We start from the raw sequence: 1,136,275 nt of genomic DNA, 5'->3' as shown, positions 1-1,136,275 counted from the left end.
GGACAAATGACTAATCTCTCTCAATCTCGTTTTCCCCTTCTTGTAAGTGGGACATAAAAGTGGTGTCTGCCTTCTAAAGTGGCTGTGAGGATTAAATGAGGATGCCTGCACATTACTTGATATGATGATGCCAGGACACAATAAATGTTCAATAGATAATGTTTCGGAGAAGTGAAGTGTGCCTTGCTGGAAGATGCACAGCGGGTGGGTGATAGTGTCACTCTGCTCATTGGAGCGTATGCCCTCCCACAGCATGACATGCCAACCATGCGAATGAATAGGGCGCTCAAGTTTATATCACAAAGCCATCCTTCTTCTCTCACCTATAGACCCTCTGTCCATCTGCCTCCCAGACATCTCTTAGGTGTTTCAAACTAGAGGCCCGGTGCATGACATTCATGCATCAATATGGTCCCTAGGCCTGGCCTGTGATCTTCCTGGCTGCCAGCAGCTAGCCTTGCCCCCTACCGCAAGTCTACTGCTACCCACCCCCTGGTTCCCCATCCCCCATCAGGTGATTGGGGCCTGCAGGCTGGGGGCAGCTCCTGCGTTGAGCGTCTTCCCCCTGGTGGTCAATGCGCATCATATCGACCAGTCAGTTGATTTGCATATTACTCTTTTATTAGGTAGGATTACCCCAAACTTAAAGCACAATCTTAAAACAACACAGATTTGTTTCCTTACAGTTCTGGAGATCAGAAGTCTAAAACCAGTCTCATTAGGCTAAACTCAAGGTGTTATTAGGATTGGTTTCTTCTGAGGCTCTGAGGGGAGAATCTTTTATTTTTCAGCATTTAGAAGTAGGCCGCCTTCCTTGGCCTCTAACTTCTTGCTTTTATTGTCACATCTTTTACCTTTCTGATCCACCCACGCTTCCCTCTTATAAGGACACCTGTGATTGCATCTAGGGCAGTGATTGGCAAACTCATTAGTCAACAGAGCCTCAGTTTACGGACCACTAATCTAGGGGGTCACATTGATAATTCAAGACAATCTCCCCATCTCAAAATTTAAGTTAATCACACCTGCAAAGTTCCTTTTGCCAAATAAGGTGATATTCACAGGTTCCAGGAATTAGGACATAGGTATTTTTGAAGGTCATTATTTAGTTTACTACACATCTCAAACTCAGTATATCCCAAACTGAACTCGTGATCTCTCAATATTATCCACTAAGAGATTGACACCAATATCTCAGTTGTTCACCTCCCCTGCCCCACCTCCACAAGCTCACTGTGAACTTACCAACCCCTCCCAATCTTCTCCCTTTTTCATTTTTTCTAAAGACTCTAGAAATGTTAAATAGCTGGTCTTCCAGCTTCCCTGGCAGCTAGGCAAAGTCTGATGACATAGTTCTGTCTAGTAAGACTTAAACAGAAGTCTGCTGGGAAGTTCCTGGGAAAGGTTTTCTTGAAGACTGTTGCCATGAATTTTGCCCCTTTTTCATGCTTCCTGCCTTTAACCTGATCATGATGCATAGAGCTGGACTCAGCTATGAGGGCAAAGTGCTTTATGTTGGCTCTGACATCACTGAACTGCTAACCAAATTCCTCCTACCTCCAGAATTCTTGTTTTCTTATTACCTAAGGAAACTTCTTATTATCTGGGGAAACACACACACACACACACACACACACACACACAACCACTCTTACTTTATTTAAGCCACTGTTGGTCATGTCTGTTCTTTCCAGATAAAATATTTCTAACTGCTGTTGCTAAGTCCTGTTGCTAATAAATTAGCAACTATTTATTTATTTAATAAGTCCTCAACTGATGGTCATTTAGATTACTCACAATTTTTGCTATTATAAATAATAGAAGGGTATATATTTCTTGTATATTTTTTGTATATATAGCTTTGCATAAAGTACAAGAATATCCGTGAGATAAATTTTTAGAACTTGGAGTGCTGCATTAAAGGGTTTGCATGTTTGAAATGTCGATAAATACTAGTACCAATTTGTTCTTCAAAGAGATTGCATTAGTTTACACTCCACCAATAGTATATGAGGGTGCTTGTTTCCCTGCCCCCTTATCAACACTGCCACTGGGTTTACACCTGTTTTTTTTCCTTTAAAGTACTAAAATGCACTTTAAAGAAACAGGCATCCTAACAATTCTTTCTCTGAGCAAGAGCTTTAGTGTTGTTTGGGTTTTATCTTTCTGAAAGCAGAGCTGGGCCTTCTCTCTCTTGGGTTCTCCATTCCAAAGGGTTGGGCAGTTGACCTGACCACAGAATACCCCTGGATCACCAGGCAGAAGGTTAGCCAGACTCTGGGCCTGTGCCCTGCCTGATGATGGAAATGCAAAAAAGCCCAGTTCTATAATAGAACAGAGAGCCATTGTCGGGAAACCACAAATTGCTGACTTGCTCCTGCAAACAATCGATATTCAGAAGCCGACTACAGGAATTCTAAATCTGCCCCCTGCATAAAGAGCTGAGTGGGGAGAGGACAGTCTTTTAGAAAAGAACTCAGCAACAGAGGCCCTGGCGGTGCTTCCTAGAGTGCCACCTAGAAGGCCCTGTGTGCCCTTCACTACTCGCTTTGATGATCCCAGGCAGACCCTAGGCTGCCAGAGCTGGAGTGGGTCAGGAATTATACCACCCTACAAGACTCCAGGTAAAGAGCCAGGGCAGTTCCAAGAAGTAATAGCTGCCTTTCAATGGGACGGTGCAGAGCTGTGGCTACTAGTAACAGCTGGGCTCAAATCCTAACTCAGTTACTTACCAGTTCTCTCTGACTTTGGGCAAGGTACTTCATCTCTCTCAGCCTCAGTTTCCTCATCTATAGGATGGAGATAATAACATTGAATTTCAGAAGGTCATTGTGAAGATTAAATGGAATTATTATGCTTGTAAATAATAGCATGATGCCTGGCTCTTTGTAAGGACTTAATGAATTACTGTTGTTGTTGTTATTAATAATAACAATAAGAACTGGCTAACTCCAGGAACTGGAGTTACTCAATTGGCCCCAACTCCAGGAAGCTTTCTTTAAGAAAGCTTTCTTTAAAAACTAGGAAAACTTACTACATTGGATTAACTAGAGAGAAATGAATGAAGTACATGTGTAAAGCTCTCTTATAGTTTCCTGGGCCTAATCAGGAGACATGCAGAGAAAAGTGGGAGACAGACAGGAGACAGTTCTTTGGAACATGCCTAGTAATCCTGGTTTGAATGGGATCTGCAGTGGTATTGATATCTGGGATCCAAATTGGAGCATGCAGCTGGTCACAGTTGCAGGAGATTCTGCAGTGGAATGTTTTCCCTCATTAAAAGCCCCTTTTGAGGAGACTTGATCCCTTGGGGATCTTGAGGATAATATGAAGAAGTAATATATTATACTGGACTCATGATGCTTAATAATATAACAGGAGCAAGCTCTGGTCATCACCCACTGAGCTCAGTGTGGTATATTTTGATCAAACTGTCTATGTCACAAATATCCCATCTTCCATTGCAACATGGCACAACTTTCTCCCAATGCCCAATTCCTGCCACTTCATTACCATGAAAACTCACATCTCACGAGGTACATGGAGAATAGAGTTTGATAATGCTACCTGTCCACCAGCTCCTTTGTTACTGTCCTTCTCTCACGAGCCCTTGGCATCTTACGCCCCTTCCCTTGAAGTTCGTGAACACTGAAAGTTCCCACGTGAATCCAGGCTGCAACTGACATCATAGGAAGAGTGGAGGCCTTCTTCTGTCAGGATATGATTACATAAATCCTGAGTGTAAGCCATCGAACAGGTAAGGACCAATTTGAGCTTTCCAGTTATCCACCTATTTAATACATGGGAAAATGCAGTAACAGGCTATAACTGCCTAGTGCCAGATTTGCCTAAGAGCTAGGATTCCTTAGGCACCACTTCAGTGACATATATCAAAGAACTTACCCAATTCCTATTAAAAATGCCTCACTTTAGGTCCTGCATCCTATAGGGTCAGGAAGCATTTTCCCCCTCAGGGAAGTTGTGCTTATGAAGCAGAGCCTCCTCTGCTGGGGAAGTGGGTCTAGGGGCTAGAGTGTGTACAGAGGAGCTAACACTCTGTTCAGTTAGCTGGATAGTTTTCTGGACTCAGGTAAGGAAGCTGGGGTTCAGGACAAAGTTTTGGCCTCTGGCAGGGACATTGAGCTGACCCAGGGGTAAGGGAATGCTGGGTCATCAGAGCTCCTTCTAGGCTCACTGTGGACCCCAGGCTCAGGGCAGCAAGCCAGTTTTAGAAAGGGGCTCTTGTCATAAACCAAATTTTTCCAGGTATAAGATGCCCCCAGGTAGAAAACAACCCCCACTTTTCCAACCCAAAATTAAGAGATCAATATTTTAAACATAAAACAGAACACATTTTTATTTAGTAATTACCACAAGTAATGTTTACATACCAGTACTATGATATTATGCAGCATATCACTTGATTCAGACTCTGTTGCATCATTGCTCTCTTCTTCATCACTATGAGTTACAGACATATCAATTTCTTTAACTTCTTTTTAAAAAAAATATATTTTATTGATTTTTTTACAGAGAGGAAGGGAGAGTGATAGAGAGTTAGAAACACCGATGAGAGAGAATCATCGATCAGCTGTGTCACACACCCCCTACTGGAGATGTGCCCGCAACCAAGGTACATGCCCTTGACCAGAATCGAACCCGGGACCCTTCAGTCCGCAGGCCGACACTCTATCCACTGAGCCAAACCGGTTTCTTTAACTTCTTTAATTTCTTTAACTTCTATTGTATCACTGCTATCTTCTGAATCATTGCCTCTATATGTGGGATCATCCTTATAAACTGGTGGCATTTTCTGAGCTAACTTTGTATTCTCATGGCCAACCCCTCTCTCATGAAATTGAAGCACCATTTTGCCTTTCCTGTAAAATCAACAATGTTCATTTTGCTTGCAAGCATTCTTGCCTGAGATTGAATAAGCTTGGTTGATACACATAAGTCACTCTGTCGCTGCTCCATAATCCAAGTCTTAAGCCTCTGCTCCAAGTTTGCCCATTTTACTGGTTTTCCTTTTAAGGCCTTCTGCTTTTTTGGCATCTTAAAGAGTTGTTCTACCTGTTTTTCCACTGTCTGATCATACACTCAGTGGGAGGAGGTCCAAATATCTCTCTGCAGCTCTATTTCCATGCTCTTTTGCACAGCTGATTACATTCAGTTAGAATTTTGCAGAGTAAGACAATTGCTTACTGGCATTTATCTTTTTATTTTTTGATATCTTTATGGGCTCAGAATGCTCCAGTCTCTGTTGCATCTGCACACTCTCCACCTCCATTTATAGCATCAGCTGACATCAGTAACAATAAGGCTAGTGATTGGAGGAAGCCTGTGTGACAAGGTATGGGCAACTATGCACCTGTGCGGCTCCCTCCTTGTCTGACTTCGTGTGTAAGATGCCCCTTGGATTTTCAGTCTAACGATTTTTGAAAACAATAGCATCTTATACACAGAAAAATACAGTAACTTTCTGTGCTGTAATGAAAGAATCCCCCTGCTCTTATATGAATTTCCATTGCATAGATAAGGTGGAAGTATTTGTTTTGATGAGGTTTGTCTATAAGTGAAAATAAACAGTGGCTTCAATAAGGATGACATTTATTTTCTCTCTCATAGATGTGTAAAGGTAATCAGTCCAGGGCTTGTACAGCACTCCATGATGTCAGTGACCCAGGTTCCCTCTCTATTATGGCTCTACCATCCTTAGCACATGGCCTTTATTTCATGGTCCATGATGGCTGCTCCTGCTACATGTCTGCTATTCCAGCCACCAGAAAGCTGGAAGGGACAAAGAGGGGCACACTCCCTGACTGTAGGGATGTGTCCAGAAGTTATCCATAACACTTCTCACACCTAGTTGGTTAGATTTTAGTGATATGGCTACACTTAGCTACAAGGGAAGCTGGGGAATATGGTCTTCTGTGTCCAAGTGCCTGGCTAAAATTCATGAGGTTTTTTACAGAAGGAAATAGGGAAAATGTATAGTGAGGGACAACCAGTAGCCTCTGTTATAACTAGTTTATCAGTTATTTACCTAAGGGACTGAATATTCTGAGACCAGAGGGTAAGAGCATGTCCTGTGGGAGGACAAGTCTCTCTTTTAAGAGGTGATGATTCTTTGTGGCAATTATGAGAGAATAGTTAAGTACAAGAGAGTAAACCAATGTAAAAGATAAGCCTGACACAGGCAGGTAAAAGATCAGCTGTCTCTCTGGGTCTTTTTCTGGGGGTTGGGACTGGGAACAGTTTATCAGCGGTCGCCAATTGGTGCTCTGTGGGACCACTGGTGGTCCGTGAGGTCTGAAAGCTTGGCGACCGCTGGTTTAAGTAAACCTTTGGAGCAGCGGTGGTCCAGGAGGTCTGAAAGGTTGTCCACTGCTGATCTACATAATCTGATTTGGACCTTTCAGCTGGATTGGAAAACGACCCCTGATCCACAATGTGAGGCCTCCTATGGGGTGTTCCCAAGAAGAGGAGTAGACCTGACCTTCTGAAGATGATCCAGCTCATGTTGTTCTCCATGTTTATTTCTATGTGCCATCCCACAGCCCCAGGAAAAGTCTTGTAAACTTCCTGAGTCTGGTCGCAGCTGTGCCGCGTAGAATTATGAGAAACGTCCACATTTGAGCCCAGACTCTATCAGGGCAGGCCCTTGTTTTGTTATGTAGTTGCTGTGTGATTATGAAAGGCACATACCTGCATGAATTGCTTTCACTACATGAATTGCTTCCACTGCTTCTCTTTCTCAATACCACCTGGCACCCTTCTCTGTGGTGATTCCGAGGGAGGGTGTGTCTCTGATGTAGCATTGTTCCCCCAGTGCCAGATAAACAGGAAATACTTTGTGATTGAATTGAATGAACTTACCACACAAAACCTTTCATAGTTTGGTTCCACGGTACATCTTAGCCTATTGCCTTAAGCCTAAACTCTAGGTCATCTCCAGCCCGGATATCATGTCCTTAACCAAACCTGCCTTTCCATCCAGGGAAGGAGGCTGCCCTTTTCTTCTCTTTGATCCTGGTATTACCGTAGTTGCTCCCAACCCAGGACTGAGAGCTCTCCTGAAACGGAGCTCTTAGTGTTCCCAGACCTCAGCACAGTGCCTACAGGTGGAAGGTCCTTCATTCATGTTTGTTGAATGAGTAATTGGCCCCATTGTTTGACATACATGGAATGAGTTCAGAGAGTCTAAAAGACCTATCAATAGCACAAAGCAAGTGAGAGAGCCAAGGCTAGACCCCAGGAATCCTGACTCTTACCTCTCCTCTCTTAAATACCAACCACCCTGTCTGTGCATGGCAAGTTTGGAAAAATCTTCATGCATCTTCAAACCCTTCTTAATTCTGTCTTATGTCTCACCCCAAAGAGGAATTTATTTGAGAGCATGGGTAGGAGAGTGAGTTTTGGCAAGTCTTATGTGGGAGTCATGAGGCAACGGGAAAAAATAGACAAACAATTCTGGGTTGTATTTTGCTGACTCGGTCCTCAAAAAAAAGCAGAACAAAACACTCTAAACCAAACTGGGCCCTCTGGCCAGCAGGGCACCAAGTCAACTTGGACTGAATTCACTGTGGATCCTCCTTCCTTTCGAGAGGAAATGCTTTCCAGTCTGTCTGGATTTTCTTAAAGGCAAAAAACACTGAAAACTTTATAAGCCCTAGAAGCTTCCTTCCAACTATAAACAAGCTCTAGGCACATCTTCTCTTGCCCTAACTCACTGCCAAACAAGTCCACGGTATCCCAGGACATGATACTGCACTCACCCTCCGGTCAGAAAAGGGTGACGAGTTGATTACCATTAATCACTGTTGGAAAAATCAGAGAAATTGTTAAGGAAACATTAAAACTCTGTAATTGACTTTTAACTCCAAGGCTTCTGAACAACAAAGGTAATATTGTAGTGGTGAGACCACAGGCTTTTGAGATAATAGATCAGGGTTGGAATCTTGGTTCTACCACTTACCAGCTGTGTATTTTTTGAGTGAGTTACTAACCTTTTTCGAGCCTCAGTTTTGTCATCTGTAAAATGGGTTATAGTATCTACCACAGAGAGTTGTGAGAGAGAACTGAATGAGATAATACAGGTACAGTGCCCAGAATCATGTCTGATACATGAGTCCTTAATTGATCTCAGCTGTTATTATTATTTGTACCCGATGTCCTATATGGCTGGAACTCCCCTCCCTCCTTGCCTTGTATGCCTAGAAAGCTTTTACTTATCCTTTAATACCATCATAAGGGTTTTCCTTCTTGGTGAGGATATCTTTGTCCCATTTCCTCTCCAAGTGGTCCATGGTTCTCTCAGCATTCCCCTCATCTCTCTTACCTTTGCCTTTCTAACAGAGAAGGGATCTTTGTGTGGAAGAAATCATTTATTCACTTGCTTGTCTTTCCCAATGGTAATACCAGCCAAAAGGACAGGTTCAGGTCTATGCCCCCATGCCTAACAGTGCCTGTCCCACAAGAGGCTTAGAAAATGGCATTTATATCCTTAGATTAGAAACACTAGGATCTTAGGAAAAGGGGGGCCTTATAAAATTGGGGGCTGCACAACTGCAAGGAGTAGCAGTCAGATTGTATTCAATTTTTTATAATAATAGAGTCCCTTGGAATTGTTCAACGTGGTGGTTCTGGGATTCTGTCCAAACAGATTGGTCTCAAACTTTAGTTCTGACACTTTCTGGCTTTATTCCCTTGGGCCAGTTAATCTATGTGGCCTTAGTGTCTTTACTTGATTGTTAAGTGTTAAGATAGTGACTTCTTGGAGAAACCAAGATGGCGGCATAGGTAAACACCTAAACTGCTGCCTTGCACAACAATTTCAAACTACAACTAGAAAACAAAATGGACATCATCCAGAACCATAGGAAGGCTGGCTGAGTGGAAATTCTACAACTAGAAGGAAAGAGAAAAGCACACTGAGACTCAGAGGAGCTGCAGGAGGCAGAGATATTGAGACGAGCGTGTGCAGGATAGAGACAAAAGCTCTTGAGTGCGCTGAACTCCAGTTCTGGGTGAAACTCTGGGGACCCAGACTTATAGGGTGAAGCTGGACTGTCAGGAAAGAGAAAAGCACACTGAAACTCAGAGGAACTGTGGAAGGCACAGGTACCGAGGTGCACATGGAGAGGGCAGGCAAATAAATACACAGCTGGCTTTCTCAAGTGGGAGGGAGACAAAAGCTCCCAACTGCACTGAACTCCAGTTCTGGGTGAGACTCTGGGGAGAAACTGGACTATCTGGCAGCGGGCGGAACTCGAGGCTGGCTTTGTCTCAAAGGTGCTTGCATCTTAGACTAGAAACACTAGGATCTTAGGAAAAGGGGAGCCTTATATTAGTGTTTCTCTCCCTAGGATGAGGATTTTTTTTTTAAAAAACAGAGAAAGAAAATCAATATGGGTTATGTAGGAGACACTATGGGAGTGGGCAAGTAAGAGCAATGAAAGATAACAGAAAATAATGTGTAACACTTTACTACATTCCAGGCACTGTTCAAAAAACTATAGCTATATTACCTCATTAAACCCTTACAACAACCATACAAGGTGGGTACTGTTATCTCCACTTTCTTTTTTTTACAATATATTTTATTGATTTTTTACAGAGAGGAAGAGAGAGGGACAGAGAGCTAGAAACATCGATGAGAGAGAATCATCGATCAGCTGCCTCCTGCACACCCCCCACCCGGGATGTGCCCTTAACTGGAATCAAACCTGGCCGACACTGTATCCACTGAGCCATACCGGTTTCGGCTGTTATCTTCACTATCGGCTCTATCTTTAAAGAGCTTGAAACTTTGGACTTTATCTTGTACTGCAGGAGAACTTTAAGTAAAAAATTTGAGCAGGAAATAATTTGAGAAGGGAAGAGATCACGGAGGGTAAAAATGTTTTCACAGATCCCTCAAACTTATTGAGTGACTTCTGTGTGGTAGGCACTGGCAATGCAAAGAGCAAGACAGAGCCTTTGCCCTTGCAAGCATGCAGTTCAGTGGGAGGCGCGGAGGTGGCTGGGGCTGGTTCACTCTGGCTCTCTGGAGCCCATTGTTTGCCTCTTCCCAGATGATCAGTGACAGCACACCGGTAGCTTGGAATCGACCATGGTGGGAGTGTTTAGAAATTGGCCTTTCCCTCACAGAATCGGTGGTTAAATATTTAGCAGCACCACATTGTTAATGAACAACTGCATTATGACACATGACCTTCTCAGGTACAGGTTGGCACAAAGGGGATTGGGAGTAACTCTGCTTGGTGAGAGCTAAGGAGGCAAGGCTCATGCAGTGTTGAAAGATGAGTGATACTTGCTATGAAGACAAAGTAGTAAAGGGCAGCTCGCCAGGGGTGTGGAATGGCCTGGCATATTCTATGGTTCCATGAAAGGAAACTGGATGTGAAGGAGGCTGGCAACCTATGAGGTGCCGAGTAAAAGGGTGCTTATTTAACAAATCCAATATTGGATTTATAAAGTGAACTAATTGGGGTTGAGGAGGATGTACCTATCTCACAACACATTAACCTTTGTCTTTAGCTGGCAGGATCCTTTACCCAACACCTCAGTAAAAGGAAACCTAGGCTTTGAGGAGAGACCTGGCATAAAAATAGGTTAGAACACTCCAGGGCTCCCAGCTAACTTGGAAATGTTGACAAAGGCTTTGCAATGCCCTGTATTTTGAGGTGGGAGGGCCAAAGACGTTGGCAGGAACTGGGACCAGGAGACAGGGCATTAAGGCTCAAGTGCACCTGGCTAGGCATAAACTTCCTGCCTAGAAGTTAAAACCAGACAGTAGCACTCAGAGCTTGTTTTGTTATCCTTTGTGTCTAGTGGGGTCCTGGGTGCTATGAGCTGCTCAGGGATCCTCTGGCTTCCATAGACCAACTTTCACCTCAGGGCTTCCTTGGTTCTTGTGGGCAGACTGGGATGAGCATGTCACCAGCTTTGCTTGGTGCCACACTGTCCTGAAGGTTCTGAAGGAGACTGAGGTCACCGGGCCATCTGGGCAGATAGAGCTGCCAGAGCTAGGATACCACGGGGCCTGGAAACAAGCCTGGGCCCCTCCCTTGGGTGGGCCTGTTATCAAGGTTGTTTTGCTCTGCAGATGGTCACGGGGCCTCATTTCCCGGCAGCTGCCCCCATCAGCCCTGAGCCCTTTGGGACACAGGCAGACACGGGAGGTCAGCATTTAGAGAACACAGGTAAGGAAAGAGATGGGCTGGTTCTCTGGACACAAGAGCCAAGAAATTGGCCTAAGGCAGACCTTGGCCAAGCCCACTCACAGTAGCCTGCTTTAGGAGTAATTTGTAAAAGCTGAAAGTTTGGGGTGAACAAAGGGGCAATTACTAAAACAAAGTGTGCTATGTTTTAGGCCATGTAGCCATTTACAAATCAGAGTGACCACATCCTGCCCCTCAGGGGTGTATTGGGCATTGATGTGTGGGCAGAGCCACCTCTGCATAGGGAGCTCTGACTCAAAGGTAGAACAGAGGGTCCAAAGGCTTGCCCTTCATAAAAGGGCAGGGCTTTAATTGACCTGAGGGTGTGAGGTTACAGGGAGCAGTGCCTGAGATGATGGTCAGTGCTGATCTTTGGTGGCAGCCCTCACAAAGTGGTCACAGGAAGGTGCCTTAGGGTTCCCTTGAGCACCCTTTCTGACTATCTTTGCGTGCCTGGGACCACACCCAGGGCAGGAACAGAGAGTTGACAAACTCAAGTGTGCCCAGAATTGCCCTTTACTTGGGACAAAGCTCTTGGCTGTGCAAAAGTGCAAATAAACTGAGTCTGATTGAGATCACTGATTACCACTGGGTCTTGCTCAGGGCAGTGAGGGGCTAACAAGCAGCAGCACATCCCTGCCTCCCAGTCTACACTCACTCTGCCTCACCAGTCCTCTGAGATGGCGCTGCCTGCACGGTTCAGTGTTCTTTCTCACAGTTTTGCTAAGCAGATGGCTACACTCACCTAAGTGAGGTGTGTGCATAGTGGCTGTGCTGTAGCTCTGCATGAAGGCTCGGCCTTCCTGTCACATGAGCTGCCAGCTCCGGGGCCTCTGCCCATGCTATTTCCAGTGTCCACGTGCCCTCTTTAGCTTATTCTGTCACAATCCAACCCATCCTCAAAGGCCCAGCTGCACAGTCCATTAAACCTTCTGAAAGTTAAGCTCTTTCCCCAAATAGCTGCAGCACATTGTGGGAACTTCTAGGCTTTTATTTGTGGTCATTTCCATCTTCAGGGCCCACACACCAAATATTCCCAGTGAGCTTATTAAAGTGGTGTCCCCTGGACAACAGTCCATCATTACCTCCTGAAAGAGCAAATATAGATTGAGTTTCTGTGTGCCCGGCATAGCTAGGAATTTTCAAATGCACCTCATTGAAGTGTAACCCTGGGAGGTGGGTTTATTATCCAATGAGGAACAAATCAGGGAATCCCAGTAACTTGTCCAAAGTTATACAGCTAGTGAAGAAGTCAGAATTCAAACTCAGGTTAGTCTGATCCCAAAGCCAGGGTTTCTTCCCTTATAAACAGATACAAATAACAACCATTTATCATTTACATGGTTTTCTTACATAATTTCATTTGATCCTCACAACAGCCCTGTGAGGTAGGTAGGGTTATGTATTACTAGTATGTGCATTTCACAGATGAAGAAACAGGTGGCTCAGTGAGGTGAGTGACCTGCATAAAGTCACACAGCATATGAGTGGCTTCATAGGTCCTGTACTTTCTCTAAAGTCAAGCTGCTTGAATTAAGAAGCACCGAAAAGATGGAGAAAAGAATTTTTATGGAGATGGAAAAAGGGCAGTGGTCATTTATGAGATTTCTTCCTTAAACTGTTTTGTTGTGGTCATAGCTTCCATTTGAGTACCATTGGCCTGGGGGCCTGGAGCAGCTGTCAGAAACTCTTGGGTCCCACTGTAGAAGGGAAAAGAATGTGGCCTTGCCATGGCCCTGTGTACAAGCTCCCTACTCCGGGAGCATATTATGGGAAGACCTTTCCTTGACCCACCTCTCATGGGCGCCTGTGCCACTAGTCTTTCCTGGCTTTGTCTGGGGACCCTTACCCAGTGGGGAAGATTCTGAGACTCCCAAAGCCATACTCACCCTAGAGATGAATCATGATGTACAGTTTTGAAGCCTGCACTGCTCATCACCCCCTGGAAGTAGTGGCTTGAGGTGTTTGCCCTGGATCTCACCCCAAGGAGGTCCATGGTCTGGCTATAACCAGACACAGTGCTACAGGGGAAGGCCACCTCCTTCAGAGCAGTGTCTCAGGGATGGGCACTTAGTTCAAGGGCAGTGTTATGGTTCAGGCCACCTTTGGGCTCCTTGCTGCACACTGCTTTCCAAAACCCTGCTCTCCTTCCTTTAGCAGTACTTCCTCAGGGGCGGCAAATCTTCATCCTCCAATAAAAGATGGTCAGAGGGTATCTGGAGTTGTGGCTATCGAGGAAGGTGGGTGAAATGGGGGTCACAAAAGAGGCAAAGCCATAACAAAATGTGGTAGATTTGCAGGGGATGGAAGAGGTCTAACCTTGTTCTGAAGACAGATCCCAAAGGGGAATCCTAATAATTTCATGAGTGTCTGGTCTCTCAAGGTGACTATTTTGAAAGAGAAAATACATATTTGGATGAGAAGAACCAGAAAGTAGAACCAATACCAGAAAATGGGAGTAGAAGGGTAGGCAGATTTTGGCTCAATATAAGAACATTCTAATAGCCAGTACTAGCCAACCACAGCGGGGCCTGTCTTAGGGATGATGAGCTTCCTGTCATTGGAGGTATGTAAGCAAAGATAGGTGATTGCTTGGAGGTACTGGGGAGAGGAACTGATCCTCAAATGTCCTGGGGTATGCTTGAGTGAGGGAGGACTAAGTGACTGTTGAATTATTTTCCAACCCTGAGATTCCATAATATATTTGTTTAAAATAACTTGTTCCAATGATACCTTAAATTCTTGGGGAAAGGATTATAAAAGTCAGGTAACAGGCCATAGTATGAAGTGCCTTTCATTGCACTGGCTCCAGATTTTCAAGCCTTCACAGGGACAAAAGCCCATTTCTGAAGCCAAAAATCTCCTAGTGCTTAGAGTTGATCCAGTCAAAAGGGATATCCCCGCCGAGATCGGTTTGGCTCAGTGGTAGAGCGTTGGTCTGTGGACTGAAGAGTCCCGGGTTCGGTTCCAGTCAAGGGCATGTACATTGGTTGCGGGCACATCCCCTGTGGGGGGTGTGCAGGAGGCGCCTGGTCGATGTTTCTCTGTCATCGACATTTCTGTCTCTCTGTCTCTTTCCCTTCCTCTCTGTAAAAAATCAATAAAATATATTAAGAAAAAAAAAAAAAAGGGATATCCCCATCTTCTGACCCTGCATGGATGCTCACTCCTTTAGGCCAGCGTCACCAACCTTTCGGACCTCACGGACCACTGGTTGGTGACCGTTACTCTAGGCAATGCCACAACTCAAATCTCTCCTCCAATGGGCTAATACAACTTTGAGAACATACTACTTTTCCAAGCTAGTTAAACATGGTCACTCTTGGGCAAATAAATCCAAGACCTGGCTGCATTGTCAAGATGGAGGAGCAGGGGTGGTGGGGATCTCTGGGAAGTTTATCCTGGGAACCTGAAGGGAGCATCTCACCTCATTCCCTTATTCAGATGGGTAAGTGAGGCACTGCTTAGTTGTATAGAGAGAGATGGAGTCCATCTCAGAAATGCTGCTTCTTTGTCTAGCCAGAAAGTCCTCCTGTGCTCTCCTTTAGGACACATCAGCAGACTCTTCACCTGTCATAACAGACTGCCCATCTCCAGCTCAAAATGGCAAGAAAACAGGTGGCTCTGTTGAGAGGACACATGGATTCCTACAAGTAGACTGTATCATCGGGGGGATTAAGTCCTGCTATGTGATTAATACAGATTAGTAGAGTGCCTTGGCTCACACCATTGGTGAGACGCTCTGACATGGATCTTCTTGGGAATCGCCCTCCAGTGTGGCCGGTGTCCTTTTACCTGTACCGTATTAAGCGAATAATCTTATTGCTCATAAGATCTAGAGCGTGCGGATGAGAGGAATCGATGCAGAAGCCGTCACTTAGAGCGATTTTCAACACCTCCTCCACAAAGACCTGGAAGCTATTGATCTGCTTGTTGGATGGCACCACCCAGAGCCTCTTGAGGTTCTGCTTGGTGTACTCCTCCTCTGGCAGGCCCTCCACATTGGCCACCCAGTCCAGAGTCAGGTGGTTGGGGTCCTGCAAGTGACTGGTGATGGAGGAGAGATTGCCATTAGAGCAGTAAAAGAGCTTGGAGCCGAGGAGCTTGAGGAAGAGGCAGGAAGTGCTGAAGATATTGGCATTGAAGACCTCCATGCTGGAGGAGGAGAGGCTGTAGATCTGGGGTGCCTCACGCACGGTGAAATGGACCGTCTGCACTCGTTGGTTCAGCGTGATGTTGAGCATAGCATTCTTCTCTGCCTTGGAGAGCTCCACCTCCTTCTCCTGCAGCGCCTCGATCAGGGGCTGCACCTGGTAGAAGTCAGCCTCCCTGCGGAGCAGGCCCATCTCCTGGAAGTCCTCGGGCAGGTCCAGGTGGGAGGTCCGCAGGAAGTTGAGGATGTAGCGGAACACTTTGCCATCACGGTCAATGAAGCAGTTGCCCTGGCTGTCCCTCTTGGTGGGCATCTTCCCACTGAACATGGCACCCAGCATGGAGTCGGGGAAGCTGGTCAAGGTTGCCAGTGAGGTTGTGTAGAGCTTTCCGCCGACATTCAGTGTGATGGGGTCGGACATGGCAGGAGACCAGGGTGCTGGGAAGTAGTCCTAGAGAGGGAGAAAAGTGAGAAATGATCATCAACCAACCATAGCTGGTGTCTTAGTTTGTTGGAGCTGGTTACAGCAGAATACCATGGACTGGATGACAGTTCTGGAGGCTGGAAGTCCAAGATCAAGATGTGGACAGATTTGGTGTCCTCCTGCTGTGTCCTCACGTTACAGAAGGGACAAGAGAGATCTTTTTTATATGGGTACTAATCTTGTTCTGTACTCTCATGACCTCATCGCCTCCCCAAGGTCTAACCTCCTTATGCCATCACATTGGAGGATAGGATTTCAACCTGAATTTTTGGGAATACAAACATTCAGCCCATAACGTCTGGGTAGTCACAGTTTTCAACTCCTTATTATAAATCAAGTCCTTGAGGTAGAAATGAATACTTAATGAACAAATGATTGGGTGATAATTGCCACACTGTCTAAAGCATATTTAAAAAAAAAAGTTAGTTACAAAAAAGAAGAAAAAGAAAAAATGAAGCCTGAGTCCTACCTTTCAGAGATGGTTTTCATTGTTCAGGAAAGTGCCCTCAGTAATTGTAAATGTTCAGTTAGGACAGAGAACCACTTGTCTAAGGAAAGAAAGGAAATGTCCCAGAAATGAATGCCGTGCTGCCTCTCTTACATTTGCTTATATATCTTTTGACACAAACAATACCACCATCCGTCTTGTGCAGATGAGGAAAGCTGCCTGGATTCATTCCTCAGGCTCAGACAGGTGAAGGGCCATGCCAGGATTTAAACCCAGGTCCCTTTATATGAGAGAGAAAATGGTGTAAAGGCTTACTAGTTGAAAGACTGGTATACTCTAATTCTAATACTTAACAAATGCTCTGAGACTTATACTCCTGGTACTCCTTCTGCTGTATTAATGTTGCCTTCTTGTTTAATTTTTTTTTTCTATCTCAAAAAATTTACAACAAATGGCTGTGATCAGTGCCATTGCCATGTATCTACCAGGTCCAAATGGTTCACTCAGCCCTCTGGACTCTAAATGACACCCTTTTCTGGACTCTCTTCCTCCTGTAACAAATGGCCTTGCCATGAAGATGCACTTGGCTCCTGGTGCCTGCCCTTTCCTGTCATGGCGGCACGCCAGCCTCCTCTGAAACTTCCTTGGAGGTCAGTGCAGATGTGGAGTCTGCCAGAGCATCCTTCCCAAAGGCTCTTTGCCTTTTTTAACAGAGCCTCCCTACCCTACTGATCTCACGGCCTCCAGCGTCTTCTTCAACCTGAAGTCTTACATTCTAAACCTTCTCTTTAAGGTTTTAGAAAGTGGGGGTAGGGAGTAGGGTGAGGGGGTGTACTGTCCTCTGCTTCCAACATACTTTCCCAAGAGCCAGTCTATGGGACAGATTCAGCAGTCTTTCCCTGATGTGAGCGGCATAGAGAGGAATTGACTCCAGTACTGACCTTGAGAAGAGCCCAGGCTGGTGGGGGAGACTGAGACAAGAGGCAGTGAGGGTGCAGTGCCAGGGAAGACGTACCAGGCACTATGGGAGCAGATTGTGAATGAGTCCTTGGCATTCCACTCTTACTATCCAGATGGGAAAACAGAAGTCCAAAGAGGGACTTCTCCAACATCATTCAGCAGGGGTGGTGGATAGGCCAGAGTACTTCTCATCACATGTCTGCCTTCTGAGGAGGCTGCACCGAGACCCCCTTATTCTAGGGGATACAGCCCATCACTCTGAGGATGGACAAGATGCTTGGCTGCCGGTGGTGGTGGGGGTACCCTCGTGATTGCATCCCTGTCTAGTGGGGCACTTGGATACAGCAGAAAGGCATTAACCATCTGGAGTGTCTGAAGAGGAACAAGCTGATGATGAAGTTATAAAATCGTCAGCAGCAGCCTGAAGTAGATGGGCCGTGAGACAGTGGAGAGTCCCAACAGAGATGGGTGGGGTGAGGAAGGGACAGCTGCTGTGTGGAGCCCTGCAGTGGGGAAGGTGCCAATTCTCTCCGAGGGCTCAGGCAGGAGCCCTGGAATAGGCTACCCCCTTCCTCGTTCCAGAACCGCTTTTTCTTTCTAGGTAGTAATTTGCATATTACTGAAAACTTTCTAGTTTTCAGTCTCTCTTTAAGGCTCTGTGAAGTGGCTCAGCTGAGAGGCTAGGCTGTCTTTTCTGACAGTTCTGTGGGTCACAGACTACATACCTCTGTGCATTAGTGCCGGGGGTGGAGGAGACAGATAACAGCCACAGACATACCTGGGGACCCTTGGGTGGGCACTCAAACTACTATTTTTCTTTCTTTTTTAAAAAAAAATATATTTTATTGATTTTGTACAGAGAGGAAGGGAGAGAGATAGAAACATCGATGTGAGAGAGTCATCGATCAGCTGCCTCTTGCACACCCCCCACTGGAGATATGCCCGCAACCAAGGTACATGCCCTTGACCAGAATCGAACCCGGGACCCTTCAGTCCCCAAGCCGACGCTCTATCCATTGAGCAAAACCGGTTTTGGCACCAAGCTACTATTTTTCTTGCAAAAGCGACAGCACTTGTCTTCCTGTCCCCTGCTCTCCCCAAGCCTCCGCAGCTGTGTGGCTCCTAGTGATGTGTCTAGCTGCACAGTCAGTAGGGGCAGAGACTGGTTGGAAGGGAGATCTCCTAGGGTGCTCTCTGTGGTATTCTCTTCATACCCATGAGTCATAGAACCCAGTCTTTCAAGCCCCTACTTTCTAGTGGCAGCGCCATGATGTCCACCATCATAAAGCTCAGGCCCCATTGTGAAAGGCACAGTGACACAAGGGGCAGGACTGGTACCTCTGGGGGGTGAGGAGCTTCATGAGTGTGGCAGAGCGTTTGTGGTCCGTGGGGATGAACTAACGTCACTGAGCGACAGCCCAGTGTTTACCCAGCTGCCTGCTGGACGTCTCCACTTGAAAATACTACAGGCACCAGAGGCCCAACAGAATCCCTCTTTCCCCAAATCTGCTGTGAACTTTCTCAGCTACCCAGCTGTCTGATCCTGGGAGGCAGTCCTGACTTCTCATCCCTAGAGCTTTTCTTGACTGTCTCCTTGAACCCATCCCTACAGCTACTTCTAGAGCTCAGGCCTTATCCCCTCTCCCCGTATATCCTCATTTGGCTCTTTCTGCCCACCTTCCATTTTAGTCTGCAGATTGACCTTCCTGAAACACTACTGCCAGCCCAAATGACTTAGTTTTTTTCACTCTCCCCTCTAACCCTGTCCCTCCCCCTACTCTATGCTCTGTCTGCTAGGCACCACAGCACACACCCTCACACCATCACCTGCCTTGCTTTTTGCTCTCCTTACAGCCCCTTTGTCCACGTTCTCTGCTGTCAACCTTTAAGGCCCTGCCTGTAAGTCACTGCCTCTCTGTAAGGCTGTCCCCAAATCTCCAGGAGGCTAGTAGCTCTGTCCTTGAGGCTTCAAGTTTCCTGAAACAGCCCTCTCCAGCAATGCCCATCATTCCATCATGTTATGCTCTGCTTTGCACATGGCCCTCCTTCCTGGCTTTTTCAAGATGCAGACCACTGGACACATCCATACGTGACAAACGGACCTTAACCCATACTTGCACCACACACAAACAATTCAAAATAGATAAGGAACCTAGGTATAAAGTCATCTTAAACTATAAAATTTCTAGGAGAAAATATTTGTGATTTTTGGATTAGGCAAAGATTTCTTGGATAAGGACCCAAAGGTACAAAGCATAAAAAAACTGGCAAATTGGACTTCATCCAAATGAAAACCTCTTCAAAAGACACTGTTAAGAAAGTGAAAATAAGACAGAGGGACAAAAATATTTGCAAAATACTTATCTGATAAAGGATTGTTAACCAGAATTTAAAAAGAACTCTCAAAACTCAATAAGAAAACAGACAACCCAATTTAAAAAATGGGTAAAAAAGGTGAACAAACATTTCAACAAAAAAGGCACATAGATGATAAATATATGAAAAATGGTCAACATCATTGGTCATTAGAGACATGAAGATTAAGTCATGAAGATTAAGATACTACTACATAACTATTAAAATGGCTAAAATAAAAAAATCTGACAGCCGAAACTGGTTTGGCTCAGTGGTAGAGCATCGGTCTGCAGACTGAAAGGTCCCGGGTTCAATTCCGGTCAAGGGCATGTATGTTGGCGGCTGGTCGATGTTTCTCTCTCATCGACGTTTCTGGCTATCACTCTCCCTTCCTCTCTGTAAAAAATCAATAAAATATATTTTTAAAAAATCTGACAATGCCTAATGCTGATGAATATACAGCAACAGAAGCCCTAAGACATTACTGGTGAGAATGCAAAATGGCACAGCTGCTGTGGGAAATAGTTTGGCACAGAGCTTTCACAATCCCACTCCCAGTTATTTATTCCAAAAAAATGAAAACATATGTCCATGTAAAAGCCTGTATATGAATGATTATAGCAACTTTATTCATATTTGTCCCACCTGGGAACAACTAAGATATAAACGGATAAACAAATTGTGAGACATCCATATAATGGAGTATGACTCAGCAATATAAAGGAACTAGCTACAACACTTACCACACATAGAAAAATCTCAAAAGCATTATGCCAAGTGAAAACAGCCAGCCTCAAAAGGTTACACGGTGTGTGATTCTATTTATATAATATCCTAGAAAAGGTAAAACTATAGAGACAGAAGTCAGATGTGTGATCTGTAGGGGCTGGGTTGGGGAGAAGAGTGGCTATGTAAAGGCAGTTACCAAATTCAAGCAAAGGAGATGGGATTCACATCCAAAGCTCTGTCTCCCCAAAAGTGAGCCTAATCATTGCTTATGTACACTATTGGGTTAGTTACATGTTGATTTCTTCCTTGCAGTTAGCTAAACTTATCCTGTTGGGTTAGGGTCAAGCTCCTCTGGTTACAACTGCATCTGCACACTACTGTGCTACATTTTGACATTGAGCAAGAATAGCATTGAGTTAGAACTGCCCAGACCTTCATACCCTTGTCCTATCTAACAACCTGAGGGAATATTTTGGAGTGATGGAAACAGTCTATTGTCTTGATGTGTGGCCAAATGACTGTATGAAGATTTTAAAAATTAATATAACTGTATACTTAAAAAAGGGTAAATTTTACTGAATATAAATTATACCTTAATAAACTTGAAAAAAATCATGATTGTGATTGTGTCATGAAATCCATACAGTGGATTATGACCAGTTGTGTGAGAGAGAGTATATATATATATATATATATATATATATATATATATAGTGAAACTTTTGTTTTAGTTGTGTGTGTGTGTTATGTCACAAACTGGATTGTGACATAAAGTACATCTGCATATTTTGGGTTGTGATAAAAATTGTTTACTGATGGTCCATGAGATCTAAAAGGTTGACAACCGCTGGTCTAGTTTATGATCTCGTTGAGAGCAATGCCATGTCTTATATTCCCTGCCTAGCACACAGTAGGTGCTGTGTAGCATTATGGTGGGGAGGAGGATGCAGCAGGGAGGTCCTAAGGGGAGAAATGAAAATTTACTGAGGATTTTACTACATTCAAGACCTTTACACTTACCTGCCATTTTAAATATATTTTTATTGATTTCAGAGAGAGAGAGAGAGAGGGATAGAAACATCAATGAGAATCATTGGGCAGCTGCCTTCTACACACCCCCTACTAGGGATCGAGCCCGCAACCTGGGCATGTGCATGACTTCCTGGATCATATGTTGACGCTCAGCCACTGAGCAACACCAGCCGGGCTTATAAGCCCTTTTAATTTTCACAGCAGTCCTACAATGTAAGCATCATTCTCCTTGTTGGCAGATAAGAAACCGAGACTCAGAAAGACTGGTGACTTGCCCAGGAACACAATTCTCTTCCCCCTGTACAAGCCACTAAAAGTGGAAATAGCAACAAAAAGTTATCATAGCTTTAACCAGTTTGAGAGTCCCTGAAGCAGCCTTTTAAAATTTTGCTCTGCAGCACTGGCTGGTATGGCTCAGTTAGTTGGTGGGAGTTTTGTCCCATATACCGAAGGGTCATGGGTTCAATTTCCAGTCCGGGTACATGCCTAGGTTGCAGGTTCAATCTCTGACCCTGGTAGGGGTGAGAGTGGGAGGCAACAGATCAGTGTTTCCTCTCTCACATATCTCCCCCCCCCCCTCTCTCTCTCTCGCTCTCGCTCTCTCCCCCTCTCTAAAAATCATCAAAAATCTCCTTGGGTAAGGATTAAAAATAAATAAACAAAAATAAATGCTGCTCTGCAATTTGCTTGGCAAGACAATAGTCACTTGCTGAATACACACCTCCTGCTTTTACAATGTGAGGGGCCTCATATAACACTTGGTAACACTTTACTTTTATTTATTATTATTTTTTAAAAATATATTTTATTGATTTTTCACAGAGAGGAAGGGAGAGGGATAGATAGCTAGAAACATCAATGAGAGAGAATCATCGACCAGCTGCCTCCCTCACACTCCCTACTGGGGATGTGCCCACAACCAATGTACATGCCCTTGACCAGAATCGAACCTGGGACCTTTCAGTCCGCAGACCGACGCTCTATCCACCGAGCCAAACCGGTTTCGGCGGTAACACTTTATTTTTAATAAAAATTATATATAAATGTACAGAGAATGATACTACTGCGCTTAATGCTTTACGTACTTTCCCTCACTTGGTGTCTTCACAAGCATCCTGTGAGACAGATACTATCACTTCTGTTTTACAGATGAGGAAACTGAGACTCAGAAAGGTTCAGTCAATGGAGGAACTGGCATCTAAATCCAGGTCAGTGTGAGTCCAACACCTCTGGTCCGTTCTCCATCCTACCATGGGGTCCCAGTGTGAGTGAGAGTGCATCTTCCCTTATTCTGTCCAGGCCAGACTGGGGAGGGTCCTTTGACAGCTAGTCCACTGCCAACCTGGGGCTCAGCCCACTTGCATCTTGAGGACATGGGGATGGGATCCCAGGATGGCTCAGAGCCCCTCCATAGCTGACATAGGGCAAGTCCACTGAGAGTCTAAACCCTTCTATTGCAAAGGCATCTCATGATGTGTAATGACAAAGGAGCAAAACACAAAAAGCCAGATTAGAAAAGATATCTGGAAATGCAAACTGAACCAGGTAAAGAAAGCCCACCACTGTGTCTGAATGAATAGTTTTCTTAAGCAGGAGACTTTCCAAATCTGCCTCTCAACTTGAAAAGAACTAAGACAAAGATCAGCCCACCCCTTCTCTGAGAAGACCATTGGTATTAAATCAGGAAACCATACCATGCTGATCATCAGACCATCTGACCTGGCAGGAAAGGCCAGGGGACCTGAGAACTTGGAGTTGAGGCTGGAATTTTCGCCTTCTTGAAAGGTTCTGTGGCCCAAATGGGAGAGGGTTTAAGGCCCAGCCTGGTACCACGTGAGGGTAATTCCAGTCTAGGCCTAAAAATCACCTGGTTGCAACCTCTAATTGTGACACAGAAAGAGGGGATGTCCGATGAGAAAGGGCAGCCAAGACATTGCTCTAGAGAAGCCTATCATCAAAGAGAATCAGCATTTCCTGAGCACCTGGGTCCCAGGCTATGTGAGGCATTTCTCTTATTTCATTAAAACTATGTCCCAGGCCCGGGCCCGGGGGCTCAGTAATTAGAGCGTTGACCTGCCAACAGAAGGGTCTTGGGATTCTGGTCAAGGGCACATAACTCGGTTGCAGGCTCCTTCTTCTGGTTGGGGTGCATGTGGGAACCAGTCAATGTGTCTCTCTCATATCGATGTTTCTGCCTGTCTTTCCCCCTTCTTTCCACTCTAAAAATCAACGAGAAAAAAAAATATATCCTCAGGTGAGGATTAACAACAACAAAAAAATTATTAAAACATTAATATCCATGGTCCCCACAGGCCTCATGAGGGACACAGCTTATGCTTGGGGGTACTTATCATATACCACACCTGTATTAGATGCATTGTACGTATGAACTCAAAACCCCAAAGGAGGAGAGTTTTACCTCTGTTTTACAAATGGGAGCCTGAAGCTCAGAGAAGTAACTTGCCCAGAGGGATAGAGCCTTGATTCAAGCCTCTGCAAAGTCTGTGCTCTGAATGACAATACACTCCTCTTTGGGCATTGAGCAGCCAAGGCCCTTGAGGACTGCCACTTGTCCCCTTCCTACCTCTTACCTGGTGGTCTCACCTTGATTCTGACCTACATAAAGACCAGGGCAAAGATAACATTAAAATACCACGCCGATGCTGTGAGGCAGATACTATTGTCATCCAATTTTTTCAGATTATAAAACTGAAGCAGAGTAGTGAAGACAACTGCTTAAGATCACACAGCTAGAGGCAGCAGAGCTAGAATTCTAAGTCTTTAAGCTTGTGCTCCCTCAAGTAATACAGGCTATGACATTTTATTAACAAGCCTACTTGAACAGAAATCTGTAATTCTTCTGAGAATTGTACTTCTAAAATTACTTATAGCTGCTATGTTATCCTAATCCAAATACCATTAGTATTTTTTTTTAAATGTATTTTATTGATTTTTTACAGAGAGGAAGGGAGAGAGATAGAGAGTTAGAAACATCAATGAGAGAGAGTCATCGATCAGCTGCCTTTTGCACACCCCCACTGGGGATAGGCCCACAACCAAGGTACATGCCCTTGACCAGAATCGAATCCGGGACCCTTCAGTCCCCAAGCCGACGCTCTATCCATTGAGCCAAACCGGTTTCAGCACATTAGTATTTAAAAAAAAAAAAAAAGGTTTAAAAAGGATTAAAATTTCAGTTTGGAAAAGTTGGTGAGTGATAACCCGAAAGAATATTTGAAAAAGAGTAGTTGTCTATACTAATAAAAGGGTAAAATGCTAATTAGACCAGACATCTTCTGGACATCTTCTGGAGGTCCTTCTGGACAAAATGACAGTGGCAGGGGCTGAGGCAGAGGTGGATAGGGGCAATCAGGCCAGCAGGGGGGAGCACTTAGGGGGCGATTAGGCCAGCAGGGGAGCAGTTAGGGGGTGATCAGGTTGGCAGGCAGAGGTGGTTAGGGGTGATCAGGCAGGCAGGCGACCAGTTAGGAGTCAGCAGTCCCTGCAGGATCGGGCCTAAACCGGCAGTCGGACATCCCCCGAGGGGTCCTGGATTGAAGAAGGTGAAGGCTAGGCTGAGGGACCCCAGTGAATTTCATGCACTGGGCCTCTAGTGTTAGTATAATATATTAAATTGGATTACAAACCAATGTAAAAGAGAAGGAATTTTGTAGTACGTGTTGACAAGATTGGTTAGCAATTAAAAAAAAAAAAAATCCTTACAACAACTCTGGGACCCTGGCAGGACAGGTCACATTATCTTTATTTCACAAACTCAGAGAGGATGAATTCCTGGCTCAGTGTTATGTGCATTCTTGACCTCTGAGTCATGGAAGGATCTGGGTTTGGACATTGCTCAGAGAACCAGTCCTTTGGAAGCAGCCTGGGGTGTCTTCTCTAATTTGGGTTTTGATCTATGGACTGAACCCAGCCACAGAGTTACTAGCCAATGTCTTATGCACTCATGGAGTCCTGAAAATGGCGTGAACTCTTTTTTGTGCAATTTCCTACAATACTGCTCACTGAGCTTCCATAATGAAATTATTTCCCATGCAATCTACTTAAAAAATTTTTTTTAAATTTATTTCAGAGAGGAAGGAAGAGGGAGAGAGAGGAACATCAGTGATGAGGGAACTAGTGCACACAGTAGGCAGCTTCAGACCACTTTAAAACACCACTACCCAACCACCTATACAAGCAACACACTCAAGGAGCAGTCTCAGTGAGCACAAGAGCTCCACTGAAGTAAGGCCTAATGGATTCTACCTGGTAGTTACAGCCAGTCCTTGCAGCTGATTGGCCTGGGGGTAAATCCTTTGACATGCCAACAGAAATCAAGGCTCAACTACAAGAGAAGGGTGTACACAGATCTCATGGGGAGAAGGGGCGCACCTCGAGTTCCCAGTTGGGTGATTGGGGAGGATGTGCCAATGGAACCTACAGAACACCTGCTACATCAGGCCATTGTATCAAGCCTGGGCGATGTAGCAGCTGTACCTAATACCTAGAAACAAACACGTGGGCTGCTAAAATGAGGAGACAAAGAAACATGTCCTAAATGAAAGAATGGAACAAAATTCCAAAAAAAGAGAACTAAATGAAATGGAGTCAAGCAGCCTACTAGTTGCAGAGTTCAAAACACAGGTTATAAGGATGCTTAATGAACTAAGGAGAAGAGTAGATGAGCTTAGTGAGAATGTCAACAAAGAGAAAGGAAACATAAAAATGGAACTATCTATATATATAAAAGCCTAAGCAACCAAACGACTGGTCTATGATGTGCACTGACTACTAAGGGGAAGATGCTCAACGCAGGAGCTACCCCCTGGTGGTCAGTGCACTCCCAAAGCAGGAGTGTGCTCAGCTGACTGACCTGTTTTGGCGGCCACTCACTCACTCCCTCAGTAGTTCTGCAGGTTTAATCTCTGGAGAATGGGCCAGGCACCAATGGATGGTGCGACTGGCATGATCCTGACAGTGCCACCGACCTCCTGGAAGGCAGCCTCGGGCACCAAAGCCACTTCCTCTTCCTAGATGCTCCACTAGGAAGAAACAACATAAAAGCGGCTGCCAGGTGGCTCTTGACAACTGGCACAAGTGTGAGCGGGATGGATCTGGATCCTGGGCCAACAAGGGTGTCCCATCGCCTACCTGTAAGGCCAATTGTGTCTTGACTCCAACCTAAACCCCCCTCATGCGGGCGCCAGATGCAGGGCTCATAGCTGGCAAGCACTGCTGTGGCGGTGTGAGCCCGTGGCAGGCACAGTGGGGCCAGGATGAGTGGGAGCAGCAGGCAGGAGCAGTAGGCCACCCTGAGGGACCCCACCCGTGCATGAATTTGTGGACTGGGCCTCTAGTAAAACATAAAAAAAGAACCAGTTAGAAATTAAGAATACATTAACTGGAATGAAGAATAAATACAGGGATTCAACAGTGGAGTAGATGAAGCAGAGGATCAAATAAAAAATTGGAAAGATTAGGAAGCAGAAAATGCCCAATCAGAACAGCAAAAAGAGAAAAGAATCCACCCAGGTAGTGTTGCTCAGTGGTTGAGTGTTGACCTATGAACCAGAAGGTTACAATTTGATTCCTGGTCAGGAATGCCCAGGTTGCAGGTTTGATCCCCAGTAGCAGTTAAGCAGGAGATAGCCTATCAATGATTTTCTTTCATTTTGATGTTTCTATCTCTCTGTCCCTCTACCTTTATCTCTGAAATCAATCAAAATATATTTCAAAAAAAGAAAAAAAAAATATTGAGCATAGCTTGGCAGGCATGGCTTAGTGGTTGAGCGTGGACCTATGAACCAGGAGGTCAGGGTTCAATTCCAGGTCAGGGAACATGCCTGGGTTTTGCTCTTGATCCCTAATGGGTGCGTGCAGGGGGCAACCAATCAATGATTGTCTCTCATCCTTGATGTTTCTATCTCTCCCTCTTCCTTCCTCTCTGAAATCAATAAAATATTTTTTAAAAATGAGGATAGTGTAAGGAGTCTCTGGGACAACTTCAAGAGTACCAACATTCGTGGGGGTGCCAAAAGAAGAAGAGAGCACAAAGAATTGAAATTCTTTGTGAAAAAAAATAACAGAAAACTTCCCTAACTCGGTGAAGGAAATAGACATACAAGTCTAAGAATTGTAGAGAATCACAAACAAGATGAACCTAAAGCGGCACACACTAAGAGACATCATAATTAAAATGCAAAATGGTGCTTTGGCCAGTGCTATGAAGTGGTTAGAGCATTGGCATGCACATTGGAGGGTCGCAGATTCGATTCCAGGGCAAGGGCATGTGCTTGGGTTGTGGGTTCACTCCTTGCCCCTGGTCAAGGTGCATGTGGGAGGCAGCTAGTTAATGTGTTTCTCTCACATTAATGTTTCCCTCTCTCTCTCTCCCCCTCCCTCCTTCCTTCCCTCCTACTCTCTCTAAAAAGCAATTGGAAAAATATTCTCAAGTGAGGATAAAAGGAAATAAAAAAGAGAAAGAAAAGTGTAAAATGGTTAAAGACAAAGAGTGAAACTTAAAAGCAGCAAGAGAAAAGCAATTAGTTAGCAACAAGGGAGCACCCATAGATCTGTTAGCAGATTTTTAAACAGAAACTTTGAAGGCCAGAAGGGATTGGTAAGAAATAAAGTTATGTAGAGCAAGGACCTACAACCAAGATTACTCTACCCAGCAAAGCTATCATTTAGAAATGAAGGACAGATGAAAAGCTTCCCTGACAAGAAAAAGCTAAAGGAGTTCATTACTACCATGCCAGTATTACATGAAGCTAGAGGCCCGATGCATGAAATTTTAAAAAGAGCACAGATCTTAAAAGTTCTGATCAAAAGAAAAAAAAATGTAACTATATGTGTTGATGGATGTTAATGAAATGTATTGTGGTAATAATTTCTCAAAATACACATATATCATCATTATGTTGTACACTTAAAATGAATACAGTGTTATGTCAATTATATCTCAAGGTGAAAATTTACACTTATATGGAGAGATCAGGTTGTCATTATGTTAACCTATAATCAAGGTTAGCATTCATGGATAGTAGGACCTTGATATCATCTACTGCCTGATGTGATACAATAAGAGTATTGTATACAATATTACCAGAAAAATACAATCATTGATAAAATAATCAAACAAATATAATTAGGTGGAAAAGTTCTATCTAGATCAAATGGTTTAACTAAATGCAATGGGTAAATCTTTTTTTTTTTTTTTTTTTTAATATATTTTATTGATTTTTAACAGAGAGGAAGGGAGAGAGACAGAGAGCCAGAAAAGTTGATGAGAGAGAAACATCGGCCAGCTGCCTCTTACACACCCCCTACCAGGGATGCGCCCGCAACCAATGTAAATGCCCTTGACCGGAATCGAACCTGGGACCCCCCAGTCCACAGACCGACGCTCCACCACTGAGCCAAACTGGCTTCGGCACAATGGGTAAATCTTGACTATATCATATTTTTATAATGCTACCTAAGATTTTTTGGCAGTTAGAGAAATCTGAATCAGCTGTTTATTATATAATATTGATTTCTTGCTAATTTTCTTAGGTATGATCATGGCATTGTTGCTATTGTAGAATATTGTAATTAGGAGATACATGCTGAATAATTTAGTGTCAAGTGTCAAGATGTCTGTAACTTATAAATAGTTTAGCAAAGAAGAGTGTGTGTATGTGTGTGTGTGTAAAAGCAAAATCAGCAGAGTTAGTTGGTACATCTAGATGAAAAGCTATTTAAACTTTACTGTAGGCTTAAGAATTATAAAAATACATTTATTTTGAAAGAAGGGGGAGAAAAGAACACTTGCTCACAGGACTATAGATGTAAAGTTTAAGTCAGAGTGCTGAACCTCAATGAATAGATTTGTTATTTCTATTACTAAGAAGTACTGAAAATCTCCATGTGTGGCTGTGCTTTGGAGAATGAGGAAGCCAACCAGGGCTAAGGTAAAACAGCACACAATAGCCGAAACCCAGTTGGCTCAGTGGATAGAGTGTCGGCCTGTGGACTGAAAGGTGCCAGGTTCGATTCCGGTCAAGGGCATGTACAATGGTTGCGGACACATCCCAGGTAGGGGGTGTGCAGGAGGCATCTCTCTCATCGATGTTTCTAGGTCTCTGTCCCTCTCCCTTCCTCTCTGTAAAAAATCAATAAAATATATTTAAAACAAAACAAACAAACAAACAAAACAAACAGCACACAATAAGAACAGGTCACCCTACAGCGACCAACAAACTTCCCATAGAAACCACGGCACTAGGCCTGCCTGCCTCTGCTGGGATCATGCTGTTCGGGCCTCGTTTCCCCTGCCTCCTGAACCCAGACTCTGCTACGACAGAAGGAAAGAAACTCCTATCATGGCTCACGGCCAGTGATCACAAACGGGGGCCACTCCTGGGCCTCCTGAATGTTGTGGATAGGCAGAAAGAACTGGAGGGGCTTTGGGTGAGAGCGGGGGAAGAAAGTGCATGGACTTGGACATCACCTGGGCCTGCCCTGGAATCAGGCTCTGCCACTTAACTAGTTGTGTGGGCCTAGGCCAGGGGTCGGCAAACCTTGGCTCTCGAACTGCGGTTTGCTGCTCTGTTGACTAATGAGTTTGCCGACCCCTGGCCTAGGCCAATTCCTGGGTAGATAATGTCACCATTGTCATAAAAATAGCAGCAGTAATAATGATGGCTGACATTTATTGAGCAGTTACTACTGTGCTAAGTAAGCACTTTATGTATGTTGATCTCAGATGAAGATGATACAGGTGCCTCTCATTTTATTGCGCTTCACAGATGTTTGTGTGTTTTACAAATGGAAGGCAAGGCCCTCCAGGTGCAAAAAGATTATATATAGTTGCTTAATTGCAATACTCGCTTTATTGCGGTGATCTGGAACTGAACCTGCAACATCTCCAAGATATGCCTGCATTATTATTATCCCTGCTTTCATGCCAGGCCCTCGGCTACCTCTGCAATTTGGTAGCTGCTGGCTGTGAAGGCAAATCCCATTCATCTGCCAGGCTCCTCAGGAGGAAGTCATTCCTTCCTCCTCTGCATTCCCTTGCCAACGCCCACTTAGATGGGAGCCTGCTACCCTGCAGGACCCCCTCTCTCTGTACCCCCAGAAGCTGGATCCCTCTCTCTGTACAGGGAGGGGAAAAACTTTCTTCCGGTTTAGTCAGATCCATTTTCCTCACCCCAGACTGACTGTCATCTACCAATAGCGAGGTTTATCACCCTCTCTGGAATTTTAAAAACTTTTTATTTTGGAAACGCGCTCTTAAATTTTCAATTTGGAATCTAAAGCCCAGGTGACCACTAGAAGTAAATGCAAGAACTCCCGCTGCGTAGGAGATGGAGAGAACACGGTTGGGTAAATTTCATGGATGAAAATGCTCAGTGAGTCATGTGTCTCCCAGATGAGACTCCCCACCTTACACAGCCCGCCAGGATACAGCCTGGCTCACAGTCCTGGGGGCTGCCACTCACTTTCTCCCTGGCCTCCTACACCCAACAGCTGTCGTTTTAGTTCTCTTTTGCCCAGCTCCTATCTCCAGGAAGCCCCTAGGCTGCTCCATTATCCCCACACTCCACACTGTAGGAAGAGAAGGTATTACCTAAACTCAGGTGACACACATGGACCCAAGGGAGTGAGCTGCCCAGTAGCCCAAGGGGAAAGGTGGGCTACAGGAGGAAGACCACCTGTCCTGGCAACCTGACTTACTCATTTGCACAGCAAAGTATTCTCTCACCTGTTACAAGCTCCCAACAACCACCACCATCCCCCATCCTGTCCCAGAATGTTCCTTCACCCTCTCAGCACACGCTCAGGCTTCATTTTGTGATTTTCTTCAGGCACAAGCATTCCATTTCAACCACTCTCTTCTTTGTGATAGGTTTTCCTGCTCTTAACAATTAGAATTTATAAACAAGGGATTTTAAGCCCGTATCCTCATTTCATCCTCACAATAGCATAGGAGGAGAATTGGCTTACAGGTTGGCATTCAGAAGGATTGAGGAAGCTGGTTCTGTCACACAACCTGCAAAAGGCAGGTCGTGAAACTTTTTTTTCTCTCTTTTCTTCCTCTTCCCTACCACCCGCTCCAGACTAAACCTCTGACGCCCTAGTAGGGGTGTCGAACTCAATCAGAGAAGGGGCCAAAATCTAAAATCCAGCCTAAATCGCGGGCCGAATGGTTTACTGAACAGTCATAAACTGACAATGTCATAAACTGACAGCGGAGTGCAGTGATGACAGCGCGGTGCGGGCCACATTGCAAGGCCTGGCGGGCTGGATTTGGCCCGCGGGCCTTGTGTTTGACACATGTGCCCTAGAGCAGTGCTTCCCAAAGTGTGGTACGCGTACCCCCGGGGGTATGGGAAGAGTTTGGTGGGGGTACGCGTTGCACCGGAGTTTGGTGGGGATATGCACTGCACCGTGCTTAGCTGCGCCTAATTCTACGTTCTCATGAGTACGAGGGGTACTCAGCGTTACGAAAATTATAGGAGTACACATATGTCAAGTTTGGGAAACACTGCCCTAGAGGGTAGGAAAAAAAAGCAGGGTCTTTGGATAAGGTGGTTTTGGGCAAGTCACTTCATTTCTCTGAGTCTCATGTTCCTCCTGTAAATGAATACGGTGACGCCCTTTACAGGGTGTGAGAGTTGAATAACCATGTATGTGACGCACCGAGTTCAAGGGTTGGGCTCTTTATTTCTAGTGACAAGGAAAGGAAGGTGTTCTGCATCCGGGCTCTTTATTTCTAGTGACAAGGAAAGGAAGGTGTTCTGCATCCACAGGTATTTGCTCACTTGGGCACTCACCCCCTTGCCCAAACCTTAGCCGACACTGGGCTTTCCAAGGCTGGGAGGCGTCCTTTTCATCTTTGTCTCCGCCCCTCCTTCCCTAGTGCTTTTCGGCCCATTTCACCCAGTCTAGCACAGGTTTGCTTCATAGACATTCTCAGCACGCACTCTCCAAGCCCTGGATTCCCCCCTTTCGACTTCACGCGTTTTCACGTCTCACCTAGAGACTCCGCCCCTCTTCGCTCCATCCACCAAAGACTCCTCCCAACAGTCTCGAGCCTCAATTACCCCGGCTTTTCCTGCAATCGCCATCCACTCAGGCTCCTTCCATCTGCTCCGCCCCCTCGCCTCGATAAGCGCCCCCTCCCCAGCAGCCATAGGAGTTACCATCCCCATCGCGGGAGAATGGCGAGGCTATGGTAGGCTGGATGATTTCTGATGGTAGGACAGGTGCTCTGCTGGACCCGCGCCCCCTCACCGGCTCTCCCTGAGCCCCGCGCCCCCAGTCGCGCCGCACCCACCTCCTGCCCTCGCTCTGCAGCCTCCCCTCCGCGGGCGGCCGGCGCAGCTTTGCGAGAGGGGCGGAGGCCGGCAGCCCCATACAGGGGCGTGGCAGCCGGGGACCGCGCGCGGCAATCCCGGACTTGTAGTTCTCTCTGGGCTCTTTGTGGTTGGGTGTGCCCAGCGCAAACTACATCTCCCAGGAGGCATTGCAGCGAGCTGTCCAGCTCCCCACCCTGCCCCTGCTTGCGCTCAGGCCGGCTGGCCTTAAAGGGGACGCGGCCTGAGTGGCGGTTCGCGGGGTGACCCCCCCTTCGGGCTCCGCCCTGTCACCCGCCCCTCGCCCCTCCCCCCGCATCGTCTCGCAGCCCCGCAGCCCGGCTGCTGCGCCTCTGAGTCAGGCTTCCTGGATAGAGGCTTGTGCAGAGGGGTGGGGAGGTGGAAGCAGCATCCCGTTATCTGGGACCTGGCGGAGGGCGTCGTCACTTCGGGGGAAGCAGAGGACCCGCCCTGACCTAGCCTGGCTCAGCCGAGTGCTGCCCGCCTGAGCGCCCCCAGGAGCCTGACCTGAGGCAGGTCCACTGGGGTCACAGAGGTAAGGGGGCTGGGGCCAGGTGAGCGGGGTGGGGGGAGGGAGTGTCAGCACCCTGACAGAGTGAGTAGGGCTCCGAGGGGCCGATGTTGACAGGCAGGAGGTCTGGTGCATCTTTGCCTCGCTGTGTGACCTTGGGTGAATACCTTTCCCTCTCTGGGCCTCAGCCTCCTCCATCAATTGTGTGTGAAGGTGATGCAGCCCCTGCCCCATTCAGGGCTGAGGGCACCAGTGCCCAGTACCATGAAGCCTGCCGGCCTTTCGTGGGTCCACAGCTCCAGCCTGGACTGGGAGCAGGTGCACTGGTATAATTAAAGGGAGGGGTTGTGCCGAGCCGGGACAAACGGGGAGAACGGAGGAGGTGTCAAGAGTCCACCTCCCTGCTTCTGCTATTCTCAGCATCCGGCCCGGGGTATCCCCTCTAGAGGGCAGCGAACAGGAGGCCCTGACATGTCAGCCTGGTTCACTCCCTTCCAGAAAACCTGGGGATGGGGACAGGCCATCAGAGTATGTGAGGGGTGGCCCCCAGTGGAGGTGGGTGAGTGTGGTGGGTTCCTGAAAAAGGGATATATGCTCCCACCCTCTTTCCCTTCCCCCCACTCCTCCTCCCCACCCATACCTCTTTAGTAAGAGCTCCCCCCCCCCCCCCGCCCCAGTAAAACCTCTTTTCACCTTTTCCCCCAGGAGATAGTTTGGTGGCCCAGACGAGGGTCTCCTTCCTTGGATAGAAGTTGTTTAAAAATACCGAGAGAGATCCCAGGGAGAAAGGGAGTGGGCAGGGTTGGAGGGATTTTTTTTTGGGGGGGGGGTGCCCACCAGGGAGTCAAAGGAGGTAAAATGGGTATGAGGGTCATAGAGAAAGGAAATGGGCTACTCAGTTCTTAGATGCTGAGCTGGGGTTTGCAGGGGCTACTGTGCTGTTGGGGTAGGGAGAGGGTGAGACCTTCCTGAAGTTCCCTCCCCTGTCTCATGAGATTCCGTGAGCTTTTGACCTGAGGGTTAACCAGGATTATATATATATATATATTTATATATATATATATATATATATATATATATATATATATATATATATATATTTTTTTTTTTTTCCTTTTTCTTTAGCTTGGTTGTTTGAATCATTTCTAGAATGGTTAGAGCCCCACTTAGACCCACCCAGTGCCTTCTGTAGGGGTGTTCTTGGCTGGTATTTAAGATTTCAGAGTTATAGAAATACAAGACCAGACCTGGACAGATGTGGGGGCAGTGACTGGACCAAGGGTTAGGCCAGTCCCTAGAACAGGGGTCTTCAAACTACGGCCCGCGGGCCACATGCAGCCCCCAGGGGAGTCTGATCCTGCCCGCCAGGATTTTTGGGCAGTGAGCGCAGCCAAGGTGTTACAGTAGGAATTAGTAGTTCATATAGTCCGGCCCTCCAGCTCTCTGAGGGACCGTGATCTGGCCCCCACTTTAAAAAGTTTGAGGACCCCTGCAAGGTGCTCTTCTGGTCATATCTTTAGTTTTAGCTCATCTTGCTGTCACATGCCTCTCATTGGTCACTTGGCACTCTTTCCTCTGTGCCCGGTCCTGTGCTGGCACTGTGCATAGACAAGGAGGATTGGATCTATCTCCTACCAAAGGGAATTCCAGCCTGGGTGGGGGAGAGACACTGAATCCAGTGACACTGCTGAGGGATGAGAGAAGTGAAGGGGGCCTTGGGAAGCCAGAGCTCAAAGACTTGAACTGCAGGGGGACTCAGAAAGGCTTCCCAGAGGAGGGGGCATGTGACCTGGGCATGGGAGGACAGTCAAAATTTGCCAGGAGAGAAGAGGGGAAGCCCTTTTTCAGCAGAGAGGGTATGACCCAAAGGTAGCCAGCAGGCAAAGCCCACTGCCCAAATTCCTATAGATCCACTACTGAACAGCCTCTGCCAAGTTAACTTCTACCTGTGTCCCACATCAGCTGAGTGTCACAGAAAGGGCTGAATGTCAAGGCTCAGGAGTTTGGGCCTTGAAAGCACTGGGAGCCTTGAGAGTTCTGGCAGAGGCATGGCAGCTTACCCTGTAATGAGATTAATCTGGCCACGGTAGGTGGATGGAACAGATCAGGGAGGGATGAGGAAACCTGAGCTGGGGCCCAGGGTATGGGGGCGGGGCAGGATATTGTAGACACACACACACACACACACACACACTGCTTTGGGGATGATGGAGATGAGTCAGGCTCCGCCATGTAGGAATAGAGACCAGTCAATACTCAACAGAAATGCATTGGGTTGGATAAGGGGACCTGTGCTTCCAGGGGAGGGGTTGTGATTTTCCCATGTGCTAACCGTGTGGCCCGGAGAGGGTTGGCTCTTGCTGGGACTCTCAGGCTGTCCTGCCTGCAGTGAGAGGGATAAGCCCAGGGCTTGGGTAGGAGCAGCAGCGTTGGCTGGGAAAGGCTAAGGGGCAGGAAGGCGGTCATCTTCCATTTTGGGATTTAGAGGCTGAGAGAAGGTGAAAGAACGCCAACCACAGGGGCCACATGGAGGGCAGTGGCTGGGCTGGATTAGAAGCCTCAGCTCTTCTCCTGCAGGACACATGCCTTTATTGGGGGACAGACTGAGGAGGTTGATGGGGAGCGTATTGCACTAGTCCAGGCAAGAAGTAGAGAGGAGCTCATCTTGAGTTGGGCTGGGGCTCGGGGAGAGACTGCAAACAAAAATTGGCAGTGAGGACTAGTGGATGAAATTCCTTGTAGAATCGGTGAGATCTGGAGTGTCTCCTTGTCTCCTTCCCTGACAGTGTGCCCCAGGAGTAGACTCATGACTCACGCCAAGTAATTCAGGTACAGGCATACCTGTTTTATTGTACTTCATAGATGTTGTGTATCTTACAAATTGAAGACAAAAATGTTGCAACTTGCTTTATTGCAATATTGGCTTTGCTGCAGTGGTCCGGAACAGGTGGCCCAGGAGGAGACTCATGACTCTGCCCCAGCCTTCATCTTTTATACCCTGTCCCCGCCCTGCAGTGGTAGGTGGAATGGTCTCCATTTTCCAGGTGAGAGGGCTGAGGGGCCTGGCCAGGACTCACCCAAGGTCACCTGGTGATTCTGAAGCAGAGAACGTGGGTCTCGTGATTGTAACGCAGGCTCTTGTGAGGGAGGTCACGGCTGCCTTTTGCTGCTGTTTGGCGTGGGGCAGCTGTCTCCTGGGTCAGAGCCAGAGTCCACAGGCCTCTCCCGGTCCAGCGCCTAGAGGAGAAATCCAACCTCCCCGAGGGCGTCAGCTTCTTCCTCCCACAGGGAAGCCGAGTGCAGGTTCTCATCTCACCTGCTGAGGCTGTGCTCCTCTCCCTGGCTGATCCCCGTCTTCCCCGTTCATGCCACAGGGATAGCAAGCCTTGTCCTGCCTCCCTTCTGTGGCCCGGGATGGGGTCAGATAAGGTTCAAGCCCTTAGAACTTTTTGCATGAATGCACTGGAGACATTAGTGAGTGGGTTTGTTGGTGGCCATAGTGACCCCAGACTGCTTGCATGACAGTCAGGGAAGGTAGGGAGGCTTGCCCGGAGCGGCCAGGCCATGGACTATACAGGGCTGGCCTTGGAGCTCAGAGCCCTCACAGAACGGCTACACTGACTGAACGCTCGGCTTCCAGGCACAAACCACCTGAGGCGGGCGGTATCAGGTAGAACAATGTGAAATTGCCAACATCTGATCCTTCACTTTCATGTGGTTCCACCTGATACCATTTACCCCCATTTTACAGAAGAGAGGCTCACGATGGGATTTACTGAAGGTCACACAATGAGTTGCAAGACTAGAATAAGATTTGCTCAAGGTCACACTGAAATGCAGACCTCATCATTCCTAGTCTGACTTTCCACTTCTGGAGCCTTCCCTCCCCCCAGAACTCCATTTCTGCCAGCCCCAGGTCCCCCTCCTCCACAGGTGATGCCACTGTCTGATCGCCCGGGTTTCTCCTTGGCTGCCTGAGGGCAGACGTACCTTGGCGGGATTGCAGGTTCTGTCCTAGACCACCGCCATAAAGCCAGTATCACAACAAAGCGAGTTGTAATATTTTTGCTGGTGGAGGGTCTTGCCTTCAATTTGTAAAATACACAACATCTGTGAAGGGCAATGAAACAAAGTGCAATCAAACGCGTATTCCTGTACCTGAATTACCTGGCATCCTGGGTTGAAAGCACATTACGGTACATCCTAAATTCACTAGTCTGGAGGGCAGAGGTAGGGGCTCCTGGTCTTTAAAGGAGGTTGGTCACAGCCACTGCCTAGGAAATAGAGGCCCAGGGCTGAAGGGAGACCAGTTTTCAAAGATGCCTTCAAAGGCCTTTTGAGATTGTGCCTTGCCTCGGCACTCTTTACCAGCACCTCTGCCTCCACCATCAGACCGGATGCTCCTAGGGCAATAACTTTGCTTCTGAAGTGAAGGAGACTGACGTTTTCTGAGTGCTTCCTTGTGCCTAGCACAGTGCTCGGCAAACATTGTCAACAGAGCCAAATATCAACAGTACCACGATTGAACTTTCTTTTGAGAGCCAATTTTTTTTAAAAAAACTTAAACTATATAGGTAGGTACATTGTTATTAAGTTAATTGGGGCACTCCTAAGCTGTAATGGAGGAAAAGGCCATAGGTGGGATGGAGGGTGAGCGATGAGTTCAAGCCCGGAGGTCCAGGGCTGTTCTCACTGAGGACAGGGTGTTTGCGGTGGGCTGTGAAGGAAAACAGAAACGTGCTTGGCTGTGTGCGTGTGCGGTGGAAGTGGAGATCGTGGGAAATAGGACGTTTGAGGCAAAACGCACAGCAAAACACAGAAGTGGAATCTGTCAAAGGTGCAGATCATTTGAGAAAGAGCAAGAAGTTGATTGGGGACAGAGTCAAGTGCGCAGGGGATCTCGGGAAGCCTTGTTGGCCCTCCCTCCCCCCCTCCCCGGAGGTATAATGTGTGCGCCCGTGCCCCATCTCATCTCTTCCCACAGGACATGACTGGCCAAGATCCTGAACGAGGCTTCTAGATCTACGGTAGCTCCTACTTGTCCCAAATCGTGGATGAGGTTGCTAGGGCGGCCTGGGAGAGAAGGGCAAAGGGGTGGGCAGAAGGGGAGGGCTCAGGTGTTACCTTTGTGAGATAAAAGATGCTCATCAGCAGTGACTACAACTCACTGGGGCTTATTATATGTCAGGATTGTGCTTTACTTCCAGCCCGACAGAGTGTGACCTGCTCCCCGTCCCACCGCAGCGCGGCCGCCATGGACAAGATCCTGGAGGCCGTGGTGCTGTCCTCGTACCCGGCCAGCGTGAAGCAGGGGCTGGTGCGGCGCGTGCTGGAGGCGGCGCGGCGGCCCCTGGAGCGGGAGCAGTGCCTGGCGCTGCTGGCGCTGGGCGCGCGCCTCTACGTGGACGGCGCGGACGAGCTGGCGCGCCGCGCGGGCTGCCAGCTGTTGCACGTCGCCGGCCGCCACCACCCCGAGGCGTTCGCCGAGTTCTTCAGCGCCCGCCGCGTGCTGCGCCTGCTGCAGGGGGGCGCCGGCCCCCCGGGCCCCCGCGCGCTCGCCTGCGTGCAGCTCGGCCTGCAGCTGCTGCCCGCGGGGCCGGCGGCCGAGGAGGTGAGCGCGCTGCTGCGGCGCGAGGTGCTGCGCGCCGTGTGCGAGCGCCCCGGGCCCGCGGCCTGCGCGCAGGTTGCCCGGCTGCTGGCCCGACACCCGCACTGCCTGCCCGAGGGCCCGCACCGCCTGCTCTTCTGCCGGCAGCTGGTGCGCTGCCTCGGCGGCTTCCGCTGCCCGGCCGAGGGCGAGGAGGGCGCCGTGGAGTTCCTGGAGCAGGCCCAGCAGGTGAGCGGGCTCCTGGCGCAGCTGTGGCGCGCGCAGCCCGCCGCCGTCCTGCCCTGCCTCAAGGAGCTGTTCGCCGTCATCTCCGGCTCAGGTGGGTGTGCGCGGAGGCAGGGGTTGGGGCAGGAGGGAGCTCGTGTGTGCCAAGGTCCTGAGTGTGTGCCCGTTCGTGCACATGCTTCTGCTTGGGGTGCCTGGGTGCGGGGCGGTGTGTGTGTGCCACGAGCGGATGCACAGGTGGGAGAGCGAGGTTCCCGTGTTTAGTTAGCGGACCGATGCGGAGCACCTGCTGCGAGGCCTGTCCTGTTATGGGTGCTGGCACGGGGGGAGCAGACTGCCTGGTGTGAGAAAAGATGGAGCCCAGGTTAATCTGGCTAGGAGGAGGACCTAGGGTAAGGTGACCAGAAGTTCCGCTTTTGATAAGTTGTCCCACGTCCCGCGGCATTTTAAAAAAAAGTCCCGATTTTTGGAAAGAATCTTTTAAATCTTTTGGACTTTTAAAAAAATACATATTTTATTGATTTTTTTTTTTACAGAGAGGAAGAGAGAGAGATAGAGAGTTAGAAATATTGAAGAGGGAGAATCATGGATCAGCTGCCTCTTGCACACCCCTTACTGGGGATGTGCCCACAACCAAGGTACATGCCCTTGACTGGAATCCAACCCGGGACCTTTTAGTCCACAGGCCGACGCTCTATCCACTGAGCCAAACCGGTTTTGGCTCTTTTGGACTTTTTTTTTTTTTTTAAAAAAAACGCCTCGGGACCCGGGACAAATTGTTAAAAATCGGGACTGTCCCGCCAAAAGTGGGACGTGTGATCATCTTAATAGGGGCTGAGCGAGGCAATAGGAAGGAGGACGTGATGCCCTCTGGGCCAGGTGGGTTTCCTGGGAGGGGTGACTTTTGAGCCAGATCTGGGAGAGGTGGGCAGCACCGGGCAGCAGGAGCAAGGTGATCTGGCAGGCAGAGGGACGGTCTGGAGATGCAATAGAACCTGTAGGTGTCAACTCTGAAATGCAAAATCTTGGCCGTGCATTGAGAACTGGAACCTGGATGATGGTGTGAATGACTGGAATAAGACCTGTGCCTTCCCTAGCGATAGGGCTGTGTAGGGAAAGGGAAGGTCATCGCCGTGGCAGGAGGAAGACCAAGGCTGGGTGTGTGAGAATCTGGGTCCTTGTACAGCTGGACAGCAAACTTGGATAACGAAACATTCCTCTTACCTCTTGCCTGGCCTGTGTGGTTCCAGACGGAATGTCCTCCCTCTCTCCCCACGTCCGTTTATGCCTCCTACTTGCTCTCGCCAACTTCGGTGTGACCCCTTCTTAAAGGCCTGGCATGTACGCCTGCAAAGAAGGCCAGTGCTTTTCTGTGTGCCTGGCTCAGGGCTGGCCCAGAGCAGTGCCAGGGACGGTGTGAGGAGTGAGTTAAGAGTGAATCGGAGGCTGCGATGCTGAGGAGGCTAGGAGGCGGCTTGGATATCCTCTTTGCAGAGGCCCAGCCTAGGTCCTTGGCAGCACGAGAGCAGAGGGTGATGGGGAGGGGAGGGGCAAGCCCGCGCTGCTAAGCCCGCCCTGCCCCCCGTTCCAGAGGAGGAGCCACCGTCCTGTGCCCTGGCCAGCCTGGTCCAGCACCTCCCCTTGGAGCTCATGGAGGGCGTCGTCCGGAACCTCAGCAATGACGACAGTGTGACCGACTCTCAGATGCTGACTGCCGTCAGCAGGTGGGCTGAGGGCCCAGGGTTGGCCAGATCTCTCTCCCTCCCAGAAGCCCCTTCTCCTGGGTGGGGTTGCTGGGCTGGATTTAGTGCTTCAGGGCCCACACCCTCACGCTTATTCATCCATCCATCTTTTCTCGAGCTCTGCTTTGTGTCTGGCCCAGGGCTGGGTGTGGGAGACACAGAGGGCCCTGCCTCAGTGATGCTCCCAGGCTGGGTACCAGCTGGGAGGCCCTGGTCAGGTCAGTGAACTTTCTGAGCCTCAGTTTCCCCTTCTGTGATAGCAGATGTGGGTGATGGTCTAAGGAATTGTCAGGCTTCCATGGGGTCAGATGAGAAGGTGAAAGTACTTTTACGAAATGTTTTATGAGTTTGGCAAATATGATAAAGGGAGTTTGGGTGCTTTCCAGCTCACAGAGCTCTTGCACGTCCCTCACCTCATTTGAACATCTTCACACCTCGATCTAGTCACACCTGCTCGTCCAGTGGGCCCAGAAAATGCCGCCCGCCCTCCTGCCTGCAGGCCCTTGGCTCTGCAGATCCCGTTCACTGGCATGCGTCCCCCTGCCACTCTTTCCATGCTCGTGCACAGGTCCACTGTCTCCGCTGGGTCTCCCTGGTCTCCTTGTCTTTAGTGGCTAAAAAGGGTGAGTGGTAGAGGTAGGCTGCCCAAGTTCAAATCCTGGCTCTACCCCTTCTTGCCTGTGTGACTGGGGGCAAGTTGCTCAGTTTCTCTGTGCTCCGGCTTCCTCATCTATAAAACAAAGAATAACTGAACCCATCTTATAGGATTGTTTTGAGGATTACATGAGATAAAATCAGTTAATGCATATGAAGTGCCCCAAAACTGTCATTACCGTAGTTACAGTTACTTTGTTTCCACATTGCCCTACCTCTCTGTAGTACGTGCTACTGATTATAAAAATAGTAACGGTGGCATTTAACTGGGAGCCTGCTAGGTGGCAGCGCTATGCTCAGCGTGCACAGATATTGTGTTATGGGAGTCAGGTGGGTTGATACATGTGAGGCAGGTAGAGCAGTGCCTGATGCAGAGTGAATGCTACATAAGTGCTTGCTATTATCTCTTTTAATCCACCCCGCCCTGTTGTTGGTAGGCATTGCCCCCATTTCACAGAGGACGAAACTGAGGCTGAGAGAGTCAGTGACTTGATCCAGTTCACAGGCCATGGTTTGCTGGAGCTAGAGCTTCTGGCCCCGGGGCCAGTGCCCCTCCTTCCATCAGGCTCCAGGGTCCAGGCAGAGACAGCCCATTGTGAATTTGGGGTGCTGAGAGAGTCCAGGCTCCCAGCCCATCGTGTATTTGGGGTGCTGAGAGGACCAGGCTCCCCTCCAGCTGGGCTGGGAGCTCCAGTCTCTGCCAGCTGCCTGTCCTGGGCTTGTTTGCTTGTTCATCCCACATGGCCCAGGGCTGCCCTGTGTAGGGTGAGTGAGTCCTTGTGGGGCCTCAAGACATTATGGCAAGTTCCCGGGCCGCCACCACCCAGGCATGTGGGCCTCCCTGTCCCTGTGTCACCGTCACTCCCCTCGCCAGGATGATCGACTGGGTGTCCTGGCCCCTGGGCAAGAACATTGACAAGTGGATCATTGCACTGCTGAAGGGCCTGGCTGCTGTTAAGAAGTTCAGCCTCTTGATTGAGGTTTCACTCGCCAAAATTGAGAAGGTTGGTGGGCCCCTGCCCTGGCCCCTGCTCACGTCCCTCCCTGCCAGTGTCTTGGCAGGGGCCTTGCCGGTCTGAGAGGCAGAGCCTGGGGCTCCCACCCAAGCCCTCTGTGACCTGGGGCGATTCACTGCCCTCTCTGAGCCTCAGGTTCCCCATCCTTTCCTCTGACTGCTCACTCAAGCATGTACACGTTACTTTTGGTGTGTCTGTCCATCCATCCACCAGATAGCTAGCTATCTTGCTGCCCAGTTCACCGTCTGTCTGTCTGTCCACCCAGTGAGTGCCTTGCTCTGGCATGGGTCTGCTGCTGCAACTTTGGGGTCTCTGATACCCCTCAGGCCTGTGGCTGCACTTGGTCTGGGGTGTCCTAGGCCTGGGAGACTCCTGACAAGGGACTCTCTTCCAGGTTTTCTCCAAGCTTCTGTACCCCATTGTCCGGGGACCCGCCTTATCCGTCCTCAAGTACATGCTCCTGACCTTCCAGCACTCCCACGAGGCCTTCCACCTGGTAAGGGCCATCGCCACTGCGTCCTGCATCGGTCTGGCCAGAGGCCACACAACTGTCTCTGCCGGGGGTCAAGGGGTCAGCGCTGGAAGCCTCAGCCTTTGAAGCCCCGGATATCAGGACTGGAGGGGACTTGAGACCCCAGTTTACCGATAGGGAACTGAGACCGGAGGATTTTTATGGCCTCCCCATGAGCCTCTAGGTGAGGGACAAGCCTAGAATGGTCACAGCTGATGTTCCCTGGGTGACAGCTGTGTGCCAGTCCCAGTGCTAAGGCAGTGCATATGTGCGCTCCCTGACTCCTGGGTCAGCCCCAAGAAAGAGGTTCTGCCATTCTCTCTTCCTCCCTTCAGCTGCGGAAACTGAAGGTTACGGAGGTTCAGTCCCTTCCCAGACACAGCTAGGGAGCAGTGCAGGCCAGATCCTAGCCCAGCGGGGCTGACTCCTGACCCAGTGCCCTTTCTGTACCCTGTTGCCTGCCAGCACCCAGGTGGCCTGGCCTCCAGCCCAGGCCCTTTCTGCTGGCTTCCGGGCCCTTCCTTGGGAAGGACAGCCTGGGGCGGCCTCCCCCTGTGGACCCGCAGCCGGGGCCGCAGATTCGGATGGCCCCCATTTGCTGCAACGGGAGAAGCAGGATCTGGGCTGGGTGTGTGGGGTTGAGTCCCAGCTCTGCTCTTTGCCAGATGTGACCTCGGGTCAGGCACTCACCTCTCGCAGCCTGAACAGAGGTGACCCCAGGGTGGTGGGAGAGGGTTCGATGAGGTGACATTTGTTAAGAGCCTGCCACATTCTAGGGACTTGACAGATGTTGGTTTCTTTCCATCCCTTTCCTGGGCTCCCCTGCTCCCTGTTGGCGGCCTGACTCTGTCCATCTCTGGGACATTCTGGGGTGGCGCCTCCATGGGTTTGGAAGTTCACACTCTGTAGCACAGAGGGGAGAAGTGGGCTTGGGATTCAGACAGACCTGATCCAGACACCAGCTTCTTCCGTAACCCCCGCCGAGGTCCCCGGCGATTGTATAACCTCTCTGACTTCAACCAACTCATCTAGAAAGCGGGGGCAGTAATCACTGCCCATAAAATCACTGCGGGGGCAGTAATCACTGCCCATAAAATCACTGTGTGGCCAGTGTGTTTGGTGAAAGAATGCTGGTGTTGGTCCCGAGGTGGCCGCTCTGTCAGGCTGTCCGCCCCTGTCCACACGGCAGCCCAGCACGACTCCCGGTGGGCAGGGAAGCCATGGTCACTCAGGCCTTCAGGCAGGTCAGTTGGCTGAGGCTTAACAGCCAGGGCTTGGGCTCAGGCTTCCCCTCAACTGTGAGGAGGGGATTATCGATCCCATTTTATGGCTGAAGAGACAGAGGCAAGGTATCCACCGATCTTGTAAGGGGGGTTCACCTGCGTGCAGAGCTCAGAGCCCCATGTGTGGTGAGGGGACAGCGGTCAGGTGGGTGTGATCAGCAGTGAGCAGCATCCTGTCTCAGGTGGGTAAGCTGGTGCTGAGCCTGACCCCCCTCTGCTCTCACAGCTCCTGCCTCACATCCCCCCCGTGGTGGCCTCTCTGCTCAAGGAGGACTCCAACTCGGGGGCCAGCTGCCTGGAGCAGCTGGCAGAGCTGGTCCACTGCATGGTGTTCCGGTTCCCGGGCTTCCCGGACCTATATGAGCCTGTCATGGAGGCCATCAAGGTGAGTGACAACCCCCACTGTTCCCGCACTCCGCTCTGACAGGAGTGTCCCTTTGTGCCTTGCTCAGGGACATACTGCAGGTTGTGACCGCCCCCACCAATTGGTTCCTGGCTGTCTCCTGTGCCCTCCCCTGCTGGCCTGATCTTTCCCCCAGTGGCCCTCCCCTGCCAGCCTGATCTAAGCAGCTTATGAAAACCTCTGAGGGTCAGCCAGGAGCAGGGAGAAGCCAGACGGTGTTCCCTAGGTAACAGCTGTGTGCCAGTCACAGTGCTGAAGGCAGTACATACGTGCACTCACTTATGTGGCAACCCAGCACTGACTGCAGGACTGACTTTTGGTTGTTACTGGTGGTTAGGACCCAGGGTTTTTATATATTAGGGTTTGTTTTGACATAAACATGGGTTTTACTTGAATATTAGAGCATGTAGCTCCAGGAAGATGTGCTACTTTTATATGATGATGGTTTTGAATAGCCCCTGGTACAAGCCAGTTGGTACCAACCAAACCTGCAGGATATTATTGTTTATAAGATTCTTTCACATGTGTTCTATGAGCACACCCTTCTTTCTATCTGGGCTCCTTTATAAATACATTCTGGAAAGTTCTCTGGCACAGACAGTTGTATCAGGTCATGGCAGTTTCTCCGGGAGATGTGGTCCTTGCTAAGGGAGCTGTCATATGTAAATTTCTAGGAACATTAGGAGCTTGAGAGTTACCAGTATTTGGAAGTTCTTGTTTTATTTTCCTCAGAGGACAAAGTTACCATCTTTGGGGAAATGGCATTGGATTTTTTTTTTTTTAAATGTGTGGCTGTTTTTGCATTGTGTGTGCATGTGAGAGCATGCACGGGGTTCTGACTACCTGCTTTTTTGCTCCTATTTATTTGTGCTGTGTGTGGAGTGGGGATTGGGAAGGGGATAGATAATAGGAAGAAAAAAGAATGGACTAAGGGAGACCAAACTGGGCCCATGTCTTCTTATCTCACCTCTAGCAGCTCCTACTTTTTAAAAAATCATCTGTGAGAGGTGACTGACTAATCTGATAAATGACCCGCTAAGTGATCCTGACAGATGACTGAGCAGGAATAGGGAGCCAGTGCTTGAGCCCAGCCTGCTGCCGCGGCCGCAGGACGCACGCTCCAGAGCCACGTGCTCTCGGTGCTGAGCTGGTGTGGAGCTCTGGGGCCCCGGATCTAGGGACTGTGCTCAGGGACTGGAAATAAGAGCAGGGCTAGAGGAACTATAATGAATGTTGCTTCTATCTCCTCAGTAACTCTACATTCTGCTTAGGTGTGTTTTTCTTTAAAACATATCATTATTAGGACCAGTGCTTGGTAGCGTTCTTTAGATGCAGCTGCTTAATATGAACAAGGGTAATGAGTGGGAAAGCTTGCCAATATCTTGCCTGTGACCAAGGACCCATCTCAGACCCCCGGGATCCTCCCGCCATCCTGACTGTAGGATCGAGGTCCGGGGGAGTGACTTAATCCAGAAAAGAGGACTCTGCAAACCTAAAAGTGGACGGTGAGGCAGGCGCATCACTGTGTGTGAGCACTGGGAGAGTCTAGAGCGCCAGACGCACACCAGGTCGGAGTAACCTCACTTTGAAAGCAGGAGGCTGTTCATACATCTCTCTAGAGTCTAGACTAGGGGTGTCGAACTCAATCAGAGAAGGGGCCAAAATCTAAAATCCAGCCTAAATCGCGGGCTGAATGGTTTACTGAACAGTCATAAACTGACAATGTCATAAACTGACAGTGGAGTGCAGTGATGACAGCGCGGTGCGGGCCACATTGCAAGGCCTGGCGGGCTGGATTTGGCCCGAGGGCCTTGTGTTTGACACATGTGGTCTAGACCATACTGTGTGTGGGGCCGTATGTTGGGGAGGGGGTGGGGGAGGCTGTGGCCCAAGGCTTCCCAAAGGAGCCTTCTCCTGCCGCCTGTTCCCTCCTCAGGACCTCCATGTTCCCAACGAGGACCGCATCAAGCAGCTGCTGGGGCAGGACGCCTGGACCTCGCAGAAGAGCGAGCTGGCTGGCTTCTACCCTCGGCTCATGGCCAAGTCAGACACAGGCAAGACTGGCTTAATCAACCTGGGCAACACCTGCTACGTGAACAGCATCCTTCAGGCCTTGTTCATGGCTTCTGAGTAGGTGCTGCTTTTGAATTCTCTCTGTTCCTGCTTCTCTCATTTGTTCTCCTGGGCGTGTGAGGAGGAGGATGAGGATAAGGATGGGGGTTGGAGGAGGTGAGTCCTGTTTTTCATTTTTGTCATAATTGGTTGAGGACTGTGCATACATGGAGGACAGGTGAGGGGCCCAGAGGTCTCCAGGCCACTGCCAAAGCCTTAGGTGGAGACTAGGTGGGAACTGGAGGTGGGGCTCCAGGGATGGGGCTGCAGTGAGGAGGAGTTCTGCTCTGGGTTGGGCACCACTGACTTTCCTCCTAGGTTCCATGGGTAGATTGTGTCTTCCAGAGTAGAGCTCCCCCTACCCTGGTACCTTTTATTATACAAAATCTTTATTACCAGTTGCTACCTACAGAAATAGATCTTTGTCCCCCCTCCAATTTCCTTTTTTGTTGTGTGTGTTAAAATGCACATAACAAAATTTATCATCGTAGACTATTTTAAAAAATATATATTTTATTGATTTTTTTACAGAGAGGAAGGGAGAGAGATAGAGAGCTAGAAACGTTGATGAGAAAGAAACATTGACCAGCTGCCTCTTGCACACCCCGTACAGGGGATGTGCCTGCAACCAAGGTACATGTCCTTGACTGGAATCGAACCCAGGACCTTTCAGTCCACAGACCGACGCTCTACCACTGAGCCAAACCGGTTTCGGCCATCGTAGACTTTTTAAAATTCAGTGGTATAAAGGCATTCACATTGTTGTGCAACCGTTACCACCATTCATCCCCATAACTGTTCATTTTGTAAATCTGAAACTCCATACCTATTAAACAATAACTTTCCCTATTTTCATTTTCCCTTCCCCTGCCACTGATTTTTGTCTCTATTCTAAGTATCTTATAAAAGTGGAATCATACAGTATTTGTCTTTTTGTGATTGGGTTATTTCGCTTAGCAGATGTCTTCAAGGTACTTCCATATTGCAACATATTGCAGAATTTCTTTCCTTTTAAAGTGTGATTAATATTCTATTCTATGTATAAACTACATTTCGATAATCTGATCATGGGTCAATGCACATTAGAGTTGCTTCCATGGCTTAACTGTTGTGCATATGATGCTATGAACCTGGTTATACAAATATTTATTTGAGACCCTGATTTTGATTCATTTGATTATATACCCAGAAGTGGAATTGCTGGGTCATAAAGTAAGCATATTAGCTTTTTGAGGAACCACTATACTGTTTTCCACTGTGGCCACACCATTTTACCTTCCCACCAGCAGTGCACAGGGCTCCAGTTTCTCCACCACATCCTTGCCATCACTTATTTTCTGTTTTTTTTATTTTTTTTATTTTTTATAATAGCCATCATATGGTGAGGTGGTATCATCATAGTTTTGATTTGCATTTCCCTAATGATTAATTCTGTTGAACATCTTTTCATTTATTTACAGGCCATTTGTATATTTTCTTTAGAGAAATGTCTATTCAAATCCATTGCCCATTTTTGAGTTGGGTTTATTTTTTTTGGTTGAGTTTTGGAGTTCTTTGTATATTCTGGATATGTTGCCTTTTTATTCTGTGGAGAGTGTTTTTCTTTTTGCTCTTGAAAGAAGTTGCTCTTACTTATCATTGTTTATTAAGATGCTAGAGGCCCGGTGCATGGCATTCCTACACTGGGGAGGGGGGTCCCCTCAGGTTGGCCTGCGCCCTCTCGCAGTCCGGGACCCCCTTTGGGATGTCTGCCTGCCACTTGCAGTCCAGGGCTCTCACAGTCTGGGGTCCCTACTCCTTACTGCCCGCCTGCAGAGAGGCTCCTGTCACTGCCATTGTGCTCACTAGCCATGAGCCCAGCTTCTGGCTGAGCAGCACTCCCCCTGTGGGAGCAAACTGACCACCAGGGGGCAGGCCCTGCATTGAGCATCTGTCCCTTGGTGGTCAATGCACGTCATAGCAACCAGTCATTTTGCCATTTGGTCAATTTGCATATTAGCCTTTTATTATATAGGATAATTGATATTAATATATTTCAGATGTACAACATGATTGGATATGTATATTTTACTAAATGATCATCAACGCAGGAGCTGCCCCCTGGTGGTCAGTGCGTTTCCCCAGGGGAAGCTGTGCTCAGCCACAGGCCACCACCCCCGCCCCTCCCCCCCCATGCCAGCCACTGAGTGGACAAATTTTGTGCTCTGGGCCTCTAGTCTGCTAATAATGACACTTTTACTTCTTCCTTTCCAATTTAGATGCTTTTATTTCTCTTCCTTGTCTGATTAGTATGACAAGGACTTAAAAGTGGTGAAAGTAGATATCATTTTCTTGTTCCTGATCTTAAAATGAGCAGGCCCTTTAAAAAGTTGCCTGGGATCCAGTCACCCTATCCCTGCTGGTTTTCACAGCCAGAAGTTATGGGGACTTCTCTTCCTGGCACTGGACCCCGGGGCTGGAGTCCCGGTGTGGTTCTAGAACCCCTTGCTCCTCAGGGGGCCCTACACAGCTGGGAGATCTCCCCTGTTCTTAACCCCCACAGGTGGGTGTGGGACCAGCCCATTCTGCATCTCCACCCCTTCCGTCTGTCTGTCTCTACGTAGCTGCTGCTTTATGTCCTTAGTTGTAGGAGTTTGTTAGCTAGATTTTGGGTGGTTCTCAAATAGAATGTTTAATTTTTGAGAAACTGCTGAGCTGACATTCAGAGGGGCTGCAGCATCTTGCATTCCCAGGGGCAGAGAATGGGTGGCTGCTGCCCCGCCTCCCTCCCAGCGCTGGCTGTCAGTGTTCTGGGTTTTGGGCACTCTGATAGGTGTGTCTTGTCCCGTTTGCCTTTCCCTGGTGACATATGATGGTGGAGTAACATGTATCTATTATACTTGCCATCTGTATATCTGCTCTGGTCAGATGTCTGTGAAGATGGTTAGCCCATTTTTAAAAATCAATTTTGTTTTTTCTTCTTACTGTTGAATGTTAGGAGCTCTTTGTATATTTTGGATAACAGTCCTTTATCAGATGTGTCTTTTGCAAGTGTATTCTCCCAGTCTCTGGCTAATCTTCTGATTCTCTCGATACTGCCTTTTATGGAGCAGAAGTTTTAAATTTGAATGAAATCCAGCTTAGCAAGTATTTCTGTTATGTATCATGTCTATTGTATCTAAAAAGGCATTGGCATACCCAAAGTCATCTAGGTTTTCATCAAGGATTTTGGCAATTTTGTTTTATATTTAGCTCTGTGATCCATTCAGAATTTGTTTCTGTGACGGGTGTAAGGTGTTTGTGTCTAGATTCGTTCTTTTGCATGTGCAGGTCCAGGTGCTCCAGTTCCATTTGTTGACAAGACTGACTTTGCTCCATTCTGGTGCCTTTGCTCCTTCGTCAGTGATCAGCGAGTCTGTTTCTGGGCTCTCCCTTCTGTTCCGTTGATTTATTAAAATATTCTTTTGCCAACGCCACACCTGGACCTCGTTAGTAAAACTCACAGTGTGCTAGTAAGTCAGCTGTGCTTCGGGCTCTCTGGTATGACCTCCAGCCGGTTTGTTCTGAATGTTGGGTCCAGTAGGAGGAGGTTGGATCTCTAGGACTTGCTAACAGTTTGCTGCTGTGGTCTCCAACTGCCTGCCCAACTAGTTTTATTATTATTTTTTAAATTCCCAGCCTCTGCAGACCATTACTTTTGCAAAATACAAAAAAATGGCTTATCAGAAAAATGGTCCTTATGGTCACAGCAAAGTAAGTCACAGGTTTCTGAGCGCTCAGCTTCCGAACTGACCTGTGGCAGGTGCTGAGCGGAGCCCACTTCGGCTGCTCTGCTCTCACGGTGGGCTCGGACGGGAGGGATGCCTGGTCTGTCTGCCCTGAGCTGCTTGTGAGGACGGGAGCGAGGCTGAGGCTGGGCCGGAGCCTCCCGCGGGTCTAGGGAGTAGGGTTGTTAGGAGGCTCTCCTTCCCGGCCCCCATAGGATCAGACCTGGAGCCTGTGTGCCCTTGCAGAGTCCTCTTCTCCCAGCATGCTCCTCACGCTGCCCCTGCCCCCTCACTCAACGGCAGGAGTGGTCTGAGGGGCAGTGGCTGAGTGGACTTGTGAGCTGAGACTGGAGCAAGGTCTGCTGCTCTCAGTGGTGTGAACACCATTTCCCAGGCAAACAGGACAGGGTGTGAGCGGCTGGCATGGGCCCTGGAGCATGCCGCAGAGCCTGGGACATAGGCTGGAGGACATTTGAATCTGGGCATCATGGGCTTTCAGAAGGGACATCAGGGGTCACCCGAGTTGTTCACCTGCTCCTCCTCCCCTGCCCCTGGCCCAGACTTGGGCTGCAAGTGTCTCTTCTGCCTTTAAACGGAGTGGGGGGGAGACGGGAGGGGGGGGGCGAGGCGGGGGGGGGTCTGGGTCCCCTGGGGGCTTACCCGGTGCCCCGCTTTGTTTGGAAGCTTCAGACACTGTGTGCTCCGCTTGACTGAGAACAACTCCCAGCCCTTGATGACCAAGCTGCAGTGGCTCTTCGCCTTCCTGGAGCACAGCCAGGTGAGGGCAGGGGGCTGGGCGTGGTGGAGAGGAGGCTGCGTCTGGCATGAGCCCCCACTTCCCGGTGGAGGAGCCCCGGTCCGGCTGGCCTGTGTTCACGGCCAAAGCCCCCGATGCTGATTCAGCGCCCTCACCTGGCAGGAGCGGAGGTGCCTCCTTCAGGCCTGCTCTGTGCTGGCTGCCCATTCTGTCTGCGATTCCGCCCGATGCTCAGGGGCTGTTTGTCCATCTGCTGCCCTGTTTGAACACTCACATTGCCAGGGACCCTGAGGACCCTATTTATTTTGTCCACTGGCTCTTGTTCTCATGGACCAGGCGTTAGGCAAGGCCTAGGGGGTGGGGGGGGGGGTAGGGAGATGAGCAAGCAACAGTCCCTCCCTCTGGGAGCTCATGGTGGGGCTGGGGGAGGGGTGGGGGTGGGCCGGGGATTTGCACCTGCAGAGAGCAGGGGCGGTGCTTGAACGGAGGGCTCATGGAGCAGGTGCCCCTGAGCCTGGGACTCCAGCTGAGCTGAGGCAGGTGTGTGGGGCAGGAGAAATGGCAGAGAAAAGGGGCCTGAGAGGAAGCCTGAGGAGTCCCAGGGAAGAGCAGGTGCCTTGAGGATTGCTCACATCTGTGCAGCTGACGCCCCGCTCCAGGCTGTGTGCACTTAGTGGGAGGGAAAGGGTCGGGGATGGACTAGGAGGGGCGGCCTTCAGTGAGGAGCCTGGGAAGTGGGGGAACAGAGCCCCCAGCATGCTGTGGAGCAGGTTGGAGAGCAGCCTGCTGCTCCTGACCCTGCCTTTCCCTGCCTGGGTCCTAGCGGCCTGCCATTTCCCCGGAGAACTTCCTCTCTGCATCCTGGACACCCTGGTTCAGCCCCGGCGCCCAGCAGGACTGCTCCGAGTACCTGAAGTACCTGCTGGATCGGTAAGGGGGGCTAGGCCTGGGGGAGCCCGCCCCTCCAGGCTGCATTGCACTTTGGAAGGATCCAAGAAGTAGTATGCTTGAGGCCTGGGGCTGTGTGAGGGGAGCTTGGGAGACGCTGACCTGAACCGTGACCTGGGAGTGTTGTGCATGTATATCTCCGTGCCGTGCTCACCTGAGTGTGCACATGTGTGTTTGTCATAGGTCTTGGTGTGTGTGTGTGTGCACACACACATGTAGCAGGTGTGTGTGCCTGTATGCAGTAAATATATAGCGTGTGTGGCTGGCTTGTGAGTGCATGGATGCCATTTGGCACATGTCTGTATATTCCTTGTGCCGACTCCTGCCTGTGGGTATGTCTGAATGTGTGGCCAGCTGAGTAGAGTGGACGGCATGAATGGGGCCAGGGCAGTGGAAATGGACCGGGTGTGTATGGCGGCTCTGCTCCCTGCTCCAGGCTGCACGAGGAAGAGAAGACGGGGACCAGGATCTGCCAGAAGCTCAAGCAATCCAGCTCGCTGTCCCCGCCGGAGGAGGCCCCTGGCCCAAGCGCCACCTCGGTGGAGAGGATGTTCGGGGGCAAGATCGTGACCCGGATATGCTGTCTCCGCTGCCTCAACGTCTCCTCCAGGGAGGAGGCCTTCACCGACCTCTCTCTGGCCTTTCCCCCACCCGAGCGCTGTCACCGCCACCGCCTGGCCTCAGCGGTGCTGCCTGCGGAGGGCGTGGGAGTCCCCGAGTCTCCGCCACCGCCCCCAGCCCAGGTCCAAGGCCGGGCGGGTCCTCAGAGGCAGAGGAAACACTGCATCACAGCGGCCGTCCCCCCAAACATCCTGGACATGGGAGGCCTGGGCTCCCAGAAACCTGGGGAGCAGAGCCAGGAGGAGAAAGTGGAGAAAGAAGAGGAAGCAGAGCAGGAGAAAGGAACAGAGGAAGAAGAAGGAAGGACTAAAGAGAAGGAGGAGGAGGAGGAGGAGGAGGAGAAAGAGGTAGGAGAGGAGAAGGTGGAGAAGCAGGAGAAGGACGGCTCCAGCCCGGGCCCAGGGACCCACAGGGCCGCCCCCGCCAGGGAGGCCTCCCGCTCCGTCCTGGACCTGGTCAACTACTTCCTGTCCCCGGAGAGGCTGCGGGAGGAGAACCGCTACTACTGCGAGCCCTGCGCCTCGCTGCAGGAGGCGGAGAAGGTGGTGGAGCTGAGCCAGGGCCCGCGCTACCTCATCCTGACGCTGCTGCGCTTCTCCTTCGACCCGCGCACCCTGCGGCGCCGCAAGATCCTGGAGGACGTGGCCCTGCCCCTGCTGCTGCGCCTGCCGCTGGCCGGGGGCCGGGCCCGGGCCTACGACCTGTGCAGCGTGGTGGTGCACTCCGGGGTGTCCTCCGAGAGCGGCCACTACTACTGCTACGCCCGCGAGGGCGCCCGGCCGGCCGCGCCCCCGGGAGCCGACGGGCCCGAGCCCGAGCACCAGTGGTATCTGTTCAACGACACCCGCGTGTCCTTCTCCTCCTTCGAGTCTGTCAGCAACGTCACCTCCTTCTTCCCCAAGGACACGGCCTACGTGCTCTTTTACCGGCAGCGGCCGCGGCCCGGGGAGGGCCCCGAGGCGGAGCCCGGCTCCCCCCGAGCCCGGACGGAGCCCGCCCTCCACAAGGACCTGATGGAAGCCATTTCCAGGGACAACATCCTGTTCCTGCAGGTGAGCGGGGCCCCGCCCCGGCTCTGAGCTCCTGGGGGAGGGCTTCCCACCACCCCGGGCCCAGGGTTACTGCTCCTCTGAGCCTCTCCCTTCCTCCATGTGTCCTCCATCCACCCCTTAGTGCTGGGACAGACAGGGGACCAGACACATACCACCCCTCACTTCGGGGGGACAGACCCTGAGCACCGCCAGGCATCTGTTCAGGTTTGGAAGTGCCGATGGAGCAGCGTGGGCTCCGTGCCTCTGGGCACCCGGGGCCTCCCTACCCAGCCAGCCGCCTGTCTACTCTTTGATGTCAAGGCCGGTGTCAAAACACTGGGCAACAGAACACCAGGGCTCTGACCATGAGGGGGGTGGCCGCCTGGGGCCCCCGGACAGCGGCTCCTGGAGTCTGAGTGTCTGTGGGGGCGGGGGCACCCGGGTGGGATCGGAGCCGTGTGTACATTTCCACCAGGCTGCCCCGCGAGGCCGGCTCGCTCAGCCGGAGGCGGAGCTCAGACACAGGAGAGCCCGTGCCCAGCGCCTGAGGCAGTGAGCTGGGCAGTGGTGCCAGGAAGCCCTCGGAGGGGTCCCTGTGTGTGTGACGTGACCCCTGAGGTCCCCGGGCCTCCTGCCTCCTGGTGCCGCCTTAGGCCCTCAGCAGCCGTCAGGCTAGTCAATCTGAACGAGTTCCTTTCCTCCAAGGGCTGGGTTTTGCTGGGAGCAGGAAGGAGTCGGAAGCCTGGGTATAGCCAGGGGTCCTCAAACTTTTTAAAGTGGGGGCCAGATCACGGTCCCTCAGAGAGCTGGAGGGCCGGACTATATGAACTACTAATTCCTACTGTAACACCTCGGCTGCGCTCACTGCCCAAAAAACCTGGCGGGCCGGATCAGACTCCTCTGCGGGCCGCATGTGGCCCGCGGGCCGTAGTTTGAAGACCCCTGTATAGACGGAAGGATGGGTCCCTCCTCCTGGCTGCCCACGGAGCTGGCCGCCTCCAGGGCGGAAGCCTGGCTCCTCTGTGCCTGGGGGGACGTGGGCAGGGAGTGGGGGAGGACTGACTTCTGAGCCTGAATTTTAAGCTTCCTCCCCGCTCTCCTCTGTTCCAGGAGCAGGAGAAGGAGGCCCGGAGCAGGGCGGCCTACATCTCCGCGCTCCCCGGCTCCCCGTGCTGGGGGCGGGGCTTTGACGAAGACAAGGATGAGGACGAAGGCCCCCCCGGGGGCTGCAGCCCTGCAGGTGGCAGCGGCGGTGACTTCCACAGACTGGTCTTCTAACGGGAGCCGCCCCTGTTCCTGCGTGTGGGGGCGCTAGCCTCAGGGGAGGCCTGGACGCCTTTCTTGTGGGGGGCCCCGGGCCGAGGGCCTCTGTCAGGAGGGCCTGAGGGGAGCTGTGGAGGCGGGTCCAGTCCTGAAGGCAGGCCTTCTGAGGGCCAGGAAGGTGGAGAGGGAGCTGCTGGGACACGGGTCCTCAGCCCGAGGGACACGGGGAGTGAGATGGAGAGGAGACCCAAGCCCCTTAGACTGGGCCTCGGGCCCCGGCACTGGGCTCGACCCCGTTAGGATTTTACCGAGTGTCCTGGCCCACGTAAGCACCGTAGACGGACACTCTGGCCTTGTCCCCTGCACACCCCTGACAGGGCCGACCCTCACAGCGCCAGTGTTTGCCTTCAAGTAGCCTTGACCTTCTGGCTCTCTGTAGTCGGGCCTGCTGTTGGACAGTATAGAGAGCAGTGCGGGAGCCAGGCCCTGGCTCCGAGCGGGGCTGTGTGCCACCTCAGACTGCCCGGCTCTCCAAGGCTCACTGGGAACGTGTGGGTGCAGGCGCGGTCTGGCTCCCCGGAGCGAGGGGAGGCGGGCAGCAGCCTGGCTAAGGGCCAGAGACTGCCCGCCCCTGACCACGCAGCCATGTCGCCTGAGGACAGCCCCTACAGTGGAAGCCCCCCCCCCCCCAGCCTGCCTCAGTGCCTGAGATGCCGCTGCGGGCATCCCCTCTGTTTCTCATGGAGCCACTGTGTGCAGGAAAGCTGGCTGGCCCAGCTCCCGATAGAGCCCCGGCCTGGGGGCTGGCGGGAGGGACTGGCGGGGAGGGGATTCCTCATGTGCCCTGACACGCTGTACCCCTTCTCCACGGAGAGCAGAGACCCAGGGTCTCAATCAGGAATAAAGTAGGTTCTCTGAAGCCTTTGAAGATGTCGTCCTTCCCAGCCCGTGGCTGTGATGTGCGCGTGTCTGGGCAGAAAGGAGGGTCCCCTGCTCGCTGGCTTGTCGAGCATCCCACGCGGAGTGGAAGCACCTGCAGGGAAGTGCTCCGGGAACAGGTGAGGCCGGGAGGCAGAGGCGGGCGCTGCGGAGGGAAGGGAGAGCGCCCCGTATCCTGAGGAGCGGGGAGCCCTGAGCCTTTGGAGGGGCGCTGGGGGCACAGGCCAGGGGCTGCCTGACGCGGGGCTGACAGGGGCCTCGGGTGGGGCTGCAGCCCAGTATCGGGGGATTTTCCGACCCCAGGAACCCTGGCCTGTCCATCAGTAGCTTGTGTTGATACCACGTTCCTTCTCCCTTCCCTCCGAGAACCGAGGGGCGGTAGTCTCCCCAGGCTGGACGTGGGCCCCGGCCAGGAAGACAGCTGGGAAGCAGGCCTTCCCAGGGTGCCATGCCACCCGGGGAGGTTGGGGGGGCACACAGAGCCCTCACGGGGAGGCCCTTCGGGAGAACAAACAAGTGGGAACTGGCCAGGGCTGGGCTTCACGGGCCTCGTGATTGTGCTGTAAGTGGAGGAGTTGAGTTTGGGCCCAAGTGTCACAGACCCTCAAATGTCAGCCAGACCCTCAAATGTCAGCCGCAGGGCCCAGCAAAAGTGGGCGGGAGTCTGCTGGCGCCAAGTCACACACATTCGTTTTTCAGCCCCCGGGCAGGGTGCCTTCTAAGAAAGATGAGTTGGCAGAGGTTACCGCAGTTCCCATTTTACACGCCAGGAGGACGGATTCCGAGGTAAGGAGGGTTCATTCTCATTGTTTCTCGCCAAGTAACAGTCACTTTCTGTTAAAATGGAAGTGGAGCCGACCGGCTCTTCTCATGGAGCATGCATTCACGCTGACACACAACACGCAGGCACCAGCGCCCGGCCCCCCCGACAGGCACCACGGCCGCCCACGCTGGCTGCTTCTATCGGACTTTATTGTTGTCCTGCTCCAACACCACAGTAAAAAGCGACCTGCGCGTGTCAGGCCTGTACCATGTGTCACCACAGCAAAAAAACGACCCACACACAAACCCGTGCCCGCCCTCCCCAGACCTACTCACAGGATAAATATGTTACAATTTTTTGTTTAAAAAAAAAAAAAAAAGAAAACAGAATAAATTAATAACTTAAGTGATTAGGCACCAACAGTGATTTGAAAAATTAAATGTCAATTTTAAATGGTAACAGGGAAAGAACCTAAGACGGGGCTTCTCCTAGCCTATCTCTGCTCCTGACAGCAACAACTCTGTGGGAAGGATTCTACATTTTAGGACATGTAACCAACAAACATACACACACACACACACACACACACACACCACCAAACAGCACATGACGGCCCGACTCCAGTGGGACCCCCCTCCCAGGCGGCTGATCTGGCCCCAGAGAGCTCGGGGTCCCAGGATGATGGCCTGTAGGGCGGGCTTTAAGCTCCGTGGTCAGCTCACCCCTTCCCCCCACCCCCCTCTGCAGAGGGAGGCCCAGCGAGAGGAAGGACACGCTGCACTCTGCTTCCAGAGCTCGTCGGAGGGAGCGGGAGGGTGGGGGTGAGGGGCCTGGCCACGTGGGGGCTGAGGCCTGAACCCCGTGGTAGGTAAGGGGGGCAAAGGGCGGACTGGGGTCAACCTGTGCCCCAATCACTGCAGAATGGCCGTGCTTCTGCCCTGTGAACGGGGCGTGTTTGTATGGTCTCAGATACAGAGGCTATCAGACGCAGTCCAGGGAGGAGACTGGGTTCAGACGCAGTCCAGGGAGGAGACTGGGTTAACTGGCTGATGTGTGGGTGTTGCCCATCCCTAGTGATCCAGACTCTCGAGAGAGGTCACAGGAAGGGAGCTCTCCTTTAAAACAGCTGAGCATCAGCCCTGTCAGGGGCCTCAGAGACCTAATCTAACCACCCATTTCACAGACGGGCAAACCAAGGTCCGAAGGAGCGACACTCCCGGGAGCACCCTCTCCCTCTCGTCTCCCGGTTCCCGCTCTGCTTTCTGTAACCTGGCGGGGGTGGAGCTGGAGGCGGGTGAGCGCGCCCCAGGCGGGAGTCCTGTGTTCAAGGTGCTGAGCCAGCAACCCCGGTCCCGCCAGGCCACCAGGAGAGGGAGCTTTGACCCGAGAGGCCAAAGGACCAGTTTTTAAGCTGAGCTGGCAGGTAGGTGCTAACCACCTGGCAGTGTGGGGCGTGTGAGCCAGTGCCCTCTTCTCCTGCCCTTCCTCCCGCCTCTGCCCTAAGACTTTGGGAGTCACGGGAACCAAGAACGGAAGGGAGGGCTCCTTGCAGATTAGATCTGAAGACAGTCTCTGAAGATGCCGGCCAGCCCACGTCGTGGCACAGGCAGAAATACTGACGTGAGGGCACCCACACCTGGGCCTGCCTGCAGCCGGCTGGGCACAGGGGTGGCACCACTAGACGCTCCCTTCCTGGGGACGCAGTCAGGGCCGGACAGAGGGAGCGGCACCCCTGCTCATGGGAGGCCGCTGCCACCATTGCCTCTTCTCCCGCGGGAGCCGTGCTCCCCAAGGCCTTCTGTTCCCAAAGCACAAGGCCCGCCAAGCCTCCTCTCCCCTTAAACATCCGACCCCTCCTCTCCGAGCCCATCTCAGCCACCTCCTCTCCCTGGACGCCACCTCATCTGCTCTCAGCTCCTCCCCTCCCCCCCCCCCCCCAGCAGCCCCACCTCCTCGCTCAGGCTCCAGCCGCTTCGGGATGGTTGTGCTTCTGCCTAGGAAGGGGGCGGCAGCGTTTCCAGTCTCTCGTGGCCATTACCGACGCCTTGTGTCCTTCTCACGTGCAGGGGCAGTCTGGTCAGTTCCCGGGTCCTCAGGGCCCGTCCCAGGGCCCGGGCGCAGCCGCCATTAATGCAGGTGCCGGGTGGGTGACGCTGGGGGGAGGGGGCGGCCGTGGAGAAAACAGTTCCTCCAGAATGGGACTTCCTAGGGCGTGGTCAGGCCCTTGGGCTGGGGAGGCGTGTGCACACGCTCACCCTCACAGAAGCGGAAAGGGAAGCGGTAGCCGCCTGCATTCACTGTAGCGGGAAGTCATTTTCGTTAGGCCGGTCTACTCCCCAGAGGAGAATCGAACATCTCGTCTTCCCAGTTCCCTCTGACACCGGAAAATTTGGCCAGGAACTTATTAACATAAGAATCAGATGCCCCCCCCACCCCCCACCCCCCACCCCCCACCCCCGGCTCAGGAGAAAGTGGCTGCGGTGAGGCCCCCCCCTCCTGCCCCTGCAGCCAGGTTTGGGTCCAACGTGGCCCCTGGGCTGTGAGGGTCCAACACAGTGTGAGACGAGCTGAGAAACACTCAGCGGGCACCAGGCCCGAACCCACGCCAGCCTCCAGGCTCTGCCCTGCTCTCCCCCTCACTCTGCTCCCCCCGTCGTCCATCCTGACACCACGCACACCACACCCCTCACACGACATCCCTCCTCCACTTGCTGCTCCATCCTGCATCCTGCATCCCCACAGCACTGCCTCGGGCATCCCACCGCGCCCTCTGGGCGCATCTGCTCTGCTGTCCCCGCAAGGCCTTCGCTCCCGCCTCTCATCCCTCCGTCACCTGCGCCCCCTGCACTGCTCATCTTGCAGAAACTTGCTGCCTGTCCCCCCTACTGTGTCCATGCACTGCCTTCTGCCCAGCCTCTGCATCACCCCCAGTGCCCCCCAGGCTCCCTCCCTCCCATACCCCCAGCCCCTGCCAAGCCTCTCTCAGCGGCACCTCAGGAGGCAGGAACTGGGAGGTCCTGGGGGAGCTCCCGGGGCCGGCCGAGCACCAGCCTGTGTCCTTGTCTCGTCATCTCCTGGGCTATGAGCCCGTTCCTTGTTGCCCATCCTCCTCAGTTTTCCCCTTCCTTTTGTCCTCATCCTTCTGCCCTCCAGGTGCACTGCCATTTGGCTGAAAGGGGGGGGATCTAAGTCCTTTGTGCCCAGAGACCGCCTCTAACCTTCTTAACTCCGCCTCCTTTTGGTGGCCTTGCCTCTCCCCTGCTGAGACAGAAAGGGATCAAGTCCATGTCCACTCTGGTCTGCTGTCCTTGTCGTCCTGGTCAGCGAGGCGATGGGCTTTTCTGGGGCGGCGGCGGCAAGGGGGCTGGGCGTGAGCGTGAGGTGTGGAGTCCAGCTCAGAGCCTGGCCCTTCCCTCCTCACACCCGGTAGGTGCTCAGGCCTAAAGGGCAGGAAGCGGCTGAAGGATGCTTTTTGGCGAGCGCCCTCGCTAAGGTGAAGAGAGGCGTGGCCATCACTGGTGCAACCAGAGGTGGGCCGGCCCGCCCGAGGCAGTGCCTCCATCAGACCTGGCCCCCGCGGGGAAGGCTCAGGGTCCCTGACGCCAGTGCTTTGGAGTCCAGGCTGGCCAAGGAGAGAGGAGGGTGGGAAGGGCAGGAGGAGGGGGGAGGGGAGAGGGGAGAGGAGAGAGGGCAGGAGCCAGCTTCAGGGCTCGGCAGCCCGGTCACAGCTTGGCGCCCTTGGAAGGCTCCGAGGACTGCCGCACGTCCGTCCACTCCTGCATGGTGCTCTGCAGCGCCTGGGTCTTCTCCTTGTCCACCTGCACGTAGTCCACCTTCTCGTCGGAGGTGACAGACGACGTGGACGGCTGCGGGCGGAGGGAGCAGAGGTGCTGTGAGAACCCATGAGGGGGCCGCTCTGCCTGGCTGTAGGAGTCTGAGTGGCCTTTAGAGCCTCCGCTCCACATGGCATCACCCCTCCAGCCCCAAGGGGGACCCAGGCCCACAGCTCTGTCCCCACCCACCTTGTGGCCGCTCCTCCAGGGGAGGGCACGTGCTGGGTGCCAACCAGCACCAGCCACAGGCCTCTGTGTGTCCCTGCGGGGGACCGGTGCTGAGGCCCGTGCCCGCCCTGCCTCCAGACTGCCTGCGCCCAGGGTCCCCTCGGCCACAGCGTCCAGAGCAGCGCTCCGGAGCCACCGGGCAGCGAGCTCTCCACCGAGAGCTCGGGACCAGGACACAGGGGTCCGGGGCCTGTCGCTCATCCGCTCTGTGACCTCCTGCGGAGTGTCTCAGGGTGCTTTCGTGGGCCCACCTCACAGGAGAGGGCCTGGCTGACCAGGTGCTGAGGGCGGGGCTGGGAGCCCTGGAGGGAGGGCTGAAAGCACAGGGAAGCAGCGGGAGGGGAGTGCCGCTGTTTGGGGCGTAGGCTCCCCCACCAAAGCCCCGGCCCCGCCCCGGCCCGCCCAAGGCACCTTGCGGTGGGGGCTCGGGGAGCTGGGCTGGAAGTCCAGGGCCAGGTAGTCCACACTGCCGGTGCTCTTCTTAGGGGCTGGGCTGCTGGTGCCGCTGAGGATGGGCGAGGCAGACACTGGGTTTTGCTGTCACGAGGAGGAAAGCCCTGTTAGTAAGTTTGGGAACGGGACTAACCCTCCACCGGAAAGCTTGCCCCGGGGTAGGAGATGCTGAGCAGGGGCGGGAACCAGGTCTGTGCTGGCTCCCAAGCCTGTACTCCTCCCGCTGAGCCGTCCTTCCCTTCAGGCCGGCCTCCTCCCTTATCCCCCCACCCACCCCGCAGGCTCCCCCGCAGCCCCAGCCCTCGCCTGCGGACCCTGAGACAGGAGCCCGTTCCCTTTGTGCACTGGACGCTGCAAGGTCTTCTTTTGCAGCCAATCTCCCTCTGAAACCCTCACCATGGCCTGCAGCGGGGCAGCCCCAGGGACACTGTGCTCCCCCAGCTCCTCAGAGATCGGGACAAGGGCCCCGCCCCCTCAGCAGCCCCTCAGTGACGTGCACGAGGGTCCTGTCTCTGTCCAGGCCCCAGGGAACCTGCCCAGGATCTTCGCGAAGCCCCGTTCTAGTGAGGAGGGCGACAGTCCTCTGCCTGTGTGGCTGCCCTCTGGCTGGCTAGTGCATGTGCAGCCACCACCCTGTGCCGGGCAGCCGTCCTCGCCCCCACGCCACCTCAGGCGGCCCCGTGCCCCCTGCCTGTGTCTGCGCCTCCCCTCCGCATACACGGCTCCTGGCCCTGAGCACTGGACGTAAGGAGTGAAGGGCACATCTTTTACTTCTAAAAGGTTTTAACAGGAGGAGGAGGAGGAGCTGACTTTGAAGGGTGCTCCTGCCACCAGTGCTTATTCTGAAACGTCTGTCTAACCACTGGGCCTGCTAACCCTTTCGGGGCTCCCTCGTGCCCGCAGGAGGCACTCGGGGTCCTCCACCCCCGAGCCTTTCCCAGCCTGCCCTGCAGGTGCGCTCTCCACACCACCTGTGCCGCCATCACAACAGAGGCAGCCGCCTCTGCCCCAGGACTGCGGCCTCTCTGAGGGGAGAGACCCTGTCTTAGCGCCTCATGTGGCTCAAGAAAGATTGGCAGCAGCAAACAAAACATCGTGTGACGCGGGGTCCCGGGGCGGAGGGAGGGGAAGGGCCCAGGGCGCTCACCATGGGGACGTAGTTCTCCTCGCTGTCTCCGGAGTCCGTGCTGGTGATGCTCTGGGTGGAGGTGGGGCGGCAGTACTGGGAGGAGCTGGGGTTGAAGGTGTGGCTGTGGAGTGGGGGGAGGCAAAGGGTAAACCGGGACGTTTCCAGTCTCCACAGGGCCCCCAACCCTCACCACCCCCCCCCCCCCCCCCCGCCCACCTCTGCCCTCAGAGCTCCACACGCCACTCCAGGTGAGGAACTGAGTCAGGGCGGATACAGCTGTTCCCCTTCAGAGGAGGACACCGGGCCCCCAGAGACGGAGGCAGGGCTGAGCTACCGACGGCATTATCTATGGTCAGGCTGCGGCCTCCCCGACTCCCACCTGGCCACCGGTCCCCTCACCGGCCCGAACGGCTCTGGGCCATGCTCCCAGGTCCCGAAGGCACTCACATGGCCCTCGACCAGGACTTGGTGACGGGCGACTTGAAGGGGAGCTCGTCGATGACCGTGTTGCTCCGCAGGTCGAGAGGCGTTGGCTTTCCTGGAGCGGGAAGGAGAGTCGTGTTAGCGGCCGTGGATGACGTCACACTTCCATGTGACACACAGTGTGAGTACGAGAGCCTCAGCTCCATCCTGGTCTCTCAGAGGGACAGGGGATGTGCTCTTTGCCCATTGATAGGCCTTGAAGTCTGTCTTCAGATGCCAAAGAACAGGTTCTTTGCATTGTGTCTACAGGAATCCTATTTTCTCTCTCTCTCTCTCTCTCTTTTTATTTTATTTTTTTAAATATATTGATTTTTTGCAAAGAGGAAAGGAGAGGGATAGAGAGCCAGAAACATCGATGAGAGAGAAACATCGACCAGCTGCCTCCTGCACACCCCACACTGGGGATGTGCCTACAACCAAGGTACATGCCCTTAACCGGAATCGAACCTGGGACCTTTCAGTCCGCAGGCCTTTCAGTATTCAGACCGACGCTCTATCCACTGAGCCAAACCGGTTTTGGCAGGAATCCTATTTTCTGACTCTAAGGTGAGGACAGAGGGTCGGACTGCGGGCCGCTCTCCCCGGAGATGTGGCCACGCAGGGAAATGTGGGAGGGTGTTTCCACGGGAGAATGCCGCCACGACCACCTCTGCACCTGCAGTGGAGGGAGATGAAGGCCCCAGCCTTGCAGGCTTCTGTTCAAACGCTAAGACCTGAATTCCCTGGTGATCAGACCGTGGGCTCATCTCCACCAGAGGGGACTCCACCTCTCCCTCCAGTCCCGGCCACGGACCAAGGCGGGGGCCTGAGGTGGGAGCAGCTGGAGCCGGAACTCCAGCCCTCCTCCCGGTCCAGAGGCCGGGACACAGAGCCAACTTCCCGGGCATCTGCCTGGATCAGAGTCAACCTCCCGGAGGCTTCCTTCCGAACAAACCCGGAGGCAGGGATTACTGTTCCCATTTTACAGACAGAGGATTTGCCCAGAGACACACCCAGGAAGTCTTCGAGGAGGATTCCAACCCCCATTTACCAGGTTTGAATGCTCACACCTTCCTATTACGTCAGAGTGGACCCTTTAATGGACTGCCCGTTCCACTCTGTAAACTGACCCCGTTACCCTCACACAGCATTTTATGCATTAGGAGGCACTTTTAGATATAGTACTGTGTTTTCCCGAAAATAAGACCTACTTACAGGTTTCCTTCTGAGTGAAATAGAAGGCATCCCCCCAAAAATAAGCCCCCCCCCCCCCCCTAGGCTAAACATGAGAGATTTGGTCCACTGATTCTGAAAGAAATGGAGTCACAAGAAATTCACCAGGAAATTCAGGAATTGGATTGTTATGATGATGTTCCAGAAGATGATGACATGATTGTCATTGAATAAATGAGTAAATACTTGATACTGTAGGATTCAGTTTGTCTGGTTTGTGTTGACAACTACCGTGCTACTGTACCGTATACAGGTAATAAATTTCCTTTATTTTCATTTAACAATAAATGTGTACCGTATTCTTCTTCATGGAAAAATAAGACATCCCCTGAAAATAAGACCTAGCGCATCTTTGGGAGCAAAAATTAATATAAGACACTGTCTTATTTTCGGGGAAACAGGGTAGCTATGCCCCTCAATTCCTTTGGGAGGTATGTATTACTGTATATTCTCTTCACAAATAAAGAAACAAGGCTCTGCTAACCAGTTTGGCTCAGTGGATAGAGCCTCGGCCTGTGGACTGAAAGGTCCCAGGTTCGATTCCGGTCAAGGGCATGTATCTTGTTTGCGGGCACATCCCAATAGGAGGTGTACCACAGGAGGCAGCTGATCGATGTAATGTTTTGCTCTCATTGATGTTTCTCTCTATCCCTCTCCTTTCCTGTTAAAAATCAATAAAATATATTAAAGAAAAAAAGAAAGAAACAAGGCTCAGACACAAAACGATTTGTCTCTACTTACACGTCAGCAGGTGATGGAGCGGAAACCTAAATGTGGCCTGTTCTGGGTCCTCCCCCACTTCTGGACTCCAGGCTTCTCCCTCAACCAGTCGCTAAGGGGCCAGACCACTGGGACGCATTAGCAGGGTTAGTGTATGTGTGAGACTTTGGGGCGGTGCAGGCTCCAGGGGCGACCCTTTCCTTGCAAGTAAAGTACAGGATCCCCGCTTGATCGCTAAATGAATGGCCACAGCCCCCGGCCATCGTCCAGAGATGGGACCAGGAAGGAGCGGACTTACCTTTGCGGTCGGGTTTGAGGTTGCGGTTGACAGGGGGCGGCTGGATCTCACTCCCCCGGCCGGGGCCTCGATGCAAAGGAAGGGCTGTCGCGGGGTAGCTGAGCGGGTCGAAGAGATGGGGTCCTGGGCTCATGGGGATGTAGACGCCCTGCGAGTTGTCGCCTGCTCGCTCCAAGGCCAGCAGGGTGGAGGAGCCGGGGTTCATGGGCACGTAGTTGTCTTCGGAGTTGGCGCTGTCTGACCGGCCTCTGAGTGTTTTCTCCGGCTAGGAAGGAGAGCGAAGGAAACACAGCATCACTGGGAAGAAACCAGAGGGGTGAGGGCCTATGCACAAGGTGGGGAAAGGAATGACTAGTGAGGTGCGTGGTGAGGCTACAAGGCAGACCCTGGGAAAACAAAGAAGAAAGTGGACAACAGGAAGTTCCCCTGTGGGGGGCCTTCTAGCGCCCAGGCTTCCTTGGGGCTCCCTGTAGTTTTTGATAAATGTTTAGCATGAAATCTCCTTGGTGGCTGGGCCCATGAGGCTTTCCGCCTACCCCGGGCAGAGGGCAGCACAGGCGGTGGCTGCACCGTTAGTTCAGGACCTGCCTCCACCTCAGTGTGGACGCACCATTGGGAAGTCCCTGCGCTGGGCCAGGAGCACATCAGAGGCCTGGGCCCTGGCAGGTGAGGGCTGGGCCGGCCTCGCTACCCAGGCCAGCTCTCAGTGTGAGCACGGTGCAGGCAGAGCTGCCAGGGTGTGCAGTGCAGCAACCCTGACCACAGCCTTCCTTCAGAAAGGGTTAGAGAGAATAAGTCGGGGCAGGGGAAACTCATTGTGCTCAGGAGACCTCTTGTAGAAAGAGCGCAGCCCGGAGCTCCGCACAGCCTAGGCAACCGCTGGACATCAGGCACCCGGAGCAGCCAAGGACGGGACCCGCCAGTCGGCTCTGTGCGCCCACGGAAACTGCTTGCAGACAGCAGAAGCTAAAAATGCCTGCCTCCCACTCAGTCTGCGCTGACTCCTTTCCCCCCCACTCAGCCCGCCTGCACCCAGGAGCTTGGAATAAAAGTTCTTTACGATACAATATGGCCTCATGTCATGTCACTCAGAACCTCCCACCGTCATCTCTTGCCCTGTGCGTCCAGACGCATAATGAAGCTGCCTCTGCTTTGGTTACCTAATTCCCAGTCTTTCCCATGCACCTGAAGCCAGGCCCAGTCTGCTCTGCTGGGGCCTGACGCCTTGCAGAACTGTGGTCAGCCGCTGCAGAGGCCGGCCTGGGATCCTGCCGCTGAGCCTGACTGGGCCACTGCTGCCCGCAGCCTCTCCCAAGCCCCTCCTCCCGGGAGACCTGGCAGGCGAGGACGCAGCCTGAGATCCGCCATCCCAGAGCCTGGGCCCTCTGCATGGAGGCCCTCCTGCTTACCCACAGCCTTGTCGTCCAGTGTACACACATTTCCTTCCCAGCAGCATACCTGTATCTGTCTGAATATCAACCCAGGGTGCCCTGATTGGGTGGTGGCTCAGTTGGTTGGAGCATCGTCTCATACACCAGAAGGTTGCGGGTTCAATACCGGGTCAGAGCATATACCTGGGTTGTGAGTTCCATCCCGGATCAGGGCATGTACGGGAGGCAACCATTGATGTTTCTCTCATATGGATGTTTCTCTTCCTCTCCCTTGTCCTTCCTTTCTCTAAAATGAATAAACATATCCTCAGGTGAGGACAAAAACACACACACAAACTCAAAACTCAACCCAGGGTTCTGAACTGAGACAAGAATTAGGCAGTGTCTTAAGAGGGAGATGCTGTCACTCTTGGGGTGATCTTACCCCATCTGAGCTGCCCGAGGATGCCCGGCTGGGGCCACTCACCAGGAAAGAACTGACTCCGTCACTCATGGACTCTGCAGACCGGCCCGCACTCTCTCCGCCTCGCTGCGGGGGGTCGTAGGACTCACAGGAAGAAGCTGCAGCAGAGGAAGGAAGACCAGATGCACTCCGTTTCCTGTGTGTGGACACTCCCCCAGGCCCTTCCCTGTGGCTGAGACTCCAGAAGCCACTCCTCCCTGCCCTGTGATCAGGCATTATCCTGCCACATCTCCCTGCAGCTCAGAAGTTCCTCCCAGGCTCCCAGCTCCAGTGCCAGTATCTATGTGGGACCCCTCCACCTCCCCTCCACCCTCATTTGTGCACCTTTCCTCTAACCACAGCCCTACCCACCCAGGCTGCTCACCGGCCACCACTGACTCCTGACTGATGTGCACATGTTGATTTTACTTCCCCAACTGTGTGTGTGCTCTCTGAAGGGCAGGAGCATGTTCTTTGTGTCTCTGCCCTCTCTGTCCCGAAGCGGGTGAGTGTGTGTGTGTGTGTGTGTGTGTGTGTGTGTGTGACTGATCAAACGGGATGCACTGCAAGACTGCAGAGTGCTGAGCAGGAGTCAGGGCCCAGGTCCACGGCCCATCTCTACCCCTGAACCAGTGTCTCAACTACCTCACGGGGAATGGAGGTGAGGCTTTGTCTCACCGAATTCTCAGGGCACTACTGGCTTCAACAATAGAGCAGATATAAAACAGGCTTTGCAAGTTACAAAGCAAATGCAAAGGAAATGTTAGACTTTCTCACTGACCAGAGGAGACTGATTATGTGCAGGGCTGGAATACTCTACGTGGAAAACGTAGAAGCTCAGACTTTACCAGGGGTCTTCAAACTACGGCCCGCGGGCCACATGCGGCCCGCAGAGGAGTCTGATCCGGCCCGCCAGGTTTTTTGGGCAGTGAGCGCAGCCGAGGTGTTACAGTAGGAATTAGTAGTTCATATAGTCCGGCCCTCCAGCTCTCTGAGGGACCGTGATCTGGCCCCCACTTTAAAAAGTTTGAGGACCCCTGCTTTACACAGAGATTCAAGAGGGTGCTTAGGAAATGTTCCGAGGATCTAATCTTATTTTAATATTTGCTTGTCCATGTAGGTTTGGCTCCAGTTTGGACAGGACCTCGACGTTGATTTTTGCAATCTCTGGCTTGATCTATAAATGAGTAAAATACTATGGTTTAGATTTCCAAAACCCATAATACGCTGTAATGTGGTTAAACAAGAATGCTCTATCTCCCTTGGTGGAATATCAGTTTGTCTGAGGCAGGGTCTGCTACACTCTCGCCAGTGTGGGTGTCCACTCACTGCCTCCAGTGCTGGAGGGATGATGTCAGTGACTGGGCTGGTCCTCCCGTCTCCTGGGCACGCATGGCCACAGACCACCAAACTGCTGAGAAGCCCCGTGCTACCTCCCCCTCCCCCTGGGCCTCAGCTGGGCTTGCACTGACCTCGGTGAAGCCGGCTGTTGTCCATGGCGGGCAGGGTGTTGCGCCGGGGGATGGTGGCGGCAGAGACCGATCTGCTGTTCTCGCCGATGGGGGGTCTCTGCTGAGCGCTGGCCCAGCGAGGTGTTTCTGCCTGGCTTGGCTTGGGGGGTCGGGGTGGGGGAGCCATGGCCGAGTCCCCAGGAGCGCCCACGGCCATGGCATTGTGGTTCTTGTCCAGCGTGAAGGTCCTAGGGATCTGGTACGCGGAGTGCGGGGTGGCCGGCACCTCCATATTGTCCACCAGGAGGTCCCCGAACTCCCGGCACAGGGCGTTGCTGGGCGTCTTAAAGGCGTACACGTCCTCATTATCCGTCTCGGAGCCCGTGAGGCTGCCCTTGGTGTGGCCGTGGGCGGCCAGGCTCCGGGGCAGGTCGTAGGCACTGTCTCTGAAGTCTGTGTTGTGCCGGCTCGGCTTGGGGAGGCTATAGAAGCCGTGGACTTGGCCGCTGACCCCATTGACGCAGTGTCCGTTGCCCTGGGCCAGCTTCTGTACGGCTGTGTCACTCCTCATGAGGAACGAGGCCCTGGTGCCCTGGGAGAAGCTGGCGCTCCTGGGAGAGAAAGGAGGGCCGGGGCCGGCGGTGAGAGGAGGCCAGGACTGCCCACCCAGGGAGGCCAAGCCCCATGCAGCTCCTTGGTGCGGGGGAAACACAGGCCACGGAGGCCGGCCGGCCCAAGGTTTGCCTCAGTTTACTAGCTGTGTGACCTTGGGCAAGGCACTTTCTCTCTCTCGGAGCGTCAGTTTATGCACCTGAGAAAATGGTGACTAAAAACCTACTTGGAAGGTTATTCAGAAACTAGACTAGTATAGAGATGTTCCATCCATGTCAGCCTTGTTTGTTCCTTTTTTAAAAAAATTTTTTTTAATTTAGGTTTTTGGGCAATAAGGTAAAACCAAGCAGTTTAAAGACATAGGAGTAGAGGGATTTGTGTTAGGCCACTGATACATTCTGTGAGCTTCATTGAGGTCCTCCCCAAGGTGTGACTCCCCAAGGAGTGACCTCCCCACGGTGTGACCTCCACAAGGTCTGACCTTGCGGGTCTCAAAGGGTCCATTTGGCCCTGCAGCAGTGTAGCCTTTGGTTTATAAGCGCGGTTTTCGAGCTGGACTTTGTGTTCTGTGTAGGTAGGTACCTTGGGAAAGTGGAGGGTGAGGTTCTAAGAACGTAGGGATGCAGGTCTGGTTTTCTCTCTCTTACATTATGATCTTTCATTGGATTTCAGTTGGGGGGGAAAAAAGTAATCACTATTCTAGAAAAATCCTTTGTAGTAGTCAATCTGTCTGTTGGACTTGAGCACTGTTGGGGGTTATAAGCTTCTAAGAATCGGATAACAAGCTCCTGGAATTTTTCCCTGGAGTAAGGCAGGCATTGTACATATACGATTTGCAGGCTAAATCTGGGGGACGAGGGTGTCATAACCCTCTGAGGCCCATCCACGGAGCTCCTGCCTTATACCAGCTCTTCCAGCTCATGAGGAGCTTGTTATTTACAAACATGGCCACCAGATGGCGGTAGAGAACAGGGCCCAGAGGCCTAGACTGAGGAAGGGAAACAGGTGTCTAGGCCAGGCTCTCTCATGTAAACTTGCATCCATTTCAGTCACCCAACCTTCAGCAGCCCTCCTCTGCTGGCCTCTGTTCTCTCTCCCTTTCTACTCCAACCACACCACATGGCCAAGCTGCCAGCCCTGGCCTAGTTCACTGGCCACTTAGCCTGGAGGTGATGCAGTGCTTGGAGCGGAGGAGGGCAGGAGGGGTTCACATGATTCTCGTTTGTCTGTGGTGCCTTTCATTTTGATGTCTGGAATGTCCAGCTCCCTGTTGGATGATCCTATCGGCATTACTTCATGTAACAAACACGCACTGACGTCCTGCTTTCCATCTGGGCTGGCCAGGCATAATGGATACAGGGATGCCTCCTGCTCTGGGTGAGGAGGTCAGGGGTGGAGGAGGGGACACACAGGCAAATCATCATGATCACGTGGGTGAGCAGATGCTGTGGACAGATGTATACTAACTGTCCCTGGGGGGCGGGTGGTACCCAATGCCAGGGGACGCTGCTCCAAAGATGCTCCCTTCCAGCGAGTCTGGCAATTGGCCAGGCAAAAGGCAAGGGAAGGGAAAAGGTGTTCCAGTTAGAGGCACAGGAAGTAGAACACAACCTGGCATGTTCAAGGGACTGCAGGCTGCTCTGGCTGGAGCCAGTGTGCCAGGAGGCATGATGGGAATTGGCCCCCAACACCCGGGAGGATTTATTTTATTATTTTATTTTATTGATCTTTCACAAAGAGGAAGGAAGAGGGATAGAGAGTTAGAAACATCGATGAGAGAGAAACATTGATCAGCCGCCTCCTGCACACCTCCTACTGGGGATGTGCCCGCAACCAAGATGCATGCCCTTGACCGGAACCGAACTGGGACCCTTCAGTCCACAGGCCGACGCTCTATCCACCGAGCCAAACCGGTTTCGGCCCCTGGGAGGATTTTAAGGTGGAGGTGGGGCTGTGGAGGGGACAGCATGACAGGTGTCCTGCAGTAGCAGGACATACTCAAGAACGAATTCATCCTTTTCCTCCTGACCCTCCTGTCTTGGAAATGGAACCAGTCATCCAAGCCTGTTACCCATGTTATGAGTTTTCACTCAATAACGCCACCCAATTCAGGCCTCTAGCAAAAGGGCTAGAAAAAGCCTCCCTACCATCTGCCCAGGGCTTCTCATTCCCCTGACACTTACTTTCCTCACTGCCCAGTGTAATCATTTTCAAAACTGTCTCACATTCCGACTCCAAAGCATCTCTCCAATCTCTTCCCACAGGTCCCCCTGCCCACTTATGGCTGAGTAATATTCCATTGTACCTATGTACCACCACATCTTTTTTATTCAGCTATCAAGGTTGCTTCCATACGTTGGCTATTGTAAGTAAAGCTGCAGTGAACATAGGAGTGCAGATATTTTTTGAATTAGTGCTTTATATCAGCGGTCGCCAACGGGGGGTCCGCGGACCACTGGTGGGCCATGAGGTCCATGGCGACCGCTGGTTTAAGGAAACCTTTGGAGCAGTGTTCGCTAACCGCTGGTCTGCGGACTACCGGTGGTCTGTGAGGTCTGAAAGGTTGGCCACCGCTGCTTTAGATTTCTGTGGATAAAAACCCAGAAGTGGGGTTGCTGAGTCATATGGAGCTCTATTTTTAATTTTTTGAGGAACCTCCATACTGTTTTCCACAGTGTCTGCACCAGTCTGCCTGCCACCCACAGCGCACAAGGGTTCCCTTTTCTCCACATCCTGGCCAACACTTGTTGTTTGTTGATCTTTCGATGGCAGCCCTGCTGACAGGTGTGAGATGATATCTCACTGTGGTTTTAACTTGCGTGTCTCCCATGACTGGTGTCACTAGCAATCTTAGGAAGTCATCTGGACCGTCCTCTTGCATCTGACCCCTCCCAAATGGATCCCTCCTGTGAGGTTTAACAGCCTCCTTGAAATAAGAAGACAGAGACTGGCTCCAATCTGGAATGAGGCCCGAAGGCTGGCAAACAAAAATAAATCCAATGGAACGCATGCATCTTCACAGACAAAGGGGCTCTGCTGGTCTTGACGGTTCAGTTAACAAAGTTCCTTCCACAGGCAAGGGTTACTATGCTGAGGAGTTACTTATCTTAGCTCAGTAGAAGAGCTGGGTTTTGAAAACTAAATCATTTTAACCAGGACACATGTTACTCAGTACTCAAAGGGAGAATCGGGGCTGGTGGTGTAGTAAAAGTAATGATGAGTAAGTTGAGGCTTTATCTCTAATGTGCTGCATCGATTGTGACTGTATGGCAGGTTCCCCCATAAATGTAGAAAGGAATAGACAGAAGACTGGTATCATTAGCCTCGTAAATACAAACTGACCGTAGTAATCCAACCAGGCATGTATGTCTGTGCTCGACAGCAATGAACGAGCTGGTTCTGTCTTCCAAGTCCCTACTCAAAAGGAAGCCTGTAAGGTTATTCTGGAGATCAAACGAGGTAACAAGTGGGAATGTGCTTTGTCAACTGTAAAGCATTATTCTTTTTTTGCAGACCGCCCAGTGTGCAGTGTGAATGTCAGAGGCGGTGCGGGGTGAGAGCCCACCCACATTCTCGCCGGCACTTGGCATTGCTAGTCTTTTTTATTTTAGCCCTTCTGGCGGAGATGCAGCAAACCTCACGAAGGTTTTAATTTGCATTTTCTTGGTGATTCAGCACTTTCCCATGTATTTATTGTCCTATTCCTGTATCTTTTGTGTGTGACATATCTGTTCGAATTCTTTGCCCACTTAAAAAAATTGGGTTGTCTTCTATTGAGTTGAAATAGTTTCTTAAAATATATTTTAGAAATAAATCCTTTGTCAGACATATGTGCTTTGAATAGTTTCTCACATTCTATTAGTTGCCATTTTGTTTTCTTATGGGGTTCTTTTGAAGAGCAAACATTTGGATTTTGATTAAAACTACTTTATCGTACAAGGAACAGATTGACAGATGTCAGAGAGGAGGCGGGCAGAAGGGACTGGATGAAAGGTGAAGGGATGAGCCAGAGAACATCTCTGCATAAGCCATATACATTGACAACAGTGAGGTGATAGTCAGAGGGAAGCGGGAACAAGGGCTAGTGGAGGTGGGCAAAGGCGGGAAAACGGGGGTATGTAATAGTGTCAGCAATAAAAAATAAAGAAAAAACTATCTCCTTGACCTGGTGTGGCTCAGTGGCAGAGCGCTGGCCCGCACACCATGGGGTCTCAGGTTCGATTCCTCATCAAGGGTACATACCTGGGTTGCAGGTTTGTTTCTGGCACCGGTTCCCTGGCCAAGGTCAGGGTGTGGGCAGGAGGTGGCCAATACATGTCTGTCTGTCTCTCTCTCCCTCTCTCGCACACATCCTCCTCCCTTCCTCTCGCTAAAAATCAATGGAGGAAAACTATCCTCGGGTGAGGATTAACAACGATTACAATCTCCCCCAAAATACGACTTTATCCAATTTCTCTTTTATGATTCCTGCTTTTTGTATCCTATATAAAATTCTTTGCTTACCCCAAGATCATAGAGATGTTTCTTCTACAAGTTTCATAGTGTTAGACTTCACTTTTAGATCTCTGATACATTTGAGTTAACTTTTGAATAGCGTGATATGAAGTAAGGGTTCTTTTAATTTTTTTGGTAAAAATATATATATTTTTTATTGATTTCAGAGAGGATGGGAAAGGGAGAGAGAGATAGACACATCAATGATGAAAGAGAATCACTGATTGGTTGCCTCCTACATGCTTCCTACTGGGGATCGAGCCGGCAACCCCAGCATGGGCCCTGACGGGGAATCGAACTGTGTTCTCCGGTTCATAGGCGACACAACCACTGAGCCACGCTGGCTGGTGAGACATGTTACATTTTGGTGATTTTCTGTATGCTGAGAAATTCTGGACTAAATCCTGAATGCTGTGATCTTAGGCTGCCTAGGCTCTGGGTTCTGGTATAATCCTCTGGAGAATATCTATGGTCTTGTTTTTGCAGGCTATCAACTTGGTTACTAGGTGCAGACTACAAATTTTGACTCTTCTGTGTGGTAGTGCAAATCTCAGATTTGTTTACAAAGCCTATGCTATATTGGTTTGGGAATGTCCCACACTTAGAACTGGAACTCCTAGGTTCTTTTTCAGAGTTTCTATCTCTCTCCTACGTTTAACAATCTCTTCACTCATTATCAGTCCCACTCCATAAAGTAAAGCAATAAATATCATCATTGGAAGTCTTTGTATTCTAGCTCCAAAATTTGGGTGTACTTTGGTTTGTTTCTATGAACTGAGTTCTCTCAACGATGGGTCAACTTTTACAGTTTCTTCATGTGCCTAACAGTTTCTCATTGCATACTAAATATTTTGGGTGATAGGAATTTCCCTCATAGGAAAAGCCATGAGAGTTGGACCCACTCAGTGTGAGTCCATTTTTTCAAGAGTGCAATCTTTTCCAGTCTCTGCCTGCTTTCTGATTGCTCTTAAGTGCCTTCAAACAGTTTTTGTGTGTTTTATCCAGAGTTTATAATTGTTACAGTATGTTTAGTATCATGCACTACTCCACTCCTACCAGAAACTATATAGTCCTTCTGGACTGAAAAACACTTCCTTTCCACCCCCCATTGGAATTCTGCAAAAAAAGTTTGAACTAATTTTCCCCCAAAAAAATCCCCCTGGGTTTCTGCTCATCACCCTCTTCCTCTAACGCCCACACAGTGAAAACAAAGACACAGAGAACAACACAGTGGTCAGGGCCCCACACAAAGGCGCTTCCCCAGCTGCAGGCACGTTCTGTCACCTTTACTGTGTTTGCTCCGCAACACGGGTTTGTCCAAATACGTCCCATGTACCTACTGGTGCCCTGGATCTTCAAACACAGTAACATATTAATATCCAGAATACGAGGCACAGGGTTCCAAGCACTGTGAGGGATATCATCAAAACCTGCTACGGTAATTCAGAGGAGAGATGAAATTCCAGAGGTTCTGCAGGGAGTGGGCCCCAAGTGCTAATTCAAGCAGAGACATTTATGTGTTTGCTCTCTTGCTGTAGCAGTATCATGGGACTAGAGGGGAGGTCGTGGTAGCTGCTAATATTGTATAAGGTCAAAGAAGGGGTGAGGAATCATTTTTTTTCCTGCCAAGGACCATTTGGATAATTATAACATCATTCGAGGGCCATACAACATTATCAACTTAAAAATAAGCTTGCTATATTTGGTCAAACATTTAATTAACTTACGCCTAGCCTTGGCCAGACCAGACCAAATGATCTCTCAGGATGCTTACGGCCCATGGGATGGGTGTTCCCGCCCATGCCTTAAGGTGTGGACAGCAGACAGTCTAAACAGCATCATATGTCGTTTGACAAAAAGGCAGGACCCACTGCGGGTCTCCTCAGTCAGAACCAGCATTTCTACAAGATCCCTGGGTACTTCATAAGTGAATTAAAGTCTGAGAGGCATTAAAATACAGCTCTTTGTCCTTCCCTGGAACTGGGAAGAACTTAATGATTGTAAGGTGCCTTCAAACAGTTTTTGTGTGTTTTATCCAGAGTTTATAATTGTTACAGTATGTTTAGTATCATGCACTAACAGTGCAGCTCTACAGAGAAAGTGAGATGTGTTTGAAGGCACTTAATGATTGTAAGAACTCTTGCACATTCTCTACTCCCGGGCAATCATCCGTGTAGTAGGAGGGGATGAGGCACAGGAGAACAACAGGTGACATGGGCTGAGCATCCACGACTGTTTTGTCATTTTACGCTCATTAGAAAGCCTTTGCACTGGTTATTTCCATGTAGCAGACAAGGAAATGGAAGGTCAAGAAGGTTAACCAAATGGCTCATGATCACAAGGGCAGTGGCAGAGCCGAAATTTGAAGCCATATCTGTAATCTGCTTTTCATCGCAGCCACTGCCTGCATCTGAGCTGTGGCTCAGGAGGAAATCAACAGCAGTCATGGTTCTGCCACGAACAAATTCAGTGGTCCTGGTTAATTCATCCTGCCTTTTTAGAACACAGCTCTTCAGGGCTAAGTTGATGGAGGCTCAATTCATGAAAATTCACAGACAAACGAATTGAATGGGTACTTGAGACTTCACTAAGCCTGAGTTTTGGGAGCTTCTGTCGGGTGATGGCAAATGACTCAGAAAACCAGAACCCAGGAGAAAATATTACAGGGCCAGTCACGAGAAGACCTGAGTTCTAGTCCCACCTCTGTCATTTACTAGTCGTAAGCCTCCGTGTCTTCATCTATGAAAGGAAGATAAATGGCCATGCTGGCTCTCTCTCAGTGTGTTTTGACTGGTTCGAGTGAGGTTATGCATGAAAATATTCTGTAAAGTAAAATATTACAACAGCCAGCCCTCTAATTGCCTTAATTCTCATAACACAAATTAGATAGCTATAAATAAATTAAGGAACATGATTTATAATCTGCTGGCCATGGTAGTGGTTGGGAAATAGCCCTGACTAAGCTCTGTGCTTTTGTTTGTCCTAACAGTAGAAATAAAAGGTAATAAACATATGTATGCACAGGCTCTGCACCTGTGAGAGCTGGCGGTGGTAGGAAAACAAGACCATTTTTTCTAGAGCAGAGAGTCCTTGCTGTGGAATTGGCTGTGATGATGAAGTTTCATATCCCTACTGCCTAGTACGGTAGCCAATAGCCACATGGGGTGACTGAGCACTTGAAATGTAGCTAGTGCAACAGAGGAACTGAATTTAAAATTTTATTGTTTTAACTGATTCAAATTTAATTAGCCACAGGGGGACAGTGGCAACCATATAGAACAGTGCAGCTCTACAGAGAAAGTGAGATGTGTATTTGTTTAATAATGTGAAGGCTTTGTGGCTATATTCTTAAGGCCAACAAGTAACCTAACTTGTATTTTTCATTTCTGAAACTCTAGCCCTAAAATACTAACCGCCCCCCCCCCCAAATTAAATAAAAAGTTTTTATAGCATAATTTTTAACAATGGGATCCAATTATCACTGTATAGCAACAGAGACGATACCAAGGAAATGTGACCGTTGCCTAAGTGAAAAAAATGTTTTGTCCTATAAGCATGCATTTTATCATCTGGAAAGATACAACACTGTAGTCCCTTGTATTTAAAATGAAAGCGTGGCCAAAACCGGTTTGGCTCAGTGGACAGAGCGTCCACCTGCGGACTGAAAGGTCCCAGGTTCGATTCCGGTAGAGGGCATGTACCTTGGTTGCGGGCACATCCCCAGTAGGGGGTGTGCAAGAGGCAGCTGATCAATGATTCTCTCTCATCGATGTCTCTAACTCTCTATCCCTTTCTCTTCCTCTCTGTAAAAAATTAATATAATAGATCAAAAATAAAAATAAAAAAATAAAATGAAAGCACGGAGATGGGAAAGTGGTGGGCCCGGGGGCCACATCTCCTACCTGGAGTTCTCCACTCTCCGGCTGATGCACTGGTGCAGGTAGAGATACTCCTGGGGTGCGCTGGTGGACAAGGCGGGCTGCATGTGGTTGGACACGGGCGGCTCGAAGGTGAACAGGGTCGGCTGGCTGGAGTGGGACGGGGCTGAGGACTTCCGTTCTCGGAGAAGATGCTGATGGGAGCCGCCGAACTCGCCTGGAGAGGAGCGGGCGCCGTGGCCGGCCGAGGGGATGTTCCTCAGGGAATCTGTGACAAGGAGAAAGGACTCTGTGAGTGAGGGAGGAAAGGTGTCCTTATTCCAGAGTGGGTCGTCAGAGCAAGAACTGTAGAGCGCGGAGGGATGGTCGAGCGCGGAGGGATGGTCCAGGGGCAGCAGCCTCTCCCTCCCAGAGAGGAGGCTGGCCACGTGGTGGAGGAGGAGATGCCCTCATCTGCCCCCCTTCCAGGAGGCGTGGCCCCCATGGCCTGGGGGCGCGACTCTGGAGCAAGGCCAGCCCCTGGGCAGGGGGTACCACTGCAGGCCTTCTCTTTGGTGGCTCTGCTGTCATCACCCCCTCAGAGCTAAGGTGGCTTTGTGAAATGACGCTTTGCTTCCTGAAGACTCATCCGCTGACACCCTGGGCTGTGCCTTACTCTATTAATGACAAAGGCACACGTGTACTCAGAGCTGTCCCTGGGGACGGGCTGGTGCCTCTTGCCTGCCTTCTAAGTCCTCTGAGGAGGGAAGTGTCTCCCGTTCCCACCTCTCGCACCTACCACTCTGTCCACTCGTCTTTTTTCTCTGAACTCTTAAGCTCTCGCCTGCGGTGCTAGAAAGAAAGCGAGGTATTACAGACAGTTACTAGCTCAGAGCTACACCCCAAGCCAAGGGCATGATTTATCTGACTGGCTCTGTGACCTGGTTCAGACTCTTAGCATAACACACAAGGCCGTTCCCAGTCTGACCTATTTCCTGCTTTTCTCCTCCCCTATGCAAGGCAGGTGGAAGCCTCATCGGTCCCTGAACGCCCCCTCCCCTTTCACGCTTCTCTGTTTCCGCTGATGCATCCCTCCCACCTGGATCTCACTCCCACTCCCTGGCACTCCCGTGCCGACGCCAGACCCCGCATGGATATCGCACTCTCCCTGAAACCTTCCCGGACTTGGCCATTGTGCTGGGCGCCGAGAGCACTCGGCCCACGCCTCGCTGTGTCCACTGTCACCGCGCTTCCGTGCCTTGCCCACGGGTTTCTAAGAACAGTGATTGATGTCTTTACAGTCTCCGCATTTACCTAATAAAGGCAGGCACACAGAAAGTTCTGTCTGTGTTTGCAGAAGAGGCAAACATATTCACTCGGCGTATAATAGTTCCCTAACCGTGAAATACCTTGTGCAAAAGAGATGAAGGTTTAACGGTGTAATTTCTGGCGACGTGACAGCTGGTGGGGGAGAGTCGTTTCGGGGTGGTGACAGTGGCCTTCTAGGGCCCATTCACATCATTTCAGAGGGGGCACAGTTCTGCTTCCACTCCCGGCTACCGGACCTACCTCAGTCTGGACCCTCTGCAAGGCCCCAGGCAGGCTCACAAGCTCCTCCAGCTCTGCAGCTAAAACCCTCCCGCGGTCCCTGACAGTCGGCAGGGCAGCCTCTGTTCGTGCACAGGAGAAAAAGCCCTGGGCCCTGGGGAGAAACGGTTCCAGCGACAGCTGAACTGACCTGCAAAGTGAGATCCCATACAGGCCTCGCAGGGAACTGGACATGTGTTCACAGACTCAGTGGCGTCCGTACACCATGCGATTTGCAGGATGAGCTCCCTAATGGCCGAGGAGAGAGGGCTCGGGCCAGGAGACGAGGAGCCATGGCACCAGGATGAACAAACTCCGGTCTAGCTGGAATCTCAGAAAGTGACCTCATTGGAAAATAGGGTCTTCAAGATGTAACTAGTTTAGAAGAGGTCATCCTGGAATAGGGTGGGCCCTGACCCCAATGTCTGGTGTCTTTGCAGGAAGAGAAAACAGAGATACAGAGACACACAGAGTGGAATGCCAAGTAATGACGGAGTCAGAGACTGGACAAACAAAATGCAATATGTCCACACGACGGAACGTGGGTCGGCTGCAGAAATAAGCGGAATACTGATACCTGCTGTCACATGGACGGATCTTCAAAACACACTGCTAAGCCAAAGAAACCAGTGATGAGACTACGGTTGTGGGGTTCCATTTACATGAAATGTCTTGAATTGGCAAATCCATAGAGATAGAGCAGGCTAGTGGTTGCCTGGGGGGTGGGAATGGATAGTGATTGCTGTGAGCATGTGTTTCTCCTTGGGGCGATGAACATTTTCTAAAATTCAATGTAGTGGTGGCTGCACAACCTTGTGAATACTATATTACACCACTGAACTGTGCACTTTAGGTGGGTGAATTTTGTGGGAAACAGATCTCAGTAAATTTATAAACACAGACCCACCGTTTGACAGCTCCTCAAAAGGTTAAACACAGAGTTACCATATGACCCAGCAATTCCACTCATAGGGATATACTCAAGAGAATGAACACGTATGTCCACACAAGAACTTGTACACGAAAGTTCCCAACAGTGTTATTCATAACTAGAAGTCTGGTGCATGAAAATTCGTACACTTTGTGGGGGGTTGGGGGGTGGGGGTAGTTGGGGAAGTAGGTGTCCCTCATCCTGGCCTGCGCCCTCGCATACTCCGGGACCCCTCGGGGGATATCCACCTGCTGGCTTAGGCCCAATCCCCTGGGGAGCAGTTAGACATCTCTCTGGCAGCCCAGGAGCCCTCGGGGGATGTCCCAGTGATGGCTCCTAAGCCTCAGTCGGACATCCTTAGCGCTGCAAGGAGGCAGGACAGTCTCCCGCCACTGCCCCTGTACTCGCAGCCATCAGCCTGGCTTGTGGCTGAGCAGAGCTCCCCCTGTGGAGCGCACTGACCATCAGGGGTCAGCTCCGGCATTGAGCATATGCCCCCCGGTGGTCATTGCACGTCATAGTGACTAGTCGTTCCAGGTTGTTCCACTGTCAGGGTCAGTTTGCATATTACCCTTTTATTATATAGGATAACAGCCAGAAGTAGAAACAACCCAAACGCCTACAGACTGATCAATAAACAAACACAAGGTGGCATATTTGTAAAACGGAACGTTACCTATCAGTAAAAAGAACAAAGTCTGAGTACATGTTATAACATGTATAAACCTTGCAAACACTATGCTAAGTAAAAAGAAGCCAGAGTTCATTTATATAAAATGTCCAGAATTGACAAACGTAGAGTCGGAAGACCAGATGAATGATTGCCTAGGGCTGGGGTAAGGATGGGGAGTGGGAAGTGACTGCTCGTGAGTGTGAGATTTCTTTTGGGGGCGGTAATCATGTTCCAGAATTAGATGGTGGTCGTGGCCACACAACCCTGTGAATGTACTAAAACACACTGACTTGTACCCTTTAAGTGGGTGACACCTGGTGTGTGAATTTAGAAAACATACACGTACAAAGGCAGGAGCCCTCTGCCAAGTATGAAGTGTTAAGTGTATGCAAGAGCTCAACAATAGTCTAATTAAAGACATCCAACCCTTAGTGCTTATTTCCTTTTTGAAGAGGAAACTGAACACTCAATAAACACTAAGTCCTTACTAAAGTGTGGATGAAAGGGCCACACGCTAACCTGACAAGCTCAGGGGCAGCCTGCACGGCCATCTTGCAAACTCAAGAGACCTGAAGCAACCAGAAAGGATGGTCTGCAACGAAAACTTTAACTAAAAGCAGTTATGGTGGGCAGTTACATCCTAGGCCACTGTCTTCACTGACAACGTCAACCTTTACCTTAACGGAGCTTATCTGTCTTATTTGCATCTATGATAATATACCCTTTGAAAAGTCTGGGTAACTTGTAACGTCCCTTTTTCTGGAGCCCTTGGGACCAGCCTAAAGTGCTGGGCGCCAGGACAGAGACCACAGATTCCTTCATTATCGTGTTAATTGTTCCTGCCCCCGCCTAAGTATGTGTCCATCATTTCACTTTTTATCCAATCCCAGGGGCTTCACGCTCCTTACCTGACAACCCTCCACCCCCAATTTGCTTTCTCTCGCCTCTCTAGTCTATCACCAATGGATTTCATGTAACCCACCTACATCCCTTTCCTATGATGGCAAATACAGATGTAACCCACCATTCTCCGGAGCATTATCTCAATTCATTGAGGTTCTGCTTCCTGGCTTACGTCGACAGTTTGGCTCAAATAATCTCACAAAAATTCTTTACAGCTTTCAATTTTTTTTTCTGTTAACAAAAGTATACTAAGTAAGAGCATTCTCTCTTTCCTACCTTCAGTTCCCTATTTCTGCTCAGGGCTTCTCCTCGTAATCATAGCAAGTCAATGGGAAATTCAGCAAAACAGAATAGCGAGTTCGCAAGGTTTGGGATGAAAAGACACAAGCGGTCTGAAATCCCGCTCCCCGGTGACTGGACCTCCTGCAATGGCAGGAGTCAGGAGACCCAGGATCCGGTCCGGCTCTGCCACCAGGCAGCTGGGAGACTGGACGGCCTCTCCCAGCGCGGGTTCCACACTATCAAGTGGGGAGGCCACGCCCTGGCCTGCCTGCCAGTCTCCCCAGGCTGTAGAAGATGAATGAGATAAGGGTGTGCAAACAAATCCGTCCATTTGCATAAACCGCTCAGAGGATGTGTGGGTACCTCCTTCCAAAGGGAAGGGGGGAATGGTAAAGATAGAGGAAAACCTTAAACGGAGCGGTGAGAGGCTGGTTTTGTTACCTGGCTGGAATGACTGAGGTCATTGGGAAGGTCAGTTACAGGGCAAGAAGCAAATGGACGTTTCCAGACTTCTGGCCTGGGCTTCTATCTCCAAGTCTAGACTGAAGATAATGCCAGAAAATGCCTGAGTCAATTTGTTTTCTTTTAAAACCTGGGTTTTGTTTTTCCTCTTCTTCCTGGCTTCTTTTTAGGGCCCTACCAAATCACTCCCCTTCCTTTCCACAATCACCCCTGGGAAGCCTGCCCAGCATACAAACACTCCTCCCATCTTCTTGCAAAACTCTAGAACAGGAAAGCTCTGAAGGATTTCAGCCGAGGAGCCCAGCCTGGCCGGCCAGCCACGGGCTAGTGATAACAGGAGCAGGAAAGGGGCGGGTGGCGGGACTTTCTGGAAAAGATGACTGGCCAAATAATGACTGTTCCCTTATCTCAATGCCCTTTTTATCTTCCTCCTCTCCCTCAACATCCCCGCCCCAAGCCCCGGTGGGCCTCCGAACCCGTTGCATGGTGGATGAAAACACAGGCCGGAGCCAGGATGGATGGACAGCCTGGCTCCGTGGCCTTGGACGGGCTACAGGAACCTCCCTCACTCTCCCTTGTTCAACGGAGAGAGCACGTATTTCGCAGGACTGTCTGCAGACCATTTATGGGAAGCATCGAGCACAGGACCCCACCCTGCTCCCTGCGCCCGTTTCGGGAGTAGTATATCCATGGAACTGGCCGAGACCTTGACATTGGCCAGGAGGAATGGAGTTTCCTTCTAAGCTAGCGCGGATGCTTGGGGAGCAACTGGTGTTGCTGCGTGAGCCACAGCTGTGCTCTGTCGATGTCATACGGAGAACAAGCAAGACCAAAATGGACAGCCCAGACGATAATAATCACAGCTGCCACTTACTAAGCACCCACTCTGTACCTGCAGTCTCCCCCATGCGCTGGATAATACTTCCATTTATTTATTTTTGGGGAATGGCAGAGCCTGGATCGGACGCAGATCTCACTCTCTTCAAAGCCAGTTCCTTTCACGCGTGTGGAGAACGGGCTCCCAGGAGCTCCCTGTGAGGGTGGACCTGGCCTTCTGGGAGGCAGAGCCAGGGGACAGAAGGAGGGTCTGGGCACAGCGCTGTGGCCAGGGGCTGAGCGACCCTGGGTATGCCACGTCACCTCCATGGGCCTCTCCTTTCTCTGTTTATACAAGGAAGAACATGCATCAGGTCATGGACACACCCCAGTGTCCTCTTTGGGAAACTTAAGCAAGGTGCTCCACGTAAGACCTCGTGAGTCATGCTTACACAGGGATTTAGATTAAGGTCCACTGACTGGGAGCTTAACCATCTCTGGTTGAGTTCAAAGCAGAGGTAGAAAGGTTAGGGTCAACTGAAATACCAAGGGCAGAGTGAGCTCCGAAAGCCAAATGAAAGAACAAATTCTCCCAAAAAACCTTTCTCTGTATCATCAAGCATTTAAATGGGAAACCATCCAAGTTCTCGCTGGCCCTTCCTATCCTCCGACCACGGCCAACTGCCAAGGAACGAAGTGTAACAGATAGAGCACTGATGTGGATGCAGGAACCTGGAGGCCCGGGATCTGAAACGCGGACCAGGGGGCCCTGGGAAAACCTTGCCATCTCTGTGCAGCTCCTTCCCAGACCTTCACCTCCCAGGGGTCTTTCGAGGAGCCAATGAGATGAAATAAAGGCGAACGGTCACTATGAGATGCTTACCGTGTTTCCCCAAAAATAAGACATCCTCCGAAAATAAGACCTACTTACAGGTTTCCTTCTGAGTGAAATATAAGGCATCCCCCCAAAAATAAGGACCCCCCCTAGGCTAAACTTGAGAGATTTGGTCCACTGATTCTGAAAGAAATGGAGTCACAAGAAATTCACCAGGAAATTCAGGAATTGGATTGCTATGATGATGTTCCAGAAGATGATGACATGATTGTCATTGAATAAATGAGTAAATTCTTGATACTGTAAGATTCACAGTTTGTCTGGTTTGTGTTGACAACTACCGTACTACTGTACTGTATACAGGTAATAAATTTCCTTTATTTTCATTTAACAATAAATGTGTACCGTATTCTTCTTCATGGAAAAATAAGACATCCCCTGAAAATAAGACCTAGCACATCTTTGGGAGCAAAAATTAATATAAGAACACTGTCTTATTTTCAGGGAAACAGGGTAGTAAATGGCTGTGGGCTTGACCTGCTTTATTTCGGGAAGTGGAATGGATTAAAATGCTAATGGTTCTAATGGGGAGGTGATTGATGAAATTATATTTAAAACAGTAGAGGGAGAGGATTCTGTGGGGTGAGTGGTCCCTGTAGAGAGCTTCATCGGAAAACAAGGACCAGGTGGGTGGAGAATCCTCAAAACAAAGCCTGCTGACGGGTGCTGAAGGGGGAGATTGGATCAACAGCGCCAGGACATTTGAACGCACAGCCACAAGCCTGAAATTATGTAAGGAGGAAAAATGGCCCTGAATCCCCTGGCACACATCAGCATTCACAGGAGTTATTCATACATTTAAGGCCAAACACAAAACGGCTTCACTGTACACAATCGGTCACATGACTTGGCAACTGGAAGAGACCCCAGAGTTCAACTGCTCATTCATCGCTGCTGCCCTCCCCAGTCCCCAAACCTCTGTTCACAGTTGGAGAAAGTAGCCACTGAGGCTGCTTGTCCAAGGCCACAGAGTGCAGCAGGTCAGAGAGGAACCCTGGAACTCGAATGCAGATCTCGTCTGGGGGTCCTTCTACTTTACCAAGAGAAACACGCATTGATGTGGACGCAGATGTATTCTCCATAACGCATGGGGCGTGGGGGTGGTGTGCACTCCCGTCAGGGGACATAACGACTGGCAGGACTGTTATTTCGTGACGAGTTTACCATATTACTCACATCTGCATGGTAAATAAACATTTGCTGGATCAAATTACTAAAGACTGGTATAAATAATTCCCCAGGTTCAAAAATATGGTAAGTCTCTTAGTGTTCACACACACACACACACACACACACACACACACACACACAGACACACACGAACTATAAAGCAGAAGAGGAGGAAAGGGGAGGCGGAGGGAGGCAGGCGGTAACATGAGACCCCAGGAGATCTTGCGGGAACTGGGCTCTCCCTCCCTTCCGAGGACGGGTCTGAGAAAGAACACCATCTCAGGGCTCCGAGCCAGGTCAGAGCATCCTGACCTTGACGCAGACCGTCTCTCAGTATACTTGAGCAGAAGTCGATTCTGTGAAGGGCACAGGGGAGAGAGAGAGCTGTGGCTTAGAGGCACATCACAGTCCCCGGTCACACAGCCTTACATAACCTCTTCTGCACTGGGGCATCTCGTTGTCGAGCCGGGAAACTAAGGCCCCTGAGCCAATGCCACGAGCTCCATAGGGTCTCAAGGTAGAACAGAGTGTGGCTTCCTCTAAACCAGTAATTCTCAACCTTTCTAATGCCGCGACCCTTTAATACAGTTCCTCATGTTGTGGTGACCCCCAACCATAACATTATTTTCGTTGCTACTTCATAAGAACCACTGCTGTAGAGCCCAAGACCATCGGAAAACACAGATATTTGCATTACAATTTGTAACAGTAGCAACATTACAGTCATGAAGTAGAAACGAAAATAATTTTATGGTCGGGGGTCACCACAGCACGAGGAACTGTATTAAAGGGACACAGCATTAGAAAGGTTGAGAACCACTGCCCTAAACCTTTCCTAGCACTTCGCTTTGCTGTTTGTTTTATGCTGGGAATTCACATGTAAAACTGGACTGTGAGCTGTTAGAAGCCAGGATCTCTACCATCTCTGTTACTCAATGCTCTGTGTCCAAGTAAACTTCCAGACTCGAATAAGGTGTTTCATGAACATACCCTGGCAGTAAAGTGTGTCAGAATCTTTCCTCTTCACGATGGAAGAGTGAACGAATAGCTCCAGGATCCAAATGTAAAGGAGCTGTTGTCCCTTGTGAGGTTTTCTGGGCCGTGTGTGTGTGTGTGTGTGTGTGTGTGTGTGTGTGTCTGGTGTTGGAGAGCCACGCAGGGTCCTGCTCATTTTAGAGAGACCGGATGACAAGCTTTGTTTCCACCTCTCCTACGGCACATCTCACCCGCGCACTCTGGTCGTTTTCTAAGGGTCATGAGCACCGATTGTGGGACCTATGAACCAGGAGGTCAGGGTTCGATTCCTGGTCAAGGCACATGCCCAGGTTGTGGGCTCAATCCCCAGTGTGGGTCATGCAGGAGGCAGCCGATCAATGATTCTCTCTCATCATTGATGTTTCGCTCTCTCTCTCCCAATCCCTTCCTCTCTGAAACCAATAAAAATATATATTTTAAATAAAGGGTGGGTCTTGTCCTTGCTCGATAAGCTTACGTTGCAGTTGGAAAGAGCACATTTACATTCAGGGCTGCACTGCTCCCTTCCCCCAAGGAGCCTGGGGACCCATTAGTCTTCCCCTAGGAATCAGCCCATCCAGGCGGCACCATGAGCTCACATGTAAATGATGCATTTGACCCTTGTGACCTTCCCATAAAAATACCACTGTATCTTTAAGCTAGCCAACTTGAATAAGAGTCCTTCTACAGTGACTTCCACTAAGAGGTAACTGACAGTCGGTGTGAGGCACTAGCGTCAGACATGAGCGGGGCGGGAGCTAATCAGGAATCCTGAGCAGCGGCAGTGGCTGCTCTGGGGGGCTGGCGAGGCTGGGATGCGGAGCTCTAGCCGCTTTAACCTGAAGCAGAGCGCTGGCTGCCGGAGAGGCAGTGTGGTGCGGAAAGGAACATCAATCAGGAAATCTGAATCTCTGCTGATTAGCGGTGGAACCTAGGCGTGGCATCTGAATCTAAGAGCTCTGATTTGTGAAATCTGTAGAACAGCGACCTGTAGGGTTGTGCTAGGGCAGTGGTTCTCAAGCTTCCTAATGCCTCGACCCTTTAATACAGTTCCCCGTATTGTGGTGACCCCCGACCATAAAATTATTTTCGTTGTTACTTCATAGCTGTAATGTTGCTACTGTTAATGAATCGAATGTAAATATCTGTGTTTTCCGATGGTCTTAGGCTCTACAGCAGCGGTTCTCAACCTGTGGGTCGCGACTGTAGAGCCTAAGACCATCGCAAAACACAGATATTTACGTTCGATTCATTAACAGTAGCAAAAATTACAGCTATGAAGTAGCAATGAAAATAATTTTATGGTCGGGGTCACCACAACACGAGGAACTGTATTAAAGGATCACGACATTAGAAAGGTTGAGAACCGCTGGGCTAGGGAGTCAAGTGCGTGGGCCCTGCAGGCCAGTGTCCACGCGTGCATGGTCTCCCTCAGCACCCACCGGGGAGGTTGCTGGCCTAAGAGAATATCTTAAAGTCTGTGTTCACAACCCTTCCAGGTTTGACCAGGGCCAGGACCGGTCCCGGGAGGTGCATGTGGACTCAGCGGGCCTTTGTGTCATGATAGGGGACTTTAGGGGCCAGGGGCCTGGCAGGACGCAACTTCCTAATCTTCTTTGGTGTCAATTAATACAAAAATGTCTGCTGGATTCTGATAGAGAATGGACCGAATTTACAGGACCATCAGGGGAGAACTCACATGTTGACAATATTGAATGTTCCACTTCTGAAAGGATATCTCTCTCCCCTTACTGAGTCTTCTTTAATTTCTTCCAGCAATGTTTATTACTTTCTGTAGAGCAACTTTTCATGCTTATCTTTTTGTTAAATTGATTCCAACGTATTTTATTTTTTGATGCCATTGTAAAAGAAAATTTTAAAAATTGTTCTCCAATTATAGATTGCTCTCAACAACGTTGACATTTAGAATAGCCTGGATGTTGTCAAGGCAGTGATCTTTGCAAATTCAAAATAAACGAGCTTACTCAGTGTTGCAAAGCTCTTAGGAAATGCCCAAAGCAGGATTCAAACTCAAGCTTCTTACACACAAAAATCGAGGGCTCATTCTATTGTGTGGCTCTACGTGAGGTAGATGAGAAGCATACATCTCTTAAGTTTCAAGCTAAACACATATCCAGTGGGATTAGAAAAGAAAACCACTTAAGTATGACTGATCCAGAAACCAATACCCAGAGCGGTCTTTCTTGATCACCCCACCTAAGCCGTTTTCTAGTCACTCCCTATCCCATTACCTCCTCTATTTTCATCAAAGCACTATTGCTAGCATGGAAAGATTTTGTTTTTTGATCCATCCCTTCCCACTAAACTATAAGCTCCTTTAAGAGTGTGGACCGTACATGTCCCATTCATCACTGATATCTCAGTGTAGTGGCCATAAAAATAAGCCTTTCAGGTTTCCTGATGCGGTCAGCATGATGGACCGACAGTCTCGGCTGCTGGCCCTCTGCATTCCCTTGACTGCCCATGGCTGTGCTCATGCAGTGACAATGATGGAAGACAGGCCTGTTCCCATGGGACATGGGACTCCTTTACTGGGAGCCCTGGGGCTTGAGAACTTCCCCTGACTTGGCTGAAACGGTCTTAATCCACACTGCAGCTTAGCCCTGTTCCCTTCCTTCTCTTCTCCACAGGCGTCAGACCTGCGTCCAGATGTTTCATGCAATACATTTCTAGCGCATCTCAACTCATCTTGACAGCTGCTTCTCAGACACCCGAACTAATACAGTCCTAAAACAGTACTTGATAAACAAAGGGCTGGCCCAGGTTCACACTGCAGGCAAACCACAGGCCCAGAATCAGAACCCAGATCCCTGCTCCCTCACTCCAAAGCCTTCTCATCATCAATCATGTGAGAAACACGTTCTTGGCACCTTTGGCCAGAGGGCCACTGCTCCGATGAATCAGAGGGGAAAACGCCTTCCCCAGTGGCCACGCCCCACAGCTGCCCTCCCAGCTCTGCACATAAGTATGCGGACTATCGAGGGAGTGAAAACATCTGTTCTAGGTTCAGAGAGAACTGAAGCTATGGCTTATGTCAGCACAGAACGCTGGCTTAGGCTGAAGTGAAAGGCAGCAAGACCTCGGTGTGATGCCCTCTTAGAGGAATGTAGGGAGAGCAGACATACTGGCAAAGCCCGAGAAGGTCTGCAGAGCAGAGCAGAGCAGAGCAGAGCGGGCAGTGAGTCTTTCCCAGGTCCTGGTGTACAAACTGAAGCTCCCGTGCAGGTACTGTGACAGCTTGAGGCGAGGAACCACGTCTAGAATTTCAGGGTGAGGCTTCATAGTTAAAAGCATGGATTCTGGAGCCAGACTGTCTGGGTTTGAGTCCCAGCTCCTTTACTTACTAGTTGTATGAACCAAGGAAAGCTATTGAACCTCTTTGTGCTTTAGTTTTCTCATCTGTAGAATGGGAATAATAATAGCTATCTACTGTGCCCTGGCTGGCTAGCTTAGTTGGTTAGAACATCCTTCCAATACTCCAAGGTTGGGTGTTCCATCCCTGGTGAGGGCACATACAAGAATTAACCAATGAATGCATCAATAAATGGAACAATAAATCTAATTTTCTCTCTCTCTCTTCTTTCCCCTCTCTCTCTAAAGTAAATCATTTTTTTTTAAAAAAAAGATGTAACCAATGAATGATTAAATAAGTGGAACAAATCAATTTCTCTCTCTAAAAATCAATTAATAAAAAAAATTGGTATCTATCTCACAGGATTATTTGAGTTAAGATCTGAGAAACACTTAGAACATTGCCTCATACATGGTTAGCTCTAAAGTATATTAGCTTTTATGATCAGTAACACATTTAAAAGGACATCTTTGTCTTTGAGCACCTCCACAACTTAGGAGTAATGCAACTCAAATCAGTAAAGTCAGACAAGTGTATTTGATAAAATATTAATCACACACAGTAAAAACATTTTTGAGTTTGGGCAGAATAGAGTTGTTTAAGATGTTTCAGTTTTGGGGAGATTAGATTAGCATGGTACACACTTCACCAGACTGCTGTGAAGGTCATAGAGAATGCAGTGACAACTTATCAGCCACACATTCTAAGATACTTAATGTGTTCTTATCACATACCAGACACTATATTTTATACTTTACTATGGGAATTCTTATGTAATCTTCACAACAATGTTGTGAAGAATGTCTTGTTTCTATTTTACTGATGCAGAAATTGAGGCTCAGAAAAGTAAACTAACTTACCTAAGACTCTGTTTAGATTGAACTCATCAATGTTGTGCACTCATGTATTTATGGATTTCCAAGACCCGTGCTTTGTACTAAATTAACCATTTAAACCAGTATATATATAAAGGCACTTCATAAATCCTAAGGACTTTGTATACAATTGCAAGATGATATCACCAGCAATATCACATGGGACATTAGCCAAAAGTAAAAACCCAGGTTTCAATTCTACCCTTGGCAGTTAGCTGTACGATCTTGAGCAAATTGCTCTCCCCTTTCTTGCCTTCGAGGAGCTTGGAACTAAACCCTCTCTAAGGGCCTTTCAAGATCTAACATTCTAGAATTTTCTCATGCCATGAAAGCTACTCTCTTCTCTGTCTTGACTATTTGGCTAATACGTTTTGTCAGCCACAAAGAGTTTTGTTCATAGATTCATCCACAAAGGGGTGAGAAGGTGGGGAACAGTGAACATAGATGACAGATTTGTAAAATAAAGCTTAGGCTATTGTTATACCCTGTCTCTCCTGCCTAGTTAGTACATCATCTGTTTTGAGGTTTTTTTTGTTTTTTTTTCTTCCTTTTTTTTGGCTTGTTTTTCATTGTACTTTATACTATGATTTCAATATACAGAATTTTAGATCCTATGTCCTGTGAATAATATTAGAGTATTTTTAAAGTTTCTTTTCCCCACTACCTCAACAGTGACTATCTGAAACCAACAATATTGGGGTGGGGAGAGGGGAATTGGGAAATTTTTAAGCTGTAATTTTGTATAACTATTTCAAAAGTTACAACCAAATATTGTAGCTACATCATTCATTTGAATATTCACTAGGCAGCTACAATGTGTCTGAGTGGGGGTGACAGAATGGTGAGTGAGTCCTGTTCTTGCCCTGAGTCTCTCACACATGCCTCCCTCCCAACCACGTGCTGCATCCAGTTCCCCAAGCCTCCAGGAACTTGAATAGCAACCATGGAGAAAGCAAGAGAAACCTCAATTTTGAGATGTTGAATGTATTAGTAATCTGCTGGTGGCAATCATTTCACAATGTATAAATCTATCAAACCAGCATGCTGTGCACTTTAAGTATATACAGTTTTGTCAAGTATATACCTTGATAAAGCTGGAGGAAAAATCATTATCTGATATATATATATATATATATATATATATATATATATATATATTCCAATTTATGTAAAGAGAGAGAGAGAGAGAGAGAGAGAGAGAGAGAGAGGGGAACCTGAATTAACTGAGAAAATCCTGTATTGATCAGTTTTATCCCAAGTTGATCAAAACTTCAATGTCCATCACTAGCCAGATGGGGCTTGATATTGAAATTAAATTCAGAAAATTTAAAAAATACATTTTTTTTCTTTTTTTATATGAAAGATATATCTTGGCCCAGACCAGGCGTGGCCAGAAAGGCAGGTAAACCTCGGTGAGAGCGGAGGGCCTGGGCTGAGACTGAGAAGAGCGCCAGGGCAGCCTGGCGGGGGTGTGTGTGTGTGTGTGTGTGTTGGGGGGGGGAACGACGACGACACACGGACATGGCCCGAGAACATGGAGAGACTGGAGTTCGTGGAGAGCTATCTGGTCCATGTCTCACACTCTCCTGGGGTGCCTGTCCCTAGAACTGGCCCTGGCAGACACAGGCACTGGTGTGCTGAAGGAGGGAGCCCAGAAACAGGCTGGCACCACCAGACCTGTGGGCAGGAGAGTCCGTGAGGAGGGGGCGTGCTGAGGGAAAGCAGAAGCAGATGCTCTCCAGACATTCAGGCCGACAGGAGTCTGTCCCTGGGCAGTGGGCTCCGGCCACTTGCTCGAGGGGTTGCGTAAGACTGTGGTCTGAGAAACAGGACCGGCCCAGTCCCACGTGGAATCTGAGACCACAGGTAGGTTAACAGGGACAATAACTCAAGAACAGGCAAAATCCCGGGGCAGATGCTAGCTCACAATCAAGGTTAGGGGCAGACGGAGCAAAAGGGACACATAGTCTCCAAGAGCCTGACTTCACCTGGGGCGCAGGGTGGGCCTTGACCTGAAGGGGGAGGTGGAGGGACTCTGGCCATGAGCACAGAAGCAGCGGCTTAGGACCCGGTGCCCCTGATGGCAACGTCACCAGCAGGTCACGGTCCCCAGACTTCCCAATTTTAGGGATGTGTTAGAACGCTGCCTCTTTGTTTGTGCACTTTAAAAAGATGACACGGGGCTAACACTTTTCATTATGTCCGACTATTTACTGTGACTCCTTCACACCCAGGAACATTTGGACATGTGCAATTTTACAAAGGGAAACAGAATAAAGGGAAGTCTTACAATCTGACTGCATTTGGCTTTATGAAAACTGACTGCTTCTTCCTCGTGTTTTTCCTTTTCCCGGTGGACTGAGGGAGACTTTCGTAGCTCAGCGCTGGTCTGCGAGGGCCTGTTCTGAAATAGCTGCCGCAGAATAGTATTTTCACACCGTGTTCCAGCCTTCCCAGGCTGCCCTGGGAGAGGTGGTGGTGGTGGTGGTGGGAGCGGCGGGTGGCAGGCCCTGGGGGTCCAGCTCACTCCCCTGCAATGTTCACAGCAGCTCCCTCTCACCTGCTGTACACGTTGTGTTTCGTGTGAGACTGGGTTAATGAGCAATGCCAAAAAAAAAAAGTCTGAAAATCACTGTTTTGGTCCCCAAGCCCCTCAGTTACTATTGAAGAAATGGGATCAGGAACAAAGCTGAAATTGAAAATTAGAACTTTGGCTCAAGATTCAAATCCTAGAGAGAGAGAGAGAAAGAGAGAGGACCATGCCTACTGAGTTTTGTAGTGTTCAGAGTCTTATGCAGGGCCCTACGTGATGGGGTGTGTAATGACAGTCAAGATCGTCGGGGGTCACCCACACAGCGTGACTCTGTGATTGAACATCAACCTACAACCAAGAGGTCATAGTTCATTTCCCAGTCAGGGCATATGCCCAGGCTGTAGGCTCGATCCCCAGTGAGGATGGTGCAGGAGGCAGGCGGTCAACGATTCTCTCTCATCACTGATGTTTCTCTCTTTCTCTCCTTTCCTCTCTGAAATCAGTAAAAACATATTATATATATAAAAAAAAATTGTTAGAGGTTCAAAGTGACCTTACCATTGAATTCAAAGTCCTCATTTTGTGTCTAGCCAAAAATAAGCATGTGGGCTTTGGAATCTGGTCTGGGACCAGTGCGACAATGACTTTGACCGCCGCTCACTGTTGCTCATCGGAGTCAGTCAGAAAACAAAAGGGCGGGGGCATCTCAGAGAGGCCGGGAGTGCTCCAGGCTGCTGGTGTTGAGGAGCTGGGAGGAAATCGCCAGCAGTCTGTGGGTTTGGCAGGTGACACCAGGCTCATCTCCGCTGGCCGGCTGGGTGGTGAGGGGGAGGGTTTGGTAGCGAAGGGAGAGCAGAAAGAAGGATCCAGGCTTAGGACAGAGCGAAGAGGGCCAGGTTTCTCCCTGCTCCTTGTCCTCCTCCAGAGGGCCCGGGCCTCCTGCAGGTCAGGGCTGCGCTGGCCCAGGACAAGGCAGGAGTGTCCGTGGGGTCTGGATAAAGTTCATGTCCCAGGAGGAAGGCCTGATATTTCAGGGTTATTTAGAATAACATTTTTTTTTTTTTTTTTTTCTAAAAAGCCATGAGGAGGAGTTCAGATCTGGCTGGAAACTGGTCTGCATGTTTATTTTCCTCATTGTCTCAGTGGAAAAAAGGGTGGGTGATTCAGACAGCAGCCTCCGCCTCTGGGCCGGGGCCCGGGTCTGTCTCCGCTCTGTTCTCTGCTCCTCCGGGGACCTGTGTCAGCCTGGGGAGAAGCTGCATGTTTCCTCCCACATTGGCTCTGAGCTTCCAGCAAGGGACCCCCGAGGAGGTGAGAGATCTGAGGTCAGTTTTAAAGAAGCACATGGTAGGGGAGGAAACAAGAAAGGGAGAGGTCCCCCAGGGATGAGAAGAGAGAAAGGGCAAGTTCTCTAAGGAAGGCCTCCCCCCGCCCCTCCCCCCTGACCTCCTCACACCAAGTCTCTCCCCTGGCTCTCCCACTCACTGCACCGGGGGCCAGGCCAAGGTCACCAGAAGGCATCTGAGGGCACGGCCTGGCTCCATCCCAGCCCTCCCTGCGGTCAAAAGTCCAGCTGGAATAAGGGGTCCTGACCTCTAAGCACCAAGCACCCTCTCTGGAGGGGAAGGAGCTGTGTGAAGACCTCCGATAACATTCTTCCTCGGGAGGTTCAAGACTTCCTCCAAAACATTCCTATGGATATCGCCGATCCCAGATGGGGCACAGGAGCTAACAGAACTCTGCTGTGAGCTACTCAGGAGACTCAGGGGATTCTAGAAGTTTAAATATTTACAAAATATCTAAGGGAGGGGAGGGAGGACAGCCTCACCAAGAACTTTAGGAGGGAAAAGGTGGGGAAGGCATAAAAACAGCCTGTTCAACTCTGAAGAGTCTTTGTGCCACAGAGTTTGACACGTGAATGCTGTGAAACGCCTGCCAGGGAGCTGGAGGAGAAGGGGGGAAAGGCAAATAAGAGACTGGACATGGAGGGGCTCTGGCTGGCCTTCTTTCAAAACCTTCAAGAGCTCCAACCGGGGCTCTGGTGCCTCGCGTCCCCACTCTCTGGTTCCTGTTTGAGGCTGCTCTAAGCTGGGACCTGCTCTCCCGTCCGTGTGGCTCTCAGAGAGGTTAATGCTACTGTACAGACGGCACTCTACTGCTCGGATAGTCAATTCTCAGTGATTTAGAAACGTCCTGCTTCCCCTCGCTGGCTATTCTGTGATGGACAAGCCGCCATGGTAAACAGGGGTGGGCAAAGGGGGTTAGGGCACATGGGGAAGAGTCAGAGCACAGCCCCAGGACGGAGCGAAGGGGCCTGGCTCTAGGCCTGGTGACAATGCATTGTGGCCCCATCACTTTGGGCCTTTCACCCTCGGCTTCATCACTTGTGCAACAGGAACGATGCTAGCAGCTCCGCCTATCCCAACCCGTTACGTGCCATGTCAGTCACCGGTGCCTGAGACTATACTTTCCATTTGGAACTGTCAGTCTCCGGCCGCCAGCATATCCGTGAAATCAGATACCAAGGGCTAAACAGATAGGGAGACAAAACAGGTTTGGCGCTTAACGTGTTAATTTGTTTCTTTATCCTCAGAGGAGACTGCCCAAGTGCTCTGTAGACTGTCACCACAAACACCAGATACTTCAATCACTGTCCTACTCCTTTTGACCTCCTGAAGTAAAACATCATCATCAACACCACCACCACATGGGGAGCAGCGCCACCAGCTGCCACGGCTCCCCTGTGCGCCCCAACACCTTCCCATCTCCCCCCAATGGCGCTGGGAGGGAGATTATCCCCGCTGTGCAGGCGACAAAGCCCCAGACACATAGAGGCCTGGCTTATTTAACACTAGAGGCCCGGTGCACAAAATTAGTGCATGGGTACGGTCCCTAGGCCTGGTCTGCGATCAGGGCCATCTTCCCCAGCTGTCGGAAGCCGGCCCCGCCCCCTGCCACCACCCACTCCTGGTTCCCCATTCGCCATTGGGTGATCCGTGCCTGATGGTCAGGGGAAGGGACTGAGAGGTCGGCTGCTCCCGCCTGCTCGCTGGCCCCGCCCCTGCAGCAGTGGCCATCAGGCGATTGGAGCCTGCCGGCCGGGGAAAGGAACCAAGAGGTGGTCAGTGCACCTCATAGTGACTGGTCCAGCGGTCGTTCTGCCATTAGGGTCAATTTGCATATTACCCTTTTATTACATAGGATTGTGGACAAATAAATGGCAGGGCTGGGACTCCAGGGCAGCCGGCCTGCCTTTCAGGGTCCACGTGAAAGCGGCCGTGCAGGCCCTGGAAGAGGGAGGGGCTGAGAGGGAAGGGCAGATAGGATGCAAAGGGGTGCGGGCTTTCCCAGCAGCGGATGACTCCTGAGCCCATGAATAATTCACCAGAGCGCTGTGCTGAGAGCTGGTTCTTTTTGTGTGTGGTACATCTGGTCAGGGACAGCTGCCCGTGGCCGGGCCACAAATGTGCGGACTGGACCCCCCAGCTCAGAGGCACAGCTCAGAGAAGTTTTCTGCTCCGTTCTCGGGGGCTGAAGGCTATTCTGATTCGCAGAGGAAGGCAGGGTTCTTACATGTGCTTATGAGTGCCCACCTGCACGTAACAAAGAAACAAACAAATCTCCACGCGTGTGATATGAAATCGAGACATTCATCCTTGGACTTGTTTTCCCTCCGTGGGCCTCATCTCTGGTTCCCTTCCCTTAGGAAGGGCTCTCTCCTATCAGGAGGCTGTGTTCTCCACCCTTCTGTCGACTGTCAGACTCAGTGTTACTCCTGGTCTGGTCTTGTTCCTAGACAGGTTTCATTGCAGGCATTTCTGGCTGGAATATGTGAGGAACTGGAGGGCGGCAGCAGACAGCAGAAGCTGAGAGTGGCAAGAAAGATTACAAAAAAAGACTCCATCTGCCACAGAACCTCTTCCAGCTGAACGTGAAAAACAGAAGTTGTTTTCCTTCCTTCTTTTTTTTTTTTAATGGGTCCTATTGCAACTCTTAAAAAAAAAAAAAGAAAAAGGGATATGAGCTGGAAGGAAGGTCCCTACAGGAAGAAGTCTGTTCGGGCCCACGCAGCAGGCAGGGCTATTGCATGGCACAGCTGCTGGGGGGGTATCTCTGCACAGAACCCCAAGGGGTACCTCTGTGGATAGCCCTGTGGGAGATGTGAAACTTGAGGTGCACAGGCAGTGGGGCTATGGTCTGACCTGAACCCACGGAGAAGCGGAAGCTCTGGTAGATGATGATTTATCTCTGTTCTGCAAAAGGAATCCGAGGCTTCAAGTGACTCACATAATCGCAGAGCTGAGATTTAAACTCAGACAGCCTCGCCCCAGCCCACACACTCACCAACGGAGCCCGGTGACTGCAGGAAAGCCTAGAATGACAGAACTCCTGGAATATCCCAGCCCTGCAATGTGAGCAACACAGGCTGGTGAGGAGGGAACCTAAGCCAGCTACACTCCTGGTGGAAGGGGTCAGGGAGTGCTTCCATCGAAGTGTCCAAAGAGGCAAAAATACCCGGGCGTGCTTCTGCCAGGTGGTCGTATTTCAGGAGGTCAGGGAGAAAGAGACAACATCTGTAATAATAAACGTGTAATATGCTAACTGGACCGGACATCATTCCAAACGTCCTTCCAGATGAAGCCGGGGCTGCAAGGGAAGCTGGTGCCGGCAGCCAGGGGAAGGAAGGTCTGCTCTTGCACAGTTTCAGGCACCAGGCTCCTAGTGTTATAACGGAAAGTCAGACCTGGGTCAGGGTAGAATCTTGGCTCAGCCATTTCTAGCTGTGTGGCCTTTATTCAAAACCATTGCTACTTGGAATGAAGTTTTTAAAAAGACAGGAATGCCTCAAAGATTCTTAGTTAGCTGATTTGCCATGGGTTCTCAGCATTAATGACTTTTATATGCTTCTCTATAAATATATGTTTTATTGATTTCAGAGAAGAAGGGAGAGGGAGAGAGAGAGAGAGAGAGAGAGAAACATTAATGATAAGAGAGAGTGATTGACTGGCTGCCTCTTGCATGCCCATCTTCCCCCCACCCCACCCCCACAATTCCCCGGGATCGTGCCCTGACTGGGAATGGAACCATGCCTCCTGGCTCATAGGTCAGTGCTCAACCACTGAACCACACCGGTTGGGCAACATGCTTTTCTTTAATTGATGTGCAACCAGGTTTAAGAACTACTGATTTAGGCTCTCTACCTGCCAAACAAACAAACAAACAAACAAAACACTCATCCCCAGCTCAATCATCCTATAGCTGGGGATGAGTCCAAATAAATGTCAAAGAGAACTGCAATTTAAAACTCATCTAGAAAAGCTGAGCTATTCCTTGTGAAGGTTAACAATACACAAATGTAAATAAGCATTCCCCTTCTCACCTGTCCCCTCCCAAATGCATAGAAATGAACACTGGATTATACATCGATAATAATCCCCCAGCCCCCTTCTTCTCTGCTCCCCCTGCCCCCCCCAAAAAAAATTGGCAAGTGTAACTATGTGGATGGTGTGAAATAGATGGGCTAGACCCATGGCCTGCAAACTGTGGCTCGAGAGTCACACGCGGCTCTTTGGCCCCTTGAGTGTGGCTCTTCCACAAAATGCCACGGCCTGGGTGAGTCTATTTTGAAAAAGTGGCGTTAGAAGTGTAAGTTTTAAAAAATTTGGCTCTCAAAAGAAATTTCAATTGTTACACTGTTGATATTTGGCTCTGTTGATTAATGAGTTTGCCGACCACTGGGCTAGTCAGACAGGTGGACCAGAAAATGGATCAAGGTGAGAGCTGCCCTGTGGGATGGCGGGTAAGTAACAGGGCACAGAGTGCTAGAGAGTGAGGGGAGGGGAGAAAGGCACAGGGCTGAGAAATGGGGTGGCGCCGAAGTACCTGAAGACGTTACCTTTAGCACAAAGCACCTTCAGCTTCATCACAACCCCAACAGATCTCAGTTTCCCATGGGAGGGTCATCAGGGCCAGGGGTCCTTCTAATGTTTGGCAACCCCTTCACACTCTTACCCTCTGCCTATCACTCCTCTGTTGAAGAGGAGCTTTTAGCAGACAGCCTGCTCTCCCTATTCTAGGAGTCTGAAGGCCCCGTCACAGCCCCAACCGCCCAACCCTCCCCCAGGGCGCACCTTGCCCTTTGGAGAAGGTCTGTGCTCTCCTACCTGCGCTCTCCTCCGCCTGGCTGAAGCCGCAGATCTGACAGATGCTCTGGACCCACTTATTCATGTCCTCCTCGGTTTCGGCCACCAGGTAAAAGGTGCGCTCGCTGGTCTTGATGTCGAACACGAAGCTGTCCTGCAGCTCCTTCTTGTTGAAGGTCAGGCCCGCGTCCACCTGCTCGCAGAAGTTGAGGTTGATGATCCGCAGGGGCTTCTTGGAGTGGTCATTCTTGTAGTATTCCAGCACGTCGGGGTCGCCGCTCATCCGGCCGCTCCGCAGGATAAACCAGCGTTTCTTCCAGGCCTGAAGGGGAAGGAGTGAGGCGAGGGGGGAAAGGTCATTGGCTGTCTCAAAGCTTTCCACGGGCCCCCATGTTATTGCGAGGTTAACAGTGAGCACGGGTGCATCTGCAGGCTGAACGTGGGCTCCGTCTCTCTCCCTTTTTGCCCCAGAAGTGGGGGGGGGGGGGGGGTGACCTTGGAATGCATTCCACTTTGTAAACAGTTTTATCACCATGCAGTGAGTTGTGTGGCATTCCCACTTTTTAGATCAGGAAGTTAGATGTGGATGAAAACACTTTACAGCAATTATTCCATTAGGAAAGAATACAGACTCACACTCACAGTACTTTAACTCACAGGGTGGAGCCTGGGAAACCATAACATCTCAGTTGATGGATGGGGACCCCACTAAGACATGGCGAGCCGAAGCAACAACGCCACACCAAGCAAAGGGCAGAAAGCAAGTTTCCTAACTTTCGTACATTGTACATTGTGCTTTTCACCACATCACAATGCATTGAAAGAATCACAGAGAAACCCTTGTAAAACTTCTCTGAAGCGCATAATTTTAGGATTTTCCCGCCTGTCTCCTTCACTGCTATATCCCCAGTACTTACAAACTAGAACATCTCATTTTGTGCGCAGAACCTCCAATGCCTTTTCATCTCACTCAGAGTAAGAGCCACCTCACCGTGGCCAAGGGGGGCCCCTCCTCCCACATCTCTCACCTCATCTCCTGCCATTCTCTGTCCATTCTGCTCTGGCCAGAATGGGCAGAGAATGGAGTATGTGGCCCTTAAGCAGGGGCCATATACTCCAACCTCAGGGCCTTTGCTCTGCTTGCTCCAATTGCCTGTAACAATCCTCCCTCAGATATTCCCATTGCTTATTCTTTCTTTCAAGTCTCTATTATCGAAGAGGCCATTTCTAACCACCCAACCCTCACATTCTCTTTACTCTGCTGTACTGGTCTCCTAGCACTTACACCACCTTGAATACCATATTTATGTTGAGTGTCTCCCAGAATGTAAACCCCATGAGGGCAAGGCTTGGTTCTGTTTTAATCCCATGCCACATCCTCAGGGTTTAGAATAGTGCCTGGCACATAACTGGTTATCGATAAATATGTATTTAATGAATGAATGAATCATGTTATTCCATGAATTTCTCACTGCAGTAGTAGGTCATGGGAACTGAACTGATGCCTAATAAGCCTAAGACAGAAATGAGGGTTAGGGTCAAGCCAGACAGAGCAGAGGTAAGAAAAAAAACATAAATACTAAACTCCATGTGTGCTGTGTGTACACATGCCGCAGGGCACACATACACATGTATACGTTTGGGTCAGGAGCATTTAAAAAGATATTGTTAATAGTTCAGCTTGTGTTTGGTTGATGTGTGCCTTTCAGGGGTAGTCTCTACAGAAAGAGCTGTTTCCGAATCTCTGGGGTGCAGATGTCAGCATAACCACACACAGCTCCCTCGTCAACAATATAAAGGTGTTTGCTCCAGATAGCATCGAGGCTGACAGGTCAGCTCCCAAGGAAGCAGTGCAGGCTGACAAATGGCCGCCTATGAAATGCTGATAAATGTATGACAGAGCAGGCAAGGCTAGTCCAGTCCCACACCCCCATCCCTCTCTGCCACAACACCTCTTCAAGTCCAGGCTGGTTTTTTTTTTTTTTTTTTTTTTTTTTTTTTAAACCAAACAATTCAGAACAAAGCAACTTCAAAACCTCTAGCTCCACTGACAACTTCTCTGATCCCCTGAGGTGAAATGAAGTTTTACTTCCTCTGAACCTTAATAACACTTTAATAAAAGAAAAAGAAAAAATCCTCACCCAAGGCTATATTTTCATTGATTTTTTAGAGAGAGGAAGGGGGGTGGGGAGAGAGGAGAAACACTGATGTGAGAAACATCAATCAGTTGCCTCCTGTATGCACCCAACCAGCAAATCTAACCCACAACCTAGGTATGTTCCCTGACCGGGAATTGAACCCACAACCTTTTGGTGTATGGGATGATGCTCCAACCAACTGAGCCACACGGCCAGGGCAATAACACTTTTCATGTACTTCTCATGGCATGTCGTTTTTTTACAACCTATTACAGGTATCTTCGTATTTGCTGTTTCTTCGCAAGTAGACCATGAACAACATCTCCTATTCCTGAACCTTTCTGATCTCTCTGGCCTCATTTATGTATGTTTCCTTTCTCCCTTTCTCTCTTCCTTCCTCCCTTCCTTCCTCCCTCCTGCCCTTCCTCCCTCCCTTCCTGCTAGCCATCCAACAAATATTTATTTAGTGCTTACCATGCAATAGGCATTATTCCAGATGCTGAGGATATAACATGAATTCCAGGTCTTACAGGAATTCTTATTATATATTATTCTCCAATTGTGCCACATAGAATTAAATATGATATAAAAATAACTATATACCATGACCAAATGGGGTTTATTCCAAGGATGTAAAACGAATTCAGCATTCAAAAATCAATCAGTATAATCCATCATATTAATAAGGTTAAAGGAGAAAAATCATATGGTTATATCAATCAATGACGAAAAACATTTGCCAGAATTCAACACCCATTCATGATTAAAAAAAAATCTCAAAAAAAAAAAAAAAAAATACGGACACAGGAAAAATCCTGAATGAATCTCCAAAGAATTATACTGAGTGAACAAAGTCAATCCCGAAGGGTTACAATTCCACTTATATAACATCCTGTCAAAATTTAGGGATGAACAGCTGGTTAATGGTTGTCAGTGGGCTCGATTCCAGGTAGGGCACATACTCAGGTTTTGGGGCTGTGATCTCTAAAATTGTTTAACCTCCCGAATGTTTTTTTTATTGATTTTAGCGGAAAATAAAGAAAACATATCTTCATGACTTTGGGGTAGACAAAAATTTCCGAAATACATAAAAGGCACTAATACAAGAGAACAAGTAACCAATCATACTCCATTAAATGTAACCTCTGGTTACCAAAAGGCACCATTAAGAGCAGGAAAAACCAAGCAAAGACAGTGAGGAGAGATACTTGCAATGCACATAACTGATGAAGGACTTGGAGGACTCATATTCATAACATATTTAAAAAAAAAAAACCCAAACTCCTACAAATTGGCAAGGAAAAGGCACTCAACAGAAAAAGCAGCAAAAGATTTCATTAGGCACCACACAAAAGAAGACGCACAAGTAGCAATAAGCATATAAAAGATCTTATCTCCATTAGCCATTAGGGAAGTACAAATTAACACTACCACACCACCACAGAATGGTTACAATGAAAAAGACTGACAATAATAAGTATGGGAAAGAGGTGGAGAAACTGAAAAATTCATACTTCGTTAGTAGATAGGTAAGTAGGTATAATCATTTTGAAAAACTAACGTAGTATCTACCAAAGCTGAACATTCATACCAGCCCCCCACAATTCTACTCCTGGGTACATACCCCAAATGACTGTGTATAAACATTCACCAAAATACACGTCCACGTACGTTCGTCACCACACTGGTCATAATAGCCCATATCATGCCTGTCTGTCTACACTCTCTATTTCAAGTGCTTGCTACTTATAGTCTGGACTACTGTCATGGCTTCCTAACCAGTTTCCCTAATTTAATACATCTAAATGCTTCCAGTTTAATCAGAACAAGAAAGCTCTGGTCCTGTTACTCCCCCCAACTATTCAAAAATGTAATGGCTCCCCATCATCCACACAGCAAATTCCAAATTCTGTGGTTTAGTTTTTGTTTTTTTTAAATTAAAAATTATTTCCAATGGGGTAAAACAGAGATAACATAAAATTTACCCTTTTAAGGGTGTAGTTCTGTGGTATTAAGTACATTCACATTCATAGCATTGTACAGCGATCAACACGGTTCTTTTCCAACTGAAATTCTGTATCCATTAAACACTAACTCCCCCCCTCCAACTTGATCACCAGGCCAGCCCCTGAAACCCACCGTTCTACTTCCTGTCTGTCTGATCTTGACTACTCATAGAGGTGAAATAATACAGTATTTGTTCTTCTGTGACTGGCTTATTTCATGAGCATGATGTCTACAATGTTACTCCCTGTGGTGATGTGAGTCAAATTCCATTCCGTTTTGATTATCCTTCTTATCTGCTGATGGGCTCTTGGGTTCCATGGCTCAGTTTTAAGGCTTTCACAATCTATAATAGTTCAAACCCACCCTTCCATCTCATCTCTACTCACACATATATGGTATATATTCAAACCAAGTTGCTGCTATTTAAACCAAGTAGAACATTTTCACTATTTCTAAAACATGCCTGGGCTTTTCCACCTCCACACACTCAATTTCCCTCCCAATCTTCCTTCCTTTCTAAATTCTCTAAAGTTTTGCTTATACTTGAATGCTATCCTGCCATATTGAGACAGGCCAGTGAGCTAGGACAAGTAGAATAGGGAAACTGAGGCAGCTGAACAAACTGGCAGAACAGTTTATAGTAGATACAGAAGTTCACCTCCCTAGAGACAATGTCTAGGCCTCAGCTGTAGATGCAGAAAAGCAGCAAAAGGTGGGTGATACCAGGACCAGCTGCAATGACTGATGACCCCCTGCCCTGGTGCTGACCAATCAGTGGAGACCACCACCCTGAAGGAGCACACCTAGAAAACTGAAGAATATTCTACTGAAACCCTCCCTTGAGACCTTCCCTAAGATTCCTGCAGGCAAGAGGAATACAAGACAAAGGACCCAGCCCTCTGTGCCCCTCTGGGGAGCAGCCCCGGGCCATTAAGTACCTTCACTTTGTTGGACAACCATCTATGTCTTCTTTCCCTACTTCTTCACCCACAGGCATGCTTCTCCTAAACTCTAAAGGGCCCCACAGAGACTTGCATCCAGGGGAGCAATGGGCAGTGGCAGCTCATCACAGGCTAATCCTGTTCCCAAGGCCCCCTTTTCTCCGACTTTCCAGAGAGCTGGGGTAACCCAAGCCTAAGCACTACTGCTGGTTCTTCTATGCTAAGCCCTTTCTTGTTTCACTGTCCCCAGTCTTAATAAACATTTCCTCATACTCACTCCTATGGATTCATGTTGTGAAAATTTTCCTGCATGAAGTCAGGAACCTTACATGCTACCAGTCAGGCCTAGGCAGACCCGCCAAGTGCCAGGTCCCGTTTTTGGGAACAATGTCATAATTTTAAAAAATATATATTTTATTGATTTTTTAAAGAGAGGAAGAGAGAGGGATAGAGAGTTAGAAACATCGATGAGAGAGAATCATCGATAAGCTGCCTCTTGCACACCCCCTACTGGGGATGTGCCCGCAACCAAGGTACATGCCCTTGACCAGAATCAAACCCGGGACCCTTCAGTCCGCAGGCCGATGCTCTATCCACTGAGCCAAACCAGTTTCAGCTGATGTCATAATTTTTTATTAACTTTCACCCAGTGTTCCACCATCTAGTGCTCTCAGAATATAGCTCTTCCTCTTCCCCAGAACCTTACACGTGGCCTTCCTTCTGTGTTGTAAGTACTTTTATTTATTGAACTAAGTAACATAGCCAGATCGCATTAAAATACTAGTATACTTACTCTTAAATATCTCATCTTGAAACTATTTTTTTCTAGTTTCAATAATAAATGGTATCAAGCCATTTTAATAGACAAATATGAAGAAGGAAAAAGGGTACCAGTTTTTGCCTAATTCCTAGCAGAAGAAACACTATTAACTCAGATCAACAAAAATTCAGACCTGGAGGAACAAGTGCAGAGAATTAAGGAGAGAGCAGAATAAGGTAGACAATGCAGAGTGTGGTGAGAAAAGCTTAACACTAGAGTGAAAAGACTGAATGATATTTCTATAAACTTGGACGCATTTCTTAACTTCTCTAATATATAAAATGTATACAAAAGGGGGGGAATGCAAAACTAATAATATTGCTTGGAGAATTAGGTGAAACTAATAAATGTTGAAGCGTCCAGGACCAAACTTTGCGGGGCAGATGCCAAGGACAAAGCTATTGAATCTAAAGCTGCCTGAGGACATTCTGAGGTCATGTAACTGGCAGAAGCATCACTGTTATAAAAGATGCTCAGATTTCCAATCCGGTGTTCTTTCTACTGTATCATCACTGCGGAGGGTTTAGTGTGTCCCTTTTCTTGCCCCGAACCACCTATTAGCACGCCTCTGAGTTCTGCCTCTTTGGTCCAAGGCATCACTATTATTTCAGGCTCCCAGATCAAAATCATCTACTCCCCTTCAGCTCTTCCTGCTACTTCCCTGCCAGTGCCCAATCAATGAGCTCCTTCTATAGTACCCAGGAAAACAAACTCAAATTCTGCTAAATGCTTATAAAGATAAGAGGCAAGACCCAAACACTCCTTTCAAGTAACTTATTAATGATGTTGCTCATATCCCTAAAACAAAAGGCAGCTTTTCAGAAATACCATAAAAAAAGACACAATATGCTATCAGACCATTGACGGGGAATCAGTGGGTAGTGGTGAGGGGAGAGGGAGAGAGAGAAAGAGAAATAGGAATGAATATGAATAATAAAGAAGGTAGGGTTTGCTATATGGTTTTGGGAAAGAAGGAGAAAAGAACCTTTTGTTTATAGCATACAGTATGACCAAGGCCTGGGTATGGAAAAAACATGAGACCCATTCAAAAACCTCACAGGCATAGACAACAGTATGGCAGTTAACAGAGGGAAAGGGGGTGTGGAGGAAGGCAGAAGAGGTAACAGGGGTCAAGAACAGGGTAACAGAAGGAGACTTGACTTTGGGTGGTGAACACACAATGCAATACAGAGATATATTATAGGATTGTACACTTGAAACCTATAAAATTTTGTTTATCTATGTCACTCCAATAAAATTAATTTAAAAAACGAGTTCAGAGAATGTGGAACAGTCTCTTTCAAATGTGGAAAAGAAGAGTCTGGTGTTCCTGGGAAGCCGTGGATGCCATCCTAAGAACTTCCATCTTTCCACTATTGTCAGCGGGGAGCCGCTGAAGAGGACAGATGAGCAGAGAAATGGTGCGGCAGCTGTGCTCTTAACTGACAGAATGAGGAAGACCAACCAGAGAAAGGAAAAATCAGAGGCAGGAAGAAACTATGTAAGAAGCTGTTGCAATAGTCTACCCAACAGTGAGAGAAGATGGCCAGGAGATAGGAGAGACAATGTGAGTCACTTTACTCAACAATGGGGCTTATAGAAGTGAGTACATGATGGCGTGGGGTCCTCCTCTCAAAGTGGAGAGAGGATGCCTCCACCTTCTCTGATGAAACAGAAGTGACTATTTTCCTTTTTGTACCCAAACCTAGTTAAAAAACAAACCATTTCACAAGCACCCAGACCACAGACACGTTCCCTGGGTACATGAGGCCCGGAAGTTGCATTATTCCTAGCTGCTGAACAGAGAGTGATGTCCCACACAAACCTGATTCTGTTATCTGGATTAGATTACAAGGTCTCCAACGTGTAGAGTGAGGCCATGGCTTCTTCCTACAGCTCTTGGCAGCTAGAAAATGCAGGTGCGCCCCAATTTGACTTTACATGGGAGGGCCGATCACACAGGAGTGTGGTGCTCAATCCTGGGCGTGATGAAGCTCTTGGGACCAGGATTCAGTGAGCTTCTGCCTGGGGTCACGTTGTAGTGTTCTGAAGTTTAAGGGGCCGACACAAGGGAGAGCGATGGTCTTTCTCTTGAGTGATTCCACATACTGACATAGAACTGGTGCCCGCAGGGGCATGCTACAGGCAAGCAGGTTTTGACTCAGCGTAAGAAAATGTTTCCAAAAGAGCGGTCTAAAGTTGGTGCCTTGGAAATGGAGGAACTGCTCATCACTGGAGATACTGAAGAGGAGATAGACAGCCTAGGCCAGAGGTTAGCAAAGTTTCTCGGTAAAGGTCAAAGAGGAAATATAGTGTCAGATGCCACAACTGGCCTGTTCTACAGTGGCATGGAGAAGCCACAATTTGAAAGCAAACAAGAGTGGCTGTGTTCCAACGCAAAACTATTCAGAGAAAGAGGTGGCCCCTGGTGGGGGGACTCCAACAGTGGATCAGGACAAGGGGCTATGGTCTCTCCCAATCCTGATAGCCTTACATATTTTTAATCAAGAAAATCGGATATGGTAATACTTCATCTAATCTGTTATCTCAGATTATTGGGACAGGGGATGTGTTTTACTGAATAACCAAGTATTAACTAGAAACTCTTCTAGCTTCAGCCTTGTCCGTTGAAAACAATTCTAAAACTCCAGAATCTTCTGCCCTGCCTTATGTATTAGACCAAAGATAACAGAACTTTGATGACTAAGGGTTCTCAGAGCCTCAAATAATCTCTTCAGATACCAAATCTCACATGCCTTGTGGCTAAAGTGGTGGAAGGGTCAAGACATTTCTTGGAAGAGGGTTTTGTGTAATTCCTAAAAATGGGCGTGTCCTTTTAACTTCCCTCTTTCTGATGAGGGTAAAGCTAAAAACTGCCAACAAACCCAGGAGGATTCTGTCAAGTGAGGATTGTAGTTAGTTAATCAGACTCTAAGGGAGCTCCCTTGGTGATACCAATAAACTGAACTGATTAGTCAGAGATATTAAAAACATAACACCTGCATCTTCAAAAGCTGTTTGCTTTACAGAAAAAGAATTCACCAATAAAACACACATACTCAATTATACATCTTTTGCTTAGTGAAACTCCCCAGTAGTGGTGAGGTTTGAGTTCCAGCTCAAGCAAATCACAAAGACACAGAATTTGATCTGACTTGTGAGTGAAGATGGCACAACTTTACCCCTATACACGATGTACACAACTTTACCCCTATACACGCAGCATGAAGTGCTCTAGGCCAGTCTTCTGTTCCATAACAGTTAAGAGCGACCAATCAGAGAGTCCCAGAGGGTTAGGTAACAGGCACACATTTCTGGAGGAACACTTCCCGAGTGAGTGATTTGCTGGCTGACCCCTGGCCTAGGCTCGGGGTGGGGATCAGACGGAAGAGGGGGCTCAAGCAGTGCATCTGTAGACAGACAAAGGGCTACAGTCTCTCCCAACCCTGACAACCTTATGTGTTTTTAACTAAGAAAATAGGATACCGTAATACTTATTTTTTTTTAAATCGGAACTTTTTAAAAAATATATATATTTTATTGATTTTTCACAGAGAGGAAGAGAGAGGGCTAGAGAGTTAGAAACATCGATGAGAGAGAATCATCGATCAGCTGCCTCCTGCACACCCCCTACTGGGGATGTGCCCGCAACCCAGATACATGCCCTTGACGGGAATCGAATCCAGGACCTTTCAGTCTGCAGGCTGACGCTCTATCCACTGAGCCAAACCGGTTTCGGCCCTAATACTTCATTTAATCAGATTAGTGGAACAGAAGGACGGTTTTACCGAATAACCAAGTATGAAATAGAATCTCCCTTGCTGCCTTTCCTCTGGGAATCCTTCAGCTATTCTGGACCCCAGGGACTTTATACTTGGAGGGAGGCAAGAAAATGGCACGTGCTGAGCTCCCATCCACTAACATATTTAATTAAGCCACGTGTCATGTGCTTCCTATCCACTAACACATTTAATCCTCAAACCAATGCTGCAAGGCAAACATGATCCCCTTTTTACAGATGGGGAAAATGAAGTTCATCGAGGTTACACAATTTGCAGAGATCACGGCCCCAGAACTTCTGGTCCAGTGGGTCAGGGCTAGGGTTCAGAGAGAGCCTGAGGAGAAGCTAATGCAGATTAACTACTGACTACACTTGGAGAAACACTGCTCACAGAGTTTATAAAAGGTCAAGTTTACCATTAGTTGGTGATGGCAGTAGAGGGATTAGAATCTAGGCCTCAGTTCCTAGTCCAAAATTATTTCCACTTCTCAAATCCAAATCCCCCTAAGAGAGGGAAGAATAACTATTAGCTCATCTGAGTAATAAAGTTTCTCTGTGATTCTGGAGAACCACATTTGTTCCTAGGGCACAGAATGAACTTTATTTTACCACAAAGATTGCTACATCTGGTCAGGGGCTTTTTTATTTCCAGCTTTTAGCACAGTGCTTGGCACCACGTTATATACTATGTAAGTCAATGAAAGGTATACCAAAGGAACAAGAGGAAAGAATATCTATTTGCTCTTCTTTTGGTAAAAACAAACAAGACCTCACAGATGACCTGCTAACGTAACACATCCAGGATTCGGCCCCATCTCCGTCCTGAGTGAGATGGTACACAGACACCTTTTATGAGACACTGAATCAACTCTAGGCTTTGGGGAAGAGGGGTCATAGGAGCCTAGATTAAGCCAATCAATGCAGTTCATCCAGTGACTGGTTGCCAGCGCAGTCCTTAAAAATTCAACTCAAAGTGGACCCTTTCTCTCACTGGACAGGAGACCGTGGTGATGGGAGCCAGAACTTGCAGAGTCCACCCTTTGGAGTCTGGAACAGCCAATCCAGAGAGGGCAGAATTAAACAAGATGAAATATGAGTCCTAAAACAAGCTGACCTGGAAGCCAGGTTTCCCCCTTGTTGGCTTAAAACAGTGGTCACGGACCTCGGTGATGGACTGAACAGGGGGATATGGGGGGAGGAAGAAGAAAGACCCCCAAGGTTTCCCGCTCGAGCAAGCAGGCGGGCTGTGTTACGACTTACGGCGGGAAGGGAACCACAGCCACATTTCTCTGACAAGCTTATCACGGTGCCCTCTACCCATTCTTTGCCTTGACTGCATCAAAAACAAAGAGGCAAAATAAATGTGACATGTGTGAGGAGGAGAGGGTCACCTCTGGGAGACCCTCTGATGACACTGACTGTGTTCTATGAGATGGATCCGCAAAGAGCAGGCCAATCTTCCTGCAGAGGACTCAGGGAATCAATTAGTGGAATTACGTCTGCCATTGACAAAAATAAAACAAAAATCAGCTGTTGCCAACCCTTGGCATGAAACAAAGGTCATTCCATTGAGCGACCTCTCTTTCATGTCCTGGAATGATCTGAACTCAGTTGTACTTAAAACACTGAATTAAGCAAAAGTTACCAGAGAAAAACCAGGGCAAGGTTGGGGGAAGGGTACAGAAATAATGCCTATGAAAATAGTGAAACCGTTTCCTCTAACACAGGGATGGTCAACCTTTCTCACTTCATGGCACACATAAACTAACTGCTAACATTATGCAGCACATAACTTGGTTACCTGGTCACTTAGAAATGGCCAATCAGGGTGTTTCCAGTTTGGAGCTATTATGAACAAAGCAGCCATGAATATTCTGTACGTGTCTTTTTGTGAAAATGTTTTCATTTGTCCTAGGTATATACCTTAGAAGTGGAATGGTCACATGGTAAATGTATGCTTAATTTTATAAAACGTTGTCAAACTGTTTTCCAAAGTGGTTGGCCATGTTTGCTTCCCCTGCAGCAATGCACAAGAACGCCAGTGTCCAAAAACATTTAGCCACCACAGCCAATCTGATGGGCGTGTAGTGGCATCCTTACCAAACACAAAGGCTTGAGGAGTTCCATTCAAGAACAAGAGGTGTCCTGGCTGCCATGGGTAGTTGGTTGGAGCCCTGTCCTGTGCACCAAAGGGTCATGGATTTGGTTCCCAGTCAGGGCACATACCCAGGTGGCGGGTTCCATCCCTGGTTGGGGCGCATAGCGGAGGAAACTGATCGATGTTTCCCACATTGATTTTTATCTCCCTTCCTCTCCATCTCCCTTGCTCTCTCTGGAATCAATGAAAAAAAAAGAACAAGATGTGTTTGTCATGAAGTAGTGTTGTTTACCCACATCAAGATCAAGTAAAGGAAGCAGGACTCTCCTCCACAGCTGTCTCCTGGCAGGGAGGCCTAGCCATTACTTACATAGGGTGTCCCTCTAACCGTATCCACACACTGAATCATAAAGGCAGTGTTTATTAAAATACACTTCACTTTCAAAATTGAACTATCAGCTTTTAAAGTGCTTATACATTTTTTTAGGGGACACCCTGTATACATTATTTGCCTAATTATATTAATTTCTTCTTTGCAGTTGACTCCGCTTATCCAGTTTTTTTTTGTTGTTTTTTTTTTATATCTTGCCTGGGAGGAATACTGTGCTACATTTAAACATTCAGCAAGAATAGCATTTAGTCAGAACCACCCAGACCTTGTGTATTTAACAGTATCTCACTGTATTTTAAAATTGCATTTCCCTGATGACTAACAATGTTGAGCAACTTTCCACGTGCTTACCGGTCATTTTTTTTTTTTTTTTTTTTTTCCTTTTGTGATGTGTCTATTCAACTCTTTTGACCATTTTTGACTGAGGGTGTTTTGTTTTGTTTTTGTCTTTTTCATTATTGAGTAGTAAGAGTTCTTTACATATATTCTGGATACAAGTCCTTTGTCAGATTTAAGTATCGAGAATGTTTTCTGCCAGTCTGTGGCATGTTCTTTCATTTTTACAAGGATGTCTTTTAAGGACCAAATGTCTTTAAATTTGATGAAGTCCAATTTATAATTTTTAAAAATAGCCCAGGCTTTTTGTGCGTCTTATATTTCTTTTCTAAGAAATTTCTGTCTATTCTAATGTCAAAACAATTTTCTGTTTTGTTTTCTTCTACAAGTTTTACAAGTGGAGTTTTTATGTTTAGGTCTGTGATCCATTTTGGTGCAGAGTGTGAGGTAAGGATCATGGTCCATGTTTTCCATATACGGCTGTTCCAGCAATGTTTGTTGAAAAGAAATATTCTTCCCTTTTCAAATTACCTTGGGTGTTTATTGAAAATCAATGATCAAATATATGTAGGTCTATTTCTGGACTTTCTGTTATGTTCAATTGATCTCCTTATATATACGTAGGCCAATATCATATTGTCTTCATTACTGCAGTTTTACAATAAATCTTGAAATCAGATATTGTGAGTCCTTCAACTTTTTTTTTTTCAAAATTGTTTTAGCTATTCTAGTTCCTTTGCATTTTCATTAAAATTTTAGAATTGGCTTGTCAATTTCTACCAAAAAGAAAGTGCTGGGATTTTGACTGGGATTGCACTGAATCTATATATCAATTTGGAGACAAATGACATAGTATAATTTCTTCTCTAAATGTTTGCTAGTGTTCACCAGAGAAGCCTTCTGGCCTGGAGTTTTCTTTGTGGGGGGTTTTAAATGAGAATTTAGTTTACATACTGAATACAGGACTATTTGGATTTTTACTTCCTTCTGTGTCAGATTTCATAATATGTCTTTCACAGGATTTGTCCAGTGCATATAAGTTATCAAATTTATTCAGGTAATGCTGATCTCCTATTACTCTTTTAATAAAATTGAGATATAAATTACATCATAATATCCACCTTTTAATAGTTTTTAGTATATTCACAAGGTTGTGGAACCATCACTAATATCTAATTCCTGAACAATTTCATCACCCCAAAAGGAAATCCTGTACCCATTACCAGTCACTATCCGCTCCTCCTTCTTTCCAGTCCCTGGCAACTACTACTCTATTATCTTCCAATGTCTGTAGGATCTGTAGTGATGGGCTGATCTATTTTCGGTAGGCTCTGTTTCTAATTCAGGAACCAGAGTTGCAGTCACATTACAATCTGGGCTTCTGGAGAGATGGAAGAAGACAGAATTTTCCTGAAGTTTGAAAAATCATCATTGCCTAGTAGCACTTTTCAAACAGTGGACATGTGCCTACTTATTGAAAGTTTTTGATTATTTCAGCCTGAAGGAAAATTTGAGTTCTTAGGCCAGTCATCTGGGATCATAAGCTACTTATAGCCTGATATTTAGAAAACTTAAAAAAAAAGTGATATGATATGACAACATTTGGGAGGCACTAGCCTAGATTACCAAGTCCAAACTAATCAGGATTGCATTCAAGGACTTTCCCTCATTTTCCCCCAAACTGTTTCCTGTAATTGTCTTCTACAGCCTTCCTTCTCTCCAGTCTTATTCTTACTTCCATAAATATGCTAGATTTTAGGCAGTATAAAGTGCTTTCACTCAAGAACCCCTGGAATTGTCTACCTTTGCGATATCCCCTGTCAAACACCACTAACCCTTCTAGATACTACTCAAATGCATTTGGGGAACACTCTGGAAAGACAGAGCTGGGCTAATCCTCCCCTTCACTAAGCAATAGCTGAACTGAATGCTGGCTAAGGACCCAGAACTGATAGGCTCACAGAATAGAGATTTTTTTTTTTTTTTTTTTTTTTTTTGTATTTTTGAAATTGTTTTATGAGGAGGGCAAAAAAAGGATTATCATCATTTTGTAGATCAAGGAACATTCATGCAGCAAACAGTAATGACCTACTAAATTCACACATGGAAGTTGCATACAGAGCTAGAACAAGACCCCAAGTCTTTTTAGCATGCTATGTGTTACCCTAGTGTTTTAAAAGAAGACAGGACCCAAAGCTTTTACTCTAAACTAAGCCTAAATTTTTATTTTTTATTTTGGAAAACATTTTTTTCAGCCCTACTGAGGTACATAGGTCATATAAAAGTGTAAAATGTTTAAAGTGAATATTGTGGTGATTTGATATATGTATACAGTGTATCCCATCTCTTAAACTGCAAAAATTTCCTAGCAGTAAGTCTATAGCAACTTGCATTAACTTTAGGATGTAAGACTGATACCAGGCTGGAGGTCAGGGGTGAAGACATGAGTGAATCCTGAAAGTCTAGTCTAGAAAATGCATTCCACAGAGAAGGGGAGGTAGCCCACTGGGGCTCTGGATGCCTGGCAGCCTTCTTTGTAGCTTTATAATCTAGTGTCAGCCCCATAGCTGAGTCAGCATTGTCTCTGTGTGTGGAGGTAGGTACTGACCACTTCAGGGAACCAAAGCACCAGGACCTTTTCATCTTAGAAGTAAAAGCCACCTAATTCTTTTATTTCTAGGCACCCTGCCTACCTGTGTCTGCATGAACAGAGCAGCTGAATAAATAGAGGTTGAAACTCAGTATTTAGATGATTTTTCTATCTTGAGGCACCCTGACTCTGTGACACAGGGCCCTCTGGGGCCTTAGATACTTCCCCAAGGTCTCCATTTCTTTCAAGACTTCAGAAAAAAAGGTGTAGTTGAGGAGCTATGCCTTCCTTGAGGAGAAGTCAAGTATCTCCCAGGTTCAACACAGCGACTTTCTAAATAAAGCTCCATGATTAAAGCAACCATTTCTGACCTTAACTCTTCTCTGAGCAAAAAATATTACATTGCACCACTTAAAAAAACAACAACAACAATCAAGTTCAACAGTTTAACATCTAGAATGCATAGCCTTCCATGAAAGCCCCTGTACCCATCTACTATACTTAGAAATGTGGCATTTTACTTTGTTAGAATCTTCCACTTCACTATACTTCAAACTGGAACGAACTTTTCATAAACAAGAATGTAACATGATCTTTTAATCTGAATAAATGAATTCCAACCAAATCCAAATCTATGTGCTTTCTAAAACTATCAATGTAGAGTCAAATTAGAACTTTCTCTGAAAGGAGTATAAATAGAGATTTCATCCGTAAATAGTCTTGGTTTATTGCTCCAAGTTCCATCATGAATGTTATCTATGTTACTTCAGATGACCCATGTGTTGTAAGCTTCCTGAGGGCAGAGACAGAAAAGATTCATGGTGCTTTGAAAAATAAGCAGGATTTCAAATCTGAAGACGTGGGGTCAAACTCCAAGAATCACTTAAGCTGCGTGACCCTAATGAATCACCTAACTTCTGTGAGTCTGAATTTCTTCATCTGTAAAATGGAACAAATTCCACCTACCTAACATGATTATAGACAGGAACAAAGAAGGCTATATATACATTCCCCCCACCCCCCACACAAACTTTGGAATTATAAAGGCAGTGCTTATTAAAATATATTTCATTTTCAAAATTGAGCTATCAGCTATGACAGCAGTTATACATATTTTGGGACAACCCTTCCACATCCCTCTCCCTCTCCACATCCCCCTCCCACTCCTCCACAGGCCAGCCTGGCTCAGAGCATGCAGTGTACACTAGGGGGCATTCATTTGGGTCAGTCAGGGCATCTTATATAATGATGTGCCTTGTGACATAGACATGGAAAAAGAATTGGTTCCAAGCCTAGAATTCAGAGGGAGGTTGGTATTCTTAGTTATTTGCAGCAGGGCATGAAGCTTGTGCTCTGGGGGGAGGATTGGGGGTGTCCCTCAGCCCTGCCTGCGTCCTCCACCTGCCTGCTTAGGCCTGCTCCCCTAAGCCAGCAGGTGTACATTCCCTGAGGGGTCCTTAGCACTGCTGTGGAGGCCAGAGAGGCTCCTGCCACCACCGCTGCACTTGCCAGCCGGGAGCTCAGCTTCTGGTTGAGTAGTGCTCCCCCAGGGGGAGTGCATTGCCACCAGGGGGGCAGCTCCTGCATTCAGCGTTTGCCCCCTGGTGGTCAGTGCGCATCATAGCGACCATTCATTCCACTGTTCGGTTGATTTGCATATTACCCTTTTATTATATCGGATGCCCAGAACCAAATGAATGCCCCCTAGTGTTCACTGCATGCTCTGAGCCAGGCTGGTTTGTGGAGAGGAAGAGGGATGTGGAAAGGAAGAAGGATGTAGAAGGGGAGGGAGATGGAGAGGAGGAGGAAGAGGAGGAGGAGGAGCAGGAAACACCATAGATTATTTCCCTGTAAATTTTCAAAAAGAAAGTATGAGGAAAGCAAGCGGGAGATAATTTTGACGTTTCTCCATGCTGCATGGTGTTTACTATAAGAATAACTAAATACATTTACTCCCTGCCAGGCATTGAACTAATAAGCATTCGGCATATATTAACTCTTCCCACCCTATGAGTCGTTACTATCACTATCCCGTTTTAAAGATGAAGAAACTGGGGCACGAAGCAGCTAAGTAACATCACTGTGGGTATAAAGCTATGAAGTGGCAAAGCAAGGACTTCTGACTGTCTCCTGGGTGGCTTCTGGATAACCAAGGCTTCCTCTCTTAAACCCCTGCCTGCCTTACACCTCTCAGCCAGGAGCTTCTGCAGCGTTCCCAGTCTGTGGTATTGAGACACTCAATGAGGATGATAAAAGCAGAAATTGAAAATAAGTCATTGTACAATAAATAATTTTTTGTTGAATCTTAGAATTAGAGAATCTCTGAGTGGTGATCTGCCAGAAAACCTGGGCTCTGGGCTCAGCCTGCTATTGATGATGTGATCCCGGGAGAGTTCATGACCTGGCTAAGACTCATGACGAGAGTACCACCTGCTTTCTCCCTCATAAAGCTGGCGTGTGAGGCTCAGAGGAGAATAAGCTTGAGTGTTTTGGCTTCAGGACGAGCTTTATCCACAAATACAAATTTCTTTCTTAGTTCTTCAAATGGTTTGGATCAACGCGGCTGCAGACGAAGTGTTACCATGAAGCAGATAGTCAAGGACTCTGGACGAGAGTCCTAGATGGCTGGGAATATTAATAGCTCGACACTCCTGCTTTACATGTGAGTCCCATTAGAGCGCCTCATGTGATTCCTGTCTGACTCAGGCTCGGTGGATGCTTCCTGTACTTCCCTTCCCTGGCTTTGTTGCTTCTACGGGTGAGTTAGGGCACCTGAGACTCACCGGCTAATGGGTAATCCCCTTAGGAACAGGACAAGAACTCTCTGGTATTCCCCCACCCCGGGATCATTGTGTCTCCCGCGCGAGGCTCACACCTCCCTATGATTCAGGCTCCCCACCACCCAAAGGGGCTGATTCATTTGTTCAGGGCACACCGTGGACTCCTGCCAAATGCAAATAGATGGTCTGCAGGGCACCGTGCCAAGGATGCTGGGAGCAGGCTCATTACTGCCACAGCCACCGGGACAAATAACAACAAAAGCCCCGAGGTGCAAATTACCACACATAATAAACTTAATTCAAGAAAAAAAACCGAAGAGACCCTTAGTTGCATTTTAATTTACACAGCGCTGTTTATCACACAAGAGCCCTGGGGCCCTCAGCAAACTAAGACATCAGTACAGATTAGTTTCTACTATGCCTCAGTGATCTGGCCAACTGAAATCCACCTACCACGTACAGTGTGAAGAGAACACAGGGAAGACTGCAGAGAGGGTGACTGAAAAGGACTCACGGTCCAGAGAACAGGCGAGCATCCTGTGTTTTATCCCTAACGGGACTTATGCCTTGGCCTCTGGACTTAGAAGCATCAAGTCCCATGTGAAAGCACAAAGCCAGAAGCAGAAGTACAGGAAGCGTTTGTGGAGGGCCTGAGTCAGACAGGAATCACGTGTGGTGCTTTACATAGGACTTATATATGTAAAGCAGAAGTGGCTATTAATACTCCCAACCACCGAGGAGAAGCCGCTGGGACTTGCAAGCCTCTTCTCCAAAGTGATCTGCAGCGTTACAACAAGGACAAAACTCCAGATGTAGAGACAGGTAATAGCCCAGCGTGCCAGGACTGTGCTGAATTATTTACTCAGTTATACCGTCTGCTTTTCAAGACTCACAATGACCTAGGACAGTGGTCGGCAAACTCATTAGTCATCAGAGCCAAATATCAACAGTACAATGACTGAAATTTCTTTTGAGAGCCAAATTTCTTTTTAAACTTAAACTTCTTCTAATGCCACTTCTTCAAAATAGACTCGCCAAGGCCGTGGTATTTTTGTGGAAGAGCCACACTCAAGGGACTAAAGAGCTGCTTGTGGCTCTTGAGCTGCAGTTTGCTGACCAAAGACCTAGGAAGTAGATACTATTATCTTAACTTTGTATATGAACAGACTGTGTGGCTTAAAGTGGCTGAGCATCTTGCCGGAAGTCAGTTACCTCCATCTTCTACCTATGTGAGACCTGAGTCAAATCCCCCAACTTAGAGGGTTCTAGAATCCTAAAAGTGGAGTTAAAACTAGTCCTCCCTGCCATTCATGAATGTTACACTACATGTATTACAGAATAATGTGTAAAGTACATGTAAAAGTATCCTGTCTTCTCCCAGCTCCACTGCAATCCTGGTGGGCAGAGACCATGTCACATGACCCTTTTCAATCCCTACAAGACTTTATTGCATATGCTGAATGATTGTGCTTTCATAATCATTATATATATATATATATATATATATATATATATATATATATATATATATATATATATTAACCCTTTGCACTCCGCTGTCCCCTCTCAGGGGACATCGGAATTCTAGCATATCACTCGGATGTCTCCTCTCAGGGGACACTGCAGTTTATTAGTGATTACGGGGAATTGAGTTATTTCAACGCACGTTTCCGCCGCAAAGTAGCGTTGAGTAGCTGGTAGCCAATGTCCAGAATGGTTCGGAGTGCAAAGGGTTAATCTGAATATAATAATGACTAGGTGTTCATCATTATAGGCGAAGGGAAATGTTTAGTCATTTTTTCAGCATAGTTACCGAGCACCCATATATGTGACCCTCTTCCTTTCCCTTCCTCTCTCAAATAAAAACATTTTTTTTAAACATTTTTTTTAAAAAAAGGTCAAGATGGTAAACTTTGTTATGTGTATTTTACTACAATTTTAAAAAAGAAATGTTCCCCAAAATAAAAATAAGGTAAAATATATAAAGCATCTAGCAAGAAAAAAACGTGGCAATGAACCTAGTTCTTTTCCTTCACCCCTACAATCCTTATTTCAAGGTTCTTTTCAAGTGACCTAAGGAGTTCAGCCCCAGCTGTGCATCCCAAGGTGAATTCCTTCCCTCACTGGGCTTAGATTTTGTTAACCATTTTTTAAAAGGATTAAACTATATTCCATTCCCTTTCAGCTCTAAAAACAAGACCACATTTATGGTTAAATGGGCTAGCAGAAAGCAAACATTTCTGAGCATTTATTATGTGTAAAACATTGTGGCAGGGGCTGGGGGTTCACAAATATAAATATACAAGGGGAAGGTGATCATTCCTGATTTGAGGGAAATAAAAAGAAATCACAACTTGTGTGTAGATAACCATTACAGGAGAGTGATTAACTGCTCGGGGCAATCCAGGAAAAAAATCTGCCAAAGAGATGATAATTGAGGGGGTCCTGCTTTTTGAGGGGGGATGTGAGGGATTAGGAGTCAATCAGAAAGAAGAGAGGCAGAAGGATCGACAGGTGCTGAGCACCCTGTGGGGGATGAACACCTGGGCAGGCCCCGGTCAGGGGAGAGGCCGTGGCCTGTCTGGAAAAGCAGTTCCGGAATTCAGTGCTGAATGCCCAAAGAGCTGGAGGAAGGAGCTTGGGTTTTATCTGTGACAGCTGACACAGGAGAGAGAGAGAGAGAGAGAGAGAGAGAGAGAGAGAGAGAGAGAGAGAGAGAGAGAGAGAGAGAGAGAGAGAGAGAGAGAGGATCCAACGTGCATGGCGGCAGAAACATCACTTTGGCAACCGTGCAGGAGAGGCCAGATGAAGGGGGACAGGAAGCTATTGCCAGGGCCCAGACAAAACAGGATGAGGCCTGAAGAAGGCAGTGGCCGTGGGGAAGGAGAGGAAAGGAGGCTCTGTTTGCCTCGTGTAGCTCTGTAGATAAAGCAGGAATGGTGCGCTCACTCTAGAGGCTGGCTCTTACACACTGGGACCGCTAGACAATTTCTGACTAATTCAGACTGTCCCCAGGTCCAGGGCAATCCCTCAAAGGGAGGAAACTGGCATAAAGGTTAATTTGTTTCAGCTGCGAGGCTCCCCCCACCTCTTCTCGCCAGAAATAATGGCAGGAGCGCTGGAAAAAGGAGCATCTGGGTGCAGCGAAGACCCATCCCTTCCCAGGCTGGGGCTGTTGGCTCATCCTTGGGAGTCACAACAATGGAGAATGGAGAATCGTTCTTTTCATCCTTCTCACAGCATTATCCCCGCAACCTCATCCCCTAACAATGGCGTGGTTATGTTTTCCCTCCAGCGAGGCCCCTCCCCACCCAGCACAAGGCAGATACTGTGCCCAGAGGTCATAGAGGTGGACAACCCCACTGCCCCCACCAAGTCTTCGAGGAGCAGGATGCTCCTGCAGGAGGGGCGTGAAAAAAACACAAATGTTAAGTAACAGGAACACCGTTTCCCGCCTATATTAATCTAGAAAAAAAAATTTTTTTCATTGACATTTCCCAGGGGTGCTAAGAGTGTGATTACACAGGCACCCTTGTCCATGGCTCAAAGGTATTTGTTGGAATGATGCCTTGGAAAACAACCTGGCAGCATTCGAGAGCCTGAAAAGTGTTCACCTTTTTTTATCCAACAATTCTCATTTCTAGCAACAGTCTAAAGGAATGATTCGGAGGAAAGAAAACAATACATGCATGAAGATCCCTATTGTAGCACCAGAAGGAAAAGGAAGCGTGACGTTCCAATGCCTCAGGTTTTTTTCTTCCTGTCTTGCCCTCCAGGCCTTGGGAAGTTGATCTCCGTGGCTCTGGATTGCTCCAGGTGAAATGACAGACCCTGGACCCTCACCTGTGTACACAGGTCTGCTAGAAGAAAATATACTGTATGACCAACTACACGTACCAATGAGTGACACTGGAGGTCTTCTATCCATTTTACAGGATAGCAGATTACTATTTTTAAAAATTAAAATAATGAACTCACATACTCATTCATTATTCTACAATGTATCAGGCACTATGCTAGGGGCGTAAGCAACACAGACAAGGCCTTAATATCCAAGATGTCAACAAGGAATAAACAATTATAACACAGCATGATCAATATTAGCATTCAGGAAAATATGGTGTGTTAGGGGAATGAATTATCCTTTTCGAAAGGGTCAGGAAAAGCCAGTGGAAAGAAGTTAAGGAATTTGGACTGCCTCCTAAGGACAACAGAACACACTAGAATTTTTTTTAAAGGGGAGTGGTATGCCTGGACTGTGTTCTGGAAAGATCACTCTGGCGGCCATGTGAAAAGCTGGAGACGAGCAAGTGTAGGACCAGGCATGTCCCAGTGAGAAAGGATTGTGGCTTAGACTGCAGTGAGGCAATGGAAAGAAAAGGTAATGCAAAAGGAATATTTAATAGCTAGAACAAACTTCTTAGTGATTGCTCAGTGACAGAGAAGAATGACTTCTAAGCATCTGGCTTGAGCAAACTGTGACATCTACTGGTTTCCTGGAGCAGATGATTCTGAGCTCAATTTTTTTTTTTTTTTTTAAACCTCACCTGAGGATATTTTTTCCATTTATTTATTTGTTTTTAGAGAGAATGGAAGGGAGGGACAGGAAGAGGGAGGAAGGGGAAAAAGAGAGAGGGAGAAATATCAATGACCAAAGGGTGATCTCTATCCACAGGTGTGCCTCTCATCTCTGACAGCACAGACCACCACCAGAGAATTGGACAGATGATAAGTATACAGATAAAACATTAGGAATGGGTAGGAATAAATGTTTATATCCCATTCAGACAACTATAGTAGAGCAAAGGAGAGACAGAGGAAAGGGAATGTACAATGGTTAGAAAAACAGAGGACTGGAGGGAAAGCAATGACTAGCCTTTGTGAAGCGAGGGGAGGGGCACATTCCAGAGGTCGGTGATGTGGCAGGCACTGCCCTACATGATTTAACTGTAGTCTCGTTTTACTGACTATAATCCTATGAGGTAGGAATCCTTAGTCCCAGTTTACAGATAGTGTAGCTGAGACTCAGGGAAGTAGAATACGTGTGACAAAGTCTTATGATGCTCAGGTATTTCCTAAGAATTATGCCTCTTGATAAACTTCCCTGGAAGGGCGGTCACTTTCATTTATGGCTGTGGCCAGTTAACTCATCAATTTCACAGTGATGCGTTGGAATCAGTTTCTATCAGCTCATAAAAGAAGATTATTACATTTTCAGGAATTTTGCAATCCAGATGACCTCATCCTAGTGGTTTGAAATCACCTATGATTGCAGAATTTACGTCATGGAAACTGGCAAAGGCTGCAAATCAGGGCATCATCTTTCTTTTCCTCCTCCTTCTTCTTCCTCTCCCCCATCTCTTTTTTTCTTCTGAGAAGCTGTTAAACGTTTACCAGCACACTGCTGCTTGAGAACCTTAGAGCTATGAAAGGGAGTGACTTTAATTTCATCCCCAAGTGCCACCCAAGTCCCACCTATCAGTTCTAATTGCTTGGAAGACTGCACTTAGAAGGATTCTGAAGCCTCATTTATCATTATTTATCATAAAAACCTACTCAAAAATGTGAAGTGATGTCTGTCCTGGGAAGGGAGAGAGAATGGCTGCAGTCACGCCATGTACCTGCTATTCCTGGCCCAGTCTAATGCTCTGATTTTAGAGATGAAGAAAGAAACCCAGAGAGAATAGGCGATTTGCCTGAAGCCACATAGTGAATCAGTGGCAGAGCTGAGGCTAAAAGTTAAATAATCTGACTTCCGGTCCAATGACCCTCCCAAGACAATACCAAGACCAGGAACTGAGAGCCTCTTGACTTCTTAGCCAGCATATTTATTTATAACTAGAGGCCTGGTTCACAAAATTTGTGCACGGGGGACACACACACACACACACCCTCAGCCCAGCCTGCACCCTCTCCAATCTGGTAACCCTTGGGGGATGTCTGACTGCCAGTTTAGGCCCGATCAGTCAGACATCCCTCTCACAATCCTGAACCGCTGGCTCCTAATCACTCACCTGTCTGTCTGCCCTCCCCAACTGGCCCTCATGCTGGCCTGGACACCCCACACAGCCTGCTTTTTCAGTCATTTGGTCATCCCTCACTAACCCCCCTGCCAGCCTAGTCGGAGGCAGCCATCTTGTGAGGGCGTAAGTGTCAATTTACATATTACCTCTTTATTATATAGGCTATCGAACAACAAACATTGCAGTAGTGACAATGATCACTGGGCAGGAATGATCACAGAGCGCACACAGACATACAGTGAAGCAGGCACTGGACTGACCTGGTTCTTTCCTCCCTGAAAATGTATGATGCGAGGTTTCCAAGAACTCTATCTGTGCTCGTATGTGCCTTCTTCCTGACCACAGAAACTACTCCCAACCCATAGAGTGCGATTTCTAAGAACCTTAGGTGACTTAGCAATACCCTGATAACCACCACACTGTCAGTAGTCAAGAGATACAGAGATTATCTTGCAAGGTGATTTGACCAGAAAGCTTGACATGAATGATACCATGAAATAAAATTCACAATAGCCGATTCCTATGAACATTAGTGGTAATTATCCCCAATTTTTTTGTTCCTTTTTTTTTTTCTGTATTTTTGAACAAGTAATGTGGCTCAAGAATTAAGATCTATAAAATGGCAAACAATGAAAAGTCTCCTTCCGCCGAAACTGGTTTGGCTCAGTGGTAGAGCGTCTGTCTGCAGACTGAAAGGTCCCAGGTCCGGTCAGGGGCATGTACATTGGTTGCGGGCACATCCCCAGCAGGGGGTGTGCAGGAGGCAGCTGGTCGATGTTTCTCTCTCATTGACGTTTCTAACTCTCTATCCCTCTTCCTTCCTTTCTGTGGAAAATCAATAAAAATATATTTAAAAAAAAAAGAAAAGTCTCCTTCCGCCCTAATCCCAGCCATCCTTTTCTGCTGTGTAGAGAAAATCATTGCTATGAGTTTCTTGTGTTTCAATTGAGAGATATTTTATGTGTACAGAAGTAAATATATATACTATTTTCCTCTTTTTTTTATACAGATAGTCTATGATCTAGTATCATTACAGATAGTGTAACTGAGGCTCACTTTTTTCCCCTTAAATTATACCTTCGAGCTTATTCCGTATCAGTATCTAAGGAACTGCTTCATTACTTTTTTACAGCAGATGCTTCCAACCTTGTGAGATAGTCAGAACAGGTGTTATGTTCAGATAAATGTCTTATTTTAAATCATCACAAGTTGTGCCAGGGGAGAGCTTAGCAAACACAAACACTATTCAAGTGAGAAAATTACTTGGGCTCACGCTGATAAACGTTAGGGGATTTTGTTTTTGTATGCATTTGGTTTTCCTTATAAAATGAAATGAGATACAGTGGCTACAGGTCAATAAGATATGAGTAGTAAGCTCTATTGAGTCAAATTAGTGCTAATTTTTTTTCCTGTGGGTTCAAAAAGAGGTTATATGGAAAGCAAATAACAAATCATGGTCATGAAAGTATGTTTTTCCCCCAATCCTCACCCAAGAACATGCTTAGAGAGAAGAATGGAAAGAGAGAGGGTGGTAGGGAGGGAGGAAATGAAGGAAAAGGGGAGGGAGGAAAAGAGAGAGGGAGGCCAACTGAGTCACTCCGGCCAGGTGGTCATGAAAGCATTTTGAAGGGTTTTTCTATAGGTAAAGAAATTGTTACTTTAAATTAACTTCTCTCTTATCTTATTCCAAAAAAGATTCCAGTTATGTATTTATTGTTATTTGTCTATGAAGGTGCTTACATCCTGCTATGAGCTTCTTGACACTAACAATGTGCTTGTCTTTGTATTCTCGGTCATAGATAAAGATACAGACAGAGATTAAAATATCAGTGACCTTTGCAGGATATATGAAATGATATTATAGAGAATGTTTAAATCACCTGAGAACTCAGTTTTAAGTTTGCTACCCTCAACATCTCCAAAGAATATACAGTTCTGACCCAGTGGGACGAAGACGAAGAAGAGTTGGATAGAGATGTATGTGGACAGAGACCACTTCTCTCTCTTTAACCACAGCAGGTAAGCCTCATTTGTGCCTATGCTAAAGACCATTGCTGCTGAGCCCAGATATATCATGTCTATTATATTATTCAATACAATTCTACAAATATGTACTGTGCATCTGTGCTGGATACACAGTGGAAACTCAATAAATCTATATCTGGGTCAATTTTTAATCTCCATGTTATGTTATCATCACTTCTGAACATGTCTAGTTCTCCTAATAGCCTGTAAACAACTTACCTAAGGACCCTTGTATCTCATTGTGGGACTCACTGGGGAAGGGAGGTGGTGAGGGAAGGGGAATGATGGAGGAGGTAAGTGATCAAGGGATGCTTCATATGAAAGTGATAATATATGAGATGAATCTTAAAGGATGAAAAATGGGAAATGAAAGAAATGAAAGATGATGAAAGAAATGAAAGAAATGAAAGATGGGAGAAAGAGAAAGTATTGAAAAGATGGGAGAAAGAGAAAGAAATGAAAGAAATGAAAGAAATGAAAGATGGGAGAAAGAGAAAGTATTCTGAATGCAAAGGGGAAGACATCATCATCAAAATGCACAGAGAGAGCAATCTTTGTGAAGTGTTCAGGAAACAATATGCAACTGAATGTTTCTAGAGTCTACAGGACCCCAGGAAAAGACAAGGAAAAAGTACAGTTTGAGCTTTGCCTTGAAAAAGAATCCTGAGGCCCAAAATTTGAGTAGAAAGAATATGATATAAAGAAAACAACAGGACTTAAGAACAAGAGAGAGTGGGCATACTAGTATATCCTAAACGCATCATCACCAGTAGTGTGACTTTTCAAGCTTCAGTATTTCCTTTGTAAGTATACAGACACCTCACTAGATTGAAATTAAGAAGAAATGGATGTTAGAGAGCTTTATAGACTGGCAAGTGCAACATAAATATTAATTATTGTTATAATCATAAGCTGCACTTCAGGAGAAAGTTTTACAGTCTTATTGAGGATTTGCTGGGGTGGGGGGGAAACAGGAAAAACAGGAAGTGAAGAAGACAGAAGTGGGGATGGTGGAGTGATCATTTGCTAGTACAATGATGACATAAGCCCTATCAACCCTCACCTACAGACCCAGGACCTGACCCCGAATCCTTCCTTAGGTAAGACTTCCAGAAATGGATTCAGGCCAACACTTAGGCATTCATGACTCCAACTTATTTGACAAAATAAATCCTTGGTCAATAATCGCAAAGGGACAACAAAAATGATTTCCCGTTATGGGTATTTACTGGTAGCACTGTATTTGCAGTCTTCCCCAACAGTAATCCATTAGGCCAAAGGGAGCTTTAAAAAAGATATTGAGTGTAAGATGTTAATAAGAGGGGAAACTGGATGTTGGGTATATGGGAAATCTCGGCACTAGCTTTTCATTTCCTCTGTAAATCTAAAGCTGTGTGAAGAAACACAAGTTTTATTTATTTTCTTTTTTAAAGTACATTACAGGTCCAAAGTGGATTTGTTCATAATAGTCCCAAACTGGAAACAATCCAGGTATCCATCCATAGGAGAATGGATAAGCCACCTGTGCATTCAGGCAATGTCATACTGCTCAGCAGTAAAAAGGAATGGGATCTAAACACAATCAACAACATGGGTGGGTCCCAAAGGTATGGCGCTGGATGAAAGAAACCTTACACAAAAGAGCAAATAGTACCAGATTTCATTTGTATGAAACTCTAAAACAGACCAGGATAACCTTTGGTGGGGAAGAACCAGAATGGCGGCTGCTTCCTGAGGGTGGGGTAGGAACTGCCTAGGAAGGGCATGAGGAAACTTTGTGAGATGCTGGTAATTAACTTATACCTACAGATGCTTGAGGTACAGAGGTATCTCAGAGAAAGCCCACTTAAGATTTGGGTGTTTCATTCCACGTACACTGTACATTTTACATGTTCCTTGCCGAGGCCTTTTCCAGCTTCCTGAGTGCCACGGGGCAGGGGCAGCAGAACCTTCTCAGGTCTGACCTCCCCATCACGATATCACAGCTACAGAGTGCAGTGGGGTGTGGACGGATCATCGCAGCAGTATTCTGAGGGCGTAGGAAGTGTCACTGGTGAACATCTAGCTTTAGTGCTTCCTAGATGCATTTGATAAGCATCTAATTCCTTATATTAAATTCCTTTCTGCTGAAAGCCTATGGCATGGCTTCCATTTCTAACACCTGGGTATAAAAATAAAAAAAATAAGTGCCCTGGCCTGTGTTTCTAAGTGGTTAGAGCACCAGCCAGTGCACTAAAGGGTCATGGGTTTGATTTCTGGAATATGTCTCTCTCATATCAATGTTCTCTCTCTCTCTCTCTCTCTCTCTCTCTCTCTCTCTCTCCCCCCTTTCCCTCCTCCCTCTCTTTCTCCCTCTCCCTCTCCCTCTCCCTCTCCCTCCCTTCCTTTTACTCTCTCTAAAAATCAATAAAACAATATCCTCTGGAGAGGATTAACAACAACAAATCAAGAAATAAGCTTGCCTGACTAGGGACAGGCCTCTGTGGATGGGAAAGGGGTCGTGTTTTGGAGTTTCTCACAACGAGTACCTCTTCATTTAATTGTTGAACCCTACTTTGCACTAAGCACTGGGCTAGGAGCGGGCAGTTTGCTCTCAGCAGAACCACACTGACATGCGAGAGAAGAGCTGACAGTGATGGAAAGCTGAGATAAGGAAGGAGTGGTTAAGGTGAGAGTCCAGGTGAGAGGACAGTTTTAGAGGTGAGAGAAGATGCTTAGTTTCCGATCTCAGGCCAAACAGCAACTAAAACGTTTAGCATTTCATGCATTGCATACTCACCTAAAATATCCCACTTAATACCCCTTCTTTTTGTCTCTCCTTTTATTGGGGTTAATATTGGACTGCTTCTTATGTGGCAGGCACTTTATATATTTTTCCTCATTTAAGCTTTGGAACGCGCTCCGAAGCAGAAACTGTCATTAGCTCCGTGACTTGCCCGAGGTCTCCCAGTTACTAAAGAGCAGGGCCAGCGCTCAAAGTCCTATCTTTTGATACAAACCCTACATTCAAAGCCAGAATTTCAGTTCTTCGAAAGATACGTTTAAAAACGAACACTGTGCAAACGTGAGAAACTGTTATCCTTATCATGGAAAGCCTCTCTCTCTCTCTCTCTCTCTCCACGTTTGACGTCTTCAAGGTTAGGACACAGTGCCCGTGCTGCTCGGCCCTCGGAAGGGGCGACAGAGGTCCCAGCTGGCCCGCACCAGCCCATGGGCACAGCGGACGGACGCGGTGGATGGGAGCAGAGGCAGAGAAGGAGACCAAGTTGCTGCCACCACAGCTTCCTCACTGAGGTGGCTCTTTATCTCCCAAACACCATTGTTTACAGCTCGGAGCGCACCATCCGGCCCTCATAAATGGAAGTGTCCGCTGGGACGGGCAACACACACACACATGCCCCCCTCCACACACAAAAGGACATTTGTGCCAGGCTGCCTGAGCGGCTGACACACACCAAGGACGTGCCCCTCCTCCCTTCACCCCGAGAAACAGACAAGAAAGGCAGCTTTCTGGTATTCCACAAAGCGGCAGCCGAGCAGGGCAGAGAACACACTCTCTCTCTAAATCTGCTGACTTGATTCATCCCCTAACGGACACACAATGCGGAGAGGAAGACTTCAGGAAATGGGCAGATTATGTCCAAGAAAAGACTTCCTGCAAGCAGTTAACGGGAAACCTACATGAAAAGCGAGGACTAAAAATACCCAGGCGATTGGAAGCCGGTGGGGAGGCCCCTGGTGCTTCAAGAACCGTCTGAGGAAGCCGGGCCCCTGGGCTTCCAACCCTCCCCACCCACCAGCCCAATGCGCTCAACTCAGCACCGGCTTTATCCCCCAGAAAGATCCAGCTCATCAGGCACCTGGTGTGATATAAATTCCAATCTAACCTCAATCAAGTCCTCACTGTGTTCCAGGCTGTTTGTGCAAGTCATTACGGCACAGAAGGTAGGAGTCTCGTGTCATACACATGGCTTGCTTCGAACGATGGGAGAAGTGGATAGGGGGTACAAGTTATATCCCCTATTTAAGTGAATTCTGATTATCAGGCAATAAACCTCACGATTTAATAGTCAGGAATATTTAAAGGGTTGGGAAACCTGCATAGAGGTGGCAATGAAATGCAGGAAATTTATTTGCACTTGGAAGCATGTGGAGTGACAAATCAAAGCGTGGCTTGAACATCAGGGACATTAAAATGCAACAGTATCTGTTAGACGGCGTTATTTGTTTTTGATTTTAGGAAATAATCTTTCTGTAGGTGCTTAGGGGCAGAAGCTGGCCACACGCTGTTCCCTTCACACCCTAGGCCCTGAGCAGAAATTTGTAGAACATGGGAGTATGTTTTCAGAGCCTTCTCCTTTCCTTTCTCTTATATTGATACTTCCAGAAACCCAATTTTGCCAACATTTAATGAGGCCCAACATCAGCGTTCCTCCTCCTCTGGCACAGAACAATGGATCAGGAGCCCTCACACAGCAGAGACCTATCCTACAAATTACAGGAGGAGGCAGTGCTGGGCAGCCTGGGACCCTGGGGCCTTCCCCATCAGTACCTCCTCCTAGTCCACAGTTTACAGTCCTCACACTCAGAAATGTTGGGCCCTGATTACAAAGGAAAATCTTATCACCAATCATCCTTCACACACACAGACACAGGTCATAAGTCATTGCTCAAGGTTTAGAATGAACAATTTGAGGCCAAAGATCTTTCCATGTAATATTTTTATACGCAATGGGAGCTGGATGTTAAGGTACACTGGAACAACAAAAATATAGATGGTCCGCCGAAACCGGTTTGGCTCAATGAATAGAGCGTCGGACTGTGGACTGAAAGGTCCCGGGTTCGATTCCGGTCAAGGGCATGTACCTTGGTTGTGGGCACATCCGCAGTAGGGGGTGTGCAAGAGGCAGCTGATCAATGATTCTCTCTCATAGATGTTTCTAGCTCTCTATCCCTCTCTCTTCCTCTCTGTAAAAAATCAATAAAATATATTTTAAAAAAAATATATATATAGATGGTCCTATGTGATTAGACTCTAGGGAGGCTGGGATGAGAGAACAGCAAGTTTTGTGGGTGTTTTTTAAGACTTCTTTTGCTGTAAAATCCCATTGATGCGTTTGTGGTTGCTGCTCACACCTTCACTGATTTCTTGGCAGCATTTGAGGCAGGCGGGCACTCCTTCTTTTCCTAAATGCTGCTCCCAAATACCTTTGGATTTTCTGACACCCTAACTTCCTGCAGCTCTGTGCTCCTTGTCAGTCTTCACGAGGATCCTTTTAAAAGCTACAATCCTCAGGATTTCATCCTTAGCTTCCTCTCAGTGCATGGAGCACTCCTAGACTGACATCTCCGGACTGTTCTTCAGGAACCGCTGGGCAGCCATGAGCAGCGCTGATACCCTCATCTCCGTTTGGCTCTTCTTCCTACTCTTCAGGTCAGAAGGAAGGGGGAGGGGAGGTAATTAACTGGCCTCCAGATCTCCCAAGCCACGGTGGACTGCTTTATAATGTCAATAGTTAAGAATTGAGATTTTGTGTTTTGTTTTGTCTATGAATGTTTACACATAGAGTCTATTTTAGAACTAGGAAATACAGGTACCATATTTGCTGTATCTAAACAACAGCCATCATCAAACAGTGAAAACTGGAATTAAAAAGTGTAGGAAAACTAAGTGGCCAAAGGGCACGAGAAACGCGATGTTAGGAAATTCTTGGGTCTTGTGCAGTTAGAAACAAAACAAACAAACTGGGTTAGTCATTTTAAAAGGGATATAAATTATACTAAAATATGTTCGCAAAATTACTCTCATCTCTATTTCTAAAGTCGCAGAGACATGGTAAAGAGAAGAGACCTACTGGATTCAACCGCTCAGAAATCTGGCTGTTTTCTCTGACATGTACATTCTACAATGGACTTCTGAGGACTCTAGCAGAGAATGATGTTGAAAGAACCTTGGACTGAGAAATAGGATTCTCCAACTGGCTTTGCTACTAAAGACTCCTTGGTAAATGGTCATCTACTACATAATATATTCAAGTTCCAAAATCCCTAGCATTTGGTCTCAGCAAAATATCAGATACTTGTTTACACCTCATTGTAAATACCAATGGGGTTGATGTCCTTACTCAATACTATTGGCCTCTTAAGTCAATCTTCCAAAAAGACATGAGAATGGCAGAGTGTCCAAAAGGCACCAATGATGCTACAATGCAAGGGTTTCCTTTTCACTGAAGTATTAATGGATGTCAGTGAGGGGGCAGGAGTTTTTGCTCTACTAGAAATGACGGCAAAATTCCTCATAGCTAAGTCCGAGTTAAGCTTGTTTAAAAAGAGGCTGGGGAGTAATAAAAAAGGAATGATATACTTCACCCCTTGACATCCTACTCTCTTAGGAGGAAAAGAGCCTAAGGGGAAAGTTTGAAAAAAAAAATGAAGCTTTAAGCAAAAGAAAACAAAATTCTTTCCTTATAAAAAAAGCATCATTATAATCACTCCCCAGCCCTAAACTACCTCAAATTCAGCTAATGATGAGAAACAGAAAATGTTCTGTCAATAAATGAGTAACACTGAGTTCTCTACATTCCAGAGGGCATTTCTATGGAGACCCTGAGATTAAGGAGCTCCAAACTTAGCTAAGAAGCCATGAGTATTTTTAAAACATAAAGTAGCAAGTAAATATTGTAAGTCATAAGTGATATTAGTTTAGAGCAGTGAGCTTTGGTTCTGGGTGGTCTAGGAAGATTTTGTAAGCAATAGACCTGAGTTGGGCCAGGTCAATGAGAAGGCTTAAACTATGCTCTCCTTCCTGGTTGGCCTTTCTTTGTTGGATCAATCATCAGAGAACTTCTAAACATGCAACAACAACCACCACCAACAATCTCCTTTTGTACGTAAGTAAAAGTACCTCATACAGTATAAAATGTTAGCTATCATATCACTTGAATTTTCAAGAAAGCTCAAAGTGCTTTGTCACCATCATCATCATTAACTGAATGTTGTGCCAATTTGCCTCATTGTAGAGTCTAGAAAACCATAGCATTTACTTTCCTAGCCTTCCTTCAAACTAGAAGTATCCAACTGTGTGTCACAGTTCTGGACAATAAGACATAACCAGAAATCTGCTGGGGATTCTTGGGAAAGCATCTGATTTTCTTTTACTGTGAGGTTGAAAGCTAATATGTGATGGATGCCTGAATGGGAAGACATAAAGATTAAGCATCCTTGATTGTAACACTGAGTCTCTAAACCAAAGGCAGCAAGTGCTTATCATAGACTTCTTGTAATGTAATGTATTTAAACCAGTGTCAGTCAGCTTAATAAATGAAAATATTCCTGATATAGATACTTAGCATGTGCTTAGCCAGGGTTATATAGCAGGTAGATAACAGAAACAATTCAAGCCACGTCCAATGCCTTCTTAATCACTCAGTGCTACGAAAACTTGTCTCTCCATCAGCCCTGTGGTTGTTCTGGCTGCAGGGACTAGACATCCGATGATGACCACAGCCATTTTCATCATAAAACTTTATAGTTTGAGTACATCTTAATAATATGTCCCATAAAACAATGACACCAATTTCACGGGCTCTCAGTCTAGGGGCAAAGAGATTCAACATATCGATATATCAGTTATCTTTTCTTGATTCACTTCTTGACAAGTCTATGACCCTTTTCTTTCATTTTAAATTTCTTTCACATTTGAAATACAGAGGAAAAAAATAACATTTGACTACAGAAACATCCCCACCCCTTTTTGTGTACACCCACATTTGAACTTACAAGATGTTGCTTTGAATGAGTTATGCTCTTGTTTTCTATACAACAGACAAGTATAATTTCAATGAACTAAGCAGCTGATAACACTTAAAAATAAGCAGTACACTGTTTCTGGAGGGTCACTTATCCTCTATTTTAAAGAGCAAATTGGAAGATCATTCAGAAATATTTCAAAGCCTAAAACAACACTGAGCTAATGGTGACAGTGACCGGCTGTTGGCAGCTGCTGGGGTTTGCATAGCTTTTCTCTCCAGTGAAATATACTCCTTCTCTGTGGTTATGACTGGCCATTACATAGGAGGATTAATGGGGCTCCTTTTGGCTGTCAGGGAAAGCTTAAGATATATTCTTTATGTGGATCCCTAAGAGCACACATCCTCTCTGCAGAGCTGGTAGGTCACCTCCCTCAACCAATTAGCTAATTGTCTGAAATCACTCCTCGTAGATCAAGAAACACTGTCTTGTGAATGAACTCTGTTCATGCAGAAAGCAAGAGCCTTTTGTTTCTTTTTGAAGACCCTATTCAACTTTAAGGCCCTTCCATTTAAAAATTCTAAATTCTACAAATATGAACAATCAGCTCCCATGAATGAATCTTTCCGGTTTCACAGCGATTCAGTGCTTTTTTTTTTGACTATGGGATTTTTTTTTTTTAAGTGAGAATTGTTTTTAAATGTAACTTCCTGACTGCACCAGGTGTGAAATGGTAAATAAAAGAACAGCAGTTGTGTTAGCTATCTTGGGTTGTTTTCTTTAAAGCTTGCCAGACTGATGTCATTCTGGATACGTCCTATTCTGCTGACCAAGCTAGGTCTTCCTAGAAAAATCCATAGACTGAATGCCCAATTCTGATTAAAAAAAAAAAAAATAGCATGGAATTTTAAAAGTACAGAACTATCTAGAAGATTGGCTACCCGGCTCTCACTGAATACAGAGTAGCGAGTGGCCCCTTTTTATAGTTAATACTAGGAACTAGAGTCAACCTTCAGATTTGGCCTACTGGAATGAGGTAGGCTAAGAATCAATCATCTTGCATTGAATAGCAAAACACCCTTACTTATGCCATTTGCATGCTGTCTCTCACTGACCCTGATGTTCCTGCTTCCTAATATAGTGCTACTGTATTTTGTTCAGATTTCTATACTTTCCTGTGCCATTCCCCCTGCTACTTAGGTAGGGTGACCAGACGTCCTGTTTTTGGCGGGACAGTCCTGATTTTTAACAATTTGTCCCGAGTCCTGCGGCATTTTAAAACAGTCCCGATTTTTGGAAAGAATTTTCGTTTACCAACATTATCCCCTTTCCTATGACTCTATTCACAAGCTCTAAAATAAGGCCTAGAACATAGCAGTTGCTTAATAAAAGTTCACCGGAGAAGTAACATATAACAGGCATTCAATAAGTGCTTGAGTAAATAAAACAGATGAACAAGATGCTGGTATTGGAAGAAGTGTATGAGAGATGTTAAGCCACAGAATCAAGGTTAGGGACTGGGGTACAATGTAAAGTAAGGTGTTACGTATATAAGCCACAGTGGCCAGAGTGACTGAGAGTGCCCTGAACGCCAAGCATAGGAATTTGGCTCCATTTTTAAAAAAATATGTTTTATTGATTTTTTACAGAGAGGAAGGGAGAGAGAGAGCTAGAAACGTCAATGAGAGAGAAACATCGACCAGCTGCCTCGTGCACACCCCCCACCGGGGATGTGCCCGCAACCAACGTACATGTCCCTGACCGGAATCGAACCTGGGACTCTTCAGTCCGCAGACCGATGCTCTACCACTGAGCCAAACTGGTTTCGGCTTGGCTCCATTTTATAGGCAACAAAAAAGAGAATCCTGAATGTTGCTGAGGATGAAAAAAATCTTGGGTGCTGTAATTGGGAGGGAGGGAGGTGGGTGACCAGAATGGTTCTAGATTGTCAGAGAACAGAGAGCAGTGAACTCCCGGAAGGAAAGGCCAGAAAGATGGATCAAAAGCAGAATCCTTATCTTGTTTCACAAAATTCCTCACCTTTTCATGATGACACCAGAGGTCTAAGCCCCTCCCTTTCCTCTCTCTATTGGCAGCCTATCCTTTGTCTAAGTTATTCTTCTCTTTGGGAATCTCCTTTCTCTGGCCACGTCTCAATATTTCTGATGCAAATTATCATTTGGTGGGATAAGGGTAATGTGTCACAGGCTCAGAACTGTTTAAAAAATGCCTCAGAATTTCCGACCTCTGTGGGAGAGAAGGGCCAGTGTAAATATATTATGTTCTTGTCCCTATGGACAAGCTTCGCCTACTCAGTTCTGGCTAGAGCCCAAACGGAGTGAAATGCTTTCTCCCCGCCTTCCCTTTTGAAGCACAGCAGAAATAAATACAGAAAGTACCTTATTCGGTGGCACAAGAAACAAAAATGTTTGTTTTCTTTACTTTTTGCCGATACCTTAGTGAAAATTATCAACTTTCTGTCTAGAACTCTCTCCTGTGCCTTTGCTCAAGGTCATCCTCACACCTCGTATACTTCCCTACTATGTTGAAGTTATACTCCTCCTTCAAGGCCTACCTTAAATGCCACCTTTTAAGTGGAATGCAAAATCTTTTCCATGTAAACTCCTTTAATGTCGAGCTTCTACTTCATTACAAGTCACAAAGAGACAGTTTCTTATGAGTGTGCGTCTTATTTCCCACTCTAGTCTCTTCATTAGAAATCTGTTTTGAGGCCAGGGTCTATATCATTTGGACACGCCTCATAGTTCCTTCTGTAGCACATGTACTCAGCATAAGTAGGAGGCTCTCAAACACTTGCCAAAATGAATTAATGGAAATATTGCCTTCAGCATGTTATTATGCACATTACTTTAGGACATGATTATCACTACTTTACAACTAAGAATGAAGGTGCATTCAAGTTAAGTGATTCAGAAAAGAGGACATGCTTCCCACAGAAGCGGAGAAAAAGACCCACACAAGAGGATTCAGACTGAATCTGGCTCCTTTCGGGTAACTGCTCCCATTTTTTATCAAACCACCCACAGAGAACATAAATTGGCATCTTTTTTTTGAAATACATTTGTCAATATGTATTTCAAGAGCCATAAAAGTAAGTCATATAATCTGAACCAGAAATCCAACTTAAGAAAACATCTAGAGATACAGACATCTCTATACATCTTTATTATACATAAAGATGACCATTGTACTATTATTCAAAATAGTGATAACAATCAGTCAATTCTTCTGTTTCCCAATTGACAGAGTAAAAATGCCATTATTTCTCCTCTCTCCTAAATCCCAAAGATGTGACAAAGTAGGACAGAGTGCTTAGGGTGGGGAGAGGGGGGGGAAAGGGGAAAAAGGAACAGACAGAAATTTAAACACTTTTCAAAAGATAGAAAGTAGATGAGATTATACTGGTCAATGTACTATATTATAGTTGTACTACAACATAGATTCATCTTCAGACAAGCCAAATGAAGGGAGACAGGTGAAAGAGCCTGGGACCAGCTGCAGGCAGGAGCTAAAGCTGCTCCTTGAGAAGGCCGGTGAAGGGGCCATGTTGGGGACGAGAAAAGACTGTCCAATAGAAATGTGAGTCACATATATAATTTAAAATTCTCTCTTTAAATTTAAAAAGTAAAAGGAAACAGGTGAAATTAATTTTAATAATATATCCAAAATATCATTTCAACATAAAACCAATATAAAAATACTGTCTTTCTCTTTGAAAATCTGGTGTGTATTTCACATTTACTGCACCTCGAAATTCAGATGAGACAGATTTCACGCGCTTGACAGCTCACATGTGGCTAGTGGCTACTGTGATTGACAGCACAGAATTAGAGGATAAGTAGAGCAAGGTCAGGGAGAGGAGCAGAAATCGAGGTGATTAATTGAAAGACTGTCTAAAGAAACAGCGGGGCTAAATACACCTTTTAGAGACGCAAGGACCTGGTTTAACTTCTATGTGTTCTTTTTTAAAAAGTTACCACATATTCTTTAAGGCAAAATTAAAAAAGCATTTTAAGAAAGAGGACAACATGGGGTACAAGAAAGGAAGTTTAACTCAGGATTTCAATGAAAGGGTAGCAGGACTATAAATGAGAGCAGGAACTCTTTGGACTTAAGAATGTGTCATGATGAAAGTCATTTCCCTACAATGAACATTATGACTAAGAAGCTAAATGAAGTCAGTCATAAGGTAAAAGCAGATGCAATTACAAACTCCAAGGGAAACAAAAAGCAAAGACAAGGTATAATAAATATGAAGCAATGAAAATGTGGCAAATGATAGAATATAGAAACAATTTCCTATTTGATCCTGATGTTTAAAATATTCTCCTTAAATGTCACAGGCTTAGTATCATAGATCTTTATTTTCTTCACCAACTCTGCTATGCATATTTACACAATAAAGAACAATGATTATTTATCCTTAGAATCAATCCATAGGTAAAACTTAAGACTTACTTATTTTACAGATCTGAATGTAAATGTTCTTCAGCCATACAACACATACCTTACGATAGACGAAACTATATTTATCTTATTTGTTGGCGAGTCAAAATAGCCTGTATTCAGTTGGAGAGGGGAAAACAGAATTTTAGGCCTAAGTGGTAACCTGCATAAAACCAGCCTGACACAGGGGTTTTAATGATTCATGGAAGCCCATTTCCTTACCTAGCAAAATGAAGGCTCCAATGTTCTGGTGGTATAAAGTGTTTCAATGAGTGAGTCATATTTGAAGACATTAAATTAACCTCAAAGTGTATAATAAGCATTTCTAAATGTGTAATGTTAAGTAAAATAAACTGCATCCAAAACTGTAGAGACAGTATGAAGCCTGGGAAACCGAAATAAAATTTGAACTACATTTATGTATGATCAGAGGTTCAGGTTAGAGTGAGGAATCACTAAACTGCCGGGGCTATCCTGAGGACCTCTGGGAACCTGGCTGAGGAGAGAAAAGTGGAGCAAGGAATAGTCACGTGTAAGTGCTAGGCACCAGTCCCACCTCTCATCTGTTTCTGTAATCAATCCCCTTTCTCCAACACACAGTTTGTACTCATTAAATATTCACAGATTTAGATTCTCAAGGCTCCTTGAATGAGTTAGGGTGGCCAGGGAACCATCAAACCTGGCAGAGTAGTCAAGGGAGGCGTCTTGGAAGAGCTAAGCCCTGAACTGTATCTCAAAGGGTAATCAGGTTTGAACATGGCTGACTGGGGAGACCACACAATCCTTAGTGGCCAAAGGGGAAGCAGAGGGCATCCTCCTCCCCAACTGAAATGCAACGGAGGCTCTTATGCAAAGAGGACACTGAGGCCAGCTGTGAGGCATGGCAACCAGAAGGTACTCAGAGACACTGATGTGGCCTCATCCCACCCAGACAGAGATGGCCTTTTTTCAGGGCTGTACTTCAGAAGATGGAGGTACAACCCGCTTAAATGTGAAAACTGGGTTTCCCTCTCCTTCCCATCAACCTACACTTGGCCTTCTCCTTATTAGACAGATAGGTTGTCTTTTTTCCCTTCAACCTTTTCCCAACTCACACTTCTGCCTATAAGATACGCTTCTCACTAGCAAACTCACATCACAGAAGAGTTTGCTTCTAGAGACCTAAGATAATCTACTTGGCAGCAGCAAGGAAAACTACAGGCAGAATGACTCCGATGTTCACCCTCCATGGCAGGACTCTGAGTTAGACTGCCCAGCTCAGCCAAAGAGAACGCAGCATTTCTCTTTTTCAAGGGTACCTTAAATAGGGCTCTGAACTGAAAAACAACACCTTTAATAAAATTCAAACTCCCCCTCCTCAGACTTTTTATGAGTATCCCATGTCCTAGCTCCTCAGAAAGAGAACAAAAGATAACAGGAAGAGATAACAAAAGCACACATATATGCCAGGCCCTGAATGGTATAGACATTCTATGACAAACCCTTAGGTACATGTCATTCCCATTTTACAAAAAGGAAAAGGAAGTTGAACCTCATGGAGAGTGAATGATTTGCTGGTTATGTAAATATTGGATTTGGGATTTAAACCTACAAACTTCTTATTCCAAAGCCTTATGCTTTCCCCCCTACACCACACTGACTCGCAAAAAGAAAGGAAGAAAGGGAGTGAATTTACAAAAGCTACACTGTTGAAAAGCAAGAACAGAGAGGTATAGCTGCTATCTTCACATTCCCTCCCTCCTTTTTTTTTTTTTTTTTTTTTTTTTTTTTTTTTTTTTTTTTTTTTTAGAAATAAAATAGTCCTGGCTCTTCAAAAACGGCAAAAGGGAATGGCCTTAAATAGATCTTTCTTTTAAAGTAAGGGAGGCACACTGAGGAGCAGAGGGCAAGGGACTTCTCTCCCCTTGTTCTGTCATGGTTCAAAGGGCGTTTTAGGGAAAAGACTATTTAACTAGTGTGACCACAGTCGAAGAGAACCCCAGAAGGGGTAGTGAGGAAGAGAGAGGGAGAGAAGGGAGGCTGACTCACTATTTGTGTTCCAAAAATAAAAACTCAAACCAAACACAGTGGAACTCAGCCATCCAGCGGGTGCTCTAAGGATTAACTGTCTATATGGACAGGCACTTAACTTCATATTCCTGATGGACCAGCTGTAAAATGGGAAAGAATTCAGAATTAGGCTCCTCGTCAAGAGAGCACCAAAAGAGTTGTATTTATAGCTTCTGAGATACAGACCTAAGCAAGCGGGCCGATGTGCAAATCCTGCTCCGGTTCTCAACACAATGCACAAACCATAAAAATAAAAAAAAATTAGACTAGCCGAAACCGGTTTGGCTCAGTGGATAGAGTGTCGGCCTGCAGACTGAAAGGTCCCAGGTTCAATTCCGGTCAAGGGCATGTACCTTGGTTGCAGGCACATCCCCGGTGAGGGGTATGTAGGAGGCAGCTGATCGATGATTCTCTCTCATCGATGTTTCTAACTCTCTATCCCTCTCTCTTTCTCTCTGTAAAAAATCAATAAAATATATATATTTTTTTAAAAATTAGACTAGCTCTGGTAGGTGTGGCCTGGTGGTTAGAGCCTCGGCCCACGCAATGAAAGGTCTGGGGTTCAATTCCTGGTCAAGGGCATGTACCTGGGCTCAGGTTTGATCCCCACCAGTCAGGCCGTGTACAGGAGGCAATCAATCATATGTCTCTCACATTGATGTTTCTCTCTCTCTCCCTACCTCCCTCCTTTCCAGTTTCTCTAAAATAATCAAAGGAAAAAATATCCGTAGGTGACGATTAACAACAACAAAAAAAGAAAGAAAATGTAGACTTCATAGAAATTCAAAGTTTTTACTCCTCAAATGGTCCCATGAAGAAAATAAAAACACAAGCCAGACTGAGAGAAAGTATTCACATGTTTTCACAAACTGAAAGAAAAATTTCACATATTTCTATCTTACAAAGACATGGTACCCAGACCTTGTAAAGAATTGTTACAATTCAATAACAGGAAGATAAACTAGATACTTTCTAAGATGCACAAAACATTTGAACAGAGACTACAAAAAGATATACAAAAAGCCATGAAAAGATGTTCAACATCATTAGACATCAAGGAAACACAAATTAAAACCACAATGAAATACTATTACCTGTAAATCCATTAGAATGACTAAAGCAGAAAAGACTGATTATGATTATATGAACTTAGTGCTGGTGAGGATGTGCAGCAAGTGAAAACTGCATACACTATTGGTGGGAACAGAAAAGGGATAAAGGTGCAGCCAGTTTGGAAAACAGTCTAGCAGTTTCTTAAAAAGTTTAACAAACAACTACCATATGGTTCAGCCATTCAACTGGGAGAAATGAAAACATATGCCAAATAAAGACGTGCAAATCAACGTTCAAATCAGCTTATTGAAAATAGCCAGAAAAGGAAAACAACTCAAATGTCCATCAGTAGCTGGTATATCCATACAATGGACTACTACTCCATGATAAAAAGAACATATGCAACATGGACACATTTAAAAATCAGTATGTTCTGGGGGAAGGTTAATAAGGGGGGGGTGGGAGGAGACATATGTACTACTATTTGTAATACTTTAAACAATAAAATACAAATAAAAATCAGTGTGTTGAGTGAAAAAATATATAAAAATATACATACTGTAGGATTCTATTCATATGAAATGCAAATTAATTTATAGTGACCACAGATGAGTGGTTGCCTGGGGCTAAGGGCAGAGGAGAAGGGACAGACTGAAAAGGGACCAGAGGGATCTTTTGGGGCTGATGGAAATGTTCTGTAGATTCCAAACTCACTGAATTGGAAAAGATGCAGCTTAGAGTGTGTAAAATTTTTTTCCTTGTCAATTTTAAGGAAAATGAATTCACTCTGTTATTCCTACTTCAACTAGAATCAAAGTAGAATGAAAAGCTACTATTCCTCGTCTCAGGGGAAAGAGAAAGCTGTATTGAAGTTGCTCAGGAAAAGGGAGGCATTGCAAAAACCTTTTAATTTACTGAGTATCTGTCAGGTGTTTGGCACTGTGCCTGGTCCTTTATACACGTTATCTTAGTGAATTCTAACGAACTTGATGAGGTAGGCGCTATTATCTCTATCCGGGATGAGAAAACAGCCTTGGAAGGTTTGAGGAACTCACCCAAAGCCAACCAGATGGGAAATGGTTGACTTGGATTCTATGATGGATCTGGAATCAAATCTGGTGAGCTTGACTTCACAGACAATGCTATGACTTCCTACAGGGCCGGGGACATTCTCAGAAAGGCAAAGCCCAAAGAGCCTGCAGACAGGAAGTGTTCCTAGAGGTCGCCTCTCTCAGGACTGGGAAGCCCTCTCATGCTGAAGAATTTTAGCCTTTCCCCAGGGAGCCTGGAGGGTGGGAGGTGGGTGGGCCTCTGCCTGGGAGGTGGGAGAACCCTCTCCCTCAGCTCCAGCATCTGCTGGTATTTTGTTAACTCTTGGCTCCTCTACACGCACCCACCCACTGCTTTCCCAGAGAAAAAAACGCCAAAATATCTTGGCTGCACAGGCGAATGGGTCACAGATGACAGAGGTAAAAAAAGAAAACAAAACAAAACAAAACCAAGAAGCTCTGTAATAAGCTTCTTTTTAAAAGCAAAAACAAATCGCACATTTCCCTGTTCTGGATTTCCCTTGTTCTCTTTTGAGCTGTCCGTCTTGTGAAACAGTCTGCTGTCTACATTTCCATTCACCGCAGTGGAAAAATAAGGCGAGTGGGTCACTCTGAAAGTCTGCACAAATTTATGGTCTTTCTGTTGCAGACCAGCTGTAGCCCATCTCCCCCAGAGCCAGGCCACCAGATCAAGGAGAAGGTGGCTGGGCTGCAGAACGTGGGCCGCAGGGAGGAACCCGGGGAGCCTCAGATCTGGAGGGGTAGCCAGGATCAGGCCTGCTCTGTGGACAGAGCGAAGCCACCTGGTATAATGGTCTGTGCGACCTTGGCAAGTCAACTCTCCCTCTCCCAGCCTCAGAAGACTAGACTATGTTTTTCAACTTTCAAAGAAAAATTTCTTTGTTTTTCAACGTTTAACAAAGGCCTTCCATTTATAACCAAAAATAATCTCCCCCCCCAAGCCCTCAAGGAGCTCGTGCATGTCCTCTGAGAACAGCTCTGCTCATTCCCCAGGAGCCAAGCTTTATGTTCTGAAATCTGTTGGCTAACAACAGGCAGCTTCCCATTGCTTCAGTATACATTCTAATACCAGACACACACTTTTAGAAAGCACACCCAGACACCCCGGGATTCTGTCAGGGATTAGGCGCTCTGATGGGGTTGTTCCTCATTTCCACTCCGGATTCAGCTGGAACCTCGGTTTTCACTCTGCTGCGTCCCTCTAAGACTCGCCACAGGGACATGTGCTTTTGTGATCATTTAACGAGAGCCTCCGCCCCAAAACTATGCTCTTTCTGCCAAGTTGTTTCTGGTAAGCATCTTTGGAAAACAGAAATTCCCTACACAAGAGTTTCTGGACAAGGGTGTGAGGGGAAGACACACAAGCCCCCAGGGGAACGGAAACATGCATTCCCCCTGGTGTCCCCCTCTGTCCTGGGAGGATGGGGGAGGGAGGCTGCGGAAGAGGCCTTTGGAGGAAACAGACTTGCAGCAGGACTTTGGCTGCAAACAATTGGGTACTGTATCCAGCTGTTAACGGAGGCAACTGTGAGCTCAAAACCACAGAACAAGAGGGTCAGAGTCCTAGCTCCTAAACCGGAAAGGACTGTGCTTCTGTTTCCTATGTGGCAGCCTTCGAACCTGTGTTCTGGCTTCCAGCTCGGGAGCTCAATGCCAGTGTGAGAAGGCACCTTCGACATCCTTTAGCCAGGGCTCCCACCCGTTACAATGAGAGGTGGAACCCTCTGTTTCTGCATATAAAATGTTGTCCATCACATACAAAAACACATCAAAGCAGAACTGCTCTGTGGGCAGGGGATACAGGCGGAGAGCTCCGCCTGCTCCGTGGCCACCGTTCCTTCATGGGGCACCTCTGGATTCCCAGGGCTGCGAGAACACTGTTAGGTCTACTGATTCGTGGTGCCTTGTGTGGGATTTATAGGTCTATTGATTGGTGGCTTTTACAGATAAAAACAGATGACTAGGCCCTTAATTCCATTGGGTGGGCGGGGGGGTGGGTGTGCTCAGCTTTTTTTCTGACATCATCTCCTTCAATGATCTCATTACTCTCAGGGCTTCACTTAGACACAAACGCACATTTTTAGACATGATCTCTCTACTTAGCGAAGCAGAGGCTCTGAAGCATACTGATGGGAGGAGATAAGCAGGGATCCAGGCAGGGAGATAGGAAGTCTGGCAGCAGAATCTAAGTATTTGGGCTCAAAATTCAGGACCGGGGTTCTAGTTCCAAGAGGACTAGTGAGAGAAAAGGAATAATGTGAATCCATAAAGAAAGCACAGCACAGGGACTTGGCCAAAGGAACCAGGCAAGAGCCTTTTTTAAAAACTGGGGCCAAAGTCAGAAGGGACTAGCTTTCAGGGTAGTGAGATGCTGACTTCAGAAACACAATTCCAAGTCCTAAATCTCACCCTTCCTCAACCCCATTACGGGCAGAACTGCTTCACAGACCTGCCATAGGCATGAGAGGACAAATCCAAGTACATCTTCATAGCTCAGCTTGTCCAGGCCCTCCTTGTCCAGCAAATTGAAAGCATGTGGTGATCTAAAAAGATGCAGGCCAGATGTTCCTAACATTTTTTAGGTTACTTAATTAGATAGACAAAGATCCTTACAACCTAGTGGCCATTTCTCCCCTAACCCCTATTAGGGAACTAATATTTGGTTCAGAGAACTGACAGAGACCCCTTGGTTCCAGGAAAGGCTTACCCACTCTGACCCCTCTCCAGCCCCAGGGTTGAATCACAATTAGTCTAAAGCAATTAATTATGCAAATCCCATCCCCCTTGGTCAGGACTGGTTTAGGGGTGGGCAGGTGAGGATTCTGACCAGAAACCCAGAAGGGGCTTCCTGGGGAATCCAAGTGCCTGGTTTTCTCAGAGAGGCGCCTGAGCCACTGGAAGAACCCTGAAACGCCCTGCCTCTTCCGTTGCCCAATGAAATCACTGTCCTTGTGACTGAAGTCACTCGTAGTCAGATTTTCCTTCAACGGCAGCTAAGCGGTCTCTTGACTGGTCTGCTGACCCACTTGAGACGATGAAAACTGCAGACCCTATATCCTGGGGCCTTTACTATATGGGTATGTACAGCATTTCACCTTCAATTTTAGGAGGGTCACAGGTTTCAGGTCAAGGATCCTTACGCTGGACTGGTGGTTCGTTCTCAAGGTACGCTCCTGGACCGGCAGCAGCAGCAGCATTGCCAGGAACTTGCAATGAGCGTAATTTCTCCAGTGCGTCCCAAACCTACTGAGTCAGAAACTCCTACGATGGAGTTTCGTAGTTTACGTTTTGCCAAGTGCTCTGGGCGATCCGATGCATGCTGAAGTGTGAGGACCAGCACTCTTGAGTCCAGCATCATTCCATCCCTGCGACAGCAGAAATGTTCCTATCTGCACTATCCAGTATGGTAGCCACTAGCCACACGTACCCTCTGAGCATTTGTAATGTGGCTGGTGCAACTGAGAAACTGAATTTTTAATTGTATTTCGTTTTATTAAGTTTAAATAGCCACCCATGATTAGTGGCTACTGTACTGGACATTGAGGCTCTAGATAAACAAAAATTTTTATATTATCAAATGGCTCTTAGTTTCAAGTAAAAAAATAAGCCATTGGTTTCCAAACTTCAATATGCACCAAAACTACTAGAAAGAAAAGGGGGAAAAAAAAAAAAAAGTAAGAAAGGAAAGGAAGGAAGGAGAATGGCCAGAGGGTTTGGTGAAACAGACTGTAGCCCCTATCTTTAGGATTTTTGACTCAGTAGGTCTGGCTTGGGGCCTGAGAATCTGCACTTCTAATAGGTTCCTATGTGGTGCTGATGCTATTGATCCAGGGGGAGCACTCAGAACCACGGAAGAAGGCAAAACTTGTCTGTGTGCCTTCCTACAACCTGTGTCAAAGTCACTTTTCTACAATCCTGACCAATGCTTTCCTTTGTGTTCAGCAAATTAACAAACGTGTCAAGTCCCCTGACCGCAGGAGCTGACATCTAACTCCACAGTACACCCTTGGATCCAGCAGGCGACATTGCCAAAAGAATAATGGCTATCCCCATAAAGAAGAACACCTTCGGAAGGGTCTACCCCGTTCCAGAGACCATATTGCCTCCTCATAACCATTAGGTGGCAGGCTGTATGTTGTGGAAGAGGTTACTAAGTGATTTGCCCAAGGCACTAGGTCCTATTCCTATTTTTCTGTATTTAAAGTATATCTCATAAATTATTTAGGTTTAAGTATATTTGTAGAACACACACACACACACACACACACACACACAGAAATGTTAAAAACTAAAATTTTCCAGAGTAAAAAAAGACTTTGGCCCTATAATGGTGGTATGAAAGGCAATAGAACTTTGCCTTCTCAAATAATACACATAGGAAGCCACCTATGCTAAAGACCTTGCATGGCCAGCAATACAGCTTTGAAGCATTAATGGGAAGGCAAAAATCAAGGACAAACACACAGGGGACTTTTCTGAAGGTCAAAAAAGCAACAATAAATACCATACCCAGAAAAGCTTTTAAATCTGACCTTTTCCTCGGCCGAAGCCATTCGCCTTCCAGCATCTTCAATCTAACAGACTGAAGTGGGCTGAAATGGCTCTTAGGAGAGAGCCGGGCCTGGTCTTTTCCTTAATGCTCCTCTCCACCACTACTCAGGCGGCTGCAGCATTACTGGTAATTACATCATTACACCATAATGATGTACACCTGCGGTGCAAGTGAGGCAGCCCAGGCCCCCCAGTTCCCCCAGTTGAGGAGAGGAGAAAAGGGCTCCCACTTCATTGTTCAGTTCCCATTAACCCTTCAGGTTCTGGCTTATTCTCAAAGGCAAACCACGCTTAGGACATTTCACTATCTTTTTTTTTTTTTTTAAATAATTTTTAAAAATATATTTTATTGATTTTGTACAGAGAGGAAGGGAGAGAGATGGAGAGTTAGAAATATCGATGAGAGTCATCGATCAGCTGCCTCTTGCACACCCCCTACTGGGGATGTGCCCGCAACCAACGTACATGCCCTTGACCAGAATCGAACCTGGGACCTTTCAGTCCCCAGGCCTACGCTCTATCCGTTGAGCCAAACGGGTTTCGGCTTCACTATCTTAAAACACAGAACATGGAGGCGGAGCTTAGTTGAAGACCAGGAGCAAAGTTAATGCATTAGTACAATGGAAGTCCTCCACTACAATAAGAATTAGGAGACCTGGGAATAGCTCTGGTTTGCTATGAACACCTTATATGACCTTGGAGAAATCATCTGCATCTTTTAGGTTTCAGTTTTCTCATCTCTAAAAAACAGCAAAGCTTGCAGGTGGCGGTTCCCAAAATGGCTCTGTAGAAAATTTGAGACTGGATGAAGGATCACAATTTTCCCAATCTCTAACATATCTAAAAGATTCCATGAATAGGGGAGACAGGAATGGAGTAAAATATGGAAGGACAATTCTGTTTGGTCTTCCAAGGATTTTTGCCTAGACCCTGATCCATGTATCAGTGTCCAATCATCAACATCCATAGCAATTTTTCAAAAGACCAAGCTCAGAAATCATTACTGGATCACAGAAAGTCACCCCAAAGAGAGAAGGAACACTGAAGTACACTGGGACAGAAGTGAGGCAACTTAAGTTCTGATTGTCAGACTCCTTCTGTGACCCTGAGCTAGTCACTTGACCTTGGTCAACTCATTTTTAAGACATGTGGTGGAGGGGAGAGGAGTTAGAATTAAATCCTTTCAGCTTAAGCAGTCTACAATTTTGATATCTCCGTACAAGTTTCAAATGCTACTACTGAATACTGGGGCATGCGGGGGGTGGGTGGAGGTTGGCACAAGAAAACATGCCAAGAGTGCCAAATCCTGCAAGGCAGAGATGAATTTTCTTAGAGTGTCTAAAGGTTTTCTCATAGGGCCTATGACAGAGGTAAAGAAACAAATGTCTAACAGACCTCAAGGAAAGAATTAAAACATACAAAACTGTATATTAATTATGGCATAACTCAGAATCTCCCCTTTCCAGTGTTCCAAAGGAAAAATGTAAACATGTGTTCTCTGCACTTGTCTTCTGGTCTTCATACAGGAGGAAGGTGTAAGACTTTGATTTCCTGCAGTAGGGTGGTTTAGATACTCTGAATGACCATCCCAAAGAAAACAATTAAAAATCAAAATACATTATTCCTAAAAATTAATTTTTACAATTAATGCTTAACTGTCAAGAAAGTAAGAAATATGCAAAGAATAAAAGTTAAATAAAACAAAAATCAGATGGAAACAAACCAAATGTCCATCAACAATGAAAGGATAAACAAAATGTGATTTACACATACAATGAAATGTTACTCAGCCTTAAAAAGGAAGTTCTGACACATGCTACAACATGGATGAACTTTGAAGATATTCTACTAAGTGATAAGCCAGGCATAAACAGTAATTCTCTATGATTCCACTTATATGAGGTACCTGGAGTTGTCAAAATCGTAGAGACCAAAAGTAGAATGTTGGTTGCCAGGGTCTGGAATAGGGGGCAATGGGAGTTATTAATAGGTACAGAGTCTCAGTTTTGGAAGATGAAAAAGTTCTGCAGGTGGATGGTGGTGATGGTTACACAACAATGTGAACAAACATTAGTGACCACTGCAATGATGATTGGGGTCTGGGCAACAGAAGATAAAGCCTAGGGCCTATCCTAGATGACCAGTGTTACATGAAACACTTTTATGAACTTGGATTATCAATGGACTATACCCTCAGTGAAATGATGAATTATAAATAAATCTTCAATGGTTAAAGAGGCCACAAAGAAAATGTCTTGTCTTACCTGAAACTAGTACAAAGTAATACTGAATATAAATTGTACTTGAAAAAGAAAAAAGAAAAAGAAAACAAGAAAATGTCCTATCTTAATCAGTTGAAAAGAAGAAATGTCTAGCCTAAGAATCTATAATCAAAAGCTGGCTCTAATGCAGGTTTTTGACCAAATCTGTGCATCCTCAAGAGAAGATCTGACAGTTGTCTGGTTAGTAATGTTTTTAGGCTATTGGCACAAGCAACTCTTCATCTTTTCTGTGGAATAAAATTTTAACCCAGGACTCAAATAACTTCTACAGATAAAAGTTCTAAGGAGCATCTGATCTTAAAGCATAAACAAAACAAAACACACCCAGAAATAAGCCACACAAGTGACAAACAGAAAAAAACAGACAAAAAAATCAGATCTGCTAAGATGTCAGAAAGTAGAATTAGAGACAAACTATAAAATTCTCATTTTTTAAGATTTAAAAGCAAGGTTTTGAAAAAATTAACAAGGAACAAGAGAGTATAAAAAAAACAACCAAGTGTATTTGAAAACAAACAAAACAGAACTTTCAGAAGTGAAAATTTTAATTGAAATTGAAAAGTCAAGAGTCAGGCTAAACAGCATATTAGATACAGTTAAAGACATAATCTGTGAACTAGAAGAGTGATCCAAAGAAATTCTGTAGAATGTAGCCAAAAAATTCACATATGAAAAGAATTTAAGAAAAGTGGTTGACAAATTAAGAGAGTCTAACACATATCTAATCTTTTAACTGAAAAGTTTAAAAATGAGGTTAGCCCAGCCACTGTGGCTCAGTGGTTGAGCATCGACCTATGAACCAAGAGGTCAAAGTTGGATTCCTGATTAGGGCACATGCCCAGGTTGTGGGCTCAATCCCCAGTTAGGTGTGTGCAGGAGTCAGCCAATCAGTGATTCTCTCATTGATGATTCTCTCCCTCTTCCTCTCCCTTTCTCTCTGAAATCAATAAAAAAATATATTTTTAAAAAGAGTGGTTTCTCTTTATAAAAAGAGAGAGAGAGAGAGAGAGAGAGAGAGAGAGAGAGAGAGAGAGAGAGAGAGACAGAGAGAGAGAGAGAGAGAGAGAGAGAGACACAGAGAGAGAGAGAGACAGAGAGAGAGAGATTGAGATTAAGAGTCCTGGCTGGTTTGGCTCAGTTGGATGAGCATCATCCCAGGCATCAAAAGGTGACTAGTTCAATTCCTGGTCAGGACACATGCCCAGGTTTCAGGATGATCCCTGGTAGAGTGTGTGTGGGAGGCAACCAATCAATGTTCCTCCCTCACATATATATTTCTCTTTTTCCTCCCTTCTCTAAAATAAATTAAAACATTATATATATTAATATTTTATTGACTTTTTTTACAGAGAGGAAAGGAGAGGGATTGAGAGTTAGAAACATTGATGAGAGAGAAACATCGATCAGCTGCCTCCTGTACACCTCCCACTGGGGATGTGCCCACAGCCAAGGAACATGCCCTTGACTGGAATCGAACCTGGGACCTTTTAGTCTGCAGGCTGATTTTCTTTCCACTGAGCCAAACTTGTTAGGGCTAAAAACATATTTTTAAAGAAGAATGAAATTAGAGAGTTTGGAGAAAGTCATTATTCAAACAATTAATGGTTGAGAATGTTTTCACTGCCTGTTTGCACACCATACTTCAGCTCCTAGAAGCTCAACAAATGTCAAGTAAGGTAAGCAGAAATAACATGAAACATTTGAATAAAGCTTAAGAACACTAAAGATGGCCCTAGGCAGTTTAGCTCAGTGGGTAGAGATGAGTTGGCCTGTAGGCTGAAGGGTCCTAGGTTCAATTCCAGTCAAGGGCATGTACCTCAAATGCAGGTTCTATCCTTGGCCCCAGTTGGGGGCACGGCATCAATGTTTCTCTCTCTCTCTCTCTCTCTCTCTCTCTCTCTGTCCTCCCACTCACTCTAAAAATCAATGGAAAAATATCCTCAGGTTAGGATTAACCAAAAAACAAACAAACAAAAAGCCCACCAAAGGAAAAAAATATATATTAAAAGAGAAGCAGAAAGATCACCTACAAAAAATAGCAATTAGACTATCATGCAATGTAGACTTTTCAACAGCAATAATAAAATCTAGAAGACCACAGAATAATATTTTCAATGTGCCAAAAAAACAAAACAACTGTCAAAACTATGAGAAGACAAGCCACAGACTGGAAGAAAATATTTCCAAAACACACATATGATGAAGGACTGTTATCCAAAATATACAAAGAACTCTTCAAGCGCAACAATAAGAAAATAAACAACCTGACTAAAAAACGGGCCAAACCTTAACAGATACCTCACTAAAAAAATTATACAGATGGCAAATAAGCATATGAAACGATGACCCACATCATATGTTCTCAGGGAAATGAAAATTATAACAAGATACCATTACATACCCACGACCGTGGCCAAAATCCAGACACTGACAACACCAAATGCTAGTGAGGAGGTAACGCCAACAGGAATGCTCACTCATTGTTGGTGGTAATGTAAAATGGTACAGCTATTTTGAGAACAGTTTGGTGGTTCCTTACAAACTAAACACACCCTTTGTATAGGATTCAGCAATTGCACCCCTTGGTATTTACCTAAAGGAGCTGAAAACGTAAAATCCCACAGAAACTTACACACAGATATTTATAGGAGCTTATTTATTACTGGTATAATGGCTCAAACTTGAAAGTAACCAAGATATCCTTCAGTAGGAGAATAAACTGTGGTACATTCAGACAATGAAATATAAATCAATATTAAAAAGATATGAGCTATTCTCAACATTAAAATAAACAATTTTAGCCTGAACTGGTTTGGCTCAGTGGATAGAGCGTCGGCCTGCAGATTGAAGGGTCCCGGGTTTGATTCCAGTCAAGGGCATGTACTTTGGTTGCGGGCACATCCCCAGTACAGGGTGTGCAAGAGGCAGCTGATCGATGATTCTCTCTCATCGATGTTTCTAACTCTCTATCCCTCGCTCTTTCTCTCTGTAAAAAAAATCAATTAAAAAAAAACAAAACAATTTTGTGATGCAATAAATGTGTTAGTTAATGCTACTATGACAAGCACATAGCAAATTAGTATATAAATCAGTATGTACATACTTTAAACTTACACAGTATGATATATCAAATATAACTCAATTAAAAAATGCACTACCAAGCCACAAAAAGATATGGAGACATATTAAATGCATATAGGTAAATGAAAGAAGCCAATGTGAAAAGGCTACATACTGTATAATTCCAACTATATGACATCTTGGAAAAGTCAAAACTATGAAGATAGTAAAAAGATCAATGGTTGCAGAAACTGGTTTGGCTCAATGGATAGAGCATCGGCATGCAGACTGAAAGGTCCCAGGTTCGATTCTGGTCATGGGCATGTACCTTGGTTACGGCACAACCCCAGTGGGGGGGGTGCAAGAGGCAGCTGATTGATGACTCTCTCTCATTGTTGTTTCTAACTCTCTATTCCTTTCTCTTCCTCTTTGTAAAAACTCAATAAAATATATTTAAAAAAAAAAAAAAAAAGATCAATGGTTGCCACAGGTTGGGGAGTGGGGAAGAGGTATGAATTGGCAGAGCACAGAGAACTTTTAGGTCAGTGAAAATACTCTGTATGATACCATAATGATAGATACATGTTATTGTACATTATTCAAACCCATAGAAAGTAAAAACACCAAGAATAAACTATAATATACACTGTAGACTTTGGGTGACTCTGACACCTCAATGTAGGTTCACTGGTATTAAAAAATGTACCACTCTGGTGGGATGTTAGTACAGGGGGAGGCAATGTGTGTGTGGGGGCAGGAATTATATGAGAAATCTCTGTGCTTTCCCTCAGTTTTGCTGTGAACCTAAAACTGTTCTAAAATAAAAAGAATCTTAAACATATTAACTTTCAATGCAGAAGGTTATAGCTAATGAAAGGCTTTCAATAATAAACGCAAAATATGACTTTTTAGACAACAACAGACATTGCCCCAGCCAGACCCTCACTAAAGGCAATGCTAAAGGGTGAACTTTAGGAAGAAGATAAATGATCCCAGGTGGAAGGTCTAACATACACTGAAACAATGATAAGCAGCGATATTGGTAAATAGTGGGAAATCTGAGACCTGACAGATGGAATTCAAGAATACCACTTAATTTGTGTGGTTAAAAATAAATAAGATAAAATGAAAATGCTAGATAACAAAAAGCATCAGTTGGGAGGAATAATCAGAGTTAAAGCATTCTGCGATCCTTACACAGTAATTGGGAAGGAAGATGAATGTGCTGAATGGCGGCTCCCCCCAAAAATATAGGTCCACATTCTAATCCCTGGAACTGGTGAATATTATCATTTATGCAAAAGATGTGATTAAGTTAAGTATCTTGAGAGCAGGTACATATCTTGGAAAACCCAGGTGGGACTGAAATTCAATCACATGTATCCTTTTGAAGGACAGAGGGAGAACAGACGCTGGAGAGAAGGAGATAGGGTGGCCGTGAGGCAGAGACGGGAATAGCCCAGCGACAGGCCATGGAACAACATGGAGCCAACAGAAGCCAAGAGAGGAAAGGACAAGGTTTTCCCCTACAGTCTTCAGAGGGAGCATGGCCCCATGACACCTTGACACTGGACTTCTGGCCTCCAAAACTGTGAGAGAATAGTAAATTTCTGTTGTTTTTAAGCCAACAAACTTGTATTAATTTTATACGTAACCACAGGAAACTAATACAGTAGGTAAAGGTATTACTTTAGAACAAGTAAAAATATATGTGCTAATAAAGAGCTCGATTCTCCCTAAGTGGATTTTAAAAGTTAACATGAACTCGGTAAAAAGCAGAATCTTTTTTTTTAAATAAAAAAAGGTAATTGTAAGGTTCATACAGAAAAATGAGAATAGCAATAAGTGGAGACTTAGGTAACCATCTATACTAATAAAAGGGTAATATGCTAATTAGACCGGACATCTTCTGGATATCCATCCGGACGTCCTTCTGAACAAAGTGAACAAAGCTACGGTGGCAGGGCCTGAGGCAGAGGTGGTTAGGGGCGATCAGGCCAGCAGGGGAGGGCAATTAGGGACAACCAGGTCAGCAGGGGAGGCCAGTTAGGGGCAATCGGGCCGACAGGGGAGCAGTTAGGGGTGATCAGGCAGGCAGGCAGAGATGGTTAGGAGCCAGTGGTCCCAGATTGTGAGAGGGTGTTAAACTGGCAGTCGGATATCCTCCAAGGAGTCCTGGATTGGAGAGGGTGCAGGCCGGGCTGAGGGACCCCCTCCCCCCATGCACGAATTTTGTGCACTGGGCCTCTAGTATAATATAAACATACTATAAAGCTTCATTAATGAAAATAGTGTGTGTTGCCAAATATATAGACAGACCAATCATCAAAATTTAATATATTAAGTCCACAAATGGGTATTCATGCATAAAATGTTTAGGTTATAATAGCGGTGGCTTCTCAAATCATGGAGAAAAGATTTGAGATGGCATTTGACATTTAAATGACATTGTCTTAAAGTTGAATCTGTCTCTCTAAGCATATATTAGGACCAATCTAAAGGAATTAGATATTTACATATAATATAAAATGAAACTGTAAAAGAAATAGAATAAAATTATACATTTCTTTTATGATTTCTGAGTGGGAATGTCTCTCTATTACATGATGTTTAAGAACCATAGAAAGAAAAGAACATTATAGTAACTACACAAAAAATTACAAAATCTGCATGGTAACACACAAAAAAGCACATAAACATGAAAACATGCAAACACACACACACACACACACACACACACACACTCGCACACACATCCTACCTCCCTACCAGCAAAGTAAGACTGGGTTAGAGTCATAAATATTGTGTTCAAGTTTGCAATTCCTATTATAAAAGGCTAATCTCTTACGCAAAGAGCTCCTACAAATCAATAAAACCAACAAACCTGCAATAAACAAAACATGTGAACAGATAGTTCACAGAAAAATACAAATGATTTTAATCCTGTGAAAAGATGATCAATGCTGACTTATAAAAGAAATGCAAATGAAAACTATGCTGAGATACTATTTTTCACCCTTTAAGACTGGAAAATCCAGATGTTTGATAACTATGTCGGCAAGAGTATGGAAAAACAGGTGCTCTCATACATACTGGTGGAAGTAAATAGTTATAAACTCTGTGGAAGGTAATGTGGCAAAGTTACATATACTAAAACTATAATCGTATATGTACTTTAACCCAACAATCCCTTTCTAGAAAGTTATCCTAGAGAGAAACGAATACATGTGCACAATGACATATGTACATTTTGCAGGTCTATTTAAAAGAGTAAGATTGAAAACAGTGTAAATGTCCATCAATCCAGACATTTAGCTATGTTTCCATCTCTTGATAGAATACCATATGTTATTGTTAAAAAAAAAAAAAAAAAGGACTGGGAAATGAAAGTCTTCATGTATCAACATGGAAAGCATATCAAGATATACTATTAAGTGAAAAAGCTAAATATAATGTGTTTTATGCTACCATTTGTATGAAATAAACAGACTATCTATACATTTGCATCTATATTTATAATCTATATTTAAATTTAGACATAAATGTATTTGGAATTGAAATTGAACAGATGAGGGCAGAAGACAGAAAGGAGACTCTTCACAGTATATTTTTTCAACTATTTGATATTGAAATCAAGTGAATACCTTATCTATTACATTATTTATAATAAATATATATAATATAATGTCATGGATAACTTATAACAAAGTAAGCAAAGTATAACTTCCAAATGTTTTAAAAAATGAGACAATAAAAGTAAAATACTCAGTCCAAAAGTCAAAAACAGAAGGAACAATACTAGAGAGTTGAAATAAATCTAAATTTCCATAATCATCACAATAAATATGACTCAATTAAACTCACTAATCAAAAGACATACTTTCTTAGTGTATTAAGCACAATAAATGTGGATTATCTAGCCAAAACTGGTTTGGCTCAGTGGATAGAGTGTTGGTCTATGGACTGAAAGGTCCCAGATTCGATTCCGGTCAAGGGCATGTACCTTGGCCTCGGGCACGTCCCCAGTAGGGGGTGTGCAAGAGGCAGCTGATCGATGATTCTCTCTCATCGACGTTTCTAACTCTCTATCCCTCTCTCTTTCTCTCTGTAAAAAATCAATAAAATATATTTAAAAAAACAAAAACAAAAATGTGGATTGTTTAAACTCCTCAGTTAAAAGACAAAAACTGTCAGACTTAGCTCAGTAGTTGAGCATCAACCTATGAACAAAGAATCATGGGTGGGTTTCCGGTCATGGCACATACCTGGGTTGTGAACTCCATTCCTAGTAGGATGCGTGCAGGAGGCAGCCAATCAATGATTCTCTCTCATCACTGATGTTTCTATCCCTCCCTCTCCTTTCCGCTCTGAAGGCAATAAAAATATATTAAAAAAAAAAAAAGACTACTAAACAGAAACACAATCCAGCTGCAGACTGTTATTAAAAGATACATCTAAAATATAATAGCACAGGTAGTTTTAAAAAATGATACAAGGCACATATATGACCCAAAAGAAAGCTGCTGTAGTTATATCAATATCAAGCAAAGAGCTATTAAGGCAAAAAAGAGTCACTTTACAAAAAGACATGAGATTCAAAGGTGCAGGGAGATCTATCATTCTAAAATATAGTCTCAAAGTATATGAAACAAGAACTGTGATCACTGCCGGTAGAAACTGACAACCCATTGTCATAATGGAGATTTTAAACCACCTCTTAGTAACTGATATAAAGGGTAAGACTCCTCCTCAAATTAACCTGCTTTGGAACTGCTAAATCACCAAATCAGAAAGAAGGCTCTTCACTTATGTCCTGAGAAAATAAGTCAGGAGGGAGAGCCATGCTTCCTGTGGTCTGGGTTTGGTGACCAATATTCAAACACAGAAATGGGAATTTACACATTGACCACAGAGCAACGATAGAGCTAGACACAACACTAATGGCTTTGTCGGGAACTCTATGTGCTTATGCTTCAATTTCTTAATCCATAAGCTCCTCAAGAAAAAATATTGCTCTTTTACACTTATCTGTACTATTCCAGCACTTACTGTATATAACATATGCTCAGTGTTTTATTGAATCATCTATTATACACTCCTTTTAAAAAAATACTTATTCATTACAACATGTATGAAACATCTTCCATGTACTAGGCACTATGTTAAGTACTGGGGATACACAGATGACCAAAGTAGTGACTGTTTTCCAGAAGAAGAGAAAGAAATACGTATATTTAAAAAAGCTATAATCAGATATTTGAGTGAGAGGAAGGTATAAGAGCTCAGAGAAGGTACTTGGAGATCTGAGAGAAAGTTCTCAACCATTTAGCATGTATTTATAAGTACCCACTGTATTCCAGAATCAGGGCCATTTAAGTTAGTCTTACCAAGAAGATATGAGGGTCAAGACAGGCAAGGCATATCCAGGTCAATGAGAAAGAAGAAGAATATGAAGTTCAGGAGAAAATGTGATTTGCTCAAAGACAAACAGCTTAGGTAAAGACTAGCATGGACATTCCTAGTGTCTCTTCCACATTGCTTCTTGACATTCCTTCCCTCCAGAACCCCAATTTATTTCAGTATAGATCCCTGTCTCAATCAATAGCTTTTGACCACAATCCAGCAAGAAATTCTTTTAAAATTGCAGCACGGTACCCATAAATTTAAAAGTTTCATGAGATATCCTAACTGGATACAGTGCATGCTATTCTATTCTATTTCATTTTTAAAGATGCTTCTTGCAATTCACTACCATTGACTTCATCGCTCACTAATAGCTTTCAACTCCATTTGTAAAATGCTTTTTGCTTGTAATGGTTTATAATGCGCTTCTCTCTGTGAAAATAAACAGAAATCTTATTTAAAATGGAGTTGGGAGGCTAGAAGAGAACTCTCATGCCTGGTCACTCAACATACTCTACTGACCCCAACAGAAAGTAAAGTATCTTGCATCTGACAGGAAGTGATACTTCATCATCTCAGTTGGAGAAAGAAGAGATTCCTTCTATCCAGTAACATCTCAGCCTATGAGAGACTGCCATAACTCAACCAATGAAAAGCCCCTATACTCCAAACTTTCAGTTTCCTCCAATAGAATCTTTGTTTACAACAGCCACAAAAGAGTGGCCCTCTCCTTTGTTTCTCTGGATTTGCATGTGGTTCACTTGCCCTGAATTAAAGCACTTGCCCTGAATTGTAATTCTTTGTTATTCTAGAATAAACCCATTTTGCTGGGGAAATATCTGGCTATTTGTTTAAAGTCAACATTATTTACTGCCTCATATGGGGACCAAGAGAATTCCACACACACACACACACACACACACACACACCCACAACCCAGAGGCTGGTTAGGAAATAGGTGCAGTATCCTCAGAGCCCACTGAACTCGCTGCTCCTCGCCCACCCTAGAGTTTGCGAGTGAGTTTTTCTCCTGGATCTGAGCTTCCACTGCCTTTGCATTTTGAAGCTCTCGGGGCTCTATTCAGGATCTAGTTATAAGCTTTGTCCTTTTCTGGTTAAGGTCTTGTTTTGCTCACGAGTACTTGATTGGCACTTCAGCCAGACCCTTTTCAAAACAGGCTCTTCCAGCGGAACTGTGCCGGCCTTAGGACTGACTCTGGAACGGAAACTATGCCCCTTCGGGCTCTCACCAATTTTATGCTTAGAAATCATCTTTCCTCCTAATGCCCATTTCTAATTACATGAAGTGATGTGACCAAAAGTAACTTAGAATACCAAAGGTCATTATGTGTAACTTTTGAACTCCCCAAACTTACGTGTCTTAAAACCAAACTGGATAACCACAGCTCTGAAACGGTCAAAAGTGAATGGAATGCCTTTTTAGATGAGTATTTTAAGGCTTCCAAACATTACCAGGAGTCTAAAATTGCCTCTCCGAAGAATAAAAAGTTAAGATTAACTGAGGCAAGTAAACAAATATTTAACGACAAAAAGGCTCTTGGTGCCTCACGCTCTTTCCCCAGAAAAGTGTGAGGCACCTTTGTCTCTTTCTCTGGCACCACTTTCCCCTTCTTCTGAACCTTTCCCCACTTCCTACTCTGAACCTATCAGACTTTTCCCTTTAAAACTAAGCCTTCTGAGGATCAAAAGGCTAAACTCATTTCTTATAGTTTCTGGACTATAACTGAACTGTAAACCATTGTCAACGTTTTTCCCAAAGCAACTGAGGATCCCTACAGATTTGCTGAGGAACTGAATATAGTCATTCAAACTCACCAACCTGGTTTCTCTGACTTGTATCAGCTAGTTCATGTACTTGTTGGTGAAGACCAGGCTGACTGGATGAAAGCTGCTGACTGGGAAAATCTAAAAGGTCTTTAAAATTACAAGTGGGAGACTTACTGCTGACCTGTTACATGATCAGCTTGTGCAGTCACTAAGCAATTTCAAGGGTCAATTCCTAGTGCTTTCCCAAAGCCTATTGATTGGAACAAAATTCAGGCTTTCTCATAGATGCATGATGAACCTGTTTATGACTATCATAATCAACTTCAGATTGTTTCAAAGGAAACTCTGGTCTTCCTTCCAATGTTCATTCCTCTGGGGAAGCTCTTAGCTTACAGTTATTAAAGGGCTGAACCATGACCTTTCTCTTTTAGTTAAAAAGAACAGGATGGAATGGGAGACCATGTCCACTCCTGATTTTGTCAATGTGGCAAATTAGCTTGTTCATACTCTAGATCAGTGGGTTGCAAACCGCAGCTCGAGAGCCACATGCGGCTCTTTGGCCCCTTGAGTGTGGCTCTTCCAGGAAATACCACATGCTGGCATGCACGTACAGTGTGACTGAAACTTCATGGCCCCTGCGCAGAAGTCGGTTTTCGGCCTGGGCAAGACTATTTTGAAGAAGTGGTTCTAACACCGCCGAGCCACACTTAAGGGGCCAAAGAGCCACATATGGCTTGTGAGCCATGGTTTTCCGACCACTGCCCTAGGTGATTTACCTGAAAGAAAAACCACAAAAATTCTATTTTTTAAAATCTGGCCAATGAGGTCCCTATTTTACCATAGACCCAGCCAAGTTAAAGGGGGCTTGGCTTGCCCTTCCTCGGCTCCTATCACACTCGTGAGAAAGAATTCAGTAAGTGACAGAAAGCAGTGTTGAAGCAAAAATAAGAGAATTTATTAAGAAAGCAAAGAAAGTGAATTTATTAAGAATACACTTGGCCTAAAGCACAAGAGGGCAACCCAGCTAGCATGAGTGCACTGCCTGGTGGGGGTTTAAGGGTTTTATACCTTTTTTCTCCTATAAGTTTCAAGGTTCCCCTTTTACACTGTTTTGGCTTTTCCCAGAATTAGAACATCTGGCAATTTTATCTTGGCCAGTCCTGAGACTGCTGATGTCTCTGTTCAGTGGGTGAGATAAACTTTCCTTTGTTCCCCCTTTCCCTCCTCCTGAGTTAGAAGCTATTTATCCTGCCACATTCCCCCCCTCAAGTGATACCATCCATATGCTTTCAGGGTTTTGGCTTTTTGTCCTCCAGACTTCATCTGTCCTTGGGTTTAACTGGCACAAGTGGCATTAATTGGGTCTTTGTTCTCTATTTTCCCAGGCCAGAGTGATTTAAACTATGTATTCTCTGGTTAGGGAGGAGAGGTATAAACCATTTGCTCTCAAGTGTCCTTGGTTGGGGAAGATAAGGTCTAGCAATTCAAACGCTGGCTGCAAGCTTCCCAAAACGTTGGGCCTAGTTAAATTTTCTTGTCTCAGGTCCTCATTCCACTTGCCCAGGAATTTCCTAGCTTCTTACCATCTTGCCACGTATGTAAAATAAAAAACCTCCAAGTTTCTGTGATTATTGCAAAGAACCAGGATATTGGAAAAGAAATGGTCACAAGCTTATGCATGTTAGGTGCTTTCAGCCTTCTAACCAGCCCTTCCAATGTCCCCCTAATTCTAATGACGGGCTTTGAGGAACTACTGGTGCTCTTCCCAATTCTCCCTCTCCATCGCCTTAGAGAAACCCCTCTGAAGACTGGGAATGACTATCTCTCTGTCCTCATGGATACTGGAGCCGCACGTTCAGTGCTCAACCCCACTGCAGAGCTCTCTTTCCTCGGAGAACTAAAACAGTTCAAATAGTGGGGATCTCTAATAAACCTCAGCAGGTTCCTGTCTCTGAACCCATCCGTTTTTGTTTAGGCCCTTTGAGAGAGGAGAGAGTCATCCCTTGCTCCACCCCTACTCACTTATTAGTCCGAGATTTCTTAGACAAGGTTCATGCTGGAATTTCTTTCTCCCAAAAGAGGAAATAATTCTAGAATTTGACAGGAGCCATCAAAATAGCCATTCAGGTGAACTGAATGACCCATCGTCACTTGCTCCATTTCTGATGGCACTGTGGCTAAATCTGGGAGCCCCGACCATTTGTTCTTATTGGATAAGCTACCATCCTGTTTATGGGCAAAATCTTCAACTGATATTGGCAGACTCCACAGTGCAGAAGCCATCGTATTCAAATGGATCCCTCCAAACCTCTTTCCCAGAATCAATCAATACCACATAAGTAAAGACATCCTTCAAAATATAAGGCCTGTAATAGAATATTACAAGACTCAGACTCATTGTCCCTTGCACTAATTCCTTCTTATACTCCTGTTTTACTATAAGAAAACCCACAAGTTAAGGGTGAAGGTTGGTTTGTACAGGGCCTCCAAGCAATACACCAGTACTGCTATCCCTTGATACCTAGTTGTTCCTAACCCTCACACCCAACTTCATCATCCACCTCAGATGAAAGCAAATTCTTTACTATAATTGAATTGTGTCGAGCATTCCCCAGCATCCCAGTTGATGGAACCAGGCAGTACACTTTTGCCTTCACTTGGGAAGGAGAACAATCCACTGGAAGGTGATGCCTCCGGGTTTTACTGACAGTCTTTATTTGAAAGCTGAAGGCCGATATGGGGGATACAAAGTTCACTAGGGCTCCTACTTTGTTGCAATATGTGGATGACTGGCTTCTTTGCTTTTCCTCCCAAGTCTCCTCACAGGAAGACAGCATCCACTGGCTGGAGCTTTTAGCCTTTAAGGGACATAAGGTCGCATGGAAAAATTGCAGCTTGCCCAAACCCAAGTTCTTTATTTAGGGCATTTCATATCAGAACAAGGGCTGCACCTGGATCCAGACAGACTTTATGGTTTCCTAAGTTTCCCAAACCCAAAACTGCGAGGTTTTCCCCTACTAGTTGGTTACTGCTGAAACTGGATCCTCAATCTCTCCCTTAGGACAAACTTCTGTATGTTTCACTAAAGAATAATCATCCCCCCCACCTTCCCCCCCCCCCCACCCCAGCCAATTTTATGGGAACAACAGGATGATATAGCCATTAAAAGTCTTAAAAGAGTTCAATGAACCTACCTGCACTTGGACATCCCAATCACCAGATTCCCCTTCCCTTTTTGTATATGAAAGGGAAGAGAATGTTCTTGGGGTACACACCCAAAAAACAGGGCCACCATTGACCAAAGGGCATTATAGCCAGCCACGGACCCCATACACAGTGATATCTTGTCTTAGAGCCATTACTGCCACTGTCTTTTGGTGAAGGCCACTGAGGAGAATGTTGTGAGGTCCCTTTAATTATCTTTGTACCCCAAGCAGAAGCCCTCCTCAATTCTCATCACATTTAACATTTTTCAGTCAGCTTTTTTTTAATGGAAATTGAATATATTGCTTAACCGATGCACATGTAGGGCTCACCAAAAACAGCAGATCTCTGCTTTTATGTTATGTCTCTTTTTTTATATTTGTATTGAATTTATTGAGGTGATATTGGTTAATAATATTGTATAGATTTCAGGTGTACAATTCTACACTCCATCATCTGTATATATTGTATTGTGTGTTCACCACCCCAACTCAAATCTCCTCCCATCACCATTTACATCCCCTTTACCGTCTTCTATTTCCACACCCCTCCCGCCCACTTCCCATCTGGAAATCACCACATTGTTGTCTGTATCTAGGAGTTTTGTGTATGTTTAGGGAGGGGGGGGTTGCTTAATCCTATCACCTTTCTCACTCCGCCCCCAACCTTCCTCCTGTCTGACAACTGTCAGTCTGTTCTCTGTATCCACGAGTCTGTCTCTACTTTGTTAAGGTTATTCATTGTACATATAAATGAAATCATTGGTACCTGTCTTAGATCTCTGACTGGCTTATTTTACTTAGCATAATACTCTCAGGTCCATCAATGCTGTCACAAAAGTTAAGACTTCTTTTTTTTTTTTTTTTTTTTTTTTTTTTCCCCTCTCAAGTAGTATTCCATTGTGTACATTATACCACAACTTTTTTAAAAAATAGATTTTTATTTTTTATTTTTTATTGATTTCAGGGAGGAAGAGACAGGGGGAAAGAGAAACATCAATGATGATGAGAATCATTGAGCAACTGCCTCCTGCATGCCCCCTACTGGGAATCAAGCCTGCCACCTGGGCATTTGCTCTTGACCAGAATCGAACCTGGGACCCTTCAGTCCACAGGCTGATACTCTTATCTATTGAGCCAAACCAGCTAGGGCTACAAAAACTTTTTTTTTTTTTTTTTTTTAATCAATTCATCTACGTAAAGCACTTGGGCTGCTTTCAAGTCTTGGCTATCTATACTAATAAAAGGGTAATATTCAAATTAGTCAGGACGCCCTCACAGTAATGACTGAACACCAGGCTGTATGGGGCAACAAGGCAAGGGGGATTACTGAGGGACGACTGAATGACTGAACAGCAGGCTGCATGGGGCGACCAGGCTGGTGGGTTGGGGGCAGGGGGGACTCTGAGGGGCAACCAGGCAGGCAGAGGGGGGCAGTGAGGCAGTTGGTGGCAACCAGGCTGGTAGGGGGAGAAGTGAGGGGCAACCAAGCTGGCAGAGGAGGCAGTGGGGAGGGGGGGCAACCAGGCCAGTAAGTGGGGGAGGGCAGGGGCGACCAGGCCGTCAGTGGGAACAGTTGGGGGCGATCAGGTCGGCAGGCAGAGGTGGTTAGGGGTGATCAGGCAGGCAAACAGGTAAGCAGCTAGGATCCAGCAGTCCCAGATTGTGAGAGGGTGCAGGCTGGGCTGAGGAGACCCTCCCCTGTGCACGAATTTCATGCACTGGGCTTCTAGTTTAAATAATGCTGCAATGAACATAAGGTGCATATATTCTTTTGAATTAATATTTCAGTGGAATCTCTGGCTCATAAGGCAGTTCCATATTTAATTTTTTGAGGAATCTCCATATTGCTTTCACAGTGGCTGCACCACCTTATATTCCCACCAACAGTGTACAAGCATTCCCTTTTCTGCACCTCACCAATATTTGTCATTTGTGGATTTATTGATGACAGCCATTCTGACAGGTGTGAGGTGGTAGCTCATTGTGGTTTTAATTTGTATTTCTTTGATGATTAATGATCTTGAGCATCTTTTCATGTTTTTATTGGCCATATATATGTTCTCTTTGAAATCCTTTCGTTAACTGCTCCTCACATAACTCTTTCACGTTGGAATAACTTTAACCCTGTTACTCTTCTCCATTCAGTTACAGAGGAAACCCCTTATGCCTCACGACTGCTTAACACTGAAGGGTCGCCTTCTGACCTTCATCATCTTCTGCAGGAAACTCCTTTGAGGGTTGCAGACTTCCAATGGTTTGCTGATAGTACTTAGTTGAAAGGTGCTGATGCCGAAACCAGTTTGGTCCAGTGGATAGAGCGATGGTCTGAGGACTGAGAGGTCCCAGGTTTGATTCCAGTCAAGGGCATGTATATTGGTTGTGGGCACATCCCCGGTAGGGGGTGTGCAGGAGGCAGCTGGTCGATGTTTCTAGCTCTCTATCCCTCTCCCTTCCTCTCTGTAAAAAAATCAATAAAATATATTTTTAAAAAAGAACCGGCTAAAGCACACTGACATCGGTGTTTAGGTGTGTCGTTAAAAAAATAAAATAAAATAAAATAAAAGGTGATGATAATGGCAAATATTGTGCAGGATGTGTACTATTAATACCCTTTGGTGTAACTGAAGCGGTAAGCCAAGTGATAAGCGCTCACTCAGGCCTGCACCCTGGCCAAGGGCAAAACTGCCAACATTTCTACTGATAGTAGACATGCCTTCTGAATAGCTCATGATTTTGGAATGTTGTGTAAGCAAAGTGAATTCCTTACTTCCAGCAGAAATAAAATGTAAAGTGGCCAGTATGCTAAGGACTTACTAGATGGCTTTTCCGTGCTGCTTTAGCTTTTGTTAAGATCCCAGGGCGTTCTAAAATTGACTCTCTGAAAGCTAAAGGAACCACTTTGCTGACTTTCTTCCAGGGAATGGTACCTTTAAAGGAACCAACCCTCTACCCTGATCCAAAGAGATATTTCCCCCAAATAATAACTTAGAAAAACTGGCCAGAGAAGCCAAACAATTGGCTTCAGAAAAGGAAAAACAGGATTGGAAATCCAACAGTTATTGGTCTGACAAAAAGAGAAAGCTCTGGTTTGGGCCAAATAACAACCCAGTCCTACATCCCTAAAATTTCTATTCCTAACTATTACACGTGCATTAAAGTAGGGGTCCACTGAAAACTGACAGCACTCATGAATCATAAGGCTGACAAAGCACCTCCCTCACTTGTCCCACTTGTCCAAAGTAAAGCCAGGGAAGCCACTGCTCCCAGACATTTCAAATTCCCTGACCGACTACTAGAGGTCTGGCAGGTGGATCTCACACATCCTCATGGACGTAATACATTTTAGTCAGGGTCTGTCTGTTTTCTCATTGGAGCCAAGTTACTGCCTCCAACGGCTAACGGTCCCTTTAAAAAAAGAACATCCCTACTAAGGGAAAACCCTGTCAAACTCCACAGCGATGGGAGAACCCATTTTACGGGTCAGGTACTTTGACAAGTGCTGTCTGGCTGGTTTTACAACACTTCCGCTGCACTAGCCACCCTTACCCTTCAGGGTTAGGTGGACACACTAATGGCATTTGTAAGATGCAATTGGCAACATTTGCAGAGACCCTTCAACTACCCTTCTAAATCTCAGGTCCACCCCTTTTGAGACTCATAAACTCTCATCCTTTGAAACAGTCTGAACCTGGACCCTGCATCTAAAGATTTGCAGGTTATACAAGGAGTTATATTTTAATATTGTAAAAGTCTAACTCTTTCTATCAGAATCAGCCAGTTCTGGCAGAGCAATCTTTTCCATGTATTCCATGGAGATGACGACCTTAAACAACACATTTTTGCAAACTGTAATTTCTGTCCAGGGGGAAGGACATTTCCAGAAAGACATTCTTCAACCTCATTGGTAAGGCTCCAGTCAGGACTGCTAACAAACACTGGGACTGCCAAACTCCAGGGAACAGGCTTCTGAGACATGAAATGCATCTGAAGAATGCACCTAACACTAACTGGGCCTGCATAGCTGAGGTGACATGCAGGTGAAGATTTCCTGAAACTGAAGCAGACACTTGATGAGACAACCTTCCCAGATGTGTAGACCAGGCCACTTAGAAGGTTTCTAATTCACACACAGGTCTCTTTCATCTAGACCAGTGGTAGGCAAACTGCGCCTCTTTGGCTCCTTGAGTGTGGCTCTTCCACAAAATACCACGGCCTGGGAGAGTCTGTTTTGAAGAAGTGACATTAGAAGAAGTTTAAGTTTAAATAATTTGGCTCTCAAAAGAAATTTCAGCCGAAACCGGTTTGGCTCAATGGATAGAGCGTCGGCTTGGGGACTGAAGGGCCCCGGGTTCGATTCCGGTCAAGGGCATGTACCTTGGTTGTGGGCATATACCCTGTAGGGGGTGTGCAAGAGGCAGCTGATCGATGACTCTCTCTCATCGATGTTTCTAACTCTCTATCTCTCTCCCTTCCTCTCTGTACAAAATCAATAAAATATATTAAAAAAATAATAAATTGAGTTTTATATAAAAAAATAAAATTTAAAAAAAAGAAATTTCAGTCATTGTACTGTTGATATTTGGCTCTGTTGACTAATGAGTTTGTCTAGACCACTGATCTAGAATATTAACTGATCCTGGATTTTTATTCCTATTCAATCTCTGCCCTTTTCAACTTACAGACATTGTGTACCAGTTTTTGTTTTTTTTAAAATAATACTATTTAAGTGCTTTACACACATTTCTGCATTGCGTCTTTCCAAAAACACTTACGTCTTTCAGTTCTGAGTGCATCTTTGCCATATCACTCTTTTAAGATACAGACAGGCAATGCCCCAGAGACCTCTCTCCTACTCCTCTTTGTTATTCAGATGTGAACACAAAAAGTTTCCCATCTGGGCACTTTCCCTCCAATATGGGATGTGACACCTGGAAAGGTCCTTCCTAGTGGTAGGATGTTAGACATGAGCAGAGCAAGGGCGATGGGTCAGGTACAGAAGGTCACCAGGGCGGAAAGTCCCAGGTGCCTAGCAAAGGTAATTGCAGGGTGAGACCTCGCCCGTAGGGTGACCTTTCCTCCCCTAGCATATCACTGGTCATGGGTTTGGATCTCCTCACCTTTCCTCCTTAGAGATAACATTTAGGCCTCAGTCGTATTTTAGCTCCGGGCCCAGAAGAGCAGGAAACCAGACCAGCGACCCCGTAGCTGACCTCAGGACCAGCTGCATTGGATAATGACCCCATGCCCTTGTGCTGGCCAATCAATCAGCGGGGACCTGACACTGAAAGGACACACTTGGAGAGCTGCTGAATATTCTATTGAGATCTTTCCCTAGGACCTCCCCTAAAACCTCCACCCTTAAAATTCTTAAGACAGAGGACCACTGAAGCCAGAAAACCTGACTGTTGATCAGCAATGCTTTCAGAGAAAGACCTTGATCAAAAGGGGTAAAAGGAGGAAATACACCCTGATCCACAAACAGAAAGGTTGTGCACATACCTGGGTTACGGGTTCACATGTGGGAGGCAACCAATCGATGTGTCTCATTTCGATGTTTCCCTCTCTCCATCCTTCTACCCTTCCTTCCACTCTCTTTGAAAAGCAATGGAAAACATATCCTTATGTGAGGATAAAAAAAAAGGAGGGGGGGCGGTGTGTAAAAATTAGTAAACAGAAACCTCATTTAAAATGGAGCAGGGAGGCTAGAAGAGAGAGCTCTCATACACACAGGCACACTGCTGGCCCCAACAGGAAGTGATACCACCTCAGCAGGAAGAAGAGATTCCTCCTTGTCCAGTAACAGCTCAACCAATGGGAGTGCCACAACTCAGACAAAAGTCAGGCACTTCCAACTTTCAGTTTCCTCCAACGGACTCCTCATTTACAACAGCCCCTCCCAGGTCCATAAAAAAGCCTTCCTCTCCCGTGTTTCTCCGGAATTCCATATGGCTCACCATAAGACCACATGTTCCAGATTGCAATTTTTTGTTCTTCCCAAATAAACCCTTTTTTTTTTTTTTTTTTTTTTTTTTTTTCTGGAGAAATATCTGGCTGTTTATTTATTCAAGGTCAAAATCTCAGTTGCTTCTCCCAACTGGAATTCCACTTCCAGCTCCTAACCTGGCAGTCCAGGAGAACTCCCCATTCAGACCTATCACTGAGCAAACTACTGTGTGTGGAGGACACATAGTGTGGCCCTCAAGTTGGCAGATGTGGCTAGCTTTTCAAAAAAAAAAAAACAAACAAAAAAAACCCCACAAGGCTATTATCAAAATTTGGGGGGAAACTTTCCCCAAACTATATATATTGACTACATATCTACTGAATCTACTGAGACAGATACAGAGTGAGGTTTGGATATTGCGAATGTTGGGAGAAAGCTTCCCAGGTGACACTGAATTGATGACCCGAGGTCCCTTCCATTCTGACAAAACAAGCATTTGTTCAGGAAAGGAAGCATAGTAAAGGAGTGGACACAGACAAGAGAAACGAAATCTCAGATAAGTAAAGGGACTTACCAGGGGCCAACTAGCCACTGGTAGTGCAAGGATTAGACTCCAACTAATTTAAAACAATATTTCTACTAATTTCAGAAAGGAAGGGAGATGGAGAGAGAGACAGAAACATCAATGATGAGAATCACTGATTGCTACCTCTTGCATACCCAGGTATTGAGCTCATGTCCCAGGCATGTGCCCTGACCAGCAATTCAACTGTGACCTCCCAGTTCATAGGTCCACAATGCTCTAATACTGAGCCATGGCAGCCCAGCCCCAACTCATTTGATTCCCAATCCATTTTAGAAAGCTGCCACCAGGAAAATAAAGTCTATCAGTGTTCCTTCTCCTTTTGCATTGACCTTTTCCTTATCAGAAATTCCCCAAGGGGCCTTGGCTTACTAAGTGCTAATTAGATTTCCTCCACCTGCTCTGGGATTTAGAGGGCAGTGCTAATGCAGTGCCCTCCTCAGCTAACAAAGCCACTGGCATTTCTGGTATGCAGGGGCTGGCCTCCTGTGCTTCAGTCAACAGCAATTAAAAGGGCTTCCATCCAAAGCCCTAAGGAGGGAGATAGAGAAGGGAGGGGTACTCCTGGATCCAAGAAGTAAAAGTATAGCCACTGACTGGGATTGGTTGTTACTGAAGAGCTGGGTGGAAACTGGGGAAAATCTGGGAGGTAGGAATGGAATCTGGGTGAGGCCAGCAAACTAGTGACGACGACTCATCATCCTTCTCACTCCCTTAAGGAATGCCATTGTCACCCAGAGTGAGGGGATAGGCCAGCCTGGGATGGCAAAGAGCCCTCATCCAAAAATAAATGATCAAGAAGCATTTCCCTTTCTCTTCTTGCTTCACGTCTGAATTCTCAGCCAACAATGGCAAGTCCTCCAGGGTTTCACCCCTCCTTATCTAGGCATCATAATTTAGAACATGAATATACAGCCTCGAACTGGCAAAATGCAGTCATTAACTGCTGTGAAACTCTACACTAGCCGACGTTTCTCTGGCTTTGATTGTCTCATTTGCAGCTCTTGGCATTGATTTCAAGATAAAAGGAGATAATGAGTATAAAAATGTTTTATAAACTATAAAGTGGGTGTAAAAGCTATAATACACCTGGTAATACAAACTCAAGTTCAAGCATTTGCTGAGTTCCCAGAACAGTGCTCATACAGAGTTGGCGTATGAACGTTATAACATAAATACTAGTGGTTAGATACACAAAAACAAACCAAACAGAATTCTTAACTATGTGGAAATCACAGACTGGTGTGGAAGATAAGGTCTCAAATATATATGAGTATTAAATAAGAGTATGCACAATATGAGGAATGGGGAGTAATTCATCCTGCTACTAAATAATAGGGGTGATGATTGTCAAAACCTCCTGTGGTCTTGATGGTAAATGGGATATAATTGGGTATGAGGGTCTTCAGGAAAAAAGGTGCACAAGAAACTCAAGTGTGCGATTTCACGATTCCCCACTAAACATATTCATTAACATCTCCCTTTATTCACAAAGTTCTTTTTTTTTTTTCATGAGAAATTAAAAATTCTGCCCATCATCCAAGGAATATTTAAGCATCCCTTTCTCTGTGCAAGGGGTTATTAAAGATACGAAACACTGCAAAGCAAATCTCTCGCCCAGGGAGTTTACCGTCCATCAAGGGAGGAAAGTCATAAAGGACATAATAATGCGAGGCCCTACATACGGCCTCAGTGGCGAAGGGGCACATCATCCCACTTTCTGGAAGAGTTCGAAGTTGAAAAACTCTGATTCATTTCTCTCCATGAAGTTAAAGCAAAAGTCACAAATTCATCCTTTCCATCAACAATATTCTTTAATCTACTATGTGCCTGACAACACTCTGGTTATGAGAAAGGAAACAACACAATAAACAGAACAGAAGAACCCTGCTTTCAAAGGGCATATGTCCTACAGGTGTAAAGGGTCAAGCAGGTCCGTGTAGGTGTGATTCCTGGACAGGGAGGGGAGGGAGTACGGAGGACTGGAAAGCACACACGCTGGCGGAAGGGGGCGGCTGCCACGCTGTTCCAACTAATGGCTAGTCTACAGAGATCTGGGCCTCGTGTCTTCAGAACTGGAAGCTGGAAATTTTATGTAAAACGTCTCAGTTTTTAAAAATCTACAACGAAGACAAAAGGTTGTTTCAGCCAAAACCGGTTTGGCTCAGTGCATAGAGCGTCGGCCTGTGGACTGAAGGGTCCCAGGTTCGATTCCTGTCAAGGGCATGTACCTTGGTTGCAGGCACATCCCCAGTAGAAGGTGTGCAGGAGGCAGCTGATCAATGTTTCTCTGTCATCTATGTTTCTAGCTCTCTATCCCTCTCTCTTCCTCTCTGTAAAAACTCAATAATAAAAAAAAGCATATATATATATATATATATATATATATATATATATATATATATATATATATAAAGTTGTTTCATAGTATGCAGGCAAAGCAAAACACTCTGTGGATGGAATTCAGGCTAAAGATACCGGTTTATGACCTGTCCTAGAACATGTATCATGATTTTTTACTGAGAGAGACAGTTGCTACACATTAAGTGTTACAAATGAAGTGCCACTGGCTTGGGAAGGAGAAACCACTTCCAGCTAAGCAGGTCTGGATAAGCATCAAGGAGGTGGAGGCATTTAGCTTGAATTCCGAAGTTTCACCTCTTTCAGAAAATATCCCAGGAAGCTTACAGTTCTTAATTCTCTCATTAGTTTTCCATTTCTCACAGCGCTTACTGGCTACATTGATGGGCTTAGGTACTTCCTTGCTAAGAATGGCAAGACCTTTCTCCAACCAGAAAGTCCATAAATAATAACACAATGAAAACAGCTGCCTTGCTGGTTTGTCCAGTCAGTCAACATATTAACACTGCTCATCAATATGATTAATTCCAATCTACTCTGTAATTGGCTCGCTAAGCTAGATATTCGGAAAAGTTCTGTCACCTCCAATTCTCAGGGTCTTTATCCATATTATTTGAGGCCAAATAAATTACGTTAAAAATATATGGGGGGGAAATGAACCCAATCGGTCCTTTATTTCTTATCACTTCTTTCAAAGGCAATTCGACAATATCAAAATTCCAAATGCACGTATGCTTTGATCTAGAAATTGTTCTAGCAAATGATCTTAAAGCTAAATCATGTGTGTCCAGAAGTCATCTATGTAATATATATAAAAGCCAAGTAACCAGAACGACTGAACGACAGGAATAACCAATCACTATGAAGAGCATGGCAGTGGTCAACCGGCCTGATAGGGGCCTGATCAGCTCCCCCTACAACCTCCTGCAGTCCCTTCCCCGAGCTGGCTTGTCCCTGATCGGCCCCTATTGGGGTGGGCCAGCCAGACCCCATCCATGCATGAATTTGTGCACTGGGCTTCTAGTTAAAATATGATACTGGTGCCCGGCTGGTGTGGCTCAGGGATTGAACATTGACCTTTGAAATAGGAGGTCAGAGTTTGACTCGCAGTCAGGGCACATGCCCAGGTTGTAGGCTCCACCCCAGGAGGGAGTGTGCAGGAAGCAGCCAACCAATGATTCACTGTCATCATTGATGTTCCCATCGTTCTCTCTTTTTTCCTTCCTCTCTGAAATCAATAAAAAAATTTTAAAAATATCATACTGTTGATTGAAAAGCACACTACAATGTAAAATAAATGTACACAAATTGCTCTACAAGGTCATCACAGTACAAGCACATGCTTCAATAAAAACCTGGAATAAGCATACTATAAAAAGCAAGAATTTTGCCCTGGCCTGTGTGCTAAGTTGGTTGGGCATTGTCCCATGCACCAAAAAATTGCTCAGTTGATTCCAGGTCAGGGCACATGCCTGGAGTTGCAGACTCCATCCTGGGTAGGGGGTGAGGCAGCCGATTAATGTTCAGCTTTCACATCGATGTCTCTCCCTCTCCCTTCCTCTCTCTCTAAAAAATCAATTTTTTTAAAGCAAGAATTTCTATTTGTATAAAGTTAAGAGAAGAAATAATGTTGATATTTCAATGAATCCAATTATCTACCTACGTAAGTAACTATACAGCATGATAACAAATAGAAATAAAGAAAAGAAGAAAAAATAAATTGTTAAGTTTTAATCTTCAACATCAGACCCAGGAAAATCATCTTCAAAGTTAGGTCAAACATCCCCAACACCAGAAAATTCACCATCCCTGCAGGTATCCAACCCACTCTCTTAATCACTGGCACTCACAGCAATAGAAACTTTGGTCACCCCTGATTTTAAAATAGGGTTCTGTTGCTCATTAACTGGGTTGCTTTGAGGTATAAAGTTGACCCTTGAACAATGCAGGGGTTTGACTATAGAGTAAAAAAATCCACATGTAACTGTTGACTCTATAGGCAGCCCTTCACATCCTCAGATTCAGCCAACAATCAAAATACTATTTTTTGATTGTTGGGAATACAAAAATACTATCTTTTATCCACAGTTAGTCGAAGCCTTGGATTCAAAACCCATGAATACAAAGGGCTGACTGTATTGAAAAAAACAGGCATATAAATGGACTTGCGTAGTTCAAACCCGTGTTGTTCAAGGGTCAATGTATATGAATGCAATGATTAAAAAAAACACACACACACAAAAACGCATTGATAAATTAGTGCCTCTATCACTTCTGAGCCATGACACAGTGTAGCAAAATTTAAATCTAAAATGGAATGGAATGATCCAAAATTTCCCTCTGGCAGGCCGTGTGGCCCATGGCTTCTTGGAGTTGCTAAACCTCTGGGACAGAGGTCCTCAAACTTTTTAAAGTGGGGGCCAGATCACGGTACCTCAGAGAGCTGGAGGGCCGGACTATATGAACTACTAATTCCTACTGTAACACCTCGGCTGCGCTCACTGCCCAAAAAACCTGGCGGGCCGGATCAGACTCCTCTGCGGGCCGCATGTGGCCCGCGGGCCGTAGTTTGAAGACCCCTGCTCTGGGATGTGAGACTTGCTCGGCTGTCACGTTTGTGTCCCCATTCTCCTCCACTAGAGGAGAAACTTCAGGGCAGACCGCCTGCTGTGACATACCTTCTCTCCTGCCCAGACTTTCATCTGCCTAATAGATGCATTTTATCTGGAGAAAAGGTGGGGTGAGGGGGAGGAGAAACATGTCTTTTACGTCAGCAACTTATGTAAATAACAAAGGCAATTATTCTCACACAACATGACAGAGTTGTGAAAACTTGAGGTTTGTGGGAGCTGCATGGATGTTATTTGCTAATGATTATTCTCAGATAAGGAATTTGGGAATGGATTTTTGCCTTCATTGAGTTTTTCAGCATTTTAAAATGTATAACAAACATGGTGCCTTTTAAGAAAAGTGAGGACCATTTCTTTAAAAAAAAAAAAAATGGAATTGCTCTGTGTATATGCTAACATGGAACTATCTCCCTGATTGACTTTATCCCACAGGGTGTGGCACACATTAATCTTAAGGATTTAGAACAGTGGCTGGCAGAGAGCATTCGGGTATTACCCTTGTTACATCATAAAGTGAGATAGAACAAGGTACAAGACAAGGTAAACTGGACAAGGGTAAGGGTGGGAAAGATATTTATCTTTCACTGACTACTATTATCCTGCCCAGGTTCCCTAAATAACAAAGCCAAGGGCAAAACGTATCTGCTTTTTATCAGGTGTTAAAGTCTCATAAAGTCTCAGAGCAGGGCGGGAGCAGGTGTGTGTGTGTGTGTGTGTGTGTGTGTGTGTGTGTGTGGTGGTGGTGGTGGTGGTTAGTGAGGCAGGGTGGGAAGGAAAGCAAACACAAGGTTGTGCATTAACAGATGGACTACAGCTTAACATGAAAGCACAGCCACTGGCCCCATCATTCAGAATGCTTCACACAGACAGTGCCTGAGAACAGTGCATGTGAGGGATGGTGGGGGAGGGTGGTGGGGGGCGGGAGGGGGGACAACGAGTAATTTATCCACTCGCTCCTCCTCTCCCCATACCCCCTCCTCCAACCCTTTCCCCACACCCAGGCTGTAACCCAGCCCCTCCCGGACAGTCACTGAGGAATAGCACACCAAGCATTTCATCTGGAAGTGGTAGGAGGAGCCAGAGCCTTCTTGGCTCTGTTCCCATGGAGCTCCAGCATCGACCTGCTGCTCTCCATGGTGGGCACAACTGAGACGAAACAGAATCCAGTCCAGCAGGAGGCTGAGGTGGACAGGCAGAGCTAGGAAGTAAGGCAAAAGCAGCAGCAGCTGGGTCTTGCCATTGAGCAAGCTGGTGAGGGCCTGGGGGCAGGTAGAACCAAGGGAACCTGAGTAGACATATTAATTGAGTCCCATATACTAGGTGTAACCAGTTAATAATGCAGATTTTTTCAATAGATGGAATTACACATATGTTGATATATATGCGATTTGATATGTATGTTATTTTGTTGTATTGATAGCAAGCTTCAACATTGCATATGTCAAAATTTGCTGGTGTTAACATCATAGATATTTTTACCCTTAAAAATGTCGAATTTCGTGCCAAAAAAAGAGCATTTGCAGGAAGTTTTAATTCATTACTTTACTTTGAAGAAAAGTGCTGCTAAAAGTTATTGTATACTTTGGGAAGATTATGGTGAACATGCTCCATCTCAAGATACTTGTGAACACTGGTTTAAATGCTTTAAAAGTGATGACTTCGATGTGAAAGACAAAGAACGTCCAGGTCAACCGAAAAAGTTTGAAGACCAACAATTACAAGCATTATTGGATGAAGATGCGTGTCAAACTCAACAACAACTTAAAGAAAGATTAAACATTGCTCAGCAAACAATTTCTGATGGTTATAAGCAGTAGGAAAGATTTTAAAAAATATATATTTTATTGATTTTTTACAGAGAGGAAGGGAGATAGAGAGTTAGAAACGTCGATGAGAGAGAAACATCGACCAGCTGCCTCATGCACATCCCCTACCGGGGTCGATGTTTCTCTCTCATCGACGTTTCTAACCTACCGGGGATGTGCCCACAACCAATGTACATGCCCCTGACCGGAATCGAACCTGGGACCTTTCAGTCCGCGGACCGACGCTCTACCACTGAGCCAAACGGGTTTCGGCGCAATGGGAAAGATTTTAAAGGAAGGAAAATGGGTGCCACATCAATTGAATAAAAGACAAATGGAAAACTGAAAACTCATCAGTAAAATGTTGCTTCAATGGCAGGAAAGAAAGTCTTTTTTGCATGGAATTGTGACTGGTGATGAAAAGTGGATTTATTTTGAGAATCCCAAATGCACAAAATCATGGGCTGATCCAGGTCAACCATCAACATCGACTGCAAGGCCAAATCTATTTGGAAAGAAGACAATGCTCTGCTTTGTGGGATAAGGAAGGTGTGGTGTATTATGAGCTTCTAAAACCGTTAATACTGATTGCTACTGACAACAATCAATTTGAACCACGCTTTGATCATGAAACAACCATTCTGGGCCAGGAGACACAGCAAAGTAATTTTGCTTCATGATGACATACCATCACACACTTCAAAACCAGTTAAAGACACGTTAAAAGATCTTGCCTGGGAAGTATTAACACACCCACCATATTCACCAAACCATGCTCCTTCAGATGACCACTTGTTCTAATCTATGGCACATGCACTTTCAGAGCAGCATCTCAAAACGTAAGAAGAAGTGGAAAATTGGGTCTCTGAATGGTTTGCCTCAAAACAAGAAAAGTTTTATTGGGACGGTATCCACAAATTACCTGAAAGATGGGGGAAATGTGTAGCTAGCGATGGACATTACTTTGAATAAAGCATTTCTGATGTGTCTCTTGAAATTATTGTGTTTTCTTTGATTACAAAATCTGCATTATTAACCGGTACACCTAGCAGCACATTATGTATATAGTATTTTTTAAAACAGGAGAAACTGCATTTAGGCTACACCCAGGTTGCTCAGTTGATTAACGGTTAATGGTCTAATGCTGTGGTTGGCAAACTGTGGCTAGAGAGCCACATGTGGCTCTTTGGCCCATTGAGTGTGGCTCTTTCACAAAATACCACGGCCTGGGTGAGTCTATTTTAAAGAAGTGGTATTAGAAGAAGTGTAAGTTAAAAAAAATTAGCTCTCAAAAGAAATTTCAATCATTATACTGTTGACTTTGGCTCTGTTGACTAATGAGTTTGCCGACCACTGGCCTAATGGAAAGGGCGCGACCTTGCAGCCAGCCAGTTCTGAGTTCGAGAATTCTGTTCTCCTGGAATTTGTTGGGAAACTTTGGGTGGGTTTCTCTCATTGACATGGACGGAGATGACGTGGACATGGCATGGTCACTGTGAAGATTAAGTGAGCTCCGTGGGCTAAGAGAGGTGCTGGGCTCTGGCAGACATGGCCTTGCCTCACATAAGAAAGGCTGATTCTTTCCCTTCCCTCATTCAATCCCTCCCTGGAACCCCTGCAGGAGACCTCAGATTACACTACCAAGAGCATTCTGCTTAGCATGACTTGTACTTCTGATCACCTGCTACTCTGAAGCTCCTTGAGGAAAGGGTTATTGTTTGATTCTCTGGGGTTCCCTTTTTGGTGTCCTGTTCATGTTTGAAGCTGAGCACATGTTTGCTGAATGAAACAGAACTCCAAACACCAACGCTAATGGGAGATAGCTTTTCATATGACTATTAGTAAAGTCACTTGAAGGACCTATGAGATTTCCTAAACACCGCTTGACCTTGGCTCTGGCTAGAAAGGTAGGGAAAAAATACCAAAGGCTTTGGAGGTGGACAGATTTGCATTCCAATCTCAGTTCCATAGCTCACTACAAGAGTGACATGTGGGCAAGTGACACACAAACCCTCTAAAATGTTAGTTCCCTTAAACATAAAATGGGGATCGTAGCCCAGTTAGAGTGGCTCAGTGGTTGAGCATCGACCTATGAACCAGGAGGTCATTGTTTGGTTCCCGGTCAGGGCACATACCTGGGATTGCAGACTCGATCCCCAGAGGGGGGTGTGCAGGACGCAGCTGATCAATGATTCTCTCTCATTATTGATGTTTCTATCTCTCTCTCTCCCTTCCTCTCTGTATAAAAAATAAAAATAAAAAAATAAACAAAAATGGGGATCCTACTATATTTCATAGGGTTATTGCAGGGACTGAAGTTACATAATACAAACTATGATTGGCATGGTGCTTCCCTAAGCTGCAGGGCACTCTTGTGCCCCCTATGCTCTGATCCTGGTCAAGGCTGCTCAGTCCCTCCGCTCCTGAGAGTGGAAAGGTCTCATCCTTTCCCTAGCCTCTACGGGTACTTTTCTGCAAGAGGGAGACCCTGTGGATCCAGGTGACGGAGGGGTTTGCAGAGCCACATGACTGACAGTTTCTTTCTACCGGCACAGATAAACAGATATTTCTCTTCCTCCTTTGCTGGACACAAACCGCCAGGGCTGATCCCAGGGGAGGACACTCAAGCCCTGCGACCAGTGACCTTTGACTGTTTTCTTCTTTTCTGAAAACTTACAGCCGGAGGGAAAGAACTGTCTGTGTTTCTTTCCAGGAGAAAGAAACTTCTTTGAAACACTACTGGATCTTCCAGATTTCCCTCATTGCTGGCATTGTTGTTGAAGGTCATGAAGACAGGAGAGATGGAGATGATAGCAACGGCTCACTCCGTATTTGGGGCCTTTCGGCACAAGCTGACCGCTGGAGCACCGCTGTTGTGTCTACATCCCAGGTAGCAGCAGAGCCAGAGGAGCGCTTTTCCAGCTCATCCAGGATGAAAGTCAGCAGCAGCAAAGACCAAGCAGCTGAGGCCAGTGGTCGGCAAACTCATTAGTCAACAGAGCCAAATATCAATGGTACAACCACTGAAATTTCTTTTGAGAGCCAAATTTTTTAAACTTAAACTATAATATATAGGTAGGTACATTGTTATTAACTTTAATTAGGGTACTTCATAAGCTGGCCTTTGCTAAAAACCCAAGGGGCCAAAGAGCTGCATGTGGCTTGCAAGCCGCAGTTTGCCGACCACTGGCCTAGGCCCCTGACTCCACAGATCCAAATCTCTGAACTCCTTTTATATTAGAAAACAACCCTGGCATATTTAAGCCACTAGAGCTAGTTTCTATTACTAGCCACCAGACACAATTCCTAACTTACTGAATGGTGGACCAACATATGTGCATAGGAAAATCACTAGTTATGGGTGATTTGGGCAACTCTTTAGCAAATTCTCAAGTTGTAAAAGAATGGCTGTGTGTGTGTGTGTGTGTGTGTGTCTGATGGTGGTAGGATCAAAAAAAGAAGAGAGATTTCTGGTAGGAGTGAAAGGTATCTGCTTTTTTCTCCCTTTTCTTTTCATTCAACACACTTGAATGTCAGCTCGGTGCCAGCCTTTGTACAAAATACCATCCTTTGTGGGTTTACAAAGTGCTTTCACCCGAGCCTCTCTTTCAGCTCCATCCTTCTGCCTTTGCTCTGGACCTGCAGGGAGCCCCCGGGAGGTGCTGAGAGACAGAGCTTCCAGGATCCCCGGGACAGATGAGGACTGTAGCTGCAGCCACAAAGGCATTAAGTAAGAAAGACAAGTCCCAGTTGGCAATATGGTTAAAGAGAACAGCATTTCAAGTAAATCTGACGGGCCCCATGCGGTTCAATGGTGAGTACTTCAAGCTTGGGTTATTCCCTAGGCCCACTCTACCTCTCACAAAGTTTTCTTTCAGGAAAAACTTAAAAAACGTAAGGACTTCTCATTCATCTATTCTTGCCTTAAAAAAAAACAAAAAACTATTGCCTGACTCGTGTGGCTCAGTTGGTTAAGCATCGTCCCCTGAACCAGGAGGTCATGGTTCGATTCCCACTCAGGGCACATGCCTGGGTTGTAGGCTCAAACCCCAGTAAGAGGGCATGGAGGGGGCAGCCGGTTGATGTTTTTCTCTCATTGATGTTTCTCTCTCTCTCCCTCTCCCTTCCTCTCTCTGAAAGTAATAAAAACATTTTTTTAAAAACTATTAAGCACGGAAAGGTTAAAAAAAAAAAAAAAAAAAAAAAAAAAAAAAAAAAGGCCAGCTCAAGTGGAAGACATGATGTGTGTAACCTGACTAAAGCCCACAATTTAGGGCCTTAGTTCTGGGTAGAATGGCACTTACAGACATTCCAGCAGTCAAAGGTTAAAAAAAAAAAGGGTAATTCTAGCCTTTACTTAAATTTCTCAAGGGTTATCAAAAGGAATCAAAGTTATAACCCACATTTTTTATCTTCTCCTCACCAATTACTACAGTTGTTCAAGGGTCTCTCACCAACCAACCTACCCAGCCCCTGACCTTCAAAGTCCACTTTTAGACTGCACTCTCCTCTTCCCCAGTTATCTTTCAGTTCTTTCGTATGGAACTTCCTGATTTTACACCCTCACTCCGTTCAGCCTGTTAAAGTAGATGCTGGCAGAAGACCTAGAAAGCAAGAAGGCCAGGAAGAGCACCCAGAGGAAACAATAAATGCTGATGTCAGTGATTTTTCTGTTACGCAAACTTCATATAAAGAGCCAGATCCAAAGCTGCTGGGTGTGGTCACGACTCCCTCGAATCAAATAAGGGAGCTCAAGTCATGAAACAAAGCAGGTCAAAGGTTTAAATGTAGAATTGAAAAGCCTTTTAATATATGGAAGAGGCCCAAGAAGTGAAAACTTCCAAAAACATAAACAGATCCCTAGATCATAAAGTAGTTTATTAATACATGCAAATTGCTTAGAATAGGATTGATAATTCATGTAGCTATTATTATTTTTCCTGACTATCTCAGCTCTTTGGTGTTAGGTTATCTGTACACACTCCCAGAGCAGAACTTATAGACCAGCAAGCACTGAAGAGCTTAATAACATGAAAATGTAGCTGGCTCCCAATGTGGTCCTCGATGCAGAGGTAAAATCTTGAGATTTATCAATTACAAATGAATCTCAGATCCAATCCTGGAATCAAATACTAATCTGAACTGAGCCAGAGAGAGGCAGAGGAAGGGCCCCAGAATGGGGCCACCCCCAAACCTGTCAGGTGCGTAGTCATTGTGAGTGACGTGTCCCTCCATTTCCCTTTCTGACTCGGTGACTGATGGGTCACAGACAGTGCTCTCTGGGTTCTCTCTGGGGACCCAGCACCCCTGAATTCTGCTATGTTGTCCTAGCTCTTCCCTGTGGAAACTGTATTTCTTTTCCTTCAGAAGCCGCACACGCAGACTCTGTGGGGTTCTGGTCCCAGCCACTCCTGTGTTGCCCTTCAGCCACATCATCTTCACGACACTAGTAACCCTGCACTCCAGACTCATCTGTTCCCCACAGTGTGACAGAGCCCAGGGAGAGAGTTCATTTAAACTCGTGTGTTTTAAAAGATCAGTGCAGAGGTACGGTAAGGAGACCTGTGGGGGAAATGTTAATTGTAGGTGTGTGAACAGAGCCAGATGGGCCGGGAGACCGTTTCCCCTTAGAACTGTGCTCCCTGGATCATTAGTAGTTTATTTCTGCCTTAGATTACAGAGTAAGATGGGTTTACTCCTTTGATAGCTAAGGGCAGAGATCTCACACATGAACCCAAGTAGCAAAACAGAATCCTTAAGCAAGAGTCCTGCTGTTTTAGCATTAACCAGAAGAGTCTATTCATGATGAGTAATGAATTATAATAAAGAGAGTTAACACTGATATAGTACTTGCTGTGTACTAACCGTTCTAAGCACTTTCTGTATCAGTGGTCGGCAAACTGCAGCTCGAGAGCCACATGCAGTTCTTTGGCCCCTGGAGTGTGGCTCTGTCCTTGTTTATATTTAATATATTTATTGATAGAGTTGGGTTTAAGTAGACTTTATTTCTGTTTGTTTCTCCTTTTAATTAATCAAAATACCACATGCAGGCGCACACATGGAGTGCGACTGAAACTTCGTGGCGAATGCACAGAAGTCGGTTTTTAACTCTCAAAAGAAATTTCAATCGTTGTACTGTTGATATTTGGCTCTGTTGACTAATGAGTTTGCCGACCACTGTTCTACCCTGTTTCCCCGAAAATAAGACAGTGTCTTATATTAATTTTTTCTCCCAAAGTTGCGCTAGGTCTTATTTTCAAGGGATGTCTTATCTTTCCATGCGCTAGGTCTTATTTTCGGAGGATGTCTTATTTTCGGGGAAACACGGTATATTAACTCATTTACTCCTCACAGAGGTCTTACTAGAAACTAAGGCACTGCTAGGAGGGGGAAAGGGGGAAATTAATTAATGGGGAAGCAATCAACAAGTGCTTACTACATACTCCAAAGGAAAACTAGCATGAACAGTTTTTAAGATTACCTAGATTTCTGAACCACCTGATCAGCAATTCCTTGTGTAGATATCACTTTCTATGGTGCGTTCGCACTTCTTCAGTCTGATTGAAGGCAGTGCTCCAGCACTTCTGTGATTTTCCAGAGGGAAGCCAGTCAGTTTATCACCGACTCTCAGCCTTAGGAGCACCAGACTGAAATGCTGATTTGCAAAATTAAGAAGAGGTCTCAAGGCTCTCTCCAGAAGCTGAGCACGAAAGCCCTGATTAAAAGCATGTCCCACTTGACTCAATTACAATGTCCTTGGCTGTGTCCTTGTCTTGGCTTCCTCCTTACTAAACTCAAAATAATGAGAAATTAAGAAAGGTTGGGCTTTTTTTTAGAAAAGCGTTTTATCACCTAGTTAACAACAAAAAACAAACAAACAGATTTCCCACCTTAGCCCGTTTGGCTCAATGGATAGAGCCTCAGACTGTGGAGTGAAGGGTCCCGGTTCATTCTGGACAAGGGCATGTACCTTGGTTAAAAGTTTGATGCCCACCCTCGGGCAGGGCGCAAGTAGGAGACAACCAGTTGATGTGCCTCTCTCACATATATATTTCTCTCTCCCTCTCTTTCACTTTCCCTAAAAATCAATGGAAAAATATCCTTGGATAAGGATTAGCAAACGCAAATGCAAACACACACACACACACACACACACACACACACACAACACATTAAAAAAAACACACAGATTTCCCACCAGTTGGACTGACAATGAGCAAATAGATGCTTATTTGTTTTTACAGAAATTTCTGTTAGAATGTAATGAGAAAATGATACAGGTCTTTCTCCCACTGGACTACAAACTCCATGAACCCCAAGGAAGGGGTTTCTGTTTTCATTCTCTGGTATCATCTTAGGTCCAGAGTAGTAACTCATACTTGGTGAGAGATCAGTAACAGAGTTTGAATGAACCTTGTTCATTGCTTGTGCTTCTGCCTGCCCTCGACCCTGTCCCTGCCTTCACTGCACCCCTCCTACAACCCTGACGATGACTGCATCCTGTCAGGCACCTTGTCTCTCATGTAGTTTCACATTCAGTGTCTAAGGTGTGGCTTCCTATACAGTGGGTGTTTTTTCAACAAATAAGTATTTTTATTTTTTTAAACATATTTTATTGATTTTTTACAGAGAGGAAGGGAGAGGGATAGACAGTTAGAAACATCGATGAGAGAGGAACATTGATCAGCTGCCTCATGCATATCCCCCCACTGGGGATGTGCCCGCAACCAAGGTACATGGCCTTGACCGGAATCGAACCCAGGACCCTTGAGTCTACAGGCCGACGCTCTATCCATTGAGCCAAACTGGTTTCAGCTTAACAAGTAAGTAAATAAGGCACAGGCTTCTTCAAAGGCAGGGACCTTCTTTTACCCTGATGCATCACCGGTATACTCATCAAGGCTGCAAGCACAGTGCAGCAAAACCGTCTGCTGAATTAATGTAATGTGATCAGAGGGAAGACAGCACTTAACGACCAAGCGACAACCAGATATGTTTTATGATAGTTCAGTCTTCATTAGCGGCATTTATTATAGATGTTTTGCTAAGATAGACTTCATTCCCGGTTTATATATGTCCTACAGCAAAAGAAACTGGTGAATGTGGGTATTTACAGCATTGACAATGTAAAGCAATGATGGTAGCTAATTTGGGGAGTGGAAAAATAAGTTGGAATCAAAAGACTAGACAACAATGAAGATGAAAGTGAAGGGAGTGACCAGAATTAAAGCACAGATGCCAAAAGATCTTGAATTTGAAGGAGAGGAGAGATATTTTACTTTAGACTTCAAGTAAGGAATTTGTATTAAAGAGTTCAAGGAAAAATCATTAAAAATAATAGAAATAAGATGTGTAAATAAATTCCAAATCATGGGAGGAAGAAAAGGAGAAATAAAGGAAACCAGATGAAACCAACGGAAGGGCGGGGAACAGAGGCTTGACATAAGATGCAGAAATAAGAAATACACCCACATATGCCAGTAATCACAATAGGGTAACTATAGTGGTTTGGGGAAAACTCTAGATAAACTGGTCAAGGAAGGTCTCGCTGAGGTAACGACATCTTATTATAACAGCAATCACTTCATCAGAGCTAGTACATACCAAGCCCTAGCCCAAGTGCTTTATATATAGTTGCAATTGAATCCTCACAATCACTTCATAAAAAATACATTATTACCCTGTTTTACAGTTGAGAAAATTGGGATGCAGAGAAGTAACCTGCCCAAGATCACAGAGCCAGTAAGTGAATTTGAATCCAGAGTCCATGGCCTTGACTACCTTGCTGTGCTCCTTGAAGATACTAGTTAATGCTGGGGGGAGGGGGGAGGGAGGGCAGAGGGTGGTATGGGAAGAGGGGAAGAGATATTCCAGGCAAAGGGAAAAGCAGGAGCGAAGGCCCTGAAGTTGGGAAGGACTCTTTTGAAGAAGAGAAAAGAGGCCACGGTGACTGAACAGTAAAGACAATGGGGCAGTGTAGCATGAGATTGGACGTGAGAGGCCATACAAGCCTTATCAAGTAGCTTCTTTATTTACTACATGTTAGAAGCTGGGCTAAATGCCTTATATTTAGCCTTACATTATATCATTTCTTAACACAACATCATTCCTAGTCTCTGATCATTCCTAGTCAATTAGCGGTACCTCCTCTGTGCCCTCAGGGCACTTTGCTTATTTCTATATTGCAGCACTGTTCTCAGTGGATCTCAGCTAGCTATTGATTGATTGGTCGATTTCCTTAATGCTGAGGACGGTATCATTTACATCCTCAGTGAAAGGCATCCAATAGGCACTTGGTGAATGCCTCCACTTTCTTAGTTTCTGCTGCTGGGGCCACCATATTGCAAAGCAAAGCTTTGGAACTACAAATGGGAAGATTCAAGTGAAGTTTTTTTTTTTTTTTATTTCCCCCTAACACAATTAATAACAAGGATACTTATATTTTTATAACTAATGGACCTTCCAAGAACAGCATCTATGCAAGTTTATATATATTACCCCGTCCCCTACACAAAGCAAACTCACTATGCATGGGGATCAACTCACTCCTATCTTTCCACAGTCTTTTCAGACTTAGCCAGGATAACGCCCATTTTTCTAACAGTTCAAAGCACTGGAAAATACCGTACCTGCAATTTTAAAAAGTCCCTGTAGATTTGGGAGCAGAACAAATTTATGTGTGTCTACTAATAACAAGGAATTCTAATACGATCAATGTTTTGAGATCAAAACTAGTGGCTGTGACTATTCTATTCATCGTGAAAGTTTCACGCCTCTCAGATTCTCTCGACTAATGTTTCTCAAAATGTACATTTAATATACTAGTAACTGTAGTCTGACTTTAGCGATAGCCACCCAGAAAAGGCAAGAAATCATGGAGAGAATACCATCATTTCCACGGGAAGTAGGAATATGACACAGAATTCATTCAAAGACTGAAGCACAATATCACAGACAGAAGAAAACAAATTTATTTTCCTCTCACCAGAAGGGCTCTGAGGCTCCTACTACTTTTTTCTGACATGGTTCCTACCTGATCCCTTAGTCATCTTTTCTAGATGTGCTAGCACTGGTCAAGATTTTGATATACATTTTCTGAAATATGTATTCCTAAAGTCTGAGGTCCAGCTTTCTTCTCTCTTTTACTGACAGCAAACCAAAGTGACACCACATTCTCAGGCTCTCGTTAAGTTCATGTTACCAAGGTATTTCCCACTGGGTCAGAGACCAGTTACAATGGTCTCTCAGCGAATTGAGAAAGCAAAGTTGTCAACATGGCCAGGAAAGGATGTGTTAAATAGGCTTACTTGCTACACAACCAAACTCCAAAAATGTTCAGCTGAAATCTGCCATCATACCCTGTCACTGTCAGGTTGTGTAATGTTGGCAGAGATACAGCCACAAAGAAGTGGCAGAGGGAATTAAAATGGAATGAGGAACTTTACATATAGTCTGCCAGCTGCCCCATGTAGAAAGGAGGCTCGGTGAGCATAGATAACTCGTCCAAAGTTGCATTTTTACTAAAGAGTTTGAAACCCTGATTCAAATTCAGATTTGTCTGACAAAAACATGTTTATTCTATAAAGAGAGGCCAGCCGGAACTTGGGTTCAAAATCTATTTATGTTTTTATGATAATAGGGAAGTCTTAATAATTTCCTAAAGTCCCTGATCTTCTCAGTTCCTTATTGAAGAAATAGAGAAAATAAAAGTACCTATTTTTTAGGGCTGTGGTGGAGATTGAGATAATATATAAGAAGTGCTCAGAACAGTTTCCCATATACATGAATAGACAAATCAATTTATCTATTATTAGGCAAATATATATATTAAAGGCCTGGTGCATGAAATAGTGCATGGAGGAGGGGGGGGTCCCTCAGCCCAGCCTGCACCCTCTCACAATAAGGGACCACACTGGGGATGTCTGACTGCCAGTGTAGGCCCGATCCCGCCTAAACTGGCAGTTGGACATCCCTCTCACAATCCAGGACTGCTGGCTTCTAACCACTTGTCTGCCTACCTGTCTGATTGCCTCTAACCATTCTCCCTTCCTGTCTGATTGCCCCTCATCACTCTGCCTGCCTGTCTGATCATCCCTAACCACTCTGCTTGCCTGCCTGATCGCCCCTAACCACCTCTGCTCAGCCCCCGCCCAGACAGCTTTGTCCGAAATGTCATTTGGCTGTCTGGTCTAATTAGCATATTATATATATATATATTTTCAATATACAGGGATACCTCAGAGAGATTGCAGGTTTGGCTCCAGACCACTGCAATAAAGCAAATATCGAAATAAAATCACACACACAAAAATTCACACCAGTTTTTTTTTTTGTTTCCCTATGCATATAGAAGTTGTGCTTATGCTATAATTAGTCTATCAAGTGTGCGATAGCTTTGCCCAAATAAACAATGTCAATGCCTTAATTAAAAATACTTTATTACTAAAAACTATCATCTGAGTGTCTTAGAAAACTGGTACCAATAGACTTGTTCAACATGAGGTTACCAAAAGGCTTGAATTTGTAAAAAAACACAATATATGTGAAGAGAAATGAAGTGAAGCACAATAAAATGGAGTATGGCTATATACGATAGATAGATAGATAGATAGATAGATAGATAGACAGACAGATATGTATGTATGCAAGTATGTGTATATATACACAATATATTCTCAGAAAAGAATTAAAAATATATATATATATATTTTCAGTGACTTCAGAGCTGAAGGGAGAGGGAGAGAGAGAGAGAAACATTAGAGATAAGAGAGAAACATTGATCAGCTGCCTCCTGCACACCTCCCACTGGGGATTGAGCCTGCAACCGAGGCATGTGGGAATGTGACCATGACCTCCTGGTTCATAGGTCATCACTCAACCACTGAACCACGCTGGCTGGGCAAGAATTTTTCTTATCTTCATTCAAGTGCTCTCTACCAACCTCTGCCCTCAGAGCTATGGATATCCTTAGAAACAGAGCTACATAGTAAGTAACACAATGATCCTACTCCCACAAGTAGTTCTGTTTACTTTTGTTTTGTTAAAAAAAAAAATTATAAGGAAAGAAGAGCAGAGAAGAGAAGAGAAGGAAAAAGTAAAGTTAACTCTTCCCTTGCCTTAAACTAGCGATTTTCACCTTTTTCATCTCATGGCACACATAAACTAATTACCACGATTAGCAGTTTAGCATGATTCCTTTTTATAATACCCTTATCCCTCACAATGCCTCGCAGGGGTTCTTGCACACAGCGGGCATTTTAGGCCTTTGTTGCACAATAGCTTTGTATAAGGATAAAGTCATACTGTTTTGTTCTCTTCAGGATGATGTAGATCCTTCCGTAGCCACCAGCAAGGTCACTGGATCAGGGTCAGGCAGCCTGAGAGGTCCCATTTACATCGTCACAGCGGGCACACTAAGTGCAAGAGAGTACAGCACAGCTGGGGGCTCAGAACTCACCAACCACAAATCCAATTCCTAGGAAACTCGGATATTGACGTTCATGCAAATGAGGAGGTACTTTGCACCTGTCCCCTGGTTTATAGAGTTTGAAATAAATGAACATTGGGCTTGGCAAGGCCATTACCTCAGCAGCAAACTGTAAGTAAGTGACTTCTAATTTGGTCAAGTCCAGCTTAAACAGAAGTCTTGACTTGCTCCAAGACAATACAATACATAACAATTAGTTTAGGTCATTTTACTTCAGCCTCCATGTAATGAAGAATAACTGTTACAGTATTTTTAAAATGCTTCCTAACGGGTATTCTCTTGCTGACAGAGCAGCTTCTCTTCAGATACTCTGTACAGAAAGTGCCTCTTTATTTGAAACTAAGCTGCAAGGGGGATGTGCCGTAGGAGAAGCCCTGGCTGTGGGAGGGGACGTCAGAGAGAAGCCTGCACCTTCCAGCTCTATGGGGAAGAAAAAGCGTAGAAGAGATGAACAAAGACACGGTCCTCATTCAAGTGCACTCCCTCTTTGTCATCAAGCTGGTTCAACTCAGTGAACAATGGACCTTCACAAACACCGTGTCTCACTTCCCCAGACACAAGAGGAGGGTGGTGTAGGAGTAGGTGCTGGGATGCAGTAGCAGGACGTGGCCAGAAAAGATGAATGTGGGGTAGCGCTGCTCACTCCGTAAAACCTGAGCATGGACAAGCAGGGTATCTAGAAGTTGCTAAGAGACTGGTAACTAGCAGAGGTCTGTGGTTGGAGCAAAGATTCTCAGTGCGCAGAGATTTTAGGACAAATGTCTGGCATCAGAACCTCCATAGTGGGTTCCACATGTCACTCCCAAAGGGCAGAAATAATGATTTACAATCAACAGACAAAGCCAGGACACATTCCAACTAGACCCCGAAGCGGAGGACACCACACAGAGGTCCTCTTCTCTAACTCACACAGACTTTAGCAAGCATTCTCCTTAAGCGGGCAGCAACAGAGCTTACGCACCAACTACTTGCCAGACACTCTTCTAGGTTGAGGAGGGGGTGGAGATATATGAGGCTGACAGAATCCCAGACCAAACAAGATTTGAGGGTGGAAAAAGGGATGTGGGAGTAACTATGAAAGATAAGTATTTACTCAAGGATCTCTGATTAGGAAGTTGAACTTTGAACAGATTCAAAGGAGACTGTTTATACTGAAAAAAATATTATTATGGCAGTTTTTTTTAAAAATAGCCAAAAATTCTTTGATGCTCCATCTACGAAGAGGCTGTGTGCCCTTTCCTTGAACCGGAGTGGGTCTGTCATTCCTTCGACCACTGGGGTACAGCAAAAGTCACAGGGTTTGGTGTCTAAGGCAGTGTTTTTCAACCTTTTTTGGGCAAAGGCACACTTGTTTCATGAAAAAAATCACGAGGCACACCACCATTAGAAAATGTTAAAAAATTTAACTCTGTGCCTACATTGACTATATATAAAGTAATTCTCTTGAATAGGAATCAAATAAACACAAAGAAAGTATTTTATAATTACTTTATTATGAAATATTAAGTAGACAAAATAGTGAAAAATTATAAAATTCTTGTCTTGTCTGCACCTACGGCACACCAGGCAACATCTCTAGTGTGCCGCGGAACAGCGGTTGAAAAACGCTGGTCTAAGGCAAGACCATTAAAAAGCGTCCGTGAAGTTTCCACCCTGACCACTAAGACATTCACTCTTGGGGCCTCGGGACCACCGCACAAGAAGCCCGATTAGTGAAGAGGCTTCCAGGCTGGGAGGATGCCCAGGCTGCATGCCACGGCCACGTGCTGGTGTCCCCTTCTCTCCGCCCCGCCAGTGGAGCCTTTGAGTCATCCCTGCCTGATGAGGCTGTGAGTGAAGACACTTTCAGATGCGTCCTGGTGGCTGAGGCACCGCTTGCCATGTAAGCCTTCCCAGCCGAGGCCCCGGACATTGGGGAACAGAAACAAGTCCCTGCCATGCCCACTGAACCCGTGAGCAAAACGAAATGGTTGTCTTTCGCCACTTAGTTTGGGGAATGCTTTATCATGTGTGTATTTTATCTGCAGCCGCTATAATAGAAAATGCCTCCGTTAACCTGGAAGAATCTGGGCGGTCCATAAAGAATCTGAGCAAGACACCCTCTCGCCTAGATTTTCGGTCCAGGGACTAGCATCCCCATGATGCCATCCAGAGTCGTCCACAAATCCATTTCTGTCTCTTTCCCTTGGTGCAGAGTACACAGAAGGTATTCAGTAACTTTGCAGAATGACTGACAGGCTCAGAGGGTTCAGGGGAGAGAGATGTATTCCAGACAAAGCAAAGGGACAGGGGTGAGTAAGGTAATAAAGATGGGTCCCCAGGGAGAACAAAGGGGCCATGTGAACTTCATCCTTCATCCTTTCCCTCAACGTTTATGTGCCCATATCTTTAGGCCTTTAGTTGTTTTCGTTATTTGAAATATTCTTTCCCATCTGCTTAATTTCCCATCCTACTTATTCAAGGCCTACACCCCTGTCATTTTCTCCAGGGCTTTCTCTGACACTGCCCCACTACAAGTGGAAGTAATGACTCCATTCCACTGCTGTAACTCTTTCCACAACCTCTCGTATAGCAGGATACTCTGCATTCTATTTAACTAGAGGCCCGGTGCGCAAATTCATGCACAGATGGGGTCCCTCGGCGTGGCCTGCAGGGTTTGGCCCCAGCTCATATCCCCAGGCTCACAGCCCCACCTGGCACCCTGCTGTGGCCTGGTGCTGCTTTCTCACCTGCTCCACCATCCTGCCTGTGGGGGCGATTGGGTCAGGGCTGGGCTTCCCACCTGGCTGCCTCAGTGCCTGGGAGCTGAATGGCGCGTGCCCTCCCCCCGCCACTGATTGCTATCTTTGGGGTGATGGGCAGGGCGATCAGGCCCTGCTCACACCTGCCTTGGCCTGGCACCATCTGCTAACCTGCTCCACCATCCCGCCACGGTCCTGCTTTCGTCAGGGCCCACTGGGGCCAGCAGCATCTCCAATGCGGCCAGCACCATGTAGCTGACGCCCGCCATATTCCACGCTGCCCCCTAGTGGTCAGCGCATGTCATAGTGAGTGGTTGAACTCCTGGTCAAACAATTTGCATATCAGGCATTTATTATATAGGATTAGTAAGTTCAATTGTCTGTTTTCCTTGATAAACTGTGAGCTACCAAAGAGCAAGATGATTTTTATTCATCACCTCATGTCCTGCTTGAGTATCTTTGTGCGAAACACTAGGTCAAAACAGAAAACTGCTGGCTCTGAGGAGCCCACATAAATAAGGGGAGAGATCTAAGAACACAGTCACATTGCGGTGTCATGAGAGCGGCACAGAGATTATGGCAGGATGACGTGGGAAGACGAATCTTCAGAAGGAAATCAGGAAGCGGCACGAAGAAGCTGACATTTGAGGTGGGCCTTGAAACCGAGTTAAAATCAAAAGGCTGCCTGGGGGGAATCTCTGGAATCCGAGCTGAAAGGTCTCAGAAGAGAACGCTAAACAAGAGGAACATCTGGTTAGGGCTGGCCCATCTTTTCTCTCCCCACTGTTGGAGATTTCCCTGCTCAAGTTATTCCAAGTTCTCTTTTTATGTTGCCCAAAGCCACACAATCTTCCCAATGGCATCAGCCATTTATATAAAAAAGCACCTGTCATTTGAACAAGGAACTCCTTTAAAAACAGGAGTCAATATTACATGAAAATGTATTCAAATCAGTAGCAATCATTGAAATCCAAGTTCAGCCAAAACCGGTTTGGCTCAGTGGATAGAGCGTCAGCCTGCAGACTGAAAGGTCCTGGGTTCGAATCCGGTCAAGGCCATGTACTTGGGTTGTGGGCACATCTCCAGTAGGAGGTGTGCAAGAGGCAGCTGATCGATGATTCTCTCTCATCAATGTTTCTAACTCTCTATCCCTCTCATTTCTTCTCTATAAAAAATCAATAAAATATATTAAAAAAAAAAAAAAAAAAAGAGCCGAGACCGGTTTGGCTCAATGGATAGAGCGTCGGCTTGGGGACTGAAGGGACCCGGGTTCGATTCCGGTCAAGGGCATGTACCTTAGTTACGGGCATATCCCTAGTAGGGGGTGTGCAAGAGGCAGCTGATCGATGACTCTCTCTCATCGATGTTTCTAACTATCTCTCTCCCTACCTTTCTGTACAAAATCAATAAAATATATTAAAAAAAAAAAAGAAATCCAAGTTCAAACAAGGAACTACTTTGGACCTGTTAAATTGTCAGGTATTTTTAAAAATATATATTTTATTGATTTTTTTTACAGAGAGGAAGGGAGAGAGATATAGTTAGAAACATCAATCAGCTGCCTCTTGCACACCCCCTACTAGGGATATGCCTGCAACCAAGGTACATGCCCTTGACCAGAATCGAATCTGGGACCTTTCAGTCTGCAGGCTGACACTATCCACTGAGCCAAACCGGTTTCGGCAAATTGTCAGGTATTTAAAAAAATTTAAAGTACCTGGCCCTGGCTGGTTTGGCCAGCGGATAGAGTGTCAGCCTACGGACTAGGGTGGGGGAGGGGAGGGAGGGGGGCGGAGAGGGTGCCCAGGTTTGATTCCTGTGTTGCGGGCTCGATCCCCAGTGTGGGGTGTGCAGGAGGCAGCCGATCAATGGCTCTCTCTCACCACTGATGTTTATCTCTCTCTCTCTCCTTCTCCCTTCCTCTCTGAAATCAATAAAAAATATATATTAAAAAAAAATCATAGTACCTGGTATCAAAGAAGAATCAGGGAAACCCTAACTAGCCTTTCTGAGAAGACAATTTGGTGTGATGTATCAAAAGCCTTGCAAATAACGACATCCTTTGAGAATTAAAAGTTCTATTTATAGGAATTTGTCCTAAGGATAAAAAGTCTTTGCTATAAAGATCACAGCGTTACCTAAAATAGTGGAAAATAGTAAACCACATAAATGTCCGAAAGCATAAGAGTCAAATAAATTTGGCGCTATAATTGTAACAGTTGCCATTTATAGAGTGCTTACAACGTTTCTGATGTCATCGTCTTTAATACCACAGCCGTTTACAAAGTGGTAGTTGTAAAGGACTGGTAGCTGAGTAGAACTTCTCCAGCTGCACCAGGATGGAGAGTAGGTAAGGTCTCCCCATAAGGTAGAGAGAGCAGTCAACAACTGGGGCTTGGCTAGTTCAAGAATCTATTAACAAGATGTACTTGTGAGAGCCTCTAACCCAGCCGCCCCTGGTGGCCCTGCACTGCCCCTCCCCCTTCACAGCCCACAAAAGGAGAGCAGAGGTGGGGAGGGGAAACCGTGTATCCTCGGGACGTAAGGGCCAGTGCTGTTCTCCCTACCCCAACAGTGGGTTCCTCTGAGAGATGAGAGGTGCCACAAATCAAGGATGGGGACAAGAATTTTTAAGCATCATCATGCCTGGTGGAAATCTGCTCAGGCAGGTGACGCACTAGATCTGCCCTGTACCACCGTGGACATCAGGAATGGACATGGAGGGAGAAGGGACAGCCATGTTGCTACCCAACTGCTTGGCATGGATACGAGTCCCTTGTGTCAAGCAGTTTCATGGAATTGTTGGCCGTAAGCCCTCTTCTCAGGTCCCCTCCCATGAGGGCTGCCCCCTGGGAAAGAGGACCCCCGCCGTGCAGGACCCAGAGAGGGAGGGGCTTGCCTGAAGAGAGGGCAAGAACCTCACACAGTTTCCTCTCCGGGTCTGGAGACTGTGTGGCGGGGAAGCCCGTGCTCCCAAGAATTCACACGCGTGGGGTCCAACTGCCGGTAAATGTCACCCAGGAACCCCACAGCCGCCGTGGAAGAGGCACGCATCCCTGGTGCTCTCCACCTGGACCCCAGAACGCCGGGAGCCTGGAAGAGAGCAGGGAGGCGGTCCAGGGGGACTGTCTGTCCTCCCACCTCCACACGCTCCGAATACAGCAAATCTCCCTCTCTCCACCTCACGCTCCCAGAGCCATACGTCTGGCCAGCAGTGGGAGTAGGGGAAGCTTTCCGTGAGGTAGGTTGAAATTTTAAAATGGTGGACTCTGAATAACCCAGAGTGACCAGAGGTTTTGGACTCTGCCTCTAGAGGAGGAAGGAGACTTTGACAAAGCACACTGGGACGTTCTGACCCGAGAAAGAGAAGAGCACTCGTGCTTGCACCCCTCTGCGTTAGAACTGTTCAGGTACCTGGTTAGGGACCATTAGCTCCATTTCACAGGATGGAATTAAACTTGCTCATCGTGTGAATCCCTCCCAGAGCTAACCTCAGAGCCCATGCCGTTTACAGTGGAACCAGAATTTCTCAGTATAGGGTCCCAAAGACATATCCCTAGGGATCTCCAGACCTATTTCAAAAAACCTTTCCAACACTGACTTTTCATCTGATCTCAAAACACACAAGCCTCGTCTCAATGATCTGAATGATCATCTTACAAATGAGAAGTGCTCCTTGTTTATCAGCATTTGCATTTATCATCTCACTGATACCAAGTATGAAGCTCTTCAATGTCCTACACCATTTTTTCATGAGAAAGGACTGAGGGACAGCATAAATAAATAATATACATAGTCATACCCAACAGCCAAGTGGCTTGCTACACAAACCAAAGTTTTACTGTACTTCAGACATAGACAAGAATGGGACCCAGGACAGGCCCCATAGAAAAAAGGCGACATTCACATTTGAAGCAGCAATTTAGTTTCATCGAAATATCCACTGTTGTTAATGTGAGTTAGGTATATTGGTTCCAAAGTTGTATATGCAATTTGAAAATCTGTTTTAATTCTATAATTGTAGAAGAGCTGTCAGTATACATTTGTACCTCATAGTTTTTGTTTATAAATATTTTGGTTACATAATAATAAAGATAACTCAACATCAAAAACTTGTACAAATGTTTGTTTAAAGTGTCCTTACATGACATATGCTTGAGAAACTCTGTCTTATGTCATTCTGCTTACAGTAAGTAGCCACTGAAAGTCATGTCTTCGAAGGCTACTTGTGACTCAAGGAAATTTTTTCAATACATCAGCATAAAGCATACAAATGGTGGTAACATTACTTTGATTTTGTAAAATATACAAAGCACATATAAACAATAGAAAAAAGAGACTAAGAGCCCATGTTCCGAGTCCCTATGAAAGAGTTAACACACATCAATAAACATCACCCTCTCCTGCCACATCACCCAATATTAAACACCTACTCTGGGCTAAACACAGTGCTAAGGTCTTTTTCACTTGTTATATCCTAGTAAATTCTCAAACTCAGTGAGGTAAGAGCTACTGCTCCAATTGTACAGACCAGGAAGTACATGGGCTCAAAGAATCAAGTCACTTGCTTAAGGACTCCAAGGTCCTTGAAGCACTAAGACTTCTGAAGATTAAAAAAGAAAAAAAAAAAAAAGAAAAAAGAAGTCTGCACACCACTGACATTTCACATTAAAGGAGTGGCTATCTCAGAGGCAAAGACATATGAGTCAGAGCTCTTCATTAATAAATGTCATCCTATCACTGAAGGCCTTTTATGGACTCTCCTCCTCAGCTCTAGATTTACTTTCCCAACCTTGTTTGATTTCTACCAAAGACTCCTCCACTCTGGATGGATTTTCACTCCCCCCCCCCCCCCCGCCCCCAAATCCCACATGTACTACCCTTTCCCACTTGAATTGCCTTGTTCCTTTCTAGGCCCTAATCTTTTGGGTCCAACTCTCAACCCCAACTCCTCCTCCACTGTTCCCATGCTCAGAGCCCTCGCCTTCATGAAGTTTGCTGCCTGGATCATACTGCTCCATATAAGGGCATTGCTACTTCACATGTACACTTCTGTCTCCCTAGCTTGCAAATTCCTCGTAGGCAGGATTGAGTATTGATGCATTCCCTTGGGAAGGGAAAAGGGTGCAAAAGAAATGCTTGTCCACATGAACGTGGATACAGGCAATAACCTCCTCAGGAACCTATATTCTCAGTGTATCTCATAAACTGGAGGTTACCTCATTCCATTATTCCCTTTTAGCTGGAGACAGAAAGCCATGTCGGTCATTTCATTAGGCAAAGCAGCAGGCATGAGCTCCTGCTTTGTACGATTTCACTGCCTCTGGTCCTCAGATATCCCTGAGAGAACATTCCATTATCATTAAGGCTGTGAACATTCCATCCCCTTTTCCCTCGGATTATACAAGTATTAGCAAAGTCAAGTACTAACCCTTAGCAAATAAGGAGCTTGACATTTAAAAAATTGCACTAAAATACAAATAACACAAAATTTACCACCTCAACCATTTTTTAAGTGTACAGTTCAGTAGTGTTAAGTGCAGTATTCACATTTTTGTGCTACCGTCACTAACATCTGTCTCAAGTACGCTTTTCACCTTGTATCCATTAAATAATAACTCCCCATTCTCCCCTTCCCCCTATCTCCCCGCCATCAAGCCCTGGAGACCACCATTCTACTTTCTGTTTATGAATTTGACTCCTCTCGGTACCTCATATAAGTGGAATCCTTTTGTTGGCTTATTTACCTAGCTAAATGTGATTAAGACTCATCCATGTTGTAGCATGTCCATGCATCAAAATGTCCTTTTAAAGGTTGATTAATGTTCCATTGTATGTATATACCACATTTGGTTTATTAATTCATCTGTTGAGAAATCCTGATCCAAGGCTTGTGACAAGAAGCTCAGGAGACTGGCCCTGGGTCAGAGCAGTTTCTCTGATGTTGTGAACATGTTCAAAGAACCAATCCATGATTAGGACCACTGAACAGAAAGCTGCCGAAAGGAATTTCCACCTGGTTATCTGACCCAGGAACTGGAACCAGATAGAACATTTATTTAAATACTCAAATAGTTGGTTAGAATAAAGCCCTGGCTGCCTAGGATGGTCTGGAAACAAATCTTGAATTCACTGTAGTTTCTAAAGACCTCCCTCTCCCCTGTCCTTTCTCTCCATCAGCTTTATTGAGAGTTAATGAAATATGGCATTGTGTAAGGTTAAGGTGTACATGTTGATTTGACACATTTATATATTGCAGTGTGATTACCACCATACAGCTCCCTCACATCAGATAAATACCATTTCTTTTTATGTGGTCAGAACATTTAAGAGTGACTCTTTTAGCAATTTTCAAGCATACAATATATTACTGTTAACTATTTCACAATGCTGTGTACTGGATCTCTGAACTTATTCGTCTTCTAACTGGAAACTTGTACCCTTTGACCAACAATTGCTTAATTCCCCCACCCCAGCCTCTGGTAACCACCATTTTACTCTCTATTTCCATAAGTTTGGCTCTTTTTAGAATCAGTCTACAAGTGAAATCATACAATATTTCTCTATCTGATTTTCTTTCACTTATTATAATGCCCTCAAGGTCCTTCCATGTGTTGCAAATGGCAGGATCTCCTTTGTTCTCGCGGCTGAATAATATTCCATTGTGCGTTACATATATTAATATATATATATATTTTAATACACACATACATCTTCTTTCTCCATTCATCCAGTGTATCTCAATGGACAATATAATCCATTGTATGCCAATACAGCCCACCAATATAATCTTGGCTATTGTGAATAATGTTACAATGAACACTGGGGTGCACATATCTCTTGGATATCCTGTTTTCGTTTCTTTTGGATATATACCCAGAAGGGGAATTGCTGGATCATATAATTCTACTTTTAATTTTTTTTTTTTTTGAGGAACCTCTATACTGTTAAGTGAATTAAAAGACAAACTACAGACTGAAAGAAAATATTTACAAACCACATATTTGATAAGGACTGACATTTTGTGCATATAAAGAGCTCGCAAAACTCAACAGCAAAGAAACATAAACAATCTATATAAAATGGACAAAAGACTTATAAATATTTGAAAGAGGATGTACCAAAATCATATGAAAAGATGTTCAATATCATTATCCATAAGGAAAATGTAAGTTATAACCAATGGGTGAACAGTTAAACAAATGAGTTGTGGTACATCCGTACCCTGGGATACCACTCAGCAATAAAAAAATACAACTTGGATGAGTGTCCAGATTATGCTCAATGAAAAAGAGCCAATCCCTAAAGGTTACATACTGTATGAATCCATTTAGGTGACACTCTTGAAGTGACAAAATGACAAAGGTGGAGAACAGATTAGTGGTTGGCCTGGGTTAAGGACGCAGTGGGAGTGGGATGGTGGCTACAAATGGCAGCAAGAGGGATCATGAAGATATCGAAATGTCTTGTACCTTGACTGTATCACTGTCAATATCTACTGTGAAATTACTATACTAAAAACCAGGTCACTGGTTTTTCAAGATATTACCACAAGAAAAACTAGAAAAGAGTACACAGGAACTCTCTTTACTATTTTTAAAAACTAGATAGGCATCTACAATGATCTCAAAATAAAAAGTTTAATTTTTTTAAAAACTCAGGCTTTGAAACACAGCGAGAAGAAGTTGGGAAAGTCATTTCCCTTTTCTCAGGGTTAAAGAATTAAATTAAGAGTTCAATGGTCTCAGCATGGTGCCTGGCACAGGGCAAGTACTAAGCAGATGACTATTAAAATGGTAATCTTTTTAAAAAAAATATATTATATTGATTTTTTACAGAGAGGAAGGAAGAGAGATAGAGAGCTAGAAACGTCGATGAAAAAGAAACATCAACCAGCTGCCTCTTGCACACCCCCTACCGGGGATGTGCCCGCAACCAACGTACATGCCCCTGACCGGAATCGAACCTGGGACCTTTCAGTCCGCAGACAGACGCCCTACCACTGAGCCAAAACGGTTTCAGCCTAAAATGGTAATCTTGAGGGATGGCAGTGGGGGTGGAGAAGGATGTAGAACAAGATCTTGAATAATATTACTGATGGGTTTTGGTGAAAAATTATGGATGTGGAACAGTGGGTGACCAGAGTCAAGGATGGTTCCCAAGTTTCCCACTTGACAGTGGCACCATTTTCTGAGCAGCCACGGGGTGAAGAAGAGAGGAACAGAGAACAGTATAGTTTTGGTGTGGGGAGTCTGTTGACTGGGAGGCATGCATGCAAAGATGTCCAATGAACAACTGCATATACCAATCTGGCATTCAGAACACAGCTCTAAGATGGAACTTCAACTTGATACTGACCAGCATTAAAATGATAACTGAAGCCAGCAGAATGGATGACTGAGGAGGAGAAAAGAGCCTAGACCAGAGCCACTGTGCCTATAGAGTAGCTTCACCCTGTAAGTGCTGGGTAAAGAGGGCCAATCCAACAAAGGAGACTGAAAATGGCCAGAGAGGAGAAAAACCTGGCATATATGGTATTGCTGAAGATCAGAGGAAAGTGTTTCAAGAAAGAGTGGTCCACTGTGACCAAGTAGTGAAGAGATAACCTAAAATGAGGAGTGAAAAATAAACCTCTGACTTAGTGACCTGCTGAGAATCACTTTGGTGAAATGACAAAGTAGGTTTCAGACTGGAGCTAACTGAGAAGAAGGTGGGAGACATAATATAAATAGCCATTAGCAAGTTTAGCTCTAAAGAAAAAAAAAAAAAAAAAAAGCACAGTGAGAAGGAAGGGGTGTGATGTTGAGGGAGAATTTTGTTAAAAGCAAGTTATGTGTTGCCTTGGACTCAGTGGTTGAGCATCCACTCATGAACCAAGAGGTCACTGGTTTGATTCCCAGTCAGGGCCCATGCCCAGGTTTCGGGCTCAACCTTCCAGTAGGGGGTGTGTAGCAGGCAGCTGGATCCATGTTTCTACCTTTCTATCCCTCTCCCTTATTCTCTCTCTCTCTAAAAAAATAAATAAAAAGAAAAAAGGCAAGCGTGTGCAAATATTAATAAAAAGGAATAGGTAGAGGGGAAGAAGTTGAAGATTCATGACAGAAAGGGTATAAATTATCTGAATAGGTAGGAGAGGATCTGACCCAGAGCACATGTGGCAGGATACCTCAGTCAGAAGGGGCACCTCATCTACTCTAAGAAGATGAAGGAAGGAAAGGAACCATGAAGATATACATGCATTTGGAAAGTTGGTCACAGTATGTGCAGACAGCTGCTCTCTGGTAGCTTCAACCTTCTTTGTGAAAGAGAAAGCAAGGTCATCTGATAAGACTGAATGGCTGGCTTAATTTTTATTCCCAACATGAAATCCAGTGCCTTGGACATAGATACTTAATAAATACATGTATTTAATAAATAAAAGCAAACCATTTCCTCAATTCAGGTGCTCATTAGAATCAATACTCAACTTTCTCCAAACTAGCCACTAGGGGGCATTACTGCTGCCAATCTGAAGCTATATCTTTTAACACCATGAAATAGAAAATTACAGAGCCGTGTGTGTCATAATATGTATTTTTTTTTTTTACAGTGTAAAACAGTTATATTTATAGTTGGCCAGCTGGGCTCAGTTTAGATGATCCCAATTATGTTGGCAACACCCACAGCATCACAGGAACCAGCGGAGCATCAGGCCTGATGAGGGTGTTGACCTTGGCCACGTCAATGTCATAGGACTTCTCCACAGCCTGTTTGATCTGATGCTTGTTGGGCTTGGCATGCACAGTGAACACAAGTGTATTGTTGTCTTCTGTCTTCTTCATGGCTGGCTCAGTAGTGGGGGGGGGGGGGGGTGATGGTGGTGGGGGGAACCTGATGATGGCGTAGTGGTCGAGCTTGTTTCTCCCTGGGGCGATCTTCCAAGAATATCCGGGCTGCCTTCAGAGAGAGCCCCAGTGTGCTGGGCACAGGAAGGTGGGTGAAGTGCGGATCTTCTTTGTGTGTGTGTGTGGGGGGGGGGGGGGGGGGGGCTGTGGACGCTTTTCAGCACCGCTTTGTCTTCAAAGCCTTTGGATTGGCTTTGGGAAGGGCACACACACACTGCAGCAGAATGGAAGGGCTAGTCTTCCTACTACTGCAATCAAATCATGATGCCCAGAGGTAATACTCACCATTTTGCAGAGGTCACTTTTAGTAATTGCTCCAGGGCACATAGAAATAATGAACAGACCTTTTGTACTTTCCTATGGTTAATAAGCTATAAAAGGTGGATGAAGAAAATCCCTAAAGCTAATCCTTGGTAACAAGGATTTGTTGGATTAAATTTAAATAGCTGTGATCTATTTTATAAGCTGCTTTTCCCATTATTTGAGATGCTTGATAACAATTCGTACAATGTAGAGCTATCAATCTACAACTATTGATAACTATGACTATTATGTATACACTAGAATAATATTTTGGTGTATGTGGTTAGCAATGGGGCTGGAACATACTTCTTTCCTCGTTCGGTTCTAACAAATGTGGGCCTCTAAACAAACAGAGGGAACTGGCAGAATTTAAATTTAAAACAGGGTGCAAAATGTTCGATACCCCAGAAGAAAAGATGTAAAAGCAGACAGTTTGTTCCTCGAGAGTTCAGGATTACACAGATCAGTTCAGTTTTAATGCAGGGATCTGGACTTCCCACAGTAGGGGAGACTTCCAGTCATACCAATGGAACACGTCACTCCGTAGCCTAAGGAAAGTTGTTGGTTTCATTAGATGCCTATAGGCTGCAGCTGTGGGGAAGATGGGACCGAGGCTCAAGGCATTGTATGAATGCAGATAGTCAAGTATGCAGAGGCATGCTTCAGAGATAATGTAGGTTTTGGTTGCAGATCACCACAATAAAGCAAGTACCTCAATAAAGTGAGTTTCACAATAAAGTCAGATATAATCTTTTTGCTGGTGTGGGATCTTGCCATTTGTAAAAAACGGAATACCTGTGTGGTGCAACAAAGCGAAGCGCAATAAAACGAGGGATGCCTGTACATCAAATGAGTGGGAAAGGTGCTTAACCCCAAAGTCTCCAACTTGGTTTTTTGAACTAAAGTTCTTTTCTCGGGGGGGAACAAGCAGACTCTATAAGTGGGTCATAAGTAGAGTCTGGGTGACAGAGTTGAAGCAGTCACAATCAAATATAGATACAGTATCAAATTGTTTGCAAACTTTCAAAAACAAAGTTTCAAGGTTCTGGAGGTTAGTGTTCTATCTGACAACCACTGGATACTCTATTCCATTAGCTGGTTTGTTATTCCACTTACATCGCTAGTTTTCAGAAGCTCTATGGGGCCAGACTTTTTTTTTTTTTAAACTTTTTAAAAAATATATTTTTATTGATTTTTTACAGAGAGGAAAGGAGAAAGATAGAGAGCTAGAAACGTCGATGAGAGAGAAACATCGACCAGCTGCCTCTTGCACACAACCTACCGGGGATGTGCCCACAACCAAGGTAAATGCCCTTGACCGGAATCGAACCCGGGACCTTTCAGTCCACAGACCACTGAGCCAAACCGGTTTCGGCCAGACTTTTGTTTTTTTATATTTATGAAAACATTAACAGCCACGTGCTCTTCCTTAACCTAATATAAAAACCTGGTCTAATGAACTGATACCACTTTGAAGAACAGAAGAGTTTCTTTCTCAGTAATTATAGTTCTTTGGCTACATGGACATCCCTGAAAATGAGCTTTAAAACGGAGATGAACACCTCCTTGCCACATCCCTACTGTATTTTTACTATAATAGTATGTCCTCTTTCAAAAGTCCTGTGCTAAATCTTTAGAATTTTCCCCCCAGCAAATGATCTACATAAGGGCCTGATTTCATTTGCATACACACACAGTTGCACTCACCACCAACAACACTTCCTTAAAAACACACACACAAAAGGTCACTTCCTCAATCCAGAGGCCAGAAGTCCTCTGGTTCTGATCTGGGGAGCCAAGACAGGAAACTCTGGCGAGCTTCTGCCTCCTGCCCCCCCACCCTCCCACCCCAGCACTGGTGCAGCTGACAGGGGGCAGGGTCTATTCAGAGCTCACTTGATGCACTGCTGCTGGAAGGCAGCACTCCCTTCGCCGCCGCTGCGGGAATGATCCCAGAGTCCCGCCCGGGGAGTCCATGTAACAAGGGCATTTCACAGGGGACGGATGAAGACCTTGACACCTTTGAGCAACCTTACTTCTAATTCCAAACTCCTGCGCATAGCCCAGGGCTGATTTCTGCCAAAATCTCAGTAATTGGCACCAGCTTCTACTTTGACCCCCACCAGGCAAGTCATCTTCTAGTTTGGGGGTGGGGTGAGAAGCCAGACCTTCTCACCACTCAACCCCAGACTGGACCAGGTTCCCCCTGAGGTTAGAAAGGGAGAAGTCCCAACAATTGTCTGTAAACACTCGGTCAGCAGCACCACCTGGCAACGGAGAAGCACGATCTCTCTCTCCCCGGATCCCGGGACCGCACGACAGAAAACCCGGGTCCTTGGAGCAAACCAAACTGCAGTGTCACCGCCGAGGGCCGGGCTGGGGGGATGTATGTGAGGGGCACACAGAGTAAAGGGACAGAGGGGGACAAATGAGCCCCTTCCATACACGGGCTACACATGCCGCTGACGCTGCCCGTGAGGGAGAGAGAGGCTTTGGGCTGGAAGGAGCTGGCGGCCCTCGGAGGGGCGGGCAGAGAAAGGGAAGGGGAAAGGGGTGTGCGGGGCCTCGCCCTTGGTGGGGCCGCCAGCCCGGCCCCGGAGCCTAGGCACCCCTTCCCCCGCCACTCCCCCACCCCGCACCCCAATCCTGCAGGCGGAAGCCGCTCGGGGCTTCTAGCGTCCCCCAGCCCTGGGAGCCAACTCCGTCGCTGTCCGAAAACCACCGACACAAACTTCCATTCTGTGTGTAGTTGACGGGAAGGCTGGCTGCCCAGGAGGCGCCGCCGCCGCGCCCGCCAGGAGCGCACCGCAGCCTCAGCCTCCACCTGCCGGCGCGCCCGCCCGGCCACCCCGCCCCGCGCTCGCGGCGCACCTGTGACAGGTGTGCGGGCACCCCCCCTACCCCCGCCACACCCGAGTCGCGGGGCCCGCCGGCCGCCCCTAGTCCCCAGGAGGCCGGAAGCCCATCCTCCCCGACCGCGCGGTCCCTCCCGGACCCCCGGCCCCTCGGCAGGCCCCGCGCCGCGCCCCCGGTCCGCGCCCTCCGGGCCGCACCCGCTCCCGCCCGCACTCACATAGCGCCTCAACTTCTTCTCGGGGGGCGACTTCCGCAGCCAGCCGGTGCACACCACGTCGCCGCCGCCGCTCATGCTGCCGGCGCCGGGAGCCCGCCGCGGGGTCGGAGGGACGAGGGCGCGGGCGCGAGTCCCCGGGGCGGGCGGCGGGCGGCGGGCGGTGCGCAGCGCGCGGGGCGGGGAGGGGCCGGGGCGGCGGCGGCGGCGGCGGCGGCGGGGCGAGGACAAGGCGGCGGAGCGGCGGCGGCGCGCGCGCGCGCACTGGCTCCTCGCGCGCACCCGCGCCCGGCCCGGGAGGGGGCGCCGCGGCGGGAAGGCGGCGCGCGCTCGCCACGCCCACAGCCCGCCGCGCCCCCCGCCGCCGCCTCGGGAGGCACAAACAGCGCCGCGCGCCGCCGGACCCCGGAGGCTGGGGTTCGCCAGGGCGCGGAAGCCTGCCGCCGGCCGCGCCCCCCGCCCCGTTTTGCTTTATTCCCGAAACCTCCGACCCCATGGGGTGGGGGGTGGGGGTGGCGGCCGCGCCCCGGGGGTGGGGTTAAGGGAAGGGGCTGCGCGCCTTGGTCGCCAATCGGTGTTGCACCGAGGGTCGTCAGGAAGGGACCCCAGGGCTGCTCGAGTTTCCCATCCCCAGAGTGTCAGGGTTCGTGGGTCAGGTTCTGCTGAAATTCGTGATCCGCTTCCCAGCAAGAGTTGATTGAACTCGCACCCCTCGAAAGGAGAAAACAGGCTACTAGGTGCAGGGCGCCTTTGTAGTCGGCGTTTACGCAATTGTCTTGACGGGTCTGCAGATTGGGCGGGCAGTGTTATTCCCATTTTGCAAACATCTTAAAGTCCCAAAGACAGGGCAATGCGGGGCCAGGTTTCTAATTATGGGGGTGGAGGTAGGGGTGGACCTGCCCATCTCTTTTTAAAGTGGGGGGAGTGCTTTAACTTGGGGCCCTCTTACTACCAGGAAATAAAGTCCAGCTGGCTCCTTCACTGCCTCTGGGAAATACAATGCAGTAAAAGGAAATGCATATGATTTGCATTTGTCACGGTAAATGGGGAGGCAAGGTGTTGTAGGATAAGACGGTGGGGGTCCCAGCTCATCCACACACCAGGAGACCTCTCTGGGGTTCATAGGCAAAGTGCGGCAGGACAGTCCCTCTGACTGCTGAGGTGGGTTTACCTGAGATGAACTGTGTGGAGGCACACGCTTAGACTAGACAACCCCAATTTCAGACAGAGGGTGGAGGGGAAAAAGTCCTGTGGTGGGGGCACTTTTGCACTCACGGAGCACCTTTAGAAACTATAGTAAAAGGTAGGTCCTCCCCTCACCTTTGAGAAGGGGGCAGTAACCCACTGCATCAGTAAGGAACTGGGCTGCCAGCAGGTGAGAGGAGAAACAGCGTCTTGCACTCCCCAGACAACTTTGGACTGAGGCGATTTTGCTCATTTTTTGCAGCAAAGCTCGTTGTTTCAGTCCATGGGACACCCTTCTGGTTGTACAGATCTTGGTTGGGTTGGGACAAGCTCACTTTCAATCAGCTTGTAAAAGCGAATCATTTACTATGTATGCAGCCTTTGTACACACTCTTAGGAGGTTTAGATCAGCTCCCCCGGATCCAGCATTTCACTCACTTTCTTCACTCTTCCGTGTCCGGCTGGGCTGGATGGAAGCCAGCGCTATGAGGCGGTGGCTGGTACCAGAGCTCCCTAACCCTTCCAACTGAGGCGTCTGTAAGCCACATACAAGGGCCACCACCAAAATTATGGCCGTTTTAACCTCTGGCTTGAAGCACTTTAAAAATCTGTGCGACAGATATTAAAATACTCGCCTGCCAAATCCATCAGGAGGCGGTGACTCTCAAACAAACTAAAGCAACTTCTGACTTCATTCACATCTGAGTCATGGTGCCAGGTCCCAAGGGCTGCAGACAGAGGAGAAATCCTCACGGTTTGTCTGCAGCCACCCCAACTTTCTTAGGAAGAGGCTGCCAGCACCCAGCTCACAGGCTGCGGGAGGAGGCAGGGCTGCTGCTGGGGCCTCAGGCTGCACGCTGGGGTGGCTCCAGTCTTAGGAGGCTGAGGTGCGTGCCAGGTCGGAAAACAGCGCTGGACAGAACGTTCCTGTCTGGGCCTTTACTAAGTCCTCTCCAGTCCCTGCTGTTTTTTTTTTTTGTTTTTTTTTTTTGTTTTTTTTTTTTGTGTGTGTGTGTGTGTGTGTGTGTGTTTCCCAATGCTCCCTGCTTTTGGCCCAGGGAAAATGGAAAACAAATTGAGTGATTTATGAAGCTAAGCGCCAGCTATCGGAATCGGTTGGGATAACTCCCCCACCCCCCACCTGCGAGGACATGCACCACTAGTCTATAATTTGGGCAATTTTGATTAAAGACCACAGTTATTTCCTGGAGGAATTAATGACCGGTTGCAAGGAGGGCTTTGGGTCATTAATTCTATACTCATTAAATTCCAGGAAATGGCCATCTTATGGGGAGGGTTTCTCTGGAGGGGGCACTGCAGGCATTAGAAAATGAGCACCTGGGAGGGCAGCATGGGCACCGCGTTTGGCACTCCCCTTCCTCCCTCCCCCCTCACAAGCCCGGGTTGTAAAGGGTGCCCTGTGGCTTTGGGTTTCATCAGCGCCAGCCTGCATCCGTGCCTGTCTGGGGGTTGAGAGTTTGTGGCCAGCGGCAGGTGCATGGCTGGTGGAACGCTCCCAGGAACGGGTTGGAAGGGCTGGAAGGAGAGCTGTGCTCAACGGCACACCAGGCTGGTGTGATTAATGCCACCCACGCCAGGCCTGACGTCAGGGGCTGGGCTGGGGGTGGGGGTGGATGTTTGTGTCCTTCTGCCTTTTCTCCCCTTCAATCTAGTTGACAGGTTAGATTCAGCGCCGGGTGCTGCTTGCCAAGGTCAGCGTGGCCAGCTGAGCCGCCTCGGCGTGGTGGCTTCAACATGTCTCCCAGGCACATTGAGGCCTGGGCTTCTTTAATGCCTTTCTGCTTTGAGCCCACTGGGTCCCCTCCACCAAATTACTCTGATCCACTCACCAGCGCTTGGCCTCTGGATGGACGCAGATCTGGAAGTGGGCTTGGGGAGTGGCTGAAGACCTCACTGGGTTCTCTGCCCCCACCCCCTGTCTGTGGCCGCTAAGAGTTTGTTACTTGACATTACACCCAGTGGGAAACGTTTTGGAAATAAACTTTCTTAAAGAGGAAAGGGTGAGCAAGTCCAGCTTCCCAATTTTCCTTTGCAAAGAGCCAGAACCCGTGCTCATTGCTTTGGGGCTAGTTAGGCTCTGGGAACGTTTCTCCTGACACCGGTGGGGTGATGACATCGATGTGCACAGACAGATCGTGCTGCAGACTTAACTGTCATGGTCTTCAAGAACAGACTGCCAAGGACCCTGGGAAAGTGCTTTAAGTTCTTTAAACCATGCTCTGCATGATGACCACTTCCTCCAGAGAGAAGTCCTATCTCCACTTAGATCGTGAACCTGTCCCCTAAATCTCCCCACCCCCACTTCCTAGCATAGCTGTTCACGCTTTTCGTAGACTCACATCACACCCTTACAGACTGGGCCGTCACACTGTACGGCGAATGTTTGTTTCCCTGGAGCCTCCCAGCACACTGCCAGACACACACACATGTCCATCCAATGTTTGTTGGGAGAAGGAACCAATCCTTAAAGGATAACCAGTGGAAGCTGTGGACCCTGGAGCATCCAGAACTTTCTGACCCATTCTCTCTCTTCCTTCTCTCCCTCTCCCCTCCCAGACCCAACAGTATCTGTAAAGGTCCTTATGAACAGCTGGAGTGTTGAGACCCCAGGGACTAGCCTGGTGGGGAGGGCAGAAGTAGGTGGGGGTAATCCTATGAAGTTTCACTTTAAATACAGGTCAAAACTCTTGGATAGTTTAAAAAACAATAACTCTGTAGACCTTTGACTTCTACCCCCAGGCTCTACAGAGCTACTGGTAACTATGTTAACCCCTGGTCTCCAAACCCTGACACTGTTGTCCGGACGTCGCTGGGACTAAGATTTAAACTGGTTACGGTTTATCTGATGCATGGTTTCACTGTGATGGTCCCAGAGGAGCTCCAGCAGGGAACCCTCTGAACCCACACACATACTGGCAAAGCTAGAGAAATCTGGTCCCCATCAAAGTGCGTTTCGTCCATCGGCTGACCGACAGCGATAGTTTCTGCCCCAAATGCAAGCATAGTGGCTGTGCACACACACCAGTCTCTGTTGCTGGGCACCCAAGGGCCACAGGGGATCATCTCATCTAACTCCCTGGTTCTACCAGAATTACCCAAAATGCCTGTCTGACTCACACAGCTGGTGATGTGCGGGCACATGTTTAAAGGTGGGCTCTCTCGTGGTGGTAGCCTTGACTTGTAGTATGTGACAATTTTTTGTGATGGAAATACCATCCTCTCTCCACCCCTTGCCTGACTGAAGTCAGGCTATCAACTTCATGTCTTTGAATGTAGTTAAGAGACACACAGTTATTTAGTATTTCCAACATAAAGACATAACACCAAGAGCAGAGGTAAGAGCAACATGTACTAAAATAATTAGTAACTGATGAGTTTTGGTTTATTTCCCCTTGTTTTTAATATCACTTAAAGTCAGCATGTTATAGTGCACAATTCAGTGTTTTTGTTCTTCTTAGTATATTTACCAAATTGTGCAACCAGGATGGCTATCTAATTTTAGAACGTCATTACCTCAAAAAGAAACTCCTCATCCCCCTAACCCTAATCTTTGACAACCACTAATCTACCATCTCTGAATTTGCCAATTTTGCACATTTCATAGAATTATACAATATGTGGCCTCTTGTGTTTGCCTTCTTTCACTTTGTATAATGTATTCAAAGTTCATTCATGTAGCATAGTATGTAAGTTTTATTTTTTTAAATTGATTTGAGAGAGAGGGTGAAAGAGAAACATCAATAATGAAAATCATTGATTAGCTGCCTCCTACACACCTCACACTGGGGACGGAGCCTGCAACCCAAGGATGTGTCCTGACTGGGTATCTAACCTTGACCTCCTGGTTTATAGGTCGACACTCAACCACGGAACCACACTGGCTGGGCCATGTGTCAGTTTTTCATTATGTTCTATGGCTGAATAATATTTCAATGTATGGATGAAAATTATCCATTCATCAGATGGATATTTCAGTTGTTTCCACTTTGTGGGTATTAGGAAGAGCATTCATGTACACATTTTCGTGTGAATCTACATTTTCAATACTCTTGGTTCATACTGTGACTCCGTGAACTGTTCCCCACACTGGTTACTACATCATTTACATTCCTACCAGCAATGCACAAGGGCTCCAAACTGTCCACATCTTCTCCAATACTTGTTATTTTCATTTTTAATGTTTTTTTTTTTTTTTTAAACAAGCAGCTTGCAAAAATTTTTCACAACTGACCAATCTTCTCTCTCAGGCTGGTCTAAGCCAGCCCCAGCACCCCCCTGCGTAATCGCCTACCCCGGAAAACTCATCATCTTCCCTGTAGTCAGTTCCACTTCTTTCTGCTGACAAGACTACTACTCAACAGATTCAAGCTTCCTCCTTCTTCCATCCCTCCTACTGAAACCAACACACGAAAGGTCTCTGGTTTTCGTCTCTTTGGGGATTAAGAGGATTTTTGATTCTTTCAGCTCCCACCAAGCACTCTCGGCAGAACACAATGGTTCCCTCCTACATTTGTGTTGAGAAACAAAAGTTGAAACTAAAATGTATTTTCCTGACACCCAGATGTACCTTCTGGATGAGCTCTCAAGCAGTTGCTTCAACAGGGCAAACATCTGTGGTCTGTTTCAACATAATTTGATGTAATCAGGGTTAATTTTGATGATGCAGTAACTCTGAAGACTGTTTTTTAACTGGATTACTGTTGGGTCAACAATCATGTGGCATTACGTCTAGTGGCTGAAACAAAAGCCAGAATTAAAACAGATTCCCCATACCCCTCTTCTAAATGACAGCCCCACTGGGATTAGAAGTTATGAGGCACATATAACACAATTAACTAAAAAAGGAAAGTAGCTGCAGTCAAATTACACGCAACCTTCTTCAAGATTCAGGGCACCACTCAGAAAAGAGCAGGAAACTTATTTGTTGTTTTCTTTTCCTAGAGTGGTTCGAAATAGGTTGGCAGCAATCATTATAACTTAATATTTTCCTAACAGTCTAAGAAGCAGCCCTATAATTCTCCTCTGAATTTTTCCTGAACCAAACAATGATTTTAGCAGTTCACAGTTCCCTCTACTTTCCATGTATGTTTCTGAAATGCTTAGGTTAAGTGAGGACTAAATTCAGGGTGTGTCATGAATGAATGTGTTATACATATTTGCAACTGTTTCTGTTGAGCAAAGCCTTTTACTTTACTTTGATGGTTCTGGCCATCATTGTTTATGGCCAGCCCAACAGCAGGGCCTGGGCTGTGCCAGAACACACTCTTTAGTCTCATCCAGTTCTCTGTTTTGACTCATGTGAAACACAGTGAAGGCCCATGACAAAAGCCATTCTTCTACAGTTCTGGAAAGCAGAATCTTCAAAAATAGATGTCTTGGGAAGCTGCCAAATGTATTGGTTTTTCAAAACCTCTCTAATTCAGTTTTATAGTTCCAAAAAGGTCTGATATATGTCCAATCCCCTCTGTAAGTAAGCCTCCATTCATATGTTTGTGTGAGTGTACTAGAATGTGTGTGTGTGTCTTAGGGGCCAAAAGACTTGAAGAGCAAAAAAGTCACCTAACCTTTTGCATCATACTTATCAGAATTCCTCACACAATTTCCTGATTAACATATTATGGGATAATATGTGGATGCAACTAAAAGGTAATATGACTTAAAAAAAACTTAAGAGTTCCATACTTCGGATAGTGTATTAATATTTTTTAATTGCAAAAGCAGACATTTATTTAAAAATTGCTTAAGTCCAAACTGGGAACTTATTGCTAAGAAAATGAGGTATATCTGATAGAACCCCAAGAAAAAGCTGAATAATCTGGCCTCAGGAAGGTTATCAACCAAGGAATAAATATGGCAAAACTAGGTAGCTAGTTTGTGTCTGTCTGTCTGTCTGTCACTCTCACAGGCCATATGGTTTTTCATGTCTGAACATTTTGCCTTCCTTTCTCTCTGCAGACTGCTTTCTCTCGTCTCTTCAGGTACATAGTTGCCCTGCAGTTACTATGTTTACATGTTCCAAGTAGTCTCTAGTGTTCCTAATCCCAGTTTTCCAAGAGAAAATGAGACTGGTCCAATTTGGGTTGGTGTCCATCAGCAAGAGAAGCCCACGTCTCTATGTGTCTGCTGAGGATGAACTGTAGGAGGCGGGTGGGGGATTCTTGGAGGAGGGGTGGTTCTTATTACTAAGCAGACACATTGGAAGGTGTTTAACAGAGACATGAAAACCAGCCTTGTTTTTTTTCAGGGCATACCTAGCAGCTATCACTTGAAAACACGTAGAAAGGCATATATTTATTGTCCAACTACAAAACACACTTCTATTCACATGTCACTTAGGAAAGATTATTTATGTACTTTTTATTCAATTGTCAATAAGGAATGTCTAAGAACCTACTCTCCTAAATTCAGCATAGAAATAGAAATAAACCCAGGGTTTAAAAAAGCTCAGAGCCTTTCTAGGGAGAGGAATAGGTAGGCACATGTGTCGGTAGTGTGTGACAACGAAAGATCCAATAGAGGTATTTCAAAGAATTGTGGGAGCAGAGAGAAATTAGCAACCAACTGTGTGGGGACTGAAACTGAGTGGGCTTAGGCTTCACTTGTTTTGGGGAGGCACAGAGTAGGCATCAATTAAAATGTGCTGAGTTAAGATGATGTAAGCAGTAGCTACTTCAATTTGGAAGCAAGAAACTTGTTTAGAGAGTAATGGAGAAGATCACTAAGTGAAAATCTGAGCAACTCTAAGTTAATCTGGGACTTGCTTCTGAATTTGTCAAATACATTCACTCAACAAATACTTACTGAGCACCTGCTGTGCAAGACCCATGTCCAGGTGCTGGTTATATAGTGATGAGCAGTAAGGCGAGGCTCTGGAGCAGGCTATGAGGTCATTGTTCTTAAGAAGCAATGCTGGGAGAGAGGCCCTGGAAACGGATCTTCCACCACACACCAGGAACACAAATTATTACTAGCTCAGCTCACAATTACTCCTGATACCTGGCTTTTTGTTCTAGGCTAGGCAATGGCTTCAGTCTTGGATTCATGCTGAAAGCTAGTTTAAAAATTTCAGACACATAAAGAAGGAAAAGCCAGTTTGGGAATTACTTTTAAGAAATATTTCATTTTGTCTGATGGACATGTCCCCCCAACCCCCTTTCTGATACCTCAGTGATACCTAATTCTTTCCAGAGCTATTTAATAAGTACCTACTATGTGCCATACTCTCCAAGGCATGCTCCTCTCTGTTCTCAGGAAGCTCATGTCTGGCAGAGAAGACAGATGTTGGTAGCCGAGGATCAGAATTTGCATGTGGTTTTGAGGGAGCAGAATGAAAGGAGGGAGTCTGAAAGTCACCGTTCAACCCTCAGTATTTTGAAACACAAGCAATATAAAACACTCACATGTACACATGTGAACACGGGTGATGTACACACGTGCACATGGAGAAATCCTCGCTGAGTTCTAGAGTGTCACCGCTCTTAGTATGAAGCCTCCTAACCTCAGACAGTGTGATTAGCTGTAATATTTTGATGCTGGGTAACTAAGAAGTGACAGGTGTGTAGCCCGAGCAAGCCACTGAGCCCATTCACAGGCATGTGGAAGCAAGCAGTGCTGAGTCAGGGTACAGGGGATACTCTGACTTGATGGGCAGGATAGGAATCAGATGGGCAGGACAGGAATCGTGGAGAGCTGCTAACCCACTGGGGAAAAGTTGACTAAGAGCTAAATGATAGCGAAACATCAAGACACAAGAGGCTCCACGTGATATTTTTGTGGTTGTTGATCAATGAGAGGCCTCCTCCTCCGAATGAGAAAGAGTAACCATTTCAAAGAGCCTTCCCCAGCAGGTCAGTCAACTTGATATAAGTTGGTTGGCTTGTTTTTGTTTCAATAAAATTGACTTATCTGTTGGGGGCTGGGGTGGAGAAAGGAAGGGGAAGCACCTGGATGTGGACATATTATTAGGCATAGGAGGAATCCCAGTGGGAGAGGAACCCTTCTCAGAGGAAAAACCAAGGGGCAGGTGGGGGGAGAGAAAGGGCACGAGGGAAGGAGATACAGATCAGAGGTGTGGAGGGGCTGCGCTACACCTCCCAGGCACTAGCTCTGCAGACTGGCTTTCCCACCCGAATGAGGCATCACACCCGCTCTAAGGTGCAGGGAGAACAATCAAAACAGAGTGTCTTCTTCAATGAGCAGATCGGTGTAATTATCGCTTATCTTTAACTTCAAAATATTCAAACCTCACTGAACGTTTCTCAGTGTGGATTAAACCGCCTACAATGGAATCATTAGAATCAGTCAGGGTAACTGTTTAAGAAACACAGATTGGGCTGTTCCATCCCAGACCTACTGAGTCAGACTTTCTAGGGTGGGATCAGGGTAATCTGAATTCATCCGGTGATTCTTATACACAATATACTTTGCAAAGGCTGTATGAAATGGGAGTCCCTGAGACAAGAGGCATGTCCTATTTCTCTCTGCATCCAGATACCAGACACAGCTTAGTTATATATTTTAAATTGATTTCAGAGAGAAAGAAAGAGGGAGGGAGGGAGGAAGGAGGGTGACTAAGAGAGGTGAAGGGAGGGAGGGGGAGAAAAAGGGGGAGAGAGAGAGAGAGAGTTGTCAATGATGAAAGATAATCACTGATCAGCTGTCTCCCACATGCCCAACACTGGGACCAAGCCCGAAAACCCAGGCATGTGCCCTGACAGGGAATCAAACCGTGACCTCCCAGTTCATAGGTCGACACTCAACCATGAGCCATGTAGGCTAGCAACCAAAGAGATTTTTAAAGAAAAAGTGACTCAGTTATACTGCCTGTAAACAGCTGGTTTCACGTGTCCCCACATTCTCCTGGCCCACAGCTTTTATACTGCACTAATTTAAACTACAAGTTAAAAATTTCAACACAATTTCTCTTATAATTTTTAATGGCTGTAAAATATTTCATTCATGTGTTCATAATTTTTTTTTTTTTAGTTTTGAAAAGGTTTCCCTTAGACCTTACATTTGTGTAGTGCTTTCCAGTGTATGAAACCCTTTCGCACAGACCTCACTGTTTCTCACAATGCTTTACACGTTATTACCCTTGCTTTGCAGACACATATACAAACTCAGAGATAAAGTAACTCGCTCAGGGTCCCACAGCTCAGAAGCAGTGTGTCAGATAGACCAGAGTTCTCCCTCTCTGCCCAATACCCTTTCCAGGACACCAAAGATCCGGCACATTTTTCTGGCAGGAATCTGACCCAACAGTTTCCTGATGCAAAAAACTGTAGGGCAGAATGTGGAAGATGGAAATTACATTTAGAGAGATCATTGTCCTGCTGTCCAGGAACCAGTTTCGCCGTTGGGGGCACTGCAATGGAAACGTAGCTATTAGTGGAAATCCTCAGTGAAAGAACTCGTGTGTCCCAACTGGGGCTGGGGACTGAGCCTTCAACTGAGGTACATGTCCTTGACCAGAATGGAACCCAGGAACCTTCCGTCCACAGGCTGCCACTCTAACCACAGAGCCAAACTGGCCAGGGCCATATTCCTTCACATTCTTAAGTTGCCTTTCTGTACAGAATAAGGAAACCAGAGGCCAGAGTGTATGCTTTGCAAAATGTCCAGTAAACTCCAGGCTTATTAAGCAAGGTCCCTGGATTACTGTAAAAAGTTCTGTGCTTTCAGGTTCTCTGGAGGCTGAGAACAGTGAATTTTATTTGTAGTCTTTATTCTCCCTCAATGTGAGGAATTCCAAATAACTAATCTTCATAATAAACAATCTAATCTTGCATTAAACCAGATCAATTTGAGACACAGTAAGCTACAAAGAAACTAGGTCCACCATATATTGTGAATACATTAAAACATTTTGTAAACTGTAAAGCAATTTCCAATGACAGTCACATTATTAATAGCAAGTATTAACAGCAAAGATGTAGCAGAAAGTGGTTGAAGAGTCATGAGCTATGTTAACATAATAGCTGCCTGATTAACAGTTTAAGAACCACCTAAACTCCTGAGTTCTTTATAAAGGTCCCCTAAAACTCCCACACATAATGGCTGCAAGTTCACTGGACAAGAACTAGCTGGAGACTTCACTGACCAGAGGGCAATTTAGGGCTACTTGGCAAGAGAAGTAGAATATCTAGGTTTCTAGAGGGGTAGATCATGACCTAATAAAATCTGTCTTATGGAAGTCCTATTAATCATTTTGGTGTAGGGTGATTAAGATTGCTGTTTGTGCCTCATGGCTCAGTTGGTTAGAGCATTGTCCCGATACACTAAGATTACAGGTTCAATTCCCCGGTCAGGGCACTTACAAGAATCAACCCAGGAATGCACAAATAAGTGGAACAACAAATCAATCAATCAATCAATCAACCAATCTCTCTCTCTCAAATCAATAAAAACAAAAAGACATGGGTACTAAACATGTACCTTGCCAGCATCATTCATTTCTTCCAGAGTAAAAAAAAAAAAAGATTGTAGCTCTTTTCTCAATGCCTTTTCTATCTTTTAATTTGGAATATAAACTGGGAAGAAACGACAATCAGATATTACTTCCACCTGTTTTCTTTTTATTATACATACTTTAGATTGCACACTGAATACAAATATTGATCAGAAGCCAAAAAGCCCCACACATTTCTTATCAACTCAATCCAAGGCCAATCTGTCTTTCAACTCTGCATTTTTATCTTCTTGCCTCACCACTTACTAAAATAAATATGTGAATAAATAGCAATCTGATCCAAATAAGAATCTTTCATCTATAATTATCTGAAACAGATTTAAAGAGTGTAGAGTCAATGCCTCTCACCAATTGCATCCTCAATGCCTGTCCAGCCATGCTTGAATGTCTAGATTCGATTTACAGAGAATATGAATGTGCAACATTGTGGAGTGACGCTTCTGGCAGATCCTGTCTGAGGGACAGAAGGTCAAACAGCGCCTTTGCTGCTCCATGACGGCGTCTCTGGGCTGGGTCAGAGGGTGGGAGAGCTCTGTCTGGATCTGGAATGGATCACTCACACAATTACCTTCTTGTCAGAACAACAAAGAAAGACAGCACAGCTTTCCCAGGCAAGAGGACAGCCAGATGGAAAGGAACGATTTTTCTCCACCGACTTCAAAATTTAAAATGAGAATGAAAATTAATGATGGAAAAACACATTTCTAAGTTTTAGAACACACTCCTTCTTGGATGGCTAGGGTTACTATTTTGAGGTGATGTTGGGAAATCTTGGGAAAACAGAATCTTATTTTTCATCATCGGAAACTGGTTACTCGAGTAAAATAAAAATAACTTTCAAATCACTTTTGGTTCACAAATTAAGCCTATGAGAATATGATTTTAGTATAGGAGGTCCTCAACTAACACATCCATATGTTTATTTATTATACAGAGTTGATACCATGCTATCTGCATGTAGAATTTGGGTATTCATGCAGCAGCTGACAAAGTGGACATTTTAAAGTTTCTTCCCATTGATGCTGTCCACAAGCAACACTTTGCTTTGGCATTTTCTTCATCTTTGTCTGATATCAATGTTTGCTTTTGTTCAATTATTGGTAAAGAAAGAAGTGTGGAGCCAAAGGTGGCAATGATTAGGCTTATCCTAAGTGGCAAATCTTAGGCTTTAAGCAAAAACTCATGCGATCAATTGTGAAGGAAGAGAATAAACAAGTGTGAAAAGTTTAAAAAATCTACATCTGAAGACTATCAAAAAGGTAAGGAACTGATCCAAGATGGCTGCTCGGGTAGACACCTAGCCGCAGCCGCACGCAACAATTTCAATAAAATACAACTAAAATATAAAATGGACATTACCCAGAACTACAGGAAAGTCAACTGACTGGAAATTCTACAACGAGAAGCAAGGAGAAAACCAGAAGGAAGCGCGGAGGAGCTGTAAAAGCCCAAGGTACGGAGACACGCAGCGCGCGCGGAGAGGACGGAGCCGGAGAGGAGGGAGGCCGAGTGCCTGGCTGGCGTTCCCTAGCGGGAAGGAGATAAACACTCGGACTGTGCTGGGCCCCCAACTGCTCTGAACCCCCGTTCTAGGCCAGATCCTGGGGACCCAGGCTCACCCATAGGGAGCTGGGCTGTAAGGCGGTACTCGGGGAAGCAGCGAAAGGAGGTCCCAGAGGCACGCACACAGCGCGCAGAGAAGGGCCGGCCGGCTGTGCCGTAGGACTGCCCTGGCGGGAAGGAGACAGGCTCCAGACTGCTCTGAACGCCACCTCCAACTCCACTTCCAACTGAACTGAACCCCAGTTTCGGGCCCATTGCGGGAGAGCTTACACTGTTTGGTAGCAGGCGAAAATCGAGGGCACCTTTCTCTCAGAGGCGCTTGCAACAAGTACTGAAGGACCCTGAGTCTCAGGAGACGCATAGGGCGGGGCTGACGGAAGCCTAGGCTGTAGGCTCCACCCTGAAACCCCGCCCCATCAGGAAAGCTGCCTGCGAAAATGCCTAAACCAAATAGATCACAAACGAAAGAAATGGAGGACAAAAAGCGACTGGATATAGAGTTCAAAACCACACTTATAGGGTTTTTCAAGAGACTCCTAGAAAAGGCCGATAAAATAAATGAGACCTATGAGGATATGAAAAGGGATCAACAAGAAATGCTAAGGGATCAACAAGAAATAAAGAATACATTGTCTGAAATAAAAAATATTCTACAGAGTCCTAAAAACAGAATAGAAGATCGCAAGAATCAAGTCAAAGATTTGGAACATAAAGAGCCAGAAGACACTCCTCTGCAGAAGCTAGAAGGCAAGAGAATCCAGAAAATTGAAGATAATGTAAGAAACCTCTGGGACAACTTCAAACGATCCAACATCAGAATCATGGGGGTCCCAGAAGATGAGAGAGAGCAAGATATCGAAAACATACTGAAAGAAATAGTGATAGAAAACTTTCCCCACCTGGGGAAAGAATTGGACTTACAAGTCCAGGAAGCACACAGAACTCCAAATAAGAGGAATCCAAAGAGGACCACACCAAGACAAATCATAATTAAGATTCCAAGAGCAAAGGACAAAGAGAGAATATTAAAAGCAGCAAGAGCTAAGCAGGTGGTTACCTATAAAGGAGCACCTATACGATTGTCAGCTGATTTCTCAACAGAAACCATGCAGGCCAGACGGGAATGGCAAGAAATATTCAAGGTGATGAATAGCAAGAACCTACAGCCAAAAATACTCTACCCAGCAAAGCTATCACTCAGAATCGAAGGTCAGATAAAGAGCTTTACTAATAAAAAAAAGCTAAAGGAGTTCATCACCTCCAAACCAGAATTATATGAATTGCTGAAGGGGGTTCTTTCAGAAGAGAAAGTAAATAAAGATAAAAATTATGAACAACAAATACGTAACTATCAACAAGTGAATCTAAAAACCAAGGAAATTAAAAAAAAAAATCTGATGAACAATATTAACTGTTGAATATAATATTGTAGAATCAGAGGTATGGAAGGGGAGTGAACTGATGATTCTTGGGGAAAAGGGGAGAGGGGAATGTGGGAAGAGACTGAACATATAAACTGTGCACCTATGGATGAGGACAATGGGGAGTGGGGAAAGGGCAGAGGGTGGGGTGGGAAGGGGGGGGAAAGGAACACTTGTAATAATATGAACAATAAAAATTTATTAAAAAAAATAAAAATCAAAAAAAAATCAAAAAAAAAAAAATCAATAAACTATATTTAAAAAAAAAAAAAAAAAAAAAAAAAAAAAAAAAAAAAGGTAAGGAACTATGTGCATTTGACTCCCTGAGCAGGACCTACTCTCAGCTCATGGACCACACCCCTCTCCATGTACATCTACTATCACAATTTCAGTAATTTTGACTTCACCATACATTTTAGTGAAGGTGTCCTGGAAGGTCTCCCAGTCTAATTAGCATTTTACCCTTTTATTAGTATAGCTAGAGGCCTGGTGCACCAGTGGTGGCCGGCTGGTTTGCCCAGAAGTGTTCCAGATCAGAGTGAGGGTCCCACAGGGGTGCCTGGCCAGCCTGGCTGAGGGCCATTTTTGTGCTAGCCACAACCCCTTCTGGGTATGGGGTCCCTGCTGGGATGCCTGGCCAGCCTGGGTGATGGGTTGATGGCTGTTTGCAGGCTAGTCAAGCCCCCCAGTAGGGACCCTCACCCCATGGGGGTGTGGCCAGCCTGGGTGAGGGGCTGAGGGCTGTTTTCAGGCCGGCCATACTCCCTGATGACCCAAGCTCCCAGGCCCTCCTTTTTTTCAGCACCTCCTTGAATGGAGGCCAGGGCTGGCTGGAAGCAGGTATCTGGGACTTATTTATCTATCTTTTATAATTGAAACTTTGTAGCCTTGAGCAGAGGCCAGGGCTGGCCAGGGTGGGTAGAAAGCTTGGCTTCCTCCATCACTGGGGGCAACCCAAACTTCCTGTTTGCTCCAGCTACATGTTTGCTGCCATTTTAGTTGGGTTAATTTGCATACTTGCTCCTGATTGGCAGGTGGGTATAGTGGAGTGATGGTTAATTTACATGGTTCTATTTTATTAGTGTAGATAAAACTGAGATAATATGGTTCTTGTACATTTCCATCTGACTTATTTCACTTAGCATGATATTCTCAAGATCCATCCATGCTGTCGTAAATGGCAATAATTCATCTTTTCTTATGGCTGAGTAGTATTCCATTGTATATATGTGCCACTTCTTTTTTATCCAATCATCCATCAATGAATAGGTTGTTCCCATTCTTGGCTACCACAAATAATGCTGCAATGAACACAGAGTTACATATATTTTTATGAATAAATGTTTTCAACTTTTTCAGTTAGATGCCCAGTAGAGAGATTGCTGGTTATATGGTAGCCCTTTTCTTAATTTTTGTTTTGGAAACCTCGTACTGCTTTCCATAGAGGCTACACCAATTTACATTCCCATCAGCAGTGAATGAGGATTCCCTTTTCGCCACATCCTCTCCAACATTTGTTATTTTCTATCTTATTGATATTAGGCACTTTAACAGGTGTGAGGTGGTGATTTATTATGGTTTTGATTTTCATTTCCCTTATAGGTAGCGAAGTTGGACATCTTTTCATATATCTGTTGGCCATCTGTGTGTCCTTCTTGGGAAAAGGTCCTTTGCTCATCTTTATTGGAGTTTTTGTTGTTGAATTATGTTTTAAAAAATATATATTTTGGATATTAGCCTGTTATTAGAAATAGTATTTGTAAATTTCTTCTCCCATTGAGTTGACTGCCTCTTTGTTTTGTTGATGGTTTCTTTTGCTGTGCAGAAAGAAGTATTTTAGTTGCTATAGTCCCATTCGTTTCTTTTACTTCTCTTGCCTTTGGGGTCAAGTTCATAATAGTTTTGCATCTATGTATTCTTCTTTGTATTTTATTGTTTTAGGTATTCAAGTCTTTTAATATATATGTAAATATATTAAATGTACACATTTATATGTATATATGTACACACACACATATATATACATTTATATAAAATATATTGATTTCATAGAGGGAGGGATAGAAACATCAATGATGAGAATCACTGATCAGCTGCCTCCTGCACGCCCCACAACAAGGATCAAGCACACAACCTGGGATGTGCCCTGACTGGGAATCGAGCTGTGACTTCCTGGTTAATAGGTCAATGCTCAACCATTGATCCATGCTGGCTGGGCTATATTCAAGTCTTTAATTCATTTTGAATTAATGTTTGTATATGGTGTCATAAAGCAATCTAGTTTATTCCTTTGCATGTGGTTTTTTCATTTTCTTAACATCATTTATTGAAGAGGTGTTCCTTTCTCTACTGTGTTTTGAGTTCCTCTGTTGAAAATTAGTTGCTCATATATGTGTAGGTTTATTTTTGGGCTCTCAATTCTGGTCCATTGGTCTGTGTGTTTATCTTTCTGCCAGTCTCACACTGTTTTATTTTAGTTTTGTAGTATAATTTAAAGTCATAGGGTGTGTATGGTACCTCTGGCTTTACTTTTCTTAGGACTGTGTGGGCTACTTGGATCTTTTGTGGTTACAAATTTGAGATTTTTTTGGTTCTATTTCTTTGAAAAATGCCATTGGGATTTTGACGGGGATTGCATTAATTGTGTATATTGCTTTAGATACTATGGCCACTTGAACTATGTTAATTCTTTCAAGCCATTAACACAGACTATCACTCCATTTCTTTGTGGCTTCCTCAATTTCTTTTAACAATGTCTTACAGTTTACAATGTATAGGTCCTTTACTTACTTAGTTAAATTTATTCCTAAGTATTTTATCCTCTTTGTTGCAAATGTTAATGTGATAGTTTTCATTATCTATTTTACTGGTATTTCACAGTTAGTATAAGGAAAGCAATGAATTTTTGTACACTGATTTTGCATCCTGCAACTTTGCTGTATTTGTTTATTATTTCTAAGTCTTTAGGATTTTCGATATATAGAACCATATGATTTGCAAATAGAGTATTACTTCATTTGCTTTTTGGATACTTTTAAAATTTCTTTCTCTTGCCTGAATGCAGTGGCTAGGACTTCCAGCACTATGTTGAATAACAGTGGTGAGAGGGGGAATTCTTGTCTTGTCCCTGATCTTTGAGGGAAAGCTTTCAATTTTTCACTAATGAGTAGGATATTGGCTGAGGGTTTGTCATAAATGGCCTTTATGGTACTTTCCTTCTATATCCATTTTATTGAGGCTCAATAGTTACTAAATGTCATTTTTTTCATCCAGTCTGATAAAAGATTTCAATTCAGAATAGCAGTTTATTAACTTAAGACCCAAAGAAGGAATATTTTCTTCTATAATGCTTAGTAAAACACAGAGAATAACATGGGCATTTGTCATAGGTTAAATGGTAAGAAAGAAAAGGTCCAACAACATTTTATTTTTAGTTGCTAGTTGTTTCTCAAAGGTCACACAAAGCAGTGAGCTAATCATTAAAGACAAAGTACACTATCTCATCCTCTTTTTAGAGTCTGAAAGGACCTTTGGAACCATCTAGTTCAATTTCTTCATTTCTTCTTAATTGACATAATTGATTAGAGATTCTATAGGTTATAAGTACCTCTTCTTGGGAGAGCTCATCTTTCCATGAAATGCCTCAATTCTGTAAGAAAATCATGATCACTTATTTTTCATGTTATATGCTATGGTATGACAAGCACATTTTGAAAACTTCTGCCCTTCTAAAATCCAAACATGTTTTCTTGTAGGCACATGCATGTGGAGCACCTCTGGCTTGCATGATTTCCCTTAACCAGTTTTCCAGTTACAAAATACATGAATGAGTAAATCTTGGAAAAGGGATGACATCTTTGATATTGTCAATTCCCAAGATGCATTGCAGGTAGCGTTCAAATCCCATCCCAAAACCTCCATGTGGCACAGATCCAAATCGACGGAGGTCCAGATACCTGATTTTAAGAAACAGAGAATCATAATCTATAATGCTGTATAGGGTCAGATTTTATAATGTAATTTATGTTTCAAAGTATTTTGTAATCATTTATCTTTCAAGTCTTTGTGGTAGACCAGACTAAAGTACACAAAGAAATTAAAAATTATCTGTCCAGTGTTACCCAAATAGCAGCAAATCCTGTCATTCATTCATTCATGGGCTTTAGTTACTTGATCCTTTACTTTTAAGTTACTTATTTAATTATATATAGAAACTTACCTCATGAGGCCACAGGAAATTTTCTAATAACTTTACTAATTTTCTTCAAAATATATTCCTTTCCTATTTCTTAGTATGTTAATAGTGCTCTTTTTTTTTCTTACCAAAATCATTGTTCATACACAGAAGAAAGTGAAGAATTTTGCCTGATAAATTACAAGAAGGTATGTCCTATTAGATTAGACTGTCAGCTACATCAAGGGCAGGACCTGCATTTTATTCACTCTTCCATCTCCAGTGCCTGCTCTGGAGTAGACACTTACTTTATAAAGATTCATAGTTTGAAGGTACAAAAATATACTCGTGAGCACTGGAGTGAGGAGAAACTTCCAGTTCTCTGCTTTACGCCTAGTGGAAGGTGTCCGGAGTAATTTTTCTGGAAGGCTGGGCAGCCTCTGAAGCCCATTCATAAACATTCTGTTCCCACTTAAGATGGCTAAAAAATGCCAATATGGCAACCTGGGATACAGGTATTTTAGGAAAGAAGAGGAGGAGAAAGATTCTATAAATCTTATGTCATTTGGTGGGAGAATTCTTGAGTTACATAATATTAAGATAAATTTAGAGCTTCTTGAATGATTTGTAAAAATCAGTTCCCGAATAGAACTTCAACACCATAGCTGGCAGTCATTTGGCTCCTCCAGGATAAAGACTGTCACCTATTTTCCCACTGTTAACAATCATGGCTACATGTACAGGTATTTTTTGTGGTAAAGATTAAGTAATTATCTTTCTAAAATAAAATATGAACTGCAATTAGGTGAGTTAGAACCAAGTGAGAGATCTACACACAGGAACATCTAGCATAAAACTTCAGATCAGTAAGAGCTGTCAGGAATAATGGATGGAACACAGTCATCAACAATTAAAATGCTTGGTAGCTGAATTAACTTTAAGTTTATAAGACACAGGGGCAGGGTATACTTTGGTTTAGTGAGAAAGAAAGATGAAGGGCATATTGAACCACTGCCACAAACACCTGCAGGATCTGAGCTGGCATCTAGAAGTCCAGCTAAAGCTTTAGGTGGTTCTAAATTTCTCATACCTTGATGTAAAAACACTGATATAAATGTCTGGAAAATGAACTCAGCATTTTTCTTGCCTTTGCTTTAATAGATGGAAAAAGCCAGTTCTTAGAAACAAGTTTTCTAAAGAATATGTATTTGATGAATTGTTTATTCTAGGGTAGCCAGATTATAAAAGAGATGGTACAGAATTTGTGGAACTAGTTACAGGTTTTACTTGCATTTGGCATGTAGAAATAGGAAGTGGGTAAATTCTTAGACACCTGGTGTGGCCACTCAGAGTGGGTAGAACACTAGCAGAGGTCACAGACTTAAAGATTTTGGAAACCCCTTCTACCTTTTCAAATAATATGGTAACCATTTAAAAGGAAGGACCTGCAAATAATAAATCTTTATATTCGAAGAGCTTAACAGTTTGACAAAACTTTAGTTGGAAAAAAAGTAGTATTGAAATGATCAATAAAGACCAGAAAAGGCCTAAATTTATTTAACCAATAATTAAAATTTGCATTTAGCTAGTTTTCATATACTTGTAGACAGAAACTGAGGTAAAATGCATACGCTTGATCAGTCAGGCTCATCTACCTAATAGCAGAAGTCAAGACAAAGGAAGGTGGGGGTAGGGGAGGCACTAGCATTTACTGAGCTTCTGTTCTATGTAGATACTTAACCTATATTGTCTCATTTCATCCTTACAACACCCTGTGAAATAATATTATCATTCCATCTTTTAGCCAAGAAAACCAAGACTTGGAGAGATTAACCATGCCTAAGGTCATTTCTGATAAAAAAACAAAAACAAAGGCATTCAAGGCCTATTATCTAAACCCAATTTTAGGCTTTTTGCATTTCTGAAATTTTAATTCCTTCATTTCCAAAAGACAAGTATGTAATCAGTTCCTTTCTTCTTCTGAGAACAGGTGAAGAATTAATAATATTGTCGATAATATTATACCAATATCCTGAAAGAGTCTATTACAGAAATATAAATAAAAATTCTGCATATATGAAAAAGTATCTGAAGAAAGAGTGTGAGAAAAGAAAACCAGAAAACTTTGGAGAAGTAAATGTATGAGTGCAGACAGGTGGTCTTCCCTAAGCAGCTTAGATTTCTAAGGTAGGTGAAGATCACTTAGGGGTCACTTAGTTCAAGCCCCTAATTTCACAGAGAGAGAAACTGAAGCATAATGGTTAGGAACAAAGTCCCAGATCTATGCTTTCAACTGCTGTGCTCTTAGTGAAATTAGTTAACATCTCTAGGTCTCAGGTCTGGAGGCACAGTTAAAAAGGAGCAAGAACAGTACCTAACTCACAGGGTGTTATGCTGCTTACATGAGGTAATATACACCAAAACTGTAACACAGTTGTCCAGCACACAATAAGTAATAAACAAATGGCAGCCATTATTACTATTTTTCTTTTTCTTTTTTCATTATTGCTATTTTTCAAGGACTCAAAAAAAAAAAAATCTTCTGTGAATTTGTTCATTGTTTTTAACACTCTTTCATAGAGCCTTGGAAATACAAGTAAAAACTATGTAATGCTCAAACCAACAGCTAGAAGAATCATTAGGGGTTTCCTTCTTACCATTGGTAGGCTTCTGTCAGTCCTGATCTGTAAAAGGAATACAACAGAATTATTTCAGAGAATGTCAGTAAGGTAAACATACTAACCACTAAATATCTGTTCTGGGTTGTGTGCTCTTTACAAAGAAGTGCACACCAAAACTCATGCTCTCAAATAACATGCAACCTGGTTGAGGGGCTGAACCTTTACTGTATGGTCAGAAAGGCAAGTTCAATAGTCCCAGGTGTTATCAAATAGTCAATAAATGCTTTAGAAGTATGACCCAGGGGTTCAGTTGGATGAGTGTATTGTCCTGTCACACAAGAAAGGACTATTACTGCTACTGAAGGTTGTTGGAAGGCACACACAAACAAAGGACACACAGACACACCTTTCACTGTAACATTAAAATAATATTGATTCTGAGGCTACCTTCATAATATGATTGCTAATTGGCTTTTGCCAATTAAGTGTTTAAAGTTTGTAGCTTTTAGTACTCATTTTAACTAATTCCAGTCTTTTAAAAAAGTGTTTGGGACAAATATATCTGAAGTGATCAGGACAATGAAAAATGCAAACATACAAAAATATAGAACACATAAACAGAAGTCACAGACGGATCAGAGAGAGATGGAAATGCATATCCATTTCACTAGAAAAGATAAATTTGGATATTATCAGATATTAGGCAAACATTTAATGTTATGAGGAAAGGTTTCCTGAAGGAAGGAAGCAAGCAAAGAAAACAGAGCAATTAATCTTTCAACAGACGAGGTTTCTTGCCATGTGTGATTTTTATTGTGCTTTAAAAAAAAACCAAAAAAAAAACACACCCAGTGAATATTTAAATTCTTTCCATCTAAGGAGTTTGACCTTTACTTCAATTCTATGATTTTTCCCAGGACTTTCTAACATGTTGGCTGTGGTAAGGAGTCAGTACTCTAATAAAAAAGAGTCCTCCCAAAACATACTTACCCCCTTCTTCTGGACCCTAACCAAATAGAGCAGTTCAAGTAAATAGGATTACAAAACCAAGTTGCCGAACAGATTTATAGGTTAAAACCTTGGAAAACATCAACCTTTTAAGCATTTTTCCATTAGGTAACGAAGGCCTTACAAATTGCAATGTAGCAGGATATTTTGAAACGATTATGGCTTTTCCAGGTTACTTTCCAGGTTGCTCTAAAAAATAACAGTATTATCTGGAGAGAAGGATTATACCTTCAACATGGGGAAGCCTTTAAAAAAAAAATGGTTGGCAGAGCAAAAGTGGAAAACAGAGGTTTATAACCCTTGTGAGTTTAGGAAGTCATTGTGGTGTGTTGGCAGACCATGCATCTATGGAAGTGGAAGTCCAATTAGAAACACGATTCCCTATTTCTCTTCTCCAAAACATTTTCTGTGTGTTCACCAACTCACTTCCCAGGCATTGGACAGATAGTTAAGTACGTTATTTAAATAGTTAAATCAAGACTCTTACACAATGTAGAAAATCTGAGGAAGAGAAAACTGCTTTTCCTAAATAGCTTAGCACGTATTTTTAGAATCTTTCTATTTCCATCTTTATCCTTTCTCTGGTTCAGAGTCTGTTTCTTTATGGCCCTACAGGACTCATAATTTAGAGTATATAAAAAGAACATAGAGAAGAGAAAAATAAAAATGAAGGGCAAGCTTTAATGGGGAAATCTTCCTCCTTCCATTATTAACTTTCAGTTTTTATTGTGGCCTTGTTTCATGTAACAGTTCCATTTGTTAAGAAAGGGAAGCTGAGAAAGATCCAGTAAGAACTTGCGCAAGGTCACTAGAATCTGAATTTCAGGTCTGCCAGTGGCTGTGGCCTGTGAACTGTCCTCTGTTACTTTGTCATGACTGCCTCTGAGTTTCCTGTCCCCGATTTCTGAATTTTGTTTCTTTTAGGTCTGACCAATACCTGGCCAGCCGCTGCTCTAAGAAATGATACCGCTCCTCTCGGAGGCTTCCTCCAAAAAGCTCTCCAACTCCAGGAACCAGAAGGTCAACAGCAGCAACCTAAGAAGGACACAAACAGAACATAGTCATTATTTTCAGGGGATTCAACAATTATCATGTTCTCAAGCATACAAAACTTTTAACATTTGGGCAATTAACTGCTCACCAGAATCTTATTTATGTTATTTGTCCATGTTCCCTGTTTCAGTGTCAAATGTTTAATATCATCTTTAGAACGCACGCTACACAAATTGCAGGTGGATAGTTTCCTCTCCCCTCGTGCACCCTTTTATGCAGTGTATGTAACAAAATGTGTTTTCTTCACAAATGTCATACAAATGTTAATTATAAAAAATGTGGAAAATATTAAAAATTATGAAATATTAAAAATCACCTATCACTACACATTCTGGCATATTTCCTTTCAGGTTTTCTTCTTATACATTTAAAGAGTATGTACAATTCATTGTTTTTATTGAACTGCTTTCCTTTTGTTGAACATGTACGGGGTATATGTATGTTTGTTTTCTCTTATAAATAATGTGACAATGAAGATTTTTCTTTACTTTGTAGTATTTTGTTAAGATATCCACCTGCAATTTTTATAGCATGTATTGTAAAATATGGTCTCATTATTACAAAGAACTATGAATTAAATCAACAAGATAAAATTTTGGAGTTATCAAAGCAGTGAAGATAAGAAAACAGCATAAATGAGCTGGACTAGAGAATGCATCAACCAGTGCTCTTGTACATTTGATACAGCTTTTCTGTCAGCAATTTGGCAAAAGATAATCAAAAGCCTTAAAAATGCAATATGCTTTGACTCAGCAATAATGGTTCTAGGAACCAGTCCCAAAAAATAATTCGAGATACAAAAATAAGATTGATAGGATGTTTATTGCAGCATTACTTATAATGACAAGAAATTTACGTGCACATCAATGAGACTTAGATACATTATAGCCATGAGTAAGAAAAAGAATGACTCTGTATCATGAAATGTTAATTGCATTGCCAGTGACATCTTTTATCTGTATTTCCTTATTTTCTACAATGAAGATATATTTTTGTAATAAAAAACAACAAAAATATTTCTTTTCATTTTATGTAAATAGTTTTAGAATTGAAGGCATAGAGAAGTATCACATTACTTTGTAGTTTATAAATAAATATTAAGAAAAAGTTCAAAAGAAAAACCAACAAAACATTTTTCACAGGAAAAAACAGTAACTTGATATTTTAATTTGTGTTTCTTTGATTATTCTTTGCTTGATTAAAGACTGTTTATTTGCTATCTCTATTATCTTGTGACTTGACAATTCTTTGGGGAGGCAGGTAGACATTTGTAAGGTTAAGAATATGAAGGCACAAAAACAATGACTTATTGCAATAAACAAAAAATTAGGAATTGGTAAAACACATTTTTATTTTTAAATGCCATATTATATTATATGCTCTTCTTAAACTTTGCCTCACGTTACTTTTAAGCCATCCCCTTGTTTTGATTTCAGAACTTAAAAAAATCCTCACCTGATATGTTTATTGATTTTAAAGAGGAAGAGAGCGATAGAGATAGAGAGACAGGGGGAGAGAGAGAAAAACATCAACATGTTACCTCCTGTGTACACCCTGACTGAGGATCCAACTCGAAACTTTTTGGTGACAAGATGGTGCCCCAACTAACTGAGCCACCTCGCCATGGCTGACTTCAGAACTTTTGATTGCGATAAACTTTACAAATAATGGAGAATAATAAAGAATATTATAATTCAAGAATATGCTTTAAATACTATATACCTCATCCTTATCCTATATAATAAAGAATATGCAAATTGACCATCACTCCAACACACAAGATGGCTGCCCCTATGTGGTCAAAGATGGTTGTGCCCATGTGGACACAAGATGGTCACCACAAGATAGCCAGCAGGGGAGGGCAGTTGTGGGTGACCAGGCCAGCAGGGGAGGGCAGTTGTGGGTATCAGGCCAGCAGGGGAGGACAGTTGGGGGCAACTAGGCTGGCAAGGGAGGGCAGTTAGGGGTGACCAGGCCTGCAGAGGAGGATAGTTAGGGGTGAGCAGGCCTGCAGAGGAGGGTAGTTAGGGGTGAACAGACCTGCAGGGGAGGGCAGTTGGAGGCTACCAGGCCGGCAGGGGTGGGTAGTAAGGGATGACCAGGTTGGCAGGGGAGGACAGTTAGGAGTGATCAGGCTGGCAGGCATAAGTGGTTAGAGGCAATCAGGCAGGCAGGCAGGCAGGCAAGCAGTTGGGAGCCAGCAGTCCTGGATTATGAGAGGGATGTCCGATTGGAGAGGGTGTAGGCTGGGCTGAGGGACAGCCCCCCTGCCCTCCCCCACTTCGTAGCACCCCCCTCTCCTCTAGTTATAATCATAAAAGAGAAAACATTAGGCAGGATTTTTATCACTCAGCGGAAATAGAGTGAGAGAGAAGAGAAACGGTTCCTCTTACTAAAGTCTCCTATAGTCAATAAACTGGTGAGGACAAAGTGTACAACAGGCTTGTTGTCATGCTAACACAGCTTGTTGACCACATCCTAGTAATTCTTCTATGAACTTGTTTGGCCTACAATGAACAGGCAGGTATTTTAGAAGATGGATTTGGTGATTAAGGCATGACAGTAGGCAATGAAACAAACAGCATTGGATAGGTGGACAAGAGAGGCTTACTAATGTGATGAGGAAATTCTCATGGATTCCAATCAGGACCCTGCAGTTACCCCATCTACCCTCAGAGAAAGGAGAAGGTTCAAGGGAGTTTTTATGGCTACAGAAAGACTGGTTAATTTATTTCCTAGGATCCTGAATTTAGACATGGCTAAACTATGCTAGGAATTGAGACAAATGATGAAATTTGTTCTGGACTTCAAGTTTTAAATTTAGAATTATAGGCAATCAGGGTTGGAAGAAGACAGACAACCAAGTAGCTCTCTGGCCTTTGCTTGAAAATACTTAAAATTCTGGGAACCACTGCCTCTGAAACATAGCATCCCATCATAGTGTAGGTCTGACTGTTAAGAAGGAATAGGTGTATTTTAAACTGTCATTTAGCCCTAGCCAGTTTGGTTCAGTAGATAAGAGTGTTGGCCTGTGGACTGAAGGGTGCGGGATTTAATTCCAGTCAAGAGCATGTACCATGGTTGCAGGTTCTTCCCCGGACCCAGCCCTGGTTGAGGCCCATGCAGGAGGCAATCAGTCAATGTGTTTCTCTCACATTGATATTTCTGTCTTTCCCTCTCTAAAAATCAATGGGTGCTTTAGCTGGTTTGGCTTAGTGGATAGAGCCTTGGCCTGCAGAATGAAGGGTCCCGGGTTCAATTCCGGTCAAGGGCAGATGTCTGGGTTGCAGGCTCATCCCCAGTAGGGGGGAGATGCAGGAGTCAACTGATCAATGATTCTCATCATTGATGTTTCTATCTTTCCCTCCCTCTCCCTTCCTCTCTGAAATCAATAAAAAATATATTAAAAAAATAAAACAAAAATATCAATGGAAAAATACCTTCAGGTGAGGCTTAAAAAAAAAAAAAAAAAGAAATCATTTCTAAAATTAACAATAAATAAAATATATCATTTATTTCTAAAGTTTCAAAGTTGGGGCGATTCCAAGCCACAAAGGAAGGCAGTAATTGCTTGTGATAATAATTCAAGAATGCAAGTACACGCAAAGCTTTAAGAGGTAGAGCTAAAAAGGCCTACTGCCTCAAAAAGGCTGCTGGAGAATCAGCTATGGTGGCAGAACAGGAGGTAGGTAGTCCTGCTGAGGCTGGTGGCAAATGAGGAGTAAACGAGGCTACTCTGGATGAGTTGTTCTGCTTTCTGTTAGTTCATAAGCATCAAACAAGAGCTCCATTTCTTGCTTGGTCTTGCTTCTGATATAACTAAAACAAGCAAAAAACCCTCTTTGGATCTTAGCACTTTTTGCAGGCCTAAATTTTATTAACTTTGGGACGTAGCTTTTTATTGCTATTTTTAGAGGAATGTAAAAGACTCATATTTATCTCTGATTACAAAACTCCCTTATTTTACTATCTGAGTTCACTGGAGAACTCAACCTGAAACTATACAAGTTTTTGACCTTTCTGCCTGGTTTTTGTTAATCTTGAATATTTGCATCTGCCTAGTAACAGTGGTGAAACTGGAAGCTTCTGAACCTTCTGAGTCACCTTCAAACTCTTATGCCATAGTATGATATCTACATTTTTATTTCCTGAATTTCTTTCAAACCTGTCTTCCTAATAACCAATATATATAATTGATTAAACCCTACTATTTCTATATTGGCTATCATAAAAGTGTGGTAGTTGCTATATTAGCCAGGATAGGTTAGATTATGCTGTATTAATAATAATCCCAGAAGTTTACAACAGGGTTTCTCAATCTTAGCATTAGTGACCTTTTGGGCCAGATAATTGTTGTAAGGGCCTGTCCTGTGCATTGTGAGACATTTAGCAGCATACCTGACCTCTACCCACCAGATGTCAGGTGCACTCCCCTCATTGTGCCAACCCAAACTGTCTCCTGAGTGGGGACAGAATAACCCCTGATTGGGAACAACTGCTTTGTAACAATGAACTGCCTTTCAGAAACTCATGCAGGATTCCAAGATGGCTGCAGAGTAGCTGAAAGCTCAGTCCATTTGCTCCCAATAGCAAACCAGATGTGTGGCTACACTGCAGAGCAATCGCCTTGAAAAACCAGTAAAAGTGTAGCTGATCTGAAACACGGAGAGCAGGGAGCATGGAGGAGAGAAAGGAGGAGACATGAGAGGACGAGCCAAGTTGCTCCACGCGTGTGGCTAGAAAGCTGAGATGATATTGTGGCAGTAGGGCCCCACACCATGAGAGTGTGTGGCCTCAGCTCCACCCAGTGATCCCCAATCCAGAGCAACAGAGAGGGAAGGGGAGCCCACATAACATTGGGTGGAGGGAATCAATGGGGACCTGGTCCACTTGGGAAATTCAGACCAGGTAATCCCAGGCAAAAAGCAATTTCTCTTTGTTACAAAACCACTCTGGGAAGTTTGCTCTGCTCATTTCCTAGGGCAAAAAAACAACAATAAATGAAAAATAAACAAATGAGACTACATCAAACTAAAAAACTTCTGCATGGCAAAAGAAACCACCAACAAAATGAAAAGAAAACCAACTGTATGGAAGAACATGGTCACCAATGATACATCTGATAAGGGGTTAATTTCTAAAATATACAAAGAACTCATAATTCAACATGAAGAAGACAAACAATCCAATTTAAAAATGGGCAAAGGACTGAACAGACACTTCTTCAAAGAGGACATACAGATAGCCAATACATATGAAAAAATGCTTAGACACTAATCATCAGAAATGCAAATTAAAACAGCAATGAGGTATCACCTCACACCTATCAGAATGACTACCATCAATAAATCAAGTGTTGGCAAGGATATGGAGAAAAGGGAACCTTAGTACTCTGATAGTGGGAATGCAGAATGTGCAGCCACTGTAGAATACAGTACAGTTTCCTCAAAATCTTAAAAGTTTGACCCAGCTATCCCACTTCTGGGAATATATCTTAAGAATCCTAAAATACCAACTGGAAAGAATATATGTACTCTTATGCCTAGCAATGTTAATTATAATAGCTAACAGCCCAAAAGCCCATCAGTAGATGAAATGATAAGAAGATGTGGCACATTTATACAATGGAATTCTATGTAGCTGTAATAAAGAAGGAACTTTTACCCTTTGAGACAGCATGGAAGGACCTGGAGACTATTATGCTAAGGAAAGTGAGTCAAAGAGAAATATCACATGATCTCACTTACATGTGGAAACTAATGAACAAAATAAACTGATGAACAAAATAAGACCAGAATCATGGAAACATGGAACAGATCTTAGGGGGGAGGAGAGTGGAATGGAAGAGATTAGCCAAAGAACATATATGCATATGTGAATAGCCCATGGACACAAATAATAATGTGGTGAAGGCCTGGAGTGGGGTGGGGACGGGGTGGAGGGGGGAAGAAGAAGAGAAAATGGGGGACATCTTTAATAGTCAACAATTAAAAACAAACAATGACTTATACTACATGACATGGTTTGAAGCTATTAAAAAGCTGCTTTCTGAGGTATTGCTGATCTTGTGTCAGATGGGGAAAAAAAGGGCATGGATGACGATGTACTAAAAGCATTTGTCCACATGAACATAGAGACCAAAATCCTCAACAAAATTCTAGCAAATCGGCTCCAGCAGAACATCACAAAGATCATAAACCATGACCAAGTACGATTTATTCCAGGAATGCAAGGATGGTACAATATCCGCAAATCAATAAACGTGATACATCACATAAACAAATTGAAAGATAAAAATCATATAGTCATATCAATTGATGCAGAAAAAGCATTTGATAAAATTCAACACCCTTTCCTGATAAAAACTCTCAACAAGGTGGGAGTTCAAGGATCATACCTCAACATAATAAAAGCTATATATGATAAACCCACAGCCAACATCATCCTCAATGGGCAAAAACTAAAACCATTCCCTCTAAGAACAGGATGCCCACAAGACAGGGATGCCCACTATCGCCACTCCTCTTTGACATAGTACTGGAAGTAATAGCCATTGCAATTAGACAAGAAGAGGAAATAAAAGGCATCAAAATTGGAGAAGAAGTAAAGTTATCCTTATTTGCAGATGACATGATATTGTACATAAAAAACCCAAAAGACTCCATTAAAAAACAAATTGACTTAATAAATGAATTTGGCAATGTAGCAGGATACAAAATTAACACCAAGAAATCTATGCCATTTCTATACACCAACAGTGAACTTACAGAAACAGAGACTAAAAAAGCAATTCCATTTACCATTGCACCAATAAAATTAAGATACCTAGGAATAAACTTAACTAAGGAAATAAAGGACCTATATGCGGAAAACTACATGACACTGAAAAAAGAGATAGAGGAAGATGTGAACAGATGGAAGAACATACCATGTTCATGGATTGGTAGAATCAACGTCATCAAAATGTCCATACTTCCTAAAGCAATCTGCAGGTTCAATGCACTCCCCATTAAAATACCAACGGCATATTTCACTGACCTAGAAAGAACTCTCCAAAAGTTCATTTGGAACAATAAAGACCCTGAATAGCCACAGCAATCCTGAGAAAGAAGAGTAAAGTAGGAGGGATCTCAATACCAGACTTCAAGCTGTATTACAAAGCCACTGTTTTCAAAACAGCCTGGTACTGGCACAAGAACAGACATACAGATCAATGGAATGGAATCGAGAACCCAGATATCAACCCAAATCACTATGCTCAATTAATATTTGACAAAGGAGGCACGAATATACAATGGAGTCAAGACAGTTTCTTCAATAAAAGGTGTTGGGAAAATTGGACAGACACATGCAAAAGAATGAAACTAGATCACCAACTTACACCATACACAAAAATAAACTCAAAATTGATACAGAACTTAAACATAAGACGGGAAACCATAAAAATACTAGAGGCATCCACAGGCAGAAAAATCTCAGACATATGCCAAAAGAACTTCATCACTGATACTGCTCCTAGGGCAATGGAAGCTAAAGAGAAAATAAACAAATGGGACTACATCAAAATAAAAAGCTTTTTTACAGCAAAAGAATCAATCAACAAAACAACAAGAAAGCCCACTGTATGAGAGAACATATTTGCAAATGTTATCACTGATAAAGGTTTAATCTCCAACATCTATAGACAGCTTATACAACTAAATAAAAGGAAAATGAGTGATCCAATTAAAAAATGGGCAATGGGCCTAAATAGAATATATTCAAAAGAAGACAGAAGGAAGGCCAAGAGGCACATGAAAACATGCTCAAAGTCACTAATTATCCGAGAGATGCAAATCAAAACAACAATGCGGTACCATCTCACACCTGTCAGAATGGCCAACATCAACAAATCAACAAATGACAAGTGTTGTCAAGGTTGCGGAGAAAAAGGAACCCTCGTGCACTGCTGGTGGGAATGCAGACTGGTGCAACCACTGTGGAGAACAGTATGGAGTTCTCTCAAAAAACGGAAAATGGAACTCCCATTTGACCCAGTAATCCCACTCCTAGGAATATATCCCAAGAAACTAGAAACACCCATCAGAAAAGATATATGCACCCCTATGTTCATAGCAGCACAATCTACAATAGCTAGAATTTGGAAACAGCCTAGGTGCCCGTCAGCAGATGATTGGATCCAAAAACTATGGTACATCTACACAATGGAATACTATGCTGCCATAAAAAAGAAGGAATTCTCATCATTTGCAGCAACCTGAATATTAATTGGAGAACATCATGCTGAGTGAAATAAGCCAGTCAATGAAAGAGAAATACCACATGACCTCACTCATTTATGGATATTAAAGAACACTATAAACTGATGAACCAAAAGACAGATATAAAGACAGTAAAGCAACAAGCAAACTGTCAAATTACAGCGGGGAGGGTAGGAATATCTGGGGGAGATAAGAGATCAACCGAAGGACTTGTATACATGTATATAAGTACAACCAATGGGCACAAAACTCTGGGGAGGAAGGGTATGTATGGGGGGGGGGGGCAATGTTAAAATATGTACACAGATAAAAATTTAATAAAAAAAAAAAATACTATAAACAATTAAAAAAAAAAAAGGCATTTGTCCAGAAGCAAGGTATGTAGGTCATGTTTGCTTTAAAGGCTTTGGCCAATGCAAGTCACATGCAAGTTGCTCAGCTCCTATCAATGGGGTAGGGCAGTATAATTCCCTGAGGGAAGAGCAAGTGGCAACCATTTCTGCATCACAGTAATTTTCAAATGGTGTGCCAGAAGAATTTTCAAAACATGCAATACCTGACTATTTGGTGAGGTAGACTGTCAAATTAAAAAATGACAACAGCAGCCAAAACCGGTTTGGCTCAGTGGTAGAGCGTCGGTCTGCGGACTGAAAGGTCCCAGGTTCGATTCCGGTCAAGGGCATGTACGTTGGTTGCGGGCAGGCAGCTGGTCGATGTTTCTCTCTCATCGATGTTTCTAGCTCTCTATTTCTCTCCCTTCCTCTCTGTAAAAAATCAATAAAATATATATTAAAAAAATGACAACAGCAAATACAATATTAGCTGTTCAGTGTGAATGAATCAAAATTATACCTTTTACTTTTTTTAGATTGGTAAAAAATAGAATGTACTTTTGGGGGTGTTGCAAAATTTTAGTAATTAGTTCAAGTGTGCCATGAGATGAAAAAGATTGAAAATCGCTGCTGCATCATAAAACAGTTTACGATGTTGCTTCCCCCCAGCTATCTGGACTCTTCCACTTCCACGTGCCCACCGATTCCTCATTGTTAATTAGAATAGGGCCAGACTAGTAATCCCCCTATTTTCTTCCTCAGTACTCTGGGAGAGGAGCTATCAGTAGGAAATAACTTCTTACCAAGAGTCTATTATGGTAGAATAAAAATTTTAGAAGACATCGACCTAGTACTAGTACTACATCACTATTAGTTTTGTAACATGAAGAAAGAACATATATACGTCATCTATGCCCTTTCTTGGTCTACATGGCTTGAAAATTCACATTCTCAGGCAGCTGAGTTTCCTGTATGTTTTCTGGACCTAGAGAATAAAGTTGCTCCCCCCTTAAGAGACATTTCTTTTGAGTAAGGCATTCCTTCACAATGCTTCATCACTGACCCATGGCCAAAGGAAGGACAGATTGATCTCTTGTGAAGCAAGGCCCACCAAAGCTTTATTTTCTTCTCTCCCCCCTCGTAACCTTCTTCTCCTTTACTTTAGGGTTAGTTTCCTTTCCACCATGCCAGATACTTCCTGCTTTTCCTCATAATGATATCCTTCTCTCTCTAGAGATTATGCACACTTTCTGAGAAGCTAGAATATAATAAAGTATTCCTCAACTATAAATAAAGACATCTATGTTTGGTATACACAGACCTACACTTTCTTCTGATATGATATAAAAAGTACTGCACTCCCTAAGTATCACAATTTCCATTCCAGGTAAGATTCTCCTATATGGTGTCTTCTCCTGGTAACCACTGAACTAATTACTACAGAAATTACCTGTTTCCCCCTGGGTCTAGTGAAGGTAAAAGGAACATCCAAATATAATACAAACCATGACATAAAGGAACACAAAATGTAGAGGGACTCACAATTTTGTTAAGAATGAAAAAAACCTGTTTGGGTGTTTGCCAAGTAATGAACGGTGAGGGGCTTAGAATGCAAACACAATGGAAACAAGCAAGTTGTCTAGAACAGCGGTCATCAACCTTTCAGACCTCACGGACCACCGGCTGGTGACTGCTGGTCTAGAACGTTAGTTGTTGATTACAATTTTCCCTCATGTGTGAGCAGGTTTATGGGAGTCTGAGGCTGGCTTACAGAGCCGGGGACTGAGCAATCCTGCCCTTGACTAGGGAAAGTGAGAATTCACTGGCTGCATAGTGAAAAGTCCTCTTAGACACATTTTGAGCATTCCTGGAACTAAAATCCAGGTTGTGTTCCAATGCAGCTTTGAGACTTGAAATAGATGGATGTGAAACCAAGGGTCCTTAAGACTTTGATCAAATTTAGTTTTAAATCCTAGCTCTAGGGACCCCTCTTTCCTTTTCCTTTTCCTCTTCCTTCATTCAATCTCTCCTTCTTCCCTTAAAACCTGTTAACCGGGGAGTTCCCTTTTTAATGATGCAACCTGTAACGGGCGCGTACTCTTTCACTAGGACGTGTCAGTACATCACGCCCGGAGGACATAATTTCATATCATATATTTTTATTTATACTTAATGAAAATAAATGAAATATATATATATTTTCGTTTATCTCTATATATAAAGCACAAAGGAAAATACAAAATTACAAAAAAATAGAAAAGAATACCGACAAAAAAAAATGGACACGTCAAATTAAAAAATTATAAATTTTACAAACAATGATAAAGATTGCAAAAAATAGCCGAAACCGGTTTGGCTCAGTGGATAGAGCATTGGCTTTCAGACCTAAAGGTCCCGGGTTCGATTCCGGTCAAGGGCATGTACCTTGGTTGCCGGCACATCCCCAGTGGGGGGTGTGCAAGAGGCAGCTGATTGATGTTTCTCTCTCATCTCATCGATATTTCTAACTCTCTATCCCTCCCCTTTCCTTCCTCTCTGTAAAAAATCAATAAAATATTAAAAAAAAAAAAAGATTACAAAAATATATATACCGTCCCTCTCGGGGTGCAATATATATTTCAAGGAGTATTCATACGTCCTACCCGTTCCTGATATTGTTTACGTTTGACGTATTTATAGGTCCCGCTCGGTTAAGAGGTTAAAGACCTAACCTAACTACCTCCCACCCCCACCACTGACTAATGGTCACATGGTCTGGACCTCTAAGAGACTAAAGATAACATTTCTGACCTACGTTATCTTTCAGCTCCTGAGCCCTAAAGTGGTACAGGCACATGAGACAGGACAGAGGGACTTCAGAAAAGACCCCAGAGCTATCCTCAAGTCCTGAAGAAATGATTCATTGCCCTCACATCATCTCTGACCAATCAGTTCCCAACTCAACCATAAACCCCTAACCCACTGTTTTGTGATTTTGCCCTATACAGGGGTGGGCAAAAGTAGGTTTGCAGTTGCTCATATGGAAAGTAATGCAATAATAAATAAAAAAATAATATAAGAATAAACTGTATTTTGCATACTCACAACTGTTAACCTACTTTTGCTCCACCCTGTCAAATTTTTAACCTAAATACCATCAGGATGATTGGGCTTTTGAGCATTAACTTCTATTCTTTTGAATGAAGCCACTTATAATAAAATACCCATTTCTCCCCTGCAATTCTTGGTATCTAGTGTTAGGCTCTGCTCATGCCGGGCAGACAAATCTTTCTGTTCCGTAACAGAAGGACTTCAGTTCTGCTGTCTGTTCAGTTTTTTACACAGACAACAGTGAAGGCTAAAAATAATTCTACCACACTCTCGGCTACCTTCCCTAGTCTTACACACAGCTTTTAGGCTGGAATGCTGCCTGGCACATCCTCCCAACTGTGTGAGGATCTTGATTTTGTTTCAGTCACACAGCTGCAGTGGCATGCTGTCTAGAAATAGTCTGTGTTGGTATTCAAGCTGAACAAGCTCTGGTCTTTATTTATGACACTCCCTTTTGACTCTTTCTCTCTGATTCCAATCAATGCACTGAAAATAAAACTCAGACCTTGAATTAAAAAACAGACCTTGAATTAAAAACAAGCAGGCTAGATAGGAACAAGGCCTTTCTTACATTACCTTTTTTTCCATGCTAAGTTCAAAGAGAGGGGAAAAGAAGTTTAATGTCCCTTCCTCCGCTACCTCTCTTCCTACCTATATTACTATTTTTAAATACACAAATTGTATGGGCTGCTCACAGACTGGTAGCAACAATGGGGCAATATTACATACTATTACAAAAGAAGAATGTTCCACAAGCCAAGGGAAACATGTCTGTGGTTTCAGCCTCAATGAGCTTTTTCTCTAACTGCTGACACAGACTGTGTTTTGCCCCTAAAAACGAGGAAGCACAGCTAAGAAAGAGAATCCTCCGTGACAGGGCAATGATGCAGATGGCTGCAGGTAGCAATGACTGAAGACAGAATCAGGCCAGTAAAATGGCTAGCCTGAGAGCAGGCTTGGAGGACTGAAATGCATACTTTTAACTTGGTCATAATATCTCAGGATAGTCATTAGTCCTAGATATGGGAAAATTGGGCAATACCCTTCATCACTTTTCTGTTGATTTGAGGTTCAAGCTATTTTGATGCACATCAATTAATTAGCTCCAGCCCAGATAATTTATTAGAACCTTTCATCCAGTATTCTTTCCAACCTGACTTTACAATAGGTACTTTACTGAATGCCCACTAATGCTTAAATGTTCATGCTTTGCTAAGTAATATTGATACAATGTAAAAATGAGAACATTATCTGGTGATCTTGGAATCTTATCACAAATGTTGAGCAGTCACATTTTCCTAATCACATGGTTGGAATTCTTCTCTGTGAAGCCATTTCCCTAGCTAAATAGTATTTGTGACCTGCTTGTGGGGAACTTATTCAGGGACCAAGACTCAGGGGCACAGAGCATTTTGCATGTTTGCTCAGACTTATTTTATTTAGGCCCATGATCTGTTTCCTTCAAATTATCAAATGTGTTTGGGAATTTACAAATTGTTCTTATATCCAAATGAGAAAAAGTTTGGCTATCTGAAATCAGAGAATCTTAGATCTGGTTAGTATCTTGGAGGTCATCTAATCCAATTATCTGGTTTTATGGAGAGAGAAATTGATGCTCAGAGATTGAACAGACTTGCCTAAGGTCATACAGCTAACTAGTAAGAGGGCTGAATTTCAAACCTAGCACTACTAATTCTTAGTCCAGTGTACTTTTCATTATAACAAAGTGCATACCTTCTACGTGTGTGCGTGTGTGTGTGTTGGGGAGGGTGGGAGAGAAATAAAGAAAAAGAGACTATAACTGTAAAAAGATACCATTTTACTATTTATTAGCCTGGCCAAATATTATAAGTGTAGGTTAAACATTTCCCTATCTTCCTTGTCTGATTTCCTAGAGAAGGCACCTGTAAAATACACCTGTTATAATTTTTTTTAGATTGCATCACACCCACTGGAGAAACTTTTGCAACCCTACCCACAATCTGTTATTACAGCCCTACAAAAGAAACACATAATCTAGTTATCTGGCCCAAAGCCTGTTCATTCACAACTAAAATAAATAAATAAATAAATAAACTAGAATAGAAACAGACACATTATATAAGTGGCTTGAAATATAAATCTAGGTAGCTAATGAACCAATGTTATCATCTATGTTTAATGTATATAGTTTAAATAAATTATATTTTAATAATTTAGCTCCGAGAAGCTATGTGCTATAGTACTACATAAATTATAAAGTCTACTAAAGTCCCATTATAATGTCTTCAGGTTTCAAGCTGGAAGACACCACTAGAGACTGGTCACAAGGAAAACCTCCTGTGCTTCTAAGGTAAGAAATGCTGGTGGCCACTGTCTATGAGAGAAATGCCTATTAAGGAATCTTAACAGCATGTTAAGAGCAGGTTATAATATGGCAACACATACAAATATTTTAATATTATTGTGCTTTATCACAGTAAAGATTTTGTAAAAATTTAGGAGGAAAAGAGAGAGGGCTTCATATTTATTGACTACATACCATCCCAAACACTTTGCTCTGCATTTTTCATATATTACCTAATGGAATCCTCACAACTCCAGAAAATGTTATTGCCTTGTTTTTTCCCCTTCAGATTATAAAACTAAGATTCAAAGAAACTAGATGGTTTACCTGAGGTCACACAGTTTATGACTTGGGACTTGAACCCAAGAGTATCTCATTCTAAAACCACTGGACTTCCTTTTAGAACATGCTGCTATCGCTCAAAAAATTTAGAGTAAAAGTTGCTCTTTAGCTTCCCGGAAATTTCCTTAGCTAGCCAAATCACTCACTCACTACTTGTCCACTGTGTGTCTACAACTGGGTTGGGCTCCATTCACCCATCCATCCAATCATCTATCATCAAATAGACGGGAGGTGCCTGCTATGTCCCAGGCGCTGCAGGCACTACAGATACATTAGTGAGCGAGAAAGAGGTCCTTAGTCCTTTGGCAAAGAGGAAAGTGTCAGTAATTAAAGAGTCATACAAATAAGTGTAAATTAAAACTGAGTTAAGGATTATGACAGAGTAAGAGTTAGTAGTTCTGGGACTGAAATTTGATATGGTACTACTGTAGTGTCTAACAGGAGTGTCTGACTCAAGCTGGAAGGCTTCTCTGGGAAATGAAGGCTGCAGGGAGATCTGGAGAGTAAGTAAAATTACTTAGGTGAAGAAGATGGTTATAGATTGAGGGAGCACAAAGATCCTGTAGTGAGAGAAACGCTACAAGTCTGAAGATATGGAAGGGTGGTGTGGATGCAGCAGAGAGAGCAAAGGGGAGCACACAGTGCATCAGGCAAGAGAGAGGAGCAGCCAGGCTGCACTGAGGCTTGTAGGCCATGTGAAGGATTTTGATTTTTATCCTAAGAGCCTGGTCTGGTAGTTCAGTTGGTTAGGGCATCGTCCCAATACACCAAGGTTGTGGGTTGGTGAGGGCACATACTAGAATTAACTAATGAATGCATCAATAAGTGGAATAATAAATAGATATTTCTCTCTCTCTCTCTCATCAATAAAAAAAAAAAAAAAAAAAAGGAAAAAAGAGGGGGGGAAAAAAAAGAGAGAGAGAGCAGTGGAAGGCCACAAATGGTTTTAAGAAGGGAGATAAGAAGGAAGGTAACGTGATCAGACTTACATTTTCTAAAAGCTCATGTGCAACATGGAGAGCTGACGCTGAGGAGGAAGAGTAGATACAGAAGACCAGTCAGGAGGCTAGAGTAGATACTGAAGTAAACCAGGCAAGATATGATGCCATCTTAATCTAAAAAGGTAAAAGTGGAAATGAAGAGCAGTGGATGGATTTGAGATACATTTTGGAGCATAAAAATGACAGAATTTAGAGATAACCTGAATATGGAAAGCAAGAGATATTTTGAAAATGACTCAGTTACCTGGCTTGTATTAGAATGAACAGAGGATATAAAAAGAAGATCAAATTTGGTGGGAGGATAGGAGAAGATCAGCAATCATGGGGTCCGTTTGCGTATGTTAATTTTGGGAGACTTTTGAGATATGTAGATGGCAGTTTGAGTTCAGAGCCCAGACAAGTCTGGGTTAGAGGAATACATTTCTGAGTTAACGGAAAAGAAATAGTAAATTTGGTAATTTTGGAAATTACCTGTGGGGAGAAAAGACCTAGGATGGAGCCTTGAGGAATTCCGACATTTAATGGATTAGTAGATGAGGAAGAACCTGCATAGGTGACTGAGAAAGAAGGACCCCCTGAGAAGGGAGGAAAACTGGGAGAATGCGATGCCACAGAATCCAAGAGAGGAGAAAGTTTTAAGAAGAGGAAAGTCAACAATACTGCTGGATAACACTGGGGGTGAAGTCAGATAAAGACTGTTAAAAGTGTGTTGGATTTAATAACATGGCATTACTGACTCTAGAAAGTGCTGCTTCACTGACAGGGGTGGCAGGGGGAAGGAGGATTGAACTGTAGGTCCATGGCGGGTATCAGAAACTCACTTACTATCCCAAAAAAGTTAAGAATTTTGTTTAAGAAAGCAAAACTTACACAGAATCTACCAAAAAATAAATATAATGCTACCAGCTTGACTAATAATTTAAATGCTATAAAAATCCAACCCTAACTGGTTTGGCTCAGTGGATAGAGCGTCAGCCTGCAGACTGAAAAGTCCCAGGTTTAATTCCGGTCAAGGGCATGTACCTTGGTTGCAGGCACATCCCCAGTAGGGGGTGTGCAGGAGGCAGCTGATCGATGTGTCTCATTGATGTTTCTAACTCTCTATCCCTCTCCCTTCCTCTCTGTAAAAAACCAATAAAATATTTAAAAAAAATAATAAATGCTATAAAAATTCAGAAAAAGAAGGCTCAAGGTGACTGGGCTTTAGAGAAAGAAAATCTTCAGCAGATTATAAATGGAATCAATGAAAAGGGCTCAATCTAGGGAAATTGCACAAGAAGAATAAAGGGTGTGTGTGTGTGGTGGAGGGTGGGAGTGGGATGTGATGGAGTGATAAAAAAGCCAAGAGATGTAGACTTAATATCAAGTTATTTAGAATTGAAAAATCTTTGCCCTATGTTTATGTTTTGTTGCCAACCTGTTGGCCAATTCATTTCTCAAAATCAATTATATCAGAGGATTGATAGGGAAAAGAAAAATAATAATCATAAATCAATTGGGCTGCTCACTGAATCTGGATAATGCATCATGAAAGGTGGGGATAAATAAAATCACTGGCTAACATGTAACTCGATGCTTGTGATTCTGAGGCAGTGAGACAGAGTAGAGAAGAACATTGACCTCAGAGTGAGACAATCAAGTCTGAATGCCAACTCTATCACTTACTGTCTTAGTAGTTTTGGGAAATGCAATCAATGCCTTTGCACCCCAGTTTTTATCTCTAAAATGGGAGAAAAAACTCTCAGTTTAGAGATAAATGGGAGGATTGTTTCATTACTTAGAGATGAGATGGTCCTGCTTGCTTCAGAGGAATCTCCTAATTGGTGGCTACTTATTGTTTTACTAGTAGAAATACTGTAAGAGAAAACAGAAAATACATTCAAATAGACAACCTTGTACACCCCAAGATGGGGACATTTTATTTACTGGTGGGCCCTAATCTACATTTTTTCTAAAGACAAGTGAAAAGCACCAAGTTTTTGGACCCTTTTTGAGATAAACATAATATATTTGCATCATAGACTTTTACAGTTAATGATATTGAATATGTAACTATTCAATAAATATATTCCTATTTTATATATTAACTAGAGACCCACTGCACGAAGATTCATGCAATAGGCCTTCCTTCCCCTGGCGGCCGGCACCGGTTTTCCTTTGGCACCCGGGACCCAGGCCTTCGCTCTGGCTGCAGCAGAGAAGCTAAACCTCAAGACGAGGCTTCTCTGCTCTGGCCACAGTGGAGAAGCCAAGCCTCTTCAGTCTTCGCTCTGTGCCTGTGTATGCAAATTAACCCATCATATTCACTCCTGACTGGCTGGTGGGTGTCACGGAGGTATAGTCAACTTGCATATTTCTCTTTCATTACTGTAGATAATTTTGTAAAGGAGCAAAGAAGAGACCCTTCCCCAAAGTAAACCAGAAGAATAAAAAACACAACTAAAGTTAAGGATGAAAAAAGAAGACAGGATGAGAAAGGCTACAGAAAACAGAGAAACAGACGAGACAGAAGAGTCACCCAGACCTCCTGGGTCCCCCAGAGCCCCCTCACTGTTTCTATCAGGCAGCCTCCTGCTCTGCCAGCTGCCTCTTCCTTTGCCACTGCAATGGCCTTTCGCCCAGCATACTCCCCACCTCTATAATCTCCTATCCAGCACTTAACCTGACAGTAGACCTGGCATTGCTATGCAGTGCTCTAGGCTATTTCCTCTTAGTTATTTAAAAAACAAAACACACCTACATGTGCATCTGCCATGTAAGGACACCTTTGTCATAGAAATGAGGGAGTACATTTATAGAAAATTGGGATCTTCTCTGTGAATACTTTTTTAGAGATGCCTTTGAGAAACTTAATTAAAGAAAATATGCCAAAGGATAAATAAAATTAAGCCAAGGGGAAAACCCAGGCTCTGAGATGACTAATCCAATTTGTTTGGTCATTCCTTACTGTGTGCTGAGGCCCATCTTCATTGTCTCTCATGTAGAAAGGCTTCAGTGATAATGGATAATTAATGACAAAGACTGGTATGTTGCCACAGTGCTCCACCAGGTATTTTTCATGTTCAGTATACAGATCAACACCCCACTGCAATGAAAAAAAAAAAAAAAAATTACCAAAGGAGAGGACAGAGCTGAAATATACAATGCAGGACCCTGTAAATAACCTGTATCAGTTCTCTCCCTGAGGATCAGCGATGTGTGGAGCTGTCTGCTGAGGTTACACAGATAACTAAACTAGAGAGGTATGTGCTAGCAAGAACATCCACAGGCCTGGAAAGATGAAAGCTGAAACGAGTAGATAAATACCATGCTCTCTGCCCCAGTCTGAGGGAGCAGCATTTAGCAGATGAATAGCATCTGCAAGGGAAAAAAAGTGCGCTTTCCACAGTGTATAAAAACTGACCCAGGATCACAGTTTTATTAATATTGCCTAGAATGCCTTCTACAGTTATGTTCCTAATCTCAGGAAATTAAATGATGAGAGATAAATATTTCTAATATTGAGTCTATCTTTGGCTAGATGGCTTCACTCAGTGAAATTTTTTAAACTAAGAGAGTCAACTGATATATCAGATGCTACTTGATGAATATTTAATAACACGGTTCTTCTATTTATTCAGCAGATACTAATGTGCCTGTTAAATCTCAGGTCCCATGCTAGGTATTGGCTATAGTAAGAAAAATAAGACCCTTAATTTCATGAAGCTTGCAGAGTAGGAGACAAACACTAAATACAAAATTATGCAAAGAAATTAATTGATTATAAATATAACTATTATAGCTTATAAGAGGATCTGACTTAACTGGGGTTGGGACTGGTATAAGGAATAGTTGAAGACAAAGGTATTACTGTACATTCTGAACATTATCTTATTACTCCCACATGTCTGGCAATACCTTAATTATAGGGAAGAAGTACGGGCATAGGAGTGAGAAGACTTGCCTCTAACATTACGTGCATGCTCACCGATGAATCATGTAGCCTCTCTGTACTTATATCTTTGCCAATAAAATAAAGGCATTCTTAAAAAAAAAACTCAAAACAATTCAGTGTTTCCCAAAGTGGATCACAAATGGGAAAACTCTATAAAGTCCAAAAGGAAAAGAAACCTGTTTTATTTGTTGCTTAAACTTACTTGATCATTTAACCTCTTTTGTTTGATACCTGTTAATATCATTTAGAATTTACTTTGGGAAACACTGAACTAGTTGATTTCTATATTAATAGTCTGTAGTTGCCATTCTTTTAAAGGATTTTTATCTTCTTAAACTTGGGAAACTTCTGTATAACCCTTTAGTTACTGCTATTACAAATGATACAATTCTACTTCAAAATTATCGTTCATTATAAATATTTAAACAAGGCTGAGCAAATATAAAAAAAAAGCTAATGTATAGAGGAGCAAATCTTGCACCCTGCCAATAAGAGAAATAAGACTATTTTAAATAATCTATATAATTAAAGCATAATTGCTAATTAGACTGGACAGCCGAACAACCTTTTGGACATCATTTCGGATGTCCTTCCAGACAAAGCTGCACTGGTGGGGGCTGAACAGGCAGGCAGGCAAGCGATTAGGGGCAATCAGGCAGGCAAAGAGATTAGGGGCGATCAGGCAGGCAGGCAAGTGGTTAGGAGCCAGCAGTCCCAGATTGTGAGAGTGATGTCCGACTGCCAGTTTACATCCTCTGAGGGGTCCTGAATTGGGAGAGGATGCAGGCCAGACTGAGAGACACCCTAGTCCCCTCCCCCCCACTTCTCTCACTTCCTCACCCCTCCGCTGCCTATGCACAAATTTTGTGTACCGGGCCTCTAAGTAATAAGGTAAGGATGAGGAAAAACATTTTGATATACACACACACTCAAACATAAATACTACCTCTGGGGTGAAGGTGAAGTTCTGGGGTGCCTGTTTTAAGATCTCCACGGCTTCCGTATAAGAAATGCTGGAGAGAAACGAAAAAGCAGAGGCTATTGTTAACTAATCCACCTAAAAACAATTGGCTATTATTAACTAGTCCACCTGAAAACAAGAAAAGGTCTATTTTCGTAGTCTTTGAGATTATATGAGTATTAAATTATTACAAAGTAATCAGGAAGTAAGGTTTACCTAATCCTATGGGTCTCCTATAAGCATGAAGAGAATGACCATTCAATAACCCCAGTCCTGACCTACTTTCAGTGCACACAGAGTAGATAGTCACTAAGCAAGTAAAGATTTTCTCTGAATTCATGCTATGCCAATGCCGTAATGAACGGTATGAAATATAGAGGCTGAATGAGCAAAAATATTTTCCTAGAACCATCATTCATTCATTCACCCAACAAACATATTGAGCACCTATTCTGTGCAAAGGGTTACTCTAGGCACTGGATATACAATAACTAAAAATGAAGCTCCTGCCTTTATGGAGATATTCATGTATGGTGTGTGTGTGTGTGAGAAAGAGCGAGAGCGAGAGCGAGAGCGAGAGAGAGAGTGAGGGAGAGGGAGAGAGGGAGAGATATTGGGGGTATAGGTGGGAAGTGGGGAGAAAGATAAACAAATAAACAGAGATAATATGATGCTAGGGATCTATTGGTGCTATGAAGAAAAATAAAGCTAGGAAAGTAGACAGAGGATGCTTGAGGATGCTATTTTAGAAAAGATGGTGAAGAAAGACTTCTCTGAGTTGGCGACATCGTAACAGAAACCTGCACAAAGAAGAGAACCATATAAACATCTAGGGGAAGTATTCCAGGCAAAAGGAACAGTGGGTACACAGGCCAGAGTGAGGCCTGAATCTGGCTCATTCAAAGAAGGAGAAGGTCACTGTGACCTAGTATGGAACAAGGGGAAGAATGCCAGGAAATTAGATAGGAGAGGTAGTCACAGGTCAGGTCCTATGAACTTTTTCAGGCCATGGTGAGACCTCTTTAATATATTCTAAGCATTGTGTAAGACTGGTTTAAGAAAAGTATCAGTAAGAAACCTCATGCCTAAAGCAAGCAAAGCCAAAAATTTATTTGAATGATTTGAACAGGTAATATATGCATATAGTGTGTTTTTATTTTATTTTTTTTAAGAAATCATTATGTTTCTCTGACTGGCTTATTCATTTAGCATAATGTTCTCCAGTTCTATCCATGCTGTTGCAAATGGTAAGAATTCGTTCTTTTTTTTACTGCAGTGTAGTATTCCATTGTGTAGATTTACCACAGTTTTTTAATCTACTCATTTGCTGATGGGCACTGAGGCTGTTTCCAAATCTTAGCTATGGTGAATTGTACTGCTATGAACATAGGGGTGCATATATCCAATGGGATAATAAGGACATATATATAATACCTTAATCAGTAAAGAAATTATAAAATAAAGAAATCATTATGTATGAAAGAGTATACATCTTTCTATTCTGCCCCATAGCAACCTAATTTGTTCCTCTCCTTACACAATCACTGTTAAAGGTTTTGGGTAACCTTTCAGCAGGGTTTTTCCCCCAGAGGATTTTATACATCTGTAAGCAAATATCCTATATAACAAAAGCCTAATATGCTAAGTGTCCGGTCATCCAGTCAGCTGTCCAATCAAAGTATAATATGCTAATGACATGCTAAGGCCCCTCAACCGCTTGCTATGATGTGCACTGATCACCAGGAGGCAGATGCTCCGACCAGTAGGTTAGCTTGCTGCTAAGGTCTGGCCGATTGGGATTAAGAAAGATGGGCCAGACATGCCATGGAGCCTTGCCATGGTCCCTCACTGGCTGACCAATCTCCTGTGTCCCTCCCAAGCCCCGATCGTGTACTGATGGGGGTCTCTCGGCCTGGCCTTTGCCTCTCACAATCCAGGACTCCTCAGGGGATGTCGGAGATCCGGTTTTGGCTTGATTCTGCAGGCCAGGCTGAGGCACCCCACTGGTGCATGAATTCATGCACCAGGCCTCTAGTTAATATATAATCCCCCTATAAAAAATATATGGCAGCCATCACATACATACCATACACTCTTACATCGTTATTTATGCAAAAATATATACCATACAGATCTTTCCATATCAGCGTATGAAAAGCGTCTTCATTTTTTGAGCTATTATGTAATATTCTATTTTGTGGATGTATCCTAATTAGTTTTAGCCAGTCATCTATTGGTGGGTATATATTTCAGCTATTTCCAATTTTGCTACTATGAATAATTACTACATATATCTATTTTATGCTACAAATGACTCTCATATACTAATTTTGCAAATGAAAAAAATGAAATTGTTGGTTTAAAGTGTGTTGGCATTTGCAGTTTTGCATATTTTGAGAGATATTGCCAAAGATATTGTTGCCCTTTTACAGGGTTACAATTATGTTCACTAATATATAAAAATGTCAGTTTCCCTAGGTCTTCTGAAACAGCATTTTGGATGATTAAAAACAAAAATCTATAAAGTTCCTCAAGAACTTCAAGCTCAAAAAATAACTTACCCAACACAAACTTATTCTCTAAAGCAGAAATGAAATTCATACTATCATAACTCATCAGAAAGTTGTGTCTTACAGTGTAAATAAAGCCCCCAAAGCTATGTTTTGAGAGATAGCTTTTTTCAAAGATGAAAATTCTATTCAAATTAAAAACTTAGTATTGAATAACAGGTAATTTCTAAGTAAGAATGATGTTGGTGTTGGCAGTAGGAATAATTTTTAAACAAGCATCCTCTAGAGGGGAAACTGAAGCTTAGAAAGGATCAGTAAGTTGCTAAAAATGACTCATGTGACTACCCTGTTTCCCCGAAAATAAGACAGTGTCTTATATTAATTTTTGCTCCAAAGATGCACTAGGTCTTATTTTCCCATGAAGAAGAATACGGTACACATTTATTGTTAAATGAAAATAAAGGAAATTTGTTACCTGTATACGGTACGGTAGCACGGTAGTTGTCAACACAAACCAGACAAACTGTGAATCCTACAGTATCAAGAATTTACTCATTTATTCAATGACAATATGCCATCATCTTCTGGAACATCATCATAACAATCCAATTCCTGAATTTCCTGGCGAATTTCTTGTGACTCCATTTCTTTCAGAACCAGTGGACCAAATCTCTCATGCTTAGCCTAGGGGGGCCCTTATTTTTTGGGGGATGCCTTATATTTCACTCAGAAGGAAACCTGTAAGTAGGTCTTATTTTCGGAAGATGTCTTATTTTTGGGGAAACACGGTAGTAAACTCTGGTTTGCTGAATAGAGTCTAAGCTTCTAACTGCTAAGATAATGTCAAAATCACTCGGAGTCTCATATGTTCAATAAAAACAAGAGATGTGGGTTTTCCCTCTGACTCTACTATCACCCACTAGTTATGTAAATCACCCCACCTTAATGGAAGCGTTTTATACATTTTTTGTAATGTGGTATACAAACATTAAACATTTTAGTGTTTTTACTTGTAAGCAAGGAGACTGGATTATATTACCTAAAGTTCTTTCCTGCCCAGACATCCTGTTGTTCTATTCTATCATTATCATGCTGAGAAATGCAAGAGCAATCAAAAAGAATGTTGTACCATTGATGTTACTGCTCCATTTTTAAGAAAAATGATTCTCATGTCCAAATGTCTCTTGCTTTTTCTGGACATGCTCCTTCCACACCTCAAGTTGAGGCAGAACTTTCAAGTTCAAATTACAGTTCTGATACTGAATATCCTTAATGACCCTCTTAAATTTCTCTACTAATTTTTCTTGATATGTACACAGGTTATTTCCTCTCCTTTCCAGGAACTTTCCAAAGTGCTTAGAGGAGAGGAAGAGAAGACATTGTGGAATTGCATGGTATAGTATCCAAACATCTTCTTTGAGTTGGTTCTTTATCTATCGAACGGCAATAAGAACTACTCACAGAGTTGTTGTGAAGATAAAATGAACCATTAATATCTGTAAAATTATCACAGGCCCATACTCAATGAATGGTGGATATATTTTTCCTTTATCTAAGAACTAGTGCATTAAATAGGAGCTACATTACTTCTCTTAATATCTTCTCCCTGGTTTTCCGTCACCAGCACTAATTTCTTCAGATGTCCAAATTACCTGTTTCCTTATCTATTTAATTACTACTTCTATCAATACGCTTATGTCCAGAACACTTCTCTAAACTCTACATCTATGCACTCAAACTGCCTACCCAGCAGCTATAACTGGATATCTGAAAAGATTCTCAGTCTTAAAATGATCCCTAATGATAAGGATTTCGATATCATCCCCTTTCTCCCCCTAACCCTTGCTAATCTTAAGGCTTTCCCAATCTCAGTTAATGCCAGCTTCAATTTTACAGCGGTATGGGACAAAAGCATTGAAGTCACCCTTGACTCTTCTATCTCCTTCTCCCTCTCAGCAAATCCTGTTTTCTCTATCTTTAAAATATATCTAGAATAGGAAAATCTCTCTCTACCTCCATTGCCACTATCCTGATCTGTGAATGTTGATTTTATATGTCAATTTGGCTGGGCTACGGTACCCAGATATTTAATCAAACATTATTCAGGAAGTTTCTATAAATGTGTCTTTTGTATGAGATTAACATTTAAATCTGTGGTCTCTGAGTAAAGCAGTTTACCTCCATAATGTGGGTAGGTCATATCTAGTCAGTCAGAGGCCTTAATAGACTACATGTTTAACTTCCTTATCTTGTTTTTTATTTTTATTTTTATTTTTTTTTTCCCTTTCCCCAATAGTTTTATTTATTTATTTATTTTTAATGTTTTTATTTTTCATATTATTACAAATGTTCCTTCCCCCCCCCCCCCACCATTGCTCTCCTCCACCAGGTTCCCACCCCACCCTCTGCCCTTTCCCTCTCCCCATTGTCCTCATCCATAGGTGCACAGTTTATGTTCAGTCTCTTCCCACGCCCCCCTCTCCCCTTTTCCCCAAGAATCGTCAGTTCACTCCCCTTCCATACCTCTGATTCTATTATATTCAACAGTTAATATTGTTCATCAGATTTTTTTAATTTCCTTGGTTTTTAGATTCACTTGTTGATAATTACGTATTTGTTGTTCATAATTTTTATCTTTGTTTACTTTCTCTTCTGAAAGAACCCCCTTCAGCAATTCATATAATTCTGGTTTGGTGGTGATGAACTCCTTTAGCTTTTTTTTATTAGTGAAGCTCTTTATCTGGCCTTCGATTCTGAATGATAGCTTTGCTGGGTAGCTTATTTTTGGCTGTAGGTTCTTGCTATTCATCACCTTGAATGTTTCTTGCCATTCCCTTCTGGCCTGCATGGTTTCTGTTGAGAAGTCAGCTGACAATCGTATAGGTGCTCCTTTATAAGTTACTACCTTCTTTGCTCTTGCTTCTTTTAATATTCTCTCTTTATCTTTTGCTCTTGGAATTTTAATAATGATGTGTCTCGGTGTGGTCCTCTTTGGATTCCTTTTGTTTGGAGTTCTGTGCGCTTCCTGGACTTGTAAGTCAAATTCTTTCACCAGGTGGGGGAAGTTTTCTGTCACTATTTCTTTCAGTATGTTTTCGATATCTTGCTCTCTCTCATCTTCTGGAACCCCCATAATTCTGATGTTGGTTCGCTTGAAGTTGTCCCAGAGGTTTCTTACATTATCTTCAATTTTCTGGATTCTCTTGCCTTCTAGCTTCTGTGGAGGAGTGTCTTCTGGCTCTTTATGTTCCAAATCTTTGACTTGATTCTTGCGATCTTCCCTTCTGTTTTTAGGACTCTGTAGAATATTTTTTATTTTAGACAATGTATTCTTTATTTCTTGTTGATCCCTTATCATTTCTTGTTGACTCCTTATTAATTCTAGTTGATCTCTTTTCATATCCTCATAGGCCTTATCCATCTTTTCTAGGAAATTCTTGAAAAACCTTATAAGCGTAGATTTGAACTCTATATCCAGACGCTTTTTGTCCTCCATTTCTTTCGTTTGTGATCTATTTTGTTGTCGCATTTCGCAGTTACAGATGGGACGGGGTTTCAGGGTGGAGCCTGCAGCTTTGGCTTCCGTCAGCCCCGCCCTATGCGGGTCCTTCAGTGCTCGCTGCCAGCGCCTCTGAGAGAAAGGTGCCCTCGATTTTCGCCTGCTGCCAAACAGTCTATGCTCTCCCACAATGAGCCTGGTATTGGGGTTCAGTTCAGTTGGAAGTGGAGTTGGAGGTGGCGTTCAGAGCAGTCTGGAGCCCCAGTCTCCTTCCCACCAGGGCAATCCCACGGCACAGCCGACCGTCCCTTCTCTGGGGGCAGTGTGCGCACCTCCGGGACCTCCTTTCTCCGCTACCCCGGGGTTCCGACTTACAGCCCGGCTCCCTATGGCTGAGCCTGGGTCCCCGGGGTCTGGCCCAGAACTGGGGTTCAGAGCAGTCAGGGGCCCAGCACAGTCGGAGTGTTTATCTCCTTCCCGCTAGGGAACGCCCGCCAGGCACTCGGCCTCCCTCCTCTCCGGCTCCGTCCTCTTCGCGTGCGCCGCGTGTCTCCGTACCTTAGGCTTTTACAGCTCCTCCGTGCTTCCTTCTGGTTTTCTCCTTGCTTCTTGTTGTAGGATTTCCAGTCAGTCGACTTTCCTGTAGTTCTGGGTAATGTCCATTTTATATTTTAGTTGTATTTTATTAAAATTGTTGTGTGCGGCTGCGGCTAGTTGCCTACCCGAGCAGCCATCTTGGATTCTCCCTTATCTTGTTTTTTAGCTATTATCACCTCCACCAGAAATGTAAGCTCAATGAAGGCAGGGAGTTTTATCTGCCTTTTCACTGCTTTAATACAGTGTTTATGGTCCTGGCACTGCTCTCCAGCGAGAAGGATGTGGCGTCAGCAGGTTCCAAGAGATTCAAACTCCATAAGGGATGATAGAAGTTGTTCACAAAGATGGACCATGTGGGAAAGAAAGAGCTTGTGCAAGTGCAACGTTGATGACACGATTGGGGACCTTAAGAAGCTGGCTGTAGCCCAAACTGGTACCCTTTAGAACAAGATCATACTAAAAAGTGATACACGATTTTTAAGGACCACATTTTTCTGGGATGAACCTGGAGCTTTATTACCCTTTATTACCAACAGAGCATAATCCTCCCCTCCAACCTGCGCCTACTGTCCCCTTTCCTCCTATCCTTACTTCCCACATTGGTATAGATGATTGTTTTTAAAAAGTCATGTTAATAAAAACTTAGAAGCAGGAAAAAAAAAAAAAAAGACAGTTTATAGATTCTAGAACAATGCCTGGTACATAGTAAGTATTCAATATAAACTTAAGTGAAAGAAAAAAACCTAAAAAGTCCTCACTTATACTTCATTGACTTTCCATTCTCTATCGCACAATGGCTGACTATTTTTCTTCTTTTCTGAGCCCACTTCTGTTGCCTCACTAATCATCAGGATCAGGGTCTCATCAACACTTTTACCTTGTAGCCTAAGGGTCTGCCAAGCATGTCAAACTCAAAGGCTAACAGAGGCCAAATAAACAAGGCATGCAGCCCATACATGCTTGGACTGATACCTAAAATTCTCAACTCAGTCAATCTGCCAAATTATTATATTCCCTTCCTCAAGGACGGGATGAAGTCTTTATTAAAACAAAAACTTCCCTAACCTAAAGATTGCAGGTGAAGAATGATATTAATTTATTTTTCAGAAGCAATTTTATTCTCTTCTAATGTCCAACTTCCTGCACATACTGTAAATACACTGAATACTGTCTTATATGCCTCTTTGATTAATATGGTTGGTGAAATAAGTATAAGTAATACTTAAATAGAATTATAGTGGAAATAAGGCAATAATATATGTTACGCTTTTAAAAAGTGGCAAAAAAGTTTAGAATACATTATCAGGTTTTAGCAAGTGATGGTAAAGAAAAGGGAAGACTGAGAGACAGACATTACATGTATGAATTTTAAGGTTTTTTTTTCTTTTTAATCCTTGCCCCGGGATATTTTTCCACTGATTTTTAGAGAGAGGGAAAGACAGAGAAACACACATATGAGAGAAACATATTGATTGGTTGTCTCCTGCATGAGCCCAGACCAGGTGCTGGGCCTGAGAGGAGCCTGCAACCAAGGTACATGACCTTGACTGGAATCGAACCCGGGATCTTTGGGTCCACAGAACGACATTCTATCCACTGAGCCAAATCAACTAGGGCTTAAGTTTGTTTTTAATGAGCCAATTTTGATTTCTAAAGTTAGTATTAGTTTGAATTGCATTAATACAGTTAATAATTACTATGTTCATTTATATTGCTATAATTTATTCATTCATTTATTAATGAAACATTGATTACTGACTATGAACCAGAAACAAGAGCTATAAAAATAATTAAAATATAGATCTTTCATGAGTTTAGGGAGTGTGATAAGCAGTTATATAAGCAAAAAAATTAATACAGTGTGATAAATGATGCTAAAGTATGAAAACAGTTCAGAGAAAGTGTAAATATCTACTTACGTTAAAAAGTTGTTTTTTAACATATGTTCTAATCTGTCCTTGGTAAGAAAAGAGAAAAAAGAAAATTTATTGTTAACTGTAATTGTATTCATTAGATATTAACATATTTAAAAAGTGGATGTGCTGGGCTTTATTTACCAAATGAATTACCTTTTGGCCAGGAGCAATGAATCTGTGGCAGAGCGCAACATCCTCGGGACAGCTGGCGAGAACCATCGCTGTGACGGACTTGAAGAGCCCCTCCATGACCTGAGAGCAATGACAGAAAGGCCTGACTTGGGAGCCACTTTATGCGTAGGACCTGTTGAGGGTATTGGAAGCATTGGTTCCAGGTTTAGCAACTATCAATTGGTCAGGCCACCTCGTCCTGAATGCACTACAGCAAGTTCAGTTTCCCAGATTGATTAGAGGAGGAATTGCAACTTTTCAGAGGGGGAAAAATGAGACAGAATAAGTTTACATCTTTTGTCAACAGCTTCATTACAGATATTGAAATTGGATGTCAAATAAACGGCTAAAACTGATTGATGCCTCTCTAAATTTCAATATACTCACTTATAGAATCATAGCAACAACAGTACTTAGCTTGCAGGATTGTTGTAAGAGCTAAATGAAATAATACATGTAGAAGATTTAGCTTAGTACCCAGCCCACAGAAGCACAACAAATATTAGTTATGAAGAGTGAGATACTTTTAAAAGTGTTTCATTCAGTCACTGGTAAAGGAAAGTAAACTTTAAAAGCAGAGAGGCAATAGCTATATCTAAATATATATACATTTTTGCTTTTCTAAAGCATAAAGCAAAAAATAACAAATCATTATATAACAGAAATCAGCATACACAACTGTAAACCTACTTTTGCCTCCCTGTGATAAGAATTCATTCTATCAGAAGTGCCAATAGAAACCTCATGGGGAAAACTTGTTCGTAGAAGAAGAAAGTGACTGAAATGGAAAATATTTCTAAAATATTTTTAACGCAAACTAAAATTATTTGCTTAGCCGAAACCGGTTTGGCTCAGTGGATAGAGCGTCAGTCTGTGGACTGAGGGGTCCCAGGTTCGATTCCGGTCAGGGGCATGTGCAGGGGTTGCGGGCATGACCTAGGTGGGGGGTGTGCAGGAGGCGGCTGGTCAATGTTTCTCTCTCATCGATGTTTCTGGCTCTCTATCCCTCTCCCTTCCTCTCTGTGAAAAATCAATAAAATATATTTTAAAAAATAAAAATAAAATTATTTGCTTAAAGTCAATGAAATCATAATAGGCCTTTCAAATGTCATACTCGTAAAGATACATGCATTTATTAAGCATAGGCTGCCTCTCTGGCATCACTGGTGAATCCTATCAAGGCTGCAAATGCAGGGAGTGTGTGTTTGTATGTGTGTGGGGAGTGAGGATGAGGGGTTGGGGGGCATAAGCGTTTAACTGAAGTAATATAATATGACTGGATGTAACGAAGTATTTAATTACCAAGTGATAACCTGATATATTTATTCATACATAATACTTTTATATTTATATATACTTTACATTTTTATATTTGGAAATATATATGGATACATAATAATAGAAGTAAGGAATAATTGGACAAAAGAAGAGCAAAAGGAGGCCAAAGATCTTTTACCTTGAGGCTGTATCTCCTTCACTCTAGCAACGAGATAAAGAAATCACTAAGTAACTAAATGATTTATGAAGAGTCATATCTTCAATTACTAAAAAAAGCCGATGCATATTGGGAGGAAAAAAAGAACAGGTAGGTTGGACAGTGAGCCTGCACCGTTGAGGGACACAGTATACCTATCAGTAAATCAGTAAGATGAAGACTTTGACCACTGGAGCAGTTAAATCGGTGTCTTTCATGAGCAGTAAATTTCCATTTGAAGAAGTAAATCATTGGCTTCTCTAACCTTGACTTTCAGACTATGCTCTATAAATATATTTGAAGGAAAAAGAAACATAACTGAAGGATCAGCATAACCCTCAGATGTTTTTAAAGGTATATTACTCAATGGCTCTAAAATAGTGACATGTAATTGCTATACCTCATGAGGAGAAAAATCCATTGTTACAATATTTTAATTTAATATTTAAGAGACTGCTTTTCATCAGGATAATAATTCCCACAGAATGTAATTTATAAAAGGAAGAAAAGTTAAGAACAGCAGGAGATCACTTTTGAGGGAGCATATTTTTTTGACTTATATTTATGAGAAAAGTTTATATTTTAATTAATCCAATCATTCAACAGTATATGTGCTAAGTCCCACTCAGTGTAGTACCAAATATGTTAATTATAGAATATATAATTATGAAGCAAATATTATAAAGTTTAATAAATTCTAACATAATTTATGTATTGTTTTTGTAACTGTTCCCTCTGGACTCTACTTTGGGGCAGCGGAGACAGGGTCAAGGCAGAATAGGGAGGTAAAAAGTATGGTTCTGTTCCTTAATACTCTCATTGCCCAAGTGAAAGAGTAAGAGAGAATTGTGTTGTGGGCTCAAACTGAAAGCAGCTTGAGGAATTTACTGACTCCATGTGAGGCTCAGACCTGAATCGCTACAATCTAGAAAGGGGTTACTCAACAGTTTTAATATTGATATTTTTTGCCAGAGAATTATTTGTTGGGGGGAGAGGGCTGTGTGCTGTGGGATGCTGAACAGCATTCCTAGTCTACTCACTAGATGTCATTAGCAACCACTCCCAACCTACTCTCTAGTGATCTAGAATAGGGGTGTCGAACTCAATCAGAGAAGGGGCCAAAATCTAAAATCCAGCCTAAATCGCGGGCCGAATGGTTTACTGAACAGTCATAAACTGACAATGTCATAAACTGACAGCGGAGTGCAGTGATGACAGCGCGGTGCGGGCCACATTGCAAGGCCTGGCGGGCTGGATTTGGCCCGCGGGCCTTGTGTTTGACACATGTGATCTAGAACAATAGTGGGAGATATAAAAGGGGTAGGAAATGGATACTATGGCATGTGGCCAGAACAGCCCTTCAGAACCAAGAGTTTTCTCTGCTGGGAATATTAACTGCTGTTGGTTCATGGTCGAGTCCCTCTTCAGGAATGGTCCAGGCCAAGAGTGCTCTCTTACCGTGGTACCTCTTCCCAATGACTGGTTGATGGGGGGAAGCACAAAAGCCCACCTCTTGCCTTCATATGGGACAATATTCCAGCTCCAAAGCTTCTCACAGAGCTGGCTAAGGCCTCTGTTTGTAAATGCATCACAGTTCCACTTCTGCCCAGCACTTCTCCCTCTGCCCAGTGCTGCTTTCTTCCTTCCCCTACAGGTGTTCTCTAGAGCATTCCTCAACCCCCCAGTGCTAATCTCTGATTTAGAGCTTGCTTATTAGAAAATACAACCTAAGACAGGATGATCAAATAGTGAGTCCATTCTGTTTGGTGGTATATTTAGTATTTATGTTTCAAGTGGAATTGGGTCATTTACTGGGTGAATAATAATAGAAGAGATATAAATGAATGAAAGTGATAGCTGATAAAATTGCTAAAATAAACATCTTGTAATTACAAATCCAAACTAAGATGTTAACCAAAATGGTACTGAGTAGAGAATTCATAATAACAATAGTAAATAATTTCTGGGTCCTTGCTAAGTGCCATGAACTATGCTAAGTACCTTATATATATATATATATCTGTCTAATCCTCTAACCAGTGGTTGCCAACCTTTCGAACCTCATGGACTTCTGGTTGGTGACTGCTGTTCTGAACTATCCTATGAAGTAAGCATTATTTCCCATTTTATAGATGAGGAAACTGAGGCTCAGAGAAATTAAGCCCCTTGCTTCAAGTCACATAGCAAGGAACTGATGAACAAATCCTGGTCCATTCCACTCCAGAACTTGTGTTTTCCATCTGGATTATGGCCACAACCTCCTAAAAGGACTACCATCCCTATTTCTATCTCACTCTAAATCATTTTTCATATTGCTGCTAGAGAGATTTTTCTAAATTATAACTCTGACCATGGCCTTTCCCAGAGAGAACTCCTTCTCCTTTACCTTTTGGATTAAATTCAAACTCCTAAGCATGGCATTTCTCCATTCTCATCCCTTGCCTCCTGTGGATGCTTTCTAATATAGTTATATAGAAATTCCCCTAACCATAAAGATGTTTTATTTGTTTGCCTACGAAATGACAAGGGCTACTATTCACTGGGCCTGCAATGTGTCAGATCTTGTGCTTTACACTGTATACAATGTTTCTTTTACTCCTCACAACAACCTTATGAAATAGGTACTATTAGTCTCATTTTACAATTGAGGAAGTTAAAGATCACCAAGGTTGGGTAACATCATAACCAAGGTAAGGGCAAACCTGTAATATGAACTTAAATGTCTAGCTCTTGTACTAAAGGCATTCTATAGATGTTTATTAAATTAATTAGTTTTCTATCTTCTTCATCCTATGAACACCTTGCAATGCACAGATGTAAAAAATGTATACAGAAGCATTTTAATGTTACAGGTGCCTGACATTTAGAATCTATTTAAAATTTGTGTACCTACCTGCATGATATCTTGAAGGCTCTCAACAAAAGAGATCTCGGCTTCTACCATATAAAACTCTGACAGGTGTCTCCGGCTCTGAGAATTCTCAGCTCGAAATGTTGGGCCAAAGGTAAACACTTGAGTAAAAGCTCTGCAATTCAAGATTAAGAGTATAAAAATAGGATCACATGATTAATTTTAAGTATTTAAAATACTCAGTGATGCCGAAACTGGTTTGGCTCAGTGGATAGAGCGTCAGCCTGCAGACTCAAGGGTCCCGGGTTCGATTCCGGTCAAGGGCATGTACCTTGGTTGCGGGCACACCTCCAGTAGAGGGTGTGCAAGAGGCAGCCTGTTGATGACTCTCTCTTATTGATGTTTCTAACTCTCTATCCCTCTCTCTTCCTCTCTGTAAAAAAATCAATAAACTATATTTAAAAATAAATAAATAAAAAGTAAAATACTCAGTGAGCTCTTGAAAGAAAAAAAAAAGTTTTTGGCCTCTGTCTTGTCCACAAATGCATACATATTAGCTGCTGTATTTCCTTAATGGTTGATAATAATAGTTTCATTAAAAGGGTTACATTTATAGAAACTATTTTATCCTGAAGGAATTTGCAAATGCTTTACAAACCCTATGGCTCACTAAATATAGAATGATAACCACCTCTGGGTGCACTCCACTGCAGCTGCCTTAAACAGCAGGCAACTACATGTCACAGCAATCAAAAACAAAGTAAACGAAAAACACCACAGCCCAAGAAGCTACACAGAGAATCTAGATAGTAACAGTTAAAATTAGAATTTCATGTCAATAAAGTGGGCTTATTATTTTTTTAATATATGAAAAAATAATATCAGATATGTATGGTGATTTGCCTTGTTCAAAGCCTACCCAATCACCCCAGTTTCAATTAATGCTGAGTGAGCACTAAAATTTGGAGGTAAGGATGGATTTTGAAAAACTGTCTACTTTATCCACTGGTTTTAAAAAGAAGTATAGCTCAATAATCCCAATATAAAAAAAGGTATTTTTAAATTCCTACAGAAGTGGACCTTACATCTGAATTCATTCTTTAACACGTATAGTCTCCTCAGAAACAGAGCAATAACTGAGATTAGGTCAAACATATAGGACGTAATGATTATTTATTGAGGACTATATAATCTTTGAATTTTAAGGTTTTGCTATGGAAAAAGAAGAGGTGTGGGGTTCTTCAGCTTTTTTTACTTGTCTGTCATCAGTCAAATAACATCAGAAAATAGGGCAGAAAATAAATGCATTGTGAATATACATACAAGTTTTAAATTTATCTATTTGGAGATAGACTAAGAAGCAAAACAGTAAAACAATTATAGTGGAAATAAAAAGATTTATGCTTTCTTTCACAAAAGGCCATTTGAGTTAACACTGTTAAGCGCCCAGCCTGTTTTGTCTTCTGGATGGAAGTATAGTGGCAGTCACCAGTGACTGACAGGGCGCTTAATGTATTAAGGCTTAGTTGGTAAGAAGCTTAGGAATTTATGTTTTGGTTCTACAGTCATCTTACTGAGACCATGATCAGTTGACCTCTAAGAACTTTGGTTTCTTATGGAAAAATAAACAGTAAGAACTCAAAAATATTCCTATGGCAACCTCTTTCCCAAGATTTAGACCCGCCTATTAGAATGTCCTTGAAAACACTAAACCTACCTTGTCCCCATAAACAAACAAAAGACAAACAAAAATGGACGATCCTGATTCTAGCCAGTTTGGCTCAATGGATAGAGCCTCGGCCTGCAGACTGAAGGGTCCCGGGTCAAGGTTACATCCCGCAATTGCAAGCTCCTCACCAGCCTGGGTCCTGGTCAGGGCGTGTGCAGGACGCAACCAATCGATGTGTTTCTCTCACATCAATGTTTCTCCTCTCTGTCTTTCCCTCTCTCTTCCACTTTCAATAGAAAAAAATATCATTGGGTGAGGATTTAAAAAAAGGACAATCCTGCTTTTCCTTTTACATTCCCCCCAATTCTGCTAATTTCAGTTAGTCCACCTAGTCACTCCAATCATACCCCCCACTTCTTCCCCACTGCCCACATTTCCTGTATCATTTTGATTGAGTATAACATTATATTGTTCACACTTCGGAAAGCTCTCTGAAATCTAGAGACTTCGCTTTATCTCTACAGATACTGTCTTGTGTGTAAATAAACTCTTGTGTGTTTTACTTAGAAACCTAAGAAAGATTTTAACTGGTATCTGCCACTTTATCATTCTTCCTCCAGCCCCAAACTACTACAAGTTTTCAAACTCAAATCTGATTATCTCAGCCCTAATTTTAAAATCCTTCAAAGGACAATATTCAAACTCCTAACTCTGACTCAACTGCCTTTCACAAAGCCTTTTCTCCAATGAAGGCATTCTCCTTACCCGGCATACCCTGCACGTTAGGCCTCTGCACAGGCTGTTCCCTGCTCTCTGATGCCCATCCTTTCTCCTCTCTCTCCAAAAGGCAAATTCCCATCTATCCTTCAAGACTTGGTTCAAATGTCACTTTCTCTTTGTAACCTTGCTACAGAGCCCAGAATTGAGCATTCCCTCCTTTTTATGACTATGAAAATTGTTTAATATATTTATTATACAGAACATATCACTCTGAAATGCAATTATATACACTGAATGGCCAGATTATGATGATCTCTTAACAGGTAATATTCTGGCCACTCAGTATATATATAGTAGAGGCCAGGTGCATGAATTCGTGCATGGGTGGGGTCCGGCCAGCCTGGCCAAGGGAAGGGAACATGGGCGTTTGGCCAACCTGCCTACTGGTCTAATTCCTGGTCAAGGGGACAGTTTGCATATTAGCCTTTTATTATATAGGATATACACTGAGAGACCAGATTATTATGTGTTCAGAGATCATAATAATCTGGCCACTCAGTGTATATCGGTATCTTTCTCCTCCAGATATGAAATTTTCCAGAGCAGGAGTAAAGCTTTATTCATATTTGCATCTCCAGTGCCCAAGATAAAACAGGTGCTGAAGTTGAATGAATGAGGACTAATGATGATGATGTCAGGCTTGCTCAGTTGTAAAAAAAGAAAAACATCCTCGTAAACAGCAACATTACAACCATGTACAGAAAAATATGCAGATATACAGGGAGGGTTTAAAAAGTAGGTTTACAGTTGTGAGTATGTGAATTATCTAACAGTGTTTCCCAAACTTTTGACATATGTACTCCTTCTATAATTTTCCTAACACCGAGTACCTCTCGTACTCATGAGAACGTAGAATTAGGCGCAGCTAAGCACGGTGCAGTGCATATCCCCACCAACTCCGGTGCAACGCATACCCCCACCAAACTCTTCCCATACCCCTGGGGGTATGCGTACCACACTTTGGAAAACACTGATCTATAAGGTAAGTATATTATCTATAAGATCAACTGTAAACCTAATATTGACCCACCTTGCATTTTACTGTGTCTTCATGTAAATAGTGAGAATGATACATTTACATCAATAATTTATAACCTTTAGCAAGTCATTTAGCCCTTCCATTCTTCAAATTCTTCCATGAGTAAAAAATGGTATGGTGGTGGAGCTTGGCATTAATTTCTAGTATCTTTGAAATGACTTCTATTTCTATGTTCCTGTGAAATTTCTCTTATTTAATTTATGCTGATTTTAAAATTTCTCTGTCTTCCACAGAAAGCCATTTGAAGCAAGGCTTGGACCAACCAACATTTAAAATAAAATCTGAGAACAGGGCCATTTCTAAAATAAGATACAAAACCAGGTGAAAGGCCAGTGCGGCTGTGAGAAGAAACAAGTAGAAAAAGAAAACACTCAGCACTACAAAGCATTCTTGTGCCAAATTATGGAGCGAGGAGAGCTATATTAGGAAAGTCCACAAGCTTGGAATTGATGTTTAAGATAACAAAAGGACACTCAAAACACACCAACCAAGACAGCTACTGAAAGCGGCATTTTAAAAATAAAGAGTGGTTACCAAACAAGGTTCTTCAAAGGCCCTTTTCTCCCTTGAGGGGCGTTTTAGGAGGTCCTAAATTGGCAAGTGGAATTCTATAAAATGGGCACTGGTTGTCTGGCCATTTATTCTTTTCGGCCCTGCAATTTAAGAGCTGATCTTTATATTTTGAAAGAACAGAGGAATTATTTTTCTTTAGCTGGGGAAGAACTTAAGCAGCATTTGGCGCATCAGCAACTTTCCCTCAGGCCCTCGCTCCCAAGCTCCTATCACTTCTCTACTGTCAGTTCAGTAACGTTCACTGAACTGAAGTGAACTGCAGACAGCTTGAAACTGGCTTTTAAACAGCCTTTGTCTACTTTTATTTAGAAAAAAGCTTCATCATCCAGAAAGTAATCATTGACTTTATGACTGCTTTGAATCTACTGGATTATCAATAACGTGACGTATTTGTCATTCATTATTTCTGCATGCTTAACAGAGTGGACTGAGCACCTTTTCAGCTTTCCCTATTCCTCCATCGTGCAACCCATTTGGTCGAAGGGTGTAAGAGAGACGTAGCTCTCACCGTTCATCAATTCACATCAAGATGCTTTAGGGGGAATATACTCTAAAATTTAAAAATTTTTCTTTAGCATTACTGCTAAACGTTTCTGCAAAATTAAATTTCTTTAGCATGTCCTAAAGAGTTGATTTGATTTGCTTGAGGCCCAAGAAAAATTTAATCTAAGTTATATAATGAAATCCAAAGTTTGATAGAGACTGACAAGAATCTTGCAAAAGGGACTGTAGGGTTGGCTACTCTCTCTGAGATGACATCTGCACTGGGGAACGACATCCCAGCGAAGGCACACCAAGTGCACGGGTCCTGAGGCAGGAGAGAGCCTGGCTTGTTAAAGCATAAAAGCAGTCCAGCAGTAAGATGATGAGAGATGAGGTCAAAGACACGGGAAGGTAGCAGAACACATAGGGTCTTCCTTACAAGCCACGATAAAGAGTCTGTATTTTATTTGATATGCCCTAAAATATTATCTCCTCTTGAAATAGTTAACATTGTATTCGACTAGTTTGCCTCCTATATATCTGACGTCCATCCATCTCCGCATCCTTCCGCATTCTACTCTAGCTGTTCATTAAATACTAGCATTTCTTAAAATGTGTCCTAGACCCTCTTCTTTTCACAGTGTATATATCAATACAATCCCTAATCATTCAATTAACTACCTATTGTCACATAATTCACCAATTTATATCTCTGCCCAGACTTCTTCTCTCAGCTCCAGAGCATACATCCACCTGCTCAGCAGATCCTTTCACACAATCACAAGCACGATCCATGCCTCCCCATCTCCCCACTTTGGCTTCATCTTCCTCCAACCTTCCTAGGTCTTTAATAGCACCATATACTACAGTTCATAACACCTTTCAAAATGAAAAAAAATTGACATCTATAAATGTGATTAGACTGTAAATTTCATAAGCAGCCTTACCTGGTTTTTGGTTCATTATAGTGATGTCCTCAGTCTCAACCCAAACCCAGTGCCTAACACACACTAGATACGTATTTAAGATTTGTCAAATAAGCAAATAAGTCATTTTTCTATAAAATATGCTGATCCCCAAAATGAATATCTGAAATAGTGTTGGGATAGGAGTGAAGACAGAGGAGTAAGAAGAGGAAGATGGTAAAAGGAATATCAATTACTAAGCAAAAAATTCTGCTATCCTCTGAAATAATATTTCACAGAAGGCACTAGAAGATAACAGAATCAGTTTTTGGAAAAGTGACTATCCACACATCAGTTTTTAGTGTGTGGGCAACAAAGGATCTTTGAAAAAGACTAGATCAGGTGAACTTCTCTAATTAGCAAATACTTTATTTTGCTACCCTGAAAAAAATTACCCTGTCTCATTCTATGCACACAGCAGCACCTGATTTCTTTGGCTTTTCCATAGTGGACACTAGCAAATTAGAACAATCATGGGCATTGTTATCATTCCTGCAATGATGGGCCCTTCAGAGGACTACTAATTGGTATGAGGTCTTAGAAAATAATATTTTTTTAAGGGTCACAATTTGTTATTCTTTCTGAGTATTTATCTTCATGTTTCATTACCACAAGAAAATCATCTTTACAAAAAATATATACATTGTGTCAACTGCATCTACTCATGCCCAGGTCATCCCTCTTATATTTCTCACATTTAGCAGTCCTTGTACTGAGGACCACTGAGGAGAACAACACACAGTAATTTCATTTAATTAAGTACACTACATGGTATTTATATGGTATGTAAGTCTACAAAGTTTTCAAAGGTTACCTTTTCAGAAGCCTGATACTATAGAAGTAGTTGAGTCATGATAGCTTTGAACCATCAACAATTTCGTAGACTCAAGTTCTGTATATATCTGTACATAACCTCACTTTTAAAAGGTTATAGCAGTGATTAAACACTCTATATAGACCTAAATTGAAATCCTGGCTCCTCTACCTATAAACTAGCCAAGTTAAATTATTTGAGACTAAATTTCCCCCTGTGAAAATTGGGTTAAGTACACACATATCATAAAGTTATTATAAAGATGAAATAAAATATGTAAAAAGTTTAACCTAATACTAACTATAATTAAGTGTTAAACAAATGGGCAATAGTTGTTTGTTTTTGTCTCCTTCCTTTCCAAAGGTCTACAGTTCTCACTTGGTTTGTCTCAAGACTGTTTTATACTTTTAATTGCAAATCTCAAAGAGATTTGTTTATGTAGGTTATATCTACCAATATTTACCATTAAAACATATACATTTTAAAATGTTGTTTATTTTAAAACAATGTTTTCATTTAAAAACAGTAACAAACTCATCTACGAAAGCAGAAGGGAACCATGGCATACTAAAAACAAACAGAAGCACGATGCTTTTAAAGGAGCATTTAGCCTATAAAAACAATGCAGAAAAATCTCTATTTCTCTACACTCATTTTCCTTGAATTCTAGAAGAGGAGGAAGAGGAGGGGGATGTAGGAGGTAGAAGGAGGAAGGGGACATAGGGAAGAGGAAGTTAAAAGAAGAGGACAGACACACACAGAATACAAAAAAGGCCTGGGCTCAGTAGCAAGCGTTTCATATGTATCCAGTTATACATACAGGAATTTCACAGATGCTCTGTATACAACAGCAAAACGTGTGTGTGTGTGTGTGTGTGTGTGTGGGGGGGGGGGGATTATCCATCAGTAATAAAAAGGGATACTTGTGGTATACTCATACAAAGGGATATCATAGAGTAGTAAAAATGAACAGACTATATACCACATGGATATAATTTAGGAATACAATGAATAAAGTAAATCATAAGTCATATATACATATATACAGATGATGCCACTTATATAAAATTCAGAAGACTGTAAAACTGAACAATGTATTGTTTCTAAATACATACATATGCGATGAAACTATAAAAAGGAATGATAAACACAAGCTAATGGCTAGATCTCATGGGTAGGGAAGGGGATGTGATTAGAAAAGTACACTGGAGACGAAAGAAATGAACCATTTTGGGGGGACCTAGGTGTTAATCTTCATACTTTAACTATATATTTATTTAAAAAGTTAATTATTTTTTATCTATGCAATATTTAGAAAGTAATAATAATAATAATAATAATAATAATAAAAAAAGAGTCAAGATGGGAAAGGTAAAGGAACACAATAAAAAAGTTAAGTGATAAAATTATTCTAAAAGCTAAGGGCAGGAATTGGCACCAGAAGAATTCTTCAAGCTTCCTATGTTTTCCCTCTCTCTGACATCCACTGATATAATTCAGCAAAGATTAGCCCATAATGAGCACCTGCATAGGCCCAGAAACCTCCAAATAGCATTTGACATGGGGACTGCAGTGCTTTACAATCTGGGCAGAGGCCACCTAAATCTGCACTGTCCAGTAAGGTAGCTACCAGCCACATGGGGCTATTTAAACGCATACCAATTGAAGTTAAATACAATTAGTAAAAATTCAGTTCCTCAGTCACACTAGTCCCATTGCAAGTGCTCAATAGCCACTTGCAGCTACTGGCTACCATAGTGAACAGCATGGACACAGAACACTGCCATCACTGCAGAAAGTTCTACTGCACAGCACCGAAGTATATGGTAGAAATCTCAGTAAGTACAGAAGACATCAACTGAAAATAATGTGTGTTCAGACAACGGGACATAAAGGACATGAAGTTCAGATCAATGGAGGACAGAGCTGATGGGTACAGCTTCTGAATTTTTCCAGTGCCTCGTCATACACATTGCATTTCCCCCACAGCTATTGCTCTGCCACGCGGGGCCTCTGTGGCTCTCCTTCCCTCTTACATCTGCTGCTTTATCAAACAAATGCTCCACTTCTTCATGCTTGCAGGCATAAGACACAGCTCTCTTTCTGAAAGGCATTGACGCACAACCCAACAATTTAAAAGTAAAACATGTTTCCAGCTTTTGTTAACTTTCCAACAATATGTATGCATGACTCTCAGAATCAGGCTTTTCTGGGCTCTTAACTCATCCCTGGGCAAACTATAAGCCATCTTATTCATCATGTTCTATGAGGATGAACCAACTGTTCCCCAATGATCCTGGTTCCCTGAGAAGGAACATGCAAAACAGATACATGATTAAGTGCCTCCATCATTTGAAACGCCTTCACTTATAAATATGCCTCTACAGGCCACAAAGAAACAGAGTTATACAGACACTAAAACAAATATTCTTCAAGACATGGATCATGGAATGATTTACACAACAGGTAGAAAAATTCTGGATTGAACTATTTGAGCAGTTATCCTCAAATTGCCAAGTTACACAAAAGCCTCAACAGCTATATATGAAATACTACTATTCACAAATCGAACATATATTTTGGCTATAAGGGGCACGCATGAAAAATTTCGAGATAACCCTTTATACAGTAGTCCCTAAAGTGCTGTCTGATTAGAGTTCAAATGTTCTCATTGAACCTCATGCTATACTGCCCTGAAGCAGAATTAGGAAGAAGCACAGAATAACGACCCAGGTGAAGAAACCAAGTAAAAGTCACTAAATTATGTTCCAGATACAAAATCCTTTAGGTTTTAATATTTATCTCACAATCTCTATCATAATTTATATACTAAATCTGCCTCTTAAATGTGAAATAAGGCTGGCCCATGTTTTGCATATTCTCTAAATTATAGAGATTTATGTGACACACATCTATTTATCTGTCTTATGTATCTGTTTTAAATGGCAAAACACTGGTTTCAGTTTTTCAGTGTAGGGGTATAAAATATATCAAAAGAAATAAAAATAATGCAAATATCAACCAATATATGTGACTAAGCTTATTTGTTACCAATTCCTACTGGTGAAAAAAATAAAAATAAAAACCGTGGCTGAATTTCTTTATTAGCAATTTCTTTGAGAGAGGAAATATGAAATTTCCTTTTATTTTATGTAAAAGAAAACAAAAATTTATTTTAGTAAAGTAAAATACACAGCAGTGCTTCAGTGATTTCTATAATGCATGCACACAGATTACAGGTGAATTTATTAAATTCTGATTTTTGTTTAAAGAAACTAAATTTTTTAAATTCATGCAAAGAGAGGAATTCATAGCAACAAAATGGAATGTAAAATTAAATTTTACTTTCATATATAAGGGTACTTTAAAATATCTAAATAGACCTAATATAATATTACTCCAAGTTTGTTAATGCCATTTTCTATGGAGATTTTTCTCTTAACTGGAATAGATAGATGAAATAAGTCAACAGCACAGAAGTGATTCAACCCTGTAGATCATAGCAGTCAAGAAGAAATAGAGAGAGCAGCTATCTGTCCTTATCTTACAACTAGAAGCCCGGTGCACGAAAGTAGTGCACAGGTGTGTGTGTGTGTGTGTGTGTGTGTGTGTGTGTACGTGTGTGTGTGTGTGTCCCTCAGACCAGCCTGCACCATCTCCAATCTGGGATCCCTCTCACAATCCATGACTGCTGGCTCCCAATCACTTGCCTGCCTGCCTGATTGCCCCTAACTGCCCTACCCTACTGGCCATCTTCTGGCAGCCATCTTCTGTCCACATGGGGGCGGCTATCTTTGATCACATGGGGGCAGTCATCTTGTGTGTTGGAGTGATGGTCAATTTGCATGTTACCTCTTTATTAAGTAGGATTGTCACTATCAACCATGAAGGCATATTTTATTTCTTCATTCACCAAATATTTATTAAAACCACAACCACTATGGAAAATATAGACAGAAATAAATCAGGCATAGTTTTAACTTTAAGGAGCTTATTGACTAGTAGGGGAGATAATAGGCCTAAATGTACAAGCTACAAATATAACACTGTTAGGAAAAATTAGAAGAATAATTTTGCAATCTTTTGAATAGGACACAAAGATCACAAAATCACATAAGAAAACAATGGATAAAGTATATGCTAACAAAGTTAAAAACTCTAGTCTTCAAAAGAGCACTGAAGAGATGGAAAAGAAAGTCAGCACTGGGAGAAAATATTTATAACACATATATCTGATAAAGGGTTAGTATCCAGAAAATAGAAAGAGCTCTTAAAACTCAGTAATAGTAAGATAAATAGCCTATAGGTAAACAAATTGAAAAGATAGTTCATAAAAAATCTAAGAATGGCCAATATGCACAAGAAAAAAAGTTTAACAACATTAGTCTTCACAGAAATGCAAATTAAAACCATAATGAGCTATCATGTACTTACCAGAATAACTAAAAAAATACCTGATAACACTAATTTTTGTCAAATATGTGGAGCAAATGGAACTCTCATCTATTGTTGGTGGGTATATAAAATAGCATAGATACCTCATTGTCAACATAATTAACCACAGCTCTGAGCAGATTAATGTCTAATCTGCTCTCATCGTTTATTTCTGATTTAATCTTTACATTCTGACAGGTATTTTATTTCTGTATCCCAATCCCTTCCTTTGTTCCAGGTTTAATTTTAAGTTCTCACCTATTTTGTGAGTCCTGAATCCTAGCAGACTCACTATTTGTCCCAATTCTCTGCTTTGGGTAAACCATAGGTCTGCTATTGCTGTAAAACAACTTGATTACTGTCAGCTGTTCTTCCTGGGTATACCACCTTGCCTTCTTTCTTTAGCTAGTCCTTTATAGTCACCTTGGGCTCTCCAGGTCCCAGTTGTAATCGATACCATCACCATAGGGCTTACTATTTCATGTGAAACTGTGATAAACACTGGGCTTTACATAGTTTCTAATGTTTACAACAGCTCTGCAAGTGGCCATTATAATTTAAAAGCATAATTTATAGTTAGGAAGTGGAGGCTCAGACATTATGCTTTTAAAACTAGTGTAGAATTCCAATTTATGTCTCTCTGACTATATTTCCTTCAATTTAACAGAACCATTCACTTGGACAAATTCAGTACTTCTGGCAGGGATAACTTTATCCTAGTAGCTACTTAACTCTGTAACAGCACTGGTGAACTTTTATATATCAATAGATGGGGCTTTCCATATTTTAACATCCTCCTTGGTGTCCAACACAGTCACATACCATACAGATGAACACTAAAATTGTTGCTGAATTAATAAGCACCATACCTATTTTTAGGAAGAAGAAGAAAACAAGCTAGGGGAAAACAACAACAGCCAAAATGACATAAATTCTCTTTGTTCCGAACACAACCAAAATTCTGAAAACATGTAACAAATTCAGACTCCCCATTTAAAAAAAAAGTAATTAAAACCACCAGACTAAAATAGATTTGGATAAGGTTAGACAGTAACTGAAATAAAAAAAAACACATCAGTTTTGCTTATTGTAGCTTCAATTACTATCCATATTGGTCAAATTACTAAGGATTAATTTGATGTCTCACTATAGTAACCTGCATTTGCTTTTAGACAATGCCAACAGGCATTGCATTTCATGCAAAATGAATTCTATTTGTATCACTACTCAAAGGATTAATTGGGAATTTAAAAAAACTTTAAGTCAAACTTGCTTATTCCAAAGACAGTCAATCCTTCAGATATTGTTTGCTTAGCCAGAACTCAGCAACTTACTATATAGATAATAGAAGGGTAAGGCTATTTTCCCACACACTTAAAGTGGGGGGGTGGGGGTGGGGGAGTCATCTCCCTCACCAAGGAATGCAATGCTAGAAATGGGTAGAGAACCCCATGTTTAAATTTCTAAGGTAGAATGCATATACTGTAGAGTTAGAAACATTAGACATTAAATTAGACAAAGACACTAAATCACCATGCAAACAATGTATAACCTAACTAGCAATTAAAGTAAATTAATATCACTCAAGTTAGTTAAAATAGTAAATTAAGCACAGATATTTATATTCATTCCTTCTTGAAATAATCCTATATAATAAAAGCCCAGAAACCTAATAGTGAATGACTGGTCAACCAGTTGCTATGATGCACAGTGACCACCAGGGGGCAGATATTCAACACAGGAGATACTCCCTGGTGGTCAGTGTGCACCCACAGTGCAGACACTAAGATGGCGGGTCCACAGGCGCTTGGCTGACCAGGATGAGTGGTGCGCCCACAGAGGGCTGATCCCCCCATAGGCCACGCCCCCCACCAGTGCATGAATCCTGTGCACCAGGCCTCTAGTCTTAAAATAATAATAAAATTAAAAGAAATAGGAAAGAGGCTTTCAGTGGACAAGAGATCTCGAGAAATCTTTGGAGATGACTGAGAAAACAGATGGCTGAGTAATGACCAATGTGTCAAAGCCTGGAAGCCACTATTTGAATTACAAAGTATGCTGTAGCAGAATCTTGGTAAGGCTGGGGATGGGGGAAATGGAGATTCATGGGGAGTTTGCTTACCTAACTGACAATGCTCCCCTAGCTCCTGCCAGAATGGCTGGAAGTCAGATGTCCCCACCAACCAGAGAATAGGAGGTATTTCTCTTAAGCAGTGGTCTGCAGCAGCATCCCTGGTAGGTTTGCTATGACACACTGCTGGACCCCACTCCCACTGTTTCTGGGGAGGGAGGGGGATGGGAAGTGACTGCTAATGGGTAGGAATTTCTTTTTGAATTAGATAGTGGTGATGGTTGCACAACTTTTTGTCTATAGTAAATATTACTGAATTGTACATTTTTAAAGGGTGAATTTTATGGTATGTGAGTTAGAGCTCAATAAAGTTATTCTTAAAAAATCATTTACCCATTTTCACACAGGGCTCTCACAGAAGCCCACCACAAAGATTTGAACCATCAAATCATGTCTCCCCTTTGTCTTCTCTATGCTAAACATATTCAGTTTCTTTACCTATTTATTTTAGCCATGACATCCAGATCCCTCTTATCCTGGCTGTTTTCAGACAGAATATAAACTGACAACTGTTTCATATAACATCCAATAAAATATTCTAAGTATTTAGAAGTGGACAAAGGAACAGGACAGAGAAACTAGAGAGGTTTCTGACTTATGATAATTTGGCTAGATATAATTCATTCAAGGATAACATATCAAACACAACATGAAAGTACCAAAAGACATCTCATAGCCAAATAAATAAAGATAACATACTGGGATAACTAAAAGATTATACACTACAAAATGATCTATAACAAACATGCCAAACTCAAAGGCTAACAGAGGCCAAATAACCAAGGCATGTGGCCCACGTTTGACATGCTTGCTCTATAACAATGGAGAGAAAAAAATTACTAACTTGGTTTCTATTATTCCAAGAATAGAACCAAATATTAACAGCCAGTGGTCATTAAATATGAATGACATTTTAAAATGCACTCTCATGTAACCATTCTACTGATAAAGTTACCTCTAAATTCAATTCAACCTAGACAAGGTGAAATCCCCTTGCCATTGCTCTTCTTTCCCTCAGGAGAGCCGTTTTCTTTCTTTTTTCTTTTTCTTTTTTTCTTTTCTTTCTTTCTTTCTTTCTTTCTTTCTTTCTTTCTTTCTTTCTTTCTTTCTTTTTTTTTTTTTTTATAATAACTAATACATACTTCTAATTTCTTATTTACTGCTTACTTTGCTCATTAGAGTCATGAAGTTTGGAATCTTATCTGTCTTGTTTATCTCTATATGCCAGCACCTAATCTAGTGTTTGGTACATGGTTGGGTCTCAACAAATAATTAAGATTGATTTCTGAGTTCTGAATCAGCCATGTGGTAGTAGTTGAAACTAGGACAAAGAGGAACAAAATACAGTTTGAGGAATTTATAGGCTAATGGAAAGATAAGCAAAAAACCAAAACCAAAAAAATTCCACTCCAAAACCCTCAGATAATGTCAATATTTTTTATAAATTGATAGAAACCCATTTCTAGGTGTTTAAGTATTTATTCTGTATTAAGTAACAGATTTACAAAATTAAATAAAATTCCTTAAATTCAAAAGCTGAGAATCTACGCTATGGAAAGAAAAAAAAATCAGTGATTCCAAAATAGATATAAAATAGCTACAAAATAGATAAAGCAACCTGGACATATAGAACAAGGGCATTTAACAAGAAAGATTTGCTGCTGGAGTGGATTCTGGGTGGGGTCATTTTTAAGGTGAGTTAAGATTGATGGGCAGAGGTTAGCCAGACAAAGGTACGGGAAAGGTGTTCTAGTAAAAAACAACAACACATGCAAAAGACCACAAAAACGTGAAACAGGATGATGTGATTAGGATATTTTAAGCAGTTTTGGAGAACTGAAGCAAAGGGGAGAGGAAGCAAATGACTGAAGAAATGCCAAGGGTGTGTAAAAAGAATTTGGAATGATATCCACATAGCTGCTTTGACAAAAGGATGGTAGTGCATTTCCTAGTTAGGGAATTCAGAAGGAATATAAACAGATTTAGAGACCATGATGATGAATTTAGTTTTGAACATGGTGAGGTGTTTATACAATAGCCAATTAGAAAAGACAGGTGGGAGCTGAGCAGAGATTCCATGTTAGCCACATGATCTTCACAACAGTATTCTTTACCATCACCTTCTATTCGTCTAGGTTTTTAGAGCTTTCATGCCAACAATCTCATTCCTCATTAAGACCTCTAATTCTTTAACTTCACCACTTTTTTCATCATCACTCTTTACTACTACTTCCTCACTTTGCTCCTGACCAAAGCATAGATTCCTTGATCTATCCTTATAACCTTCTGTACCTATCTGTTTCCAGCAGATTCACTTGGCAATACCCAACGCTTGTTTAATCAAAACATTCACATTCTCTGTATTGTATACCAAGTAACCTAAATATTCTTACTAAAAAGTCTCTGCACTTGCTATTCAATTTGCCTGCCTATATCATATAATTAATGAAGTTGGTAATGTGATAATGAATAAAGTTCCTGAGTCATACCAGCAGTCTATTAATTCATATTTCTATCTAAAAAGGGTTAAATTTTAACATAAACAATACACTAAAAGAAATCTCTGTGTTTTCAAGGTCTCATCTTCAAGAAAACAGCATAAAGAACCATCTGCATTCACCCACATTCAGGAAACATGAAGATAATTAAAGATCTCAAAATTTCCTGGTGATATCATTTCTAAAAAATAGAGCAAAAGGAGTTATTCCTGTTGTTGGCTCAACGTTAGAGTAGAAAAGGAAAAGCAAAATTTTGAATAATAATAATTTGTGCTTTACAAATCAATTTAATGACTTTACTGAATATCTATTCTTAACAGATATAGCTATTTAGAATATTTTTAATCTGTGACAGACATATATGAAAAGAACTACAAACTGGTTAACTGTTAAAAACAAGAGGAACTCTTTTTCCTTTAGGACAGGAAGTAGGTAAGTACTTTAAGAGAACAGAAAAAGAGAAAAATAATTTCTATTGAGAGGGAAAAAAAGGAAGAAGTCAAGAAGCAGGTAGTATTTCAGCTGAGCCTTGAGGAATGAGTTAGGGAAAAATGTGTCTAATGTTATAGGGAGTAACATTGGAAACACAAACATGAAAATGCATGGCATGGGTAAAATAGCCACAGTCAAAAAGATTTTGAAAATTAATAAGTATAAATTAACAAAGTTCAGATAAACATATAAATATCAAGTGGGTGAAGGATGAAAAAGTCAGATGGGACAGGAAGACAGTTTCACACCCAGTTACAAGGGTACCTCAGTTTGACTCAGGTTCCTATGCTGACTTTCTGACCACAGCATGGAAAGGATGGGCATTCTGAGTATGAGTATTGTTTGGCTTCTGAGCTTACATCTGGGTTATCAGATGAGATAACCCAAGGGGATGAGTTAAGAATTGCTCACATCAAGCACAAAGCAAGCAGTTAATCAACCTGGAATGAAAGAAACTCAATGTCTGAACTGATTCCACACCTCCTGCCCCAAATGGAAGTACTTTTTTCTCATTATAAAAGTAATAAACACTAGTTTTTCATATCTGAAAGACAAGTTTAAGAAAGAAAATAAAAATTAGTAGAGTTAGCCATTGCTTACAAGTTGAAATATGCTGATTTTTCTAGACTTTTTTCTACTTATACACACATATTGTAAAAAACTGAAATTACATTCTACTTTCTTTTTCTTAACCACTTTTTTTTGTGTGCTTCTTTGAACAACATGATGTAGTTTTATCATCAGTTTTAATGGCTGTGCAATAGATCGTTATTTGATTGAACCATTATTAACCCTTAGTTTACTGCGAGGATTCATATATCCAGTTTTAATTTTGAGTTTCTTTGTTGAGCAAGTCGTGAAAAACAAGAAAAGACTTAGAAGCTGTTTCAAACTAGGAGGGGGAAAACATGACAACTAAATGTAATGTGGGACCCTGAATTGGATCCTGGAAATGAAAAAAGACATTGATGGGAAACTGGTGAATTACAGATTAGTTAATAGTAATGTACTAACACTGGTTCTCAGTTTGTCAAAGCACCATTGTAATTTAAGATGTTACCAATGGGGGAAACTGGGCGAGAAGTATAAAAAAAGTCTGCACTATCTTTGCAACTTTCCTATATTTAAAAATTGCTCAAAAATAGAAATTGTTATTTAAAAACAAAATTAACCTTTAAAATGGAGCCATAAACCCACCAAACTCACATAGATATCCTTTTGGAAAATGTTAACCTTCTAAATTTAACAATAATTTATTCCATTTTAAAAGTCTGTTAAATAAAATTTAAAAACAAAGTTGAGGGAAAGAAAACTAACAATTTCTTATTGGAGACTAAATCATGGATTAATCTGAGACATGATGTACTGTATATTAATAGTCCTAGAACTATGCATATTAAACTAGGAACATTTGACTGACATTATTAGAAATACTTCGTAATACATTAAAAAACCTCATTCTGCCAATTTAATATTCCGTCAAGTTTCACTGTACACTGTGTTCTGTGGTTCACTACACTTTACTGGGAAAGAGGGGACATATTTAATCCACTAGTGATATCATAATAGAGAAACCAATGTTTATAAATGTACACCTTCCATGTATATGACACTTTTGAGGGGAAGTTACTTTGCCTCTAACTTGATAGATAAAACAAATGAATACTGAAAGGCTGTTAAGAAAGGTTATCCAAAACTTGGGCATAGGGCAAAAAGGTGCACAGAATGTCCTCTCAACGGGACACAGATGCACTCAGAGATCATTTAATTACTTAGGGGAAGGTACTTTGCTCAATTATTTTATTTACTACTAGAGGCCTGGTGCACAAATTCGTGCACAGATGGGGTCCCTCAGCCTGGCCGGCGATTGGGGCCTATTAGGGCCCAGCTGGCAGGGAGGAGGGACTGTGGGGGGAGAAATGGGGCCGCAAGAGGTTGGCTCTGGGAGCACACTGACAACCAGGGGGCAGCTCCTGCATTGAGCGTCTGCCCCCTGGTGGTCAGTGTGCATCATAGTGATTGGTCAACCGGTCATTCCAGTCATTATGCCATAACAGTAGCAGATTGAATTAAATATCCAGATTAACTAAAGTTATGCTAACTTATAGATTTTGTCCAGTAAAATTGTATATAATTTCTGTCAGGTATAAGACAAACTTCCAAAGGTCAGGGCTTATTGGTCTGTGAAATATTAGCCAATTTGTAACTAACCAGGCAATCTTATTTTTAAAATTCTTTTATTAAATTATTTATGAATACACAACTCTTCAAATGCTCTTTGAACTAGCTTTAATATTTTACTTTTTCCCTCAGTAATTAATTAATTGAATAAAATATTTGATACATTGTAACTTTGTATTTATACTAGAGGCCCGATGCACGAAATTCATGCAAGAGTAGGCCTTCTTTCTCCCGGCTGCCAGCACCGCTTCCCTCTGGCACCCGGGACCCGGGCTTGCCTCACAACCTCAGCTTCGTCTGGAAGGATGTCTGGTTTAATTAGCTTATTATGCTTTTATTATTATAGATAAGTCCTATTTTATATTTTAAAACTATACTTTGGCAGGAATAAGAAAATGGTTAATTATTGGAGGCAAGGATAAATATGAAGTAAAGACAGTATTTTCTTTCTTTTTTTTTTTTTAAATTTTAAATACATTTTATTGATTTTACACAGAGAGGAATTGAGAGGAACAGAGAGTTAGAAATGTCGATGAGAGAGAGGATCCAAGATGGCTGCTCGGGTATACACCTAGCCGCAGCAGCTCACAACAATTTCAAGGGAATACAACTAAAATGTAGAGTGGACATTGCCCAGAGCTACAGGTAGTCGACTGACTGAAAACTCTACAATAGGAAGGAGGGAGAAAACCAGAAAGAAAATCAGAGGAGCTGAAAAAAAGCCTAAGGTACGGAGACATGCTGTGCGCTCGCACGCACGCGCGCGCGGAGAGGTCGCAGCCGGAGAGGAGGAGAGGGCTGGGTGCTGCCTGGCGTTCCCTAGCAGGAAGGAAATAGAACCCCCAGCCTGGGCTGAACCCCCGAACCGGCAGCGCTGAGCCCCAAGTTATGTGCCAGACCCTGGGGACCCAGGCTCCGGCAGGGGGAGACAATCCCGGGGGACAGCGAAATGCGGGGCCCCCGGAGTCGCGCGCACATGGCGCGCAGAGGACTGAATGTTGACTCTGATGCTGGATTACCCTAGCCGGAAGAAACAAAGCCTCCGGCGGCAGCTCTGAGCCTCAGTCCAGACCGCCCAGAACTCCAGGTCTGGGCCAGTCCCTGGGGACCCAGGCTCGGGCAGGGGGAGACGGAGCTGTGAGGTGGAGTCCTGGGAGCGCGGCGAAAGGCCGAGCCCCCGGAGTCGCGCACACTGTGCGCAGAGGACAGTCTGTTGACTCTGATCCTGGACTCCCCTAGTGGGAGGGAGAAAGAAAGCTCCAGACTGGAGGAACGCCACGAGGAGCAGGAGCCACTGCCGGACACCGGCCAGCCGGGCGCCAGCAAGGAGCCGGGTGACGGGGCCCCCAGTGGGGGGGGTGCCCCTGAGCCTTCGACTGCTGAGCGCTGGCAACGGAGCCAAGGACGGGGGCTGCTTCCTGGGCGGCGCCGACCCCGGCAACAGGCTGGAGCAGCGTGGGAGCCCGCGGAGAACAAAGGGGTGCCACAGGCCAACCTGCTGAGCTCCCAGGACAAGGAGGAAGAAACCAAAGAAGTTCTCAATGTGAAGAAATCAAGTGAGAGCAAATGATAGTAAAATTACTTAAGAAAGAATACAAAGAAAATCTTGAAAAATCAAAGACTAAGTCAGAACTCAACGCACCAGCCAACATTGCAACATAAATGCGTTTTGGTTTTTTTTTAAAAAAAAAAGAGAAAAAAGGGACAGAATGTTGGAACAGCGGCGACCAGGCCTAGAGTGGCCAGGCACAAGGCAGTGGCAGCTGGGCCCGGAGCAGCAGTGGCCAGGCCCCAGAGCAGCAGCAGCCAGAACAAGAGCATCAACGGCCAGCACTGGAGCAGCCAGACCTGGGGCAGTGGCAGCCAGGCCTGAGGCAGAGGCGGCCAAGCCCAGGGTGGCCAGTCCAGGAACACCCAGACACGGAGTGGCTGGGCCCGGAGAAGCCCGGTCCAGAGCAGCCGGGTTGGGAGCAGCGAGGCCCAGAACAGCAGTAGCCAAGCACGGAGCATCCAGGCTGGGAGCGGCCAGGCTCGGAGCAGCCGGGTCGGGTGCGGCCAGGCCCGGAGCAGCGGCGGCCAGGCTGGGAGCGGCCAGGCCCGGAGCAGCTGGGTCTGGTGTGGCCAGGCCTAGAGCAGCGGCTGCCAGGCTAGGAGCGGCCAGGCCCGGAGCAGCAGCTGCCAGGCTGGGAGCAGCCAGGTCCGGAGCAGCCGGGTCTGGTGTGGCCAGGCCCGGAGCAGCGGCTGCCAGGCTGGGAGCGGCCAGGCCCAGAGCAACAGCTGCCAGGCTGGGAGCGGCCAGGCCCGGAGCAGCCGGGTCTGGTGCGGCCAGGCCCGGAGCAGCGACTGCCAGGCTGGGAGCGGCCAGGCCCGGAGCAGCCGGGTCTGGTGCGGCCAGGCCCGGAGCAGCGACTGCCAGGCTGGGAGCGGCCAGGCCCGGAGCAGCCGGGTCTGGTGCGGCCAGGCCCGGAGCAGCGACTGCCAGGCTGGGAGCGGCCAGGCCCGGAGCAGCCGGGTCTGGTGCGGCCAGGCCCGGAGCAGCGACTGCCAGGCTGGGAGCGGCCAGGCCCGGAGCAGCCGGGTCTGGTGCGGCCAGGCCCGGAGCAGCGACTGCCAGGCTGGGAGCGGCCAGGCCCGGAGCAGCCGGGTCTTGTGCGGCCAGGCCCGGAGCAGCAGCTGCCAGGCTGGGAGCGGCCAGGCCCGGAGCAGCCGGGTCTGGTGCGGCCAGGCCCGGAGCAACGACTGCCAGGCTGGGAGCGGCCAGGCCCGGAGCAGCAGCTGCCAGGCTGGGAGCGGCCAGGCCCGGAGCAGCCGGGTCTGGTGCGGCCAGGTCCGGAGCAGCGGCTGCCAGGCTGGGAGCGGCCAGGCCCAGAGCAACAGCTGCCAGGCTGGGAGCGGCCAGGCCCGGAGCAGCCGGGTCTGGTGCGGCCAGGCCCGGAGCAGCGACTGCCAGGCTGGGAGCGGCCAGGCCCGGAGCAGCCGGGTCTGGTGCGGCCAGGCCAGGAGCAGCGGCTGCCAGGCTGGGAGCGGCCAGGCCCAGAGCAACAGCTGCCAGGCTGGGAGCGGCCAGGCCCGGAGCAGCCGGGTCTGGTGCGGCCAGGCCCGGAGCAGTGACTGCCAGGCTGGGAGCGGCCAGGCCTGGAGCAGCCGGGTCTGGTGCGGCCAGGCCAGGAGTAGCGGCTGCCAGGCTGGGAGCGGCCAGGCCCGGAGCAGCAGCTGCCAGACTGGGAGCGGCCAGGCCCGGAGCAGCCGGGTCTGGTGCGGCCAGGCCAGGAGCAGTGGCTGCCAGGCTGGGAGCGGCCAGGCCCAGAGCAGCGGCTGCCAGGCTGGGAGCGGCCAGGCCCGGAGCAGCCGGGTCTGGTGCGGCCAGGCCCGGAGCAGCGGCTGCCAGGCTGGGAGTGGCCAGGCCTGGAGAAGCAGCTGCCAGGCTGGGAGCGGCCAGGCCCGGAGCAGCCGGGACTGGTGTGGCCAGGCCCGGAGCAGCGGCTGCCAGGCTGGGAGCGGCCAGGCCCGGAGCAGCCGGGTCTGATGCGGCCAGGCCCGGAGCAGCAGCTGCCAGGCTGGGAGCGGCCAGGCCTGGAGCAGCCGGGTCTGGTGCGGCCAGGCCAGGAGCAGCGGCTGCCAGGCTGGGAGCGGCCAGGCCCGGAGCAGCAGCTTCCAGGCTGGGAGCGGCCAGGCCCGGAGCAGCGGCTGACAGGCTGGGAGCGGCCAGGCCCGGAGTGGCCGGGACCGGAGCAACCGGTCCCAGAGCAGCCGGGTCGGGTGCGGCCAGGCCTGTAGCAGCAACAGCCAAGTCTAGAGCAACTAGGTCGGGAGCGGCAGTGACCAGACCCGGAGCAGCTGGTTGTGGAACGAACCAGAGCAACAGAGGCCAGGCCCGGAGCATCCAGGCCCGAAACAGCTCGCTCCTCGCCTGTACCTGCCCACGGCTGCCTCTCAGACATGGCTGGAAACTTTTGCAGGAACTTGAGGGTCTGCTGAATCAAGTGATGAAGGCTTAGATCTGGATGTGTTGAGTTAGTATAGCGCTGGGGTGTTGATCTGTGAGTGCCTTGGGTGGGGCCTGGATGAGGCTGGTTGACCTATTTGAAAATGTCTTTTGTGTGGAGTGTATCATTGGGCATGTGGAGGTTTTATTGATATGAGAAAATGCTAAGCAACAGATTTACTATCTGAAAAGGGATTTACTATCGGGGAAAGGGAGGGAGGAAGAGACTGAACATAAACTGTGCACCTATGGATGAGGACAATGGGGGATGGGGAGGGGGCAGAGGGTGGGGTGGGAACCTGGTGGAGGGGGGAAGAAATGAGGAACCTTTGTAATAATATGAACAATAAAGATTGATTAAAAAAAAAAAAAAAAAAAAAAGAAATGTCGATGAGAGAGAAACATCGACCAGCTGCCTCTTGCACACCCCCTACCGGAGATGTGCCCGCAACCAAGGTACATGCCCTTGACCGGAATCGACCCGGGACCTTTCAGTCCGCAGGCCGACGCTCTATCCAATGAGCCAAACTGGTCCCGGCGTAAAGACAGTATTTTCTATAAGTGATGCTGGGAAAACTGGACAGATACATGAAAAAAATGAAATTGGACCAGTTTCTTAGACATACAAAAATAAACTCAAAATGAAAACTTAAATGTGAGATCTGAAACCACAAAAACTCTTAAAAGAAAACATAGGCAGAAAACCCTCTAACATCACTCTTAGCAATAACTTTTTGGATATGTCTTCTTTTTTCTTTTAATTTTTTTTTTAATTAAGGTATTATGTGTTCATACTTTACCAATCCCCCCCACCCCCCACTCTTATACATGCCCTCCCTCCCCAGAGTTTCCCCAACTGTACATTTTAAGAACAATGGGAAACACATAAAGATTCCCTGGTTTTCACTGGAGCCATTTCTTCAGTCTGCAGGCCTATGCTCTATCCACTGAACCAAACCAGCTAGGGCTTCAAGAGATTTAAAAAAAAAAAAAATGTTTTTATTGTTTTCAGAGAGGAAAGAGGGATAGAAACATCAATAAGAGAGAATCATTGACCAGATGCCTCATGCACGCTCCCTACTGGAGATTGTGCCTAAAACCAGGCATGTGCTCTGACCTGGCATCGAACCGTGACCTCCTGGTTCAATGGTTGATGTTCAACCACTGACCCATAATGGTCAGGCTCTTCAAGATATTTTTGAGCCTCAATCTCTATAAAAGAAACCCAGTACTTATTAAATCAGCATTAAGAAATTAGGCACAGAATCACAGAATATAATCTAAGACTTAGACAGGACTTTAAAAATCTTTCTGTCCAATCCTGTTTTAAGGAAAAGGAAAGAGTATAGTGATTTTCCAGAGATTTGAGAATCGCTAAAATTAATATGACCTGCCCTTCCAAGACTTTCTAATTTGTCACATGTCTCTCATAATGGTTTTGTGGGTTAATTTCTTTATTAAGCCTGATTATTATTAAAACTAATTATTAAAAATATTTTTTTCTATTTGCTTCAAGTACCTCTGTTTTTTTTTTTTGTTTTTTTTTAACGAAATGGGTTATTTCCTGGTTGAGGTGGGAATTATAACTTTATTTTCATAATATGATTAATTACATTTAAATTTTCACAATTTTTTTTTTTTTTTTTTTTAAAGATTGGTAAGTCGAAACCAGTGTGGCTCAGTGGATAGAGTGTCGGTCAGCAGACTGAAGGGTCCCGGGTTCGATTCTGGTCAAGGGCATGACCTTGGTTGCGGGTGTGAAGGAGGCAGCTGATCGATGATTCTCTCTCATCGATGTTTCTAACTCTCTATCCCTCTCTCTTCCTCTCTTTAAAAACTCAATAAAATAAAAAATAAAAAGATTGGTAAAATCTTAAAAAATCAACTTCATATTTCTAGTGGTACATTTTTCACTAAAAACGAAAGTCTAGACTAACATGATTTTTTTTCTTTTCTTTTTTTTTTTTTTTTTAGTAAGAAACTTGGGTATTGTCATGTCATTCCAAATGTACTTTTGGTGAATCCAAGTGGAGTAATTTCAATTTTTAGGTTTTAACATTGGGAAAGAAAGCATTATTTCACTCCCACCCAACCCATAATCAGTAGTCCATTAAAACAAAAGAGAAAAGAAAATTCTGTACCCTGACATCACTTCTAGGTGAAGTTGTCCCGAGACAGTTAAGAAAGCAGGAACATCAAAAAAGTTCTCTTCAGGTACCTTTATTTTGCTTGAAGGCTGCAAATGAAAACATAAGCCACAAAAAGCTATTACATGCTTTGCTCTGATTTTCACACTTACACATGTGCCACAACTAAAAATAATAACACAATTAAACAATGTGAGGCCAGTTCATGCTCATAAAAATAAAGACCATTCTCAGTACACACCTAACAGAAAAAATGTCTGCTTGACAAATGCTTAAGTCAATGAAGTTTACTCCATATTTTCAAAACACAATAACCAAAGGACAAAGTACTTTTGTCACGAAATAGACTTCTCTCTAATAAATGTTTCTAATTGAGGGTCAAACCAAGGCAAGATTTTCTGAATTAAAATTTTAAAATGTGAATAATTATAGAATCTCTTAAAATTTTGATGCATGATTAAGATTTAAATTTTTAAAGGGATGTAGGGCCATTATTCCATTTGAAATGAGTGGCAAACAAGCTTTTATAACAATCAAGGTAAAAAAATTAAAGTTCAAACACAATTTAAACAGTATAACCAACAAAGCTTCTGGATCAAGTTATGACTATTACACATAATTTTTTTTTGAAAGAAGCTAATTTACCAACCTTTGTGTTTCAAATTGTGCATTTATTTGAAAATGTTATATTGCAATGGTACAGTTACTATAAACATATAACAAAGTCAATTTTAAATATACAATAGAGGATGGAAGACTCCTTTTAAGAGAATTATAGAAACACATGGAATGAAGGTATCTTATTCCATCCCACTGGTTGTTCTAAAAAGACTTCATGTCATGTATAGGTATGAATGTGCATTAATGAGAAATCTAGTTTAAAAATTACCAATTGAAATCATTCCCTTATTCTGTAGTTGCCTATTATTTTTCAATCCTACTTTGATATTGGTTTTAAATGTCCTATCATTGCTTTTTAAATAATAATAATATAATGATATTACATGTATCAAATTTTATATACCTTTTCTAATACTTATCAGTTATTTTTTATTACATTTATTGGGGTGACTGGTTAATAAAATTATATAGGTTTCAAGTATACTATTTTTGTTGTTAATCCTCAATTGAGAATATTTTCCCATTGATTTTTTTTCTTTAAGAGAGAGTGGAAGAGAGGGTGGGAGAGACAGAGAAACATCGATGTGAGAGAGACACATCAACTGGTTGCCTCCCACACGCACCCTGGCCTGAGCCTGCAACCAAGGTATGTGTCCTTACCAGAATCAAACCTGAGCCACACTAGCCAAGGCTAACTTATATTTAAATAGATACAAACACATCAGTACTTCATTATGCCTTCCTATGTCATGCATACTATTTTACATACTGAAATTCATACTTTTTAATGAATTACTTCCTTTAGTTCTCATTTATATTACAATGAATGCATTACATTAATTTTTTTAAAAAAACTGTGTGTATTAAGTTATATTACAAATACATTTTATTTCAGGATATTAAAAGGAAATTATAAAACATTTGTTTTACGAAGTAATTGCTCTATGGTAACTGAAATAAGATAGTCGGAGAAAGATCAATATCACATGATCTCACTCATTTGTGGGATATAATGATCAACATAATTTGATGAACAAGAATAGATTGATCTAGAGACAAACAGTAGGGGAGGGGGGATTAGAGAGCAACTAAAGGACTTGTATACATGCATATCAGCATAACCATTGGACATAGACACTGGGGCGGTAGGGGCTTTCTGGAGTGGGAATGCTGGGGAGGGGACCCAATTTGGAAAAAAGGACACATGTGCAAAACTTTAAAGTTTAGACAATAAAAAAAATGCATTTCATATAAATAGTAAAAAAAAAAGTAGTAATTTCTGAGAGTTGTGCCAGCAAAAATGGTGGGATAGGTGGTTCTGAAGATCTGTTCCTCCATAGAAAAAAACTGAAATAATGAGTTGAAACCATCAGAATCAACTATAGGAACTCAAATAGTCAAAGGTTTATAGTAACCAAACAAATGCTGACTGGAGAGGAAACTTTAAAATGGTAGACTCCACCCAACAACAGCAGGATGCACACTCAGTGTACAGGGAACACTGTCCAGGGTACACCACATGCTAGGACAGAGTACAAGCCTCAATAAGTTTGAAAGATTGAAATCATGCATATTATATTTTTTGACTAGAATAGAATGAAACTAGAAATGTAAAATGGTGCATTACTTGGTATAACAATTTTGGTGGTTCCTTATAAAATAAAGAATAACTAATAACATACTAATTATACTCCTAAGTAGATGCCTAAAAGAATTAAACCTAGGAACTCAAATAAATAGTTGAACATTAATGCTTACAACAGCACTACTCACAGCTGCCAATAGTCAAAGGTAGAAAAAACTCATATGTCCATCAACAGATAAATAGAAAAACAAAATGTAATATATCTAAACAATGGAATATTCAGCCATCAGATAAAAATCTTATGCTAAAACATGGATAAATCTTAAAAACATTATATTGTACTAAGTAAAAGAGAGCCACAAAGAGCCACATGTTGTATGATACTATTTATATGAAATATTTAGGACAGATATATCCATAGAGACTGATTAGTGAGAAATGGCAAGTGATTACTTATCGGGCATAGGGTTTTCTTTTGAGGTAATGAAAATGTTTTGGAACTTGATAGAGGTGGTAGTCACATAACACTGTAAATGTACTAAATGCCATGGAAATTTACCCTGTAAAATAGATAATTTTATGTTATAGGAATTTTACCTCAATTTTTAAGAAACATACAATATATAAACAAGTAATTATAGGATCTGACAGGGTAAAAAACTACTAACATAGGATTATAAATTTAAGATTCGAAATCTTAGATACTTCTGTTAGTAATGAAGAAAGAATAAAATATATGAATTTAGCATCCAACTTTGTGACCTTGCCAATTGTGATAAATTGAAAAGTTGACAAATTTGACTACATTAAAATTTAATAATGGCAGATACAGACAAAGTTAGCAGAAGAATGACAGATTTACAAATAAAACATTTCAACACCTAAAACTGACAAGTACTCAATGGACAGAATATATAAGTACCTCCTGCCAAGGAAATAAGAATGAGAAAATAAGTTGCTCCCCAACTGGTCAAGGAATATGATTTCCAGAAAAAGCACATTTACAGAAAGGGATATTCAAATGGCTAAGATGTATAAGGAAACACTCAAATTCACTATGAATAGAGACATGCAAATTAAAGCAAGCATTTTGCCTGGCTGGTGTTGCTCAGTACTTAGAGCACTGACCCATGCACTGAGGGTCTCGGGTTTGATTCCCTATCAAGGGCATGTACCTGGGTTGTAGCTTGCTTCTGGTCAGGGAACGTGTGGGAGGCAACCACCTGGTACTAGACTGTAGTTCCTAGAGAGGTCTGCGTTAGCTTAATGGCATTAATGGCTCCAATTTTCCACATCTCTCCACATCTGCACCCCTTGGCATATCACGCACTAACTCTGAGCTTGGCCAGGTGACTTCTTTGGCCAAGGATAAGGTAACAAAATGGACAAAAATTGTAGCTTGAAAAGTGCTTGTGCATTTTCACATTCTTTCCTAAACGATTCCACCACAGAGATCATGCCCTGATTAGGATAAAGGAATTTGAGGAATGTTTGGTGAAGGGTCATCTCATGAGGCCATCCTAGACCAGCCAGTTTCTAACCAACCCATCAAATGACCAAGCCCCACCCAGATCAGGACCACCCAAATGAGCTGTAGAAAGAATAAATGGTTTTGCTACAGAGTGATATGATACAAGGGTCTTGCAAAGACCAGTAACAACAATGTGCTATGAACGAAAATATATTTATCTCAACTCTACATTCCTAAGGTTAAAAAAATATGCATTCTAAAAAGATGTGGTACATTTACAACATGGAATACTAAGTAGCAGTAAAAAGAAGGATTTCTTACACTTTGAGACAACATGGAGGGACCTGAAATATTATGCTAAGCAAAATAAGCCTGTCAGAGAAAAGTATCAAGTATCACATTATCTCACTCATATGTGGAATCTAATGAACAAAATATACTGGTGAACAAAACAGATCCAGAGACACAGAAGCATGGAACAGACTGACAAGTTTCAGAGAGAAGGCGGGGATAGATAAGGTGGGTGGGGAGAGATTAATCAAAGAACGTGTATGCATACATACATAACCCATAGACATAGACAATAGTGTGGCGAAAACCTGGGAGAGGTTGGGGAGGGGTGGCGGGAGTCAATGGGAGAAAAAAGAGGGACATCTAAAATACTTTCAACAATAAAGATAAATTAAAAAAAAATATATATATATATTTTTTAAATTTATCTTTATTGTTGAAAGTATTTATATATATATATATATATATATATATATATATATATATATATATATATTTTTTTTTTTTTTTTCCCCAGATACACATATTTCCACAAAAACCACCACAGCCAATATACACTAAACACTATGTGCATGCACTGTGCTTAAGGAGTTTACAAGCAACACAATGAGGTATTAGTAGCCCCACTTATAGAGGAAGAAGCTGAGACACAGAGGTTAAAAACTGAACTTGCTTAATGTGAGACAGAACATGAACAAAGTGGTCTGGCTCTGGAAACTCTATCCTTAGCTTCAACGTGATACTGCCACACAGTATTTTCAGGAGCCACAAGAAGAGTTAACAATGGTTGATTCTAGGGAGGAAAACTAGATCACTGGGGAACAAAATTAGGATTGAATCCTTCTGTACTGTTAAAAGCTTTCTTTTTAACTATGAACTACATTAGCTATTAAAAAATAAACTTAAAACGGCATCTTTTAAAAAGTTGGATTCTGCCCTGGCCAGTGTTGCTCAGTTGGTTGGAGCATTGTCCCATATGCCAAAAGGTGTGGGTTCAATTCCCAATCAGGGCACATACCCAAGTTGCGGGTTCGATCCCTCTTTGGGGTGCATACTGGAGGCAACAGATCAGAGCTTCTCTCTTACACTGATATCTGTCTATCTCTCTTTTCCCCTCTCTAAAATCAATAATAATTAAAAAAAAAAAAAAGCTGGATTCTAAGGTACTGTCAGCAATTACTCAAAGTAAACAGTATACTGGTTTTATTTCCTGTATATTCTTTAACATATAAACCGTAAGGATTTTATCTTTTGTCCTATAGTAACATGGATTTCTTTGATCAGATCAGCCCCAACAGAAAAATAAAAAAGTCAAGAACAAAGTATGAAACAAAGTTAAATATCAAGAAGATCTTAGATGGTTAAAAAAGTCTATCAACTATTAAAATGAAAATAGTTGGGGCAGGCCAACAGAAGAGAAGGCCAAAGGATACTGAGTTCTTTGAGATCAAGTTTACTAGTACACATCTCAGTATGCTAAGCAACTATAATAGCCCAGTGCTAGAGACAAGTAGTAATTGTTCTACAAGTGCTTGCTGACTAGAAGAGTGAGGTGAAGTGTGAGGAGAGGGTCAGCAATCGGGATCAGAGGAGACAAAGTCTGATGAGCACTCAAGGATGGCACCGAAAGCTCCTGTGGCACATTCAGCCATGAACACCGCTGGCAGAGAGTCCTGGTGGAGCTGGTCTACACATGCACCCTTAGTGTTATGTTTGTTTTCAAACACAGGTGCTGACAAGTATAGGTAGTACAACAGGAAGAAGTTATTTCTCACGTTAACTTTCATAACTATAGTGCCTAGAAGTAGTTTCTATTAGTTTTCCAGGAAAGCTGTAAATGGATATTTACTATGGTTTTTCTTTAATATCACCAAAAATCTTAACACCTATAAGAATTTTTAAAAATACAAAATGTAGTACGTAATATATTTTGAATATATGGTTGTTAAGTTTAAAGTAGCTTAGAGAAAAATTTTCATTTTCGTCAAAGAAGTAAATGGAGTGACTATTATGAGTCTATCTCCCTCCTACCCATTCCAAGAAACACCTAATTTATAGATGTCCTGCATAATTAATTACAGTTTTGGGCTAAATATAAAAGACATCTTTTTTCCTCTGTCCAGTATCCCAACACCATCTACCTATTTCTGATACCCACCAAACAGGAAGATTGAGAAAATATGATAAGACAGTATTGTCAATATAATCTGACCACTACATCTTTTTCTTTCTCAAGGAAGTTACTCACTCAGTTTCAAAGAAGGCTTATATCGATGTACTCTCTTACAACCTCTGCTCTCACCCAGTTACCTCTGGGACAGTTTTATTTCCTTCTCTCTTGCTGCTTGCAAGTCTCAAAATGACCCAAATCTACATCAAGCACAATGAGAGTTATGAGTTTTAAAGTAAAAATCAAACATAATCCTAAAAATGCCACATTTAGTTTATTTTTAAAAGTTTCTGAAGCAAAATATTGAGCTGTGTGATGACATTTGGTTGTTTACTGTATTGTTCTCTGTAATTTTCTCTATGTTCAAATTTATAAAAAACAAAACCACAGGTCAATATTTATAAGTCTTAAAAATGTTATCTCAAATGTCAATACTTTTTATTTTCTTCAAGCATAAAATAAGGTGTTTCTTATTCAGTTTCACTGTTTTTGTTTTGTTTAATTACTAGTGTTCCATAACTTTTCATTAATAGTTGCCATATTTTATCTATCTAATGCACTAAATAGTCTTCTGGCTGTCCTGTGAATATAATTATTATATTTTTCTGAAAGGGCAAATGAATTATAAGATCTATTGTAAAATAAACCACTTAAAATTGAACTTTCCAAATTTCTAACCTTTCCAAATGAATAGATTCCTAGGTATCTGAAAGAAAACAAGACAATTAAACATAATAAATAAAACAAAAATCGAAGTATTTTACATACTATCAAAGCATCATAATGACAAAAATCAGTAAGTATGATACAACTAATGAGATAACAAGCATTCTCTTCTTAAAATTTAATTTAATTTAATTTTTCCATCACCATTTAACCCCTTTATACCCGTAATCACCATATTGATGTCCATGTCCATAAGTTTTTTCTTTTTTGATCAATTCCTCTACTATCACCCCCACCACCCCTGAGCTGTCTGCCTGCTCTCTACCTATGAATCTATCTCTATTTTGTTTGATAGTTCAGTTTTAACAAGCATTCTTGATGGTTTATATTCAGAAATATTTTTTCACAATGAACAAAAGCTCTGATTCCAAGTATTTATTTCAGTGTACAGTACTTTATATTCTTTTATATTATATTTCTCCCAAATAAGAGAAATTATCAAAGACAAATGTTGAAGATGGGATAAGAGTCAATGAATTATGAATCATAATTGTAAGAATCACAGAAATTACTATGGATATTCTAGAAACACCAGAAATTTACCATATTATCATTATCCTGAAGTTCCTCAGGAAAAAACACACACACTTATATTCACATCTCTTTATCTGCCACAATGTAAATAAAAAATTCTTCAACTTATTCCTGGTCGATACAATTATATAACCACCAAGCTGACCTAGCAACCTCTTACCTCAGTGATCTGAGATACTATCTTTATATATTTCCATACAAACTTGGATCTATTTCTGAGCTTTTAGTTCTATCCCATTGGTTTATTTGTGCACCAATACTACACTAATTTAATTTAGAGACTTTACAGTATATTTTAGTTCTGATAACTAAAGCATTTTGACTGTATTCATTAGCATTAACAAGAATGGAGACTTTTCCAAGCCCGCTTCATTGAATAATAAATTTGTGCTTTCTCTCAAATGCAGATATCTCCCATAGTTCCAAGCTCTGCTTCAATTCATTTTTTTCAGTTGAACAAATATTTACAGTGATTATTATGTGCCAGGTACTAGGCTTAATGCAGGGTTTCAGTAATGAATAAGAGATATCATCCCAGAGGAACTATAATGTTTTTTATTTTCATGGGTTACTACTGTGAAACAAAAAATATTTAATATGAATCTCTCATCTTGAGTTTTTGAAACTTGTGAACATGTCTGGAGAAGGTTACACAGACAAAATCCCAATTTATTCACTCATGAATCAATTTGGTTTGTTAACAGCCTGAAGAAACTAACAGAACTTTCTCCAAGTTTCTTACTCCTTAGAAGTACTAGCTTTTCAAAAAACTAGCTCACGGATTGATGAAAGAACTACCTGCTGATCATTTTAATGGCTGAGGATGGGTGAATGGGTGGGTGAGTATACCAACCATGTGCTCACAGAAAATAACTCACAAGCAGTATCCTGGACACCTACACTGAAAAGCCACTCAATACCACTACATACCTATTAGAACACTGAATGCTGTTGAGGATGTGGAGCAATAGAAACTCTCATTCATTTTTGGTAGGAATGTAAAAGATACAGCCACACTTTGGAAGATAGTTTGGCAGTTCCTTATGAAACTAAAAATACTCTTGCCATTACCCAAAGAGCTGAAAACTTATATCCAAATGAAAACCTGCACACAGATGTTTATGGCAACTTAATTCACAATTGCCAAAACAGAGTGACCAAGATGTCCTTCAGTAGGGCAATGGATAAATAAACTATGGTACATCCATATAATAAAATATTCAATACTAAAAAGAAATAAGCTATCAAGCCATGAAAAGACATGGATGAAACAAATGCATATTACTAAGTGAAAGAAGCCATTCTGAAAAGGCTACATACCACATGAGTACAACTACAACTGACCCTTGATCTGCACAGATCCACTTATATATAAAATCCTATCTGTTTTTGTTCAAGGACTGACTGTATTTTCATCCATGATTGGGAATCCACCTAGGTATGTGGAGGGTAAACTTAAGTTATTATGAAGATGTTCAACTGTGTGCTGGGTCAGTACCCTTAACCCTCATATTGTTCAAAGGTCAACTGTGTATCACATTCTGGAAAAGATAAAACTATGGAGATAATAAAAAGATCAGTTCTTACCAGGGGCTTGGAGGAGAGGGATGAATAGGCAGAACATGGAAGGTTTTTAGAGCCATGAAACTATTCCATATGACACTATAATAATAAATATTGATACATGCCATTATACATTTATCCAAACATGGAGAATATACAACACCAAGTGAACCCTAATGTAAGCTATGAATTTTGGGTGACAATGTTGCATTAATGTAGAGGAAGCATGTCAAACTGCAGCTGATAAACGATGTAGGGTAATCCTAATATACATAAAAACCCAGGTGGGTGTCACGAACAGAGGGATGACCGAACACCAGGCTAGGGAGCTGAGGGAGCGGGAGCTGAATAATTGGTGGCACAGCGGTGAATGGCGAGCAATAACTGGCAAGCAGCTGGAAGGCAGACCTTTTGGTCCCTCCTACTGGCCCTCAGACTCCAATCAATCGATGGCAGAGGTGGGGCAGAACTGGGAACTGGCTCCCTTAGTAGTTCTGTAGGTTCTATCTCAAGAGGACAGGCCAGGCACCAGTGGACCAGTGCTGTTGGTCTCTTAGAACTTGGCCTCGGGCACTGCGGCTGCTTCCCCTCCCTAGAAGCTCCACAGGAAGAAAGGATTTTGCCAGCAGCGCCAGGGGCCACAAGTGGTGACTGCTCTCCCCATGCTTCCTCCAGGCCATTCGAGTCAGCCCCGCTCCAGATGAAGTGTGATCACTGCACATGGAAGGAATGTAGTAAAAAAACCAAGAACTGATGACTAAGGGCCTGCCTCCATGAGCTCTCAGGAGTTTAAGGAGTTTAGCAGTGGTAAGGAGCAGGGAGCAGGTGGGCAGTAAGGAGCGAGGGGTTCCAGACTGTGAGAGGGATTTCCAACTGTCAGCTTAGGCCCATTCCCCTATGGAACGGGCCTAAGCTGGCAGGCGGACATCCCCTGAGATGTCCCGAACTATGAAAGGGTGCAGGCCAGGCTGAGGGGCCCTCCCAGTGCATGAATTTCGTACACTGGGCCTCTAGTCCTATATAATAAAAGGCTAATATGCAAATTGACTGAATGGTAGAATGACAGGTCGCTTTGACTCACACTGACCACTGGGGACAGATGTTCAATGCAGAATTCACACCCTGGCGAACAGGGGGAGTGCTGTTCAGCCAGAAGCCCTGAGCCAGGTTCATGGCTGGTGAGCACAGAACCTCTTCTGCATCTGCAGCAGCACTAAGCCATCAGTCGGACATCCCCCAAGGGCTCCCAGACTGCCAGAGGGCACAGGCTGGGCTGAGGGACTGCCCCAACCCGAGTGTATGAATTTCGTGTATCGGGCCTCTAGTCAACTATAACTTCTGTACCACTCAGATATGGGATGTTGATAATGGGGAAAGCTATGTATGTGTGGAGCAGGGGTATATGGGAAATATTTATGTCTTTGCTTTATTTTGCTGTCATCCTAAAATTGTTCTGAAAAGTAAAGTCTGTTTTAAAAAGCCAGCTAATACATGGATCTCTATGATCTCTATGCTACATCATTCATTTGCCAAGAGAAATTAGCTCATTTCTATCAGTCTCAGCAAATGTAAACAAATAAAAAATTCAGACAATGCTGGTAGCACCAGCAAGCTGAGGGGGTCGTTGTATTCACAGAGGGTACAACTTGATCTTCACTCTGCCTTCTTTACTGCAAAGATGAAACTCAGTCAGGAATGTAGATTGTTTTTACATATTTTACACTTTATAATTGTGCCCAGAGCCTTCAGAATTAGATGATAAAACCAATAAACAGACACTGAGGAAAAGGACTTAATTATCACCACATTATCTAAAACATTCCTTATTAGGAACTTTGAGGCATATTATACTAGCAATAAGGAATATAACCTCACAGGATATAAACAAAAAATTCAATTTCTACACATGTTAAAACTCTTAAAAAGGCAGATTTTGATGCAGGGGTTAGCAAGGTTTAAGGCACTGTAAAAATTGATAATTTACTTATGATACCCAAAAGGTATTACGTTTCTACTAAAAGTGTTTGCAAAAATACTACTAAAAGCCTGCTAATGTTATCTTTTGTTCTCTAGTTTTTCTATTGCAATATGCAGCACACATGAAGAAAAGTACAGAAATGTACAGTTTGACAATTTATCACAAAATAAATGCCTATGTGACTACTTCCCACATCACAAGATAGAACATAACAACCACTGGGAAGGCTGGTGTCACATCCCTCAATAATTCCTCCCCAAAGGTAGTTACTCTGATTATCAAAACACTATATTACTTTTCTAAGAAGAACAAACTAAGCCCAAAATTAGTTGAAAAAAGGAAATAAATATCTGAGTGAAAAATAAATAAAATAAAATCTAAAAATACCAAAGCCAGACAAGGAAAATACAAGAAAAGAAAATTATACACCAATATTCCTGATGAACACAGATGTAAAAAGCCTTAACAAATATTAGAAAACCAAATTAAATAATACATTCAGAGTCATACACCTCGGTCAAGTGGGATTTACTTCAGCGACCAAAAGATGGTTCAACATCTGCAAATCAATCAATGTGACACAGCATATTAACAAAATGAAGGCTGAAAATCATATGATCATCTCAATAGGCTCAGGAAAAGAATTTCTCAAAACTCAACATCTTTTCATAACAAAAAGTCTCAAAAAATTGGGTTTAAGAGGGAAATGTACCTCAACACAACAAAGGCCATATATGACAAGCCTTTATGTTATAACAGCTAACATCATACTTAATGGTGAAATACTAAAAGCCTTTCCTCTAAACTCAGGAATAAGATGATGATGCTCACCTCACTAATTTTATTCATCATAGTATAGGAAATTCTAGCCAGAACATTTAGACAAGAAAAAAAAAAGAAAAGGCATCCAAATCAGAAGGGAAGTAAAACTGTCACTATTTGCAGATGACATATTACATAGAGAGAGCTCTAAAGACTCCAACCAAAAACTACTGGAACTAATAAATACATTCAGTAAAACTACAGGATACAAAATCATCATATAAAAAGTCAATCCTAGCTGATTTGGCTCAGTGGATAGAGCGTTGGCCTGCAGACTGAAGGGGGCTCAGGTTTGATTCCAATCAAGGGCACTCATCTCAGTTGCAGGTTTAATCCCTGGACCCATTTGGGGTGGTGCGAAAGGCAACAAATAGAAGTGTCTCTTTCACATCAATGTTTCTCTCTCTTGCTGTCTCTATCCCTTCTTTCTCCTCTCTCTAAAAATCAATGAAAAAATATCCTCAGATGAGGATCAACAAAAAAATGAAAATAAATATATAAACGTGTTTCTATACACCACCAACAAACTAGCAGAAAGAGAAATAACGATGATTTTTTTTAACATCCAGTGTGACAAACGGAAGCACACATACAGCACTTGTGCTGCACACTTAAGTGTAGTTGCTGTCCCAAGGAAAAGCACTGATCTGATTGTGTGAGCTGAGAGTTGGGAAAGCTGCTTTATTTCATGGAACACCAATTTTACTTGAAAGAGTGGCTGACATGATTATTCAGTCTGGATATTTGGCTAATCTTTTCTCAAAACTGAATGAAGGGAGCTTATCATAGCAGGGAAAACAACTGACGGCATTTTTAAACAATGATAAAATGTGAGCTTTTTAAACAAAAATTGGGATTTTGGAAAATATGAATCTATCTACCCTTGTGAACTTGATAGCTTCCAAATCTTTAAAGACTTTTTAAAACGAGTTTGAGAGTGTTATTAATGAATGTGATTTTTGATACTGTATAAAATAAAATGGGGGCAGCCATCTTATGTGATGGTCAATCTGCATATTACTCTTTTTATTACATAGGATAGAGGCCTGGTGCATGGGTTGGGGGCTGGCTGGTTAACAATTAAAAGGTCTGTGCAACTCAGATTACCAATATTACCCAAGTAAGTGTATGGTGCTACAAAATCATGCATGGTTAAAGATCCACTCAAACTGTAAGCTACACAAAGATTTCAACGTAATGGAGTATGAAAGGATGAAAATATATTTGTTATAGTAAGAACTGGGAAGACTATTCCAGGCACAAGCAAGAGCCAGCAGAGAGATCAGTATATTATGATGCTAGTACAGATTCTAAATTGCAACTAATCTTTTTAAAAAAATATATTTTATTGATTTTTTTACAGAGAGAAAGAGAGAGGGATAGAGAGTTAGAATCACTGATGAGAATCATCGATCAGCTGCCTCTTGCACACCCCCCACTGGGGATGTGCCCGCAACCAAGGTACATGACCTAGACCGGAATCAAACCCGGGACCTTTCAGTCTACAGGCCGACACTTTATCCACTGAGCCAAACCGGTTTCGGCGCAACTAATCTTTAAGAAACAAACATTTGTTAAGTTGTGGTATCTTATCAAAGAATAGGCACAATAACCTGAAAGAGCTATTAAAATACTCATTTTTTCAACTACATAGCTATATGAGGCTAGATTTTCTTAACATACGTCATCCAAAACAAAAGACTGTAACAGATTGAATGCAGACAGAAGAGAATCCAGATGTCTTATATTAGTGCAAATATATAAAACTAGAGGCCTAGTACACAAAATTTGTGCAGGGGTAGGGGTGGTGGGGAGGGGGCGGTGTCCCTCAGTCCAGCCTACATTTTCTCCAATCTGGGACCCCTCAAGGGATATCTGACTGCCTGATTAGGCCTGATCCCCATGCACATCCCTTTCACAATCCAGGACTGCTGACTCCCAACTGCTCACCTGCCTGCTTTCCTGATTGCCCTTAACTGCTTCTGACTGCCAGCCTGATCACCCTCTAACCACTCTGCTGCCAGCCCGATTGATGCCTAACTGCTCCTCTGCCAGCCTGTTTGCCCCTAACTGCCCTCCCCTGCTAGCCTGGTCCCACCCCAACTGCTCTCCCCTGCAGGCCTGGGTCCCTCACAACTGCCCTTTTCTGCAGGCCTGGTCGCCCCCAACTTCCCTCCTCTGTCAGCTTGATCACCCCTAACTGCCCTCCCCTGAAGGCCTGATCACCTACAACTACCCTCCCAGGCAATCCTGGTCCCTCCCAACTGCCCTACCCTGCTGGCCATCTTGTGGTGGCCATCTTTTGTCCACATGGGGCCAGGATCTTTGACCACATGGGGTCAGCCATCTTACGTGTTGGAGTGATGGTCAATCTGCACATTACTCTTTTTATTAGATAGGATAGAGGCTTGGTGCATGGGTGGGGGCCAGCTGGTTTGCCCTGAAGGTGTCCTGGATCCAGGTGGGGGTTCCCTTGGGGTGTGGGGCTGCCTGGGTAAGGGGCCTGTGGTGGTTTGCAGGTTGGCCACTCCCCCTGGTGACCCAAGTAGAGGCCCTGGTATCTGGGATTAATTTATCTTCCACAATTGAAATTTGTAGCCTGGAGCAGAGCCAAGCCTTCTGCTTGCTCTGTGGTGGCAGCCATTTCTGTTGGGACTTATGTATCTTCTATAATTGAAACTTTATAGCCTTAAGCAGAGGCCTGGGCTGGCCAGGGTGTGCAGAAAGCTTAGCCTCCTGCTCTTTCTAGCTCTGAAGCTGCCGTTATTTATGTTTGGATTTATTTATCTTCTATAACTGAAACTTTGTAGCCTTGAGTGGAGGCCTAGGCTGGCAAGGGCAGGTGAAAAGGTTGGCTTCCTCTGTAGCCTGGGAGACCCAAGCCTCCCTCCTGCTCTCTGTGGCTGTGGCCATCTTGGTTGGGTTTATTTGCATACTCATTCTGATTGGCTGTTGGGCATGGCTTGTGGGTGTAGTGGAGTGATGGTTAATTTGCATATTACTCTTTTATTAGATAGGATACCATTTTTCTCACTAATTCTTTTTATTTTAGAAAAAATATATTCATATTTCGTAAAAATATTTATGCTAAATATAATGAGTTTATTACAATTAACTTTAAATAAAGTAATAAATATTTAAAATTTTATCTCAGGTTTGATTTCTAATATGCAAATATCAAGAATAAAATTCATATAAACAAAAACTCTTCAGGGTCCTTTTTAGTGTAAAGAAGTAGAGAACTGCTGTACCAAAACACTCCCCTAACAGGAAACAAAATGAGTTTCTTAACATAATCAAGGACTAAACAAAGCCTTAATAAATAGAAGGTGGACAAATGGAAGACTGAAGTCTCACGGTCTTCAGTATTTCTGAAAACCTCCAATCAAACCTCAAGCCTCCTGCCAGAGTGATCTATATAAAACTGAAATTTTGATTACTTTAAAAACAGTGCAAAAATTCTTTGATGGTTCCCCATGGCCTACCTTGAACTAGTATAAAAGAAACTTCATCTTCTGGCATTTATCTCTCTAAAGCTTTCTCACTCTAATTCATACTCACATTGTACACTCTAAGTCTTTTTAACTGTAAAATGTTCTCATTGCCCAGCTGGTGTTGATTAATGGTTTACTGACCTATGAACCAGGATGCTACGGTTCGATTCCTGGTCAGGGAACAATCCCAAGTTTCCAACTCAGTCCCGAGTAGGGGGGGGGGTGTGCAGGAGGCAGCCAATCAATGATTCTCTCTCATCACTGATGTTTCTATTCCTCTCTCCCTCTCCCTTTCTCTCTGATACACACACACACACACACACACACACAGTGGCCAGATTATTATGATCTCTGAACACATAATAATCTGGCTACTCAGTGTGTGTGTGTGTGTGTGTGTGTGTGTGTGTGTGTAGCCCGGTGCATGAATTCGTGCATAGGTGGGTCCAGTCAGCCTAGCCAGAGAGGGGACATGGGCAGTTGGCCAGTTTGCCTGCTGGTCAAAGTCCTGGCCAAGGGGACAATTTGCATATTAGCCTTTTATTATATAGGATATATACTGAGTGGCCAGATTATTATGATCTCTGAACACATAATAATCTGGCCACTCAGCATGTGCGTGTGCGTGTGCGTGTGTGTGTGTGTGTGTGTGTGTAATAATTTAACATATATTAAAGTTCTCATTAACCTCTCGCTTTTCATACAGTATATGCTCCCTCTCCCCAGAGGTCCACCCACTCTGTGCCTAGGCTAGGAAAGATGACCTTCCTATGTACTTCCATACTAACCTGCATATACCTGTCATTCACCCATCCAGGCATTGTACTAGACTATGGAGACAGAGTAATGAATAAGACAATTCTCTTTAAGAGCTTCCATTGTCTAATGGGGAACAAAGAAGATGAACATGCAAAGAAACAAGATGTTGGGATAAGTGAGTCAGGGATGGGTGGAGTGGGGAGGGGCAGTTCTTTGAAACATGCAAGCAGAAACCTGAAGGATGAGAATGCATTTGGGATACTCTGTCCCGAGAAGAATATTCCAGGAACAACCTTAAGAACAGGAGGTGGGAAGGGGGCTTCACATATTTGAGGAGTAGAAGGTAGGTTACTATAGCATTGAGAAGATCAAGCATTAGTGTGTTAAAAGGCTCTGTTGGAGAGGTAAACAGAAGTGAGATCACTGTAGTGCCTTTATAAATCATGATAAGGAGTTTCAATTTTAAGAACACAGAGTAACCACGGAAATGTTTTAAGCAGAGTTGTGGAATATGTATTAAGATTACACTAGTGTCTGAGAAGAGACTAGGTAACAGGAGAAAAGACAGTGACTTGAATTAGACAGGTAATGTTGGAAATAAAATGGAGGGGTTGAAGACGTATGATTAGCTAAGTCAATAGAATGTACTGATAAATTAGATGTGGCAGCAGGGGAAGCATGAATTAAGTTTCACTTCTAGGTTCTTAACGTAAGCAATTGAGGAGGTAGCAGTGACTTTTATTGTGAAAGATGAGAAGCCAAAGAGCCTTTGGAGGGAAGAAATCGAGCTATATTTAAGACATATTATGTTTGAATGTATACTGGACATAACAGGAAAAATGTCAAATATGCAATTGCTTCAACAAATCTGCAGCTCAGAAAAAGGCTGGAGCTAGAGGTAAAAATTTGTAGTTATCACCTAACCAATGTGTCTCAGTGGTTGAACGTCAACTCATGAACCAGGAGGTCACGGTTTGATTCCTGGTCAGGGCACATACCCGAGTTGTGGGCTTGATTCCCAGTAGGAGGCATGCAGGAGGCGGCCACACATCATCATTGATGTTTCTCTCTCTCCCTCTCCCTTCTTCTGATTAAAATCAATAAAAACATATTTTTAAAAAAATTTAGTTCTCAGTATTTAGGTGGTACACAAAGCCTTGGAAATGGGTAAGATTACTGGGGTAAAGATGACAGATTAGTGCTTTTCAATGGTGAAGATAATATTCCCTAATAAATATACTGGAATTTATAGGGGCATTGAGTGGGCAGGAGTCAAGATTGTCTGTAATGTGTACAAAGTCCTACATAACTAAGACTTTTCCTGCAATTTCCCAACATTCTAATGTTCTGCTAGAGATTCATATAAATAATGGGTATAAAATTATCAGCCAAACAAATACAGTTTAGAACTACCTGATTATAAACAGAGTCATTACTTCTATCTAATTTATATACTGGATCTTGGTATAAGATTTCATTTGGGAAATACTTTTGAGCAAAAACATTTGAGAATTACAACGAGTTATTTTAAAATCCCTCCTACTCTTTATATTCTGATTCAACTAAACTTTCCAAGATTATATACAGTTTATTAGTGCAACACAATTTAATGTAGCTTTTCTCCATTTTGTATTGAAATAGGATGAATTCCAATTCTAAGCAAGGTTACAGGCAGAACTTCCTTTTTTTATTAGGGAGCCAGCCCTATGTACACTTAGTGGTTGTCTAGATGCTGGCCTTGAGAACAATACAGTTCTATCCAATTAAAAAAAGAAAATGCACCTGGCATGGTATTGAGATTGTGGGCATATCTGGTCTCTGGCCTACAAGGTCAGACAGCTAAGCTTATCTTCATCATTCTTCAAACAGGCTAAAGCAAACTAGAAAGCAACATTTTATCTAGGAAGAACAGCAGAAAATTCCAAACAATAGTTTGTTGCAAAATAGGGGTTTTTCTTCTCAGAACCTTTAAAAATAACTACCTGCCCCTAAAGCCTCGGAGTCGTGTAGGGTCCGCCTGCGTGTGGTACTCTTGTGGCTGTCCTGGCCAGATATTTCAATAAATCTTTGCCTGCTTTTTAAAATAAATCATCAGCCTCCGGTGGTCTTATTTTGAACCCAGGGTTCGACCCCACAACAGTATAAGAAAAAAAATTTTTTTGCCAGCTTTTTCTGCCACTCGACAACAGAAGATGCAGAGCCAAGAAAAGGGAAACCAAGAACTACCAAAAATGTTTACATGTGTGTATCCCAGTGATTTTCATTATCATGGAGGTCTAAAATCCTCCTGTTTCTTTGAGGATTTCCAAGGAAAGATTAAGTAAATATTTTGAATTGCCCTCCAGTTATCTGTTCTCATAGCAGAATATAGCTGAGTAATTTTAAAATTTCAAGGGAATGAAATAGAAAAACCCACACAAGTCTGACTCCGCCTTGTGTAAAATTGCTGTGGGGAGAGAGTAAACAGCAGTTAACTGAAGAGCGGAAAGGAATATAATCAACAATGGAAAATTCATTTGATTGCCATAGGTACTGATGCACCCACATCTATTTTATTTCCTTTTACTCTTTTTCCATCTTCTACTTTACCCTCCCACAGTACATTTTTCTCTATTCTATTTACTCATAATTCCTTAAAGGAAAAGTTGAGAGCAGAATGCATAAAAATGAAGCACAGCCCAGAAACCTATAAAAAGGTCTAAAATCAAAACTGCATGCCCTAATCTGCAATTTCCTTTAAAGAACTCGAGGGAAGCCCTGGCTGGTTTGGCTCAGTGGATAGAGCATCAGCCTGGGGACTGAAGAGTCCCAGGTTCAATTTTGGTCAAGGGCATGTGCCTTGATTGCAGGCACATCCCCAGTGTGTGTGTGGTGTGTGTGTGTGTGTGTGTGTGTGTGTAGATGTGCAGGAGGTAGCTGATGGATGCTTCTCTCTGTCATCGATGTTTCTAACTCTCTCTCTCTCTCTCTCTCTCTCTCTCTCTCCCTCCCTCCCTCCCTCCCTCCCTCCCTCCCTCCCTCCCTCCCTCCCTCCCTCCCTCTTTCTCTCAGTAAAAAAATCAATAAAAGAAAGAAAAAAAAGAACATGAGGGAAAAGAGCGAACTCACCACCTGTAAGCTCCACATAACCAGTGAATATATCCTCATTTCTCCCTTTATTCCACCTGAGGTGGTTTTATAGAAGCTTTGCCTTTTATGATACACATGATAAAGAATCAAAGAAACTTTGAGGTAGATGAGAACTTAATACACTTTTCCTTTTACCTATATTTAAGAAGGACCCTGAAGATTTAAAATGTCGTGTTAAACATTAAGCCAAATGGCATACAACACCAGTTTTTGGCAAGACCAGTCAGAGAATCCAGATTCTTCAGCTTCTAGAACAATCATCTTCCTAATATACCAGGCTGTTTCCTATTTTTTTCCTTGTGGGAAAGGAATAATGCTACAGTATTCAAAATGCTTTTATAAAAAAGTATATCAGTCTTTCCTAAGTATGGAATTTTGATCATGTAAAACAAAACATGTGCTCCAAAGATTCGTGGTTTGGTGATTTTATGTTCCCCACTGAGTTGTGTTTCAAAGGGGGTTGCTATATCACGCTACAGAAATTGCCCTGGCATGCCGTCAGACTGTTATCTCGCTTATAACTAACGCCTAGGGAAACAGGCTCCATAAACTGCATTTTACATTGTTATGTTATGTTATGTTATGTTATGTTATGTTATGTTATGTTATGTTGTTATGTTTTGAGACTTTATTATTAACGAGTTATCTAAGTAGGCCTTTTGCTGGTTTAATAATTTCTAATGTTTTCGTACTTTGTAACAGTTACAAAGTGTGTGTGTATGTGTGTGTGTGTACACTGAACTTCTAGTATAAAAATAAATCTTTCTTAAAATAAGCATTCATTTACATTCCAGAACACCCACTAACCAGAACACCCACTCTCAGCCCTGAGAAAGGTTTCATTTGGGCAACTCTTTGGCCAGCAGGAAAGGAGCTGTTAGTTCAGACTGTTTGTAAACAGTCTGCTTTCCTGCTGAGAAAGTGAGAATGAACAAGGCAAGGGAAGAACCAAGAAAAGAACCAAGGGCCCAGTGAGGCTGGAACAAAACAAAAGGTGTTTTTTTTGTTTGTTTGTTTTTTTCTTTCAGAAGAGAAACAATGCAAATTGCCAAAAGTCAGATTTGCTGCCAAAGGGGTATGGAAAAATGTACCAAACATTTTCCTCACTATCATTCACAAAATATTGATTTTGGCTTATTAGTTGTCAGAATGGGTTAAAGATAGATCTGAGGTGTCCCAGACCATTATCTATCTTATCACCCCATTTTCTAGAACAGAAAAACATTGATAACACCCTTCAAATTCAACTGCTCTTGTTCCCCTCATTTTGCCTTACTCATTCTTACTTTGCTTATGCTGTATTCCCCTCCCCCCCAGAATGCACCTGCCCCTCTCCCCAAGAAATAATACCTTACCAATCTTTTATCACTTAATCATATACTGCTTTATATTATTATTCAACTATGTATGTATCCGTCTCCTCACTGGAATATAAGCTCCCTCTTGGCAGCTCTCAAAGTCAGTGACTTATATAAAGGCTACTTGTATTCTAAACTTGTCATACTATAGCATTTACTACATAATGAAATGATATTACTTTTGTCTTTATATTATGTTCAAAACATTGTATTATTTTCTTTTTTAAATTGAGTGCATATAAAGCTTATATTATCTATATTTCAATAGATTGGCTATCAAACGAGTGTTGCACCTTATAAAGCTGAAGGTTGTGGCCCCATATAATCTACATCTACTTCCACCTCCTTACACCGTGTGTCCTTAACTCCCACAATTCTTCCCCTCCTTCACTGTGCTCCATCCACACTGGCCTTTTGGTGATTTCTTGAAAACTTCAGGCACAGCGCCTCCCAGATCAGGGTGGGAGTTCCCTTGGGGAATGGGGTGGCCTGGGAGAGGGGCCTCCGGTGGTTTGCAGGCAGGCCACGCCCCTATGGAGTGAGGGTCCCCTCTGGGGGGATGTGGCCAGCCCGGGTGAGGGGCTGAGGGCCGGTTTCGGGCTGGCCACACCCCCTCGGGGTGGGAGTCTTTGCTGGAGTGCCTGGCCATCCTGGGTGAGGGGCTGATGTCTGTTTGCAGGCTGGCCAAGCCCCCCAGCAGGGACCTTCATCCCATAAGTGTGTGGCTAGCCTGGGTAAGGGGCCGAGGGCCATATTCAGGCTGGCCATGTCCCCCAGCAACCCAGGCCCCCAGCCCCTCCTTGAGCAGAGGCCAGGGTGGGTGGAAAGCTTGGCTTCCTCCATTGCCAGGGGCAACCCAAGCATCCTGCTTGCTCCAGCTCCATAGCCGCCTCCATCTTTGTTGGGGTAATTTGCATACTCACTCCTGATTGGCTGGTGGGCATAGTAAAGGGACGGTCAATTTGCATGTTTCTCTTTTATTAGTGTAGACAGCTAAATGGTCCTTGATACTGAAGTCTGTCTGCAGACTCAACTGAGCTAGACAACCAAGATGACTTCTTTAATCACATGTCTGGTGCCTTAGCTGGGATGGCAGAAATAGCTGGGTGCTAGCCAGGAATCTTTGTCTCACTACTTAACTTTCCCATATGACTTGTTTGGGCTAGCTCAAAGCACAGTGGTCTCCTGGTGGTCAGACTTCCTACATGACACAGGCTTCCTCCAGAACTCACATTCCAAAAGACAAAAGTCAGAGTTTGTGAGGTTTACGACCTTGCCAAGGAAGCTTCATTTCTACCTTGCTCTGTTGGTTACACAGAATCCACTTGAATGAAGTGTGAGAGGGGACCATAGAAGGGCATAAATACTGGAAAGCAGAGTACACTAGTGAGCTATCTTCAGATTGTTACCACAATATGTAAAATGCTACAGCTTTTACTTTTTTTACTGTAAATATTTCATTTATTGTACCTCCCTTTCCACAAAGATATAGATTCTCAAGGAAAAAGACGTCTGTGTACTTTTTCACGACTATATTCCTATCACGTGTTATGTACTTAATATTAATTGGAAAAAAGAATTTTTGCATTAGGTAAATGATATGCATAAATAATTTACCCTATATGCTTACTTCTCACCCTGGGTTTTTCCCTTATTCAAACTCCTATCAACTTAACTTTCTGGAAAGGAACTTGGGTAATTTTAGAAGAAGAAAGTGAAAGACAAAGTTGGAGGCAAAAATCAAAGACAGAAATATAAAAAAAGGGTCACAAATGGCTTACTTTGCCCATACAGACATCTCTGGTCACTGCAGCACCTGAAAATTCTCCTAGCACACTGATAAAATAGTAGAGGCCTGGTACACAAAATTCATGCCTGATTGTTCCCTAATAGCTCCCCTGCCGGCCTGATTGATGCTTAACTGCTCCCTTGCCAGTCTGATGGCCCACAACTGTTCTCCCCTGCTGGCCATCTTGTGATGACCATATTGTGGTGGTCATCTTGTGGCGGCCATTTTGTGATGATGTCACGGTGGCCATCTTGTGATGATGTCACCTAGGCTTTTATTACATAGAATGAACCAGATTTTATATTTAATAATACTATATAAGCAATTCTGTATAATTACCCTTATAAAAACCAATGAAATAGTTATGCTGTCTATAATTTCATGTGTCGGCTTTGTCTGTTGGATACGAAATAATTTCTTGAGAACCAGCTCATTTTAATTTTTAAAAACAAATTTTAACGGGAGGATCCAAGATGGCTGCTCGGGTAGACACCTAGCCGCAGCAGCTCACAACAATTTCTATGGAATACAACTAAATGTAGAGTGGACATTGCCCAGAGCTACAGGTAGTCGACTGACTGAAAACTCTACAATAGGAAGGAGGGAGAAAACCAGAAGGAAAATCAGAGGAGCTGAAAAAAAGCCTAAGGTATGGAGACATCGCAGCCGGAGAGGAGGAGAGGGCTGGGTGCTGCCTGGCGTTCCCTAGCAGGAAGGAAATAGAACCCCCCAGCCTGGGCTGAACCCCCGAACCGGCAGCACTGAGCCCCAAGTTATGGGCCAGACCCTGGGGACCCAGGCTCCGGCAGGGGGAGACGGGGCTGTGAGGCGGAATCCCGGGGGACGGCGAAAGGCGGGGCCCCCGGAGTCCCATGCACATTGTGCGCAGAGGACTGAATGTTGACTCTGATGCTGGATTACCCTAGCCGGAAGGAACAGGGCCTCCGGTGGCGCTGAGCCTCAGTCCGGATCGCCCCGAACTCCAGGTCTGGGCCAGTCCCTGGGGACCCAGGCTCGGGCAGGGGGAGACGGGGCTGTGAGGTGGAGTCCTGGGAGCGCGGCGAAAGGCCGAGCCCCCGGAGTCACGCACACTGCGCGCAGAGGACAGTCTGTTGACTCTGATCCTGGACTCCCCTAGTGGGAGGGAGAAAGAAAGCTCCAGACTGGAGGAACGCGACGAGGAGCAGGAGCCCCTGCCGGACACCGGCCAGCCGGGCGCCAGCAAGGAGCCGGGCGACGGGGGCCCCCCGGGGGGGGGGGGGTGCCCCTGAGCCTTTGACTGCTGAGCGCGGGCAACGGAGCCAAGGACGGGGGCTGCTTCCTGGGCGGCGCTGACCCCGGTAACAGGCTGAAGCAGCGCAGGAGCCTGCAGAGAACAAAGGGGAGCCACAGGCCAACCTGCTGAGCTCCCAGGACAAGGAGGAAGAAACCAAATAAGTTCTCAATGTGAAGAAATCAAGTGAGAGCAAATGATAGTAAAATTACTTAAGAAAGAATACAAAGAAGATCTTGAAAAATCAAAGACTAAGTCAGAACTCAACTCACAAGCCAACATTGCAACATAAATGCGTGTTTTTTTTTTTAAAAAGAAAAAAAAAGAAAAAAGGGACAGAATGTTGGAACAGTGGCGACCAGGCCTAGAGTGGCCAGGCACAAGGCAGTGGCAGCTGGGCCCGGAGCAGCAGTGGCCAGGCCCCAGAGCAGTGGCAGCCAGACCTGAGGCAGAGGCGGCCAAACCCAGGGTGGCCAGTCCAGGAACACCCAGACACGGAGTGGCCGGGCCCAGAGAAGCCGGGCCCAGAACAGCCGGGTTGGGAGCAGCCAGGTCCAGAACAGCAGTAGCCAAGCACGGAGCATCCAGGCTGGGAGCGGCCAGGCCCGGAGCAGCGGCTGCCAGGCTAGGAGCGGCCAGGCCCGGAGCAGCAGCTGCCAGGCTGGGAGCAGCCAGGCCCGGAGCAGCCGGGTCTGGTGTGGCCAGGCCCGGAGCAGCGGCTGCCAGGCTGGGAGCAGCCAGGCCCAGAGCAGCAGCTGCCAGGCTGGGAGCGGCCAGGCCCAGAGCAGCCGGGTTTGGTGCGGCCAGGCCAGGAGCAGCGGCTGCCAGGCTGGGAGCGGCCAGGCCCGGAGCAGCAGCTGCCAGGCAGGGAGTGGCCAGGCCCGGAGCAGCCGGGTCTGGTGCGGCCAGGCCTGGAGCAGTGGCTGCCAGGCTGGGAGCGGCCAGGCTCGGAGCAGTGGCTGCCAGGCTGGGAGCGGCCAGGCCCGGAGCAGCCGGGTCTGGTGCAGCCAGGCCCAGAGCAGCAGCTGCCAGGCTGGGAGTGGCCAGGCCCGGAGCAGCCGGGTCTGGTGCGGCCAGGCCTGGAGCAGTGGCTGCCAGGCTGGGAGCGGCCAGGCTTGGAGCAGTGGCTGCCAGGCTGGGAGCGGCCAGGCCCGGAGCAGCCGGGTCTGGTGCAGCCAGGCCCAGAGCAGCAGCTGCCAGGCTGGGAGCGGCCAGGCCCAGAGCAGCGGGGTCGGGTGCAGCCAGGCCAGGAGCAGCAGCTGCCAGGCTGGGAGTGGCCAGGCTCGGAGCAGCAGCTGCCGGGCTGGGAGCGGCCAGGCCTGGAGCAGCCGGGTCTTGTGCGGCCAGGCCCGGAGCAGCGGCTGACAGGCTGGGAGCGGCCAGGCTGGGAGCGGCCAGGCCTGGAGCGGCCGGGACCGGAGCAACCGGGCCCAGAGCAGCCGGGTCGGGTGCGGCCAAGCCTGTAGCAGCAACAGCCAAGTCCAGAGCAACTAGGTCGGGAGCGGCAGTGACCAGACCCGAAGCAGCTGGTTGTGGAACGAACCAGAGCAACAGAGGCCAGGCCCGGAGCAGCCAGGTCCGAAACAGCTCCCTCCTCGCCTGTCCCTGCCCACGGCTGCCTCTCAGACATGGCTGGAAACTTTTGCAGGAACTTGAGGGTCTGCTGAATCAAGTGATGAAGGCTTAGATCTGGATGTGTTGAGTTAGTATAGCGCTGGGGTGTTGATTTGTGAGTGCCTTGGGTGGGGCCTGGATGAGGCTGGTTGACCTATTTGGAAATGTCTTTTGTGTGAAGTGTATCATTGGGCATGTGGAGGTATTATTGATATGAGAAAATGCTAAGTAACAGATTTACTATCTGAAAAGGGATTTACTATCGGGGAAAGGGAGGGAGGAAGAGACTGAACATAAACTGTGCACCTATGGATGAGGACAATGGGGGATGGGGAGGGGGCAGAGGGTGGGGTGGGAACCTGGTGGAGGGGGGAAGAAATGAGGAACCTTTGTAATAATATGAACAATAAAGATTGATTTAAAATAAATAAATAAATAAATAAAAACCATATATCTCTATTGCAAAATAAAAAAAACAAAAAAAAACCAAAAAAACAAAAAACAAATTTTAATTTAGAATTTTCAACAATACAAATCTACACATACTAGTATAACAGAATAAACTGAACTAGTTAGTGAATTCTCCTAGTTGATAGAGACAAAACAGCTGTGATATGGGGATAAAAGGGTGTTGGTCATGATCGCTCACTTTTTAAGCCTATGTCTACATTTGATGTCATACATTTAGCAGGTTCTCCAGGGGCCATAGCTTTCAATACTGACTGTATATTAGAAGCACCTGGAAAGCTTTAAAAATCCCCCATGCCAGACTGCATCCCAGACTAATTAATCTGAATTTCAGAGCCCAAGCATTCATACTTTTTAATGTTCCTTGGTGAATTCAATATACAGTTGAGACTCAGAATCATTGTCTTAGACTCTCTCTTCTCCTTTACTCCATCAGTCTTTTCTAAACTAGTCATGGGGGAAGTTGGGGGAGGGGGGGAAGAAGAGGAATAAAATGAGAAAAAAATTAATTTATTTTAAAAAGGCAAAAAAGAGGGAATATTTTAAAAGAAACAAAAGAACAAAAGGCACAAAATAAGATGGTTAAAAATCAAAATGCCTAAGCAATTACAATGAAGATTAGTGGACTAGGTTAAATAGTAAAAAGGGAAAGGACTAAGGGCTACAGCAATTAATTTTTTAAAAATCTGAGCTATATGCTATTTCCAAGATACACATTTAAAACATAAGACAAAAAAAAAAAAAAAAAGGCTGAACAAAAGGATGAGTGACAGTAAAAAAAAAAAAAGTCTAACAAATACTGATCAAAACCAACTATGGCTAAATTAATATAAAAAAAAAAACAGATCATAAAAGAAAAAGCTGTACTTGGGGAAAAAAAGATGACTATAAAGTTAAAGGTTTATTTGATCAAAAAGTGATTCTAAAATTGTATATATCCAATAATATAGTCTGAAAAATATATAAAGCAAAAACTATGAGAAAAAAATTGAAAAATATACCAGAGAATTTTAATACATGAGTAAATGGCAGATAAAGAAGACTAAATATGAGTAAACATACTATAGATTTTTATATAAAATTAATAATCTTGTTCTAATACATGTATATTGAAGACTATACCCAACAAATGAAAAACATACACTTTCTAAAGGTACATTTATAACATCAGAAAAACATATCTAGGAATAAATGTAACAAAGGTATTCATGACCTTTATGAAGGAAATTATTAAACACTATTGAAAAACATTAAAGAACTCTTTAATATATGGAATTCTATACCATGTCCAGAGATAGGAACACTTAAGACCATAAAGATACCAGTTTTTCTAAACTGATCTACAGAATCAATGATATTTCAATTAAAGACCAAATAGGTTTTTTTTTAAGCTTGCCAAGATATAATTAATAAGTTTACATGGAAGAGAAAAGGATCAAGAATAGCCACAAAACTCTTAAAATTAGGTCAAAAGATTTAACTTATTACATACTAAGGCTTACTGAAGAGCTCCAGCAATTGAGAATGAGGTGCTGGCACAGGGATATTCTGATAAACCAATAGACCAGAGTAGAGTGCACAGAAATAGAAACACATATATGTAAACTTAATTTATGACAGAGATGACAATAGTAATTACAGGAAGAGAAATGAACTATTCAATAAATTGTACTGAAATAGTTATCTATTTTTTTTTTTTTAAAAACTGGACTCTTACATCATACTCAAAAGTCAATTCCCAGTAGATAAAGGATATATAAGTGTAATGCATAAACTATAGAACTTTTAGGAGATAATACAGGATTTCTTAAACAAGATAGAAAAGTACACACCATAAAGAAAAAGACTGAAACATGCCTACATTAAAATTAAGAACTGTTTATCAAAAGGGAGTATAGCGAAAAAGAAAAGGCAAGCCACAAACTGGGAGAAAAGATCAGCAACAATATACTCAACAAAGGATAAATGTTATCCAGAATATATAAACACTGATATGTAAAGACAACACAATAGAAAATACTATTGAAGAGAAAAGGAGTGGCCAACAGCCTTAAGAAAATATTATCAATCTCAACAGTTACTAGAACAAAGCAAATTGAAAAAAAATCACATCAAGATTTCATTTTACATCCATGACACTGGCAAAAATTTAAGACTGAAAATATCAGGTGTTGACAAAGATGCAGAACAGCGCACCCTACTGGTAGGAGTTAAATTCTTTCTTTACTTCCTGTAAAAATTGGGATTTATTTAGCAAAGCTGAGTCTATGAACATGGGACTTCTACTATTCTGTATATACCCCTGAAGACACATTCGAATCACCTGGAGACTCTTTTTTATTTAATTGATATTTAGAGAGAGGAAGGGAAAGACAGAGAGAAGAGAGAGAGAGAGAGAGAGAGAGAGAGAGAGAGAGAGAGAGAGAGAGAGAGAGAGAGACACACAGACAGACATCGGCTGCTTCTCGAAAGGGCCCCAACCAAGTATCCAATCCACAATCTGGGTATGTGGCCTGACTGGGAACTGAACCAGCAACCTCTCTATCTTGGTTGTTTGGTCAACATTCAACCACTGAGCAACACCACCTGGGCTTAATTTCAGTTTTATATCCCATATATGAGTGAAATCATATGGTTCATAGCTTTTTCTGACAGATTTCACTTAGTGTAATATTCTCAAGGACCATCCATGTTGCCGCAGATGGCACTATTTCATCTTTTTAATATTACATAGTATATATGTACCACATCTTCTTTATCTAATCCTCTATCAAAGGACACTTTGATTACCCCCAGGTCTTGGCCACTGTGAAGACCTGAACAGACACCTCTCCCAAAAAGACATACAAATGGTCAACTGATATATGGAAAGATATTCAATTTCACTAGCTATTTTGGAAATACAAATCAAATTCACATTATTTTGGTGGCATTTATTATTGCAGAATTTTGTTTTTCCTATTTAAAAATATCTTGCAAATTCATGTTTCTGCGAGACAAAACGGAAATAACTTTGTAAGTCAAATAGCACTAGCACAGAACTTTTAAGAAAAAAAACACAAGGCTTAACAAATATTTACAGGATGAATCAAATAGTGCAATTTTAGTCCAGTGTGTCTAATGGGGATTAGATCATTTTAAGAATGTACTCTATTTGGTGGATACTCGATCATGGAAGAAATAGCGCAGTCTTCCCAATAGGAAGCAGCAGCAGTAGGCTGTGTCAATTCAGAATCTAAGGGAATATATTTTTACCATGGTGTTAATTCACAAGATCCTCACTTCACAGTGGAAGTGGCAAAAACACGAGATGAGTGAGAGCACACCAGCCAGTTCTCTTCTCAGTGCCCTTGAAAACAAGGTTTGCTTTTCTTAGTTCTATTATGGCACTTTCTCTTTTCATTGAAAAAGCAACACATCAAATTAAAAAGTTTTAAATGTCGGCAACACACACTGACAGCTAATTCATAAGTAACAGCATCACACATATTGCTGACAGAGTTTGGTACAAACTCTCTAGAGAGGAACAGGTAACAGTGACGTCTATGGGAAAGAATAAGAGGGTAGCTGCAAGTCAGGGGTGGAAGAGAAACTGGCTTTTGTAACTTCTGAATTGTGCACTACCTTTTTGTTGTTTTTAAGTAACACAAACCTAAAATAAAAAAATTCAAAGAATCTAGAACAGTAGGCCCTATGCCCAGGGGCAAACATTACTGTAAGTCTCTTATCTATCTTCCCGGATAGGACTATGCATTTTTCACCTGTACAGGCAGAAACAGGGCCTTAGCTTGAGCTACAAACATCCTCACAGAAAAGAAAATGGCAAATCTTAAGGTTGAAAGTTCTGCAAATGAAAAGAGCCTACAGAAAATAATAATAAACAGGTACCCAAATGTTCTATCTGTGTCCTGTGGCACAGAGGACACAGTTCTTCCCCAAAAGGAGCTTATAATCTAGATGAGAAACAAAATTGATGTCAAGAAGCGATTAAAGAACTGGATATTAAAACAGGCTACAGCAACTGAACACAAGTAGAACAGGAGCTGGAAGAAAGGAAAGATTAACATTAGCTGAAAAAGAACTGTTTTGAAAAGAAGTTTGACCTGGGTTAGCCCTCATACCATCTAAAAATTTAAAAAAAAAACAGATAAGAGCATTAAAAAGTGAAAACATCAAGCATAACCAAAATGACGTGTGCCATAAATAACCTAGCCAAAAAAATTTGCAAGCATCAAAATTCTGTCCAATAACTTCTAGAATGCACAACAGCTTGGAAAAGGGAAACTTTGGTTTTCTCCTGCTTATTAAGTTTTCCTTATTTTTGAATAGCAATTTTAAGTTTTCATAAATGTTATTTCCATTAATTTATACAACCTATAAGCATAGTGTTAGTCAGGTGGTAGGCAGTTAGACACACATGAGCAGAGCAAGGATGATGGGCCAGAAGGTCACCAAGGTGCCTAGCCAGGGACAGTAGTGTGGGGCCTTGGCCCCACAGTACTGTTTCTCACCCAGCATGAGGTTTGAACCTCCTAACCTTACCTCCCTAAAGATAACATCTAGGCCTCGGCTGTATTTTAGTTCCAGGCCCAGAAAAGCAGCAAAACCAGACCAGCAGACAAGGCTGACCTCAGGATCAGCTGCACTGAATAATGACCCCACCCTGGTGCTGGCCAATCATTCAGTGGAGACCTAGACCCTGAAAGGACACACCTGGAAATCTGCTGAATATTCTATTGAGATCTTCCCCTGGGAGCGCCCCTAAAATCTCCACCCTTAAAATCCTTAGGATGGCCAAAGCGGGTTTGGCTCAGTGGATAGAGAACCGGCCAGCGGACTGAAAGGCCCCAGGTCCAATTCCAGTCAAGGGCATGTATCTTGGTTGCGGGCACATCCCCAGTAGGGGGTGTGCAGGAGGCAGCTGATGGATGTTTCTCTCTCATTGATGTTTCTAACTATATCTCTCCCTTCCTCTCTGTAAAAAAATCAATAAAATATATATTTTTAAAAAAATCCTTAGGATGAAGACACTAGTGAATTGTACACTTACAAATGTGTAAAATGGTAAATTTTATTACACACACACACACACACACACACACACACAATTTATATGTTACCAAAATAATAAAAAATGCAAACCAACCTAGGGCCAAACTTCAGAACACAGTATGAGATTCATATAAAACTCTAGGTATGAGATTTTCCACATATAAGATTCAGATATAAAATTGCACACGTCTCCTTGCATTCCATTTAATAGCTTTACACTTTCAGTTCCTTCTTCACTTTATAAAGTACTTCAGTGTATAAATTCTAGACTTGAGCAGTGTTCCCATTTTATGAAGTACTTCTTTTAGATTTTTCTCAGTCTAATTGAATTTCATAATGTATAACCATTTACTCATCACACACTGGCAAAGAAGAATTGTAATTAAAAGTTTAAATGTGAATAACACATTTACATATAAACTGTAAATATTCAAAAGCAAAAAGCAAAAAGAAAACCCACAGTTGGCTCAGTTGGTTGGAGAGGCATCCAATACACCAAAAGGTGGCAAGTTTGATTCCTGGTCAAGGCACATACTCAAGTTTTGGGTTGGATTCCTGGTTGAGGCATGTGCAGGAGGCAACTGATCAATGCAATTTTCTTTCTTTTTCTCTCTTTCTCACCCCCTTTCCTCTTTTCTAAAATCAGTTAAGAAAGAAAAAAAGAAAACCCACAAGATACCACTTCACACACTCTGGTATGGTTATAATAAAAAAAAGGGCAATAAAAAGTGGCAATGATGTAGAGGAACATGGCTGATGGGAATGTAGAATGGTGAAGCCACTTTGAAAAATGCTTTGGCAGTTTCTCAAACCAGGGTTACCATATGACCCAGCAATTCCACCCAAGAGAAATGAAATCATCCAAATGTTTTCACAAATGCTCATAGTAGCATTACTCATTATAGCTCAAAGGTGGAAACAATCCAAATATCCATCATCTGCTAAACGGATAAACAAATGTTGTATATCTATACAATAGAATACCAATTGAATATGAAAAGTTATTAAGTACTGATATATGCTACAATATGGATAAACCTCAAAAACTTTATGCTAAGTGAAAGAATTCAGACACAAAAGACCATATGTTGTATGATCCCATTTATATAAAATGGTCCAGAAAAGGAAAATCTATGAAGTAGTTTTAGGTGACCTACAGCTGGGGGTGCATATGGGAAGGAACTTCTAATGGATACCAGGTTTCATTTGGGGGTGGTGAAAAAGCTCCTTACTTAGATGATGATAATGACTGTACAACCTATGAATATATTAAAATCCAGGAAAATGTATACCTACACGAGTGAATTTTATGGTATAAACTTGTTTTTTGAAAAACCTGCTCCATTTCCTCATTCTTATAGCTACCCACCAATATGAACCTTCCAGTCTGTCCATCCAGATTCCAATAAAAATCCTGCTACTTCACACTCAAGACTCTGCTCACATTGATTCCCACCTGGAATACTCTCCCTAGGGTATAGCCAAGTCACATAATGGCTTTGAAGATTTTTCTAACCAAGTCAATCCTTACTATCATAATTTTCCTCTAGATTCCATATCACAACTGGCAACACTATATCCTCAAATATAAACATAAGGCAGTTTCACCTATTTCCCATCAATCTCTAATTCTTCCTTTAGTCTCTTTTATCTTCTCAGAGACAAACTAGTTACTCTAGTATCATAAAGACCAACCATAACTGTGGAGACTCGGGGCCTTAAACAAAGAGGAAAACGTGTACATCAAGGAATACTGTAAGATACTAAGTAAGAGTGAAGGAAAAGCATGCTCCTGCCTCCATTGACCCTGCCAACTCTCTACCTCTACAGGACAGAACCTCAGTCACATCTTCATATCCCTCATAACACTGAGCACAGCATCTTGAACACAGATGATACAAAATGTCTGCTGAATAACGAATGTCCTGAATGGAACTTTCTACATATGCATTCAGCAGTCCCCAACCCTTAACAAATATCCACCGTCTTAAAGCAGGAAAAAGACTTGAGGAAAAAGAAAACTAAAATAATGAGTCAAGCATTCACTTCTCAGCAGCGTTTAGAAGTGCATGTTCTTACTGTGCATTTCAAAGTGGCTTGTTACTGTTGTCATCAAACCTGACACCTCAGTGTTGTCAGAGCAAAAAAAGAGCACTATTAAGAGAAGCTAAACTTTAAATATGAAACTGTTCCTTCCTAATAGTGGGGTACCAAAATTCAAACTCCTTTGATGCCACATGCAGTGAGCAGAAAATTAACATAATGAAGGTTGGAAGGACACAGGTCTGTGGGGTGGAAATGAGAAGCAATGCTTTCAAAGGATAGGGGGGCAGAAGACAAGTCTTAGAGATGAACTTCTGAAAACAACAAAGACAGAAGGTCATAGCCAAAAGCTACAAATCCCTGAAACCTGATTTAGATCCTGACTGTAGAAGTCTAGAATCAATGAATTTAGGAGCATCTTCAGGTACTCTGAATAGGCAAGTCTAATTCCATCACAAAATTACTTAACCAGGACCTGAAATACTATGAATATAGAACAGTTGTTTAGCTTCAGAAATCCTATCTAATAAAAGAGTAATATATAAATTAACCATCTCTCTATCACACCCACAAGCCACGCCCATCAGCCAGTCAGGAGTATGCAAATTAACACAACCCAGATGGTTGCGGCCACAGAACAAGCAGGAGGCTTGCGTTTTCCCAGCAATGGAGGAAGCCAACCTTCCGCAGCCCTGGACAGCCTTGGCCTCTGCTGTTCAAGGCTACAAAGTTTCAATTATAGAAAATAAATAAATCCCAACAAAAATGGCTGTGGCCACAGAGCAAGCAGAAGGCTTGGCTCTGCTCAAGGCTACAAAGTTTCAATTATAGAAGATAAATAAATCCCAGATAGCAGGTCCTCCACCTGGGTTGCCAGGGGGCATGGCTGGCCTGCAAACCACGACAGGCCCATAGCTCAGGCTGCCCCACACCCCAAGGAAACCCCCACGTTGATCAGGGACACCCTTCAGGGCAAACCAGCTGGCACCCGCCCATGCACCAGGCCTCTATCCTATCTAATAAAAGAGTAGTACGCAAATTGACCATCACTCTAACACACAAGATGGCTGCCCCCATGTGGACACAAGATGGCCAGCAGGGGAGGGAAGTTGGAAGGGATCAGGCTTGCAAGGGAGGGCAGTTGGGGGTGATCAAGACTGCAGGGGAGGGCAATTAGGGATGACCAGACTGGCAGAGAAGGGAAGTTGGGGGGACCGGGCCTGCAGGGAAGGGCATTTAGGGGGAATCCAGGCCTGCAGGGAAGAGCAGTTGAGGGGGACCAGTCCTGCAGGGGAGAACAGTTAGGGGTGACCAGGCCTGCAGGGGAGGGAAGATAGGGGTGACCAGGCCTGCAGGGGAGGGGCAATCAGGCTGGCAGGGGAGCAGTTAGGCATCAATCAGGCAGCAGAGTGGTTAGGGGGTGATCAGGCTGGCAGGCAGAAGCAGTTGGGGCAATCAGGAAGGCAGGCAGGCGAGTAGTTGGGAGCCAGCAGTCCTGGATTGTGTGAGAGAAATGTCCGACTGCCCTTGAGGGGTCCCAGATTGGAGAGGGTGCAGGCTGGGCTGAGGGGACACCCCTCCCCGCCCCATGCACGAATTTCATGCACCAGGCCTCTAGTATTATATAAATGTTTAAGTACTAAGTTGTACACCTGAAACTTAATAGTTAATTTTATATGGCAATTGTGGTTAAAATCCTAAAGAAGAATGAAAACATACTGAATGAGAGAGAGAAGTTATATATGTCTTGTATGAAAAGAATCTTGACTTCTCAGAGATAAAGAAATCAGTGAGTAAATGAAAGAAATATAAAAAGCACTACTCATCCATATACATTTATTTTTGTCCCATTATACTACTGGCCAATGATTTTAATCAGGATGGCAGACTGGCAAATGAAAGGGCTTTCAACTGCCCACAAGTCAAAACACTAGTAAATTTTAAATGACCTTCACAGGCAGGCTGACAATGCCTGGAACGTATTAGGAGCTCAAAAAACGATTGCTAAATAAAGAATTAAAATAAGAGCCTTTGTAAAGTGTACAGATCATATATGATTTCTTATGAAAAACGTATTTTTTATAGACCTTGAAAAATAATATAGTCACATGTAAATTTTTCTATTTTAATGTATCTTTTAAAATATGACATATAAAAAATATTAACTGGGGGCTGCATTTGCACAAAGGATATCTTAGAATCTTTATTAATCTCTTCAAGTTTCTTTAGTTCACCAATTCATAGATATATAAGAAAAGCAAATGGAGTACTAGACTAAAAATCTACTTATTTTAGTTACAATGTAAGTAATGAAGGTGGTAGGACAGGAATTAGAGAAGTTTGAATTTTTACATACTTTTTAAAGTATTATTATTGACAAATTTTCAGGTTCCGGTCATGATCTCTCCACATAGCTCTTATTAAATGTAAAACAAATCTTCAGATGAAAAATATCAGAGAGCAATATATCCTCCAAATGGGAAGAACAACTTACTTCAACTTGAAAGAGTTCTCCAGCCCCCTCACAGTCATTGGATGTGATTATTGGAGTATGAATATGCACAAAACCATTGTCCTGCAAGAAAGAGAAAAGCCACTTTTTTCAGTATATTTGTATATGAAAACATTCCAGGAACACAGATCATTATACTCTTAAAATAGCATTAAGAGAATGCCATATCAAATCCTTTCCTAACTCCCCAAATAAACCTAGTAAATATCAAGCTGAGTTTTACTATTAATTGAAGCAAAATAATTTTAAATTAAAAAATGAGTTAGACATTATCTAGTCCAATTTCCTAATTTTCAAAGATAAAGAAATTGAGGTCCAGAAAGGTTTAATGAATTCCCAAGTCACACAGCTAGCCAGTGACAACCCAGGAGTGGAACCTAGGTCTTCAAGGTCTCCCTCTGGTACTGTTTCTTCCACTTTTTGAACCTACTGGTGGCGCGCGCGCACGCACACACACACACACACACACACACACACACACACACTAACCCACTCAGGGTTAATGTATAATAATGTTGCCCACATTGCTAAAGGAATACAAAGTGACCAATGTAAAGTTCAGTTATTTTGAAATGAGATCCTAAATTGTAACAAACCACCGAAAAGGAGAAAAATTAAGGTTGACAAATAGGGACTAAAGAAATGAACAGCAAACAAGGCAGAAATGATTTTTAGGAAGCCTGTCATTATATTGACAGCACAGAGCGCTGCACACAGCACAGGCAGTGCACTTCCTTTGCCTCAAGGAAGATTCTGAGCAGCAAATTACTGAGGTACCCAATTGAAAATTTTCCGCTCCAAAGTCTGAGACTGTTTCCATTAGTGAACCACAAAAGCTATTGCTAGTTGGTCTGAAATAACCCAACAACTTCAAGGTTAAGCTTCTTTCATTTTTTACTATGGATATAGGCAAAAAGTTACATTCAGCATAAATGGTACAGGGTGGAGATGGAGGTAACTAAAGGGGACTTAGGCTGCAAAGGCAGAATAGTATGTGTTTAATGGAAAAGTTGTGGTCTTGAAATCAACACAATAAATTCATATAATACACTTCTAACCTCTGCTAAATTTTGCCTATCACTTGTGGAATATAAAGTGTCTCAGGGTGTTACCAGGGACCTCCCAGTTTGCCCCCTTCATAAAAACGTTCAAGTATTCTGGCTAAGATACAAAGTATGCAGTTAACAACTTGCCTTAGGATGCAGACAGATTAAATATTCAAACTCTAAATTAGGAGTTTTAGAAAGTATTCAAACATGTACTTAATCTGGGAGCAACATGCCTAGAGGTGCTGCAGGGCACATTATAGAGAACAAATAAAAAATAATCAATAACAACATTACTGCATAAAATTTTTATCTCTCAGGAGCCAAGAATTATGGACATGAATCATTTATTCCACACAAGTGCAGGCAACTATGAGCATGAGCGCAGTAAACAAAGAAAGGAAATGAAAAATCCAAAGGAAACGAGGGTGGGGAAGAGGGAGGAGAAAATTTAACGGTTAAATATAATCCCCTAAGTTAGAACTGGTCAACTGCCACAAGAAACAACACTGTAAATCTTATAAAAATAACTGTATGAGATTTTTTTTAAAAAATCACTTGAGTAATGGGAGTTATTCTTAATGCTCCATTAATGCTAAACCTTTTAAAAGGTGTCACCTAACCTTTTAAGGCTTAATGCCGTTGCAAGGCTTATCATATCAAAGTCTAGAACATTACCGCCAAAAGCTATAAAAGATACAAAGGAAGAATAATAAAGCAATGAGAATAAAGTCAAAAAGTGAAAAAGCAGATAGGGAAGCAGAAAGATAAAATGGAAAATAAGCAGCAAGGAGTGAAGAAGCCCTGTCAGGAGATGCTCCAACGAGTGTGAGATACTTACTCTCTCCCACAGAAAAGGTATGAAGGCCAGACAAGGAACCAAAAATAAAAGCACACATTTTCATCAAATTTTTCAGATTGCACCCACTACCTGTAAATACCTAAATATTTTGAAAGATACACATTCTACAACCAACTATTTTATAAGGCACTGAGCATTTGAAAATTACAGGTAATGATTTCACACACATTGGTGTACTAAGGCCCACAGACACCACTCAATGACTCATGGACTATATCCCCCCCCCACCCCCCAAAAAAATAAGTATCCTTATTTATCAGAATGAACAATAACAACAACAAAATATGGCAACCAATGCTAGTTATAGGCACACCCCTGGCAACAAAAAGTAAAAGCAAAAGGAGAGAAAAAATCCACAGAAAGCAATCACAGGAATTCAAAGAGACAGCAGTCGGGTCATTCAACACAGGGGCAAGGAATACTCCACACCGTGGCAGGCTTTGAAAGCAATGCCATTCAGAAGAGCGAAAATCTGATACTCAAAGGAAGACCCTTGACTCAGCAAGAAAGGGCGGGCAAGCGTTTTCTGGCTCAATTTAGGAAGCCAGGGACGTATGCAACCCATTGGAGGATAATTTCCGCTGGTATTTAGAAAAATTCGTGCCTCAAGAGATAATTCTGTTTTTGAGAAACTCAGTTCTAAATAACTTTTTCCTTGAGGATTCTAGATAGCCAAGTTTTAGTACATAGCAAACGTGTCAATTTTATGAGAAAACCAAGTTATACAAAAAAACTTTTGATAATCAACCCAAAATAAATAACTCTAGATGCTTAAAATATCCTAATTAAAAGGTACTGCTCAAGTTTATTTTTTCTTATATTTTTAGATTTGAAATTTATGAAGATTTTACATTTTAAGCTTTAACATCTTTTTTGGAAGTCTAACCTAACAACTCCCAGAAATAGTACCAAATACTAGAAAACATATAACGATTATGTAATATGACCTATCGCTCTCCTGTGAGTTCTTTAAACAATTCAATCCTCATTATCTTACAAACAATGGGTAACATTATAGGAGTTGGTATCAAGATTATATTTTCCAGTTCTTTACAATAAGTACCTTCTTTATAATTATCACCAACAGTGCTAAAATTTCTTTTAAACTACTTAAAGTATCTTTAAAAATTTTTATTTTTATTTTTACTTCATATTTTTTCTAGCTTCTTTCCTTATTTTTAAATTGTTTACATTTTTACAAAAGCTTCAATAAAGCAATATGTAAAGTAGGTAAAGCCCACTTGTCAATGGACTGCCAATACCACCATCTAGTGGCCAAAATCTATAAAACTTTCAGAATTAAAACTGGTCCAATTTCACGAGCTGTTAAAGCCATAGAGGGGAAAACTTTTAAAATCGGAACCAATTTTCTGTTCGGTGGTTCAAGCGCTACTGAAAAATCATATGGGAGTTGTATAAGAAAGTTTATGAGAATACATGTAAATGCCTTCTTTCGAACTAAAATGGGATGATATTGTATAATGTGATTTATTTTCCTTTATTTATTCAAAAATACAGTGTATGATTTAAAGTCATGATGTTCTTCAGCTGTTTTTTGTTTGTTTGTTTTGTTTTGTTTTTACCAGAAGTCAACTCTGCAGGAACTTTTTAAAGTGCAAGAACTCTCCTGGCATGCTACAATACCTCAAGGCCTGCATAAATTTGGATACAAGGAAGGGTATGTTATTAAACAATCTCTGCAAATTAGCTGGATCTGAACAAGTGGCATAAGAAGAGTTCCAAAGCGCATGGAATAACTTAACTTTATTTTCGGGATCACTCCTTGCCTTTTGTCCCTCCCCTCCTCCCCATTCACAGGGGAAGGGTCCCTTTGTAGGGAGCGGCTATAGGGTTAAGGCTGGGACTGACCTGTTGGCAAAGCCACAAACAAGTCCCAGTTTAGAGGGCACAGCCCTCTTAGCATAATTAAGCTTGACCTTATGACACCCCCTATATCCAATGGGGTAGCTAATGGGCTGTGGGAGGTGCAGCAAGTGCTGCCAAAACAAGTGAAACTCACAAGAACATTGTAACTATTGTGACCACTACCTTGTTTACCTCTGTCTATAAAACAAAGGCTCAGCTTGCCATCTGGATCTCTCTCTGTGGCCTCAACCAGGCACAGGAGACCCACTGAGGCACAGGAGATCCACGGAGAACCAGCTATATTATCTTGTCTGTCTTTTCTTCAATCCTTCACCACCCTCCCTCAGGCTCACTGAACCCTTGGCTGAGCTGGCCCAGCACATCCCTTTACCTCATCAACTTACCAACAACACTTCACTATGGCTTTCCCCAGTGGAGGAAATGGCAAAAAGGCAAAACCAAACTAGGCAAAATGTCTTTAAGTCATTAGATCAATCTAACTGATTTACTTCAGTAACTCAAAATCTGCGCTAACAACATATATAAAATATGTCTATGATCAAGATGGAGAAACGGGCCAGATTTACCCTCCAACCCGAAAAACCAAAAACACAAAAGCAAAACAAAAAAACCTACAAGAAAACCACATTAAAGAAAGGTTTTTGAGATACTGAATATCAGACATCAAAGGACAGTGATTTCTGAGAGATGGAAAGAAAACACACCAGCAGCCCAGCTTACTATCTTGAGGTTTTCCAGGCCATGGCAGGGAGAGGGAGTAATAGAGTGGAGCCCAGCAGACTCCCTGAGAGTCTCAGAAGACAAAAGTGGCTAAAGTACCAGAGAGGAGAGAGCTGGGCAGAGAACTCCAGACATGGAGTATCAGGTACAGGAATGATCAAGCAAATGCTCATGAGGAAACTATCCAAGGCCAGAGAAAGAACCACCCAAAAAGATGAGTGAAAACAGTGTCTAGTATTCACATGTGGCTGAAAACTGTGTCTGAACAAGCCAGATTGGAAAAGCTAGTAATCCCCATGGCATTTGGCAGAGACCCAGAAAGGCTTTGCCTCCATAGTGGGAAGTAATTAGTCCTAGATTGAGAACTTCTCCAGACCCACTTAAAACCAATGTCCAAAGGATCAAAGTTTTCAAATAACTGCATACCAGAATAAAGCTTAAGAAGCTTAAAATTTACAGATAACCAAAGATTTGCAGGTATGTAAAGAGGTAGGGACACATAATCCATAATGAGGAGATTAATAAGTCAAAATTGACTCATAATTGACAAGTGTGTTAAAACCAGAAGAATCCTATCTAATAAAGAGGGAATATGCTAATTGACCCTCATACCATCACAAAGATGGCAGTGACCATAGCCAATAAGAAGGGAATATGCTAATTGGCTTCCCACCCTCAAATATGGCAGCACCCACAGCCAATAAGGAGGAAATATGCTAATAGACTGCCTTGCCCTCCAACACAGTGGCACCCACAGCCACAAGATGGAAGTGCCCAGTCCCCTCAGCCCTGCCAGAGTGACTGCCTCTGGAGTCCCCCAGTCCTCTCAGACCTCCAACCACCCAGTGCCAGCCTGAGGCACAAGCAAGCCTCAGATGGCAGCTGCCTAGCCACCCAGGGCCACCTGAGACTCAGGTAACAAGAGCCAGCCGAGGTTTGTGCTGCTGGCAGTGGCAGGAGCAGAGTTGTGATGGGGGCATCGCCTTCACCTCATTGCCGGGTCACCTCCTGCCCCTGACGGCTCCCAGACTGTGAGAGGGGGCAGGCTGGGCTGAGGAACCTCCCCTCCAGTGCATGAATTTTCATGCACCAGGCCTCTTGTAGGACATAAAAACAGTCCTTTTGCTGCATTGTATATGTTCAAAACTATATTGTATATGTTCAAAAGTTAAGTAGAGAAAAGGAAGACATATTTATTTAAATGGTCTAAATCAAACATCTAGATATGAAACCTATAATGTGTAAGATAAAAACACTCTGGATAGAAATAACAAATTAGGTATTGTAGAAGGAAAGATAAATTAACTTGAAGGCAAAGCAATACAAATCATCCAAAAGAAACACACAAAGAAAAAAATAATTTTAAAAAAGGAAAGAAAAGAACATCAGTGAGTTCTGGATATATCACTGAAGGGGTCAAATATTTGGGCAGTTGAAGTCCTGAAAGGAGTAAAGAAACATGAAAGATTTTGAAAATATAATAGTTGAAAATAAAAAATTGAGCCAAGATACTCACCAAACACCAAACATGAGAAACATAAAGAAAACTGTGCCAAGGCACATCATAATCAAATTGCTCAGAACCAGTGATAAAGAGAAAATTTCATATCAACCCCCCAAAATAGTACCATGTGAGAAAAGGGTATTTTCAGGATAATATTCCAGTGTTACCATTATTCAATTTTGTTACAAGACAGACCACTTGAGAAACAAAACAGCTTACCTTAAAGAAAGAATGAATAGCAGCTGTGGCCTCACTGCGAACTCTCAGTATGGAACCCAGGGCATTAGTTCTACACCGAAGATGAGGAAATTGTCTCAGATACTCCAGAGGAGGTCTGTCTTTATATTTTAAAGGGAAATCCTGCCAATAAGTGGGGGGGAAATTAGAAGCTGAAAAAATAGTTTCCAGGGCATTTTCAAAATAGTAGTGCTTTAGAACAAAACTATTTATTTATTTCTTCGAAATTTGTGCACGGTGGTAGGGGAGGTGTTCCCTCAGCCCAGCCTGCACCCTCTCCAATGAGGGACTCCTTGGGAGATGTTCGACTGCTGGTTTAGGCCCCACCCCACAGGGGGCTGGGGCCTAAATCAGCAGTAAGATATCCCTCTCACAATGTGGGACCGCTGGCTCTTAGCCGCTCACCTGCCTGCCTGCCCCTAATTGCCTCTTCCTGCCTGCCTGATCACCCCTAACCCCTTTTCCTGCTTGCCTGATGGCCCCCAACTGCCTCTGTCTGCCTGATTCCCCTAACTGCCCTCCCCTGCTGGCCTGATCTCACCTCCAACTGACCTCTCCTGCCAGCCTGATCTCGCCCCCAACTGCCTTAAAACCTCTCCTCACTCCCACCTTAGGTTCTGCCTTCGCAGTTCACCCAGATTAGGTTCTGATTGGTGTGTTTCCATGCCAGTCAGTGTCAAAAACTCCACCTCCTAGGCAGCCATTGGCTCCTTGCAATTCACCCAGATTTGGTTCTTATTGGTCAGTTTCTATGCCAGTCAGCATCAAAAGCTCTGTCTTCTAGGCAGCCACTGGCTCCTCACAGTTCACCCAGATTTGGTTCTGATTGGTCGGTTTCTATGCCAATCAGTGTCTCCGGGCCTGATCAGAGAGGCGGGGCTGATTAGCAGCCCCTGCAGATACCTGGAGAGAAAGAGAGGCATGGCTGCTGATGAAGCCCAGAGAAAAAGAGAGAGGCAAGGGCTGACAACAGCTTCCATGGAGGCTACGGATCAGATCCTGCTTCTCTCTCCGGGACTGATCAACAGCCCCCTCAGCAGTCAGTGCTGGGTCACCACAGCAACACAGCACTGACTGCAGGCCTGACTTGTGGTGTTTGGTCAAGCCTGCGTTCATTACAGTCACTGCCTTTTTATATGTATAGATATAACTGAATATAGTCCACATTAATTCCAAGTAGAATGGTGGTGGGGTGGAATCAGGGAGATGAGGGTTTGAATTCTGCTCAACTACTTATTAGCTGTGGAACCATGAACAAATACACTTAATATCACCAATACTAAGCTGTTATTTACAAAATTTCTATCTGTTAGCTTATCAAACACTACTTACAAATAGAGAGATTAGGATATAAATATGCAAAAGAATCTATTTTGGCACACAGGAGTTCATAATTGTAGATATAAATATATTAAATATACACTGCTGGTATTTAATTTTAAAATCACCCAAATGTCTTGAAAGTCCACAATCATCCATAATCAATTGACACAGTTTAAGCACTGTTTACCAACATGCGCTGCTATCTAAGTATGAGGAAGGGTCAACAGCTTTCTGTCATCTGGCAGAGTAGTGTATACAAACTTCTAGAGAAAATTATGATTTACCTAGAAGTATTTCCAATCCTACTCATACTCATAAGATTAAGACAGAAACAAATGTTCAGACCAAAACCAATTTCAACAAAGAAGCTGCATAAGAGAGCTACACTGGTAGCCTTTTAGACTTTATTCCTTTCGGCCTTGTGCACATAGTAATTTACATTGTATAGAAAGAAGCACCAGACTTACTACATTAACTACATTTACAACCACATTAACAGAAATCTGGGGGCTGCTAGGGGTTCAAAATTCCTTAATATATGAACACTTAAAAATGACCAAAAAATGAAGGGAAGGAAGAGGTGAAGGAATCAACACCTACAGAATTCAAGGGAGAACAATTTAAGAATAGTAAAACACATGGTGAAATTTTATAGCCATATGTCCCCCTAAAAAAGGAAAAACAAATTATTTTCAGAGTTTCTTTGTTTAGCCCAAGCATTACAATACTCTGTCCAGTAGAATTTTCTGTGACAAATAGTAATGTTCTCTATCTGTGCTACCCAGTATGGTATCCACTAGTTGCATGTGACTACTGAGCACTTGAAATGTGATAATGACCCTGAGGAATGAAATTTTTTATTTAATTTTAATTTATTTAATATTAATAAATAGTCACAGGTAGCTAATGGCTACTATATTAGATATAACAATTCTAGATAATGCAAGTCAATTTCTTAACAATGTGGTCTGCCCTTGTCATTAGGGATGCTTGTAAAAGTGGCAAGTTTCAACTGTGACAAACACCACAGAAATGCATAGACTAATATTTAGCTCTCACTCAGTCATTTTCATATATACTTTTTGCTACTCTCTCTACATTCCTTAGGCTCTATTGCCTGTTTCAATTACCTAGAAAGTCATAAACACATTCTAAGTACCATCTTCCCAATAATCATACCTAAAACAAATTGCTAATGTTTTTGATTAAGCCTAAATAGCCTCCATAAAAGTGTCAGAAAACATACCTTGGGATCACAAGTTCCAACAACTTCAATTTTTTCTGCCTTCAGTTCCACATTTTGCCTTTTGTATGGACTCTTTACCAGCTGCCCTTGAATTTCCACTGAACAACCAAAATCTAGTTCTCTATAAAAACAAAACACAGCATAAACAAGATTATCATTATACCCAACCCTTATTATGATATAAACCTTGCTATCAAAACATTAAAATACTTAATGACATAAGGGTAAATATTTAATTTTACCCTTAATCAGATTAAAAGCTGCAGGTAGTTAAGAGAGACTGAAGTAAAGAATAGGTGGAGAGATATTGTCCCATGAAGATGGTAAAGGAGGAAAGGCCCGAGCTTGAAGGATCTTGATTCTGAGTATTTGAACTTGAGCCTCAAAGCTATGTGAAGCAGATTTGTTTACAAAGATCACACAGGGTGCACTGTGAACACTAGATTAGGGGAATGAGAACAGATGAGATAGGAAAAAAAAAAAAAAAAAATCAAAGTACTCACTTTAAAAATAAACTCACCTACTTTCTAAGTTTGAATCTACTACAATCTGAAGGCTTTCCAAAGATGAACCATCATTTACATGCAGGAACAAGACTTCCTTCTGGGATCGGACTGAACGAACCCATCCCTAATAAAGAGAAATATTTCTAAATGTGAGTTTAAAACATGTAAACATTTTACATTTTCATTACATATACCCATAGAAAACTAAATGAAAATGGGAAAATGTCCTCATAATTTTACCTTAACAAATCAGTTCATTTTAGTTCACTCCTATCTATCTATCTCTATATATAAAAGCCTAAGCAACCTGTACAACCAGTCAACTGAATGACTGGTCACTATGACAATGCACTGACCACCTGGTGGTCAGTGTACTCCCACAGCCAACCTCCCGCATTCCTCCCCACCCCCACCCCAGCTGGCTGGCCCCGATCGGCCCCAAATAGCTCAGTCAGTGGCCAGGCAGAGGGAGCCCACCAGTGCATGAATTTGTGCACCGGGCCTCTGGTGCATATATAAAATTAACATGGTTCTTATCACAGTAAGATATAGTTTTGGCATGCCACCTTTTGTTTCGTTTTGTTAATAAAGCTCATCATTCTGAATACATGCCAGACATTCCATTAGGTTGATGAGTCTAATTCACATAACCAATCCCCCTAATATTTGCTATTTCACATATTTTCTCCTATCCCTACGCTTCCTTAATTGAGTTATGAATAATAGGGCACTTATTTTGGTCTCTTTCTCTTTTTATATCTAATTTTAAGAAGGGAGATTATGTAGTGATAGACTAGAAGCATCTTTATGGGATTTTTCCCCCTTTACAAAATACCATACACAAAGGGTTCTCAAGAAACTTCTTCGTATGAACACATTAAATATTACACAAAATTTCAAAGACACTCTGAATTTAAATGACAGGTAGGTTTGAGTACAAATAAAATGTCTTTAGGTAGGCCAATCGAAAACAGCTCTCTTACCAATCACACTTAAATTTAACTAGCAGAAAAGTTAAGGGAGAATATATTGAGTAATTGTGAAACAATTGATGGTGTTTTATTAACTATCAAACAAGTCTGGGAAAAGCAAGATGATCCTATTTAGAAAAACTGTGCAATCATGTACCACTTAACGACAGAGATATATTCTGAGAACTGCATTGTTAGGCAACTTCTTCACTGAGGAAACATCATAGACTGCACTTAAATCTAGACAATATTGCTGCTAAACACCTACACATTACTGCACAAAACAACAGGAGATTAATTCAAGCACAAGAGAAAATAATGCAATCTAAACATTTGGTAGATGCAAGATGTATGAGGCTGCTGCAGGTGTTAACATAACATACTATTCTATAGCAAACTTTTTATAAATAGAAGAAGTATACTCTAAAATAACGATACAAGTATAGCATAGCAAATACACAAACCAGTAACATATTCATTTATCATCGTTATAAGTATTATGCACATAGCTATATGTGTTATACTTTTAAACAACTGGCAGCCCAGGTTTGTTTACACCAGCATCACCACAGACACAGGAGCAATGGGTTACCTTATGACTGTTTCAGATTACCAAGTCATTAGATGATAGGAATTTTTCAACTACATTATAATCTTACTAGAGGCCCAGTGCACAGATTCATGCACTGGTGGAGCCCCTCAGCCTGGCCTACAGAGATTAGGTTGAAACCAGCTCTCCAACATCCCCCAAGGGGTCCCGGATTGCGAGGGCACAGGCCAGACTGAGGGACCCCATCGGTGCACGATCAGGGACAGGGAGGGATCACAGGAGGACTCCAGGGCGTGTCCGGCCCATCTTCCCCAGTCCCGATCAGCCAGACCCCAGCAGCAAGCTAACCTACCCCCTGGTGGTCAGTGTGCATCATAGCAACTGGTTGAACTAGAAGCTTGGTGCACGGATTAATGCACCAGTGGGGTCCCTCAGCATGGCCTGTGGGGATTGGACCAAAACCAGCAGTCCAATGCTACCTGCTCATCCCAGCCCTGTTGCACCCTCCGCCGCCACAACTTGGTAGGCTCACTGCCGCTCTGCTGCGGTCTCCGTGCGCCTGTCCTAGGGTGATACTGGTGTGCCTATGGCCTATGACCAAAAGCAGCTGCAGGCTCGTGCCCAGTCAGTCCTGATCCTGGTTCTGGTCCCAATGGAGGAGGGGTACACAGAGGGCGTGTTGAGAGAGGCTCATGCCGCCATGACTGAGCCTGTCAGCCGTGAGCCCTGCACCTGGTGCTAATCAGCTGAGAGGCACTCCTGCTATGGGAATGCACTGATCACCAGGGGGCAGCTTCTGTATTTCCCCTGATGGTAGGTGCGCATCATAGTGATGAGGTCACTGGTCAACATGTCACACAGGCTTTTATATATATAGATGGGGCCATGTCTTTTATGTTATTTGTCATTGACAGAAACATTATTATGTGGGGAATGACTGTACTGACCTTTATTTTCTCTGTGTCCCCACCATACCCTAGAGACAAGAAGCCTTCCTTGACCCACTCATACAGTTAAGGACTTCCCTTGCTATTTTCTCTAAGTTCATTATTTATGCCACTAATACCTATCATATTGTTGTAATTACTTGTTTTGGCCATCATACCAGGACTGTCCAACAAAAATATGGGAGCCACATAAGTAATTTTACATTTTTTCAGTGGTGACATTAAAAGTAAAAAAGAAACAGCCCAGCCAGTGTGGCTCAGTAGTTGAGTGTCCACCTATGAACAGGAGGTCACTTTCGATTCCGGGACAGGGCACATGCCCAGGCTTCAGGTTTGATCCCCAGTGGGGGGCATAGAGGAGGCAACGACTGACGAGTCTCATCATTGATGCTTCTCTCTCTCTCTTCCTCCCCCTTCCTCTCTGAAATCAACAAAAATGTATTTAAAACAAAACAAAGTAAAAATAGGTGACATTAATTTATTTCCCTCCCCCCCCCCCACCTTTCTTTACTGCCTCCTCTGCAAACTCAGTTATTCTACTGACTTAGGCTTTTAGAAACAAAAGTTAGGAAGGAAGCCTTATATCCGCTTTCTGATATGCTCTTTAGCTCCCTTAAAAAAAACAACAAAAAAAAAACATACCCATCCACCTACTTAAATGGGGGAGGAAGGGAGATGGAGGAAAAGAATAAATCTACCACAGGTATGTATTGCCAGATGTTTTCTAATCAAACATATACAGTATTCTTCTTCTTTTACTTGCTTCATCCTCAACCCAAACAAATTAGATTAGATTGCCCCCTCCCCATTATTTCAGTCATTGTAACTATGAGCCAGGCTCAGGAAGAGAAAGCAAAAGCTTAGAGTTTAAGAGTCTGAGCTCATCAGGCAAACCATGTTCAAACCTCAGGTTTGTGCCTGAAATTAATTTTAATGCTTTATTTAAACCATTATGCCCACAATATTAACAATATGTAATCAATACAAAAATATTTTTTTTGTTCTTCAAAATTGGTGTGTATTTTATTTACAGCACCTCTCACTTCAGGCTACTAAGTGCTCAGTAGTATGGTAGTACAAGTGTTAGGCTGCTACTATACTATTATAGATTGCACAGCACTAAAATGAAAGCCTCTTATCTAGGCACCAAGTTCTCTTCATCCTCGAGACCTTTTTAGATTAGCACATAAAAGGTATCATTAATGTATGTGAAATTAATAGGTGAATTCAAGAAAAGATTCTGATTTGGATCCTGGAAAGAATATGAAACCCAAAGAAATGCAGAGGTGTAGATTAGTCATATTGCTAAAAATAAATAAATAAATAAATAAATAAATAAATAAATAAATAAATAAATAAAATTCAAGCCTATGCAAGGACAAGAAAAGTAATTGTATCACTGTATTTCAGCAACCAAATACGCAAACCACCTTGCTTGGCCTGCTCCTATAAGAGGAAATCAAGGTGGAGCGGCTGCAAATATTATTAGCAAGAGAAATAATAGCTAACATTTATTGACTAGATCCCTGTTCTTATACCTAGTATCTCACTCAAGGGCTATTACTACCTTCATTTTTATAAGCGGAAACTGAGGTGTAGGCCACCTAAGTGATATGCCCATATAATTAGATTTAATCCTAGGCAGCTTGACTCCAGAGCTCTTTCCAGCTGCTACACTCCACTCTTTTTCCTAATTGATTAAACGTTATATATAAAGCCTCCTTTTAGATACTGGGATGGCTACACGTAGAATTAAAGGTAATGGTCGTTGGACAAATATTTACAGTCAGCCGTGCTTTCTAGTCTCAAGGAGCTAGTTCAACACAACCACCATACACCTGTGGGTGCTCATTGTAAGGGCAAAAGGAGATGGGGCTCCTTCGTTTTACTTCTCTGTATGATGCACAAGTTTACAGGCAATGCCCTGGTACCGTGAGAGCAAAGTTCCCGCGCTTTATAGGAATCGCAACAGTTTTTTGGGAAAAGTAATGTTAGCCAACGAAAGGAGGAAAGTGTGAACGCACAGGACTGCCTGTCTACATTTTCTAACTTCCCCTGCGGGTTGTTCTGACCCGACAGCACAAGGCAAACCTAGATGTGGATGTGCCATGTAAGTCACTAAAAAAACAACAAACAAAAAAACCAAAAAACACCCCCCCACACACACATCATCCCCTTCCCATACACCAACCTGAACCGTAACGCGCTCCCCACTGGGGCTCTGGACCCTGAGAGCGTCCCGCACGCTCAGTCTGGCCGGAGGCTTGGGTCTCGGGCAGGGAGCAGAGGAGCAGGAGCGCAGGGCTCGCAGCAGACACCGGGCCCCGAGCATCGCGGGTGGCCAGGCCCTGCCTCCTTGGCACCAGCCGGGATCCTAGCGGGTTCACTCAGACCCTGCCAGCGGGGACCCTCCCGGCTCCGCCGCTCCCCAGGTCCGGGCCGCAGCCCGGCTCTCTCAGGGGCTCCCTTCCCTTTCTGGGGCTGCAGCTCGGTCCCCAAAGAACCTGTCCACTTTCCCTCTCCCCGAAGGGGCGGGGCGGGGACAACACGGCGGCGCGAGCCCAAAGGAAACCACGTGCCGCCGGCGGCCGGGATGCCCCACGGTCCCGCGGGGTTCCTAAACTGCGCTCCGACCCCCAGCCAAACGCGAGCAACCGCCGCCTCACGTCACTACGCCAACGCCTGCGTCATCACGCTACGAGGAGGCTGGAGAGAGCGTGCGTACGCACGATTCCACTTTACAGAGGAGGCGGAGCAAAGGAAGGGGCGGGGCCAGGAGATGAGATGGGGCGGGGCTAAGGCCTTAAAGCCATAGGGGTTAATACAATAGCTGAAGGAGGGGCGGGGTCTGAGAGTCTTCATTTCTGAAGTTTGCTGGCGATGATGAGGAACAGTGAGAGGCCAGTAGGGACTGATGAAGGGGGAAAGCGTTCAGGAGACTTAGTTGGTGAGGACATTAGCCTGCGGTTATCAGTCGTTCCTAAATTCTGAGCACAGATATAGTCAAGACATAAAATAATATTTTCTGTGTAAGCTTTTAAAATTAGTTTTGAAGATCATAGCTTGTTTTATTTTGTGCTATAAAATTAACAGTATTAAATTACATATATTCTTAGAAGAAAAAAAAAAAAGACATAACCGCAGCTCAATCCCAGTTGTGTGGGATGGGACATCTAAACAGAGAGGTGCCCTGACAGAGCCTAAGTGTGGGATGCCAGGCATGGCTGAAGAGGGTAGCCTTCTCACAAGTAAGAGAAACTGAAGAGACCTTGAATATCACTGGAATGAGAAGGCACACAGTGTGAAGATGCTGCAGAAAGACTGCTGGGATGTTCGGCATTGCCTGCCAGACTCTTCAAGTCTCTCTTTCCCCCCCAACAGTTATCTGCATTTGTTTAACTTGGAAATAGTGACCCTTTTATGTAGTATTAGGCTGCCTTTAAAATGTATCCCAAAATATTTTTCCCCTATAACTTAGTGAAAAGGTTTCTAATTAAAAGAAGTAAAGGCTAGTTACTTAAGTTTGCCACTACTATTTGGCCCATTTTACAGATAAGGGAACTTAGGCACAGAAAAGTTAAATGACTTGCTCAAAGGTATACATCCTGTAAGTGTGAGATTTAAAACTCCCAAATCCTGGCTTCATGCATTAAACTAGCATGCTATCCAGTGTCTCAAAGTGGAAAATAAAATCACAGTCCCTTCTATCAAGGAGCTCATGGTATAGAGATGGAGACTGGCAAGGTACAATTGCAACATAAAATTAGTACACATAAATGGACCCAAGTGCCGTGGTGATCTAGAGGAAGAAATAAATAAGCTGAGTTTTTGAGGAAGGTCAGAATTTAGCCAGTTTGGGAGTAAGAAAGAGTATTTCATGCCAGAAGGTGAACAGAAAAGGGTGCCAGGAGGATAAACAGCCTGAAAGAACTGTGAAATTGTTCTCAAAGTAGATTGGAAAATATTTCCCATAAAAATGCTACAGTTCTTGGGCACTTTTTGAACCTTGAGAAAAGAAATATGGAACTTCCAGTTAAATGCCTTCAGAATTACATAGCTATGGGCTTTAAAAAATAATATGCCTTCAATCTATTGGTTACAAAATCTGGGGAATGGGACAATCTGAGGTGCACAGCAATGATGTATTTCCCAGTTCAAATCCCTTTGAATACACCTACCTTGTTCAAGGGATCAAAAGTAGTGATCAGTTGGCTTACTTCCTACCAGAGCATTTGTCTATGTCAAATCATATGATCTTATTTTCATTTTCAATGCTGGAATGACTCTTCCCTTTTAGATTCATCACCTTTCAGACAATAGCTAGGGTGATCTTTCCAAAATTAATATATCAGCATGCCCATAATAATAATGGCTAGTGCTATAAACTGCTATATGCCAAGAGTTCTTCACATGTTAAACTTTACAATAACCCTCTGAAGCAGAGTTAGCATCCACACCCCCAGTTTCCAAAGGAGAAACTGAAGCTCAGAGAGGTTTCAATAGCTTGTACTGTTGTACTGGAAGCCTGGCACCAGAGTATTTTCTTATCCACTGTTACTGTGGTGGTTAAACCACCTCCCATTGCTCCCTCTACCACACAAAGAGAACTTGCCTTCATTAGCATGCTCATCAGGCTCTCTAAGATCCAGGAAGTTCCTTGAGGTGTCCTTGTTGCGAGGTACAGATGTGAAACATCCTTATTGTCTAAAATACATATTAGCCGAAACCGGTTTGGCTCAGTGGATAGAGCGTCAGCCTGCGGACTGAAGGGTCCCGGGTTCGATTCCTGTCAAGGGCATGTACCTTGGTTGCGGGCCCATCCCCAGTGGGGGGTGTGCAAGAGACAGCTGATCGATGACTCTCTCTCATTGATGTTTCTGACTCTCTGTCCCTCTCTCTTCCTCTCTGTAAAAAAATCAATAAAATATATAAAAAAAAGAATTCTTAAAAAAATACATATTAAAAATACATATTTATATATACATATATATGGATTTCAGAGAGAGAAACATCAATGATGAGAGAGAATTATTGATTGGCTGCCTCCTGCACACCCCCCCACTGGGGATTGAGCCCAAAACCTGGGCATATGACCTGACCGGGAATTGAACCGCAACCTCCTGGTTCTTAGGTAGACACTCAACCACTACACCATACAGGCAGGGCTTGATCATTACCTTTTGATACTGCAGGTCTGTGGAATGAACACTTTCAGCATTACTGGCCAGCTTTGGGGGAAGGTTTTAATCTGGCTGGGCATAACAGGTTTCAGCTTAACTTGCAAAAACTCAGTGCTTCAAAAAGGTAGGTATCCTTTTACTCTGATATCCCATGTGGTCATGTATTTTCATTACACTTGAATTTACTCAATTTATTAGTGTTGGATAAGAAAGAGTATCTCAGTGTTTTTAGAGATTCTGTATTTTTTAATGCCCCCCCCCTCAAAATTCCATCTCATCCATAACCCCCATCATTTATGGAATATAATGAACAACATAAACTGATGAACAAAAACAGACCCAGAGACAGAGAAACATTTATCAGACCATCAAACCTCAGAGGGAAGGCAGGGGAGGGTGGGGGTAAGGGGGAGAGATCAACCAAAGGATTTGTATGCATATACAGTAAACTTAACCAATGGACACAGACAACAGGGGGGTAAGGGCATGAGTGGAGGGGATTAGGGGGTAATGAGGGAATAAGGACACATATGTAACACCTTAATCAATCAATAAATAAAAAGATGATGCTCTAACCAACTGAGCTACCCAGTCAGGGCTCCTGAGCATCTTTCAGTATTTGTTTTCATTGGGTTTTCTTCTTTGGTAAGTTGATTAAATCTTTTGCCCATTTTTCTACTGAGTAGTCATTTTCTAATTGATTTTCTTTTTAATCAATTAATGTTTTTAATACAAGTTCTTATGTTTATATTTTAGATAGGAGCTCTTCTCAGTTATAAGCATTGCAGATATCTTGACCTACTCTGTTGGTTGCCTTTACATTGGTCTATGGTGAGAAAATGGCTGAATGGTAGCAAACCTTGATATTATTTTGTCCTTTGCTTTAGAAATGATGTTCCATTCTTGAAGAAAATTAAGACACTAAAATTTACCCTTTTGATTTTTTTTTTCCAGCAATGTAAGACCAGCATTTTTGTCATTTCTCCAGTCACTCTTCTTTACAAATGGAATTTTCCCCATTTAAATATTTATTTTCTTACTTTTTTTTTTTTTTTTTTTTTTTTTTGAGTTGCAGCATTAATGGCCTCCTGTACAATGTCTGCTGATCTCCAGGAAGAAATCCCACAGCTTAGAACTTCACTGCGCTAGTATGCTGTTTGAGGCTGATTCTGGCTGCTTACAAATATTTCTTGTGTATAATTAATCTCTTTAATTTCACACCAGAACACAAGATAACTTATATATTATTTATTTTTTCTTTGGGATCGCATAGTGCTTCAAAGATTGAGGTTAGCTTTTCAAAATTCCTTTAATGGACACGCTGCTTCATAAGAGCACTCCGTCCAATCTGAGAAAGCCTTTTTACAGCCTGCACCTATATTTCCACCTACATTTTGCAACATTTTCCATTGATGAGGTGAGACTGAAAAGAATACACAATTTTCCCTCCAAAGTTCCCGAAATGTTACACATAAAGAAGAAACACTTCCAAAATAGTAAAACTCCACAAATGTTCAGCTATATTTTCCAGGGTGGAGTGATTTATCACAGAGTTTTAGTTTACAACTGAAAATAAAAAGCAGACTGGCTTTTGGTAAGAGTTATTATTGTTTGAAAATTCTCAACAGCTGTGTCCCCTTGTTGCCTGCACCTTGGGCCGACCAACCCAATGGCCTCCCTTGATATTCCACTGCTTTTAAACATGGCGTTGTCTATAGACGTTTCGCAGATACTTTTAAGAAAGTTCCCTGCAATTCCATGTATTTTGGTTGTGGGCACATCCCCAGTGCGGGGTGTGCAGGAGGCAGCTGATTGATGTTTCTCTCTCATCGATGTTTCTAACTCTCTATCTCTCTTCCTTCCACTCTGCAAAAAAATCAATAAAATATATACATATATATATTTTAAAAAAGAAGTGCTCCAATTCTGGATGTATTTTAAAATAGAGCCAACAGGATTTCCTGAAGTATTTATATGTGGGGTATGAAAAATATGTCAAGGATGACACCATAATATTGAGCTGAGCAACGGAATCATGAAGTTGTCATTTACCAAGATGAAGACTGGGGGAGAGGTAGGTTTTTATTGGGGGCGGACATTGGCAAGATTAGAGCTTGCTTTTAGATATGTTAAGTCTGATATATCTTTAGTTATTCAAGTGGAAAATGTTAGCAGTCCATTGGACATATGAGTCTGGAATTCAGGGAGTCAGTTTAGGTTGGAGATAACTTTAGGAGTAATTGGCATATAGGTGGTATCTAAAGTCATTATAAAAGATGACATCTCAAATGCAGCCAGTGTAGGTAAAAAAATAAAAAAATAAAGAAGGTTCAGGCACTGAGCACTGGGCAGCCAATATTGGGAGGTTGGGAGGATGACAAAGAACCGGCAAAGGAGGTGAGGAGAGGCCCACAAAGGAGGAGGAAAGTCAGGGGAGGGTGGCATCCCTGAAGCCAAGTAAAGAGCATTTTCAGGAGGCGGCAGTGAGTAGCCACATAGAAAGCCACAGACAGGTGAGTCAGATGAGAAGTGGTAACGATCGTCGGATTTAGAAATAAAGTGTTCAGTGACACTGACAGGCTGTTTTAGTGGACTGGAGGTGGCAAAAGCGTGATTGGAGCTATCCACGCAGCTAGGGCTCCTTGGAGAAACGATCAATTCCAGGTCTGAGGCAGGAAACGTGCAAAGTAAAACAGCTTGTTGTGCCAAAAAGTGAGGAAGCTATCAAATACTCTCGAGGTCTTGTCTAAAGAATTCAGAAAACAACTTTAAGGGGGTCCCAATGTTGGGAATCTTTGTGCACCAAAAACAATACCTGCAATTTTGGGAAACACATTAAATCTATAAACCTCCCAGAAGACATCAGTGCTGTATACTAAAAAACAAATCCCCCAAATCTCCAAAAAGCCCTATTGCCCACCTCTGGTGACTTTGAGAACACCAATTCATTATTCCGAAAAGTGGTAAATCATAAGAAACAAATACTTGTCCTGCCTTTCCTGACTGTGTTTTAAGGTAACATGGGAAAAGTTATAGTATACTGAAGAATTCCAACTGAACAATGCAAAGGGAATTATAGAATTAGAAATAAAAATCGCCATTTTATAACCTCTAATAAAACATCTAGGCAATAACCATCAATGGATGATAAAACAATTAGGAGAAATATTGACAGGAAACTTTATAGTGGATCAGGCCCTGCCTGTGTGGCTCAGTGGTTGAGTGATGACCTCTGAATCAGGAAGTCATAGTTGATTCCTGGTCAGGGCATATGCCTGGGTTGTGGGCTCCATCCCCAGTGGGGGGCATGCAGGCAGCTCTCATCATTGATGTTTCTATTCTGTCTCTTCCTCTCCCTTCCTCTCTGAAACTGATAAATATATAAATGGGTTAGGCTGACACCTCTGAAATTACTGATTAATTCTAACATCGCTGAGTGTGACAATGAGACATTAATTATGTGCCTCCTGATATGATACAGTAGGAAATGCTTAGCACACTGAAAATGTGAAGAATTATTGCAAATATAAACAAACAAATAAGTAAAACTTACATTTGATTGTCTTTAGGTCAGGGTTTCTGTAAAAGGCCACACAGCAAATATTGTAGAATTTATGGACCACATATGGTCTCTATCACATATTCTTTTACTTGTTTGTTTGTTTTTACAACCTTTTAAACATATAAATAACCACTCTTAGCTTTTAGGAATTACATAAATGGCCTGTTTGTCATAGTTTGCCAAACCTAGCACTAGATCAAATGCTAGTTTACAGAAAATATGGGCATGAGAGGAAAAACTAAATAATACCATGAGGAAGAAATAAATCTAATCCAGAACTTAGGAAATTTTATAGGACAAATGAACCAGTTTCTTCAATATTAAAAGCATTTAAAAGGGAGAGGAGACATTATAGATGATAGTTATTTTGATTAAAGTTATTTTGAAAGTATTATAGATTGACAAGAACAGTTCAAAAAACTCCCATAACCTTTACTTGGATTCACTAATTGTTACTATTTTACCATATTTAATTTATTTTTTTAAATCTCTCTTTCCATATGTATGTGGATTATACATATGTATTATATACATTTTACATATGTACATATTGTATTTGTGTAATTTTTTCCTGAGCCATTTGAGAATTTTAGACATCATGCTCCTTTCCTCCCAAATACTACATTGTATATTTCTTAAAAATAAGGATATTCTTTTATTTTATTGTTATTTAAAAAAACATATATTTTATTGATTTTTTTACAGAGAGGAAGGGAGAGAGATAGAGAGCTAGAAACGTCGATGAGAGAGAAACATTGACCAGCTGCCTCTTGCACAACCCCCACCGGGGATGTGCCCGCACCAAGGTACATGCCCTTGACCGGAATCGAACCCAGGACCCTTCAGTCCTCAGACCAACGCTCTACCACTGAGCCAAACCAGTTTCAGCAGGATATTCTTTTACATAACCACTAGAGGCACTTGAGGGGGGGTCCCTCAGCCTGGCCTGAACCCTCTCACAGTCCAGGAGCCCTCAGAGGATGTCCAACTGATGGCTTAGGTGTGGGCCTAAGCAGGCAGTCAGACATCCTTAGCACTGCTGCGGAGGCTTCTGGACTTCTGGCTGAGCAGTGCTTCCCCTGGGGGAGCGCACTCTATCAGGGGGCAGCTCCAGTGTTGAGTGTCTGCCCCCTGGTGGTCAGGGCATGTCATAGTGACTGGTTCTGCCATTTGGTCGATTTGCATATTAGCCTTTTATTATATAGGATAACATAATGATAAAATTCAGAAACTTTAAGATGAACTAATACTACTTTATAAGACACAGTCCATTTTTTGGGTTACACAATTTTTCCCAATAATGTCATTTATATCAATTTTCCCCTCGACCCTGGATCCAAGCCCAGATTACACATTGTATCTAGTTGTCATGTTCTTTTTCCCCCTCAAATTAGCCAGAGTTTCTCTGTTGCTTATAACCAAAAAAATCTTAATGATTCAGTTTCTTCATATTGTTTTTAACCCAAGAACCTTTATAGTATAGTAAGTTACATCGTTTCACTCTAATTAATTCTTCTAGGTATTAAAATTCTTGTTTTACAGATGAGTATTAGAGGGTTCAGAGAAGTTAAGAAACTTACTCATGATGTCACAGTAAGTTCTAATGCCAGGGTTTAAATTCAAATATTTTTTTACTCCCAAGCTTCTGCTTTTTTCCATTTCAGGCCTGGTAGGAAGTGGTAACCACAATCCCTGAATTCAAGAATCTTATAGGCTAGTGTGGGTAAGAGATAGATAGCAAATAACAACAATAAATATAATTTATGGCAGTAAATTCCACCATAGAAGTATGTACAACGTATGGATAGAACATAGTCAATGACCTTATTTCAAATATGGCAAGAAATATGGAAAAAGTTTCAGTAGCAATAGAAGAAAATAAAATCAATTTTCTAGCTTGATACCAACTGGGTGGTTATAGATTGTCTATCTATTGTCCAAAGCATGATTAACATCAATGCTGATCAGCTCACCTCCAACATATGCTCAGGAAGTTCCCTGTTTAGTTGGCTAACATAGTAAACTTTGACATCTGCTAGTACACTATTACCTTCTGAATGTTAGGGACCCGAGTAGTTCCTACATCATTTCAATTCTCACCTGGCCATTTTGATTAATGTTGACATTATCCAGTTCTGACATTTAGCTGTGACATACTGCAAAGATCCTAATCTGTAAGCTTGCTTAAAAATCTGCTCTGTTGAGATAGTTTTAAAATATTGACATTATAAAAGGAGTTCCGAAGGTAAAAGCGTCTGATCCCTCCAAGAAATCTAGAGCCCTTTCCCTTCTCTTTTTGCAAAAAGTCAAATGAAAAGTAAGCATCAGGTGGGAAGAAAACCAGAGCTTCGAAGTCAGAGCAAATAGCACCTCCCATTTCATGGTTTCAGTTCAGAACCTGGTGACACAGAGAAAACATGCAGAAGTCCGGAGCTCAGATGGCTTCCAGGGAACTGAGGCTTGGAACAATGATGAGTATTTTCCAAGTAACAGGAAGGTATTAGCAAATCAATGGACCCTTATACTGGGTCAGGAGGCTGAGCATTTGCTGGGGACTCCCAGAAGGACCTGGGCAGTTCATGAAGGTGAGGAAGAACTAGATAAGCATGCATTGATAAGATTATTTAATTTACATCTAGTAGATATGTTTTCTTTTACTACTCAACTCTCAATGTTAAGTTGTGCAAAAGTAACTTGCATAGGTTGGTACTCAAGTAATGTTCAATTGGCAAGCTGAAAGTGGGTAACAAGATTATTATTGTACACAGAAAGATGCATGTTATTGGTGGTTTGTGGGATGTATTCTCACTTCTCTCAGCCTAAACTATCCTAAATAGGGACACCTGGTGACCTGCCACCAGCAGACTAAAGCCCTGGCATAAGGTTGATGATTTATTAAATGCTTACTGAAGAGTTGTTGTAGACTAGATCTTGTCTAAGGTACCTAATTTTGGCAGGATCCCTCCAAATTCAATGCAAAAAAAATTTGGCACATCTTCCTTTTTTAAAGTAACAATGAATTAACTGTGGGGTGATCTAATACAGTGCCTGACAACTTACTGTATGAAATACCTTGCACAGAATAATGATATTGGTGCAATGATAACAGCAAACACCATTTATTGTGCATGTGGTAGGTGACAGTTCCTGTGTAAGATAGCCCACACATTTTATATCACTTAAAACTCACTCAGGAAACAAGACTAGGGTGCCCATTATGACCAATTTCATTCAGCATAGTATTAGAAGTCCTAGCCACAGCAATCAAACAAGACTATATATATGGTATCTAAAAGGAAAGGAAGAAATAACACTCCCATTATTTGCAGATGCCATGATACTGTATATAGAAAATCCTAAAGACTCCACCAATTATTTATTAGAATAAATAGTTTCAGTAAAGTTGCAGGATACAGAATCAATATACAGAAATCTGTTGCATTTATATCCTAGCTAATAAGAGAGTAATATGCAAATTCACTATCACTCCAACACACAAGATGGCTGCCCCATGTGGACACAAATGGCCATGACAAGATGGCCAGCAGTGGAGGGCAGTTGGGAGGGACCAGGTCACATAGGTGACCAGAAATGCAAGGGAGGGAAGATGGAGGAAAACAGGCTCTCAGGGGAGTAGTTCGACATCAATTAGGTTGCGATGGGAGTGGTGATCAGGCTGGTGGGCAGAAGCAGTTGGGGGCAATCAGGAAGGCAGGCAGGTGATCGGTTGGGACCCAGCAGTCCTGGATTGTGAGAGGGACATCCCTCGAGGGGTCCCATATTGGAGAGGGTGCAGGCTGGGTTGAGGGACACCAACCCCACCCCCTGTGCACTGGGCTTCTAGAACATCAATAATGAATGATCAGGAGAAGAAATTAAGAAAACAACCCCACTTACAATTATATAACAAAGTATAAAATAGCCAGGCAGGAATAAATTTCACCAAAAAAGGTGAAAAACCTGTACTCTGAAACATTGAAAAAAGAAATTGAATAAGATACAAAAGATGGAAGAAAATACTTTGCTCATGGATTGGAAGGATCAGTCTTGTTAAAATGTGCTTACTACCTAAAGCTATATATAGAATGCATGTGATCCTAATATAAATACCAATGGCATTCTTCTCAGAATTAGAACAACTAATCTTAACATTCCTATGAAACTGTCATTCATCCCCAGGTGTTTGACTCTAGAATTCATGTTTCCACCTCGCAACAGGGCACATTCTTCCTCATTACCTGTGTCAGGTGTGCTTTCTGATTACAGCATCAAGACTGTGTGAACAGGAGCTCTGAAGGGGATACCAAGTGCTGGGCAGTGTGGGTGGGCATGGCCTAGGGAGGCTCTAAGGGAAAAGCCCAATTTCAGATCCCAAAGACTCACATGTGATACACACATAGTGTCCCTATCACACCCCCATTCCACATGCACAGATGAAAGCTGGTCTCTGAGACACTGAGACAGCTCTGGCCTTGCCTAGAAATTTCCTCTCCAAATTGTGTGAAGGTGTGCCTGTCCTCTAGTTTTACTTCCCCCGAAGCCAGCACTCACTGAGCGCCCCCTCTGGGCCAGCTCCACAGCTGGCAATGGAGACACCTGCCTCACTTAATTCTCTCCGGCAAAGTGGTTGAAAGCATGGATGTTAGAGTCCAATTAACTTCAAATCCTGACACAGCTACTTACTAGCCGTGTGATCCTGGACAAGTTACTGAAATTCTCCTGTTCTCCAAATTCTTTAACTGTGAAAAAAAAAAAAAGAAAATGACTGAGTCAGAGCAGGATAATGATGGCATACATTTTCAAAAATATTTTAAACAGTGTTACTGAGTTGTAATTGACAGACTGCACATATTTAAAGTGTACAATTTGACAAGTTTTGACATAGCTATACGCCCATGAAACCTTCACCACAGTCAAGAGAGTGAACCTGTCCATCATCCCTGAAAGTTTCCTTGTGACCTTTTATAATCAGTTCCTCTTTTGTATCCTTCGTCCTCACCCCCCAAACCCCATCATCCTGTTCACAACCAAATAGCCACTGATTTGAAAAGCGAAGATGTCTTGATAATTGATCCCCTTATCACTTTGTGATACCCCTTTTGGTCCCTGGTAATTTTCCTTGCTTTGAAATCTGTTTTGTCTGAAGGTATTGTAGCTACCCCAGCATTCTGTTGATGAATATCAACATGGTAAGTCTTTTTCCATACCTTCATTTTCAATGTGTCTTTATATTTAAAATGAGAGGCCCTAAGAATGAAATTCATGCACGAAGAGGGTCTGTGTCCCTCAGCCCAGCCTGCACTTTCTCCAATCTGGGACCCCTCTCACAATCCAGGACTGCTTGGCTCCTGACTGCTCGCCTGCCTGCCAGCCTGATCACCCTCTAACTGCTCCCCTGCCAGCCTGATTGCCCCTAACTGCCCTTCCCTGCTGGCCCAGTGACCCCTAACTTCCCTCCCTGCCAGCTTGGTTACCCCTACCTGCCCTCCCCTGCCAGCCTGATTGCCCCTCACTGCCCTCCCCTGCTGCCTGGTCCCCCCAACTACCCTCCCCTGCAGGTCTGATCCCTCACAACAGCTCTCCCTTACAGGCCTGGTTCCCCCCAACTGCCCTCCCCTGCATGCCTGGTTACTCCTAACTGTCCTCCCCTGCAGGCCTGGTCACCACTAACTTCCTTCTCCTGCAGGCCTGATTGTTCTCAACTGCCCTCCCTTGCAGGCCCGGTCACCCCTAACTGCCCTTCTTTTCAGGCCTAGTCCTTGCCAATTGCCCTCCCCAGCTGGGTTGGCCTGATTGCCCACAACTGCCCTCCCATGCTGGCCATCTGTGGCACCCATCTTGTGTGTTGGAGTGGTGGTCAATTTGCATATTATTCTTTTATTAGATAGGATGAGTTTCTTGAAGACATATATGTGGGACTTGTGTTTGTTTTTTTTTAAACATACCTTCTGACAGTTTGTCTTTTATTTGATGCATTTGGAACATTAAAATTTAAAGTGATTATTGTTATAGCTTTACTATCCATTATTGTTATAGGTCTACTATCCATTTTATTTGTAACTATTTTCTACTTGTTTCCCTTGTTCTTTGTCTTCCACTCTTATACCATAGCAGTCAATCATTTCACTTTAAGCTATAATCACTGAATACATTGGTATTACTGTTTTGAATAAATTGCTATCTGTTAGATCAATTGAGTATAAGAAATATTTAAAAAATGTTTTATCTTTATTTATTCCTTCCATAATGCTCTTCCTTTATGTTGATCTGAGTTTCTAACCTGTACCATTTCCTTCTCTCTGTAGAACTTTTAACATTCCTGCACAAAGATCTACCAGTAACAATATTTTGAATATTATGAATATTTTGAATATTATGTTATGAGCCTTGTATCCTAGAATCTCCAATTCTAGGGAGAGGAAAAAAAAATCAAAAGCAAGCATTTGACCAGGTTGGGTTCAGGCCACCCGTTCTGGCCAACCTCTTGTGGCCTGTGGTTTCAGTGCTCACTTTTCAAGGACTTTCTCAGGCTTAGCACAATTCTGTTCTGCATGTGCGCTGCCCAATGGCCAGTCTGGGCCATGGTTTATTTCTCAATTTAGTTCTCAAGTCCCCGTAGACTGCCTAGAGCCAGCTCTGTGTGTTTGCAGCTTGGAGTGGATTCAGGGCTTCTCAGATACTTATGGGTCCACTGTCCTAAGCTCCTCCCATTCCACAGTCCCCCTGGTATTTCCTGGTTCCCCGAGGCTCCCTGTTTGGGGTTCACCCAGAAACCTGAGGCTTTATTTACCCCTTTCTGACATGCACTTTTTCTAACTACTGTAACTGTATTTGGGGCCGTCTGGTGGGAGGACAGAAAAAAAAGTAGCAAACAATTCATTCACTCACATGAGACCATCACTCCTCTGATTAGAGAGGCTATCCCTCCTCCTTTCGAGTCCTGGGTGTCTCAGGGCAGAGCTGCCACTCTCTAGACACCCCTTTCTTACTCCTCGTGCCTGAAATAGAGGCTTTCTCCTAGAGTTCTGTCTGTGCTGAAGCCCACATCGGGGTTTTTGCCTGGCTTGGGTCAAGGCTGGGGGATCCGGTAGTGGTAGGTTGATGGGAGGGGGAGGAAAGGTAAGCTCCTTGCTAATTCAGAGCCACTCAGTGTTCTGGCCTCCCCCTGCCCTGCCCCAAACCTGCCTGCTGCTGTTTCCACCTTAGCTGGAGCCAGAACCTGAATGTTCTTCTTTAAAGAAGAATTCCACTTAAAGGCATAATAGACTTAGCATGTTTATACTGTTTTCACATCACCAGAAAGAGGACAACCACACATGATGTGCATCCTGAGGAGATGCAATGGAGAGTACACATGAATTAGTCTCGCTTGAGACAATGGAGCCTGCATTTCACTAAGCCTTTAGAGCTACATGCGGGCTAAGAGTGAATGACACTGCAATGAGCCATCGTCCCAATCCAGGTCATGAGACCTTCTATAGTACAAACGGCTTGGCATCACCAACAAATAAATGGCACAAAGGAGAAGGTGAAACTATTACAGATGAAGGGGCTTCAGAGACATAAGTAAAAGGGCATGAATCTTATGGGATTCTGGAGAAGATTCAAGGAGATTATAATGAATGTAGAGTGCTAAGCACAGTGCCTGGAAAATGGTAAATGAATGCTATTACTGCCTCTTGTCAGGGGAGATGACAGCCTCTCTCTCAGGGCTGTTCGAGGATCAAAGGATTCATCTACCTTGCCCTTTCCTCCTGCACCTGGGCAGGAAGGCGGGACGCTGGCAATATCCAGTGCAGTGTGTATGGCTGGCCAGTAGGTGGCAGCTCAGGCCAGTCTGTCTTAGACCCTGGCACCAAGAGAAACCTAGTGTTGTTTCGCTGGGAGAAACAGGGTCCTGTCTCAACACTAATGTTCCCTTTCTCTTCCTAAATATAATTAGGGTTTTAGTGTCAGTTTTCTCAGGATTTATTATTTTCTGGGTATTCAGTAGACCCAGTTAGACCACAGTCTAGACTCTGCTTCTTGTCCCAGTGCCTCCTGTTCCATCCTGAATCACGTGTGTGCAGGTTCACCCTGGTTCACGCTGGGGTAATTTACACATACACACCACCCACACCTGAGATGGCCTTCAGGAAAAGTTTGTCGAGTGAGCAAAGAAGTAAATGCATTCTGGACATTCAAGTACATATTGTTTTTTCCCAGCAGACTCTAGGACAGGCTATGTGCATTTTCTTTCTGTCTCTCAAACAGGTGACCCGGGAAATGATTAACGGCACTTGCCCTGGAACTGGATTGCTTAGGTTCAGACCTGTTTTGCTACTTCTTAGTTGCATGCCCTTGGACAAGTGCCTCCGTCTCTGCAACTCCAGAATGAGGATAACAAAGGCACCTCCCCTGTTCTAGAGTGAAGACTAAAGGAGCAGATGCATTTACACTGCTAAGAAGAGCGCCTGGCACATAGTGCCTATCAGTTGTCATTGGGACCCTGCCTGGCTCGGAGGCAGAGTTAATGCCCTTGCAGAAATGCATTCAAGGAAGATCTCTAAAGAGCCTAGTGTGTCTGTCTGGCACAGGGGATGGCTCTCAAGAAACAACAGCCTCCCCTCCGGCTCCTTCCCTTTGCCTCCTGCTTCTGGTTATTGAGGTCATCGTTATTGATTGGAGAGGCCTAAGGTAAGTCTCCAAGCCATGAATCATGAGTACTGCTTTGCCCACCTTATTCCAACCCCAGGCTCAGCAGTGGCCTCTAAGTCATCATGTGCTGCTAGGGACAGTGCATTCAGGATCGAGGGACCCTCCCTCCTCGAGTGGCACAAGACTCAGAAGGCACTGAGGCAGGGAGAAAAGGATCTCTAGAACACTGTCCCCTTTCTGATGTGTATGTGGTACTTTGGGGAGCATCTTCCAAGAGTCATTGCTTAACTTTGGGGCCGTTGTTCAGGTCAAAAGGATTCCACTGAGAAGCACACAAGTGCAGGGGCAGGGACAGGGGATTATTATGATCTTACATGATCTCACCATGTTTTTCTGCACATTGGTCTGGAGAGGGGAATGTGTGACAGACTACCACTAGGTGGTGCCATCGAAGTGAAAAAACCTTTAGGGAAAGCTCATCACCTGCCCTGTACAATAGAGTGGAGGAGCAGATGAACACGTATCTGGAGAAAATCAAACCCCTCATCTCAAAAAATTCCAGCCAAATGGTAAGATTTTGGGTAGAAATGGGGACTGAGCCAGGAGAATGTACATGGGGCAGGAGCACAAAAACTTAGGGCTGACGGCAGAGAGTTAAGCCAGGCTGTTCTGTCCTTGCCTACAGGCCTGGGACTGATTCCTGAGAGGGCCCCATCTGCATTGCCCAGGAGACCTGCCAGGATGCCCACAAGAGGTCTCGTGTCTTTCCCTCACTTTGCCCTCAGCTGCCATGCCCTTCTTCATTCCTTTCTCCTAAGCCGAGGTGTCATCTCCCTCTGGAAGTCCCCTCATCCAGGTGGAACTGCCTGTTCCCTTCTTTGTGCTCCACTGTCCTCACACCTCCTTTCCCAGGTGCCTGCCACCTTAGTGGACTGAGATGTTTACCACCGAGTGGCGATTTCCTGGTTTGGTGTTGGCAGGGTGGGACGAAGTCAGGCTGGTTCTGTTCAGTACCACCAATCCCCAAAGATATGTAAGGGATTTATCACCCACAGCACCCTTGGGCTCCCAGGGATCACCCTCTGCCTCAGCACCCTGAGAATGTCCTATAAATGCTGAGGGTTTCCCACTCTGGATAAGCAGTGTGGGGAGCACTGTCTACATAACTTGCCTAGTCCAGGGCACAATGAAAATACAGGACCCCTGGTTCAGAAACAGCTAAGTTTCAAGATGGAGACAGCAGAGCACTGAACCAAGAGTGGGACCCTTCTGACTCCAGGGCACAGGCTGCATGCCCACCAGGCAGCCCTGAGTGTGGAGTTGAGCAAAGTCTCAGATGGGCCTTGTGCCTTTGGAATAGTCATCAGGTGACCCACTGGCCACTTGACAGGTGACTGGCCATCATCAGGCTTTTCGGTGTATGCAGCCCTTCACATCAGAAATGCCCTTCCTCCCCAATTGCAAGGTATGAGAGCAACAGTCCAGAATTTGGAGTTAGGCACACCTGGATTCAAACTTTGATTCTATTACTTAGCACAAAATCAAGAACATCTCCAGGCCTCACCTACAAAATGGGAGGTAACAACACCCACCATGAATACTGCTGTAAGTTCAAATGAGATTTATGTAGAAAACACTGGGTCTGGAGCCCATGCCTACTGTGTCTCCCTGCGCTCCCCCCATTGAGCCACATTGCTTATCTTCAGAAGCATCTGATCAGCAGAGAGCAGCCAGATGTTAGGCCTCATGGCTGGGCAGTGCTTGCTCAGTGAGGAGAGTCACCATGTGCTGAGGCCCCAGGGTGCTCCATGGTCCCTGTGAGCATCAACCAAGACAGGTAAGCAATGAAAGACAAACTAGGGAGGCCCCGGAGAAGCTCTTAGGTCACAGAATATCCATGGGGGGGGAAATGCATTCATTCGTTATCCAACAAATGCATGTGAACGCTTCCTGTGCCAGGTGCCAGGGATACAGGGGTAAGCAAAACAGGTGGAGTTCTGCCCTCTGTTCACATAATATGTGGAATTATGGTGTTCTGTTCTCCTGGATGCTTCTGTCACTAGCCAACAGCCAGCTACAGTTTACTAGGTGCCCACCAGGAGGCAGGAAATGAGACCACAACAGGTGCTGTGAGACTCCACCACCCTCCTCGAACTGAAATGAATGAGAGCTGTGTGCTTTCATGCCCAACAGCCAGCACCTGCGGCTCTTTGTAGGTGGGCTGTCCTCAGCCTGCTGGACCTCCCTTTGGCAAGACACAGAGAGCCAGAAGTCACTGGGAAATGACATCCCGACATCGCCAGGGGCAGCCCTTGCCCCAAGACTGACAGGTGCAGAGGTGTAAATACTTCAGTCCAGCTGGGGACGACTCTCTGGTGTGCCTCAGCTCCCCTACTGGACTGAGCCAAGTTTGCTCTCCTAGGACGTTGTTTCATCTCCAGCTCTTGATGGCCCCCTTTCCTTTCTTGTCCCTCACCTTCCTTTGCCTGATTTTCTGGGGGCCACTTCCTACTAACTTACTTTCAGACAAAGCCTTTCTTATTCAGGATCTCCTTATGAGGAACTACCCCACTCAAGATAGAAAGAGAAGAAAAAAGGAGGGAGCGGCGATTCTCCATTTTCATGTTATTTACTACACACAGTGATGCAATGTGTCAGAAGAGAAGTCATTATGAATAATAAAGTACAGCTTTGCAAAAATAGCTCATTTTGTATAAATCAGAGTGCGTTCCAAATTACCCCCGTAATAGGTTCACTCTCCTTTACTTGCATGCCAAGATGCTTTTCAGGGGGAAAGAGAGGAGGCATTTCTGCTAGCTCGGGTTTGCACATACCTACCCCTTGATTATACCAAACCTAGATATACCCTTGGGGGTGGCTCCTGCATGTAAATATCAACAATTGTGTGTTTTGCTGTGCTCCAAAAGTTGAGCCACGCTGGATTGGATCCCTGGGAATTTGGGGCTTTAAGCCTTCCCAGACTAGGTTCACTCAAAACAGCACACCTTCTTCCCGCCAGGAATGTCTTTCACTCTCATCTAATCCCTTCCCGCCAAACCCACCTCTTCCAGGAAATGTTCTCAGATTCCTTCCTTTCCCCACCCAGTCCACCCCAAGGCCCCTTTTCTGGCATTGTGGGAAAGTGATGTTTGTTGGAACCACTGGAACCACTTTCTTAGCACATGGCCACTCCCCCCCCCCCCCCCCCCCCCCGCAAAAAAAAAAAAAAAAAAAAAAAAAAAAAGCTAGCTGGAGTTCCTGAATCTCTAGCTGCAATCAGGTGGACCAGGCAGGAGCACATTAGGAGCCTGAGCCACGCTGGATGGGAGCTAGGGCTGGCTTGCTGTTGCAGAATCATGGAAGCAGGGGTGGGCAATGTCTGGCAGGTGGGTTGTAAAAGGCCTAGAAAATCATTTGGTAGGCCCTGCCAAGGCATTAGGGGTGAGTTAATTAAATGTTTGACCAAATATAGCAGGCTAAATTTTTAAGTTGGTAATTTTGTATGGCCTGAGAATGATGTTATAAATATCCAAATGGCCCTTAGAGAAAAAAAGTTCCTCACCCCAAAGTCAAGTATGGACGTGGGGTACCTGCCCAGCCCAGCTGCTGGACCCAGACACCTCCTCTCAGGGTCTGGACCTGACCCTAGGGCACCTGGCAGGTGTGCTTCTGCTATGAAACTGGCAACTCCCTATTCCCTAGATTGAGCTCAGACTTCTGGTGCCTCTTAACTCCAGGGACTGGGCTGGCTGCTGGCCACTTCTCCCAGGGCAAACCCTGGAAAGTTCCTGCTCCTTCACCAGGCTTCCGAGTTCTAGCAAGCTTGTGGCCGAGGCCTTTGGAGCAGTGACACACAGTGCATGCTCTCGGTATCAGTGTTTTCTGAATCCCTCTAAACTCCACAGATTGTACCCTGTGTACAAGCAAAGGGTCCTGTTTTACATCCATGGGTCCTTGAAGGCTGGGTTGGTTACACGCACGAAGTGCTCATTATTTGTTTGATTAATTGCAATTCCTCCTCTACACCTCCTGTAGGGCTTGGCCCTGCTATTCATTGGTTTAATTACTATCCATTCTCTTTCCATCCACTTATCCACCTGTCCATACAGTCCAATAAGTGACTGTATCTGAAATAATGACCCCATTTCTTCTGTTCCCATCTCACAGACTGGGGAAGAGATTTTCACCCTAAGAACCTAGTCCCGGGAGAGTGGGGTATGCATATTTTGAAGGCTGCGGAGAGGATGACCCACATGCCTGGCCTAGTACGTCAGTTGCTTACTTCCCGGTGGGCCGGAGAGGGCTTGCAGATGACAGGGGAGGTAGGACACGCTTCTATTGCGCCCGATGTGCTGAGGACTGTACTGCTCCTGAGAACTGACATTTGACCTGGCGAGGTGTGTGTGTCCACAAGTAAGCTTTGGATTATTGAAAGATAAGGATGTCTTTGCGAGTCCTATTGCCCCTGAGTTCTTGAAAGGAGACTGGCCTGGGGGTGGTGGCTGAAGCTGTTCCAGGCTGATGAATTCAGGCCTGAGAAATAAACGCTGGTTGCCCACCCACCCGCCGGTCCGGATGGAGTTCACCACACGGTGAGATTTCCAGGGTGAGGTTGGAAGGAGAGACACCCACAGAGAGGCCAGCGTGAGGACTGGGGCCAGGCCAGGGTGGGATGAGCCCAAGGGGAAGCCTGAAAGGTTTAACTCGTAGATACTCCTCCCCTGGAGAGACACCTCCACTCTGGTCTAGATGCTCCTGATTGGAACAGGCATACCAGTACTCACTTTTATTTATTTATTTATTATTTTTTTTAATCTTTTTTTTTTTTAATGGAAAACCCTATAGTATTTTTAAAAATATATATATATTTTATTGATTTTTTACAGAGAGGAAGGGAGAGAGATAGAGAGCTAGAAACGTTGATGAGAGAGAAACATCTACCAGCTGCCTCTTGCACACCCCCTACCAGGGATGTGCCCGCAACCAATGCACATGCCCTTGACTGGAATTGAACCCAGGACCCTTCAGTCCACGGACTGACGCTCTACCACTGAGCCAAACCGGTTTCAGCCCAGTACTCACTTTTAAAGTTGCTTTCCTCCATGCTGTAGTTTTCTCCAAGGCTACCAGTAGGTCAGGAGAGCAAAAGTCACCCGTGCAACCTGGAGGCCAGACTGCAGAGAGCAGGGAGAGCCAGGGCACTCTGGGGAAGAGGTGCCTCTGTTCTCCCCTCTTCTTCCCTTCTCAAGGCCGGTGGCAGCTGCAACAGATTTGCCAGGGATGGAGGGGAAGGAGGCGCAACCCCCAGTTCAGAAGAAATGTGGCTTCATTCAGAGACAGGAGATAACCTTTCTCAAATGCACTAGAGAGAGGGACCCCAAGACAAAGGGAAGACTGACCTCAGGTGACCCACAGCGGAGCGCCTGCTTTGTGCTGTGGGTTAGTCAGTCACCGCCTCTAGGAGCTCACGCCCCAAATAACCCAGCCTTGCAAAGGGCAGGCACGCGGCAGGTGCTCGGTGAGCGCTTCTGAGAGAATTGCCTCCGCTGGGCTGAGGCACGTGTGCAATGACGCACACGTGTGGACGTCAGTGGATACGGTGGGGCGGGGCGTGCCCAGGCAGCTGACTGTAGGGTAGTGGGGAAGGGCGGGGGCGTGGCCGAGGAGGACCCAATGCACTGGCTCTGGCTCTACTTGCCAGAAGTGGGAGGTTCCATTGACTAAGGGCAAGGCATCTGAGGTGCCACCCTAAGTAGCTTACTCCGTATGCAGTGTCACCTGGAAACACATTGGAGATGCAAATTATGGGGCTCCACTGCAGACCCACTAATTCGCAAACTGTCTGGATCAGCCTGCAGGTGATCCTGATGCAGCCCAATTTGGAAACCACCGGTGTGTGGAAAGAGCACCAGGCTTTGGCAGGAAGGTGGCGGGCTGGGGAGGGAGGTGTGAGGTAGGACATTTACGTGGGTGAAGACCTGTTGTGCTCTGAGCAATGTGTGCCATTTCTTACCCGCTTCTTCAAGGTGATCTGAGCAGCAACCGGAAGTTGTGTACCATCACACTCTCATTGTAGATGGAGGACCCAGCCTTGGGGAGTTAAATGACTTGCTTAAGATCACAGAGTGAGGGGGGTGGGACTGGTAAGATATATACACATATAATATCTTAATAAATAAAAAAAGATTAAAAAAAATCACACAGTGAGTGCCAGAGCCAAGTTCTGCTCCCAATTTGGCTCCATAAGCAGGTTTTTCCTACCATGGCAGGTGCCTCCTGGCACCATCCAGAGTGCCAGTCTGAGCGGCAGTGCCCCGAGAGCTCCAGGCTGCCTGGCACAGAGCTCCGGGTGGTGGAGAGCTCACAGCTGCCCAGCAGAGAGCTCATGGCTGCCCGATAGAGAGCCCCCGATTGCCTGGTGGAGAGCTCATGGCGCCTACACAGAGGCCTGGTGGCGGGCCAGTGCCGAGGCCAAGGGGAGAGCAATGAGCCTTCTGCTCTCGCTCCTGTCCTCAATTATTGCATTCTCATAAGGTTTGCCATTCACACCAGGGAGCTGAGCTTAGCACATGTACTTTCCTAAGTGACCAGCTGTCATCTGGGAATTCCCGAGCTGAAAGGTTAGATGTGAGGTTAAGTGAGAAAAGCAGAGTGAAAAACGACCTGTATGCTGTGATTACTTTAGATATATACTTTCAGAAAAAGATACATTAAGAACACAGAGGGAAAATAAATAAAAACAATTGTAAAGGAATTTTCTTCCTTTCTTTTTCCCCCCTAAGTTGTGTTATGTGGCTATAATTTATATGAGGAATATGCATTTATTTATTCTTAAAAGTGCAATGGTGACACCCCGTGTGGACAGCTGTGGGACAGCTCTGTGCCCACTGGCAGATACAGGCTCTCTCTTCAGGGCGGTGTCTGGGGTCCCTCCCCCCTCTTGGAGTCTGTTCCTGAGGCCAGTAAGGACAGTACAGGGATGTGGCCTGGGGGAGCGGTGGGACAGAGCTGACGTCATTTTGACATCCATGATCATCCATGATATCTAGGGTGTTGTTTCCCCTGGAAGTGCCTCTCCATGTCAGCTGTCACCTGGAGGGATTAAAAGGGACTTTGGGGCCGAGGACCAGCGTCCTGCAGGCAACCCTGGGAAGAGCAGCATCTAGAAAGGCCGACTCAGTCTGGGCAGTGGTGCCCTGAGAACAGGCAGCCCCTACTCCCTAAACAAAGGCCACCCGACACCTTGAAACACAAAATAGTCTTTTATTTGTCAACGAAGGCTACACGGGGTCACTTCTGGTTTTGTCTTTTATGTTTTTTTTTTTTCTTTTTCCTTTTCTAGAAGGTATCTACATCTGCATTTATGTACAGCCTTGTTGGTATTTACACAGTCAGGAATACAGTGTTAGAAACACAAATGTGTTGAGAAAAAAATTTCTCAAAAATGAGTTCCAGACTTCAGGAAAACTAGTTCCACATGGTAAGGCCAGAGTCTCCAGTGTTGGTCATCAGAGGCAGCTCGGAGAGTCCTTCTGCCCAGGCTGTGGGGTCAGGAGTCTTTGAGGACAGGCAGGTGCAGAAACGGGGGATTCTGGGGCCGGGTGAATCCTGGGCTGCTGGGCGCCGCCTGGCCTCTGGGACCCAGCTTCCCGCAGGCTAGCCGGGCTGCCCGGGGGTTGGTTCTCTGTTGGCAGTTTGCCCTCAGAATCAATCACATTTTCTTGGGGACCCAGGGGTGGCCCAGTATCATGCTTTTGGCATTCCAGAGGGGGTAAGAAACCCAATGTTGGCCCCACAAAGGCCTCCCCCCCACTCTGATCTTCCACATTCATGATGAAACCTAAGAGCTCACCGCTGTCTGGGGCGGTCAAGTACACAAGGCTGGTTTTTGAGAATGTAAAAAAGGGTAGAGAGGATAAAGTTTCGATCACCTGAGCAATGAGTCTTTAAAATTAGAGTTTGCTGTTTTTTGAAGGTTCAACGAAAGGGCCTTGATCTCCAGAGTTCTTCCTTTGAATCCCCTCCTCTCCCATAAAATAGAGACGAGTGTATAAACCTAGCGGGGATTTATGGGCGTTCAATGGAGTCCTGGCGAGGACCCCAAGGAGAGACTGGGCTCTTTCTGAGATCCCTCAGGAGGTGGGCTCCCACCTGGGGAACAGAGGTGGCAGCTGCTGTGAGAAATGAAGAAGAGAATGGACTTTGAATATTAGGAGCTCAAACCCCAAACCTGGGGACCCCACTGAGGCCTGGCAAGCTTCTTTCTCCTGGGCCCAAGCTCAGCATCGCTGCCCTCACCACGTGGCAACCCCCAACGCAGGCTGCAGGTGTGAAGCTGGTTCTAAGATTTCACACTGACAGCCTCGCCTTCGCATAATGGAAACTCCTGCCAACTACACAGGTGGCACTTAAAAGTCAGAGCTGAAAAGGTCCTTTCTTTTTAAAAACGAATCTGACTCCTTGTTATGTGCCTATAAAACCACGGCCCGGTTTTCCTCACCTTTGGCTCCCAGCCCCGCCCCATCCTGATGATTGACAAGCACACCTCCTGGCCATTCTCAGCCTCTGGTCGGTTTCTCAGGGATTGTTTCAAATCCAGAACTATGTCTGGAGCGTGGGTAAAGTGGAAATCTTATCCAATAAAAACAAAGTTGGGGTATCACAAAAGTCCTATTCCAGGTAATGGCAGAGGGCTGAGGGTGAGGAGCTGGAGGCAGCTGCAAAGGGTAAGGGAGAACTCTTCCAAAATAAATTTTATTCTGACATCCTGCAAAGTCATAAACCTGGGCCCAGTGAAGGATGGCTGCTGGCTCCAGGGGATGGACGCATTTTGGTTGAGTGGTACCCAAAAGGCACGTGCCATCAAGGTTGGGATTTGATGCCTGGAGGCCACTAAACAGGCACAGGGACCTCTGGCTTATGCCTTCAGATTCCCTCTTGCTGTGAGGGTGGGATGCTGGTCTCAGCAGGAGGACAGACTGAGAGCGGAGGCACAGAGTCACATGCCAGCCCAAAAGGAAACCAACTCCGAACCAGCCAACAAGACCAGGGCCAGAAGCACGTCTCCAATAGCAACAGCACCGAAGTGGACCAGGTGCATGATGCTGCCTACTCCACACCTGAGATCTTTCCCTACAGCCTGGGGATGCTTCAGCTGCTCCCTGCACAGAAGCTGGGCCGCCTGGGTGGTAGGTAGCCCAGGAAAAACCACACCAATCATTTAAAGGAAAGGAATGATTCTGTGTTTTTGATCTTTCAAAGTCCACTCTATGACGTTGGTGGGGGTGGAGGTGAGGTCAGCGGTTTGGGAGATGCAGGGAGATGGCTCCCTTGGCCCTCATGCTGCCTCTGGCCTCCAAGTGGACATCCCCAGCAGGTCTTGACTGATGTCCGGCAGCTAGGATGGGACAGATCAACTGGGCCTACTGAAGGAGCGTTGCCCACGGGCCCCCATGGCAAGAGTACGTTTGGAGAGGCAGAAGTCTATTTGGCATAAAAAGCCATGTTCTGCAGGCCACGTTGTTTTCCATCCCCTCCGAGAAGGCTCCTGTGGGATGGAGCCCACCCCCAGCTCCTGCCGAGTACGGTGGCCCCGAGGAGCTCTGCCACCAGTGGACCATCAGGCCACGGCACCCTGTTGCAGCGGCATGACATGTTTTTTTTTTTTTTTTTTTTTTTTTTTTTTTTTTTAAACAGGAAGAGCACTTAGCAAAACACATCCTTTGATCCCAGTGGGATGACATAAGGAGAAACCTCCTATCCCGAGAAGCTGTGGGTGCCGCCCTCTACCAGGCAGAGCCAGGGCTCCACGCTGCTCTGATTCTCATGCAGTCAGAGACCTTCTTGGTTTCATTAACTTGTGTAATATTCTGAAGACTCTGTGAGTAAGGCCATAAAGGTGCCATGAGCTTATCAGTCCAACAAGGTTGCCACGGAGAATAGCTCAGACTCAGAATTCATTTTCCACACTTAATGTAAATGTAACCCACAACAGTCCCGTTTGCTAAGAAGCCCAGCTTCCCCTCCTGGTCTCCCAGAGCCTCCTGTGCATGGTGATGATGATGGCCAATGGGCAGATGAATCAGGACCCAGAAGCTCCCAGCTCTTGCTGCCTCTCTCTCCCCTCCATGCTTCCTCTGGCCTGGCTGGCTGCTGCCTCTCCCTGGCTGTGCCCTCCAGGCATGGGTTACACCCACTCCTGAGCAGGCTGGAGCCTCCTCCCAATGACCTCAGGCATCGGTGGGTCTGCACAGGGACAACCTCCAGGATCCATGGGCACCAGCCTCAGGAACGGCCCCCAAACCTGGCGGGGTTGGTGACATCCCCAGGCCGCTTCAAGGCAGCTCTTTCTCTTCTTTCCCTCTCTCTTTGAAGCCATCATTGGGCTCCTCCAGGCGGGGAGCTGTTTCAGAGTAACTTCACAGGAGAAGTTTCCCCGAATGCCTCTCCTGCTGCATTCCGTTCTGCAAGGAACCCATATGGGGAAGCTGGTTAGAGGGAGGCTTGGCTCGTGCCTTCCTCTCTTTGGCTGACTTTTTCTTAAACATCATTCCAGAATCAAAGGCCACCAGGCACCTCTCTCCACACTCCAATGTCTCAGTGGTGGCAGCTGAGCAGTGTCGGGAAGGCGCCCGGCATTGTGGGGAGAGGGCTTCACCTTGGAAGGCATGCTGGTACCTATCCATCATTGCCATCTTTTGCCCCGGGTGGCCTTCCCCTCCCTGGACATGGTGCCCACACTGAGGGCTTGCTTTGCAGTGCTGGTTCTCACGTCTGACTTTGGGAGAGAAGAGGAGATGAATAAGGAACATCGTGGGAGGACCGGGCAAACACAGTCATCCTGGAGGATGAGGCTCTTCGTCCCAGGACGTTATGTCACCAGACTGGGGGAAAGGACCTGGCAGACACTTTCTCCATCCCAAGAGAAACAACTACACAGGATTTGCAAAAAGGGGCAGGGGTGTTCGTTGAGCATCAAAATATAAAGCTTGGGCAGGAGTTTGGGGCAGCTTGAAAGAGGAGCTGAATGACATCATGAAACCCCCCGGAGAAAGACGAAGCCCTCTGCGGTCCTCCGGAGGCACAGAACACAGTGAATAAAAAGCCACCCCTCATCTGCGGGAGCTTCGCCAGGGATCCTCAGGTCCGGCAGACCCTCCTTCCAGGCCCCCTTAGAAGTTTGGTGCTGGTCTGCTGCCTGCACCCCTCACCCCTGCCCGACCCCACTGAGGAAAGGGTTGCACATGAGACAAGTTAGCACAGACATTCGTGTCTCACATCACACCGGGTACCGAGGGACAGACAAGGACACACCCTAGGAGATGTGCCTCAGAGAAGAAATGTACCCCCAAACAACAAGGAAAAATCCTCAAGGGAAAGGGAACAAAAGACAATAAAGTTTTCATTGTGATCACACTACAGAAAAAAAATACCTTCTGTTCTTTGCAAAAAATGTGTGAAGGCCAATTTGTGTTTTTCTTTTCTTAAAAAAATGAATGTTGCATGAGTTACAATGCAACCAGTGTCTCTTTCTCTCTCTCTCTCTCTTTTTTTTTTTTGTTTGTTTCTTTTCTGCACTTGTTAAAAAAGGAATTTTTTTCTTTTAAAAGTACAACACAGTCAAGGTGTGCGGCCACAAAAGAGTAGCTGTCTTTGGCAAGAAGTCCGGGCCGTGGTCCTCTCTGTCACCTGCGGCCCATCTCGCTCTGTCTCATGAAGTGGATGTTGTTGGCGCTGTCTGACAGTTCTGGGTACTGCTCCACGGAGATCACGAAGAAGCCATCGTAGCCTTGAACCCGCCCTGTGTCCAGCACCTGCTGCCTCTCCCCCTCTGTCCAGGCCCGCAGGCCCTCCTCCCCGTCCCGCAGTCGCTGCTGCTCGCGGGCCCACGCCCGGCGCACGGCTCTCTGCCGGGCCAGCTCCAGCACCCGCGCTTTCTCCTCGTCCAAGGTCGTCCCATAGCGGGTGTTCAAGCACAGGGCCCCGTACTGGAGCTGAATGTCTGTGTAGCGTCTAGTCCTGCCATTGAGCATCGTGTTGATCTGGGACACGGTGACATTGACCCCGTTCTCCAGGGTCCTCCGACCCCCGCTGAGGCCCAGGATGGCCAGGTCGCCTTCCGAAGGCCCTGGCTTCACAAAGTAGTGGGTGTCCACCCCGCCGATGGTGAAATGCAGGTCCTCCAGGTAGTGGGCATTGTTCAGGATGGCGGCAACCCTCCTCCCGTCCTCGTTGGCCACACTGATGATGTCTGTGGTCACGCGGCCATCCTTCAACGCAAACTTGACCCCCTTGCCAAAGACGGAGCCACTGGATGCAAACTTCTTTGTCTTTGGGGCCTGTTGGCAGCTGGTGATGGTGGAGCCATAGAGCTGGTCAAAACGTTCGAGGGTGACGAAGGCCTTGAGCTGCTTTTGCACTTCACACTGTACACCCAGGATAGACTGATGAGGGGAGAGAGAGAGAGGAGAGAGAGAGATGGGTAGAGAAAAAGAGAGTGAGACAAAGGAAACAAACAAACAAACCAAGGCCTAGAGAATCATTTTACATAACTAAGTCAAATCTATATTTATTTAAGATCTAGCATGTGGCTCTACTGATGTTCGATTGATCACTGGAACATCCAGCCATCCTCTCTCCATCCTTCACCCATTCAGAAACTGTTCAGGGAGTACCTTCTCTGTGCCGGGTCCTTTCCTGGGCACTGGAGATATGACAACGAATCCGAGGCTACCCTGCCCTTGAGAAACTCATCGTTTAATGGGAAAGACAGATACGCCAACAAACAATTGCAGTCAAACGTGATATCTGGTGGCCTCAGAGCAGTAATAGCTGTCGCTAACACTTCCTGATCTTTGAGCGAAATAACTCACATTTATTGTCTCATTTCATCTCCACAATAACTTTATACTGTAGATTGGTACTGTTAGTATCCTGAATTTTTCATCTAAGAAAACTAAGGCTCAACGAGGTTGTGACTGGCCCACCAAGTATTCGATTTAACATTCAAACCCAGGTCTGTCTGACTGTAGAGGCTCAGTTTCAAGGAAGGGCTTAAGTGAGGAGCAAACAAGGATCAGACTATCTCAGCCTGAAGGGGGAGGAGTGAGGTGGAGAAGGTGGGGTTCAAGGACAAGCTCATGTGTGAGCTGGGACTGGAAGGATGAGGGGGTGATGCTAGATGGAGGAATGGCAAGAAATGCATTCTTGGCAAGAAAGCTTAGTAAGATGCCAAGCAGTGATTTATGTAAACCCTCTTACTCTGCTTTATTGCTCTCTGCTGGGTTTATAAGTGATTTTCAAGGAGGGCTTCCATCCCACAGTGCTTCCTGGGAGATCCTCAGGTGTTCCTGCTCTTGGCTGCTTTGGGGGATACTTTGGGCCCTATCTTGGCATTTTACCTACCTCCTCGCCGCGCCACCCCCCCCCCCCCCCCAACACACACACACTCCCTCCGTGGTGCGGGGAGCTCAGCAGAGCAGCAGGCCCCGAGGCCTTATCAGCAACTCAGGGAAATGGCTTTAGAAATAGGCCCATCGGCTTCTCACTGAAATTAAGTCCTCTTTATAATTAATAGAACCCTGTCTGTGAACAATTATTTCCTAGAGTTTCACGAAAGCTGGAGTGCTCAACAACAAAGATCTCCGATGCCTGCCAAGGGCGGAAATCAATAATTCATTGACAGGCGAGGCTGGCAGACAGGCTGCTGAACCGGGACTCTGTGCAGTGGAGGAGGCTGCCTGGTGGTGGCGGAAGAGCCCAGCTGTGGGAGTCAGCCCTGGGAACAGGCTGTGCTGCGGGCATCTGGGCAGCCCGGAGGCATAGTGGGGACTAGAGAGGGACAGGGGCAAGCCTAGGGCAGCAGGGGCCAGGTCTAGGGCAGCAGGGGGCAGCAGAGAGCAGATGGCTTGGTGGCCAGACAGACTTGGGCTCTCATGACCATTTGCCACTCTCCAGCTGAGTGACCTTGGGCACATTCTCTTTGAACCCTGGCCTCCTCGCTGTAAAATGGGTTTGGGGGAGGGTGGAGAGGCCCAATTCATGGGGTTGTTTACTTTTTTCAATCATTTGCTCATTCAATGGCAGTTCTATGCAATGTACCTACTGTATGGGTTAGGCTCTTTGCTGAGTACCAAATAAGACCCAGTACTGGCCCTTGGGGAGGGGGAGGGGGGGGGGCTCACAGTCAAGTAGAGGTACAGGGAAGAAAACAGAAAGTAAAATCCAGCGTGGTGAGTGCTGGGAAAGAGGAAGCTGTGGGCGTCACCAGAACAGAGAGGGGCAGAGGCTAGGGGAGGAGACCTAACCTGAGACCTAACGGAGTCCAGAGGGAATAAGGAACATGGGTGTGCAAGTTTCCGCCCAGGAGCAGTACGCCGTCTGGCAACCCTGCTTTCCTCCTCAGTGAGGCCTGGGCTCCCCTTGCAGGCCTGCTGTCTGCCTGATGCACTCCCGCTCTCACTGGCTGCAGCATGCTGCCTGGAAGAGCCAGCGCCTAGTGCAGACACCATGAACGGGGATGGGGATGAACAATGGATGCCTGAAGGGAGGGGCTGGGGTAAGACTGTTTTGAAGGACCTGAACAGCTGTATAACTCTATGAGTCTTTGACATTGAGTCATAAAGGAAGACACGAGAAAGTAACATTTTGAGTATCTACAATCAGTCTTTGGTTGGAACCTCAGCTCCACCCCTTCTTTGCTGGGTGTCAAAGAACAGCCTCAGACATAAAATCAGTAGAAGGAGAACAATGAGACCAGGAGATAATTGTGAATTAACTTACAGAGAGTACCTCATGCAAGGCCAGGTGCAGCACGTGCTCAGAACATGCCACATGTGTTTTAGAATACACCGTCTCCCTCCTTGCATATTTGTTCTGGGGAGTGACAGAGCTCATTGTTTCTGTGGAACTGCAAACTCAGTGAGAGGCTGTGTGCTGGGACAGCGGGGCCCACCGTGGCCCACCAGCGGTAGGGTTACCAAGTGTTTGCTCAACAGTTTCTGGCAGGCACTGTGGATGCACCACATCTATTTCTATCAATGGACCAAACCTTCCTGAAAAGCTGGTGTGACCCGCTCCTGGGATGTCTGAATGGCCCCCGGGGTGGATAGCCGTGGGCATGAATTACCTTGCTGTTGTCCCACTCCTGAGTTTTCATCTGTGTGTGGACGAGCTCGTAGGATGGTTCCATGGCGTCCATGTCTGGCTTGGGATAACCTGGAATCACATTGTGAAGCTGGAATCCAAAGGTGAGCAGCCAGCTGTTGACATCTGGGAGGGAGAGAAACAGAAGTATCCCCGAGGAGTAAGTGGACCTCAGATGTGACATACACCAACAGAGCAGCCTAGAGTTGGGTGGCAGGTGGGGGCGAGGATGAGGAGTGCTGCTGGTGGGAGGGTCAGCAGGTATAAGCACTTTGAAAACCAGGTCATAATATTCATGCTAAACACACCCTTGGGATCTAGCACCTCCATCCTAGCTCTAAGTCTAGAAGAGCAGTAGCTCAAGTGAACCTAGGTTTCCAGACTCCCCTCTCCACTGTCACTCCACCCCCCGGGGCCTTCAGCTTTATACACCCAGTAGCAGCTATTGATGGGTGAAGACTCCTCCACAACCACCCCAAATGTAGAAGGTTGGTTAAAAAGGAAAGTTGGGAAACTTCTAGAAAGATCCTATCAGGGAAAGAACATGGTGAAGCAAGGCAAAACCCAGGTCTACACTCTGGCCCCTAACCTGCCCACTGTGTGGACGTGGACCTTTCTGAGGCTGAGTTTCCTTACCTATAAGTTGATGGCAGAGGTGGTTTTCTTTAAGTCATGGAGAGGAGTACTAACAGTGTTACCCTCTGGGGCAGCTATCTGACAACAGGGCCTGTTGTGAGTTTGCTACATGAATGTATTTTAAAGTGTGCAGCTCCTCCTGGTTCACAGAAGGTTTTCTGTGTTTCCTTGAACTCATGCCTCCACCTCCCCGGACCTCCATTTCCTCATTTGTAACATGAGTGCTTGGACCAGCTTTTCTCCAAATTCCCTTTCCTCATTGGGTTTCTAAGAATCCCTGATTCTATGAATGTTGGCACAGGGTTCTTTGGGAAATTAAAACAAACAGAACCAAGTGGAGGTGGGTGGTGGGAACCCTACTAAGGTTTTTTTTTTTTTTTTGCCTGAGGACGAGAACATGTATCTGAATGTGTAAATGCAAAGACAATCTTCTTTCAGGAATACTGCAAAGTCCCAGGAAACCAGGGCTGGGCCTTAATTATAAATGATGGAAGGTGGGAAACTTTCTCATTTCACCTTTAGGAAAAATGCTGAAAATGTGTGTGTGTGTGTGTGTGTGTGTTTCCAATTGGCTTTTCTGAAGAGTTGAGAATTTTACTTTTCCTTCTTATGGCATCGGATGTAGACACATCCCTCAAGTTAAAAAGCTTTTCTCTACTCATCTATCTGACTGCACTATGTGGCCACCTGGCGTGGTGATGAATGATAAGAATCCCTTTGTTGCACTTTACAAAGTGAATCTGAATCCAAGATGAGGACTTTGGAGTCAGATGGAGCAGTGATCTAATTCCTTCCTGCCACTTCCTAGTGGGCCAGTGACTACCTTTCTGAAAATGAGGTCAGAAATCCCCATCTCCAGGCTCAAGTGAGGGTTAAATGCAATAATGTACATGATGTATCCATGGTGTACATTTTTTTGGTCATCTTCCTTGCACCCATTCTTCCCGCTCACTCCTTCCTTTTGGGGTCCTCATATAGTTTTAGGGACACAGTCTCCACCTAAGAGTTCAATAAGGGAGCATGTGACCTGGCTAAGCCAAGCAATGCATTATGTGCCCCCAGCCACAGTGATTGATTGGTTCCTGTGACCTAAGCCTATCCGATGATTAGAGTATATCTCAGAAGCCCTGAAGAAATTTTTGGAAAAAAGATGCTCTTTTTATTATTGTTGCTGGATGTGAATGAGGTTGCACGTAGCCCCAGGTAGAAGCTAAAAGGTAAGATTTAATGAGAATTGTAGTATTTTGAATTTTAGTAATAAAATTGTTTTTGCACCATTTTTTTTTTCCAGCTATAGTAACCTGCCAAGACATCTCACAGGACTCCCGGGAGGGTGAGGCTGAGGTGTAATTAATGCAGACAGATGTAATAAGGGAGCATGTGACCTGGCTATTGGTGAGGCTTTCCCCGGCCTGGCAGCAGGGGAGTGTGGGCCTGGTGGGGAGTCTCCTGGGCTTCCGCAGGCCTCCAGGGTGTTTCCGTCACACCTGCTTCACTTCTGAGTTCTCTTCTTCCCAGCTCTTGGGACTCTCAATAGGACCACTTGAATTCTCTCAGCATGACCACCTGGAATTCTTCCCTGAAATTCCTCCAATGGCTGTCAGCAGAAACAGGGTCCAGACTAGGCTACTGAGTTCAGGGGCCAACGAAGCCATGTCCCTAAGGGGCCCTCATGTGAGATGTACTCGCTGCCCTCTCTATGGTCTTTTAAAAATTATTATAATATATTTTATTGATTTTAGAGAGGGAGAGAGAGAGAGAGAGAGAGAGAGAGAGAGAGAGAGAGAGAGAGAGAGAGGGAGAAACGTCAACGAGAGAGAGATACATCAATCAGTTGCCTCCTATACATGCCTGACTGGGGAATCGAACCCCAACTTAGGTATGTGCCCTGATTGGAAATTGAAACCTTGACCTTCTAATGCACGGGATGATCTCCAACCAAGTGAGTCATAGTCCAGGGCTATTATTTAAAAAAAAAATGATTTTGGAGAGAGAGAGAGAAAGAGAGAGAGAGAGAGAGAGAGAGAGAGAGAGAGAGAGAGAGAGAGAGAGAGAGAGAGAGAGAATTTGTTGTTCTACTTATTTATACATTCATTGGTTGACTCTTGTATATACCCCAACTGGGGATCAAACCTGCAACCTTGGCATATCAGGATGAAGTTCTAACCAACTGAGCTATCTAGCCAGGGCTCTCTTACACTTTTGTATGTGCAGTTCCCTCTCTAGTAACTGATGGATGTCTACTCATTAGTGGACCTCCAATATCAGGTGCTCTCTGGGCAGAGCCAGCTATGCCTCCTGTGTCTCAATGGCCATCAGTGCAACCCTTCACCATGGGGCCCTCACACTGGACAGAAGTGGGCTGTCTCCCCTCCTGCAGTGTGCATTCCTGGAAGGCAGGGATTATCTTTCTATCCCTAGTGCCTAAAACAGTGGCTGCACAGAGAAGGCACTTGTTGAATAAATGAAACTGCCTTAAAATAGGGAGCAAGAGGATTGTGTCACAGGACAAAGGGGGTGGTGACTACTAGGTTTACAAGTTGCGATATGCCACAAGCTCTCTCTTATAAAAAGTGTTGGCTATCTCCAGACCTGAATCCCCATAGCCGCTCAGACATTGAGGTCTTCTGTTGCTGGGAGTGGCTGCTTGCTGGGAGGACCATGACTGCTGGAGACATGTCTGGCATGTCTGACCTATGGGATACTTTATACTCTAGGTGGTTCCACAGTAGTGGAAAGCAAAGCCCACTTTTTAAATCAGAAGGTGGAGGAAAGGGAACCAACGAGAGCTAGGCACTGAGCTGGGCAGGTTCTAAAATGTATCTCATTTTAGCCTTGCAACCATCCTACCATGAAAGTTTTTCTCTCTCTCCTATTTGTCTGTCTGTTCTTTGCTCCTTTTGTCCCTCTTGCCTACCTTCTTTGGATTGAAAGTATTTTAGTCTTCATTTTTCTCCCCTATTGACTGATTTGCTATGCCTTTGTATTTATTTATTTATTTATTTATTTATTTATTTACTTATTTATTGTAGTTGCTCTAAGATTTACTATGTGCATATTTAACTTATCCAAGTCATGGTATGTACTCTAACTTAAGTTTACAAATCAGGAATTGAGGAAGTTAAGTAATTTTTATGAATGTAATGGCTTAGCCATGGTGGACCCCTTTACCTAGTTCTGTCTGTCTCCAAAGTCAAAATTTTCCATTACTCCATCCCAAATTAAAGACTTTTTTTTTTTTTTTAAAGCCATACCTTCAGAGACTCATAGCCAGCTTGATTTTTGGGTCAGAAACTTCCAAAGTGCATTTTAAGGAATGCATCCAGGGAGATATTAAGGTTTCAAAGTGAAAAACAGGGTTTTATTGTAAAAAAAAAAAAAAGTTAAAAAAATAATGGCTAAATATGTTAAACGATTCTCTTTACTGCAGGACTTCTCAGAGCCTTTCATAAGCTGAAATGTATTATGAAAATTTAAAAGAATGGTGGCCTCCCTGTCAAATTGGTTTGATGCCAGCAACAGCTTTCCCAGAGCATTTTTCTGAACTAGTGTTTCTTCAAATAGACTTTGGAAAATGCTGCTCTAAGAAAAAGTCAATGTTTCCCATCACCCCCTGGCAGCTTTCTCACGGATGACTGTCCTGTCAATGACCAGACAAGGGGAAGAGATGACCGGCCTCTGCCCTCTGAACGAGCCCCGATCCTCACCTGTCATGAAGCACTTGATGTCCTGAGCGTTGCTGATGGGGTTGTTGTTTTTAAACATATAGAGGTTAAAAGGCATGATGTTGCTGCTGCTCAGGTGCTTCCACAGCTCATGGTCTGGGCTAGTCCAGCGACCAGCCAGCACATCATAGTCCCGTCGGCCCATGTGGACGAGCTTGGTCAGTGGATCGTAGAGGCCACCGTGGTAGCCAATGATGATCTGGAAGTTGGGGTTGGTGTCCATGTAGATCTCCCCATAGGCTGTGTACAGGACCTGCTTGATCATCAAGCCTGTTCCGCTGAAGACGGCAAGCGGGGTCCCGATGTTGTCACAAGCTATGTAAAACTCGTCGCCACTGCTCAGCTCCATGGCAAAGAGGTGCCCTTGCAGGTCGTAGTAGAGGGACGTGATCTCAGAGCTGGAGTGGTTGTAGAGGTGGGTGACCTTGGTGGGGTTGGTCAGGTCTGCATAGAAGAACTGCAGGTGGTGGCCCTGGCTGCTCTTGCTGGACACCCGCCGCCCCAGGCCGTCGTAGCGGTACCTGACACTCCAGCCCCCGGCCCGATTGTAGGCCTTGGTGAGCAGGCCGGCTGAGTTGTACTCGAAGACGTCAGCACCTCGCTGCCTCAGGAAGCCATCCTCATCCATCTTGTACTGCACGTCACCTAGCCTAGTGATGCGGTCGCGGTGGTCGTACCTTAGTGGGGTGAGCCGCGCGCTGTTCCCTGGGCTCAGTAGGTGCAGGTTCCCATTGAGGTCGTAGCTGTATCTCCAGAGCGGCTTGTCGTTGATGGAGACAGTCTGTAGCTGGCCGTCAGCATCGTATTCATAGGAATAGCGGGTAGTGTTGGCATAGGGCCCCACCTTCAGCTCCTTCTTCACTACTCGCCCCATGTTATCATACTGGACGGTCATCCAGTACATGAGGGAGCGGAAGATCTCGTACTGCACCTCCTTCATCCGCCCGTATGCATCAAAGTGCTTGGTGTGGGTCATGACCGCTGTGGTGATGATTTGGTTAATGTCATAGTAGATGACACCAAACTTCCCGAACTGCTCTGTCTTGCCTGACACATCGTCATAGCGATAAAGATCGATGGGCAACGGGGTCTCGTTGATCACAGCCTGCATGCTGGTCACCCGGAAACTGTTGTCATAGTTGTAGTCAAAACGAGCGTTGACCATGCCTTCCTCGGTGAAGCGAAAGATCTGGCGGTCGATCAGGGGCCCGATTTGACGATAGCGGATGGTGCAGGTGAAGCCCTCGTTCTGTAGGTTGATGGTCTTCAGCATGCCGGCCGTCTCGTCGTAGGTGAAGCTCACCTTGGTGGTGTCGTACAGCATCTCGGCTAGCTTAGACAGCTTGCCATACTTGTATATCACCCTGCGGCCAGTGCCCAAGTAGAAGGTGTGGAGGAGGTGCCCGTCCTCAGTGAAGTCCTGGATGACAAAGGCATTGCTCTCGGGGGGCTGGTAGATGTTCCTGTAGTAGCCCACTGAGCGAATGGTCTCTAACGTCTGCCTGGCCACATTGGGCATGGTCACAGAGGAGAGGCGGTCATTCTTGTCGAACTCAAAGATATACTGCCGCTGGCTGTGGAGGAGCAGCACCATGGACTGGAGGGGAAAGGAGAACCAAGAGATGAGAGCAGGGTGGTGGGGAGGAAGGGGAGGTCTGTGTGCCCAAGGCTTAAGGAAAGCAATGAAAAGCCAAGGAAACTGGTGGATCTCCTAAATTATGCCCAGACCAGATATTTCCATAAGACACTGCAGTGGGGTACAGATAAGATCAGATACACGTTGTTCTCATCCCTTGGCTTGGCAGGGCCTGGGGCCCTGTGAGAAGCCTTGTCAATTTGGTATAAAAATGATGATTTTAGTAGGTGATGGGTTGTGACAAAGGTGGGAGCACTGGCCTAAAGTACTGACAGCATCTTCTCTCCTGGCTTCCTTCTGAAATCAATCTTCCTCCTTAAACAAGAATTATTTCCCTAAAATATAGTCTGACAATGTCTACTGACTGCTAAACAACTTCTGTTGACTCTCTGTGGCCTACAGGATAAAGGCCATGTCTAAAAAAGGCATTTAAGGCCTTGTACAATTATTTATATAGTAACAGGCCATATGGGAATAGGGAAACCTGGCTCCTAGCAACATTCATTGTGTGGCCCTAGACTTTTTAGTATGCTGGATGACATTCAAGGTCTCTCTTAGCACTACCACAGAACATCGCTCTCAGAGATGCTCACTCAGCACAGAGCAGGGGAGGCTGACCACAGAGCAAGCTGAGCCTGGGATCTGCAGGGATGACCAGGAGTAGGAAACAGTAAGACTCTGGTACCAAGACTGGGCCATGAAGTACAGACTCTGTTTTGGGCATAAGTCAGCAGCTTACTGGAAATGAGGTACCAAAGCTAACATTTTCTCCTCTTTGGAATCAACTTCTGATTTCAGGCCCTTTCTGACTCCTCACCCTTGGGATGAAATGAATCCTGAGCCGAAGCAGAAGGGATTTACCAAGGCCACACATACCACTTGAAGCTCAGAGTTAAGTATTTCCTGCTTAGGTATTGATCCTTAGGCTTCTGCTTTGTCCTCCGTGATCAGATCACCCCATGTGCCCTAGATCTGGGAGCAGATCTCTGCCTGTTCTGGGACCCTGAATCTTGCTCTGTAAGTTGAGGTAGTGTTTGATCCTATTCCCAACTCTAGTCTATCACATGCAACTTTCACATTCTCCTGCCCAGGATGACTACCCCTCTCCCCCTCCTTCCACCCCCCGCCTGCCACACCATCACCATGATCCATCCTAAAGAAAGCCTCACAGGACCCCCTAGCTACAGATTTTCCTGAACATTTCCCTTTGGAGACCACAGGAGTCAGACCTAACCTATCAAGGTCAGCAGATGGGGCTTGGCTGTCTACTCGGCAAGGTCAGTGGTGGAGGGCAACAGACACCTGCCTTTTCTAAGTATGTGTAGCTCCATGTCTTCCCATCAGCAAAGATCCTGGACGTGATGCGGCCCGTCTGGTCATATTCCATCCTCTCAGACATGATGCCCCTCTGGATGCCGGCAATGTGGCCCCTCGGGGAGTAGGTCACATTGACGCCATTGAGCCTGCTGCTGGGGGACCAGAGGGTGGGCCGCCCTGCCTGGTCGTACAGGATCCGGAGGGTGAATTTGCGGTGGTCATCATAGATCTTCTCCGTGCGTGTCACCCGGTCGAAGTCCAGGGATAGCAGGTTCCGATTGTGAACCTGGAGAAGGGGGTAGGAGGAAGGAGAAGATTAATCTGGATGCTGAGAACTTGAGTCTGAGAAGCTCCTGAATAGAGGAGTGTCCACAACGGTTGGGGTCCTCACTCTGTCACTTGTGAGCTCTGTGAAGTTTTCTCATCTGTGAAACGGGAATAATGAAGCCAGTTCCATAGGACTGTTGTGAGGACAAGGATGGTGCAGGTGCTGAGCAAACAGTAGCTGTCACTGAAGATGACTCACATCATTTCCTAATGTGATTCTTCTAATAAGGATGGTAGGCAAATCCTCAACTCCCTCCTAAAAAGGGAGAGGCCCCGTGGGCCCAGCAAATCAATGCCAGACATCATCCATGATGTGCCAGGCATTGTGCTGGCACTTGACCTGAGAAAACAAAAGCTCGGGGCCATAAAGGACATGATCCAGGTCCCGTGGCTGGTATGACTGGGTCCGGGTTTGACTGTCTCCACTGCATTGAGCCCACACATGCTCAGTGGTCCTCTAAGAGTCCTACTCATCCTGGGGCTTTGGACTCCCTTCCCTGCTGGGATCTCTCCTGCCCTCTCTCACCACAATTAGGGCTTCTCGCTCACCCTGGCCAGCTCCCCAGGTTTCTTTATCTTCTTCTTTCTGGATGCCCTGGGGGGCTGTGTGGGTGTGAATCTGGGCTGGCTTTGCTGGCTGTGGGCCACTTGAAGATACAGTCCTAGCTTTGGAACGCCTGCTCTTGCCCCGAGCATCAGAGCCCCTTGTGTGATCTCCACTTGGGACACTAGGTCAGCACACGATTAGATTTCCTTTCTAAATCAGAAATATGGGGCTCCCACAGGGGTAGTGGGATGTCAGGGTTTTTCATATTTTAATGAAGAAATATGCCTCGGAGTCCTCTTTCTATATTTGGTACCTGTTACCCCTGAAACACTGCTAGGTATTCTGAAGCTAAAATGAGGATTTCCTCTAATTGGCATCTGGGTACATTTGGGTACAGTGTTTGACTCTTCCATTAGTCACTGGTTAAATCTGACAGCAGTAAGGAAGCCCCAAGAAGCAAGCACACACGGTTGGTCTCCTGATGCAAAACAGCACCCGTGTCTGAGGTAAGGAAGGGCCCTCGGGGCCCCAGGTGGTAAAACAGGGCTCAGGTCTAGGGATGAAGGCCACGATTCTGGCCTCATCTGTGACCAGCTCTTCTGGATGACCCTGGAAAAGTGTCTTTTCCCTCTCTGAGTCTCCATTTCTCCCTCTGCAAAACAAAGGACTGTTGGGAGGATTGAAGAAAACTAAGTAAATTACCTAGCGGAGTGCTGGGCACACAGAAGGTACTGAATTAATGATTGCGATTATTTCCACTAAATGACAACGAATGATCATGGTCAGTCTCAGAGGAAGTAGAGACATGTGTGTCTCTCCCTCCTCCCCAAACCAATTCTAAAGCTTAGGAAATAAGGATTTATAATGATGATGCTGAGACGACTTCAGCTGCGAATGGCCTGGTTATAATAAGGTTGCCTTCCCAGGGGTAATCAGATACAATTGAAGAAGCAAAAACAGTGTGGCAGACAATTCCCATGAAAAATATGAGGCATTGGAGACGGAAGCTGTGTGCTTTGCCGAGAGCATCAAGGAACATGCCAGGTCTGCACCACCAGCAATGATGGAGTCCTTTTACGGCATCACGTGGAAGGTCCCCTGTGACTCCCCAAGATGCTGCCACCTAGCCAGCTGCCCCCTCACCCCCTGGAGGACCCCTGGCGAAGGGGAGCTATACCTCCGTGGCAAAATTAATAAAATTGAATTAAGCAGCTCACTGGGGAACTGCCTAATGCTTCCTGTGCTTGGCAGTGGCGGCAATGAGATTATTTTACATCTTTCTTTATTAAAAAAAAGTTCCCAGTCGTATAAAAAATGAGCTCCATTATGGAGAGGCGCACCGGGCTAACGTTCTAATTCCACGTGCCGCCGCTGTGGGTGGCCATTTATATTGGGAGGACGGGGAGATACGGCCACCTCACCGGAGCGCCATTCATCTCAGGCTGGGAGAAGGACCGACTCCAGCCTGGGAAACGTTGGGTCCAGTTCACCTGAGAAAGGAAATCCTAGGAGCACTAATTGCTGCTGCTTATGGAGCACCTGGGGTCTCCCAGCGCCTGGTGAGGTCTCTATCAAATCTATTATCTGGCTTCTGCAGAAGAATCTCAGGCTCAGAGGAACTGCTCAAGGCTACCCATGGCCCAGGTCAACCTTCCCATTTAGCACACTGCCTCAGCCTCAAATGTTCATGAGGAGCCTCAGCCTCAAATGTTCATGAGGAGCTGCAGGGGAATTTAGACGGGGCTCCGTGAGGCCACAGAGAACAAAGACAGAGAGGCCTTTCTTAGGGAAGGGGTAGAAGGCTGTTTCCTACATCAGACTGTTGCTAGATTCTTGGCTGTTGAGAGAAGACAGGACGCCTGGCTTTCTGGCTCTAGTGGTGTGATATTGGATAATTCCCTTAATGTTTCTATATCTGCTGTGAGAATTTAGCTTATGAGACAGGGTACCTGCTCTCTAGCCCTTACCGCCCCCTAGCTATGCGAGTCTGGGATAAAATCCCTTTTCTCTCTGGAACTCAGGTGCCCTGTGTTTGAAACAGGTGCTTAAATGAACTTTCTTTGCTGAAGGGCAGCTGCTTTGCATGAGGATCCTTGTGAGGTTTTGAGGAGTTGGGAATTTGTGGCTCAGCTCAGCAAGTCTCTACAGAGCACCTGTGGTCTCTGAGGTGAGGTGCTGAGAGCCAGGACTAGTGACGGGAGTTAACTTCCCTTCTAAACCAGGAGGGGCTGGGCAATTGGGTGCTGGGGCCAGTAGCCACACTACGGGCACATGGTGGTGAGGATGAGGAAGGGCTGGTTCAGGGGAACCCACTCTGCAAAGCACTCTGAGATGCCAGACCACAGATGCCAGCCTGTTGGCGGTGACCTCTACGGTGGGGGTCATTTTGTTTATTTAGAAAGAATAGCTGCTTGAAAAAAGGGGGAGGATATGGCTCAGGTTCCAAACAGCTAAATGGAATTTTCAGACATATCAGCAACATAATAACTACACCAGTAATAAGAATAGCACTAAGAGAAACAACATGAGCAGTGTGACTGAACACTTATGACCGGGCTCTGTATGAGGCACTTCATATGTTTTTTTCTGATCTTTGTAGCAACGTATAAATTTGGTTTTATCTTCTTCATGTTATAGATCGTGAAATCAAGGCTTTAGGAGATAATGGATTTGCCCCGATTCATTCAAGGAATAACAGAAGCTGGAAATCCAGCTCAGGCCTGACTAACACCAAAGCCAGTAATCTTGCCACAGGTAACAATTGAAAAGATGGACAAGATCTATTTTTGGTCATCAAGTTCTGTTGTTCATTATATTCCACATATGAGTGAGATCATGTGATATTTATCTTTCTCCAACTGGCTTATTTCGCTTAGCACAATGCTCTCCAGTTAAAACCATGCTGCTGCAAATGGTAAAAGTTCCTTCTTTTTTTTTTTTTTTTTTTTTATAGCGGCATAGTATTCCATTGTGTAGATGTACCACAGTTTTTTAATCCACTCATCTGGCAATGGCAGGGAAGGGTGGTGGTGATGGTGTGTGTGTGTGTGTGTGTGTGTGGGGGGGGGGGTTAGAGAGCAAAGGACTTGCATGCATGCATTTTAGTATACTCAATGGACACAGACACTGGGGCTGGGGGCTTGCCTGGGGTGGGAATGGCTGGGGGGGGGGTGTCAATCAGGAAAAAGGAGACATATATAAAACTTTAGACAATAAATTAAAAAAGAAATAAGAAAAGATGGACAAGATGCTTAATACGTGAGCTGCCTGCCTTACTTTCCCCGTTTTGTAGATGAGGAAACTGAGGGCCAAGGAAAACGTTCTACCCCAGCGACAGTTTTAAGAACAGAACACAGTTCTCCAGATTCCTTCTCATTCTCCACCTCCCCCCACCCCCAACCCCTCACCCCCCCATCTCCACCCCTCACCTCCCATCCCCACCTCCCTCCCAACCCCTCACCCCCCATCCCCACCTCCAGGACTCGGCCTTCGGAGGCGGAGACCTGCCTCGAGGTCCTGCTCACCCGCAGCCGGCGCCCGAAGACGGTGACCTGGCCCCGCGCCTGCTCCTTGCGCTGCCGCCACTCCACCAGGTTGAGGCCGTTGTCGATGGGCAGCGTGACGTTCCTCTTGCCCACGGTGGGGTTGACGGTGCCCGCCAGCAGGTGCGGCTCGGTCTGCAGCGCCACCTCCATGCCGTTGGCCAGCAGCAGTCGCAGGGAGCCATCTGCCCCGATGTAGTAGCTGTTCCGGACCTGGTCTGCGGGACAGGAGAGGGACAGGCTGCTCAGGAGGGAGGAGGACGGAGGGAGGCAGGGAGTGGTTTTAAAATGTGTTTATTTTCCTGACTACAGAAACAAAACATTGTTATTGAAGAAAACGAGGAAAATATATGGGCATCAGGCACAATCTCAATACCTCCCCCTCTTCTCCACCCCTCCCCCCCCCCCCCCCCAAAAAAAAAAGGCCATTGTAAATATGATGGTATTGCCCTAGATTGTTAGGGTATTTCCTTAGTCAGAGTATAAAATGTGGCTTATAGGTTTTCACTGATGATTGTATTATACTGTTGGATGTTTTTCATGAAAGATTTTACTAATGAATGAGCAGTATTCTGTTGTATGAAAGTAATTTATTTAACCATGCTTCAAATAGATTTCTAATTACCTGCAGTTTTCTTAATTACATGTAACACTGCAAATAAATATATTTTAAACATTAAGCTAAGTGAAAGAAGTCAGACACTATGTGAAATTCATAAAGAGAGAAAGTAGATTAGTGAGGGGAAGGGGGAATGGACAGTGACTGCTAATAGGTAAGGTTTTCTTTTTGGGAGGGATAAAATTTTTCTAGAATTAGATAACAGTAATAGTTGCATAATTTTGTATATATACTAAAAACCACTGAACTAACTGCACACTTTCAAAGGGTGAATTTTATGGTATTTGAATTTTATCTCAGTCAAAGAAATATATTTTTTGATAATTATGTATTCATTTTGCGTTATTTAATCAAAAAAGATTCTCGTGTCCTAAAATATTAGTAGAGTGAAGGGTGAACATTTTTTAAGGCTCTTGATATACCATTAGGGTAACAGTGTTCTTTATAACAAGGTGAAAAATAACTCCAAAACTTAAATCACTGACAGAATGCCAAATATATTTGTGATTTAAAACATATATTTCTCTATATAAAAGCCAAGTGACTGGAATGGCAGAATGGCCAGAACGACCAGTTGCTAAGACATGCACTATGGCAGCTAGCCAGCCCGATGGGGGCCTTGTTCAGCCCCCCCACAACCCCCTGCCACCCCTCTCCCCTGGCTGGCCCAGCCCCAATTGCTCCCCCTCCCCCCCAATCAGGGGCAGGGCCAGCTGGCCAACCTCAAGCATTCCCCCCCTGCCGCCCAGCCCCTATTGGCCTTCACTGGGGTGCTGCCCAGCTGGGGGTGCACCAGGCCTCTAGTGTTTAAGTAAAAACATATATATGTGTATATATGTGTCATATATATATATATATATATATATATATATATATATATATATATACACACATACTGGAGGCCTGGTGCACGAAATTCATGCTCAGGGGTGTGTGTCCCTCAGTCCAGTCTGCACCCTCTCCAATCTGGGACATCACTCTCACAATCAAGGAATGCTAGCTCCCAACTGGTCTCCTGTCTGCCTTCCTGATTGCCCCTAACTGCTTCTGCCTGCCAGCCTGATTGATGCTTAACTGCTTCCCTGACAACCTGTTTGTCCCTAACTGCCCTCCCCTGCAGGCCTGGTCACCCCTACCTGCCCTCCCCTATAGGCCTGGTCCTCGTCAACTGCTCTCCCCTGTAGACTTGGGTCCCCCTAAAATTGCCCTTCTCTGGAGGCCCTGTCACCTCCAACTTCCCTCCTCTGCCAGCCTGGTCACCTCTAACTGCCCTCCCCTGCAGGCTTGATTGCCCCCAACTGCCCTCTCTTGCCCTGGTCCCTCCCAACTGCCCTCCCCTGCTGGCCATTTTGTGGTGGCCATCTTGAGTCCACATGGGGGCAGCCATCTTGTGTGTTGGAATGATGGTCAATTTGCATATTACTCTTTTATTAGATAGTGTTACAAATGGTCCCTGACTTGCAATGGTTCTACTTATGATTTTTTAGCTTTATGATGGCGTGAAAGCAATATTTATAACAAACTATATGAGATATTCAATACTTTATAATAAAATAAGGCATTGTATTTGATAATTTTGCCCAACTGTAGGCTAATGTAAATGTTCTGAGTACATTTAAACTAGGCCAGACTAAGCCTTGGTGTTTGGTAGATTAGGTGTATTAAATGAATATTCAACCTAGGATATGACAATTTCAACTTACAATGTGTTTATTGTTTATTTGGTCGCAACCCCATCATAAGTCATGAAGCATATATATATAACTTCAAGATATATATATATAACTTCAAAATATATATATATAACTTTAAAATCATATTAAAAATAGATATGATTTTGAAGTTTTATATTTGGTTAAAACATTTTAATTCGGATCTCTAGCTAAAAGGTGCTTCTGGGGGAAAAAAAAAGTCAATTTCAGTTGTGAAATGCACATGGAATTCTCGTCTAAAAATGGAAATCATCTCTCTCACCTTACACTGCACTCTCCTGCCTTTTATCCCTCCTCTGCCTTTGCCTCTGTCTGCACTGCCCTCTCTCCAATAAATGGCAGCCCAAGTCCTTCCTTAGAGGCTCTGCTGCACTGTGCTCTCTTCTCAGAAGCTTCCCCTGCATCTCTGGTTAGAATGAATGCCTCCCCCCATTGCCGCTCTTGGTGGCTGAGGGATGTAGGGTTCGCCCACCTGTTAATCACCCAATCCTCAAATACCTCAGTGCCTACGGTGAGAGGTACTGCTGCACTGAGATTAAGAGCAAGGGTTTTGGAGTCAGGCTACCTGAGTTCAAGTCCCAGCTCTGCCACTCTCCTGCTGTAAGACCAGGGGCTAATTCCGTAGCCTCTCATGCCCTTGTTTCTTCGTACACTGGGGCAATAACTGTACTCTTACCTCACAGGATCAAGTGAGGTGAGTACTTGGCATATAGTAAATATTATATAAACTGTGGCTATTACTCATTTTATGTGCCTGGCACTGTGCTGGTCACTGCCATACAGCTAGTCATCTCTATCTCCACTCCCCCATTTCTCACACACGTCAGAGTGAACTTCTCCAGTATGACCATGGTCCTTTATTTGGAAAAAGGGAGATTTTAGTTATACCTGCTTCATCTGATTGTTGTGAGGATTAAATAGGATTATGAATATAAAAAACTAAAAAATATAGTTCATATCAATAAGTGCTCCAAAATGTTAGTTTATCACTATTATTTTTATTGCACGTGCTTAGTAAATGTTTGCTGGACTAAACTAGATATATCCCAGGCTCTGACAAGCAAGAAGGATGTTGTTTTTGTAGGAAACCCTCACTGCATCTTCCAGGCTAGTATCCAACCAGTCCCTCTCCCTCCCCGGTTTCCTCCCCTCTCCATTTGCTCTCTCACGCACAGAATTCTAAAATCTGCTTCAAACTCGCTATGCATTATTCACCGACAATGTGTTTTACTTCCTTTGAACAGTGAGAAAGCCTGTGTCAATTTATCTTTTAAAACGGCTTCCTCCTGAATCCACATGTATCCATTAAGGGTGACTTGGGGTGGAACAGCATCTGCAGAGCCCCATCTCAGTGATCCCCATTTAACGTGAGCAGTGACTTCCCAAGGCTGCTGCTCATTAGCAGCTCCTTCCCGCTTCTGCCCAGTGTTCAGACATGAGATGAAACCCAAAGCGCTTTTTACAAAGGCTACGAGGCTGCTGCAGAACTGAGCATCTGGGCCTGGTATGAAAGAAGGAAGGGGAGCTTGGCAGAGGATCCAAAGAGGGAAAACAGGCACCACGTATCCTGGGGTCCAATATGTACTTTTCCTTTTCACACTGCACTGTTTCTGAAACGGCAATGTGTCTTAAGTCCTTGTGGGTCTCCCTCCAGTCCCATCCTCCAACCTGAAAAGTTATCATTAAACTGATGGTGCCTTTTAAAACCTTTTTGATGGCACTTTTGAATTAAAAAAAAAACACTTTCCAAATATAAGAAAGACTGCATTAACATTTAAGAAAATTGCTCAAAGTCAGCTTAGAGGTATGGAGCGGGTGAGACAAGTCGTAACCACAGGGAAGAAAGGACAGGTGGTCTGAGTAATGAATGAGTGGCCTTGCTGTCCCCCGTCAGGCAGAAGCCCGGCTGGCTTGGAATTGGTACCTTCGCTGGGTAATAACCCAGTGAGAACACAACACCTGGGGCATGGCCCAAACCAGGGCTACAGGTGCTTGGTGGGGAAGAAACTTCAGGGTTTGGTTCCTCTTCCTTTGAGAACAGCTATTGTTCTTTGGATTTTTAAAAAATTGAATTTACTGGGATGAGATTGGTCCACAAAAACATACAGGTTTCAAGTGCACAAGTCAACTAAACATCTGCACAATGTATCATGCACCCATCGCCCCAAACTAAGTCACTTTTTGTCCCTGTTTCCCCTGCCACCACACTTTGCCTGCCTCTACCTACCCCCCACCTCCCTTTCCCTCTGGTTATCACCACACTGTTGTCTGTGGTGTGTGTGTGTGTGTGTGTGTATGCACACACATATATTATTTGCTTATTCCTTATATCTTCTTTCATCCAGCCCCCAACCCACTTCCCCTGTGACAACTGTCAGTCTGTTCCATGTATCCATGCCTCTGTGTCTATTTTGTTCATTAGATTCCACATATAAGTGATATCATATGGTATTTGTCTTTCTCTGAGGGGTTTATTTCACTTAGCCTAAAAATCTCCAAATCCATCCAGGCTGTTGCAAAAGATAAGATTTCCTTTTTTCTTTCTTTCTTTTTTTTTATGGCCTAGTAGAATTCCATTGTATAAATGTACCACAGCTTTTTTATTCACTCATCTACTGATGGGCACTTGGGCTGCTTCCAAACCTTGGCTATTGTGAATAATGCTGCAATGAACACAGGGGCACATATCATCCTTTGAATTAGTGTTTCTGGTTTCTTTGGATATATTCCCAGAAGTGGGATCACTAGGTCATGGGCAGTTTCATTTTTAATTTTTTGAGGAAACTCCAGACTGTTTTCCACAGTGGCTGTACCAGTCTGTATTTCCACCAACAGTATTTCCATGAGGGTTCCTAACCATCCTCACCAGAATTTGTCATTTGTTGATTTATTGATGTAGCCATTCTGATAGGTGTGAGGAGATATCTCATTGTAGTTTTAATCTGCATCTCTCTGATGATTAGTTACACCGAGCATTTTTTTCATGTCTCTTAGCCACCTATATGTCCCCTTGGAGAAGTATCTTTTAGGTCCTTTGTCCATTTTTTAATTTGGTTGTTTGTCTTCCTAGTGTTGAGTTGTACGAGTTCTTTATATATTTTGGAAATTAACCCCTTATCAGCTGTATCATCGCCAAATGTGTTCTCCCATTCAGTGGGTTCCATTTTTATTTTGTTGATGATTTCTTTGGCTGTGCAAAAGCTTTTTAGTTTGGTATAATCCCATCTGTTTATTTTTTCCCTTTGTTTCTATTGCCTGAGGAGATACATCAGCAAAAACATTGCTATGAAAAATGTCTGACATTGTACTGCCTATGTTTTCTTCTAGGATTTTTAAGGTTTTGTGACTTATGTAAGTCTTTAATCCATTTTGAGTTTTTTCTTGTGTATGGTCTAAGTTGGTGGCCTAGTTTCATTTCTTAGCATATTCTTTGACTTTTTTTGTTTAAAGGCATAGGGACTTCATTTGGGAGTAAATATCTTTGTGAAAATATACAATTATTTTCTAATGGCAAATCAAATCCAACTACTTCTTAATTAATTAGTTAATTAACTGAACAAATACTTACTGAGTAATACTATGTGCTTGACCCATGCTGGTCACTTTATGGACATTGTCTAAAGAGAGAAGCTGAGCAACCCTGAGTCAGGCATTGTAAGTCAGTTCCATTTGCAGACGCAGAAACTGAGGCCCAGAGAAGATTGACTCCATCCAGTTCACACAGGTAGGAACTGGCTCAGCAAGCATAGGGGTCCCAGTCTGTCTACCCGAGAACTGCTCAGTGTGCTGCTCCATGTCGTTTGACATGGCTTTAACATACTTTTTTTTTCCCAGAGAAGAAAGTTGAGGGCCATGGTGATGTGGCAGCATGAGAACTATTGTAGAATTTGGATGTCTGACGCCCAGCCCAAGGTCTTTTTCAATACTTTGTGTCAAAACTTTTGGAAGTATAAAAAGCCATGTGGTTTACTGGCTGGTGTGGCTCTGTGATTGAGTGTCAACCCATGAACCAGGAGGTCACGATTTAATTCCTGGTCAGGGCACATGCCTAGGTTGCAAGTTCGACCTCATGTAGGTGGCAGCCAATTGATGTTTCTCTCTCATCATTGATGTTTCTATCTCTCCCTCCCTCTCTCTGAAATCAATAAAAATATATTTAAAAAACAACAACACACAAACTGCCCCCCCCCCCAAAGCCCTGTGGGATTGAGGGGGGTGGTACAGACCAAGCAAGTTTTTTCCTGTGCCGCCCTTTCTTTGTTTTGTTTTGTTAATGCTTACTAAGTCCAGCAAAGCTGCAAGCTCCACTCTAAGTCACCACATCCCCTGAGAACAATTGTGGCAGACAATTCACAGCAATGTTTCACCGACATGGGTTAGCTGAAGCTGAAAGATCAACTCATATCAGGGATTACGTAGTGGATGCCGAGAGGAAGGGTCTCTTCTCCATGGACTCCCAGCAGAAGCACAAACCATTCTCACCTGAGCTTCAGGAAGGGCTTCTCCACGCCCAAATCCCTTTCATAATTGGGTGTAATTATTCTGTCCTTTGTCCTTGCCTGCACCCGAGTGAGAGTATTTAATCTGAGAGCCATTAGAATGGCAGAACAGTGAGGTCACCTCAATTAGGAGCTAATGGATTCTCTACCCTTTGTTCTGATGATAATGGGATGAGGCAATGAAATATTACTCAGAGGCTTCGGGAGAGACTTTATAGGACTTGGGCTTGTGTGTTCTGCAGATTAGGTGGCAATACAGAGGGAGACCAGTTGTAAAGCTTTTTAGCAGCTGGTTTCCTGCATTATCCTTTTCCAAATAGGTCTCCTTACCCCTCTGCCTCAAAGACCCCAGCCCCCACCTGGCTTACCTTGCAGGAGTGTATAGAAGGCACCTGAGGCAGACAGGTTGGTGGTTATGGTGACATCATCTTTGCTGGAGGTCTCTACCTGGACATGCACAGAGCTGTCTGTATCACTTCGGAAACTGCTCACCTGGCCAGTAGGGAAGGTCACATTTGTCAGGCGGCCAAAGCTGTCATACCTGAAAACCAAGGGGGTAGTTCTGAGTAACAGGAATATAATGGTGTTAGAGCTGGAACTTGGCGTGTTCTACCTCATGCCGCAGTTTTTGCATGTTCTGCTTTTCTTTCTGTTTAGGTGCATTTCCATGTCTCCTTTGTCTCCTTGCACACTGTTTTCAGGATAGACTCCACTTGCTGATACTGACTACAGGCAAATGACTTACCTCTCTGAGTCTTAGTTTCTTAACTAGAAGCTCAGTGCATGAAATTTGTGCACTCAGTGGTGGGAGAGGGGTCCCTCAGCCCGGACTGCACCCTCTTGCAGTCTGGGAGCCATCAGTTGGACATCATTAGCACTGCCACGGAGGTGGGAGAGGCTCCCAACACCGCTGCTGGGCTAGCCAGCCATGAGCCCAGCTTTTGGCTGAGCATCACTTCCCCAGTGGGAGCACACTGACCACCAGGGGGCAGCTTCTGCATTGAACATCTGCCCCCTGGTGGTCAGTGTGTGTCATAGCGACCAGTTGTTCTGCTGTTCGGCCAATTTGCATATTAGCCTTTTATTATATAGGATTCCATAAAGTGGAGAGGATAAGCCCTCTCCTGCCTACCTCCCAGGATTACAATGGGGGATGTGTGGATATGCCCTGTAGTTATAAACGAATATTCACCCACGAAGGTAGAGATGATGTAACCATATGTTAACCCAGATTCTTAAAGCTGGGGACTCTCATAGATGATGTGGGCAAACCTGATGCTTGAATACACTGTCTAACCACCCAAGAACTGGTATACAGATTTTATAAGAACAATACTTAGATGGGTCTTCACAGGAAGCTATAGATCCTGGGAAAAGGGGACTTGGAATCCAAACCAAGACTCCGCTGCCACATAAGCAGGCCAAACAGATAGGCTCTTGCAACCTCTTCCCATCTAGATTCTGTATCTGGCACCAAGCAGCTGTGAATCTGCAGCTCCCACAACCCACAGCTTTGCTCTGGCGTGGTCCATCTGAAGCATTATAATAGCACCTTACTTTGTTTCCCCATTCTCCTGATAATAAGAAAAGAAATACCTACCATCATTGAGCACCTCCAACATACCAGGTACGGTGCTAGTTCATTTTCACATATTCTTTCACTTAAACCTCACAACTAGTCTAAAAAGGTATATAATATCTTCCTTTTGGAGGAGGCTCATGAACTGAGGCTCAGAAAAGTGAAGTCACTTGCTCAAGGTCACACAGGTAAGTGGGTGGAGTCAAAATTCAAACTTTGATCTATCTGCTTCCAAGCCACCACTTGCTTCTCTGTCTCCAACGAGCATGTCTGTTATATTTGCAAGTATCCATTTTGTGCTCACCTACCTGCTGCAGAGTGGCTGGAAGATGGCAGGGAGTAGGCTATTAACATGTGAGTGATAATTATTTTTAATTAGGGGAGGCTGAAGTGTAAAAAGGTAGGTGTTAAATAGCCTTTTTGCATTTGTGTGTGAATGGGGGGAAAACGTCTTCATCCAGATGTCTAAGCAATTAAATTTGCTTCATGGGTCTGCATGCCATCGTTCTGCAGGGGCCATGTTAATCTTCTATCTATCGTTCCAATTTCGGTAAACATGCTGCCAATATTGGCGAGCGCTAGATGCCAATATTTCTGAATTCCACTCCTGCCCATTTGCAGCATGGGCTCATCCACATGCGTCTTCCCCATGTACTCTGGTCTCCCACTGGACATTGTTGCATGCTTTGCCTTTACACCTGGAGTAAAGGTTGCCCCTGGGTTCCCCAGGGTTTTAACAATGGTAAAGTGAAAGGCCAAATGTTCAGCCATGCTGGTTGTTCTGTGATTCCTTTAGTTGGGCCTAGCTTCCTGCCCGGATCCCTGGATCCTACAGCTCATGTCGTTTCAGAGGAGGCGTGGGGAATGAGACTAGGCAGACGTTCTCTGAGCCACTTTCTGCCCAAGGTCAGATGTGAGTGCTGCATGGATTCTGCCACCTGCTATCTCTTTCTGTCCCTGTGCCTGGTACTGACCACCACATTCTTGACACTGAATGGTGACAGTCCCTGGCACAGTCTGCCACAGAGGAGGTGTTGGTAAATTGAAGGACTCATCAATCCTTGACCCAAGACTAAATCAGAGGGAAGGTCCGAGGGGCTTTGGGAAAGCTGAATCTCTGTTGCCGAGGATGAGGAAGGGGAATGGAAGCCCTTTCCAAGATGGGGAGCAACACAATGGTTTCTACCATCTGCCTCATGCCCAGGCTTGGAGGGGCAAGGCTGTAGGACTGTTACCAGTCCTTTCAGCTCTCATACAGGTGGTTAAGGGCCTTTGGAAACCTGTTTCCTGCCCTGATTTCTCATTTTTCTTCCTAAGTACTGAGTTAGATTACCGTGAGAAATGGTCAGTCAGGCTTAGGGCTGGGTGGAGTAGCCTGAGACCTGGGCTGTGTCAGAAGTGCCCCTCGGATCTGGGGAAGGGAGAGGTTCTGAGACTGCTGCTAGGAAGGAGGGCAAGTCTGGGGCAAAGATCCAGATGTTTGCCCTAAGGCCCTTCTCACCTGGAGACTCCCTGGGACTCTGCTCCCCTCCCTCTAGGAGAGGCTGGTGTTCTTTCTGACACTTTACGGCTGCTGGGAACTTGAGTGGGAAGGAATGTCACACCAATGTCTGCGTGGTTATCTCGTGGAAGTAAAACTGCAGGTGATTTTAATTGCTTATTTGTATGTTTCATGTTCCCAACACTTTCTATAATTTACATGATTATTTTCATGATCAGAAGTGTTGTGGCAGCATACAGGGAACATGTAGCCACAGCCACCTTGGGGAAGAGGACCTTGTAAATTACTGGCATTTAAAGAAGAGTCTCATTACCAGACCTCTGCCAATACCCATCTCCAGGCCTTGTCAGTAAAATACTTCTAGGGCACCCCACATTTCTGAGCCCCAAAATGGAACTCCCGAAGACTGGCTCAGCCCTGGTCATCCTGACTGTACCTGTGTCTTATGAGTAAGCACAGCCCTCATCTTTTAAATCACCCGGAAAGTCCATCACAGTCCAAGAAGTTCATGGGATGGATACTGATCCATTCTGGTTCTTTGAACATCTGTTATCCATGTATATACTCTTTATTAATGAGACTACTTACTCAGCCTCTCTACTTTTCTTGACCTAACTGGCTAATTTTTTTTTTTTTATTATACAATGCAGGACATTTAAAAAGGAGGTTTATAGTCTTATAAAGAATTCATGGAGAGACCACTGATTAGGCGTCAGATGTCACTTTAATACTACTTCTAACAAGGCCTTCCTTGTTCAAATGCCACCTCATAAAGCCCTCCCTGGTCTTTCCGAGGAGACTGGCACAGCTCTGTCATAGAATGTATCCCCTGCAATGATGCAGCAGATGTGCACGTTGCCTCCTGCTTAGGCCTGGGAGTGCTCAAGTCAGGGCAGGGGCTGCGGCATCAGCCAGCCAGGCTGGGGATCTAGATTCCAGCTCCTGCCAGCAAAGGGACCCTGCAGGATTGGCTCTCAGTTCATCTCTGCTTCCCCAGCACTGGGACCAGCACGGAGAAGACAGGCAGGGAATGTTGGCTGCACAAATAAATCCATGCATAATTGGGAGCACAGGGCCTCTTTCCTGCTCTTTTGGAGAAGGGGGACCATGATTCATGCACACGCTACGTCCTGCAGGACCTGACAGAGGCTTGACACACAGTAGGCGCATCATAAACATCTGCTGAATGCACAAACATGGAGACAACTGCTTATACTAAATGGTACTTGAGCAAGCTCTGTGGGCATCTTGCTAGAGTTTTCATCCCTAGGACAAAAAGAAACTTTGCATAAAGGCAGACAATTGTAATTATTATTGAAAGTAGCCTGTAATACATAATTAAATCGAGCCTGAAGAAGATGCAACGAGAAGGCCCCATGCCTTCAAGACCTGGTTTTTATTTTGTATGAGATGGCTAAAAAACAGTAATTTCCACTCCTCACATTTTCCATTAGAAGGACTGAATGTCTTAATTAAATGAACATCAAATGGAACAGCCAATTTATAGAATATTCTTGTCTCTTATTCATTCATTGTGGTGCCTTTCAGAGCTTGAGAAATGCCACTGGATCTCTCTGCTGCCTGATCAATACCTGCTTCTGCCTCTGCGGGGAAGAGCTGGAGCTGCCCATCCTTGAGACCTTGGACACCTTTGCCCTGTGGCCCCCTCTATGGAGCCATTTCTCTTCCTGCCACACAGCTGCTAAGGGATAAGGGTGGGGGGTGGAGGGGGAAGGGGAGCAGCACTGCTCAACAAGGGACAGGCGGACAGTTCTCTGCACTCTCTGGATTCCAAGAGGCTGCTCCTGACCTTGGTCCTGTGATTGAGTGACTTCTGGACAGTGGTTTAGTTACTTAAAGTTCTGGCAAATATTCTTTCCTTCTAGCCAAGAGGAATGAAGGAGCGTGTGGATGTGGGAATAGAAGGTCCTTGGAGCCAGATGGTCTAGGCTTTGAATCCAGGCTCTCCACCTGCCAGCAATGCGACTCTAGAAGACAAGCCTTCCTGGCTCATTCATCTTCATTTCTTATAGAGCATGTGTTCCTGCTCATCATTGATGTTTCTCCTGCTAACAATCAACCCTTACCATACTGACATTATGCAACCTAACCTCTGGAAGCCTCTATTTTCTCCTCTGTAAAATGAGGGTAGGGATACCTATCTTAGATAGAGATTGTGGAGATCAAAAGGTAACATATCTAAAAGGAAATGCCAGTGCTTACCAAGGCCCACAGGACCCAACAAGACTTCTTTCACTAGTCTGTCAACCTCCTGAGGGAAGGGACTTTGTGTGGTCACGGATGTGTCCCCAGAACTAAGAAGAGTGCTTGGCAGATGCTTAATAATGTGAGTGACTGTTGGTTGAGAGACCCACTCCTTTCTGCCTCTCTTTATAACTTCACTTTGAACCCTATTCCTCCAATACTTCACATCTGTGTTCTGCAAACATACCAAGCTCTAACCAGGCTTGGGGTGCTCTCACTTACTGTTCCCCTGGCCGGGAATGCTCTTCTCTCCCATCTTGGTATGGCTAGTTCCTTTCATTTTTCATGCTTTAGTTTAAATGTTATCACTTCATGCTTTTCCAGATCACCCTTTGTGAAACAGATAAGCCCTCCCATCTCTATCGCATTATCTTATTTTATTGCCTTCAATCTACTTACTATATTGTTTATGTGTTTACTTATTTGTTATCTGTCTCTTCCCTCTAGAATATAAGCTCCATGAGGAAAGAGACCTTGTATGCATCCTCAGTGCCTAGAACACCACCCAGCATATAAAATGTGCTCAATACATATTTCTTGTGTGAATAAATGAGTGAGTGGTAGATGTCCCCCCCTCAACCCCCCCAGAGAATAAGAACTCCACCCCTTTATCTCCCCACTTCCCTATGAGGAAGGGAAAGTTCACTAATATTCATCAAGCATCATTTAGGTACCAAGCACCATGCTTATAACCATCTTTTGAGGTAGGTATTATTATCCTTATTTCACAATTGGTGAAGCTGAGGCTCAGAGAGGAGAAGCCACTTGCCTAAAATCACACAGCTAGCAGAGGAATATAGATTCAAAATCAGGCTGTGTTCCTTCATCAAGCTTCCCATAAAAATGATGCTATTTCAAATCAAAACCTTTGTGTTCACCACTATGTTAACAAAAATATTGTGTTTGGAAATCTAAGTCAAGAAGACTGACAGCTTCCTCTTCAAGATGCTTTGCTTTGATACCACTGTTGCCAGTACTGACCCTTCAGTGATGCCGGCCCCCACTCAGGGGGTATGATGGGGATGACCAGATGACTGGCTTTTCATAATTTCTTTCTACTGACTTTTCTTCACTCCATTTCCCCAAAGCATCTTTGAAGCACAGGGAAAGAAAACACATAAAAGATTCATAGAGTTGCTGTGAACTTGGCTCTTAGAAGAGGACCACTGAAGAGTATCTTCACACACACTGCGGGGCTTTCTTCTTCACACTCAATACTTCACATCTCAAACCTCTGAACTCTGTGCAGCTGTGGAGGAAAATGCCAAATTGCCTCTCTGATACTAACTTTTGTTGGTTGGGACTTTTTGGTTGGGAAATAAAAGATTTGATTTTTATACTTTTCATCTATGACCACCATCATCAACAAGAACAGCCCATGCATATAAAGAGTTCCCTTGGTTTTAGGTCATTATAATAGATGGTGTCACTATATTATTAGTCCCTCTAATCAGATACTTTTTGGCTTCTGTAATAAAAACTAATACTTGTCGCCCATTTCCCATAGAATTAAGTCCTAACAATGAAATCTAGCCTTCAGGTTTTCTAAGATCTGGTTCACCCCACAATATAGGTCTTATCTCTTACTATTGATGTACTTGAGGCAGTGCGTCTGGCAGAAAGGATTCAGGTAGATATGGGATTGAATCTTGGCTCTGACAGGTATACAGTGTTATAGAGCCAGTAAGTGTCTGCATTGGTTATTCTCTTTTCACCCCTCAGATCCTTTCTGTGCCCTTCCCTGTGCCCAAAGAGTTGAACCTCGCAGATACCTCTCTGGGCCCCCTTGCTGGCTTGCTTCTGGTTGGATTCAGTCAATGGTAGGCACTGGCTCAAGAAATTGGGGATCTAGAGTTTTTCTTTTTCCCATCTCCTTCAGTACTATGTTTCTTTTGTTTTTCAAATATGTTTTTATTGGATCAGAGAGGAAGGTAGAGTGTGAGAGAGAAACATCAATGATGAGAGAGAATCATCGATTGACTGCCTCCTGCAAGTCCCCTATTGGGGATCGAGCCTGCAACCTGAGCATGAACCCTGACTGGGAATCCAACTATGACTTCCTGGTTCAGATGTCAATGCTCAACCACTGAGCCACACCAGCCAGGCATTACTGTATTTCTAATAGTGTCTTCATCTATCTGCAATTACTGTTTCTACCAGATGGCTCTTCTTCCATGTTTACAGCTTCCACTGAATTCAGTAACAATATCCTATTCCTTTCCTGTTTTGCCCTTCAGCCTGATGGTTGGTCATGGTTGTTCACTATTATTACTGCCTTGGATGCCTTACCATCCTTTCTTGGTTCCCTTATCCCTTTCCTGTATCTCTATAACATTTCTTTATTTGAAATATATTTTTGTTGGGTATAGAATTTTAGGTTGACAGTTTCCCCCCTTTATTTTCAGCACTTTTGTCTTCAAGCTTGCATGGTTTCTGATGAGAAGTCTGCATAATTATCTTTGTTCTTCTGTATGAAATGCATTCTACCTACTCCCCTGCCACTGCCAAATCAACCCCCCCCAGCTGCTCAAGATTTTCTCACTTTCTTGTGTATTTAGCAATTTGAATATATGCCTCTGTGTGTGTGTGTGTGTGTGTGTGTGTGTGTATTCTACTTGCTCTCTCTGAGCTTTTCGGTGTATGGCTTGGTGTTTGTCATTACTTAGGCGTAATTCTCGACCATCAAATCCTCAAATATTTATTTTGCCTATTCTTTCTCTCTTCCTGGAATTCCAATTCCATGAATAATAAACCAGCTGATATACCCCCTGGCTCTTGGATATACAGCTCTGTATTTTTTTCACTGTTTTTCTCTTTGTATTTCAGTCCGGTAATTTCTTTCTATTTGTTTTAATTTTGAAGACTTGAACTTTTATTTTCATAATTTGGTCTCTGTTTCACAACTTCCTTTCAATTTGGTAGTGTGTGTTTCTTCTTTAGTATTAGACAAAAGATATGTCTCAAGGCTTTTTGTAGGATGTTTAGTGATTTGTCATTTTGCCTGTACAATAGTAGCTATAATTTCAGTTTATTTTGAAAATAGGCCCAAATTTACTTGAACTATAATTATAATTTTGAATACTATTTAAAAATAGATGCTATATTATTAAAAATAGATGCTTTATATCTCAATAAAGCTGTTACAAAAAAAAATAGGTGCTGTATGTAGATGGTCTTGACCAGTTGGAGCTTATATCACTGCAAGCATATATGCAAACAAGAAGCCATCATTTAAATGATTTACATTATATATAATATAAATATGAACTAAAATATTTATGTTAAATCTAAAGTAGATCTAAAGTAGTCTTTTGATAGTCAGGGCAATTTGTTCAGTCTTGTTGATCAACATCAGGATTATTCTTTGAGAAACTGGGTAATTTCTCTAGACCTATCTTCTTTCCTTAGCTGTGTCAAGTCGACTGATAAGCTCATTCTAGGAGTTCTTCATCTCTGTAACTGTTTTTTTTTGTTTGTTTTTTTTTGTTTCTAGTATTTCCATTTTATTCTCTCTCATAGTTTCCATTTCTCTGCTCAAAGTATCCATCTGATCTTGTTCACCTTTTCCATTAGGGACTTTAACATAATCATATTTTAAAAATCCCTGTCATATCTGAGTGTGGTTCTGATGATTACTTTGTCTCTTGGAAGTGTGTTGTGCTTTTATTTATTTTTATTTTTTTGCCCTTTTGAATGTTCAGTTGAACATGCCACATCTTGTGTAGCACAGTAGAGATAGAGGTAACAGGTTTTATGCCTTAATGTGGGTATGAGTTTCCTTCTGCTAGCATTTTAGTGTGGGTGCATGAGTTACCTAGGATTTGAACTGGCTTTGAAGTCTGTTGTTTCTATGGCTAACCTTAGTGCATCCAAGGTTTTAAATTCTGCTAACCACATTGTGTTTAGGGTGCTAAGCTTTCCCCCTCCCCTCAGTGTTAACTCCATCCTCAGCTTTAGGTTCCCTCTTTGTGCTGCTTCTCAGAGAGGGTCTCCTTCCATGCTCTTGTCCCTTTGTCCCTTTCTTATCTTTTCCCCAATACTACTGTTCTTTTCACTGTTGGGGTTAGCTTTTTAGCTAGTGGTAGGGGCTGGTGAGCTCCACCTATACTCTTTGCTCTCACCATTGTTGTTTCTCTCTCTATTGCTCTGATTAAACCTCATGTCATATACACCCATGTGTCCCTGAGTCTCAGCAGTGCGACCTTTTCAGTGCTCCTGCCCCTTTTCAGGCTGTAATTCTGGGCCCACTATAATTCTGGGCCCATTACCCTCCCAGAAGAAGTTCAAAAGATGTTTTCCTCCCTCATTCAGCTGTAATGGGTTTCCATCAGTGCCTAAGTAGGACAGAGTTAGTTGCCCTCCCTTCTTGCCACAGCTTAAGGCTTCTGTTCCATGTGGGAGTAAGGTGCGAAGAGAATGGGTAAAGCAGGCAGATATTTGAGTCCCTCCCTCAGCAACTGCTGTACCTCTCCCTGAGGTACACTTGTATACGAGGCCCACTTTTAAAAAATCTTTCTCTATTTCTGGAGAGTACCTGGTGGGGTTTGAGGAGAAAATTCTGAAGAGAATGTGGACTCTTCCAATTTCTGCAGCCCCCAAGGGTTTCATACACTTGGCATGTGTATATTTACCAGCTAGTTTTGCTGGACTCTTCCTGGTATCTGGTTGCACTTACCCAGGGAAACTAGGGCTCACATCTTGTCTTTCTCTTCAGGAGTCTGTTGCCCCTTGAATTTACTCAGTTTATTGCCCTCTGACCTCAGAGAAGGAGTTCAAGAAAAACTCATGAATTGACCATTTATCTGGCTTACTTTTTTTTTTTTTTTTTTTTTTTTTTGTAAGACTAGGAACAATGCTCTTTCTAGCTCTTACATCCTCAGCAAAACCCAGAAGCCAAAGCTCTTCATTTGAACCTTTTGAGTTGAATCCTAGATCCTGCTGGGAGCAATGACAGTGCTGACGCTGGGATTCGAATCTAGTATCCTTTGAACTACAGCATATTTTCTCTTCCTTTCTTGATCCCCTTTCCTTATGAATTTATATTTCATTCATCAAATATTTACTGTACACTATTACATGGCAAGTCCTAAGGTTGATATAGAGAGAAATTAGGGTCTCACGGGAGTTAGTGTGAGAATAATTATGACAGGGGCTGTCACAGGACACCAGAGCCATTCCCCCCTATGAAACTTGGGGAAACTGATTGCTCCTGCCTACTCAGAAAGCCAGTCTTGGAACCTCATGCTCATCAGGCCATTTTCTTAGCCATCAAATGCCATTGACCCAGGAGCCAAGTCTGAAATTACTGATGCCACACATTGGAGATGAAGGTTGCATTATAGATTCCTTTGACGTTTTCTACCAGCAGATCTGTGGGCTGAGGGAAGGAAACTAATCTTGATTCCTCGGAATTGTGAAGTCTTTAAGTCAAGTTTCTCTGAAGTGTGTGATGTTTATATTACATGTATTATTTAATCTGTTGAGAGGATCGATTAAGACAACTTAAAACTGGTTTCAGTAATAGCCCATGAAACAGGCAAGCCTGGGCTGATTTTTTTTTTTTTTTTTTTAATATTAGAGCATTTGGATTGGAATTAACTAAGCTGCCTCATGTAGCCAAAAGTAGAAAATTCACTAGAGCAATGGTGCCTTGGAAAAATCTGTCCAAATCTGCCCAGCTGGTGTGGCTCAGAGGTTGAGCATCAACCTATGAATCAGGAGGTCACGGTTTGATTTCTGGTCAGGGTGTGTGCCTGGGTTGTGGGCTCAATCATCAGTGGGGGATGTGCTGGAGGCAGCTGATGAATGATTCCCATCACTGATGTTTCCATCTCTCTCTCTCCCTCTTTGAAATAAAAAAATATATATATTAAAAAAAGGAAAAATCTGTCCAAATTTATGTTAAGAAACACCATAATGATAATAATATTACAACTTTACTTCTTGGAAGCTTCATAATTTGTGAAGTATTTTTGCTTCCAGGGTTTATTTAGTTTTTCTGATTCTCACAATGGCCCTGAAATAGGGTAAAGCAGGCATTATTTCTGGTTGAGACTTGTGTCTGGAAGCCAGCCAGCCTGCCCGAGTCACACAGCCATCACCCAGGAGAACAGCTATCTGGTACCCTCACCTGTGCTCACAATCTGAGCTGAACTCGTTTTCCTTGACGCACTCTGCATGCCTATTTTGGATATTCTCAGGGACCTGACCCTTTCCTAGTTCTGATCCCTGAGATGTGACATTTGATCCTGCTTTTCTGGTCTGACCTCTAATTCCCTACCAACTGCAGTTACATCCTTTGTGTGCTCCTTTGATTCATTTACCTGAAGCTGCTCCCGGTACATCTTTTATGCCCTAACAACATTTCTGCAATTACGGGTGTTGTCACTAATATGGCTTATAATAATAATAATAATAATAATAATTAATAATAATAATAATAAATTAATAATGACAACAGCCACAGAGGATATCATTTGAGTACTTATGATGAGTAAGACTTTGAAATTTCCATAATGTATCTCTGAAATTTTGAACCTCAGACTATCCCTATAAATAGACTCTATTTCTATCTGAGTCACGAAGAACTTAAGGTGAACCCATTCAGTGTAGTTAAAAGAATACAGATTTGTTTTCTGGCTCTGCCATGTTCTCATGGTGATTTCTGACAGACGAGTTACCAAATCTCACTGTCCCTCAGTCTGTTCATCTGTAAAAAATGTGGGTGATAATTTCTACCAGAAATTGTGTCTCAGCTGTCCCACTGAGGTTGCTATGAAAATTAAATGGGAAAGAGCCTGACACAAAAAATAAGTTTCTATTTTTATTTTAGGGCTTTTATCTTCCATTCCTGGGTAATGCTATTTAGTGGATACTTGGGAATTCCAAATGCGATTTTGTACAAAGCGACTGTACTAACTTCTCCTTCTTAATAAAACATCGACTCTGGCTGTATATTTTATCAGGGAAGCCAGAGAGGGAGAAATGGGGTCCTTTCTGGGAGAGTTGTAGGAAATGGTTTTAGATTTCAGGGTTGGTAGAGAGTAACGGGTGCAGTGATGTGTAAGAATTCAGTTTGGGATTAGAGAGTGACCTTGGGAACTAATTGAGTGTACCGACTTGCTCTGACAAAGAAACCCCTGTATTGGCTAAATAATATATAAGAGGTTTCTGTCAAGCAATGGGGGAAAATGGAATTATTTAGCGTATTTCCATTTCAATGAGTTAATCAAGGTAATTGCTGTTTTCCTGGATCTTTGTCTTTTCTTTATAATTAACAAGGAATTTAGCCAGTGAACTTTGAACAAATTGCTGTGACATTTTTTTCAGTACACATTGTATTTAAAAATCTATTACAGATCCTTTTCCTTCCAATTCTAGGACTGTGAGAAACTGATGCTTGATCAAGCTTAAGAAAAATTTACGGCTCAAAGATTCAAGTTCATTTGGGATTAATAAACAGCAGCGGGAAGCAAGGCAGAGCTCGAGGAGCATGTGCTCCGGCGTCAGACAGACATATTATGCTATGTTCTCACATATAACAGTGGATGAATGAGCCTCTCTGAACCTCAGTTTCAATTTCTGTAAAACGGATAATATCACTCATTTCCCAGAGCTGTTTCGAGAATTAAATGCAATGATGTGGTTCCCAACCCATGTCTGGTGTGCAGCAAGGCTAGTTCCCTCCCTATCTCCTGAATACTTATTTAATGGCCATGTGCTCAGCAGTCTCGGTTGTCTGGAATGTGGGTAAGACCTTAAAAAGAAGCTAAAATCTAAGTAGAAAGAGAGATATTGTGAAGTCCACTGATTAAATAGCTTATAGAGAAACATCTCAGATATACACTGAGTGGCCAGATTTTTATGATTTCTGAATGCTTAATAATCTGGGCACTCAGTGTATATCCTATATAATAAAAGGCTAATATGCAAATTATCCCAGGAGTTCGACCAGTAGGCAGGCTGGCCAACTGCCCATGTCCCCTCCCCCTGGCCAGGCTGGCCGGACCCCACTCATGCACAAATTCATGCACCGGGCCTCTAATATATATTGAATGGCCAGATAGTTATGTATTCAGAGATCATAATATCTGGCCACTCAGTGTATTTGATTTTTAATAGGATTGGAATGAACTGATCTCTGGTTCTCTGACCACACCACTGAGGAAGCCCTATCCAGGGTGAAGAGAAGGGAAGTGAGCTACTTGAGGGGGCTCTATGGCAGAAACAACTAGTGACTCAATAGTGCCACATTGATGGAGGAAGCAGTATAACTACGATATATCTATTAGACACAGGACCCAATAAAAGAAAGTGTAGAATCATTTGGGGCAGGAGAAAAGGGTCCTATAGCCTTATCATCACACTTACTTGAAACTCTCTTCATATTACAGCATACTATGCAATTGTGGGTGTCCCTTATGAATGACCTTGACTCATAAAAATAAAGGTTTTGTTATGTTTGTATAATGTGTTTGAGAAGGGAGGCATGTAAAGCACTTCTTAAGTTCCATCCAAAATGGTTAAAGTGAAAAATTTTTTTTTTAATTTAAGATGTGAGTTTTGATAATTGGACAATTCATCTACCTGGAAATGTTCCTTTCCCCATTGCCATATTTCTGGACAGTGGTCATATGAAGATGCTAGCACTCTATCAAGTACTTTTCCTCTACACCACCTCCCTTTGGTATGTTGAAAAGGTAGTCATTGTTTCAATTTCACAGATATGGAAACTGAGGCCTCCTGAGATTACATTCAGCTCAGTTCCTCTGACTCCAAAGCTTATGCCTTTTCCACTACAACATGTTCCTTCCCAGGTGCAAGCATCTCAGATGTGAACATGCAGAATATATTATAGGTAAGGGTTTGCAATCTAAATCCTGAAATAAAATGACATAACAAAAATTAACACTCCATCAGTTCACCTCTAATCCTATAGTATATCTCAGGAAACAAAACCATTACATGGCCTTGCCCGATACTTACTCATAAAATGTGGTCCATCCATTTTCATTGCTTTTAGTTGCCAGAAGGCCGGAGTTGCCATGGTATGTCATCATGGCCAGCTCGTGTCCTTGTGTGGTCACACTCCTGAGGGCACTGTTGGTGCCCATCGTCATCCAGTACACCTGGCCATCTGGGCCCACCAGCCAGAGGGGCATCCCGGTAGAGTCTCGGCTGATGTCCACCCTGTTGCCATTGTTGTCTGTGATGAATGTGATGTCGTCATCTCCAGTGTAGGTGAAGTTGTAGAGGTAATCTCCTGTGGGCAGGCTTTGGGTGTACAGATGCTTGCCACTGGTATCAAACAGGTAGAGCTCCTGGTCGATGGGTGAAGACAGCTCATACATGTTCTGGGTGTTGAGGAAAGGCTTGTTCTTCCTGATAAATCGAATTCGGATATTCCCAAGGTCAGCCACGTAGAGCTCCCCGTCAGCACACACAGCTAAGGAAGATGGGGTATTCAGCTTTGCATCCTTGGCATAACCATCGTCTCCAGAGAAACAGTCGCAGTTGGCATCATTTTTACAGTCACAGCCACTGGGGGCCCCAGCCACGAGCGAGATCTCTCCGCTAGTGGTGACCTGCCTGATTCGGTTGATCTTTTTCTCATCGGTCTCAGCGATATACAGGACGCCGTTGTGAGAGACAGCCAAGGCGGTGGCTGACTCCAGGGTTGCGTGGATGGCCACCTTGCTCAGCAGAAAGTGGTCGATGCCGGGGACCTGGCAGTGCATGGGCCTCCCGGCAACAATGCGCACCTGGTGGTTTTCAGAGATCTGCAGAACCACGTTGTTGTCAAGGACATAGAGGGAGTTGTCCATTGGGTTGATGGCTAAGTCTGTGGGCCACTCCAAGCGAACCTGACAATGGAGACACCAACACTCAAATGCCTGGCAAAGTGCCCACCACTAATCACCCCATCCTCCATATGGTCCATAACAGTGTCCCAAGTGCCTTCACATGCCCCTGGTCCTCACAGCAGCCTGTCATCCACAATGCATGTCAGGCCCCTATCAGAATGAAATCATGCAAGACATATGATGGCTTCTATTAGACTGACAAAACATGAAGAACAAATTAAAAAAAAAAAAAAAAAAGCAAAGAAACAAAAAAGTAGGCAAGAGACAGACTTTGGAGTCAGACAGGCCTGGGTTCATATCCAAGCCCAACCACTTATAACCTTGAGCAGATCCTTTGCCTCCCTGATTCTCAATATTCACATCTGTAAAATGGGAATGACCACAGGGCGGAGAGCCTGACCCATAGTAAGTGCTCAGAGGATGGAGCTAATGCTATGGAGGTGGGGGTGGGAGGAAACTGATAGAGTCTGAAGTAGGTGTGGCCCAGAGGCTTAAGAGAAACTCTTCATGAACTGTTGATATAATTTTTTTTGTATGAAAGATGACTTCTCAATTCTTGGATTAACATGTGGCTAGATGCTGGGGATATAAATACAGAATAACCATGGACTCTCTCTGACATAGTTTCAGACCAGTGATTTTCAAATTTGGCCACCCATTCAAATGACCTGCAGTGATTTTAGAAAGTATTGGTGTTCAAATCCCACCCTTGGTCAATGAAGTCAGATCCCTGGTCGTAGGGCTCGGGCCCTGGCATGATTTCCAAAGCTTCCAGGGTGATTCTAACATGGGGCTGGAAATGACCACCGGCACTGGCCTCACCTGGGAGCTAGTCAGAAAGGCAGAATGGCAGGCCTCACCCAAACCTATGACGTCAGAAGCTGTATTTAAACAACATCCCTGGGAGACTCCCATGCACTCTGAAGTTTGTGCAGCCCTGCTCTAGTTTGTGCCATGAAGAACAGGTGCTCCCGGCAGTGGGAAGGAGGGGTCAGAGGTGCTGGGCCCCATGTCGGAGCCTCTTCTGAGCCAGGCTGGGAAGCTGACAGGGACCACGCTGAGTCTGCAGGTGGACATGTGGGGAAGGCCACTGGCAGGTGTGGGTGAGGTGAGGAACGCTTTGTTGAGTGGATGGAGGCTGCATGGTTGGATATATCGCATGGGCGGGAGTTGGCATGAAGCTGTGTCCCCAAGGGGTCCAGCCACACTGCACAGGGGCTGGAGGTGCTGACAGGTGCTGCCTTCAGCTGACTTGCTTATCCGATCCCTAGGGACTCATCACCTTAGTTTCCCAAGTGAGTCCCCTACAAAATGTTGGCATTCAGTCTAATTTGGGCTCATTTAAACAAGCATAAACCTTTAGGTAGGAAATTTCTCTTCCAGAAATATATTCGTGTACACCATTGTCTATAAGGGTAATTATCACAGCCATTTTAAATAATGGTGAAAAACTGGAACCACTTCAAATGCCCAACTACAGAGGATGGGCTAAATAAGTTATGGTACATTTAGTTCACCCATAAATTGAAATAGTCTGTGTAGCCGTTATAACGGATGCTACAGCTGGATATTTAATGACATCAGAAACCGTTCGCCATGTATTATGTGGAAAGAACAGCTTATAGAACTATAAGTACAGTGTGATCCCAACTGGGGGAAAATACAGTAAATTAGATGGATAATGGATAGAGAGGAGATGAAAAGCTTGAGGGATATTCCCCAAGATGGTAACCATATTGGGATCAGAGGCAATTTTAACTCTCTCCTTTGCCATTACTAACTTTGTATATTTCCTACAATGTCTATGTGACAGTTTACAGTTGTGAAGAGAAACCCCTTGTAAATTACTTGCACAGGAGACGTGGCCATCTTCATCTGACCCACTAGCTGAGGGCCCTTCTCAGGTGGGGGCAGGCCCTTTCTCCTTTCTTCCAGGCCCCGCTTCCTAAGGTCTTCCTGCTCCCTCGCTCCCAGCCCGGGTCCCTCTGTCCTCCCAGGACAGGGAGCCTGAGGCAGGCAGCGCGGATGTCAGGCAGCTGCCTTTGCGCCTCCCAGTGCTCTCCCGAGCACAGAGGCCCACAGCCTTCAGCTGCATCAAGAACACAGTTTACTCTAAAGTGACAGGGGAATTTTCAATTTCCTAAAACCCATTTCTTGTCAACACTCGCTGCTAAATATTTTATGCCCTCTGGTCCTGTGGCACCTCAGGGACCTGCTAGCCCAGACCTTTCTGCCTGTCATTATGATGAAAAGATGGCTCCCTGATGAGTGGGTGGGAGGGGGAAGAGAGGGCAGGGGGAGGGGGAGGAGAGAAGGGGATGAAGGAAGGGTGAGCACTTCCAGCTCTCTCCTTTACAGCCCTGTGTGCAGAGGACCTGGGGGGGAAGATGCGCTCTGGGAGCCAGTCCTGGCTGTCCCAGGGCCTGTGTGATGTCCTGGACCAGACCAAGTGCCCACACTTCTCTGACCTCGCCTCCCTGTTAGGGACGATTACACTGAGCCTTCATTTCCCATTGCCCACATGGAGGGAGGAGCCTTCATACGGTGGCCCCTCCAGCTCCCATGTTCTGTGGTCCCGAGGGGGCATGGGCCCCCTCTCCTGTCCTCCCCAGCTGCGGTGCCCTTACAGAAGCACTGTGAGGTGACTGCCTTGTTGCAGAGTGATTTGCTTCAAAAGCTGGATTGTCAAATGAATGAACAAACAAACGAATGCGAAGGGCCTAGACAGAGTGAGGGATTTGGGGCCAGGACACCTCGCGTCCTCTCTCGGCTCCACAATTCCTGCAGGTGTGATCTTACTCGAGTTACTTAAATACTTTGAACTGCTTCCCTCCTAAGTAAATGCAGGTAATAAATATTACACAAACAAGACAACGCACAAGGCAGCCCTTGGCAAATGATAAAGGGAATGAATAGTTACAGCCTGTTGCTAGCTGGCCGGCAGGCATTGTGCTAGGCAATTGATGTACATGATTTGATTAAAAACAATTAATCTTCACATCCCTGGTGGAGCCTAGCCCGGGGCTCTCCATTTATAACTGCATTTCCTGTCACCAAGCCTCAGTGTCCTGATCTGTAAAATGGACTTGATAAGAGCTAGCTCTTGGGATTATTTTGACAGCTAAACAGGAAACGTGGAGCAGTACTCATCTCTGTGTCCCCGTCTCTAAATGTGTGTGGGACGGAATAGGTTCTCAGGAAATCATTTTGGACCCCAAGCCCAGAGTTAGCCTCTGTGTCCGTGGTGGCTGCAGTCAGCTGAGCCGAGAACCTATTGTTCCTGTTGTTCCTTCTTCACTCTCTGCCTACCTCGAGGTTCTCCTGGGGTCTGGTCTTCGTCTCCTTTCGGAGCAGCTGGTCCGAATTTCCTGGTTCTGCTCTTTGCTCTCTTGCCCCTGAGCTGTGTTCTTAGCTCTCTGGCTTCCCTCCCTCGTCTCCATGGACGGTAAGGTAGCTGGGTGTTTATAACAGAGGAGGCTCTGCGAATGGAAGCCATGTGCCCCCTGTCCATATGTGCATGTAAAAATACATGCCTGTGTCTGGAGAGTTAGGCCAAAAGAATCCCACGTGTGGGTTCCATGCTCAGGATAGGGAGGACTGAGGACATAAAGATTTCTTGTTCAGGATTTCTGAAACACAGAAATCCTGCTCTATGGCAGTTGTCCTCCAAGCCTTTGCTCTGGCTGCTTGGCAGTGCCTCTATCGAAAGTGAAATTATTTCCCTATGTGTGGATTGAACATTTTTGGCATCCGGTATTGGCTGTTGGAGGGTCCGTTCTAAGAACTGAAAATACTTGCGCACACATCCTCAGGCTGTGGCAGCTTCCCGACTGGGTAATCGGGACGGGCTAACAGAAGGGAGAGGGAAACTGCAGCCAGCAAGGGAAGCTCGCCAAACTGGGAAGACAAACAGCAGAGAACAGACTCCATTGGGGAGTGTGGCAATCACAGCAGCTGGCACAGAGGGACATCATATCTGCACCTGATATGATGTGGGCGTGGGGACCCATGCAGCAGCTCTGGGGCTCCGTGACACACATCTGTAACTGAGGTAGGCATGAGCCGTGAGGCCTCCCAGCCTCTGCTGCCTGCTGGGCACCAGGGAGCAGGTCCCCGGGCAGTGGGATAGGGCCTGTGTGCAGGCTCCCCTAGCAGTGAGGGGGTTTAACAAGCTAAGAGTGGCTATTGCTGACACCAATTTGCAATTAAAGGTAACTCCAGCCTCCTGTTTCCTTGGTTTTGCTCAAGCTGGCAAGATGAGTGCTCACCTATAGAGCACTGGACAGGCTCTGACAAAGGACCTAGCAATAAAGTACACATCCCTCACCAAGTCATTGCGGGACAAATTACAGACATGCTGAGTAGCTGTCACTTGTGTTTTCCTCTGGTCTATGCTAGGTTCCTGGAGCCACTTGCAAAGGGCCACACTCTTTTGTGTGAATATTCACCATCTGACCCTTACAACTCCTGCTACTATTTCCTTACAAGAACCCTATGCTCAGGCATTCAATTTCCCGATGCTCATTGAATATTTGGGCCCATGAACATGTTTGTATCTTCACACATGCTGTGCCCTTTGTATGAAATGTCTCCATTCTCCCTTGACACCCAGCAAACCCCTATCCAACCTTCAACGCCTGGCACAAATGTCCCCTCCTTTGAGAAAGTGGGCACTAAGACTTCTGTTGATTGATCACCTCTGAAGTGCCAAGCAGTGCTAGGAACCTCACAGGCATTGCTTTCTGTGTTCTTAAAGCAGTCCTGCCTGGCTGGTGTCCGTTTTACAGATGTGAAAAATGAGGCTCAAAGGATCTCAGAAACTTGTTTAAAGTTACTCAGCTGGTGAGTGGCAAAGCCAGGATTCAACCAGTTGATCAATCAATTAATAAATCACCAAACGCAGGTTGTGTTTCTACTGTGTATCAGGCAATCCCGGTTAGGTAGAGGAAAAGATGGATGGAATTCCTGTCCTCCTGTTTAGAAGGAGAACAGCCGATGTGTAAGTAGTCGTGTTTCCAAAGAGGGAAGTCATGTGGCCACGGATTTAAATTCACAGTGTGACTCTCTGCTGCCTTTGAGGCTTCCTGGGACAGCTGCCCTCTGTCACCATGTGTTTACCCCGGATGGTGAACTCCCAGGGCAAGAAGCTGTGCCCTACTCACCTTGGTGTCCTGAGTGTTATGCACAGACCCAGCTCCAACAGTGTGCTCTTAAAAGGCTTGTGTGGTGTAAAGACCAACGGCCAGCGGGCTGCCTGGGTGCCAGGTGAGAGGCCGAGTGTACAGACCCAGGGCCCTGGCACACACAGCTTTCTCCTTACCTGAGAAATATCCATGACAGAATCACAGCTGAGGGGCCGGGCCGAGGTCAGGTCATTGGAGCCCAGGAGGGTGGAGATGACTCCATTCTGGTCGATGCGTCTGATCATGGTGCCATCCACGAAGTAAATGAGCCCCGACTTGTCCACCGTGATGCCTGGGGCAGAGAACACTCAGGGTTAGAGGTGGTCACAACCCACCTACTCATGGAGCTTGCAGGATGACAGAGAACCTCCCCTCCATGATTTGATAGGCTCTTCTGCACATCAGTCATTCCCTTCTAAAGATGAGGTGACAGGCCAGAGGTGAGAAGTGGCATGTTCAGAGTAGGGATGAGAACCCAAGTCTTGAGATTCCCCTCCATCTTGTTGCCTCTGGGGATTTTTACTTACCACCTGACCCATCTGCAAACACTGGACTCATCCCTTCTGGGGGCCTGTTAAACACCAGACGTAGCAGTAAGGAGGATCTTTTTTCAATATCAAAACTGTGAATTATTTAAATTAACCTACATCTGAAGACCTGTAATTAAATTATACTAATCACATCTCCTTTTCGGTAATAATCTTTCTTTCCTTCCAAGATAATCATCTTTCACCTTTTTCTAATACTATTCTAGTTTCATCGGTTATCACAGAAGTAGAGAGCCCCCCAAAAGAATCCTTTGGGTTTGTGTAGAGAATATTGGTGAAGTTAATTTCTAAAAAAGGCACATTGAAGAGAAGAATCAAAATTATGATAAAAAATCATCTGCTCCATTTGCTAGACTGTTCCACCCTGTTGACTTCCTCCCTGACCAGCGGTGTGACCTTGGGCTGGTCACTGGAGAGCTCTAGATTCATGTCTCAGCTGTTCAGTGAAGGGATTGTTCTAAATCTGTATTTCCCATTCCTGGATGTGTGTGCAAACCCCCTGGGAGGTTGCTAAGATGCACCCCCAGGCAGCTGTTCAGAAAATGTCAGTGGAGCCTGAACAGGTATCTGTGTTTTTGACAAGCACCATGGGTAGTAATGATACAAATAAGAGTTTGAAAACCTCTCTAGTCAGTCAGTACTTCTTAACCAGTGATGTGCAGCAGGATTACCTGAAGAGTTTTTTTGACATATACCTGCTTGGCCTCACTCCGGGAAATACAGAGGATAACGAGGACAAGGACCAAGGCCTGTTTAGAAAACACTCATGGTTGATATTGACTTCCATCTCAGGTACAGAATCCCTGGCGTTAGACACACCCCTCCTAAATGGAGGATGGCTCAGGGTGCTGGGGCTGAGCCACGGGCGAGACATGCCCTCATGACAGAATGACAGAAGCCTGAGAGGGTTCATGATGAAGTAAAAGAGATTCTATGTTAAGTTTTGTTCTGCTTTGTTTTCTCTTGGGAACGAACTGGAAGAAGAGGTCTGAAGAAGCTTCACAGAGGTGGAGACACTCGAAGTATCAAGCTTTCCAGTGGTATAGCCTTGGGTGAGTCAGTCCCCTTCCAAGTCTCAGTTTCCTCATCCATAAAATGGGGATAATACACCTGGCTTGTAATCGTTAGCTCTCCATAATTATTAGTGACTTATAATTATGAGAAGCTGACCAGCACGTTGTGGGTTTTAAGGCTCTTGCTCTCAGGATCCAATGTGTCTTTGACAGGTCAGATATATATATTTTTTAAATAATATATTTTATTGATTTTTTACAGAGAGGAAGGGAGAAGGATAGAGAGTTAGAAACACCGATGAGAGAGAAATATTAATCAGCTGCCTCTTGCATACTCCCCATTGGGGATATGCCCGCAACCAAGGTACATGTCCTTGACCAGAATAGAACCTGGGACCCTTGAGTCCTCAGGCCCACGCTCTATGCACTGAGCCAAACCGGTTAGGGTCAGAGGGTGGTTTTTAGATACCAAGGGGTTCCGAGAGAGCCAAGCCCACAGGAGCAATAGTTCCTTCCTCCCCCTCCTGGGCTGCTCAGGGCTGGAGAGTGATTTCACACGGAGGAGAAGCAGGCAGCCTCAAGGCAGGATGCCTGTCTTTGGTCCCTGCCTAGAATGTGAATGAATTACATTCTTTAAGTACCGAGAGAGGAGTTTTCTTATCTGCCTGGCTATGCTGTCTCTCCTTCCATCTGCTAGGACTGATGAGTGCTCCATGAACAATTGGGTTTCTTGTTTACAAAGTTGGCTGCACAGGCTAATAGAAGTAATCTGTCCTCTAATTAATTACTTCATTTTGTCTTCTTTTGTTGTGCTAAACAGATGAGCAGCTTTTCTACTCCCTGTTACAGAGTGTCTGCATATTGTGGCATCCTTGTCATTTCTATCTGGGTTAATCACAGGCTTTTGGGCAATTTCACTGTCACTATATCTGTGTGTAGTGTGTGTGTGTGTGTTTAGGGTGGAGAATACATGTATGTAGAGCAGGGATTTTCAACAGGTGTGCTGCAAGAATTTTTAAAACATGCAATACCTGACTATTTAGTCAGGGGCACTGACCTCTCTTCCCTCAGATTGTCAAATGAAAAAATGACCACAGTCACCTGTCTGGTATAAATGATTAAAAATTATGCCTATTTTTTTTGTCAGATCTGCAAAAAAATATAATACATTTTTGGTATGCCACAGAATTTTAGTAATTAGTTTATGTGTGCCATGAGATGAAAAGGTTGAAAATCACTGCTGTAGAGCAACTGAGAAAGAACCAGAGAGAGTAAAAAAATCTCAGAAAAACAATGGACACAGACACTGGGGTGGTGGGGACTTGCCTGGGGTGGGAATGGCTGTGGGGAGGGTGTCAATTGGGGAAAAAGGAGACATATGTTAAACTTTAGACCATAAAAATTTTAATTAAAATATCTCAGAAAAAAAATCCCTGGTTTTAATTCATAGAGTAAAATGTTGCAAATGAAAAGGGGCCTCATGGATCATTTAGCCCAATCTTCTCATTTGCCAGTGGGCATACTGAGGTACAGAGGAGTGGCAGAGCAAAACCACAATGCAGGGTCCCTACAGGTAAGCGCTTTCCACCCTATGCTACACTTTTAGTATTAGGAAATAATATTTAGGAGGAAGATTAATCACAGGTATTTATCTCACAGCATTCCCACCTGACCAGTGCAGGCATGTGTTAGATATATAAGATATCATATAATCTGATATATGATAAGAGGGGATGTCATATAACAAATACAATATAGTATAATAATTATAATAGGAATCCCCATTTATGGGATGTTTATTATGTGACTAATACCACTGTACTAAGATTAACATCCTCAGCAAATACTAGATGAATAAGTGAATGAAGAATTGTGATTGTGGGTATGAAGAGGCCCAACTTTTTGTGGGACTCAAGTGGAAACTTAGTTAACTCATTCTATAGCAGATGAATAGAGATGATACACTGCAATGATTTTATAAAATAATAGTGTGAGAGACAGCACACGTGTCCAACTAAATGATGGGCCATTCACTTGCTGGAACACCATACAGCCATTAAAAATCAGTACAAAGACCAATGGCCTGGAGAATGTTCACTTTTTTACCAGTTAGGACAAAAGGTAGGTCACTAAACGTTTGTTTAATGTGATCTCATTTTATTTTTGGTGAGTATTACATGTACCCACACACTTAGAAAAAAAGGCTAAAAGGAAAGATAAGGAAATGTTAACTGAGAACTTTTCTGGGAGATAGAATTATGATAATGTCAACTTTTCTCCACAGAGTTCATGGTATTTTCCAAAATTTTCCCAATAATAAACATCTATTTCTCTGGGTAAAGGAATTCTCCCCAATACATGTTAACTGAAAGTGATGGAAAAACAAAGCCTTACCCCTGGGATTGGTAAGTGTGGCTTCCGTGGCCTTCCCACCATCCCCGCAGCGGGTGTCATCAAAGGGGAGGCACTGGTCACCTGTCCCTGCGACGACCTCGGAGTTCTTGACGAGGTCCTTCACCACCGTGGTGGACTTGATCTTGAAGACCCGCCGGCTGTTGGTGTCGGAGAGGAAGACAGCCCCGCTCATGGGGTCTGTCGTCAGGTAGTATTTGTGCGCTGGACTGTGACTGGAAGACAAGGACATGCCAGTTGGTGAGCACCTTCTTCTTTCCTACTTAAATCCAAGCAGCAATATCACATGTGGATGATGTACCCATTTTGGGGAAGAGTTCCCCCATTTGTCTGGCTCCAGATATGGTGGGTTTAACTCTCTCTTCCACCCAACTGTTAATGCCAATAATTGCCAGGCCCAGCCTCACCCCTGTGCCATCCCCATATCAGGTGCTCAATACATGTTTTCTTAAAAGGACTGTCTATGAGACTTACCGTAAGTGGCCAATAAATCCAAGCTAGAAACACAAAAGAGCTTGACTTTAAAATCACTTAAAGGGTTGGACAGCCGGAGGGAAGAGGTCAACCAAAGAACTTGTATGGACACAGACAATAGGGTGGTAGAGGCCTGGGGCAGAGGGAGGGGTGGGCTAGAAAGGGTCAATGGGGAAAAAAGGGGACATATGTGATACTTTTAACAATAAAGATTTAATAATAATAATAAAAAAGAGTTGAACATATGAACTCTTCTTCCACAGAATTTTCACAACAGCCATAACCCTTCCTGGGATTGATTGACAAGACCTTGCCAGATCTGACTCTCAGTCAGCATCCACATGGTCTTCACTTGACACACATGTAATACTTATCAGGAGCCCAGAAGTCTCCCTCTTGCAGGCAAATATAAATGAGTTGTAGGACTAGTTGTAATTGGCAGTAACATCCAATGGAAAATAAACAAAACACAGGAGCGGTGCTCATGATGGTTCTACTCCTGGAGACCAGCCGTGAAGACCAGGCTGTGCTAACAGGAAAGTGAGATCTGACCTTGGCGGCACCCAGGCATTGCAGAGACAAGGCACTGCCTCTGGGCACAGGGTAGGAAAATGTACCGCTTGGAGTCTCCTCAGCCAGGGTTCGAGGTCTAGCTCTGTTAGTTCCAGGTTCTCAAACTTGAGCAAATTAGCTGGCCTTTTGAGCCTCAAGTTTTCTTCATCTACAGAATGGGGATGTTAACAGCTACCTGGCCAGTATATTGTGAAAATTATATAAAATCATACGTGACAGATCTTTAGCATCATGGTACCTCACGGTACCTCATAGTACCTCATGGTACTCCATATCAGAATTGTTGTTTGATGACTAGTCATCATGTCTGTTTTTGCACTTGGAGAGGACTAGAGCAGCGGTCACCAACCTTTCGGACCTCATGGACCACCAGTTGGCGATCACTGGACTAGAGCATAGGTATTTCTTATTAAGCTTGACTTGGTACTGCTTTACAATTTCATCAAAGTCTAGGCTACATTGGAGTTGGACTTGTAACTCCTGGGAAACTGTTTCAGTTCCTGTACACGGCCTGATAATCCTCAGGCCCTCAAACTGCATCTCAGTATTGATAGCATCCTCTAAATCTCTGGAAATTCTTTTAAGTCAAAGGCATCTGTCTGTTCAGGCGCATGTGGGAGGCAACTCATTGATGCGTCTCTCACACATTGATATTTTTCCCTCTCTCTCTGTCTCTCCCCTCCTGTCTCCAAAAATCAATGGAAAAATATCCTTGGATGAGAATTAACAATAAATAAACAAATAAATGAATGAATGAATGAATGAATGAATGAATAAATAAATAAATAAATAATAAATCCCAATAAATGGCAGCTGGTCTTCATGTGAAACCTCCAGAATATTTATGTTATTGCATAATGGAAAAGCCAAGAATGGCAGACTTACTAATATTGTCCTGTCTCTTCTATTTTCTGGGCAGTTAAGGACTCTGTTAGAATTAACAGAATATGTATAGCTCAGATTAATGGAGGTGAGGTGAGTTCAAATGTACTTCTAAACAACAGGCTTCAAACATTCCTCCATGACCCTAGGGAAGAGATCTAAAGGCAATCAGGATCCGTGTTTCCTGATGGGGTCCAGGGAGGAAGATGCCCAGAGGATTGGGGTTCCTGGACAGCGCATGCCCAGTGTGGTAGGCTGGCGGCATACTGAGGCTGAAAAGGCCGAAGGCAGAGAAGAGACTGCTTTGGGGAGCACCCCACGCAGGCTAAGAGCACTAGCCTGAGCCAAAGGCTATTCCTGGGAACAGTGGAGACAGTATGGATAAAGAGGACAAGATTTTAGAATTTCTTTAATCCACTTCTGACATTTACTGATGGGGACATGAAGGCCCAGAGAGAGGAAGAGGTTTGTCAATACCCAGATGCCAGTGAGAATCAGAGTTAGAACTCAGGTCTTCTCACTCTGTTTTGACTTTAGAAAACCAAAAGGCAGAAGGAAAATCCTTTATTCCCTCCCAAACTGGTTCACTTTAGAAATAGTTCTTAGCACCTGAGAAAAAACAATGAATTGCAAGAGGCCAGGAAACTGGCTTTGAAATCATACCGTGGATCAAAAGATAACTAAACATTAGAAACAAAAGACACTCAAACCACAACTCTCTCAATTAAAGATGCTGAGATTAAAGCAGAGAAAGCCAGGCGCCCAGCCCACGGTCACATAACAAATGCATGGAAAAGCTGGACAAGCACCGTGGCCTCTTGCCTCTTCCCAGCTAGGCCCCCACTACACTCCAGCTGTGCCCCAGGAGGTCACCGCCATTGAGTGAAGGTCTTAATGTTAAATGCTAGGTTTTCAATGAAAATCTTCATATGAAATGTACTTCTGTGTTTACTATAAATCTGAACTTGAGGGCACATTTCCATACATAGTTCAGTATTATCCATACAAAGCTCACTGAAAATCTGGTTTAGATTTCAGTGTCAGGAAAAAATATTCCTCCTCTGAGAACTGAACAGATTTTCCCATTTCTGATAATGCAAACCATGAAAATTATTATGTTTCCCTGTTTATTCTGGCTGGCAGGAGGTTCAGAGTCTAATTTGATATATGACCACATATATGTGTTTCCTCCATTTTATTTTGTTCCCAAGTTCTATTTAATTTACTTTACTGCCTGTGAGTTTGGTTGTTAAAAGGGTTGAATTCCTTTTTGGGAAAGATGGAGATATCATCATCATCATCATCATCATCATCATATAATTGTTATGATGATGTTAAAAATAAATTATTATTATTATTATTACTATCTAATAATAATATATTATTATTACCATCCTGGAACTTTCTGTGCTTGGCACAATGCTAGATACTTTACAAAGGTCCTCTGTAACTCTTACAATAATCTCCATGGGAGATTTTATTAACCTTAAGTTAGAAGCTAAAGCCCAAAGAAATGAAGTAATTTTTTCAAGGTCACACAAGGTCACTCTCAAGTTTTGTCATCTGTAAATTAGATATACCATGAGTACTTAATTCAAAGGATGATTTAGGGATGAACTGCTTAACTCCATGTAAATCATTTAACCCTTCTCTGCTATACACTAAGAAGCTCTACATACATTTAACATTTATGATTATTACATTCAAACTATAATCTCACTATTTAGGTATGCATATCATCATTATTGGATTTGGGATTGGTCTGCCTCTATCTGCCATCCTAAGACTTACTTTCATTCCACCTTAACATCCCCCCATCCCCATGTGCCACTGTGGTCTGAGCTAAGTGTGGGTGTCTGAGAGCCCCTCTGCAGAGATGCCAGCCACAGCCCATCTGCCCATGGCGACTTTCATGTCACCCACACGTGTGTGAAGCTGGGGGACTCCAAGGTCACTGTCACCTGGGAGTCAGATGAATGCTGTAGTGACCGGAGCTGATGGCAGGCAGACATTTCTCTCTGGGTCTGATGAGGCCCAATTCTGCCTGCTGCAGTGTCACTGTGAGCCTATATGACAAGTCTACTCTGTGACAAAGTTCCTGTTTGGGGATTGCTCTCTTTGGGTGGTCTGTCCGGTCTGGAAATCCTCCCCTGCTCTGACCTTGCTATCAAGCGTTCCAGGGGGCTACCTGGCACCCCAGCCATCAAGCCGAGGCACCTGGAATGCCCACAGAAGCACAAAGTTGTCTTCTTCCAGGGCCTTTGTCCGATCCAGATGTTATCAGGACTTCCCTCTGTGACCATCCAAGTCACCCAACATGGTGAAGATGATGTCCTCCTTTATTCTAAGAATAGGCAGACTGTGGTGTTCAAATTACTATGCCCAGGTTAACATTTTCCCGATCGCTGCAGTCTGACTACCAAAGGAGCCGCTGAACTTCGCAGGGATCAGAGGAGCGCAGGCTCTCACCGCCTGTCCCCTCCGTTATTAACAACTCCCTCTCATTGTAACCGATTACCCGCAATCAGTTCCGACCACACAGGGTTCATTCGCCATCGAGCCATCTGAAATTGACACATGCATCTTACCACACAACATGCAACAAGGCAGAGGAGAGACAGGGAAATTCTCCACTGGTTGGCTTACCTATGTCTGAAATCTTTATTTCTGACAGAAGACAGCAGAGCAGGGAATAGAAGAAAGAATGAGGTGTTAGCAGCAGGGTTAGAAGCATTATTAGCAGCCTGAAAACTTGACAGCAATGGTTCAGTACAATACTATAATAAATAAAGACTTAGCAGCCATGACACTGATATATTTCATATGGGATATTACTTGTCAGTGAGCTCACTTACAAGCAGCTACATATCACGGAAGAGTCACAGTTCCACCTGCACTGCCATGGCTGACTTGGGGGAAGCAGATGAGGTTGACACATGCTGCAGCTTCCACCAGGGCTGAGCAGCCCACCCCCACCCCCCAGACAGACACCCATTCCTGGAGATCTAGGTGCTCCCTGCTGTGTCTCTGCCCGTGGGCCTTACCGAGAGTTATTAAAACCTGCAGAACCTGCTACAATGATCTTCATAATAGAATACGGAATGGGAGATATGCTATCATTAGAAGGGAGACAGTAACACAGAGAAACAGACCGGGGCAAAAAGACTTAAAAACTAAATCAAGGTAACAATATATTGATCCATTTATCTTTCTTTCCAAATTTCATTGACACCTCCCTTCCTTACCCACTGTCTTCCATGATCTCTCTGAAACAGTGGAAGGGAGGCAGGGAAAATGGGATCTCTTATTTGAAAGGTTGAAAATGGAGGCCTAGTGCTGGTCAGTGTTGCTCAATGGTTAGAGCCTCGGCCTGAGCACTGAATGGTCACTGGTTTGATTCTGTCAAGGGCATGTATCTGGATTGCGGTTTGATCCCTGCCCCAGTAGTAGCATGCGCAGGAGGCAAATGATGGATGTGTCTCTCTCACATTGATGTTTCTCTCTCTCTTCACCTCCCTCCCTTCCACACTCTCTAAAAAATCAATGGAAAAAATATCCTTGGATGAGGATTAAGAAAAAGAAAAGAAAAGAAAATGAAGGCACAGAGAGGGTAAGTGTCTTCCCCAAAGTTGTAGAGCTTGTCTGCCAAGATGGACCGACCCCCTGTCCACGGCTCTTTCCATCACAGGACAGGAGGTGAAAAGACAATATTAGCAGTTGACTGAAGCAATTATACTCAAGGGTTCCCTCTTCCTTGGCAGATGCCTCTGCCAATCACACTCATAAAAGAGAGAAGAAAGGCAGAAAATACTCCATCGGTGGCCTGGTTCTCATTCAGCCTATTACCTGATTTCCTATGAGCCCACAGAATATGAGCTTCTAATCCTTTTCATGCAAAGACTCTCTCCTTCCTGTCCCTGTGTGAGTGGGTAAATACCAACGCTCTGCTCTCAGGGCTGCCACGGTCAGCCACATGCACTGCAGAATGAGATTCTCAGCAGGCACGGACCTCCAGAGAGGACCTGAGCAAGACATTAAGCCAAAGTGGCCTTCATGGGCCCAGAGGGCCAATCCTTGGTGCGGCAGAGCTGCCCGATGGCCTTCGGGGTTCGCATCCAACAGGATGAATAGTAGGGGCCTCACAAAAGCAAGATTGCTTTCCCCCTGGCCGCTCTAGAGGAAGGCTTTCCTGCCCAAGTGCTGTGCTGTTCACCGGGATCCCAACCTGGGTGAGACCGGCCATGAAGAACTTGAAAGTGTCTCCTGAAAGGGAGCGTGGGGTACTCCTATCTGTAACCTCAGCTTCTGGAAACCCAAGAACCCACCCTAAGAAGTGGCTGTGGTTGTAAGGAGATTTGGCTGAGGGAGGCACGGGGAAAAGCCACACCAGGCCCTTCCCCGCTCCGTAAGAATGGCTATGCTCCGTCACATCTGGTCAGTCAGGATGGGGAAACAGGATGGGGAAATAGACAAAGCTGACTCGGCTGGCTCTGTGGCACCACAGAAGCAGACAGACCATGCCTGGTGTTAGTCTGAGGGCTTTAACTCAGTACTGGGCAGCTGAAAAAACTGCTCCTAACTCTAAATGAATGTTAAGTAACGGGGTAAAACTTGGTAACACCGGCAGGGGGCCTTGGCCAGGATGCCATCCCTTGCCCTCGTTAAAAGACTCATGTGATCGATTCCAATCAGCTTGGTGCTAGGAAGCAGAAAGAAGATCCAGGGGCTTCCAAGGAGTTTAATTCTTGGTTGCCAGCAGCCTTCTAACATCAGCTGGACACCACGGCTATCTCCCTGTCCCCAGAGAGGTTTGACCTTGCAGTGCCCTGTGAGTATCAGGTGCTGTTTCCTCAGGGCCCTTGGCTCAGTGTAGCCTCTGAGCTGGGCAGTGAGAGGTCCTGGATTCAGACAGGTGAGGCGTGGCCCTGCTCCTTCTCGGGCCCTGTTGGGTAAGGCCAGCTGGGCCCATGGGATGACAAAGGGACGTTATTAGGAACTGTGAGGAAGGCAGCAAGCACGTCACATACCTCAGCTCCAGGATGTTGGTGACGTTCCCGGAGGGGAAGATCCTTCGGATGTAGTTGAAGTCTCCCACATAGAGGCTGCCGTCGGAGCCGCACGTCAGGGCCACGGGGGCCAGGAGCTTGTTGCCGTCAGCAAGGCCGTTGCAGCTGGGGCAGGAGATGCTTCTCCGGCGCCCATTGCCCATGATGCTCCCGATGACGGGGGGCTGCTGGGACACAAACTGGTTCTCCCCGTTCCCTTTGTGCAGGATGCCTGCGACGAGACGGAGAACAGAATCACCCTCGGAGCAGGGAGAGGCTCTCTTCTGAGTCTGACCACAGAGCTCACGTGGCGGTGTAAGGAATGCAAGATCTCTGCCTGTCATTCCGGACATCTCCCACGGCTGCCTGACACCAGAATGAAACCCTGGACAGGCCATGCTGCTCTACTGATGAGATCCTCACCACGACTCTGTAAGCTAACGAGCGGAAGGCCAAGTGGCGTACCTGAGGCCACACAGGTGATGGGAGGAGCTGGACCGGGCTCTCAGTCCCTCAGCCCCATGGCCTCTCACATAGACTGAATTCATCTCCTACCCCTCCCTCTGGTCTCTCTTACAGCACAAACTCTCTATCGCACGTGCCTGGCTTCCTCTCTTTAGGCTGATACCATTTCAAGTACAGGGACTGTGCTTGTCTTTCCCCTTTTTGTGTCCCTCAGAGAATTTGACACAGAGCAGGCACCAATAAATGTTTATAGAAATGCATGAGGGAGGCGGACTCACAGTCTCTTCTCACCAAGGCAGAGTCAAGAGAACTGGGTGTTTACCTCATTTTGCAACTAACAGGCCGATCCCAGCTCTTGTCAGTCTCTTCACTGCTCTGACTGCCCCTGGGCCTCAGTTTCCCCAGCAAAGAGAAGAGATTGCCCTCGATGACTTGTAAGCGCCATCCCATCTCCCCATGGTTTCCCCTCAGCTCCACATCACCCTCTTGCTCCTGGATTATTGCCACAGTCACCAAGCTGGACTCTGCCTCCTGCCTCCCCTCTTCTGCACTGCAGCCTGAGAGTTTTGTTTGCTATGGTCAGAGGAATCTTTGCCCAGACTGTCACCTGTTAGCCTTGTCCTTTGTTGAAGAGATACCTTTCATTTTTATGTAGTCTGAGCAATTATTTTTCTACTGAAATGTTTGTGCTTTTTTAGATTTTAGGGCAGGGGTCCTCAAACTTTTTAAAGTGGGGGCCAGATCACGGTCCCTCAGAGAGCTGGAGGGCCGGACTATATGAACTACTAATTCCTACTGTAACACCTCGGCTGCGCTCACTGCCCAAAAAACCTGGCGGGCCGGATCAGACTCCTCTGCGGGCCGCATGTGGCCCGCGGGCCGTAGTTTGAAGACCGCTGTTTTAGGGAATCTTTCTGAGATCATAAAGATATTCTATTAAAGTTAATGTGTTATGTTTCTAATTTAGATCTCTAATCAAGCTTTATTTTGTTTACTTTGTTTTTCTCCATAGATTGAGCCAATTTCCCAAATACCAATTTCAAAAACCCTCCACTGATAGGTGATGCTCCCTCTATCATATACCAAGTTCCCATGTGCACATGGTGTGTGGCAGAAACCTGCAGTTATCCACGGTACCCATCCTATCCTCCTTCCTTATTTCTGAACCTGGTGCTTGGCAGGGCCCAGACTCTCTGGGACTGCCTACAATCCCAGCCTGGTGTGCGGCTACACTTGGCAGGTGACGGCATTCTGGGCAATGTTTGGAAGTGGAAGTGGCATGGCAGCTGCTGGGATGTGTCCTTACAGGGGAAAGAGGTTGCTCTTAGTCCTTTCCTCCTTCTTGCTGGCTGGAAAGTGGATGTGAAGTTTGGAGGGGAAGCAATCACCTTGGATCATGACCTTGGGTGGGAAAGGAGCCTGCCAAGTGCTAAACCAGCCGTGGCGCCTCTAGCTCCAGACTTTCAGGTTCAGGAGAAACACACTTGTAACCTATTTGCAATTCTGTTATTTTGGCTTTTTGTCACTCTTGGCCAAACCTTGTTCTACTGACTACTCACAGGTCAGGGTCTGGACTCCTTGCTTTGTCCCCTGGGAACTATTTATCTGTTCTTGTGCCAGCCCCACACAGTTTTAGATACAATGGTTCTCCTAGGATAGCTTAATATATGCTGTGTGTCTCTTTCTGGTTTTTAATTTGAAGACTGTCTTAGCTATTTACACATTTTTATTCTACCATAAATTTTAGAATGAATTTGTCAATTTACCCCCAAAACATGTGGTAGCTTTGATAGGCATTCATGGTATCTACAGATTAGGACCATGGTCGGCAAACTGCCGCTCTCGAGCCACATGAGGCTCTTTGGCCTCTGAGTGTGGCTCTTCCACAAAATACCATGGCTTGGGTGAGTCTATTTTGAAGAAATGGCATTAGAAGAAGTTTAAGTTTTAAAACTTTGGCTCTCAAAAGAAATTTCAATCGTTGTGCTGTTGATATTTGGCTCTGTTGACTAAGGAGTTTGCCGACTACTGGATTAGGACATCATTACTCAGTGAGTGGTCTCATCCTAGAACACAGAGTGAGCTACTGGAATTCAGATCTGACTGTGGCACCTGATGCTTCACACCTTTCAGAGGCTTGACATTTGCCTCTGGATGAACTTCAGCTGCCCAAGCCCCCAGCTTTGGCTTTTGCTCTTTCATTCATTTCACCCTTTGCTCAAACCACAGTGACTCTCCTCTCCAATTACTCTTCTTTCATGCTTCAGTGCTTTGGCACATCCTGTGCCCTCTCCTTGCTTGAGACAGGGCTAATCCTGCTGACCCTCTGAGACTCGGTTCAGAAGTTTTCTCCGAACCATGAAGCTGAGTAACGTGTCCCTCTTCTATGCCCCAGTGTCCTTGCTCCCTCTGTGACGGCACTGTTCATGGCACGGCATGGAAATTGCCTGGAAAGTGTTGGCCTTTGACCGGAGTAAATTCTTGAGGCCTTTCTATTCTGCTTCCCCTGAGCCCAGCAGTGACAAGCACAGAGCAGGGGCCCAGGAATACTCATAGACTAATCCTTCACACAGATGGGTCCCACAGGAGCCCGTGGAATCTGAAGTGTGTGCTTTTTGTCTCTCAGGGCACAAAGGACATCACACCAAGACTGGGCTCTGGGGATTTTATCCACCCACTCACCACTTTGGATGTTGAGGGCATGATGTTTGTCCAGGCTCCATCCTCCCAGCCTGGAAGCATCGATTTCATAGCCCTGCAGCACTGCTGTTCTTTTCTCCCACAGGATCAGATCAGGGCAGGATTCATACTCATAACCCACGGAGACTGCAGACAACAAAAGGCACAGAATGCACAGTGAGCAAGGCCTCTTCTTTGGCTTTAGATTTGCACGCAAGGCCCCTGGCTGTCTTTTGTAGAAAAGGATAAAGGATCACATTTCTAAGTGGAACCACATCTAGATGCAGAACTAACACAGGGATGCTGGGCCTTAATATCCCTTTTTTGAAGAGTGATTGTATATTATTAGGAAAAATTAAACAAATATATTAACTAATTTTTAAAAGGACCCAGGTAAATAGATTCTTGTCTTCTTGAGGTTGGTGTTGCGTCCTGTGGCTGGGAGACTTACCGAAGGCTTCTGAGAGCCCAAACACCTTCTGGTTGTAGACATCCGTCTTGTCCCAGATGAAATAGTAGGACAAGTCTGGGGCCGCAGCAAACCACTTCCTGAAGAGGCGGCCCTCCACCGCCACCATGAGGTGCACCTTCATGAGGTTGAAGGGGATGGTTGGATGGGTGAGGCTGACCCTCAGGACAGACTTGTAGCCTGGTGTACGGCTGCTCAAATAACTCAGCCTCATCTTGCCGCCAGAGATGGCGATTTCCTCTTGCAGGGCCTAGAGAGACAGATCACAGTGAGTGACAGTCATGAGGTCACTGGTGCAGGGGAGATGGCCATGCCTCTTGAACTCTTGTTCAAGAAGTAGAGGGGAGAGCAAAGAGGAAGGAGGGGAAGAGCAGAGAGGAGGAGCAGGAACTAGAAGGGAGGGAAGAAAGAAGAGTGGGAAGAAGAATATGAAGATAGGCAGGAGGAAGAAGGGAAAAGGGAAGAGAAGGATAAGGTGGAGAGGGGAAAGAAGACTCTAGTTTGCAGGATGGGCTCTCACAGGGCACAGCTCTGCCTCACTGAATTCCAGCTTCCTCCTCTATTCAACAAGGATGACAATGCTCAGCTCATTGCATGTGAGGAACTCATAAGGTCAGTGGTTCTCAGTCTTTCTAATGCCGAGACCCTTTAATACAGTTCCTCATGTTGTGGTGACCCCCAACCATAAATTTATTTTCGTTGCTACTTCATAACTATAATTTTGCTACTGTTAATGAATTGTAACATAAATATCTGTGTTTTCCGATAGTCTTAGGTGACCCTGCTAGCGGTTCTCAACCTGTGGGTTGCGGTCCACAGGTTGAGAACCGCTGCTGTAGAGCCTAAGACCATTGATGTCCCCGCTCATCCACAGAAAGAGGTAGAAATGGCTGTATGGTGCTTCCTGCTCCAGCGCTGTGCTGGATGAATAGAGTGGCTCAACAGGTGTGATAGACTCAGATCCACAGTGCAAAGTTGAAATGAATGCTAGGATTTTCAGGAGCATGGCAAAAGCAGAGCACTTTTATCTGCTTGATGCTCTGGGCTCTGTCTTAGGAAGGGGACATTAAATCAATCAAGGTTAACATAGCCATTAAAAGGACAATGAATATTCCACTCCTGTGTTCAACTGGGCCTTCACAAAGAAACTCTGTCCATTTCATAAAGGGGTGTGAACTCCCACCCGCACCCCATTCCCTCGACTACTCAAAATCTTAGGGATTGGGCCTAAACCAAAAGCACTCTTCCTACATTTCAGCTTACAAGTTCTAATCAAAGTGGGCTCCATACCCCAGGGGATCACAGACAGGGTTCAAGGGCCATCCTGATGTTCTCACAAATATTTACATTCTGTGACATACCGTTTAAAATTTACATCTTCCAGTCCTTGCGAAGGCTCTCAGTGATGGGCTGGGAAAACCCAAGAGCTTGTTTTTATGTATGTCATAACAACCTGATAATAAGCAAGGTGTAAGGTTTGTGACCCAGCAGGACTCCTAGAGACCCAGCGCAGGGAGCGTTGTAAGAAGGGTGGAACCTTTCACCTCATTTGTTCCAAAGCCCCTCCTCCTGGGAAAATGTCTAGCTGGAGCGGAACTGGGGCTGAGCAACAAATTACTCCTCTCCAGCAAGCCTTGTCTCCACTGACAGCCATTTCCTAAGAAAGGTCAGCTGGTTGTTGAGACAGGAGACAAGAGCTGAATCTCTGAAAAGGATTGGGGCTTCAACCTCGGGGTATAATGAGAATTTCCAAACGGCTGTATTTTCTTCTTGTGGGCAGCATCTGAAGCCACTCAACAGGGCACGCATACAGAGATGTGTTTGCCCGGCAAGGCATGAAATATACATACAAAAAAAATGTAACAACCTTCCGCTCCATCAGCACTGGCAACCCACGAACGTAGCCAGAGCTCTCATTAGGCAGGCAGTAACGTGGGGCTTCTCCCACACCCCCAAATCTCTAGGCCTTGTTTCTCTCATAAGGAACTGGGCAGGGATGGTGGAAAAAATTTCTTTGTTGGGCAGAGAATCTATCTTGATTTCTATTAGATTAAAATGCATCTTTCCAAATTACTTCATGTTAATGATAATTAAGGAAAGCACTTGCACATACAGTTTTGAGCCAAAGCAATCCTTAATTGGCAAGAAGGCAGAGCATGTAAAATAATCTTAATAATAATAATGGTTAAAATTTATTGAGCACTTAGTAGGTGCCAGACATTGTGCTAGGCACCTCATTCATATTTTCTCATTTTATCTTTATCATTATGCTCACTATTGGGGATCCCTCTGTCTCATTTCACTTGGTAGAACCTATCACCATAGATATTTTTTAATAGTAATGGCGAAAAGGGGGGCGGATTCTGGAGCTTGGGGGAAAGGAAAGTGGAAGCAAACTGGATGGCAGAGTGGAAGAGGAGTAGGGGCTTTTTATAGGATGGAGCGTGCCAGGCAGTTGGATTCTGCACGGTGGGCTGATGGGGTCTCTCTTTCTCTTTCCTCTTCCACTCCCCAAATAAAATGAAGGCTTGGAGAAATGCAGTTAGGAAAGCTGGGTACCTGAATTTCCGGAACGATGGGGCCTTTCTCTGCACAGGAGCTGGCAAAGGATGTCAGTGGGGACGGAGACACAATAGGGTTGGGGCGGGCGAAGTTGCTCAGGTCGCAGCTGGGAATCTCATTCTCTTCATGGCGCATGATGATGGTCTCCATGACAAAGAAGCGGTCCCAGGGCAGCCAGAGGGTATGCTCCTGAGTGATGAAAGGTGCCCGTTCGAACCGCAGGATGATGGAGATGCCGCCATTTGTGACCAAGTCAAAGCTGTTTGGGAAGTGGGAGGGTTGAGAAAAAGAGAAGAGGGGGGAGCGGGAAAAGGAAGAAACAGGAGATGATGATGAGGAGGAGGAAGATGAGCAGGAGGAGGAAAAAAAATGGAGAAAGGAGAAAAAAATTACACCAAAGTGTCTGAGCACTTGTTGAGGAGACTTTAAAACCTAAAAGGCTTCATTGCAGACACAAACAGAAACAGATATTCCACAAAGTATTTAAAAAGAGAGAGAGAGAGAATTTGCCAAAGCCAAATTAAACACTACTTCAATGGAGGGTGATTTGCCAAGACACAGGGCAGTGGCTGAGCCTGTGCTGTGGTGCTCTTAGTACATAGGGCTCTTGAGCTGATGCTCAGTGAAAAGTCAGAAGAATAAAGTGGAACAAGCCCTGCCCTGCTGTGAGGAACCCTAAGCCTAGTTCTGCCTCTGCCATAAACTACTGTGTGGTCTTGGGTAGGTCACTTAGCCTCTCTGATCCTCAATTCTCTCATCTATTGAATGTAAAGGTTCAAATGGACTCTTCTTAGGTCACTACGGTTCTATGACTCTACATCAGCTTTAGTTCTGATTATGGTACATTACTCAGCACAGGCCTTTGGGATCACAAAAGAGCTAAGCAATCTTGAGACGCACAGTTAGAATCACAGTACACCAGAAGTGAATGGGGATCCAGAAGACTGAGTTCCAGCCTCCCAGGGGAGATGAGATCTCCATGACAGCATCCCTGAGAGCCTTCAATCATTGTCCTCTCCCAATCTGATGACAGTTAGTTTCTTCTACAAATACACCATTGGGGAGGCATTAAGTTCCTACTTGCACAGTTCCAGTGATAAGGAGCTTGCTATAGTCTGATCTCTAGCTAATTCTGGTTGTCATGATTTCTTTCTTTAATTGAGTCTGGGTCCTTCTCCTTATAATTCCTTATTTTCTGGTCCTTATTCTACCTGCTGAGGTGACTTAAAGATAGTCTGTCCTTTCTTCCTTTGACCATCCTTTAGGAGTTGGAAACAGTGGTTCTGTCTACCTGTCACCTCCAGGCTGGGGTGTCTTTTTTGCTTTTACTTTTAAGATGCACTTTCAAGGCTTGCCCTCATCTTATTATTATTATTATTATTTTTAGGAGAACTCCTGCTTACTCCTTACCCACTCAGCATTCTCGCTCCCTGTCCTGGGTTGCTATTGCATCAGGTGCACTCCTCTTTACAGGCTGCATCATGCTGTCCTGGTTCACAATTTGAACTCTCTGGCCCAGGGCACTGATTCATCTCAGTCTTTCTGGAACCTAGCCCAGTGCTTGGTAATTGCAGTTTAGAGAATGAATGCATGAGTGATACTGTCAACGTCTTCTGAACTGACTGTCCACCAAACACCCTAAGTTCTTCCTTACTTTAGCTGTTAATGTCACTCAACCCAATGTTGACCTGTGCAGTGGGTTTTACAGACCATAATGAAGGACCTCTCCTTTATCCCTGGTAAATGTACCTTGTGGGATTGGCTTCATTGTTCTAGCTTGCTCTTCCCTCCTCTAGAAGCAGGGGTTGATTTTTCATGGAATTGAGTCTGGGTCCTTCTTGGTAGGTGACACCCCCTGGATTCGGGTCCCCCCAAAAAGCTTCTCACCCACTTTGCCTGTTTCCCACTCAGTCATCCTAGACCCACACTTAGGTAAAGACAGTTGGGTACCAACCTGCTTTGATAAGTCACAAGAGAGAAAGACCAGAAAAGGGGCTTATTTGAACTAAGGCTCAGGGTTTGGCTCTACAGCAGAATGTCAATGGTTGGGGGAGCATATGGATTGAACAGCATCTGTACTTTGACAGAAAAGTTTTTAACCATCAAGCAGAATTTTGGCCTGACTTACAAGCTCCCTTCATGAGAGGATGCTCGTGGGGAGGGAGTGAAGACAAACATGAAAAGACATTCTCATGGCTGTGAGCAAGCTGGGGGCAACTGGCCTTGCCAAGAACTTGGTGGAATTAGCTCTTGACAAGAGCCAGGTCTCCGAAGAAAACCTTCTAGTGAACACAGATTTGAACCTGACACCAAAGGGGAGGCCCAGTTTTCAGGAGAAGCCCAAGCAGCTTTGGGCCAGTCCAAGCTCTGTTGCTCACTCCATAGGTGAGTTATGTCACCTGTCTGAGCTTCAATCTCTTCATGTAAAATGAAGTTAATGATCATAATCACTTGGCAGAGTTTTTAATTAGATAGATGGGATAATGGATGGGAAACGCACTGGCCCCATTCCCTGGGCCTCATGCTCTGTATAAATCCCATTTTTCAATTCAACGAGCTTGAACTGCTTCTCTTGTCTGCTACTCTTTTGAAATTTTTCTTCATGACTGGTATTTTCCATCTTTTTAATGATCTTTTTGGCTAACTTCTCTGGTACTGTTTTCTGTTTATGAGTTCTTGTTAAGACTGGAGGTCTCCCATTTCAGTGTGGAGTGTGTGTATAGAGTGTATGTATATGTGTGCATTTGTGCATATGTGGGCTGGACGAGGGCTTGCCTGGAGTATGAAGGTTACAAAGATGAGTTAGGCTTGGTCTCTGGAACTTCATATGTACACTGTCATCTCCAACTATATCTCTAGCCTTAGAGTTTCTCCTGTGGTTTGAGAGGTAAGAAAGAAAGGGGGGCAGGGAAGAGGGGGAGGGACATGGGCAAATATTACCCATTCACATACAACAAACAGAGATTTTCAGACACTTAGAGAATAGGCAGTGACTTTCCCATACATTCTGAGGGTCTAAGTTGGGAAGAAAATTTAAGGCCCATAATGCACTGGTAAACACTCCTCTGAACCCCAAGCTATCAGTGTTGCAACTCGGGCTACTGTGATGTCATTTAGCAGGCTGATACGAGAAAAATGGCTGATGCTTACCTCTTAGGACCCCCTGCTCTCAAGGGGCAGTAGAGATTGCAGGGGGGAGCACAAACAGGAGGGATCACAGCCTGGAGGCACTAGAGTGAGCTTTTCCCAAAGGCTACCAAACATATGTTTTATGGACCCACTCTTACCAAGCACAGGGCAAAGGACTGACCCTTTGCCATCTCATATGAATGATGGTCAAATTTCCAGATAAAAAATAGCAGTCCCTATGGCTCATTTTTGATGACTGCTTCTTAGGAGGTAATAATGTAGTCAGTAGTCAGAATAACTGTTGCCTACGATGTTGGCAACTGTTGTTTTAATAAAGCAGGCAGCCCTGAGCTAGAAGGCAGTACAGACAGAGCATGAGGAGGCATATTCCTCCATGCTATAGGGGAAGTCTGTGCTGAGGCCATTGCTGAGATGGAACGTGTGCAGGGCGGGGAGCCAAGGCCTGGCCTGGCCAGGTTACCAGTGGTGACTGGCCACCAACCTCTTCCAGCTGGGCCTCTTCCCATTCCCAGGGAGTGAGAGGAAAGGGGAGGGCTCCCTGTGTCAAGCTTGCCAACCCGTTAAGAGGCACACATGTCTACAAACAGATGAGCCTCTGCTTCATTATCACCTCGGCCGGGACATGTTCACATCTGATATTGGATTAAAGAGGTGCTAAAATCAATCAGGCTGCCACATCATTTCCAACCCAGAGTGAAAATCAACCTTATGGGCCCACACTTAGCCAGATGGACTGCCACCACCTGATTTTATTAAAAATAGAGGACTTGTCACCACCGACAGCCTAAATATTCCACTTTCCTCCTTCCCCTCCCCTTTTCTCTAAAACGTTCTCATTGTTTGTAACTGTAACCATTACATTCTCATCATTTAATAACTTGTAAATTTAATAAACAGCTAATACTTATTGCCTACTTACCATGTGCCAGACCCTGGAAATACAGCAATGAACCAGAGTGGGGCAAGGAGCTAAGATTGATCAGACACCTGCTATGTTCCAGGTGCTTCCCCATCCATCATAGAATCTAATCCTTACAACCAATTTACGAGCTAAATAGTGGTGGGGCCATTTAACAGACAAAGAGGTTGAGGCCCAGAATGGTGAGGTGATTTGTCTAAGAACACATAGTTAGCAAATGGGAGTGAAAAATGATTAAAAAACAACAACTTTATTCTGCTGATGGTTCTCCCAGGGACCCAAGGTCAGACCTAGGTGGTTGCAGATGGAAAACACAGCAGAAATGGTAAGGGTTCTGGAGCTGTCTGGTCTGTAGACAGTGGTCCATGAGGTAGTGGTTTATATCCTAAGTCACAAAGCAGGAGATGATATTTAAGGTACCCTAGGTTGACTGTGAGAACCAAATGAGAAGAAACTGCTTAATTTTTAGCCAAAGGGACTTAGGCCAGAGGGAGATACAAGGTCACATAGGTAGTGAGTTGCAGAACTTGGCATCTGAATTCAGGTCCTCTGAACCCAAATTCCATTGTCTCTCTATGTTGCCATTCCAACAGCAGTTCTGTGGCAAGACCATGAGAGCAGGGCCTTCACTAACCCTGGTCAACAAAAGGCCTCTTACCTGCCATCTTGCCTGCTGATCGTGTATCCAAAGAGAGGGTTATTGACGAAACTGATGTTCACACCAACCAGCGGGGTCCCATCTGATGTCATCACTTGACCACGAATGACACATGCATGCCTGTGGGTAGAGAAGAGTAACTAACATGATTACTCATGCACAGAACCCTGGCTGTCAGGGAGCCCTAGGAGGTCAGAATACAGAAGGCAGGTCACTCAGAGAGTCTTGGTACTCTGGGGCTCATAGTGTTTACTCCAGATGAATAATAGCATTTTTTTTTTTATACTGCCTCACTGTAAGGCATCAAAGTATCCCCTAAAGAATTATTATTGGACCCTGGCCAGGCAGCTCGGAACATCATCCTGATGAGTCACGGTTGTAGGTTCAATCCCTGGTCAGGGCATATGTAGGAGGCAAGCAATAGGTGCATGGATAAGTGGAACCACAAATTGATGTTTCTCTCTCACTCTCCCCCTGCCCCCTCTCTAAACTCAATAAATAAGTACATTCATTTAAAAGAAGAATTATTATTGGGAAATGCTTTCAAATATCTCACTCAGAGGTCCTTTTCTAAGGATACTACCTTATACTGTAAGGAGCTAAAGGTGATCTGAGAGGGCTATACAGTGTAGTTATGCCTGTGAATCTGGAGTCCTGTGACTTGGGTTCAACCCTAGCTTTTGCCACTTTCCAACTCTCTAAACATGCACAATATGTGACAGCTCTTTGGATCCATTTTTTCAACCTGGTGCAGAGTAAGCTCCACCAGTGGCAGTGGTTATGATTGTCTCTAATAGTCTCACTTGGAAGTGGATGTATGAGAAAGTGAACAGAATAGAGGGCACTTCTCATCTGGCATTGCAGACAGGAGAAGGGCAGATGCTGGCATTGTCTCCCTGGAGTGGGTTCTGAAACCTGTGACCTCTCCCAACATCTCCCGCCCCACTTTCCCTCTATATTCCAGACAACTAACCATCTGCTTCCCTCAAACTCGCCAGGCAAATTTGGTTAAAGCCTGTGTTTGTGTGATGTTCTTCCATCTGCCTCAAATGTAATTCCTGCACCCTCTATCACTGTTCCTTCTCCTTTAAGACCCAGATTCCAATGACACCTCTTCCCTTGAAGCCTTTCTTGATGGTCCTAATTAGAACTAGTCACTCTTTTCTAAAACCTGACTCAACACCTTGAGACTGTATCCCCACCAACCATGTTTCTCTTCTCTACTAGGTCATGAGCTCCTTGAGGGTAGGATCAGGGTCTATTTCTCTCTCTATGTAAGGCCTGGATATGCCTAACAAGTACTAGGCCATTGTTGTTTTTTAAAAAAGGTGGTTTGAGTAAATTGGTGGGACAATGATCAAGAATGATGGTGTTTTTCCTACTGTTTCAGAAACAAAGCCTTTTTAAGCAGATGCCATTTTAAAAGGACCCCAAAGTGAAAAACAAATACAAGCAAGATCTGCTAGATGGGGGCCCCCTTTTCTCTTGGGTTGATTCTGAAGGCAACTCTGTGGAGTCTTCGTCCTTGCAGAAGCCAGAGAAAAGCCAATTGGAAAATCACTGAATGAGAGGAAACTGGGGTCCATGAGGTTATGTTATTTGCCCCAAGCCACATAGAGGAGGTGGCAGAGGTAGGCCTTGAATCCAGGCCTCACAACTCTGGGCCCAACTCTAGAACAGTCTGTTTACTATGAGCAATGGGTAGAAATGAAGGTGAGCACTAGGGTCAATGTAATAAGGGATCAGGGCACTGGGGGAAATGGGGGCAGCCCTCATTGACAATTCAGAGGCAAGTGCTTATTGTACACTCAACTTTCTCCATTCGCCTCGGTCCAGAGGCTTTGTTTCTGGCCTAGGGAAGAGCCACAAATGAGGTCTGGGGGCATTTATAAAAAAACTCTCAAACTAAGCCTCTGCTTTATTAGGTGCTTACATCTCTACCTTCTAGAGTGATAAACTTTTCTCTGTTGGATGAGAAAAGCAATTAACACCAGGCTTGTAAGCAGCTGGTCTCACTGGTGTCAGCTTGTCCTTTCTGAAGGCAAGAACAGCAAGAACAACTACCCACAATGCATCCCACTCCCTGCCCCCACCCATCCCACCCCACCTCACCTCCCGACACACAATCTGGTTAATGCTAATTCAGTCAGTGGTTTCCTTCCGAGGCCCTTGGTCTAAATGCAATTACATGGCAAACAAGTTAAGCGGGCAAGGCTCAGCAAAGACTCTCAGTCCTGCTCTGAAGGTCTCCTGATATGTTTACTCAAAATTATCTCTCCGCTAATGGGAGACTTATTCCATTAATTGTATTCAGCTGGTGCTGAGAGATGCTTTCTTTAATGGGGGGAAATTGAATTTCTTACTGCTGGAACTTGGTCCTCTTAGATAGAGGATTGCTAACAGATCCCACCTCCTGGTGCTGGCCCCTATGCAGCCTTCTCCTGACATGTGTGTCTTCAGGTTCTGCCTGGACAATAACCAGCCCTCTGGAAATGGTCTCCTTTGGGGGCTGCCCTGATTGCTGCCCCTTGGACACATGTGGCCGGCCTCCTCCGATTTATCTTTCTTTGGGGATCCCCTGATAATTGGGAAACATGAAATGAGTACCATTTGGCTATCCTGTGACCTCCACTTCAGCAAGCCAGAGCAGATGTCATTTTAGCCCAGGCTTCTGTGGATTGCTTTAGATTCTGGACAAGATTAAGTTGACTCCCTGTGCCCCTGTAGGCCACAGAGACCTCTTGCTAAAACAGGCATTTGGCTCAGGAATGAAGTCCTGGAGAAAAACACTTCCATCCACCTTCTGTTTGACCATGATTTGCAGTTGCCGAAGAAAATCCAGGGTAACATAAAGCCTGCCTTGGAACAAAGGGGATGGGGAAGTCTGCTCTGTGGAGGCCTCTGAAATGTGTCTCCTGCCACATGTTTTTGTTCAGGGAGGTTTGAAAAGGCATGGGTATTGGGCTTCCAAATGCTTTTTTTTTTCTTCGTCCATTTACTTAATGGATACCACCAGTGGTGTACTGTCAAACATTTAACAATTGACTTTTGAAAGAAAAATACCTTTAATTTATAGCATTTGCCTATATCTGTGGTGTAAATACTTCCATGATGGCCGATTTCAACTACGCATGAAATGTCACTGAACCCAGAGCTGGGAAGAGATGCACAGTAATATACCGTCATATAGTATTTCCACCACAGAGATACAATACTAGTCAACCTAATAAACTCCAGTGCAAAAACACAATAAAATAACTAGGAAGTGATAAGTTTTGATTATTACCTTTTAAAAACATAATTTCTTCAATTTTAATTTTATATAATTTAGTTTTTAATAATATTTGTGTCTAAAAATTAGCCTATAGCCCTGACCAGTGTGGTTCAGTTGGTTGGGCATTGTCCTGTGCACTGAGAGGTTGTTGGCTTGATTCCTGGTCAGGGCATATGCCTGGGTTTTGGGCTTGATCCCTGATAGGGGGTTGTGAAGGAGGTACCTGATTGATGTTTCACTTTCATATTGATGTTTCTCTCTCCCTCTCCTGATCCCTCTCCTTCTCTCTCTTCCTCTCTCTCTTAAAAAAAAAAAATCAATACAAAAAATATATAGCTTTCAGAATTCCTCACAGGTCAGTTCTCCTGAGCTTGAATGAGCTGGCTTCTGTACTCCACTAGAACACCAACCCTATACAAAGGGACAATGTGGCTAAGAAATAGTTGCTGCTTTGACCATGACATTCCACAATGGAAGACGACCTTGGCGAGAAATCACTAACACAGGGTACAAATCATAGTCACCAACTTGGCTTCCTAGCTGGCTCATATGATCTTCTTATTATCTGGCCTATATTTGATGTGTTTTGCTTTCCCTTGGTCACTGTCTTGGCATAATGGAGTTTGGGGTATTATTTTCTATTCATCCTCAGAGTCCCCACTAAGCTGTCATCACCTCAGTGAGGCTATTACCATTTTTTTTTTTTTCTCTGACACAATTTATCACACCTCCTCTAAACCTTCCAGGTCCTCTAAATCTTCCAGGTATTTCTCCATGATTGTGACTGTCATATTATTATATTACTAGAGGCCCGGTGCACAAAATTTGTGCACTTGGGGGGCGTCCCCTCAGCCTGGATTGTGAGAGGCGCAGGCCAGGCTGAGTGACCCCACTGGTGCACCATTGGGCCAGGGAGGAACACGGGAGGTTGGCCAGCCAGGAGGAACTGTGGGAGGGCTCCAGGGCATGTCCAGCCGTCTTGCTCAGTCCTGATTGGCCAGACCCCAGCTAACCTACTGGTAGGAGTGTCTGCCCCCTGGTGGTCAGTACACATCATAGCGACTGGTCAACTGGTTGACTATCAGCCCCTTGGTGGTTAGTGCATGTCATAGTGAGTGGTTGAACAGCCTTAGCATATCATTAGCACATTACGCTTTGATTGGTTGAATGACTGACCTGACGAATGGACACTGAGCATATCAGCTTTTGTTATATAGTATTCACATTTACATAGCTCTTTTACATATTTACCTATGAGATAGAGGAGGGTGGGACTGCATCTCCGGTGGCTACAGTAAGAATGGGATATTGCTCCCTGAGACTTTGTTAGGTAAAAATGAGCAAGTCACTGAAACTCAGAGAGAAAAGACTTGCTCCAAGGTCAGACAGCAAAGAACTCAATTGGCTGAGCTGACACTCAAAGCTAGGACTTCTTACTTCTAGGTCCTTTTTCTTACTACTGTTATATATCTGTAGTCACTAAAATTCACTTTAACATCATAAAAAAAAAACCCTGGGTACCTACTAAACACTAGGCACTGTGTTAGGTGCTGGTGGTTTCAGAAATGCATGCAGTGCAGTCCCCAGTTGCTTGCTGGAGCTCACCAAAGCCAATGTGAAATCCTGAGTGTAGTTGTCTCTGACACCAGTGAGTCAACACATAAGCTTGGCATATGTCAGGCAGCTGGGATACAAAACAGGCAATTAGGCTGGGCGAACTCTGCCAGGAAGTAGTGCTTGTGCCAGGCCAAGAGGGGCATCAAGCATGCTGGCATTAGTCCAGTCATGCACTCAGAGCCTGACTGAGGTCCATGCTGACACCAAGGAGGGGGAAGGTCAGCCTGGTTGCTTCCTGAGGGCAGTGGCCAGGTTTGGGATCAAGACAGGACAATGCTGGAGAGACAAAACCCCTGCGAAACAGAATCAAGCAAATATCCTAACCTCAGCTGTCAGTCAGGGAGAAGCGGTAGGGGTGTGGTGAAAAGGGACCTGGGCAGGGTGGCTGTTCTAAGTGCATGATCTTGGAGAGTCTTCTGACTTCTCTGGGCCTTCATTCTCTCCTCAATGCAGGCTGCAGTTTTCTGCAACTGGATATAAAATAGAATCTAACGCCTATTTAAGAATGGATAGCGGCTTTAATCTGGTACCACTCAACCTAACTCAAGTAGTTCTGCTACATGCTTTAGAATGTTGATGGAGCACATACACTGCTTATACTTATCTCTAGGTTGTTCCCTCTCTCTGGAACCTTCTACCTGCCCTGTTCACAGCTGACAACTACCTAGGCTCACCCTCAGCACCCACCTGGAGCATTCACCAAATGGTACTCGGCACTCCTGGCCCTCGGGGCTCCTCTGCAGAAACGATGAGTGCTGTCACCTATCAGACAATCTTTCTCCCAGCAGAACCCTGAGCTCCCTGAAGTCAGGACCACGTCTCCCTCACGGCTATGATCCTAGCATTGAGGGTGGCTGATGCCCATTTCTGAATGGGCAAAAGAAAGCCTCCACCCAAACAAGGGTTTGCCCTGGAATTTAAAAACAGGGTACATAGTAAACTCTTAAGCTATTTACTGAAGGAATTAAGATGTGTTTCTGTAACGGAAGGTGATGCCAGAGAACTTGGAGTTACTTGACCTGGGCAGGGTTCTGGCTAAAAAGGGAACTGAGGGCTGAGGGGCTGGGCCTTCCTAACTGCTCTGCCCAAGCTGCCTTGCAAAGCGTGGCTCCTGCCCTCGGAGGCCCGCCGGACTTAGCTCGTAGACCTCCTGCTTTGTTCTGTAGCCCCTCATCTGTACCCCTTTTTTTAAAAAATTAAAAACAAAACAAACCAACTGTCAGAAATTACGTTACATTTGTTATTCAAGTGTATATTACACTAACAGATAAAGGAAGGTGAAGGGAGAAAAACGGCAGCTTTAACTTGTTTCATTAAATGAACACTGCTAAAGAAACTCGTATTCGGGAGATTAGAATAATCATTTGGGATGTAGGCGGTGAAAAAGATCTTCAGTCCTTTTCTGTTTTAAAATATTTGCTACTCTCTGCCACTCCTGGCTATGCAAATCACTCCTTCACATTACCCATTTAAAGCAGATTTATATGCCTGACCTGCACCATCCCTTAACCTGTTTTCTGCTAACTCATGCTGTTTGACGGGATCTTTCCAGCCTCTACCATACTTTACCCGACATCTTGTGGGAACCTCATCTGGGCCCAAATAAGAAGTCCCACCTCTTGGTCTGTCAAACCACCCCCATCCAGAAGGTTCCTAGCAGAAGCGGAACCCGGTCCACTCTGCAGCCTCCAAGACCTTCTTTCCAGCCCGGCCACACAAGCTGCTCTGTAGCTCTCTCTCTAGCCTTCCATTCCAGAGCTCTGCCTCCGTTTCCTTAACCAGCTTTTTTCCATATTCACACTCTTGGGAACCCACTAGTCATGCCATGTAAGAAGAGACCTTCCTGATCGTCTCTTTCAAACTTCTCACTGTAGAAGCGGGAAAACAACATCCACACAGGGAATGAACTTGCCCATCTCGCAGGAGTTACTGAGGAGCCAGATTCAAATGAAGGATGCATCATTTAGTATCTGTGAGAACCCGGGAAAATCACCTCACCTCTCAAACTACTCACCGCCTGACACAGCACACGCCTAAACAGCTCTGATCACCCACGCCTGTGGGCAACCTCTCGCGCATGCTGATGCTCTGGGCTGAGTCCTCTCCTCCAGGAACCCTCTGACATGCTTCCTGCTGGCTGACACAGGCGCACACAGGAGCAGAGCCCTTGACTGTTTATAACACTGGGGCCTGCAGGCTGGATTCACAGGGTCGAGTCTCATGGACCCACAGTGGAGGCAGAGCAGGGGAGGCAGACTTCTCCCCTCTGCCATAATACTGCCCAGAGGTAGCATCTCCCAACATCACAGCCCCTCACTGTGGAATTCACTTAGTCAACTCTTAATGCCTCCAGGCTCGGACTGGAGGGCCCTTTGGACTCACTGCAGAGGTGTTTGGTAAGTCCTCACCCAATACTCTCCAGAGACGACAGTGTTTGTAATGCGATGTGTGGCTCTCCAACATCTTAACTTCTTATTGCTAGACATTTATCAGTGTTGGGTGGATGTGCAGGGAGTCCCTGACCTATGAACACTGCCATCACTGCTTGAGTGAGCCCTCATGGAGGACTCCAGGATCTCCAGGACTCGGGCTCTGTTACCACCTTGCTGAGTCAGGAGCTTACTCTGGGTTAAAGCTTCTTCTACCACAAAGGGTTGATGACCTGAAAGGTCCATTCGCCTCTGCCCACCATGGTGTGGGACATTGCGTCAATTATATAACTATGCTAATGTTTCAGGTTAAGATTCTCACTTTCATCCCAGTTCCCTTGGTGACACTAAAACTATACAAATATTGTTGCCATTGCTAATGTTAACATTGAGTCTTGCTGTTAGCGGTAACAGCTACTAAGAATTATTAAATGCTTATTTCGCTGACATGTGTTTTACATATTGTTCAATCCTTAGACATTCCTATGAGATATGGATTATTATCCTCATATGACAGATGAGGAAAGTGAGGCACAGAGTGATTAAGACACTTGTCCTAGGTCACACAGCTAGCAAAGGATGGGTCTAAGATTCAAGCCGAGGCTGCCTGCCTTTGAGGCAGTGCTCTGAAGGTAGCACTAATACCTACTGCACATTAGCTTTTGTGTGTGTGTGTGTGTGTGTGTGTGTGTGTGTGTGTGTGCATGCAGTATTAGAGAGAAAGTCAGGGCCATCTGGGGTTGAGTGTTGTAGCATCACCATGCTGTTGAGATTTCTGAATCGATGATGCTGAGATGGGAATATAAAGGGACTAGAAGAGAAGACCTGAGGCCCAGCACATGGGATCCAAAGCCAACTGGTGTGGCTCTGTATTCTGGCTCTGCCACTTATAAGCCCTATGTCCTTGGCCAGGTTATCCCACTTCACTGTGCCTCAGTTTCATAGCTGCAAAATGAGGATGGCGAAGTCCCTATGTCATCTGGTTTGGGGGGAGATGTAGAGGTGTTAGTCCTTATGAAACTTACAAAGCATTTGGAACAATGCTTTACACATGGGCCATCCTTGGGAAATGCTGGCTGTTATTACTGAATGTGTGCTATGTGCCAGCCACTGGGATTTGGGGTAATTTATCTCATCTAATCTTCCCAACCAACTACAGGGTGGGAATTAGTAAATCCACATTTCAGATGAAGAAATTGAGCAAGCTCTCACACCTAAGGCCACTTGCTCTAACTTGCCCCTGGATTGGATTTGAATGCAGGCTCTCTCCTCTAAGCCCCGAGTGGTTCCAGCTTCAGCATAGCATCCTCTGTCAACGCTTCCTGTGATGGACAGCTACGAACAAGCTTAAGCTACAGCGCAAACAGAGATTATAATTCGTCTTTGAAATCAATAAAAGGATGATCAAGTGGCAGAGGAGGAGTTGTTAGCTGCTCATCGAGATGATGTGAAAAGTTGCTGCCTGCATCCTGAATTAAATTCACCTCGTTGCTTTATCATCATAAACATTCGTTTCAATGTGGGGAGGGATTTCTAAAAAACCAACATGAATAATATATGATGGTTGGCATTTTGGAGGAAGCAAGATCCATACTTTCTTCCATCTTCCATCAGGGTAATTTATCATTGTCTTTCTCTTAGCCTCCCCCCACCTCCTTTTAAACTGGTGGGGTAGCCTGTCAGCTCAGCTTGTACTGAAAATGCAGGAGTATAATTCAATAATAAATTCGCTCAGAGGCCAGCTGTCAGGAAGCTGGTGTTTATTTGAACTCCATTAGATGCTCTCTCCCGCTCAGCCTCTCTCAGGGCTATCTGAGGGCTGCCTAAGGCCGGGGATGGGAAGAGAGGAGTGGAGTGGCAAGCAAATGCTTTTCTGTAACTGCTCTGCCATCGACACATATGTGGCTTCAGATCTGCAGGGGACTAATAAAAATTATATTGCATTCATAATCTTTTCTCTCTCCTTTCCATTATTTTGTTCCTCTTGTAAACTCTTGTTTTAAATTTTCCTGAAAATTATGTGCCTTCACAAAGGGTCTGAAAGAAACTCTGAAGACTTATGAGACATCAGGTGACTCTGCTTACAGCCAGTGTGAAGTCCTAGAGGAGATGAAATGCTCTGATCTGGTGAGTGAACAGTGAGGAGCATAGCTCTTCTCAGTTCCTGCTCCAAACCACCTTTTTGGCCTCATAGTTTCTTATGCTCTTCCTTCGTCCACATGTTTTACCCTGCACACTGGGGATCATATATTCCAGATTCCTAAGACCATCTTGATTTCAAATGTTAGGGCATGCCTGTTGACTTCTGATTGGTAAAATAAATCACCATAATTATGTTCTAACCACAAAAATTCTCTCCATTCTCTGAGTATCCTGGAAAGCTATGGTGGTTCCTCAGTCTAGAATGCATTTTTAAAGTACTATTCAACTGAAACCCATATACAGCCTATGCACTATTATGTACATACACATAGACACACACACACACATACACACACACACACACACACACACAAACACATGCACACAGTTTTTATGAAGTACATATCCTTTTTACAATTTTATACTAATATTTTCCATCTCATTTCCAATTCCATTTAAATTTACTTCTATTAAAAACAGAATTTCTACACATTAAATTGATTTTATGATGTACTCATGGGATATTGTGATCTGTAGTTGGATAAATTCCTCACCCGAGGATATGTTTCTATTGATCCCACAAAAAGAGGAAGGGAGAGAGAAAGTAACATCCATGTAAGAAAAACAAAAAACAAAAAACATTGATCGATTGCCTCCCATATGCACCATGAAAGGGGATTGAACCTTGAACCCATAACCTAGAGTGTGTGCTTAGACCGGGAATCGAACCTGCAACCTTCTGGTACATGGATGATGCTCCAACCAACTGGGGTAGGATGAATAATATTTTAGTGGCCAACCCTCCTCATTGAAATTTCTGTCTCAGGCCAAAGGCCATCTCCTACCAGAAGTTTTCATTCATCAGTTCATTTGCTTATTTGTTTATTCATTTACAAAAGCAAACATTTACTGTTGCCTACTCTGAGCCAGGCCTTGTGCTTGGCTCCAAAGACACAAGGAGGCACCAGATGCAGTGCCTGTAGAGTGTGGAGCTCAGGGACATGGATCTGCAGTGGGAGTGATGGCCTGCCTTGAACTCTCAGAACACTGTCTTCTCTTCTCTTCAGACACTCAGCAGGGGCTGACCGGCTGACTCACTGACTCATTCTACCATTCACTGTGGCTTTAGTCTGTACCAACCACCATGCTAGGCACTAGGGGTTCAATGCCTTAACAAGGCTCGGCACACACAAAGAGCCTGTCATGTAATGGGGTACAGATGCTTACCTTCTTCTTGCAGGCCCAGAGCAGAGTAGGTGCTGACCAGTATTTCCCAAACAGAGCCTGTGTTCTGTGAGCACCTTGTCCCTCTCTGAGCTTGCTCATGGGATCTGACCCTCTGTACAGTACATGATCCTCAGCCTCCTTGGGGATGAATGCTCTGGTCACCCATTCCTCCTTTTTCTAAAGTCCCCCTGACTCATTGAGTCTTTTCTCTTTGGGTTTAGTGTGTCATGTCAGCTGACTTTCATGTGAGCAGTTCACACCCAACTACTAGCCTGAGTGAGCTGATAACCTATGAGGAGTAAGGGAGCCCAGAAAGACTTGACAACATCACATCACTGCTCTCACAATAGTGTCCTCAAACATATCCTGAACTGATGTTCAATAATTTTTGTCAGGACCTCTTCCCATAATTGGCTAACCTGCCCCTCACTGATAAGCCACAACTGTTCATTAAAGTGACGTGGGTGTCCCCTGTTCAGCCCCTTCACCCAGTCAGTCCTTTCTAAAAGAAGAGATATTACCAAACTGTGTAACGAGAAAGAGCTCCCTTGCGTGCTCTTTGAGGGGGAAATGCCCTATGCTGCCCTCTTCTAGCTGCCTGATCTCACACTCCACAGTCTGGATCCTGTTATCTGTCCTCCATTTATGGACAACCTATTTGGAGATCCTTCCCATCCCACTCAAGTTTCAAGAGAGGGCACTCTGCATGCACTCTCCCCAGGCCTCCAGGTGAGGGACAGGTGGCAGGGGGTATGGGGGAGGGGGGGGGATACAGGCATCCAGGCCAGGAAGGAAAGATGATAATCCAACCACCTAATTGGTGATAGTGGTTCCTATGCCTACGATGTTCTCTTTTACTTTAGACCTACTATAGATCACCTGAAGTCTTTCACATCTCCATCACTTTATGTGGAGTTGAGGACAGCCACACAGAATGTCAGATAGACCTACTGTATTCATTAAACTTGTACTGAACATCTGCTTTGGGCCAGGCATAGTCCTGGGACACAGATGACCCAGACAGCGTTTCTGAGGGATGCCTTCCTCACTCTGAGTCCATCTGGCAGCCCTTTTGCTTCAGTTCTGAGTCAAGCTCCATGCTTTCCTCTACGGGGTGCAGCCCAGCCCAGAGCCCATTCTGCATGGCTGGGGCACTTACATCCTGGGGAGCTGCTCACATCTTTCCCTGAGGGCCACCCCTGCTCCTGTACCTCTGACACCAGCAGGGGTGCTGTGCAGAAACATAGGGAGCCCCCTACCTGAGTCAGACACATAGCTGTGTGTCTGCAGAGTGAATGAGCTGTACTTCTGGGCCTACCTTGCCTTGTTGAGCTCAGGCATGCTGCTGGGTTTCTGGGTAACAGACCGCTTCTTAGAGCCTGTTAAACTGACTCCCATTCAGACTAGACAAATTGCGGCACAGCATAGGAGGTGCAGAGGATATGGGGTTTTCTGTCAGTCACAGGCCTTGTTAGTGTTATACACAGGCACCAAGTCAAGTCTGTGTCCCTCAGAAATCCCACTTCCTGCGAAAGTGCCACTGGGTTCCTCCCTAATGAGGATCGCCTGACAGCCGGCTTGCATGGTGCTGCCTTTCCCCTTCTCCAAACAAGGCCTGGACAGTCGGAACTGGTTCCTCTCAGGGAGGTGCTGGACTTTCCTGGAGCCCAGGTTACTTCCAAGTTTCACTTCCAATTAAGGAAGTGGAGGTGGAAACTCTCTGCAACATCACACCATCACCTTCCTCCTCATCACCACCATCATCATATAACTAGCTAGCATTCTGTGGTTGGCCAGTACTAGATTGAGATGTTATGTACATTTCCCCCCCATTTAATTCTCATGGTGACCATGCAAAATAGACATTAACACCTCACTCTTACTGATGAAGAAAGTAGAGCTCAGAGAAGTTAGGGAATTTTCCCAAGGTAACATAGCCAGAAAGTTGATGCAACTGATTTTAAATTCTGCTCTGTCTCATTTCAAAGCCTGTGCTATTTTCACTAGGCCAGGCTGCTGCCATAAAAGCCACCATTTACTGATCACCCGTGTACCTAGCCCTGTGCCAGGTGCTTTATTTCGGTTAATGCTTTCAATGGCTCTTATAAAGAGTTGCTATTCTTGCCAATTTATCACTGGAGGCAGGTGCACAAAGGTTAATTCATTTCCCTGATGCCACTCAGAGCTAGTGGGAGGTAGAGCCAAGATTCAAACTCTGGGCACTTTCTGTTACTCCACATTCTTTCACCTTCGAGGAAAGAAAGCAATAATCCAAACTTGGTAACTGACTTCACTGTGTCCCAACTATGCAGATAAGCACTGCATTTCTGGCCCAAATTGATACCTAGGAGGTCATCCATGGAGAAAAGCATCTGCTGTCTCTTGGGCTTGTTTTCCAAGAAAGTCTGTTTGGGGATACTCAGTAGTGATGGGCAGCTACTAGTTTCATTTGAATCTAGATCAGTGAGGAGCAGGGATATAATGACTCAGGAAAATGTTAGGTAAAAGGAATTTTTACAGTGACATTTGGAAGCTTCCATTATCCATTCATTTGCAGAGCAAATACTAGAGTCCAGTATTATAGGTTTGAGGAGTTGCATGGTCTCTTCTTTGAAAGCATCTGTAATTTAACTGAAGGTGACAGATATAGAAACAATGATATGAGAGCTGCCTTCTACTGCTGCTTCTGCTACAAATCTGTAATGTGATTTTCAGTAGATGATTTAACCTCTCCACAGTATTCTCTGGAACCACAGTATAAAATTAAGTAAACTAGATAATGTATCCATCCATCCTCATTCCTATTATCCCTCTCCTGATCTCTCACTCCCTCTCTCCTTCCTTCCTTCCTTCCTTCCTTCCTTCCTTCCTTCCTTCCTTCCTTCCTTCCTTCCTTCCATTTCTTCATTGTTCAAGGCAATATCTATGCATAATTGTCCTGAGCAACTAAGTGCCAAAATTAATAATATGATGTAGTCCTTTCCTGGAGGACTCAGTAGAGAGGGAGACAGAAACGCACATATTCGGTATATGAAGCCCTTTGCCTAGAGCCGTGCACCCAGGAGAGGCAGAGCCAGGATCTGAGGCACAAGTTGGCGGGACTCTGAGGCCTATGCTGCCCTCCTGCTGAGAGGTTGGTTTCTCTCAGTACAGGTTTCCCACATTCCCCACTGGACAAGCTCCTTAAGGCATGTGAGACCTGCTGGAGCCACACTACTGAGGTCCCTGTGCAGATCCCACAGTGATTCTCAGCAGACATGGCCAGTGACCAGAGGACATACAGGGGTGCATGGTCCCTGCTGGCACTGGCCAGGTAGGCATGGTGAGGGCATCCGTAAGCAGAACAGCCACTGGAAGCCAACCAGTCCTAAACAGATTCCATAACGGGCCCAGGAATGAAAGGCTGAGTAAGTAATATTCCCCTTGGCTGGAATAATATCTACATCTCCAGTTGACGAAAAGGACTCATGCCATGGGAAGGCCCACAGCATACTTTCAAAATCACACAACTGGGTAAGAGCGGGAAGCTTCCCATCCAGAGATAAAGGCAGCGTTTCTGGCCAAAATAAAGGAGGAGGTGTTTCCTCGCTCTAGTTCTGCTCCTGACTTTGCTGCTTAACTAATAAATTTGGGAAGGTCACTGAACCCCTCAGGGTAGGTTGAAGGGTTTGGACTAGGAAGTGCCTTCATCTCTAAAAAAGTTCCTTTGAAAGCTTTCACACACTTGCATCATGCCCCTGTTTGGGCTCAGGTCACTTGCCCACTTCTCTTCCTGGTCTTGTTATTGTTCCTGTGAGAAAGGGTGGGGCCAGAGAAATCCTGGGCCCCCGAGTCTGCTAGGCCCTGGTGCAAATCTGGCTCCATCGTGGCTCAGTAGCAAGGCCTTCTTCTTGGAGTACCAGTTACACTCTGGGGATGATAATATCACTTACTGGGGTGGCTCCCCTGATTCCTTCTTAGGTTCCAGCTCTTTTTTCCTCACTCATTCTCCTTGAGCAAACTTTTGTGTGCTTGTGGTCAACTCCTGCTTGTTTGTTGATGGCTCTCAAATCAAGATCTGCAGCCCTAACTACTGCATGAGCTGCAGAATTGCTTATGAACTATGGATATGTCCTCTTGTGTGCCCTAAGGAGGTGTGTCCCTTCCTTGCCCTTATGGTGCTCAGATGGAGGTCATCACCTCGCTCCCAATCCTGCTCAGCTCTCAGGTCCCTGGTGAGGGTACCACCATCTACCTGGGCATCTGAGTAAGAGACTCCTGGCTCTAGCATCTCTCAGATCCAACCCATGGCTAAGCCCTCCCGATTTCCCCTTTCAAACAAAACTTGAGATGTCCTTCACCATTCCCACCCCTCATAACCACCGCATTATCCCCTCAGGGCAGGAACTCTCAGCACAGAAGTCATGAACATAGAAGGTACACAGTCTATGAGTATTCAGTTGAACTGAGCTAACTTTAGAGAAACCTCTGCATCTATGAGGCATTACTACATTGGAAGACATTAAAAATAAATTACTACAAATCCCTCCTTTTTTGGATATCTTTTCCTAGTTCACAGACCCTGATTTGTGAGTGAAGAATAGCGAGCAATCTTTTGCTGGCTCTTGTGCCCTTTCATGCTCCTGGGTTGTTGCACAATCTGTTCTCTCTTCCTGGTCACCCTCTCCCTGCTTTGCCAAGCTAGTTCCCATCTTTAAGATGCAGTTCTTAAGTAATGGCCTTCCCCCTACCCAGGAACACCTCCTTAATGGTCCCAGAGTCACCTGGGGGCATATTTCTGGCTTCTCACACTGGTTTCTTTTTTATGGCCCTAGTAAGTAGACTTGGAATGACCAACAAACAAACAGGGCTGTATTTTATTCATCTCTCTGATTCTAGCACAGGGCCTGCAGAGAGGATATCTGAGGGAAAAACTGCCCAATGGATGACACAATTAAAACTTGTGAAAGAATGCCCAGGCACATGGCCTGGGACCCGAACAGGTGGACCCGCTGGAGCCTGACAAGCCCCTGGACACCAGTTCTGACGGTGAGCAGTGTTAGAGCCTTTCAGCTCATCTGGGACTGCAGACTCAGGAATGGCTGCCTGCAGAATGGGTATTGATCCTAGATTCCCCCTGGACCACTGATTTCTCATTCTCCCCATCCATCACCCAGTAGGAACAACAAAACTTTGTTCATCAAAAATGCCAAATGCCTTGGATAGCATATCTTTTAAATGCGGGCATCTGGGGCCGCTATTCCACCTTTCTCCCCTGACATTCCACCTAGGGCCTTTGATGCCCACCATCCTGGCCCCCTCCCATGCCCACCTCCCCAAATGTTTTCCTGGAGGTGCTCAGCTCTCCCTCAGAGAGCCATGGCTGGAGCCGGGGCCCAATGGACTCACCCTCCATCGAAGGGATTCTCCCCGGGGATGATGTGTGTGCTGTCCCTGCCCACGAGGAACTTGATGCGGTCATAGAAGGAGTGCAGGTTCTGCTGGGACACAGGGGGTGGAAGCTGGGGGCTCCATGCGGGGTGGATGATGTCCAGTGGGTCAGGGGAGCCCAGGCACAGTGGGTTGACATGACAGAAGGGCTGGAGGCAGCAGTCAGGGTCCATGCAGTCGACCAGGCCATCTGCAGGGATGACAGAGCATGAGGTTTATGTCACTATGTTCCATTAGCCATGTGTGTCCACAATACCATCATTCACTTCTATATTTCCCACTCCCTGAAAAGCTTTATTAAATGCCTGGTATAAACGAACAACTTTGCTGGGCATCAGAGAGATCCAGGTGCTTCAGATCTGGTCCCAGCCTACTAATCTCACAGGAAAGACAGACAAGTAAGCGGACAGTGGACATGTGCTATTCTTCCCACCCAAGATAGATAAGGGGTAAGAGAACACATTGAACAGTAAAGCTGCTAAATTCAAAAGTTGGGCTCTGAAGGTGGGGACAGAGGATTAAAAATATGGTGGGACTGCAGAGGTTGGCAGAAGCACACTGTTGGGCCTGGGGGTGGGGGTGGGGGGACAGGTTACAGAGTTTGCATTTTATTCTAGGGACATTGGGAGCTACTAAAAGGTCTTAAGCAGGGAGTATGAGGTGGGGGGCACATAGGAGGTGGTAGCTGAGGTGGCACAGGGAAAAACAACCGTAGCTGAGACTAGAGTGCTAACAGCTGGGCTGAAAGACGTGGATGGTTTTGAGAGACATTTCAGAGGTAAAAACATTAAGACCTGGCAGCCAACCGACTGGCTTTTGGGGGCGATGAAGAGACAGTGCCTGGAAGGCACTATAACCCTCAGCCTCTCTCCTGGCTTGGAGGTAGGTGTGTGCAGACCTGGCTCCGCCTTCTATGGGCGGGGCTTTCTGAGTTTACTGGGAGGTTTCTAGTCTCTGACCCAGTGGCCATTAGCAGGGGATTCTCTTTACCACATGGATGGATTTCTTTAGGCCTGGAAATTATAACTTCCAGCTTCCCAAAGTTCAAAGAAAGAAATTCCACCAGGCCACAGGATTTTTTGCTCGCATTATCCCAAAGACTTTTTGCAGGCACGCCACAGACTAACTTAACATGGACAACAAACCCAGGGATTAGAGGAAGCTGCCCAAAGTGAGGGGCAAAGAAGCCCAGGATTGTAGTCTGTGTGTTGTTGGCAGAGAACAGCCTAAGGACCTGTGTTCCTGTTGGGGGGTGGGGAAGGAGGGCGTGGGTCACACTCTGCCTCTCCTGCTTATTAGCTGTGGCTTTGGGAAAGCTTCCCCACACCATGGGGCCTGGCCCTGTTCTGGTTATCTCTGCTGCGTCCTCAGCACTTAGTGCAGGTGTTTAAAATATGACTGTTTAACAAAAATAAAAAAATGAATGAAAACTGAATAAATTAACCAATGAATCAGGAAATGAAACCAAATGACAGTCCATGAAAGCCAGAGCACCATTATCTTCATTCTAGTTAATATACAGTGTTACATGGTGGGGGGATGAATGAGGCTCTGAGACGGAAGTTCAAGTTCTAGATTGAGTTTCTGTACTTACTCTGAGCCCCCAGTCTCCTCATAGGCATGCCTCCCTCTCTTCTGTCTCTGTGGGTTTGCTAGATAGAGGCTGCCCACAAGAATACCCTCTGGGTTCACTTTCTCAATAGGAGTGAGTGTCACGTAAGTATTCGTTATATAAAGAAATACACCCTCAGATCCAGCGGAGTACCTGGCACACAGTAAGTACTGAATAAGGGGTAGTTCGCCTTCCTGACCCTGAACCTGGATCAGCCTCACTAAAATGAAGGGCCATTTGCCTTTTGTCTGCTCACCTGCCAGATTCATCCTGCAATGCAGACAGGCCTCCCATCACCCAGCCCTGTCCTGCATGCTAACCTGCGGCTCCTATCCCAGGTCCCAGATACACCAACTAACTTCCTAGCCAAGCACCTGTCTTCTCCTGCAGTCGATGGGCACAGCCACACTCTCTCGCGCTGCCCTGTCAGACATTGCTTAAACACGTAAGCACAGCCAGCCCGCGCTGAGGGTGATTTGCATTCTGCTATTGACATTAGCATGACAGATTCAGTTGCCGCATCCATAACTTGGCAGAAATGCCCCATTATTCAATCCCCGAGAGCGGGGACGCTGACCATTAAATCGGCTAGCACAGTTGAAGGGCCGTGAAAAGTCATGGCTAATTTGAAATTTTATTAGCTCTCGCCTGCTCTTGTTTACCACCGAAGCAGGCCCTGGAAACCAGTCTTCTGCCTCCTTACAAACACGCTGCTCTGTGGCACCTGGATGAAGGTTAGCCAGGAATTATTATTATTGTCATTAATGCTTTTAATGTGTTTGATGATGGTGATGATGAAGATACCCACAGCTGCCAAGTACTGAGTGACAGGTGCTGTGCTAAATGCTTCACAAGGAATGTTTTCAAGGGAAGTGTCCTGGAGTCTTCCCAGCTCTGGGAAGTAGCCACCATCACCCTCATCACCCTCATTTTGGAGGGAAGGAACCAGGGATCACGGTGCTAAAGTAACTGGGTCGAGGTCTTACAGTCAGTCAGTGAAGAAGCTGACTCAGAAATCTGAACTCAGGTCTTTGAGGGGTAGAAAAGGTTTCTGAGTCTTGAAGAGATATTTAAGAACTAGTTCTTAAGTGGAAAGCATGGATTTCTGAGTCCTGCTGAAATACCACTGCTCTGTGCACTTCCAGCCACTGGGTGACCTCCATCACAGCCCTGGTTTCCCCAGCACTGTGACTGCTTTTCTCTGTCTCCCTCCCAGACAATGAGCTCCTGGAGATAGGGCTGTGGGACTCATTCTAGGATCCCAGAGTCCACTGCTCTGGCTTTCACCTTCCTCCTTGCTTCTGGCATATGGGCTCTCCCACATTTTTTTTCAAAAAAATTTTCAGCAGTGAGTTTTAAAAACATGTTGTTTCTTGTGGTCTGAGGGCTTTTGTGATGGTCTAGTTGGCCACCCCACGGGAAATGAAAGCCCCAGGAAGGGCCTGGAGCTTCCGTTTGCCCCTCTGTAAAGTGAATGATCAGACTGAACTGGCAGAGATGCTGGATTAGGTGAGACCAGCATGATGGCCAGCACATAAGTGCCTGATAATAACGTTACTATTAGCCTTTTGCCAGTTGCTTCTAGAGAATAGGCCTCCTGACACCAGGCCTGCCCTTCCCTATGCACACATTCCAGGCAGCCCTTTCTGGGTGTGGTCTGGCCTTGGAGAACGGAATTAGATAAACATGGCCAAGGCAACACACCTGTAAGTTCGGACAGTAGAGAACTCAGGGGACTTGAAAACTGGGGTTCTCTGACATGGAGACAGCACACAAACGGTGCTCTTATGAGAGGTCCTGGGACAGGGGACTTGTTCACCGTATGCTTTGCAGCTTAGTGATTAATGCCAGGGCAAGAGTTCTGCCTGCCTACACCTCCCTATATTGACACTCCTTGATCCTTCATTCTGCAAATATTTACTAGGCAGTAAACGTAGGCTAAACCTCTGCTAATTGAGACAATCCTACTTAAATGAGATATGTACATATTTTACAATGAGAAGGGCCCATAAAATTCTTATCAAAGGTTCAGTTTACAAGACCAACTTTTAGGCAAACCTCTTTTGATATTTTCAAATGTAGCATATGGCAGCCTGAACCAGGGCATATGGCTGCTCTACAGCCATAGGGGATCTTCCACAGTTTCATTTTCTTAGGCACAGATGACAATTTTAGAAGAGTCATCTTGAGAGGAAAAATATGCTTTGGGGATAGAAAAATAAGTTTTGGGGTAAACTAGAAATACATAAATACATACTTTTTGAGATTCTCCAGTTTGGGCCAGTCTAGGAACATTTACATTTCCCAAGTACTTCGCATTTCACTTAATTGTAAATTACACACAAGTTGGTTGACTTATAAAACATCCATGTTTCATGTTCTTGCTATTCCCATGTGAGACCCTCATTATCACAGCAGAAAAACATAAAACAAAAAACAAAATGAAACACCAACAGGAAAAGAGAGAAGACATTCCTCTATTTCCTTCAAGTTTTTAATAAAAACCTTCCTGAACTCTAAACCCTGACTTTTGGAAAAGAACAATTTTTGCCCCCAGCAACTTGCTCTTTCCTCAGAGTTCTGAAGGCCCCTTCTGAATGTCCTTGCTGGTGACCGTGACGGGGAACAGAAAAAAGTGCCAGAGGCTGTTCAAGTCCCCCAAGGCTGGGAGGGGGACAGTGCCACATCCAGCTTTGGGCTCTGGTGGGAGTGGATAGCAAAGGGAAGTGGGGAGGAAGTGGCCATAGAAAGGCAGGATATTAAAAGGAAAGGTGGGAGAAGAGAGAGAGAGAGAGAGAGAGAGAGAGAGAGAGAGAGAGAGAGAGAGAGAGAGAGAGAGAAATACATGTCTACAGGTCTCTGGGCACTAAATGAACATTTCAAAAGTAGTTCATGTACTTGTGACCCTTGAACTTGAAGCTTCCCCCCCACCCCCCCAGCCTCCGCCCCCAACTTGCTGAAATACTGCATTGTGCTTTGGTCTTTGCTAATATTTCCATCTATGTGCTTTCAACTTGAGGATGAAGACCATGCCATTTCCTCTTGCATCTCTCCTCAGTGTCTACTTGCTGGTGGTGTCAAATGGCCTTGAGAACTAGGGGCAGGAATATGTGGGAGAGAGAAAACCCAGGCTAGAAGCTTGAAGACCCAGTCCTCCCATGGGCCTGCCCCTCTTTAGCGCTGAGATCTTGGGCATGTCCCTTCATATGTCTGAGATGTAAGATATTCATGGAAAACTGATAATAAGCTCTGCACACCTCTCAGGGTTGCTGCAAGGAACCTCAATGGTAAAGAGCAAGTGAGTAATTTGATATGAGAGATTTGGTGCCCTTTGCATGCCTGTGGCTGCTCCCGGAGCCCCTCTGTAGACAGGCGCAGGGGCCCAGGGCTCCTCGAAGTCCTCTGCCACCACTTGCAGTGCTGACTGGATGTGGCTTTCTATTTATTTTGGGAACTTAATCACAGCCCATGAACTCATGGGTGACTCACCTCCCTCTCTGATATCATGCCCTCATCCTTAACGTGGAGGTCAACAGGACAGCCTCCGGGGCTAGCCTGCCTGACAGCCACCTTCTGGCCTTTATGTGCCACCGACCCATCTCCTTTGGGGGCTGTGGCTGTGGCTTTCGCAGACAGTGAGAGGTGCGCATGGGAATTCTACAGAAGGTGGTCAGCTAGCCTTCCCACCTTTACAAACGAGGACACTGGAGCTCAATTTAAGTGATTCATCCATTGCCACACTGCTAGGAAAGTGGCAGAGTTGGGAATTTGGTCCCTTATCTTTCTCCAAATCTAGCTGTTAGTTGCTTGTTCACAGTCTACGTCTACTTCTCTGTCCTGACCTCCTCCATGGAGGATAGGAACTGACCTGTTTATTTCTGTATCTCAAATGCATACAGAGCTTTGTACTTGCTGAGTGCAAAAATACATGATTATGTGAGGATCCCAAGTTGGTCTGTCTGGCAGGGCCCATGGAGTGCCATGTGATATAACGAAGCCCCCCACACCCCAAGAACTTGTCCCTCTCCTTAGAAAGGAGGCCCAGGGGCAGGCAGGCTCTGTGTTAGCACTGGACAGACAAGAATAAAATAGTCATGCCTCCAAAGGATTCGGTTTGGTGGGTCAGATGGAGATAATAGAGTGCCAGGAAAGAAGGGCAGCAGTGGGGAGGGGGTGGTGTGGTGGTGGCTGTGGAAGTCCAAAGGTGGGAACCGAACTCAGGCAGGGGCTGGACTATATCAAGGATGAGAGAATGCTTCAACAGAGACTAACTAGAAGGATGGACAAGAATAAGCCAAAAGGAGAATAGAGCTGGGTGCAGGTGGGGGAAATGTGTGGGCTTTTCACTCTGCACCATAGTTGTTTGCATGGTTCCCTAAATCGATAGTCCTGCGGACAGTGCATAACAAGTCGATGGGTCTCTCTGCAGGCTGAGCTCCTTCCCTGCTCCTCAGCGCATCGGCCAACCCCGCCCGCTCCTGCCTGCGGTCTGGCCTCAGAGCTGGTTTTCTGCAGGCTGTGAGCAGCACGGGAGGCCCTGGGGGTGCAGGGTGGAATGAGCCTCTTCTGTACACATCTGGGAGAAGTTTTTGTCATTTGCTATAATACATTCTGTGCCTTCTTTGAAAAAGCTTGCAAAATCTTTATCTGTCCCTTAGAACACAGGATTTTTAAAGGTCAATTTCTCTCGTCTCTTATCACAAGAAACATGGTTTAGAGATAGTGTGAAGGGTGAACAAATTCTATGGTTTGATGTGAACTCTCCATTCCAGCAACGGGAGATGGGCAGTGGGGAGGACAGAGAGCTTTGTTCTGTCTCCCTGAAATTTCTCCTCCCAGGATGCATCTATCAATGATCTGTATTGCAATCTGGGATTATTTTTCATGGGACCAACACTGCGTCAAGAGATTGCCACACCTTGAAGGTTATGAAAGGTTCTTTATCATAAGGGGTCTGGCTAAATTCCAATGGATCTTTTATTCTGGCTTATTTTTAAACACCAGTTCCATTCGCATCCTAGCTCTCTCACTGCATGATTATGGGCAAAGCACTTCAGCTCGCCGAGCCTCAGTTTCCCTACCTGTAAATGTCTGCCTTGGCAGTGGGGGTGAGGGCTGGTGATCATATGCACGGTATCCAGCAGAGTGCTTGGCACCTAGGGGTGCCCCCTAAAGGATGGCTACTATTTTCCTTTTCATACATTTGATTTTTCCCTCCTCTAGCAACGAGTATATAACAATTTGAAATATAAATTTTAATCCAGAGATAAAAAAGGTTAAAATACATTATATGGAGGAAAACAATATAAACATAAGTGAAAAAGTAGATTGTAGAATTTTGAAGAGAGCATAATTTCAATGTTTAAGAATGATTATTTATATATGAACTAGAGGCCTGGTGCACAAAATTCATGCATGAGAGGTGGGTCCCTCAGCCTGGCTTGTACCCTCTCCAATCTGGGACCCCTTGGGGGATGTCTGACTGCCAGTTTAGGCCCAATCCTGCAGGACAGGACATCCCTTTCACAGTCCAGGACTGCTAGCTCCTAGCTGCTCGCCTGCCTGCCTGCCTGCCTGCCTGATTGCTCCTAACCGCCTCTGCCTGCTGGCCTGATGCCCCTAACTGTTCCCTTGCTGGCCTGATCACTCCCTAGCTGCTCCTGTGCCAGCCTGATTGTCCCTAACTGTCCTCCTTTGCCAGCCTAATCGCCCCCTAACTACCCTTCCCTACCAGCCTAACCACCCCCTATCTGCCCTCCCTTGCCAGCCTGATTGCCCCTAATTGCCCTCTCCTGCTGGCCTGATTGCCCCTAACTGCCTCTGTCTCAGCTCCTGCCACCATGGCTTTGTCTGGAAGGACACCTGGGAGATGTCTGGTCTAATTAGCATATTATCCTTTTATTGGTATAGATATTTATTTAGTAATAAACATCATGCTTCTGTGATTATGGGTGGCAAGGAGCAGGAGAAAGAGAAGTGACATTTGCAGGTAATGAAGTTGAGTAACTCAGTCAAGATCATGCAGCCAGTGAGAGAGACAGGGATCCAACCGGGGTATAGATCCTCCACTTTCAATCACTGTTATCTTACTGTCAGGCCCTTTAAATACATCACCTTACTCCTCACAGCAACCCTGCAAGGCAGGCCTTAGTACCCTTATTTTATAGACAGCATGTTTGGGCACAGTTTCACCGACTCTGTAATGGGCATGGGAGGAGCATCCTTATCAGAAGGGCCATGTGTAACAGATGAGAAGATTCATGTGGCAGCCCTCCACAAAGTCTTGATAAAAGGGTGCAATAGGAATGGGACACATCTTCTTCAAGTGGGGCACACCGAGGGGTTCATGGTGGTGAGCCAGGACCTTGGTGCCTGCCTGCCCTGCTGCTCCCTCTCCCAACCTGTGCCCGGGGTAACATCTAGAGGCATTCAAGATTGACTGGGTGGCCCTGACAGTGAATCAGAAGGCTGGGAGCCAGTGAGTCCCATTTAGGATCTGTTTCTTGTTTTTAAATCTAGACAACAATCATAAACAAAAACAAACCAATACAGCTAAACCCAACTCAGCCACATTGTGTAACTTTATTTTTTTTCCTCTTAGAGTTTAAAAACACAGCAACTGCATTCTTAATGAAGCCTGAAATTCAAGTTTAATTTGGAAAGAATTGCTTTAAACCTAGCAAATTGGGAAAGAAGAGAAACGGGGAGCTCTCAGATAGCTCAAAGGATCACAGTTGGGTTTCTGAAGTCTGGGCACATGAAAAAGCTCTAATGTGGCCAGGCCTCAGACTGCAGCAGTGTCTGCCCCCTGCAGGCTGTGTGAGACCTGGGCAAAACAATGCAGCTCGCTAAGCCCCAGGTCCTCATCACTAGAGAATAGGAAGCGGGTAATAATACCACATGCCTCCTGGTGATGTTGTTGGATGCACAATTGCTTAGCAAACTGCGAAATGACATACAAGTTATCATTCTCATTCTGCTTGGCTTTGTGATACTGTCATAGCCTATTTAAATTCAAGTAAATACTCACTACATTTTTAGGTGGAGGGTAAATCAATCATTAGGAGGTGGGAATGCTCTAGGTTCACAGGGCCATGTGGGATGGTGTGGGTCTCAGTCCGGCCATGTTAATGACTTTCTGTGTGACTTGGGCATGTATGATGGACATTCCCTCTCTGGGCTCCCGCTTCCCATGCAGGGGTGTAGAAGGAGGGAGCTGAAGTTGGTGTTCTCCATATCTTCCAGTCCTGTCACTCAACATTAAACTTCGAATTCCTTCTCCAGGCCCCCGAGTCAGATCAGCCAAGAACAATCATTCAGCGAGACCCTAACACTTCTTCCTCCACCCTGAGTTATTTAGTTGGGATTTGCACCCCCACATCATGGCTGAAATGAAGGCACTTGCTTCATTCCGCCTCCATTAGATGTGGTGGTTTGGATAACATTTCTTCCAAATGACTGTGAGTTTCCTGAGGGAGAAAGACGAGGCCATGTTCATTGGTTTTTATAGCCCGTCAGAAAGGAGCACAGTGACTTGCAGACAGCAGGAGGCCAGCAAATGTGTGCTTGACTGCACTGAAAACAGTCCACAGCTAAACACGGCTCAATCTTGTGCTGCCTTGCACGGCTTGCCCTGTTTCTCCCTCCACTAAAACCGCCCCCATCTGGCCAAGACCCATAATGATAGAGAGGCCAGGGAGGGTGGGGCCATCTCCACCTATATGGTTGTTTCATCTGTGCCATCATGCCAACCAGAGACCCCCTTGGTTCCCCCAAAGGGTGGAGAGCCCACCAAGCAGGGAGGGCTCTGAGGTGACATGTTTCCTTATTTCACAGTTGAGAATCCAAGGCCAAGCTCCCTCAATAATCTGGTCTCCCTAGCCCGTTGTTTTCCCAATCACGATGACACATGGGTTATCCTCCTGGCTAGACTGGAAGGCTCAGAGGAACGGGACCATAGCAAGTTCCCAGTGGGGCAACCATGCATGCATCTGATAGTAGCAGCTAAATGAGTGGATGCCTCCTCATCACAGCAACGATCCCCCTGCATTGCTACTGGGTACCACTCCTCTCTTTCTCCAGGCTGTGAATTTCACAAGGGCAGGGACTATCTCTGAAGCCCCAGGACAGGACCAGCTGTGGAGTAGACATTCAGTTAACATTTGTCGAATGAGTGAATGATCTCAGGTGACCATGCTTTTGGTGATATGGCTTTTCTACAAAGTAAAGGCACCTTTCAGCCCATCACATGCTTCATAAATGTAAGAGGTATATTCACCTTAATAAAAAAAAAGTGGGGATTTTCTGATTGTTCTTTTCTAGCTCCTGCCATTCATTTCTCAGAGCAGCTGGAGGAGGCCCTGTTCCCCTGGGGTCTGGAACATCCCCATTTCCCATGACAAGAAGCTCTTTCTCCCTCCCAAGCTGTGGGGCTTGGAGCTCCCCCATGCAGACAGTCCACAGCTACACACGCTCACTCTTGTGCTGGGGTGAGTTCTAGTGCTGGGAAGGCTGGCTTCGAAGGATAGTAAACAGAGGATATACTGGGATTGCGTTTCATGTGAGAGACTAAGAAAACCTTATCTAATAACCTGTTTTTGTATGTGTGCTGTTGGGGAGATGCACCCTCTCTCCACATTTCTCAAAGACATTCACTTCGGCTGCTACCCAGATGTTCAATAGCGGTTTGAAGGCTTTGGCCAAAATCCTGGACTCTTGAGAAGAGAGTGACTTCCTGGGGCTGCCCCTTTGCCCTTCTATTATATGAGGTTCCTGTTGGGCACTGGAATTGTGTCTATACAGGTGAAATGAAAGGAATTGCTGGACAAATTATGCAGACAATTTAGGTTAACATGTCTTTCCCGTGAAGAACAAATGTTATTGCACTTTATCTTGCCATAAGACCACCAATATCATCACGGAACACTTGGTGCCCTTCCCTTCCTTGCCTGCCTTTGCCATCATGATCTCTCTGAATGGAAAACCCTTTCCTTTCTGGAAACTGACCTGCCCAAGTGTCACCTTCCTGATGAACGCCTGCCTACTCCCACAATGACCAATATCTGACTCTACAACCTCGCTTATGACCGCCCATTAGCACTTAACTTTGGGTCCTTCTTCCTCATTTGAGTTCCTGAAGTGCAGGGACAAGACTTCTTCATCTTTGTGCCAAGGGCCTGGCCCCACAGTAGGATCTCTGGGTATTTACAGAGCACACAACTAATGAACTCAAGTTTCTGATGGATTACAGGATACTTCAATCCTGGAAGATGTCAAGAAGAGGACATGGACCCCCTGTCTCTCCTGGCAACCAAGGCCAAGTCCCATGAGCTACTACAGGTGACAATTACTCCATGGGCCAAGGCCTGGGTGGACAGGCCCAATCACTTCCTGGATGCAGGCAGCAGATAGAAGGAATAAAAGCTGGCTCAGGTAAGACCAGCAGTCTCAAACAGCCCTTTCCAGCTTGCTACAGCCAACTCAAGGCAAATGAACCAGAGTAATCACAATAATACACAATTGGCCTTTTAATCTTTATGGTGCATTGAGATTATAGAATCACTTTAAGTAGAACATTCCCAAAGGGTGGCATACAAAGTTTCTGGCCTGTTGATTTCCTATTCTGCTGTATACCAGAAAGTCCCTTGGCATAAATATGAGGGAGCTGCATAAACACATCTGGACCAGGCCAACTAGGTCATCATTAGAAAAGAAGGCTTAACTGTTTCATTCACCCCCCCCCCCCATATTTCCATTTTTTTATTCTCCTTATAACCTCAAAGATAGGTAGAATCAGGGAGAATCAGTTCATATTCCTGGGAAAGTAAACCACATCATGGTTGTCTTTATCCAAGTTTACATAACAGAGAGATGAAGGCTAATTCTAGCACCAAGGTAAGGACTAGAATGGTCCTCATGATCCAATAGCTTCATTCTATTGTATAAATGGGAAGCATGAGGCCCTGAGACATCAAGCAGCTTGCTTACAGATATATAGGCAGTCAAAGATTTGGGGTCAGAGCTTCACTCTCAGGTAATAAATGTTCCACAAGACTAGGCTTCCCTTCCTTAGGTTTTGACTATCCAGCACTTAGAAAAAATCCAACAATAAAGAGATTCTATTATAAACCCACAGGGGCAGAAGGTGGCCCCCAGTGTGCTTGGTGAGGAACAGAAGAAAAAAGGTAACTCAACCTTGGAGAAGCATCCTTTCTGCCACCTCCTGTGACACAGGATTGGATGGCCTCTTCCTGTGCACTTCCAGTGAGGGGGTTCTCATAGCTTTATTGGGCAACTCATTCACCATTGAATTGAAAAATTCTTTCCTCCATATGCTTTCTCCTATGCACTTGCTGTCGGATGGCAAATAATTTCATTTACTTATTTTTAATTAATTCAAACGGAACAACTAGTGATATGTGCTCATCCTGACCACATGTACAATTTTATGCCAGCCCTGCAGGCCTCCTTGACTAGCCAGATGGTGTATTGGTGACCTGTAAACTCAGTAATAATGCCCACACTCCACTGTAAGTCTCCCCCCCTCCCCCACCCCAAAGCTGCATAGGGTTCATGGGTGTCACAGCCTTACCTCCATCATTGTCTTTGCTGTCACCACAGGCGGTCTCCATGGATGTGTCACAGCCAGCTCCTCTCCAGCCCAGCTGGCAGACGCAGTGCCACCCATTCAGGTCCAAGGTGCATCTGCCATTGCCATTGCACAACCCAGGGCAACCCTCTGCAAAGCAAAGCACACAGAATTGAGGTCGGATCGTCCGTGGCCCATTGCAGTCACACACATTCACACTCTGCCTGCCAACTTACAAAATGCTTTCACATCCCATCAGCACATCGGTGCCCTCAGCACCCAGGGAGGCTGATAGCATTAGGAGCTGTCACTTTCCTGAGAGGCAACTCAGATTCAGAGGTGGAGAACTTGCTAAGGCTGCATAGCCAGGAGGTGGCACAGCCAGGAGGTGGCACAGTTAGGAAGTGACAGGGATAGGTCTGAAACCCACACCTTCTGCATCTAAAATCTCCTCTTTCAAAAGCGATCAGGATTCTAAAGTGAGAGTCAGTATACGTAGGCCTGTTGAAATCTGACTAATGGAACTTTCTGCCTGATTCTTGCTCTTCCAGTCTCTTGTTTTTCCAGTCTCTAGCAGCTGTTTGGGGCAAATAAATCATCTGTTTACTCCTCATACCCCTCGGAACCTCTGGGTCTCATTCTAGAAGCTGCACCTTTTCCAGCTCTTGTTACTGGGTCAGCTGTATTGGATCTCAGGCTTTTCAATTATTTTTGTCCTGTTTTTCTCATAAACAACTGTCTTTGCTCTGAGGCGTCGTCCTTGGGTCTTTTTCTTCCCATCTTATCTGCAGCCACTAAGCAGGGCTATACACCCATAGGAGCCCTCGTGACTGACACAAGAGAGACTGAGCAGGGCTGTCTGCAACTGAACATGCAGAAACGGGCAGCATGCCCTCCCCTGACTTTGTTCATCTGGACATCTGTTTGCCTGTCTGTCACTTATTAAGCACCTTCCCTGGGCTAGCACTGGAAGAACAGAGATGAATAAGACCTAGTTTTTATTCTTGAGGAGCATGTAGCTTATCAAAGGAGACAGATTTGTATAAGCAAAATATTTCACTGCTAAGTGCCCTCGGGGAGATGTACAGAGTATGGTGGGAACCTAACACAGGAGGGCCATCTGTCTGAGAGGGCTGCGGGTGATTTCAACAAGAAGGGCCAGACCATATTTAGACTCTGCCTTGAATATATCATAAGGTGGGGAGTTTTTATTACTATTCAAATAGATTTACAGGTGTTTGATGACCCTCTCTCTGAGTGTGTGGGCTCAGAAATCTATGTCTGAGAATCTGCCAAGTTACTTGGTTCACTTCAGTTACTTGTTTTTCATTCAAGTCCCCATTTTAACAATCCTGCTGATGCCTTTCTCAGAGGAGCTATTTAAAAAAAACACACACAAAAAACCACCTTTCACTGGCACGTCTTCCCTGCCTTCTCTCTGCCTCTGCTCAGTCTCAGGGAAAGAAAGGTATGATGGGAAAATACTCTGTCATCTATAACACTTAATTTAATATTATGAGCAGCACACAGCTACAAGTCTGGCTACAAACTGAATTCTCTGCCATGAAATAACTGAGAATCGACCTGTTTTTTCTTAAATGGGACAAATGTGAATGTAGCTACAAGACCGAGGCTAAGGTAGACACTCACTAAATGGCCAATCAATTAGGATCTAAAACTTTAGTGTTTCAAGGACTTTTGGTAGTTGACTGTTATTGCAACATAAAAGAAAAGAACATCTCACTTATATGAGATGTTCAACACAGCAACCAATCCATCAACCTGGCCACTGTGTTTTCCATTCAGAGGAAGAACCATTTATTGAGTGTGCACTCTGAGCCTAGGAGAGATTCCTCCAGAAGTTTAGGAGCAAGTGTAGGCTGTGTGGTCTTTGCATAGCAGAAGCCTGTTGGGAAAGGTGAGAAGCACCAGCATTGCCACCCAAAACTGGTGGAGAAAGCAGCAGTAAAAGCGCAGGCACAGTGCTGTGACGCACAGATGACCACCCAGGCATTCTAACTCCTGAGCCAAAATCAGCCACCCCTCCTGGTCTAAACAATTACAGGCTCCTTCATTCTCCAATGAGTCCCATTCAAATTCGTGTCCAGCTGGCTAGGACTTCCTGTCAATTAGGCCTCATTGGTATTTGAAATCAGTCTTGGAGGAAACAAGGTCCAAATTTTAAGAATGGTGGTATATTGCTTTCTCTTGCCCCTTGTAAGAGGCAAAGAACATCTCTTGTGCAGGAGCACAAACTTGGAAACCATATCACAGGCTGGCTCTACCATTCAGTGGCTGTAGGACCTAGGCATTATTTAATTCTTTGAGCCTCAGACAACTTTTAAAATGGGGTAGTTGGGAGAATTAAATAAGATTTATGCCTGATAAACACAGCCTGACTTATAGCTCAAACATAATATTTGAATCTTCTATTTACCTTTAACTCCTATTTTTAGTAAAATCATACGTTGTACCTACAACCTCAGGTTAGGCTCACAGGAAGGCAAAATAGTAAACTGAGGCATTTATCTAGATCAGAATCAGCAAACTTTTTCAATAAAGTTCCAAATAATAAATATTTTAGGCGAGTAAGCCATAATGTCTCTGTTATAATTACTCAACTCTGCCATTATAGCTTGAAAGCAACCACACACAATTTATGAATGAATGAGCATGGCTGTGTTCCAACAAAACTTTATTTACAAAAGTAGGTGATAAGCCAAATTTTGTCTATGGGCTGCAGTTTGCCAATCCATGGTTTAGATTAGGGGTGTCGAACTCAATCAGAGAAGGGGCCAAAATCTAAAATCCAGCCTAAATCGCGGGCCGAATGGTTTACTGAACAGTCATAAACTGACAATGTCATAAACTGACAGCGGAGTGCAGTGATGACAGCGCGGTGTGGGCCACATTGCAAGGCCTGGCGGACTGGATTTGGCCTGCGGGCCATGTGTTTGACACATGTGGTTTAGATGCTTCAGGACAGTAATGACAATGACAGTTGCTATACACTCAAGGTCTATGCCACTGTGCTACACACCTTACATTTGTTATTTCTAAACTAAATAACTTTTTGTTATATATTTTAAATCATAAATTTCTAGAGCATTTCTAATTCACAATATTTAATCCTACATTTTTTTTAAAAACCATGTGCTGTAATAGTGTGTGGACACTGGAGCTGAACAGACCTCAGTTCAAATCCTAGCATCACCATTTTACTTACTACATGTGGGATGATTGGCAAATTATTTAACTCTCTAGTCCTCAATTTTCTGATCTGTAAAATGGAGGTAATAACTAATTCAGAGAGTTGTTGAGGAGATTAATGAAATAATGGATGTCAACTATTTAGCACAGTGGGTAACATAAGTAGGTATTAAATAAAAGATAGCTGCTATTATTATTATTATTATTATTATTATTATTATTGAGTTTATTTATTTTAATGTTGTATAACTGCACTAAGAAATCCACAAACCAGAAAATAACCTTTTGTCAGTTCAAACCATGTCAACATTTGGGTAAAAAACGATGGTCCTCACAAATACAAACCTTGCCAAAGAGACCTCAGACAAGCCCAGTGTCATGAGGATCCACATGCAGCTGCGTGGGAAGCAGTGAGATGGGTTTGGGGCCTCTTGTCTTAGCCTCAGGCCACCATTTCATGCTCTCCCAGCACCTTGTCCTTCTCTTGAGAGCAACTGTCCCAAGGGTATGTAAGTTGCAATTTTGCAATTAATTTAATGTTTTACTCCCTTCATTAGAATGGAAACTCCTTTAAAGCAACTTTGGGCCTAATTCATGCTGTGCAGACCCTCAATACATATTTGTTGCAATGAATCAATGAGTGGAAGAGGAGACCTCGGTTCTGATACTTCCTGCCTGACTAACTTATAGGACCTTACTTTTCCTCTCTGGCCTCAATTTCTTCATCCATAAAATGAGAGTTTGAATGAGATGTTTGTTAGTTTCTTCCAGTGTAACCAACCCAAGAAGAAGGTCAAAGCAACATCAACTTTGTTCTTAATTTCAACAAACCTGACTGGATGTCAGGCTTGTGTTCATTCTGGGGTGTACAGAGATGCCATATATCCCCTTATCTGAAGAATTTTATATTCTACCTACCCTACTTTGTTCCAGAAAGGATTTAAAGTGGGTCTTCTATCTCAAAAAGTATGTTTCAGTGTGAATTTTACTAGTTCTCTGAGGTCATAAGAAAACAAGCTTCTGAGATCAAGTAAGTTTGGGAAACATTGCATCCTACTGTCTTATCCTAGAAAGTCACACTCAATATTAATATAGTAAAGTCTCTGAAAGTCTTACAATAAAGAAACCTGATTAGATTCTGAGGACATTTTCCATTTGACCTCAGAACTTTCCTCCGTAACAGAAAAAGTGGAGTCCTCCATTCCACCGTGGTTAGCCCTGCTCTAGTGAGCGCATCTTTGCCCTCAGTGCCTTGAGCACACATCCTGAGCTGCTCTGAAACTGCCTGGAGAAGCAGGTGTTCTCCAGGAAGGAAATCCCTCCATGGGAAATCGCGGGGAACTTTATCCATCATCAGTTTCTTTAAATGGAACACTTATGCCCTGAGGATCTGCACTGGCCTATCAGTTTCTGAAAGAGTTTCACAGGGACCCTGAGTACCTGTGGGTTGACTGAGGTTTGCTCTCACCTAGCAATTTGCTTCTGGGATAATCACACCCTCATTAGCCAGTATGAGGAAGGCTCCTCTGGGGTGACTTGCTGACTTTCTTAAAGCAATATGTCCATCCCTACCCACTACTGAAGCTCATTAATTCCACACACCCTGAAGCTCATCAATAATTCAGAGAGCCCAAGTGACATTAACAGTTCCCTCTGGAAGGACTCACACCAGGCATTTGCTAGAGCCAAAATAAGGTAATTTTAAGGGTTAGAGAAGGGCTAAGCTTTTCAAAAGAAATGATGCCCTTTAAATGACAAGGGACCGCTTTATCTTCCACCTTCTGCTAAGCCTATGAGGAAGCCCCCCCTTGAAGCTAGCAGCAGGTATGACTAGAAGACTTTCAAAATCCTTGATGTTATTTATTTTTCAGTCAAGGGGCTAAAAACACACCCACCTAACATATCAAAATCTCCTGTTTCTTTCTGGCTTTATTTCTTGTTCTCTGGTACTTTTTCATCCCCATCATCACTTCCCTAGAAGTGTTAATCTAGGTCACCATCATTTCCTACCTAGATAACAGCAATAGTCTAATTGGCCTCCTTTCCCCTAATGCTCCCTCAGCCCTTTTCCAACACATGGCCAGATCGAGCCTTCCAAATCACAAATGTTTTTTCTCCTGGGGAGTCATCATCCTGCTTTTAAAAACCAAACCTTCAGTGGCTTTCTTATTTGTTTATGTAAAAGTTCATAATCTAGGTCTTCAAAACCCTTCTGAATTTAGAGATCTCTTTGCTAAGTGGCCCCTGGATTTACCCTATCTTAATTCTCATCTTGTTGGAATTGTTTTATTAGTGTCTTCTCTGCTAGACTGTGGGCTACCCTAGAGAAGCGACTGTTTCTGTTGTGTGGCCTCTACATTTCCTGGCCTCTATATTTGTTGAGTGAATGCTATTTCTTTAGTCTCTACCAATACAATTGGAAAGCACAGAATAGAAATTGGCTTGTCTTTGAACTGCAAAGCACTCTATTTTGACAAGTCCTGAGCATGCATTATATAGGTCTCTGAATTCTTATTTTAGGATTAGTACCCACTGTACCAGAAAGTTAGCCAGATAGGTACTTGGTACAGACATAGATTTTGCCAAGAAACATTTGTCTTTTGAAGCAACTTATGATTTCCTGACTCATGAATATGAAATACTTTACCTAGTGGGAAAAAATCACCAACTAGATGGTAACACTTAAATTTAATCTAGTTTAATTATTCCTCCAGTGATTATTTGTGAAATTCCCAGAGAGACTCACAGGTACTACTCTCTCTAACTGGAAAGATTTTATTCTCAATTGAAGAGCAACATGTGAAATAACAGGAACTTTACTTCTCAACACTAGGCATCCACTGATGGGTTTAATAACACCTCTGCAGTCTTTGGCAAAGATGTCCTAGTTGAAAAGCATTTAGTAATTTATGTTTCCTCTAAGCCTTCTCCATAAGTTTTTAAACAGAAGTTGCTATCTCTTATTAAAAGCCAATTTCACCTTTTCTTTCTAATTTCACAAATTAGTCTCACCAGCAAAGTCCTTCTCCACATTAAAGGTGAGAAGGAGCACATGATGCTAGAACAGCATAACTAATGTTTGCTGAGCATCATTCCTGCCCTTTACATTCATTATTTTACTTAATCCTTACGCCAACCCTAGGAGGTGGGTCCTGTTATCATCCTCTTTTATAAAGACTCTGAAGCGAAGGGAGGTTATGTAACTTTTCCAAAGTCAGCCACTTTATTAAGTGTCGGACTTGGGATTCAACTCAGGCAGCCTGCCTGCAGGGCACAAGCCTTTAACCAGGTGCTGTGCCAGGGCTTAAGGATAAAAAGATAGGGTGTGGTTTTTCTCCTGGGGAGTTGGCATCCTTTAGGAGGTCACATATCTGATCATCTTGAGACTTAGAGCAATGAGGCCTATTTGGAAAACTAGGCACCACCTAATTAATGTAAATGTTTTTAAAATAGAAGGAATAACTTTGCCTGTAGGGAATATTCTTCAAAGAGAAGACTTACCAAAGCCAGGCATCTAAAAAGAAAAACAAAAGACCACCCACTCCCTGAGGTCGGGGGTCTGTTTTGCCCTTTGTCCAGAGCCTGGCACAATCTCTGGTACGGTGGTGCTCCGTATGTGGTTGCTGGGTGAGTGAACACGGCAGTGAGAATGCAGCTCTTCAGGTTTCTTAGCTTGCTCTGGGGTCTCTTCTTCTCTCTGGCCACCCACTCTGGTTCCCACCGTCTTAATTCTAATGGACCAGGGGCCGTAAGGGATGGGCAGGGTGACATGAGATAGGGTAGAAAGCATGAGGAGTGTATGTGTGTATGGGGAGGGAAGGACAGTAGCACAATGGTGATGTCACAAACAGATTGAGCACTTTTGGGGGAAGAATGACACTCTGGGTATTATCAACCACCTTGTGATGAAACACCCACCCACTGGGCAGGAGATGCTGTGACAAAGCTGGGGATGTGGCAGTATCTGGACACCATGCTTATGGGTGTATGTATACTTTTTTTTAATATACGCATTTCTTCTTTATGCTTATACACAAACACACACACAAAGACAATAGAAAAAAATAGAGGAAGGAAGACCATACCTTTAACTACCCTATCCAGATAGTGCGCTTGGGAAATAAAAGACAGGACATTTAAGGTAGGATCAAGTAAATGCAACACTGCCTGCCACATAACCATGCCAGGTGCTGAGGAGACAAAGGGGAGGCACCCCACGTTTGGGGAAGATCTGCCTTGGTGGGGAAAATAAAATCAAAGACAGGATAACATATGAGAGGAGGAGGGAGAGCAAGCACATTCCTCAGGAAGGGTCAAAAGGTACTTCACCCAAATGTGATCATACAAACAAGATGACAAATGGGTAAGGAAAAGGGGAGGAAAAGGAGGGTGGGAAGCTCCTGTTCTGCCAGGTGTGTTCAGTTCTGTGGAAAACGAGAACTTGCCCTTTGTCTACCCAGAGCAGCATCCAACTTCCCTTCTGGGGCAGTAGTGGTTTCAGAACAGCTGCGCCTTGTTTGGGCAGAGGGGTCCCCAGGCAACTGGCATTTAGAACTATGTGATATTGAAGTCATCTTTGATATGCTCTAGGGAAATGGGTTGAGTGTTTGGACAAATATAACACTAGGTTATCTGTTTGCATTCCTGAATGTTCTGTGGACACATGTGCCCACCTAGACTCGGGTGCAGCATGCCTGGTGTTCTAAGTAAGAGGCATCTCTCCTCGGCGCATCTTACAAAGACTGTGAGGTGCCGGTCAATGGATATCATTGTGAAAAAGAAAAAAAGAAAAGAAAACCTGACCCCTTCTCATGCTTATTAACTCAAAAGACAGATGGATGTGTGCTTTGTTTTCCCATGGAGGGGTTCCATCCAAGCACTGAATCATTTGGCAATCTTACTTTATGGGTGGGGGTCAAACGTTGCTCTGAAAGAAACCCCACTGGGCATACATGGGTGTTTGAAACAGGGCAGGCCTGTTCATTCTCAGAATAAACCAGGAACCCCATTTCACCTTCCCCACCTAGGCTGCAGCCCTAATCATTTGAGCAGCTTCCCTTTCACCCCTTCTCTAGGACTCCTCCATGTGTGCTCCCACAAAAGCCAGACAGATGGCCGTCTCCTGAAGTGCCTGATGCTTTCTGCCAGGCTGGCCCCCATCCTCAGCTCGATTTCATACATGAATCAAAAGTCTGTAAGTAGGACTGGACTGCAATGGTGGGGCCATATCTGGAAGCCCTGGGGTTCTCTAAACTGAAGGGATATTCTTACTCTCTTCATAAAAAACCATAAATTTTATTTTTTCAATCCTCTGGATAGATACTATTGTTATTTATCAGAATATCTTTGCCTCAAAAGACTGGTGGAAAAGAGGCTCTGTTCTTAGCCTGAGTATCCATGTGGTGGTCTCTGTTTCGTGATGAAATATGCGCCTGAAGACTGCACAGCCAAGTGGAAATTTGGGAAGGGGAGACTGTAACTGGGCCTGCATCTCCCCCTTCATTCTGGTAGATGCTATGGCATCCACAACATAATAAGCTCTACCAGGGAAAATGAAGGCGAGTGGCTTATTAAGCAGGAGCCAATAAACAAAGCTGTAGAATGCCAAACAATGAAGACCAGGGCCAGCCTACAGGCAACACTGCACAGGAAGCACCTCTGGCTAAGGCGAAGGCTTTCTTGATTCTTGCTTCATCTGTCACTTTTGACTTAGTTAAGTTCATTCATCTAATTTTGCAAAAGGATCTAAAATTTCTCAGACATAACCTCCCAGGATGTGCTGTCAGCACTCACACACAGGATCTCCTGGCTCAGTAGTTGCTCTTAGCTTTCAGATCTGCAGGATTTGTTGAGGATCATAATCACACGTTCTTGTAAAAACTCTGACCTCCAGCTACAGAAGCGATGGAGTGAGTCTACATGTCTTTCACAGAGCTGGGAAGGATGATTAAGCTGAATGAGATGCCAACATTGTGATTCAAATGGACACACCACCATGCAGCATCCATTCAGAGAGAGTTCTCCGGCAAGAAACACTTTGATACCATGGCTCCAAACTTAATGATATCATGGCTCCTGCGATGAGTACAGAGTATATCCACTCTATAAGACAATCTCCCCACACCCAGGTGCTGACTTCAGAGCTCTCTCTCTTCTAGTGCCATTCTACTTTTGAGAATGTTTTAGTAATATAGATCTGTACTGTATGTAAATATGCTTTTAATACTTTAAAAAAATGCTAATTTCTCTAGCCTGCAGGCAGCTATAGCAGCCAGAGGTGACAGAGGTAGACTCATGTTGCAATCAGTGTTGTGGGTTTCAGGGGACAGAAGTGGACTTTCAAAGCTTCAAATTCTCACTCCACAAATCAAGAGGCCACTTTGCACAGTGACTTCAAGACACACTGTGAATACAAAAGCTGATAACAGCCAGTCCATACTAAGTCCAACAGTTTCCAGGGAATTAGATAGAGCTTCTTTGTCTCTGCCTCTTGAAAATGAAAGTGATAACCGTGTCTTTTGAAGTTCAATATCATTTATTTATAAAAGGCACATGCAGAAGTCCACACTATTATTGCTTTCATTGCTTGATAATCTTGGCACACATATCCATGAGTAAGGTCACTTAAAAATTCATCATGATTTTAAGGTCCTAAGTAAAGATGGCAAAACTTCCATAAGTTTGCATTATGAATGGTGGATTCAGACTTCACAAAATTTGTTCATCTTTCTCCCCAGAACTTCAGGATGAAGATGATGGCAGTAGAGTCATTTTCCCTCTTGGGCCATGCTTATTTTTTTTCTACACTGCACAAATGTTTCTTGTGCTCTTACATTCCTATCATTATGCAAGAAGCTGAGGACAGTGGAGGCACACAGCTGTTTATGACAGACTCTGAGCTTTCGCGTGAGGTTGATCTGGACTTTTTCTAAGCATCTCTATGACCTTCCAACATGAAAACTTCTTGACTTGCCTGTACCAACAGAAGTTTCTCTGAGGATAATCCCAAGAAGCTTCAGGGTCCCCCAATCCGAGGTTATGGAGAACGTGGCCAGAGGCTTTTTACTCTTCTTCCTCAGGAGCCTCAATGGCTTGAATAGTTGTATCATAGGAACACATTAGGCCAGATTAAACAAGGCTCATTACAGCAGGGCATGCCTGGGGTGGCTATAATCACCTAAATTTCTTTCAGATGAATGGCAAACCATCAAAGTCATGTTCCTGTTAAGGTGTTGGACACATTAATACTCTTCCTTGTTTGGGTGGTCAATGAGTAAGTGGCCAAAGGCATCATCCTGACAGGAACTCACAAGGCCCACTAACTTTCCTCGCTTCCCAACCCTACCACGTGTGTGCTAACATCTCCCAGAACCATCAACTGCTCCCATAACGTGGTATAGATCCCTGTCCATTTTCTCTTCCTCTTTGTCAGCGAATCTGTCCTGTCAGGTCACAGGCCATGTCGTGAGAGAATGCTTTGAGGAGAGATATGCATAGGGCCATCACACAGGCCCCCATGCCTCGTGAGCAACTTGAGACTTCTTAGTGAGGACTGTCTATTTACACAATGAAGAAAAAAAACAAAACCCCACTCTGAGAGCTACCATTTGAAAGTGGACAAAGAACTCCAGACGTTTTTATGGCCTTACTTTATAATTTCTCTTCATCTGGCTTTGCTCACTGTAGCAATTGCATCATCAGAGTATTATTTTGATCTTTACTCCCAGAGGAGAATTTGTTTAAGAATCAAGACGTATGTGATTGGACAGCTCTCCTGAAGCCCAGTAAATAATTCTGTATATCTGGCATCTTGAATAATCACAGCTTTGGGGTCAAGGTTGGAATTTCACCAATGTAATCAGAAGCTGGCATTTCCCACATGTGTTTTGAGACTTTATAGACAGGGGCACTGAAGTGAATAAAATAGTTATCAGAGAAGTGATCCAAAATGTGAACAGTGCTTTCAAAGAAAGAAAGAAAAAAACAAAAACAAAAAACTGAACACCTTCTTAAATTTTAACTGTGATTTGCAGCTTTCGCTAAAAAATTGGAGGTCAAGCCCTAGACTTAAGAGAACCATAAAATTTCTGGAAAATATCTCCAAAAACATGCTTCTGGTGACTCTGTGTTGACCACATACTTGAAAAAATAGATAGAAATCAATCCATCTTACCTTAACTTCTGAGCTAGGAAAACTGGGTTCCATTTACGCCAGCGATTTTCAACCAGTGGCCACAAGAATTTTTAAAACAAGCAATTTTTGACTATTTTAGTTAGGAGCACTGACTTCCCTTAGATTGTCAAATTAAAAAAACGACAACAGCCAACACAACAATAGCTGCCCAATGTGAATAGAACAGAATTATACCTTTTTTTTTTTTTTTTTTTTTTTTGTCAGATCAGCAAAAAAATGTTTTTTGGTGTGCTGCAGAATTTTAGTGATTTGTTTATGTGTGCCATGAGATGAAAAAGGTTGAAAACCCCTGATATATATACAAGTGGGAGCATTAGTAATGAGTAAGAGCAAAAATAGGAAATTCCTTTTTATTTGTTGGATATTTTCAGGAGCAGGTAGTTCAGATCCAGGCTGACTGATGGGTGTGCTGTGCTGAGGGCACCAGGAGGCCTTTGATTCACAGAGGGAGACACAGAAGCCCCCACTGACCATGTGGTCTGTCTGACCTTTCTTGAAGATGCAGAGACAGATAATTCTTAAGGAATTAGAATCCAATGTGACATATTCTTGCTTTTTAACCAAAAAAACCCCCACAACTGCCTGTTAAAGAGTATGTCACTGTCAAATTCCCTTTTATTCTAAAAACCAACCTCTATGCTAAAAGATGGAGCAAAACCACCAAAGGAACTATTCAATTCCAAGGTTAGTAATCTGCTCTGGGAAATATCACTGGGGTAAAAGGTCCTGATGCTGGGGACTTGGCCATGAGAAGCTCAGACCGGCTTATTTGTCTGCACTGCCAGCTGTTGAAAGCAATCAAGTCCCGCTTCCTTTCCTGTTTAGAGAGGGCGGCGGTGCAGATAAACAGGCCCTCCTCGCCTCTGCCTTCCCTGCGTGGAAATCTCCCAGTCAGTGTTGTGAATCCTGGCTCTCTCCCTGGCGTGGGACATAAATATACTCCGGCATCAGAGCTAGAGAGAGTAGAATGACCTTCTGTTTAAGAATCTGGTAACAAGAGAAAATGTAACACTTGAATTTCTGACTTTTCACATCAGTATTTTTTTTTAATTTTCTTTTCCTAAATGATCCTCACAGGGAGCTGAAGTTCCCTGGAAATACAAGAAAGGGCTTCTTGTTACTGTCCAAGTTTAAAAAGGGCTTTCTCCTTCTTGTTTCCACTTAAAAAAAGGGGGGTGGGGTGGGTGGGGGACTCCGCTATTGTTTCCCTCCTTCCCATGGCCTGGCCCTGCCCTTCTGTCCCTAAGGCTACGAAGCCTTCCTTCAGCACTGAGGTGCTCCTCTGCTCAGCAGGGATGCAGCTGGCCACAGGCAGAGACCCAAGGGAGCGAGTTGCCATGCGGGAGACGAGACAGGGATGGACAATGCTCACCACACAATGAGAGGTAATGGAATTCCCAGCCAGCGTCCTTTCATCTGAGCCACTATGACTAGCCCATTACTTCTTCAATGTCCTGTGACATTTTTCTGGTATTTATGACTGTCAACCTCCCTCTTGAATCATGCACATTCACCTTGACAGATGTCTTATCTGGAGGGGAAGTCGCATTCGAGATCCCGAGGAGGGATCTGCTCTTAAAGACTGACCACAGGGTGGGCCGGGGAGGTAGAAGGGGGTGGTTTGACTTCTTGGCAGCAAAACAAAGGGGACATTCTTCAGGTCCGGTTGATGAACAGCCATGAGACGAGACGCTAGACGTAGCCCAGCCTGCCCACAAGCGGGTCATGCGTCATCCGTGACTGCACCTGGGGAGAACGTCCCCGAGTCCCTTGTCGTCTGACTCAAATGTGAGGCTTTTATCTTATAAAAGTCGGACATCCATAACTGTTTTGGAACTTGGGAAGGCGAGTGGAGGGCTCCATGAGCAAGCTGGGAAAACAGAAATGTCCTCCCTCTGGGCTCTGATTTTGGTTTTAATGGGGCTGGGCCCCTGGTGGGCTGGGGAGGCTGGAAGGTCAGCTGTCCTTAGTTACGCAGGAAAGGGGAAGCAGACCTGAAGGAAGAGGGCCCGCCAGGAACTTGAGCCCCTTCTCTTTACGGGGGTTCAGGTCCATCACAAGGTAAGATGACACGGACACAAGAAGCCACCCAGAAGCCTCAGCAAGATACGGTGGCATTGTCTGCCATGGAAAAGCAGGGAGGGCAGCCATGGGCTCTGAGTGGCTGATGAGAGTGCAGGCTGGTGGATTAGGTGTGGAACTCTGAGCTAACCCTCATAGGGAGACATGGCCTCTGGGGCGGATATGGGCCTGATGCCTCTGCAGAGAACCGGGCTTTGTCCTGACTGCCGAGCAAGCAGCTGGTGAGCAGCCCCTGCACCGGGGCCCAGAAAACCGAGCCTCCAATTCCTGTTTCACTTCTTAAAAGTGAAGTGACCTTCGGCCTCAGGCCCCGGGAAAATGTGTGCCTTGACGGGGTGAGTGCTAGGAATATGAAATGATGCAGTGAAAGCCTTTAGCACAGCACTTGGCACATTGGAAATATTCAGAATTAGAAGCCATTATTATCAGTAGTATGAATTAGAAGGTATCCTACAGCCGCTTATAAAGAGTGATACTGTGAGGGCAGGGATAGTGAATTTGCATGAATTTCAGGCTATAAAACAAAAGGAATGGAGCCTAAAAGAAACCCCCAAAAACACCATGAGATAAGAGGCAGCTCCATTTGCTCAGAATTCCTTTGTGTCCCCCTCCCCCCCCCCCCCAAAAAAAAAAAAAAAAAGCTTTGGAGCTTGTCTCCCAGTTGCTATAAGACTCAAGAGGTGACTCTCAGAGCAGGAGGGGCACCCAGAGTCCTGCCTCTGGAAGCATGTGCGCACCATCTGACCCAACCCTGCCTTTAAAAAAAACGCAAGAAGTTAAAACACACATCCACAGACCAGTTGATTCAATAAAGAGCTTTTGGTGAGTGTTCATTCCAGATAATAAACCAAGCAAAATGTCTGGCTGTGTTTAAAATCAACAAAACCAGCGGGAAAGGCAGAAAGAAGGGAAGGGAGTGATGGGCTTGTTTTGAAAGCTGCCAGCAGAGCTGCTTTAGCAGGGGCCCTGGTGCCGAGGAGCCCCCCGGGGAGGAGAATGGAGACAAACGCAGACAGGACGGAAGCCCAGGACAGGGGAGGAGGGGTCCCGGGCTAATGGGATGCAGATGTGGCCTGTGGGAAGCTTTCCCCAGGAATCCGGGAATCTTTGGGAGCTCAGGGCTCGGAGGCCAGTGGGTATGAGGGACTCAGAGCTAAGCCCTGTGCCTCTCAACCAGAAGAGTGAATTTGATAATAATGGCAGTATTTATTGCGTGTTTTACAGTGTGCCAGGCTGTTCTAAGCTCTTTCCATTCATTATGACTCCCATTTTTTATAGGTGAGGAAACTGAGGCTCTCAGAGAGTCACTGGGACTTGCCCACAGCTGCTCAGGAGACTCCTCTACCTCCTTCTTGAACCCAGGCTCCTTAACTCAGAGCTACCCTGCATCTGGCCTGGGAAGGGCTCACTAGCAAGGCATGCTGACCAGCTGGGACCTGGGAATGCAGATTGGGGAGGGAGGGAGGTTAGTGTCCAATCGATGTCTAGGAAATGCCAACCATAATGTCACCAGATGAAAGGACGTTTTGCCCAGTTCCCACATGCAGTGGGGTCAGCCCTGGCCCCGAAGTACCCGACAGAGGCACCGTGCAGGCCCGAAAAGAGAAGACACCCCGGCGCCCGGCCCGCCATACCGATGGTGCAGTGCTCGCCGTTCCAGCCAGGGCTGCATTCACACTTGCCGTCCCGGCAGGTCCCGTGCTCGGCGCAGCGAGGGTGGCAGGCCCGCTGGTCGCAGGCCGCCCCCATCCAGCCTTCCTCGCAGCGGCAGGTGCCTCCCACACACACGCCGTGGCCCCCGCAGTCGGCAGCACAGATCTCTGTGGGGAGGAAGAAGAGGGGGCCAGGAGAGGCAGGAGAGGGAGGAGAGAGAGAGAGAGAAAAAAAAAAAGTACTGAGCAAGGTGTTGGCTGGGAACAAGAGTCACACTTGGCTTCTGGGAGCAGTTGGGATTCTGGGGTCTGGGGAAGCTGATCTCTGTGGACAATGACCCTTGGACAAAAACGTTCTCCGGGCTGAAGCCTGCCCGAAACACAGTCTTTGAAAATAGGATGGATGAAAGGGCTCTGCTCTGTTTGCTCCCCCTACTGCCAGCCTGTCCCCACGTCTGTGCTTGCCACTTCAAAGGAGACTGCCCCGCTGAACAGATGGGAGGAAAAGTCAAATTTAATTAAAAACCAGTTGTGTGTGAAAACAGTGAGGATGAGTCTGTGATCGCCAGAGAAGGGTTTGTGGGCGTGTTCTGAGGCCTGTGTTTTGGTCCAGCCTTGACTCTGATAGATGAGGGTAAAAGGAAGGCTGGGACCTGGGCCTCACGTATCGTACTCTAGGCTGGTTTGTGCTTTTGCTGGGTGTATGTTCAGTGCTTTGCCACTGCAATTCCAACCACTGTCTAAATGGCCTTCCAGATACAAAGCAATCAGATAGGGGGCAGTGGGCACTCCACAGTGGGAGTTGTCTGGCCCTTCACCAACACACACATGACCTGATTCACAAGCCCCTGCGGTGTGAGGTCAGCGCAGATTCATGGTCAGCCAGGCAGAGGCTATGGAGGCTCCCAGACACAACTGCTTTTTAAGGACCGGGTTGAGCAACCGGAACCACAATGCCCTCTGCCAGGGCTCTGGTGGAGGGAGACCCTGACTTGATCCTGTGCCTCGTGGCCCAACCATCTTCCAATAAAAAGCCTAGCACCTTTAGGTTCAAATTAAGTTGAGTGACACCTATGTCAAATTGCATTTGCCCATTACCATTCCCTTCTAAGCTACTAATTGTCTAGCTATTTTTAGAAAAGAAAGAAAAGAAAATTATATCATAGAGGCTCAGTTCTTTCTTATAAGTCTACAAGGCAATGGCTAATACGTTCAAGAATTAAAAACAACACGATGAGTTACCATTTATAGTGAGTTCCTGTGCCAGATACCTTGCCAAGCACACTGCCTGAGAAGGGAGATGCTACAGGCAGTGACATACTGGCTTCTCAGATGCCCAGAGGAGAGAAGCCGCTCTGTAAAATGGGTGCAAGAGCCCTGACCTAGAGCCAGACTCAGGAGCTTCTGAGCTGCGTGACCTTCGCCAGGTTCCTTGACTTCTCAAATGTGCTGAGTGTGGGCAGTATTGATGCTGCCTCCTGGGCCTGTGCTGACCCTCAGGGCAGTGATGAGCATGCAGTGACATGGATGACAGAAAGGGCCTGGCAAATGACAAAGGCCACTAACTCAAGAAATGTTTCCCGGGACAGTGAGTTTTTAGACTAGGAGTCCAAGGATCAGGTTTGCAAGTTCTGTGCCTGATCAGCCACTAATCTGCTATGTGACCTTGGGAAGGTTACTTCCCCTCCCTGGGTGTCAGTTTCCTCATCTACTGCTGGGGGACCTGATGGCATTATTCCTTCCGGCTCTAAGGGAACTTTATGTCTACGTTGTAAGTACTCTCCCTGTTATACAGCATCATCTACCCGAGGCTCAGCTCAAGTGTCCCTCCTGCTGTGAGGAGTCCCTGCGATTCATCCTGTCATTGTTCTATTGCTCCTGGCCTTCCCACACTACATGGTAGAGGGGTTTGCTGTTTCTGTGTCTGTCTCAGGGACACCCGAGTCTGGACTGAATTCTTCTAATCAGGTCTAGGCCTGATACCCAACACAAATCTTGGCACAGAACTGACCCTTAATTAAGGTTGTTGGCTAATGGATTAATCTGTGTTTGCCTGGGGCTATAGGTGCCTGAGACTGTAAAACAGATCACAAACACCCTACTCAGCCTGGTGGAAATCAGTCCAGGACTATTTATCTGCTTATCTCTAGTGAGTTGCCCTGAGGGAAACTTTCCAAGTGAAGCAGGGGAGAGGGGGAGCAGTGTCACTCCGTAAAGCAGTCCTCCTGGAACGGGCCTTTCTCAGGATGCCCTTCAAGCTTCTTTCCCTTCTTCGCACACAGACCACAACAACACTCTGCAGGCCCCAGGCCTCCCCAAGTCCTCTTTCGTAGTTCCCATCCCTTCTGTACCTCCCTCCAAGGGCCCTGGCCCCTGGTGACTCTAGAGGCGGAGCCTGCACTCAGGGCTAGAACTTCCTGGGAAGCCAAGAGGGAAGATTGGCTTGGCATCTGTTTGGGTGTACTCAGCACTATTTCACGTGGCAGTTTATGGTGGCAGTAAGGTGGGCCCATAGCCTGGGTGCTTCAGGCAGCAGGGCTTGCGGAATTGATGGGGGTGGAGAGCCGAGGAGGCAGGCTCTCTCCACAACTTGACTTCAGGTCTTAGCCAATAGGTAGTCCAATCCCTTATTAAGCAGGCTGGAAGCAGTGGGGATGAAAGGGTAGTGACTTGTATGCAGATATGGCTCCAAATATTAATTCTGCTAGTGATTCGACTACAAGCAGCCTATCCGATTGCCCGAAGTTTCACTGTCTTCCTCTATAAAATGGGGATGATGATAGCATCCAATTCAGAGGGTACAGAGAACCTATTATATTGATAAATTCATACTGATTTGTTATTCCTCCAATAATATTCCATGCATGCCCACTATGTTCCAGAGACTTGTCTGATGCCAGGAATCCACAAGTCAATAAGTTATGATCCCCTCCCTCCAGAAATCATAGTCCAGGCAAAGCACAGACTGATACTGGCATTCCAAGACTAACCACATAATTTGCAGCCATTACTCACTTTCACACCTTTTTGCTATGTGCAGTGAAGGAAAAGTAGGAATCTTAGGATCAGACAGATTTGGGGTCTACCCATAGCTTTGCCACTTATTGGCTGGGTAACCTGCAAGTTGAAAGTTATGAAATTTGCCTTGCTTTCCATTTCTGTAAAACGGGAATAATAATTCCCACTTCACTCATCTCACAGGGCTGGTGTTAGATCAAACGAGGCAATGTGTGGGAAAGCTGTTTTTTTTTTAATTTTTTTTTTATTTTATTTTATTAATAATGAACACTTATTCAGGTTTTATAGTTTGCAAAGCTGTCCTTCATGGACATGTCTTATTGAATTGTTAAGCAACATTGTGAGAACACCTGGCTGCTATGATGCTACTGAGACCCAGATAGTGCAAGGGAATTCTACAGTCATCTGGTGCTTCTTCCTCATTGGACAATCCTCAGAGCAATGCTGCAAGACAGGCATTTTCCACATAAGGGAACAGAGAGGCAAAGGGACAGCCTTTCCTTTGAGGGAAACTTGGTTCTCAGTACATTTCCCCCATTTTCTGGCCCTGTTGCTTATCCTTTGTGACATCCACATCAGACCCTGGATAGATATGAAATGAAACGAAGTCCTCCACACAGAGTTTCCCAGATGCTAGATCTCACAGTTCTCATCCATAGACCACATGCTCCATTTCCTCGCCAGTTCCTCTAGATGAGCTCTCCTGGCCTGGAACGCCAGTTGCCTGGTGGCCAGGCACCACTCCATCAGCCCTTTACAAGCTGGGTTGTGAGCTCTTTTACATGTTTAAATGGAAGGGGCCTGACCAGGGTGACCCTGATGTTTATGGGATGCTGACAGGCACACAACCTGTCAGTGTCCAGGTTCTCCTCTGCCTAGCGGATGGACCCACTGACATCTCAGAAGCCTGAGATGCTACTTTATCATTTGTCCTCAAGCCATAGGCACTGTTGTTACTATATATAGTCCTTGAAATAAGAAGAATTTACTTTTCCTTCTAGATTCTGCTTTGACATTAAAGCAAACAGAACTTCCCAGAGGGGTGGTGAAAACCTAATAGTATGATGCTAAAGAATGGGCTTTGACAGCTCATAAGCCCTTTACATGACGTATGCGGTACTTTGTGAAATTTGGGTCACCGCTGGTCTCTAGGTCTCCAGTCTCTTCAAATGTAAAGAGGGGATGACACCCATTCTGCAGAGAGCTAGTATAGGAATTACGCTCATTTGTTTAATTTCTTAAATTCTCACTCTAGTGGGCGCTGGAGAGCCAGTGGTGACTATGACAGACAGGGTTCTTTCCTGACCTCAAGGAGCTGGCATCTAGCATGGCAGGCAGACATACGCTCAACCAATTAAACGTGAACATGAATGGAAGGGAAGCTGCTAGCCTAGTGCCATGTGTGATCAATTGTGCCCACACGGTCTTGTAAGAAAGGAAATGAGGTGGAGTGGCAAGTATACCGGACTGAAGTCAGAAGATCAGATGTGAATTCTTGTTTATGCAACACACAGAGTATAGCTGAGCATTTGATAAATGCTGGCTGACTTTCAGCTGATTAACATCAGGGCTTTCTTATTAAATGCTGGAGGGTCAGGGCCAGAGGACTTTTCTGAAGTTCTATGCAGTACACAATCCATAGGGTAGACTTTGGTTCAGATTCTGACCCCCCAATTTCCTTGGGTCCCTGTGGAGCCCTTGAGAGAATGACTTAATCTCTCTGAGCCAATACTTCTTCTACAGGTGGAGGAGGGATAATTGAAGGAAGTACATATTTGTGAAAAGCTCTATGTAAACTATGTTATGTACATGACTGACTGATGGGGACCTAAGACATCCTGTATCAGCACAACTCCTAGTCACCTGGCAGAACAGCATCTTCATGAAGAGCAAAATATTTGCTTTCCTAATAATAGCCTCAAAATTTGGATATTAAGCCATTTCTCTGGTTTCCTAGCATGGATGGAACATCAGCCAAGACCTTCAAAACCCAGTTAGAAGCTATTTGTATTGGTAGCCTAGGCCATCCTCTGGAAAACAGGTGAAAATGCCGCACTGTTCTAAATTCCACATCTATCAAGTTTTTGATTGCACTGTATCAGTCCTTGGAGGTGAACCAGGTTAGGCTCAAAGACTCCTTAGGTTTTTTCCTAGACACTCCCCTTCTCACCCCACTTCTGCCCTGCCTCACCTGTGCACGTCTGTCTCTCTAGACTGGAAGCCCACCTGATGGCAGGCTCTAGCTTTTATTCATTGTGATTCCCTGGCAGCAGGCAGCAGGCCTGGCACAGTATGAGCTTTCAACAAATATTTGTTGAAAGAACAGATGAATTTTAGAAGCTCCATGGAAGAGGTGTTATGTCAGTTGGCTCAATTCTAGCTCATTGACATACTGTGTAAAATTTATTTGGTTAAACATATTCACACAGGCTCAGTCTCCTTTGTGCCTAACCTTCTTAGAAACTCATCTTCTCTGTCCTAGCTGGATTGCTCAGTGGGTAGAGCATTGGCCGGAGGACTGAAGGATCCCAATTCAATTCTGGTCAAGGTATGTACCTGGGTTTCAGGCTCCATCCCTGGCCCTGGTCAGAGGGTGTGCAGGAGGCATACAATCAATCTGTCTTTCTCATATCAATGTTTCTCTCTCTCACCTATCACTCTCTCTAAAAAATCAATGGGAAAAATATCCTCAGGTGAGGATTAAAAAAGAAAGAAAGAAAAGAAACTCATCTTATCCAGTCTTCAACTGAAATCACTGTAAGTTTCAAGTGTCTCAGTCCTTACACCCACATACACATCACCCTTCATGCCAATGTCTGTGTCACTCCTATTCTTTTTCTGTAACGCAGGTGGATACAAGAGGAAGAGGTGAAAAGGGTAGGGGAAGATAGAAGGTTAGCTATTGGTTAATGGTGCCCCAGGCTCCTCTCATTAAATGTTGATTTCATAAGAGCCTGGATGAAGGCCCTATCTTGGGGCAATGGTTTAATTTGTCCTGACTTACTTTACAATCCTGTTCATTAAAATAGCTGGTAAGGGAAGCTGTGCCTTTCCCCTAAAGGGAGAGACTTATATTTTTCTTCTCTGAAAAGATGCTCAAAATTGACATGAGTGGGGGATGGGGGACCTCACCCAAGGATCTGTGCACTTTCCCGCTGAGCAAGGAACAGATCCAGGTGCAGCTATTTTTAAAATTCCAGGGATGTATAAATAGAGGCTTGGTCCAGGGAGACCTCCTGGGAAGCCCTTTAATAAGCCTGTACTTCACACGAATATGGATGGCAGCGAAAAATGTTCTATTTTTCTTAGGATCTGAGGTGCTTAGAGTGACCTTAAGACATTTTAAAAGAGGGTTAAATAATATAAAATGATTTCCACTAAGATGTTTGTTTCATCACTCACTCATCTGAGTTAGTGCACAGCTTGGGGAATTTCTCTGAAATCCTGGTACATTTTAAGTCCAAGCCACACTGCTCAGCATTGGAGGCAAAAAAGGGAGGAAACGTAGAACCATTGTTGGTGGCACACAAGTGTTATCTCATTCAATCTTCGCAACAGTCCTGCAATGGTATTTTCACTGCGTATTGTAGTTGAAGAAAAACAGCTTGAAGAGATTAAGGGTACTTGCTCAAAGATACTTAGAATGAAAGGTCACTAAGATTAACACAGCTATTTGGTCTGTAAATTATGGGACCAGGTTTAAGCAAAATCTCAGATGTAAAATAACGTATCTCCTTGACTGTTAATTATGTATTAGGTCATCATCCTAGCTAACTATAGGATCTCTGAAATGAAAGTCTGAGTCTCCTTCCTCACCCTAACCCAATGTTCTCCATATTAAGTACTTTTCCTTTTGTTTATATGTCTGTTCATCCTCCATCCATCCATTAACCCGGCCATCCATCATGTCATTCAATCACCTCACTAACTGCATGATTTGGGCAAGTGACTTCATCTTTCTGTGCCTCCACTTTCTCTTCTGCAAAGATACAGACACCAACATCTCAGGTTCATGTGAGGTTTAATCTAACACCATGTAATATGCCTGGTATCATGCACTCTTCTACAGAACAAACGCTCACTGTGTGGCAACCATATCACATTTATGTGCTGAAAGGTCCAGGGGAGGGAGGGATTGAAGATACTGGATAGAACAAGGGGATGATGTGAACAACTGAGGTTCCTCTGAATAGCTGGAGGACTGTATCTGGAGCACAAAGAGGGGCAGGCGTGGTGGGTACCTCATCCTCTGGGGAGAGGTATTTAGGCAGAGACCCATGTAAGGGACGGGCTGGGATAAAGGAAAAGCACATAACGAATGCTTCGATGTTCTCAGGGAGGTAGAACTCACTGCTAAGCAGGTTGCAGATAAACAGATGTGGATGTTTGAAAGAACCCCTTGGGAATGAGAGAAATAACTCACAAAACGCAAGAGAACTGCAGCTGGAAGGGCCCAGGAGACCCTAAAGATCATGAGCAGGATGTGACTAGGATCCGGTGCTCAGAAGCCCAGCTCTAATATCAAAGATGGTGAGTGGTTGAGGTGATCCTCGGTTTGCAAGGTGGATGTGGGAGAAAGGCACAGAGATGAAGGAGCTGAAAGAAATGAGCTGGAGGTGAAGGACCCTGGGAACAGGGGAGAAGGAAGGAGAAAGAGGGGAAGCCAGGAGCCAGCTGATGTTGGGCAGGAAGTGGCCTGGTCCTGGCAAGGGGATCTCCTTTAGGCAGGTTTAGGGGTAAGAGACAAAAAGAGGAGAAAAATTTAGAACCATTTTTGTGGTCAGAGCAAAAGAAGGCACCTCAGAGATGCTCTGCATTCTACAGACAGGAACACGAGGGCCCAAGAGAGGAATGCCTTGTCCTTTGCTGCACAGTGACACGCATATCAGTACCTGAGCAAGAAACTGATGGCTATTTTAGGAGATGGGCGTGTATTAGTAAGGGCCCCGCTAGACAAATGGCTAAAAGGGGGTGGGGTGCTCATCACACTCTTTGGTCCCTCCTCTGTGCCTCCAAGGTCTGGGTTATCCTCTACCCCAGTGTTTCCCAAAGTGTGGTACGCATACCCCCAGGGGTACGGGAAGAGTTTGGTGGGGGTATGCATTGCACTGGAGTTTGGTGGGGATATGCACTGCACCGTGCTTAGCTGCTCCTAATACATCCTTTTTTTTTTTTTTTTTTTTTGACGAGGGGTACTCAGCGTTACGAAAATTATAGAAGGGGTACACATATGTCAAAAATTTGGGAAACACTGCTCTACCCCATGCTCAACTCTAAATGTGCTTTGAGTTCTGACTCCAATGCCACCTCCTCCTTGAGGCCTCTTTTTGGTGCCCCTGCTGAGGGGTTTCGCTCCCTGCGCTCCCAGGCTCTCTATGTGGACTTTCCTTTATCAGGGCTGTTAGTGTTACCGCCAAGCCCTGCCATCGTCAGGTTAAGCTCCGCATTCCGCAGTGTCTTGCCGGGAAAATGGATCTGCCGCATTCCCGTAGTGCCAGGTTCCAGTGGTATGAGGCAGGTGCCCGATGGAACTGGTCCAGGCTCTATGATTTTGCCCAGGACAGAGGCCTGGCTTTAAGCTGGCTGGATATTAGAGCCTGCTCTGCTACCTCCCAGCTATGGGAAACAATACTGCACATCTCAGACTCTCATTTGTGTCATTTATGAAATGGTGATAATGACACCTATCTACCAGAACCTTAAAGATGATTTTAAAAATTAACAGGGTGGGCAAAAATAGGTTTATAGTTGTGAGTATGCAAAACACAGAGTTCATAACATTCTTGCAATAATCATAACCTGCGTGTCCTTTTCCACACGAACAATTATAAACCCACTTTTTGCCCACCCTCGTATCGCACACCCATGTGTTAGATGCCCCTAGACTGGGGATTCAGAAACTATATCAAATTATTCCTATCCTCAAGCAACTCAAGTCTTCCAATGCACACATGAGAGCAAATGCCCGGCATACCGTCAATTAATTACAAGTTAACTTTCTCTGCCACAGGCCAGCTATCCCTATGTTTTGAACAAATTGGTTTGCAGAGAGCACCTGCTCTCCTTCCCTCCCTCCCTCCCTCCCAAAAGGGGCAGATGGCTTTTTAGTCTCGGGGCAGGTTTTAGGAAGAAGCCAGAAGGGGAGGAAGGTACAGGCAAGGAGCCTCCGACTTCCTCCCAGTAATTAGTCTCCTTTTGACACTGAGGCCAAACCCAAGCCACTCTCCTAAGCTTTTCAACTTCCCTCCCTGCCTCTGCTCCACGGCTCTGACCCACGGATCGGATCAGATCGAGATGGCAGCCAGCTAATGAGCCTTGGAAACTGTGTGGCCTTTCACCTCACTTAAGGAGCTAGGGAGGCTTTCAACCTAAGCAGAAGAGTGGATTCGGTGTGTCAGTGCCTAGTGGTCTCCTCACCTTCCCCCAGGACCAGCGTTTTGAAGCACCCCACTCAGAAGCAGTAACAGCCACTGCTGTTCATCTTAATTGGAGGGCATTGGGCTTCCTGCCTAGAGGTGTTCAGGCGTGGCTTGGAGGAGGCCTTCAAATAGGGTCTGACTTTACTGAAGGATAACAAGCTAGCCAAGGGCCGGTGAGCAGAGAAACCGAAGAATGTAACTGAGATGTGTACGTTCAGCCAGGGCTGGACCACTATCCAAACCCCAGGAAAGGACCCAAATGGGTGAAGTGAAAGATAGGCTGACATTCAATGTTCTTCCCAAAGACCTCCAACCATGATATCCTTTGTGAAAGGCCATCATGTGCTCATCTATAACTCTCTCCTGGACACCTCCACCTGGATGTCCCCCAGGTGCCTCCAACTGCATGCCAGTATCACAGTAATCATCCTAAAACCGAACTTGACTGTGCTGCATCTCCGCTTAAAGCTTTCCAGGGGCTCCCACTGACAGATAAAACCTAAACTCTTTCAAGACCATTCATGATCGGATGCCTGCCAACTTCCTCACCTCTTCCCCTCTCATTGCTGCCACAAAGTTCCTAGAAAATGCCAGGATCTGGCTCATCTTTGTTGCAGACCTTTGACTTCCCCGAGGGCTGCTGCAAGGGGCCTGCCTCCTCCTTCCACCTCTGCCAACTCAAATCCAACATCCACGACCCACCTTCAATCCCCCTTTCTCCAAGAAGCCACCTGATCACCCCAGAAAGCAACTGCTCTTTCCCTTGTACCTTGGTAGTAGTGTCTGGTACACTGTTGGTCGTGATCTGATTCACCCGGTTCCTGGAAGTGGTACCAAATTTACAAAGTGGTCCTTTGTAAATCTGACAGTGGATTCACGGACAGTATCAGCACAAACCTTGGCAAGAGCTAAGGGCAGAGTTAAACAGGGGATGAGCTTGGGCTCTGAAGCCCAAGAAGGCTGGGTTGGAATCTTGTTTCCCCAGAGTGGTTTTGGGGCAAGTCCCCCAAGCTCTCTGAACCCTGGTTTTCTGAGAGTAACACCATCTGCAATGTCAGAGACTTATGGATTTGTTGCTTGAATCGATCACGAAGCACATTCATAAAGGAGCTTTATAAAATTTCCATTCCAAGAACAGTTATTATTTTTAAATTACAAGTTATCATACCAGCAGTTTGACTCAGGAAGACAACCGGAGATTTCATGTAAGATATCAGCTTGGGCATCCAAATAGAAACCTGATTCAGAAACCCAATTTCAGGAGGGCTTAAATTTGCATACTGAAGAGCTCCGGTTCTGATAGAAAAGGTTCCAGGGCTGTCTGGAGGGAATTCTACTAAATTACAAAGCTGCCAGCTTCTGGCTTGTCAACCTTTAACTCTGGCAGTATTTAGTAGTACTCCTGTCTGGACCCAATTTCCCAGCCTTTGATTAAATGTTAGGAACTGACCATCCCATTGTGTTTAAACCTCGGCATGACTTCCCAGACAACGGATGGGCTCGTCTCCGCCTGCTCCCAGCACCTCCTCTTCTTCCTCTGCCTCGGTGGCAATCTCTCAGATATTTATTATTCTGAACTTTGATTTTAGGCTAGCACTTGCTGCTGGGAAGGGGTACAGGAAATGTCAAGTCTCAGTGGATGTTATTCCTCGGGTGAAATTCTAACCCCGAGCTTCCCCTCCCATAACATACCTATACAGCAATAGTCCAGTCTGATCATTTCCTTTTGATGTTTAATTGGATGTCGGTACTGTGCTTTCAGGGCTGAGAAGCTAAAGCTGCCTCAGAGAAGGGAACAATTCTGGCTACACAAATGAGACTTGTAACAGGGGAGAATGCTCAACGCTGGATCTAATTTTCTCTCCCATCTTTGAACGTAAGACAATTTCTCTGGCGATAAAGCATCTCACTCAGTCTTTCTGTCATTAATAAGAATTAAATTGTGTTCCCTCAAATTTAAATGTAATTATATTTTGCCTCGTAAATAAAATTGAATTACCATTTCCAAAATCTAGCACTAATGCAACTGCTATATTTAGAGCTTTAATTTTTTTTTAACCCTGTTGCTACTTACAGGTTATTATTATTATTATTATTATTATTTTAAATCATCGAGCTTCTTCTGCGGTCAATTGTGACTTAATTTGGTAAGAGTTTTTCTGTTCCCTATCCATCTAGTCATTATTGTTATTAAATGTGTGTTGCAAGTTGCTTTTTCCTTTTGGTAAGGGATGAGAGTAATAGAGAAGAAACAGGAAGCTCAGAAGATATGGGCTTGGATTCTAGAAGACCCTGCTAAGTAAAGGTAGAACCTACACCAAGTTGAGCTGAGAGAGCTAAAGAAAGGGCCCTATTGGGGAGTCTGAAAGGAAAATCTACAACATGCATTTAAACATCTTTATGATTTGTTAATCCACATCCAGGGATATTTCTTCCATCGATTTTAGAGAGAATGGAAGGGAGAGAGAGAAACATTGATGTGAGAGGGACACATCAATTGATTACCACTCACATGTGCTCTGACCAGGCTGGGATTGAACCTGCAACCCAGGTACATGCCCTTGACCAGGAATTGAACCCATGACCCCTCGGTTTGAGGGTCAACATTCTAACCACTGAGCAATACTGGCCAGGGTCATTGAAACATTTTTTTAACCCAAGATTTCCAGTGAGGCATTCAGTGAACTCTGTGATTTGGACCCTGCTTACCTTTCTGACCTAACTTCCTGCCCACACTCCTGTGACTCCTGTTCTCCAGTCAGTCTGAGGTGGGCTTTCCAAACAGATGATGCTCCTGCATAGCTCATGCTTCTGTGCGTGCTCTTCCTTCTGCCTGGACTCCTCCCTTGTTTATCACCAGGGAGTCCCCTCTCAAGGTCTGGCTTACAAGTCTCCTCCCTGGGGAAGACTTTCCCAGGTTCCTCTCCCCACCCCCTCTTGGCTGAGCTCACTGTTCCTGGCTTTGTGCTTGCAAACCATATTGTACACACATCAGTCAGAGCTCTAGTTATGTCTTATAACTAGGTGATGCTTCCTTCATGGACTGTGGATGTATGATTATCAGTGCCTAGACCCTTGCCCATACACACGGAAGCCAGAAAAGTTCATGAGTAAATGAAATAGACAATGTGCATGTTAGGGGTGGGTGCAGGTGTGCAGGTGTGCAGTTGTACAGGTATGGAGCTGTGCTGGGTGCTCTCTCTGTGGAGGCTGTGTTCTGCTCTTGAATGGAGCTCACAGGAAGCTTGCTTAGACTGATGCTAATGCTCTGTGGCCCTCACACTATTGCCTGGAGATAAGGGTGCCAGCACATTAATGACATTTCATCTAGACTTGGTGACCAGTATTGTGGTGGAGAATCTCAAGAACCACAAAGAAACTGAGCTTCTGAGAGAGAAACCAAGGTGTTCAAGGTCACATAGACTCAAATCCAGGTCAGAGTATGGATTTGAGGACAGAGGCTACTTCACTACATCAACTGCCCTCAAACATAAAATGTTTTAGAGTTAAGGACTGTTGGCTAACTTAGATTTAATCATATATTCTAAAAATATATACTAATAATTTTATTGAGTGCTTATTGAATGCCAGCCACCGTGCTGGGCACTTCACTGACACATATTAAAGCTAATTTGGAAAACAACAATGCAAGGCAGGTGTCATTAGCCCTATTCTCTGGATAAGGTGAGTCTGAAAAAGAAAGAGTCTGGCTTGGTCTCTCTCCAAATACCACGTATGTACTGCCTCCAACCTTGTACCACTGAATCTCTCAAACATCTCCACCTGCTATTCCATGAAACTCAGTTGCAATGAAATGATAAGAATCATAACCCATCAGTGTGAGCATTTTAGAGGCAGATTCTTTGCCATGTACTGCTTCTATGAGCCAGACCAAAAGGAATAAAATGTAGTGAGAGGGCCTCTCAAATAAAAGTCATTTATGGAAGTCAAGATTGCAGAGGGCTAGCCAAGTAGTGGAAATGAGGAATGAATTCATGAGGCTGAGGACAGGGGCTACTGAGGAGAGAGAGCCAATGGAGGGCAGATGACAAGTCTAAGGGATCACGTTTGAAATGCTATCCTGGAAAATGCCACCGAGCATGAAGTCTTCTTTGGAAGTCATTAGGGTGTGACAAAAAGGTAGGCTTTTCCAATTTTAAAGACCATCTCGAAGAGGTTTAAATTCCTTTCCTTTTCTAAGTAACTGCAAGCCAAGAGGATGAAAAGCCAACGAAAGCACTCAGGGAAGGGAGGGGGTGTCAGTGCTGTTGCGCATGCCCACCCTATGCAAAAGCTACGAAGCATCCAGGTACAGTTACAATAATTGTTCCATTTCCCACAGAGCTGACGAGGGTCTTTGGAACCAGATCGGCCAATTACTAATGGGTGCAGGGGGATGCTGGCCAATGAATTTAACTCTAAGCTTCAAGTTCCTCAGCTAGAAAATGGAACACTTCCCTCACAGAGTTCTGATGAACCTTAATAAGATGATGGTTGCCAAGCACTTAGTTCAGTACCTGGGAAATGGCAAGCACTAAGAAACCGGTGGCCCTTTAGTCAATGCTCCATCCTATGGCTTGTCAGGGAGAAAGACAAGATGGCTGACAAGGAAACCTCTTTGGATGGGAAGGGGGCATAAGGCAAGATCTGAGAACTTGGAAACAATGGGTCTGGATTTAATGAAAACTCTGACACTGATTAGCTTTTAAGTCATTTCCCTCCCCAACTGTTTCCCATTGGTAAAACAACAGCAGTGGTATGGCCTCCATCATCATCATCATAACTATGATCACTTCCACAATCATCACCACCATCACCATCATCACTACCATCACCATCATCATCATCACCACTACCATCATCACCCTCAGAGGATTAAGGAAGCGAAGTCCCTTGGGCCCAGAGGTGAGGACAGAGGTGTGTTGAGGGTAGGGAATGGGCCGTGTAACCTATGCCCTTTCGGGACAGGGATCTGCTCAAACAGTTATCTTGTGTGTTTGTCAGGAAGGAAGACACACAATGAAGCTAGATTTAAGAAAGGATTTCTGACATGAGACTGGAAGCCACCTTGCTGGCAATCCAGGGGTCTGAGTAAACACTTGTATAAAACCTGACTTCACTGTTTCCACAGACCTAACCAAAGTGCCAGGGACTTTAGCTCACATTTCATTACAGGCTGGTCGCTGAGTCCAGGGCATGTTGACTTAAGCTGCTTCCATGAAATCCTGTTCTCCATGCCAAACAGCAAGACATTCCTCTCAGGGAAGAGCTAGCCTCCCTTCCTCGGAGGGCCAAATGGGGGGGGGGGCATTCCTGCCAAACTCATAACCCATAGTCAGTGCCGAGGGTGCAAGAAGCACTTTGGCTGTGTCTGCTGGGCTGCAGCCCCTGGTGGGAAGGCCCTGTACCAGCCCTGCTGTGCCAGGAACAGATAACACAAATAACACGACTAAAGTGGCCGCTTGCAGGACACTGTGCTAACCACTTTGCCTGTACTTTCTCAACGAATTCTCACAGAAGCCCATGGTGGTTTACCTAGGAGGAAACTGAGGCTCCGGAGGTGGAGCAACTTGCTGAGCCATTCACAGAGTGGGGAGCAGGTCTTTTGAAGCAAAGCCTGGTGTCCAACTCCCTGAATGTGAGGAGTCTCTTGGCTGTGGTCCCTGAAACTCAATGATGTGCTTCACTTCCATGGAGTAAGAGTGTCCTTGGGAGGGAGGTGGGGGAAGATAGGAAGTGCTCACTTTGGGTAGGCAGTGTTCCACGTGTGGACATCCCTGATATAATTCAATGGTCATATAGCCCTCTGGTGTAGGCAATATTATTAACTCTATTTTTCAGGGAAGGAAACTGAAGCCAAGAGAAGTCTAGTGCCTTGCCAAGGTCACACAGGTAGCACGTGGCAGAACCAGGCAGGAGCCCAGGCAGGTACTGACTACACAGCAGGGGACCCGGAGAGACAGCCACCATCCAAGTGCTTTCACTGGCCTTTGGACTGGATTCAGGAGGGGCAGTGACAGCTGAGGAGAAACAGTCCTGTGGGGAGGCAGCAGAGAGTGCTGGGCAGCAGGCCAGCTGAGGCCGCAAGCTGGACTTGGGCTCCCAGCACTGCATGGCATGCTGCGTACCAGGACCAGCGTTGCTTAGGCACATTGCTGCAACCCCAGAGCCTCAGTGTGATGCTGCCTCACGGGGCTGGTGCTGCTGGGGGGAAGAGGGAAGTGGTGGGATAGCTATGTGTGTGTGTGTATGTGTGTGTGTGTGTGTGTAAACGTGTGAAATATCTGTTAAAAATTTTTTAATAAATTATGTTTTTAATGATTTCTGAGAGGTAGGAGAGGGAAAAAGGGAAAGAAATATCAACGATGAGAAAGAATCACTCGTCAGCTGCCCTCCTGTATACCCCCTACTGAGGATCGAGCCCGCAACCCCCAGGCATGTGCTCTGACCAGGAATCGAACCATAGGTCAACACTCAAGCACTGAGCCACACTGTCTGGGCTGGAAAATCTTTATATGCTGTGAGGCACTTCACAACACAAATTGGTATTACTATTTCAAGGGGAGACTAATTCTGAAGCCACCTTTCAAATTCGTGGCCTTGTGACAGTCGTGACCGTTTCAGTCAGTTATAGGTTAGAGGCTTAAAAACTACAATCAATATTCCTGAGAGGCATATCTCATCTTGCTTCTATCAAATGTCATCATTAATATCCAGGGCTCTCAGCAATGGGTATTTCAATCATAATAATAACAATAGCTAACATTTAATGAGCCCATATCATGGGCTAAGTAGCACACTAAGTGCTTTTTTAACATTATCTTAAATAATTCTTTAAATAATAATTCTCCAAAAAATAATTCTAGAAGTTAAGCACTATTATTATCTCCATTTTTACAGCTTAGAGAGGTGAAGTGATGTGCCCAAAGTTATAACTAGTAAGTTGCAGGGTCAGTGTTTGAGCCCAAGTCTGATAGACTCAGGGGTTCCTTTGCAACACATGGCGCTCCTTTGCCTTCACACATGAAGCCACACGTTTGCTTGGTACCAGTTGTGGGGAGTGGGGTGCACAGAATTTAGAAAGATGAGCTCTCACAGTTCTATTCAAAGCCCCTTCCAACGGTTCTGCTGTCTCCTTTTACAGAAGCAACTAAAGGATGCTTAGGATCTCACCCAAAATTATACCTGCCTCCGTGGGAGGGTGTGGAGGCCCATCAGGGATTAACAATGCATGGATAGTTAAATATGCATCATAAACTAGCTTAGAGAACAATACAACCCCGTGTAGCTTTAAGAGAACCATTTGTAATATTGCTATAAACAGAATTATTCCTAAGGCCCTGCACATCTGTCTTTGCAATCATGTCTTTACATAAGCCTTGCAAACGAGGATAAAAATCTTATTTAGACTGTGTATGGAGCATCAATCCTCCTGTCAGCAGGAAAGGTTAGTCAAAGTATCCCAAAGGCACAAGTGCTGCATGGATCTCAATGCTGCCAAAGGTCTTACCTTCCTGACCACAATCAGGACTGTTAATATACAACATAATGAGCTGGCTTGAGCTTCACTTAGTTTAAATAGTGTGGTGCGGTATGGAAAGTGATTCAAGATAAACACACTTAAGCTAGAGATGCTATCACTTTTTAGCTGTGTGTCACTGCGTAAGATTACTTAAAAATTTTCTGGGCCTTATCAGTTGATTTCTCTTCATTTGTTTGTTTGTTTTCTCTGCTCCCCTCTTGTTAGCATGTAAGCTCACAAAGATAGAAATGTTCTTACCTTTTTATTCCTTCTGATAAGAGTGCCTAGCACACAATAGGTGCTCAATGAGTATGAAAAGAGTACAGTATTATGTAAATTGGTAAAAGAGGGATGATGATTCCATTCTCACAGGTTGTTTGTGTGTGTGTATTTAAGTAGCAAACACTACTTAAGGTTCACTAGAGGTGAACAAACCTATTATCTATTTATATAAAAGCCTAAGTGACCAGCCTACTGGCCATAGCTATGACACATACTGACCACCAGGGGGCAGATGCTCAATGCAGGAGCAGAAACCACAGACATGGAAACATGAAAAAAACTGATGAATCTTAGTGGGAAGCCGGGAGGGAGGAGGGTGGGGATTGGACCAACTGGCTCTCCAAAATCCCCCAAGGGGTCTTGGATTGCGAGAGGGCACAGGCCAGGCCAAGGGACCCCACCAGTGCACAAATCCTGTACTAAGTTAGAGGATCCACATCTATTCTCATTTAATCCTTACCTTGAGAGGGTCTATAAAACCAACAAATGCTTACAAGCAGAGGGTGCCAATATAATAATTCTTTGAACTCTATGTATAAATCCTATGGTGAACCAAATACCACAATCAAGAACACATTCCATCATGTGTTCATTTGTTTGTTCATTCATTCATGCATTCATTCATTCATCAATCAGTGTTTACTGAGCAGCTGCTGTGGGCCAGGCCTATGCTAAGTCCTAAGGAAGGAGAGGTGAATAAGACATGTTTTTTATCCTCATGGAACTTGTAGTCTTGCAGAGGATCTGGCCAGAAAGGCAGGTGGGAGTCAGGTCACAGAGAACCCTAAAGATTACACTGAGCTTGGACTTCCCTCTGAGGAATGAGTGAAACCAAAGCTCCATCCTGGCAGATCTCACCTAGACACACTGTTCTCTTGGCCTGGCCTCCAGGGACGTCCACCATAAAGTGAGAGCTGAGATTTCTCTGAAACATCTGTTATTATAATTAACTGGTTAGGTACGACATTTTGATTGTCAAGGCCACCACTATGAAAGGAATAATGTGAAAGATGCGGTTTTCAGTCCTCTGCCCATCTAAGAGTAGAGAGTGAAGACTGAAGGTCAGGAAAAGAAGAAAAGTATCAGAGACTTGGGCACGCACTGCTACGTGTCTGAGAGCAGCGTCAGGGGCAGATCAGGACGAAACGGTGACCACAGCACAGTGGACACATCTTCCCTCTGTCCACGCCCTGCCCTTCTCCTCCCACTCCTCACATTTACCGATAGAACAGTCGTGTCCAGTCCAGCTTGGGTCACAGCTGCAAAGCCCGGTGTCTGGGAGGAAGGTTCCGTGGCCCGAACACTGGTCCAAGCACGTGGCCCGGGGCATCTCGCAGTTGGTGCCTCCCCATCCCACAGAGCAGTGGCACTCGCCTCTCACGCAGACACCCCGGCCAGAACATGTGGGGTCCATGCAGTCCACTGTGACACGAAGGAAAGAGAACACAGGTAAGTGTCTGACCAGCAAAGGTGAGAAGCTCCTCCAAGCAAAGTACCATACCTCGTAGTGAAGTAAAGGGGCTTCCGATACTCTAGTACACATGTGTCAAACACACGGCCCGCGGGCCAAATCCAGCCCGCCAGGCCTTGCAATGTGGCCCGCACCACGCTGTCATCACTGCACTCTGCTGTCAGTTTATGACATTGTCAGTTTATGACTGTTCAGTAAACCATTCGGCCCGCGATTTAGGCTGGATTTTAGATTTTGGCCCCTTCTCTGATTGAGTTCGACACCCCTACTCTAGTAGAAGGACACAGGTTTCCTGTGCAGAGGCCACGTGGTATGGAGGAGAGCAATAATTAGCAAATGGTAAACCTGGCTTCCCAACTCTACCTGCTGATTGACTGTTTACCTCTCTGAGTGTGGGTTCGCATACCTGTAAAATGTGGATACAAATTCTGACCTCGTGGCCTCCTTATGGGAGCTCATGAGGAAGCCCTATGCTGCAGAGGAAAGATTTTAACATTTGACCTCTGAGGTCCTAAGTTCAAGGGTCACAGGACAAGATGTACTGGTTCTATGACCACAGTCAAGACAAATACCTGCTCTGAGCTTCCATCTATAAAGCAGGTCTGATAGAATTACCTTTCTCTCAGGTTGTTATGAGGACCAAACGACCCCAAGGATTTGAAAGGACTGTATAAACTGTAAAAATTGTAAATCGTTGGAAATCGGTAGCTGTTTTTCAGTTCTATCAGGACATGCAGTAGCAAACTGCGGTCAGAACTCATTTATAATTCAGACATGCTTTTACTTTAGTTATCAATTAAATTTTATAACCCAGTATATTTGACTTTTGCACAAAAGACTGGGAAGCCCCACGTGGGTATATTAGCGTCTCAGACACTAACGAGCAGACTTTACAGATGGCAACACTCTGGGAACAGGCTGTTTATTCTGAGGGCCAGCTTGTTAAAAAAAAGCTCTTTTACTATTTAGGTTTTTAAAGGAGTTCAGCTTCATGACTTAAATGATGACTAAGAAGACCAGAGGTCAGGATCAGCAACTGCTAAAAATATAATAATGATAACACAACAGCAATAATAACAATTAATTTTAACTTAGTTCCTCTCCTGTGCTATATTTTTCATATATATATATATATATATATATATATATATATATATATATAAAACCTCATTTAACCCTAGCAACAACTCTTTGAAGTAAATACCATTATTAGCCTCATTTTACAGATGAGGAAACTGAAGCACAGAGAGGTTAAATAAGTTGCCTAAGATCACACAGTGGTTACTCAAATTTGAATCACTCCTGGCTGGTATAGATGCCTTGCTGTTTCCTTTATCCTCTGACTGGTTCAAAAATACATTCATCACGTACACAGACATAAACACATAAAATGGTTAAAACATAGGAAAAGGAGACAAGGAAAGAAATAGGGCAAAGTGGAGAAATAATAAAGCCAAATGAAGGCAAAGCATCTCCTCTCCGGCAGTCTCAGGACACCATTTAATAACGGTTCGGGCATGACCTGCTGGAGTGCCTGGTAATTAAAAGGAATAAAAGTAATAATAGCGATACATTTTCATGACTGGCCCCAGGATCTCGGGATCTCAGAAGGATTATTCCAGCCCATTAGGCTACTCTGATAATTCCCTAGATCCAGAGAGTGTTCCAATCTGACAGGAAATGAGTCAGCGATTTCTGGCCCAGGACCTATAAAGGTATTTCCGGCTCCCTGAACACCTGACCCCAGCTTTGGGCTCGAGCTGTCTCTGAGGGGCCCTCGAGGCTGGATCTATAAATCTGCACTGTTAGCCAGCGAGCGGAGAGGGCGCCAAGTGTAGCGAGAGGCCCTTGGGGGCACAGTTCTGCTCTGCCGCAGACCCAGTACGTCTGTGAGGGACCCAGGGACCAGCGGAGCGAATTGCACACTCTCCAAAGATGGTTCAGGCCGGGACAGATCAGGAAGGACTGGTGAGAGGCTACCTCCAGGCCATTCACCGTCAATTAATCCTGGCTTCTGAAGGTCAACTTGGCAGAGTGAGTGTGGAACTCCAGGGAAGGTCTAAAGAGGGAAGGTGGCTCCAGGAAACCTGAGCTGAACTGGCTGAGATCCCTGCCTGGAGAACGCTGTCCTTGTTCATCTGAAACTCAGGGCTGTCATGACCCTCTGCCACGGAGATCTTACCTAGACTGTGGGCCTGGCCTCCCTTTCTGGGGCCGTTGGGGTGACAGAGACCTTAGGACAGGATTCAAGCCATCTCTTCCCATCACACTGGGGTGGTTTATTTTGCAGGAAACTGCGTAACATGGGAAGATGGGCTGCTGGAGGGCCCGGGAGAACTTGGCAGGGAGGCGGCTGAACTTCGTGTAGACAGTCTCACTTAGTTTCTCCTTAGAAGAGGTGCCAAACAGTTATATTTTTCCTCTGCAGAGCTTGCCGTTTAAGCCAGCATTTCTGGGAGAAGCTCAGCCCGTTGATGAAATGATGCGGCCTGCGTGGCCAGGCTGGAAGCACAACTGTTGCCCCAAATGTGCCATGCCTCAGTGACCACACAAGCTATTAGTCGCTCTTCAGGACCCGAAATACAGTCTCACTTTTCACTGCAAAAGGCCCAAATTATTCTCTTCTGCCCCTCCCCACACCCCTCCCAGTGCCCTGCTGGCGTGGTTCAGGCTTTAAAAAAATATAGGCCAATAAACTTCAGAAGAAGGAAGCCGGAGAGAGGGGGGAAAAGTAAGCTTGTTAGCTGATGTTTTATAAACACAGTGAAACCCCTTAAAACAGAGTTAAGGGAGGAGGGGAGGCATGAGGGGGAGGGCAGAGGCCCCCAGAAACTCCATTATAAACACAGGACTATTCAATGATGTTTTACCAGAGAAATAGAAATAATAAAAGGAATCAGTCCCAGATGGCCCTCCTCGGGAAAGAAAGCGGGAGTAAAAACATTTCTTTTCAGATAGATAATGTAAATCAAAGAGCTACACAGCTTCCTTTCTTCTCTTTGTAAGTACCCTTCGCTGGGGCACTGTCCAGGGGGCGGTGGAGCTTGACCGCCCCACCCTCTCCTCAGCCCACACAACGTGGTGGGGTGGGGGTGGACAGCCCCAGAGTTCCAAAAGAAATCTCCTTTTTGTTTCTCTTTCCTTCTCAGGGTCTTCACCTCAAGTGACTAAACCGAAAAGGGACAGCAGCTGAAGGTCACCATTGTCAGGAAGGGAAAGCCAAGTTCCTTTGTGTGAGGGGCTGGCGGGCCTCCTCTCTCAGACAGCCCACAGCGATCTGGTCAACGCTAACAGACCTGAATCAGGACCTGCAGGCACACTTGGGGTCCACAGACAGCCTGTCTCAGAGAGGCGATGCTTTCCAGACACTAGTTCCTTCCTGTTCCCCACTCTTTAAAAATGGGCCTATTATAGTCTCCTTCTCCCTCTCCCTCTCCCCCTTTTTTTTAAGAGACAAAATGATGCCTTAAGAGAGGACTACCTATAAATCCCAAATTTAGCTCTCCTTAGAGCTCCTTCCACCCCATGGAGAAGGTGCTGGGGCCCTAGATGGTGGACAGTGGGAGGTGATGACTATTAGCGTCATCCATCAGTTTCCAAGGCAAAGTCCATCCATTTCAAAACACTTTGGATGGAAGGAGTGGAGGAGAACAGGAAATGTGCTTCGGTTGTCCCCAGAATAAACTAATAACATAAGAGCTAACCTTTATAGAGCATTTACTATGTGTCGGACACTGAGCTTTACATGGATCATTTAATTCACTCCTCCCAACAGCCCTCTGCGGAAGGCATTCCCATTTTATAGACGAGGGAACCGAGGCTAGTTAATGGCAGAGCTGGGACTCAAGCCTACATCTGATTCTCAAGTATGGGCCCGTAAAGCTACTCTAGACAGCTTGTGAAGAGTACTCCTCCTTTCGTCTGGAATTTCCATGCAGCCGAGAGGAAAGAGCACTGATGGGAAGTGCAGAGGCCTGGGTTGAATCCTGACCCAGCCATCAGTTAGTTAGCTATACCACCATGATGATGCCAATGCCCTTCCCTGGGCCTCAGTCTCTTCATTTGTGAAATACATATATTTACTTATCTCACCCTGTCAGATTTCCTGGGAAAGAACTGATGCCATGGTTACATCAGCAGTTCACTTTCTAGCTTTGATTTATACAGGCATATAAGGGTATCCCATACAAATGTATACAAATTTTGAATGATTATAAAGTCAGTGTTTGTCAACATACCATTCATCTTCAAAATTAAGTGAGTTATCAGCTGTTAAAGTGTGTTCACATTTTTTGAGGACACCCTATATTTACTTTATGAAGGAGAGGGACATGCCTTTGAGCACTTGAGAGCTACATGCATGAACACACACACCCACACACACAAACACACGAGTGTTATAGTGGAAGGCAGAGTTTAAGGTCTAAATATACTTATCATACTTCAGAAATGGGGAGTGAACGAGCTTAATGGGGAGTGGAAAGAACTTGGGCTATGGAGACAGAGTGATTGGCCTCAAACCCAGTCCTGCCACTGGCTAGCTGTGTGACCTTGGGCAAGCCATTTGACTCTCAGAGTCTCCATGTTCTCAACTATAAAATAAGATGATGTCCCCTCCCTACTGGGGTTTGCGGTTAAATAATGTGGTTAAATACTATATCCAGCACAGAGCCTTGGATACAGTAAGTACTCAGTACAAGACTTCTGTGCCCTTCACTGAGTAGGACTGCATTTGTCTGTCCTCTTCTTTAGGTTCATTACGGTTGCTGATGGGCTACTAGCTCAGGGTGGGGGTCCCCAGGAAGCTCAGGTAGCTTCCTCTGCTGCCCGGATGCCCTCTGCTGACCTCTGACTGCCTGCACGCATCTTACCTTCCTCGCAGTTCTCGCCTTTATAGCCGGGGTTGCAGATGCAGGTGCCCATGATGCAGGTGCCATGGTTGCTGCAGGCCACATCGATACACTGGTTGGTGGGCACGTCGCACTCGGCGCCCTTCCAGCCGCTGTGGCACAGACACCGGCCCTTCATGTACTGGCCATTCCCACTACAGAGCACGGGGCAGGAGGCTGGGGAGACAGCACGGGAAGCCTGGTGTGAACCAAAGCCCAGCATCCACCACCAGCCTTTGTCCCTTTCTCCCCTCAGCCTGCTGGCTTGACCAAGAACCTCCAGTGCTTTGCCACAATTCTCTCATGTGCCCACCTGCCTGCTTCTCTTGTTTTATTTAATTCCTGATTAAACACATCTGTAGCTGCAGGTGAAGGTGTGCGGTGCATGGCTCAGTGGAGCTGGTGCCCAGTGAACTCTGCTCCCTCTCCCCCACCCCAATATCATCGGGGCAGCGTGGTGGTTGCCAGGACCCCCGTGAGTTCCTGGGGCTCCCTGAGAAAGACAGCTGAGCCTCCTGCCTGCCCGCATCCCTCCTGCAATGCTCTCCTGATAGCGCTCCATTTTGCTTCCCCACCCTCATCTGCAGCACACTCATTGTTGTCTTTAACCCAGCTGTCACTCCATTTTCCTTGCCTTTCAGGCCTCCACTCAAACCCATAAACCACAGCCCTATAAGAGAGTAGCTGAGCCCAACTTAGCTCTTGAAAGTATTATCTTTCCATTCTGCCTCTTAGCGTAGGGTTTTGTGAACATCTGTATGAAGAACACTATATAAAAATAAATTATGTTTCCGTGTGCTGTAAGTACCCACCAGCCTTAGTGAGATTCACTAAGAGGCTGTTTTCTACAGGGCTCTTCACTCTAAGTGCAGACGGGATGAGACGGTAATTCTCAATAGAAGGGATGACTCATCTCTTCTCTCTTGCACCACCTTCCCAGTCCCCACCTGGCAGCTTTTCTTTAGAAAGCGCCTGGCAGGGAACCAGGCACTGTGGGGGCTGCAGACTTTGCTGCCTCAAACGGAGTCTATTCCACCTTAGCAGGAATAAGTAGAATCCCCAAAGCAGTGCCACCTCACCATGTTTTCGGCCTGGGGAGCATCTCTGGCTTCCACCAATGAGCAGCGACTCAGGCATTAGGTCTCAGTTCCAGGAGCACCTCACCTGGGAGCTCTGCCTGGTCCTCACCCATCCAAGCTGAGGCAGCTGCTCCCTCTCCCTCTGACAGGCACTCCCTGCACGTGACCTCCCTATGGTGTTTCTCACCTATTAGCCACTTTGCCATAGTCGATTTTGTCTGTCTCCCAGGTGGAGAACTCCTGGGCTTGCTCAGTGTCTAGCACAGGACCAAGCCCGGAAGGACACAAAGCAAATGACTGATGAGGGAGAAAAACCAAAGGGGGTTTCCCGAAAGGCAGTGCCAAAACCTCAGGACTACAGATGTCCTTTGGTGTTTTCCTTGTTGATTCTTGCAGGACAATAATGAAGGCCAAAGGCAAAGGGGCGATCATGGCAGCCTTGAAACTATCGCCGGGTAGTTATTATTAGCTCCCTATGTGCCAAAATCTGAAGCAATTCTGGGGTCCTGTGTGGAGGAGAGCAGTCTCGCCCACCTCCCAAGACCTTGGTGGCCTCAGCCATGATTCTGCCTGTGCTGTTAGACGGCAATAACTGAGCAAGAAACCAGGCCTCACTTCTCTGGTCCAGGAGGAAATCACACTAGCTGAAGGTGAACTTTGAAGACGCTTGGCAAAGGCTGATCACTAAGGGGAAATCAGCTTTTCAAAGGACCCCATGCCACTCCTTCTGCCCCCACAAAGGGACATGAGGTTAACTGTGGCTGCCCTTTCCTTCCTGATCTCCCAGTTATGCACTTAAGCGTGGGTCAAGGGGGCCCGAAGACCTCCCTCGCAGGGTTTCTGAAGGATGGCCCTTGGGAGCCCTTTTCCAGAGAGTCAAGAATGGCCTCGAGCCACTCTATCAGTGGACAGAGTGTTGGCCTGAGGACTGAAAGGGTCCCCGGTTTGATTCCAATCTAGCGCACATGCTTGGGTTGCAGGCTCTACCCATAGTGGGGGGTGTGAGGAGGCAGCCAATCAATGATTCTCTCTCTCCCTTTTCTTTCCCCTCTGAAATATATATAGTGGCCTGGAGTCCTGCACCAGCCCCGAGGAGTGGAACCGGAGCTACCCACAGGGCATGGGGAATGGAAATCATAGGTCCACTCCAGGGCTCTCACCTCTGCCGCAGTCGGGGCCCAGGAAGCCCAGGAAGCAGTGGCAGGTCCCAGAGATGCAGTCCCCATTGCCGTAGCAGTTGCTGGGGCAGTTATCCACCGATTCTGGGGGAGAAAAGAGAAGAGCTGAAAACAGAAGCTTCTTTCCCCAAACAGAAGGCCCAGGAATCAAGCCTCAGGTTAACGCATTCGAGCTCTTCTTGCCCAGTCACTGAAAGCAAGCAATCAAGTTAAAAATTATATGTTACTAGAGGCCCGATGCATGAAATTCATGGAAAAGTAGGCCTTCCTTCCCCCCGCTGCCGGCACCAGCTTCCCTCTGGCCACCGGCTTTGTCTGAAAGGTCTTCTGGAAGGACATCCGGTCTAATTAACATATTACGCTTTTATTATTATAGATATAGTCTTGGCCAGTATACTCAGTGGTCAGTGGTTAGAGCACTGGCCAAAGCACCAACAGGTCTCAGGCTTAATTCTTGGTCAAGTGCACATACCTGGGTTGCAGGTTAAATCCTGGATCCTGATCAGGGTGTGTGCGGAAAGCAACCAATTGATATGTCTTTCTCTCTCACACTGATGTTTCTGTCCCACCCCTCCATTCCACTCTCTTAAAAATCAATGGAGAAGTATCTTTGGGTGAGGATTAACAAACAAACAACCTTAATTTATTTTTACTCTTACTGAGATATAACTCAACTGACATTAAGGAATGTGTGCTGGAAAATGTCTGCCTGAACTAATTTTTTTTAATAAATCAAGTTTGTATCTACAAATACATTAGAAATTTTTTCCCTCCTAAAAACATTAGTGAAAAAAATAGTTCAACCTACTATCAGGGCTATCTTTGGATGCTAGGTTATTGGGTGATTCTTGTGGTCTTTACACTTTCCTGTGTTTTTACTTATTTATTTTTCACAATAAGCTGATATTCCAGGAACATATTTTTTTAAAGCTACTAAGCATTTGTAAACCTGTCTTTTCACACTTCTGATTTTTCAAGCCTCAGTCCGGTCCCCTCCCCACCTGCTAACAAAACAGCTGCACGGCCAGCCTCTCAGCTTCCTCTTTTGCTCCCTTTCCTCCCCTCCTCCTCCCCATCCCCCCTCTTCTCTTCATCCTCCCCATTCCCCAATTCTTTCACCACCCAGCAGCTTGAGTAATGATGTATCTGAAATGTTCTCCTACTTAAAACCTTTCAATAGGGGAGAAATGAAAATATCCAAGCTCCTTTAAAAGACATAGATCTGAAAATGGCCTAAGTGCCCATCAGTAGATGTGTGCATAAAAAAGCTGTGGTACATTCCCACCATGGAATAGTACACAGCTATAAAAAAGAAGGCTCTCTCACCCTTTGAGACAACACAGAGGACCTGGAGAGTATTATGCTAAGCAAAATAAGCCAGTCAGAGAAAGACAAGTATCACATGAGCTCACTCATATATGGAATTTAATGAACATAATAAACTGACTAACAAAAAATAAGGCCCAGAAACATGGAAACATGGAAAAGACTGACAAATCCCAGAGGGAAGGGGGGAGGGTGGGATAGGAAGAGATTAACCAAAGAACTTATATGCATATGTGCTTTGCCCATGGACCAGTGTGGTGGAGGCTGGGGGTAGGGGTGGGGTGGAGAGGAAGAAGTTGGGAGAAAATAGGGGACACCCATAATAATGTCAACAATACAAAATACACTTAAAAAAGGCATAAGAGTTTACTTTTATATTCCTTTGGCCCTACTTGCATTCCTTATGCCATTGGTCCATTATTTTGTTCATTAGATTCCACATATAAGTGAGATCCTGTGATAATTGTCTCTTTCTGATTGGCCTATTTCTCTTAACATCTGCTATGATGCCCCTCTTGAAAGACATTCCTTTCTCTAATTTTCCCTCATACTTTGGGACTGTTGGCATGACATGTCAGGAAATACCAAATTCACTTCAGAAATGTTTTAGTAAAAAAGTAATCAATGTTTTACAGCTCCAATTAGGAAAGCCATTCGCTAGAAAAGCTATGCATATGGAACAAAGGAGCGAAGTCACTATATGTGAAAATTCTCTTTGTGCCATCTATTTCCACAAAATTTGTCTCATTTCACTGTTACCAAATTCAAAAGGATGTATCATTATTCCTTTATTTACTTATTTACTTATTTATTTATTTAGGGTGGCTGGGAGATGAAGTGACTTGCTGAAGGCCACACAGATACAATTGCATAGAGGCAAGATTCAAACCAAAGCCTTAGGACTTCGAGCCTGGTTTTCTTCAATGACATTATACTCTCTGGGCCTTAAAGAAATTCACTCCATAGCAAGCCAGGAGAATGAGCAAGGTGGCGGATCTGTGGGACCGAGAGGCCAATCCTGAAGACAGCAAAGGACTCAGTTAAAAGGTACAGAATTCTAGAACTTTTAGAACTTAAAGGGATCCAAGATACCACCTAGCCCTAAGTATTCATTTAATAGAAAAGGAAACTGGGCAGAGGAAGGGCAATGACTCACCAAGGCCTCAGAGTGAGTCTGTACTCAAAAGTTGAAAGTAGAGGAAAGGGTTAGTAAGGTAAACAAAATTAAGGATTTAATCATGTCTCAGCTCACAAATAAGTCTTGAAGCCAATGTGAAGGCCTCTGGTAAATAAGATGTTACCATAGAAGACGAGTCTTGCCCACAGGACATTTGCAGCCTCAGTGGGAGCATGAGATGACACTGCCACCCGGGCAGCAGCACAGGACGTGAAGCAGCTCCGAGTGGAGTGAGGAAACCTGGCCTGGAGTGGATTCTTCTGGCACCATGCTGGGTGGCCTAAAGCAAATTCTGGCCCATTTCTAGGTCTCACCTTCCTCATATGTGAAATCAAGGTAATGGCAGAGATAACCTAGGACTGCTTCCTGTTCTAAAATTCTGTGAGTCTGAAATTGAGAGCAACTGTGCAGACAAGGCATCCATACAAGGGCATACAGCCTTAACTGCAGCAAAGCACTAAGGCCCATGGACATAGACGATTATAGGGCCAACTTACGGGGACAGCTGATATGGGGCAAAACAAGCAGAGGGGAAGGCTACTCGGAGGAGATGGGTGTGAAGAATGGCGTGAATATGGATTGGGAAGGAACAGATAGGGAGATGGGGAGGAACTCATAGCATGGTGCACTTCCCAGAAAGTTCTTTCCCAATTGTCTGCTATTATCAACTTGGAAGCTACTTCAAAAGTTCAGAAATAGGATTCAAAAGTGTGGTTCCTCTCATGAGTGGGTGGGAAATTCCACTTACTACATGTTGTTCCTCTGCTAACATGAGCAATTTTACACTAACAGGTGAGAACAAAAGGGTCTAACCCAGCATATGTTCTCATTTCAGAGCAAAGTGGTTGGGTCCTCTCAGAGCAAGGCTCACAAGCCATGGCCCCAAGGAATTCTGCTCTCACTGGCTTTGCCTGGAAGAATCCATCTTCCTAACTAATACCTTTACTTTACAAGTGGATTTCTAAACAATGAGAAGGGGGGGGTGGGCAGGGTGAAGAGAAAGAGAGAGAATGGCTTAGAAAGTATCATTTTGAATATTCTTTTAAAAATAAGAATTCTGAGTAAAGTTTAAGGCAAGATTAGTTTCACTTTTAGCTAATGGCTAAGGTAGGACTGGAGGGTGGGCTCTACCTGTGGTATCACAGGAGTACAGGACAGAGGTAGGAGGCATGGCCTCAGGTCTTGTTCTGCTTCTAAATGGCTGTGTCTTTAACCATGTCACTTCATCTTTCTGCACCTGTTTCCTCATCCCTGCCTGCTTGGCAACTCCTATTCCTCCTTTCAAATGCAGCTCCAATGTCACCTCCTCTGACAAGCCATCCTGATTTCTTTTTTTATTTTAAATATATTTTTATTGATTTCAGAAAGGAAGGGAGAGGGAGAGAGAGATAGAAACATCAATGATGAGAGAGAATCATTGATTGGCTGCCTCCAACACGCCCCCTACTGTGGACTGAGCCTGCAACCTGGGCATGTGCCCTTGACCGAATTGAATCCAAGACCCTTTAGTCCAAGGGCCAATGCTCTACCCACTGAGCCAAACCAGCTAAGGCCTTCCTAAGTTACTCCAGGATTCTTTCTTTCCCTCCTACTTAAACCCCAAACAGACTGTGAACTCCCTGAGGGCAGACACTGAGTTTATTCATTTCTCACGAGAAATGAATAAACTCAGTGTCTGCCTTGATATCCATCTCACAGAGCAGGTCTCAATGTTTGTTGCTGCCACTGAGAGAATTCAACTGGATAATCTCAGAGAGAGGTCTCTCCCAGATTCAAAGTCCTTCGGTACAGTCCTTCTCAAAACCATGGTATAAAAGTCTCCTGATAAAATTACTAGAATTATCAGTTGCATTTATAACAGGATCAATTGCAGATCAGTGTCACACACACACTTTCTAGATTTTGAATCATCTGCCACAAAGCTTTTGTGGTGAAAAAGTGAGGAAAGTATGTTTTCTGTGAGGGAGTCTGGTGTCGGTTGCTAAATCTGACAGCACAGAATGCTGTTTGCTACAAAACTTGCCCCAGGCTGTTGGTTTCAGAGAAGGCAGAAGTTTTAGGAAACATGGAATAATTTTATGATAGTAACAAGGAAGTGGGAGGGAGACGTTTTTCTTCCGTTTGGAAAGATTTCAACTACTTGGGGTCCACCTGGGATCCCACAAATGATGAGTCCCCTCTGATGAGATAGCTCTATGCTAAATGCTAGTGCAGGAGTGACATTCACTAGCTTGGGAGGAGTGTGAACTTTATGGACTAAACCTGCTGTTATGTTTCCAATTAGTGTTTGGTGAATGTCTTCCGTCTGTAGTTCCTTCCTGCTTTGCTCATGTCCAAGCTGCAGCTGTCTTCATTCTGCAGAAGGTGTTCCTTCAGATCTGCTCAAATCTAAATGGAAAATGCAGCTGCCTACGAATAACTGATTTTCCTAATTGGGTATGTGGCATATGGGAAGATAGCCCCCCCCCCCCCACCCCCCAACTCCCTTTGCTTTTGTTTTTCCATCACCACAGTGGGTCCTGCTAGAAAAATTGATTCTCAGGAACGTGTTTTTCCTTCCATCAGTGTTGGAATGCAGAGTTTAAATGTTTCCTGAGCTCCTTCTTTCTCTGGGCATGTGTTGTGAGTGGGCGTGTTCTCAGGATGCTGAACAAACTATTGCTCGAAATACAAAGGGGCATCAGCAGAAGGAAGAAAGACAACAGTGTTCTTCTCTGGAGGAGACATGGAGACAGGAAACCACAGGGCCCCGGTGAAGCCACTGCAGCACTTCATCTTGTCTGTAGACTACACTTTTCCAGAACAAACCACTTGCACCACCGTGTCCAGGTGAAAGAATAACAGTTGATAAATAAAGCCTTCCGAGTCCAGGGTTGATTGACAGAAAAGCCTGCCTTCATTTGCCACCTTCTGCTTTTCTGTTTTGGAATCTCAAAGCCTTGTTTTGAAGGAGAGACCACAGAGAAAAATCCTGCCTGGAGAAGGACTAGCAGGCAGCCTAACTGTGGACTCCCATTTCACAGGAGCAGTCAGCCTAGAGAGGAAAGGAGGCTCCCTCCTCCATCAGCTCCCCAGGCCTGGACACACCTGCTTCATTCCCTGGTCTGAGCAGGCACACCTCTGTGGTCACAGGAGCCGGATCTTGGATTCCAGCACCAAAGATAGAAGGAGCAGCTGTGAGGTGGAGCTTACCAATCATCCTTGGCTTCTCTCTCTGCTTACCTCACTCCTACCCTCCCTTCCAGCCTCTTCGACCCCCGGATTGTTCTCCTGTGATGTGTCCCAGAGGACAGAAGCTTGTGTTTTCTACCTACAATTCCTTCCTCTGTTTCCCTTATGTCTCCTTCAATTGTAAAAGTAGGGAGAGCTGAGTTGGGGAACCAAAGTCTACCCAGTGCCTGACAGAGACCCACTCTCTGATGCCTCCTTTGGCTTCTCTGTAGGATGGATGCTAATGCTTTAGGTAAGAAAGGAAGGATCTGGACTTTGGGACAGCCAACTGGATGTGTTACCTTGACTGCAGCTAGTAACATTATACATCCGGAAAGGGGATTGGGTTGATTTTTGGCAACCAAAAGAAGAGAGGGAAACAAACTAGACAACATAGCTGGGATTTAACTCTACAGCAGCTCCAGGTTGAGGGAAGACTCTAACACAGATCTTCTCATTCCCTCAAATGAAGTGTGAAAGATATGCCACTATTCATTCCTAATAATGAGAAATAGGTACATTTTCCCATTTTATAGTTTCAGATAAAGATTGAGAGCTGTTGTCATTTTCTCATGGTCACAGCTGTCATGGCAAATCTGGCAGGTGAACCAAGTTCTATCTGAAGTAGAAATGTGTGGTGTATGGCCTGGACCAGAGCGGGGACTCTGGAGCCAGCCTGCCTCTTACTAGCAATGTGCGCTTTGGGCAAGTCATCTCTAAACACCAGTTTCCTCATCTGTGAAATGGGGTTAATAATAGCACCCACCTCAGAGGGTTATTTTGAAGAGCAAATAGTATAACGCTATGCATATAAGGAGGTTTGCCCAGGGCTTGGCAGAGTCGGTATTTTGGTTTGAAGTAAGGGTCAGACATGCATTTCATTTGGAACTAAAATAACTAAAACTAACTTGATCTAATGAATCCAAAGCAGGCAATGTGGGATATTGGGGATAAACATGAGCACATATGCATATAAAACACAGAGCAACTCCCCATGGTTAAACCTGGAAAACAAACAAGCACTGCGCTGAATGTGAAGAAGGCAGGGTGTTTGGGTAAATTCCCTCCCGGGGAAAAGCACTGTCAAAGCAAATTAAACCTGTTGTCTCCCAGAAGCCCAAACACAGGCAGACTCATGCCAACAACGGAGAGAACTTTCCTCCCTCTGCACACTAGATTGGCACTGGGCAGGTGCCAGGTGCTGGAAAGCTGTTCCATGGCCCGCGAGGTGTCAGTCCCTATAGGTGCCCCAGCTTCCTCTACAGATGATGGAATTCAAAGGCTTTTCATCTGCAACAGTCTAGGTCAAGGCAATGACAAAAACTTGACAAAGCCCCTGACAGCCTGGGCTTGAAGCCAGGTCTGCACTGGCATATGAACGGGGAGATCTGTTTTCAATCATACCCAGAAGTCTACCAACCACTACTAAGCACAGCTCTAAGGAGAAGGTCTCAGAAAAAGACCGTTCCCTGGGTGATACTCGGTCTTGGTTCTTTGTTAATTATTTGGGGGCAAAACAAATTTCATCAATAAGACTATGAGCTCCTTGAAGATCAGCAGCAAGTCTGGTTCTTCAAAGAGTCTGGTGAGTGCTATACACACGCAAATCCTCAGTGACATTTGCTCTTGAGGAACTCAGCAAGAATACAAGGGAGAAATGAAACGCAGGGCAGCATGCCTGGTACAAGTCAGACTCAAGAGAACAGTTGGTGGTCAGCAGGCTATTGTTTCCTTGTACACTGCCTAGAACTAAGGGCGAGACAGGAAGTTCAATTTTGTATTGTACTCTCAGACCATATTTGGAGTTCAGTAGTTCACATCTGGGGGCCACATTTAAGCGCCCGATAAGACTAACTGGAGCGTGTTCATCAAAGAACAACCAGAAGGATAGAAAACTTGAAACCACATTTCAAAGAAAAAATTTTTGGAGGAATTGGGAATTTAGCCTATAAGGGTAGGAGCTCTGTTTGAAAACATCTGAAGCGCTGATATGAAAAATAAGGATCAGACTTTTGTTCTGTGGCCCTGTAGGTTGGCGTAGGTCCAATGAGTAAGAACTCCAGTCTTTGGGAAGTGGAATTGGTTCAAAAGAAGAAATAATTTTGTAAGCGTGAGAGTGGAATATCACTTCCTATGTTGGGTTATAGTCTGTGGATGAATACTGTAAATTTGAGGGCAGGAAATATGTTCTTCATCTCTGAATAATTAATAAGTATCTCCCTGGACTCAAAGCAGGTGGTAAAGGACTGTTTATTGGGTGGATAACAACATGAATGGATGAGGTAACCTATCAGGTCATACATGGGCGGTCACTCTATATACTGAAAAAGAGGGCAAATGGATGACTGGTGGCAGATTAAAGGTAAGCTGTATGACATCTTCCAAACCTGAAATCTTATGATTCTCTGAGTCATGGTGGAAGGGAACATGCCTGGACTTTATCAACAAACTTGGGTTCTAGTCCTACACCTGCCACCAGCTTGTTAGGTGACCATGGCCCTCTTTTCTCTTAGGGACTATTTTTTCACATCCAGAATTCATTAAATTTATTTACTGAGTATTTACTGAGCATCTATTCTGGCTCAAGAAGTGTTCCAAGGGAAGCGGATGTCTTGGGTGATCTTCCAGATCTAATATCCTGTGATCTAGTGAATTAAACCAAATTGTCAGTATTTAGAAAATGACACAAACAGATGAAGAAAAAGAAATCTTAGATCACCATCATATTTAGGGCCTGAGGGAGAAAAAGTAAGTTTGTTGCTTAAGGGTAGACTCCATCTTTTCTAACCTCTCCTCCGATAACTAGCATCATATCACCATCTACCCTATGAGAAGGGTCTCAGCGAGTCACCCAGGCTGAGAAAACAGGGACGGGACTGGGGAGCAGGTGGCTGGCTGGCTGCCTCTAGCTAAGAGCTCCCACATCTTTTCCCGGGGCTGTCGGCAGCAGCTTTGGCAGCTGTCAGAGTCCCTGTAGTTGGCTCAGGTTCTGCTGCCTTTTCCAGGGAACGCTGTGTGCGCCTGCATCACCTCCTCCCAAGCCTGTGAGCATATGCCAGCGGGGCCACCGAGACACACACATCACATGGTGATGAGGCGGACAGGTGCTATGCTGCTCAAGAGCATAAGGGCCTTCAAAGGAGAGGTGCTGCTCACATGTTTGTAAACACTTTTCCTTCCCTTATATATTTGTCAATCCTTCACCCACAACTCCTTCTGAGGGGCCCTGCTCTGCCCACAGTGCCTGGCTGGGTAGCTGGCACAGGTAGACCAGATGATGCCACCTCCCCTCTGGCCTTAGGTGATTGGACCGGGATGAGCTCCTGACTAAAGGATATTAGATTCACATGCTGACTAACCAACACTCTATGACAGGGCCAGAGTCCCAGCCTCTAGTATTTGAACTGAACTGTGCCCAGGGAATGTGGCAGTAGGCCACACAGCCCGTGAGAGGAAGAGAATGAATGGGATTCCAGAGGCTTTTCGGTGTCTATTTTAGTCCCAAACCATGTCAGTCTTTCAGAAACTAAGTCACCGCCACAGCTGCTTTTCTTTGAGGCTGCTTGAGTGTGGTTTTGTTTCTTACAACTGAAAGAATCTTGACATGTCCATTCACCTGGACCTTATCAGGCTCTGCCTGGTAGTTTGCAGGTTTTGATGATAACTGGTAAGTGCAGGACTTAATGTTTCATTTTTATTGATTTGAGAGAGAGGAAGGGAGGATGAGAGAGATAGAAACATCAGCGATGAGAGAGAATCACTGATTGGGTGCTTTCTGTTTGTCGCCTACTGGGAATCAAGCCCACAACCTGGGCGTGTGCCCTGACTGAAAATCAAACTGTCACCTCCTGGTTCATAGGTCAATGCTCAACCACTGAGCCACACCAGCCAGGCAGGACTTAATGTTTTTAAACCATTTCTACATGCAGTTTTATTTGATCCTTACAACAGCTCTGTATGGAGGAAGGGGAGGTGCTATGTACGATTCTCTGTTCTGTAGATGAGGACACGAAGGCACAGAGAAGTGGCTGAGGTTCATGCAGCTAATCAGTGACAGGACTACCCTTTCCTACCTAACCTCGGGGTTCCTCCATTGCACTCACTGCCGGTCCGATAAGAACACATGCTGGTCCCACTCCTTCACCCTTCAGTCTGTTTTGGTATGGAGTGAGGACTACATAAAGGATGCTGCCAAGACCAGGAACTTCCAAATAGCATTGATTTGGGTTTTGTTCACTGAAATTCTTGTTTTGAAAACATGCCTGTTAGCAATCAAAATGCTGTTCTGGCCACTCACAACCGTATCACGCTGGGCAATAATATTGATCCATTTACTCATTACCATTCCTCCCTTCAAACAAGTATCTATGGGCACTGCTGTGCTGATGCCATCAGGGGGACCCAAAGTGTGGCCCCCATTTGAAAGGAGCAGTGGGAGGCTTTGGGCTGTGGAATAGGAACAGAGCTGAGTCTACATGTCATCTCTTCTGAGGGTGAGACCTAGAGTAAGTCACTGTATCAGAGATCTCAGTTGCGTTAACTGCAAAATGAGAAAACCACTGTCCTATACCCTGGTTGTGAAGATTACATAAAACCACTATATACATGCATAGGTATGTGTATATGTTTAGACATATACCTGGTACATAGTAGGTGCTCTGAAACTGTTGCTTCACTCCTATCTCTAGCATACTTTTCAGTGGTCATCAAATTTTAGCCTATGTCCATCCCCTGAAGGCTTGCCAAAGCATGGATGGCTAGGCCTGACCCCTGGAGTTTCTGATTTAACAGGTCTGGGTAGGGTCCCAGGTGTTGCTGATGCCCTTGGTCTGGAAGAAGCTTCGGGAAGCACTGCTCTGGCCAGGGTTATATCTTCAGGTCACCGCCTGACCCCGAGGCACCTGATGATATGACCCTGGCCAGAACAGTGCGTCCCAGCGCTTATTCCAGTACCGTGCTTTAAGAAGCACTGGTCTGGAAGGAAGGCTGAGACTTTAACACAGGTCCATCCAAACAAGCCAGAGAGGCCTGGCTGGCGTGGCTCAGTGGTTGAGCATCGACCCATGAAGCAGGAGGTCACGTTTCGATTTTCGATCGAGGCACATGCCTGGGTTGTTAGTTCAATCCCCAGTGTGGGGTGTGCAGGAGGCAGTCGATCAATCATTCTCTCTAATCATTGATGTTGCTATCCCTTCTCTCTCTCCCTCTCCCTTTCTCTCTGAAATCAACAAAAATATTAAATTAAAAAAACACACACAAATAAGATGGAAAGATCCTAACTCTGCAAGAATGCAAACTGTTGAGGACCATGTCCAAACGGGAGGGCTCGGTCCTCCTTGAGGTGGTATTTGAGTGGCTCTTACAGAGTAGGTAGCCTTTTGAAATGCAAAGCAGTTCTGGGCAAGCCAGGGGTCCAGTAAACCAGATCCAGAACAATCATCTCTGCTGCTCCCACGCAGTGACCTGCTGATCAGCATGCCAACTTCATGTCAAGTCTGTCTTCAGAACAAATTATTTAAGAAATCAGTTTTTTAAAAGCTCAACTCAGCTGCTGGCTAGAGAGTTCCATCTAATGAGCATCACTTTGTGCTGAATTATTCTGTGCTGACAGACAACGGGGGAACAGACACAGGCTCTGAGGAGGTGGGGGTGGGGGAACTGCTAATTATTCTCCAATCATTTATCAGGGCTTGTTATCAAGCTCGAGACGGCTTGCAAACCAGGAGGAAACCAAGTCTCCCTTCCCCCTGTACATCAGCACAGCCAGGACCGAAAACACCCAGAACTGTGTAAAGATGACCTGAGGACTAGAACTCATGTGTTGGCCTGCACTCCACTCCGACAATGGACGTGTCTGGCTGGTGCTACCCCAGCCTGGCCCACTGTGCCAGCGTCCTAAGTGGACTTCGGCCTCCAGCCTTGTCCCTTTCAGCCCAGCCCTGTCAACCACAGCTGTCATTCTGGAATTGTGTCTCTCCAGGTCACCGCTCCATAGCATCTAGCATAGATATTGCAAACCCGAGGCCTGTGGACACTTTTGTTTGCAAAGTGTTTTAAAATTTTTGAATTCTTTGCCAGATTTTTAAAAATTATTATTATTTATTTTTTAGGAGAGTCCATAAAAAAATTGCACTGGATTTTCTTGAAAAATTGGGAAATCCAGCATGGCAGCAACCTTCTCTCATTGAGAAGCCCGGACCCTGGGGTTGACACACTCCCGTTCCAGCAGCTTCTTACGCTGTGGTCACCGTGTGACCCCGAGGCACCTGAAGATAGGACCCTGGCCAGAGCAGTGCTTCCTGACGCTTATTCCAGTACCATCCTCAGGCTGTTGCCATAGTCACACACCATCTGTCCTATTATTCACTTGCTTTTTATTTTACTCATTTATTTTCTTAAAACAGAAATTCAATATCATTATGAAATAATGGTTTGACATACCTAGTTATACTTTTTTTTTTCCAGCTTACTAAAATAAATTCATAATTGTTGAAATAGAATCTGTCCATATGATCTAAAATCATCTCAAAAACTATACTTTGGGGAACACAGGAAAGGAGGAAGCCCACATTTCTGAACCAGAAGTTTAAAGCTCTGATTTCCCTTCCTGGACTAGTTCCTTTGCCACAGGGGTTCTCATGTCCACTTTTTGCTGCTGCCAAATTGCTCCCAACCACCTCCTGAACTCACATAACCTTTCCAGCATCCCCGATGTGCCAATGCTGGGAGGGCCTGCAAGGCCCATTCCCCACCCCCTTACATCTGAGTGACTCCTAACCATCCTGCCTGGCCCAATTTAAATATCACCTCTCCCATGAAGCCTCCTCAGATTCCTTTTAGCAAGAGAGGTTTCTCTCTCTCTCGCTCTCTCTCTCTCTCTTTCTCTCTCTCTCTCATCTGAATCCTAATGGCAATTTAATTCGATCCTTGTATCACCCACTGTTTTTTACCTGGAAGTATAGTTATTGATGAATATGACCCATTTCCCCTAGCAGACCACAAATTCCTTGAAAGGAAGGGATTCATTTCCAATCCGCCTTCTTGTCTGTATCTCCCTGGTGACTGGTGTACGCCTTGTCTAGAGCAGCTACTCACTAAACACTTGTCAAATATCAAATGACGAAGAGTGACTTGTTGATTTCTGTCCCCAGTCCTGATGCTGAACTCCTTCTGTGGAGTCTAGGTGGCTTACTTCCTTGCTTTTTAAATTCTTTTCTTTCTTTTTTCATATTTTACTTCTATACATTTTTTTCCCAGGCCTGTGGGTTCACTGTCATTTCTCTTCCTCTAGCCCTATTCCATCAGTTAGACACAGTATTGGGGTCTCTTCTCACAAAGTAGCGCTAACTGTGTGCTTGGGAAACCTGTTCTCTAGCAAGAACTGTCATGATGGCTTCTGTGAATTATATAGTTGAATTACTTCTTCTAGGACATAACACAATAATGTGTTTAATAGAATGGACAAATTGTCAGACTCTGGTGGATCTTTCTTTACAATAATGATAATGTGGGTTGGCCTGTCTGACAATGATTTGAACAGTATTTCTTCCTTATTTATCTAGTAGGTAACACTCAACATAATAACTTGGGTCTATATCTTGGGGCCAGAGGCCAAGTTAGACTTCTGTTGGACACCAAATCCTATTATGGATCATGGTAATGTAATTATATGTTCACGTTAAATATTTTATAGCTGCTCTAGCCACGGAGGCAGATCACTCCCTCAGCCTCTAGGCAGAAACTGTCCAACGACAAAAGCAAAGTCTATGTATCTTGCAAGGGACTGAGAAATGGTTGCTGTGTTGAAAATTTTATGAAACCTTCTGCCCCCTCTGACTCTAAGGCATTGCATGAGCTTATAATACCAATGTGAGCCCCTGCCTGGCCCTGGCTGGAAAGAATGTGTCCTCAGACCTCTGACCAAGGAAAGGCTGGCCTGCCCATGTGCCAGGGCTGTCTGCTGTCTACCAAATAGGAGGTTTGGAAGCAGTCTACAGTCCTACTCTTGGCTTTCTGCATGCCTGAATGTCAAGGGCCGGGGGTTCCCTGTGGCTGGCCAGCCTTCCTCCTCGCTCCCTGGTTCCTTGTACTTATCCACTGGGCTGGAGTGTGAGCATAAACCCAGGTGTGCTCAGTTCCTCGGGGCTGGATCCTGCCTTTGGCATCCTGTGACTTCAGTTGGCTGGAACTCTGTGACCCATGACTGATCATGGACTATGCAATCAGACGGATCTGGATTTGACTTCCAGCTCTGACTCACACTAGCTGGACAGCCCTGGACAAATCATTTAGCATCTCTGAACCTTAAATGAACCCTGGTTCCCTTACCTATCTCACAGCGGGGCTGGGGAGTAACTGAGATAATGCATGTAACGTACATGGCAGTTCTTGCAATCAGTGTCTCATCAGAGGCAGGTAAAATGAAACCAAGTTAAAGCAAAGCGATTTTGAACAGGCCAGGTCAGAGGCTGTCGGCATAACAGGAAGAGCACAGGCTTGAGGGAGACCCTGGGTATTCTCATCCCACTCTGCTACTTCCTGTGTGACCTTGAACAAGTCATTTCACCTATGTGTGTCCTACTTTCCTTGTCTGTAAAGGGGGAGTGACTATAACGGTGTGTACCACCCAGTAGGCATTATAGTATTAGCAGCTGAGAGACTAAGGGAGCTGTGGACCCTTCCAAGTGGGTTAGTAGTTCCTGGCTGTCCTCTGGCTGACCTCAGCTCCCTTCTCCTCCACCAGGGGCCCTGGCATGCTGTGCATCAGCGAATGTGTGCAGGACAAGAGGGAGCCAGCCCTCAGCCTGGGGCAGCAGCAGCTAATGCTCTAACTCCATCTCCACACAGTCCTGGCTTATATTACTAAGACACAACTAAGCCTATGTCAGAGTATGTTGCTTCACCCACATGGCACACTTCAACATCCTGGGATGTGCCTGCACGGAAGTATGAGGACACTGAATTCTCTCTTCCGTTCAGTTCACACCTTCAAGGATCAGGTGGACATTGTATAGACATCAGCCCCTCTTTCTGGGACAGACGAGTTGTAAGGGTCCAGCCTCTCCTGAGACCTCAGGGTCATTTCTCACGCTGCCCTTCACACCTCAAACCCCTGGCTTCTTCCCTCTGTGATGGCTTACCCTGAGCACTCTGGCTGCACCTGCAACACGGAAGGCTGGTTCTGCTGACTGGGCCTGACCCATCGCTGCAGCTAGGGGGTGGGCCCAGAAGAGCACGTGTGTGCATGCACACACATGCGTATGCACACACACATGCATGTGCACACACACACTGGCCTGTGTGAGAAGAGAAGCTGCACCTGCTCACTGTTAAGCTGAGGGTGATGGGGGCTAATGTAGGCTTTCTGGGACCAGAGGCTTTCTAAGAAGGTGGTAGAAAGCAGGAAAAACAGATCATCACCTTCCCAGGGAACAGACCCTCCAGCTGAGCCTGCTGCCTCCTCCTGGAATGGGGTAAAAGGGCCCTGACCCGAGCTCTGCACCTGTGGAGACAGTATCTCTGTCTTAGCCTGAGCGACTGCAGAGCCTGTCACCCGCTTCCATTCTGGCAGCTGGCCAGCGTTCAGAGGACACAGGTGCACGACCTTCCTAAGCAGTGGGTTTGAGGGGCTCCTGTGCTTAATGGTCACCTGATGGTGTGGAGGGCTTGGGAGAGCAGCTTTGTTCATTGGCGGCTGAGGGTAGCTCATTTACAGTCCTGGCAGTTGAGCAGGAAGGTTGGGGTACAGCTGATTTTATTGCTCCCGCCCCTGCCTACCCGTCTCGATCTCCACACCTGCTTCTTCCAGTGTGATTAGGGCTTTGGAGGGCCACAGTGGGGTCTAGGCCCCTCTGTAACCCCAGCTCCCAGCTCATGGCCAGGCGAAGAGCAAATGCTGGGGAAGACATAATGAAGGCACAGCCTGTGCCCTCTCCTCACAGTCTGAGGGGGTGACCAGAAGATGGTTCACAAGGTGGCAAGTGCCTGCAGGGAGTACATGGGTAAAGCTGAGGAGGAAAACACCCCAGGGACACCCCAGGGAAGCAGTGCAGCTCAGCACTTGGGCTGGGAGCGTCTCCAGGCAGAGATGGGCCCTGGAGTATTTAGAAAGCAGAGCACATGCAAACACAGGTGTTCTCGGAATCAGGTAGAGCGGCAGGGCTGGCATGCAGCGGGAGCAGAATTCAGGCTGTGAAAGGCACTCAGCTAATGGATGCAGCAACGAGGGACCAGGGACCTCCCTCGGCTTGAGCTGGATTTGCCCAAGGAGCTTCACTGTGGGCAAATCCAAGTGTAAAACTCTCTTTCCTGTACAGCCTTATGAGATGAACAGGTTGGCTGGGACTACAGGGCTGAACCTACGGCTCTGAAAACATCTTCGTTCAGATCCTCCTCAGCCAGTCAACACATCTGCTTTGGGATTCCGATTCCAAGTATAAATGAAAGAAAACAAGATAAGAGCCCACGGAGTGTCAGGCACATTCTGCTGTGTTATCTCATTAAAGCCTTCCGAGCTCAGGGAGGATAACCACCTTTCTCAGGATCTCACAGCTGGGTGGCTCAGAGCTGGAATGGGAACCTGCTCGTCTCCCTCCCGGAGACACAGCCTCACGCTGCACTCCAAGCAGCCCTCACCCTGGATTCTGTTCTGTGGCTCCTCCCGTCCTTTCTTCCTACCCAAACCTTCCTATGCCTTCTTGGTCACCGTAGGCTGTAGGGATCCTCCTGGAAGGTCTTCTCAAAATTCCCTTGACCATTCACTCTGCACTATGCGGTCCCCCACCTGCTGTCTCAGTGCTATCAGTGTCACGCTTTCTCTGGCTGTGAGACCCTCTGACAGGACAAGGACCTGAGATCTACATGCATCTGTCTCCCCCAAGGGGGCAGCTTAGTGCTTTGCTAAAAATAAATAAATAATTGTATAATCAAGCCATATGTTTTTAAATTGACTTGCTTTCTATCGGAATTAGTTGGGCATACAAAGGTCTCACTGCATTTGGACAATTGTGTGACTTTTGTGAGAACGCTAAGTATGAACGCGTGGAAGTGGAGGTGGGAATAACGATAATGCTAGCATCCTTGGTCCACCTGCTCGGCCCCACTGTGGTCTGCTCTGTTTCCCAGGCCTGCTCCACCCCCACTGCTCTGGGACTTCTCTTCACCCCTCTCGCTTATAGAACCCCTTGTTTCCTGGACCCCCTTCTGGGCTCACTGTAAAATTTTGGTGGAGTGCATTTCCCAGAAGCTTCCTGAGAAAAGTGAATAGGAGGCATGACTTGAGGACTGTGCATGGATGCAAATACCTTTATCCTACCCTAGACATGACTGATAATTTGATTGTCTGTGTGAGATGAAGAGGGAACCCTCAGGGTCCAGGTGCTGCTGCTCACATATCACTTACACCTGAACTCATCCACGTGTCACTCCAGGCCCGCCCTGGCCCTAGGCATCCACCAGAGCCTCCTGCATTCATACTTGCAAGGATAAGTGAATAAGTGGGTCAACCCATCAAACAGACTTGGATTTCAACCCAGGCTTGTCCATAGATTTGCTGTGTGACCTTGGACCCATAAAAAAGCCTTTCTTTCTGAAGCTCAGCTGCTGCTTTTCCTAAAAAGCAACAATAATCGGAGTACCACCCTATCTCACTGGGTTGTAAAGAACAAAATTATCATGAAAATCTGTGTGCCATTGTGCTGAGTAAGCTGAAGGTCCTGTACAACATAGCCGGTTATTACTGCCGAGGCCAACTCTGCTACACAGAAAATTCATGTCTGTTCTGGCCAAGGAGGATGTGGGGCACAGAACTGCAGGCTCAGGTTTCAAACCCCAGGATCCTTTCAAATACGCTCTCTTTCTTAAGGTGAATTCCACTGAGCCTTCTCCGGTGTCCTCTAACACCAGGCATTCGAGATGGAGGGACCACCTGGGCTCCTGTCTTTTACCTCAAGCCAAGCGATTTAGAAAGCATGGCGTTAAGTCTTTGTGGTTAATGGGTTTAATTTAATGCATTCTTTAAAAAAGTAAAAAAACAACAAACAATGAAATATTTATATGCACAGAGAGATGAAGGAACACATGTGTGTCCGTTCACCGGCAGCAGACTTTGGTTCAACTTGCATCCTTGGCCGGTCCTCTAGATTGGCCATTCTTTCACTTGCACCAACCGTGGAGCACGGGAAACGTTTAGAGAAGCCCAGCTCTTAGGCTGACAAAAGCCTCCTCTTTCAAAACCCCCATCAGCTAGTGCAGTGAAGAGCTGCATGAGGTTCAGCTTGGAAGAGCTTCAGACTCCCATGGCCACCCGACCAACACCCTTGAAATGTCACTTTGGTTTCAACAGCAGGAAGCGAGCAGGTGGGAACAGCAGCGGTCTCAGAGTAGAAAGGCTTGAAATGAAGTTCAAATCCTGCTTTTAAACTACTGAATTAGTCACATTACATTGTTATTAATAGTGTGTTCATATTGTAAACATAACTTTTGTCCTATTTCTGGAGCATAAAATGATAAGTATTTTCCCATGTTTCATATTATTTCAAATATATTTTTAAAAAATCTATGCTCCAGCAGTGAAGATATTTGATTGCTTCCATTGAGTCTAGAAAGAATGGAAGAGGGGAGGGGAGAGGATGAGGGAGGGAGGGAGAGAAAGAGAGAGAGACATTGATGTGACAGAGACACATTGATTACCTCATACATAGGCCATGACTGGGAGCTGGGATCAGACCTGCAACTCAGGTCTGGGTTTGACTGGGAATAAAACTTGAGACCCTCTAATCAATGCTCTAAACACCTAACTATGCTGGTAAGGTGTAAAATTATATATATATATATATATATTTTAGAGGCCTGGTGCATGAAAATTGGCTCTTGGGGGGTTGTCCCTTAGTCCCGTCTGTGCCCTCTCACAGTCCGGGAGCCCTTGGGGGATGTCTGACTGATGGCTTCCAGGGGTCTTCAAACTACGGCCCGCGGGCCACATGCGGCCCGCAGAGGAGTCTGATCCTGCCCGCCAGGTTTTTTGGGCAGTGAGCGCAGCCGAGGTGTTACAGTAGGAATTAGTAGTTCATATAGTCCGGCCCTCCAGCTCTCTGAGGGACCGTGATCTGGCCCCCACTTTAAAAAGTTTGAGGACCCCTGGCTTAGGCTCACTCCCCATCAGTTGGACATCCTTAGCACTGCTATGGAGGTGGGAAAGGCTTCCGCTACCACTGCTGCTCTGGCCAGCTGTGAACCTGGCTTCTGGCTAAGCAGTGCTCCTCCTGTGAGAATGCACTGACCACCAGGGGGCAGCTCCTGAATTGAGCATCTGCCCCTTGATGGTCAGTGTGCATCATAGGTACTGGTTGTTCCACCGTTAGATTGATTTGCATATTAGCCTTTTATTATATAGGATATATATATATTTGGTTAATCCTCACCCAAAGATATTTTCCCATTGATTTTTAAAGTGAATGGAAGGGAGAGGGAGTGACAGAGAGAAACATCAATGTGAGAGAGACAAATTGATTGGTTGCCTCCTGTATGCACCCTGACCAGGTCTGGGGAACCTGCAACTGAGGTACGTGCCCTTGACTAGAATCAAACCTGGGACCCTTCAGTCCAAGGGCCAATGCTCTATTCACTGAGCCAAACTGCTAGGGCTAAAAATTGTAATTTTTAATGGCTGAATAATATGCATTAAGTGAATATTCCATACTTGCTTATATGCTTTTTTCTTATTAGAAATTGTATTGTTTCCAATTTTTCACAACCATATGCAATGCTGAGATAAGCAAGCAGCTTTCCCAACATATTCATTTATTTAAGAAAGAGTCAGAAGTTGAAAATATGAACATTTTTATGATTTAATACAAAATGCCAATTTGCTTTCCCAAAGGGTGTATTGATTTACAATGCAACCAGTAATATATATGGGTACAGTTGCACTGTACCCCTTCAGGATTGGATATTAACCTGGAGGGTATTTATAATTTATTAAGTAAAAATAAAGATACACAATTATTTTAATTTGCACTTCTTAGACGACTAGTGAAGTTAAACATATTTCAGGTATGTTTATAGCATACTAAATATTTTTGAAAGCTTTTTACACTTTAGCCACTTATCTATGAGCTTTATCTATTTATCTGTAAAATCAATAAATTTTCCCACAGGATATACACTTTAATATAGATAGTAACTTTTCCTTGATCTCTCATAATTATTGCCAGTATTTTCCTGGCTTACCACTTTTTTTATTTTTATAAGTCTTCTAAGACATATGGAAGTTTTACATTTTTAGTCTTTTGCTTTGTGAGTTTTTCAATGACTTTCAAAGTTAAAAGTCCTCTCTAAATCAGAGATATGTGCATATTGGGTTTTACCCTTTTTTGGTTTGACTTTTAAGCATTTACCTCTTTAATCCATCTGGAATTTATTTGTGCATATGGTGTGAGGTGAAGTCAGAATCAGAGGGTAAAAACTCAAATTCCTCCCGGGGCCAGGCAGGTAAGTTAAAGGAGTGGGGCAGGTCAAGTATAAGAAAAGCGAGGAGGTGGAGACCGTGTTAAATTACAGAATATTTAATGGGGCAGAGGCTTGTTCCTGCAGGGATTTTGGTCTTCTAATTTGTAAAGGTAAAACATAATCCTATAGTTTTATGGGAAATTGTCCAATTTTTAAATATCGGGCCTACACTGCAGACTACAAAAACTTCTCCATGTCTCTCAACCACATCTGTCCCTCAGAATGCCACTCTGTGGACTCTGGGTTAACCCGAGGTGTCCCAAGTTATTCCAGCAACGTTTACTGATTAAACCTTTTCTCCTCCAATCATTTGCAATTCTTCCCTTTTCAAATATTAAATTTTTACACAGAACTGGCAATGCTTCCAGGCCATTTTCTTTCATTAGCCTGCTTGACTCCTATTCTCTTGTATTATAGATTTATACCATGTTAATATGTTTAAAGATGAGTACCATTTCATTATTCTTTTTGCATTTTTTTCTATACTTTCATCTGTTTATTATTCCAGTTGAGGTCTTAAACTATTCAACCAGATCGCCTAAATTCCCTTTAGGATTCTGTCTGGCATTCCATTAACCTATAAACTGACATATTTAGAGTATTTCACCTTCTCATCGAGGAGCATGTTATATTTCCTAATTATTCATGTCTTGTTTTATAGTTCGCAATAAAATTTCACAGTTTTTGTCACTCAGGTCACATATAGTTCTCATTAAGATGATATTTTAATTTTTATTGATTTATTTGACTGAGACACTTTTCATTATATTTCATAGCTGGTTATTGTACATATATGGGAAATCTATTGATTTTGTGAAGCTACCTTGTACCTCAGTTACAAGCTCTGAATTCTTATGAAATAAAATAGTTTTCCAATTAACGTGTGTGTGTTCTCTAGGAATACAAACACATCCTTCACAAATACGTAGGGATGGCATTGTCTGACACTCTTGTCTCTGTAGAATGTCTCATATTGGTCAAAACTTCTAAAACAATGCCATCAAAAATATATCCTTATTTCTTAGTGATTTACTTTTAAAATACATATCTTTATTGATTTTAGAGAGAGGAAAAGAGAGAGAGATAGAGAGACAGAAACATCAATGATGAGAATTATTGATCAGCTGCCTCCTGCATGCTCTACACTGAGGAATTGAGCCTGCAACCCAGGCATGTTTCCTAACCAGAAATTGGGAATCGAATCATGACTTTCTGTTTTATAGGTCGATACTCAACCATTGAGGCACACTGTCTGGGCTTCAAAGTGATTTTAAAGGGAACCCATCTACCATTTAATCAGGAAGCATTGGATTTTGACTAGAAATCTGTATTATGCAAATAATTTTTTTTTTTTCGTTTTCAGTATTGTTATGACCTGGTATTGTCTTCAAAGGTTTATTTACTTATTTGTTTATTTATTTATTCCATGTATGGAACACCTAACACCTATCTCAGCCAGTACAATAAAAAAATGTTGGGAACTTGCACAATAAGTGTAAGCCAGACACAACTGGACTTGAAGCCTGGCTCTGATTCTGTGTGACGTGGAAGGCAGTCGCCGCCTCATCTGGAAAATGGGAGTGATAACTTTGACGGGCAAAGGCTGGCTGTGAGAATGAAAACGCGTTAATGTAAATAGATCGTGCTTAGGGTAGTGTTAGCACCTGGGAGAAGCTCCTCAGACTTCACCTTCCTCCACTAGCATTTAAAAGAAAGAGACAAGGGTGGTACAACTTCCCCAGTAAAAGCTTCCCCAAGAATAGCTTGCATTTATAGGCTTAAGAAACTCAGGCAGTATTTGTGAAAAATACCACCCCAGCCTTCCTGCCTTGGATACAGGACTTTTTCCTCACTTTCCTAAAATATACAGTCCATCCCTTGCACTCTTGCATGGATTCCTTGGCCTTTGACACAAATGAAAATAAAAAAAATCAGGCTGATATGTAATATGAACCAGGAATGAAACAAACTGTGCTTCTATTAGCCCCGAACATGAGCGCTGCTCAGATAAAGGCATGAACAAGCAGCTACTCAAACTGAAACCAGATGTTCCGAGGTTTCTGGCTTATGGCTTTTTATAACCCTTCATATAACACTCACAGTCCTGTCATTTCAACAGAGGGTCCACTGCTCCCTTCAACCAGCAAGAAACCTGCCCCAAACCTCTGCTAGGGTTGCAACCACTAAACCTTTGCTTGATTGTAAAGATAAAGGCCCTCTTTCCACATGTGGAGAGATCCTTTGGTCCAAACTCTTTGGCCCAGAGAAGTGCTGAGGAATGACAAAGGGTCCTCGGAGCAGAGCTGAGGTGTAGCATGGATTCCGGAGTCAGCCCATCTCAGATGCAAATCCTGGCCCTGTGCTATTCCTTGTGGGACCGTGGGCAAGTTTGTTCATTTCTCTGCACTTCATTTCTTCATCTACATAAAGGACGTAACTGCTCCTGCCTCCCTGAGACTGTTACAATATTTAAGTTAGGCAAAGCATGTACAACACGTAATACACTCCTCACACCCTGTAAACACTTGTATCTTTATTTTTACTTAATAAATTAGAAATACCAACTAATATTGCTAATATTAGTTGTATAGCACCTATCATGTGCCCGGCATTGTTCTCAGCATTTAACACATATTAAATTCATTCTGCCCTCCTAATGACACCCATGAAGTGGGTACTAATTTTTCAGATAAGGGAATTGAGGCAATGATGGGTTATCTATCATAGTCAATAAGTGGTAAAGACTGGATGTAAACCAGGCCACCTGGCTTCCAATCCACTCTTTAACCACTAAGCCACGTTACTGCTCTCTCCACTGCTGTATTACACCAGAGAATTGATTTGATTCAGTGCTGCCTAGTGGCTCCCTTTTCGTGGAAAGGAACACACAATACAGGTCATAAAGGACTTAGTCGGTAAGGCAGTCCATTTCTAGAAAGCACTGCATCCTGAGATCAATGTGGACCCTATCCTGTATTCCACTCTCCTCCACCTTCACACTTCATCCTTTCTCATCTTCACCGCTCACTCCTGTCCCACAGGAGGTGTCTCTCCTCCTTCCCTAGGTCTGGCCCTTCTGCATCTGCCCTTTGTTCTGTCTCCCACCTCCTTTCATTAATCATCTCCCCTCTCTCCTGGGCCTCCCATCTTCTCCCCTGGCTCCTCTCCCACAGCTGACAACACGTTCAAGACTCCCCCCACCTTAAATAAACCTTCCCTTGAACCTGCCTCCTCCTCAGATCTGTCTCCTTCCCTGCTCTGTCTAGAAGGAATTGTTTCCACTCCACACCTCTCACTCACTCTTGAACTTGTGGTGACCCCACTTCCACCTGCGACAGGAGGCGGACACTGCTCCCACTGAGGCTGCCGATGGCCTCCTACTGACCAATTCCAGCAGCTTCTTTGTAACCAGCTACCTAGCTTTTCTCTAAAGCTAATCTCTATATATCTCTCTCTCCCTGTGCCCACCCTCTGAATGATGGGGTTCTATCCTTGAGTCCCTGCTTTTCACTCCTCTACCCTCTCACCTGCCCCCTCTGGCATCCACACTGATGACACCCACTGGGTTTCCGTCTCCAGGTCACAGCTGTTCCTCAAGTCAACACCTGCTTATCCATCTGCCTATTGGTAACTGCCAACAACTAACATCCAACTTGGAAATCTCTTAGCAGCTTACATTTAATGTGAACTTGCTGTCTCCCTACTTCCTTTCCCCAACAAAGCCACGTCTTCTCCTATTTCTTAATTTAATTAATGATATCACAAAGCATCTATTCTCCAAGGTCAAAACCAGTCTGTAACATCCTGGAATGCATTCCCTCCTTTATACAAGAGCAGTAGCATTTGCCCCAATTCAGGCCCTCGTCTCTCATCTAACCCTGCTGGTTACTGAGGAGTCTTCCAATTGGTTTCCCTGTGTTAGTCTGAGAAACCAACCCAGTAGTATATGCCACTGCCAAAGACATCTGTCTAAGACCTGAGTCACACTCCACGTTTGCTTAAAAACGACCCTGTGCTCCCCTCTGCCTTGAAAACCAGACTTCTGAGCTGGACCACAAAGACCTTCACCTTCACCTCATTTTCGAGGCTCTTCTCTGGGCACCACACCCTCATGCTCTCTACTCACTCCCAGTGGACACAGCAGGCACTCTCACCAAGGCATAGGCGAGGAAGAAGATGAGTCAGACAGACCTGGGTTCAAATTCCAGCTCCTTTACCAGCTGGTGTGAAACCTCTGCTTAGTCATTCACACACTCTGAGCTACTCCCTGGTGGTCAGTGTGCTCCCATAGCGGGACACTGCTCAGCCAGAAGCTGGGCTCAAGGCTGGTGAGTGCAGCAGCAATGGCAGAAGCCTCTCCTGCCTCCATGGTAGTGCTAAGGATGTATGCAGGGAGTGGAGCAGGCCTAAGCCATCAGTTGGACATCCCCGAAGGCTTCCAAACTGTGAGAGGGCACAGGAGGAGCTGAGGACTCCCCTTCTCATCCTCCAAGTACACGAATCTCATGCACCGTGCCTCTAGTATGTATATATATATATGATGATTGTATTTAAACTTAAGAATCCTTCTCCAGCTTTCTCAAGAGTGTCTAAAAACTTCTCCAGGAAGCCTAGCTCTTTTATATACCAGAGATATCAATGCCTGCTTAGGACATGGCATATGAAAGCAGTTAGTAATCACCAGTTGAATGAGAAAGTGAACAAACACAGTGTCTAGGTCTGCCTCCAACCTCTCTGGACCTGCTCCTTCTGTCCACCCCCCTTAACACATCCTTCAGGGCTCTGAGGCCTAATAAGAAAAGCCTTGCTCCCCAGGTACTATAAAGAGACTGAGCCAAGCCTTTGCCCTCTTCCTCAGTTACATGGATCAGCTTTGCCGTTTTCTCAGCCTCACTGACTAGTCCGTGAGAACCTCCCCCGCCAGAACTGTGTCTGCCTCATGACTGCACGTAAGTGCCCTGGCCAGGACCTGGCTCTCAGTGAGGAGCCCTCAGTGGGCACCTCTGGAACCAGACAGACTCAGTGACGCCGGGACAGACGCTGATGACCCACGTTCACTTCCCTCTTCCTGAGAGAATGAGAATTTTGTTTGAGTGCCAACGTGGCAAGCTAAAAATACCCATGTTCTCAGATTTCCGTGCAGCTCTGAGGGTCCAAGTGGCACAGCTCTACTAGAGAAATGTGTGGGCTGTGTGCTTTAGGGAAAAGCTGTCTCCTTCCCCTTTCTTCTTCTTCCTGTCTGATAGGCAGACACAAGTTCTGAAGGTAGATCAGTGTCTCAGAGCCATGAGCATGAAAACAGCAGCTGGCGCACAAGGGAGAACAAAAGAGCTTGCCTGATACCACCGCTGGGCTGCGGTGTGGCCCTGGGGACACACCCTACACTGAGGATGTGCACGCACATGAAAACCCCACCGGCAGGAATCTTATTTGCACACGAAACACATTTCTAACTCTTCTCAGAGACCAGCTAACTCTTCTGAGACCTACTACACCCTTGAGGTACCTTTTCTCCTCTCCTGCCCTTGTCCCAGGTCCCAAGGAATTCAGGAGGTTCAGCAGTGGAGACAGATCCCAGGGTGCCGAGGGGTGGGTTGTAGGCAGTAGGGATGCTCAGTGGCAGGCCAGCTGCTGGCAGGGCGGGCCTCCTATCTGCAGACGCAGCTGGGATGTTCTGAGCTCTCCTCCACTGAACAGGCTTTTGGCCACGGTTTATATCTGATGTGCTGACTTGAGCTCTCCCTCAGCCTATAGTTTCATCCCGCTTTTACCAGACTGCTCCAAATAAGTCCTGCTTTCTGGGACAGGTGAATCCACTGGGCACTTTTCCAAAAGCAGTGTTTCCTGGAGAAAATTCACAAAGTGCTGCCAATGTCATTTACAAGAAGGTTAACTGATTACCGAGAGACCTTCATTGCTCGTCGCTGCATGATATCTTATCATTTGGAGGAAGGGGGTATGAAGAGAGGTGAAGGCAGAGCGTATTCAAAACTGGAAATCATTCCTAATCACTTTTCTTAGTTTCTTCTTGGAAGTAGTGCGGGTTTTCACACAAATTACAGTTTAGAATGTCCTGGATTCTTCTCTCCATATCCTTGCCAAAGCACTCAGAGGCTAATGAACAGTAAGTGATTTTACCCCGTCAAAGCCAGGGGCATATAGAAGTAGCACAGTCCAGTGGGCTTTGGGAAATCATAAAGGGCCCAATTTTGATGACCTTGGAAGATAGAAGGTTATGTGAAAGTATCTATTCCCAGCAAGGAAAAGGAGGACTGGATTGCAGGAACAGCAGATAAAGACACCACTAATGCCACTGAATCAGTCCCTCTGTCCTTCCTTTCTGGCTTCCCCTTTCCCGCCTCCACCCCCCCCTCCCCCGCCCCCCATGAAATCACAAAGCTCAATCCCAGTAACCTCTTTTGGTTACATACATTAATGAGCTCTTGTAAACCCTCTGGCTCTAATCAATTTAGTCCTTGCTCCAAAGCCCGCAGAACGAACCTTTTCCTTAGGGTGGCATTCAAGGCTCTCCCTGATGGCTCACCTCGCCCCTTCAGGGCCTGCTGTGCTCTAGTCAAACAGAACTGCTGGCTCCTTACAGCCAGCAATTAATTTCTGCCTACCTGCCTTTTGCTCCCACTGTTCCTGTTACCTAGAATGAACTCTTCCACAACTTCCCCTCCCGTTTTCCTTCCTTAAATGTGAAGATTCTACCCACCCTGTAATGTCCCATAAAATTCCACTTCCTGGCGAGCCCTCCCTGACCTATCCACCCAGACACGCCCCTGCCTTCCTCCCATCCTCATGGCGCTCTCACCAGAGGCTCCAGGAGTGACCTTTCTTTGTCCTGTCCTTGGATTAGAGGCACTTACTGTGTAAATGTTTCTTCTCCTTACTCTAGTATAGACTATGAGCTACTTTTCCAGAAACCATGCCATACCTTATCTGTATCTCCAACTAGAGAAGAAGCAGGAATGCCATATTTTTCTAGTCCCGGACATACTATAGATCCATTTACAGCGACTGTCTGGGCATGAGCAAAAGAATCTTTCTCTTTAATTAGCACGCATGTCTTCAGACCAGAGCACATTCCTCATAAAAATTACCAGGGTCTATGTTTTCTAACAATGATTCTCATTTCTTTTCTCTGGGTTTCCAAATCCACTTTAGGGCACCTCTGTTATTTGACGACCTTGGAAGATAGAAGGTTATGTGAAAGTTATCAACGTCAGGTTGATCTATTCTTTTATGTTTCAGCATCAACCAAAATTAAAAGATAAGATGCTATCTGGAGACCCAAACTGCTGCAATGCTGACTTGTCAGGTCTTAGGGTTGCAAGCAATGCATATGAGGATATTTTTATTTGAAAAGTTTTGGATGCTGTGATATTTTTTTCATGGTCTTTTTAATAGCTTCTCAAGAAAATTTCTTGGGTTGATGCAAGATGCTTGCAAGTTAATAAGGGGAAAATTATATTCCGCTTAATATAAATGGCAATAAAATATTTAATAGTATCATTGCAAACAGTAAGACACGGTAGCATAGTGTAGAGAGCAAGGGATTTGGAGACCAGGTTTCCACCCTAGCTCTGCCTTGACTAATTGAGACTTTGGGAAAGTCAATTAAATTCTCTGAGCCTCAATTTCTTCATCTGTAAAGTTGACATAAAAATGCATACCAGCTAAGGTCTTGTGAGGATTAAATTATATACAGAAAAGAGTCTAGTATGGTCCCCAACACACAATAGAAGCGCCCTAAATGTTTGCTACATGACAGGAACCCTCATGCACTGTTGATGGGAATGCAAATTCGTGCAGCCACTATGGAAAACAGTATGAGCGTTCCTCAAAAAATTAAAAGGAACTGCCGTATTACTTAGTGATCCCACTTTTGGATAAGTATCCCAAACTCTAGTTTGAAAGAATATACTATGTGTATATATTTGGCTTTATTTACAATAGCCAAGATATGAAAGCAACCCAACTGCCCATCAATAGATGACGGGATAAAAAAGTGGTGGTACATATATACAATGGGATATCACTCAGCATTAAGAAATGAAATCTTACCATTTGCAACAGCATGGAGGGACCTAGAGGGTATTATGCTAAGTGAAATAGGTCAGACAGAAAAAGACAAATACCACATGATTTCACTTATATGTGGAATCTAAAGAGCAAACAAAACAGAAAAAAACTTATAGATACCAAAACAGAATGATGGCTGCCAGTGGGAAGGGAGTTGGGGGACTGGATGAAAAAGGCGAAGGGATTAAGAAGTACAATAGTCACAGGGATATAAAGTACAACACAGGGAATAGAGCCAATGCTATTATAATCATATATGGTGTTAGACAGGTACTAGAAATATAGGTTGGGGGGAACACTTTGTAAACTATATGACTGTCTAACAACTATGCTGTACACCTGAAACTAAAACCAAATAATATGGAATGTAAACTGTAATTTAAAAATAAAATAAAAAAATAATAAAAATGAATACTTGCTGCATGAGAGAATAGGTGGAAAGCAGAAATAAATGTAATACAGAAAAAAGGGGGGATTGATCCTGGGAAGGAGGCAGATTGCTAAAGAAGGAAGATCACAAACTTTGGAGTCAGACAGATGCAAATTCAAGCCCTGGCTTTTTTCTTAGCATCTCTGGGCTTCATCCCTCATCTGTAATAAGAGGGTGGTAATAAAAATAAGAATAATCACCTCATGGAGTCACTTCAAGGCTTAAAGAATGTATGTAAGGCCCTTTGTGAACTGTGGTGGTAAATATATTTTGGCTACTGGTCTATACCCTCTTACTTCTTTCAATACTGAGGATCAGCAAGGCTACCCACTCTGATGGTGCCATGACCAGAAACAATGTTACCTTAAAATTCTGGATCTCCACATAGAGGGAGAAGACTGTTCTTTCTGAATAAAGTTGCCATGTTTCATTCTAAAACTTGGTTTCAGTGGAGTGTGTGTGTGTGTGTGTGTGTGTGTACATCTAGTTCACAGGGAGCTCTGGCAACATCAGGTCTCTGTGTGTATATAGTTGTGTATACAGTTTGTAAAGTGCTTTTAGAATTTCTTCCCCAAGGCAAAAGATAAACTCATTTACTTTAAAATCATCAGCTGGATTGCATTAAATGGAGGGAAAAGCAAAAATGTACACCATCTAGCCATTTGTTAAATTAAACACACTTATTTCTCCTCTTACCTAATTACAAACAGACATAAATACCCTGGATTCTGACATCTCAGATCTTCTTAAATTCTGGTCTGCATTTCGACATGTAACGAAGGGAGGGTCATATTCCAGTATGTGTGTTAAGCAAACCTGAGAGTTACAATTGTAGAGCAGGACCATAATGACTTCACTAAAACAAGACCTAAACTTTTAATTAACCTGCCAAGACAAATTACAAGTCATAACTCACCGGCAACCACCACAGACAGCTGAGACTCAATGCCAGGGCCTCTGGGGGAGAGAGGGATTAATAGCAACATCACCACTGGTCTGTTTTTGCGTTAAAAGAAAAAAGGTATTCATTAAACAACCCCCGTCGTGTGAAGGAAGACAGACAAGTCAGAAAGGCAGCAAGAGAAAGGAGGATGGAGGAGGGGATGGGAGAGAGTATTAACAACTTCCACGTAATTGAGTGCTCACCGCACCCAAAGCCTGCGCTAGGCTCTTGATGACTGCTCTCTATAATCTTTCCAGTGGAGAATGCGAAGTAATTTCCAAAAAAGAAAAATGGAGCACCTTAGCGAGGGAGGCGACTGCCCATGCTCATAGGACAGACATAGGACAGGAAGGACGGGAAGACCACTCATAAGGCATCTGCTTTCAGGGCTCAGTTGACAGTACCATCAGCATCACCTGGGCTCTACCTCTGCCCTACTGGGCCATCATCATTCACGCAGAAAAGGCTCAGGAACCTGAAATTTGACCTAGCTTCCCAGGTTATTCCTAAGTACAGCAATGTCTGAGACAGCACATGAGATACTAGAACCCCTTGCCACTCAAAATGTGGTCCACCGACGAGCGGCTCGGTGTCACCAGGCCCTGGTTAGAAATGCAGAGTCTGGGGACCCACCCAGATCTGCTGAAGCAGAATCGGCATTTGAACAAGATGCCAGGTGGTCCCTAACACTCTGAGGAGCACAGGAGGGCCCATGTGCACTAAAAGACAGCAGAGAGTTAAGGGAGGTGAAGACAGATTTCATCATTTAGGTGAGAAGAGGAGTGCCAGAGGGAAAGGCAACTCCGTGTCCTTAGGTATGCCAAAGCCGGTTAGCAAGCTCCGACATGCCAGGAGCTGGCAAGGGCACTTGGCTGGACCTTCCTTATATTTCTTTAAGAGGCACATCCTAATTGAAAGTCACTTTCTTTGGGGCTTTGTATTAATATTCTTTCATATTTATGCTGTTATTACCAATGCAGAATTCTGATTGTATGAGGCCTTAGCTCTGAGCGAGCACGGAACTCGATGCTGGCTGGTGAACTATGCCGACGAGGAATCAGACCATGGAAGCCATGAAGCTGGACCTCAGGCTCCACTCATGACTTGAGAATCTCACCCCTCAGTTGAGGCTGCTGTGTCCAGAGAGAAACAGGAACAAGGTCTGGAGCATGGCAAACCCTAGGGTGAGGACCAGCCCGGGCTCTCCAGAAACAGAGCACATGCTCGTGTTAGCATCTGGTCACAGTAACCACTGAGCACAGAATCGCATCCCAGGGTCTTGGGAAACCAAGGGCTGGAAACATAAGTAACATGTGCAGGATCGGATCACAGGTGAATGGTAGAGATTCAGAACTTGCCCTCTCCCTCAAAAGGCTACACGCAGGGAGAAAACCACAGCACTGCACCCACCAGGCCTGGCCTGCGGCTGCGGTCTGTCCTGCCAACATCTGGCAGAACAGAGGAGAGGCCGAGCTCACGCTCACCCTGAGGAACTGAGTGAGTAACGCTTGGTGTCTGGGTCTGGCTGGGTGTTTGGGGGGGGCGGGGGGGGGGGCGGTGGTAAAGAGAAGATGATGTCAGAGTCCCTGTCCTGAAGACACTCGGAGACCAGCAGTTGGGACAGACCCTTCCAACAAAGACAGCCAAGTGGTATTTTTCACATCAGAGCTGAGGCGACCAATGGCCCCACGCCAGGCACTTAGCCAGGACTGGTCTGTTGGGACCGCAGCTACTGCAAAGGCTGATAAATCAAGCCTGCGATTAACAGACAGGCATTCTAGGCCTCAACTCTAAGGGTAAGACTGCGAATGAGAGAGAGGTGACTGGGAAATGACCACTGCTGTTCAGAAGAAAGAACCAGGGTCTTGCAAGAGTGTTAGGAACTAAGGACCAGATTCAAAGGTTTTTATTCAACTCCATTTTCCCCGTCAGGGACTCCCCACCGAGGACTGAGACAGTTCTGAGGTGGACCCCATGTCACACAGACTCTGCATTAAGCATAGGCCTCCCTCCCAAGGGTTCTGGTTTAGTGAGGTTTTGCCTTTCCTGAAGTTTTATTTTCTCGTAGGAAATGTTTATCTCCAGCCAATGGCACAGCCCTTCCTATATAGACTCAGAAAAAAATGATTTCTGCCTGAACCACTGACCACTGGGTCCTGCAGCACTTTGTGGCAAAGGAAGGAGGAGACACATTCTCTGGAATGTGAGGGTAAAGAGGAGACATTCCTTACAAAGATGCCAGGCTTCCAGATGGCCACAGGCCTGGGAGGGGCTCGGCTCACTGGGATCTGGGAGCTGTGCTCCCTCCCACTGTGAGGGATGGACTGCAGCGAAGGTGTTAGAACTTATTTAAAACCTCAGGGCTCACTCTCATGGACAACAGAACATCTCTGTTCCCAACAAAACCCCAACCTGACTGATGATATTGGTCACCCAGCCCTTTGCACTGACCTTCTCTCTCTGTCTGTCTCTCTGCTTTTGCCTTGTTTTCTATTCTGCTGGGGATTGATGGGTCCCAAAGCAAAACAGACCAAACAAAAAACAAAACAAAACAAAAAAACGCACCATAAAAACCCAAATAACAAATCAGTGAGTTGAACAAAGGGAGAAAAAAAAAAAAAAAAAAAAAAAAAGAGGGTGTTGGAGAAATTTCAAGAAGAGAAATGTTGCCTCCATGTGGAAGGTCATCCAGGGTTCCTGTGTCACTGTCAGTCCCCTCCCACCCAGGAGTTTAAAAGTAGCTGCTGGTCCACACATCATGCCACCGGCCACACAAGGAAGACAGTGGGCAACAGCCTGGGCTCAGGGCCCAGTCCAGAATGGCCTTCCACCTCTCCTGTTATCCCCTTTCTCATCTCCCTACCGCTTACTGTCCAATGATCAGATGGCCTGGTGTCAGAGGGCAGGTAGCATAATGCAGCTCTGGGCAGGACACATTCCCCCATCAGCCTTAGTTCCCAGCATCCCCGAGCATCTTCTCATGCAGAGACAACATCCCACAGACCCCAGAGGGTGGCGGTTCCTTACCAATGGCAGTGGTGAGAAATGAAACCACTTCCGACTCCTTCCCGTCGTTGTAAAAAGCCAGGTGCCAGATGCCTGAATCCAAGTACTGGATGAAGCCAGTCTCATGGCTGGCTGGAGGGATGGCTCCCCGGGACTGGCGCTGAGCCCCCTCCAGGCTCCGTGCCTCCTGGGTCAGGAGCCTCCTTCCATCCAGCAGCTCCACAAAGTCAAACTGAAGCACAAAGAGAGCATGGTTAGAAGCGGGTCTGCTTTGCCACAGTGCTGGCTTCTTTCTTCAGGCTTCTCCTGTGGAGAACCCAGGGAACAGGCCTGAGATGGGCAAGAGAGGCTAATGCCACTGGAAGCTTGATGGACACCTCCAAGTCCTCTCCAGAACCCATGTTCTCAGGGCAATCATCTGCTTATTCTCCGTGGGTGCAGAGCAATTAGTGGATTCTTTTCTGGCCTCATCCTGCTTTAACTTTGGTGTATGTGTGGTAAGTCTTCATCTGGCTGAGTCTGGCCCAGGACAACCAAGCTTTTCCAATGGTGGGCAGGTGATCAGACCCAGCCACGTAACCAGTGAGCTCCAACTCTGTGGAACCCCAGGGGCCCAGGGGCCCAGAGTTAGGACTGGAGCCTTGGATGTGCCTTAAATGTCAGTCAAGTGCAAATGAAAAGATCATTTATATCTATCTTCTTTTTGTCAATGATTCTGTCTAAGCGCTCCAGTTTCAGGGAGCAGTTTTAACTGAATTAGCTCAAAACTCTATTAATAATTACATGCTCTGTCAAACACAATTGCCAATTGATCTGAGCTTGCTAGTATGAGACTCGGGAGAAGTCAGATGCATGGTGTTAACAACAGGAAGATGGTTAAGTCTTACTGGCTTACTAGCAAGCAAATTGAGCTTTCTTTCCTTCTTTCTTTCTCTATATAACTACTTTTCTTTTTTTAAAAAAAATTCTTTATTGTTTAAAATACTATATATGTCTCCTTTTCCCCTCATTGACCTCTCCTGGGCTGTTCCCATCCCCCAGTACATGCCTTCTATGTCTGTAGTCATGGGTTATACTTATATGCATGCATACAAGTCCTTTGGTTGATCTCTTACTCTCCCCTCTCCCCTGCCTTCCATCTGATGTTGGTCAGTCTGTTCGATGCTTTTATATCTCTGGATCTATTTTGTTCATCCGTTTATGTTGTTCATTATATTCCACAAATGAGAGAGATCATGTGATATTTATCTTTCTCTGACTGGCTTATTTCACTTAGTATAATGCTCTCCAGGTACATATTAAAAAACAAAAACAAAACAAAAAACCAAACCCAAGATATTTATTATATCTCATAAAAAATGTCTGAAGGCATGAATTTAGGGCTAGCATCCCAGCTCTACAAAGAAATCAGGGGCCATGCTTTCTCTATTTTTCTGTGACTCCATCCTTAGCAAATGAATCTATCTGGCTGTTACCTAAAAACCTTAATGACTGGTGCTAGGAGACTGCATTTGGCCTGGGGATGTCTGCTGGATGCCTACAGATTTATGTTACTCCAATCCCAAAGCTGGGAGGGCCTTACAAGTCTGTTCTTTACCCATCATGACTGGTAATATGTCAATCATCTGGACTGAGTTTATGAAGTGTTTCAGGCACGCATATGTCTGAGTAAATGTGAAACTACGAAGGAGAGAAAGAATGCCCAAAACTAGGAAAATAGCATGTACTCTGAGCCAGACCCTGCACTAGCTGCCTTATAAATGCTATTCTTTATTCTTCATAACAGCCCTGCAGTGTAGGTCTTGTTCTCACTGTTTGACAGATTAGGAAATTGCTCTGAGAGGATAACAGGCTGCAGGTTTCACAGCTGATAATGAGAGGTCTGTTGGATTCAAACTCAGGTCTGCCTGACTCCAAAGAGCACACATTTTTTCCTCTAGATTATATTTCCCAGAATTTAACTTAGGAGACTGGGTGGTAGTAGAACGGCAATGAGACATTTCCTAGAATTCCCTTCCCTTAAAAAACCCCAGGGATGTAACCCTGCATACCTGAAAGGCAGGGTCTGAGAGAAGGTAAATGGATAAATGAATTATCCTATATAATAAAAGCCTAATATGCTAAGTGTCCAACCATTCTACTGTTCAACCAGTCCCTATGATGTGTACTGACCACCAGGGGGCAGACATTCCAATAGGTAGGTTAGCTTGCTGCTGGGATCCAACCAATCAGGACTGGGTGAGACAGGCCCAACATGCCTTGGAGCCCTCCCATGGTCCTTCCCCAGCTGGATCATGCACCGGTGGTGTATCTTGGCCTGGCCTGTGCCCTCTCCCAATCCGGGATCCCTCAGGGAATGTCAGAGAGCCAGTTTTGGCTTGATCTCCACAGGCCAGACTGAGGGACCCCACCACTAGTAAATATATAATATTCCCTTCAAGCTGAAGGATGCAGGCTTAAGCATTAGGCTTCATGTCTATGGGTTAAGAGTTGAGGTAGGCACCCTGGAGATCAGCAGGGCGGGTGGGATTGCGGTTACCTGTGTGTGTGAAGGAGGCAGGCCTTTTCTGCCATAAATGCCGACCAGCGCCGCCTTTCCCAGAGACACATTGAATTTCAGATGCACAGGATGGTCTATGAACACCTGAGATCTCCAGAATGTGCCAGGAGGAATCTTCTGGGAAGCCCGTCTCCCCACGTCGATTTCTCCTGAGTCTATAAAACTGTCCTCTGGAAAGAAACTACTGGGCTTTCCTACCAAGACACAGGAAAGGGAAGACAAAACACCACGATTAGACACAGTGAGTCAAGCCATTAGTGCATTCAAATGAGCAGGGCGCCCCTCTGCCTCGCACTCCTCTCTACAACAGTCTGCTGCCAGCCACACCCTCACCCCCCAACTCCCCTACTGAGAGTTAGCAGTGCCCAGACATTTTCCCAGTGATACTCAAATGGTTTTGGTAAAAATATTCATTCCTCCACAAAAGTGTGGGTCCTCCCCAAGGGCCATCTGTTTACTGCATCATTCCACAGCTTGTTAAGATATATTTTGATCCTAAAAATAATCCTTTGCTGTCACACACAAGAATAAGTGTGTGTGTGTGTGTGTGTGTGTGTGTGTGTGTGTGTGTGAAATCGTACATGCTAAAATAGAAAGAATAGAAAGGCTGGAGGAAACAAGATGCTATTATTCAATTTCCAACTAAGAATGGTCCTGCTGGTTGTAGGAAGCAGGATCCAAGCGGAGTAAGGCATTTTACAAGTTCACCAGTTTATATATAACTGGAATTCAAATTCTGAGGCTGAGATATGTGGATAGGGTTTCTGTTGGGAACAGGGGTAGGGCTGGAGAAGACGAGGAAGAGAGAGGGAAAATGCTTTTTTGTCTAGGATGGGAGGTCTTTGAATATCATTTCTGTGCTAGAGAGGGTAAAGTTGAAGGAATTTCGCAAGTTCAGGCACAAAGACTATGACATGCTTAGAAACTTGACGCAGGGCCCCAACCATAGAAACTGCATGGAAGTCAGGGTTGGTGTGGTTAGGAGTATGGTCTCTTGATTATTTCTGTCACCAATCAGGGGAGTCACAGCTTTCTGGGGGCACCCCAAGTGCCAGGAAGGAAGATTACTTATCAAACTTCCTCTATGTAGTAATTAAACACATTCACATGTGAAAAATATAAACCCTCATTTCCTGCCAGACCTTGGCCTTCTGAGGCGTTGGGAGGGAGCAGGAGACTCTAGGGATGTAAGAAGACCACCCTTAGGATGATGACAAGCCAAAACCAAGTCAACATATTATTTGTCATTAGAAAGCACCCCCTGGCCATCCTAGTTCCAAGCCCATTGTGTTGTTAGAGCTGTTGGAAGAGACACTTTAGAGAACAAGAATCCATTTGTAAAGAAAACACGTTTCTGGGGACTTTTTATGAAAAACATTTGGGGAATAAGAAATTAAAACGTCTTTTCCCCCTAGCTTTGTAAGAGTCCTTACAAAGCACATTTTATGCTGAAATGGAGCTTGGCAGGGCACTGTTGTAGTCATAAAATATTGTACTGTTTTAAATAATACAATTCAATTTAAATGTTAAACTTCTCCATATGTTATCATTCCCTTATAAACTCCCAGGCAGAAACATCAGGTTTTTAGCTTCGAACCATTAAATGTTATTTTAATTAAATATATGCCAACAAAAAAAAGTTAAAATGCATGCTCTCAATAAAAGTACCACTAGTATTCTGTCATTAGTATGGGAAAGAGCTTGCATTTAATTCCTTTGTGGAAGCAATGTGCCCCAGACTTTTACCTTGAAAGTGGAGACAGGCACCAACCGCCACGCAGTGGTTCAAAGTTCAAAGTCAGAAGCCAAATTCGAAAAGCATTAAGATGGAAGAGAATTACTTTCCCATTCTTCCTTATCTGATTTCTGGTTTCCCAATACCACAATCCTTTTATAGTCCAGGTAGAAAATAGTATACCCTTGAGCTTCTAATTCTGCCAGGGAAGCAGAAGTCTGAGGGAGTACGAAACAAAAATGGGATGAGTTCTGGGCTTTTTACTCCTAGAAACTGCAGAGGGAGAAAACACGAGATTGCTAATTCTAAGGACTCGTTTCCTTTGTGAGTGGGTGGGAGTCAGAGCTGGTGAGAGTGGAGAAGGGCCTGCCTCCCACTAATCTGTATGTCTGAGAATAAATAACAAGAACGTCTCCCGCATTTCAGCACGCTGTTGGGAAACCAGGCACAGTTCATTTTCCTTTCAGTGAACATGTCTGCAGGAGACAGCCATTGTAGTAGCTTCTTCTTTAGCCTCACAGGTCAGGGGCCAAGCCCAGAGATTCTCAGGAGGTCTGCGGCCCAGGGGCATGAATAAGTTGGCTCTTACTCCAGAAGAGGGAGATGCAGAGGGAGGGGGATATTTTTTTTCTAACACTCTAGTATTTCACCAAAGACGCCAAAATAGGGGGAAAATTGTCTTTGGTGTATATACAATGAAATAAAAATACCGTAGTAAATTCTGGTCTAGGCATGTCCCACCCTCTGGCCCAGGACTTTGCCTTTTTTTGGCTAGAATATAAGGGCCACTCTGGAGCTTTGGTTCAAAGTGACCTTGGACCAGAAGGCACCCTGTCTAGACTCTTTGGAAAGGGGCCACAACCCGGCCTAAAGGCCATGTTTGAGAGGGGGAATTTAACCTCTATTATTCTTCTTCCTCTCTGGTCCTCAGAGGTCCCCTAGGCTAACCACCTGGATGAGATGGGGGCTTTTCAGGGGAGAGAGCTGCAGCTTGCTGGGTCCTGGGCCTGATGGGAAAGAGGTGTGAGACTGACTGGACTGAGGGCTGTTCCGAGTAAAACCACCCCATCCTTTCCTGCCTTTAAAAAATCCATCTAGCTGTCTTCTTTTCAGATGCCATAACCCAGGATTCTTTGCTCTTAATTCTGAGCACCAAGCTGTGAGCACTAGGACAGAAAACATCCTACTACACAGAAAAACCCAGCAGTGATGGAGAAATGAGATGGGTAAGAGGCAACTGGAGGAGAAAAGGCCTGTGTATAAAATTTATTTCACCCCTACAGACATTCTGGAAAATAATAATAATAATAATAATAATAATAATAATAATAATAATAATAAAATAGTGGTGATAGTAATGAAGGTAGAGGTAGTAGTTTTAACTAATATGCATTGAACTCTAACTACTTGAGGGGCAATCTCATGTATCTTAGGTCAGTTAATTCTCACACGATTAAATGTATTAATATATCCCGAGGCTCAGAATGCTTAAGAAACACTGGGAGATGAATCCATTCGGAGTTCACTTTTACTATTAGAATATGGCTTCTTAGAGCATGACATTGCTGAATGGTTAATCACAACCCTTCAAAGACATTCTCGATGGGGGCAGAGTACCCTGGCCCTCTTTAAGGGCAAAAGTCCAATTTAATGCCCAGTCCCTACGGGCTAACTAGCAAGGCTGGAGCAGGCAGATCCAAGACCCTCTGACAAACTTCCGGGCATCCTGGGGTCCCAGAAGTCGATAATTATTATGAAGTCGGAACCTGCAAACAGGCCTAAAAGGTGACCGTCAGCATCTCGGACATTATTCATAAGAAGAATCCAATCAGTGGGTGCCCCCAGAGGCTTAACAAACTGCTCAAAGTACTTAACTCAGGATTAGGGACCACCAACAGCACGATTAGGTTTCACAAGGCAGATTCGACTGATAATGGCCCTTTTCTTTGTAAATATATACAAATTCAGGCTTCCTGTAGCAATGCTGTGCAAATACACAATCATGTTTATAAAATAAATTTCTCAACAAATTTCTGAAATGATCAGGTAGCTCATTCAGTAAAATGTGCAAGACTTGGAAGAACTAAAATTTCATGCCACTGCCCAGTTACTTTCCCAAACTCAGTCCTAAATTGCTAATCAACTAATGTCTTCCCCCTCTCCTACCCTTTTTTTGTTCTTTTCAATGCAATAACTTGCACAAAGGATTCTTTAGTTTCCTTAGCAACTGTTTGAAATTTATTTGGTTATCAAAATAAGCTGTTTCATTTTGGAGAGCCCAGCTGAGCCTGCATGCAGCAATTTGCATGGTTCAAACTGATGGGCAATTCTGATTTCATTGCAGAAAGAAGAAAATGCTATCCCTAGTCCGCCAATTCAACCATCAGAAATGCTTGTTTATTCATGGCTTTTTTCCCCTTCTCCATTAATGCATAACATAAGTTCTTGCTGCTTTACTTGCAAAAGCTGCTGTATTTGGTTTCTTCCCTATGACAACCCTGAAAGGGTTATAGCCACGTTGAAAATATAATATATACTGCAGTTTGATGTTATTCTCAAAGACATGGTGAACGTTTAAAATACCGTTTCATCATATGTTTTATTTGCATTACTAAATAGTATTCAAAAAATGCCCTGATCCTCTGCAGGATCTTTGAGGATAAAATGTTAATCAGTCTGGATTTCTGAGATTCTAATAACTGATATGGAATGACTTTGAATTTGAATAGACAAGAAGAAAGAAACAAGGATTTGTTGAGTGCCTCTTCATCCTTAGCATTTGAAAAAATAGGTATCATCCTTGTTCTACAAATGAGGAAACTAAGACCAAAGGAGATGAAATAACTGGCAAGAATATTAGAGCTGATAAATGGCAGGGCCAGGAGTCAAACCCTGGACTGCCTACTGCAAGGCCCATTTATCCCTTTTTTCATCATACCCCACCGTTTCCCCCACCATTGTGGGACAGAGTCTCTGAACCTAATTCTGGTATCAGCTCTCCTCTTTAATACCCTCACCAGGGGCAGGAAATATGCACTCACATCAGGGATAGAAACTTTCCCTCTTGAGATGTGTCTAAGGAATTCGAGTTTTGAATGTCATGATTAAAAGCATTAACTGAGTAGACATTGGTTTGACCAAGGCAAAAGAAGTTAAGAACCACGTGGTCTCATGTAAACTATAGGAAGCTTTGTCCACTGTTTTTTTGTTTTGTTTTGTTTTTGGTGTGTTTTCTTGTCACAGTAATTGCTTTTGATGCTGACCACTTTCCAGCACTGCACTGCATTTCAGGGGTTGGTAAATAGGATTTCTATTTGCATTAGTAATGACAGATAATACCTTTAAGCAAAACTACTCCAATTAAAGTAAACCAATAAGCTGGTGCAATTATATTTTGTCTCTTATCTGCGCCTCCTGCTCCTTGCCTAAACAACCCACAAACTAATTTCATTAGAGTGAGAGACTTCAGATACATCCAACTCCTGTTTAAAGAATGCTTGATAGAGATCATGGGGGTGGAGGGGAGAGGAAATACATTTTGCTAAATGAGACCCTTTGCCAATAGATTTAGGGTTAAACATATCTTCAGTCTGCATTTGTGCATGCTGATCTAAAGACCGTCTTCATTTCCTGTGTATTCATCTGCAGCATCTGACACTGTAACCGGCTTGGGCATCACGAGCCAACAAGCAGGACCATGGACAGGACCAACTTGAAAATATTCTGAAGAGCCATCTGGCTAGTCCTCTGATGATTCTGTGACTAATTTCATATGTAGAACTTGCTAATTAGAATGGGCCTTAGAGATCATCTAAGAGATCATCCACAACCTCCCTGTAAAGAGAAGGAAAATGAAGCCCAAAAGGTCTTTTCAAGGGATTTGCTTAAGGTGACATCATAGGCAGCTGGACTTGAATTCAGGGCTCCTGATTCCTAAGCCAGAGCTCTTCCCGTGGTTCTATGCACCTGCCCCCCCTATCCTAATACAGGGCAAAGGAAGTGTGAATTATTCAAGGTTTGAAGTCTCCTTTGGAAAGGAGAAGATAGGCTTTGTTCTGTGAAAATACCCCCAGTTCACATCCCTTAAAGATGACTACAGGTAAAAAGTTGTTATTGGCCTTGGAGATCATCATTTCAGAAGTCATGAGTAGATACCCCAATAAGCATATGCTATCCTATTAACCAAACTGTTGCTTGGAAGGCAAATCCTGAAAGGCCAGAAAAGCTCAGAAACCATGACCTAAAAGTTAAATGAAAGGAAAGGTAAGATGTAAGCAGTAAGAATAGGAGGCAGCTATGGCCACTTTGCTGACTGAGTTAACACCAGAGAAAGAGAGAGAGAGACAGCAGGTCACAGCAGAGGCAGGAGAACAGATGGCCACCCTGCCCAGAATGACCTTCTGACTGGCTCATAAGCTCAGACATCTTTCCTGGTACCATTTTCTGTGAGTTTGCATCACTCGTGGTTGACAGTGAAAGAATTTGTATTGATGGCATGCTAGAAAGACTCCTAATAAATTCAGAACATGGGTCTAATGGTGTTCCATTTAAGAAAGCCAAACTCCAAATGTCACCACCATTTTCATCAACGATAGAAAAATAAATTCATGCCTTAGTGTACAATGGATTTCTCATCCATGTCTCCTTCAGGGGCTTGTAACCATAGGGTTAGTCGGGAAGGACAAGTTGTGGGAGAATAAGAGCCACAGAGACCTGGGCTCAGATTCCAAATCCATTATTTACTGGTGGGTGACTCTGGCTAAGTCACTTCATTCATGTGACCTCTAGTTCTTGGATCTAAAATGGTTATAAACAAATCTACTTACCTCACAGAATCCCCGTGAGGATTAAATGAAATGCTCTTTACAAAAATCTTTAAAATGAGCACACTGTACAAACACTAATGATTATTGGTATTGCATACGAGGAAACCAGAGCTCAGAAAAAATGAGGCGAATTCCTCAAGGTCACATGGCTGGAAGGTGCTAGAACACCACCTGAACTGGTGTTTCCATCAAACCACAAGGGTCCAAGGATATTTCAATGACAACACAGCATCTACCCACATCACCAGGCCCTGCTCCCGGAAATGCCCCTTCACCCCATGAGGTTGCCCCCCAAGAGCTTGTCTGGATCCCACATAATCAGAGGCAGCCATCCCAGCAGTGAGCAAGCCCAGAATGCTTCCCTGGAGGCATGAGATGGGATACCGCCGAGCACCAGGAGCCCCACCCAAGCCCTGCCATGAGCTCACAGTGACAGTGGCTGTGATGAGGACACATGTGGACTGGCAGCCGGTGTGGCGTGCAGAGGGATGGAGGAAGCGCAGAGCATGGAGCTGTGAGTCAGGCACATGGCGCGCATAATGGAGGTCTCCTCAGTTCAAAGGCAGACACAGAGGACTCACGACACGGACAACATAGCAACCCTACCTTCTGTGGCTCCTTTGCCTTTCCTGTCAGGGATCTCTAACCCAGTGCCCCCTGAGGGATACAGGGAGACGTCGGTTGGCACAGGCCAACTGCTGGCTGTGTCCTCCGTGATCTCATACATCTGCCCCTCCATCGGCTGCAGGTGCCAGTTTAGGCCAAACAGGTGCATGGCTGTGGTGAGCAATGAAAAAAGTCATCTTTTTCTGCTGGAGGTGGAAATGAAACTTCCAAGCCATGGGGGGTGGGGGGACAGGTGGGATGGGGATCACAGGGATTCAGGTCAGTTCAGTTCAGCAAGTAGCCCCCGAGGAGAGCTCGTGCAGTGCTAAGCCCTTCAGAGGGGATGGGAGCCGCAGAGATGACCGAGGTATGGACCCTGCCCCAGAGGACTCACAATCTAGTGGACCTGGGAGGGGGAAAGGGAAGGGAGTTTCAGGTCTGGGATTTGTGTTTTACTTCAGGGGGAAAGTTGCCATTTTTTATCACAAAGGGTTAACTTTCTTAATACAAAAATAACTTTTGCAAATAATAGGCAAAGTCCAACAACTCGGTCAGAAAACAGGCATAGGAACAGACACTTTACAGAATTAGAAATACAATCGGCTCTCAATTATATCAAAAGAGACTCTTAACATCACTCATAGGAGGAGAAATGCCAGTTAAACGTTGAAACCCTATTTTTCACATATGGTTTGGCAAAGATGAAAGGAGGTTGAAAATACACAGTGCTGGCAGAGAGCAGGAAACAGGCACTCTCATACTTGGCTTGTGCGAGCAAAAGCTGGTATACATCCCACGGAGGGCAATTTGACAAAAGCTGTCAAGTTTAAAATACACATACCCTTTACCCTGGAATCAGTTTCACATTCTAGAAACTTCTCCTCCAGACCCACTCTCCAGATACTCACACACACACTAAGTGATGGAAGTACACTCATTGATAAGGCTATTCACTGCAGCACTGTCTGTAATAGCAAAATATTGGAAACCAGTCCCTCAATAAAGGGCTAGATACATATACTGTGCAACCATACAAAAGGGAGTGAGGAAGTTTTTTGCATGTATTTTTCTGGAGGAAAAATTATAACATGCACAACAGTATATTTGATATACTACCACCTTCGGGCAAAAAAAAGAAAAATTCCTATACTAGTATATGTACAGAATATTTCTGGTAGGCTATGAAAGACATTGGTGGCTGTGGGTGTGTCCTGTGAAGGAAGGAGATGCTAAGTGAAAGGGACAGAGGAGAGATTTACTTTTCACTGTATATCTGTTGTACATTTCTGAGACAAGTCGCAGAACCCAAAACTGTTCAAATCCCGAAATCATACACCTTCCATCTTTCTGGCTTGAAGGCCCAGGCTCTCCCCAGTTCCCCAGGCTGCCTCTCACTAGCTCTATCTAGCAAGGTGTGTGAGCCTGTTAAGGATATTCCCCTGTAACATGTCAAGCAGACTCTGAGGTTTTTTGTGCCTTTCTAGGTAGCAACATAGGATTCTGTGAGGCTGACAGAAGGTGGTATTAGTTGGCCCCAGCCTATGGCCAGGTCCACTGATGGTGGTGTTGAGGCGCCATGTGACTGCCTTCAAGACACACACACACACACACACACACACAAAAACCACAAAAAAACAACAACAGAAAAAACACACACACACAAAAAAAAACCATGGAGGCTGAACACAGCACATCCTCTTGACACAAGCCAACCCGAGAATACACACGTTTAATTTTAACCAGCAGGCGTACCCTGATAGCAGGAACTGAATCTGACCCTGTGTTTTCTCTTCGGTGACTGTGGTGCAGGGGAAGTGTGAAGGACCAAAGGTAAGAAAACTGGGTTTGAAAACTAACTGCTACTTTTTGGCTGCAGTGTTCTCACCTGAGACACACGGATAAAAATGTTTCAAAGGGTTGTTGCATCCATCAGAGGAGATGAAATGTGGCTAGGGGCTTTGTAAATTGTCGGTATATGGGATTAACTATGTTTTATAACCATTATAATTGTACCATTGATGATCATGATAAAATAGTAGCTAACATTTATTGAGCACTTTTTAAGTCTCAGGCACTAAAATGCTGTACACTGCTTTTGACTATCTCTGTGTAGTTGTCAATAGTAATAAAAGTTAACTTGCCTGGAAGAAATGAACATTCGGCTATTTCCAAGGCTGGATTAGCTTACATTTCTGCTTACCTTCTTACTGTTTTAATCTATATATTGGCAACTCCAAGGTGATGGAGAAATTGTTTGAATTATGGACAACTCAGATCTATGGAGTTCAATGTGTAGGGCCTCCTTCCCCATCAGAAGCAATGATTGCATCTCAGTGTGCAAAAGTGCTATCTTGTTCAAATGTCAGAGCATTAACTCATCCCAGGATGAAGAGAACTCTCAGAGTGTTGTGAAGAGAAACATTTTTATTGTCGAAGCTTTCTCTTATTTTTCACAAGATGCAAAAGCAAGTCCTTGCTTCAGTCATTACGCTAAGGGGGAAGAAAAGCCAGTGGAAGAAGTGTTACAGGTGAAAATGATCACAAGATCTGGTGTCCCAGGGAAGGGAAGGAGGGCAGGCCGGTCCCAGCAATGAGGCAGGCTGTGGACCTAAAGCTAGGTGAGCGTTGGCACTCCTTCCTCTTAGCTGTGGTTTCTCCTCCCCCCATCCCCAATCATAAACAGAGGCTCCACACAGCTGCGACCCAGAGAAGATGAGCTCCTGAAAACCATCTGGGAAAGCAGAGGTCTGGGTTCAACTCAAACTTGGACCCTCCTCGAAGATGCGGTCATTCAGAAAACACTTAGGAGGCTGGTGGGCAGGGAAGTGAGCCCACAGTCACCCAAACTTGGCTGAGCAGAGTGAGCTTGCAGAGTAGGATGATGTTGGGTCAGAGATGTGAAGCTTGAATAGTGTTGCTTTTAAGCCGAAAATAAAAAGAAGGAAAAAAAAAGGGACCCTTTGTATGTGACCCAGAGTCTTAAACATAAGTCACTCCGTTGTTTCACTGAATTGGCAGGTGGGTGGTTAATTTCACAGTTCTGGGTTCTGGGGGAGGAGAAGAGAGAAGGAAGAGAAATAGTTTGCCCTGTTTTCTTCCCAAAGGACACACAACCCACGGTCAGCCGGACTGTCCAAGAATACAGATCTCAAGCAACCACTCCTCTATCATGGGTGATCATCAAAATAATAATAGCAACACAAAACCAAATACCCAATGCTTTATCTACATTATCCAATTGAATCCTCACATAAAAAATCATTCTCGATCATTGGAGAATGTATACAATGCAGCTGGAATACAAATGGAGCTATAGGAATACACCATGATTTACTCAGAGAAGTAAAGTAAGTCAGCTAACACCGCACAGCTGGTGGAAGATCGAGGCAGGTTTCAGAGTCAGGGGCCAGTGTTCCAAAGGACCTGGAAGTTAACAGCCATGGATCCAAGAAAGCAAAGAAATGGAAATGCCCCTCTCCAGCCTGCTCTGACGATGGACCGGACCATGGAAAAGTATACATGTATCATCATAGTCCTGGTTTCCTGAGGAATCAATCCTAACCACCACCACCAGCACCACCAGCACCACCACCACCACTGCCACCACCACCATGAATGCCCACTACAGAATTATCTAAATCACACCCTGTGGTGGTCTGTATTTACAACTGTGCAAAACTCTCCAGTACACAAAAAGGGACATACATAAGAAACTTGATGCTGGTTTTGCCTTTCAACTACTTTGCAATTCAATGAAAAGGTGAAAAGATACTAGAGTTCAGACAAAGGCTGTGGAAAGGCAGCAGGTTCAAAGATCACCACTTTGAAATGTTAATGATTTCTGAGAGCCAGGAGCTAGGCTGAGGGAAGTTTCTTATTCCCTCCGCTCTGGTCAATCTGATGGGAGGCCTGACATTTCCCAGTTGCCTTTTCCTGCCCAACAAGACAAGAGAGATGGCTGAGAAAGTGCAAGCTCCATCTTGACATTTTTAAGAAAAATGCTCAATAGATGTGCAGACGTTGAAGGCTCCAGGCAGCACCTGGCCAGAAGGAGGCAATTAACAAAGTCATTATGCAGGAGTCACCAATACAAGTACAGGAGACTTCTCCCTGCACAATGCAAGCCTCCTTCCAAAAACCCAATGCACCTGTCACTCAGCAGCTCCAGGTAGTGAGTGCAGATGGTTATAACCACAACTGCTGATTCCAGTGGCATTTTTGGTTTCAGAGACAGTGGGAACCAACTTAGCTACACAGGTACCCACTTTTCTTATATTAGTGCTCAGGTTGTTTTTTTTTGTTGTTGTTGTTGTTTTTAAATAGCATCATTTGTGTAAAATGATGTGTAAATTTTGTGTAAAAAAAATTTGTGTAAAAAAATGTGTAAGTCCCTGAATTCTTTGACTTATGGTTCTCTGATGGGGAAAACAAAAACCAAACCACGACACTTTCATTCCCCAGGTTCTTTTCCTGATTTTGCTACAAAGCCACGGCATTCAAAAGTCTCAAACCAATAAGTTACATACACAGAGATGTACACTGCAGTGTAATAGCAAAAACATTGGAAGCCACGGAGATGTCTAAAAATAGGGAATGACTTAGCTAAAATATAAGACAGGTACTGGACGGAATACAAGGTAATCATTGTAATAAATAACCATGACAACTAGCAAGGAGGGCAAATGCTTACAACATAATGTTAAGAGGGAAAAAGCGGGACACAAAATTGCAGGTTTCTGCTGACTGCATAGCTATAAAACCAGATATGCTTATGAAAAAAATAATCTGGAAAGACATACCTAAAACTGACATCAGGCTTTGAGTTATACTGATAGGGTTATGGATACATTTTCTTTGCTAGTTTCCAAGCTCATGTCAGTGCTGTTTTACATTAAAAAGGAAGTTCTACCACTGGGCCTCCAAAGCAACAAGTAGAAAGGAAGGACCAGAGAGCAGAGGGGTGAGACCCTGACTTGGAGTGAGTAGGTCAGTCACTTAGGCAAGGGGAATTATGTACTTTTTTTTCATTCAGTCCTAATGTACACCTTAAGGAAATTATGATTCTCAATTTACAGGTGAAAAAAATATGAGCCTCAGAGAAGCTGCATGACTTTCTCAAAGACACTGTCCAGATGGGAAATGAGAAAGTCACCTGGGAACCCAGATCTGACTGGTTCTCAAGTCTAGGACCTCCTCCTGGTATATCATACTGCTGGTGGGTTACATGCCTGAAATTAAGTTAAAATTAAAAAATAATTAAGGCAAAGCCTCTGCTGACAGCATAGCCAAATTTGCTCTTTTGAGATGGTTTGTCAAGGGGCTTTCTCCTCAAGGACAAAGCATGGGGCTCTATCCTTCCTCTTAGGCATGGCTGATCCCCACAATCAAACCACATAAATCCCCCAATGTTGTGTGGCTCAGTGGTTAAGTGTTGACCTTTAAATCAGGAGGTCAGGGTTCAATCCCCTGTCAGGGCGCATGCCAGGTTGCAGGCTCAATCCCCAGTGAGGGGCATGCAGCAGACAGCCAATCAATGATTCTCTCTCATCACTGATGTTTTTCTCTCTTTCCCTTTCTTTCTGAAATCAATAAGAAAATATTTTTTTAAAACATAAATGAAAATAAGTGACTTGTCCATTGGCAGAGTTAGTCCTCGAGTTCAGCTCTCCCCAGAGCACTCAGAGTTAGGCCAGTTATTAGTTTTATGACTTTGGGCAAATTACTTAGGCTCTCTGAGTCTCAGTTTCCGCGTGTGCAAAATGAAGATAGCAATAGCTACCTCAAAGGATTAAATGAAATTATGTACGTAATTTGCTCAAATCTGTGCCTAGCACGTATGCAGTAGAAGCTCAATAAATGGCAGCTGCCATCCTGTTATCTTGCTATGTTAGTTTTCCTAATTCCTGAAGCCACTGCAAGACTTGTTAAAGTGGCTCTGTTACGTCACCTTTCCCTTCTTTTTATATATTCTCCCAAACTCCCCTTTTTGCCAACTGTGAATTTCTTCCAGCTCAGGGCCCTCTGCTCTCCTGCTTCCCCTAGCTGACAGCCTCAGGAACTCGAGCCATTTACCCAATGGCTACACGAGTTTTTAAAAGTGGGATCGCTATAGAGTAGCCTGACAGGATCCCACTGGTGACTACGTGTGGCTAATTTTAAATCAAGTAAATATATTGCTGTTCTTCCTGTCTCCAGATACACCTGACTGCCACAATCATGGTTACTGTCTCTCAGCCCCAAATTAAGTGTTTTCTGTAGAATGGACTCTGGCACAGTTAATCATTTTTCTGTGCTGTGCCATGCTGGGGTGGGGTGGGAGGGGGGTGAGGAGGGAAGCCTTTTAGCAAGGATTCCTTGGTGGCTACTCGATATTTCCGTAAATCAAGGTGGGGTTGGGCATGAGTGAGAGGCTCAGGCGCAGTGAACCTCTGAAGTGGGAAACAGGCACGTCCACCTCGATGCGAAGGCAAAATATCAATTTCGCCAGTGGGCTCTGAAAACTGGTGACAAGGCAAGTTGCAGGAGAAGCACGGCCGGAATCTAATTTGTACCGAATAGAGCAAACGGCTATTATTGCAGTAATAGAATAAGAAAGCTGTCATTTCTGGGCACCTTTCACCTGACAGGCTCTGCGAAGACCTCTTCGGTACGTAACTAATGCAGAGGTTGCCCACCTCCGCCAACCCCTGGAGTGACCTCCGCCCAGGCCCCGCACCAATCCCAATATCCTGCTGGTCCCAGAGCCAGGAAATGAAAGGCACTGAGGCTCATGGCTTAGGGGCAGCACAGCCTTTGCTGCCGGGCAGCCCTGACCCCTTCTCTGGTCCTCACGTTCATGGTGATGCGACTTGGCTCATGTGATTTAACTCTTTTGAGCCTCAGTTTCCTCTTCTATAAAATGGTGACAAGAATACCTAAATCTAAGAGTTGTGAAAAGAAAAGAGTGTATTTTATAAGCGTGATATGGTTGGTGCTTGGCATCTACTCAGATATACAGCCAGCGGGGCTCTCTGTGCTGGTACCATATCATCATTTTTTTTTTTTTTTTACCATAATTAGGGTTTTCACTGAGAATGTGAAGGAAGGAGGTTTCTGGAGTTGATGACCCTGAGTTTTGCTCTGGTGTTGGAGGCTGTTGCTAGGACTGACAGTACAGCCACAGGGTGGAGACTCAGACCTGACCGGTGCCTCCTGGCAGAGCCGCTGCTCTGAGCTCCCTCTCTAACCTCCTAGTTCGGAGCTCTCTCTGGAAAATGACCCTGTCATTAAGTCACAGCAGGAAATCCTGTAAGAGCTGTATAGCCATCTTCCTGCTTGTTCCTCCATCAGCACGGCCCTCCCAGATTAAAGGAGAGAGAGAGTAAAGGGAATGAGCTCACAGACCTGCTGGGTCAGGCCACCCTGAAGCCCTCTCTTCAGGGCAGGGAGTATTTCTTTCACTTCCATCTCCCAGCACCTGGTCCACAGGAGTGAAGAAGAAAGGGGGGAGAGGAAGGAGACAGGCATAATTAGGATTATTATTGACATAACAGCTGCCATGTATTCTAAGTGTACCGTGTGTGTGATGTAATGCTGGAGGATTCGCATTCGCCATTTCATCTCAGAATCCTTTAGAGCAGTTACTATTAGGAACCCCACTTTATAGATGAGGCATCTCAAAACAGCAACAAGGTAGATATCGTTAACCTAATGCATCTCCAGGAAACCGAGGCTCGGGAACTGCCTGTCATTGCACCATTCACCATGGTGGCACCAAGTCCAACACCAGGTCCGGGACACTTGAGACACCGAGCTTTCCTCCACCTGAGGACAGGTTTCCACTCAGTCCCCATCAGAACAAACATACAACTTCTGATCCAACTGCTGCCAACAGAGCACACGGTCCAGAAAGGGGACTCCACACAGAGGAAGTGCTCAAACCTGGTACAAGGCCCACGGCCCTTTCTTCATATTCAAGGCTTAACTAATGGCCCAGGCATCAAAGACACTGGGATGGCCAGCCCGTTCCAGCTGCTCTGTAGGGGGCAGCAGCCAGCACAGCCCTGGCAAAACCATCCTGGGCCTGGTAAAGTGCCCGTCACTACCCGGAGAGGAGGGGCAATGCTGGCACGAAGCTCTGCAGTTTCTGACTTCCTTCTCCTACAATTTGCCTTGTCACCAGTTTTCGGCATTTGTGGCACCTGCATCCACGTGCCAACAATATTCACAATGCCATCTAGGTGCCTGGACTTAGCAAAGGACCAGCCTCTCACACGTGGCACATAGTCCTCTCCTCCAGTTGTAGCAACCTTCAAGGGGGCAGGGAAAAGCCATGGGTTTGGTGAACACTGGGGAGCTACAGGAGAATGCCTGTTGCTAGGTAGCGTTTCCATAACTACTACTAGAAACACGCGGTGATAGGGCTCCAGAGAGCAGCACGCCCACTTCCTGATTTCCTTTGGCACGCCAACCCTGTAACTAATTTTTTTCAATGATCAAAGTCAATTAGGAGGTGGTCCCCACTGTACCTCTAAATGGAGTTTTAATTTGTGTATATATTATTAGGATAGGCCTTCTCCCTCTAGAACATTCACTTTGGTGAGAGGAAGGAGGGCGGACAGCTTAACGTGGAGCCTGCCACCCGGGTTTGTGACTTGGGATAATATTTCTTCGTAATGAGAAGCATTTTGAAAAAGCAGTTTAAAATCTCCTAGAACAGAGTGTTTCCTGCCCCCCTGGACATTTTCTGGCTCTTTGGGATCATACCACATTTTCTTAAGATTTTAAAATTGGTTTTTAGAGAGAGAGGATGACGTGAGAGAGAAACATCAATTGGGTGCCTCCAGCATGCCTCTGACTAAGGATGGAGCTACAACCCAGGCATACGCCCTGACCATGAATTAAACCAGTAACCTTATGGTGCACAGGATGGTGTCCAACCAACTGAGCCACACTGGCCAGGGCCACACACATTTTCATGTTTCCCTTCCTTGACAAGCACAGAGCAAGGCTCTCAATAAATGTGGGTCCCCTTCTCTGATACACACAGACACCTGGCTTGGTTTAGTCCTTCCGTTAGAAATTTAAGGCGGCGCAGATTTCCAGGCACCGTGATGATGCTGATGATCAGGTTAATAATAGCCACTGTCTTTGATTGAAAGCTATATGGTGCCAAGCAAGCACTGTGCTTTGTACTTTATAAACACCTATCCTTTAATCCTCACAGAGCCCTATGAGGTAGGTACTATTATTACCCCCTTTTGCAAATAAGGGAAATGGAGGCTTGTCAAAGAGGTTCAACAACTTGCCCAAGATCACACATTTAATAAGAGGTCTGAGTTGAATCCAGGTTGCACTGAACCTGTCCCTAACCACTATAGAAGCCGACTTTCTGCTTAGATGTAAAAGTGTAGAAATGACAAGAATGGGGGGAAATGCAAATCGTTCTTATATGGACCTGCCTTCCTGCTCAAATTCTGTAGGCAATGTATTTTCCTGAGGATAATCTCTTCATAACAGAAACAATTTTCAGAGTATTTAAGTGCTTGTTGAGCACAGTATCTGACATTCCTCATTACTTCCCCCTGCTCAGGAGTCTCAGACTGTGTGCATTTCCATCCCTTGGACACACCTGTCTGTGCAGCCTCCAGGCTTTTGCTAATGCAGAGATTCTTTGTGAAATAGCCACTGCCTTTCTGATTTTTTTTTTTTTTTTTTAAATCACAACAATGACAAAAAACCATTCTGCAATCCTTCAAGGCCAACTTCAAGTATCACCTCTTCCATGAGGATTTCCATTATTATACCAGCCAAAAATGCCCTCTGCTCTCCCCTCCCACCGGGGCCCTTCCCATTACTGCAGCACCTCTCCATGCACCACCCTGTCCTGACACCTGTCTCCTGTTCCTTGCTGGCTCTGTGTCCATCTCTGTACCCAGTGGAACAGATCTTAGAGAGACCCAGCCACTGGCCCTTACCAGCTGTGCATCAACAGATAAGTCACTTCACCACTCTGGTCCTCAGTGTTTTCATCTGTAGAAATGTAACCACAATACAAAGGCATCTCCCAGGCTCTTGTAAAGATTACACTTAATGCAAGTTCTTTATAAAAGAAAAACACCCCAAGTTTAAAACACAGACCAATGCGAAGATTTATATATGAAACATCCAACACAGCCCCAGGCCTACACAGTTGGGTGTATGAGCTTAATACACTACGAAACTTATTTAACTGACTTAATACACTACGAAAAAGTTAGGATCCGACAACCAGTTGTGAAAAAAGAGTTTTTAGGTAAAGAAAAAAGAAAGATGCCACTTCTTCTAAGATTCTCACTTCATCTTTGCTCCCCTCCACTCCATCTCCTCTCAGATCCACTTTTGTATGCGTAGTGGCAGCTCACACAGACACACACAGGAGCCCAATGAGCATGTCTTGCTATAGAATTCCACAGAGGCTCTGAGTGGTGAAGTTCAGGACAACGTGATGAAATGGATGCCACAGTACAATCAATGACACTGGCATTTTTTCTCTTTCCCCACCGGAGGCTTAACAAAATCTAACTCCAGGCTCCAAGGCAGGATGAATCTAGCTGCCTGCCATAGGCCTGCAGGAAGGACTTTCTCCAGAATGAAATGTTAGGCCAGTGACAGTAGTCGAGCCCCATGAGGCCGGGAGCTGGGAAGAATCAGATAACAGGAGCTGGTGCTCAGTGAGCCATGTGCATCAAGGCTGTCACTTCCTCCTCAGTCCTGAATCACTATGGGTGTAGACCCCAGCCCCACTCAATGCCATAGCTAGCTAGCAATCCAAGCACAGAGAATGGCAAGGGCAGCTGGACGTTAATTTTTTATTTCATAAAAAACACACTCGTTTCTCTCTTTAGTGGGAAGCTCCCTGCACCCTCTTGGCAGTTCAGCTCAGGTAACCAACCCCGCCCCACCCCAGCTATGGGAACCACAGAGTCCAGTGGGGAAAGGGCCAGGCTGGGAGCACATCCTGGTTCTTTCACTCATTTGCAATGTGGCTTTGGACAAATGACTTAACGTCCTCGGGCCTCAGTTTCTCATCCATGAGGTAGAAATAAAAATAGGCTAGTACTTAGCACACAGTTGGCACCTGACAAATATTTACTGGATAGTGAGACTGTTGAGAAAATGAAATGAGAAACTGTTGAGAAAATTACCCATGTAATACTCAGAACATGCCTGGCACATGGGAAGCTCTCCACCCATGTGAGCTGTCATTTCTGTCACATGAGGTTAGGTCCTGGGAGAAGAGCTGGGAGAAGATGGAGTAAAGACCCAGACAAGATGGCAAAGCCCCCTTGGTGGCTCTGAGCCTCACGTATGGAGCACAGCTGAAGGCATGGGATGACAGCTCCGAGAGGCAGCATGGTCTACAAAGGGAAGCCCAAGACTTGAAATCAGAGCTGGTTTGCAGGTCCAGCTGGACAAGTCACCTAACTGCAGTGGGCCTCAGCTTCCATAGCTGGGGGTTCAGGACAAGGACATGCTGGGGAGGACCAATGGTTTGAAGGCAAGGTATTTACTAGCATTATGCAGAGGCCTGGGAGAACCTGTCTCCTCAGCGGGGAGGCAGCAGTGGCCCCTGCAGTCACTGTGGTTTCTGTAGTTCTACATTTAAGAGCCTTCAGTAAAACAGAGATTGGGGTCTGCTGACAGGCCAAAGGCACAGATGGACATTTTAAAGCACAGTCTCCCAAACCAGGTGCCAAAATCAGCCCACTTCTATCTACTGCCCTCTGCCTCTGATTAGGCTGCTCTATCTTCCAGAAAGTCATCCTCTATCTTACTTGAGGTATAAGGCTTAGTGCCTTGGGGAAATTCTGTCTCATCTTCCTGGTTAGAATGAATTGGTTTCTCCTTCCGGCCCCACCCACCCCAAATAACCCCTCAAAAAAACAAACAAAACAGGAACAAGATTCACACTCCAGTAACATGCTTTCATCAACTGCCATCAGCAACTCACATGGACCTATGGATAACTCCAAGCAGCGATGCTAGCTTATCGGCTTTGCTGGGGAGACAAGGGGGCACACAGCTTAGTGAATGCTCCCAGCCATTTCAAGCCAGAGAGTGGGGGAGCTCCCTCTACTTAATCCCAGCTTACCTGAAATCCCGGTGCCTGGGGATGGCCTTTGGCCACTGCATCTGAAAGGGTTTAAGCTCTCTAGGTGATCCTGCTGCCCGCAGGGTGAGAGCCGCATTTACTGAGCACCCACAGTGGACCACCCACGGACTGGGCCCCGGGCAGACATTCTCCCACAGAATGCTCAAAACACCTCTAGGCCATGAATGGACATCCCCGCAATGAGGAAACGAGACTCAGAGGGATGCCGACAACTTTGTGAGCCGGGCTCCTGTTACCAGACTGCATTGCTGTCTTTAAAGGGTGTTTAGTTCTGGTTTTGTTGTTTTATTGTCAGGCATAGAAAAAAATACCATTTTTACAGCCCTCTCTCCTCCTCTCACACCTCCTTCTCCTACCTCTCCCTCTTTTTACTTTTTTTTAAATTTTTATTTTATTGATTTCAGAGAGGAAAGGAGAGAGATGGAAACATCGATGATGGGAGGGAATTGTTGATCAGCTGCCTCCTTATGCCGCCCCCCCCCCCCCCCACTCCACTGGGGATCAAGTTTACAACCTTGACATGTGCCCCAACCTGGAATCAGGAATAGAGTTGTGTCCTGTTTCATAAGTCGATGCTCAACCACTGAAGCACACTGTCCAGGTCCTCCTCTCCCTCTTTTCTGTGTGCTAGGGGGCAGCTGGCCTTGTTCCCTCACCTCTGTCCCAGGCCTGCAGCCTCAGCAGCCCTGACTATACCGCCCTCCTCCCCACTAGCCAGGCATTCACAACAGCCACTGGGGAGTACAGGCTCGCTCCGTTTCTGCAATTAAATAATTTAATTCCATGCAATTAAATTATTTTATTTCCCAGTAATTAGTCTAGACTGAAAACAAGGACTTGGGGACAAATATTTTCCAAGGATGATGAAAACCTGTAAAATCGATTCCTCTGCCACACTCCCGGGTGCAGTGAGGAAGGAGCACCTGGGGCCCAGAGCTGGGCTGCTTCCTGACCCACCGCAGCTCTGCTGCCTCTCCGGGGCTGGGAGCCTGCCCACCAGCCAGGGGCCTCTGAGACCTGGGAGAGTGTATTGTTGCTGCAGCCGTTGCTGCTGTTATAAAAATTGAATATACTAGTAAACTAGGGTGCTTTCTTTTTGGAGCCCTTTCCAAACTCAGGGACTGCTTGGCCCTCAAATTCAACACACCTTGTTTGCCGGGGGGAGGGGAAGACAGCCTTCCTTTATCAGCGGTTCTTAGTCATGAGAGCCAGGAGCCTGACTGTGACTGCACTCCCACCGCAGCCTGTCATCTCCCTCACAGAGGAGGCAGCGGAGGCCCAGGGAGTGAAGTCTCTTGCTGACAGCCATACAGCCATAAAGAACGACAGGCCCGAGTCCCATCTGCGTGACACTCTGACTGCATGTCAGCAGCCACCTCTGGTTTCCCCTCGTCTTAGTTTCCGGTCATCATATTCCCTCTCTCACTATCCCACGGGCTCTAGACTTTGGATCTCTGCTCCCTGGAAGAGCTTGAGCCTCCATGTCATCCTCCCCTCCTCTCCCTCCTTCAACAAACGTTGGCTGAACACGTGCTCCATCCATGACAGACCCTGGCACAAGAGGCTGTTGCTGCAACACTGAGCAAGATGGAAATGGTTTCCACCCTTATGGAGCCTTCGATCTAACAGTGGAGACAGATGGGAACCAATCCAGGATGTAGTTTGGTTAACTGGTGAGTACGATGGGTACTCTCAGAGCTGTAACTGGGCTCCCAGCTGAGAGTGAGGCGGACAGAGGAGTTTCACTGAAGAAGTGACATGTGAAGTAAGCTCTTGGGAAAGGAACTGTCTAGGAAAAGGCAGGCGGGGGATGGGGGGAGGCTTGAAGGAGAGAGGGGGCAGTTCCCTAGTTCCTTCCAGGAAGGAAGATCTTTAGCTTCTCTGGGTCTCAAGGCCATTTGTAAAGTCCTCTGTCCCCTACCCTTCACCCCCTCCATCAAACCAACCAAGCCAAGGTGAGTGAATCCACAAAGCTGGGAAAGTGGGCACATGGCTGGGGTCCCTGGAATTCAGCCCCATCCCTCAGAGGAGCTCCGAGCGGTGAGCAGCACAGGCTGTTGCCTGTCCACACTTTCTGGCCCAGGAGCACTGCTCCGGGGAACACCCTCCCCAAAGTCACTGAAAGAAGAAAACAGGGCAGGAGGCACAAAGCTGCTCACAGAGTGCTATTTGTAATAGCAAACAGCTGGAAACAGCAGGAACACAATGGAAATAATGGCACAAATATGGGAGAGCTATTCATCTTGTCAAGAATGAGAATTGTGTCAATTATTGAAACTGTTTGCATGAAGAAACAGTCCATGAGAAAGACAGAGGAATGTGAACATGTGAGTTCATGCCGACCACATGGAGGCTTTTGGCTGTTATCCTTCAGGAGGTCAAGCACAGCACACACAAAAGCCCAGAATGCCTCCACTGTTTGTCCTGATAGCTTGAATTCTGAATTATATCATAAAATTTCCTCAACACCACTTTGCTATCTTAAGAGTTTGAAGGTTATGGTAGGTAACACCTGAGATTGAATCCAGCAAATAAATCACATCTTTACTACACCTCTCAAAAACAGCGCCTAAAACTACCGAGACAGGGATCAGGTAAGTGGGTACCAGAGGCTGAGAATGAGAAGAGAGGACAGACCACAAAGCGGTGATGGATATGTGCTATGTTTTGATTGTGGTGATAGTCATGCAACTCTGTTAGGGCTCATAGAATGGTACACCAACAAAGTATTGATTTTCTGCATGTATAGTAAATTCTAGCTCAATAACTCTGATTTTTAAATACAAGTGGTCAGGGCTGAGTGTGGCTTGGGTCTCAGAGCTCCAGCATTGCCATGGGAAGGAATTTTGAAGAGTAGGGATCCTCTTGTCCTCCAGATCCACTCTCTCCTTCTCGGCGCTGCTCCGTGACCTGGGAAGCCGGCCCATGGGGCCTACATCCACCCATGGGTTCCCTTGGGCTCTGGCTTCTGGTTAGATTCTACCAATGGGAGGAGAAGGAAGGGTGGGGAGAGAGTGAGGTCTGCAAGCTGGAATTTTTCTTTTCCTGCTGAGCTGAAACGTGTTGAATGGCTTACTAATTTCGGCTAGTCTTTTGTTTATTCCTATTTTACAGGAAACGCATCGTAAGGAGATTAAGTCCTTGCCCAGGTGGCAACTGTTAGTAATGGCAGAAGGACACCAGACCCACAGGTCTATAGAGTCTGGGCACATAGTCCTCACTTCTCTTCTTCCAGACACAAGAAGCTCACTCCATGCAGGCGGCTCCCTTATTAGAGTGGTCTTTGCCCCTGGACACAAATTCTGCCTTCCTATCATTTCGCCCTGCAAGCCTGACTCTGCCCGCCTCCCCCCGTAGTATTTCAAAGAGTTTCAGAAAGCCCTGCTGGTCTCCTCAGGTCTTCCTTTTGGGGGTTGGAGGATATCTGTCCGGGGTCTGTTAAGAAGAGAACAATCTATATATATCTTGCTATTAGCAATTCCCACCGAGCAGCATGAGGGAATCAATCTTAGAGAGAAGGCTTTAAAACAGGATCCTGTATCTTTATCACTTTTTCCTCCTCCTAAAAGATCAAGTTCAATCATCTCCATTTCCCATTCTTTGGGCTATAAAGCTAAATCTATGGCTTCTCTCATGATGTGAAGTCCAACAGAAAGGAGAGAAAATGAGCTTATTGCTCACTAATAACAGCCAGGCCCGAAGCGCAACAGGCGTGTGCTTATGAGGCAGACGGCATCTGGGATCCTGATATTGCAAGAACTGAACCAGATGGGGATAATGGGGAGAGCGTGGGGGGGACGGGGGACGGTACAACCACCCTTGCCTCTATTTCCAACCCTTTCTCTAGTCTTCTCGTATCCATTTCACAGGCACCTGAGCCCCAGGACATAAAATGCACATTTCTGCCACCACGCTTTTGCTCATACTGTTCTTCTGTCTGAAAAAGCCTTGGCAGGTTTAACCATCTTGTAAAGTCTCTATTCCACCAAGTCTTACTGAGCACAGCCAGCTTGTGCCAGGCTTTGTGCAAGGAACTGAATATGCAGACGAATAAGACACGAGGAGCTGGGAGAGTACGCAACGCTGCCCCTAAAGAGAAGGGAAGCCTCATACCCCTTCTCACTGGATTGTGGCTGTGCTGAAGTCCAGTCTGCATGGTGAAATGTCAGGGGTCCCGAGAGCCCGCACAGGTCTACGCAAGCCAGCCTGATGGCCAAGTCCACTGCAATCCAATTCCACACCCGCAAGGCAGCAATATTCAAACAAGCAATGCTCTCGAATAACTGTCTTTTGAAAAGCAGCCATTAAGCTGAGCAACATTCTCAGTTATAAATTAAATGATCACCACTTCAAGCAAGGGTTCTGATTTTTACTTTCTCAATCCACTGTCAGCTGCTGGTGGAGGTGAAAAATACGACCGGACAAGAAAAGAGAATCTCTCATTGCTGAGCATGTAGGAACGTGCCACTGTAGTTAGTTACCCAGAGGCTGCTGCGCCCACATTCACCAATGTCCAGGTTCAACGTCCTAGAGTCAGAGCAGCGTAGACCAGGAAGGACCAAGCAGGGTTGTCCACTCTCACCACACCCTGGGTTGAGATAACTAAGCTCCAAGAAAGAGTGACAGTCTCCCCAGGACACCAGCAAGGGACACCTTTTTGTCAAGTGACCTGTGCTTTTTCAATATCATCTCATTTCATCTTTTCATAAGGCACAATCGCCTCCTGAAAGTACTACTGTTCTTCCTACTTTGCAGATGTGGAAACCAAGGCTCAGAAGGGTGACCCAGCTGGAGAGTGCGGGGCTGGGGTTTCCCCCACTTGGGTCAGGCCCTGCATCCTGTCTTTCTTCTGATCAGGACGCTGTGCTGCCTCAGACACATCACGGTGAGTGACACCCTTGCCCTGCAGGGTAGACCTGGACCTATGACAGAAGAAATAGCCTCCTAGGGTAATCTCATGTCTCTATTTAAATGTAAAGCCATTCCTGGGTTTTGTATTATTAACAGGTCTTTTCCACCTCCTATTTCGAAGGCCTACCTGGCAGGACAGGCACTTGAAGATATTAATCCATACACACTTGGCATCTGCTTTTCACACAGACGTTCAGAACACGAGGGGAGCTGTCATTGTTATCGGAGTAGAGGCAACTGTCAGTGAAGTAAAGATCAACCTTCGTCCTTGAAAAGAAATGACATGAGGTGCTTCTTCGGTAATGATGCTTCTTGTGGCTGCTTCCCGGGAACAGCAAGGCATCCCTACAAATGTCTTCTGACGGGTGCCCCTGGTTGTTCTGTCAGCTGCCCTTGTGACTACCACAGGCTGGGAAGCCCACAGGTGCTGCAGGGAGACGAGGCTGATCCGAGTCCTTGCTCAAGACTTACTAATACTCTATGGCCAGTGGTCGGCATGTGGCTTGCGAGCTGCAGTTTGCCGCTCTGTTGACTAATGAGTTTGCTGACCACTGCTCTACGGGATGCTAGCAGCACTAACACTGCTTTGAATAAAAATGATATCTAACGTTCAATGAATGCTAACACCTCGCCAGGAAGTACACTAGGTACTTGATGCAAATCATCTTACTGGAATGTCTCAACAACCCTGGGAAGTAGCCACTCATTATCCTCATTTTACAGAAGTGTTAACTGAGGCCGAGAGAGGTTAGATAAACTTGCCTAAAGCCACAAAGCTTGTAACAGAAGCACCTAATTTCAGAACCCAGGCTCTCAACCCTGAGGCTACTCTGTTTCCTCTCCTGTAAAACGGGCCTAAAACGTTCCAGCCACACTCGTTATAAGAACCACAAGAAAAGTAGAAACTGAGGTTCAGAGAAGATAAGTAACTTGCTCAAATTTACACAGTCACCAAGTGACAGGGCCAGGGCCCAAAGTGGGGTCTACTGACTGTACACCGCCTCTTCAAGCCCAGAATCTATAGCGCAGTGGCTGAAAGTGCAGCCTTTGAAATCCTCTATTGTTTATTGGGATCTTGACCTGGCAAGCTGTTCACTTCTCTGAGCTTTAGTTACCTCCTCTCGAAAATACAGAAAAGAATGCCTAGCTCACGGAGCTCCTGCGAGTGTTCAGAGAGAAGATACTTGGAATGGGTTTGAAAGATACATGGAATTCAAAACACGAAATTAAGATGGAAAAGTTATCGCATTTTCAAGACTGTGAGCTCAAAAGAGAAAGTATTTTAAAAGTGTCCACTCAAAGCCTTGGTGCCGAGGGGTGGCTGGGTCACAGTCCTGCCATTTACCAGGTGACAGTGGGGCAGTTACTCAAGCTCACAGGGCCTCCATGACCTCATCCATTCGTGGGGGGTAATAACTCATTGTGTTGTTGGGAAATTTCAATGAGGAAACACAAGCCAAGTGCTTAGAGCAGAGAAGGGCATGTGAGTAGCACACAATCAACGCTAACTGATCTTATGAATAATAAAAAGTGACCCCTGTTATTTTTACTACTCTAGACCACACTGCCTTTTGTTTTTTAAAAAATTAAATTATGACGAAAAAAAAAAAGCATTATTGTGGTGACTGTGTAAGCTTCATGATTGACTTGTAACTAATCCTCCCTGGATAGCATCCTCTCTCCATCTTGTTCTGAACACAGATTTCCTGTTTTCTTCAGAAAAGAAAAGGTAGTGTATTGAAATGGAGACTGAAAAGTACATGAACATTCCTTGAGAGAGTGGGTGAATAAAACAAGGCACTCAAAAACAAAGAAGCAAAAACAAACAAACAAAAAAACAAGGCACTCCTCCTCAATGGCTGCATCTCTGAAAGGGCATCCTTTGGAGGCAGAAAGACACATCTTCTCTCTGAAGAGGTCCCCCGGCTGGAGGAGTCCTCCCTAGATTCTCATCCCAGGCCAGACAGCCCAAGGGGGAAGGGAAGGATGGCGCGCGTCGGCCCAGAGGCCAGGCCCAGGTTCTGCAGTCATTGCAGTCATTGTGGCCCTAACTGTGGACTCCAATCCCTCCATCTTCCTATGAAAATAACTGCAAATGCCTCTGTAAATAAAAGGTCACTGTTTTCTTGTTTCCCAAGAAACTTTCCAACTAAGAAGCTGAATGTCAAATGGATCTGTGGGGTTTCCATCCTGATATGACAGTGGGGAGCAGACACCAGAGAAAGAACAATTCTTTCCCACCCTCTGTTCCCTCCTCCCCGAGTGCTGGTGAGGTGACGCAATTCTTATCTAGAACTTGATAGGATGTAGAAAATAATTACAAATGAAAAGGTTATTCATAATTTTTAAATGAGTTAATTAGTAAACCTAGTCAGACTAACTCATTATGGTAATTAATAATTGATTATACTTGAAATTAAACACAATTTTTCATCAAAAATCTAATTAAATATCTGTGCTTTAGCCTGTTGATTAGATTGGTCGGCCTGCTGGAAAAAGAGTCTTTGTTAAGGATATTTATGCTCGGCTGAGACAATTAATTTGATTTTTAATAATTGATCGTTCCTTACAAGTTAGTCATCACAGCCTCTGATTATGGCCCAGCAACAAGCCTCTCATGGCTCCCTCCCGCAGCTGGAGGAGATCAAGCACTGAGATGGCCGCCCCCAGCCCTGGAGGAAAGCGAGGGATGGCCTCGCACCTGCAGTGCATCCATCTGCATTAACTTACCCAGCCTCAGACGGCTTCTGAGGGAAGGGGTCCTGCCTATTTCCTAGATGATGAAGTCTGGGCTCAGAAAGAGAAGCCGCCCAGGACAAGCTGGCCAGGTAGCCGAGCTGGGAGCGGAATCAGACTGCTGGGCTGCCTGTGAGCTGAGGCTCCACGTGACAAGGGGAATGCCCCAGACTTGCCTCTCTGACCTGGTTCTTGGATATGGAATCTAGGGTCCAGCCTGAACATTTCAACACAGAGAGATTATCTCTCAGAAAGATGTGTTCATCATGTCAGGGAGACATGACCAATGGCCTGACCATTCCCAAGTTGAGACACAGATTCTAGTCCATCAGCCACAGAAGTCCCCTCCTTCCGTCCATGTTGCCACGGTCTTGAAGCTCTCAGCTTCTCCTTACTCATTTATTGCAATAGGATCTCTTCCTTCCTTGACCATTATCTGACTGTCCTGTCTCTGCTTAAATCCCACCAATGGCCCCAGGCTGCCTGCCCATTAGGTCCTTCACCTGGCCTCCAACGTGAGCTTCATAATCTACCAAACTCTCTTGTAGTAACTCCAACACCCCTCAAGTGCTCCAAACACAGGAAACGCCTTTGCCACCACCTTGTTCTCTTTTGAGTCTGAAACTCCCCTCAGGTTAGAATACCCTCCCTGCCTGTCTGTCTATGGTTAACTCTGACTTAAAGATTCAGCTAAAACATTACCTTTCCCAGGGAACGTCCCTGAGTCCTCCTGATGGGGGCTGGGTGTTCTCACAGCCCTGAGCTGCCTCAATCACTGCCAACACAGCTGTCTCCTTTGCTGAACTACAAACACCTCAACGTCAGCCCTAACACTTAGACTATGCCTGGCTCCAAGCAGGTATCCCTTAGGGTTTATTGAACAAAAATAAAAATCTTAGAATCACAGATTCAAACACTATCAAAGTTGGAAGGAAAAGTAACGATAACCCAGGAAAAACCCCCAATCAGGGCTTGAATCTTATTCTTACTATGTGGTCATCAAGGTCTAGTTGTACCCTTCCCATGACAGGGTAGTTCCTATCTTTTTAGGTAGCTGATAACTGACAATATAAATGGGGTGACTGGCTGTATTAAATGGGAAAGGAAGAAGCCCATGGGGTGGAAGCAGAAGAGAGCTTATTTAATCATATGAAGATTTATTCTTTCTCCCTGAACGAGGCTGTTCAGTATAAACCTCAAGACTTCAGTGTTAAACAGGTCTATACATAGCAAACCACTTGACTCTTGACGAACAGTGACACTGCTTGTTCAAAAGCTACCCGTTGAGCAAATGGAAAATGTCAGTCAAAAAAGCAAGAACTGTGGTTTGCTGGGACACGGCATTGGTGGTGCTAGGAAGACACTGTCATGCTGGGGGATGGTGCTTGGAACCCCACAACCCTCACCTGTCACCCATGGAAGTCTATCTATGATGCATGCCTTTCCCAGAGTCTGGTGGTTGCTTTCACCCTCAGCAGAGAGGGCAAACACCTGGTATGTCATCAATATTCCCCCCTCCTGTGACCATGACAGATACATTATTAATCAATCACAGAGGTTCTTTCCCATGGAGTCTGAATATAGCCTCGGGATCCTTCTCAACGCAGCTTTCTAGGCAGCAATAATTAATCCACCTTATAACAGAGATGAAACATGGATGCCAGCCTAGCCTTGGAGCCATGAAATTCCCCAAGTCAATCTCCACAAGGGGAAAGGAGCCCTGGCATACAAAGGAGGCTTTTTATAGCTTGAGATTAAGGAGACTGCCCTGTTTATAGGACTATCATCTTCCTGATTATCTGTTATGGAATTCAAGAATCTTGAGAGGGAAGTGACTTTACAGCTCAGATCACCCAAACCCCTGTCCATGCTCGAGTCCCTTCACCATGCTTGGAACAAGTTGGGGCCCGTGCTCTGTGGATCATTCCTAGTGACAGCTCTGTGTTCATCCAAAACACTTTCACAGGGTCCTTCCACAATGGGCAGCACTCTGTCTTCCTCTGGCCACTTAGTTCATTTCCACTTATCCCCTTTGCTGACGAAATCATCTCAGAATTCCTTAGCGTGGCCTCAAGGCCTTCTCAAGCTGGCCTGCCTTACCTTAAATCTTGGAATTATAGATGTGAAGGTTGGAAAGGATGGAGGGTGAAGCCAACCCTGCCGGATGCCCTTACCAACAGGCTGATTTATGTAGAGGCAGCAGTCTCTACACAGTACCCGGGGGTCTCTTCCGATTAACATCCTATCTGGGAGCAGACCAAAGAGAAGGGTCTGGAGCAGGAAACCAGACTGTGTGGGGAATAGCAAAGGAGCAGGCAGTGGGAGGCATGCTGTGGGAGCAAGGCGGTGGCCAAGAGTGTTTTACATCACAGAGATGCCACAGGTCCAGCAGGAAGGCCAGTCAGTGCTGCCCGGGGTCTCTGTGCATCCTGAAGCTACTCTAACTGTTCCCTGTTAATCCTGTGTCTGGGAGGTCTCTTCTCTGGGTTCCCACCCATGGTGCAATTCTGAATCTTGGTGCCCACAGTACCTCGGACCACATTGCCAGACCCACACACTGAGACACACTTTCATGGCTTGAAGTCAGCACAGTCCAAACTGTGGCAGTTTCCCTGCAATGCAGGGCACCCCACCTTCTTCCTGCTTCTTGTTGTCTTGTTATAGCTGCATGGCACCCACAGGAGAAGCCTGCCTGCATTTGACCTCTCCAACTTGTTGCACTTGTAGTGACTCCAATTTATGACGTTCACATCACAGATCACCACCTCAAACACCAGTTGCAGGGAGTGCCTGTGCCTAATGCTGGGCATCCAAGACATGAAAGAGAAAATGCCAATCTCACTTCCTGGCATATGTTTAGAGAGGAGGAGAAGAGGGCCCTGGGGTGCGGACCTTAATAGTTTTGGGGTACAGGCCAGTCCAGAGCACCAGGGCTGCCTGGCTCTCCCTGTGGCGGGTGCTTTCAGTGCCCACAGGTGTCCTGGCCACTGCCCTCTGGGCCAATGGGAGTGAAGGGAAGCTGGGGCGAGGGCTGTGCTTACCCACAAAGTACGCCAGCAGGATGACTAGTGCGGCTGAGATGACGATGGCGCTCAGGGCTGCGCACTTCCAGTTACAGTACTTGGAGGGTTTCTTGAGGTTGAAGGCTGGCCGGGCGAAGGTGCTGCGGGGCAGCGGCCGGGGTGGAGGTGAGTACACTGTGCTGGAAGTCAGAGGATACCCTGGTGATGTGGTGCAGAAGAGTGGAGAGGTGCCTCCCGGCTTGAAGAGGAAGTGCCTGTGGATGGAGAGAAGCCAGAGGGCATCAGGGTCGGCCGGCTCGCCAGGGACCCAGGTCAACCTGGAGGACAGAGACAGGAGTAGAAGAAGCATGCACAGGAGCCTAGAGAGAGAGAGAGTCACCACAGAGAAGATAGAACAGGAAAAAGGAGAATCACGTACCAGATCACAAAACAGGGCTCACGAGGACACGTTTCCATGGATCATGATAGGACAGCCCTGCCCAAGGGGAAAGCCACCCTCACCAAGGCAGAAGGTGCTACCTACTCGACAGAAGGTTGGGTGCTGAGATCCTTTTCCTGGGAAGGGATGGGGCTGGAGGAATGTACTTGGGGAATGAATGTTTCTTGGGGAATGAACTATCTGTACTCCAAAATTACTGCAGTAACTTGGAAAGTATATAAAATCCTGTTCTGTCCCCTGGAGATAATGAAACCCCAAATTTTCCTTCACCTTCCAATACCTACTTTGCCAGTGCATCTTGGTGAAGGAATGGAATACCATTCTTTTGAAAGGGGGCGATGGAAGTTTGAGAACCAAGAAACCACCAATAAGTTCTGCCGTGATCAAGAGTGCTCTAGTGGCTGTTACATAGCCAGTGGCAGCAAATGCCTTTGATACGCTCTGCTCAGAAGCCACACCACTGCCTTCCAAGCCCCTGGTACAAGCTCAGTGGAAGGATAGACGGGCAACTGCAACCTGTGGCCTAGCTACAGTCTCAAGGGCAGCATGGCGTGGCCCAAGCACATGGTTGTGGCCAGACGAGGAAACAGGAAATCCTCCAGAACTTGGCTTTAACCATGGCCATGGGAGGACTGGTACACAGCCTAGAAAATAGGGTGCTTGGTTGCACTGCATGCTCCCAAATATTTGGGGCAAGGGTAAATCTTAGGGGTAATCTCACACTCTGCTATGGTGCAAAATGCCTCAGGGCCAGAATACATAATACAGCACAGGGCCTGTGCTGCATACAATTTGCTGCATGAGATGGCTTTCAAAATAGCAGAGGCAGCCAATGAGATGCCAGGAGCTGCATATTAACAAGACTGCTGTTAATATGCTGGGGGACAGGGTATTCAAGGATAAACTCTTGCAATTTGAATGTGGACTTGGGAATGGTCATGCAACATGGCATCATCACCTCCCCCGGGAGATCCCAGGGAAAGGTCTCAGGGTCTGCATGCAAGGGCGGGAGCTGCAGGGAGAGGACACACGGAGAGGAAGAGCATGGGGATGTCACCTACCCGTCACCGTAAGCCCCATCATGGCGGGAGGCGCTGAGAATGTCCATCTCAATGAGGTTGTCCTGCAATGTCCCTAGGAATGGCTGCTTGCCTAGGTTTCTACGTACACATGGAGACATGAATGAAGCAATGAGTCATGCATCGATGAAGGGGGAGAGTAGAGAAACACACAAAGTGGCTGGCTGGTGCAGCTGCACCGGAGACCAGCGGGGCAGTTTCCAGGCGATGGGTCTGTGTGCAAGCCACATGTGCAGGGGTCTGCCTGGTGCAGAGCATCCAGAGGCGGCATTCTCCATACAAACCAGAAGGGCTGGCCGTTGTGTGCATCAAGTCACAGCTCTCCTTGATGAAGCCTGATTACGTCTCAGGCACCGAGCTAGGCATGTTACAGCCATTTATCTCAATTCTTCAAAACAGGCTATGCAAGGAAGGCAGTGTTATTCCCATTCTACAGATGAGGAGACTGGGAGGTGGGGAGGTAACAGGACTGGCCAAGCTGACCAGCCTTACCAGCTAGCAAGGTTCAAGGCAAGAATTTGGGCTCAGGTTTTTCTGGTTCCCAAGCCCTGCTTTCCCCTCTACCTGAGACTGCCTACATCTGTGTAAACAATAGCTACAGACACTCATGTTGCCAATCCAGAGAAAAAAAGAAAGACAAGCATTGGGGACTGCTTTCTTCTAAAGCAGTGGCTTTCAAACTTGGGTGAACACCAGAAGCCCCTGGAGAGCTGTGCTATACTGAGGGCCACCCCACAGGGTTGGCGTCAGCAGGTGGGTGCAGGGCCTGAGCTCCCGCATTGCTTGCAAGCCTCAGAGCTGATGCTGACCTATTTGGAGTGTCATGTCCTTTCGCAGTGCAGACACCTGGGTGATGACTGAATAGTGAAGATGGCACCCTAGTGAAGACAGAGGAAGGCCCTTGGGTACCCCTAAGTGCACGGAGGGCCGCACAGCATTTGTTACTTTACCTATTTCAAACCCGGGAGGAAGGCAGACACACTAGCCGCTTTGGTCTCAGTCACGCCTGCTAAGTGGCATCATTCACACCTGCCCTGGAACCTGTTTCTAACATTTTCAGGACGGCTGCCACCTCACCTGAAAACCCCAGTGACTCGTTCCGAACAAGCCGGTGCTGGCATCAGCCTGTTGTGTGCACGCCAGGGAGGGACTGATTACAGAAAGCTGACTTTGGGTCCAGCCCTGCCAGGTGCCTTGTTTCTGACTTTGACTAGGTGTTGAGAACCAGAAATCCCCAAATCAAGTCCCTTTTCTGCCACTTTCTTGCTGTGTGACTTTCTGTAATAACTATATACATATTTTTAATTCTCACCTGAGGATATTTTTTATTGATTTTAGAGAGAGAGGAAAGAAGAGTGAGAAGGTGAGAGAAACATTAATGTTCGAGAGAAACATTGACCAGTTGTGTCTCATACCTATCCCAAGTAGGGATTGAGACAACAACCTAGGTATGTGCCCTGACTGGGAATTGAACCCAGTGTGTGTGTGTGTGTGTGTGTGTGTGTGTGTGTGTGTGTGTGTGTATGTGTGATGATGCTCAACCAAGTGAGTCACCTGGCCGGGCACTATAAAAACTTAAATTTAATTATTATTACTCTTCAAATTATGTACCTCCTTCATCTGTAAGATGGGGATAATAATAATGTTAAACTTACAAAGTTGCTATAGGACCAACTGTGTAACTCTGACAGAATATTTAAGGGCTAAACAAATACTGTAGTAATGCTAACGCTAAATATAAGCTGCTCTCTGCCCTACCTTCACCAGGTGCTAGTCACTGTTCTGGAGCTCTGCAACTATTATCTAACATGAATCAGATTCCTCACAACCCCACAGTCAGTGCCACCATCTTTGTTTTGTAGGCTAGCAAAGCTAGGTCCCATCACAGAGTAAGCGAGCAGCAGGGCCAGAGCGGAACCTCGCTGTGCCAGGCCCCAGAGCTCGGGCCTCTCCACTCTTAACCCTCTGTCACTGCCCAGCCTGTGACTCTGCCCCAGCAGGCCTCACAGACCTCAGTGAGGAGGGCTATAGGTACTCTCAAAGCACCACTGCACCAGCATTCCCTGGGATAGCAAGAGCACAAGGCAATACAGCTTTGCAGCTGAGCACACTGGTACTGCCATGATGGTAGTGGGGACCTCCACTTCCAGGAAGCCCTCAGTCTGTCTGACAAGCTGTTCTGTGGTGTTCAGGAACCCAGGGCTGACTGGGAGAAACTGAGGGGCGTGAAAGTCCCTCAGAGCAGCCTCTTTTCTGCCCTGGCCTCAGGGCACATTGAGAGACACACAGACCCTGGGGTCAGACAGGTGTCAGCTCCATCATTCACTGGCCCTCCAGTGGGAGAGCTTGTGTCAAATCTCAAGGAACATGACTAAACTGGGATGATAGAAGCTGAAGCGTAATTTGGATCATGCCACTTCTCTGCCCTCAACCCTCCAATGGCTCCAAGAGAATAAAACTATGATCCTTACCCACAACATCTTGTGCAATCTGACCTCCTGCTACCTCTCCAACTTCATTTTCTGTGCTACACATACCCCAGCCTCCTCACTGTCACGGCAGCAAGCTGAGCCTTTGGTGTCATTTGCCTGATCACCTTCTACCAGATATTGGCCTGGATCATTCCCTCCCTTCCAGCCCTAAGAATAATCTAGGGGACTTCCAGCTTAAGGCTCTCTGCTAAATTTCCCATCCACCCCACCCTCCTCTTCCCCAGTACCCCTTGGCCACTTGCACTGCTTTAGTTTTCCTCACAGGACCAGATTCACACCACACATGCTTATTGTGGTTTTTCACCTAATGCAATTTAAGTTCCATGAGGATAGAAATCTTATCTGCCTCATTCTCTGCCAGTATGCCCAGAGCCTGGAAGGATGCCTGGAACATGGCAGTAGGCAATCAATATTCGCTGAAAACTGCGAATGGTGGGGTGGGAAAAGGGCAGCGCTCCTGGCATATTGCAGGCACGCAGCTGGTATTTAATCCAGCGTGGCACAGGTGATGTATTATTACTTCATCCAATCCCGCATTTCAGGAGGGAATTTCTAGTCTTTCTATAGTCCATATGTGAAGTGTCAGCAGGCCCTCACTCCCCTGCCCAGGCAGTGAGGGCCCAGGGCCGGGCTCCGGCTGCCTCCCTGCAGCTGAGGCAGGCTGCGTGACATGTCCCAGCAAACATCTTGAGTCCAACTTGTATCCTTCTCCTAGGACTATGTTCTCAGTGAGTATAAGCTATCCCGTAAAACTCATCAGAAACAAACAAATACATTCAGAGAAAGGAAGATCAAAATGTTAACAGTAAAAATTTTGTAGTGTCTGGATTAAGTGATTTTTTATTTTACTTTTATATTTCAAAAATAAACCATTATTTTAAAAAGAGAGAGAACAACTATTTTTAAAAGTACAGGTCTGTCAGGACAAGCGAAGAGGCAGTGCAACAGAACGAGGGGTTCTAGATTGCGGGAGTGTCAGGTTTCCTGAAAGAGCTCCCGCACTCACTTACTAAACCGCTGCCAATTCAGAATGCTGCTCCTGCCTTAAAAGAACCTTACCCTGTACTTTCCAAACTTAGTTCTGGGTCAAGTTTCATCATTTGGTTGATGATGAAAACGAGGCCCAGAGAGACACTGCCATGTGTCCTGCTGCCATACACAAAGCCAATCAGTGGCAGAGCTGAAACTAAAACCCCAGTGTCCTGACTCCCAGATTAAGGCTCCCCATTAATTTTCTATCTCCATCTCTCAGGTGGGGATGACTGCCTACCTGTGCAGAAAAGAGTCAAGCTGGTGGTCCTGACTGCTCTCTTTTCAAAGGCTTGCTTCTAAGGTTGGCCCTTGGCTGGTGTCTAGAAACTTAGGCTCCAGGAATGTTCAACACCATTAACTGATAAGAGTGGCTGACTCACTGTGCCTGAACAATTTGTGAAAAAAATATGGTTTATGCTGTGCTGAACACATGCTCTCCTTCTGGGAGTCTGGAATTTGGGTACTTGCCAGGCAGAAGTGCCGATGGGACCAGCCCCAGTGGAAATCCTGGGCACTGAGTCTCTAATGAGCTTCCTTGTTTGGAAGCTCATTAGAGCACCCAGAAGGGCCCTATGAGTGAATGTTGTGATTGTTATATGATGGCCATGCAGAGGGAGCCACACCCTCCTGTTAGTCCCCAGCACTCCCCGAGTCAGAGCATTATTCTGAGTGCCATCTTCATTCACTCACTATGGGTCTTCCTCCCTCACTGACCTATGAGCTTCTTATATGGCCTCTGTGTCTTATGCATGTTCGTGACTGAATCACCACATGACAGGGATGACTATCCATCCCAACTCCTTGTGATGATCGGGGGTTGGCCTGGTCCACCAGAAGTTCCTTTGTGCCATTCTGGGAACCATACCAGGGCTGTGTTGGAGACCACGAGGATGGCCTTCTATCCCTGAAGGTGGGCAGGGCTGCTCCTCAAACTGAGTATGACCCCGGAATTGGCCCCAGGCTCCCAAATCAGGCCCAAGATCAGATGAGCTAGAGCCGAAGTCTGGCAGCTCTCTGCTCTGGCTTCCCCTTCATCCAACAAGAGCCTGAAGGTTATTAATAAGATAGTCCCTGGGAAATCAATTAAGTGTCTGCTGCTGCAGAGTGTGAAGGAAGTGGGTCAGGGTTTCCGGGACCCTGAACACATGGCTTCCACCAGGATGGACTACAGATGCTCCTGCAGGCCTTAAAGAAACATCTGACCCAGCTATACAGAACACTGCTTAGCCTGGTTTCCTCCCTCGGGGACTCAGTTACCCTTGGGAAGTGCCATAGTCACAGAAGGAGAGGAGAAAGGAATGGGTCAACCAAGTCCTTGTGCTCTCCTTTGTCCCTCTGCTAGCCTTTCTTTTCCTTTTTTCAGCATAAAATCTAAATCCCTTCCGGTCATCCTACCAGCTGTGGCGGTATTTTCTTAGCTATTTATTTTAGTCTCTCAACACAGAGACTCCATTTGACAATTGGGGAAAGGCCTGTGACTGTTTCTCTGGCATTGGGAGGCTCCCTGTTCTGGTGGGGCTTGGCAAAGCTCCTTAGGACAGCTCTCTCAGACAGGCCCTGCTCAATGGGCGCCTCGGCCTCTGTTCAGGCTGTGCCTCCCCACCTCCCCAGCTGCACCTGGGGGCACCTGCTTGCTCTTCAACTCTCGGTCACACAACATCAGGGCGACTGGGAAGTCTTCCCTTTGTTCCACTCAGGTCTCAGGTGAATACATTTATTCATTCTGTTCCATCATTCTCTTATTTCACCTGTGAGTTTATATTTATCAAGCACCCATCCAGATGCAATCCCTGTGTTCTTGCTGGGGATCCCAAGGCAATTACTAATAAAACACATGTCCTCTGTGCTTACCCCTGTCATAGCATGTATCCTACCACGAGTGTCTATTCTATGACACGTCTTACCTGTTATGCACACAGTGAGCATTTGGTGAATATTTACTGAATAAGAAAGTACTGCATAATAAATAGTTGAGCACATATTGTGTGCTAAGACATTTTCAGACATTACCTTGTATATCTGCTACTACAGCCTTGTGAGGCATGATGGTAAATTGGATTAAAAGTATCTAAAAATTCCTGGGCATGTCTCTCTTTTGAGAAGGGAGACCTGTTGACCCTCCCCTTGAAGCTGGCTGGCCTATGACTGTTTTGACCATCAGAATATGGCCAAGCCTTAGAAGGATCAATGGTTTCTGTCTTAGCACCATGGAGCCCTGAGCCACTGAGTATGAAGTACAATTCCCTGCTGGGAAGACTGTGTGGAGAGGCCCTGAGACCACAATAGAAGGAGAGGGGTCCCACTGATGCAGCGTTCTAGCTGTCTCACCTAAGGTGTTGTGTCAGGCATGTGAGTGAAGCCTTTTTGGAGCCTTCAGACTAGCCCAGCTGATTGACCTCAGTTGATGCCACATGCAGCAGAAAAATAACCCAGCTGCACCCTTCCTGAAATCCTGACTCTCACTGTGAAGTATAATAAACTGGCGGTTTTTTAAGCCACAGTTTTAGCGTCATTTTTTATGCAGCAACAATCAGAACAGGAAGCTACTCATAATTCCTTCTTTTTTAAGGGAACAATTTAAGGTCTAAGTTCCTATCTAGTGAGCACTGGGGTAGGAGTTTCAGCATAGGTTGTGTCTGACCCTAACGTAAAACGCGAGCTTTGGACAACTTCTACATCAGGACCAAACTTACTTCTCTGAAGTTGAGAAGAGGTACAACCTATTTCCTCTCAACTCCTCAGGTAAGTAGAAGCTCAATAAATATTATAAATATTTTTCCAGTGACTTTTTCTTCAGTGTTGAAATGGGATGCAGATGCATATGGAGGAAAAGGGGGAAATGACTTTTAGAGTATGTCTTTAATGCTAGACACTGTGTTATGTGCTTCTCGCATTTATTTCCTCCCAACCTGAGAGGCATGCATTTTATTCCAATTTGCAGATAGAGAAATCAGGTTTGGGGGGTGATAAGGAACTGACCCAGCTAGTAAGTGGTAAAGCCAAGATAAGAGTCCAGGTCCATCTGACTCTAAAGCCCACATTCTTCCTACCTCACCATGATGGTCAAAATTACTTGTGATTCTATCTGCGAGACTCGACACTGAGCCTTTTTAAACTGTCTCTGTTGGTTTTGTGCGATCAACCAGTGAAGGTTAGTATTGAGATCCAGAATTCTGATTGTGTTATCCATTATATTAGGTGCCTCTCCCCATTTTAGGCCATCTTTAGAGGCACGGAGGGGCATGGAGGAAGTCTATCTCAAACATTTCATCTGGGTTTCAAGAATAAGTAGGACTTGGCCGGTCCAAGCAGTGAAGAGGAGGGCAACTCTGGCAGAGGGTTGTGCAAGAGCATATGCAAAGGCACTGAGGCATGAAGAGGATGAGATATTGGGGGAAGGTGATAAATACAGATGTATGTACACCTATTAGTATATACACATCATGCCATATAGTGAATATTATATGCTTAAGTATGGATATATGTAAAGTGGTGTACATTAGTATATGACACCATGTTAACAAACGTTATCATTTGGTGATAGATTTGACTGATTTTCTTTTCTTGCTTATTTTCATTTCCTAACTATTCTCCAGTACATTTATTACTTGAATAATAAAATATAAGGGAAAAAGAAATCAAGGTTCCCTGTAGTTTGAGCAATGGATGTGGGAGGATGGAAGGTCAGAAGGGCAGGTGAGGACTGGCTGGTGAGGCAAGAGAAGTAAACTAGGGCCACCTTCGCATCTCAAACCAACTTTGTGCATCAGGAAAACATCCCTGCTGCTTGTCTTCTACCTTCCGTTCCCTTGAAAAACCCAGAGAACCACCTGCTTTGATCCTAAGTGATAAAAATGAGCATCCAAGCCAAGGGAGTGGCTGCCATGTTTCGTGCAGAGAATCAGAACCATTGATTATTTGCTGGCCTCTTTCAGCCACGCACAGTCATTCAATAAGCACAATGTAAATAATAGAGATCTGATTAAGCTACTTTGGATGGGATGACATATAATTATCTTCCATCCCTCCCCCACCCCCAGTCACTGATGATAGCAAAGGAGGCATAGAGAGATACATCACACATGATTTTAAAGGTTGTCAGCAAAAGCAATGGTAATTAAGAGATTGGAGATGGGGCAGGTGGGGCTGTCTCTCTGAAAAATTTGCTTTTGGGGAAATGATTCCATAGGAGTAAAGTGGAGTAAAAGGACATTGATTTTCTCTCACTGAACCCCACAGGCTCAACATGCAAATATCACAATCATGTTCCAGGCAGTCAGATGGGTATACTTTCCAGTATAGATTAATTTCCCTTCATTAAATGCAGAATGATTTTGTCCTCTCCACTGACATGGGGCAGGAGTATAAGATAATAGGATGTATGTTCCCCACTACTTTGAGAAATAGGGTAGAGGGTTAAGAGGTGCCAGACTGGAACACTTTATCTCCAGTCCACACTGCTTGTCTTGTAGGGGTAGGAGGATGGGTAAATCTCATTTTGCTTCTGATATCTCTCTCTTTTCTCCAGGGAGTTTTGTTGTTTTCATAATCATAAGAAAATTTTAATTTTGGAAACAGAGTGGCTAATCAGAGGGAAGGAGGCCAGCTACTGAGTTCCTGAGCTGAAGAAAGCATTGCATAGGGCTGGAGAGGTGGCAGGCCCAGACCAGGAGACACCTGAAGATGGTGGCCAGGGTCTAAGCAGATAGCACTGCACACAGAGTCAGGCAACTGAGTTCAAATCTTAACTGTGCATCAACTGCTTCTGTGGCCTGAACTAGTCACTGACCCCCCTGAGTATATAGGGGGTGGGCCAGCAGGAAAGCAAGTCGGGGGAGGGGAGCAGAAGAGCGGGCAGAGCATTTACTGAGCACCACAGGCCAGGCAGGCTCCATACGAGGCATAGGGACACCACATCATAGTAGGGAAGGGAGGAGGTATGGACCCAATCATGGACTGAAAGCCTGATCCTATCACATACCTGTGCTGGACACCTTCACACATCTCTTACAATGGCCTGCTCCAGCCAGTAAGTCCCCATTGTGTAGCCAAGGAAAATAAGGCCCAGAGGGTGTAGCAACTTGACCAAGATCATACCTTTAGCAAGTGGCAGCTAGCCCTGGACCCAGGGACTCTTTGATTCTCAAGTCCACGCTCATTATGCCTTACTTCCATCTCTGGCAGTCCGAGAGCCACATCCCTAGGCTGCACACCTGACCCCAGCTTTCTGAGTCCCTGGGGTCTCAGCCAGGCTGCTCTCTGGCCACCTGCCATCCCTGCACCCCAGCCCCAGCCCGCCCACCACCATACCTGGTCTCCAGGGGGATGTTGCTGTTGAGCAGCCAGTTGTCCTGGGCATGGGCTGGCTCCTGTGCACCGCTGGCAGGGGGCTCTCCGGAGAGCGAGTGGTCCGTAGGGGCCGGGCTGGGGTTGCTCCTTGGAGTGAAGTTGCCCCGGTTCAGGGAGTTGATGGAGGCCGCGTGGTGCTGGTTGGGAGTGTGGGCGTGCGAGAGTGGAGGTGGTGGCGTCCGGAGCCGCGAGTGGTTCTGCAGACCGCCTGGGTGATCTAGGGCACAAGCATGCGTGGTCAGCGGACAGCTGCTTGTGTCCCCCCCTTGTATTCATAGGTTGAAATCCCAAGTCCAAATGTGATGCCATTTGGCAGTGGGGTCTTTGGAAGGTAATGAGGTTTAGAAGAGGCTAGAGAGTTGGCTCCCTCTACCCCCACCATGTGAGGATATAATAAGAAGGCGACTGTCTACAAACTAGGAAGAGGGCTCCATCAGACACGGAATCTACCAGCATCCTGATCTTCGACTTCCCAGCCTTCAGAACTGTGAGAGAGAAGTATCTGTTGCTTAAACCACCCAGTCTAAGGCACTGTGTCATAGCTGCCCATGCTAAAACAGAAATTGGTACTGAGAGGAGGAGTGATACTCTGACAAGTACCCGGAAGTGTGAAAGCCGTTTGGGACTGGGTAATGGGTAATGTGTGGGAGAGTTTTGAGGTGCCTGCTAGGAAAACTTAACCTATATAATAAAAAAGTAATATGCAAATTGACCGTCACTCCAACAGACAAGATGGCTGCCCTCATGTGGACACAAGCTGGCTTAAACAAGATGGCCAGCAGGGAGGGCAGTTGAGAGGGACCAGGTCTGCAAGGGAGGGGAGAGGGGGTGATCAAGTCTGCAGGGGAGGGCAGTTAGGGGTGACCAGGCCAGTAGAGGAGGGAAGTTGGGAGCAACTGGGCCTGCAGGAAAGGGCAGTTATGGGGCAAGCTGGCAGGGAAGTGGTTAGGAGGTGATCAGGCTGGCAAGCAGAAGTGGTTAGGGGCAATCAGGAAGGCAGGCAGGCAAAGCAGTTGGAAGCCAGCAGTCCTGGATTATGAGAGGGATGTCTGACTGCCCATTTAGGGTCCCTAGTATTGCCAAAAAGGGACTGTTAAGGAGATTCTGGTGAGAGCTCAGATAAAGAAGAGAGCAGTAGAAAAAACTCCCATCTTTTTGGAGAACAGATAAAAATTTATGTACAGAATGTTGGTAGAAATATAGACATGAAGGGCAATTCTAATGAAGTCTCAGGCAGAAATGAGGGTCATGTTATCAGACAATGGAGATAAGGTGATCCTTTTTATGAAGTGGCAAAGAACCTGGATGAACTGTGTTTATGTTCTAGTGTTTTGTGGAAGTAGAAGTCCTGAGCAATGAAATGGGATATTTAGCTGAGGAGACTTTTAAGCCAAGTGTTGGCATGGCTTGGTCCCTTCTGACTGCTTAAAGTAAAATACAAGGAGAGAGAAATGAGTAAAAGAATTGATAAGCAAAGCAAAACAAAATAAAACATAATTAAAGACTTGAAAACTTTTCAGCCTGTCTATATTAGGAAAAAAAAAAATGAGAAAGCATAAAGGGAAGAGAAATCCAAGGAGGTGGCTGATTGAACATTTGATTAGGAGATGAATGTAGGTTAAAATCATGGGCCTTAACAGCTGTCCCAGAAGGAGCACAGTCATTGTGAACTGAGGGGAAGGAGAGGGATGAAAGGTAGCTGCTGGACTTCTTAGATTCTACAGGACAAGACTATAGAGCTCTTAGGTTGCAAACTGGCACTATTCTTAAAAAAAGAAAAAAGGAAAAAGAAAAAAAGAAAAAAAAGAAAGGGAAGACTAGCCTGAAGCTGATTCAGAGATCATCAGGGCCACCGTTCAGTTTCAACAGCCTAAGACTAAGATAATTTGTGTCACTTAACCTCCTTGAGCTTCAGTTTTTTCACCTGTCAAAGGGGGATGAGCTTACTAAGGAAATCAGAGCTACAGTGATAGCAAATGAGGCAACCGATAGGAAGGAAATATTTCTGAAGTTCACAGTGTATAAAGCTTTCCTCGTCATTAGTTCCCCCACGAGAATCCTGCGTTTCATAGAGGAGACAGGATCAGGAAGCACAGAACCCAGACCAGGCTCTGTGGTATCCCAAAGGCTGGCCCAGGAGACTACTTTCTGGAAACTGTCAAGCTCAGTTAAATGTGAGGTTATCACTGTTATGGCTATTTTTAGTGGAAGATGTATCACTCTCGGCTTTTTAGGTAATTCAATCTTTTATGCTAATGCTAACTCAATCTTTTAAGCATTATGTTAATGCAAACCCAATCTTTTAAGCAAGACTGGTGAGAGTAGAGGAGAGGGCAGGTACAGAAAAAAGGAAATAGAGACCCATCTGAGCGATCACTTCTTTCATACAAACTGTTACCTTCAGGATAAGGCCCACTTGAGGACTACTAAGTCCTTCAGAGTTTGATCTACACCTGTCATTCCAGTCTCATCTCTCATCAGCTCTCTCCCTGTGCCCTCCACTCCAGCCACACTTTTCCAGAGAGGACAAGGGATTTGCTGAGTGGCCGAAACCTCAACACCAATGAGGAAGTTACCCAGGTATCCTTCGAGGATATGCCAGGCTGTGGTCCTGGACCAGGAGGGTGCCCACAGGCGGCCCCTTGATGGGAGGGGAGAGAACCTGGGAGCCAGAAGAACAGGCAGAGGGGCCCAGGCAGAGAGCAGACAGCTTTAGACCAGGCAGAAGGCAGGAATGTGCAGGGTCATTTGTTTCTGTCTAGCTGTCCTCAGGCAACACTTTAATGGAGGCGTTTGGAGCCTGGGACAGAAGCCAGCAGCAAGAAGTGGCCTCCTGGGATGACTGAGTGTCCCCCTACCCATATCCCTTCAGGCTGTTGGCTGCAGTCCAGCTTGCCAAGCAGTTAGAGGGTCTGTACCACTACTGTCCAGTGGTCATCAGAGACCGGCAGACAAGAGTGATCTAGTCCTTCCTAGTAGCCTCAATTTAGGAGCCAACCTCCTCATGACATTTCACCTAATTGATATTCATAGTCACTGCCATGTGAGCACCTACTATGTGCACTTTCATAGCTTTAACTTTTCTAATGGTCACAACAACCCCTAGGGGGCAATGTTATTGTCATTCCCATTTTATAGATGAGGAAGCTGAGGTTTATAAAACTAGTGAGTGGTCCTTACTAATTCAAAGCTTGAATCCTGCTACCAAACCATGGTGACTTTGCAGGAAACAGACATTTTTTTGACCATCTTGGCCAAATGTAGGAAAAGACCCTCAGTATAGACAGTAAGTGTGGAAGGACTGGTTCAGGTCAGGGCTGCCTGCAAGCCTACAGACTTCTGTTTTGTGACTAAGTGGAAAAGCTCTGGCTTGATAACTATTTGTAAGCACTGCCAACAGGCCTTCAATGATGAGATTCTAACTGTAAGACCAGTGGTCACAGATATGAAAATCAAAATTCTAAAAGTAAATTCTCCTATGGGAATAGGAAACATCTTGCTCCAAATTCTCCTCCATTGTTTTAAAGCTCATCTCAATTGCCACTGCCTTTGGAAAGCCTTCCTTGGTTTATCCTCCCTAAAATTCTTTTTTCTTCCATTGAATGCTGATAGCAGATGGCCTGCTTCGCTCACCTTTTCCTTCTCCTCCTGAGCTTGTGGTTGTAAAATGTCCTGTCCATTCTGTGCTCACAGATCCTAGATCTGGGCAGATGCTCCAGACGGGTTTACTGAGTGAATGGCTCATGTAAATGGCCTGGGCCATCCATCCAGGAGGATAAGGCTAGTGTAGAGGATAATTGTTTGTAAAAGATGATAGAACACCATGGGCTCTCTAGGGGGTAGATCCATGCAGGCCTTTACTTACTTGCCTAGAGCCAGAGTTCCAGATGCTTCGGCTGAGCTCTGTTTCCCTTCCCTCACCCCTTTCCACTGTGAGAATGCTTGGAGAGGGAACCTTGATGCTTTCCAGCTTCCCAAGGGAAAGGCTGTGTTTTGGGCCTCAGCTCAGCAATGGAAGCTCACTCAACTTCATCCTCTCCCCACAAAAGACATGACTTTCTCAAGGAGCAAATCTTTCCTCTGGTCTCACTGGAGTGTCCTTTCTGCTCCTATGACCAGGAGGGCAGGCTCGTGAGGGGCCTTCTTTTCTCCCTCCCAAGTTTACACTTCCATCTCCGGAGGGACACTCAGAACCAGTCCCCTCATTCAGCACGTGCCATGTGCCTGTCCTGTGCCAGGTCCTGTAAACCAGGTGTTGGGAATACAACAGTGAAAGAATGAGACAGAGATGGCCTGAAATAGGAGCTCTCTTCTGCTTTCTATTCACTAGCTGGGTGGCCCCCACTAACTCACTCAGCTCCCTGGTCTCGGTCTGTGTGCCTGTGACAGGGTGCACACATTCCCATGTCACCACTTTCTAGATGATGGAAAGCGATATCCTTTGCTCCAGTGCCAAGTACACAGTGGACTGCCATGCCCTGAGGGGGAGGACCCATGTGCCACTCATCTCTATATTCTCAGCAAATATTTTCAGACTATGGGGGACAGAACTGCCAGTGAGGTAGGTGGACTTCTTGCATGGACAAGCAATGGCTTCTTTCCTGCTCCCTGGGAGTAAGCGTCTTACATGGCAAAGCTGTGCTTTAAATTCCAATTTATATCCTCTTCTCGCAGATCTAGCCACCAAATGTATCTCTGAATCAAGCCCCAATACGAGTCGTTTCACTGTTACACTGCACATCTGTCAGTAAAGGCCACTTGCTTATCTGAGTTTTACATGCCTGGTTTTCCAGGAGAGTGTTTTTTTATTCCTCTACAAGTTGTTGAATATATTTATTTCCTTGTTCCCTCCAACACTGCAGACATTTTTCATTTTGGATTCACAAAAATCCCAAAGACCGAATCCTCCAGCCTGTGTTTCCCTGAGGCAAGATCATAGTGAGGTTTCTTCAGAGCACCGGGCAGAGCAGCAGGTAATAGAAAGGGATGGCGTGGAGGCCTGGGCACCTGGTGGCAGACAAGCTCTGTTCAGGTTCTGATTCTGACACGTATGAGCTCTGTTACGTTGATCAAGTTACTTAACTTTTCTGGAGCTTCGGTTTTCCTATCACTACATGGAGATAACAGCCACCTTGTAGGATTATTATGAGAATGCATGTAAAGTACTTAGCACAGTGCCTGCTTGCCAGTACAACAATTTTTTTTTTTTTAAATGGTAACTATGAATTCCACGGTTAGGATAAAGTCATGATGATTGATTGAATAAGTTGCAAAGTGCTTAAGTCATCACCCTGCTGGCCACTCTACGGCCTTTACGAAAGGGGTTCCAAAGCAAGAAACCTTGAAAGGGAAACAGCAGGGAACAGAAACATGGTCCTCTCTTGTGACAGCTGAATCCACTCTGGGCAGCCGCTGGCTTCCAGGAGCCCTGGTCCAGGAAGGTGCCTGTAGTGCAACACGCAGGCCAGAAGCCAAGAGAACGCCTGCAGCCTGACACTCAGGACTGAACACAGAGGGCTTCATGTCCTCAAAGATGGGGACCCCTTTCTGCATTAGATAAGCACATCAGAGCACGTGGGGGGGGTGGCTCTGTCCTGGGTTCAAGGCATACCCCAGAGAGAGGGCCCAGGAGGCAGTTCAGTCAACCAGAAAATTTAAACAGCTCTCCACTGTGTGCAGGGACTGGATGAGTCTTAAGGCGACGATGAGTCCTGACCTTGACAAATCGCCAGTGTTTGCAGAGCACACGTTCAGCCTTGCTCTGTGTCTGACAAGCTGCATGGTTTGGGGAAAGTCGCTGAAGTTTTCAGAGTCTCTAGTTCCTTACCTGTACACTAGAACACATCCTAGTAACCTAATAAAAGGAAGGGGAGGAAGAGGGCTGCCACAGACTCAGTACACAGAGACTCAGAGATGAAACAGAGAAGTTTCCTGACTGTGAGCTGCTCCCAGTCTAGTAAAGATACCAATGCAAAACAGTAATTATAATGGCATTACAATAGTTCACACTTATTGAGTACTCACTATGTGACTGGCTCTACCTGCTTTGCTTATGTAACCCTTTAATACCTCTATAAAGAAGGTGCTATTGTATTCCCCACGTTGTAGGTGAGGAAACTAAGCCACAGAAAGGCTAAGCATTTTGCCCTAGGTTCCAAAACTGTTAAGTGATGTCAGTCTGGTTCCAGAGTCCACTCTTCTTGACCCATGAAGTGCTTGTGTCAATGCCTGTCACAAGCATCAGATACTATAGCCCTGTCAGCCTACAGGACCAGCCCACTGGAGCCTCACGGAACAGAGGTGCTTCCCGACTGGTTGGTGGGGTCAGGAAAGGTTGCATGAGAAGTGACATGTGACCTGCATTAAAGGGCCTTCTAGGCTGGGAAAGATGCACCTGTGAGGGTCCAGAGTCTGAGAGGGAGAGGAGAGGGAGGGAGGGAAGGAGGAAGAGACACCTCTGAGGCATTCCTGTAAAAAGTGTGATGGCTGTAAGGGGCAGTGACAGGAGGGGAGGTGAACACACTGGCGACAGGCCTGGGTGTTGGTACCAAGAGAAAGGACTTAGCCTTTATCAGGAGGGTGAGAGGGCCTCCTTGATGGGCTTGGAGCAAGGGAGTGCTTGAGGAATATTCCTGGTGGCCACATGAGCATGACCCAGCCAGGGGCAGACTACAAGCAGGGCCCAGACCCACTGTAGACGCCTGGCTGCTAGAATGCTAGCGGAGTACGTTGTTATTCTTTTATGAGCATGTTCATGAGAGAAAGACATAAACTTCCAGAACTTTGGCTCAGGCAAAGAATTCGAATGTGTCGATAGCCCTGGGATCTAAGGCCAGCACTGGCTCCAAGAAAGGGTGCCAGGTCCTGTGCCCCTCATCCAAGCCTGTAAAACAGCTCACAGGCGCCCGAAGTTCTCCTTGCTTCGGAGTTAACGGTGACCCCAGCGTGCACTGTAGTCATTAATCGGGCCCTAAAGATTGTCAGATATGAAAGATGCTGGTATTTAATTATCATCGAACACAAAACTCCAGCTGCCTGAGAATGCCAAGAGAAAAGAGTTATTTGGCTTCCATTAAAATGCCATCGACTACCACTGACGCGGGATGGTGATGGAGCAGTGCTGAGAGCTTAGCTAATGAACCTTGGCCTGCACGACCAATTTGGAGAGGCCAGAAAGCTCTTTGTCACCGCAGTCGGCAGCCAGAATCTGATGGCCTGCCTTCCAGTCTCAGTTCTGCCTCCTCCAAGCTGTACAGTTGCAGACAACTGATTTAACCTGAGTTTCAGCTTCATCACTTGTCGAATGTATTTGGAAGCACCTTGCACACTGCACAGTCCTGTCAAAGGGTGACAGATAATGACCACCGTTGTTGTTATTGCTTCCACCCAGAATGAATAAAAACAGTGAGGTCCAAACTGGAACCACCAGTCTGAGCATGAGGTGAGGGGCTGAATTTTTTGTGGTGTTTTCTCTGCCCACTGATTCCCTTCCCTGAACAAATGCTTTCTGTTCTCTTTTATGGCTGCTCTGTTCATTCGATGTCATGGCCAGTGTGCAGGGACTCCACATGGCATTTAGCCTGAAGCCCTGATGGACTCACAGAGGGGGAGGGGCAGCAGACTGTGGGGCTTCCTGAGGCTGCCCTTTTAGTTCTTTCTTTCTTTCTTTCTTTCTTTCTTTCTTTCTTTCTTTTTCAAATTTTCTAAAATTGCTTTTTAGAGAGAGGGGAGAGGGAGAGGGAGGGAGACACATCGATGTGAGAGTGTAACATCCATCGGCTGTCTACTGCACGCCCCTCCTGGGGATTGAGCCCACAACCTGGGCCTGTGCCCTGACTGGGAATTGAACCCACAACTCCAGGTTCATGGAACAACAGACCAACCAACTGACTCACACCAGCCAGGCTGCCCTTTTAGTCTTGATAGGTAGTGAAATAGAGAACCCTGAAGTCACAATATGGCAGGCCTTTGGGAGAACACTCAAACTGCTGAAGTGCTTTGTATTGAGGAATAATAACGAGGGAACATTGTACAGCACAGTGGTTTTCAAAGAGGGAGCCTGGAATCAGGGAAGGGGTGTTTTCTGGTTGTTACAGTGACGGGGAAGCACAACTGGCATTTGGCAGGAGGGACCCAGAAAGCCAGCCACATGCCTGCACGGGACCCAGCGACCCTCAGGGGCATGCAGTCCAGTCAGCAGATCTTAGTCAGTTTGTCTCTCCCATCCAATCCCCAGTTTCAAATTGCTCTCTGCCCTTCTCTGTCACAGGAGGCTGATCTCTAAGGGGTCACCCAGGCTTCCTTGCTGCTAACCTTCCAGACAGGTTGGCTAGTTGTTAACACCGCAGGACACTGAGAAGTGGGAGGAGAGAGAGGCAGAGGTGCCCCCTGCGCCATCCTCTGCAGCCTGCTTCAGGCAGTAGCCGCAACCCTGAAGGCTACTCCAGTTTATGGATGGGCAGCTGGACAGGTGGCCGGCTGGAGTGGTGTGAGGAAGCTGCCAAGAAGAGCAAGAACTTTGAACTGGGCACTGAAGTACAGACAGGATGGAAGTGGATAGGGGAGGGGAGGGCATTCTAGGCATTGGGAAAAGCAAAGGCCCCCAGGCTGGGAGACAAAGGCCCCTTAAGGAGCAGAGGTTGACCAGGGTGGAGCCTCTCATAGAGCCAGAGGGGGCAGGCACCTTCGGGGCTATTCAGAGGGCTTTTAAAGCCAAGTGCTAGAGTACTCACCCACAAGAGTGAACCAGAATCCCCGGGCTTCATGGAAATGCACATGGGATTCCTCATCCAGCCACAAAGGCTCTCCTAGGGTGGGAATGGGGGTGATGCACCCTGATATCTTGGACTGGACAGTGGAGGGAAGTGGATTGTGGGTCATCACACTATTGTAGAGGCTGATCTCCTCTTTAGGTCTCTGGAGCAAGTTAAAGTTGACCCTGGGTTTCTTAGAAACTGTTCCTATGGGGGTAGGCAGAAGAGCAAGGCTGTTAGCTTGGAATGAAGAGTTAGAGAAGGGCTTTAAAAAATGTGTGTGTCTAGGAATCCAGGTGCAGTACCACAAATGTTTTGTTAGTTCTCCAAGTCTTGTCTCTTGCGCCACACAAGCTATAGCTGGGAAATTAAACATCCAATGACATGCTATAGTAGTAGCCTAACACTGCAGAACTGTTCCCAGCTTTACTGTTAACTCACTCTGTGTCTTTGGGAAGGTCCCCGTCCCCTCTTTTTGCCTCAATTTGTCTATCTGAAAAATAAGGTTCTTTGATTTTATAGATGCTCTGCCGAGGTTCCTTGTGGCAGCCTGAATCCCCAAGCCTTCCCTCATTCCTCTTGGGGAATTTCCTAAAAGGAAGACAATAGGCAGAACACCACTGTGCCTTCAAACAGCTAGAAGGGGAGAGAAGAGGCTCTAGGAGAAAGAATCAGGACCAAGGCCAGGAAGTTACCTGGAGCAAAAACCAGTTCAATTTAAGGAATCCTTCCTGCCAAGCTCTACGAGGGATTGCCTCCCCAAATAGTGGGCTCCCTGTCAATCAAGTAGAGGCTGAAATGGCTAGCTTCAAACTCTTCCCTGAACTTCCAGCCTCTGACAGTCTAACGTAATACATAATACCAAAGCCTCCCTGCTCCCCAGCCCTCAGTTCTGCTCCCTCTCCTATGCTACTGCAACAACATCATCAGCTGCTGCCAGAACCGCGCACCCAATCAATCAAACCAGACCTCTGGGAGTCGCCATTGTCTCCTCCCTCTTTTGCAGGTTCAACAACTTGATGATTACCAAGAACTCTAGCTTTCACCTTCTAAATCTCTGTGGGATCCTCACCACTCCCGCTGTCACTACCTTAGCTCAGGCCCTCATCTGTGGACACCTAAGCCAGGGTCATAGACGACATAAGTGGCTCAGCCCGCAGGCTCACCCGCCTCCCAGTTCATTCGCTATCCATCAGCTGGAGTGAGCTTCCTTAAAGAAAATGATCATGGCCACTCCCCAGCTATAAAGTTTTCAGTAGCTCCCCACTGCCTCAGCACAAGACTCCTCAACATCTGGCCTGGGCCCACCACTTTAGGGCAGCACCCACAGCTCTCCACTCCTCTCTTTAAAAAGGCACCAAGGTTAACAGGCTAATTATAAGCCACTTGTGACACTCCTCACTGCTTGTCTCAAATCTATGGCTGAGCACAAGCTGGTTTTCTTCTGTATAGATGGCTTTCTTCACTCTTTTACCTGGTTAACTCAGATTAGAGTTACCTTCTCCAGGAAGCCTCTCTAACCACCACCCCCAGTTTTGGTTAGAGGCCCCTCTTCTGAGCTTTCCTGGCCCTCTTGGCTCACTCTGAGTTATCATTTGCTTGCATATCTGTGTCTTCTGTAAGCTCCAAGGAAGACAACTTATCTTAATATTAGAGGCCTGTTACCACCAAATTCGTGCCCTGGTGGGGTTTCTAGGCCTGGTAAGCAATCAGGGACATCAGGTTTCCCGACTCCCTCCCCCCCTCCTTCTTTCCTTGCTGTCCCACAGCTGCCACCACCCTGTTCTCTGTCCCAGCCTGGGGGGAGGGACTGGGAGGTTGGCCTGCAGGCCCCATCGGTGATCTGGGCCTGCATGCTGGGGGCAACTTCCGAATTGAGTGTCTGCCCCCTCAGATGGTCAGTGTGCATCATAGCAACCAGTTATTCCGGTCATTTCAGTTGTTCTGTTGTAATAGTCACTTAGGCTTTTATATAGATAGATAGATATAGATATAGATATAGATATAGATATAGATATAGATATAGATATAGATATAGATATAGATATAGATATAGATATAGATATAGATATAGATATAGATATATAGATATAGATATAGTTATAGATATAGATATATATCACAGGTAGTGAAGCTAGAGGCAGACAACTTCTCTCTTTGGGGTACATGACAATCTCTTTTACCCAGGGGCTGTCACGGAGTCTTGAGGGGCATGGTATAATTTGAACACTCTGGGCACTCCAATCTTTCTCTTTAAACTTGAGCTGACATTTTCCAAACTGTACAGGGTAGACAGCTGATCACTGAGGTGGGCATAATGGTATTTTTATCAACAGCTGAGGATGCCATGAAAAGGAAATCAAGACAATGAATCTCAAGGCTCCCACAGGGAGCAGTCTACTTTGTTGAAACAGATGCCAGCACTGAAGGTCAGGGCAGTTTATCAGATTGTTTTTCCTTACTCTACCCATCCCCCACCATGGCATAGACCCTGCAGGAGGCTAACTATCAGCACACAGAAAGGTGACTTCTTATCCATCATGTTCATGTGCCTCCCCTGCATTTTATATTCATCAGTAATTTTCAAGAAACTGCTTCCTCTTGGAAAAGACACTGACATCTCTGGATGAAAGCAGCAGGTGGCCAGAACCCACAGACACTCCTGCATGGTGGTTAAGTACCAGGGCTCAGGCTCAGGCTGCTTTGAGTTCAAATCCCATCTCTTCTACTTACATACCGGCCATGCTACAAATCTTTTCTGGACTCCATTTTCATGCCATGAATCTCATTCCAAAAGCACAGTGCTGAGTGAGTGCTGAGTCAGATGGAAGTGTGTTTGGAACCAGGGTCCATCATTGAGTAGCTTAGTGGCTTTGGATGAGTCTACACACTGAAACCCTTGACTTTTTCATCTGTAAAATGGGGTAATAGTGCCATCTACTTCTTGGGGTTGTTTCAGGAAAGGAGTGAGACAGTGCAGGTAGAGTCCTTAGTACAGTGACTGGCCAATAGATAAGATTCAGATGATGTTAAGTATTAATTCACTCTCATAGCTCCTTAGGACTACCTCTAATTACATTCCCCTGGAACTGTAGGGTCTCCAAGAGCAGATATCCTATCTGTCTTTTCACTAGTGCTTGGTCTTCCCTGTACCTTCAGCTATCTTTCCTCAGGCTATTAAGTTCTCTGTAAATGCTGTTGAATGAAACTAAATGGAGCTCTTATCCATGCAGAATTTGTCGGGGGACAGAGAATTAATATTTACTGACACATGACTATAAGCAGAGGTCTTATAAAAGTCTCCTTCCATATTCAGAGCAACACTGTGAAATAAGTCTTAATTCCCCTATTTTACAGAAAGGAAAACTGAGTCTCATAAACCTGTTCATGTCTTTGTTTATGACTTTTTTTTTTTCTTTCAACAATGGGATATCTCAGGTCCTAGCATTGGGTGCAACTTTATTAAATGTAAACATTTATTAATTTTTAAAAAATTTATTTGAAAACAGAAATATATAATCAGAAACCTGCTCATATCTACACCACTAGGAAATGGCAAAGGCAAGACCCCTATCTCTCTGTTCTTTCTACTCCTAATGCCTAGAAGCAAAAGAAGAAGAAAAAAATCTGAAGTACTTAGGCTGAGTGGGTATATTCAGCAAATTAATGCAAAAATGTCTGTATTTTTATGGCAAAACAGCAATCCTATCAATAGTTTGGAACACTACAAAAAGTTTTAGTGTTTGATAATATACCATAACAACCACCCTTGGAAGTAGGTGTAAGTATCCTCCTTTTACATATGAGAAAACTGAGGCTCTGCAAGTCTGAGTAGCTTGCCCAAGCAGCAGAGCCCTTAAGCAGAGACTCCAAGCTCAGTGCCCTCCCCAGCCTCTATAGGAGGATTTCCATGCAAATGCCTTCTTTCTGACCAACAAGCACCCACCCAACAAGGCAGCCTAAAGGCTTCTGCTCCAGTGTTCTCTCCTGTCTTCCTCAGGCCATAAAACGCCCACTTAGGGGAAGAGGCAGAAAACATCTAACTCATTATTCAGATCAGAGAGATGCTTTTCATCATTCATGACATGACCACATGTGGCTTTTCCTTTTGATATAAGCTCAGGAGATCTTAGGCAGGTCTTCCATCCATCAATGTCGATAAATCAAGTCATATGAGAAACAGACAAAAGGCGTTTGTCCTCCTGAAGTCCTCTGCAGAGTGTCCAGCTCAATCCCCAGGCCATAGAACTCTAATAATAGTACTAATAACGGCCTCAAAGTATTGAAGGCTTACTGGGCTGCTAGGTACTCTGTTAAGCATCTTAATGCACATTTTTTGCCATTTCATCTACTCATGAGTCCCCAGAGGCAATGTAAGAGGAGCACAATACAGCATATTAGGAGTGGACTCTAGAGCCAGACAGCATGGGTTTGAATACTGGCTCTACCACTGCCTAGCTGGGTGGCCTGGCACAAGTTACTTAATCCTTCTTGTACTGCACTTCCCTGACTTTAAATATGGAAATAATAGTCATGGGTTGGGTAGGAGGGTTCATGTGAAGTGTTAAAACATGCATGGCACATAGCAACTACTCACCAAATGCTATTATTATCTCTATTTTACAGAAGAGGAAACTGAGGTTCAAAGCCCAATGAGCATCCATCCAACCCCAACAAGGCAGCCTAGATGCCTCTGTTTAAGTATTCTTTATAGAGATGCCAGAGGCCCAGCTCACAAAATCGTGTGCAGGTAGAATCCCAAGGCCTAGCCTGTGATCAGGGCCATCTTCTGCCCACTCACCAGTCCCCAGTCCTTTCCTGCTGCCACTCACCCTGGTTCCCAGTTCACCATCCAGTGATCAGAGCCTGTGGGCTAGGGGGAGGGACTGAGAAGTGGTCAATGCACCTCATAGTGATTGGTTGATCAGTCGTTCCAGTCATTATGCCATTATGGTCGCTGGCCTTTTATTATATAGAATAATTTTCTCATGCTCCATTGCTACTCAGTGTCTGACTTCAACTCCCATGCTCTTAATGCTGATGGCACATTTTTCACCTTCCACTTAGCACATAGTAGGTGCTCCATAAATGATATTATTATTATTGCTTGACAATGCCTCCTGAATCAATGCTCTCCTAAGATAACTGCTTCCCAGCTCCTGCCTCTTTTCTTGCCTACAGAGCAAGTCCTCACAACAAGGGCACAGGCAGCACCGCCTTTAATTCAATGCAAAATGTACAGTGTGTGGGCGCCACCTGGGCTCATTCCCCAAGTGAATTCTTTCCTCTCAGCTGTGGAATATTTTATTTTTTACCAATTTCTGAATCTACTTATGTTAAAAAAAGAGAGAGAGAGAAATCCAATCAGCCCAGCTCAGGTTTGTGAGACAAATAATGCGGCTGGCATAGAACCTTAATCAAACAGTTATATTCATAACCACAGTGATCACTGCTCTGCTTAATTTATACAGCCCAGGGCCGCAGAAAGAAAGTGTCTCTTGATGATGCAGGATGCAGTGCGCAGGCTCAGTGACATCCTGAAGGGGCATCTTGATGTATCTGAAGCAAATCTGCATTTCGAGGCACATCTCCTAAGAATTCTACCCACACACAAATGTCATCCTACATTTTCTTTTCTTTTTTTTTAAATAAGGAAATAAAATAAGTAAACTTTTGCCTGGTTGCTTCCTCTGTTTCCTGGAAGAAATACAGTAGAAAGGCCAAGCTTCCTCAGTGTCCTGGAGAGGACAAGTACTTCAGAGTCTGGTGGACATGGGTTACTCAACTTCTCTGAGAACATCTATAAAATGGATTTCTGATAGGACCAAGAGAGTTCAGGGAAGGAATCCCTAGCACTTGGCCCACTGCTGGCATGAAGTAGGCCCTGTGCTTACAGAATGTATAAGTAAATGAACTAACAAATGCTTTATATTAAGCAGAAGAACACTAAATGGTGGGAAGATATGGAATCAGAAAGACTTAGATCTAAATGCCAACTCTACCATTTACAAGCTATTTGATCTTAGATAGGTCACATAACTCTCTAAGGCTCAACGTTCCCATCTATGAAAGGAAAAACAATTAGTCACATCTTGCAGGGCTTCTATAAAGTTGAATAATAGTGAGATTAATGATATAAAAAAAAATAAGAGTAGCTAGCACACATATAGTACATACTCTGTGCCAGGCACCATCTAAATGCTTCACACATACTAACCCATCTTCATAATACCTTTATGGGGTAGTTATTATTGTTACTCCTGCTTTATAGGTGGGGAAACTGAGATATGAAAAAGATGTTATGTAACTTGGCCCAGGACCAAACTGCACAATGGAGACAGAATCTAAACCAGGCAGTCTGGCTCCAGAGTTTGTTTTTCTAACCTTCCCGCTCTATTGCCTGGGCAGTTCATGCAAAGTGCCCAGCGAGGCAAGCAGAAGCCCCAACGCTGGCAGTGCAGCCTTACTGCAGGACGATGGCACAGTTTTCGGCTGTGCTTTTCACAATAATGGCAACTACTCACAGCAACCCTCTACTTAGGATCTCTAATGGCCCTGAAGCCACAGTTCGGACTAAGTCTGAGGTGTTGTCAGAGTCTGGCTCTGCTGGTGACTTTATCTAGAGACCTGAATGATGGAGGTAAAATGAGGCAGATGCTCTCCACTTAGTCTATGTTTCTGGAAGACACTCAGGGTTCCTCTTGCTCAGGGCTGTTTCCTTCCCCATTGCCCTTGCTTCCTCTTTAGTGTACCTATGTGCCTTGTGTTTGCTTCACATTTCTTCTGATAATAAAAAATATCTCTTGTTTTGGGGATCCCTACTCTCAGCCAATGTATATGGAAGGAACTGGCTGCAGGGTGGCCAATGCGAGCATCCAGTTCTCTGGCCAGTGTGTTATATTTAGACTGGGACATGTGACCCTGGTTAAGTCCATCCGGGTCAAACCCAGGATTTCGCTGGTGCTATGGGAAAGAGGCCTTCTTTTCCCTGGTGGCATAGAATATCGGTGTGAGAATGAGTCCAAAGCAAAGAGAAACAACATCTCGAGACAAAAAAGAGATTTATGAAGACTATTTCAATGCCAGAATCTACTACAGTTATGGGAAATGTCCTCCTGGATTTTTCAGTTATATCACCCAATACATTTTTTTTTCCTTAAAAAAAACACCACCACCACCACCAAAAACCCGTGAGAGGTGGTTTCCATCCTTTAGAGTTGGGAGCTCAGTCTAACCCACTCCCACATTGACTTAGGTTTAAGTCCCTGTCACAGTCCCCTCCTCAACCCACGAGATTGAAACTCAATTCAGAGACTGCTACACCACAACAAAGCCCTTCCATACAAATAGGCCTGGCCATGCAACCTTTTGATCCATGAACGTGAACTCACAAATACACTAATGTGTGCATCCCTGAGGAGACTTCATCCCTCCATGTTCCTTGCACACAGCCCCATGCTTACACACGGTAGGTGCCTGTGCCCTGACATTACCAATGTTTAAGCCAATGCCCACTAACATCCTCACTAATGAAAAAGAATGTCCACTACTCTAAAGAATGAACACTTCTACCTCATAAGAAAATGTCCTGTGATGCGCTGTGGATATTAAGTCATAAGAAAACGTCCCATTCCAGGGGGCAAACCATGAACAACCTGGAAACAGGAGCAGCAGCAGCAGCAGCAGCAGCACTGAATCTGAGGTGGGGGCATGTCCATGGGTTGCAGCACCAAAGGTAGGCGCCACCCATTCAAATTCCCATCCTCTAGCCGCACTATACAGGGACGCTGTTACTAATTACACATTGATTTCTTTCTTCTCCCTGAGGACCAACTATCTCATCCCTCCCTAATCTAATGAAATGAGGCGAAAACAGCCATCTGATACATGCTAGGCATCCTCCCAGAAAGGAAGTCATCAAACAAGATGTTACAAAAAACCTTTCAATGTCTCCATTCCCTTAACTGCCCATGCAAATCAGGCAGAATCATTCCAAAGGGGAAAAATGATGCCCAGGCTGTGGCTGTTCCTCATGACCCTTCCTGTGTTGAGTCGACCAGAGAGGTGTCTTTGTGATGGTCTCTTCCCCAACCAGCGCACACTAGGCCTCTTGTGTGCCAGGCACTGTGCTCGGTACGGTAGATGTATGCTGTCTGGTGCGTGGTGCAGACAGCACTGTGACGTTCTGCCACTATCATCCTCACAAATGAGGAAACCGAGGCTCGGAGAAGGGAAGGGATTGGCCTGGGGTTACCCAGTAAGTGGTGGATTCAAACCCAGCACTAGCTTGACTCTTCAGGCCCAGGCTCTTGCTATCCCTCTCCTTGATCTTCACCCTTCTTGCCCCCTCCCCCCCTCCCGGCATTGGCTTTTATGTTAAATGGACTGAGCAAAGCGAGGAACAGCCAGCCTGTAAATACCGGCGTGTGTACAATGTATTGGGTCCCTTTATAGCTTGGCATTACGTAAGCCTGGAGAAAGTGGGTGAGATGCCTGGGTTTGTCCTGCCCAGATACCCCAGACACTGTGACCCTACAGAGAGCTCAGCTCCCTAAAGTAGAGGTCCGCCTGGGGATTGCCCTGTCACAGTGACCACGTCCAGTGACCAGAGGGCTTTTCCCAAAGGAACTTTAAATACACATCTCTGTCTCCTCCTCACTAGAACTCAAATGTAGCATTTAGGAATGCTTCTAAATGCCTAATGCCTTCATGAAGATAGAGTCCGACCACCCTTCTCAGACACACTGGAGCTCTGAGCTATAATTATGGACACTCTCTCTCTCTCTCTGACCCTCATGTTTGCCTTATCTGAGCCCATATGTGCAGTATAGCAGGCAGTCACTGTAGGCAGGCTCCTGGGGAATCCTATTCTCCCAAGGGACAATGGGAGGCCTGGAAATGAAAGGCATGGGGCCACGGCAAAGAGGACTGTCAGTCCTGGCAAGCCTCGTGTCTGGTTGACAGCTCAAGGCGAGTTTCATTCTGGGCCCATCACTAGGCTGAGATCTCACACTGCCTACTCTACGCGTGAATTCAACATCCTCTGAGGACCAGGAGAACACCCTCAGGGCCTCAAACCCACAGACCTTTCCTTCCCTGACCTCAGAATATGGATTCAAATCAACCAAATTTCACTGGCACCTCCTGTGTAGAAGGCCTTGTGATGGGCACAGAGAGAGGGAGTGAGGTACATGAATATCAGCCCTGCCTTCAAGGCACCAAGTCTCCTGGAGGAGGTAGGCTTGGAGACAATGAATTTAACCAGATGCAGTAGGAACTGTTGGCATGTAGGGTGTATATGGAGTGTAATGGAGCTGGCAGGGATTTCCTCTTGCAAATTTGAGAGAGAGCCTAGGAGAAGACAATCAATGCTACCAGATGAGAACATGTAGCACGCACCCTGCCAAACATGTCTACCTGGTCTCAGGGGCTACTCTGGAGGCCTTGCAGATGGATTCCATGATAGGGAAAATGAACAAAATACACAGGGAATATGCGCTGTACCATTCAAAAGACAATTCATTAAGTCCTTCCCTCATGATATCTCTATGATGACAGTTCTTGTTACTTAACTCTTCCTGGGTTTTTGCCCAGTATCTCCCAGTAGGTCCACGTGTCTATAGGCTTCCTCAAGTCTCTGTTTCTCCACAGAGTCCACACGGTGCTCTGCATGGAACAAAAGCTGACTCAACTATTCCTGACAAAATGAGGACTGTGTTTCTTCATGATACAAGAACACTGATTAGACCGACTCAAGAGAAAATACCATTTCTGAATAGTCTATCTAAAGGCAGGTTTTCATGTCAAAGAAAATGCTTTGCATGGTAGCATGAAGACCAGAAGTAAATTATTGTAGCAGTGCAGGAATCTTGGTTTGATGTGTCGAATGTGTGATTATAGTCCAGCAGGTATCATAACTACAGGGGTCTAGGGCTTTATATCAGAAAGTTAAACAAAAATGTTCCTCAAGTACAAAATACAAAGAGCAGCACTAGGGAGGTTCAGTAAGGAGGTAGGAAAATCTCAGGATGGATGTGAGGATGAAGCGAGAAACGGGAGTCCACAGCGAACTCCTGGCATACAGCCGATGGTCAGCCATCCTCAGCACCATCACCTTCTTGCTGTCTCCTCAGACCAGAGGCATCAGCTCAGCTAAGAGTTTATTTCAATGCCTGGCATATAATTGATGCTTGAGGAAGAAAAAAGTTAAAGAAAGAAATTCTCTGGGGGAAAAAATGCTTAAGAAAGGAATGGTTGGTTTCTGCTCTCAACTGGAAGACAGAGCAGCAAACAATAAAAACCTAAGGGCAGCAGGCAGGCTGGTGTGGTGAGGGCTGGCTTCATGGGTGCATGGCCACTGTGTCACACAGGCTCCACATGCAGAGGGCCCTGCACTCCGTTTGCTGTGCTGTCGCCATCTTGAAATTCTTAAAAATGTTTGCACTGGATCCTACCAATTATGTAGCCTGTCCTGGATACGGGAAAGAACTTTGCCATCCAACTCCATTCTGCCCTTTCCCCACTGAGTGATCTAAGGGACAGACCATCCCTTGGGTGAACAAACAGTTTAGGAATGAGCGTATGACCAAGTTATGGCTAGGGAAGTTTGCTGGAAGTTTCTTGAAAAATTCTCCTTTGTTTTAATACTTAGCAATGGGAAGCCAGTCTCTCTTGCCAATGAAATGAAAGAAAGTAGCATGTTACGCTATCTTGCTACTAGCAGCCATCCTACAACTACAAGGGGGAACGAGCTTGAGGACGATAGAGCAGAACTGTGGAAAGAACCTGGGTCCAGGATGATACTGCTGGTCACTGGGGCAGCCAAGCCTAAAGCGTACCCTACCTTTGAGCTCCCTTCTGTGTGACACAATATATGTCCTAATACCTGGTATTTTCTGTTCATTGCAGCCTAAAGCATCTTAATTGACACTGAATTGACCAACTTCGTTTTAAATCCTGATACTGCCACTTACCAACAACATGCCTTTGAGCAAGTCCCACTTTCTCTCCTCCACTGGAAAATGAGGGCTAATAATCACATTTTATAAGACTGTAGTGAAGATCAAAGGAGGTAATGCTTGTGAACATGCTCAGAGGGTGCCTGGCACGTAGCAGGGGCTCAGTCAATGGCAGGTATATGATGATGATAATGTCTGGACCTAACAGATCGCCATCTACCACTGCATTTCCTGGTGCTGAGTCGATGATAAGCAGAATTTTCCAAGCGTAAAAAGCAGCAGAAATCTTTAAAAATATTTTGACATAAATTGCAACGTACAACTGTATCAATAAACATAAATAACTTGATGAGCAAATTCAATCGCTTTGCACATCATCAAGGCAGTTGGTGAGTTCCTTTCTGAAATCTAGACATTCCCCCCCCGCCCCCCCCCACCACCTATCACAGTGGGGTTTCTTCTTTACAAATGCTAATCACAGGATTCACCTACGCAGGTTATGATGGCAAAGCTGTGATGTTGCAAAATAATCTCATACCCATTGCCACGGATATAAAGCATAATTCCTATTTTGATGTGAGTAGACTTCCAAATCCTAATCCTCACTCTGTATTCTTTGTCCTTTTGAAAATTTCCAGCCTCTCTTTCTTCCCTAACAAAACAAAACAAAAAGTACCAATTGAGATGTGTGTGATGTCAGTTTCAGGGCTACATTTTGGGCGTAGAATAAATTCTAATTCTTTGGTGATGGATGATGCACAAATTCTATCCATCAGCATTTTAGCTGTTTTAAAAGAGCAGGTGTCCTGGACCACTTTGCAACTGGATAGTTCCAAGTGGACCTTGGGATATTCCAACTGGGAGCAGCCAGAGAGATGCTTTTTATCCTTCCTTGAAATGTATTGATATTTGTGGGGAAGGAAAATGCAGGAGATCTGGGGTCTGTTAGCAACTTGACAAACACCTATCCAAGTAGGGGAGTTGCCTAAAGATGGCACCAGTTATGCTGGAGACATGGTGAGAATATGGATCTGTTCACACACTTCTGTGCCAGTTTGAAAACTGTTTCCATGAGGTTCTCTCACACAACTTGAAGTGGAAAATTCAGAGGTCATTTCCCCACTTGTAGGCCTATGCTGGCTCCTTGATACCATCAAGATAAATTCCAAGTTTCTTAGCCTGACAGGCAAGTTTCTTTAAGATCCAATCTCTTTTCAGACTCACCCGTCACCATCTATATATATATAAAACCCTAATATGCAAATACACTGAATGGCAGAACAACTGAACCAAACAACCGGTCGCTATGATGTGTGCTGACCACCAGGAGGCACGCACGAAACATGGCAGGCATTGGCAGCAGGTGGCAGAACCTGAAACATGACAGGTGTTGGCTGGTGAAACAGGTGAGCAGGGGCACCTGACCAAGGTGGGGTGCCGGTTGCTGTCATCGGGGTGAGCCTCTGGTGGTTACTGTAAACTCTTTGCTCCCGTGTGCCACAGTCCTGCCAGGCACTCACATCTGCTGCCAGAGCTGGCCCTGCTCACACCTGCTGCCAGTTGCTGGAGCTACTGCTCACACCCCTTGCCGGCACCCGGCCGGTCCTGATCACTCAGCACCGTCAGCGGGTGCAAATGGCAGCTGCGGCCCTGATGGCCCCTGAGGGCTTCTCCACCTCCCCTTGCTCCTGAGTGGCAAATACCACTCACACCTGCTGATGGCACCAGTCCCACTTGCACCCCCTGCTGGTGCCAGCCCCAGTTGCTCTACATCATCAGTGGGTATGAGCGGGGTCAGTGCCTTCATTGCATGGGAGCAGTGGTGGTGGGAATGGAGCTGCCAGAAGAAAGGGGACTGGGGGCCATGGCAGGAGGGCATGGGCAGGGGCATGGAGGATGGGCAGAGACCCGCCCCTGTGCCCATCACAGCCTCACAAGTTCCTTTCAAGGTGCACAAATTCGTGCACTAAGCCCCTGGTATCCCTTCTATTAAGGAACCTGTCCTAGCCACACTGAACCATTTGTAATTTTTCAAACAAGAAAGTAAAAGAAGGGTGATCGACAACTCTAAGAAGAAAGAAGGAGTGTTTAAGAAAGGAGGCATGCTGCGACTGACGGGTCCCAGGTTCGATTCCAGTCAAGGGCATGTACCTTGGTTGCGAGCACATCCCCAGTGGGGTGCGTGTAGGAGGCAGCTCATCGATGTTTCTCTCTCATCGATGTTTCTAACTCTCTTACCTCTCTGTAAAAAAAAAAAAAAAAAATCAATAAAATATATTTTTTAAAAAGGAAAGGAGGCATGGTGATAGTGTGCTACTTAGCTCAGGAGCCCAAAAACAAAACCAACCTCCAAAGTTCATATTTTACATAATCATCTATATATATATAAAAGGCTAATATGCAAGGTGTCCCTTTGGGAGTTTGACTGGGAGACCGGGAGTTCAATGGCTCACTATGACGTGAGCTGACCACCAGGGGATGGTGCCGAACAAAGGAAGGCCTCAGCTGGCAGCCAGCAACTGGGAAAGGAACACCCTGGCCAGCAGCCAGAGGCCCCAATAGGCATTGATACCGGCCAGGCCTAAGGATCCTACCCATGCACAAATGTTATACACTAGGCTTCTAGTCTATATATATAAAAGGCTAAGAGATCAGCTGTCTGGCCGACTGGCCAGTAGGAATGATGTGCATTGACCACCAGGGGGCAGATGCTTAACAAGGAGCTGCCAAGCGACAGCAACTTTGCAGAGTGCCCTCTAGCACTCAGGAACCCCTTGGGGCATGTCAGACTGCCAGTTTTGACCCGATCCCTGCAGGCCAGACCGAGGGGTCCCACCTGCTGGAGGGATCCCACTCACTCTGCAGATGCCCTTTGAACCCTGGTGGTGCCTCAGGTGCAGCTGGCTGGGGAAGGACCACAGGAGGTTGGCACCAGGGCATGCCCATCTCGCCCAGTCCCGCCCCACCGGCCACCTTTTAATTAATTTCCTTTCAATGTGCATGAATTCATGTGTCAGGCCTCTGGTAATTATATAATGACTATGCATTTAACCTAAAATGATTATAACAATTATAGTAGGATTGTGGAAAGAGAACACAGCAGAGTAGCAGAGTGGGTTTTTTTTTTTTTTTTCCATTGAAGGAAGTCAAAAGATAATACTTAAAATTGATAAGTGAAGACATACTAATATATGCACATTATTTAGGAATGGGATGGGGGGGGAATATCAGGGGAAACAGGCAAAAGAGTCAGAGGTGTCTGCTGGAGTGGGACCTGGGAGTGGGGAGGGCTGGGCAAGGGACAGCCATCTTTTTCTTACAGACATTGTTCTAAAATGTAACTTAAACAATTTTATGTACGTACTTTCATTTAAGAAAAATGACATATGCATTTTTTTAATTTGCCACAGAGCCATACGTTTGACACTAGGCTTGATGCCAATGTTACACGTTGAGAAAGGACAGAGCACAAAGCCACAGGGGGTATTGTACAGATCAAGATGGCTCGCTCTGTAATGTGGCGACACCCGTGATTAGGAGGGTCATCTGGAACCCATCAATGACAGGGGCTGCTGAAGGGGTTGGAGGTGCTGATCTACCTGGCTTTGCAGAAGATGACTTTCAAGGTTTGGGGGAGAAAGGTGAAACTCATTATGATAATGTCCATGTTTACTAGGACTGCTTGTTACAAAGCATTGTTATTCACCCAAATACGTTTTTTTTTCTCCTTTTTTTGTTTGTTTGTTTACAGTGCACGAACGCTCAGGGAAGCGTGGGCTTTTAGTCCGCGTGTGAGCATGATGCTGGGATTCTCTCACATGGATTACTTTGCTGCATGCTCGGAGCTTGCTTGTTTCTGATGAATTATAGGCTTGTGTGCATTGTGGCTACTAGCATAGGAATTGATTTAAAATCCAAGTAGTTTGCTAGCTGCCGTGTGCCTTTTTATTGATACATTCACTTGGTCTACAGGGATTGCCTAGGAATTTAGTCCAGTTTATTCTCAAGGAAAAGAAGCAATGATGGAAAAAAGCAGACACAATTTGTAAGGGAAGTAGCTGGCTCTACACCACGTCCTCTCCTCACTCTTCTATGAACGATAATTAAGCAGGTGTCAAGAAACATTAGAACATCGTCAGGTAAAGGATGTAAATGGAGGAAATGTCCCTACAAATAAACAATGAGAGAGATGACTTGGGGGAAGGAATGAAATTCGAACGGGAGCTAATATGGCTCCCAGAGGCTTTTCCTATGGAAGCGTTTACCTCACTGTGAAAGATATCACTGTCTCCCCACGTGCTCACTAGACGAGACCCATGTGACCAATGCTCACACACTCCTGTGTTGAGGCAAAGGGCTCTACATTTTTAAGGCTCAGAAGATGTGTGTAAAGTTTTTGCCATGTCTGTTGTCAATGTCTTTCAGGCCAGGGACCATGTCTGAGCACAGACCCTGCCGGGCAGTTGGCACTCTGTCAGGCCCCGCTCTCTCCCTTCCATTCCAGGAGGAAAGAAAAGTCCTTTTCTCTCTCTTTTCATCACCCTTAACTCAGAGCAACCCTCAGTGACTGCCCGAACTTTCATGTCCAACTTCCCGACACCCTGAGGATGTGTCCTGTCCTCCTCAGTCCGTCTGCCTGGGACCCCTGAGGCCTCTCTCGGGGGAGACTGAACCTCCATCTCCTGCCTACTGGCTGCTGCCATCCACAACAGGGCCTGTGGTGGGGGCACTGCCTTCTCTGAAGCTGTCACCACCTTCCCCACTACCCAGCTGGCCCTACCAGCAGGGGGCTGGGCTCCTGGACCACCACCCTCCTCAGCAGCCCTCCAGACAGCAAAGCCCCCTCGCATGCTGGCTTTGTCCAGACCCAGCTTCCCTGCTGCTGAGCTGCGTGCTGGCATCTCCTGGCAGGAGACAGGCGGCCCAGGAAGAACTGTCCTCTGCAGCAGAGGTGTCCCTCCCGTCTAGCTGGGAAGTATTTATTTATTTGATACATTTTTATTGATTTCAGAGAGAGAGGAAGGGAGACAGAGAGAGAGGGAGCTAGAAACATCCATGATGAGAGAGAATCATCCATCAGCTGCCTGTCGCACGCCCCCCACAGGGATGGAGCTCACAACCTAGGCATGTGCCTGACGGGGAATTGAATAGTGATCCCTTGGTTCATAGGTCCACACTCAACCACTGAGGAAGACTGGCCGGGCATACTGAGAAGCTTTGAGAACGCAACATTATGCTTTAAGAAGCAAAAAGGATTTTTTCCCTACCCTGGGAGGATATGTAAATGTATGAGAAATCTAAAACAAACTGGTATGCAAAGTTTGATATTCAAAATAGTTAAAAAATCTGCAAGGGTTTGATAGAATAGATTCCATCATATTGAAAGAGATCTCAGAACACACGGGCACTCACTCTAAAATGAGAACGGGAGTGAAGCGTGGTGGTAACGTGTGGGCTTTGGCATCATAGCCACTCAGGCTCAAGTCCCAGCTCTCCCGTTTGCCACCGTGTGACTGAGGACAAGCTGCATAATGGAATCCCACTTTCCCCATCCCTCCTGGAAATAATTAACCCTAGCTATACTCATGGGCTAGATTATTGGTGTAAGGATTAACCAAGAAAACATGAGAGGTACTGAGTACCATGACAGGCACCCAGTGTGAGCACTGGCTGCATGGAATGGGGCTTTGGTGTGAGACCATCTGGATTTGAATCCAGGTTCCACCACTTGCAAGTGTGACAGTCTCAGTCTCAGCTCAACTGCAAAATGGAGAGAACGGCTACCTTTATGGACGCAAAGGTCCCAACACAGTGGCATGAGACAGCTCCTACACTTATGTATTGGCAACGTAAAGGATGGAAAGTTCACCTGGCTTTTGACTGCTAGCAGAGTGAACTGTGAAGCTGATGGCAGAAGCCTGGAGCACGGAGCCCACCCTGGTGGGTGCACCTGCAGGAGCCTGCCTACACCTGCCGTCTGGAAGGTCACCAGCAGCGCAGACCCTCACCCTTCCAGTGCTCATTACCCACATCATTTGCCCATAAATTTGGCCCACTGAAGGGCTGCCCGTAAATGCGGATCACTCCTCCTGCTTTCCAGGAGACACTAGACATTCTCCGGGTGTAACCTGGGCCATCACTGGAGGTTGAAAGGGGCAGGACAAAGAAACAGCAATCAAACCACTTCCTCGTGCAGTGCAGCAGGTAATTACAGAATCTGCTAAATTACAGTGATTAGGCCTTGCTGAGGAGAAGTCAAAAGAAGTCTCTGGCAACTTTATAGGTGGGAGGGGGAAAGTGTAATTAAACAGCTCCTTGCAACTGACTTAATCTCTCCCTTGGGGGGAAAAAAAAGCAGGCTCAGGAGGGAGGAGAGGGAGAGAGGAACAGGGAAGGGGATGGGGCAGAGGGAAATCCTCCCACAATGGGGGCTGCCTGGGCCTTTAGCTGGTTCTTTGGAAGTAAGAGTTGAAATGGAAGGCGGTGGCCTTTATTATGGAAATGGCAGACCTCAGATGAGGATCAGGGCCTTTGGGGGAGGAGGTAGAGAGGGTACTGCGTTAGAATAGTTGATAATATCCTGCTGGAGCTGATTTGCATAAATACAGCCAAGCCAAACTTTAGGTGGCTCTAGATTTTCTCTTGAAGGAATTATTCTCCTTGTGTCAAAAGTTCACCACCCTCAGACTCTGTCATTTTGGTATGAAATGTACCATTTTTAGCCACCAAACATTGAAAACAAAGGCTGCTTTGCTAGGAGCCCGTTTAACCAGCCAAGGTTTATTTGGAAACTAATTAAATTTAGATTTGGTACTGGACAGAATCCACTGCAGTTGTGGGATGGGGTGGAGTCAAAGGAGAAAGGCTGAAGGACTTAGACTGAGGCAGCTGGGCCTCGGCTCAGGGCTGATTTTCATTTTTACCAGGAGAGCTCTGCAGACAAGAGAAGAGCTTGCAGAAGTGGAGTTTCCCAGGGGAAAACAGCTCTAGACGGACTGATATTATTAAATGTGATGGATGTAAAAAAGAAGAAAAGCTAACAGATCGATATCTCCCCAAAGCTCCCATCCTGCCGTGGTCTCACTCAGACACGTTTGTGGTTCCCCATTGCCCGCTGAATACAGCCCCATTTCCTTCTCATTAGAGAGCTAGCTGTAGTGTTGTAAGAATATGGGACTTGGAGTTAAGTCTTTGCATACACAGAGACAGACCCTCTGACCAAAACACCTTTTCCCACTCCTCCATAGGGCTGTGTTACTCATCCATTAGCTGTGTGTGATGTTGATAATGACTGAACCTCTCTGAGCCTCAGTTTGCTCATCTGAGCAAAAAAGAGGCAGTCTTCAGGAATATTAAATTCACCCACCTATGTGAAATGGCTTGAGATACAGCGGGTTCTCAATGAATACTGTTGAATGTGACAAAGTTCCTACTCCTAAGATGACCAGGAAAAGGGCAGGAACCTTACCAAAAAAAGTCTTGATTTTCAGACTCAAAAAACATCTTGGAAATTCAAAAGCGTGAACAGTGGGGATAGGAGCCCTTTCTTCTGACTGTGGCAATGATTAAAACCAGGCCTTCAGCAAAGGAAAATTGGACACATTCTAACCCTTCAGAGGCAGGAAGCTATCGTTAAAAGGTCACCTTCTTCGCCCAGACTTCATAGGGTCCAGGGGAAGGGTATCAAATGCTTATGCTTTCATTTTGCAGTGTTGCCAAGAGGATTTGAGGATCCACAGGGCCTCATCTGTTGTTCCTTAAGTAAACATCTAATGTAATTTGAAATTTCACCTCATCATTTTGATGGCGGCCAGCAACTCTTCTCCCAACCTGCTAATGCTCCCTTTTAGGGCACTTTTGGAGCAACCCAAAAGATGCCCGCTGTACCTGGGTCTTCTCTGCCCACCTGTCATGAAGAAAATGACAGAACAAGTTGCATGGAAGTGCCATGCCCATGATTCCTGATGTGCTTGCAAGGTTTCTTCTTTCCTCTCTTCCTTCTCTCAGAAGCCAGTATGTGTTCAAGGTAAGCTACCGCTGAGTCCTAACAGAAGCGGCAGTACATATTAAAAGGAGTATCCACAGTCCTGGAAGGAGGTATGGGAAGGAGGGAGTCAGCTATAGTGGGGAGTTGTCTGACTCCAAAACACACAGCCTAAAACACTGGTTTTCCTAGTTGTTAAATATAAAAGATGAGCAGTAGGAAACGGGTAGTGGGTATTACATTTGCAGCAAGACATCTGAAAAAATAAAGAAGGAAATATTTACTGGCCATTGGTCCCACATAGAAGGAAGGAACAAAAAGGCATTTGTCAACATCCACTGGCTTTTGGCAAATGGTCATCTTAGTTAATCTTGACATACCCAGTGAAGCAGGTGTTCTTGTTCCCATGCAGAGCATCTGACAGAGTGATTGGCCAGGGTCACTATGCGACGAAGAGGTTAAGACACGATGTGACATGGTAAAAGACAGGGGTTCTGAAATCAGATCCCAGTCAAGTCTAGCTAGGCTGGATGTGATTTCCACTCCTTCCTAGTGTATGACCTCAGGCAGCTTAACAGATCCTCTGGCCTTAGTATCTTTATTTACAAATGACAATGATAATAGCAATACCTATCTCCCTATAGCTACAGGTTTTTATTTATTTTATTTTATTTTATTTTATTTTATTATTTATTTATTTATTTATTTATTTATTTATTTATTTATTTATTTTACAGAGAGGAATGGAGAGGGATAGCTAGAAACATTGATGAGAAACCTTGATCAACTGCCTCCTACATGCCCTCTACTGGGGATGTGCCCGCAACCAAGTTACATGACCTTGACCAGAATTGAACCTGGGACCCTTGAGTCCATAGGTCAATGCTCTATCCATTGAGCCAAACCAGGAAGGACTACAGGGGGGAAGGGGAGGGGAATTAATAGAATCATTTTTATAAAGCACTTAGTAGGTTGCCTGGCACACAGAAAGAATTTAATGAAAGCCAGTCATTGTCACAGGAAGCAGCACCTGCAAAGTCAAAGCTAGTGTTGACCTTGGACTAGGCCTCCTGCCTGCATCTGGGGCAAAGGGCTGCCCAGTGACGCTCCTCTGGACAAGGGTGATTCGGCGTCTTCATTTGTAAGAAGGGGCCAGACTCCCCTTAAGGGGAGAGGAGAAAAATAAAGGAGTACATAGAAAGAACTCCACACAGCTGGGGCTTAGTAAATGGCAGTGATTATTATTATTATTATTATTATAACGTATGTGAACGACTTTAGGAAATTAAAATGCTGCATAGAGTCAACATATGATTATTCATCTTACTATGTCTCTTTCGTAGGTCCTCAATGAAGGCCTAATTAAAGATTAGCTAAGGTTACAAGGTTGGCTTTCCACATTTTCTTTTTGGTTTGGTCTTCAGTGCTGCTTGTAACTTTTATTCGGGCCCCAGGCAAGACATAAAAATACTCTCAAACACCCAACCGCATTAAATGCCAATGAGATTTTGCAACATCTACACCTAGAGAGCACTGCTGCTGATTTGTTAAGTTGAAATCTCAGAAGCATTAAGAGGCCAAGGAAGTTTGCTCTGGGACAGTGGTACAGGTAGCTTGGCGGGCAGGCAGACCCGAGGTGGAATCCACAGTGTAAGTGCAGGGTCTCACAGCCCACCCACCCCCCAGGAGAATGAGGTAAGAACACCTGCATCTGAAGAGAGAGAGCTATCTGCTCCTGGCAGGTGCTCAATAAATGGGAGCTCCTCTCTCTCATTTGCTTTGCAAAAAGCTTAGGGTCTTTAATTGGGCTATTTTTATATATTTACCAACTGCAGACACAGATTCAAAATACCTTCTTGGGGAAAAGGGACAAGACTGGCTCACTGGTTTCCTACTGTAAGGATGCACTGGGACTTAAAAACCTTCCATCCATGTGAATTACGCTCGGTGATTTAAAAAATACCCATCACTTAGGCAGGAACTCAGGGCAGCATGTTAGCCAGGGAGGGCAGTCCCAGCACAAAGTCCTTGGGACAAGTCCACCTGATGCAAATAAAGACCAAGGGGTAGATTGATGGGGAGATGCTGCAAAAAGACAAATCAGGGCTATACTCCCTGTCTCCACATGGGGGCTTTAATCCTGGCTACATTCTTTCACATACTCATTTTTTAAAAAGTATTTTTATTGATCCAGAGAAAGGGAGAGGGAGATAGAGTTATAAATATCAATGATGACAGAGAATCACTGATCAGCTGCCTCCTGCATGCCCCTATTGGGAATCGAGCCCACAACCAGGGCATGTGTCCTGATCTGGAATCAAACCATGACCTCCTGGTTCATAGGTCGATGCTCAACCACTAAGCCACACCAGCCAGGCCACATATTCATTTTTTCATCTCCCACAAACCCATGGAATCTTTGAGTCTGGAGTGAACTATTTTCCCTCCTTGTTTCTGTATGTGATGAGCGGAGGGTTCCCCTGGGATCTGTCCCAGACTGTGTTTGGGGACTTTTCGGCCCTTCTCCAGGCCTCAGCTCACCTGATCTGCTTTTATATGAGTTCATAAAGTAGGCGGTGGGAGATGTGTTAATAGTTTTCATGAGGTGCTATGGCCCAAGATCTGGAGATGATATGAATTATGCTTTGTGCTAAAGCCTTCTTTATTGTCCTGGGAGGAAGAAAGTAGACATATTATATGTGTTTTTTTGGAGTAGAGGAACTTTTGATTTACTACCCAGGAGGGGGTTGTTTTTCATGGCCAACACTTATTTTCGTTCTATTTCATGATTGCTGTGCACTCTATGAGTGAGGAAGTGTGCAACTTTTAAGAGTTTCTTGAGCACTTGGAAGAAAGGAAAGGGAAGATGGGAGCTAAGCACCTATTAAGTTCCAGGCACCTTTTATTCCTTGGATGGCAAGCCTATGATATCAGTTACTGTGCCATTCCCATTTTATAGGAAAGGAAATAGGCCCAGAGAAATAAAATACTTGGACTAAAATTAATCAGCTAAATAAAATTCTGTTTACCTATAAAGTCCCCATGGTTTGTTCAACTCATGTATGTGTGCATAAAAAGAAAACCAGAAAAATGCTACTAAGGGTTGGGAAGACCTAATGAGTTTGAGTAAAGGGAATGCTTCGGGGCCACAGCATAAGGAGCCAACTATGCCATACATTCGTGTCTCTGAAGGTTCGAAGAAATAGCTGTATTCTAGAACAGCTGATTAGAAAGATGACCCCAAACATGCAGAAAAGTATAAGATGGGGACCATCTATTTGATACAGATTCCAAAGAAATACATGTTCCCTTTTAAGAAAATGGTTAACATTTTTAATGCCCTAGGCCGGAGTCAAGAGGTTTTACAATAGTTCTACAGAGCCATCTTGATCGAGGAGGTCACCCAGTATCTTCGAGCATTTGTTCCCCTTAAAATAACAGGGTACAATGAGATCTCTAAGGCTAACTCGCAGTTAAAGCTCTGTGATTCCATCTGTAAAATTCACTTAGTACAACAGCTCATTCCCCAGTGAGGGATAAATGAGGTGTTACCCGCTGCCTTGTAAGTTTCATGCACATGTTTCATCTCCTTCAGCTAGAAGGTGAGTTCTGAGAGGGCTGGAGTGTGTCTCTTGTCTGGCACCCAGCACATGTCAATAACTGTTGAGTTGACTGCAAGAATGAAAGAGAGAATGCATCTTATCTTTCCTGGTGCAATAAAAAAAAAAGAAAAAAAAAAAAAAAAGACATGGGCTGAAGAATCAGAAAGACTTGAACTTTTAATACAGCTTCACTCTGAGCCTCATTTTTCAAATATATAAAATGGGATCCCATAGCGTTGTTTTAGCTTATTATCATCACCAAGTTAAGTGTTTTTATTGAAAGGTAGGAAAAAGAGAGAACAATGACCTTAAAGGGTAAAGGTAGCTCTTTAATTCATATCTTGAGTAGGCTAGTGGGAGCTGTGTGTATGTACCTGTGTTCACTCAACAAACATTTTAAAGGAATTGATAATCACTGGAAAGACACCATCAGAGAAAATATTCACTAAGTACCCAAATATACTACATGCACAGCACTGTTCTACACGAGCTTTAGGATATAAGAATTGTTCTTCTCATATTGACAATAAGAAAGTGATGTTCTAAGAAGTTAAATAACTTGCTGAAGGTCAAACATCTGGTAGACTAGCAGATGTGAGAAGATAGGAGAGTTGAACAAACTATAGCAAAAATGCCCAATGTCTTGAGTATTTCAGTGATCACTCCATGCTGTTGCCAACCACAAGATAGAATGAGAAAGTGAGGGGGACAGAGTAGAGGCCACCTTAACTAACAACAAAAGACAGGATAAAAGCAAGGTGGAGTTCATTTATAAGGGGGAAGACAGATGTAAAACTACTATATTTGCATATTCAAATGCAAAAAAAGGGGGTCAATTAAAGGACTTACTCAATTAGAAAATGACATTTAAAGACTCGTTAAAAAATGATTCTCTTCTTACAAAAACATCGAATTATTTCTCATTGTTGCAATGAAAAGGATTCGGTTGGAAATGCGCCTAGGCATCTGTGATGCTATTGTTGTCCTGCTGTTAGTGAGCCCACACAAGAGCCTCTGTGCAATGAGAAAGGCGGTGACTCCAGGCATATGGGGGAGCTAGGGTGAGTTGGGGCACCTGCTGCTCTAGTGCAAAGGGATCCCAGAATGTTTAGGCCATGGTTATGTTTGTTTGTTTCTTTGTTAATCCTCACCCAAAAATATTTTTTTCATTTATTTATTTTTATTTTTTTTAGAGAGAGTGGAAGGGACAGAGGGATAGCAGGAAAGGAAGGAGGGAGGGAATGAGGGAGGGAGAAACTTGACCTGACTGAAAAGAAGTAAGAAAAGGTGGAACTTGAAAATGATTTCAGGTTTTCTCACTGCGTAGAATAGGGGTGTCGAACTCAATCAGAGAAGGGGCCAAAATCTAAAATCCAGCCTAAATCGCGGGCCGAATGGTTTACTGAACAGTCATAAACTGACAATGTCATAAACTGACAGCGGAGTGCAGTGATGACAGTGCGGTGCGGGCCACATTGCAAGGCCTGGCGGGCTGGATTTGGCCCGCGGGCCTTGTGTTTGACACATGTGGCGTAGAATATAGTCAAACACTGCTACAATGAAATATTTCACCCTTTGTTCTCCCTGTGTGATCTACATTATTAATATGCTTCATGTTGATATTTACTGCTGTGTTGCTGACAATTACCTGAAAGAGAAGTTGAGGTGCTTCACTGGGCTGGAAAAAGTTTAGCTAAATCAGAAAGCAGGTCTAATTAAGCAAGTTTATCTATATATAAAACTCTTGCTGGTGCCAATTGCACATGTGTGTTTCCATCTGTCATTGTTGATTGTGAATTTGGTTGACACTTCTATTACAGAGAAAGGGTGAACAGGGATATTAAAATATTTCTCCTCATTAATTTCATTTCAATGTGCATGAATTTGTGCACTGGGCCTCTAGTGTTAGAATAAGAGAAGATCCTGATGAAGAACCCCCTAGATCAGTGTTCGGCAAACTCATTAGTCAACAGAGTCAAATAGCAACAGTACAACAATTGAAATTTCCTTTGAGAGCCACATTTTTTAAACTTAAACTTCTTCTAATACCACTTATTCAAAATAGACTCACCCAGGCCGGGATATTTTGTGGAAGAGCCACACTCAAGGGGCCAAAGAGCGCATGTGGCTCACAAACCGTGGTTTGCCGATCACTGCCCTAAATCATCTGATTATCTCTTTTGTTGCTAGCAGAACCCCCATGGACAAGCACAGCAGACCATCATCTGGTAACCACTGTGTTAGCTTAAGACATGGCAGAGGAAACCAAGGGGGGACTCCACTCTCCAGCACTCTGTCAGAGGGACTTGGGGAGGTCTGTAATAAAGGCGGCTCCAACCAAGCTTGGAATATAATCACCTATAGCATTGCCACACAAGGCTTTCCCTTGTTTTTATGGCAAAAACAGACTTGCTAATTAAGCACAGAAATTGCATTCAAACTCAAAAGCCCATTTGGAATTCCCAAGTTTCTCTTCCGGCAGTAACACCTTTTCCCAGTCTAGGTGGTAAACACATTTCCCTGCACCAACGGCTCTCATTCTGGGGCCGGATTCCATGGGGCTGCAGTGACGTCCTAGGAGCAGATGAGGGTACGGGAAACCTCATACTGCCACGACCTGCACCCCCCCACTCCCCACCGGTTCCTTCCTCCGGCACTGCTACTTCAACTGGAACAGAGATGGATTTTCCTGCAACCCTCAGTCCCCAGAGAATCACATCTCCCTCCACACACAGCTGAGCTTTTCACGGGGATTGAGAAGCCAGAAGGATGAGGAATCTCTCTCCAATGTGGAGCGGACCAGGCCAGGGCTCCTCAGGGGCTCTCCACTGCCTAATGGAATTAGGCTTAAACTTTTCAGCCTGCTCTTCTATGTCCTTCACAAAGTGGCCCCGAAGGCCTTCCTAGGTTCTCACTGGGGAGGAAGGAGTGTGGGGTTGGTCATTTCATAGCCACGTCTCGCTCTTTTGACCCTGGTGTTCTTTGGTCTGTGTGAGAACTCCCATTCATGCAGAAAGAATCAGCCAGAGCTCCAACTCCTTACTGCAGCCTCCCTGATCCCCAAGACAGAATCTATCTCTCTTTTCCTACAGCAGCCCGTATTAAGTATTAGTAAAATGGTTTCATAACTCCCTACCTCATGGAGTTGTAGGATTTAAATGTAAATATACATGAAGCATTTAGAGCATTCCCTAGCACTTGGAACAAACACATCAGTATAATTGTTGCTGCTGCTATTGTTAAAAACAACATTTTAAGAAATCTGCTTGTATATTTTTATGGCCTCCTAGGCTGTGAGCTCACAGAGGGCAGACGCCAGCTTCTTCTAAATCTCTTACCCTCAGCACCTAGCACAATGCCTGGCATGTGCAGGAGTGAAATAAATGAATTTTTAAGGAATAATTGCTTTTTTACACTCAAGTAATGTTTTAATTAGAAAATGTAAAACGGAGAAAAGTACAAAGAAAAAACACCTACCAAAAACCTATCGCAGCCACAACACCCAGTCATAACTACCGTTAACATTCCCTGTCCATTTCCTTCCGGTATTATACATAGGTACAGGTACACTTATCAAATTAGTTCATACTTTATAGACAGTTTTCTATCCAACTTCCCCCCAACTTAACATGATCCTGTAAAAGTTTTTTTTTTTTTTTTTTTTTTTTTTTTAATATCTTTAAATGTTATTTGAAAACATGATTTTACTGGCTATCTAAACTTCATCCTAGGGACAGAGGTGTTATTTTTACCAACTTTCTATTATTGGGCATTCAAGTCATTTTCAGTTTTTCTGCTTTGGAAAATATTTCTTGAGGTGAATTGCAAGCTCTGCCAGGGGACAGACTAAGTCCCAGATTAAACAGAGGGAGTGGTGGTGCGTCCAAGAAGAGCGGAGGGCAAATCTCTGTTTCCTGGAGCTGGTTTAAGTGTCTGTTGGAAGGACTAGGGACACGCACGGATGAGTTCACTCAAGGGGGGACCTGAGAGTGGGCTCAGGCTGAAGTCAGCCTCTTCCCTGCCCATCCCCCTCCACTCTTGGTCCCATTAACATTCCTCCTGGGAGATGGCAGATCCTGAGGACAAACAGGCATTGTTGGGACTCAAGGGCCCTGAGAATGGGCCCTGTAACCTAAGCCCCACCAGCTTGGACGTGGTTGGGCAGGTCACCCTGGGGACACCCTGGTGACAGATGAAAGTGCATCTCAGAGGCCTGGATTGTGTTTCCAGGGCACAGGTGTGGGGGGATTATCTTTCTGACAAGCCAAGCACTTACCCCAATCTCTACAGCTGCTTTCTCTGCACTCTGGTCCGAGGCCTACCAGAAATAGCACCCTCAAGCCATTCTCTGTGAAAGCCAAGAGCTGTCTTCACCTGAGCCCCTTGCCTAAGAATAATCAAAGGCCCTAACAAATTGCCTCACTTTGTCCAGTGAAAGAGGCAGCAAACCTTCTGCACGTTGGGTGCCTGGGCAGGCGTGTCCCTCAAGCCAGTGGAGCCATGGCGCTCTCCTTCCTGGGGCCCTGGGAGAGACCCACCTGCCTGCTACCTGACCTTAGGCAAATTGCTCCATCTCTCTGAGTCTCAGTAGCCTCTCCTGTGAAAAGGGAATAAATGCTGGCGTCCCAGAATTGCTGTGCTAATTAAATGAGACGAGAGACACAGGAGCACTTAGGACTACGGGTGCCTAGCAGAGGTGCTCCTGCTGAGGAGTGCGGGACTGTGAAGGGGGCCGGGCATGTCCGAGTACACAGACAGAGGCACATAAATGGCTGGTAGGTGGGCCCCCAGGCGAAGGCCTAGGGATCTGCATGAAGCACTTGGCCAGGTCGCCAGAGGCGGACGGGGGTAGGAGTGTCCAACAGGGAAAGGCTGTTCTGTTCAGGCCTTTGGCATGACCTACCCATTTGGATGTGACTTGGAAGCGGCCCGGCCTCAGCGCTGGGAGGCGGGCAGGCAAGCCCTGGCAGGGTGCCAGCTGGGATCCCCCTAGAAGCAGGTGCTGGGGCAGGGCAGACACGGAGCATGGGCCACTTGGCTCTTGGCGCCCACCCTGATGTGTCGTGCAATCCAGAGCAGGCTCTCCCCGCAGCCCCAGGCTGCCCTGACTCATTCTCACCTCGCAAAGCTATCCCTGGAGCCGGCAGGGAGCTGGCTGTGACAGAACACAGGCTGCATTCTTGGCCATCTATACCCAGATTTCTTTTTTTTCATAAGCGTCAACATTTTCTGAGCATCTACTATGTGCCAGGCACTGAGCTTGACACGTTTGTGCACATGAGCTCACTGGATCCCCAAGACAATCCTGTGAAGGGGTTCCTCACATTCCTGAGCATGTACACGTGGAGAGTGTGGTGTTGCCAGGACAGCCCGGGAGTGCCTTGTGGGCTGAGTGGCCAGTGCTCATCCACCTTCCACTTCTCAGACCCCTTATTTGCTCTGTGGGCAGTCAGGGGCTGCATCCTCCCAGAGTCTATGGGCGAAAGGATGGGTTCTTCTTGTGTATAACACACAGCAGGCTCCCTGCTCATCTTTTCACAGATAACTAACTACCAGAGTCCTATAAACTCCTCCCCGCCCCCTGAGGCACAAATGATTATCCCTACTTAGCAAAAGACAAAAATAAGACTCAGAGAGGGAGATGGATGGTCTAATGATACAAAGCTAGAAACTGGACAAGCAGTGCTCTGAGGTGGTCTGGCTGACTCCACAGCCGGGCCTCTCCTCAAACATGAGTGTTTCCAAGAGAAGGACTGTGAGGCTGAGTGCTCTGGGCTTCCAAATGCAGTGACGGTTCTGACCACATTTTCTGATTCCATGAAACTCTTCTCGAAAGCTGGCACATGTTCCTCTAAAGGCCTTTAGGGCAGACTCTTTCTTCCCACCCCAGAAATGTGCATCTGCTGCTGGTCCCCATGAAGGGAACCTCAGCTACAGATCCTTAGTGAGTGTGGACCTTTCAGACAAGCAGCTGTTCCCAGTCTGCAGGGAGCAGCTTTCCAGCTGGGGCAGGGCCCCTCCAAGGAAAGGGGCAATATCACACACCCCTCCACACACACTTTTGGACAATTTTCAGTCCTGGAGGGGGCATTGTATTGAAGGATCAGTTTACATACACTAAAAGGCTAGATTATTATGATCTCTGAAATGCATAATAATCTGGCCACTTTGTGTGTGTGTGTGTGTGTGTGTGTGTGTGTGTGTGTATGTGTGTGTATTAGAGGCCCAGTGCATGAATTCATGCATGTGTGGGGGAAGGCCAACATGGTGGTTGGTCGGCCTGCCTACTGATCGAACTCCAGGTCGAGGGAACAATTTGCATATTAGCCTTTTATTATATAGGATATACACTGAGTGGCCAGATCATTATGCATTCAGAGATCATAATAATCTGGCCACTCAGTATATATTCATTTTTTTATATTTTATTGATTTTTTATAGAGAGAAAGGAAGAGGGAGAGAGAGTTAGAAACATCGATGAGAGAGAAACATCAATCAGCTGCCTCCTGTACACCCCCACACTGGGATGTGCCTGCAACCAGGGCACATGCCCTTGACCAGAATTGAACCTAGGACCTCTGAGTCCACAGGCAGATGCTCTATCCACTGAGCCAAACTGGTTAGGGCTCAGTGTATATTCTTATATAACTTTCAGGGGCATGCCCCAGTGATCAGATATGACATAACTTACTAAATGATCATCCCGATAAATCTTGCACCCATTTTACACCATATACAGTTATTAGAATATTATTGACTATAGTCCTTATGCTGTACTTTACATCCCTATGACTATTTTGTAACAACCAATCTGTACTTAATTCCTTCACTTTTCTCACCTTTCCTTTTCCCCAAACCTCTTCTCATCAGCAACTGGCAAAATGTTTTCTGTGCCTATGAGTTTGTTTCTGTTCTGTTTGTTCATTTACTTTGTGTGTGTGTGTGTGTGTGTGTTTTTTAGATTCAGTTGTTGATAGATATGACTTAAAAAATATTCCAGCCATTTTCTTGTTCATATTTTTGTTCTTTCTTCCTCCTCCTTCTTCTCCTTCTCTTTCTTTTTCTCCTTCTTCTCTGGAAGGCTCTTGATTCTTGAAACCAGTGGGACAGAAAAAGAAAGGAACCCTGGTGTGGGGGGTGAGGGGCTGGGAGTGGGTATGCCCAGAAGTCTTATCTGCACAAACGCATGCTCAGCCCAACCTGCAGATGAGCAGGAAGCAAGTCCAGCTCCTTTCTATCTGCATCTGCCCCTTTTTATATATTACTTACGCTGCTTCAAGCAGGAGAGATACATGCTCAGCAAATACACATCATTTCGCTGCCTGTCATAACTTCTCACCTGTTTAGCAGGATAGTGATTTTTAAGTCACATTTGAAAATCTTATTTTTTTTCTACTGAAGAACTATACCTAGATCTCTAGTGATGGCATATTCAACCTGCTTGAAAGCCTTGACAATCTAGGTGTGCTCCTTTAATGTTGAAAAACACGCAGTTGAGGATCTCGATACTAAGGTTAACAGAGGGTAAGGAACTATTAAGGTTAACAGAGGGTAAGGAACTATTAGCATTCTCTGCTACCCTGTACTTACAATGTTCCCATTTACTAAATATTCTATTCACTGAGTATTTCAGTAATAACATCCTCTGTTTGCATATAGCTTTTCGGGGAAGTACCTAGAGCCCTTGGGCATGCTCCTGGGACTGCCGTCCTCGGCCACCCTCTGAGTAGCTCTTATACCTTCACAAACCATCTCTCACAGCAGCCCCGGGGCAGGCTGGGAGGCCAGCAGAACAGGTGGTCTTATTCGTCCTTCTGAGACAAGGAAAGTGAGGGCCAAGGAGGGAGAGTGACTTCCCAGTGTCACACGGTTATTGGGGGGCAGAGCTGGGATTGGAAGTGACCTATGGTGACTCAAATTAAAATGCTGAACTTTCAGTGATGAGCAACTTGGGGTTGCTTAATCCTGACTCAAGTAGAAAAAAAAGGAAGGACCCCCATTCTGGTCCACAGCTTCCCACCCATCTCTAGCTGTTTTTGCCAAAAGAACCAGGGCAGAGGAAGTTGTCTCCTTTGCCTGACACACAGATGTCTGGACTCTGGGCTCTGAGCAAACCAGCTTGCCTTATCTGAAGGAGCAACCTGTAGCCTTGCTTACAACTGAGCAAATTCCAGTTGCTTCTCATCGTCAGTGTCCTCCCAGCCCATCAAACCCCTCGTAGCTTAAAGGGCTAGGCTGAGAGACAGCCTCACAGGGCGGGAATCACAGGGCATTTTTTATCATCCATCTGTAGGTCTGCAGGGCAGGGCTGATGATGTCAGCTGGCTGCCCTTGGTCTGTCATTCCTTGTGCCCAAGAACAACATTTGAGAGACAGGCCTGGCTCTCAGGAGTATTCCTTGTCTTAGATTCAGTACGAGTTACAGCTCTGTTCATCGAATGCTTTATTTGCTAGGTGCTGGGCTCAGAGCTTTTCATAAAGGATGCTGATTCCTCACTCACCTGCTGCATTGGGTCACTGCACCCTATTATACAGACCGAGCTACTGAAGCTCAGAATGGACAACTAACCTGCCTGGGTCATTGCCAGGAACTGGCATAGCTAGGATTTGAACATAGGTCTATGTGACTTCAAATTCTATCCACACGCCCCCCCCCCCTTTCATTGAGAACTGCACTTTAGAGATTATATATATATATATATATAGCAACCATCCAACCAGTACTATGACATGCAATGACATGCACTGACCACCAGGGGGCAGATGCTCAAAGCAGGAGCTGCTGAGCTGGGGTTTTTGGGTGACAAACCTGGAACCAGAAAGGAAGGAGACTGATTCCGGGGTGTGCCACCTGGGAACCGCCCTCTCACAATCCGGGACCACTCGGGGGATGTCAGAGAGCTGGTTTTGGCCCGTTCCCCGAAGGCCAGGCCAAGGGACCCCACCTGTGCATGAATTTGTGCACCAGGTCTCTAGTCTTTTAGATAAAAGCAAGTAATCTTTGAAAAACTTTTCTAATGATCAAATAAGACAACTATTCTTTATAGATCTCTCTCACTTTGTGTACAGGCCCCATGCACTCAATGCCCACACATCCACACAGGACAACCCTGATATAAATATGGCATATCCATAACCAAGGGACTGAAGCTCAGAGAGGGGAACCAACGTGCCCAAGGCCACACAACTGCAGGGTTCAGACTCCCCAGCAGCAATAGAACCCTCCCAACCACAAAATGCCAGGGCTTCTGTGTTTGATTGGATTGTGGTCTGGTTGGAGGTGGGGCGTAGGATTGGGGTTGGGGTGGAGCTCGGGGCGCCTGGCAACAGGCTGGAAAAGCAAGGAGACTGAAAAGGTTTTATTCCCAAACACCGCCTCCCTAGAAAACTTGAAACAGAGAAGGCCTGCCTTTACAGTCGGGAGGAGTTTTTCATGTTTCAGCTCATGCTGAATTGTTTTATGCGTTAGCTATAAACCTCAGCAGAGGGGGTGCAGGGGGCCAGGCTGGCCCAGCTTTAACTATGGCCGCCGCTGTAAAGCTCGGGTTACGAGGATCACTTCTGGTGCCAAGGCAGTTTAACAAGTATGAGTGCACATAATTCGTTCCAGTTGTCCTGTCTCAGCACCGAAGGGCTGTTTCTGGGGTGGGGCTCCGCACACTCCCGCCAATGTGGTTCCCATTACCGGGGCCTCGCTGGAGCCCGCTCCACGCCCAGGAAGGGCCTGTTTTATCACAACTGCTGACCTGTCAGTTCTCTGCGGAGGTTCAGAGGGTTCCTACAGTCCCAGCTCTCCAAGAGGGGGAGGGGGAGGATCTTGCTTAAAAAAATAATAATAATAAATAAAAAAATAGGACCACATCTCCTCCATGCCAGGAAACCTTTCCAAAACTAAGTTGCTCTTGTCCAATCGCTCTCCAACTTAAGAAAAAATTCCCCCTACGTTATATTCTGAAAGCTTTCAACCCCACGAAAGAGGAGTACAGAAACACACCCACGCACTCCTCACCTAAATCTGTCCATTGTTAATATGCTGGCGCATTGCTTTCTCTATATATATAATTTTTTTTTTCTGACCATCTGAAACTCCAAGCCACTTTGTTTACATCAGTGGACATTTCCTAAGAGTAAGAACAGGCTGCCATTAAAACCCCAATATCATGACCACAACTAAGAAAAGGAACAATTCTTCCATAATACCGCCTAACATGCACCATGTTTAAAAACTCAATTTTCCCCAAAATGTATCTTTTTCATAGTCTTTTAAAAAACACACACACACACACCTTAGAATCTAATAAAAATTCAAGTGTTACATTTGGCCATTATTTATTTATTTGTCTCTTTTAATCTAGAAAAGCCTCCCAGCCACACCAAGACTTCCAATTTCTCCCCCCCCCTCTCTTTCTCTCTCTCTCTCTCTCTCTCTCTCTCTCTCTCTCTCTCTCTCTCTCTCTCTCTTTCATACCTGAAGTCCAGTTGCCCATAGATTGTCTTATATTCTGGATGTGTCTGATTGTTCTTTCATGATTAGATTCAGGTAAAATATTCTTGACAAGCACATCTTGTGTGTGACGGAATGTACTTCTCATGTGACTACTGTTTGATTACTTGCTAAGGTGATGATTGAGTCCTGACCTCCTCACCGTAAAGGGACCTTTGTCCCACTGCAACTAGCAAACAATCCGTGGCACAAAAGCCAACCACTTAGACTCAGTTATCTAACCTGTGTCTCTCCTCTCTCATCTTCCCTCCATCCTCCTCTGGTTTCTGCCTCCAGACCCTGAAAATGTCCTTGCCAAGGTCACCAATGGCCACCTAGATACCAGCGTCAGTGGCCCCTTTCCACATATGCATTCCCGAGTCCCCAGACCCCCCTCCTGGAGGGCAGGATCTTTGTCGTACTCCTGTCAGTAATCCATGTCTCAGTGTTTGGCACACAGTAGGTGCCCAAGAAATCTTGGTAGAATGAATGAATGCATACACACACCAAGAGAACATCGGAATTGGGAATCCAGCCCTGCCACTCCTCATACAATGCAAAGCTTGATGTAAATTGGCAGTTTTCAAACTTTGAAAAAAAAAAAGTTTAATATTCAGAGTGTTCTTTAAACAGGTTATTACTCAGAAGCAAATGCAGAAAACCAAGCGAAGGAAGCTGCTTCAGCTGAAGCAGGTGGTGAAGGCCACACTGTGTGCCTCACGTAGAGAGGGGGCCTGGGGAGATCAGAGAGGTTGGAGGAGGAGGGACCAGGGTAAATGCTGATGGGTCCTGCCCGCCCCGATAGTGAAAGGTGAGGGTGGGAAATCAGCCTGGTCACTGGGGCCCAGTGCATTTGGGGAGGGCAGAAAGCAAGCTAGGAAAGCAGCACATTGCAAGGTGGGGTGCAGGGTCACCCGGGAAGTCAGGATTCAGCCCTTGTCCCTCTCCATCTCGGTTTCCGCCTCTGAAGTCCTTTGTCATTCTAATCCTCTTTGAGTCCCTCTCCCCCATTAATCCAAGTGTTTCTTCTTGCTGGGCGGGAGCCACGCATGACTAGACGAAGAGCAGGGTTACTGCTGAGTGGAAGGGGCAGGGGCCTCCGGGGCTCTGAGGGGCTCCGGCCATTTGCTGAGTGATTCGGTGACCTGAGAAGCCTGCCCATTGTCCGGGCTTTAAAGGGCCACTGCCCCTTACTATTAACCCGCCTCAGGACAAAGGCCATCACCAGCTCAGACAAATAAGCTGCTTAGCCAGGCCTCATGCATCATCTTGTCACCCACACAGGGACCCAACAAGGAGCATCTTAAAAGAGCTAGGAGCCAGAGTGCAACTCAGCAGTTTCCATTCAGGGGGATTCTGGCCGAGGGCCGGGGACTGCGGCAGGAGGGTGGGGGGGCCGGTGAAAGAAATCTCTGATCTGCTGGGGAGGCTCCCTGAGACCTTCGGCTTCCTGGGGGCTGTCAAGAAAGGGGGAATGATGGCTGTGAGAGGAGAGAAGTGGGGCTGGTGGGGTGAGAGGAGGAGAGGCCAAGCACATCTCGGATGCAAAATGCCACTTATATTTCATGATGTTCGTTATATACCTTTCTGAGACTCAGTTTGGTAAAACAATAAACAAACGAACAAAAAAAACCCAATGATAACAATAACAGCCGTTGCCACTTAAAACTTTATACCAACCAGATCCTTGCTAAGCACATCATTTCACATTGAACTCAAACAACATCTCTGAGGTCGGTATTATTATTACCTCTATTTTTTACACATGAGGAGAAATGGAAACTCGGAGGTTAAATCATTTGCTAAGGAACTCAGCCAGTTGCGAGGGAGCCAAAATTCATGTCTGCCCGCTTAGAACCCACCAGCATACAGTTCAGTGGGAAAGGTGTGGCACCTGGCCCAGCACCTGGCACCCTGTAGGTGCCCAGTGATGGAATCTGCTCGTCTGGTGCGCAATCCAAGGTGTGCCAGGCTCTCATAAGTTCCTGGGGCTCTCCCCGCCACCGCGACCTTTCTCGATAAGCTCTGAAATGAGAGGGACACTGAGCAGCAAGCCTGTCCATGGGAACCAATGCTCCCTCCGTCTCCCATCTTGAACCACAGGAAAAGTGAGAATTTTGAACAGGCTGCCCCCTGAGAGCAGGAGGAGGCAGAGTGGAGCAGCGCCTGTTTCATATTAGCTGTTTCTGTCCTTCTTTTTAAATATATTTTTATTTATAACAGAGAGGAAGGGAGAGGGAGAAAGAGAGAGAACCATCAATGATGAGAGAGAATCATTGATTGGATTGCCCTGGGGACTGAACCTGCAACCTGGGCCTATACCCTGGCCCGGAATTGAACCGTGACCTCCTGAATTATAGGTCGACTCAACCACTGAGCCATGCCAGCCAGGCACTAGCTGTTTCTTCATAGAGAGGAAGACAGTCTTGCCTTCCACCATGCCCCTGGGGTTCCAACAGCTCCTGGGGTTCCCTTCGCTTGCCCCCTGTGCACATGGCCACACATGGAGGGCACCGCTGATTGCGGATCAGAACACTACAGCAAAGAACCCTACACAAAGCACACACTATAAAAACAACTGCTGAACGAATGTTTTGGAAATAAACGTTGCAAAGCCCCCCCGTTAGGCTGAGAAAACCTGGTTGCACACAAATACATGACATGAAGAGTATGAACATCTAGGCTTCTCCTTATACCAGAGATGCTGCCTTCACCTGCTCAGGCTGCCGTCAAGAAGTACCATAGACTGGGTGGTTCAAGCAACAGGCATTCATTCCCCATCGCTCTGGAGTCTGGGAGGACAAGTTCAAGGTCCCAGCAGGGTTTGGTTGCTGGTGAGAGCTCTCTTCCTGGCTGGGCTTGTGGATGACCACCTTCCTGCTGTGTCCCATGGCAGACAGCAAGTGAGCTCTGGAGTCCCTTCCTCCCTTATAAGGACACCGGTTTCTTCAGACCAGGGTTCCCCCGTGATCTCCACGATCTTAATCACCTCTTGAAAGGATCTATCTCCAATACAGTCACATGGGGGTTAGTGCTTTGACATGGGACTTTGGGAGGCCACGGTTCGGTCCCTAGCAGCCCTACCGACCCATACAACTACAGTCCTCTCCGGACAGAGCCTGACAGTGCAACCATCCTGTGCTCCTCGGGGAGTTACCTCTTTCTCCGGAAGGGTCCCCACAACCCCCCATTTTGCAGTAGCCTCGGCAGCCCCCACACCCTGGTGGGCACTCGCCTGCCTTGTTTCCCTCCTGGATTACCTCGTTCGGTTAGAGCTGTTTAAGTGTCTGTCTCCACAACAGTGAAGACAGGTGAGAGAAGGGCCTTCTATTCTCCATGGGCCCTGGCACACAGTAGGTCTTTAATAAAAATGTGCTTAATTCTAAAGGATAAACAAGCGTCATCTCTTTCCATATCACTTGGATCAGAAAGACCTTTCCCTGTCCTCACTCTAAATCGTTACGATTCCGTTGTGTCCACAAGCCTTTGCTCCTAGTTAGCTCCAGATATTCCCGGCTGGCCCTGCCTTGGGCACGGGGAATGACCTCTGTCCCCTCATAAATGGTGTCAGTTTGCTGTGGCCACAGCTCCTAGCGGGGGCACAACAGTAAGCAGCAGCAAGAGAGGGTGGGAGGGCCTCCGTGCAGAAGGGCTTTGGCAGACCTGCTGAGGACATAGGGCCTGAGCCAGCCAGCAGTGGGAATCCTGCAGGGTGGGCATCTGGGCTTCGGAAGGATCACCCTGGGACCGGGTAAGGACGGGGTCAAGGGAGAGGTGGGAGGCAGGGAGGCCAGCAAGAAGAGAAGCCTCGTAGGAAACGCTTTGGTCAAGGGGAGCAGGATTGTATAAAACCAGCTAATAGGTAAGTATCAGTTCAATGTCCATTTTACCAATAGGTGAGGATCAGCTCATTCTCAGGATGACAGCAGCAAGAGATCATAGCCTTTGTTGGGATCAGGTAACCTCCTCGACAACTAAAAACACACCCTATTCTCTGCCAAAGATTAGAGGTGAGACCAGTAAACACTGAGCCCCCCATTCTAGTTTCAGTGTCTTAGAAGTTAGGCCATCACACCTTTGAAACAACCCAACTGCTGTTCTTATCCCCCATATTACAGAGGGCAACGCTGGCGAGAGGTGAGCTCAGGTGAGGTCATCCAGCTAGTGAAGGGGAACCTGGTTCACATGGGGTGCATGTTCTCCCACCCCCAGCCCCCATGGCAGCGAAAGAGGGGTTTCTGGAAGTGCAAATATACCTATTATTGTTCTTAGCCTGGCAGCAGCTTCCTGGAGTTATTTATAGAAATACGATCCCTCCAGGAGAGCGGGAGTGAAGCCTAAATGAATTACCAGCCATTTTCCTCTCCTTTCAACTCTGGGGGGGAGGCCAGCTGACCAGAAGGAAAAGGCATCAGGGGTCTCCTCTCTTGGAACTGTGAGGAATGGCAGCCAGGCAGAGCCCCAGGCAGAAGGCCCAGGCCCAGTTTCCAGGCCCCCTGCCGTGTTTGTTTAGCTGCTGCCTTGGCTGGAGCCCTGATCCTAAATCTCTGGGAATCACTAGGGAGGGGGAGGGGGTTAAAGCTCGGGACTCCAATGCAAAGCTGTTAACTGTTGTACTTTCTCCAAGCCTGGACGGTTGGAGGCGTCTGCCTTCCTCCCAGAAATACCTGTCCCAAACCTTTTGGTTTCCAGAAGAGGAATAAGGAAACTAACACTCCTAGTGCACCTATTTTGCCACAATCGCTGTTACAGGTCTTACCCACTTTTTCTCATTTACGCAACTATTTTGTGAAACACTATTAAAACCAAAACCCATTTTGCAGAGGGGGAAACTGAGACCCTGAGAGGTAAGTACCTTGCTCCTGGCCACACAGCACAGCAAAGACCTACAGATCTCCGTAATCTAGTTTCCCCCATGGGTCCACACTACACTGGCTCTGTGTTCCTCCTGATTTCAGTCCTTTTAGGCCTTTTAAAGCAGAGGGCGTGGTTTGTGGGTTTTTTTTTTGTTTGTTTGTTTTTTTTTTAGTTTAATCTCAAACACCTACATAAATAATGCAGTTCAGAGGGAGAAGGAGGGGAGACAGGAGAGGAAGGGGAGGGAAGAAGAGAAAGCCACATGGTTTCCTGGTCTACACTGGGAGCCATTAAGCAGTAATGGGGGATCCAGCTGAGCTCAAAGCACCCAGCTCAGCCCTGATGACAGGGGCAGAGGGCAGGGGGCTGCAAAGGGGAGGGTGGGAACAGATACTCAGAAAAGACTACACTAAGAAAAGGAGAGAAGGGTAGGTTCTGGGAGCGGCAAGAGATATTTATTCTCAAGGTGAGCAGCCTGGGGATGGGGGACGGGGGGTCATTAAAAGGCTAGAAAGAACATTAGCAAAAGCCACGGAGCTGTGCATTCTATGCATGTGGTTTGGGGTGGCATACGTGTGAACAGACATGAAATCGCACTGAGTCACGTGCAGGACAGCTACCATTTCTCCCGCTCTTTTGTTGATGTGGAGGAGGAGCAAGTCTCAGTTGGGTGCCAGTGTGTTTTTAACACCTACCACTCCCGACAGCCCCTGTTTTACAAAGAGAAGCAAGCCTCTGCTCAGTGTCCTTGAGCGGCCATTATCTCACCAGAATGTGACAACCAGCGTTGGCTTTCGGTTGTATTTATTTTTACAGCTACTATTTACGGCAAGTGAATTGCAGCAGCAATACACAATTTCCTTGAAAAATAAATTCATTTAGGTGAAGAAAAGAAAAAAAAAGAAGTCTGAGAAAGGAGGCCGTTTCAAGGGAAGTCAAGTAAATAGCCCCGTGGATGGACAGGCTGACGGTGACACCCCAAGGAATAAGCCTGGGGAAATGCTGATCTGATTCTGTTCTCTCAGTGTCCAGAGGGGAAAGCTAGGGGACCAGAGGGCAAGGCTCTGGCAAGGTCACAGGGCCTGTGAGAGGCAGCCCTGGCCTGGCCCGGGAGCCAGGTCTGCTGCTCCAAGGCTGGCAGGTTTCCAGGCCAGCTCAGGCCTGGGTTAGGGTGAGGTCTTCCCAGGCCAGGTGTGTAACCCCAGCACTGCGCTGATGTGGATGGTGGCCACCTTTCTGGTTGGGACTGACCTGCTTCTAGGCTGTGTGGCCAAAGGGGCAGCTCTGTGCCAAGCTGCTCGCCTCTCTCACTCTGCCCGTTCTCTCCACACAGCAGTCTCACAATACTCCACACTCGGCCAACCCCATGGCGCTGCATTGGGGATCCACAGAGAGGCGGAACGTGCCCTGGGAATGCAAGGGCTGCGCGGATGTTAGCTACACTGACCTCCCAAACTCCCTTTGGCCCCCTTCCAGGCGCCTCTTCAACAGTCTGGGCCCTGACGTGTCAGGTGATGCTTTAAGATGTCGTCTGGTGTCACAGGGCACCGTGGAGCAGGCCACTGACATTTCAGAGGGATACAAACCAGGCTCGGTTTCCAGATGGAAAAAACCCGGACACAGAGCTAATGTGCCTTCCTCTGGGGGTGGTCTAGGAATTCCTAGATCCAATCAAGCCATACACCAAAAAGGTTATTTTTGTGTCTTTTAATGCCATGGTATTTGGGGGAAATTAGTGGAAAAGGAGTTGCAAAGAGTCTACCATTGTGTCACATGAGTGACTAATTAGAAGGCCCAGTTTCTCCCAGGCCATTTGATTACATTAATTCAAAATGCGACCTGTTTACTTTGCAAGGTCAGGAAGAAGCCTTCCCTCCTAGAAAGCCAACGTGGCAATTAAACCGGAGTCACCAGAGTTTGCCTGAGGTAATGTATGAAAAAGCCCGTGTAAACTACCAAAATAGAAGTGATCCCTGTGTGGTTGCCCCCAATTATGGGGACATCATCTCCTGTCCTGGTGGGAGGCCACAGGTAAGAGAGGTACCCGGTAAGAGAGACAGGGCACTGGAGTCTGGGGCCCTGCTTTGCATCTTGGCTCTGCACTTGGGTAAAGGGCACCATCTCTGGGAGTCCCCACAGTTCTCTCATGTGTGTGGCTCACTGCACTCTTCGTGGGGGTGTGGTTATGTGGGAGGGGCTGATGGAAAGGAAGAAGAGAAGAAATCAACTTTGTTTTTAGGAGAAACAAAGCTTTTGATTTTAGCACCCACAGGTGCTCAGCACTGAAGATACAGCTGTGGACAAAGCTGACCTCAAGGAATTTGGCAGTTGAACGAGGAAACCAGACTTGGGAATAATCAGGTCTCCAGACTCGTAGGAGAGAGACTGTTCAGAAGACAGCAGGGTGTCAAAGGAAGAGGGTCTATACACCCTCAGGGGCTGTGGGAAAGGTTCCTTAGGAGCTCAGAGCTGCTGAGTTCTAAACGTTGGAGAGTTAAGGACTTGGCCTTTACTCTACTGAATTCCCAGGCCTGTGACCAGCCAGCCTGCTGCCACCAGCCCCCGACCTCCCAGGTCTACAGCTGAGGGCACTCGGCCTTTCTAAACAGTCTTAATGGATAAACAGCAAGTGTTTCTATACAGATTCCTAGTTAGTGACGTGCACCTGTATCATGCTCTCTAGTTGTCAAGTTACCTAGTTATCTCTATAAGGTGGGGGTGGGGAGGGGGCAAGTTAGGTACTACACTGTTCTGTGTTGTGACATTCCCCATTTTTAAAAAGCACAATTCATGATCACCATCCATGAGCCAGCATTCCAAACCTCTAAGACTGGAAGTTTTATCAAAACTCTTTTGGTCTTTTGGTGGCAAAACCTGACTTTTACTGACATGAGGCTCAGAGCCCTATGCTTCAATGCAGAAATATTAAAGTTTGACTCTTATGGTTCATCCCAGCACCTTAGGGACATCAGGAAGAGTATAGTATATGGACTCTATTTTCTTTCTTATATCAGAACACTTCTGATTTCTGACAAGTTTCACTGAAGAGATTCCTATCCCATAAATTATTATAGGTATTCATTTTATAGAGTCTCTTTGCTTAGAATACCCTTCATCCCTCATCTGTCTAGAAAACACCCACAAATACTTCAAATGCCACCATGAATGAATGAATAAAAGGAAAGAAATCAGGTGTTTTTATTGGTTTGTTTGCCATTGCTACTAGGAGTGAGGTGTTTCCCTACCTAGCTGGTATAAGAATTTATTGATTACCGGGAATCTTTTGATATAAGAGAGTTGAGAGAAGTGAATGCAATTGCCCAAAAACTTCACACACCCTCCTTAGGTCCTTTACTCTTGGAACTCAGAAGACACTCAGACCCAAGTCCCTGCAGCTGGCATGCAACACGGAAACAGGGTCCATGAAACAGTGAAAGAAGACAAAAACCTCGCGGCACCTCAACAGTAAGAAAAAGGCACAGCTTTGCCTTCTGACTTCACAAACTGACTTAAAAGAACCCTAGCCGACAGCCCCAGGGGAATCTCAATTGGTTCTAAATTAAGTTGAATTTTCTGTTTTAAGAGCTCACTTTTTGGAGGCAGCTTGCGTGCGTAGCAGTGTTTCCCATCTAGAAAGAAAAATAAACACTCCTCCATTGGATTGGAAGTCAAAACAGTAAGCCCAGCAGCTCAAGACCTGAGAAAGTCAATGGAACTGCCAACAACAGTGGTGAACAGTATGACCAGCCTGAGAAATCCAATCCCTAACGCAAGGCAGGAAGAGCCAGTGCTGGGAGGAAAAAGGTGTGGACAGCTCAGCATGCAGGCCAGGGCTCTCACGGAGTAGCATCAAAAATCTGGTCTGATTGGAAACTCCTACCGTACACACACACACACACACACACACACACACACGATTCCACTCTATGGTATCAGGCTGATCTGGGGTTCAAATCTGGCTCTGGCACTCAGAAGCTGTGTGGTGTAGGGGAAGTCCCTTACCCTCTCTGGTCCTCTATTGCTTTAATGAGACCAAAAGTGGCCACGTTACAAGGTAAATGGAAAGTTTAATTAGGTTCAGTGAGCTAAAACACCTCTGACATAGTTTGTCATAATGGTTTGTGAGGGGAGTAATAGGAATCCAACAACCTGGAATCTTTTTTAAATCAACTTTTTGCATTTTGGTGGGATTCCTTTTATAATATCTTCTCCAGCCTCCTACTAAGGAGAAGGCATAGAAATAATAGGATCTGGCACTAGAAACAAAACAAAACAAATTTTAAAAAAGGAAAATTTTTTTTCAAAAAACAGGAGTTCTGTACTCAAACAGGCTTGAGTTTGAATCTTTGCCATATCCCTTAAGTTAAGACAACGAAGATAGGAACAAGAGAAGTGAAGATAAATGGAAACTCAAATAAGATAATGTATACAAAGAAAAGTCACACACAGAGGTGCTGATTACACATAAATTCTCTACCCACCCTCCTTCAGCTGGGCTTTGGGACAGCTTTCTCTGAAGGACTTATTCCCCGACCCTCTTCAATATGAACCCCCAAGCTTTTAAAGCTCCTTTCTTTTAGAGTTTGGATTAGAACAATTCACGGAACATTTAATATTCTGAAAAGTTTCTAGGAGGTAGGGACAAATACCTCCTTAATCCGAATCACTTCCTTAGCTTTTCAACTGTGACGGGTTGATATTTTAGGGAAATCTTTCTTTGTATATATCAGTGATTTGGAGATTGTTACCGTTGGGGGTGGATTAGGATTTTGATGACAGAGAGAGCTGCTTCCTCTGTTTTCTTTTCCTCAGGGACAATGAGGGGCTCTGTGATGCCCCACGTGTTCTCCTTGCACTTTACACGGGGATTTTCGCGGGCGGCTCTGAGGCCTCCTGGACCAGGGGTTTCAGCCTTGGGCTGGAGTTGACACAGCTGTAGGCAGAGGGCCTCTGGGGAGCCACTGGAGAGCACAGCCTTAGCTTCTGGAAGCCTGGCTCCCAGAGGTCAGCCTTGCGTGCAGGGCGCTGAGTCAGCTCCCACCACAGGAAGCCCATCATTTTCACCTTTCAGGGCCGCCTTTGTCATGGAAAGTACATTCTGAATTAAGTCTCCTGGGGAGCAGGCCCCTCAAGGAACTAGAGCAATTGATCCCTTCAGTGTGGTCTCTAAAGCCTGGAATTAGTGGGAAAGGGTGGGGATGGGAATATAGGGAAGGGAGATAAGGACCCTTATCACCTTCATTTTAAAACTCCACAGCAACCTTGAAAGGTTTTCCCATTTCACTTATGGAGCAACCGGTGACCTGAGAAGTTAGGTTTTTTTGCCCAGGGTCACCTGTCTGGAACCTGGTTTCAGAAAGTTTGAATCTATGGCTTTTGCTCTCTTGACTACAATGTGGTCCTCCATAGTCCGTACTACTTGCTCACTCATTCATTCGTTTAGTTAACACTACATAAAAAGCATCTGTAAAGCCATGCTCCAAACTGTTAAAACTGGTTATTTCTGAGAGGAAGAATTACAAGGGAATTTAACTTTTTACCTTTCTCTATTATTTGAATGTTAAAAAGCATTGTTACTTTTATAATTGATAAAAATAAAGACAATCCCTTTAAAAATAATTCTACATTTTTTTTCATAAACAAATTAAACGCTGCCCTATAAACCTTTATTGGATCCACTATGTAACAGGGCCCACTCGTCTTCCCTTGCTAGCACTGGGTACATGCCTGTCCCAGCAGATACTTTAGCTTATAGAAGGTTTGGGTTCAGAGCCGGGAAGGTGGCAGGTAGGGTCCCGATGCGGGGTGAGACTCACTGGCACTCTTATGATCCACCATTAAAGATCCAGACTCCCTTCAGGCATGGGACACATTCATTCCCAGGCTTTCGAGTGGCACATTCACAGCAAGGCCCCAGGGAAGAAATGCAACCTGTCTCAGGGTCCTCTGGGGAGCGGGCGCACGGAGGAGCATAATTGAGCAGAAATCTGTGAGCCAAAGTCCTCCCATCTTCCCTGAACTTCAATAATGCTATCATGTCATCAATTTGCTGCAGGACTTGCAACAAAGTGATTGGTCTTGTTCAGTTAATTAGCAGAGAGATTAAGGACTTTAATCTCCTGCCTTTTACCTGCAAGGTCTATGTACTCAAAGATGAATAAAGAATATTCGTTTTATATATATATGTATATATTCCTCCCCCTGCCCCAAGATTAAAAGGACAACTGGCAGGTGCACCTCAGTCAGCACCACACAACACTCATAAAATCAGAATACCTTAGAGATTCCTCCATCATTGGCAACTGAGGAAACTGAGACCAGAGAGAGGGACAGTGATTTGCCAAGGAAATGGCCAGTGAGCCACAGAGCTGGGACTGGGACACAGGGTTCCTCTCTCCCAGGCCACGGTTCCTGTTTCTGTGCATAATTTAAAACATAAGCAGATAAAAGGTGCAGAGGAGCAGTGACACCCAACCACCAGAAGGACAACACCTTCAGGGAGCACAGGGAAAAGGCTGTGAAGGATAGTCTGCCTTTTGGTCAAAGAGAATGCTGGGCCTAATAATTTGTCAGAAGAGAACCATCAAGGCCAAGGACCGCTCTGGTTTTCAAAGAGAGCAGAGGCTGCCCACCACCCCCCTCTTGGAGGCTTGAGTCCCTTACAGAACATGCTTGTAAAGAAGTTGACTGGTCTCTGCTGGACACAGAGAGGGCAAGCACCTGGGCCAGGTCACACAGCACCTGATCAGCATCTGCTGGCTCCTGGTCAGCCTGGAGCTCTTTCACTGCCACCCCACTCCCCACCCCTGCCCGCACCTCCCTCACTGATTCTCCCTGAGAGAGCCACAGCAGTGCTTACAAGAAGAGTGCTTATAATGGGCACAGGGATGCTTACGCCCTGTGGCTCTCTCTGCAGCCAGCAGCCAGCCCCGCAGCTGCTTGGACCGCCAGGGCCCTCTCTCTCTGGGCAGTGGGAAACTCGAAAACTTTCAAAGCCAGCGCTAGACTCCAGGTACGGCCCCCTCTCTCACTTTCCCATGGTTAACCAGAACACTCCAGCACTGGTGTCTTAGGCAGGGTTGCGAGGAGGAGGGTTCCATGCAGCAACAAGTGGCTGGGCTGGCACAGTCCCTGGCACACAGCAGGTAGCCAGCGGGTGCTGTTTTAGTTTTAACCTTTCCTTCTTTTTCCGTGTCCATCTTTTTTTCCCCCTCCTCTCGACCTGATGTGTCTGTCTCCTTGTGTATATCTCCATGCATATCTGTCCATGCAGCTCTGTCTCCCCGACAGAGCTGTCATGAGGGTGGGCACAGCAGCCTCCCAACCCGTGCGCACCAGGCAGAACGCAGAGGGGCAGGAGCAGGGCTGCCTGAGCCTCAGAGCCGCCCCCGGCCCCCCAGCAACCCCGAGCGCCCCATGCACCAGGCCCCTCCGCCCCTGCAGTTCATTACTCATCCAAAGCAGGCACATTAATCAGCATCACCAACGAAAGGGGGAAAAAACAAAACAACCCACAGAAGTTAGGAAGAAAGAGGGACTTACCGTTCGCGGCGACCCCCAGGCTGGCAGAGCCACTTTTAACTAAGAATGAATTAGGGACAAACTCTTCCTCAGAGTCTGAGTCCGGGGTTGGCTGGGCCACACCGTTGCCTAGCAACCGCCTCTGGCTCTCATTGGCCGGAGGGGAGGGGGGCGGGGAGGGGGACTGCTCAATAGGGGTTGATGAAGCTGATGAACAATGCAGGGGAGCACCTGCGAACCACAAAAGACAAACACAGACAGAAAAAAAAATAATGAAAGTTGGTTTTGAGGCACACGGGAAGGGGGAGCAAAAATAAAACACGCATCAAGGGGGAGAGGGGGCTCCCAACAGTGGACGATCTACTGCACACGTGGCCCCCGGGGCGGGGCCGATATCCCTGGGAAACAAAGTTGGTGCAAACAAACTCCTTCTGAAGAGCAGGGGACTCCATGCAGAGAAGTCTGGAAAGAGGGCGCCTTCCAGAAAACAGGGGAGGCCCTTCCTGCTTTGCCTGTTCTCTAAGACAGGCCTGAAAACCTGGGGTCTAGTCCTGCTGGCCTTGTTATCTCTCTAACAGCTGCCCCCCTTCCCTGCTCTTCCTCCCCCTCCTACCCCCCCCCCCCCCCCCCCCTCTGCTTCAGTGGCCTCACTGCAAGCTGTCCATTTTGTCACATCACGGAACTGAAATGATGTTCTTATTAGTGGGATTTCCATCCGACATGCCTAAAACAGGTTCTGAGCTTCCTGAAAGGTAGACAGAGCTGGAGAGGATGATCCAGCAACCCTCCCTCCCCGCTGGCATTCTAGGACTTCAACACCCCATTGTTTTACTTTCCTAAGAATCTAACATCTTCAGATTCTTAAACCCTGGCGCTTTCTGCAAACGCCTTGAGCGCCATAACCTGAGCAGTCCTTTTCACTTCTGTACACCCCCCCCCCCCCCCCCCCCCGAGTCTAGCCTAGTGCCTGGCACACACTGGGCTCTGGAGGTTTGCGGGATAGATGAATTCCGGGTGTCTAATGTACTAGGATCCTTATTTTCTAACAGTCTCAGCTAACACAAGCCTATAGTTTCAGGACAGTAATATTCAGTAAGTCCCAGGATGCTCCCAGTCCCTGTGTTTGACTCCAAGTTTCTAACATGCCAGGAGTCTATGCTTCTAAAACCCCAGCTTTCTATGGTTCTGGAAGCTTATGCCCAGCTCTTCAGAAGGAGAAGGTGAAGGCCCCAGGCCAGACCTTTGAGATCAGACAATTCACAGTCCTATCAGGGGCTGGCCTTTACACGTGTGCAGGATATCGTCCACGCGGGAGGGACTAGAATAAGCACAGACACAGAAAAGTTTACAGTACAAGACATTGCATCCACGTGACACAGCAAGGGCTGCTCCTTGTCTCCCATCTTGACTGAGATGTTTTAAAACATAATCAGATCCATCCAGTTTTTTTTTTTTTTTTTTTTTTTTTAAGAGACCAAGTCTTAGAAAACTTATTGCAGCCCAGATATGTGATCATAAGAGTTGGCAGGGCTCTTCTGGGGAGGAAGCACAGAGCTGATTGTTGAAATAAAACAACAACAACAATAACAACAACACCAACACCAACAACAAAACGCTTTTTATGGTCTGTTTACCAAGAGAAGCTCACCCAGTCACAGTTACCAAATCCTGCAGGACTTTGCAGGCTCTGTGACTCTTATGTTAACCCCTGAGCCTAATCACATGTGCCATTTTATGGAATTGCTGTGTATGCAGTTGGCTTGTTCATGTCAGAAATCCAGTAAGAGCAATTGAGGCAGCAGTGATCAGTGACCACGGTACAACCTCTGCGTGACTCTCCTCTCTGTCTTGGCTTCTTCACCTAAAAATCTGAGCAGTGATTCACCTCAAAATCACCCCAACCAGCGTTTCCAATTCATGGTGAGAACGCCTTTCTGGTGTGTTACTGTGAGGTCATCATTCCTTCGTCAGCGTGTCTTTAGTTCTGACATCATGTTTGCCCCATTATATTTGTACTTACCTGTAGCTGTCTTGCACATAATGGCATATGGCACATTTTTGGGATGCAGTACATTATTGGAGTGGACTTTGGAGTTCAACAGAATTAGGGCTTGCATCATGACCTAGCCTCCTTTTGACTCTATATTCTTGGGAAAGTGACTTCCAGTTCTTCATCTGTAAATTGGGCGCCCACCCCCCTTTATACAGGTGGCGTGAGGACTACAGATACTCAATCTGAGCACACGGTATGCACGAGAAAACAAGAACCCAGGGCGAGTCTTCACCAAATGTTTAATAAGTTGAATGAAACCATCCTATGGAGAAACCCATTCATGATTGGTCCCAGTTTTGGGAAGAATTTTTTTCGACCAGGCTGTATATATTAAGTAAATATACTTTCATTTCTTCGTCTTGTATTAACCAGAGACATCTTACAGTCTCAATCAGAGCTTCTGATGAGCCTGAGATAATCAGCACCACGCCACGTGGAGTTGTCGGAATTCAGACACAAGTTAAGAAATGTGATATGTTGTTCTAGGGTATTTGTTACAGCCTCTTCCTGAGGAAATCTGTCAAACTTTATGAGATAAATAGTTCCAGAACTGAGTAAATTGTTCCATTACAAACTTCAGAGACCCTGGGCCACGGGCAGCACGGTGCCCTCCCAGCCCCATGCCTGTTTCTTCTCCCTTCCACCCAATCACCTCAAAGTTGTCTAAGCCAGTGCTCCCCAATCCCCTCAGGCCTCTGGGGTTGCTCTGATTATTCCTAACCTAACACCCAAAGCACCTAACCAGTGCCAGGCCCCTCGCAGGCACACGATAACTCATGCGGTTTCTGTGAAGTACAGTGTTATTAGAAACACGTTGATTCCCTCCCTCTTATTCATAAGCAGCTTGTAATTTAAGTGGCCCCAAGGGAGGGTGCACAGACCCTTGCTCCTGGGGTGCGAGAATATACTAGAAACATTTATTGTTTTATCTCATCCTTTTCTAATATTTAATTCTATGCTTTATAATATATACTAGAGGCCCCATGCACAAAATTTGTACATTGGGGGAGGGGGGGAGAGAAGGGATCCCCTCAGCTCAGCCTGCACCCTCTAGCAGTCCGGGAGTCCTGAGAGGATGTCCAACTGTCATTCTGACATCCTTGGTGCTGTCACGAAGGTGGGAGAGTCTCCCGCCACCACCACTGTGCTTGCCAGCCATGAGCCTGGCTTCTGGCTGAGCTGCGCTCCCCCTGTGGGAGTGCACTAACCACCAGGGGGCAGCTCCTGCATTGAGCATCTGTCCCTTGGTGGTCAGTGTGCATCATAGGTACTGGTTGTTCCACCGTTAGATTGATTTGCATATTTGCCTTTTATTATATAGGATTATATACTAGTGCTCAAAATACATGTAGTAAAACACATTGTTGTACCATTTCGGCATCTACAGAAGCAGGGCAGGGTTGTATTAAGAATATGGTCATGCCCAGCCAGTGTGGCTCAGTGGTTGAGCGTCGTTGACCTATGAATTAGGAGATCATGGTTCAATTCCCGGGTCAGGCACATGCCCAGGTTGCAGGCTCAATCTCCAGTAGAGGTTGTGCAGGAGGCAGCCAATCAATGATTCCCATCATCATTGATGTTTCTATCTCTCTCTCCCTTCCTTTCTGACATCAATGAAAAGATATATTTAAAGAAAGAATATGGTCGTATTAAGAGAGACTACATTTTAGTTTTGTTTAACTCACCAAGTTTTATTTTTATATGTGCTAGATCTTAGGAACTGTGGACATTTGAGTTTTAATTGTATCACTTGCTAGCTCAGTACATGTGAGCTTGGGCAAGTTACTTCACCCCTGTGCCTCAATTTCCTCATCTAAATATGGAGACAAGAGAAAAAAAAAAAAAAGAACACCTACTTCATAGGGTTGCACTGAAGATGAATGGAGTTAAAACAGGTAACATGTCGTGGACAGTGTGGCAGCCAGTAAATGCCTAATAAAGGTTAGATGTCATGATGCATAAATATGTGCACATAAAGCAAGGGGCGCTGGCTCTCTTCCTCTTTCCTTTTATGTAAGAGCAGAGCATGATTGCAGAAGTATCTGCTTCATTCCCCACATATTTCCTAAACACCCACTGATTTGGCTAGACAATGAGAGTGATGCAAACTGTGAGAGACTCAGCCCCAAAGGAGCTGGTGGGTGAGGAGGGGTGTCAATCAGACCTCGGAACTTGGAGCAAGGCAGTGGTGTGACCTTTCAGAAGAGAAGATGACCAGTGCAATGGGAGGGTGGGAGGCAAGAGGCTCATTTCAACAGAAGGAACTAGATGGGACTTCTGGAGCCATAGAAGATTCCAATGGGAAGAGATGAAAAGGTGGGGGCATAAGCATCCATGGCGGAGGGAAGAATACCCAGCATAAGATTCTCAGCCTTCACCTGGCATCCCCATCCTTACCTCTCAACTATCATGTGTTAATTACAAGTCACTTGTCACCAAGTCTACTGAGATGCTAGTATTCCAGCCTGCTCTCACTTCCAGGAACTCACTGCTTCCTCTCTGTCCATGTTTGCCCAGTTGCCCGACTTCAGGGCACCATGTACATTGAATGGCACCCTCTGGAGCACAACTACAAAGTTTTGCCCGAGTTTTTACACATGCTGTTCTTTCTCCCCCAGCATTTCCTATCTGTGTCCCTTTTCTTCATTATTACCACCACGTGTGTCTCATTAGCTCTCACTCATCCTGTGAGCTTAACCTCATAGTCACCTTCCCCAGGAAGGCTTCCCTGATGCCTTTCTGGGTGCTCCTACACCTTCCTGGACTTTCCCTGTTGCAACACCTCCCACACTGCCATGTTGACTTGTCTGTGTCTGCCCACTAGCCTGCCTCACTCATGCACTACCATATTCCCCAGTGCCTAGCACAGTGACTGTTCATAGAAAGGACTAGCACACAGGTGCATAGAAAGCACTAGTAAAGTGAAGAAAGGGAGGTAGGAAAGAAGAAGAGTACTTGGTTTATGGAACAATGAGAACAGTGAGAAATGAATCTCTGAATAGTAGGTTTAGGCCTTGACCACAAGGAGAAGGAAATCAGACCTTAACTGGGGAGTCATGGAAATTTTTAGGCAGGAAGATGACAAGACCCAGGGCTGTGCTTCAGAGGGATCTGTTCAGCCATCCGGGTATCCTTTCTTATAGGCTCAGCTCAGCCAAGAAGTTAAAAGTCCACATGATCTGGGCTTGCTTTCTGGGTGGGGCCCAGATGCATGTTCCTATAGGCAAGTAAGAATGCCAGATGCCATGAGACTGTGGACCTGGGATCAGGGTCACCTTCCCGTGCATCCTGGTATTATAGAATTTTCCACTGTGTCATGGTAAAAAGAGAAGATGATAGAAACGAACCTCCTTATACTTCACCTCAACAAGTGAAGGGGCAGTGAAGGGTGCCGGGGGCCATCCAAATCTCTTGAGAGGTGGTTTCTGTGAGCCTGGCTCTAGCTTATAGTAGATAAGATGGGAAAGAAAGCAACAAAGTGACAAGTGCAGACTCTCATATGGTAAGGGTGGGGCTGAAGTAGGTTTGTGGACAAACCTTTGCAGAGCTCCTGTTGGAGGCCAGGAGCTGGCCAGGTGATTTACAAGATCTTTTCCTCACAACACACCTCTGGTGAGTAAAATTCATCCCCATTTTCAAGGTTAAAAAAGAAGAAGAAGGAAAAAAAAGGAGGCTTAGCACAGTCAAGTAAGCTGTCCCAGGACCTGGGTAAGAACCCATGATGGCAATGCTGTTTCTACCGTGTGATGTGAATTAAATTGATCAACCCTGGTTTGGAGTGGAATAAAGGAGATTCCTGTCCATCCACTGAAACACATCTAAAGGGGAAAGAACACATACCCAGGGACCAAAGCCCAGTGTCACTCTGGGAATGTGACCTTGGCTAAGTCACTTTGCGTCTCAGCTATCTCCTTTGGAAAACGGAGTGCTGATACCCACTGCAGAGAGCTGCTGATGAATAGAGGATGTTATGCGTATGAGAACCCCAGCAGTCTCCTGGGGAGAGCTCAGCCAACAGTGGTTTCGCCCGCCGTCCCTCCGTGGTGGGTCTTCCACATGAAGAACAGGGTGGTTTGGGGACTAAGCGAGTACAGATCTATAAGCCTGCCAGGGACACTGGGTTGAGGTCAAAAAAAGAGGAGAAGTGTTAGGGTGGCAGCCGTGACATAGGAAAAGGACATATTAGGGGATCCTGAGATCTACCTTTGTCTGAACGGGTAGTTGCTTTCCTTAGCGCCTGAAATGTAACCTCTAACCAAGCTAGTTCTCTGGGAAGAGCCTCCGGCATGCTGGATCTGGGTATGTCTTTGGAATATGCCATTAGATTCAGGTGTGAAGGGCTAACGGATGAACAAGTTCATTACTCTGCCAAAGAAAGAAAGCCCTTATCAAAACACACTTTTTAAAAAACACTTTTTCTCAGCAGTCCTGAGAAATCCATCTAAACACTCAAAAGGAATGTTCTTGCCCGATAGTCAACTCCACCTAGGCTACAGGACTTAAGATGCTGGCCTGCGTACCCAGTGGGAGAGGCCGAGTCCCTGAGGGTACAACCAGAGCATAGCTGCGTGCTGCAGGGAGGGCACTTTCTTCCCCCGCAGCTCCCTGGGTCGTCAGGAGGGCCTTCTCATACCTTTATACCCGCAGCCCTGCATTTTAGAAGCCAGGATGTAAAATGCTGCCCACAATGCTCAGTGCACGGCAACTACTCAATAAATGACGCCTAGAAAAACAAAAAAGCAACAGAACCCTCAGACCCACATCTCCACGGAACCCGGAGCGGAAGGGCTCATCCTGCCTGTGAAAGCTGGCTGCGTTTCATCTCCTCAGTCTCTGTCCTAGAGACACTCCAGGCCCCTCACTGAGAGCCAAGTGCATTCCTCTTCTTCTCAGGCGCCAACTTCATGTCTATTTCCTCTTAACAGGGCAGACCCTTGCATCATTGAATGAGTAAAAACTTAGTTCTGAGCAGAGGATGGGGCTTTGAGAACAATGGGGTCTCCTCCTGATAGGGAGACTGGGGGCTGCCAGGAAGCCAGGGCCTCCGCTGCTGGGGTGCCTTCCTTCCTTCCTTCCTTCCTTCCTTCCTTCCTTCCTTCCTTCCTTCCTTCCTTCCTTCCTTCCTTCCTTCCTTCTTTCCTTCTATCTTTCTTTCTTTCTTTTTAATATTTTTTATTGATTTCAGAGCAGAAGGGAGAGGGAGAGAGAGATAGAAATATCAGTGATGATGGAGAATCAATGATTGCCTGCCTCCTGCACGCCCCACACTGGGGATTGAGCCTGCAAACCAGGCATGTGTCCTTGACCGGAATCGAACCCTGGACTCTTCAGTCCACAGACTCCACAGAGCCAAAACTGGCTAGGGCTGCTGGGGTGCTTTTGACGCCTGTGAGTGATGATGGTCACTACTGCTTCAACAGCCTCGCCTGCCCAACGGGACCACAGGCTGCTCACTCTGTGCCCTCGCTTGGCTCCGAGTCTCAGCTCAGCAAAGGTCTGCAGAACTGATTCCTATTGGTGTCTGGAATGAATGGAAATCTACTGCTGCAAAACATTTCCAAGTGCTAGAAATCTGGCTTGTCACTGGCAAGCCTCAGTTTACAAGTTAAGGATAACATGTAATTTATCCTGCATTACTGAGTCATAGTGCCCCACCTTTACTCTAAAAAGGTCCTGATTTAGATAACTAATTACATGGTCACATGGACAGTATAGATTCAGCTCCACATCAGAGGCTGTGTGGTCTGCTGCAAAGGCCAGGCCCGGGTGCAAGTCTGCAACATGCCATGGGATCACGGGCAAGTCCTCTGACCTTTCTGTGCCTTGACTGCCCATCAGGGAGTTAAGACTAGAACATTCTAAGGCTCTTTTGTGTGGCCCAACCTTCTACAAGACAGGAGTAACAGTAGTCCACATCTCAAGGGGCTGTTCTGAGGGAGACTATCGATTTCAGTTACAATAGAAAGTCAGGCTCCTTCAGCATAGTAAATGCTCATAAAACATTTATTGAATGAATGGATTTGTATAAATGTATTGGAGAAAAGATCAGCTGAATAAAATCTTAACAATGGTTATCACTGATATGGGCAACTTTCATTTTTTTAAAATATGCTCATCTGGCTTCTAATTTTTCTGCAATAACACATACAATTCTTTTTATACTCAAATTGTTTTTTAAAACTTCAGGGAAAATGAAATAATAAATGTGAAATTATTTAGTAGTACTAAAATAGATGTTGGTTTTAAATACAATCTATTTTCTTCCTTTTTTTTAGATAGAGAGAGAGGAATGCAAAGAAAAATCGATTTGACTTGTTATTCCACTTATTTATGTATCCATTGGTTCTTAGGTTCTTATATGTGTCCTAACAAAGGACTGAACCCATAACCTTGGCCTATCTTGATGTTGCTCTAACCAACTAAGCTGGCTGGGACCCAAATAAGATTTTATGTACTGATATTGGTAATATAATTTGGTTTAAACTGATTTTTAAAATGTGAAAACCTTTTAACTAAACAATTCCACCTTTAAGAATTTACCCAAGAACATAATCATGACTTCTCAAAGATTTACTTATAAGGATATTCATTACACTATTATTTGTATTAGTTAAAAGCAAAAAATAAAATTAAATGTTAAAAAGAAAAAAGACCCTTATGTTAAAAAGTGCCTAGTTATGTAAATTAATGCACATCAGTACATGCCTTAAACTGTTAATATGCAGACATTCTAAGCCATGCTTGTAAAGAATTTTTAGGGACATGGAAAAATAGGATATAAAAAAAGCATGAGGCAAACTGTATAAAAGTAATTCTGACGCTGTTTAAATATGTGTGTGTGTGCGCAAACTGTATAAAAATGTTAATAAATGTTACCTCAGAGCAAAAGAATTATGAATGCATTTTATTTTTTCTTAATGCTTCTCTATATGTACTATTTTTTTTTCAAGGAACAAGTATAATAATGAGATTAAAAGAAAACAATCTAAGTTATTAGAAGGAGAAGAAAACATACACACACACACACACAGGAAGGCAGCAAAGACGACAGTGTCTGCTTTGGGTTGCTAATGGGGTGAGTCGGCAGAGCTGAAGCCTCCCGGGTCCTAATTTTCCAGCCTATTAAGTCCTGTGGCTCTGACTCCGCAGGCTGGGCAGCTCCCACCACGCCGGCCTCCTCTCTCCAGCAGTAGTTATTTCAGGAGCAGGTCTGGGGCCATCTGTCTCTGTGACTTACGCTGGGAAAATGGCCTCTGGAATACTGGCCGCCATAAATTTCTCAGGCTCAGCTCGTTTGATCTCCAGCCCTCCGCCTCGCAGGGATCCCAGGGCCCTGTTTGTTCTTGTTAAGCATCGACCAGGAGAGAAGCTCTGCTCTCACCTGCCGGCCCAGGAGGATGCGGCTCCTGGTGCACCCTCCCCCACCTCCCGCCCCCAAGATGGAGAAGAGAGCACCTTGGTCCCTCTGATCTTCAAACAGGGGTGGCCTACCCGCCAGTCTACCGCTTGGCACAGGGATATGAAATGAGGACATTCATGGATTTTTTGGTTTTTGTAGGAACAGCTTTATTAAGACATAATTCACATGCCATATATGTCACCTATTTAGAGCATACTATTGGATGGTTTTTAGTATACCCATTTAGAGCATACTATTGGATGGTTTTTAGTATTCACATACCATATATGTCACCCATTTAGAGCATACTATCGGATGGTTTTAGAGCAAAAAGTAGGTTTACGGTTGCTCGTATGAAAAATAAGGAATTCATAAATAATACAAGAATAAACTGTTTCTGGTATCACAACTGTAAACCTACTATTGCCCATCCTTGTATTCTCAGCAGAGCGCAGCCATCATCACCACAATCAATTTTAAAATATTCTCATCACCCCTACCCAGAACCCCAAACTCATTAGCAGTCCCTCTCCATTTCCTTCTAACTCCCTTGTAGCCCAGGACAATCACTCATCTGCTTCCTGTCTCTATGGATGTGCCTGTTCTGAACATTTCCTATGAATGGAATCATATGTGATTTTGTGACCGGCTTCTTTCACTTTACATGATGTTTTCAAGGTTCATCCAAGTTGTAACATGGGTTGGGACTTCATTTAATTACCCAACAACATTGCATCTGAATAAGCTGCGACAAGCATGTGTGTGCAAGGTTTGCTAGGTGAACTGTTTTCATTTATCTTTGAAATATACTTAGGAGTGCAATTGCAAGATCAGATGGTGACTCTGTTCAGCCTTTGGAGGAACTGCCAGGCTATATTCCAGTGGCGGCACCAGTTTTCCCTCCCGCCAGTAGTGTGTGAGAGTTTTAATTTCTCCAGATCTTTGCAACACTTTTTGCTGTCTGACTTTCGATTACAGTCATTGTAATGGATATAAAATGGTTTCACATTTTGGTTTTAAATGGCACTGCCTGATGGCTGAGAGTACTGAGCATCTTCTCATGTGCTTATTGGCCATTTGTATATCTTCTTCAAGAAATGTCTAGTTGAGACTCTTATTTTAAAATGAGTTGTCTTTTTGATTACTGAGTGTCAGGCACTGATTCATTCATCAATTGTGTGACTACCCTGTCCCAGGCACTGTTCTAAGCATCACTGATAGATGAGCTAGACTTCAGTGCTTGGGTTATTGGATATTTAGAACTAAACCTGAAGGGGGGCACAGTGTTAGGGGTGAAGGAGACGGAAATGCTTTATATGCTGTGAGAGAGGCAGCAATGTTGGAAGTGAAATGTGTGGTGAGGCAGGTGTTGGGGGGTGAGGGAAAGGGAAATGACAGATCCACAGAGATCAATTGTCAGCTGCAATTTAAGGTTTCTCAAAGGTTCTTATAAACTTTTCCAGGAGATGCCACGAAAGGGATTTAAGATGGTCCATTGGGGCCACCAGAGGCTCTAAGTGGGCCATGGGATGTGGGGGAGAAGGAAGACACAAGGCAAGCTGGATTACCTCTGCCAGCAGTGTGACCAAGGAGGGACAGACATTTATGGCAGGCCTAGCACAGCCTGCCGTCACAGAGCATTCTGTCCAGCAGGAAGTTCACATAAGAAATTGCTTCCAAAGAGCTGATTTCAGAGTCATTTATTACTTCCTGGCTTTAAATATGTATATATATTTCCCTCCTCCGGCTCAATTTATGGAGCTGTAAAATTCCAGGCCCCAGGACAAAGAAAGACCACAACCTGATGGTCAAGTCCTATTTCTACTCAAGTCCTGGGACATAATGGAGTACTAGACACAGAGGCAAGAGATTGGGAGTTGTGGAGGACACAGGGCCAAGTTGCTGGAGGAGGCAAGGGAACTGAGATGAACTGGGTCCCTATTATGCATCCACCTTGTGGAGGGACTTTATATACATCACTTCAATCAAGCCTCATCCCCTGCAAAAGCATTGGGATCTCTCCAACTGGCAGATGCAGCATGCGAGGCTCACAGAGAGCCTGGTCAAGGGCACCGGGCTGGTGCTAGGCTGGGCCTTGTCCTGTTGGACCCTAAGCACCCCTCGTCTCAAGTAAATAATCTGAATGAATAATAGTAATAAACGCAAGGATGTGCCTTTGTAAATTCCAGGGTTTGCTTCCCTAGAATTGAACCACGGGAGGGGGACAATACTGTTCAAACAGTGAGTCAACTTGCTCAAAGCCGAAGAGCTAGTGATGGTGACCTGGGATGCCAACCTAGGCCACCGGAGCTCAGGGCTAGAGCACTTTGTAGAAACTCAATCGGTATTTCATAGAGTCTTAAAGGGGAATGAAGGATTAGTGTAATCAATAAACAGGGGTAAAAACAAACCAGAAAAAAAACACACACATAAAAATAAAACCCGAGCTGTAGAAATCTCGTTTGTGCAGTTTTCTGGAAATCTGTTTTATTTCAACAAGAAGGTTTTTGAAATAACAGAGAGCCTTGTGGTGTGAATGTAAGCACACACTGAGAGGTATTTCTTTACATTGTTTCTCCCCATAAACGCCCTGATTCTAGACAGCTTTCCCTCAACTCCCTCCCTGTGCCAAAGCCTCTGTTTCCATTAGATTTCTACAAAGCTTTCAGAAACTTTTTTTTTGGAAAAGCACAAAAGTAGTAAGGGCTATGCTTTCTAGAAATTCCTGTGCTCTCACTCCAAGAAATTTTGAAAAACCAAGGAAAGCAATCTTAAAAAACCAATGAGGCACAGGGGACAGTGGGCAAGTGGAGAAAAGGTTGCTCAAATCTGCTGCCACGTGACAGCGTCCCCACAGCCTGGATTTCCCCGGAGGAGGTGCCCAAAGTCTGGGGCCAGTTAGGAGAGTTTAGGGGAAAATTAGAAGCAGGCTTGTTTGTACCCCAACTACTCTTGGTACAGAAAGGAGCCTTTTGAGATCATCAGAGAAGGGAAAGGAATACACATTTGCCAAATATCTGCTGTGTGTCCAGCACTGTGCTCATGAGCTTTCCAACATGACCTTCTCAGCAAGGTCATTCCCTCACTCAACAAAGAACTGAGGGGGCCACCTCAGAATGTTGTCAGCCTCTCTGCTGGGTGCTAGGGCACAGTGGGAAGTGGGATCATGTCAAGTTTCTGTCTGTGTTAGTTGAGTTCCCTTGGGTTGCAGTAACCAAGAACCCTACACGGAGTATCTTAAACAATAGAAAGGTTTATTGTCTCATAGTTCTAGAAGCTAGAAGTTCAAAATCATGGTGTTGGCAGGGCCCTTCTCCCTCTGAAACCTGTAGAGAAATAATTCCTTGCCCCTCCTAACTTCCAGTGGTTCGCTGGCAATCTTTGGTGTCCTTTGGATTGCAGCTGCTTACCTCCAATCTCTGCCTTCATTGTCATATGGCTATCTCCTTTCACGGGATCTGTCTTTACCTGGCTATCTTCTTACAAGGACACTGCTCTACTCCAGCAGGAACTTACATTTCCAATGACCTAATTTCCAAATAAGATCTCATTCTGAGGGACTTGGGGCTATAACTTGAAAATCTCGTGTGTGTGTGTGTGTGTGTGTGGAGGGTCCACAATTCAACCCATAATACTTGCCTTATAGAGATTATAATAGAGAAGCCCCTCCCCCTTAAAAATATTTTTTAAATTGATTTCAGAGGGGAATAGAGAGGGAGGGAGAGATAGAAACATCAATTATGAGAGAAAATAATTGATTGGCTATCTGCACACCCCCTACTGGGGATTAAGCCCACAACCTGGGCATGTGCCTGACTGGGAACTAAATCATGACCTCCTGGTTCTTAAGTCAACACTCAGACATTGAGTCATGCCGGCTGGGCTATAAAAGCTCCCTTTTACAGATGAATAAGTTGAGGCATGGGGAGGCCAAGTGACTTACTCTGGATCTACAAGTAGGAAATTGAACATCCAGGACTGACTCCAACCACATATTCTGTCTACCATATCAGACTGTCCTGCAGGTGTGGGGTTTCCTCAGCTGGTGGTCACATATATAAAAGGAGCTTTGGCATATGTCATCACAGTTAGGACTTGTGACACCTCTGTCACATTTAGTCTTGTGATACAATTGTTCCCAACTATATCTATATACACTGAGTGGCCAGATTACTATGATCTCTGAACTCATAATAATCTGGCCACTCAGTGTATATCCTATATAATAAAAGGCTAATATGCAAATTGTCCCCTTGACCAGGATTTCGACCAGCAGGGGGCTGGCCAACCACCCATGTCCCCTCCCCCTCACCAGGCTGGTTGGACCCCACCCATGCACGAATTCATGCCCCGGCCTCATATATATATATATATATATATATATATATATATATATATATATATATAATAATAATAATAATCTGGCCACTTAGTGTATATATAAGGCTAATATGCAAAGTGTCCCCTCAGGAATTCAACTGGGAGACAGGGAGTTTGCTCGCTCGCTTTGATGTGCACTGACCACCAGGGGGTGGCAAGGAACATGGCAGCAACAAACAACAGTGGCAGGGCACTGAGGGAGTGAGGGAAGGAGGAGGCAGGGAGGTGGGGTGGTGGGGAAGCTGATGGGTCCTGATTGTTGGCCAGGCCTAAGGACCCTACCCATGCACAAATTTCATGCACTGGGCCTCTATTTTACTCATCCTTTGCTCTAGAACCACTGAGGTGATTCAGTCCTCCAGAGGAGGATTAGGTTTGGACCCAAGTGAGCAGATGCTATACCCATACTTGTTCAGCAGCCACGCTCAGATCCAGGGGATCAGGCACCAGAAATGAAGCCAGACACAATACAAGTAGCTGATGTAAAGGTCTAGGCTGCCCAGGAAGGCTGGTCATCCTGACTGAGGGCACTGGATTGGAAAAGAAATAAAGGTGTTGGCTGGCTTTGTTTCTTTTAACCAAAAAGTTTCATTTGGAGAGGAAAGAGTTTGCATTTTAAAGGCTAGAGCCATTCAACATCCCAAGCCCAAGAACTCATACCTAGCCTTGGCTAGCAGACTGTGATCCCCACTATCAGATGAAATTTCTTGCTTTCTAGAGGGGAGGGTACTGGGGAAAGCTCCCTAGGCATTTCTTGTGCAGAGCCTGAGAAGCAGCACCCATGATTTCAGTGCTGGCATACATGAACTGCCTTGGCCTCAGATTTCACGTGGTTGGGGAAGTGAGGCAAGAGAGAGGTGCCTTCAGGGTAGGAAACACTTTGGGGATGTTCCCACATGCTGAGTTCTGAAGGCCAAGCACCCTTCTGGAGCATCTGGTCCATCAGATTGTGCCTGCTCAGTTCTCAGCGATCCCACAGGGGTCTCCCCCCAGCATCCCAATGGAGTTATGGAGGGAAATGAGACTGGGTCCTGCCTCCCTTTGAAAAGTCCCAGTTTAGTGGCCCAACAAAAGGGACAGTGCTATGAGAGTGGGGAGCTCGGAGGACAGGCCCTGAGTTAAGAAAGCCCTAGGGCACAGGAAGAGCAACTCTCTGCAGGAAGTGATGGTTAAGCAGAAGCCTGAAGGCGAACCAGGAGTTGGCCGGATGAAGGAGGCATTGTGGGTGTGTGTATGTGTGGTACGTGCATGTGTGTGTATGTACAGAGGTGGGCTGGTTTCCTGTTCCTGGTGGTGTGAACTGCATGTGCAGAGGTCAAAGGTGGGGAGCAATGAGAATGAACAGCTGGGTATATCTGGAATAGAGTGGGAGAGAGGTTCAGATGCTGGGAAGGCCGCTGGTAGAATCTGTGGCTTTCCCTCCTTCCAGGACTCTAAGCCCCAGCATCAGGTAGCAAGTAGGCTGTGCCACCTAAACCAAGTCCCTGAGCCTCTCTGGGTCTCTTTAACTGAAAAATAGTATAGTTACACAGGCTGCCTTCTAGACTCTCTTAGAGTTTCAATAATGAAAACAAGCAAGACTGATTTATGCTATTCCTCTTCATCTTTATACCAACACTCTGAATTTCTCTTTATTATCCCCATTCGGCAGATGAGAGGAGGAAAGTTCAAAGAAGGTTAAATGAGTACATCCTGCAAGTCTATGATTTTCTGAAAGAAACTTCCCTCAGGCTTTCTGCCTGAATAGTGGAGTATTTTGCTCTGAGAGGACTTTCATGCAAGAGAGAGAACAATGATTATGATAGCTACCACTGATGGGGAACTTTCTCTTTGCAAGATATTGTAATAAATGGTACATAGACATACGTCCATTTTTATTCTCACAATGATGTTATGTGGCACTAACTCTTATTAACCACACTAGAGACGAGGACACCAAAATTGACAGTGGCCAATCAACTTGGTCAAAGTCACATAGTTGGCTGGGATGGGAGTGGCCCCAGGGAGCTGACTCTGGTCAGAGATTAAGCTCCCAGTCGCTCTTCCGTGAAGCTTAAAAAGAGCAAATCCCCTCTAACCCTATCTGTAGGTTTACACATGGGAAAACTGAGGCCTGGGAAGATGACAGAGTGAGCCTAAAGTTCTATAATAATGCAGCAATAAATGGTTTTGTACAATTAATGTCAATAACAGTAACAGTAATGAGGGCAGCCTAGCACAGTGGTCAAAACATGAATCCTTTTTAAAGGTTGGCATTTTTTTTAAGGTTGGCACATTTAAATAATATGGTTTTTTATTGATTTTTAGAGAGAGAAGAAGGAAGAGGAATAGGGAGAAAGAAACATTTGACGAGCCCCGCCATTGTTGCTCAGTGGTTGATCACTCACCAATGAACCAAGTCAGGGCACATACCCAGGTTGTGGGCTTGACACCCAGCAGGAGGCTTGCAGGAAGCAGTTGATCAATGTTTTTCTCTCATCGATATTTTACCTCTCTCTCCCTCTCCCTTCCTCTTTCTCTAAAGTATATATACATGGGATTGTTTTTCCTGGGATGGTAGGTTGGTTCAACATCTGCAAATCAATTATTTGATACATCACATAAACCAAATAGAGGATAAAAATGATATGATCATATTGATAAACGCAGAAATACCATTTGATAAAATTCATCTTCCACCATTGACAAAAACTCAGCAAAGTGAAGACAGAGGGAATATACCTCAAAAAATAAAGGGCACATATGACAAACCCATAGCTATCTTCATATTTAATGGTGAAAAGCTGAAATCATTTTCTTTAAGATGTTCATTTCACTACTTTTATTAAATATATCACTGCAAGTCTTAGCCACAGCAATCAGAGAAGAAAAAGAAATATAAGACATCTAAATTGAAAAGAAAGAATATGGCTATTATCAATAAATCAGAAAGCAAGTGTTGGCAAGAATGTAGAGAAAAGGGAACACTTGTGCACTATTGGTGGGATGTAAACTGGTGCAGCCACTGTGGTAAACAGTATGGAGGTTCCTCAAGAATTTCAAAGCAAAGCAGACCCAGCAATTCCACTTCAGGGTATTTATCTGAATAAATCTAAAACACCAATTTGAAAAGATATATGCATTCCACTGTTCACTGCAGCATTATTTTCAATAGCCAAGATATAGAAACAACCTAAGTTTTTATCAATAGACAGATGGATAAAGAAAATGTGGTATATATGAAATGTCACTCAGCCAGAAAAACGATGATATTTTGCTATCTGAGACAACATAAGGGATTATATTATACTAAGAGGGTATTATACTAAGTGAAGTAAGTCAGACAGAAAAAAGACAAATACAATCTGACTTCACTTATATGAGGAATCTAAAAAACAACAACAAAATAAGTGAACAAACAAAAAAGAAACAAATTCATAGATACAGAGAACAAATTGATGATCTCCAGATGGGAGGGTAAATAGGTAAAAGGGATTAAGAAGTACAAATTTCCAGTTATAAAAATTGTCATGGAGATGTAAAGTACATTACAGGGAATTCTATGTATTGCAAATTGTCCCCTTGTCTGGGAGTTCTACCAGGGGGCTGGGGGATGGGAGGGAGGTCTCCGCTGATGGTGGCAGGGAGAAGTGAGGGAGAACCCTACAGGTGGCTGGCAGCCATTAGGGACCCTATCAGTGCATGCATTTCATGCACTGGGCCTCCAGTATAGTCAATAACATCACAACTTTGTTTGATGTCAGATGGGTATTAGGCTTATTGGGCTGATTATTTCATAAGTTATATAATTGTTTAATCGCTATGCTGGACACTTAAAACCAATAATGTATGTCAACTTTAATTAAAGAATAAAAACTTAAAAAAATCCTTGCTTATCTGCTAGATGTAAAATATCTTAAAGTCATTTCAACATTTATTATTTTATTGGTGTTTTTCTATGTATCAGATATTCTATTTCTACATCTGTGAATTACTATACATCTTTGCACATTTTTTTCTTATTGGGTTATTTTTTCCGATTTTTGGTTATAAGGCTTTGTGCATGTTAAACAAATTAATAATTTTACATGATGCAAATATCTTTCCAGTTTCCTTGGACATTATTTATGTTGCTGCTGTTGTTTTGTTCTCATCATGCAAAATTGTTTAACTGGTATTTCTCCGTCTTCTCATGGCTTCTGAGTTCAGGGACGAGCAGCTAACTTCCTGAATTGTTTTCCTGTTATCAGGCCTTTCCAGATTCCCTCTGGGTCTGAGGGCCAGCATGGAGGCGCATATAGACAAATTAGGGGCACCAACTCTGGGCTCCTCCCGCCTGCACTCAGAAGACACTCTGCATGTGACAGAGCCTTTCCTTTCTTCCCTGGTCCCTGGTCTCCCTCCAGGGATTATGAGGAGGGTAACAACCATTCAGAAAAATAGATTTTCAGTTTGGATACACTAGGAGCAGTTCCCTCTTTTCTTCTGGGCTCTTGTCCTCCTGGAATGTAGGCAGAGAAATATTGGGGAAGACAAATGTGATGAAAATTTGGAGTTTCTCAGGAAATTCTGATTTGGCTGTTTGTTGAAGGAATGAAGTAAGATTTTTGAAAGTTCTTTAAAACTCAAAGAAACATCTCTAACAGTTAAGATTTTTAATTTTTCAGAAGAAAGAAAACTGATATTAATCAAACCCTGTATGCCTTTTATTCTCATAAAAGTTTTATCCCTTTATGGTTGTAAGTAGGGCCATCCTGGCTTTCAGACGAGAGGGCTGTAGCTTAGGGAGATGACGTGGGAAAAGGCCAAGCTGTAAGTGGATGAGGGGACTTGAGTGCAGGTCCCCTGACTCCTGGCTTATGGTTACGTGCTCTGGAGTCAATGGGCAGAGTTCATCTTGGCTCTTTGGGTCACTGTCAGTTTGATCTAAGCAAATAACTTAACCTCTCTGAGTTCAGTTTCATCAATTGTCAAATGAAGATAATTATGTTTGCTCATATGAGTTCTGGTAGGGTTAAATATGAAAAAGAACACACAGTATAATGTTTGCCCCATAGAAAAGGCTTTAATAAAATTTAGGAATAATAATAATAACAACAATAACAACAATAATAAATGGTTTCTTGGCCATCATGTCATATCTTTCTAGGTACTTTCATATTCTTAGTCTAGTCTCTTGTGATGATAATAATTGCTGTTTATAGTAGCTTCACTCATAAGACTCTGGAAACAATCCAAATACTCATCAATAGATAAAATGATAAATTGTAGTATATTAGTACATGAAAAGTTCCACAGCAGCTAAAACAAGCAATAGGTAAATGCAACAATATGGATGACTCTCACTGACTTTTTATTCATTTGTGTTAAGGAAAGGAAGCTAAATATAAAACTATATCAAATTAACAAAGGTTTTGCAGAGTGAAGAAAACCATCAACAAAGCAAAAAGACAGGTTACTGAATGGAAGAAGATATTTGGCAATGGTACATCGTATAAAGGGTTAACGTACAAAATATATAAGAAACTCATACAACATAACATAAAAAACCCAAACAATCCAATTTAAAAATGGGCAGAGGACCTGACTAGACATTTCTCTTAAGAAGCTATACACATGGCCTAGACATATGAAAAAATATTCAACATTAGTAACCATCAGGGAAATGCAAATTAAAACTACAATGAGATAAGACCTCACATCTGTCAGAATGGCTATCATCAGTACATCAAAAAACAGCAAGTATTAGCAAGGATAGGGAGAAAGGGGAACCCTTATGCATTGTTGGTAGAAATACAGATTGGAGCAGCCACTATGGAAAACAAAATGGAGCTTCCTCAAAATATTAAAAATAGAACTACCATATGTCCCAGGAATTTCACTTCTGGGTATTTATCTGAAGAAATCCAAAATACCAATTTGAAAAGATCTATATGCATCCCTATGTTCATTGCAGCATTATTTACAACTAGTAGCCCTGTGCACAAATCCATGCACCAGTAGCTCTCTGTGGGGCCTGGCTGCCCTATGCCCACTGCCCAGAAGCTCTCTGCGGACCAGAGGCCCATCTGCAGCCAGGTGTGGAACGCTTGCCACCTCGCTGGAGTGCTGCTTAGTGCCTGATGCCCAGAGGCCTTCGGCAGTTGGGATGGAATGCTTGTCTGGTTGCCATGGTGATGAAGCAAACATTCTGCCAGGATGCTCACATTGCCCACTCTCAGCGGCCACCCTCCTCTCCCCCCGCAAGGACTGGGGACTCTGGCAGGGCTGAGAGTACTGGGTGCTGCCATCTTGTGGCTATGGGCAGCACTATCTTTGTGATGGAGTGACAGTTATTTTGCATATTACCCTTTTATAGGATAGCCAAGATATGGAAGCACAACCCAAGTGCCCATCAAAGAGAAATGATAAAAGAAAATGTGGTACATATATAGAAAAAATATTACTCATCCATAAAAGGAATGAAATCTTACCATGTGTGACACCATGGATGGACCCAAAAAGTATGCTAACTGAAATAATTGAGATAGAGGATAACAAATACCATGATTGCACTTATATGTGGAATCTAAAAAAACAAGTAAATAAACAATCAAAACAGAAACAGACTCATGAATACATAGTACAAAATGATGGTGGCCAGATGTGCGGGGGCTTGGAGCAATGGGTAAAAAAGGTAAAAAGATTAAGAAGTACATATTGTCTATTATAAAAATAGTCATGGACCTACAAAATATACCATAGGGAATATAGTCAGTAATATTGTATTAAGTATGGATGGTGTCAGGTGTGTACTAGACTTATCAGGGTGATCACTTCATCTACACTAATAAAAGAGAAACATGCAAAATAACCATCACTCTGCTACACCCACAGGCCACGCCCACAATCCAATCAGGAGTGAGTATTCAAATTAACCCAACCAAGATGGTGGCTGGCCATGGAGCGAGCAGGAGGCTTGGGTTTCCCCGGCAATGGAGGAAGCCAAACTTCCTGGCCTGCCCTGGCCTCCTCTCAAGGCTACAAAGTTTCAATTATAGAAGATAAATACCAGATACCAGGGCCTCCACTTGGGTCGCCAGGGGGTGTGGCTGGCCTGCAAACCACCACAGGCCCCTCACCCAGGCCACCCCATGCCCCAAGGGAACCCCCACCCTGATCCAGGACACCCTTCAGGGCAAACCAGCTGGCTCCCATTCATACACCAGACCTCTATTCTATCTAATAAAAGAGTAATATGCACATTGACCATCACTCCAGCACACAAGATTGCTGTCCACATGTGGTCAAAGATCCTGCCCCCATGTGAACACAAGATGGTCACCACAAGATGGCCAGCATGGGAGGGCAGTTGGGGGAAATCAAGCCTGAAAAGGAGGGCAGTTGGGGGGAAGGGACCAGTCCAACAGGGGAGGGCAGTTAGGGGCAATCAGGCTGGCAGGGGAGCAGCTAGGCATCGATCAGGCTGGCAGGCAGAAATGGTTAGGGGCAATCAGGAAGGCAGTTAGGCAAGCAGTTAGGAGCCCGAATCCTACAGGGATCGGGCATAAATGGGCAGTCAGACATCCCTGAAGCTGTCCCAGATTGGAGAAGATGCAGGCTGGGCTGAGGGACACACACTTTCATGCACAAATTTTGTGCACCAGGCCTCTAGTAGGTTATATAAAATTCCAATCACTATGTCATACACCTGAAACTACAATATAAAACTGTATGTCAGCTTCAATTGAAAAATAAATTAATAAAAGATATTATGTACTATATATTGCTATAGCATTCAAAAATGGACAAAACTAAACAATATGCACAGAAGTTGCAATAGTGGTTGTCTCAGGGTGAGAAGGTACATGAAAGTTTGCTGAAAACATTTTATATCTTGATCTGGATTATTGCTACAGGGATAGCTACATTATAATCTGTCACTTAAGTATACTTGAACACTTTAGTATATGCATGTGATTCCTAAAAAAAATTCTCAAGGAGCTCAAATAAAAATGCATAGCTGACAATATGGTAAATGCAAAAGTACTTGAAATAATAAAAATAGTCGTTATGATCACAGGCTAATTCCTTTAATGTGGGCACTGTGTGAGCACTTCATTTACTTTATCTCATTGACCTAATACCCTTAGATGTAGGTACTATCAGCTATTTGATAGATGAGAGAACTGATGGTAAGACAGCTTGCAATCTTGGAAACAGACCCTCCCACCCCAGTTAGGTCTTCAGATGACTGTCACCCTGGCCGAGATACCCAGTCAAACCATTCAGGGAAGCTGCTTGTGAATCCCTGACTCACAGAAACTGTATGAAATAATGTTAAGTGGTTACATTTTGGGGTAATTTGTTACATAGCAATTGAAAACTAGTAGTAAGAGAAGGGTCATTTGGGTTAAATGACTGGCCTCACAAGCTTAAAGCTTAAAGGAATCGCAAAGCCAATAATTTTGCCTGAAGACTACAATTGTGGTGGCTGTTTCTCAACACAAACCTGGTGTTTATTTGTTCACTGGCCTGTACGATTGCCTTTAACATTTTATTTTGTGCTTGTGTTGCACACAGTAAAGGCCCAGACCTCAGTCATTGCATACTTTAGTTGTATTCTACTGACCTTAATTCTCTTAACCTGAATAATGTCAAATTTTGCAAAAAAGAAATAAAAACATGTAACTTATTAATAAATTAGCCCTATGGGACCCCAGAGCAAATCAATAATTCAATTGTGTTTAATACCAACTCTCTTTATTAGCATGCTAATCATTACTGTCAAAATTTGCCCAATTCTGTTCACATTAACCAGGGGTTACATTTTGATCAGAACTTAGCATTTAAAGAATCACAGGGTGTGGGGAAAGATCTAGAGATATATTTGGCCCAGTCATCCCGTCTCCAGACAGGGGTTTGAGCTGTGTTCCAATGTAACCAGAGGTAGAGATGCACACATTCTTCTTTGCTAGCACTGCGCTTTCTACTTTTTGTTTCATCCTAATCATCAAATGAATATTTTCCCACCCCATGCAAACTTCTGCTGCTTCCAATTCAGCTCCTTCTCTTTTGTTTTATCTTCTGAGAACATGAAGAACAGGTGTTAAGATCCCTCTTTAGAGAAGCCCTGCCATGCATTCGGAGTAATTAACTTGCAGCTCCATCTTCTCATCTGCAGCTTACACAAGCCCAGCTCTTCGCTCACCTCAGAGGGCTTTCCCAGTCCTCCTGTCTGTCCCGTGAAGACCCTCTCTGAATGCTCTCTCTCTTCTAAGTGGCAGTGCCTGATGAATGCAGTAGTGGCCCAGCATAAGGATGAAAATGATGGTATTTCCACCCCATTTATTGGGCCCACGTATCATTTTAGAACTCAAGTTCACCGTGTTAGACTCACAGGTATGTTGGAGGTGTAAAAGTCATTTTGTCCCACCTCCCAACTTTATAGCTGAGGAAACTATGGCCCAAAGAGACCCACTCAAGGGCCCCGAGTGACAGAGCTGCCGAGCTGAGTCTGGAACCCGGGTATTCTCCCTTCCCGCCAGGCGCCTCTCCAGTCTCTCCTGCTCAGCCAGGGGTCACCTGGGTACGATCTCCCAAATCTGTTGAATCTCCATCCTCTTGTTGCCGTGGACCACAGAGGACCTTGCACCTGGCACAGTAGTCCCCTCTTCTCAGTGGTTTTGCTTTCTGCTATTTCAGTGACACTGGTTCAAGGGACTGAAAACGTTAAGTGGAAAGTTCCAGGAATAAACAATTCATCAGCTTCAAATAGTGTGCTGGTCTGAGTCGCGTGATGAAATCTGTGCCATCCAGTTCCATCCCACCTGGAATGTGAATCAAACCTTTGTCCGGAACCTTCCATGTTGTAGAGGCTTCCTGGACATTTGTCACTTAGCGGCTGTATAGGTTATAAGATTGACTGTCTGTTGAGGTATCATTGTGCTTGTATTCAAGTAACCCTTACCATGGCATAACGCTACCTCACAATGCCTACGCCACAATGCTCACTTCACCTCATCAAGTGGGCACTGTATCATCTCACATCATCACAAGAAGATGAGGGGTAAGTACAGTACAACAAGTTATTTTGAGACAGACCACATTCACCTAAGTTTTATTAGGTATTGTTGTTAATTTCTTCCTGAGACTAATTTACAAATTAAACTTTATCCTAGGTATGTTTGCATAGGAAGAAAGTATGTGTAGGAATCAGCACTCTATGGTTTCAAGCATGCACTGGGGATGGAGGGGATCCCCTGGGGATGGAGGAGACCACCTACTACACTGACAGCAGTCTACACTGCAGCCCTGTTTGCAACAGTAAAGACACAGACAACAGGGGCCTACATGCCACAAATCTCATGAAGTTGTTAAAAAGAATGAGAAGAGCCCTGGTGGGGTAGCTCAGTTGGTTAGAGTGTCTTCCCAATACATAAAGGTTGTGGGTTAGATCCCTGGTCAGGGCACATGCAAGAATCAACCAACAAATGTGTAAATAAATGGAACAACTTGATGTCTCTCTCTCTCTCTCTCTCTCTCTCTCTCTCTCTCTCTCTCTCTCTCTCTCTCTCTCTTGTTCCTTTCCTTCCCTCTCTCTAAAGTAAACATTTTTTTTTAAAAGAAGAAGATCTAAAACTGCTGCTGAGGAGTGATCTTCAACATGCAACATTCAGTAAAAATCAACCAACAACAACTAGAAGGGCAACAAATAGAGTATATAATTCTATGAGGTTTCAAAAGGTATTTGCACATTTGATTCTGTGTAGAAATGTCTTGAAAGATACATATAAAATTGTTAATGACAGGATGGGATTGATGCCAAAGACTTACTTTTCACTGTATACCCTTTAGCACTGCTTGAATTTTTAACCATGTGGTTTTATTACTTTTATAATAAAACATAGTATAAATGTTTAAAATGTTAATTCTGAGGATGTTCATTTATTTACTTGTCACACTTCTCTATTGATTTACTTTTCCAAGTACCATGTATTATGTGTATAATTAAAAAAGATATTAAAAATAATTACACATTTAAAATAATGCTTCCCGTATGAACAATGGCTCCATAGGAATGCTTTTAAGACACAGGACACAGAGAGGACACACTGTGACCAGTGAGGTCAGTTTGTCACACAGGACAGTGGTTTCTCGAGTGAAGTGTGATGTGTGTTTATGAGTGCGTGTGAGCATGCATGTGTGTGTGCGTGTGTGTGTGTACACATTGGTTGTAGCTGGAGTTATATGGAGGTGGTTTTTGGTTTTTACAATGACTAAGAAGGCTATCGCTCATACCCAAAACCCTGGAAGCAGGATGCTAACAATGTCTATCCAAAATGTCAATGAAGCTAGAATATTTCACTGCAGAGATTTAAAATGTCTTCATCTATTCTCTCATTTAAACTTCACATCTCCTGAGATTAAAAAAAGTATTCATCACATTCTTACCTACTATTGACAGAGAGGAAACACGTGGAAGGCAGGTTACCTGAACATCTCAGGGAGAGTTCCAGGAGGAAGAGAGGTGGTGTCAGGATTGTCCCCAGCAACCAAGAAACAGGGGCATTTGCTGAATGCCTGTTCCCCTAGCATTAAGCTGTCTATTATATCTCTTACCAGGGTTAAAAGGGTGGCATATTCCTATTTTACAGATGAGCAAACTAAAGCCTTGAGATGAGACCCTCAGCCCCAGGGCACTTGGCTAGGAAGCGGCTCGGCTCGAACCCTGGTCTGTGAACCTCTGAAGCCCTTGCTCTTTGCGCTTCCTGACGTGGCCTCCCTCACAGCCCTGCAAGGAGACCAGGTGGCACCTGGAAGCAATTTCTCCTCTGGTTTCCCCCAGGACTCCCGCTACTTTGGTAGGGAATTCACAGTGGGAAATTAACCTCTGTCTGCAAGAACCAATTATACAGTCTAGAATAAAAAGAGCAATGTGGGCCTGGACTCGGGCAAAGCACTGGCTCCCCCTCCCTCTGCCCCTGCCTGTGGAGGCAGCTGGGAAGGGAAAAGGGGAGGGGGAGGGGGAGGACAGAGGAAATCCTGTTCTATTTTGAGAAAATAGTTGTGTTTGATTATCCAATAATACCAAGCTATAAAGCTGGGACAACTATGGATTTTCCCTAAATTTGAAAAATTGTGAGCCATTAACTTCTCACTCTTAAAGTAGATCCATTTAAAAGGAATTTAATTCCCTGTGTTATGTGTTGAGCAGGAGTCAGAGTTACTGCAGACTTTTCTTAGAGAAAGAATAGGAATAAAACCTGCTGGTAAGAGAAAATGGGGAAAATGAACAGCTTTTAAGAGATTCTGGCTTCTTTGCCATTGTGTCCTTACATGTAGGCACAGTGGATTTTTTCTTGTCACAGTATTTTATACTTTGGCCAGTCCTCATATCCTTGAAACTCATCTCAGTTATCACCTCTTCCAGGAAGCCTTCCCTGATCACTCCAGGCTGGTTTAGGGCCGCCAAAGTCCCCAGAATTCCTTCTCTCCAGTACTGATCTTACTTGTCATAGGATTCTCTCTCTGATTGGACTGTGCATTTATTTAGGACAGAAAATATGCCTCATTCATCTTACGATTCCTTTGGCCAAAAACACTGTGGACATTCGGTAAGGGCTCTTCCTTCTGGGGTGTGAAATAATTTTTTTTCTGCCAAAATCAGTGTCCCATGTGACCTTGAGCAAGAAACTGAACTTTACCATGTGAATAAGAGGCATTACAGACAGAATGAATAACATGAGCAAAAGTGTAAAAATATAAAAACCTATTATTAAGAAATGTGTGTGTTGCCCAAACCGGTTTGGCTCAGTGGATAGAGCTTCGGCCTGCAGACTGAAAGGTCCCATGTTTGATTCCGGTCAAGGGCATGTAACTTGGTTGCAGGCATATCCCTAGTAGGGGGTGTGCAGGAGGCAGCTGATTGATGTTTCTCTCTCATCGATGTTTCTAGCTCTCTGTCCCTCTCCCTTTTTCTCTGTAAAAAATCAATAAAAAGAAATGTGTTGTGAGTATGGGGTAAAACAAAGTAGTGAAAACTCAGCATTTGAAATCAACATTGAGAGAAAATCCCAGCAACATCAGTCACTATCTATGTGACTTGAGGTGATTTATATAACTGTTAACCCCTTGGTTTTCTAACGATAAGACTTTAATTAGGTGTGTGTAAAGGAATTTAGAACAGTGCCACCCACTCAGTGAATACTTAATAAATTATAATTTTAAATACTATTATTATAAAAGTCATTCTCTATGGAATGACTTAGACCCAACTCCTTCTTAGAAATTGTTTGGTTAGAGGTACAAGATTTGATAACCAACATGTGTAACTTTTTATCCACTCATGTACTGCATACATTCATTCTACAAACATTTATTGAGCAACAACTATTGGCAAGACAGCCTCAGAGCAAGATGGATTCCTACCCATCAAAAAGCTCAAAATCCTGTGGGGAAGATGAGGCATAGCCACAAAGTTATGGTCAAAGCAGAGTAAAAGGAGAGCTGAAGAAAAGGTGTTAGGGAAGCCGGAGGAAGAGAAAGCATTAGAAATGGAGAAAAGAAATCATGGAAAAGGGGGGGACTTGTGTCTTTCTCTATTTGTTTTTAAGATTTTCTCTTTATAATTGACTTCAAGAACTTTTATTATGGTTTTCTTTGTGTACATTCTCCTTTGGTTTGTTGAACTTCTCAAATCTGTGGGTTTTGAGTTTATATCACATTTGGAAAGAATTCAGTCATTATTACATCAATTATAATATTTTTACTGTCCTCATCTCCCTCTTATCTCACCTTCATTGATCCTAAAAACTTCTAATTGCAGGTGAAATGGACTCTGAACTCCATGCTAAATCCCTTGATATTGTCCCACAGGTCACTGAGGTTCTTTTATTGTTTTGAAACCCCCCCCCCTTTTTTTTTCTTGTCTCCCTCTGCTTCAGCTTGAATAATTTTTATTACTGCACATTCAGGTTCATGATCTTTTCTTCTGCAGTGTCTAATCTGCTATTAAATCCATCAATGATATTTTTATTGCAGATGTTATTTCTTTTTCATTTTAAGAATATCCATCTGGTTCCATTTTTTAATTGAAATTCTTTATTTGCTCACTCCTTATGTTCATATTTTTCTTTAACTCTTAAACACATGCATAGTAGCTTTTTTAAAGTTCTTGTCTGCTAATTCCATCATCTCTGTTATGTGTTTCTGTTGACTTATTTTCCCCTTATTAATGGGCCCAATAAATACCTTCTTTGCATATATGGTGATTTTTTATTGTACATTGCATATTACAAATGATAGAATGTTTATAGTCTGGATTTTTATTTCTTTCTTTTAAAAATGTTGAGCTTTTGTTGAGGTAGGCAGTTAATTTACTTGCAGGTTAGCTGATCCTTTCAAGGCTTATTTTGGCTTTATTAAAATAGGCTTTAAATACCTCGTACTCTATTGTTAGAGTAACCCTATTCCATTTTGGGGGTCTCTATTAGAAGCTGATGCTTTCATTCTGGATGGTTGAAACTTAACCATCCATCTCTCACCCTTGTGTGAGCAGTGGCAGGCAGTTGTCTTATTTCCTGGCAGAGGTAGCTGTTCTCTCCTCAGTAGATGTTCTTTGTCCAGCTTCATGACATGTATGTGAAGCTTAGTATTTGTCCAGAGACTCAGAGAATCTCCATGTAGATTTCTGGGCCCTTTCTCAGTACTACCCTGTCCCACCAATTTTAGATTTGTCAGTTGCCCTAAACTCAGTAAGTAGGGTGTGCTTTGTCAGACCTCTCCTTCCATGCAGTTTTAAAAAAATTCCTCTAGACTAAGAGCTGGGGCAACCATCAACCTTCTAGACAACTGAGGCCATCTAGACAACTCTCTTGCACCAAGAATTTGAAGGCCTTGTCACAAGGGCCATTTGGATTTTCATATTGTGTATTTTCTTTCTCTCAGAGACCATAGTTTTGTGTTGCCTTTTGTCCAATATTGAACACAGTAAATTTAAATATTTTGTTCATTTTTACAACTGTTTATGATAGGATGGTTGGTTCACTTCCATTTACTCCATCATGGCCAATGTGGAACTGTGGGAAATAGAGAACTGAAATTGTTTCTTGAAGAATGGGTATGATTTGGACATAATGCAATGAATGAGGAGGCTCATTTCAGGCAGAAGGAACAGCACGAATAGCAAATATTTATTGAGCTCCTGCTGTGTGTTATGCACTGGGGATTTTGTGATGAATAAGACAAATGGAGGCTTGCCCTAATGGAGTTTACATCTTGTTCTGATCTGTGTTCATTTCAACCACTCTCTGGATGCCTGCTCTGTGTAAGACGCTGAGCTGGTACAGGAAGTTGGTGTTATAAAGAGGAATAAAACACAATTTCTGTCTTCAGGGAATTCATAGTATTAGGGGGAGAGAGATAAATAACGAGTTACTTTCAACATAAAGTATGAAGCAAGATGACAATGTTATGCCTGGAGCGCTCTGGGAGGAGAGAGGCAGTCTTTTAGGCCCAGCTTTCCTTATGATATATAGACACTGTGACTTCAAGAATGAGTAAGAGTTAACTGGGAGTAGAAGGGGTGGAGGGAGGCCTTCTAGACAATGGCAAAAAGGCCCAGACACGTTATCTACAGGAAACTGTAAGTATCTCAGGGCAGCAATACGAGACTAGAGAAGCAGATCAGACCTAGAGGGGCCTTGTGTGCCAGGTTAAGAGTTTAGATTTTATCCTGTTGGCAATGGAGGAGTCATGAAAAGCTTTTAAGCAAGGGAGTGATAATCTGAAAACTCCTATCCTCGATATCTCCAGGCTCTCAGGAGTATTCAAGGGAGAGGGAGGGAGGTAATAAGACTAGGAGGGCTGTTAAAAGTTAACTCTCTTCCACCAGGAATTTGAAGGACCTTGTCATGAGGGCCATTTGGATTTTCAAAAAAAAATAGTATCAGATACTTATAAACAAATCTTGTGGTATCAAGTCTTGTCAACAGAGCTACAGAAAAGCAGCAGGTAGAGACACATGCCTTCAAGAAGGTGGTAGGAAGAGGAGGATTAGAAACTTTCAGAGTTGTCATGGTTCTTACAAATCGTTCTGTTCCTCACTTCACTTTTTAATTACATTGGAGGTGACTGAGACCCAGAGAGATGAGAAGCAGAGTGGGGGTAGCAAAAAGAGCTTCTGGCTTTTGGAATTGGGAGGCCCTGAGTTTGAATCCTGATTTGGCCATCACTCCAAATCACTTAAGCTCTCTGACTTTTAGTTCCTTCATTTACAAATTGGAGCATAACACAACCTAACATGTTGGATTGAAGGAAGACACAAAAGCGATCAGTGGAGTGGTTCCCACTGACCTAACCTGAGCTTGTGTATGCAGGGTCACTAATGCTGCAGACGTTCATGTGCTCAGCTGATTAACTGGGAGAGACAAGAGCTCACAAAGACAAATGTTCCCTTGGGAACAGCCTCAAGGACTGGGGGATGATACTGCCTTGAGGATGGCTGTAAATTTTTACACTAACCCTATCAGAAGGTGGGGTTTGTTTTTTTCTCCCCTTGACTCTTGGCTGGCCCTGTGACTACTTTAGCCAATTGAATTAATCATCCTGCCATCACGAAAAGAAGTCCAAGCTAACCAGGCAGAAAGACCACTCAGAGAGACAGAGGTGCCAGACTTCCAAGTGACACCTTTACGGCATCAGCCATAAGTGTACCGCTGTCTTGTATGTTCTAGCTCCAGCCACCCTAGGACTGTAGCCTCATGAGAGACCCTGATCAGGACACCCAGTGTGCCCTGTCAAACCACAGAACTGTGAGAAATTACACATGGCTGTTACTGTAAGTGACTGAATTTGGGATAGTGTGTTGTACAGCAAAGAACACCCAGGGGAGCGCTGAGCCTTATGGAGAAGCTGAAGGAGCTATTATATTCTGGACCCAGGCAGTGCTGCTTTGGAACTTAGGGTCCAAGGTTTAGTCTAGAGTCCCCCCTCTTTCTCCAGAGAACAATGTCTACGGTGCACTGTAGACAGTGTGACAGGTTGAGGTTTGCAGCTTTGGAAGTTTTCAGGGCCAGTCCCTTGAACAGAAGGATGGTGGTCTGTGGACTGCAGCTCTAAGGGCAGAGGCATGGTGCTACCTTTCCAGTGGCCTATAGCCACAGAGAATATTAACAAGGAGCATGATGTACAGAACCCAGAGCTGACTTCTTAAGGTCAGGGGAGGTCCTTAGAGTCTACCAGAAAGCACTGTTGCACAAGTCACCGAGGAAGACATCCAGGGAAATCTGGAGCATTACCATCAGTGAGACCATAGCTAATGAAATAGCTGGTTTTGTATGTAAGGCTCCTTACATAATGTTTGGTGTATTGTAAGTGCTCAATATGGAACAGCCTGTATCATTAGGGACTTGGCCCTAATACCCAGGGTCATACAGCACATTAAGAGAGCAGTTCAGCACTTTCTCCTCACGAGACCCTGCCCCCTGCTGACTGCTCTGCTATTATTTCCAAGGCAGCATCTGTCACTCCAAGAATGGGAAGCTCAGACTGCTCTCCCCGGAGACTTAGGCAAACCCTGCGGGCTCCAAAGTTTGCATACTGGTATATTAGTTCTTCCTTTGGCACAAAAGATAATACTCTGGTATGGGGGTAGTTATAAATCCCTGGATCTTACAGCAAATGTAATCCTTCTCTGCTGGACAAGTTAACAGAAGTAGCTGGGGAAAAAACAAAATGACTGTTATAATTTTAATACAGATCAAAATACGTGCAAAGTTATAATTTAGGGCTACCCACAGATGGAGTGCAGCGCACCTCAGGAGGGCGGCTGTAAGGAAGGAAGTTTACTCTCAACTCAGATTTTAATGGCGAGAAGAAGAAAGGCCCAGGGCCTAGCAGCCACAGCTGGAGCGTATTCTTTGTTTCTTTCCCTTTGAAGTTTGGCTCTTGTTTTAAAAAAGTATGTTTTTATTGAATTTTTTAGAGAAATGGAAAGGGAATAGAGAGATAGGAACATTGATGAGAGAGAGACATTGATCAGCTGCCTCCTGCACACCCCCTACTGGGGATCGAGCCTGCAACCGGGGCATGTGCCCTGACTGGGAATTGAACAGTGACCTCTTGGTGCATGGGATGATACTTAACCACTGAGCCACACCAGCTGGGCTGAATGAATAGTGGAGATCAGAGAGGGCCCAACATATTAACACACTGCTGGTCAATTCTGAAGTTGTGAGCAGGCATATAGGAGATGCAAAGGACCCAGGAGAAAGCAAAAGCCAGAACAGACAAACAATGACCTGAAATTTGAATGTGCTCACCTTCCCACACACAACTCAATTGACAAAACACTTGGCTTGATGTGTTTGCACTTAATCTTTGTCCAATTATTGGTTGGATACTGCAGATAGAAACTTAAAAATAATAAAAAAATAACTAAGACACATGAGTGTCATGTTGTGAGAGAGAAAGATTTCACAGATTTACCCCATAGATGTACTAAACAACGAGAAAAAGAGCAGTGACAACAATCTTCATGGAGAAAAAGCAGAACCCGGAGTTGCTACAATATAGTAATGAAAATGTCCAGTTTTCCAATAATAGCAACAACAAAATTACAATGCATAATAAGAAAAGAAAGTATGACCCATAATCAGGAACAAAAATAGTAAATAGAAACTGAGATTGTTAATTGTTTTAATTAGAAGATAAATATTGCAAAGCAACTACTAAAAATGTTCAATGAACCAAAGGAAATCACATCTAAGAAATTAAAAGAAAAAACAGCAAAAATTAATCTACTAATATAAAATCTTAATAAAGGAGATGGATACTCTAAAAAAAAAAAGAAAATTCTAGAGTTAAAATATAATAACTAAAACAAAAATTCAAGAATGAACTTATACCCTATATACACCTCAGCTCAGGACCTTTGCCTGGTCTGTATGGTGAATGGGGAGACATTAACAGGTAAAAATAACAACAAAAAAGAATGAACTTAAAAGCAGACTCAAGATGTTTAAAAACAATAACTTAGTAAACTTGAAGATAGATAAAAATAAAATATCCAATCTGAGGGAGGGGATATAAAGTTGAAGGAAAATGAACAGAGACTCAGAGACATGTTGGTGACAAACATACCAACAAACATATAATTAGGGACCCAGAAAGAGTGGGGAGAGAAAGGAAAGTCAGAAAAAATTATTTGGAGAAATAATAGCTAACACTTTCCCAATTTAGATGAAAACTCAATGAATATCTAATAAGATAAATGCAAAGAAACATCATAGTCAACCCATTAAAGCCAAAGAGCAAGTCTTGTAAATAATAAGAGAAAAATTACTCATTGTTTACAGGAGAGCATCAATACAATTAATGGCTGATTTCTCATCTTAAATAACAGAGACCAGAAAAGCTAAAAGGAAAATATCAACCAAGAATTTTACATCCAGCAAAACTATACTTAAAAGTGAAGGCATCATAAAGACTTTTCACACAAGCAAAGATGAAGACAATACTAGGTGTACCAGTTAATTATGCGGGTTTTGTAATAAAAGAAAACACAATAATTTTAAGAGAAATGTCAAAAGTGCTTTATTTCAAGTAATCCATCTCTAGCTTCACATTTCCCCCATCTTTCAGGTAATTTGTGGATACCATCCCAATAGAACTTTTCTTATTTTGAGGCAAACCATTCAGAGCCAATTTTCCACTTCTTCGTATGTTTTGAAGTGCTGCTCAGAAAGTGCGCGTGTCATCGATTGGAACAAGCAGTAATTTGATGAGCAAGGTCTGGTGAATACAGCGGGTGGGTTAATACTTCCCAGGCAAGATCTTTTAACCTGTCTTTAACTGATTTTGAAGTGTGTGATGGTGCGTTATCATGAAGCAAAATTACTTTGCCGTGCCTTCTGGTCCATTCTGGTCATTTTATGATCAAAGTGTGGTTCAAGTGATTATTTGCTGTCAGTAGCGATCAGCCTTAAAGGCTTCACCTGGTTTTAGAAGCTCATAATACACCACACCTTCCTGATCCTACCAAACGCAGATCATTGTCTTCTTTCCAAAACGATTTGGCCTTGCAATTGATGTTGATGGTTGACCTGGATCAACCCATGATTTTGTGCACTTGGGATTCTCAAAGTAAACCCACTTTGCATTGCCAGTCACAATTCCATATAAAAAAAAAAAAGACTTTCTTTCTTGCTGTTGAAGCAACATTTTACTGATGACTTTTCGGTTTTCCATTTGTCTTTTGTTCAATTGATGTGGCACACATTTTCCTTCCTTTAAATCTTTCCCATTGCTTGTAAATGATTGGAAATTGTTCACTGAGCAATGTTTGATTTTTCTGCAAGTTGTTTTTGAGTTTGATACTCATCTTCATCCAATAATGCTTGTAATTGTTGGCCTTCAAACTTTACTGGTTGACCTGAATGTTCTTAGTATTTCACATCGAAGTTATCACTTTTAAAGCATTTAAACAGTGTTCACAAGTATCTTCAGATGGAGTATGTTCACCATAAGCTTCCTGAAGTATACAAAACCTTTTTCTTAAATAAAGTAATGAATTAAAATTTCTTGAAAATGCCCCCCCCCTTTTTGGCACAAAATTTGACATTTTTAAGCAGAAAATTATCTATAATGCTAGTACCTTCAGCAAATTTGACATATGAAGTTTTAAAGCTTGATAATATGACAAAATAGCATACATATCAAATCGCATATATTTGTGGTAATTTGTGGATACCTTTCCAATAGATAGAGTTACAACATACGTGTAACTCTATCTATTGAAAAAAAATCTGTATTATTAACTGATACACCTAGTATGTTCTTAAGAGACCTGCCTTATGAAGTCTTTCAAGCTGAGAGGAAATGATACCAGAATGTACTAAATCCACAGGAAGAAATGAAGAACATCAAAATGGAAAATATGCAGATTACTATAAAAATTGATAAATCTACTTCTACTTTTTTCATTTCATCTCTTAACATCTTTTGAAAACATAAGCTTATATACAGCAATAATTATAACAATTTACATACAAAAAACAGCATAAGGGAGGGAAAAAATGGAGTCAAAGCGAAGTTCTTAGATTTTTCTGGAATCAAGTTATTAATCTCGAGTGGATTATGATCATTTAAAAAATGCATATCATAATATCTAGACCAACCACTAAAACATCCTTAGGTTAAAAATCAACAAGGGAATTAAAATGCTACACTACAAATATTTATTTAACATGAAAAATGGTAGTTGAATAGGAATAATGGAATAAAAAAGACAAGGAACATATAGAAAACAAGCAGCAAAGTGGAAAAAAATGAATATAATATAAAAATTATATTAACTATAAATGGTCTAAATGATCAAGTGAAAAGGCTGATATTGTTAGACTAGATAAACAAGATACAAATATATGCTGTCTCCAGGAAGCATACTTTACATTGCAAGACACAAACAAAATGAAAGCAAAAAAATGAGAAAGACATACTATAACAACAGAAAACATAAAAGAGCTGAAATGGCTACTGTAACATCAGATAAAATGGATCTAGGACAAGAAATATTTCTAGAAACAAAAAAGATATTTTATAATAACAGAGTCAATATGTCAAAAAAAAATAAGAGGATTATAAATCAATTTATGCCTAGCAACAAAGCCTCAAAATTCAGGAATCAAAAACTGTCAGAACCAAAAGAAAAATAGATAATTCAACAACAATTAGAGCTTTCATCATTCCACTCTCAATAATTAATAGAAAACTAGACAGAAAATCAGCAAGAACGTAGAACAACACAGTAAGTGCATTAGATCTAACAGACAGCTACAGATCACTCTGCCCAAGGAATGTTCATTCTTTTCAAGTGAACATGGAACATTTTCCAGGACAGACCATGTGCTAGGCATAAGACAAATATCTGAAAACAAAAAAAATTAAAATAATACAAGTTGTATCTATTTTCTGCATTTTAGAAATCAACAACAAAAATACACATGAGGTCTCTTAATCCCTTTCCTGGTTTATCTAAGCATGGCTTGCAGTAACCATGGGGTAGCTGGCCCTCTCCTGGGAAAGGAATAATTTTTAAAATATATATATATATATATTATTGATTTCAGAGAGGAAGGGAGAGGGAGAGAAATTTCGATGATGAGAGAGAATCATTGATTGGTGTCCTTGAACATCCCCTACTGGGGATCGAGTCTGCAACCTGGGCATGTGCCTTTGATTGGAATTGAATGCAGGGCCCTTCAGTCTACAGGCTGATGCTCTAGCCACTGAGCAAAACCAGGTAGGGCAGGAATACTTTTTGAGGAAGTCAGAAGGCTATTCTCAGTGATTCTATTCCCTACTCCCTAATCAATTACCCCCCCCCCCCCTCTCTCCTTTCAATTAGAGTTGCAACCCCAAGTCAATGGGTTGTACCATTCCTCCTGGGAGACCTTTAAGTGGGCGGGCATTCAGTGTCAGAAACCATAAGTAGGGAGTATTCACTTACATCACCCTAAATATATAAATTAGACTTCTACAAAAGACAGCTACAATAGACACAGATCTAAAAGCACTGTTCTGAGCAATACTCAGAAGTCTAATTTATAGTCAAGGATGTACAGGGCAGGGATATTTTCTGAATTCCTAACCTGGGTCAAGTATTATATAAGTGTTTTAATATATTATCCCCTTGTATCTTTTCAAAAACTCTATGAGGCAGGCATGAGTCTCATTTTATGGTTGAGAGGCTCAGAGAGGTCAAGCAAGTTACCAAAGCCACACAGGATATGTAAGGATTGGGATATGAATTCACCAAATTTAGCTGTATAACATAGGCCTGAGAGAGAAATGTTGCTGTTACAAAGAACAAAGTTGCAGAGAACTCAATACAAAGAAGCATATGAAACACTGACTTTTTTTTTTTTTTTTTTAGAAATTTAATGTTGATCTGTTAAGTGATAGTTCAAGATTTTACTTGATTGGAACATTGAATATTTTTATAGTGCCTTTTTAATACAATGGGTACAAAGGATGTGTGTGAGAAGTGAGAGGAAAGATAGACATTTATTATCCTCTTTCTACCAATGAGAAAATCAGAGCTGAGAGATGGACCATGTAAGTGACTTGCCCAGAGTGGCAAAGCACATTGGGAGCAAGGTAAGGTCTTGAACCCAGGCCTCTTGGACCCCAGTGCATGTCATAAGCAGCAGCTATTCTAGACATCAGGGCCCAATAACTGAAGAAATGCAACAGGCTCCTGACCCTAACTGAGGTCATCTGGCTGCTGCTGGAGAGGTGCTAAATGCTACCCACATGGAGGAGAGTAAGGCCTGTCCTCCCAAAGGCAAAAGGGTGTGATTTATATATATCTTTAAAATATGTTTTTATTGATTTGAGAGAGGGGAATGGAGAGGGAGATAGGAATAGAAACATCAATGATGAGAGAGTATCTTTGATTGTCTGCCTCCTGCACACCCCGTACTGGGGATCGAGCCAGTAACCCAGGCATGTGCCCTGACCAGGAATCAAACTGTGACCTCCACGTGGCCCAGGCTAGAAGGGTCTTGAGAAGCCTGTGCATCTCCCCTCCCATCTATGGGTGGATAGGAAGGGGGCAGGATGCCTCTACCACTCACTCTTCCACCTGTACACCTTACACTTTCTTTCTCTCTTAAAGGATGGCCATCACCCCTAAATCATCTTCTTGCTTTGCCAAATCCACTTACCTACCTAAAGAAGCAGCGAGGAGGTGGCTTTGGTGGTGACTGTGCACTGAACACTCCGCACAGGCCCGTTTTGTCCTGTTTTCACTAGTTCTGCCCCAGATCCAGTCCTGACTTGCTGTGTGGAGTTCTACCAGGCATCACTTAGCAATGCGCCGTGCCACTGGGTTTAAAACAGCGGGGGACTGGGGAGTTTTAGACCTGCAGCTCTTGCTCGGTGAATGGGGTTTTTATGAGGCCGACACAATCAGTCTTGCATACAGGGTGCTAACAATTTTTATGGCTGGCTGGGATTTGTTGGAAGCGCCAAGCTGGAACGTGATGGAGTTCCCCATTAGAGAATGTCCCCAGGAAAGAGGGCTTGCATGGTTCCTTGGTACTCAGAGGTGTCAGAGAGCTGGTTTTATGGAAAGCAATTTCCTCAGTAAGGAAAAAATATGCTCCTGAGACTGAGCGATTTGAGCACAGGGGCTCTGCCACCCTGGGTTTAACGGGCTTCCTTAGCAGGCGGTCCGGTGATTGCAAAGACAAATGGGCCCTGCTGGTTCTTGGCTGCCATCGAACTCTCCTTCCCTTCCGTTCTTTGCAAATATGCATTTTAAAAGTAAAATAAAAAGTTTGAAATAAAGAAAATGAGCTGTGAGGGCATCTTCCACTCAATACTTTTGTCAACATTTTGTTATATGTACACATTATTTTTGACATAGTTTGGACGTAGCTATGATAGATTTTGTAATGTTTGTTTAAACGTTTTATGAGACACATTTTGAAATCATGAACATTGCTCTGTAGACCCCATTTTAAGGAACTTCATAAAATTCCATTAGGTAGAGGTACCATAAAGTGGTAGCATTATTTTTCATATTGTTGAATATGGAAGGGGATTCAGATTTTGTAAAAAAAAAAAAAAAAAAAAAAAAAAAAAATTATAATAATGACACCATAAACTTCTGGGAAATTGGAGCTTTGTTCATACTTCCAATGAATTCCTTGGAATAGGTCTCCAGAAGAAGAATTACTAGGTCGAGAGGTATCTACTTTCAAGTGTCCTGATCAACCTGCTTTCCACAAAGGCATTATCCATCTACACTTGCATAGGCCCTACATGGGAATGTCTGTGTTACCACACTCCTGACAACATCTGGGCTGAAAGTGGCTGCTCAGTCAAGGACTACATTTCCCAGCTCCACCTGCATCGAGGTGGGACCATGGCCCTGGATGTCACTTATAGAATTGAACATCTTCTCAGCCCAGATAGTTAGGAAGCAAATTTGCCTTCTGCACCTTTTTCCTCCTTTTGCAGATGACTCTAAAGCTCCAGAGAATGGGAGAGCCACAAGATAGAAGGAATTGGAATCATTACCGGCACAAAAGAATGTTGCCTGCCAACTAGGAACACTGCCTCAGACTCTCATGGACAAGATGTATTTACTTCAACTTCTGCAATTGTGGCGTTTCCTACCATAACTGGCATTATCCTACCTAATATACTTGATGTGGTGTATTTTTTGTGCCTTTCAAAGTGGGCATCTGGGGCATGGCAGACATTCAGGGGACATAGCTCTGATGAAGTACTTCTGGGATTCATTCTTTTTAAAAAAATATATATTTTATTGATTCTTTACAGAGAGAAAGAGAGAGGGATAGAGAGTTAGAAACATCGATGAGAAAGAGACATCGATCACCTGCCTCCTGCACACCCCCTACTGGGGATGTGCCCGCAACCAAAGTACATGCCCTTGACCGGAATCGAACCCGGGACCTTTCAGTCCGCAGGCCAACGCTCTATCCACTGAGCCAAACCAGTTTCAGCTGGGATTCATTCTTTAATGCCTTCTCCAAGAGCAGCCACAGCAGGCTGTCCCCTCCCCTTTCCGGTCTCCTGTCTCTTCATAATGTCTCCTCAGGCCCCCTGTGCTCTTCCACCCTGACAACATCTTACCCTTCGTTCATGTCACCCTCAAATGTCACCCCTCGGGGAAGCTCTCCCCAGGCAGAATTTATTACTCCATGTCACTGCAGTTTTTATTAGACTTGTCCTGTTTTTATTTTTTTCTTGATGACTCCCTCCTGTCCCTCCTTTCCTGAGCTCCCTGGGACAAGTGCCAGGCCCAATGCAGTGCAGGCCTGGTGCAGACACACTGGGGAAGTGATTGGAATCTAGTGCTTCCTCTGCAGCACCAGCTTGGAGGAACTACTAGAGCTCTGGATGGCTTGATGAGCAAGACCTCATGGCCAAAGCAGGCCCCTGTAAAAGGGCTGTGATCAGTTACTGTTATCAGCCTAGGTGTGGGAGGAGGGAGCTGCTAGATGCATGCCCTGTGTCTGCCATTTCTGATTAAATGCACCCCGGTCAATTACAGAGGAGGACATACTCTAAGTTGGGATTCAGGAATCTGTGTTTTAACAACTCCACCACGTGATTCTCATCATGAGAGAAGGTTGGGAAACACTGCTCTAAAGGCTCCTCACCTCAATCAATCCCAGTCAAAGCCCAAGCCTTGACTGTGACCCTAAGCACCACGTGATGCAACTGCTGCATGACTACTACCCCTCTAGCCTCCTCACCTTTGCTCTCCTTGATCTCACTAAGACCACCCATCAGGCCTCCTTACTCCCACACAGACTCACCAGGCACTCTCTTGGGGTCTCTGGATTGGCAAGTCCTCTGCTGGGAAAATTCTTCTCCCACTTGACTCACCCCTTGCCACTTGTAATTCTTTTCTCAAATATCACCTCTCCTGTTACTTTTCTAACTACTCTATTTAAAATTGCAGTCTCCCACCCTGTGTTCAGTGGTTAGAGCATCATCAGCCCAAGCATCGGGTCATGGGTTTGATTCCTGGTAAAGGGCACATACCTGGGTTGCAGGTTCCCAACCAATCCATGTGTCTCTCTTACATTGATGCTTCACTTTCTCTCCCCCTCTCTCTCCCCCTCCTTCCCTTCCTTCCATCCTCTCTAAAAAACAAACAAACAAGCAAACAAAAATGGGGAAAAAATATCCAAGTGAATATTAACATAAATAAATAAATAAATAAATAATAAACAAATAAATAAAATTGCAACCTTCCTCCCCACTAACCTCCCTCCAGTTTTCTCCCCTTCCTACTTTACTTTTCTCTACAGTCTTATTTACTACCTGACATACTCTATGGCAATCCTACTTATCTGTCCATGAGGACAGTTTTGCTATTTGATCCCCAATGCCTAGCACAGTCCCCGGCATGCAGCAGACCATCCCTAAATATTTGTTGAAAGAATGGATAGCAAAGAAGTTAGTGAGTTTGGGCTCACGCTGTAGGCCATTTCCACTGTAATGAAGAGCTGCCCTTTGCCTCAGCATCTAACATAAATGTTATGTCCAGGATGCCCCAGCCTAGAGGACCTTAGGAGTCATCGCCCGGCCACTGTCACTCTGTCCTCTGTTCCCCATAGCTCACGGTAAAGTAAGAGTGAGCCTCTCTCTCTCTCTCTCTCACTGTGCTGGCCTTAGCTGGGAAGGGGGCGGGGCGGCCACTGGAACTTTGGAATCCATTTATCTATTAATTTATTATCTAATTAAGGCCCACAATGACAGTGCTATTTATTCCCAAATGCCCTCAAACTAAGCCAATACAGCATAATGCACATTCTAATCAATTACCATGGTTCTCCTTAATGCCTGCCGTCAGCAGCCAGTAACTGCTGCATTCGAGTCCAGGGCAGGGAATTGCCTTTTCACTTCATTAGGCCCCAAACGGTCTAATTGAACAGTGGCCACCAGGGCTCTTAGAGTGAGAAGCAGCCTGGTCCAGGCGCCAGTGAAGAGTGAACAAGGCTCTTTTTGAGGGAAGAATTGCTTTTCGCTTGTCTTTTATAAACTGAGTTATAACCACAGAGAAAGTGGCCTGTGGGAGCCAACGTGGACAAAAATGGGCAAGAGAGCCTTAATGCAGCCTTGGCCAAGTGTTGCAAGTTCTCCATCCGGGAAGGTGAGGGCAGGGCAGTGGATGTGCAGACAGCTCCACAGGGTCAGTGACCCTTCACGGGGCTTGAATCACACTTCGGTAGATGGACATACTTACATACTCACAGATACTGACATATGGACATACTGACCTATTCACATATACAGATCTCCTGACACATACTCTGACATATAGACATACTGACATATTCGCCATGCTCTGACACATGGACATACTGATATACTTGCACATGCTCTGACACATGAGCATATTGACATATTCACACTGACATAATGATATACTCACACACACTCTGACATATGGACATACTGACATACATATTCGCACATACCCTGATTTATTCAGTCACACTCTGACATTGTACTTGTTTCACTACTTCTCTCTACAATAGCGTGGCAGGCACACCCAAAATTTGGGAGCCCCTTTAGGATTGAGTTGTTCTTGTATTTCCAGGTCTTGGCAGAAGAACACAAGGAGATGTTTGTTGAACGGAACTAAAATAGAATACCTCATTAGGCTGTTGGGAGCAAATATATGTAGGATGCTCAGCACACGGTAATGATGCTAATGATCACTAACACTTAAACACTGCTGCCTGCGGGCGCCGTCTAAGCACTTTACATGCATTGGCATGTGGCATCCTCACAGCCACCACAGGAGGGAGATACTGTTTTTATCTATGACCTTACTGTAAAGATGGAGAATTGAAGCGGATCTGGGATTTGAACCCAGGAAGCCTGGCCCCGAGTTTGTGGTCTAAGCCACCACAACTGCAACTATTTTTGCTGCACTTTTGGTGCCAGGAACCATTGTGATCAAATGATGCTCCACTGCCCCGGTAGGTGCCAGGAATGCTAGTGGCTACCTCCTTCCGTTTCACATTCAGAAAATCACAGATGAACAAAAGTGGTGCAGACCTCCCATCCTGTGAGGAAAGGCTGAAGGAACAGTCTGATAAAAGAAGTGAGGCTGGAAGAGGTGAAGTGGGTGGAGAATGGGTCTCTGTTTTCATGTGTCTAAAGGGCTTGACCAAAGACAAAGAATTGGTCTTGTTTTGTGTGGTTCTAAAAGGGGGGCACCTTCTGTGAGACAAACCACTACTAGATCCCAGGAAAAATATTTGATACAAGATGCAGTGATCTGTTTAACAGAAAAACTTTGGATATGAAGAAAGGGAGAAAGATACAATTATTTATACTAATAAAATATTAATATGCAAATTGGTCAGGACTCCCTCACAGTAACCACCAAACAGTAGGCTGCAGGGGGAGCAGTTGGGAGTCACCAGGCTGGCAGGGGGGGGGGCATGAGGGGTGACCAGGCTGGTAGGGGGCAATTGGGGGTGACCAGCCAGCAAGGGGGATCCTTCTCCAGTGCCAGGAGTTTGGAGGTAACGCACCAGGAAACAAATCAAACCCTACTGTTGCTGTCTTCAAATTCTTAATCTTTGTACATGGAGACCCACATTTTCTTTTTGCACTGGCTTCTAAAAATTACATTGCAAGTCCTGTTATAGGGGGTAGGGGGTGATGGTGGGCCTTACCCTCAGGGACTGTAAGCTGGGAGCAGGAAATTGTTCTCGTGCTGAATTCTAGGGGCAGCATCAAGCACGAGGGGAGAATGCACTGGGTAAACTTGACATAAAATCTTGCCTGGAACTATCTAGAACCAGGTGTTTTTTACACCAACGCTCTATAGCAAAGATGCCCACATGCTTCAGTCGGCCTGGGCTGGTTCTGGTTTGTGCCTGCTGTGCCAGTGTAATTGTTATCAGTGATCCCATTCACTCTGAGGAATCACCCAGTGTGGACAACACATTGTCTGGCCACCCTGACCTAAGGCCAGGAGACACCTCATTCACTTGGGTTGCTTAAGGGTGGAGGCAGCTGCCTGGACCTCATCAGCAACCCCCACATACACCCAGCACTGGTGTCTGCACACACATGCCTGGCCTCGCTCACTGGGCAGCTGCTTATTTATAACGTGGCAGAAGAGAGTTTTAAGATAAGGAAATGGAACACAGGCCGATGGAAACAATGTGCTTATCTCTGTCTCCAGAGGAAAAAGTGGCCAGAGGGAGATTACTGGGAACATGTTTCCCTGCTTCCAGGAGACCTTCCCCCTCCCCTCATTTTCAGAATGGGTTTAATATGTGAAATATGACTTGAGCAGGGCAGGGAGTGAGGAGTGGAGGCCATCCAACTGAACCAAGCTAAACCACATGTTTTTTGTTGACTTTGTTTAGCCAGACTTTCTTAGAATTTAGAGATGAGATAGTAGGACAACCTCCTCATTTCACAAAGGGGAAAGCTGAGGCCCATAGAGGGCAGGGGCTTGCTTGGAACCCTAACTCCCAATCCCTGCCCCTTTTACTTGGATATCTTCTGGGGACTCCCTGTCCAGCAGCAGAAGTTTGGAGGTAACTCATGGGAAAACAAAGTGGTTACTCTACAAAAATGACCCAGAGGCATTTTCGGGATCACCTACTTTCCCTGCAGATGTCCATGTCTCCACAAGCTACTGCCGCCACCTTCAATGCCATTGCCTGTTTGTACTGAAGCAAGAAAATGCCTCCAAGGAAGGACAATATCCTTCGCTAAGACCCAGGGCCTGGACCCAGTTGCTGGGAGAGGAAGGCAGCTGGCAGGAAGCAGGGATGGAAATTAGTGCAGGGTTATGGCCACCAAGTCCGAGCTTCATCCTGCACTTCATCTCCCACCTCTGTTCTCTCACTTCTTTGGGGGTGGGGGAAAGAAAAAGGCTATCAGTGGACGTCAGAGTAGAATAACACCCCCCCACCCCCCAAACCCAATGTTTGTATATCCCAAACTACCCAGAATGCCATATCCCCATCAACTTGCCATAATACTGACTCTGGGAAAACCGAGTGTCACCTTCCCTATTTATCAAGTTTCTGTTAGAATGTCACCTACTCAAGAAAACCCTTTTTGCTTTGATCTCTCTTTACTTTGTTCAGAAAGCACTTTATCCAGTCTCATTTCTTTAGATTCCAGTGAATATTTATTGATCAACCACTATGTACTGTGTTCTGTACTATGTACAGGTTCTGTGCTAGGACCAATTTGATACTGTCACAATGCGCATGTTCCCCATCTTGGGAAAGGGGGGTTGAGGGAGGTGAAAACACAGGCAATGCATCATTTAAAAAGATGGGTCAAACCAGCTGCAATGCCCAAATGAAAATTCGGAGAAGTTGAATCCTGAGCTGTATCTTCAAAAGTGAGCCCGAAGGGTGGGGAGGGGAATGAAGGTGCAAGGTAAAGACATGTGGAGGCCACCTGAGCACCTGGCACTCTATTGCTGTATATCCTATCACCCTGCCAGCATTTTAGTTTTGTGGGAACTGCATGACTCACTCATCTGTTCGCAGCCCTGTAACCCCTACCCTCTGCTCTGCACTCATCATGTCCTGGTTAAACAGAATAGATCAACAATGGCCCGCACTTAGGATAAAACAAAGCATCTTGTCTTCCAGGCACAGACCATATCAGGTTATCTTACGGACTGAAGATTCAAAGAGAACCCTTGCTTGGGAGCGGGACATCTGGAACAGGCCCCTCACTGAGCCTCCATCATCAATGAATGCCACAGTCAGACTGACACTGAACACTAATTCTGCAGGCATAAAAAGCACTACTAGAAATTTCTTTCCAAATGTTGAACTCATGTTGTCAATTCTGTTTTAATATTGACTATCACATTTGGCAATTATATTTCAATAATGAAGAGGTTATTTCTACTGTGCAATAAATAATGAGGAAAACTCACTGGCTTCAGCTTAATCGGTGGAATTTATGTGTCATTGGAGCTGTATTCTCAATTACAACCCAACCAACTGATTAAGTATCAGCCAAGCATGAACAATAGCTTTCAGTTCTGATTCCTCCTTCCCACACCACCTCTGAATGCTTTTAAACCTTAGAATATAAATGTGAAAATTTCCTGGTATAAAATGACAAAACAAAACAAAACAAAAAACCACACACAAAAAACAAACAAACAAACAAACAAACAAACAAAAAACTCCCCATAAAACAAACTCTAATATTTTTGATCCATTTGTCTACTATGACTGACAATGTTCAAATCTCTTGGGCCTCAAGCTCAATGATCTAAGGAGAAAGGTGTTTCTCAGTTGGGCAAAAGAATCAGATAGTCAGAGGCCTCTTCCTCTCATAATGAAATGATCAGTTCAATTCAGCCAATATGCACTGAGCACCTACTCAACGCCAAGCCCTGAGCTAGATCTAAGTTCCAAATGGTAATTCCAAAGGGAAAGAAAAACAACTATTGCTGATCACACATCTTGCTCTTCTGAGATCCCACGGTATCCCCTGCAGCTGAACACTGCCACCAGTTACAGATTGCACAATGCTGAAATGACCTTTTCTGTTTCTATCCCCTAAGGGACAGAGGATGTATCTTACTCATCTTTGCATCTCTGCTGGGCCAGCCCATGGCCTAGCACCCAACAGGCACTTCAAGGCTTGCTGAATATTAATGACTCACTTTGGAATTTTACACACATTACTGACACCTCACAGTAACCTAGAACAAAGTCCTTTCTACTACGTGGTCCTCATCACACTGAACTTGAGTGTTCCCAAGTTTCTTCCCTAGAATGTAAACATCTGAAGGTAGGGGCCACTGTGATTCATGCATGGGTCTTCCCAGAAACCTTTGTTGAGTGAATGACCATGTCTCCTCCAATGCTTCTTCTTATATTAAGATTAGTGTCCAAGTCTTTAAGTTTCCCCAAGAGCAACCCCTGAAAAGTAGGGGCTGTGAAATAGGGAAGGGAAGGCCATCAATAACAGGTGCATTCTCTGAATTATTATGCCCATCAATCATTGGTTTGCTTCATAGGTTAGGAAACCCTCTGGGAAAATTTTTCTTTAAAAAGTACAATTGGGAGTTAGAGTGACTGCACTGCAATTAACAGACGGTAGGAAGCGGGGACCCACTGAAGCAGCTGCAGATGAGGAATTATGATTATAGGATGATAGGGTACCCCCCCGCTCCCCAAACATCCAGAGGGCAAGTGTGGGGTTTTGGGACATTCATCATGCATCTGGAGGTTAGGATTAGAGGGCATCTGTTCATTCTAGAATGTCATGATTCCATGTGTCCATTTGGCTTGTAAACTATCTTTAGAAGAAAATCTTTTTGTCTTTGGTTTGAGCAAGTAAAATAGGCACTTCTGTGACAGGAGGATGTACGGGATACCTAGTTGGTTTGGTTAAGTTATTCTTACATGAAAGTGCATCTATGGAGAAACCAGGGGCACTGATGGTGGGATAATGTGATAACCCACGATGCTGGAGAGGTGCTGGGCTGGAGTCCTGACATGAAACGTTAGGGAGCTCCAGTCACCTTTTGGGCCTCCACCAAATCATCTGACATTGTACCAACCACCTATTTTACGTTGGGCATTGTGTTATACTCTGCACACACTTTGATTTCTATCATTTAATCTTCACAGCAACCCTGAAAGATGTTATAAAAATACCATTTTGCAGATGAAGAAACTGAGGCTCAGAGAGGCCCAATAGTAAATGCAAACCCCAGGTGGAAATGTGAGTCTGCTTCTCATTCCATGACCACAGGGTAGCATTCTCCACAGCTGTTCATCCACAGACCTTCAGAGGAGGTGCCACCGGGCTCACTATGCAGTAAATAGCCCCAGAAAAGGATCTCCATGCTGATTTGTGATTAAAGGCAAACAAGATCATCAGTCCCAGGACCAGGGGAAAAGCTGTCCTCACTCTCACACATTTCCCCATTCACATGACCCTGGGAACCTTTCAATGTAGTAGTGGCTACAGCCATTATTCTGCAGACTGTGGAATAAAGGATCCTGTCTAGAAATGCAATTATTTCAAAATAAAAGGTTTAAGAAAACCTTTGCATTCTATTTTTCTGAAACTGATATTCCCAATAAGGGCAAAGTTTAACTTTGATCAAGGTCCATAAGTTTTGTGAAAAATGATGAAGATGATGAAGATGACAGTGATGATGATGACAGATGAAAATAATGGTAATAATGATGATGAATATATTGCATGGTGATTATAATGAAGATAATGGTGAGGAAGATGATATAGTGATAGCAGTAACTACCATTTCCTGAGCACCTACACGGGTCAATGACTGTGCTGGGAATCTTATGTACATTGTTGTTGATTATCACAATAAGCCTGTAAGATGAGCATTAACCTCCTCATGTAACACATGAGCAACTGAAGCTCAAAAGTCCACTGCTGGGGTGAGAATGCCAGGCATGGAAAGGGATAGCTAGGGGTGGCAGTGCAATCTATAGATCAGAATTGAGAGAGAAAGAGATAGAAAGGAAGGGAGGGAAAGGTAAAGGAACAGAAGAGAAGGGCTGAGGGTGAAAGTGAGATCTGTAAATCATAATTATGAGTGTCCTGGTTGGATATTTCATCGGGAGGCCTCCTTTCTACTACTTTTTAAACTGTAAGAAAAATGAAGACGAGGAATAAAGCTCTGTTCTTAAAGGTGCTCAAAGATAAACACTCCTGGTGTAGTTCAAAAGGGTAAGTGTTGAGTGAGAAGGCAGAGAATGGGTGAATGTGGGCTAAACATAGGTGTGAACTTAGAATTATCTTATATAATAAAAGCCTAATATGTTAAGTGTCCAGTTGTCTGGTCAGCTGTTCAACCAATCAAAGTGTAATATGCTAATGATATGCTAAGGCCGCTCAACCACTTGCTATGATGTGCACTGACCATCAGAGGACAGACACTCCAACCGGTAGGTTAGCTGGCTGCTGAGGTCTGGCTAATAGGGACTAAGCAAGAGGGGCCAGTTGTGCCATGGAGCCCTTCTATGGTCCCTCCCCATCTGGCCAACCTCCCACTCCCTCCCTGGCCACGATTGTGCACAGGTGTGTTGTCCCTCGGCCTGGCCTGCTTCCTCTTGCAATCAGGACTGAGGGGACCCCTCCCTAACCCTCCACTCCAAATGCACAAATTTCGTGCACTGAGCCTCTAGTTCAAACATAAAAGTTCTAAAAGGAAATCTTGGGCAGTTTAAGGAAAGAGGTTAGGGTAGAAAATGCTTTTAATAGTAGGATTGTGGTTTCCTTCTGCAAACTACTGAGGACTAACAATTCTCCCCAAACTAAGGTAAGGACCAGAGATTCATGCAGTCACCAAATTTCTGAACTGGTAGCAGCTTGGAGATCATGGATCTCCACCTTTATTTCCAAATGAGGCCGACATCAGGTAATATTGATTTTTCCTGGATTACACAGGTATTTTGTAACAGAACCAGGATCAGATGCTCTTGGAAAATCCAAAATAGCATAGAGTAGTGGAAATTACACTAGCCTCCTTCAGGTCCAAACTGGAATTACAGCTACATTATAGAACTGTCAATCTGAATAACCAAGTGAAGACTAGCTGAATAAAGAAGTCATATAACCAAAGATTTATAGGAGAAACCTCATTGAGACTGGTAGGAAGAGTGGAGATGTGAGAAAGGCTGGTCCCAACTATGTGTAGAGGCTAAGGATCCAAAGAGATATCTCAACTGCAAAGGTCCCTCTGAGGAGCATGGGGGTCTCAACTCCACTCTGGGGTCCTCAGCTCAGAGCACCAGAAGTAGAAAGAGGGGCCCACATAACATCTGGCAGTGAAACTCAGTGCAGATTTTGTCTGTTGGGGAGGATTTTGCTAGAAACCCAATATCCTCTTAAAGGGCCAGCACACTTAATCTCATTCACACCCTAACAAAATAAAGGATGAAAAACATATGATCATGTCCATAGATGCAGAAAAAGCATTTTGACAAAACCCAGCACCCAATTATGATAAAACTTCTCAGTAAAGTGGGAATGGAGGGAACATACCTCAACATAATAAAAGCCATATATGACAAGCCTACAGTCAACATCATTGCCAATGATCTAAAGCATGACATAAAGAACAGTGTCAATAATATTGTAATAACTATATTACAATATGGTGTCAGGTGGGTACTAGAAATATTGGGAGGAATACTTTATAACCACTATGCACACTCCTGAAACTATTTGAAAATAATACTGAATATAAACTGCAATTGAAAAATCAAATTTAAAGTTCTGAAAAAACTAATAAATTAACTGAGAAAAAGAAAAATTCTTCCAGTTGAAAGCCTCGTAGTTTTTGGCTGAGGGTTTCATCATTTGTTGGCCACAGGGCCTGGGTCCTACCAGAACATCTGGAGTCTTCCATGTCACTGTTCCTACAAAGACCTACAAACAAGAATTCTCAGTCATATCTTCAGCTTCCTGAGCTGACATTCCCACCTTCTCAACAGGTACAGATGTGTGCATTGCTGCAACTTATTCCTCCCTTTCCCCAGTCTTATTCCACATACTCATCTCCTCTTAATCCCATGTCTCCCAGTTCCTTGACTATTTCTTTTCTGACAACTTTTGAACCTTCATCACCTCAGAGCTTCTCAGAGGAGAGCCCACATCCTTCATGTATCCACTGAAAAGTACTTTCCCAGCGCCTGTCCAGGCTACACTAGACCTACCTGTGCACCTGGTACCTGCGGGACCCCAGGCACATGTTTAGGTACTTCACACAGAGTGAGCCTCGTTCAGCCCCATTATGGCCCTGCAATGTGGGTTCTACAGATCCTATTTCACAGAGCAGGAAACTGGAGCTCAGCCGGTTCCCTTACATGAAGAATAGAATAAAGTTAACTGCTGGTAAACAGCTAGCACATGGAAAAGTGTGGAGGTGAAGAGCCTCATGGTATGGATTTGAACCCCAGCTCTGCCTCTGAGTAGTTATGTGACCCTGACAAGATGCTTAACTTTTCTCTGCTTCACTTGTGAAATAAAAATAATAATAGGGTTGTTGTAAAGATTTAGGGGGAAAAGTAAATGTTAAGCACTCAGAACAGAGGAACATACTATTTTTGCTGTTGATATTATTATTATTATTATTATTATTATTATTATTATTATTTTAGATGATCAGATTCTCCAGACTATGCACTTTGCACTATCTAATGTTTCTCAGCTTGCCTGTCTTGGTCAGGTTCCCTGGAAACTCTCTGAGATGGAGACGTGCTGGCACAGGTTTCTGGCTCTCAAGAGCACCTCCTCTCAGGGAGTGCAGGAAGCAGGGTTGGGCAGCAGGAGAACTGGACTGCAATGCAGTTGCTATGGCGGCGGCGGCCTCAGCCAATCTCACCGAGAGCTCCAGAACCGAGCTGGCCTTGCCGAGTTGTCTCAGACTGGACCAAGGAGTCTGGGCCTTTCTGTAATCCTCACTCTCAACCCCCTCCTAGGGAGGAGTCACTGGATACAGGCAGCCTCCAGGGTTAACATGGGCTGGGTAAGGCAGCTTCCTCAGAGGAAAAGAACTCCCTGAGAAAGAAACAGCAGCGAGCAGCGAGCAGCCAACATGCCCTGATACCTGGGAAAATGAGCACCTTGTCCTGGGGGCATCTGGGTGAGCACCCACTGCCACCCGGAGGAGCCGAAGGGTAAGTGACCCCCTCCCCGACACTGGCCTGCATGGTCCACTGCTTGTTTACTATGTCATTCGATTCTCATCTTTCATCTTAAGAATTCACTCTGATTTTGCATCTATTTTCATGATACATTCATATTTGTTTTAATACAGAATATCTATCCATCATATCCTCAGACGTACAGGTCATTATTATATTTTTTGGTAATCTCCGCCCAAGGACATCTGCACCCCAGTTAGAGAAGACTGGCTGCCTCGCTTTACATCTTCACTACCCACTGGGGATATAAATATAGAGGCCCAGCCTCTTCCCTCAAGGAGCTCAGAGTCTAGGAGGGAGGTAACACACAGGCATCTTCGAGAGCCGCAATCTTTCCCCTGGCCTCCTCTCTGCCTGCTGCCAAACGTGTTTTCTTTGGGGACCCATCACCAATGCTCTTCTGAAGATGGCAAACTTGTTTTGCCTGGGATGGCGGTCTCCCCCCAACCTCAATCAATCCCCTCTGACTGTGGGTAGCGAGTGAATAACTGGTCTCCTTTCTCCCCTGTCCATGTTCTCTACCTTCTGGATCATTGCACTGCTCTTATCCTAATGCAGCAATCTATTTCATCTCAGAGGCCTGGCTGTCTTGGAAATGCAAGCGCTCCCCTGGGAACGGAAGGTCCGGAGAACTGAGTGATTTAGAACTCCGTGAACCAGGCCTCAGCATTTCTCAGTCCCACTCCCCGAGGGGCCTTCGCGGTTGGAATCTTAATTCAGAAAGTGCTTCCCAAGTCCAAGGGCAGAGGAAAGAGGGGGACGCATAAAGTGGGACGAGAGTGATTTGGTATTTGTGGCGAGTAGCTTTCTTTAGCCAGGTGGGCTCTTTTCCAGGAAGCCCTATTAATAACATGATTCTCCTTGGGAACAGCTTTCATTTTGAGAACTCCCCACACATCCTTTATGGGGAGAAATTATATCACCGACAATGAACTTGATCTCCTGGACAGAGTAAAGTTAACAGCTGGTAAACAGCTGCATTCCTCTAGCGAGAGAAAGGGAGGTGAAAGGCTTTGAAAAATGTGGGGAGGGGAAACAGGCAGAGCCCCACTTCCTTTAGGGGAGGTGATCAGAACGAATCCTGGGTTCAGAGCAAGATTCCTGGCCCTTCCCTTGCACTCACCAGTAAAGCCTGTAACGAGAGGAAGAAACTGGGAAGCCCAGAGAGCAACAAGGGGCCAGAGGTGGCTTTACTGAGTGAGCACTCAGGCACCAGCTACTGTGCTAAGCCATTCACAAGCTCTAAGTAATAGACTTCCTCCTTCTACCGGCTCACGTGGCATCTAACATTACTGCCATTTACATACACCTCAAAGGGGTGAAGGGCCCTGTGTAGGCTTAACCAACAAATATGTGGGGCCCAGGTTGGGTTCTCAAGTCCCTCAAAATCATTCATCTTAAATCATAAAGTCTCTAAAACCAGGGCCTATGAATAGCAGGGTTGTGACTCTTTCAAAAACCTAAAGAACCATTTCAGCTGGACCTGCCACGAAGCAGGCCTGGGCGGTACTTCCCTTCAGGCAGGCATGGGGAGAGGGTCCCACACTGGGGACCACCAGCCTGTCCCCAGGCTCCTGGTCCTCTATCCCTTTCCATGTCTAGGACCTTCCTTTGGGGGCTCTCTGAGCAGAGCAGAGCCATATGCTGCTGGGGCCCAGCTCTCAGAGGATGACTGATGGGCTTCATATCCCCCTACTATCCCCAGGAAGGAGTGATTCTTCTTACTTAGAGGATGAGCTAGCTGACTCCTGTCACACAGCCTCAGCAGATTCCTTTAAATGACAGGAATCCATCCACTAGGAGAGAGCTGGCAGGCAGGCACCCCCAAGGCCCTTACTGAGGGCCCTGGTGGATATGGATGAAGGACAGAGACAGCTGAGACAGAGGTTACAAGAAGAGTTGTAGAGAGAAACTGAGAGGTCATGGAAAGGAGATACCGAGATGAATAAGAGACAGGTACGAGGGCGATTACTTAGGTGATGAAAAGCTGCTCCTCCCACCACACTGTAGAAACTGAATCTGCTTTTGCTCACTCTTGTATCCTCAGCACCCAGCAGTGCCCGACACACAGGACATGCTCCTAAGTTCTTAGTGAAGAAAATGAAAAATAAAGAGATGTAAGAGTACAGAGAACACAAGTCCTGGCACATCAGAGTTGCTCAAGATAGAGTGACTGACCACTATACACATACGTACAGATAGACAGCATTTTGGAGGGGGAGGCAGGGGACCCAGTTTCTAGGACAAGTGCCCAGTAGATCAACCAAGGGAAAGAAGTGTTGAGGGTTGAGGGCTAAGGACCAAGGGCTGTGCCCAACCAGATGGGCCCAGGCGAAGGCCTGGGACTTGCTAGCCAGGGTGGAGAAACATCAAGGAAAGAAGGCTTCTGCTAGGCAGCAGGAAGCCAGAGCAGGCATGATCTCTGGAACAGAGTGGGAATGCGGAGTCAGTGGTTGCGCTCATCGCTGCTTTCTCTGAGTCTAGCAGGGATCCGGGCTCTTAGTAGAATGCAATAGGCACTTAGTAGAATGAACAAGGACATAATTTTGAGATAAGAAGTCAAGGTGAGAGGTTTAGGATTTCGCCTGTGAAAACAGTGTGATTTGGGAGGTGGAGAAGTAGGCTTTGGAAAGGGCTGTTCTGGGCTGGACAGGCCTTGTCTTAAGCAATGGCACTTCTGGGCAAAAATGTAAGTGAATGTTGCTTCTAATTTCACCCTAGAGCAATGGTTTTCACCAGGGGCCATTTTGACCCCCAGGGAGCATTTGGCAATGTCTGGAGAGAGTTTGGGGTGCTATGATTGAGGAGGCCTGCTACTGGTATCTGGTGGGGAGAACCGAGGATCTGGTAGATATCTGCAATGCCTAGGACAGAGCCACAGTGAAGAATGTGGCCCACAACTGATGGTGACAAACTGCACTGCAGCTCTATGGGACACAACTGCTCTCCCTGGATCCTGATCAAAGGTCTCATTTTGGGGCAGCTGAATCACCATCATTAACATCACAAACATCAGTAAAGATTTCCTGAGCCCTGAGATATGAAAACAGGTACCTGTCACCTTGGTTCCCCTCACCCCCCCTTAAAACAGGCAACAGTAGTGTGGGACTCAGAGAAATCCAGTGTGAACATAATTCATTGTATAGACCAGCTAGAGGCCCAGAGGTCATACAGGTCTCCACTATAGCACCCACAGTGGAGCTCTATGCTGGTAGCTTCCCTTGATCCTTCTGGAATTTATAAACTTGCAGTTTAGGACAAGAAGGGGATCACAGGAACAACTGGCCTCCCTACCCTTTTTTTTTTTTTTTTTTAAATAAATGAAAATGCTGAAGTTCCAAGAGGGAAATGACAAATGACTTGTCCAGGGTCACATGGCAAGTGAGTGGCAGAACCAGGCCTGGATCCCAGATGTTTTGGTTCCCAGCCTAGGGCTCTTTCCATGAGAAAGGACCTCTGTGACTTAAGCCTCTAAAAACTGTCTCCTGCAGTACTGACAGGTATGTGACACATGTAAGTGACATTCTGAAAGCCTTTCAAATGTTCAGGTAATCAGGTACAGCTCACCTGAGGCTAAAGGGGCAGGAGCCTAAGAGAAGGTTGTAATAGGAGCCCGTGGCTTTGATGAGTAATTTGCCTTCCACAGAAAGGTAATTGCTTGAAGGTGTCCTTAAGCATTCATGTGGGGCCCCAAACACCCAAAGAGCAAGATGACCTTATAAATAATTAGGATATTTCTACCCTATTGTCTAAAAAATGGTGGTATTAGGAAATAAAAAAGATTAGCACCAAAAATAGGCATTGATATTTCTTCCCACATACAAGGCATTTGAGACTTATTTTGATGACAAAAAGCTGCTGTTCATTTGTCCAGGGAGAACATGCCCGTGACTAGCTCATTTGGAGTGAAAATGAAGGTTCATGCAGAGAGATGGGGTAATTTAACAAGTCACGGAGCAGTAAAGTTCCCTCTGCCCCATCTTCCATATATCTCCTCATCTCTGGAGACTCTGTCCCTGTATCACTCACCCTCTAGGGCATTTCTAACCCTCTCTTCAAGGAAAAACTAAATCTGCACCACTTGACCCTTACATCCCACAACCTTGATATGTTAATGAATTCATCTATCTCTTCCACTAGACCAGTGGTTCCCAACCTTTTTTTGGCCATGCCCCACCTAAGCATCTCTTAAAATCCTGATGTCCTCCCTGTGACATATAATTCTTATTATTCAAAAACTGAACTTCTATTCACCTGGAGGAAGCCTAAAAGGCCATTGATATGTTCTAAACAAACTTCCAAAGAACATGGCATCCATGAAAGAAAAAAATAAAAGAACAGTAGGACAGCTGAAGTACTGAGAAAGAAATCACTAAAAAAAGTGTTAAAATAATAATCTTATATGAGAAAGATGTAATATGCAAATGGTCTTTACTCTGTAAAGAGTAACGACTGACAGCAGGAGGATGGGGCAGCGAGCTACAAACGGGTGGATGGTGGAGAGCTACAGGAGAGGGCAGGACAACAAACTATGAGGGATGGGGGGTGTGTGGAAGGAGCTATAGGAGAGCAGGGAAGTGGGAGGAGAGGTGCAGGAGGGCGACAGTGAGCTACTGGTGAGCTACTGGTGCAGAGATTCGTGCACAGGGCTACTAGTAATAATATAAAGTGATATGAAAAAATAACAAATACAGTTTCAAAACATATAATAGAGAAATGTATAAATATGTCATAATATATATTTAGATACTATATATGAGGCCCCTGGAACCATAAGAAATGCAAAAAAAAAAATAACTGTTAATAACTCATTCTTGAATTGTGCCCTTAAAAATCAAATTGCCCCCATGTGGGGTTGGTGCCCCACATTGGAAACTAGTACACTAGACTGAGATCTGTCCCAAATACCTGGCCTAAGGGTAGGCATATAATAAGTTCTCAATAAATACTTGTTGATATGTTAAAGTAAAACAGAAGTAGTACTCCAGGGCAGAAGGTGCATACCAGAGGAGGAATGAGGTGTGTGTGTATGTATTGGGGGATGGAGGACTAAATATTGTTTTGATGTCCAGATTCTATCAGAGAAGGAAGGATGCTACAATTTCCTGATCTACTATGCACAGGCATTTATGGCCACAGGTTTAGTACCCGTGACAAGCTTGTAAACAAGAGATTATTGTCCCCAGCTCACTGTTAAGGAAATGAATACTCAGAGAGCCAGGACGATACAGCAGCAAAGCACACATTTTCCCGTCTGTCCATCAGATTGTCTCTTGCTACATAAATAATCTACTTCCTGTGTTTCAATAAAACCCTGATGATGGCTACTTGGATTGGCAGCAATTTGTCAGATCGTAGCATCGGCTCCTGATGTGCTCGTATCTAACACAGACATTTAATAAAAAGCAACTCTTTTTTGCTCTCAGTGCACTAGAGGCTTTTTCCTAAGTCTAAATAAATAAACAAGTAAATAAAATAAATAAGCCAATTTGATTTGTGGGCTTAAGATTTATGAGGTTATTTATTGGAAAAGTCGTACGGAGGTACAAATAAACTACTTTCTGTTTAAGCACTTAATGAATCAACTTTGCTTTTTAAATTCCCTGATGTCAGGTCTACCCCTAGGAAATCTAGTGTTTTGCTGTAACCATAAACAGTGGGAGGGAAATTGGTAGAATGGAAATGACATAGAGTGAGAAGAGCAGGTAAAGTCACGTGCTGCCCTTTCCTAGGGAATTTTCAGTTTTCCTGTCTGTAAAATGGGGATAATGATACCCAGTTCTATCAGGCCTGTTTTAATGACACAGACTTAAAACCAGTCTTATACACTGCAAATCAGAGGCATTAGCTATTGTAGTTGTTGGGGAAATTTTGGCACTTTATGCTCATGTGAGAACACTGGATTTCAAAGGAGCTTTAATTATGCACATGGAAAAAACTAAAAACATAAGCCGCCCCCAAGGAGAGGACCATGGTAGAGATGTCAGTTTCTGAGTTCAGCATCTTGCCTTACCCACTTCCTGGTAGGGCTGAGCTGACCTCGGGATTTGCAGCAGAATCAGTGTTACCCCAGATGCTATTTTGTGCCTCCTGGAGGCTTAATTCTTGTTAACCTCCTGCCCTCCGAGGCATACGCTGCAGATCTTGCTCTCATTGTGGGTATAATTGGAGACATTTTTAGCTCTCTAGATAAAGTTCTTCAAAGAACAAAATGTTCTCAAAATATCCTAAATTGCCATGTAGAAAATACTGTGGAAGTTTAGTTTTTACAAATAAAAAAAAAAAAATTCTTTATGGGACCTAAAAAAAGCATTTCAGAAACAGTATTTGGAACACTATTTCTGTGGGATGTTAATGGACATTCCATAAAACATCTGTGGTCATGCACGGAGGCACGGAGGGCAAGGTTACCACATGGCCGTAGGATGTGTCTGGGTGTGGGCTGCACTGGCATGGTCCCCACAACTTTAAGAGCAGATCCCACAGGCAGAGATTCCCCAAAGTATCTTGAAACCTTACTCCTCAGGGCATCTGGAGGTCCAGTTATTCACAGAACAAACTTCCAGAACCTCTGCTCCAAGCTTGGTTTTCCCATTGTGCTCAGCAGAATCCAAAGGCCCTCCAGAGGAGGTCCCAGGAGCTACCTACTGAGGGCTGGAGCTAAGCCCCTTCTATGGGCTCAATGTCGGTGTCCCCTCAAATTGTTATGTTGAAACCCTATGGCCCAATGAGATGACATGAGGAGGTGGGGCCTTTGGGACATGCTTAGGTCCTGAGGGTGGAGCTCTCATGAATGGAATTGGTGTTTTTGTGAAAGAGACCCCACAGAGCTCCCTGGCCCCTTCCACCATGTGACGACACAAAGCGAACCTGGCTATGAACCATAAAGAGAGTTCTCACCAGAAAGCAACCACGTTGGTGCCTTGGTCTTAGATTTCCAGCCTCCGGAATTGCAAACAGTTCATTTCTGTTGTTTATAAGTCTCCCAGTCTGTGGTACTTTGCTACCACAACCCCATGGACTATGACAGTCCTCTTGTTCCTTGCAGAGCAGCCCTGTTAACGCTTGGAAAATCATGAAGACGTGAGGCCTTTTGGACCACCTCCTCCTCATGTTCATCTTCAGCCTCAACATTGCCTTCACTGTTCTGAACCAAGGGTCCTGAGCACAGTGATTGGATGAGGTCTGAATGCCAGTTTGCTCCTGTCCTGACTTAGACAAGGTACTTGACCCCTCCCAGCCTCCTCCTGGGCTGTTCATGGCCATGGTGCTCACCCTGCAGACCACATGCTGGCACACAGCTGGCACACAGCAGAGGCTCAAGAAACAACATCTGGGACATCTAAAACGTTCTTGTATTGCTTTTGCTTTTTTACACTAAAAATATTTCTCAGCTCATCGCCAGTTATAACACTTATATTCCACATCTGTGTCACCCTACTGTAGTCCTGTTAGCTTTGTGTCTCTTTACCTTGCTTTTATAAATCTTCCTTAAAACGCCTTTGGTCAACCTTCCTTATTCTATTGTGATACACATTCAAATGCTAAAGATTTAAAAATTCAGGAAAACACACACACACAAACAAAAGCAAAACAAACTAACAAAAAATCACCCACAATCCCACCACTTGGAGCAACGCTGTTAATGTGTTCTTTTTTCATTCGAGCTCATCTGAGAAATGCCTGAGCAGATTCCTGGGGTTATTCTCTGCTGTGTTATCAAACTTAAATTTACCAACATCTCACATCCTTCTTCCTTTAGTTGTATTAGTTAATTTGCATATGTTTTTATCTCCAAAAGAATACCAACACGTATTCACATATCTGAATTCAAGCAATAGGGGAGCAAGCAGAACACAAATGCAAGTATTCCTTCTCTCCTTCCCTCCCCTTCCCACTAGTCTCTTGAGAAAACCACTGTTCAACGTTGCATTTACAGATGTTTCCCTATTTATTTCCATATTATGTTGATGTTTAAAAACATAAAAGGTGATCTTATCCCTACATTTCCCTTCTAAACTCTTTTGAATCGTTTTTATCAAAGTGTTTGGCCTTAAAACTAACCCTAGTGTTTTCTCTGAAGTTTCTGAAATGGACTTTTGTGAAAGTCTAGGGCAGAGCTCCTCAGCGTCAGCACATGTGTTAGAAAGCAGATTCTGACTCAGGAGGTTCACAGTGAGGCTAAGATTCTGAATTTCTAACCAGCTTATGCTGTAGGTCCACTTGGAAGAGCAAGGCTCCAGGGCACACATCTGCCAAGCCCCTCATTCTTCTCCTTGGCTTGTAGAAACTCTAACCTGCCCCCTCTCCCTGCCTCCCCCCCCCCCCCCCCCCTGCAAGGAACCCCACACCCTGCATCACCAGCTTTCAGTGATGGTCCAGAATGAAGTCCAATGCATGAGTCTCCCTCAAGATTTGGAGGAACTGAGGATCTAGGTCCTATAATAACAGACAACTAAGTATTCAGGGGATACTTAGAAAAACAGAAGGACATTATCATAATGCCAAACTCCCAATAGGAGTGTCATGAATGCTTGATCAAGAGACATCCAAGGCAAGAATGAGAGGAGGTCTTAGCCCTAGTGGGGGAGAGAACCCCAAAGAGGTACAGGAAGACTTAGAAACCCCATTTTAGCTGAAGTGGTCACGTGCTTTCCAGTGGCCAAGGAGAAGAGATGGATGGAGACTAAAATGGAGAGTAAGAGAAAGCATGCCGTCCCTGCTCTTCTCTCACCTGTTATTCCAGCCTCAGGTCTTCCCTTTAGGAGACTCTCCTGCAAGCAGCTGCTGCTCATATAAGGGAGCCCTCAACAACACCCCTAATTCCACCCAGCCTGGTTCTTAAATGACAGCCCCCTGGCACTCACCCAGCACTGGGCTGTGGGGGAAGGGCAGTGCCTCAAGAGGCCATCAGTCTGGATTATCTACTGAGAATTATCCTCCAACCACTGTACTCTTAAAATCAGAGAGCTGGGGCTTCTGCTCAGTTAGGGACAGTATAGCAAGAACCTGGAAGACACATTCCTTACAGTGTCTACAGTTAAGCACACCATCTTTCATTTTGCTTCATTCTTTAGCTATAGGTCTTAGAGAACAGCTTAATCCAAACCTTTTAGGAGAAACCCTTCCTTGGCTGACAAACATGTCTCAAATGTTCTTTGCTGATGCAACTTTACCCCATGATTTGTATATAAAATGTACAGGTATACTGGCAAAAGTAGGCTTACAGTTGTGAGTACATGAAAGTTTATTCTTATGTTATTATTTATTAATTATTATATCACAACTGCAAACCTACTTTTGCCAACTTATGTCTATTTCTACTTCACCTTCCATGAATTTGACCTGCATGAGAATCATTAGAAGGATTTTGTTCTTTCCCTAATAAAATCAGAATCATCATACTAGAAAATGACTCTTATGGTGGAACAAAGCAGAAGAACCAGTGTTTGGGATCAAACTCAACTCAAAGATGCCTTCCTCAGAGGGGCATCTCCAAAGAAAATATAACAGGGACATAGGCCAGACCATGCCAACCGGAGGTCCCACAAGGCCCAAAGCTAGGAAAAGAAAGTCAGGGACCACATCCCTGGGACCCGTGTCTGGCTCATCATTGTACTTCCAGCATCCACCACAGGGCCTGCCAAGAGCATGGGTTGCATGCATTTCCCTGGATGAGTGAGTGCACGAATATGGGAGTGAGAGAATGAATGATCACTTCTGAATCATTATCTCTAGGACCCCTCATCAACTCCAGGTGTTTAGTCGTTATTGCTACTTCACTGTCTCACAGGTGCTTCAAATTCATCATATCTCAGATTCCTATTCCTCACGCACCACCTCATCCCTGCAAACTGCCCCCTCGGGACTCTGGAATTCTCTGACGCATCCCTGACTGTCTGAACTATTCTTTCTCACCTTCTTCATCTCCAGAACTCCAAGTGCTAATGTTACTCCTCTCGGATGCTTCCCCAGACACGCACTGCTCACCTGCCTTTCCTCACTAGCTTTTCTTATTTAAACATCGATTAGATTCTGAGGTCAAAGGCTTTTTGTAAACTGAGAGGAAGATACTGAGCCAAACCTACAGGCAGCTGCGTTCTCTCTCTCTCTCAGCTGTGGGGAAGGGGGGTGGGGGGGGACCCAAAACCGCTTTTTGCTCTTTTATCTTATTTCCCTCTGTTGCTTTTCTTTTCTAGCTGCAATAAAATGGAACCATGTTCAGGGAAGCAGAGATGGCCAAGAGCTCTGGCCGCTAACTACAGATACCAGAAGTTCAAATCCTGGCTTGTGAAGGAGTTTCACTGAGCAGTCAGGCATAGGAAGCCCAGTCTCCCGCTGAGAGAAAGAGCCAGGAAAGGAAGGAGCTCTTTGTGATGATTCTGCTTTCAAGCATCACCATGGGAAAGTAAGGGTTGGCACTCTGATGAAGTGCACCAGGATGACCTCTGTAGTCATAACACAGGGGTATTTACCTTGCTGAAAAGCGGGGGGGGGGGGGGGGGGGGGGAGTAGGGGAGTTCGCATCCTGAGGTCACCTCAGGGGGGCCACTGATAGGGGCTGGGCTCATGTTGGATGATTTTCTAAAAGAGGTGGGAGAAGCGGATGATTGAATACTATTAAGAAGTAAGAACAATGAGTTGTGCACCTGAAACTATACTGCACCTCAACTCTAATAAAAAACAAAACAAAACAAAAACTCTTACCATTCACAACAGCATGGATAGACCTGGAGAGCATTCTGCTAAGTGAAATAAGCCAGTCGGAGAAGGATAAGTATCACATGATCTCACTCATGTATGGAATATAATGAACAACATAAACTGGTGAAGAAAAATAGATCCAGAGACATAGAAGCATCAAATAGACTGTCAAACCTCAGAGGGAAGGCAGGGGAGAATGGAAATGGGGTGGGGTCAGAGATCAACTAAAGAATTTGTATGCTTGCCTATACTAGTAAGCATAACCAATGGACAAGGACAGTAGGGGAGTGAGACCATGTGCTGAGGGGTGGGAGCAGCTGGGGAGAGGTCAATGGGAGGAAAAGATACATATTTAATACTTTCAACAATAAAGAATTTAAATTAAAAAAAAAGTAGGGAGAAGGAAAAGAATGAACACTTTTATTTAGATTTGGGAGGACAGAAGCAGGGCTAGCACTGCCCATGGGTAAATGAGCAGCACTCACTCTGAGAAAGGCAATGGCAGGCAGAGGAGCTGGGTGTGTGGGTACTTTTGTGGTCACATCCTAGCCTGTTTACATCCTAAGCCTAAACAGGAGAGGCTGTGCCTAACTCCTGTGCAGAGTGTTGTTCCTGTCTGTTGGGAGTATCACAGCTTGGCTATTAGCAGGGCTATTTTCCCCTTTCTCTGTCTTTTCTATAAAGCTACTACTTTTTTAATGCTAGGCACTGCACCAATCACTCTGTATACATCACCTCATTTATTCTTCATAACGTAACTTCAGGAGAGGGGCATTGTAACCACTTCACAGATGAGATGAGAAAGGCTTAAGGAGATCAGTAACATTCCCATAGTCCAGGGGTGGGGAACCTTTTTTTCTGCCAAGGGCCATTTGGATATTTATAACATCACTCACTTAATACAATTAACTTAATATAAATTTATGTTGCTCTGAAAAAGCTCTTCAATTTATTGAATTTCGAGTCCTGCCTGCAGTTCCCTTGGCAGGGCCTGACCAAATGATGTCACAGGCTTTATGTGGCCCACAGGCTGGATGTTCCCTGCTCCTGCCATCGTCACAGAGATAAGTAAATGTCACAGCCAGAATTTAATTCAGGTCTGAACAGCTCTAAATCCTATGCTCTATCTTCTACATTATACTGTCTGCACTTCATCACCACCAGTGTCTACTCCATTCATTCTCTTGAATACTACTGAGCCTGATGGTAGCCACTGTGCCACGTCAGTATTGGGGATATGGGAACAAGACATGTTCCTTGTCCTCATGGGGCTGAAAAAAGACTGTTGATTCTAGAGCTGTGCTGTCTAATATGGTAGCCACTAACCACTCATGGTTATTTAAATTTAGATTTAAAGTTAAATCAATGAAATACAATTAAAAATTCATTTATTCGACTGTACTAGCTCCATTTCACATGCTGGGTAAGCACATGCAGCGAATGGGTACTGCCCAGGCCCCTGCAGATACTGAGCATTTGCATCTGCAGGAAGCTCTCTCTCCCAGAGTGCAGCTCCACAGGAAATGGTGCCCTATCCTTTCCTGAGTCTAGCTTACAAAGTTGCACCAGCTTTTTCAGTCCTGTCCTCTTTGCTCTATTTTCTAGCTAGGCAAAGAAACAACCATCAAACCTAGCAAGAGCCAAAGTGTTCTTCTGATTCCCAGTATCTGTTCCTGGTGTTTTGCTGAGTCATTCCCACTTGCCTCACAGCCCCCACAGGGTTTTGAAGCTGTGAAGAAGGCAGAGTGAATGCCACCGAACAGAGGGCGAACCCTAGCCCTCCGTTTCCATACACTGACTGAGCTGTTGCCTGGCTCAGATTTCAGAATCATTACTCAGGAAGCTGTGAGAAGCAAAAAGAAGCCAGCTTGATTTTTAGGCTCCAGAGGCAAGACTTTTAGGCTTACAAAAGAAACACATTCGGAGGTGGACGTCACAGGGATGAGTATGTTAGGTCCCTGGCAGAGCTCCTTCACAGAAAAGAACTCTATTTACCAGCAGAGGGCAGGACCCCCTCATCGGTGGCACGCATATTTCCAGTGGAGCCATTTCTGTAAAGAGCCCACAGCCAGGTAGAGCCAGTAGAACCTCAATTCATCTTTACTCCCCCTGTTCTCTCTGTTAACCTGTAAGCCTTTCCTGAGGACTGAACACAGGGCTAGCACTGCCCAGTGTTAGAGGACAGAAGGACGAAGAAGACAAAATCTTTCTTCTTCTGGAATGAAAAATTTAGGCAAGGCCACTAGGGGTAAAGAGATGATCTTGCGCCTGCTCGCCCATGGCCTCTTCAGAGGCAGGCAGCATGCCCACCACTTCTGCAGATGGGTGGCTTCTGCAGCTAAGCTGTACATCACATGACTCTGTCCTGCCTGACTCCACCCACTTATCTTTGGCCTATGGTTTGATATATGAAGATGGGCTCAGCCAATCAGATTCTTTCTCCTAGGAACTGAAACCAGAGGCAGGAAATGCCCCAACAGGAATCAAGAAGCCAAAACACACAGAGCCCCTTAGAAGGCAAGGAAGTCAGGTAAAGACTTATGAGGTCCATCCGAAACCGGTTTGGCTCAGTGGATAGAGTGTCGGTCTGCGGACTGAAGGGTCCCAGGTTCGATCCTGGCCAAGGGCATGTACGTTGGTTGCAAGCACATCCCCGGTAGGGGGTGTGCAGGAGGCAGCTGGTCGATGTTTCTCTCTCATCGACATTTCTAGCTTTCTATCCCTCTCCCTTCCGCTCTGTGGAAAATCAATAAAATATATTTTAAAAAAAAAGACTTATGAGGTCCAGTCTTGACCTCAAGACCCCCAACTAGCTCTGGCCCATCCAAAGTCCAGTCCAAACCAGGCTGGTTTGGCACCTGCTCTTTATTTCCCTGCCAGCTGCTCTATCATTCCATGTCTAACCCTCCCATAAACTCTATTCCCTGAGCTAGCAGGAATGCCTCCCTGTTCCTGGTGTAACCAGTGATGTTTCCCCTTTGAAAGAAGCATCATCCATTCCATGACAGAAAATGGTTTATGGGAGTCATATGGGAGTCAAGGTAACAGGGGAATAATTTCAAGTGCCTACTTATGTGGCAGATAGTGTCTGGAGTGATCCCACATAAGATATTAGAATCAGGCCCTGGCTGGTATTGTCAAATGGCTAGAGCATCAGCCTGTGTACCAAAGGGCCATGGGTTTGATATCAGGTCAAGGGGAGGTACCTGGCTTGCAGGGCATGTGTGGGAGGCAACCAATCCATGTGTCTCTCTCACATCAATGTTTCTCTGTCTCTCTCTCTCCTTCCTACCCTCCTTTCCACTATCTCTAAAAATCAATGGAAAAAATATCCTTGGGTGAGGATTAACAAAAACAACAAAAGAGATCAACTTCAGTACTCACAGTAGCCCTGACACCTAGGTAACAGTAACCACCCCATTTCTGAGATGAAGAGTCAGATTCCTCCAGATCATTTCTCATTGGTCCTCCAATTGTCCTTAGGTTGTCTGCTTGCAAGAAGTCCTTCCTACTCTAGAGAGCATAGCAAATGAGGAGGAAGTAAGGCTTCAGGGAGAAGCTGCAAGTTGGGAAGTGACTTTGTCTTCCTGAGTCTTCAGAATCTTTTCCTGTAAAATGGGAACAATAGTACTAACCAAAAAGAGTTGTATGGAATTGGTGATATAAAGGATGTAAAGCACTGAGCATTATGCTAAACATATATAGAAGGTGCTCAATCTCAACCAGTAGTCTTCTCTCCTTCATTGATTATCTTTGTCCGGTGTCCAGGAGCTGCCAGCCTCTGGCCTCTTGCCTCCTCCCTGCACCAGCCCAGCAACCTCAGCCACACTCTGGATGCAGGCCCAGTCAGCTTGGCTGAGGCCGGGTATTCACTGCACTTATTATTCCAGGCGCCCTCTGATTTACTTTTCTAGTGAGTTAATTGCAAAATCCATATGGAGTGGAGAGAAAACATCGCCCAAGCTTGCCATGAAAAGCAGGGGAATAGAGGAAGCTTTCCGTCTCTGCCAGCACAGTCTGGACAGGCAGGGAGGGGGGAAGATGCTGCCGTATTTAGTGTACAGAAGGTCGAATCTGCCCAGTTCCGGGGAAGGCACACAATGTTCAAGGCCTAGTTATTCCTCCTTTATTTTTATTCTCAGCCCTTTAGACAGAACTCTCTCTGTTTCAGGAACCAACTAAGGATATAAAGTGTAGGTTATCAAATCTCAGTGTGCATAAGAAGCACCTGGGAAGTTTATTTATAATGCAGATGCTTCCTGGCCAGTGTTGCTCAGTGGATTGAGTGTTGCCCCATGCACCAAGAGGTCATTGGTTTGATTCCCAGTCAGAACACATGCCCTGGCTGCAGGCTTGATCCCCTGTAGGGGGCGTGCAGGAGGCAAATGATCGATGTTTCACTCTCATGGATGTTTCTATTTCTCTCTTCCTTCCTCTCTCTCTCTCTCTCTCTCTCTCTCTCTCTCTCTCTCTCTCTCTCATATATATATATATATATATATATATATATATATATATATATATATATACACATATTTAAAAAAATAAAATGGCCAAACATCTCTCTGAAGTTTCATCTGGTATGTCTGGGATGGAGCCCCAGAATTTAGATCCGTGTGTGCCGAATAGAGCTAATATGCAAGCAGAAGTTGAGAAACAATGATGATGAAGGAAAGGTCAGTGGTTCTGGCGTTTGAAGAACCTAAAAGATGGTTCTTGGTTTGCCCTCTTACCGGCTCTGTGTCTTTGGGCAATCAATTTATCTATTGGGTCAGTTTTCTTATCTCTAAAGTCAAAATGAGAGTACCTACCTCACAGGAACATTGAGAAAAAAAAAGGTAACAGAAGTGAAAGCCCTTAACACAACACTTGGCACATTGGCGGCACTCAAAAAAAGAAAGAAAAATCAAAGAAGCAGTTTGCTTTTCCTAGAGAAGCTTCTCTTCAAACCTGGCCTGAGGCGTCTTCGCTTCTGAATGTTAATACAGTTCTATATCTATTTACAGTGCACAGCTTCCAAAGAGGGGCCTTGGGGGGAAGCCAGTGCTTGTTTTGAAGCACTTTGAAGATGAAAAGGTGTCAAATCCTCCAGAGATTTGCTTAGTGGAAGTTAAAACAAACGTTTATTTTAATTTGGTGAGTTATAATTTATTAAAAGCATTTGGAAAATGGAAGTACTGTTCTGTTCTGACAAGAGACCCAACCATTTTGAATAGTTTGCAGTTAATTCATTCACTTGGTTAAGAAACATTTGCTAAGCACTCGGGTGCCTGGACAGATGAAAGAGTACCAGCCCTCTGGGGGTACTTGTCTCACACTCTGCTCTATTATCTTTTCCCTCAGATATGCTGCAACATTTCCTCACTGCATCTGCACAGTTACCCCGATAACACATGAAGCATGTTAAGTGCATAGCATGAGAAACTCTGATGAGCCACTGAGATATTAGGGTTGTTTGTTAGTGCAAAGTAAGTTATCCTATACTGACTACTATAATTCTTATTTCTGTCTATAATCACTAAAATATCAGATTCTCTGTACACATTTTATGAATGAATGAGTGACTGTAGGAAAGCAGGAATGAATGAATGAACAGAGAAACTTAGAAAAAAAGAACATAAGATCTGGAGCCCAAAGAAAGAGCCTATAATAAGCACCCTACACCTCTCTTTCCCCTACACTAGTGGGGTGCTCTTCCTGTCGCCATTGGCCCCAGAGGCAGGATTGAACCTTTTGATTCCTCTCTCTGAAGTATCTTTGTGCTGATACCAACCAAAACAGCATGCAGGTCCTGGCTTATGCCTCAGTGTTTGGAGGAAGGACACTGGTGATATATTTTTGCCAGTTTTATACCAATCCATAATCTGTCTTTGAACTTGATGCTTGCAGGGTTACATCTGGACTTGACCCCAAAGATGGGGATTGATAAATTCCCTGAACCAGAGGCTTCTCATTCTAACACTCCAGGCCACCAGGTTAAAGAATGGCCTCGTTAGATTAAATACCTTTTTTTACACAAGGGGAAAATACTCAGTAATCATCCTTAAATATTTCAACACATTTCAGTTATGCACAAAAAGCAGAGGCTGAGAGATTTGGATTGATTTTATAGACTTTCAAAAATAAACACCAGCATAAAGAATGTCATTCCAAAGTCACAGGTTCCTGAAATTACTGCTTAGCAAGAAGGTCAGGGCGCTTCTACAAGCATCCAGCAGAGAGCAGCTAGCTAATCAGATTAGGGGGCTCAGCGTGCTGGCAGTGCTGAGGATGGAGTAGGATGGGGGCTGGAAGGCTGGCGCCCAGGGGAGGAGAGAAGGGAGGGCCCTCCACCAAAGGAGGCAGGGGAGGCATTGTCCTTGGTGATGTCTCCTTGGCCATCCACAGGGTTCTACAGACTCTAGCTAGGCTATCCTTAAGGTAGCTGGTGAGCAGCACCAGGCCTGAAGCTCAGAGGAAGCATGCAGAAGCAGGATGGTCTTGCAGGAGATGGACTCGGATCCACATCCTCGTCCACCACTTAGTCTTGTGACTCCTGGCAAATCCCCTGCCTCTGATTCTTAGTTTGCTCCAATATAGAGTAGGAGCAAAAAATAGCAACCTGCCAGTGTTTTGAGGATTACACAGATTACTGTGTTCAAACAGGAAGCATCTTTCTGCATCATGTCTGTCTGCAACCCCTAATCCCAGACACATCTGTATCCCGGGGGCCTGATTCTACAGATCCATTCCATAACTGTGTTGAAGGAATGGAGGGAGGGATAAGGGGCTCTAGGTTGGATTTTATTTCTTTAAGTACTTTTTTATTATGGAAAAATATACATAGCATAAATTTGCCATGTTAACCCTTTTAAAGTGTACTACTCAGTAGTATTTTGTACATTCCCAATGTTGTAAAAACATTATCTATTCTAGAACATGTTTATAAACCGCCCCCCCCCCCAAAAAAAAAAAACAAAAAACCAAAAAACACACAAGACACTCCACCAAGCATTCATTAGGCAGTTACTCCCTTTCTAACCTCCTTTGGGAAAGTCTATGGTGGCTTTAGCTAAATTCAATACTTTAAAACATTGCTGGTGGGTATTGCTTTGCTGAGAAAGTTGGCTGCTCAAGCAAGAATTTATTTCCTGCTGCTGCTCACCTCTACATGAAACACAAGTAGATGCACGGTAACGCTCTCTCAGGCATGCACTGGGCTGTGATAGAGGCTATGATTAGGAAATACTTTATTTAAAACCTGAAATCAATGAAGAATGGTGAGAGGTGAGGTCAGCGAGGTCTGAGGGGTGGGGTGGGAGGTGGTCTTGATGCACAGAAACTTGAATCGGTGAGTAGGGGCTCAGTATCCGTCCTGCCTAGTGCATCCTGGGGATGCCCTTAGGAGGAGGGGTCTAGAGAGAAGCAGCCCCGCAGATGGATGCATGTACAGTGGGTCGGCCCTGGCCTGGCTGCCAATGGAGCTCCAGCTGCAGAGAAGCCAGACAAGGAGGCAGGCAGCCATGGACAGTTAGTGAGTGATTTATTGGTGCTGCCGCAGAAGCCGCTTCCCTGGGACCTGTTCCTAATTAACAACCACTAACTGGATGATGCCTCTTTCTTTCCTTTCTTTTTTTTTAAAGTTAAAAAAAGGCCCCCAAAGCCTTCCTTCCTCATCTTAATGGAAGGAAAGATTTCACCTTTGCCTGCTGCCTGAGTCTAAAACACAACAGGCAGCCAAGCTGGTGTGGTTCAGTGGATAGTGTTGGCCTGTGAACTGAAGGGTCCTGGGTTCGATTCTGGTCAACAGCACCTGCCTGGGTTGCAGGCTCCATCCCCAGTAGGGGTTGTGCAGAGGCAGCAGATCAGTGATTCTCTCTCATCTGATGTTTTTATCTCTCTCTCTGTCTCCCTTCCTCTCTGAAATCAATAAAAATACATTTAAAACACAACAGGTATTTGGCAGAAATCCCTGTCCACTCCTCACTCATGCACAGATGCACACAAACACACTCATGTGCAGTCAAACACATGCACTTATTTGTGTGCTCCCTGCACCCCATCACATGTATACTCCTCCTCTAGCATAATGACACTGGGTAGTCTTATAGTCAAGCGCATATACTGCCAATTATATTTTACACTTCTATTGTATATGCATAGGCTTCTGAAACTCCAACACACTCCATTCAGCACCTAACCCTGCACCTGCACACCCACACCCTCACACCCTCACACCCCTGCTGTTATAGGCAAGGCCACAGGTTCGCCCACACGATCTCAGGCAGGGATCTTCTCTGTGAATCCACATTTCCCAGGAAGGGGCTCACTCACTTAGGGGAGGCCTCATGTTGGGTGTCCTGAGCCAGCCTGTTGGGCTGTGAGGTAGGAGAGGAAGGGGAGGCCGCAGTCAGGACTCAGGGCCCTGTAGTCCAGCATGGAGAGGCGCAACTGCCCTGTTATTCAGACTAAAAAGGGTACTCCTGTTTGTAGTTCCTAGGGTGCTAAGTAGCTGCAAACTCACTTACACAGATGCGGGGCAAGTGCCTGGGACGGTGGCTGGAGATGAAGAGGCATCTGTTGCAGATTGAATTGACTCAAACCAAAAAACCGGTTGTTGGAGTCTGCTACCAACTGAATGTGTGGCCCCCAAATTCATATGTCGAAACCCTCACTCCCATGACAATGGTATTAGGAGGTGATTAGGTCATGAGTGTGGCGCCTTCATGAATGAGGTTACTGCCCTCAGAAAAGAGACCCGGAGAGCTCTGCCACCCACTGCCACTGAGGACAAAGTGAGAAAAAAGCAGGGGGCGGCCCTTACCCGGCACCAACTCTACCAGCACCTTGATCTTGGACATCCAGCCTCCAGAACTGTGAGAGAAAAAATGTTGTTTACAGCACTGGCCTGTAAGGTTTTTATTATAAAAGCCCAAACAGACAAAGACAAGTCCTCACCCCTAGCATCTCAGAATGTGACCTTAATTGGAAATAGGGTCATTATAGATATTATTAGTCAAGATGAGGTCAAACTGGAATAGGATGGTCCCCAAAATCAGTATGACTGGTATCCTTACAAGAAAACAGCCACGTGCAGAGAGGGACGTAGAGGGACAACACCATGTGACAATGAGGGCAGAGATTGGAATGATGCAGCGATAAGCCAAGGAGTGCCAATGACTGCCAGCAACTCACCAGACACTAGGAAGAGGCAAGGAAGGGTTCCCCCACAGGTTTCAGAGGGAACGTGGCCCCAGCGATATTTTGATTTTGGATGGGTAGCCTCTAGAACTGGGAAACAAATTGCTGTTGTTTTTAAGGCAGCCACTTTATGAAAAGCACTTTGTTACAGCAGCCTTAGGAGCCGCGCATAGCATCCAGTAAGTAGTAAAGAGTATTAGTTCCATTCTCCTGCTCACTCCCCCTGAGCCTCATGAATGAGCACGAACGGGCATGTTCATTCATCAGGACGCAGTGAACACCCACCTACTCTCAGCGAAACATATTTGCAGAATTTCATGTGCCGGGTCCTGATTATACTGAGACAGATAAATAAACAAACCACAGCCTTGCCTAGAGCTACATAGATCTCTGAAAACCTTTCTAGATAAGTACAAATTGGACCATGGAAAGAAAAATAATGGCTCTAGCCAAGGGACCAATTTAAACAGGTCTTCAAATCCATGCTCCTCCCTCCCCCCTTCCCCGCCACCCAACCCATTAAACTTACTGAATCTTGGAAGGGAATGGCAAGATTAACCATCACTGCTGCCTAAGAGACTCACCCTAGTTGGAGTTAAAGATATTGAGTTTCACTAAGAGGTCCTCCTGGTGGAAGGCCGAGTTAATCGATAGTGGGCAGCTCTTTTTCGCATTAATTAGCCAATCGTGCAGGAACATAAACAGACCCAGCTCACCCTCCCTCCGGGGGATGCCAGGGTGGGCTCCCGGTGCTGGAGCTAGGTCAGCAGCTCCCAGGAACCACACACCCTGCCAGGGCCTGGGCTTTGGGGGCCCAGGATATTTTGGAGGACCCCCAAAACATGCTTTGAATTCGTCTCAGCTGCCATACTCTTTGGATTAATATTAGTCTCAACCACAGCTCGACCAGCCCTCTCTTTAGTGACCATATGTACCTACATGTCCAAGAGGCCAGAGAGGTGGTGGGAAGAGCACAGGTTGCGGAGTCAGGCAGGTCGTGTGTGAATTTAGCCCTCTACCCCTTAATAGGTAACTGGCTGTAGGGAGGTCACTAAACCTGTCTGAGTTTTTATTTCCTTATCTGGGAAAAAAAAATTCAAAATACTAATCTTGAAGAGATATTAAGAGGATGAGATGATATTATGCACCGAAAGAGGCTCATAGGGTATCTGGCCTATAATAAATAGTCAATAACTTTTATTATTTATTAAGCATATGTTATTTAAAAAGTTAACTACTTAATAGTACTTAATTATCAGCTACTAATCATTATTAACTAAATCATTTTCACTGTTGTTTTCTCAAGACAGCTTGCGGAGGCCCTGGAGCCAGCTGTCACTAGGTCCACGGGTCTGTTCCTTTGTCCTTGGCTTGGGGACGGGCCAGGCGCTCACAGCCAGGCAGGGGTTTCTCCTGTGGAATACAAGCCATTTCCCATACCGGCACCTTTGCGGCCATAACCCATGAAGACAAAGGTAAGGCCACGTGGCAATCATGTCCAAACTTAGAAAATATCGAGAATGCTGTCCAAACCACAAAGTGACCAGCCATCCCCCTATCCTGGCTAATAGGAGTGGTTGCTGCTGCTTGTTCATTTACGACTTTCACCTCACTTCATTCTCCCTTCCTTCTTCATAAGATGTATTAAGACACCCAGACACAGAATAACCCCCGGTTCTCGACGGTGTCCAATCCAGGACAAGGCTCCACTTCCCTGAACCTGTCTCCAAATCATTGAAAGAGGCTCATAGGGTATCTGAACTATAATAAAATAGTCAATAACTTTTATTATTTTTGTTAACACAGGCTGCATCCTGAGTATCTTTCCTAACCTCCTTTGCTGAGACACGGTGTGTATTCCCCAGCCTCAGTGGAAACAGCCAATGGACCCACCATTGTTCAGCTCCAGGTGAGCTCCTGGTGGTCTTTGGCTGGAGGGCATTAAGATCCTGCTGTTACCCTGCCTAGCAGAGAGGCTGAATAGGGTGCTGGGGGTCCGGGACTTTTACTCTTTTTCCCATGTTACTTTCTGTATCAATGGGCATACTGGTCCCACTATCTCCTCTTTTGCCATTGGGACCCCTGAACATTGTGTTCCAGGATCGGTAGAAGTGAGAGGCCTTGGTGACAGACACTCTTCTTTCTGTGGTCCATCCAGCACTCCCTGGATGGGAATCATGGCCACCCAGGGTCATTCTCAGCACTCACCTACCACTGTAGGCTGTGTCTGCCTACTTTTCACTGTGAGTCTGGGGGCCAGAGCCCATGCCTGCCTCAGCTGCCATTCTTGCAGCCTAGTGTTGCTGAATGTCCGCAGCACCTGCTCAGTCACTTAGCTGCCTGCCCCTGTTCCCAATTCACCAACACCACCGCAGACCAGAAGCATGGCACCACTGTGAGGTCACTGAACATGCCTTTCCTTTTCCATCCTGAGAGTCATGGGTTCATCTTCTCTCCTTTATTAGCAGCACTAATTGGTGAGCTTTCTTTATCAAGCCATTTCTTAAAGGTGAAGTTTATCATCATTTTACTAGAGGCCCGGTGCATGAAAATCCCTGCACTTGGGGGTGGGGGAGGCCTTCAGCCCAACCTGTGCCCTCTTATAGTCCAGGAGCCCTCAGGGGATGTCTGACTGACAACTTAGGTCCACTTCCCATGAGAAGCAAGCCTAAGCCGCAGTCTGGCCTCTCTCTGCAGGAGATGACAGGGTGGGCTGATCAGGGGACAGCATCAGCCAGCAAGTGCCCCTCTGCCACTGGTCACTGCCACCCCCCCCACACATCGCAGTCTCCTCCCTCTGCCCGCTGGCATGTGCCTTGGCTGGGCTGGCACCACCTGCTCCCTGGCCTGGCCTGGCCCCACTCCCCCATCGATCCTTCTCCTGTTCAGCCAATTTGCATACTAAGCTTTTATTATATAGGATAAAGGTTTCCACATGAAACACAAAGAGAGAAGAAAGAACTATGTCGCTGAGAGGTGAGAATCACTGGGCACGGGGGTCTCCCGTGAGCTTCTCTGGTGGACAGTACTTTGCATTATGACTCAGTTGGAGGAATCGGGGCAACCCATGTGACTGCAGGAGAGGACTCTGGGAGCTGGTGCCTGGTTTCCTCCAAACTCCACCTTCTGCATCCTCCCCTCTGTTGGTTAGCTCTGCATCCTTTTGCACTAATGATAAATCTTACCCCTGAGTCCCACTATATGCTGAGCCCTGAGCTTCAAACACCCCAACACAGTCTCCAGTGCGAAGATCCATTCAAAGTCAGGGTGTGGGCTCAGATGCCCTGGCTCAGGGGAGGTGATGTGATAATGTATGAAAAGTTGTGAGCTATTACATAGTCAGTTATTCACTCTAACACTGTTATAATATATCCCTAAGTGTGAATAATAGTGGCCCCATCCAAGAGTAGACTCTTGAAGGGCTTTATAAATTTAGCTGGGGTGGGGGGGAATGGCATATTTCCCCCAATAAAATGCATCTCCGAGCACTACTAACTCCAGGGTTGAGCTAGATTATTGAAAGTTGTGAATGCAGTTGGCAAGAAGGGTAAATCCTTTGGGATTTCAGCAGTTTCTCCCTTTTGGCCTGGGAGTGGGGCAGCGGGCAGGAGAGAGGCCCAGGTGTCTCACTTTGAATGTGCTAACTCCGGCTGAGCCCGTTTGCTTCCCTTCTCTGCATGTTCACAGCCCACATCACACCCACACCCAGGATGGCTCCTCTCTCTGCCCATCCTTCGAAGAAGCTGGAACAACAAGAATTTCCCTTGATTTACACTGCACTTTGAACCCTCTTTGTTCCATCTAATTGTTCCCTTCTCAGAGACACATTCAGGGAAGCCATTTGTTTTGTGGTTAAGGTCCTACAGAGCAGAGTGCAGCAAACTCTGTTAGGAGCCAGGCTGCTGAGCAGTCCTGGGAAGAAGAGTCCTCTCCAGTGTTCGGACCACAAAAAGTTTGACTCTTTATTTGAAGGGAAGTTTCCTCCTGAACACACAGCCGAGGCTGAGATCCTTCTCCCAGACAGACTAAGGCAGAGCAGGCCCGATGGTATTCTCACCCTCAGCCCTGCTAGCTGGGGAGTCCTCTCTGGCAGAAAGAGCCAGGCTCCCGGCTGCCAGAGGGAAGAGGGACAGCTGTGCATGGGGCGGGGTCAGAGGAACCTGGGCTTGCATCCTGCCTCTCTGGCTGCCAGCTGTGTGATCTCAGAGCACCTCTAAACAAGGACGACTGGTGTCTACCCCAAAGTTTGTTGCAAATGTTAAACGAGATGTGAAAGCGCCTTGTACTAGTAAATCACAAGGCACTGTACCCTGGATAACAGCAGCAGCAGCAGCAGCATATGCTTGAATAATAGGCTCCTATGTGCCAGGCACCATTCTAAGTGCTTTAACTTCTGACCTCACTTAATTCTTATAACTACCCTATGAGATAGACTGATTAGCCCCCATCTTACAGGTTAGGGAACAGAGGCCTGGGCATTAAAAAACATGCTGTGTGAAACACAAGGCAACACAGCTAATAAGTGGAAAAGGTGGGGTTTGAGCCCAGGTAGTCTGGCACCAGAATCTGTGCTTATAAATGCGAGTTACTATTTTTTCCCCCCCAGAGGGGAAAGTCTGGCATATTGGCACCTTTGTAAACCATGAAAACATAGTTGGTCATTCACTCTAACACTGTTACATTCCTGTCTCCGTGAGACAATATGGCTTCAGGAAAGAGCTTTGGACTGCAATGGCCCTGTTAGGTATGTGTTGACTTCCTGGCTGGAAGGTTCCCTATCTTAGTCAGCGTGGGCTGCCATAACAAAATGCACAGGCTGGGTGATGTAGGCAAAAGAAAATCATCTTTGCACAGCTCTTGAGGGTGCCAGCATGGCGGTCCCGAGGGCTCTCCTCCTATCGGCCAGAGAGAGATTGCTTTCTCCCTTCCTCTTCCTATAAAGGCACCAATCCCATCCTGAGGCCCACCCTAACCACCTCCCGAAGGCCCAATTCCCAATCACCTCCATGACATGAAGGGCTGGGGCTTCAACATAGGAATTTAAGGAGGGACACATAGTGGGTGGGGGCCATTTCATCCTCCATACAAAGGGAAAAGTAAACTCTTAGAGACGGATGTCCTCAGCTGAATCAGGGAGGGAATTGTCCCCCTCTCACTTACCCTGCTTAAACCTTTTCTGTGGATCCTTATGACCCTCAGGGAAAGGCCGAACTCTTGAATCAGCAGGTCAGAACTGCCCTCAGCCAAGGCAGAGCCCAGCTTTCCTCTCTGGCCTCTTCTCCTCTTCATCCCCACAGGCTCAGACATAACAAACCTCTGGTGTCTCCTACTCAGTCCACACTGCTGGGAGTCAGGTCCGAGGCTTTCTGACCACTAGTTTAATGCTCTTCTCCACCATCTCTGCTTCCCACCATCAGAGGGAGCTGGATCTGTCACTTTGGGGAGAGTTTGGGAAGGTTCTGGTCTTTTCTGAGACCTCTTTTGGAGAGAGGTCCTTTGTGGGGTTTGCACTGATTCCAGAGAGCCTGTGAATGACCGCTGGCACCCTTCCCACACTATGCTTCCTGTGTCACACCCATATGAGCTTCCGGCATCCCTTCATCACACTGAGCTGTGCGTGATTTTCCTGGAGGAGCCCAAAATCAGAGGAAAGAGAGTCATTTCCATATCGTGGTCAATCTGTTTGGGTTGATGAGTGTGAAGTTAAATTTGTGATAAGGACCCACAGGTTGGGGAACATCCTAGTTGCAGGTGGGGCTCAGGTACATTTGCCCTGGATTCCTCTCTGATTACCTTGCGCTAAGTGGAGAGATTCAGGTTATGTGAGCTGAGATGATAAGTCTTCCAGCCTCTGTATCCTCTCAGGTCAGCTCCTCCTGTTTGGGGGTGATTTTCCTTACTGTCCGCACAGATCATAACTAACCTAAGGCTTATCAGTCACAATGGCCATTTATATAGGAGGAACTAGGTGGTAAGAGAGAGAGAGATGGCCAGAAATTCCAGTCTGTCATTATATAAGCCCTGTTACCTTGGCCAAGTTCATCAGATCCAGAGCCCAGCTTCTCTCAACTGAATCATAAGGCCCTGCTCAGAAACACACTCATTCTCAGGAAAGGGGTCCTAAAAATACTATGTCAATAGTTTTGGACAAGACGGTGACATTATGAATCAAAGAATGCTTAAGCTAATGGGCTCTTGAAGGAAAGGCATTAACATCCACAAGGTCCTGCTATATGCCAGGTACCATCTTTTAAACATTTTTTTAAAAAATTGAACTACATAATAAGAAATACATTGAACCTGACTGGTGTGGTTCAGCAGTTGAGTGTCAGCCTATGAACCAGGAGGTCAGAGTTTGGTCCCTGGATAGGGCACATGTCCAGATTGCAGGCTCAGTTCCCAGTAAGGGGTGTGCAGGAGGCTACCAATTGATGATTCTCTCTCATCATTGATGTTTCTATATCCCCTTTCCTCTTCCTTCCTCTCTTAATTCAATAAAAAAATATAATCCTATATTATAAAAGGCTAATATGCAAATCAACCAAACAGTGGAACTACGGGTCAATGCAGGAGCTGCCCCCTGGTGGTCAGTGCACTCCCACAGAGGCAGCGCTGCTCAGCCAGAAGCTGGGCTCATGGTTGGAAAGCACTGTGGCAGCGCTAGGGATGTCCGACTGATAGCTTAGGCCCCCTCCCTGGAATGGTCCTAATCCGTCAGTTGGACATCCCCTAAGGCAGGGGTCCTCAAACTTTTTAAAGTGGGGGCCAGATCACGGTCCCTCAGAGAGCTGGAGGGCCGGACTATATGAACTACTAATTCCTACTGTAACACCTCGGCTGCGCTCACTGCCCAAAAAACCTGGCGGGCAGGATCAGACTCCTCTGCGGGCCGCATGTGGCCCGCAGGCCGTAGTTTGAAGACCCCTGCCCTAAGGGCTCCTGGACTGTGAGAGGGTGCAGGTTGGGCTGAAGGATCCCCTACTCCTGAGTGAATGAGTTTCATGCGCTGGGCCTCTAGTTATTATTTAAAAGAAATACATTGTATATGATGACCTAGTATAGGTGTTGTGTGTACTAAAATAAAAATTCTCAAAATACTACAATGGATATATACTCAATTCTGTTCCTTTTTATTCCATTTACTATTTCAAATGATGGCACTGAGCCACAGCACTGATGTCAGGATCAGTTATGACCCACCATTTGAATAACGTAGTCTTGATCTTTCCTGTGGGCAATTGCCTTTCATGCCCGTTACCAGTTCAGGAGGCAGGCATGCATCCAAACCCATGCTGCAGAGGGAGAAAGCAAGGCTCAAAACCACCCAATTCCTAGATGACTGGGTTGGAATTCTAAATTAGACCCCAAAGTCCCTCCTCCTTCAGAATTATCTTGCTGCCTGAGAATCCTAATGATCCAATTAGGCTGATGGGGAAACACATGCCCAGAGAGAAAGTGACTTGCTCCAGGTCACACTGGAACTAGTAACAGAGCCCCAAATTGAATCAGATTCATCCCTAGACTCCACCCACCCAGCACTGGAATTAGGCTCTTGAGGGCAGACAGCAATTTTTCCATCATCAGTTATTCTGTTCTTCCCCGAAGTCATCCTGGGTTAGATGAAGTTGAAAGAGGCCCAGGAGTCACTCACTCTCCCTGGATAAAGCTGAGCTCACTGATGGGAAAAAAAGTGCTTTGCAAATGTCTTCTGGTAGGAAGTTTGACATTGTGCACATCATTGCTTCCACTGGAATTGAAAGTCATGTTGGCTCAAATTAAAAGCAAAACGGGTTTGCTGCACCTCTGTGCACACACAGCAGGTCCTAACCTAGTTTCAAGAATGCAATCTATCCTTATTTGGTGTAGCTTTGAATTGCCCTGTCTCTCTTTTCCTCCTCCCAGTACAGAAGCAGGATGCTCTTGTACTAGTATGTACTTATCCACCAGGGGGAGCAACAGAGCTCACCAGTGGCTAGTGGATTTGGAATACATTTAAACCAGGACAGGCCTTCTTCAAGTCCTCTTACAAGGAATGACAAGGACAACAATGCTAGTGGCTGTCACATACTGGCTCCCCAGTCACACAACTCCAGCAGAGGTGGTGCTTTGAAGTCCCAGGTCAAACTTCACCAAGGCAGTTTGAAGGAGGACTGGAATTATGGCCAAGAGAGAAGGGAGGACTGGAATTATGGCCAAGAGAAACCAAGATTATAGAAAACAAAGATGACGGTGCCAAGTATCTCATGTGGGATGTACTACAAGGCTGGGCAGCAAGGTAAGAAACCAAGGTGATCAGCAGCAGGATGGAGCATGGTATGAGGAACGGGCGAGGGGTGCGGGTCATGACCAAAGCCATGAACTACGAGAGAGTGTGGACTGTGGCGTGAGACAGACTAGTGCTAAAGAACTCTGCAAGTGGGCCCAAGAAGAATGTGGATGTGACCCCTCCCCTGGGAGCCCATTTTGATCACAGAACCTAAGAGCATTGAGGTCTTTTCACTGCTAACAGGGATGAGGCAGCCCATTCCCTTTAGCAGGTACTGATCCCCTCCTCACTGCTTCCCTGGCCTGCGCCCCGTCCTGTCTCATGGATTTACTGCAGTGACTCCCTTACTTCAACATAGCCCATGAGAGCTCAGTACTGCTTCCAGGCTGATCCTGTCCACATGTTAATCAGACCCTATCACCCCTCAGCTCACAACCCTCCCCTGGCTCCCTGGTCAATGAATGGCCTGCACATAGTCCACATTGCCTCTTTGACCCTGACCCCTACTCCAGCCACACTGGCCTCCTTGCTGCTTTCAAACAAGCCAGACATGCTCCTGCCTCAAGTGTCCTGAACCTGCCCTTCCTTCTGCCACCTCCGTACTCTCCCCTCACTTGCCTCAAATGCCATCTCATCGGTGAAGCCTTCGCCGGCCACCATATTTAGAATTGCAACCCCTCTCCCATCTGGCATCCCCTCACCCCTTCCCATAATACTTATCATCTTGAAACATTCTATATAATTAAGTTGTCAAATTTGTTTATCATCAGACTCCGCACTGATGAGTGGGCAGGTTTGTCTGTGTTGATCATGCTGGAACCCCAATACTGAAAACAGTACCTGGCACATGGTAGGTGCTCAACAAATTGTTGTGAAAGACAGACAATCCACCAAACTCTCCAACTTTCCCTCCCAGCACACCCTTCCCCCATAGCCCCACTCACACTCTGATGTTCCAACCTAACGGGATACAACTTGAAGTTTGTTAATCTCCCTGGCCTCCTCCTTCCTGTGAATTCTTCCTAGCCCTTAAAGCCCAGGGCCAGCACCTCTTCCATGAAACCTTCTCAGATACCCTCTGGCTGGAATTTTACTCTTAAATCTCTATGATCACTTCTCTAAACATGTTTTCTCCAGCACATCACAATTTGAGAGTGGCCTGGTATGATCTTTAGTTCCTGATCAGCTCTCACACATTATGGATTCAGTTTGTTTTCTGGAACTTTCTAACACTGAAAACAGTGTATGTTCTGGAAACAGCTGGAATCACCTCTTAGATCATATAAATTGTATGAGTTCCACTGGTCGGCAAACTCATTCATTGGTCAACAGAGCCAAATATCAATAGTACAACAATTGAAATTTCTTTTGAGAGCCAAATTTTTTAAACTTAAACTTCTTCTAACGCCACTTCTTCAAATAGACTCGCCCAGGCCATGGTATTTTGTGGAAGAGCCACACTCAAGGGGCCAAAGAGTCGCATGCGACTCTCGAGCCGCAGTTTGCTGACCACTGTGTTAAGCTAATAAACATCAGAAATCAGTTTCTACAGAAAACTGTAGCAAGCAGTGGGCACTGGAGTGAGGCAGATCTGGCTTCAACCCTGGCTCGGCCATTTACTAGCTGTGCAATCATCAGCACATCACCTAATTTCTCTAGATTTGTTTCCTTGGCTAGAAAATGGGAAAAGGCTAAGAGTCAGTGTCTAGAAACAGTGTCTAGAGCCAGGCTCCCAAATTCTCAAGTGCTCTGACTCTAGTAGACCTTCCCAGGCCTGGTTGGAACTTGGGGCCTTACTGCCCTTATTACATAAATAACACTGTCCAGTGGGAGGCTCTGACTGTCTGAAATGCTGGCACCTATGTGTTCCCAGAAGGGAGTATGGGCCATCTCACAAAGCTGCCAGGTAGTCAAGCATGGGGGTCCAATCCCCGCCCCAGTGGAGGGAGCCCGGCTTCTGATCTCAGATGAAGGACAGTGGCTGGGTAGCTACAGCACTCCAGCCACTTAGGGAATTCAATGATAGATCTTCTCACAGACTTTTAAGACCAAGTCTCTTGAGCATGGAGCCAGGGAGGGCAGAGAAATGAGTTAACTTGGTAATGAGCTTCTCTCTCTCTGTGCTTTAGAGATGCTCACCTAATCTCCTGACTCTGAATAAGCAATGTGGCTGCCTAATTAGGTTAACCAATAATTTCCCTTTTGACACCCAGGCTGCTTGATAATTTGGGGGTAACTGTGATTCTGTTTCATTGTTTCTTTTCTAAGTGAATTTCTCAATTTGCCTCCGGGATTGGAATACAGAGTGAATTCTCACTATTCCCCGGACCCACATGCCTCTTCATGCCTCCAGGCGTTGGCTTGTGCAATCTCCTCTTCTGGGAATGCCTCTCTTATGCTCAGGGAAGTCCTACTTTGCCTTCGAGCCCAGGTGCATACCAACCATGAAGGAATGAGCCTATGCACCCTCAGGGCAAAATTAAAATTAATATTAATAGCTAGCATGAATTAAGAACCAGACCAGACATCTCACAAATGGAGTACAAGCTCATGGTAACACTTCAAGTAAGAAAGATGACATGCTGATCTATTTGTTGTTGTTATTGGTGGTAAAACATACATAAATTTTTAACCATTTTTGTTGTTGTTGTTATTAATCCTCACTCGAGGATCTTTTTCCCATTGATTTTTAAAAAGGGGGGGGGGGAGAGAGAGAGAGAGAGAGAGAGAGAGAGAGAGAGAGAGAATGAGAGAATGAGAGTTATCAATTGGTTGCCTGCCGCATGTGCCCCAACAGGACTGGGGATCAAACCTGTAACTCAGATACATGCCCTTGACTGGGAATCAAACATATGACCCTTAGGTGCACAGGGCCAACACTAACCACTGAGTACACCTGCCAGGGCCTTTTAACCATTTTTAAGTGAACAATTCAGTGGCATTAAGCACATTCACATGTTGTGTAACCATCACCACTAGCTCATCTCCAGAACGTTTTCATTATCCCAAACAGAAACTCTGCACCCATTGAACACTCCCATTCCTCCCTCTCCCGGCCCTTGGAACCTCTGGCATGTTGTTTTAGGAAACTGTGACTCAGGGAGGTTTCAGAGCTGGGACACGGAATGGCCAGGATTTAAGGCCAGGTGTCCTCACTAATTCTGGTATCACTGTTCTGTCCACCCTGTGATACTGCCTGCTACCCCTCTCTTATAGACTGGGACAAATGGCTGTCATATCACCACCTCCCCCGATATTCATCTAGGTGCTGTATTCTAGAACAATATCTGGCTCACTCAAGAAGCTTGGTATATAGACAAAATTACGGAATGACTCTACAACAGAGACACTGTGTCTACCTGACCCTGTGGGTGGAAATAGAGCTCACATTGCAACCTTTGCTTTCTAGAAACATTTACTGAATGCCAACTGTGTGCCTGGCCTGGTGCCAGCTCCTCCTCATTGCCCCCCAGCCTGCTGGCTCCAATCAGCCGGAGAAGCCGGGTGAGGGGGCGGGGGGCGGCTCTGCGTGGTGGCCCTGAAGAGGAAGATTTGTGTTTACATTACCCAGTCAATTCTGTATTTATTTTGGATATTAAGCAGTGACATAAAAGCTGCTGACATTAACCTTCAAGGGCAGAAATTGGCTTTAATGGACCCCATAAAAAGTTATTATTGATGGCAGCTGCACGCAGCATCACTGTGACCTCAGCAAAAGCCTCCACCGCTATCAATACTGTTGACAATTACTATTGACTAATGCAAGGCTGTAGCGGGTGGAGGCGGAGGCGGGTTCCTGTGGCTGGAAGTTGCTGGGGATGTGGATGCTTTGCATTTGCATCTGGTAAGGAGCTCAGAGAACTTGGTCACACATGTTTGATGACCTCAGTTGAGAGTCCCACCCTCTCCCTGATTCCAATGGAGCTGGGCAGAGGGCTCAGACTACAGGATCAGAGAAATCTGAGTTCGAGCTTTGCCAACTTGATGATTCACTGGCTATGCAATCTCAGGCGGGTCAGAATGACTTTTTTGGAGCCTGGGTTCTCCCATCTGGGAGATGGAAATACCATAGTGTTGTCATGAGGATTTGAGGCAATCAGTCACACATGTGCAGCAGTTTGACACACAGTAGGCCCTTGATATGACTTCCCTCCACTCCTGAAAAGTGGCCACACTGTGATGTGTTGCTTTACATGTCCGATGGCATTGAGTCCTGTTTGATCGTAAGATCTGAGTTTTCATCATGGGAAAGGGGAACTGCAGCCAGTCGGAAGAATATAAGAGAACGAGAGGAGGAGGAAGGGGAGGAAGTCTGAAGGTGGGGGGATAGAGAGAAAAGAGGAAGAGAAAGAACCAGAACAGGAGGAGAGCCTGGTAATAGCTTATAAACCCTTCACCTCTCTGAGCCCATCTTTAGCTGTCAATTGAGGAGACACCCGTGTGAGCACAACTACTGTCAACCTCATCAGTGGATAAAAAAGAGCCATTCCCATGGCTCATTTACTGTAAGTATGAGTCACTGTCAACTCTTATACCCGAGTATAACAAAGCTGATAATCTATCTTCCCAACTGGGAGAAAGTGGACAAGCACATGGGTATCTGTGGGGTGTCTGGGTTTGGGGAGTCCAGGTGTGGAAGGGATGCAGAGGCCAGGGCTCTCTATTAGAGTCTCATGCCCACCCCCTTTGCCTGTCCATCCTCCCTGAGTACAGTGGAGCTTGGAGCGTGGGGCCAGGGCAGAAATGGATAATCAGGAGAGGGTGCAGGCCAGGCGAAGCAGGCAGCCATTTCCCTGACCCCATTATCAAAGGCCCGGGCTCTTCAGGCTCATTGACTATGTTATTATCACCCAACAGAGGCTTAATTCAGCAGTAATTCAGCTCTCAGGGAATGTACAATAGTGTGGGTGGTGTGCACCTCACTCTGTCATGACTTTACGGAAAAGGGATCATTTGTCACCATGGCAAGAAGCCTTCAAAAACAACCAACAACCCAAGTATCTTGCTTCCCAGAAACTGGTGGGTCCCAAAGCACCAGAGAAAGGAGGCCCCTGCTCCCGCTCCCCACAAATGGCAGGGCAGGCCAAATTCAAGCCCCCTCAGGTCTGATGGTAAGGAGGAGCATTTTGAACCCAGACTCCCTTTCCTGCACCAGAGGAAGGAGGCCTTGGAAGAAAGGGCTGAAGAAATGAGAGTAGATTACGGAGTCACGCCGAGTCACACTTCCCCAATCTTGCAGGTATGGGAAAGCTAGAGCAAAACCTCAAGTTTTGAGTTACCCCAATGTGAGAATTTTTGTTTGGAAGCCATCTCTGATCAACACAAAATGCCGGGGTGGGGCAGCACCCATGGCGATGGCCCAGGACTGCTGAGAACCTGGAGGCTGGAGTCTGCAGGGGCAGGGCTCAGGCAGGATCCTGCAACCAGGCCATAGCAGACAACCTGTGGTGGATGGGTTAGCCACGTCCCTGACCTCTCTGATTCCCCATCTCTGAGGCACCTGGCCATTCAGGAAAGAAAGAGTGGAGATCCACTCCCTGTCATGGCACCACTTGGTGGGTATGTCACGTGTCTGTGCAGGAGGCTTTGACTTTTGACCACTAAGTGCAAAGCAATTGTCACCAACATCACTAGAGCCTTAAGCAATGGTGTAATTCAAACCTTGGTCCTGCAGCCCAGGTACTTGGCTCAGGCCAGGCGGCCACTCACCGGTCTCGGTGTTCTCGTGCTCCGTGTCGGTGAGCGTGAGGTTGGAGTTGGCCCGGCTGGACAGGCAGGAGCTGCGGCCCGACCGTGTGCTCCGGCCCCACAGTCGCACGGGGTGCTCGGGGGACAGCACAGTGTCGGCCTCCATGTCGGCATCAGAGCTGGCGCCCATGGAGTAGCCGCAGTGGGGGAGGCCGATGTCTGTGCGGTACAGGGTCCCATGAGGCGGTGTCACTTCGCCCAGACCCAGTTCACGAAGGGAGAAGTTGGCTCCTGGGAGGAAACAGGTGAGCTTGGTTAGGAGGGATCTTCCCTTAGGAGCCTGGCCCCTAACCCAGGACTCCCTCTGTCCTTTCAGCTCGCTGTGCCTTTTCTCTGACTGAATGGCTCCTTCTGCCCCTTTCCCATCTGCCCCAACCTTCTACACCCTTTAAGGAAGGGCCTACTCAGATGATACCTCCTCCCTTAACCCTACATCCCGTGACTTCTGCACTTCCTCTGAGCTCCTCAGAGTCCGTGTCCTTGGTCACAGAGATAAGGGTTTGACCCCTCCACCGATGATGACCTTATGGCACAGGGCCATGCCTTGCTCATTCCTAAAACCCTGTGTCTAGAACAAAATCTGGTGCTTAGAGGGGCCAATGAAGGTCTGCCACACTGAATGGGGGGCCTTGGGTCTCCTCTTCCAGTCAGGGTGGGGGTGTAGTGCTTGTCAGCAAGGAGGTTAAAGTCATGAAACAGTCCCATACTGCCTGGTAAATAGCTGATGCCCAAGCCTCCTCATACCCAGTGGCCCAACTTCTGCTCTGCCCACTCCAGTCCCTTCCCTACACGGCCCCCACCCCCGAGGAGATCATCTCCCATTCTCTCCATGATGCAGCTGCTGAAAGGTTAATGTCAGTGGGCTTGGCACAGCAGGGGCTTGGGCTGTTCAGTGCCAGTAAGACATTCTTAGTGGCCAGAATCTGGGCCAGACCAGATGTTAAATGTTTTGAATATACCATAGGCCAGTCTGCCTCCCACCTCCACTGCACGCCACACTTCCTGTGTGCCTGGATTGCTCCCTCTGATCTGTCTACACCCCTGCCTATGCATCTCCCAGCTTCACAATCCCCTCCTCCCCCACCTCCAATATTCCTGCTCTGCTAGGCCAGCTCTCCCAAGGGACACCAGTCACACATTATGAAGAATGACTGCTACATTAAGTGAAATATCAAATTTATTTGCAGTAAACAGCCCTGGATGCATTGATTTCCATATGGCTTGTCCTGCATACCCTTTTAAGCAGCAAGACTCAGTGTCAATATGAGTGAGCTGAGACATCCCAGGGCTGGAGAAACGCAAGGAGAGGGCTGCCTCTAAGGGGTCGGCCATCCCATTGAGCCAGCCTGGCCCCTTTGATGTGTGAGCTTAGATGACTTATTTCACCAAACACGAGATGTGCTTCTATTCGCTTTAAGTGTCTTTGGCCTCTTTCCCAAGGAACCCATCCCACCTTGCTCAACATCTAGCTGTGCAAGCTCAGGCTGGTGACATTACCTGGGCCTATGTTTTTGTTTGTAAAATGGGGTGATAACCTATGACCTGCTACCCTTAGGATTTTTAAGGATCCAGAGAGGTAAGGGGAGAAAGAGTACTTCATAAACTGCTGTGCTCACAACTGCCTTTGAGATGAGAATGCTTCTTGTTTGTTATTTACAAAGGCACCTTCTGCAGCCTCGTGCACCCAGGGTGGCATCCAGGCCACGCTGGACTGGCAGGGCTCCCTGAGCTCTATCAACCAGGGGTAGGGCAGAGCTGGAGAGGAGCTTGGGTATCACCTTGTCTCTGCCTCTCACTGAGACTCAGCAATGACAACTAGAAGTAGGCAGCATTTAGGAAGCAGCTACTCCGTGCCAGGTACTGTGTCAAGGGCTTTATTTCCAGTCCTTGTAAATCCTGAGCAGCCTCCTATTAGGAAGGGTTACAGTTAACCCACTGTTCAGGGGAAGGAGTTGAGGGTAGTAAGAGCAGCAGAGCCAGAATTCAAATGCAGGTTTTCTGATGCTTGAGTTTGAGCTCTTGACCACAAGATGGGAGAGAGAGCAGACCCCTCATCTTTCAAAGCTGAGAGGCAGTTTTTCCAACAACTCAGCCTTAGTGTGGATCCAGCCCTGCGGAGGAGGCCACTATAGCTGTCATGCTGTGTGTATACGTGTTTGTGTGTGTGTGTGTGTGTGTGTGTGTGTGCGTGCGCGCGCGCGCACGCGCGTGCTCACGTGTGCGTGCACCCATGTCCAGCTCTTCTTACCTCTGTGATCTTGGGCAAATGAGCCAACTTGGTATTGTTGTAAGGATTAAATAACAAAGGCAAAATGTATATAAGTTACACAGCACCGTGCCTGGCTAACCCTGGCTGTAGAAGGTGCATGAGCAGGGTAGAACCAGGGAGGGCTGCAGCAACATTCAGGGATTGATAGGGCCCACGAGTCATCAAAGCAGGCTAAAGGCTCTGTAGGAAGAAAAGCAGGACTCACAGAGGCTCCAGGCTGGCGAGCACATATCATGGCAGCTCTGGAAGCAGTGAGCAGACCAGTGGGTCTGGAGCATGGGTGGTGAGTTGGAGAGGCAGGGGATAAAATAGTCCAAAAGACAAATGAATGTGGGGAAAGCCCTACTAAGCCAGCTTAAGGAGCTCAGGCTAAGGGCAACAGGGAGTCATTTCCAAGGTCACCTCAGCTATAGTGCAGAGAATAGTCCACGGGGGGCAGCACTGGCTGGGCGAAGGGGGCTGTGGCTGATCCTCTCACAGAGAAGACAGTGGCCTGAACTGGACAGTGAAGGAGGGGATGGAGAAGAGCAAGGGATTAGAAAGTACTCTGGAGCAGGATGGACAGGCTTTAGTGACCACTGTGTGTAGAAGATGAAAGAGTCATAATCAGGTGCCAGGATAGTCCCTAAATTAGGAAGTTTTTAGGTCCATATCAGAAACAGCTTTCTCTCAAGGAGAGGGCAGTACTTGACACCAAAAGGTGCTAAGCTATATTTATTGAAATATATGAACAAATAACAAAGCTAATAGCCAAGACTTACTCAGCATTTCCATGGTGTTATCACACTTACCATTTAAACACGTCATCTCAATGGTCCTCATAGCAATTCGGCCCAGTAGAGAGGCCACTCCTACCCATCTAACAGGTGAGCAGTGAGGCTTGGAGGAGAGCCTGTAGCTCTGAACTCAGCCCCAAGAAGGGACCCTGACTCATAACCACCTCTTTATGTCAGGAAGTGGTGAGCATGAGAATCAATGAACTAAGAATGAATGGCAGAGCAGGCTTTGACAAGATACCATGCCAAAATAGCAGATTTGGTGTTGACACATTGTGCTTGCTTGCCCTGCTGATCTACTGCACCCATGCCCGGAGCCACACCTGTGAGCACACCTGCCCCAGGCTTGCCCCAGGCTCTGCCCTAGGCTGCCCTCACCTGTGCGGCAGAACTCCTCGGCCTCCTGCGGCACCATGTCCTTGATGCGGCTGCCATAAGCGAGGCGGGCATCCTGGTCATAGGCCTTCAGGGTCTCGCTGGAGCTGTAGGACTTCTGTGGGGCCTTGCCTTCCTCGCTGTCCGCAGACGAGCTGGTGTAGCGGCGCTCAGTGTCCCGGCGCCGGGTCAGCGAGCGGTATGGCTTCCTCTCCTTCACGTCCATGACCTCTGGCCCGGACTCCTCCACATCCACGAACAGGGTCCTGGCCTCACTCAGGGCTGAGCGGTCTGGAGCCAAGAAAGCAAAGAAAAGGGCGTGAGCTTGGGCCCCAGGAGGCAAAGACAACAGCCAGCTCCATCTGGACCTCGGACCTTGATTCATCCTGCAGTGCTGCCGGGACTGGCCGCTGGCCAGAGGGGGCCTTGCACCCAGAGCCTCTAAGGATGAATCCTGTCTCTGCTCCTCCACCTTGCCGCTTTGAAGATGCCTCAGTCTGCCCCTCCAGTGATCCCTGCCAGGAAAGCTAAGGAAGGCCAGAGGGTTCTGGTTTTTCTAATCCCCCGGGACAAGAACAAGGGCTTGTTCCCATCACGGGCCCAGCTGCCACAGGGTCTGACACAGAAGAAGAATCTGTAGAATGAATGACTGTACTCAGACACTGCAGTAAGCATTTTGCACAGATGATCACATTTAACCTAATGAGCCAAGGTATCAACAACCAATCCACACTGTCACCACCAAATAACTAATTACTTGCTTATGGTTTGTTTTCTTCCACTAATACGCAAGCTCCGTGCAAGCCTAGGCTTTACCTGTTTTGCTCACTCCTGAGCTCTAGCACCTCCAGCAAATGCTGGCACACCTGATACACATTGGTTTCACTAACTAGCCAACCAATCCCCATCTGACAGCTGAGAACACGGAGGTGCAGAACCTCCTTCAAGGTCACGAGGTGGTAACAAAGGCAGAACCTGAACCAGGGTCTGCTCGGCTCTAAAACCTGAGCTTCTTTCTCCTATTCCTTCCTTCCTTCCACTCTCGCTACACAGAAGTGTCCTTCCAGCGGGGCTAGCTCTGACGGCCACGCAGAGGACTCCGTCACTTGCAGACTTGCCATCTCATAAGTGGCACGATCCGCACCTCGGGAGCTACGGTGCCTGCCCCATACATCTGGGTGTTGCCAGGGTGTCTGATGGGGAGGGGGGGAGGGAGGGAGAGAGGAGAGGTGCTGCTTTGTCCTCTGCCTTTTTCCTCTTTACCCCATCTTGACCTTTTTACCCTACACAGACACCCCAGGATTTTTTTAAAGCTGTCATAACACCCCTTTCTTTTTCCAAACGTGTTCCTTTGGCCTGGGGGCGGCAAACATAGCCCCTACAAGAGCCAGGGACCAGCACAGAAGGAAAGCAGAAGGTCCTGCATAAAGTGTGATGAGAGCTCCTCTGTTCTTGACACACAGCCTCTCAGTTCTTTCATTCATTGTTCCGCTATCAAGAGAAACATGGGTGCACAGACATCCTGCTGGGTAGCTGTCATATGGAGGAGCCACAGAGTGAGAGTGTGGTATAGGGGGCCACCTGCAGTCTCCGTGTGGGGCCTAGACCCCTGACAGACAGGAAGGGGGCCTGCCCATGAGGACAGTGCCACCCAGTGCCTGCCAATGCTGCCAATGCTTCACATGCAGGGTGTCATGTGAATTTTTAAGACAAGTTGGAAAATTGAACTTACTATTATTATTTAATTTCAAAATACAGGCCAAAAAAACACAAGGACAGGTAATTTTGGTCAGGGAACTAGTGATTTCCAAGTTCTGCCTTTAATCATGGACACCTGAGACTTCCATTTGGCCTGAAGATGCTCTCTTCCCCCTAGGACGCCAAAGGCCTGCTCCTTAATGTGGCAACATCTGAATCCTCACCTCAATCCTGTGACACAGGCACTATGATTGTCTGCAATTTTGAGATGAGAGGCTGTGAGGTGAAGGACTTGCCCTCGGTTGCACAGCTCCTGAGTGGTGGAGCCACAGTTCTGACCGAGGTGGTTGAATTTGCCACCTAACAGCTAGAAAGCATGGCCTTTACACGCTGTGCCTGATGCATTTTCTAAGCCCCAGATCATGCCAGAGCCCTTCTTATGCCCCTCCATCAGCCCTGCAGAGCCTTCAGGGTGAATGCCAGTTCTCAGTCCAAATGCTGTTGTGTCTGGCCCGTCTCACTTCCACTCACTGAGCCGCTTTCTGGATATGAATTCTGTGATCTCTGCACCTCTGTACATGTGGTTCCATCATAGACTATCCACCTAACTAGATGCCTGCCTCTCCCCCAGACAGCAGTTCCTGGAGGGCAGGCCTGGCCTCCACAGAGTTCATGAAATGCCAGCTGAGTAAATAAATGAATAAACGTCATTTTTTCTTACCCATCTTAATATAAAATATGGGTAATTCAACTTAGGTAAATATATATTAGATACATCTAAGATGGAATTTAAATGCATTGCTCAGATGCATTCTTTTTAAAGGAAGCCTGGGTTTGAAGTTTATGCCCCCCACCCAGCAGCTGTGTGATGTAGGGCAAGTTATTGAACCACTCTGTGCTTCAGATCCCTCATTTGTAAAATAGCACCAACCTCCTGGGGTTGTTCTGAGGGTTAAATGAATTAATACACGTCCCTGCAACATATGGCCCCTGATACATAATGGGTGCTGAATAGATGTTAGCCGAATTATCATCAGGAAAACTCCACATTTTATTTTTAAAAGGCACACTTTAGAAGTATCCAGCTCCGTGTCAGTTATAACAGGATTAGAACCCCCTTCTCCCCCCTCCCTCCCCCCCCGAAATGTGTAGGCTGAGACACATTCTGGCTGTTAAATTGGTGGGTGCCTGTTGACCGAAGACACCGGCTTCAAGGCAAAGACTCAGTAACTACAAACAATGGAGAACTAAGCCCCAAAACTCATGGCTTCCCTGCTGCAAAGCAGAGGCATGGAGGCCAATTGCCTTGCTCATGTTTCCTTTGAAACCCTTCCCCAACACCATTTTAGCCTTAATATAGTAATTCAGTAAATATTTATGTTTTGAACAGGTGGGAGGTTGGTCATGGTCCATACTCAGCTTGGCCTTTATTAGTGAGAGAAGGAAGGGGCCATGCCTTGGCTGGTTTGGCTCAGTGGTTAGAGTTATTGTCCTTGGACTGAAGGATGTTGGGGTCAATTCTGGTCAAGGGCAGGAATCTCAGTTGCAGGCTTGATCTCTGGCCCTAGCCGGGGTTTGTTCGGGAGGCAACCAATTGATGTGTCTCTCTCACATGGGTGTTTCTTTCTTTCTGTTCCTCCCCCTCCCTTCCACTCTCTCTAAAAATCAATGGAAAAAACCTTAGGTGAGGATTAGAAATAAAAGAAGGGAATGGGTCCAGATGTAAGACATGACTAGAGAAGAGCTCCTGGAGCAAGGGCCTGCAGTGCAGTGATGCTGAGACCCTGGCAGGAGGAGTGGGGTGGGGTGGGGGGACTGGAAAGGGTGCCCAGCACAGACCCTGGAACCCCATACATGGGCTGGGGGCAGAAGCACCAGCACATGTGTTTAAACTTGTTAGACACTCCTTACCTGCTGACCAAGTGGTTCCCACTGTGCCTAAACCCATTACCTAACCCTTCCTAACTCTCCCTCTGTTTCCTCTCACAGCCCACAGAACAACCTGCCACCCCAACTGACCTCTCTCCCAAATGCACTCTCCATTTCTGTCCCACGAGCTGCCTGCCATGTCTCAGACATCCTCAATCTGAGCCCCGCCCGTGCTGTGCACTGGGTTCACCCAAGGGAGGCTCCTGAAGGTGGTGGGGCAGTAGCGGTGGGGGTGGAGGGGGTGTGAAGCCGCGGGGAGGAGAAAGCACACCTTTGTCCACTCCCTCTCCCACCAGCCGGGCCCCTCTTCCAGGCCTTCAGCTCTCCCTGGCTCTGCAAACATCCTTCCCTGCCCTCACCTGTCTGGGCCCAGGGGTGCCCCAGTTTCCTGCTGCACAGAGACCCTGGGTGTCTCAGCAACCTGGTTGGCTGTCTTCACCTGACCCACCTGTGTCTCTTTGTGAACGTCTGTTCATTTAAACCAGTGTTTCCCAAACTTCTCTCATGATGAGAATCACCTGGTGGAGTTGTTAAAACACAGATTCCTGAATCCCAACTAAGAAGTGCTAAACTAGGATTTTTGGGAACATATAGGTAAAATTGTATACTTAACTAGTGCTCTAAGACAGATTTTATATACAGAGCACTAAGTTAGGTATGCAATTTTACCTATATGTTCTCAAAAATTCTAGTTTAGCACTTCTTAGTTGGGATTCAGGAATCTGTGTTTTAACAACTCCACCAGGTGATTCTCATCATGAGAGAAGTTTGGGAAACACTGATTTAAACCATCTGGGATGAATTCTGTTTCCTGGGGGGATCCTGACCTGTGATGCAGCTTCACCTCTTACTCTCTGCTTCAGTCAGTAATTATGATTATCATCACCTTCATCACTGTCCTCAAACTAATGACACCAACAGCGGTCACTTACTCAGAGTTTACCACAGGCTAGGCCCTGGGCACAGTGTTCTGGGTAGATGATCTCATTTAGCTGTCACCACTCCTAGTCTGTGTATTGGTCCCATTTTAATGATGAAGAACCTGAAGCTTAGAGAAGTTAAATAACTGGTTTAAAACCATGCAGGCAGAACTAAATCAAGAGCTGGATCCACCCATCGCCAAATCTCCCCTCCCACAACCTTCTGCCATGCACAATGCATCCCAGATGAGGAGCTGGTCTGCCCCAGCCACGTCCTAGCTACGTGGCCCTGGGCCAGCCCCTCACCCCAGGATGCTGGGTTCGTCAGATGCTTTGTAAACTATAACATACACTCTACCTCTAGGCACACGGGATTGGAGAATTATTACTACCAATGCCACCATCATCATCTTTATTGCTTTGTTATTTCTAACCATCAAATTTTATAACTGCTTTAATCATAGAGTAAATCAAGCAGCTGAGTATGTTCTGGGAAGCTAAGTTGCCAACACACCCTTGAAGGACATGCCTAGCAGCTCAGTCACTGCAGGCCTTGGGCTAAGCAGGAGGGTCCGACTGCAGCTCCCGCTGAGGTTGACAACCAAGACAAAGGGCATGTGGCCTCCACAAGGGATGGGGGACAGGGGGGTGGAGGGGGGGATGATGGCACAGACCACTCATGTGAGATGGGTAAGACTCTGGCCTGCTCTCAAGGGGTGGCTTCAGAGAGGAGTTCATTTCCAACATCTGTTACAGTCCAGTTTGTGCTGGGCCCTGGGCACTGGGCCCAGAGATGAGCAGACACAGTGCTATAGGAGCAGCTCACTGTATGTTCAGGTGTCAGCCACATGGAACAAGGCTGGGAGTTTGATAAAGCATGAACTGCAGTGTCACAGGTTTCTCCACCTGCTGACACGGGGTCATGCTTGGTCTGTCTATGGGGAGAGGACCTGGGATAAGAGAAGGGAAGAAAGGTGTGCACTGAGCACTGTGCCCTGTGCTTTCACACAGCCCCGCGAGAACACTTACTGGTTACTGGCACTTCTCGATTTAGAGCGCAGGCTGAATGACCCAGCTGACTGACCAAGATCACACAGCCAGTGAGTGACAGCACTGGGACCTGACCCCGTCATTCTAAAATCCACATTTTGGCCCTAGCTGGTTTGGCTCAGTGGATAGAACATTGGTCTGCGGACTGAAGGGTCCCCGGTTCAATTCTGTACCTCAGTTGTAGGCATAAGGGAGGCAACAAATTGATGTGTCTCTCTCATATTGATGTTTCACTCTGTCTCTCCCCCTCCCTTCCATTCTCTCTAAAAATCAATGGGAAAAATATTCTCGGGTGGTATTTGTTTTTCTTCTTCTTCTTCTTTTTCTTCTTTCTTTCTTTACATGGAGCTGGACTCCAGTGGCTCTGGAAGGGTTGAATAGGAGTGTGAATGTGGGGAGGCCTGGGAGATGAGGGCTGATGGTGGTCAAGGTGTCATTTCCGATGGGGAAAGAGGCAATAACAATAAAACAATTACTGCTAATGGAATGCCTACTCATGTGCCGGGAACTCTGTACAGATTACTTCTAATCCCTATCACAACTAGGCAGTCAGATATCACCCTCTTATTTTATATTTTACTTTACAAATAAGATAGATAACGAGTTCAAAGAAATGGGGACTTGCTCTAGATCACATGACAGGTTCTGGATCTGAACCAGAAGAAAACATTTAAATATTTAAACCTAGAGAAAGGCATTCCCCACCTAGTACCTTAGCTTAACTCCGTGGTTGGCAAACAGCGGCTTGCGAGCCACATGCAGCTCTTTGGCCCCTTGAGTGTGGCTCTTCTACAAAATACCACGGACTGGGAAGTCTATTTTGAAGAAGTGGCATTAGAAGAAGTTTAAGTTTAGAAAATTTGGCTCTCAAAAGAAATTTTAATTGTTGTACTGTTGATACTTGGCTCTGTTGACTAATGAGTTTGCCCACCAGTGGCTTAACTCATTGGGTAAATAATGGCCAAGGGCCTGTTCTGTCCTAAGTGCTGCGGAAGGTGTGCAGAGGTAACACACTGAGGCCCCCTCGCCCTCCCCTCCCTGCCCGCTCTCCCCAACACACCTCAGCCTGCCCTGCTGTTCCAGGTCTTGTGTGAGGCCTCTGTGGGTGAGACCAATAGCTGGCTACTCCTTGGAGCTTCAGAAAGACAGTGGGCAAGTCCCACAAGGGAGAGAAGCAGGAGAAGGTCCCACAGGCCCTAAGCCAGGCCCGGTGGGTGGGCCAGAGGCCAGGGGCCAAACAGGGTTCACTGCCCAGAGAAAGTGACACCCACACCATGACCGGAGGATGCCAGGTAACAGAGGGCCAGGCAGGCAGTTCTGGGGAAGGAGGGAAAAGAAACCAAGACCGGTGGCCTTCCGATTTCTCTGACCTACAGCGAGAAGACATTGCTTTCACAATCCAGTATGTCTACACATTTCCAACTAAAACAAACATTTCAGAAACGAGCTAACTTTTCCTCAAGAGTGAAATCCGAGATTTTCTACTGGATTCTATTCTACTAAAACAGAATGATGGATGGGTTGCCAACCTATCCTGTGAGAACACTTCTCCAGGTAACGGCATGGAGGGAAGCCGAGGTGTGAGAGAATGTGGGGACAGACGGGCCCTGCTATTTCTCAAGCCCAGGCTCCAGGGAGGGGAGAGGTTCAAGACAGAGCCTGAGAGGTGAGGAGTGAGCCGCCCGGGAGAAAGAAGAGGACTCTCCAAGAAGGATTAGAACCTGAGTGGACAATAACATGCAGATGCGCACGTGGCAGACAGCCTTGATCTTGAGGCTCCTGGGGAGCCTGTGGTCCAGCCGTTGCTCAGGGCTGTGATGGGGGCGGCAGGATCTAGCCTGGAAGAATGTGTGGGGCTGAGGAGAGGAGGGCAGATGGGGACCAAAGCCTGTGGTGTGCGGGGAGAAACTCAAGAAGCACATTTGGGCCCTTCCTTGGGCTCCAGCAATATTTATGAGAAGCCAAGGCCTGGGACTTGCTTGGGGAGACTTCATCAGATGTACAGCACTGCTGAGGCACCCCTGCCCCTGCCAAAGCCCCTGGGGGAAATGGAGGCTGTTACCACCATGGGGTTTCCTGGAAATCTCAGAAACGGCTGGGGACGAACCAGGAAATGAACTGAATTTCTATTGCACTAAGGTTTGTAAGTTTTCCTTAGCATAAGCACACGGTGATATTTTTAGTTCTTTGTGTGTCAAAAAGGGCCCATAAATATTTCAGAGATAAAAATGTGTTCTGTAAAATATAAGTATCTTTCTCTTTTCTCTCTCTCTTCCCCCCCCCCCCGCCCCCCAAATCATTATACATTTTTGTTGTCTTAGTCCCTCAAAGTTTGAGCTTGCAAATCCTTTGTTTTAAATTCCACTGCGATATGAAGGTGAATGCCAGGGGTGGCAGGAGCACCTGTTCTGTCCCAGGTACTGTGTTGGGCTGTGTACAAACCAGAGATGTAGGTGTTGTTATCCCACTTTACAGACTTGGAACCTGAGGTTTAGCATACCACTAAGTGATGCTCAAGTTCGCAAAATATGTCAAGACTGTACTCCATGCTGTACATTTTTGTGGCCCTGTTACATTAGGGAAACCCTCGCCTTTTTAAACAGTGAGACAGTAGTTATAGTAATGGTGGATAACGGCAAGGTCTTTACATGCATTACCTCATTTAATCCTCACCACACCCTTAAACTATCCTCGTTTTCTAGATGAAAAAGCCCAGGATTTAGCGAGGCTAATACCTTGTCCAGAAGACTGTAGCAAGGAAGTGCAGAGCCTGGTCCATATGACCCAAGGCTCAAGCTGTTAACCAGACCCAGGTTATCCCTTATTCTGATTTGCTTCAATGTTCTATGTGTCCTTTCCTTTCACTCCTCATCAGTATTAACTCCTCTGGTGCACCGAGTCAGACCCAGCTTAGGGAGGAATGCTTTACAATGGCTTCTCAGAGTGTTCCCTGCACAGGAAGAGGCACTGCAAGACAGGGAAAGGCCTTCTTGGGCTCGTGGTGGAGTGTGGCCTTGTGCCCAGCCGGGCTTTGGGACTTCCTTCACCAGCGGCTGGCAGACAGGTGACAGATGGTGCCTACAGGAGCCATCACGCCCTTCTGTGGAGGACTTGGCACAGGCCAGGCTTGGAAGGGCAGGCGGTTGCTGTACGGGTGCTGCCCACTGATCCTGAGCTGGGAGAGCGCTCCCCGGAGCTGCCCTGGCTCCTCAAAGGGCAGAGCACACACAGGACTGGGGACAACCGGCCCTCAGCCAACAGGAAGCAGTATACAAGGGCTATGTTTTCCAGATTCTCCCATCTATCTCCATTCTTCCCCTTCCAAAGCCATGTACCAGCCAATGACCCCCTTTACCAATGGTGGCATCTTGGTGCGGGGAAATGTGCTATTTACTGTGTGACTGAAAGCACCACCAAAGGCCAGCTGGTTCATGCACCATCGATGTTTGAACCCCCTTGGTCCCATCCTTACCAACTCGTCAACCATATCTAAAGCTGGGGACTTCCCTACCAGGGACAGTTCTGACTATGCTTCCTGACGTGGGAAGCAGCCTCTCTTTTGTTTCCTTCTGCAGGCTGCAGCTCTGCTCCAGGGGCTCTCAGTCCAATGCCTGGTCCCTGCCAATGGCCCTTCAAGACTAATGGCAGACCAGTCTATGTGTCCTTCAGTCTTCTTGTCAGACTGAACCTCACTCCTATAATTTTCAAGTGGCCTTTCCATGAATTCGCCCACCCTTGCTCCCTCCTTCCCATCTAAGAAGGCTTTGAAAGAGCCAGTGCGAGATCTGAGGACAAGAAGTTGGGCCAACAGCAGTCAGAGAGACAGACACATCTACAGGTGGTTCCAGCACAGGGAACACAAATGGGCAACTGATACAGATGGTCTAGTGCTAAACTAGAATTTTTGGGAACATATAGGTAAAATTGTATACTTAACTCAGTGCTCTTTACCTATATGTTCCCAAAAATTCTAGTTTAGCACTTCTTAGTTGGGATTCAGGAATCTGTATTTTAACAACTCGACCAGGTGATTCTCATTATGAGAGAAGTTTGGGAAACACTGGTCTAGGCCAATGGTTGGTGAACTGTGGCTCACGAGCCACATGAGGCTCTTTGGCCCCTTGAGTGTGGCTCTTCCACAAAATACCACGGCCTGGGCAAGTCTATTTTGAAGAAGTGGCATTAGAAGAAGTTTAAGTTTAAAAAATTTGGCTCTCAAAAGAAATTTCAATCATTGTCTTGTTGATATTTGGCTCTGGTGACTAATGAGTTTGCTGACCACTGGTCTAGGTGTAGAGAGGGAGCATCAGCAAAGGCCACCTGAAGGAGGTGACAGCTGAGCTGAGGCTGGGCAGGAGTTAGCCAGGCTACAGGGAAGGGAAGGTTAACTAGAATCACTGGGAACCTCTGGGTGCATTAAGAAACATCCTCCATGCACCTCTCCTCTCTGCACCCAACACACGGGGGGCCTCCGGCTGAACAGGCTGTCTGCTGGAACTGAGTGTCTTCATGAACTGCACCTTGAGCCATGGTCTTCCTCAGTTCAGCCCCCACCGACAGGGTTCCCTTTCCTTCTCCCTAGAAAACCCATTTCAGGGTCAAGCCTGAAGCCCGGGCTATTAGAGCACCAATTCTACATGGGCCCCGCTCAACTTACAATTTTCTATGGGCTTATTCTGGGATCATGTTATGAGATCATCAGAAGGAGGGACAAGATAGTTGAGCTGTTTAATTGCATATCTCCTACTATGGCCAGGGCTTAATCTGCCATTACCAGGGGCTCCCGCATTACATGTCCACTCTATGAGGGGTGAAGGGTGAAGGGTGATGAGGAAGAGCCAGAGGGGACCCCCGGCACCACAGGAAGCAGACATTCCTTTAAGCCTTCTGTGAATGGTGAGTCTTAGTTGTGTAACACTAACTCCCTCAATTCATTCAAGCCGCCGCCCAGATTTGTGAAGGTAGCAACTGCTTGTGCTCTTGCAGAATGGCTCAGGGTTCTGTGTTTGTAGAGAGGAGAGGCTTGGAGGTTATGACTTGCTGACAACCACATTCAGCAAGTGCAGATCAAGATCACCATTTTCTTGCTGTTTCCATTCACAAACTCAGTTTTCTCTCCTGCAACATGGGGTAACATGAGGGCGGGGCTCATATGTAACCCATGCCTTTATATCCTCAAACATACATACACACACGTACACATGCACACATGTATACACACACCCACACACACCCACAAGTACTCTGTCAAGAACCAGGAGTTCTGAGAGGTGCAATGATTACAGGCATCTTGGGGAGGTGCCAAGAGGGGTCCTGGTAGCAGTCAGAGCCTGTTAGCCAAGGTGTCCCAGAAAGGGAAGTCCAGGGAGAGAGCCAGGGAGGGCACTGGCAAACTCTCATTTCCACCTCTGTGTACTCCAGCCTCAAAGAAGTCGAGAAAAGGCTCATAATGATGGGAAAACCCTAATTGCCTGAAACTACCGCCATTTCCAATAATTAAAGGCAGACTTAATAGATATTAGGGTCCTCCTTCCAGCAGTTGGGTGGTCAGGCGATTTTTATTTCAATAATTAGCTGCTGCAAGTCACGCAGAACTGGAGACAGATAAAGGCAGGGCCAGCCTCTCACAGAGCTAATTGTGCCCAGGGTTCTACATGCCTAATCAAGCCCTGCACTGCTCCCATCTCTTTCATCCGAGGCCTCAAAGGACTTTGCCATCAGTAATTAAGTCTCCTAAGTGCTGTAAAGGAAGTGCTTCTCCTTGGCTATCTGAGAAAAGAAGAGGCTGCTGGGGTGGAGGTGGGACAGGCAGCCATGTGGCTGGCCCCCGAGATGGGGAGAGGGAGCGAAGAGCTGGCCCAGCCCCTGAGACTGGGCCTTCTCAAGCCTTTTGCCTCTGCGCTTTGTATCTCTAGGACAACCACAGACCTGGGGCTCTGCTGGCCACCTCCTGTGGAGTCTAGTTCAACCTGCCCCATACTGGAAGCAGTTTGATAGCTACTCAAAGACTGTCTACATTTCTCACCAAAACATTTCAGAGGGATCTGTATGTTAGACATGCCAATTCTCTTGGGCTATTCAAATACCACTGTCTAGATTCTTAGAGTTAGACGGGAACGTAAAGGACACAGTTGTGCAAGCCCCATCAGACAATTGGGCTCCCTTTATGAGTCTGCACAGACACCAGCCAGCCTCTGCTTTGCCTCCATTGGCAATGAGCTTACTCCTAACACATTTTGTCCTCTAAGCTTGGCCTTAGACCACCTAACTCCTCCTCCCCAGGACAAAATATTTCCTTCCCTGACTCTGCAAAATAGTGAAGCACAGTGGTGAACAAATAAACAAAAAACAAGCTTCACATCAAAGACATAACCCCAAACGGAGAAATCAATAAGCTGGACCTCACCCGAATTCAAACGTGTGCTCTGTGAAAGAGTCGGTGGAGAAGATGAAAAGACAAGCTATAGAGTGGGAGGAAATATTTGCAAACCCATAGACCCATGGTCGGCAAACTGCAGCTCTCGTGCCACATGCAGCTCTTTGGCCCCTTGAGTGTGGCTCTTCCACAAAATACCACAGCCTGGGTGAATCTATTTTGAAGAAATGGCATTAGAAGAAGTTTAAGTTTAAAAAACTTGGCTCTCAAAAGAAATTTCAATCATTGTACTGTTGATATTTGGCTCTGGTGACTAATGAGTTTGCAGACCACTGCTATAGACAACCAAGGTCTAGCATCTTCTAGACTATATAAAGAGCTCTCAAAACTCAACAGTAAAGAAGCCCAAACAATCCAATTAGAAAATGGCCAAAAGATATAAATGGGTATTTCACCGCTGGGGATGTACAGATGGCAAATAAGCACGTGAAACGCATCACAGATCATCAGGGAAATGAAGCTGAAAGCCACAATATCACCACACACCCACCACAAAAGCTGAAATAAAGAACAGGGGTGGCTCGAAATGCTTGCAAGGACCAGGGAAACCGGATCACCCATGCACTTCTGGTGGGAATATAAAATAGTTTGGCCTCACTGGAAAACAGTTTGGCAGTTTCCTATAAATTTAAACATGCAATTACTGTGCAACCCAGCCATTGCACTCCTGGCATTTATCCCTCAGAAATGAAAATTTATGTTCATACAAAAACCTGAACAATGTTCATAGCAAGTCTTACTTGTAATAGCTAAAAACTGGAATCCGTCCAGATGTCCTTCAACAGGTGAATGGTTGAATAAATGGTGGAATACCATGGAATACTACTCAGTGATAAAAAGAAATGAATTAACAATACAAATGAATCTCTGGGGAACTGCACGGAGTGGGAAAAAAAGCCAATTGCAAAAGGTTACAGACTATATGATTCCACAGAACATTTTCAAAATGACAAGGTTTTAGAAATGGAGAACAGACTAGTCATTGCTAATGGGGCCCAGGTGGGAAGGTGGTGGGGTAACAATACAAGGACAGTATGAGGGGTACTTGTGAGGAAAATGGTTACTATCTTGACTGGATACATTAAGCTACAGGCAATAAAATACTATAAAAGTAAACACACACATAGGTACAAGTAAAAAAGGGAAATCAGAATAAGATGATTGGTGTTTATCAATGTTCATATTCTGGTTGTAATCTGCTCTTTTACTATAATTTTTCAAAGTGTCAGTAATGGGAAAAGTGGATAACATACCAGGATATCTCTGTGATATTTTTTTTTTACAACTGCTTGTGAACTACAATGATCTCAATAAAAGTTTCAATAAAAAAAATAGTTTTTTGGAGTCTGGCATATTTTGGTTTGAATCTTGAACATATTATGACTTCCAGTGCAACCTTGAACAAATGAACTCTTTGAAAGTCAGATTCCTCATTTTTAAAATGGGGGTCATAACTACCCAATTTTTCAGCACTGTCTTAAGGTTTAAATGAGGCAGTCAATGGAAATGTTTAACTCTATGCTTGACACATAAATAAAAACTTAATATACAACAGAGGCAAATGTTATATTATTATTCAGGATATATTTATCCTGAAGACACTGAATAATTTCAGTGTCTTCCCCTGATTCCATCCCTACATGCTTAGCTTCCACCCAGTCCTCATTCTCTGAAAAAGTTTCCTTTGGTCAAGGTCACTCTTTAAAACACCAAGGTTGGAAACTGGAGTTTGATAACAGTCTCATAATCAGATACCGCTGTGGCAGCTTATAATTTCTAGCTATGATGCCATACCATGCTGTTTTTGGACAATTGCTTGTCACTATTTCCTATGCAATGTCTTTTTTTAAAAAAAGAATAAAAAATGTTTTTATTTATTTTAGAGAAAGAATTGGGGGGGAGAGGGAGGGAAGGAGGGAGGAAAGGGGAGGGAGGGGGGGTAGGGAGAGAGGGAGGGAGAGAGAGAGAGAGAGAGAGAGAGAGAGAGAGAGAGAGAGAGAGAGAAAGAGAGAGACTGCCTCCTGAATGTCTCCTGCTAGGGATCAAGCCCAAAACCCAGGCATGTGCCCGAACCAGGAAACAAACTAGCCACCTCCAGGTGCACAGGTCAATGCTCAACCACTGAGCATATCAGATGAAATAAAGACATTAAGGTAGCAAGCTGCTGAGATTTACATTCACCTACCAATTCTTAAGCTACGTCAGGCGCTAATAGTGAGACACATCACCAGGGGAACATCCTGTTTCTTTTACAGAATCCTCAGGACAACCCTGGAAGTTAGGGATGGTGGTGGGTTGCTGCAGCAATATCACCTTCCTGTACCCACACTGTTGTGCAGTCTCCCACACTGACTCCAGGGTTGGCCACGTGCCCTGCATTGGCCAAGGGGCAAAGGGAACGTCAGCAAACACGAATCAGAGACATGAACAACTCTGGGATATTTGGGCTTGCCTGCTCTTGCTATTTTTGGAAAATACCCATCATATATAGAGAACCAGGGTGGCCAGCTTGTTGCTGCAGGCACAGGGCTGAGCCAACCAGGCCCTCATAGAGTGTTGCTATATGAGTCCAGTGGACACTGTAAAAGCCAATAAGTGGCAGTTTTAAGCCATTATGTTCTACAGAGAAAGGCTAACTGATACAGGTATTATTATAATTTCTATGTCATAGATGAGGAAACTGAGGCTCAGATCATGATAGCACCTTAAAAAATAAGAGGGAATGTTATGAGGACAATAAGGGTAGTGCCTCAGAGTTTATACATTTCTCCCATATTATTGTGCAATTTAATCCACCAACTTGTGCCTCTCTTTTGGAGAACTTATCAACATCATGTTCATGTCATATTTATGTTTAAGTAGTTGCTCACTTTTATGCTCTAAGCCCTGGAAGACGTGGGTCATATTTATCTTGTTTCAGCATCAAGTCTCAAACTTCCAGCCTTGCAAATAGTAGGCAGTTAATGAATAATGACCAACAGACTGAATAAATGACCTAATATCTCTGAGGAGCTGTGTCGTGATCCTATATTAGATAGAGACTGATGTCCAGAGAGGGAGAGTGCCACATTTCAAAGCCACACAGCTAGCAAGAGGCCGGGCGTAGATGCAGTCCAGGTCTTTGGACTCTAAGTGCAAAGATCTGCCTTAAATTCTCTGTGCATCCCGAGGGGAGACAGATGAGGAAATGAGTAACTACCCCTCAGAAGGGACTGTTGCTGGATGAATTCCACGTGTGTAAGGAATGCCAATCCTCATGCTCAGAGGACTCCAATCAAACCAAGCTCCCCACTGGAGCAGAAATGGGCTGCATGGGAGCCTCGGTGCCTGGATGAGAGGTGCCTGTTACTGCAAACTGCACGAGGATGTGTACCACCCAGCTCCACATCCCCCTGGGAACACCCCTCATCTAGCACAAAACCACCAAGCAAACACAGGACCAGTGAACAGCCCTGCCCTAGGCCCAGGGCCAGGTCTCAGGTTCCTCAGCGCATGCCCCTTCCATGCACCCGGTCTTTCCCCGCTGCTCACTACACAGGGGTGACATTCTCAGAATGCCCCTAGAACTCCAGACTCTGGCTTTGCCTTCCCAGCAGCCACCAGTAGAGGACAGACGTCATGCTCCCCCAAGCTGCCGAAGCGCCCGGCTGGGCTCATGGGGGGCTTGGCGGCCGCAGCTGCCTCTCATATTTAGAGAGGCCCTGAGCCTGTCTTCTCGGTGGGGAAGCCCTGGCCCTTGGCCCTCTGCTGGCTAATGTTACACCTGGGTCACCGCGGTCTGACTTCCCAGCCAGACATCACTTTGTTCTCTTCATTGTAGTCTCCAATATGTTTTCATTAAAAACTCTGCCTGTCACTCCATTAATCCTGCCTTTTTGGGTTGTTAACTGTACCGGTCTTTGAAGCTACTCCAGCCAGGAGAGGAAACGGAGTGGGGCTGCCTGCTCCTCTTCAGGCCTGGACCCTGAGGGTTACGGTATGCAGGACCCACCTGCCTCTGCTAGCCAGCAACAACACAACCCAGATTTGTCAGGTGCAACGACTCTAATGTCACATTTCCAAAGTCACCGAGACACAGTGATGCTGTGAGGCAGGCAGATGGCAGGTCATCGCACCTCTAGCTGACAGGTGAGGACATCCTGGTGGGGAGAAAGCAGTGCACAGCAGCCAAGATTGTCACCTCTGCAGCTGGGTAGCTAGGGTTCCAATCCCAGCTCTGTCACTTCCAGATGTGTGTCCTGCCTGCCTGATCACCCTTAAACACTCAACTGCCTGCCTGAGTGCTCCTAACCACTTACCTGCCTGTCCAATCGCCCCTAACTGCTCACCTACCTGCCTAATTACCCCTAACCACCCTGCCTATGTGCCTGATCATCCCTAACTGCTCGCCTGCCTACCTGATAGCCCCTAACTGTCTCTGCCTCAGCCCCCACAGCTTCGTCCAGAATGACATCCAGAAGGTCATTTGGGTGTCCAGTCTAATTAGCATATTATGCTTTTGTTATTATAGATATTTTATTCTGGCCCAGATACAATTCTGGGTTTCCACACCTCACTCAGACCATTGCATTAAGACTTGAATGTCCCTGCTTAGCATTATTTATTAATTTACTTAGCCACTGAGTGAATATTTACTAGGAGCCTACTATATGCCCAGATCTGGGCTGGGATGCAAAGTAAGAATTTGGTTCTTGTCCCAGAAAAACAGAAAAGACACTAGCTCTGAACAGGTTTGTTCCACTTTGACTCTCAGCCCTGCATTTACTATGTGTGAGCCATGGGCAAGGCATTCCGGGCCTCACTTTCCTCGGCTGTAAGATGGGGTGTTATTTGTGTCCCTGCCATTCTGCCTCTCCGAGGACCCACGTGGTGGGCTGGGGGCCTTGAGGGGGAACCTCTGACTGAGACTGCCCAGACCAGCGTCCTGGCCAGTGGGGCAGGAGAGGCGAGCAGTCCTCGGAATGGGGGAGGGATGACCTATGCAATGGCCAGTCACTGTGCAGGCCCCTGCCTTCTGGGAAACCTAAACCCTCTTCAAAGAGCGGGTTTTAATTAACTTGGGCTCTGTGCCTGCTCCAAGGGAGCATCACAAAGCAGGGATTAGCCCCAGGAGGGCTGGGCCCCACAGATCGGCCAGAAGGCTGGAGCCCCCACATCTGCCTGACCTTCCAGAATGTGTGCCCCTCAGCCCGATGAGGGTGAGGGTCGGGGGGAGGAGCCTGCTGCCTTTTCCTCCATTCCTACCCCATGAGTGAAAGAGAAGGGTTTTTAAAATCTGAGCCTTCAGCTAAGAAGCAAATGGAAAGGGCCCGCAGAATAATTTGTGGCACCATCTAGAAAATGTCCAGGCTTAAAATTCCCAGTCTGAGTCAAGCAATTGAATTTACCTTCCTATGGGAAGAGGCCTGGGGCTGCACTGAGAAAATATAATGCTAGTGCCTTCCCTGGACCTGGCATCACAGTGTACACAGCACTGCCAATCCAGCTGCCCCTGCTCCCCCTCACCTGCCCTGAGAAGTAGGTCTTAGAGCCTCATTACTCCAGGGAGGTGAGCAGGCAGGCAGGAGTCGGGGTTCCAGCTCAGGAGAGCTGGTTTTGAGATCTGGCTTTGTGGACCCCGGCCCCCCCCCCCCCCCCCCCCCCCCGCAGGCAAACGTCAATGATATACAAATGACGAATACAAATGGCGGCTATTGTTTCACCAGGCACCTGGTATGTGCCCGATGATACTTGTCGGCCAGATTGTTGCCATTTTATATGAACTGAGGCTCAGAAGGGGCAAGGATATGCCCTATGTCACACAGCTTATTAAGGGCACAGGGACTCTGAGCCCATACACGGAGAGTCTCGATTTCTCGAGGATATCACAAAGGTGAGGAAGGTCAGTTATACTCAGAGACTGGATTGCCACAGAAGCAAGTGGATGTGGCTTTGAAACCATGATGCACTGTGCAAATATTTCTTATTCTCATTGGAGGACATGAAGGCTCCAACAAGTGAAGCGATGAGTCCAAGGTCACCCAGCTGGCAAAGGTCAGAGCTGGAACTGGATCCCAATGTTCAGATGCCTAACATCCCTTCAGTTGGCCCCAGCTGCCGCCTGGAACACCTGCTGGTGCAGGACTCGGGCTACAACCTGCAGGAGCACTCAGGCTGATGATATTTAAATATTGAAAAACACAACAACAAGCAGTTGAGAATAAATGCCAAACCTCTAACTGGTTAGGAACACTGCCTAGGGCCACGGAGATTTGTCAGCGTGACTGATGCTTCCTGCTTAAATACAGCGTGCAGACACTGGTGCAGAAGGAAGGCGGGTGTGAGCTGGCAACGGCGGCACTGAAGACGGATGCGCAGGTTAGAAAGCTACGCTTGCATCCAGTGACACCTGGGCTCTATATTGCATCCCTCCACAGGGAGGACTGGTAATTATTCCTAGTTTATTGCTGAGAAGCCATGGCCCAGAGAAGCTCAGGGCTTGCCTAAGTTTCACAGACAATCATTGCCTGAGTAGGGATCTGAACCCAGGATTGCCTGACTCCACAGTCTCAGCTCCATCCTCTGCATGTCTCTGCTGCCCACCTGCCTGCCTGTGTTGCTTGGGAGGGTCAGGATCATGTGTCATGGGTTCTGGGAACTCAAGCCTTTCCCTTGGGAATTGCTGGCTCACCCACCCACTTCTGCCCACTATCCTTCCCCAAGCCCCTCATTTGACCAGGGCCTTGGGCTGGGCGTGAGGATTCCGAGATGGTCTTGTTTCATGACCCTATCCTGAAGGACCACCCTGTCTCATGGGGGAAACTGAGCCAGAAACAAATAATGCCCATCTAAGATCCTGTGGAATTGCAGGCTGCCTAGCATCAGGGAGGAGTTGGGCTGGCTTCCCCAGGGCTCTCTTGGGGAAGCCTGGGAGAGGCAGTGGGGGTCTGCCAGGCATGGGGGGGGGGGAAGGGAAAGGGGCAGAGTATCAGGTGACAGGCACCCAACCCCTGGGTCACCCGGGCATGGAATTGTCCTTATCTGATTCACAAGTTGGATCTCCATTCAAGATTTCATTTAAGGAATCAGATCCTAGGCCAAAAACATGTCAGGAAATCAGTGTTAAGACATAGTCTCAATTTCTTGGCCTGAAGGAGTGTTTTATGTAATACTAGAGGCCTGGTTCCCAGATTCATGCATCGTTGGGGTCCCTCGACATGGCCTGCAGGGATCAAGCTGAAACCAGCTGTCCAATACCATCTGCTGCTCCTGCCTGCTGCTCCCACTCATCCCAGAACCACTGAGCCTATGGAGGGCTCGCACCCAGACAGTACTGATCGGGAGAGTCTCCCACTGCCGCAGAGACGCTCACCAGCCCTGAGCCCTGTGTCTGGTGCCCATTGGTCAGCTGAGTGGTGCTCCCACTGTGGGAGCACACTGACCACCAGTGGGTAGCTCCTGCATTGAACGTCTGCTCCCAGGTGGTCAGTGCGTGTTATAGTAACTGGTTGATGGGTCGTTTGGTCACTTAGGCTTTTATATAGATAGATAGATTGGCTTAGCTTGGATGACTTGACTCATTCATTTCTCTCTTTTTTTTAACTTATAAAAGTTATCATAAATGGCTAAATTATTCTATACATGTATCACTTGATTACATCTATCAATTGATTACCTGTTATGCGCCACATATCTATATCTCCACATCCTAGGTGCCAGAGATGCAGATACATAAATCTCTCTTCCTGCTTGCACTCCTCTACCCTGCTGAAGCGTCACAGTTTTCAGGTGATTTTTCCAAGAAGCAAATTAGACTGCAATCATGTCCCTGCTCAAAACATGTCAATTGGCTCCATATTGCCTAAAGCTTTGCTACTCAAAGTATGGCTCTGAACCACAGAGCTGCTGGCATCAGCATTCTCTGGAGCATATTAGACATCAGCCCTTCAGGCTCCTCCTCAGCCCTATTCAGCAGGAATCTGCAAGGAAACCCCCCGGGGGTCCCTATAATACTGGATCTGAGATGCACAGAATCCCAGGATATCAAATGGCCCTGCACCTCCTCACATGTGTTGTTACCTGTCCTGTCTCAGCTCCACCCTCTTTTCTCAATCCTATTATACTCAATGCCAGTCTGCCCTGCCCACCTGTCTCCAAGCCTTTGTACACATGGGCCCTCGGCCTAGAATATCCTTCCTGCTGGCTGCCAGCTACAATTCCTTTCCCTCTTGGAAGCCAGACTCAACCCTCCAGGAGCTTCCTCAGATCCCTTCTCCCTTCCTATCTGCCGCCTAGCTCCATTGTCCCATCATCCCATCACTTCTTCAGCCAGCCCAGGACTGCACATCTGTTAGAGCTCAGTGCTTGGGAATTTGTGTCTGTCTTTTAGGTCATGAAGGTGTCTGTCTCCTTAAAAAGATGGTGAGCCCAGGAGGCAAGGGACAGGCCTTTTCCTTCTTTATATACATTCCTCCGCCCCAACCCCTGTGCTGCCAGTCACTGGGGTTGCAGACAGAATTCAGGGTCTGCCTTGAGGAGCATCCAGGCTGGTGGGACAGACTGGCTTTCAAAGTAATGAGAGCAAGTACCTACTCTGGATAGAGGTTCGTGACAGCAAATGGGATGCTTATGGAGCTGAATTTTCTGAGGCCGATGGCATCAGGAGACTTTGCTCTTTGGGAAAATGGTCACTGACTCTCTCTCCTTCATCCCCTGTGCCCGCAGACCACAGTGCCTCCTGAGGGAGCCTTCTGGCTTATGGACTGAGTTCTCCGCAGGCTGAGTCATGGCTGTGAACCCAGCTTGACTCACATTTCCTGGGCCGGGGGGCTCCTTTCTGCTTGGCCTCTGTCTTCTCACATGGCAGTGTGACGGCTAGGACATGACATGCTTACAGTGGTCAAGCCTGGAGGAGTGATGCTTCCTCATTTTGAAGGAAAAGTAGTAGGTGGCCAACTCCAATTACTCCCATCCTGTGCCCCAGAAGTCAAGTTAATACATTAATTACAGTTCTCAGTGACAGGAATGAGGAGTAATTAATTAATTAAAGTAATGCATTAATTAATATGCCCTGTAACATTTCCTGATCACCTACTTTGTGCCAGGCTGTTAATTTAGATATTTGGGATATAAAGATAAATGACTTATGTATTTTCCCAACTCACAGGAGGTAGTTTGAGAGTTCTAGGAACTGGGGTCTAGTGCTTACTAACCAACTAAGTGTCTTCACCCCTTAGAGCCCAACTTTACACATCTGCAGTATGGGGATTACATTCCCTGCACTGTCTCACTAACATGAGAGGCTCAGACAAAATTATAAATCAAAAGTGCTTTGTACATTGTATAGCACTTTACTAACAGTGCAGTGGTTACTGAGACAAGACTATTTGTCTTGATTTCAGAGAGGAAGGGAGAAGGAGAGAGAGATAAACACATCCACGATGGGAGGGAATCATCATTGATCAGCAGCCCCTGCATGCCCCCTACTGGGGATCAAGCAAGCAACCTAAGCATGTACCCTTGACTGGGAATCGAACCCAGGACCCTTCTGTCTGCAGGCCGACGCTCTGTCTACTGAGTCAAACTGGCCAGGGCAAGACAAGCACTATTAATGGTAAACCCAGAGACATATTCTGTTCCTTTTCCAGGTTAGCAAAAGTCCAATTTTGTTTGGAAAATCAACATGGTCAGCCCCAGGCAATGAATCTTGATTTGGCTAAGGCACCAAGACAAGCTTGTCTTCTCTTTGCCAGACACTCCATTTCCCAGCTTTCCTTGCAGCTGGTGACCATGTGACCCAGTTTGGGTTAATAAGATGAAAAGAGGAAGTCCACTAACAGAGGGAACTATTGGGAAGACTGTAGGTAATCTCTCTCATTTTCTTTTGCTCTTCTTAAATGAGGTGGTAACTGAGTTCCAGTGGCTGTCTTGGGACCATTAAGTGACAGGCATAAATACTAAAATTACCACCCTGACTGGTTTTGCTCAGTAGATAGAGCAACAGCCTGTGGACTGAAGGGTCCCAGGTTCTTCCAGTCAAGGGCATGTACCTTGGTTGCAGGCACATCCCCAGTAGCGGGTATTGCAGGAGGCAGCTGACCAATGTTTTTCTCTCATTGACGTTTCTAACTCTATCCCTCTTCCTTCCACTCAGTAAAAATCAATTTTTTATAGATATAGATATAGATATAGATATAGATATAGATATAGATATAGATATAGATATATTTTTTTTAAAGACTAAAATTACCTTGTAAAAATGGTGGAGTAAGTTCACTTTTCCTTCCACGTCCCCCATTCCTGAGGCACCTGCCCCACTCAGGGCCACATCCTCTCTCCTGCTTGGTATCTACCAGCTTCTAACCAGATGATGTTTAGTAATAAACTTGGAGGGTTAAGTTGCTAAGATGGAAAAGTCAAACAGTGAGCTGTGGCTCTACGTAAAAGTCTTCAGAGCAAGGCCATAGTGGGGAGGCCCCAGCCATAGTGGGAATCACTTAGAGGGGAGGAAAAGCTAGGGGAGGGGTTGGAACTGAATCCCCCTCTCTGTGGTGCAAATCGCATCTGCAAACTGTACCCGAGACAGGGGTCATGCTTTTTCCTCTCAGTGTCTCCACTCATTAAACACTAAATAATCACATTAAATATGTGTGTGTCTACCGAATGAGGTGCATTTCTTACCTTATTTAGTTCTACTCATCACCCTCTTTGTACAGATGAAGAAACTGAAAGTGCAGAGTGGTGACGGGACTCGCCCAAGGTCACATAGGTGAGTCAATGCCAAGCCAAGTCAGGCCTACACTGTCCCACACAGTAGCCACATGTCTCTGGTTAAAATTAAATTTACAATTAAAATGAAATAAAATTCAGTTCCTCGGCCACACTAGCCACATTCAAAAAGTATTGAATATAAAAGCCACATGCGAATGGTGGCTACTGTACTAGACACACAGACAGAACATGTGCATCACCTCAGAACATTCTAATGGATGGTGGTGGGCCAGAGCAAGAGGAGACCTGAGAAGAAGTCACGGGTCCCTGTCTGGAGAGCACAGGTCCACACGATGGCCTGAGAATGGGGTCTGGAACCAGCTGACCCTGATTGAACTGAGAGAGGAGAAAAGAGGGGAGAGGACATTCACTCAGTGCCTACATGTGGCCACGGTGCCTTACATGGGCTAGCTCATTTATTCCTCACACCAACTCTATACCAGTGCCATTTCATTAAGAACATGGGCCACATGAAGAAACTGAAGCTCAGGAATGTGCAAAGGATTCTCCAAGGCCATACACCTAGAAAATGGTTGGGATATGGACTGAGGCCTGATTCCAATCCCAGACCCATCTATCATGTCTCTCTCCTCCATGGTGCCAGTTTTGGGGCATATCACCCCCTGATTCTTTTCTGAAGGGAAGAAATGAATCTTTTCAGTGAGGAGGTTCAAATTCTAGTAGGTTTGGGTGTGTGTGTGGGGGGGGGCGGGTTGGGGGGAGCGGGGAGAGGCTGGGCGGGGGGGAGCAAAAAAAAAAAGGGTGCTACCTGCACAGGCTCAAAGAGAATGGCCCTCTCTCTAGGGTGGCTCTGACTGTCTCCTCAGCCTGGGAGCCAGTTCATGTGGCATATTCGTCTTCTCTGAGCCTCCCCATGCAGGCTGGGCTGTTGCTGTTACAGACCTCCCTAAATCAAGCCTCCTGGAGTCTCCACAGCAGGGGGAGAGCTCCTGCTACAGGAAGATCAAGCAGCTCAGGTTCTCCCAGGGAGCTCACAGAAACCTCAAAGGCCAGGACCTGATTTACAAGGCTTCCAGGGGCTCCAGACTGTTCCAGGTCAGTGCCTGCACCAGCCCCAAGCTCTGCTTGATGACTCAAAGGATCTGAGGCCAGACCCAGCTTGGGGCAAGACTTGTTCCTTCTCCCCTGCAAGACAGTTTGGAGTCAGTCATGGCTGGCAGGAGACGTATCCACCTCTAAGCTCTTGGATCAGCCTGGGCCAGTGGTCAGCAAACTGAGGCTCGCGAGCCACGGTTTGCCTCTCTGTTGACTAATGAGTTTGCCGACCACTGGCCTAGGCATTTCTGTGATAGGAGATGGGATGAAGAATCAGGGCCAGGCCCCTCTGGAAAATGGGCCCTGTCTACAGTCAGAAAGCTCTGTCTGCTGAAACAGCCCCATAGTCAGTCCTCAGTCCTCCTGGCAGCCCTCCCAGGGAGCGAGAACCCTCCCCTTTTCACAGGAGGTGGTGGAAGCTCAGAGAGGGCAATGATGTGCCCAGGGCAGAGCAGCAGGACAGGATCAGCCGAGGTCTGGCCTGGAACTGCCTCCTGGGCTGCACTTCCTTGGGCAGAATCACTTGGCAAGTCTTCCTTGACCAACCAAGACAAAACTTCCAACTTCTATCTTCACTAGGAAGCCGACATTCCTTTACACCACATGTGTCAAACACAAGGCCCGCGGGCCAAATCCAGCCCGCCAGGCCTTGCAATGTGGCCCGCACTGCGCTGTCATCACTGCACTCCGCTGTCAGTTTATGTCATTGTCAGTTTATGACTGTTCAGTAAACCATTCGGCCCACGATTTAGGCTGGATTTTAGATTTTGGCCCCTTCTCTGATTGAGTTCGACACCCCTACTTTACACCCTCCCAAGCTCTCCCATAAGCTCAAATAAGTGAGACTTATTTCTCATTCCTTGGAGGTTTGTAAACCGGGCTTGCTGACTGCAAGGACAGCCATGGGCCTGGTGACTGTCTCTTCTAGCCAGAGGCCTCCACAGAGCCTCGCCTGGATTTCCTCATGGGAGGGAAGAGACACACTGGTGCCCACTGAAGCTCTCCCTCCCTCCTTACCAGCAATCATAACACTAGTTGCCCTTGAAAGAGACTTCCCTAGCAGGTACCAGAAGCGGGATGACGTCCTGTCAAAGTGCTGGGCAAGACTGCCAGTGCTGCTGTTACAGGTGGGAGAGTTGCAGACGGAGTGCATCAATGGGACAGTGAGTCCAAGAGCTCAGTCCCCTAGGGGGTCACCCCCACCCACTGCAGTTTCGGGTTCCCTTGCCTTCAAGGCCCACCCACATCAGGAAAGTGCCAAGTCTCCCCTCCCCCTGGCATGTCTCAGACCTCCCCTGTGCTGTTTCTTTGGGACAGCACGGCAGCTGTCTGGAAGGTACCCAGGGCAGCCCTTCCAAGGCCGGGATGCCAGAAGGACAAACCCTGCCAAACATATGGACACGCAGCTCAGTGAAGCCAACAGCTGGCCCACTGACGGACTCCCCCTCTGCTCCCTGGATAACTCTAGCGACCAGGAGACAGTCTCAGCAACTCATAGACATTTTCCCAGGATATCCCAGTCTCTACGGGACCGACTCGCCCCTTTCTCACACACTCAAATCCCTCTTCTTGGAAGACCAATTGTTGCGTGGGTGCATGCGAGCACGCAGGCAAACACACATTTAAAATTTGTCCCATGTATGATTAAATACAGTTTCAGCAACAAATCTAATAATAGCAAGAACTAATATTTCATTCGTATGTGCCAAGTAAGAAGTAGCCATTCTGCCCAACATCTCATCCACCCTCACAACAACCCTTGAGAGAGGGGCTCAGCTGTCCCATTTTACAGATAAGGTAACAGAGGTGGGCTGACTGGTGAAGGTCAGGCTGCCAGTCAGCAGGGCAGATCTAAAGACCCTGGTGTCCAGGAGCCCGAGTTCCTGTCTGCGGTGCCTCCTTGGGTAACTCCAGTGATAAGAAGACAGACCCTGACCCGGTCATTTCTCCTCCCGTGGGCACTTGCTCTGCCAGTGTCGAGGGAGTGAGCCAGCTGGAGGGTTTCCCTGAGTTGGCTATGCCCTCTTTTCTCGGGATGTGTACTGACCAGGAGAGGCTGTTTTCTGCTGCTGGCATCCATGAGCCTGGAGGCTCAGGAAGGAAGCTGAAGTTACTCTGGAACTTTCTAAATGACTCGCTGACTTCCCAGGGCGGCTCAGCCCCAGGCAGGCATCCCATCCTCTGGGCCCAGAGCCCAGGAACCGAGCCTCCAAGTTCAGCTTGCTTCCTCCAGCGCAGATATTCAGAACTTGAAATTTCCCACATTCCCACCACACAAAAGCGAGGTTTTGTTTTTGTCCTCTCCCAGAGATGCCAAAGGAATCTTTCCTCCCCCCGGCCAAATGTTCACCAAAAATAAACAGAAAAGTGAAAACCATTTTGCCCTATAAGCTGAGAATAGAAAAGCCAACACTCAGGGTGGCGTTTCCAAACGTTACAGCACAGTGAATGTGTGTGTCTGTCTGTCGCAACACCCTTTGGCAACCTCGGGGGAACAGTACAGTAGGTGATATTTCTCAGCCAGACTCCTAATTGAGCTTACATTCCCATGTTTCTTTTTCTGTAAAGCCAGAAGCTGGAATAGGTTGGAGGCCTTGATAAATGAACACATGGGTTAGAATTCTGAATGAACAAACCACCCAAGCAAACAAAGCATTCAAGTATACAGACAGTTTCGTGGAACAGAGTTGACAGGGGCCCAAGATCTACTAAAATGATCACATAACAGTTGACCTAAGGAGAGGAAGGGGAGGGTTTGCCCTGTAACTGGTGAAGTCTATGAAGAACTAAGCACAATTGTTGAGGTGCAGGGAATAGTCTCAACTCATAGCATTGTCTGTGCCCAGGATTATTCACTGCCCTGGTTTCAGCTGCCCAGACCTCTGTGTCTGTACCTTCTGAAGCCTCCATTTGCATGGCTAACAAGTCCTTCTCACAGCCACCGACAACATCATGAACACCTTCCTCATCCTGTCTGGACAGTCCCAGTGCGAAAAGAACACAGCAGTGTAGCTAGAAACACCTCATTCAAAGCCCGGCTCCAGAATGTGGGGAAGTAAGTGAACTCTGACCTTCATTTTCATCATCTGTAATATGGGGATAAAAACTCTCCTTGAGAGATTGGTTTGAATGAGATGACAGACATATAAAGGGCTTTATAAATTGCTAATTGGTCCAAATATTAGTACTTTGCTGAGCTAAAACCTACTGCTTGTAACTCACCATGTGGCCACCAGTACCCAAACATCACACAGAGATCTTCTAATCTTGCCTCAGGACTTCTTAGCCCTCTCTCCTCCTATATAAGTATCTCCATCACTCAGATATTCTGGGGGTTTGGCAGGGAGTCTCAGGTTTGCTTCTAGTATCACCTGGGTTCCCCTCTTGGGAGGGGCTGTGTTTGAGAGAGTAATGCTTGGATTTTCTTCAGTTGGGAATGAGCCCCAGTGCCTTTGTATGAGCCCTTTTCTTTTTTTGCAAGGCAGGCTTTTGTAAGCATCTCATCACACAGTCCTAGCCCGTGCCTCATCATGCTCCACAGCATGAACTCAAGGCCTGTGAACACTAAGGTTAGAGAGGTGGTGTCCTCTTTGTCTGTGTGACCCTCACCCAATCAATTCCCCTCTCATGGGCACTTGCTCCCCCAGGAGTGAAAGGTGAATGATGTCATCATCGGACCTATCCATTGGAACTATTACGTACAGATTTTCACCAATTGAATTTGACTGTGAACCCTTCCCAACTTCCTCTTTAATTTCTCAGCACAGATTTTTCAGGGATTATTTGAATAGGACCTGGACTAGAGCCCTGAGAGCTGACATCCTGTGCATCTACGTGCTCCTCAAGGCCCAGAGACCTTTTTGTAATCCTTGCGTCAGCCCAAGTTGGCAATAGTCCTTGTTGTATCCACGTGCTTGATAGAGCACTGCCAGTCCTCCGACTGCCATTTGGCTGAGCCTCTTTACCTGCTTAATGAACACCATGCTGCAACCTCAGGGCGCCCCAGGGTCTTAAAGACGGCAGGGCTCTCTGGCTTCCGTGCATTTGTGCAGCCCTTTGCAGCCCCCAAAGGGGAGGGGCTATTCATAGCAGTTTAGTAGCAGTAAAGGGCCTTCTGGTTGAACACTCTTTCCTCCCAGGGCTGTTTTAATCTCCTTAGCAACCTTTGTCCAGGGCGCTCAGTGCGGTCCCTCCCCTTGCTGAGCACCATTTCCTCACCTGTGAAATGGGGATGAGAGTTTTGTGTGCAATACTTTAAATCACGGGGTTTCTGTGAGTGTCCAAGAACGTAACACACAAATTTAGAATGACATCTAACATGCAGAAAGCAGTTATTTTGCACTTTTCAGAACTTTGTCAAAAAACTCACACCCTTAGCTCCTGGCCCCCCTCCTACACATCACTGGCACCTAATGGCAGGTTGGAGTCACTACAGGTGTGAGTACCCAAAGCTCCAAAACCATGTGCTTAGCTGACCTCGGTTCAGGGATTATACTGTGTTTTCCAAGCAAGGTCAGCCAGGATCTGCCTTAGCTTTTCCAAGCACTTCCATATTACTTTCTAATTTTCTCCCCACGCCAACCTTTGAAGGTGAATAGGTTAGCAATAATGAGGAAGGGCAGATCAGAGCCAGTGGTGAAGCAGGGATAAGACTTCCCCAGGACAGTACATCCCTTGAGGTCAGAAAATTTCTTGAAAATGACACCCCCTGTACCTATGACACAGCTTGGAACAGAGTAGGTGCTCAGTAAATATCTGCAGAATAAATGACAATTTTAGGAAGCCCCAGTCTTAGGCAGGTCCCTCTCCAGTTTAGAAGTCCACATGGTGAAGCTCCAGATGACACAGTGACAACACTGCTCCAGAAATAAGCTGAAAAGGAGGCTCTCCCCATTTCCTCCCAATCTGTGTACATGAGTGTCCTGGCCTTCCACTCCCCTTCCTGGAAAAGGGTTCCTCCTGGGTCCTCAATCCTTCTTCTCCAGCCCTTCCTACTCCCCAGAAATGGTCACACCAGAGGGCAAAGAGCAAGGACTGAACCACAGGAAGAGTGTGGGCTGAATATTTTGCTGTGAGAGAATTGAAAAGTGGCCCAGGACTAGGACATGGACTGAATGTTAATGTCCCTCAATACCACTACTTCCCATGTGGTGGTATTATGGAGGTGGGGGCTTTGTAAAGTGATTAGGCCATGAAGGTTGAGCCTTCATGAATGGGAATTACGCCCTTACTAGGTGTACTGGTTAATAATGCAGAATTTTTCCAACAGATATGTTGATATATATGTGATCTGATATGTATGCTACTTTGTTGTATTGACAACAAGCTTCAAAAATTCATGTCAAATTTTCTGAATGTGCTAACATCATAGATATTTTTATGCTTAAAAATGTCAAATTTCTTGCCAAAAATAAAAGAGCATTTGTGGGAAGTTTTAATTCATTACTTTTATTTTGAAGAAAAATGCTGCTTAAAGTTATTGTGTACTTTCGGAAGCTTATGAAGCACATGCTCCATCTCAAAACACTGGTTTAAACACTTCAAAAGTGATGATTTCGATGTGAAAGACATAGAATGTCAGGTCAACCAAAAAAGTTTGAAGACCAACAATTACAAGCATTATTGGATGAAGATTTGTGTCAAACCCAAAAACAACTTTCAGAAAGATTAAATGTTGCTTAGCAAACAATTGCCGATCTTTTACAAGCAATGGGAAAGGTTTTAAAGGGAGAAAAATGGGTGAAATGTGTAGCTATCGATGGACATTACTTTGAATAAAGCACTTTTGATGCTTCTCTTGAAATTATGTTTTCTTTCATTACAAAATCCGAATTTTTAATCGGTTAATGGTGAATCTGCATTACTAACTGGTTAACAAGTAATCCACACTAACCAGTTAATAATGCAGATTAATTGATAACCGGTTAAGTAGAGATCTCAAGTTATTGTGAGAGAACTTGTGTTTTATTGGGCTGTGTCTTGACCTTGACACACTCCATGCCTGGCAAACAGGGTCATGATTTTATAACCCCTAATGCGAATTAATTGGTAACCAGTTAATGACCAGTTAATATATGTGTAACTCCATCTATTGAATAAAATCCTCATTATTAACTGGTACCCCTAGTATAAGAGACCCTTAGAGAGCTCCTAGCCCCTTCCGCCATGCGAGGGTCTAGTAAGAAGAAGGCCATCTATGGACCAGGAAGCTGGCTCTCACCAGACACTGGGTCTGCCAGTGCCTTATCTTGGACTTCCAGCCTCCAGAACCATGATAAATCTATTTCTCTATTTTGTAAACCGCCTAGTCTATGGTACTCTGCTGTGGTAGCCTCAGCTGAAGGAGTCAGCGTATAAAGAAAAGCAAGAGAGCCAGGCTAGTGTAGCTCAGCTGTTGAGCCTCGACCCAGGAGCCAAGAGGTTGCTGGTTTAATTCTGGTTAGTACACATGCCCAGGTTGTGGGTTCAATCCCCAGTGGGGGCCATGTAGAGGCAGCCATCCATGATGTCCTCTCTCATTGATGTTTCTATCTCTCTATCTCTCTTCCTTCCTCTAAAAAGCAATAACAATATATTGAAAAAAGCAAGAGAATAATTACAGGAGAGCAGTTACCGGGGCTGAGGGGTGGGGATGGGGCTTCAAAGGCAGTATCCTGTTCTGTTTCTTAAGCTAGGCTGTAGGGACATCAATATTTAAACTGCACACATTTGTTATAAATACTCTTCACTATGAAAGAGTATTATTATGGAAACCTTTTCATGATAAATATTTTAAAAGAAATATATAGGAGAAGCCGATTCTGTATGTGCAGCGGAGGGAACACAGGCAAAGCAGGTTTTGGGAGGTTGTGCTGTGGATTTGGTGTCTCTTGTATCATCTGAGAAATGTTAAGTGGAAGCCCCAACTTATTGTGAGATGATTTGTGTGTATTGGGCTGTGTCTTGACCTTGACACACCTTTGGCACACAGGGTCACGGCTTTATAATCCCTACATTGCCTTGACTTTGCAACCCACAGACATGGCTGAGAGGCTTTTGATCAATGGAAGCAGAATTCAAGAAACTGCTGCATCCCAGAGGGGCTGGGTAACCCTGACCAGGTGCCTCCCTTTCTCTGGGCTCCTTGTCTGATGGGAATAAAATATGCTCTTTGCCTCACCTTCCTCTCAGGGCCCATGTAAGGATGAAATGAGAACATGTAAATGAAAGTGCTTCGTAAACCAGAAAACACAGTGTCACTGTAGGATGACTATTACCATAATGACTCCTGGCAGCAAAGTACTCTGAAAATGATATAAAGTGTCCTCAAAATGGGAGGCATTTGTGTTATGACTGGGCATAACTCTCAGCCAAGGTTTTCTGGAATGGAATCAAGTTCTCATACCACTCCAGCCAAAACGGGTGGAAAGTACACTTAACAGCTGTCTTGTAGTTCCACAAGATTTATGATGAGAAGCTATAGGGCACCACGGTTAGGAACTGGACTTAGGGCCAAACAGTGTGTGTTCAAATCCCAGCACCACTGCTTACAAGTTTGGACCAAATATGACCTTGGTGCAAGTTGGCTCATCTCTCCAAGAGACAGACAATCCTCTTATGGGAAAAAGAATGGCCATGCCATAGAGCACTTATGAGCATTACGCGTGTTAGTATGTAAAGTGCCTGCATAGTACCCAGGTTGGAGTAGGCCTTATATTAGTAGGACAGAGTCTCCATTTCCTGAGGCGAAAAGTTAAACATGAAGCACAACTGCAGTCATCAATTGGGAAGCTGGATCAGACACCTGGAAACACTTCCTTGCAAGGTTGCACAGTGTTCACCATGGAGCTTGGAGGATTCCTCCATTATTGCCTTACTGGACAATGGTGGGCAAAGCTGAAGCTCAAACACTTTCTAGGTCCCCCTTTCAAAAATACCTAGCAAAAGATCCCCAGTTCCAGGAGAAGCCAGAAGCTGAGCTAGATAAAGGCTTGGGAAATACTGACCAATGGCCCACGGTCTTGTCATTGTTCATGAATCTGTGGATGTCATAAAGGTTCAAGCAATGACATGTGTGAAGTCCTCTGGTGATAGCAGTTACCGGGGATGAGGGGTGGGGATGGGGCTTCAAAGGCAGTATCCAGTTCTGTTTCTGACAGACAATGAGCTCTGTAGTCATTGTTGTTCTTCTTTGTGTCCACCTGCCCACCCTCCAGTGATCACTGTCAGCAACACTGTCCAAAGTAACTTTCCATCATGACACACGTGTTCCAGACCTGCACTGTCCCTGTGTCCAACTGGCTGTGTGAGGCTGTTGAGCACTGGAAATGTGACTAGTATGATTCTGGTAATTTACTTTCCTTATTTAAAACTATTTTCCTTATTTAAAATTTTTTTCAATACAATTGACACTAAATATTATATTAATTTTGGGTGTACAGCATAGCAGATAGGTTAGACATCTGTATAACTGACAAAGTGATCTCCCCAAGTGATTACAACTATTCAATTGCTTTTAAAAAAGTGATTTGATGTTAATTAATTTAAATAGCTGCCTGTGACTCGTAGCTACCATATTGAACCACACAGCATAAGTAGGCACATCACTTCTTGGTTCACCATCATTCCAGGTTTCCAATCCTTCTGACGTGTGTCCAAGCCAAGCCCCGTCTCCAGGTAAGGGTGCTCTCTGTGCACACGCTGCCTGGCAGTCACCGTGCTGCACCACTGACCTGTGTACACTGGCTTGTGCCTCTGTCCCTCTGTTTCAAATGCCCCCTTTGCCTTGTCTGCCTGGCAATCTCTTCAGGAAGCTTTCTCAGGCTTCTTCCCATCCAAGCAGGGGGAAAGGAGACCACCTCTGTCTCCCTGGCCTCCAGAGCTTTTCCTCACCCTTGTATTTACCCAGCAAGTTGTCCTTGACTGATTGCTGGCCTGGCTCACTTTCTAGTTGCTCCCTGAGAGCTGATCGGGGCCATGTGGCAAGCATTTCTGTACCTTGTACAGGGCTTGGCCATGGCTGGTGTACAGTGCTCTGTCTGACACAGCCCCTCCTTGTGACCCCACACTGCTCTCTTTGAGGGGGAAGCACTGACACCCACTATGGCTCTTCCCCTTTCCAGGCTGGTCCCCCTAGCATTGCTGGCGTACACATCAGCCAGCAATTGCAGGATGCATCATTGATCCGGTAATAGCTTTTTTGAGAAAGGGAAACAAACAAGCACAACGTATAAATGACACATTGATTGTAAGACACTTTCTGCTTTCAGAAATGTCAAAATGTAAAGGGGAAAAAAATTGCTTAACATAGTGAGCTGGGCTCTGGGGAGTTATCCCTCTGGAGAATCATTCAGTGGTGGCTCATGAAGGGCACCTCCAGGCTCCTCTCTCTTACTCTCCTCTGTCTTATTCCAGGGCCTCTCTCACTGGGCCCCCAGCCCAGGAGGATTCAGCTGTGTCCTATGGCTTTTTTGAATAAATCAAATGGATAAAACATTTTGAATAAAACGTTTTTCTGGTTATAACAATAATACATAGTTATTGTACAAAATCTCATGTCATTGCAGGATCTTTGCATTGGCTGCTCCTTCCTTCTAGAGCAAGCTTATCCCAGAATTCATCTGGGAGCCATCCCGGCTAAAGTTGGTCCCACCCTCCCCCCATCAGTTTCTCTCCAATTAACTATCTCATTTTCTTCCCAGCACTTATCAGCATTTGGAATTAATTGTGTATTTGTTTATTCTCTGTCTCTCCCCAACCAGACTATAAGCTTCGCCAAAGCAAGGATTTTTCTCTAGTAGGTACTCAAGAAATGTTTGTAACTCAAAATACAGGGAAGCATAAAGAAAGCACGACAGACTCCCCATGGCCCCACCACTCAGAGAATCGCAGTTAACATTTTAGTGCACAGCAATCCTTCCAGTCATTTTCTGCATGTGTGTGCTCACGCATAATTTTTTTTAAAGATGCAACTTGTCTATTTATATTACTTTGTAATCTGTTTTTTTTTTCCCATCTACTTACTATATCATCAATATCTTTCACATCCACATACATCGCTGGCCAGCTGTGTGTTAAAGGGGACATGCTATTGATATTTCCTTGGATGGGGTAACACTAATTGACTTAACCAGCCCCAGAAGGTGGCACTTAGGTTGTTCCAGTCCTCAGTGATGACACACAATGCTGCAAAGGAGCATCTTTGTATAAATACTTTGCATGATTGTGTACCTAAGGCTATCAAAGAACTTAGTTCTGGAATTTGGATAAATAGTAAGAACTCCTACTATGCACTAGAACAGTGGTCAGCAAACTCATTAGTCAACGAAGTGGCAAACTGTGGCTCATGAGCCACATGTGGCTCTTGAGCTGCAGTTTGCTGACCACTGCACTAGAACTCTTTTGCAAGGCCCAGAGGGGGCTGAGGAAAAGATAGGAGGCAGGCCCATCCTTATCCCTTGGGCAACGGGTATCTGTTGGAGAGCTTTACAACACCTCCCAGGGGCCCAGCACTCAGGGCCAGCACCCCTTTGCGGTTCTCAGTCCTACCTGAATAGCCATCTGGAGCTAGTGGCTAGGTTATTAGAGGCTTAGTGATACAGCAGTATGGAAGACATCATTTTAAAAAAATGAATTATCTTGAAAGGTTGTATTTTGAAATATATAGATGCACGCATGCACAGCTAGCAGCATGCAATTTATCATAAAATTCTGTAATTTATGTGACTCAAAGCACAAGTAGGAGCCACCAAATCACTCCAATTTCAGTTCAAAAGGGTGAGATCACTATTCCCCCCCCCCCCCAACCATGTAATAGCTCATGTAAATCCAATGGATAAAATTCAGCTTCATTTGGAACTCTCTTTTCTGTCAATGCTTTCTGATGATGCATGTTGCCTGTGAGCCCAAACAAATCCAGTATGACATGGGAAAATTCTCCATTATGGAAACCTGGGAACAAACAATGTGTGAAAATATGGCCTTCACCATTCTCTAAGAGTCTAAGGGTTCACACCATCAAAATCTGATTCTCTCTGTCCCTCCCAGTTCTGGTATCAACTTCTTTCACCGGAGTCATATTCAGAGTGGTAATGATCCTTCATGTGTAAATGTCACAGGCTATCATGCACCTTCCCTCCTTTACCTGATCCTCACAATAGCCTTGAGAGGTTGACTGGGCAGGATCATTGGGCTTATTTTATAGATTAATCAATTGAGGCTCAGGATAAGAAAGCAACTTGTCCAAAGTCACCCAGCAAATAGGAGATAGAGTTGAGGCCAAGAATGTATCTCTGACTCCTACGTAGTTCAGAGCCTTTTCCATTGTATCAGGGTAGAGCTAGAGGGGCCTGCTAAGTAGGTTTGGCTGGTCATTGCTTACCTCCATTCATCTTCCCCTGGCCAATTCCAGCCCCATAGAGCTGACCTAACAGAGTATTATCTTACCCAGAAAAGTAAAGGGCTGACTGGCTAGCAGTCCATGAGAGTGAAGTAATTATATAGCTGGGTGGTTGAGAGAATCAGCTTAGTGCTGGCAGCTTCTGGTCACTATTATGAATGAATGGCAGCTAGGAGACAGTAATTGTGTACTTTAATAGGTTCACTTAGCAAAATACACAGTTGGCAACTAACTTTGATTTAGAAATTTTGCTTTTCCATGAAATCTCAAAATCTGAAAACCACTGACTTCGATAACCACAATAAGAAGTTTTATTATTGTTGTTTTAATCACCTAGATTCTAGTTCCTATGCTAAATCACCTGCGCCCTTTCTTCAAGCCTCAAGATGTGTGTATGAAGTAAGAATTATCTCTCTTTTATACATCAGGAAGCTGAGGCCCAGAGAGGTTAAGTAATTTGCCGCTAGTCACACAGCTAACAAGTGCCAAAGGATTCTCACCCAAGTCTGTCTAGCTCCAAAGCATAGCCACTTGGAGGAGGAGAAATTGCCTCAGCATAACTAAGCAAGAATGTGTTTGTTCACTCACTCACTCACTCACTCACTCACTCACTCACTCTTTCATTAAATCTTTGCTGGAAAGAATGTACTTGGGGATGGGCAGTCTGGAGTCTTGGCTGTGACCTTTTATCTTCTGAGTGACCAGCTGGCCTCCTAACCTCTCAGAACCTTGACATTTCCACTGTAATGTGAGAAGATAACATTTTTCTAAAGGGCCTGCTGTGAAGACTAGCTGAATTAGCATGTGTGGAGAGGGCCCAGCAGTGCCTGGCACATAGTAGGTGCTTGATGGACACCAGTCCCCTGCCCGTGCAGGTCACCACCCCTCAGATTTGGGGTTGGAAAAGCCTATTGATATCATCTCCCTCTTTACAGACAAGCAAATCAAGGCTCAGAGATGGGACCTGAAATCATATTTTGCTTTTTCTATGGCAGCAGGTTAGTGACTACTTCTTCAAAGTGCCAACCAAGTAAATTGTAATGCAAATAAAATGGAGATAAACAAGAACATTAATAATATGCAATAATTTTTTGACCAAAAAGATATTGTCTAAAATATACTTTCCTATTTATCAAGCCAGTGTCCATACGTACTCTGTGCCTGCCAGGTAATAAAGAAGGACTTAAGAAACATAAACTCATTTACTCATCACTACAATCCTACGATAGTCACTACTGCTATCATCCTCACTTTACAGAGGAAGAAGCTGAGGTAGGGAAAGGTTAATTAACTTGCTCAGGGCCCTATAACTAGAAAATTGGCAGGGCTTGGATTTGAATCCAAGCAGTCTGGCTCTAGAGTCTATATCATAATCACTGTGCCATGCCACATCTCATTCAGAATTGCTTTCTACAATGTAATAAGAGTGTTCCTACACATTACTTGAGAACATTTATGATCCTCATAGTCATAATGGAAATAAAAACAATACAAACAGACAGTTCCCTCTGTGATTCTTCTGTGAAACTTCATAGTACCTACCCAAGTTTCCAAAAAAGCCATTCTCCTTCTTCCTCTTCTCCGTTACCCATGTCACCCCCTTCACCTGGAATACTTTCCCTCTCTTTAAGCCTTGTCCTTCAGGACCCAGCCTGAGTGTCGCCAGCTCTGGGGACAGTTTTCAGATGACATCTCCTTGCAGTGCCCCGGGTCAGTTTTAGGGTTAGAGTTAAGTTAAGAGTTACTGCATCCTATAATGAGCAATATCAGGAAGATGATGATTTTGTTGAAGGAACTTTCTCAGTGGCCTCAGATCACCCTGTTAATCCATGATGCCCGGGAATAAGATCAGCCATTCCTCCACTGAGGTGTGGATATGTCTTTAACACCCTTAAAACCTCAGACATTTATGGAGTGTCTTCTTGTTACCTTCCACTGCATTAACTAAGCACCCCAAGCCTTGGGGGAAACACTGCCACCCTGTTTGAGCAAGGAGGACCCTGTGTGGGAAAGTTGGGTAACTGGTGTGAGACCACATGACCTGCTGAGGCAGAGCTGAGGCCTGAAACCAGGATCCCAAACCCCTTGTCTGAGGGAAAGCTCCCCATGCAACTGTCAGAGTAAAAACTGATTCCAGCAAGAATCAGTAATAGATGCTAACCCATCTGATTTGATGAGGAACAGGATGTTTACATAGTCTTGAAGGAACTCCCTATAAAAAACTTATTACAGAGGGGAAAAGAGGTCCCTGGAAGGAGCTGGAAATCATCTGTGATGGTTAGTTTTGTGTGTGAATCTGGTTGGGCCATAACACCCAGTTACTTATGCAGACTCCTAGAAGATGGTGCTGTGGAAGAGTTTTGTGGATATGGTTGACATCTCTGTATAATCAGTTGATTTTAAATAGAGCAGATTATCCTCAGTAATGTGGTGAGCCTTGTTCCAATCCATTGAAAGATCTTCAGAACACAAATAGGTTCCCCAGATAAAGGAATTCTACCTCAAGACTGAGGCACCAGTCCCGGCCCGAGGTCCAACCCCCTGCCCGTCAGGCTGCCCTACAGATTCAGACTTGCCAGCTCCACAATTGTTGGAGCCAATTCCTTAAAGAAAATCTGTATCTCCGTCTACATTTTCATATGCTATTTGCCCTGGTTGATGCACCATCTTAACCAACTGATCACAATGAACATCATCAGGAAGGGGGGCCCCTCAAAATTATCCCCTCAGAAGCACAAGAATCATTTAGATGGGATTACTTTTGCAAGTGGAACAAGGTACAAATATTAAGTGGGCAATAAAAGATCTGTCCTCTTTCCTTGGGAGCTCCCAGGCTGACAGTGGCACTGCCCACTGAGCTGGGTAACCATCATGCACCGGACCAGATAAGGACTCGCCTGGGGTGAATGCGTTCAGAGGAGGATCTGTTCTTCATCTGTCCCCTCCTTCTCTCTGCATCCCTCCCGCTCTTCTTCCTCTTCTCCCCAACAAGCACACACTGACTTGCAAACACCCATAGTTGGCAATTTCCTCCCCAGCACCATAGGCCCAGGATAGCTGCATGGTCTCAGTGTGATGATGCCAGCGCAGCCGTGAGTCACCGTGCACATCTGTGGATTCTGTCGGAGCTGCTTATCCAGCTAAGGACAGATGTGGACATTGAAGGCAGTGAGCAAGGATGGGTGACGGTCCAAGACACCAAGGTGCCAGCTACCTTGCTGAGCTGCAGGTGGTTTTAATGGAAGCAGAATACTGCCACTTATTATTTATTTCACTTTCCATTTTTAAAATTGGATTAACACAGCTCGCCAAGACATTCGGCCAACCATGCGTTATTTATGAAGCCGCCTTGGCAGGCTTGGTGCGATGGCCTAATTGCTGTGAGGGCAGAGCAGCCCTGTGAAGTGAGCTTCCTCCGCCTGAGTGTGGACCAGCTCACTGTATGGGCTATGCAGGCAGTGGTTCTCGCTGGAGATGCCCAGGGCATGAGCCCAGGAGGCCTTCTCCAGGAAGCAAGGGGTGCAGAGAACTGTGGAGTCAGGCAGGCAGGCCGAGGGTCAAAGCCCTGCCCACTCAGGCAAACTGGACAAGCTGGGCAACCCCACCCAGCCTCTATTTCCCCATTCGTAAAATGGGCACGAAGGGCTTCAAGGGTCAATGAGAGGGTTTCATAAAGTTCACATTTGGAAAATGCTGCCTGGTGCCTTCCAATAATAGGCACTCAGATACCTGCAATCTAATGTTTACAAGAGGTTGGCCTCCTGGTGGAACAAAGCTTGGTGTGTTTTAAAAAATATTTTTTATTGATTTCAGAGAGGAAGGGAAAGGGAGAGAGGGATAGAAACATCAGTGAGGAAAGAGGATTCTATTGGCTGCCTCCTGCATGACCCCTAGTGGAGATCGAGCCCGCAACCCAAGTATGTGCCTGTGACCTCCTGGTTCAAAGGTTGATGTTCAACCACTGAGCCATGCCGGCTGCACCAAAGTTTGGTTTTGAATGTTGTCTTTGCTATTTATTCCACAGGGAACTCTGGGCAATTATTGAGCCTCTCTGTGCCAAAGTTCCCTCCTCTGTAAAATGGGTATACTCACAGGATTGCAGTAAGGATTAAATGAGATAATCCATACCTGGAATTCCATCAGTGGTAAATATAGCTGCTATTATTGTTGTTGTAATTTCTTCCCTTATATTCTGGCCAATTCCTTCCATAGCCTGGACCCAAAAGCCATTCCCTGCTGGCAAAGTCCTAATATCACATCTTCTGCAGAGTTTCCTTAATCCCTTGAGTAGAAATAATAACACCCCCTCTCTGCAGCTGAGGTGCTCTGTACAACTCCATCATGGCAGAGTAAGTCAAAGATCAGATCTGCTTCCACCGAGCACCAGCTTGTCTTAGGAGGAAGAGGCCCGGAAATGGGAATCTCACACTATCGCTGGATTCAGCAGTTTTCAGGCCACTGTTCAAACCAAATGACCCTCTCAGATGGGAGTGTAAGCTCACTAAAGGTAAATGACACACACTAATGGCAGCACAAAAGCAAAGATGAAAATCCATTCTTTGTTTTATTGTCTCTGGAATGACACAGCAGCCAGGCCTAGGGGTCAGAGTTGGCTGGGGGTCAGGGACATAGCTGAACTTCACTCAGGAAAGGGAGGAGCAGGAGGAAGGGGAGGGCTGTCTTGGAGTTGATCCAAGACTCAAAGAGGAAAAACGTGAAGAAGAAAATTCATGTCTTTTATATCCTGGTTTTCTGAACTTCTTGTGGGGCTTTATTAGAGTTACTACCCCACTACTTGACTGGTGGTGGTGGTGGTGGTGGTGTGTAAGAGATGGAGAAGGGGCAGGAGGGGGAGCTTCAGATATCATGAAATCCATTTTAATCACTCCCTGCAATCCACAACACTCTGTAATTACAAGGCTCTTAGGCTCAAGTACAGAAAAACTCACCAAGAAAGCAACATTAAGCTTGCAAGCGGAAACATAAAAATTTATGAAACGCATAATTAAGGATGCAATGACAATGTTAACTCTCCCCATTGCCAGCCTAGGCACTGGAGAGCATCAACAAAATGGGCAAATCTAAACCCTGAGGCATCTGCTGTTGACACCAAGACCCCTGACGCCTCCACCCGGGCTGGCTCTCTCCCTGGATTCCCACTTGCTATTGCCAAAGGCTGTCTATCCAGGGCCAGCTTCCACAGGTTGAACCCTAGGGGGAGGAGGGGCAACTGGTGTACTTTAGGGAGCAGGAACCAAAGAGCTGTGCTTGAGAAATGATCCCTGTGCTTGGAGTCACCTTCAGAATCCCTGAATGACATGGCCAGACTTTGACATCCTTTCCAACTAGTGGAGGGAACAGCCCTCCCATCAGTGTCTTGGGCTCCTCAAATGTCCCTCCATCCTTCTTTAAAAAAAAAAAAATTACTGAATTTTTACAGAGAGGAAGGGAGAGTGATAGAGAGCTAGAAACATCGATGAGAGAGAAACATCAACCAGCTGCCTACTGGGGATGTGTCCGCAACCCAGGTACATGGCCTTGACTGGTATTGAATTTGGGACCTTTCAGTCCACAGACCGACATTCTATCCACTGAGCCAAACTGGTTTCGGCTATCCCTCCATTCTTAATCCTTAGCCCAGCACCTCAACAGTTCTCTCTTCCAAGACCTGCAGTCTGCCTCCATCTCAATCCTTGTTTCCAACCCTATTCCCCAAATCCACTCTAAACAAGCTTCCTAGGCCAATCTCCCTAAACATGCATTTAAAAATAAGTCCCCTGCCTCCTCTTTCAATGTCAGGAAAAATAAAGCATGACTCAAAGTTGTGGATAAAGTGTAATCTTAACTATGTTACATAGAAAAAAATAAAAAAATAAAAAACTCAGAAAGCGAGAAGGAAATTAACCATATGGCCACTGGTTACTTTTGGATTTGGTACCCGCAGGGCAGGAGGTAAGAGGTGGAGGAAGAGATTAACAGGGCTTCATACCTTTCTTACTGGTACAAATGTTCACAATGAATAAAACTTACAGTCTGGAAAAAAATGAAATAAACTTTAAATGTCAATTCTGTTCAAAATTTGTCTGTGGGTCCTTACTTTCTACATGACAAAATAGAAACCCGGATCCTGGTGTTTACAATGTTCTATCCGGTTCCTATTAAAGGCCCGCCTGCTTGGGTGTGTGGCCTTGCAGTGATACACGGCCTGCCACACAGAGGGCCATGCTTAGTTGAATGCTCTGCAATGGCCATCTTGAAATTCTTTGTCATTTTTTTACAAGGGGCCCCATCTTTTAATTTCGCACTGGCCCCCCACAATTATGTCACTGGGCCTGTTCATCAGACTTTCTTTATCAAGAGAAGTAACAGTTTAATGATTCAGAAGAGAACAATGCGGACAGCAACAATTTGGATTGCTGTGCCAGGTGAGGGTCTCCGAGGCAGGGGTTAGATGGTTAGGAAACCACACCATGAGAATTAGAAATGGTTAGCCTGGGGATGTGGAGAGCCAGGGGACACTTAGCCAATGTTCACTGAGTACCTTTAGCACTCTTCTAGGCTCCAGGAATAGAGCTGTGAACAAAGCAGGCCAAGTCCCTTCTCTTCTGAGCTTTAGTGCCATTCAGGGCAGACCCACAACAAACCAGCAATGACTGGTGTTAGGTAGGGCTCTGAAGAAAAGTAAAGCAAAGTAAGGGAGCCAGAAAAGGCTAGAGGAGGGGCCATACTACTTGATTTAGGACCCAATGGAAATGTGCAAGATGTAAACACATACACAGACAATTACACTACACAGTGAACTTTGCCATGGAGAGGCTCTGTGGGAGCTTAAATGAAGAGTAACCTGCCCAGCCTGGAGTAGACAGAGGAAGGGCTTGGGAGGGGCTGGCATCTAGTTAATTTTGAATCACTTCTTTATCTCTCCCCACAACCCCTGCACCAGCAGAAACCACATCCTATTGATTTTCCTTTCCACTCCCACTACAGTGGACTAGCTTGGGTCTTCATTTCCCCTGAATAATTTCAATAAACTTGATCTAGTCTTTTCTTTTCATGCTATACCCTCTACCTTGGGCTTTAGCCTAAATCTTTTTCACTAACTTTAACCCCTTCCTTGAACTTCCAATCTGAATATCCAACTGCCTTTGTTCCTGAGGACTTGTAGCATCTGACGGAGGGTAAGGTTTGCCAATTTTCCAGCTGGCCCCAGATGCTGTTCCTATCATTCCAAGGTGCCTGTGATCAAGGTGAGGACACTGAGGCACAGATGGATGGAGAGGACAAGACAATGACAATACACAATGAACTTTGGTATGAAGAGGCAAATAAGAGCTTAACATTCCTAATATACACTGAGTGGCCAGAGTATTATGATCTTTGAATGTAAAATAATCTGTCCACTCAGTGTATATCTATATAATAAAATGCTAATATGCAAATTGTCCACTAGACCAGGAGTTTGACCAGCAGGCAGGCTGGCCAACTGCCCATGTTCCCCTCCTGGCCAGACCCCACCCATACACAAATTCATGTACCAGGCCTCTAATATATATATATATATATATATATATATATATATATATATATATATATATATATATATATATATATATTATATAGTGTGTATATATAAATATATATATATATATATATATATATAGTATAATATATATAGTATAATATATATATTATACTGAGTGGCCAGATTATTCAGAGATTATAATAATCTGGCCATTCAGTGTATAAACCCCCAATTATTATGCCTCAGAAAGATGAGTAGCTTGTCCTCACTCACACAGCTATTAAGTGGTAGAGCTGGGATTCAGCACCAAAACCTTTTGGTGGTACCTAATGGATGATATTGCCATAGAGAAAAGAGTGATATCCTTATGTCTAAGTCAAGTTGGTGCTTAACACAACACCTGAGACAGTGCGCTGAACTAGTAGTATAGCCACACAGATGGGAAGAAGTATTTTTAAAAATGTCTCCCCCACATGAATCTTTATAAGAGTTTTATGTTAAACACGCCATGTGAGAGTTGCTTTTTAAAGGACTCTTCCTATAAAGCAAGTAAATGATTTTGTTTCTGAACATGAACAATGTACCCTTATTTATCTACATTTGCTGGAGTAAAAAATACATTGTCTGAGGCCTCACAGGGTAGAAAGTAAGGATCAGATACCAATGGGGCCCAAAGTCCCCTCATTCTACAGAACAGTGGTTCCCAAAATGTGGGCTCAGCCAGGAACTTCAGAAAATTGAGCCTACTTGTTAAGCATACAGATTCCTGGGCTCCCAAGTCTAGAGAAATAAAATTACTAGAGTCTGGAAGGGGAGTCAAAGGGAGGGGGTGTCTGTAATTTTAAACCAACAACAACAACAACAATAAAATAAAACAAAACAAAACAAAAAACAAAGAAACCCAGAGTGTGTCTGGTGGGCAGCCAGGTATGATAACTTGTTTATTTTTGTGAAAATTGTCATTATTGTCCTTGTCTGTAAGCAAAATCATCCTCAGTAGCATTCTTTACCCAGATCAGCTTACTGATTTGTAAACATTTGGGAACAGTGGGAATGTAAAGTATTACCAGGAAATCTCAACCCTGGGTTTGCTCTTCAGCAATTGCTGGCTTTTAAAGGGCGACACATTTAGCATCCTAATCAACAAGGCATCCATCAGGCACCTACCCAGACCTTTCCTAGGTTCCTAACACTCATTAAGCAGCTCAAGCCATGTGTTCTTAAGTAAGTGTGTTCAGAGGCAGGCCTTTGACATTTTAATCTCATTAGTACATGGAAGCCCTAAGAAGCAGCAGCCTCGGCAGCCCTTTGCTTCTATGGGGTGAAATCCTCCAGAGCCTGAGACTGGGCCCCCCATTCCTCTGCCATTGCCCACCCATCCTCTCCATCTCTGCAACCTCTCATGGGCCCCAGGGAGTGAGTCTGAGAGATCAGAGCTTGAGGACTTCCAGGGAGCTGGCTGCAGATAACCGGATAAACCAGCCCAGGTAATCAGGCTGCCTGCAGCCCAGAACTGATATTGAATTATCTACCCTCACTTGACTTGTTGAGCTGGCATTGGCCATAGGCACTGCTCCCCGAATGTAACTGTCTGGGTCCCCTCCCCCATCAGTACTCTTGATAGAAGCCAGACAGGCTGTGGGGCCTTGGGAAGGGAGCATCCACAGGCAACCTTCCCAGCACAAAGCCCTCATTGTGGGAGGAAGAAGGCATGGGGAGGCAGAGGGAATGCTTATCTTTTGTCAAGACCAGCCAGCTGAAGGGACTCCAGCAAAAATAACTTTAAACACTAAAATATGGGGGAATATGCAAACTATGTGACTATGACCACCTTCTTCCCTTGGGCAGAAAGAGTTGGGCTTTCTTTGCAAATGTCTATAGACACACACACACACACACACACACACACACACATTAACACATATGCACATTTATGATTCTGCTCAAATAATGAGGCAAATGTAAAACAGACTCCTCCATCCATCCAGTTGTTAGAAGTAAGGCAAGCCCCCAAAGTCAGGGGTTCTGTAAAACATACTCGGGAGCCAGGCAGCAAGGCAAACATCTTGACTTCTACATAGAAGGGTGCATATACATGGTCTGAAAATGTGCACACTGAGCAGGTGGGCTGCTCAGGTTTATAACCCCTGACACACATGATGTGTCCTTTGCTCTTGATTGGAGCTCAGGTACACAGTCTTTTGAGATTGGCTAATTCAAAGGGAGAGGTTGGCCTTTGCTGTTTCAAGATGGCGGCCCCCCAGGGGAGCTGCAAGCCATGCGGCCAACGTGGTGGCTGTATAAATTGTTCTTTCACAGAAAAGATGACTTGTTTATTCTCGCAATTCTCCCTTTTTCTTTATTTAAACTCTTTTCTTCAAACTCGGCTGACATCCATTGACTTTCCTGCGCTACAGTGTCTAGGAGGAGACTAATTTGCTATTTGGTCAATGTGGTTTCAATTAACCCTTGGATAAGACATGGGGTGATGTGAATCCCATCACGGTAGCTCCTAATCAAAGGGGTCAAGTGTACTCCATTGCTCTAGTGCATCAGAGAAAGGATCCTCCATCCCAGGCTCCAGCTCACTTGTCACTAAAGCTGTCAGTGCCTTAGGCCTCAGTGACAGTCCATCTGCTGTGTTGTCAGGGATGAATGTGTACCACTGGCTCCAACATTACACATGTTCCTTCTTTTTCCACCAGAATCATATCCAAGGCCAACCTACTCTCCCAGGTCATCCTGCTGTTGCCATCTAGCTGTTCACTATCCCTTTAACTGTGTCTTGAGTGTAGTTAACGGATCTTTGCTGGTTCTAGAAAATATAACTAATCCACCACATTCTTGTTCACAGTGGGCCACCAACACAGGACAGACTCAAACTCTGCAGCAATCTGATTTCTAGCCTTAAACTCCTTGGCACTCCTCCTGGAACCCTAATGGGATCTGTGTGTATATGGGGATCAAAGGAGCCCCCTAGACTCTCTCTCTTCTTCCTAGTCTGTCTGTCCATTGAAAAAGGTTTACGATATGCCAAAGTGAAAGGGATAGCCAATTATATCAGAACACAAGTTCCATTCCATTTGCTGGGAAAGGCCACAAGTTAGGGTCCTCCATGACACCATCAGACATTAGCACAGGGTACTGACAGTGCAGCATGATGGGCTTCTGAGGATACTCAGCCATTTACGCATCCAGATACATTTCTCATAAACGCAGACACTGTTCCCCAACCTCCTCCCCCTTTAGAGGCAGGAAGATGTTGGAGGATGGGCCAGATCGGTTTTTTTTTTTGTTTTGTTTTGTGTTTTTTTTTTTTTTGTTTTGTTTTGTTTTTTGTGCGTGTGTGTGTGTGTGTGTGTGTGTGTGTGTGTTTGGGGGGGGGTGTGTGTTGGAGGGGGACCTTGCTCTTTACCTCTGTTGGAAGGAAACAACAGGGCCAGAGTCTTACAGGAAGTGTTACTCCAGGAGGTTTCCTCCTATACAAGTCAAGCACACATTCCATCCCATTACTGTCTGAGATCCATCCAAATGGGAATAGGATCACTTGGGCCTCTAGCCTTCCTGCCACACAAGCGTAACAGTCACTTTTATTCAGGGCATGTACAGAATATTTAATCCATTCCAACCAGGCATTTGTTCCCTTATATCCTACTTCTATTTGCATGGTGGTGGCAGTGGCCTAGGGGATCTTGTCCTGTCATATCTACTCATAAATCTAGTCCTAGCCAACCTTTTGACCTACAGGCTGAAATATCCAAGTCATTCAAGTTATCTATAACCAATAATTTAACTGGGTAAGCATGATCCAGATTGTATACATTTCTCCAGCCCACATTGTAAGCCCCTGCAGTTTGCCAGATTCCTTAAGCAAACAGAGCCAAGTACTTGATGGTTATTAAGATATCTCAGTTTTCAGTATCAGTTTCAAGGGATATGTCCTCATATGGCTGTCCAAGTTGAGGTGCGTCTGCCCTTAACCCGTGTGTGATGAGTATATATAAACTGCTACATTCTTCCTTAGAGATACATCACCTAAAGTTAGTGTTACTGTTTCTGTTACTGGCCCTTCGGGCCAGCCCTTCCCTAAGCCACTTTCCTGAGATGTCAGGCCAGCTATTGGTGATAAAATGTAATTTATAATATTTCTTGGCCCAACAGGTCCTCAGGTTTGGCCCAGAGTACTTTCTCATTTGATCTCTTAGTCTTGGTAAATTCAAAAGACCCTTCTTTGCCTTATTGGATATTAAAGGCTTTATTTAGGTTCTGAGACCAGGGAACTGCTTCCCTAATTCCTTTAATGATTAACTTCCTAAGGTTTCTTATGTACCCTCTATGGTCCATGCTGTTATGGTCCCACTGGGGCTCCTGATTTGGAAATTTTACCTCTGCTGGAAGTGCCCCAGGGCCAGTCGGGTGCTCTTGTTCCCAAACCACCATAGCTGACCTTCGAATCATTGCTATCTCTTCTCCCAAGAATAGGATTCCTAAAATGGACATTAATTTGGTCCACATATTTACTTGTGGGCCTAGAAACTGATCTAATTGGCTAGCTATACTCTGTGGGTCCTCTCTCTCTCTCTCTCTCTCTCTCTCTCTCTCTCTCTCTCTCTCTCTCTTCCTCTCTCCCTCTTTTTACTGCTCCAACTTCTTTTATAGCCTAGAAAAGCTGGTTTCTGGTGGCGTGGTGGCCAAAGGACCTTTTGGAGCCCGAGGGGAGGCTGGGATTATAAATCACCATCTTTGCTGTTCCCTCACATCATCCCTGGGTCAAATAGGGAGGGGAAGGCAGAATAAGGGTCTCATTCCTGTCTGCCCTTGTTCTCTTTAAGATTTTTACTGAAAAGCTTTATATCTTAACAACTTTGATATTTTTTAAAGCCAATTATTACCTAAAGCATTTTATTGACTAAATTTGTAATAGGGATTTGAATTATGCTGTTAACTATGATTTCCCTTTCTGTTCAAAGAAAGGACATGCTAATCTGGCTTGGATTCCTATGCCTCCAGAAACACCTTTGGAATGTGGTCCATCCTCTTTCAAGAACTGCCCATTCTCTTGCTGCATGCCCCAAGGTCAGCCTTAGACTACCTCCTCTGGCCTGTGTGGGTTTGTGACATCACAAGCAGACTCGGGCCACCCACTTTCATCCAGGTCCCATTCTGGTCCCCATTCCACTCCCATTCTGGTCCCATTCCAGTCCCATTCTGGTCCCACCCAAATTAATACCAATGCTGACAACTGGATATTTAATGGACATGATGCTGGGCAGGATTTGGCAAATTTCTTTGCCTTGCCCAGTTTGATAAGTACTTGCCTCCCTTTCTACCACTTGGAAACCTCAGGCTTTTTTTCTTTCCCCTCCTGATTTTTGGGGAAGGAAATGTTTTGCTAACTATAAGCAGTCTTAGAACTGGCTGGCCTTTGTTTTAAACTCCCCTGGATTGCAACCTTTACAGATTTTATACTTTTAAATTAATCTTAGAATCTTAACATTTTAACCCAGCACAGCAAAATCATAAATCAGGGAAGAGCAAATTAAAGTTCCTAAAAGTTAGCCAAAATTGTATCACAGACATACAGAAATTTCACTAGCTAAGTTAACAAATTAAACCAAAAAAACAGACAAAACATCAACATACACTCTCATACATGCACGTGCAATACTAAAAGTTTATACCAAGAGCAATGTCTCTGTCCCTGGTTCAGGAACTTGCCTCCCCAGAACCTCAGCATTCTCCCAATGGACTATTTCAGGAGAATGTATTCCCTAAGCCTAAAATTTTTGCTTCCCATCCTCATAAGGTCTATTGTGACTATGTACTCAATCTACCATGTTGGAGGTTTTTCATACTCCCGAGATCTGCTTCATTCCTCTCTGGCTTCTTCCCTTGTAGGAGAACGGAACTACAGATCAGAATTCCACACTCACTTTATGTGCAAGATAATCCCAGTCACATATACCCAACCTTTGAGGACACCCAGTCACCAAAGTAGTACTTAGTCCATTTCCTACCTTGGCTCATGCATGAGGTTACCGGATTGCCACAGATCCTTGCTTGGGCCCTTCCTGCATTTCTGGCTGACTCTAGATTCTGAGCTTGTATTCAGCCTAGGGGTAATGGCTGTCCCTCCTCACTGAGGTTGCTGCAACGTGGCAGCGGGGTGCACCACCTCAGGAAAAGGGTCCATTTTTCCCTGTGGTGACAGATGGTATCCCGGATGAGCCCCCAAACTGTTAGAAATAAGGTGAGGCCCCCAAGTCAGGGGTCCTGGTAGAATATAAAACTCAGGAGCCAGACAGCAAGGCAAACATCTTGACTCCTACATGGAAGGTCGAGCACACATTGTCTGGAAACATGTGCACACTGAGCAGGCAGGCTTCTTCGGTTTATAACCCCCGATGCATGTGACCTGTCCTTTGCTCCTGATTGGAGCTCAGGTGCACAATCTTTCGCAATTGGCTAATTCAAAGGGAGAGATTGGCCTTTGCTATTTCAAGATGGTGGTACCCAGGTGAGCTGCAAGCCATGTGGCCAACATGGCATCTATTAAGTCATGCAGTCCAAAATGGTGGTTATCTAAATTGTTTTTTGATAGGAAAGATGACTTGTTTATACTCACACAGTAACTTCATTCAAATGTTAACTTAGTGTCTACCATGGGCCACACATATGCTGGAGGAAGCAGCAATCATCTAGATCAGAGGGCTTTAACTGGAGGGACATATTGCTGCTCAAAAAACCCAGAACCTGTATGTTGGCTTACCAAACACTGTCTATAACTGAATCAATGTCAGACACATCATATCTAGTGGCTGTTAGGATGAATACACATTGAATTCAAACATCACCGAACCCATAGCAAGTTCCTGTCATTATATATTTCCTCAACCAATGAAAGCTGAGAGTATACTAGTAAGTACTAATCACTGGGAGATTTGGACATGCTCTCAACAACAAGAAGTGCAGACTCATCATATGTGGTTTCATGAGTGGAGATGAAGGCAACCACAACCACAGTAAGTAGCTAAGTCACTTACTGGATGTCAGAGATTATTCTAAGTGCTTTATTTGTAACCCCCACAACAAATCATGAGCTGGACTTTGCCATTCTTCCATTTTGCAGATGATAAGACTGACCACAGTTTGATCAAGATCACATGCAGTAGGGGAAAAGCTGGGATTCACTCAGAAAATGCAGCTGCTGAGTCAGTGTTTTAATTACTCTTGTCATGGTAGGAAGGCTCATTCCCTCCAAACACTCTCATTTTAAAGACGAGGAGACTGAGACATAGAGAGGCCCTGGATTGTGCTCAGAGTCACATGGCAAGTGCTTAAGGGAGCTGGGTATTCTAGTCTGGGTGAGGTTTAAATAAACCAGACTTCACCCCAAAGTTAAAATCAAAATAATATGGGCTTGGGACAAAGGAAAGGCATAGACAGTCTAAAGCTCCAAGTAAAACAGATGCTGATTTCTTCTACAATCTAGAAAAGAGTTTCCTTTTCCTGGGTTATTACTTTGTCTAGGATTCCTTGGGAGAAATTCTTGACACCTGGGAAGGGAAGCACAGGTACTGGGACTCACAGCTCCTAGATACATTATTTTAGGCATAAAGCAGTCCAGCTCTTTCCTACCTTAAACAGACATAATTTCTCTCTGATTAGCATCTCAAAGCCAGGAAACCCTAGGATTAAGGACCCTGCCCCTCTGAGCAAGTGGCATCCAATTACCTCCCAATGACTTGTCCCTGGTTGCTGCGCCAGATTGAGAGTTTGGCTCAGGAAGTCACTGTTTGTTGGACGACAGGTTCTGTGGAGGCAGCAGGAGGCAGTGGAAAGATTTTGGAGTCTGCCAGTCTTGGATGGGCATTCTGGACACACTGGCTGTGTGACCATGGACAAGTTTCCTAGCTACTCTGGGCACCAGTTTCTGAATCTATAAATTGAGGGTTATGCCTTCCTTGTTTATGAGTCAAGATATGAAAACTACATGGCACAGTTTTGTTCTGAAAATTGATACTCTATGAATAGATAAGTGTTTCCAAAACCTTTTATTGTAGAAGAACCACTTCTTTTTTTCCTAAAGAACATTTAAAGTAAAACTCTAATGTCTCAGAGATAAGATAGCCTCTGGGTCAGTGGGGATTTAGGATCCTTCTATTTTGCCTCCTTTCCTCCCACAGTGACCTTGAGTTCTTCTAGGGAACACAATTTAACTAGGTAACTACCAGTCTCCTTTCAACTGCAATTAAGGAAAAAAAAAAAAAAAAGAAAAGAAAAGAAAGAAAGAAAGAAAGAAAGAAAGAAAGAAAGAAAGGAGAAAAGGAAGTGAGGGAGGGAGGAGGAGAGAAAAGGATACTCTTGTCTGTCTTAACCAGGAGAAGAACTGACTGGTCAAGTGCCTTTACCAAGACGAACTTGGTTTCTACCCTCATGGGCATACACATAGAGAACGCAGGCCAGAAACAGGTAACTTAAAGATTAAAATGCGATTAAAAAAAAAAAAAAAGGTAGGGTGGGTTCCCTGGCCACTTTGCCTCAGTAGTTAAAGCACTGTCCCCAAGACCAAAGGGTCAAGGGTTTGATTCCCAGTCAAGGGCATATACCTCGGGTGCAGGCTCCATCCCTAGCCCAGTCGGGTCATGTGTGGGAGTCAACCAATCAGTGTTTCTCTCACATTGATGTTTCTCTCTCTCTCTCTTCACCCTCTCCTTCCCTCTCTCTCTCTCTCAAAAAATAAATAAATAAATAAATAAATGGGAAAAATATTCTTAAGTGAGGATTAAAATAAAAGGGGTGGGGTCTGTGGGAACACAAAGCCGGGGATCAGGGGAGTTGGGGCCTGGAAGATGAGAGAAGATGGCTGCTGGGACCAGCTGAATAGGGATAGTACAGAGAGAAGATTTTGGATTTGGGAAGTTTGGACTTGGTGACCAATTGGACACAGGGCCATGATAGTGTGGACGAAAGGTGCCACATGCTGACCTGACAAGTTCAGGGAAGGCCTGCATGACAATCGTGCAAACTCTGTGACCTAAAGTAACCAGAAAGGATGGTCTGAAATTAAACTTTAACTAAAAACAGTTATGGTGGGCAGTTATATCCTAGACCAGTATCTTCACTCCCAAGGTCCACCTTTACCTTAACTGAGTCTATCTGTCTTTTTGCATCTATGATAACATATCTATGAGATATCTGATTAACTTGTAACTTCCCTTTTTCTGGAGCCCCTGGGGCACAACCAAATGTGGTGGGCACCAGGACAGATGCCACAAATTCCTTCATTATCATGTTCATTGTTCTTGCACCCACCTAAGTATGTGTCCATCATTTTACTTTTTATCCAATCCCAGCAGTTTCCTCTGCTTTGCTTTATCCCACCTCCTTGATCTATCACCAATGAATGTCATGTAACCTGCCTATGTCCCTCCTTTGATGGCAATGTATAAATACAAATGTAACCCACCATTTTCCAGAGCATTATCTCAATTCATTGAGGTTCTCCTTCCCGGCATATGTCGACAGTTTTGGCTCAAATAAACTCACAAAAATTCTTTACTGGTTTCAATGTTTTTTTTTTTTTTTTTTTACATTAACAATAGAGAAGGAGCTCTTAAGGATGGCACCCAGGTTGCTGGTCTAAAAGCCAGGTGTGAAGCTGAGAGAAGCAGATGCAAAGAACATGATTCAGCTCACTCCATTGTCAGCAATTGCACTGGATCCAATGCGCACCCCTGGCCCACAGCTCACCCAGCTGCCCGTCCTCCCCAGGGAGATAGAGGCAGGAGGATCTGACTGCTGCCACCCCCCACGACAAGCACTAAGGTCGGGAGAACTCTCTGTGGCCTACAAAGACCTCTGCAGGCAGAAGCAATGCTGTAAAGCACAGCGGCTGTTTGCAGTACATCAATAATAGATGTGCTGGGCTCCCTGGGAAATATTCACCCAGCCAGAGCGGTGGAGCTCCAATACCCGGGAACGGATCCTGAGCCTTACCTCAAACAGCCCTGACTGCTGAAAAGGAAGCAGCAGCAGCCCCGCCCTTCCTGATGCAGCTGGGAAAACAGGTGCAGGTAGCCTTGCTCAGGAGCATAAGGATCGCGGTCAGCTGGGAAACACTGGGAACAGGAACTCGGATAAAGGCCTCGGGAGGTAACTGCTTGAAGCTGCCAACAAATGCTGGTGCTTACCACCTGCAACCCCTCTGAGGCCCACTGCCTGTATTAACACTGAATCCCGGTGCTATGAAGCCGGGCACATGTTACAGATAATGGTGCTGAGACACAGACATACTAAGGCAACTTGTCCAAGGAACGAGCTAGATGTGATAGAGCTGGGATTCAAACCCAGGCACTCTGGCTCCATTGTGTGTGATCTCAAACAAGTTGCCTTTGCTGCCTCCCACTGCCTTTTCCAAAAACAGTCAAGGGAGGGGGCAAATAGCAGAAAAGAGCCTACACTTAACTGCCAGAGCCACACTTGCATAGCGCCAATGCTGTGTGTACTCTCTGTCTCCAGCCTCTGCTGAACATTCTGGATTCTTCTCATCAAGTACAGTAGCCATTCCTTCATTATTAACTATCTACTGAGCACACACTGGGGCCAGCCCCTGAGCATGCATTTGGGCCTCACAGAATGCACATAAAACCTCCCTCCCTCGGGAACAGGGCTTCAGAGCTACCAACCAGTCTCAGGCAATTCTCTAGGATGGAATTGTCACAAAAAAAAAAAAACACAAACCAAACAAAACAAACACACATACACACACACATACACACACACACACACACACACACACACAAAACAAAAAAACGTTCTGAGAAGCAAAGGGATTAATAGACAAGCAAATAAGTTTGGGAAAAACCTTAGGCTAGAGCCCTCACTGCAGGACTTCTCGGAGCCTTTAGACTTCTAGTGGCAATGGTATCCACCAATACTTCTCAGATCACTCAAAAGGAAACCCTGCTCCTTAAAACAAGTTTTCGTAGGCGGATTTGTCCCAGAACAAGGTTTGGGACATTTTATCCTAGGATAACAACTGCTAGGTCAAATAGAATTGGATTTCATTTTTTTTTTTTTTAATTTAAAAGTACACCTTAACTTGTCACTTCATCTTTAAAGTTTAGAAGTCATAGAAGCAGTAAAAATCCACTATGTCAAATTTGGGCCTGACTGTGACCCCTCTAGCCACTGGCAGGACAGGGAGGCTGGGAGCTCTGATCTTACTCATCACTCCAGCTCCACCCTCAGCCAGGCCTGGATCAGAGAGGATCTCTCTCTGAGAGTTGTTTTTAAGGACAGCACAGTGAGTGCGGTAAACAAAACCCTGGCACCGCGTGGGCATGCAGAGCTGTGTCTGCCTCTCTTATCTGTCTCCATGGTTACAGACACTCCCTGCCCAAAGGGATCTCTGGCAATGTCCCCCATCCCCTGTGCTGCACACTGCGTGTCTGGGTGCACAGCAGGCCATTCCCCACCTGTCTCAGTCCACCTCTCTGGATCCTCTCCTGCTCTCCCATCTACTTTCCCTCACCTTGAACCTGCAGAACCACAGACAGCTTTCAGAGGCAACAGGGCTTCTTTCAAAGGAGGGTCCTGCCTGCTGAGTCCTCAGCAATCTGACCTGCTGGGTTCCCTTTCTCTCTTCTTAAAATATTCATTTTTATTAATTTCAGAGAGGAAGGGAGAGGGAGAGAGAGAGATAGAAACATTAGTGATGAGAAAGAATCATTGATCAGCTGCTTCCTGCACACTCCCTACTGGGGTTCGAGCCCACCACCTGGGCATGTGCCCTAACCAGGAATCCAACCATGATTTCCTGGTTCATAGGTCAATGCTCAACCACTGAGCCATGCTGGCTGGGCTGGTCTCCCTTTCTTTAATTCTTAGCACAAACCTCTAGGCCCCTATAAAACTGTCTCCGAGGCTGCCCTAGCTCCCCACCCCCAAGGTTGGGCTAGAAGCCCCTCCTGGGGGCCTGGGCTATTACATCCTGAGCCATAGGGTCTCCCTGTGAGGTGGACATATGTCCTGAGTGAAGACGCCTCTTGTATTTTGTGCTGCGGGCTAACGTCGAAAGAGATGCCACTGCTGTTATGTAACCCGCCTATTTAAGATAGTGCCAGGCCCTGTGTGAGCCCTTAAACCCCACAGGACAGTCGCCTGCGCTGTGAAGCTCTGCCTGGCAGGAATGAGCGGCTGCCTGCTGTCCTTGTGCCTCAGAGGCTGGCAGCCCTGGCTCCCGTGGGAGAGTTCGGCTGAAGGGACTCACATTTTTGTAACAAGATAAAAGCACAAGGCCAGAACCAAAGCATGCCTTGTTGGATCTTCCACTCCCAGTGTGCTTTCTTCACAGTTTCCTAACTTCTACAACCATAAAATGGCTTTGGCACGAAAGTTGTTTCGCACAAACGAAAACACGATTGAGTGTGAGGTGCTTCCGGAGCTCTGGGGGGATATGGATCAAGCAGAAGAGGCAGGAAGGAGGAGGGAGGGGTCCGGGGAGCTGGAGCCAGGCCCCTGCAGAAGTGTCTGGGCCTCCCACTGAACCCGTCTGTGGGTGGAAAAACAATCGCTCTCCTTGGACCAAAAGCACAGGGCTGTCTCCCAGAGATTAAGGTGCCAGATGAAGCCTACTCAACCGAATGCACCATCCAGCTCGAGTTTGGCAACAGGAAGACACAGAATCGGCAGGCGACCTAGAGGCTTCTTCCCAGCTCTGCTCCTAACCCCCTTCTCTGGGCCTCAGATTCCTCATCTTCAAATGGGAGGCTTAGATTAAATCAGTGGCTCTTAAGTTTTTGAACTCTGAGTCATATATAGCACAGATGTAACTCAAGTTTCACTTCACAGTGCTTACCCTTGCTATTCTTTTTATTAATTTTTAAATATATTTTTATATATTGATTGATTTTAGAGAGAAAGGGAGGAGAGAGAGATAGAAGCATCAATGATGAGAGAGAATCATTGATCTACTGTCTTCTGCATGCTCCACACTGGGGATCGAGCCCACAACTGGGCATGTGCCCTGACTGGGAATGGAACTGTGACTGTATGGTTCATAGGTCAATGCTCAACCACTGAGCCATGCCAGTTGGGCTCTTTTCATTCACTTTATGAACTTTTATTGAAACACCACATTAGTAGAGTGTACATGTCATAAATGAAGAGTTTAATAAATCTTGATAAATTGAAAACCAGCTCTCAGATCCAAGGACAGAGCCCTACCAGTACCTTGACGACCCCTTCCATTCTCTCCCAGGTACCCACTCACCCCCAAAGGCAATCGTTACCCTGACTTCTAACAGCTTAGGTTAGTTTTGTCTGTTTTTGTACTTTACATAAATAGTTGTAAAGTTTCTTCATGCCTGGCCTTTCTTTCAGCAGTCTGTTTGTGAGGGTCACTGATATTGCAGTGTGCAGGATTTTAATGGGTGGGTGTACCACAACTTGTCTATTCTACTGCTGATGCCATGTTTTGGAAGACATGTGTGTGCCTGTATCATGGGTGTCTATCTGGGAATGGAATTGCTGGTAGGCATATGCTGAGCTTTAGTTGATGCTGCCAGAAATTTTCCTATGTCATGATACCAAATTACACTTCAACCTATAATGTATGAGAGTCCCAGCTGCATTACATCTTTGCCAACACTAGGTACTGTCCATCTTTTTCATTTTAGCCATTCTCATGGGTATGTAGTGGCATTTAAATGTGGGTTTAATTAGCAATTCTCTGATAACTAATGTTTTCATGTGTTTATTGGCTATTTGGATATCACATTTGTGAAGTAACTGTTTGAGCTTTTCACCCATTTTTCTATTAGATTAGCTTTTCCTTACTGATTTGTAGGAGCTTATTCAACAAATTATATATATTTTTGATATATATTTCAAATATGACCTTTGTTGAATATATATAATGTAATATATATATATATATATATATATATATATATATAATATATGTGTGTGTGTGTGTGTGTGTATAGTTATTGATTTCAGAGAGGAAGGGAGAGGAATAAAGAAATAGAAACATCAATGATGAGAAAGATAGAATCATTGATTGGCTGCCTCCTACAACCCCCGCCCCGCCCAGGGATGGAGACCACAACCTGAGCATGTGCCCTGACTAGGAAAATAACCATGACCTCCTGTTTCATGGGTTGACAATCACTGAGCCTCACTGGATGGGCTGATGATGCCTCTTTGAAGGAGACATGGAGACATGTACAATATTAGAAAGAAGGTGCATAGGGCAGGGACTGCTCTTGAAACCAAACTATGAAAAGGTATTGGAGAAACAAAGAATAAGAAAAAAAATCTCAAAAAGAGACTTGGTCTCTGTCTTCAACCATGTTTTGGGCTATCTAATGAAGAAGAAAGAGGCTTGGCAAGATGTGAGAAGTGGATTTCAAATCCTGAATATAGGAGATCTTTAAAAAAGAATCTTTAATGTGGGGAGAGACCAAGATTCTCATCAACCCCTGGATATTTCCAAGCACAAACCAAGTATCTATAATCTACATCTATCTATCCATCCATCCATCCATCCATCCATCCATCTATGGAATGGTCCATGCCAATAAGACCCTGAAAGATCCTGAAAGACTCTAAAAGATTCTAAGATTCCACAAGCTTTAAAATGTACTAAAATCTTATAGGGTAGACAAGCAGTAATCTTGTACTCCCTGCTCATTATTCTTAGGGGGGAGATGCATTATAAAATAAGTAGAGATAAAGCCTACCTATTAATGCATGTTTTAGAAGGAGGCAGAGAAAAAAGCACCCAGACCATTAACTTAAATCAGGAATACTTTCTGAGGTGTAAAAAAAATCAACTCACTTTTCTTTAAATCTTCTTAAAAGGGTCTAAGAATAGTCCTTCAAATAATCCTTGAAGTATGCAATTTTAATTTGGACACATGGTAATTTCAGTCTACCTGTTGAAAGAGACAAGAGAGAAATCAGTCACTTTTGATGAGATGCTGTTCTGACAAGATTCAGAGAAGATTCAGGCAGCAGGAGGCTAGAGGAGGGGCTGGCAGTAGCAGCAGCAGTCGCTTTGTCCCCAGGCCAAAGACTGGACTGGGAACCCTCAGAGAAAAGGCAGTTAAGGGAGTGATCACAGTATCTGGCACCTAACAAATGCTCAATAAGCACTGAATGAGTGAATAAGAAAGGATGGATTAATAATTGAGGGAGACTTCTCATCAACCTTGGATACAGGGAGCTACCCTATAGCTCTTCTATTTGACTCTTACAGAGAAACAGAATTTCCAGGCCCTGGGCATATTATGAAAAGCAGCAAAGAGAAATGTTCTGGATGCGGAGGAGAGAAGGAGGGCTTTGGAGCCAGCTACATCTATGTTCAAACCCTAGATCTACCAGTGACACCTGCAGACCCTGTGCTAGCTTATTGACTTATGGTTGCTGTTCTTCTTCAGTTGAACACGCAGCCCACTCATTAATTAGTTGCCCTTTTTCTTTTCAAATACAAGCATTTAAGGTCATCAATTTCCCCTAAGTGCTATCTTGGCTACATTCCACCACTTTACTATTTGCTATTTTTATTATTAAATTTTAAGTGTTTTATAATTTCTATTATCACTTCTTTTTAATTTGATCCATGAGTTAGAAATGTTTTTGTAAGTCTCCCCTCTTCCCCCTCTCTTCCTCTCCCTCCCTTCCTCCCTCCCTCCCTCCCTCCCCCTCTTCCTCTCTCCCTCCCTCAACTTGTCTATTCTACAAGGCCTAGTGCATGACATTCATGCACTGGGGGTGAGGGGGTCCCTCAGCCTAGCCTGCGCCCTCTCACAATCTGGGATCCTTCTGGGGATGTCTGTCTGCCAGCAGAGAGCTAGCCTAATCCAGCAGGCAGACATCCCCCGAGGTCCTTAGCACTGCCCAGGAGGCAGGAGAGGCTCCAGCCACCTCTGCTGCACTCACCAGCCATGGCTTCTGACTGAGAGGCACTCCCATGATGGGAGCGCACTGACCACTAGGAAGCAGCTCCTATGTTGAGTGTCTGCCTCTGGTGGCCATTCCACAGTTTAGTTGATTTGCATATTAGCCTTTTATTATATAGAGATATATGTAATATATATATATATCTTTCTCATACTGATTTCTACCTTAACTGTACTGTGATGTGAGACTGTGGTCTATTGGATACTGATCCCTTGAAATTCATTGACATTATTTTATAGTCTAGGATGCAGTCCATTGTTGTGATTGCTTCACTATTCCTGGAAAGAATGTGCATTGTCCAGTTGTTGGGTGTAATCCTGGCCTAGTGTTTTTAACCCTACCCCCACCCCACACCTCCACTTCCCTATCTGTTAAAAGATATGTAATACATGCGAGTTCCCTCTGCCATTTAGAATGACATTTACTGATGCAGAGGCTGTGCACACAAAAACAGAGAGAGGTATACAAGAAAGAGAGCTGGGTGTGCTATTTCTTGTATATAACAATATTAATAATAATGCCCTAAATTTGTAGAGCATTCAAAAGTTTCCAAAGGATGACCACATGTGCCATTTGGTTTCTTGCACTCAATGAACCCCTGAGGATCACCCAGACAGGCAGAGGTGAGGACTCACCAGGAGAAGGGATATGTAACCGTTGGTGTGATTACTACCTCAGTTCTCTGAGCCAGAGCCCCAAGTTCCTCCTCAACTTTTCCCCCCTCACCTCTCACATCGCTCAGTTCAGTCTACTGACTGTCTTACAAATCCATCCTCTTTACCACCCTCACTCACCCTTCATCATTTCTTCCCTGCTTTATTCCAACAGATTATTAAATGCCTACTCTTTTAAAAATGCAACTAGAAGGGATAAATCCAGACAAGAATTTTTTGGCAGTCCTGATTGCCAAAATTGAGCTGAGGATATATAAATAGGTGCCAAAATATCAGAATCTTGAAGGAAGAGTGATGTTTATGTCTATCAAATGGAGGCATGGGCTTAGAAAGTTAGAGACACGCTTCGCTGAGTTCAGATAATCTTCATCTAACCATGCTCTTCCCATAACCTGTCCTCAAGGCTCCTTCATGAAGTCTTTTCCTTCTCAGAGAGAATTCCTGAGTCATCTAAACCTCCACCTCCTCCAATCCCAAGCCCCCCTGCCAATCACTGAGGTGTGGCTCCCAAATGTTCTTTTGAAGATCATGATGACATTGTTATTGGAAATCCCAGCGCTTCCCAGCCTGGGCCACAGGGTCACAGCCTCCTTTGGAAGCTCTCCTAGGCAGCTGTAAAGTTCCCCTTTATTCCCTCCAAGAACTTTCTCTGTCTCTTTTGCTGGTTCCTTTTTCTCAGCCTCATCCTTAAATATGAAAGCATAAAGGGCTCCCTTTTCTCTCCCTCCTTAAGTTCTATGATTTAAACTGGCATTTTCATAATTTAATTAGAACTGTTTCAGTGAAGTACCATGTTTCCCTGAAAATAAGACATACTCTGAAAATAAGACCTAGCGCATGGAAAGATAAGACATCCCCTGAAAATAAGACCTAGTGCAACTTGGGGAGAAAAAATTAATATAAGACACTGTCTTATTTTCGGGGAAACAGGGTAGGCATCATCAACCACCATTTATTAAGTGTACATTAATTGCTGTGCTAAACTTTATTTCACTACACCCACATGAGGTGGGTATTCTTAATAGTCCTATTTTGCAGATGAGAAAGGAGAAACTAAGAAAAGGAATGCCACTTGGCCAAGATCACTCAGCTACTCCATGGTAGAGCTTGGACTCCAGCCACAATCTGTCTGGTTCAAAGCCTGTGCTCTCAACCACTTCATCTACTTATCTCACCCCCTAAACCCTAACCTTTGAGACTCACCATTCTCCCACAAGGTCATGGATTTCATGCTCCCATCTTTTCTTTTGGTTAATCCTCACTGGAGAATATTTTCTCCACTGCTTTTTAGAGAGAGTGGAAGGGAGAGGGAGAGACATAAAGTAAGAAACATCAGTGTGAGAGAGACACATTGATTGCTTGCCTTTTGCACACATCCATACTGAGCCAGATTTTGAGTCTGCAACAAAGGTATGTGTCCTTGATTAAGAATCGAATCTGAGACCCTTCAGTCTTCTGGCCGACGTTCCAACCTTTGAGTGAAACCGGCTAGGGCCATTTTGTTTCCCTCTTAATGAAAGGTCTTTATCTGGACTGTGTGCTGAGGAAATTATATTCATTGTTCCAGGCCCAGCTCCAATGTCCATCTTCCATATAGCTACCTACAAGCCCAGCCAGGTGAACCGTTCCCATCTCCTTGCAGGTACAAAGATATCAGATCATTCATTCATCCATCTACCAGAGAATTACATATCAAAAAACTGTTGATCCAGAAATCTACACATTAGAAATATCCAAACAAAGAAATTGTTTCCAGGATCTTTTTATGCTCCCCCTTTGAAAAAATACATCATCCTTTTGTTCAGAATTGGAAAAAAAAAATTGCCAGAGGCTGTGATGTGTGGAAAGAATGTGGTCTGCTAGGCATTTGTGAAAGCTGACTGGTCAGGGACAGCCACCCTGGGATCTGGCCAGGGAGGTTTCCAAGGTTACCAGACCAGGTCTGTCTGATTTCCCTTCCCCAAACCCCACATTTGTACATCCTAGTTACACATCTAGTGGGCTCAAAGAACTCTCTAACCTGAAAGCTTTATTGATTTTCCACCCCAACAGGCATAAAGGAACCTTGACCCCCTACTCCCACCTCCCGGAGTGTATCTGTGATATATCTCTGATGGAGCTCAGCATTTTCATCTCCCATGTGTAATCCTACATTTCAAAAAGCACCTTACATATCCATTTCATGCTCTACCTCCCCTTCTGGCCTCCTGGGTGCTGGAAGTTGTATCTACTTCCACCTTTGTGGTGTTTTCAGAACCAAGCCTGGTGTCTGGCACACAGAAGTCTGTGACAATGGCCTTGAATGAGGAAAGTTGTCTCAAAAGCACTGAAATGCAAATGCCTAGCAGTGTGTGATGCACACTGCAGCTGCTCAATAAATATGACATCCTTCTACAATACTTCTTTGCACCCACCAAAAAAAAAATATGTATCAGAAAAGAGGAAGCATGAAGCCCTGTGGCAGAGGTTGCCACAGGCCTGTATTTCATGGTTCAGAAGCATGTTGAGATGGCTTACCCGACTGATTTCAGAGAGGAAGAGAGAGATAGAAATATCAATGATGAGAAAGACTCATTGATTGGCTGCCTCCTAAAGCCCCAGAATGGGGATTGAGCACACAACCAGGACATGTGCCCTGACTGGGAATCAAACCAGGACCTTCCAGTTCATAGGTTGACACTCAACCACTGAGCCATGTAGAGATGGCTTTTGACATTCTGCAGGATGAACTAGGCAGTGGGGAAAGACTGATTAGACTCATTCTGGTGTCCATAGTCAGGAAATGAGAGCTAGAGCTTTGAAGATAGCCAGGGCTTCAAATCTACCACACAACCACCTGCTTTACAGAGGAGGGCCAGAGGCTTAACCACTTTGTCTCAGTCACAGGACAAGGGCTGTGCAGATGCACTTTTCCTGTCTCCATGCCCTGCCCCTCCTAGACTTGCAAATGAAGCCTCTAGCCTCTAGGAAACACAGTGCTCTTTGAAAGGCTAAAAATAAACTCCCAGAAACTTCATGTAGATGTAGCCCAGCTGCAATTTACAGCATCTAGAACTTCAGCATGGTATAATTAGCCAATAGATTACAATAATTTATTTTTGGTTTAAACGCTCAAATGAACACGACCTTCCAGTGGAATTGGAAAATAAGAAGCTGGGAGCCAGCCACATTTCTCTGGTCCCTGTTGATGCCACCATTTTAAGGTTGGCTGGCATCCCTCTGCTGTCTCATGGACATGCCCAGAGAAGGGACTGCGACTCTGAGCTCTGGGCATTCTGAGAAGTATATTATCTCTGGGAATCATGACTCCGAAAGGGGGAATGTGAAAAACTCTGGGAACTGTGCCAAACATGGAAGACCATGTCACTCTTTAAACACACACACACACACACACACACACACACACACACACACACACTCTAGAGGCCCAATGCATGGAATTTGTACAAGAGAAGGCCTTCCTTCCCCTGCTGCCAGCACTGGCTTCCCACTGGCACCCGGGACCGCAGATTCACTTCGGCCGCTGGCAGGCACCTGAGACCTGGGCTTCGCTCTGGCCTGGCTTCATCTGGAATGATGTATGGTCTAATTAGCATATTACCCATTTATTATTATAGATATATAGATTTCATAGAGGAAAAGAGAAGGAAAGAGAGATAGAAACATCAATAATGAGAGAGAATCATTGATTGGCTGCCTCCTGCATGCCCCCCACCCTCCCAGGATAGAGCCAGCAATTCAGGCATGTGCCTTGACCAGGAATCAAACCATGACTTCCTGGTTCATAGGTCGACACTCAACCACTGAGCCACACCAACGTAGCCCATGCTACTCTTGCTCAAGCCCCTCAAGAGCTTCCTTCACTAAACATGAGATTTCTACTTTGCTCCCAGCCCACCTCACAAGCTGTATTTTCTGGCCTGTCTCCCTTGTTCCTGAGCTCCCTGCAAACCAGTTCTCTTTCAGGCCATTACACTCAGGGAGCAAGTGTTGTAGGTCTCAGAATAGATGTGGAGTCACTACCTAGGGAGGGCTTCCTCAGCCCCTCAGGCCAGGGCAGCTTCTTGCCATTACCTACTTCTTTGGAGGACTCTTTGATTCATCTCTGCCTCCCCAACTAGACTGAGGCAGAGCCCACATTTCTCTTGTTCACTGGGATGGCTTTGGGCAATGTCTTCAGGGACTTGACATACAGTGGTCACTCAATTAATCCTAATTTGCTTTGCTCACAGATGTATTCCCCCCCCTCCCCCCCTCTCCCCCCCCAGGAACGGAAGGCACAGAGTAAGTGCTCAATAAATGCCTGTGGGATGAAATCCCATGTAGAGATTTGCTAGGAGTGGTATATATCAGAGGATTACAGTCACAGACGCTGGAGCCAGAACACCCAGTCAGAGCCTGGTCGCTCCACTCAGTGCTGCATTATTCTGGGCAAGAGACTTCACTCCTCTGTGCCTTAGTTTCTTCATTGATACAAAAAGGGAAAATAATTGTGCCTATCTCCTCGAGGTGTTGTGAGGACTAAATAATATATTTCATTCTTAGAATGAGGCCAGGCAGGTGGTGGGTGCTGTGTAAATGTAGCTATTCTTCCTATAAGGATCACTCCTTATCCTGGACCCCAACCCAGTTCATATCTCTCCTCTTTTCTGAAGCCAGTCCGCGTGGTCCTCCTCCTCTGGTCTCCTGGCTCTCGCTGATTCTTCCTTGCATTGGAGGCAACACTTGCCACTGTGACCAAACTGTTAATCAAGGGAAGAACTCATCTCTCCCAAGGGACCACAACAGCCCAGAGGAAAGCCTGAGTCTTGCAAATGGGAGAGGAGTGATGGGTAAATGGAGGGGACATGCAGTGGGGGCTCCTCCTTGGGGACCCACTTGAAGCCCATTGGAGCTTCTGAAGCCTTCAAACCTGTTCCTAGGGGCAAAGCTTTGGCCTTGGGTACCTGCATCATGGGCTAGGAAATGCCCTTTGGGGCAGTGTGTGAATGAGTGGTGAGTCATTATGATGTAAATTGCAGCTGTCACAGTCCACAGAGCAACATTCAGGTTAATAAGGGTACTTAAGAATGCTATTTCCTCATATTAGCCCCAGAGCAAAGGCAACCTACCCAGATGGACTCCAGGGTGCTCCAGAAGCCACCAGTTTTTTCTTTCATGATATTTGATATTAAAATAATAGATGATGTTTGTTTCCAAGTAGAGTTCACTAACTTGCCTCCTTCTTTAATTACCTTCCTCCTTCCTCTTTCCTACGCTAAGAACATCTTGGCCTTAACTATCTTCTTGAAATCTTGGATATGAGCATGCAGGGGTGCAGGAGGCACACCCGTGTTTCTGAACGTGCCCCCTGACTGGGTGCCCGGACTCTCCTCGCTCCTTTCCATCTGCCACCTCCCCACACCTCTCAGCCAACCTACCACCGAGGAGTAATGTAACTTCACAAATGCTTACATTTTTAAAGTGGTTCTAAGTTCTTCCAAACAAGAGGAGAGGTTCAGTTGCATGAAGAGGGTAGGCAACTGTGACAGAAGAAACAAGGGCTGCCTCAAGGCACCCACCTGCCCAGCAACAGGGCCAGATGGTATGCGGTGCACCGAGGGAAGGGCCTGGACCTGAGCTCCAGCTCCACTCCGCTGGCGCTGGCAGAAGTGACTTTAGTCTGCCCTGCAGGCCTGGAATGTCAGAGCTGTGACCTAGCATGGCTGGCCCTCATCTTGAGCCTTCAGTCCAGTCTGGCCCTCCAATTCTAGTCTTGCTGCCAATCCTACCTATCCAGAAGAGTAATTAAGCTGCTGGCTTTCTCATTCATTCACTCCACCACTTATTCTATTACTTATTCATCTCTTTGATCATTTATGATCACTCACTCATTCACTCATTCACATTCATTTCCTCAAATTTCAACTTACTCATTTGCTCAAAATCATACTTATTCAATCATTCATTCATTCACCGATTAAGTTCTTCATTTAATTTATTCACTTATTCATTTACTCATTTGTTGTTTGTTTATTTCATTGATTCATCATTAACTCATTCCTTCATTTACTCTTTCACTCACTCTTTCCTTCATTTACTCACTTATCCATTCACTCACTTATCCATTCACTCACTCCCTGCATGCACTGGCTCACTCAGTCCCACAGCCCCACCTATTCATGCTCCTCCCTGTCCCCAGCACAGCACCCTACCAGGAAGATGAGCCTGCATCGTGGCGGGTCCATTAGTCCTCGCTCCCAGAACATTCTCTTCCATTTTAACTTCCAGCCTGCTGAACTGTGCAGCCTGCATCCTGGTGTGTGGAGGATATGCTCTCTGCTCAGGAGCAGATGTTCTTGTAATTACTGTTTTGTCTTTCACCCTCTAATGCCAGAAAATTCTTTCCTCCAGCATGCGGCGAGGCAAAGACTCAGCCTGAGCAGAGCACATAGTGCCTGGGACTTCGGATTCCAAGATGGGGCAGATTCCTGGCAGCCAGAGCTGGAGGGTTCTTGGACAGCCTCCCTCTTAAGGGGCTTTGTAACCCAGAGTCTGGGAATGAGCTGGAGAGAGAGAGGCAGATCTGGAGAGCCATAGAATTGGTGAGCCAGGTTAGAAAGTATGAAAGGAGTGGCCCATCTCAGGGTTATAGAGTCAGGATCCATCTAGACTTTTGGTGACTGTGATGACAGGTGACAGAGTCAAAGGAAAACACAGAGATCTACTGGAAGTTGTGAGCAATGTCATGGTAGAAGATCAAAATCACAATTTTCTGACCATCTACCATGTGCCAGGTACTTCCCATACTTTATGGTACTTGTTCTTTAATGATCCATCTCTTGTTCTTTCAGAAACAGAATCCCCTGCTTTTTAGCTGGTCACATGGCCTCTCAGCAAAAGATTGGTTTTCCCAGATTCCCTTGCAGCAAGATGTGACTGATAAGTTCTAACCAATGGGTATGAGCAGAGCTGGTACATGCAACTTCTTGGTTGTTCCTTTAGAAGGAAGCTGGATGAATACTGGAGCTATGAGCTAGCATGCTGACCCTGGCCTTAGGCCTCCAGCTAAATCAGGCTCCAGCAAACTCTACAATTCCAGTCCTGCTGCCAATCCTATATGCCCAGGAGAGTGATTCAGCTGCTGGCTTGCTCATCCATTAATTCATCCATTGTTCCATTACTTATTCATCTCTTTACTCATTTATAGTATTACTCCTTCATCCACATCCATTTCCTCAAATTTCCACTTATTAATTTACTCAGAATCACATACATTCATTCATTCATTCATTCACTCACTGCTTAACTTCTTCATTACTCACTTACTCACCACATCCTCTTCCACCACCCACAGGCCACAGCTAGGCCCCCTCTGGTGAGCCATCTATGTCTTACACAGCAGCGCAAGGGTACAGAAGAAGCCTCTGTTCCTGCTGAGACTTGGGAAGCAAAACCTCTCCATCCGCCCAGCTGAGATTTTATGTGCAAGAGAAACAAGCATCTGCTGTGCTTTGTTCACTGCTGTTTTGATCTCTGTGAAGTCAACCAAGCCCATATCTGCTAATACCGGAGGCATCTTCAGATTCATGCTTCCTTACAGACACACTTCCTTCAGGAGCACGCTTGGCATCTCTTGCTCCCTCCTTTAATCTTCTCTGTTGCGGTTGAATAGTGTCCCCTCAAATTCATGTCTGCCGGGACCCTCAGAATGTGACCTCATTTGGAACTGGAATCTTTGCAGAAGTAATTAAGGTAAAGGTCTAGATGGGATCACTTGGGAGAACAGACTCTAAATCCAAAGAGAATACCCTAATAAAGACAGAAAAGAACAAACTGAGGCACAGAGGAGAGCCTTGTGAAGACAGAGGTGGAGACTGGGCTGAAGCATGTACTAGTCAAGGAACATTGGGGAAGCCAGGGAAGAGGCACCACCAATTCTCCCCTCCGAGCTCCCAAAAGAAACCAGCCCTTCTGACAATTATATTTTGCACTTCTCATCCTTAGAACTGTGGAAGAATACATTCATGTTGTTTTAGGTTGATAACTTCCTGGTGACTTGTCGCACCAGATCTGGGAAACTAACGCATGCTCTGAAAGAGTGGCAGCTTTGGACATCTGGGTTTGGAAGATGGACCTGGACCTGCCTCACCCTGAGCCCTCCCCTAAATCCCCATACCTCTCAGGTGGCCTACAGAACACAAATATTTCTTCTCTTCCATGGAGTGGATCAGGCTAATTCTCGGTGGAGTGTTAATAAGTCTTTTTGGCAGTAGATTTAAAACTGCACTGTGTGCTTTCCAGAGTAATAGGTACCATGTAGTGGTCAAAGTCATGGCTTCTGAAGCCAGGAAACTGTTATTAAATCCTGGCCTGTGACATCCTAGTTGTATTATTTGAGGCAAATTAAACATTTAGGCCTTGGTGTCTTCCTCTGTACAATGGGGTTACGAATATCACCTGCCTTATAAAATTGTGCCAGTTTAACATTAGTTATATTGTGAAGTGCTCAGAACAGTTATATTGTGAAGTGCTCAGGAAGTGCTAAATAAGTGCTGGGTCCTCGAATAACATTGTTTTTTTTCAAGGCCATCTTGTAATGATGATGAGATGCTGTATGAACTTCACTCTTGCTTATATCAATTGCTCTTTGGTAAAACTGGTTTTATTATACATTGGTTCATTTAAAGTTGCAACCTACCCACCTTGTGAGAACTTAACTCTGTATTTGCTATTATTACCTGTCTGACTCCACTATGTCTGAATTCATTTTTAACTTAGGCCAGGAATATGGGTATTACTCTAGCTTCCCTGAAACCTCAACACTTCTTTCACTTAATCTGTTCATTAGCTGAGTTTTGCAGATGAGCAAAAGAAGCCTCAGAGAGATGAAATGGGGAGCCCGTGGTTGCCCCTGAGTCTTTCTCCTCCACCTGGCCTGCCTCCTCAGTCAGGCATGTGGTCTGGTTTGGGGGGCCCTTCTCTCTGGCTCATAGACTCTGGGAAGTCTACCTCCCATTTCAAGGCAATGGCTGGGAGTGGCAGCAACTGGGTGGTCTGGCTCTTGAGTCTTGCTCTTAACCTCCTGAATTTTAGAAAGAGCATTCTGACCAAAAGGTCAATGTGTGACTTGAAGGCAGGGAGTCCAGTTCAGAGGATGCTTGAACCCTGAAGGTGAAGGGGAAGAGGCTCAGGTAAGGGTGGAGGCCATGGGTGGGTGGGAGAAGTGGTCAGAGCCTTAGTGGGGTCCAGGCGGAGGGTGAGATGTGAGTGGAAGAGAACCAGGACACTCCCCCTCCCTAAACCAAGCTCCTTTGTCCACAAAGCCTATAGGACTGTGGCTGAGGTACTTAATGCTGGGCACCTGCAGGAATTCTGTGAAAAGAGTCTCACTACTGTGCAGCCAGAGCCTGGCACAGATCTGACGTCCACACTGACACATCATTATTGTTGCTACCTGTGCAGACTCTTGCCCTACACAAGGCCAAGGTCCAAAAAAGCATGAAATAGTTTGCAGCGCTGGGGCCATGGTTTGATCAGTCTTCTGCCTGGCAGATGGGAACCAGGTGATGCTGACATCTGCTGCTGACAGGGGCTAAGTGTAGGGGGCAGAAGGATGACTTTGGGACTCAGAAAGACCTGGGCTGCCATTCCAGCTGGACCTTTACTAAGCAGTGACCTTAAGCTACCTCTTCAGGAAACATCTCCTGAGCAACCACTATGTGCTGTACCCTCAGTAGGGTGTGAGGAAGCAGAGATGAATACCACTACCCCAACATCAGGAGCTCCCAATCTCCAAAATGTTGGTGCCAGTGAGCAGTGCTGTGCTAAAGGAGGCACAGAGGATTGTGGGAACGTGGAATGGTGGTCCTTGAGGGTGAAGTGATGCTAAGCCAGCCCAGGAGGTGAGGGCAAGCTTCCTGGAGGAAGTGACTACTGACCTGCATTCCAAAAGAGAAGAGTTGGCCAGGCAAAGAGGAAGGTAAGGTATTTCACCTGGGCAGAAGGGAGAGGGGAGACAAAGAGGACAGTCTTTGGGAGGACCCAAGCCTGCTCGGTTTCATGATCACATTCCAGCACCAGTTGTCCTGGGGGCTGGTAGCCATGGCATCTGACTACCACACAAAGCAGAGCTCTTAGAGCTTGCAGTAGACTGATGAGAAAATTGACATAATTCTTTCCCTCCTTGTATCCACATTCCTTTGCAAAGTGACTGAGATTCCAGCAATCAAGAGTTGACAATGATGTCTGTTAAGTCTGGGGTGACCTTGTGACTTAGTTTAACCAGCAGAATGAAGCGAAATGATGATGTATAAGTTCTGAGTTTAGGACCCTTTGCTCAAGCTTTCCTGCTCTATTGAAGTTTTGCTCAGTAGCTGGGGGATCAAGCCCAGGCTAGTCTACTGGATGACAAAAGGCATGTCATGCACCCCTCCCCTGCACCTTCATTGCCCAGCATGACAACCAGTACTCAGCCCATTCACCAGCTGACCTAGAGTGACCAACTCATCCCCCTTAGCATGGGACATTCTTTGTTTTAAAACTGAACACCCCAGGAAGCCTTTCAGCCTTAGGCAAATGGGGATAGCAGACCCCCAAGCAGACCTCAGGTGTATGAATGAGCTCAGCCGAGCTTCATGAAGGTCAGCAGAACTGCCTGGATGTCCCACAGATCAGGGAGCAGGAATAGTAAGTTGTTTTTAAGTGCCAAGTTTTGGGGGTAGTTTGTAATGCAGCAATAGGTAACAGATACACAGGTACCTTTGAGAATGAAACCTAGGCTCTTGGCCTCAGTAACAGTTGGGAATCAACTAGGTGCCTCTCCTTGAGCATGGCATTGAGTGGGTTAAGAGAGAGAAGGCACTGATGCTCAGAGAGGGTAAGTAACCTGCTCAGCATCACAGGACCAGTGCTTATTAGCAATACAATACAGACCCAGGCTTCTTCCCCCTCCCCCTCCCACCAAGCTGCAGCTTTAATCAGCACATTTGTGCTGCAGTAATTAAAACTCCCCCAGAGACTGTTAATTTAACAAATTGCTGGTCATGCTATGCTCTCTGAGATGGCTTTCTTTATAAGATCCCGTGTCAGACCATGTGATATGTCCCTCCCACCTGAGGATAATGAAACCAACCCTTAACCACAAGCCACAGCCAGCCCCACCATGGCCAGAGACCAGGGCAAAGGCAGTAATTGTCAGGCAAGACTTGTGTGTTCAGAACGTCCTGATACCAGGTTGAAAGCCACACAGACTTTGAGCAGGAAGAAGATGCTAATAGATCTCGGCCTTAGTTTTAATTTTGACATTTACCAGCTGCATGACCTTGGGCAACTCACTGACCTTTTCTGGAAGATTGGGGGTCAATTGACAAATTGAGGCCCTATGGAAATAGGGTATCCAACTTTGAATCCAATGACTACAGTGCATTGTAGCTGCTCAATCTGCATTATTATGGCAGGATGTCTCATGGGGAACTGAACTTGTTCCTATTTGTTGATAGAACAAGAAAGCCATCTCAAGTAGGGCAGGGAACCCTTATGCTAATTTGAAAGACATGTGAGTTTTTCCCCCATTCCAAAAAAGAATGGTGCAGGACCTTGTTTCTGATATCTGAACATCCTTGCCCCTAAAGAAAGTTGGCTGGCTTTATTTCATTGCCATGTGCCCTTCCTGCCTAACTGTTCTGAACACTTCTGAGATGGTAGTTAAGGGAGCAGAATGGTGCTAAGGAGCCTAGTGGAGTCCAGTGAAATATTTAGTGCCAAGAAGATCCCTCTCCTTCCAATGGTCATGCAGACTTGGGTAGGAAGCTAGGCAAGGGAGACATTGCTGCACTGAGAGACCAGCAGTAAATAGATGGCCAAGGATCAGTGGTTGTCCATGAGCAAAATAATGGTACCTACAGAGGTGGGTTGAAGAAAACAGTTTCTAATACTCGGGAGGTATTATAGGTTGAATTATATCCCCCCATATTCATATGTTGAAGTCGTACCCTCCCTGTCCCCCTATACCTCAGAATGTGACCTATGGAAATAGGGGCATTGAAACTGCAGCTAGTTGTTAAGGTGAGGTCCTACTGGAGGAGCTGGGTCCCTAATCCAAGATGACTGGTGTCCTTATTGAAAGGGAAAATTTGGACACACACACACACACATGGATGTGCGAGGACGAAGGCAGAGACTAGAGTGATACTTCTATATGCCAAGGCATGGCAAAGATTGCCAACCTACCATTAGCAGAAGCTCAGGGAAAGACACAGAACAGACTCTCCCCCTCAGCCTTCAGAAGGAATCAGCCCTGTTCACACCTGATTTTGGACTTTTTTCCTCCAGACAATAACTTCCTGTTATTTAAGTACCAGTTTGTGGTAATTTATTACAGCAGCCCTAGAACACTAATACAGGGGGTGGGGGTGGGGTGGGGTCTGAGAGACCTTTTTATGGGAATGGTGGATTGTGCAAATGTCCTGGGTTTTTGGATAGGCCATGGAAGGGGAATGGGACAAGGAAACTGTTGAGAACAACCAGAATTTGCAGCAGCCTGTGTGTGAAGATTCAAGTCAATTTCCAGTTGATCTGAGAAGTAAGGACTATGATATGATCCTCCCTGGCTCCACCAGCATCAGGATTCATGCACTTTTTTTCTTAGTACATAGTGAAAATAAGTGATGAGAGAGATGCTTTCACGTATTTTACAGATGAGGAGGGGAAACAGTTTTGTCTCATGTCTTACAAAGAGGTGGAGCTGGAACTCAAACCTGGGCATCCACCATCTTTCTCCAAATCTCTACATGTCTCACCCAGCAAACTCACAGAGCTGTGGCATTTGGGTGAAATGCAAGACTGTGAGCACAGCTGTACACTTAGACATTCTCAGGAAAGGAAGGCACTGGAGAGTGGCTATTTTCACTTTCACAAGGTACCCCCAGGTGCTGGGTTGTCTGAGAATAGTTTTTCAAGACAAAGTCTTCCTTGAGGCAAATCCATCAAAGACCAAGCTGAAGAGTAGAGAGCCATAGTCCAGCACCTAACAAAGCCTTTGGTCTACAAAAACATTTACCACCATGGTCCTTAAGTAGAGAGTCCCTGTAGGGCATAGAAGTATGGTGTTTTAGAAATAATTAAGAATCAGGGGAAGGCTGGAAGGAGGAGCAGTCTGAGATGGGAACAGAATCCCATTCTAGGTTTGGGAGCCACATTGCCTGGAAGGCAAAAGTATCTACACTATAGAAGAGAAACATGCAAATTGACCATCACTCCACTATGCCCACCAGCCAATCAGGAGAGAATATGCAAATTAGAAAAAACAAAAATGGCAGCAATCCTGCTGCTCCAGGTGCAGAATGGATTGGCAGGGCAGGACACCAGCTATAAGGGGAGGAGGGTGTGAAGGGATCTAAGGGAGTGGCACTCAGGGGCAGTGAAGATGAAGACTGCAGATTCGGGCCAGAGTCTGCAGCAAAGCAGCAAAGACAAAGGCAAACTCCAGTAGAAGCAAAGGCCTGGGTCCTGGATGCCAAAGGAAAACTGGTGTTGGAAGCCAAGGGAAGGAAGGCCTATTGCATGAATCTCTTTGTGCAATGGGCCTCTAATCATAAAATTATCATGTAAGTTAATGGACAAAAATTCAGCTTTTGGACCAATCTACATGAACAAAGCTAATGCTGCTCCATGCTTTTTACATTTATATTGTGCTTTCACATACCAAAGAACTTCCTAACAATTGTCTACTAGCTAAAAATCCTCTCTAACAGTAAAGCAACAAGCAGACTGTCAAATTACAGCAGGGAGGTTGGGGAGATCTGGGGGAGATAAGAGATCAACCGAAGGACTTGTATACATGCATATAAGTACAACCAATGGACACAAAACTCTGGGGAGGGAGGGTATGTACGGGAGGGGGGGCATTGGTATATGTACAAAAATAATAATTTAATAAAAAATATATTATAAAAAAATTTAAAAAAATGAAAATTTTTTACTCTCTAAGCTAGGGTAACCAGGTGCTTGATCATTTGAAGCAGGGCACTTTGAGGGTGAAAGGAAGCATTTTAATAATTGTGCTGGGGCAGCTGGTGTGAAGCACCATCGCCCTAGGCAAACAGGGATGCTCCATCAGCCAACTACAAGCCTCCGAAAGAGGCTCCATGCATTCATTGACACAAACCTGCCCCTCCCTGTCTACTTCATCTCTACCCATTCAGTTGCTCAAATAAAAACACAGATTACTCTCAATTCTCTTTCCTTTACTGACACCCCCCCCCCCCACTCCAATTTCTCTGCAAACCCTACCAACTCTATATGCATTGTTTTATCCCCACCTGCCCATTTGGGGTCCTCCTCTCCTTTCACCCCAGTCTTAGGCATTATCACATCTCACCTAGACACCAGCAAGAGCCTTCTAATCCATCTCCCCACTTCCACACTTTCCTTATAACCCACGATCCAAAAGGCAACCGGAGTAATTTTTCAAAAAATGTAAATGAGATCACGTTTCTCCCTTGCTCAGAATCTTCTAGCAACTCTCTACACTGAGAATAAAAAAGCCAAACTCCTTACCTTGGCACTATGTCTTCGTATAATAAATATTTGTTAAAAAAGAATGAACACACAAAGTCAGCAAGTATTTGCTGAGTATATTTTATGTACAAGGCTCATGCGAGTCATGTCTTCTACCTTCTGTGACCCACTTCACTGCTGGGAGTCATCCTAATTCCTGATATTTATTTCCAGGTGAAAGGAACCCCATTAGTGTCCCTCCTGGTCTCTCTTTGCCTCTTTATTCACAGGCGGTGGAATGAGTTACACGGGTGGTAAAATGAGGAAGAATAAACCAGGCATGCTCAGTTGAGCCCTGTTCTTTTTACTCTCCGTAGCTGGCAACATTGGTTGCTACCTTCTCCAAGGGCTGTCTCTTCTACCCATGACCAAGTGGTTCAGTCTGCCTAATCCTGGATCCAATTATCGTTGATTTGGCTCTCATGCCATGCCAAGTTATTCATTATCAGTAATAAGCACAATGTTTTGGCTTCCATCTGCCACCCTCTATCTGTTCAAACTCAGGTGGAAACAGTAGGCTATTTATTGGGTTCCCTCAAAGACCCCAAACATCCCTTGAAGAATAAGATAAATTAGAGGCATAAAGCCTGGTATGGAGCCACCAGCAACCCAAGGGTCTAACAATCTGGGATGTGAGAAATGAAAGCTGCAACAGTGCAGGTGCTGTCTGAGCGAGAATCACGTGGGGCTCAGTGAAACCGAAGTACAAATTTAGCAGCAGCATTTAGCCCAGAAGAATGACTTCGGGAATGAATCATGAAGGGAATGTTGTCACTTGTGCAAAGAGACAGAGGGTTATGAGGGAAAAGGTGGCTAGAGATTCTCGTTTCTGTTTATGAAAACAGATGGCCTTTTAGAAAAAACAGACAGTCAAAACAAAAGCATCATTTATTCCAGGAGCTAAGAGATTGACATCTCATTAAAAAACAAAACAAAACAAAAACAAACAACCTCTTTTACACTCTTTAACCCCCTGGAGAACTCATAAGTAGCACTTCTTAAAATAAAAGCAAAATGAATTTTCATAAGGATGGAAGTTACATAAGATTATTCGTGGCTCCTCCCCTCTGCCCAGCCCAGCCTCCTTTTGTCTGCTCTTTGCCTAGGTGCTGCTGGAAACCTTCACAACTGCTGGCTGTGGCTGCTGGGTGAAAGCTAGTTCATGATGCTCTCGGGAGAGATTTCCTGACTCATACCTCTCTATGTCTTGGATACTCCACCAGCAGGCAAAAGACCGGGTTGGAATTTCAAGTTGGTTTCCTCACCACCTTTAGTTTCTTTGACTTTAATGCATCCTTCCTCAGTCTTCAGACACTGATTTAAAAAGAAAAGATTGACACCCATACTTATGTCTGGGCTGTGTCAGTTGGATGCTTCATTGTGCCAGTCAGTTGGGTGCCCTTGGAGGCCACTCATCAACTGGGATCAGTGGGCTCCTCCTGCTTGCCTGCTGGGTTCAGCCAATGAGAGCTCTGGCAGGAGGTCAAGATTGGAAGGAGAATGAGGTTGGGTGTGCATTCTCCTGGCAGTCTTCCTCCTGATTGGCTGGGGTTTGGCAGTGCTCTGTTCCTGTGTGGGGAGGGCACAGCTCTTTTTGGGCATCCTTTTGCCAAAGCTATAATATAGTGAAAGGTTTCTCCAGACTCCTGTGCCTGCTCCTTCCCTCTGCCCCATCAGATCTATGGTGGTAAAAGTGCTCAGCTGTTAGTGACCCCAGGGTGCTTCAACAACCTTTGTCCTGGCCCCTAATCCTGCCACACATTAAGAATAGGTCCTTCTGAGCCACTGGCATGGCTCAGAGGTTGATTACTGACTTATGAATCAGGAAGTCTCAGTTCAATTCTTGGTCAGGAACATGCCAGGGTGGTGGGCTCAATCCCCAGTGGGGAGTGTGCAGGAGGCAACCAATCAAAGATTCTCTCTCACCATTGATGTTTCTATCTCTCTTCCCCTCTACCTTTCTCTCTGAAAAAAATAAAAAATGTATTACAAGAAAGAAAGGGAGAGGAAGAGGGAGAGGAAGAGGGGGAGAGAGAGAGAGAGAAAAAAAAAATAGGTCCTTTACCACACTCTCTTTAATTTCTCCACCTGAAATGCAATTGTTTCTTTCCAGGACCTGATTAATACACTGTAGCCCTATGTCAATATCTTTGTCTGTCTTTACTTGACTCCAAATTGTGCTCCATTTCCTTTCCTCAGGAAACTTCCTGAACAAATGCCCCCAGGAAGTTTGAGTTCAGAAGGGCTTCCCAGACTGTCTAACCTGGTACTTACTAGTATTTTCTGGAGGTCTGTTTGTCAAAATAATAGCAAAAATGTATGCAAATCTATAAAAATATTGAATTCTAATAAATTAGAAATTCCAAAAGTTCCAAAAAGTATCTCAAAAAATACATGGAGTTATAAAGAAGTTTCCTAGGGTAATATTAAAAATATTTAAAGACTGTCACAGGCACCCACTGGTTAAAACAGGGCAGGCTGTGTCAGTACCAACCGGCTGGTTATCAGCACTGGGTACTTACAGAAATATTGAGTAGAAGAGTGAAGAAAAAGTAAGAAACAGCCTAAATATCTAGGAGCAGGAGAAATGTGAATAAACTCTGGCATTTCATGTGATGAAATACTATGCAGCCTTACAAAATGATTCCTTCTACAAATGAACATTTAATGGCATAGAAAGTTGTATATTATAAATTGTTAACTGAAAAAAGCAGATCATAAAATGCAATATGTAGTGTGGGCCGGGTCTTAAAAATTTTTTAAAAATGGTGTTTGTGCATATATGTGCATGTGTATGTGTGTTTACAGATCAGAGAAAGAAATAGCATTTATTTTAATACTGTTTAATACTGATCAGGTCTAAACTAGCAGTCAGACATCCCCCAAGCGGTCCCAGATTGTGAGAGGGTGCAAGTTGGGCTGAGGGACTGCCCCCAGCCCCCATGCATGAATTTTGTGTACCAGGCCTCTAGTTATGTATAACAGCATATTGCAAAAATTAAGTAATGACATTATTATTAAAATGTTTCTTACATACCGTTATATTGGCTGGGCCACAAAAATATTTGTTGTGGGCTGCATGCAGCCTGTGGGCTGCGAGTCTGACATGCTTAATGTAACTGATGATTTCTGGTCTCCATCAATGTGGCTGATCTTTCCACAGAGTGATGCAGAACCATAGGAGGGGATCTTACGCTCCACACCACCACCTTAGCTGCGCTGTGGCCACTGACACTCCACAAAGAAAGAAGATGTGGCCCAAACTGAGACAGTTGCCCGAGACCTTGGCAGCCACCTCTCTCCTGAACACTTAATATATTCCTAGCAGATTGACTACATGTTATTAATAACTATATAGCCTGTCAATCAACACCATCTTCTGAGAATAACTTTCCAAGTCAGTCATCTTAAAAACCCAATTAAAAATATTTAAAAGGCATTCCTTCTCAACAGCACTTTTAATTATTTGCCACCTAAGTATTTACTCCTTCATTTTTCTCTGCCTTCTTCTCTAAAGGGCTCAGAGAAACTAACTAGCCAATGTGAAGCCTCATGTACATTCATGTGTGTACAGACAAGTTCCTGAACCTGCATGAGGCACAGTGTTTAGTATATAGTAACACATATTCTGTGGTATATACTTAGTCATAATCATACAGTGACTGCATGGAAATCTAACCACATTCATTTTTATCTGCCCAGGCAGAGAAGACTTGGGCTTAAGTGTGCTGCTAGCACCAGTCTTTTAGACCAGAGGGAAAAGTGGGGATCTGCTGAGGTTCCTTTGGGTTCCTGTCATCCCCATTAGCCTTGACCCTGCTATGGCTTCTGCTGCTGTATGCTCTGCTCTGGTTCTCACTCCTCTATGCCTGTACCCCTGTCAGACTTACCATCATCATACACAGACACAATCAAGCCACTCACCTGCTTAGATGGTTGCCCACTAGCTAGAATAGTTGTTCTTAAATAAGTTGTTCTTAATAAGTTGTTATTAAACCTATATATAAGTGGGTAAAAGAAGAATCGCTCTCATTAAAGCAAGAGAGTGGGGTGGCTGCCCACTTGAGCTTCCATGGTTTCCAGATCTAGTGCACCCATCATTTTACACATAATGAAGTCAGTGCTGAGCTCCTCCACCAGACCATGTCTCTCTCATGCCCACCCCTCCCATCCCCTCTCTTTCCTTCAAAGGTTCACTAAACACCTATTAAATATTGCTCTAGACTCAGGGCATTGGGTAGACAAAAACTCTGCTTCAAAGTGTTAGAATCTAATCTGGAAGTCAGGCAACAAACACACAATACATTAGGTGATGATAAGCGTAATGGGAAAAATAGAAGGGAATAAGGAGGAAAGAGAGTGATGGGCATGGTCTTTTATACAGTTCAGTCACAGAAAGGCTCTCTGATAAAGTGATATAGGACAGGGACCTGAAGGAAGAAGGCAACGAACCCTACGGATATCTGGGAAGATTAAAGTTGCAGCCAGGGCAATGAGGCTGTGGTGGAAGAATGCCAGGCAGGTATGCAGGGCAGCAAGAAGGCTGATGTGACTGAACTGGGACAAGCATATCAGATGTGCCGAGCCCCATGGGACATTAGGGGACATTATAAACACCTTGACTTCTCTGTCGTGGGGAATCTTTGGAAGGTTTTGAGAAGAGGAGTGACATGAACAGATTGGAAGGGACCAAAGAGGAAGCAGAAAGATCAGTATGAAACTGGTGTCATAATCCAGGTAAAAAATGACCAGGGAGAGAGTATGAAGGTGATGGGAAGTTGTCTGATTCTTCACACACTTTTCAAGGTAGAACCCACAATATTTGCTGATGAATTAGATATGGGATGTAAGATGTGGGAGAAAGAGAGTAAACAAAGAAACTCTCAGGTATTTAGCCTGAACAAACAAGGAATGGGGCTGCCACCAGAACAGTAGATGGGTGAGAGGGATGGAGAAAATCAGGGAATGGACTTGGACAAGTTAGGCTTGAGAAACCTAACATATTGCCTGATTGGGTGGGTATATAAGTTTGAAGTTTAAGACAAAGGTCTGATCTGGATATATAAATATAGGAGTTACCTACATATTAGCGGATTTAAACCATGAGATTGGATGAGATCTCCCAGGGTGTGTACAGCCGAAAGAAGAGGTCCTTGGACTGAACCCCTGGAGCACCCCAGCATTTACAAGTTAGATGGGGATGGCGGAGGGGAGGAGTAAAAGAGATAAAAGCAGTGAGGCAGATAGAAATAGAAGAGCATAGAGTTCAGAGCATGTGTGAAGGAGTGTGTAATCAACCAAGTTAAAATGGTGCAGTCTTATAAGGCTTGAGCAATGACCATTGGATTTAGCAACATGGGGATTGTTGGGGACTTGGCAAGAGCCATGTTGGAAGGGTGGTGGGGCAGAAAGTGTGATGGGAGTTCCTCAAGGGCAGAGACCACCTCTAATTCATTTCTGCATCCCTCATGCCACCCCCAGTGTCTGGCACAGTGTCTGGCATCCAGCAGGCAATAATATCTGTTCATGGATGAGCCTACTCACCATTAGTCCTGGCATACACCATTTGATTTTCACATGTTTGGGCCAAGGGAAAGTAAAGGATAATATATTGTTGACCCAGTTTGGAGAGCATCTCTACATGCCCATCACCCATTTCTTTATTCTGATGGAATTGTAAACCTTAGAAGTCATTAGAAAAAAAAATGCATGGGCTTAGGGAAAAACAAAACAGAACAAAACAAACCACTAACACTACAGAGAACCTTTCCTTTTTCAAAATTGCTCCAGATAGAGTTTCACAGAGTCTCCAGAAACAGCTGCCAAAGGAGATAATATTCCTAACAATGAAGATGACGGTGATAGCAGTGCAGTTACCAGGTTTGAGTGGCTTTTCTGGGCCAGCGACTGAAGGTGGTACTCTCCATATGTAGACAATTTAATTTCCTTGTCCCAATAACTTCTCCGAGCAAATAGTTTTGTTTTACTTTTAAAGATAAGAAACCGAGCCTCAGAGAAATGAGGTAAAGTGCCCAAGGTAAAGTGGTAAAGCTAGGATTTGAATCAGATCTATTTAACTGAGAAAACTATATATATATAATTTCTTTTTTTCTATACTACATTGCCTTTACCAATACTTCCATGTCTTGGATGGGTATTATCATCTCACTAAGCCTCTTGCTGGTTATTGGCTAAGCTAGTGATAGCCTTGGTGTGACAGATGTGGCTTGGAGTGGAAGTGCCCTGGGTCACAGCAAGGAAATAGGAAAACAGGGTACTGCCTGCCTTGAGCACCCACTCTACCTCTCAAAGCCACCTATGGAGCCTTATATTAATAATTGCCTCTATTTCTCGAGCAACTGGTATACCAGCAACCATTGAGAAGGCTTCCCATGCTTTGTCTCTAATCCTTATAGCAATTCCTTAAAGCATGTATGTTATCCTCATTTTACATTGAGCTCAGAAAGGTAATGACATGCCAAAGCAAATCAACAGCACATCAGTGGCTCACTCTCCTCTTCACATTATAGTATCTCATGGTGGGAACCAGAGCCAGTCCACATAACAGAGCAAAGCAGAGGGTGGAGAGATTATAAGTGAGGTTACTATCCATGAAGCAGGCAATCTGGCCAAATTAAAATGGATTTTCCAGAGGGTGGGAAAGGACAATGAGGGAAGATAGACCCTTACTATCTCAAACTTTCTTTAAAAATTGCCTACGGTCATAGAACGATGCAAATAAATAGCACGGTTATTGTCCCTGATATAAACACTTTGGGTCTATACTTGAATGCACGGAGATTATAGATTCATCCATATCCAATGTATGTTATTAAACACACAGTCTAATTTATTGCATCTGGAATAGCCCTTTGGAGCCTGACTCTCCAGCTACTGGCCTTGGTGAAAGATTTTCTTGGACCATGTATTTTTATTGCAGGTGATGCTATAACAAGGCTTTTGTTAACTAAGCCCTCACAGGAGAGTGGCTTATTGATATGAAATGTAAACATGTTTCTTAGAGCCATTGCCCCACCCCCTTTCCAGCCTTCCCTCCACTCCTTCTGAAGTTAAACTTTTACACACACAGCTCTAATGATCTGGTAATACATTTCAGTTAAGATCCCTTGGCTCTTGAACTCCAGGGCAATGACCTGAACCCCATCTATTAATTGGACCATGGAGGAGAGGGGGGGCTCAAGATAGAGTAGTTACAATAATCCCTTCCACTGGGGATCAAGAGAAGAGTACGAGACTAAGAATAGTTGTACGTATAAATAAAGCACAGCTCCTGCCGATCTGTCAGGAAGAGGCCACCACATGGGTCTGCTGCTTGCTCAGGTGGTGTCCACAGCTCCCACCCAGCCTGGGAATGGGTCCTTAATAATTGATGTCGGACCTGCTCAGCCAGAAAGTGCTTTCTAAATAACCTTCTGTCAATAGTGGCTTGAATTAAGACCAAGTTCTAAAATGCAATTGTTTCCCATTGATTGGCTTTGAGCACATCTCCCCTCCCTGGGCCTGCCTCCTTAGGCAGGGCTCTGGTTAGGGAAGAGATTCCACACAATTTGTTTGGGGCCAATTTGTAATTCCTCCACCTCCCAAATTCACATGTTGAATTCTCAACTCCAAGTACCTCAGAATGTGACTTTATTTGGAGACAGGTTCTTTCAAGAGGTAAAATGAAATCACATGAGTGGGCCCTAGCACAATATGACTGGTGTCCTTTTAAGAAGAGGTGGGACACAGACACACACAGAAGGAGGACAAAGGAAGATGACAGCCATCTGCAAGCCAATGAAAGGGGTGCTCAGAAGAAACTAACCCTGTTGATACCTGGATCTCAGACTTCCAGCCTCCAGAACAAGAAGAAAATGATATTCTATTGTTTAAACCACCCAATCTGTGGTACTTGTTATGTGAGCTCCATCAAACTATAAACAATTTTACTCAACTGCAAAGAAGAGTGTTTTGATCTAGATGGGGAGAGATGGAGATTGTTATTTAGTACTAGAGGCCCAATGCATGAAATTTGTGCAAGGGGCTCAGCCCTCGCAGCCCTGGTTGTCTTGGCCGGCCTGGCTGCCCCTGCTTCATCTGGAAGGTCATCCAGAAAGATGTCTGGAAGATTGTTCAGCTATTTGGTCTAATTGTCATGTTAGCTTTTTATTATATAGGATTGCCCTCATGCCAAATACTTACCCATGAGTTCTCATTTCATCCACACCAGTGCTGGGGACACCCCTACTTCCCCAATGGGGAGCTCTTTTTACAGAGGTTTCCTGGGCACTTGCTTTTTCAATAGTTGCATATTTTTAAATCAATTCTAAGTAAACTGTGTGTCTCACTTGCTGTGGGAAATTAGGGAAACAATGAACTGGATATTACAAATTGAAAATAGAAGCACTGAGCTCAAATCCAGGAATCTGAGAATCTCATCAGCTGTGCAAGCCCCCAGGAAAAGCCATCCTTGCCCATAAACCTAGAATGCAGAGTTCTTTTTGCAGAGCTAATAAATACTTTGCAATTCACACAGAGATCCTGTAAGGAGTCATGGCCCCAGCTTATAAAACCCTAGAGTAGAAAGCTTCAGCGATGTTTGGGTAGAGAGGAGATGACAGAGGAGCAGAAAGAAGAGAAACCAGAGGAGGGAAGAGGGATGAAGATGAGAGGAGATGGGAGGAGAGAAGAATGTGAGAGACAAAGATAGAGGAGGAAAAGAAGGAGGATGGGAGAGTAAGGAGAGGAGAGTGGAGGGGAATAAGGAGGGGAAAATATAGGAGAAGAAGGGAAAAGAGCAGAATGGAGTAAGGATAAAAAGAAGGGGGAAAAGAGGAGAAAGGAAGGGAGGACACAAGAGGAGAGAAGGAAGATGAGGAGCATTAGAGGAAGGAAGTGAGAGAAGACAAAAGGGTTGGGCTCTGCCTATGGCTGAGCCAGGCCAGGCTGGGCTACAGCATAAGGATATGGCGGGTGCGAAACCCAAGTGCTGACTCTAGAAAGGCAGTCAGTACTTGGAGGCCCAGCTGTGGGAAAGTTTTAGCACGTGTATTACCTGCAAGCATGCAGCATAAACATTTAAACATCTCATGGAAATTGTGAAAGAGGGAATATCCCAACGAGTCCCTTGTGCTCGTGGAAATTATTAGTATGAAGTCCACAGGCATTAAAATAGATGTAATTGGCCTCGCTCCTTGGGTGGGATTTCTTTCTTGTTGAATTTTAGGGAATATAAAAATACATTTAAGGGCTTTTGTTTATTTCCTCCTGATCTTGTTCTCTTGAACGCTCTTGCTTCTTTCTCAAACTGAGCGCCTACCAGGGGAGAGAAGAGTGGGCAGTGGATACATATGGTGAAACTCAATGGAGTATAAATTTTACTGATTAACAAGTCATTTAAAAATTGTTTTATATGAATGCAAATATGAATACACTGTGGAGTGGGATGCAAAATTTTATATATTCATAATTTGTTATCTTGAGCAAGTTCCTTTAACTCTATGAGTCTCAATTCCCAAATCTGTGAAAAAAAAATCCGTTAAGAACACAGAGAAGTGATGTGACGCCTGTAAACCTCCAGCATTAGCAGTTGCCGGACAAATACGAGCTTCCCCCATTCTTCCTCTGGCAGCTAGCCCTCTTCTGAGTTCCCACAGTGTCCTCTTCTCCGCCTTCTCACAAACACTTCCTCAAAATTATATGTCTATTCTACTGTCTTTTAGGAAGTGGAGTGAGTACTTTCTAGGCATAGGGACTGCCTTCTTTTCCTTTGTGACTCCCAGGCCCTAGCGCCACGCTGGGACAGAATACGTGCTCATTGAACAGTGGCAAACGAGTCCACCAAACATTTCTTTTTCAGACACCCTTTCAAACACATGGAGACAGCCCTCACAACAGTGTAATGAGTTCTCTTCTCTCTCCTAGGATGAGAGTCCCTTGAAGTCCAAAGTTGAGTCTGGCCCATGCTTTTAAACCCTGGGTAAGTGCTGCTTGTATAAAAAGTTGGAGGGCCTCAATAAATATTTGCCAAATGGATTTTACGTTGATTTGAAATAGAACCAAAGCTAATATTGACTGGGTTCTATAGCTGGCATGAATAATAGAAGAGAAAGGCCTGAGAGCATAACGTTAGAAATTGCCAGCCCTCGCGGCTTGGCCAAGCCCAGGCCTCTCTAGGCAGATGCGATGGATGGGCCTGCTGCTGCTCTCAGACCCTGGAGGACGGTGGGATGTGCAGGAGTGAGCACCAGAGGACAGGCTTCGGGAACGGCTGGCCAGTTACGGTAACAGAGGCCGCTTCCCCGCCCCGAGCAGGGTTAGATGGGGATCATTTCCAGTCCATTGAAATGGCATCCCCTCTGGGCAGCCTTCTGGAACCTTCAGTCCAGCCAACACTGACCTCTCCCTTCTCTGTGCTCCCACTACCGCTGGAGAGAGAAAATCCTGTAGCTCTACCCCATTACAGGACAGTTCACTGTTAGCATGCTCATCTTGCTGGGTAGACACCACCGGGGCATTGACAAAGATGAGTGTGGCCCTCACTGGTTTGGATCAGTGGATAGAGAGTCGGCCTGAGAACCCAAGGGTCCCGGGTTCAATTCCGGTCAAGAGCACAAACTTCAGTTGCAGGCTCGATCCTCAGCCCTCGGTAGGGCTCGTGTGGGAGGCAACCAAATAATGTGTCTCTCTCACATCTATGTTTCTCTCCCTTTGTTACTCCCACTCCCTTCCACTCTCTCTAAAAACCAATGGAAAAATATCCTCAGGTAAGGATTAACAACAACAACAAAGATGATCATGTTTTCCAGCTAAACAGGCACCAGCTCCCATTCCTGGCCCTCTCCAGCTCCCAGTTAAAATGCCCAAGGCACTGGCCCGCCCTTCCTGGTCTTGGCTTCCTCGTGGAAATGGGCATAAGAATGCCCTGCCACAGTAGGAGGGGGCTTACAGGGAATAAAGTCCATAAAGTGGATAGCACAAGGCCTTGGCGTAGTAGGTACCCACAAATGGCACCCCCTCCTTTTTCCTTTTCTTGCCCTGTTTGGAAGCAGAGCTAAGGCTTTCTTCTCTTTAAGACACCTGAGGACCTTGGCCAGTGCCTGGCAAAAGGTAACTCCCCAGTCTTTATTTTTAGAATGGATGAATGAATGAATGGATGAATGAATGAATGTCAGACTTCCTGCAGAGTTACCCCAATCCTTCCACCAAGCATCCTGAAGACCCAGATACAGACAGCCCCTCCAAACAGAAACCCAGTTTGTGGCACAAGAAATGTGGAGGAGTCACATAGAAATGTAAATAAATTTGAACAGGTGGTGCGATTCCAGGAGCATATTTGTTTCGTGTTGCAAAGCAGGTTTAATGATAATTACAGTTTAAAAAAAGATTTCAGTGCAGAGTCCGCATCAGGGTCTCAGGCATAAAGGAAAGAGTTTTGGAGAAGAATCCAGAGGAGGTGGTTAGTTCCTTTTAGAGGGATGCAGTGGCGACAACCTTTCTCAGACATCAGTTCGAAGCTCCTAGCTTGGGACTCTGTCCAGGTAAGGTCAGGGATATGGCAGGTGGTACCAGGAGTCACACAAGCCCTCACCATGCTCCCCTTCCCCCCAGCTCCCTGGACGCTGCCCAAGCAGTGAGAGAGCTGGACACCGGGAATGGCGAGATGTCCAACCTACTTCCAATCACAAACCCAAGTGCCACCATTTCATTCTGGGATGTGAGGAGTGAAAAAAGGACCTCAGAATGATGGGTAGCATTTCTTGAGCAGCCCTCTCCCACCCTTATTGTACAGACTGGAAACCTGGCCCAAGGGCCAGTGCCCTGTGACAAGCAAGGCGGGCTGGTGCCCAGGGGTGGCACAGGGTCATACATGGAGGCTCCTTCCCACTGAAGCACTGCTGCCTTTGGGACAGTTTAGATTTCAGAGGTTTCAAGTGGTGGGATTTTGTGGGATTCAGTCACCTCTGTCCTCCTCTCCCCTAGGTTCTAGGGTGTGGCCCACAGAACAGGATTGAGAATCAGGAAGCAAGGGTGGGACCTGGCTGGCCCTGCCCCATCTTGCTGTGTGATCCTGTTCAAGTCACTGTCTCCACTCATCCTCAGTTCCTTCCCCTGGGAGTGAAAGGTGGAGCTGGGTGACTTCTGTGTGAATTCCCCCCATGGGTGATGCACCCGGCAGGCACCCCTGTCCGAGATGGGGCCGGGACACTTAACTCAATTGTTCTCAGGTAGTCCTGGGAGACGGGCTCTCCTCCCGCTACCTTGCAGGAAAATGCAACCTCAAAGAGGTCAGGGCATAATCAACCTGCCCAAGGTCACTGATAGAAAATACCAGCTGGGTGGGTTTCGGGAGGGTTGTGAAGGATGGGAGCGCTGGGGGTGGGGGGCAGCCTGTCAGGTGCAGCGTGCAGAAGGGGACGTGATTGGTGGACAGCAGGCAGCATGCCACAGGCCCAGCTGGTGGGGGGGGGGGAGGGGCACTGGCCTCAGTCTAGGCCCTGTTGCTCCTTAGCTGTGTGACACTTGCAGAAATCACTGTGTCTCTGAGCCCCCATCTTCTCTATACTTAAAATGGAGGAAATGGCCTCCCCCCGGCCCATCTCCCAGGGCCCTTGAAAAGATCAAATGAGAAAACAGGGCTGAAAGTTGCAGCTTAAATTTCTCAAAAGCCTTAGCCTCACCGGTTACTGGTTCTGTGTGCCCTGGAGACTCAGTTTCTCTGCCTGTGAAATCAGAATCCTCACCCCTGCCTCTCTGGATGTGTGTGTGTTTCCCTCTCTCTCTCTCTCTCTCTCTCTCTCTCTCTCTCTCTCTCTCTCTCTGTGTGTGTGTGTGTGTGTGTGTGTGTGCTGGGGGTGGGGGAGGGGCTGGGATGGTGCATAGTGGTGACAAGGTCTGAGGAGCCAGTCACTGGCTGACAGCCGCGCCATTGCTCTCATGAGCACACACAGAAGCCTGTGCACAGGGTAGAGGTGAGGTGTTGCTCGCCATGCTTCCTCAAAGGGCCTCAGTCACACACCTGTTCTCAGGCTTCTCACCTCCCATGCTGCTCAGCAAATAGAAAGCTCTAGAGGCTGGAAAACTTATTTTTCTTGTCTCCTCCGACCTGGGAATTTACTGCTCTGCTGTGACAGGTCTTGCTGACAGTCTACCTTTCTCTTCCAGAACTTTCCAACCAGCCTGACAGAGACAGCCTTGGGTCAGAGGTCTCAGTCCTGGGAATGGATACACCGCCTCCCCCAGGGCCAGGTTACGTACCTGGCACTTGATCAACAGATGCCACACACAGCAATGAGGGGTTTCAGCAGAAAGCAGCCAGGCTCTGAGCCCTCAGTGCCCCATGCCAACCTCAGGCCCGTTCCCAGTGCTTCTCCCTGTGCCAGCTAGAAACCCAGCGGGCACTGGTTCCTCACCTGCAAAGGTGTGACAGAAAATGAGTCTGTTCCCAACAACTCACCCAGTTACTGACAGCACGTTTGCGTCACCCCAAGGTGTGGCAATTGTTCCCTTGAAAAGCATCACAGCCACCGGAGAGTGGAGACACCGGACTCTACAGGGGAGAGGGTGGTTCCAGGGAGGGGAAGGTGGAGTTGGGCGGGGGTTCTCAGGCCTGGGGTTCACCAGAACCAGGGAGCTGTATTGACCACCTCTGCCTGGTCCAGCTCCAGCATTTCCCAAAATGCCACACAGAACCTTCTGCCTAAAAGGCACATCACCATGGGAGCCATCGTCCCAGGCTGGGGTTTGAAGCAGGTCCCTCTGACCCCAGAGCCCAGGTTCCAGACCACCATGTCCCCGACCCTCCCAGGGACCCATGCAGAATCCAGGCCCAACCCTCTCGCTACACCTCCAACAGCAATCTCTACCCCTGTAATCCCCGTCACTCCCCGCAACCTCCAGTGATTGCATTTCCCCACTTGGCATTTTGTTTTGATGTTCAGGGCATAAAGGGCCAATAGCTTCCCCCAAGCTATTTCTCCTCCGAAGCAGGGAAATAGCTCAGCAATTTGGGAGCCATTTAAAATGCATTGTTTTGCTGGGGGACACTGCCGGGGAAAGCGCGTGTCTCTCTTCTGTATCCTAGCGCGCGATGTGGCAGGCTGCTCCCAATCAGGACTTTTTTCCAATCTTGTTAGTCATTAGGCCAGAAGCCCTAGTACCCGCAATTCGCTCCGCGTGCAGGACGGGAGACTGACAGGCCCTGGATTGTGCCAGCCCCCAACACAGGCGCGGGGCTCACGGAGGCCCCCATGCAAACCTGGGCTCCACACATCCCTGCCGCGTGACTTGGCCAGGCACTGAGCCCGGCCCTCCTCTGGAAAACAGACCGCCCCCAACCTCCCCGGGTTACAGGCACGTGAGGATTAGGTAAGAGGAAGTCTGCAAAAGCCCCCCACACAACCTGTTTACTGAAAGGAAAAAAAAAATAGCAGCTGTTCTTACTGAAGGCTGCAAGTGATTATTACTCAACTGCTGCCCTCATCTTGGGCTTCTGCACGGCCAGGCCCTTCAATTAGGCTGCAACGTGCGGAGGCACCACTGAGCAGGGAGGTGTGGACAGGGTGCTCTAAGGCAGTGTTTCCCAACCTTCTCTCATGATGAGAATCACCTGGTGGAGTTGTTAAAACACAGATTCCTGAATCCCAACTAAGAAGTGCTAAACTAGGATTTTTGGGAACATATAGGTAAAATTGTATACTTAACTAGTGCTCTAACACAGATGTTATATACAGAGCACTAAGTTAGGTATGCAATTTTACCTATATGTTCTCAAAAATCCTAGTTTAGCACTTCTTAGTTGGGATTCAGGAATCTGTGTTTTAACAACTCCACCAGGTGATTCTCATCATGAGAGAAGGTTGGGAAACACTGCTCTAAGGAACCTTTCTCTCCAGATGGCGTGGCCTCCAAAACAATCTCTGAGGAGCAGGCACCGGGAACAGGACATGTAAATAGTGCTGATGCCCAGGCCTCACCATCACTGGCCCAGGTCAGCCCAGGTGGGGTGGTTACTAAAGCGCCCAGGTATTCCAGCGGGCAGCCAGGGCTGAGGCTCTCTGCTTAACTCTTCCCTTTACGCTTCCCTCCTCAAGAGTCTCGAACCCTCCCCTCAAGTGGGTAATGTTATGTGAGGGGATAATGCCCAGACTGTCAGAGGCACACACTTGCTCTCAGGGTGGGCTGATGGGAACAGACCCAGCGTGCTGTCAGTCACACCCGTGTCCCTAGGGAGCTGGTGCCAGCCCCCATGTCTAGCTTCCATGCACTTCATGGACAAGTATTTAAACGGCACCTACTCTGTGTCCGGCACAGAGCAGGCTGCTAGGGTAGTGGTCGGCAAACTGCAGCTTGTGAGCCACATGCAGCTCTTTGGTCCCTTGAGTGTGGCTATCCCACAATATACCACTGCCTGGGTGAGTCTATTTTGAAGAAGTGGCATTAGAAGAAGTTTAAGTTGAAAAAAATTGGCCCTCAAAAGAAATTTCAACAATTGTACTGTTGATATTTGGCTCTGTTGACTAATGAGTTTGCCGACCACTGTGCTAAGGAAACTATGGGCTGAGAATGGCATTGCCCTGCCCTCAAGGAGTGCCATCCTGAGTGGGTGGGGTGTGGGGTAGGACTTGAAGTGACAATAAAATTGTTACCTGAAGGATGATGTCCAGGAGGAGGTAGTGGGCAGAGGAGGGGACCAAGTCTGAAGGAGTCCCTGACACCAGAGAGGGTTTGGAGGTTAGAAAATCAAAGATGGCTGATGTGTGTGGAACAGAGACAAAGGGAGAAGAATGGATCAGGATGAGAATAAAGAGACAGGCAGCGGTCAGAAATGCATGACACAAGTATTCATGGAGCGGCAGAATATATGTGGCCTTGGCATGGCCACTGGAACTGGAATGCTAGGGTTCAAAGCCTCAGGCACTTATAAGCTGTGTGACTTTAGGCTGCATACTTAATCTCTCTGTGCTTCAGGCCCCATCTCCAGATTGGAGTTGAGGATAAGATTACCCACCTCCAAGAGCTTTGGTGGAAATGAAGTTAGTTAACTCATGAACACATCTTGGAAGCATGCCTGGGACACATGAAGTGCCATAAAATCATTCTTTATCATTATTATGTGCTGGGCATTGGCTCAGCCTCCTCATGTGCAAAATAGGAGTAATGATGTCTCTAACTCAGAATGCTATTGTGAAGATCGGATGAGAATAGAGAGGTGGACTCCTCACATCATCTGATGATGTGGTGAGCAGGCAGGGCAAGTTCACCATCCCCTGTTATTGATCTTTACTCACTCTGTGTGCCTGGCAGAGGAGATGACATTTCTAGGAACAAATTTGCAAACAAACAACTGCCCAGAAGTGGGAAGGGCCCTCTCAGGGGAATTCCCCCTTCATGTAGGCACATGCATGCGTGTCAGCACAGGGCTGGACAGGGCAGCTGGGTGAGGTGCCCTTGCACTCTAAGAAGCCACTATGTTACCTGTCTCGAATCTCCAGCGATATCTGTCCATCTCTAAAAATTCCCACAAATACATCCTGGAACCTTTGCTCTCACGCAACCCTCCCCTGCCTGCTTTCCTGCCATGGCAAAGAGGCATCAAGTCCAGGCACCTCCTGTGCCCCGGGAGTTGATGACACTTGCAAAGAGCACACCGTTCAAGGGTGTGAAGTGGTCACCTCGGGCTGGCGCCCAGCCATCTCTGCCCTCACTAGCAGCCCGTGGCACAAACCTAGGACACAGGAGGCTGATGAGCAACTTCCCAGGGAGGCACCTTTGAAGAAAAGGACCGAGATCCAGCTTAGGGCCTGCAGGGTTTCTGAACATTCTGGGCATCTGGTTTCTCCTCTCCCCCTCTCTCCCCTGGTACAGTTCACCAGTGCCCTCTAAAAAGAGCAGAGTTTATTCATGGAAATACACTGTGCTCTGTCTCTGGGATGCAGTGCAGGCCTCCTTCAAAAATAGAACCCAAGTCAGGTGCGTTTCCTCACTCCTTGTTTCTCCCCACCCGTCCCAAGAGGACCCAGAGATAGGCAGCATCTCCAGGTGCTGGGAGAGTAGCCGGGGTTTGCACCCAGGTTTGAATCCTTCCAAATCTTTTGCTCTGTTCCCACTTTAAAAATCCATTTTTGCCCAGGTGGTGTGGTTCAGTGGTAGAGTGTTGACTCAGGGCACACGCCCAGGTTGTAGGCTTGATCCCCAGTAGAAGGGGTGCAGGAGGCAGCCAATAAATGATTCTCTTTAATCATTGAGTTTCTCTCTCTCTCTCTCTCTCTCTCTCTCTCTCTCTCTCTCCCTCCCTCCCTCCCTCCCTCCCTCCCTCCCTCCCTCTCTCCCTCCCTCCCTCATTCCCTCCCTCCCTCCCTCTCTTTGAAATTAATAAAAATATATCTTAAACAATAATTTTTCCTTAACTTTAAAAGAAACATATTTATTCTAACTATTATAGAAGACATCAAAAGGTAATCTCACCATTCAGAAATAACCACTGCTTTTAGTCTATTATTCTCTTCCTCTCCCCCCTCCCTCTTTATATGATACATACATACACATACATCTTATTTATAGAATTGAGATAGTGAATTTTATAGCTTTTCTTCATGAGTATCATATGGAAGGTATTTTCTCACGTCACTCAATATTCTGCTACAACACAATGTTTTAATGAGAATATCACGCAGAGGTTAAGCACATAAGTTTCTCTTCACAAAGGTCTGGGTTCGAGTCCTGGCTCTGTCACTTACAGGTTTTGTGGCCAAGGGCAGCCACTTAGACATTGTGGGCCCCAGTTTTCACGTTTATGAAACAGGGTCAATAATAGTACCCATCCCATGATTATATGTGGTGCTTTTCTAATAGCTACTCTGGACAGACCTGTAATAATAATTAGTAAACTTTACTGAACCATAACTGAGTTAATGATTCCCTTATTGATGGATATTTAGCTTATTTCTAATACCCATGTTCTCCCACCACCCGCTCTGGGAAGTCCTGGGGTTCACAGACAGATTCTGATAGCAGCACCCTGGCTGGGGCCTTGCAGAGTAGTAGCAGGTGTTCTGGTGAATAGAGAGTGTGGGGGGTGCAAGCCAAGCCTCACACCTGTGCCTCCTCCACACAGCTCACTAAGCTCTGGAGCAATGCCACAATGCCAGGCTCCCTCTGCAGATGGAAGTGTGACTCAGGACCCCACACCTCCGTCTACAGTGGTGCCTGGACAAGCTCCCACTGCCACTCCCCCAGCTCTGATTCTCAGCCAGATACCATCCAAATCCAATTCCCTAGGAAGTTTGAACATCTTTTTTTTTTTTTTTTTTTTTTTTTTTTCACACTTGGATCCTTTCACTGGGCTCAGAGGTAGTACAAGCCAGGCCTGATGAAGAGAACAAGGCTCAGAAAGATCAGGTGACTTCTCTGTAGTCACTCACATGGTCTCAGTCAGGCTCAATCAGAAGCTTGTGAGAGCTGAACTGTGCCCTCCTCTCCCCATTTACATGGTAAAGCTCCACACCCCATATTCACCCCCATACTTCAGCATGTAACTGTATTTGAAGATAGGGCCTTTAAAGAGATGATTATGGTCAAGCGAGGATGTCAGTGGGCCCTAATATAAAATGAGATGAGGATGAAACAAACACAGGGATGACTGATGAGGACTTAGTGAGAAGGCAGCTGAAGAGGGAGAGACCTCAGAAGAAGAAACCCACCCCACTGGCACCCCAATCTTGGACTTCCAGCATCCAGAATTCTGAAAAAAACAAAATCTTTGTTTAAGCCACGCAGTCTGTGGAGTTTTGTTAGAGCAGCCCAAACTAGTATAAAGCTAAAAAACAAACAAACCACACACACACACACCACCACCACCACCACCACATTCTGAACCATTTATATAGTTACAAAGTAATTTCATGGTTTTGTTTTTGTTTGTTTTTTTGTTCTTTTGATTTCTACATGTGACTTTTTGAGGTAGGAAAAATACCTATGTTTATTCTGATATGGCTGAGGGAATCAATGAAATGCTGTATATAATTTATACAACTACCTGCCGTGGATTCTAAGGGGAAGACTTATGAAGAGTGGGGGAAGCCCCAGGAGAGACAGGTTTTGGACTCCATCTGAGGAGGATCTGCCCCAGGGTGGAAGCGCTGCCTCAGGAAGGGGAGCTCCTATCTCAGGACACAAGAGAGCAGAGGTGGGGTGTCTGCTGGGTCCCCTGCTGCAGAGCAATGGTTCTCACTGCCATGCTAGGCAGCAGCATTAGCAAACCCTGGGATCTTGTTGGAAGTGAAAATTCTGGTTCTTTCCCCAGACCTACCCAATCAGAACATGCACCCTGTGTTTACCAAGCCCTCCGGGGACCCTGGTGTACAGAGACGTCTGAGGGCCTGTGGGCTTGAGGAGACAGAAACGGACAGGCAGGGCATTTGGGAAGGACAAAGTGACCTTTACCAGTCCTTCAGCACCCGGGACACTGAGATTCAGGAGGACTCATCATCGCTGGAAGGGGCCTTGGGGATTTAGCATCAGAGCACATCTGGTCCAGTGAGGTCACACATCAGAGTGATAAGGTCAAGCCTTCCATGCTTACCCCTCATCGCTGTGTGGGCCAGGCATGGTACCCTTGAGGGACACCAGCCTCTAACAGAATCAGAATCACAGGGACAACTTCTATTTTCCTTCTACCTCTTTCTGGCTCAGCTGGCACATGCATGCCTTTCAATTCCAGGCTGATCATTTTTGACAGAATGTTTCAAAGTCAAGGCAGGGGCAGAATAGGACAAAGCTGTTGCTCCAGGCACAAGCACTGCCTCTGAAATTAGTGTCTGTCAATAGTAGTTTCTGTCCTCACTGGGAAATTACCCTGCCCTGGAAATACTTCTACCGGAGGCATTACAAGGGACTACTATTCTGGTTGCCTCAACACCCAGACTTGCCCAAGACACATGCTTGTCAGACCTCATTTAATCAGCTCTGGCAGGAAGTACGCTTGAAGGATGGACATTATTATGCCCCACAAAGCTTTCTGACCTTATGGAGAAAGGCCATGCTGAGGAAGGAGAGCTTTCATTCTAACTGGTGCAGCACAGCCCATTGCTAGGGCTCAGAGACATGAGTGACTTTAGAAGCAGAGCATTGGGTAACACAAATAACATAATCTTTGCTGGAAGATAGCGGGAAACTTTGGGTGTGGTCACTTGCTCTTCTGTCATCCTGTGGGTAGTGTCCAAATTTTGTATTTCTAACAGCAATATTGATGCTGGTCGTCCAGGGACCACCATTTGAGAACCTCAGGCTAGATCAAGCTGCCTAGCCTTCCTCATGGGGTTCTCGTGATGGCTCCTGTCCAGTTGGTTCTGCCATTTCCCCTGCTGTGTAGGAGCCTTGAACCATAACTTATAATCAGGGTCTTAGGTTTCCTGTCTGTAAAATGGGAATAACAACTACAGTTTTTACCTCGGAGTGGTGAGGGTGAAAGAGAGACTGTATTAAAGCAAAGAGTTGTAGGAATTGTAAAGATTATTCAAATGTAAGGGGAAGCAAACATTTATCGGGCACCTAGGTTGAGTCAGAAGCTCTGAGATCAAGATACTGACATGGAGAAAACAGAGAACCTTGGGATAAATGGAGCAGACAGACAAATGGACTGCTGATATAGTCGATGCAGGGGTCACAGTCAATTGTAGAAGAATGGAGAAGAGGAGGGGCAAGTGGACTTTATCCTAAGGACAAGAGAAGCCACTGTACAGTTTTAAGGTGGAAAGTGATCAGGTCTTACTTTGTCTTATGGGAAAATCAATGTGGGCTAAAGAATGGCTCGTCAAGATGGGCAAGGCTAGAGGCAGAGAGGCGGGGAGATGGTGAGAGGCTGCTGCCATGACCCAGCAGTGAGGCCACGGAGACAGAGAGACGTGGACGCCTGTGAGAGATGAGATGTACAGGACCAAGGAGGTGACAGGTCAAGATGGAAACCAGTTTCTGGTTCACCGGCTAAGGAGGGGGCACAGAGGAAGGGGTTGGAGTGAAGAGGATGAGGCTGTGCCTCCTGTACACACCGACTGTGATACTGCCATGAACAGATGCTGCGCAGGTCCCCCTGGCTGTGAGGGACCGCCCCTGTCCGCCCTCCCCGTGCCCTGGCATGACGGAGCTCTAGCTGTTCCCCACTCCTCCGACATGTAACTGTGTCTTTCCCACCCATGGAGTTGTCTCCAAAATGAACAACAGCAATCAGCAGGCAATCATCATTTCATTCCTCCTGTACAATGCCCAAGTGTGCAGAGAATGTCTGTGATTGTTGCAAAAATGATGGCATGAAAATTGGGGCTCCTGCTAGAAAAAAGGAGGGGAGAAACCTATTTAAACAAACTCAAATGGTTTGTTTGAGACTGCTAAACTGGAGCCTGAGAAGGTCTCTGCCCTGCAGACCTCCACATGGTGGGGAGGTGCCTGGTAAGACCCTGCCTGGGTGGGGCAGTCAACAGGATGGTTTCCGGAGGCTTGGGGAATAGCCCTGGCAGCGGGATTATCCTGGCATCTAACATGAGTTCTGGGCACTAATGAAGGGCAACTCTCTGGGCTTCTCACTCTAATCTCAGCTCCCGGACAGCTGGGTGGAAGGGCTCACAGAAGTTCTAAGTGAGGGTAAGAGCACCCGGTGGAAAGGCATGGACTCAAGGAGGCTCATAATGATCAGCGATCACTGTTACTTTGTTCCAAGGAGAAGTGACTGCATCCCTCACTGTGCCAAAGGCTTAATGAAGCCAACTGTTTTATTTACTCTGTCCTCACAACTGTCCTCAGGAGGGGGTATTATTAATCTCATTTTACAGAGGAAGAAAATGGAGAGGGAAGTTATAGTCCCACAGCTAGTACACAGAAAGACCAGGATTCTAGCCCACTTTGCTTAATTCAAAACCCCATGATTGGATTTTTAAAATCCCAGATGACAATAAGTGTTGACAAGGATGTGGAGAAACTGGAATTCTCATATATGGCTGGTGGGAATGTAAAATGCTAGAGCCTCTTTGGAAAAGAGTGGGGCAGTTCTTCAAAAGTTAAACACAGTTTACCATAGATGCAACAATTCCTGCATACACCTTTCCTAGGTGTAGGTCCAAGAGAAAGAAAACACAGGCACACAGAAATCTGAATGTTCATGGTAGCATTGTTCATAATAGCAAAAAAGTGAAAACAACTCAAATGATCATCAGCTGGTGAATGGATAAATAGAATGTAGTCTATCCATACAATGGAATATTCTTTGGAGGGGGGGGGGGAGTAGTAAAGTACTCATCCATGCTGCAACATGGATGAAGCTTGAAAACAGTAGGTTAAGTGAAAGAAGCCCCTTACAAAAGGCCACATGTTGCACGATTCCATGTACAGGACGTGTGCAGAGTAGGAAAATTCATAGAGACAGAAAATAATTCAGTGGTTGCCGAGGGCTGGAGGTTAGGGAGACATATGGACTGACTCTAATGAGTAAGAGTGTTTGGGGAAAATGATACACATATTCTAAAACTGATTGTGGTGATGGTTGCATAATCCTGTAAATATACGAAAAATCAGCAAATTATAAACTTGGAAGGTGTGAATTTTCTGATACATGAATTACATCTCAAAAACCGTTGTTTTTTAAAAGGCCATGGTTGGATATTAAAAAAAGAAAGAAGAAAACAACCATGACCCTCCCAAGTAAAAGCTCCTAGAACTATTATGACTTTCATTCCTTCAATACATCTTGTGTCCCTAGTACATATGAGGCACATACCTCTGGGAGTCTATGACTAGGAGCCCCTAGCCTGGATGGAAGAGATAGGATGTGGCCACAGATAATGATGATGCATGGGCGAGGAGACCCAGGGAATTTGAACAGGAGGATACTATTTCACACCTGGGTTGGCAAACATTTTAAAGTTTGACATTATCACACTGGCAAAGATGCACAGTCCCCGATATCCTGATGCACTGCTTGAGGGAGAATAAGGATGTAAGTATACTTTGAAAAGAACTTGGGCGGTGTTTAGTAGTACTAAAGATAGCCATGCCCTATGACCCAGCCACTCCATGTGCCCCAGGTATTTTTTTGATCAACTCCTGCACACGGCACAAAGGTACATGAGACAGGAGGTCCATGGCAACACAGCTCACACCAGAAGACTGGAAATAACCAAGTTCATCAACTAGAGAAAGACGAAATAAACTCCGCTGAAGTACTACTCCTGGTCCAGCCTTGGGCAGCCACTGTGCTTGGAGAGAGCCAGCCCCGAGGGCAGAGTTCAGGGTGACAATGAGGCCAAGGCTCTGGGCCTCTGGCAGGTCTGGTGCTTAGGACATGGGGCCTGGGCACCTACTTGTTTGGAGCTCCCCAACCTCCCGTGGGCACAAGGAAGCCTGTTCCAGTCCTTCGGCCTGTGGGTAAGTGTTCAGGCAAATCCTCATTTGGTTGCAGAGCACTTTGGGAAGTCTTGAGGTGGGGTGAACTGCCCCTCTCCTCCCCAGTTAAAATCACAAAGAAAGCAGAAGAAAGGGGAATAGGGCTTGAAGTAGAGAGAATGAAGTTCAAAATCGCAGCAAAGTGGCTGCCTGAACCGCTGGGTTGGAGAATGCCAGGGAAGGCCAGAGGAAAGGCCTGGCGCACTCTGCTTCCTGGGGTAAAGCTGGGTGGGGATGCTGTTGCGGTGGGTGGATAATGAGGCCCCGATACCATCTGTGGCTGCCAGGTGCAGGACAGGCAGGTGTTGCCTTGGCTTCCTGTGTGCCGCCCACAGCCCTGCCCATGGAGCTTAACCTTCTTTACCTAAAACCCTGTAAACACCAATTATGAATTTCTTAGTTCTGGGCAGAGTGTGGGGCAGTGACAGATTTGTGCTATAAACATCCACTGGGGGCCACCTGTCCCTCAGACACCCTACCCTCAGTGGCTCTTGGCCGGGACAGTTGGAAATGCGCCCATGTGCCCAGAGTTGCCAGTGGTGGGGGCTCTATGACTGCTTGCTGTGGGAGAGAGATGGAAGCAAGGCCATGGCTGGGGGGTGGGAGCAGGCTGCTGCCGAGCTCACCTCCCAGAAGGGCCTGGGAGAATGAGAAAGATTCTGACAAGTTCAAAGTATCCTAAGGGCTCCCACCCTGAGGGTGGAGCAAGTGTGCAAGGACAGGGGTCAGAAGAACCATGAATACAGCTACCACCAGCGCTGCTGCTCATAACACTATCACAAATCTGGAGAGCAATAACTCCAGGCCAAGCATCACACCAAGAGCTTTACCTGTACCATCTCACAATGTCTTAACAGCAGCAGGTTGTCATGTCACTTTACACACGAAGTCACATGGCATTAGGGGGTTACGACACTTGCTGCAGAAGACACTGTTCAGAAAGGAGGAGAGGCAGGATTCGAACCCACAACCTGAGCTCCTTGCTGATAAGCTCTTCTGAGAAAAGGATAATGCAAGGCCTTCGATGATACAAGGAGACGTTTGGGCTGCCTCTACAGGGCAAGGGGAAGCTGCAAGAAATCACTAAGAAGACTGGGTCACAAGCCGACTTCTGTTTTAGGGACACTGTCCTGGAGGGCACCCCAAGCACCCTCCTCAGCATCTCTGACGTGCCAGCTCCTTGGCTGCACTGTTTCTTCTGCGCCTCTCCCTAACTTTGGAAGTTACTATTCTGGGAGCTAACATTAAGGTTGTTTTGGAGAACTAGGCGGTGCCTCTTTCCATAATGCCAGGCACCTGGTGAGCTTTCTAAACCAGCACTCAGGAAACATTCTCTCTCCAGGGTGTCCCAGCCCCACTGAACCCCACAGAGTCCACTCCTGCTCTGCCTCACCACGCCAAGTCTCCTCTGGGCAACCACCCCATGGCCTCCAAGACCCAGTGCAAGTACATGGAAGCCCAATGGCTGGTATTTCTCTAGACAAAAGTTCTGTCTTCCTTGTGGCTCCCAGATTCTACCCACGGCTTTGGGCCCAGGACCTATGCAGGGCTCCTCTCCCTTTCTCAGATGTCCCCATACATGGAGAAGATGAACTTGGCCACATAGTCAGTGGTTCTGGTATAAGCCCTGCCACTTGCCACCTGTGTGAGCTGCAGAAAGCTCTGTGCCTCCTTGGGTCTAGGTTGGGAGAAGGCTGGATGAGAGGGATGAGGCTGGATGAGAAGATAGCAAGGGTCCCTCTAGCCCTATGAAAACCCAGAGAGAGGGGCAGAGCACACCCTCATCTCTCCAGCTGGGATGGCTACAACCACCCCATGCTTGCATGTTGAGAGAACACACAGAAAAATACTGGCCAAGACAACGTGCTTTACAAAGTGAGAAATTATCATATTCTTTTATAACCTAGTTTTTCTCCAGTGGCTCCCGACTACCTTATTAGAGTGTGTGTGTGTGTGTGTGTGTGTGTGTGTGTGTGTATATGTATATATATATATATATATATATATATATATATATATATATATATATATGTGTGTGTGTGTGTGTGTGTGTGTGTGTGTGTGTGTGTGTGTGTGTCTCCCCCTTGGTAGAGGGGAGGAGGGGGGTGGGTGTGAGTCTGAGGCTGGGGGAGGTAAGGGAGCCACAGAGCATATCTCTAGACCACGTTTGTATTTGCTTGGCCTGTGCCCTGACATGCTCGGAGAAGATAATGAACCCACTCAGATACGGCTCCTCTCAGCACAAGACAGGCCTTGTGGGGAGAGAGCAGGTGTCAGAGACAAGGCCCCCTGCCCGGCTCTGCAGATCACAGCAGGCTCCCTGGTTCACTGGGCTGGGAGCTGCCATCTGTGTGTCGGCGATATGGAGGTGGTGACACGCTAGTCACACCTGACTTGAATAGGACCAGACAAGAGCTGGGGCAGCGGAGGTGCTGGGAGGACGGGAGGAGGAGGGAGACAGCCATGCCTGATGCTAGAAAACAGGGCTCTTCCCTCCCTTCCTTGGGCCAGGCACTGGGATTCAGAATTGAACCAGTCTCTGACCTTGGCCTCAGGTTGATCCAGTAATGGCAGAGGGGCCAGGAGCCCTGGGCTGGAAGTCAAGCAGGGTGAGCTGCCACTTGCCCTACAATTCAGTCATCTGGGGAAACACCCTAATGTCTCCCAGCCTCAGTTTCCTCATCTATAAAACAGGGATGGAAAAAATAGTTAAGTTGTGATAATGCAGTAAAACACCTAACACATTATTTAATAATGATGCTAGCTATGGTCGTTGGGGAGGGGTAAATTAATCATTGCACACATATGTAATGAGGGTCTGTCATGTGTTCTGACCTATGCAGGCCCTCACCAGGACATGGGAGAGGACATTGGCAAAGGGGAATATGGAGGCCAACAAAGAGCCATCCAACCCTCCTTCCCCGGCTCTCCTGGTACTCCTCCACCGCCTCCTTTCACAGGTCACTCCCTTCCACACCTGGCTCGTCCCAGGCCAATGACTTCTTCCCTAAAGGGTAGTGCACAGTCTCAGAGGTCAGGACTTGACTGGAGGCCCCCAAATGAACTTGCAACCCATGGGAAAACCCCACTCTGTCCTCTTAGGAGACAATCACTCATGAGATTTAACACCATCTGGCTGTCTCAGCTTCCCTGACACTAACTGCTTCCCTGACATGAACAGGTTGAATATTAATTGTCTCTGAAGGAAGAACCAGAAAATGCAGTCTTTGATTTGTCAGATGGATCCAGTACCCATTCTTGCTCTGAGAGAATTCCAAGAGCTGCTGGGACATCACCCGCTCACGTGGTCCTAGAGAGAAGGATGCTCCGATGCATGCTGTTCAGGGACTGCCTGAAAGCAACTCCTTGCGTGAGTGTCATCAGCGCCGGACCCTCTCCCCAACAGGTGTGTGTTGGCTGGGTGAGGGCAGGGAACTCACACTTAACAGCATCGGTTGAGTACCTACCAAGGACTAAATCAAAGAACTAAAATGCTGTGTGATTGGTGCCAGTCACAGCCTGTCTCTGGGCCTCGGTTTCCTTGTCTGCAAATGGGAGGGTGGAATTAGATCACCTCATAAGTCCAACTCTATAAACCAATATTCAATAATACAACAGATCACATCTACTGGGTGCCTGTTTTCTGGTGCTAAGCCTGCTTATAAGCATTTCACATGATTTTTTAATCCTTGCACTAGCCCACTGAGGTATGGCCTCTAATTATATCCATTTTATATATTGGGAAACTGAAGCACAGAGAGATGAGCCACAACTTGCCCAGAGATCAGAGCTGATAAGTGAGACTTGGACTCCATTGGTGTGATTCTGGAGCCTGCTCTGTTCCAATGCAGCATATATCCTCGAACTTGCTTGACTCCTAACATCTGGGATTCCTGCTCCAGGATACGCTGATCTCAGAAGCCTCCCATGGCAAGGGCTGCTCAATGGCTAGCACAGACTGTTAACAGCAACCAGAATACCCATTCCAGCGGGGTGATAAGAAGGCCATGAAATTAACTACTGATCGCAAATACTATGAAGTACCTCCTATGAACAAGGCCTGTGCTTATTTTATACAAGAGCTCTTCATGCCAGAATAGCACACAGTGCTCTTAGCTGGTTTGGCTCAGTGGATAGAGCGTCAGCCTGCAGACTGAAGGGTCCTGGGTGTGCAGGAGGCAGCCCATCACTGATTCTCTCTCATCATATTGATGTTTCTATCTCCCTTTCCCTTCCTCTCTAAAATCAATACTTTTTTTTTTTTTTTGAAAGAAGAAGAGCACACAGTGACAGATTTCAAGGCTTACTTTCTGAACACCCGTGTTTGGAAAACTTTTCATTCTGAGAGCACTTCTCTGAGCCTTGGTTTCCTCATGTGCAAAGTGGGGATAACAACACCTAACAGCATTGGGTTGTTGTCAAGATTAAATGAGAGAATACAAGTCAGGCGTGTAGTAAGCACACCATAAATGGGAGCTCTTGCTGCTGTTGTTCCTGTTATTATTTTCAACACAGTGGGGAGAAGTTGAATTTTGTAGCAGATGACCCTGATTCAGTTCCAGGTCCCCCCACTTCCTGGCTATGTGACTTAAAGTCATTGACCCTCTCTGAGGCTCCATGGCCCCATCTGTGAATCAGAAATAACAATACTTACCTTACTGGTGGTTGTGAGGGTTCAATGGACTGTGAAATGCCTAGCACAATGGCTGACATATAATAGATACTCAACAAATGTCTGTCCTCACCCGCGGAGTGTTTTCTGCACACTCGGCTCTTCCACTCGGTTAGAATCCAAAGAAGCACAGGGTTCCGTGCTTATTGATGTTGACTCACTGATTTTTGTTGTTTTTTCCCACCAAGGGAACTTTCACAAAATCAGTTTGGGGGGGGGGTGTGGAAGATATCTAAATGCATCCCTTTCACAGCAGGTAAGTCAAGGCAACACAGGGACAGAGATCCATAGTCTCAGAAAAGAACCTTAAGGCCATGACATTGATTGCTTTGGCAAAACTGGCCACTGAGATGTGCAGCTGAAGATGCAATTAGTGATAGGAAGCAAACCCTAACATGGTGAGGACTTGGTCATTGACTCTACGAAGGGTGATGACACTGACCCTCCCATCTGGAAATTAACCAGGCATTCGGCTTGTAAATGGCTCTGAGATAATGTTGTGAACCCAGGACTGCATAGCAGCACCACCTGAGGATGGGGGCAGGTAAATTAGGGTCAGAAGGGAAGTGGCATCCACAGTCGTGGCCATGTCATTCTGCCAATACCAGCCCTGAGGCCCTGGGAACGGGCACCAAGCTTAACCTTTGACACTTCGGGACTTCATCTTGGGACACCTGCTCTTTCTTCTTCCTCCCTAAGACCATGCATGTGTTCCCTGAGCCCAGGAACACTGCTTAAGCAGATACTGGAAGAGGACGGTGGTCTGGTAAGGTGGTGGGCATTCTGGGTGTTCAGAGTAAAGCCTGAGGGTGCAAACCCCGGGAAGGAAAAGGAACCTTGGAGGATGGATAAACGGTTTGGGAAGAAGAGAGCCTTCCATAGCCAGGAAGTGGGGGGACCTGAAACCAGCCAAGGATGTCTGTGGCCAGGTCTCTGCACTTCCTCAGTCAGAGCATGGCACTCCCACTGGGCCCCACTCAACATGTTCTCTCTTAGTGAAGTATAGCATTGTGTCTGCAAGCAGAACTGGCTCCAAACCCCAGCTCCACCATCTACCAGGGCATGCATGTCCCTGAGCAAGACCCATGTCTAGTTGATCACTGGAAAGTGGGGATCCTATCTCCAGCAAAAACTTACAGGTTTTCAAATATGACTAAAGCATGCAAGATACCTATCTTAGATATGAACCCACAGTGCGAGTTTAAAAATGTCCATGTATCCTTTGTTTAACTGACATGATTGGCACATAAGCCTTGTGTTCCTTACTCAATCTATAATAATAAAAGCATAATATGCTAATTAAACTGGCCATTCTTCCAGACATCTTTCCAGTGGAAGCTGGGGCAGGCTGGCTGGGGAAGGGGGAGGGAGCAAGGCAGAGGTGGCAGAGGCCCCCAGGCCATCGTGGCGGTGGGGGCTGAGCCCCTTGCACAAATTTCATGCATCAGACCTATAGTATTTATAGAAGAATGAGGGTGTCCCATTTAAGATGATTTCCCTGACCTGACCCAGAGAAAAGCAATAGATATATCCCAACCCTTCATCCTCCCAGGTTCCCATCACCAAAGAGGATGGACAGTCATGACCAGGTCTGCACACTCAGTAACCTCCGAGTCAATAATAAGTCCAGTTAACAGTAACTCGGGGTGAATATTTTAATTGTGGCCGTGTCTTCAATGAAAAACAAGCAACACAAAGTGGACCTTGTCATTTGTCCTCTGCGTGCAGATGTTGCCATGGGAGACTCCAGAAGGGAGAACAAGCAAGCACAGTTGATGTCCCTGTTCAAGTTTTCAAGAGCTAAAAAGGGTATTTGGAAAGATATAATAGAAACACATTTTAAAAAGAATGTGTAGCCTTAAACACTCTAAATCAAACAAATGGTGCTGAACTCATTCTTCTATAAATACTATAGGTCTGATGCATATAAGACATATGAGAAAAGGCTTCATGGGCTTTAGAAACAAAAACAATGGTTTGATTTTGAACCAGCTCGGACACTTAGTAGTAAGGTATCCTTGGTTGGGGCTGAGGGTGGGAGGGTGGATGCCTCAGTTTATTCATCTGTAAAATGGGAGAAATACTACTTAACTGCTGTGATGATTAGATAGTATGGTGAATGCATGGGCCATAGTTGATGCTCAATTAGCTGTTAGTTTCTCTTTTCCTTCTTTTCCTTATTTTACTCACTTTCCAGATAACTGATATGACTTCATTTGAATTAGAATTAGCAGTGGATGACTTTTATTTAACCCTTTGCACTCCGAACCATTCTGGACATTGGCTACCAGCTACTCGACGCTACTTTGCGGCGGAAATGTGCGTTGAAATAACTCAATTCCCTGTAATCACTAATAAACTGCAATGTCCCCTGAGAGGGGACATCCGAGTGATATGCTAGAATTCCAATGTCCCCTGAGAGGGGACAGCGGAGTGCAAAGGGTTAAAATATATTTTATTGATTTCAGAGAGGAAGGGAGAGGGATAGAGAACTAGAAACACCAATGATAAGAGAGAATCATTGATCTACTATCTCCTGCATGCTCCCTACTGGGGATCGAACCTGCAACTCGGGGCACATGCCCTTGACTGAAATTGAATCTGGGACCCTTCAGTTTGCAGGCTGACACTCTATCCACTGAACCAAACCAGCCAGAACAGCAGCAGATGACTTTTACTGCATGTTGGTGGCATAGTCCTCTGTACATCCAAATGTGCATACCATCAAGGAAGTGCTTGTGTAAAAGCCTTCAATGTATTTCTTCTTAACAGAAATGGATGGGGTGACACTGTTTCCCATTTTGGCAAATCTCTTTAATATTTGGCTTAATAGAAGCTCTAACTGCTTCTGCCTTCAATCTGAGGAGTGAGGGTTTTTTTCCATTAATAGAAAGTGGAAGGGAGGGGGAGAAGGGGAGCAGAAAGAGAGAGAGACATCTAATGGTTGCCTTCCACATGAGCCCTGACTGGGGGTAGGGATCAAACTTGCAGCCCAGGTATGTGCCCTTGCCTTGACCGGGGAATTAAACCCTCTGGTACACACACTAACTGCTGAGCCACACACACCAGCCAGGGCTGAAGCACAAATTTTTAAAATGTTGATGATGTCCAATTTATGAGTTTTATCCTCCCCTGCTTTGGCAGGTGTCAAACCATTGCCTAATCTGAGATCATTACATTTAGGCCCCTGTTTTCTTTTAAAGGTTTAGCGTTTTAGCTCTTAAATTTAGGCCGATGATCATGTTGAGGTCATTTTTTGTATGGAATGGGTCCAACTTCATGCTTTCACAGGTGCATATCCAGCTGCTCCGGCACCATGTGCTGAGGAAACAGCTCAGTGTCTCTGAGCCTCAGTCACTTCATCTCTAAAATGAGCCTTAAAAGACCACCTTGCAGGAGCTATGAACATTCAATGAGATAGAAGAAAGTACCCTTTGGGAAGGGGGATCCCTAGCACATAGCACATGGTCAATGCCTATAACTGAAGGAATAGACAAGGATTTGAAAGTTCTCTGAAACTCTGATCATCACTGCTACCCCATCACAGCTTTTCCTCCCCTGACGATCTTAAACAATCACAGCCCGATCTGTTTGTCACCAGATTCCCGAGCTGCTTCTCAAGAACCCCGCTTCTGGGTGGCTCTGATAATCTTTTTCTTCTCCTCCTCCCCTCCTTTTTCTCTCCCTTACTGTCTACCTTAATTGTGCATTGAACAGTCTTAGTCTTAGCTATTAATCAATTTATAATTGTTAACCCACTCAAATCTGTTTTGGCAAGGTAGGTGGGAGGGCATCAATGAATGGATGAGTCAGTCGACGAAAAGGTCCCTGACTTAAAGTGAGATGAGAGAAGCCCCTACAATGATCCCACGGGCCACCCCACGTGTGGGTGCCAGAGGAAGCCATGGGACGCCACTTCCAGCTCTCTCTGCACTCTCCCACTCCCCTGCCCACTCTGGAAAGAGCCTTTCACATCGCATCTCCCTCCTCCATGGTGTTTGCAACACCTCCCAATTTAGTTCTCTCTCTGAATGTCATTAGTGTCCCATTTGCCTCATCTTCCTGATCTCCAAGGAAGCAGGAGGAGCCTGACTTGGCAACAAGGACTCCTGCTTCCTGATTTAGGGTGAGGGGGACAGGCAGATTTGGGGCCCCTGGGCTGCAGCTCCAGACAGTCCGCTGGTCCATGAGACTCAGGCCAGCACCCCACAGCTGGACCCATTGATGTGAGAGGGACACATTGATTAGCTGCCTCCTGACTCACCCTGCCAAGAATCAAGGCATATGCCCTGACCAGGAATGAAACCAGAACCTTCATTGCACACCTAACCAATTGAGCCACATGGGGCAGGACTACCTTCGGTTTTATTCCCTGTTATATCCCCAGAGCCTATCACAGTGTTGGGACTGTCATTTTTATTCAATATGTTTTTGCTGAATAAGCTAAATAAATAATTGAGTCAGTTATGTAAAGTCTAGACTCCAGAACTTTTTAGCTGGGAGACCTCAGATAAGATGGTTCCTTTCTCTGAGCCTCAGTTTCCTTACCTAAAAAATGGAAATTATACCTACTGGCGTGAAGGTGGTTACTGCTCTCCAACTAGCCATGTCTTCCCCACATTTCCCAGAGCCCTAAAAATCAGGCAGGGCATGGGACTAGTTCCGGCCCGTGGGCTGTGCGTCACTTCGGGACTGAAGCATTTAAGAGCCAGCGCAGCCTTCCAGCTGTTTTGCCTCTGCTGCAGGGACCACGGTGGCCTCATGCTCCAGGTGGTACACCTACAATATGGCCAAGCCTTCCTCAGCCTGCTCCTGAGGCGTGAGGTAGAGCAGAGCCCTTGCCCGCCTCAGTTAGACATGCAGCACCAGCAAGAAACAAACATTGTTGTGTTAAGCTACTGGGATTCTCGTGTGAATCTATTACTGCAGCATAACTGGGCCTAGCAAGATACACACACCTCCCTTGAAGATGGATTAGAGGAAAAGGAAAAGGGAGAGGGCTGGCTTCACAGTAGGTTTTCAGTAATGAGCTTGCACCCTGGGCCCTGGCTCCTTTGCTTCCTCAGCCTTCTCCCCATGGCCCAGCCTCTAGTTATGATCCTACCTTTCTCTGTGCCACGTTCCTCCTCTAGCTTGAAACATCCTTCCACTTTACCACCCAACCCAGGAGCTTCCTATTGTTTTTTGCCATTGCTCTTCTGCATGGCAATATAAAGAAAGGTCTCCAGAGAGCTGTTCTGGCCACTGGACTCCTCTAGGCAGCCTCCCACTCAGCTCCCCCAACCCCTATTTTCAACTACGCTTCTCACTCAACTCCAGCTTGGAATGCAACCATCAAACTCTGGACCCCAGAATGATTGATTGCCACCAATGCCTATGTGGTCCTGAGCTTGCCAGGTACCTCCTGGCTGCCAGCTCCCCCATCTCATTCCAGCTGGATGCCAGGTCCTTGCCTGCTCTGTCCTCCAATCATGCTGGTTGCCAGCAAGCTTGTTGGGTTCCAGCACCCACGAGTCCACCTACTGCTTTCTGCTCCCTGAGGAGGCCACCTCCACTCTGGCCTGACCTCCTCCACTTCCCATGCTTCTTAGTGGCAAAAGCCTTCACCCAAAAAGCAATCACAAATTCACATTCCAAGAGGGACCTTCTCATCAAGACCACAGGTTTGCAGCTGATGATGCAGAAAATCAGAGCAGACGAGAAGACTGACCTGGCTCCATGTCCGCATGTTCTGAAGAGTCAGCAGTGTCCGTGGGCCATCAGATCCTGGAGGATGGGGTGTGATCCTTTCTGTTGAAGCAGAGAACACAGGCCCAACTGAGTGAGGTGGCAAGATGGTCCTGACCTTCCTCACTGATCTCTCCCCAGCAGTCACTACAAACACTTCCAGCAAAAGGGAGCTGGGCTTGTTCCTGGTTCCCCAGCCACACAGAGAAATGGGCTCCCAATTCCCTGAGAACCCCACACAGACTTCCTTTCTGCAGCCTTCCTGGGAGGCTCTGGTGAGTCTTCCTCAGGGTGGGAGTGAGGGTGCTGTCTGATAGCTACTGTTCACAGGTGATTCCTCAGACTGCCCAAACCTCTCAAGGCATGGACTGCAAGTCAGTCCTCTTGACAACCCAGGTGCCCAGCCAGGGCTTGGAGCAGCATAGAAACAGTGTTTTGCAAAGGACCTACTGTGATGTGGTGAGTGTTGGGACAAAGGTGAGGGGATGGAGCTTAAGGCTGATGCTCTGGCCCCTGTGACAGTTCTGTCATTGATTCTGAATGTCTTGGAGCCTTCCTCCCATGCCCAATAAAATGGGCTGAGCATCCCTGGGGTACTCCATGAGCAAAATTCCTTACGCAGAAGAGTTTTGGTTCTGGCCCTCTTATCGCATTACAATCTCTAGCAAATCGATTCCCTCTTTGAGCCTTTGTTTCCTCATCTGAAAGAAGAAATTTTTGAACCGGTGACCTTTCTGGCCCTATAATTTTATGACATTGAATTTGACTCATTTCTGATCTCCAATGCCAAAGGAGATAGCTGTACTTGATAACAGCTTATGAAATGAATACAAAAAATCTATCTCATTCAAAGAAGCGTGAGAGGAGGCTCAAAAGCTTTAAGTCATTTGCTTTGGTCATCGCAGTATGAGGTAGGAGGAACTGGGATGTGAACACCAGTCCTCACAGATTCACAATCTGGGTACCACACTCACTCACTGAAAACACCACCAAATGTCATCTTATATCAAAGACCCACGAGGCGAAAGAACAAGGCATGACAGGTGCCTTCAGTTATCTGAGGCAAAAAGCCATTACTTGAGAAATTCCTTAAATACGTATTTGCCAAATATACCAAGGTTCCTAGCTAAGAGACGCTGTTATGTATTGTAAGGTGAGGCATTACTGGTAATTTCCATTGAAAGTGAATTTCTAGCTTGAAAATTTTTCTAGCTTCATTTGCACTTCATATATTTCTTTATTGTGAATTCTCGTTATCCTCAACAAAGAATAACTGCATTAAGCAGGAATGGTCAGCAGGCTCTGCTCAAGGGCAGAGCATCCTTCTCCATCTCAGGTCCTGCATACCCCAGGGTAGAAGACCTGACAACCAAAACGCTAGCAAAGTCCTTCAGAGTCATACCACATTCGCTAAAATAAAAAGCAGACAGCACACCACATACGGTAGGACTACCACGTTGTGCATGTAGAATGGGCAATAATGCTCTTCATCTCTATTTATGGCATGTTTTTCATTCCAAGTTGACCCTCGGAAGTTGCAGAGATCAGCAGGAACTTGCTTTGCCGGAACTATGGGCACTTTCTTCTGGGCCTGGGCCTCCCCCCAGGTGGACTTCAGCACTCAGGGCTGTTGGCTTTGTCCCCAGGGATCCTGCTGGGGTCCTAGTCCCCTCCAGGGACTTGGATGAAACACTTTGGGTCTTTCTCAAGCCCTCTCCCTTGTCCAGGGATAACAGTGCACTGTGCCTCCACAGCTCAGGCTGTAGATCCCCGTGCCTGCTGATCTCCCCCCACCTCCCTGAAGAAGTTGCAGAACTGCAGTTTTAGTTGTCTTACACCCTCATCTTTCCCAAGGCTTCAGGGGAAAACCTCAACTCTCCTCTTTTTGCTGATTTCCTTTTCAATCCATACCCCTGAATTCCCTCTTTTTCACATGTCCTCCAATAAGCATCAAAGTGACTATTCATAAACCTAAATGCTCATGGGTCCACCAAAGGTTTTCGAAATATTTACATACTAGCATTTTTTGTTGTTCTTTTTATTTTGTTTTGACAACACTCCACCCAACTGAACCATTCTGGCCAGGGCCATACTAGAGTTTTTGTGGAGGGGAAATCCAGTTAGGAGAGGAGCACAGCATTCATTCATTTATTCACTTTCTCATTCATTCATTCATATAGTACATGTTAGGTGCTATATAGGATACACTGGTGACTCAAGCAAATCCTGCCCTCCGGAAGCTCACAGGCTGACAAGAAAGAAAGAAGACACGCCCACAAGTAATCATAATGCTTGGCAGTTTTATAAGAGAGATACAGATGAAATCCGGAGAGCCGAATGAGAGCCGAAACCGGTTTGGCTCAGTGGTAGAGTGTCGGTCTGCAGACTGAAAGGTCCCAAGTTCGATTCCAGTCAAGGGCATGTACATTGGTTGCGGGCACATCCCCATTGGGGGGTGTGCAAGAGGCAGCTGGTCAATGTTTCTCTCTCATCGACGTTTCTAGCTCTCTATCTCTCTCTCTTCCTCTCTGTAAAAAGCAATAAAACATATTAAAAAAAAAAAAAAAAGAAATCCCATGAGAAAACGAGAGCAGAGAGATCCACCCTGGCTGACCAAAGAGAACTCAGCCCAGCACAGTGTTAGACAGGTGGCCTGGGGACAGGGCAGCATGCTCCTCATGAGGGAGTGTAGGCACAGGAGGGGAAAATGGAAAACATAGCACCTGGCAGGTGGGGTGGGCCTCCACAGACACAGCTCTGGATGCCAATTTAGAGACGGTGGCCATTATTCTGTCAGTCACAGGGAGCCATTGAGGGTTTGTGAGCAGAGATATGAAGTGTTGGAGATCTGCAGTAGGAAGATGAATTTGGCAAGCCCTGCACAGTATGACCAGAAAGGGGCGGTGCCTGGGATAGGAAGCTCCTGATAGTGTGCCAAGCTCTCTCCTTTCCGGGAGAGCCACAGTAAAGCATGCTGTAACACTGTGCGCGACCCCTGTACACCTGACACTCCCAGAACACCTTCCATTCCCGTGCACCTCTATGCCTACCCTTGGTGGATGGAAGTGTGGTCATTTTCTGGACTGCATTTTGAGACGTCCAGCTTGAGGGGGATGCAGGGTGCTTCCGCTTCTGCTAATTTCCCCAAAGTGACCACACACCAAGGAGATAAGAGACAGCGTGTTGAGTTGGGCACCAAACATCACAGACTTGGGTCTTTAGCAGAGAATTCAAAGGTGGCAGGAGGCCACCCTCCCTCCCTGCTGGGCTAGCTTCCGTCTGTCCTTCCCTTCTCAGCAAAGGCGTGGTGACAGGAGCATGCAACTCGAGAACCCCAGGGAACACCCTTTGGATGCCAGGAATCTGTTTTTTTCACTGACATCCTAGCATTTCTATGCTCTGGACTGACTTCATGCTTTGGGAGGATTGCCTGGAGTACTTGGTGAACTTAAACTTGACCTTCACGCCTGTAGCCAGAGATGATAATCATGAGTTACTCCTGCCAAGACGCCAGATTTAAAACTTGGATTGTTCAAGGAGAAGAACATTCCTCATTCTAAACATGGACGATCCTTGTGCTAGCCGCCTCACAGCAGGGTGCAGGCTTTCTCAGAGGTGCCCTGGCAGGAGCAAGGACTGTGCAGCAGGTAGGATGGAACCGAGTCCCTGTCCGGTCACTGCCTGTGGGCTTTCGGCAAACCCCCTTAGCTCCTTACATGTCTTCATTATTAAGGGGGAACGGTAACAAGGGATTAGAGAGCGTAAGCACCAGACTTGCACACGTACATCCGAATGTATACTAGTTTCTTTGCATCGTTTTATATTCCCATTCTGGGCATCACACTCACAGTGAGGTTCCTCTCCTCACAAGTTATCAATGGAAAGAAAGAGAGTTTTGGGGGAAAAAAAACTTGCTGAAATGATAGCAAGCTGTTCATGTCCATGACCTAATGCTTCTTGCCCGTGTCATATAGTTCTTTACTGGCATGTCGTTCTCTTGCCCAGACTGGGAGCTCCTGGAGACAGTACCACAGTATCTTCAACGCCCGGCACGCACTCGCCCCTTTCTACCTCCGTCACCGTATTCTGAGGTCCACACAAGACGGCAGTCTGCCGTTCTTTAGGGGTTTTCTTTCCCCAGCCTGGTTGAAAGAGTGACTTTTAAGCAACACCTTCAAGAGCAGGTCCAATTCCCTGAAAACCATCTCATTACCATGTAATCATTAGGGCGGAACACTTAACCTTGTTATTCTGCAAAAAAAAAGCTTTGGTTTCTAATCCAAGCCAATTATAGGTGCCAACATATCCCCTCACATTTCAATAAAGCCAAACCTCCGGGTGTCCGGACAGTCAGACAAGTGGAGAGATCAGTGGCTTACAAGACACGGAACTGCACATGGCAGAGGAGAAAATGAAGCATCCCAGCCAGATTCCAGTCCTGGCTTGTGCAGATGGGATGACCTTGCCTAGTGCTGGGCCGGACCAACGCTCCTCAAGGTGAATTCCCTTCTCTTCCCCTGACTCCTGAGGAAAACAAAGCCATCAAACTTGTTGCAAGTGAAGAGGGAGAGGAGAGAAGGCAGATTCACCACATTCCAAAGTCCATTTAGAATATGGATTTTTTTTTTTTTTAAGCTTTTCTCCCTACAGACTGAAGGAAGCAGGTTATTTCATTTTAATTATGGCAGCTGCAGCTGCTGCTGGTGAACTCATAGACCAATTTTCTGATTCAAAAGAAAATACACACACACACACACACACACACACACAGACACTGAAAGAATCAAAGACACACACAGAACCACGCCCACATGAGAGCGCACATGGACAGGGTAGAAAATCTGCATGTCCGGCTAGAGACACTGGGGAGCAGGGGTAACTCCTGAGTGTGCTCACCCACTTTTCCACACTCCACACCTCCTATCTGCTCCCCAACATTCAAGGCCAATCCGTGAGCCCATGGTGTCATGGAACATTTCCTGTTGAACAGCTGCACACTTTTAATGCACTCTGGGGGAAATAAAGGCAGCAGATGGGCTTTAGGTAGTCTCCTTACAAACGTTTAAGGGGGCATCCTCATTCCTGAAGGCCTCAGGAGCTTTTTCACAGGTCCCCGTGGGGCGGTGAGCCAGCCCCAGCCAGCCCTGTCCTGGTGAGGAAGGTCTGCTGCACAGGGAAGCTGGGCGGAGCTCCTTTGCCAGTTGCTTGCCCCTGGGCTGCATTCAGGTTTCCGCTCAGTGTTCTCTCTTGTGGGTCTGCCTGTGTGTGCTCACAAGTGGCTCTTCCATGTGAGCGTGAGCTGCCCAAAGCCATGCCAGGTGTCCAGCTGTCTTGGAAAGGATGGAGGCTCTATGCTACTGTAGGGATGTCTGACAGAGAGAGGGTGAGTGGCGCAGGTGGGAGCACCATCCTACAAGGACTGAGAGTAAGACGAAGATACTGGGCTCCCGCCAGGCAAAGATCACATGTTTGTGAAGGTGTGCCAAGAACTCTGCCCATAAGACAAGGCGTGGAAGGAAGCACGGGCAGGGAGTGAATGGTTCGCAGATAACTGCACGTGTTGAAAAGCACCCTGATGAGGTTTGTGGTATCAGGCGTGAGGTGGTTCTCAATTTCCTGCAACTTGCTTTTCCTTAACCAACGTTCCCCTTTAAGCCCTTCAAATACACCATCAAAAGTTTTGGCATTTGGCCTGGCCTGCATGGCTCAATGGTTGAGCGGTAACCTATGAACCAGGAGGTCAGTTTCATTCTCGGTAAGGGCACATGCCCAGCATGCAGGAGGCAGCCAATCAATGACTCTCTATCATCATTGATGTTTTTTTTCTTTCTCTCTCTCCCTTTCTCTCTGAAATCAATGTGTGTGTGTGTGTGTGTGTGTGTGTGTGTGTGTGTGTGTGTATAAATTCTGGGATTTGAATGTGCAGCACAAACATAAATTCGAGTGCTCCAAGACCTCTAGGTCTTTCCTTGGCGTCACAGTCAGCTTGCAAAGCATCCCCCTCCTTCCATGTCTGCCAGCTGTTCCTCTTTCTTCAGGAGACAGTACAGATGCCAGCACTCCCACAGAGCCACCTCTGCTGTATGGACCACAGCTGCACTCCCACACCAGAGTGGGGTTTCTACCACTAGCTCCTAGGGGTGAATGATCTCCTCACAGGTCCCTGCTTTTCAGCTCCTTCCTTCAAATGATCAGGCTGCCTGTGGTATTCCTAAATGCAAACCTGCCCTGCTCCTCCTGGCTCAGATCCCTTGCTCATTCCCACTGTCTTTGGGGCAAAATCCAAACCCCTCCTTAGAACGAGCAGTTCTCTACTCCAGCCTGGCTGCCTTCCCAGCCCAGTCCCCCACCACTCACCCCTCAGCCCCTCCAGGCTGCAGCCAGACCCAGGGGTTTCCAACATCTCACTGTTTCCCTGCTGCCCTTTCCCTTGGCCTGGCAGGCTCCTGGAGTGCTCAGCTCCTAGTCTACCAGGCAACAGCCCATTCTGGGAACCAAGCTTTCCACAGCTCCCATCACCTGGGGTGTGAAAGTCATCGGTGCTGTTTGGCAACTCTTTCTGGCTTTCTGCCTTCCAGGCTCAGGTGGGATGGCACACCCTGACAAGGGCCATGCCGCTAATGAGAGCCTGTGGGTTGTGTGCAGAAATGTACTTCTTCCAGGTAGGAGATTTAATTACTGAGGCAGGGCTCTCATTAACACTGGCAGGGTGTGTGTGGGAGAGGGGGCTGGCAGGTGGGACAGTTTGCCAGCCTGGATTCTGGGGGACTATGAGAAACCCTTTTCCCACCCCCAATGCCCAGAGTGGGCTTGGACCATGGGGAGAACAAACCATTGCTGTCATAAGCCACCATGATCTGGGATTTGTACCCAATGTTAATTGGCTGATCTGACAGATACCAGGTATGTGGGTCTTATGAGAACTGTCACGCCAAGAACCCTGCCTACCTGGCCATCATTGATTGGCTCTGGGCTGACACCCTAATGAAGCCAGGTCAAACACAGTTCGGGGGCCCCCTGGCTACCCATGGGGAGAGCAGAACCTGGTCAAACTGAACAGTCATAACCCTCCCCTGGGCTTTCTGAAAACAAAATGAAGTAGAGTGTACTCTCTAGCAATGCAGATTGTCAGATGAAAAACGTCAGAGCTATTAGTGGCCACGTAGGTGTTATGGATTGGAGTGTATGCTCCAAAAATGACATGTTGAAGTCCTAACCCCCAGCACCTCAGAATGGAGCCTTAATTGGAGACAGGGTCTCCATAGAGGTAATCAATTAAAATGAGGTCACCGGGGCAATCCCTAATCCAATGAAAATCCTTGGGAAAATGGGAACATGTGGACCTGGAGACAGGCATGCACACGGAGAGAACATCACGTGAGATCAGTGGTGCTGCCAGGAGCCCAGGACCCTCTGAGCTAGAAGGGAGGCCTGGGAGTTCCTGCCTTCAGAGGGAGCAGGGCACTGCCCACACCTGGACTGGACTCCCAACTTCCAGCACTGAGTCAATTCACTCTGCTGTTTTAGGCTCTCCATGTGGTACTTTGCTATAGCCGTCCATCTCAGTAGTGTAAGAGAAGCAGCCCTCAGCCACCAAGAGACAGAACGAATTTAAACAGAACAGCAACCCTGATCCCAATCCCATTGTATCTCTGCATTTTCTCTGCCTGGCAAGTTCAAGAGTTTAGATTTTATGAGGCAGTTGTAAAACTCCCTCTGTTCTGAGTTAGTGAATTCTGAGGTCTCTGTCACTTTGAACCAGCAGTCCTAACTAACACTGTTAGAAAAGGAAAGCAGCCCAGCCGGCATGCCTCAGTGGTTGAGAGTTGACCTGTGAACCAAGAGATTATGGTTTGATTCCCAGTCAGGGCACATGCTGGGGTTGCAGGCTCGATCCCTAGTGTGGGGCATACAGAAAGCAGCTCTCTCATTACCAATGTTTCTCTGTCTCTCATACCTTCTCCCTTCCTCTCTGACATCAATAAAAATATTTTTAAAAAAAGGAAAGCAAAGCCCTGGCTGGGTATCTCAGTAGGTTGGAACATCATTCTGATACACCAAGGTTGAGGGTTCAATCCCTGGTTAGGGCACATATAAGAAGCAACCAAAAAATGCATACATAAGTGAAACAACAAATTGATGTTTCTCTCAAATCAATAAATCATCCTATCTAATAAAGAGGAAATATGCAAATTGACCACCATGACATAACAAGATGGCTATGCCCACAGTGGAGGCAAGTTTTCGAAACAAGCCTTAAGGAGCAATCAGCAGGGACCTGAGGCTGCTTGGTACTGGGAGGGGAAGAGGACTTGAGGCTGCACCCCCCACTTGCTGGGGCTTGACAGGGAACCTCAAGCTGTGCCCCCTACCCTGGTGCCAGGCTGGGGGACCTCAGGCCATGTCCCCCACCCCCACATTGGGTTGGGGGCCTCAGGCTGCACCCTCCACTTTGGCACTGGGATAGGGGACCTGATGCCACCCCCCCCCCATGTGGCCGGGCTTGATGGGGATCTCAAGGCATGCCCCCTACCCAGGCTTGGGCCAGGGGGCCTCAGGCTGCACACTCAGTGCCGAACTGTGGGACCTGTGGCCACACTCCCCACCTGGCAGGGCTTGACAGGGGTGGGGCCAGCCAGGTCTGGATCTAGCCCAATGGGGGTGGGGCCAGTTGGGACTGGGTCTTGCAGGATTTTGAGGTGCACATGGGTGAGCAGGGACTTGACTCTGGTTCTCAGGGCAAGCCACAGAATGACAGAAGAAAGATTTTAATATATATTTTACTAATTTTTTTTATCCCCGACATTTCTATTATCGATAAAGGGTAAATAGCAATATTAAAATATTTCCTCTAATTAATTCCCTTTTAATGTGCATGAATTTTGTGCACTAGTATATAATAAAATTATAATATGCAAATTAACCGAACAGTGGAATGACTAATCGCTGTGATGCACACTGATCACCAGGATGCAGACTTTCAACACAGTCTGAATTTTGTGCACTGGGCCTCTAGTAAAAATGAAAAAAAAAAACACAAAACAAAACAAAAAGGAAAGCAAGGTGAGTGGCTTGAACTTATGCTGAATTAACCAGATGGATGATTGATGGACAAACAAGCCCATTGCTTCCAAATGCTGTCCTAACACATCCTAGAAAGAGACAGGGTCCCCTCCTGTTTGACTGCAACATTTACACAGTCTAATGCTCCTGGTGTTTCCTTTAATCTGGGAACAGCCCAAATAAATTCAGCAAAGAATTCTCTCCTGCTCAGTTATGCCTTTCTTCCCAATCCAAACACAATTGCATGCCTGGCCCCTTGAAAGGCTCCAAAACAAAACACATCCAACCCAAATCCCTCATTTTGGTTCACGTTATTTTCTTGGCTGAACAAACGTAGGGGCCTTTGTTTCTTCGGCTGCGCTCTTGGACTCTCCCTATCCACATTCCCCTGTGTCTGAGCTCCCACGCCACAAACAAGCTATGAGGAAAGGGGGTGGAGAACGACCCGAGGGAAGCCAGGCTGGAAAGGATTCACTGTCTCAGACAAGAGCTGGAGCTACCCTGAAGCCCTTTGGAATAACCACAGAACACAGGCCCTCAGGGGCAGAATGTGGCTGGATAGCAGGGTGTGGGTTATGGGTTTGGTCTTATAGAGTAGGAGATGATGTTCAAGGTATAGTGGAGTCTCTGGGGCTAGCATGGTTGCAAGAATGAGCAGAACCATAGACCTTGAAGCTCCTCCTAAAGAATGGAGATGCTGCTCCCCTCCAAAGGACAAGGGGCAGCAATTATCCATGAGCAGGACTGGGTGACTAACCATATTACAGAGCTCACCACCCCTGCCTGGGAGGAGTTTGGGAAGAGCCGGATTTCCCCCTCGTTTGTTCTATCTGCGAGATCATATAAAAATATGATGCCTCTGTCAAGCTGCCAGCTCTCTTGATTAGAGACATTATAAAAGAGTAGGAGTTTTCTGGAATGAATGGGCACCAACTCAGCCTGAGCAAAAAGGGTGGTGGGGGTGAGAGGGCCGAATGGATGCCATTACCCACACTTGCTGCTTTTCTCCATCTCCCAGGGAACTGTAATGCCCAGGCTCCCTTGCACCAGCTTTTGGGCAGGCAGGTTTGGCCAATAGAAGACCCTGGTAGAAGACTGGAGGTGAGAAGAAGAGAGAAGTTAGGTGTTCTCTCTCTCTCTCTCTCTCTCTCTCTCTCTCTCCCTATCTATGGCCACATCAGCTCTGTTGCTCCAAGTCCTGACAGGCACCTACATATCAATTCTAGCCTCTGTGGGCTTCCCTAGCTTCTAGGGTCTAGAAAGCACCTTCTCCCAATTCCCCCTCCAGTTTGGGAGTGCTTCCCTGTTGTTGGTGATATCATGGCTGCCTCAGAGACTGTAGCTATTTCCTCAGTGGTGTGACCAATTCCTACACTCAGTTCCCTCTGTTGAAAGACATAGAGTGGTTTCTATTTTCCTTCCTAGACTCTGACGGATAGAGATGCTGAGAAAGAATATGTAGGTGGAAATGCCACTCTGCAGAACCTGGCACAATGGCTGCAGAAAGACTGGCAATATGTGGAATCTGCTGAACAAAATAAACTGGTGAACAACATAGATCCAGAGACACAGAAGCATAGAACAGACTGTGGACTCTCAGAGGGAAAGCAGTTGAGGGTGGGCAGTAACCAAATAACTATGCATAAATAGATGCAGACGATAGGGTGTTGAAGGTCTGGGGTGAGGAGGCTGGGGGATGGGAGGTGGCTAGAAGGCATCAATGGGGGTGGGGAGGGGACATATATAATACTTTCAATAAAGATTAAAAAAAAAAAAAAAAAGACTTGCCGAAACTGGTTTGGCTCAGTGGTAGAGCGTCGGTCTGTGGACTGAAGGGTCCCAGGTTCGATTCCGGTCAGGGGCATGTACCTTGGTTGCGGGCACATCCCCAGTGGGGTGTTTTCAGGAGGCAGCTGATCGATGACTCTCTCTCATTGATGTTTCTAACTCTCTATTCCTCTCTCTTCCTCTCTGTAAAAAATCAATAAAATATATTAAAAAAAAAAAAAAAAAAAGACTGGCAGTGCTTGGGCTGGCCAACTATAGAACTGACCACTGTAGTCAAGCCCAAGAGAAAATAAGAAATAGGAGCCACCTGTGAGATACTGGTAAGATTGGGGGTTGGGGGTGGGGGGCAGCCTCAGAAGGAGAAGAGTAGGGACACAAAAGTTCTCTGCTTTCATATATATATATATATATATATATATATATATATACACACACACACACCCAGTTTGAATGTGACTTCTTGTGTCAGTTGGTAAACGCATGATTGGGAAAAGACAATCATAATGCAGAAAATGCCAAGGTATTCTGTTTAAAACTTCAAAATCCTTTGCAGTATAGGATGTCTTAAGTCCCTGTAGGGAAGCCAGGAGTGTAGTGAGACAGAGACGGGCCAAAGAAGGCATCTCTCAGTAGATTTAGTGAAGCATTTAATTCTTAACGTGATGTGGCTTGCTTGGGTCTTGTCTGTGTGGACACCTACAATGGTAAAGGGTTAGCATCGATCCTTCCAAACTCAGAGGGTGGGGAAAGCCATCCTTTATTGAGAGAGATTGGGGCAGGGAAAAATAGGGCTGTTGAGAGACAGAAGCTCCTTAGTTACTAAGGAAGAATGTGGACGTGAATAAAGTTTAAACAGACAGACACAGGCTGGGACTGAGAGGGAGCTAGACAAAGGAGAAAAGAACCCACAGAAATGAAGGGATAATGGCTTTCAAGCTCTCCCTGATAGCCAGCCCCTTGTGTGGTGGGTGAGTTTCTTAGCAGAGGTCATCTTTCCACAGTCAGGACAGGGGACGCTGGGATCCAGGATGCATTTGCTTTCTGCTTTGCTCGGGCCCTGTCACAGATGGCCTCTTATGGACTGGCTCTTGTGTCCCAGACCAATGGCCCCCACAGGTACATAAAGGACCACCAGGTGCTGAGCAGCAGGGCTTACTTTCCTGGAAACCTCTATTGGTCACAGAGAGGAAACCAGTGCTGAGACGTCTGCACAGACATGGCTCCAACCTCAGAGTCCCCACCTTCTTTTCTGACCTTATGTGTCTACCCACACAGACACGCCACCTGGGTGAAGCTGAAAGGTGTGTGGGTGGAGAAACCAAGTTGGAAAAGAGTCCTTCCCAGAGATGGGGAAATCCAGGAAAGTATTAGCCACCATTCCTTCTTTCAGGACATCACCCACACTGTCCAAAGTAATAGCATCGCCAGTAGCTGAAAGGGACAGAGATATGTATTATGCAAAATCTTCTCCAGAAATTTAGACTCCGAGCTTCTAGGCAAGGTGAGGCCCTCTCTTTTGAGAGCTGGATTCCTGACCCTGAACCCTGCTCCTGCTCCTGCTCCAGGATTGAAAGGTCAGGACCAGCTCCAGGAGCTGACTGGACGAAGTGGAAGCAGCCATAGCTCTGACATCCAAGGAGAGGGCCCGACCTCTGCCAGCGGCTGGCGTGGCGACATGGGCAGCCTCTGAGCCTCAGTTCCCTCCGCAGATGATGGAGGTTATTACCCACACCACTCCTGGAGGCTGTTGGGAGGACCAACTGCAAAATGGATGGAAACCCCTTTATGATCTGTAAAGCCTAAGATATAGCACTTTTGCTGTCATCACCAACACTAATCCAGGCCCCATGATCTCCAAGCCCTATGACCCTGCTGCAGGAGCCACAAATAGGAGAAATGCCCAGAGCCAGAGCATCCTTCTGTTGCCAAGGAAGAATTTGCATGTAAAAATGGTATAAGTAGACAGACACCAGCTGGGACTGAGAAAGAGACAAAGGAGAAAGGAGCCCATCAGAAATGGAGGGGAAACGGCCTAAGAGCTCTCCATGCAAACCAGCACCTTATCTTGCTCACCTTCACAGGACAGGCAGCAGGGAGGGGCATAGGCGCTACCAGGTAAAACTCTAAAAACAAGTTGCTGGGTTCTGGACTGCCATCAAAAGGAAGTGTTTACAGTAAAACATATGTTTATGCTACAAACGCTTTGCCCTCTGGCTGCCTGGCAAGGCCCTGGGCTTAGGCTGCACTTCTGCAGCTGCTCTACCTGCCAGGCCACCTTTGATGCTTGTTTCAACCCCCCAGGGCTCACAGGGACTGGGAAGAGGTATGTGTTGCCTGGGGAAACCGGCTTCCAAACCTTGGCTGGGGTTTCAGCATGTTGATTATACAACTTCACATGAGTGGAAATTAATTTTACTTTGCAATTCTGCACAAAAAGAAAGAAAAGCAAGAAAGAAAGACATCAAGCTGGAAATACTTGTAGCATTGAAGATAGAAGAGGGTTAATGACCACTCAATGAAGATGTGGGGAAAAATTTAGGACGCCAACAAATAAATTGGGAACAGACACGGGCACGTTATAGAAGTATATTAAGTGAATACACACATGGAAATAATGTTCAGTTGCTCTAGTAATCAAAGAAGTACAAATTAGAAAAAAAAGAGGATTACACCTAAATCACTATTTTCCACACAATGCTTTGCAGGCAGTCATTTAAAAGTTCTCAGTGAGCACCTACTATATAGGTGCTAAGATGCCAGGCAAACTGGTGAACCAAATGGACAGGATCCCTAGTGTAGAAATCTTACTTCAGAGAATCCACTTTCCTGCTGTGTGATCCTAGGCAAGTCATTTAATGCCTCTGAGCTTTGTGGCCACCATTAGAAAAGTCTCTTCAGATAAGGTAACACTTTTGATTCACCTAGCTCCATGTCTTAAGCAAAGCAGGGAGCATTCAAAGTGAGCTTTAGGTGTTGAAAACAAAATCAAAAGAGATAGAGTTGCCAAAACCAATTTGGCTCAGTGGATAGAGCATCGGCCTGCAGACTGAAAGATCCCAGGTTCTTTTCCAGTCAAGGGTATGTACCTTGGTTGCAGGCACATCCCCAGTAGGGGGTGTGCAGAAAGCAGCTGGTTGATGTTTCTCTCTCATTGATGTTTCTAACTCTCTATCCCACTCCCTTCCTATCTGTAAAGAATCAATAAAATGTATTTAAAAGAGAGAGAGAGCTAGAGTTCCTTGCCCAAGGTCACAGAGCCAAGGGCTCCCGCCCAGTTTTTCATGGTTTTACATCATGCTTTCTGCAGAAGCATGCGTGTATCAAGGGGCCCTGAAGAGAGGCTGGTGAGGGGACCACCTCAGGTGGCACAAATGCTGGTGGGAGGTAAGAAGAGAGGGCCCGGTGGGGCCAAGACTGCAAGCAGGGTAGGTTCTCCAGGCAAGGACGCCCCGTGCAGGGAGGCCCATACCCTGACCCCTTCCTCTTACTTGTTCCTAAACCAAAGATGTGCTTGCAGACTCCATCTGCATTCAGCAGTGACAGAAAATGGCTTTCCCATTTCTTGGGTTGATAAGAAAAGCAGGAGGTGGCAGCTGGCCTGTTCACTACCTAATCCTCCCAATCCCTCCAAGGGATGGGCAGATGCAGCGAGACCTGGGGTGCTGTGTGCATCCCAACGCAGCGCACTTCTCCACACACGTGGCAGCCACGGGCCCAGCGAACTGTGCTAACAATCAAGACACATGGCATCCGGAACACAGCGAGAATAAAAAGGCATTTATTTGTGCGTGACTCAGAACTCTTATGGGAGAGGAGTGTCTGGGAGAATGAAACTGTTGCTCAGGCAGAAGCACAGCCAGCCAGGAAAGAAGCCTAATCAGTGATGTGGTTGGAGGAACCTGGACCAAAGCTCACCCGAAGGCCCAAGAGGGCGGAGGGGGCCCGAGTAGAGCTCTTTGCCCACATTGCTCTCTATTTAAAACCATCCACTGCCAACAGGGTGAAGTTCCAGACCCACAGGACAGGGCACTTCACAACTTGGTTCCTGCCTTCCCAGCAGTCACCCCATCTTCAGCTCTGCCAGGTATTTGTGTTTCTCCAAATGTGCGATGGGATATCAGGCCCCTGTATGTGCATAGTCACTTTGTCTGGATTATCTCCCCTTCCCCAGCCCTCACCTTAAAAATCCTGACCCCCAATCCTCTCTCCCTGAACCTCCCCTGAGACTTGTGACTGAGTGGGGCATGGTTCTTTGGCTTCCCTTCACCTGCACAGTTATTTAATCTCTCTCCACCACTAGGGACTGGACTACTCCTGATCTAATTCTGCATCCCGAGTCTAGCAGGAAGCCTGGCATATGACCAATACTTACAAGCCCCACAGACAATGTTTGGATGGATGGAAGCTGGGATGGGTAAAATAAGTGTGTTACAAAGCTCACGTGTAACTACATGGAAGACAGGGAGAGATGTGAAGAAGACCCCTGGAGAGGCAGGTGCAGTGGTATAGATGGTGGCAGAGGCAGGAAGAGGGAAGGGTACGGAGGAACCTGGTGAGCTTGCGGAGAGGAAGGTTGAGAGAAACGGTCCAGGGAAACTGACTCACACTTTCCAGATGGAGCAGAGTGTGATCTTCTATGGGGCGGGCGGTGAGTGGGGAAAATGGATGGTGAGTCTTCTCATCAGCAAGGATGCAGGCCTGGGAAGGGCAGAGTGCCGGCACAGGCACACCTCATTTTACTGGGCTTTGCTTTATTGGGCTTTGCCTGTGTTGTGTTTTTTACACATTGAAGACAAGACCCTCCACCAGCACAGAGATTACGACTCACTTTATCGGGGTGGTCTGCAACCAAACCCCCCTTACCCCGAGGTGTGCCTGTACCTGCCTCCAAGTAGCCCTTTATGAGGCTCCAGGGGGGCAGGCCCTGGTTAAGGAGGCCCCCAAGACAGGACTTGCATGATGAGAGCAAACAGACTGATTCAGCACAGAGTCTGGGGCGCTTCCCCTGAGGATGGGGCGTTTCCAGTACCGCAGCACCAAATCTGACAGCCCTGAGCTCACCACCCACAGGGCTCTGGCCCAGGGGAGCCTGCAGCTACCTCTGTGACCTGAGGGGCCGCACAGGAGGCACTCAATGTGGTGCAAGGTGTGCAGACTTGGCGTCAGGCGGATCTGGGTTTGCATCGGAGGCTTGCTCCTCATTAGGCAGACGGCCTTGGCCTCTGAGCCTCCGATTCCTCATCTGAAAAATGAGGACGCTACTTCCCATGTCCAGCTGTCAATGTTTGTTTAGAGAAGCTTGCACCTACCTGAAACTTTCTTCCCTCTGGTCTTCTTTCCCTCTGGATGCCTCCTTCCTCCTGAGCAACGGTAGGACTCCTGCCATAACCAAGCCTGTCAGGCACACCCATTGGGCAGCTGCTTTCTGCTGGGCTCTGTGAGAGCTAGGAAAACCCACGAAAGGGTTTGGCCCTCTATGGACTTAAGTAAAACACGGAATGCGCTGAGGTGCCATTCCCCTCAGGAGCGTGCACGCCTGTCAGTTCCTCCTCACTGGCTGAGGGGCCTCAGCAATTCGCTGCAGGGCTCCCGGCTCAGTTTCTTCACTGGTTCAAATAGGAGCCTGTTAACCTCTTCCCTAAGGGCAGTCCTCAGGTCGGGAGGAGCTTGCTTGTGGGGGGCAATCAGTCATGTTCAGGATAGCAAATGTTCAGGATACCTCCAGTGTCCAGCGTCCAGCCTTCCTGTTTGTGTCTCTCGCCCCTGCAGAGAGCGGCTCTCCCTGCGTTCTCCCAGGCTCCTTTCTGCATTCTCATTTGAACGCTTAATGAGTTTCACCCTCGTAAGTGACACCTGCTGGAAATGTAATTGTGCACATAATTGCTAACTGGGGATGGAGGCAGCTTTACTTCCTCATGCCAGTGCCTCCCCTAGGAAAGGAGTGGGGTTCACGTGAAGCCCTCCCTGCGTCCTTGCTGAGGGAGCTCCTGAGGCTTCCCCCATCAGGGCTCCTGGAGCAGGTGGGCTGGTGAGGTAAGAGGGAATGCCTGGTGCGGCATTCAGACTTCCAGAACCACCTGTCTGGCTCTGAGTTCAGGGAAGCCATGCAGCCTTATCATGATACAGACTAGAGAAGACTAAAAACCCCAAAACCCCAGCAAAGTTTCCCTGACAAACATTCTCATTCAATTCCAAAAGGCAGGGGCCCTGCTGTGGAGCAGGAAGTGAGGGGTGGGGCCAATGTCTGAGAGAGGCCCCTGCTCTCCTCTCTTGGAAGGGGAGAGGGGGGGAAAACTGTCCTCAAAACAGGGAGGCAGTAACACCATGATAAGACTTAGCATTATAGCTAATGATCTTGGTAATGAAGGGCTGAGTTAAGAGTTAGCAAGATTACTGCTAATAATCACCTCGTTATGGTTGTTAATACTGGACCTAGTGGAACTCAGGCAGGAATGTTTGGAAAGACAGTCTTCGGAACAAGGAATGGGGAAAACAAGCCTTAGGGCCTAGAGTCAAATACATAAATAGATAAAGATAGATAAGTATATAAATGTACACATATAGAGCCATCTTGTCAGGTTCCAACATTGGTCCCTGGCCAGTGGCCCTGTGCAAACTACAGGCATCCCCTGGAGATGCTGCGGGCTTGTTCCTGACCCCACAAAGCAGCTATAACCAGGGTGTGCCTGGGGGGGGGGGGTCCTGCCTTCTATTTGTGAAAAGGGCAACACCTGTGAGCGCAGGGCAGCGGCGCGCAATAAGACGAGGCAGTCGTGCCTGCACTTTTACTAACACCCCACTCTCTCTTCCAGCTGCCAGAAGTTTATCTGCCACATCTGGAAGAGAATTAGGACATTCATCGTATTTTTTGTTGTTGTTTTTTTAGCTAAACTTGACTGCCTGTGTAGACCAATTCCTTGGACTCCTCACGCCTGAGGCTGAAAGTCTCCCCTCTCTACATGCATGCCAGCTGCAGGAGGAAGCTGTTGCCGTCCTGTTAGCCATGGGCTAGTCCCGTGGTCGGCAAACTCTTTAGTCAACAGAGCCAAATATCAACAGTACAACGATTGAAATTTCTTTTGAGAGCCATGTTTTCTAAACTTAAACTTCTTCTAACACCACTTCTTCAAAATAGACTTGCCCAGGCCGTGGTATTTTGTGGAAGAGCCACACTCAAGGGGCCAAAGAGTCGCATGTGGCTCGCGAGCCACAGTTTGTCAATCACTGAGCTAGTCTTCAGAAAGTACCTGAGCTTCTGTTTTGGGGTGACTTGCCTCCTGTAAGGACACTTGAGGTTCATGGTCCTGCCTCACACAGCATTCACTCTGGGGACCCACATGAGAGCACTGATGCTGCCAGTGCCTGCATTACCTGCCATGTGGAACTAGGGCTGTGTGATAGATAGGAACAGACACCACAATGCTCCAAGCCTCTCCGTCTCAGGCCTGTAGCCCAGACACTAAGGGGAGGACGCACACCGTCACCTGCGGAAATCTTTCAGAAGCCCTCCTGTTCTCTGTTCAGAGCGTCCTGATTACAATCTGCACGTTCCTCCAGGCTAGGGGTGTCGAACTCAATCAGAGAAGGGGCCAAAATCTAAAATCCAGCCTAAATCGCGGGCCGAATGGTTTACTGAACAGTCATAAACTGACAATGTCATAAACTGACAGCGGAGTGCAGTGATGACAGCGCGGTGCGGGCCACATTGCAAGGCCTGGCGGGCTGGATTTGGCCCGCGGGCCTTGTGTTTGACACATGTGCTCCAGGCCATGGATCAGGCACAGCTATTCCTTTACTCCACTCCCTGACATGGATGGGTGTCAGGACTGCCACCTCTGTAGGCGTATTTGCTCCTAAATGAAATGGCCCTGGCGTTTTGTGCCTTTGGAGTTTCTATGCTCAGTGTTCCCTCTCTCTCATGCTGCCACGTCCTCCCTGTCAGCACTCCCGTCTCACTTTGTGCTCACCTTGGCATTCCCCTCGCGGGACAGTGAGTTAGTCCTTGGAACACAGCTCTGCAATGGGGCAGGGCTGGCTGGACCGTGACCACCTGGATTCATCTCCGCAGACACCACCCACTGGCCCTCTCTACACCCACTGACCACTTTCAGGGTGTTTAAAAAAAAAAAAAAATATATATATATATATATATATATATATATATATATATATATATATATATATATTGATTTCAGAGAGGAAGGGAGAAAGAGAGATAGAGAAACATTAATGGTGAGAGAGAATCATTGATCAGCTGCCTCCTGCTCGCCCCCTACTAGGGATTGAGGCCACAACCCAGGCATGTGCCCTTGATTGGAATCGAACCCAGGACCCTTCAGTCCACAGGCCAATGCTCTACCCACTGAGCCTAACCAGCTAGGGCCAGGGTGCCTTTCTGTGCAAAGAGGCTGAGCAGCCGGAAACAAGGCATTGCTCCCTAGAGGCAAGACCAAGCTCTCCTGAGCACAGGCTCCACAGGACCTCTGAGGGCAGTGCTGGGGGCCAGGAGTGGAGGTGGGGGTGACGGGTGGTGGTGTCTGAGCCCAGGTGAGTCAGGGCTTCCTTCCCAGATATGGAGGCTGGGCGGCCAAGTGTTTGTTTATCTGGATGGCTGCAGTGTGGGCTCCACTGTCGAGTCCTACAGGTGTGAGCCCCAGGTGGAGCGATAGTAGGGACTCCATTACAAGCCTGTGCAGGGATGGGGCTGCTCTGGTTCTGTGCCATCAGAGCTTAGGTCCTGGCATTCCTGGGACGTTTGGGAACACTACAGTCTCTTCTGTGTGAGCTAGCCAGGGCAGCGGCTGCTGTCTGAAACTAAGATGCTGGAACGAGACAACATCTATCCACCCAGAAACTTTAAAGCTCCTTAAAAGCAGGGATTCTCACATGTCTTACTCTCTCCTTGGAGCATCTTAATCATGCTCCGTGTCTTTAAGACGCCCTCTGACTGCAGGACTGAGGTGAGGGGGTGGGCAGACAGGCACCCCCGGGGCCCCGCCCACCGCTGCCAGGCTGTCTTGCTGCTGGTTTGCGCATGCTTGGGAAGTCAGATCACCCAGCTCCCAAACAGGGAGCATGCAGCTGGTGATTTGGGTTCAGAGGACTTCATAAAAGCGAAAAGACGGCGGCGTGCAGACACGTTAAGATGTGTTTTGTCGCCACAGAGGCTTTTTCCCGTTTCCTGCCGGGCTGGCTCGCTGCCCACTGCCGGGTTCCAAATGGTGGAGGGACTTCCAGATCATCCAAGTTCTCTCACATACGCCATGCATGCTGTCAGTAACTCCTTTCAGACCCCCTTCCTGTCCAGATGTACAAAGAAAATGGCAAAGGGAAATAAACCCAACACTTCCTGGCTACGCCCAGGGAACCGCTAAAGCTCAGTAGTTCTAAATCATCAAACCTTGCATTTCTCATTCTCTGCCTCAGATGCAGCGTTGTTTCAATTAAGCTGGGAGCACTGTTATGCTAATTATGCTTTGACATTAGTCCCTGCAGATTAATAGGCAGCTAACAGTTTGGGAGTGCTGTCTGGTGTGTATCCTACTAGCTACTTGAAAGTAAACAGTTCCTTGAAAGTTCTTTGAAGTGGGGATGCAAAGAAATGGGACCCCAAAATTAGGTGCTCTCCAGTGAGGCCTCTGCAGAGACAGCCCTGGTTATACCAGGATCTAAGTCCATGGGGGCCCAGAGCAAAACAGGACCCTCTAGGTGGGGGGCACACTTTATATTTCCTCTTTATCCACAAAGCCCAGTGCTCATAGTAGGTGCTCAATTAACAGTTTCTCATCAGACCAGCCTTAAAATGTCCTATTAAAAAAAAATACAACATAAACTCTGCAATATGACTGCTTTATGTAAAAAAAAAAAACATGGCTCTGTTCCATGAAAAATACAGTCCACAAAGGGAAAGGAAGTTATATTTGCTGCTGCACATTATGAGCCAGACACCATTAACCCCCCCAAGTACCCTGTGGGGAAGATGCTATCATCCTCATCGTACAGATGAGAAAACTGAGTGAGGTTCAGGGAGGTCAAGCACAGAGAGTGGGACCAACATAGGAGGGGGCAGAGGTCTAGGCACAATGAATGTGGGACCCAGTGTAGATGGCATTCACTGACTCTGATATGACAATGCACCGATAAGGACTGGGCATCACAGAATAGAACAGGACACATGTCTCCGCGCTCAAGAAGAGAAACGGGAGTAACGGTCATGTAATAAACACATTCACAATAACTGCACTGGTCATCGGCATTCCCTCGGCATTGACTACATCCGGGGCACTCTGCTGAGTGCTTTGCCTATTTCATCCTCACCCTGTCCTGTGGGCTGGGCATCAGTATCCCCATCCCAGGAACGAGGAAAGTGAGGCATGGGGCTCAGGTATACAGACAGGAAGGGGGAGCCCAGAGATAAGGCACTGTCCCACATATTCTGACTCCGAGGTGGTGTTGCCGTCCCTATCCCAAGATGACTCTTCATCTCATTGCCAGAAGATGGCAATACGTACTTGACCTGAATGAATGGCAAAGCAGGTTAGGGCATGATATACAGATGGAAATACCCAAGGGGTGCTATAAGGAGCATCAGGGCTTCGGGACATCTGAAAAGCAAGTGGTGGGACCGTGGGATGCGGTGGTTGGGAAGGCTTCGGCCCGGTGGTGGGCGTGATGGGTGCAGACAGGGAACCTGGACAGTCCTTCTGGGGACAAGTGGTGGTGCAATCGCTGCCATGTCAGCTTTGCCCACAGGCTGTGTTCCTTAAGCAGACTGTGGGACAGAGATGCATCTGTGTTCCATGGTGTGGCCTTGGGTAAGGCAGGCGCTGTGACTGTCTTTGTCTTGGTTCCCTATCTTTAACATGGGGGTCACAACAGAATCTACCTCACAGGGTTTGCTTTTAGGATGAAGCGGGCACCTGCCTGTAGAAGTTAGCAGTCTTCCTTAGCAGTGTTGGCAGCACTGCTTCACATACCCAAGAAGTAATCATAGGATCGGTGGAGATCCAGCACTTCCATAACATGGACTGGCCAGGCCACTTAGAAGACCATCTTGTCATTGTAAACGTATTGAACAAGAATGTGAAAGGCTCTTGGTTACCACGCCGGGTAAATCACATCCATCACAGGCCAGCTTCTCCAGGAAGCCCACCTAGACCACCCTGTTTTACCAGGGCCACTTCCTCTACTGAATTCCTACCAAAACCGACATGCAGAGAGTAGAAGTCCCTCATCCATGGCCATGTAGAGAGTAAGTGGTAAGCCAAGATCTAAACACACCCATCTGGTCCCACAGCTTGTCTGCTATGAAAACGTGGGAATCATCTGGGCTTTGATCCTTGGGGAATTCCAGCAATAAATCATCTTACCCTATGTAGGGTCTTTTCAAAGTAAATCATTCCATTAAAATCTTTCTCAGTGTTCCCTTGGCCTATCACCTTCTTAAAGTTTTCCTATTTTTTTCTTGAGTCCCTTTGGGTAATTTGCATGTTCCCAGAGAGCGGCCTCGCCTACGGAGATTTTCAAACATGTTAGAGTACAATTATTGTGCATTGTATTGTTACCAGTTAAAGTGACACCCACTGCTTTATTTCCTTTCTCCGGGATTAGCTCTCCTCCTTTTCACATTAGATGCTTTCCAGTGCTAGATCTATATTGCAGCAACAAGTTCTCTTAAAAAGCTGGCCTCAGTCCAACCTTCCGGGCTGGAAAAGTAGTCAGAATGTATCTCTGAGAGCAAACTCTTTCAGGGAAGAAAAGTGCCACAGTGGGCCGGTTTGGATCTGAAATGGGAGGCCTCCTGGGTTTAGACAAAGAAAAGTACGGTTGTTGTATGTAAGTGACCACAGACTCCTGGGAAAGGGGTCTCAGAGGCAGCCAAATAGAAGGATGGGGAGAGAGGGCCAGGCACCCAGGTGGAAAGCAGGGAACAGCTGACAAAGGACAGTCTGGCATCCTGCAACCTGTGGGTGAGGTCCTGGATTGTTTGCTTTAACACGAGAGAACTGGCCACTCCAAGCCAGAGGAAATCCGGTGAGAAGATGAGCCCCTGAAATCATAGGAGCTTCACAAAAGGAAGAGTGTTTGAGTGTTTTACACTCTAAAATGAGGCTTGATAGCCCAGTCTGTGTGGCTCAGTGGTTGAGGGTCAACCTATGAAGTTGGAGGTCACAGTTTGCTTCCCAGTCACATGCCTGAGTTGTTGAGTTGTTGGATCCATCCCCAGCTAGGGGTGTGCAGGAGGCGGCCAGTCAATGATTCTCTCTCATCCTTGGTGTTTCTATCTCTCTCTCCCTCTCCCTTCCTCTCTGAAATCAATAAAAATGTATTAAAAAACATAAAACGAGGCTTGGTTAATAATTCGCAGGGTCATTGTGGGAGTTACACAGGTGATGCTTGTTACAGGCCCAGCATGGTGCCTGCTAACTCAGACCGGCGCTAAGTGCTCTATGCACTGACATGGAGAGGCAGAGCCACGGGTGTCTGTGCCTGAGAGTGAGTGTGTGCAGTTGGCAGGGAAATGTTGGTACAGCTGAGGGTGAGATGTTCAACTATGAGCCTTCTAAACACCCTCACAGGCCCGAGGAGTCTAAAATCACCGCCACTGGGCCCTGAGCTAGCAGGAAATAAAACAGCTAAAGGGTGCCTGGACCCTGGAGTCACTGGTGAAAGGCAGTGAGTGGAACCTCACACTGTGGAACCACCCCACGCGCACTCCTCTGTGACCTGGGATGTGCAGGCCCTGGCCACGGCCCAGCACATGGACGGCCCTCCCAAATGTCATTTCTGCTCCTCGCATTTGGGCCCCATCTCAATTAAGATCAGTTAGAAGTCAATTTCACAGTGGTTGGTTTTATAAGATCCCCGACAAATGATAAGCTGGAAACAGGCAATCACATCTTGTGGGGAGCAGAGGCCTTCCTCAACAGGGCTTCCGATGGTATATTTATTTATTTGGATTTGATTTTAATTTGGTAAATAATGTCTATTTACTTTCTCCCCCCCTCTGCTTCCAGTATATGTGCAGGAGGAATAAGCAGCTGTGCGTGCCCCCGCCGGACCTCAAACTGATGGAGACTTTCCCCTTCATTGGCTGTGAGGTTCAAATACTCACATTTCCCACAGCTGGCCAGCCATCATTTCCAAATGTAGGAAAAACCCAGAAAGGTGGAAAGAAAAGGAGAAAAACCATCCACGGTCCCAGCACCCAGAGACAACCATCGTTCACAGCGGTTTCTTCTGCAAGTTTCCTCCGATTGTTTTTCCTTGGCAGAGATCACACTGTGTGTCTGATTTTATCTCCCGCCTTTTGCCTGTAATGGGATGCCATAAGCATTTCCGCATGTCGTTAAAAGCCTGGCAGACATCGTTTTTTAATGACTCCAGAATATTCCATTTTATGAATGAACCCTAATTTACCTAACCAGTTGCTTCAAGTGGGGCATTCCATGGTTTCCAATTTTTCATTCTTACAAATAAAACTGCAGGGAGCAACCATGTGCATACATTTTTGTTTGCATTTAGAACTGTTTTCTTAGGATAGGTTCCCAGAGGTAGCATTACTGGGTCAAAGGGCACAGAATCTTTTGAGGTTCTTGAATCTAATTATTAAACTGCTATTCTGGGGCAGTCCCAATGTCCCCCCTCCGGCAGGGGGAGGGCCTCAGTGTGTGCAGGCACCCTCTGAGGCCTGGGGTCCAGGAGGGCTTGGATTCCTCTGCCTCCCCGGGGGTGGCCCCAGGATGGGTCAGTGGACTTCCATTGCCCCCTTGTCCCCTCTCCTTGTGTCTGGCTTCCCTGCCTTTCATCTGGGGACACTGAGAGGGCTCTGTGTGCTCCTTGTTCTGATCAAGGATCCATGACACAGTAGGAGGCAGGGGTGGGGGAGGTGTCTGTGAATCTGAGGTCACTTTTAGAACTTCTTGGCAATCTATCAGACTCAGGGTGTTTGCCTGCTTCACCTTGTTTAAAGGACCACCTGTGCGCGAGAAGGCTTCGCTGCACATGTCTGTCTGCCGTGCTCAAGTGCATCCTCACACGGTGGCTCTGGGTCCATTTCGGGCAGCACTGGAGAAGCTGTCTGATCTGTGCTGTAGAGGTCACTGGACATGCCCCGATCAGAGGGCAGTGCTGAATTTAAAGGGAAAACAAAGCACTTCAAAGGGGAAGCCGTGTGAATCTTTGCACAGCAGAGTTGGAGAGTTCTAACGGAACGGAACACTGTGGGGATGTTTAATCACCAGGAAAACAGAAAACAAGAAAAGGGAGGGCTGCGAGGACAGAGCTGACTGCGTGCATGGAGAGTGAGTGTCTGCAGGGCAGGGGGTTATGTACGCACCGGGAGAGGCGGGAAGAAGGCTCTGAGCCCCTCAGGGGAGCCGGGCCTGTGGGAGGCCTCTCATAAACGTGGAACAACCAGGAGTGCAACGGCTCGGAGACGTGGAGTGGCCAGCCATGATCACACAGCTAGTCAGAGGCAGGGTGAGAATTCGACGCTGGACCAGCTTAGGCTGGGTCCAATGGTGTCCTACAGCAGTGTTTCTCAGACTTTACTGTGGTTGAGAACCGCTGCTGTAGTCTCTAAAACACAGATATTTACATTACGATTCATTAACAGTAGCAAACTTACAGTTATGAAGTAGCAACAAAAATAATTTTATGGTTGGGGGCCACCACACCATGAGGAACTGTATTAAAGGGTTGTGGCAGCCCTAACTGGTTTGGCTCAGGGGATAGAGCATAGGTCTGCGGACTTAAGGGTCCCAGGTTTGATTCCGGTCAAGGGCATGTACCTTGGTTGTGGGCACATACCCAATGGGGATTGTGCAAGAGGCAGCTGATCAATGTTTCTCTCTCATCAATGTTTCTAGTTCTCTATCCCTCTCCCTTCCTCCCTGTAAAAAAATCAATAAAATATATTTAAAAAAAAAAAAAAAAAAGGGTCGTGGCATTAGAAAGGTTGAGAACCACTGACCTAGAGAGTCCCTTAGAATACAAATTGCTGGGCCCCACCTCCAGAGCTTGTGACTCCGTAGGTGTGGATGGGTCTGAGAATTTTGCATTTTGTAAAAGTTCCAGGTGCTGCTGCTGATCTGGGTACCACTCTGAGCCTCTAGTCCCCGGGGTGGGTGGGTGCACTTCTCAGCCTGCTGACATGTTGCTCTGGGGCCTTCCTGTATTCTAGAGAACACAGTAGGCCTTTGTTCTCAGGAAGGTCTGGAGATAGGACTGCAAAGAGGTGCTGCTTTTGTCCTGAGACCTCAGCTTTTGGCTACAGCATTAGGAAGGGCGTGTGTGCGTGCGTGCGTGTGTGTGTGTGTGTGTGTGTGTGTGTGTGTGTGTTGGGAGTCATGTGACAAGTCTCCAAAGCCCTTGTAGTTTTCCTCCAGAACAAGGCAGTGTTAAGAGAGGCCAAAGGGTTTCTGGGACAGCGTGAGGACTCCACCATAAAAAAAAAAACAAGTTATATTATGTTGTCGAATGGAGCTTCCTGCTTGTTGGGTCTTGGAGTTTAATAAAAAAAAATACATTATGACTCAGTCCAAACTTGACAAAAGTCCTTGGGGAATTTGAAGTGAATCATGTTAAGCTCATGTTATAAAACAAACAGTCTTCTCTTTCACAAGCCCGTATCAGCAGCAGCCTAGCGCTGGGGGTGAGGGAAAGCAGGGACAGGAAAGGAGGCTCAGCAAGGGGTAGAATCTTTGCCCAGAACCTTTCTTATATAACTAGAGACTTTCTGAGCAGAAGGATGGCAGCTCCCAGAGAGCCTGGGGAAAAGGGCTTTTTTAGAGGTGTCCTAAGTAGCTAAGATCAGAAGGTAGTTTGAAGAAGCAAGCCCTTGGAGGTCACCTCCTCTAGGAAGCCCTCCTTGATTTCTCCAGGCAGAGGTACTCTTAAATGTATGGCCCTTTACCTTTGCCTCTGAGCACAGAAAACCATCTTCTTGTATGTCAGCCCTTTATGGCCATGACTGCTCTCCTGAGGCAATGAACCCTTTAGGCTGGCAGAACACAGGCACACCTCATTTCCAGAGCCTCCACTCTGTGTGTTGATGTTTCTGCAGTATAGCAAGAGCTCCACAACTACTGAATGCTTGGCTGACTGACTTCTGCAGTTTCTCAGTCTCCGTGTCTAACTTCATACACTGAAGGAGGAAATGTTATACATTGTAAGAGCCCAGGATGAATGAACAAAACCCAAACTAAGAAGCTGGTCAGTAGAAAAATGCCATAAGGGCATTACCTAGTACCATATATATTCCTTCATGCTGAGTCCTGGCTGTGGGCCCTTCCTGGAGGCTGGCATATGAACCTGGCTCCACCACTCACTACTGGAGGACCTTGGGCGAGTCACTTTACTTTTCTGTATCCCTTTCTTCATATGGAAACCAGAGATAATTCTAGAACTGACATCATGGCATGATTGAGAAGGTTGTCAGATGGCACATGAAAAGCACACAGCATAGCCCCAAAAGAAGGAATGATTAAAAGGAAGGAAGAAAGAAAGGAAGAAAGAAAAAGGGTTAAGTCAGTAGAGTAGGAGACCCAAAATGAGAGAGAGAGAGAGAGAGAGAGAGAGAGAGAGAGAGAGATCCTTATATAGTTTCAGCCTCAAATCCACAGATAAATGCATGGAAAGAATAAGCGAGGGGCCAGATAAATGGACTACATTTACAGATGGCTTAATACATGTTAGCTGTAATTAAGCTAAGCACATAAATATTAGTTCATTCCATCTTCATAACCACTTTCTGAGATGCTTCTTATTTCTCAGATTTTACCTGTGAGGATTTGGGGCCCTGGCAGAGCTGGACTGGCAGAGCTGTCTCCCTATAGTTCAAGTTAATGAAAAGACAAGTGAGGAAACTTTGGAAAATAATTTGGCATCCCCATCTCATAAAATTGAAGATATGAGTGAAGCTTATGACCCAGCAATTCCAGGACCAACAGGCAGGTGCACTCAAACGAAGTATACAAAAATGTTCCTAGTGGCATTGTCAAATATGAGAGACATCCCAAACCCCCCTCTACAGGCCAACGGATACTTTCTGGATGGTTGCCACCATGGAGTATCATACATCAATGGAGAGGAACAACCTTGAACTACACACAGTTTAAATAAATCACCAGAACATAGCATTGAATAGAGGGCCAGACGTAAAAGAGTGCTTCTTACATGATCTCATTGATAAGAAATACAAGCAAAACTAAGTAATATGGTCAAAAAAAAAAAAAAGGAAGTTTGAGATTCTCACCAAGGTGGTGTAGGGGTTGCCATCGAGGTGGGGTGAGGGGCTGTGACCGGGAGGGGCCTGCAAAGGCTTGGGGAGTAGTATTCCTGTTGTAGCTTCGCTTCCGGTGGCAGCAACATGGGTGCTCACCTTGGAATTATTTGTTGGGCGGTACACATAGGTATTATATTTTGCAATAAAATATTTGAAAACTACAAAAAAAATAATAAGGCTTATCTTATAGGAGGACTCCAGAAAATTATCTCCCAGTCTACAGGTGAGACATTTAAGGATGGGACAGAATGAAACTCAGCAGAACAATGTGCCAATTCTAGGCCTTGAGCAGTGACCAGAGGCTGGGTCTTCCCTCTCCAGGGCAGAAAGCATTGTCTACACAGAACTCAGTGGTCCCAGATCCTGGGCTCAGTGTTTATGTTTACTTTATTTTATTTTTTTAATATATTTTTTATTGATTTCAGAGAGGAAGGGAGAGGGAGAGAATGATAGAAACATCAAAGATGAGAGGGAATCACTGATCAGCTACTTTCTGCACACCCCACCCTGGGGATTGAGCCCGCAACCCCTTCCTCTGTGGCCAGGTACCACCGTGTTCCAGGGGAAAGCATGCTGCTGGCTGCTCCCGGAAATGTATGGAGATTCTTTCACATTTCAGGAAGAGCCTATTTTGGGTGTCTCAATTGAATCTATAATTCTACCCCTAAAGTCATTTTATACATCTTTCCAAGGATTCAAAAATAAAACTCTTGCCTGATGGAGGCAGTAAAAAAGATTTTCAGAGGAAAAAAAATCTTCAAATACTATTTTTGAAAAACGGCACACACCTTTCTTCCTTTCCTTTCTCCATCTTCGCTAGAGACCTTTGAGTTATGAAGTGCACTTAACACCATTAATTGCCATGGAAACTATAGAATCTTCTGCAGAATATGGTCAACTTTTTCTGCACAGGTTTCTTCCCTCCTTTCAACAAAGACTTTGAATAATGGGCTGTTTTTGTTCCTTTTGTGAAAAGACAAAGTTTCTCCTCCTCCTCCCCCTGCCTTTTGAATTGTTACTTCCCATGGCCGGGGCTCTGATAGTGGGAGCCTGTAACCAGGTTTCTGGGAAGCTGGGAAAGAGAAAGAGTGTCATTTGAATTGCAGCTCTGCTGATGCTACCTGTGGGGTCCAGGTGTCCTCACCTGTGCTTCAGCAATGATCTGCTCTTCACCAATTTTATTCAGCATCATTAATAACAACCCTAGTAGCAAGCAGTAAAGGTTGTTAATAACAATTCCTATTTACTTAGGAGCTTACATCAGTAACAACTGTATTGACTATCTGCAGGGAGTATTGTGAGTGCACTGTATGTGTTAACTGATTTCATCCCCACAGGAACCATGTAAATGTTAAATTATCCCCATTTTACAGATGAGGAAACTGAGGCACAGAGAGATTACTTCACCTGTTCATAGGCACAGAGCGAATAAACAGGTGAGCCAAGATCTGAACATGGGTCTCTCTAATTTCATACCTAGTCCATGCATTTTCTACCATGGGTCTAGTGTGCCTTTTGAAAGAAATGACAGTGCAACCCTCAGCCAGTAACTAAATGATTAATGAAGTGATTGAATCCTTAAATATTTATTAAGCCCTACTATGTACCAGACACAGTACTGGATCTTGTTTAGAATTTATCTACCCAGCAAACTCAGCTATCTGAAACTCTTCTGAGAAATAAGAATTATGTAGGGGAGCCCGGCTGGCGTGGTTTCAGTGGTTGAGCTTCAACCAAAGCACCAAAAGGTGACAGGTTCAATGCCTGGGTTGTCAGCTTGATCCCAGAATGGGTTGTGCAGGAGGTAGCTGATGGGTGTTTCTCCCTCATCAATGCTTCTATCTCTTTTTCCCACTCTCTTTCTCTCTCTAAAGTCAATAAAAATACATTTTTAAAAAGCTTATGAGCCACCCAGATATAACATTCACCCATCTTATTTATTTGAAAAATATTCCCCCACCTTCTTTACTTTCTCTACACACCATGTTAATAAGTTACTGTATTTTTCGGACCATAAGACGCACCGGACCATAAAACGCACCAGTTTTTAGAGAAGGGAAATGAAGAAAAAAAGATTCTGAAACAAATAGTGTCCTAAAATATTTTATGTGCATTAAAACCCAACATCACAGTCCTAAACACATGTAATCAACCCTGTAAAGTAAACAGCAGCATTTAGAACCATTTAGAACCATTATTAACAAATACAGTCAGCAAAAGACAAAATGTACTGTAAAACACAATAACGAGAGACTTCAGTAATAAATTAGAATAAAGTTGAAGATTTATGGTAAAGGTTCTGCTGAGATCTACAGTACGCCTACCCAGTAGTCAAGCACGGCAACAGAGGGCGGAGAGGAATGATTGGGGGAATAGACGCCGCATTCTTCCGGGCACGGAGTACGGGCCAGCAAGGGGAACAGGCGATGATTACGGTTTGGATTACGCAGTTACCGTACACCGCACCTGGGCTGACATGGAGATATGGCTGCAGCGAGGGCATGGAGGCTGACTACCATACATGGGAACTCCTCTACCACTCGGGGTTTACAGAGCGGGGCAGACACTCTGGGCACGGAGGAATGGACAGTGGCTGCAGCAAGCACACAGAGACCACACAGAGCCGGGCAAGTAAAAAAACTTTTTTTTAAAAGTATATGTGTAGGCTATATTTGGACCATAAGACACAGGGACTTTTTCCCCCCACTTCTGGGGGGAAAAAGTGCGTCTTATGGTCCGAAAAATACGGTAGTTATATAAAAATCAGAGATTTGGGTTTGAATCCCAGACCTTTCACTCCCCAGCTGTGGGGTGGTTTACCTAACTTCTCCAAAAACGGATTTCCATATTTAAAACAGAAGTTATCTCCGGAGGTGGTTTTGAATATTAAACCAGAAAATGTATGCAAAGTGATTATTTCAGTAACTGACACCTAATAGGAGCTGAATATCCAGGTACTAGCAGTAGCTGTGGCTGTATTCCTTCATTACATAAACATTTACTATGCACCCATGATTCCCAGTGCATTCTCTGGTGGCTGAGATGATGCCTGGAAAGTCAGCTATGAGACCAGTGAGACAATCCAAGGACAGAATTAGCAGGGTGCCAGGCATGGGACAGCCACACCATTGGGGTTGCCTACCAAGAATACAGTGGTAGAGCTGAATTTGAACACACATTTGGTGACTTCCAACCCTGCACCTGGGAATCATTAGATTGGAGGCATTTGCCCCAAATGCGGAATAGAGAGCCACACATTCCCAAGTCACTGAGGGCCAACCCCACATCACACACACCTTCTGGTATCTTTCAAAAGTTCTCCGATAACTAACCCTCTTTTCACTGAGGCTGTCTGGCTTCCAGGCATTAAAGAAAGGAGTGGTCCCAGGAAATATTGTCCAACATTAGACACAATTCAATTTCTTAATGACATTTGTGATCATTAGGTCCTGCTTCTAATTGAAAATGAATAATTGAAATTCTAATTATTACAGGCATCAATAGAAGGCAACTCTAGACAGCAACTTGCTAGGCAAAAGCTTTAATTCTAATTGCTTTTTAACTCCAATAAGTTTCTGGTTATTCAAGTATTTCTTTTATTTTTTAAAACTTATTTTTTAATGACAGTTGACATAAATAGTATATTAGTTTCAAGTATATAACATAAGAAGTTGACATTTGTATAGCCTACCAAAATGATCACCTGGGTAAGCCTACTACACATCTGGTACCATATATAGTTATTACAATATCATTATTATTTTTAAAATTGGATGTATTGGGGTGACATTGGTTTGCAAAACCATATAGGTTTCAAGTGTACAACTCTAATAAAAATGCATCTCTTTAGGCTAAACTTTTGGGAGGAAGTTTACAATAAAAGGATCCATTAGTGGGTTATCATTGTTTATTTATTTTTTAAGAAGTTACATATTGGTGTGCTGGTTATGGCAATATGATAGGCTGAGTTTTTGGGCTTCCTTTCCCACATAAAAGCATATAGCTTTGTGGGACAAAATAAAATGGGAAAGATAAGGAACATATGACAATGAGTGAAAGAACTGGAGTGGTAGTGGCACAGAAGCCCATGAAACACAAACATAGACCTCAACAGCTAAGGGTTGGCATGCTGACACCTATGTGAGGGAAGAAGACACAGCCCCAACCATGTGAGTCAGGGACAGAGCATGAAGCCCCTGTGACCCTCACACAAGGTCTGGGCCTCAGAAGGGTCTTTTCCCTTCATGAATGAGACCTCTTGCCTACTGAGCTATGGAGGAGGCCAAGAAGCTTATTTTTGCTCAGGAGTTTGGGTTGGAAAAAAAATATTATCATGCAAGTACAAAGACAAAATTTATACCACCTTTGTGCTTCAGGAACCCTAAACCAAGAAATTAATGTAAAAGGGTGCCCAGGGCCAGTGAAATCTCTGTTCTACTTAGACAAATAAGGTACAAAATAACTCTAGAGATTCTATAAGGGCTCCTCCATAACCTGGAATACACAGAAATCCCACTGGAAAAATACAACAACAAAAACCATGTTACCTAAAGATGAGCTTTAAAAAAATGTACAAATCACCCAAGAAAACTTTTCACCTATTGGCAACAAGCAGCAGGCATAATACCCTTGAAATACTACTGATGGATTATAATGTATTTAAATGACCAAAAAGATAAACAGATAAAATCACATTAAAAGAAAAAAACACTATGGAAAAAAATATATAGGCAGGTTCAAAAGAGAACCAAATAAAACCCGAGAATTAAAAAAACAACAACAGCCATTAAAATTCAGAGGCTGAATGAAACAGCAGGTTAAGTATAGCTGAAGAGAGATTTAGTGAACTCAATAATAGGTTTGAGGAAATTTCTCATAGTATAAGCATAGGGAGACAAAAAGAAAATATTATAGATCTGTTCAGAGGAGGATAGTTATCAGAAGATGCAACATATTTCTGATAGGAATTTCAAAAGGAGAGAATTCTGAAACTGATGAATAGTTAAGACAAAAAAAAAATAGCTGTTAAAGTTCTGAGTATTGTTTTCCTTTAGTTTTCTCAAGGAGATCAATCTTAGGGAAGCTGAAGAATTAAGAAAGAAGATGAGTCAATGGATTAAAAGAAGCAGAAAACCTGGCATCATTCACAGGAGAACAGCGCTAAGCAATCCTACTCTCCTCCATCCTAGCGTGTCAGCCAGAAAACCAGGGCAACGTCTGTGTACTATGAACTCTGTAGAGTGGGAGATTGCATTATTGTTCCTGATTCATCACCCCTTCCCTCATGTCCTTCTTTTTGAACTTTTCAGTGCTTCCCAATAAAGACCAGGTGAGCTTCCTACTGATCCAAGGGGAATGAGAGACTCATGGAGCCAACCTGCAAAGGGCAGCCAAATCCAGGTGAGTACAGTTTATTTTTTATTTATTTTAAAATCAGTTTTAATTTTTATTGATTTCAGAGAGAGAAAGAGAGAGAGAAATATCAATGATGAGAAAGAATCATTGATCATCTGCATCTTGCAAGCCCCCCCACAGGGGATCAAGCTCCCAACCCAGGCATGTGCCCTGACCTGGAATCTAACCGTGACCTCCTGGTTCATAGGTCAATATTCAACCACTGAGTCGAACTGGCCGGGTTGGCTAAGACCAATTCACATCAACTGACACCTAGCTGATGCCCCAGTACATGAGCCAGAATAGATTATTGTTTTAAGCTACTGAATTTGCAAGTAGCATATCAATGCAGTACGACTGTGGCAAAAGTCACCATGCTATGTCTGCACAACTCTAAGGTAGGCACTGTGGCCTCCCCACCTCTCTCCACCACGCCCCCCCCCCCCCCCCCCCCCGCCAAGGAAACTCAGAGGCTCCAAGAAGCAAGAGGTAATGCAACTTGCCCAGTGTCCCACAAGAGTAGGCTCAACCCCTGAGGCTTATTCTGTCGGTCAAGTCCAAACTTTTACCTTCTACACCAAACTGCTTTCAACAAAAGTTTGTTGGGTGAATAACAACCCACCTATGGGGGGTCAAAGACAACAGTTGCACTTGCCCAAACTCTCACATAGGGCCTGACCACCTTAAGGCCAGGACAAACTCATCAATGTATCCCAAAAGGCTAATTTTCCTTTTATAAGATGCCTGCTACACAAAGAGCTTGCCCCCAAAATGAATCTGCTTCATGCTGCGGTGGGGGATGGGTATAGGGGAGAGAAAAAACTTGGAGTGGAAATAATCACAGTTTGTCAGGGTCCTTGGTAGCCTGATGTTCTTCATGGTCCAGCAGGCAGTGTCAAGGATGCAACCTCCGGAGGTTCACAATGGGCGGTCCGTTAAGCCCTCATCTAAATGGATGGCACAGAGTCCCACAGCTGGTCCGTGTCTTGGAGCTTGGGGCTGAGCAGCTGCTGGAGCAGGGCTGACAGGGACAGCTCCCCCTCCAAACCACTGGGATGCTAAATAAGAAATTGCCTTGTTCTACTTGGGCTGGGAATGAGCAGACCCTTCTGAGAGGCTGCAGGGGAGATAAAATCCAAGTAGCAGTGGATGAAGATGCTCAGATCCTTATTCCTCCCTGAGATGTACCGTCTCAAAATAAACAGAAATAAAATGGATGATAAAGTTAAAACCCTGGAGATTTGGACCCTGCTTTTGATTCCACAAAACATTATAAAATTTATTTCTAGTCCAGGAGAAAAAAATATAGACAAAGGATGTGAACAGTCTATTCAGAGAAGATCAAATAAAAACAGCTAATAAACATGAAAAGATGTTTGTCCACACTGATAATTAAAGAATTGTAGATAAAAATAACTATGAAACACCACTTTTTTTTTTCTCCCATCAGGCTGACAAAAATGGAAAAGCTTGATAATTTCCAGTGTCTACTGCTACGAAAGGGGTACACTTATAATACTGTGGATAGGAGCACAGGAGCAATCTATGCTGGACAATTTGGCAGTACCAACCAAAATTTAAGTATACACATATTTTGGAATTGGTCCTATTTTTAGGGATTTACTCTCTACTTATACCCATCCCAAAATATGCTAAGATAGGCATATCACAGATTCACTAAAGAGTTATCAGTAGTAGCAAAAAACTAGAAATCACTCAGTGTCTACCGACAGAAGATAAGGTTAATGATCGATGGCACATGCAAACAATGGAAGAATATGCAGCAGTTAACAAGAGTGAGTTAATTCTGCAGAGACTGAGAGAGAAACGTCTCAATATGTTATCCAGGAAAAAATGCAAGGTGCAGGCAGTGGGCACAAAAAAACTTTTTCTCCCTGCAAGAATCAAAGGGAAATCTTTTACTGTAGTTGCCTTTGGGGAAAGGCAGCTAGGAAACTAAGATGACTTACTTGTTTTGCTTTCTTCCTGTACTTCTCACCATGCACATCTATTTTTTTTATTTTTAGTTTATTTATTTATTTATTTTAAAATATATTTTATTGATTTTTCACAGAGAGGAAGGGAGAGAGATAGAGAGCTAGAAACATCTATGAGGGAGAAACATCGACCAGCTGCCTCTTGCATACCCCCTACTGGGGATGTGCCTGCAACCCAGGTATATGCCCTTGACCGGAATCAAACCTGGAACCATTCAGTCCACAGACCGATGCTCTACCACTGAGCCAAACCGTTTTCAGCCACATCTATTTTTTTGTTTTGTTTTAATTAACATTAGTTATCTGGGTAGTGACATCAGAGGCCATTTCTGTTTTTTTTATACACATTCAAAATCTAATGAATGTTACAATATATGTATTATATTAGGTGTTAATTCCAATGTATTCAAGTGCCAGGCAGGTGAAGTGAGAATGATCCAGCTGAAATGGGAGAGTCACCCATATGAGGGAAGCAGCGCTGTGCACAGGAAGGGACATGGCAGGGGAGATGAAATCTCTGGCATGTTTTTTTTGTTTGTTTGTTTTTGTTTTATTTTGTTTTTTTTTTTTTGTTTTTTTTTTTTTGAAGTGGGAGTTGTTCTCTCCTAGGGACAATCAAAAAAGAAGAAACTGGGGCTTGGGAAGTGGAAAGAAAACAATGGTTGTTAGGGTAGATAGATTAAAAAATACATGATTTTTATTAGAAGAATTATTTTTTAGAGAAGGTAGAGGGAGGGATGGAGAGGAAGGGAAGACCGAGAGAGAGAGAGAGAGAGAGAGAGAGAGAGAGAGAGAGAGAGAGAGAGAGAGAGAGAGACATAGTTAAGAAAAGCATTGATCAGCTGCTTTCTGCACACCCCCTACTGGGAATCAACCCAGGCATGTGTCCCAACTGGAATGAAACTGGTGACCTCTCCATGCATGTAATGACAACTCAACCAAGTGAGCCACACCAGCCAGGGCCAGATTTTTTTATGAGAAGCCTTGAAAGCTATGAAGGAGACAGAAGGAAAGTCTCATAGTCCAGAGAGGGCATAGTGTGTTTCCTAGACAACTGGGATACAGTGGCAGGGATGCAAGGAAAGCTGTGGGAAGAGCCTACAAGAGGGTTCCCCTGAGATGAAGAGCATGGGCAGCAGCCCCATGGGTGCCAGGAAAGCTTTAGCCATTGAAGAGGGGCTGGCAATCAGGCACATTCAGGGAGAAAACTAAAGATGCCTGCAATTTTTTCATCTCAAGTGTCCAAGTTCCTCTTTTCCTAGACTCTAAGCTGAGAAGCACAGGCAACTGCTCTGTCTCCTTTACCATCAGCACCCAGCAATGTGCCCAGCACACAGTTGGACCTGTTTATGGAATAAACTGGATGCTCAGTCTGGCCTCTCATTGTCCTGACACCTTGTTAGTGTCTCACAGAGATCCCTGCAAGATTGCAGCCAGGTATGCAGGTGGGGTTACACGGAGAAGTTCAAAGAAGTCCTCCTGGAAAGGCTGACCTATTTCACAAGTCAGACGACAGCTGACCAACCAAGATTCATGTGACTCTATTAGGTCACATTTAAAAATAAAATTAGAATTAATTAAAAACTCCAGTGTCCAGTTTTTTACAAACACAGCTTTGATGTACATTCAGCACCTTGAACAGCAGCAATGAGCAAAGAGCAATGTGGTTTCATTGATCCCAACTGCTGGTGGAAGGAGATAAGGTAGATAAAAGAAATCCACAGATAATCAAAATTTTTTTTTAAAAGTCCTTTTTTCTTTCTTTCCATTTCAACTTTGTCCCTGACACACTCTTGTTAGGACCCATAAGAAATGCTCAGACTTGTTTAATTTCTGTCCTTTTACTATAGAAGTCGAGGTGGTAGAAAGCGAAGGGAAGGAAGTGGCCTTCACTGAGAGCCTACTGTGTGCCAGGCCAAGGCTGGACAGGATATTCTGTTTACTTCTCCTTTCCCTACACTATTTTGTGCCTCAGGAGGCTGACCTTTCTGGGGTATTACTAATAATATTCATTTCTCTCTGACTCCTGGTTGGATTTAGCCAGTGGGAGGTGTACATCTCAGAGGCAGGAGAGAAGAGAGGCTGGGATTTCTTCCCCCACCCCTCCTGCTGGGCTCTGAGTTGGTGGTGATTTCTTTCTTCTTCCTAAAGCCATGGCCCCCTGTCCAGCACACTCTCCTGCAGATACAGCTCCCTCCCATGCCCTTTTAGGCCAGAGATGCTAACAGTTCCTTGTTTTTGTTCATTCTGAGCTGCAACAATATCTTTTATTGGTTTCCTGAAACCATGATTTCATTCAACTTTCCTCAATGATCACGTTTCCCGTGCCATCAGTTCTTTGCACTTCCCACTTACTGCCCCATTTACTGTGCTTATTTTTCAGAGGAATAGGGATCCTCGGAGAGCTGGACACATGACAAAGGTCACTGATTTGCCTATGGTCACAACTCTAAGAATTGGAACAACATGAATCTCATGCCAGGACTGTCCAACCCTAAAGTTTTTAAATCTGACAATGTGATTATATCACTGAGAAACTAATCAGTGAGTATTTGCAAAACAGCGGCAACTGCAAAAGAATCATTTATAAGTTTTTACTGAGAGTTGAAAGGATGAGAAGGCTGGGTTTTTGACCCTGTCTATGATAGATGTGTCTGGAACTGGTAGGAATCTTGCCCTTTACCCATTACTTTGCCTAATGGATTCCAACTTCTAAAAGTCTTATTCCTAGACTTGGAGCCTCACACTGGCTCCCTTTAGATTTCATGATGTCAATTGGGCTATCAGACTTTCTGAGGATGGGGCTTGGGAGTGAGAAGGAAGCTCAGTTAGGTAACTAATCAACCTTCTCTGCCTTCAATCATTCATCTATGTCACCATAGGGGACTGTTTCAGGCCCTGTGGGGTTGCCCTGATGCCTGAGACATGGTAAGATATCTAGACACACCAACACCTATTGTCACATGCTGTGGAATGGGATCTGTACACGATTAGGGGAGCCAAGATTAGTGGCAAAGTATTTCTTAGGAAAGCAATCCCCAAGATGTATTTTAAAGGATGAGTAGGAATTAGTGTAATGGGGCATGGGAGGTAGGACAGGGAGGCAGGCAGGAATGCCAGGAGTTCAGCATTGCAGAGCACAGGACATACCCATGTGGGAGGAGCTGGGCTGGAAAGGTACCCAAAGACAGTACCGGTGGACGTTGTTCAGTGAACTAAGGAATGAGGTCTACCTTATAAGACTGGGGCCTAGTGTCTAGGCCAGCCCAGAAGCAAGCCTCCAGAACTTGATGCTATACCCCAAAAAGCATTGTGCCTCCCTAAAGAACATATTTAAAATGTTTCCAAACCTATTCAGAAGTAACAAGAACATTTTGATGAATCCCTATAAACCTATGGCTCAGGATGCTGCTCCTTAATCTTCTCTGGTTTCTAGTCAGGATGGGACCGAGGTCCTGAGCTCACCACATCTGCAGGTGTCAAGGTCCTCAGTTGGAAGTTGGGAGGATCCAAAGGACAGGAGGCAGAACACCAGCCAGGGGTGCTCCCTACAGCCTGACAGCAACCAGGACCCGCAAACACTGGGCTACATGTTTCTGTCACCTGCACCTCATAAGGGTAGCAGGTAAGGAGCACACACACAACTCATGCAATAGAAGTAATGCATGAGGAAAGGTGGCACATGAATTTGGAAAAAGAGCTGCCAGACCATCTGCCAAGCAAGCAGAGCCTCCCCATAGAGACTTCTGGAATAAAAGAGAATATACAGGCTCCCGGAGCAGGTCATGCAGAGTCTCCACCTGACCATTACACTGCATGCTCTGTGCAGGAGGGAAAACTTCAAACTCAACTTGAGACCAAAGAGTATCCCGACTCCACAAATGCTGTCATTAAGAATCATCAGAGATAATGTGCTTTTAATTAGAAGGGTTAGCATTATTGGCAACTGTTCAAAAGGCCTGCCATCTGAGACTCCGCCAGCACCGTGGGTGCAGGCAGCATGCATAATGAGAGCCCGCTCAGGTGGAAGACTGCGAGCCTTCTCCTGGAAAACACCTGGGAGGTGCCAGGTATCTCCACTCATGGCACAGACTGAGTGGGATGGAAAATTTGGTATCATCCCCTTTGAATTAATGAGGAGGAGGAGAGAGGTTTGGTGGTTTGTTATGTGCTGAGATGGAAACGGTTTTAGAGTCAGACATATAGGTCTCTCTATCATGTGGCGATGGCGAGACCATGGTCATAACATTCCTTGATTTCCTCATGTGTCAAACGCAGACAACGGTACACCGACCCCACCCCCCAGGGCTATGGGAAGGATGAAATGACCCGATGCACCTCCACACCAGTAAGAGTGGCCTAATACAAATGGGGTGCTGGGAAAAGCATTCACTTCCTGCCTCCCCAGGCTAGTGGGCAGCAGGGCCTACATTCAAACCCAAGTCTTTACACAACCTCTAATCTTGGGCTGGTGACAACGAAGACAGAGCTTTATTCCACAAGGGTCAAGTTTGCAGTAAACACAAGTGGCCTGGGCTTGTCAAACACCAGGTTTCCTGCCTGTATCTCTAAATCCTATCAGCCTCCTGCACCACAGAATCTTTGCTGGCAGTGACTCCAAGAAATACCAATAGATGGCCGGACTGTGGCGCACATGGCATATCCTCATCGGCTAACAGAGCCAGGGGCTTAGGCAGATGCAGTTATTTCAAACATACAGATCCAGGGAAAGCTGCTTGCCATTTTCATGCAAGTGTCCCCCATCGGCTCCCCAGCTGCTAGAATGACAGGTCTGTCACTTATTCGTATGAGCTGCCTACTGCTCACATGAATCATCTTCCCGTTCATCTCATCTGAAACATGCCCAAGATGAGCAATCTGAAGCTGAGTTTCAGTTCTGGCTCTACCACCCATGAGATGTGTGGCCAGTGATAGTTCCATTACTTCTCTGTCCCATTGCAAATGGCTACGGTCAAACTTATTTGGTTTCCAAATATAGACTATGTAGTGCAGCTTTGAGCTCAGTCCTGGCAAAATGAGTACTATTCATTTCCTGGTTTGAGTGAGCTCATAGTTCTTAAATGAATTGGAGGGTGTTCCTAGGGTAGACATAGGATTGTGAGGGCACTACTTAGCCCAAAGGAGGGTTTGGTCAGTTATGTACTTGCACAGGTTGACTGAAGATGGAGTAAGATAAAGGACATAAAGTGTAGAGTACTATTCAAAGATAAACTCATATTAATTAATTAATTAATTAATTAACTGATTCATCTATTTATCCATCTACCCATTCATATGCTCTTTCAACCATCTATTCACCCAATTTGACAACAAATATTTAGTGTCTACTATGCACCAAGCAATAGGAATTGCACATACATCAGTGAACAGAATAGATGTTCTGTTCTGCATTCCTATAATTTACATTCTCATGAAATCTACCTATTTACCCATCCATCCATCCCATCCATCCATCCATCCATCCATTCATCACTATTCCTATATCCATTATTTCAATCAATAGGTTTCCATCAAACACCGACTATGTACTCAGCATGGCACTGGCCACTGGGAAGAAACTGAAAACAAATAAGAACTGTCCTCAGTTGTCATCCACTGTAGTTACCCAGGTAAGATCCATAGCTCTGTGCCAAATCTATGGCCACTTCCTGGGTACACCAGTGACACGCCCCTGTGATACAGGAAATGGTTAAGTATCAGATTAATGAGACAGGCTGAGTGCTACCAATTGGAGGACAGTGGGTGACTAGAAGGCAGGGGCTTTATATGGAGGGTTGTGAATTTTGGGTAGACTGAACAAACATTGTGTCTCCTATAGTACAACTGTTTCTTGAGAGAGTAGATATTGTGACAAATAAAAATATAATTTCATTAAGAACATCACTGAATGGGTAGTAACTTTCAGTCATCATATAACATCAAGGTAGGGGCGTGGGTAAGGTGAATGAGGCACCAAGGATGAGAAATTTAAGGAGCTACTCACTCTCAAGTGCCTACTCTATACTTGCACAACCCTGATAGCAAGTGCCTCCTTAAATGTTGCTCCTGGTGCCTCACTTACATCTCAACATCATATATAGGCAAAATAATAGGAGCAGCCCTTTAATGAACACATTCGTTGCACCCGGCAATGTGCTTAGCTTTTACAATACCTGGCAATGATCTTAGTTAGCTCTTACAATAACCTTACAAAATTTAGATATGATGAGCCCCATTTTACAGAAGAGTAAAGTGAGGCTACTGAAAGTATATGATTTATGTAAGAGCGTAGAATCATGAAACCCATGGAATACAGACCTGCCTGCTTTTGACCAGAGAGCCCCTCAAGGTGGGCCCTGTGACTTGTCCTCCTTGTGACCTGAATACAGCCAGTGCCTCCTGTAGCTGACACGTGATGGTGGAATCAGTGAATCACCATTTGCTTTAATTTAGCTCCTTTCTTCCTCCCTAGATAAATCATCTCCTGGTGCTGGCTCAAGGCTCTCCCAGGCTGCCCTTCCCATTATCACCAGAGGGTCCCTACCTCCCCCCACCCCTTCCTCTCCCCCCTTCCCCTCCCCCACCCCCAGGCCCCTGCGTCTCTACACAGAGGGGCCTGAGGCTCTTCTCCAGACCCAAACCCAGATAATGCCCAGTCCTCCCCTGAGTCATTTCATTCCTTTCTCAGCTCCTTGATCCAAGGGACCACTGGGCTATAAAAATGATGTCTTTTGAGGCTGGCATTTCTACTTCTTCCAAGAGAAAAAGAAAAGGGAGAAAATGAAGCTACTTTTAGAGCGCAGCTAAGTAGTCTGTAATCACCTGGGCTCTCAGCTGGTTGTACTGAAGGACAGTTTGCCTGAGGCACAGGGGCCAGTGTTCTTATTTGGCTTGACCTGCCAGGTGTCCATAGGGAGGCTGTCTAATGGGTAATTACTGACATGAGCCATGCAGACTGAACCTGCGAGTGGGAAATTCCATGGTCAATAATACCTCTCCCTCTGCTGAACCCTATGCCCAACACCTCCCTGCCTTGAGTCTGAGCGTAATGCCACACTCGGCAATGGGCCTCTCTGCAAGGGAGTGGGGCTTCCTGGAGCTGCTGGCAGAGGCCCTGGAATAACTGTCTTCATGTTTTGGAAGAAGCTGTGGAATTCCACCCCACAAACCTGCACCAAGATCTGTGTCCAGGCCTGTGGAACGGACATTAATTAGGCACCAAGTGTGTTCCTGGCCTTGGACTGAGGCCTATTCACATGTATTTCTTCATTTAATGATCATCCCACAATCCCATGAAGTACTAGGGCAAATGGGTCAGGCTTTCTTCTTGGGGTGATGAAAATGTCCTAAAATTCATTGTGGTGATGGCTTTACAATATTGTGAATCGTTTAAAAGCCACTGGATTGTACATGATATGGTTTGTGAATTATATTTCAACAAAGGAGAGATGGAGAGTGAGAGCAAGAGTAGGGCAAGGGAGAAAGAGAGAGAGAGAGAGAGAGAGAGAGAGAGAGAGAGAGAGAGAGAGAGAATTTTGTATCACTAAGAGGAAATTATTTGAATCCATATTTTCTAATTCAAGGTCTGAGTTATTTACTAAATAAAATGTACTTTTCTCTCATTTATTTTCTAATAGGGGAGACAAGCAAAATACTAAAATTATTGAAAATGTGAGAAGGAACAGGGTGAGTGCTCTATGGGAGATTTCAGCAGGAGCACTGAGTTAGTCAGAAACAGTGCATGCAGACCATGGATTCAAGATTTGCTATGTTGCTCTGTGAATGCAAACCTCTTGCCTCAGTGTCCCCGTAGTGCACACATCAGATTTACAGGCCCAGCTGTGGACAGGGGGCAAATCATACTCATCTAGGCCTGACACAGTCATAGGGCTTGTACTGTGCCAGATGTTCTTCTACAGACTCAGGATATCACAACTTATTTATTCCTCCCATTTAGGCTTGCAGGTCAGAGAAATGAAGTTGTCACCCAAGGTCACAGAGTAAGTGAGTGGCAGAGTTGGAATCCCAGCCCTGTTTGCCGAGCTTGAGTTAACACTCACAGACTCCACACTCTGTGTCTAACGAGTTCCCATGGGTCCTGTCTCACTACCTCTGATTCTGCCCTATGCCATCCTTCCTGGAGACCTACGCTCTGTAAGAATGCTGGGGCTGGAGTTAGCCTCGTGCTGAGTGGCCAGGTTATACAGTTGGAAGGAATGTGGACTAAGTACGAAACACAGGGGAGGAAAGGCCCTGGCCTGGGAGCTGGTAGTCTGGGACTGGAGGGCCACCGAGTCCCAGTGTGTCTCGCTTCTCTTTGGGCCTCGGGTTCACCATCTACAAAATGAAAGGGTTGAAGAGGTGACCTTGAAGCTGCCTTTTCCCTAAAGCCTTATGATTTTCAGCCTAAGGGCGAGTCCACCATCCTGCTCACTGTTTCAAAGCTGCACTGTGGCCTTGAACATTGAGTGCATGCGGGTCCTCCCTGTGATCTTCATGATTCTCAGGCCCCTGACCACACAGCATTGGGACTGTGTTCCCGAGTAACCTTGTTCATGCTCGACTCCATCTCCACTTTCTCCCTGTCGACCCAGGAATTGGCCACTCCCCTTAATATCACTCTGTTCGTATCCACAGTTCCTGGCTCACAGTAGGTTTCCAAATCATTAATGAATGAATAAATGCATGCCTCTAATAAACATTATCAGAAAACCACACTGACTGTTTACTTGTCTGTCTTCTTCAAAGAGCTATGATTTCACCAACGCCTCTGATGTTTGTGCTAGGCTCTGTTCTGGATACATTCATAATAAGATAATTGAGATTAAGGGTTTTAAAAGGCACAGGAGAATGAAATATGACTTTGGAGCTGACTCAGAAAATCAGGGATCCCCAATCAGGGGGAAACAGCAGGACATACGGCCGATACTAACAAGCCCGGACAGAGAGACTAAAAGAGATGGACACATGACCAAGGTCACAGGAGTCTGCACTCCAGAGCTACCACAGCACCCGGAAGAGGGGTCTGCTCACACCCCTCTCATCAGGCCTCGGCTGGGTTCAGACTGAGGTGATTTAAACCACTCACTATCCTGTTTGGCTGGATCTGAAACTCTCTAGACCAGTGCTGTCCGATAAAAACTTCTGAGGTGACAGAATGATCTATGAGCCTAAGCTGTCCGACATGGAACTAGTCACATGTAAAATTGAACACTTGAACTGCGGCGCATGTCAAATTTTAAATTTTATTTTACTTGAACTCATTGAAGTTTAAGTAGCCAATGTGGTTACCGTATTGGGCAGCACTGGCCTCTACCTATAATACACGCAGCATATCTGAATAAGCCCAACCTTACTTCAACACCATGCGGCTCTGATTCCCCAGCACACAGCAGTGGGACATGTGGTGGCTGCTGGTGGTGATGTCAGCTGTGTGGCTCACTCCACACCCCATCTCCAGCTCTGACATAGGAAACCTGACTGTGCTCTCAGTTCTGCCTCAAACAAGCTATGGACCCGGGACACGTAGTGGGGACTGGGAGCCTCCACATCTTCATCTTGCAACTTCATAGGGTTATCAGAGGAATACATAAAGGGAGCCATGTAGGAAATTTACTTACCTCGTATTTTCCAGCGTATAAGACGACTTTTGAAACAGAAAATAAGTCAACTGAAAATCGGGGCAAAAGACCAAAATTGCACAAAAATTACCTGCAGATCTTGACAGCAAAGTAAGTCTTTTCTTTGAAGTGGGGGGTAGTCTTATACGGCGAATATAGGCTTAAACCTATGTTTTACCTGTAAAATTAGGGGGTCGTCTTATACGCCGGAAAATACGGTAACATGTAATGGGCACTCAACAGACACTGGTGCCCTCCTAGGATCCCTCCCTCCACCCAGCTCCTCACCCCTCTTTGTTACTCAGATGAACCCCATCACCTATTGGAATTCACATACTCTCAACCATCTGAGGGTCCCTCCCTATTCCCAACTGCCTTTCCCTCATGGCCTGGCTTGTGTCAGAACCCCTAGCCCAGCCCATCCTCAGCTCCACTTGAGCTCCATCCCAGTGACCCAGAACAGCTCTTTCTGCTCTCCTCTGGGCCTGGGGAAAGGTGGGAAATACACAGCTTGAGAGCTGTGGGCACCATGGGTCATGGTGGCTCACACATTGCTATTTTAGGAGGAAGGATGCTATGGGTTTTGTGATGAAACTTTTTGAAAACACAGATCTTGACAAAACAAAGGCCAATGCCTTCTTCCTCTATAGTCTCTCCAATTTCTTCCCTGGCCCCCAGAAGTAAACACTGGGGCAGGCCCCTGAGCCCCTCCAGAGAAGGATGTCATGCTGACAACATTCTGTTTCTTATAACCTCTGGATGGATGTGCACAAGTCATGTGCCTCATCCGTGGAGACTCCAAAAGGGCCTGAATAGGAACATGAGGTCACAGCCCAGCAAAGCTGTCTTATCGTGTGAGAAATAGCCTTTAGGATACATTGCCTTTTCTCAAGGCAGAGATGGTGTGAAGGGAGAAAAGAGCCTCTCAGCCAGGAACCAGAAGTAGTGATGATTTATGCATGAGTGCCCACCTGGGCCAGGCACCAGGCTTGCATCTTTGTAGACAGAATGGGGCCCAGCTCTGAACTGGGCAAGGTAAAGTCCTGGGGGCTCAGTGTTCTCACCCATACAATGGAGGCCTGCCTCATGGCACTGCTAAGATAGACCACGGAGAGGCTGTGGAGTGGGAAAGTGTTGTGTGGCACAGTCTACGGGTGGTTTCCCATGTCCTTCCATGAGCTTTATTTGCGGAGACCAGCCGTGGGTCTGACACTCCAATCTGGACCTTCCTTTGAAAATTACCAGATTCCACAAAAAACATCTGGCTTGGGGCAGGAAGCCCCCAAGGAAGTGGACACCAGTCCTGCCTATTAAATGATGACTACCCCTGGCTAGAACTGAAAACAAAATTTTATAAGTGTAAACTGCTCCTTTCCTCCATTTCCTCCATGCTTTGAAGATCCCTTTCCCGGCCACATTTCCTCACTACAGCAAAAAGAGAAGCTTCGGACTTAAGACCTCAAGATGGAACTCTGAAAACAATTTGAAAAGGAATGTGTAACACAGCAAGTGGTAGATCTTCATGGAAAAACAGCGGGGTGTATTAGATAGAAAGAGAGAGAGACTTAGATTCAAATCCCAGCTAAGTCCTACGCTGGCTGTGTGATCTGGACCAAGTTACTTAACATCTCTGCTTCTTTTAAGTAGCTTAGTCATAAAATAAGAAAAATGATAACTACAGTGAATAGTATTTTAAAATATATATTTTCATTGATTTCAGGGAGTGAGAGAGAGAGAGAAACATCAATGATGAGAGAAAATCATTGATCAACTGTCTTTTGCATGCTACACACTGGGAATCAAGCCTGCAACCCAGGCATATGCCCTGACCGGGAATTGAATCATTCTGGTTCATAGGTCGATGCTCAACCATAGAGCCATGCTGGCCAGGCAAGGGAAGGGTATTTTTGAAGAAAACCTGGGGTGATACATCAAGTGGCTAATATAGAAGCTGCTTAATAAATACTCATTGAATTGAGTTGAAGTGCATACTAATCCTCACTCCTCCCTCCCCAGCATCTTTGTTGAAAGCTCAGTTTATCTAGCTCCCCCTGCCCTGCCTGCCCACCACCGCATTCCTTTCCAATGGGCTCAGTGATGAGAGGAAGACAGAAAGCATTTGGCCAGAAGGCCGACCTCATTAACTCCCATGTCTCTCCATCTGCTATCTATCAGGAGCCTCTTGCAGGAAGGCAGGTGACCAATAAAAGTTCTCCCATTTCCCTGCGTCTCTGGGCCAGTGAGTGACAGTGCGAAGCCGTCTACTACTGTGGGCCCCATCAGGGCTCGGCTCCAGCCTTGTGATTCGTAGCTACAGCAGGATTTTTTTTCCGGGCTCAGGAAAAGCAAGCTGAAGTTCACAGCCAACTTGGAGGCAGCAGCGAGGTCTAGCTGGCCCCCCTCCATAGATCAAGAGAGAGTCTGGGAATCAACAAAGGACATGACAAACCCGGTGGAGTAAGGTCATTATTCACAGCACAGGGAACTCAGATGTAAAGGAGTTGCCTTATTGCCCAAGGGCATTGATTTAGAAACCCGAGCTCTGCAGCAGAGTTTTTCAGGAACACGCAGTTTGCAGAAAGTATGGAACAAGGAGCCCATGTGGATGGTAAATGCTCGACAAATGTGAAATGTTGTTATTGCTCTGGTCGTATACTTGCTTTGGTAGGACACATGCTTGGCTCTGAGTTTCCCAGCAGCAAACACGATCAGTTCCAGCATTCCCAGTGTCTGCAGGTGTATACACAGCACTAGCCCCCATGGGACAATTACTGATATTGAAACCCCTGAGAAACATCTCTCACAGGTCCCCAAAGGATGGGCACTGCGGAGTCTGAATTAAAAAAGCTGTTTGGAATATCCCTCCAGGAAAACGCAGGGCCAGCTTCCTCCAGCTAATTGTCGCCTTTTCGTGTCAGTATCTGACTGCAGAATACCTATGCTGCCCTTCTCCCTGAGGTACCAGGACCACACTAAACCATGACTGGGATGGCTACCTCCCACCCCAAGCCACTGGCACCCAGCACCCAGCATTTGGCTTTTCTGTTTTGTCAGTAAAGGAATGAGAGCATGCTATTGAACCAACAAATCAGTCACATAAGCCTCATTACCATTAAAGAGGAGAAAGTAAGCTTTATTTATGCAATTATAAGGCATTTATAAAACAAAGGCATTATTACTAATACTTGAGCCTGGCAATTTTCCCAGAGTGGTGAACTGACAAGGGCTTTGTTCTTGAAGAGGCAACACAGTGCTTCCAGACTCTTGCCCCTGCTCTAAGCAGGACGCCTCTTGAATATTCAGGAAACTTCTGAGGGCCCCTCTGCCCCCAGTGCTGTTTGGGGAAAACAGCAGTGGAGTGGGAGTTAGGAGGCTGCAGACTTTGTGACCCTCGCCAAAACAAACAGCCTAGGATATTAGAAGCAACCAAAATCGCCAGTAGAGCTTTAAAACAATACTTGGTCTCCTGCCCATGTCAGACCGACTGAATCAAAGTTGCTGATGGTGGGGCCCAGGAAATGGTGTGTTTAAAAAGTGCTCCTGCTCTGGCCAGTATTTCTAAGTGGTTAGAGCATCGACCTGCAAACTGAAGGGTCTAGGGTTTGATTCCTGGTCAAGGGCACGTGGTTTGATCCTAGTACCATTCGTCAATGGAAGAAATATCCTTGGGTGAAGATTAACAACAACAAAAATGTGCTCCAGATTCTAGAACACAAGCAGGAATTGCCAACCATAACACAGTTGCTCTCTAGGTCCTTTCTACCTTTGGTCTTACCAACACATGGGGTTTCTTGGAGATTTCTGATCCAGCGTTCTCAAACTCACCTCTGCAGCGGGCCCAAAGGTAACCAAAGGTAACCTAAGGAGTGAAGTGGATCAGATATTGGGCAGAGTTACTAAACTGTCTTGAGGTTAAGCATAGCACCTGCCAGGTTATATTGTTTTTAAGGGACTGAGGAAAATATAAATGGCCAGAACCAGAGCTTCTGCCAGCCACACACCAGCGGCAGGCCCCAGCTTGAGACCCCTGATGAACAGCAGATTCCAGGCCCCCACAGATGGCTAGCTCACTGGCCTGTAACGCATGACACTTGCCCATGACACACACCATTTCTCTTTTGATTCCTCTTCAGAAGACACAGGCACAGGGTGGGCATTCACTAAAGGCTGTATGGAGGAATGAATAGGGGGGCAGATAAGCATGAATGGGGAATGGGTTAACCCCAAACATCCCAATTTTACACCGTGTAATGAAGAGTTCGGGAATCTACCTGACTGTCCAAAACAGTAGCCACTGCCCACATGTGGCTATTCAGCCCTTGGAATGCGGCTGGTCCAAATTGATGTGTGCTGTGAGAGTGAAATACACACCACATTTCAAGGAAGGATCGAGAAAACAATTTAAAATTTTCATGAATACATTTTATATGAATTAAATGTTATAAGTTTATATTTTGAATATATTGTGTTAAATAGAATATGTTACTAAAATTAATTTCACCTGTATCATTTCATTTTCTAACGTGACTACTTGAAAATTTTAAATATTATATTTCCTATTGGAAAGTGAGCGCTGAGCTATTATACTTTCTTTTTCCTTTCATGTATGTAGCTGTGTCTTTCTTGTTTGTGATTTTTTTAAAAGATCTTTCTCCAATAAAAGCTATCTTCCTCTCTTTTCCCTCTCCTCTTCATCTTCTAGTATAATGATATCATGAGACATGAAGAGGGAGTAGGGATTGAGATTTAAAAAAATTACTTTTCCTTCAGGCCTTGAAAGATATACTGTCTATTCCCATCTCTGACCCTCTGCTCAGGGTGTTCCTTGTAAATGACCAGAGCAACTATCTCAGCTCCCTCTCCCCAAATTTCCCCTGTCTGGGTGCCCTTTTCATTAGCCACTCAGGAAACTCTTACTCATCCTTCAAGTCACAGGTCAAATGCTGCCTCCTCTGAGAAGCCCTCCCTGATCCACCTACTCTTTGCCTCTCCCAGTGCTCAGATCATACTGTGATTGCAACACTTCTCCAGGGTTTGCCTGTGATCTTTTGACCAGTTGGTCTCTTCAGGAGTCTCCTTGAGCACAGGGCTGGTCAACTCTTCTCTGTGCTGCCAAGACCTAACTGAGGATCTGACAAGCTCAGTAAATGCTGGATGAATGGATGGACAGATTTCTCCACCATAAAGAAGTGTCTTTATTCACTCCTTCCTCTCCTCAACAAACACTTCCTGAGCACCTACAATGTATCAAGCATACCAAGCACAGTCTAGGCAGTGAGCAAAGCAGACAAAAAGGTTGCTCTCAGGGGCTTCTATGCTAGTGCTGGAAAGTGCCCTGCATGGTCCTGATGCCCGGATGGTTAATAAATATTCACAAACGTTGTCGCTGGAGAAGAGGAATAGTGGGAGCATGGAAGGGTGAGAGGTAAGCTCCTGAGCCCCAGGAGCCCATCCTTCTGGAAGGCACAGGCCTTCTCTTTGCTGCTGACAGAATCATTACAACCCTTGGTACACATTGCGTGCTAAAGGCTTTAGGAGGTGCAATAACAGTGTGACAGCAGTTATTTATTGGTTCTGATAGAGACAGAGGAGGCTCTGAATTGACCAAAGCTTGACTTTCACTTTTCTTACAGGCAGAGCAGAAGTGACCAAGGAGATTGGTAAGACTTGCAGTATCACCTAGAAAGAATAACCATATAAAAAAAAAAAGAAGTTGACACCATTGCATTCGTTTAACAAGGGCTCTCTGTCCCTCAATAGCACTGAGTTTTGTGGGAAAGACATAGATTATGAGATAAAAACCAGGTGGGACAAAGGCCACCATCACATCTTGTGGGAGTGACAAGCTCAGCCCACGCAGAACCAGTTCTGCTCTCCAATCTCAGAGAATGACTCCATCATCCACATAGGCACCATAGCCAGAAACCAGGATGAAACCTTGCTGCCTTTTCACCATCCACATGTGGTCAGACACAGAATCTTGTCAGTTATTGAACCTTGTCAGTTATTGACTCTTGTCAGCTCTTCTTCCTACACATGTCTCTCCATCCACACTGCCAGCGCTAGCGTCCAGCCCTCCTCCATCACGCACCTGGGCTATTAGGGAGCCTCTCTGAACTCCATGGGACATGGTTCCTTCCTCACCCTACTCTAATGTTCTGCAGAGGCCAACCACCCTGTTCATATCTGAAGATGAATGTCTTCATGTGAGAAGAATGTCAGAAAGCCCTCACTGTGCAGCCCACATTTCTAATTCTGAGGGTTGTTAGGAGGAAGGCTGATGCTGGGTAAGCTATCTAGAAGGATGGAGTATCAGGGAATAAGTCTTGGAGTCAGGATACCCTCTCATTTGCCACTGGCTTCAAATCTCTAATCTGTCATTCCCTTGCTTTGTGATCAAAGACAAATTGGTCAGGATCTTTGGTTCCAATTAGGTCACATCATCTGTATAAAGAGATAATCATACTTAGCTCCACAGTATAGACTCTCCTTGCCTATGTACTCTATACTACTGAGAATACAGAATATAAGCCATGTACGGCACTCAGTCTAGTGTCTAGCACAAGTTCTCAGGTGGGAGTTAACCAGAAAGATTACCTGCAGATAGTCTTTGTCTCCTTAGGGAAGACATATAGAATCCCCGACTCCAGCCTACCTCTTTGAGGCAATCGATGATCGAGGAACCCTGAATGGGTGGGTGGGGCCTACCTCTTTGGGGCAATGGATCACAGGGCTCCTACACTGTGACAGGGCACAGGCCAGGCTGGGGGACACCCTGCCCGAGTGCATGAACTTTGTGCTCCAGGCCAATAGTATGTGTGTGTATATCTATATCTATATCTATATCTATATCTATATCTATATCTATATCTATATCTATATCTATATCTATATCTATATCTATATCTATATCTATATCTATATCTATATCTATATCTATATCTATCTATCTCTATCTCTATCTCTATCTCTATCTATATCTATATATAGATATATAATATCTGTTGGTTACTTAATTCTGCCATTGCAGCTCAAAAGCAGCTATATAGCTAATATATAAACAAATGAGTCTGACTGTGTTTTAATCAGGTAACTGGGCCATGGGCTGTAGTTATCTGACCCCTGGTGTCCTATAATGAACCACTTTCCAGCGGTATGACTTTGAACAGTCACTTTACCTCTTTGACACTTAGTTTTCCACACCAAAAGATGGGAGTCACTGGCTTGAGTGAAAGAAGGTATAGCCAATGCCCATTTGGGGAATATACATTTTCAAATTTGCCTACTCACTGAAACTTTTTTGGTAACCCCCAAATCAATACTCATTGTACTACTATGGCCTCTCATGGACACACACAGGACTAGGAAATGTGAGTTTCAGAAGCATGCATTGCCCACTGAGGTCAGACAAGGCAACCTTCTTGGTTCTTTTCCCAGCTCTCATGCTGCAAACACTATTCTTTTCGTGGTCTATCTAGTATCGCATTACACATTTTTTGTTGGCGATTTTGCTGTTTAAAATGACCCCAAGCAGTGCTGAAGTGTGGTCTAGTGTTCCTAAGCACGAAGGCTGGGATGGGCCTTATGAAAAAATATGTGCATTAGGTAAGCTTTGCTCAGCACGAGTTATACCACGGCTGGCTGTGAGCTCCATGTTAATGTATCACACTACGTATTTAACAGGCTGCTCTTAAACTTAAATACACCTGAGAAAAGATTACGTATTGATCAGCCGATGAAAATATGACACATTTATTTTTCTAGGAGCAATATTCACTCACTCAGTGTTCATGGTGGTTTTACACAACCCAACTCCCAGGAATGCTGAGACTCGTCTGGATAGAGACATGTGGTCCAGAGTTGCTGCTAACAGTATTACTGTTATCAAACTCTCGGTTGATAACATGCTGTGACGTGCTACTATTATTAATGAATCACAATAGTCTTAGCTCTTGTGCAATAATGCCACTGCTAATTAGCCATGTTTGTGTAATTCTATTTGTATTATTTAACAAGAATGCTATATTGCTGTTATGAAGTGGTTGTACCCAGAGTCTGCCAGAGAACGAGTCCTTATCTTTCCCCTTCGCTTCCCAAGGGCAAAATACCAAAAATAAAGCCTTTCTACTGCCTGTCTCCCTGGGGGCTTCTGCAGACAAAAGCAGAAATAAGCCCTGGCTGGGGCAGTGACTAAGGGGAGATGAGAGCAGCTCCTCTCTGGAGGGGAGCAGGAAGCTGCACCTGCTGAGGCCTTGCAGCTGAGCCCCTCCTGGTCACTGGCCTCCTCAGGAGCCTCACTGGTCCTGGTGGCTCAGGGGACTCAGCAGCAGCGCCCCCACTCCTTGTTGTCCTTCTTAAAATACAGCCTGGTAGTTGTTTTCTCCCAGACAGATGCCAATGATGGGAGGCTGGGAAAGAGACGACAGCCAGAGCTGATTGACAAGGGCTGCTGAACAAGGGGCCTCTGTGGCATGTTTAATGAAAAGGCCACTAGATTTTTATCGCATCTATTTGGTTTTAGAGTGTTGTGTATAAAAACAATTTAACCAGCGGGTTTAACTGCTTCTGGGCCTTCTCTTCTCCCGGAGGCTCCCTGGGTGTCCTCTCGTCCCACTTTCCTCCCTCCCTCTCTCCCCAGCAGGTTCCGCTCCAGACTTTCTTGGGCCTCACACAGAAGCAAAGGCCCGCGCAGTCCTGCCAGCTCCCTCTCTACATCTCCCTCTTCCCAGCACCCAGCATTGCCACCCTAGGTAACTGCACACCTTTCTGGCCAACGAGGGTCTGGAGTCTGGGGGTAGAGAAGGCTGGAAGAGCAGCATTCAAACTGAAGACAGTCATGTGGCCTGCCTGACCAAGCTCCTTCCAGAGGAGATGCCTGGGGAGAGGCCACAGGATGCCAACCAGGAGGGCAGGTCTATACTTCCAGAGCTGCCTTCTCCTCTTTCTGAGGCACGTTAGGCTAGGAAAGCCACTTGCTCCTCTGGGTTCTTGTACCTGTGCATTTGTTTACACATTCACACCATTCCAGAATGTTCTATTTACGGCCCATTCTGTTTACATGGCCTCCCTATGGGAAAGAGGGGGAGAACTGCGTTCACATTTGTACCCCAGTGGCATTGTGGGTAGAAGCCTATGTTTGTCCAGAGCACGTCCTCATTTTACGAAGGGAAGCCAGGTCCAGCCTGCCCGGGGGCTGCCCAAGGCACACAGCTGCTTCCTGGTAAAACCTGTCTTCAGATGTGCTGACCCACAGCCCTGACTACCCCAGAGTGGCACCAACGCGGGCTCCACAGCACAGAATCAGCCTGCGTTCCTTCCCACCCGGGCTGGGAGCAGTGCTAGGGGGAGCCTTGGCATTACCTCATGGGGGAGACCACCTTGTAATGATCCTTCTAGTTCTTTAAGTACGTAACCCAAACCCCAAAAGAGGGAGAAGGGGGAGTGTGTATATGTTTACTGTGTACTGAGCACCCACCTTGTCAGCCACTCACATGTTGTCAAGATAACAGGTTATCTCGTTTGATTCCCATAATCACCTCCGGCGGTAATAGTGTCTGTCCCCACTTCTCAGATTACAAAATCAAGGCCAAAGGGTAAATGGCAAAATAGGGATTTCAGACTTGAGACTCAAAAGCTGGGGTGCTTTTCCCACCACTCACTAGTCCATCCCCTGGTCTCCTGAACTGACTCACTCCATTCTGATTCCACTTATAAGAAGACCCAGCCAATGCAAATTCTGTCACATTCAATAGTCTTACCCTGAGAGACAACATTATGTGACCCCCAGGTCCATGGGGTTAGAAATAATTAAGGCCTGGTCTCAAGCTCCCAGTCACAGGTTCGGGAGATGGGTGGAAGCTGTCATTTCAGCAGGAAGTGGTGCACACTAGGGAAGGAAGACAATGGTTTTTAAAATATATACCTATACTCTGATTGATTTCAGAGAAGAAGGGAAAGGGAGAAAGATAGAAACATCGATGAGAGAGAATCATTGATCAACTGTCTCCTGAAAGCCCCACCCTGGGGAGCAAGCCTGCAACCTGAGCATGTGTTCTGACCAGGACCTACTGCTTCATAGGTCAACACTCAACAGCTGAGTCACAATTGGCCAGGCGGCCAAGATTTTTTAAAAGAAACTAGCATCCACTGAGTGCTTACTGTATGCCAGACATGTTCTAAAGGCTTTCTATGTAATACTCAGAGCAATGTTGTAAGTATATCCTATTGCTGTTATTTCCCATATTTCAGACAGAGGGATTTGTGACTCAAAGTGACTTTGTCATCTGTCCATGATCATCCTGCTGTTGGGCCAGGTCAGCCTGAAGGCAAAGCCTTTGACAGACACATTCTTGCATTATCCCTGAGGTTCAGGGAAGAATTCCTGGGACCGGGTGGTTCCTGGGCCCCAAATAGCATTCCGCTCTCTCCCAGGACTCCTTAAAAAAAAAACAAAGGTGATTCTCTGGAGAGTTTTTAAGTCTGCCTTTGATGATTTGGGTCCTAAGAATAACTATGGTTACTTCTCTGGGTGCCACAGGCATTGTCTTGCCAAACCCTGGCTTCAGCTCCTTCCCACTCCTTGGATTCTTCCTTCTCTCTCTCACTTTGCAAGGTCTCATTCAAATACAGCCCCCCTGGAAGCCTCCTGCCTTGAGCATAGACCCCCTTTTCCTCTAAACTTCTCTACCAGGTTTGAGGTCCAGCGGTAGGCACACTCTACTCTCTATGAGGCCTTGAACTGGGGGTTTTACAAAACTATATCTTCTAATCTCACATGGACCTTACACTACTTACTGCATGAAGTTGTTACCTTCACACAGAAGAGAACATGAGTTACACAGACATGATGTGATCGCTCAAGGTCACCCAGAGTGAGCATCAGAGTGAGAATGTGTCTCACTCTCAAGTCCTCATTGTGCCTGGTCTGCTTATCTGTCTCCTTCTGTGGGCGGGTGCTCAGCCCCAAACAGGGATGCACTCCTTGGAGGCAGGGATACAGGTAGTGCTATATCCGCTGGGCCCTCACTGCACTTGCGTGTAGAAACTGCTTACTCAAACTGTGTCAAATACACGGATATCTTAAACCTTCCTGTGCCCTCAATAATCAGCAGAGTGTCCTGCACTGGAAATATATAATATAGAATTTTCTATTTTCTAAAAATTAAGACAAATATTTTATTAACACTCAAGGCTAGGATTAACGATTTTGCTAGGATTAACGATACATGAAGAAAAAGATAGCACTGTTCTTGCTAACATTTGGTTGCTATGTTAATGAAATTATTATAATCCTGGGTAACTTCAGGCCAGGCCTAGGTAGATTTTAACTTCTATCGACCTCTTAGCCCCTGTGTGGCATGTAGATGGCTCTGGAGTTCAGGGTTGGGAGCAGAGTATTTGGTGGAAATGGTGTACTTCTCCATCACATTTGGAAGCCATGGGTTTGTAGGCCCCACTCTTTCTCTCAGTGGCTTATTACCTTGATCCTATCTAGTTTACCTCTCTCAGCCTTAGCTCTTTAAAAGGTGCTGATGCTCTGTGACTCAGATCAGGGGACCTCTAAGGTTCTGGGGAGGATTTGTGTGTGTGTGTGTGTGTGTGTGTGTGTGTGTGTGTGTGTGTGTTTAAATGAGAGAGATGGGGAAGCTTTTGTAACCAGACCTGGCGCGATGTGACCCAGTGCCATCAAACCGCCTAGCAGGAAGCCCGATCCGGACAGGATCAGGAGCGAGGTCCCTGTGGAAAGGCAGATACACCAGTTTTGATTCCCCCATCACTACCTCCACTATAAAGTGTGATGAAGAATTAAGCCACCTGACCATATTCAGAATGCACACCTTCCAGGTGCTAACAATGCTTCCTACAAAGGGGCCTTCCTGCAGTGAGCTGTTTCATGGCAGGAAGAGAAGATTTAGAGAGCTGCGTCCAGAAAAAGGAAGACCCCAGCCCTCAAGGCCATTTTCATTTAAGTGCATTACTTAGAGTAACAAAGGTGGCAGCGAGGAACTGCAAACATGATCTGTACTGACTCCTAATTGCAAGTGCACAGGGCAGAGGCTGGAGAGGCAGGTGTCAGGGAGCTAAGCCTTCACTTACCCCAGCAGGAAGGCGATAGATACTGTGCAAAGCTGATCCATCACTTTGAAACAGTTTGAGCAAACACTGTTTAATGATATGGAAGCAACCACCAGAGGAACTGAAACCAAAAGCAGTTAAATGCAATTGCCGTAGGGGATGGGATTGGAGTAAGGAGAAGGGCTTTGCTTTTCAAGAGGACCTGCTGCATTATTTCGTTTTGTCATTGTTGGTGAGGATATCTTTGATTTTAGAAAATTGAAAAAATATCTGCTCTCCAGGACACTGTCCTTCTTGGAGCTTGGAACTGTCCCCAAGTTCCTGCTCTGCTTCCTGTCAATCCCGTGGGCTTGGTGAACAGGATTTGGTGATAATGTAGAATGGCTGCGTTCTATGTTCATGCTAAGGGAGTGGTAGGTGTGCTCAGACTAACCTTTCTAGAAGGGGTGATGGATGTTTGGGAGGGCTCCAAATTCTTTCAAAAGAGAAAGTACATTTTCTGAAAAACAGTTATGACCTAAATAGCCCATAATGAAGCTGGGAAATAGCCAGGCATCATATTGTTCATTTACTACAGGGGGAGTCACTGCCAGAGATCCTGTCTTGGCTAAATGCTTGGAGTAAGGGATCCGGGAAAGAAAGGAAACCAAATCCCAGGGATGGTGTGGAAAAGCTTAGATCCAGATCATTCAGGTGTCTGTGTCCTACGCTGCAGGTCACCCTCAGGTGGACAGGCAGAGATGGGTAGTGAGGGGGGAAAGGGTACCCGGCTGGACTCAGAAGACATGAATGTCATCATGTCCCGGGCACTGCTGGGCTGTGGGTTCCGAGGGCTTACAGGCGGCCGTGTGCAGGGCACGGCCATGCGGGGAAACCCTGGTGAAGTCCTTCTCCTCTCTCAGCTTCAATCCCCTTAGCTGAACACCACATTTGAAAATCTCTCTCTCTAGGGTCATTTTGAGGATAAAGTGAGTTCATAGAGCAAAGGGGCTGGAATTCTGCAACTTTCTATTAGTCTCCTAGAGTCCCCCTCCGAGTGGCTTCCCATTTCCTGATGTGCTATGTCCCAATATAAGGGGAGCCACATAGGTGACTTTAAATTTTCTAGTAGCCACACTTTTTAGAAAGTATTAAGAAACAAGTGACATTAGCTGTAACAATATATCGCACTTACTCCATTTTTAAGTATATTTGTTTATCTGAGGAATAATTTTAATATGATGAAATTAGATGTGAAGGATGCATCACGTGCTGTTCTAGACTGCCTCATACCCATTGTTTAATCTGTGCAACAACTGTGTGAGGTAGGGAATTATAGCCCCATTTTACAGATGGTGAAATGAGTCAATAAGAGAAATCTACTAATACGCTATTTTACATTCGTTGTGTGTTCACAGGAAGTCTCTGGGACCCAGTGTGACCACACATATCCATTCAGGGCAGCTACCTTTCCATTGTCCAGTGGTCACAGGGGCCTGTTGGCTACCACAGTGGGTTGTGTAGATTCAGATCTTTCAGTTCCTCCAGCTGGCTTCACGCTCTCTAGCCTCTGCTCACACGCTCTTCCCTTCCACCTGGAGCATGCCCTCCACCACCTGCAACCCACTTTGTTGTGCTAACTTTCAAATCAGGTCACTTTCTCCAGGAAGTTCACCCTGGCCCCTTTAGCCAGGGAAAGGGCCCCTCCTACATGTTCCCACAGCACTCTGTAGGGTCCCGTTAAAACCCTATTACATGGGTTGTAGCTGCTAGGGTTCCCTGCACGTCGCGCTCCATATATACCTAGTTAATCACTAAACCTCCCCTGCCTAGGATGTGCCCAGTGTGTGACAGATGATCTGTAAGTGCATGCACATTTGCTTGCTAAAATGAAGCCTCCTCAGGCTCAGGACATGGGTCCTCTCAAGGGTGGTTCTAAAGAGCAAAGGAACCAGCTTTCTCTCTCTGCACACCTACCCAAAAGATACAGCCCTGGGAGCCAAGCAGACCTCAGTTCCAATCCTGATTCCACCACTTCATAAATGCATGTCCTGGTCAGGTCCCTTCATCACTCAGAGCCTCAGTTTCACCATCTGTAAAATGGGGATATTAATCCCTACCTTGCATAGTTGTTGCACAGATTAAACAATTGCTGTGAAGTGGTCTAGAACAGCATGTGTTGCATCCTAATTTCATCATATTGAAGATGCCATCAATTACAACTGCATCAGGCACAAGCTACATAATAAGTTTATGAGCCACTGAATAAAAAGGGGGAAAGCCCCAACAACAATGCAGTTAAACTGTGACATCTCTATGACATGTAAGATGCAGCCCAAATTCAGAGATGCTTAAATGTCGAGTTATGTACAATGGCACGTGGTAAAAGCTCTACCTGGTGCCTGGAAAGTAACTGACCAGCAATCATAGGTAGGAGATGCTGAACTCTGGGTTGTGTTGAATACCTGGCCTCCCAGGACTTGGCCTTCCCTGGAAGGTGAGGAATGACTATTTACTGAGTTCCCACTATGGGCTAGCCACTTTCTTACATTATTTTATTTATTTTATTTTATTTTATTTTATTTTATTTTATTTTATTTTATTTTATTTTATTTTATTTTATTTTATTTTATTTTATTTTATTTTATTTTATTTTATTTTATTATTTCTATAGGCCTGGTGCATAAAATTTGTGCATGGGTAGGATTCCTAAACCTGGCCGGCAATCAGGGCTGATCGAGGCCTTCGGCTGTTCGCCAGGGCCTCACTTTGTTCTGCACCGCCCCCTGGTGGTCAGCACACATCATGGTGAGTGACTGGTCTCCTGGTCAAACTCCCACAGGGACAATTTGTGTATTAGGCTTTTATATATATAGATAGATTTTATCTTAAAAATTTTAATTGATTTTAGAGAGGAAGGAGAGAGAAAGAGAGGAAGAGAGAGAGAGAGAGAGAGAGAGAGAGAGAGAGACCAATGTGAGAGAGAAACATTGATCATTGCCTCTTGTATGTGCCTTGACCACTCAAAACCTAGATATGTGCCCTGACAGGGAATCAGACCTACAACCTTTTGGTGTATGGGACAATGCTCCCATACACCAACTGATCCACCAAGCCAGGGCTCCTTATATAATTTTAATCACTTCTCAAAACAATCCTCTTTGGTATGCACCTCATTTTTAAGAGAAGGAAATGGCAGTTCAAGTGGTTAGCTTGCCCCACTAGCACAGGGCAGAGCCTAGACTGTCCTAGGACCTGTGCCATGTGAAGCCCCTGCTGCCTTCAAGCCAAGCCAAGCCATTTCTAAAGGCCTGGGCCCCTGGGGCTGTGGGAAGCCCACAGCCATGTCAGCAGCATCTCCTTAATACTCTGTAAAGGCCCTGAGCTCCTGAGAGAAGCTCAGGATCAAACCACCAGGCAGGAGCTTATTAGACTTAATGCCAGGAACAAACCTCGCAAACAACAGGTTAAGAAGACCCCTGCCAAGATCTGAAGGAAGAGCAGAGCCTCCCTCCCCAGGGCGCTGGCGGGCAGAGCCTGAGTTTGCACAGCTCTGCTCTCTGCAGTATCCAGCCTGGGAAGAAAGCAGGGCCTTCTCTCTCCTCAGCATCAGCAAGCTCCCCACTCCCATTCCCCACCCCTTTCCTCAAGAACACCCAGCTGTGGGAGGAGGCAGGCCAGGGACTGAAATGGCCAGTGGGTGGTGAGTGGGGTGAGGGGTCTTAGAGAGGAGGCTCTGAGTGTGGGGAAGCCTCCTGAGGTCATAAGTGCCTGAGATTTCCAGCTCAAATGTCAATACTTGCCCGACTCAAATGTTAACTTTTGTCCTTGCCCCTGTTACCGAGCTGGTAACAGGGGCAAGGACAAAAGGCTAAAAGGAGGAAGGCCTCCCTTAAACATGGGGACCCCATTTGCTCCCTAATTAGTGTGAGGCTCTCCTGTGGGAGGTGTCCACGTTTGCTCTGTCAGGCTTGCTGAGGCCCAGGTGGAAAATGCTGGTCTTGCAGATTTAACTAACGTAGTGGTCTGCTCCTTCCATCCTGTTTTCTTAGAAAGTGCAGCCTCTGTCTATGGAGCCAGTGAAACCGGGTCAACCTGAACCTAATGAGAGTTCCTTGGGACTTCCATTGGTTTCAAGGAGCTCTCTCCATCCTTTCTATTTTCCAGCTGAAATATTTGGAAAACAGATAAGAGAGGAGCTAGTCAGGTGATGTGGAGGGCGGGGCTAACTAGACTACCCATTGCACCAGACCCCTCCCTCCCATCTTCTGGTGAAAGCCCAGACCAGGGCAGAAGAGAAATGGAAAACCACTGAGCAGCTGCAGCAGTTGATGATTCTGCTACATATTAGGGCAGGGGCGGGGTTGGGGGGGCGAGGGGAGAGGAATAAAGAACATGGAACAGTGGCAGCCTGGTATAGTAGAGAGATGGCTGCTTTGGATCACCGAGGAAAGCAAGTATTTTCGTCCCCACTTGGCTGTGAAATGACCCCTGCCATGGTTTGGCTTGGGTTCCATTCCAGGTGCTACCATTCACTTGCCATGTGGCCTTGGCCAGGATACTTCTCTCTGGGCCTCAGTTTTCTTGAGGGAGTCGGGAGGGCTCCATGGCTTTCCCACTGTGTTCACAGGAATCCTCAGCTCTCCCCTCCCCTTCTTCCTCTCCTCTGCTTAGACCTGTTGGGCCCCTGTAAAAAAAAATCTCCTTCAAAGACAGGCTTATGTGGCCAATAAAAGTTTGAAATCCGCCAGACTAAATAATCTCATACGTTCCTTCCAGCCCCGACATTCTCTGATTCTAAAAATCGCCAAGTTGCAATCTAGTTGCAGGAACAAATACTACTGAAGGAAGCCTGGAGGTACGGAGTTTGTGTGAGCCGGGTGCTTGTGTGTGTGTGTGTGTCTATCTGTGCGTATGTGTGTGTGTGTGTGTTTAATCCTTCCACATTTTTTATGCTGCTGTTTCGCAGACACAAACCACATGCAAACATTTTACCTGGAAACTTGGCTGCTCTCGAGTTATTTATGAGCACAAAGAGCCTGCAGGCAGAGTAGGGCACGTGTGCATTTGTGCCCGGAGCCTGCAACGGGTTTTGCACTTTGCAGGCGGGGAGACAGACCCTGCTGTCCCCGTGGCTTGCAAACAAGAAAACCAATGGAGAAAAACATAGCTTCCACAGGCAGGAGCCCACAGCCTGGGTTTTCTAATTCTCCTGCTGGCCCTCCACCCCCCAGGCCTTCCTGCTTCTTGCCTGTCTCTACAAGGTGGAAAAAGAAAGATTAAAAAAAAAAAAAAACAGCCCAGTAACCATTTCAAGACGGTGATGGGATGCTAGAAAGTCTGCGTGGAAGGCGCTGCTGACTTGTACCATTTCTGGGGGTGAAACTTCCAGATGGAGGCCCATCCGAGGCCACGGCTGCAGACCCAGCCTGAGGACGAATCAGATTTGAGGCTGGTCTCCCTGGGTGACGAGTAATCCTTAGCATTCTGCACACACAGGCCTTCTGGTCCAGCCTCAGACTCCAGCAGAGGGGAGCAAATGAGAGGAAAGGCAGGCCATGAAGAAATACAAAATAATTTTGACTTCGCTTTGGATTATGTGGGTTTTATTGGGGGCGGGAGGGGGGGGGGCAGAGTTCACATGCTTTTCTAATGATTGCTTCACTATGCCACCAAAAACTGAGCAGATAAGTAGACTGCACAGCTGAAAGTGGTCCTAGAGAGCATCTAGTTCATCTAACCCATTTTGAGGATGGGAAGACTGAGACCCCGTGTGGAAAAGCTCCTTGCTGGGAATCATCCCCTATAGCAGTGGTCAGCAAACTGCGGCTCGCAAGCCTCAGTTTGCTGCTCTGTTGAATAATGAGTTTGCCGACCACTGACCTAGACTCTCGATTCCAATAATCACAGGCTGTTGTTGTTCCTTGTGATTAAGCCCCTATAGGAAAATAGCTCAAGCCACTGGCCATTTCATTCAGCTTCCCGGGCTCTAGTCTCCTACCTGGAGGTCACAGAGCACTGGGCTGAGAGAGGACTTGTGGGGACACAGCACCTGGGCATAGGGAGCGTATCAGGGCTGCCAGGCGTGATTGTTCCGGTTGTGTGCTGCACAGGGGCAGTCTCCACCAGGTGAATGAGACCTCTAACCTGGCTCTCACTCTGCTCACCCAGCTGTGTGCCCCATCACAGGGCTGCTGTCTGCCTGGAGGAGGGGCGACTTACTCTAAATCTGACAGAGGTGCTGCAAGGCCGGCAGGCCTCAGGGAGCAGGACATGTTCACAGGAGATGGACTGGAGCCAGGCCCCAGGATGAGTTTATTGGGCAGAGAGAGGGAGAGCAGGCACTCTGCGAAGGGAGGACATGCAAAGGGCCGCTGTTGGGGGTGGATCTGAATCAGAGTCTATACACCTCTCTGCTGGCCTGGGCCCAGCACCTCTGGCACCTTTGCCTCAATCCCAGGCATCTCTTGGAGGGCCAGGCCAGGAAAACCCTTATGTGAAAACCATCTCCTGCTGGGTTATACACCCTGACCCCCTGGGCCACCCTACCGCCCTGTTCCCTCCACTCTGATGTGATGAGAACCCATAGGGGCCTGTTACTCTCATACTCCTTCCTGCTCCCTGACTTCCTGAGAATGGAGCAAGCCAACCAACACGAGGAAGGAGAACCAGCCCAGCTGCTCTGCCTGCCTGGCATTGGGGGTGGGGGAGTCAGCTGGCAGCAACCATGCCTCCCCTCCATCCCCCCAACTTCTGCTGCTTCAGGAAAGGGCTGAAGACACAGATTCTAAATATAGGCACGTCCCCCATCCTCCTGCCCGGCTAATATTAGCCCTTCTGTGGGATCCACTGACAGCATTATTCCCTTTTTCTGGCTGTGCTGGTGGGAATTCTTCTGCTTACAGTAAGGCCGGCTGAGCCAGCAAAAGACTGGGGACCACACCGAGCCAAGTACAGTGAGAGCTCTGCTAACTGGGGGCTGAGCCGGATGATTAATGGGGCTCCTTTCCAACACAAGATTTATGGTTCTGTGAATGGGGAGGCTTGGGAAATGGGGGTGGGGCTGGTTCTGGTTAATTGAATTTGTCAGCTTCCAGATGGAGGGGGCACTAACATTTGTTGATAATTTACTCTGCTGAGCCAGGGACCCTACTAAGGATTTCAAATATGTGATTTCATGGGATTGTTACAACAGCCCTTGAGGAGAGGAGGACTGTTGTTTTTGTTTTACGGATGAGGGCATGAAGGGTCCCAGAAGCAAAGGGAAGGCCCTCCACACACACAGCTCGCAATGGGAAGATGAGGCTTGGACCCAGGTTTCGGTGACTCCACACTTCTCACCGTGGATCACGTTGTCGGGTCTATTTGCTTTAATAATGGCTGCAAATCTTTTGAAAGTGGGATAGTTGTGCTCCTTCTGTATGGCCTGTAATTAGGGTCAGAGAAGCAAAGCATTGGATTGGAGGGAGAGGCCTTGAACGCCGAGCCTGCTCCTGCCATGGGAATCTGGGTAACGAACGGGTCACACCTCTTTGAGCCTCAGTTTTCCCATCTGAAAAAGAGGTACCGATGAGGGGGCTCAATGGCGCTTTCACCTTAGAGTCTGGGTTGCATTTCTTGGGTGGGTCCCAGTTCCCACCAGCCCAGCCCAGAAATGCACCCTGAAAAGAGCATGGCGGGGCTTTCGGCGGGGGCCGAGGGAAAACCGAATGCGTAACTGACCAGGAGGCCCCCAGGCCTTCCAGCAAAGGTTTCGGCTCCTTGTCTTGCAACTCCTCTCTATAAACTAAAAAGGACAGGAAAAGCCACTTCCACCTGAAACAGCATAGAGCAGAGAAGATCCTCTTTGGTTTCCCAAATGCACCCAGAGGAGAAAAAAGGAGAAAGCAGATCGGAGAGGCAGCGTGAGTGATCCACAGGTGATAAATAACATGGCATAAACAGTAGGTATTGACGTCCTTCAATTGCTCATTTCCCTATTTTGTTCCAATGAGGATGTAAGGCAGGGGATTGAGGATCTGGTGATGCTTAAGAGGATGGCAGCCCAGTCAGTGTATGGTCAGTGCAGATATTGATAGTTGACCATGTCTAGAAACACGAAGTTACACGCACTTGTCTCCATCTGGAGAATGAGGCTGACCAGACACAGGGACCCATGACCGCTCCCTGCACTCTTCCCTGGCACCTGCAGAGGTTCCCCCTTAATACCTGAGGGTATTAGCTTTGTTGTTAGCTTTCTCACTAAGAGCTCAGCAACGCTGACTGGGGCTGCCTTCAAGACCCTGAGAGCCTCATGGGAGGTATCTACAGACTTCAGACACTGGAGGAGCCCTCCCACTAATAGGGGAAGTCACCTCCCACCAACAGGCATCAGGGGAAGTCCCCGCGTCCTCGCCACTTCATCTCTATTGTATTTTACTGAAGCTAAACCAATCCTGAAATTTCATTTCCGAGATGTTTCCTGGACCATGGCGCTCTCTCGGGAATTCTCAGAGCCGCTGTTCCCGAGTGGTGCTGGGTATGTGTGTGTGTGCGTGTCCCAGTGACAGGCGGGCACAGTGACACTGTCACCACGGGGAAAATACAAACAGCAGGACTGTTTTCGAGGTGGCAGAGGGGCTCTGCACCCACACAGAAACAAACGGAGCCTAACGGGACATTGCACAGGCGTGCCAACATGTGCAGACCCAGACTAGCGCATGGGGCCCAGAAACAGATGTGCCCAAGGCGGACATACGGGACACAGATGCACGTGCCTCAGAGTCCCCACACGCACAGGCACAACCTGTGGCTCAGCCCTCTGAGTGCCCGTAGGTGCTGGCATTAGGGCCAGAGAGCACGGACCCTCCAAGCTGAGAGTTCCCCATGGTAGGGGCCCCCTCGCTAGGCACCGCTTTGGGGGATTTCCATTCTGATGATCTCAGGAAACTCCCCAAACTACCAGAAGGTCCATTTTCACAGCTGCTTCTTAGTCATCTTCTGCCCCAAAGATCTTGGATTGAGCAATCCAGACAGAAGATGAATAACGTGGATCTCAGGGACTGTACATCACAGAGGGGCAGCAGAAGACATGGTGCTGAGGAGAGGGGGCAGGCAGGGAGACGAAGGGTAAGCTTCCTCGGGGGTCCAATCTGCTTCTGAATCACTGTGTCCCCAGAGTCCAGCCATGTGGGAGCGCTGGGCCGTGCCCCAGAGATGATCACTGCGTGAATTAATGCAGGGCTAGTTCAGGGCAACCTTACTTGGTCTCTACCTTGCCTCCCCACTGCCAAGAATATCAAGTCCATGTTCCTTAGATCCCAGCCTACAGGGCCCTTCCTAACAAAGGACCCAATTCCCCTCCTCTCATCCCTCTGACCTCCCTCTGTCTGCCCCTCACTCACTGTTCCTGTGCCCTTGAACTCCTCCTCATTTCTCCAGGACGCTAGGCTCGTCCAGACCTCAGAGGCTGTGTGCCAACTTTCCCTCTGCCAGGAACACCCATTGCTTCCTTCTCTGTCCCTTGAACTCTTCCAAGATGTACATCAAACACACCCTCCCTTCCTGTAGCTTCTGTCAATCTTCCTCTCCCCCTCCCGCGCATCCCAGTCAGAGTCACTGCAGCCTCCAAAGGGTCCCCAAAGACTTCCTGTCTCCCCAGGGTGAGAAGCTCCAGCAGGGAGCCCTGTTTCACTTGTCCTGGAGCCTGGCACCCAGTAAGTGACACAAGCAGGAGACTCAGCAATGTGGCTACCATAGCTCCAGGGCCTGCTCTGGGATTTATTGAGTCCCTGAGCTCGGCCCTTCCCCCTTTGGGTAGGAACAGAAGAAGCAGTGGATGCCAAGTATGGAAACCAGACTGGAGAAGAAAAAGTCTGGGGTACAGATTGTACTAAACCTGCCTCAGGGACGGCCGCAATCACACATGCCCTCCTTCCCCAAGGCCACATTTGAGGGTATAATTCCCATCTCTCCATGCCCTTGCCCCCTCCCTCCCCGCATGTGGCTCCTGCAGCCTCTGTCCCACTTAACCTTCCCCAAGCTCTTTCTAGGAGGCCCCCAGATATAAAACAGCATTAAAGATGCATCTCTCCCAGGTTAAACTCCAAGTCCCCAATGCACAGGAGATGCTGCTCTGTCTTTGAGCTGGAGAAACTGGGGCAGCCAGGCTGGGTCAGTGGAAGCAGGAGCTGTGGGCCCTGCCTGCTTCCTTGGGGAAGTTCCAAATTTGCGAATACCTGCTTGTCCTATTCAGCAAAATACACATATAAAATGAGGTGATTTAAAATCGTGTTTTCTTTATTGATTTATTTATATTTCTAAAAGGTCAGAATCAATTCTTTTTTTTTTTTTTTTTTTTAACGGGCAGAAACCTGGAAGGAGTAAAGGACTTGAGAGGTGGAAGTGAATTCAACTGCAGAAACACTGGAGCATCTGCACAGGCTGAGCATGGTGTTAGGATCTGTGTGCCCAGCCCTCCAGGAGCCCCCAGGTCAGTGGAGAAGCAGAGCTTCCTGGTTCACATTCAGACCTAAAAGGCCATTTTCCAGCCCCTTTCATGTGCCTGGGGATGTCACAGAGATCATTCTCCTTCACAGCAAACCCCAATGGCAGATAATTCATTTTTTTTTTTTTTTCACAGACAAAGAAGCTGAGATTCAGAGAGTTCAGTGATTTGCCCAGGGTTAAGCAGCCAAGGGGTGAATTGGGAATTGAACTGAGGTCTATGTAGCTCAGAACATTGATGGTATTATCTCCATAACAGACTGGGCACATCTTTGGTCCAGGTTTTAGGGAGCCTTTTAGGAGACTCTGGAAAACCTTTGAAAATTTCATCTCATTGTCACAACAACCCTAGGAAGTAGGCATCCATGCCCCTGTTTTTACCAAAGAGCTGCTGAGCCTCTGTGTTATCCTCTAGCTTGGAAAAGAGAATCAGATACCACAAGTCCCTATGTCTGAGCCTGACCTTTTAGTAAACTGGGAGGACCCTTCCAGGGACAAGGGAAGACAAGGTCTATGAGGTAGGGGATGCTCAAATGCCAAGGTCCTAGGAAATCTGCATCCCATTCAGGGAAGATTCTCCAAGGTCTAGACCTGACCTTTGTTACCAAATCTTGTTTCAATGCTGCTTCCCTGGTACCCTTGCGCTGCTGTTTAGGAAAACGTCTTGAGTCACTAAAACCTTTATTGTCCTAGGAAAAAGTTCAGACTCCTTCCAAAAGCATGTAAGACCTTTAAAATCAGCCTCCTGGGATCTTTCCGTTCTGTTCCTTTGAGCCCCTGTGAATGACTCTGAATGTGCCGATACTCTGCTCTCACTGACCGCCTGATTCTGCCTGAGCACGGAGAACCCATCCCACAGGCCCATTGGATGCATGCTTATGCATCTTACAAGCTTCCATATGGACCACATGTCCTCTGACACTGTTCCTCCCTGAAATTTCTTTCTCCACATTTCTGTGGCCTTTTATGCCCATGGTATGGCCATGATCATGATTGGAAGTAACTGTTTGTTTAGAGTCCGATGTTCCCCACCAGATTGGGTCCTCCCAGGGGACAAGGACTGAGATGGACTCCTATCTGTGTGACCTGACATTTTAGTACAGGACCCAGCTTAAAGAAGGGGATTAATGTGTAATTGCTGAATGGATTAATGAAGTGACTGAGGGATGAGTGAATAATCATAGGTCAAAGCCTCTGTCCTTTGGGGATGTTCAGGGACAGAGCACCATCTTTATCTGGACTGTGATGTTGCCACATTGCTACCTTTCAGGCTGCCATCTCAGATCTTGGTTCTTGGTCTAAGTTTTTTCAGTCCAGCACAGCCTTTCCTCATTTTTATCCTATATAATAAAAGGCTAATATGCAAATTGACCAGACAGCAAAACAACTGGTTGCTATGATGTGCACTGACAACCAGGGGGGCAAATATGCAATGCAGGAGTTACCCCCTAATGGTCAGTGTGCTCCCACAGGGGGAGCACTGCTCAGCCAGAAGCTGGGCTCATGGCTGGCTGGCTGGCGAGCACAGAGGCAGTGGCAGGAGCCTCTTCTGACTCTGTGGCAGTGCTAAGGATGTCTGGCTGCGGGAAGTGGGCCTAAGCTGCAGTTGGACATCTCCCGAGGGCTCCCAGAGTACAAGAGGGTGCAGGCCAGGCTGAGGGACACCCCCTCCTCCAAGTACACAAATCTTGTGCACCAGGCCTCTAGTATGAAATAAAAGAAACAAAAACAAACACTCAGCTCTTTTGTTAACCCAGATGCCAAGCTATTAATACTTGTGGATATTATGAGGACAGGATGAGTTCCAGGGGATGATGTGCAGTAAGCACTGGTCTTTTCCACTTGTGTTCAAGAGGTCAATCTGTTATCTGTTTTGGAGAAGAAAGTTTTGCTCAGTAGAGTATTGATACAAATATTTGTGCTAAAATGTTTAAAATGGGGGAAAAAAAGGCAGGACCATGTCTATCTACTCCTGGTTCTTGGTATTAAGTGTGGCATAATGGCAGGAGTACCCCTATCCTACTCATAGGTAAAATTTCAGGCTTCAATCAAACGTCAAGATTTTCATAAATTCATCCCATATAAGCACATGATAAGGGACAACTGTGAGCTGTCATAAGCTTAGTCCTCATCACAACTTTCAAATTCTCAACAACAAAAAAGGCAAGATTAACACAAACCTTTCACAAACTTGCAAAACATAATAAAGGAGGGAACCCTTCCCAACTCACTTTATGAGCCAGCATTGCCTGACACTAAAACAGTTAAAGATACCACAAGGAAAAACAACAACAATATAGCTCAATATCCCCTATGAGTATGGACAGAAAAAGCCTCAATCAAATATCATTGAACTTGCCCTAGTCCATGTTTCCCAAAGATTAGAGCATCGGCACACACACTGAAGGGTCATGGGTTCAATTCCCCACCAAGAACATGTATCTGGGTTGCAGGTTTGATTCCTGGCCCTGGTCAGTGCATGGGAGAGAGTCAACCAAGCAATGTGTACCTTACATGGATGTTTCTCTCTCTCTCCTCCTCCTCTCTCCCTTTCACTCTCTCTAAAAAAAAATCAATGGAAAAAGTATTCTTGGACAAGGGTAAAAAATAAATAAACAAATAAAAAATTATTAAAATACTATTGAACGGAATCCAACAAATATAAAAAGGATTATACACCATGATGAAGTAGGGCTTTGACCAGGAAAACAAGTTGGCTTAGCACACTAAGACCAATCAATATAATACACCATATTAAGAGAACAAAGGATAAAAACATCATGATTCTGTCCATAGACACAGAAAAGCATTTGATAAAACTCAACACCTTTTCATGACAAAAACACACAACAAACTATTAACACAGAGAATCTCACCCTCATAAGGCCATCTTTGAAAAGCCCACAGTAACTGTAGTTTGTGGGGAAAGACTGAAAGCTTGGAAACCAGATCTGTCCTTACCACTTCTATTCAACATTGTACTGGAGGTTCAAACCAGGAAAATTAGACAAGAGAAAAGGGGACAGGGAAGCATCCATATTACAAAAAGGAAGAACTAGAACTATCTCTACTCATAGATGACAAGATCTTGTCTAAAGAAACCAGTTCAGCAAGGTTGCAGGATATAAGATCAATGTACACACACACACACACACAAATATTTTTTTTCTATATACTAGCAATGAGTCATCAAAAAATGAAATGAAAAAAAAAACAATTATAGTTACAACAGCATCCAAAAGAATACAATAGTTAGGAATAAATTTTAAAAGGAGTATAAAACTTCTTTACAAGAGCAAGACTTCATTGTATGCTATATGTATAATATTGAATACAGTAGAACACTATATAAAAGGATCTACATCTACAGATTAGAAGATTGTTTAGATGGCTATTCCCAAATTGATTTATAGATTCAATCCATTCTCTATCAAAATCCTGCTGGGTTTTAAAAAGAAATTAATAAGTAGATCCAAAATTCATATACAAATACAATAGACACAACATACACAAAACAATCTTGGGGGGAAAAAAGTACAAAGCTGGATGACCCACACTTCCCAATTTCAAAACATACTCTGAAGCTACAGTACTCAAGACAGTGTGAGTCTGTCATCAGGACAGACATATAGATCAATGGAATGGAAATGAGAGCCCATAAATAAACATTCACATTTAGATCAACTGTTTTTTGAAGAGTGCCAAGACAATTTGACGGGAAAAGATACTATAAAACTCTTAGAAGAAAACACAGGAGTAAGTATTTATGATCTGTAATTAAGCGATGGTTTCTTAGATGTGATACCCAAAGCACAAGTAACAAAAGCAAAAACAAAAACAAAAACATCAATTGGACATCATCAAAATGAAATGCTTTTATGCTTCAAAGAACATTATCAAGACAGTGAAAAGGCAATTCATAGATTGGTAGAAAATAGTTGCAAATCATATAATAAACCAGTAATGTTTCATATATATATATATATATATATATATATATATATATATTGATTTTATTTTTAATATATATATATAAGATGTATATTATATATAACATATATACTATATTTATATAGAGAGAACTCTATAACTCAACAATAATTATATATATATATATATATATATATATATATATATATGTTATAATATAAATAGCCCAAATATCCATCAACTGATAAATGTATAAACAAAATGTGTGTGTGTGTATTATTCAGCCATAAAAAGGAATGAAGAATTGATATGTACTACAACATGGGTAAATCTTGGTAATATTATACTAAATGCAAGAAATCAGACACAAAGGCAACATAGTATATGATTCCATTTATAGAAAAGTTCTAGAATAGGCAAATCCATAGAGAGAGAGTAGATAAGTGGCTGCCAGGGGCTGGGGAGAGTAGGAAATGGATTGGGGGTGGGGGTGATTGCTAATGAGAATGGAGTTTCTTTCTGGGGTAATGAAATGCTCTAAAATTAGATAGTGGTGATGGTTGCACAGCTCTGCACATACTAAAAAACACTGAATTGTACAATTTTAAAAAGGGTCCATTTTATGGCACGTGAGCTGCTGTTATAAAAACATGCAAGGAGTCTAAGGAATGTGGAAGAATGGAAACAGCTGACTTGCTAGAAGTGGTGAGATGGAAGTTGATTGTATTTTTCCTCTTATTGTTGTTTGTGCAATAAAATGTGAAAAAAAGAGAAGGAGATACAGTAGATTAGCAGTAGCTATGGAGTCTAATGCCCTGAGGTGTCCCTTCCTCTGCTAGTGATTCACTGTGTGCCCTCGAGTAGGTGGCTTTACCTCTCTGGGCCTTGATGAACTATTTTTGGGAGTGGGAATACTACTGACCTCTTGGGACTGTGGGGGGGATACCATGAGGACCCACATTCCCAGAGCAGATAAAAGCAGGTGCCTGTGGTGTTCTTGTCCTTGTGTCCTCCTTTATTTATTCAAACAATGATGGAGCACCTGTGACACATTGAAGATACAGAGGAATGAAGAGGGGTGGGACTTTGTTCTTAAAAATCTTGGAGTTCAGTGAAGAAGACAAAAACATCAATTTCTAAAACAAGTTCATGGGGAAAGCTCATGCAGAGACATCCACAGGCTACTTCACAAACCAAATATATTTGGAATTCATGTTGAGAGCTGTTGGTGAAGGAGCCAGTCCAGGAAATGAAAACTCACAGAAGAAAGAATCCATCACCACAAATCACGTTTGTTCTATAGCATGCTCTCATGTGTGCAACCACAGGCAATCTGAGTGCCAGCAAGAAGAGTATTACTACTCTGCTTTATAAGGGAGATCACTGAGGCTTGGGGGTCAAGAGAGTGTTGTTTTCATGAAGCCAGTTCATAGGGTGGGACCCTTTTCACATTGCCCTAGCCACCTCTTCTTCAGAGCAATCAGAGGAGGCATCCTACTAGGAAGGAAAATGGAGTGGAAGTTAAAGAATTAGAAAACAAGCAGGGGTCTTCTCCAAGTTGGGGCTGGTAGGAGGTCCTGAGTATGTAACCTCCCTGCCTGCCACCTCCCGTGGGGTGCAGTGAGGAGGCATGTGGATGGAGAGCCTGGAACCTACTCAGCCCTGGATGATTCCACAAAAGATTTACTGGATTTCTTGGGGACATATCCATGTTCGGTAGGCCACCAATATCTAGTAAATACATCTCAACTGGTCTCACTAAGTAATGAGTTGGGGGTGGGGATGCAAAACATGGTATCATTTACAGAGTGCCTGCTGTGTGCAAGTCATTATACAAGTTGCTTTCCCGGTCGCAGGCGCATGGGGCATTACAGTGGCCATCCTCTATATCGACACTGAGGACCAGAGAGGCTCAGTGCTCTGACAGGGTCACACAGAGAATCTGTGTTAGAGAGAGGAGTGAGGACTCAATCAGCCTCTCTTTTCACTCACCATGAGGATTCTAAGTTACTCTCTGTGCAAAGAAATCACAGTCTCAAGGCCACAGGACAGAGTCAACCAGTTGTAAGAGCTCAGAAGCCTCCCGCCTTCTGTAGACTGCAGAACCCTGTCTTCCATTAACACAACAATAAGCAACCACCAGCTCATATCTGTGGGGCAAGTGGGACCCTGGTTTTATTGCTCTATTCCTTTGGGCTTAGCTTCTTATCCTGCTTAGCTTCCTAACCAGCACAGAATAGGTGCCTCCATAGGAGTCTTTAACAATAGCCTATCAGACTCTTGATGTGTTTTTTGTTTGTTTGTTGTTAATCATCACTCAAAAATATTTTCTATTGGTTTTTGTTTGTTTGTTTGTTTGTTTGTTTTTTAGAGAGAGACAGTGGGAGGGAGGGAGAGGGGGGGTGGAGAGAGAGACATAGAAACATCGATGTGAGAGAGACATTTATTGGTTGTCTCTCACATGCACCCTGACCAGGGCAGGGGATCAAAACTGCAACCCAGGTATGTGCTCTTGACCCACAATGGAACTCAGGGCCCATTGGTACACAGGCCAATGCTCTGACCACTGAGCAAAATCAGCCAGGGCTGACCCTTGGTTTTGATGGAACTGACTCCCCGCTAAAAGCAGAAGACCTCCCTTTACCAAATGCATCTTCCTTAAAGAAAAAGGTTGACAGAAGAGAGCACAAGCATTTGGCATAAAGGACCAGGTGGTTGTGATGTTGCCAGACTTTTGGCAGCTGGCCAGGTAGTCTGACTGAGTCTCATTCATCATGAGCCACAAGTCCATTAGTTGGCTTCAGTGTCAGCCTTATCCCATCAACTCTGAGAGTGAGTTTGTGATCCCATTGGAGCATCTCTGGCATGAAATGAATGGATAACTCATAGGCCCCAGGGCCAGGCTGCACCCAGCACTCTGCAATTACCCTATGAAAGGAAAAAGGAAGGGGGCAGGGTGGCTTCTAACACTTGGTAGTCATTCATAATGACCTGTGGGATTAACAACTGAAGTCTGTAGAGTTCTCAGCCAGAGAAGATGGAAGTAGAATGTAGAGTCATCAAGAAATCACCACAAGTATTTCAAAGGTCTGGAAGAAGGAATGCAGACTTTGGGAGCTAAGAGATCTGAGATAAACCTGGACCTGTCTCTTGTTAGATGTCTCATTTTCAGAAAGCATCATCAGCTCTCTGAGCTCCCATTTCTTCACTGGCTGAACATGGATGCCATTTATTATTGTTATGAAAGCCAGGAGCTAATGGGATGGACAGGTTTGGAAGGTGATAGGTGCCATGAAACTGGGTGAGGGAGGGATGTCTGAGGGGGGAGGGGTGGATGGTTAAAATTACTGGGTGAAATGATGGGCAAGTTTGTGACTTGGAAGGCAGAGAGAGGGGTGGAATTAGTCATGGGGGAAACTGATTTTGTAGGTAAAAAGAAAAACAATTCAGAGTCCAAATGGAATGGGGCAGAGGGAATAATAAGGAAAAAAATATAAGAAAATCCCTTTTTCCACTGGACATGTCAGGGAAATTGTTTAAGACCTGCCAGCTACTCAGTCCTGAAAGAGCAATCGTAACATTGGATACTTAACGCTCACTCCACCAGTAACGTCTCCTGCAGATGCACAGGCCAAAAGGAGCCAGTGGACTCCTTCTCACATGTCCATTCCCACACACTGATCATGCTTATCTGGGGCACTGCGTTTGAAAACATTCTGAACCTCACCCGAACACAGTGCCCAGGAGAGGTGCTTAGTGGCGTCTGTAGTGGGATGTAAGGAAGGAATGGCAGCCTGCTTTCCATGTGTCCAGATCAGCCGTCTGGCACCCCGGCCCCCCTTCTCCAGTGGTGGGGACTATTGCCATTGGCTGCTGACAGTTCTTAATTGAGTCTTTCTCCAGGAATGGCCCTCACCCAAGAAGGCTGCCTCGCGTGGGGCAATCCACAGCTGCTGCTGCAGAGGGCAGAGAACTCAGCTGCCCTGAACTCAGGGCAGGATCTCTGAAGGCACATGCCAGCTATAAACCTCCCTTTGGGATCAGTTGATGTGTCTTTCGGTGCTGCATTGTAACCCAGCTCCTCCTTCCATACAATTTTACTTCCCTTACTCCTCGATAGGTGTTGATCCTGAGAGCAAATCCAATAAACTTCCTGCACGCAGATCCCTGTCCTAGAGTCTGGTCTCCGTGATGTATTACACAACCTGTAATACATCACGTATTTGCCAGTCAGTCCTTCACAAGCTATACTGCTCGATGCCTAGTGTACAGCTTGTCATCTGTGTTCAGTTATTCTTTAACAAAGACTTGACATTAACCAATAAGAACAACATGTGATCATCAGCTTTCCCCTTTCCCCTTGTTTGCTAGGAAACTCAAATATAAGTTCTTCATTCTTTCTATTTTTGCCTGTGTAGAGATCAATTTCTGCTTTAGGCTTGGAGGCTCTCTAATATAAAAACGATAGGTTGACTCTATTCCTCCCATTTTCAGCATTTCCTCCTCCACCCATCTAATCTGGAAAGATAGAGCATTTGTTCCTGACTCATTTTTGAAATTATTAGAGATTGAAGGTGTCACCATGAGGAAGAACAATAATGCTAATGATGCTCATGGCAGAATGCTTTCAACTTAGATGTATTAGTTTATAGACACAGCAGCTCTTTAAAGTTATTATTTCTTCTGAACAAAAGGTACAAGAGGCTAAATGGTTTTCCAACTAGTTATAGAATCTAGACTAAAACTTTCTTTCCTTCTCTCCTCCTTTCCTTCTCTCCTTCCTTCCTTCCTTCCTTCCTTCCTTCCTTCCTTCCTTCCTTCCTTCCTTCCTTCCTTCTTTCCTTTATAACCTGGGTTTCTTGACTCCCAATTGTATAGATTCCAGCCACAGGCAGAATATATTTAGTTGCTCTCTGAATACTTTCTAGAGGACCTTGAAACACTGGAATTAGCTCAGGAGACCCTTTCCACTTCCACAAAATCATGGGAACTGCTCATATCCCAAACTAAGCACTGAAGAGCATCATGGGATCGAACAGATGATGTCACAGTCCAATGCCAGAATCCCCACTACAGCCCTGACAAGTGGCCCTCTTGCTCCTGTGTGAATCGCTCCCTTGATGGGGAGCGCACTACCTCACCAGGGCTACTCATTCTGTTGTCCCCTCATTTGTACAACAGGAACAGTATTAAAAAGGGAAACCTGAGATATCTGAACTTGATAATGAATGCGAAGCACATAGTGTAGTACCCAGTGTATAGAAGTACTCAGTGTATGAAAAGATTTGTTCTTGTTCTGTCAGACGCAGAACAAGAGGAAGAGAGAATTTGCTTGTAGGAAGAGCACCCTCTGCTCCAGATTCGTTGCTTGGAAATTAGTCCTGACATGGTCTTGAGGCATAGCAAGGGAACGCATAGCAAGGTCACTGAGGCCTAGAAAGCAGGCTCTGCAGCCAGACGGCCTGTAGTTCAGTGCAGCTTTGCCATTTAGCTGTGTGACCTTGGAAAAGTCACTCTGTCCTCCATTTCTACATCTGTAGGATGAGGAGAGAATAATATCATCTACCTCGTGGTTGTCACATAAATGCTTAAAATTCTGGCAGGCACGTGGAAGACATTAGTTGTCATGTTTGTCATCATTCTCATCTTTCAAACGAGGAAACTGAGGCCAGAAGCCATTTCCCCAAGGTCAAACAGCGAACAGGAATCAGAGCCTGTGTGTAAACCCTGGTCTGCATGAGTACAAAGGGCATGCACTTTCCTTTATATGATTTTTACCATTGCTATTTTATTTTATTTTATTTTATTTTATTTTATTTTATTTTATTTTATTTTATTTTTTTAAGAAAGGGGGAAGAAAAAACACACAAATGCCCATAAGGAATCCTCCCAGAGAGGCTGACTCCCCTGCTCATTTGGAGCGCAGCTTGCTCTTAAAGGCACAGCTGAGAGAACCTGGGAGTCATGTTCACAGGCAGGCAATAAAGCACACCCTCAGCTTGCTAAGGAGACATGCCAGGGGATGCAGCAGAGAACACCAACCCTGCTCCCGGGTCTGCTACCTCAGCACAACCTGGACCTCCACTCTGGTGGTGGTCGGAAGGACAGACACAGCACCAAGGCCCATGTGGCCACATGGGTTGGTGACATTCGGGTGACTCTGCAGCCCTGGGAGAGATGAAGAAGCACAGCCAGCACTTTTCAAACACAGCAGGACCATTTTAGGTCAGTACAGCAGTGGTGTGCAGGCTGTGGGCGGAGTGTGCCTGTGTTTAGATGCAGGTGGCATGGGGCAGTGGCTTTAGGCTCTGTGCAAAAGAAGGCTTGCAAGCAGGAGTTGAATTCAAAACATCTAACACTCCCTATGGCACAGATAGCAACCAATCAGAACAGACACAATAGCCAATGAGAACAGATGTTGGCTTTATTTATTTTTTTTCCTATTTCTTTTAGTGTGTGAATCCTCACCCAAGATTATTTTTCCATTGATTTTTAGTGCTGGGTGGGGGAAGAGACACAGAGAGAGAAACATGGGTATGAGAGAGACACATCGATTGGTTGCCTCCTGCATCGCCCCAACCAGGGCCAGGAATCAAGCCTGCAACCCAGGTACATGCCCTGGACTGTCATCAAATCCGAGACCCTTCAGTCCACAGGCTAATACTCTATCCACTGAGCCAAACTGGCTGGGTCCAGATGTTGGCTTTAAACCATCAGTATGACCATGGGAGCATTTCCCAGGCAAACATCAGGCTCTAAACAAGGAGAGAAGAGGATCAGTGAGGTGGGGGCCGGAGAGGAATAGAGGACTGTCTGCCTGTCTCCAAAGGAAGCCCGAGAGAATTCCAATAAACTGCCAGGGCTCCACGGAGCAGTTTAAAACCATTGCTGTGAGGGAAAGTGCAAGTGCCTTCAAGGTCCAGCCTCAAGGCCCAGGACTGCTACTCCCATTGAGTTGCAAGGGCCAGTCTTTAAAAGAGCACCTCCCACCCCTTTCCCCACCCAACCCCAAGACATACCCAGGAACATTCTAACTGACATGTCTCTGTGTCGTTTTCCCTTGAAGGAGAGTTCATTTCTGGTCCTTGAAAGAGAGTCGTTTCTGTCCTGGTGTTTAGATGAGGGCACCGGTGCTCCTCACTGGAGTCCCCGGGACTTAGAATGCAGCCTGCACCCACAGGAAGTAAGCCCCAGCCCCAGTCCCAGCCCCAGCAGGAGTCAACGTTGGGAATCCTAGCTCTGCCCAGGCAGCCCACAGCCTCTCCAAGCCCCTCTCTCTCCCAGTTCACACCTGCCTCCATGTTGCTTAACATTCACTAGAAGCACATGCTCCTGCTACCCTTTGGATAAAGTCACCAGGAGTCAGTTATCCTGTGGCGATGAGGCTGGGCGGGGCACCGTTTCTTTGTCTTGCATAAGGTGAAGCGCCACATGATGAAACCCGTCGCTGGTCCAGGAGGTCCTGTGGGAGGTACTAGAAGGAAAGGCCCTTCCTTGAGACTTTCCCATGGCCTCACCTGCCACTCAGCCAGTGGTAGCATACTTGCCAAGCCTGAGAAATACCCCCAGAAAACACCATGGAATCACTTCACCACTGCCATCCACTGAGCTCAAAAGATTGCCCTGCTTGATCTTGACTTTGCCCTGCTTGTGTCTTATGAATTGGGTCTCCTCTCCAGAAAAGTAGAAACAGATGAGAGAGAAACATCACTAATCGGCTGCCTCCTGCATGCCCCCTACTGGGGATGGAGAGCATGTGCCCTGAAGAGAATCAAACGGGTGACCTCCTGGTTCATAGATCAATGCTCAACCACTAACCACACTGGCTGGGACCCTTTTCTTGTTAATTCCATTAGTGACTCTTCCAATGCTTTTCATGCATGACTATGGCCTCCCAGCCTTCTCCAGCTCCATTCCTTCTGGATGGAAACCTTACACAGCCCTGGGTAAGCAGGAGCTGGATTTGAGTGACAGGAGTTCACCGGAGGATGTTGGTATCACTGAGGCTATGGCCGTGGGGGAGGCCAGTGCCTCTGGGTGGGGCAGGACATCATTGCAGTTGAATACCAAACTTTCCTATCAGTCACCCAGATTCTATTCCTGGTTCTGTCACTTACCAGCAAGGTACCCTGGCAAGTTACCCAAAACTCTTCAAACCTCTATTTTCTTTGGTGTAAATCACATGTGTCAAACACAAGGCCCGAGGGCCAAATCCAGCCCGCCAGGCCTTGCAATGTGGCCCGCACCGCGCTGTCATCACTGCACTCCGCTGTCAGTTTATGACATTGTCAGTTTATGACTATTCAGTAAACCATTCGGCCAGCGATTTAGGCTGGATTTTAGATTTTGGCCTCTTCTCTGATTGAGTTCGAAACCCCTAGTGTAAATGAATCTTATAGGGTTAAAGAGTTCAAATAATACCTACAGGGCTGAGCAGAAGTAGGTTTATAATTGTGAGTACACAAAATACAGAGATTAGTCTTATATTATTATTTATTCACTAGAGGGCCAGTGCACAAATTTGTGCACTGGTGGGGTCCTCAAGGTGGCCTGTGTGGATCGGGCAGCAGCTCACACCCCCAGGCTCACAGTCCCACAGCCCTGCCTGGCACCTCACCATGGCCTGGTACTGCCCCATCACCTGTTCCACCATCCTGCCTATGGGGAAATTGATCAGGGCTAAGGCCCTCCAACTGGCTCCATCAGTGCCTGGGATCCAGGCAGCAGCCCCAACCCTGCCGTAGCCACTGGTTGCCATCTGTGGGGCTATCAGTGGGGTGATCGGGGCCCCCACTTGCACCTGCCTTGGCCTGGAGCCGCCCCTCACCTGCCCCACCATCCCGCCATGGTCCCACTCTTTTCAGGGTAAATCAGGGCTGGCAGTGCCTTCACTGCCACCCATCGCCATGTCACTGATGCCCACCATATTCTGTGCTGCCCCCTGGTGGTCAGTGCACTTCATAGTGAGCGGTCAAACTCCCAATAGAACAATTTACATATTAGATTTTTATTATATACGACTGTTGGATTATCTTCCATATAAACAACTATAAACCTACTTTGCCCGCTCCTGTATTATTAATCATTCAGACATTTATTGACCAGTTGCCATAAACCCTGATCCTGCAAAGGATTGGGGCTTTCAGTTTCTGCCTCAAGAACCTCACTATCCAGTGGGAGAGGATCACAGAAGAACCAATGATTAGGATGCCATATAGTAAGTGCTTTATTAATGACTAGAGGCTTGATGCACAAAATTCGTGCAAGGGGCTTGGCCCTCACAGCTGTGGCGGCTTGCCTCAGCCCTCACAGCCTTGGCTTTGTCCAGAAGGTTGTCCAGAAGGATGTCTGGACTAATTAACATATTATGCTTTTATTATTATAGATTATCTTTAAAAGAACTATTGCTGTTAAGTGACAACCATTTTTATTAAGTTTTTATTATTTTATTTTTGCCAACCCTGTGAGGTACATGCTTCATTGAGGTGGAGAGCATAAGCTATAAGCTTCTAGTCCAGATGCCGGATTCAAATCCAGGAATTTTCATGAACTATTTATGTATTCTGGGGCATGATTACTTCTCTAAAATTTAGCTATATCATCTGGAAAATGCCTATGAAAATTAGAAAAATATGTCTAAGAAGTTACCACAGTGCTTTGCACATAGTAGGGCTTAATATATGTCTTTTAAAGCTGTGAATGAGGGTTTTTGGAGAACTGATGCTGATGGCTGTTGTCCCCAGTCCTGAATAGTGTGTCTGGATAGGTCTCAAAGTCAAGGCAGCATGTCCACTGGGGATGTGTGGCAGGACTGTGATGTTTAGTGGCTTCTCTGGTTTGTCCCCAGGTCTGAGCCAATGACTGGAGCCTCGGGGAATGGCCAGCCACTGCCCTGGAGTTGATGGCAAGATCTAGGCAGAGTGTTCCAAATAGGGAAGGCCCTCTAGGGCCACGGTGCAGAGAAACTGAGTTGTTTGGTGCACTAAGAGGCCAGGCTAGGATTTAACTGCAGACCTGTTGTATGATACATGGCACAGGTACCCCACCTGGGCAACCTGCTGCCTGGAGCCAGCAGCTTCTGTATAGACTACTAACACTGGCTGCCCCTCCTGCACATTCAGCCCTGTGCCCCATGTGTGCCCCAGTTCCCCGTGCTGGGGTGCCAGAGGCGAGGCAGGCAGAACTCCCCTCCTCAGGAATGCAGGACCTCTGAGAAGGAGCCATGCAAATCAGAACATACCAGCCCAGAACTGAGCCAGTGCACAGAGAAGAACCGAACTGCACAAACCCACGCCTGCTTACACGAAGAAACATTCTTGTAGCACCGTGTGCGGAGCCTGTTGCTAGTCCCGCCTAGCTTCCTTTCACCGCGCTCCGGGCTTAGGAAAGATAATCGCTCTGGGAACAGGCTTCCTTAGGAGACCTGAAGGGATGCTTTCAGTACAGAGTGAAACCTGCCTTTCAGCGGGGCCTGGCCTCCTCCCTTGTTGGACAAGGGGAAACCCAATCCATAAAGGAAAGGGTTTGCACACACCCAGCCCTGCGGGGTGGCGGCGGTGGTAAGTGACCCTCGGGGAAAGGAAGGAGCCCCGGATCTCTCAGCTCAGAGCACCTCCCGAACAAAGACCCTAAAGTTTCCTGCTGGGACAACAGGAGACACAGGGCGCTCAGACTCCAGGCACGCCCGCAGCTATCATCTGTCAGTGGTGACACCAGCCCTGTCTGTGGGCAGGTCCGAGCGGCAAGATCAGACAAGCCCCGTGTGGGGGCCGGGGCTGGGGAGGGCAGGAAAGGGGGAGAAAGGGCTTGGGAGAGACCAATATGAATAGTAGGAGTTTTTATCTGACCCCACAGAACAGGGCAAGGGAGAACTGTGTGATCCAAGCCGGGATGAAAGAATGGCTGGCTTCCCCTTGTAATCAAAGAGCTTAATGATGCTTATTAAAAGCCCATTTCTGGGTTCTGTTGAAAAATTACACCGTGTTTTTATAAGAATTGAATTTTTTATAAGAATTGCTTCCTAGAGATTAAATACACACATGCACACATACATGCATACCTTTCCCACACACACCACACATGCACACACACATTCCCCACAAATCTTACACATCACACACATGGGGGTACATCATCACGGATGGCCACAATACACGCCATACAGACATACTGGGAGGGAAAAGCAGGCCTAGTCCCTGGCGTTGTTCAGCACCCTTTGAAGTCCCAGGCTCTGGGGGAGCCCCAGAGCTTCCGGCTCAAGCAGTTGTCATCCCCACAAACAAACAGTGCAGCCTCTGATCCAGATCATTCTCTGAGTCTTGCCTGAGGCCAGGCAACTCCGCCCCAGCAGAAGCTCTGGGATCATTCAGCTTTGGTGGGACACAGCAGAGCAGTAGGGTCATTGCAGAAGGGGTGTGCATCCAGGCCCAGGGCAGATTCTCTCTGATATGCTGCATCCCACATCAGAGGTAGTGGTCCTGGCCCCGGGCCCCCTGCATGTTTTCCTCCGGTTATCAGCTTACCCAGGATCCAAAGCTGCCTTCACTCTCAGGCAGAGAAGGTATTGCTTTCTGGACTAACCCACCACACACCAGAGAGTACCCCTCACAGAAAAGAATTCCTCCACAGCCATGGGGGCCTTCTTGGTGCTGCTCACCCCAACACTGACCAGCTGCTGAGGGGCAGAGTTACTAAAATGCCTGCTCAGGTGCTCAAGCCATCAGGTGAAGCAATGGGCTTTTGGCAGAAACAAATGCTCTGGATGTCAAGGTCAATGCTAACCCTTATTCACTATGTGGCCTTGGCCAACTCTCTAAGCCATAATTTTCTCCTCTGCAAAATAGCAATAACGTGTGTTTTGTTGTTGTTGTTGTTGTTTTTTTCATCTTACAGAGTTTTGGGGAAGATGGCAAAATGTTCTACTGATTGTAAACACCAAAGCAGATGCTAGCAATTCTCACAATGAGACAGTAATGAAGAAATGGAAGATCTCATCAATTGGGCAATGCATGCCTCAAGGGCAAAGCCTGTGTTATCTTGTTATCCCCCATGCCAGGTACAGAGTCTGCCACCAGATAGTCTGAGGGGGGAGTTTAAAAGAAAGAATGAAAAGCAAGGGACACCACGAGGTAAGTGGCCTGTTCAAGGTCACAGAGCAGCTTATGGTGGGACTGGAACCCAGGTCCCCTGACCCCCTAGTCCAGGGCTCTCTGTTCTAGACATACCAGTTGGGTCAATTGAAGGTTCAATGATGTCACACTAGGCACATGGTCCAGGTTTGAATGAGCTCTTCCATTCTCAGGGACAGATCCCATCTGATCCAGGCAATGCCTGAGAGGCCTTCACAGACTTACCTGGTAACCATTCCAACTCGACGGTGGGAACAAACAGAAAACCGCAAGCGCAAATAATACCCAAACGCCTCAAAACAACTCATCTTACTTCCTGACTTGAATTGCACAAATTAGAAAAGTCACAAGATTGAGACAACGGGCCGCAGAGATTGGAGACGAGACCTATATCGTGTGTCAGGCTCACTTTCAGCATTATCACTTACCTGCTGACCGAGTGTCGCAGAGATCACCAGCCCTCTCTGAGTCTCAGTGTTTCCATCTGCAAAACAAGAAGACAATGACAATGAATCCCTGCAGACCGCTGGACTTGGATGCATCATCAGTTTATACCTAATATTGGTTACCAACTGCTTATGATCCCAGGGAAATGGGAAAATTGCTAATGGTCAAGGACAAAGAGGGAGTTATTTCAAAACTGAAGTGAGATAATCAGAGATGAAGTATGATAATGGATAGTTATATGACAAACAGGGCACTGATGGTGCCCAACTCTTGATACAGAAAACCCAGCCTTCCAATCATTCTGTTTTTCACAGATGTCAAAATGCAAAACATCATTAAATACCAGGAGAAATAGAGCAGAGGAAAATGCCACTACCTCTACCTACTCATGTCTAATGTTTTGGGATATTTTTCTATTTTTTTTTATTCTCTACATACATATAGTTTCCCATTTTGCAGAGAGGGGGTATAACAGTGCACTATACTGAAAACTAATTCCCCCTCCCTGCCCCAGGGCTCTCCCATCACTGTGGCCTGCATCATTGGCCCATTTGTATTCCCATGCCTTTGTCAGGCTCCCTAAGACTTGTCAGGTCCCTGGCAGGCACTGTGCACACCTGAGCCCAGTGAGGAGCACGTGACCTCAGGAGCCCTCAGTTGGTCTTTCCCGCACTGGAGTTCAGGTGGCTCATCTGGAAAATGAGGAAACCACACTGGGCAATCTGAGAGGTCACTTTTAACTTAAAAAGAAAAGGAAATTCACCTATTTGAGTCCTACTCTGTGACAGCCAGTGAGCCACCAGTATCTACAGACATTATCTCACGATCCTCATAACCACCCTGGGAGATCCTACCGATTAGAAAACTGCCACTCTGATTTGGTACCACTTTCCCAATTTTTGCTATATTGCTATCTTACCTCTGCTGTCATTTAATTTTTCCAAATCAATTCACTTTTTTTTTTTTGCTTAATTTTATTGTTAATGGATTTTTTTTTAAAGTTCTAGAAGCTCTTTACTCCTCCCCCCCTACTCTCTATGGTGCAGTGAAAGGCAGCCTAACCTCTCCGCAAAGAAAGGTTCCGATATTGCAAAATGGCTGCTAACACATTTAAAGGAACTCTTAATCACGACAATGCTATATAAACTGTCTATGAAGTCATGGGCTTAGGGGCTGTGAATACATATATATTTTTAGTGCTCATTAGAGTAAGTAACTTCTGAAATGTAAAGGCTCAGCCCTGCACCACCCTGCTCCCGTGGTGCCTACTTTCTCTTGGAAGGGATCGTCTCAGCCCCCTCACGATGCTGCAGCCAGACCTTAGAATCAAAGTCACCTCTCAGAGCTGAAACAGCAATGTCACTAACACTATAAGTCCAGCAAGTTGCCTGAGGTTACACCGCTAATAACTGAAGGCACTGGGACGTGGGCCCCTACCCCACGCCTGACCCTGTGCTCTGAGAGTGTATTCAGTTTCCCTTCAGGTCCTCATCAAACCCCAAATTTGCAATTCCGTGGCATCAGGCCACCAATTAAGCTTCTTTTCCCAATTCAGGCAGGTCATTCTGTTCTGTAGGGTCACTGGGTTTCCCACACAGTAAGTACGTAGATCGTATCAATGCATATTTAAGTTCCCGAAAGGGCACTTTGCTAAGAAGCTGCATAATTGCGAAAACCAAGTTTAGAAAATGTGAAGTGAAAGTGATTCTCTAGTCAAAGATCCAAGATAGTAACCAAGGAAATCGAAAGGGCTGATAGCAGAGTGTCCAGGAATGCCACTGCCACTGCCAATGAGGATAAAAGCCCAAATGGGTCAGGGGCCCAGAGGGAAGTGGCAAAGTGACTGCAGGGCACACTGGCCTAAGCTGCTGATGTATTTCTAGAGCTCTAAGCTTCCACTTCCTATCATCTGGTTTAAAATAAATTGGCAGGCATTTTTATGACCCGAGAGCAAACACAGGGAAAGGCCTGCAAAATTGACTTAGGCTTTGCCTTTGTCAAGTTCCCTGGGTCTCCTTGATGTGCAGAAGCAGAAAAGCCAAACAAACATAACTCTGATTATTCATACTACATCCAATGACACCTCTTCCAGGAAGCTTTCTCAAGCCACCCAAGATAGCATTTGTCACTCCTGCCCCTGCATTCTGTTCAGTAACTCTTTAATTTATATATATATATATATATATATATATATATATATATATATATATATATAATTTTTTTTAAAGAGAGAGAGAGGAAGGAAGAGAGAGAGAGAGAGAGAGAGAGAGAGAGAGAGAGAGAGAGAGAGAAACATCAATGAGAGAAACATTGGTTGGCTGCCTCATGCACACCCCATACTGGGGATTGAGCTTGGAATCTGACCCTGTGCCCTGACTGGGGATTGAACTGGTGACCTCTTGGTGCATGAGAGGATGCCCAATTCACTGAGCAACACCAGCCTGGCCCTTTGATAACACTTTAATCACAGTTTCTGTTATATTGCAGTTATTGTCTTCTCTTCTTTTAAAATATTATCTTTTCATCTTACCCAAATATGTTAAATAAAATAAATGTATTTCATCACTCACAGTATGATTTTAGATATATTTCCTTCTAAACCCACACACATTCACAACAACACATCCAGATACTTTACCAAATGGGATCATACTATACACACTAATTTTAATCTGTTTTTAAGTAGTTACATAGATACACAATTAATTTCCTACTGATAGACATACAGGTCGTTTCCAATTTTTCTCTAGCAGTAAAGAAACCCTAATATTTGTGCATATATAATACAGCTAAACATTTAAAAAATTATTAACTGCCTCCCACAAAATACTGCCTCACTTTATATTTCCACAAGCAATATATCGACATGCCAATTCCTCGTGCTCTAATCAATATGAGCTGTTAGCAGACTGGCTGCTGCTGCTTCTTCTTCTTCTTCTTCTTCTTCTTCTTCTTCTTCTTCTTCTTCTTCTTATTCTCTTTGCCAATGTAATGGATAAATGGAGTCTAGATATTTTAATCTACATGTTTTTTATATCAGTTGAATATCTTTTTCTATTTCATGGCTATTTGCATTACTTCTTTTAGGAACTTGAAGGTCACTGTCCTTTCCCCACTTCTTGGTCAGAAGTTAGTCTCTTTCTTGTTTGGTACATAGGGTTTGCATTTGTCTTTTGCCTTGATCCTTGCTTCCACTTTCTTCCGCATGTTTAATCACTGTGAGTGGCACCAGCGTCTAGTAGAGGCCCCACCAGAAGCCTTCTACCTTGACATCTCGCTGCATGTCACTACCCACAGCCAATGAGCCACCAAGTATTCTCCATCCCACTTCCTAAGCAGACCTTACTCCTGCTCCTGTTCACCCCTCTCCACTGCCACCACCACCACCACCATCTCTCACCCGGACCACAGCACATCCTAATTCTTCTCCCCACATCCTCCTCTCCAATTTTCTCACCACTCAGAAACTAAAGGACTTTTAAAGTGCAAATGGGATCACCTGGCCTTTAATAGTTGCCTATTCCATGGAAGATCATGTTCAAAGTCCCTCATGTGCCCCTGTGCCTGATAGGCCACACCTAGCACCCAGTTTTTGGCACTACTTGGGTTTCTGAATACATTTATCTTCTTTCAGTCTCTGCACCTAGCCACATGGCTTCCTTGCAGGTTTTCAGATAAGTCACATGTCTTCCCAACCCAAGGTCCTTGATGTGCTGTGCCCTCTCCATGGGGAGTTATTTGCTCTCCTTCTACTGGCTAATCCAGACTCACCCCCCTTCCCTGTCCAGTCCTCTCAGCTTCATTGCCATCTCCTCAGAGAAGCCCAAACATCCTTCTCCCCACCCCTTGACTAAGTGAGCTTCTCTGGCTATTTACTAGGACTGAAGTGGATAACAGGATGTCCCTAGTCAGCTCTAGTTACTCTGGAACTGGAAAAAGGTACCTGAACTTTCAGGCTCCACCTAGTAGGAAGACTGAGGTTCTGCTGGGTTTCATACTCTCTCTGGATAGACACTAGGCCTGAGTGGGTCAGGATCTGCAGGGGAAGGGCACCAGTGATTCCCAGAGCAGGGCTGGAGGAGGGAGGGCACAAGCACATGTCTCCCTTCAGGAAGTCCCTCCTGCCCCTGCCCACTATGTCTCAGAAACCCTGGGCTCGGAGATGCTTCTTGAATTCTAAGTACCTCCTCTTCAGATGCAAACACTGATCTCAGGAAACTATTGATCCTACTGACTGTCTATTACTACCACGTGTCTGAATGAGGAGGAGCTCTCCCAGGGGGTGTGGTATCGTAATTTCCTGCTTGGTCATTGTCAGTGAGTAGATATTGGTTTCATGGACTTCAGCTTCTTGGTCCTCGAAACCTGCTCACTTTGGCTTTCTTCTGGGTATTTCAGAGTCCAAGATTTTTCTTTTCTCACGCCCTCTGGGTCATATTTCTTTTGTGTGAAAACAGGATGACATGAAGCAATTTAGGATGAGGAAACTGCCCTCTGGCCACAGGGCCTTGGCCCAAACAACCTAACAACCCACCACAGCTTGGCAGAGGAAGAATGAAATCCCAGTGCATTTGAGAGGCAGAAGGTAGGACAAGGGAATTCCAAGCTGAGAGAGCGGTGTGGAGGAAGTGGTGTTGCCTTCCTGGCTTGGCCACAAGGGTGGACAGGGGATAGCAGGAGAAGGCAGAAGTGAGGCTGAGGTCCCACTGGGAAGGGCCTGATGCCACTTCCCACTTCCCTAAGGCACAATAAGTAGGGTCACATTAGAGGCAGCGAAGCAGTAACTTTTAAGCACAACCATGCATCTGGCAATGGGCATTACATTAACTCTACACAAAGCCAGTTAGTTTGAATTCTATAATCATCCTGGGAGGTAATATCATCACCACCCTCACTTCACACCCAGAGAAACTAAGGCTCAGAAAGATTCCATGACATGCCCAAAGCTGCAGAGGCAGAAATAGAGTGCAATTAGTTGAATCTGAGCCCAATGATCCTTCCCCTGCACAACACCAGCTCCTCAAATGATGGAGGCAGATGCTTAATATGCTTCAAATAGCCAAGGAAACAGAATCATCATTGCCACCATCATCTTCATCATCATTCTTATCACCACCACTGTCATGGACTTGGAATTTTATTTTGGAAAGGAGGAAATATACCATATGTGCCTCATTATAACAGGGCCTTGTAAGATTCCTGAGCAAATATGTTTAATTAAAATCTACCACTGCCAGTGGCTGCCAGTGGTCACTGCCTGCTTATGATGGGTGAGGTGCTTCCCATTTGTGTTCATAACAACCTTAACAACAACCCTATAAAGCAGGTGTTACTTCCCCAGTTTTATAGTTGAAGACAAGGAGACTCAGATGGGCGAAGTGACTTGCCCTAATTACTTAGAGCAGGAACTAGAAGATGGTGTCTAGGCACTGAGACCGACCTGTCAGCCTCAAACTCTCCATGAACTCTAATCTTGACCTCCAAAGGGTCCTCTTCTGGTCTCCATCTCAGTGAGTGATGCCACTTGCAGCATAAACTAGAAACCTAGACCATTCCCTGACACCCCAGCCCTTCACTCATCATCAAATTCTGCTGATTCTAACTCTCCCAATCCTGGCCACTTCTCACCATCTCTGCCTGCACTACCTTAGTCCAAGCCACAGTCATCTCTCACCTGAGCCTCTGCAGTGGCCTCCCAGATGGCCTCCCTGCATCCTGCAAATGTGATCCCACCCCCATCTCCAGAGCCCAGGGAGCCTGGCTCCTGCTGGTAGCTCTGTCTCCTCTCACCATATGCCCCTCCCCTTTCATTTCATCAAACATCTCACTTTCTGTCCTGTTTCAGAGCATTTACACAAGCTGATTCTGCTACCACTACTCCCAGCTGAGCAGGCCCTTGCTTCATATCTCAGCTCAAATGTCACTTCCTCTGGGAAGCCTTCCCAGACTCCCAGTCTAGATCAGCAGGTACACACTGGACAGTTGTGGCATGGCTAAAATATGGAAATACTTCCACACCAGTTGCTATGTAGTCACTGCTCAAGCTCCTGGATGCCTCCACCAGTACCTGAGCTTCTCTCAGGATCCTGTCCCCTGCCCCCACAGTTCAGCGGCTAAGGTGTGACACATGGAAGGCCCTCGGCTCCTCCTGAGGCATTATGACAGAGGCCTGTGACCTGCCATCCAGGTTGTTAAATATTTTGCATGTCACCTCTGCTTGTGATCCTAGACTTCTCACATTTCATTGTCACATACTGACTTAGGAAACTCTATCATGAATTCTTGGATGGCAGGGAGCACAGAAGTTAAATTTACCATGTCAATTCTCAATAAAGAAGACCTGAGTGACATAGAGAATGGAATGATGGAGCAGTGTTGCTTTCTACACCCTTCTGTCTGTATCTGCTCAGATTTCCCCACAACTTCAGGCACCAAGCAATGAAGACATAGGGCTGATGCCACAGAGCATCAAGGATTCATGACAACCACAGAGGGTCTGCCTGCCCTGCCGGGTGAAGTCATGGTCTCACCTATCTATAGACACTCGGGAGACAGGAAGAAGGCAGAGTCTTTCTGGATTTGACTTTTTCCTGCTCATTGTTCAATTTGTCCACCTTATAAAGAGCTCTCAAATCCATCCCCAGGTCCATATCAATCAAATAACACCTTACTTAGCCCAAAAGATCATCTTCTCTCATGACAAGACTCTCTTAGCAAATTTCCCTACCTCACTTCACATCCCCCTGAGCCTTCTCCTGCACCACGCCTGGTCTTAAAAGGGCACTATCTGATCATGTCTTTCTTCTGTTAAAAGTTTGGTGGATTTCCACTGTCCTCAAGATGCATTCAAACCCTCCTTCTGTTTATACAGTCTTCCTCTTTGGGCCATCTCTGTCCCTCTAACCTCCCTGTCTGCTTTTCTCCTTATTCTCTTCTATTTTCTGTATTGACACAGATGCTGCCCTGATGTCTAGAACTTTCCTAACTCATTACCTTCTGGGTTTCAGCTTAAAGAGCATATACTTTGAACGACTTTTGCTGATGAACCCTAGGCAGCCAGCTCCTCATAGGGTCCACTGCTCTTTCGTTACAATTTGCACCCCTGAGCTACCTGTTCACTGTCTGTCTTGAAAAGAAGCCCCAGGTGGCCAGGGACTGTGTCATCTTGTTTTCCCCATTTCTTGGCCTGGTTGCTGACTCAAAGTCTCAACCAATATTTGATGAAAGAATAAATCAATATGATGAGACTGCAAGCTTGGACCTTTCCCCTGTCTCCAGGGTCAAAGCTGAATTTAGATTAATTCCAATGGTTACTAAGGAGATTTCAGGAAATAGCCAATTAATTTGCATTTTTTTTATGATATGTAGAAGGGGTCTGAAAACTCAGCAGTGAAGTTCCCTAAGGGATGAGTCTGAACTCTTAGGAGAAAATCTGAACTGTTAAAACAAACAAACAAAAATACTTTTGAGAAAAAGGAAGGAGAGGTAAACTCTCCAAAGAAAACTGCTGAGTAGGAATGTGCAAGAAAAGACGACGTAAAGATTCACCTTCACAGAGAAAGACTGCCTCCAGGTAAGCTGAAAAGGGGTCACATGTTCCAGGAAATGGACATCAGCCTAGATGGGCTCTGGTCCCTCCTCTGACCCTGACGAGACCTGTGATCCTCAGCCAGGCCTTTGCCCTCTCTACAGCTTGGCTTCCTTCCCAGCAAAACGATAAGAAATGCCCAGCCCCCCAAGCAGGGTTCCTGCACAAGGATCTGCAGGGAAGAACCTAAGTGGGTGGGTGGATACTGCATACCTGTAGTCCTAGCAGAGCACCCAGCGCTCCCCAGAGCAGGGGCCTCAGGGGATGGCAAGGCTTATCTGGCCCTGTCCAGCCTTCTTGGACATCTTCAGCCACTAAAATATTGGGAGAGGTTGGCCAACTAGGCAGACAGGGCCCAGAGAATGGCCCCTGAAGCTGCCACAGGTGTGGACACAGTGTGGGCTGGGCTGCTAAATGAGTGCCCCTGGGCCTGAAACTCATGGATCCTGGAGTCCCAGGTATTCAAGTAACTGGAAAACATCTGGGACAATGGGGTTCACCATTTTTGTTTCATGGAACCCTGAAACAGTGGCTGGTTCTTGAAACATACTTTCCCAGAAAAATGTTTCTAAATGCATAAAATAAAATCCCTAGGATGACAGTGGAAACCAATTATATTGAAATGGTTATCAAAATGTTAAACTCATAACTCTGTGATACACTAATATTTTTATTTTTTTATAAGTCAATATTTATAACAAGATCTAAAGGCAGGTCTAATAACCCTTCCAGCCTTGAAGGAGTGATGAGTGCAAATGGTATTCTGAGGTATCTCCAGCAACAATATCTGATTCCTCCTGGCAACAAAGTCCAGGAGACTTCTAATGCTATTGTGGTTTATTGCCTACATCCACAATGGAAGAAAATGCTAACTTTCCCCACCCACGCGCTCACATTAAGAACCTCTGATTTAGGGCAGTGACCTGACTTACAGAGGAGGAAACTGGAGTCCCCAAAGGAACAGACCATGATCTGCCCACTCTTCAGAACTGCCTCCCAAGTGCTTAAGTCTCCAAACCATTATGCAGAACACTGTTTTTCTTTCCTGAGTCTTGGTGTCCTCTGTTGTAAAATGAGGATGGACACACCCACTTCTATAGTTCTGCTGTAGGAATATAGGAAGGGGAAAGGCCACTATCAGTTCAATGATATTGGGGACTGAGTACTAGAGGGAACCGAGGTATTGGCCGGGGTGGGGGGAGGGGACCAATACAGTGGATGTGCTGTTTAGTACCTTGGGTTTGGCCTCCATTGTATCTTTTTAATCCTACCTTGTCCACTGAGGTTAATATTTTATAAGCCCACAATATATAGTTTTTTTATGAGCCCATAATAATCTTCAGAGTGAAATCAGTTATCTGCCACTGTCTTTCTTAAAGACTAAAGCTCAACACTTGAGCCTAACCTCCCAGGCTCTCTGTAATCACACTGGCCAAGCTCCCCTCCCAGCATGCGCTCCTGGCCTCCTCTCAGGTCTGCTGACCCTTCTCTAGATGTGCTCTGCCCACTCCTGCCTCTGAACTTCTGCTCATGCTGTTCCTCTTCTGGAACAACCCAAACCCTTCCAGTGTCTGCTCCCCCACCAATGTGAGAAGCATTTGCTTGCAATTCAAGCCCCCCTGCTTCCTCTTCCTCCTCAGAATCTCATGATACTCAGAGTACAACCCATTTGTGGTCTGTCTTCTTCCCGGGAACTGTTTCACTGGCTGCAGGGCCCTGAGTGAGTCTCTGAACCTTGAAGGTCTCCATGTACTCTCACAAAAAGGAGAGCTCTTCCCAAGCTGGGACAATGCAGACTCTCACCTTGCTGACTCCACATGAATAATTCCTCCCTGTCCTTCAACAGCCACGATGAGGGTTCCCTCCTCCAGGTAGAAATCCTTGGTCCACAGGCTGATTTCATCTCTCCCACCAACTCCCCACAGCACTCCATCTGAGTATTCCTCAGAGGACACAGCAGCTCCTTCCATGCAGTCATTTGTGTGGCTGGCTCCTCAGCACCGTGGGTGCATGAGGGTAGGGGCCTTGTCCTTTGCACTGCCTCCTCCTTTGCACAGAGTTTGGCATAAAGTGTAATTCAGTAAGCATATGTCAAATAATAACAATCTCAGCAGAAAACCCGACATACACCTTTACTATTGCTATGCATTATTTTAGGAGATGTTCGAATATTAGTTTACTGAACACCCACAGCCTCCTGTAAGCTCTCCCATTTTTCCGATGAAGAACCCGAGTTACAGAGAGGCCAGGTAATATGCCTAAGGTCGAGCAGGTGGCAGAGCTTCTGCTCAAATCCAGGCTATGTGACTCTAGCAAAAATGATCTTAACCACTGAGCAATACTACCTTGACTTCATTCATCTTCATATCCTCAGGACCCATCAAGGACTCAGTTAATAAGTGCTCCCAATGCCCCCTTGTTGAAGGGTTGCTACTAGGCATGGTGAGATACGAGATGGGAAGAGCACCTGGAGAGTGGATCCTGCCCCTGCCAGGCCTGCCACAAGCACACCCTGACATGGGTTGCTCTTCTTCTCTTAAGGAGATGCACCAGCCCCTACCCCATTCAGCCTTCTCTGCCAGGGCCAGCAAATTCATTTTCAGAAGTGAGCCTAGACTTAGGCTGTGTATGTTGTTACCATCGGGATGGGCTGCCCATTTATTTCTACATTCATTAAGGCTTCTACACACTCCATTTGTCTTCCAGCAGACCCCATCCGTAGGCACTGTCGGAAACCGCCCATTTGCATGGCTGATGATGCTCCCTGACCCAAAACCAGAAGGCGAGGAAGCAGCCCTTCCATCATTCTCTCCTGACCTCAGTTGTTTTTGTAACTGCAAGCTGCCTTTCATACATGCAACGTTAACTTTTCTAGGTTACAAAGTGGAGGGCGGGGCCCTACTATGTTAGAATATGATTCCAAAGCCAAGTGAAATGAATCATTCAACTTATTTATTCCCAGACCTATGCAAAGGGACCAGGAATCAGGACAAGGAAAGCGCCAGTTGATGACACTGAAGCTATGGGTCCAGGTTCCCCCCCCCCCCACTTCAGTGCTTCCCCAGAAAGCCCAGCAAATTACATGCACCAGACCCTTCCTCCCTATCCAAATATACCCAATGCAATCTTTCTAAAAGGATAATCCTCTGCTAAGTCCTACACAATCACGTCCAATGTTTGCTGCAAACGGACACCAGGAAGCCAGTGAACTTGCCCCCGCTCTGAATACATTTGCTAATAACTCTTGCACAGAAAAAGAGCTTCGTTCCTGCCAATGTCAAGGCTCTGGAAATCAGACTCCTAACAAATTTCCTTTGGCTTTGTTTCACATAATCCTGCTTCTGTCTGCTTCATGCTCTTCCCCAAATGTGTTGGGTCCCAGTGGGCCATTGTCCTCCATGAATGATGGCTTCTCGCTCGACAAATGGCCCTCCATCTATCATTGCGGAGCTCCAGCAGCAACAACAGAGGGTCCTCTGTTCCCCTCGCAAGCAGGCAGAGTGATGGCCCTGCCTTGCACTTGCCTCCCCCGAGCTCTCGGGAGGGATACCAAGAATGCTGGGAGCTCTTGGGAAGCGAGTAAAGGCTGAGCCACTTCCACGTTCAATGTGAAGCCCTCCTGGTCTGTGGAGACCGCACTTATGTTCTCTTCTCCCAGGTGGGCAATCCCTGTGATCCCTCACCCTCCTTTCCTCAGTCCCAGCCTTTCTTCCAATCATGCCACCCATCTCTCTGCTGAGCTCTGATAATCTAATGAGATAATCACACCAAAGTTGTTTTAAAAATACAGAATGGCCAGAGCCATGAAGAGGGACTGCCTTTATGGTCAGGAAAACCTGGGTTCATATCTGACTCAATAATTTCAGATTGGGTGACCTTTCAAGAGCCACTTGACCTCTCTAAGCCTCAGTGTTCCCCTCTGAAAAGTGGAAATCATCATGCCTGCCTCACAGTGTTGCCAGGAAGTTCAAGTAGATAATGAAGGTGATGGATGGTTAATCGCTAAGTACAGTGCCAGGCAAACAGAAGGTATTAATAAGGGGTCTTACTATTTCAAAATACTTTCCCTACAACTCTAGAAAATCTGATGATGGGGAGAAATGAATTCCATTTACTTGTGGTTTTGTGTCCCTCTTGATAAAAGGTGCTAGGGCTGCAGTACCCTGGGGTGCCAATTCCAAATAGCCAGCACATCCCGGATCAAGTTCAGACTCTGGATGTGCCTTTTGCTGTGTGACCTTGGTTAAGGAATTTAATCTTTCTAAGCCTCAGTTCCTCTGCAAACTATGAAAAATAAGATCCATTTTATAGGTCCATTGTGAGTCCTAGTCAGGTAATGCAGGAAAATGCTAGCCTTTAGTTCATGGTATATAGTAGGTGCTAAGAAAATTTTAGCTAGTTATGTTACTTGCTTATTCATTATGAGCAGAGCTTCTTGGGGGTCCCCAGCCATAAACTCTGGCCCCCAGTCCCTGGCCAGGACACTACTGCAAGGAGAGGGAATGAGGTGAAGAAGGAGGGAGGGAAGTGGGAGTGAACGAGGGAGGGAGGGAGAGAGGGAGAGAGAGGAAGAGAGAGTTTCACATGATCAGGAAGTCTGTGTGAAGTTCTCCCCAATGGCAGTTATTCCCCAATGCTGGCACATGCTTGCAGAGAGGCCAAACACTTAGGGTGTCACAAAGGTTGCAAAGGTTGGTTGGTGGGTAGGCATCTGTCCTTGGTGCTGAACAGTCCTGAGCTGGAGAATCAGTCTGTTCAAAGTGCTCTGTATATCTGTCAAAGTCACCTGGGAGCTGGTTAGAAATGCAGGATTGTGGCCCCACACCAGAACTACAGAATAAGAACCTGCCCCTAATCCAATCCTCAGGGTATCTGGGTGAAACTGAAGTCTCAGGTGCACTGCACTAGGCCAGTATTTTCAAGCTGAAGATTATATCCCATTGAGGAGTTAAAATTTTAAGTTAGCTCATTAGAAACAGAATTTTTAAAAATCCTCACCCAAGTATATTTTTCCCATTTATTTCCAGAGAGAGTAGAAGGGAGGGAGGAGGGGCGCGAGAGAGAAAGATTGAGGTGAGAAAGACAGATTGATTGCTTGCCTCCCACCTTTCCCCCACCAGGGCTAGGGAACCTGCAACCCAGTTATGTGCCCTTGACCAGAAATCAAACCCATGACCCTTTGGTGTGCAGGTTGACATCCTAACCACAGAGCAAAACCAAACTGGCTGGGGCAGAATTTTTAAATAAAAGAATGGAATGGAACATAAAACAACTAAAAATGTCAGAATTCTACTTTGGCCAGGTGGCTTACATGGATGGAGTGTTGTTTCGAACACAAAAAGGTGGCTGGTTTGAGTCCTTGTCAGAGAACATACCTAGATTCAATCCCTGGTCACGGCACATATTCAAGGCACCCCATTGATGTTTCTTTATCACATCGATGTTTCACTCTCTCCCCCTTCCTTTCTCTCTAAAATCAATAAACACATATAATTGGGTGAGAATTTTTTTAAAAAGTCAAAGTTCTTCTCACCTAAGAGCAAGCTCTATTATTACATATAGAGTATACTGAGCAAGATCTAAAAAGTAGTTATTGCTATGAGTTGCATTTAAACAAAGTATGAAAGCCAATGCTTATTTCTCCTAATCCTGGAACATGGGTGACTCTTATCCATCATCTTCCAGGATTCTGAGCTAGGTGAGGAAACAGACTGTTGGAGAAAAGAGGGTTGTAGATCAATAGAAAAAGAGAATGAGAGACTGGGCTGGGGTCTGCTGAAGAGGTATATGCTGAGAGATCACTGGGGAAGGCAAATAAAGTAAGTAAGTAATTAAGTAAGTAAATAAATAGGTGTATACATACATGCATACATACATACATACATACATACATACATATATACATAGCAGAGGGGACTATGTTTGAATGTTATTATCTGTAGACTTACTTTAAAGTGCTCTTGGCTTTCCTTTTTATTTAAATAAAAAATAGTTTGTTGAAATTTAGAGAGAGAGGGAGAAGAGAGAAGCATTGATATGAGAGCAAAACATCCATCAGCTGCCCCTTGCATGCCCGCTACCATGGATTGAGCCCACAACCTGAGAAATGTGCCCTGATCAGGAATTGAACCAGTAACCACCCAGTGCATGGGATGACACTCAACTAACTGGGCCACATCAACCAGGGCTTCCAAATTTCTCAGAATGTACAGCTCATTTTTTGGGGGGGGGGGACTTGAGGACCCCCTCACCTTTCTGGTGGCTTGCTACCACCATTTCCAGGAAAGCTGGTGGTGGACAAAGAGAGGGGAGGCCCCATGACTTAGTATCAATGGCTCCTCACCAAGGCCAAGTTTCTATAAACCAAATCATTTTGAGGCACAATTTCAAAGAACTTTGAAAACAAAGAAAAGAGGCCTTTTAAAAATGCACAGACACTTTGTTTGCTTCAAGAGGGGACACATAACAAAATGTCAACAGTGGAAGTTACACCGCAGTTTTCCTTCCTTTCAGGAATCGGCAATGGGAGTTATTAACCTTTCACCACACACCTATTATTTCATTTGCTCAATAGTGTCCTACATTCTGTTCTGCCTGGAAAATTGGTGTGTAATGGAAGATGACAAAAAATGACTCTTATGATAATGTTCTCCCAGGTTAGTGGGGTTTATAAAATACTAAGCTTAGTATTCCTATTTTGGGAAATTCTGCATGAAGGTCATGGTTGGGGACAAAAATTATGTTAACACCCACACATGGTGTCAGCTTCTTGGAAGACACAGTCTAAATTTCCAAACTTTTGTATTTGTTCTGCAAAATGAGAGAATCAAGATGACCGTCTCCTCTGCCAGGAGCTATGATAAGGACAATTTGAACAGTTTTATTTTATTGTTTTTCTAAATAAGCAAATGACAAAGTAATGCATAGTTGCAATTTATAAAGACAAATTATTTTTGATGCAGACAAGGCACCTGATTTTTGAGGGGCAATTAAGTCCCTCAAACCCTAAGATACCTGCCATGACCCTGAATATGAAAAGTGGAGAGCTAGTAGTCCTATGTTCCTGGGCCTTCAGGTCTTTATCTTATTTAATCCACTTGACAAACAACAGGATGAGTATTACAATCCCTCTATTCAGAGATGGCAGAAGGATAGCTCAGAGATGGTGAGTGACCTTCCCAAGGTTGCAGAGCCACCTCATCAGAGCAACACAACTGGAGTCTGAACTCTAGACAAGTCTGACTTTAAAGGTCCGGTCAAGTGGACCAAGTGTGGATTTTTCAGCTGCTTTTCTGCCTCAGCTTCAGAAGCCCCAGTGCTTCACAATAACCTTCTTTCCCACACGCTTCGGGTTATTTTCTCCAATTGATGCTTTCATCTCTCTGGGTCTTGGGTCTGAGTTGGCAGACATTATTACCCTCAGGCCCCATCAGACACTGAAGGAATTGTCCTGTGTGGGTCACTTACACAGAGGGATCTCAGCAAAGGGCCTGGCTTTTCACAGTGGCCCCAAAATAAAACCTGTTTCCCTTCCATTCAGTCAGCATTAAAAAACAAACAAAGAAACAAACAAAACAAAAAACATACAATCAAACAGCATATCCCCAAAGTGGGGCCATTTACATCCATCTGAACTTTGAGACTGGATTTCCTCAAGATCATAACTTAAGCATTTCTGAAACTGGGTAATGCTTGGGGGAGGGGGGAGAGGGAGCCCCATCTGAAAAATAACTTTAAAAAAATCCCTGATCTGCATTCAGTCAATTCAATGTCATTTCTCCAGGGCTTGCCAAGTTTCGCACACTGTGAAGAGGGCCAGTGGGGTGGACACAAGGCACCCAGACATGGACTTGGGCCAGGGTATTTATGTGCGGTCCTTCTTACCGGTTAACAAACACTGGAAATTCTAACTAGCATTCAAGCTCGAAGGAACACATTTCATTGTAATAAAAACATGCCTGACCATCAGCACTCCTCTAACAATGCAACAGCCAACCTTATTAGCAAGTTCCACCCAAAGGAGTACTGGTAAATATTTAACAACTGGCTCTCCAGGAAAACAAACAAGACAAAACAAAACCCAACAAAGGCCCTGATTTGTAGCATTTTCTGGTTTCCATGCTATAAATTCCGCTACCATGGCCCATTTCCAGCTTGCAAAGTGGAGCCACCGAAAGAGGAGCTGGGACGACTCCACCACACAGATCAAGGTATGTAACCTCAGGAGCAGCAGATCGTGAGGTAAAATAATCAGGAAGTGGTGAATGCCGAGTATCCCTTCCTTCCTCTTTAATATACAGGGTGAGGCAAAATGCAGCTTACTGTGGTGAGTACGTGAAACACGGTGTTTATCCTTGTATTATCGAATATTAATTACTGTATTATCTTCCATATAAACAACTGCAAACATACTTTTGCCCCACCCTGCAATTTATTTAAGCCTGAGTTTATATAATTTCATTTTTGGTAATAGCGTGCTTATTAAATGTCTCACAAAGTCCCTGACAAATGAGCAGTCAGTTCTTTCTTGTAAGCCAGTACAAGGGGTTCCTCAACTGCACAGGACCTTCACTACAAGGGAGGGTGGGCGATCAGAGGTGGGGTAGCCATGTTCATGGATAGGCTTACCTATGTCTTTACGTTCTCCAACTCAGGCAGGAGGGGCCTCGGCCTCCGCTACAGTGTCATTGCTGGTGGCACTTCATCACCTGCTGTATACCAGGGACTGTGCCAAAAGGTTTGTGTGCAGTGTCTCATTTATCTTGACTAACACCGCATAGGGTAGATGGGGACTACTATGGTACCCATTTTAAAGAACAGGCAACTGAGGCTTAGAATACTCACATGTTTGGAGTCAAACATGGAAGTGGCAGTGTTGAAATGTTTGACTCTAAATCTCTTCTTAAGTAGGACATTACACTGATGTTGAGAGATGTGCTATCTCACTGGCTCATGCACCTCCATCATCCCTCAGGGCAAAATGATTTATTTGTGAAGCATGAGAAAGAAGAGATGGGCTGTTCCCAGTTGCAGATCTCAGCAGGCTTGGCTCATCATTCTGAATCCAGAGACCAACAGTCAACCAAGAGCCCACAGGAAGTACTGAAATGAACAGCACCCCCCTTTCCTTTGTAACCATAAACCAATAACTTACGTCTGAAATGAATTACTTCTACACAAAAATCACCATCTTCATAAGTAAATATCTACTACTTAGTTTTTCCCCCCCACTGAACAGACAATTAATTTAGATATGCTGAAGGCACTGCTAGCAACAGGCAGCCTGGTCTGAAGTTTGGTGTCTCAGTTCTGACAAACGACAAACTCTTTTTCCTTTAACCAGTGGAGGGGGAGCAATACGGTCAGACTGGACCTAACGTGAGCAGGACACCATATCTCTGTATCAGAAGAGGCAGGAGAGTGCAGCATCTTGCCCAGTACTGACCACCACATTCTCCGCTGTTCAGTAAAACAGTAGCCGATCCCACGCTAAGCCAACAGCCCTCTAACCGGTCCCATCCTGAAGCTCATCCCGGAGGAGCCCACACCAGGCAAGCACCCCAACAGGCTGATAAGATATTCCTACAGGATAGAGGAGGCGCCCCCAGGGATAAAAGGGCTGACGGTTAGCTCCCTCCCTCTATGCACTGTCCACCTACCTCCCACTATGATGGAAGATCCTCGCAGGGCAGGACGAATGTGGCCCTCCTTTGGTGGGGCAGGTAAGACTCAGAGCCCACTGGCAGAGGCCCGGGCCCTGGCTCCCCTCCTCTCCTCTCCGCAGTCTTCTACCTCTGGTGATATCCAAGGATTGCAACTGAATGCAAGAGTTTGCACTCAGTGTTTACCTGCGGAGGTTTTGGTCACCTGCTTAGTCAAGATCCCTGGGCTGTGCATCTCAGCTGCTTTTTCATCATGCTCCGTGGCACGGAATACAGAGGTGCCGCTGCATGATGCAAACTACCTAAACCGTGGGCAACAGCTCCGATAGCAGCAGATGGCAATGTGGGGAGGGCTGCCTGGCTCTTGGCCTGGAGGAATTTTACTTTGAAATCAATCAAAATTGCAGTTGAGAAAGAAATAATAAGCACTATAAATTATTTAATGCAACCGATGCGACAGGTGAGTTATTCCCAGGCCTCACAAGCAGCTCTTCAAGGCGACTACTGCTCTCCCACTTCTCGGATGACAAAACGAAAGATTGGAAAACTAGAGAAGCACGTTCAAGGTCACATTGCCAGGAAGTGGCAGAACCAGGTTTTAAACTCACATTTGTCTATCTCCAGAGCCCTTATTCTAGATACATTGCAACTCTGTCTACCCAAACGGGGCAAAAGTAATTGCTAAGGGCTTGCTTACTCCATCCTGATAATGAGGATAATAAAAATAACTATCATGTAAATAGTGCTTACAAGCCTCCAGGCACTGTTGAAATTCAGGTTTTTAAGTCTTTCCAATAACTTTCATTTGAAAGATGAGGAAGCTGAGGCTCCCAGAGGTTGTACACTATGTCCAAGGTCACACAGCTAAGGACTAAGTCAGCTGCCCCTTAGTATTCTCTTCTCAATCTTGAAAAAAAAAAAAAAAAATGTGGTCGCATCCCTGATTCGTAGAACAGGAAAGTGAGGCTCAGAAATGTTAAGAGATTGGCTCAGGGACACACAGTTAAGAGGTTGAAAGAATTTTTTTCTCAGCCAAAGTTACATCTCAGGAGAAGGAGAGCTGGCATGGAGATCAGCTTGCCACTTGCTAGCTATACATCCTTAGACAAGTCCATTGGCCTCTCTGGACCTCAGTTTACCCATGAGGACAGGAAGGGGCTTTAACCAGCGGCCTCCTTCCCATCCCTCCAGCTTGGATGTCCCAGGACCCCTGGTGCTTGAATGTGACAGTCTCTCAGCTGAGAAGAGCAAAGTGCTTTTCAATCTCAACACATTTCCCCCCACACCACCACCACCCCGGCTGTTCCATTTTCAGGCAAATAAACAGCTTCAAAATCATTGCTAATGCTTCTTCTCAGAGCGTGATCTCCTTTATGGATCCGTAGAAAGGGTTTACGGCAAGGCTGTTGATAGCGTGGTGTCCCTAATGATTTATCTATCAGAGAAGGTGATGTAAAAGAGCAGCAAGACATGGCGGGGAAAGAAGAGGAGGGTTAACTGACTGCTCCTGCTGGGAGGCGAAGGCAGATACCTCCAAGAGGGAGCAGGCAGTCAGTCTGAGCTCAAACAACTTGTCCTGGGATTGCCTCAGATAACTTTGGCTTTCTGCACAAGCCCAGAAAAGCACAACATGGACAGTCTCGGAGATGCTGAATGGACTCATGGAAAGACACAGGGGTTCAAAGTCACATACAGACTGCGACAAAGTGAAAAATGTGTCTCAGCACTTTCCTGGTCTTAGCTATTTTGAGGCAACCAGAAGCTTAAGGTATTAAGAAGTTTGTGTAGGGATTTCATATTAACAAGGACCATTTGGCTTGTCCCAGTGCATGGTGGGAATATCAGGCTGCTTGCAGGAAAGGGCAAAGGACAGAGAAGGATTGGTCCTTGCCAATATGTGACTAGGCAGAGCCAAGAAACCAATGGGAAATCGGTTTCATGGAGACCTTCTGGGGTTGGGATTGATATAAATTACAGGTAGCCAAGCATGGCTCCTGATTTATAAAACCCTGCTGCTCTCACCTATTTTTACCTTCGCTGCATCTCCTCCAGCTACATCTCCTCTCACGACTTAACTCCCACATCTCTGCATTGTAGCACCAGCTGCTCCCTCTGTCTGGATGGTCCCCTTTCCTGTGCTTTGCCAGCAAAGTCCTACCCTTACCTGTAGCCTTTCCAAGTGGCACCTAATTTGGGCAGCCTCCTGTCCTAAACCAGGGTTGGAAACATGGACTTGCAAGCCATGCCAAAGCACAGTGCCTGTGGCTAGGAGAGCCCGATGCTTGGTTTTGTGGTCTGCTGCTTTAAATTCTCAATCATTTTTTAAAGGGGCTCTGCGTTTTCCACCTGCAATGGGTCCCACAAATCATGAGGCCAGACCTGCTCCCACCCCCACAGGCTGAGCCAGATACTCTCCCCACTGTGGTCTCACAGCACCTTAGTTGCTCGCTCCTCCTGATAGTAGGACCCATCATAGTTCTCAGTTGTTTGTATCTTTCCACCTGCCTTGTTGCTCAAAAATAGGGTATTTAAACAGTTAAAAGGGATGCAAAAAGAAAGATAAAAAATAAGCACAAGACAGCCATCACAAATAGCAATTTGGCATAAACTGGGAGTAGATGAGAAAAGAAAGACAGGTAAACAAAACTGAGCCAGGAATGAGATTAATTTTCTTAGCAGGACCTCCTCAGATTTGGCCCTATTCTCCCTTGCACTCTGTAGAGAAAATGAGACATTATTGTTCACACACTCCCGTGTTAATGAGATAAAGCATTTCTTCTTAACAATGCGAAGAGACAGAATTTCTCTGAGGGGCTTTAGCCTGGTATCTGCACTTCCTAAAACAGTTATGACATTTGAGATAAGTGCTGTTTTGGAGAGAAGGTTCCATGGCCTGTGCTGGACTTTCAAATGGTCCCACAACTCACAAAAGATTAAGATACAACTGAGTTCAACAATTCAGTACTGAGGACTTACTATAATAGAATTATTTGTGTATGGGTCCATCTCCTTAAGGCAGTGGCCTTTACCTTCTTGCCTCTGGCCCAGAGGGCCTAACCCTAGGCTCACCATATAATCAGCATCTAGTAATGTGGCCACGTAGTTGGCTAGACAGCTGGATGGCTGCATGAATGAATAAATAAGAGAGCCAAACTTCTAACAATCCCCCTAGAGCTCTTTCTACTCCAGCCCTGAATTCTTTTTTTTTTTTTAAAAAAAATAAATTTTATTGATTTTTTTTATAGAGAGGAAGAGAGAGGGATAGAGTGTTAGAAATATCGATGTGAGAGAAACATTGATCAGTTGCCTCCTGCACACCCCCCACTGGGGATGTGCCTGCAACCAAGTTACCTGCCCTTGACTGGAGTCAAACCTTTCAGTCCATAGGCCAACATTCTATCCACTGAGCCAAACCAGTTAGGGCAAGCCCTGAATTCTTGCCCAGAAACATGGACCCATCCTCTGGATGCACATCTGGTGATAGTTCCCTGGGTCTGGGAAGTCAGCAGCAAAGTGAACCATTCATCAGGCCCTTAAGATTCCTTAAAAGAAATTCTCTCTCTCTCTCTCTCTCTCTCTCTCTCTCTCTCTCTCTCTCTCTCTCTCTCTTTCATGCACACACACATATGCACACATGCATGCACACACAAACACATATGTAGACATATATAGAGATATAGAAAGTGCCTTACTCCCTAGGGCAAGGCTTCTCAGGGACTGCAAGGATTAATTTTCAGTGTCAGCCTGGCTAGGCTATGGTGCCCAGTTGTTTGGTCAAACACTACTCTAGGTGTTGTTGTGAAGATATTTTTTAAAGATATGATTAAAGATACAATCAGTTAATGTAAGTATAGCAGATTACCCTCCATAATGTGGTGGGCCTTATTCAATCAACTGAAGACCTTAAAAGCAAAGACTGAAGTTTCCTAAGGAAGAAGCAATTCTGCCTCAAGATTCAACCTAGAAATCCTTCTTGAGTTTTACGTCTGCCCTGCAGACTTTAGACTCAAGACTGCAGTTCAACTCTTACTCTAACACCCAGCCTGCTGGCCTGGCTTACAGAATTCAGACTTTCTCTCTCTCTCTCTCTCTCTCTCTCTCTCTCTCTCTATATATATATATATATATATATATATATATATATATATATATCCATATACATATATATATATGCACATACATGTATATGTAGAAATGTAGACATATATACATGCATTTATAGATAAAGATATACAGATGTGAATATAGATCAATACACTTATTGGTTCTATCCCTGTGGAGAACCCTGTACAAGGACTAAGGACTCTGCTGTCCCCAGGGCCATCTCCATGAGGCTTTTGCAGAAGGAAAACAGAGAATATGGAAAGGGAGTTTTCGAAACCATGAGTGTGGAGTGTGATGAGTCAACGGTTGGGCCTTGGGGATCAAGTCAGAAGGGCCACTCTTGGGAGACAAGCCTCACCTCTCTGTATCCTCAGCCACGCTCAGGAATGCCCTGGGAAAGGTAGATTGCCACATGGCCAGTGACAGGTTTTCTGAGGAGAAGGACACTGATTTTCTGTAACTCCCTTCCCCCATCTATCAGCGTCTGAGTAAGTTATTGAGATGTTCCAGAGTCAGCATGTCAGGGAGGCTAAGGGGGGTGGGGGGGATCACAGAAGGCAGGTAGGGACACCTTCAAGCTGGCTCTGCCCTGTTCTTGAGAATTGAGTGTTGCCATAGGCCAGGGGAGTGGGGTCCATGCCTCCCAATGTATAATGTCTACCCAAGGACAACTAACATTTATGGATCCTTGATGTGGTCTAGACACAGGCCGACTTAATCTTGTCAAAAAACACTAGGAAGGAGAGATGACCACACCCATTTTCTAGACAAGGAAACTTGGAGAAGTAAAGTGGCCAAGATGGAACACCAGCTTAACTGAGAGACCACGAACATTTACCTCTGCTTTATCCTTTGTGCTCATGTTATGCTCTAAATAGAAGTCTGGTTGGTGTAATTCTGGCTCCACTGTTACCAGCCATGTGAGCATGGACAGGTAACATTCTATCTCCAAATCACAGTGGCCCCTGTCCACTGGGAGAATCCATTAAGAGAATGCTGCCTAGTATTTGGCAGGCACTCAGTCATCAGAGGCTATTGTCATTAACTTATAATTCACTGGGTCACAGATATGGATGCTTCGGTGAATTGCTGACAGGTCTCTATGAGAACACACCCCATGGGCTAGACAACCCCAGCAGCAGAAGTGTCCCCACCACACCCTGCAGCTCCCCACCATCCTCAAGGGAGCAAGAGATACCAGCTTCATCAGGAAATTTTCTCCCCGAAGTGGAAGTGGGGGTGGGGGAGTTGAGGGGGTGGATGTGAAAATTAGGAAACAAAATCACTTCGTGAACTCATGAAACATGTGCCTGCTTGTGTCTCTGCGTGCCTCTCCTATTCCCGCTTTGGGTCGTGCGCCTATTATTAACCACCACCCTCAGGGAGGAAACGTGCGCCTAATCCCAGGAACATATTGTGGGGGGAAGAAACTTCCTAATATAGTGTAACCAAGAAGTTTTTAAAAAGTCCCACCTCTCTGAAGTAGAACCTGGCTCAAAACCCATCTGGGGCTCCCCACAGCCTGAAAATGTGGTGCATGCTCCCAGACAGATATGAAAGTCTTCATGACTAAGGCCCCAGTCACCTTTCCATTTGGCTTCCAATTCTCCTGTCACAGGAAACCCAGCCCAAAACGGGCAGCCAAGGTGAACCCCTCAACCCTTACCACATCGTGCCTGTGCTGTGGGTGCCGCGGTCTGAATGCCTTCCCCAACCTATCCTTGCCCATCAGCATCTATCCAGTCCTCAGAAGCTTCCTTTCCTGCAAGCCACTCTGGAGTCCCCAGTCCATAGGAACCTCTCTCTACTCAACTGAAGTCCCAGAGCTCTTAGCTCATTTGTCACTCATCGTATTATATGTCAAACTGTCACTTTCTTGTATGTTTCTCATCACTTCTTCCAGTCCTGTTCACCACCACTTTCAGGTCAGATTCTCCAATAGCAACCATGGGCCATGCATGGGATTTATAAGCAACCCCTCTCCTATCAGAACCCCAGCATTCTGACTGGCAGCCCCTGAGGCTGGCTCTTCCAAACTCAGTTCCCTTAACCTCCCGTTCTTTTTCTCCCAGCCCCTGAAGTTTTTTTTAAATATGTTTTTTGTTAATTTTTTTTAGAGAGAGAGGAAGGTAGAGGGAGATAAAAACATTGATGAAAGAGACACATCAATCGACTGTCTCCTACATGACACCTACTGGGGATTGAGCCTGCGACCTGGGCATGTGCCCTGAACTGGTAACCTCGTGGTGCATGGGACACTTAACCACTGAGCAATATGGGCTGGGCTCAAACCTTGAAGCTTTTTCATGCTCCTGGATGTCTCCTTAACCAGGCAAATACCTTCTTTTAGGCAGTGGTCAGGTTTTATTCGTCTCTGCATCACCCAGTGCTATATAGATAGTAGGTTTTGGGAAATAAATATTAACCATGGAAGAAATTAGGAAAAAAAAACAAAAAACACTAACAAATTAGTAAAAAAAAAAGGAAAAGAAAAAATTGGATCATCAGCTTATAAAGGCAGGAGCTCCATCTTACTCAGTTTTCTCTCTTCCCTTTAATGCTCTGGCTACAGCAGATGCTCAATAAAAGATATAGGGGTTGCCCCAAACTGATCTCTGCTCAGATCTGGATGCTTAAAACAGAACATTAATCTTTGCAAGCACTCACACATACCCATCTTCACCCTCCCCCAGCCTTAGCAAAACAGGATTATATAAGTCAGCCAGAAGGTGAAGTCAAAAAGACTATGTTGACAATGTTAAGTGCCACAGAAATGGATAATTTTAGTGGATATAGTATTTCTACAGAATTAACATACTCTCCTTGAGGTGGAGGCCAAGGGTTTCACCAGTGAATGAGAGTAAAGTTTAATTTGCCTCAGTAAGAAAGGTCCACAAGTCAATTCCCTTTCATTTCCCTCCCATGAAGTAAATGAAACTTTAGGGCCAATAGCAAAAATACCTTGAAAAGGAGCATTTTATAACATCAATTTATACAACATCACTACAACAATAAACATTCTAGATAAAACACTCTCATATAGATTAGCTCACTGAGTAAAGTCAATTTCAAAGTTCACCATGAGTTAAGCAAACCATTATCATTCCCATTTACAGCTGAGGAAACAGAATCTTGGTCAGTTTTGTTCATCTTGCCCAAAGTCACTCATATATCTGGCAAAGGCAGAGTCAGAATTGGAAATGAGGTCTTTTTTTTTGCCATTTCCCCTCCCCCATGGCCTTTGAGCAAAACAAGACTTACTTAAGGAACCAAGGGAAGAAGGAATGGTGGTAAATGCTTGCTTGGGGAAGGAATATAAATCTGCATCAGGTACCTCAGAGGCCTCTGTGTATCTCCAAAGAGGCAATCCCACAGTGTCTTTTAAATGCCACTAAAACAGGAAAGTGCCTGAGAACTAAAGTGTTCAGGCTCTGCCCCTGAACTGTGAAGGATAGTGCTTCTAGGGCTCAGTGTAGCAAGTGGATGCTTCTGTGGACTTAATGGCAGCCACACAGCCCCATCAAGGCCCCTTTCACTCTGAGGAACTCCAGGGTATCTAAGCCTGGGGAGATTATGTTAAAAGCTTCCTTTGCAAAACCTTCCTTTCTCTTGTTTTCTGGAAACCAAACATTCCTCTTTCAGACCCATCCCAACATAGAGCCAGAACTTCTGTTGCAGTGCCCAGCTCAGCGGTGATGGGAGATACCTTGTGTGGAGTGCCTTCTCTTGGAAGACTGAGATTTTTATTCTTTGATCAAATATTTGCTAATATCTGATATATTGACCTCCATAACAGCCAATGTAAAGCTTTTGTGTTGGTAGAGAGATAGCAAATTAAGTAGTAAACAAAAGACTCAGGGAGCTGCCATTGAAAGTGACTTTGGTCAAAGTCAGGGATAGGGAGACTGGAGGATTTTTCTATGTTTGGGGGTGAGGGGTGGTCAAGGAGAATTTTTGGAAGAGATGGCTCTTGAATGAAGACTTGGATCACTAAAAGATCCCAACCATGCAAAGACATGGAGGCAGAGCACTTGCAACAGCAAGAGAGCAAAGCCTTAAGGCAGGGAGAGGTTGGCTTTTTCCAGTTACAGTCAGAAGGCCAGTGTGTCTGAGGTGGGCTTAGCAGGGGAGGCAGGGAGATGAGATCATGAGTTGGCAGGGCAGCTAAAGTAGGCTGTGTGGGCCTCAGCAAAAGGTTTGGTTTTCATCCTGAGTGTTCTGGGAAGCCATGGAAAGGTGTGACAGGAGCTGATTTATAGTTTTTAGAGATCTCTCTAGCTGCCTTGCAGGAAATAAATGGAAAAAGGGCAAGCAAGGGGGCTGAATAGACGTGGTTTAGGCTACATTGGTAAAAATGGAAATAAAGGAAGGTGGAGAGATTTGGATAATGTGCGTTGGTAAATGTTTAATGAGAGGCTTTCACTGGGAAAGACAACAACAAAACAAAACAAAACAAAACAAAAAAACCTGTTTGCCAATTTCCCTGTTGTAAATACTCCCACCCTGGCTGATTTCAGTGTGATACCAACAAAGGCAGAAGTAGGAAGAGCTGTGCACAGTCAATTCTCATGATTTGGAAAGGCAACGCTCTGACTCCAGCTCACACTAGGTCCAGAGGTAAATTTAACAGGACTGGCGAATGGGCTGAGAGAACTGGAGGAATGGAGGGTGACTTTTAGAATTTGGACTCCAGTGACTGGAATAATGAAGAAGGTACTACCTGAATCACTGGCCCCTGTCGACCTGAGTTCTTGAAAATGAGGAGGCTATGGGGGAAGGGTCACCCACCAGACCCTGGGCTCCCTGAGAGCTGGCCCTGGCACAGATGGCACTTAATAAAGGACAAATGCAAGAATGAGTGACTTCAGCTTCCTAACCTACAAAATTAAATGGCAGAACTCCCAATGGTAACTGTGCGAATAAAATGGGAAGTAATATCACAGCTACCACAATTGAGCACTAAGGGTTGCACAGGCACATCATGACCCTCACATCAACCCTTTGACATTTGACTACCCCACTTAACAGATGAGAAAATGAAGCTCAGAGCCAGTAAGCCATGCGTACAAACCCACTGAGCTAATGTGTGGCAGAGCTGGGGTTCAAACAGCCAGAGGCAGTCTGACTGGCATTCCTAGCGGCTGAGGCCATCCAGCCAAGGACTGGTCAGCTTCATTTTCTCGCCAGGAGCAGCAGAAGCCACACAGGGTGACAAGAACACGTCATCCACCTTAGCTTTGCCAAGTGTTGTATGCAAAACATGAATAAAGTAAAACTCAAGCAAGAGTTGGGAACCAGATCTCTGCCTCTCCTGACCAGGAAGGAGGAGCAAAGCGGCTGGCCCAGAGCAAGAAGAGCATTGGCTTGAACTGCTTAGGATGCATGATTCAGAGTGGGAGAAAGAGTAGGGACAGAGGCCTGGCTGCCTCGTTGGAAAAAAGCCCTAATTGTGCTCAGCACAATGGCCAATGTGTTCCCCTGGTGGAGACGACTGACCTGTCCCTGACTGATAAGTGGTGCTTTTTTTTTTTGTTGTTTTTTTTTTTTTTTTTTTTTTTTTTTCCCCCATTGCATGGCCAACATTTTTTCCCAGGCTGATAGAGATCTAGGAACCCAGGCCTTGGGGTCCTGAGCAGCTAGACATTACTCTTAGTACTAATGGACTGTGAGCAAGTAACTCATGTAAGCTCCCTGAACCTCCACTTTCCCGTCTGTAAAATGGGGGCACACCAGAGTCTCTCACCACAGGAAGGGGTAGGAGGAGAACCTGGGCACAAACTGCATCAAAAGGCATTCCTGGTGCACCCACTCTCTAGGACCCATGGAGCAAATAGCCTGCAAAGGAGGAAAAGAATCCCATAGATTCTCTTCTAAGTGTTATCCAAATGTAAGTAACATGTCAGTTCTCTCTCACCCAGAAAGGCTGTAAATGCCAAAGGAAGCTGATGGCCCTGAGAAATCACAGTGCTTCCTACCACTGGGCCTGGAAGCCTCACAGCCAGCCCTCCCCCCATTCAACCAATTGCAGGTGGCTCGTCCTGTTTGGGTGCTCACTGCACCACAGCAAAATCCAATCAGCCTGAGGAGAGATGATTTGCATTATAATAGGATGATTCCCTTTAACAATAATAGTTGCCATCTGCTAGGGGCTTACTCAGTGTCAGGCACAAATTGGATCCTCACACATGCCTATTTTATAATCGAAGAAATGAAATCGGATCAGAGAGGTTAAGCAACTCACCAGAATCAACACAGCAAACACCATATTTTTCTGTGTATAAAATGCTATTTTTTTTTTAAATCCTTAGACTGAAAATCAAGGGGTGTCTTATACATGGAAGTCAGCCTAGGAGGGAGCCATGGGAACATAGCTGCCCATACCTTATCACACAGGCTTCCTCCAGTCATTATTACTGACGTCAACTGATGCCCTAATTGGAGGTGAAGGTGGAGAGTGTACAGATGCAACAGGGACCTGAGCGTATGAGCCCATAAAGTTATCAAAATATAAAAAGATAAACACCAGTAAGCGATTATCTTACTCTGCAAAATTCAAACTGAATGTAATCAGCTATGCAAAAGAACATGGAAATAAAGCTGCAGAGAGACAATTTGGACCTCCTCCAACTGAGTGTATGATCAGACAGTGGAGAAAACAGGAAGAACAACTCATTTAGATACTAAAAAAGAAGAAGGCCTTAAGAGGAATACCAGCAAAATGTTTAAAATATTGAATTCTTAATTTTGGTTTGGAAAAGTGGGGGTGTCTTATACATGGGGGCATTTTATATATGGAAAATATGGTAAACAGCAGAACTGGGATATGACCTAAGCGCACCCCCCTACCCCACCATCACAACAGGCTGGCTCTTCCGGTGCTTCAGTGGTTTATTCACAGGTTACCGGCTAGACTACAAGGCTAGGAGCCCAGAATTTGGCATACATGGCTGAGGGCACAAGCCAAATGTCTTCAGAGGTCAAAAAAGCAGGTTTGGCTTCAGCTTCAAAGAGGCAGTGTGAAGTGGTAGGACATGTGGCAATCTGTAGAAAAATTATCTATCTTGGCTCTATGTGGCCAGGTGGAAATGAGACCCAGGCAACATATCTTCATTTTTTTTTTTTTTTTTCAAAATAAGTTGAACAACCTGGACTTTCATGTGAAATATGTAAAACAAAAAACAAACAAACAAAAAACACCTGAAAACAAACAAACAAAAACAGGTCAACATTATTCAGGCTCACTAAAATCCACCTGGTGACCCATGGCGGCCATGGGGTAGCAGCCTGCAACCTGTTGTTGCTGTACAGTTTATAAGCACTATCCACTCCTATTGCCTCATTTTGCTTAGATATCCAATGTTGCTGTTCCTCCATTTCACAGATGGATACATTGAGACTAATAGCTTAGAAATTGTTGAATATTAGAGACCTTGAAGATGTGGTCTGTCTCTTGATGTCATCTCCTTTAGTATCCTACAACCTCAGCTTGTACACCTTCTCCAGGGCCAGGGACAGCAACCTCAGTCACTAAAACACTCCTAACCATGAAAGAGTCTCTGGAGGTATGCTCAAGTCCCCTTCCACATGACAGGCTTTGCCAACCACCAACAGTGAGTATAGACAAGGAATAAAGCAACATTTTCACTGAACACTTCCAGGGAAGTAAGGTCAGTGTTTAGTACTTAGCACATATGTTTCGATGGCACCCTTATAAGAACACAGCACAGTAGGCTCCCTATCACCATGCGTCACTAAGGTGCAAGGAGGCTGAATACCATCCACACAGTCACAGTTTGAATATAAAGCAGAGGGGATTCAAAAATGAAGTCTGCCTAATTCCATGGACACATTTCTTCTACATATCCATATATCCTCTATCCATTCATGCATCAATACATCCATAAATCTAACATCCATCCACACCTTCCATTTATACAACCATGTATCCATCCATCTATCCATCCATATATACATATATCCACCTATCCATCCATACATCCATATACCCATCCATCCATCTATCTATTCTTCCATCCAACCACCCACCCAGCCAGACACCCATCCATTCATCTATCCATCCAATCATCCATTCACCCTTCCTTCTATCCATCCTTCCATCCATCCATACATACACCCATCCATCCAACAAATATCTTTTGAGAACTTACTATGTATCAGGAATTGCTCTGGATGCAGAAGAATACAACTTTCCACTCTACCACACCATTTCCTGTCACTATTCTTTTTATTTGTTTTTAGGGTAAGGCAACCTAAACATTTTCATCTGATATTTATGTGGTCATTTTTAAGGACCTGTTCCTTCCCTGACTTGCTGAGATGAATAGATGTCAATACCCTTATTATAATTATTATATTTCCCAAACTGGAAGGCGATCTTTGAACAGAGCCTGGTCAGGCATGTGGCTGGGAGTGTCCCCTCCCTGACTTGGGCTCTTTCCTTTTATTGAGGGAGCCTTTTCTCATATCAACATTTCTGGTAGCTCTTCTACAAGTGAGGTTTCAACCAAAACCATGAGAATTGTTTTCACAGCTACTGCCACTAAAACCACATCTGGTCTTGGGATATTGAGTTTAAAGACCCAAGAAAATTGGAAATTGGAATTACACCTAATAGCCCTTGAACCAGTTCAATGTGCTCAGCATCTTATAAACACTCTAAAATTCATATTACTATATCCATTTTCCAGATCCATTTTCCAGCAAGAAAGTGAGGCCCAGCTTGGTTAAGTGATGTGCCTATGATTATTCAGTAAATGACGGAGCTGGGATATGTGCCCATGGCTGTCTGACTCTGGGGTTTATATTTCCTTCTATGAGTTTCACATTTATACCTGTTAAATTTTCTCTCCTTTGAGCAGAGCTATTGCTTTGGACTATTGTGTTTGATCCAATATCCTGATGATACTTTCTGCCTTTCTTGGCACAAAAAATGATCTAAGTCAGCTATAGATTCTGAGTATATCAATGTTGAGCACGGTAAACACCATTGACTACCTAAGTGGGCTTGTGGCAGAAAGTAAACCGAATGACAGCCCTAACAAAAACAAGCACCAGAACCAAAGAGCAGATCCAGCCGCCTTCTAAGAAACGAACTGCTGCTAACCGGGAGAATGCCTTGCAGTGTCACATACAGTTCAGTAGGACTCAGCTGGACCTCAGTGTGGTCCTACCTGGAGGTCATCAACAGTGTCTCTGAACGTGATTGTCCTGGGTTGGGGCTGACTCCCCTGTCTTAGGCCAGGTGCCAGGGGATGCCTACACATCCACAGTGTGAGACACAGAAGGGTAACTATCATGACGGCCTCCAACCTGGAATCCCAGTGTCCAGGCTCCCTTTCCTAGCCCTCTGTGCCCTTGGTACTTTCTAACACAGGGCCCTGCTGTAAATCTTTCCCTGGCTGCCCACCCTTCAGGGTAAAATTCCACCCTCACTTTATGCTTATCTGAGGCCCCTGAGGAGGTGGCTATGCATGTCTTCAAACATCCCTAGGAAACTACTCTACCCTGTAGCTTAGTATTTTCCAAGGTAGGTTCCAAAAAGGTCTACTCTTAAAAGATGATCTAGCCAAGCCAATATTGCTCAGTTGGTTGAGCATCGACCTATAAACCAGGAGGTCACAGTTCGATTCCCAGTAGGGGGCATGTAGGAGGCAGCCAATCAATGATTCTTTCTCATTGATGTGTCTGTCTCTCTTCCTCTCTGAAATCAATAAAAAATATATTAAAAACAAACAAACAAAAAGTGATATTACTGTTCTGAGAAGTCAGTATATCTAGAAAATACTGCAAAGGATTTTATGATTTTGAAGAATCACAACAAACAGGCTAAAAAGTCCTGTTATGAAAAAAAAATCTACTAGGAAACTTGAAGCCTGAATTTCTTATTTGGTGACAGAGCCCCTTATCTGAATGACACTCATTAAAGTCCCCAGGGAAAGATTTTTTTGATTAGTTAGTGATGTCACTAACTTTCCACTGTGTCTTTTATGCCATTAGGGGACAGCATTATGCTGTAGCCTCTGACAAATACCTTATTCTTTCACCACCTACAAAGCTCTTGTTCATACTTCAAAGCCTGGCTCAACTTACAACTCCTCTAAAAAATATCCCTGTAAACTCCAGCCTTGATGTTGTTCTTGCCTTGATAATAGCACTGATCTTAGAACTTGTCACAAGTCTGTCCCTCCCCAAGGACAGAAACCAGGCCTGATTCTTCTCTAGAAACACCATTGTCTGGCACAGGCCCTGAGCAGTGGTCTGCACTCTTTTTGTGATGGGACACAAGTCCACCAATGAATAAGAAAGTGAATGAATCCATATTCACAATGGGGATGTGGTTTGGCCTGGCCATCTCCTTAGCAAGACAACATGATCTCAAAGCAATGGCCGCCACTGTCAAAGACAGTCAACAGGTCACTTCAGGAAGATTTCAAATAGAAGCCATCTTGCTTCATCACTGGTGTTGCTAGGAAACAGCTAGTTTGCTATAAGCCTGGTTGATTAGCATGGCGATGAACACACACACTAAGAAATGGCTGTGTCTTCTCATTCCGTCCAAACCAGCCATCAGCACATTTGCATCAATTTTTTATTCAGCTTAGGTGGAAAGGCAAAGTTTAGAAGATTGAAGACCCACAAATGCTTCTCAAAGGACCCAGAGCAGAGCCTCTGAAACATGTCAGTGACTCTACAAGCACCGAGGCTACATAGGGTCATACTTAATTCCACTGTTGTCTTTCACTTCGGGCCTGTGCATCTTGGCCTGAGGATAGCCTAGAGGTGACACAGTCTGGGAAAGATGGTGCTCAAGAGAAGAAGCTCTAGATGCCTGCAACCCCCTCCCCTGACTGTCAATGATAAAAACCCAGGCATAGGAGTGACTCATTCTACCTGGAAGAGTGGGAGGAGCTTTCTAAACCTTTCAAAGAGTAAGCAGGAATCACTAGACTATTATGAGATCAGGTCTTACAGACAGCAGACTGTGGGCTCCCTTTCCAGTGTTTTAGGAGCCACTTCCTCCAAGAAGCCCTCTTTGCTGACTCCCTGTGTAAACTCCCAGAGCAGTGTGTTAGGCTCCATCATGGGGATTATCACCAGTTTATAGATGGGGAACCTGCATCTCCGAGTGGTCACACTGAAAGTAAATAACAGGCGAGAACCTGGAAGCAAGTCTGAGTAATATATGTTTTATGATATTAGCTAAATCTCAATGAAATAGGAAACAAACCCATGAAACTTGTAATTTTTGGAGATTTTCCCCTCCAATATGGAATTGTTTTGAGAGGTGGGAGGGAAGCATGGTTTGGTCCACAAAGCCCCACAATGTAGTCATGGAATCTGGTTCCAGACTCTGCTCTGCCACTAACTAGCTATGTTGTTTTGACCAAATCTCTGCCCTCCTCTGGGCCTCTAGCTTCTGACCTGTTAAATAGGGATAATGAGAGCCATCCCGTACTTTTACTTCCCTGGGGATTGGATGACATATGGGAAGAGAACTTAAAAAAGCATAATGCAATATGCAATACTCAGCACACACTACGAAGTCAGGAAGAATTGGCTGTTTGAAAGCTTGTTAGCTATTATTGCAATGCACTGAAGACCCTAGAGAGCCAGGATTGGGTTCCCACTTGGTTTCTACCACTTTGAGCAAATTACTTAATCTCTCTAAGCCTCATTATTGCCATCTGTAAAATGGGGATTATAATGGCCCTTGATAATATTGCTATAAAGATGCAGTAGGTTAAGGTATGTGAAGATCCAGGTCCAATAGGCATGCAATATGTTTGCATTTTTCTGCACCCTTCTGCCCTTTCTCTCAAACCATTGGACAGCAGAAGCAGCCTACCAGCTGCCTGTCACTCCTGCTGGCCAGCCGCCCAGGAGGCCCCCAGCTGCTGGAATTGGCCAGTACGCATGGTGGCACTTACTCAATCATGCCCAGCAGGATGAGACAAACTGTAATTTCCAAAGCTGAGGCCTAGCCCCACTCAGGGACACAGCATGGAGCCACTTTGAAAAATCCACATTTAAGGCATAGTCTCTCTGGGCCCCAGGGAAACACAATAGCTAAGGGAACAAGGAGGTTACCCAGCTAATCGTTCCCCGATTAAAGCAACTGGCCTAAAGCCAGCCAGAGCTTTAGTTCTTTCAATAGTCTACAGCGATTCTCACACCTCACATCTGCATAGCACCTTACGAATTACCGAAGGCCTCTCTGCAAACAGTATCCGTTCAATAAGTCCTTGCAGTGCACAGAGAATCAACATGCATTTTCTTTAAAAAAATCTCATTTGATTGGCCAGGGCAGCCTGAGGGGACCGGATGTGTACCAGATGTATTATGGTGACTGTACACCACTACCACCATACACAGCCAGCTGCGGTGTGTACCATGTGACCTGCCATGTGTTATGTCCTGTGATCATGTCCTGTTATCATCACAGCCAAAGGGACAGGGTGGGCACCTGTCCCAGGGAGAGTCCAACCCTTCGCTGTTCAGTCACCTAGAGTTTGCCTTCCTTTGAGAACTGGGAACTGGATTTGGGGAACAGAGATTATGTAGTAAGCAGAAAAAAGAAAAATCAAAAGAAGTTACTAAGAATTGTCAGGTTATGGATAAGGGCGGGATGGCCAATATGGGCCTTGGCAAGTCAACGTTTTGTGGGACTACAAAAAAGGCAAAGGAAATGGGTGAACAGAGAGGAAAACAGAGCACAGATGCAGGGAGAAATAGGGCCACTAAGAGACCACACGGACTCCTTAGCATCTGCCAGCTTCCCATTTTGGGGGCCTTGCTGCATAGAGATTCTTGCTTTTGAATTCCCCAAAAGGTCCCTGCCACCCTTTTCCTGAGTTAGCTCGAGTGGGTTTCTCTTTCTTAGAATTAATGACCCTGAGCAGGACAGTACAAAGTAGACACTGTTATCCTCATTCTGAAGACCATGAACCTGGGACACAGAGAGGTCCTGACACTTGTTGGCTTCTCAAGGCTAGATCAGCATCTATCCCAAGTCAAGGCCAGCCAGGTTCTCAGAACTCAAGTTCTATCCTCTCTCTGTTGGTCGAGTGCTTTTCAGACTGTAAGAAGCCATGTGACAATGCACTGAGCCTCAGAGGAAAGAAGATACTAGACAGACAGATATTGTGACGATCTGTTTATCGTCTGTCCCTTCCACTAGAATGTTAAGTGCTGAGAGGGTGAGATGGAGTCATCTTATTTATTGCTGTCTCCCCTCAGCCCAGAAGAGGGCTTGATGCAGAAGAGATGCTTTAAATTGTCAAAGGAATGGCTCAACCAATTAATCAGTCCCAGGACTTTCCGGCCACAATGAGAAGTAGGGGGTTTGCATATCCTCATCCAAAGACAGCAATGAGTGCTGTTCATTTTGGATTCCAGATTCTGCTGGAGAAATTTTTTACTTCCTTCTCCCTTGGGAATTGTTTGTGAAAAGCAGCTGCTCGCCAGTTTGGGTTCAACTGCAGGGCAGGTCTTGAAGTAAGGGATAGCGAACGGCCTTTGGACCCTTGGGATAGACTGGGCCCTGATAGCTATCCAGGCAGCAGAGGCAAGAATTCCCACCATAGCATCTCCAACGAGTGACCTATGCCCCTGCCCAAGTTGCCATGGCCGGGAGCGAAGGATCAAGGTCATCCCTAACACCATAAGGCCACTCTGGCCAGTGAGATGTCCACTTTAAAGTAACTGTAACTTCTTTCCCCTTGGCCCTGGCGCCAGGCCTCAGGGTCTCATACAAGCACTCTAAGCTATCCTAAGTCCAGTATGGAATGAGAGTTGTTCTGGAATGGGTCTAGGGAAGCATGAATTCCAAAGCTGCTGGGTGACCTGGAACCAGTCGCTTGCTGTCCCTGAACCAAAAGTTCTGAAGTCTCTGGTCAGACCTGGGCTCTCCTCTCAGCTGAACCTGGGGCAAGTAGCTTTAGCAGAACTACAATTTCCTCAAATCTGAGAGAAGAAGAATGCCATGCAGCAGAGAGTAACCTGCTCAGAGCATTCCAATAAGCTGTTGCTTTAAGGCTAGCCCAGAAGTCAGGATGACTCTGCTGAGAGACTCCGTTTGCTCTGTGGCCCCAGGCTCTGGGCTGAACATTGAGGGGGGAGATAAAGGCGCCTGCCTTGTAACCCTTTTCCAACCTCAGACACAACACAGTTGCAAAGCTCAGCTTGTGGTGCTGAGAGGATCTACAGCAGCCTGGTTGTCCCCAGACTCCAACTCTAGGGTCAGGAGGAAGGCAGAGGGCCAAGCAGGAGGGAGTTGAATGGGGCCATCCCATTCCACCACCCAGCCCAGTGGAGAAAAGCCTCAATGGGCACGTGATGATCCAAGTGCCACTCACCAGCTGGGTAACCCGGGACATATCAACTTGCCTTCTCTGAACTTCAGTTTCCTTCTCTACAGACCAGGCTAGGACACTTGCTGGGACATTCCCCATCACCATAAAGGTCAACATGGCAACAGCCAGAAGAGTCTTGGTCAACTGAAACGTCTTCTCCCTTTAGAAGTATCTTGTCACAGTGTGGAAGCAGCTCTGCAGACTCCTCACCTGGTGCCAAGTTCAAGGGCTCCTGCGTACAGTTCCCCTTTGCATATGCCTCTCTCCCTGGGGTCTACTGTACAACTAACTATGGGATCCTTCTCACCACCCTGAGGAATGGACATTATTATTCCCATTTTACAGATGAAGAAGCTGAGATCTAGGGAGACTGAGCAAACTGCTGGGTCACATGGTTGCTGAGTGACGATATAACCCCTGGAACAGAGTGGTGGGGGTTGGGGAGAGAAGTGAAAGCGTAGGAGAAAAACAAAAAAAATTAAGGAAAGCCAACATTTAAAAAGGGAGCAGAAGAAGGAAGGAGAGAGGGAGGAAGAGGATGGGGAAGAAAAAGCAAAGAAGAATAAATCGCCCTCCATACTCGAGGCCTGAGTGACATAAAGGGGAAGCTGGCAAGCTGCTCCCATGGTTGAGTGTGGCATTTGAGGCGACCCCCATGCCTAACTCTTACCACCCGCGCCCCCCCCCCCCGCCCCCCGGGCCTGAGGAAGTGACAGGTCAGCAGAGCCGCTGAGCTGAGCTACAAAAGCCTCTGCCAGGGTGGTGAAAAAACGTTTAGGGAGATTTCCTCTGGCTTTAGAAATTGCTGAAATACAGAGGCCGCAATGGAAGATGAAGTGTCCTACAAAGCCAGGTCGGAATGGAATCAATTTCCCTGGGCCGGCTTTTATGTCCTATTAGAAGAAATTGAAAAATTATTTCTGTGGAAATGTCGCCTTGCCGGGCCACCTCTCCAGAAGCCATGGAGAAGGAAACTGGCTTGCAATGAAGGGCACTGGGTCTTGTCCTCCATCCCGGGTGCTGGGCCTCAGCTCTATGGCTGGGGAGTGGGGGACGTGGGGCCAGGAGGCGCTATTCTGTTAGGGTTTGAGGGGCTGAAGGGGATGCCAATGAAAGGGAGACAAATGCGGCAGCCCCTGGGACCATCAGTTCCTGATGGCCAGACACAAACGGCCCCCCGGCTGGAACATGATACCCTTGAGGCCGGCTAGACTGGGCCAGAGTGGAATGTCAGGGCTCCCTGGACAGGACGTCCCAGTGCAGAGAGGACGCCAGCAGCTGCTGCCTTACCACATATGTTTGCTTCTAGGATCACAGCATGAAAGGCCTGCCCACCCATTGTTCCTTTCCTCCCACCCTGCCTCCATGGCCATGAACTTCTCACCTCTTCCTAATCGTGGCGGGCTTTCCTTCCACGCCTGGTGCCTTTGCTGCCCTACGTTCCTTTGTCTGGATGTCCTCTCCTGCATGTCAGTCTGCAAACTCCCACTCATTCTTCAAGAACCAGCCAAAATGCACCTCCTGCCCTCCCTACCCTGGGCAGGGTTGTCTCTGAATAATGCCCCACCCTTACAAAAAACACTGTCCATGGGTAATCTCCAGAACCTGTGAATATGTTATCATACCTGGCAAAAGAGACTTACAAATGGGAGGAGGATCTTGAGTTTACCCTGGGTTATGCAGGCCGGCGCTATGTAAGGGTCCTTATCAGAGCGAGGTAGGAAGATCAGTCAGTAGTAGGAGATGTGAAGTAAGAGGCCGGAGGGACACAAGGAAGAGACCAAGGAATGCAGCAGCCCCTGGAAGATGGCAAAGGCAAGGAGACGGATTCCCTTTTTAGGGGTTGGGGGATGAGGGGACTGGCCCTGCCAATCCCTTGACCTTAGCCCCCGTGAGACCCATTTGGGGTTCCTGGCCTCCAGAACTGTCAGGGAGTACATTTGTGCTGTTTTACGCCAGCAACTGGAAACGAATACACCTGGGCAGGGTTCAGTCTCCTCCCCAGAGGTCCCCCAGACCTCCACACTCTGCTCAGATAACACATATGGAGTGCTTTCCATGCGCCGAGCCTATTGTAAGAGCCACACATATTAGCTCACTTAATCTACCACCCCCTGCTGGAAGGCACTGCCACCAACATTTCAGAGATGTGGGAACTAAAGCATAGAGAGACTGAGCAATGTGCCGGAAGAATCTTAGAGGGAGTATGCAACAACACCCCAAAAGTGTGAGGAGCTCCCATCCCTGGCTGCACAGAAGAATTACCTGGGGAGTTTTCAAAATCCCAGTGCTCACCACGCTCCAGTCAATTAGGTCAAACTCTACAGAGATGGGACCCATGTATTTGTCAAAGCCCCCAAAGGCAAGGGCAAGGCTCAGAAGCTCTGCTCCCGACCTCGGGGCCAGGACCCAGATGCAACCTGCAGTCACTTGGGTCCCCATGTGGCTACCCACCTTCCCTCACCAGTGCCGTTCAGAAGCTGCCCTTCCCCCTCCTGAGCCCTCCAGCCCTGAACCTGATACATCACTTCCTGTCCTTGGCCTGAATTAGGCCTGTGAGGGGGTGGGGGGTGTCTGCAGTTGTTTGAGGATAAGGTTCCAACAGCTCCTTCCTTCCTGCGCAGGCTACACAAAGTCTCAATGGGGTGGCCCTGTCCTGGGACACTCCAGCACTTGTCAGGGGGCTGGGGAGGGGTGGGCTCCCAAGGCCTCAGCATCCAGCTCACCTTCCACTTCACTGAGGCCTCTCTGTGCCTGGCCCCCAGCATGAGTGGCCTGGGAACAAGGGGTTAGGAATGGGGAACTTTTCCTACTGGCCCTAGAGAAAGAAATGGTATTTATTTATCACTTGGTTTGTGCTAAGCATGCAAGTTAATTAATCCTTATTACGCTTTATGTAGCAGATGTTTAAAATCATCCTTCTCTACAAATGAGAACGCAGGGGCTCAGGGAGCTGAAGTGACAGCCTAAGGTTTAACAAATGGGAAATTTTAGAGCCGGGCCCCATTCCCAGGTCTACTGACTCCAGATCCCACCTGTACAATGGGGACAGCATCATCTCCTTCTTCGTAGAATTATTTTGAGCATTAAAAAAGTAGCATATCTTAATACCTTAATCAATAAAGAAATCAGAAAAAAATAGAATGTCAATTTGCATATAACATAACAAATAGAGTGTTCACCATTCAGCAGATGCTTGATAAAAATGGTCCCAATTTGCTTTTTAAAAAATGACTCCAAGTTAATGTGTAGGTGGTGTGAAGAGACAGTATAGCCAAGTTTGAAAGGAAAAAAAATGGATTGAGACCAGGGTATTCTTTCCTCCCCAACTCCACTTTGATTCTTTCTTCCCTGAGCTCTTTGACAAAACCAATGGGCTTGTTACCAACTCTAATTAGCTTTTGTCCTGGCATCCAATCAATAACAAGATGTCTCAGGCTGGCCATCTGGGGTGCTTGGGGGAAAGCGGAAGGCAGGGCTGCTTCCTAGTCAGACGCCTGGGTCTGTGATGGCCTGCCTCCCTTCAGATGGCACAGAGAACACATGTGAGGCCTTGGGCACCCCAGACATTGCACCTCAGACATTGCCCGGCTGTATTCAGAGATGATGCTATTACTGTCTCTCATTTCTGATGTTCAGTGTGTTTTTTTTGTTTTGTTTTTTTCTTTTTGTCCCCCCCCCCCCCCCTATTTTCAGCTTGTTCCCATCAGTAGGGCATCCCGGATCCCATTGTAAAAAATGTGTCACAAATGTCCTCTAGTATAAGTGCCTGGCATGGGGTAAATATTTGTTGAATGAACATGTTAATACTACTTATAGCCCAGCTGGTGTGGCTCCATTGTTGAGTGTTGACATGTAAACCAGGAGTTGACAGTTCCATTTCCAGTAAGGGTTGTGCAGAAGGCAGCTAACCAATGATTTTTTTCTCATCATTGATGTTTCTCTCTCTCTCTAATTATATTTCATAATATAAACAATTATGAAAAAATACTATGAACAACTCTATTCCAACAAAATGGGCAATCTACATGAAATGGGACATATCCCTAGAAAAATACAAGCTCCCAAAACTCAACCAAGAAGAATAAAAAAAGATGAATAGGCTGATAACTACTGAAGAAATTGAAACAGCGATCAAAAATCTTCCAGCAAACAAAAAACCTGGTCTGGATGGCTTTACAGGAGAGTTTTACCAAGCATTCAAAGAAGAATTAAACCTATTCTCCTCAGACTATTCCAAAAAAATTCAAGAGGAAGGCATACTTCCAAGCTCTTTCTATGAAGCAAGCATTACCCTAATCCCAAAACTAGATAAAGAAACCACCAAAAAAAGAGAACTACACGCCAATATTTTTGATGAACATAAATGCTAAAATCCTCAACAAAATTCTAGCAAATCGGATTCAGCAATATATTAGAAAGGTCATACATATGACCACGTAGGATTTATCCTAGGAATGTAAGGATGGTACAATATCCACAAATCACTAAATGTGATACATCACATAAACAAACTGAGAGACAAAAACCACAAAATCATATCGATTAATGCAGAAAAAGATTTTGACAACATTCAACACCCTTTCTTGATAAAAATGCTCAGCAAAGTGGGAATAGAGGAATCATACCTCAACATAATAAAAGCCCTATATGACAAACCTACAGCCAATGTCATAGTCAATGGGCAAAAACTAAACTCATTTCCCCTAAGAACAGGAACAAGATAAGGATGCCCACTTTCAACATTCCTATTCAATATAGTACTGGAAGTGCTAGCCATAGCGATCAGACAAGAAGAAGAAATAAAAGGCATCCACATTGGAAAAGAAGTAAAATTGTTCTTATTCACAGATGACATGACATAGAAAATCCCAAAAACTCCATAAAAAAACTACTAATAAATGAATTTGGTAATGTGGTAGGATACAAAATAATGCCCAGAAATCTATGACCTTTTTACACCAATAATGAACTCACAGAAAGAGAAATGGGGGAAAAAATCCCATTTACCATTTCACCAAAAAAAATTAAGATACCTAGGAATAAACTTAATGAGGACATAAAAGACCTGTACTCTGAGAACTACAGGACATTGAAAAGAGATAGAGGAAGACATAAACAAATGGAGGTGTACCATGTTCATGGATTGGTAGAATCCACATCATTAAAATGTCCATAGTACCTAAACCAATCTGTAGATTCAGTGTAATACCTATTAAAATACAAATGCATATTTCAAAGATCTAGAACAGACTCTACAAAAATTCATCTAGAATTAAAAAAATACCCCGAATAGCCACAGCTATCCTAGAAAGAAGAACAAAGTTAGAAAGATCATAATACCAGATATCAAACTATATTACCAAGCCATGGTTCTCAAAACTGCCTGGTAATGGCACAAGAACAGAAATATAAACCAATGGAACAGAATAGAGGATCCAGAAATGGACCCAAGCCATTATATTCAATTAATATTTGACAAAGAAGGCAAGAGCATACAATGGGGTCAAAACAGCCTCTTTAATAAATGGTGCTGAGAAATTTGGTCAGATAGATGCAAATAAAGAACCAACTTACACCATACACAAAAACAAACTCAAAATGGCTAAAGGACTTGAACATAAGACAGGAAACCATAAAAATTCTACAAGACTCTATAGGCAGAAATATTGCAGACATATGTAATAGCAATATCTTTACAGACACAGATCCTAGGGCAAGAGAAACTAAGGAGAAAATAAACAAATGGGACTACATCAAAATAAAAAGCTTCTGCACAGCAAGAGAAATCATCAACAAAACAACAAAAAAAACCCACTGTATGGGAGAACATATTTGTCAATATTATCTCCGATTAGGGTTTAATCTCCAAAATTTACAGGGAACTCATACAACTTAACAAAAGGAAGATAAACTGCCAAAACAGGTTTGGCTCAATGGATAGAGTGTCGGCCTGTGGACCGAAAGGTCCCAGGTTCGATTCTGGTCAAGGGCATGTACCTTAGTTGCGGGCACATCCCCAGTAGGGGGTGTGCAAGAGTCAGCTGATTGATGATTCTCTCTCATTGATGTTTCTAACTCTCCATCCCTCTCTCTTCCTCTCTGTAAAAAATCAATAAAAATAAAAAAAAGCAACTCCTTAAAAACATATAATTATAAATAAATTAAAAAAAGGAAGATAAACAACTCAAGTAAAAAATGGGCAAAGGACCTAAATAGACACTTTTCAAAAGAGGACATTTAGAAAGCCAAGAGAAACATGAAAACATGCTCAAAGTCACTAATTATCCAACAGAAGCAAATCAAAATAACAAGAGGTACCGCCTCACACCTGTCAGAATTGCTATCATTAACAAATCAACAAATGATAAGTACTGGAAAGGATTTGGAGAAAAAGGAACCCTTATTCACTGCTGCTGGGAATGCAGACTGGTGCAGCCATTATGGAAAACAGTATGGTGTTTCCTCAAAAATTTAAAAATGGAACTGCCATTTGACTTAGTATTACCACGTCTAAGAATATATCCCAAGAAAACAAACACCAATCAGAAAAGATATATGCACCCCTATGTTCATAGCAGCTCAATTTACAATAGCTAAGATTTGGGAACAGCCTAAATGCCCATCAGCAGATGAGTGGATTAAAAAACTATGATACATCTACACAATGGAATACTATGCTGTTATAAAAAAGAAGGCATTCTTACCATTTGCAGCAGCATGGGTGGAACTGGAGAGCATTTTGCTAAGTTAAATAAGCCAGGCAGTGAAAGAAACATACCACATGATCTCACTCATTTTTGGATAATAAATAACATTATAACCTGATCAAGAAAAAGATAGATTCAGAGGCAGAGAAGCATCAAACAGACTGTCAAATTACAACGGGAAGTCTGGGGAGTGTTGGGGCGGGGGGGTGGGGGGGGAGGGGAGGTGTTAAAAGATCAACTGAATGACTTGTATGCATGCATATAAGCATAACCAATGGACACAAGACACTGGGGGGTGGGATAGCACCAGGAAACAGATTCATCTCTCAATAGCTCCAACTTGTGACAAAGCAATTGCAGTCAGTTTGTAGAGGGTGCCAACCTGTGCGGGTGGCTGACATGTCAGTTCAAATGGGAAGGTTGGACAGAGAGTGGGTGAAGGCATGTTATGTGCCAGGGGATAGGGGAGACTGGGAGAAGGTCAATGGGAGAAAAAAAGGAGACATGTGTACTACTATTTGTAATACTTAAAAAAATAAAAAAAGCAAAAATCTCATAATTTAAAAAACAATATAATTTAAAAAACCTCACTCATAATGCCTAAGACCCCACAATTTACAGACTTAGTACCCATGAGTTTTTCAGTCATTACTCACATGGGAACTGTTCAGAGCATGAGGCTTCTGTGAACCTGAATCCCAGGAAGATACATCCCTTCCCCAAGGGCTGGGAAAGGTCAGGGGAGGAAGTTAGGGGACAAGGTCTGACCTAGGCTTGCACTTGGCACCCAGGCCGAGGGGGAGGGGCTGAGAATATATACAGGAAATGAAAAATGGGGACTTTGAGAAGGTCTCATACCCCTGCTGCCACAGCTGAGTGCTGGAACTAGTGAGCTCTCAGGAACACATCAGGGAGGAGGGCTGTCTGTAGACACCCATGGAGGGACCTGCAAGGGCCTGGCCACATTGACCGGCACTGAAGTCTTTGAAAAGGAACCTTCTCTCTGATTAACGTTCTAGTGTGCAGACCACTTTGAGAGTCTCAGCATCCTTCCCCACCTCCTCCCATTCCACCATTCCCCTTGACCCCTCCACAAGGTCAATATTTCATTTTTCTCAGAAAAACCATCAGGCCATGCCAGGAAGCAGGACAGACAGGCCATCTTCCCAATTCTTCCTAAATGGTCTACCTAAGTTACCAAGACAAATATTTTGGGAAACTGCACTTGGCTGGACCTGTTGGGTAATTCATTTTATTTACCATCTAAACACTCTTGAGAGCTGAGATAGAATCATTCAAGTTGCTGCTGCTTAGTTGGATGCAGTTCACAGTAGACATCACTGCCATCTGAGGCTTCCATAACTTCCAAAGGGTAATGGGTTCTTTCCAGCCCATCTTTCTTCCCTGCTCATATTTGCTGGAGGATTCCAAATGGATTCTATTTACTGTAATTACTGTTCTAACTGCAGCTCGCTAGCAATGCATCAGGTTAATGTTACCAAGATACCCAGCTGATGCTGGTAATGTGTATTCATTGTTCGAGCTCTTCCCCAACCCCCTTTGTTGTCTCAATTTTATTTTCTGAGCCCAAAGGGCAGAGGGAGCAAAACCAACAACCCAGGTTTTTTGTTTTGTTTTTGCTCAGCTTCATTCTTCTCTAATGTCTTGGGCTTTTTTCTCAATGGATACTCATTGTTCCTCCATTTGCTACTCCTGTATTCACATGGTATTGTTACAGATGTTATATTTTGTTTAAATGCTAATTTACATGCTTACCCTCTCTCAAAATGTTTTTATGTTATTGGTATCATTAAATTTCATGTTATTGTTATTTGATTGTTAATGATAAGAATTAACAGCAACAAAGGTCCTGACAATTTATAAGATATTTCTCCTATGTAGCTTTCTCATAATGAGAAATAATGGCCCAGTGTTTCAAGAGCCTTCACTTCCCCATGATTGGGGAGTTTATGTTCATAATTTGGATGTATGGGGGAAAAGCACACACTTCAGAGTGGAGAAAATAGGCTTCCGGTTCTGTGCTTCTCAGTTACTAACAACATGAGTTGAGGTGCATTTATCTATCAGAGCAGTTCCTCCTCTGTAAATGGAAAAACTAATATAAAGCAAATCACATGTTGTTGGGAAGTCACTTAAGAATGACCTGTTATTATACCTTATCAATAATTCCAACCATACCTCCAGATCCTGGACCACAGCACACACAGGTGTGAATGAATTTTAGTGTGGTCTATTCAGGACTTCCAAATGGACACATGGAGCTAGAAGATGAAATCCTACTATTCAAAGTATCAGTCATAAACCAGCAACATCTTCATCATCATCTGGGAACTCACTGAAATGCAAACTCTTAGGTCCTTTCCCCAAGGGGGGTAAATTAATTATAACAATTCCATAGACTTAATAGAAAAAGAGATTGCCCTCCAAAGTGTCCTGACTACTTGGTTTCAACCAGAAGGACATATGAGGAGCCAAGAGGAGACATTCCTCAATAAAACCTCAAAGTCCTTTCTGGCTCATTCCATTATGCAAGCATCTGCAATCCTGCAGAGAGCACCTTGTCCTCCTCCCATAGTGATGATCATCGCATGATGAAAACAATGCCACTTGTTGACTCAGGGAATAGGCCTCTGAGCCACACCACTTTGATGCAAGTAAGGCATCACCCTCAAATGCTGGGTGAGTCTCTTCTCCTTTAGACCTCACTTGTAAGGGGATAGCACCACCTCCCCCCAGGGCTGTCTGAGAGTTAATGAAGACAGAGGACAAGTGCTGAGTGTGATGCCTGACACACTGTGGGCAGTCCATCCCAGCTGTGGCAGCAGCAGCCCTAAGAATAGTAACAATGCCTGTGTATGGAGTGAGAGGTGGGGCTGGAGCTGCTCCTACCTTTGCAAAAGGAGCTACCAATCCCGGTTCCCAAGCCAAATTCTTAGAGGCAGTCACCTCCTGTCAATACGGAGGAGACAAAGGAGAACTGCAGTTGGGATAAACTATTCAAATTCTGCCCTGGCTGGTTGCTCAGTAGTTAGAGCACCAGCCTGGGAACTCAAGGGTTGAGGGTTCAACTCTCCATCAGAGGCACCTGCCTTGGTTGCAGGTTGCCTACCTCTGGTGGGGGAGGGGATGGGAGGCAACCAGTCAATGTCTTTCTCTCATGTCAATGTTTCTCACTTTCTCTACTCTCCCTCCTTTCCACTCTCTAGAAATCAATGGGGGAAAAAATATCCTTGGGTGAGGATTAAAATACATATATTCAAATTCTCTTCCTGTCTCCTAGTAACTTTCTTGGGAAAGCCACTTACCCACTGACAATATCACTTTCCTTATCTATAAAATGGACATAATACCTTTTCCTATAAGTGCCTTGGGGCTGGAGTGAAGAGCTCATGAAATAAAGCATCTGAAAGTGATTTGCAGCCACAGGGCTACACAATGCCAGTTGAACAAATGTTAAAGATTCCTGTGATCCATGCTTCCTCCTAGGCCCCAAGCCCTGATCTCATGATTGTTCTCATCTGTTTTCTCTCATTCTGCTCTCTTTCTCCTTTTCCCACCAAACCACCTGCTTTGGCAGAGGTCTCCATAACCGCACAGATCCCCTGCAAACTCCACCCTGGGTTTTACTCTCTTCCATTTCACACCAATTTGTCCATTACTGAGGATGAACCTTTCTTAGAAACTGCTCTTTCTCTTCCAAAATATGAAGTGGCATTATCATGGGATGGTGGGGGGATGCTTTTACCTCTAGAAAACCCAGCAGTCCCTACTCCAGCCTGCTATGCAAATGAAGCTTCCAGGCAGTTCCTCTATTCCTCTCTCCCACTCTATCCCACCCCAGCCCACCACAATGGTGCCTTTCCACTGGTCCTACAGAGAGATCCTAGAGCCACCTTGTATGAAATCCCCATGGCTTACTCTCCATCTTCTAAACAACCATTTAAAGAACCCTAAGAGGCCAAGAACTGATGGCAAGGACATAAGCTAGACTTTCGCTCATCATTTCATTATGATAAACTCAAAGATGATGAAAGAGACTCAAGTGATTGACAGACTTCAAGTTCTTGTCCCCACTAAACGAGGTGCAGGGGGTTGGGAGCTGCCCGTCCCCCTATAAGAAGGACCTCATTTTCATCACATTTCAGGAGGAGCCTTGCAGACAGCCATACTCTCCAGCTATCTGTGCGACTTTGGCAAGTTGCTTCTCTGTTCCTCAGCTCCTGGGGCCCTGTATTTCTCTCAGCTCTATTTCCCTGTCTATAAAAAGAGGAATTTATCTCACGGTTGGTGTGAGAATTAATGAGATAAAATATGTGAGAAGCTGCTGGAAGAATGTAGCATTTATCAAATGTTTAAGTATTACTATTCTCTCCACTTCCCTTGAGGAGACTTCAAGAGGCCTGTCTTCCCAGGATATCTGAACAAAACCATTGTTTGAGCTTTTTGTACTCAACCATAGTCATCAGTCTTTAACAGAGTCATTGATTTATGTACTAAATCAATTTATGGTATTTCTTGACTATCTCTCATGCTTTGGTATGAGGCTACATGCTAAGGATATAGTGATGAGTAATATTACCATAATCTCCAATCTCATGGAGCTCTAACAGCAAGCACTCATTGTCTCCCGAAGGATCCTTCCAACCCTGCAAAGTCCTTAATTGGCATCTGGTATCAAAGCAGAGGCATCATGCAAGGTGCCTTAGAATCAGAATGAGGGGCCAGCAAATGACTGCAGTTAAATTCCGGTCCTATCACTTGTTAGGTATGTGAACATTATGAACTCAATGTGTATAGTCCCCAACACCAAATTCACATGTTGAAGCCCTAAACTCAATGTAGTGATATTTGAAGAGATAATTAGGCTTAGATTGGGTCCTGAGGGTGAGGCCTTCTAAAGGGATTAAATCTACACTAATAAAAGAGAAATATGCAAATTGACCATACCTCCGAGATACCCACCAGCCAATCAGGAGTGGGCATGCAAATTAACCCAACAAAATTGGTGGGTTAATTTGCATACACAGGTGTGGAGTGGCCAGGCAGGGCAGGATGCCTTCTATGAAGGGGAGGTTGGGGGCAGAGGGAGCTATAGGAGTGATGCTCCAGCCAGAGTGAAGTAGACTGAAGGCTCTGGCCAGAACAAACACTGAAAGCTCTGGGCAAAGTGAAGACTCTGGCTGGAGTGAAGAGAGAAGGTGGTGGCATCAGCAAAGGCCTGGGTCCCAGGTGCCAGAGGGAAACAAAACCAGTGCTGGCAGGCAGGGGAAGGAAGGCCTCTTACATGAATCTTTGTGTAAAGGGCCTCTAGTGTCTTACAACAAGAGAGAGAGAGCAATATTATTTATCTTTATCCACATGCACAGAAGAAATGCCATGTGAGGACACAGTGATGAGGTGGCCATCTACAAGACAGGAAGAGAGCCCTAACCAGAAACCAAACTTGATCTTGGACTTCCTAGCCTCCAGTACTTCGAGAAATAGATTTCTATTGTTTAGGCCATGTATATGGTATTTTGTTATGGCAGCCCTCGTGGCTTATCTTCTATATGCCTCAGTTTCCTCATCTGGAAAATGGACACAAAATCCTATCACACAGAGTTCAAGTGAAAATACATTAAAACAATAATTTGAAATGCTTAGTCTATGGACTTGCTCAATAAATGGTAGGTATTTTCCTCAATGTGCCCATTTGGAAATGTAAATCATAGAATGTTAGCACTGGAAGAATCTTGCCTACCTCCATTGTATGGAGGAGATGAGGCTCAGAGGGGAATTAACTGCATCTAACTGGGATCTCTTATTCCTGTTCCAGGTTTATTCTCCTCCACTGCCCAGGGAAAGTTTTGTCCTCCTTCTTCATCCCCATTTTAGCACCATGCTCATCTCAGACACTTAGCGTACCCAATTGAAACTGTCACCTTTCTCACGCAGCGAGTGGCTTCTGTGTGAGGTTGCTAGGAGATGAGGATCCATCACTGAATTCTACACCTGGAAATTCTCTTAAATTAGGTTGTTGGCATTCTTCTCTTTGAAGAAAATCCAAATAGAAGAAAAAAAAATTTCTTGCCCATATTTGCCTTGAAAAATGTTATGGGAGGAGTCAGAGCTCTGCTGGAGAATAAAGCACATTTAAAATAACAGCCAAACACCTTTCATTGGCTTTGCCCTTTATGGTTTGCAAAGCATGTTTCCATAGACTACTGAGCTGAGGAACTTCATTAATTAATTAATTAATTCATTCATTCATTCATTCATAAATACAGGTGTAGCACCTTCCATGTACTGGACCCTATTCCAGACACAGTGAGTGTAGCAGTGAAAAGGGAACATCAAAACCTCTGCTTTCTGGTTTATTCTCTAGTTTGGAAAACAGCAACATATAAATAAATAAGTAACATTTCACATGCTGGCAAGTGTTATGAAAAAAATAAAGAAGGGGAGAGAGTGTTGGGGAATTGTTTTTAAGTGGCCAGGAAAGCTTCTTGAGAGGTACAGTCTGGGCAAGGATTATTGCTGTTGCTGAAGGAATGACTGGACCCTCATTTTACAGATGTGAAAGCATGGCTCAGAATCACATAGCAGTGAATGGTGGATCAAGAGCAGAATTCATAGTCTGCCCATTCCAACCCATTGCAATGCCAAGTCTCACATCTGGATCCAGGAAGCCAAACCCAAGGACAAGGTGAACTCAGTCTGCATTGAGGATTAATCTCCTGTGTCCCCTCCAATAACACTGCCTGATTGCAATGTGTGCTGGGCCTTGGTCTGAGCCCTGGAGCTAAAGAGAGGACACAGATGTGATCCGTACCCTCAGGGAGCTTCCAGGCTTGTGAGGAATGTAAGGCAAGTTCACATATAACTGGTCCTCTTGTTACAGAGCACCTGCCTACCCCGGGCACTCCAAAATGGGGCTGCCTCTGCAGCACACACTAAGGAAAAGCTCCCCAATCTCCTGATCTTCCTCTCTTTATAATCAACAAACATGTATCAGATGCTAACTCCAGGTTGAGGACTGCTAGGGAGATCCCTCAGACATCCCTACTGCTATCACTCAACTCCATGCCATCACCTCTTGCCTGGAGTATGGTAGCAGCCTCCAAACTTAAGCTTATGCTTTTGCCCCCAGCCATCACATCTCTTTTGTATGTTCTCAACTCAGCAGCCAGAGTGGCCATCCTGACACAGCTAATCTGGCATTCCTCTGCTTAGGACCCTCCAATGGTCCCCAACTTATTCTGAGTAAAAAAAAGCTAAATCCTTACATTGGCCTACAAGACTCTACATGACCTGCCCCCATTTTACATCTGGGACTTTCTTCCTATTTACCTCCTCACTGCTTCTTCTCATTAGCACACTCACCTCCCTGCTTTTCTTCTCACACACCAGGCATGGGCTTAACTCAGCCCTGGCACTTGCTCTTCTCTCTGCCTGGAATATTCTTCCCAGAGGGGTACACAAGACTTGTTCTGAACTCCTTTAAATCTTTGTTCAATTCTCACTCAGTTTTATTATTATTTATGTTTTACTGATAACAGAGAGAAAGGGAGAAAGAGAGAGAGATAGAAACATCAATGGTGGAGCGAATCATTGATTGGCTGTATCCTGCACACTCCATACTGGGGATCGAGCTTACAACCCAGACATGTACCCTGACCGGGAATTGAACTGTGACCTCTTGGTTCATAGGTTGACGCTCAACCATTGAACCACACTGGCTGGGCAAATCTAAATTTATTTTATTTTGCAGCTCTATCCCATCCCCATATCAACATTCAAGTCCCCTGCCTGTCATTTATCACCTTCTCATAGCTGGTATAATTGGCTCACTGATTTGGCTTACTGTCTGTCTTCCCTTACTAGAATGCAAGCTCCATGAGGATGGGTTTTTACTTGACTTGTTTTTATCCCAGTGGTCTGGACAGTGCCAGGCCTATAGAAAGTGCTCAAAAATATCTGTCGAATAAGCAAACATATAGACAAATCACCTTCCTCACTCCAAACCTACTTCTTTTATCTCATTTTTCCTGTTAGTGGCATGATCTCCCCCTGGCTTAGTGCAATAGTTCAGGAAGCCTTGAGTGGAGTCAAGGAGGTGACAACTGGTACCATAGGACCAAAACGAAACCTGGGAGTCACTTCTAGTTCCCCTTCTGTTCTCAAATCCAAACTAAACCTCAGTTTAGTTATGACTCTATAAAATCAAGACAATACATATTTTATAAAATGAAATAACATGTATACTGTAAAAGTCCCAGGAAAACTATGTGCCACATAGCAAATACCTAATAAAAAATAATTCATGCAGCACTGAATTCTGGAGTCTTGCTCTTGAATATCTCCCAATATATCAATTTCTCACTCTCTTTTCCAGCCTTGCTGCCCCCAAAAAGAAGTCGGAGGCTAGAGGGAGCAGTTCTTGGAGGAGCAGTGAGCACTGAGGGATACAAAAGAGAGGCATATGGTGAGGGTGACCCTGACTGCCAGCATGCATTTGGTTTCAGCTGATTGCCCAACTCACACACTATGTATCACGTGCACAAGGGGTAAGACCACAGCTCTCTGGGGCCACAGAGCAGGTGGGCGTCCACAGAACCAAGGGCACCCGCCCTCTTCCTGTCTACTCTGCCCCAGTCATGCTCAGCACTACCCAACAAACCTCCTCTCTTCAAATGGGCTCCTTACACCTCTGCCTGGGTGACATCTGTGGGAACAGAGAGAGCCACAGAGCATGACTGCCTGCAGCTAATTGATTTGTGCAAGCTGCTGACAGAAGGATGTGCACAGCCCCCACAGAAGATTAGGAGTGGGGCTGGCCAGGCAGAGAAGGCAGAGTGAGTCAGAGAGGCAGTGGGGGAGTGAGAGGTCCTGTTCTCTTGGCTGGTCTGCTGGGTTGTCCCACAGTGGCCTCCCAGTCAGGCCTCTGTGAATGTATTGGAAATAGGGGGTGGGGACAAAGAATGAAGGGAGGGAGAATTAGGCAGACAGCAGGAGAAATAGACATACAACAAATTAAGGTTTCTAAGCATTCACTATGCACCAGGCCTAAGTTCTCTCTCAAGAAGTAGGAAAGAAAGAGGAAATGTGAGGGAAAGAGGGTGGCCCAGAGAAGAAGGGGGAGATTCCAGGCACAATGACACCCCCTCTGGCCAGGCTGTCGCTGCCTGAACAAGACCAGCTCCTAAATACTGGGATAAGTCTGTCTCTGATTTAGGGGGTTAGTGAGGGAAGAAGAGCATAGAGCAATCATGGTCCTAAAAACTTAGACCTCATGGGGATGGAAAACCAAGATAAGTGGCATGAAGGCATGGAAGAAGCAATGCCCACTGAGGGAGGAGAAAACTGCAAGAACACACATCTCCCTCCCTGGACCAGATCATCTCTGACATTCCAGGACCTCTGTTTCAGTGTAGTTTAAATTTGTTTTCTTTGGGGGTTTTCCTTCCCTTCAAATCTGTCTGATAAAACATTCATTGCATAGGAAGGGCTTCCGGCTGGTAATTTGTAGACGGACAGTCTCCATTCTGAGGGGCAAGCCTGGGAAGGTTTTCTGACCTCAGCAATCTCATAGTGGACCGACATTTAATGTGGTTACTGGGGATGGGGCGGGGTGAGGGACAGGCTTTGCCTTGAACCAGATACACCAGACTCTGTGTATTGCTTAGACTTCCTAAGCCTCATTTTTCACTCCACAGACGTGCCATCCTGGAGTTGTGACGATCTCTAATGCATCATGGTTTATAAACGAGTCTGACATGCTGCCTGGTACATGAAAAACACGTATAAACCATCAGGTAAATCAGAAACACTGCAAAAGTAGCTTATAGGTTATGAACCTACTGCCAAGAAAAGTTACAAAGGAAATACTCAGGACCAACAGGCAAGAGACATGCAATTAAAATAAAAGAACAAGAAAAAAAGAGGAAGAAAAGGAGAGGACCGCATAGTGCAATGGTATACAACAGGGTCGGCCATCTCTGAATAAAGTTTTATTGGCACACAGCCATACTCCTTTGTCTCTACGTCAAGTAGGGCTGCTTTCCTCTCCAAGGCAGAGTTGAACAGTTATGGCAGAAACTGTGTGACCTGAAAACACTAAGGTATTTATCATCGTGGGTGTTTCAGAAGTCTGCCCACCTCTGAAACATAGCCTAGACTCACCCCTCTTGTTGGCAGACGTTGATCCAGCACCTGTTATTTGTTTTCTGGGTGACCTTGGTTGTTCCACTCACACACGAGGTTTATGAAAACTATTTCCCAGACTGAGAATTAAGTTAAAAAAAAAAAAAGGCAGCTCTTATGGAATATCTTCTTTGTTTTATCAACATTATTTTAGCAGATGCTGGTTCCAGGAGATAGAGACATTCAGGGTAGGCAGAGCTGGTTGGCATGCTGCATTCCGTGTCCTGATAAATAAATTCCAGGAAATCTCAAAGTAAATTGAGGGACATGGACACTGAGTGAGCGGTACCCTCTCCCACGTTCATCTCTGATTCTCATAAGAACTTGGTGCCATTTAATAAGGGAGGATGCCTCAGCATCTTCAGCTAGACAAAGTGAGGTCACACAAAGTTACACAAAGCCGAAGAACGCAAGCCCAGCTCTGTCCACTGCAAAGCCTAAGTCCTTGTTTTGTGAGGTTGAAGGAGGTGTTGGTGTGTTTCAGCAGCCCCTCCCTTATCCATGGGAGATACATTCCAAGACCCCTAGTTGGTGCCTGAAACCCCTGACACTATCCAATCTTCTATATATAGTAAGTCTCCACTTGACCTGGTGGATAGGTTCTGCAACTTTCAGTGAAATGAGGCATAAGGAAACCAGTTTTATCATAGGCTAATTTACATAAACAAGAGTTAAGTTCCTGTAGCATTTCATTAACATTATAATGAAATGACAATGCCATAATGGGTTTGGCTCAGTGGATAGAGTGGGTAGAGACTGAAGGGTCCTGGGTTTGATTCTAGTCAAGGGCATGTGCCTTGCTTATGGGCACATCTCCAGTAGGGGTTGTGCAGGAGGCAGCTGATCAATATTTCTAACTCTCTATCCCTCCCCCTTCCTCACTGTAAAAAAAATCAATAAAATATATGTTTTTAAAAAATGACACTGAAGGAATCTATGTTGAGGAAAATTCTTGTTGTATTTTATCCCCTATAATAGATAAAGTTTAATTGATAAATTAGGCACAGTAGGAGTTGAACAATAATAATTAATGATAAAATAGAACAGTTATAACAATATACCGTGAAAAGAGTTAGGTGAATGCGATCTTTCTCTCAAAATATCTTATTGTCCTGTATTCACCTTCTTGAGATGATAGGTGATGATAAAATGCCTGAGTTGAGAACTTTCACCTTTTCACTTAAAGGAAGCACTTTATAGCTTCTCTTTGATATATATGAGTTTCACTTGTCTTGCCCTTTGGGGCCATTATTAAGTAAAATAAGGGCTCCTTGAACTCAAACAATGGGACACAGTGACAACTAATGTGATAACCAAGAGGGTGGTTGCTATGTGACTAAGGGCCACGTGGGGAATATGTCTGCAGCATGGAGATGCTGGACAAAGGGACGAGTTACATCTGGGCCAGGGTAGATCGGGATGGGATGGCCAGAGATTTCATCACAATCCTCAGAATAATATGAATTCTTTATTTCTGTAATTTTCCATTGATATTTTTGAACCATGGTTGACAATGGGCACCTGAAACCATGGAAAGCAAAACTGAAAAGAAGGGGGACTATGTACTTAGAGAAGAATTTTTGGTGACACAGGAGCCTGCTTCCAAATGCTTAAGTCTTTCTATGCAGGGCCCTAATTTACTGGTCTGTCTCCTTTCTGATTGCATGCTGCTGAAAAAGTAAAGTTTCAAGGATGCATGGTAATTCTCATGTGAAATGCACAAAATACAAAAAAAAACAAAAAACAAATCTGAAGTCCAAAAGTTTTACGTCTGTCCTAAAGGTAAACTGACATGAAGAAAATAATGTGCTATGTGTACAGAGTATTGGTGAGTTATAAAGAATTTCCCTATGATTTTATTTCATCTTCACAAAGATCATATGAGGTAATGATAGCTAACAATACTGTATTATACTTGTAATTTGCTAAGAGGTATGAACCCTGATTTTTTTTAAGACAGCTATTTAGAAGCGCTCCTGGTGGCTAAGTGGGCTCAAATTAAAAAAAAAAAAAAAAAAAAAAAAAAAAAAAAAAAAAGGCAGAGCCTAGCGGCCATTTCTGTATAGGGGCCTCTCATGCAAAGGGCACTTCACCAAGAAGCCTTGCTGAACTGGCTGCCTCTTCTCGGAATTGCCTGTCTGCCCTGTGCTTCTGCCATCTGAGCTAGCCTTTATAAACAAGTTCCTGGGATCCTATTTTAACCAAGGGGGCTGGGACTATCCCCATCCAATCAAAGCTACACGGCTCTGAACAATCAGAATGGCTCTATCCTGACCAATTAGGACAGAGCCTTTTGGGCCAATCAAACTGTGAGGATTTGGAGTCCTCATTTACATGAGGACAGAACAATCAGGGACCAGGGGCAGGGACTTCTATCCCTATAAGCCAGCTCCCCACTGGCAGAAAGATTGCACTTTCTTTTTCCATGGAAGAGTTTGTGCAATAGCAGACCAGCATGGAGAGGGCAGAGCAGCATGGAGAGGGCAGGCCAGCATGGAGAGGGCAGGCCAGCATGGAGAGGGCAGGCCAGCATGGAGAGGGCAGGGCAGAGCTGCCTCGCTGAAGAGGGGCCTGGTCCTAGGGAGCCTCACAGCCAGTGCTATTTTAACAGCTGTGCTGTATCACAGTTGAGCTGTTTGCACTGAATAGTTTCCTTCCTCACCACACCCTAAATTGGGGAATCTTGTTGGCCTTGAATTGGCAACAACCTTCCACAGAAGATAGATCTTAATATAAACCTTATGCCCCAACCCCTCACCAAATGGCAATTACATAGAAGCAACAAATATGTTAGCTTGATTGTGGTGATTATTTCACAAGGTATATGAATAGTCAAACATCAAGTTTTATTCTTAAATATATACAATTCTATGTCAATTATATCTCAATAAAATAATCTGTGATGCAAATGTATATAACATAAAAAAAGATTTTAAATGGAAAAGTAAAGCCCACAGAAAAGCAATAAAAAATTTCACAAAAGCATCCAAAAATATCACATGAGGATGACGAGACATGTCATGTCCTCCCATTTTACAGAGAAGGAAAATACAAACTTAGAAAAGTGCCTTAGCCAGAGTCACATGGCTAGCTGGCTATCATCAGAGCCCTGGCTCAAACCTGAGTTGTCTGAGACAAGCTTGATGAATCACAGGGCCTCCACACAGAACAAATTTACTGAGTGTGTGTCAAGCTGAGAAATGAAAAGCACTCTGATCCTTATAGCAGCCAAAGTAAAAAAAAAAACTTGCAAGAAAAAAATTTAAAGCATTTTCTGTCCCAGGGTGTTTGAAGGGTCCCAGTCTGACAGAATCTTCTATTGCTTAGATCTGCAGTTTTGGAGACCATCCAGGCAGGGCACTGTGAGCAACCCGGGGGGTGGGCCTCATGGGTGGTCAGCATCCTCCAGGCAAGATGAGGGCATGGTATGGCGTAAGTCAGTTGGTCCCGGCCCGGCACATCTGGACATGGATCCAAGGAGAGGAAAGCGAACTTGTCCTTCTGCATTTAAACTTTTTTTCCACTGAAATGTCATGTAGCAGATATAAGGCGGTGCTGGGTCCTGAATTCAAGGTCCCTAACTAGTTGGGTAACCTTAGCCAAATGACAACTTTCTCCACTTTCAGGTTCTTCATCTGCGAAAGCAGGATAACCAATGTGCCTGCCTGTTGGGTTGCTGTATGGACCAAATAAGCAGATGCATGTGGCATACTATCAGTGCTTGGTACAGAGTCACCACCATCACCACACAGGGCTCCATTGCTGTAATGCAAGAGAAAGACTCCTTTGGGGGCTGCTCACAGTCTGACTCTACGCACCATTTGACCCAAGTTAAGCCACATAAGCCCTCTGAGCTTTATTTTTCTTCTCTGTCAAATGGAAATACTAATCCCTCTAAGATCTGTTTAGTGGGGTCAAGTAAGATCACAGATATGCAAGGGCTCTGTAAACAGTAAAGTGGTGTTCACAGATGAATCAAAGTCATTACCATCATCACTATTGTCAATCCTGGACGGCGGGGGCATCAGTGTATTAGGTAGGATGTAATCTGCAGAACCATCCCTACTCATTTTTGTAGCTGACAGAACAATGTCTTTTGCTCTTTGTGTGTGACTCCTTTGTACATGATCTGGTGCCTGTTTTCAACAACTATGTCCACACTGAATATCCAGAACAGGTATTATAATGACAGCTATCTTTTTTGTTTGTTTGTTTTTTGTTTTTATGTCTGCTATAGACCTTGAAGACTCTTCTTCTGTAATGTCTGAATGCTGCTGGGAAAGATGTTATCCTCAGTTTACAGTCCAAAAACACAAAAAACAAATGAACAAATCTACCCTAGGCCATAGGCAGAGACACCCCTCCACTCCCCATCTACCCTGTCCTTCTCAAAAGCCAGAAGACAAAGTAGATGAGGTGCTGGTTCCACATGGTGGGCAGCCTCCTTTTACACATTCTGCTAAACAAGACAGTAACTAACACATGCCTTGGCTGAGGGCTGCAGCCTCTTGCCTAGAAGTTTCCAAAGAAATGGCATGCTTACAAATGCTACACACTATTTTCTTTTTTGGTTGCTCTTTCCTCACCCTAGGACAGAGAGAGAGGGAGAGGGGAGGAAGACAGAGAGAGAGAGAGAGAGAGAGAGAGAGAGAGAGAGAGAGAGAGAGAGAGAGAGAGAGAGAGAGAGAGAGAGAGAGAGGAGAGAGAGATTGGTTGCCTTCTATAAGCTCCCTTACTGAGGCTCAAATTTGCAATCCAGGTATGTGCCCTGACTAGGAATTGACCCAGCAACCTTTTCCTACTCAACTAACTGAGCCACACCAGCCAGGCTACACACTCTTTTAAGTGTTTCCAAAGGTACACATGTTGCAGATTTGGTTCTAGATATGTCTCCCTCTGTTCTGAGGCCGCTTTCATAGCCTGCTCTGACCTCAGCCTGCCTTTAGAAATGGCTTTGTTGATAAAGATACAGAGATGAAGCACACAAGCCTGGTTGGGACTAGGAGAGGCAATTCCAAGCCAGGTCCCAGGGAATCAGGTGAGGCCATTGTAAATACCACCTGGGGAGGTCCCTAGTCCCACTGAGGCCCCAGGGTTTTGCTTACATATTTATTCAGAGTTGAGTCCATCATTCTTGCTCTTCTGCCCTGACTATAATCCACTGCCTTGGCAGGTCCTGAAGCATGTTCAAGGGGGGATTGCACACAGCCCAGCGACTACTGATCTGGTATGTCACAGAATGCTATCTGTTGTACAGCAGGTACTAAATCATTCTAGTAACAACCATGTTACACCAAATTCTCCCATCTTTCCAGAAGAAAAAGAGGGAGAATAAATGTAACTGGTGACTGTGAGGGGGGGTCAGATTTATACTGTGGGTTGATAACCCCTAAATTCCCTTGCCCACTTATACCAACAACTACCAGAGTTTAATGTGTCCAAGTGTGGCATATGTTTATAGGTAAATAGCCCTGTTATACCTCAAAAACACTCACTTCCTGGAACTTCAAAATAGCTCCTGGATCCAATGCATTAGATTAACTGAGAGATAGAAATAGACTAAATGGAATGGAAATGTTTCCACATTGAAATGTTAACACAGTAATTACCAAGCCCAGAGCCTGATTTACCCTGACCTGGGGCTATCCCAGAAATATCACTCCCTCAGCACTCCCATTCCAAAGGCCTCTGGGTTCCAGTAAAGCCAGGCCTACAATCACAGCAGTCCTGCTAGAGGAAGAATCCACCAAAATGCCCTAGAATTATTAGCTCTTCATCCATTTAGCAAACTGCTCCCCCTCCTACAAGGGGCTGACACTTTCTGGAAATTAAACGATAAATATTTTAAAAATGACCTTTAGCACAGTGCCAGCTGTGTAAATGCCAGCATTACATCGTGTTGCTCGGAGGCCTGGAAAGCTATGATTATGGGGCAGCCTGGGAGGTGAAGGTCTCTCCCCAGGGAGCCCTGGCCAAAGAGGCTGTGGTCAGGAGCAAGGGGGAGCATATGCTGGGACCAGAAACAGAGGCAGGAAGTTCTGTCAGGCTTCTGACAGATTTCTGTCAATTACCCATGGACCAATGAAAACGCTTACATCAACAGGGACAGCAGAATACATCATTGTATACATAGTATGATCACAGGATACCAAATTTTGTGTTTTCAAAAAGCTGCATTCAAAAAATGGGTGTGCATGGTGAAGCTAGGGGTTCATGTCTTCCCTTCTTTCCTCCCTGCCTTCTTTCTTCCCTCTTTTCCTCCCTCCCTCTCTACCTCCCTCCCTCCCTCACTCCCTCCCTCCTTCCCTTCTTCCTTCTCCTCTCTTCCTTTCCCACCTTTCCTCCCTTCCTTCCTTCCTTTCTCACTATCTTTCTTTCTTTTCCCTCCTTTCACTCTTTGAATACTAATTGAGCCTTCACTAAGGGACAGGCACTGTGCTAGATACTGATGATAATGTAGTAAAAACAAAAAACAAAACTTTATCCTTCACTCAACTTTGATGTAGATTTGAAAGCTGTCTTTTTTAAATAAAAAGTCATATATTTTCTTTTTCAGCATAAAAATAAGTATATTATTAAAAATAGTTGGTTGTCAAAGAACTAATATGCATATATGCATAACTCATGGGTATAGACATAGTGTGGTGAAGGCCTTGTGTGAGGCACGGGGGCCAGGTGGAGGGGATCAATGGGGCAAAAAGAGGGACATCTGTAATATTTTCAATAATAAAGATGCATTAAAAATCAACATAAAAATAGCTGGTTGTGAAACTATAAGACAATCAGGGAAATAGGCCTCCTGACCGGATAGCTGATTCTATTAAGGACTTACTGGCAATAAGTTACATATGATCACGGTTTGGGTATATATGTAATTTTAAGATGGTGAAATATTAATTTTCTAGTGGCATGCACTGAAGTACTTCCATATAAAATAATATGACGTCTGGAATTTTGACTCAAAGATATTGACAATTGTTGGCTGGGTGGTGAGTACATGAATGCTATTATACTAACTTCTTGTTTTGCATAAGTTTGAAATTTTCTAAGCTAAATAACAAAACAAAATGAGACAAGTCTGCTAGAAAGTGCTGAGGCTCTGGAGTTGGGGGTGGGTTGGGAGAAAAGCAAAGTAGGGACCTAAAAATAAGAGAGAGAAGACTACAGATTGGACTTAAATCTTTTAAGCTCCCTTTACTTCCTCATTTAGATAAAAATTACTATCATCCTCAAAGTTTTTTCAAACACATAAAAAAATCCCTCCTTCAGTCAAGGTCTCCATACAGAACCCAACCTCTTCCCCGGTGGGCCCCACTATACTTTGTGCAGTTTGATGATAGTATTTATTCCACCCGATTATAGCTCATTTGTGTGTCTCACTCCTCTATTCACTCCAGGAGGGCAGAAATAACATCTTCCCATTCCAGAGTCCTAGTTCCTCACACTGGGCTGGACACACAGTGTACGCTTTGTTAAACTGATTTAAAAAAAAAAAAAAAATTCTGGTGCAATTCACACTTTTAAAATGTTCCCCCTGAAATTTTAATAACATTTTGTAGGTTAAAAAGAAAAAGAATATGTACATGAAATGTAAAAGCAGATTTCACATCAGCATGCTGCTTCTGCCTACACAAAGAGCCTCGCCCTTCTCAGCTGGAGTAGGAGTTTGTCTATGGCCAACTTTGTAGTTAACGGGATTACCAAGGAGCCTGCAGGCCTGTGCCATACCACATACCTACCCTCAGCATCCAGGAAATAATAAGGCTTAACGTTGGCATTCAACTACAGAAGCAAATCCCAATTACAATGACCAAGTTGAATGGCTCTGTTTGGGATCTCAGTGGCTAGATTCCTAGCCACCTGAAGGCCCAATGCTTCTGAGGCTTTAAGGGTATCTTTTATGAATAAACAACCTTTAAATGAGACTTTCTCTTTATCTATGAGATAAAGTGAGGAAGGCGATTTATCTTAAAGTGAGGAATTTTATCTTAAATTTCTTAAATTTAACCCTTTACTGCATACATTGCCATATGTATTGTAGAAATTGCAAACCTATTATGTCTTAGATGAATTAAAAACTGTCCAGCTATCCTCAAGTGATCTCTTTGGCCTGTAAGTCTTACTGAAGAGTAGCAATCGCCCTTGTGGGATGGTAGCCCTCACCAGGGCTGTCCTGCCTAGTATGCCCTAGGCTTTCTGATGTAGCAGACCAAACTACTACGCATGCCACAGCCTGGCCATTTTACAGAGCTGCTAGTGACTGTTCATGTATGAGGCCCAGCAATTACTATGCAACCTGGGACAAGATGGCACCAAAGGCATTGATCTCAGAGATGAGCTGTAAGATCCAAATGATGTTTAAGGCAGGTAGATAGGCTGGACTTTTGGAGCATTATGATCCTATCTAATAAAGATGTAATATGCTAATTGACTCTCATACCATCACAAAGATGGCAGCACCCACAGCCAATAAGAAGGGGATATGCTAATTGACTGCCCCACCCTCAAAGTTGGCAGCACCTACTGCCAATAAGGAGGAAATATGCTAATTGACTATCATGCCCTCAAAGATGGTGGTGCCCAGTCCCCTCAGCCCTCCTGGGACTTCAGGCATGTGGCAAGGCCAGGCCTGCCCCCAGGAGGGCCCAACTCTGCCAGCCATTCTCCCCACCTGCTTCAGGGGTCCCCCAGTCCCCTCAGCCCCCTAGGCACCCAGGGCCAGCTCAAGGCACATGCTAGCCTCAGATGGCAGCTTCCCAGCCACCCAGGGCCACCCAAGGTTCAGGTAACCAAAGCTGGCTGAAGCTTGTGATGCCAGCAGTGGCAGCAGCAGAGGTGTGATGAAGTGACCCTTGATCGCCGGGTCACCTCCTGCCCCTGAGGGCTCCTGGACGGTGAGGGGGTTAGGCCAGGCTGAGGGACCACCCCCTTCCAGTGCATGAATTTTCATGAACTGGGCCTCTAGTTGGAAGATAAGATGTGAGAGGTGTGTAACAGTGTGAGCATGGTGAGGAATTTGGGGAAGCTTGAGAAGCTGAATTCAATGATCATCTCCCAGACTAGACTGGTATCTTTAGCTGAAAAGGGAGCCTATGTATCTATTGGAGTAAAATTTAACTTTCATCATATTTATGAGTTTAGAGTGACCATTTACCACCATGCCTCCCATCCAGGCCTCTGCTGGACTTGTTCACATCCCCACCATGTCAGAGTGATATTTTTTAAGTAGGAACCAAGACATGCCATCATCAGTTTCAATCCCTTTAATATATGCTCATCCACTGAGCTACTTTCTCTGTGTTCCAGGACTTGTGTCCACCCTTCACCCCTAGTCCTAAGGTGATAATAGCTCCCCACTGTTGCCAATTGCTGGGAACTTCAACATCTAGTCTGATGGGGCTCTGTCCTTGCCCACAGCTCTGCAAGGAGTCCATTCATTAAACCCTCTTTAGTCACCTCATTTGAATGTGCCATTCATTTCCTGCTGAGATGTTGACTAGCACAAATCAACTATTTTGAAAAAGAAGAATGAAGAAGGGGCAATTGCTCTTCCAGACATCAAGCTATGTTACTTAAACAGTGTGTTCTAAAGAGGAAGATAAGCAATTTATCCACATAAGAGGTTCAGAGGCCTTGCATGTGTGGGATTTGATTTTTGTTGGAAATGGCAATTCAAGTAAATAGAAACAACACATTATTCAATAAATGGTGCCAAGACAAATGGCTGGCCTCATAGAAAAATAAAACCCATACCATACACACTGGACATAGGCTTACTTACAAGTCTAAAAACTAGGTCCTGAATGACTCAACACTTAGGACATATTCAGAGACCCAAAGAATCACAGAAGTTGGAGCAAAAACTGATGTATCTCAAGAGATCATTTGAATCAGATCTCTATACTGAGTTAAGAAAAAGGATCATTCCCATTTAAAAGATGAAGAAAATGAGGCCCAAAACTCATTAAATGGCTTGTCTAGTTTCACCTAATAAGTAACAAAGGGGACACAATCAGTAGGATCGGGTTTCACACATCCCTGAAATGAAGACTAGACATGTGACTGCTGAGTTTTGCACCATTTTCTCTGGCATCTCAATTTCAGGTGCAGAGTCCTGAGCACAGTGAGTGAAGACAGTTGCTGCATGTCAGCAGAGAGGAAATAATACCTGTTCATCAGGGAGCTAATCCTACAAAGTGTACCATCTAATAGGTACAGTGCACATGTAAATAGGATGCTCTAATCAGGGGAAAGGCATGAACTGCAATCTATCCCTCATGGTCCTGAAATATAATGGAGTAAAATTGAAGGTGTTACAATGCATAAAGCACTTTACAAGAAAGACAAATGCTTTTCCAGGTAAGGTGTTCATCTCCAGAACAAATTCCCACACTTTCTGACATCCAGTTCTGGGGAACAATGGGCATTGAACAAAGAAATGCCATATCAAGAGAATCTGTGGGAGACAGTATAGTGCAGAGGCTGAGAGCACAGGTTTAGAAGCCAGGCAGAACTGGATTCAAGTCCTGCTCGGGGTTCAAGTCTTGCTTTGCTAATTCATAACTCTGTAACTCCAGCTAAGTCTCTCTTAACTCTCTGAATCTGCTCTCTCAACAGTGAGAGAAGGGTAAGAATAGGCTATAGGGCTGCTAGGATACTAAATGACATAGGTAAAGTACCAGCACATACTTAGCAGACAATGAACTTTAACCATTACCATTAGACTGATTTCCTAGTGTGGCCCATTGTCTTGTTCCAAACAACATTCTCAGGAGAGGGTCCTAAAGTGTTAGCAATGGCAGCACCCCTCAAATGAGCCTGCTGGAATGAGCACCCTGGCTCTTGGAATGCAGCCCTGACAGGTTTTCTTGGCTTTGCATGTGTTCTTTATTCTTAAATCAAATTAACTGACAATAAATTAGAATCCTGTCATTTCACATAAAAATATGGATTCCTAGTTTCTTTAGGTCAGTGGTTGGCAAACTGATGCTTGTGAGCCACAGGTGGCTCTTTGGCCCCTTGAGTGTGGCTCTTCCACAAAATACCATGTGCGGGCGTGCAAGTATAGTGCTATTGAAATTTTGTGGCCCATGCGCAGAAGTTGGTTTTTGGCTCTCAAAAAAAATTGTTCAATCGTTGTACTGTTGCTATTTGGCTCTGTTGACTAATGAGTTTGCCGACCACTGCTTTAGAGCAATTAAAGGTGTGGTGACAAAATATGCGCACTCTCGTTTGGCCACAGTGGGCTGGAGGTGAATGGCCCTCTTTAGAAGGGCCACCATGGATCCTCCATTGCCTGAGTCCCCACCCAGCCCACTCTCTGCACCACCTAATCCCTGCAGGCCTTTGAGTTTGGGACTCATTCTGATGTGAAGCTTTCTTTCCCCAACCAGAAGGTGGAAAATGTGAATTTGGGAAATGCAAGACTTTATCAGAAGGCAGCTTATGATATCATGAATATGGATTTTGGAATTTGACCCAAGTTTGACTTATAGCTTTGATACTTCACAGCTGTGTGGCCTTGGTACAGTTTGTCTCTGGTAACTCAGTTGTCTCTGAAATTCACATTTCTTTATCTGAAAAGTGGGGATCACATACTTATCTCCCAGGGTTGGTATGAGGATTAGATGAGACATTGGGTACACGTGCCAAGGACAGTGCCTGACACAGAGCTGAGTCTCAGTGAGACGTAAGTATCATAATCAGCACTTTGGAAAAAACAAGAGTTGGGAAACCAAGGTAATGATTAACCTGTGAAATACGTTGTTTCACTACACTAAATTAGACATATAATAAATGGCATTTATAAAAAGGCTATTTTGTCCATATTATTTTTACCTAACTTGCCCTGTATATTGCATATAACAGTCTTTGCTAACCAGGAGCCCTTCAGGGTCTTCCTCCCTCAGTATTTCAATGAGATCTCTGTAATTTAGTCTGCTTAGTTGCAAATAACACACAATCAAAGGAATTTTTTTCTGGGTCTTGTCCTTCACCTTCATGATTTTGATGTTTTCACCTGAAGCCATTGGCTCCCACCTTCCAAATTCCACTCTGTTCTCCGAGATGAAAGGTCACTTTTCTGACTGAGTCTGAAAAGTGCTTTGGGGACCCACATTTTACCCAAATGATATTGCTGAGGAGTGTGTTTTCCAAATACCACCCAGGCAACAGAAGGCTATGTAATCGTTAACTCTGGCCATGGAAACTCTACTCCCTAAACACACACATTCCATACCTACATGTGCCAGGCTGTGCACTTGCTGGGCACTGGAGATAAAAGGGTGAATGGGCCAAGACCGGTTTGGCTCAGTGGATAGAACATCGGCCTGCGGACTGAAGGGTCCCACATTCTATTCCAGTCAAGGGCATATACCTTGGTTGCAGGCACATTGCCAGTAGGGGGTGTGCAAGAGGCAGCTGATCGATGTTTCTAACTCTCTATCCCTCTCTCTTCCTCTCTGTAAAAAATTAATAAAATATATATATTTTTTAAAAAGGTGAATGGGACAGACATGGTCCCTGTGCCCTTAAACTACATGCACTGTCCTTATACTGACTGCCTTCTATCTGGCCCATGGGCCTGCCATTGGGAAAAGGCTTTGGAGGTGTGGAAAAATGGTCCCTCTACATCTGTCTCCACCTCCCCCTTCATCAACCTATTTTCTTAGTCCAAGTCTTTCTTTTTTTTTTTTTTTTTTTTGCAGTTATCTCCATTAAGAGTGACATCTAACTAAAGTCCTCACAGGTGTCCAAAAGGTATAGTAAGATTATGAATGAGGCAAATTTACTGGGCAATGAATTAATTACTATATGACAATTTTAATAATGATGGCAAGAAAAATAATGAGCACTTATTAAACATCTACTACTTAGCAGGCACTGCATTATCTCACTTAATCCAGGAACAACTCCTTCAAGGTATGACAATCCCAATTATATAGAGAAGGGAAAGAAGGTTCAGATCACACACAGGCCCAAAATCACAAGTTGCAAATGCCAGTGAGGATTTAACCCCAGGCCAGTTTGACTGTCAGGCCAATGGTCCCATCTACTAGACTAGTTGTCCTCTATGTGCCTTAAAAATTCACTCTCTGTAATTTACCTTCTTGTAAATCTCTTCTCTCAAGTGGGTTGTATAGGGATACTCAAAATTACTCAGCTGGAGACATTTTCAATACAATAGATACATTGCTTTTTCTTTAAAATTTAGTTGCTTTTAAGAGGAAACAAAAACCTTTGGGAGACATGTTTCAAAACCTTCCTAATGAAGTATTTAGCTGATAATCCACAATGGTTTTGATTGCAGGATAAATATGGGAATGCCACTCAGGCTTTTGGGAAAATATATATAATTACGAAGATTTAGCAAAGTGTGAATAAAAAAAAAAAATTGTTTTTAAATTCCTGGCACTGACCATTACAGCGGAATCAATAGGCTTTGGGTTGAGATATTAAGTGTTATTTCAGCCCTAAAATGCCCACTATACTTTAGGTAAGTGCCCATTTGTTGTGCCAACTTTCTGCCCAAAGCATTGGGGTAAGGTTCATAGTCTTTGAGGAAGTAAAAAGCCAGCCCCCTGGCCTTGCCTCCTTGTCAGTCCAAACACTGCCCCTTTTGAGTTAGTTCACCAGCCTCAGAGCTCCCAGCAGCAATTATATTATGAATGATTCCAGGTTCTTTTTATTGGGAGGGTTTTGAAACCAAGTAATTTTAAAGCAAACAAGACCCTGGATTTAAATCCTGACAGATGGGAGGAAATTCCTGGAGGTGATAGATAAGCTTATGGCATTGATAATGAGGATGGTTTCACGGGTATATACAAAAGTCAAATACCCACATGAGGCTAACCTGTGCTGCCTTCTAACACAGCTTCTCTAAATTCCATCATCTATTCCAGAAACATTTTGTTAAGCCTTATGCCAGGTGATGAGAACACAGTGATGAACACCATGGCTGCTGACCTTTTCAGGTAACACTCCAATTGGTAGAAAGCATTAAGAACCAGTTATGGGCCTGGTCAGAGTGGTTCAGGGGTTGAGCATCAACTTATGAACCAGGAGGACAGAGTTCAATTCCCCATTAAGGTACATGTCTGGATTGCAGGCTCAATTCCAAGTAGGGGATATGCAGTAGGCAGCCAATCAATGATTTTCTCTCATCATTGAAGTTGCTCCCTCTCTCTTCCTTTCCTCTCTGAAATCAATAAAAAAAATTTTTTTTTAAAGACCAATTATGGGGTTAGTGATCTACCACAATATTGACAAGTGCAGAGATAAGTAGGAAGAGCTAAGAAAGCATAAGAACAAGGGCAGCTCCACCAGGTCTCTGAAGGGTTTGGGAAGGGCTGTGGAGAAAGTGGGATTGGAGAGCATGGTGTATGTGAGGAACATGAGGACATCCAGTGTGTTAGGATAAGGCTAGTGAAATAGCGGAGATTGGATTATACAAGGTTTGAAAATGAGTTCAGGACTTTGAGATCAATGGGAAGCCACTGATGGGATCCGAGAAGACAGTCAATTCTGAAGGTCACCATAAGTAGTGAGTGAGTGACAATGGTGTGCAGGAATTGGCTTGCATAGCTTGAGAGAGCCACTATGTGCATCTCTTCCAACTCCACATTCAGTAACATCCTGTTGTGGCATGAAATCAGCTGCAGCGGGAGTGTTTTACACCACAGAAATTGGCAAACATTACAGATCAGCCTCCTCCCCCCACAACACACCTCAAAGGACCAACTGTTAAATGTTTACCACTGACTTGGGAAGACAAGGATGGTGGTGAGAACACCAATTTGGAACAGTAAACTAGGCAAGAGAAGAGGGTGACTGAGACCAGGATGGTGGCAGTAAGGATGAAGAAATGGAAGGGAATATGTGTTTGTCATTTGTGTTTGATAACAGGTTCTCGACTCAAATGCAGCACAAACATTTCCTAAGCCCCTCCCAAGTCCAGGCTGAGGATACAGCAGGGAGAGGGTGTTCTGCATGAGCTCAGAGAACAAAGCCATGTTACAAGTATTCTAGGTCATGGTAGGATATGCAACTTTCAGAATGCATTCCATTCTATAAGATAACATCCAGGCAATCATAAATAGCAATAATAAATTACCGCTCCCTGGGATAGGCACTGTGCATTACCTAATCTCTGTTATTACTCATTGGAGTAGGCATTATCATCCCTGTTTTACAGATAAGAAAGTTGAGGCTTTAAAAACATCTACTAGTGTTTGGAGTGCAGAGGAGAAAAGTACCATTTCCAGAAGAAGGTAGCATTGAACTCTCTTTGTTTTGAAAGACCAGGAGAACAGGGATGTGGGGAGACTATGGATATAGGAAACCATGTGAGCAAGGTAAGGATACAGGGAGAACAGGACTCCTAGGGCGCACATAGGCTGCAGCATACAGGATCTGTCACAACTACTCAACTCTACTGCGCAGCATGAAAACAGCCCCTGAATCCATGTAAACAAATGAGCCTAGCTGTTCTCCAATGGCACTTTATTTATGGACATTGGAATTTGAATTTCATATAATGTTCACATGTCACAACTATTCTTCTTCTTTTGGCTGTTTTCCACAACCATTTAAAATGTAAAAAGTATCCTTAGTTAGCATCTAGACCATGTAAAAACAGGTGGTGGGCCAGATTTGGCCCTTGAGCTACAATGTACAGATCCTGGTCTAGATCTTCGCTGTCCAAGAGAAATATAATGTGAACCACATCGGTAATTTAAAATCTTCTCAGAGTCACATTACAAAAGGCAAAAAGGCAAAAAAAAAATGTGAGATTAATAAGAGATTTGATTTGTTGCAGTGTATTTAAGTCTTTCAATATATAATAAATATAAAAACATTACTGGGAAATATTTTAGCATTTATTTTTAAATTGGAACTAAGAGTTTGAAATCTGATGCGCATTTTACACTTTACAGAACATCTCAACTTGGACGGGCCACACTTTAGAAGTGCTCAAGAGCCACAGATGCCTAGTGACCATCATGTTAGACAGCACAGGGCTAGACCCTCTAAATTACTAACTTGTTTAAATCCTTAAAACTACCTGTACCACAGGAACTCAGGTACCTGTTTTACAGACCATGCTCTTTCCACTGAGCCTCCACCATTGCTCCTCAGAGCCATTGACCATGGCAGTTTCACACTAGAGGGGAGGTGCACCTAGGAGCATTTGCTTATGCAGCTTCCACTATACAGTTTATAGGGGCTGGAAAAAATGAGAGACTGAGATAGTACAAGAAACTACTAGCCCCTGGAGCCATGCACACACCCGGGAAACGTAAGACCACGGTTCCCTCAAGATTCTCCTGGTGTGATCATGGCTCTGCTTCCAGGGTAATTTAAGGGATTTCTGAAGGTAATGTGCAGGCAATTTTCACCTCTGGCCCTGATGTTACATGTTAATCCCACCCCCATTATTCCACTGTATTGGGCCTGGCAGTCATCTTCCTTGGCGACCCCTCCGCCATTCACTGTAAGCTCCTTGAGAGACAGGAGATGTGTTCTATTTCTCCTGGTTTCTCTAGGCCAGGGGTCCTCAAACTTTTTAAAGTGGGGGCCAGATCACGGTCCCTCTGAGAGCTGGAGGGCCGGACTATATGAACTACTAATCCCTACTGTAACACCTTGGCTGCGCTCACTGCCCAAAAAACCTGGCGGGCAGGATCAGACTCCCCTGGAGGCTGCATGTGGCCCGCGGGCCGTAGTTTGAAGACCCCTGCTCTAGGCCCAGCAAGAGTAGCCAACAGCTGAAATATATCTAAACACAGGAGAAATTACATTATAGTAAACTAGAAATTCGTCAACAGTAGGCCTTCTTTCCCTTGGCTGCTGGCACCAGCTTCCCTCTGGCACCCAGGACTCTGGCTTCCCTCACAGCCCCAGCTTCATTCGGAAGGTCATCTGGAAAGATGTCCGGTCTAATTAGCATATTATGCTTTTATTAGTATAGATGGTTGATGATTGAATGAATGATACAAGTGGATAGAGAAAAACCCTATCATTCATTTCACAGCTCTGCCAGAGGCATTGGCCAGCCATACATCAGTCAACAAATAGTTACCTATTCACAACTCTCATCTAAGACATCAGTATTTTCTTCTCCTTTGGATCAAAAAAAAGAATAATAATAATAAGATATGTACATTTATAGATCTCGGGCAAGTAGAAACAACACTTTGGACTTATTGAAATCTGGGTTCACAGCCTGATTCTAAGACAAAGTGGTTGGACCACGCCAGATAAGCCTCTCCTGGGGCCTTGGGTTTTCATTTTCTTATCTGAAAAATGAGAGAATCAAAGACTAACTAGCTTGGCAAAATTGGGGAGATAAAATGAGCAAATCACTGTGTGAACATCTACAAAGAAATCTCTGCTCAATAAATGTTGTTTTTTCTTTCTTTCCTTCTGACCTTAATATATGCATGCCTGGTAGATGCCTAATGCTCTCATTGGAGGTTTCTATACCAGCAGCTACATCCCATGAGTCAGCCAGAAAGAGGACATTTGCACAGTATGATGCAAGATTATTTTCATTCCTTCTCTCTCCCTGCCTCCCTCCCTCATTCTCTCCAGGCGTGTCTAAGAAAATGGTTCCTTTAAACAGCTATTCCTCCTGCCAGGAGTTAATACACATCACACCTTCCCTGATGCACATCTGTTATTGATTAGGTTCAATGGAAAAATTGCTATCATTATTTAAATACTTATGAAAAAATATATACATATAATTATTTGCTTATAATTTTCTTGGCTATATGAATTAAGGTTTTGGAAATAACCTACTTAAGCTAATCCAATGTGTCAACGGCCTGCTGAAATCACCTAAAAATTGAGCAATTTCATCAGCATTTTGATCCAAATTATTGGAAGGAAAGAACAAGGAGACAGAACAAATGGCCTGCTTTGACGGAAAAAAAGAAAAGGAAAAAAGACAGAGCCCAGCAACTTCTTCCTTGAAGCCTGCAGAAAGGGACAATTTGGACTGTCATTGATCTTTCTTTTCTTTTGGGGGGTGGGGTCTTTCATTTCTCAGGATCAAGAGTTTCAAAACTCCTTTGTGTCAGATTAATAGCAATAATAATAGAGAGAGTCTCTGGCTGTAACTGGATCTGACCAAAGCAGGTGGAGGCTGCTGAGAGCCAGCAAGGTGCTGAGAAAGAAGTCCTACCATTGACAGCTTGCTATGTCCTGTGCGCAGAGGGAGGAGCATGCCCCCCCAACCCCATCCCACCTCACCTCAAAACCAGGGGATCCTTTAGGGCAGGACTGCTGAGCAGGTCTCAAGTCTGTCCCTGCAGCACAAGCCTCATCAGAGCAGCCAAGTGAAGCCAGTCACTGTTATGGAACCACTATTCCTCCAACAGGTCATGCCTTTAGGAACGATCTTACAAATGTCATGAAATGAACCAACAAGTGAAACCACCTAGGAAGAGGCTCTGCGCCTCTTCCACTGTGACCTTGGGCAGATCACTTGACCTCTCTGAGCTTCAGTCTCCACCTCCCTCCATGGGAGACAGAATTAAACACAGAGCAATGTGAAATAACAAGTACAGTGCCAGCCCTCAGCCAGCCCTCAATGAATGGCCGCCTATAATATTACTCGCAGCAGTCATGCCCTCCACAAGGAGCAGGGCAGCAGGGTGTGGCTGAAAGGGCAAGGGTTTTTAGAGTATGTCAGACCTGCTTTCCAACCGCCATCCTGGTGTGGTTAAAAGCACGGCCATGGGAGCCCAGCCCACCCAGCTGTGTTTTAATCCTAGTTCCACTATTTATTAGTTCAGAGCAGGATACTTAACCTTTCAATGCTTTTCGTTGTGAAAAATATAGATCATAATAGCACCTACCCTACAGGGTTATTGTGAGGATTAAATCAGTTAATATATTGGAAGGGCTTAGCATCATGTCTGCCACATAAATATTAACTGCTATCATCATTGTGGTCATTGTAATGGGCAAGCTAATTAGTCTCATTTCCCACCTGCAAAATGGGAATGATAATATCTGTATCACAGAGATGGGAGGAGTCGGTAAATGCAGGGATGACAGGTACCAGTACACGGTAAATGCCAAATTCGTGTGAGTCTTTGTCCTTTCTCTTCTGATTCCAGTAACAAGCTCCTTGAGTGGCTACAGCATTTGGAATGCGTACAAGACCACTCTTGCCTGCTTTTATTTCTGTGCAGAATCTCTTCCCCACCCTCTTTTCTTTGAACAGTCCCCAGGCAACAAAAGAACAGGCCACATCCTAGCCCAGAATGAATTTTTTTTTTATTTTTTATTATCATTTATTTATTTATTTTTGACTGGGCATTGTCCTTGTGGCTGGCAGAGCCAGGAGGCACTCAAATGACACCATAAAATTACCAACCATCTCAGAGGTTTCCCAGGGAGGCTTAAGAACCTGGGCAAAGGTTTACAGCACTTAACCCACCGAAGCCTCTTCAATTGCAGTCTGTCACCCCCTGCGCTAAATAGCGAATGAAATCAGCATGTATAATTTCCCTTCCTCGAGGTTTAGCGAGGAGCATCGCACCTCGGCATGATTAACACGGCTCTCCCCACTTTTTTCCTCATGCATGTTCCCTTCCCAAGGACCAGTGGTGGGTTTCAAAGAAGCGGACAGGGACAGAGGTGAGTGCTTCAATGGAAAAGGTGTTCGGCTTTAAGTGAAATACTCCAAGGATTGATAGCTGGGGAAAGAGATCTTCCTTTCCTCACACATTGTCAGATTTAGTAGTTTACCGACAGGCCTCCTTGTGCGAGAATGAAAAAGAAAATGATGGGAAAACAGCCAACCTTTTAAACCCAGGCTCTCAGCCAGCCAGCCATCCATCCATCCATCCATCCAACAAGCTCCCCACTCTCTACAGCTTAAGTTGGACTCATCTGTAGGCTTCAGCCCATTAACTTCTGGAACCTCTTTGAGACTAAGTCAAATTCCTCCAAGATCTTACAGTTCTGAGTACATCTCCTTAAAAGCACTGACCATAGCTGCTAATACCTCTATCTATGAAATTATTAAATTAGCAGGTGTTAGAGCTAAGTTCAAGCCAGCCAGGGTGACATTTGAATCCCCCTGTACTGCTTTGATTTCCTGGAGTTCACGTAGAACCCATATGAATGAGGATGGGCCTGAGAGTGAAGCCTAGCAAATGACAGGCCCTGTGATTGGCTAAGCCAGGCTCTCCATCCTACGGTGGCCCTTCCACAAAGAGAAGGGCCCACCACACCATTATCAAGATGGCTCAGGCCTGTCTCAGCCCTCTTTCCCAATGGCTTTGAATTTCACAGGCATCTGTGCCCCACATCAGACTCCTGTGGAGATGAGGGCCACAGGCCTCTGCATCCCGAGATGTTAAGAGCAGCAGAGCTCCTGAGGGGCACCTCCACTCATTAGAAATTGCCTCCATGATCCAAGGTATGAGCACCCCTGAAGTTCAGAAAAATTAAAAATGGAAAATTTAATTAAAGCCTCTCTGCCTAATTGCCTTCCTGGTGGTGGATGGGGTCCTTTGAAGGGAATGAAACAGAACTCTTTACCCTCCATGTCAGCCTGGGGTCCATAAACGTGAGCCTTTTGCCAGCAGGAGCATAGGCTGGTGCTCCCTCTGCCTCTGTGGATCATCTGAATAAAATGTAGAAGAATATGTTTGTGACCTGCTGACAAAGAACATCTCAAACCCCCAAATGCACAAATTCAAAGGTGAAAAAGTGATGCATTTGATACTCCCATAATTGAAGTGTTTGACTCACAAAATGAATAAATGAATATATTTTGGGAGAAGATACTTATCTGAAAGTGACAGGGATTAAAATTTGGAATATACTAGGAACTCCTTCCAAGGACCAAGACAATGTCAGGAACCCTAAATGACAAATGGACAAAGGATATGGAGAAGTAATTCAGTAAAAAGAACCACAAAAGGCCAACAAACTATGTAGACACTCAAACCTATTTATAGTCAAACTAGAGACCCAGTGCATGAAATCTGTGCACTGGTGAAGGGGGGGATGGGTCACTTAGCCTGGCCTCCAGCCTGTTGTAGTCCGGAAGCCATCAGGGGATGTCTGAATGATGGATGTCCTAAGTCAGCTGTCAGACATCCTTAAGGCTGCTAAAGAGGTGGGAGAGAATCCTGCCACCACCACTATTCTCACCAGCTGTAAGCCCAGTTCAGGGCTTCTGGCTGAGATGCACTCCCCCTGTGAGAGCACTCTAATCACCAGGGGGCAGCTCCTGCATTGAGCACCAGCCCCCTGGTGGTCATTGTGTGTCATAGCGACTAGTTGTTTTACCACTTGGTCAATTTGCATATTAGCTTTTTATTATATAGGATAAATAAAAACCATCAAACAAAATAAATAAAACACACACACACACATAGTAAACTATGTCTGCATGTATCAGATTGGCAGAAGTGAACAGATCTACCTTAAGTGTCAGAAGTAATGAGGAGATGGAAGAATTAAAAAGCCCTGTGTTAGGGTGAGCACAGATTGGGAAGAGCAATCTGGAACTAAGTCAGGTGCACAGGTGCTCTCTATGCCAGGTATAGAGCCTGGCACAACTGAACAACTCTCACAAGGGTCTGTTTAGGACATGTCAAAGGATGTTTACTGAGTGTTGTTTATACGGGAAGGGAGCTGGAATCTCTCCTGGTGTCTCTCTGGGGAAACAGTTAGAAATGATGGGCTAGACTGTCTACACAGCAACATACACTGAGTGGCCAGATTATTATGATCTCTGAACGCATAATAATCTGGTCACTCAGTGTATATATCCTATATAGTAAAAGGCTAATATGCAAATTGTTCCCTCAACCAGGAGTTAGACCAGCAGGCAGGTCGGCCAACAGCCCATGTCCCTTCCCCCTGGCACTAATTCATGTATTGGGCTTTTAATACACACACACACACATACACACACACACACACACACACACACTGAGTGGCCAGACTATTATGCCTTCAGAGATCATAATAATCTGGCCACTCAGTGTAGATGATCTTAAAAACAAAATACTAAAAGAAAAGAGTAGGAGAGAGAATGAGGTCTACAACACAGTATCATCAATGCAGATTAAAAATATTTGAAAAAAAAAATACATTATCTGTTTTTAAAAAACACACATAAACAAAAGGCTTAGCTTCAAACATATGAGAGAGGAAAATAAGAGTGGAGAACTTGGATATCAGGGAATCAAAAATCCAAAAAAGTGAGTTTCACACAGTTCAATGATGGTATTTCATAAAAGGAAAAAAGAATGAACTCAACCTTCAGCACCTGGTGTCTAAAAACAGGTAGGGCATTGACATGCCTCCTTGATGGTGGTATTGTCTTGACCTTTCACCCAGAAGAGGCGGAGATTTATACCTAGAGCAGCCCAGCCTGACTTCCAGAAACTGACAAACTCCATGGCCTGTTCCAGAAAAGCTCCTGGGACCCAGGGGACTGTGATGAGTCTAGAAATCAGACTGGCTGGTGTCAATCCTCTTTTGTGACAAGGCAGCTGTGGGACCCAGGCGAGCCATAGACCTTCTTCCCTAAGGCTTAGTTTCCTCCTTGTGCAATTTAGTTTTCACCCTCTTTGATTGACTGTAAGATTTTAATTGGTAGATATGGGGCGCCTGATATTCTATCACCTCTATAGTTTCCAATGTCCTCATGATATTCTCCCCATCCCCCACTCCTAGCCAACCCTCCTCTCAAAAACATTTAGAACCCATATTAACCACCATTATCACTGCTCTCTTTTAGGCTAGTCCTGTTCTAAGCAATGCAAAGACGTGATAAGCTTGGCAGTCTCATCTTCACTCTGTAGATAAGGAAATGGGGGCTTAGAGTAGTAAACTCACAGGCTGTTCAATCAATTTACCACTTCAGTAAAGTTCATTCAAGAATAAGGCTGAGAGTGGGAGGAGCTGTCACAGGGCCATGAACTCCACCAGCACCATCTGTGTCTGTAACTTATGAGGTCAGTTGATTTTCCAGAGTAAGCCTCTCCATGCCAGGCTCTGCCTTGTTTACTAGTAAACAAGGCAAAGCAAGGTTTCTTAAGGAGGGAAGAACAACAATGTAGAAATTATTTCATTCCACAAGTAAGCACCTACTGTATACCAGTAGATCTATCTCCAGACTTGTGGAGGTAGCAAGGAAGAAATGAGACATATGTCACCTTTGCTTAGTTCTAATGGGGAAAGACAAATCACAGGCAAACAATGCCAGGGAATGATGACTACCATGGAGAAAAATAAAACCGGGATAGAGAACCAAAGGGGGTCGGTGATGGGTACTATTAGAAAAGTTAAGACTGAGCCCTGACCAATAAAAGACAACAAGGGCAGTGTATGTGGAGATGAAGGGGTCTGTGTGACTAGATTTCTCAAGCATTAATTGATTTAATTAAATCGTAAGTCTTGCAGGGAATAGTCAAAATGCCTCCCACAATATTCTCTATCTTTTCAAGAGGATACACCTGAAGCTCTACCATCTGCAAAGGACTTTCACTCCTATCTTCTGATCTAATCCACACAAAAACCCCAGGGACTCAAAAGTGGTCTCTGTTATACAGATATAGAAACAGAGATCAGAAGAGGGAAATGACCTGTCTAAGATCACTCAGCAGCTAAGCACCAGAGACAGGCCTTCAATCCCAGTTCCTGGACTCCTCTCTAGGTCCAGTTCTTTCCAGGTCACACTACCTGCCTGGATCAGTATAACAAGGGTGGTATTCTGGCCCTGGCACCACAAACAAGAATACTAATGATAAATGATAACCCTGCTGCACAGTCACCTCATAGTTCCAGGGTGTTTTCATGTCCCAAGTTCTCTGAATACTCCCAAGAAACTGGGGCTGGAGCATAGCCAAGCTTGTTCTCAGTCATGAGGTTGGAAGCTCTCTGGTCTCAGTTCTAGGGCTCTGACATGTAGAAGTGCCACCTTTGCCAGCTTGGCATGTGTCTTACCACCAAGACAAGACTATACAATGCCCTTAAACACAGGGCTTCTGGTTCTGGTAAGACTTACTCACAGTTCCCCCCATCCCCACCCCTACTGCCCCCTATAAGCTTTCTTGCCTCCTGTCTAGAAGGAGAGAACCTGCATGAAGGGTCTGCCCTTCCCCGCAGCCCAGATCTCTGCTCCGTGTCTCCCAGCGGTGCCCTTTCCTGAGGTGTGCTTTCCAACAAGCTAGAGAGCTGTGGTCCCCAAACATGCTAGGTTCCTTCAGAAAAGGCACAAAGGAAACAGGAGCTGTGACAGGATGATGGCTATTCCTAAAGAAGGCAGGAGCCTCTGGTGGTGCATACAGCACAGAGGAATCACGCAGCTCCCTAACCCCTTCTGATTCGGAAGAGAGACTTCAGTTTACTTGCTGAGCTCAGAGCTGCACTTTTGCATGGATGACTGGGGCAAATGGTTCTAAGCAGCACTTAGAAAGGGTGCAGGGGAGAGAGGTGGCTGTGAATGAGAGCTTCCCTGACAGAGGAAGAGCCCCTTAAGTCAGAGTTCTGTAGACCCCGGATTTGGAAATGGCAGTGACTCCTTTGAGAGCCAGATCAACAGGGCGCCCGAGCAGCCTCTGCCGCTCGTGCCCGGATGGATGTCCTAGACTTTCACAGGGTCAGAAAGAGTTTGGCATAGACAGACTGGCGTTGGCATCATTATCCCAGCTTCTAAAATATGTTTGAGTGGGGATTTTACTTTTTTTCCAATCTCAGTTTTGAAAGGTCAATCCAATACTTAATAGATAGACATCCCAGAGTTTGTAATAAAGTCAGAACCCGTATGATAGGATTTGGATGGCAGGACCATTTTCTTTTGCAGTAAAATGTAATGCAAGAATCTGCAAGAAAGGGAGGTTAAATTGATGAATTGAGGGTAGTGGATTGTCTTGCTATATCAGGACCCCAAAAGGCCCTTGTCCTTTGAAGAATTGAGCCTCTCCCTTTTCGGGGTTCCTATAGGAAATCAGTGAAGGTGTGGGTGAGTTGGGAGGGGGGGGGTGCAGGGGAGATCAATCCCTCCACTGCTAATTATTTATGTGTGAAATCAGAAACTGATTTTGTCTCAGAGCCTATAATGTAAGCAGAGAGGACTGTCACAGAGGAGTCATTTGTCTTCTTCGAGTCTCAGTTTCCTCTGTGATAAAACGGGAACAAAATGCTTGTTTGGCAGATACACTCATGAAAATATGGGGCTTGGGGTGCAGGAGGTTCTCAATAAATGTCAGGTTCCACATCAGTCCCTTCCTTCTGACAAGTTAAGTTACTGCATTATCGATGAGGGATACGGGTGGTGAGCGGTGAGCGTTGGCATCGTGGGAACAAGCTGACTTGGGCAGGGAATCACAGCCTGGGAATCAACCATGAAGCCAATGAAGTGTTTTCATGGAGGCACTCTCAAAGCACGGAGGAGATGTCGTCGAATGTGACACTACAGGAAACTCTGGCTTTTTTATTCATTAGGGAAGTTTTTAAAAAATTATTTTAAAGTACATATCAACAAAAGACATTAAATATACATGAAGGAAGATGTTTTTGTCTTTTTGTTCACTGCTAGCTATATTTGTGGTGCTTGGAACAGTACCTGATAAGATGCTCAATAAACATCTGCAGGATGGATCAATGGATGGATGGATGGATGGATGGTGATAAACAGAGGTGGGAATGAATGGACGAGTCAGTGGGAGACCAAGGAACATTCCAGAGAGGAGGTGAAGAAGAAATTGGCAGGTGAGCAACGAAGGAGGAGGTATGGAGCACATAGAAGATGACCAAATTAATGTACTTTCTCCAGCAATAAAATAAAAACCATTTAGTTCATCTGAAATGTAAAATTTGGTGAGGTGGATGATTCCTAAAATAGCTGTTATATATAAAGGCCAGCACACTATGGAGTTCAAAGTAATCTCTAAGGAACCCACAAATTAAAGGCAAAGATCTTCATTTCAAGACTTGAGGGTCTGATTACTAGAAGTGAGTTTCCATTCCACAAATTCCCAGGTAGAGGAAAGCTAGTGCTCTGGGACATTGAGGGTGGGGGGCTGTCTGAGGCTGGTGGGGGAGAGGGAACACACAAAGGAGCCAGGGATGGTGGATCTGGAGTAATCAGCGTCCAGCCACTAAACTTGAAGTGTGAGTAAGAAATGGCAATTTGCATGAAGTCAATCAAGCCAGAGCCAAAGGTCAGCTCATGCCTTACCAAGATAAAATCCAGGGAGAGGATGCGCACTCCTTGAGGGCTGAGATCTTCAAAGGTTAATCATTCCAGCTTTTGACACACTGACACCTCTAAGTCACCCCCAACACATGTGGTTATTAATGCATAACTAAATGACACCCACAGGATGGCCCCCTTGCTATTTTGCATGGGGTTTGGGTGGGTGTGGGGAGGATATCTGGGTCTTTATGTCACAGTGTCACTTGTTGCATAAATCTGGATACATTTACATACACCCACACACCAATGGAGAAAATGAATCTAAGGTGATGAACATTTTACATCCTGACCCCTGATATTTAAAACTATAATTTTCAAATGGCTGCATTTATAAGTGAAAACATTTACACTTGTCCCTCTGCATTCATTGGGGATTGGGTCTAGTACCCCACTCCACTCCCATGGGTATCAAAATCTGAGGATACTAAAGTCCCTTCTACACAATGGCATTACATTAGCATATAACCTACATACATCTCTAAGTTGCCTCCTTATATGATGTAAGTGCTACAAATAGCTGTCTTACTATACTGTTTAGGGAATAATGACAAAAAGAAAGTCTATATATATATTCAGTTTGCTGCAATCATCATAGGCCTAACTACATAGACCACATCAGCAACAACATAACACTTTTTAAAAAAGATATTTTGACCTGGGATTGGTTAAATCCTCAATCCTCAGATATAGAGGGCCCATAGTCCTGAAAACCCATTGCCTTATTGTCATACATTTATTTATTTCCAACTTCACTATAGTTGACAGTGTAATACTACATTTAGGTATGAAATATTTTTTTGTTGTTATTTTGTCTTATCTTAGATCAAAATGGCATCATTGGGTCAAGGAAACAAACTTTGTCTACAAGTTTTCCAAAATGATTGGGATGGTTAGTTCTAGAAGAGTAGGCTAGTTTTGCCACCAGCTCACCAAGAGAAATTAATACCAAAATCTTCTTTTGGTGGTAATTTAATAAAAAAAAAGTAATGAGATGTTAATTTCTAAAATAGCTGTTGTATATTGAAAGACATTATATATATAAAGGCCTAAGCGACCCAATGACAAATTGACCAGTCGCTATGATGTGCACTGACCACCCGGGGGCAGACACTCAATGCAGGAGCTGCCCCTGGTGGTCAGCATGCTCCCACAGCAGGAGTGCCACTCAGCTGATGGACTGGCGCCAGACGTAGAGCTCAGGGCTGGCAAGACTCACGCCAGACACAGGGCTCTCCAGCCTCTGCAGCAGCAGTGGCAGATGCAGCAGAACAGGATTAGCAGGACCAGCGCCCCCAGCCCAGGCTCAGGCTCCTCCCTGCCACCTGAAGCTTCATGCACTACTAGATCCCTCAGGGGATGTTGGACTGCTGGTTTCCGTAGGATCCCTCAGGCCTTGCATTAAGCCTAGTTTCAATTTGGCCTGATCATTTGCATAAATACAACAAGAATGGTTACTGACCACCTTTGTCAGAATTTCATGATTGAGTCTCAATGTGCCCCTTAGAGCAGAGAAGCCAAGTCATCCAGCTGCCTTCAGCCCCGCCTGCAATATGACTGTGGGGATTGGGCCAAAACTTGCAGTCCAACATCCTCTGAGGGGTCCCGGATTGCAAGAGGGCACAGGCCAGGTTGAGGGACCCCACAGGTGCATGAACCTGTGCACCGTGCCTCCAGTGCTTCAATAAAGTTTTAAGGAACTCTAAGCATGCATTACAAAGAAGGGACGTGCAGCTGAAGATCTGGGGTGATTAGTGAACACAAGCACACTTCACAGGAATTCTGCTCTGCTGCGCTGGCGAGCACGCCTGGAACTCACTCCCCTTTCAAAGATGCTAAAGCCACTTTACCCATTTTCTCTGGGTTTTAGTCCCTGTGAGAATTCCATGAGAAAGGCTGGAAAGAAATGAGAGAGAGATTTCAAATATTCCCTTTGTCCAGCCCATAATAAGGATTATTCTAAATCTTTTGTCCAGCACATATAAGATGCCATGGCAGTTAATGAATAAGTTAATTGGTTAAATCATTCTAGTGGGGCCTCCCCAATTCATTCCCAGTAAGCCGGTAATGAGTAAGTAAAGGATTGGAATGCCTACAAGAAAGGGCTGAGACACCAGATGGCTCAAAGGAGCCTCACCGATATTTTAACTTTTTTTTTTTTTTTTTACAAAAGCGGTAGGTTCTCATTAAAGAAAACTTGGGAAAAAATACAAAGTAAAACAAAAACAATTATCGTATAACTTCGTCATCCATAGCCAATATTGTGATATATTTTCGAGAAACTATACATGAGTTTTATAAAACTGAGATTAGGCTGCACATAGATTTTTATCTTGCTTCTGCTATTCAACATGATAAACTTGTTTCCTAAAAATATCTCTCCAAAACATATTTAAGGCTAAAGATTTTTACCTCGCATGGATGCATCACAAATATTAAATCCTTCTCTTCCTTAAATGCTTCTGATGTTTTTAAAATTTTTTTTTGTATTATCCTTTCTTTTCCTTAGTGTATTGTGTGGTATGGACTGGGTCACAAAAACTAGTCTTAGAACCCTGCCCTCAGGAAGAAAAATCATGTACAATTAGCACACACATATTTGTAGAAAGCCGTGGAAGTGTAAATAGAGCAGTGCCCTTTAAGCTGAGGCGGGAAGGCTAGTAGGGGATGGCAGAGAGAAAACTGGGGGGAGGGAGTCCTGCTGGAGGCGGGAACATGCACTGGAAAGAGGAGAGGCTGGAGGGCAGATGGCCTGTATCCTGGGAGCATGGTGGGAGGGTCAGCAAGGGCCCTGCTGGTGGCTCTATACTAGCTAAGCACATTGAAAAGCCATTCACACTGTGAGAAACACAGGATGTGCTTTTACATTCTCAAAGAGAAGGTATGTTAAGACTGAGAACACCCTGAGACTGGATTCCTTAGACGCTACAAGTCGCTAATTAGCAGTCAGTTCGTGTTCCAGTTTTACAGTTGGCCAGTCTGCCTGTCCTGCCTCTGCAGGCCACCTGAACAGGCAGCAGGACAGCCATTGGACAGGAGACAAGCCCGGTCACCCTACAGAGACACACAGAACCTGTCCTCTCTCCTTTGGTGTGTTTCACCCATGAGGAGGGGATCGAGGAGGAGAGATACGGGGCACATTTAACAACAACAAGGCACACTTGAAACAAAATAATGAGATGAAATTCTGGCTCTAGATGTCCCCAGCCAAGATTTATCTCAGTCCTCAGAGGACTGTTGGGCAACTTTGGGAGGTCAAAGGCAGGTTCAGTCTTGATCACATAGCTTTGCTGAAGTCCTTTCCCTGACCTGGGTCTACCTTACTGACTCCTATTTATCTTGCAGCCTCTGGTCCAAGGGTTGCCTCCTCCTGGAATCCCTCTCAGGCAAGGCTGAAATACCCTGTCAATACATTATTCTGGCACTTGCAATAATCTCTTGACGTGTTTGTTCCATTGTCTGCAGTCAATACATTACTCTATAACTCTATTACATTTCTCTATTCCAGTACATACAATAATCTCTTGACCTGTTTGTTCCATTGTCTTCAGTGTGACCTCTAGAGGGCCAGGTATAACATGTCTGCCCAATGATCCTATATAACAAAGAGGTGATATGCAAATTGACTGTCACACCCACACAAGATGGCTGCCTATGACCAGGCCAGCATGGGGGTTAGTGAGGGACGACCAAACAACTCTGGTCGTGACCAGGCTGGCGGGGGGGGGGGGGGGAGGGGGGAGGGGGAGGGGGGGGCAGTTAGGGGAGATCAGACCGGCACACAGAGGCAGTGAGGGGCAATCAGGCCTGCAGGGGAGCAGTTAGGGGTGACCAGGCAGGCAGGTGGGTGAGTGATTAGGAGCCAGGGGTCCAGGATTGTGAGAGGGATATCCAACTGCCGGTTTAAGTTCGATCCCCAATATTAGGCCTACGCCAGTAGTTGGACATCTCCTGAGGAGTCCCAGATTGAAGAGGGTGCAGGTTTGGCTGAAAGGACCCCCGTCTCCTGTGCATAAATTTCGTGCATCAAGCCTCTAGTTTTTTGATAAATGAATAAATAACTGGTCCCCAAATCTCATGGTTGATGCTCATTAGAAGCTGGCCAAAGTGCACCTCCCTCCCTGAAGATAACAAGGATCCACTGCTAACTTCTTGCCCTGCCTTTGCTGGGCCATCTGTCCCTTCTGGGGAGCTCACATACAGGCCTGCCTCCTGCCCACCCACATCAGCTCTCAGAAGAGGATCCATGGAAATTCTCTGTGCAGACCCAAGAGCTAGGTGGTAGGCTGACTAATGGACTCCAGACACATCAGTTCCTAATTCCTAGAACCTATAAATGTTATCCTATTTGGAAAAAGGATATGATTAAGAATCCTAAAATGGGAGATTATCCTGAGTAATCTGTGTGAGCACTAGATGCCCTCACAGATGTCCTTGTAAGAGAGAGGCAAAAGGAGACTTGACATTCACATGAGAAGGGGATGTGAAGATGAAGACTGAGATCAAAGCGATGTGGCCATAAGCCAAGGACTGCCTGCAGCCATCAGAAGCTGAATGAAACAAGGAGTAGATTCTCCCCTGGAGCCTCTGGAGGGAGCACAGCATGACTGAAACCTTGGTTTCAGCCCAGTGGTACTGCTTTTAGACTTCTGGCCTCCAGAACTGTGAGAGAAAAAGTTTCTGTTGTTTTAAGCCACCAAGAGCTTGGTTCTGAAAATAAGAGCACTGGCCAAGAGCTGATGACGCCAGGTCTTGGGCTAAGTCTTCACTTGAGAAGGAGGTACTGGGCAGCATTTTCAAGGGGTGAGTCAGAAGGTAAAAAAGTGCCCCTAAACGAGAGGTGTTTTTGAGTTTCCTAGAAAGTAGGGTGACAGAATGAGATTTACTGAAAAGGAACTATGTCCCAGGAAGAAGCACAAGTAAAAATAGACCAGCCACAAAATGTACAGCAGTCCCCTGTTATCTGTGGTTTTACTTACCTAAGGTCAAAATAGTAAATGGAAAATTAAAGATATAAACAATTCATAACATTTAAATTGCATGCCATTCTGAGAAGAGTGATGCCATCTCATGCCCTCCTCTCTGTCCATGCTATATATGCCAGCTGCCTACTAGTCACATAGTAACTGCCTGGATTGCAGACCTACCACTGTGGTACCTAGGTACTTGTGTTCAAGTAACCCTTATTTACTTAATGATGGCCCCAAAGATAAGCATAGTGATGCTGACAATTTGAATATTTGAGGGACACCTGAGAAGGTGATGTGAAGAGGAAGACAAAGATTGGAGCCATGTGGCCAATCTTCTCCAAAGAGAAGCTATAAAGTGCTTTAAGTGAAAAGGATGCACATATAGGGGGGGCGGGGGGGAGAAACAGGTAGTATATGCAAGGTTTTGTACTATCTTTGGTTTCCTGCATGCACTGGGGGTCTTGAAACATATCCCCTGAAGAGAAGGGAGTCTACTGTAGAATTCCTTCTGCTAGGGTTACTTTTCCCACTTTTTTTTTTTTTTTTTTTTTTTTTTTTTTTCTTGCCACCAAGGATATTTTCCCAGTAAGTGTATCTTTCCCATAACTCAAAGGGCAGACTCAAACACTAAGCACAGCTGAACATCTGTTCATTTTGTCATCTGTACTCACTATTCCTTCCTTGAGAATTGGCTTTTTCTAGACCTGCTGGTCTAAAAAGAAAACAAAAAGTAAATTAAAATAGAAAGCTGCTAGTATCGCCTACAAATTTTGGGGCTAAAAGGACAACTGTTTCTCCCTAAGTACTAATACTTGGCTCTTTTATGGGGATTCTCACCCATGTTCAGGATGGGTGAAGAAAACAGATAAGATCCCTAAATCTTTCCAGCACCTTGTGGGGCCAACTACAGGCTAGAGGCAGAGCCCTGGCCTCGGAGGCCTTGTCTGGTTCTTCTCTGTTCTCCATCCGAGGCCTCACGGTCTGAATGTGAAATTAAGCCCTTGCATAAGAGGAGGAACAGTAGATGAATGAGGACAAGTAAGATCGTTCTAGAAAACGTAGAGTCCATAGCTGCCCAACTAAGTGTCTGGTGTGGGAGAAAGAACACAGTTCCTCCCTCTGGATTTCCAGTGCAGAATCTCACATTGGGGCCCACCTCTTCCTCACTTCACCTTAAGTTCAGATTCAGTTTCCACTGCCAAAGGAGGCAGATGAGCTTGGTTAAATGGTGGGTGCAAGCTCTAGATTGCCTGGGTTTGATCCTAGTGCCCCCAGCCACAAGCTGGGAGACCTTGGGAAAGGAACTCAACTTTCTCATCTGTAAAATGGGGATAATAAAAGGAAGATGGATAAAGTATGGTTCAGCCAGGCTATAATTTATTTCTTCTTTATCCCTCTTTCTTCATTCATTTTGGGGACATAGTATAAACCAAAGCCCCTCTCCTCATTGAAGCTACAGGGCTAGTAGGGGTGCCTGATAAGAAATGAGAAATTAAGATAATTATAGCTATGAGGAAATTCATGTTTTGATGAGAAAGTCAAAGGGGAAGGACTTTATGAGGTGTGTTAGAGAAGAATGAGACAACAGTATATACACATTTTCTTTTATGGCAAATGGGTAGGAGGCATTCAAGGAATGGAGTAGCTATCAGGATACCCAGAACAGTACAAGGAGGGTGAGAATGGTACACAAAAGGATAAGGTGCTATGTCAGAGGCCAGGTCATCTCTGACTTGTCTAAATCTCATTTTAATAGTGATGAAAAGAACCCTACTTTAAAAGCTTTTATGCAATGAAGTGAGGTTGTCATATCTGTTTTCAAATGATCACTCTGGCTGCAGTGTGGAGAATGTACTAGCATAGAGTGGAAATGGATTACTGCAGTGGAAGAGATGACAGTGGGCTGGACCAGTGGGCAAGAGATGACAGTAATACCAATCAAGATGGAGAGAGAGGGACGGGTTCAAAAGGAGTACTGGTAGTAGCTGATACTGAATAAAGCACTGAACATTCACTGTCATATGATCTCCTGGAAGACCCTCTGATAAACAGAAAACCAGAGAGGTAAAGCAACTTCCCCAAAACCACAGAGGAAGTGGTAAAGGCAGAATCTGAACTGAGGTCATCAGGTTCCAGAATGCACACAACAAACTGCTCTTATTCCAGCAGGCCTGGACAGCAGATGGGCTGAGGGTGCTGAGGAAAAGGTAAATAGTGGTAGCTCTCAGGGTGTAGGCTTGAGCAACTGGGCTGATTAGTGGTGCTGTTTACAGATGGGCATGAATTGAGGGAGAGACTGGCTAGTGGGGGGCAGGGTAAGAGGACTGGAACTGGAGGATCTCTGGGGTCTGAGAACTCTATTTTACATTTTTTTATTTTAATCCTCACTTGAGGATATTTTTCTATTGATTTTTAGAGAGATTGGAAGGAAGAGAGAGGGAGATACAGATAGAAGAGAGAGAAAGAGAGAGAGAGAGAGAGAGAGAGAGAGAGAGAGAGAGAGAGAGAGAGAGAGAGAGAAATATTTGTGTGAGAAAAACATATCAATTGGTTGTCTCCTGCACATGCCTGGGTTGGGGCTGGGGATCAAACCTGCAACCCAGGTATGTGCCCTTGACTGGGAATTGAACTTGTGACCCTTCAGTCTGTGGGCCAATGCTCTAACCACTGAACAACCCAGCCAAGGTGAGAACTCTGTTTTAGACATGTGGAGGTCCAGTCACCTTCATTTGCTCCTCACCCCTTTTCCCTGAAAAGTGGTAGAGGGAGCTATGTGAATGGGGCTGGTGGGGCAAAGGGAACCAGGACAATTTTCCTCTATCTCCATGACCCTCTCTCCCCAATACATACAACTGTAAGCCTCCCAAGGTCCTTTTCTAAAAGGAGGTAGAATGGCAGATAGGACAGTAGAAAAGGCAGTAAATATGTAATAAGGAAAGCAAGTCAAAGTGATCTAATGGAGTTTAAGTTTTCTCATAAGGTTTTTATGAGTTCTTGGGAGCAGCATGCAGGGGCATTTTCCTCATCAAGACGGTGTGGGGTAAAAGTGGATGAGTGACAGCACAGGGCTGTTTTGTGTTTCTGAATCCTGGAGGCGGGAATGCAAAGCTATTTCAGGGATGGAAGGTGGGAGGGGGGCAGCATCAGGGGAGGATCCTGTACTCGGAGGCCCACGTGCTGAATCAGTTATTGGGAACAAGACAGATACATCAATTTCATTGTTGACCTGGCTCTGGAGGATACTAATAAATGCTAACAAAACAAAGTATCTTGGTCATGGAGGCTTGGAAAAAGCTGCCTTGCTATGGCTTCCTTACTGCAGGACTCTCAGCATCTTGAACGTAGGAATGTGCATGTGACTCTCCAAGAAAATGGGATAATTTCCCCAATGTATTTGATCACAGAACACTTTTATAGCCAAGCATTTCCAGGCACAAGTGTTCTAGGGAAGAGTCTTGAGGAAATGTTTATCTAATCCACTTCATTCTTAAGAGAAAGGCAATAGACAGTACTCAGAATTGAATGTTGACAGTTGCTGTGTGTGACCAGAAGTCCTGTGGGGAGTGCTGAGCATTAGAGGCTGTGTGGCAAGGCTTGGGGCCAAATGCATGCTGTGTGAGCATAAGCATGAGTGGGTTCCTGAACCATCCTGAACCTTGGTGTTTCAACTGTCTACTGAGGATAAGAATAACACAGAACAGTATTAGTTAAAGGAGATAACTCATGCTAAGACCTAGTTGCAGGGGACCTGCACACAGTAGGCCTCTCTAGTTGCTCTGAGTTCTCTGACAGGCTACTGGCAGCTCTGAGTCTTTAACACGTGACCTGTGCTGGTGAGAGGACCCTGCTAACTACGCCAGCTCCACCTGCCCTTGGCAACAGCCTTCCTCATGTGGTGCACTTCCCTGCCATTATCAGGCTTCTCCAGTGCTCAGGAGGGAGAAGCTAAGTCCAAGCTGGACTTCCAAATAAGCCCCCCTCAGGCAGGCAGTAATTATAGGTGACCATGCAATCATGCTCCACAACAACAAAAAAATCCACGTGCAAAGCTTTCTAAAAGCTTTCTATTTCAGGTTTCTGGAATTCCCCTGGGGCTCCCTGTCTACTGCAGACATGGCCTCTGCAGTGGCTTAAATATGCAAGACCCAGCCCTGTCTTTCAAGATTCCCCACCATCTATCTGCTTATCATTCAATCACTCATTCAACACATCTCTACTGATCCCCTCTCTGGATGGAGCATGGGGCCAGGCATCAGGGAGAAAGGACCTGCTGGTCTAGTGGGGAAGGTGGACTGGTGGTCGATAAACCTTGGCATAACTGTGAACAAGGTTGTATGACAAAGGGAAGGATGAGGCTTTGGTTCATTCCAAACTTCAAGACCTGCTCACATTTAGGCAGCCTTTGGCATGTGCCAGATAATAGGGTAGAAGGGTTTTTGCATAAATTATCTCAACTCAGACAGAATTATGATACTGTTTTATAAAGAAGAAAATAGAAAATCAGAGAAGTGTTGGGAGTTGCCCAGGGCCACACATCTCATCAAGGGAGGGCTCAGATTCAAACTCAACTCATCAGCCTGTGCCAGCCATTCAGCAGGCAACTCCTGAGCTGATTCAGCTGAGTAAACAGTGCCTATGCGAGGAGGTGGAAGGGGGAGGGGGAGGGAGGGGGTCTGTAGGGGTTCTGTGAAGATCAGAGGAGATGGCCTCTGTGAGCATCTTTTCTTAACCTGGGGGCTTCACACACACGCTCCTGTTTCTTCTGCCTCACATTTCTCTCCTCTGCCTTGTGCAGACTTTGCTTTCAGTAGAGGAAAAGCCTCCTACTTATGCACATGCCACTCTCAATCCAAATTTAGTCAAAATGAGCAAACATGGAGTTTCCTAAGAAGCTTTGACCAGCACCTACATTTCTCCGCTCCCTGAGATCAGCATCATTAACTCCACTACCAGCTCCTGGGGAAGACTTTCTGAAGGCATAATCCAAGTGGTTCCTAGGGTCGGGGCTCCTGGAACCCGGTGCCTGAGCTCGCACAGGGAGGCTGCTACCAGGAGGTTTCTTCCCCAGAAGAGCCTGGGAGCCTCATCTCCACAGGCTCGGGCTGGCTCCAGGCCTGAGAAACAAAACCACCCCTTTCTTGTGGGAGAATCCTTAGAGGAATATTTATGAGACATTAAAACCACTGCCATCAACTCTTTAAAAAATTCCTGTACAAGTAATTATGGGTCCAGGATGAGATTCCTGGATATGGTCTAATTACTTCCCTGCAGCTCCCATTCCCCAGGGACTGAGGGCAGGCACCCTTTCCCTCATCTCCTGGGTCCTTCTCGGCCCCTACAGTCTCTTCCTTTCATGAATGAGCTGCTTCTCAGCTGCTACCCCTGCCCTCTACTCTCCCCTCTGCCTTGCTCTGAGCCAGGAAGGATGACCCTGGGGATGAACCCTGGGACCTTTGCAGGCCAGTACCAGAGCTTAGTTGGCTTATCCAATTGAAGGCACTCATGGGAGGTAGAAGAGCTAGAGGAGGAGAGGCCCGGGATTTCTCTCCTGTTCCCTCCCTAAGTTGGCGCTGCACCCTTCACAGCTACCACTCCTGCTTGTGGCTTCTTCAACAGGGTCCCTGCTCTCCTCACTCTGCATGGGCCCCAGATATACCACTGCCTCTCCTTATCCCTTCAGACCTGGTTGCTTTGGCTCTGCCCACCTAATTGGCCTCCACACCTCTGGTTTATTCCCTCAACGCTGCCTCTCTCACTTATGCTAAATGGATCCTGCCTTAAAGTCTCTATTTGAACCATCTGGGATGCATTCTACTTTGTGACAGGAATCTGACAAAAGCAAATCAGGAAGAGAACTGCAATACTTCGGGCATATGCCAGGAACTAGGTAAGGAATGAGCTTGCTCAACCACCACCTCACTGGTGTGTTTTGGCATTCAGTGCCTCGTGTGGGTGCTGCAGATTCAGGGGTGCTGGCCAAGGGAAGTGTCCCCAGCCGGGAGGTGCAGCTATTTCTCTCTCCTCTCCTCCTGGCTCACTGTGTGTGTGTGTGTGCGCGTGTGTGTGGGTGTATCCGTATATATACTGTATATACTAGGGGCCCAATGCATGAAGATTCGTGCAAGAATAGGCCTTCCTTCCCCTGGCTTGCAGCACTGCCTTTGCTCTGGCCCAGAGCCGCCTTTCACCTCTTGCCTTGCCACATCAATTTGCATATTCCCTCCTTATTGGCTGTGGGTGCCACCTTCTTTGTCACAGAGTTATGGTAAATTTGCATATTCCATCTTTATTAGATAGTACACACCTTATATATGATCCTATCTTTTACCATAGTCTAAAACAGCAAATACCACATTACACACATTTGATAAAGTATTAGGCATAGTAACCGATATTTTTAAATTCATCAATCATTCTCCAAACCTGCCTTGAGAACTTCTGTGAGTCAAGTCCTATATGAGAAACTGTGGTACAGAAATGAATAGCTGCTAGCTTAAGGCATGGTCCCTGCCCTTGAGCACTGCCAGACTAGTGAACCCATATCCCTACTGACTAAGGAAACCATCAGAAATAGAATAAAGGTAACTTAACCCTCGTCCTTCCCTCCCTTCTGGTTTTGTCTAGTAGAACTCATGCATACACACACACACACACACACACACACACAGAGGTAGGCATTCACCCACCCGTGCACCTCAGCCAGATGCCTGGGAATCTCTCCTGGTGCCACGGCAAGACTAATTGTGGTGCTGCAGACCCAGGCAGTAGTGACAACTAGGATGTGCCCCTAGCAGAGGGCCCAGGGCACACAATTCCTTCGCTTTCCTCTGTGGAAACACCTAGTCAGTGTTTCTCTGGTGAAAAGAGAAGGAACGTAATAGTAGTAACATGGGGCTGTGCAGGCAGGCCTCATGGATTCATATAACATTGGCCTTGGAGCCTGTGATCTGCGCCTAGCCTTGCACTTGCTCCTGGGCTTCAGAGCTTCCCCATTCCGTGTTCTTTCATCCCATCAGGGAACCCACTCCCTGTGTTGCTCTTCACCCTCACCCCTCTGTGGACACTACAAGATCACGAGCTCCTGTCTGTCTCAGGAGGCCTGGATTTCAGTTTCAGCCCATTGTTGACTCGGGTGCTGTATAAACACCCACAAACCACTCCCTCATTCCGATCCTCAGATCTCCCACCTGCACCAAGAGGAAGCTGAGTGGATGGTCAGGAAGAACCCTCTACTGAAGAAAATCACTGCACATCCCAAAGCCCTTTATCACTGAGCGATGACAAGGGATAGTAGTAGCCCAGGTGGGGGTGCAGCCCAAAGTGGCACTGGAGTGAATGGAAGCAAGTCCCACGAGAGTGAATTAACTCAATTTAGCCCAATGGGCTTCACCAAGGCAGCACATTATCATAATCACTGGTAGAGGTTTTAGGACCCCGGATGCCCAGGATGCTCCCAACACCAGTTAAATCAGAATATCCGGGCTTCTACCTGGGCATCAGCATTTTTTCAAAGCTCCCTCTGTGATTCAAATGCTCAGCCAAAGTTAAAAACCACCGGTAAACATTCACTGCCCACATCTGAGGTAACACCCACCAGATGCCAATAATGTCCACCTGGAACATATATTTTAGTCTCAGAAAGTAAGTGGTTTTTAATCACAGAAGCCTACAAGGAGTCAGGTCATTAAACATCCTCTATTCTCTAGTGCTTCATCTATGAAGCTATAATCGCCTATTAAAAAGAGCATATATGGATTAATTTTTATAATCAAAAAATGTAATTAATAACCCAGTTAGAACAAGATTTTGAAGAGCTAATAATCCCTAAGCACGAATTATGTACTCTCATTAAAATCTTGTACAAACTCCACTTATTCAACAAATAATCTCTTATCTAATAATTTGCTTTCCTTTATAACTATAGTAAAATATACTCTTTTCCCTTTCTTTGTGGTTATCGCCTTAGACCTCTTCAAAGGCCCTGGTCCCTGGTTCTCAACATTTTCCCTAACATCCCGTTCTTCATGTAACCTTGTCCCTCCTCCCCCAGGTTCCCCACACTCCCACCCAGCCAAGCACCAGTGCCTTATGGGACTTTGAGTACCTCATGTGTCTCTGTTAGACAGCTACACAGGACACTCCCCCTCAAAGAGAGCATATTATGCCCTTTCATCCTTAGCTTGTTTCAAAGTCACTTATTCAAACTCTTGTGTAGAAAATGAAAAGAAGTCCGCTTTGCAACCAGAGAGCTCTGGCCTAAAATGTTGATTCTAGTTGTACCCACAAATGTGCAGTGGCCTGACAGCTGACATGGAAGTGCTGTGGGGGAAAGTGGTCTCCTTTCCAGAGATGTGGCTGAGTCAACTGGTTATCCATATTTCAGAAAAGAACCTTGACCTCTATTTTACACTCCACAGAGAAACTGAACCCAGATGGACTCCGGATATAACTGGAAAGGCAAAACAATAAAACTTTTACAGGAAAACACAGGAGAGCCTCCTCATGACCTGGGAGTGGGCAAAGTTTTCTTAAACAAAACATAAACTGTGCTAACCACAAAGGGGGGGGAGGGAGAATGATACACAAAATTTCATCAAAATGAGAAACTTCTCTTCATCAAACGGTTCCATGAAGAGGGTAAAAATATAAGCCACAGAATGGGAGGAAATAGTTACCGGTTTGGCTTAGTGGATAGAGCGTCGGCCTGTGGACTGAAGGGTCCCGGGTTTGATTCCGGTCAAGGGCATGTACCTTGGTTGTGGGCACATCCCCAGTAGTGGGTGTGCAAGAGGCAGCTGATTGATGATTCTCTCTCATGGATGTTTCTAACTCTCTATCCCTCTCTCTTCCTCTCTGTAAAAAAAAAAAAAAAAAAAAAATTCCTACAAGTAAAAAAAGGAAAAAAAAATCAATCTCATTCTTGAAAAAACATTTTAAGTAAACACTTCACAAAGGAGGATATCCAGATGTTCCAATAAACATATGAAAAGGTGCTTTACACCGTTAGATACTAGGGAAATGCAAACGGAAGCACAGTGAGGCACAACTCTACAACCGCAATGGGAAAGGCAGTGAGTAGGAAACATGGAGAGCAATCAGGACTTGCATAGATTTCAGTGGGATTTAAGTTGGTGTAATCACTTTAGAAAACTGGCATTGTTTACTCAATCAGAACATTCATATAGACATGAATCCAGAAACTCCAGTCCTAGGACCACATTGGTGACAAAAGACATGGAAAGAACATTCTTTAAAGCAACATTTGTAATAGCCCCAAACTGTAAAGCAACCAAATGTCCACCAACCTTAAAGTGAATAAATAAATTACCTGTACTCACACTAGGCAATACTTACAGAGCGATAATGAATGAATTACAACCACATATAATAACATGGATCATGCCGAGTAAAAGACTCTTACACAAAAGAGCATTTGCTGCATGACTCCACTTATATTAAATTAGAAAACAGGCAAAACTAATCTATAGTTTTACAAGTCAGGAATGCAGTTATCCTGGTAGGAACTGAGGAGAAACAGAGTGAGAGGGAGTAGGAGGGGACCTCGGAAGGTGGTAATGTTTTATTTCATGATGAAGGGACTGGTTATGTGGTATATTCACTGTAAAAAAAAAAAAAAAAAAAATCACCAGATTATTTATTTATGAGTGCTGGGCTTAGAGGCTCTGTGCACAAAATTCATGCACTAAGGGGGGGGGGGGGTGGTGTCTTTCAGCCTGGCCTGTGCTCTTTCACAGTCCAGGACCACTTGCTTATTACTGCTTGCCTGCTCACTGCTCCTTACAGTTTGGTTCCTTGCTCCTTAGCTTTGCCATGGAGGCGGAAGAGGCTCCTGCCAGCGCTGCTGCACTTGCCAGCTGTGAGCCCAGCTTCTGACTGAGCAGTGCTCTCCCTGTGTGGACGCACTCACCATCAGGGGCCAGCTCTGGCACTGAGCATCTTCCCCCTGGTGGTCAGTGCGCATCATAGCGCTGGTTGTTCTGGTGGTTCTGCAGTAATGGTTGCTTAAGCTTTTATTATATAAATGTCGATTAAAAATCACACACACACACACACACACACACACGCACACATTTGGCTGCTCCACCTTTTAACTGTGTGACCTTGGGCCAGGCACTTAATCTCTCTGGTATTAAGTTTCCTCTTCTGTAAGTTCCCACCTACTTTGTAGGGCTGTTGCCAGGATAAATAAAATGAGTGAAAAAGTATAAACACATACACAGCACCTGGTGCATTCACTCCATAAATAAGTTTCCCTCTCTCCCAGCTGCATCCCTGTAACAGCTTCTTATGACCTGGGGCCCAAAGAAACCATCTCCTTCCCTTTTGCACATTTAAAAATAAACAAACAATGGGGAAGGAATAGCTCAGGGCTAGAACATTTGACTGCAAAAATAAACAAACAAGAAAACAAATAAAACAAAAGCTGTTTTGAGCCTGAAACACAGCACAGGGCTTTTCACAGAGAGTCAGTGGAGGAAAACACCGCCACCCAGGTTAGAACCGGGAGAGCCTCACAGCCTCAGGGCTGCCAGCAGGACCAAGGACCCATTCCAGATAGAGGTTAACCCAGAGGCGGTTCATCAGGGACTGCTCTGAGATCACAGGAAAAAGGCAGCAGGGCGCTACCCGCCAACATGGCAGCCACACTTTCTGTTCTTTTAACCACAAATGGGCTGAGTTTTCCAGCAGCAAAATTCTTCATAGACAGAAGAAGTTAAGGGAAAAAAACAAACCCACTGTTTCCTTCAAACAAGTGCCAAGTCACAATGTGAGAAAGTGCAAGTTGCAGAAACACATGAGATTCTCAGAAAATAAACTTGTGATTACAAGGAACTGGAAACCAACCACTGCTGCACCTCCATCCCCATCCCCTCCAGACCCCACTCACTCATTTTGAGGTGGGAGTGGCGGCAAGTCCTCTCATAAGCATCTGGGCAGGAGTTTGTTCTTTTATTCCTCCATCTCTCTCTCCAGCAAGCACTTAGGGAGCATGGCTGGGGGGTGGGCAGTCCTGTATTGGCTCGACACAGGGCATCTAAAAGAGAACAGTCCTGGCTCATGCCCTCATGAGGCTTATGAAGATGCCAAGAAGTAAATGGCAATGACAGTGCAGGGAAATACAGGGACTCAGGGACCAGAGAAGAGAGGACACCTTTCTAGAGAAGGGCCACCTGAATTAGAGCTTAGAGGATGAAGAGTGTGATGTGGACACTTCCCAACATTGTGAGCAAAGCTGAGAAGCAAGAAACTGCTCCTGGTGTGGCTGGAGCTGAATGGAGACAAGGAATATCAGTCCAGAGACTGGAGAGGTTGGCAGCTGAGATCCAGGTGGGCCTTTTTTGGGCTTGATCCTGTAGGATATCGGCTCTCAGTTGCGGTTACACATCAGAGTCACTGAGCATCCTTCTAACCACTCTAATGTCCAAACCTCATGTCTAGAGATGGTGGCTTAAATGGGCCTAGGCTTGGGCCCACCACCTGGAGTTTCTTAGAAACACCCTGATACTATTCTAGCATGGCAGCCATGTTGAGAAGCATTGCTATAGTTCAGGGGTCTGCAAACCATGCACCCCATTGGGTCTCTGTAGCCCTTGGAGACTCTCTCCCTCTTACTTCCGGGTATATCTGTGCAGAGTTAAAAAAGCACAAAGAACCAAAGTGTGCTGTGATATCCCTGGGCTCCTTGAACTCCACATACCACTCATGATGGCAGGCAGGATGGGTGTTACTGTCCCCATTTTACAGACAGGAAGCTGGGGCCAAGAGAGAAGCTGCCCTTGGCCGAGATGCAGCCTTGTTCTCCCCCTCCATGTGCTGATTGGAACCAAGGCCACGTGTCCGACTCCTAACTGTTCTCAGAATGTCCTCCTTGCCTCTGTCACATGTCCCTGAAACTCCTTGTAAGCCCTGTAGGTGAGCAGGTGTGATCTTACTCCCTGAGATCCTCCGTCCCTGTGCTGATCTGCCCTGGGTTCAAATCCTGACGCTGCCATGTCCTCACTCACCAGTGGCTCTGAGTCTCAGTTCCTTCCCCTGGGAAGTGGGGGTTGAGATTTCACACACTTTGTGGGGAGCTTACACAAAACAATATAACATGCTTGGTGCAGTGCCTAGCACATGCTAAGTGCTCAGTAATGCATAGCATTATATTAGAGTGGTTCCCTTTTTGTAGTCTTAGCTCCTATCTGCTTGCGTCTGGCGGAGTGTGCATACACAGAGAGGTAGAGTAATGAGAAGTGTAAACTCAGGAGCCAACATTTTGGAGTCCTAAGCCCAGCTCCGCTACTTACTAGCTGTGTGGTCTTGGGTGAGTCACTCATAAGCATAGTTGCTACCTGATGTACTGGGGAGAATTCAGTTGAGTTAAAATGCATAGGGTGTTTAGAACAGTGCCTGGCAATAGTAAGTGTCCTGTAAGGTGAGCTATTTATTGTCAGACAGTTATTTTTTATTTTCGATGGTAATTTTAACATGAGGCCAGGTACTGGGATCGAACAGATCTTGTACCAAGCCTGGCTGGTGTGACTCAGTGATTGAGCATCGACCTATGAACTAGAAGGTCACGATTCGATTCCCAGTCAGGGCACATGACAAGGTTGGGAGCTTGATCCCCAGTGTGGGGCATGCAGGAGCAGCCAATCAGTGATTCATTCTCATCATTGATGTTTCTATCTCTCTCTCCCTCTTACTTCTTCTCCAAAATCAATTAAAATAAAAAAAAATGATTTATTCACCCAGCATTTTCCAGGTCCTGCCTCAGTGCTTGGCCTGCGCTAGCCTTTGGGGTACCAAGGTGAGTAGGCTCTCCCCACATACCTAAGGTCCTCACATCTTTGGGAACTAATGAACCGTGGTTTATACAGCCTCGTACAAACGATCTTCATCTCTGTATGGATTTACATAGTGATGTAATAAATATGCATCACATAAAGCCACATACTTTTATCAATTCGGGCTCTCAAAAAATTCTAAAACCAAACCATTTTTCTTTTCTCTTTTTGTAAATAACTCATTACATGACAAAATAAGATATGAAGTGATGTGAAGCTATTTATTTTATCTATTTTTCTCACACAGTGTGAACTGTTTGCTGCAGAAAAAGTAATGGGTTTGATTATTGAGCCCTGCCCTAGATCCCACTAGGGCAGTGGTCGGCAAACTCATTAGTCAACAGAGCCAAATATCAACAGTACAAGGATTGAAATTTCTTTTGAGAGCAAAATTTTTTTAACTTAAACTTCTTCTAATGCCATTTCTTCAAAATAGACTCACCTAGGCCATGGTTTTTTGTGGAAGAGCCACACTCAAGGAGCCAAAGAGCCACTTGTGGTTCACGAGCCGCAGTTTGCTGATCAAGGCACTAGTGTATTACAGAATATACAGTATATGTACCGTAGTTCCTTTCTGAAATCTAAAAACCCAGCCTGCCCTGGCTGGTGTGACTCAGTTGACTGAGTGTCGTACATGTACCAAAAGATTGCTGGTTTGATTCTGGTCAGGGCACATGCCAGGGTCGTGGGCTCAATCCCTGGTAGGAGATGTGCAGGAGGCAGCCAATCGATATTTCACTCTCACACTTATATTTCTTTTTTCTCCCTTCCTCTCTCACTAAAAATCAATAAACCATTTAAAAAATGATAATTAAAAAAAAATGTTACAAGACACATCTGACCACAAGAGCTTTGGATAACAGACTGTGGACATGCATTTATTATTTCCATGGAACCGCTGTGATCATCCCCATTATGCCCTTCAACCAAAAGGTACCAAACACTGTTATTTACCCATAACCAGATTCCTTTCTCATTAAAAAAAAAAAAAAAAAAATCAACAGGGGTTGTTGCCAAGAAAAAATAAAATAAAGGCATTCCTCTTTTTTTGCAGTTGATATTTCTACAGACATTTACCTTATAACCAGCACAGACTCCATCAGACTGTTCTCAGTCAGAAAAATCCAGGTCTGAGGTCAAGGACAGCCGAGGTCTAAGTGGCTTAGCTCCAGAACACTGCAGGATGGGTGTCTCAGAGGAGCCTTAATCCTCTGTCTCACAGCCAAAGACAACACTTCCCCTATGATGTTTGCTCCCTGGGAAGTTCTGGGCGGACAGGACGCAGAAGGCTTGTGTTGAAGCTGGGCAGGAGGGAGGCACACCGTGGATTTGAAAGCAGGAGGAGCATGGCAAAGGGGACAATTATTTCATAGACTAATTGGGAGAGAGCCACTTGGTAAATTGCTAACAGCCTTGGGGCACTGGAGTGACTAGAGTAAATGAGCAGGCTGATGGCTGGGCTGCTTGCTAGTGGAAGCTCTACTTGGAGAAGGAGGGCTGCAGGAAGGAAACACAACCATGCGATATTTCCATACAGGGGTGGGCAAAAGCAGGTTTACGGCTGTTTGTATGAATAATAATACAATCTACACTAATAAAAGAGAGAAAAATGCTAATTGACCATCCCTTCGCTACGCCCACAACCAATCGGAGTGATTATGCAAATTAACACAACAAATATGGCGGTTAACTTGCATACACAGAGGGAGGGATGAGTGAAGACTGAAAACAGCATAGAAGGAAGAGGGCGGGAAAGTGGAAAGCAAGGTGGCAGTGTGCAGAAGTGGTGGAGGTGGAAAAGTGCGGGGCTGCAGGGGAAGGGAAAGCATGGGGAAGCGGCAGCGGGAGGGAAAGCGCAGAGGGTGGGGGGCAGCAGAGGCGGGAGGAAAAGGGTGGGGTGGGAGGGTGGGGGCTGAGGTGGCAGAGAAAGCACTGGGGAGGGGGGAAGGGAGAGGTGGTGGTAGTGAGACGGAAGCCCGCGGGAAGCCCTGTTCTTGCAGGAATCTTCTTACATTGGGCCTCTAGTAATTAATAAATAATAATACAGGAATAAACTGTGTGGCTTTGTGTACTCAGATCTGTAAAACCGCTTTTTAAAAAATATATATTTTTATTGATTTCAGAGAGGACGAGAAAGGGGGAGAGAGAGAGAAGCATCAATGACGAGAAAGAATCATTGATCAGCTGCCTCTGGCACAGCCCACTCTGGGGAACGAGCCTGCAGCTCACTGTGTCATGTGCCCTGACCAGGAATGGAACCATGACCTCCTGGTTTTTAGGTCAACACCCAACCATTGAGCCATGCAGGCCGGGCTGTAAACCCACTTTTGCTGGCCCCTTTGTGTGCTCCCAGATCACAAGGAAAGGGTGAAGAAAGCAGGAAGTACATAATCTGTGCACAGGGCTTCCTGTCCCCACAGTGATATGCCTGGGCACTGCTCCTCCTGGCCCCAACCCTGGGGCACAGAAGGGTAAAGGGGACCAAGCTGGCAACTGGGGAACATGAGTCCTGATTGCTGCTACCTACTGGCTGCACAACTTGGGCTGAGTCACAGAGCCCTCCTCCTGCTGCCTTACAGGCTCCTGAAGCAGGATGCAGAGAGCTTTACCTGCCTTCCTCATCAGTCAGGGATTTTTGGTCGTGTGTGTGTGTGTGTGTGTGTGTGTGTGTGTGTGTGTTTTGTTAATCCTGACTCGAGGATATTTTTCCCCCATTGATTTTTAGAGAGAATGCAATGGAGGGGGAGAGACAGAGAGAGAAACATGGATGTGAGAGAGTTGTATCGATTGGTTGCCTCCCACAGTGCAGGACAGGAGTGGGTCTAGAAATTAAGCATGCAACCAAGCTATATAACCTGGACCAGGAATCGAACCACTGACAAAAACTGGCTAGGGCATCAGTTGGGTTTTGATTCTTGAGCAGTTTCAATCATTTATCTACCCTTTCTTCCTCCCTTTTCTTTCTGCTCCCCCAAAATGCAATATGGAATTCCCAGCATTTTAATACAGAGAAAGGACAGTGATACACATACCTTGGAAGTGAAGAGACAAACTAAAAAAATCAGTGAGAAATACCCATTGGTCCCATAGTTCTTTCCGCAGAATTATTCGTGTGGGACCCTAACTTCATCTCTACTCCCCATCCTACCTGCCCACTCCGCCCACTCCCATCTTTCCTCCCCCACATTCTCCAGCTTCCTGGCCTCTTTTCCTTGTACCCATTTCGTTCTCATGGTTCCTCCTCCTGCCCCACTCCCTTCCACTCTGAAATCCAGCTACAGGCAACTGAGTGACGACTCTGCCAGCTGAGTGCCCTCCATGGATCTCTGCCTTCAGTCTCCCAAAGGACCTATGAATAGAAAGGACACCCCCTTGGATGAGATGAGGCAACTGGCCCAGAGTGAGTGACATGACTGGTGGGGGTGACGGAGCCGGCGCCCAAACTTGGTTCCCTGGGATGTTCTAAACATCTCTGTGCTTCTGGTTCCATCAGGCCCCCATGGCTGTCAGAATGCCATGGCATGGACTCCCATTTATGGGTTCTTTGCATAGCAGGGCCAACCCAGTCCTCTGGGCATTTTCACTTTCTTAGCAATGACCAATGAAATAGAGATGGGAAAAAAAGGCAGCTGGAGACATCGGGGGAGAGGAGGAGCAAAAAACCAGAGGTGGGAACTCCAAGCTGTGTATAGGAACAAGGTGGTGGAGCTGAGTCTATCTGCTCAGGGAGAAAGGAATGTTCTAGAAGGTGGCGAACCTTGGGAGTCTGACTTTACTCTGGGGCAGTGGGGAGCACCAGGGCGAGTGAGAAGCAGATGTCCCTGGCTCTGGGGGTCACCACCTGGGGCGGGAACAAGGAAGGGTGGGCCTGAAGAGAGGGGGCGAGGCTGCAGGAGGGTGGGAGCCCAGACAAAACAGTGAGAAGCCTCTGAACACTTGGACTTTGCAGAGGTCTCCGGCTTGTTCTTTGAAAATGATCATTGCAACCCTGGATCTCCCCATCCTAGAGTGAGATGAGCGCCTCACACACAGAAACAGCAGCACTCAATAAAAGTCGTCTTACGCTTTCTGACATGTTCAGTACGAGCCATGTCTGCTGCAGCAGGAATGAGCTCCCAAATATAAATGGAGCCAACCAGCCTTTCCAGGGTGACAGGCTCTGCCCGGGCAACCCGTGAGCCTTCCTGGGCATGTGAGCAGGGCTGCCAGGCCTGCCCAACATCCCAGCAGCCTCCAAAGGCCAGTGGGAAAGGGCCAGGTTGTCCATGTTCCAGCTTCCAGTCCTTCTGTCACCTCCTCACTGTACCACTTGGAGAAAATTGCTTTTTAAACGGGTTTTGGCATCTGCAATAGGGCTATTATGCCACCTTCCTTTAGGACGTTCGTGAGAATTTAGTGGAATCATCACTGTTTCATGAGCTATAAAACACCACAGACATTCTAGTACATGTTTTGTTATGTTTACCACTAACGTGTGATAATCTACTATCATGTCCCCAAAAGATAAGCTGAAGTGCTCATCCCTGGTCCCCAGGTCTGAGACCTTATTTGGAAATAGTCTTTGTGGATATAATAAGTTATAAATCAAGGTGAGGTTATCCTGGGTTAGAGTGAGCCCTTAATCCAGCGTGACTGGAATCATTGTGAGGAGAAGAGACACACAGAGATAAAAGAACGCCATGTGAACACACATGACCGTGTGAGGACGGGCAGAGACTGGAGTTATTAGCTCACGCCAAGGAGCACTGAGGGTTGTCGGCAAACACAGTAAATTAGGGAAAATGAGCCAATCCTGCCAAAACCTTGATTATGAGAGAATAAATTTCCGTTGTTTTAAACCACCCAGCCTGTGGTACTTTGTTACGGCAGCTCTAGGAAACTAAGATGGCAACCATGCGATCATATAGAAGAACAAAGTGTGGCAACAGAGAGAAAGAAGCCGTCTTTCCTCCCCTAGGGCCATGGTCAGCAAACTGTGGCTCGCAAGCCACATGCAGCTCTTTGGCCCCTTGAGTGTGGCTCTTCCACAAAATACCACGGCCTGGGCAAGTCTATTTTGAAGAAGTGGCGTTAGAAGAAGGTTAAGTTTAAAAAATTAGGCTCTCAAAAGAAATTTCAATCATTGTACTGTTGATATTTGGCTTTGTTGACTAAGGAGTTTGCTGACCACTGCCCTAGGGCTTGCATGTTGCCTCCTCTCTGCCCGGCAGCTCTTGGCCTCCCAATCCTGTGCTCCATCAGTTCTGACTTATTGTCAGGAAGATAATCTCTGACATGAGCCTACCTAGCACTTTCTAAAACGGATCCATCACGTCACAGTGAGCACCTACTATATCCCCGGGGCCAGACCTCGAGGGTGTAGGGTGAGCCACACAGACCCCAGCCCTGACTGCACGGAGTGTACAGTGCGGAGTGCGGACACTCTGAACAAGGAGTTGGAGCAAGAGACAGGCTCGGGGAAGCGGCATGCCCAGTGCTCTGAGGGGATGTAGCAAGAAAAGAAAACACAGCCCATGATGTCTGTCAGCAGCTCCGTGTGGACCAACCCTCAGCACAAGCTCTGAAGGGCCACAAGCATCAGATCACTCTGCAGCTCAGGGACTGTTTGTGATGCTCAGGGACTGTCCACTACACCGAAATCAGGTCCCATCCTTCTAGGTTCTACTCAGAATTATCCCACCCATCTCTAGACATTGACATCCTAACCCTCTTGCACAAACACCTTATACCTTCCCCAGTAAGCATACAGGCAACACTGGCTTTGGAGAATCCTATGGAGAACCCCAGCTCTGCTGGGGGTAACAGGGTGCCTGCCTTCTGACATCACTGAGCATTTATCAGAGGCCTGTTCCGGGCTGGGTATGGGGAGACTGAGATTACTAAAATGTGCTTCTCCTGGCTCTCAAAGCAGCTGAAGAGGGAGGTAGAGGACCTTGGCCTCAGCTTGCTCGTCTGAGAAATGAATGCATATACCTTATCACCAGTGTAAGGATTAAGTGTGTAACAAGTGTGTGTGATAAACAGTGGATCCTCACGGATTTACTTTCCTGTCTTTGTTCGGACTTTGGCCTGCCTCTGTCCCCTCCTTTCATCTGGACTTCTTCCGGGCCAATACATTTCCAGGACTTACATGAAATCCTGGTCTTCTGGGAAGCTTTTCTTGACCGGCCTAACCACTGAGAATTCTGGCCCCTCTAACCGCAAAGTCTCAGGAATCTCCCCAGTGGTATGGTCCAATTAGCACCCTTGCCTTTGTGCCAGCTCCTTGCCTCTCCTACTTCTTTGTGGCATGCTTTCTCTCTCGTTCTTGTTCGAGGAGAATCTGTAGTGTGTTTTGCCAATTGCTTGATCATTGCACATCCCAGGAAAAGGGAGGAAAAAGCCCGTTGATGATTGGGCCACTCAGGAGCCAGCCCTGACCAAAACGTGAGACAAGGGGGCCCTCCTCAATAGCAGCCTTGTGATCCCCAGACCTGAATGGCCTCATCCCTTCTGCCTTCCTGGCTCCCAAAGAAGCCCAGCTGTTCCCACTCCTGCAGGGGCCCCTCTGCCCAGGGGGCAGGAAGTGGCTGCCAAGTTGCAACCCTAATTGGGAGGCAGGCCAGGCAGGCAGGGGAGGCAACAGCCCATGTGGGCAAGCGGAGCATCTGCCTTCTCTGCCTTTGTGCCTTCCCGGCCCATTCAGATGCAGAGCTCCCTCTGACCTTCAGGCACGGCAGCTGCTGGGTTCTCCCCATACCTCTCCCAGCTCTGGTTCACACTCCATGGCCATCTAATCCCTCAGAGCCAGAGGAGAGACAGCAGTTTGAGTAACTGTGAGTCACCAAAGCCCAGAAAGACAACTCAAAGGAAAACCATTCTTCCTGTCTGCCAGGGACAATGCTTATGGGAGGCTGGGCCCTCCTCTTCGCCTGGGGGACTGGGCTCTTCACCCCTCTTTGCAGGAGCTATTTCTAAGTGCTACATTGAGTGCTTCAGTGCCCACTCAGGGGCACAAAAGTTTCAGCAGGGTCTTGATATTCTGACCTACAGGCACAGAGAAGGAAGGCACCAACTTTGGCTTGAGGAGTTAGGGAAAGATTCTCTAAGGTCTTGGATGCAGGGAAAAGCGGGAACTAAGAAGGACTAAGCTATCCAGCTGGCCTTGGCTGGGGACATGAGATTCATGGTTGTCTATCATGTCCCAGGCAGTGTACTCATTAATTTTTATGCACTCTTTTATTTCATCCTCAACATAGCCCTAGGGCATAGGTATTCTCCCATAGTGCAAAGGAAGAAACGGAGGTAGGGAGTGGAATAACCCAGGCAAGCAGTCGGGGGCAGAGTCAGGATTGGGATCCAGGTCTACTGACCCCGAAGCCTGCCCTCTGCCATGTGCTTCATGGCTACTAGGTGCTGGCACAGATGTTCCAATCCTTCTTCTTCTCCAGAAGCTGTTTCTGGAGTTAAATGCTGTTCTCAAATTTTTGGCATCTGGATGGTTGCGTTCCAGACTAGAGGCAGCTGTCACTTATGACTGACAAGGAAGGAAGGACATACCAGGAAGTAGACACAGCTGGGCTGCTATGGGAGCCAAGGAGGTAGAAGTGATGAGGCCATCCCATTCTGGGGAGGACTTTGACAGAGGGTGGTCTACTTGTCTCAGAATTTTTAGGGAGGGATGGCACCTGAATGGTCCAGTACGTGGGGAGGGGAGGGCGGATAGGAGGTTTGTTTTTCTCCCTTCCTCTGGGGCTTGCAAGCAATCAACAAATCAATCTATAGATGCTGTCAAAGGGAGGCTGCCTGGTGGAGACTTAGAAAGCAAACAGCCTAGCATTTAAAAATGCCAACTCTGTGCCATGCACAAGGCCCATTTATATGTGGTTTCTCATTAAATCTGCATGACAACCTTGCACAGAAGGTATTATTGTTATCATTTCTGCTGAAGAAAAATCATAGCTCCAAGAGACTATTTTTTAAAATTAATGAATTTACACATGCGTGTTTATTTACATTTACCCTGATACGTGCAAGAAAAATTATAGAGTCCCGTGCAGACGCAATGTATAAAATCTAAAATATGGCCCAAGGAAGGTCTCAGCAAGTTCTGTGTTTTCCCCTTTTCCCAGGCTTTGTAGCATCCCACTACCTGTGTCCTTTAACCTAGGCCCTCCCCTCTGCCCCGTGGGGTCAGAATAGAATTCAAGATGCAATGGTTTGATTTTTCAGAAGTAGCGGAAAATCATGGCGGGGGGGGGGGGGTGGGGGGGAGTAGCCAGGGTGGGGGCTGGGGGAGGGTCTCACCTGGGGTGAGAATTCAGTTAGGTGCTTTTGAAAGTCAGCAATGGGCATCCTGTCTACCTCCCTGTGTTAAGGGGAGTGAGAGGAGACAGGGATGTAGACACACTTTGCAAGCCATAAGCTGCTGTACAGATGTGAAGGAAGGCTTACTTCCATTCCTACCCAGGTAAGAACATTCAATAGCATGGACCCAATCAGAGGTAATCTTAACTAGAACATGCTGAGGGCTGATTACAGAATTATCCAGCTGTATTCAACACATTCAACAGACATATCTGAGTAGCTGGCCCTGTGATGGGAGACAATAGACAGGCACTGAAAAAAACTGAGGGCCCCTGTGTGTTAAGCTCTAGAACAGCTGGGCCCACAGTGGAGCCTGGGACGGTGGACCTGGGACAGATGGAAAAAGAGCTGCCAATGAGGGGAGGCTAGAACTGAGTCTTAGGGAATAAGTCACATTTGGCAAAGGGGACAAAGAAAAGGCATTCCAAGCAGAGGGAACAGCATGATAAAGTCACTGAGGTCTGAGCAGGATGGTGTGCAGAGGGAAGTGTGGACGAGCCACACAGCAAGCCAGGCCCCCAAAATGTTTTCTTTCGTACTGTGATTTGCTAGCAATTTTCTGAAGTCCAACCAATGCCTTGGGCACCTCAGCTCCAATCATTCTAGTGAGCAGAAATCTATTGCTGCCGTATTCTTCCCTAGGGAAGGAGAATTGGCTGAAATGAGTAACGGGTCCCATATTTACATGGTTACTTTCTTCTAGCTGGAAATGAGTTACGAACAAGGGTTCATGTGTTAGGCAGACAGAGCAAAACTGTGATCTTGGCCACGCCAGCTAAAATGGAGGGACGGGCGGGTGGGAGGGCAATGTTGTCTGCTTTGTCGGGACAACCAAAAGCTTTGATTCCCAGAATCTGAGAGGAGAACTCCAATCTGGAAGAAATCTGGGAGGGGATCAAGTTCAACGTGTACCCAAGGCCAAGCTTCTCTATACAAGAGCCTGGCCGATGAGCAGGCACCCAGTCTTTAGCTGCGTAACTTCTGTTCATTGACTTGATAATCCAATGGATCTGACTTCTGGTGGAAGCACACACATTAAGAAAAAGAAGGAGACAGAGGAGAACCTGTGAATTTTTGGGAACAGAGTCAAATTTGGTTCCTCTGCTGACATAGATTAAGTGATTTTGGTCGCAGGCACAACATTCAAACTCTCTGAGCTGCTTCCTCTGTTGAGAGTGGGTTGCAAACCCTCCTGGCTGGGGCTGTTGTGAGCATTGAGTGGGCTGGTGTGTATAAAGTGCCCAGCAGAGTTGCCTGACGCACAGCCAGCACTCGATAAATGGTAATTATTATTATCTCATTAGCCCAAACTCCCACCCAAGGCAGAAATCCTTCTTTAAACAACCCTGACAAATGATAGAGAGCTATCAGATTTCTTCTTGAATAAATATTTGTTGATTGATTTGATAATCAGTTTGTTCTAAACACCCAGGGACACACACACACACACACACACACACACACACACACAGTCAATACATGTTTGTATCTCAGAGATGCTTTAGCAACAAGACCACAGCCCTCTCTACTAGGTGGTACTTAATGGTTAAACCCTTCCCAGCGTGGAGCCAGGCTCTAGTCACTACAGCTTCTCCAGGCCATGCTTTGCTTTCTTAATCGATTTTTTTTAAACCACACAGACTCCTTTGAAGAACTTCCAGAAAACGGCACACACATGGAGCCAATTGCCTAAGACCTCAGGGGTGTGTTAGGCCTCGTGAAGAGCTTGTACTCCAGGCAGAGCACTGCTCCTCTGGAACCTCACCAAACAAGGATCTGCAAATGCAGACACTGCCCCACTGCTCTGCCAAGCACCCCCTCCCCCTCTCCTCCCAGCACTTTGCCTGTGCCTTCAGAAATGTAATATTGGGCTCATGCTCTTCAAGCTGCAGGCCATGGTTCAAATTCCCGTTTCCCCATGTCGTTCATCATTAAGCCTCAGTTTCCTCATCTACAAAATGGGGATGATAACACAGACCTCTTTGGACTGTTTGGAGGGCTGAGGGGGACAATCCATGTTATGCTTAGCAGTGTGCCAGGCACAGGGTAAACACACAATAGAAGTTGGCTATTGTTGTTTCTCCTACTATGTTTCTTCCTTTGGCTTCCCCTTCCACAGACACTACAATTTGCTATTGTTCCACATAAAGGGAAGCTCCAGAGAATACATTTAGCCCCAGGACTCAAGACAGTCCTGAGTGTCCCGCCCTGGGTGTCAGGCAGGAGGCACTCTGCCCAAATCAGACTTGGGACAGAAGCTACCATGCTCCAGACTCCACCCTAGAGGAGCTCTGATGGGCATTTGATTAATAAAAATAAGAAGAGTTGGAGTGACTGATTTTTAAAAAAATGCATTGGTTCAGTAGATTAAAAACCAGTGAACAAAGGATCTTGCAGAAGGGCAAGAAAAAAGCCAATAAACAAAGGATTTTGGAGAAGGACAAGAATAAATAATATCCATGAGATTAAATTTTTTTTTTTTTTTTTTTTTTTAGAATCCCAATGTCCTCCTTTCCCCTTTTCTTTCCTGCCTCTTCCTTTCTTTAGAAAACAAATGAACAAAAACATGTATTGAGTGGTTACCTGTGCTGGCCTCATGCTAGGCACCCAGGATACAAGACAACTTAGCCCTTATTTCTGCCCTCAAGGAGCTCACAGTCTAGAAGGAAGCACGTTATAAAGAGAACACAATGGGCCACGTCGCCCAACAGGGAAGTGCAGATACTGAGGCTGCTGCGGTCAAAGTCTCAGTTTCCAAATGCGACAAAAAGAATTATATTTCCCAGAGAAGTTGACACTTGGATCCAAACGTACTAACCGTATGTATTGGATAGGTTTGCTGGTTATAAAAGTAACATTTATTACAGGAGATTTAGAAAGCACAACATTGCCCCAAAAAACAACAACACACATCAACCATTTCTCACCACGAGCAGCAATCATGGACACATTCTGGAGCATATCTGCATATCTTGCAATCTGTGCATTTACCATACGTAAGCTCATGTGGTCTATACAATTCAATAGGCTTCCCCTCTTACTTCACATTGAAACATAAGCATTTCCCCATCAAGCTCAGTCCATAGAGTGATTTGGGGACAGAGCCCCAGTGCCCAGTAGCCAGGGCTGGCACAGAAGAGATTGCAAGCTGGGTTCAGTGAGCAGGAGTGCCCACAGAGCACCCCACATCCTACAGCTGTGGGGGGCTGCAGACCAGCGTGCAGCCCTCGGCAGAGTCCAGGCCTAGAGGCTCCTCGGCACCCAGGTGGTGGTCGACGCCATGGATGGATGAGATCACGCAAGGAGGGCGTGTAGGGAGAGCAGAGAGATGACCAGGGTTCGGCCCCTGCCCTCTAGAAGCTCACAGTCTAGTTGTGTTTATGTGCAAGTCGTTTATCCCCAGCTAGATTGTAAGCTCCTTGAGGGCAGTTGCCACTTCCGCACAGCAGTCCCTCGCCAACCAGGGGCATGAGGTTTCTGAAAACCCTTGGGGCAGGAGAAGGCAGGCTTGACGAATTTAAGACCTTACTGGGGGGGAAAAATAGGGTTAGGGGAATGAAGTCATGGGTGAACTTATGAAATCATCATATTTTCACATTGACATAAAGAGAAACGACAAGGACAGCATATTCCAAACATCACGTATCAGTGACACAAATGATCAACATTCTCTTCAACTAACAGCATATGCTTTGCAACTTATTTCATTTACCCTCCATCCCCTTAGTAAAGCTCTCCCCTTCACAGCTATAACAATATACTTATAAGTCCATTTTTACCCTCTGGGAAAAAAATACACTTGCTAAGAGTCATTTTCTTCCGTATGTTTCCCCAAGCAATGCTAAATGCCTTTTGTTTTGGTTTCTATGACTCTAAGCTACTGATTTCTATCTTTGGGCCCCACCTGCAAGCACACACTCACATCCCAACAGGCAGGTGTGGGCTTCTGATGGACCCTCTTCTCAATCCTCCCCCCCCCGCCCCGCCCCTGCCCCGCTTCACTTCTAACAGCTCTGCAGTAGTCTGCCTCTCACCTCACCTACTTGCCTCTTCCCGACTTCTGGGTAGGTTTCATTATCCTCTCTGGAATGACCTCAGATTCTCTCTGGCTTCTGAAGCAATATGCAAATGGAAAGCTGCCAGTATTAGAAGTTGGTGTCTTTTTTCTTGACCCTAGCACATCCTGCCCTCGCTAGCTTATAGTAGGTGCTCAAAGATTTCTTGCTGAATTGAGCATGTTTCCAGCCCAGAGTAAAAAATGCGGATTTTTTTTTCCTCTCTCCACTCTACGCTCCAGATGAATATTAAACCTTGCACACAGCATAAATATTGAAATATTTGTAGGCACATTTAATTTTCCCTTCTGACAGCTCATGATGACAAGAAGGAACTAATAGATGCAATCTATCTGCATTCATGAAGGCAATTCTGAGTTCCACATGACATGCTGTCAATAGGTTCAAAAGATATGGCCTTTTGGTTGGAGGAAGTCTCCATCTTTTCCAGCTCAGAGACTACTGTGGTAAAGCAAAAGGCCAGTAAGCTGAAACCCCCTCCCCATGCACGTCATGATACAAAGGCTGCCATCATCTTGACCCAGTGGGAAGACCAGCACTGTTTTGGATCAGATACCAACAAAGCAATTTTCAATGAATGAATAATCAGTCAGTTACATTTACACAGCACTTTACAACTTACAAAATGCTTTCAGGTACATTTTGTTAATCTCATTTGTTCTTTACCGCTCCTCTGTAAGGCTGACCAGAGAAGACGGTAATATCTCCATTTTGCAGATGAAGAAACTGAGGCTTTCCCTAAAGAAAGAGGTCCAAAAGGGGACAACTAAGTAATTAGATTTGAGTCTCCCTTCCCATTGCTACTACCAGCTGGATTACACATGAAAAGCAAAATGGAATTGCAATGCGGCTCCGGTTCCCCCCTCTTGTCATTGCTAGTTCCCTTACTTCCCCATTCGCCTCACCCCAACTCTCATCCCCCATCCACTGGCCACTCCTGGCTGTGAACTCACCAGCCTGGCCCACAAACACAGTCCAGAACCCAAGGGGATAGGTAACGAACAGAACACAGATGTAGGAGCACACATACAGAAAACTACGTTCAGCACTTCCTGTGTGTGATCACCTTTTATCCTCACAACAGCACTGCCCAGGAGGCCCTGCCACTCCCATCCCACAGGGGAGGCTATGAGAGGTTCCTCAACTTGCCCAACTCACAGGCTTGAAGGGGAAGGGCCTGGTTTGAAGGGAGCCTGCCCTGCTTAACCTTCCAGTCCACTGTTTCCCATAGGCACCTATTTGGTAAGGAGCCTGACATCTAAACCCAGTTATCTGGTGGTTGAGGCTAATATTCTCCTCTGCTCCCAAGAAAGCAAGGCAAAGGTTGGTGGTCATAGATCCCTGCAGTCCTTATGTCCTGCCATCCTCTACAAAAAAAACTCACAGTGGCCACTCCCTTAGAGATGCAGAAGCCAGGCTCAGAGGGTGCGTCAGCCGGACCAGGTCACATGCCCAGAGAGCTGCAGAGCTGGAATCTGGACCCAGGTTCGGTTCCTGGATAGCAGGGCCATCCCAAGAAAGCATCCTGCCAGCTGGAAAGGCCAGTGTGTTCCCTCCAGCTCCCGGCTCCACATGAACAAGGACCTCCCCTCAGAGGGGGTGACCACCCCAATGGCGGAGCCTCTGCAAAGGGTCCCCATGTGGACGAAATCACCTGACACTATGATCAAGCCCCAAAGAGCCCCAAATTCTTTGTGGAAAAAAACAAACAAAAAAACAAAAATCTGTATTTTCAACTAGTTCACTGGGACATTTTGGTTTCAGGGAAATGGCACCTGAGTCCACGCATCCATTTATTTCCCAGGGGCTCTTCAACCAACAGGTGAAGGGGAGAAGCTAGTGGGCACCAACCAGGAGACTGCCAGGGTTCCAGTTGGACACGCGGGTTCAGGAAAAATGAGGAGTAGAGCTGCAGAGACAGGAAGGAACCTAGTGCTGCCAGGGGTGAGGGAGGGGCACGGGAGTGACTGCTTCATGGGAACAGGGGTTCCTTTCGGGGTAATGGACAGGCCTTGGAGCTAGATGAACGTGATAGTTGCACAACGCTCTGGAGGTACTAAATGCCACTGGGCTGTACACTTTAGAATGCTTTGTGGTGAATTTCACGTGCTGTGAATTTTACCTCAATTTTACAAAAGGTGGGGTGGGGAAGCAAGTTGCATGTGCTGAGCAGATGGATGAGGCGTCAATAAGTGTTTGAGCTGAAGTGAGTGCCCTGTGGATGTGGAGGCTTTTCGCATAGCCAGTGCCAGGCACCGGAGCTGGGTGGGCATGCATGTGTGCATCTCTGTGCAATGGGCAGAGGGGACAGCCTTCAGAAGTACATTTTTATAGCTTGATCCTTCGGTTTTGTAACATGGTACACCTTCCAAATTCACCAGATCTAACAAGAGTTTTAAGAACAACAATGACAATGCTAGCATTATTATAATATGGCTATCATTAAACAATGGCAGGTACTATTTTTGAGAGATTGCTAGGAGCCAGGCACCTCCACCACTGTCTCAGATGCATCATCTCATTTAGTGCTCACAATAGCCCATGAGAAGGGGGCTCTCCGTGTCTCAGATGAAGAAACTGATGCTTACAAGGTTAAGTACATGCCCAAGGTCACACATTAGTAATGGCAGAGCTAGGATTTTAATCAAGTCCCTCTAATTGATGCCTGTAATTAGAGTATGGGGGGGGGGGGTGTAGGGAAGTCAATGTTTCCAATTGTGGAAAAAGTCTTAAAATATAGTCAAGTTATTTCTAAAGACTCATTAGTCAGAAATAACCATTAATAAAACAATCTAACATATTCACTTCTAATTGTTCCTGTGTCAGTTATATAGTTGATATACAGATAGAGAAGCAAATGGTTTCCCCCCTTACATGGTACCATAAACATTTCCCCACATTTCTCCAAGTCCCCATATATACAGGATATCTCAAAACAATGTATACACACACTTTGAACAATTATAAGAGGAAGTGTTTATTAAAATACATTTCATTTTCAAAATTGAGCTATCAGCGGTTAAAGTGTGTATTCATTTTGGGGGGACACACTGTATAATCTTGAACAGCTATATATAAACTGTCGCAGGGTGACACAGTGGACTTTTATCTTAATATGGAGCAGGTGAGAGGTCTTCAGTGAGGTGTGCATACAAACAATGCTGCAGTGAACATTTCTGTCTTTTGGCTTTCTCTGCATTTCTGGTTTGTTCCTAAGGATTTGGAGGTTCCAGACGTGCCCTGGACCTCAGGGCCTCCTCTGGAACCTGGCTGGGCAAGTGCACCGTCTGTGGGGGTTTCTGTGTGTTTGCACCCCAGGTTCCAGCAGAGAATTAACCTGGGACTCTGCAGCGCTGGATGGGGCTGCCTCTCCTGTCCTGCTCTTGAAGACGCATGATGTTGTCCACCCCCCTCCCGGCCTGAACACGCAGATTTACACTCTTGACTGAAGAGCAGGTTTGCCTCCTCACCGCACTAACTCCTGGCTGGCAGAGCCGGAGGCCTACGGAAATGCACCTGCCTTCCAAGCCTCCTACTTCACCTTTAGAGTTCTGCCACACCTCCAAGCTATCTGCACTGTTAGTACCCTAATTTAAAAAAAAAAATCATCTTACTTTTGTTTCTGTAATCAGTCTATTCAATAAGGCAGAGCATATCTCATTATGATAAGTTAACAAATACCATCTCTTCATGGATAGAAGAAGAAACTTACAATGTAAACACTGAAAACAAAAAACAAAACATGGTCCTATGGGTAATATACCATTGCCTCCTCATCCAGATTTAGGTCTTTGTTAAGTGGAGATTAGCAGGTGTCACCAAGGTATTAAATACCACCCAGCGCCACAGTGACAAAGATTGAGAAGGAATGAACAGCACTTTCGAACTTTCGTCATGTGAATCAATGTTATTTAACACCCTAATTAGGAACCAGCCTCCCTATCCCCCCATCCCCTGCACCACACACACACACACACACACACACACACACACACACACACACACCTCCCTGTAGCAAACTCTGATCTAGCCCAACCTTCTCCATTTACCATTTCCACACACAAATAAAAGAGGCTGAGAGTTAAGTGACAGGCCTTTGTCACATCCAAGCCTGGCAAAGCAGAACCAAGAAACCAGATTCCTGGCCCCTACTTGTATCTAAAAAATAAAATAAAATAAAAAAATCTTTGGCAATGGAGTATATAGAGAGAAAAGATACTTTTACTTGGATCATTGCTTGTAGGATTTTAAAACAGATGATGATAGAAGAGATGAAAGATATAAGTATTTCTTTAACAAATCCCATCAATTACTAATTATTGACCAGTGATTTCAGTGCCAGACCCAGTGCCATGAGATGGGCCTATAGCAGAGAACAAGAGACCAGCCCCATGCCCCAACGCCGGCAATGCTGGCACTAGAAGTGGCATCTGTGGAGTGATCACTCATTAGATTCATTAGCCCACAAACATGTATGAGCATATACTACGTGTCAGATTTATAAAATGACTTTTATGGGAGCACTTATGGTCTCTTCTTAGACAGTTACTGTGATAATGCACTTACTGCTAAGATCCAAACATCATAAAAATGGCTGGGTTTAAAAAATCTCTCTCAAATACCGAAATACAAAAATGTTTTACAAAACGTATGCTGAACTCTTTGAGAAGGGATACAATTTTAACAGCATTACACAGTTTAGATACTACAAACTAATAATAGCTAATATAAAAAAAATCATATAATTATTTACAATTAGCTAATATTCAGTAGAGATACACTTGGCATTGCGCTCAACACTTTTGCAGACACTTACTCCTTTAATCTTCACATGAATCCTGGAAAGAATTACTATTATCTGTAATAAATATACAGGCTTAGAACCTGACACGTATGGAAGTTAAATAACTTTCCCAAGATCACACAGATAACAAGCAGTGAAACTGAGATACAAATCCAGAGTGTGCATTAAAAGTTCAGACCTTTTTATACTTGGAAGGCACACTCACTAGAGGAAAAATAAATGTTTGTTGAAATTGTCTTCACTTCAATTATCTTACCTAATAATAGACAAACATGTAAATTGACCGTACCTCTGCTACACCCACAACCAATCAGGAGTGAGTATGCAAATTAACCAAATACGGCAGGTTGATTTTCATATGCAGGTGCAGAGCCATGGGATGCCTGCTATGGGGAAGGGGGGCAGGGGAGGGAGCTACAGGAGTGGTGCTCAGCTGGGAGTGAAGACTTGCAGGCTCCTGGATGACCAGGATAGAAGCCAAGGGAAGGAAGGCCTATTCTTGAGCAAATATCATACAGCAGGCCTCTAGTCCTATATAATAAAAGGCTAATATGCAAATAGACCAAATGGCAGAACAGCCAAACAACCAGGGGGTACACATGGGGCATCGGCCACAGTGGGATGATGGAGGTGAGTGGGGGTACTAGACCAAGGTGGGGTGCTGTCACTGTCATCAGGGCAAGCCTCTCGTGGTTACTGAAAATTCTTTGTTCCCGTCCAGCACTCACACCTGCTGCTTGCACCCACTACCAGCTCCTGGTGCTGGTCCCAATAGCTCAGCGCCTTCAGCGGTTCAAGTTGCAGCTGCTGGCCCTGATTGCCCCTAAGGGTTTCTCCACCTCCCCCTGCTTCTGAGAAGCAATTGGGACAAGCAGCCACTACTCACACCAGCTGATGGCTCCAGCCTCACTTGCACCTGTTACTGGTGCCAGCCCCAATGGCTCCACACCATTACCCTCAGCATGCGGGACAACAGTGGCAGGAGTGGGGCCGCTGGCAGACAGGGAACTGGGGGTTGTGGCTGGAGGGGCTGGGCTGAGGTGCAGAAGATGGGCTGAGACCCTCCACTGTGCCCATCACAGCCTCATGGCCCACAGTTCATTTCAAGGTGCACAAATTTGTGCACTGGGCCCATAGTACTCACAAAAAGAATGAGAAATTTGAAAGCTCCTCCCAAGTTAAACCTCCAGTTTAACCACTTATTAGTTAACAAATGGGTGATGTTGGTGTTTCCTAAACTCTGGAATACTCCAGAAGTGCCTGGGTGGGCTGTTTACACCTGGGCCCTGAGCTCCCCACTTACTAGGAATGGTGGAGTCTGAGGGTTTGCATTTCTAACAAGTTTGCAGGTGCTCCTGATGCTGCTGGAGTGGAACCTACTCCTTTGGGGATCAAGTTCTTTAGCATGATCTAGACTTGGGTCAGAATCCTAATTTTTTCCATTTGCTTTATGTGTGACCTTGGGCAAGTCACTGACCTTGAGCTTCTCATCTATAAAGGACACCATCATTATTAGATAAGGTCATGTAAGGATTACATTACAGGAATGTATGTGTATTACCTGCCAACTATCTGGTATATAGTAGGTATTCAATACATGAATATCCATTTATTAATATCTATTCATCCTAAATTAATAGTATTAATCTCTATTAATATCATTCACAAATGATTCTCAAAGAGAACGCACTCTCAGTTTCTCACTGAAAGCTCTACTGGAAAGAGAAAGAAACAAAACTGCTAAATATCATGGGGGATATTTCATGCCAAATAATCATGTTTGTCTCTTCTATGCACAAAGATGTTAGACTGTGGCAGCCAATAAGAAGGGGAGATGCTTGTGGTGGGAGACCCAGCAAAGCCAAACGCCAGTGGGTGGAGAAGGCCACTCTGGGCAGCACCCAGCCTAGGCAGTGGCAGCATCCCATCATGCAGACCTCCTGGGTGGCTCATAGGCACAATCTGAAGTGCTTGAAGGCACCTGGGCTTTCTTTGGAGCTGACTTCAAAGTGGTCCTTTTTACCTCTCTCTGCCTGGTTGCTGAAGCGGTGTCTGTGGGGGATACTTCGTGCATGCGTACGTGTGTAGTGTTTGTTGTTGCTTTTAAAATAAGCCTCAAAGATAAATCCTGTTAAGAGCTCCTCTTCCAGGAAAAGCAGGATATATCAGGGGCTGGAAATTGGCCTTGGGGTGCAGTAGAGCAGTGAGGCACATTTTCTGGCTGTTTTGAAAGCTTGAAACATTTAAAGGTGGATCCTGGTGTGGTTGAGTAGGACTGGAGTCATCTGATGAGGGTGGATTTCTAAGGCCATTTGTAAGTTCCTTGGCTAAAGAAGAGTGAGGCACAGTAGTGTGACCTAGTGAAAAGGGATCAAAGAGGGAGGATGACAGAGACCCAGGTCGGCTAGCGATTTGCATCTACGGGGCTTGGTCCACAAGATGTCACTCTTGGAGCTTCAGGTTCCACAAAGGAAGGTAGAAGAATGTCTTCCCAGGAACCACCCCTGGCTCCTTCATTGCATCCTTCGGATTCAGGTCTCAGCTAGAATGCTGTGTCTCTGACCACACACACCTACAGTAGACACTACACATCTCCTTAACCTTCCTACAACTTCCATGGACAGTCTCCACACAATGAGACTTCACCCCTCAAGTCAGGCACTTGCATTTCTCTGTGGGGACTCTCTGGCAGTGGAAACTCATACGTGGTGCGGGGTGGAAACATCTGGAAGCAATCCACAGCCAATGAGGAGATATCAACTCCCTTTCTTTCCCTAAATATGGTCCTGTCCTAACAGACATCTATGAGCCTGCAGAGGGGTTTCATAAAAAAGCGTTTTGGAAATCACAGAATTTTGTGGCTTTGGGCAAATTATTTGCTTTCTCTGATCCTTCTTGAGACCATCTCAAAACTAGGAATAGTATTGCCTACCTAATGGGTTTCCAACAAAGGCTGTGAGCTTAGAGATGTAAAGTGCCCAGGATGTGGCACATGTTTAACAAGTGGGAGTTCCTTTCATTCCCTGTTTCTTCCTCTTATTGTCTCTCTCAACCTCAATAACAAGTCCCACATTCTATAGAGAAAGGGGATTCTTTCAGCCTGCCTCTGTGCCTCTGTCCCCTACCCCAATGCTAACTATCTCTGTCCCTTTACACACACACACACACACACACACACACACACACACGCACACACACATGGTCGCTGCATTACACAGCCAGCAGCTGTATTCTGTATTCTCTTCTACTTCTTGCCTTCATGTAGTAAACACTCCGAGGCAAGTCCTGACCTCCTATATAGGCCACTTGGCCATTTCACAGGGAGGCAAAATGAGGCTCAGAGAGAACAGGTGAGTGCTCAAAGCCTCAGCGCTAGTAGGTCACAGAGCCTGCCTGACTCTCACACCCTCCACCCTCTCCAGGCTACACTCCCTTCATTAGGCGCTCAGTGAATTCCAGCGACTACATAGCTATGACTAATGCTCTAAGGGCCTGCTGAGGTTTGCAGTAACACATATGCCTGTGCTAATGGCACTCCTCTTCCTTTTGTTTAATGAAAATTATGCCCTGGGCGCTGTCCTAGGCAAACCCATTGATGTAGGTATTATTATCCCATTTTACAGTTAAGGAAACTGAGACTTAGAAAGATTAAGCAATTTCCTCTCCACCACAGATTGAGTAAGTAATGAAACCACATCTAGATGGTCCACAGCCTAAGCTGTCCTCAAAAGATATGGCCCCTCCTAGATCTGTCTTGTGTAGCCTTTTAACCCTTTCCCTCTCCCCGTCTCTATTGCTGCTTTCCCAGTGCCTCCCATAGGAGCCCCTCTCTCAGTTTTGTGTTTCACAAAGGCAGGAAATAAGAGCTTCCACTATGTTGCATGCTCCCCGAGGTTGTCTTCATCACATTTCCACCCTCAGATTCACACTCAGGGAAGAGCTGTTCAGCTGCAGTGGTCAAAGTTTCATCAGGTGCTGATTGGCAGCTGTTTTAACTTCCAACTCTGGAAGGTCCCAATTCAGCTCCCCCGACAGGTCAAGACAAGCATTGCAGCCACTGAGCAGCATCATGAATCACCAATACATGCTCACCTTCCATCGGGACTTCCATCACAGTGGGAGCTGATAACTGGAGATGTGCTAGGAGCTCAGAGGAGTCAGCACTCTGGCTCCACCATGACACCAGAGCCTCACCAGCTCAGCATTCCTGCCGTGATGAGGCCCTGTGACCAGGCTGGGTTATGAGGATGAACAGCTGGAAGGGCATGATCCCCAGGATAGCTCTGGAGCTCTCCTGAGCACCCTAAGATGACACCTCCTTCCCAACTCCATTAGCCACGCAGCCAGTCAGTGAAGTGCAAGAGCATTCTAAAGTTGCATCTACACTCACGGAAATCTGCCCATCAGGATACCCTCCAGGGTGGGAGGGGTCAGGACCAAGAGTGGCAAAGATGTCTGACTCCTTCAAAATGGCCAAGCTAGTGACAGGCCCTCTGCTGTCTGATTCCCCAGGATGTCCATAGTGCCATCCAGGATAAACAGGCTTGGGCTATGGGAGTGATTTCCATGATCTTAGGAAACTTCACTCAATACCTAGTGAGGTAGCTGAGAGCGGACAAGCCCTGGCTCTACTGCATACTGTCCACATGACCTTAGAACTCAGGAATACCTTCTCTATCCCACAAGCATGGTCTCTATACACAACCAGGCACCACAGCAGCACTAAGGAGGCAGCTCAAGCAACACTCAGAAGAAATGGGAGATGGGTGAGGGTCCCTATGTAGCAAAGGTGAGGGTGGAGTGCTGGAGGCATCAGTGGTGGACATCTTAGCAAAGTATCAATTATACCATGTATTGCTGCTGCTGCTGCAGTAATTAAAAGCTATCTGATTTGTCTACAGCAAATAAAAGCCCATCTCTACATGTCCACAGGATACCTTCATTCTCAAAGGGATTTAATACCCCCCGCCCAAAAAAAAAAAAATGGAAATGAGAAGCAAAAAAAGAAATCAGAGTAAAAACACACATTCTGAGCCCCTGATGTTTCAAATTTGTTGTTGAAGGTAGGGTTCCCAAGCCTTCTGACACCTGTCCACTGTTCTGAGGCCTGCTGCCACAGGCTCCTGCTTCAGGCTGTGTACAACTCCTCCGGCAACTCTTTGCTTCCTGTAGCTTCCATGGTTTCAGCTGCCTTGGAATCCACACTTTCTGGCAAGAAGCTAGCATATTCTGCCTCTTCCCACCGCACTGAGACTCTCCACCCTGACACAGTGATTCCAGCTCTTCCTGCTGATTGGCCAGCGGACATCAGAGGGAAGGCGCAAATGTTTCAGGGGGCCTTCGAGGCCAGCCCCTAACAGCTGCCTCAGCTGGTGCAGCCCTTTTTACTGTAAAGGCTGCTCATTAAGAATGTTGTTGGTGCAACATGCCAACCAAATCTAATGCGTAAATTTTGTTTGGATCCTAGTTGAGAAGGAAACACACACACGCACACACACATACACACACCCATGAAGACATTTTTTTTTTGGACAGTTAGGGCAATCCAAATATGATCTAGACATTAGAAAACAATTGTGAATTATTATTACTCTTCTTAGGTATAAATATCCTAGCATGGTTAAGTAGAAGAATGTACTTATTTTTAGAAGAGGCATGTATAAAAAAAAATCATGTCTTGTAATTGGAGAAAAAAATACCTACACATATGCATACACACCGAGATAAAGTATATAAGGCAGATATTGAGGGGAAAAGTCAGTTTCATGTGGTTCTAAAAAGACCATACCGTACATTGAGAACTAAATAAAGGAGAGATATAGAAACACAAAATGTCCATATTTCAAAATACAACTTGATTTTGCCCTCCATTAGGAAAAAATTAATTGGCCCTATTCTGCGCCCCAACCCCACACATGCACAACACACACACACACACACACACACACACACACACACACACACTGGAAGGCACTGCTTTTGAGTTCAAAGCCTTAAGAGAAGGCCCAGACTAGCTGGCCTGGACCAGGAAAGAGCTGGGATTCTGCACTGGAAGACTGGGGTCCAAGCCCTGCTGCATAGGGGCTGGTGGTCTCAAGGAGCCACAGAACCTCTCTGAGTCTCGCTTCTAATAACCCTGCCCACCAATCCCACAGTGTTAGCCCAAGGACCCAGAGGAGGTGAGGCTGTAAAGACACCATCTTAACGTTCCTTATTACTACCTATGCTCACAAGTAAGGGACGCTGAGAATTGAATGCACGGAGGGGTAGCCACGCTCTGTGTAAAGGTTCCTGTGTCAATCTTCTGGAATTGGGCCTCCTAGAATATACGTTTCCTGGCTGCTTGCTACTGGAAACAGATGTAACTCTTTTAGCCCTACATGTTATAGCCAAAGCAATAAAAACACAACTGGCTTTTCGATTTTTTTTTTTTAATACAGACATCCCCAAAGCAATCTTATATAAACGGTTCTGAAACATGCAGCTGAGACAAAGGCACTGAGTAGAGAGATGGAACCCAACCAAAGAGTCCTGCTTGGGTCATGGACAAAGAATGCAAAAACCTTGGCCCGCTGCCTCCTGAGCCCCTTGCATCTAAGACTTGGGCAGAAAAACCTCATTCATTCAGAATCCATTAATTCTGACGCTTTAGACTTGGCCTCCGATGACTGTGCCACTGTTCTATCTGGGGAATGCAGCCTGGCTTAGAGGGGAAGGACACATGGTGCACAGGCGAGCTTGTGAGCTGGGTGGCCAGGAGACAAGGTTCACGCTGACCCCACCATGTTGTCACTGTGGATGAGGCACCTTCCTTGCCCAGCCTCCATCATCATCCCTGTCAAAGGAAAGTGTTGGATGAAGGGCTGTTTCTCTCTTGTCTGATTCTAAGATGCTCTGACCAGTCACTTCCTCTGGGAAGTCCCCCGAACCCCTTGAAGGATGTTTGTAGAATGGGACAGGTATCTGTGACATGAACAGATATTTAACCAAGGGAACAGACTTTTTCAGAGCAAGGATGTACAATGCCTGTCAGTTGTCACTAAGCCTGATTCATACATATTTTCACCCATTTGAAGCTGGTTTGGTGATCAAGTATCTATATAAATGAAAGCAATAAATAATATGATCATTATAGAAAGCAATTTTGGGCATCCACACATGCTAGACTCTATGCTAAAATCTTCAGATACCACAGCAATGGTAGGATGTAGGTTCATCGCTACCACTTTCATACAGAAAACTTCAGCTCCGAGAGGTTAAGTAACCTGCCCAAGGTAACACAGCGAATGTTTAGAGTAGGAGTCCAACTCTATCCACTTTGGTAACCTCTGAAGCTAACCAGTCATCTTGTAAACAAACAATGGTTTATGAGCATGCTATTTGTCTTTACTTATAGTGGACATTAACTTGAAAACTATAATTGACATACAATATTATACATGTATTCTTGTACAGTATTGTATTTTCACATCAATATATAATTGTGAAAATATTACTAGAATTAAGACAGTGAACATATCCCAAAAGTTTCCCCATACCCTCCTCCCCTCACACCCCACTTATCTGCTTTCTATCACACTATATGAATTTGCATTTTCTAGAATTCTATATCAATGGAATCAAATAGCACTTTTTTTTTTTTTTTTGCTTTTTCCACTCAGTATAATTATTTTGAGTCAGATCCATCTTGTTGAGTTTATCAAGAATTCATCCTTTTTTATTGCTGAGTAGTATTCCATTGTATGGATATACCACTTTCTTTGGAGGTCATTTGATTCATTTGCAGTTTTTGGCTTTAACCAAAGAAGCTGCATTCCTATGCATGTCTTTGCATATAATTATGCTTTCATTTTTCTTGGGTCGTACTACATAGGAGTGAACTGGCTGGGTTGTACACTTGGTGTGTCTTTAACTTTTCCAAAAACTGCCAACATTTTCTCCAAAGTGGAAGCACCATTTTAATTTTCTGTTGCTCCACATCCTCACCAACACTATATGATTAGTCTCTTTACTTTTAAGTACTCAAATGCATTTTAAGTCATATCTCACAGTCATTTTAATTTTCATGTCCCTAATGACTAATGACTCCAGGCAACGTTCCATATGCTTATTTTTAAAAACTCTTTAGCTATGACTAAAATAACAATGCTAGTTACAATTCATTAAACCTTACTTTGTGACAGATACAATGCTATGAGTTTTATATACATACTAGAGGCCCAGTGCATGAAATTTGTGCATGGTGGTGGGGGGGGGGGGGGGAGAATCCCCTCAGCCCAGCCTGCCCCCTCTCCAATCTAGGACCTTTCGGGGGATGTCTGACTGCTGGTTAAGTCCCAATCCTGAGGATCGGGCCTAAACCAGCAGTCAGCCATCCCTCTCACAATCCGGGACCATTGGCTCTTAACTGCTCACCTGCCTGCCTGCCTGATCATCCCTAACTGCCCCACCCCCCTTGCTAATGTAGTTGCCCCAAACTGCCCCCATCCACCATCTGGGTTGCCCCAACCTGCCCCCTCCCCTGCCAACCTGGTCACCTGTTAGTGCCCCCCTGCCAGCCTGGTCAACCCCAACTGCCCCCACCCACTGGCCTGGTCACCCCTAACTGCCCCCCTGCCAGCCTGGTCACCCCTCACTGACCCCCTCCATCATTGGCCTGGTTGCCTCACACAGCCTGTTGCTCAGCTGTTTGGTCACCCCACACTAACCCCACTGCTGGCCTGGTCAGCTCACACAGCCTGTTCAGGTGTCTGTTCAGTTATTTCAGATACAACGATCGCTTAGCCTTTTATATATATAGATGATATCACCCTTATGCTAACCTAATGAGAATGGTATTAAAATGCAGTTTTACAAGTAGGTAAACTGAGACTCAATGCACCACATCACAGTTAATCAAAGGCGGGACAGGTTCCATTTCAGCCTCTGCTCTATACCCTACAAGGTGTGCCTGCCGTTAACTCTGCTCCTGGGAAAGGCTCACATCCTACATCTCAAGCACAGCCAGGACTTGGGAATTGGGGGTGTGGAGAGGGGGAGGGGGCACAGGAAAAGACAGACACCGCACACAAATGTCACCTCAATGCTTTCTCACCGCTTACGCAGTCATTCCTTATTTGCTAGGAACATGGGACAGTTTAGCCAAGATACACTGTGGCTGAGGCCCTGATCAATATATCAATACTGTATAGCATTAAAGGCAAAACAGATATCTGGAAAGTAGTTAACTGAGAGCCTCGAATCTAAAGACAGGCATAAGGATGTCAATGCTCCATACATTTATGTTGTGCTGAAGCCATCATTTAAAAGAGCTTTATTTTTGCTCTTTAGAAGCAGGTGTATTTCAAGTTGTTGACTCCTAGGCAAGCGTAGGAAAGGTGTCTAGAGGTTTCGTTAGCCCAGAGACAAAGCTGTAGCACCAAGAGCAAAGCCATGCAGCGCATGGGAAAGCTCAGCAGCCTTGTGCAGGCCAGCCAGTCTCTCTGGACGTCGGTTTCCTGCTCTGAGCTGCCAGTGGCTCAGGTGAGGCTGCTCCCTCATTGACCTTCCAGCACCGGATGCTGCTGTCTGTACTCAAAGAAGCATGGCACCCGAGAGTGGTAGTGAACATGGCAATGAGACCAGGAGAGCCCTTCCCAAACAGAAGACATTTTGATTGTGCATTTTGACTTTAAAACCCTGACTTTGAACTGTGGTGCTTGATTTCCATGTCTACAGAGGGGTGCAGTCTTTCGAAGAACAGTTTTCATGTCTCCTGCCAACCTGGATGATGCTATTGCCTCCCCAGCTGATCATCACCATGTGACATCATTTTTATAAGTCCAAGCTCCCCAGTGGCCTTCCTTCACCCTGAGGTCACCTCATCTAACCCACTCTCCCCGAGATTCTCTTCCCCAGAGCTTCCTCCCTTGATCCAGGGAGCCCTTCCCCACTTCCCCACTTGGAGGTCTCCTCCACACTTAGGGCCTATTAAGAAGAAAGTACTGAGAGTGGGTAGGAGGCAGGGTGGAATAGATGAAGGGTTTAAGAAAAAAGAATAAAACTCATAGATAGGCGACAGTATGGTCATTACCAGAGGAAAATAGGGTGGGGGAAGGCAGGAGAGACTAAAGAGGGGATAAATGGTGATGGAAAGAGACATGACCTGGGTGATAAACACACATTATGATATATAAATGACATACTGTAGAATTGTACACCTTAAAATTATATAATTTATTAACCAATGTAAGCCAAATAAGTTTGGCTTACATTGGTTAATAAATTATATAATTTATTATTTTTCTTCCTTCCAAAGAAGGAAGGAAAAAGGGAGGGAAGGAAGGAAGGAAGGAAGGAAGGAAGGAAGGAAGGAAGGAAGGAAGGAAGGAAGTTAAAGAAGGTAGGAAGGAAAAAAGGAAGGAAGGAAGGATGGAGGGAGGGAGGAAAGGAAGGTAGGTAGGAAAAAAAAAGGAATGAAGGATGGAGGGAGGGAGGGAGGGAAGGAGGGAAGGAAATAGGTAGGAAGATGGGAAGAAAGAAAAGAAGGAAGGAAGGAAGGAAGGAAGGAAGGAAGGAAGGAAGGAAGGAAAGAAGGAAGAAAGGAAGGAAGGAAGGAAGGAAGGAAGGAAGAAAGGAAAGAAGGAAGAAGGGAAGGAGGGAAGGAGGGAAGGAAGGTCTCTCCTCTCTAAGGTCTTACCCTGTTGGTCTCCAGGCAGATACTATTACCCCTCAAACTGCACTCTCACCAGCTATGGCACCCTCTTCCAGAGAGGCCCCTTTCCCTATTTACTAGTATATCTCACACAGTGTTTGCATCAGCAATGGGTTATCTGTTTCCTCCCACGCCACCAGCAATTCCCATAGAAGGGAAACATACATGTGAGAAATAGTTACGTATAAGACTATAATAATATAAACATAATAAAATACAAAAAAATTTAACGTGCTATTCTAGCCACATTTAAAGGACTCAATAGTGACATGTGACTAATAACTACCACGTAGGAGGGCGAAAATATAGGGCATCTCCATCACTGCAGAAACTCTACTGCAAAGGACAGGCCTAGAATATCTCTCTGCAAAAGTCTTCTCAGTGGTGGTAAACTTGCTTCTTTAAGGTGTGACTGATGTATTTAAATGTGCAAAAGACACTGGGACTGCAGCATGGGGAACACAGAGAACATCAGCAATTCTGATACTGCTGATTGCAAGATGCCACTTCTATCTGATGAGTCACAGCCAACCAAGCCAACCATGTGATTATAAGCTAACTCTGAAAGCCAATGTGGTTATAAGTTAGCTCTGACGGTCAATGTGGTTACAAACTAGCTATGAAGGTCAATGTGGTTATAAGCTAGCTCTGAAGGTCAACACTACACTGCCTCGTAGGAACCTTTTCAATCTATTCTCCCTTATGCTATTACATCACCCAATGCAACATCCTCAGCTTGTGTCCAACCAGAATAACTTGATTTTCCATTTTCCCTATATATCTGAATATGCTGTCCCCTCCTCCTGGAATATCCTCAACTGTTCCCCTGCCTCACTCTGATCGCCTTTCAATGCAGTTCAAGCTTTACCTCCTCTGGCACACCTTCCCTGGTTGCCTCCATGCAGAGGTGGCTGAGCCTCTGGTTTGCCCCCTGGCATATTGACCCCCCTCTTCAGTCACCTCTTCTCATGGCTGCATCTTCCAATACACTGTCACCTCCTTGAAGGCAGGGGTTGTCAAACAGGAATGAAAAGATTTTTGTCAATGAATGACTGAATACCCACATTCCCAAAGAGGAGTCCAACCTTGTGTCTAGCAATGGCAGCATCTCTTGAATCAATGGGTGGCCTCTCCGGATACCACCTCTGAAGGAAGCACATGCATTGGGTTGTATATGTTCTGGGCCATATTGATGATAGGCTTAGCTTATGAACATTTGAAGCACAGCAGGAAAGAACCTCATGGTGGGCCACTGAGCTATTCCCCTGCCTTCAGGACAAACACATCTACAGCAGCTGAGGAGATATACATGTCCCTGGGTGGTGGTGGGGAGCAGGAAATCACTTCATAAATTACATCATTATCTGATCATTATGCTGTACATCTGAAACTAACATAAAATAGTACTGAATGTCTATTCTAATTGGGGGGAAAAAACCTACCTGGCTTTTTAAATCATCTAAACCACTCCCAGCAAGCCAAGGCAATGCTGAATTAAGAACCCAGGGCCCCTCCCTCTACCTGCTGAGTCAGTGGCTTTTGTCTGCTCAGTGAGTCACCCCACAGCTTATAAACTTCCTAAGCATTGGGAACAAGGCCGCCAAACTTCTCCCGCCCACAGGTCTGCATTCTGCTCCCTTCCTCCATGTGTCAAACAGCACCCAGAGTGGCCACAGCACAGGGGTGTGTGTGTGGGGGGGTCCCTTCTGACTCGTTAAAGGCCACCAGGTCCATCCCTCGCTCTTTCCTGGGGGTGGGTGACATGGTAGAATCTGAAACTTGCCTTCTACACTTGGCATGTGGTATGAACTTTACAGTGGGCAGTCAAGAAACTTGCCTTCTAGACTTGGCATGTGGTATGAACTTTACAGTGGGTTAAATTGGCCAGGTTACAGCCGTGGCCATGTCACTAAACATTTCCCAGCCCCGTTTCCTCAATTTGAGGTGAAGGTACCAGGCACCTCCCAGGCCGGTTAGGAGAGGGTGAAGAGATGAGGGTCTGCCACATTGTAAGAGTTCAAAGCAGGTTAGTCACCATCCCTCTCTCCACCTTCGGCCCTGATGTCCCATAAACGAATTGGCTTTGTGGGTTCAGGTAAGACCCTTCCTTTTCTGAGTCCCCAGCTTTTCCAGCTACATAGGTGAGCCAAATTATTCCTCATTTCCCTTCCAAACCCAGGGTGTGGGGTTTGGGATGTGAGATTTCCTGTGTGATATTGTGTGTGAGTGTGTGTGAGTGTGTGTGTGTGTGTGTGTGTGTGTGTGTTTGTGTGTGTGTACCTATGAGAGAGAAAATATGAGTTCAAAACCATTTTTTAGTTCCCTTAATGGAATAAGACAGATTTAAATATTTTTATTCCAAGCCACTGTGTTCTCTTTGTTCCATATATTATTTTCAAAGCGTGTCTTTGTCTTTTAGCTGTTTCAACAATTGCAAATCCTTCCACAATACAAGGTAAAGGTTTTCTCCCTCTTGATGACTTAGCGCACACACACAAAGTAAAATCCTTACTCTTTGTATATAAATTCTTTGATGTTTTTGATAAAATAGGTTGGAAAGGGCTGGGACAGAAAACCACTCCATTTATCTGAGTGACTAATGCCTCGGAACGAGAGGGCAGCCTTGCAGCCTCCTGAGAAGGTCAGCAATCAGTCTGCACAGCCCTGCCCTCCACTCTGACCGCCTCTCCATGCCACAGACAGTGACCACAACCCTGCTCATTCATTGGTCCATGGAGTCAGTTCCTGGATAGTTTTAAAGACACACTACTATTAGGAGATGTTCTGCAAACATTAAAAAGAAAAATCTCATGATGGAAATTTGGGAACTCTTATGTGCTATTTATCGCTCCTGGAGATTCAAAGTCTCAGTAAAGGCCCTGAGAATTCCTGCAGTGTTGGAATTTAACCTATGCAATCTGGCATTTCTTGAACTTATTTGTACACATACCAGTTGGTGTGTGTGCGCGTGCGCGCACGCGGGCTTGCGTGCAGTTCTCCCTCACGGAAAAATAAAAGCTAAAACACATTTCTCTATTCCACCACATACCCTCATAATCTTGAAAAAAAAAATCTGTGAAAGCCCCATTCTAGGAATCATTATGGGCAGAGGTAAGAGCATACATTCCAGGGTCAATCCCAATTCCACAAGCATCGCAGCCTTGGGATGTTACTTAGCCTTCCAGAGCTCAGCTTGGCCTCAAGTGAAACCTGGGCTGCTAACATCTGCTACTTTCTTGTGTGTGCATTAGGTGAGATGAGGCATGGACAACAGCATCAGGCAGGTGGTAGATATTTTCAAAATGTGACTTTCCCTCCTCTCTCCTTGCAAAACACAAGTGGAGACATCTGAAAACACACTGGTCATTTGTTAAATCCTCATAAAATTTTAAATCAAATTATTTCACATAAGCAGCCATCTTGGAATGTCATTCCATTACCTAGTCTGCAAGTTTTCACACATAGAGGCATCCAGGGGAAAAAAGTGGCAGGCTGCTTTAATGCAGCTAGATGTGAAGGAGGCCTAGGATTTCACACAGCTATCCGGAATTTAATATCAAGGAATTTGCCTGTGTCAAATATTACTTTATATAACGGAAAGTGATATTACTTGATGCAGTCATAAAGTGCATTCCTATCAAAATGCAGCTGTTATTAACATTACTAACAACTGCTTTATCCCAGTGTATTTTATGAAAACCGTAACGACGGGCACATTAGAAATAAGTGTCCCCGGCTAGTTTTCAGAAGCCTGTCTCACACAGAGCATTCCACTAGGGTTTCCACTGAGGTAGAATGAGGAGTTTAAAATGCTTGAAAGAGAGCCATCTCGAGGTCACTCATAATTAAATAGGAGCGAAAGGGACAGGATACAGAAAATGTGTAATCTTCCCTGGCTCTGAAATAAAAACAGATTATCAGCCAGAAAGTACCTCTGTGGGGAGATTTGATCTCAATCTACAGTCGGGTTCCTTTCAAGCCTGGATGTCTATTTCAAAATACCCACTAAAAAGTCTATGATGGACTTAATTAGGAGAGGCAGATTACAAGAATCCAGTTCATTCCCTCCCATTGTCCGGGGTGGTTTAGAGCTGCCAATCATCTCCCCTTTCAAAGGGGCCCAAGGTGCAGCTAGCACTCTCCGGAGGATGGCTGGACTGTGATGGGGGGAGGGGCACTGACCCCACAGGTGATGCGGACAGAAGTGGGAACCTTCTGAGTGCACTGAACTGGACTGCTTGCTAAAAGCAGTGACAGTTTTTTCACCACCCCAATACACAGGGCTTGAACCAAGAAGCTCCCTCATCCCTGCTTCTCATGTCTCTGCCTCTGAGGTTCCTCTTCCCACCTCCACTCACCTCTATGCTGTTTGGGAATGCTTTGACATGATGCTCCATAAACTAACAGGTGGCCTTAACCCTCCCCCTCCTCCCGCCTCACACACACATACATACACAGGGTAAAGGACAGCAGAGGACAGAGCCCATCTCAGTAGAAGCAGCACCAGATCTGGAGTCAGAAAGATCTGAATTTGAATGCTGACTCCCTCACTTCTTGCTGTGTGGTCTTAGGCAAGTCACCTAACCCAGTGGCTGGCAAACTCATTAGTCAACAGAACCAAATATCAACAGTACAACAATTGAAATTTCTTTTGAGAGCCAAATTTTTTAAACTTAAACTTCTTCTAATGCTACTTCTTCAAAATAGACTCACCCAGGCTGTGGTATTTTGTGGAAGAGCCACACTCAAGGGGCCAAAGAGCCGCACGTGGCTCGTGAGCCACAGTTTGCTGACCACTGACCTAACCTTTCAGATCCTCCATTTCCTGTCTGTAAATTGAAGACAAGAACACCTGCCACCTAAATTTAACAGGAGTCCCAGGCTCATAACAGGGTGCCTGACCATGGCATTCCCCCCATAAGACAGCAGAATTCCCACAGCAATGTTTGTTGGCCCCTGTTGTTTCCCATAGAACAACTCCCTCCGCCCAGAGAAAAACTTGCTGGAGTAGCCAGCTGAGAGAGAAAAATGTTAAATAATTCAGAAGCACTAACATCAAGTCCAATGCAGGTATAAAAATAGTTACAAAACACCACACTCCTCTTGTTGTCATTACAGCAACCTTAGTTCCCTGACAGGAATAGGAGCTGGGGTCTGGCCTGAGGCTGGGGCGGGACCTGGGGCAGGGGAGCCTCATCGGGCTTCTATCTGGGCTGTTCTAATTACTCATCTTTGTGCAAAGGCAAGACAGGCATCTGCTTGTCACCTCTATATTTCATTTTCTGAAAATATGATTTCAGAGAGAAAAAGAGAGGAAGAGAAAGAGAGAAACATCAACGATAAGAGAGAATCATTGATTGCCTACCTCTGCATGCACCACTGGGGATGAAGCCCACAACTCGGGCCTTTGCCCTGACTGGGGATTGAACTGTGAACTTCTTGGTTCCTAAGTTGATGCTCAACCACTGAGCCATACCAGCCAGGCACCTCTGTACTTTCAACCAGCCTTCAGATAAGTGGCTTATTTTTGAACAGGCAGCATGCTCAGCTGGGCTGGTGGAGCAGAGAGAATTCTGGGCCTGATCCCAAAACTTAGTTTCAAAGGAGCAGGCAGATAGATTGCCCTGACTCCAATTGGCCTATGTCACCCACAGATACTATGTTTTCCCTAAAAGAAAAAATTCAGGGAACAGATCAGGAAGCTTCCAACCAGAGAACTAACATTTACTAAGCTCCTACTCTGTTGCACATGCCCTGACAGGTACTTGACCCATATTCCTTCACATAACCTCTCAAGAAACCCCAAATTTGTTGCAAGCTTCTACATTCACAGATGAGAATACTGAGGCTCAGGGAAATTAAGGGACTCCCTTCCCCCAAATTCCACCAAAGTGTGAGGGCTCAGAGGGAGCTCATCTGACTTCCCAGCCTTTGCTCTCTCCCGTGTACCCTCCTTAAGAGCAGAGCATGTGGCATGAAAAGGTCTTCATGAAATATTCAGCTGCATTTGTAGCTCCCAGCCAGATCTGAACGCTTACTCAGTGCATTTTCTTGCAAAGGAGCTGCATGGAGACAGATTTCCAATTCATACTTAACAAGACATGGAAACAGGGCCTGTTGTGGGCCTGCTCCAGGATGGGGGCAAGTCTCAACATGCACCAGGAGCTGTCAGCAGAGGAGTTGTGGAATAGAAGGCCAGAACCAAACACACTGCTTCCAGAGGCTGAGGGTCTCAGAGAGTCTCTTTGGCTGACTTTATAGGAAAAAGGAGGGAGTGATGAGCAAGGAAGGGGAAGCCCAGAAGGGTAGAAGAAGAGGAGGAATAATCTACATATATAAAAGCCTAAGCAGCCATTACAATTGGTCTACCATTGGACCAGTTTCTATGAAAGCATACTGACCACCAGGGGGCAGACACTCAGTGCAGGAGCTGCCCCCTGGTTGATGGTGCACTCCCACAGCCAACCTCCCATGGTCCCTTCCCACAAGCCAGGCTGAGGGACCCCACCCTTGCATAAATTCGTGCACTGGGACTCTAGTAATGAACATAATATTTCTTGTCCTTTCTGAAAACATGTGCTCATCCTTCAAGCCTGACTCCAAACACTTCTTTCTTTCCTTCGCTTTTCTTGCCTCCCCAGTCATTCTGAGTATGAGAATTCTTTGTCTGATTTGTCTACTCCATACCAGGCTCTGTGCTGGAAAATTGATTAACAATATTCCATTTTTATCCTGGAAGCAGGCATATGAAAGAGGAAGGAACCAAGATTTACATGTTGGTTAATCTGCCAAAAGTCATATAGGCAAGTACCTGGATCTCAACCAGGGACAGCCAAGAATTATCTGATCACTGGTGCCAAAACTGATGGAGGTAGCTCAACCAGTATTTAAAGTGAGGTCAGTCTGACTCTTAAATTCATGAGGTCTGGTAATCTCTTAACTCCATCATAAGTACCTTGAAGTCTGAGTGGACTTTTCTGCCCATCTGTCCTGAATGACACTGACTCCAGGGCAGAGCTCACTCAGCAAAATCTCACTGATTGATTCATGAGTATACTTCATAATGGTGTTGAAGATAAAGATGTGAACCCCCACCAAGGGGAACCAGGCATATTGGGATCTTCAAAAAGGACAGTGAGTCCATATTCTCATCCCCTACAGCCGTGGTCAGCATACTGCGGCTCATGAGCCACATGCGGCTCTTTGGCCCCTTAAGTGTGGCTCTTCTACAAAACACCACTTCTATTTTGAAGAAGTGCCGTTAGAAGAAGTTTAAGTTTAAAAAATTTGGCTCTCAAAGGAAATTTCAATCGTACTGTTGATATTTGGCTCTGTTGACTAATGAGTTTGCTGACCACTGCCTACAGGAAGCTTCTTGATACACTGACTAATCCTGCTTGTACTCCTCCCATGATGGGGAGCTCACTCCCTCCGAGGCAGATCAGTACTTGGTAGAATGTTCTCAAGCCAGCTCTTCATTCAACCACAACCTGCCTTGGCCTCTGGAGCCTTGTGGTTAGCCCCTATAAGACCAGCCCCAAAGTCCTGGTCATGGTTTTCTGACTCCTGGAATGGTGAGGTAGAAGAACACAGATTTGGTGCCATAGAGATCAGACTCAAACCCTGCTTCCATCGTTCATATAGTTGGTGATGGAACATCACAAGTCTGGCAGGCAGAGTTGCCATGTTCAGCACACAGTACGCAGCTCAGCACATGTAGGGATCAAATGGCCTAACTATCTTAACCAGCATTCATGTAGGCCTGGCTCTCCTGTCTGGTATGCTTTCTGACACCTGCTGGCCTTCCTCACATCAAGTCCCCTCTTTGGCCTCTGCCTGTCTTATCTCTGGGGTCTACTTCTGAACAAGTGAATTTAGTTCCATGGCTAAGGGGTGGAAAATGGAGATGGGTGACAACAAATTAAGAAATGACAACCATGAGAGTTACCATAGCAACACTTTAACTTGAGAAGTCCTAAGAATATGCTATAAATTGGGCACATGCAAGCTCCTAAATGTGGGGCCTTAGAAACCTTATTTGATGCCTGAAACCATCTCCCCACAGCTAATGTAGAATGAATTTCCCACCCTACTGCCCAACTTCAGGGGTAGGTTATGAAGGGCAATTCTCCTTCTAGGAACACATATTAATTCTTACTACATGGCATCATTCATTAGTGCAGGCAGGTGTCAGGAAAGGCTAACCATCTGAAAAGTTTTGGCCGAAAGTTCAGAGACATCTAAAGATGGTGCATGTCTTGCTCACCAAGTACACTGGGCAAGCTCCTCACCCCTCCGTGTCCTGTGCACTGGATATGAACAGCACCAGGGGACAGATGTTTGCCGTAGGCTCAGGTGGGTCTGTCAGGGATCCTGGCTCCCTGACTCACTTGCGGAGTGACCTTAGAAGAGATGTCTAAACTCTCTGAGCCCCTGGCCTCCTGTGGAAAATGGGGAAGGTAAGACCTCAGCTTGTTGTGAGGACCCTATGAGGTGATGTAGGCCAAGTGCAGCACCATTCAACAAAGATTGAGAGCCTCTTATTGGTAGATGCTCCTCTGGGCACTAGGGTTATTACCTCAGTCAATGAAGGACAAAGATTGCTGTATGAGGGAATTCATAATAGTCATGAGAGACTACACACACAGATAAATGAATACTAGCCAGACCATATATGAAAACAGAACTCTGACCACCCTTTTCCCAGCCTCTTTAGCAACCAGCCCAAATGGCCAGTCTCCTGCCAGCTTTCCTAATATTTGCCTCTATTTCTACCACAAGTCCAAAGAGAAAGAACGAAATATGCTTCCCAAACCAATCATGTAAGAAGCTACTTCCAGTTAGCCCCCCTTCAGCTTCCAGCCTCCAATCACAGTAGCCCTAAAGCTTTCCCTTTCTTCGCTATTATGTTTTCCCACTTTCCTGTCTGCCTTGGAGTCCCACCAAAGAAAAGTGATGGTGGCTGACTTCCTGGTTACAGCAAGCTCTGAAGAAACGGCCTCTGCTTATTTTCATCTGGGTGGTTTTCTTTTATTTCCATAGATCAACATAATAAAGAAGTAAATTATATAGCATATTCTGCCCTTGACCTGCCCCCACTCCATGTTCTGATTATTCTTAACACAGCAGACAGTATGATCTTATTAAATCATAAAACATAGTATTTGACACCATGGAAAGAAAATATATGGTAGGATAGGAGAGATCTTGAATACTGGGGGCAGGAAAGAGGGTTACCAATGTAATGGGATTGTCAAGATGGGTCTTGCTAAGAAGGTGATATTGGAGTAAAGACTTGAAGGTCAGTGATTAGCCATGCAGATGTCTAGAAGAAGACTAATCTAGGCAGAAGAACATCCCTGAGGAAGGAGTAGGCCTAACATGTTCCAACAAAGCAGGGAAAGTAAGGGATGACTGGCAGGAGGTGAAGTCAGAGATGTGGGGGAGATCTGGAGTTTGGGAAGTTGTGTAAGGACTATGACCTTTACTCTGAGACAAATGGGAGCCATACAGACTTTTGTACAGAGGCATGACATGTTCTGATTTATGTCTTAACAGGATCATTTTTGCTGCTGTGTTGAGAATAAATTGCAAGGGGTCAAGGGTAGAGCAGGAAGTTCAGTCTGGGAAGCTACTGCGATCATCCAGGTGAGAGAGGATGGGGGCTTCCTTTCACCAGGGTAGCAGATGTTCAATGGTGAGAAGTGCTCACGTTCTCGCTATATTTGGATCATAAGCCTAAAGTCTGAGAGACACTATGTGAGCACCTTCCCTTCTTTCCTTAAAGCTACAGAGTCCTTCACAGATCCAAAAAACAAAATGTGGTCTAGGCCAATGGTTGGCAAACTCATTAGTCAACAGAGCCAAATAACAACAGTACAACTATTGAAATTTCTTTTGAGAGTCAAATTTTTAAAACTTAAACTTCTTCTAAAGCCACTTCTTCAAAATAGACTCGCCCAGGCCGTGGTATTTTGTGGAAGAGCCACACTCAAGGGGCCAAATAGCCGCATGCAACTCGCGAGCTGCAGTTTGCCGACCATGGGTTTAGGCCAACCCTCATGGCCTAATGGCCATCTCATTCAGTGTGACACAGTTCAAGACACACTGGCCCAGCACTGGGGAGCCTGTGGGGTAACGTTTATTCTGGGCTTCTCCACCCTGGCACTCCTGGTGAGTGCCACCTACCCTCATAAAAGGAGAATAAAGATCTATAGCTTCCCTGACCTAACTCCTGCCAGACTGGAGGCAAAGTGGCTCAGTCCTTCAGGGAGTCACTCAGCAACACCTATCAAAAGCCCTATAGAGCTGCATAATCTTTGACTTAACAATTTCAAGTCAAAAGGCTGAAGGAAATACATAGACAAGTAGATGAAAATGTTGATCCCAGCATTACTTACAGTGGTGAAAATTTGAAAATAATCAGAAAATGATTAAATAAAAAATGATATATCCTTAGGATGGAATGCTACATGGCTATTAAAAGTCATGTTGGAGAGAAAAATGTAATGGGACAGGGAAGTGATCATGACATATTAAGGTTACAAAACAATGGGTACAATCTGCTCCAAATGGTGGCAGGGGGTGATGGTAGTGATGGTGAGCGACAAATCAAAGTCTGTGTAAAAAGAGTACTGAAGAGAAAACCAAAACATGGGAAAGAAACTCACTCTATATGGCAACAGCTCTATGGGTTGTTTACAATTGTTCTCCGGGTTGTCTTAAGTTTTCTAAATTTTCAACTGTTTACATGTATTACTGGCATACTCCGAAAAGAGTGAAAAAACAAAAACAAAAAACATGATAAATGTTATAAGCCTTCAAAGTAATACTAATCCTAGTAATGGACATCGCTGCCTCATCCATGAGGCTTAATAAGTGTGAGGATGTGGAAGAAGCCTGGAGAGTCCAGTGTAATGCCTGGAACGAGGGTTTTCTGTGGCAGTATGATAATGCCCACTCTGTACTAGGTCTACTGTCATCCCACAGCGGCCACCACTGAGGCCACCGCAACACTGACAAATAATTGCACAAAACTGATCAGGTCCATTTGCTCTACGATACTCTGCATCTGGTACTCCTGAACTTGGGGAGATGGGAAGGAAGAGAAAACAGAAGCAGGACGGAAGAGCAAGGTTTGAGAACAAGTAGGCATGGCCTCTCCTGGGAGCTTGTTAGAGATGAAGAATCTGAGGCCCACCTTCCCACCCGCTGAATCAGAATGTGCATTTTAACAAGTCTGCAGGCAGTGCTTAGGCACATTCAGTTCAAAAAGCCCAGCTGACGTGGTTGAGCAGTGACCTATGAACAAGGAGGTCACGGTTACATTCCTGGTCAGAGCATATGCCTGGATTGTGGGCTCGATTCCCAGTGCAAGATGGGTAGGAGGCAGCTGATCAATGATTCTCTCTCATTATTGATGTTTCTATCACTCTCTCTCACTCTCCCTTCCTCTCTGAAACTAATGAAATATATTTTAAAAATAAATAAAAATCCCTCTCTAGAACATAACACTTTTCCTTACTTTGAGGTGAACTTGTGATGAACTAAACACACACACACACACATACACACACACACACACACACACACACAGAGAGAGAGAGAGAGAGAGAGAGAGAGAGAGAGAGAGAGAGAGAAAGAGAGAGAGAGAGAGAGCAGACAACTGGGTAGAAGTTTTTCTCAAACAAATGTTAACTATCTAAAAAATGTAAAATCAAGGTAACCATCTAGATGTATGTGCAGAGCCTCAGGGCCCCTGGACAATGTCAAATCTCTGGCATCCACCCTGGGAGCCACTACCATCTGATAAGCTTTTTGTCATAAACAACAGAGGTCAGTCATTCCCTTCTCTAAGTGGTAATCTGGAGCCTCTTGAGCCTTGCAGGCTGGGTGGGGAGGGATGGTTATCAGGGCTCTGCCCAGGAGTAAACATAAAAAGAGCAAAACCAAGTCGAAGGCATATCAGGAACTCAAAATCCAGCCCCTAACAGCAGCTGAGAGAAGCAGGCAGAGAATATGGGGACCAAGCTGGTCCAGAGTGGCAAAGGGACAAAGCCGGAATCAGAACCCGGGCCTGCTTGTCTAACTCTAGAGCCCTTTGGTTCTCTCAGACCTTGAACAGGCTCCTTTAGATCCCCCCTGGAACCCTTTCCACACTTTTATGTCCACCACTGAAGTGCACTGATGGTTCAGGCTAGACTCTGGAAGCTAGCATCAGAGGACCAGGCACTGAATGGGTGAAGAGATAGCAGGAAAAGTAGCCATGCCGAGAGCTATGGTCACAATGAAGACACTGCCTGGTAGGCACTGTGTAAGTTACTTCACAAATCCCACACAACCCTTTGAAGTAGGTACTTCTATTTTCCATTTTATAAATGGAAAAAGAAAAGATGGAAGCTCTGAAAAACTTAGTAACTTGCTGGAATTCGTTCAGCTGCCAGGTGACACAGCAGCGAATGCAATCCAGTATCTGTTAGCGTTTTTCACTAACATGGTGTTAGAGGTCATTAGGATCTTCAATGACTGGTTTGTACCAGATGTTCAACTACAGTAAACACTTAACTCTTGTATGTGAGGTGGGATCCTTGCTTCCCTTGTGGATAGATGAGGACACTGAGCTACAGGAGGGTTGCCCATGGTTACAAGGCAATGAGGTGAGGGCAGGGTCTGAGCCCTGTTCTTTCAGGTTCCAAAGCTAGTTGTTCCTCCCCAGAGCCCATGCTGCTCAGTCTGAAACACCCCGGGAGTGCACATAGAAACTGCCCTAAGTGGCCATGAAGAGGCATTAAGGTTTGACTTTAGGAAGTCTGACCTGGCCTTGAAGTTATACCAACACAAGGCTGAATAAGCCAAGAATTCCAAAGGGCTGCAAATGGGGCAGATGCAGAGCAGCTGGGAGCCTCTGACCACACCTAGCAGAGAGCTCTCAGTGACTGTCTACCTAGAGGCCCTGAGGTACTTCTCCACATCCAATCTTGAGCCCTGCGGCACAAAGCCTGCTTTGAACAATATATATGGGATTTAACAGCATAGAGTTTAGGTTTTTTGTGGGGTTTTTTTTAAAGCGTATTTTTATTGTGGCATTTTCCCATGTCACAAAAGCCGGTTTTCAAAAACAACATTTAATCTTTTCTAATATCTCCCTGTTGGGCTCCACCATACTTCTCTTATCCAATTGTTCATCTTTCTTTCACTATTATAAATAACACTGCCATGAACATACTTATCCTTCCAGCTTTCTGCCCATCTGTGACTGTGTTCTTTGGCCAGAGTCCTCCAGTTGGAATACTGGACTAAAGGCAATGTGTCTCAGGGACTACTGACAGCCATTGCCAAATGGCTTTCCTCGAAGGGTTTATTAATTTGCAAAGGAGAGTACCTGTCTCCCAGCTCCCTCTTCAGAATCCAGCCTTGTCTTAGAAAGAATCTGGGCTCATAGGAGAAGTGAAAGACGGTAGCATGCGACTGCAAAGCAGCAGTGTTTGAACAACCTACCTCTAGTCATAGAACCTGGGTGTGGGTGAATCAGGATTGGAACTCAAGTGGCTCAGCTTCAGCAGCTGGGTCCCTGGCCAGTGCCCCAAAGTACCACGCCACAGCTTGGGTTATGTCATAGTGTTACATGTCAGCTCTTGTTTGAGGACATTTTACACAGGAGGCCCACCAGGGCATGGGTCTTGGCATTAGTCTTTGATCATCCCAAGCTTCAAAGCAGTATCTCATAGGACTTTCTGCAATGCTAGGAATGCTCCGTCTCTGCAACCAAGGCTCAGAGAAGTTTAATAATTTGCACAAGACCACATGGCTTGAAAGTGGTACAGCAGGCAATAAAACTTATGATCTTTCCCCTGAATAATGGTGGACCAGAGCCCAGGAGAAAGTCTATACAACTACAGCACAGCTCTAGAATATCTAGTGCATCCCCTAATAAAATAGTTGCTAAGTGACAAACTCATCTCAGGCCAGGTACCTCTCCTAGGTTCCTGCAAGGCAAGCCTTCACTTCTACACGTGTCCACTTGTTCACGGGAAGGCAGTGTTAATGTTATTTATCTGCCATGTGGGGGTGATGTGAAGATCAGCTAATTAATGCTTGCAAAGAGCTGCACTGCTATCTGGTTCTCAGAATAATTGCACGTTAATAAAACGTTTAAGGAACCAATTCTCATCCAGAGGCCAAGGCAGGGCTGGGTTTATTTAGTAAAAGGCTAGTTTCTCTGGCTCACCCTGCTCTGGATCCTTCCTCTGTAGAGCCCATCAATGCAGACTGCTTTCATTGGAAGGGACCCACCCATCAGAAAATACGGACATTTACCTTCGCAATGGTTTTGATGTCACAGTTTGATGAGTAAATTAATACTACAAACAAGATTGGGGAGGGCGGGTATTTAACCAACTTGAACAAATTGCTTCTAAGCTCTTAAGCACTTTAATTGCTTGCATGATAATGACACAAATTTTTAAATGTCTTGATCCACTCTCAAAGTGGGCCCAGTAAAAGGGCCTCCATGTCAGTCGCCAAATGACAATGTTGCTATTCTAGGAAAAGCAGGAGCCACATAGTTCTAGGTGTGTAAACTTGGGCAAAGGGCTTGCCTTACTGAGCCTCAGTTTCCTCATCCAGAACATGAAGACAAGAAGGCCCTCAGCCCATGCTTGTTCTGCTCTTGCCCTTTCTTCCGCCTCCTCCCTCCACAACTGGATGAGAAGATTGACTATGTCCCTCCCTGCAGTCTTCAAAAAGGAAGATGCCAATTCTTGAAACCCCAAAGGAAAAAATGGACACCTTTCTTTACAGTGTCAATCTACAAATATAAGACAGCTCCTCCTGACGTCCAGGGGTCATTATTATCACTTTCTGAAATAATGTCAGAGTACAAAGTCTCTTGAATGCTTACTACTCCAAGTGTAGGCCAGGGACCAGCAGCGTGATACCCCTGGGAGCTGGTCAGAAATGCAGATCCCTGGGCCCCACCCCAGACCTACTGAATCAGAACATGCATTTCACAAGATTCTTGGGTGATGTGTATTTATTAAAATTTGAGAAGCACTGCCTTCAGAGCATTCAATCCACTCTCCTCTCTCAACTTAATTTTACAGAGGAAAACATCCCAGGAATGGGCAAGCATTTTACCCAAAGCAGAATGTATTAGCTGCAACCCTTGTGCTTGCCTTTCAAGGGATCTGAAGACCAGATGTTTAGAAATCAATGGTCATTCTACAGCAAGAAAATTGGCTCTTTAAGAGAAAAACATTATTTTTAAATTTTATTTTAGAGATTTTAGAAAGAGGATGGGAGAGTAGAGAGAGAGAGAGAGAGAGAGAGAGAGAGAGAGAGAGAGAGAGAGAGTTGTTGCTCCACTAATTTATGCATTCATTGGTTGCTTCTTGTATGTGCCCTGACCAGAGATCAAACCCACAACCTTGGCACATCAGGACGACACTCTAGCTGACTGAGCTACCCAGCCAGAACAAGAGAAAAACATTCTTAAAACCTAATGTTCTTGAGGACTATCATGATTCACCGATTGCATCTGACACCCTTTTCCACTGTGGTCCCCACTATAGAGCTCCGAGCCAGGAAACAAATGAAGGACTCAGGGACACAGGAAGCAGGAGCACTGGTCTACTGCTCTGGAGATCCTGCTACATCCATGTTCTGTTTCCCTTTTGTTTTCCAAATCAAAGAAAAGCCCTGATGTGATGTTCAGAGCATGACAAGAGACAAAAACATTCCCTCACCTCCCCCAGTGAAATCGGAGTGGTATCAGTATCAAAGGCAGTCTCTAAACACTCCTCAGAATTCAAAGTGGGCCACCAGTGGAGCAGGTTTCCTCTGCAGTGGCCATACCCCCCAACAACCCTGAGATGACCCCTCTATCCAACCTAAAGGCAGCTTTCTGATGCCTCCTGCTGAGCACGGGGACACCTGGGAAATGGGAGGACTGGACTTCCTCCCCTGGCTCTACTGAATTCTTTGTCACATGACGAGTCATCTAACCACAGGGAGCAAATCTTTTCTGGGTCACAGAAATCTGACACATGAAAAGCGAGACTGGCAAATACACACTCTGACTGAATGGCCCATGCAGGGATCAGGCCAGATCCCAACTCTTTCCACTTTGACAACAGTGTTAAGCATGTCAACTTCTTTCTTTCTTTTTCTTTCTCTTCCTTCCTTTCTTTCTTTCTTTCTTTCTTTCTTTCTTTCTTTCTTTCTTTCTTTCTTTCTTTCTTTCTTTCTTTCTTTCTTTCTTTCTTTCTTTCTTTCTTTCTTTCTTTCTTTCTTTCTTTCTTTCTTTCTTTCTTTCTTTTTCTTTCTCCTTCCTTCCTTCCTTCCTCCCTCCCTCCTTTTCTTCTTCCTTTCTCTCTCTCTCTCTCTCTCTCTCTCTCTCTCTCTCTCATTGTGCCCAGGCTGATTTCCCCCAAATGCCATGCAGCAGGTGGGGAGAAGCTTGCTGTGGGCCAGTTTCCACCGTCTTCCTTTGTAAGATGTCCTAGGTGGCCATTCATTCCAAGGCCTCTGAACCAAAGGAAAAGGAGAAGGACTGGGAGGGAGGAATCCACTGCCTCAGCAAAGGCTGAAAGGCACACACTTCTCCCAGGAACTGTTTGTCATTCACCGTGGAGCCTGGTCCCACCTACAATACAGAGCAACATATTTACATATTTCAACTCCATTGCTGGCTGAAGCTGCACAGAGTGATGCTTTGGAGACAGCCAGGGAGGGAAAATGTTCTTGGAAAAAGGATTTGCTTATCAGTTTAGCAGAACAGCTCCAAGTTATGCAAATCCCCTGCTGGAGGATTGATTGTCACCCCGACCTCCCTCCACTACTTAGGCTCCAAGCTGGCAACACAAACAGCCACATTCTGGTTGAAAAGATGGAGCAGAAATCACAGTGTACCCTACTGCTTCTCATGTGTGACAGAAGACTGAGCACGGCATCTGCCTTTGACCCTGCCATCCTACTTTCTAGGAATTTGTCTTAAGGAAATATGAAAAATGCCATATGTACAAAGATAGTGACTACAGCTTTGCTATAACAGTAAAATACTAAAAATAAACAAAAAGTCCAAGTGTGGGTACTGTCTAAGTAAATTATTCCACGGTAAAACATTGGGTTTCTATGTAGCCATTAAAAATGTTACCATGGGGACAAAATTATAACAGGATGAGACTTATCTTTAAATGATAATAAGAATCCAAAATGTCATAACCATGATCTCATTTTTTGTACATTTATAGAGTTATAACGCTGAACCCAAAATGTGGTCAAACTTATTTTATTTTTGCTTTTCTCTATCTGGTATGGTCTTAGTTTGCTACAGTGAACACATATTACTTTGGCAATTAGATATCATTACCATGATATCTAATTACATAACTTAGTAATTAGATATAACAAAGAGAAAGGTTGGAAAGAAACTGTGACAAAGCAATAAATTTATAACCCCCAGAGAGCTAACCACCTGCATCCATACTGTTTCTTTAGAAGCTATCCTTATGGAAAACTGAAACATCAGAGGTCCATGTGTGTTTGGCTCCCTTGGAATTGGGGCAGAATTTTCTTTCAAAGTGGCCCCAAGATGGATTCAGCTGTCAATTACCATAAACCAGGCTGATAAGCCAGGTAAGAAGGAGGGTAAACATTAGATCTGGAACTGATTTACCCTTCTAGGTGCTTGGAATCAAATCTTCAAGGAAGTGATTTAAATCCTGCTGTTCTTTTGTTTCACTGTTTAGATCCATGGATGTGGGAGAATGTACTGGGCCCAGAACAACAGAAGGCTTGAGTCCAGGTGCTATTCATTAGAACTGGACAGGACCCAGGTGAAGACTTGCAGGTGAGTACCCAGGACCCAGGCGAGGATGTGCACCTGTGCTTTCTCAATCCCATTTTCCTTCCATCTCTGTGATCATTATAGAGCATCAGTGGTCATCTTGAGTCCCTTGCTTGTGATGCCTAACAATCTTTATCTTAAATTACTAACCACCTTCTTTCCCATATTTGTAACTTTTGATCTGGAAATACCAGGTTATGTAACATGACAATCTGCACAAAGAATATAATTTTGTCAAAAAAAAAGGGGGGGGGCGGGGGGAACTCAACAAGGGAGAAATTCTAACAAAACTGGAAATGGCTTTTCTAAGAAAAGAGAAGATATTTTTATTTCAAGCATTTGAGCTGGCTTTAAATAGACTATGGTTGCAAAGTTGCTGGTTTGCGGTGTGTGTGTGTGTGTGTGTGTGTGTGTGTGTGATTCTTCTGCTTAACCCTCACCCAACATATACACAATGTTGGAAAGGAATGGAGGAGCCCGATGGGAATAATAATCTGTAAACGGTCTACACTGTGTCAAAGGCTTATGCACGTTAATTCTTCCAGTGTTGTAAACTGGACAGCATCTTTCCATGTTACAGATGAGAGAACTGACGTTCCAAAGATAGCTTGCCCATGGACGGCCACACAACCATAATGTCCACCCAGTAAGTTAAGGGGTTAAAGTCATATCCCATCACCTTACTTCACCAAAATTGCAGAGGTCAGGTCATTATACCTCAGATATGCTGGAGGAGAGCCCTCGGAGTTCCACTTGCCCACTGCTACCGTCCAATGTTCTTCTACAACACCTGTTCCACGGGGAGCTCCCTGCCTCCTATCCCAAGCCCTCCCATTGCTGTGGATCTGTTCTCTGATGGTTCTTCTTTAGGCTGGGCACTGAGCAAGGCGGGCCCTTCTCCCCCCACAGCCTACAGGAGGTCTATTGGCTCCCTGCCCTATTCTACCGCCATCCAAGAGAGGCCTTGATGAGAACAGGATGCTGGCAGATGAATCAGAGATATCTCTTTAGAAAACAGAACCTTTCCATTCCTGACAAAGACCCTACCCAGCTCTGGGGAAGATGGCTAAGTCACAGGTTCACCAGTACTCTGCCCCCACTCACATAAAGACACGTGCCGGGAATAAAACCTCCTCAGAATTAGCTCCCTACAACTAACTGAAAGAACAGCCATTTCCTTCGTGTTGCCTGAAGAACCAGGGGATGTCCCATTCCCCCAAACATTTCCGGGGACTATTGCAGGCAAGGCGCCACCAAGGGGGGACATTGGTTCTCCCTGGGAAATCAGCTCCTCAGAGTCCAGTTGCACTAAGTGAAAGGACTTCCGGCCATCACCCTCGCCTGAGGAAACGGATTCTTTCTCATCACCCCCATATAATGTCTACAAAGGGGGGAAAACCTCTTTGAGCGAAGTCTGGCCGCTCCGCACATCCCGATCCCCAGGACACACACACACACACACAAGCACACAAGTACACACACACACACACACACACACACACAAGCACACAAGCACACACACACACACACACACACACACACCCTTCCACCGCCACCACCTGTGAAAACATTCCTCCTAACTTTGGCAAGGACAGCTCCCAGGGAAGCTGAGCGGGGAGGATGCCCGCAGCGAGCCGGGACCCTGGAGAACCGTGGCCTGACCAGGGGAAGGGAGGGAGGTGCCGCCCGGACGGGCACCGCCGGGCGCTGGGGGCAGGAACTTGGCCTCCACAGGCCGCCTCGGCTCGGCTCGGGTTTCCCGCCCAGGCCCCGCCCACCCGGCGGCCCGGCTCCCCCAGGCAGCGGCTCTGCCCACCTAGGAGCCCCGAGCCGGAGGCGCCCTGCGGAAGGCGGCTGAGGGGGCGAGGGAGCCTCAGCTGACGAAGCTAACCGGAGATTTCGGTTTCGGGAAGCAGCCGGGGGCCGGTGGGGAGGAGGGCAGCGCTCGCAGGGTGCGGAGGAGGGGAAGCGGGAACGCACCGCCCCTGCGCGCGGGGAAACAGGTTGCTGCGGAGCCCGGTCTCCTCCTCCAGCCGAGACCCTATTCCTGCCCGAGCCCAGGAGCAAACCCAGCAGCGCTTCCCAAGCTCCAGCCCTCCCGCTTCCCAGGCTCCCGGGGCGGAGCTGGAGCCGGAGCCGGAGCCCTCTTGGCGGCGGGTTAAAGGCGCCTTCAGCAAGGTCAAGGCGCAGCCGGCCGGCCGGCACCTGAGCTGCTTGCAGCCGAGCAGGAGCTTTGCAATAGCATTGTTACAGATCGCTGCAGTGGCAGGAAGTCCGAAGGGCCCCGGGTTTGAGAGAGGGAGTCTTTCTGAACACGCCGAGCCAGAGCCGGGATCTCAGGGAGGGAGGATTCGGAGTCTGAGGACGCTGGAATGTGGCGAAAGCAAAGCACTGCCCACCGGGCGCCACGCCACCCCCTACCCCCCACCCCCGAATGCGGGAGAGAGTTCAGGACCTCTGTGCCCCGGACTTCATTCAGTGTTCCGCCCGGATCCGCCAGGTCTAGAGGTGGCTTATCCCTCTATAGGCAGGGGCGGGGTGGGGTGGGGGGGGGGGGCGACGATTTAAAAACACTCTCGTGCTGTGGTTTCTCTATCAACGACCATCTGCATGCTCCAGGCTGCGGCGGCAGCGAAGGGAAGCAGCGAGATTAGGGAGAATACACCCACAGAAGGAAACTGCCTTCCGCGGAGCAGAGAAGCCAGAAGGAAGCCATACTCCGCACCCATCCCCATCCCATCCCCATCCCATCCCCATCCCCATCTCCATCCCCATCCCCATCCCCACCAACGCGGGGCTCGCTCAGTAAGACAGGCTCAGCTACACGATGGTGACTGGCCCAGGCAGAGGCCAGCACGTTTCCTCTGAACCCCCCGCCAGAACAGGCCCTGGTGGCAGGGATGCTTAGCATCTCCAAGGGGGGGGGGGGCGGGCATCGCGGGGGGGTTAGGTTTCAAACCCCTAAAGGGCGCTAGGTGTGACAGATGGGGAGGTGCGCTCCAAGAGGCCTAGGAGAGGGGCTTTGATGTTTCCCAGGACACAAAGTCAGTTTCCTAAAACAGCATTCCCCCAAGGCCTCCCAACAACCCCCTCGGTCTCGGAAGACTCCATAGACCCTGAGTTCTGACCGGCTTTTTTTCTCTCTGATCCACCTCCGGGACCCTACCTGACTGGATAGCCAGTTCTTTGGGGGACAGTGGCCTCAGCCTTCCACCCACCTCCCCCTGGCAGAAGTGGGCGCCGCCTGGAGCAAGGCGCCCTCCTGCCCGGTACTTACATCCCCTAAACAGGCAAACTTTCAGGCTTGTCTTTCGCCAGAACCCGGTGCCTGCATCACGCTGCCGGGGAACCACGGAGGCAGTTTATGTAACTGCCCACGAGGCAGGTCGGCAGAGCTCCCTGCGCGCCGCTGCCACACAGCCAAGCACATGGGCACCCAGACCTGGCGCCCGGATGGACCCAGAGCCCCGCCGCGGCCTTCCACCGAGCAGCAGGGCGACCTCATGGGCTCCTCACACACCAGGAGAGCAAGCGGGACACGGCCAAACCCAGGCTGCTTCTCTTGGGCCCTTCCGCTGCATTGAGGGCTCACCCATAACTGCGTATCTACGAACCTTCTCTCTAGGGCTGGGAAGTGGGCGGTGGGGGGAGGCGTTGTTAGGGACCAGAGGGGTGACTGGCGTGGTTCTGAAGAGGGGCCAGTCACCAAGTAAGTAATAATACCCTCAATACCCTCGTCCACATGGACCAGGATGCACGCATCGCCTGAGAGGGGAGCCTATTTCCAAAGTTAGAGACCACCACGCAGTTACATTTCCAGGACTTTCCAGCCTAGCTTAGGCGGGGGCAGAGCCGGGAACGGCGGGCAGCCGCCAGCGAAGCCCACCCTACCACCCCGTCAAGGCCCAGGATTACTCACCAGTTGAACCTCCCCGGTCCCTAGTCCTTGGCTGTGTATTCCCCTGGTTGCATGTGGGAATACACACACACACACCGCGATAGCACCTCCAATATAAAGACTGCATTTTTAAACCTTGAAGAAAATGACTAAGGAGCTCAGGGGTCACATTTCCACCCAGAGCACATTTCCCGAAGCCCTGGGTGCTAGCTAGCAGTCACACACACTCGCACGCGGAGTGCTCCGAGGGTCCACCCCACGGCTGGAGCCTCAACTCGATCCGAGGGGAACATCAACGCTGCTGCAAGGCGGCGGGCGGGGAGAGGAGAGCACCACGCCCGCTGCAGAGGGCAAGGGGCTGGGGGTCTTGTCTCCGGATTCTCCGCTCCAACCCGGCTCCCCATGGCTGCCTGCGCTCGCCCCGCAGGTCAGGCTACAGCCGCTGGAGCCCGGCGCCGCCTCGCGGGCTCCTCCCGCGCCCGCTGGGGCCCTGGGGCGGGGGGCTCCGCAGAGGGGCTGCGGGCGCGGGGACCTGGGCGGAAAGGGGCTCCCGGTCGGCGAGGCGGACGATCCCGGGGCGCGCCGCCTGCCTCCCTTCCACCAGCCGCCCCGAGTCCGCGCCCACACCCTGCTTTTCCCTCACCCTGGCCCCGGGCTCCGGTCCGCAGCGGGCTCCGGGCTGCAGCGTCGGAGGCTTGGGGCTGGAGACTGGAGAGCCTCGCCAGCAACCCGCGCCCCTGCCGCCCTCCCTTCCTCCCCCGGTGCGGGCCAGGGGAGCGGGCAAGAGTCCTCCGAAGCCCCCGGCATCCGTGCGAGCTGCCCCGACCCTGCCGCAGCCAGTGCGCGCGGAGAAGCCGGAGTGAGTGCCGGCGAGGCGCCGCCGCGGTCCCCGAGGCGCTTTTCCGCGGAGCGGGTCGCGCCGCCTTACCGTGGCCGCAGACTGCCGCCGCCGGGGAAGCGGGGAGGAGGGAGCGAGGCGCAGCGCCGGCGGCTCCTCTCGCTCTCGGCGGCGCGGATCCTCGGCTCTTGGAACCCGAAGTGGGCGCCCGGGAAGGATCCGGTCCCGGTTCTGCGCTCTGCTCCAGTGAGACCGACAATAGCTCCCGCGGGGCGCGGGGCGCGGGGCCCCAGCGAGCCTCCAGCCGCGCGCGCGCGCCGGCTCCGGTTCCCGGCCGCTCCCGGCCGGCGTCCCTGCCAGCACTGCCGCCCCACATGAAACAGCTGCAATCCCGAGGCTTCTGGGGGGTTGGGCGGGTGTGTGTGTGTGTGCGAGCGCGTATGTGTGTGCGTGCGTGTGTGTGTCTGTGTGTGTGCGTGTGTGTTTAATAGCTTCCCTCCTCTTCTTCCCCTCCCTGCCTGTTCGCCTGCCTGCCTCCCTCCGTCCCCCACCCTCGCTCTCTTACACACAGAGAGGGCGAGCGAGACACACACACACACACACACTCACACACGCTCACACACAGGCACACACAGGTTACATGAATGGGAGGCAGGAGCCAATCCTAGGCGGCCGGGCGAGGCGCTGGGAGCAGGGCCGCACCGCGGCGCGGGGGGGCGCCACGCAGGTGAGGCGCGTCTTCCAGGCTCACTGGAATCTCTGTTCTCCCCCAATGTGTCTTCCTCTGTCCCCTTCCCTCCTTCCTCTCTGCTTTTTTCTTCATTTTCTCTCCCTTTCTCTTTTTTTCTTTCTCCAGTTCTCCGAATTCTCTCAGTTCATTTTGCTGGGTCTCCTCTTACCATCCTCGCTTTTTCTGGACGCCTTTCTAAAACTTTCTCCTTCCTTGGCCGGACTTTCCTCTGCTTCCTCCCCTCTTGCCTTTTGTTCTCTCTCCTCCAGATTTGGCTTTCTCCCCAGTTCCTCTGCAATGCTGTCTGGTCTCCTCTCCTCCCTCTAGGGTCTCTCCGGGTTTCCAGAGGGCCCCCTCCTTGCCTTCCCCTTGATGTTACTTCACACCCCCAATAGGGATGGTCTCTCTCACGTTGCTGCTACAGCACAGCCAGAGGTAATTAAGAGCCCAGAACTTGAGCTCCTTCCTCAGGCATGCAAGATGCCAAAAGAAAGACTCTCCTTCCTCGGACAACTTCCCTCAAACCACAGGAACAGCTACTGAGTCCTGATAGCAATCCTTTAAAAAAAAATAAATAACTGCAGTGAGCTTTGTCCAAGAGATGTTTGTCCTTCGCGTTATCTGGGGGCGTGATCGCCAGCACATTTCCAAGAGAAGGACGTTTTTATGTGATAGGGGTGGCAGCTTCAAGCAGTGGCTACTTGCAAGGGCTTGGGAAAGAGACTGGAGAAATTCCCTGCCTTCCCTGCTCCTCCCCCCCCCCGCCCCCCCACCCAGCTGCATGCCCTTTGTCAGCCTTAGGGCAAGCCATTACTCCTCACACAGCCTCAGTTTTCTCATCTGTAAAGCAGGTAATTATACCTACCTCACCTGTTATAGTGAGGATTAAAAGTGAACACAAAGGAAAGCAAGCAATGGGCATATAGGAGATGCTCAACTAATGTTCATTTCCTTCCCTGCCACCCCTTTGAAAAACTCCCTTCATGATCTTCTGCTACATTACACCTCCATGATTGAAACTGTTTAAGGAAATGAGGGAGAAAAATGTGACAATGCTAATGCCATATACCAGTAGATGTGAAGCAAGATCTAGGATATGTATTTTTTTTTTTTTATAACTCAATTGTGTGGTCAGGAGACTAGCCAGTTGTCATCTGTTGATTATAGAGGTGACATAGAAATTATAAACTTGAGGTGCTAGAATACCCCTTCAACATCTATCTGAGATTGCCAGAAAGGCAGAGATGGGGTAGGGGTGGGTAGGAGGTTTCCTGCACTCTGTCAAATCTATTTTAAAAATATTCATAACTGAACACTGACCAGTGACAAATCCTCTGAGACTCACTAAAATGTCAAGTCTTTGGATACCGTTTATTAATTGTGTGTCCTCACTGCAGACATCAAATGCTGGGCATAGCTGTGATTGGCAGGCAGTTTCAGTTCTTTAGCAAATATTTATTGACCACCTACTCTGGAGTTGGTGCTGTGACTGGCTCTGGGTATCCACTGATGAGGCCAGCATGCCTGCCTTTGTGAGCATAGCATGCAGCAGACGTGTCTGATGGATGTGTAATAGGAAAGTGAGTCCCATACTCCTTGAGAAAGACCAAGTAATTGGTGGACAAACTCATTTAAAATATGAGGTTCATGGAAAGGGAGATAATAAAGCAATCCTTGAGAGTGAAAATTCTGGAATGCATTGTTCATTCTATGCACCTCATTTGACCAGTGGGGATACGGAGGCCTAAACGCTAAACGTAGTTAGTGAAAGTAAATGGGAAACAAAAGATATTTTTGCATACTCAAAGTACCTTTGGAATTCCATAGGGGGAAATGGTAACTTTACTATTAAAAAACCTAGCCAACTCTACCTTTATGAAGTAACTAATAAGTCAGCATTCCTGGGAATCTGACAAATAGACATCATGTGCCTTCTGATATGAAGCATTGACAAGGACATAACACTACTTCTGTGGTATTCCTGCCAAAAATAAATAGTTCGAATCTAATGTCTGATATGTGTTTGTCCGATGAAGAAACATCGGACAAACACATATTGAGAACCATTCAATGAAGTGACTGTCATGGAATCATCAAAAACCCAACGTCATGAAAACAAAGACTCCAGATTAAAGGAATGGCTTAATTGTCAAGTCAATAATTGCAACATGTGGTCCTAGATTGGCTCATTACTGGTATAATTCAGTGGTCGGCAAACCCCGGCTCGCAAACCTCATGAGGCCCTTTGGCCCCTTGGGTGTGGCTCTTCCACAAAATACCATGGCCTGGGCAAGTCTATTTTAAAGAAGAAGCGTTAGAAGAAGTTTAAGTTAAAAAAATTTGACTCTCAAAAGAAATTTCAATGGTTGTACTGTTGATATTTGGCTCTGTTGACTAATAAATTTGCGGACCACTGGTGTAGTTGGTAAAATTAAAATAAGTCTATCGATTAGATAACAGTATGTACCAATTTAATTTCCTGATTTTGATAGCTATTGCAGTTATATAGGAGGCTATTCTTGGATTTAGGAAATATACAACTGAAGTGTTTGGCGGTTAAAAAAGATGAACAGAGCCCAATGTCCACTTTTAAGAAGAGGCACAGTGTGGTGGATTTCTACTTAAGGAACTGGCAATGTGAACTCAGAAGGATGCCCAGTCAAATCCTTGAGGGGAAGACTTTCTTTAGGAGGTGGAATTCAAGCTGAGTTTTGAAGGCAAGAAAGTTAGCTAGACCATGAAGGAAGGAGAGTTACTTTTTGAGCAGATGTCACAGCATAAGGACATGGACAAAGCATGAGGCACTCATGATGGCATGTGAAAGAAGTGCCTGGGTGACATCTAGAGCAGTAGGTGGAATTAGATCTTGAAGGGGCCTAAAGGAAGCTAAAGATCTCAACTATTATGAAAGCTCAGGTACTGGGTGCAGGTGAGGAGCAGAAAGATATCAAAGGCTTTTAAGTAAAGGAGGCATGTGATCCTAAGTGTATTTGAGAAGAACAATCTGGCAACAGTGGAGGAATGGATTAAAGACCATGGCTTTGGAAGAACAGGTATGATCAGTTAGGTCACTAGAGTAAACTAAAGCAATTGTAATGAGGATGGAGGGGGAGGAAAGACTTAAGAGACCCAGGATGGAAAATGAACAGATTTTTGGTGATTGGTTGGATGGGGTAGGCAAGGGAAGTTTAAGGCAACTCCTAGTTCTTAAGCTTGGGTATTTGAGTGGAGGGTGGCACTATTTGCTTCAATGTTAAGAGAATTCAGGAGGAAGTGGATGTTTTAGAGGGAAAGGAAGGTCAGGTGTTATTTTATTGTAACCTAACTCTATAGCTAGCTTGAGAATGTCCTGTATGGCTATTCTGTGCCCATAGAAAACACTGCTGTAAAATTCAGCCTAAGACCCTCCAATCAGCCAGCCCCATATATTAATTACCCAGAAAAATACACAGTAGATTGGGTATGGCAGCAGCACATTATTTGTAATAATGGGGAAAAAATTGTAACAGCCTAAAGAGTCAAGTAGGATAAGTAAATTAGCATAGGCTTGCTGGAACATTATGTAGCCATTCTAAAGTTTTTCTTTATTATTATATTTTTTTTGCAGAGTGTTTTAGTCCATAGAAAAACATATGTCTTATCACATAAAAGTTTTATAAAGCAAACTTCAAATTTGTTAGCTATATTAAAATCCTTATGGAAAAAAACTGAAAAAAAAATGCCAAATATCAACAATTATCATCCTCTGATGATAGAATTATATATATTCATATATATACTGAATGGCCAGATTATTATGATCTCTGAATACATAATAATCTGGCCACGCAGTGTATATCCTATATAATAAAAGGCTAATATGCAAATTGTCCTTTCCACCAGGAGTTCAACCAGCAGGCAGGCCAGCCAACTGCCCATGTCCCCTCCCGCTGGCCAGGTAGGCCAGAACCCACCTGTGCACTAATTTATGCACCGGGCCTCTAATATATATATACTGAGTGTCCATATTATTATGCATTCAGAGATCATAATAATCTGGCCACTCAGTGTATATTTTTCATGTTTTCTTCAGACTATTTTTCACAATGAACATTTATTGTTTTCATAATAAAAATAAAATGCTGTCATTTAAAAAGTATCTGTGATGCTGAAACCAGTTTTGCTCAGTGGATAGAGCATCAGCCTGTGGACTGAAAGGTCCCAGGTTCGATTCCGGTCAAGGGCATGTACCTTGGTTGTGGGCACATCCCCAGTAGGAGGTGTGTAGCAGGCAGCCGATTGATGTTTCTCTCTCATTGATATTTCTAACTATCTCTCTCCCTTGCTCTCTGTAAAAAATCAATAAAATATATATTTTTTAAATGTCTGTGATACCCCCTCTTCCACTTTATCCCTTTTTAATCCACTCTTCCTACCCACCTCCCACCCATTGAAAACTAACTGCCTTTTAAGCTTTATCTTTGAGAGTGAAATAAGAATGCATTTAAAAAATCAGGGGAAATTATCAGCTGGGCTAAAGAAGGGGAGAAGGTTTTTTTACACAGGCAGACATTGAGCTGTTGAAACTGTATATATTAAAGATGTTTGCATTACCCTTATTGATTCTGTGATATGTTACAAGAAAAAAAAAACTATAGTGAGGCCAAGGAAATGTGAGTCTTTAAAGGGCAAATTTTAATTAGGAAGTGTATTTATTTGCAAAAACACTTGAGTCTAGCAGTTACTATAAAATTGTTTCAGAAAGCTGGTATTTCAGGCAAGGACATATGTTGAGGCATGGGAAAATGATTGTGCCTGTTGTCTGATATTACATCGAATATACAATCTGATTCCATAATGCTGTCAAAAGTTCACAATTAGCCAAAACCGGTTTTGCTCAGTGGATAGAGCGTCGGCCTGCAGACTGAAAGGTCCTGGGTTCGATTCCTATCAAAGGCATGTACGTTGGTTGTGGGCATATCCCCAGTGCGGGGAGGGGGAGGTGTGTGTGTGTGCAAGAGGCAGCTTCGCTGTTTCTAACTCTCTATCCCTCTCTCTTCCTCTCTGTAAAAAATCAATAAAAATATATTTTTTTAAAAAGTTCACAATTGTGGCCTAGCTGGTTTGGCTCAGTAAATAGAGCGTTGGCCTGCGGGCTGAAGGGTCTCAGATTTGGTTCCTATCAAGGGTATATACCCAGATTGCAGGCTCAATCCCCAGTAGAGGACATGCAGGAGGCAGCTGACCAGTAACTTTCTCTCCTCATTGATATTCTCTCTCTCTCTCTCTCTCTCTCTCTCTCTCTCTCTCTCTCTCTCTCTCTCTCTCCCTCCCTCCCTCCCTCTCTCTCTCTCTGTCTTCCACTCTGAAATCAATAAAAATATAAAAAAATAAAAGAAGTCACCTAACTTTAAAAAGAAAATTCACATTTGTGTGCATGTGTAGGAGGTGGGGGTTTCTGAGCCAGGGGATGTTCTCATTTCTTGGAAAGGTTGCTGTAAGTAGCTCTCTGGTAAGGTTCTCCCAGCATCTGTGAGTTTTCATCTGACAGAAATGTTTCCTATGTGGATAGGTTACACAACCTAATAATAATAACACCTTACTCAAAGTTGCCCTTTCACCTTTTCACTTTACAAAGCCCCTTCCCCCAACACACACACACACACACACACACACACACACACACACACACATCTGTTGAGTCATTCAAGACTTCTACCAGCCTTCGCTAGGATCCTGTTATTTCCAGTTTGCATGGGAGGAACAGGCACCCAGAGGGGCTAGAACTAAAGAAAGAGCAGAAGACATTCTTGGAAAGACTTCAGTGTGGCTCTGCAGTTTTCATGGCATATCATCTCATCAAAGAATCAGAATTGAGAGGACCCAAGAAGGAGGCAGATTAAATGGAAGCTACACTCACCTTCTCATAGGACTAAACTAAATTATACAACATTCATCCTGAATAACCAACTGAAGACTAACTGAAGAAAAGTCTTATAACCAAGGATTAACAGAAGAAGCAACATTGAAATTGGTAGGAAGGGTGGAGACGTGAAAAGAGCTGGCCCTGCTCCTATGGGTGGGTGATGAGATTCTGGAGGGATATCTCAGCTGCAAAGATACAAGCCAGGCTCTCCAGCCCAGAGCACCGGAGCCAGAAACAGGTGCCCATATAACATCTGGCTGTGAAAATCAGCAGGGATTATCTCCATCAGGGAGAGACAGGAGTCTGCTAGAGGAGCAATTATCAACCACTGTGCTGAGGCAGCCACACTGGTGTGCCGCAAGAATTTTTAAAACATGCAATACCTGACTATTTAGTCGGGCACTGACCTATTTTCCTTAGATTATCAAATTAAAAGTGACAACAGCTGGCCTAGGCAGGGTAGCTCAGTTGGTTAGAGTGTTGTCCTAACACACCAAGGTTGCAGGTTCAATCCTCAGGCAGGGCACATTACCGATTCAACCAATAAATGCGTAAATAAGTGGAATAGCAAATAAATGTGTGTTTTTTTCTCTCTCTCTCCCTCCTCATTCTCTGTCACTGAAATCAACCAATACATTTTTTTAAATGACAACAGCCAACACAATAGCTATCTGGTATGAATGAAATAAAAGTGTAACTATTTTTTTTGTCACATTGAAAAAAATATTTTGTGTGTGTGCTCCAGAATTTTAGGAATTAATTTATGTGTCATGAGATGGAAAAGGTGACCTCTTAAAGGGCCAACGTATAAAAATATCATTTGCAGTGACACACCTTGAGCTCCAGCAAAGAGGGATGAAGCAGACAAGAGTCACCTAAGGAGAGAGTCTGGGGTTAGATCTCAGCAGGCACCAGATCCTGCTGAGGCAAATTCCACTCTGTGTGGTCAGCATGTGCAAAGCAGCTTTGTACACTGTCGTTGGGGTAGATTCTCACAGTCAGTGAGCCTTAGGTTCAACCCTATACACAAATGGGCCAATAGGACTGTAAATGCAATTACAAGAGAATAATAACCCACACAAGGAAATTCCTGGAACACCTAGCTCAGGTGATCAAGGAGACTGCACCATGGGGCCCACAGGATACCTATTAGAAAGGCCACCCTACCAAGACTGTCATTCATAGCAGATCTACCCAATACATAGAAACAAACACAAAGAGGCAGCCAAAATGAGGAGACAAAGAAACACACCTTAAATGAAAGAATAGGAGAAATCTCTATAAAACAACTAAATGAAGTGGAATCAAGCAATTTACCAGATATGGAGTTCAAATGAATAGCTATAAGGATGCTCAATATTATGTATTGAGAACTACAACATAATAAAGAACATAGAAACCATAAAAAAGAACCAGTTAGAAATGAAGAATATAATATCTGAAATGAAAAATACACTTGAAGAAATAAACAGTAGGTTGGACAAAGCAGAGAATGAAATCAGCAATCTGAAAGACAAAATAGCAGAACACACCCAATCAGACCAGCAAAAAGAAAAAAGAATTTTAAAATATAAGGACAGTTTCAAAGATCCTTTGGGGCAACATGAAGTGAACCATCATCTGCATCATATTCAAGTATTTAATCCTTATAACAGCCGTATACACCAAGGGCTGTTGCTATTCCAAAATCAGAGTGTAATACAATATTTCTAGTTATCTGTCTATGGGACAACATGAGTAACATTAATATTCATTCCCAAATAAGCACATACTATCCTGTTCTGCATACTACTTTTTTCACTTAACAGTATAGATTGTAAATAGTATCTCCTTATTGTTTTTTATGGTTGCAAATGATTTTATTATATGGAAGCACTACATAAATTTAGCCACAGGAATTACAGTGATTATACTATATTCATTTAAAAAAAAATCTCAAGCAACTAATGTAAGATCAGACACATAGTAGCTGCTCAGAAATGTAAAATACATTAATTAAATTATATTATTACTATCAAGTCCACTGACTCATAAAAAGAAGGCACTCAGCCCTAGCTGGTATGGCTCAGTTGGTTGAACATCGTCCTGTGCACAGAAAGGTTGCTGGTGCAAATCCCAGTCAGGGCACATGCCCAGGTTGTGGTTCAGTACCACGTCAAGGTAGTGCATATGGGAGGTAATAGATCACATTAGTATTTCTCCCTCTCCCACCCATAGAAAGTTGAAGTTTCATATCAGTTGGGAAAGGACGGACATTTTAACAGTGCAGTGGTAAGTAAAAATAATTGTTTTGGCAGGGGGAGTTAGAACCTTGTCACTTATAGAATTCCTTTATAAACTTTTTACACTAAACGTAAAAATATGAAAATTCTAGAAGAAAACAAAGGTGACATTTACATGATTTTGCAGGAAAGGAAGAGTATTGTCTTAAACGTGACAAGAAAAGGAGACAATCATAAAGAAAATTTTTAAAAATGTGACTGTATAAAAATTTCAAAATTTTTGTATATTTATGAAATCAAAAGAACAATAGAATGTTGGGAAAATATTTAAAACATACAGTGAAAGTACTCTTATCCTATGTAATAAAAGGCTAATACGCAAATCAATTGAATGGTGGAATGACTGGTTGCTATGACCTACACTGACCACCAGGGGACAACACTCAATGCAGGAGCTGCCCCTGGTGGTCAGTGTGCTTTGACAGAGGGGATGCTGCTCAGCCAGAAGTCCTGAGCGTGGCTCATGGCCGGCGAGCACAGCAGGGGTGGTGGGAGCCTCTCCTGCCGCCATGGCAGTGCTAAGGACATCCCCCAAGCAGTCCTGGACTTCGAGCGGGGAGTCCACCCCTCCCCACCACCAGTGTACAAATGTCATGCACTGGGCATATAGTCCTTAATATAAGATGATTTTTTAAAAATGCGTACGTAAAAGGTACCTCAATAGAAAAGTAAGCTAATTTACTAAAAAGTATAAAGCTAAACTTATGATATATATGTAACTCACTCATAACTCCAATAAATGCTACATCATAATAATACTGAGTTTTTTCATTTTGCTTATCAAAGGAAAAAGTATCAGAAAAATGACTTACCTAGGAAATAGTTATTCTCTTTATAGTCTTAATTTAGCCATATTTACCAAAAGCTTTCCACTGTGTGGAGCTTTCAAACCAGGAATCTACGTCGACACTTAATGGAGTTGACACTACAAACTGTCTGTGTGATGTTAGCAGTCTTGACACTCTTCAACTAGATTTATCATTTCACTGGAGATTGTAACCTCGTCATATTCTACCTCTATTTTTCCTTCTGTTTTAATTGGAAAAGCCTATAAAGAGAAATTTCATTTTGCTTATCAAAGCAAACTAAACTATTTGCTTAATGAAAATGCAGGACTAAAGTTTATTTGCTTTTCCTTTTATTTATCAGGTTTCCAAAGAATATGTTAGTTCCCTAGCATCTTTTAGAGGTAAGCAATAATTTTTTTCTGTCATTTGAAATTCATTTAACTATATTTGATATATTTTCATTCATTTCAGTTAGTATTCACATTGGTATTCAAATTGCCCCATCATTGGCCAGTGGGAATATGCTCATATTGCCACCAAGTTTTGATAGCCTTTTTTTTTTTTTCTGGAATAATAATATGCTTCAGGCTCATCTCGTACCTATCCTAAGCCAGACCTGAAATCATCCAGGTTTTGGAAGACTCCTGGTTCTTTTTAGTAAAAAATGGTATTTAGAAACCACAGTCTTGCTACTAGAAGTGGCTCATTGCTACTGGGTTAGTATTATTGATAACCTTTTTTAATGGGCCGGTTTAGGAGATAAGTATTAAAAAAATTTACTATGAGTCTCTACCAATACTTGTAATTTATTTTTTATCTAACTTCTTCAGTCTTCTATTTGTTTCTCCCTCTTCCTCACAAATAATAAATAATGCTATATAAAAATATTCAATAATTTAGGAAAATAACCATAATATGTTTTTATTGGAAAAATCATATGAAGATATAAATCATACATATATAGATAGGTATATAGATATGTAAGTTAGCAGTGCTTATTTATTTAAAGAACTTTTTTTTTTAATCCTTACTCTAGAATATGTTTATTGATTTTAGAGAGAGGAAGGGAGAGAAAAACATTGATGTGAAAGAGAAACATCAATTGGTTGCCTCTGATATGTGCCCCAACCGGGGACTGAACCTGCAACCTAGGTATGTGCCCTGACTTGGAGTCAAACCCATATCCTTTCAGTGAACTGGACAACCGACTCCCCCCAACTGAGCCACACCGGCCAGGGCAGCAGTGATTATTTCTTGATGATGAAATTAATGGTAATTTTTATTTTCCTCTTTTTGATTCTTGGTATTTACAAATTTCCACAATAAGCCCATTTTATTTTTGCCATAAGAAAAAAAAATTCACAAAAAAAGTAAAAATAAACCAGATGGTATAAATTATAATATAGCAAACTGCCAATCTTATATGTGGGTAGAATAATGATATTGTATTTCATCTGTGGAGTGCTTTACAATTTACAAAGCATTTTACATGTATTATCTCCATGACTGTCACAGCAGCACTATATGGTAGTTGGCAGGATAACGGTATTGTCTCAGAGGAAAAGAAAGTGAGGCTTAAAAGGGATTCCTTGTGATGGAATCAAAGCTAGAACTCAGTGTACCTCTTCTTGGTCCGTGTTCTCTCACTGCACAACATCTGTCTCCAGATGATTGTTACTATACTATCATTTTTCCTTTTTCTAAAGTTGAATTTATTGGGTGACACTGGCTAATAAAGTTATATAGGTTTCAGGTGTTCAATTCTACAATACATCATCTGTATATTGTATTATGTGTTCATCGCCCCAAGTCCTGTCTCCTCTGCCTCCCTTTCTCTCCCCCCCACTTTCCCTCTGGTAATCACCATGTTGTTTGTGCCTATGAGTTGTTGCAGCTAGATGTTCTCTAATCTTTACAGCTATGCTCTGTGTATGACACGGGCACAGTAAAGGAGATATTGGAGAGGTGTCTCAAAGATTCAAGTACAACCAAAACCGGTTTGGCTCAATGGATAAAGCGTCAGCCTGTGGACCGAAAGGTCCCAGGTTCGATTCCGGTCAAGGGCATATACCTTGGTTGCAGGCACATCCCCAGTAGGGGGTGTGCAGGAGGCAGCTGACTGATATTTCTGACTCTATCCCTCTTTCTTCCTCTCTGTGAAAAATCAATAAAATACATTAAAAAAAAAAAAAGATTCAAATACATCATGGGGCCAAGGAAAAGCACTGAAATAAGTCTGGGTGATCTGAGGTTGGAGATCCCACCTTTGTCCCTACTTAGCTGTGTGACCTTGTGCTTTTTAGAAACCCTCTCTGATCGTTGCTAAAATATAAAATAAGGGGGAACAGCTGAGACCGGTTTGGCTCAATGGATAGAGCGTCGGCTTGGGGACTGAAGGGTCCCGGGTTCGATTCTGGTCAAGGGCATGTACCTTGGTTGTGGGCACATCCCCAGTAGGGTGTGTGCAAGAGGCAGCTGATCGATGACGCTCTCTCATCGATGTTTCTAACTCTCTATCTCTCTCCCTTCCTCTCTGTACAAAATCAATAAAATATACATTTAAAAAAAATAAAATAAGGGGGAACAGAGCATTCAGATGACCTTTAAACTGTACCTTTCAGGTCTGTTTCACCTTCTGTCATCTACTTAGACCACTTAGCAGTCTTAGGTAAGTTTATGAGAAATTATTTCTATTCCCCAACCATGTATCCTACCAATTAGACATCAGAGGAGTGCTTAGTTGAGAGAGCTCAAAATGTAAAATCAAATGACTTGGGTTTTGCCCTTTACCAGCTCTGTGATCTTAGCCAATTCACTCTTTCTTTTTAATTCTGACTTTTCTCACTGTAACGTGAAGGGGTGAGGCCAAATGAACTCATAATAACCTGCAGAGTTTTCAAACTTGAGCTCTTGGGCTGCATTCAGCCCACAGGCATGTTTTGCTTGATCTCTCACAGACTTTAAAAAACCTTGAATCCATTGCCAGCCTCTAAAATTTAGGAGATTTTTACATAAGAACATGGTTTCCTGGCTTTTCTTGAACGATTGGAAAATTGAAACATGGCTAATGCGTTCTCAGAGAGCCACAACTGGCCTGCACTGCACCCTGGCTGTCCTTTTAAAGGGACATGTGCCCTCTGCCTTGTTGCAGCCCCCACCAGGTCCCTGTTACTCATCTCTATTATGTGCCTGAGTCCTTGAAGTAGTTAAGTTCATGATCCTGGGACATAGTTACACTGACTAGCTGGACAATATCAAGTTAGTAATTATCCTTTCTAAGACCCAGTGTCCCAATTATAGATTGGGGACAATACATGCTCATGTACTGGCATTGCCTGTGTTAATGAGACTCAGCAGGGATCATCAGACCAGAGAGTAATAGTTTACATTTTTTAGGCTGCATAAATCTCTATTGCATATTCTTGTACTTGTTTTATTGATTTTTTTCCTTTTTTTTTTTATAATCTTTTAAAAATGTGAACATTCTTAGCTCTCAGGCTATACAAAATCAGGCCCTGGGTGGAAAGGTCCTGAGGGCGTAGTTTACCAATCCCTGGAATAGAGCATGGGAGGCCCTTATAATAATACCAGGCAGACAGTGAGTATCAATAAGTGTACTTATCAATATCCCAGTTCCAGGCCTCTCAGTCTCTGATGCTGCTGAGACACGGGTGGACTCCACAGAACTCCCTACGGCTGCTTTGACTCTCTCTGACAACCCAGAGGAGGACAGCATGTGTCTGTTGAGACACATCTTTCTCATAGAAAGCCCTGCATGGTGTATAAAGAGCTCCAAAGCCGCACGACAAATACAGTAAGACTGTGTCATCACCGTGAAATCAGAGCCATTGTTTAAGCCGTTTGTTCAGCCACAACCCATCCCAGTTTTTCTGTCTAAAGCGATGCCGAGCGATCGCAGCTGGACGGGGAGTAGGAGGCCCTTTAAATCTCATTACAGGTTCACTGTGCTCATAGCCTTCTTCCTGTGTTTCAGGTCCTTTAACTCCCCTTCTCCCCACCCACAACCCCAACCCCTTGTGCTGTATTATTTATTATAACTGCAATGTCAGGGATGCAGCATTTTGTTGCATGACTCTCATGCATGTAGCTTGGCATAATTAAAAGAGAGATATTGTCTTCTCTTTCAACAACTGTGATGGCTGAATTTAAGGAATGCTGGTTTTTGTCTCTGGTGTCCAAGGCACCCATGGAGTGCATGCTTCTAAATAAAAAAAATTGAGGAGTCCATCAAGGGATTGACCTAAAGATGCACTTTCTTTCCTTTTCTGGCTCTTCACCAAGAAATGGAACACAACCATATAGGGGGTGGGGCATAAGCCAAATTCCTAGAATGACTTTGGCTTACATTTTCTTGATCTGGGACCTGTGCATCACGTTTCTGAGGACTCACCACTCTCCCCTTCCTTTAAGAGACATTGCTGCTTATGTCCCTGCTGGGTGCTAAGTCTAGAAGTAGAGGGATGAGTAAGGCAAGAGCAATGAAGTCTTAAGAATTTATGATCTAGTGAGGAAGACAGATGTGTTGAATACACAGTTCCAATATAAAGTATTAATTAGTTTCATTATAGTAAGAGCCAACACTTAAGAACATTGTTTTCAGTTTATTCTATATGTTACATTTATTGAATCCTCTCAGTGACCCAGGGCTATATGCCATTATAAATGTCCATTTCACAGAAGGAGAAACTGAGGCCTGGGGCTACATAATCCTAAATTCTTTAAGGCTGCATAGCTAGTAAGTGGTTGACAGTCCTGCTAGATTCAAACCCAAAGGGCCTGACTTCAGGGCCAGAACTCTTGAAGGCACTAAAAAAACCTTTCAATAAAAGGGCTTGAATCACGTTCTAGAAACACTACAGAGAAGCCCTGATCTGCCCTTGGGGTCAGGAACCCCATAAGATATGACATTTGTCTGAGAGATTCCTTTTACAGGGAAGGTAGGCAGAGAATATTTGTAAAGACATACAAAAAGGGGCTATTCAAACCTGACTGTTATACCGGAACCTTTTTTTTTTTTTTTTTTTTTTTAAGAACACAGCATTACCAGTAGTTGCTTATTCAATATGAACCTTGACTGCCATTCTGAAGATTCCAGAAGGGCAGGTGCCTGACTTGTTGACTATACTTTGAGACAAATGAACAAATAGTCAAAGCTGAATAGTGGGACGAGGGTTAAGCTAATACTATATTCTCCATGGACAAGGGTTAATGCTTAGGTGTATTTTATACCTACATTAGCATTTAAAAATTCTCATTTCACACTGCTTTTTTTTGAAAAGAAATGCCCATGGTATTCTGTAAAGACTTTATAAACACAGTATTGTCAAAACTCCCATCACTGCACATATCAGTAGCGTTCTGTACATATGATCTGGAGCCGTTATTGTGTGTGCAGAGTTATAAGCATAATGCTGTACTTCACCATGATGGCCATTCATCAGATAACATGAAATAACACAGCACATTTGAAGTGCAAACTCATGTGTGACAAGAGAACCAATGCCAAGGGCCAGTGTAGATCAGGCTTTCTTAAGGAAGCTGGCGGGACTGTCCAAAGAAAAAACATGTTTTGACTTTGGCAGTGAGATCAGTAAAGATATCTAAGGCTGGGGTGTGGGGAAGCAGGAAAAAATGAGACCTATTTGCCGAGAACTTTAGGATAGGTCTCTAGGGAGTTTGGTGATTTCGATGATTTCCTTTTAAGATGTACTTTCAAATATCAAATTGAGAACAGCATCTGTCTGGCAGGTTAACTCTTATAGAAGTTGAAAGCATAGGGGCAAGGCATGGGGTTGGGTGAGTTGAAAGGAAAATCTTTTCATCAATTCTATTTTTCTATCAGCTGTATGAATCTGTGATTCTTTCCTGGCAATGTGTTACCACTAATACACATTTTTTATTAGGAAATTATTGTAGAAGAATGATCCAGATAGTTCAGTCAGGGTTGTTGGACTTTCTCCTAAAATAATTTCCCAAGATTGTTTCATTGACAGCTTTTTACCTACAACCATTCATAAAAATGCATTATTTTTTAAAAATATATATATAGTTTTATTGATTTCAGAGAGGAAGAGGGAGAGAAAGAGAGAGAGAGAGAGAGAGAGAGAGAGAGAGAGAGAGAGAGAGAGAGATAATTATAGAGAATCATTGATGGCCTGCTTCCTGCATGATTGGGTATTGAGTCTACCATCCTCGCATGCACATTAATTGGGAATCAACTTGTGATCTTCTGGTTCATAGGTTGATGCTCAACCTCTGAGCCACTGATGTGGGGCAAAAATGCATTATTTTATAATTTCTGTGAGTGTAGTATGGAAATCCAACAGCACTGTACATTTCTGCCTGCAGTGGGCAATCCCCTCATAAGTGAAGGCAGTTTCCAGTGCCATTCTGCACATGGGCTTTCTCTCTGGATAACGGTAGTCTTCAGGTTGTTAAACATGTCCAAGCAGGACGAAAAGAGGAGAGCTTTGAGCCTGCCTGACCTGAGTTCCACATCTGGTTCTACTGCCGAGTAGCTGTGTGTCTCCGGGCCAATGATGAGGCTGGCACGGAACAGTGTCTTCCCTCCCCTCCCCCCCTCTCTGATTCCTTTCCCAAGTCTGAGGGTAGAACAGAAATGGCAGAAATAGCTACATGTTCCTGCAGAGGGAAAACAGACCAAGTCGTGACTTGCCTGATCCTGAAATTGGAAAGAGATTTTTGGCTGGAAACACCATATTACCTGGCCCTGCCCTGAGCCCCAAAACAATACGAAATGTGAGAATCATTCCTTTTTTTTTTTTTTACTGTACAAATATTTATTGTGTGTTTACAATGTCCCAGCCACTGTGCGTGGAGAGCAAATGCAGACGTGGAACTGAAGTCAAGAGCCAGGAAATCTGAGTTTAATGCAAAGGGGTGAAAGAGTGTCGAGAGTTACACTCACACAGTTTCACTCCAAAGCCAGTGCTCCTTGCTCTGAACCTGTGGCCTCACCAGTTTTGTAAAAAAATATATATTTTTTAAAAAATATATATTATTGATTTTTTTACAGAGAGGAAGAGAGAGGGATAGAGAGTTAGAAACACCAATGAGAGAGAATCATAGATCAGCTGTTTCTTGCACACCTCCTATTGGAGATGTGCCCACAACCAAGGTACATGCCCTTGACCGGAATTGAACCTGGGACCTTTCAGTCCGCAGGCTGACGTTCTATCCACTGAGCCAAACCGGTTTCGGCCATATGTGTCTCTTTAATGCTGGGCAGTAGAGAGAGCACTTTTGCTTACTTAATTTCATTTGCTGTACAATGATTTGGGATACAGGTACTTGGGATAATTATTGTTATCTACCTATTTCATTAATGAAATTGACCCAGAGAGGTCTAGCAGCCCACCTGAGGTCACCCAGCTGATTAGTGGCAGAGCCTCGACTAGCTCCCAAGACTTCTGATGCTAAGTCCCGTCTGCCATGTGTCTACTCCCGGTTTAAATATTTCTCAGTTCAGAATTCTTGAGCCATCCTTTCACCATGTTCCATTATTTCCATAACCCATGCAAATTATAATTAATTTCCTGCTAATTGGCCCTGTTGTGGCAAAGCCTTAGCAATCAGTGAGCCGAGGTCTGTGGGCTTGACGCCGAGGTCTGCTGTTTCTCAAGCTCCATGGACCACAGCAACCTGTTTCCTCGGGTATGCAGGCTGGCTACACCACTGCATTTTTTTTTTCTTTCTTTCTTTCTTATTCCTCCATCAGCAGAAATAGCGAAACCAGCTTCCAGCATATGGAAGCATTTGTACACGGCTGGATTTTCTGATGAGGTTTCAGAGGGATGGGGGAAGCGTGATTTGCAACTATGTGTCAGAAGAAATACTGGTTTTTGAGTGAGGCTGATTGGACCGCCTCCACATGGCAAAAGCTGTCTCCAGAAAAGAAATGTTCCCTCGGCTCTGCCCCCACTTCACCGTTTGTGAAAATAAGCGCATGCCGAATCTGCTTAACATTTGTGAGGATTCAAAATCCAGGAATACCAGGTTGGTTTGTTTTTCCTTATGCAAAAGCTGATGCTCTCTGGCGGGCTTAGGTTCTTTCTCCCGCTGCTCCTGAACAGGGCACAAACAGAGCCCAGGGCTTTAAGTCTGGCTGCTCCATTAAAAAAAAAAATGTTTTTATTGATTTCAGAGAGGAAGGAAGAGGGAGAGAGAGATAGAAAGATCAAGACAAGAGAGAATCTCAGATCGGCTATCTCCCGCATGCCCCCTACTGGGGATGGAGTCCACAACCTGGCCATGTGCCTTGACCAGGAATCAAACCCCATCTCCTTCTGGTTCACAGGTCTACACTCAGCCACTGAGCCACACCGGCGAGCCATTTGTGACCATTTAAAAAAATAAATTAAGTTAATAAGTACGTTAAGTACTGTCTGGATGGATGGTACCTTTAGACACAGAATGCCCAACATGATAATTTTATAAGTAACCTATCCATAATGCATTATTCTATTTTCAGACTAACAAAGGGCTTTCAAAGCTGCAAAGGGCACAATATGTTATTATCCCTGTTTTACAGAGCACATGTTTCTGATGTTCTAAGAAATGACCATTTTTTTCTCCCTCAAACAATGTTTTTCCCCTTTATCTGGATTGAGAATGTTTGTGACCGTGGCCTAATGCCTCAGGTGAAGACTTCTCCACTGCTGGGCCTCCTTCACCTAACTTGCTCTTTTGAAACAAAGAAGCCAGAGATGTCGCTGCACACCTTGGAAAGACTGGGGGTTATTCTTAACCAGAGGGTTTCCTCTATTTCCCCTGCTCTGTTATTTTAACTGTGCCTTAAAAGTAACTCCCCCCCCCCCCCCCCGCTCTCCTCCTGGTTTTCCAAAAGCCCCACAGGCATTCCCTCACTGTTCCTCAGAGCACCCCGGGATGTGTGCCACCCCGGATTGTTAGCCTTGATTACACGTGAGAAAGCTGAGAACTAAAAAGAGGAGTAACTCTTCTAAGGTTACACATAGAGACAGTGATTTGGAGTCTGTCTTGTCTGAATCTGCAGCGGACTCCTCAGCCCCACCTGGAGGAGTGTGTGTTGGTGGTGGTAGTGGGTGGGTAGGGGGTGGGGGAGGGAGGAAGAGACTCAGGGAGCTCTGGGGTGTGAGGAAGGAGCACCGACCAGAAGTCACAGGCAGAGAGTTTTGCCCTGTATTGGCTAAGGGGGGCCTCAGGAGGTCAGAGACACCCTGGGAACCCCAGCATTTGCAATTTCCAGAACAAGGGGGCGGCCCGGCCTGGGTGCCTTCCATAAGGTTTCCCTCTGCCTCCCCTCCGGGCCCTGTGCTTTTGAGGCTCTACAAAAGATCTTTCATTTTGATTTAAAAATTTTTACTTACTGCTTGTCGAGTATGTCATATAAATCAAACCCATAAATACTTTAATAGATTATAACTATTTCTTAAAGCACTCAGAAGGAGGTGGGGGATTAAATTTTTACTTAATCTGACAGGGCCATCGAAACATTCTCATTTCTCTTATTCCCCATTGAGACTTAACCCTCTAATGGCCAGCTGATGGGTCTGGCGATATTGTCCTCCCTCCCTGCAGTACATCCACATCCCTCTTTTCTGCCTGATGCCTAATAACTACTCAATAAAGAGCTACAGTTTTACTTCTCTATTATTATATTCCTATTTAATTCCACCTAATACATAAAGCTGCAAGGTGTGAATGAAAAGAGGCCACATGCTAACTTGACTAACTCAGGGAAGGCCTGCGTGGGGGCCTTGCAAACCCAGAGACCTACAGTAACCACAGAGGATGGTCTGAAATGAAAACCGTAAAAAGCGGTTTATGGTGGGTAGTCATGTCCTAGGCCAGGATTTTCCCTGACAAAGGTCAATCCATACCTTAACTGAACCTATTGTCTTTTTGCATCTATGATAACATATTGTTGGAATGTCAAAGTAATTTTCTTTTTCTGCACCCCTCAACACCCAGGCACCACTCGGAGGAGACCACAAATCCCCTCATTGTTATTGAGCTGATTGCAGACTGTTACTTATCCTGCACCCACCTGAGAAAAAGAATCTGTGCCTATAATTTTACTTTTTATCCATTCCCAGAGGTTTCCCCACTTTGCTTTCTCCAACTTCCCTAATCTATCACCAATGGAGTTCATGTAACCCGGTTACATCTCCTCTATAGATTATAGTGTATAAAACAAGGTATAAAACCACTATTATCCGGAGCACTATCTCAGTACGTTGAGATTCTGCTTCCCAGCAATTGTCGACAGTTTAACTCAAATAAACTCACAAAAATTCTTTACAGATTTGAATGTTTTCTTTACATTAACAAAGACAAACATTAATTTAAAGAAGTGTTAGTAACTAATGCCTCCCACAATAAAGTACCTCTTTATTGTAATACCATACATGGAATCAGTATTACAATATACACAAATTATACTCAAATAATGATTAATGCAGATCAATTAAAAATAGCCCTCCCCAACCCCCCAAAAATAGGCCCACCTCTTAGGAACATTTGAAGAGTTTCCAACAGGAAGGGCACTTAACACTATTTATAAGGCATGCCTGATTTGCCAGTTCTGATTTCCTGTAATTTTACTTTTTTCAGTAAAATTACAGGAAAATACAATGAGATGTGACTCTACCTTTACACCTGTGTAAGGTTTTCCTTACATATGGGAGCTGGTAAAAGTAGGTTAACAATAATAATAAATAATATAATAATTACTAAAAATGATAATACAAGAATAAACTGTGTTTCATGGGCTGACAACTGTAAATCTACTTTTGCCGGCCCCGTGTCACCAGTGACCAGATCATCCCGCTTTTGGCGGGACAGCCCCGATTTCTAACAATTTTTCCTGCATCCCGCGGCGTTTTAAAAAAGTCCCGATTTTTTTTTTTTTTTAAAGAATTTTAAATCAGGACTTATGCGGGCAAATTTGTTAGAAATCAGGGCTGTCCCGCCAAAAGCGGGACAATCTAATCAGCGGCAGAAGAAAACAAACCCTTCCTTCTGAATGTAAAATGTAAAATCACTTTGGCGTGGCAAAATTAGGACCCTGTAGATTGGTGGAACATGAGATACCCACTGGGTAGACTGGCACAGTCTTCTGCATTATATGGTAGAACCCAGGAGAACACAGCAAATAGAATCATTTCCAATGCGACCATGGGACCAGCGCCCATCATGCACGAAGTAATGGACTCTTCGCAGTGACCACGCAAACTGACTCGATCCCCATTTTATAGGCAAGGAAACCAAGGCTCAAAGCCACACTGCTAGGATCTGGGGGAGCAAAGAGTCAGACTGGTGGCCGTGGAGCTCCAGAAAGCCCATATTCTGCGTCCTACCACCGCATTGCGCTCAGGGCCCTGCTTTCTTCCTCGAGGCAGGATGCACTGGGCCCAGAGCTCCAAGGTAAAACCGTTGCTTCAAAATGACAGGAGAAAATTGAGTTGGTCAGATATGACCCAGAGCAAAGATCTAATTCTGAATCATTTAGTTTCATATCTGCCACCTGAGACCACAGCCCTGTCCCTCCCGCTGCCCAGGCGTGATGGAAGAGCGCGCACTCCCGCATGCACATTCTCCCTGAGACCTCCCTTCAGGACCAGTATTTAGGAGGTCCTGTCGCCCAATGCCTTCCCAGTTGCTGATATTTAAAATCACACTTAGGCCCTAGCCTGTTGGCTCAGTTTATAGAGCACTGACCTATGGACTAAAAGGTCCCAGATTTGATTCTGGTCAAGGGCACATGCCCAGGTTGTGGACTCGTTCCCCAGTAGGGGGCGTGCAGGAGGCAGCCGAACAATGATTCTCATCATTGATATTTCTAACTCCCTCTAACTTCCTCCCTGGAATCAATAAAAATATGTTTAAAATATAATAAAAATAAATAAAAATAAAAATAATCACACTTGGTTCATGATAATAGAAACACCCTTGTCTATTTACTCAAAATTCCCATTCCCGAATTTTTCACAGATCTCTGCTTGCTATTCTGCCTTGTGCCTGCACCTCTGGAACTGCTGGACTCCTCTCAAAAGCAAATGCTCAATCATTCTAATGATGCAAGAGGCAGAAAGAGCCTCTGGAAGCCCTAGCTACCTGCTACATTTCATGGGACTCATCCTTTGCCACAGCTCGCATTCTATTTTTACATTAAAAACAAACTGGAGAATGCCGAAAGTGAGTCTCTGATCTCTGAATGAGATAGCAACTTCTAAGGACAATAAGGAAAGAAATCACAGTGAAAGATATCTGCAGACTGACTACTTAAGACTTAAATCTCTGCCCATTAAAAAATTCATTAAAAAATAAAAGGCAAATAACATTGAGGAAATATTTTTAATAGAAGTGACAAAAGTCTAATATCTTTGGTAGATATGGATCATTTGTGAAGATGAGAAAACATCAATAGAAAAATGGACAAGGGGCAGGAGTGGGTAATTCATAGAGTACAGACAAATGGCTAATAAACATGAGTAAGTTTCATCTTGCTAGTAATCAAATAAATGCAAATTAAAGCCTGTAAAACAAAGGACTGGTGTTTATATATTAATACGTCAAAGGTGAAAAAAAAATTCCCGGTTTTGTAAGCATAAGGGAAATGTTCTTACTTTTTCCATTTAATGCATGCATACTTGCTTACATTATTGTTCCACTTTGCATTTCTTTGACTATAAAACATTTCTCAAATGTCAATGTTCTTTGACTTATTAATTTAAATTATAGAAAACTAGAGTAAGGAAATAATCAAAGATCAGAGTATGTTAGTTTATCACAGCATTATCAACATTAATAAAAATTGGGGAGGAGAGAGACCTAAATGCCCAGGAAGGAATACTGGTTAAACAAATTATGGAACATATATTATTTCGCAGGCACAAAAATTGTTATAAATAAATAGTGTAGTGACATTAGAAAATGCTAATTTACATATAGATGTACACACATACACATATTTGCACATATATATATAATATAGCTCAACTACTTAAAATGTATCCTACTTAATATGCCCACAAAAGGTGAAGGGAATTCACAAGTATGCAAGAGTGATTATTTCTGGGTGGAGGAAATGGTGTTGTGGTTGTTTTATTTTTTCTTTACTAAGTTTACATTTTACATTTAACTGTAAGATTTATAAAAAGAACATGTATTGCTTTTATAATAAACAACAACAACAAAAATAGCCCTAGCCAGTTTGGCTTATTGGATAGAGCACTGGCCTGCAGACTGAAGGGTCCCAGGTTTGATTCTGCTTAAGGGCACATGCCCAGGTTGTGGGCTCGATTCCTAGTGTGGGGTGTGCAAGAGGCAGTTGGTCAGTTTTTCTCTCTCATCATTGATGTTTCTATCTCTCCCTTCCTCTCTGAAATATATATATATACCCTAAAACAACAACTTCCAAAAAGTGTTATGAACACATCAGACAAGAAAACCTATAGGTAGCCTGTGTTGAAGGCCTGATCAAGAAAGTCTAAACAGAGATCCCAGTCCCCAGGAGTGCCACATGGAGCCCATCACACAGAGTAGCTGCTGAGCCAGACTCGGGATAGTAGGGGCAGGGGTAGGAACCTCCTACAATTAAGTCTTAACCCAGAGTTAAAGTCAAGACAAGCTGGTCAGAGCATGCCTGCTATTGCCATCATACCATGAGAGCAGCAATGTGCAAAATGCATTTCTCTCTCTCTCTCTCTCTCTCTCTCTCTCTCTCTCTCTCTCTCTCTCTCTCTCTTTCTCTGTGTGTGTGTGTGTTTAACTTGCTTACAAGTAGGGTACAACATCTGTGAGACATTTGCTGCCACGAAGGTGAAATGTTGTTAGTTACTCTTTGAACTTAAAGAGCAGAAACCTGATGTACTGAAAAAGCTCCTTTACTTAACATAAAGTTCTTTTAAAACTTTTTACTTAAAAGTAATAAACGCACATCATGGGAAATTTAGGAAACAGAAAAGTAGCGAGAAGAAAGAAAATTATAGTGCTACTTGGGAAGAGGACCACAATTCAAACGTTGTTGTATTTCTGCCCTTAAGAACCGGATTTTTATTTTTATTTTTATGAGTGTTTTTTACTCCTCCTTTCCTCCTCATAACCCTTTGTTTCCTAAAAACATGACTTTTAAATTAGCTGGCTGCCCCTTTCTCTTTTGCATTGGATGAAAGATAACCATCTAGGAAGGGTACTGTAATTCACTGAACATGTGCTTTAGAGAGAGAGAGAGAGAGGAAGGGATATTGTGGCCATGCCAGGATGGAGCCATCGGCCTTCCTAGAGGTTCACAGACAAACCCACAGGACAACACTGACAGGCAAACACGATTGCAGGCACATTTAAAAATACATAATAGTGGTATTATCATTCCCTCATTTTGATTGGTACATTATTATTAAATAGAGTTATTTTTATTAAAATATAGTTAACATACAATATTATATTAGTTTCAAGTATACAGCATAGTTATTTCACATGTATATGCCTAACACAGTAGCCATCATAAATCTAGAAACCATCTGTGAGCATACAAAGTTAGTACAATGTCATTGATTACAATCCCTGTGCTGTACATTACATCTGCATGACTTATTTATTTTATAACTGGGAATTTGTACCTCTTATTCTCCTTTACCTTTTCCACCTTTTCCCCAATGCCTTTTCCCGACTGGCAACCATCAGCTTGTTCTCTGTAAATATGGTCTGAGGAAAACTGGACAGCTACATGCAAAAAAAACTGAAATCGGACCACTTATACTACATACAAAAAATAAACTCAAATAGATAAATACTTAAATGGAAGGCCAGGAACCACTTAAACTTCTAGAAGAAAACATAGGCAATAAACTCACATCGGTCTTAGAAATATATTTTTGGGTACGTCTCCCCAAACAAGGGCAAGAAAGCAACAATAAACCAATGGAATTGCATAAAACTAAAAGCTTTCCCAAAGCAAAGGAAATCATCAAAAAATGAAAAGGCAGCCTACTGACTGGGAGAAAACTGTTTCAAAAGATAAGGCTGATATTCAAATATATTAATATAAAGAATGCGAACAATTCAACATTAAAACACACACACAATCTGATTAAAAAATGGGCAGAGGAACTGAATAGACATATTTTCCCAAAGAAGACATACAGATGGCCAACAGACACATGAAAAGATGTTCAACATCATTACTCAGCTGAGAAATGCAAATTAAAACCACAAAGAGATATCACCTCACACCTGTCAGAATGGTTATCATCAATATATCAACAAGCAACAGTGCTGGCAAGATTGTGGAGAAAAGGGACCCTTGTACACTGTTGGTGGGGTTGCAAATTGGTACAGCCACTACAGGAAATAGAATGGATATTCCTCAAAAAATTAAAAGTAGAACTACCATATGACCCAGCAATTCCACTTCTGGGTATCTACCCAAAGAAAAAGAAAACATTAATTTGGGAAGATGCATGCACCCTTATGTTCATTGCAGCATTATTTACAATAGACACAATATGACAACAACCTAAGAGTCCATTCATAGAGGAATGGATAAAGAAGATGTGGTAGATATATACAATAGAATATTACTCAACCATAAAAAAAGAATAAAATCTTGCCATTTGTGACAACATGGATGTGGGTGTCATGCTAAGTAAAATGAGTCAAAGAGGGGACAAGTAACATATTCCACTTATACATGGAATTTTAAAAATAAAATAAAGAAATAACAACAAAACTAGAAAGAGACTCCTAGTTATTAGTAAGCAGATGTTGAAAGACCCTGGAACTTTTTTGACTCTTCCTTTGCAAACCAGGGCTTCCATTTCCGTATGTTCATGAAATCAGGTTCAGGCCTGAAATGAGACAGGTAATCTCACTAAACAGTTTGAGGTCCTGAAGGCTATTCGTATACATTTCTACATCAATAAAAATAAGAAAGAGGCCAATTATGTTTAAGGGATTTATGATTCTTAGTCATACCAGTGAACACTCAGTAAGACTTTCTTGGGCCTATGGCTGCCATGTGTCATAATCACAGCCAGCCCAGTCATGTCCACTAAAGAGGTTTCACCGAATTTCACTGCTGCTTCGCAAGGAGATTCTGCTACTGAAATAAGCAATGGAGGACGGTGTTTGCAACACAGGTAAAGCCTCGAGAAACTTTTAATACTTGAAATTCCACTTGAGTAAAATCCAGATATATTCAGTTATTTCCATCCATCACTTTAGAAAGCAATGACTGAACAAGTAAATGACAGGAGACAAGTCCTGAGAAGCTTTCTTGTAGAGAAAACAGGGTCCAAGTATCCCAAGGACCAGAGAGGTTACATTAAAAACAGATTTAGGGGGTTGACCTTCGTTAACTGGCCCATTTATCAGGTGCCCCCTGTGTAAAAGACATCACAACAATTAATTCTTTAACAGTCCTTGGTTATTACCCCCATTTCTCAGATGGTGAAACTGATGCATAGTGGAAAAGATGGAATTTGAATGTAATGTGTTTTTTGGTTTGTTTTTGGCAGTGGATGTCTTTTATCTTTTTTTTAATTATTATTATTATTCCTCGCCTGAGGACATGCTTAGAGAGAGGAAGGGAGGGAGGGAAGGAAAGGGGGGAGAGATGTGAGAGAGATACATCACTGGGTTGCCTCCTCCCATATGAGTGCCCTGACCAGTAATCAAACCATCAACCTTCCAGTGCACAGGATAATGCTCAACCAACTGAGCTGGCCGCTCTGGCTGGGCTGACAGTGGATACCTTAGTGCAGTCCTTCTATCACATCTATCACGAGGTCACAAGGGGATCATTTTGGTCTTTGAAAATAATCAGTTGAGATTTATAATTTATTTTTACAACTATTTCCATAAGTGTTTTGAGTAGCCAGATACTTTGTTAAAATGTGTTGTTTTCCTTTATCCACTTTGTAATGACAACAGCTAACATGTATCCCTTGTGGAAGGCTCTGTGCTCAATGTTTGGCACAAATTACTGCATTTAATCCTCATCGTAAATCCACTGAGAGGGAAAACAAACAAATAAACAAACAAACAAACCAAACAAAAAAAACACCAAACCAACAAAACCATTTTTAAAAGAGGAAGCTGAAGCACAGGAAGGTTAAGTGATCTGCCTAAGACACACAGCTAATAAGTGACAAAACGAAAATGGGCATCCCCATCAGAGCAGGCCTCAACTTCATTCCCTGAACCATCATCTCTACAGATCACTAAGGCCTTCTTGAATAGGATCACAGATGTTAGAGCAGGAAGACAACCTAAGGAGCTCCTTACCGTAGACACGCAGATAAAGGAACAGGAAGCTCAGAGAGGTCAGTGACTGGCCCTGGGTCACACAGCAGAGGAATGGCAGAGCCAAGGAGACATGGTGAAGCAAGCTCTCATTCTCTATCACATTTTGGGTGACTCCTATTTCCTCCCCTGAGCATGCGTTTATGACCTAACTCCCCCAGGGGCCACCCCATCTGTGACCTGGACTTGGTGTTCAGAATCCCGAGGTTGGAGCACAGGAAAAGGGAAAACAGGTCTAGATTTCAGTACTTGCGTGGTGCAGTCCTGGGCTGCTCTCACACCACATTTGGAACTCGGCATTGCCTGCATCACTTCATGCCCACGGGGGCTTTTCTCCAAGTGAAAAAGAAGTGCAGCAATCAAGGCACTGACCTTTCCACAGAGCTCCCTCGGCTGTGCTCGGGGACATCTCTGTCTCCCTCAGCCCTTGCTGGAACTGGCTGGAGAACAGTCTTTGACTCAAAGAACTGAAAAAATATACTTAACACGGCATTGATTTTCCATATAATTTTATAAGCACAAACATTCCCTTTCATTTCCTGACAAACAACGATATTCCCCAAAGTGTCCAATAAAAATCAGTAATTTGCACGTCACTATCTTTGTCAGGGCCTGTTGTTTTAAGCTAGTCACCAGGGCCAAGGTCTTTCTCCTGCTGCCTCCACCCTGGGGTGCCCCCTCCCCAAACAAGCCACAGCCTTTGAGTCAGGAGGGAGAGTAGGGACTAGCTGCCTAGACCTCCCTGGCTCTGTTGATGGAAAAAATACATCGTTTTCAAGCCACCTTTCATGGAAAAAGGAAACCAGAGGCGGAGATGAAAAGTATCCCACTGCACCCACCCTCCAGTGATGCCTCCTGGACTCCTGAGATTGTGTAGATGGCACAGGTCCCTCCGCAGCCTCACTGCCTGGGCTGAGAGCAAGGCCTGCCCCTCACCCCCCACCCCTGCCAAGCTAGTGCTGAAAGCATTAACACAGGATGTCTGGGGCCAAACGGGCACCCTGACCTCCAGTGGCAGGTATTACTGTAAGGTTGCATCATCAGACAAGCAATGACAAGAGTGAAAATTGAAAGTGGGAAGGAATCTGTAGGATGTTTCATCTTCTCCCTGCGGCTCCGGAACACCTGGGGGTTCCTCTTCCCATGCCATTCCTAACTTCCAGGACAGACTTTCCTCCCAGCCAACTCTCCTTTCAAAGACCTGGAAACCCTGCCCCAGCCTGAATGTGGCAGCAAAGAACAAAGAGGAAGGTGTGGATTCTCACCCCAAGTCTTGTCTCCTCCTGGTCCTTCAGAAACTCAATTCTCCAGAGGCAGGGCAGGAGGGTTGCCAAGGAGACCTGAAATACCGGTTTGTCACAATCCTGAGCAAATCAGCTCCCCGGAGCCCAGAGGGGAGAAGGTGTTAGTCACTCAAAACCCTCTGTGGCTCAGATTCTGAAGTGGAGGGCCAGGCGGGAAAAAGGGAGAGGAGCAAAGAAAAGTATTGCTCAGAGATATGCAGGCAGAGGAGTTAAGACAAGGAGGCTCTGCGGCAAGAAATGCTACCCGATTGTTCTTTCAGCCAGACAGAGCCAGGACCTCTGGACTGCTTGTGTCCAGAAGAGTGTATTCTTGCTCAGTCAGTGTTTAGGTGTATGTGTGTGTGTTTTTTCCTGCCTCTTTCCCTGAGCCCTGGCACTGGGGAGTGTGGAATGGCTCAACCTGTTGTAATCAAACATGTGAGTTGCTGCTTGTTGCAAAGATATTGCAGCAGCCTCTTCATTAAAGGAGGCTGTTTCTGGATGCTAAGGTTTAATTTCCTTATCTTTGGTTGCCTGCCTGTGCTCTGGGCTGGGGGTGGAGTGGGTGCTGGGTGGGAGTATGGGGCATAGGGTAAAGGGATACTGGGCAGCTGGAGACTGGCCATGCCTTGAAGCGTCCTGGAGCAGTGACCCACTGTTCTCACTTGCTCCAATTCTTTCTTAGGAGGTATGGCGCTGCTGGAGAGGACTCCAGCAAAGGTATTTTCTAAGCACAGTTGGGCCTTAGCCCTTAATCCCACCCTCAGACCTTTAGCCTCATCTTAAATGCTCCTCCTGGAATCTCAACTGACCCTCTGAATCTTAGGTTTCCTGATCAGGGGCACACTCAAGGGGGGTGCGATGGACTTGTGGGAAATAGGGAAGGCATTGACTCACCCGTCGTTGGTTCCTTCACTCATTCATTCATTCATTCATTCATTTATTCCCCCTTGCATTAATTCATGTGTACATTAATTTATCTATTCTCATATATTCACTTGTATACTTAATAGTATGAATTTACTGACTCAATTCATATATTCAGTGACATATTAATTTATTCACTTATTCATCTACTTGAGGCCCAGTCCACAAAAATCATGCACGGGGGCAGGGGGTCCCCTCAGCCCAGCCTGCATCCTCTCATAATCCAGGACTAATGGCTCCTAATTGCTCATCAGCCTGCCAGCCTGATCTCCCCCAACTACCCCTCCCCCCCTTACCAGCCTGGTTACCCCTAACTGCCCCCTCCACAGCCTGGTTGCCCTTTAGTACCCCCCTGCTGCCCTGGTTGCCCCCAACTACCACCCCTGCCGGCCTGGTTACACTTCACTGCCCCCCTCTGCTGGCCCCTCTAGCCCCACACAGCCTGCTGATCAGTCATTTGGTCATCCCTCACTAATTCCCCTGCAGGCCTTATTGTCCTAGGAAGCCTGCTATTTGGTTGCTTCTGTGAGGGCATTGTGACCAATTTGCATGTTACCCTTTTATTAGTATAGATTTGTTATTGGTGGGGAATGGTCCTTGTACCCACCAAATGGGCTTCCTGTGATATCCTGAGAAAAGAAAATTTCTGAGCATAATCATGGGGGGTGAGGCATTATAGAAAGTGTTATTTCTGTGGAATCAAACCCCTTAGTTTCCAAGGTCCCATTTCCCTTCAGCTCCTCCTCCAAGAAAGAGGTGTATCTGTGGCTTTAGCAGAGCTAGAATCAGATCCAATGTCCAGAGTTTTTGTTCCATGATGGAGATTGTCTAGCCCAGCATTTGGGTAGCATAATTTGTGTACCCAGTTGCAGTCCATCAACCCATTGCATGTGGAGTCTGTATGGCCACATGGCTATGGAGGGAACACTGGCAAATGCAAGGAAGCAGGAATAAGAGAGCCTCGAGAGCGAGAGCGAGAGCGAGAGCGAGAGCGAGAGCGAGAGAGAGAGAGAGAGAGAGAGAGAGAGAGAGAGAGGTCCTTTGTTTGGGGGATTATATATCCCCCACACTTTTGTGGGCTTGCAACGGCCCAGTCCGTCCTAGTCAATGATATCTGTTCCCAGGTTTGACTGACTGGCACCTTCCCCAGTCACCCCAGTTTCACTGTGCTTGTGTCTATCTCCCCTTTGTTGGAGCCCTTTTCCTAGTCATCGTCAAGGAATGGGCCGATGGTTACCTGGGGAGTGAAATTGCAGCTTCCTGGTGAAGCTGCTCAAATGACAGACCTATATTCTCTGGCCTCCCTTTTACTCATTTTCTATTATTAATAACTAGCAAATTACAATGGTATCACATTCATGCAATCCATGCACTTGATAAATGTGCATACATTCATTTTTGCATATGTGCAACCTTCACTTTTTCTTACAATTACTTGTTCCTACATTCATCCATCCATTCATTCATTTGATCTTTTCCAAACTCATTCTTCCATCCATCTATCCAACCATTCAATCAATCTTTCTCATATTCACTTATTTGTAGATATGTCACCCATTAATTTATATTTATTTTTATACTCATATTTATTTAACTCTGTATCAATTGAACGCACACTTAAGTGTCTATTACATGCTTAGCATTGAGGGGGCTGTGAGAGTAAAAATGAATCAGACAGAGAGTTGAGGAGAAAAGATATGGCTACAAGAAACCACAACACAAAGAAGAAAGTGATGGATGCCAACAGAGAGGGGCTGAAGAATGTCAAGAGTAGCTATCCTAGGGATATCTGAGGGGCCTGGGGTTGGGGGCAGCTGAAAACATTGGAAAGAGCCCACAATTTGAATTCAGACTTGGCCTTGAATCTTGTTCTGCCACTTGGTGTAGCTTTGCCCTAGTTAATTAATCTCTCTGAATCTCATTTTTTTTTTTTTAACCTGTAAAATGCTAAATGAGGTAATTGATGTCAAGTGCCTTAAAGATTTTTTTAAAATGTGTTCAGTAAATATTCATTTTCTTCCTCCTTTCCCTCTTTTCTTTTCCAAACTTTTCTTAGCAAGTTTATTTTGACCTTCTCTGGGGGAGGGGGATGAGTAGAGGAGAGAGTGCAGAAGCTGAAGAGCTGGTCTGAGCAGCAGAAAGAGCCAGAAGTTAATTCTGAGAGGTTTTCTAGATCTTCCCTAGAGCCCCAGAGAAAGGCTGAGGGAATCTGTCAAATACTCTTTCAAATGTAAAACCTGCCTAGTGAATTGGCCAAAGGGATCTATTAACATAGGATTTGCACAAACCCTTTGCAGTGGGTGAAAGGGGATGGAGGATTTTATTAAGAAGGGCGCTGGGGAGGGGTTGATTCCTGGGGCTGTGTAGTCTGGGAGGGTCTTTGGTCCCAAGGGGAGGGAGGAAGCCTCCATTTCTCTAGCAACCCACTCTCCTGTCCTGACCTACTAGACTCTGTGTGTACCTAATCTCCTGTGTTTCTTACAGCGGTCTCATGAGCAAAGTATTATTACAAATGAGGAAACCAAGAGCCTCAGCAGTTTACTCAAGGTCACACAATTAATAAGTGGTAGAAGAAGAATTTAAATGCAGGTCTATCTGAAACCTCTTTTATTCACTTTCCTCTCCCATGAAGACTTCCTATTTAAAAAAAAATATTTTTATTGATTTCAGAGAGGAAGAGAAAGGGAGAGAGAGATAGAAACATTAATGACGAGAGAGAATCATTGATCCGTTGCCTCCTGAAAGCTGCACACCTGGGATGGAGCCCACAACCCAGGTATGTGCCCAGACTTGAAATTGAACCATGACCTCCTGGTTTATAGGTTGGGATCAACCACTGAGACATTTTGTAAGTCCCATCAAAATGGGGTATGAATAGCCATTGTCCAGAGATTTCTTATTATCTTTCTTCACTGGAACTTGAAATGTGAACAAAGGCTAAACCTTTGAAGGAATAGGTGAAAATTTTATTTTAGAGTCATGAATAGTACACATATAAAGTATATATCATTTTTATTTTCATGTTAAAATATTTCTAGAGGGGTAGAGGGCATAAAAATATGACATTGAACACAAAGTGCTTCATGGTATCCCATTACACTCCAAGGTAGGGGCCAGGGTCTGCGGCTGTCTTGGCAGCACCGGTTTCATAGCCCAGGCTTGCAGGGAGGAATGAAAAATGTGGCAGGTTCAGAGCTGCTATTTCAGTTATGTGACCGCAGGTGTGGAAGGGAAGCAGAGCAGTCAGAATCCTGGGCCAGAATCAGGGGAGGGCCATGGAAAGCTGACTGTGTTGACCCCTCTAACCCTCGCCACCTTTGATATGTTGGAGTCCTAGACCCAGTGCTTCAGAATGGGACTGTGCTTGGCACTAGGACCATTAAAGATATGATTTAGCTAAAACGTGACCCGATTCCATTTGGCTGGTGTCCTTATAAGAAGAGGTTATTAGGAGAGAAGACCTGTGAAGAGAAAGCAAGAGGGTGGTCACTGCAAGCCAAGGAGGGAGACCTCAGAAGAATCCAGTGCTGCTGATTCCCACTACACTTAGCCTCTAGAACTGTGAGAGACCAGTCTTCTGTGGTCTAATGTGTTACAGCAGCCAACTAGCACAGCCATGGAGCATCTGCAGGGGCCAGGGTGGGTCAGGGCAGGAACAGTGGCTCTCCCCAGTGAGTAGGAAAGTGCATCAGTATTTTCACAATTACAGCAACCTTCCTGGGCACACCCCTGAACCCACATGGAGACAGTGTGACATGAATCAGGAGGAAGGCCTTCGACAGGGTGCCCTGATTATTGGTCAGAAGAGAGATGCCAGTGTCCAGAAAACCAGTGTCACCCTGTGTGCTGTGAGCATCAGGGTCCCCATGGCTCTGATTTCACATGTGAAGGAAAGAGTGGTTGGTAACGGTGGTAGATTTAGCACAAGTGTCTGGTTTTATTCCCTTGGAAGCACACTAAAGCTATGGGAGTTTTGATTTTGTTTGTTGCTAAGGCGTGATCCAATGGAGACAGGGAAAATGGGAGAGAAGATAACAAGAGCATTTGAGCTGCTGGAAAGCAGGTGACAATAGTCAGGAAAAAGCCCAACTCTGAGCCAGTGGTGGGGATGCTGTCAGTCAGAGGATTCCCACTGCAGAACCTGCAAATGGCTCAGGGATTGGCAGCTCTGCATACATCTGGAACTGGGGGATCCCTGGAAGAGTGCCTAGATCCTCAGTGAACCACCCCCTTGCCCTTACTCCACATTTATGGGAGATTGGCCCTCTCCCACATGGTAGAAAATGCACCTTCATTTTCTAGAGAGGATGAGTGTTCACTGCAGTTTTGGACTAAGGCAGGGCACCACTCTGAGTACAAAGATGCTAAGTGCATATCTGCATACTGAGAACTCAGGCCCCTCTACTGCTAGCTAATGCCAGGATATGTAAGTGTCCCTTGCTGCTGTAATTACCAAACAACACAGGACTGTTCTCTTATAATTCTGGTGTTCAGATGTCTGAAATCAGTTTCAGACTATACTAAAATCAAGGTGTATGTAGGGCTGGGCTAAAATTTAGGTGTTGGTAGAGCTGCTCCTTCTGGAGGGCTGGGGGAGATTCTGTTTTATTGCCCTGTTTAGCTTCTAGAGGCTGCCCACATTCCTTGGCTTGTAAACTGTTATCACTGATCTCTATTCCAGGTCATAGTTTCTTTTTTTGACTTTGAGCCTATTGCCTCCTCAAAAAAAAAAAAAAAAAAAAAAAAAAAAAGGAAAAAAATGTGTGTGTGTGTGTGTGTGTGTGTGTGTGTGTGTGTTAATTATTGGTTTTTAGAGAGAAAGAAGAGGAGAGAAGGGGAAATAAACATCCATCAGTTGCTTCCTATATACACCCTGACCAGGGATCAAACCTGAAACCTGGGTATGTGCCCTGACTGGAAAATCAAATCTGCAACCTTTCAATGCAGGGGACAATACTCCAACTAACTGAGCCACCCTGGCCAGGGACTATAGCCTCTTTCTTATACCATAAGGACCATTCTGGTTATAGTGAGTCCATTGGATAATCTAGGTTTATTTCTTCATGTCAAGATCCTTAACTTAATGTAACTTATTCATGGGTTCTAAAGATTGGTACATGGACACCTCTGGGGGACCACTGATGCATACCACACAAAGTGCTAGAAATCCTGAGTCATTCCAAGAAGAAGTTTTTATTTTCATGCTGTCTACTTTCTGTGTCCACCCCATCTCCCCACTCACATTCATAAGCCCCACTTGCACATCCAACCAGTTGCACATTCATCTTCAGTTCCTAAATACTGGCAAATATCTGAGCAGAACCTCTAAAGATGGAGACCAAAACAGAGAAGGAACTTGGGGGAGATGGGATGGACAACATGAAAAGAAAAACTGTACTCAGAAGAGTGAGAAGGTAAGTTGAGATCTCCTGGGAAGTAAAGCAAAAACAAAAACAAACAAAACAGAAACAACAACCACAAAAAACCTTAAGGAAATGGAAAGTATGAAAAAGATAAGTAACTTGGAAGGCCAATGTATGTGATTCCATAAAAAATAGAATTTCCAGAAAGAGAAAACACAGAAAATGAATAAGGAAATAATCAATCAAATTATTCAAGAGCATTTCCCAGAATTGAAGGACGTGACCTTTGAGATTTATGGTCCCACCCACAGAGTGCCTAGAACAATGGTTAGAAATCCACTAACCCAAGGCAGGCTCATTACTGTGATATTGCACAATACTGGGACAGAGATCTTACAAGTTTCTGGAGGGGGGAAAGACCCAGACAAGTGATGAGGAATGTCAAAGTTTTCGGATTGCTCAATGGCAACACTGGAAATTGTAGCAATGCCTTCCACATTCTGAAGGAATCATACCCAACCCAGACTTTGATGTGTAAGGGTTGGAGGATGGGATAAAGGCATTTTTTTGGCATTCAAGGCTTCAAAACATTTTCCCTTCTATATACTTTTTCTCAGGAAGCTACTAGGAAAATATATAAAACTAGAGTTTCACTGTAGATTTATGAGTATAAATCATAGACAATCACTGGTTTATTGGAAGAAGGTCAAACACCCTTCCTTCTCTATTCTTCTATTCCATTGTATTCCCAGAAAGACACCCATCACTTGGAGAGAGAGTGGGGGTTACAGAGTGGTATTCAGAACTACAAGCAGAAATCAATTTCAAGGAATGCTCATTGCACACCTGCCAAGCACCAGACTTTGAGCTGCACACTGCTTGATTAAATCAGGGAGAAGGTAACAACCAGAATTCTCGTTAGGAATTATAGCCACCCATATACTGTGCATCATGGGCAAGGCCCTCGGTCAACCCCTCCTCTTTTGCACCTATAAAATGAGGAGGACATTTTCCAGCCCAGCCTACTCTGCGAGGTGAAGGAGTGTGTAACCCGGCATGAACTCTAAAGTGCCTCACAAGTATTGCTGCTGAAATTTTTCTTCCTCAGCACTTTACAGGTTTTAAAGCATTTCATATCCATTATGTGTTTAACTTCCCAGCATCTCAAGGAGGCAGTCAGGGATTAGAACTTTTCTGGCATTTTTCACAATGCCATCGGAAAGCAGAAAGTAGGGTGTTGACTGAATGTCAATGGCATTTTGGGTCTACCAGGCATGACTCAAAGTTTCTCCAGAATACATTTTCTAATTTAAAAAGTGTTCTAGCCCTGGTCAGGTAGCTCAGTTGGTTAGAAGGTCGTCCCAATACACCAAGTCAGGACACACACAAGAAGCAATGAATGAATGCATTAATAAGTGGAACAACAAATTGATGTTTCTCTCTCTCTCTCTCTCTCTCTCTCTCTCTCTCTCTCTCAATCAATCAACGTATTTTAAAAAGGTACTGATACTAAAACATGGGTAGGATTCATCTGTTCTCTTTGGCAGACTATGGGCTTCCTACCAAGGACTGCACCTTATTCAGCTCAGTGTCCCCAGAGATTAACCTAGCATGGCATGTGGAAAAGAGGAAGGGTTTCCAAATGAATTGATGAATGAATGGGTTCCCATGCATCCCATACAGGAGATTACCCTGGTGGTCAGAAAATTGCTAATCACAAAGATATGGCACTGGGATGCCTCCCAAAGTCATGAATACAAGATTAGAAGTTCCCCAAATAAATACTGGAATTATAAAATTGGAAGGGAATAGATGAAATTATATATAAAATTTTAAAATATGAAAACACATTGTACTAAGATCATAAATTAGCAAGTGAAAAGCTGTGTCTATGTTGACATTTCGGTTCTTAACATAATTTTTGATTAGTTTATATTTCATTATGACTTGATATATTAAAGGGGCTTCTTAAAAGGAAAGAAATCCTGAGCATCAGCCTTACAAGTAAAACAATAAACACAAGTAAAATTCTCTAAATTTAAATAATATAAGTTTTACTCTAAAGAGAAATCAGTTGCCATTAAGTAAGTGCTCTAATGTGGAATGATAATAGCAGGATCAATACAGGCCCATCCCCTACACTGCTGGCCACTAATAGGCCTTTTTGTCTGACTGACATCAGTGACTTTATAGCAAACAATGGCACTCTTTCACTCAGGCCTGGAGGCTAAGCATAACTGTGTTCTGGACTATTGCTTAAAGATCTAAATATTGTAAGGAATCTTATTTTCCCCATGACATAAAACCCTTTCTGTAACAATGACTATATGGAACAGTGACTATAAATGACAATGACTGTAATGAATATGATTCAACATTTTGGGCAATGAGGAGTTGCTCATTTAACCAAAATTGTTATGGAATCTGCTTGATATTGGGGACACAAAATTGGACAAACTCTGACCTCAAGGTGCTCATAGTGAAAATAGATCTGGAAATCAAAGTAAAGCAACTGAGTTTGATATTTCAAAAAGGGAAGATCAAAATGCTGGGAAGCTTGGAGGAGGAAGAGAGCAATTGACTTTCATAGGTACTCAGAGTTGTTGTAACCCCTTTGTTCCCAGTGTTAGATAGGAGTCATACCGGTAGCTAATTCTCATTGCAGCCAGAAGGATATTTCCTAAATAAAATTGGGTATCATGTCGATCTTTCTCTTAAAATGCTTCAATATTTAATGATCATATTCCTGACTAGTCTCTCAACCCAAGAGGGCAGAGACTGGTTTTGCTTGGCTCACCTTATGCTAATCACTGTTCCAAGCAAAGTAAGTACTGACTTCTATTTGTTAATAGATGAATGCAGCAGACATTTTAAAGATACCAAAACATGACCATAAAGTTTAAGACTTTCTCTTCCTTCTCTTTTGTAAATCATTGTGTTCTGCTGGTTGGGGTTTCTAGAAGTTTCACCTCATGAGGTTAAGAGCAGCATGGGGTTTAAGAGCATGAACTTTGTATCCCAGGAGATCCAAGTTCAAGTCCTATCCTCTCCTAGCTATCTGACCTTTAACACATTATTTAAACTCTCAATTTCAGTTTCCTCATCTGTAAAATGATGTGATGATAATGATGATGATGATGATGATGATGATAACTTCTTAAAAGGGTAGCTATCAGGATTATATGTTTATGCAAAATGATCAGCAGACTTCTATCATGTATTAAGTGTTCAACAAGTGCAGATATTATTTTTATAATTCTCATCCAAATTAAAGACAAATTTCAAAGCTTTTGCCACTGCTCAAATATTTTGGGTGGGGTGGTGGGTTCAAATGGAGCCATATCAAGATGTGCCTCTGCTGTATACAGATTTTGAGCTAAAAGGGAATTTTAGCTTTAGGCTTAGGAGGAGGCTGTGTCCCCCCCTTTAACTACCCAGAGGAGATTAACAGTGATAACCTTTGAACCCACCTATGTGGCAGGGCAAACTTTATTTACTAACCTTTGCTCTTCTCATCCTGCAATGACCCTTTGAAGCCCTCACAGTGCAGTATCTCATCCCTAGTTCAGGATGTCTTACTATTGTATATACCCATGTTCCCTTTCTATCTCTGAACTGCTTCTGCATGTGGGGTGTCTGACTCTCTCATGTACCTGGGGTTCCTATACATAGGTATGTATTAAATTTGGTTGTTTTCTCTTGCTGATCTGTATCCTTGGGATATTAGACCAGCTAGAAGTACCTTGAAGATAAAGGACAGTTTCTTTGTCCCCCAGAGGGGTTTCTTATTTAGGAAAAGGTTTTAGGGGGCTAATTTCTAAGCCTGGCACAGGAACCTTCAGGTCGACCCCTCTTCTTCCATCACAACCTCAAGGGAAAGTCACTGTCCCTGACTTGATTATTCAGCATGTTCACCGGATTTGGCCCCCAATGACTCAGGATTACTTCCAAATTTTAAAAGACCAGGCCAAAGACTTGTGTGCCCTCACTGAGAGACCTAGAACCAATGTAGCTTCATTGACAACTTGGGAAGGTACAATGGGAGGGGGTACTTTCTAGAAGGAAGCTCTCCTTATCACTGTGGAAAGAGGGAATGCCCTTAAATTTAGCTTTTTATCTCTTGTAGACAAGCTAATTATTTTTGTGTGTTTTCATTTTATTCTGTCTGTTTGATCTTATAATAGATTTCTGCAGTGAAAATAAAGTAACGATACTAAAGGACATTGGAAGGGTGGACACATGGAAAAGATGATCTATTTGATATTTGATATTTGCATTCCAGGAATCAGGTTTGGAGAATGGAGATATACAAATCACTTGGACAGTGGTCGGTAAACTCAGTCAACAGAGCCAAATATCAACAGTAGAATGATTGAAATTTCTTTTGAGAACCGAAAACTGACTTCTGCGCATGGGCCACAAAGTTTTAATTGCACTGTATGTGTGCTGCCGCACGTGGTATTTTGTGGAAGAGCCACACTCAAGGGGCCAAAGAGCCACATGTGGCTCGTGAGCTGCAGTTTGCCGACCACTGCAGTAGAATAACATGAGTAAGAAAATCTCATGTTTACTCTAATTTGAGATGGGTCATCTGTGACCTTAATAGAATGTGTCTCACTGGGTGTAGTTTTGAAATGGCCTTGTAACTGTACTTGGTTTGTATGTGTGTGTCATACTGGAAAGGAAAAGTTCTAGCCCTGTATCTGCCCACCTTTGGTGTTGTATCTGAGCATGCGTTCCCACTTGTGTATATCAGATGAATTATTTATAAAATGATGGAATCTTTCAGACCCATTCCTTTTACTACCAATAATTCTCTTTTCATATTTTCCCTACAGAATCCTATTTGTGTGTGTGTTTCTGTGTGTTTGTGTGTGTGTGTGTGTGTGTGTGTGTGAGAGAGAGAGAGAGAGAGAGAGAGAGAGAGAGAGAGAGAGAGAGGGAGAGAGAGAGAGAGACTTTTCCTACTAAACAAACAAGATTGGGAAGCTTATTAATAATGAGTTGTGCAAGGGGTACTGGAGGCAGGCCCATTATCTGGGAGGCAAATTAGCCTTTGGAGGACAATTCTGTCCCAACAGCAGAGATGATCCCGGTAATAATTCCAATTGTACTCATTGCAGTCATTTACTAGGAGCTTACTATGTGGCAGACACTCCATGCACATTATGTCATTTAACCCTTACACAAAGTAGGAGGAAGGTGCCCTTATTTCTTCATTTTACCAGTGATGAGACTGAGGCTACTGGGGAGCTTCAGTAGCTTGTCTGAGGTTACATAGCTAGTAAGGGTCAGAGGAGGGACTCAACTCAGTCTAACTCCACAGTCCAAGTCCTTAACTACTACACTCAACTACCTCTCAGTTCCAATGGAATGATGTTACTTATATTGGGTTTACATTCCAAAATCTAAAATGTGGAAATCTGCATAGTTATCATGTTCCCCAAAAGTCCCCTAAAGTCATAAGTGTGGCAAAAAGCTCATCCTATAGCTGAGACCAAATATAGAAGAAGCATCATGTACCCACCTGACACTAGCTCTGGGCACATCTTGTTGGCAAAAGGGAGGGCAGAATTGCTACCCTATTTACAATTTTTATATTACAATATTTTAAAACTCTTTTATTTTCCTCTTTTTCTTTATTGAATAGCTTACTGAAATTGCTTATATTAGTCTCCTGCTGCTGCTATAACAAATTACCATGAACTTAACAACTTAAAACACAATTTTTTCTTCCATTTTTGGAAATCAGAAATCCAGAATGTGTCTCACTGGGTTAACATCAAGATGTCGGCAGGGCTGTGATACATCTGAAAGCTATAGGAGAGAATCCATTTCCTTGTGTTTTTCAGATTATAGAAGCTGCCCACATTCCTTGGCTCCTGACCCCTTCCATCTTCAAGGCCAGTGGTTCACATCACTCAGACCTGGCTCCTACCTCCCAGCTCTTTCCCTCAGTCTTCTGCCTCCTGCTTTCACCTAGGCTTACATCAAGCCCATCTGGACCATCAGGATAATTTTCCCATCTCAAGGTACTTAACTTAATCACACCTGCAATCTCTCTTTTGCTATGTAAAGTAACATACTCACATGGACATCTGTGAGGACCCTTTTTTGCCTATCACACTGCTTCTGATACAAGCATGTAGCCTGGGATGCCATGGTATCAAAAGTATGGGCCATGCGAAGGCTCCCAAGAGCCCACATCCTCCTTGAGGGAAAGGTCTGAACACTCAATACAGTACTTAACATAACTGCCCAATAAATCCAGTCTGGCCCTTAGGTCTATGCCCTGCTTCCCAAGAATTGGACTATATCCATTTGGGAAGCATACATCTTGCTCACTTATCAATCAGCCACGCTTTCAGGCCGCTTTGTGAAACTTTAGTTCTAGAAGTTTCCTCAATCAACAAGAAACATCTCTCCTGAGAAGTGACAATAAGAAGTCCTGGCTTCCAGTTCTGACTATACCCCTCTGGGACATTTGGCAAGTTATTTGACTTCCCTGAGACCCTGTTTACTATTTGTGCAGTAGAGACAATAATAATAATGTCTATTTCATAAGGTTGATGTGAGATTTTAATGAAATGAGATATAAAAAATGCAGGCTCTGCTACTGAAAACCCTGGTCTTCATGGTGATAAGGAACATGGTCCACCTGTCTCTCCACCCAATGCAGAGGTCCCCACACTAGTCTTCCTGCCAAGTGTAGGTTAGGTCTGTGCCTTTGTATTTGGACAGATAGGGGCACCATGCCTGGTATACAAGTTGATTATGAGCAACCCCTGGTCCAGATGTGCTCAATCCTTTTCAATGACATGCATAGAAATTCCCAAGGGACGGCAGGAGTTTTGATAGTGGTGACAGTGGCTGAAATAACAATGCTGATAGTTAATGTTTATTGAGTGACCACAAAGTTCTATGCACCTACTAAATGCACTGTCTCACTTAATCCTGTGACAACCCATAGGGTAGAAAATAAGTTATGTCTATTTTTAAGATGAGAAAAGTTTAGCTCAGAGAAGTTAAGAAATTTGCCCAAAGGGCCTCTTTTAGGGAAAACTGAAAAAAAAAAAAATTATGCTTAAAGCTTCAAGGTTATATGTGGTAGATAAAATTAAAACTGAGCTCTATTGATTTTAGAGCTTATAACCTCTGGATTTCCAACAACCTGCACACAGAGGCCTGGCAGGCCATTTGTGATGCTCAGGTATGACAATAGTGAATTGTATAGGGTGGACAAAAGTAGATTTAGGATTGTTTGTATGGAAAACAATACAATAATTTCATATATATATATATATATATATATATATATATATATACCTAAGCAACCAGCTAACTGATAGTTTGACTGTCTGACTGGTAGATATGATGCACACTGCCCACCAGGGGGAAGACACTCAATGCAGGAACAGAAACCACAGGGATGGAATCATGGAACAGACTGATGAATCTCAGAGGGAAGGGGGAAGTAGGGAGGGTGAGAAGAGATTAACCAAAGAGATTATTTGTATACTAGAGTCCTGGTGCATGGATTTGTGCATTGGTGGGGTCCCTCAGACTCACTTGCCTGTGCCTCTTGCAATCTTGGGATGTCCAAGGGCCGGTTTGGCCCAATCCCCACAGGCCAGGCTGAGGGAACCCACCAGAGCACGAATCTGTGCACTAGGCCTCTAGTTAATAAGTAATACAAGAATAAACTCTGTGTTTTGCATACTCACAACCAAAACTTGCTTTAGCCCTGCCATATAGACCTCTTTCCCCATTTAAATGGGTTGACTATTTGTAGGCTTCAGCTTGCCCCAATGGGGTGGCTAGTTGGAGGAATACAAAGAATTGTCATATCTTCTCATTTTTGCAACAAACCCCAAGAATTAGGCTATTTTAATGAGATATAGCATGATTTTAAGATTTTACCACAAACTTCTGAAGTCCTCTGTGACCTAGCTAACTTCTCTGTGTACCTGGATGCCATTTCTTAAGGGATATTCTTCTGTTCCTTTCTCTCCCCCTCAAGTTATCATATGTCAGTGCAAATGAGAGAGAAGGGTTGCTTGCCCAGCAAGCCATAAATTCACACTCATTGTCTATTATGCGGACATAGGTCCTGCCCATTGAAATTTTAACCATTCCTTGTGATTAGTTGAGAGCCTTAATGCTGGGGTTGAGGATGGGGTGTAGTGTGTGATGTGCTGGGTGGGTGGGGGGATTTAGGAAGATTGAGGAGTTAGGGAGGTGGTGGCCACTACAAGGAAGCAGCTTTTCAATTGCATACAAAGGAGGGAGGGCAGGCAGGAAAGCCTAGTCGTTGATATGAACCCAGCAAATCTCAGGAACCCCGTCCCCCTCCCTGCTTTAGTCCCATCAAGCCAGGAGAACAATAACCTTTTCTCCAAAATCTCTAGGCAACATTGATAAATATCACAACCTCCTGGAGAGGACCATCTCTTGGCCCATGCCCAGCTTCTAGGCACTTTCCCAATTCTGCTTGCTGAGCAGTTTAACCTCCTGCCCCTTCTGGACTAATTAAAATAATTGTAAATGTGTTATTTATAGATTGACCCAAATCATTCCTTACTCTGCAAAAAGAATCTGAGTGGTCTAAATTTGTACAGTGAGGACCGTATACTATAGAGCTTTGGCATGATTACATCATTTAGCACTCTTCTCCTCCCCCTCTCTACATTCTTATTTTACATCAGCCAAGACTGAGGGGCAGAGAGGTTTTGTGAATTGCCCAGGTCACTTAGTAAGGAAATGATGGAGCTAGAAATTCTATCCTGGACTCCTGAATGTGATATAAATGCATTGTTTCTTGGGGTCCTCCACTCTTATGGAATAAGGATCCTTCATTCTGAAAAAATGAGGATGGTAATACAATAGCCACCCCCCCTCCCTCCACTCTGCCCCTAGTATAGTCAACAGCATCAGCAGCATCCATACCAGGAATAGAACAGCAACCCCTCAGCCAAACTCTCACGGCTTTAAGAACTTCCTATACAGTCTCTTACATCTATCAACAGAATGCCAGAGAGGATCTATTCATAGCCCACACAAACTTTCAGTCCCTGCCTCATGTCCCATAAATGTTATAAGGGCGTCAGTATTCTTAATTTATGTTTTATATAATTCCCCCCCCCAAATTATTCAAAGATGGATTTTTGATATGCTTTTAATGTAGATATTTTCTTCCTCTTTCTTTCCTCTTTGCTACTTATGTTTTATTTGGCCTCAACTTTCTTGGCTATTCCTTTTGTCTTTTCAAATTAAAAAAATATGTATTTAAATATCTCTGATATTTACATTTTCATGATCATTTCAAAATCCCTTGAGATTCTCATAAACTCATATTATATACAGTAGAACTATAATTTTTTTATACTTGATTTTTGGAGAAGACAGGGATGGGGAGAGAGAGAGAGAGAGAGAGAGAGAGAGAGAGAGAGAGAGAGAGAGAGAGAGAAATATCAATGTGAGAATGATACATTGATTGGCTGCCTCTTGCATGCCCCTACTGTAGATCAAGCCCACAACCCAGGCATGTATCTTGACTGGGAATCAAACCTGCAACCTTTTGCCAAAACTGGTTTGGCTCAGTGGACAGAGTGTTGGCCTGCAGACTGAAAGGTCCTGGGTTTGATTCTGGTCAAGGGCATGTATCTTGGTTGCGGGCACATCCCCAGTAGGGGGTGTGCTAGAGACAGCTGATTGATGATTCTCTCTCATCCATGTTTCTAACTTTCTATCCCTCTCTCTTCCTCTCTGTAAAAAAATCAATAATATATATTAAAAAAAACAAAACAAAAACCTGCAACCTTTTGGTGTATAAGACAACGTTGAATCAACTGAGCAACACTGGCCAGGGCCAGAGTAGAATTCTTAAGAAAAGAAAGCTAACACACATGGTTGGTTGCTTATGTATTTTTTTTTAAATATATTTTATTGATTTTGTACAGAGAGGAAGAGAGAGGGATAGAGAGTTAGAAACATCAATGAGAGAGAGTCATCAATCAGCTGCCTCTTACACACCCCCTACTGGGATATGCCTGCAACCAAGGTACATGCCCTTGACCGGAATCGAACCCGGGACCTTTCAGTCCCCAAGCCGACACTCTATCCATTGAGCCAAACCAGTTTCGGCATGTATTGGTTTTTAACAAAGTTTTCAAAAGTCTCCCTACACCACATATGATGCCTTTGATGGCTCTCAAGTAATGCCTGGCTGGTAAAAGACTGGGATCCTAGAGGTATCACAAAACTTTAATATTGGTTCCTATTTTACAGCTGTGTAAACTGAAGTCTCTTGAAATTAGATGTCTTGTTTCATGTTACATAGCAAGCTGTCTTGACAAAACTGGCTAGAACTGCCAAATTGGCCTGAGGAGATTTGAGGGTCACTGCCTTTGGATGGAGAAGTGTAAATTTTCTCTTAGAGCACTGATTGCTGTCCTAACATGAGTTATATGTTTCTGACAATGCCTGTTCTTGAAGAGTAAGAGGTCTACCTTACATAATCTTACTTCATGGCATAAGAATGAGATGGGGTCTACATCTCAGTATTTTTGGAACTTGATTAGAGGTTGCAGGTCTCCTTCAACATTTTCCACAGGGGGACATAATCCTTTATCCAAAAAAGGCTCTTTGTCTCCACTGGGTCTCCTGGCAAAAATATCTCATGAGGCAATTAGTCATTCCCACACTAGTATGTTTTAATCCTCTATGAAGAGATCATTTTGACTCTGCAAAGGAATAGGGATGGGAAGCTGGGGAAACTAATGCTCTGCTCTCTCATTTCTGTGCTATAAAATCCTGTTTACCTTCAAGAGCCCAATCTCATTTCTTCCAGAAAGCCTTCCTCTCTTGTTAGCTCTCTCTTGTTAGAGAGATTGCTCCCTTCTCATTGCTTCAATAAACAACATCTTTCCCCACGTTCTAGCCGAGTTCTTATCATAATATCTTCCATACAGTTAGTTATTTTTGTTCATTTTATATTTCCTATATTGTCCTCTGGATGGGGAGCCCCTGAAGGGCAGAAGATCTTTTTGCTTCTTTACCCTCATGGACTGGCTGGCTCAGAGACGGTGAGGTTACCTTCTGGGGCCCTAAAGTCCTGAAAGTCAGATGCAAAGTGGCTATGTCCAGTTTTGCACAGATATTTCTAGCTTCTCGGCCATCTTCCTACAGCAAGGTTTGCACCACATAGGACAGAATCTTTGGTCTAACTGCATAGTCTGGGCAGTGGGCACTGGCCGCCAACCTGCTCTGGTTTCAGGTGCTGCAGGGTAGATCCCACTATGGCATGTCCTAGCTTCCGGGCCCTGAGCTTGTTACATCACTTCTCTCTTCAGTTTCCTCTTTTATTAAATAGGCATAATGCTTGCCTCTCACAGTCATTGTTCTGAGACTGGAAATACATCTGTAGCACTTAACACAATGCTTTACACATAATAATATCAATAAAGAGTAGTGACTCCCTCCCTCCCCCTCAGTGCAGTAAAGAGCAAAAACATGCTTAAGATAGTGTCTGGCATGTAGTAAAGGCTGCAAGGGCTGTATGTGAGCTGTCATTTTTACTCTTGTTTTAGGAAAGCAGTGAAATGTAATTATAAAGAGCAAGAGCTTTGGAATCTGCTTTGGGTCAAATCCCTGTTCTGCTAATTGCTAGGAGGGTATCTAGGGAAAATTGCTTGATATTTCTAAGATCAGATTTCTCATTCCTATAATGGGGGGATTGTCTGCTTTATAGGATTATTATAGTGATTTAAGGGGGGAAAAAGTCTTTCAAAAATTGTGGCACATTGTATTCACTCAAGATGGCCACAAAACAGTGGTTGAGTGTGGATCCTTGCACCAGGTGACTGTGGGTTTGATTCCCAGTCAGGGCACATGCCTGGGTTGGGGATTTGATCCCTGATGGGGGACATGCAAAAGGCAGCCTATTAATGTTTTTCTCTCATCAATTTTCTATATCTCTGTCTCTCTCCCCTTCTCAAATAAGTAAAAACATTAAATAAAGATGGCTACAATGTCTCTTGACATACTCTTCTAAAATTCGACCACAGCAAACACCCCTGCCTCTCACCCTATCCCCTTCCCCCATCAAGAGCCAGAGTCTAATTTCCCTCTCCTTAAATATGGGTTATCACCTATGAAGTTCACCATGGGGTAAGGAAGAAGAGGCCATATGAAGGGCCCCCATATAAGTGTCCTGCCAACGGCCCAGCTGAAAGCCAGCATCAACTGCGAGATGTGGAGTGAAGATGTTTCCAGATGATTCCAGCCTTGAACCTTCCTGGCTGAGGCCCTGGACATCGTGATGGTGGAGTAGAAACAAGCTGCTCATGATTAGCCTACAGAAATTGTGTTGTTTTAAGCTGTGAATTTTGGGATAATTTGTGACAAAGCAATAGTTGCTGGAACAGGATTCCAACAGTGTGCTAGTCCAGAGTAAAGACCGGATAAGAGGGAGTAACAGCACTTGTTATTGGAGCAATTATTAGAATTATGACTATCCTGAGGGGTATGTTCACCCAAGTGGCCATAGAGTCTCTACCAGCTTCCAGAACTCCTCCCCTTGGGCTCCTGCCTGCTCACCAACCTCTCAGCCAATGAGGATCCAGCCTGTAAGCCTCACCACGCCGCCCCCTCCATGGTGGCTGGAACAAGAGTGACAGAGCAGCACTGGATGTGGTTTGGTTGGCCTCCTGAGTTGCATGCTGGGGGAATGTTGTGAGTCCTTCTCCCAGGTTTGGGCATAGCTGTCTGCCCTGCTCAGGGAGCAATTGCTCAGGCTGTTTGTGCTGCAATGGCCGCCATGCCTGAGTGAGGGTGGCATCGCTAATCCCCTGTCCTTGGCTGCTCTTACTCAGCAGCCCGACAGAGGTCAGCTTCATTGGACACATTCTTTGTTGCAGTTAAGCCAAGCCCATCAGCTCTTAGAATTGGTTTAAGCTTCATTAACTCCTGAGGAAAAGAAAAATTTACATTTTGGAGACTGGAGAAGAAGGTACTTAAGCCACTCCCTTAAAAATAAATGCTTTCCATCTTGCTACCTTTCAAAGTCTCTCTTTTCCCCCTCCCCCTCCCCTTCTCTCCATTCTCTCTCTCTCTCTCTCTCTCTCTCTCTCTCTCTCTCTCTCTCTCTCTCTCTCTCTCTCTTAATGTCTCTTTAATATACTTTATTGATTTTTTACAGAGAGGAAGAGAGAGGGATAGAAAGTTAGAAACATAGATGAGAGAGAATCACCTATCAGCTGTCTCTAGCACACCCCCTACTGGGGATGTGCCCACAACCAAGGTACATGCCCTTGACCGGAATCGAGCCCCGGACCTTTCAGTTCGCAGGCCGACGCTCTATCTACTGAGCCAAACCGGTTTCGGCACCCTCTTTTTCTATCCTTTTGCTCTTGAACTGCCTTCTCTTCTCCTTTCCTCCTCTTAGCTCCTCCTCTATGTTATTCGCTCCCTTTCTTTTCAGTTCTTCTCCAAATCCCACCCTCTTTGTTCTCTCCCTTCCCTTCTCTGTCATTTGTCTCCCTGTTTTCACTCCTGCATGGCTTCTCCCAGCTTCGATAACTGCCACTTTCAGCACCTTTGTTCCTGAATGTTAAACTGTGGAGCTATCTTTGAAGTTGACATCAGTGTGATCCCCAATAGTTACAGAGGGAGACTGGAATTCTGGAACTTCCGCACTTAGCCATGCTCATATTCTGAGCATCTTGGTGGAGGATGCATCCAGCAATGTGTTTCACATCGAATGGGTCAAATCTTCCATTGTCAGCAGAGGGCCAGTGGAAGCTGCACTGGGGGTTGCTGGCTGGCCCATCCACCAAGGCTCACCAGGATCTCTCCCACGCTGTCCTTTAGCGGACAATTGCAGGGCAGTGAACAAAGACGAGATCTGAGGGTGATCTGATCTCTCTCCAAAGGCTTCCCTGGACTTGAGGAAAAGACCTAGGTCCCCCTCAGCGTTGTGATCTCGGGCTAGTTAGTCACTTCCTCTGAGAGGAAGCACCTCACGCACAAAATGGGGTAATGACAGGCATCTGGCCTTCCTCAGGGAGGGATTAGGAGGCTCACATAAGCTAATGAATGAGAAAGCATTTTGCAAAGGATAAAGTGCTGTACAAATTTAAGTGCTTTTTATTATTGCTGTTATCATGATCATAATTTTTATGCCCCACTAATGCTCATCTTGCAACTCATCAGCATTAAGAATAGGTTCTAAGTGGAATGGAATCTCCTTTCTCTCTCGGGCATTAATTGAAGGTGCACTTGTGTAATAAATATTACTCTTTCAAGAGGCCTTTCTCAAGCCCCTGGCTTCAGCCCTGCCTGCCCTGCTCCTTAAAGACCCTCCCCTACAAATGAGGCTGGAAAAGCCAGAGTTGGCCCTGCAAGAAACTTGCTCCCTTTGTCCCACTCTGGTTTCCTGTATCCTGCCATGTTCCTGCATTTGCTCACTGTTTTGTAAGCCTACCACTGCCTTTGTTCCTGAAACAGAGCAGCTCCTCTAAGGGCAACCAGGGGTCACCCAGTAGGCAGCAACTTCCTTGTCAGGTGTTCTTTGTCTCTCCTTATCCCTTAACCTGGCTTCCATGCAACTCTCAGCCTCAGTCTCTTGAGCTCCTCCTTGTGGCAGGCCCTGGATGGCCGGCTTCACTGACCCTGCAGGAGTTCCTTTAACCCCCATTTGGGGAACTGTGGTTCCTCTAACCTGCAGATTTCCTCATCCCTGCAGGCCACTGAGACCACTGAGACCACTGACCCCAGGTGCCTCTGGGAGAACAAAGAGAAACCCCCATGGGTGGCAAGTCATCTCACCACCTGTGCTTGGCATGGCAGCACTTTTGTTAGTAAAACCAGTTGTTAGAACCTTGTTTCTACCTAAATCAGCATTCTAATTGACCCTCCAACCTGAATCAGACCCATAACTCTGAATATTGAGGAGGGGTTTACAAAGAGGCACAGGAAGAAGGCAGGAGGTACGTTCCGCTAAGAGCTTTACTCCACTTTCTCCTTAAGCCTCAGGCTGGATTGGACCCTAGTTTCTGTTCCCATGGCCCATTCTTGCTCCCCTCTAAGCCTTCCCTCTCTGAATCCTGGAGTAGCCTTCCGCTTGGTCTCTCAATCCTAACCCCATGTTGGCTTCCACACTTTACAGACGAAGGAACTGAGATCCAGGGAGTAAATGACTTGTCTTAGGTTTGAGAGTCCTTGGGGTGGTGGAGCCAGAGGTGAAGCAAAGCAGATGTATGTTCTATTATAATATCTTGCCTTCGCTTTGGTTTTACAAAAATGGTGAAGGCTTGTCCTCTGACCTCAAGGAATTACAGCTTGATGGAGCAGACAGGCATGTGCACACTAATACCTACCTCAAACCTCCTCTTGTCATGAAGCACACTTGTCAGTGTCTTTGAGGTCAGAAACTCCAGAGCGCAAACACAAAGTGTGTGTTCCAACTTGCCTACAACCCTGCCCATGACAGGCATTGCTAATCAATCTTCCCCAGGAATCCAGAGGATATGGCTTCAGAATCTTTTGCAACAAAGTATCCAAGAGACTATGCCTAATTGGTTGAGGCAATAGGGGGCATCTTTGGCTATTCCTGGGTCTTAGACAAAAACTTGTGGTTTTTTTTTTTGTTGTTGTTGTTGTTGTTGGTGGTTTTTTTTTTGGAAGAGGAAACAGGCTCAGAGAAGGGAATGACTTCTGTATATCATTATGGCACAGGAGCATCTGAAATTCCTATGGGTCTGCACCTCTGAGTGATTTTCTTCTGTGTTGAAATCAAGGAACCAACATTTATTTGACTTTATGCATTGCAGCACATCCTGTGATGTGAACAGGGACCATTACTGGTGCTACCTCTCACTCTCACAACCACCTGTGAGGTAGTTATGACTATTGCCATTTTGCAGAAGACAAAACTGAGGCTCAGAAATGCAAACAACTTGCTTAAGATCACATACCCAGAAGGCAGTGAAACCCATACCTGTGTTCAGGTCCCTCTCACTAAAAAGCTGAATTATTTTTCATCTTCTAAATTTACTACAAAATATAACATTTTAGAAAGGTTCACCATGAATATAATGTACACCCTTGTCCCTGTTTCCTAGGTAGGACGTGAAACAAAGCCTGTTCTATTTTTGCAGAATGCCACACTGCCCCTTCATAACACATATTTTAAAAAGGGATTTAATAAAGTAACTGGGCAACATTGAACATTTCTCAATGAAGCCTTCTTCTACTGGAGTTTTAAAATAAAATTTCTTTATAAACTGAAGTTATGTCTTTGGATGGTTCAGAGATTGCAGCGAGGGAAGGCTGCCATTCATGGACCTGCTCGTCCGAGGAGTAATTTAATGCCACAGACATAGATCTCTGCTTCTCTCTTTACCTTTAATCAATTTTAACAAGCCAGATGGTCATTGCAAATGGGCCCCCTAGCATCTCCCTTTTCTGCCTCTGCTGCTCTCGGGGATTTATTTAAATTTGGTTCCTGGCAACAATCGCATGCCTTCCTATTCTCTGCCATTCTCTGCCACCATTTGGGTCGTTTTACAATATTCATAACTACATTTTCTTTAGCTCCCCAATTGAAACAAACCTTTCCTGCTGCACTCTGCAATCTCCCTCAACACACGGTAACCCTAGTAAAGCATACATCTGCATTGCATTAGTTATTTATGTATGTAATTTCCCCATTAGACCTGGCCTTGCTCATCTATAATCTATGTAACAGTAATTATCATAACTGCTCATGCTTTACAGTTTTCAAGTACTTTTCTTAGTCAGAATATTATTTAATACCTACAATTTCTCTGAGGTTTTTTTTTTTTTTTATTGTATTTAATTTTACAGATACAGCCATCGAACCACAGAGAGGTGGTGCAACTTGCCCAGTCACACAACTAGTCACAATTTTTAGAAAAAAAATTAGTATTCCTGCTCTGTAACTAAAATATAGAGTATTTTATATGTAACTTAAAAAAACCTGATATTGGTTATTATTTTATTAAAACTTCCACCCATCAGTTCCTTAGCCTATAAATATTTATTGAACACTTACTATGTGCCAGGCATTTTGCTGGGTTTTGAAGAAATAGCAGTGATTAAGACAAAGAAGATCCTTTTCTCAGGGGACTTAAAGTGAAGTAGGGAGATAGTAAACAAGTAATCAAATAAATAAACAAAACATATGTTAAGATTAAGAATATCCTTCCTTAACATATCCACATCTTAATCCCTAAAACCTGTAAAGATTAATTTATGTGACAAAAGGCATTTTGCAGATATGATGAAGTTAAGGATTTTGAGATGGGATATTTATTTGGTTTACCTGGGTGGGCCCAATGTCATAATAAGAGTCCTTAGAAAGTGGAGGCTATAGGATGACAATCAGAGAAGAAGATGTGATGATGGACACAAGGACTGGACTGATGTAACTGAAGATGGAAAGGGGCCAGAGGCCAAGAAGTGAGGGCAGTGTCTAGAAGCTGGAGAAGTTAAGGATAGAATTTACCCTCAGAGCCTCCAGGAGGGACGCAGTCCTACTGGCCCATCTTACACTTCCAGAACTATAAGATAACTATTTATACAAAACTCTAATATGCAAACAGACCGAACGGTGGGACAACTGAACTACCAAACAACCATTCGCTATGGAGTGTGCTGGGCATGCTTGGAACATGGCAGATGGCAGCAGCAGGCGGCAGAATAGGGAACATGGTGGGCATCAACCACAGCGGGAGGTGGAGCAGGTGAGTGGGAGTGCCAAACCAAGGTGGGGTACCCATCGCTGTCATTGGGGCGAGCCTCTGGTGGTTACTGAAAATTCTTTGCTCCCACACACTGTTGTCCTGCTGGGCACTTGCACCTGCTGCTGGTACCGGCCCCACTTATACCCACTGCCAGCACCTGGTGCCAGCCCTGATCGCCCCTCAGGGCTTCTCCACTTGCCCCTGCTCCTGGGGCCATTGGGAAGGGCAATTGGGGCCATTGCTTGCACTTGCTGACAGTGCCGGTCCCACTCACACCCATTGCTGGCACTGCCCCAATTGCTCAGCACCATCAGTGGATAGGAGCAGGGCCGGTGCCCTCAGCCTGTGTGAGTGGTGGCAGTGGGAGCAAGCTGCTGGTAGACAGGGGACCAGGGGCCCTGACAGCAAGGGCCTGGTGGAGGTGTGGAGGATGGGCCAAGACCAACCCCCGTGGCCCCTGTGCCCACTGCAACCTCAAAGCTCACAGTTCCTTTCAAGGTGCATGAATTCGTGCAGTGGGCCCTTAGTAACTCTATATTGCTTTAAGCTACAAAAATTGTGGTAACATTATGTAGCAATAGGAAACTAATACCAAGGTAATTACAGATTATGATCAAAGCTATGAATAAAATAATAATTTTGATGAGATCACAACTGGGGGAAAACTCTCTGAGGAGAGGATGAGTGAACCAGCCCAAGGAAGAGCATTCTAGGCAGAAGGAATAGCAGGAGCAAAGGCCCAGAAGAGGCAATGTAATGAGGAACAAAGACAGGACAGTGTAGTTAGACTTCAGTGAAATGAGATTGGAGACATAGGCTAGCATCAAATCATACTAAGCCCTTTAGATGATGGTGAAGGGTTTGGATTTTTGACTAAGAGAAATGGGAAGCTCATGAAGGATTACAAAGAGAGGAGAGATAAGTTGTTATTGTATTGTCTAAAGTTCCCTGGATGGTGGAGACCCTTTCTTGGGACATGGAGAAAAGTTATATCCAGTAAAGATCAGTCCACCCTCCCAATTAGCCTTCCTGTGCTCTTCCAGGTTCTTAGAACATGCACAGTTTTCAATAGGAAGCATAGGGTTTTCTTTCTGCCCAGGTGGCACTCCAGTTCATTAGAAAGCAGGTACCCCTGATGAAAACCGTGGGTAGTAGGCATCACTATAACCTGGTGTGATTTATTACAGTGAAGGTGGACGTGCTATGTGGAGGGAAACTTGGTATTTCTGAGTTTATACATAGTCTCGCTACGGGGTGGAACTTATCATTGGAGGTACTGTTTATTTTTTTATTTTTTTAATTTTTTTTGCTTTTTTTTTTAGACTGGAAGCTCTGTGAAATCAGGTACTATCTGTGCTTTTATACCTGTCTTTTCAATACTTGCACATAGTAGGTGTTCAGCAGGCACTTGTTGAAAGCATGGGTTATTGGAGAGGAGGGATGCAGATTAGTTAGCTCACTTTTGTTGGAAGCAGAAACATGGAGAGGACTAATAAGCAGTAAAATACAAACATTAAAACAACCTACAGTCTGTTCTTAAAATGCTTGTTTAGGAAATAGGAATTTGTTCTAACACAATTTATAGTAGAGAATGATGTGAGCATAATGAACCTTTTCCCCAAGAAAAGCAGTATGTGAATGCCAAAATCCTCTTTGAATGGAGCCACATGAGAATACACAGGAGGAAGTAAAACTGTCATTATTCACAGATGACATGATATTGTACATAGAAAACCCTAATTACTCCACCAAAAAACTACAGATCTAATAAATGAGTTTGGCAAAGTTGCAGGCTACAAAATTAATATTCAGAAATAGGTGGATTTTAATACATCAATAATGAACTATCAGAAAGAGAAATAAAGAAAACAATGCCATTTACTATTGCAACAACAACAACAAAAGTACTTAGGAATAAATTTAACCAAGGAGGTAAAAGACCTATACTTGGAAAATTATAAGACACTGAAGAAATTGAGGAAGACACTAATAAGTGGAAACACATATTGTATTCATGGATAGGAAAAACAAACATCATCAAAATGTTCATACTATCCAAAGCAATCTATAGATTTAACACAATTCCTATTAAAATGCCAATGGCATATCTCACAGATATAGAACAAATATTCAAAAATGTATATGGACTACAAAAGATCCTGAATAATCTCAGCAACCTTAAAAAATAAAAACAAAGTTAGAAGTATCACACTACCTGATATAAAACTGTAATACAAGACCACGGTACTCAAAAGACCATGGTATTGGCATAAAAACAGACATATAGATCAATGGAATAGAATAGAGAGTATAGAAATAAACATGTCTTTATGGTCAATTAATAATTTGCCAAATAAGTCAAGAACACACGGTGGAGTAAAGACAGTCTCTTCAATAAATGGTGCTGGGAAAATTGGACAGATATATGCAAGAAAATAAAACTAGATCATCAACTTACACAAGAATAAATCAAAATGGATTAAGGACTTATGTGAAAGTTGAAAAACCATAAAAATCCTAGAAGAAAACATAGAGTAAAATCTCAGACATTTCTCATAATAGTATATCTCCTTGGGCAAGGGAAACAAAAGAAAAAACTAAACTAATGGTATGGCAAAAATGAAAATAATACACAAAATTTAACCCCTCCTACACACATGGAATACCCCCAGTTATCTTAGTTCACTGCCTGCGGTATGAGCCACACCCATCCACATCTGGGTTCCAACTCTGTCCAGTTCCAGAGAATCTCCCTTCAGAGTGACTCATGGTTCTGATGCCCACTTCCACAAGCAAACTGCAGGTCTTTTTCAAGGTAAACTGCCATATTTCCTGTAGTATTTATGCATTTAATCATTTAATATATTGAAAACTGTGATACAGTTTTATTAGGTTCCCATTAAAAAATAAAAAAACACACCCAACACCTGTGTCATGGGAAGAATAATAATGCCCACCCCCTCTATAATCATTGTTTTTTATTGCAAGATTTTACACAGCACAGTGATTTTTTGAACACCTATGTGGTGTTAAAGCAGAACTGACTGCAACACCAGGCAAACAAGGTCACACACACAGTGATTAACAAGATATTGAAATCAAACCACTGAACACTAAGAATGATTCTTGATGTTCTTCTGAGTTACAGGTCCAATCTTGTTATTATTTATTTATCCACTTTTACCCATCCTTCTAGTCATTTATTTATTCTATATTTAAGTGCCTACTATGTGTCAGGTCCTCACATAGACCCTGAAGCTACTACGGAAACCAAAATTAGAGACTTGGGAAGTGATATATTTGGGAGAAAATAATATATAAACAAAAAATAATGAGAGTTGAAATGTACTGAATGTTTATACTACCCCCTCAATTCATCTGTTGAAATCCTAACTTCCAATGTAAATAATGAGAGTTACAATATTGAATATTTATTACTGAATATTTATTACTCCCCCCCTACCCCAACCCCACCCTCGCAATTCATCTGTTGAAATGTTAAAATCCTAACTTCCAATGTGTTATATTGGAGGTAGGACCTTTGGGAAGTGATTAGGTCATAGGGTGGAGCATCAAGAATGGACTTAGTGCCTTTATTTAGGGCACCTCAGAGACCACCCTTCTCCCTTCTACCATGTGAGGACTTCAAAAGATGGACAGCTATGAGCCAAGAAGTAGTTTCTCATCAGAAATTAAATCTTGTCAGCATTTTGATCTTGGATTTCCCAGTTCCCAGAACTCTGGAGAATAAATTCTGGTATTCATAAGTCATCTAATCTATGGTACTTTGTTATAGCAATTTAAGCTAAGACAATAGTTAATCTTTATTGTAAGGTCACTACATCCCAGGCACTATGATCAGCACTTTAAAGATATCAATGTATTCAATTCTTTCAATACCTGGTGGTTATTGGTATTATCAATAAGTGGGGTGGGCATTCTTCCCATGTTCCTGATGAGGAAACTGAGGCTAAGCAATGAGGCACTACTTATTTATAGTCAGTATTTGAGATCCTGTGCTCTTGAATGATGAGTGATATTTTTGACATCTGGCTCCCCACCTCTGCTTGATTACTTTCAGTGTGAGGAACACACTGCGTCTCAAAGAGGCCTGTTCCATCTGTGGCAGTGTATCAAAGGGGTGAAATGTGGTGAAAAATATATTTTAACAGTGGGTACTAGATTTAATTGTAGGGAGAGAATTGAATTTGCTTAAGAAATACATTGGGAGGCCACTTCCTTGGAGGGTGCAGAGGAAGATGAGGAACTGTCTGAAAGAACATCAAGTTATACTGTCTTGCATAAGATTTTATTGGGAAATTGCTGGTTAGGGCAGAGGGAGAAGGACGAGAAAAGAGAAAGGGGTTTGTGTGGATAGGGTGGTTACAGGCTTTCAAAGGCTAAGGAGGCAAGTATTCCCCCTTTCATCATTTTCTCTGCTGTGATGTAAACCCTTTCCATCTCCCAGACCTCCATAAGTCTGTGGCACACCGTGGGGAAGATCAGAGCTGAAGGGCTGTGCCCTGGACTGGGCTGATGTGGAAAGGCCCCCAGCACATCTCCACTAAGTGATGGTCAGTAACCCCCAGCTTTCTTTGCTCAGCCAAGGGAAGTGAGCGCCATTGCTGGGAATGGAGGGAATATATCTGACTGTGCAGTGAAGACCCCAGGTTCAGGGAATTTGTAGACATCCAGGTTGGAGAGGGCTCAGCTGTAAATTAGGGGCATACAGGTCCATTTTGATGCCATTTTCATGGGAATAGGGAATCTCAGACAGCTTCTGGGCTATAGTTGTTAGGGGCAAGGGCTTTCAATAGGGGAAACGAAGTTTGAATCCCAGTTTAGCCATTTAATGGGTGACTTTGAACAATTTACTTAACCTGCCTGCACCTCAGCTTTCTTCCCCGACAACTTGAAGATGGATTTCCTAGCCTGTGGGGTTATTTGAGGACTGAACGCATATAAAATATTTGGCATAACAATTTTTTAAAAACTTTTATTTTTTTAATGTATTTCTTCTTCTGGATAGTATTACAGATATCTCCCATTTCCCCCTGTAACAGTCAATTGATCAATGGTTGTTGTTATAACTAACTCCAGGGGCAGAGTGTAATCAGCATCAGCTTTCTGTTTGGTGGGAGCAGGGTTTAAGACCCACTTCCATCACTAACTAGGTCCGTGTACTTGGGCATGTGACTGAACTACTCTGGCTCTCAGTAAGATGGGGAAATCAGACCTAGCTAGCAGGGCTGTGGGGATTAAACGAAAGAACAGAATCTGCTTTACACTCCGCTGGGCATGTCCAGATGACAAACCATCAGGGCCAAGGCACATCCATATGGTGCCTTTTGTGAATTAGGCTTTAAAGAAAGGTGCCCCTTGCTTTGGGCAACACAGCTCATTAGAGTTTCAGTCCCACTCACCACCCTGGCCTGCGGGCCTTTGTGCACAACTGGCACGTCTGTAGGATGCAGCCTCTGCCTCTGACATGTTCCCTTTGTTCGGGCTCAAGACTGTTCCATGTTTGGAAGAAAGCACCTAGGCCCCTTATTTATTTCTCCTGCACCCAGCTGTCCTCCTTCCTTTGACCTTCCCAATGTGTTTAAGAAAATTCAATTCTCCATCTACAATTAAATCTAGTACCTAATGTTAAAATATAGTTTTCATCCCACTTCACCCCTTTGATATTATATACTGCCACAGATGGAGCAGGCTGCTTTGAGGGGAAGTGTGCTCCTCACCACTGAAGGCAATCAAGTAGTAAAGTGGTTTCTCCACTCCCCCACTCCCCAGCCTCTTTCCCTGGGACCCCTCCCCCAGGATCCTGGCCACTCAGGATCCTGGCCACCCCTGCCTGTGCAGCTGCATTGGAGACCACTTAGCTGTGAGGATGGATCAATGACTTCCCTCCAGGTTACATGCCCAGCTTGGGTTCTGGAACCTCCTCTAGTGCTTTAATTGCCAACAGCAGTCAGGGAAGTCAATGATCACTGCCCACAAAGGATGAGAGTCCTCGGTGGGAAGCTGGGCTGGCTGAGGAGCCATTGAAGGCTATATTTAGTGCCTGGCCACATAGGTGCCAGGAGAAAATGCCAAGTGGGAAGGCAGCTTGCCTGCAACTTTCAACCCCAGCCCTTTGTGGTTCCTCTACTTCCACAGTGAGGGATCTGATCCAGGCATGTTAATGGGGACAGCAATCTCTCTGCTGGAAGCCAGAGTGAGCAGGGAGGGACCTCAGTCACTGGGCGGGGTGTTTAAGTTGGGTGTTTAACTTTCTGGCAATACTTAGAACCAGGGGACTCAGCTCTTATATACTGCTCTTTTTGTAGGCAAGGGAATGGCTTCAGATATATGAAATGAATTCCTTATAGCCATTCTACAGTAAGGTCTCACTGTGGCTGCCTTTGTCAGTGCTCCCTCAGAGCATTCAGTCAGCAGAGTGGTGGGGGTATGACCAGAATCCTTGGTTTGCTCCCAGCCTCTCACTGGTAGGCAGATACCATATCTGACTCTCCATAAACCTGACTAACACAACTCACCCTGCCTTGGTGATTCCCTGAGACCCTGCCCCACCCAACTTGTGGGCCTACCAAAATATTTTTCAGTTTCTTTTCTATACAGTCAGCCTGATTTGGCTCATGCTGTGGAGGTTCCTAAAAATCTCTCAAAGGTTCACAAATCCCCCAAAAATCAGCATCTGGCCTCAGCATGTTTTTAAATGGTCCTAGGCCTGGGAATAGTGACAGAAGGCCTGATTTGCAGTTTGGTCTTTCCCAGGTACTCCAAAACCTAGCACAAGTAGCAATCATCTGCAGATTTCTTTATAGCTTATGCCAGTTGGTGCAGGTGGCCCCAGTAGCACACAGGAAGAAGATGATTTTGTCCTGCACCTCCTGGGAGGACCCAGACCCAGTGCACCAGGTGATCAACCTCAGACAATGCAGGAGAACCACCCAACCACCTCCACCAGGAACATGCTCATTGTGCACCAGAGCCTTACTGAAGTGAATCCTGCTTTAGCCCTTGTATAGAAGAACCTCTGCTCAGCCACAGAGAGGCCTCTAAGTCCATCAACCTGGAGATAAATTCCTCCCATTGATGCCCCAATGGAAATCAAATCTTAACTATAACAAGATAGTGCACACAGCCCACACTTGGCGGGAGGAGGGGGCACGCATGTGAACCCGAAGTGTTCACATTGGGTGACTGGGGAGGTTAAACCATTGGGCTCTAGAGGACAGTGACTACATAGGGTACTCTACTAAGACCAGGAGACACAACAGCTCTACCTAATACATAGACACAAACAGGGAGACTGGCAAAATAAGGAGACAAAGAAACACACCCCAAATGAAAGACCATAACAAAACTCCAGAAAAATAATTAAACAAAATGGAGATAAGCAATCTACTAGGTGCAGAGTTGAAAATGCTGGTTATATTGATACTCAAAAATATCAGTGAGAACTTCAAAAAGCGATAGGAAACATAAAAATGGAGATGGAAAACATAAACAAGAACCAATAATACATGAATAATACATTAACTGAAATGAAGAATACATTAATGGGAATCAACAGTAGAGTAGGTGAAACAGAGGATCAAACCAGCAATTTGGAAGCAGATAAGAAAGCAGACAAGAGCCTATCTGAACAGAAAAAAAAAGAAAAAAAAAAAAAGAAAAAAAAAAAAAAGAATCCCTTAAAATGAGGACAGTGTAAGGAGCTCTGGAACAACTTCAAGTGTACCAACACTCATGTTATGGGAGTGCCAAAAAGAGAAGAGAGAGAGAGCAAGGGATTGAGAACCTATTTGAGGAAATAATGATGGAAAATTTTCCTAAATAAGTGATGGAAATAGACATATCAATCCAGGAAGCACAGTGGGTCCCAAACAAGATGAACCCAAAGAGGCCCACACCAAGTTACATCATAATTAAAATGCCAAAAGTTAAAGATAAAAATAGAATATTAAAAGCAGTAAAAGAAAAAAGTTAGATACCTATTAAGGAAATCCTATTAAGACTACCAGCTGATTTCTCAAAAGAAATTTTGTAGACCAGAAATATTTTTTTAAAATATATTTTATTGATTTTTCACAGAGAGGAAGAGAGAGGGATAGAGAGTTAGAAACGACGGTGAGAGAGAATCATCAACCAGCTGCCTCTTGCACATCCCCTACTGGAGATGTGCCCGCAACCAAGGTACATGCCCTCAACCGAAATCGAACCCAGGACCTTTCAGTCCGCAGGCCAATGCTCTATCCACTGAGCCAAACCGGTGCCGGCATGTAGACCAGAAATATTAAAAGTTACAAAAAGCACAGACATACAACCAAGGTTACTCTACTCAGCAAAGCTTTCATTTAGAATTGAAGAATAGATAAATTGTTTCCCAGACAAGAAAAAAGCTAAAGGAGTGCAACACTACCAAACCAGAATTACAAGAAATATTAAAGGGTCTCCTTCAAGAAAAAAAAAGAGGTAAAAATATGAATAATAAAGTGACAATAAATACATATCTATGAAAAGAATAAAATGTGGAGTTAAAACTAGATAAAGGCTAATTTTAATAGAAACTATCATTATATGATAGTAACCAAACCCACCATTTATGAACTTTTGATTATATCACCTTATTTACTGTAACAGTGATGCTATGGCTTGGGCACAATAATCTCAATTTTATGGTTGAGGAAACTGTACCTCAGAGATGCTAATCCACTAGCCCAAGAAAATAGAGCAGTGAGAGGAGAATCCAGATTTATTTCAGAATTTGTAAAAGCCTGTACTAACTTTTCAACGCCAAGGCTGAGACCAATGCTAAGCTTACAGATGGGGACAAAGCAGAGCCAAAGGCAATGTAAAACCAAATGAAAATTTCCAACCCTTACAATTGCTGCTAGCCAGAAACAAGTTGTACCTAAAGCATGGAAATGAAATCAAAGAGTTCAATGAACCATGGGCCATTCCTGGAGAACCAGAGCTGTGGACTGAGGCTTTGGGCCAGCGCAAGATGAGGCATGACGTGGAGAATCTACTGACCAGTCCTGGCTGTGGCCACACATGGACAGACAGAGACATGTCCAGTCCTTGCCAAGGCATCTACAGGTAGCAAAGGGCAAAGGAGTCAGTCTTACCCTATGGGATATTAATTATATTAAAATAAATATTTATGACCCTACAAGGCAAGAGAAAATAATATTAAAAAAGTATAGAAAATCATTTTATATATATTAAAGGCCTAAACAAAACTATCTTTATTAATATTTTCACACTAGTTATAAAACAGATGGATTGGAATTAGATATAAAAAAATATTCTATCAATACAAAGGAAACTCTAGGGAGAACCAGGGAGTTATGAAGCTTTTATCTTATTAAGAGTGAACCCTTCAATTCTTTCCTCCCCTGCCTTTCTCCTTACTAAGTGTCCACCAGAGCCAGCAATTCTCCACTCCTTTTGTGTACTAGAGACAGGCTGTGGCACCAAATGCTCCCCAGTTAGTCAATGCAAGGCTAGTGTTAGCTCTGCCAAACAACCAATGGGATTGCTGTCCATTCTTGAGTGTTTTTTTTTTTTTTTTAATGGTCTTTTCAGCTGCTGTGAAGTATAAGCAGCATATTAACTGTATTTCTTGGACACCTTGGACAGGGGAAGGTGGTTTTCCCTTTACTTGGGCTATAAGAGAAGCAAAGATTCCTGAATTTCAGAGGTAGCAGGCACAAGGGCAAGCCTGTGGCTTTTGAGGTAGACCTGAAATTTCAAGACAGAAACACCTTGGCTATAAAATGTTCATCATAATGAGGAGGTTCTGTTGCCCTCTATATAGTACCTATAGTGGAATCTGGAACATTCATGGAAGAAAGATTTATTTCAGGTGAGATGACATTGATGTGGTTTGCACTAGAGCAAATGCTGTTCAATACATGAGACAGTGTATGTGGTCTTAGATGAGGGAATTATTATTGGGGAGCTTTTTTGGTTAAATGATGTGCCCCTTAATAACTGTTGGAGTCCTAATTATTAATCCCTCAGAATGTGACCTTATTAGGAGATAGGTCTTTATAGAAGTTAAAATGAGGCCATTAGGGATGGGGGGACTTTGATACAAAAAGACTGGAGTCCTTATAAAAAGGGGAAATTGGACATAGAGACATGGGCAGGGAAAAAGCCTTGTGAAAATGAAGGCAGAGATCAGGGTGATATATCTATAATACAAGCCAAAGAAGTCAATGATGGTCTTTGGAGCTAACAGTTACATATCATTTTCTAGGATACTGACAGAGCTCTAAGTGACTGACATCTGTATAATCCTCATTTAATCCTTACCACAACCCTATTACTTACTGCTTTTTAAAGATCAGAAAACTGACCAGCAGTGAGGTTAAATATCTTTACTGAATTCACCTAGCTAATGAGCAGTAGACTTCGTGTGTGTGTGTGTGTGTGTGTGTGTGTCTAGAACCAGGGTCTCTGCTCTTAACCACTATCTGAAAGAATGTATGTGAAGAAACTGGCACATAGTATGTGTTCAATTTCAAATAGTAAGGGATGTGAGTACCAAGAAGCACAGGGTCCCTCCCTGGTGGCCTTCCAGTGGAGAGGTGGCCCTGCATTACTTCCTTGGCAGATCTTTGGGATTTCCTCACACTGCTTAAGGTCAGTATGGCAGCTGCCTGGATCAGTGGGGCCCCTTCTATATCAGTCACTGCCCCCATCCACTCCCAATCCTTCTGCTGGGCTTGGAGGAAGCCAACCTGATGCTAAAGAGGGGAGAAGAGCAGAGAAGGTGTTGACACCTTGCTCCATCAGAGGGATGGCAGCCCAGTGCCACCTCCTCTCCATAAGTCATCCTGCACAGAGTGCAGAAGACTGACTTGGCGCTTCCCACCACAGGACCACGCTGGCTGTTCACAAGTTCCCCAGACACTCCTGGCTGGGCCACCTCCCAGCAATGGCAGTGATTTACCATGTTATATGCCAGAGCCTGTACCCTGACCCCTGGTCTTGGTCACAGGTTTAATTACTTAAACAGATTTTCCATTTTATGATCACATCCACAGGCTGGGCAGAAGAATGCCTTAGGAGAAGAAAAATGTTGCAAAGGTGAAATTGAAATATACAAAGACAAAGTACAAGAAACGATAAAAATCCTGAGTCTGATATTTAAGGCCCTTCCGAATTTTCCCCGTTTTACCAGCCCCCTCTGTTGTTGCTACCTTTTCATTCCTTGGCAAATAATACATTTCTGCCTCCCTGTAGAACAAAGTAATTTTCCATCATCCTTGCAAGTCTACAATTTTGCTTCTGCTAGCCAGCCTGTTTATACTGTAGACTTTCTCTCTCTCTCTCTCTCTCTCTCTCTCTCTCTCTCTCTCTCTCTCTCTCTCTCTCTCTTTCCACCTGGCACTGTGGTAGCACTGGCAATGCATTAGTGAACAAAACACATAAAAATCCCTGTCCTCATGGAGCTTTCATTCCATGGCAGTAGACTTCCTTATCTCATCCTTTGAAGTAGCTAAAATGCTACTTCCTCTGTCTTCTCTGATTTCCCAGGTGAAATTATTTGCTCATAAGACACTTTGTACTTGTCTTTACTTACTGTACTTGAACTTGCTGCTCTCCCTCTACACTCCTTGAGTGGAGTTTTGTTCCTATCTTAACACCTGGCACATAGGCTGTGCTTAGAATAAGGGGTGGCAACTCTGCTTCTCCTTTCTGGCAAAGAGAATCTCCTTGTGTGTTCTCTCTACTCTGACATCTGCTGGTTAGTTTTGCCATTTATTCATTCATTCACTCCATTCATTCATTCATTCATTCAGCATATGGTTATTGAGCATCACTATGTATGAGGCCCTCTTCTAGGTGCTGGGGATATGCTGATAATGATAGAAAAGGTCCCTGTTCTCTGTGTGCTCACATTCTGGTCATGGAGACAGGTAGTTGACTGCATTCTGCAGTTCTTTGGATGTCTACTTCTCAGATGGCTGTGAGTGGCCATCAGCCCTCAGGGCTATGGCAAACCCAGGCTGAGTGTGCAGTGATCTGCCCTAAATCTCAGGGCAAGAGGTGTCTGTGGCCAAAACCGGTTTGGCTCAGTGGATAGAGCCTCGGCCTGTGGACTGAAGGGTCCCGGGTTCCATTCCGGTCAAGTGCATGTACCTTGGTTATGGGCACATCCCCAGTAGGGGGTGTGCAGGAGGCAGCTGATTGATGTTTTTCTCTCATTGATGTTTCTAACTCTCTATCTCTCTCCCTTCCTTTCTGTAAAAAAAATAAAAAATATATGGTTGGAAAAAAAAAAAAGAGGTGTCTGTGTTTCCCTGCCTGGCTCAGAGGAGAAGGCTGGAGAAAATGGATCTCACCAATTTCCCTCTCTAAGCTTGCCACGTCCATGTAAACTGGGGACACCAAAGTCCAAGGCTATTAAACCAATAATGCAAATAATCCACATTTTTCATCTTAAAAGCACTTCTGGAACATCCGATTAATCTTTCTAGTCCAGTTGCATGTAGGTAAGTACAAGATTTTGCTTATAGAAGAAGAAACTGGAACACAAGGTGATTAAGCTGTTGGCCTGAGGCTATAGAAAAAGCAAGGCTTAGAGCAGGGGTTCAATTCACCAGTCTTTAGTTATTCCAAACAATTGCAGACTCAGAGGCTCAGGTCCCTTGGGTGGCTGCTGGGGAGTGAAGCCAATTTGCCGTGGCGGGCAGTGCAGGCCATCAGTGACTCGGAGCTCTGCAGGGGCATCAACCTGGGTTTGGCTCCTGGCCCCAGCACTTACAGTCCAGTGACCTTTGACAAGTGGTTCACGCTCCATGCTGTCTAGTTTTCTCATGTATAAGATGGAGATAATAGCTTTGTTGCAGGATCAGGAGGATGAAAATCAATGAGAATGTAGAGCTGAGCACAGTGCAGGGCACCTTTACTTAAAGGTATATTAAAACAGAAGCATTTAAAATGGGCAAGGCGTTGAGAGTTGCTAATCATCATATCCTCATTGTCATCCAACCTCTTTTGGGCACTTGGTCTCTTCTAGACATAAGCGTTTCTTAGCATGATTTCATTAAATGCTTGGTGTCTTTTTATTACTATCAAGTGGTAGCCACACCTAGATCATGTCATTCGCCTGATCTCATTCTCTATGAACAAGTGCCAAGCCCCCATGCTGCAGGCCGTGAGGGTACAGAGTAGCCTTGAATGTGGGTCCTGCCCCCTCCCTTTGCAATCAGAGTCACAAAGGCCCTGAGTCCACACCCTTAACTTCACCAGGTGCTTGTTGTTGAAAAGCCTTCATGCCATCCGCAGAGAGAGCTGCAATTAGTCTTGCTATAAATAGCTGACATTCTAGATGTGCCAGGCCCATTACATGCATTCTTTTGTTTAACCCTCACAGCAGTCCTATACAGCAAGAACAACTTCCACTCCACTTTTGTAGATGCGGAAACTGAGGTGCAGAGAGAGAAGTCATTTTTTGCAAGGTCCCGTAGCCAAGTCCCAGTTGGCCAATCCTTAGTTCGGTGTGGCTGAGAGGAGATTTGTATCTGAAGAGACAGTAGAGAGAAATAAACTAAAGCCAGATTCATAATCCATTTCCCAGGAATTTGCTGTGTGGTCTTCGGGTTGTTATCAAATTATCTGTGTGATTTCAGTAGATCATCAAGTATTATAGGATCTCTGTTATTGGTCCAGACTATATTAGGCATTGTCAATGTTATAGAGTAGTAGAGGATTCTTTTTTTTTTTAAATTTATTTTTGCATAGATTTAATGAGACAGAAGCTTGGAATTGGACATGGTGCTTGAAACAGCTAATCAGCAGCAGCAGCAGCAGCAGCATCATCATTGCCATCCAACATCTTTGGGGCACTTGCTAGATTCCAGACATAAATATGCTAGATACAGATCTCCCATTGGATCCTCACAAAATATCTATGAAATACATATTACTTTCCCCATTTACAGAGAAGAAAACAGAGGATGCTACAATGCTTGTGGAGATAAAGTAAGTTGCCTAAGATCACAGAGCCAGCAAATAAGGAACCTGGGGTTTAACTCATTCTGAGTTGTGTGCACAGGAGGGATAGCTGCCACTCAGTGAGGCCCTGTTAGAGAAGTCCTGTCTTATTTCCTCCCTCAGTGCTTGATCAGCTTTCTCCTCTGGCCAGAACGAGAATTAATAGCTCTGAAGTTGGAAAAGTCACTTCTAGGTTTACTGGCTTTTACAGGGCTGTCTTTAACCTCTGTCTGCACCTCCATTTCCTCATCGTTAACATGTGCCTACCTCCTGGGGGTGTGTCTGTATTATTAATGACGGTGCAGTGCGCTGAACACACTGCCCTGAGATTCATGACAAATGTAAAGTACGATTAATCTTGAGAACCATTCGGCAGGGCCACTTGGAGCTGAAGGACATGGGGACCCTCATTGTACAGAGCCTTAACATTAAATGTTTTACACCACAGTCACATCTGATCCTCACAAAAATCCTGCTCCGCAGGCTGTGTGGGGACGGAGAAAGGCTATCAGAGCCACAGAGACCCACAGTGCTGTGGGAGGGAAAAGAGAGAGTTGGGGTCCAGGAGAAATGTGAGGCACAGAACTGCTAGCTCGCAGCTGTACCAATGTCCTAACTTTCCTTGCAGTTGGTTGTGCTCATGTGCCTCAATTCCCAGTGGAAGCTGGGTGGATGGAGTGTGTATTCACTGCAGGCTTGGTTGCTAGATACCTCTCACCTGTGCTCTTGCTCTGACTGCTAGAAGACTTAAAGGAAGGTGGAGCTACAAGATGGAAGGTTCTTCCACTGTTACCCAATCTCAAGTTACCCCCTCCCCCCACACCCCAGGAAAACCTAAAACTATACATTTTTATATGTGCTAGAGAAAGGACCACTTGCCATCTGGCTATGATTCAAGTGCTACCAGATGTACCCCTTGTCCTGCCTGGCACCCAAATTGCCAACCCCATTCCCCACCCCCACCCCCAGCCACTCCCAGGTTGCTCTGCAGGACTAAGGCTTTGGCTTTTACCACACTCCCTCAGAACAGCCTGTGCAGTATCAATTTGCACTAGTACCTCACCCCCTAATTTGGAGGAAGTTAGGGAGTATCCACATCAGGAATTTCTCTCTGGTTTTCATCTGGGAAGAGTGTTCCACCTTTGTTTCCTCCTGTAATAAGGAGCTCTATGCAAACTACCAGGTGACTCCTTTTGCCCTGGCAGCCAGGAAGCTCAGGTACCAGGCTTTGCACCCATCTATTTTCTCCCATTTCTTTAATCACATCAGTTTTTCTCTCTCCTCTCCCCCCCCCCCCACCTGTCCCTTTCTTATTTTTCATAAATTTATTAGGACTGTCTGTTTTTGGTAACTTTCCTCAAATCATTTAGAGAGTGAGGCAGCATCTAAATCAACTCAAGAAATTATATAATGCCCACATAGCCAGCCTTGTTAAAAGGATAAGTGGGCCGAAACTGGTTTGGCTCAATGGTAGAGCGTTGGTCTGCGGACTGAAAGGTCCCAGGTTCGATTCTGGACAAGGGCATGTACCTTGGTTGCGGGCACATCCCCGGTACCGGGTGTGCAAGAGGCAGCTGGTCGATGTTTCTCTCTCATCGACGTTTCTAGCTCTCTATCCCTCTCTCCTCCTCTCTGTAAAAAATCAATAAAATATATATTTTTTAAAAAAGGATAAATGGGCCAGATATTTTTTTTCTTCGTGCCACTCCCTCTCCCTTCCTCCACTCTAGTCTCTCTAGTCACTGCACAGCCTTCATTCCTCACCCAAATGCCCCTCTGTCACCCTCTGACCTTCTGTTCTGCATCCTCAACCTTTAACAGGGGTGGGGGAATGTCAGCGAAATCATTTGGTCTGGCTCTGCCAAGGCTTTGGGAGAGAGTTAATTAAATGTTTGACCAAATAGAGCAGGCTAATGTTTGATACTTTTGTATGGCCCATGAATGATGTTATAAACATCCAAACGGCCCTTTGGCAGCAAAAAGGCTCCCCACTCCTGCTTTATTACCTTGATCAACAATCCTGGCAAAGCCCCAAAGTGAAGGGAACCAGTGGCTTCCATCAAGCAAAAGGACATGCAAAGCTCCATTCTAATGTTGACTTTTGGATACACTGGACGTGGTGTGGATCAGGCTGTGGCCTCACAAATGGGAGCTCCCCACAGGGGTTTCTGTGGGGAAGAGGGTCCCTGGCAGAGAGGAGAGCAAAGAGGGCTGACTGTGGAGACGGACCGGTTGATGCAGGAAGGAGGGAGGTCAGATGTGTTGGTAGTGCTGAGGCTGGCTGAGGAGCTGGCGTTACTATTTTTAAGTGGGCTGAGAAAAATAGGCCTCTTCTTTCCTGGGTGTTGGATTTTTAAAAAATTGTAATATTGGGAAACTTGTGCTTTAAACAAAGCCACTGGAAACTCAGCCCAGGGAATTAAACCTCCACCATCAAACATTAAAAAATCACTTTAGACTTTAAAAAAATCCATTTGCTGGCTTTAAATGCTTTTAATATATATGTTTAAAGGCTCTCACCCTCTCTTGCTTTTATGTTTTGAGATGTCATGTCAGGCAGGATGTCAGCCTGCCTCCCAACTATAACATCTCCTGTGTGTGTGTGTGTGTGTGTGTGTGTGTGTGTGTGTGTGTGTGTGTGTGAGTGAGAGAGAGAGAGAGAGAGAGAGAGAGAGAGAGAGAGAGAGAGAGAGAGAGAGTGCGATAGAGAAACTGGATCATGAGTCATTTCGGCCAGGGTAGAGACCAAGGGCAGACAACTAGGGGCCTAGCATAATTGCTACAGGGGCAGTCCTGACAAGTTCTGTTGGTTTCATTTGCAAGAAATGATTCTTGCCTGTTTGGGTTCAGGAGACAATGAAATGGGCTTCAGATTCCACTCCATACAGTGCATGAGGACTGACACCCTAGCATGTTCAGAGGGGGTTCCAGCATCATCCGTTTAGCTCTACCTCATAAGTTTGGTGGGGAAAACTAGAGTCTAGAGGTGTGATGTGACTACCCTAAGGTCGCAGAGCCTGTAAGAGACACAGCTCACACCAGAATTCAGGCCTTTTCATTCCTTGGTTGCAGAAAGCCTGGAGAGTTTAAGCCTAGGAGGCAGCCCATGAGAACTAACATTTATTGAGCATTTACTAAGTGTCAGGCACCACCTTAGGTGTTTTTCTGGTATTCCCATGACTACTCCCAGCATCAGCTGTTGCTTCTTAAACACCTGCTGCTTGCTAGGTACTATGCCACTAGTAAGTGCTCACATACATTTTGTCTTACCCTTATGTGATCCCTGAAGTAGGTATTGTCCCATTTTTTTGCAGATGACTAATCAGCCTAGAATAGCTAACTCACCCAGGGACACAGCTAGGAAAGGTAGGAACTGTGATGTGAATGAACCTAGGGCTGTCCACTCCAAACCCGTGTTCTTTACTGAATCTCTATCATTTCCCCCAGTAAGCCATTCTCTTCCAACTAGTCTAGGCTTTGCAGAGTCACACGGTGGGTGTTTGTGATCCAGGGTATGGATAAAACATTTTCCCCTCTGAGCTGTTTCTCTTCCTCCCCTCTCCACTGTGCTTCCTGCTCTTCTGACTGAGATTTGCAAATGCTGTGGAAGTGTGAGTGCAGAATGGAAAGGGTATAAATGTCAGTTCAATTCCTGCTGCGATGCTACAGGACATGAGACCAAGCAGGTCCCCTGGCTTTTCTGTGCCTCACGTTCCTCATCTTTGGAAGTGAAAATAATGATGTCTATGCTTGGAGGTTATGACTTTGTCTGACTCATAGGTGCTCAGAAAGTGGAATTTCTAAGATATCATGTCTGCCTGGCAATTTCTGGAAAAGCTTGCCTTTAAACAGACCATGGAGAGCTCCAAGTCCCTCAGAGATACCAGGAAACACAAGCTCCTATCCCTTCCCTTTCTGGGCCTAGATGTTCTTGGAGGGCAGGGCTGAGTGAACATCTATGTGGGGCCATTTAGGGTCATGAATTATTGTCAAAGGTGAAAACCATTGGGTTCATCAGACTCATCTCCCAGTACATGATTTCTACCCCCCCACCCCCTCACTGCAAGGTAATGACAAAGATTCTCACTAGTTCTATATGTGTGATGAAGGAGAAGAAAAATATCTCCAAACCATGACTTGGGAGGGGGGTGGAATCTCCAGAGGTGGACTCCAACAGCTTCCTACAGATGCTGTGGTTGGTGATAGAAGCTTTTCTGGAGTGCATGTATGTTTGTGTGTGTGTGTGTGTGTGTGTGTGTGTGTGTGTGTGTGTGTGTGCATTTGACCTTGGCTGGAGTTATTCCATTTACTTGAAAGTTCTCTAGTTCCCACCTCAGGAAGCTAGAGGCTTGATCTGGTGTAACCTGACCCATTGGAGAAGCACACAGATGTGGCTGCTGAGGAACATTGAGGTCTAGAGTAGTGGTTCTAGAGCCTGGCATCATCAGAACCTGGTTACTTATACAAACTTCTGCAGAGCTTCTGGCCCCACCTCTAGAAGGCTTGATAAGAGGTCCTGGGTGGGAACCAGATATCTATTTGTATTTTTAAAAGGCTTTCCACATACTCCTTCTGGGGCTCCAGGTTAGGGACTATTGGTAAGATGGACGGGTCATGACATAGGAACCCTCTCTCTCTCTGAGCTCCCTCAGATAAGGACTAACCAGAGGCCAGCAGCTCTGTGTATATCTCATAGTTTGTCAGAGCCCCTCTCCTTGGCCAGAATTCCATCTCCCCCACAAGGAAGGAAACAGGCTGAGGAGAAGCTACCCAGCAAGGCAAAGCCTTGCCCAGGACCATTGCGTTTTTCCATCACTGACTGATCCACTGATCAGTGGGGAACCAAGGTTGGACACACCCCTCTAGGCAACAAGGGTCATTTACTTCCATAAGTAAATTACAATTGGTACATTTCCGTCTGCAGCAATAAAGAATAATTTCTCTTCCTTGTGCACAAGAGCTCCAATTACGATTTAACTCAATTCTGATTAACTATGCTTTGATGGCATTTCCATTACATAAAAAAATGTATTAGCCAAGCATAATGTGTTTTGACTATAGTTCTGGTGCTAATAAGGAAGCTGTTTGGTGGCTATGATCCCACATTTCATCCACAGTCATAAAGAATGAGAGAAAAAGGACGAGGCAAATAACACTGAGAAATCCCACATGTGATCTGGGGGTGGGGTGGGGCTGCCAGCATATGCTTGGTATTCACAGGTCTTCTCTCACAGCTGCTGCTCTGGATGCTGTTGGATGTGAGTGTGGGCAGCTACCAATGGTTATTTTGATTCTTGGGGTGGTTTCCTGAGCAGGGTTGGTGTGGGGGTGAAGTGTGAAGATGAACTGACTACACACCCTGCATGTGGAAGTAGGTAGGCCTGTCTCCATCACATGAATGACAACAATGTCCCTCCCATCTCTGGAGCTCTGTCACAGTCTATACCTTAGCTCCTAGCACCTGCTCACCTGGTCTCCAGCTGGACATGCTCTCGAGACATCTAAAGGCCCTCCCACCTGTCCTGACACATCTGCACAGTCACTGACACCCTCCTGGAGTCCCACAGCACCCAGTCATCCTTCCATCCCTGAAGAAGGGGTCTGACCTGAGCAAGCCCCAGTCCTGACACTTGATTTACACCATTATTCTTTCAACAACTCCTGGAGCTATGTTTCCATCCTGTTTCCATGTCAAGTGAAGCTTCCAACTCTGCTGGTATGGCTCTTGGCCTGCCACATCACTGGGGAGAGGAGGCGACTAAGCCAAGCATGGGCTTCTCACTAATCACCCCACATCTGGAGAGAAGCAGAGAAAGGATGTGGGCAAACCAGCCAGAGAAAAGCCTCATGTCCGCTATTCACTATTACCAAGATCTGAGGATGAAGTCAACACAGTCCGTTTGCCCCAGCTCACTGTTTCTCTAGGACAGTGGTTGTCAAACTCATTAGTCAACAGAGCCAAATGTCAACAGTACAATGATTGAAATTTATGCTGAGAGCCAAAATTTTAAAACGTAAACTTCTTCTAATGCCACTGCTTCAAAATAGATTTGCCAGGCCATGGTATTTTGTGGAAGAACCACATTCAAGGGGCCAAAGAGCTGCATGTGGCTTGCGAGCCACAGTTTGCCCACCACAGCTCTAGGATATTATGTTCATGCCATGAAACAGGTTAGGTAGTGCTGCCTGCAACCACCAAAAAGTGCCTAGAAGTGCAACCACATGCAAGGCTGAAATAGGAAGAATATATTTCAGATATAATGGAAATGGAGTGGAGAAATATTTGACCATATTGTATTGAGTTACATACAAAGAAATAGAAAGTATAGTCACAACTGCCCAAGTTATGCATGAGAAAGATGAGAAGAAACTATGAAGCAATTAAGAACATATTAAAGTTCCTATCCCATCCTGGAAGAAAAGAAGAAAGGAAAGGAAAAAAAGTAAAGAAGGAAGGAAGAAAGGAAGGAAGGAAGGAAGGAAGGAAGGAAGGAAGGAAGGAAGACAAACATATCAAAGAAAGGCTATTGCTTATTTTTTTTTTTTTTTAAAAAGAAAGACCCACTTTGAAAGAAAAGAAATCCCAAGAAAGAAAAAAAAAATCCCAATGTGTATTTTGCACTACAGAGGAACTTAAGAATATGAATCCAATGGAACAAAAGCTCAACAAGGAGAGGTTAGAGGATAGTGCAACACAATGAGATTAAAAGAGAGTTCATGCCGAAACTGGTTTGGCTCAGTGGATAGAGCGTCGGCCTGCGGACTGAAAGGTCCCAGGTTCGATTCCGGTCAGGGGCATGTACCTTGGTTGCGGGCACATCCCCAGTAGGGTTAGAGGATAGTGCAACACAATGAGATTAAAAGAGAGTTCATGCCGAAACTGGTTTGGCTCAGTGGATAGAGCGTCGGCCTGCGGACTGAAAGGTCCCAGGTTCGATTCCGGTCAGGGGCATGTACCTTGGTTGCGGGCACATCCTCATTGATGTTTCTAACTCTCTATCCCTCTCTCTTCCTCTCTGTGAAAAATCAATAAAATATATTTAAAAAAAAAAAAAAGAGAGTTCATGATATTAAGAAAATTGAGAACTCAAACTATAATATTATAGAAATCATAAATTTTAAATGAAAACACTTAACCAAAGAGTTGAAAATTATTATTTCTGACAGAGAAGGGGTTTGCTGTGATAATGGTGAGAGCTGAGGAAAAAGAGATTGAGGCACTCAGAAAGCAGGTAATATATTTGAAGAACAAATTTGATTTAAAAATAAGAATAATTGGTGTCTCTACTGAAGAGAACCAAACACATGAAATAGAACATACATTTTATTCTGCAATTTAAGGATTGAAAGGGTATACCATAGTCCAGAAAAAACTGGATAATAAACAAGAGAGACTATCTTCTTACTATCAAACTTGAACCATGAGGAAATAATTCTTCTGGCATCTAAACACAGAGAAACAATTCACCTTCAAGGAGGGAAATCAAGCTGACCCCCAAGTTCTCCACGAGGATGTTCAAAGCCAGAAGGTAAGAGCAATGTCCCAGAAGATCCCAGAGAATTACAAAGGAACTCAACATTGTCATACCTGACCAAACTACAATGAATCACAGAGGCAAAAGGAAGACATTCAAAAATATAGTACAGGGACTCAACATCCATGAGCCCTTCCAGAGAAATGACTCAGCTGAAATCCTGCCATTGAAAGCATGAATGCAGACAATACAGTGGGAAAGTGGGTGTCACATTCAACAGCAAGATTCAGTGAAGCAATGTTTGCAAGATCCAAGGGGCGGAGTGTGACTCATGATGGTTATAGTCAGCCAAATCGGCCGTTACACATAAGTGCAACAAAGGAAGACTTTTAGGAGCTAAGAGATTATAAATGTAAGCCTTCTATTTAAAAAAAAAAAAAAAAAAAAGCTGATTGGTAATAGCCACCATACGATGAACCAACACACAGAACTCCAGAATGAAGATGCTTTGGTGAAAGGACTATAGGTGAGCATTAACTCAATTCAAATATAGAAAAAACAAAAAATAAAAACTAAACAATTATAGGTATTACAGTTACATAACATACTTTAAATATTCAAAGTAAAATTACTAATATACCCAAAAACTGGGAAATAAGGCAGGGCATGAGCAGTGTTTATAAAAGTCCCAATTTTCTCATCTTTTACAGCAAAAGTCAATCAATTCTGTATAAAATTAGATCATGGTTAAAAAAGCATAATGATTCAAACTGCTTAATTCCCCCCCCCCCCCCAGAATATTTTGTCTTAAGAGAAACCTCTTATTTTATTTATATGTTTGTTATGGGTTGAATTGTACCCCACTAAAGAGATGGGTTACAGTGGCATTGTAACCCCTTGTTGTGACAAGCCTTGAGTGGGCTCGAACTCCTGGAGACTCTATGAACGAGTGATGTCCACGGTGTCCTGTCCTCGATAGCCCTGCTCAACTCCTGTAGACCCAGGCCTATGGCGTCTTTTATGGAGTCAGTCCATCTCATAATTGATCTTCCTCTCTTCTTGCTTTCTAGAAACTCATAATGTCACCCGATTTAAGATAGAATCTTTACAGAGGTAATCAAGTTAAAATAAGGTCATTAGGGTGGGCCCTAATCAAAGATGATCGATGTCTTTATAAAAAGGGGAAAATCTAATATTGTAATAACTACATAGGATGCCCATTGGGTATACTGGAAACATCAGGGTTCCCCTTTGTAAAGTAGATGATTATATAACCTTTATGCTGTATACCTGAAAGTAATACAAAATAACATAGAATGTAAACTTTAATCGAAAAAAAATTGGAAGATGATTTGACTTTGGGTGGTGGGCACACAATACAATACAATACAATACAATACAATACAATACAATACAATACACAGATCATGTATCATAAAAATGTACACTTGAAACCTATGTGATCCTGTTAACCAATGTGACCCCAATACATTCAATTTAGAAGAAAGGGGAGAAATCTGGACACAAGGACACTCACACACCTGAGGTTGCCTGAAGTTGAGAGGGAGGCCTGGCATTGTCAGAGGGAGCCCGGTTCTGCCAACACTGTGATTTTGAACTTCTGACCTCTGGAAAGGTGAGACAGCAAATTCCTTTGGACCACCTTCTTTGTGGTAGCTTGTTACAGCAGCCCTAGGACACTAATACAATATTTTTGAAAGTATTATCTAATAAATGAGCTTTCCTGTGGTAAAGAAATGTTAATAATTCCCCAGATTTACTTGTTACTATTTTTTCTATAAATTAAGTAAAGCCAGTAGAATGGTTTGTTTTCCTAATAATAGCATCAGATGAGCTTATTTTATGAAATTATTTTTGTCCAAACACTTATCATGGAACCTCACCTACCCATCTTGTGTATATAGGTTCGGAAATGTACCTGGAATGTGGTCACCTTATTTTAATGTTGCTTATAACTAGGTACTAAGATTTTGGTTGATGGTTTTGTTTTCTTTTTTTGTACTGGTTATTGTTTGATATGGTTTTCAATGATCATAAACACTTCATTTAAAAATCCTGCTATTGCAATGGAAAATTCTTGTTCAGTCCATGTGTACATATCTCATTTTGTAAAAGCTATGGCATCCTAGACAGAGTTTGAATATTTTTAAGACTCTTTAATACTTGTGGTTAAATTCCTTTCTGGATTATAAGGGTTTATAGTCCTACAAGCGATGCATTATGATGCCTGCTTTATTACACACTTGCAACACTGAGTATTATTATTATTATTATTATTATTATTATTATTAAAATAGCAATTTGATGGCATCTTGTTTTAATTTGCCTTTCTTTAATTACTAGAGAGGTTGTTCATTTCTCACAAATCTATGGGCTACTTGTATGTCTTGTTCTGTTCATGCTTTTATACCTTTTCTATGGTTGTTTATTATTTATGAGTACATCACACACACATGCACACACGCAACCATCTGCCTTGTTTGTTACAAATATTCTTAGCCTAGGTTTTGCTTTTGAATTTTCTCCTTCATGTTTTGAAATGTTCATACACTTTTAACATTTTAGTCTGATATTTTATTTTCCTCTCATTGGTTTTAAGGAATTATTATTTTTTGGCATGTTTTATCCTTTTGGTGTACACATTGTTAGAGCCCCAGAGCAAGGACAATGGAGCAGGTATAGAACTTCACTGGGGCAGAAAGCCCTGGATGCCTAACAAGGGGAAAAATGGGGAAAACAAGAACATTGCCCATAGGTTAACCTGTCTTCCCCTAGCACATCGCTGGTCATGTGGTTTGGACCCTGTATCTTTCATATCGCTGGTCAGGCAGTTTAGACACCCTGATCTTTTCTTCCCTAAAGATAATATCTAGGCCTCAGTTGTATTTCAGCTCCAGACCTAGAAAAGCAGTAAAATCAGACAAGTGACACTGTGGCTGCCTCAGGACCAGATGCATTGACTAATAACTCCCTGTCCTGGCACCCACCCATTGGTGAAGACCATGACCCTGAAAGAGCACACCTGGAAAGTTGATGAATATTCTATTGAGACCTTCCCCTGAGACTTCCCTTAAGATTTCCACATGCAAGAGAGCGAGAGAAATATGCTCAGGACAAAGGACTCAGTGTGCAATTTCCCTCCAAGGAGCACGCCCCATGCCATTCCTTCACAGGCACAGGTTCCCTGGGATCCTCTAACTTCTAAGGGTCTCCACAAGACTTGCTACCAGGGAAGCAATGGGCTGTGGCAACTTGTCTCAGGCCAACCCCCTGAACCTGTCTTCAAGGACCCCTTTTCTCAGACTTGCCAGTAAGCCAAAGCAGCCTAGACTCTCCTGTTGCTTCTTCTATTCCCTTCCTTGTTTCACTCTCCTAAGTATATTTTTGTTGCCACCATGGACCCAGTACCTTTGGGCTCACCCTTCTCTTTGGATACTCCCATTTGTCATCCCCTTTTCCTTAAATATATTCAATTTTCTTTCATCACTGTCTGAGATGGCTATTTAGCCTGCCTGTGCATCACCCTCCCAACTACTCTGGCTTTTCTTTCAGGGTAGCATTCCCCACACAATACATTTCCCCCCACTATTTTAACCATTTTAAAGTATGCAATTTGGTGGTTTTTTATACATTCACAATGTTGTCAAACCATCACCACTATTTAATTCCAGAACATTTACATAACAACAAAAAGACTCTCAAGCTCATTAAGCAGTCACTCCCCATTTTCCCATGCCCTCCAGCCCCTGACAAGCACTAATCTACTTTCTCTCTGTGGATTTGTCTATTCTGGACATCTGCTCAAAGTGGAATCTTACATTATATGCTGTTTTTCTGTGTTTGGCTTCTTTCACTTGGCATTATGTTTGCAAGGCTTACTTATATTGTAGCATGCACTTCATTTTATTTTTTTAATTTAAAAAAATTAGTGATTTTTTTTTTTAAAAAAGAGGAAGGGAGAAGGAGAAAGACCACCTATTGCAGATGGAACCCCTGACTTGGGCATGTGCCCTGTCTAGGAACTTGATGCTAGGGGTCAACGAACCAACTGAGCCACATTGGCCAGGGCAAGATCTTCCCTTCAGGTGGCAGAGGTAGGAGAACCCCTTCAGAGGAGCATGAGCTCTGTTAGCTGGTCCTGACTTTCATGACTGTGTTTCCAGCAGGTAGGCCTCCTGGGCCCAAAGACCATGCTGTGGCCCTGAACAGTTCTTTTCAGGCTGACCCTTAACTTTTTATTGTTGTTATTTTGTTAATCCTCTCCTAAGGATACTTTTAGAGAGATTGGGAGGGACAGTGGGGAGGGATGGTGGTGTGGGAGTAGGGGGAGGGGAGAGGGTTGGAGGAGAGGGAGAGAGAGAGAGAGAGAGAGAGAGAGAGAGAGAGAGAGAGAGAGAGAGAGATGAAACATCCATGTGAAAGAGACACATTGATTATCTGCCTCCTACACCCATCCTAACTGGAGCCAGGGATTGAATCTGTAATCCAGGTATGTATTCTTACTCAGAATCAAACCTGGGACCCCTAGGTCTGTCGGCTGACAATCTAACTACTGAGCCAAAGCAACCAGGTCTGTCTGACCCTTATCTTTATCTGACATCTGGCATTTTTAAAATGAGTGTCAGGTCCACATATCTCAGAACATTTAGAAAACAACTTTTCTTTCCCTTCTCCATTCCCATTGGCAGAGGGATATCTCATTCCCATAGTAAGTGATAGGGTAGAGATCTTAATTTCAGGGGATTGATTTCAGGTTTTGAAAAAGTCACTTATACTTAGGATCTTAAACAACACTCGTCCCCACACTTCCATCTACCCTCAGGCTAGCTTCCCATGAAGGAAACCTGAGAGGAGTGAAGTGAAACCTGTTGCCTGAGTGGCAGGCATCTGCCTCCAGAAAGAAGCCAATGAGTGGTACCTAGGATGGGCTATTGTGAGGGCCTGGGCTAAGGTGGGAAAACTGTGGGCTTTGGAGTAAAGAGAGCCTTAGAGACAAACCGATTTAAAAATATATATATTTTTATTTTTTAACCTATGGCTCTTTATGGGCAAGATTCTTTACTTCTCTGAGTCTCAGCATTCTCCTTGTGAAACTGGAGCCATAATATCTACCTCAAAGAGTGATGAGGTCTAAGTGGGAACCATCAATGCATGAATTCTCCAGAGAATAAATGAATGAATGGTGTCCATCATCAAATGCTGGTACCCCATTATGGGGCCTAAATATTCACTGATTTGCAGTTTTATCATTGTTTTAAAATTCTCTTCAGACAGTGTACCCCCTTATTGCTGATACCCTGATTAGCCCGTTCCGGACCACTTTCCTCCCTCCCTCGAATGCCACTGGAATCAGGCTTGCAAATACAGCAACTTCACCAGAGATGGGACTGGAGGATTATGGAGGCAGAAGACCTGGCACTGATGATCCCTCTGGGCCCATAATTGTAGATTCTGAGCTATTTCTGAAACTCCTTGCTTGTTCAATCTGAAAAGTCGTTTGCAATGGAAATCTCTTCCCCTTGAAATCCCTGTTAATCTAATTGCAATTGAAATGCATAAATGAAATGACAAAAGCTGCATTTTACCAGCAATTATAGCAATTTTCTTTTATTTACTGGAGTCTGACCTCTGCTGTATTGATGAATTGCACTTTTTCAAGGTCTATTTTCCCATCAGCAAAGTCAGGTTGTTTATAAAATGATTGGCATAAAATGCTGTTCTCCCCTCACCTGTCCCCCCAACTCCCCAACCCCTCATATTTAAAAAATTGTCCCAAGTCTGAAGAAGTAGACTGGGAATTTATGAATCCAGCACTTCTCTGTCTGAGTGTATATTTTTACAGAGAGCTTTAAATAATACAAGGACAGTCTTTTCAACACCAAAATCTGAAAAAACAAGCAGCATTTAGCATCTTGCACCTCTGTCTCCTGAGTCCTTAGAGATTTGGCGTGTGAAATCTGCACCCATTATCCTTTCAATCTCCCATCTAATTGCTCCTTTCAAGGTGACATTGGGAAGTTTGAGATGAATGAGGGGCAAGGCCCCTCCCCATGTCACCAACAAGTTCAGCTGACCTGATCTCTCCAAACTCCTGCCTTCCACATCTGCTGCCACTGCCCTAATTCAGACTTTATCCACTCTCTGATGGGCCACCACAGTAGCCTCCACACACATTGAATCTCAGCCTCCAGTCTTCAATGCCTTTCCCTGCTCCTTTTCTCCACACAGCTGTCAGAATGATGCTTCAAGATCACAAATGGAATGTGCCTTGCCGTGAAATCCTCCCGTAGTGCCCTGTCACCATCAGCATCTCTCCTCTTTAGGATGACTCACAGCGTATTAGGTGACCTGAATCGGAATCCTTCCATGTGTCCACATCGCAGCCCACCTGTGCCTCTTTGCCTCTCAACCCATTCACCAGGGACCCAGAACTGGTGTCGGCTGTTTAGACATGTGGTAACTGCTCCCTGGCCCTTTCTTTATGCTGTTTTGGTGCATGAAAAGACTTTTTCCACTTCAGCTGGCTAACTCTTACTCAAGCTTTATAGCAATGTATCTGTCACCTCCTCTGTGAAGCCTCCTTATTATTCTGATTGATATTATGTGTCTATCAAAGTACTTCCTACTTCCTATGGAGATGACAGGTCTTCAGTCTGTGCTTCCATATATATATTTATATATATATTACACACACACACACACACACACACCATATTTTCCGGCGTATAAGACAACTTTTGAAATGAAAAAAAGTCAACCGAAAATCGGGGGCAAAAGACCAAAATTGCACAAAAATTACCTGCAGATCTTGACGGCAAAGTAAGTCTTTTCTCTGAAGTGGGGGTAGTCTTATACAGCGAATATAGGCCTAAACCTATGTTTTAACTGTAAAATTAGGGGGTCGTCTTATACGCCAGAAAATACAGGGTGTGTGTGTATGTGTGTGTGTGTGTGTGTGTGTGTGTGTGTGTGTATGAACATGTATAGGTTGCTCAAGGGCAGGAAGTGTAGTTTAGTGAGTTCTGTATCTCTGGTGCCTTGCTCAGGTAGCCATTTGCACACCATCTGTCAAATTATATTACACTAGTGGCCTGGTGCATATATTCGTGCACATTGAAAGGAAAAAAAAAAATTAATATTGCTATTTGCCCTTTCTCTGTAATGAATGCTTGTTGCTGTCTGCAGAGTGATCGCTGGGGCATCGGGGCCAGTTTGCACACACCTTGGCCTGGTACTGCCCACTCATCTGCTCCACATCCCACCACATTCCCGTTCTCCTTGGGGCTCATCAGGGCCAGCAATGCTTCCACTGATGCCCTCTGCCAGTGCCACATCACTGAAGCTCTCCATGTTCTGCACTGCCCTTGGTGGTCAGCACATGTCACAGTGAGCATTCAAACTCTGTGAGACTCCAGGTCGAGGGGACAATTTGCATATTAGGCTTTTATGATATGGGATAGTAGTTGCTCAGTTATTGCCAATTTCATTTTTACTTTCCTCATTCCCAGATTACTGGTCTCCTCACCTATAAATTGTATATAAAGTTCCTTGTTTTACCTAGCTCCCTGCATTCCTTTGAGAGTCAAATAACAAATAAATGTTTCCCAGTGTTAATTTTGTCTATTATTACTCTTCGATGGCATCTTCATCTAACTCTTCAATTATTCCTCTCCTGCCCCCATCAGAAACTCCTATCAAATAAAGCATTTCAGATGACAAACAGAAGCCCCTGACACATTTGCATAAATCAAAAACCAAAACAAATGAAGTCGACCCTGACTACATTAGGCTCATGTTATAAGTTGCTTCAATGTTTATCCCTTTCCCCTTCAGCCACATAGATGTCCAGATTTGAGAGAGCTGCCCCTTCCCTGGTCTCTCATTTCACACTGTAGCTCTCAATTCCTTTTTCATGGACTGTCCTGTATTTTTAGCAAATGATAGTGTTAACACTGTTCATCATCCTATCTAATAAAGAGGGGATATGTTAATTGACCCTCATGTCATCACAAAGATGGTGGCACCCACAGCCAATAAGGAGGTAACATGCTAATTGACTACCACACCTTCTGTATGTAACAAGAAAAAGATGGCGGCACCCACAGTCACAAGATGGTGGCTCTCAGTCCCCTCAGATCTGCTGGGGCAGTAGGCACATGGTGTGGCCAGCCTGCCCTCAGCCTCCCAGCCACCCAGAATGCCCGAGGTACAGGTAACGAGGGCCAGCTGAGCCTTGCACTGCCGGCAGTGGCAGCAGCAGATGTGTGATGGGGGTGTCACCTTCCCCTGATCACCGGGTTGCATCCTGCCCCTGAGGGCTCCCAGACTCTGAGAGGGGGTAGGCTGGGCTGAGGGATCCCCCTCCAGTGCATGAATTTTCATGCACCGGGCCTCTAATATTAGCATTCACTATATACTAAGTGCTGAACTGAATGAGTTGACTTATTTAATTCTCCCCCAAATCCTGTAGATAGGTACTTTTATCCTCATTAACAGATGAGCAGACTTGTAACTGGCTAAGTCACTGTTCAGAAGGTCCCAAGTTGCAAGGAGATAGAGGTGAGTCTAGAAGCTGCACCCTTCACTACCTTTCAAGAGTCTAGAGTGTAGTTCCTTGGATGGCTGGGGCTTCATTTGATGTGCCCTTGCCATTCCTAGGAAACATTGTTCTGACATGGGAAGATGCCCAAGGGAAGTAGCACAGGGTCAGGAAACAAGTGCTCTGGAGACAGGAGATCCAAGATCGAAACCCCTGGCTTCACAGCTTTAAAAGTGAGCCCCAGTTTCTACTTCTCAAAGATGGGAATTTAAAAAATTGACCTCATAGACCTGTTGGGAAATGAATGAAACATTGCAAGTAGAAACACTTAGATGATACCTGAGTCAAAGGGGATGTTTGATGAATACTAGTTTGAGCTTATTGGAGTTTGATTTTTTCTATTCATGAAAGCATTTTTTCTTATATACTATTGTGTTAAAGCTGGGCATCAACTCCTCTGTTTGTATGTGATTGCCATTCCCATTTAATGAATGAGGGCATTGAGACATAGAGAAAGTTTGATCTGATGTCCCCTGAGTAACTGACCTTATTTTGAGAAGTACTGTTGCCCTGGCTCTTCTGAAATGCCTGGGATGGCTTAGGTCAACCTTCATGACCTTCACTCCATTTGCACTGTGCAGAGTCTATAACGACTGCAAATCATTCATTGGACTATGATTCTCAAAAGTCCCTCAACCAAGAATGTAAGATGTGTGGCTAACCAGGTCAAGTTAGGCCTTCAGCCTAATATTAACCTAAGAGGAAGTGCTTTGCTTTTATTTCGTTGTCCTGTGATTTCTTTATCTTGATAGCTGTTTCTTTAGCTATGAGAGTACTGACTGTGCCCTTCAGGGCTGAATAGCTATGACAGCCCTCTGGCATCCTATATAATAAAACCCTAATATGCAAATTGACCAAAGGGCAGAATTCTGACCAAAGGGCAGAATGACTGGTCGCTATGATATGCACTAACCACCAGGGGGGCTTATGCTCAATAAAGTAGCTGCCCCATGGTGGTCAGTGCACTCCCATGAGGGAGCGCCGCTCAGCCAGGAGCTGGACTGATGACTAGCAAACATAGCAGTGGTGGTTGGAGCTTCTTCTGCCTCTGAGGCAGCACTAAGGAGCAGCCAGAAGCTGGGCTCACAGCTGGTGAACCCAATTTTCCCACCCCGCCCCCTCAGCAGCATTAAGGACCCCTCAGGGGATGGAGTGGGCCTAAGCTAACAGATGGACATCCCCCAGGGGTCCCTGACTGCAAGAGGTCACAGGCCAGGCTGAGGGACCCCTCACCCAGAGCATGAATGTCATGCACTGGGCCTCTAGTTGATAATAAAGAGCCTTTTCTTACCCTCAAGAAGATCCCAGACATCTGGGGAGACCAACATGCAAACGAGGATTCTAGAAGGATTATGTGAAATTCCCCAGGATATACATTTGGTATGTTCCTCTGGCTGGAAGTATCAGAAAGTAGATTTGGAGCTGGTTCTTAAAGGACCCAGGGTAGTTTATTAGGAGAGAAAACTGGGAAAGCCTGACTTTGGTGAAAGGATGTGTGGGCAAAGGCAACCTAGCACAAAGACCTATAGCAGCTCTCTTTTGGGGAAGTGGTTTAGTCAAGTTTGTATGATGTCTTGAATCTGCAAAGCAACAGGGAGCAAATATTTCAAGCATGGCCCATCAGTTCTGGTTGTACCCTTTCCTTGGGACTTATTGCTATACTTGTCATCTTAGTTATACCAAATATTTAAAGTATGAATAATGGGGACCCATGGTAAGAAAATCAAAGTCTGATATTTCTCTTCATTGAGATTAATGATTGTAATTTTCCCTACGGTGGGGCGGGGGAGTAGGGAGAGCTGCGTAAGAAGAATGGTTACTCTGTGAGGAGCATAGGCCTCATACAAGGTTTACCTTGACAACTGCATCTTTGATCAGAGCTACAGGAAGGAATTTGATGCAGCGGAAATTACCCTGGCGGATGGCTGGCCTCATGGGCTGCCTGCCTAAGCCAGTCAAGTTCTGTTCTGGGATTCCAGTTGACTAGTGCCCAAGCCAGTGTGGCTTCCTTAAGTTTGATTCTGCAACACCCTATGCACTCTATACACTCAACACATAACTGATAAGAAACAGCATAAAAACAAGACCCCTGAGGCAACATAGCACATCATCTAAGTGCAAGGACTGCAGAGCCAGGTAGACGTGGGAACAAATGATGGCTGGTCACTTGCTAGCTGTGTGACCTTGGGTGAGGCAGGTCATTTCTCTGGGTCTCTGTGGTCCTCATCTTTGGATGAGTATGTCATGAGGATATTTAAGGCACCTGGAGCACATTAGAAACAGGAAATACAGGCCAATTTCCTCC

The 1,136,275-nt window shown here is 45.2% G+C and overlaps 5 protein-coding genes across 14 annotated transcripts; 1 reads left to right on the top strand and 4 right to left on the bottom strand.

Moving 5' to 3' along the window:
* Positions 1–12,381: 12,381 nt before the first annotated feature.
* Positions 12,382–32,977, bottom strand: KCTD21 (potassium channel tetramerization domain containing 21). Its single transcript, XM_084895029.1, has 2 exons — positions 32,710–32,977; positions 12,382–15,829 (listed from the first exon to the last, which is right to left on the bottom strand). Exon 2 carries the CDS (start codon positions 15,797–15,799, stop codon positions 15,017–15,019), a length of 783 nt encoding a protein of 260 aa, XP_084751155.1. The 5' UTR covers positions 15,800–15,829; positions 32,710–32,977; the 3' UTR covers positions 12,382–15,016.
* A 5,490-nt stretch (positions 32,978–38,467) lies between these two features.
* USP35 (ubiquitin specific peptidase 35) lies at positions 38,468–56,172 on the top strand. Its single transcript, XM_084895008.1, has 10 exons — positions 38,468–39,187; positions 40,685–40,817; positions 42,364–42,493; positions 42,900–43,001; positions 44,526–44,684; positions 46,639–46,832; positions 51,245–51,338; positions 52,141–52,247; positions 52,702–53,938; positions 55,028–56,172. Exons 1-10 carry the CDS (start codon positions 38,515–38,517, stop codon positions 55,193–55,195), a joined length of 2,997 nt encoding a protein of 998 aa, XP_084751134.1. The 5' UTR covers positions 38,468–38,514; the 3' UTR covers positions 55,196–56,172.
* A 1,076-nt stretch (positions 56,173–57,248) lies between these two features.
* GAB2 (GRB2 associated binding protein 2) lies at positions 57,249–203,765 on the bottom strand. Of its 2 annotated transcripts, none has more exons than XM_084895011.1 (10): positions 203,562–203,765; positions 99,164–99,464; positions 77,531–77,774; positions 68,544–69,133; positions 67,096–67,190; positions 65,239–65,503; positions 62,973–63,063; positions 62,544–62,646; positions 61,355–61,480; positions 57,249–60,748 (listed from the first exon to the last, which is right to left on the bottom strand). In XM_084895011.1, exons 1-10 carry the CDS (start codon positions 203,634–203,636, stop codon positions 60,605–60,607), a joined length of 2,034 nt encoding a protein of 677 aa, XP_084751137.1. In that variant the 5' UTR covers positions 203,637–203,765; the 3' UTR covers positions 57,249–60,604. The 2 variants fall into 2 exon arrangements, with proteins under 2 accessions (XP_084751137.1, XP_084751138.1); XM_084895012.1 differs by lacking the exon at positions 203,562–203,765 and adding an exon at positions 167,250–172,513.
* A 17,736-nt stretch (positions 203,766–221,501) lies between these two features.
* On the bottom strand, positions 221,502–334,278 carry NARS2 (asparaginyl-tRNA synthetase 2, mitochondrial). Of its 3 annotated transcripts, XM_084894434.1 has the most exons (14): positions 333,771–334,278; positions 329,126–329,235; positions 328,606–328,726; positions 326,019–326,159; positions 319,763–319,843; positions 284,523–284,617; positions 260,380–260,512; positions 255,995–256,093; positions 255,845–255,882; positions 247,305–247,371; positions 245,372–245,509; positions 226,957–227,054; positions 225,048–225,074; positions 221,502–222,172 (listed from the first exon to the last, which is right to left on the bottom strand). In XM_084894434.1, exons 1-14 carry the CDS (start codon positions 333,909–333,911, stop codon positions 222,028–222,030), a joined length of 1,434 nt encoding a protein of 477 aa, XP_084750560.1. In that variant the 5' UTR covers positions 333,912–334,278; the 3' UTR covers positions 221,502–222,027. The 3 variants fall into 3 exon arrangements, with proteins under 3 accessions (XP_084750560.1, XP_084750562.1, XP_084750561.1); XM_084894436.1 differs by lacking the exon at positions 247,305–247,371 and having other exon boundaries at positions 255,845–255,877; XM_084894435.1 differs by lacking the exon at positions 284,523–284,617 and having other exon boundaries at positions 333,771–334,260.
* Positions 334,279–356,201: 21,923 nt separating this feature from the next.
* Positions 356,202–1,051,904, bottom strand: TENM4 (teneurin transmembrane protein 4). 7 transcript variants are annotated; one of them, XM_084894429.1, is made up of 33 exons: positions 1,051,576–1,051,904; positions 904,271–904,326; positions 820,080–820,159; positions 769,932–770,028; positions 712,353–712,640; positions 708,891–709,160; positions 624,007–624,216; positions 569,788–570,043; positions 560,936–561,034; positions 559,454–559,689; positions 536,633–536,803; positions 529,445–529,659; positions 526,927–527,137; positions 494,200–494,301; positions 491,943–492,137; positions 486,822–487,022; positions 468,342–468,527; positions 453,225–453,371; positions 440,980–441,211; positions 424,903–425,022; positions 420,173–420,434; positions 417,596–417,863; positions 417,148–417,291; positions 413,983–414,232; positions 407,009–407,241; positions 403,191–403,345; positions 396,993–397,870; positions 383,031–383,203; positions 375,815–376,050; positions 371,406–371,702; positions 368,446–370,060; positions 364,086–364,228; positions 356,202–361,401 (listed from the first exon to the last, which is right to left on the bottom strand). In XM_084894429.1, exons 5-33 carry the CDS (start codon positions 712,573–712,575, stop codon positions 360,643–360,645), a joined length of 8,487 nt encoding a protein of 2,828 aa, XP_084750555.1. In that variant the 5' UTR covers positions 712,576–712,640; positions 769,932–770,028; positions 820,080–820,159; positions 904,271–904,326; positions 1,051,576–1,051,904; the 3' UTR covers positions 356,202–360,642. The 7 variants fall into 7 exon arrangements, with proteins under 7 accessions (XP_084750555.1, XP_084750553.1, XP_084750556.1 ...); XM_084894427.1 differs by lacking the exon at positions 769,932–770,028; XM_084894430.1 differs by lacking the exon at positions 820,080–820,159.
* Positions 1,051,905–1,136,275: the final 84,371 nt, after the last annotated feature.

This window comes from Pipistrellus hanaki (genome assembly GCF_964339955.1).
Source record: "Pipistrellus hanaki genome assembly, chromosome: 9".
Classification (NCBI taxonomy): domain Eukaryota; kingdom Metazoa; phylum Chordata; class Mammalia; order Chiroptera; family Vespertilionidae; genus Pipistrellus; species Pipistrellus hanaki.
This window is presented reverse-complemented; position numbering and strand designations above follow the sequence as displayed.

What these genes read in the sequence shown, in the direction of transcription:
- USP35 (XM_084895008.1), top strand. Translation starts at nt 38,515, where the DNA reads ATGGACAAGATCCTGGAGGCCGTGGTGCTGTCCTCGTACCCGGCCAGC. An exon ending in CACTCGCCAAAATTGAGAAG is followed by an intron (nt 42,494 to 42,899) that starts GTTGGTGGGCCC and finishes ACTCTCTTCCAG; the next exon opens with GTTTTCTCCAAGCTTCTGTA. An exon ending in GCCTTGTTCATGGCTTCTGA is followed by an intron (nt 46,833 to 51,244) that starts GTAGGTGCTGCT and finishes TTTGTTTGGAAG; the next exon opens with CTTCAGACACTGTGTGCTCC.
- KCTD21 (XM_084895029.1), bottom strand. Translation starts at nt 15,799, where the DNA reads ATGTCCGACCCCATCACACTGAATGTCGGCGGAAAGCTCTACACAACC.
- TENM4 (XM_084894427.1), bottom strand. An exon ending in CGAGGAGTTCTGCCGCACAG is followed by an intron (nt 709,161 to 712,352) that starts GTGAGGGCAGCC and finishes GTTTCCTCCCAG; the next exon opens with GAGCCAACTTCTCCCTTCGT. An exon ending in AGGCAAAGGAGCCACAGAAG is followed by an intron (nt 529,660 to 536,632) that starts GTAGGGTTGCTA and finishes GTGTCTTGGTAG; the next exon opens with GAAAGCCCAGTAGTTTCTTT.
- NARS2 (XM_084894434.1), bottom strand. Translation starts at nt 333,911, where the DNA reads ATGCTCGGGGCCCGGTGTCTGCTGCGAGCCCTGCGCTCCTGCTCCTCT. An exon ending in GATTCAAACTTAGAAAGTAG is followed by an intron (nt 328,727 to 329,125) that starts GTGAGTTTATTT and finishes TTGTTTTTATAG; the next exon opens with AGAACTAGATTTTGGTTGTT. An exon ending in CTGACAGAAGCCTACCAATG is followed by an intron (nt 222,173 to 225,047) that starts GTAAGAAGGAAA and finishes TCTTAAAATCAG; the next exon opens with GTATCTGGACCTCCGTCGAT.
- GAB2 (XM_084895011.1), bottom strand. Translation starts at nt 203,636, where the DNA reads ATGAGCGGCGGCGGCGACGTGGTGTGCACCGGCTGGCTGCGGAAGTCG. An exon ending in AGAAGAAGTTGAGGCGCTAT is followed by an intron (nt 99,465 to 203,561) that starts GTGAGTGCGGGC and finishes CTTCCCCTTCAG; the next exon opens with GCCTGGAAGAAACGCTGGTT. An exon ending in CCCCGAGCCCCCACCGCAAG is followed by an intron (nt 60,749 to 61,354) that starts GTGCCTTGGGCG and finishes CTCCGCCCGCAG; the next exon opens with CCGTCCACGTCGTCTGTCAC.